This window comes from Ranitomeya variabilis, chromosome 1 (assembly GCF_051348905.1).
Source record: "Ranitomeya variabilis isolate aRanVar5 chromosome 1, aRanVar5.hap1, whole genome shotgun sequence".
Taxonomy (NCBI): domain Eukaryota; kingdom Metazoa; phylum Chordata; class Amphibia; order Anura; family Dendrobatidae; genus Ranitomeya; species Ranitomeya variabilis.
The window spans coordinates 341,546,783-342,700,215 of NC_135232.1; the positions used below are offsets into that span (position 1 = coordinate 341,546,783).

At 44.2% G+C, this 1,153,433-nt stretch overlaps 2 protein-coding genes, 2 long non-coding RNA genes and 1 pseudogene across 4 annotated transcripts; 3 read left to right on the forward strand and 2 right to left on the reverse strand.

The window, feature by feature from the left end:
* Positions 1 to 6,422: 6,422 nt before the first annotated feature.
* LOC143793997 (uncharacterized) lies at positions 6,423 to 7,285 on the reverse strand. Its single transcript, XR_013220374.1, has 3 exons — positions 7,248 to 7,285; positions 6,776 to 6,844; positions 6,423 to 6,581 (listed from the first exon to the last, which is right to left on the reverse strand). It is a non-coding gene; the product is annotated as an uncharacterized LOC143793997 (long non-coding RNA).
* Positions 7,286 to 28,227: 20,942 nt separating this feature from the next.
* LOC143793999 (uncharacterized) lies at positions 28,228 to 40,200 on the forward strand. Its single transcript, XR_013220375.1, has 9 exons — positions 28,228 to 28,362; positions 32,086 to 32,159; positions 32,414 to 32,488; positions 32,557 to 32,672; positions 32,819 to 32,887; positions 32,993 to 33,072; positions 35,359 to 35,482; positions 39,235 to 39,314; positions 39,399 to 40,200. It is a non-coding gene; the product is annotated as an uncharacterized LOC143793999 (long non-coding RNA).
* A 75,943-nt stretch (positions 40,201 to 116,143) lies between these two features.
* On the forward strand, positions 116,144 to 954,033 carry AOPEP (aminopeptidase O (putative)). Its single transcript, XM_077299600.1, has 16 exons — positions 116,144 to 116,253; positions 185,708 to 186,540; positions 196,235 to 196,401; positions 206,683 to 206,839; positions 232,747 to 232,995; positions 463,517 to 463,706; positions 499,276 to 499,382; positions 540,856 to 540,958; positions 544,020 to 544,127; positions 658,509 to 658,552; positions 698,957 to 699,017; positions 859,660 to 859,722; positions 860,644 to 860,730; positions 914,532 to 914,648; positions 949,485 to 949,571; positions 953,019 to 954,033. The coding sequence occupies exons 2-16, from the start codon at positions 185,768 to 185,770 to the stop codon at positions 953,157 to 953,159; spliced, it is 2,454 nt and encodes an 817-aa protein (XP_077155715.1). The 5' UTR covers positions 116,144 to 116,253; positions 185,708 to 185,767; the 3' UTR covers positions 953,160 to 954,033.
* On the reverse strand, positions 753,434 to 768,660 carry LOC143793661 (polymerase delta-interacting protein 3-like; annotated as a pseudogene).
* Positions 954,034 to 1,050,344: 96,311 nt separating the features above from the next.
* On the forward strand, positions 1,050,345 to 1,068,855 carry LOC143794000 (protein kinase C delta type-like). The gene is made up of 8 exons (XM_077280908.1): positions 1,050,345 to 1,050,684; positions 1,060,501 to 1,060,775; positions 1,061,498 to 1,061,589; positions 1,062,252 to 1,062,314; positions 1,062,998 to 1,063,136; positions 1,065,926 to 1,066,069; positions 1,066,397 to 1,066,522; positions 1,067,264 to 1,068,855. The coding sequence occupies exons 1-8, from the start codon at positions 1,050,384 to 1,050,386 to the stop codon at positions 1,067,384 to 1,067,386; spliced, it is 1,263 nt and encodes a 420-aa protein (XP_077137023.1). The 5' UTR covers positions 1,050,345 to 1,050,383; the 3' UTR covers positions 1,067,387 to 1,068,855.
* The last annotated feature ends 84,578 nt before the right edge of the window (positions 1,068,856 to 1,153,433 follow it).

The following is a 1,153,433-nucleotide window of genomic DNA, read 5'->3' on the forward strand; positions in this document are numbered from 1 at the left end:
CTCCACATACTGTATAATGGCCCTACATGATGTTCCATACTGTATAATGGCCACACAGTGCTCCATAATGTATAATGGCCACACATGATGCTCCATACTGTATAATGGCCACACATGATGCTCCATACTGTATAATGGCCATTGGCCACACATGATACTCCATACTCACCAGTGACGTCTCTAGGTGAAGTCCTTCATCTTTCATCCAGCACAGACCGCCATCATGTCTTCCAGCCAGGACTCATTTCTGCAGGAAATAACACAGTTATCTCAAGTTCTGCTTGCAGAACACATTACTTAATTTTTCACAACTTCTACATTACACCACATGAAGAAAAAAAGGCGACATAGTGTCACTCTACACAGTAACAGGACGCCCCCCCCCATTTAAAACAGTATACTCAAAAAATAAAATAAATACATCACTGCAGTAATAATATCCCTTAATTAGCCCCTATGGTAATAATATTCCCCACCCTGGCCCCGTGTGTCTCATTCCTGGCTCCAGCCATATGTTCTCGCATCCTGCCCTCATGAGTATCCATTCTACCCCATATGATCTCCCCATCCTGCCCCATGTCTTTCATTCTGCCCCGTGTCTCCAATCATGCCCCGTATCTACATTCTGTCCATGCTTCCAGTCCTGCCCCCAGTGTGTCCAGCAACCTGCCCCAGTATGTCAAGCATATTACCCCCAGTGTGTCCAGCAATCTGCCCCAGTGTGTCCAGCAATCTGCCCCAGTGTGTCCAGCATATTGCCCCCAGTGTGTCCAGCATTCTGCCCCAGTGTGTCCAGCATATTGCCCCCAGTGTGTCCAGCAATCTGCCCCAGTGTGTCCAGCATTGCCCCCACTGTGTCCAGCAATCTGCCCCAGTGTGTACAGCAATCTGCCCCAGTGTCCAGCATTGCCCCCAGTGTGTCCAGCAATCTGCCCCAGTGTCCAGCATTGCCCCAGTGTGCAGCATTGCCCCCAGTGTGTCCAGCAATCTGCCCCAGTGTGTCCAGCATATTGCCCCAGTGTGTCCAGCATATTGCCCCAGTGTGTCCAGCATATTGCCCCCGTGTGTCCAGCATATTGCCCCTGTGTGTCCAGCAATCTGCCCCAGTGTGTACAGCAATCTGCCCCAGTGTCCAGCATTGCCCCCGTGTCCAGCATTGCCCCAGTGTGCAGCATTGCCCCCAGTGTGTCCAGCAATCTGCCCCAGTGTGTCCAGCATTCTGCCCCAGTGTGTCCAGCATATTGCCCCAGTGTGTCCAGCATATTGCCCCATGTGTCCAGCATATTGCCCCCGTGTGTCCAGCAATCTGCCCCAGTGTACAGCATTGCCCCCAGTGTGTCCAGCAATCTGCCCCAGTGTACAGCATTGCCCCCAGTGTGTCCAGCAATCTGCCCCAGTGTGCAGCATTGCCCCCAGTGTGTCCAGCAATCTGCCCCAGTGTGTCCAGCATATTGCCCCCAGTGTGTCCAGCATTCTGCCCCAGTGTGTCCAGCATATTGCCCCCAGTGTGTCCAGCAATCTGCCCCAGTGTGTCCAGCATTGCCCCCACTGTGTCCAGCAATCTGCCCCAGTGTGCAGCATTGCCCCAGTGTGTCCAGCAATCTGCCCCAGTGTGCAGCATTGCCCCAGGGTCTGTCAGACATAAAGAAAAACAAAAGTAAAATCCTCACCTCTCCCGTTCCCAGCGCAGGTCCGGTGCACTCAGCGTCTCTCCGGCTCTGCAACGCTCAGGACAGAGAGGCTGAGCGCGCAGTGATGACGTCATCGCACCCTGTGCCCTGAGACGTCGCAGAGTCAGAGAGCGGTGAAGATGCTGCAGCTGCTGCAGGAACCAGGAGAGGTGAGTATTAGAAGGGGGGGCCCATACTCACCTGTCAGCTGTCCCACACACCGCGCGGCCGCGCCGACATCCCTCTGGCTCTGTCCCGCCGCAGCGCCATCTTCCTGAGTGAGCGGTCAGGTGGTATCACTAATTAAAGATCATGAATATGCGCATATTCATGAGCTTAATCAGCAGTACCACGTGACCGCTCACTCAGGACGCGCTACAGTACAGACGCTGAGACCAGGCATCGCTGGAGCAGGGTGAGTATCGTCTTCAAGAAGGGTGGGACTCGGAGGCGGGGGGCGGGAGGCGGGAGGCGGGGGGGCGGGGCGGTCGGTCGCGTTTGTGACCTGGGACTTAAAAAAAAAAAAAAAAAACCTTGCTCAGGTGCCGTCCCCCCGCAATGTCGCCGCCCTAGGCACGTGCCCTCGAGTGCCTAGTGGCAAATACGGCCCTGGCTGTGGCGCTGATCATCAGATTGACTGACTGGATTGATCCAGGAAGCTGGGTTCCCTCTGCAGCTTATTCTGTAAGCGCTCTAGCTTGCCGAATAAGAGGGAACCCGAGCAAATTCGCTCATCTCTATGTGTGAGTAGACACTGCCAACCATTGTATACATATAGTTTAACTCAAGAATATAATTCAGTGCATTGAAGCACTGCCATGTCTGTGAGCATGTGGCACCTCTAGTATATAACCGAGGAAGAGACATATAGGGCAGATTTCACTTCTATCAGTGAAGGTCGTGTAACAGAAGAAACAATCTGATTTTACAGTAGCCTGGGGTTGACTAGATAATTACAAAGTTCACTGTCTGTTTTTGGAAAATGGAAAAACACAAAATGCCCACTATGCCCTATAAAAGATATTAATAAATGGCATACTTAAGGCATAAGTTGCCCATATACATTAGATTATAGTCACCCAAACCTCTGATTTTGGTGGTACCAGCTGACGGATCTGATTTGTATGTGTCAGGAAGTATTCCCTACAGATAATGTCAGGAGAGTACAGGATTGGGCAGATGGAATTCAAATGCCCCATCCTTTTATTTTTTCTCTAGAAATGCTACTGCTAATATGTCTGCCATTGGTTTACTCTTCTGTCCTCACAGAGAATGCCCAAACATTCGGCTGAGTCAAGCACTCGTATATAGGGCAATCAGGAGAGAGCTACTGGCCAGTAGTTATCGAATGTGTATGGGCACAACTGTAGACTGTTAGCCCACAAGGGTGGGGTCCTGTGCCCTCTGTACCAGTCTCTCATGAAGGCTGGGATCACACTTGCGAGAAACTCGCACGAGTCTCGCATCTCAGTACCAGGGCCAGCACTGCCGCTGGCACTCGGGACCGGAGCGTGCGGCTGCATGTTTTTCAATGCAGCTGAAGGCTCCGGTCCCGAGTGCCGACGACAGTGACGGGTACTGAGATGCGAGACTCGTGCGAGTTTCTCGCAAGTGTGATCCCAGCCTATTAATGTGTTTATAGTAATTTATATTTGTGTTTTGTATGTAACCTCTTCTCATGTACAGCACCATGTAATCATTGGTGCTCTAAAAAGAAATAATAATAATTTTGTCCCAAGTTTTCTTTTTGCTAACTCTTATTCCAAGACATTGCTTTCTAACTAATACTTCATATTGGCTACAATGCCATTATCTTACATGACATCTGACAGGTAAACTTTTTTCTCGCACAATGTGCACAATATTACGTGTGTATGTGTGCTACCTGATGAAAGTGTCAAGGACGTAAACACGTAGCAGTTATTTATAGGTAGCACACAGACAGTGCATTACTAAGGACTTGCCCCACTCCAGGCCATAGTTAATCATCAATAAGGCTGTACACAGTGGTGAAAGGTCGCTTTGGTTATGGGTTAGGAATACAGGTCGTTAACCTGCATAATAAAGATTTGTTTTTGCCACCCAGCTTGGTTATTGTGAAGAAATTATTTTACTATATCTAGGAAAGATATATATCTTGGTACTGTGTTAGCCAGTGGATAGAAAAATATTTAGAATTGAGAGTCTCAGTGGTTGATAACTTTTAATGGCTAACTGAAAAGATGGTAACAAATTGCAAGCTTTCGAGATTACTCAGGTCTCTTCATCAGGCAAAGACTAAAAGAAATTCTGAAGAATCACATATTTATGCACAACACATCACAGAAAAATGCCATAGATAAGGCTAGTTTCACATTTGCGTTTAAATCTGCAGAGTTTAAAATGCATCCGCAAGTGGTGGCATAAACGCATGTAAACGCGTACAAACGCGGCTTTTTTTGATGCATGCGTTGACGCATGCGGTTAAAAAAACACCGCGTTTGTACGCGTTTACATGCGTTTTTTTCCTGTGTTTGCGTTTTTGGCGCGCATGATGAGAAATTTCACAAGAGAAAAATCAAGATAACCAGACACCGCCAATGGGACTACAGAGGGCGTGTATTATGGGATCTCTATATATAGACCCTAGGGCTACTGAAATTTTAACAGTTTGCTACTGTATCCTGTGTCATGATGGATCTTCGCATGGAGAGCTTTTATTTCAACCTGGCTTTCAGCTTCAAACTGTTTCTTGCCTGTGCTTTCGCTTGGAAGCAAGACAGAAATCGCCAAAGATGGAGAAGGTGACAACGTAGGCGTTTTTGGAGGCACCCCATTATCGAACTACGTGAGAGCCGTGGAGCCTACCACACGCTCTATGCCTAGCTTAATGCCAACCCGGAGAAATTCCAGGAATACACACGAATGTCGCAAGACTCATTCCTGGATTTGTTGTCTCGTGTCCAAGGAGCCATACGGCGACAGGACACCCAGCTCCGTAAAGCGATTCCACCCAAGGAACGTCTGCTGGTTACATTAAGGTACGTTCCAAATCTAAACCAATGATAGTCAAAATTTACTGTTTTCTGACATGTATTTTTTGGGTATTTTCCTTTCTTTCTTTAGTGTAACCACACCACAGAAAGAATAGATTGTAATGGTTCTTGTGTTTGTTTTTCTTACAGATTTCTGGCCACTGGAGAGAGTTTATCATCCCTCCACTTCCAATACCGGCTTGGAATATCCACCCTGTCCGGAATAGTTGCGGACACCTGCCGGGCTTTGTGGAATGTACTCCGGGATGAGTTTATACCCCTACCCACCTTGGACATGTGGCTAGGAATTGCAGAGAAATTCTGGAGTGTGTGTGATTTCCCCAACTGTTTAGGATCGGTGGATGGAAAGCACATTCGCATTATCAAACCAGCCAGAACAGGATCGGAGTTCTTCAATTACAAAAAATATTTTTCTGTTGTGCTCATGGCAATAGCCGATGCGAACTGTCGCTTCATCGCCGTGGACATTGGAGCTTTTGGCCGTGGCAACGATTCGCAGACTTTCAAGAACTCGGATATTGGCCGCCGTGTGTATGACAAAAATTTAAATTTTCCCCCACCACAACCTCTTCCCAACACTCAAGGACCACCGATGCCATTTGTTATGGTTGGGGATGAGGCCTTTCAGATGTGTGGAAACCTACTGGAGCCCTATTCCAGTCAGGACTTGAACCACACTAGAAGGATCTTTAACTACAGACTGACCAGGGCCCGAAGAACAGTAGAGTGTACCTTTTGCATTCTGGTCGCTAAATGGTGCATTCCTGCATCAGCCATAAATCTAAAAGTGGAAACAGTCGACGAGGTGGTCAAAGCCTGTGTGGTGCTGCATAATTATATAATGGTTAAGGAGCAACCCAACATTGAACTGGATGAACCAGTTGCACACCCACTGCCCGATCAGCAGTCATTGCTGACCTCCTGGATATGTGCATTTAAGAGGTTATGCAAAGCATCCATTCGGTCACCCAAAGCCTTGATCGCATCGTGTAAAACCGAGCTCAAGTGCAAAAACTCGGGCATGAGTGACTTGTCCGAAGCCCTCTGCCGCTGCCGGGATGAGCCAAAAAAAAGGGGGCAGTGGAAGAGGACTGCGAAAGGGGAAGACCTGATGGACCAGCTCCCTGGTCTCCAGTTAGTGTGGAAGGCCCACTTGCTGCTGCGCTGCTGGATGGCTGGGATGGGTCCGTGGCTGTCGGATGAAGGACCGCTCCAGAACCTGGGCCGACAGTCGTGCTGTATGTGCTGTGAAAAAAGGAAAAAGAAAATTAATATCAAAAATTTACCAGACGCAAAATCCTGTGGAATTTAAAAATACAGATTATGGCAATACAATACAACCTAATGCACGTGATAAATACTTACGTTCTCTGGGCAAGGACTGGTCTTAAGAATGACAGTACTCGATGGTATTTGTAGCGTCTGATCCTTGCTCCTGAACCACTGGGAACGGAACACGGCTCTCTTGACGCAGGTCCTTGTTGAAGCGGTCCTTCATCGAACGCCAACGTGTTTTGACTTTGGATACTGTTAAAATAAAAATTTGGGTCAGAAAAAGGACTTTTGGCCATGCTCACACAACTGTGTGTGATGAGAGAAACTCCTGAGAGTTTCTTTCATCACACACAGTCGAGTGAGCTCGACCAAGGTCTCTGCTGCTTCACACTGCAGTGCAATACTTACCAAATGCAGCTCGGACCCGTGTCGGGGCGTTGTCCCAGCCATCCCACATCACTTGGGCCACCTCATTCCATAACCGCCGGATCGTGATGTTGTTCGAGTGCAGTGGATCCCGGGTGTCCAACAACGGGACTCGCTCCTGGACCAGGGTGATAAGGAGGTCATTTTCGATTAGGTCATCCTCCCATTGTGAAACCTAAAAATTAAAGAAAGTCATTAAAGTTTGCTCAATTTAATAAGGAAAAGAAAGAAAAAAGATGCTGAGAAATGGCATGAATAGGAAAGTCAACATACAAAAGGATTCCAAAAGAAAAAAGTAAAGAAATACGAGTGTAAAGAAAGGAAGATTCAAGAATAATACACTGAGGACAGTCAGCCTTGTATACGTACCCGCTGCCGCCTTTCCACCGGACCTTGACTCCGCTGCTCCTGCCCTGTCTCAGCCGCAGTAGAAGAGCTCTAAAAAACTGAAAAAATCAAATTGTCACATGTGTCGATGTGACAGTGAATACTTACCAATCCATATCAAAAAAGAAGACAGCGCCACAATGATCAGTGAAAAAATAACTTACAGATTTAATCTGCCATCTGCGGCGACGTTTCGGTATAACAACCTTTATCAAGCTTGATAAAGGTTGTTATACCGAAACGTCGCCGCAGATGGCAGATTAAATCTGTAAGTTATTTTTTCACTGATCATTGTGGCGCTGTCTTCTTTTTTGATATGGATTGGACTTTGTAGCTGGGTTGACCCCCTGGCATTGACGTGCGCTACTAGGCTTATGGAAGCCATATGGGTATAGGGTGCGGTTTAATGAGTTTTTTAGTGAATACTTACCAATCTGATGAGGCAAGTACTCACCTCACTGAGGACATGCTCCACTTCCGACTGTCCTGGCCGAAACTCCTCACCAGATGAAGGATCCGAAGAAGACATTCTGATGCATGTAGAAAGAAAGAAATGGCAGAAATTAGGACATGTAGGGACAGAAAATAGAAAATAAAGGCATTGGCTAGGATATACTCACATTGTTCAGGGTCTTGTTTTCCTCCAAGATGTAGCCTGTCTGTGTCTCGTCTGCTTCAGAGTCTGGTGAGAAGTGACTTGCAACTGTCCACACCCTCCCTTTTATCACCTTGATGGTGGGGGGTGGCTTATCAGTGTCTAGACATGTTTTTCTCAATTGAAACGCATGCGTTCAAAAACGCAACCAAACGCATGTGCAAAAAAAACGCATGCGTTTACATAGGCAGCAATGTGTTTTTTTGTCGCAATCCTTGCGCAATCGACCGCATGCGTTTCCTGGTGGCAAATAGACGCCTCCAGAAATTACTACATGTTGCATTTCCACGCCAAGCCGCAAATGATGAGACGACGCATGCGTCGTCAAACGCGGCAAAATGCGAACAAAAAAACGCATGCGTTTTTAATGTTAAATATAGGAAAACACGACGCATGCATTTATATGCGGTACAAACGCTGCGGCAACAAACGCAAATGTGAAACCAGCCTAAGACAGGTGACGTGAAGCAGAATTACCATTATGTGAGTGATAAACAGTTATGTCCATAAATATTGGGACAGTTCATAGATACGGAGAGTGAATGTTTTATTGTCCTCTGATTGGCGTCTGGTTCTGTTATGATGACCCTACATGGTCTGCGGAGCATATTCCTTAGTTGATGTAAAAATACATAAATCCATGTGGCACATTCATTCCTGCACTGAGAGTGTCAAAGGTCATCATCAGCTTATACTCCCAAATTCTTCTGTCTCTCTGAGATTTGGAGTTACCTTTTAATACAAGTAATTTCATGTCCATAATGCCCGGGGAGACAAAAATGTATTGCCACAGGTAGATCCATTTTTTTTTCTCTTATTGTGTGGTGATGAGAATTCATTCTTGTTCTAAGCTTTTGCCTTGTCTCCCCCCACATACACACCCCCAGTTGGACATTTAGTACAAATAATTAAGTACGCCACAGTAGAACTGACACAGCTGAAAGTACCTTGTATCTTGTAGTCCTGATGTGAATTGGGGATCTTTATCTTGTCCATGGTCATTATAAATGGACAGGTTTTACATTTTTTCTTGTTGCAAGGAAAGGTTCCTGCAGCTGTTGGAGAGGACAGGGAGCTTCTGACTATGATACTTCTTAGATTTGGGGCTGCCTAAAACACAGTAGTGGAGCGTCTGGAAAAATGGATTGTAAGATCCACTATTTATTATATCTAAAAATTCACTATTAAGATTATTTATTCAAAAGGTTATTATACATTTTTCTATCAAATGAAATGTCTATTAATATGTGGTACCCTAATCCAAGCTTTCCAGACCACTTTCTTATTTATTTCCATTAGTGGCATGGCAAATGAAATTCTGGTATTTAAAGGAAATATGTCAGCAGGATCCACCCTCCTAAGCCATCTATATGGGCATGTAGATCATAGGAAGTTGAATAAAATTATACCTTGATATCTGGGATCCGATATATTATTCCAGAGAAATCCACCATTTTCTTATCTGTAAATGAGCTGTTTAGATCTATGGACCGGACACTGATCTGCATGAGAATCTGTCCCAAGAGGCTATTTTAAATAAAAAGGGGCATTACCAATATGAGACACGTAATGGCTGCTCTTTGCTCTCCTGTTCTCACTGCAGAGTTGTGTGTGATTATAACTAGTGATGAACGAATATACTCGTTACTCGAGATTTCTCGAGCACGCTCGGGGGCCCTCCAAGTATTTTTTAGTGCTCGGAGTTTTAGTTTTTCTTGCTGCAGCTGAATGATTTACATCTGATAGCCAGCATAAGTACATGTGGGGATTCCCTAGCAACCAGACAACCCCCACATGTACTTATGCTGGCTAACAGATGTAAATCATTCAGCTGCGGCAAGAAAAACTAAAACTCCGAGCACTAAAAAATACTCGGATGACCCCCGAGCATGCTCGAGAAATCTCGAGTAACGAGTATATTCGTTCATCACTAATTATAACTGAAATAAGGAACTGAAAAATGGAAATTCCAACACTAGTGTGAACTCAGCTTTAGCTGTTTGTATATTTGTATATAGTGAGTATGTACAGTACAGACCAAACGTTCGGACACACCTTCTCATTTAAAGATTTATCTGTATTTTCATGACTATGAAAATTGTAAATTCACACTGAAGGCATCAAAACTATGAATTAACACATGTGGAATTATATACTTAACAAAAAAGTGTGAAACAACTGAAAATATGTCTTATATTCCACTAATTTTTGTAAAGGCAGACTGCATGACTAAGTGCTTTGTGTCAATGGGACTAATTAAAAACCTGATTGAATAAGTGGGGTGTTAATTAAATTTTGCCCATATAGTGCGTATTATACAGTATCTACTGACTTGTCATCTAGAACCATTAAAGGGGTTGCCCAAGTTTGTCACGAAAGTCTGTAGTCACTCTATGTGACTGCAGGCTTGTGAATAATCACATATTGCATAGTGCACACTGTGAGGATTCTCTGGTACCGGCGGCAAAATCGGGTGGTCATGTGACTGCAAGTATGCAATATGCAGACTCCCAACCACATTCCAACTAGACATGTTTCCACAAAAATAGGGAATAATGACAAAGTCTCTATTCACACCCTTCAACATTGAAATTACAACACCAAGAAGAAAAAATGGAGTTATAGAACTCACAGGATGGATAAACATATTAATGATATGCAAAAGATTAAAAAATGGAAACAAAATTTTCAAAACATCATGATCTGTTCAGTATAAGTGTAAGGGTGTGCTAGGTGGGTAGTCGTGGCTGAGGATTTCTGCTCACACCCTGGCCTCCCCTCACATACACTCCACGACTCCCAGTCAGCATACCTGCTGCTCCTTTAGTAAGTGTACCTGTGTCTCCAGGTCCAACTCCTTCAGAGTCTCCTCTTTTCTTCAGGGGACTCCCTTCAGTCGATTTCACACAAACAGAGACACAGTCCATTACAAATTTCAGCTGAACAACTTTACTGATGCAGCGCCCCAGAGTCCTGGTCGTTGCAGTACTGACGCTCCGCCACTAAGGGGAGTGATGGTACGTCTGATGGCACTAAAGGAGTTCACCTGACCAGGTATCACAGTCACACATTACACTTCACACTCAGGCCACCAGGGGGAGCAAAGGGTTCTATGTATTAGGCCACTCCTCACACTCTGGTAAAACTTTGGGCTGGATAGGAAGTTAGGGAGAAGCTGACTGGGTTTTGCCCAGGCAACACCTAGTGAGAGAAGAGGTTGCTTGGGAAGATTCAGGGGGGTCCCTTCAGGGGTGGGATCCTGACAGAGGCCTAGTGAAAAGGACAGATCGTTACGGAGCCGCACCTGCACTTCATTGCGGCAGTATCTTAAGAAAGGACAAGAAGCGAGGTTTATTGTGGAGAAGTGAGAAACAAGATCACAGCACAAAGGTGAAAGAACCAGTAGGAGTCGTGCCCCGAGATCGGCAACATCCTACTGAGGCGCGTAGCCGGTGGCCGGAACGCCAGGGAAGTATTGGGCTCCACGCATTACTTCAAACCAACGGCAGGGCAGTTAATTATAGGTTGGCTGCCTCACCTTAATCACCTAATGAAGACAACGGAGGCAATTGTGGCAGAGGGGCGTCTCTAGGGTCCCAGAATAACTCCAGGCCTACCCAGTCATACGGGTGCGTCCTATCCATATCATCTGGGGGACGGAGAGAAAGAACAGAAACATACACGACAGTTGTGAGGACTATCCCGTGGTGCTCAGCAGGGAAGTACTACAACACCCAGGCGCTAGTAGGTAGGCACTGATTTCCACCTGCAAAGGGAACTTTGGATGTGCCTTCGGACCGGCCGGTCTCAGCCAGCCCAGCTAACAGTGCTCTGGATTGCGGATGCCGAAGCCTTCAGTAACGAGGTAAAGAGACTGCAACCCTGTGTCCTCGTTATTTACTGCGACCTACACCACCACCTACACCTTTTATTGGGTGCCCCTTAGCAGGACCACGGACCGGGTTGGGCCACCGTGACATCCTCAGAACCGATAGACCCGGTACCGAGTATCCCACCCCGCCGTCCTGCGTCTGGGGGCCGCTCCACTGACTTCAGGACACAGCACATCCATTTCTGTTAAAGCAATAATACCATGTTCTAAGCAGTACATGTCTTCCTCTTTCCCTGCACTATTATTCCTGTCACACAGCACGTACCCTGTTGTGAATTCCGTTCTCGGGCTCCCTCCTGTGGTCATGAGTGGTACTGTGTGAGTTTGTTCTTGGGCTCCCTCTTGTGGCCTTTAGCGATATGGCTGGGCTCAGCTGCTTCATTTCCTTCTATTCTGGGCCTATTTAACTCACCTGGACCTTCATTTGTTGCCTGCTGTCGGTGTATTCAGTCCTGTTTCTGAGAGCTCCTGAATATTCCTTGTGACCAGTCTCCTGCTGGAGAAGTTAAGTTTGTTTGTTCATTTTGCTCATTATTTCCTTGAAAACGTTTCTCTGTATATGATGAGTTCAGTCCAGCTTGCTTATATGTGATTTTTCGCTTGCTGGTTAGTTCTGGGGTGCAGAGTGCGCCCCTCACATCGTGAGTCGGTGTGGGGGTTCTTGTATTCTCTGCGTGGTTTATTTTTGATAGTTTTGTACTGACCGCACAGACTCCTATCTATTTTCAGTCTATCTAGTGTTAGCGGGCCTCATTTGCTGAACCTGTTTCATTTCTACGTTTGTCTTTTCCCCTTAACTCACCGTTATTATTTGTGGGGGGCTGACTATAACTTTGGGGTTATTTCTCTGAGGCAAGTGAGGTCTTTGCTTTCTCTCTAGGGGTAGTCAGTTTCTCAGGCTGTGAACGAGGCGTCTAGGATTTTAGGATCGCTCCACAGCTGCCTTTAGTGTTTGTGGATAGGATCAGGATTGCGGTCAGTATAGCTTCCACATCCCCAGAACTTGTCCTATATTCTGGTCATATGTGTCAGGTCAGTTTTGAGATCCTACCACCGGATCATAACAGTACAGCAGGCCAAAAAGTGTTAATGCAGCAGAAGAGGGAGAAGAGAAATCCTGAAGTCATTTTTTTTTTTCCCTCTGCACTGTGTTTAGTTTCTCTCCTCCCCTTAATCTCTGGGTGGTTCTGAACTCAGCTGCAGATATGGACATTCAGAGTCTGTCTTCTAGTGTGGATCATCTCACTGCAAGGGTATAGGGCATTCAGGATTATGTAGTCCGCAGTCCTATGTCAGAGCCTAAAATACCAATTCCTGAGCTGTTTTCCGGAGATAGATCTAGGTTTTTGAACTTTAAGAATAATTGTAAGTTATTCCTTTCTCTGAGACCTCGCTCCTCTGGTGATTCTGTTCAGCAAGTTAAAATTGTTATTTCTTTGTTACGCGGTGACCCTCAAGATTGGACATTCTCTCTGTTGCCAGGAGATCCTGCATTGCTAAATGTGGATGCGTTTTTTCTGGCGCTTGGAGTGCTTTATGAGGAACCTAATCTGGTAGACCAAGCAGAGAAGGTTTTGCTGGCTCTCTCTCAGGGTCAAGATGAAGCAGAGGTTTACTGTCAGAAGTTTAGGAAGTGGTCTGTGCTCACTCAATGGAATGAGTGCGCCCTGGCGGCGATTTTCAGAAAGGGTCTTTCGGAAACCCTTAAAGATGTTATGGTGGGGTTCCCCACGCCTGTGGGTCTGAATGAGTCTATGTCTTTGGCCATTCAGATAGATCGGCGTCTGCGGGAGCACAAACCTGTGCACCATCTGGCGGTATTTTCTGAGCAGAAACCTGAGCCTATGCAATGCGACAGGATTCTGACCAGAGTTGAACGGCAAAACCACAGACGTCAGAATGGGTTGTGCTTTTACTGTGGTGATTCTACTCATGTTATCTCAGAGTGTTCTAAGCGCACAAAAAGGTTCGCCAAGTCTGTCACCATTGGTACTGTACAACCTAAATTCATTTTGTCTGTTACTTTGATTTGCTCTCTGTCATCCTACTCAGTTATGGCTTTTGTGGATTCAGGTGCCACCCTGAATTTGATGGATTTGTCATTTGCCAGGCGCTGTGGTTTTATCTTGGAGCCTTTACAGTTCCCTATCCCACTAAAGGGAATTGATTCTACGCCATTGGCCAAGAATAAGCCTCAGTACTGGACCCAAGTGACCATGTGCATGGCTCCTGCACATCAGGAGGTGATTCGCTTTCTTGTGCTACATAATTTGCATGATGTTGTCGTGTTGGGTCTGCCTTGGCTGCAGGCTCATAATCCAGTCCTGGATTGGAAAGCTATGTCTGTGTCAAGTTGGGGTTGCCAGGGAATTCATGGCGATGCTCCTTTGGTGTCAATTGCTTCTTCTACTCCTTCTGAAGTCCCTGAATTTTTGTCGGACTACCAGGATGTATTTGATGAGCCCAAATCTAGTGCTCTACCTCCTCATAGGGATTGTGATTGTGCTATAAATCTGATTCCTGGTAGTAAGTTCCCTAAGGGACGACTTTTTAATTTATCTGTACCAGAACATGCCGCTATGCGGAGTTATATAAAGGAGTCCTTGGAGAAGGGGCATATTTGCCCGTCCTCGTCCCCTTTAGGTGCGGGGTTCTTTTTTGTGGCCAAGAAGGATGGTTCTCTGAGACCCTGTATAGATTATCGCCTTCTAAATAACATCACGGTCAAATTTCAGTACCCCTTGCCACTGTTGTCCGATCTGTTTGCCCGGATTAGGGGGGCCAGTTGGTTCACCAAGATAGATCTTCGAGGAGCGTATAATCTTGTGCGCATAAAGCAGGGCGATGAATGGAAAACAGCATTTAATACGCCCGAAGGCCATTTTGAGTACTTGGTGATGCCTTTTGGGCTTTCTAATGCCCCCTCTGTGTTTCAGTCCTTCATGCACGACATCTTCCGAGAGTATCTGGATAGATTTATGATTGTGTACCTGGATGATATTTTGGTCTTTTCTGATGATTGGGAGTCTCATGTGAAGCAGGTCAGGATGGTATTTCAGGTCCTGCGTGCCAATGCCTTGTTTGTGAAGGGCTCTAAATGTCTCTTCGGAGTCCCGAAAATTTCCTTTTTGGGCTTTATTTTTTCTCCTTCTACTATTGAGATGGATCCAGTTAAGGTCCAGGCTATTCATGACTGGACTCAACCTACATCTGTGAAGAGTCTTCAGAAGTTCTTGGGTTTTGCTAATTTTTACCGTCGCTTCATCAATAATTTTTCTGGCGTGGTTAAGCCTTTGACGGATTTGACCAAGAAGGGTTCTGATGTGACGAATTGGTCTCCTGCGGCCGTGGAGGCCTTTCAGGAGCTGAAACGTCGGTTTTCTTCGGCTCCTGTCTTGCGCCAGCCCGATGTCTCTCTTCCCTTTCAGGTCGAGGTTGATGCTTCTGAGATTGGAGCAGGGGCTGTCTTGTCGCAGAGAAGCTCTGATGGCTCTGTGATGAGACCATGTGCTTTCTTTTCAAGAAATTTTTCGCCTGCCGAGCGGAATTATGATGTCGGTAATCGTGAGTTGTTGGCAATGAAGTGGGCATTTGAGGAGTGGCGTCATTGGCTTGAGGGAGCCAAGCATCGTGTGGTGGTCTTGACTGATCACAAGAATTTGACTTATCTCGAGTCTGCCAAACGGTTGAATCCGAGACAGGCTCGATGGTTGCTGTTTTTCTCTCGTTTCGATTTCGTAGTTTCATATCTTCCGGGTTCAAAAAATGTGAAAGCTGATGCCCTTTCTAGGAGTTTTGTACATGACTCCCCGGAGGTTTCTGAACCGACTGGTGTCCTCAAAGAGGGGGTGATTTTGTCTGCCATCTCTCCTGATCTGCGACGGGTGTTGCAGGAGTTTCAGGACAATAGACCTGACCGTTGTCCTCCGGAGAGACTGTTTGTCCCGGACAGATGGACCAGTAGAGTTATTTCCGAGGTTCATTCTTCAGTGTTGGCGGGTCATCCTGGGATTTTTGGTACCAGGGATTTGGTGGCGAGGTCCTTTTGGTGGCCTTCCTTGTCGCGGGATGTGCGTTCCTTTGTGCAGTCCTGTGGGATTTGTCCTCGGGCTAAGCCTTGCTGTTCTCATGCCAGTGGATTGCTTTTGCCTTTGCCTGTCCCGAAGAGGCCTTGGACGCATATTTCCATGGATTTTATTTCGGATCTTCCTGTCTCTCAGAGGATGTCTGTCATCTGGGTGGTTTGTGATCGTTTTTCTAAAATGGTCCATTTGGTACCCTTGCCTAAGCTGCCTTCCTCTTCCGATTTGGTGCCACTATTTTTTCAGAATGTGGTTTGTTTACATGGTATTCCGGAGAACATTGTGTCTGACAGAGGATCCCAGTTTGCGTCCAGATTTTGGCGGTCCTTTTGTGCTAAGATTGGCATTGAATTGTCTTTTTCATCGGCCTTCCATCCTTAGACGAATGGCCAAACTGAACGAACTAATCAGACCTTGGAAACTTATTTGAGATGTTTTGTTTCTGCTGATCAGGATGATTGGGTGACTTTTCTGCCATTGGCTGAGTTCGCCCTCAATAATCGGGCTAGTTCTGCTACTTTGGTTTCACCGTTCTTTTGCAATTCTGGGTTTCATCCTCGTTTTTCCTCGGGTCAGGTTGAGCCCTCTGACTGTCCTGGGGTGGATTCTGTGGTGGATAGGTTGCAGCAGATTTGGAACCATGTGGTGGACAATTTGACGTTGTCCCAGGAGAAGGCTCAGCGCTTTTCTAACCGCCGTCGCTGTGTGGGTCCCCGACTTCGTGTGGTGGATTTGGTATGGTTGTCTTCTCGTTATGTCCCGATGAAGGTTTCCTCTCCTAAGTTCAAGCCTCGTTTCATCGGTCCTTATAAGATTTTGGAAATCCTCAACCCTGTGTCATTTCGGTTGGACCTCCCAACATCGTTTGCCATTCATAATGTGTTCCATAGGTGTCATGAATCCCAATGGCTAGGGATAGCAAGGGACAAGCAAAGTAATACAAAATATCGGACGAGCTCTAGGGTGATGGAACCTGGGCTGACCGCTGCCCTACGCCTGACAAACGCAACTAGAGATAGCCAGGGAGCGTGCCTACGTTGGTTCTAGACGCCACGCACCAGCCTAAGAGCTAACTAGTACTGCAGAGAAAATAAAGACCTCACTTGCCTCCAGAGGAATGAACCCCAAAAGGTATAGTTGCCCCCCACATGTATTGACGGTGAAATGAGAGGAAGGCACACACATAGAGATGATATATATAGGTTCAGCAAATTGAGGCCCGCTGTAAACTAGAAAGCAGAACGATACAAAAGGGGTCTGAGCGGTCAGCAAAAAACCCTAATCAAAAAACCATCCTGAGATTACAAGAACCCATGTGCCAACTCATGGCACATGGGGAGAACCTCAGTCCACTAGAGCTACCAGCTAGCATAGAGACATAATAAGCAAGCTGGACAAAAAAACCAACAACTGAAAATCAGCACTTAGCTTATCCTGAAAGATCTGGGAGCAGGTAGGCAGGAACCAAACAGAGCACATCTGAATACATTGATAGCTGGCAAGGGAATGACAGAAAGGCCAGGTAAAATAGGAAACACCCAGCCTCTGATGGACAGGTGGAAACCAAAGGCCGCAACCCACCAAAGTCACCCAGTACCAGCAGTAACCACCAGAGGGAGCCCACAAACAGAATCCACAACAGTACCCCCCCCTTGAGGAGGGGTCACCGAACCCTCACGAGAACCCCCAGGGCGATCAGGGTGAGCTCTATGGAAGGCGCGGACCAAATCAGTCGCATGAACATCGGAGGCGACCACCCAGGAATTATCCTCCTGACCATAACCCTTCCACTTAACCAAATACTGGAGTTTGCGTCTGGAAACACGAGAATCCAAGATCTTCTCAACAACATACTCCAATTCTCCCTCCACCAGCACCGGAGCAGGAGGCTCAACCGAAGGAACAACGGGCACCTCATACCTCCGCAACAACGACCGATGGAACACATTATGAATAGCAAACGATGCTGGGAGATCCAAACGAAAAGATACAGGGTTAAGAATCTCCGAGATCCTATAAGGACCGATGAACCGAGGCTTGAACTTAGGAGAAGAGACCTTCATAGGGACAAAACGAGAAGACAACCACACCAAATCCCCAACAAGAAGTCGGGGACCCACGCGGCGACGGCGATTAGCAAACTGCTGAGTCTTCTCCTGAGATAACTTCAAATTGTCCACCACCTGGTTCCAAATCTGATGCAGCCTGTCCACCACCACGTCCACTCCAGGACAATCCGAAGACTCCACCTGACCAGAGGAAAAACGAGGATGAAACCCCGAATTACAAAAAAAAGGAGAGACCAACGTGGCAGAACTAGCCCGATTATTAAGAGCAAATTCGGCCAGTGGCAAAAAAGCAACCCAGTCATCTTGATCAGCAGAAACAAAACACCTCAAATAAGTTTCCAAGGTCTGATTAGTTCGCTCCGTCTGGCCATTCGTCTGAGGATGGAATGCAGACGAGAAAGACAAATCAATGCCCATCTTGGCACAAAACGTCCGCCAAAATCTAGACACAAACTGGGATCCCCTGTCAGAAACGATATTCTCCGGAATCCCATGCAAACGAACCACGTTCTGAAAAAATAAAGGGACCAACTCAGAGGAGAAAGGCAACTTAGGCAAGGGCACCAAATGAACCATCTTAGAAAAGCGGTCACACACAACCCAGATAACGGACATTTTCTGTGAAACCGGGAGATCAGAAATAAAATCCATGGAAATGTGCGTCCAAGGCCTCTTCGGGATGGGCAAGGATAACAACAACCCACTGGCCCGAGAACAGCAAGGCTTAGCTCGAGCACACACTTCACAAGACTGCACAAAGGTACGCACATCCCTAGACAAGGAAGGCCACCAAAAAGACCTGGCCACCAAGTCTCTAGTACCAAATATTCCAGGATGACCAGCCAACACAGAAGAATGGACCTCGGAGATGACTCTACTGGTCCAATCATCCGGAACAAACAGTCTTTCTGGTGGACAACGATCCGGTTTATCCACCTGAAACTCCTGCAATGCACGTCGCAAGTCTGGGGATACGGCGGACAATATTACCCCATCCCTAAGGATACCAGTAGGCCCAGAGTCTCCAGGAGAGTCAGGCACAAAACTCCTGGAAAGAGCATCTGCCTTCACATTCTTTGAACCTGGCAGGTATGAAACCACGAAATTGAAACGAGAAAAAAACAACGACCAACGAGCCTGTCTAGGATTCAAACGCCTGGCAGACTCAAGGTAAATGAGATTCTTGTGATCAGTCAAGACCACCACACGATGTTTAGCACCCTCAAGCCAATGACGCCACTCCTCAAATGCCCACTTCATGGCCAAAAGCTCCCGATTACCCACATCATAATTGCGCTCGGCGGGCGAGAATTTTCTAGAGAAGAATGCACATGGCTTCATCACCGAGCCATTAGAACTTCTCTGTGACAAAACCGCCCCCGCTCCAATCTCGGAAGCATCAACCTCAACCTGAAAAGGAAGTGAAACATCTGGTTGACACAACACAGGAGCAGAAGAAAACCGGCGCTTAAGTTCCTGAAAGGCCTCCACGGCCGCAGGAGACCAATCAGCAACATCAGCACCCTTTTTAGTCAAATCAGTCAAAGGTTTAACAATACTGGAAAAATTAGCAATGAACCGACGATAAAAATTAGCAAACCCCAAGAACTTCTGAAGGCTCTTAACAGATGTAGGTTGTGTCCAGTCACAAATCGCCTGAACCTTGACGGGATCCATCTCAATAGTAGGAGAAAAAATGTACCCCAAAAAAGAAATCTTCTGGACTCCGAAGAGACACTTTGAGCCCTTCACAAACAGAGAATTGGCCCGCAGAACCTGAAACACCTTCCTGACCTGTAGAACATGAGACTCCCAGTCATCAGAAAACACCAAAATATCATCCAAATACACAATCATAAACTTATCCAGATATTCACGGAAAATATTGTGCATAAAGGACTGAAAGACTGACGGAGCATTGGAGAGTCCAAAAGGCATTACCAAATACTCAAAATGGCCCTCAGGCGTATTAAATGCGGTTTTCCACTCATCACCCTGTTTTATCCGCACCAGATTATACGCACCGCGAAGATCTATCTTAGTGAACCACCTAGCCCCCTTAATGCGAGCAAACAAATCAGTCAATAATGGCAATGGATACTGATACTTGACTGTAATCTTATTCAGAAGGCGATAATCTATACAAGGCCTCAGGGAACCATCTTTTTTTGCCACGAAAAAAAAACCTGCTCCCAGAGGGGACGAAGATGGACGAATATGTCCCTTTTCCAAGGACTCCTTAATATAATTCCGCATAGCAGTATGCTCTGGCAGTGACAGATTAAATAAACGACCCTTAGGGAACTTACTGCCAGGAATCAATTCTATAGCACAGTCACAATCTCTATGCGGAGGGAGCGAATTGAGCTTAGGCTCCTCAAAAACATCCCTATAGTCAGACAAAAACGCAGGGATCTCAGAAGGAGTAGATGAAGCGATTGAAATCGGAGGTGCATAATCATGAACCCCCTGACATCCCCAGCTTAACACAGACATTGTTTTCCAGTCCAGGACAGGATTATGAGTTTGTAACCATGGCAGACCAAGCACTAGTACATCATGTAAATTATACAGTACAAGGAAGCGAATCACCTCCTGATGAACGGGAGTCATGCGCATGGTCACTTGTGTCCAATACTGCGGTTTATTCATAGCCAATGGTGTAGAGTCAATTCCCTTCAGAGGAATAGGAACTTCCAGAGGTTCCAGACTAAAACCGCAGCGTTTAGCAAATGACCAATCCATAAGACTCAGGGCAGCGCCCGAATCCACATAGGCATCGACGGAAATGGAAGACAGTGAAAAAATCAGAGTCACAGACAAAATGAACTTAGGCTGCAGAGTACCAATGGCAAAAGATTTATCAACCCTTTTTGTGCGTTTAGAGCATGCTGATATAACATGAGCTGAATCACCACAATAAAAACACAATCCATTTTTCCGCCTATAATTTTGCCGTTCACTTCTGGACTGAATTCTATCACATTGCATAGTCTCAGGTGCCTGTTCAAAAGACACCGCCAACTGGTGCACGGGTTTGCGCTCCCGTAAACGCCGATCAATCTGAATGGCCATAGCCATCGACTCATTCAGACCTGTAGGCGTAGGGAACCCCACCATAATATCCTTAATGGCCTCGGAAAGACCATTTCTGAAGTTTGCAGCCAGGGCGCACTCATTCCACTGAGTAAGCACCGACCATTTCCGAAATTTTTGACAATATATTTCTGCTTCATCATACCCCTGAGAGAGGGCTAATAAAGCCTTTTCAGCCTGAATCTCCAGGTTGGGTTCCTCATAGAGCAATCCCAATGCCAGAAAAAACGCATCCACATTGAGCAATGCAGGATCCTCTGGTGCCAATGCAAATGCCCAATTCTGAGGGTCGCCTCGCAGGAAAGATATTACAATCTTGACCTGTTGAGCAGGGTCTCCAGAGGAGCGAGATTTTAAAGAAAGAAACAATTTACAATTGTTCCTGAAATTCAGGAAGGTAGATCTATCTCCAGAAAAGAACTCTGGAATAGGAATTCTAGGTTCAGACATGGGAGTGTGAACAACAAAATCCTGTATGTTTTGAACTTTTGCCGCGAGATTACTCAGGCTGGACGCCAAACTCTGGACATCCATGTTAAACAGCTAATATCAGAGCCATTCAAGGGTTAAGAGGAGGTAAGAAGCAGCTAGACAGCAATTAAGGGCTAGGCAGCAAAACTCTGAAGGAAAAAAAAAAAAAAAAAAAAATTTTCCCTTAAACACTTCTTTTTCTCCTGCTTCAGCCCAAACAATTAACACTTTGTGGGCCGGCTATACTGTCATGAATCCCAATGGCTAGGGATAGCAAGGGACAAGCAAAGTAATACAAAATATCGGACGAGCTCTAGGGTGATGGAACCTGGGCTGACCGCTGCCCTACGCCTGACAAACGCAACTAGAGATAGCCAGGGAGCGTGCCTACGTTGGTTCTAGACGCCACGCACCAGCCTAAGAGCTAACTAGTACTGCAGAGAAAATAAAGACCTCACTTGCCTCCAGAGGAATGAACCCCAAAAGGTATAGTTGCCCCCCACATGTATTGACGGTGAAATGAGAGGAAGGCACACACATAGAGATGATATATATAGGTTCAGCAAATTGAGGCCCGCTGTAAACTAGAAAGCAGAACGATACAAAAGGGGTCTGAGCGGTCAGCAAAAAACCCTAATCAAAAAACCATCCTGAGATTACAAGAACCCATGTGCCAACTCATGGCACATGGGGAGAACCTCAGTCCACTAGAGCTACCAGCTAGCATAGAGACATAATAAGCAAGCTGGACAAAAAAACCAACAACTGAAAATCAGCACTTAGCTTATCCTGAAAGATCTGGGAGCAGGTAGGCAGGAACCAAACAGAGCACATCTGAATACATTGATAGCCGGCAAGGGAATGACAGAAAGGCCAGGTAAAATAGGAAACACCCAGCCTCTGATGGACAGGTGGAAACCAAAGGCCGCAACCCACTAAAGTCACCCAGTACCAGCAGTAACCACCAGAGGGAGCCCACAAACAGAATCCACAACACATAGGTCATTGTTGAGGAGCTACGTGGTGCCTGTGGTCCCTTCTGTTGATCCTCCTGCTCCGGACTTGGTCGAGGGGGAGTTGGAGTATGTGGTGGAGAAGATCTTGGATTCTCGTATTTCGAGACGGAAGCTTCAGTACTTAGTTAAATGGAAGGGCTATTGGCAGGAGGATAATTCCTGGGTTGTCGCCTCCGATGTCCATGCGGCCGATTTGGTTTGTGCCTTTCATTCGGCTCGTCCTGATCGGCCTGGGAGCTCTGGTGAGGGTTCGGTGACCCCTTCTCAAGGGGGGGGGTACTGTTGTGAATTCCGTTCTCGGGCTCCCTCCTGTGGTCATGAGTGGTACTGTGTGAGTTTGTTCTTGGGCTCCCTCTTGTGGCCTTTAGCGATATGGCTGGGCTCAGCTGCTTCATTTCCTTCTATTCTGGGCCTATTTAACTCACCTGGACCTTCATTTGTTGCCTGCTGTCGGTCTATTCAGTCCTGTTTCTGAGAGCTCCTGAATATTCCTTGTGACCAGTCTCCTGCTGGAGAAGTTAAGTTTGTTTGTTCATTTTGCTCATTATTTCCTTGAAAACGTTTCTCTGTATATGATGAGTTCAGTCCAGCTTGCTTATATGTGATTTTTCGCTTGCTGGTTAGTTCTGGGGTGCAGAGTGCGCCCCTCACATCGTGAGGCGGTGTGGGGGTTCTTGTATTCTCTGCGTGGTTTATTTTTGATAGTTTTGTACTGACCGCACAGACTCTTATCTATTTTCAGTCTATCTAGTGTTAGCGGGCCTCATTTGCTGAACCTGTTTAATTTCTACGTTTGTCTTTTCCCCTTAACTCACCGTTATTATTTGTGGGGGGCTGACTATAACTTTGGGGTTATTTCTCTGAGGCAAGTGAGGTCTTTGCTTTCTCTCTAGGGGTAGTCAGTTTCTCAGACTGTGAACGAGGCGTCTAGGATTTTAGGAACGCTCCACAGCTGCCTTTAGTGTTTGTGGATAGGATCAGGATTGCGGTCAGTATAGCTTCCACATCCCCAGAACTTGTCCTATATTCTGGTCATATGTGTCAGGTCAGTTTTGAGATCCTACCACCGGATCATAACAGTACCCGCATCGTACCGTACCGCACGGTTTCTCAGAGTCTTTCTTGTTCAGCTCTATCACGGTCAGGCGTCCTGTAATCTGGTTTGCCCCAGACACAAGCCCTTCAGCCCTCAAAATCAACTGCAAACAGGCGAGAGACCTGCCCTTCTGTCCTGGCTTTTTCTTCAGCCTCTGTTCAAATGCTGCTGCATCCTATTCCTGTGGATGGCCTGGCTCTTGCCTAAATCGTTATGTGGTCACTGCTATTGCTGCTGTCATTGCTGCAACCTTCCCCACTGACCCTGGATAGCTGGGCTTGTTCTTAAATGTTATGGGGCCCTTCTTCTCTCTCGGCTGGCCTTCTGGCCTTGATGCTGCCTGTCTGGACCTTGGACTTCTGCAAAGCTGACTACCCCGACAGGGCGCTCCCGCCCAACTGATTCAAATTTCCAGATGTTTCCCAGATTAACTGCCGTTAGCGCCTCCCACTTAACTATTTACAAGCTGAATAACTCTGCACCCCATCTAGTGGCCAAACTAGGGTACTACGCTTTCCCTAGAACTATAACAGTAATCATACATAGCGTTTACACAATGGGTACCATAAATATGCACAACATGAATTATTTGCAATAGCATAACAAGGAAGGCAAACATTCATATTTACGGACACCTCCTTGTGCCCCTTACATTAGCACCACCTTCAAAAATACATACACTTACACACTTGGCATGCCATCAATTAGGTTATTAACGGTTGTCTGAGGAATGTTCTACCACTCTGTATGGACTTGAGCACGCAAATCATCAAGATCCACTGCTGGCAGCTCCCTTTCCAATTGCCAACCAATTCCGTCCCACATGTGCTTGATGGCAGACCGCAGATTTTGCAGGCGATTGTAGCACATGTAGGCCTTAGAGCAGGGCCGGCTCCAGGTGTTTGAGGGCCCCGGGCAAAAGAGTCTCAGTGGGCCCCCCCTTTAACACATATCACGATTCATGATGCACAGATACAGCAGAAAAATATAGGTATAGTTCAATGCCAGATTTCACTTCTTACATGAGTAATAGCTATTTTAAATTCTACAATACCATACAGCAAAGGGGCTTTATATAAGTCAACCCCTTATATACCAAACTTTGTGACCTACTCCCTCTTCCTCAGTTACCAGTAGGCATTTTATTGTTATCTGAACTTGCTGCAAAGAAAAAACTGCATACATTGAATATGACAATTTTTTAATGGAAAACTTTTTAAAGTAAATATTAGAAAGCATTAATGTAGAACATTTGTAAAAGTGCAAAATGGATAGCATATAACACAGCCACGTAGTATATAGCACAGCCACATAGTATATAACACAGCCCACGTAGTATATAACACAGCCATGTAGTATATAGCACAGCCATGTAGCATATAACACAACCCACATAGCATATAACACAGCCCACGTACCATATAGCACAGCTACATAGTATATAGCACAGCCACATAGCATATAACACAACCCACACAGTATATAACACAGCCCACGTAGCATATAGCACAGCCACGTAGTATATAGCACAGCCACGTAGCATATAACAGCCCACGTAGTATATAACACAGCCCACATAGGAAATAAAGCACAGCCATGTAGCATATAACACAACCACGTAGTATATAGTACAGCCACATAGCATATAACACAGCCCACATAGTATATAACACAGCCCACGTAGCATATAGCACAGCCACGTAGCATATAACAGCCACGTAGTATATAACACAGCCCACGTAGTATATAGCTCAGCCACGTAGCATATAACACAGCCAACGTAGTATATAACACAGCCCATCTGTCTGAAATGGTTTAGTGAATCCTGCGTTGAGCAGGGGTTGGACACAATGACCCTTGAGGTCCCTTCCAACTCTAACATTCTATATTTTTATGATTCTATGATACTTTACTGAGTAATATTTTGACCATGGAATTACATATGCCCCCCAACAGGGTTTACATCAATTTTGTTGACTTAAGTCCCGGTATCGTGAGCTAGAACAGGTCTACATTTGCATAACTAGGCCTCGGTGCTGCATGGCAAGCAGATGAAGTGACAACCACAGCAGTATAATACGTGTTTGCGCATGTGATACATTCCTTACTAATTAACATAAATAAAAAGGTTAAAAAAAAGGCTGTAGCAGCCGTACAATTACTGGTTTCCTGATGCAATATATGTCCCTCTCTTTTCTAACAGTTGAACTTGAGTGGACAACTTCAGCAGTGGATTTACCGCAGTTGCGGCACTAGCTGCCAGTGAGGCCGCTACCAGGGTTACTGCTGCAATGCCTGTCCTGTCTTTCCCTCGTGTCGCGCCCCCGATAAGTTCCCGGGAGATAGCAAGGCTTGCAGGGGATTTGTGAACCAGTGCACTATTCAATTGGAGTTGCTGGCCTCACGTTTCCCGTCTGAACGGGCCAAAGTGGGATTCGTAGTATCTCTATTGATGGGCAGAACGTTGGAGTGGGCTACGCCGATGTGGGAGCGTAATGACCAGCTGATTCAGAGCGCCTCTCATTTTCTGGATGCTCTGAAACAGGTCTTTCTGAGTCCTCAAGTGACTCATGACACTTGCCGTTCAGTTTCGGACTTTAGCGTCCAAGCTGGAGTGGCCAGATAAAGTCCTGATTCCGGTGTTCTGGCGGGGTCTTGCTGACCACGTGGAAGATGCCCTGTCCACTAAAGAGATTCCCACTACACAGGAGGACTTGATAATGGTGTCCACTCGCATCGATCTTCGGCATATTGAACTAAGATTGGAGCGAGCGCAGTGTAGTCAAGGGATTCGTTCGGCTTCAAGTTATCAGGAGATAATTTCTCCTGGAACTTTTCAACATTTTCCCACATATCATTCTTCAAACATAAAGATGCCAATTTGCCAAATGTAAATTTTTGGTGAAGAATCAACATCAAGTGGAACACAATTGTGAAGTTGAACGAAATTTATTGGTTATTTTAAATTTTTTTAGTTTCTCGCAAGTGTGACCCCGGCCTTAAAGGCAATATCTGTTTAAATAAAAAAAAAAATGAAAAAAAAAATGACGTGGGCTCCCGTGCAAATGTCCTGCGACAGAGAGGGAAAGCCAGCCACTCGCGGCTGATGTTTATAGCCTAGGAGGGGGTTAATACCCATGGATCTTCCCAGGCTATGAATATCAGCCCGCAACTGTATATTTAGCCTTTACTGGCTATTAAAATAGGGAGACCCCCCAAAAAACATGGAGTCCCCCTATAATTAATAGCCAGAAAAGGCTATGCAGACAACTGTGGGCTGATATTCATAGCCTAGGAAGGGGCCATAGTTATTGCCCACCAGCTACAAACACCAACTCACAGCAGCCCCAGAAATGGCACATCTCTAAGATGCGCCAATTCCAGCATTTAGCCTCTCTCTCCCCACTGCCCTGTTGCGGTGGCATATGGGGTAATATTTGTGGGGTTGATGCCACCTTTGTATTGTAAGGTGACATCAAGCCAGCTTAGTAATGGAGAGGCATCAATATAACATCTATCCATTACTAATCCTATAGTTGTGAAAGGGTTAAATAAACACACAGCCAGAATAAAGTATTTTAATGAAATAAAACACCTCACAGTTTTCCCATATTTATTGTTCTGCCAATCCCTCGATCTCCTGTAAAAAAAAACCAAAAAAACCAACACAAATACTCCCTGGTCCTATGCAGTCTATTTAATAATGAGTGACCCACGACGATCTTCCCTATAGATCCGTCACATCAGGAGATGACTGCTCTATAGGCTTCCAGTGACACACTAACAGGAGATAATGGCTCCTGCAGTGTTATCACTAAGGGTTCAATGAGTTCAATGCTCTCACTTTACGGCACTGCTGAGTGAGAATTTTCCCACGCGGTTGAGGGATACAGTGCGGGAGGATACCTGCTGTCATAGTATCACCAGAGGCCCCTGGAGAGCAGTCACATCTCCCGATGTGACAGCTCTCAACAGGAGATTGTTGTGGGACACTCCTTATTAAATGGATTACATCGGAACAGGGAGTATACTGTTGGTTTATTATTTTTATTTTTGCTACAGGTGATTGAGGGCATTGGGGACTAGATGATTGGTGAGTATGTACTGTATATGTGTGTTTGTTTTTTGTTTTTTTTACACAGTAGCCGGATGATGGGACTACTGCTGTCCCATCATTGGCTAGCTGTCACTGTGGCAGGCATAGCTGGATGGGACTAGTAGTCCCATCGGACGATGCCTGCCTACATACAGACCTGCACTCACACACACAGCCCTGCACACACACACACACAGCCCCGCAGACACACACAAACAACTGCACACAGACACGCACATCTTCTCCGCACACACACAGTCTCCGCCCACACACTCTTCCTCCTCCCGATCTGCATGGTTTCTCGCAGGCAACTCCACAGCAAAAAGCAGATTTTTTAAACCTGCATTTTTGCTGCAGATTTGCCTGACTCAATGGTAGCCCATGCGTGCAGAAACGCTGCAGATCCGCAAAAAGAATTGACATGCTGCGGAAAATAAAACGCTGCAAATACGTGCAACAATGTGCACAACAATTCTCAATTTCCCATTTACTAACATTGCTTGTGCACTACACTACGGATTTGATGCAATTCCACGCGTCCAAAAACGCTGCAGAAACCCATCAAAATCCGCAATGCGTGCACATAGCCTAAGAAGCATTTCAAGGTCCTGGAGTGGCCTAGCCAGTCTCCAGACTTCAACACAATAGAAAATCTTTGGAGGGAGCTGAGCAGGGCCGGCGCCAGCACCCGGCGTACCCGGGCAAGTGCCGGGCCCTGGCGAGACGGGGGGGCCCATTTACGGTGCGCAGCTGCAGCCGGAATACTCACCTCCGGGAGTCGGGCCATCCGTCACCATGGATACGACGCAGCCAGAGTCACTTCCGGGCCGGGCCTGCTGCTGGGACTGAGTTTCACACAGCTGCGCCTGCAATACTCACCAGTCACCACTGGCGCCGCCATCACCATGAATCCGGGCCGGCGGTCGCTCTCTCCTGTCACTTCCGGATGTGAGAGCTCGTCAGATTCCTAAGAGCTCAGAGAAGAGATCCAGCTGCTGTCATCCACGCGTCCAGGACAGGTCCAGGCGTCCAGCGGCAGCGCAGACACAGGGACAGCGGCAAGCAGAAAGACGAGCGGAGCAGGAGCAGCAGTCAGGTGTCATAAGTTAATAGGAGGAATGTGGTGCCATAAAAATTCCTTTTCTGCCCTCTGCATCTTACAGTATAATGGCTTTCCCGTGACCTCTGACCTGTTTACAGGCCACTTACACAAACACAGATATGAGCTGTGAATCGTAAATAGCAGCCCCAGCACCTGTGTCCTGCAGAGGGGACATTGCAGGCTGTTAGCACAGACCTCTATGGTACTCCCTTTTCCTTGCCTTATTAACTATTGCACAGCTGGAGGCAGATTGCATTGGGCAGAGGTGCAATGTGCTGCATGCAGCCCCCCCTGTTTGGATGGGTACTATCACCTTCCATGCATGGCCACTGGAACAATCACTATTGTTTGCCTTCACTTTAAATCTCTCCTCCCAGGGGGTTTGCAGGAGCTGAATCATCTCCAGGGGAGATCCAAGTTCCAGCATTGCTGTGACCCTGATGTCAGAGGGGGCGCTATTAACATAGCACTGGCCATGCAACTGCAAAGAGAGAAAAACACACTGTAAAGAGGTGGGCGGCCATGACTAGATGCCTCATCTGTGCGGCCTGACCTGCCTGTTTGTAATGATGGATCTGGCAGTCTGTGCTACATACTGCATGGGCTGTGCTATATACTGCGTCTGCGTGGGCTGTGTGTGTTATATACTACGTGGGCTCAGGCTGTGTTATATACTGCGTGGGCTCAGGCTGTGTTATATACTGCGTGGGCTGCCTGTATTATATACTACGTACGTGCCTGGGCTGCCTGTGTTATATACTATGTGGCTGGGCAATATATTAAGTGGCTGTGCAATATATTATGTGCCTGTGCAATATACTATGTGGCTGTGCAATATATTACATGGCTGGGCAATATACTATGCGTCTGCTATATACTACGCGGCTGTGCTATATACTACGCGGCTGTGCTATATACTACGCGGCTGTGCTATATACTACGCGGCTGTGCTATATACTACGCGGCTGTGCTATATACTACGCGGCTGAGCTATATACTACGCGGCTGAGCTATATACTACGCGGCTGGGCAATATACTACGTGGCTGGGCAATATACTACGTGTCTGTGCTATATACAGTACTACGTGGGCTGTGCTATATACTACGTGGGCTGTGCTATATGCTACATGGGCTGTGCTATTTTTCTCTGCTGTATCTGTGCATCATGAATTGTGGTATGTGTTAAAGAGGGGGGCCCACTGAGACTCTTTCGCCCGGGGCCCTCAAAAACCTGGAGCCGGCCCTGGAGCTGAGACTCAATGTTTCCCAGCGACAGCCTCCAAACCTGAAAGATCTGTATGGAGCAGTGGGCCAAAATCCCTGCTGCAGTGTGTGCAAACTTGGTCATGAACTACAGAAAATGTCTGAACTTGGTAATTACCAACAAAGGTTTCTGTACCAAATATTAAGTTCTGTTTTTCTATTGTATCAAACACTTATTTCACATAATAAAATGTAAATTAATTTTGTAAAAATCATACAATGTGATTTTCTGGGTTTTTTTTTAGATTCTGTCTCTCACAGTTGAAGTGTTTCTACAATAAAAATTACAGACCTCTCCATTCTTTGTAGGTGGGAAAACTTGCAAAATCGGCAGTGTATCAAATACTTATTTTCGACACTGTACGTGGCTATTTTTCTTTGACTTGGCTGCCTTTGAAAGGCTTAGGTGTCCAGACATACAGTGGGTATGGAAAGTATTCAGACCCCTTTAAATTTTTCACTCTTTGTTTCATTGCAGCCATTTAGTAAATTCCAAAAAGTTCATATTTTCACATTAATGTACACTCTGCATCGCATCTTGACTGGAAAAAACAGAAATGTAGACATTTTTGCAAATTTATTAAAAAAGAAAAACTGAAACATCACATAGTCATAAGTATTCAGACCCTTTGCTCAGTATTGAGTAGAAGCACCCTTTTGAGCCAATACAGCCATGAGTCTTATTGGGAATGATGCAACAAGTTTTTCACACCTGGATTTGGGGATCCTCTGCCATTCTTCCTTGCAGATCCTCTCCCGTTCGGTCAGGTTGGATAGTGAACGTTGGTGGACAGCCATTTTCAGGTCTCTCCAGAGACTGGCTGGGCCAGTCAAGAATGGTCACAGAGTTGTTCTGAAGCCACTCCTTTGTTACTTTAGCTGACTGCTTAGCGTCATTGTCTTGTTGGAAGGTGAACCTTCAGCCAAGTCTGAGGTCCAGAGCACGCTGGAAGAGGTTTTCATCCAGGATTTCTCTGTACTTGGACGCATTCATGTTTCCTTCAATGACAACCAGTCACCCTGTCCCTGCAGCTGAAAAACACCCCCATAGCATGATGCTGCCACCACCATGTTTCACTATTGGGATTGTATTGGGCAGGTGATGAGCAGTGCCTGTTTTCTCCACACATACCGCTTAGAATTATCACCAAAAAGGTCTATCTTCATCTCATCAGACCAGAGAATCTTATTTCTCATAGTCTGGGAGTCCTTCATGTGTTTTTTAGCAAACTCTATGCGGGCTTTCATATGTCTTGCACTAAGGAGAGGCTTCAGTCAGGCCACTCTGCCATAAAGGCCCAACTGGTGGAGGGCTGCAGTGATAGTTGACTTTGTGGAACTTTCTCCCATCTCCCTACTGCATCTCTGGAGCTCAGCCACATTGATCTTGGAGTTCTTCTTTACCTCCTTCATTAAGGCTCTTCTCCCACGATTTCTCAGTTTGGCTGGATGGCCAGGTCTAGGAAGACTTCTGGTGGTCCCAAACTTCTTCCATTTAAGAATTATGGAGGCCACTGTGCTCTTCGGAGCCCTAAGTACTGCAGAAATTCTGTTGTAACCTTGGCCAGATCTTTGTCTTGCCACAATTCTGTCTCTGAGCTCCTTGGCCAATTCCTTTGACCTCATGATTCTCATTTGGTCTGACATGCACTGTGAGCTGTGAGGTCTTATATAGACAGGTGTGTGCCTTTCCAAATCAAGTCCTATCAGTTTAATTCAACACAGCTGGACTCCAATGAAGAAGTAGAACCAGCTCAAGGAGGATCACAAGGAAATGGACAGCATGTGACCTAAATATGAGTGCCTGAGCAAAGAGTCTGAATACTTATGACCATGTTATATTTCATTTTTTCTTTTTTAATAAATTTGAAAAAAATTTCTACATTTCTGTTTTTTTTTCCAGTCAAGATGGGGTGCAGAGTGTACATTAATGTGAAAAGAAAAGAAAATTTTTGGAATTTACCAAATGGCTGCAATGAAACAAAGAGGGAAAAATGTAAAGGGGTCTGAATACTTTCCGTACCCACTGTACTTATTAAGCAGGGCCCTTTTCTGTTTGTGTGCACCCTTGGTTAGAGATTGTGAACTATGACCTTGCTTAGGGGTGCCAAATCTATCTAGATAGAAATTGCAAGAAATTCTGGTTAATCAAAAAGCATCAAGGAAGGTGTTACATGTAATATGAATCCATGGTAGTAAGGTACAGAATCTAAGGTAGGATTGCAGTTCCAGCAGATTGTGATTGGGAATATTCATTCTCAACATTCATCTCATAAACATCCTTATTTGTGATTTCCAACCACAATGTCCCTAAAAGTTTTCTATTCCTCGCTCTCAATGCCAACACACAGAACAGCAATCTGAAAAGAAACACTTCTTGCTTGTCCTTCACCCACTCATTGTCTGCTTCTCTTCTTTCTAATCTGATAACCTCTTGTTCTCTTTTTGTTCAGATGCTGTATCTACAGTTCTGAAGTCTGATTCTCAGATATTCCTGCGTTTTGAAAATGTCAAAAGATCTTTTAAGGTAACTTTTACTGCAACCATGTTCCCATGAGGTTCTTTTATATCAGATCTTAAAACTGAAGTTTTGAGTACATCTATCAAAAGGTTATTATTAAGTGTTTCTTCTGTTTATTTTTTTTAATTTTTTTTAGCAGCTGTTAAACTCAGATAAAAGTTATATAGTTGTATAGTTAAAATTTATACATTTATCATAAAGTACATTTGTGTGTAATTTTATCCTGTTCTGTTTTGTTTCCTATTTTCTTTTTACCCTAGCTTTCCCCTATATACAGTACCTACTCTCATCTGAAAACAGGATCAGAAAGGAGAGGAAGAAAACGATTTAGAGAAGTAAATAAAAAATGATCTACAGATCTCCATATTTACTACATTACAATGCTCCTTTTCTTTTCCTGTAGATCATTTTCTCATTATTCTACCCATATGTTCCTATAAAAGTCAACCAAAGCCTCCATATTTTAAGACATCACTCCCGTCAGTCATTTCTTGTTGTGGAATTGAGCACAATTATTAGGTGAGTATTTTCACCATATCCTCATTTTTAAGCATATTTTCCACTTCCAACCTGTATAAAGATGAATGCTTATTGGCTGATTTGTATTCAACACTGACAAATCCACAGCCCAGTAATTGACAGACCACTGTATCTTATATTTTTAGTATCTCTGGTAACAGGGTTGATGCCATAGGATTGGACAATGGCTGATATGGTACCGTTAGATAAGAAAGGTAAGAAGGTGGATCCAAGCAACTACCGTCCGGTAAGCCTGACATCAGTATTGTGCAACATTTTTGAAGGCATTATAAGAGATGACCTGCAGAAATATATTGCAGAGAACATAATATATGAAAACCAGCATGGATTCATGAAGAATAAGTCGTGTCTAACCAACATGTTGGGTTTCTATGAGGAGGTAAGTGCAAATCTGGATGTAGGTAATGCGGCTGATGTAATTTATTGGGACTTTGCAAAGGCATTTGATACAGTTCCACATAACAGCCTTATACTGAGGCTACAGAAGCAAGGACTGGGGGAAACTATATGCACATGGGTAAGGAATTGGCTAAATGACAGGAAGCAAAGAGTCATCATAAATGGTACATTCTCTAAATGAGATATAGTCAGCAGTGGTGTACCAAAGGGATCTGTGCTAGGACCCATTCTTTTTATCCTCTATATTAATGACCTTGAGGATGGGATTGGGAGTAAAGTGTCAGTATTTGCTGACGACAACTATGTAGGATATTAAAATCTGACTTTGATATTACAATATTGCAAAATGATCTGGATAAGATGTCAGAATGGGCAAACACTTGGCAAATGAGGTTTAATGTAGATAAATATAAAGTAACTAGATGGTAGCCCGATTCTAACGCATTGGGTATTCTAGAATATGTATGTAGTTTATTTATGAAGTTTTCAAAATAATGCAATTTATACACAGGATTCGGCCGGCCGGCTGCGACCAATTAGCGAAGTGTGGTTCAAATTCCACGCCAATTTGCGGGCAGACTGCGCCTGTCACTGATTGTTCGTGACCGGGCGTGACCAATCAGTGAAGCCAGGGCCAGCTCCAGGTTTTTGAGGGCCCCGGGCGAAAAAAGGAAGCCAGGGCCAGCTCCAGGTTTTTGAGGGCCCCGGGCGAAAAAAGTCTCAGTGGGCCCCCCTCTTTACCACATACCACGATTCATGATGCACAGATACAGCAGAGAAATATAGCTCAGCCAAGTAGCGTATAACACACCCCACGTAGTATATAACACAGCCCACGTAGTATATAACAGCCCACGTAGTATATAACAGCCCACCTAGTATATAGCACAGCCACGTAGTATATAGCACAGCCCACGTAGTAAATAACACAGCCCACGTAGTATATAACACAGCCACGTAGTATATAGCACAGCCCACGTAGTATATAACACAGCCACGTAGTATATAGCACAGCTACGTAGAATATAACAGAGCCACGTAGTATATAGCACAGCCCACGTGGTATGTTGCCCAGCCACATAGTATATTGCCCAGCCACTTAGTATATTGCCCAGCTATGTAGTATATAGCACACACATAGTATATAGCATAGACACGTAGTATATTGCCCAGCCACGTAGTATATTGCCCAGCTACGTAGTATATTGCCCAGCTACGTAGTATATAGCACACACATAGTATATAGCATAGACATGTAGTATATTGCCCAGCCACGTAGTATATTGCCCAGCTACGTAGTATGTAGCATACACGTAGTATATAGCACAGACACGTAGTATATTGCCCAGCTATGTAGTATATTGCCCAGCCATGTAACACAGCCCATATAGTATATAACACAGCCAACGTAGTATATAACACAGCCACGTAGTAAATAGCACAGCCACGTAGTATATAACACAGCCACATAGTATATAGCACAGCTACGCAGTATATAACACAGCCACGTAGTATATAGCACAGTTCACATAGTATATTGCTCAGCCACATAGTATATTGCCCAGCCATGTAGTATATTGCCCAGCCACGTAGTATATAGCACACACATAGTATATAGCATAGACACGTAGTATATAGCACAGACACGTAGTATATAGCACAGACACGCAGTATATTGCCCAGCCACATAATATATTGCACAGCCACGTAGTATATAGCACAGCCACGTAGTATATAGCACAGCCACGTAGTATATAACACTGCCCATGCAGTATATAGCACAGCCACGTAGTATATAGCACAGCCCATATAGTATATAGCACAGAGATGTAGTATATAACACAGCCCACGCAGTATCTAACACAGCCCACGTAGTATATAGCAATGTGGGCACCATATCCCTGTTAAAAAAAAGAATTAAAATAAAAAATAGCTATATACTCACCCTCCGTCGGCCCCCCGGATCCAGCCGAGGCGTTTACCGATGCTCCTCGCGACGCTCCAGTCCCAAGAGTGCATTGCGGTCTCGCGAGATGATGACGTAGCGGTCTCATCATCATTGGATGATTTCCTAAATACACATAACATTGCGGGTTATAGTTAAATTAGTGACAAAAAGTACAATTGGTGGAGAAAGGTTGAACTTGATGGACCTAGGTCTTTTTTTCAACCTATGTACAGTAGCTATGTAACTATGTATGTACATATATGCTCAAAAATGTACATACCCCTGCAGAATGTTTGCTTTCTTGGCCTTTTTTTTCAGAGAATATGAATGATAACTCCAAAACTTCTTTCCACTCATGGTTAGTGGTTGGATTTTAAATCATAATGACAACCCAAAACATCACCAAGACCAGCGACCCCCATCAGATCGGACCGCCCTGCAGGTGAGTATAATAAAAGTTATTTTTCTTCTCTTACAGGTCAGGCTGGGGGCATATATACAGCCTAATAGAATGCTGTGTAACAGCCCTGAAAGGTATCTCTTATCGGCCAAACCTGGTGACAGATGCATTTTAAATATTCAGATTTCAGGCTTATTAACTTTTTGGATTGTCCTACTGTGATCGTTTAATAATTGTGCACACAGGTCCCAAATCAATAATAACTTTACATCTGTTTTTGCCTAGATTTGTGTCTTTTTTTTGTCCGCACCCAAATAATTATTCTATTTGTACCTTTTTTAAAGTCTACTTCATATGTGCTTGCCTGTTTTTAATTCTTCCACTTCCAGTTGGTCAATCTAGCAGTTCCAAATGTTTTCGCCTAATTCATCAATTGCGTGATTTTAAAAATTTGGCGCAATTTTGCTCCAGTCGCCGCTTAGTGTATTTTTGAGTATGCCAAGATTTTGACAAAAATGTTGCAACTTTTGGTATCAAAAGGTGCAAAAACAGTTCATAGCTGGAAGACCATTTTTTTTTACTTTGAGCCAAATTCATGAATTGCATGCACCATATTGATGAATTTGGTACCAAAACAGCAACTAATACAAGACAAAAAAGGAAAGTGACTTCAAATAATGCAGTTTGAACGGGGCCATGGTGTATACTATTCTACTTTACCCTTGCTATTTAACTTTACCCATTATTTCCTATTTTTTTTTACATCCTGAGCAGTTCTTACTTAGTCTTTAGTTGAAACTCTTGACTTGTCCCCCTTGAAATAAAAAATAGTGACAGGAAGAAAATCCTGTTGAACTCCCCAAACTTTATTAAATGTTAACATGTTTCAAGCGCACTGAGCTGGAGAATAAATTCTCAAAATGTATTTACCAGCTGTCAACCAAGTTGCTTCTCTGTGATGAATCTTACCTAGTATATAATTTTCTCAGTATGGCTACAAATGGGAATAGGTCTCATCTCAACATGTGGTTAGATATCTTGCTCACACTGTTTTCTGGTCTGTTTTTCTCAGATTTTCAGATTTTAAAATCTTTCCAATAAACTTTTTGGCTTATTCTGAACAGAATTATAACCAAAGATGTCTTTTCTTCTACTATAGGATGAATAAGCAAGTAACCATATATAGTAAATTAAAGAGTTATTCCAAACATCCACAGGATAGGTGACTCCCCTCTCAACGCCCCACACACACACTCCCCAACTATCCCGTGAATAATATGAAGTCTCCACAGCGCCTCATATAATATGATGTCCCCACAGCGCAGGTATAATGTCCTCCACAGCCCATTATATAACATTATGTCACCACATTTTCCCATTCAGTGGCCAAATATAAGGAAAAGAAAAACAGCTTATATTCACCTAATCCTGGCTCCCCACCAACTGCGGCCATCATCTCCTCTTCTATCTTGCATAGCAGTGGGCACTGGACAGCGCGATGCAGTGATATCATCACACTGCTCGATGTTCCGTACGGGGCGCCATCCTCTAACAAAATGTAGGTCAGAAGTAGCCTTCATATTGCTGGAGTTACTAGTGGAACAGACAGCTGATCAGAGCTCTCCTGCTCCTCTCCTGGGTGATGCTCACATCAATCATAATCACATCTTAAAGATGTGAATACAATTGAGTGCAGGGAGGGAACAATGGTCGGGGTGCAGGTGGAAAGAACGGTATTAGTGACTCACTGACATTGCTCACCTATGTGACTGCGCAGGCACAGCACTTTATTTTTATTATTATTATTATTATTATACATTTTTATAGCGCCAATTATTGGTGGTTTACATGTGAACAGGGCAAATATAGACAAGTACAATAAACATGAGTAAAACATGGCACACACAAGTACAGGAGGAGAGAGGACCCTGCCCATGAGGGCTCACAGTCTACAGGGGATGGGTGAGGATACACTAGGAGAGGGTAGAGTTGGTCATGCGGTGGTTCAGCAGACAGAGGATAGCTGCAGGTTGTAGGCTTGTCAGTGGGTCTTCAGGTTCCTTTTGAGGTTTCCGTGGTAGGTGAAAGTCTGATGTGTTGTGGTAGAGAGTTCCAGAGTATGGGGGAAGCACGGGAGAAGTCTTGGATGCAGTTGTGGGAGGAAGAGATGAGAGAGGAGTAGAGAAGGAGATAATGAGAGGATCGGAGGTTGCATGTAGGTAGGTACCGGGAGACCATGTCACAGATGTATGGAGGAGACAGGTTGTGAATGGCTTTGCATGTCTTGGTTAGGGTTTTGAGCTGGAGTCTCTGGACAATAGAAAGCCAGTGAAGGGCTTGGCAGAGAGGAGAGGCTGGGGAATAAAGTGGAGACAGGTGGATTAGTCGGGCAGCAGAGTTTAGGATGGATTGGAGTGGTGCCAGAGAGCTAGAGGGGAGGCCAGAGAGTAGGAGGTTGCAGTAGTCGAGGCGGGAGATGATAAGGGCATGCACTAATGCTTTTGTGGTTTCATGGTCAACGAATGCACGGATCCGGGAAATGTTTTGGAGTTGGAATCGGCAAGAGGAGGCAAGGGCTTGGATATGTGGCTTGAAAGAGAGGGCAGAGTCAAGGATCACGCGAGGCACTGAGCATGCAGGACTGGGGAGAGTGAGCAGCCTTTGACACTGATGGATAGGTCGGGTGAAGGGGTAGAGTGAGATGGGGAAAGATGATGAATTCTGTTTTGTCCATGTTTAGTTTTAGAAAGCGAGCAGAAAAGAAAGATGAAATAGCAGACAGACAATGTGGGATTTTGGGCAGTAAGTAAGTGAGATAAGGTCCAGATAGGTAGACCTGCGTGTCATCAGAGTAGACATGATATTGTAAACCGTGGGATTCTTTGAGCTGTTCCAGGTCGAAGGTGGGTTTCAGGTATTTTTTTTCTAAACTGTGAACAACTCAGGGAGGAAAGAGGTAACATCCTAGGCTGGTGTCTGCCCTTCCTACCTCTCGTCCTAGCCCTGCTGATGCCCCAGAATTCTGATAAAAATGGGGGAGTTTGGTTCAGCTGCATATATAGCCAAAGAGTCCAAACAGGTAAAGTTGTGTATTGTGAGTTGGAAGAAGGAACAAGAGCGAGGAAATGGAATTTGGGCACGTGTAGATCAGTTGGAAATGAACACTTAGGAACTGTGCTGAAGCCAGGCCATAGGAGAGAAGAAAGATATAGGAAGAATGTGGGCACCAAGTATGTTGAGCCATGATCGGTGCATTTGATAATGATGGATGCTGAAACCATTAAGAATTGTGCCTGCAATTCTCTGTGTAGCTAACAGTTCTGAAGATAAATGTCATCAGAAATTTTGTGATGACCTGAGGAGGAGATTGCTACATTGAAACATCACATACATACAAAATAATTGTTTATACTGTAGTTTAGGTGTGCTGATGTGTATCTTGGCCTGTGTGCTGCTTACAGGCAGGCATTCGCGGTCACTGTTTTATTTCTAAGGGACATTTCAGAGCTATGTTCTCAGGATCTGTGAAGGCCCTAGCCATTAGACTTCTTCCTTTTCTCACCCATCTTTTTAATAGATGACAACTTTAATTTTGAGGGTATCCCTTTAAGTAAGGTAGTTTTTTATCATTTGCAATTTTTTTTTCCGCTAAAGTCAGTAGTGAACTTAATTTACAGAATAGGTTTCAACATCTTTTCACAAGAAACTATCTTGTGAACTTGTATATTATATTACAGGTACGCACCTTTTAATGTAATAGTTTTCCATGTTTTTACTGGAATGTGTACATTTAGATTTAGACTGAAGGCAGAAAAACCACAAAGGAACAAATATGAAAACAAAGAATAAAGAAGTACGTGTGATACAAACCTGAGTATGTGTTAAACCTTAGATTCCTCAAATTACCCATCTTTTACTCTGATGACAACTTTGAACATCTTGTTATTCTCTCAAGCAGCTTCATCAGTTGATCAGCTAGAATGGCTTCCAAGAAACATCTACTTTGTCAAGAGTTCATTTGTGGAATCACCAACCTTCCGAAAGTGTTTGCGACCATCAGTTGTTTTCTGCATAGTCAGTGTTGGTACACAGTTCCATAAACCGCTGGGCCAGATTCCACAACTGTTCAAAGCAAGAATATGCCAAGAACCATTTTTGGCCACAATGGCCTATGTTCACTGCAATTGCTGTCAGACTTATTACAGCTGTAGTTGCAACTACATCCACAAGATGGCACCACAATCTATTTTACTTTAGTTACTTAAATTTCCCTCAATCACTATTCAACACAAATGCAACTTGACGCGCCAATGGAATAATGTCGTTTATTCAGCTGATGTCGGAGATGGATTATTGCTCTAATATGATTTTGAACTGAAGAATAAAGGGCAATGGGCCATGTACGCAAAAGGCAAGCTGCTAATACTAATTAAATATAAAGGGTTCACACTAGGGTTGAGCGAAACGGATCGTTCATTTTCATAAGTCGCCGACTTTTGGCAAAGTCGGCGTCTCATGAAACTCGACCCGATCCCTGTGTGGAGTCGGCCATGCGGTACGCGATCTTGGCGCCAAAGTCGCGTTTCGTATGATGCGTTTAGCGCCATTTTTTCAGCCAATGAAGGAGTGTGGGCAGAGTGATGACATAGGGGTTAGGGGCGTGCACGCCTATGATCATTTTAGCGCTTGTGCGCAGCAGGGATTTGCAATGTGTAAAACGAAATTTTCGGGGCTGGGACGGAGGGAGGAGAGAGAGAGAGAGAGAGAAGAAAAAAAAAAAAAAATCCCCATTGACGTGCATAGGGTTTCGTGTTCCGGCCGATCCTCGACTTTTCGCAGTAATCGGCCGATTTCGCCCGACTCGACTTTTCAAAAAGTCGGGTTTCGCAAAACGTGACTCGACCCTAAAAAGGTCAAGGTCGCTCAACCCTAGTTCACACTACCTGCCAATACCATTGACATTTATTTTCTGTAGTAAAATATAGCCTAACTTGCTTTATCCTAAAGAACCTGATATCAGCATGTCATCAAATATTGAGAATAAAGTAGACCTTCTCCTACAGCGAGAAATGTGAATGTGCACAAAATATTTGTTGATACAAAGGGCAATAAGGGGAGATTGTATATTTGTCACCACACAGCTGTCAGGTGCCCCGGGACAAGGGGATTCTTCCCTTTCCTAACAATAGGGGGCGCCTTAGCTCGCCCTGCTCACTTGGATACTTCAGATGAGGAAGATGCCGGTGAAACGCCAGACAGGACCGTGGGGTACTCGGTATCGGGTCCGGTACTTAAATGGATGTGTCACGGCGGCGGTGGCGATCCGGTCTGTGGTCCCGGCGCCCATGTTAAAGGAGAGGTCTTTAAAGGGGTTTGTAAAAATAATAAATGTCCGTGACGCCACCTGTGGTATTCGGTCAGGGATGACCAACGCTGCTTAAAGGGGTCCTTTGGGATGATGTTATGGCAGCTAGATGGTATAACTTCCCACAGGTGAAATAGGTCCAAAGAGCTCCCGGTGAATAGATGGAAGATGATGAGTGGTGCAGTAAAGAATGAAGGATGCAGTTGTGCAGTCTTTTTACCTGGTTTATTGATGGTAGCAGGTAGCCACAGTCCAGGGCACCAGATCACAGGTACAGGCAGGGTCCGGCCGGCTTGGAAGCGAGTTCAGAGTCCAGCTTTACCCGGTGGAGTTAAATGCCTTCCTCTTAGCACAGTGGTATTATAGTCCCATATTGCCTATGGCTTCTTAGCAAGGTCCACTCAGTTATCTCTGTCCTTTATTGAAGTGGGACACAAACCCATATGACAGGTGACTCGAGCCTTTTTACAGGGTCTCTATGACAACCTGGGCTCTATGTGTCACTGTGTCTCCTGGGCATTAGGGCAGACAGGTTACGTGTAGTCTAGCTGTCCTACTGGTTTCTGCTGTGCCTCCTAGAGTATGACACAACCTCGGTCTTACGGTTACCGGTATCTGCGCTCTATCAGGAAGGTAGCCCAGACGCAGCTATTCTCCCTTGTTGTCACTCTCCTGTGCTTCGCTCTCTGGCACATTAGCTAAAGGCTGTTCTTCCTTCTGTATCGCGCTATCTAGGGGCTACAGCACCTCAGGCTGTACGGCCCCTCACCTGTCCTTCTGCCTCAGACTGCTCCAGTCTGCTGTCTGGCACCAACTGTCTAAATCTTCCTAACTGCCTAGCAACTGCCTAGCAACTAACTCCTCCTCCCGACCACAGAGAGCAGCTCCCCTGAAGTTGGGTGTAGCGCTCCCCCTTCTGGCCTGGAGTCAGAACGGTGTTGTATGTGCTAATTACCTGTTAAGAGTAATCTTCCATCACTTCCAAGCGTGACATCACTCTCCCCGTGAGGAAAGCAATGCCACTGTGACAACCAGGGCCCTGGGGCATCACACTGGGGCCTCTGCCCTTGACTTATCTCCTAAGTTAGCCCTACGTCTCTTCTCCTCTCCCATCTAGGGAAGAGGGGGCGTTACTGTGCACCGTAGTACACCAACCTTACAAACAAGGCTACACGGACAGGGGTTAACAGAAAACTCCAGGCATACAAACTGTTCACTCACATGTAACAAAGGAATGCACCAGGGTGTGAAGGGAATAAACAAAAACAGAGAAAGAAAAAAAATTACCACACATACCACACATATATGTTATATATGTTAGATTCCTTGATAGGGCTTACTCTTTGCCACATGGGTTTTTTTGCCTTCCTCTGGATCAACATGTTAGGGCATGTTAGGTTAGGCTATGGGTTGAACTAGATGGACTTAAAGTCTTCCTTCAACCTTAATAACTATGTTACTATGTTACTATGTTACATACAAGCCAAGCAACAGTCACTAATACAGTGCCTTACGAAAGTATTCGGCCCCCTGGAACTTTTCAACCTTTTCCCACGTATCATGCTTCAAACATAAAGATACCAAATATAAATTTTTGGTGACGAATCACCTCAAGCGGAACACAATTGTGAAGTTGAACGAAATTTCTTGCTTATTTTAAGTTTTTGTGGAAATTCAAAAACTGAAAAGTGGGGCGTGCAATATTATTCGACCCCTTTAACTTAATACTTTGTTGCGCCACCTTTTTATGCGATTACAGTTGCAAGTCGCTTGTGGTATGTCTATCAGTTTTGTACATTGAGAGACTGAAATTCTTGCCCATTCTTCCTTGGCAAACAGTTCGAGCTCAGTGAGGTTTGATGGAGATCGTTTGTGAACAGCAGTTTTCAGCTCTTTCCACAGATTCTCGTTGGATTGAGGTCTGGACTTTGACTTGGCCATTCTAACACCAGGATACCTTTATTTGTGAACCATTCCATTGTAGATTTTGCTGTATGTTTGGGATCATTATCTTATTGGAAGACAAATCTCCGTCCCAGTCTCAGGTCTTTTGCAGACTCAAACAGATTTTCTTCAAGAATGGTCCTGTATTTGGCTCCATCCATCTTCCCATCAATTTTAACCATCTTCCCTGTCCCTGCTGAAGAAAAGCAGGCCCAAACCATGATGCTGCCATCACCATGTTTGACAGTGGGGATGGTGTGTACAGGGTGATGAGGTGTGTTGCCTTTACGCCAAACATATCATTTGACATTGTTGCCAAAATGTTCGATTTTGGTTTCATCTGACCAGAGCACATACTTCCACATGTTTGGTGTGTCTCCCAGGTGGCTTGTTGCAAACTTTAAACAACACTTTTTATGGATATCTTTGAGAAATGGCTTTCTTCTTGCCACTATTCCATAAACGCCAGATTTGTGCAGTGTACGACTGATTGTTGTCCTATGGACAGACTGTCACACCTCAGCTGTAGATCTCTGCAGTTCATCCAGAGTGATCATGGGCCTCATGGCTGCATCTCTGATCAGTCTTCTCCTTGAGATGAAAGTTTAGAGGGATGGCCGGGTCTTGGTAGATTTGCAGTGGTATGATACTCCTTCCATTTCAATATGATCGCCTTCACAGTGCTACGTGGGATGTTTAAAGTTTTAGAAATCATTTTGTATCCAAATCTGGCTTTAAACTTCTCCATAACAGTATCACAGACCTGCCTGTTGTGTTCATTGGTCTTCATGATGCTCTATGTTCTTCAAACAGAACCATGAGACTATCACAGAGCAGGAGCATTTATACAGAGACTTGATTACACACAGGTGGATTATATTTATCATCATTAGGCATTTAGGACAACATTGGATCATTCAGAGATCCACAATGAACTTCTGGAGTGAGTTTGCTGCACTGAAAGTAAAGGGGCCAAATAATATTGCACGCCCCACTTTTCAGTTTTTGAATTTCCACAAACATTTTGTTCAACTTCACAATTGTGTTCCACTTGTTGTTGATTCTTCACCCAAAATTTACATTTGGATCTTTATGTTTGAAGCATGATATATGGGAAAAGGTTGAAAAGTTCCAGGGGGGCGAATACTTTCACAAGGCACTGTAACTCCTTTAACTCTCCTTCTCATATATGCTCATCTCTCACCATTAGTCATGCAGCAATGACTCTGACGAGGATTAGTAACAGAGCCCAGTTTATAAAGGGAAGAGGAGTGGCTATCCAAGCACAACTGTGAGCACAGGGATTTCTAACATGGCCGATTAACCCCTGTTCTGCCAAACGAAATAAACGCATTTATAATTAAGGAGAAGTGCTTCTCAGCACCTGAGTAGGAGCAATCAGACGGCGCGATCTTCTGGCTCCACAGTGTCTCTGTAACCCCGTGACAGTATCCCTCCTCTATGTGTGACCTTCGGAACCTCAGGACCAGGCTGATCAGGGTGTGCCACGTGAAAAGCCTGGACCAGTCTGGCCGCATGAGCATCAGATGCTGGCACCAACACCCTCTCCTCCGGACCGTACCCTCTCCAATGTACCAGATACTGAAGCGACCGACGAACAAAACACGAGTCCAAAATTTTCACAATCTAAAACTCTAAATTACCATCAATGATATCAGGAGATGGTGACGATATAGAAGATGCAACATATCTTTTGAGGAGAGAACAATGAAATACATTATGGATCCTAAAGGTAGGCGGTAATGCAAGGCGAAATGATACAGGATTGATGATGGTTATGATCTAATTAAGACCGATAAACCTGGGACCAGTTTCCAAGATAGAACTTTCAGTTTAATGTTCCTAGAGGACAACCACACCAAGTTGCCAACACACAGGTCCGGACCCACCAAACGTCTCCGATCAGTCACACTTTTATATTTGGATCCCTTCTTCCTCAAATTAATTGTATCCCCTGCCATATGGTAGAAATGGAAGATGAAAACTGTTCTTCCTCCGGTAATCCAGAAGGGCGATTACTAATAAAAGAACTAAACTGAGGATGGAACCCATATGCCCTGAAAAAAAGGGACTTACTGGTCGATTCTTGGCAATGATTATTTACCGTGAATTCGACTAATGGTAAATAGGTAACCCAGTCCTCCTGATTTTGAGAAACAAAACATGTCTCTAGATTCTGGTAAACGCATTTAGTCTGCCCATTAAACTGTGGGTGAAAAGCGGAAGAAAATGACATATGGGTCCCCAGACAGGTGCAAAATGCCCTGCAAAACTTGGAGACAAACTGCACCCCCTGACCAGAAACAATATCGGTCAGGATCCCATGTGATCTAATTATTTCCCTGATGAAAACTTGCGCCAAGGATTTGGTGTTCGGTAAAGCTGGCAAAGAGATAAAATAAGACATTTTAATAAATCTATCTACCACCACCAGAATAACAGTATTCCCCACCCACACCGGTAGATCCGTGATAAAAATGACTGATAAATGAGTGCAAGGTCAGCTGGGAATCTCCAGTGGTTGAAGAACCCCCTATGGATGAGTATGAGAGGTCTTAGAATGCGCGCAGACACTGCAGGTGGCTACATACTCCCGGACATCCTTATGAGCACTTGGCCACCAAAAACGTTGAGTAAGCAGATCAGTGGTGGCTTTATTACCAAGATGTCCGGCCCACACTGAATCGTGATGTTCACTGAGGACTCTAAGATGTAGAACAAACAGTTTACCAATGGACAGGCAGCAGGGGTGTTCTCCTGAGCGTCAACAACCTCTATTTCCAAATTGGAGCATATAGACGCCATAACCACCCCTTTTTGAAGAATAGGTACCGGTTCAAACTTACTTCCTCCCCCACGAAAGCAACGGGATAAGCCATCTATCTTGATGTTTTTACTCCCCAGCCTATAAGTGACAAAAAAGTTAAACCTGGTAAAGAACAATGCACATCTTGCCTGTCGAGGTGTTAAACATTTCGCCGATTCCAAGTATACCAGGTTCTTATAGTCCATGATTACCATCACTTGGTGAATGGCTCCCACTCCTCAAAAGCCCTTGTGATAGCTGAGAATTCCCTGTTACCAATTTCAGAATTTTTCTCAGCCGGTTACAGTTTTTTAGAAAAATAAGCATATGGTTGCCATTTACCAAGAGATACAACCTGCAACAATACATCCCCCACTCCCACCTCAGCGATAAAAAAGCTAAGCGACATCAGGCTGAATAAAAATCGATGCTGAAGAAAAACACCTTTTCAACTTATCAAATGCCTCCCTGGCAGGACTGGAGCAGTTGGAGAAGTCCATCCCATTCCTGGTCATATCCGTAAGAGGTTTGGCTACTACCAAAAACTTTTTTATGAACTTACGGTAGTAGTTGGTAAAACTTAAAGATCTTTGTAACGCCTTCAAATCCTCAGGATGAACCCAATGCAATACCGCCCGGACCTTCGCCCATGTAAAATCCGATGGAATACAACACATATCCTAGGAAAGGGATATCCTCAACCGATAACATACACTTCTCGGGTTTGACATATAACTTATTGTCTCAGAGTATATGTAAGACCTGCCTGACATGTAACTGGTGAGACTCAAGGTCAGATGAATAAATTAGTATGTCATCCAGAGAGACAACGTATCTGCCTGCCAGGTGACTAAAGATGTAATTTATAAACTGTTAAAAGGTGGTGGGTGCGTTCGTCAACCCCAAAGCCATCACCAGATTCTCATAGTGTCCCTCAGGCGTATTGAATGTTGTTTTCCACTCATCCTCCTCTTTAATGCGGATGAGATTATACACTGCCTGAGATCCATCTTAGAGAACCATTTTGCCCCTACAATCTGGTTAAAAAGGTCTGGAATGAGAGCGAGCGGATACAGATCATGGACAGTGCTTGTATTAAGTTCCCGGAAATCCAGGCAAGGGCGTAATCCCCATCTTTATCCTGCCTCATGGCAGTCAGGAGTCTCATACAGAGCTAAGGCATCCTTTATCCTTACTGTAAGCCCCTTATAGAACAGACTACAGAGTGCAGGGTCATTCCACTTGGTATTTATGGCCCACCTCTGTAACTCAGATCAATATTCCTCTGCTGGCAGGTCTCCTTGCTGAAATTGATGCAGTGTGGACTCAGCGTAGGAGACGCGATCGGGGACATCATATATAAGGCCAAGTGCCCAAAAAAATCCCTCCACCATCTGAAGTGACTGAGAATCAGGTTGGAGAGAAAACACCCATGCTTGGGAGTCCTCCTGAAGGAGCGAGATTACTATTCCCAAACCCCCAAACGTTGCTCCTCTGTACCTGAGGAAACTGGATGTAGCCTGAAGTACAGTTTACAGGCCTTTCTGAAAACAACAAACTTGTCACGCCCCCCAGAGTACCTGTCAGGCAACGCGACCTTGGGCTCCACTATGGTTTGCTGGGGAGATGGGAGTCCCACACCTGATGTATCAGGGTGTTGCAAAACCACCGTGCATAAATCTGCCACCTCCAGACTGAGCTGCTGCAATTTCCCCATAAGAGCAGAGATTGGATCCATTATGGATCAGAGAAAATGGTAGCGTTCTGAGCTAATGTCATGACACAGCTGTCAGGTGCCCCGAGACCAGGGGCTCCTTCCCTGTCCCTAACACTAGGGGGTGCCCTAGCTCACTCTCCTCCCCGGGATACCTGTTGTGACCCCAATGGCGAGGGTCTCAGAGGAACGTGGAAGTCTGCAGAATACAAAAATCCAGCTCATAGGGCAGTGGTAACTGGGTTGACCATATATCTACTCCTAACGCCAACACTAGAAGTAGCCGGGGATCATTCCTACGTTGATTCTAGATGACACGCGCCAGCCGGAGAATCTAGCTACCCCTAGTAGAGGAAAACAAAGACCTTTCTTGCCTCCAGAGAAGGGGACCCCAAAGCTGGATAGAAGCCCCCCACAAATAATGACGGTGAGGTAAGAGGAAATGACAAACACAGAAATGAACCAGGTTTAGCACAGAGAGGCCCGCTTACTGATAGCAGAATAAAGAAAGGTAACTTATATGGTCAACAAAAACCCTATCAAAATCCACACTGGAAATTCAAGAACCCCCGAACCGTCTAACGGTCCGGGGGGAGAACACCAGCCCCCTAGAGCTTCCAGCAAAGGTCAGGATGTAGATTTGGAACAAGCTGGACAAAAATACAAAACCAAAACAAATAGCAAAAAGCAAAAGGCAGACTTAGCTGATATAACTGGAACCAGGATCAGTAGACAAGAGCACAGCAGACTAGCTCTGATAACTACGTTGCCAGGCATAGAACTGAAGGTCCAGGGAGCTTATATAGCAACACCCCTAACTAACGACCCAGGTGCGGATAAAAGGAATGACAGAAAAACCAGAGTCAAAAAACTAGTAACCACTAGAGGGAGCAAAAAACAAATTCACAACAGTACCCCCCCCTTAGTGAGGGGTCACCGAACCCTCACCACGACCACCAGGGCGATCAGGATGAGCAGCATGAAAGGCACGAACTAAATCGGCCGCATGAACATCAGAGGCGACCACCCAGGAATTATCCTCCTGACCATAGCCCTTCCACTTGACCAGGTACTGAAGCCTCCGCCTGGAGAGGCGAGAATCCAAGATCTTCTCCACCACGTACTCCAACTCGCCCTCAACCAACACCGGAGCAGGAGGCTCAGCAGAAGGAACTACAGGCACAATGTACCGCCGCAACAAGGACCTATGAAATACATTGTGAATAGCAAACGACACCGGAAGATCCAGACGAAAAGATACAGGATTAAGGATTTCCAATATCTTGTAAGGCCCAATAAAACGAGGTTTAAATTTGGGAGAGGAGACCTTCATAGGAACAAAGCGGGAAGAAAGCCATACCAAATCCCCAACGCGTAGTCGGGGACCCACACCGCGGCGGCGGTTGGCAAAGCGCTGAGCCTTCTCCTGTGACAACTTCAAGTTGTCCACCACATGATTCCAGATCTGCTGCAACCTATCCACCACAGAATCCACCCCAGGACAGTCAGAAGGCTCCACATGACCCGAAGAAAAGCGAGGATGGAAACCAGAGTTGCAGAAAAAAGGCGAAACCAAGGTGGCGGAACTAGCCCGATTATTAAGGGCAAACTCAGCCAACGGCAAGAATGTCACCCAATCGTCCTGATCAGCAGAGACAAAACACCTCAAATAAGCCTCCAAAGTCTGATTGGTTCGCTCCGTCTGTCCATTAGTCTGAGGATGGAAAGCAGACGAAAACGACAAATCAATGCCCATCCTACTACAAAAGGATCGCCAGAACCTGGAAACGAACTGGGATCCTCTGTCTGACACAATATTCTCAGGGATGCCGTGCAAACGAACCACGTTCTGGAAAAACACAGGAACCAGATCGGAAGAGGAAGGCAGCTTAGGCAAAGGAACCAAATGGGCCATCTTGGAGAAGCGATCACATATCACCCAGATAACGGACATGCCCTGAGATAGCGGAAGATCAGAAATGAAATCCATGGAGATATGTGTCCAAGGTCTCTTCGGGACAGGCAAGGGCAAGAGCAAACCGCTGGCACGAGAACAGCAAGGCTTAGCTCGAGCACAAGTCCCACAGGACTGCACAAATGACCGCACATCCCTTGACAAGGAAGGCCACCAAAAGGACCTGGCCACCAGATCTCTGGTGCCAAAAATTCCCGGGTGACCTGCCAACACCGAGGAATGAACCTCGGAAATGACTCTGCTGGTCCACTTATCCGGGACAAACAGTCTGTCAGGTGGACAAGACTCAGGCCTATCAGCCTGAAATCTCTGCAACACACGTCGCAGATCCGGAGAAATAGCTGACAAGATAACTCCATCTTTAAGAATACCAACAGGATCAGCGACTCCAGGAGCATCAGGCACAAAGCTCCTAGAAAGAGCATCGGCCTTCACATTCTTTGAACCTGGTAAATACGAGACAACAAAATCAAAGCGGGAGAAAAACAATGACCAGCGGGCCTGTCTCGGATTAAGGCGTTTAGCAGACTCGAGATACATCAGATTTTTGTGATCAGTCAAGACCACCACACGATGCTTAGCACCCTCGAGCCAATGACGCCACTCCTCAAATGCCCATTTCATGGCCAACAACTCCCGATTGCCCACATCATAATTTCGCTCGGCAGGCGAAAACTTCCTAGAGAAAAAGGCACAAGGTTTCATAACAGAGCAACCAGGGCCTCTCTGCGACAAAACGGCCCCTGCCCCAATCTCCGAAGCATCCACCTCAACCTGAAAGGGAAGTGAGACGTCAGGCTGGCACAAAACAGGCGCCGAAGTAAACCGGCGTTTCAACTCCTGGAAAGCCTCCACGGCAGCAGGAGCCCAGTTAGCTACATCGGAGCCCTTCTTGGTCATATCCGTCAAAGGTTTCACAATGCTAGAAAAATTAGCGATAAAACGACGGTAGAAGTTAGCGAAGCCCAAGAACTTCTGAAGACTCTTAACTGACGAGGGCTGAGTCCAATCAAGAATAGCTCGGACCTTGACTGGGTCCATCTCCACAGCAGAAGGGGAAAAAATGAACCCCAAAAAGGGAACCTTCTGTACACCAAAGAGACACTTTGAGCCCTTGACAAACAAAGAATTTTCACGCAAAATTTTAAAGACCAACCTGACCTGCTCCACATGCGAATCCCAATCATCAGAAAAAACCAAAATATCATCCAGATAAACAATCAAAAATTTATCCAGATACTTCCGGAAAATGTCATGCATAAAGGACTGAAAAACTGAAGGCGCATTGGAGAGCCCAAAAGGCATCACCAAGTACTCAAAATGACCTTCGGGCGTATTGAATGCGGTTTTCCATTCATCACCTTGCTTAATGCGCACAAGGTTGTACGCACCACGAAGGTCTATCTTGGTGAACCACTTGGCACCCTTAATCCGGGCAAACAAGTCAGACAACAGCGGTAAAGGATACTGAAATTTGACAGTGATCTTATTTAAAAGCCGATAATCAATACAAGGTCTCAAAGATCCGTCCTTTTTTGCCACAAAAAAGAATCCCGCACCAAGAGGGGAAGAAGACGGACGAATATGTCCTTTCTCCAGAGACTCCTTGATATATGAACGCATAGCGGTATGTTCAGGTACCGACAGATTAAACAGTCTTCCCTTAGGAAATTTACTGCCTGGGATCAAATCTATAGCACAGTCACAGTCCCTATGAGGAGGCAGTGCACTGGACTCAGACTCACTGAAGACATCCTGATAATCAGACAAATACTCCGGAACTTCCGAAGGCGTAGAAGAAGCAATAGACACAGGCAGGGAATCCCCATGAATACCACGACAGCCCCAACTTGAGACTGACATAGCCTTCCAGTCCAGGACTGGATTATGGGTCTGTAACCATGGCAGCCCTAAAACAACCAAATCATGCATTTTATGTAAAACCAGGAAACGTATCACCTCGCGGTGTTCAGGAGTCATGCACATGGTAACCTGTGTCCAATACTGCGGTTTATTTGCTGCCAATGGTGTAGCATCAATACCCCTAAGAGGAATAGGATTTTCTAATGGTTCAAGAGTAAAACCACAGCGCTTAGCAAATGAGAGATCCATGAGACTCAGGGCAGCACCTGAATCTACAAACGCCATGACAGGATAAGATGACAGTGAGCAAATCAAAGTTACAGACAGAATACATTTAGGTTGCAAATTACCAACGGTGACAGGACTAACAACCTTAGCTATACGTTTAGAGCATGCTGAGATAACATGTGTAGAATCACCACAGTAGTAGCACAAGCCATTCCGGCGTCTATGAATTTTCCGCTCATTTCTAGTCAGGATTCTATCACATTGCATTAAATCAGGTGTCTGTTCAGACAACACCATGAGGGAATTTGCGGTTTTCCTATCACATTGCACCGAATTAGGTGTCTGTTCAGACAACACCATGAAGGAATTTGCGGTTTTGCGCTCCCGCAACCGCCGGTCAATTTGAATAGCCAGTGCCATAGTATCATTCAGACCTGTGGGAATGGGAAAACCCACCATAACATTCTTAATGGCTTCAGAAAGGCCATTTCTAAAATTAGCGGCCAGTGCACACTCGTTCCAATGTGTCAGCACGGACCACTTCCGAAATTTTTGGCAATACACTTCAGCCTCGTCCTGCCCCTGAGACATAGCCAGCAAGGCCTTTTCTGCCTGAATCTCAAGATTGGGTTCCTCATAAAGTAAACCGAGCGCCAGAAAAAACGCATCAAGATCAGCCAATGCCGGATCTCCTGGTGCCAGCGAAAAAGCCCAATCCTGAGGGTCGCCCCGTAAGAACGAAATAACAATTTTTACTTGCTGAGCAGAATCTCCAGATGAACAGGGTCTCAGGGACAAGAACAATTTACAATTATTCACGAAATTCCTAAACTTAAACCTGTCTCCGGAAAACAGTTCAGGAATCGGTATTTTAGGTTCTGACATAGGATTTCTGATAACATAGTCTTGTATGCCCTGCACACGAGTAGCCAGCTGGTCCACACTTGTAATCAAGGTCTGGACATTCATGTCTGCAGCAAGCATAGCCACTCTGAGGTAAAGGGGAAGAAGAAGAAAAAAAAAAAAAAAAAAAAAAAAAACCTCAGAATCTTCTTTCTTATAATCCCTCTTCTGCAATGCATTAAACATTTAATACTGGCCTGGCAAACTGTTGTGACCCCAATGGCGAGGGTCTCAGAGGAACGTGGAAGTCTGCAGAATACAAAAATCCAGCTCATAGGGCAGTGGTAACTGGGTTGACCATATATCTACTCCTAACGCCAACACTAGAAGTAGCCGGGGATCATTCCTACGTTGATTCTAGATGACACGCGCCAGCCGGAGAATCTAGCTACCCCTAGTAGAGGAAAACAAAGACCTTTCTTGCCTCCATAGAAGGGGACCCCAAAGCTGGATAGAAGCCCCCCACAAATAATGACGGTGAGGTAAGAGGAAATGACAAACACAGAAATGAACCAGGTTTAGCACAGAGAGGCCCGCTTACTGATAGCAGAATAAAGAAAGGTAACTTATATGGTCAACAAAAACCCTATCAAAATCCACACTGGAAATTCAAGAACCCCCGAACCGTCTAACGGTCCGGGGGGAGAACACCAGCCCCCTAGAGCTTCCAGCAAAGGTCAGGATGTAGATTTGGAACAAGCTGGACAAAAATACAAAACCAAAACAAATAGCAAAAAGCAAAAGGCAGACTTAGCTGATATAACTGGAACCAGGATCAGTAGACAAGAGCACAGCAGACTAGCTCTGATAACTACGTTGCCAGGCATAGAACTGAAGGTCCAGGGAGCTTATATAGCAACACCCCTAACTAACGACCCAGGTGCGGATAAAAGGAATGACAGAAAAACCAGAGTCAAAAAACTAGTAACCACTAGAGGGAGCAAAAAACAAATTCACAACAGATACCTCAGATGGTGAAGATGCCAGGGCCTCCGCCCTTGCCTTATCTACTAAGTTAGCCCTCTGTCTGTTTTCCCCCTCCCAGGGAAGAGAGAGCGCTACTGTGCACTGTAGTACACCAACCCAACAAACAAGGCAACATGAGCAAGGGACACCAAAAAAGAAAAAAAGAGAACAAAAAGTCCCAGAATAAAATAAAATCAATTATAATACAATACAAATAGATAAGTAGTAATAATCAGTAGAAGATAAAGCAAGAGAGTAAATATCCTAGGTGTAAGACACTGGATCCACCAATATTCTAGTGGGGGAGGTTAGTAAATAGCAGCAAATCAAAAATGAAGTGCAAGTGCTACCCAACACTGGGTGTTCCCATGTTATTATAAGTCTAAGGGTACCGTCACACAGTGGCATTTTCATCGCTACGACGGCACGATTCGTGACGTTCTAGCGATATAGTTACGATCTCGCAGTGTCTGACACGCAGCAGCGATCAGGGACCCTGCTGAGAATCGTACGTCGTAGCAGATCGTTTGAAACTTTCTTTCGTCGCTGGATCTCCCGCTGTCATCGCTGGATCGTTGTGTGTGACAGCGATCCAGCGATGCGTTCGCTGGTAACCAGGGTAAACATCGGGTTACTAAGCGCAGGGCCGCGCTTAGTAACCCGATGTTTACCGTGGTTACCAGCGTAAAAGTAAAAAAAAACAAAAAACGTACATACTCACCATCTGATGTCCTTCAGGTCCCTTGCCGTCTGCTTCCCGCTCTGACTGACTCCCGGCCGTAAGGCAGTACAGAGCACAGCAGTGACGTCACCGCTGCACTCTGCTCTCACTGTACGGCGGCACTCAGTCAGAGCGGGAAGCAGACGGCAAGGGACCTGACGGACATCAGATGGTGAGTATGTACGGTTTTTTTTTTTTTACTTTTACGCTGGTAACCACGGTAAACATCGGGTTACTAAGCGCGGCCCTGCGCTTAGTAACCCGATGTTTACCCTGGTTACCAGCGAACCTCGGCATCATTGGTCGCTGGAGAGCGGTCTGTGTGACAGCTCCCCAGCGACCACACAACGACTTACCAACGATCACGGCCAGGTCGTATCGCAGGTCGTGATCGTTGGTAAATCGTATAGTGAGACGGTACCCTAAGTAAAGACAAAAAGCAAACACTGTCTAAAGCTCACCTAATATCAAATAAACACCACAGAATTAACATGTGGAATATATAGCTCTAGCAAAAATTAAGAGACCACTGCAAAAATTTCAGTTTGTCTGATTTTTCTCTTTATAGGTACATATTATTTTTGAGTAAAATGTAAATTGTTCTTTTATTCTATAAACTACTGACATATCTCTGAAGTTCCAAGCAATACATTTTGTATTTATTTTCTGAAAGTGAAAAATGGTCAAAATAACAAAAAACTGCATTGCTTGCAGACCTCAAATAATGCAAAAAAAAGTTCATAATAATTTAGAAGCAACAATACTAATGTTTTAACTCAGGAAAAGTTCAGAAATCAATATTTTGTGGAATAACCATGATTTTTATTCACAGCTTTCATGCGTCTTGGCATGCTTTCCACTAGTCTTTCACACTGCTTTTGGGTGACCTTATGCCACTTCTGGAACAAACATTTAAGCAGTTCTTCCTTATTTGATGGTTTGTGACTATCCATCTTCCTGTTGATTACATTCCACAGGTTTTCAATGGGGTTCAGGTCTAGTGGTTGGGCTGGCCATGACAGGGATTTGATGTGGTGGTCCTTCATCCACACCTTGATTGACCTAGTTGTGTGGCATTGTCCTGCTGGAAAAACCAGTCCTCAGAGTTGGGGAACATTGCCTGAGCAGAAGGAATCAACTGTTTTTCTAAGATAACCTTGTATGCCGCTCCATAAAGCTCTTTTGAAACCGTTGGGGTCTTCCTCAAGGGGGTCTCCATATCCTCCGCCGCCTATTTCGGTGGAGCCCATGTGGGGCTGCTGCACTGGGTCCCCAGCTGTTGAATATGGGAAAGGCTAGTCTTTGGCGCTTTTAAAATGGTTTTCGTTCCCTTAAAGTGGCATACACATTTTTTCCAGGAGGTCTTCCAAGACTCCCTGGTTTTGGGTTCTATGCACATACCACTTTTAATTTCCTTATACAGGTCTGCAAAAATTAAGAGACCATTGCAAAATTTCAGCTTGTCTGATTTTTCTCTTTATAGGTATATTTTTGAGTAAAATGTAAACGGAAGGCCACCGTATTGACCACCTCCATAATCTCAGAAGGGCCAATGAACTTGGACCCCAACTTAGCCGAAGGAACTTTAAGCTTAATATTCCTGGTGGACAACCATACCTTATCCACAACCCGGAATACTGGCTCCACAGATCGTCTCTTGTCAGCAAAGAATTTATATCTCCCCTGAGCCTCCCCAATATTCCTCTGGACCTCCTGCTACACCTCCCCCAACTGTTGAACAGCTAAATCAGCCCCAGGACACCCTTAATCCAGTTGGGAAAATTCCCCAAAATGAGGGTGAAACCCATAATTACAGAAGAAAGGGGAGGTGCCCTTGGACTGATTAATGCGATTATTAACCCCTTCCCGACCCATGACGCCACATAGGCGTCATGAAAACCCGTGCCAATCCGACCCATGACGCCTATGTGGCGTCATGGAATGATCGCGTCCCTGCAGATCGGGTGAAGGGGTTAACTCCTATTTTACCCGATCTGCAGGGAGAGGGGGAGTGGTGCTTCAGCCCAGGGGGGGTGGCTTCACCCCCCCGTGGCTACGATCGCTCTGATTGGCTGTTGAAAGTGAAACTGCCAATCAGAGCGATTTGTAATATTTCACCTAAAAAACAGGTGAAATATTACAATCCAGCCATGGCCGATGCTGCAATATCATCGGCCATGGCTGGAAAACCTGAAGTGACCACCCCCCACCCCACCGATCGCCCCCCCACCGCTCCGTTATGGGGTCCGGTCCCCTCCGTCCTGTGCTCCGCTGCCCCGTGCTCCTGCCCGCTCCCCCGTCCTGCTGTCCGCTCCCCCCGTCCTCCGATCACCCCCCCTGTGCTCAGATCCACCCCCCCACCACCCCTTCATACTTACCGATCCTCCCGGTGTCCGGCCGTCTCCTCGCTGGGAGCCGCCATCTTCCAAAATGGCGGGCGCATGCTCAGTACGCCCGCCGGCCGGCAGATTCCTTACAGGTACATTTTGATCGCTGTGGTAGGTTCTACCACAGCGATCAAAATAAAAAAAATAATAAATAAACCCCCCCCTTTATCACCCCCATAGATAGGGACAATAATAAAATAAAGAAAATATATATATTTTTTTTTTCCCACTGTGGTTAGGGTTAGAACTAGGGTTAGGGTTACGGGTAGGGTTAGGGTTATGGCATGTGCGGATTTGGCAGCGGATCCGCAGCGGATCGGCCGCGGATCCGCAGCGGATCGGCCGCGGATCCGCAGCGGATCGGCCGCGGATCCGCAGCGGATCGGCCGCGGATCGGCCGCGGATCCGCAGCGGATCGGCCGCGGATCCGCAGCGGATCGGCCGCGGATCCGCAGCGGATTGGCCGCTGCGAATTCGTAGCAGTTTTCCATCAGGTTTACAGTACCGTGTACACCTATGGAAAACCAAATCCGCTGTGCCCATGGTGCGGAAAATTCCGTGCAGAAACGCTGCGTTGTATTTTCCACAGCATGTCTTTGTGCGGATTCTGCAGCGTTTTACACCTGTTCCTCAATAGGAATCCGCAGGTGAAATCCGCACAAAAAAACACTGGAAATCTGCTGTAAATCCGCAGGTAAAACGCAGTGCCTTTTACTTGCAGATTTTTCAAAAGTCGTGCGGAAAAATCTCACACGAATCCGCTACGTGGGCACATACCCTTAGGGTTAGGGTTGGAATTAGGGCTAGGGTTGGAATTAGGGTTACGGGTGTGTTGGGGTTAGGGTTGTGGTTAGGGGTGTGTTGGGGTTAGGGTTGGGATTAGGGTTATGGCTACAGTTGGGATTAGGATTAGGGGTGTGTTGGGGTTAGTGTTGAAGTTAGAAATGAGGGGTTTCCACTGTTAGGGCACATCAGGGGTCTCCAAACGCAACATGGCGCCACCATTGATTCCAGCCAATCTTGCATTCAAAAAGTCAAATGGTGCTCCCTCCCTTCCAAGCCCCGACGTGTGCCCAAACAGTGGTTTACCCCCACATTTGGGGTACCAGCGTACTCAGGACAAACTGGGCAACAACTGTTGGGGTCCAATTTCTCCTGTTACCCTTGCAAAAATAAAAAATTACTTGCTAAGACATAATTTTTGAGGAAAGAAGAATTATTTTTTATTTTCACGGCTCTGCGTTGTAAACTTCTGTGAAGCACTTGGAGGTTGAACGTGCTCATCACACATCTAGATAAGTTCCTTGGGGGGTCTAGTTTCCAAAATGGGGTCACTTGTGGGGTGTTTCTACTGTTTAGGCACATCAGGGGCTCTGCAAATGCAACGTGACGCCCGCAGACCATTCCATCAAAGTCTGCATTTCAAATGTCACTACTTCCCTTCCGAGCCCTGACGTGTGCCCAAACAGTGGTTTACCCCCACATATGGGGTATCACTGTACTCACAACAAACTGGGCAACAAACATTGGGGCCCAATTTCTCCTGTTACCCTTGTGAAAATAAAAAATTGCTTGCTAAAACATCTTTTTTGAGGAAAGAAAAATGATTTTTTATTTTTACGGCTCTGCGTTGTAAACTTCTGTGAAGCACTTGGGGGTTGAATGTGCTCATCACACATCTAGATAAGTTCCTTGGGGGGTCTAGTTTCCAAAATGGGGTCACTTGTGGGGTGTTTCTACTGTTTAGGCACATCAGGGGCTCTGCAAATGCAACGTGACGCCCGCAGACCATTCCATCAAAGTCTGCATTTCAAATGTCACTACTTCCCTTCCGAGCCCTGACGTGCGCCCAAACAGTGGTTTACCCCCACATATGGGGTATCACTGTACTCACAACAAACTGGGCAACAAACATTGGGGCCCAATTTCTCCTGTTACCCTTGTGAAAATAAAAAATTGCTTGCTAAAACATCTTTTTTGAGGAAAGAAAAATGATTTTTTATTTTCACGGCTCTGCGTTGTAAACTTCTGTGAAGCACTTGGGGGTTGAATGTGCTCATCACACATCTAGATAAGTTCCTTGGGGGGTCTAGTTTCCAAAATGGGGTCACTTGTGGGGTGTTTCTACTGTTTAGGCACATCAGGGGCTCTGCAAATGCAACGTGACGCCCGCAGACCATTCCATCAAAGTCTGCATTTCAAATGTCACTACTTCCCTTCCGAGCCCTGACGTGCGCCCAAACAGTGGTTTACCCCCACATATGGGGTATCACTGTACTCACAACAAACTGGGCAACAAACATTGGGGCCCAATTTCTCCTGTTACCCTTGTGAAAATAAAAAATTGCTTGCTAAAACATCTTTTTTGAGGAAAGAAAAATGATTTTTTATTTTCACGGCTCTGCGTTGTAAACTTCTGTGAAGCACTTGGGGGTTGAATGTGCTCATCACACATCTAGATAAGTTCCTTGGGGGGTCTAGTTTCCAAAATGGGGTCACTTGTGGGGTGTTTCTACTGTTTAGGCACATCAGGGGCTCTGAAAATGCAACGTGACGCCCGCAGAGCATTCCATCAAAGTCTGCATTCCAAAACGTCACTACTTCCCTTCCGAGCCCCGGCATGTGCCCAAACAGTGGTTTACCCCCACATATGGGGTATCACCGTACTCAGGAGAAACTGGACAACAACTTTTGGGGTCCAATTTCTCCTGTTACCCTTGCAAAAATAAAAAATTCTGGGCTAAAAAAATATTTTTGAGGAAAGGAAACACATTTATTATTTTCACGGCTCTGCGTTATAAACTTCTGCGAAGCACTTGGGGGTTCAAAGTGCTCACCACACATCTAGATTAGTTCCTTGGGAGGTCTAGTTTCCAAAATGGGGTCACTTGTTAGGGAGCTCCAATGTTTAGGCACACAGGGGCTCTCCAAACGTGACATGGTGTCCGCTAATGATTGGAGCTAATTTTCCATTCAAAAAGCCAAATGGCGTGCCTTCCCTTCCGAGCCCTGCCGTGTGCCCAAACAGTGGTTTACCCCCACATATGGGGTATCATCGTACTCAGGACAAACTGGACAACAACATTTGGGATCCAATTTCTCCCATTACCCTTGGAAAATTAAAAAATCCTGGGCTAAAACTCATTTTTGAGGAAAGAAAAATTATTTTTTTATTTTCACGGCTCTGCGTTATAAACTTCTGTGAAGCACCTGGGGGTTATAAGTGCTCACTATGCATCTAGATAAGTTCCTTGGGGGGTCTAGTTTCCAAAATGGGGTCACGTGTAGGGGAGCTCCAATGTTTAGGCACACAGGGGCTCTCCAAACGCGACATGGTGTTCGCTAACGATTGGAGCTAATTTTCCATTCAAAAAGTCAAATGGCACGCCTCCCCTTCCGAGCCTTGCCGTGCACCCAAACAGTGGTTTACCCCCACATATGAGGTATCAACATACTCAGCAGAAATTGCCCAACAAATTTTAGGATCCATTTTATCCTGTTGCCCATGTGAAAATGAAAAAATTGAGGCTAAAAGAAATTTTGTGTGAAAAAAAGTACTTTTTAATTTTTACGGATCAATTTGTGAAGCACCTGAGAGTTTAAAGTGCTCACTATGCTTCTAGATAAGTTCCTTGGGGGGTCTACTTTCCAAAATGGGGTCACTTGTGGGAGCGCTCCAATGTTTAGGCACACGGGGGCTCTCCAAACGTGACATGGTCTCTGCTAGCGATGGAGATCATTTTTCATTCAAAAAGTCAAATGGCGCTCCTTCCCTTCCGAGCCTTACCATGTGCCCAAACAGTGGTTTACCCCCACATGTGAGGTATCAGTGTACTCAGGAGAAATTGTCCAACAAATTTTAGGATCCATTTTATCCTGTTGCCCATGTGAAAATGAAAAAATTGAGGCTAAAATAATTTTTTTGTGAAAAAAAAGTACTGTTTAATTTTTACGGATCAATTTGTGAAGCACCTGGGGGTTTAAAGTGCTCACTATGCTTCTAGATAAGTTCCTTGGGGGGTCTAGTTTCCAAAATGGGGTCACTTGTGGGGGAGCTCCAATGTTTAGGCACACGGGGGCTCTCCAAACGCGACATGGTGTCCGCTAAAGATTGGAGCCAATTTTTCATTCAAAAAGTCAAATGGCGCTCCTTTCCTTCCAAGCCCTGCCGTATGCCCAAACAGTGGTTTACCCCCACATATGAGGTATCAGCGTACTCAGGACAAATTGGACAACATCGTTCGTGGTCCAGTTTTTCCTTTTACCCTTGGGAAAATAAAAAAATTGTTGCTAAAAGATCATTTTTGTGACTAAAAAGTTAAATGTTCATTTTTTCCTTCCATGTTGCTTCTGCTGCTGTGAAACACCTGAAGGGTTAATAAACTTCTTGAATGTGGTTTTGAGCACCTTGAGGGGTGCAGTTTTTAGAATGGTGTCACTTTTGGGTATTTTCAGCCATATAGAACCCTCAAACTGACTTCAAATGTGAGGTGGTCCCTAAAAAAAAATGGTTTTGTAAATTTTGTTGTAAAAATGAGAAATCACTGGTCAAATTTTAACCCTTATAACTTCCTAGCAAAAAAAAAATTTGTTTCCAAAATTGTGCTGATGTAAAGTAGACATGTGGGAAATGTTATTTATTAACTATTTTGTGTCACATAACTCTCTGGTTTAACAGAATAAAAATTCAAAATGTGAAAATTGCGAAATTTTCAAAATTTTCGCCAAATTTCCGTTTTTTTCACAAATAAACTCAGAAATTATCGACCTAAATTTACCACTAACATGAAGCCCAATATGTCACGAAAAAACAATCTCAGAATCGCTAGGATCCGTTGAAGCGTTCCTGAGTTATTACCTCATAAAGGGACACTGGTCAGAATTGCAAAAAACGGCAAGGTCATTAAGGCCAAAATAGGCTGGGTCATGAAGGGGTTAAAAGCAAATTCAGCCACAGTCAAAGAGGAACACCAATCATCCTGCCGAGCTGTGGTCAGACATTGCAAGATTTGTTCCAGGGACTGATTGGTCCTCTCTGTCTGACCATTAGTCTCAGGATGATATGCAGAAGAAAAGGTCAAACAGATAGCCAACTTTTTTCAAAAAGCACTCTAAAACTTGGACACAAACTGCACTTCCCTGTCTGAAACCATACATACAGGCACACCATGCAACCGCACCACATGTTCGGCAAACAATTTAGCTAATGTCTCTGCATTAGGCAGACCAGTTAAAGGTACAAAATGCACCTGCTTGTTAAATCTGTCCACCACCACCCAAATTACCATTTTACCACTAATGGAGGAATATCTGTGATAAAATCCATGGACAGATGAGTCCACGGTATGTCAGGAATTGGCAATGGCACCAATTCTCTGGCCGGCCGGCCGGCTATGGGAGTTCTTGGCACAAGCACATACATCACAGGATGACACAAACTTCACCACATCCGAGGCCAACGAGAACCACCAAAACAAACTAGAGATGGCTTTACGAGTAGCTAAGATTCCAGGATGCCGACTTAGGGCTGAATCATGAAACTACAATAACGGAGGAGCAAGAGATTGGGCCTCACGAATCTCCCGCTCCAATACTGAAGAAACCCCAGGCACCACTACACCGTGCTGAAGAATGGAGGAATGAGGTTCAGGAGGTGATATTGGGTCCAGACTACGAGACAAGGCATCAGCCTTGATATTTTTAAAACTGGTTAAAACAATCACACTGGTGCTCAACCCTGAAAGAAAACAATGATCAGCTGTTGGGATTAGGACTAGTGATGAGCGAATATACTCGTTACTTGAGATTTCTCAAGCATGCTTGGGTGTCCTCTGAGTATTATTTAGTGCTCAGAGATTTAGTTTTTCTTGCCGCAGCTGAATGATTTACATCTGTTAGCCAGCATAAGTACATGTGGGGATTCCCTAGCAACCAGGCAACCCCCACATGTACTTATGCTGGCTAACAAATGTAAATCATTGAGCTGCGGCAAGAAAAACTAAATCTCTGAGCACTACAAAATACTCGGAGGACCCCCGAGCATGCTCGAGAAATCTCGAGTAACGGGTATATTCACTCATCACTAATCAGGACAGACCCAGTGCCAATTCTGTCCAAATTGGGATTCAAAACATAATAATAGAATGATGCCGCGCTTGAGGGTTGGTATATAAAAACAACACAAAAGAATCGAAGGCTCAAATAAAGAAAACAATTCAAGTCAGATGGTCCAATGCGGACTGCATTAATGTCGATCCTTCAAATTTTTAAAAATTTTTATACAAATAAATGTGTAGTAGGCCACCTAACTCATACGAATGACCAATCGTCTTGCTGGCGTTGTAGTTAATGTGCTAGAAAACTCCCCGGGGGCCCGTCCGTGACAACAGGGGGGGTGTGATAACGTCGCAACTATAGCTCACGCTGGCCCCAGAAAGAGCGAGACTAGTGACGAGCGAATATACTCGTTACTCGAGATTTCTCGAGCATGCTCGGGGGTCCTCTGAGTATTTTTTAGTGCTCAGAGTTTTAGTTTTAGCGCCGCAGCTGAATGATTTACATCTGCTAGCCAGCATAAGTACATGTGGGGATTCCCTACCAATCAGGCAACCCCCACATGTACTTATGCTGGCTAACAGATGTAAATCAATCAGCAGCGGCGCTAAAAACTAAAACTCTGAGCACTAAAAAATACTCGGAGGACCCACAAGCATGCTCGAGAAATCTCGAGTAACGGGTATATTTGCTGATCACTAAGCGAGACAAGTGTGTGCAGCTGCTAGCTTACCTCTTGATGTAGGGTGCAATACAGCGTGCGATGCAGCTGCGCAAATGCCAGGTGCAGGGTCTCTTGCTTGATGCAGACGCCAGGGATTCCGGCGCTACGTATATCGGGCATTGAAGCACTGTGTAGAGCCCGGGTTGCCCCGGTCGGTGGCATCTCTGGATACCACGCGGGATGGAAAAGATGGCCGCTAGGCTCCGCCTACCTGTGACACTAAGGAAGGAGCGCTGTGGCACTCAAAAAGGAGGGGGGAGGACCAACCAGTGCGTTTCAAAGAGCCCCGCTCTTCTTCATCAGGGTTGCAGAGTGCAGAGACACGTCAGTCACCTCACCAGACTTACTGACAGAGGGAGTCCCCCAGGCTATCTTAACAGTCTCAGCCATCTCCCTCTGCACCTGCTTATGGCAAGTAGCCAAAGCCCTGTGCTCCACAGATAACTCCTGAATCATCTCAGTAAGATTAGCCACTTGGTCCGCCAGAGTATGGAGCGGATCCATACCAGAGAAAGGAAAAAAAAGTGCAAAATCCATTTTAAATGCTATGGTCAGTGATAATGTAATGCATCTGCAAGACAGTTGCACGCAACCTCCACCAGTGGGTGCAGGTAAGGGGAAAAAGGTAGCACTCACCGTGTAGCACCACAGTGCAAAGCGAGGAGCGCCAGAGTAGTGAGACTGACTGGTCAGCAACAAACATGAAGACAAAGTACCAGAGGTCACAGCAATGCATGAGGTCAGAGACAAGCCAGAAATCGGAAAAATATGGGAGCGCAGGAACCAAAACGTGAGATACAAGACGTAGTTGGGGTACGAGCCAGAGAGTCAAAGCCAGACGGGAAACATAGTAACAGAGACGGAAAGCAGGAGGCAGGGTTCAGAATACAAGCCAAGTCATACACAGTAGGAAACCACCAAACACACACTATGTCCGGGATAGGGAACTGGTCAGGCACAAATACGGATAATCAGAGGCAGAAGGATCACTAGGGTATATGGGTCAGCTGCTCAAGCCAGGGAATGGAACTATCACTGACAATTGCTACCAGGAGTGGCACCAATAAATAGCCACCCACGAATCAAAGAGAGGCAGGAAAGATTAACCCCACCATGACCAGGCCAGGGAAGGAAAGGCAAGAAGCAAACCCCGATCTGGATCATGACAAATAGTTTTTATTGTGTAAAAGCGCCAAAACATAAAAAAACTATATAAATGTGGTATCGCTGACCCGAAGCACAAAACTGCCGTATCCATTTTACCACATATGAAACAGCATAACCCCCCCAAAAAAATCCTGAATTGCTGTTTTTTGTTAATTCTGTGTAATGGGCTGGGTGGAGGAACCACTGTGCCAAAGCCCAAGGAAGACCTGAAGGGGTGTGACTAGGAGCCTCACCCAATCCGACCACGTACATTCAGCAGCTAACAACACCATAGTCCATGAAGAGACATGGGAGGTGATCGAGGTGCTACTCCAGGACTGACCTTGGGTAGATGGCGACTGACCCCTAGGAGCAGATAGCTGGAATGGCCCAGGGAATGTCCGACAGATGCAGGCAGGCAGAGAAGATGACAGGAACCGCAGATGCAGACAGGACAGTCTGACGGAGAGATCAGCACTGGTGGGTGCAGATGGTTCTGCTGCTGTAGAGGTGAGCACTGGTGGGTGCAGATTGCCTGCTGCTGTGGAGATGAGCACTGGTGGGTGCAGCTGCCTCTGCTGCCATGGAGGTGAGCATTGGCAGGTGCAGTTAACTCAGCTGCTATTGAGGTGAGCACTGTCGGATGCAGCAGACTCGGATGCAAGTAAAGTGACCTGAGAAACTAAGTGTGTTAGGAACCAACTCACAGCATTGCACAGGCACCTCCATGTTGGAGGAGACGGTTTAAATAGTAAGAGACCTCCAGCTATTGGATGGGACATTTTAGAGGAACGCTCATTGCCCCTTCAAGAAAGAGGAAGTGTGCACCCCGGGCAGCAGCAGCAGACCCAGAAGGAGGAGGACTGGAGCCTTGGCAGTGAGTATGACTGATGTCTCTGCAGGGAGAGAGGGACTACAGGCAGAGATGCGGGCGCTACATTCTGCCTCCCAAAAATCAGAATAGAAAGCGATCAAAAAGTGTCATGTGCCCAAAAATCATATAAAGGATTTTTGTGGATATTGTCCGCACCGCTGAACAAATGGAAGTCCACCATTCCTTTTCATCAATACGTCCGGACTTCCATTTGTTCAGCAGCACGGACAATATCCACAAAAATCCTTTATATGGTTCCTGATATGGTCAATCCTTGACCCGTGGATCTGCGGCAGCTGATGTTTATATACCCTATCAAAGGGGCACCAGGTGAGCAGTTTTCTGAATAACAGATTCTGAAATTGTCGGATAAGACCCTATTTGCACTTCCTCTTTCCTATAGGTTTTATGTGTCCAAAAATGGTGCTAATAAAAACGTCAACTTGTCCTGCAATAAACAAGCCCTCATATGACTCTGTGGGCCAAAATATGGAAAAATTACAGCTCTCAAAACATGTCTTTTAGTGTATGACAGCAGCCAAACATAAAAACCCGATATAAAGCTGGAATCGCTGGAATTGCACCGACCCCAAGAATTAAGTCGCCTACTCACTTATACCGCACGAGAATCAGTGTAAAAAATAAATAAAACCAATTCTTCACCTGCTGTTGATTTTTCCATTTATCCTGCACTCTGCGCTGAGCCCTTGCACCACGGTTTTCATGTAAATCTCTGAAATACATCATTCAGATGGAACCTTTGGTGGAAAATTCCCTATAATGAGGCAGATGGAGGCACTGTGATCCATGACCTGTGATCCGGCAGTGTCCATTATTTTAGGATTTCATAAAAGTGCCGTCAGCCACAGTTTTGTGCACTTCTGAAAATAAGAACACCACTGAACAGAGGCCAGACAGAGTCCAGAGTAACTCTGCTGCCTTATTATAGTGAATGGATCCCTCGGGGGTTTCAACTGAATCACGTCCCTCAGAGATTTAGATAGAAACCCCAAAGTAGTCAGCGTAGAGCACTGGATAAATGTGATTCCAAATGTTATGTAAAATGTTCCCAATAAAAACTTCAACTCAATCCACAAAAAAAGCAAGTCCCCACTCAGATCTGTCATCTATTGATGGAAATATAGGGGGCTTCTATGTTACTGGTAGCACAAAGGCTCTGGAAAAGTGAAATGGCTCCTCACCCGCCAAAAGAAATTCAGAAAATTCTCCGCTCCCAAATGCCCCCTCCCTTCTGAGCTCCAGAGTGCCTAAACCACATATATCTTCCACATTTGGCATTTCTGAAGTGATGAGAGCCCGCCTAACTTACGGGTGCATGCATCCATAAGCACGGACTGGGCATAACCTACCGGTAACTGCAATGTACAGGTGACTGTAACGTACTGGTCACAACAGCATACTGGTCACTAAAGGGGCATTTTGCAATATTCACTCAGCAACATTCATTGCTGCTTGTTTCTGGAAAATTACCATGGAGTCAAAATTGTCACTACACCTGTAGATAAATACCCCACGGGATATAATTTCAAAAATGAGGTCACTTGATGGGAGATTCTACTCTTATAGCAAACAGGGGCTCTGTATCTGTATATGGAGTCTGCAAACTGTACATCTGCGCTCCAGGAGGCAAATAGCGCTCCATTCCTCCCGAGTCTATCAGTATGGCTAAGTAGTACTGTACAGCCACATGTTCAGTAGAAATTGTGGGACAAATTCTGGTGCCATTTTTACCAACTTCTAGTGTGAAAGTGTAAAATCTGGAAATATAACAAAATTTTGGAGGTAAAAATGTAGTTATTTTTTCTTCACTGCCCAATGGTATAAAATTCTGTGACACACCTGTGGTGTCAATATAATCACTGCACCCATAGATGAATTCATTGAGAGGTATAGTTTGTAAAATGAGGTCACTTATGGGCGTTCTGCTGTTCTGGCACCTCATGGGCTCTGTCAGTGAGTCATGTCACCTGCAAACCATAACAGTAAAATCTGTCGCTCCTTGCCTTCTGAGCTTTGCACTGTGCCTGAAGAATATTTCCTGATTACACGTAGGTTACTGGTGCACTCAAGAAAAAATTGACCTCAGTTTGTTGTAAATTTTCTATTAGACCTTAGAAAAATTAAAAACTTGAGGCCAAAACAACATTTTAGTGATAAAAATGTAATTTATTCTTTCTTCACTGCTCAATAGTAAAAACATTCTGTGAGGCACATGTATCAATATGGTCACTGCTCCCCTAGATAAATTCATTGGGGAGTGTAGTTTGTAAAATGAGTTCACATAGGGAGGTTCTGTTGTTCTGGCACCTCAGGGGCTCGGCCAATGTGACATGGCACCCTCAAACTATTCCGGCAAAATCTGATCTCCAATATGGCGCCTCTTCCCTTCTGAGCACTGTGCCTCAAAAGTAGTATTCCCCCACATATGGGGTATCAGCGTACTCAGGAGAAATTGCACAACAAATGCTATGCTGCAATTTCTCTGTTTTCCCTTAAGAAAATGCAAAATTTGGGGCCAAAATTAAACTTTTGTGGGGAAAATATGTTTTTTTTTATTTTCACAGCTCAACGTTATAAACTTCTGTGACGCATCCTGGGGTTTAAAGTGCTCACCACACATCTAAACACATTCCCTGAGGGGTCTAGTTTACAAAATGGGGTCACTTGTGGGGGAATTCCACTGTTTAGGCACATCAGGGTCTCTCCAAATGGGACATGATATCCGTAATGATTCCAGGAAATTTTACATTCGAAAAGTTAAATGAAGCTCCTTCCCTTCCCAGCCCTGCCGTGCACCCAAACAGTATTTTTTCTCCCTCATATGGGGTATCGACATGCTCAGGAGAAATTACACAACGAATTTTGGGTCCATTTTTTTGGTACCCTTGTCAAAATAAAAAAATTTGGATCTGAAGAAAATTTTTTTGGGAAAAAAGTTAAATGTTCATTTTTTTCCACATTTCAAAAATTCATGTGAAGCACCTGAAGGGTTAATAAACTTCTTGAATGTGGTTTTGAGCACCTTGAGCAGTGCAGTTTTTAGAATGGTGCCACTTTTGGGTTATGTAGCGCAGGAAAGTTCAAAATAAAGTGTCTTTAATGTCCAACGTACTTACAAAAGGAAAACAAATGGTGACTTCCAGATTGCAGCCGGGAATCAAGACAGTCCATATCCGAGACCAGTTGTCGTGGGCGACTGCACCACCGTGTGAAGCTGAGGGGTGCTAGACCTTTTGGCTTCGCTTGGTTCCGTGTTACTTCATACAGGCTGAGCCTTGCAGAGCCACCTGCTCTGCAGTTTGCAAACCAAGACTGACACACCCAATCCTTTGCTGCAGGGTTTTAAATAGAATCTGTGGCCATGGACCACTTGTAAGACCCGGCCTGGAGGGTGCAAACTGCCCCACTACCATCCTGTAGCTTTCTCCAAAAATAAAAGCCCATGCCAGGTTTTCTTATATCTGCCTTTGCCAATAGCTTGTCCAAGACCAAACTTACTTTTATTTTGCACTGCAATCACAGCTATATCTGTGACTGCAATGTACTCCAGTGGTCAAAATACGCTTCTATGTGCATCCTGGGGGACATATAGCGACCCTTGCACATAACACCTTTCACTGCCTCACAGTATTTTCTATCACATAGACCCCTCAAAGTGACTTCAAATGTGATGTGGTCCCTAAAAAATGGTTTAGTAAATTTTGTTGGAAAAATAAAAAGTCGCTGGTCAACTTTTAACCCTTATAACTTCCTAACAAAAAAAAATTGGTTCCAAAATTGTGCTGATGTAAATTAGACATGTGGGAAATGTTTCCTATTAACTATTTTGTGTGAGGTATCTCTGTGATTTAAGGACATGAAAGTTGGAAATTTGTGAAATTTTCACAAAGTTTCCATTTTTTTCAGAAATAAACGCATACCGAAGAAATTTTACCACTATCATGAAGTACAATATGTCATGTAAAAAGCAATTTCAGAATCAGTGGGATCCGTTGAAGTGTTCCACAGTTATTACCTTATAAAGTGACACTGGTCAGAATTGTAAAAATTGGCCTGGTCATTAACGTGCAAACCACCTTCGGGGGTAAAGGGGTTAAATGTCGGTCTCCGGCGAAAAGTGACCTACTTGCAGATCCAGTGTTTCATGAAGCTGCACGAAGGTCACTTTTCAATACAAGTCTATAGAGCTTCGTTCTGGTTCTCATAGATTTGCATTGAGCTCTTATGAAGTAGCGTCTGACTTCTGGCAAGTCACAAGCTGCACTCACAAAATTGAAAATTGCGTGGGGGGACAAGAGTGGTGCCAAAAAATGATGAAGACGCTGGAGGGAGATTATATGACAGGGCAGATATTTTACTTTTAAAGCGCCACTCCAGCGCTGGAAAAAAATGCTGGAGTGGTGGTTTAACAGAATGTAAAGTAAAGGAACAAACCACATCTGACCACAATTTGCCTTTAAGATAGCATAATTTCCTCTAGGTACCCTTGCATACAATTTTTCAACCTAGCAGATAGATTTTTCTTGGAGAACTAGGCACAGATTTTCTGTGGATGTAGCCTTCTGCATATCAATCTGTCTCTTTATGTAATCTCACGCTGACTCTATGATATTGAGATGGCTCTTTGTTCTTCTTTATCCTAAAAATAGTTCTTTCTGATATTGGCTGTATGTTTGGGGTTGTTGTCCTATTGTAGAAAAATTTGGAGCCAATCAGTCACATCCCTGATGTGACTGAATTATGGACAAGTACGGATCTTCCTGTATTTCCCAGTATTGATGACCAAAGAAACTGTTAACTTTGAGGACTGTAGATACCAAAGGACTGTTGGCCAAGAAAACTTAATCCAGTAGATGAAAGACACATTATGCTTACTCTCTTTGAAATTGGAAGATGTCCAGCAGTGCCATCAACTCATAACTGGTAATAACCAGTGGGACAGAGTTTCACCTATCTACTGTTCAGAGCAGTCTGGCCACAAGTGATTTTGATGTAACAATTGTGGCCAACAAGCCATACATTGACATTGAAATAAGACTAAACAATTCAACTATTCAGAAGAAAAAGGCCTAGCTGTGTTTTTATCCTTTAAATTATTACTGTGTCTCTGAAAAAAATGACCAAAATTGAAGATACTTTATATTTTGACTGGTAAGGGTTTTGCCATTCTAGCTCCTGCTTGTGATATAATTGAACTTATAGTCAAATTATACATTAATCCTTTTACCGAATTGCGATTTGAAAATGATTTTAGAAAACTACTTCAGGTACATAATGAGTACAAAATAGAATCCTTTGGCATGTAATTCAGTTATAAAAAAATCAATAATAGTTTTTCCTATTACAGAAGTAAAATTGTAAAATCAAAATGAAAAATGATAGGAACTCTAACAATGCATTTTGGTTAGTAAAAAACGGATCATGGGTTTCTAATACAATGCATTGCCTACTGTTAGAGGCAGCGGCTGCACTATACAAATAAGCATTGGGCACAGTGAAAATACTGAGTGCTTTCCTGGCCCTATGCCACTCTCTAATGACTAAGCAATGAAAACAACATGGACTCATTCATAGGTGAAACTATTTGTATTACGTTAGCTTTTCATCTCCCTTTTCTGTTTGAAAGTATATGTTTTATGTGTACTCTAGTTGAATTAATAGAAGCAAAACTGGAAATATGCAATAACTGCTCTGTCAACAAGCTGTCCAGTTCAATAAGTCAATTCTACTTTCAAGGTAATAGTAACTCCAAAGCAAACAATCCATTATTAATAATATGAATATGTACAACCAAGTGTGGAAAGTATGATCAGGTGTATATAACCCTTGTTTGTCTAGGGTGTTACTTCTAATAACAGATTAAGCACAATCTGCTACTCGACTCATTAATGAAAAGATGTTTTCTGGAGACCTATTTTCCTACTTCGAGTTTACTTATAGATCAAGTGGCAGCAAACTATCCATCAACTGATATCCAGTTGGAGAGGAAAGCAAATATGTAATTCGTCTTACTATAAAGTATGTGTACAACAATGTAGTGATTTTGTTTAATACAGCTAGTACAATTTTAGTTGGCATGCTACATTAGAAAAACCCAATTAAACTAAGAACTCAAGAAATTAATTGTCTGCTCAGTATGAAACTCCATGTAAGGCCACGTTCATATTTCGTCAGTATTTGCCATCAGTATTTGTAAGCCAAAACTAGGAGTGGGACAATCAGAGGAAAAGTATAATAGAAACACGTCACCACTTCTGTATTTTTCACCCACTACTGGTTTTGACTTACAAATAACTAATGCGTGAACGTGGTCTTAGGTTTCTGCACACAGCGTCTGTTTCAGGTTAGTATGCTCTGTAACCAGCTTAAAAATGCAGCTAAACGCTAAAAATAATGAACATTTAGATATAAAAACAACTTGCTGTGCACATGTTCAATCTTTTGACCTTCTTTTAAAGGGATTTTGTCAGCAGGCATTCGGTATTTAATCTGAGAGCAATATACATAGAAATGCACACACAGTGACTTGGCTGCTGTCAATGAGGTAAGTAATGATTGAGGAATGTTCAGCCATGCTGAGTGCATAGGCAATACAAATCATCAAGATCCACTGCTGACAGCTCTCTTTCCAGTTTCCGAAAAATGAGGTACTAATTTCAGTGAAGCCTACATATACTACATATGAGTATTTCCGCTCTTGGTGCTCATGCATGATACTGAATAAATCATGATGCTTTGAAAATGTTGTTTCCATTTTTCAGAATTTGCATATCATTAACATCATTTGAACATCGATCCTGTGATTTCCATAACTATATGCAAAAAAAAAAGTGCAATTCCACAATTGTTTATATTTATTTTTACTATGTTCACTAAATGGTAAAACTTACCTGCCATTATGATTCTCCAGGTCTTTACAAATTCACAGATATAAAAAATGTATACGTTCTGTTTTAGGCTTCTTTTACACTAACCGTGGATTTGCATCCCGTTTTTGCGGCCTCAATAGATTTCTATGGGGCCGTAAAAACGGGCAGCAATAATTCCACGGAGCGCCGTGCGCTGTATAGCCGTGAGGGCCGTATTTACGGCCGTGGAAAAAGATCGAGCCTGCTCGATCTTTTTCACAGCTTACGGACACGGTCCCCATTGAAAATCATTGGGGCTGCAAATACAAAGGAAGCTTGTTTTTGCGGTGCACCGTGACTTCCGGTTTTGCAGAATGCCATTTTTTTCCAATACTTTTTCCATATTATCAGTTTTTTGCTGTCCGTTACTGTGGCAGACCATGAAAATTGCGGCGATACGGCTTGCAAAGAAAAGGCCTGCCATAACGGGCCACAAAAAACCCGGTAAGTGTAAAAGAAGCCTTATTTAAGTGGTGAAAAAAACATCCAAAGTCTGCAAAAAATAAAAATGTAATTTTTCAAGACCCGTCTCCATCTCCATTTTTTGGGATCGTGGCTGGGTGAGGGCTTATTGTTTGCACGCCGAGCTAACGTTTTTATTGATATCATTTTGGTGTAGATATGATGTTTTGAGCGCCTGCTATTGCATTTTATTGTAATGTTGAGGCGACCAAAAAAAAAACGTAATTCTGGCGTTTTGATTTTTTTTTACCTTTTACGCCATTTAAAGATTGGATTAATTATTTTTTATACTTTGATAGATCGGGCATTTCTGAACTCAGCGATACCAAATATGTATTTTTCTAAAGAAATGTATTGTTTTATTTTGAATGAGGGGAATGAGGGGTGATTTGAACTTTTATATTTTTTACTTTTTTTAATAACTTTTTTTACTTTTCACTGGCTTCAATAGTCTCTAAGGGTGACTAGAAGCTGCGATCATCTGATTACTTGTGCTACACATAGCAGGGCTTCAGTCCTGCTATGTGTGGCTAAAATGATCATTAGTTATTAGCAACAGTCATAGCAATCTGGCAATGACAACAACAGGGGTCTCCTGCAGACTCCGGATTGTCACGCCAAACCTTTGGTGACTCACGGTCATGTGACACGGGCACCGATTGGCTGGGTTTGTGACGCGCTTCCAGCGCTGCCATGTTGAATGGCGCTGTCAGAGATTGATAGCGGCATTTAACATGTTAACAGGTGCAGGTGGATCGTGATTCCACCTGCGGCTGTTAGGGGCACATGTCAGCTGATGAAATCAACTGACAAGTGCCAGAAAACATGCGGGCTCAGCATTGGAGCCCGCATCAAGTACGGGGACACAACCTATGCATAGTGCCCCATCCTGTCAAAATTAGTTGAGGGGTCCATGTGGCAGGAGCCACACCTTATAAACCCCTTGGCTAATGGAGAAGGGGTGGCAAAAAGTGTCGGGATGGGGTACTCTGCTTAAAGATGAGTGACAAAATCTTATCTGATTCTATTATTTTTGACTCTTTATTCTATCATCTACAGCCTCAGACTATATCTCTGTCTAATACTTGACATGGCTCAGTGGGGTGCTCATCTAATTCTGCATGGATGGGGCACTATGCGTAAGACAAGTGACACAATGTTTTACCCACTTTATTGATTCTATTACGTACGCTTATTGGGAACCCAATTGTTATGGACTGACCTGGTTTGGAGTAGCGATATTGCAACAACTAGGGGCAGTACCGGCAGGTAGTGTAGTCAGGGAAGCCAGAGGTCGATATCAGGATCAGCAATGTCATTTGCAGGAATAAGCAGGAAGTGTAGTCAGGGTATCCAGAGGTCAACATCACGAGAAGCAATGTTGTTTGAAGGAAAAAGCAGGAATCATAATCAGGGAAGCCAGAGGTCATTATCAGCAGCAGCAATGTCGTTTGAAGAAATAGCAGGTGGAAGGAAGCTTGACTAGAGGCTGGTAGCTCAATAATTATGCAAGGAAGGAAAGCAAGGCCAGGTTTAAATAGGGTGTGTAATCAGGATGAGCAAATCAGGAATTCAGAGTGGTGACCAACAGGAACTTGGGGTAGAGACCATCAGCAACAGCATAGGTACAAGTATTTGGGTTAACACGGAATTGTCCAGCGAGATGAATAGCTCAGAGGGAAGATTTGCCGTCTGGTGCACAGGAGCTGCTTGGTTCCAATCCTGACAGTACACCCCTCCTTCCAGGATGGCCTCTGGACTTCTCAGGTGCTGGCTTCTCTGGATGTCTCAAATTAAAAGCTGTTGTAAGCCTGGGTGCATGGACATTGCCCTCTGGCTCCCATGAATTATCTTCTGGTCTGTAACCCCTCCATTGCACCAAATATTGTAGTCTCCCTCTAAATTTTCTAGAGTCCATAATTTCGTCCACGATGTACTCTTCTTCACCATTGACTTTTTCTGGTGGAGGAAGTGGCTGAATTCTTCCTGGAAATGGGTTCTCACTGAATAGCTTGAGCAAGGATACATGGAAAACAGGGTGAATTTTAAGGCTGATAGGAAGTTTTAAACGGAAAGCAACTGGGTTAATTTGTGCAGAAATTTGAAAAGGTCCTATGAGTTTTTGACCCAATTTAGAAGACGGTACGTTTGTTTTCAGATTTTTTGGAGAAAGCCAAACCTTGTCTCCGACCTGAAGGGTAGGAGGGGCTTTGCGACGTTTATCTGCTGTTTCTTTGTAATCTTCTTGGGCCTTTTGTAACATCTTAGTTACTTCTTTTTGAGCTTTCTGCAATTCTGTAAGTCTGTAACAGTAGGAAACAAAGTATTAAATTGAATATTAGGAATAAATACCGGATGCAAGCCATAGTTAGCAAAAATGGGCTTTGGGATGTAGAACTGTGTTTGGAGTTATTATAGGCAAATTCTGCTGTTGGTAGATTATCCACCCAGTTCTTCTGTAGGTACAAAATAAAACAGCGCGGGTGTTATTCAAGAGTTTGGTTAGTTCTTTTAGTCTGGCCATTGGATTGTGGATAGAAGGCAGTAGACAAATTGACAGTAACTCCTAACGCTGTACAGAAGGTTTTCCAAAATCTTGATATAAACTGAACACCTCTATCAGAAATGACATTGTCAGGAATTCTATGAAGCCTAAATACCTCTTTGACCACTAATTCTGCGGTTTGTTCAGCAGTAGGATTTCCTTTAGTTGGAATAAAATAGGCCATTTTTGTGAGCCGATCCTCCACAACAAGGATAACAGTAATTTATTTTGAAGGAGGTAATTCCACGATAAAATCCATTGAGATTGATCCCCAAAGCCTAGGTGGAATTGGGAGAGGTTGAAGAAGTCCTAAAGGAGAAGATCGTGGCATCTTGTTCCGTGCACATGTTAAGCAGGATGCTTCTCTCCATGTATCTCCTGACAAGGGACTGCTCCTAATCAGATGTCTGAGTTGTCCGTCTGGAGGACAAATTCCTATTTAAAGTCTGGAAAACCAGAACCGTCTGCTTATACAGAGCTACTTTCAGGTCTTTAAAGACCAATGCCATCTCCACCTTCGACATCCATTTGGCCATGACTAATTGTGTCCCCTTAAGGAAGTCAGTCAGAGGTGCAGCTACCATGGCAAAGTTTGGAACGACCTCCTGTAGGTCCCCCACGATTCCCAGGAAAGCCCTAACTTGTTTTTTGAGAGATGTTTCGTCCAGTGCTGGATTGCGTCCACGTTATTGATCAGAGGTTTAATTTCACCTCTTTCTAATAACTATGCAAGGTATTTGGCCACCTTTTTCCCCATGGCACATTTTTGGGGATTTATAGAAAACTTCGCCTTCATGAGAGCATCAAACACAGTATGTTGCAGCGTAATTCTTATGTGGTGGGACGATCCTGTCCATGGTCCTCAGGAAGGTGGCCGGACATCCCTGCATCAGAACGACATCCGGACATATTGGAAGCAACCGTCAGGTGTAGAGAAAGCAGTCTTCTCCTTGGCTTCTTGTGACATGGGGATTTGCCAATATCCCTTTGTTAGATCCAAGGTGGTTATGTACCTTGCTGGCCCAAGTCTCTTGATCAGCTCATCGACACACGGCATTGGATATGCGTTGAACTTGCTGACTTCATTCAGTTTCTGAAAATCAATGAAGAATCTCGATTTTCCATCGGGATAAATGACAATTGGGTTAGACAACCCACTCTTAGATTCCTTATGACCCTTCATTTTCTTGGAGATCAGATCTTGTCAGGCCTCTGCAATTTGGTAGGGCTTCGAATTCACCAGCACATGGGGTCCTGTCAGAAACTAATTTTCTATGACATCGGTACATCCGGGCAAGTCTGAGAACAGATTCCGGTTTGATGCAGCAATATTGCCTTGTGCAGGCGTGTACTCCAGAGGACAGAGAATGAACTTCAATCCAATATTGCGGCCAGCATGCAGCCAGCGGGTAAGGAAAGGGTGAATCAAACACCCAAAAACCCCGCCCATATGACCCAAAACTGGTCCCGCCAAATTCAGGTGACAGGTTCCCTTTAAAGCAAAATATCAGGACTAAGAAAGTGGACCCTCTGGGTCATGGCTTCAGAGCCCCCGAGGACGAGTAAACCAGATGATGCCACCCCCTATACAGGGAGAGTTAGGGACAGGCCCAAGGAGGGTGAAGCCACAACTGCCGGAGCCAAAGGGACGACTGAAGATAGAACAAAGAGACAACTGAAGACGGGAGAAAGATGGAGCTACTGAAGAGACTAGAATAGCGGAGGTACTGGACAGATGGAGGCAGCAAAGACAAAGTACTGACCGGTAGGATGGAAGCACACGTAAGATGGAAACAAGGAGACTCTAGACTGGCAGGAACGGCAGGCACGCAGGATTGGAAGGTACGGCAGGAACTCAGGACCGGCAGGATACAGCAGGAACACCGGACTGGAAGGCACGACAGGAACACTGGACAGGAAAGCATGGCAGGAACACAGGACTGGCAGGACACGGCGGGAACACAGGACCGGCAGGATACAGCAGGAACACAGAACTGGCAGGGTACGGCAGGAACACAGGACTGGCAGGACACGGCAGGAACACAGGACTGGAAGGTACGGCAGGAACACAGGACTGGCAGGACACGGCAGGAACACGGGACTGGCAGGAACACGGGACTGGCAGGACACAGCAGGAACACAGGGCTGGCAAGGTACGGCAGGAACACAGGACAGGCAGGACACAGTAGGAACACAGGACTGGCAAGGTACGGCAGGAACACAGGACTGGCAGGATACAGCAGGAATACAGGACTGGCAGGGATGGCAAACAGAGACAGTCAGAGTCACAGGCTAAGATGCAAGGAACGGAGCCTAGGAACCTAAGGTGACGCTAGCACTAAGCCAGCGAATGCAATAGACGCAAAGGCGTCTGAGCAGGGCAGGCGCTGGGAAGAAGTACCCGACGGGCGCCACCATATTGGAGGCGGAGCCGCCGGGTCATGACCTCCCAGAAGCCCCAGCAACGAAAGGAACATGTCTGCGCATGCGCGGACCGCTGAAGGGACGAGCGCCGGAGAAGCTGGAAGACGGAGAGCAGGAGGGAGCATAGGGAGCGTGCCGGCCGGACAAGTAAGTATAAGGAAGCGGCGTAACAGTACCCCCTCTCTTACCCCCCCTCTCTTTAAAACTGGAAAGGAATTTTTGCAAGATTACAGGAGCATTGATATTCTCCAAGAGTTCCCAAGATCGTTCCTCGGGACCAAAGCCTTTCCAATCAATTAAGTAAAAAGCCTTACCCTTAAATTTCCTAGCGAGAATATCTTTAACCTCAAAAGAATCTTCAGAAGAAATAGGTAAATGAGAATGCAATGGAGCAGAATGAAAATGATTAAAAATTGCGGGTTTGAGGAGTGACACATGAAAAGAGTTAGGAATACGCGACGAGGTCAGCAACTTCAACTTGTAGGCTGCATCATTAATTTGGCTAGAAATTTCAAAGAGACCGATGTAACGTGGACCTAATTTTTGAGAGGGAATCTTGAGTCTAATGAAGCGAGAGGATAACCAGACCTTGTCACCCGGACGATACGGGGGAGCATCTAAACGCCTTTTGTCAGCATACTCTTTCATTCTGCAACTAGCCCTCTGAAGCGCCTCCTTAGCCTCCTGCCAAATTTTGGAGAATTCCAAAGACAAGGAATCCGCCGCCGGTAAACCTGAGGTGGGGAAACAGGGAGAGGAATGCCGGGATGTTGCCCAAAAACAATAAAAAAAGGAGATTTAGGTGAAGATTCACTAGTATGGTTATTATAAGCGAATTCAGCCCAAGGAAGAAGAGACACCCAGTCATCGTGATGAGCATTAGTAAAATGACAAAGATAAGATATGAGAATTTGATTCACACGCTCTACTTGTCCATTGGACTGGGGATGGTATGCAGAAGAAAAATGTAACGATACCTTCATAAGTCCACAAAGAGCTCTCCAGAAACGAGAGGTAAACTGAACTCCATGGTCGGACACAATATGCTGAGGGAATCCATGAAGTCAAAATACTTGATGTAGAAAGACCTTTGCTAGTTCAGGAGCTGAAGGCAAACCAGGTAGAGAGATGAAGTGAGCCATTTTGGAAAATCTACTACCACCAAAATTACTGTGCAGTTAGAAGATTTCGGTAAACCGGTGATGAAATCCATTGCAATATGACTCCAGGGAACCGAGGGCACAGGAAGAGGATGCAATGGTCCAGAAGGAAGCTGTCGAGGAACTTTGCTCCTAGCACATGAAGAACAAGAGGCAATGAAATCCAGGACATCTTGGCGAAGCGAAGGCCATCGGTAATGGCGAGAAATCAGGGTGAGAGTTTTCTTGCCCCCAACATGTCCAGAGAAGCAGGAAGAATGACCCCAATGTAAAACTTTCAATTTGTCACGATTTGACACAAAGGTTTTTCCCGGGGGTGTAGCAATCACCTTTAGCGGAGCCAACAAAACAATCTTAGCAGGATCAAGGATATGTGCTGGTCTCTCCTCTTCATCCAGAGGTTGAAAAGATCTTGACAGAGCGTCAGCTTTAATATTCTTATTCCCGGGTCGAAAATGTAACTCAAAGTCGAAACGTCCAAAAAACAAAGACCATCTGGCTTGTCGAGGCGGTCTGGACATAGGACAGATTCTTGTGATCTGTAAAAATAATGAAAGGATGTACTGCCCTTTCTAGGAGGTACCACCACTCCTCCAGAGCCAATTTTATGGCCAGTAATTCCTTGTCACCAATGGAATAGTTTCACTCCGGAGGAGAGAAAGCCTTAGAGAAAAACCCACAGGTGACTAATCAACCCGAGTTAGACCTCTGGAGTAGGACTGCTCCAGCTCCAATAGAGGAAGCGTCCACTTCAAGAATGATCGGTTTGTTGGAATCTGGCCGATGAAGCACTGGTGCTGAAGCAAACTCTTGCTTCAGAGTTTGGAAAGCAGCTTCGGCCTCTGGAGGCCAGAGATTAGAGTTTGCCCCCTTGCGAAAAAGAGCAGAGATTGGTTTGGTCAAATAAGAGAAATGAGGGATAAACTGTCTATAATAGTTGGCGAAGCCAAGGAATCGCTGAATAGCCTTTTCTCCCGAAGGACGTGGCCAATTTAGAACGGCCGAGACTTTCTCAGGATCCATCTTCAGACCATCCTCAGAGACAATATAACCCATGAAGGGTACCGAGGACTGTTCAGAGACACATTTCTCAGTCTTCGTGAAGAGATGATTCTGCCTTAAACGTAGTAAGACCCGACAAACATCACGTCGATGAGTGGACAAATCTGGAGAAAAGACGAGGAGGTCATCCAAATAGACCACGACACTGGTATAGAGGCAATCTCGAAAGATATCATTGACAAACTCTTGGAACACTGCAGGAGCATTACAAAGTCCAAAAGGCATTACCAAATACTCGTAGTGACCGTCCCGAGTGTTGAATGCGGTTTTCCACTCGTCCCCAGCCTGGATACGAATCAAGTTGTAGGCTCCTCGGAGGTCTAGCTTGGTAAAAATTTGTGCCCCCCTCAGGCGGTCGAAGAGTTCAGAAATAAGAGGCAATGGGTATTTATTCTTCACAGTGATGTTATTTAACCCTCTGTAGTCAGTACAAGGACAAAGGGTACCATCCTTCTTTTTCACAAAAAAGAAACCTGCCCCAGCTGGAGACGAAGATTTTCGAATAAAACCTTTGGCAAGGTTTTCTTGGATATAGTCCGACATAGCTTGAGTTTCTGCAGGCGAGAGCAGATAAATTCTTCCTCTAGGAGGAGTGGTACCAGGTACAAGGTCTACAGGACAGTCGTAGGGTCGATGTGGCGGAAGAGTATCCGCCTCTTTTTTGTCAAAAACATCCACAAAAGAGGCATAAACTGAGGGCAACCCGGAAGGGATGGGGAAGGGACAGGGAACACCAACAGGATGCACAGGCAGCAGACAACGAGTCTGACAGGAACCCCCCCCAGCGAAGAATGTTGCCCCTATGCCAATCTAAGAAGGGTTCATGGAGCTGTAACCATGGAAGACCGAGAAGAATGGGATGAGAGATGTTGGCTAAAACAAAAAACGAGATTCTCCCCCTATGAAGAGCCCCTACCTGAAGCTCAACTAACTGAGTAACTTGAGTAACAGTCACTTGCAGAGGTCTCCCATCTATGGAAGTGAGGAGAAGAGGATTCTCTAAAGACCTAACAGGGACAGAAAACTTAATAACCTCCTCCAACCTAATAAAATTTCCTGCTGCACCGGAGTCCACATAAGCCTCAAGAGAAATACGCTTATCATGAATGTGCAACAAAACTGGTAGAGTGAGGGGTAGAGAGGTTTCACATGCACCTAGGGAGGCCTTTCTTACCTGACCTAGGTAGAGGAGTTTTCCGGACAATCTGGGCAGGCTCGGAGAAGATGAGAGGAGCTTCCGTAGTAGAAACAGAGACCTTGGGCGCATCTCTCCCTCCGACGTTGTTTGGAGAGTTTTAGATGATCCACTTGCATCGCCTCTGGGGCAGGAACCGAAGCAGAGACTCTGGGCCGTGGACTGAGAGGTCTACGAGAAGGCATAGAAGAACGAGGAAATTTCTTCTCCCGAGCTCGCTCCTGAAAGCGTAGGTCTATGCGAGTAGCCAAGGCGATTAAATCCTACAAATTAGTTGGAATATCTCGACCTGCTAATTCATCTTTAATACGGCTAGAAAGCCCCCGCCAGAAAGCTCCTACTAACGCCTCATTATTCCAACCCAAGTCAGAAGATAAGGTCTGAAACTGGATAGCCTATTGCCCAACCGTTAAAGACCCCTGCAGTAAATTAAACAAAGCCTCAGTGGTTGAGGCCAAGCGACCCGGTTCATCAAATACCTGACGAAAGGTCTCTAAAAATGGAGTAAGCTGAAGAACCACTGGATCATCCCGCTCCCAAAGAGGATTAACCCATGCTAAAGCATCTCCCTCCAAATGAAAAACAATAAACGCCACCTTGGCCCTATCCGTGGGATACTGCATAGGAAGGAGCTCAAAATGAAGACAGCACTGATTGAGAAATCCCCGACATTGTTTGGGATCTCCATTAAAGTGAGGGGGTTTGGCCAAATGAGGAGTGGGATGAGGAGATAGAGCTGGTGAAGGAACGGACGCGGCTGACAGGAGAAAAAGAAGACGACTATCAACTGAAGCCATATACCCCAGAATATGGGACTGAGCGTCGCACTGCTGTGCCAGTTCTTGTTGCAAACTGGCCAGCTGAGAGGCATTCCCTGGATCAGAGGAGTCCATAGACTTCATAAAGGACATCATCCGAGACTGCTTTTCCCGCAGGAAAACAAGCTCTTTCTGAGCAGCCGCAGCTCCAGCGGGGTCCATGGCCTTTGTGTACTATCAGGACAAAGGAAGTGGACCCTCTGGGTCACGGCTTCAGAGCCCCCGAGGACGAGTGAACCAGATGATGCCACCCCCTATACAGGGAGAGTTAGGGACAGGCCCAAGGAGGGTGAAGCCGCAACTGCCGGAGCCAAAGGGACGACTGAAGATAGAACAAAGAGACAATGGAAGACGGGAGAAAGATGGAGCTACTGAAGAGACTAGAATGGCGGAGGTACTGGACAGATGGAGGCAGCAAAGACAAAGTATTGACCGGTAGGATGGAAGCACACGTAAGATGGAAACAAGGAGACTCTAGACTGGCAGGAACGGCAGGCATGCAGGACTGGAAGGTACGGCAGGAACACAGGACCGGCAGGATACTGTTATGATCCTTAGTGGTTGAGGATCACAAATTACTCCAGCTAAGTAACAAACATAGGACAAGCTCTAGGGAGGTGGCATACTGGACTGACCGCAAATCTGAACCTATCCAAACACACTAGAAGTAGCTGGTGAGCGTGCCTAAAAATCCTGGACGTCTCGAGCCAGCCTGAGGAACTAACTACCCCTAGAGAGAAAGAAAGACCTCTCTTGCCTCCAGAGAAATAATCCCCAAAGATATAGAAGCCCCCAACAAATAATAACGGTGAGGTAAGAGGAAGGCACATACACAGGGGTGAAAGCAGATTCAGCAAATGAGGCCCACTAATACTAGATAGCAGAAAATAGAAAAGGGAATCTATGCGGTCAGTAAAAAACCCTTACAAAATATCCACTCTGAGATTTCAAGAACCCCCACACCAACTAACGGTGTGGGGGGAGAAACTCAGTCCCCTAGAGCAACCAGCAAGCGAGGAAATCACATTTTAGCGAGCTGGACTAAAAACATAATGAACGCTGATAATCAAAAAATGATCAAACAAAAACTTAGCTTGTCTTGGAGAGACTGGGAGCAAGGAAGACACAAGGAATCTGAAGAGCACTAAATACATTGATAGCAGGCAAGGAACTGAGTATCCAGGTGAGCTAAATAGGAAACCAACCAAGGATAACAAACCAGCTGATGCTGCAACCTGCAGAAAGACAACACTACACAGTACTGCTTGTGACCACTAGAGGGAGCCCAAAAATAGAGTTCACAACAGTACCCCCCCCTTGAGGAGGGGTCACCGAACCCTCATCAAGACCCCCAGGGCGATCAGGATGAGCCGCGTGGAAGGCACGAACCAAATCGGCCGCATGAACATCAGAGGCGACAACCCAGGAATTATCCTCCTGACCATAGCCCTTCCACTTAACCAAATACTGAAGCCTCCGTCTAGAGATATGAGAATCCAAAATCTTCTCCACCATGTACTCCAATTCGCCCTCGACCAGCACCAGAGCAGGAGGCTCAACAGAAGGAACCACAGGTACCACATACCTCCGCAACAAAGACCTATGGAACACATTATGAATGGCAAACGATGCTGGGAGATCCAAACGAAAAGACACCGGGTTAAGGATTTCCAAGATCTTATAAGGACCGATGAAGCGAGGCTTGAATTTAGGAGAGGAGACCTTCATAGGAACATACCGAGAAGACAGCCACACCAAAACCCCAACACGAAGTCGGGGACCCACACCGCGGCGGCGGTTGGCAAAGCGCTGAGCCTTCTCCTGTGACAACCTCAAATTGTCCACCACATGGTTCCAAATCTGCTGCAACCTATCCACCACAGAATCCACCCCAGGACAGTCAGAAGGCTCAACCTGACCCGAGGAAAAACGAGGATGGAAACCAGAATTGCAGAAAAAAGGTGAAACCAAAGTAGCAGAACTAGCCCGATTATTAAGGGCAAACTCGGCCAAAGGCAAAAAAGTCACCCAATCATCCTGATCAGCAGAAACAAAACATCTCAAATAAGTTTCCAACGTCTGATTAGTTCGCTCGGTTTGGCCATTAGTCTGAGGATGGAAGGCCGACGAAAAAGACAAATCAATGCCCATCTTAGCACAAAAAGTCCGCCAAAACCTGGACACAAACTGGGATCCTCTGTCAGACACAATATTTTCAGGAATGCCGTGCAAGCGAACCACATTCTGAAAAAATAGAGGAACCAAATCGGAGGAAGAAGGCAACTTAGGCAAGGGCACCAAATGGACCATCTTGGGAAAAGATCATACACCACCCAGATGACAGACATTTTCTGAGATACTGGAAGATCCGAAATAAAATCCATGGAAATGTGCGTCCAAGGCCTTTTCGGAACAGGCAAAGGCAAAAGCAAACCGCTGGCACGAGAACAGCAAGGCTTAGCCCGAGCACAAATCCCACAAGACTGCACAAAGGAACGCACATCCCGCGACAAGGAAGGCCACCAGAAGGACCTAGCCACCAAATCTCTGGTACCAAAAATCCCAGGATGACCCGCCAACACCGAAGAATGAACCTCGGAAATAACTCTGCTGGTCCATCTATCCGGGACAAACAGTCTCTCTGGTGGACAACGGTCACGTCTATCCGCCTGAAATTTCTGCAGCACTCGTCGCAAATCTGGGGAAATGGCAGACAAAATAACTCCCTCTCTGAGAATACCAGCCGGCTCAGAAACTCCCGGAGAGTCAGGCACAAAACTCCTAGAAAGTGCATCAGCTTTCACGTTCTTCGAACCAGGCAGGTATGAGACCACGAAGTTGAAACGGGAGAAAAACAACGACCAACGAGCCTGTCTAGGATTCAGGCGCTTGGCAGATTCAAGGTAAATCAGATTTTTGTGATCAGTCAAGACCACCACACGATGTTTAGCTCCTTCGAGCCAATGTCGCCACTCCTCAAATGCCCACTTCATAGCCAACAACTCCCGATTACCAACATCATAATTCCGCTCGGCAGACGAAAACTTTCTTGAAAAGAAAGCACATGGCTTCATCACAGAGCCATCAGAGCTTCTCTGCGACAAAACAGCCCCTACTCCAATCTCAGAAGCATCAACCTCGACCTGGAAGGGGAGAGAGACATCTGGCTGACATGAGACTGGAGCTGAAGAAAACCGGTGCTTCAGCTCCCGAAAGGCCTCCACGGCCGCAGGAGACCAATTAGTCACATCAGAACCCTTCTTGGTCAAATCCGTCAAAGGTATAACCACGCTAGAAAAATTAGCGATGAAACGACGGTAAAAATTAGCAAAACCCAAGAACTTCTGAAGACTCTTAACAGACGTGGGCTGAGTCCAGTCATGAATAGCCTGGACCTTGACTGGGTCCATCTCCACAGTTGAAGGAGAAAAAATAAAACCCAAAAAGGAAACCTTCTGTACTCCGAAGAGGCATTTTCAGCCCTTCACAAATAAAGCATTAGCATGCAGGACCTGAAACACCATCCTGACCTGCTTCACATGGGACTCCCAATCATCAGAAAAGACCAAAATGTCGTCCAGATAAACAATCATAAATTTATCCTGATATTCTCGGAAGATGTCATGCATGAAGGACTGAAACACAGAAGGATCATTAGAGAGTCCAAAATGCATCACTAAGTACTCAAAATGGCCTTCAGGCGTATTAAATGCTGTTTTCCATTCATCTCCCTGCTTAATGCGCACAAGGTTATACGCACCACGGAGATCTATCTTGGTGAACCAACTGGCACCCTTAATCCGAGCAAACAAATCAGACAATAGTGGCAAAGGATATTGAAATTTGACTGTAATTTTATTCAGAAGACGATAATCTATACAAGGTCTCAAAGAACCGTCCTTCTTGGCCACAAAAAAAAATCCTGCACCAAGAGGGGAAGAGGATGTGCGAATATGTCCCTTCTCCAAAGACTCCTTTATATAACTCCGCATCGCGGCATGCTCTGGTATAGACAAATTAAAAAGTCGTCCCTTAGGGAATTTACTACCAGGAATTAAATTTATAGCACAGTCACAATCCCTATGAGGGGGCAGGGCACTGGACCTGGGCTCATCAAATACATCCTGGTAGTCAGACAAAAACTCAGGGACCTCAGAAGGAGTGGAAGAAGCAATAGACACCAACGGAGTATCGCCATGAATTCCCTGACAACCCCAACTTGACACAGACATAGCTTTCCAATCTAAAACTGGATTATGAGCTTGCAGCCATGGCAGACCCAAAACGACAACATCATGCAAATTATGCAGAACAAGAAAGCGAATCACCTCCTGATGTACGGGAGTCATGCACATGGTCATTTGCGTCCAATACTGAGGCTTATTCTCAGCCAATGGCGTAGCATCAATTCCCCTCAGAGGAATAGGAAATTCCAAAGGCTCCAGGACAAAACCACAGCGCCTGGCAAACGACAAATCCATCAGATTCAGGGCAGCACCCGAATCCACAAAAGCCATAATCGGGTAGGACGACAAAGAACAAAACAAAGTAACAGACAAAATAATTTTAGGCTGTATAGTACCAATGGTGACAGGTTTAGCGATTTTTTTAAAGCGTTTAGAGCATGCTGAGATAACATGAGTAGAATGACCACAGTAAAAGCACAACCCATTTTGACGTCTATGACTTTGTCGCTCAATTCTGGTCAGAGTTCAGTCACATTGCATAGAGTCAGGTCTCTGTCCAGAAAATACCGCCAAAGGATGAGCAGATTTGCGCTCCCGCAAACGCCGATCAACCTGAATGGCTAAAGCCATAGAATCACTCAGACTTGTAGGGGTGGGAAACCCCACCATAACATTCTTAACGGCCTCAGAAAGACCTTCTCTGAAGTTTGCAGCCAGGGCACACTCATTCCATTGAGTAAGCACCGACCATTTCCGAAATTTTTGACAATACACCTCTGCTTCATCCTGACCTTGAGAGATAGCCAGCAACGCTTTTTCTGCCTGATTCTCAAGATTAGGCTCCTCATAAAGCAGTCCAAGAGCCAGAAAAAATGCATCTACATTAAGCAATGCAGGATCTCCTGGCGCCAGAGAGAAAGCCCAATCTTGAGGGTCGCCACGCAACAAGGAGATAACAATTTTAACTTGCTGAGCGGAATCACCAGAGGAACGAGGTCTCAGAGATAGAAATAACTTACAATTATTCTCAAAATTTAGAAACCTAGATCTATCTCCAGAAAACAACTCAGGAATGGGTATCTTTGGTTCTGACATAGGGCTATGAATAACAAAATCCTGAATACTTTGCACCCGTGCAGTAAGATGATCCACACTAGAAGTCAGAGTCTGAACATTCATGTCTGCAGCTGAGCTCAAAACCACCCAGAGTTCAAGGGGATGAAAGAAGCTAAACAGACTGCAGCAAAGGAAAAGCGGGAGGAAAAAAAAAAAAATGTACTCAGGTCTTCTTTTTATCCCACTTCTGCGATGCATTAAACACTTTTTGGCCTGCTATACTGTTATGATCCTTAGTGGTTGAGGATCACAAATTACTCCAGCTAAGTAACAAACATAGGACAAGCTCTAGAGAGGTGGCAAACTGGACTGACCGCAAATCTGAACCTATCCAAACACACTAGAAGTAGCCGGTGAACGTGCCTAAAAATCCTAGACGTCTCGAGCCAGCCTGAGGAACTAACTACCCCTAGAGAGAAAGAAAGACCTCTCTTGCCTCCAGAGAAATAATCCCCAAAGATATAGAAGCCCCCAACAAATAATAACGGTGAGGTAAGAGGAAGGCACATACACAGGGGTGAAAGCAGATTCAGCAAATGAGGCCCACTAATACTAGATAGCAGAAAATAGAAAAGGGAATCTATGCGGTCAGTAAAAAACCCTTACAAAATATCCACTCTGAGATTTCAAGAACCCCCACACCAACTAACGGTGTGGGGGGAGAAACTCAGTCCCCTAGAGCAACCAGCAAGCGAGGAAATCACATTTTAGCGAGCTGGACTAAAAACATAATGAACGCTGATAATTAGGGTTGAGCGACTTTTATTTTTATAGGATCGGGTCGGGTTTCACGAAACCCGACTTTCTCAAAGGTCGGGTCGAGTGAAATCGGCCGATCCTATAAAAAAGTCGGGGTCGGGGTCAGCCGAAACGCGAAACCCAATGCAGTGCAATGGGATACTATGGTTCCCAGGGTCTGAAGGAGAGGAAACTCTCCTTCAGGCCCTGGGATCCATATTTACGTGTAAAATAAAGAATTAAAATAAAAAAAATTGATATACTCACCCTCTGACGCACCCTGGTAGTAACCGGCATCTTCCGTTCCTAAAAATGGCTCTTGAAAGACCTTTCGAATGCTTCACGGCTTGTGATTGGTCGTGGCAGCCCACGTGACCACTGAGCGACCAATTACAAGCCGGTGACGTAATTCTCAGGTCCTGTTCTGGTTCTAAGGTACATGAGAATTACGTCACGGCTTGTGATTGGTCGCTGAGCAGTCACGTGGGCCGCCGCGACCAATCACAAAGCCGTGACGTCATCGGAAGGTCCTTCACGCGTTCATTTTAAGAAGGAAGGCTGCCGGAAAGAAGCAGGGCGCGTACGAGGGTGAGTATATACCTAATAGGAATATACTCACCCTCGGCTTCTTTCCACATTGATAGCAGGCAAGGAACTGAGTATCCAGGTGAGCTAAATAGGAAACCAACCAAGGATAACGAACCAGCTGATGCTGCAACCTGCAGAAAGACAACACTACACAGTACCGCTTGTGACCACTAGAGGGAGCCCAAAAATAGAGTTCACAACAGGATACAGCAGGAACTCAGGACCGGCAGGATAAAGCAGGAACACAGGACTGGCAGGGTATGGCAGGAACACAGGACTGGCAGGACATGGCAGGAACACAGGACTGGAAGGTACGGCAGGAACAGAGGTCTGGCAGGACACGGCAGGAACACGGGACTGGCAGGAACACAGGACAGGCAGGACATGGCAGGAACTCAGGACTGGCAGGGTATGGCAGGAACACGGGACTGGCAGGGACGGCAAACAGAGACAGTCAAAGTCACAGGCTAAGATGCAAGGAACGGAGCCTAGAAACCTAAGGTGACGCTGGCACTAAGCCAGCGAATGCAATAGACGCAAAGGTGTCTGAGCAGGGCAGGCGCTGGGAAGAAGTACCTGACCGGCGCTGCCATATTGGAGGCGGAGCCGCCGGGTGCCGACCTCCTAGAAGCCCCAGCGACATCTGCGCATGCGTGGACCGCCGAAGGGACGAGCGCCGGAGAAGCTGGAAGACGGAGAGCAGGAGGGAGCATCGGGAGCGCGCCGGCCGGACAGGTAAGTATAAGGAAGCGGCGTAACACAAAATAAGACGACCCTGCTCGTGAGAGCTTACAATCTACAATGAGGTGGGGGAGATACAAAGTACAGGTGTGTATTTACAGTGATGTATTTACAATGATGGTCCAAGGGGTGGGGGATAGATGGAAGTAGTGAATGGGCTACACACACACACATAAAATGACTTTGATTAGTGAACATGATAGGCCCCTCTGAACAAATGTGTTTTGAGGGAGCGCCTAAAACTATGCAAATTGTGGATAGTCCTCATATCTTGAGGTAGAGAATTCCAGAGGATTGGCACAGCACGGGAGAAGTCTTGCAGTCAGGAGTGGGAGGTACAAATTAGTGCAGAGGTTAGTTGAAAGTCATTTGCAGAGCGCAGCGGTCGGTTTGGCAGATAGACTGAAATTAAGGAGATGTAAGGAGGTGGCGCACTGTGGAGAGCTTTGTGGGTGAGAACAAGTACTTATACCTTTCAACTAATACCTTTCAACTAGTTCCACTAGGTCATCGGCATTTCAGGGATCTCCCTGGGCAACCCAAGTCTGCATCAGGCTCAGAAGGGAGTGCATGAATCGGTCCATTACAACTCACTCTACCATCTGCGCTGGGGTAGTGTCATGGTATAGGACATGGTTCATGTCCTGCTCTCTCAGGGTTAATGTTGCTGGCCTCTCTTTGGATCTGGGAGGGGTAATTATACACACTCTGGACTAGGATTCCCTGTCAGCTTTACTTTTGTTTAGTCTGTGTGTCTGACCCCTTGAGTGTTTGCCCGGTTTGCTATTACTTGTTTGTTCTGCTGGCTTTCTGACTTTTGGCTTCCGTTTATGACTATCCCTCCGTCTCACCCCTTTGTTACCTCGTTATATTTTGGTTTTGATCTTGGCACGTTTAACTACTCTCCAGTGTACATCGTCTCCTCTGCACCCCGGCATCTGGTGCCGTCCTCGGCCACCTCTTTCTCTGTCATGTGGTGAAGGTCCTGTTTGCTACCTGGTGACTTCCCCGCCACTCTGCTCTCAGCTCCCTTGCTGTGGCGCGCAGCTCTCCCCGCAGCAGTATACCCGGGAGTTGTGACATGTAGAGGATCCAGCTACAACCACTTTTGGACGAGGTGCAGCATATCAAACATTTGGTAGCAAGGGGGTTTGCCAAAATTAAGTTTTTCAATTTTGCACATTCTTTGGTGTCATGTAAAGCTAAATAATAGTAGGCCTTTTGTGGCTCACCCGTTAAGCATGGAGCAAGGACTTCCACGCACTGCTCTGGTGGGAGTTTCTCCCTTTTGGCAACCCCTTGAAAAACAGTTAAAAAGGCCTTTATGTAATCTCCTGGGATCATTTTCTGCAAGGCTCACCTTACCACCTTCCAGGTAGAAAAATCACCAGCTGACCTTGCAGTCGGAGCTGCTGCTTTGCCATGAGCAGCCTGTTCTGTCCATCTTAATGTGCAGAAAGTTAATTATCATGTTATTCAAGTTGTGGCCACTGGACGTCATCAGTTGCCTACTTTTCATGTTGTTTACCAACTCTTCCCCAGGAGAGCAGTGTCTTCTGGGTAAGTTCCGCCCTCATTCTTCTTGTGGAAGACAAGCTTCAGTAGCCATTTCTCCTCAGGACTGAAGGGAGGCACACGTGCTCCTGTCTCCCTTACTTTCCTACCCCTGTCCTAACGGATCTCGGTACGTTTATAAAGGTTTAAATGCATCTTATGTTTGTGTTAGTATGTAGCCTTATGCAGCTCCTATAGTCTGATATAGTTAGGCAGATAGTTCTCTGTAGCTTGCAGTTAGGTTAATGTTTAATCTGCATGTAGACAGATGCATCTTTGTATAGAATAGGGCAGTGCTGTTAGAATTACTGTGTAATGCACTCTGTATAATTCTTGCTGTAATGTCCCAGTTATTTATGTGATTGCACCTTGTATGTGCATATACTGATATGCTGTTATTCTTTACAGTTTTTCACCAGTCATCCACTATGATTATTCACTGAACATCCACTTTCTACATCAACATCATTCACTATTCGATCATTTACTATGAATACTATCCACCATTGTTGTTCAACGTTATAGTTTATGTTATCATCACCCTAATAAATAAGACTTGAGCTTCAATACAGTCTGTTTAATGGGATGTGGATGAAGGTTTAGCCGTATGTTGGAATCCACACAGCATCCTACGTGGAGGAAGGCAGAACACAGCCTCTGTGAGTAATTCAATCTACTGCTGCTGTCAGGTTTGTTGTTGGAGCTGTTGCAAAACAGCTTGTATGTTTCTTGCTGTGCAAGGAGTTGCTACATCTGTTGCTGTCTCTTCAGTCCTCATAAACTACATCACAAGAAAACTTAAAAACAGCTTTTGTCTGGCACAAAGTTAAACATAAAGTAACATATCCATACAATAGTGCTGGTTAACCCGTCTGGCTTAGAGTCCAGCTTCTTAATCCTTTAGCAAAGGCTATAAAATTTAGGAGATCTGCAAACCTATACACACACAGGCATCCCCTTGAGAAAGCGGCATCTTGTGCTCATGAAACACGCGTCGGGGTCTTTTAACATCCTGCCTAGGGCCACCCTGATACCTCCCTGATACCACTGGTAAGCTTCTCTCTCTGGTACTATTTTATATTGTGTTACTGGTTAATACCTGACTTTTGTTTTACTTTGGGAGGATCTTTATGCCAATCGTGGGCATTTAACCCCTCTGATACCGCTGTCAGTAGTGTCAGCGCATTGTTCCAGTGGTCTCCATTAACACCCCCGGCCCCAAGATGGCCATTGGGTCCTTCCGAGCCCTACAGTGAGGTGGCTTGTCAGCGCCTGCAAGCCTTCTACACTGCCTGTCAGATTGCTGATCTGACACTGTGCTATGCAAAGTGTCAGATCAGCGATCTGACATGATATAGTGATGTCCCAACCTGGGACAATGTTATAAAGGTTAAAAAAAAATTAGAATGTGTAAAAGTATTTTTTTTTTTTTAATCCCCAAATAAAGAAAAAAAAATTTAGTTTTCTTATAAATACATTTATGTACATAAAAAAAACAATAAAAGTGCACATATTTGGTATTGCCGCGTCCGTAACGACCCGCTCTATAAAACTGTCCCACTAGTTAACCCCTTCAGTGAACACCGTAAAAAAAAAAGGAGGCAAAAACAATGCTTTATCATCATACCACCGAACAAAAAGTGCAATAAAATGCGATCAAAAAGACGGATGTAAATAAAAATAGTACCGCTGAAAACGTCATCTTAGGCTACTTTAACACTAGCGTCGTGCACTGCACGTCACAATGCGACGTGCCGATGCAACGACGCTAGCGTTGAAAGCGCCGCACAACGGGGGCAGCGGATGCAGTTTTTCAACGCATCCGCTGCCCCAATGTAAGGTCCGGGGAGGAGGGGGTGGAGTTTCGGCCACGCATGCGCGGTCGGACATGGCATACACGTAGCACAAAAAATCATTACATGTAGCGTTTTTTTGTGCCGACGGTCCGCCAAAACACAACACATCTGTCGCACGACGGATGCGACGCATGGCAATCCGTCGCAATGCGTCGCTAATGCAAGTCAATGGAGAAAAAACGCATTCTGCAAGCACTTTTGCAGGATGCGTTTTTTTCTCCAAAACGACGCATTGCGACGGAGGCCAAACGACGCTAGTGTGAAAGTAGCCTTATCCCGCAAAAAGCAAGCCATGAGACAGCTCCATCAGCAGAAAAATAAAAATGTTATAGCTCCCAGAATAAAGCAATGTAAAAATAATTATTTTTTTCTATAAAAGTTTTTATTGTGTAAAAGCACCAAAACATAAAAAAAGATATAAATGAGGTATCGCTGTCATTGTACTGACCCGAAGAATAAAACTGCTTTATCAATTTTACCACGTGCAGAACAGTATTAATGCACCCCCAAAAGAAATTCCTGAATTGCTGGTTTTTGTTGATTCTGCCTATCAAAAACCAGAATAAAAAGCGATAAAAAAAATGTCATGTGCCCAAAAATTGTACCAACAAAAACGTCAATTCATCCCGCAAAAACAAGACCTCACATGACTCTCAATTCCAGCCAATTTTGCATTGAAAAATCAAACGGTGCTCCTTCCCTTCTGAGCTCTGCCGTGTGCCCAAACAGTGATTTACCCCCACATATGGGGTATCAGCGTACTCAGGAGAAATTGCACAACAACTTTTGGGGTCCAATTTCTCCTATTATCCTTGGGAAAGTAAAAAATTGAGGGCAAAAAGATCATTTTTGTGGAAAAAATATGATTTTTTAGTTTAACGGCTCTACATTATAAACTCCTGTGAAGGACTTGGGGGTTCAAAGTGCTCACCAAACATCTAGATAAGTTCCTTGGGGGGTCTAGTTTTCAAAATGGGGTCACTTCCTCGGGGTTTCTATGGCGCCCCAAGAGTCCGGTTGCCACAATGGCATTGCCCTCCTCACAGAGGGGGGTAATGTCATGCCTGGATGCAAGGAGGGATTCCCTAATCAGGTAATACAAACATACAACACCTTCCTAACTCCAGACCAGATGGGGGAGCTCTAAGCCTGGTTTCAGGGTAGCTTCCCTATAAGTTTTGGTCTGGAGGCAGGGTTAGTGAGTTTTGTGTGAGACACTGAAGGGAAAGGAAGCAAGAGAGGAGCCTGGGGTCTGGAGCTGTGATTGGGCTCACCCCTAGATAAAGTGCAAAGAGTCCAGACACCGGAGTCCATTGTGGTGACAGGATTTCATACTTTGCCACCGAATCCGGAGGGTAGGAGATTCCAAGTCTCCTGGCCCCAACTGACATCCAGAGGCAACACAGTAGTTCAGGAGCCTGGGGCTGCCAGTGAGAAAGCAGTGCCCAAGACAGGCTCAGGCTGTCAGCCATACGGAATGGAAGTACAGACACTGAGAGGACTTGTGCAGAGCTTCAGGCAGGAAGGGTCAGGGTACAAAGCGCAGAAGGAAGGCCTCTGAACCCATCTGGTTAGGTGGATCCCACGCTGTTTCCAGGCTGCCCAGACCCCATCAACACCTGCTACCTGTACCCTGGACTGAACCTGCATTTCATCAGCAAAAGGTAAAGGAAACTGCTATCCTTGTGTCCTTCAATTATTTCCTGCACCCTCAGTCCTGCACCCCACCATCAATCATCCCTTTTATCAACTGTACTGGTAGTCCTGGGAACTAAGCTCTACCTGTGGGGAGCTATACCAACTCTGCTGCGACTCCATCAGCCCCAGTGGACCCATTTAAGCAGCGTTGGCCAACCCTGACCGAATACCACAGGTGGCGTCACGAATTATCCTTTATAGACTTTATTCTCCACTTCCATTAATCCCCTTTAACTGGACACCCAGGGCCACGGACCGGGTCACTGCCACTGTGACCACCTCTTTAACCCCTTAAGACCCGAGGGTGGTTTGCACGTTAATGACCGGGCTAATTTTTACAATTCTGACCATTGTCATTTATGAGGTTATAACTCTGGAATGCTTCAACGGATCTTTGCAATTCTGACACTGTTTTCTGGAGACATATTGTACTTCATGATAGTGGTAAAATTTCTTCGATATAACTTGCGTTTATTTGTGAAAAAAATGGAAATTTGGCGAAAATTTTGAAAATTTTGCAATTTTCCAACTTTGAATTTTTATGCCCTTAAATCACAGAGATATGTCACACAAAATACTTAATAAGTAACATTTCCCACATGTCTACTTTACATCAGCACAATTTTGGAACTAACATTTTTTTTTATTAGGGAGTTATAAGGGTTAAAATTTGACCAGCAATTTCTCATTTTTACAACACCATTTTTTTTTAGGAACCACATCTCATTTGAAGTCATTTTGAGGGGTCTGTATGATAGAAAATACCCAAGTATGACACCATTCTAAAAACTGCACCCCTCAAGGTGCTCAAAACCACATTCAAGAAGTTCATTAACCCTTCAGGTGTTTCACAGGAATTTTTGGAATAATTAAATAAAAATGAACATTTAACTTTTTCACACAAAAAAATTATTTCAGCTCCAATTTGTTTTATTTTGTCAAGGGTAACAGGAGAAAGTGGACCCCAAAAGTTGTTGTACAATTTGTCCTCAGCATGATGATACCCCATATGTGGTTGTAAACCACTGTTTGGGCGCATGGTAGAGCTCGGAAGGGAAGGAGCGCCGTTTGACTTTTCAATGCAAAATTGACTGGAATTGAGATGGGACGCCATGTTGGGTTTGGAGAGCCCCTGATGTGCCTCAACAATGAAACCCCCCACAAGTGACACCATTTTGGAAAGTAGACCCCCTAAGAACCTTATATAGATGTGTGGTGAGCACTTTGACCCACCAAGTGCTTCACAGAAGTTTATAATGCAGAGCCGTAAAAATAAAAAATCAAATTTTTTCACAAAAATAATTTTTTCGCCCCCAATTTTTTATTTTCCCAAGGGTAAGAGAAGAAATTGGACCCCAAAAGTTGTTGTGCAATTTGTCCTGAGTACGCTGATACCCGATATGTTTGGGTAAACGACTGTTTGGGCACATGGCAGAGCTCGGAAGGGAAGGAGCGCCGTTTGACTTTTCAATGCCAAATTGACTGGAATTGAGATGGGACACCATGTCGCGTTTGGAGAGCCCCTGATGTGCCTAAACATTAAAACCCCCCACAAGTGACAGCATTTAGCAAGTAGACCCCCTAAGGAACTTATCTAGATGTGTTTTGAGAGCTTTGAACCCCCAAGTGTTTCACTACAGTTTATAACGCAGAGCCGTGAAAATAAAAATTATTTTTTTTCACAAAAATGATTTTTTAGCCCCCAGTTTTGTATTTTCACAAGGGTAACAGGATAAATTGGACCCCAAAAGTTGTTGTTCAATTTGTCCTGAGTACGCTGATACCCGATATGTGGGGGGAACCACCGTTTGTGCGCATGACAGAGCTCGGAAGGGAAGGAGCACCATTTGGAATGCAGACAAAGATGGATTGGTCTGCAGGCGTCACGTTGCATTTGCAGAGCCTGTGATGTACCCAAACAGTAGAAACCCCCAACAAGTGACCCCATATTGGAAACTAGACCTCCCAAGGAACTTACCTAGATGTGTTGTGAGAACTTTGAACCCCCAAGTATTTCACTACAGTTTATAACGCAGAGCCGTGAAAAAAAAAATCCAGAAAAAATATTTTTTAGCCCCCAGTTTTGTAATTTCCCAAGGGTAACAGTTGAAATTGGACCCCAAAAGTTGTTGTCCAATTTGTCCTGAGTATGCTGATACCCCATATGTGGGGGGAACCACCGTTTGGGCGCATGACAGAACTCGGAAGGGAAGGAGCGCCATTTGGAATGCAGACATAGATGGATTGGTCTGCAGGCGTCACGTTGCATTTGCAGAGCCCCTGATGTACCCAAACAGTAGAAACCCCCCACAAGTGACCCCATATCGGAAACTATACCTCCCAAGGAACTTATCTAGATGTGTTGTGAGAACTTTGAACCCCCAAGTGTTTTACTACAGTTTATAACGCAGAGCCGTGAAAATAAAAAAATATTTTTTTTCCACAAACTTATTTTTTAGCCCCCAGTTTTGTATTTTCCCAAGGATAACAGGAGAAATTGGACCCCACAAGTTGTTGTCCAATTTGTGCTGAGTACGCTGATACCCCATATGTGGGGGGGAACCACTGTTTGTGCGCATGGCAGTGCTCGAAAGGGAAGGAGCACCATTTGGAATGCAGACTTAGATGGATTGGTCTGCAGGCGTCACGTGGCATTTGCAGAGCCCCTGATGTACCCAAACAGTAGATGTGTTGTGAGAACTTTGAACCCCCAAGTGTTTCACTACAGTTTACAACGCACAGCTGTGAAAATAAAAAATCTTTTTTTCCCCACAAAATGATTTTAGCCCCCCAAATTTTTATTTTCCCAATGGTAACAAGAGAACTTGGACCCCAAAATTTGTTGTCCAATTTGTGCCGAGTGCGCTGATACCCCATATGTTGGGGTAAACCCCTGTTTGGGCGCACGGGAGAGCTCAGAAGGGAAGGAGCACTGTTTTACTTTTTCAACGCAGAATTGGCTGGAATTGAGATTGGACGCCATGTCGCGTTTGGAGAGCCCCTGATGTGCCTAAACAGTGGAAACTCCCCAATTCTAACTGAAACCCTAATCCAAACACGCCCCTAACCCTAATCCCAACGGTAACTCTAACCACACCCCTAACCCTGACACACCCCTAACTCTAATCCCAACCCCAATCCCAACCGTAAATGTAATCCAAACCCTAACCCTATCTTTAGCCCCAAACCTAACCCTAACTTTAGCCCCAACCCTAACCCTAACTTTAGCCCTAACCCTAACTTTAGCCCTAACCCTAACTTTAGCCCCAACCCTAGCCCCAACCCTAACACTAACCCTAACCCTAGCCCTAACCCTAAACCTAGCCCTAACCCTAACCCTAGCTCTAACACTAGCCCTAACCGTAGCCCTAACCCTAGCCCTAACCTTAATCCTAACCCTAACCCTAGCCCTAACGGGAAAATGGAAATAAATACATTTTTTTAATTTTATTATTTTTCCCTAACTAAGAAGGCAATGAAGGGGGGTTTGATTTACTTTTATAGTGTTTTTATAGCGGATTTTTATGATTGGCAGCTGTCTCACACTAAAAGACGCTTTTTATAGCAAAAAAGTTTTTGCGTCTCCACATTTTGAGACCTATAATTTTTCCCATATTTTGGTCCACAGAGTCATGTGAGGTCTTGTTTTTTGCGGGATGAGTTGACGTTTTTATTGGTAACATTTTCGGGCATGTGACATTTTTGATCGCTTTTTATTCCGATTTTTGTGAGGCAGAATGACCAAAAACAAGCTATTCATGAATTTCTTTTGGGGGAGGCGTTTATACCGTTCCGCGTTTGGTAAAATTGCTAGAGCAGTTTTATTCTTCGGGTCAGTACTCAGTACGATTACAGTGATACCTCATTTATATCATTTTTTTATGTTTTGGCGCTTTTATAAAAACTATTTTATAGAAAAAATAATTATTTTGGCATCGCTTTATTCTGAGAACTATAACTTTTCTATTTTTTTGCTGATGATGCTGTATGGCAGCTCGTTTTTTGTGGGACAAGATGACGTTTTCAGTGGTATCATGGTTATTTATATCCATCTTTTTGATCGCGTGTTATTCCACTTTTTGTTCGGCTGTATGATAATAAAGCATTGTTTTTTGCCTCGTTTTTTTTTTTTTACGGTGTTCACTGATGGGGTTAACTAGTGGGATCGTTTTATAGGTTGGGTCATTACAGACGCGGCAATACTACATATGTGTACTTTTATTGTTTTTTTTTTTATTTAGATAAAGAAATGTATTTATGGGAATAATATTTTTTTTTCTTTATTTAGGAATTTTTTTATTTTTTTTTTACACATGTGGAAATTTTTTTTTAAACTTTTTTACTTTGTCCCGGGGAAGACATCATAGATCACTGATCTGACAGTTTGCACAGCACTCTGTCAGATGAGCGATCTGACCTACAGCGCTGCAGGCTTACCAGCGCCTGCTCTGAGCAGGCGCTTGGTAAGTCACCTCCCTGCAGGACCCGGATGCAGCCCCACGGCCATTTTGGTTCCAGGGCCTGCAGGGAGAGGAGGTAAGAGACGGTCGGAGCAACGCGATCACATACCGCTGGAACACTGTGATCATGTTTGATCGCGGTGTGTCGGGGGTTAATGTGCTGGGGGTGGTCCGTGACCGCTCCTGGCACATAGTGTCGGATGTCAGCTGCGATAGTCAGCTGACACCCGGCCGCGATCGGCCGCGCTCCCCCCATGAGTGCGGCCGATTGCATATGACGTACTATCCCGTCACTGGGAATTAAGTCCCAGGTCACCTTGACGGGATAATACGTCATATGGGATTAAGAGATTAAGTACCATCGGAACCAGTCCGAGTACTCCACTGCCCTAGCGGGCGCTCCATTTCTACTGTTTAGGCACATCAGGGGCTCTTCAAACGTGACATGGTGTCTGCAAATTATTTAATCAAATTTTGCATTCAAAAAGTCAAATTGCGCTCCTTCCCTTTCAAGCCTTGCCGTGCGCCCAAACAGTGGTTTTCCCCCACATATGGGGTATCGGCATACTCAGGAGAAATGGTACAACAAATTGTATGGAGCAATTTCTCCTGTTACCCTTGCAAAAGTATAAAAAATTAGGTGTTAATGAAAATTTTTGTGAAAGAAAAGTAAATGTTTATTTTTTCCTTCCACATTATAAAAATTCCTGTGAAGCACTTAAAGGGTTAATAAACTTCTTGAATGTGGTTTTGAGTACCTTGAGGGGTGCAGTTTTTAGAATGGTGTCACTTTTGGGTATTTTCTGTCATATAGGCCCCTCAATGTCACTTCAAATGTGAAGTGGTCCCTAAATAAAATGGTTTTGCAAATTTTGTTGTAAAAATGAGAAATCGCTGGTCAACTTTTAACCCTTATAACTTCCTAACAAAAAATTTATGTTTCCAAAATAATGCTGATGTAAAGTAGACATATGGGAGATGTTATTTACTAACTATTTTATGCAATATGACTCTCTGATTTAAGGGCATAAAAATAAAAATTTTGAAAATTACAAAATTTTTAAAATTTTTGCCAAATTTTCATTTTTTTCACAAATAAACGCCAGTCATATCGGAGAAATTTTACCACTATCATGAAGTACAATAGGTCATGAGAAAAAAATTCTCAGAATCAGCAGGATCCGGTGAAGCGTTCCAGAGTTATGACCTCATAAATTGACAGTGGTCAGAATTTAAAAAAATGGCCTTGTCAGGAAGTTGTAAACAGGCTTCAGGGTGAATGGGTTAATGGGTGACCCTGGCATATCTGTACTGTCTTGGTGTTTGGTCACTGCATTGTATGAATTTTACCTTTTGATACTTAATAAAATTTGTATTTGATTCTTACTCTTTTTTCACCTGCTACTCCTTATTTCTCCTTATTGTTTTTTAGGCCTGTTTCACACATCAGTGGCTCCGGTACGTGTTGTGACAGTTTCCTCACGAACCGGAGACACTGACACACGTAGACACATTAAAATCAATGTGTCTCTGCACATGTTATTGATTTTTCGCGGACAGTGTGTCCGTGTGCAAAACACGGAGACATGTCAGTGTTCGTGGGAGCGCACGGATCACACGGACCCATTAAAGTTAATGGGTGCGTGTCAACACGTATCGCACACGGATGCCGTCCGTGTGCTGTCCGTGTGCGTTTTTAAAATTTGAGGGTTAACATTCGAAGCAATTGTATCATTACCAGACAGGTGTCTAGACATTGCTTGGCCCAAAGTTTACCATAAGTCTAGACATCATTTTATGCTCTGAGGTGAAGTTGGCAAGTTATCAGAGTGCTGGCATCTTTATACTCTGGTGACTGTGGATAATATTATGGCCCACCCCCGTGTGGACACAGAGCGGCTAATAAGTTTGGTGGAGCAACATCCTGAACTATGGGACACACGATGCGAAGGATACCATGACAGGCTGGCAATTGAACGTGCTTGGTTTGCTGTAGCTGAGCTGCTGTACCCCAGACCTGGGTGGTCCACATATTCACCAGCAAAGCAGGCAAAGTTTGGTAAGTTACCCCATAGATGTTCCTTGTTGTATTGAACATGTAAATCATAGAAACATATGACACTACTTCATATTGTGCTTTATATATGTTATGGTCCATGTTTTACCATCATAAGCATTTGGCTTATGTGTTCTTAAGCTTTATATTTACATGGACCTTATCATATACACTTTACAATATTCTTTGTACTTTCCAGTATGTTCCCTGTGTTTTATTTTATAATTACTCATGAACCATGCTTGTTAGAAATTGCTTAAAAATGCAGTGTGTGTTTCTGGCAGCATTTTATTTCTGGTGTGTATCTTTATATTTTGCAAAGTGTAGTTTTCATGTTTGCAAACAGTAATGAATACCTAGGTAACTCAAGGCCTAGTTGTCTGGCTTGTGCACAACCTGCATTTTTTGTCCACACTTCCCTGGCGTAACAAAACGTGTAACATCATATTTTGCACTGTGAACTGTATTCAAGCATATCTCCATAGATATCTAACATTATTTTATCTTATGCGTAACAATGTTTTTGTTTTTTAAAATCTGTTAATTGACCGGTGTACTATATGCAAAAAGTGTTGCTCCTAAAGTCTCTGTTAATGGTTTTTTTTTTAAATTTAGTAAAATAATATAATGTTAAACATCTAAGGATCAACATGTGCTGACTGCTATTTTTAAACCAACATACCCAAAAAATCTCACATAGTAGCTCCTTGGAGGGTTTTATTTAAACATGTCTTGCTGGGCACAACACAGTTTGTGTGTGACTGATTGAAATCAAATGTTTACACTTAATTAATGCCATCATCATACACAATTATTCACACAAGTCAAGCCCTTAAGGTACCGTCACACTAAGCGACGCTGCAGCGATAGCGACAACGATGCCGATCGCTGCAGCGTCGCTGTTTGGTCGCTGGAGAGCTGTCACACAGACCGCTCTCCAGCGACCAACGATGCCGAGGTCCCCGGGTAACCAGGGTAAACATCGGGTTGCTAAGCGCAGGGCCGCGCATAGTAACCCGATGTTTACCCTGGTTACCAGCGTAAAATGTAAAAAAAACAAACAGTACATACTTACATGAGTCCCCCGGCGTCCGCTTCCTGCAATGACTGAGCGCCGCCGGCAGTAGCAGGGCACAGCGGTGACGTCACCGCTGTGCTATGCTTTCACTTTCACTTTGCGGCGCTCAGTCAGTGTGGGAAGCGGACGCCTGGGGACGCATGTAAGTATGTACTGTTTGTTTTTTTTACATTTTACGCTGGTAACCAGGGTAAACATCGGGTTACTAAGCGCGGCCCTGCGCTTAGTAACCCGATGTTTACCCTGGTTACCAGTGTAAAATATCGCTGGTATCGTTGCTTTTGCTGTCAAACACAACGATACACGGCGATCGGACGACCAAATAAAGTTCTGAACTTTATTCAGCGACCAGCGACATCACAGCAGGATCCTGATCGCTGCTGCGTGTCAAACTAAACGATATCGCTAGCCAGGACGCTGCAACGTCACGGATCGCTAGCGATATCGTTTAGTGTGACGGTACCTTTACATATGGCTAATGGTCTTTGCTAATTATGGTAATGTTTGTGTTGTTATACCCAGCCACAGTCCTGCAGGCTATGTTTTTGGCAACAGTTTATAACAATGCTCATGCTAGTCATATCGTAATTTTTAACATTACAACATGGTGCTAAATGGTCACATAATTCTTAGGGTACCGTCTCACAGTGGCACTTTGGTCGCTACGACGGCACGATCCGTGACGTTCCAGCGATATACATACGATCTCGCTGTGTCTGACACGCTACTGCGATCAGGGACCCTGCTGAGAATCGTACGTCGTAGCAGATCGTTTGAAACTTTATTTCGTCGCTGGATCACCCGCTGTCATCGCTGGATCGGTGTGTGTGACACCGATCCAGCGATGTGTTCGCTTGTAACCAGGGTAAATATCGGGTTACTAAGCGCAAGGCCGCGCTTAGTAACCCGATGTTTACCCTGGTTACCATTGTAAATGTAAAAAAACAAAAACACTACATCTGGTGATTCGCCAACAACAGCAAGATCAGTGCTATGTACCTTGGCATCAGAGACCGAAGCCCCAGCAGAACCCACTCCATCAACGCAGCCTGACGAGTAGGTGTCTGATGCTGCAGAAATATCCACTGATGCTGGTCCTGAAAGCACACAAACAACAGCCCCAACCACATCACAAACAGCAGCCCCAGCACCACAGGCAGCATCAACAGCCAATCTACCTCAGTATCTAACACACACTCTCCGAGATAGGCGAACCAGGCGACATGACCAGCCACGTATGCTGCCGAGCTCATTGATGCTAGAGTTTTATCCATACTCAATTCCATGACACCAGAAAATTCTGTAGATCGGTTTTGTCGCTCCCTGTCTCCTTGCCTTGGCAAAGTTCCTGGATGGCAGGAACGAGTACGTGCTGCAATCTTGACCCTCATTGCTGCAAGCCAAGGAGAGCAGGAACCAAACCAGGTGCTAGGTACCATTGAACAATGGCGAACTGCCCAGCATCAAATACAAATGCCATCTGCTACCAATGTACCAAATGCACAAAATGTAGGTACACAACAATCACAGGAAATGCCTGCACCCTCGTCCATGCTTCCACCTCCTGCCGTAAGACATAGTTATCCCCAAATGTCTGCTCCTGTTTGGTTTCCTCCTGCCCATTGCTGCACTCATGATTATGGTCAAATGTCTGGTCCTACCTCTGTGCCTCATGCCCGTGCCAGTAGCCAGCAATATGGGCAAATGTCTGTTCCTAACTCTGTGCCTCGTGCCAGTAGCCAGCAATTTGGGCAAAGGTCTGGTCCTACCTCTGTGCCTCATGCCCGTGCCACAACTCAGCAATATTGGCAAAGGTCTGATCCAAGCACCACCTACAGCCAAAATTATGGATCAATGTCCTCCAGCATGTCTGTGGGTGATAGTAGTGGTGCTCATTTTGCTAGTCCACAGCCCTACAATCTGCCATCAAGGCACCAGACACCTATGGTCACCCAATTTGTTCCGCCCAACCGTATGGCAAGATGTGAGACCTATAGTAGTTCCCAATCATATGTGAGCCAGATTGGTCAGTCACAACCTACTTTACCTCACCCACAAAGTGGGTCTCAAATATTTGTAAAGGAGTCTTACAAAACACAACCTTATACCCCATCTACATCTGTCCCACCATCAGTTTTGCACAATGAACCTCGTCAAACAACCACATGCCAGCCCACAGTGCCTACAGGACAAATGCCCACACCCTCATCCAGCCTCGAATGTGTCAGCGCAGAAAATACCACGGATGAATCTTTCTCCAGTCATGGTGACTTTGTTGATTTATGAGTAACCTAAGTATGTTACCTTCATTTGGTTGTTTCAAAGTTAGCTTTATTTGGCCTACACAATCGGCTGACTAAATGTGTTGTCCGAAAAATAAAACACATTCTGAAAGTGTTAATATGTCTTGTTTATTTGTCAATGTATATGTAATTTTAACACTACTTTATTGATATGAGCATAATCATAATTGTTCTTACATTTAACAAATACACCATACCTGGCCAAGGTTAGGTCCAAACAACTCATCCATATTTTGCCCATACACAATTTCAAAACAGGATGGTGGTAATATTAAGCCGTCAGGGATTCAAAATAATGGTAAAGGAGGAGATGGTGGTGGTGCACGCAGCTTTATTGACTATCATTGAGGTCATTGAAGCTGTGCCATCTCACAGTCTCAACTGCGTTGAGCTATTGACCATGGCCAAATAGCAGTGTAAATGTACTCTTCAATTACAGTATGTCTGAACAACATGATCGAACGGTCACCCACTCTTCTTCCAGAACACAGTTAATGAGTGTCTTAGGTATTTGTTGTTAGTCTACAATTATCTTAGCAAATACATACTTTAATACATGGCATATTTTGGACACTCACAGTAAACACATTATAATGAGGTATTAGTTATTTGTTAGGGGTAGCAATGAGGGTTTGAGACACCCATGTATCAGTTACCCACATCAAATGTAAGCTCGCAACCCACGTCAAGGGTCCTCATTGCCTTGCGAGTCCATAACCAATTTGTAATGAGAGGAAAACCAAAAATTGTTAAATAATAAGAAAACACTCTTGGACATGATACATTTTTAAGTGTAGCATTAGTTGTGGTCCTCCATTTGCCATGGCACACTACCCTCTGGCGTTATAAAAAAAATCTGCAAAAATATTCCTCACTCTAAGGGCAGAGTGAGATACTCGGGGAGCATGGTCTCTATCCTCTGGTAATGCCACATTAACCACTCTCCCATCATCAACATCATCCAAGGATGGTTCTTGTTGTCAGCATAAATTGTGCAAAAGAACAGTAGCCTTTATGACTGCCTGTACATTTTGGGGATGCATTTGGATTTGTGTTTCAAAAATACGCCATCTTGAAGTCAAGATTCCAAAAGCACACTCATCGAATCGACGGGCTTTCATCAGTCGAGTGTTAAAAATTATTTTCCGGTTGTCCAAACATCGACGTGGAAAGGGTCTCAGAACATACCTTGAGAGCGCAAAACCCTCATCAGCAACCATGATAAATGGTGCAGGTGGGACTGATGCACCAGGAGGCACACATGGTTGTAGAAGATTTAAATTACTGTCAGCAAGTCGCTGAGCTAATCTGGAAGCTCTAAAGATGCGAGCATCAGAGGCACTCCCATATGACCCAATGTCAGCAAGAACAAAACAGTAGTTGCTGTCAGCTACAGCCAGGAGCACAATGGAAAAATATTGTTTATAATTAAAATAACGAGAACCAGAGTTTGGCGGCTTTTTAACATGAATGTGTTTACCATCCAGGGCACCAAGGCAGTTTGGGAACTCAGTGGATTCCATGAAACCCTGGGCAATACGCAGCCAGTCTTGTGTGTTTGGCTGAGGCATGAGGCAGCTCTTTAGCTTGTCCCAAATCACATCACAGGTTGAGCGCACAATCCCAGATATGGTTGATGTGCCAAGGAGGAACTCAAGATGAAGTGATGAATATGAGTGTCCAGTAGCCAGAAATCTGTTAACAAAACCATAGTTTGGATGTGAAACAATCGCCATCAATTGTTGTTTATGTTGCTAATTAAAAAAAGCTTTACATAGTGAATGTAATACAGCACAGATAAACATAAAATACATGTTTGCTCCAATAAAACACACACCCATTAATGCACCACACAGGTGTGACTTAGAAGGAACATTTCACAAAGTGTCCATGTTAAGAGTTTGGTTGTGGGCCCTAATATTTGATTGTTAGTTAGAATACCTATCCAAACTGTGTGTTTGGCTTCATTTGTATGTCAAGGGTTAACCAATACATGTTTTGCAGTAATGATTATGACCATTGTCTAACCTACTGACCAGGAAAATTACTCACTAGCCTCTTTTGCAGCTGTGGTTCCTCTTTTGCATATGGTTGCGAACCCCAAAGCGACGTGAATGATACAAGCCATGCCAACCACAACAATGCCTCATTGTCAGTAGACATATTTGTGACACCTAAGGAGTCCTAACACACACCCCTAAGATGATATGTCATTGACCAAAACTTTTTAGGAACTGTTTTAACACATGATCACTAATGGCTCACACCTTTGCAAGTTTCAAGCCTTTAATTAATGCCTTAACCCCTCATATGGACCTGTAAACCTTTGTGTGTGATACGTATGCACACGGACAGCACACGGACGACAAAAACGGACACACGGACAGCACACGGACAGCACACGGATGGCCTACGTGAGCACACAGACACACGGGCACGGATAACCGGTACCGGAATTATCTGGACGTGTGAGACTGGCCTTACACACCGCAATCTGTGAGACAAACAGGTCTCATTTTGCAAAGTGAACCGCACCCAGCGGTGGAGATATGGTGAGCAACCATCTCTCCCAACTGTTCAGCTGCTCACAAACAATTAAGCCCTTCTAGTCCTCAATATATTTATATATATATATATATATATATATATATATATACACACACATATATGTATATATATATATACACACACACTAAAGTATTACTCCAGGTTTATGTCTCATCCACTAGGTGTCCCACAGCCTCGTTATATGGCCTACAGTCAGACCTCCCTAACGCAGCCTGAGAAGGGAAGATGCTGCAGGAGTGACACTGCCTGGGTCATCGAAGAACTTACAGAACGCCTCCAGGAGACCTGCAAATCCGAGGTCACAGGATATTTTGTTTGTTAGGCGACTGAGCCATGCCTGGGCCTCTCCTTCCAAGTGACACATTAGGAACGCTACTTTAGCCTGATCAAAGGGGAACTAGTGGGTCAGCAGTTCATAGTGCAGGGTGCACTGGTTAATAAAACCACGGCACTGCTTGGGATGCCCATCCCATGGTGGTGCAGGCAGGTGAGGTGCAAGTCAAGTTTCTTGAGTGGACATTGCTGCATCTGCTGCTGCTGCTTGGGTGGAGCAGCTGACATCAAGGTATCCAAACAAGTATTCATTGTCCACAGATAGGGCAGGATTTTGCCCTGTTAATCATGTTGCTGGGATATCTCTTGGAATAACTCCAAGAATGGAGAGGTCTTGAGATCAGTGGGGTCCATGACCTGAGCAAACTGTCACGCTGGTGGATCCTGGACCCTCTGTGCAATGGACCGGGGAGAGCTGGTAGGGTATATCTAAGTGACCACCTGGGTTTTCACTAGAATTCCTGATGATGTGGTTAGACTTGAGCCATAGGTGGACGCCAGATGCCAGGACAGATCCTGATACCACAGCAGCTGACCCCAATTGTCAAGAAAGCAGACCCAGACTCGAGGTCCAAGGTGAGACCGGATTCTGGTGGAACAGATATTAGTGCTGTTTCAGATGGCACAACATTTGTTCAGGTACTGCCAGATCAGTTTCAAATTCAGGTACCACTGAAGCGGTATCAGATTTGGGTACTGCCGGAGCAGTTGCAGGTTCAGGTACTACCGGAGCAGTTGCAGGTTCAGGTACTGCCGTAACAGTTTCAGGTTCAGATACCGGTGGAGTGGTTTCGGGCACCACAGATGCGGTTTCAGGCACAGTTTCAGACTAGGCTGGCCAAGGTACATAGAACTGGAACTGGGACAGGTTTAACTGGACAGGTACAGGGACCTTACAACAAGCTATCAGATTGCATCCTGACTAAACATAATTGTTGCTCAGGCACCTCTGTTGTGAATTTGCTTTTTGCTCCCTCTAGTGGTTACTAGTTTTTTGACTCTGGTTTTTCTGTCATTCCTTTTATCCGCACCTGGGTCGTTAGTTAGGGGTGTTGCTATTTAAGCTCCCTGGACCTTCAGTTCAATGCCTGGCAACGTAGTTATCAGAGCTAGTCTGCTGTGCTCTTGTCTACTGATCCTGGTTCCAGTTATATCAGCTAAGTCTGCCTTTTGCTTTTTGCTATTTGTTTTGTTTTGTATTTTTGTCCAGCTTGTTCCAAATCTATATCCTGACCTTTGCTGGAAGCTCTAGGGGGCTGGTGTTCTCCCCCCGGACCGTTAGACGGTTCGGGGGTTCTTGAATTTCCAGTGTGGATTTTGATAGGGTTTTTGTTGACCATATAAGTTACCTTTCTTTATTCTGCTATCAGTAAGCGGGCCTCTCTGTGCTAAAAACCTGGTTCATTTCTGTGTTTGTCATTTCCTCTTACCTCACCGTCATTATTTGTGGGGGGCTTCTATCCAGCTTTGGGGTCCCCTTCTCTGGAGGCAAGAAAGGTCTTTGTTTTCCTCTACTAGGGGTAGCTAGATTCTCCGGCTGGCGCGTGTCATCTAGAATCAACGTAGGAATGATCCCCGGCTACTTCTAGTGTTGGCGTTAGGAGTAGATATATGGTCAACCCAGTTACCACTGCCCTATGAGCTGGATTTTTGTATTCTGCAGACTTCCACGTTCCTCTGAGACCCTCGCCATTGGGGTCATAACAGTTTGCCAGGCCAGTATTAAATGTTTAATGCATTGCAGAAGAGGGATTATAAGAAAGAAGATTCTGAGTTTTTTTTTTTTTTTTTTTTCTCCTTCCCCTTTACCTCAGAGTGGCTATGCTTGCTGCAGACATGAATGTCCAGACCTTGATTACAAGTGTGGACCAGCTGGCTACTCGTGTGCAGGGCATACAAGACTATGTTATCAGAAATCCTAGGTCAGAACCTAAAATACCGATTCCTGAACTGTTTTCCGGAGACAGGTTTAAGTTTAGGAATTTCGTGAATAATTGTAAATTGTTTTTGTCCCTGAGACCCTGTTCATCAGGAGATTCTGCTCAGCAAGTAAAAATTGTTATTTCGTTCTTACGGGGCGACCCTCAGGATTGGGCTTTTTCGCTGGCGCCAGGAGATCCGGCATTGGCTGATCTTGATGCGTTTTTTCTGGCGCTCGGTTTACTTTATGAGGAACCCAATCTTGAGATTCAGGCAGAAAAGGCCTTGCTGTCTATGTCTCAGGGGCAGGACGAGGCTGAAGTGTATTGCCAAAAATTTCGGAAATGGTCCGTGCTGACACATTGGAACGAGTGTGCACTGGCCGCTAATTTTAGAAATGGCCTTTCTGAAGCCATTAAGAATGTTATGGTGGGTTTTCCCATTCCCACAGGTCTGAATGATACTATGGCACTGGCTATTCAAATTGACCGGCGGTTGCGGGAGCGCAAAACCGCAAATTCTCTCATGGTGTTGTCTGAACAGACACCTAATTCGGTGCAATGTGATAGAAAAACCGCAAATTCCCTCATGGTGTTGTCTGAACAGACACCTGATTTAATGCAATGTGATAGAATCCTGACTAGAAATGAGCGGAAAATTCATAGACGCCGGAATGGCTTGTGCTACTACTGTGGTGATTCTACACATGTTATCTCAGCATGCTCTAAACGTATAGCTAAGGTTGTTAGTCCTGTCACCGTTGGTAATTTGCAACCTAAATTTATTCTGTCTGTAACTTTGATTTGCTCACTGTCATCTTATCCTGTCATGGCGTTTGTAGATTCAGGTGCTGCCCTGAGTCTCATGGATCTCTCATTTGCTAAGCGCTGTGGATTTACTCTTGAACCATTAGAAAATCCTATTCCTCTTAGGGGTATTGATGCTACACCATTGGCAGCAAATAAACCGCAGTATTGGACTCAGGTTACCATGTGCATGACTCCTGAACACCGCGAGGTGATACGTTTCCTGGTTTTACATAAAATGCATGATTTGGTCGTTTTAGGGCTGCCATGGTTACAGACCCATAATCCAGTCCTGGACTGGAAGGCTATGTCAGTCTCAAGTTGGGGCTGTCGTGGTATTCATGAGGATTCCCTGCCTGTGTCTATTGCTTCTTCTACGCCTTCGGAAGTTCCGGAGTATTTGTCTGATTATCAGGATGTCTTCAGTGAGTCTGAGTCCAGTGCACTGCCTCCTCATAGGGACTGTGACTGTGCTATAGATTTGATCCCAGGCAGTAAATTTCCTAAGGGAAGACTGTTTAATCTGTCGGTACCTGAACATACCGCTATGCGTTCATATATCAAGGAGTCTCTGGAAAAAGGACATATTCGTCCGTCTTCTTCCCCTCTTGGTGCGGGATTCTTTTTTGTGGCAAAAAAGGACGGATCTTTGAGACCTTGTATTGATTATCGGCTTTTAAATAAGATCACTGTCAAATTTCAGTATCCTTTACCGCTGTTGTCTGACTTGTTTGCCCGGATTAAGGGTGCCAAGTGGTTCACCAAGATAGACCTTCGTGGTGCGTACAACCTTGTGCGCATTAAGCAAGGTGATGAATGGAAAACCGCATTCAATACGCCCGAAGGTCATTTTGAGTACTTGGTGATGCCTTTTGGGCTCTCCAATGCGCCTTCAGTTTTTCAGTCCTTTATGCATGACATTTTCCGGAAGTATCTGGATAAATTTTTGATTGTTTATCTGGATGATATTTTGGTTTTTTCTGATAATTGGGATTCGCATGTGGAGCAGGTCAGGTTGGTCTTTAAAATTTTGCGTGAAAATTCTTTGTTTGTCAAGGGCTCAAAGTGTCTCTTTGGTGTACAGAAGGTTCCCTTTTTGGGGTTCATTTTTTCCCCTTCTGCTGTGGAGATGGACCCAGTCAAGGTCCGAGCTATTCTTGATTGGACTCAGCCCTCGTCAGTTAAGAGTCTTCAGAAGTTCTTGGGCTTCGCTAACTTCTACCGTCGTTTTATCGCTAATTTTTCTAGCATTGTGAAACCTTTGACGGATATGACCAAGAAGGGCTCCGATGTAGCTAACTGGGCTCCTGCTGCCGTGGAGGCTTTCCAGGAGTTGAAACGCCGGTTTACTTCGGCGCCTGTTTTGTGCCAGCCTGACGTCTCACTTCCCTTTCAGGTTGAGGTGGATGCTTCGGAGATTGGGGCAGGGGCCGTTTTGTCGCAGAGAGGCCCTGGTTGCTCTGTTATGAAACCTTGTGCCTTTTTCTCTAGGAAGTTTTCGCCTGCCGAGCGAAATTATGATGTGGGCAATCGGGAGTTGTTGGCCATGAAATGGGCATTTGAGGAGTGGCGTCATTGGCTCGAGGGTGCTAAGCATCGTGTGGTGGTCTTGACTGATCACAAAAATCTGATGTATCTCGAGTCTGCTAAACGCCTTAATCCGAGACAGGCCCGCTGGTCATTGTTTTTCTCCCGCTTTGATTTTGTTGTCTCGTATTTACCAGGTTCAAAGAATGTGAAGGCCGATGCTCTTTCTAGGAGCTTTGTGCCTGATGCTCCTGGAGTCGCTGATCCTGTTGGTATTCTTAAAGATGGAGTTATCTTGTCAGCTATTTCTCCGGATCTGCGACGTGTGTTGCAGAGATTTCAGGCTGATAGGCCTGAGTCTTGTCCACCTGACAGACTGTTTGTCCCGGATAAGTGGACCAGCAGAGTCATTTCCGAGGTTCATTCCTCGGTGTTGGCAGGTCACCCGGGAATTTTTGGCACCAGAGATCTGGTGGCCAGGTCCTTTTGGTGGCCTTCCTTGTCAAGGGATGTGCGGTCATTTGTGCAGTCCTGTGGGACTTGTGCTCGAGCTAAGCCTTGCTGTTCTCGTGCCAGCGGTTTGCTCTTGCCCTTGCCTGTCCCGAAGAGACCTTGGACTCATATCTCCATGGATTTCATTTCTGATCTTCCGCTATCTCAGGGCATGTCCGTTATCTGGGTGATATGTGATCGCTTCTCCAAGATGGTCCATTTGGTTCCTTTGCCTAAGCTGCCTTCCTCTTCCGATCTGGTTCCTGTGTTTTTCCAGAACGTGGTTCGTTTGCACGGCATCCCTGAGAATATTGTGTCAGACAGAGGATCCCAGTTCGTTTCCAGGTTCTGGCGATCCTTTTGTAGTAGGATGGGCATTGATTTGTCGTTTTCGTCTGCTTTCCATCCTCAGACTAATGGACAGACGGAGCGAACCAATCAGACTTTGGAGGCTTATTTGAGGTGTTTTGTCTCTGCTGATCAGGACGATTGGGTGACATTCTTGCCGTTGGCTGAGTTTGCCCTTAATAATCGGGCTAGTTACGCCACCTTGGTTTCGCCTTTTTTCTGCAACTCTGGTTTCCATCCTCGCTTTTCTTCGGGTCATGTGGAGCCTTCTGACTGTCCTGGGGTGGATTCTGTGGTGGATAGGTTGCAGCAGATCTGGAATCATGTGGTGGACAACTTGAAGTTGTCACAGGAGAAGGCTCAGCGCTTTGCCAACCGCCGCCGCGGTGTGGGTCCCCGACTACGCGTTGGGGATTTGGTGTGGCTTTCTTCCCGCTTTGTTCCTATGAAGGTCTCCTCTCCCAAATTTAAACCTCGTTTTATTGGGCCTTACAAGATATTGGAAATCCTTAATCCTGTATCTTTTCGTCTGGATCTTCCTGTGTCGTTTGCTATTCACAATGTATTTCATAGGTCCTTGTTGCGGCGGTACATTGTGCCTGTAGTTCCTTCTGCTGAGCCTCCTGCTCCGGTGTTGGTTGAGGGCGAGTTGGAGTACGTGGTGGAGAAGATCTTGGATTCTCGCCTCTCCAGGCGGAGGCTTCAGTACCTGGTCAAGTGGAAGGGCTATGGTCAGGAGGATAATTCCTGGGTGGTCGCCTCTGATGTTCATGCGGCCGATTTAGTTCGTGCCTTTCATGCCGCTCATCCTGATCGCCCTGGTGGTCGTGGTGAGGGTTCGGTGACCCCTCACTAAGGGGGGGGTACTGTTGTGAATTTGCTTTTTGCTCCCTCTAGTGGTTACTAGTTTTTTGACTCTGGTTTTTCTGTCATTCCTTTTATCCGCACCTGGGTCGTTAGTTAGGGGTGTTGCTATTTAAGCTCCCTGGACCTTCAGTTCAATGCCTGGCAACGTAGTTATCAGAGCTAGTCTGCTGTGCTCTTGTCTACTGATCCTGGTTCCAGTTATATCAGCTAAGTCTGCCTTTTGCTTTTTGCTATTTGTTTTGTTTTGTATTTTTGTCCAGCTTGTTCCAAATCTATATCCTGACCTTTGCTGGAAGCTCTAGGGGGCTGGTGTTCTCCCCCCGGACCGTTAGACAGTTCGGGGGTTCTTGAATTTCCAGTGTGGATTTTGATAGGGTTTTTGTTGACCATATAAGTTACCTTTCTTTATTCTGCTATCAGTAAGCGGGCCTCTCTGTGCTAAAAACCTGGTTCATTTCTGTGTTTGTCATTTCCTCTTACCTCACCGTCATTATTTGTGGGGGGCTTCTATCCAGCTTTGGGGTCCCCTTCTCTGGAGGCAAGAAAGGTCTTTGTTTTCCTCTACTAGGGGTAGCTAGATTCTCCGGCTGGCGCGTGTCATCTAGAATCAACGTAGGAATGATCCCCGGCTACTTCTAGTGTTGGCGTTAGGAGTAGATATATGGTCAACCCAGTTACCACTGCCCTATGAGCTGGATTTTTGTATTCTGCAGACTTCCACGTTCCTCTGAGACCCTCGCCATTGGGGTCATAACACACCTCTCAACAGATGGAGGTGCCTTAAGTACTAAGTGCCTCCCAGCTATTTGACTGAGACACATTAGGAGTGTGCATGCTGTTAAGAGATAGGGAGCGTGCTACAGGGGACCTGAGAAGTGTACGCAAGCCCTGGTGCACAGAATCCGGAGCAGGGAATGCGGCAGAGTGGTGAATAAGGCAGCGTCCCTGATGGAAGAGAGAAGCATATGAATGCAGGGATGCCAATGTTACATCAATGATTAAAAAAAATTCTGACCTCTATCTTTCCCCAATCCGGTTCCGGTCTCTGCAGCGTGTGGTCTGAAGCGCTACACATCTCGGCTTATCAGGCGTGATAAAGTGACGTCATTGTGCCCTCTGCGCTGAGATATCAGAGCTCAGACACAGAGGGAGAATTAAATAGGAGGGAATGGAGGGCTCCCTCTTCCATCTTTGCTTTCAACTGATACAATTGAAAGTGTGACGCAGGGCGGGAGATTTCCATTGCCAGCATCGGGCCTCCATCTTACAAGCACCCCATAGCGGTCATGTGGTCTGCCGCCATTGGCGCTACGCCACTATTTCCAAGTCTATTGCATTTGCTGGTGCTTGCCATGAGTCTCACTCAACACATTTGACATAAACCTCCAATGCAAGTATCATGCAACTGTGTCTTGCATGTGACTTGTATGAGATTTCATGGTTTTCTTCCAACATAATTACAGCTATGAAACAGTCGCATGACTGCAAGTCGCAGACAAGTTGTACAAGTCGCGTAAGACCATGTAGTCCAAAACTAAGACGTTTATCACATGCTATGAAAAAAAAAACACAAAAATAATGGCAGAATTGCTGTTTTAACAAACCTCACCAGCTGTCCAAAAAATTATAAAAATGTGTTTATCATGGTAGCAAGAAAACTACACTTCATCCTGTAAAGCTAAGCCACCATCTATTCTACATTAACAGTAAAATAAATAAAATGTATGGAAAACACACCTGCTTTGCGGCAAAATTTGCAAATTTTTAAGTTTTTGTATCACTCTCCTCACTTAAATATAAGCAAGGTTTGGTGAAAGGGTGTACCCTTACACATTCTGGAAAATTTACAATAATTTCTACCAGAATGTGCATAAGGCTATTTTCGCACGCAGCGTTTTTTTTTCTGCAGAAAAGCTGTGTTTTTACAGTTCCAGCAAAAGCTATAGGATTTCAGAAATCTCATGCACAAACTTGTTTGTTTTTTTTACTGGATCTGAAAACTGCAGCGTTATTTAAATCAGCAGCATGTCAATTATTTCAGTGTTTTTGCAGCGTTTTTACCCCTAGAAATTGCACAAACGCAAAAAATGCCGCAAACAGGTTTTGCATAATTTCTGATTCTTTTTGGCAAATAAGGGTATGTTTCCACGTTCAGGAAACGCTGCGTTTTTGACGCTGCGTTTTTCCGCAGCGTCAAAAATGCAGCGTCCAGATGTTACAGCATAGTGGAGGGGATTTCATGAAATCCAGACTCCACTATGCGTTAAAAAACGCATGCGTTTTTGCCGCGAAAACGCACGCGTGGTGCGTTTTTTCAAAACGCAGCATGTTGCTACTATGAGCAAAACACGCAGGTACACCGCAGGTGACCTGCCAGTGACCTCAGGTGCAGTTTTGGTCAGGATTTTACCTGCATAAAATCCTGACCAAAGCCTGATGAATGTGGAAACATACCCTAAAACTACGTTTTATATAGTATAGTATAGTCTAAACAAATGACAAGTAATCCATACTAAAAAACCGCAGCAAAATTAACCGTTTTGAACTCAGCGTTTTACTGTCAAATTTTGGTTGCTGAAAAAAATACCACAAATATGCTGCGTGTGAACATACTCTACGCCTTTTCATACATTTTTTGCCTTTTTATTCCAGCTTGCTCTGTACTAAAACTAACATACTGCAGGTTTTTAGAATGTGGCAAACAAAAAATTGATTTTAATATTTTTAAGAAAACTTGATTTCATTGTAGAAAAACAATAAAAAGCTAAAGAAAATAGTTTCTCTATTTTGTGTTACCAAACCATAGAAAGTATAGTTACGATTTTTTTTTTTTTTTTTTTTGGGGGGGGGGGGGGTTGTGATCTAGTTTTTTAGTTGAACACAGGAGTGAACGCAAAGGAAGTGTCAACCAGGGAACCCCCACATGTACTCAGCCTGGCTAGTAGTTGTAAATCATTCAGCTGAGGTGCTGAAAACTAAATCTCCGGACAACAAATACTCGGAGCGTGCTAGGGAAAACCCGAGCAAAGAGTAGAGTACACTCGCTCATCACTACACGTGTTATTCCAGCCTTTCCCCATTAGCAAGAAGTCAAACGCTTTGACTGACAGAAGAGATCTGACTTGGCTACTGCAGCATGCCTCAGTGTGCAGACAAAATCTCACGAGATTGTGACAGCTGTGCGAGATTTCCTGAATGAGAGCTTGGAGCACAGACAACACGGGGGGAGACATTCTGTATAGCTGCAGCTGTGTGATCACTGGACGCAGATAAAGCTTTACTTCATGAAAGGTATTGTTATGTGAGCAATGGCGGCTTTGCTGGTGAACACACAGAGCCCAAGACACAGTAAGGTCAGCCTCCTCACTGCCATCATCTACCAGCCTGATATCTCCTGCTTTATGTGCTCACTAGAGCGAGCCTGCTGAATAACCTCTTACCGGCAGGCCCGTCACTCATCTAGCTGCACTGTACTGTAGGATATGGGATATTGTATACCGCTTACATGAAGCAAAGTTTTATCCAAAGTGCGTGAACAGCCACCGTCACAGATCATGTTCGTAGAGGAGCAAGAAACCTCATGGAGCGGTTGTGGTGTTTTCACCTGTGCCAGATTTGTTGCAGAAATTTCAGTAACTAAAATTTGTCATGTAATCGGGATTGTTTTGGTGATGAGCACATGGATTTCTGCAAGCCTCATTAGGGTAAGGCTAGGGCCACACATTACATGTCCCCAAGACTCAGACAAGTCAAACGAGCAAGACGTTTTTTGAGGAGAGCAGAAACTCTACAAGACACAACATCTTTCCACCCAGAATTCACCAGAAAAAGTGCTGCTTCTGCTTCTGCACCCCATAAAATGATCATAATGCATAGCAATGCCAAAAGACATTGTTTCATCCCGTGTCATGTATTTTACCCTCTTCAGTGTTCGGAAACCCTGAAGCAGTTAAAAGGAATGACATGCTCATTCTTCGCTCTCTATACTTCACAGTATAAGTAAAAAGAACCATGGCAAAAGTGCTTCAGGAAAAGGAATGACAGCGTTTTCCTGAAGCAGCTCCGCCAGGGAAAACTTTGCGTCTAAAGCAGGGGTCCCCAACTCCAGTCCTCAAGGCCCACCAACAGGTCATGTTTTCAGGATTTCCTTAGTCTTGCCCAGGTGATAATTGCATCACCTGTGCAATACAAAGGAAATCCTGAAAACATGATCTGTTGGTGGGCCTTGAGGACTGGAGTTGGGGAACACTGGTCTAAAGAGTCCATGTGCACAGAGCCCAATTCTCTAATCAAAACTTAGGCTTTTTGGTGAATTTTGGCTCCAGGAAAGTATACAAAAGAACCTCAGCATGAACCTAGCATTATGGTCTGTGCGCATGACGTTTTTAAGATGCTTTTCTTCGGATTGAGTTGTGCATAGAAAAAAAATCTGAGACATGTCTGATTTTTATCTTTTATCCGAGTGTTGGATAACAATCCGTAATGCAAGTCTATAGGTCCATAAAAAAAAAAAAAATCAGACTGCACTTTTTTTTTCTCCCCACTGAGGGAAAAACTGGTGACACTCTGATTAGAGCTGAGTAAGACTGCCATATAACTTGTGTGAGAATCGCATCGCACTGCACGCACTGACCGGCACCTCTTCTGACCTGAGCGAGACAGTATGATGTATTTCTATGCAGCTGTCAAGCTCAGGTCAGGAGAGCCGACAGCCAGTACGAGGTTTACAATGCGATTCTCGCACGAGAAATACGGCAGTCTGTCTCTGCCCTAAAGTCTGATCAGAATAATCAAACTCTTTTCCTTGGATGTGTGACCTAACCAGGGGATGTGTTCAGACTGATTCTTTTTGCTGAGTTTTCAGAGCTGAAACTCAAAGTTTTGAGTTTTTGGAAAAGATTGTGCAGAGTTTTTGCTCAGTGACTCTCCAAATATTACTCAAAAAAGCTAAAACTCCTAAAAAATTTGGAGTTTTTGCTCTGCTCCTTTTTTTTCTATGTACACATACCCCTTAGGATATGTGCGCACAACACCTGTTTTTCAGGCCACAGAGTTAGGCCTCTTTCACACGTCCAGATAATTCCGGTACCGGAGTTATCCGTGTCCACGTGGCACATCCGTGTGGCACACGTGCGGCAGCCGTGTGCCGCCTGAGGACCACACGGACCGTGCAGGAGAGACAGCGCTACAGTAAGCCCTGTCCCCCCCCCGTGTGTGGTGCTGAAGGCAGCATTCATCTCTTCTCCCCCACAGGAGAGAAGAGATGAAAGATCATTTTTTTTTTCTTTTTTGTTAAAAATAAAGTTTGCAGGTGACCCCCGCCTCCCATCCCCAGTGCGCCGCCCGGCCCCTTGCAGAGAAATACTCACCCAGCTCCCGCGATGTCTCCGCTCAGCGCTGGCAGCTTGTCCTGTGTGAGCGGTCACGTGGGACCGCTCATTACAGTCATGAATATGCGCATATTCACCAGAATAGAAAAGTTAGAAAAGATAAACGCATTCTAAGAGAGACACTTTTGTCATTTTGCTATTTATGTGTATAAAATTCTAAGTGTTTTTAGTATGTTTTTAGTTTTGTGACATTTTGTACATGCGTTTTTCAGGTGATTTTGGAGATTGTGATCTACTTGTAACTTGTGAGAGTTTTTTTGTGTTATATGTGTGTTTCTAAAGTCTCCTAAACTATACTTGACTCACATTCTGAAAATATCTTGAAAACATGAAATCTTATTCTGAAACAGTCATGCAAATTCAAGAGAGCGTAAGCTACGTTTTAAGTGTTGTCTGAAAAATGTAGATTTTGGTAGTATTGTAACTGTTTGGGGTGTAGGATTTTGTTAAGAGGGGGTCACAATCATGGACCCATGCCCAAACATGGATAAGTATATTCTTGCTTTGCATGGCTCCACACTACTTTTAATACTGGTGATTAGGGTTGAGCGACTTTTATTTTTATAGGATCGGGTCGGGTTTCACGAAACCCGACTTTCTCAAAAGTCGGGTCGAGTGAAATCGGCCGATCCTATAAAAAAGTCGGGGTCGGGGTTGGCCGAAACACGAAACCCAATGCAGTGCAATGGGATACTATGGTTCCTGTTGTGAACTCTGTTTTCAGGCTCCCTCTTGTGGTCACTGGTGGTATGGTGTGACTTTTGCTTTGGGCTCCCCCTGGTGGCTTGGTTTGTTATCCTGCTGGTCTCTGGCTATCAGCTGGTTCGTTATCCTCTGGGAGGTTCCTATATTGCTGTTTCACTTCCACTTGTTGCCGGCTGTCGATGTAATCAGTGCTACTCAGATTCCTTCTGACTACCTTGCTCCCAGTCCATCCAGGACAAGCTAAGTTTTGTTTGCTCATTTTTTGATCAGCAGTGTTTATCATGTTTTCTTGTCCAGCTTGCTAAAATATGTGATTCCCTCGCTTGCTGGATGCTCTAGTGGACTGAGTTTCTCCCCACACACCATTAGTTGGTGCGTGGGTTCTTGAAATCTCAGGATGGATATTTTGTAAGGGTTTTTTATTGATCGCATAGACCCCTGCTCTATTTTCTGCTTTCTAGTACTAGTGGGCCTCTTTTGCTGAATCTGATTTCATCCCTACATATGTGCCTTCTTCTTACTTCACCGTTAATATTTGTTGGGGGCTTCTATATCTTTGGGGATTATTTCTCTGGAGGCAAGCGAGGTCTTTCTTTCTCTTTAGGGGTAGCTAGTTCCTCAGGCTGGCTCGAGACGTCTAGGAATTTTTTAGGCACGTTCACCGGCTACCTCTAGTTGTGTTGAATAGGTTCAGATTTGCGATCAGTCCAGTTACCATCTCCCTAGAGCTTGTCCTTAGTTTATTCACTTGCTGGTCTATTTGTGATCCTCAGCCACTAAGGATCATAACAGGTTCCCAGGGTCTGAAGGAGAGGAAACTCTCCTTCAGGCCCTGGGATCCATATTTAAGTGTAAAATAAAGAATCAAAATAAAAAATATTGATATACTCACCCTCGGACGAGCCCTGGTACTAACCGGCAGCCTTCCTTCCTAAGAATGAGCGCGTGAATGACCTGCGGTGATGTTACGGCTTGTGATTGGTCGCGGCCGCCCATGTGACCGCTCACGCGACCAATCACAACCCGTGACGTCATCTAAGGCCCTTCACGCGCTCATTCTTAGGAAGGAAGGCTGCCAGAAAGAAGCCGAGGGTGAGTATATTCCTATTAGGTATATACTCACCCTCGGACGCGCCCTGCTTCTTTCCGGCAGCCTTCCTTCTTAAGAATGAGCGCGTGAAGGGCCTTAGATGACGTCACGGCTTGTGATTGGTCGCGGCCGCCCATGTGACCACTCACGCGACCAATCACAAGCCGTGACGTAATTCTCAGGTCCTAAATTCCTAGAATGAGGAATTTAGGACCTGAGAATTACGTCACGGCTTGTGATTGGTCGCGTGGCGGTCACATGAGTGGCACGCGACCAATCAGAAGCCGTGACGTCATGGAAGGCCCTAAACGCGCTCATTTTAAGCAAAGAAGGCTGCCGGTTACCAGCGGCGATGTCCAGGGGCCTCCGGAGAGGTGAGTATATCAATATTTTTTATTTTAATTCTTTATTTTACACTTAAATGTGGGGTCGGGGTCACATCGGGGTCGGGGTCGGGTCGGGTTTCATGAAACCCGACTTTGCCAAAAAATTTTAAAATGCGCGCGTGTCCAGCCTCCCGGCTTGTGATTGGTTGATCGCGACGCAACCAATCACAAGCCGGGACGTCACGGGAGGCTGGACACGCGCCCATTTTAAAATGCGTGCGTGTCCAGCCTCCCGTGACGTCACAGCTTGTGATTGGTTGCGTCTCCCGTGTGACTGCGACGCAACCAATCACAAAGCTGGGACGTAATTTTAAAATCCTTAAGGACCTGAAATTACGTCACGGCTTGCTGTGATTGGTTGCGTTGCCCATGTGACTGCGACGCAACCAATCACAACGCCGGAACGTAATTTTAAAATCCTGAAGGACCTGAAATTACGTCACGGCTTGCTGTGATTGGTTGCGTCCCGGCCACATGGTCGGCACGCGACCAATCACAAGCCGGGACTTCAGTAAAGGAAAGAAAAGCGCGAATTTTAAACAAAGAACGCTGCCGCTTCCCTCGGTAAGGTGCAGGCTGCGTCGGAGAGGTGAGTATAGCAATATTTTTTATTTTAATTCTTTCTTTTACACATTAATATGGTTCCCAGGGCCTGAAGGAGAGTTTCCTCTCCTTCAGACCCTGGGAACCATCAGGAATACCGTCCGATACATGAGTCCCATTGACTTGTATTGGTATCGGGTATCGGTATCGGATTGGATCCGATACTTTGCCGGTATCGGCCGATACTTTCCGATACCGATACTTTCAAGTATCGGACGGTATCGCTCAACACTAATCTTTATAAGTTAAAGATTCAGAATACTATGACTTTTATCATATCCTGAACAGTCAAGTTTTTTATGAACCGTTAAGGTTTTCTGGTTGAAGTAAAAAAAACTCTGAGTGTTTACAGTTTGAAACCATAAAATTTTGAAAAATTATGTCATTCTTGAGTATATCACTCAATGGTGCTCATAAACGTGTCAAATTTGATCTATAATATACCTTAATATACGTTACTTTAATCTTTAATATACTTAAGAACAGGGCCCCAGACATCACACAGGGGGTCTGAAACACCGCACAGTGGTCCAAAATATCGCTGTGCTCTGCCTGGGGCCCCATATGCTGCCTGGGGCCCCTGTGCTCTGCCTGGGGCCCCTGTGCTCTGCCTGGGGCCCCATGTTCTGCCTGGGGCCACTGTGCTCTGCCTGGGGCCCCATAGGCTGCCTGGGGCCCCTGTGCTCTGCCTGGGACCACTGTGCTCTGCCTGGGGCCCCATATGCTGCCTGGGGCCCCTGTGCTCTGCCTGGGGCCACTGTGCTCTGCCTGGGACCCCATATGCTGCCTGGGGCCCCTGTGCTCTGCCTGGGGCCCCATATGCTGCCTGGGGCCCCTGTGCTCTGCCTGGGGCCCCATGTTCTGCCTGGGGCCCCTGTGCTCTGCCTGGGGCCACTGTGCTCTGCCTGGGGCCCCATGTTCTGCCTGGGGCCACTGTGCTCTGCCTGGGGCCACTGTGCTCTGCCTGGGGCCCCATGTTCTGCCTGGGGCCACTGTGCTCTGCCTGGGGCCCCATAAGCTGCCTGGGGCCCCTGTGCTCTGCCTGGGACCACTGTGCTCTGCCTGGGGCCCCATATGCTGCCTGGGGCCCCATATGCTGCCTGGGGCCCCATATGCTGCCTGGGGCCACTGTGCTCTGCCTGGGGCCCCATATGCTGCCTGAGGCCCCTGTGCTCTGCCTGGGGCCCCATATGCTGCCTGGGGCCCCTGTGCTCTGCCTGGGGCCCCTGTGCTCTGCCTGGGGCCCCATGTTCTGCCTGGGGCCCCTGTGCTCTGCCTGGGGCCACTGTGCTCTGCCTGGGGCCCCATATGCTGCCTGGGGCCCCTGTGCTCTGCCTGGGGCCCCATATGCTGCCTGGGGCCCCTGTGCTCTGCCTGGGGCCCCTGTGCTCTGCCTGGGACCCCATATGCTGCCTGGGGCCCCTGTGCTCTGCCTGGGGCCCCTGTGCTCTGCCTGGGGCCCCATGTTCTGCCTGGGGCCCCTGTGCTCTGCCTGGGGCCACTGTGCTCTGCCTGGGGCCCCATATGCTGCCTGGGGCCCCTGTGCTCTGCCTGGGGCCCCATATGCTGCCTTGGGCCCCTGTGCTCTGCCTGGGACCACTGTGCTCTGCCTGGGGCCCCATAGGCTGCCTGGGGCCCCTGTGCTCTGCCTGGGACCACTGTGCTCTGCCTGGGGCCCCATATGCTGCCTGGGGCCCCTGTGCTCTGCCTGGGGCCCCATATGCTGCCTGGGGCCCCTGTGCTCTGCCTGGGGCCCCTGTGCTCTGCCTGGGGCCCCATGTTCTGCCTGGGGCCCCTATGCTCTGCCTGGGGCCACTGTGCTCTGCCTGGGGCCCCATGTTCTGCCTGGGGCCACTGTGCTCTGCCTGGGGCCCCATAAGCTGCCTTGGGCCCCTGTGCTCTGCCTGGGACCACTGTGCTCTGCCTGGGGCCCCATATGCTGCCTGGGGCCCCTGTGCTCTGCCTGGGGCCCCATATGCTGCCTGGGGCCACTGTGCTCTGCCTGGGGCCCCATATGCTGCCTGGGGCCCCTGTGCTCTGCCTGGGGCCCCATATGCTGCCTGGGGCCCCTGTGCTCTGCCTGGGGCCCCTGTGCTCTGCCTGGGGCCCCTGTGCTCTGCCTGGAGCCCCTGTGCTCTGCCTGGGGCCACTGTGCTCTGCCTGGGGCCCCATATGCTGCCTGGGGCCCCTGTGCTCTGCCTGGGGCCCCATATGCTGCCTGGGGCCCCATATGCTGCCTGGGGCCCCTGTGCTCTGCCTGGGGCCCCTGTGCTCTGCCTGGGGCCCCATATGCTGCCTGGGGCCCCTGTGCTCTGCCTGGGGCCCCTGTGCTCTGCCTGGGGCCCCATGTTCTGCCTGGGGCCCCTGTGCTCTGCCTGGGGCCACTGTGCTCTGCCTGGGGCCCCATATGCTGCCTGGGGCCCCTGTGCTCTGCCTGGGGCCCCATATGCTGCCTTGGGCCCCTGTGCTCTGCCTGGGACCACTGTGCTCTGCCTGGGGCCCCATAGGCTGCCTGGGGCCCCTGTGCTCTGCCTGGGACCACTGTGCTCTGCCTGGGGCCCCATATGCTGCCTGGGGCCCCTGTGCTCTGCCTGGGGCCACTGTGCTCTGCCTGGGGCCCCATATGCTGCCTGGGGCCCCTGTGCTCTGCCTGGGTGTAGGACACTGGTGACGTCACTTATCTCCAGACATTAGCTCCGGACATTAGCTCCGGACATTAGCTCCGGACATTAGCTCCGGACATTATCTCCGGACATTAGCTCCGGACAAAGCCACGGAAGTTGGCACAAATTGCAGGAAGTAGTATTCTAGGCAATTATATATTAGATGAGCATTTCCTGAAGGAAATACATGGTGCTTGAACAGTGCTACCAGCTTTACAGCAGCACTTTTCACACACTGGACTGGGGGGCGCGCTTACTTTTGCACCCGGGGCCGGGGGCGCGCTTACTTTTGCACCCGGGGGCGCACTTACTTTTGCACCCGGGGGCGCACTTACTTTTGCACCCGGGGGCGCACTTACTTTTGCACCCGGGGGCGCACTTACTTTTGCACCCGGGGGCGCACTTACTTTTGCACCCGGGGGCGCACTTACTTTTGCACCCGGGGGCGCACTTACTTTTGCACCCGGGGGCGCACTTACTTTTGGGGCCGCACTTACTTTTGGTGGGCGGGGCTCCTCGGCCTCCGATTTGGTTGGTGGGGCCCCTCGTCCTCCGATTTGGTGGGTGGGGACCCTCGGCCTCCGATTTGGTGGGCGGGGACCCTCGGCCTCCGATTTGGTGGGCGGGGACCCTCGACCTCCGATTTGGTGGGCGGGGACCCTCGGCCTCCGCTTTGGTGAGCGGGGCCCCTCGGCCTCTGATTTGGTGGGCGGGGTCCCTCTGCCTCCGATTTGGTGGGCGGGGACCCTCGGCCTCCGCTTTGGTTGGCGGGGCCCCACGGCCTCCGATTTGGTGGGCGGGGTCCCTCTGCCTCCGCTTTGGTGGGCGGGGACCCTCGGCCTCCGCTTTGGTTGGCGGGGCCCCACGGCCTCCGATTTGGTGGGCGGGGTCCCTCTGCCTCCGCTTTGGTGGGCGGGGACCCTCGGCCTCCGATTTGGTGGGCGGGGACCCTCGGCCTCCGATTTGGTGGGCGGGGACCCTCGGCCTCCGATTTGGTTGGCGGGGCCCCTTATCCTCCGATTTGGTGGGCGGGGACTCTCGGCCTCCGATTTGGTGAGCGGGGCCCCTCGGCCTCCGATTTGGTGGGCGGGGCCCCTCGGCCTCCGATTTGGTTGGCGGGGCCCCTCGGCCTCCGATTTGGTTGGCGGGGCCCCTCGGCCTCCGATTTGGTTGGCGGGGCCCCTCGGCCTCCGATTTGGTGGGCGGGGACCCTCGGCCTCCGATTTGGTGGGCGGGGACCCTCGGCCTCCGCTTTGGTGGGCGGGGCCCCTCGGCCTCCGCTTTGGTGGGCGGGGACTCTCGGCCTCCGATTTGGTGGGCGGGGACCCTCGGCCTCCGATTTGGTGGGCGGGGACCCTCAGCCTCCGATTTGGTGGTCGGGGACCCTCGGCCTCCGCTTTGGTGGTCGGGGACCCTCGGCCTCCGCTTTGGTGGGCGGGGACCCTCGGCCTCCGCTTTGGTGGGCGGGGACCCTCGGCCTCCGCTTTGGTGGGCGGGGACCCTCGGCCTCCGCTTTGGTGGGCGGGGACCCTCGGCCTCCGATTTGGTGGGCGGGGACCCTCGGCCTCCGATTTGGTGGGCGGGGACCCTCGGCCTCCGATTTGGTGGGCGGGGACCCTCGGCCTCCGATTTGGTGGGTGGGGACCCTCGGCCTCCGATGTGGTGGGCGGGGCCGCTCGGCCTTCGCTTTGGTGGGCGGGGCCGCTCGGCCTTCGCTTTGGTGGGCGGGGCCGCTCGGCCTTCGATTTGGTGGGCGGGGCTCCTCGGCCTCCGATTTGGTTGGCGGGGCCCCTCGGCCTCCGATTTGGTGTGTGCTCTGCCTGGGGCCACTGTGCTCTGCCTGGGGCCCCATATGCTGCCTGGGGCCCCTGTGCTCTGCCTGGGGCCCCATATGCTGCCTGGGGCCCCTGTGCTCTGCCTGGGGCCCCTGTGCTCTGCCTGGGGCCCCATGTTCTGCCTGGGGCCCCTGTGCTCTGCCTGGGGCCACTGTGCTCTGCCTGGGTGTAGGACACTGGTGACATCACTTATCTCCGGACATTAGCTCCGGACATTAGCTCCAGACATTAGCTCCGGACAATAGCTCCGGACAATAGCTCCGGACAATAGCTCCGGACAAAGCCACGGAAGTTGGCACAAATTGCAGGAAGTAGTATTCTAGGCAATTATATATTAGATATATATATGTATATGTATATATATATATATCTAATATATAAAGCTGAATGTGTGTATGTGTGTATGTATGTATGTATGTGTGTGTGTATGTCCGGGATTGGCATCTGAACCGTCGCAGCTACAGCCACAAAATTTTGCACAGTCACACGTCTGGACCCCGAGAGCGTCATAGGCTATGTTGTGAGGCGAAATTTTAACCCCGCGCGTTCCAATTCTCCAAACAATTTTGCCCCTATCTGCATAATGGGGAAAAAATGAAAGGAAAAGTGTTAGAGGCAAATTAACAGCTGCCAGATGTGAACAAGGGGGACTTAAAGAATGAGAGCGATGGCGCCAAAGAGTATATACTGTACAGTTGCTAAGGTGGGGCCCCGACATGGGATAATCACCACACCACCACAGGGATATGAACACACACACAAAATGCGCCACACACTACCAATTGCTCGAACACATATATCACCCTCAGCACACATTTCACCACACATACACCAACCTCGCCACATAAAAGTCGAAACACAAAAGTCGCCGCTCAAAACTCGCCACGCGCAAAACTCTCCACATGCAAAACTCGCCACACGTGCAAAACTCACCTCATGGAAAACTCACCTCATGCAAAACTTGCACACGCAGAAAAATTGCCACATGCACAAAAGCTGCAACACATGCAAAAGTTGCCTCACACAAAACTTGCACATACTCAAAAGGCACCACACATAAAACTCGCCACGCGCAAAACTCGCCATGCGCAAAACTTGCTACACTAACCTGTCACATGCAACTCGACACACAAAAAGTTGCTACACGCATGTCGCCACACAAAACTCATCTCACAAAAGTCGCTACATGCATGTCGCCACACGCAACTCAACACACACAACTTGACACACGAAACTCGCCCTAAAACACACACAAGTCTGGTATTATCCTTCAAAAATAAAAATCTGATTAATAAGCAGACAAACTACAAGAGCAACAAATGTACCATATAGGAATCCGGCAGCTGTCAGTCACATGACCAGTCTATTATGTGTAAAAGAAGGTATCTGCTTTTGGCATTAAAGACACCTCCTTTATCCCTCTGACTCTTGGACCCAGCAGCAACCTCCCTCCGTGTCTAGTTGACACACCTGGACCTGTGGGTTTATAAATCCTCAGTCTGCTGCAGAGAGTCACCGGTGATATTCATATTTTTCCCTTTTGAAGGCTTGGAGCTATACCAGTTGGCTAACTTCCTCTCTGGAGATGTTTGAGGACGTTTTGTGTTACCTCTCTGAGTATGATCAAGCCAAGTTCATTCCCCTGGCCTGTCTACCTTTTTGTCTTTAGTTTACTGTGGGGATAGACCAGTGGTCATCCTCTCCCCCTCCCTATCCAGGGTCTAGTTCTAGAGAGATACAGGGCTTAGGTTCCTGCTCGACGACTGGTGAGGAACCAATTTAGGGACAGTAGGGCACGTAGGGTGTTATCGGAACTGCATAGGGGTCTCCACTCACCCTTTCCATAGTGTCTGGGCTTCCTTCCCCTCATCCTTTCGTGTTGCACTTAATGTCACACACAGTGTAGGAAGACTATTATCACTGGCTGTGCATATTTAGGAAAAACTGAGACGTGGTTTTATTTGTGTGTGTTTTTTTTTTTTTTCATTTTTCCTATGGCTATGGATCCAGTTGCAGGGCTCGCAGAGCAAAAATGCTGTCTGTCTCTGTATGTGACTGACCTCCGCCATGAGGTTCTGCAGCAGCAACAGCGGCTCCAGGTCGCTAATGTTGGGGTCTCTGCAGGTAGGCCGGTCCTGCTAGAACCAAAGGTAGTCCTCCCGGACAAGGTTTACGGAGGTAGAGACAAGTTTTTTTGTGTTCAAGGAAGCTTGCAAACTGTATTTTAAATGTCGTCCTCACTCCTCCAGAAATGAGGAGCAAAGAGTTGGTATTGTGATATCTCTGCTACAAGGAGATCCTCAATCCAGTGGCTTTCTCTTTGCCACAGGATTCGGTTTGTCTCCAGTCTTTTTTTGCTCTAAGGCTGGGGTCACACATGCGAGTTTTACGGACGTAAGAGCGCAGAAACTACGTCCGTAAAACTCGCATTACATACGGCACAATTATTCTCAATGGGGCTGCTCCTATTAGCCGTATATTACGGTTCAGTATTATACGGCTTTCTACGGCCGTACAAAATCGCAGCATGCTGCGTTTGTCAGCGTACTGCGCAAATAATACGCCAATGAAAGTCTATGGGGGCGCGAAAAATACGGATTCCACACGGACCTGCAGTGTGACTTGCGAGAAATACGCAGCGCTGTTAGTGAAAAGTCGGTAATTCAATTGCCGGCTTTTCATTTCTCCTGCACAAACCCGACAGGATATGAGACATGGTTTTCATACAGTAAACCATCTCATATCCCCTTTTTTGTTGCATATTCCACACTACTAATGTTAGTAGTGTGTATGTGCAAAATTTCAGCGCTGTAGCTGCTGAAATAAAGGGTTAAATGGCGGAAAAAATTGGCGTGGGCTCCCGCGCAATTTTCTCCGCCAGAGTGGTAAAGCCAGTGACTGAGGGCAGATATTAATAGCCAGGAGAGGGTCCATGGTTATTGGCCCCCCCGTGGCTAAAAACATCTGCCCCCAGCCACCCCAGAAAAGGCACATCTGGAAGATGCGCCAATTCTGGCACTTGGCCACTCTCTTCCCACTCCCTGTAGCGGTGGGATATGGGGTAATGAAGGGTTAATGCCACCTTGCTATTGGAAGGTGACATTAAGCCAGATTAATAATGGAGAGGCGTCAATTATGACACCTATCCATTATTAATCCAATTGTAGGAAAGGGTTAAAAAACACACACACACATGATTACAAAGTAGTTTAATGAAATAAACACAGCGGTTGTTGTAATAATTTATTGTTCTCCCATTCCATTTCCAGGACCTCGCTTGGCAACATAATAAACGCACAAGATACATACCTTCTGCTGTCAGATCTCGTCCCACGAAGTAATCCATCTGAAGGGGTTAACTAATATTACAGGCAGGAGCCCTGCAAATGCAGCTGTGCTCCGTGCTTGTAATCCCCGGGGAATGAATGAAATGTAGGTCATTGACCTACATTTCCTTCAGTCGCGGTGATGCGCCCCCTGGTGGATGTCCTCATATGACCTGGAGCGTGGGAAAAAGTTCCCAGGCTGCAGTTCATGAGAACATCCAGCAGGGGCGCATCACCGCGACTGAAGGAAATGTAGGTCAATGACCTACATTTCATTCATTCGCTGGGGATTACAGGCAGGGAGCACAGCTGCATTTGCAGGGCTCCTGCCTGTAATATTAGTTAACCCCTTCAGATGGATTACTTCGTGGGACGAGATCTGACAGCAGAAGGTATGTATCTTGTGCGTTTATTATGTTGCCAAGCGAGGTCCTGGAAATGGAATGGGAGAACAATAAATTATTACAACAACCGCTGTGTTTATTTCATTAAACTACTTTGTAATCATGTGTGTGTGTGTTTTTTAACCCTTTCCTACAATTGGATTAATAATGGATAGGTGTCATAATTGACGCCTCTCCATTATTAATCTGGCTTAATGTCACCTTCCAATAGCAAGGTGGCATTAACCCTTCATTACCCCATATCCCACCGCTACAGGGAGTGGGAAGAGAGTGGCCAAGTGCCAGAATTGGCGCATCTTCCAGATGTGCCTTTTCTGGGGTGGCTGGGGGCAGATGTTTTTAGCCACGGGGGGGCCAATAACCATGGACCCTCTCCTGGCTATTAATATCTGCCCTCAGTCACTGGCTTTACCGCTCTGGCGGAGAAAATTGCGCGGGAGCCCACGCCAATTTTTTCCGCCATTTAACCCTTTATTTCAGCAGCTACAGCGCTGAAATTTTGCACATACACACTACTAACATTAGTAATGTGGAATATGCAAAAAAAAAGGGGATATGAGATGGTTTACTGTATGTAAACCATGTCTCATATCCTGTCGGGTTTGTGCAGGAGAAATGAAAAGCCGGCAATTGAATTAGCGGCTGTTCACAGATATCGCGCTGAATGAAATCTAAATACAGAATATATATATATATGTGTCTCAATGACATATATATATATATATATATACTGTATATATGTTTTCCCTAACATTTGAGCACATAAATCCATTAGATGTCGGTTTTGCAAGCCTGCGCGAAAATCTCGCAGTACGGATGCCATACGGATTACATACGGAGGATGCCATGCGCAAAATACGCTGAAACACCCTGACTACGGATCAATATTTTGGGGACATTTCTCCGTATTACGGCCGTAGTACGGACGTATAATACGTGGCGTATTTTCTTACGCCATGTGTGACCCCAGCCTTACTCTTATCTATCATGACTCTGATGACCCTGTCACCTTGAGTTCAGGTTGCATCAACTTCAGCAAGGGAATCGGTCAATGGAGATATATTGCTCTGAATTCCGTAGATGGGCAACTGATACCAAATGGAATGACCCGGCTCTCATAAGCCAATTTTTTCAGGGCCTTACTCAGCGTCGAACTGGAGCACCTTGGGCCCACCAGAGAAAATCATTCTTGGGGCTCACTATGTAGCTACATAGAAATAAATTCAAGACCACCAATTGTGTGGTAAAACACGCTAATATCAGGGTATAATATAAGGTAGTACACGTCTTAAATATGTAGCAGGGGTTGGGGTAGCCCCCTCATAGAATATAATGTAGCCTTCCTCATGGAATATAACGCAGCCCCCCTCATAGGATATAATGCAGCCCCATAGAATATAATGTAGCACCCTCATATGGCATAATGCAGCCCCCCTCATATAGTATAATGCAGCCCCTCCAGAGAATATAATGTAGTCCCCTCAGAGTATAATACAACCCCCTGATAAGGTAGCCCCCATAGAATATACTGTAGCCCCCTTATAGGGCAGAATGCATCTCCCCTCATATAGTATGGCTGCTCCCCTCATATAGTATGATGTAGCCCCCTGAGAGAATAATGCAACCCCAACAGAAATACAATGTAGCCCCCTGAAAGGGTATAATGCAGCCCACTGAAAGGGTATAATGCAGCTGCTCTCCCCCTCCACCCCCATCATTGTACTCATCACCACCTCCATGATTGCCTTTTCACCCACCACCTCCATTATTGCCACCACCATTGTCCTTTCCACCACTACCATCTTTGTCCTTTACACCACAACCATCATTGCTTTCTCCCCCACCACCCACATCATTACCCATTCCAACACCTCCATCATTGCCTCCCCCCACCACCATCATCGTCCTTTCCACCACAACCATCATTGCCCTTTCCACCACCATCATCATTGCCTCCCACCACCACCATCATTGCATTCTCCCCCACCACCCCATCATTGCCAATTCCACCACCTCCATCATTGCCTCCCCCACCACCATCATCATCATTGCCTCCTTCACCACCATCATTGCCTCTTCCACAACCATCATTGCCTCCACCACCATCCTCATCATTGCCTCCCCCACTACCATCATTGCCTTGTCCCCAACACCCCATCACCAACATCGCCAATCCCCAATATCTCCAATACACACACATAACACCACTATCACACATACAGCACCACACAGACAGCACCACTCTCACACACACACACACACGAAGCACCACACCACATACACACACAGCCGCACACACGCAGGCAGACAGAGACACACACGCACACATAGCACGCACTCACCTCTCCACCTGTTCCCAGCAGCCGCAGCACATCCCAGCAGCTTTCTCTCTGAAACAGCTGTGCTGAATGATGATGTCATCCAGCAGCGCTGAGTCGGGCAGGAAGGAGGATGGCGTCGGATCACTGCAGCTCCGCTCTGGTCCCAAGCTGCAGGGATCGCAATCAAGGTTTGCCACCCTTTAGGGGCCCACCTCTGGGGCCCCGATTCAGCCTCATCGGCAGGCAGTGTTAGCCTCAGCCTGTAGCTAACGCTGCCCACTATTAAAGTGAAATGGTATTCACTCCTCTCCAGGCCCATGGGGGCGTGGAGAAGCATGAATATTAATTTCTCTTTAGCAGGGAGGCCAGGTTCTGGTCTCCAGCTGCTGCTCTGGCATCGGGAGGGCCCCCTTGACTCAGAGGCCCGTAGCAGTTGGGTGTGCTGCTATTGGTGACACGCCACTGGCTGGGGGCCCCTGGAGCAGTGGAGTCCCTAGGCAGCTGCTGGCCTATATGCCAGCAGGTGTCAGTGCCTGAGCCCACCGGAGAATCCTCTGGTTCTCCGGTGTACCAATACAACCCTGACCTTACTGAAAGGTTGAAGGATTCTTTGGTATGAAACCCCTAATTCCTTGGAAACTGCTATGTCATTGGCTATTCGCATTGATGGATGCCTTCGGAATCGATGGGTAAGACCACCCTCTCCGGAGCCTCTTTTTCGAAGTATTGCCCTTTGCCAAGGGAGCGGGTCTAGCGGTGAACCAGTTCTGGTGTTGGTGGAAGAACCCATGCAGTTAGTAAGTGCCTCTGTATTGTATGTTTCTCCAGAGATTTGCAAAAAAAGGAGATTTTTTTTTTTGTGGGAAAAAGGGACATTTTGGGGGGCCTGTCCTTTGATGCCTAAGCAAAAGGAGACTTGTTTAATCCTTGGTAGTCTGGAGTTAAATAAGTAAGGAGTGCAATTTATCATCAACCCGCACTTCCCGGTTTGTCCAGACAGGAGAGGTGGTGCTAGAGAGCAAAACCGAGAGATTTCTGTGTGAGCGGTAATGAGCATGATTGATGTGGAGTTTGCTATATCTCATGGTCTGGCTTGCTGTAGTTTAGTTATGCCTATTCCCATCTTTGCAATCGATTCAGCGCCACTTGCACAGAAAGCTCTGACTCAGGTTGTACATAATGGAAGACTGAGGGTGGGATCCATTCATTGTGAGATTCCTTGCTATGTCCTTTATAGTCTACCCACCCTAATTGTATTGGGTCTTCCCTGGTTGGTGAAGCAATCCGTTGGTGGATTGGCAATCCAGGGAGATCGTTGAGCGGGGAGATTACGTCCATGAGAACTGTTTAAATATTTATCTTTCTACAGTCTCTACAGCAGTGTTCCCCAACTCCGGTCCTCAAGAGCCACCAAAGGATTTAATTGCAGAAAGTCTGGAGCAGAGGTGTATCTAGCGTTTCTGGCACCCGGGGCAAGAATTCATTTTGGCGCCCCCCCAGGGCATATGCCCCCCCCGTCAGCCCCATCATTGTCCTCTCCTCCTCCACCATCCCCATCATTGCTCTCTCCCCGTCAGCCCCATCATTGCCCTCTCCTCCCCCCACACACACACCATTCACTTCTCTGCACACTCCCCTGCAGCGTGATACACACACACACACAATACTGAGCCACACACACACATACACACATTCACACACACACACACACACACTCACATACACACACACATACACACACATATTCACACACACACGTTCACACACACACATTCACACACACTCACACACACTCACACACACATTCACACACACACACACACACACACACACACATTCACACACACCTCTCACCTCTCCTCGCGCTCTGCCACAGCAGCTCCATCGCCTCCTTCTGACACAGCCGGCCGCTGAATGATGACATCATCCAGCGGCGTGTCTGTGTGAGAGGAAGCAAGAGGAAGCAGGAAGACAGATCGCTGGGCAGCGGAGCTGCAGGGATTTCAGGGAATTAAATCAGATTAGCATCCGAGACCCATACCCTGCTCTGATTCTGGATCTGTTCAGCCAGTTTGTGTGAGCTATTGTGTTCTCCAAGTTGGATTTAAGGGGGCCTACATCCTGGTTTTTATCAGAGAAAGGGATGAATGGAAAATGGTGTTCAATACCCCTGAGGGTCATTTCAAGAGTCTGGTCATGCCTTTCCGTCTGACCAATGCACCTGCGGTATTCCAACATTTCATTAATGATATTTTCCATCATTTGGTGGGCAGATTTATGGTGGTCTATCTGGACAAGATTTTGGTTTACTTACCTGATTTTAAGACACATCTGGGGCATGTTAAATAGGTGCTGCATATATTAATGGATAACAAACTATATGCCAATCTAGAAAAATGTGTTTTCGCCATCCAGGAGATGCAGTTTTTGGGGTGTCATCTTCGGGTTTTCGGATGGAGACCGAGAACGTCTGTGCTGTTCTTGATTTGAACCGTCCCAAGAACCTGAAGGCTCTACAATGTTTTCTGGAGTTCACAAATTTTATCCAAAATTTATTCAAAACTATTCAGTAATTGTGAAACCCCTTACTGACATTACAAGGATTGGGTCTGTTTTTTCATTTAGGCGGTTTCTTGCAGTTCGGTCACAGACGTTGACTCCAGTTTTCTCCCATTCGTCCCTCATTTGTTTTGTTGTGCATTTCCTGTTTTGGAGACATATTGCTTTAAGTTTCCCGTCTTGACGCTTTGATGTCTTCCTTGGTCTACCAGTATGTTTGCCTTTAATAACCTTCCTGTTATGATCTGGTGGCCTAAGAGCAGCATGAGGCGTACTCTGGAGAAGGTGGTACCTGTACTGACCGCAGACCCTGAACTTAACACCGCAACTAGAAGTAGCCGTGGAATGTACCTATCACTCCCTAGACATCTCGACACAGCCGGAGGACTAATTACCCCTAGAGATAGAAAAGGGAAAACTATCTTGCCTCAGAGAAAATTCCCAAAGGATAGCCAGCTTCCCACAAATATTGACTGTGAGAGGAGAGGGAAAAAACATACACAGACTGAAATTAGAATTTAGCAAAGGAGGCCACTTCTAGCTAAATAGAAAGGATAGGACAGAGTACTATGCGGTCAGTATTAAAACACTAGAAAATATCCACCACAGAAAATACAAAAATCTCCACAGCTAACTAAAGATATGGAGGGTATATCTGCATCTCCAGAGATACCAGCTTGGCTAAACAAATCCTTATTCAGACCAAGCTGGACAAGACAAAAACATGGAAAAGAACTGAACAATAAGGCCACAGCATGTGGACAGCAAAAATCAAGGCCAGAACTTATCTTTGTTGAAAGGAACAGCAAAGCAGGAGAGAGCAGGCAAGGATGTGAATCCTCCAGGAACAATGGACAACTGGCACTGACTAAAGGGTCAAGCAAGGCTAAATAGCCCAGTCAGGATTGCAAAAACTTGACACACCTGATGAATGCTGCGATCCAGAGACAGCAGCACTACCACTTATAACCACCGGAGGGAGCCCCAGAGCAGAATTCACAACACCTTCCCATGTTGTTTGTATTTGGTCCAGAATTTAGACACAGCTGACTATGAACAACCAACATCTTTTGCAACATTATGTGATGATTTACCCTCTTTTAAGAGTTTGATAATCATCTCCTTTGTTTCAATTGACATCTCTTGTGTTGGAGCCATGATTCATGTCAGTCCACTTGGTGCAACAGCTCTCCAAGGTGTGGTCACTCCTTTTTAGATGCAGACTAACAAGCAGATCTAATTTGATGCAGGTGTTAGTTTTGGGAATGAAAATTTAGAGGGTGATTCCATAATTTTTTCCCACATAATTCAGTGATTCCATAATTTTTTCCCACATAGTTGAGTGATTCCATAATTTTTCCCCACATAATTGAGTGATTCCATCATTTTTGCCCTCTACTTGTTCTAAAAAAGTAACCATTACTGACTACAACAATTTTTGTTCTTGATTTCTTTTAGTGTTTATTAAAGCCAGAAATTTGTCATTTGAAATGACTGTAGTTTTGTGCCATGTCTGTGATATGCTTTTCTTTTTGACAAAATTAAACAACTGAATGAACATCCTCCAAGGACAGTGATTCCATAATTTTTGCCAGGGGTTATAGTATCTGCGCACATTATAAAGTATCACATACCAGGCCCAGGCCATGGACACACTTGTCCATGGATTTTATTACTAACCTACCGGTGTCTGCAGTCAAGACTGTGGTTTTGGCGGTTGTAGATAAGTTCAGTAAAATGGTCGGCTTTGTCGCATTACCGACACTTCCGATTGCCAAGATTCTTGCTCAGGTATTTATAAATGAGATCTTGAAGCTTCATGGGGTTCCCTCTGATGTTGTGTCAGATCAGGGGACCAAGTTTGTTTCCAAGCTCTGGAGGGCGTTCTGTTCTCAATTGGGGGTGCCGCTGTCCTTTTGCTCTGCCTTCCATCCCCATTCGAATGGACAGACTGAGCGCATTAATCAGAATTTCAAGGTGTTCAGGAGGATTAGGTATTCTACTTACCGCTGGCAGAATTCGTCAAGAGTCCACCGGCAGGTCACCGTTTTTTGTTGCATACAGTTACCATCCACAGTTGGTTACTTTTAATGGGGAAGGAGCTTTGGGAGTTCCTGAAGAGGAATGTTTTACTTCATCGCTCTCCTCATTGTGGCGGGGGGTTCTGAGTAATTTGAAGATCACGGGAGACAGGTACAAACGTATGGCTCACAGAAAGCGCTTGCCAGGTCCAGACCTGAATGTGAATGACTTTGTGTGGTTGTCTACCAGTAATATCAAGTTGAAGGTTCTTTCCTGGAAGTTGGGGCCTAGGTTTATTGGTCCCTTTAAAATAACTGCCGTCATTAACCTAGCAGTGTTTAGTCTTTAGCTACCTTAGGCCCTTAAGATCCACAATGTCTTTCACAGGTCTCTGATCAAGAAATATGTGGAACCTCTTGAGTCCTCACCCCTATCGCCACTCCCGGTAATGGTTGATGGTAATCTGGAGTTTTAGATTTCGAGGATTGTAGATTTCCGTCTCCAATGCCGTTCTCTACAGTACTTGGTGCACTGGAAGGGCTATGGTCCAGAGGAGAGGATGTGGGTCTCAGCATCAGAGGTAGATGCCCCCAGGCTGGTTCGTTCATTCCACACCTCTTATCCTGAGAAACCTAGTCCTGAGTGTCCGGAGGCCACTAGTAGAAGGTAAGGTACTGTCACAGGTGTGTTAGATGCAATAGACTGTCGCTCTGCATCTGGCTGAAAAAGGTCTTTGTTTGGCATTGCAGATGCCCCTTTAATCCTTCTAACTCCTGGACCCAGCAACAACCTTACTCCGGCTCTAGTTGACATTCCTGGACCTGGGGGTTTATAAATCCTAAGTCTGCTGCAGAGAGTCACCGGTGATATTTACATTTTTCCTTTGTGAAGGCTTGGAGCTATAGCAGTTGGCTAACTTCTTCTCTGGAGCTGATTGAGCATGTTTCACTGTCTCCACATCTTCGGTTCCAGGGACATTTGCACACACATTAAGGGACACTAGGTTCACTTTAGCAAGTTCAACTTTACTGGGCAGTTAAAATACATCAGTTTTTAACATGCAGTATCGAGCACAGCACCCTTCACCACTTGCTTCATTAAAACAGTACATTTCCATCTTTGCCTTACCATCAGTTTGGACTATCATTATGCTTGATCCTCCTGTCAGCCCCAGGGATATCCTGTCCGGCACCACGGTATTCCCGAGATCCGCTTTCTTTCCCTCACATGGTTTCATGTCCAACTTCCTCTTTACGGAAGGGTTGTTGGTGTTCTCCATAGCCCTCGACTTCATCCTTAGGCTCTGGACATTGCATTAATGTCTGCTGGGAGTTTTGTATGACCTCATACTGCCAGTACATTTTGCCCACACTGTGCTTCCAGCTGCACCTTGAACTTCACCTTGTCACTTAGTAATAAAACTCTCCTCACTAACTGACTAAGCCAGGAAGTGGTTCCTTTTTACTGGCCCTAACCCCTCCTTGTGGGCTGGACCATTTATTGACTATCTCTTTACTCTGTCTGCTCCAGCAGTCTGTTGTTGGACTAAATTAACCTTTCACCTACTCCACTACAGTCACTGTCTTCTAACAGTATGCACTAAGCATATTTCACTTAAAATGTTTATCACTGTCTATTCTGCTCTGTCCTAAACTCTAAAGTATATCCCATACTTTCCCTATACCTGAGCTGAGTGCATGTTACTCACAATAGGCATTGCCTTTACAGTATTTACACAGCACCATCAGTATCTTACATTATACTGTACATTAGCTACAGTACATTACTTAAAACCGCATGACATAGTTCACATTTCACATGGCACAATAAAATGTAGTAAAAGCACACAACACTATTATATTACGATGCTGTCTTCAGGGATGCTGTCCACACGCTTACACTTACACACATGCATCTATTATAACTGGAGATGATAGAGCACTAAAATGATTGGATGCTCATTACTCGTACTGAGCAATTTCTAATGCTTGGATGCTCGTTTTGAGTAATGAGTATAGTGGGAGTCAATTGGAAATTCAAGCATTTTTTCAGCAGACCCTACAACGAGGTCTGTGGGGCAGTAAAAATGTTGAAATTGATGGAAAAAGTGCTGAACGGAAGGAGAACAGCATGGGGAAGACCTTTGGAAGCATCTCTAACTACCAGATCGCTGATGAGAACAATGGTGTCACACTTTTACTCCACTTTAAGGATTGACAATAAAACATTCCAAATCAACAAGAAATTGAAGTTTACAAAAAAAAGTTAAGAAACATTTTTTTTACCTTCACCCATGACAGCACACCTGAGAGAGGGATCTGACCAACAAGAGCAGGAAACTGAGACGGATATGCACCGCATGTCTCAGACCCCAACGCCGCACTTCCCATGTCCACTCTCTGCTGGTGTTGGCGTGATTGAACAGCCTGGATGCATGCCTGGTATTGGTGCACTCCGCCCACATTGTGAGCAGCAGCCAGGGCCATAGTCATGGCCTCACAGGTGTCTGCTTTAGTGCACCCTGGCCACCCGCAACGCATACATAAAGTCTCTCTGTCTCACTTGCCTGATTCTCAGAGGCCTCCCTCAGACACAGAGACACTTTTTCGCATAAAGAGACAGTCCAATTCCAACTTTAAACGTAGAACTTTACTTGTTTCAAATCACAGCACGTCCACATCAGTTACAGCATCAACACAGAGTTCTGACCACTTTTATGACCCCCTTACACTCCCCTTTCTTTTAATAATTGTTGTCCCTGACCATACACGATAAAACGTTACTTTATACAGAGTATTACTCCACACAGGGAGGTAATTTAAAATGGAGAAGTTTCTTAAGGGGTGCCTGACACACAGTCCTTCCTGTGACACCTACAGTACAACAAATTCCGGTCTCGACCACTGGAATTGAACATATATGCAATAATATGATCCATCCATCAGACCAACAGTCCTTGATAGAAAATAGTCCGGACCCTCCTTTTAGGTCCTCGGTCCTCGGGGAAGGAGTTGTTTCCTTCCTTCCTTTGTGTGAGTAAGTGCCTGTAACACTAAACAAAAAATGTGCGCTGCACGCTCAACAGCCACATGCAGTCTTTTTTTTTTTTTATCCGCAGACAAGTTCCTCATTTCCTTCATACAGAGCACTGCCCTCTAAAAGTATGTGCGCTGCCTGACTCAAAAACAGTCTGTTGCCACAGTCGCACATAGTTGATTCCACAGTTCCAGGGTCCATTACTCTATATAGGCAAAGTCCTGCCATCCAGCAGAAGGGGCGCAACAGGTGCAAAAATACTTGGGTAAACAAATTACTTAACTTTGGCCCATTCCGGCCTCAATGCACCCGTCGCTAAGGTGCTCCAGGGGTTCCCTTGCCCGCAGGGACACGGAACAGTCCTGTATATCCATAGTGCAACAAGCACAACTTTTGAAAAGGAGTAATATCTTTATAAATGGCATCCACTTGTCAGCGGCATGTATCCTGTGCTGCTCCACTCCACATCGGGCTCTGTGCCCGTACTCCAGTAGACGACCCTGCAGCCGCAATGACAGGAGAGGGGCAGGACTTGGTTGTTCATTGACCGGGGAACAGGGGGCAGATTGCACCTGTTCTGGGCCCACATATAACTCCATGTGATAACGTGATGGGCGGAGGGGTGGGGCATTGCCGAACACTGACTGGCTTTCCGTGACGTGGGACTGAGGTTCACTCACCATCACCTGCCCGTCATCCTGCTCCTGCTGCTCCAGCATCCTGGCTGTGATTGCTTTTCGACCATCAGATCCTTCTGCCACAGCGGCTGTGCACTCTGGCTCAGACTCCATTTCTGGCGCGGGCTCCTCTGGGGCAGTCTCTGCTTCAGGTTCACCGGTCTTCTCCTGTTCCAGGTAGGTGATGTCACTCTGGCTCCTCTGCATTTATGGGAAATCGGTCGGTCCAATATTCGTCGGCGACTCTCCTCTGCCTTCCGGGTCGGATCTTTTTCTCCGGAGTAGGCTCTTCCGGGGCAAGTTCTTCTTCTGGCTCACATTGTTCTAGATCGCCGACCTCCTCTGGTATGTGATGATGTTCGCAGCTGCATACGAGGTTTTCTTCTGGACCCCACCCTTCCAAGGTGGGGCCGCTTCCAGTAGCTCCACCCATTTATCAGCATTAGGTGGCAGAGGGCAAGGCCTTTTCCTTCTCTGGCACGCCCACCATGGGCAGCTCGGGGATGTCGCCTGACAGATTTTCACGCCATATCTGAGTCGGCACACCCATGAATGTGTACATCATTCTCCTCTTTGGAGCTAATCTACACAATCTTTAAGGCCACTATCTTGGTCACAAATAAAGGGTCAGTGACATCCAAAGTTTCAGTCACATTCAATACACTAGTCACTTCCAGGACATCAGCATCTCCATTCTTCATGGCATCCCCACATCACAAGGCTGTGAGATCCTGCCGACTACGCCAAGTGTGAGCAGCAGCCAGGGCTGTAGTCATGCCCCACACAGGTGTCTGCTTTAGCGCACCCTGGTCACCCGCAACACCTACATAAAGTCTCTCTGTTTCACTTGCCTGATTCTCAGAGGCCTCCCACAGACGCAAAGACACTTCTTCACATAAAGAGAAGAAGTCCAAATCCAACTTTAAACATAGAACTTTACTTGTTTCAAATCACAGCATGTCCACATCAGTTACAGCATCAACACAGAGTTCTGCACAGTTCACATCCTTTGCTTTCCCTGTGCTTTCCCTTCTATGTCCTTCAGCTGGTACCCAGGTCGTACCATCTCGACCAGTCCTGCAGCGTCCTCCCTGTTCAGCTTCACTACGTTCAGGAATTCCCTCATCCGTTTCACCCTATGAGGGCATCAGCCCATGTAGAAAGCTGCCATATCATGGAGCGACCTGCTCACTTAGTCTGCTGCACCTTTGGCCCACTGGCCCTGGATGGCTTGGCTCTATGCTTATAAAGTTACGGAGCCATCCGTTCTGTATGGGCTCTGTAGCCCTTCTCACTAGAAACAGGAAAAACCCTCTATTTTATACACGGTTGACTCCTCCTAAATAACCATATTACTAATGTACCCCTACCTAGTGTCATAACTGAGGTACTGCACTTTCCATAACCATAATATACAAATATCAGCACTAGATACAAAATATTAAAACCATAAATACACTGTTTAACGACATTGCAAGGCTGCAATCTACAAACAATTAACTGGGATGTGTTTGAGGTACAAGACCGCTTTTATAACCCCCTTACAACATCACGGGAATGGGGGTGCCATAGTGATGTCACAGGGGGCCCACCAGAAGAAGATGGCGGCTCCCGATGGGTCGCTGGCGAGAGTGCTCAAAATACAGCACTCCTGGTTGTCTCTCGCGGGAGGGGCAATCACCTGAGTGACAGGATGATGGCGCTGGGGTGCCCTTTTTAAGGGAGAGTAGTCCAGCAAGAGGCTGCTTAGGCTCCAACTTAACCTCACCTCCTGGTTACCATAGAGGAGCAAAGCTGCAGCATCCACCAGCTCACTATCAACGTGGACACGGGGGCAGCGGTCCCAGCCACAGGAGCAGAGTATCTCAAGTATCTCAAGAGTTCTAGGTTTCCAGAGAGAATGCTTTACATATCCCAGAACAACCTCTGTATCCGGTACCCTTAACGTGAGAGATCTTCATTAATGTCACAGTTTTTAAATAGGCCCTTTGTTTGTTTAAATCACTAGGAGAGACCTAAAAAAGCTAGCACTAAGAAGAGGAACAGGGAGTGTGCACTATGTAAAGCCACGGTGGCAGTGGAGAGACAGAAAAATCTGTTCAGACTGCATTCACAAAACTATTAGTGAGGAGAACCTGCCTTAGATCCATCATCAAATCTGAAGTGGAGTGCTCCTTTTAAAACCTTTTTAAAAAGAGGGAAACAAAAACTTAAGGTTTCTACCGACTCTGACTCTTCTCCGTTATTAGAAGGACATCCTTTCGAGGAAAAAGGCTGAGATATGGTCCCTAGGATCGATGGTGCGGTATCAAGATCAGCAAACAGGTCAGCCCTACCCTTTGAGGATTCTGGGGTGCTCAGAGATCCGTTAGACAAAAAAGCAGATGCGTATTCCCTTATGATTTGGCTGCAACAACTGGAGGAACAGCTCAAAGATAAGACTCCAAGAACACAGAGCCACAGCTTCCTGTGGACTCAATGAACTTAGCAGCTAGGTCTGCTGGATTGTCGAATGCAGCAAGGCGGTTCTTGTGGCTCAAGGGCTGTCCAGGAGATCTGCAGTCACAAAATAAACTGTGCTCTATACCTTGTGATGGCCAATTTTTGCTCAGGAAAAAGTTGGACGATATCCCAGAAAAGGCCGGAGAGAAGAAAAAGGGCTTTCCCGGATTTATAGCTGATACAAGGAAGACTTCCTTTTGGAGGAAAAAGTTTAAAAGAGGACATCCTCCAGGATAGAAGAGAAAGTGGGAGTTTAAAAATAAAAGGCTGGATTCATGTTCGGAGGTCCCTCCTCAGCATCCAAAAAACCCTAACAGTGACTCCAGACCAGCAGTAGGGGGAAGGCTTTCCCTCATCAATGAGACCTGGGAGGCAATCTCCTCCAGCACCTAGGTTCTGGATATAGTAAGGGAAGGCCTGAAAATAGAATTTTACCATCGACGGGTCAAACTTGTTTAATGACCCACACCTGAAAATCAGCGAAAAACGAACAGCTACACCAAGAGACAGAGACTTTGGGCCTGGTAGACAAGCAGGTTCTGTGCGAGATGCTGGACAAACAAAAAAAAAAAGGGAATTTTATTCCCCCCTCTTTTTAATTAAAAAAACAAAACAAAAAACAGATGGCTTGTTTATGACCATCATCAATCTGAAAAGCCTCAATTGATGGATAAAAAACAAATCACACTTTCAATATGGAATCTGAGAATACGGCCAAAAAGCTGCTTTATCACAACTGTTTTATGGTGGTTATCGATTTTTAAAGGATGCTTATTACCACATCCTGATTCATTCAGACCTTCATTGATACCAAAGATACCCTGTACATACAAAGGAAAATCAAACATAAACCGAATGGAAGGGCTCTGAATTGTTAATCAGTAGCTCCGAGGGCCTTCACCAAAATAATAGCCAAAATTGCAGCCTTTCCTCCGCATCTGGAACACAGTTATCGTTCCTTACCTAGTTGACTTCCTCATACTAGGAAGATCGGAAGACCGCTGTACAACACAGTTGAAGGATATGAGAATCGTCTTGCAAGATCTGGGCTGGATGGTGAACAGTACACTCACAAATCAAGACTAAAACCTGTGAGAGTACAGACCTTCCTAGGCCTTGTTCTGAATTCCGAGCTTCTAAAAGTGGACAAGGTTGTTAACCTTGCCTCTGCAGCGATAGGTCTTTCAAAAATGATCTTATGGAAGGCAATGTCCCTGTTGGGAACCATAAAATCATGCATCCCAGCAGTCAGATGGGCCCAGCTCCAGACCAGCCAGCTTCAGTGGGAGATTGTCTGCACAAAGATTGCTAAAAGGGCATTTAGAAGGGAAGGTGGAACTTTCTTTAAAAGTCAGAAACTCCCTTTCATGGTGGGTAGACAGGGCAAACTTAACATCAGGGGTCTAATGGGTGAGGCCAGTGAACAACATAACAATCAATGAGGTTGGGGGGCGCATCTGAGGAATCATACAATTCAGGGGTCTTGGTCATTATTCGAGAAAGGTCAGTCATCAGGGTATGAACTAGGGTTAGATACTAGTACTCTCAAGATCCAGGAGTCAGCTTTGAGTGCATTATACAGTTGTAATCTTGCAGCTAATAAGTGGATATCAAGATTTATAAAATCCGGTCATAGGTCCAGGCCAGTCACAATTCCAAGAGTTTTCCCATGGGATCTAAACCTAGTTCTAGATGTATTGACCAAAGACCCACTTGAACCTGTGCAGGCGTTGTAGGTCAAGTATCTTGCCCTCAAACTATCATATTGGTAATACCAACATCAGCCCACAGGGTGAGCGATATACAGGCCTTTTCTACAATCCCTCCTTATACACAGATATATGAGGACAGAGTTGTATTTAGACTGGATCCAGCTTACCTTCCTAAGGTAACCTTAAAGTTTCATAGGTGTCAAAAAATTATCCTGTCCCCCTTTTGTAATAAACCTAGGAATCCAGGGGAGGAGAAATTTCATAGTTTTGATGTTGGAAGGGCACTGTTACAGTATATGTCTATCAAAAGCCAGTAGAAGAAAGCCCAGTCCTTGCTTATAGCCTTTCAGAGTAATAGGGAGGGATACAGGATATCAAAACGTACAATCGCAAGATGGATCAGGGAGGCTGTTAGTGGTGCATCGATTCCTGAGGGCATAAAGGCTCCCTCCACAGAGCTGTGGCGACCTACTGGGCAAAGTAGGCGGAAGCATCGATTGATCAGATTTCTAAAGCTCGTACTTGGTCCTCACCATCTATTTTCTTTAAACACTACAGACTGGATTTATCCTTTTCTGCTGACTTAACCTTTGGTAGAAGAGTGCTGCAAGCTGTGGTCCCTCCCTAAGATGTTTCAAGGCCTAAAGAAAATGTGCTGTCATTGGTAAAAGGAAAATACCAAGGTTACTTATCGGTAACCAGTTTTTCCAGCACCCGTATATTTCCCCATTTTTCTCACCATATGGGTGTGCACTATATGTGTATAATCTATTTGGAGGTTCTCTTATGCTCTGTAACCCAACTGATGCAGGGGAGAGGTGCCACCCTTTTATTTCACTAGGTTTCCTGTCCTTGAATCTCTTCTCAGGAGTGCTTTCATATTTTCTAGAAAACCCGGCTACCGGTAAGTAACCTTGGTGTTTCATGTATAATGACTTATATAAAGCAAAATTTAAAAGGCATTTAAAAAAATATATAATTTACATAAACCAAAATGGATTTTTTTATTGAAAAAAAATCGAAATTTCAGTGTAATTTTATGAAGGAAGTAAGAAATATCAAAAATTAGGGACTCAGAGGGACTCAGTCACTCCCTGTATTAGACATGAAGGAGGTCCTCATTCACGTTCGGCTCAAATTGTAATGTAGTGTACTCCTAGATTCATAAAGGCTATGCACTAAGTGGAAAGCCTGCCAATAATTACAAGCAGGGTCATCCATACATCGTTGAAGGTACCAACTGGAGTGCCTCATAAAAAAAAAAAAATAATAAGAAAGCGTAGTTGGGGTACTCCTACACTCATAATGTCTTTGCACAAAGTGCAAAGCCAGGAAAAAATTATAAATAGGGTCATTTAGTCATCCGTAGATGCTAGAAGGCAAAAATTGATGAGCCTCATTCAAATCTTGAACATTTAAAAACACTTTATGTGCTTCTGTAACAAGGCGGTGTGGAAAATGGGGTCTAATGCAGGCTTTGTTCATTGTTAGCAGAGTGAGCCTGTCAGAACTTTCTGTTAACAGGCGGAAGGGCCATCTTTTATGTCCCCTCCCCCCAACGGCACTAAAAACTAGCTCACACAAGACGCTAGCGGCAGGGTAGCACAGCACCTCCAAGACATAAAGGGACAGCTCATTCCAGGTGTCCAGCTTTGAGACCCAATAGTTGAATGTCGCAGAGAAATTAGGGAGTACTCTTGTTTGGTCAGCCAAGTATTGCTTGACTATCTTTTCCCTCCTTGTCAAAAATATACAGTCATCAGGCCCTGGACGCTGGGCTGGTGTCATGAAAATGGACCAAGCCTTTTACAGTATACCCCTGCCTCTGCTGTGTTTCCCTTACCTCTCCTACTTGGTTGGGCAAGGAATCTTGCCCACTGCCGCTAGCGTTACCTGATGGTAATTTTTTCAACATATTTTCCACAATGGCCTTCTGGTATAGCACCATTTTGGAAGAACTCTCCGTTTCAAGAAGAAGAGATGCAAAGTTCTCCTTGTAGCATGAGTCTAGCAGGGTGAACAACCAGTACTCTTTTTTTTTTTTTTTGTGGCCAATATGAATGTAACAATGTAACACAAGGGTCACTGGAAAGGCAGCGGTACATAAAATCAGCCATATGTGCCAAGCTCCCCAACAGCCAAGACTTCCCTGACTCCACCATGATGATGACTCTCCATCTCTTTCTCTTCCTCCTCATTCCCTCAACCCATCCACGTAGAAGAGATGGGATGAAAATTGTGTGGGTTCTAGCATCTGTGGAGCTAGCCACCAACTCTTTTTTTTCTTCTCCTCCTCAGCCTCCACCTCCTTATTGTTACCAAATCCACTATGAGCAGAGGAGATGAGACTGTGCTGGGTAGCATCTCCCTGTCTCATGTCTTTCTCGATCTCCACCTGTTCTGCATGCAAAGCTTCATGTTTAATTGTGAGCAGTGACTGTTTAAGTAGGCACGGAAGCTGGCATTTTCATGAACTGTCACAGCACTGCCAGAATGGCGGCAGCTGTAACCAACTTGTGGAAAATGGTGCTGATGCATCGTACCTTGACCAGAAGCTCTGGCAAATCTGGATACGTTTTCAGAAAATGCTGACTTACCAAGATGACTATTTGAGCCATGTATAGTATGTTTGTGAGCTTTCCAAGCATCACAGCCACCAGCAGGTTATGGACATTATCACACATGACCATGCCTGGTTAGAGATTCAGCTGCAAAAACAACAGATCTGTCTGCTCTTTTATTTCTTTAAGTAACTCTGCTGCGTTGTGTGTGGTTTGCCTCCTAGACAAATTAGCTTCAGTAGAGCCTGTTAAAGAAACAGGATAGAAGTAGGGTCAGCAATCCTCGGCGTCGGGAGCACATGAGCCTTGCCATGAGACTCGACCCCAGCCTCCACAATGTTCACCCATTGTCTGGTCAGAGAAATGTAGCGTCAATGGGCACAAGCGCTTGTCCACTTATTGGTCATTAAGGGGACAATTGCAGTAACCATGTTGATAAGGGTACAGGTGATGTTCCTGGACATACAGTATGCTGATAGAAGGCGGGGACACCACACCGAGGGAAAAAGTGGTGGCTTGGGACAGAGTGCCGATGGACGGCTGCCACCACGAGTCGGCAGAAATCCTCAGTCAAGAAGTCTAAATGGCAACATTTCCATGGCAAACAACTTGGAAATGTGCCCATTTAGCATTTGATCCTGTGGGTGGGTGGGTGGCTGGAAACTTTCTCTTTTGTTCCAAGGCAAGGGGTAGGGACACCTGTGCGCTGTTATGGGATAAGGATTTGGAACTGCCTGATGATGATGCATCAGAATGTGCAGGGCTAGATGCATCTATGCCAGTGTAATGGACAGAGGATTGGGAAGCACCTAGTACAGGCAGAAGGGGCAGAGGTGTCACCCACTGGCTGGACCCAGGCTTTCGGCCCACCATGTCTTGTGCTTAGAAGACATGTGCCTGATCATGCTGATGGTGTTTAGACACTTTGGGGTCAGGCCCCTGTCTATCTTGACATGGCACAGGTTGCAAATAATAATTTTTTTGTCTCAGAACACTTTTAAAAAGTCCCAGACTCTGGAACACAATGCTTTTGACAAACAAATTCATGAGTATTGGTGCCCTGCGGAACAGTTGCCCGCCTTCTTCCTCTGGTCACTCTACTGCCTCTTCCTGCCTGCTACTGATCCCTCCCCATCAGCATTGCTGGCCTTGCTCTGCATGCCAGCTTCCCAGAATGGGTCGATGACTTAGTCGTCCACCACCTTGTCTTCCACTGCAACAACCTGACTTACCGGCAACTGTGTTTCATCATCATCACCTGTGCCAAGCAAACTGTTATGCCCAGCCATGGCGTACGTGCCACAGGACTGTGCCTACCCAAGAAGGGACATAACAAAGCGGCTTCCTTGATGTTCACCAGAGCCTCTAGTGGTGAGGTCAAGCTTGTGTGGCAGGGAGCCACCAGGTACCACTCATGTACAGAACCTGGTACTGTAGCTGCTAACCCCAGGGGTCAGTTATGCTGACACTACTTTTGAGCTTAGTTCAGACACACTAGTCTAGGACTCGGGATCAGGGTTAGGCCATTCATGGATTGAGCAATATTGTTCATGTGCTGGCCGCACTTGGACCAGAGGACTTCGGAAACGGGACTGGCCGCTCTGGGACCAGGGGAAAACCACGCTGTGGGGCTGGAGCAGTGAGTAAGTCGATGTCTCTGTATGGAGGGGGAAGCGGACATCGTGTGGTGGCGCCAGCAGCAGCGTTAGACTTCTTAGACAAAATTTGTTTCCCACCATCATCGTGTGGCCGTTTCTGCTCTGTTTTGTACATCACCAAACAACATGTCCTCCTGTCACTCTTGTAGTAAGCAGGCTGAGAGGCCACAATCAAGAAATTATGTTGTAAAGAGCTTCTTCGAGTGTCTTAAGGTACCTTCACACTAAACGATATCGCTAGCGATCCGTGACGTTGCAGCGTCCTGGCTAGCGATATCGTTTAGTTTGACACGCAGCAGCGATCAGGATCCTGCTGTGATATCGCTGGTCGTTGAACAAAGTTCAGAACTTTATTTGGTCGTCAGACCGGCGTGTATCGTCGTGTTTGACACCAAAAGCAACGATACCAGCGATGTTTTACACTGGTAACCAGGGTAAACATCGGGTTACTAAGCGCAGGGCCGCGCTTAGTAACCCGATGTTTACCCTGGTTACCAGTGTAAAATGTAAAAAAAACAAACAGTACATACTCACCTTTGCGTCCCCCGGCGTCCGCTTCCCACACTGACTGAGCGCCGTAAAGTGAAAGTAAAAGTACAGCACAGCGGTGACGTCACCGCTCTGCTGTTAGGGCCGGCACTCAGTCAGTGCAGGAAGCGGACGCCGGGGGACGCGAATGTAAGTATGTAGTGTTTGTTTTTTTTACATTTTACGCTGGTAACCAGGGTAAACATCGGGTTACTAAGCGCGGCCCTGCGCTTAGTAACCCGATGTTTACCCTGGTTACCCGGGGACCTCGGCATCGTTGGTCGCTGGAGAGCGGTCTGTGTGACAGCTCTCCAGCGATCAAACAGCGACGCTGCAGCGATCTGCATCGTTGTCGCTATCGCTGCAGTGTCGCTTAATGTGAAGGTACCTTTAGTGTGAGATCACTAGTGTGAGATCACTAGTCTCCTGGGACTTGGTGGAAGTAAGGAGGATTAGGGTGAGGATTAAGTGATACAGACTGTAAGTGTAGTTGCTGTACTGTTGCACTCATAAATGCTTTTCACAAAGTGCAAAACCAGGAAAAAGTTATAAGGAGGGTAATACAGTAATCCTCTTCAGGTGTACTCTTCTTTTTCTCCTTCCTCGAGAGGCTGGGAGGACTGCTTCCTGGAGCCTGATTCCCAAGTGCCTGGGCAGTACGTGACCTGGCTTCTGGTTGTGCAACAGCTCCCAATTTATAGAAATGTGTGACAGGCCCCTGTGTCACCTGCACCATCGCCTGGTCCCGCATAGGAGGTGGGTAACCCAAAGTATAGTTCGATCTCTCGGGGGTGCTAGCCCAGTCTCAAACCACCTCGAGGAGCCTCTCCTGTTGTGAATTCCGTTCTCGGACTCCCTCCTGTGGTCATGAATGGTACTTTGGTTAGTTCTGCTCTTGGACTCCCTCTGCTGGCTTTGAGCGGAACTGCTGGTCACTGAGGTTGGCTTTGTCAGCTGCTCTCGTTTATTGCTATGTTGGCTTCCCTATTTAACTCCACTCAGATCGTTACTTCATGCCAGCTGTCAATGTTCCAGTATTGGTTCAGATCTCTCTTGGACTTCTCTGAGGACCTGTCTACTCCAGCAGAAGCTAAGTCTTTGCTAGTTCATTTGTTGTTACTGCTTCCTGAATATATTTCTTAGTACTGCCAATTTCTAGTCCAGCTTGCTATCATGATATTCCCTTGCTAGCTGGAAGCTCTGGGGTGCAGAGTGGCACCTCCACACCGTGAGTCGGTGTGGGGAGTCTTTTTGCTTACTCTGCGTGGTTTTTTGTAGTCTTTTGTGCTGACCGCATAGTTACCTTTTCTATCCTCTGACTATTTAGTGAAGTCTGGCCTCCTCTGCTAAAACCTGTTTCATTCCAGTGTTTGTGACTTTCCTCTTAACTCACAGTCCATATATGTGGGGGGCTGCCTTTACCTTTGGGGAATTTCTCTGAGGCAAGGTTAGGCTTCTATTTCTATCTTTAGGGGTAGTTAGCTCTTAGGCTGTGAAGAGGCGTCTAGGGAGAGTTAGGTACGCTCCACGGCTATTTCTAGTGTGTGTGTGATAGGAGTAGGGTTTGCGGTCAGCAGAGTTCCCACCTTCCCAGAGCTTGTTCCGATTACTAGTTTACTCATCAGGTCATTCCGGGTGCTCCTAACCACCAGGTCCATAACACTCTCCCAAACCTATTCATTTCTCAAAAAGGGTTCATTCTGCTTTCTTGTGCTGGAAAACCATGGCTCCCCATCCTTTTCCGCTGATGTCGTGATTGGGGGGTTCTGTGTCCAGGAGACCCCTTTCTCCAAATTCTTTATTTTCAGCCACCAAGTCAACAAGGATTTTACCCAAGGTGGTATTGGGGCTTTTCTGTCTAAGGACTCTGGGGATCCCTCCCAGTTTGCCAGAATGTGCATCTGTAGTGTTCTGGTATGCGCTTGGGCCATGCTACCATAAGGATGCAGTATGTCATGGATCCGAGTACAGACTTGGCACATCTTATTGACACTATCTTCTTGCTTTGTAGTATCTTTATTTTTGATCTTAACAGAATTTGTTTTTGTTTGGGCAAAAAGTATGTTTGACTGTGTGAGTTTAGTAAACCCCCAAAAAAGTATTTTGTTGTTGCGGGAACCATATCTGAGCAGCATTCGGGGAGGATAGGTAAGACTGCTTGGTCCCCTGCTGCCTGGCTATTTCTCTATTCCCCTGGTGACTGTTGCTGGCACAGCACACCACCTGGATGACCTCTTCATCCTTAGTAGGGACAGGAAATAACACTGAGGGGAGGTTGTGGGAGGGGTTATTTAACCTCTTTGGCATTTCCTGTCGCTATTAGGAAAGGGGTAACATCCTCCGGTGTGCTGTCGCAGGGGGTTACTAGAGAAAAAAATAACTTTATGGACTTCACTTGAGAACATTATATCTTTTATAATGGTCTGTTCACTAACCGCTCCGAGTACCCTGGCATAACTATATGTTGTAATTTTGACTACATTTATGCGCACAACATGCATGAATTATGGGAATGGTGCAGGTTCTGGTGTCTTCTCCAGCAGTGTCAGGTGTAACAGACAACTGACACTTAACTCCAATCCTTGCCATTGTATTTAACTCCAATCATCATCTGTTTGACCCCTTAGGTACCATGGTCGGTAGTGATCTTCCTCTATAACCACATTATCTCAGGATGCGGACGGTTTTCTTGGCTGCTGGGGCCTTTCAAAGACTTCATGTCAATCATCTGTATTTGCCTATTAGTCCCTGCCCATGGCAAATAAATAAGTAATACACTATAATACAGTATATAAGATTATGTTTACGTCCCAAAGAAGGACAAAAACAAAATAATCAAAATGTATTAAAAAGTGTTTCAAGTAAAAAATAACAAAACAAGAAAAAACAACCATTTTTCCATTGGAATTGCTGTTTTTTCGACATTAACCTCTTATAAAAAATTACTATAAGATAATAAATGTCTTATGTGTACCCAGTTGAAAAATTACCCTTGTCCTGCAAAAGTCAAGTACTTATGAAGGTACGATGACAGAAACATGAAGACGATATAGCTCTTCGAGTGGGAACATTTTTCATGAAGAGTGGTTCTATGTGTAAAATTAGCAAAAAATAATTTAAAAAAATGTATCTGGTATTATTTTATTTATTACGTTATTTCTATCGTACAATGAATTGCATAAGAAGAAAGCAAAAAGCAATGCGTGAATTGCTGTTCCCTCAAAAATGAGAAATTAAGAAAAGTTAAAGGTGTTAAAGGTACCCTCAAACTATACTACTGATACAACTTGCAAAAACAATTCCTCATGAGGAAACACTAGTAAAAAAAAGAAAATATGAAAAAAGTTATGGCTCATGAAAAAGAAGAAAAAGCTTTGTTTAGTTGATTGCCTAAAAATGAATGACACCGAAATGTTTATAGACTACACTACACTAAGTAATATGCATTATTATGAGTGGACACTAGATGGCAGATGAACTGTGCATAATGATTGTCATGCAAGTTTTTCAACGTCTGTCAGTAGTTTTCCTAAAAATTCAATAGAATATTTATATAAAAATGTTTATTTGGGGTAATCATACTTGAATATTACCTGCACCAATTTTTTACATTTTTTTTATTTTTAGAGATTTTTTGGGGGATTTATCAATGTACAGACTTATTACCACAACAATTGCAAAGTAAAATCAGTTTTGTGGAAATTTTGCCATATTTATTAAAAATAAAAAGCTGAAATGTCACATTTCCATAAGTTGTCACTTTTACTAACTATTTCCTATACTACTTAACCCCTTACTGACCTCGGACGGGTTAATACATCCGAGGTCAGCTCCCCTGCTTTGATGCAGGGCTCCGCGGTGAGCCCGCATCAAAGCCGGGACATGCCAGCTGTTTTTTACAGCTGACATGTGCCCGCAATAGCGGTGGGTGAAATCGCGATTCACCCGCCGCTATTAACTAGTTAAATGCCGCTGTCAAACGCAGACAGCGGCATTTAACTACCGCATCCGGCCGGGCGGCCGGATATGAGCGCATCGCCGACCCCCGTCACATGATCGGAGGTCGGCGATGCTTCTCCATTGTAACCATAGAGGTCCTTGAGACCTCTATGGTTACTGATCGCCGGTAGCTGTGAGCACACCTGATTTTCTACTACATAGCAGCGAACAGCAGATCGCTGCTATGTAGCACAGGTGATCGTGCTGTGCCTGCTTCTAGCCTCCCATGGAGGCTATTGAATCATGGCAAAAGTTAAAAAAAAAAAAGTTTAAAAAAATGTGAAAAAAATAAAAAAAATATAAAAGTTTAAATCACCCCCCTTTCGCCCCAATCAAAATAAATCAATAAAAAAAAAATCAAACCTACACATATTTGGTAACGCCAAGTTCAGAATCGCCCGATCTATCAATAAAAAAAAGCATTAACCTGATCGCTAAACGGCGTAACGAGAAAAAAATCTAAACGCCAGAATTACGTTTTTTTTGGTCGCCGCGACATTGCATTAAAATGCAATAACGGGCAATCAAAAGAACGTATCTGCTCCGAATTGGAATCATTAAAAACGCCAGCTCGGCATGCAAAAAATAAGCCCTCAACCGACCCCAGATCATGAAAAATGGAGACGCTACGAGTATCGGAAAATGGCGCAATTTTTTTTTTAGCAAAGTTTGGAATTTTTTTTCACCACTTAGGTAAAAATTAACCTAGTCATGTTAGGTGTCTATGAACTCGTTGTGACCTGGAGAATCATAATGGCAGGTCAGTTTTAGCATTTAGTGAACCTAGCAAAAAAGCCAAGCAAAAAACTTGGAATTTTTTTCCTGTTTTCTAGTACACGACATGGTAAAACCAATGATGTCGTTCAAAAGTACAACTCGTCCCGCAAAAAATAAGCCCCCATATGGCCAAATTGACGGAAAAATAAAAAAGTTATGGCTCTGGGAAGGAGGGGAGTGAAAAACTAACACGGTCTTTCTTGGATATTGCAACACATTTACCAAACAGATTGGACTCGTTTTTAACTTAAACTACAGCAAAGAAAAAGTACAAATTTGATTTTCTGAGTTCAAAATGTGCCAATTTTATTAATTAGCTTGCACTTTTGAATATTATTTGAATATATGTGGCACATATCACCCACCATATTCTGTTACTAATACTGGTAAATAATTCACCGGCCTATTGTGAATAGATTAATTTAGAAAAAAAAATTTAGCCATTTTAGGCTAGGCTCAGACGGTTATAGATTCTCTCATCCAAAAGAATAGGATACATTATGCAAATGACACTCGGATCAAACTCTAATCAGAGATTGATCAGAGTGTCCGCATTGTGTGATCTGATTCTCTCGAATGAGATAATTGGAGCACACTGTGAGGAGAAGATGGAGAAAAATATTCTCATATATCTCATATTCTTCTCCATCGTGTAAGCTTTTCCATTGTGTAAGTGTGTGGAAATAGGATTGGACTCGCATGTCATCCAAGTCTGATTATTTCCACCCATCCATTGACTTGCATGGCCGAGTGCGATCCGAATATCTCGTGATTCTTTCCTCGGACCAGCTTAATCCATGGAAAAAATCGGACATGTACGAAGCCCCATATTCTAACATTGATCTAAGTGCAAGATGATGTTTTTTTCGAATCACACTAGGAAGGAAAATACAGGGGTGTGCACCTGGCCTTAGAATAAGACCTAAAATGGGAACTTTTGTGCTAGATGATCCTATTTTATAGTTGTCCAACCACATTATAGTAACATATGGGGTGGATTTAAATAGTGGCTAATTGTGAGAAGAGTCATATGTGTTTGCGCCACTTTCTGGTACTGAGAGCAATATTGCTGTATTTAATTGGTGAAAAGCCACAGCTGCCTATAGTCGGTCAGGACCTGCCAGTTTAATTTAAGGAGGAACTTGTTATGCTTATAGGACGCTATTGATAAATGAGCCCCATTATGTCCAACAGTTTATTTGCAAACTCGAGAATGACTAATAGGTCATATTATGCACTTATTCCATATGCAAGGTTTTCCTTTTATTCATTTTATTATTCATTGTCTCCAAAGAGATGTCTCAAGTGCCTCTTACTATATTTAGTTAGTGTGATCATGGCTCACAACAATAGTGGTAAGGTGCTATTGGCTTTGGCGCTTTCCACAAATGATCCCTTCCTTTAATAGAACCTGCTTCGCTTTATACAGATATACTCATATCTATACCATATGCTGAAAATTGGGTCATGTCAAACTATTTGGACCCTGTAATTTAGCTTTGGGGCCCTTTGAGACTTTTGTTTGATATTACCTACAGTGAAGTAAATAAGTATTTGATCCCTTGCTGATTTTGTAAGTTTGCCCACTGACAAAGACATGAACAGTCTATAATTTTAAGGGTAGATTAATTTTTACATTGAGAGATAGAATATCAAAAATAAAAACCAGAAAATCACATTGTATAAATTTGCATTTTGCAGTGAGAAATAAGTATTTGATCCCTCTGGCAAACAAGACTTAATACTTGTTTGCAAAACCCTTGTTGACAAGCACAGCAGTCAGACGTTTTTTTGTAGTTGATGATGAGGTTTGTTCACATGTCAGGACTCTGGTCCACTCCTCTCTGCAGATCATCTCAAAATCATTTAGATTTTGAGGCTGTTGCTTGGCAACTTGGAGCTTCAACTCCCTCCATAAGTTTTCTATGAGATTAAGGTCTGGAGACTGGCTCGGACACTCCATGACCTTAATGTGCTTCTTTTTGGGCCACTCCTTTATTGCCTTGTCTGTATTTTTTGGGTCATTGTCTTGCTGGGAGACCCAGCCATGACCCATTTTTAATGTCCTGGCGGAGGGAAGGAGGTTGTCACTCAGGAGTTTGCGGCACATGGCTCCATCCATTCTCCCATTGATGCGGTGAAGTATTCCTGTGCCCTTAGCAGAGAAACACCCCAAAACATAATGTTTCCACCTCCATGCTTGACAGTGCGGACGGTGTTCTTTGGGACATAGGCAGCATTTCTCTTCCTCCAAACACGGCGAGTTGAGTTAATGCTAAAGAGCTAAATTTTTGTCTCATCTGACCACAGCAACTTCTCCCAATCACTCACAGAATGATCCAGGTGTTCATTGACAAACTTCAGATGGGCCGGCACATGTGCTTTCTTGAGCAGGGGGACCTTGCGGGAACTGCAGGAATTTAAACCTTTACAGCGTAATGTGATGGCAATGGTTTTCTTGATGACTGTGGTCCCAGTTGCCTTAAGATCATTAACAAGTTCCCCCGTGTAGTTTTAGGCTGATCTCTCACCTTCCTCAAGATACCCCACGAGGTGAGATTTTGCATGGTGCCCAAGATCGATGTCGATTGACAGTTTAGTATTTCTTCCATTTTCTTACTATCACACCAAATGTTGTCTCCTTCTCACCCAGCATCTTACTTATGGCTTTGTAGCCCATTTCAGCCTTGTGCAGGTCTATGATCTTGTCCCTGACATCCTTAGAATTCTCTTTGGTCTTGCCCATGTTGTAGAGGTTAGAGTCTGACTGACTGAGTCTGTGGACAGGAGTTTTCTATAAAGGTGACTGTGTAAGACGGCTGACTTTAATGCAGGTAACAAGTTGATTGTGAGCGTCTAACTGGTCTGTAGGAGCCAAATCTCTTAACCCCTTTCTGTCATTGGACGTACTATTCCGTCCATGTGGGGTGGGCCCTACTTCCCAAGGATGGAATAGTACGTCCAGTGCGATCGGCCACGCTCACGGGGGAAGCGCGGCCGATCGCGGCCGGGTGTCAGCTGCCTATCGCAGCTGACATCCGGCGCTATGTGCCAGGAGCGGTCATGGACCGCCCCCGGCACATTAACCCCCGGCACACCGCGATCAAACATGATTGCGGTGTGCTGGCGGTATAGGGAAGCATCGCGCAGGGAGGGGGCTCCCTGCGGGCTTCCCTGAGACCCCCGCAGCAAAGCGATGTGATCGCGTTGCTCCGATGGTCTCCTACTTCCTTCCTTGCTGCAGGTCCCGGATCCAAGATGGCCGCGGCATCCGGGTCCTGCAGGGAGGGAGGTGGCTTACTGAGTGCCTGCTCAGAGCAAGCGCTTGGTAAGCTGTTATGACCCCAATGGCGAGGGTCTCAGAGATATCAGCAAGTCTGCGAAGTACAAAAATCCAGCTCATAGGGCAGTGGTAACTGGGTTGACCATATATCTACTCCTAACGCCAACACTAGAAGTAGCCGGGGAACATGCCTACGTTGGTCGCTAGATGTCTCGCGCCAGCCGGAGGTCTAACTACCCCTAGAAGAGGAAAACAAAGACCTCTCTCGCCTCCAGAGAATAGACCCCAAAAGCAGGATACAAGCCCCCCACAAATAATAACGGTGAGGTAAGAGGAAATGACAAACACAGAGATGAACTAGGTTTAGCAAAGAGAGGCCCACTTACTAATAGCAGAATGTAGTAAGATAACTTATATGGTCAACAAAAACCCTAAAAAATCCACACTGGAGATTCAAGAACCCCCGAACCGTCTAACGGCCCGGGGGGAGAACTCCAGCCTCCCTAGAGCTTCCAGAAAGGATAGGATACAGATTATGTACAAGCTGGACAAAAATGCAAACAAAAACAAATAGCAAAAAGCAAGAAAGCAGACTTAGCTTAATCAAGCAGGAACCAGGATCAGTAGACAAGAGCACTACAGATTAGCTCTGATATCAACGTTGCCAGGCATTGAACTGAAGGTCCAGGGAGCTTATATAGCAACACCCCTGACCTAACGACCCAGGTGAGCATACAAGGGATGATAGACATACCCAGAGTAAAATCACTAGTAGCCACTAGAGGGAGCCAAAAGGTAAATTCACAACAGTAAGCCTGCAGTGCTCTAAGTCAGATCGGTGATCTGACAGAGTGCTGTGCAAACTGTCAGATCACCGATCTGTGATGTCCCCCCCGGGACAAAGTAAAAAAATTAAGAAAAATTTACACATGTGTAAAAATTAAATAAAAAATTCCTAAATAAAGAAAAAAAATATTATTCCCATAAATACATTTCTTTATCTAAATAAATAAAACCAAAGAATAAAAGTACACATATTTAGTATCGCCGCGTCCGTAACGACCCAACCTATAAAACTGTCCCACTAGTTAACCCCTTCAGTAAACACCGTAAGAAAAAAAAAAACGAGGCAAAAAACAACGCTTTATTATCATACCGCCGAATAAAAAGTGGAATAAAACGCGATAAAAAAACCAGATATAAATAACCATGGTACCGCTGAAAGCGTCATTTGACCCACAAAAAAAGAGCCGCCATACAGCATCATCAGCAAAAAAATAAAAAAGTTATAGTCCTCAGAATAAAGCGATGCCAAAATAATTATTTTTTCTATAAAATACGGTAGTTTTTATCGTATAAAAGCGCCAAAACATAAAAAAATGATATAAATGAGATATCGCTGTAATCGTACTGACCCGAAGAATAAAACTGCTTTATCAATTTTACCAAACGTGAAACGGTATAAACGCCTCCCCCAAAAGAAATTCATGAATAGCTGGTTTTTGGTCGTTCTGCCTCACAAAAATCGGAATAAAAAGCGATCAAAAAATGTCACATGCCTGAAAATGTTACCAATAAAAATGTCAACTCGTCCCGCAAAAAACAAGACCTGACATGACTCTGTGGTCTCAAATATGGAAAAATTATAGCTCTCAAAATGTGGTAACGCAAAAAATATTTTTTGCAATAAAAAGCGTCTTTCAGTGTGTGACGGCTGCCAATCATAAAAATCCGCTAAAAAGCCCGCTGTAAAAGTAAATCAAACCCCCCTTCATCACCCCCTTAGTTAGGGAAAAATTAAAAAATTAAAAAAACATATTTATTTCCATTTTCCCATTAGGGCTAGGGCTAGGGTTAGGGTTAGGGCTAGGGTTAGGGTTGGGGCTAGGGTTAAGGCTACAGTTAGGATTGGGGCTAAAGTTAGGGTTGGGGCTAAAGTTAGGGTTAGGGTTTGGATTACATTTACGGTTGGGAATAGGGTTGGGATTAGGGTTAGGGGTGTGTCTGGGTTAGAGGTGTGGTTAGGGTTACCATTGGGATTAGGGTTAGGGGTGTGTTTGCATTAGGGTTTCAGTTATAATTGGGGGGTTTCCACTGTTTAGGCACATCAGGGGCACTCCAAACACGACATGGCATCCGATCTCAATTCCAGCCAATTCTGCGTTGAAAAAGTAAAACCGTGCTTCTTCCCTTCCGAGCTCTCCCGTGTGCCCACACAGGGGTTTACCCCAACATATGGGGTATCAGCATACTCAGGACAAATTGGACAACAACTTTTGGGGTCCAATTTCTCCTGTTACCCTTGAGAAAATACAAAACTAGGGGCTAAAAAATAATTTTTGTGGGAAAAAAAGGATTTTTTATTTTCACGGATCTGCGATATAAACTGTAGTGAAACACTTGGGGGCTCAAAGTTCTCACAACACATCTAGATAAGTTCCTTGGGGGGTCTAGTTTCCAATATGGGGTCAGTTGTGGGGGGTTTCTACTGTTTAGGTACATTAGGGGTTCTGCAAACGCAATGTGACGCCTGCAGACCAATCCATCTAAGTCTGCATTCCAAATGATGCTCCTTCCCTTCCGAGCTCTGCCATGCACTCAAACGGTGGTTCCCCCCCACATATCAGGTATCAGCGTACTCAGGACAAATTGGACAACAATATTTAGGGTCCAATTTCTCCTGTTACCCTCGGAAAAATACAAAACTGGGGGCTAAAAAATAATTATTGTGGGAAAACATTTTTGTTTTATTTTTACGGCTCTGCATTATAAACTTCTGTGAAGCCCTTGGTGGGTCAAAGTGCTCACCACACATCTAGATAAGTTCCTTAGGGGGTCTACTTTCCAAAATGGTGTCACTTGTGGGGGGTTTCAATGTTTAGGCACATCAGTGGCTCTCCAAACGCAACATGGCGTCCCATCTCAATTCCTGTCAATTTTGCATTGAAAAGTCAAACGGTGCTCCTTCCCTTCCGAGCTCTCCCATGCACCCAAACAGTGGTTTACCCCCACATTTGGGGTATCAGCGTACTCAGGACAAATTGAACAACAATGTTTGGGGTCCATTTTCTCCTGTTACCCTTGGTAAAATAAAACAAATTGGAGCTGAAGTAAATTTTTTGTGAAAAAAAGTAAAATGTTCATTTTTATTTAAACATTCCAAAAATTCCTGTGAAACACCTGAAGGGTTAATAAACTTCTTGAATGTGGTTTTGAGCACCTTGAGGGGTGCAGTTTTTAGAATTGTGTCACACTTGGGTATTTTCTATCATATAGACCCCTCAAAATGACTTCAAATGAGATGGGGTCCCTAAAAAAAAAAATGGTGTTGTAAAAATGAGAAATTGCTGGTCAACTTTTAACCCTTATAACTCCCTAAAAAAAAAAATGTTGGTTCCAAAATTGTGCTGATGTAAAGTAGACATGTCGGAAATATTACTTATTAAGTATTTTGTGTGACATATCTCTGTGATTTAATTGCATAAAAATTCAAAGTTGGAAAATTGCGAAATTTTCAAAATGTTTGCCAAATTTCCATTTTTTTCACAGATAAACGCAGGTAATATCAAATAAATTTTACCACTATCATGAAGTACAATTTGTCACGAGAAAACAATGTCAGAATCACCGGGATCCGTTGAAGCGTTCCAGAGTTATAACCTCATAAAGGGACAGTGGTCAGAATTGTAAAAATTGGCCCGGTCCATAACGTGCAAACCACCCTTGGGGGTAAAGGGGTTAATGGTTGGTAGGGGTTCAATTACTTATTTCTCACTGCAAAATGCAAATATATTTATATAATTTATAAGATGTGATTTTTCTGGATTTTATTTTTGATTTTCTAGCTCTCAATGTTAAAATTAACCTACTCTTAAAATTATAGACTGTTCATGTGTTTGTCAGTGGGCAAACTTACAAAATCAGCACAGAATCAAAGAATTATTTCCTTCACTGTATATTATTGGGACCATTGCAAATATTGGGCATACACTAAAGATACAGGTGCGTCTCACAAAATTAGAATATTATCAAAAAGTGAATCTCATATACTGTATTATATAGAGTCTGTTTGTAATGACACTATAAAAAATAACTTTTACTTTTTGCATGAAAAACTGAAATTAATTAACTTTTTGATGATTTTGTGAGAAGCACCATTTTCTCTTTTGGATATATAGATCTTTGTTGGATTGAACATTGCTATAGATCGCAGGTTGACTATAGCACACAGTTCAAGTGTGGATATTTTATTATAGTGCTTTGGAACAAAGCACTATACTGTTATTCCACCGTGGTAAACTTCTTATTCTTATTATTATTATTCAGTCCGCACGTAATGCGGCCCGAACCGCTAAACTCACAGACTCCAGTGAGGTGTCATTTCGAAGCCAGCGTTCCTGAGAGGTGTGCTAAGTATTTTTCGTGTCGATCGGATTTGTAGTTTTGGCGCAATTTGCGTTTGAAAAAAGTGTCTCAATGCATTTCAATAGGGAAATTTTCCAATACGTTTATAATGGGCCTGATTTCTGAGGCAATTTCTAAAAAATACTGCCACCTGGCTGATTACCTCATTGATATGCGCAGTGAGACCCAGTTACTATGCCAACGCCTATAAACTCTACCAGCCCACCAGGTCACAAGTTTTGTCAGATAATATCAGCTCTTAAAGTGACAGTACAGCACAATTACAAAGCACTATCTGTAGTCTTATCATTATTGCCCCGCTCACCAAATCGTACCCAGCCCACCAAATCGGACCAGAGTGCCCCCGCTTGCCAAATCGGACCCAGAGTGGCGCCGCCCGCCAAATCGGACCCAGAGTGGCCCGGCCCACCAAATCGGCCCCTGAGGGGCCCCGCCCACCAAATCGGCCCCAGAGTGACCCGGGCCACCAAATCGGCCCCAGAGTGACGCGGCCCACCAAATCAGACCCAGAGTGACCCGGCCCACCAAATCGGACCCAGAGTGGCCTGGCCCACCAAATCGGACCCATAGTGGCCCGGCCCATTAAATCGGACCCAGAGTGACCCAGCCCACCAAATCGGACCCAGAGTGGCTCCACCAACCAAATCGGACCCAGAGTGGCCCCGCCCACCAAATCCTCAACCCTGAGGGGCTACAACTACCAAACCAGCATCTGAGGGGCACCCAAGTGTGAAAGTCTTGCTGGGGCAACCTGGGCACCATTCCAAAGCACTATCTGTAGTTCCTTCAGGAAATACCCATCTAGTTATAGTGCTTTGGAACAAAGCACTATACTGTTATTCCACCGTGGTAAACTTCTTATTCTTATTATTATTATTCAGTCCGCACGTAATGCGGCCCGAACCGCTAAACTCACAGACTCCAGTGAGGTGTCATTTCGAAGCCAGCGTTCCTGAGAGGTGTGCTAAGTATTTTTCGTGTCGATCGGATTTGTAGTTTTGGCGCAATTTGCGTTTGAAAAAAGTGTCTCAATGCATTTCAATAGGGAAATTTTCCAATACGTTTATAATGGGCCTGATTTCTGAGGCAATTTCTAAAAAATACTGCCACCTGGCTGATTACCTCATTGATATGCGCAGTGAGACCCAGTTACTATGCCAACGCCTATAAACTCTACCAGCCCACCAGGTCACAAGTTTTGTCAGATAATATCAGCTCTTAAAGTGACAGTACAGCACAATTACAAAGCACTATCTGTAGTCTTATCATTATTGCCCCGCTCACCAAATCGGACCAGAGTGCCCCCGCTTGCCAAATCGGACCCAGAGTGCCCCCGCCCGCCAAATCGGACCCAGAGTGGCGCCGCCCGCCAAATCGGACCCAGAGTGACGCCGCCCGCCAAATCGGACCCAGAGTGGCGCCGCCCGCCAAATCGGACCCAGAGTGGCGCCGCCCGCCAAATCGGACCCAGAGTGGCGCCGCCCGCCAAATCGGACCCAGAGTGGCGCCGCCCGCCAAATCGGACCCAGAGTGGCGCCGCCCGCCAAATCGGACCCAGAGTGGCGCCGCCCGCCAAATCGGACCCAGAGTGGCGCCGCCCGCCAAATCGGACCCAGAGTGGCGCCGCCCGCCAAATCGGACCCAGAGTGGCGCCGCCCGCCAAATCGGACCCAGAGTGACCCGGGCCGCCAAATCGGACCCAGAGTGACCCGGGCCGCCAAATCGGACCCAGAGTGGCGCCGCCCGCCAAATCTGACCCAGAGTGGCGCCGCCCGCCAAATCTGACCCAGAGTGGCGCCGCCCGCCAAATCTGACCCAGAGTGGCGCCGCCCGCCAAATCTGACCCAGAGTGGCGCCGCCCGCCAAATCGGACCCAGAGTGACCCGGCCCGCCAAATCGGACCCAGAGTGACCCGGCCCGCCAAATCGGACCCAGAGTGACCCGGCCCGCCAAATCGGACCCAGAGTGACCCGGCCCGCCAAATCGGACCCAGAGTGACCCGGCCCGTCAAATCGGACCCAGAGTGACCCGGCCCGCCAAATCGGACCCAGAGTGCCGCCGCCCGCCAAATCGGACCCAGAGTGGCGCCGCCCCAGAGTGGCGCCGCCCGCCAAGTCGGACCCAGAGTGGCGCCGCCCGCCAAGTCGGACCCAGAGTGGCGCCGCCCGCCAAGTCGGACCCAGAGTGGCGCCGCCCGCCAAGTCGGACCCAGAGTGGCGCCGCCCGTCAAATCGGACCCAGAGTGGCGCCGCCCGTCAAATCGGACCCAGAGTGACCCGGGCCACCAAATCGGACCCAGAGTGACCCGGGCCACCAAATCGGACCCAGAGTGACCCGGGCCACCAAATCGGACCCAGAGTGACCCGGGCCACCAAATCGGACCCAGAGTGACCCGGCCCACCAAATCGGACCCAGAGTGACCCGGCCCACCAAATCGGACCCAGAGTGACCCGTGCCACCAAATCGGACCCAGAGTGACCCGGGCCACCAAATCGGACCCAGAGTGACCCGGGCCACCAAATCGGACCCAGAGTGACCCGGGCCACCAAATCGGACCCAGGGTGGCGCCGCCTGCCAAATCGGACCCGGGGTGGCGCCGTCCGCCAAATCGGACCTGGGGTGGCGCCGCCCGCCAAATCGGACCCGGGGTGGCGCCGCCCTCCAAATCGGACCCAGAGTGGCGCTGCCCACCAAATCAGACCCAGAGTGGCCTCAACCCTGAGGGGCTACAACTACCAAACCAGCGCCTGAGGGGCACCCAAGTGTGAAAGTCTTGCAGGGGCAGCCCGGGCACCATTCCAAAGCACTATCTGTAGTTCCCTCAGGAAATACCCATCTAGTTCTTCTTATTATTCAGTCCGCACGTAATGCGGCCCGAACCGCTAAACTCACAGATTCCAGTGAGGTGTCATTTCGAAGCCAGCGTTCCTGAGAGGTGTGCTAAGTATTTTTCGTGTCGATCGGATTTGTAGTTTTGGCGCAATTTGCGTTTGAAAAAAGTGTCTCAATGCGTTTCAATAGGGAAATTTTCCAATACGTTTATAATGGGCCTGATTTCTGAGGCAATTTCTAAAAATAACTGCCACCTGGCTGATTAGCTCATTGATATGCGCAGTGAGACCCAGTTACTATGCCAACGCCTATAAACTCTACCAGCCCACCAGGTCACAAGTTTTGTCAGATAATGTCCGCTCTTAAAGTGACAGTAGAGCACAATTCCAAAACACTATCTGTAGTCTTATAATTATTGCCCCGCTCACCAAATCGGACCCAGCCCACCAAATCGGACCAGAGTGCCCCCTCTTGCCAAATCGGACCCAGAGTGGCGCCGCCCGCCAAATCGGACCCAGAGTGGCGCCGCCCGCCAAGTCGGACCCAGAGTGGCGCCGCCCGCCAAATCGGACCCAGAGTGGCGCCGCCCGCCAACTCGGACGCAGAGTGACCCGGGCCACCAACTCGGACCCAGAGTGACCCGGGCCACCAAATCGGACCCAGAGTGACCCGGGCCACCAAATCGGACCCAGAGTGACCCGGGCCACCAAATCGGACCCAGAGTGACCCGGGCCACCAAATCGGACCCAGAGTGACCCGGCCCACCAAATCGGACCCAGAGTGACCCGGCCCACCAAATCGGACCCAGAGTGACCCGGCCCACCAAATCGGACCCAGAGTGACCCGGCCCACCAAATCGGACCCAGAGTGACCCGGCCCACCAAATCGGACCCAGAGTGACCCGGCCCACCAAATCGGACCCAGAGTGACCCGGCCCACCAAATCGGACCCAGAGTGACCCGGCCCACCAAATCGGACCCAGAGTGACCCGGCCCACCAAATCGGACCCAGAGTGACCCGGCCCACCAAATCGGACCCAGAGTGACCCGGGCCACCAAATCGGACCCAGAGTGACCCGGGCCACCAAATTGGACCCAGAGTGACCCGGGCCACCAAATTGGACCCAGAGTGACCCGGCCCACCAAATCGGACCCAGAGTGACCCGGCCCACCAAATCGGACCCAGAGTGACCCGGGCCACCAAATCGGACCCAGAGTGACCCGGGCCACCAAATCGGACCCAGAGTGACCCGGGCCACCAAATCGGACCCAGAGTGACCCGGGCCACCAAATCGGACCCAGAGTGACCCGGCCCACCAAATCGGACCCAGAGTGACCCGGGCCACCAAATCGGACCCAGAGTGACCCGGGCCACCAAATCGGACCCAGAGTGACCCGGGCCACCAAATCGGACCCAGAGTGACCCGGGCCACCAAATCGGACCCAGAGTGACCCGGCCCACCAAATCGGACCCAGAGTGGCCTCAACCCTGAGGGGCTACAACTACCAAACCAGCGCCTGAGGGGCACCCAAGTGTGAAAGTCTTGCAGGGGCAGCCCAGGCACCATTCCAAAGCACTATCTGTAGTTCCTTCAGGAAATGCCCATCTAGTTTATATTCGTATTTCTCCATTCTTCTAAATAATATATTAGATAGAGTAAAAGAAGAGACAGTAGAATTAATAAGAAGAAGAAAGGGAGGAGAGAAAGAGGAGGTGGTAGGGGGAAGGGTTAGCGGGAAAGGGTTGTATATTATCCCAAGTAACAAACTTGCAATAGACCTGTGTGGGGATGAGAAGTGGCTATTCATGCCCTTCTGATCTTGCAATATATTGCCTGTAAATAACTTAGAATAGTCTTTACTAGCCTATAATCTTCCCATTCTTGCAAATATCAGTTTAACCAATTATGTGGTTGTTAACATATTGGAAAGTCCTGCTTGCATTGTTTAGATTAGAGGAATAACTTGATGCTCCTGGGACCCATTGTAACATTTTGTTTAGGCTTTTCCTACCTACCATGTGCCATTACTAATACTGGTATCTACTATTACTTACAGAGGGGATGTTGGGTCCTCCAGGCACTAAGGCTGAACAGTCTGTAATGTTTACAAAGGGAATGTGCATAAAATAAGGAAAAAACATCTAGTACCAAATGTAAAACAATCTTCTAAAAAGACAAGTCCCAGCAGCTGCAATTGTGAACTACTGTGTATTTGGTACGCCACCTGCTAACTGCACCCAGGACACGTCCTGCCAGGTTCCCCCTAGTTATTCCCCAGTCTAAGCTCCCCTGTGTACATGAAGCAGTAGTCAGCCACTGTCTATAAGAATGCTGGTCTCGTATGCTCACTACAAGTCAGGATCAGCACCTAGACCCCTCAGAATATTACTTAAATAATCTATCCTGTGCATATGTGCTAAATGCTGTTTATGGGACAACCCCTTTAAAGCAAAACCTGTCAGCAGGATTGTGCTCAGTAATCTACAGACAGTGTCAGGTCGGCGCCGTTATACTGATTAAAATGATTCCTTGGGTGATGAAGTCCATCTTGTGGTTGTTGTTTAATCTTTACTTGTAGTTTTCAGTTAATGAGATTCTCGTGCTCTGGGGCGGCCTGTGGGGGGGTCTTCATGTGGCGTTCTGATTACATATGCATCATAATAATAATAATAATAATTTTATTTATATAGCGCCAACATATTCCGCAGCGCTTTACAACTTATAGAGGGCACTTATACAGACAACAGACATTACAGCATAACAGAAATCACAGTTCAAAACAGATACCAGGAGGAAAGAGGGCCCTGCTGCTCGCAAGCTTACAATCTATGAGGAAAAGGGGAGACACAAGAGGTGGATGGTAACAATTGCTTTAGTTATTTGGACCAGCCATAGTGTAAGGCTCGGGTGTTCATGTAAAGCTGCATGAACCAGTTAACTGCCTAAGTATGTAACAGTACAGACACAGAGGCTATTAACTGCATAAAGTGTATGAGAACATGATGGAGGAACGTGATTATGTTGTTGTTTTTTATTAATAGGCCACACAGGGATAATTAGGTTAATGCGTTGAGGCGGTAGGCCAATCTGAACAAATGAGTTTTTAGTGCACGCTTAAAACTGTGGGGATTGGGGATTAATTGTATTAACCTAGGTAATGCATTCCAAAGAATCGGCGCCGCACGTGTAAAGTCTTGGAGACGGGAGTGGGAGGTTCTGATTATTGAGGATGCTAACCTGAGGTCATTAGCAGAGCGGAGGGCACGGGTAGGTTGGTAGACTGAGACCAGAGAGGAGATGTAGGGTGGTGCTGAGCCATGGAGTGCTTTGTGGATGAGGGTAGTAGTTTTGTACTGGATTCTGGATTGGATGGGTAGCCAGTGTAATGACTGGCACAAGGTAGAGGCATCGGTGTAACGGTTGGCGAGGAATATGATCCTGGCAGCAGCATTCAGGACAGATTGGAGCGGGGAGAGTCTGGTAAAAGGTAGGCCAATTAGTAGAGAGTTACAATAGTCCAGACGAGAATGAATAAGTGAGACAGTAAGAGTTTTTGCAGAGTCGAAAGTAAGAAAAGGGCGAATTCTGGAAATGTTTTTGAGATGCAGATAAGAAGAGCGAGCCAGTGATCGGATGTGGGGGGTGAATGAAAGCTCGGAATCAAGGATGACTCCAAGGCAGCGGGCATGTTGCTTTGGAGTAATGGTGGAACCGCACACAGAGATGGCAATGTCGGGCAAAGGTAGGTTTGTAGAGGGAGAGAACACGAGGAGTTCAGTTTTTGACAGGTTCAGTTTCAGATAGAGGGAGGACATGATGTTAGAGACAGCGGTAAGACAATCACTGGTGTTTTCTAAAAAGGTCGGCGTGATAACAGGAGAAGAGGTATATAATTGGGTGTCGTCAGCATAGAGATGGTACTGGAAACCAAATCTACTGATTGTTTGTCCAATAGGGGCAGTATACAAAGAGAAGAGGAGGGGGCCTAGGACTGATCCTTGAGGAACCCCAACAGTAAGGGGAAGGTGAGAGGAGGAGGAACCAGCAAAACAAACAGTGAAGGATCGGCCAGAGAGATAGGAGGAGAACCAAGAGAGAACGGTGTCCTTGAGGCCGATGGAGCGGAGCATAGTGAGGAGGAGCTGATGATCCACAGTGTCGAATGCTGCGGAGAGATCCAAGAGAATTAGCATGGAATAGTGACCATTAGATTTAGCTGTTAGTAGGTCATTAGAGACTTTAGTGAGGGCAGTTTCAGTAGAGTGTAAAGAGCGGAAACCAGATTGAAGAGGGTCGAGAAGAGAATTATCTGAGAGATAGCGGGTAAGACGGGAGTGGACCAGGCGTTCCAGGAGTTTAGAGATGAAGGGAAGATTAGAGACAGGTCTATAATTAGCGGCACAATTTTGATCGAGGGAGGGCTTTTTAAGTAGTGGATGTATGATGGCATGCTTAAATGAGGAGGGAAAAATACCGGAAGTGAGGGAAAGGTTGAATATTTTTGTTAGGTGAGAGGTGACAGCCGGGGAAAGGGACTGGAGGAGATGCGACGGAATGGGGTCGCTGGTGCAAGTGGTCGGGCGAGAAGATGCAAGGAGCCTGCTTACTTCTTCTTCTGTAACTGGGCTTCATTATGGGCTTATGACAGGCCACTGATACCTCACGGACCTGCCCCCTATTTTGCATGCTGCATATACTATTGTGGTGTTACAAAAAAAATTCAACTTAGTCAAAATAGCGCCGGTGGCATGATATATGCATTTATGCTTTTATTCCTATAGTATCGTGGGGTAAAAATTTTTTATTTCTCCATTTTGATGCAGATATATATAATCTCCTTCAAAATGGCCCTGGTAGCAGCGCTTGCGCAGTAGATGGTGCACTATTATAGGGACATCCAGGATACTCAGGGTCAGCCATCGAGGAGCGGGGGCGCCATCACACGCAATATATATAGGCTGCCAACCTCCGCTGATAGGCAGGTGTGGAGACGAGGGTGTTTATCTTAGGGTGTACTTAGAGAACACTTTTCATATACTGCATGTATGGTGTTTGTTGTTGTCTTGTCATTTAATTGTTTAGATTAAGAGTTATGTTTTATATTATATTATTTAGCCACTTTATGGGGTTCTCTATGTTATCAACTTTCTGATTTGAAACATCCAGTGATCAACTTTTCCTAGTTTTACAGAGCAGGCGCCGCCAACTTCGCTATTTTGATTAAGTAAAAAAAAATGTTGTAACCTTACAATAGTATATGCAGTATGTAAAATAGGGGACAGGTCACTGAAGGATCAGTGACCTGTCATGAGCCAATACAGATGAATATCTAAGCAGGGCACCACATAAAGCCCTGCCCACTGGTCGCCTACAGGCCGCTCCGGAGCACGAAAATGTAATTAACTTAAAACTACAAATATAGCTCAAACAACAAAAACAAGAAGGATTTCATCAACCAATGTATCATTTTAATCAGTATAACGGCACCAACCTGACAGCGTCTGTAGTTTACTGAGCAAAATCCTGCTGACAGCTTTAAGGATGTCCTTACTAGTGATGAGTGAATATACTCGTTACTCGAGATTTCTCGAGCACGCTCAGGTGACCTCCGAGTATTTTTTAGTGTTTGGAGATTTAGTTTTCCTCACCTCAGCTGAATGATTTACATCTGTTAGCCAGCATAAGTACATGTGGGGATTCCCTAGCAACCAGGCAACCCCCACATGTACTAATGCTGGCTAACTGATATAAATCATTCAGCTGCGGCGATAAAAACTAAATCTCCGAGCACTAAAAAATACTCGGAAATCTCGAGTAACGAGTATATTCGCTCATCACTAGTGTTGAGCGATACCGTCCGATACTTGAAAGTATCGGTATCGGAAAGTATCGGCCGATACCGGCAAAGTATCGGATCCAATCCGATACCGATACCCGATACCAATACAAGTCAATGGGACTCAAGTATCGGACGGTATTCCTGATGGTTCCCAGGGTCTGAAGGAGAGGAAACTCTCCTTCAGACCCTGGGATCCATATAAATGTGTAAAATAAAGAATTAAAATAAAAAATATTGCTATACTCACCTGTCCGACGCAGCCTGGACCTCAGCGAGGGAACCGGCAGCGTTGTTTGTTTAAAATTCGCGCTTTTACTTGGTTACGTGAAGTCCCGGCTTGTGATTGGTCAGGGCGGCCATGTTGCCGGGACGCGGACCAATCACAGCAAGCCGTGACGAAATTACGTCACGGCTTGCTGTGATTGGTCCGCGTCCCGGCAACATGGCCGCCATTAACCAATCACAAGCCGTGACGTCACGGGAGGCTGGACACGCGCGCTTTTTAAAATACGCGCATGTCCAGCCTCCCGTGACGTCACGGCTTGTGATTGGTTAATGGCGGCCATGTTGCCGGGACGCGGACCAATCACAGCAAGCCGTGACGTAATTTCGTCACGGCTTGCTGTGATTGGTCCGCGTCCCGGCAACATGGCGCCATGACCAATCATAAGCCGGGACGTCACTGGAGGCTGGACACGCGCGCTTTTTAAAATACGCGCATGTCCAGCCTCCCGTGACATCACGGCTTGTGATTGGTTAATGGCGGCCATGTTGCCGGGACGCGGACCAATCACAGCAAGCCGTGACGTAATTTCGTCACGGCTTGCTGTGATTGGTCCGCGTCCCGGCAACATGGCCGCCCTGACCAATCACAAGCCGGGACTTCACGTAACCAAGTAAAAGCGCGAAATTTAAACAAACAACGCTGCCGGTTCCCTCGCTGAGGTCCAGGCTGCGTCGGAGAGGTGAGTATAGCAATATTTTTTATTTTAATTCTCTCTTTTACACATTATTACATTAATGTTGTTGCGATACCCGATACCACAAAAGTATCGGATCTCGGTATCGGAAATTCCGATACAGCAAATATCGGCCGATACCCGATACTTGCAGTATCGGAATGCTCAACACTACTCATCACTATTCCTTACCCGAAGCAATATTGTTGCAGCAAAAAAGAAAACTTTGTTTTGAAGTGTTTCTTTTGGGTTAAGTGTACAGTTAAATGTTTGGTTTGCTTCACTCTACATCTATGTCTCAGGTCATCTACAATCATCTTTCAACTATTAACCCCTTTCTGACATCAGACATACTATCCTGTCGAGGTGACCTGGACCGGTATGACCATCGACAGGATAGTACGTCATATGCTATCAGCCGCGCTCACGGACCGCTCTCGGCACTTAGACCCCTGGAACACTGCGATCAAACAAGATTGCAGTGTTCCGGTGGCATAGGGAAGCATCGGCAGGGAGGGGGCTCCCTGCGTGCTTACCTGAGACCCTCAGAACAACACGATGTGATCGCGTTGTTCCGAGCGTCTCCTCCTGTCTCCTCCCTGCAGGCCGCCGGATCCAAGATGGCCACGGGGTCCTGCAGGGAGGTGGCTTGTCAGTGCCTGCTGACAGCAGGCGCCGGCAAGCCTTTTGCACTACCTGTCAGATCGCTGATCTAACACTGTACTGTGCAAAGTGTCAGATCAGCGATCTGACACTATAGAGTGATGTCCCATTCTGGGATAAAGTAAAAAAGTAAAACCAAAAATATTAGACTGTGTAAAAATATATTTTTTTAAATTCCTAAATTAAAGAAAAAAATAATTAAATATTGTTCCAATAAATACATTTCTCTATGTAAATAAAAGAAAAAAAAAAAAAGTGCACATATTTGGTATCCCCGCAACCGTAACGACCCGACCTATAAAACTGTCCCACCAGTTAACTCCTTCTGTGAACACCATAAAAAAATAAATAAAAAACGAAGCAAAAAACAATGCTTTATTATCATACTGCCTAACAAAAAGTGGAATAACACGCGATCAAAAAGACGGATGTAAATAAAAATGATACCGCTGAAAACATCATCTTGTTCCGCAAAAAACTAGCTGCCACACAGCATCATCAACAAAAAAAAAAAAAAGTTATAGCTCTCAGAATAAAGCGATGCAAAAACAATTATTTTTTTTATATAAAATAGATTTTATTGTATAAAAGTGCCAAAACATAAAAAAAATATAAATGAGGTATCGATGTAATGGTACTGACCCAAAGAATAAAACTGCCTTATCAATTTTACCACACGTGGAACAGTATAAACACCCCACCCAAAAGAAATTAATGAATTGCTGTTTTTTGTACATTCTGCCTCCCCAAAATCGTAACAAAAAGCGATCAAAAAATGTCATGTGCCCGAAAATGGTACCAATAAAAACGTCAACTTGTCCCACAAAAAACAAGACCTCATGACTCTGTGGGCCAAAATATGGAAAAATTATAACTCTCAAAATGTGGTTATTCAAAAACTATTTTTTTGCAATAAACACTTTTAGCGTGTGACAGCTGCCAAATATAAAAACCCGATATAAAACCCCACTATAAATAGTAAATCAAACCCCCATTTATCACCCCCTTAGTTAGGGAAAAATAATACATTAAAAAAAGTATTTATTTCCATTTTCCCATTAGGGTTAAGGTTAGGGTTGGGGCTAAAATTAGGGTTAGGGTTGGGGCTAAAGTTAGGGTTAGGGTTGGGGCTAAAGTTAGGGTTGGAGCTAGAGTTGAGCTTAGGGTTTGGATTACGTTTATGGCTGGGATTAGGGTTAGGGTTGGAATTAGGGTTAGGGGTGTGTTAGGGTTGGGGATGTGGTTAGGGGTGTGTTGGGGTTAGGGGTGTGTTGGGGTTAGGGTTGTGTTTAGGAATGGGATTAAGGTTAGGGGTGTGTTGGGGTTAGGGTTGGGGTTAGGGGTGTGTTGGGGTAAGGGTTGGAGTTAGAATTGGGGGGTTCCACTGTTTAGGTACATCAGGGGCTCTCCAAATGCGACATGGTGACCAATCTCAATTCCAGCCAATTCTGCATTGAAAAAGTAAAACAGTGCTCCTTCCATTAAATGATTTTTTATTTTCACGGCTATACGTTATAAACTTTAGTGAAGCACTTGGGGGTTCAAAGTTCTCACAACACATCTAGATAAGTTCCTTGGTGTGTAGTTTCCAAAATGATGTCACTTGTGGAGGGTTTCTACTCTTTAGGCACAACAGTGGCTCTGCAAACGCAACATGATGCCCGCAGACCATTCCATCAAAGTCTGCATTCCAAAATGGTGCTCCTTCCCTTCCGAGCTCTGCCATGCGCCCAAGCGGTGGTTCCCCCCTTATAAGTGGTATCAGCATACTCTGCACAAATTGCACAACAACTTTTGGGGTCCAATTTCTCCTGTTACCCTTGGGAAAATAAAAAATTGGTGGCGAAAAATCATTTTTGTGAAAAATTTTTTTTTCTCTTTACGGCTCTACATTATAAACTTCTGTGAAGCACTTGGGGGTTCAAAATGCTCACCACACATCTACATAAGTTCCTTAGTGGGTCTGCATTCCAAAATGGTGTCACTTGTGGGTGGTTTCCACTGTTTAGGCTCTCCAAACGCGACATGGTGTCCAATCTCAATTCCAGCCAATTTTGCACTGAAAAGTCAAAACGGCGCTCCTTCCCTTCCAAGCGTGGTTTACCCCCACACATGTAGTATCAGCGTACTCAAGACAAATTGTTCAACAACTTCTGGGGTTCAGTTTCTCCTGTTACCCTTGGTAAAATAAAACAAATTGGATCTGAAGTAAATTTTTTGTGAAAAAAGTTAAATGTTCATTTTAAAAAAAAACAAACATTCCAATAATTCCTGTGAAGCACCTGAAGGGTTAATAAACTTCTTGAATGTGGTTTTGAGCACCTTGAGGGGTGCAGTTTTTAGAATGGTGTCACTTTTGGGTATTTTCTATCATATAGACCCCTCAAAGTGACTTCAAATGTAATGTGGTCCCTAAAAAACAAAATGGTGTTGTAAAAATGAGAAATCGCTGGTCAACTTTTAACCCTTATAACTTCCTAACAAAAAAAAAATGTGGTTCCAAGATTGTGCTGATGTAAAGTAGACATGTGGGAAATGTTACTTATTATTTATTTTGTGTGACATATCTCTGTGATTTAAGGGCATGAATATTCAAAGTTGGAAAATTGTGAAATTTTCATCATTTTCGCCAAAATTCCATTTTTTTCCACAAATAAACGCAGGTAATATCAAATAAATTTTACCACTATCATGAAGTACAATATGTCACGAGAAAATAGTTTCAGTATCCCCAGGATCCATTTAAGCGTTCCAGAGTTATAACCTCCTAAAGGGACAGTGGTCAGAATTGTAAAAATTGGCCCGGTCATTAACGTGCAAACCACCCTCGGGGGTAAAGGGGTTAAAGAGGACATGTCACTTGTCATAGATATTTTCCTTGGTCTAAATCCTACTTTTCCTCCAAATCTAGTGTTTTTTTTTGTTCCTGTGCATTTTTGTTGTTTAGCTATAACCCCATTTTCTTTTTTGCACCCTGTATGTAAATCCATTATTGTTAGCCAATGGGGTAATCCTCAAGAAGACACCTACAAAAAATAGTTGAGGATCTCATTCCCTTGGCTAACGAGACTGAGTGAACATATAAGGAAGAGGGTGTCATATATCTCCGGGATGGAGAGATGCAAAAACAAAAAACAATATCACCAGAGTCATAAGAGCAGAGACATTTTGAACATGTGAAATGGTACTTATATATGCAAAGTAACAGGTCCTTGTTAAAGAAATTCTTAGTGCGGGAAGAATTGATTGAGATACTATAATTTAGAATAAAGTGTTAAATAGTGTTGTGGTCATACTTGTCAAGACAGTGACATCAATAGCTGTTTTGATAATATTAGCAGATCTTCCTAAAATTATTTTATCTTGTTTTGTATTTTGTATTACCACATTATACGGTTTCTTTTTTTGTGTATTTCTTTTCATATTTACTTTTCCAAAGAAACAGACTCTGTTTGCTATCAAATGATCGCTTCTCAGAATGTTAATGGGTTTTTCTGCTATTAAGATGCAACGATATACCTCGAGTATTTAACAATAAACTTGAAAAATCATCTTGTGTAATCTCTAAGGAATACTTAGAATGCACTTCTAGTAAATTGGCTCATTTTCTCATAATTTATAAGAAGCACCGATTTTAGAGACATGATATTCTAGAACTATGTAAAACTTCATTATGCTGCAGGCTTTAAAATAGCTGCAAAATGTGAACTTTTTAAATGAATAATAGACTTTAAAACCCTCAATTTTATGAAGCAAATATTCCTAATTTCAATATATTAATACAAAGTGCTAAAAATAAATTAATAGAAACATGATGCAGCATGTCACCCAGGCTTAAGCAGCACAATAATTGCATTGGTTTAGTTTGTGGAAGTGAAAATGAGAGAATGTTTTTTTTTTCAGTAATCTGGCCGCTGTGCCCTTCTCTTTGTTTTACTGTTTTGCTGCCATTGTCTACATGGTCCAATATAATAGTGGCTCAGTGGGTGTCCAAGGGTCTTACAACTTGCTCAGGCACACAGGGTAAATCCCTATGCTATGGGTTCACTTGGTGAGATGGTTTCCATAAGTTATCTATAATATAACGCTGGGAGCGTCACTCTGTCCGAAGCCTTTATAGACTGCGCAAGCGCCGGCGCAGTCTGGACCCCACAGAGCGACGCTCCCAGGAGATCGCGGTATGCGTAAGCGCTGAATGCACACCGCGATCTCCAACGGAGAAGCAGGGACGAGCCAGGAGGCGGAGGGTGAGTATACTTACCTGTCCCGTTCCACCGACGCGATTCCGGGCCATGAATGTCCCCCTGCTCCCGGAATCGGCGCCTGCGCAGTCCGCGCTTTCCGGCGCCATTTTATTGAAGACACATTGCAGTGTGTCTTCAAGAAAATGGCGCCGGAAAGCGCGGACTGCGCAGGCGCCGATTCCGGGAGCAGGACCAAGAAAATGGCGGCGGAAATGAATCAGGTGGCGACAGCCGCCGCACCCAGCACAGCCGTCCACAGCCGACGCACCCAGCACAGCCGACGCACCCAGCACAGCCATCGCACCCAGCACAGCCGCCGCACCCAGCACAGCCACGCACAGCCGCCGCACCCAGCACAGCCACGCACAGCCGCCGCACCCAGCACAGCCACGCACAGCCGCCGCACCCAGCACAGCCGTGCACAGCCGCCGCACCCAGCACAGCCACGCACAGCCGCCGCACCCAGCACAGCCACGCACAGCCGCCGCACCCAGCACAGCCGCCTACAGCCACGCACAGCCGCTGCACCCAGCACAGCCACCGCACCCAGCACAGCCACGCACAGCCGCCTACAGCCACGCACAGCCGCCCACAGCCACCCACAGCCACGCACAGCCGCCTACAGCCACGCACAGCCGCTGCACCCAGCACAGCCACCGCACCCAGCACAGCCACCCACAGCCACCCACAGCCACCCACAGCCACCTACAGCCACGCACAGCTGCCCACAGCCACGCACAGCCGCCTACAGCCACGCACAGCCGCTGCACCCAGCACAGCCACCGCACCCAGCACAGCCGCCGCACCCAGCACAGCCACCCACAGTCGCCGCACCCACCACAGCCACCGCACCCAGCACAGCCACGCACAGCCACCGCACCCAGCACAGCTGTCCACAGCCGCCGCACCCAGCACAGCCACCCACAGCCGCCGCACCAACCACAGCCGCCGCACCCACCACAGCCACCGCACCCAGCACAGCCACCGCACCCAGCACAGCCACGCACAGCCTCCGCACCCAGCACAGCCGCCGCACCCAGCACAGCCGCCCACAGCCACGCACAGCCGCCCACAGTCACGCACAGTTGCCTACAGCCACGCACAGCCACCGCACCCAGCACAGCCGTCCACAGCCGCCGCACCCAGCACAGCCACCCACAGCCGCCGCACCCACCACAGCCACCGCACCCAGCACAGCCACCGCACCCAGCACAGCCACGCACAGCCGCCGCACCGAGCACAGCTGCCGCACCCAGCACAGCCACGCACAGCCGCTGCACCCAGCACAGCCACCGCACCCAGCACAGCCGTCCACGGCCGCCACACCCAGCCCAGCCACACACAGCCACCCACAGCCACCCGCACCCAGCACAGCCGCGCCACATACAGCCGCCCGCACTCAGCACAGCCACATACAGCCGCCCGCACTCAGCACAGCCGCCCGCACTCAGCACAGCCGCCCGCACTCAGCACAGCCGCCCGCACTCAGCACAGCCGCCTGCACTGATGGGGGCGCAGGATGGAGCAGCACGTGATAGGATGGGGGTGCAGGATGGGAGCACATAACAGGATGGGGATGCAGGGTGGAGCAGCACATGACAGGATGGGGGTGCAGGATGGAGCAGCACATGACACGGTGGAGCAGCACATGACAGGATGGGGATGCAGGATGGAGCAGCACATGACACGGTGGAGCAGCACATGACAGGATGGGGGCGCAGGATGGAGCAGCACATGACACGGTGGAGCAGCACATGACAGGATGGGGGCGCAGGATGGAGCAGCACATGACACGGTGGAGCAGCACATGACAGGATGGGGATGCAGGATGGAGCAGCACATGACACGGTGGAGCAGCACATGACAGGATGGGGGCGCAGGATGGAGCAGCACATGACAGGATGGGAGCAGCACATACCAGGATGGAGACCATATACCAATATAAATGCTCGCCACCCGGGCGTAGAACGGGTTCAATAGCTAGTATATATATATCTGAGTGAGCAGCACTGACCAAAAGCGATGGTGCAGCAGAGTGAGGATGATGGACAACACATGGATCACCGAGTATCAGGACAGCAGGGTATGAAGAATGGCAGACAAACAAGTGGAACAGTAACTGTACAGGAAGCTGGTATCTTCCAGCATGGAAATGGAAGATTTCCATGCTGGAAGATACTTCAGCAAGTATCTATTGAGAACAGAACCCCTCCATCTGAGGGTGTTCCTGCTCCAGACTTGTCCATTTCTCTTTTTGGGGCCTCGGAAAAACAGTGCTTTCAATCCTCTACATACTTCCCACTTGGCAGAGGCCTGAATGGACCTCACACATAGGGATATTAACAAAATACCTTACAATAAGGAGGCTCTTTTCCCATGGCTAATAACATGTTCCCGACTGAAAAACGTGCCATTCACTCCATTAAAAATAATAAAAATACCATTATTAAGCTGGCGGATAAGGATGGGGCGATTGTAATCCTAGATTGTACTCAGTACCTAGATGAGATTTCACGTCAACTTTCTGACACTTCGATTTACAAAAGAATTACCTGTGACCCCACAGTCATTATCAAAACCAAAATAGGAAGGATTCTAAGGGGGGCTGTATTAAACTGTGTGGGGGACTGCATTATACTGTGTGTGGGGGGCTGCAGTATACTTTGTGCATGTATTTATGTGTATATATGTGTATGCATTATACTGTGTGTGTATGCATGTGTATGTGTATTATTATTATTATTATTTATTGTTATAGCGCCATTTATTCCATGGCGCTTTACATGTGAGGAGGGGTATACATAATAAGAACAAATACAATAATCTTAAACATGTGTATGCATTATATTGTGTGTATGTGTATATATTTGTATGCATTATACTTGTGTGTGTGGGGCTGCATTAAACTGTGGGGGGCTGCATTATACTGTGTGTGGGGGGGCTGTATTATACTGTGTGTATATATATGTGTGTGTGTTGTGTATGCATGTGTATACAGTATATGTGTATGCATTCTACTGTGTGTATGTGGGGAGCTGCATTATACTGTGTATGTGTATGCATGTGGATATATGTATATGCATTATACTGTGTGTATGCATATGTATTAATGTATATGCATTATACTGTGTGTGTGGACTGCATTCTACTGTGTATGGGGACTGCATTATTCTGTGTGTATATGTGGGGGGGCTGCATTATACTCTGTGTATATATGTGTATGCATTATACTGTGTATGCATATATGTGTTTGCATTATACTGTGTGTGTATGTGGGGCTGCATTGTACTGTGTGTGGGAGGGCTACATTATACTCTTAGGGGGCTGCATTATGCTGTGTATGGCTGTATTATACTCTGAGGGGGCTACATTATACTCTGAGGGGGCTGCATTATACTCTGAGGGGGCTACATTATACTGTGTGTGTATGTGGGGCTGCATTATACTCTGAGGGGCCTGCATTATACTCTTTGAGGGGGACTACATTGTACTCTATGTGGGGAACTGCATTGTACTCTGAGGGGGACTGCAGTATACCCTGAGGGAGGCTGCAGTATACTCTATCAAGGACCATGGATACTGCTTTATACACTGAGGGGACTGCATCATACTGTGTGCGTGGGGGGTGTAATTATACCCTGAGGGGACCTGAAGTATACTCTATCAAGGACCATGGGGAGTGCATTATACCATATGTACTATATGAGACCTGCATTATACTGTATCGAGGACTATCTGTCCTCATCATTCTCCCTCAGCCTGTGAAAAGAAACTCAGGAACAAGCGTCGAACACCTTCAATATTGTCAATCATGCTCATTTAACGGCCTGAACTCAATACATGTAAATACAACCGAAATGTTTCTGTGAGATGGTGCAATATGTTTGCATTTGGGGCCCCACTTTAAACTTTTGCCCAGGGCCCCACTTTGTCTAAAACCCGCCCTGGTGGCTCTCGCATCGGATGTGATAAGGCTGGTGTGACTCCAGCCTTATACCTTTTATCTACTGTCATTTTTTTTCTTATAATCAATAGGTCCCCTTTAAAAGGGTTCTCCGAGAAATGTACTGAGATAAATACTATATATAATGCACATTTAGATATTAAACATTAGGCAGCTACTATCAATCACATCTCCTAAATTTCAGAGGACAGCAGTAGATTAGGATGGGGTGAAGCACAAGACAGAGGTCATATCAGAGCAATGGCCTCCAGGGATCTGAATGTGCATTCCTCTGTTCAGTCAACCTGACAGGACACAGAGTGGAGTAAGGAAGAAGATAAGCACCTTTCTTTAGCTGACTGAGAATGAACATCCATCTCAGTCAGCCTGACAGTTTTAGTGGGTCTGTCTTCATGCAACCTGTCCTACTTCATGTCATTGGCAGATGCCATGTTTAAAATCCTGACAAAATGCAGTAGATAAGGAATTTTTTTGCTAAATAAATGTGTATAGAAAAAATGATTCATGTTTAAATGCTTATTATTTATTTTATTAGTTTTCGCTTGGGTTCTCCATGGAATGTATGTGTCACTGGTTTAACGCGACTGAGAGGGGCCAGAAAACCGCATACTCGAGCACTGATTAGAAGCACTTCACTACCATATTAAATGGTGCAGGCTTCTGTTAGCAGTGCATGGGTTAACCCCTTCCCGACCTGTGACACAGCGTATGCGTCATGAAAGTCGGTGCCAATCCGAACTGTGACGCATATGCTGTCACAGAATGATCGCATCCCTGCAGGTCGGGTGAAAGGGTTAACTCCAATTTTGCCCGACCAACAGGGACAGGGGGAGTGGTACTTCAGCCCAGGGGGGGGTGGCTTCGCCCCTCCCCGTGGCTACGATCACTCTGATTGGCTGTTGAAAGTTAAACGGCCAATCAGAGCAATTTGTAATATTTCACCTATGAAAAGTGGTGAAATATTACAATCCAGCCATGGCTGATGCAATATCATCGGCCATGGCTGGAAACCCTGATGTGCCCCCCGCCACCGATCTCCTCCCCAGTTCGCCGTTCTGTCCCGTACTCCCCTCGATCCTCCTGTCTGCTCCCCCGTCTTCCTGTCCGCTCCCCCTGTGCTCCGATCCACCCCCTGTGCTCCAATCCACCCCCCCATGCTCCGATCCCCCCTCATACTTACCGAGCCTCCCAGTGTCCGTCCGTCTTCTCCATGGGCGCCGCCATCTTCCAAAATGGCGGGCGCATGCACAGTGTGCCCGCCGAATCTGCCAGCCGGCAGATTCATTCCAGGTAGGTATTATCACAGTGATCAAAATAAAAAAAATTGTAAATGCACCCCCCCCTTTATCACTCCCATAGGCAGGGACAATAATAATAAAATAAAGAAAATATTTTTTTTTCTCCACTAGGGTTAGGGCTAGGGTTAGAATTAGGGTTAGAACTAGGGTTAGGGTTAGGGCTAGGGTTAGAATTAGGGTTAGAACTAGGGTTAGGGTTAGAATTAGGCTATGTGCACACGGTGAGGATTTGGCTGCGGATCTGCAACGGATTGGCTGCTGCGGATTCGTAGCAGTTTTCCATTAAGTTTACAGTACCATGTAAACCTATGGAAAACCAAATCCACTGTGCCCATGGTGCGGAAAATACCACGCGGAAACGCTGTGTTGTATTTTCCGCAGCATGTCAATTCTTTGTGCGGATTCCGCAGCGTTTTACACCTGTTCTTCAATAGGAATCCGCAGCTGAAATCCGCAGAAAAAACACTGGAAATCCGCGGTAAATCTGCAGGTAAGGCACTGCGCCTTTTACCTGCGGATTTTTCAAAAATGATGCGGAAAAATCTCACACGAATCCGCAAAGTGGGCACATAGCCTTAGGGTTAGGGTTGGAATTAGAGTTAGGGTTGGAATTAGGGCTAGTGTTGGAAATGGGGTTAAGATTAGGCTTGTGGTTAGGGTTATGGTTAGGGGTGTGTTGGGGTTAGGGTTGTGGTTAGGGTTGGGATTAGGGTTAGGGTTAGGGTTGGGATTAGGGCTAAGGGTGTGTTGGGGTTAGGGTTGTGATTACGGTTATGGCTAGAGTTGGGATTAGGGTTAGGGGTGTGTTGGGGTTAGAGTTGGAGTTAGAATTGAGGGGTTTCCACTTTTTAGGCACATCAGGGGTCTCCAAATGCAACATGGCGCCACCATTGATTCCAGGCAATCTTGCGTTCAAAAAGTCAAATGGTGCTCCCGCCCTTCCGAGCCCCGACGTGCGCCCAAACAGTGGTTTACCCCCACATATGGGGTACCAGCATACTCAGGACAAACTGGGCAACAATTATCGGGGTCCAATTTCTCCTGTTACCCTTGCGAAAATAAAAAATTGTTTGCTAAAACATAATTTTTGGGGAAAGAAAAATTATTTTTTATTTTCATGGCTCTGCTTTATAAACTTCTGTGAAGCACTTGGGGGTTCAAAGTGCTCACCACACATCTAGATAAGTTCCATGGGGGATCTAGTTTCCAAAATGGGGTCACTTGTGGGGGGTTTCTACTGTTTAGGCACATCAGGGGCTCTGCAAATGCAACGTGACGCCAGCAGACCATTCCATCAAAGTCTGCATTTCAAAAGTCACTACTTCCATTCCGAGCCCCAACGTGTGCCCAAACAGTGGTTTACCCCCACATATGGGGTATCAGTGTACTCAGGACAAACTGGGTAACAACTATTGGGGTCCAATTTCTCCTGTTACCCTTGTGAAAATAAAAAATTGCTTGCTAAAACATCATTTTTGAGGAAAGAAAAAAGATTTTTTATTTTCATGGCTCTGCGTTGTAAACTTCTGTGAAGCACTTGGGGGTTTAAAGTGGTCACCACACATCTAGATTAGTTCCATGTGAGGTCTAGTTTCCAAAATGGGGTCACATGTGGGAGCTCCAATGTGTAGACACACAGGGGCTCTCCAAACGCGAAATGGTGTTCGCTAACGATTGGAGCTAATTTTTCATTCAAAAAGTCAAATGGTGCTCCTTCCCTTCCGAGCCCTGCCATGTGCCCAAAGAGTGGTTTACCCCCACATGTGAGGTATCAGTGTACTCAGGAGAAATTGCCCAATAAATTTTAGGATCCATTTTATCCTGTTGCCCATGTGGAAATGAACAAATTGAGGCTAAAAGAAATTTTTTGTGAAGAAAAAAGTTATTTTTCATTTCTACGGATCAATTTGTGAAGCACCTGGGGGTTCAAAGTGCTCACTATGCATCTAGATAAGTTCCTTGGAGGGTCTAGTTTCCAAAATGGGGTCACATGTGGGGGAGCTCCAATGTTTAGGCACACAGGGGCTCTCCAAACGCGACATGGTGTCCGATAACGATTGGAGCTAATTTCTCATTCAAAAGTCAAGTGGCGCTCCTTCCCTTCCGAGCCTTGCCGTGTGCACAAACAGTGGTTTGTTACCACATATGAGGTGTTGGTGTACTCAGGAGCAATTGCCCAACACATTTTTGGATCCATTTTATCCTGTTGCCCATTTAAAAATGAAAAAATTAAGGATAAAAGAAATTTTTTGTGAAAAAAAAGTACTTTTTCATTTTTACGGATCAATTTGTGAAGCACCTGGGGGTTCAAAGTGCTCACTATGCATCTAGATAAGCTCCTTGGGGGGTCTAGTTTCCAAAATGGGGTCACTTGTGGGGGAGCTTCAATGTTTAGGCACACAGGGGCTCTCCAAACGCGACATGGTGTCCGCTAAAAAATGGAGCCAATTTTTCATTGAAAAAGTCAAATGGCACTCCTTCCCTTCCGAGCCCTGTCGTGTGCCCAAACAGTGGTTCCCCCCCACATATGGGGTATCGGCGTACTCAGGACAAATTGTATAATAACTTTTGGTGTCCAGTTTCTCTTTTTACCCTTGGGAAAATAAAAAAAATTGTTGCTAAAAGATAATTTTTGTGACTAAAAAGTTAAATGTTCATTTTTTCCTTCCATGTTACTTCTGCTGCTGTGAAGCACCTGAAGGGTTAATAAACTTCTTTATTGTGGTTTTGAGTACCTTAAGGGGTGCAGTTTTTAGAATGGTGTCACTTTTGGGTATTTTCAGCCATATAGACCCCTCAAACTGACCTCAAATGTGAGGTGGTCACTAAAAAAAATTGTTTTGTAAATTTCGTTGTAAAAATGAGAAATCGCTGGTCAAATTTTAACCCTTATAACTTCGTAGCAAAAAAAAATTTTGTTTCCAAAATTATGCTGATGTTAAGTAGACATGTGGGTAATGTTATTTATTAACTATTTTGTGTCACATAACTCTCTCGTTTAATAGAATAAAAATTAAAAATTTAAAAATTGCGAAATTTTCAAAATTTTAACCAAATTTCCATTTTTTTCACAAATAAACGCAAAAATTATCGACCTAAATATACCACTAACATGAAGCCCAATATGTCATGAATCTCAGAACCACTAGGATACGTTGAAGTGTTCCTGAGTTATTACCTCATAAAGAGACACTGGTCAGAATTGCAAAAAACGGCCAGGTAATTAAGGTCAAAATAGGCTGGGTGATGAAGGGGTTAAATCTGTTCAGTTCAGAGTCTCTGAAGCTTTCTTGCTCTGATGATCTCAGCTGTTCGGTGTTGGACCCTCCCCTCTGCTATATATGCTTGCCTCTGGCAATCAGACTTGTCAGTGTTAAGGTACCTTCACACTAAGCGACGCTGCAGCGATACAGACAACGATGCCGATCGCTGCAGCGTCGCTGTTTCGTCATTGTGTGGTCGCTGGAGAGCTGTCACACAGACGGCTCTCCAGCGACCAACGATGCCGAAGTCCCCTGGTAACCAGGGTAAACATCGGGTTACTAAGCGCAGGGCCGTGCTTAGTAACCCGATGTTTACCCTGGTTACCATTGTAAAAGTAAAAAAAAAAACACATACTCACATTCCGGTGCCCGGCGTCCGCTTCCCTTCACTCCTCCTGCATCCTGTGTCAGCGCCGAACATCTCCGGCATCTCCCACAGAGCAGAGCGGTGACGTCACCGCTCTGCTTTACGGCCGGCACTTACACAGGATGCGTGTCAAACACAACGATATCGCTAGCCAGGACGCTGCAATGTCACGGATCGCTAGCGATATCGTTTAGTGTGAAGGTACCTTTAGTTTTATACTACCTGTTGTGGAGTTGGAGGTGTTTGTTGAGGAGTCATTTGGAGTATTGTTCAGTAGATTATTGCTTGGTGATTTGTCTGTGTGAATATCCTCATCCTCTTCTATTTGGTTATTCCTTTCTTTTAATTTCTGGTGTTCCACTCTGTTGTTTGTGAGTACATATTTGTATGATTGGTATTTTCATTTATCCCTGTACGTGTTCCCTTGTTAGTCTGGTTGGTGTATTCTTATATACAACTACTCCCTACTTCCCTGGGTGTGGGAGGGGACAGATTCAGGAGCTCAGCAAGGTATGCGGCTCTGGCATCTTCGCCATTAGCCCCAGGATATCAAGCTGCAGTTTCATGGACACCATGCCTACATGCAATGTTCAAAGATTGTAGGACTTTTGGAGGTAATTACCTGCAAATTCGTTGGCCACCACATGTGTGCATACTTTGGGCCACATTCATCTGTCACAACTTAAAAACCCCTGCCTGTTACTTATGGAACTACCATAATTGTTTCCTTGCTCTGTCATTTGTGATAGATACTTTCCAAATTAAAAGAGATCCTCCCAACATCCTTTCTTTTGTAATGTTTATTATATTTTACTGTATAGTTATTTAATGGTTTTATTTGCTTATATTGCAGAATCCACCTATAACATGTTATCTTCCTGCTTGAATCTTGAGTAAATTTTGTGACACTAGGATGGCAGAACATACAGATGACTTGCCATTGATGGCTAACACAAGTCACATTCTAGTAAAACACTATGCCCTGGACCTTGATGTTTGCTTTGAAAGTCAGACCATATCAGGAAATATTGTGCTATTCCTTCAACCTAATACCTCTCGTGAAAGCGACAGTGCTGGAAATCTTTGCCCTTCTCAAGCTGGTGAAGCTTTCAGTGACCTGGCACAGGAGTCTGGTATACCACATTTTAGTAAATCCTTATCACAAAGTAGCATTAAAGACTCTACTTTGTGTGCTATAGGTGAAAGAGGCACTTCTGAAAAGTATGGTTACCATGGCAACAAGAAGCAGACTTCTGGGATTACTAGTTCAGGGAACGGCTGTGACAAAGGGAATCATGGGAGTGAGGATTTTGTTCTGGTGTTGGACTGCTGCAATTTATCCGTGTTAAAGGTTGAAGAAGTGGATGTCACCGGGGTCTCTAAAATATACATGACCTCTACGCTGCCAAGATGTGAATCTGAGCAGCAGTTCACTTACAGCCATCAAATCCCACCTGAACTTGTGTCTTTACCTGCGAGTCAATGGAAAGAACAACTATCCTATTACACGCAATGCAGCCAGGCACCAGGATGTGGAGAACTCATTTTCTTTACGGACACTTGGAGCCTACAGATCAGCAAATGTGGAGTAAATACACCCTCTGACTTCCCTTCTGCTGTAAGAGTATGGTATAGGACCACAGCAAATGGGAGGTCGGTAAAATGGACCAAAGACCAAAGTGGAAGGTCAGTATTAGTAAAATAATGATGAATTAACCGCTACTGTCAAATTACAAGTATGACACGCCTAGACTCCTCTGCCATTAAAGAACTGTAACTATGCTTGGCATGCCTTTTATGCCTTTCTTCTTATTTGGGTCACTGCAGAGAAGGTCAGATTTATAGCACATTGGGCTCTAACAGGATTACACAGCTTAAGCTAGGATCAAAGGCGTCAATTTCCCTCCCTTTCCTTTCAGACATAGCACTTTAAGACAAGTATTGCAGAAGACCAGCTCACTATACAGCTGTCTGCATGTCGGACTAGACTGGCAGATGATGGGTTGTCTGACATCCTTTCTGTTTGAGCATTTCTGTTATTGATCGCCTGCGTTTTATATGTTCCTACTTTAAATATTAGAGCACTTGTCGTTATATATTACTAAAGAACTTGTTCTCCTTCATGCTTAAATTATAGTTTCAAAGAGTTTAATGTATTATGGAAAAATTTTGTTAATCCATTAGCCAATACACTGAGGACAACTGTGCAGTTCACACCAACCAAACCTGATGGACCAAAATGATGGTGTCCATCATTTTACCTATAAAATACCTATATTTTATGTCTTTTTTTATGTCACCTAAACAGCTCCTAAAGTTGTCTCCAATGCAGATATGAATAGGGCCTTAGGTTTTGTTCACGTTTTCATTTTTTTTCTTTGCATACTAGAAAGATGGGTTGATTTTGATCAGTGGAAGATAGACAAGATCAATGTGTTGTCTGTTTTTTTTACTGACCATTAAATTACATGAGCAAATCATATTAGCAACTTGGATTAAAATCAGTCATGCCTTCGGACTATCGGTCCACAAATACATGGACGCATGAACATGACTAAAATGGATGCATGTTCTATCCACAAAAAACACACATAGAAACAGAGATGTGTGAATTAGGCCTAAGGCCATGGTCACACTATCAGTATTTGGTCGGTATTTTACCTCAGTATTTGTAAGCCAAATCCAGGAGAGGAACAATCAGAGGAAAGTATAATAGAAACATGTCACCACTTCTGCATTTATCACCCACTCCTGGTTTTGGTTACAGATACTGAGGTAAAATACTGACCAAATACTGATGGTGTGAACGTAGTCACACAGTGCCATTTTCATCGCTACGACGGCACGATTCGTGACGTTGCAGCGTCGTATGATTATCGCTCCAGCGTCGTAGACTGCGGTCACACGTTGCAATACACGGCGCTGGAGCGATAATTTCATGACGTATTTGCGATGTAGAAGCCGTTGGTTAAGGCCCCGTCTCACTAAGCGATTTACCAACGATCACGACCAGCGATATGACCTGGCCGTGATCGTTGGTAAGTCGCTGTGTGGTCGCTGGGGAGCTGTCACACAGACCGCTCTCCCCAGCGACCAACGATCAGGGGAACGACTTCGGCATCGTTGAAACTGTCTTCAACGATGCCGAAGTCCCCCTGCAGCACCCGGGTAACCAGGGTAAACATCGGGTTACTAAGCGCAGGGCCGCGCTTAGTAACCCGATGTTTACCCTGGTTACCAAAAAAAACAAACAGTACATACTCGCCTTTCGGTGTCCAGGTCCCTTGCCGTCTGCTTCCTGCTCTGACTGAGCCGCCGTACTGTGAGAGCAGAGCGCAGCGGTGACGTCACTGCTGCGCTCTCACTTCTCACTGTACGGCGGCAGTCAGTGAGAGCAGGAAGCAGACGGCAAGGAACCTGGACACCGAAAGGCGAGTATGTAGTGTTTGTTTTTTTTGGTAACCAGGGTAAACATCGGGTTACTAAGCGCGGCCCTGCGCTTAGTAACCCGATGTTTACCCTGGTTACCAGTGAAGACATCGCTGGATCGGTGTCACACACACCGATTCAGCGATGTCAGCGGGGCCTCAACGACCAAAAAAAGGTCCAGGCCATTCTGACACGACCAGCGATCTCGCAGCAGGGGCCTGATCGCTGGTACGTGTCACACATAGCGAGATCGCTATGGAGGTCGCTGTTGCGTCACAAAACTTGTGACTCAGCAGCGATCTCGCTAGCGATCTCGCTATGTGAGACGGGGCCTTTACTGTGCGCACATCGTATACAACCTGTGTCACACAATGCAATCATGCCGCCACAGCGGGACACTAGACGACGAAAGAAAGTTTCAAACGATCTGCTACGACGTACGATTCTCAGCGGGGATCCGGATCGCAGTAGCGTGTCAGACACAGCGATATCGTAAATGCATCGCTGGAACGTCACGAATCGTGCCGTTGTAGCGATCAAAATTGCACTGTGTGACAGTACCCTAAGGGTACTGTCACACCGTGCAATTTTCGTCGCTACGACGGCACGATCCGTGACGTCGCAGCGTCGTATGAGTATCGCTCCAGCGTCGTAGACTGCGGTCACACTTTGCAATCACGGCGCTGGAGCGATGCCGAGGTTCGCTGGTAACCAGGGTAAACATCGGGTTACTAAGCGCAGGGCTGCGCTTAGTAACCCGATGTTTACCCTGGTTACCAGTGTAAAAGTAAAAAAAAACAAACCGTACATACTCACCATCTGATGTCTGTCAGGTCCCTTGCAGTCTGCTTCCCGCTTGTTTTTTTTACTTTTACGCTGGTAACCACGGTAAACATCGGGTTACTAAGCGCGGCCCTGCGCTTAGTAACCCGATGTTTACCCTGGTTACCAGCGAACGCATCGCTGGATCGCTGTCACACACAACGATCCAGCGATGACAGCGGGAGATCCAGCGACGAAAGAAAGTTTCAAACGATCTGCTACGACGTACGATTCTCAGCAGGGTCCCTGATCGCTGCTGCGTGTCAGACACTGCGATATCGTAACGATATCGCTAGAACGCCACGAATCGTACCGTCGTAGCGATCGTAATTGCACTGTGTGACAGTACCCTAAGGCTGAATTCACACGTCTGTATTATACAGTCCATGAATGGTGCACACTTAGATTACAATGTACTGTGCATTAGCATGTCTCCTGATTTTTGACTTTCATAGGTTTAACCCCTTAATGACAGATGCAATTTTGACCATAATGACCAAGCCAATTTTTACAATTCTGACCACTGTTATTTTATGAAGTTATAAATCTGGAATATTTCAACGGATCCCTGTGATTCTGAGCTTGTTTTTTCGTGACATATTGTACATCATGTTACTGGTAAAATTTATTCGATATGACTTGGGTTCATTTGTGAAAAAAAAGGAAATTTGGCAAAGATTTTGAAAATGTTTCAATTTTCAAACTTTTAATGCCTTTAAATCAGAGAGTCATATCGCACAAAATAGTTAATAAGTAACATTTCCCACATGTCTACATAAGCACAATTTTTGAAACATAATTTGCTTTTTTTTAGTGAGTTATAAGGGTTTAAAGTTTACCAGCGATTTCTCATTTTTGCAACAAAATTTACAAAGCCATTTCTTTTAGGGACCACATCACATTTGAAGTGACTTTGAGGGGTCTATATGACAAAAAGTACCCAAAAGTGACACCATTCCCAAAACAGCATCCCTCAAGGTGCTCAAAACCACTTTTATGAAATGTATTAACCCTTCAGGTGCTTCACAGTGAAAAAATGAACTTTTTCACAATAATACCCAAACTTTTTATTTTCACAAGGGCAACAGGAGAATATGGACCCCAAAATTTGTTGTGCAATTTCTCCTGAGTATGACAATTTCTTATTTGTGGGGGAAATCTACTGTTTGGGTGCATGGCAGGGCTTGGAAATGAAGGAATGTCACTAGACATTTTGAATGTAAAATTGGCTGGAATCGAGAGCAGATTCCATGTTGTGAGAGCCCCTGATGTGCCTAAACATTGGAAACCTCCCACAAGTGACCCCATTTTGGAAATCACAACCCTCAAAGATTTTATCCAGGGGTATACTGCGCATTTTGAACCCGCAGGTACGACACAGAATTTGATAGCATTAGGTCATCATATTGAATATGTCATCATTAGTGTTGAGCGCACGTGCTCGCTACTCCAATTTACATCAGGTGAATATTGCGGGTGCTTAAGTAACATGCTCAAGTCCCTGCCCCGCATGTTTTGTGGCTGTTTGACACCCAAAAAACAGATGCAGGGATTCACAATGCTCGGTGCATACCGGAGCACCAAATGCAAACTCGAGTAGCAAGCACTTGCGCTCATCACTAGCCCTCATACTGTAATTTTTTTTTTTTTTACCTTTGAAAAACCCCAATTCTAACCCTCACACAACCCCAACCCCAACCCTAACCCATACTGCAAAGGATGTAAAAAATAAAAAAATATATATTTTAGAATTTTTATCTAACTAAAGGGTGATAAATGGAGATTTGATTTACGTTTTTTTTCTTTTGATCACTGTAATAGATCCTATCACTGTGATAAAAATGAACCAATAGGAAAAATTTCCTATTATTGCTGGTTACCGGCCAACAGATCTAGGCAGGCGCCTGCAATTTTTTTTTTCAGGAAGATGACACCGGGCCGGGGGACGGATCAGGAGGACCCGGGGATGGCGGAGGTACCGGGGATCTCTGGGGGCATCATTTCTCTCTCCTGACATTTTTAATAGCAGGCACACCTTTTTTTGTGATCAGTTATTCACTGAATAACGACGATCACGTGATTGGGCAATGGGAAATCCAGCCCTGATCATGTTCTCCAGAATCTGCCTTATTCCTGATCACCATTTAAAAATGACAACGAGGGAATAAGTATCCTTAGTGGCCGCCGTTTTAATGCATATCACATAAAAATATTAATGGAAGCCACCTAGCTAATAAACCTAAGCTTTACTTCTGGTATCTACCTGTTAGAATTACTTTTCTTGAATGCTTATGATAGTTCTTGTGTGTTTACTAGCGAAACTTAAAAGTGGCTCCCAGAGTGCTCTGGATAGTTCCTAAGTGTGTGTATGTATATGTATAATATATATATATATATATATATAAATATAATATCTCATAAAGGGTCCTCACTCCTCCTGTACCAGTTATGACTTGTATTGTTTAAGATTATTGTACTTGTTTTTATTATGTATACCCCTCCTCACATGTAAAGCGCCATGGAATAAATGGCGCTATAACAATAAATGATAATAATAATAATAATAAAGCGAGAATTGTGCATTAAAATGTAACTTTTAAAATACTCATTAGAAATGAACAAAAATAAACAAATAAGTGCCAATTATGGAGTGAGGGGGGTGACTCAATGTATCAACCCAGGGGTCCAACCTCCCCTAGGATATAAAACTGAATCCCCCTGCAGTGGCAGGGACTGCATCCTTATTGAACAAGACCTACTGTCTTGTGGTGAATAAAGGGTACTCGGGAAGAACTGAGCCCAGTCACATGGAAATATGATCCTGTTTGCATATAGGCAGAGTGGTATACCATCTATGGAAACGTGTTACCGCTTATAATAGATAACAAGCACATAATAGTCAGGTGTGAAAGTATAAGATAATTAACGTTGTCAGCAAATCAGGCGTCTGATACTTTGAGCTAGCGCTCCTCAGCCTTCAGTCACCCCCCCCACTCCAGAAGTGCAGAAGTGGCACTTATTTGTTTACTTTTGTTCATTTTTAATGAGTATATTAGTTACATTTTAATGCACAATTCTCACTATATATATATATATATATATATATATATATATATATATATATATATATATATATATATATATATATATTTTTTTTTATCTGTGTGAGATCTGCAGATCTGCACACCTACTTTTTGCCGGAGGGCATTACTCTCGTCACTTGCTATTTTTTCATAGTTCCTAAGTAATACAGTAGTTTGTCCGTTCCTGACTTTTTGTTACCTAAGATGAGTCTGAAGCATCTGGCTAGGATATAATAATACCCATATGTGTACCTGGTCCCCTTACAATGCTGGGATACATGTGACTAAGATTTCTGAGTAAGAGCAGTAGCAGTGTAAGGAATACCTAGTGTGGCGCTTCAAAGTTTTCAGACTTTGTCCCCACAACAACGCTTGAGAAAATATTGGCCAAAGCTATGAATAAATATGGTACCATATAGTACCCTGCTAGTATTATGAAGTGAATATATAAAGTAGTGAGATCAGTGCCCTATTGGAAGTTACAATAGTGGAATGAAGTGTCCATGTGGTAAACTGTGTCAGTACAGTAACGAAGAAAGCCTTGATTGTGCCATGAAGTTTCCCTAATAAATGCCATGGCCAGATGTTACTTCGAGAGAGAGAAAAAGGCAAATCAAGTTTTTCTGCAAAAAGATTTTCTGCTGGAATCCAGTGTCACAGCATGAACAAAATGTGTGCCACTAACGTAACAAAACAGCTTGTAGTTTCCAAGGAAATTATCATATCTGGGAAACACAAGCTCAAATGGCCAACAAAGCTCCTATGGTGAATGGCTTATACCAAATGTGGACCTGATCCCGCAATGATATCTAAATATATCAGTGATAGACTACGACTGCAAAAGCTACAATTCTTAATGGGAATCTGTTAGCAGGATTTCACTCCCACCCAAAGTAATTTATATCTACATGTAGCTCTTTCAAAGACACATCCAACAATAGCTTTAGGTGGCCAGTCCATTCCTAAGTTATGAGAAATCAGAGTTTGAATTGATTGGTAAATGAGACTGAAGAACTGTTTGTAGATCTGAAGCCACTGTCAGTCCAGCTCTAAACCTCACCCAGGGCTGCCCCCTCCTTACTTGACTGACAGCCTCTATAGTGTGTGACTACAGGTTCCATCAGTCAAGAAGCAGGAGGCAGCGCCGGGCAGGGAATAGAGCTGGGGTGGCACTTCAAATTTACAGTTATGTGCAAAATAATAGCAGTGTGCTTAAAACAACTGAGTAGAAACTCAATCCTCATAATAGCAATTAATTCTACAAATAAAGGCACATACAATGCCAAATGAAAACATCAACAAAATATGCATTTTTAAGCGGAAAATGAAGAAAAAGGAATAATAGGCTGTTAAAAAATAGCATTTGTCTGCATTTTCACTTACACACTCGAATATCTACAGTATAAACTGAACTTTGTTTTCAGACTTAGCTTTTCTGTTACTCACTGAACTAATATATATAGTTGTATAACTTTTATTTATATATTTATAACTGCTTTACATCTGTGTAGAATGGAGTCAACTAACATCTGACACCTGCAACCCGATATTCCAGCCCAAACCGACTGGACTACATTCCATAGTTCTTTTGCATACTTAGGTTTTGTATCAAAAACAGCATTTTTATATCATTCCATAAATTCTTAATCAGATTGAGGTCTGGGGAATGGGCTGGCCACTTTAAATCATTAAACTTGTTGGTCTGGAATTTGGGACGTTGTCTTGCTGAAATGCCCATCTTCTTCAGCATAAGGCAACATGACATCTTCCAGTATTCTGATATAGCCAAACTGGTCCATGGTCCAAACCATTAATCTTGCACCTCCATGTTTTACAGTCTTCACAGTGTACTGTGGCTTAAGATCACTGCTTATGGGTCGTCTTACAAACATGTTCTTTAACCTAGTCAACACGTCTTTTTTCAGCTCTGGTACATTATGGGGGCTTCTTGCAAATAGTTTCATGATTGCGTCCTTTCATGTTTGCAGGACTAATAGTTAACTGAAGATCTTCTTTGATGTCCCTGGAGCTGATTATTGGATGCTTTTTTGCCAGTCTTGTAATTCTATGATATATGCGTTATTGAAGTTTTGTTTTTCATTTTTAGCAGAGCAGACAATTATGTCTGCATTTCTTTGTTTTCCCCTCTCCAATCAACTTCTTGATCAAAGTTGTTTCTACTTCCAATGTTTGGAAAGAATCATTTTACTCCATGATCAAGTGCTAAAACCAGCAGGTACAACATTTGCTCCCCTCATTCGTTTAACACCTTAACGGCCAGAGGTATTTTTGGTTTTGCATTTTCAGTTTTGGCTCCCCTTCTTCCCAGAGCAATAATTTTTTTATTTTTCGGTCATAATGGCCATGGGAGGGCTTGTTTTTTGTGGGACGAGTTTTACTTTGGAAGGACATCATTTTACCATGTAGTGTACACGAAAACAGGAAAAAGGCAAAAAAGTGCAATCCCACCGTTGATTTTTGTTTTGCTTTTTAACTAGGTTCACTAAATGCTAAAACTGACCTGCCATTATGATTCTCCAGGTCATTACTACGTTATAGACACCAAACATGTCTTGGTTCTTTTTTATCTACGTAATGAAAAGAAATTCCCCCCAAAAAATTGTGCCATTTTCCGTTACCTGTAGTGTCTCCATTTTTCATAATCTTGGGTTGTGTGAGGGCTTATTATTTGCGTGCCGAGCTGACGTTTTTATTGATACCATTTTGGTGCAGATACGTTCTTTTGATCACCCGTTATTGCATTTTATTCCAATGTTGCAGCGACCAAAAAAGCAAAATTCTGGCGTTTTGACTTTTTCTCTTGCCGATTAGCGATCAGGTTAATCCTTTTTTTTATTGGCAACTCTGAATGTGGCAATACCAAATATGTGTATGTTTGATTTTTTTTTTTTTTTTTTTTTTGTATTTTGAATGGGGCGAAAGGGGGGTGATTTGAATATATTTTTTTTTTTTATATATATTTTTTTTTTTATTTTTTACTTTTTGAATGCTTCAATAGTCTCCATGGGAGAATAGAAGCTGCCATAATATGATCGCCTCTGCTACATACAGGCGATGATCAGATCACCTGTATTTGGCAGAATTACTCTCTTGCTATGAGCGTCCACCACCAGGTGGCTCTCATAGCAATCCGGCAGTGACAACTATAGAGGTCTGCAGGAGACCTCTGCTTGTCATTCCAACCCATCGGTGACCTGCGATCATGTGACGGGGATCCCCGGTGGGCGGACTTGCCAGAAGCGTGTGTTAAATGACGCTGTCAGAGTTAGACAGCGGCATTTAAAGGGATAACAACCGCAAGAGGATCACAATTCCTCCAACAGCTGATTGTGGCACATGTAAGCTGTTCAAAACAGCTGACATGTGCCAAAAATGATGTTGGCTCACCGCTGGAGCCCACATCAAAGGGAGGGTATCCGATATCGGCGTACTATTACCCCTGATGTCGGAAAGGAGTTAATAAGGACCATAATTGACACCTGTTTCTTCTCAGAATGAATGACCTCACTAATTGAACTCCACACTGCTGTTAATTAGAACACCTGTGGGAAGGTATACCATCTAGCTGCCATTACATCACCCCAGCGGACCCCTAAGCAGCGTCAGTCACCCTGACAGAATACCACAGGTGGCGTCACGAACATATCCCTTTAAAGACCTTTCACCCCATTCACAACGGACGTCCCTAGGGCCATGGACCGGGTCAGCCACCGTGACATCCCCCCTTGAAAACCGAAGGGCCCGGTTCTGAGTACCCCATTGCCCTACTGGGGGCGCTCCACACTAAAAAGTGAATCCTGCTTTGAGCAGGGGTTTGGACCAGATGACCAAGGAGGTCCCTTCCAACTCTAACATTCTATGATTCTAAATGGGTAAAACAGATTGGTTTAGTAAAACTAGTACTTGGACATATGACAGCTAGAAATCTTTTGAATTGTTAAAAAACTGTTAATCATTTGCTGTTCGCAAAATCATGAAATGGTGTAGCTGTTGCGAAATGATGTGATGATGTTCTTTTTGTCTAGGCCTTGTGTCTTCACTTTTGGATCACCTATTAACAACAGGGCCCTTTTTCCATGTCAAGAGCCACCAGTAGCAATGTCAACTTGGGGTGCAACTGTCCGGACTTCCAGCAACTCTATTGTATTAATGAGTGGAGAAAATTTTGCTGCTCCAAATCACTGCGCTCAAGGTGAGGGACTCAATCCAAATTTTTCCATGATCAAAGTGTTTAGTAAACATTTTTATACTAAAGCTCACAAATGTGGTTGCTCTTTTTCACAACAAAACAAAAAATAAAATCCTCTATATGCATCAAAAAATAACTAGCCCAGCCTGTGAAGCAAAGTTCACTGATAACTCTTCATTTCAGGGAGGGTGCAGAGTCTGTGGCATTAACCCCCCCCCACCCGATAATGCTTTGAGTATCCCAGCATGCATTGGTACACTCAAACAAAGTGTTATCAAAATAGAAGTAGGAAAAAGAAGACAAGCAGTTAGATAGTATGGTTAGGGAAGGATAAGGAATACTTAATTCAACTATATTCAAAAATTGTTTAGATTATGACTTTAGATAGGGATTTAGAATGAAATGTAATTTGTATTTTGGACCACCACTTTAAGACCTATGGTAAGTTTAGAGCATCCTAGCACAAAATACCAGGATATATGGCATATTTGAAATTTAAATGAGAAGGGCCCTCTTTTTACAATTAATAAATTAAATGTTTATTTTTTTACAGAAATCTTTACTGATTAATTTTCTTAATATGTTTTTAAATTGAGCAGAGGTCAGTATTTTTCTGACTCGGGATTTCAAATGACCTGTGCAGACCAACAGTTAAAACATAAAAAGTGCTCACATACATGGAAGTAAATAATAAGGCAGAATGCATTAAGCGCTCAATTTCCTTTTGGTGGTGGCTAGGGGTGGCCAGATGCTGGGGTCAAAGATTTAGCACATAAACAAGAGTTTGGGGGTTTTGTATCAGAAAAATAAATCCCCAATTGATATGAAGAAAGATTGAGAACTTACTCTGTACAAAATGTTGGAACCAAAATGTCATAATAATAAAAAGAGGAGGGTTATGCCACACATTGCTGTTACAATAGCTCCTGACTAAGCAATAGATGTGACCGGCTGTGATTTATTTGATTAGCAGACTACTTTTTACTATGAGTAAAACAAACATTGATGGTTGTGATCAACTTCTAAATCCTAAATATCTGGGGTGAATAAATGTTGATCTATACCTTTCAAAGTGAAGAAATGAAAATATGATTTAATTCTCTGAAAGAACGTCAAAGTGACAATGATATTCCAAGTTGTTGGCAGGACTGGTCCTAAACTTAGTCATTTGTGCCTAATGGCAGAGATGTTACTTTGAAGGGCACTTATTTTCTATTCATTATTTCTGAATGAGTCATGTTAGACTTGAGTAATTATAAGGTAATTTTAGATTTTCCACAGCCCTTTTCCACCTCCAAGTGAGCATAAAAATGGAATGTATTTACTTAAAACAGATTAGCTCATTCAAACTTCAGTTCACATGGTCCCACCCATCCTGTGTACCTCTTTATTCCCTCTCCACAGACACCCGGTATGCGCCTTTCTGTGCTTAAACAAGTCAAGAGAATGGTGTAATTTTTGGTGTGCATGCTGGAGATCAGGCTCACAAATTGAACAAAGGCGACATCACAAGGAATATAACACAACTTGTGGTTTCCAAGCAAATTTTCATATATGGGAAATCCAAAGTCTAATGCCTAACAAAACTGTAATCCATAATTCATGCAAGATCCAGTCCTGATGCTGAAATAAATGTATGTGTGTGTATGTGTATATATGTATGTGTGTATATATATATATATATATATATATATATATATATATATATATATATACTCACCGGCCACTTTATTAGGTACACCATGCTAGTAACGGGTTGGACCCCCTTTTGCCTTTAGAACTGCCTCAATTCTTCGTGGCATAGATTCAACAAGGTGCTGGAAGCATTCCTCAGAGATTTTGGTCCATATTGACATGATGGCATCACACAGTTGCCACAGATTTGTCGGCTGCACATCCCAAAGATGCTCCATACAAGGCAGGATGGATCCATGCTTTCATGTTGTTTACGCCAAATTCTGACCCTACCATCCGAATGTCGCAGCAGAAATCGAGACTCATCAGACCAAGCAACGTTTTTCCAATCTTCTACTGTCCAATTTCGATGAGCTTGTACAAATTGTAGCCTCAGTTTCCTGTTCTTAGCTGAAAGGAGTGGTACCCGGTGTGGTCTTCTGCTGCTGTAGCCCATCTGCCTCAAAGTTCGACGCACTGTGCGTTCAGAGATGCTCTTAGGCCTACCTTGGTTGTAACGGGTGGCGATTTGAGTCACTGTTGCCTTTCTATCAGCTCGAACCAGTCTGCCCATTCTCCTCTGACCTCTGGCATCAACAAGGCATTTCCGCCCACAGAACTGCCGCTCACTGGATTTTTTTTCTTTTTCGGACCATTCTCTGTAAACCCTAGAGATGGTTGTGCGTGAAAATCCCAGTAGATCAGCAGTTTCTGAAATACTCAGACCAGCCCTTCTGGCACCAACAACCATGCCACGTTCAAAGGCACTCAAATCACCTTTCTTCCCCATACTGATGCTCGGTTTGAACTGCAGGAGATTGTCTTGACCATGTCTACATGCCTAAATGCACTGAGTTGCCGCCATGTGATTGGCTGATTAGAAATTAAGTGTTAACAAGAAGTTGGACAGGTGTACCTAATAAAGTGGCCGGTGAGTGTATGTATATATATATATATATATATATATATATATATATATATATATATATATATATATATATATATATATATATATATATATATATATATATATATATATATATATATATATAATATATTATATTATTAGCAGTAGCATTATTACTTGTATTATTTGTGTTTATTAGAATTGCACCTAATAAAAACTTCATGTCTTTTATATGTGTACAAATCAGATAGCATATCTAAAGCCTATACAATAGAGACAAAGCAGCACAGAACAACAGACCATTTGTTTTCTGAGGCTCAGATGTCTGTGAACATAGAGCATTAATTTTATTTTTAGACCGCAGGGTGTGTACAGAAATTTAGTAAAAAGTCTAAAAAGGTGGCGCAGAGTCTCGGTGCTAATAAAGGTTTCCTGCAGCGCTACCTAACAAACCTCCACTAACAGTTTGTACAAATAAACATACATAGATACTAGTATACCGCTGAGTGTATACAGGTACGCGCAGAAGATAGCACAATAGAATAAGAACTATAAACCTCCTTCTATAGATTGTGACCGCTAGTGTGATGTCCCACCGTATAATAATAAGATGAGATACCAGAATAAAAACGGGCTTAACCTCTGATATACTCAATAAAAATAACTCAAGAGTTAATGCAAAGGTCTTCCTACCTCCGTTGGTAGATGAAAGTTCGGAGAGTTCGTAGCGTTTCTGCTTTCGTTCCAATGTATCCGGCAAAGAGTATAGTAGAAACAGGTGGCTGCCCTGGCCGGCAGCAAGCCACGACTAACTAACCTCCTATGGTAAACGGGGTCCTGCAAGGTCAGTGCCGCGTGGTGTTCCAGCGGTGAGTGAGAGCGGTCTGTTAGGCATGAGTTGATCCAAGCTAGGGCCAAGTCATTGATGCCAAGAGATGAGAGGGTCTATAGTAATAGGGAGTGGTTCACTGTGTCAAAGGCAGAGAACAGGTCCAGGAGGAGGAGGACAGAGTAGTGTCGCTTGGCTTTGGCAGTCAGTAGGTCATTGGTGACTTTTGTTAGGGCAGTTTTAGTGGAGTGAAGCGGTCGAAGAGGGGGCAGGAAGAGAGGTGGGAGGACAGTTCGAAATGGACATGTTGTTCCAATAGTTTTGAGGCATACGGGAGAAGTGATATGGGGCGATAGCTAGATACAGAGGATGGGTCAAGTGAGTGCTTTTTAAGGATATGTGTGATTGAGGCATGTTTACAGTATGAGGGGAAAACACCAGTTGGTGATAGTTTGAAGAGATGGTTTAGGGTTAGGATGAAGACTGTGGTGAGGTTTGGGATGAAGTAGGATGGATCAGATCAAGGGCACAGGTGGTGAGAAGTGATCTCGAAAGTAGGGTGGAAAGTTGGTCTTGTTGCAATGGTGGAGAAGCTGGTTTTGGAGGAGGAGGGCTGGGTAGTTAGGAGGAGGGACTCTGGGGGTTGTAAGCCAAAGCTTTCTCTGATGTTATCAATCTTCTGTTTGAAGATTGAGGCAAAGTCTTCAGCTGAGATAAGTGGAGAGGGAGAAGCTGCTGGGGACGGAGGAGAGAATTGAAGGTGTTGAATAACTGTTTAGGGTTATGAAACAGGGAGGATATGAGAGATGAGAAGTAGTTTTGTTTTGCTGTGGTGAGTGTGGCCTTGAAAGTAGTGAGGGACTGTTTGAATACGATGAATTCCTCGTTGGAGGCCAGCCTCAGTTCTTTGGTCAGGCTGGTGTGCCAGGGTTGTCTGTTGATTTTGAGAGCTTTGGTATGTGTGAGAGGGGTGACCAATTCAAGAGCTGCAGCTATTGTGGTGTTATATAAAGTGGCAGTGGCATCCTCTTTGTGTAGGGAGCTTATGTCTCTAAGAGAGAGAAGGGATTCAGAGAGTGAGTGTAGATCAAGGTGTTTGAGAATTCTGTGAGGCCAAAGGAGGAAGTGAGAGAAAGAAGTTTAGTGACAGCTGAGTAGGATGTGTCAGTGGGTATGTTGAAGTCACCCATGATGATAGTGAGGATGTCAGCCAAGAGGAAATGAAGTAGCCAGATGGCGAAGGGGTCAAAGAAGATGGTGGCTGGCCCTGGAGGGCGGTAAATGACAGCCAGTTGGAGGTTGGTGGGGGAGTAGATGCGCACAGAGTGCACCTCAAAGGAAAAGAGGGTAACAGAGGGTGGAAGTGGGATGTGGGGGAAGGAGCAGTCATCTGACAGGAGAAAACCAACTTTGCCACCATGATTGCTGCTAGGGTGGGGTGTGTGGGAAAGGTGGAATCCACCATACAAAAGTGCAGCTGTCAAGGCTGTGTCAGAGGGGGCGAGCCAGGTTTAGGTGATAGCAAGGAAGGAAATTTTGTTAGTAATAAAAAGATAATGGATGTATGAAAGTTTGTTGCAGATAAGCGAGCGTTCCATAGAGCTTCTGTTAATGGGACTGAAAATGATTGCAATTACACATGTTTTGCTATATACATGTTTATTTCATTTGTGTGTATTGGGACAACACAGAAAACTGAAGAAAAAAAGGCCAATTGGATATAATTTCACAGAAAATCCCCAAAATGGTCTGGACAAAATTGTTGGCACCTATCCAAAATTGCAGGTAAACATCTTTGTTTCAAGCATGTGATTCCCGTTCAAACTCACCTGTGACAAGTAACATGCCTGAAACTAGATAAAAAAAGGGAGAAGCAGACTAAATCTTTACATTGTGTGTCTGTGTGTGCCACACTAAGCATGGAGAACAGAAAAAGGAGAATAGTACTGTCTGAGGACTTGAATATCAATATTGTTGAAAAATATCAACAATGTCAAGATTACAAGTCCATCTCCACAGATCTTGATGTTCTGTGGCACCCCAGAGTCTGGTTGCTATGGTGACATTGCCTCCCTCTGAAGGGTGATGTCATGCCTGGAAGCAGGAAGACGTTTCCATGGCCTCCAACCCCACCTGGCAAGGTGGACTCCCTGAATTCTTTCAGGCTAGCCGGACTCCTGCTGTCATCTGTAACTGTAATAATGTAGATGGTTAGCACTCAACTAGGTAGAGCAAAGGTGCCAGTGAAAGGGAACCCAATGTTCCATAAGTCCAAGTTCAATATAGAATCACTGCACTCAGTCGAAAGGTATGCTTTAAAGTGAATCAATTTTATTAACGGTGATAGGTGGAGCGACAGTTTTAGAGACGTTTCGGCCGAACCATGGCCTTTATCATATAGTCGCCTTAGGGATCACCGGGTAAGTATTGTCACTGCTATGTAGTATTTCACAATGACGCAATGTGTCCAGTTTCGTGGGCGGTCCAATGAAGGATTTCAGGAAGTCAGGGAAGCGATGTCCTGACAGTAATGCCTGGGAGTCATTGGTGGCGCAGTTGTCATGTGAAGGCACAGCTGTGCCGGTGCAGTGTGTGCACACACACACTGCACCGGCACGGCTGTGCCTTCACATGACAACTGCGCCACCAATGACTCCCAGGCATTACTGTCAGGACATCGCTTCCCTGACTTCCTGAAATCCTTCATTGGACCGCCCACGAAACTGGACACATTGCGTCATTGTGAAATACTACATAGCGGTGACAATACTTACCCGGTGATCCCTAAGGCGACTATATGATAAAGGCCGTGGTTCGGCCGAAACGTCTATAAAACTGTCGCTGCACCTATCACCGTTAATAAAATTGATTCACTTTAAAGCATACCTTTCGACTGAGTGCAGTCATCTGTAACTGGTTCCCCCGGACCGCATGTTCATCTACCAAGAAGGAAAGGTAAAGAAAACCGCACTCTTCTGTGTCCCTTGCTTATTCTCTGCACCACAATGTTCACCACCTATTGAACCGACTGTTATATCTGCCCTGGGGCCCCTCTCTACCCGTGGTAAGCTGTACCATCTTTATTGCATCATCATTGGCCCCAGTGGACCTGAACCACAGTGTCGGCCATCCCTTGCCGAACACTACGGGTGGCGTCACGAATCGATCCCATATAACTTTTGCCCTTGCATTTTTATTGCACACCCAGGGCTACGGACCGGGTCATGGCCCCATGACTTCCCCAAAAAACTGTGTGACCCGGTTCAGAGTACCCCACAGCCCTGGTGGGCATCGCAGTTCCTTTTTCCTAAGTGCGCAACGTAATGAAGAAGTTTACATCCTATGACACTGAAGCTAATCTCCCGGTAGAGAGAGACGTGGACGGTAGAGAAATTGATGAAAGATTGCAATGTAGGATAATCCGGATGGTGGATAAGCAGCCCCAATCAAGTTCCAAAGACATTCAAGCTGTCCTGCAGGCTCAGGGTGCATAAGTAATCTGTCAACATTTAAATGAAATGAAACGCTATGGTAGGAGACCCAAGAGGACCCCTCTGCTGACACAGAGACATAAAATAGCTACATTGCAGTTTGCCCCTTTTTTGGGTTTTGTGTGAAATGATGTCCAATTTGCCTCTTTTTTTTCGTATTGTTCCAATACACACAAAGGAAATAAACATGTGCATAACCAAACATGTTTAATTGCAATAATTTTCTAGGAGAAATATTTGATTTTCTGGAACAATTTCAAGGGTGCCAACACTTTCGGCCATGACTGTATATGATGCACTGCATTTATTAAGAAAATTGATGACGTGTTCAATTTTTATTTCACATGCTGTATATATTTGTCACCACGAGCCAACGGAAGTGGTTGATTGTAAGTTGAAATGCACAGTTTTCACACATCGAATAAAGACACTTTCCTAATGCACTTCATACCATAATGTACATGCTGTAGTCAGTCCATAGTGTAACCCTGGTATCAGCATATACTCTGAATACATCTTTTATTTAACATGTAGTTATGCTGAATTTTGGGGTAAGTGACCAGCAAATAGAATCTAGTACTTTCATGATTATGCTTAAGTGCTGTGACCCCACCAACTCCGCCAAATATTTTTTTTGGGGGAGGGACCCAATTACTGCATCTACTATAGGGCTCCAAGATTTCTGTGCAAACCCCTGCATACTCACACTTTAAAAGGTTATTATACTATTATAAAGCATACATTTACTGTTGGTAAACATTATTTTATGTGTGGCTGTATTCTTTGGGTCTCTTGGAACAGTCTTAGTTATTGATTAATAAGTGTCTTCATATACGTAACTCACATACGTAACATTACACAGAAGGAAACAATGAAGTGGCTGCTTGAAATTTATTACATGTACAGTTTACACTCCAGACATTTTTTTCTTCATACAAAAGCACTACTTGTCTTTCTACTGTCTGAAGAGTGACAATACATTGTTCCCATGACATTAAAAATAACATGCTAAAATAATATACAAACCAACAGCTTTTGTCTGAGCATGTTCTAATTTTAAAATCAGACATTGTTTTCATTGTCTGATGAAAGATTTGACTTTATTTCTTAGGGCCATGTGACTCATACCGAACTTTCCCTAAGTAGTGAAATGGAAAATACCACTAACTGGTTTGCTAGTAATAAAGACTTTCTACTCAGTACTGATGCTTGGTAGGTGAATTTGCTGCTTGAATAGGTCCTAGCTGTATGGGCCACATAACATTGGCAGCATTTAATTGTTTTAAAGAACGTGCCTATAACTGGGAACATTTGTTTTATCTTTTTTTTGTGAATCGAGCAACAAACAGGACAAAATAACTTTAAACTTCAGTGTGCAAACTATTCAATCCCCCTAAAGTCAGTACTTTGTAGAGCCTCCTTTTGCAGCAATGTAGCTGCAAGTAGCTTTGGATAAGTCTCTATGAGCTTTCCACATCTTGCCACTTGGAGTTTTACCCATTCCTCAAGGCAAAACTGTTCTGGCTCCTTCAAGTTAGATGGTTTTCTCTGGTCTGGACTGTGACTAGATCACTCCAAAACATTTACATGATTTCCCTTAAACCACTCGAGTGTTGCTTTAGCAGTATGCTTTGTGTCAGTCTTGTTGGAAGGTGAACCACTGTCCCAGTCTCAAATCACTGACAGACTGAAACAGGTTTTGCTGGTTTCGGACCATTTTTCCTGTCCCTGCTGGAAAAATATCACCACACCATGATGCTGCCACCACCATGTTTCACTGTGTTGATGGTGTTCTTGGGGTGATGAGCTGTGTTGGTTTGGCGTCAGTTAAAGCATTTTCCTTGGTGGACAAAAAGTTCAATTTTCATCTCATCTGACCACTTCACTTTCCTCCATATATTTGGGGAGTCTCCCACTTATCTTTTGGCAAACTCAAGACAAGCCTTACAATTTTTGTGTGTAAGTAAAGGCATTTTTTCTGCACACTCTTCCATAAAGGCCAACTCTTTGGAGTGTGATGCTTATTAGCATATAAATATATATATCCTATGAATAAGGGTGCCTTTATGCAACAGAAACACTGTTTGTTTTTTTTATCACCCTAAGAATATTTTAATGTTGCACACCTAAAGATTTCAACTTTTAATTCCTGGCTGGACGTGCTGATGAATGCGCTATCTCTCTTTTGTTTCTGTATGGCTTATCGTGTTCATATGGATACATACTCCAGTTTCTGCTTGGGAACTTTGCAGCTCCTTCAGGGTTACCTTTGGTCTCTGTGCTGCCTCTCTGACTAATGCCCTTCTTGCTCACGCTGAGAGTTTTGGTGGGCGGCCCTCTCTTGGCAGGTTAATTGTGGTACCATGTTCTTTCCATTTGAGGATAATGGATTTGATGGTGCTCCGGAGAATCATCAGATTGGGATATTTTTTTATAACCCAACCCTGATTTCAACTTCTCAGTAACTTTGTCCCTGACTTGCTTGGAGATCTCCTTGGTGTTGTTTGGTTAGTGGTGCCTCTTGTTTAATGGTGTTGCAGCCTCTGTGCCTTTCAGAAAAGGTGTGTATATACTGACAGACCATGTGACACTTTGATTACACACAGGTGGATGTTCTGTCACTAAACATGTGACTTATGAAGGTAATTGCTTGCACCAGAAATTTTCAGAGGCTTCATCACAAAAAGGGGGGAATACATACTCACATTATAATTTTTAGTTATTTGAGCCCATAAATTTAATTTCTGCCTATGTTTTTCTCACTTCACCAACTTAGACTATTTAGTGCTGATGCATCACACATAAATCGGATTACAAAAATATTTAAACGCAGGTTGTAATGTAACAAAATAGGCAAAAAGCCAAGGGGGTGAATACTTTAACAAGCCACTGTAGTTTCTAACTACCTGCATGTTCTATCTGGTGACAATCTCTGCTGGTCACGAACCAGATGGGGATTTGCCTTCTTCCAGTGGCAGTATATATTTTTATTGAGGTTTCGAGTTTGGTTCTCTTTTGTAGATTTCCGAATCTTTTTCTCTTAAAAAAAAAAATTAAAAAAAATGACTTAATGGAATATAATATTATAAAAGGCTATAATTACTGATGCAAAGACATTAAAATACCTGATAAGAACAGATAAGCCACTATTATTTCTAGGAGAGTTGGCACAAGTGCAACTTCCTGGTGAAAGTGACAAAGCTACAATGCAGGATGGGGCAATTATAAATCCTGTATACAGTCCAAATGATATGGCCATTGGAAACAATCTAGCACATTTTGTCATGTATTTGCTTTTATTGTTGAATGTTCTCTTTTTATAAAATTTAACTATGAATGTATTCTTACAGACTTGTTTTTGACTTTTTTTTATTTATGTGCAGGAATCCGTAGCTGGTTTTACTATGTGACAATGCCTATGCCTGCCTCTACTTTTACCATTGCTGTTGGAAGTTGGAAAGAAATAAAGACTAATCCATGCACCTCTTTGGAAAGTTGCAATTTATCTAGAATTCTACCATTAAACATGGACGAGAAAAGGTTAGTATTACTAGTTTATTGCAATCCATTTGCTATAAGTGTATATATATATGTATATATACACTCACCGGCCACTTTATTAGGTACACCATGCTAGTAACGGGTTGGACCCCTTTTGCCTTCAGAACTGCCTCAATTCTTTGTGGCATAGATTCAACAAGGTGCTGGAAGCATTCCTCAGAGATTTTGGTCCATATTGACATGATGGCATCACACAGTTGCCGCAGATTTGTCGGCTGCACATCCCAAAGATGCTCCATACAAGGCAGGATGGATCCATGCTTTCATGTTGTTTACGCCAAATTCTGACCCTACCATCCGAATGTCGCAGCAGAAATCGAGACTCATCAGACCAAGCAACGTTTTTCCAATCTTCTACTGTCCAATTTCGATGAGCTTGTGCAAATTGTAGCCTCAGTTTCCTGTTCTTAGCTGAAAGGAGTGGTACCCGGTGTGGTCTTCTGCTGCTGTAGCCCATCTGCCTCAAAGTTCGACGCACTGTGCGTTCAGAGATGCTCTTAGGCCTACCTTGGTTGTAACGGGTGGCGATTTGAGTCACTGTTGCCTTTCTATCAGCTCGAACCAGTCTGCCCATTCTCCTCTGACCTCTGGCATCAACAAGGCATTTCCGCCCACAGAACTGCCGCTCACTGGATTTTTTTTCTTTTTCGGGCCATTCTCTGTAAACCCTAGAGATGGTTGTGCGTGAAAATCCCAGTAGATCAGCAGTTTCTGAAATACTCAGACCAGCCCTTCTGGCACCAACAACCATGCCACGTTCAAAGGCACTCAAATCACCTTTCTTCCCCATACTGATGCTCGGTTTGAACTGCAGGAGATTGTCTTGACCATGTCTACATGCCTAAATGCACTGAGTTGCCGCCATGTGATTGGCTGATTAGAAATTAAGTGTTAACAAGAAGTTGGACAGGTGTACCTAATAAAGTGGCCAGTGAGTGTGTGTGTGTGTGTATATATATATATATATATATATATATATATATATATATATATATATATATATATATATATATATATATATATATAATATAATATACAGTACAGACCAAAAGTTTGGACACACCTTCTCATTTAAAGATTTTTCTGTATTTTCATGACTATGAAAATTGTACATTCATATTGAAGGCATCAATACTATGAATTAACACATGTGGAATTATATACTTAACAAAAAAGTGTGAAACAACTGAAATTATGTCTTATATTCTAGGTTCTTCAAAGTAGCCACCTTTTGCTTTGATGACTTCTTTGCACACTCTTGCATTTCATAATGCCTTGCACACAGTCAAGGCACCCAGTGCCAGAGGCTTCAAAACAACCCCAAAACATATTTGAACCCCCACCACATTTGACTGTACATACTGTGTTCTTTTCTTTGTAGGCCTCATTAAGTTTTCAGTAAACAGTAGGATGATGTGCTTTAACAAAAAGCTCTATCTTGGTCCTCATGGGTCTCCTGCCATAGCGTTTCATTTCATTCAAATGTCAACAGATAGTTTGCGCTGACACTGTTGCACTCTGCCGCCGCAGGAAAAGCTTGAATTTCTTTGGAACGTGATTGGAGCTGCTAATCCTTCATCCAGACTACTTTGCATTGCAATCTGTCATCAATTTTCCTTTACCGTCCATGACCAGGGAGATTAGCTACAATGCTATGAGTTGTAAACTTCTTGCTCATGTTGCGCACCATTCACAAAGGAACATCGAGATCTCTGGAGATGGATTTTTAACCTTGAGATTGTTGATATTTTCAACAATTTTGATACTCAAGTCCTCACACAGTTCTCTTCTCCTCTTTTTGTTCTCCATGCTTTTTATGGCGCACACAGACAAATGCAAAGATTGAGTCAAGTTCTCCCCTTTTTTTCTGTTTTCAGGTGTGATTTTCATGTTGCCACACCTGTCACTTGCCATAGTTAAGTTTCAATGAGCATCACAGGTTTGAAATAATGTTGTACAATTTTGGAAAGGTGCCAACAATTTTGTCCAGACCATTTTTATTTCTTTTATTTTGTGTTTTTCTAATTTGCACAAAGGAAATAAGCATGTGTATAACAAAACATGTGTAATTGCAATAGTTTTCTTCGAGAAATGCTTAATTTCCTGGAACAATTTCAATGGTCACCAATTGGCAGCTGTTTGCGTTGTGTTTAAAATTATAAAATATGGTATGCTTACCAGCTCTTATACCCACGTCTCTAGTGCTAGTCACTTGACTGATTTTGGATAGATCAGGAAATGACATAATTAGATGTGTCTTAGATGACTGTCCATTCAAATTATTGGCCTCTGCAATCACGTAACAGAAGAAATGTAGAAATGTATGTCCTCACTTTGTCCAATTATAGACCAGCAGGGTCGACTGCGCTAGAGCCACACTGGCGAATATAGCTCCTTTTATACCCACCCTTGTAATTTTTAAATTTTGGGGGAGGAAGACTGACAACCGCTAGTGTGGATAAAACATTTTAAAGGAAATTATAACCAATTTTTCTTTTATTGACCGAACAAAAATGTTTCACCAAATTTGTGTTACTACAATTTGGTGACATATGTTTTGTACCTTATTTTGCTCTGGTGAATTGGCTATTCCAGGGGGTTTAGTTTAAAGCATGCTTATTAAACTACAAACTTTAATCCTGGGATGATTTTGAATGAATCTCTTGAAAAGCTTTTACAGTTTTCTGATGCATTATTTATAGATATCTGAAGGATCTCACAATTTGTGTTATCATACATATTATGTGGGCAGTGCAGGAATATGTCCAAGAAACCAAATATTTAAAAAAAAAATGGATTAAAGAATGCTATCTTAAAATATTTTTGTTGTTTACAGGACCTTACACATTAGTAAGCCAGATATATTACTGTGTTCACACTTTTTTAAATATATGCTTTTAATTCATTTTAAAAAAATCCATTCATCTAAGGGCTCGTTCACATTTCTAGGAACAATTTTTGGTCTAGTTTCTTTACTAAAAGAATAAAATGTGGGATCATAAAAACTGGAAAAAGTCTGTACAGACTTTTAGTATTACCAGATATGTTGTAAATATTTCCACTGTAGGTTTGCCACAGATTTCAAATGCAGCATCTACTACAAAGCTGCTTCAAAATAATCAGGCTTTATCTTAAGGATTCCATACTTCTTAAAAGTTAACCTCTACACCCCAAAGCCTGCTTTCACCTTCCTGACCAGGCATAATTTTACAATTTTGACCAGTGTCACTTTATGTGGTAATAACTCAGGAATGCTTCAACAGATCCCACCGAATCTGAGACTGCTTTTTCACGAAATATCATATTTTATGATAGTAGTAAAATTTGTTCTATATTTCTTGTATTCGTGAAAATTCCAGAAATTTGGCAAAAATGTTTGCATTTTTCAAATTTCTAATTTTCATGCCCTTAAATAAAGTTATGATTAAATTACATGGAAATAACATTTCCTACATTTCTACTTTACATCAGCACAATTTCTGAAACATTTTTTTTTTTTTAAGTTCGGAAGTTATAAGTCTTCTGACTTATAACCGGGGCAGCACGGAGGCGCAGTGGTTAGCACTGCAGCCTTCCAGCGCTGGGGTCCTGGGTTCTAATCCCACCCAGGACAACATCTGCAAAGAGTTTGTATGTTCACTCCGTGTTTGCGTGTGCTTCCTCCCACATTCCAAAGACATACTGATAGGGAATCTAGATTGTGAGCCCCATCGGGGACAGTGATGATAATGTGTGCAAACTGTAAAGCGCTGCGGAATATGTTAGCGCTATATAAAAATAAAGATTATTATTATTCTGACCTGTGATTTCTCATTTTTCTAACACAATTTACAAAACCATTTTTTTTAGAGACTACATCACATTTGAAGTAATATATGACAGAAAATACCCCAAAGTGATACCATTCTAAAAACTGCACCACTCAAGGTGTTCAAAACCAGTTTATTAACCTTTCATGTGCTTGACAGGAATTAATGGAATGTAAAAGAAAAAATGAACATTTTAACTTTTTTCAAACTAAAAAATTGGGTCTAAAGTAAAATTTATTTTTGCAAGGGAAAGAAGAGAAATCGCACCATACCATTTGTTTTGCAACTTCTACTGAGTACACCGATACCCCAAATGTGAAGGAAAGCTACCATTTGGGTGCACGGTAGGGCTCAGAAAGGATGAAGTGACGTTTTGGAATGCAGATTTTGATTGAATGTTCTGTGGGTGTAGTGTTGCATTTGGTTAACCCATGATGTGCCTAAACAATGAAAACCCTCCACAAGTAACCCCATCTTGGAAACTAGACCCCTCAAGATATTTATCTAGATGTGTGGTTAGCACCTTGAACCCCCATGTGCTTCACAGAAGTTTATAAAGTTGAGCCATGAAAATCAAAAAATCTAATTTTCCTCACTAAAATGTTCTTTTAGCCCCACATTTTTTATTTTCACAAGGGGAACAGGAGGCAATCGACCCCAAAAATTATTGTGCAATTTCTCCTGAGTATACCAATACCCCATATGTGGACAAAAATACCAATACCCCATACGCGGACTTTTAAGGTACAGTGCTAACTCAGAGGTGCAGAAGCTCTATATTGGAGTTCAGATTTTGGTAGACTGGTTTGCCTCATTGGTAGAGCATCTGAAGTGCCAAAACAGTAGTACCCGCATAAGTGACCCCATTTTACAAACAACACTTCTGAATTAATTTATCTAAGGGTGCATTGATCATATTGACACCACAGGTGTGTCACAGAATTTTATACCTTTGGACAGTGAAGAAAATAATTACTGTACATTTTTACCACTAAAATTTTGTTTTAACCACAGATTATACATTTTCACACTGGGAAATTGGTAAAAATGGCACCAACTTTTGTCCCACAATTTCTGCTGAATGTGGAAATACCACATATGTAGCTGTACAGTACTGCTTAGCCACACAGCGAGACTCGGGAGAGACAGAGCGCTATTTGGTTTGGCGTCAGTTAAAGCATTTTCCTTGGTGGACAAAAAGTTCAATTTTCATCTCATCTGACCACTTCACTTTCCTCCATATATTTGGGGAGTCTCCCACTTATCTTTTGGCAAACTCAAGACAAGCCTTACAATTTTTGTGTGTAAGTAAAGGCATTTTTTCTGCACACTCTTCCATAAAGGCCAACTCTTTGGAGTGTGATGCTTATTAGCATATAAATATATATATCCTATGAATAAGGGTGCCTTTATGCAACAGAAACACTGTTTGTTTTTTTTATCACCCTAAGAATATTTTAATGTTGCACACCTAAAGATTTCAACTTTTAATTCCTGGCTGGACGTGCTGATGAATGCGCTATCTCTCTTTTGTTTCTGTATGGCTTATCGTGTTCATATGGATACATACTCCAGTTTCTGCTTGGGAACTTTGCAGCTCCTTCAGGGTTACCTTTGGTCTCTGTGCTGCCTCTCTGACTAATGCCCTTCTTGCTCACGCTGAGAGTTTTGGTGGGCGGCCCTCTCTTGGCAGGTTAATTGTGGTACCATGTTCTTTCCATTTGAGGATAATGGATTTGATGGTGCTCCGGAGAATCATCAGATTGGGATATTTTTTTATAACCCAACCCTGATTTCAACTTCTCAGTAACTTTGTCCCTGACTTGCTTGGAGATCTCCTTGGTGTTGTTTGGTTAGTGGTGCCTCTTGTTTAATGGTGTTGCAGCCTCTGTGCCTTTCAGAAAAGGTGTGTATATACTGACAGACCATGTGACACTTTGATTACACACAGGTGGATGTTCTGTCACTAAACATGTGACTTATGAAGGTAATTGCTTGCACCAGAAATTTTCAGAGGCTTCATCACAAAAAGGGGGGAATACATACTCACATTATAATTTTTAGTTATTTGAGCCCATAAATTTAATTTCTGCCTATGTTTTTCTCACTTCACCAACTTAGACTATTTAGTGCTGATGCATCACACATAAATCGGATTACAAAAATATTTAAACGCAGGTTGTAATGTAACAAAATAGGCAAAAAGCCAAGGGGGTGAATACTTTAACAAGCCACTGTAGTTTCTAACTACCTGCATGTTCTATCTGGTGACAATCTCTGCTGGTCACGAACCAGATGGGGATTTGCCTTCTTCCAGTGGCAGTATATATTTTTATTGAGGTTTCGAGTTTGGTTCTCTTTTGTAGATTTCCGAATCTTTTTCTCTTAAAAAAAAAAATTAAAAAAAATGACTTAATGGAATATAATATTATAAAAGGCTATAATTACTGATGCAAAGACATTAAAATACCTGATAAGAACAGATAAGCCACTATTATTTCTAGGAGAGTTGGCACAAGTGCAACTTCCTGGTGAAAGTGACAAAGCTACAATGCAGGATGGGGCAATTATAAATCCTGTATACAGTCCAAATGATATGGCCATTGGAAACAATCTAGCACATTTTGTCATGTATTTGCTTTTATTGTTGAATGTTCTCTTTTTATAAAATTTAACTATGAATGTATTCTTACAGACTTGTTTTTGACTTTTTTTTATTTATGTGCAGGAATCCGTAGCTGGTTTTACTATGTGACAATGCCTATGCCTGCCTCTACTTTTACCATTGCTGTTGGAAGTTGGAAAGAAATAAAGACTAATCCATGCACCTCTTTGGAAAGTTGCAATTTATCTAGAATTCTACCATTAAACATGGACGAGAAAAGGTTAGTATTACTAGTTTATTGCAATCCATTTGCTATAAGTGTATATATATATGTATATATACACTCACCGGCCACTTTATTAGGTACACCATGCTAGTAACGGGTTGGACCCCTTTTGCCTTCAGAACTGCCTCAATTCTTTGTGGCATAGATTCAACAAGGTGCTGGAAGCATTCCTCAGAGATTTTGGTCCATATTGACATGATGGCATCACACAGTTGCCGCAGATTTGTCGGCTGCACATCCCAAAGATGCTCCATACAAGGCAGGATGGATCCATGCTTTCATGTTGTTTACGCCAAATTCTGACCCTACCATCCGAATGTCGCAGCAGAAATCGAGACTCATCAGACCAAGCAACGTTTTTCCAATCTTCTACTGTCCAATTTCGATGAGCTTGTGCAAATTGTAGCCTCAGTTTCCTGTTCTTAGCTGAAAGGAGTGGTACCCGGTGTGGTCTTCTGCTGCTGTAGCCCATCTGCCTCAAAGTTCGACGCACTGTGCGTTCAGAGATGCTCTTAGGCCTACCTTGGTTGTAACGGGTGGCGATTTGAGTCACTGTTGCCTTTCTATCAGCTCGAACCAGTCTGCCCATTCTCCTCTGACCTCTGGCATCAACAAGGCATTTCCGCCCACAGAACTGCCGCTCACTGGATTTTTTTTCTTTTTCGGGCCATTCTCTGTAAACCCTAGAGATGGTTGTGCGTGAAAATCCCAGTAGATCAGCAGTTTCTGAAATACTCAGACCAGCCCTTCTGGCACCAACAACCATGCCACGTTCAAAGGCACTCAAATCACCTTTCTTCCCCATACTGATGCTCGGTTTGAACTGCAGGAGATTGTCTTGACCATGTCTACATGCCTAAATGCACTGAGTTGCCGCCATGTGATTGGCTGATTAGAAATTAAGTGTTAACAAGAAGTTGGACAGGTGTACCTAATAAAGTGGCCAGTGAGTGTGTGTGTGTGTGTATATATATATATATATATATATATATATATATATATATATATATATATATATATATATATATATATATATATATATATATATATATATATATATAATATAATATACAGTACAGACCAAAAGTTTGGACACACCTTCTCATTTAAAGATTTTTCTGTATTTTCATGACTATGAAAATTGTACATTCATATTGAAGGCATCAATACTATGAATTAACACATGTGGAATTATATACTTAACAAAAAAGTGTGAAACAACTGAAATTATGTCTTATATTCTAGGTTCTTCAAAGTAGCCACCTTTTGCTTTGATGACTTCTTTGCACACTCTTGCATTTCATAATGCCTTGCACACAGTCAAGGCACCCAGTGCCAGAGGCTTCAAAACAACCCCAAAACATATTTGAACCCCCACCACATTTGACTGTACATACTGTGTTCTTTTCTTTGTAGGCCTCATTAAGTTTTCAGTAAACAGTAGGATGATGTGCTTTAACAAAAAGCTCTATCTTGGTCCTCATGGGTCTCCTGCCATAGCGTTTCATTTCATTCAAATGTCAACAGATAGTTTGCGCTGACACTGTTGCACTCTGCCGCCGCAGGAAAAGCTTGAATTTCTTTGGAACGTGATTGGAGCTGCTAATCCTTCATCCAGACTACTTTGCATTGCAATCTGTCATCAATTTTCCTTTACCGTCCATGACCAGGGAGATTAGCTACAATGCTATGAGTTGTAAACTTCTTGCTCATGTTGCGCACCATTCACAAAGGAACATCGAGATCTCTGGAGATGGATTTTTAACCTTGAGATTGTTGATATTTTCAACAATTTTGATACTCAAGTCCTCACACAGTTCTCTTCTCCTCTTTTTGTTCTCCATGCTTTTTATGGCGCACACAGACAAATGCAAAGATTGAGTCAAGTTCTCCCCTTTTTTTCTGTTTTCAGGTGTGATTTTCATGTTGCCACACCTGTCACTTGCCATAGTTAAGTTTCAATGAGCATCACAGGTTTGAAATAATGTTGTACAATTTTGGAAAGGTGCCAACAATTTTGTCCAGACCATTTTTATTTCTTTTATTTTGTGTTTTTCTAATTTGCACAAAGGAAATAAGCATGTGTATAACAAAACATGTGTAATTGCAATAGTTTTCTTCGAGAAATGCTTAATTTCCTGGAACAATTTCAATGGTCACCAATTGGCAGCTGTTTGCGTTGTGTTTAAAATTATAAAATATGGTATGCTTACCAGCTCTTATACCCACGTCTCTAGTGCTAGTCACTTGACTGATTTTGGATAGATCAGGAAATGACATAATTAGATGTGTCTTAGATGACTGTCCATTCAAATTATTGGCCTCTGCAATCACGTAACAGAAGAAATGTAGAAATGTATGTCCTCACTTTGTCCAATTATAGACCAGCAGGGTCGACTGCGCTAGAGCCACACTGGCGAATATAGCTCCTTTTATACCCACCCTTGTAATTTTTAAATTTTGGGGGAGGAAGACTGACAACCGCTAGTGTGGATAAAACATTTTAAAGGAAATTATAACCAATTTTTCTTTTATTGACCGAACAAAAATGTTTCACCAAATTTGTGTTACTACAATTTGGTGACATATGTTTTGTACCTTATTTTGCTCTGGTGAATTGGCTATTCCAGGGGGTTTAGTTTAAAGCATGCTTATTAAACTACAAACTTTAATCCTGGGATGATTTTGAATGAATCTCTTGAAAAGCTTTTACAGTTTTCTGATGCATTATTTATAGATATCTGAAGGATCTCACAATTTGTGTTATCATACATATTATGTGGGCAGTGCAGGAATATGTCCAAGAAACCAAATATTTAAAAAAAAAATGGATTAAAGAATGCTATCTTAAAATATTTTTGTTGTTTACAGGACCTTACACATTAGTAAGCCAGATATATTACTGTGTTCACACTTTTTTAAATATATGCTTTTAATTCATTTTAAAAAAATCCATTCATCTAAGGGCTCGTTCACATTTCTAGGAACAATTTTTGGTCTAGTTTCTTTACTAAAAGAATAAAATGTGGGATCATAAAAACTGGAAAAAGTCTGTACAGACTTTTAGTATTACCAGATATGTTGTAAATATTTCCACTGTAGGTTTGCCACAGATTTCAAATGCAGCATCTACTACAAAGCTGCTTCAAAATAATCAGGCTTTATCTTAAGGATTCCATACTTCTTAAAAGTTAACCTCTACACCCCAAAGCCTGCTTTCACCTTCCTGACCAGGCATAATTTTACAATTTTGACCAGTGTCACTTTATGTGGTAATAACTCAGGAATGCTTCAACAGATCCCACCGAATCTGAGACTGCTTTTTCACGAAATATCATATTTTATGATAGTAGTAAAATTTGTTCTATATTTCTTGTATTCGTGAAAATTCCAGAAATTTGGCAAAAATGTTTGCATTTTTCAAATTTCTAATTTTCATGCCCTTAAATAAAGTTATGATTAAATTACATGGAAATAACATTTCCTACATTTCTACTTTACATCAGCACAATTTCTGAAACATTTTTTTTTTTTTAAGTTCGGAAGTTATAAGTCTTCTGACTTATAACCGGGGCAGCACGGAGGCGCAGTGGTTAGCACTGCAGCCTTCCAGCGCTGGGGTCCTGGGTTCTAATCCCACCCAGGACAACATCTGCAAAGAGTTTGTATGTTCACTCCGTGTTTGCGTGTGCTTCCTCCCACATTCCAAAGACATACTGATAGGGAATCTAGATTGTGAGCCCCATCGGGGACAGTGATGATAATGTGTGCAAACTGTAAAGCGCTGCGGAATATGTTAGCGCTATATAAAAATAAAGATTATTATTATTCTGACCTGTGATTTCTCATTTTTCTAACACAATTTACAAAACCATTTTTTTTAGAGACTACATCACATTTGAAGTAATATATGACAGAAAATACCCCAAAGTGATACCATTCTAAAAACTGCACCACTCAAGGTGTTCAAAACCAGTTTATTAACCTTTCATGTGCTTGACAGGAATTAATGGAATGTAAAAGAAAAAATGAACATTTTAACTTTTTTCAAACTAAAAAATTGGGTCTAAAGTAAAATTTATTTTTGCAAGGGAAAGAAGAGAAATCGCACCATACCATTTGTTTTGCAACTTCTACTGAGTACACCGATACCCCAAATGTGAAGGAAAGCTACCATTTGGGTGCACGGTAGGGCTCAGAAAGGATGAAGTGACGTTTTGGAATGCAGATTTTGATTGAATGTTCTGTGGGTGTAGTGTTGCATTTGGTTAACCCATGATGTGCCTAAACAATGAAAACCCTCCACAAGTAACCCCATCTTGGAAACTAGACCCCTCAAGATATTTATCTAGATGTGTGGTTAGCACCTTGAACCCCCATGTGCTTCACAGAAGTTTATAAAGTTGAGCCATGAAAATCAAAAAATCTAATTTTCCTCACTAAAATGTTCTTTTAGCCCCACATTTTTTATTTTCACAAGGGGAACAGGAGGCAATCGACCCCAAAAATTATTGTGCAATTTCTCCTGAGTATACCAATACCCCATATGTGGACAAAAATACCAATACCCCATACGCGGACTTTTAAGGTACAGTGCTAACTCAGAGGTGCAGAAGCTCTATATTGGAGTTCAGATTTTGGTAGACTGGTTTGCCTCATTGGTAGAGCATCTGAAGTGCCAAAACAGTAGTACCCGCATAAGTGACCCCATTTTACAAACAACACTTCTGAATTAATTTATCTAAGGGTGCATTGATCATATTGACACCACAGGTGTGTCACAGAATTTTATACCTTTGGACAGTGAAGAAAATAATTACTGTACATTTTTACCACTAAAATTTTGTTTTAACCACAGATTATACATTTTCACACTGGGAAATTGGTAAAAATGGCACCAACTTTTGTCCCACAATTTCTGCTGAATGTGGAAATACCACATATGTAGCTGTACAGTACTGCTTAGCCACACAGCGAGACTCGGGAGAGACAGAGCGCTATTTGCCTCCTGAAACACATATTTTGCTAGAATAGTTTGCAGACTTCATATACAGAGCACCTACGGGCTAAAAGATCAGAATCCCTTCCTCAATTGACCCCATTTTTAAAATTATACCCCTTTGTGAGTTTATCTACAGGTGTAGTCATTAGTGATGAGCGAGTGTACTTGTTACTCGAGATTTCCCGAACACGCTCGGGCGTCCTCCGAGTATTTTTTAGTGCTCGGAGAATTAGTTTTCATCACCGCAGCTGAATGATTTACATCTATTAGCCAGCTTGATTACATGTGGGGATTCCCTAGCAACCAGGCAACCCCCACATGTACTCAGGCTGGCTAGCAGCTGTAAATCATGCAGCTGCGTCAACAAAAACTAAATCTACAAGCACTTACAAATACTCGGAGACCCCCAGAGCATGCTCGGGGAAATCTCCAGCAACGAGTATACTCACACATCACTAGTAGTCATGATTTTTACTACATGAGTTGTCACGGATCCCAGTCCGTGGTGTCACTAATTTGTCACATACCCACTCTCAGCACGTGTCTTGGGGTTGTGCCTGCAAGGGTTAATCTATCTCCCCTCTCTCAGTCCAGCATTCAGCCTCTGTCCTATGCTGTAATGGGAGCATAAATCACAAACCAACCCAGGCCACACATCCGCTCATTCACGCTGCCACCACTCACCGAATACACGGTCGATGAGCCCCGGAAACTTTAGTAATACTGTCTACCACTCATACGGATCATACAGTTTAAGGCTATGGATTCTTTTAGAACATTCAAGGTTCAACTTACATAGTTACATAGTTATTAAGGTTGAAGGAAGACTTTAAGTCCATCTAGTTCAACCCATAGCCTAGCATGCCCTAACATGTTGATCCAGGGGAAGGCAAAAAAACCCCATGTGGTAAGAGTAAGCTCCATCATGGGGAAAAAAATTCCTTCCCGACCCCACATACGGCAATCAGACTAGTTCCCTGGATCAACGCCTTATCAAGGAATCTAATATATATACCCTGTAATATTATACTTTTCCAGAAAGGTATCCAGTCCCCTCTTAAATTGAAGCAATGAGTCACTCATTACAACATCATACGGCAGAGAGTTCCATAGTCTCACTGCTCTTACAGTAAAGAATCCGCGTCTGTTATTATGCTTAAACCTTTTTTCCTCCAGACGTAGAGGATGCCCCCTTGTCCCTGTCACCGGTCTATGTTTAAAAAGATCAGCAGAAAGGTCTTTGTACTGTCCCCTCATATATTTATACATTAACATAAGATCACCCCTTAGTCTTCGTTTTTCCAAACTAAATAGCCCCAAGTGTAATAACCTATCTTGGTATGGCAGACCCCCCAGTCCTCTAATAACCTTGGTTGCTCTTCTCTGCACCCGCTCCAGTTCAGCTATGTCTTTCTTATACACCGGAGACCAGAACTGTGCACAGTATTCTAAGTGTGGTCGCACTAGTGACTTGTATAGAGGTAAAATTATGTTCTCCTCATGAGCATCTATGCCTCTTTTAATGCATCCCATTATTTTATTTGCCATTGTAGCAGCTGCCTGACACTGGCCACTGAATATGAGTTTGTCATCCACCCATACACCCAGGTCTTTTTCATTGACGGTTTTGCCCAGAGTTTTAGAATTAAGCACATAGTTATACATCTTATTACTTCTACCCAAGTGCATGACCTTACATTTATCCCCATTAAAGCTCATTTGCCATTTATCAGCCCAAGCTTCTAGCTTACATAAATCAGCCTGTAATATAAAATTGTCCTCCCCTGTATTGATTACCCTGCAGAGTTTAGTGTCATCTGCAAATATTGAAATTCTACTCTGAATGCCCCCTACAAGGTCATTAATAAATATGTTAAAAAGAAGAGGGCCCAATACTGACCCCTGTGGTACCCCACTACTAACCGTGACCCAGTCCGAGTGTGCTCCATTAATAACCACCCTTTGTTTCCTATCCCTGAGCCAACTCTCAACCCACTTGCACATATTTTCCCCTATCCCCATTATTCTCATTTTATGTATCAACCTTTTGTGTGGCACCGTATCAAAAGCTTTTGAAAAGTCCATATACACTACATCTACTGGGTTCCCTTGGTCCAGACCAGAAGTTACCTCTTCATAGAAGCTGATCAAATTAGTCTGACATGATCGGTCCCTAGTAAACCCGTGCTGATACTGGGTCATGAGGTTATTCCTCTTCAGATACTCCAGTATAGCATCCCTTAGAATGCCCTCCAGGATTTTACCCACAGTAGAGGTTAAGCTTACTGGCCTATAATTACCGAGTTCAGTTTTTGTCCCCTTTTTGAATATTGGCACCACATTTGCTATACGCGAGTCCTGTGGTACAGACCCTGTTATTATGGACTCTTTAAAGATTAAAAATAATGGTCTATCAATGACTATACTGAATTCCTGCAGTACTCGGGGGTGGATCCCATCCGGGCCTGGAGATTTGTCAATTTTTGTGATTTTTAGACGCCGCCGTACTTCCTGCTGGGTTAAGCAGGTAACATTAAATTGGGAATTATTATCACTAGTCATATTGGCTGCCATGGGATTTTCTTTTGTAAATACTGATGAAAAAAAGTCATTTAACATATTGGCTTTTTCCTCATCCTCATCCACCATTTCACCCAGACTATTTTTAAGGGGGCCAACACTATCATTTTTTAGTTTCTTACTATTTATGTAGTTAAAGAATATTTTGGGGTTATTTTTGCTCTCTCTAGCAATGAGTCTCTCTGTCTCAATCTTTGCTGCCTTGATTTGCTTTTTACATAATTTATTAAATTTTTTGTATTTATTTAATGCCTCCTCACTACCTACTTCCTTTAATTCTCTAAATTCTTTCTTTTTGTCCCTTATTGCGCCCCTTACAGCTCTATTTAGCCATATTGGTTTCCTCCTATTTCTAGTATGTTTATTCCCATACGGTATATACTGTGCACAGGTCCTATCCAGGATGCTAATAAATGTCTCCCATTTTCTTTGTGTACTTTTATGTCTCAGGATATCGTCCCAGTTAATTGCACCAAGATCCTCTCTCATCCGTTGGAAATTTGCCCTCCTGAAGTTTAGTGTCCTTGTCACCGCTCTACTACACATCTTATTAAAGGAGACATGAAAAATTATTTTGTGATCACTATTCCCTAAGTGACCCCCAACCCTTATATTTGATATGCGGTCTGGCCTGTTGGTTAATATTAGGTCTAGCAGTGCCCCCCTTCTTGTTGGGTCCTGAACCAGTTGTGAAAGGTAATTGTCTCTCATAGTTGTCAAAATCCGATTACCTTTACTGGAACTGCAGGTTTCTGTTCCCCAATCTATTTCAGGGTAGTTGAAGTCCCCCATAATAATGACTTCTCCATTCTCCATGAGTCGCAGCTTCATCTATTTGCTTTACAAGGATATTCTCCATTGCTTCCATTATTTTTGGAGATTTATAACAAACCCCTATCAGTAATTTATTATTTTTTCCCCCTCCCCTTATCTCCACCCACAGGGACTCTACATTTTCATTAGATTCACCTATATTATCACGCAGGATGGGTTTTAAGGTCGATTTTACAAACAGACACACCCCACCCCCTCGCTTATCTGTACAGTCATTTCTGAAAAGGCTATAGCCCTGCAAGTTAACAGCCCAGTCATGGCTCTCATCCAGCCATGTTTCAGATATCCCCACCATGTCATAATTATGTTCCAACAACATTAGTTCTAATTCGTCCATTTTGTTGGCGAGGCTTCTGGCATTAGTATACATGCACTTGATGTTCCTCTCTGTACCTCTATTCTTTCTTAAATTACTAACTGTTCTAACCCCACCCCCCATGCCTCCGCCACCCCCAACTTCCTTATTTGTGCCCAGGTCTCTATCAGCACTATCTTCCCCACCTATAAAATGAATACCCTCCCCCCCATTCCCTAGTTTAAACACTCCTCCAACCTTCTAACCATTTTCTCCCCCAGCACAGCTGCACCTTCCCCATTGAGGTGCAGCCCATCCCTAGCGTAGAGCCTGTAGCCAACTGAGAAGTCGGCCCAGTTCTGCAGGAACCCAAACCCCTCCTTCCTACACCAATTCTTGAGCCACTTATTAACCTCCCTAATCTCCCGTTGCCTCTCTGGCGTGGCACGTGGTACAGGCAGTATTTCAGAAAATACCACGTTGGAGGACTTGTTAAAGTTTTATGCCTTAATACAAAAAGGTTCAGTGCTTACAGATAAAAAGAATATAAAAAGTTGGTAAATAAGACATACAGGTATGCAAAACAGTATAAAATAAACAGGAGAAAGCTTGCATAAAATAGCTAACTTTGAAGTCTGCTTTCTGCTCCCTGAGGGTAGGATGAATATAGACTAGATCACATCAGCTTCCCAGGCTGCCCCCACATGTGAATACGATTCTATGTATACAGGCCTAATTTATAGCTTTACTCTGGAAGTCAGATTTCTAGACCATCCCCTCAGGTTAATATCGTAATTGCTTGTTTTTGATTGGACGGCGGCAGCTCCCCCCAATGAATATATTATTTGCTCTGAGATTCCCTGTGTAAAAGTTCTCACAAATAGATAGTTTCAGGTGTCAAATGTTTCCCTTTTTCTTGGTTCCCAGCACGACCTCCTGGCGAGAGTGGAGGCAGTAGTCTGCCTTCTCAAGATATGTATGCTGTGACCTTTGTGAGGCCTGCAGTTTCAGGACAGATATTTAACTACTGCTAGTTACACATATAACCCTAGACATAGTTCACAGCACACATATTAGTGATGAGCGTGTGTACTCGTTACTCGAGATTTCCAGAGCACGCTGTCCTCCGAGTATTTTTTTGTGCTCAAAGATTTAGTTTTCATCGCCGCAGCTGAATGATTTACATCTGTTAGCCAGCTTGATTACATGTGGGGATTCCCTAGCAACTAGACAACCCCCACATGTACTTATGCTGGCTAGCAGCTGTAAATCATGCAGCTGCATCAACAAAAACTAAATCTCCGAGCACTTACAAATACTCGGAGACCCCCTGAGCATGCTCGGGAAATCTCGAGCAACAAGTATAATCGCTCATCACTAGTAGTCATGATTTGTACTACATGAGTGTTTTCCAGAAACAAGCAGCAGTGGATGTTGCTGAGTGAAAATTACAAACTGCCATTCAAGTGCCCAGTACATTGTAGGCACCAGTGTGTTTTAATGCCTGGTACATTGTTGTGTCCAGCTCATGCTTCTGTAGATCACCTGTAAATTAGGTGGGCTCTCATAGCTACAGAAATGCCAAACATGTGGATGCTAAATGTGGTTTAGGCACACTGTGATGATTGGAAAGGAAGGGGGAATTTAGATTTGGGAGAGCAGAAATTGCTGAATTTATTTAGGGTGCAAGGAGCAATAGCGTTTTTACAGAGTCTTTGCACTACCAGTAATATGGAAGCCCCCTATTTCCATTGACAGATGAGGAACCTTAATTGTTTTGTTTTTTTGTGGTTTGAGTTGAAGTTTGTGTTGGGAACATTTTACATAACATTTGGAATCGCATTTATCTGGTGCTATACGCTGAGCACTTATATCTGGGTTTACATCTAAATTTCCAAGAAGAAAAAGGAAAAAAAAAAAAAAACGAAATAATGTCCAAAAATTTGCTAAATAATAATGTTTATTGAGGATATTCAGCAACATGGGGTAGAGGGGGAACAAAATACCAAAGAAAGTTGCAAAATGATGTAGTAACATATGAAAATTGTATAAAATATTTAATCAAGTGGCAAATTCATATACAGTAGCTGAATAATTATTCACATATAATAATACCACAGCCGATATAAAAATCAATAGAATAGTAAAGTATATACATTCATATATAGAGGTAGATAGATAAAGTGCTAGTGCAGAACTGCTAATGGTCAAGGCAGCCACTACATAATCAAACAGAGGTGGACATAATTGTGTGCTACAGACTTATAGTAAATCCAAAATAAGGCCGCATGATAATTACCTGTTACTAATGTGAGAGACGTCCCCTGGATGCGCCCTGCCCTGACGCGCGTTTCGGCGTCAGCCTTCGTCAAATACGCTGCAAGAAAAGTCAACCTTGCATATTTACAGCATTTTTTCACCATCCATTCAAGTCAATGGGTGGAAACCGCTGAAACAAGTGACATGCCCTATATGTAAAAAAAAAATGCAGCAAAGCACAAAATACTGATCATACAAAAATCCAATGTGTGTGCATGAGATTTCTGAAATCTCATAGGCTGTGCTGGTACTGTTAAAAGCAGCTGAAAATTAGCAGAAAAAAGCAGCAAAAACGCCTTTCAAAGATTTTTTCACGTTTTATCTTCTTCACAGGTAATCCATTTAAATACCTTTAGTGTCTATGCATATATGTTTTTCTAGATCAGTTATATGGTAAAAGTGCTTCATGTCAACTTTAATGGGAGTCTTTCAGAAAAGAATGACAGTTCAAGCCAAGTATAGGCACTTGGTGCACATCTGATGTGGCCAAACATTTAAGTCATCTCCCCACCTTCTTGTTTTCCTCATCTTTCTATACCACCCCTTTTTTGAATGGCAGTTCCGGCTTTATAAAGCCACAATAGGGCAGAAGTACAGTGGGGTAAGTAAGTATTTGATCCCTTGGTGATTTTTGTAAGTTTGCCCACTGACAAAGGCATGAGCAGTATGTTAATTTTAACATTGAGAGATAAAATATCAAAAATAAAATCCAGAAAATCACATTGTATAAATTCTATAAATGTAATTGCATTTTGCAGTGAAAAATAAGTATTTGATTCCCTACCAAACATTAAGAGTTCTGGCTCCTACAGACCAGTTAGATGCTCCTAATCAACTCCTTACCTGCATTAAAGACAGCTGTCTTACATAGTCACCTTTATAAAAGACTCCTGTCCACAGACTCAATTAATCAGTCAGACTCTAACCTTTACAACATGGATAAGTGGAACCCCCGCCAGGGTGGTGGGGTATCGGTACCGGGTCCCATAATTAAAGGGATGTGTCACGGCGGCAGCGACTCGGTCCGTGACCCTGGGCGCCCATGTTAAAGGGATACTCTTTAAATTGTTTTTTGATATAAAGAAAGTTTGTGACGCCACCTGTGGTATTTGGTCAGGGGTGACCGACGCTGCTTAAAGGGGTCTTCTGGGGTGATGTTATGGCAGCTGGATGGTATAAGTTCCCACAGGTGAAGTAGGTCCCCAGGGCTCCTGGTGAATAGATGGAGGATGGTGAGTGGTGCAGTAAAGAACGATGGACACAGTTGTGGTTTACTGAAGACTTCAGGCAGCCACAGTCCAGGGCAGCAGATCACAGGTACAGGCAGGGTCCAGCCGGCTTGGAAGCGAGTTCAGAGTCCAGCTTTACCAGGTGGAGTTAAAAGCCTTCCTCATAGCACGGTGATGTTATAGTCCCTTACTGCCTATGGCTTTTTAGCAAGGTCCTCTCAGTTCTCTCTGTCCTTTATTGAAGTGGGACACAAACCCGTATGACAGGTGACTGGAGCCTTTTTACATGATCTCTATCATGACCCAGGATCTATGTGTCACTGTGTCTCCTGGGTGGTAGGGCGGACAGGTTATGTGTAGTCTAGCTGTCCTACCGGTTTTTGCTGTACCTCCTAGAGTATGACACAACCTCGGTCTTCCGGTAACCGGTATCTGCGCTCTTTCAGGGAGGTAGCCCAGTCGCAGCTATTCTTCCCTGTTGTCACTCTCCTGTGCTTCGCTCTCCGGCACATTTACTACAAACTGTTCTTCCTTCTGTATCTCGCTATATAGGAGCTACAGCACTTCAGGCTGTACTACCCCTCACCCGTCCTTCTGCCTCAGACTGCTCCAGTCTGCTGTTTGGCACCAACTGACTAATTCTTCCCAACTGCCTAGCAACTAACTCCTCCTCCCAACCATAGAGAGCAGCTCTCCTGAAGTCATGTGCAGAACTCTCCCTTCTGGCCTGGAGTCAGAGCGGTGTTGTTTGTGCTAATTACCTGTCAAAATTAATCCTTCATCGCTTCCAAGCGTGACATCACTCTCCCCGTGAGGAAAGCAATGCCACTGTGACAACCAGGACCCTGGGGCATCACATAAGACCAAGTAGCTTTCTAAGGATGTCAGGGACAAGATCATAGACCTGCACAAAGCTGGAATGGGCTACAAAACCATAAGTAAGATGCTGGGTGAGAAGGAGACAACTGTTGGTGCAATAGTAATAAAATGGAAGAACTACAAAATGACGGTCAATCGATCTGAGGCACCATGCAAAATCTCATCTCGTGGGGTATCTTTGATCATGAGGAATGTGAGAGATCAGCCTAAAACTACATGGGGGAACTTGTTAATGATCTCAAGGCAGCTGGGACCACAGTCACCAAGAAAACCATTGGTAGCACATTACGCCATAAAGGTTTAAAATCCTGCAGTGCTTGCAAGGTCCCCCTGCTCAAGAAGGCACATGTGCAGGCCCCACTGAAGTTTGCCAATGAACACCTGGATGATTCTGTGAATAATTGGGAGAAGGTGCTGTGGTCAGATGAGACAAAAATTGAGGTCTTTGGCATTAACTTAACTCGATGTGTTTGGAGAAAGAGAAATGCTGCCTATGACCCAAAGATCACGGTCCCCACTGTCAAGTATGGAAGTGGAAACATTTAGTTTTGGAGCTGTTTCTCTGCTAAGGACACATGACTACTTCACCTCATCAGTGGGAGAATGGATGGAGCCATGTACCATAATATTCTGAGTGACAATCTCCTTCCCTCCACCAAGACATTAAAAATGAGTCATGGCTGGGTCTTCCAGCAAGACAATGACCCAAAACATACAGCCAAGGTAACAGAGGAGTGGCTCAAAAAAAAAGCACATTAAGGTTATGGAGTGGCCTAGCCAGTCTCCAGACCTTAATCACAAAGAAAACTTATGGAGGGAGTTGAAGCTCTGAGTTGCCAAGCAACAGCCTCAAAATCTTAATGATTTAGAGATGATCTGCAAAGAGGAGTTGACCAAAATTCCTCCTGACATGTGCACAAACCTCATCATCAACTACAAACAACATGTGACATCTGAGCATGCCAACAAGGTTTTTGCCACCAAGTATTAAGTCTTGTTTGCCTGAGGGATCAAATACTTACTTCTCACTGCAAAATGCAAATAAATTTATATAATTTATACAATGTGATGTTCTGGATTTTATTTTTGATATTCTATCTCTCAATTTTAAAATTAACCTACCCTTAAAATTATAGACTGTTCATGTCTTTGTCAGTAAGCAAACTTACAAAATCAGCAAAGGATCAAATACTTATTTCCCCCACTGTGAATGCAAAACAAGCAATTGGGAAGGGGCAGTTAAACATTTGGCCATGCCAAAGGTGCCCCGAGCATCTGTACTTGGTTTAAATAGTAATTTTGGGCTAACAGACTCACTTTAAGATGTATGGAATGCCTTTAACTTGGATTGAGACCATATTTTTACTATAATTTTTTATGATTATTGGTGTATACTGCACCAAAAACTGTTGCAAATCACTGTGTGCACCACAATTGTGCAAAAAAAAACAAACAAACATGTTGTACACTGCATTGATCAAAAATTGGCATGTTGGCAATATGTGGTCTCCATATTTCAAACAAATGTCACATGAAAACCCCCTTGTTTCATTTTCTGAAATTCAGGCAGTTCCTATTGCCACAAATATATTTAGTTGCAGTAAACGTAGTATCTAGTGATGAGTGAGTATACTCATTGCTCGGGTTGTCTCCGAGTATTTGTAAGTGCTCGAGATTTAGTTTTCATTGCCTCAGCTGCATGCTGCATGATTTACAGCTGATAGACAGCTTGAGTACATATATATATATATATATATATATATATATATATATATATATATATATATATATATATATATATATATATATATATATATATATATCAATATATATATATTGAAAAAGGATAAAGATATCCGAAACGTCGCCACGCCGTTCAGGCATTAAAGCCCTTTTTTTTCAATTTTTTTTGTGCTGTCTTTCTTATATATGTATATGTATATGTATGTGTACTCAGGCTGGCTAGCAGCTGTTAATCATGCAGCTGCATCAACAAAAACTAAATCTCCGAACAGTTACAAAGGAGTCCACCCGAGCGTGCTCAGGAAAACCCGAGCAATGAGTACACTCGCTCATCACTAGTGGTACTGGTAACTACTTTAACAAGCTTTTTTTTTATTTTGTGGGTCAAGTATATGAGTTTGGGAAAATTTCTTGAGTGTGAATAATTCTGCAACATTTTGTCTTTTGTAAAAATCTGAAAATACCACATAAGTAATGTTGTGCTACCAGCTGTCTTTGGCAAAATTAAAACCTACTCATTAGCCATGAATGGTGCTTGAAATTTGTCATTTCTGTCACACTGTTTGAACACAGCTGGAGTGATCTCATTTTAGAATCCAATTGAAAGAATAGATTTGTCTTAGGAAACTTGCGGCAAATAAAATTAGAACATAAACATATTAAAATAAGTCATCTTAAATACCGAGCCGTTTATGCTAGCAAGTTGTTTTAGGTATTTCAGTTTTATGTTGCTTATATTATCATTAGAAACATTAACGTATATAGCTTTAGAGGGTTTGTCTGAATCAAGCTCTGTTCAGACCGTTCTGTTCTTCTAAATATAATGGTCATATAGCTTAATATAAAACTGTCTGTCATCCAATTAAAGAGGTTGTCCACTTCTTTAACAGTGATGACCTATCCTTAGGATAGGTCATTCATGTCCCATTGGTTGATGTACGAAGCTTGGCACCCATGCCAATCAGCTGTTTTTGTTGCCAGCTGCGCTCGGCTAGGTAGTTGCTCTGCCTACTGATGGTCAGGTACTGCACATCCATCCTCTATTCAAATTAATAGGGGGTGGATGGTGCGGTACCTGGCCGCGACCACTGTCAGTAGACTGATTAGCTCTGTAACTGATCACTTCAGGATGCCACTGGCACCGAAAACAGCTGCTCAATGGGGTGCCAGGTGTCACATCAACATCGATCAGACATTGATGACCTATCATGCTTTCTGTCCATTTGACCACTGCAGTTAATGTTTGGTCCTTAAGGGCCTCATGCAGTCCACTGCTTTAATCTGTGATTGGCTACTGCTCTCGTGTAGATATTTGGCTTGTGGTTAACTGCAGGTAATAAACAGCTGGATTGAATGGCAATTAAAAGGGTGAGTAATTATTGTTTTATTAAACTTTAAAGCATTTCTTACCATTACAAAATCACTTTATAGGAGAACTCCTTTATTGTCAAAGCTTTAGAATGAACCAGGATGTCTAAAATATCATCCCACAGCTAAATATATAAAGGGCAGATCTTAAGTAGACAAGAGATAATCCTTAAACAGTCACTCCTCATTCTCAAGAATTTTAAAAGACCACACCTCATAAAAATAATAATATTAAAGAAGAAAGCGGCTCAACTGTAGTAGCTTGGTGACTTTCCATCAAGTACTCAAAACAAGTTGACTTTATAATCCTATGTCATGCTCTGCCAAAAAAAAGCATTCTGCTTAGTCCCAAAATAAAAAATGTAATTTTGCTCTAATGCGAATATGTATGCAACCTTTCTGCCCCTGTTGATAGGATACTATTGCATTTCCAATTCCCTAAAATCTTTGATAGCATGCCAGAAAGGAATAAGAGACATAATAGAAAGATTTTTCCAAGTTTATGACATTCAGATTACAGTGCTAGTCAAGCTCACATGCAGTCATCTGTCATGTTACCCTAACTAGCCAAAGCAACACCCAGCATCAAATGAGAAGTTTGCTTTATCTTTTGCCAGTATTCTTGCAATGGATGAGGAAAACAATACAATTATCTGAAGAAAAATATCTGCTTGGATGTGTAGACTAAAGGTCCTGGTAGACATTAGATAGGTGTCATGTAAATGGTCGTTCGACCAACAGCTATCTCATCCGACATTACCCTACCCAGGAGTGCTCAGTTTGACTCGTGTATTCTCTATCAGAAAATCGTTGCTAGACTCCTCAGGACATCCAATAGGTAGAATTCTTCTCTTTCCCAATATCACAAGTCAAGAGGCCACCACAGACATTAGAGAGGTGTCACGTAAGTGGTCGTTCGACCAACGTCTACCTCCCCCAACATTTCCCTTAGCAGGAGTGCTCGGTTTTACTCATGTATTCTCTATTAGAGAGCCGCTGCTACACTTCCCTGGATATCCAACAGGCAGAATCCTTCTCTTCATCAATATCACGAGTCAATAAGCCACCACAGACATTAGATAGGTGTCGGGTAAAGGGTCATTTGACCAACAGCTATCCCCTGACATTACACTACACAGAAGTGCTCAATTTAGCTTGTGTATTCTCTGTCAGAAAGCCACTGCTAGACTCCTCAGGACATCCAATAGGTAGAATCCTTCTCCTCCCCAATATCACAAGTCAAGAGGCCACCATAGACATTAGATAGGTGTGACGTAAGTGGTCCTTCGACCAACAGCTATCTCCCTCGACATTCTCCTAAGCAGGAGTGCTCGGTTTCACTCATATATTTTCTATCAGAGAGCCTCTGCTACACTCCCCTGGATATCCAACAGGCAGAATCCTTCTCTTCATCAATATCATGAGTAAAGAGGCAACCATAGACATTAGATAATGTCGCATAAATGGTCATTTGACCAACTGCTATCTCCCCCCAACATTACACTACCCATGAGTGCTCAGTTTGACTCCTGTATTCTCTATCAGAGAGCCACTACTACACTCCTCTGGATATTCAACAGTCAGAATCGTTCTCTTCATCAATATCACGAGTAGTGATGAGCGAGTATACAAATTTGCTGTGGTTTTCCTGAGCACGCTCGGGTGTATTTGTAACTGCTCGGCGAGTTAGTTTTTGTTGACTCAGCTGCATGATTTACGTCTGCTAGCCAGCCTGAGTACATGTGGGGGTTGCTTGGTTGCTAGGGAATCCCTACATGTAGTCAAGCTGTCTATCTGCTGTAAATTATGCAGCTGAAGCAACAAAACTAAATCTCCGAGCAGTCACAAATACTCGGAGACCACCCGAGCATGCTCGGGAAAACCCAAGCAACGATGCTCGGGAAAACCCAAGCAACGAGTACACTCACTCACCACTAATCACGAGTCAAATGGCCATCATAGACATTAGATAGCTGTTGGTCGAACGACCATTTACGCAACACCTATCTCCTCTGACATTCCCTAGGTGATCTGCTAAAATCGTTTTCTAATTAAGGCCTCTTTCACATTTCCGTCGGCCCAACGTACCGACGGACATTGTGCAAAATAGTGCACAACGTGGGCAGCGGATGCAGTTTTCAGACGCATCCACTGCCCATTATGAGTTCCAGGGAGGATGGGGCGGAGTTTCGGCCGCGCATGCGCAGTCGAAAATGGTGGACGCGTCACACAAAAAAAGTTACATTGAACGTTTTTTGTGACGACGGTCCGCCAATTACTGACACATCCAGTGCATGACGTATGGAATGTGTGTCCATACGTCACGATGCGTTGATAATACAAGTCTATGTGCAAAAAAACGCATCCTGCGGGCAACTTTGCAGGATGCTTTTTTGCACAGAACGACGCATTGCAACGTCTTTATAAAGACGGAAGTGTGAAAGTAGCCTTAAGTGATTGTTTGCCAAAAGAGTGAAGGCTGATGTAGGTACAAAATTACATGTTATCTTTGGTATGGGATTTCCCAAAAGCTTCCAAATGTCAAGTATCCCCATGATCCAACCCAAATAGTATACAGTCCAACATTTTTGTTTTTGCACTTTAAGTGAAAATGTGTCACTTTTTACTAAAGTTGTTGCAATATAGGCCAGTCAGAGGGCACTTGTTTGGCTATTTTCATAATGACTTATACTGAATGGTTGGCAGTAGTAATTGAACGCTGTTGTTACATACGATGCTCAGCCCCACACATGCAAATTTCCTATAAGGTTCTATAGTTTGCTAATATAAGTATATCATTTTCTAGTCAATTCTATATTAACAATCAGTAATTCATTGATGCACCAAGTATGTTTGTTATTTCTGAAAGTGTACATTTTTCCTTCTGATCCTGAGCATATTGATAAGTACTCCTTTTTTGTGTTTCCCACCAAACAGATCCTCAGAACAAGCATGTAGACATTTGGAGTGTCCTTGCCGTTATAGAAGTCTTGAGGCCCACTCTCAGATTTGCATACCTCATCGTGTTTTTGCTCCAGATGTGCTTAAAAATCAATGCAAACAGATGTTGATTCCTGTTCTTTCTCAGTGCCTTGAGGCAGCCTACTCAGTCCTAGGCACCCACCCATTTTCACGACTTGATATACTTATAGTGCCTTCTAACTTCTCCAGTCTAGGAATGGCAAGGTAAGACCATCGCCTTTTACATTTATTATGAGTGTACCGGTGTGTTCTTTACTGTTTTAAAAGCTGTCTGTTTCTCTATACTTAAAGGGAGTCTGTCAGCAGGTTTTTCCTGTTTAATCTGAGGATAACATGGGTTAGAGGCTGAGACATAGATTTCAGCGATGTGTGTGATGTGTCACTTATTAGGCTGTTTGTTGTTGTTGTTTTGATACAATAAACGTTTTATCACCATGAGGTAATCACTGCCTGTACTCCAGCTACAGTGACTGGGCCCTAGTCCGACCACGCCTCCTTATCTGATAAGCAGCTTACTGCCAATGCACAATGTACATAGAGAGCTGTGGGATAGCTTTCTGAGCTCCGCTACATGCTGCAAGATTCTGATTGTGTCACAACTGATGCACCCAGTAAACTAAGTGATACATCACTGGAATCAAGGTCTGTGCCTCTACATTATGCTGCTCTTAGATTCATTAGCAAAAACCCGGTGACAGATTCCCTTTAAATGTCATTTCACAAGAGCTCAATAGGATTGTGCCCACCAATGCATAAAGAGGTATTTCTGCTTCTCATTTTTGACCAAATAGTTTTTCATAGACTGAAAATAAGCTATATCTTGTTGTCATGCTGCATAATGACATTTATAGTAATGAAATGCTGAGAACAGTGGGTAGCCTGACATGATAATTGACAGCAATAACTTTTGTGTTTCGCTATTACTTGGGTTCCATCTAAATCTCCGACCTTACTCCTAACATAACAGCCTCCGTTCCTCAGCCCAGACTGTTTTATATTTTCAAGACTTCCCACAGAAATTCTCTCAACAGGAACATGACCTGCATTTGACTGACATTTCACAACTCCTCAGCTTTAAAATTATTTTAGTATACAGAAACAATAGAAATATATGCAAATCCCCATTATCCAACCGTTAACCTAAGCTGCTCTCAATGCATGTTTGGCCATTGGTGTTTCCTCCAGAGCTGTGTTCCATAAATTAAGATGACTCTTTGACTTTGTTATGTAGATATGTTGAATGAGGGCATGTCCTGTAGAGAGGGGTTCCTTAGTAAGACAATCCTTAACTCTATGGCTGTGTGAAGCATTGATTTTACTGGTCTGTATCAGAGAAACAGAGCTCATCCTCTATAAATATAGATTGTGAAATTAATCCTGAGATTTCTGGTTATTTAGATAAAAGAAACGTGCTGCCATATTTGGAGAAACTTGTATTTGTTATACGCAAGTCACTCCAGTTTCTACCCTTTTTAAGGACATCTTTTTGGTGCTTGTCCTTTGTAAAGATCTCCTAATCAGCAGCTGAATTATTAATAAAGTGGTGATTTTATCAGGATCTTAGCTGCAGTATTAGTCTGTGAAATATTTGGCAACGATTGCCTTGAGTCATGCTCTTTTTGACTATAAAGATGAAATTGTCCGCTATTAACTAGTTGTGGCTACACAGAGATGTGAGGACATAGAAGGGCTTCTTTCAGGCAATGCTTCATTTTGGCAGTTTAAACTTCTGTCTTCTAGTTTTGACTACGGCCATTATGTAGATTTGAAGAATAATTTTATCCTCATGCTTCAATTCATCCATCTGTAACGGAGTCTTGTAACAATGTCGCTAGTCTTGGACGGCATTGAGTTTAAGCCTTCAGCCCCTGTGTGTACAGAGAAGAGCAGTAGTAATCTTCTCAAAAACCATATACTCCGGTTACACATAATCCTTGATGTTGGCTATATAAGTATGTTCCCATGTGCTAGCAATCATTGATGTGAGCTGAAAAGTCTGTTTTACTGATTAAAGACGAAAATGGCAGCACATTGTTTATTTACTCCATGTCACATCCTGAATTTTGACCAGTAAGTCTTTTCATTCTATAAATGTCACAAGCATCTCTTGTTTATGGTGGACATTGTGGTAATTTGCTTTTGATCATCTACTTGAAACTTACGGTCCTGCAGCTGCATTTTACATCCAGTTTCCTGTCTTTTAGCCAGCACTAAAATTGCAGGTGCTTCTGTCACAATGTTCTGTAAGGCTATATTTTGTGTGAATGCTACTACTACTGCTGTGTTATTTAGAATACTTTGCACGAACTGCATAAAGTGCCATCTTTATGAATGATAGCCCGAACTAAGGCCAAACCTTAGATACACGACATTGTTTCAAAATAAAAGTTATTCATGTCCAACTACTGATACTTTGATGAATATATGGAATATTGTCCAATTTTCATCCTGAGAAAAAGTCTATTTTTCTACGTATTGTCATCCATATTTCATCTGTGTGTCATCCGGATGTCTGTTTTTTCCATCTACTGTATATGATATCCTTTTTTATACATCAGCAGTAAATAAAATTTACAAGGACAAATAGTTTCCTATGTTAATATTTGCAATGTATCCATCAAAGTTGTAATCAATATGGATGATCCACATGGGATCCATTTTTTTAAAAGCACCCATAGACTTGAATAGATGTGTCTCATCAAATACAAAAGAGACTAGTACATGCTGCGATTTTTTTTCACCCGAACTGTCATAGATTGTGAGCCCTCGCGGGCAGGGTCCTCTCTGATCCTGTACCAGTCGTGACTCGTATGGTTTAAGATTATTGTACTTGTTTTTTATTATGTACACCCCTCCTCACATGTAAAGCGCCATGGAATTAATAATAATAATAATCGTGTGCTAGCCGATTTTAATATGTGCATATTACACGCGTGTCTGAAGGAGATCTTAGATGTGTACATTCACATACCTTTATAATGTCATCGAAACTGAAGATATCTAAAATCTTGTCGTAAGTTTCTGTAGGTCACGCAGTGATGCAAGTAAACACTTTTAGGGTATGAACAAGAAAAAAGAAAAACAAAAGGTATAGCTGCTCAACATTTTGTAACAAAATAGCACTTAGTTTTGCTAAAAGATTTACAATACCTACCAATTTTTCTATTGTATACATTTATCCCCCCCAATGGAAGGATGGGAAAAAGACAATATAAAGCCAAATTGACTGTTTTCTCAGCTGTCACACTTTTCAGTAAAATTGTATTAGCCAGCTCTGTTAACACATACAGTATATTCAACCACATTGAATGCGCTATAAACCTGCACTTTACAAGTCCCATTTTCACTGTTACGAAGGGTTATTTCACTGAGATTAGGACCATATAGCTGTCAAAATACTAAGACTGTACAAATAGTTCAAGGAAAATTAGCATTCTATGTTTTTCTTTCCATGCATTTTTAGTCACTGATCTTGGTGCTTTCTTTCACACTACACACGCAATTTACGTTGAAAATAAAAGAAAAGCCATTATTGATATTGATAAAAAACTGCATGCACACATTGATGTGGAAATTCATGTATTCGAGTAGAATGATATCAAACATTAAAGTAAAAAGGCAATTTGCCAGAAATGTAAAGAGCAATGCATTTTTTTTTCTTTAGCAATGTTCCTCAACTTACAGAATAAAAAAATGGGGACATGCCTGGTCCAGGAGGTCCAGCAGGTAGCTAAACTTCAGTTAGATTGTCCCCACACATCATGATATTATTGAAGTCTTGCCTAGATTGTGCAACATTTGTGACAAAAGCCCAACAAATGTCTCCATTCCTCCCTACCTCCTACTTGTTTCAACAAAAGCAGAAAACCTGATGAAGAAAATGGCTTCCTGCTCCAAAATCCATGCCCAAGGAGAAAACAACCTCTGTGCTTCCATGTGTATTTGCATGTGTACTTACAATATACTGTATGTATATATTTGTGTCTGTAGTGGTGAAAACTTGTACATCAGTATTTAGATGTTTGTATTGTATGTAGGTACAGTGCCTTGCGAACGTATTCGGCTCCCTGGAACATTTCAACCTTTTCCCACATATCATGCTTCAAACATAAAGATACCAGATGTACATTTTTGGTGAAGAATCAACAACAAGTGGAACACATTTGAGAAGTTGAACGAAATTTATTGGTTATTTTAAATTTTTGTGGAAATTCAAAAACTGAAAAGTGAGGCGTGCAATATTATTCGGCCCCTTTAACTACTTTGTTGCGCCACCTTTTGCTACAATTACAGCTGCAAGTCGCTTGGGGTATGTCTCTATCATTTTTGTACATCGAGAGACTGAAATTCTTGCCCATTCTTCCTTGGCAAAAAGCTCGAGCTCAGTGATTTTTGATGGAGATTGTTTGTGAACAGCAGTTTTCAGCTCTTTCCACAGATTCTCGATTGGATTGAGGTCAGGACTTTGACTTGGCCATTCTAACACCTGGATACATTTATTTGTGAACCATTGCATTGTAGATTTTGCTTTATGTTTGGGATCATTGTCTTGTTGGAAGACAAATCTCCGTCCCAGTCTCAGGTCTTTTGTAGACTTTAACAGGTTTTCTTTAAATGGTCCTGTATTTTGCTCTATCCATCTTCCCTTCAATTTTAACCATCTTCCCTGTCCCTGCTGAAGAAAAGCAGGCCCAAACCATGATGCTGCCACCACCGTGTTTGACAGTAGGGAAGGTGTGTTAAGGGTGATGAGCTCTAGTTTTCAGGAGGAAAAAGAGCAAACAGGTGTACTAAAAATAGAAAAATTTTATTATAATAAGTCACCAAAATACATATTACAAATCATCACAAATAATTTTTGCAGGAAAAACGACACCAAGGGCGTCACAGTATCTCAGTATTTGGTTAATTATTGCTGAAAAAACCAATATATTTCTCAAATAAAGTGCACAGTGCACTATCAGCATTACATATATACGGCATCTACATAGACCCAAAGTAAAAGGTGCTATCAACAGCTAAATCATATTAGGGATGAGATGCTCACCTAAGATTTCTCAAATAAAGTGCACAGTGCAATATCAGTATTACATGTTATATGGCATCTTCATAAGCCCATAGTACAAGTGCTGGCAACAGCTAAATCATATTAGGGATGAGATGCTCACCTAAGATTTCTCAAATAGAATGCACAGTGCAATATCAGCATAACATGTGTACGGCATCTTCGTAAACCCATAAAAAAATGCTAGCAACAGCTATATCATGTTGGGGATGAGATGCTCACCTAAAACCAAGATGCAGAGATACCGGACCGGGTGTGGATGCCCCCCGACGCGCGTTTCGCGGGTAACGGAGCCCGCTTTTTCAAGAGGATGTAGTGTTTGCTCAGCCAGGACCTTTTATGATCCTTTGAACCGGCATGTGATGTCCGGCCGGCCAATCACAGTGAGCGTAGCGGCGCATGCGCACTGTGGATCCAAAGCTCTCAGCAAATGGAGCAGGGCGTCATCGTCATCACGTACGAGAGGGGAGGAGGAGCAGTCCCCGCTCGTACGGACAAGGATAAAGACGCACCGCTACATAGCCAGGAGCCAGGATCACAGCGCGCACGCGCACCCCCACTGTGTCACCAATGAATAACATAAAAGCGTGCAGTGTGTAAATATCACTATATGCACCAAACAAAAGTGCATATAAACAGGGACATATATGGCTCAGACCAAAGAATATACACAAAAAACATATATGGCAGTTCAATTCCACAAAAGGTCTTGAATAGGGCACAGTCCCACATCTTTGTGTGTATAATACACTTGCAAGCATAGATGGTTCCAGCATTGGCAGGTAGAGAAGATGGCAAAGAGTCAGTTGAAAGTTCCTGCTTTAAACAACAAATAAAAGAAAACACAAGTAAATACAACATATAAAAAATATAATGAGATAAAAAATAATAAAAACACACCCAGATCCCGGGAGATAAGAATAGGAGTCATATCTTCAAAATAAAGGTGGGGTGGAACCACCAGGAATAGGCACATTCAGAGAAAAGACGAAAAAGAAAGGGACTCATTTAGTCCTCTGGGGGTCATGGTACCCAAGACCACAATCCACCTAGCCTCCACCTGTGCAAGGATTTTTTTATAATCACCCCCTCGGATTCCCAGTTGTATCATATCAATACCCCGCACCATAAATGATGCAGGGTCCGCTCCATGGAATTGCCTAAAATGGCGCGGGATAGTTTTAAGAAGGGAAAAATCGGTCACTGTCCTTGCTGCGCAAATGTCCCGCACATGTTCACGTACTCGTTTTCTCAGTTCCCTAGATGTTAAACCGACATAAATCTTTGAACAGCCACAAGTGGCGTAGTAGATGACGTTGGTACTTCCACATGAGATACGATGTCTAATATCGAATTGTTTTGTACCATCGGATGTACTGAACGTATTGCAGCGCAGGACATTTGCGCACGCAAGGCAGTGACCGCAGGGTATGGATCCCACACTTGGTCTTGTAGCTCCAAAGGGGCTCACATAGGATGGAACGTAATGGCTCTTGGCTAAGAGGTCTTTTAGATTCTTTGATCTTTTTGCCGTCATAGATGGTCCTGCCCCCAGGGTAGCTCCTAAAGAGGGCTCAGCATTTAGAATAAGCCAGTGTCTTTTTAATATGTTACGCATCTCCCCCCATTCATGATTGAATGTCGATATAAATCTTATGGGGCCATCGTAACTTGCCCCCTTCTTGGTCCTGGAAGGTTGTAACAGATCACCTCGTGGGGTGGCTCTAGCACGTTGATAACCGTGTTTAATGCATCTATTAGAGTAGCCGCGAGCAGAGAACCGTTGCCTAAGATCGGCAGCCTGGTTTTCAAATTTCGCATCTGAGGAACATATCCGCCTCATCCTCAGGAACTGACCGACTGGGACAGCCCTGATCGTGGATGGATTATGTGCAGAGGATGCGTGAATCAGTGCATTAACAGAGGTAGGTTTGCGGTACACGTCCGTCTGGATGTGACCGCTTTCATCAACCTCAAAAGTGACATCCAGGAAGTTAACCCTCCTGGTGTCAAATGTGTATGTTAAATGAATGTTAAGAGCATTCTGATTCAACTCATCCATGAATTCCCTGAGCTGCCGCACCGTCCCGCCCCACAAGAAAAAAACATCATCAATATAACGATGCCAGCACAGCACATGGGAGGCGGCCCGTGGGCCCTCGTCGCCAAATAAAAATCTCTCCCAGGACCCCAGGAAGAGATTTGCATACGAGGGCGCACAGGCCGCGCCCATGGCTGTGCCGCGCATCTGTAAATAAAATAAATCTTTAAATACAAAAAAATTGTGGGTAAGGACATAGTGCAGCAGCTCAAGAATAAATTCACAAAAAGGGCCGCCCCAGTCGGAAGCCCCCAAGAAGAGGCGGACAGCCTCAATGCCATGCTGGTGATTAATGCATGTATACAGGCTCTCTACGTCGGCCGTCACCAATAGTGTGTCATGGTCCACAAAAATGCCGTCGACCCTAGCCAGGGCGTCCGTAGTATCACGTACATAGGATGGGAGGGTTTCCACTAAGGGTTTTAGGTAGTAGTCTATAAACTGACATATTGGATCACATAAACTACCGATCCCTGAAACTATCGGACGCCCAGGAGGGTCGAGAGCATTCTTGTGGATTTTAGGTAATAAATAAAAAGTTGACACTTTAGGAGACTTAACTGTCAACCCTTCCAGGACCTGTTTTGTAATTAGATCGTTGTCAAGGGCTCTAATGAGGATTCCCTGAAGCTCACGTGAAAAGGACATTATGGGATTATAGGGGAGCTTGCGGTAGGTATCCCTGTCTCTCAGCTGACGAAACGCCTCTCGTTCATATTTCTCTTGAGGCCATACAACAATATTTCCCCCCTTGTCAGACGCCTTAAAGACAACATTAGGCAGTCTTTGAAGATCTGAGATAGCTATCCTTTCATCTTTTGTCAAGTTGTCAAAGCGCCGTCTCGTGGATAACCGCCTAAACTCCTCTGTCACTAATTTTGTGAAGGTATCAATGGCGGGACTGAGTGACAAGGGGGGAAAATTGGTGGATCTAGATATAGCAGAGGGTGGAAACCTACTTGCACCGTGATCCTCCTGCTCCTCCAGGAGGTCCTCTAAGTTATGAAGGGTCTCTCTCTCGATCTCAGACATCATCTCACACGAATCTCTTTTGTAATGCAATTTTCTGAGGAGTAGTTTTCGAGAAAACAGATTGAGATCCTTCATAGCTGTGAAGAAATTGAAAGAGTTAGTTGGAGCAAATGAGAACCCCTTGCTAAGTACCCTTAGTTGAGTTTCAGTCAGAACATGTGAGGATAGGTTGACTACCTGTAATCCCCCTTGTGGGTTGGAATATCCTCCATTTAATTTAGATTTAGTTGTCTGGCGTGTTGTTCGTTTAGATGTAGCTGTATTTGTTGGAGGAACACCCTGTGGGGGACCCCTATATGCTGTTTCATCTTCACCGGACATGTTGGATCTCATGGAAGTAGATCGAGATCTTGAATGAGAAAAATTTCTGAATCTGGATCTAGACCGGCTCGTTGCATTTCTCCATCTATAGACACGTTTTAATTTTTTGTCCTCCACATCTCTTTGAAATTTCTTTGTTTTAGTGGATTGCACTTCCTGAACCCATTTCTGGGAAAGATTATCAATTTCCTCATTGAATTTTTTTAAAGCATCATTATTCAACTCACGGTGAAGTGTAATCTGAATATCCTCAATTTCTTTCTCAAGGGAAGATAGAGTAGTAAAATTCATATCCCTTAACAGCTCAAGGAAGCCTTTAGAACAGGTGTTCGCATAATTTTCCCACCTGTTTTTAAATTCCTCATCCTGGATGGGGAAAGAGGGGAACACTTGTATTCTGAGCCCTCTGGGTATTAAATCTCTCTGGATGTACCTTTCCAAAAAAGCGTGGTTCCACCACACACGGGTGATGAGCTCTGTTGCCTTTACGCCAAGCATATCGTTTGGCATTGTTGCCAAAAAGTTCGATTTTGGTCTCATCTGCCCAGAGCACCTTCTTCCACATGTTTGGTGTGTCTCCCAGGTGGCTTGTTGCAAACTTTAAACAACACTTTTTATGGATATCTTTGATAAATGGCTTTCTTCTTGACACTCTTCCATAAAGGCCAGATTTGTGCAGTGTATGACTGATTGTTGTCCTATGGGCCGACTGTCCCACCTCAGTTGTAGATCTCTGCAGTGCATCCAGAGTGATCATGGGCCTCTTGGCTGCATCTCTGATCAGTCTTTTCCTTGTTTGAGATGAAAGTTTAGAGGGACAGCCGTGTCTTGGTAGATTTGCAGTGGTATGATACTCTTTCCATTTCAATATGATCACTTGCACAGTGCTCCTTGGGATGTTTAAAGTTTTAGAAATCATTTTGCATCCAAATCTGGCTTTAAATTTCTCCACAACAGTATCACGGACCTGCCTGTTGTGTTCCTTGGTCTTCATGATGCTCTCTGTGCTTCAAACAGAACCCTGAGACTATCACAGAGCAGGTGCATTTATACGGGGACTTGATTACACACAGGTGGATTATATTTATCATCATTAGGCATTTAGGACAACATTGAATCATTCAGAGATCTACAATGATCTTCTGGAGTTAGTTTGCTGCACTGAAAGTAAAGGGGCATAATAATATTGCACACCTCACTTTTTTTCATTTTTTGAATTTCCACAAAAATTTAAAATAACCAATAAATGTCATTCAACTTCACAATTGTGTTCCACTTGTTGTTGATTCTTCACCAAAAATCTTGTAGGATACTTACATGTAGGTGAGCTTTGAGATTGCCATCAATTGTGGTCATGTATTCAATGCCTTTGGCTGTGAAACAACCCCATATCATCATGCTTCCTCCGCTGAACTTGACAATTCCTTCAATTTCTCAATCCGATTGCAACTTTTTCCCTGTTTTTTCCAGACCCATTTACATCAGAGCCTAGTCTATTGACTTTCGTCTCATTGCTCCAAATCACCTGTTTCCTCTTTTCGCACTTTTTTGTAAACTTGAGCCAACGCTTATGATGATATTGAAGTTGAGGCTTCTTCACGTTTTTATGGTCCGTCATTCCAGACTTGCATAATGTGCATTAAATGGTGAATGCATGGACATCTGTGATCTCACTATTGCAAAGCATATGAGCCACCTCCACTGCCTGTGTTGTTGCGCCAGAACTGATAGACCTTGTGATAAGTCAACTTGTTGACTCCCGATATTTTGGCTGGACATCCAGCTCTTGGCTTTTGAATGGATGGATCAACTTCATTTTGTATTCTTCTGTTTGTTATGGCACTCACATGATGCAGTTTATCAATTTTCTTCGCTGAGAGACCGCTATCGATGAGCTGGATGATGACGTTTCTCTTTTTTCTTGGGAAATATTATTCATGGCTGCTTTTCGATTTTAAACCAGTGACCTTTCACTTGGGAATCAATGTGATAACTTACTGAGCTGTTAGGGAATGTGAGAACAGATTTTAATTTGTAGTATACAGGAAGAAAAAGATTTTTCATCCACCAGGAGCAAAACCATAACAATGCAGTGACATGACAAGAATTTGCATAACTGATCATATGCTAAATAGTTGAAAGTCACATTTATGTATTAGAATGATTTGTCTATAAAATGATGGTAGTCTCACGTTCGAAGCATTGTATATTGACTCTGCTCTTTTCAACCTCCATTGAGTGCAAAGTCCCTCATACATATTAGACTAATGTCCTCTGAACCTGCCAATAATGACTTGTTTAGCCAACAGACTAAATGTATATGGGATGTAAGGATCCAACATGTCTGATTTCGGACTGCTAATCTTTGGTCTATCTGTGGTAAGTCATCGTCATCGAATGTGTATTGGCAGCTTTAGAACAGTGATCGATTGAATTATATAAGAGAAGTTCAATTAAATTATTCTTTTGTGCATCTCCAATTGTGATATGTAACCGTACAGGAATAATCCCTTAGAGGACTTTAATGATCTTAAGAAAATACTCATATATTGATATAGCATATTACTAATTGGCAGATAACTGAAAGTATACTTGTCACCATAAAAACTGTTTACATAATGGAACAGATCTCTTTGACCATGACTGTTTGAAAGGTTTCTTTTCAGATATTAAAATTAAAACTGTCAACCAATCAAACAAACAAACAGGATTTTAAAAATAAGCATAACAGCCCCATAAGATTAGGAGATCTTTTTAATAATGTATTGTGAGCTCTGGTGATAGATCCACTTTAAAGAGAACTACAGTACAATAATTATAAGACTGTTTCCCTGACAACTGTTTCCAAAAATCTTTTTAGGACCTCTAAATCCATGAAATTGCATCAGGAGGGAAAATTTGTAGAATTATGGAAGTCAAAGGATTGAATGACATGTTAATAATTTACAAATTATGAAAAAAATCGATAAAACATTTTCAAAACATTTTGATTTACTCAGTATCTAGTATGAGCACCACACACTGAAAAACATGTATTTACATGCCTTACCATGCTATCAATGAGATTATTAGTTTTTGTTTGAGGAGTTCTCTGCCACCCTGGTGTCACCCCCATATTACTATTAAATACCTTTCATTGTCTGTCTGCTGTCTCAAACATCATGTCTTTCCTCTATTTGGAACTGATTCATTCATACAGAACCGTGTACGAACTTGCATAAACCTGGTATTTCCATTTTCATGTGTGGTGCTAACCTTAACTCTCAAGCAGCAGACCCACTGTTTTGAGGTTATATTTGACTCAGATCTTTTCTTTACTCCCTACATCCAATCAATCACTTGCTCATGTCACCTACTGACCAATACCTTGAAAACCTCTTCAGAATGGGACCTTTTCTTATCCTCAAAACTGCCAAAAACTCTGTCACTCTGATTCATTCTTTTATACTACTACTACTACTGCTACTTGTTCTTCTTCTCACTAAACTCTTCCCACTCTAATCTGTCTTGAAGGCATATTTTTTCCCATCTGCCACAGAGTACAACATAAACTCATCACAGTTCTGCACAAACAAAACCTATCTTCCCTCATCTCTGTCCACCAACCTATGTGTGCTCTACATGCTGCTGATCTAAGACTAAAATCCTCCATAATCCGAACCTAACACTCGTTCTGCACCAGTTCTCTGGAAAGCATTACTCTATACAATTAATCTAATACCCAGTATCCACAGTTTTAAGCATACCCTAATAACACATCTCTTTAAGCTGGTTTATCGCATCACCTCACTACTCTAGCTATTCTTAGTTCTTCCATCCTACATTTCCCTCAGAATCTGATTCTTTGTATCACCTGTTTGCACATACTCCATGCACTTTGTAGTATTTAAATGAATACCCTTAATTATTATAAAGATGACTGAACCCTTCATGCACGTTTCGCTTCATGCACGTTATTTTCCTCTACTTCCTTATAGATTGTAAGTTTGCGATTAGGGCCCTAATTCCTATTGTTTGAATTTTTGGATTATGTGTAATATGCTGCAGAATATGTTTGTGACTTATGAATAAAACTAATTATTATTCAAATTGTTCATTATGTACATGTGGATTTCCTGAAACAATGGAAGGTTAGAGTTTAAAAAAGCCCTTGTGACAGTGTGAAAAATGCTAGATATGAAAAACAAAATGACAAAAATGTTTAAGAAATACATTTAACACAATCTGATTTAAGCAATAGGTCATTTTCTGATGTCACATTCTATTTAAGCATTTATTTGTACTTATAGTATTAACATAATGTAAAGTTTTATCACCAACTGTTTTTCTTAGCAGAATAGCAAAAACGTTCAGTCTTTATTGCCTTAAGTATTTTTATCCTACTCCCATATCCTAGTAAGTTCTAACTTTTCTCTAACAATATCATTACCGTATGTGCAAAGCCATTTCACGATTAAAGCAAGCAAATGTTCAGAATCATTTGCTAGCTACTACCCTTCTGTCTATAATTAACAACTCATCCAAGGGTAAAACTATTAATTCTGATTGCTTTGTTCATGATTGAGTCTATTTATTGTAATCCTGATAGAAAAAAGGCTAGAATACATAGGTGAAAATACCAATAACCTTTTAAAATAAGGGGGCCAGTCTTCTCCAGATCCAAAAACTATGAGAAATCATACTTTCAGAATTACCAAACAGAAAGTAAACTTTATCATTTATTATTATAATTCTGATGCAAAAAATGAGGTGAAAATACAAATACTTAAAAATAATGGGTCAGTCTCCTCCAGGGTGAATAACCATGATAATTGAGACTTTCAGAATAAACAAACAGGGGGAAGCCTTTTTTTATCATGTTAAGAGTTGTCTCATGGGGACAGCAACCCCGTTTTGAATTAATGCTGCCTTAACTTGAGCTGTAGGGTGCTTCCATAGATTGCTGCTGGCTGCACATCCAAAGCTTTCCCCTATCAGCAGTGGGCTAATAGCTGCATGATACTGAAACAAAATTGTCCATCATGGTGGACACGTTTTGGCAACATTCGGTGAGATGATGCATGTAGTCTCATCCTTAGGCCGGCGTCAGACACAACTTATAAAAAAATCGGTCCTTTTTTCATGGCCGAGAATCGCACAAATGTTCCCTGAACAGTGATCCATATGTCATCCGTGTGCAATGCAAGGATGCGATTTTTCTCACATCTAAGCATCCGTGTGACATCCATATGGCATCCGTATGGTGAGATTTTCTCGCCGGCTTGCAAAGTGGACATATAATGGATCCATGGGCTCAAATATTCATGAAAACATATATACAGCATATATACTGTGTGTGTGTGTGTGTGTGTGTGTGTATATATATATATATATACACTCACACACACATATATATATATATATATATGTGTGTGTGTGTGTGTATATATATATATATATATATACACACACACACACACACACACACACACACACACACACACACACACACACACACACACACACACACATATATAATATATATATATATATATATATATATATATATATATATATATATATATACACTCACCGGCCACTTTATTAGGTACACCATGCTAGTAACGGGTTGGACCCCCTTTTGCCTTCAGAACTGCCTCAATTCTTCGTGGCATAGATTCAACAAGGTGCTGGAAGCATTCCTCAGAGATTTTGGTCCATATTGACATGATGGCATCACACAGTTGCCGCAGATTTGTCGGCTGCACATCCCAAAGATGCTCCATACAAGGCAGGATGGATCCATGCTTTCATGTTGTTTACGCCAAATTCTGACCCTACCATCTGAATGTCGCAGCAGAAATCGAGACTCATCAGACCAAGCAACGTTTTTCCAATCTTCTACTGTCCAATTTCGATGAGCTTGTACAAATTGTAGCCTCAGTTTCCTGTTCTTAGCTGAAAGGAGTGGTACCCGGTGTGGTCTTCTGCTGCTGTAGCCCATCTGTCTCAAAGTTCGACGCACTGTGCGTTCAGAGATGTTCTTAGGCCTACCTTGGTTGTAACGGGTGGCGATTTGAGTCACTGTTGCCTTTCTATCAGCTCGAACCAGTCTGCCCATTCTCCTCTGACCTCTGGCATCAACAAGGCATTTCCGCCCACAGAACTGCCGCTCACTGGATTTTTTTCCTTTTTCGGACCATTCTCTGTAAACCCTAGAGATGGTTGTGCGTGAAAATCCCAGTAGATCAGCAGTTTCTGAAATACTCAGACCAGCCCTTCTGGCACCAACAACCATGCCACGTTCAAAGGCACTCAAATCACCTTTCTTCCCCATACTAATGCTCGGTTTGAACTGCAGGAGATTGTCTTGACCATGTCTACATGCCTAAATGCACTGAGTTGCCGCCATGTGATTGGCTGATTAGAAATTAAGTGTTAACAAGAAGTTGGACAGGTGTACCTAATAAAGTGGCCGGTGAGTGTATGTATATATATATATATATATATATATATATATATATATATATATATATATATATATATATACACACACACACACACACATATATATATATATATATATATATATATATATATATATATATACATATATATATATATATATATATATATATATATATATATATATATATATGTATATATATATACGCTGTATATATGTTTTTATGAATATTTGAGCCCATGGATCCATTATATATATATATATATATATATATATATATATATATATATATATATATATAATCTGTACAGTCCAAAACTTTGGACACACCCTCTCATTTAAAGGTTTTTCTATATTTTCATGACTATGAAAATTGTACATTCACACTGAGGGCATCAAAACTATGAATTAACACGTGTGGAATTATATACTTAGCAAAAAAGTGTGAAACAACTGAAATTATTTCTTATATTCTAGGTTCTTCAAAGTAGCCACCTTTTGCTTTGATGACTGCTTTGCACACTCTTGGCATTCTCTTGATGAGCTTCAAGAGGTAGTCACCAGGAATGGTCTTCCAACAGTCTTGAAGGAGTTCTCAGAGATGCTTAGCACTTGTTGGCCCTTTTGCCTTCACTCTGCGGTCCAGCTCACCCCAAACCATCTTGATTGGGTTCAGGTCTGGTGACTGTGGAGGCCAGATCATCCGGCGTAGCACCCCATCACTCTTGTTCTTGGTCAAATAGCCCTTACACAGCCTGGAGGTGTGTTTGGGGTCATTGTCCTGTTGAAAAATAAATGATGGTCCAAATAAACGCAAACCGGATGGAATAGCATACTGCTGCAAGATGCTGTGGTAGCCATGCTGGTTCAGTATCCCTTCAATTTTGAATAAATCCCCAACAGTGTCACCAGCAAAGCACCCCCACACCATCACACCTCCTCCTCCATGCTTCACGGTGGGAACCAGGCATGTAGAGTCCATCCGTTCACCTTTCCTGCGTCGCACAAAGACACGGTGGTTGGAACCAAAGATCTCAAATTTGGACTCATCAGACCAAAGCACAGATTTCCACTGGTCTAATGTCCATGCCTTGTGTTCTTTAGCCCAAACAAGTCTCTTCTGCTTGTTGCCTGTCCTTAGCAGTGGTTTCCTAGCAGCTATTTTACTATGAAGGCCTGCTGCACAAAGTCTCCTCTTAACAGTTGTTGTAGAGATGTGTCTGCTGCTAGAACTCTGTGTGGCATTGACCTGGTCTCTAATCTGAACTGCGGTTAACCTGCGATTTCTGAGGCTGGTGACTCGGATAAACTTATTCTCAGAAGCAGTGGTGACTCTTGGTCTTCCTTTCCTGGGGTGGTCCTCATGTGAGCCAGTTTCTTTGTAGCGCTTGATGGTTTTTGCCACTGCACTTGGGGACACTTTCAAAGTTTTCCCAATTTTTCAGACTGACTGACCTTCATTTCTTAAAGTAATGATGGCCACTTGTTTTTCTTTACTTAGCTGCTTTTTTTCTTGCCATAATACAAATTCTAACAGTCTATTCAGTAGGACTATCAGCTGTGTATCCACCAGACTTCTGCACAACACAACTAATGGTCCCAAAACCATTTATGAGGCAAGAAATCCCACTTATTAAACCTGACAGGGCACACCTATGAAGTGAAAACCATTTCCGGTGACTACCTCTTGAAGCTCATCAAGAGAATGCCAAGAGTGTGCAAAGCAGTCATCAAAGCAAAAGGTGGCTACTTTGAAGAACCTGGAATATAAGACATAATTTCAGTCGTTTCACACTTTTTTGTTAAGTATATAATTCCACATGTGTTAATTCATAGTTTTGATGCCTTCAGTGTGAATGTACAATTTTCATAGTTATGAAAATACAAAAACAACCTTTAAATGAGGTGTGTCCAAACTTTTGGTCTGTACTGTGTGTGTGTATATATGTATATGTATATATATATATATATAATGTCAAGACATGGTTTACATACTGTAAACCATTGCATATCCGTTAGATTTTTATATGTCTCTCACTAGTAATGTTAGTAGTGTGTGTGTAAAATTTTGGAGCTATAGGTGTTAAATTAAAGGGTTAATTCACGGAATTAATATTTGCCCTCAGTCACTGGCTTTCCCTCTCTGGTGGAGAAAATTGCGAGGGATCCCACACCAGTTTTTTCCATGAATTAACCCTTTAATTTAACACCTACATCTCCAAAATTTTACACACACACACTACTAACATTATTAGTTAGAGACATACAGTATAAAAACTAACGGATATGCAGTGGTTTACTGTATGTAAACCATGTGTCATATCCTGTCGGCTTCTGCAATGATTGTACAGAAGCCAACAATTGAATTATCGGCCATTCTGCTACCTTAGGCCCCTTTCACACATCAGTTTTTTGCTATCAGTCGCAATCCGTCAAATTTTGAAAAAATCGAATCTGGCGACTGATGCCGCCGGATCCGTTTTTTTCTCATAGACTTGTATTAGCGACAGATTGCGACGTATGGCCTCACATATCATCTGTTGTTCACTGGATCCATCGAAAATTGTTTGTCCGGCGGCCAGAGATGACGGACAAAGTAACGCTTTTTGTGTACGTCGAAAAATCGGCCAGCGACCGATCCGTCGCTGTCCGTCGTTTGCTCGAATGGAAGCCTATGAGTACTGGATCCGTCAAATGACGGAATCCGGTGATGGATTCCGTTTTTTTTTTTTTTTAACTGAGCATGCTCTGATTTATTTAGGATCCAATTAGCCAGATCCGATAGCCGGATCTGTCGAAAAAACAAATCCGTTGCATCAGTTTTTCACAATCTGCGACGGATCCGTTGAGCCAACGGATTGTGACTGACGTCAAAAAACTGATGTGTGAAAGGGGCCTAACTAACTATGAAATATATACAGTACAGACCAAAAGTTTGGACACACCTTCTCATTTAAAGATTTTTCTGTGTTTTCATGACTATGAAAATTGTAAATTCACACTGAAGGCATCAAAACTATGAATTAACACATGTGGAATTATATACTTAGCAAAAAAGTGTGAAACAACTGAAATTATGTCTTATATTCTAGGTTCTTCAAAGTAGCCACCTTTTGCTTTGATGACTGCTTTACACACTCTTGGCATTCTTTTGATGAGCTTCAAGAGGTAGTCACTGGGAATGGTTTTCACTTCACAGGTTTGCCCTGTCAGGTGGGCCAGAGCATCTCTTAAAATGTAGGTACTGGTAGTCCACATAGACTATGTTTATTTGTATAGTAAAAATCCAATAAGATAGACAACGTTTATAAAAATATACAGTATGTGGCACCCCAGGAGTCCAGTTACTACAATGGCATTGCCTTCCTGACGGGGGGGATGATGTCATGCCTGGGAGTAAGGAGGGATCTGTTTGGTAGGTAACACAAACATACAACACCTTCCTGACTCCAGCCAGAAGGGGGAGCTCTAAACCCGGTTTCAGGGGAACTTCCCTAGAAGTTCTGGTCTGGAGGCGGGGTTAGTGAGTGTACTATGAGACAGTGAAGGGAGAGGAAGGACGTGAGGAAAAAGAATGGTAAGGAATGGAGCTGTAACTGAGCTTTTCCCAGGATAAAGCGCAAAAGAAACCGGACACCGGAGTGCGTGGTTGCACAGGTACTCAAGTCCCAGCAGCTAGAACCGGAGGGCAAGAGATTACAGGTCTCCTGGCCCATCTGACATCTAGAGGCACAACAGCAAGTCAGGAGCCTGGGGCTGCCAGTGAGAAGACAGTGCCCATTAAAGGCTCATGCTGTCAACCATACGGGTTAGGAGTAACAGACATTGAGAGGAACTCGTGTAAAGCTTCAGGCAGCCAGAGACAGAGAATTCAGCGCAGCAGCAAGGCCTCCGAACCCACCTGGCTAAGTGGAACCCAAGTTGCTCCCTGGCTGCCCGGACCCCATCTACTCCTGTAACCTGTGCCCCAGACTGCACCTGAAATTCACCGGTAAAAGGTAAAGGAGACTGAAAACCCTGTGTCCTCCAATTATTTCCTGCACCCTCAGCCCTGCACCACCACCACTACCACCATCAGAACTCTACAAAATATCTTTAACTGCCTTGGGGACTGAGTTGTACCTGTGGGGAGCAGAACCATCACTGCTGCAACACCATCAGCCCTATTGGTCCCTTTTAAGCAGCGTCGGCCATCCCTGGCCGAGTACAACAGGTGGCGTCACAAACATTTCTCCATAGATTTTATTTTCCTCTACACTTCATCCCCTTTAATTGGACGCCCAGGGCCATGACCGGGTCACAGCTTCCATGACCACCCCTTTAAGTACCGCCGGCCTGAGTACCCCACGGTCCTATGGGGTGCTCCATATACACAGATGATACAAAATGAGAACAAAACAATACAATATATACAATTTTATATGAAATAAAAAGGAATAACTAAACAGAATTACTAAACCTGATGTCACGGAAATGGCTAAGGCTAGGTTCACATTGCGTTAGGGCAATCCGTTTAGCGCTAGCGGATTGCGCTAACGCAATGTATTTGTAGGGGTCGCGTTTAGGGGTCGCGGTAACGTCCCCGCTCTCGCAGATCCCCGATCTGCGAGAGCGGGGAACGGACCTCGGGCGCGCCGCGGACGCTGCAAGCAGCGTCCGAGGCACGCCACAAAAGAACAGCACATCGCTAGCGCGAGCCGAAAAAGGCACGCGCTAGCGGCGAAATTTACATTGCTGTCAATGGGTGCGCTAACGGACCCGTTGCACGGCGTTAATTGCGACATTTTCGCCGTGCAACGCTGTCCGTTAGTGATCACCCAATAACGCAATGTGAACCTAGCCTTAGAGATTAGCGGAGAGAAGTACTTTGACTGGGAAAATGGAACACTCACAGCGAACTTATGTCTTCCAGAATGAAGCAAAAATTCTGCCTGGGTATGTAAACTTTTGAGCACAACTGTATAATTCATAATATGCAGATTTTCTGTGCAAGCTGTAATTGGCAATAGTAGCAGGTGTGAAGCTGATATAAAGCCATTTTTGTTTTTCATTCCTTCTGTGACTTTACGGATTATTTGCAATGTTGGTTTATTTCTGCTGTAGGAGTTAAAGGGATTGTCCACTAGTAGGACAAAGTAAGTCTACAGGGTCTTTACATAGGACGGTAGCTGCCAGAACTATTATTCGCGTCATAGTTTGTCCCCAAGCATTGGCTGGTGTATGTCCAGTGATCCGACATCATGAGATAATGTGTTTGACTGGTGTTGATCATATTTTTTATGATATAACATAAAAATCATCATAAGTAAACAACATTCTTCCATGTAGAGAGGGTGTGCCCAGCCATCACTAATATACACCGTATGGGAAAAGGAGGGTAGCAAATGATCATTCTGGCAGAAAAACTGATGATGATTACAACATGCCACATTCACATTACTGATGGAAGCAGATGGCTTCTGTGTGCCATCAGTTTTTATTGGAGACCCGTAGACTTTAATGACCAATTCTGATCAGCAAAAGTGGATCAAAATAAGACATGCACTAAGTGTAATGGAATGGACCCGCAGATCTGTAAGAAAAAAACAGATGCGTGAATAGTTTTATTTTAATTTTATGGGTCCATGCCTTGTCCATTTTAAAAATGGACAGCACATGTACAAGAAATACTGCCATGTGAATATGCCCCAAATGACAGTAAAAAAGCGCCAGTCAGCTTCCAAAATTTATAGCCGGTGCTTGTGACGAGCAATTATCTGCCCATGTGGAAGAATCTTTTAGACCTTTGTCCATCAGACTATTTCCAAGGAAGGGACTATATACCCATTTTGGCAGTAGCCAATTTTCCTTACCAAAATTCCTTATACAAAGTGAATGAAACATACGAACCAAAACTTCTTATGCTTATACTGTTTGTTAGGGCAGGAATGTGGTATAACATGATGTTATTCAAATGAATGTGCACCATGTAATGCAGGATTACATGGAGTCCTCCGTCTTTATGGTGGCTCTGCACTAAGAGTAGAGATAACAATGTTTCATGTCTAGTAAATTGGCTTTTTCGTCTTCACCCTTTATATGGCTCCCACAATAAATATATGTATAATGCATGCTATTACCTTGCCATATATCACAATATAACATAGAATTTTTATATTTTTTAATTGAAGAGTAAATGCTTTATAAGGTGGTGTTTTTGACTGACACAATTCCATAAATATAGTGTAAATTATAAAAAAAAAAGTAGTTTAAAAAATATAAAAATTCAGCTGGGGATTGGTTAACATAACAAATAATTAATTTCTCATATTTCTAGTGCCACACTGACCATTCTTTAGTACAATGCTACAGTGATGGCAGCTTCCTTTAACATGTGACCTAGGGCAGCAATTCACTGGCCATAAAGGTGACAAAATATGTTGATCTTAGTGAATCACTGCAGCCAGTAATTGCAGTGTTGTGAATGCAGACCACCAGAGATCTTCTAATAACAGTCTGCCAGGGAGTGGAGGAGGATAAAAGAGGAGAGAAAACTATAATCATTTGTTATTTTAACCCATATCCAGCTTTATTGCCATTTTTTTAAGTTTCATTATAGAAAACTAAATTTCTAAACCCTGCAACACTTTTATTTCAGTGGTAAATGCAAAGAATCGTGAAAAGATGCTTGCTACAGTTACAGGCATCATGAAGTAGGAGCAACATGGAAAAAGTACAAAAAAGCAAGATACTTTAAAGCACGGCCTAATCTATTTAATTTGCTTTTGCTCTTTCTCTCCTATTAGTTATATTAACACAATTACAATGTGCAAATCTATAAGAAAGTCTTTGTGGTTAGAGTGAAATGTATGCAGAAAGTGGTCAGCATGTTGAGCTATTCTTTGAATGGAAATACTCATGTTTGGATGTTGTACCCTATCCACTGTAGAGGGGACAACTTCCTAATCTCTGGGGGTCTAATCACAGGGATCCACACATATCCTGAGAATTAGTGCTCTTAACAGCCTCATGTTAACTGATCAGTGATCGATCAGGAGCACTGCCACTCCTTTCATTCTAATGGTAGTGCCAAGACCAGCCAATATGGAGCTCCGCTATCTTTAGCCGTTCCATTAACAATGAATGGAGTGGCAGTGCGAATGATTGAACACTACTCTTTTCACACAGGAAGAGCCCCAGGTCACACGATAGGTGGAGGTCCCAGCTTTTGGACCCCACAGCAATTGTTATCCCCTATCCGATGGATAGGCTGTAACTTCCAGACGTGAGAATACTCCTTATTAGGTTACTATGGGCCCAAAAACTAAAAGGCAGGTAGTTGTTAACAGAGGCAACTACCATCCTGTTCTATCCAGCTCCAGAATTAGAGCAGTCACCAGCAGCTTATGCCAGTGATTCGGCTGATCTTTTTCCAGGCTGCTTTGTCGATGGAGCGTCACTGCCGACTGCTGATTAAAAACCAGTTCCTTGCAGTTAGACAGTGGGGTCAATCAGCATAATGTCAGCAGTCATGCCCCATCAGCAGAGCATAGCGGAAGAGAGGCTGCTGCACTGTCAACATGATGTCAGCGGAAGCTGCTGAATTGCTGGCAGGAGCGATAAGTGATCGCTTTGTGCCTGCAAAGATTCTAGGTAATTAGCTGTCTGTTAGTTCTTAGGCCATTAGTGAAAAAAATGTCTTGGATAATCCTTTAAAGTAGTATCATGGGCACAATATATCAATGCATTTTCTGTAGATGATGAATAAGTAAACCAGCTAAAGAAAAGCTTAATTTAGGCTTTGTTCACACTGAGCATGTTTGCTTTTTTTTTTTGCACACGCATAGTGAGCCCAACAAACAAGCTCTCTATGCATGTGTTGTGACAGTAAAACAGCCGCGACACATGCAGCAGCGGCACCGGACAGCTGATCAGCAGGAGTGATCCAGGTAGCTGGGTTCCTTCTGCAGCTTATTCGGTAAGGCCGGGTTCACATTTGCATATGTGTGCACAGCGTATACCTGCATACTGATCCGCATGCATCTTGTGTACATATATTTAATATTGTGTATGCAGGGACATGCGTAGGCATGGGTCGTTTTGCGGTGTGCGAACACAACATGTTGCATTTTTTTGAGGCGTCAGTTTAGTGCAAACATACGCATGTGATGAGTGTGTCAAACCAACGCATTACTGTCTATGGGAATGCATTGATACTCATGCGTACTTCACGCTGATGTATAAAAGGGGGTCTGGAGACAGGTAGTCCAGTACTCTCAAGACTCTGGATGCAAGCACAAGACTCTGGGCAAGACTCTGGATGAAAGTATAGAAGCTTTGAAAATGTATGTCTGTCACTGCATTCTGTACTTATGTTTTGTTTTCTGTTCCTTCTAGACTGTGTTTTTTTTCCTGTCCTGGACTCCTTGCCTGGCTTGCGCCTTCCTTTTCCGTGATTACCTGTTGTGGATTGCTCCTGTGGTCCTGTGTAAGTGCGTGTACTATGTTGCTCTGCCCAGTCTCACACTCTGCCCAGTTTCACACCCTTTGTCACTTTGTGTCTTATTTTTTCCTTTTTTCTTTCTTGTTGACTGTGCGGTGCTGCTGTCCCCGTTTTGTGCTGCTTTTCCGGTGCGGTGCTGCTGTCTCCATGTTGAGCTGCTTTTCTGCTGCAATGCTGCTGTCCCCATGTTGTGATGCTGTTCTGGTGCTGTGCTGCATGCTACGCTGTTGGACTGCTGCCTGTAATATAAGTATTGGCCTTCAAATTTTTTTATTTTTTATTTTTTTTACTTAAACTACATTGTGTTTGTCTCTTTTAAACAAGTTCAATTTTTCTGTTCTTTTCTGTATTGTTTCACTTGACTGCTGCCTGCTCTTCAAACATGTCCTCCAGTGAAGACCTGACTGCTTTCCAGGGTGGACATGACACTGATTATTTAATCACATTGAATATACTGATTGGTATGTATTGACTGGCAATACTATGCATGTAGTAAATCATGTATTTATTTTCTTTACAGGAACCTTCCAGTGCGGAAGAGCAGGAGCAGTCAAGTGGAAATGAATCTTCCCAGGGTCGTTGGGTTCAAATCCGTGAGGTGGAAAAGACAGGATGTAAGTATTCTTTTCATTATCAGACTTTGTAATTCAATTTTTTTTCCAGTTTTGTCTATTTAAAACTGTAGTACTTATTTTTTTTTTCTTATTTGATTTGATCTATAGGTTCGACAATGTGAGGAAGGTCAACATGTTATTGACAATGACCTACTCATTCCACTAGTTCAAGAGCATGTAGCGATGTGGGACCCCTGTTATAGTAATCATTCTGACTCAGTATTGATTCGATGACTCTGGGAAGAAGGGGCAACATCGCTGTTGGATGATTGGGACCACAATCCAGAGTGCAGCATCCACCACGCTCCAGAGTGCAGCAGCCCTGCCTCAAGCATCATCCACAACGCTCCAGAGTGCAGCACCCCTGCAGCAACCAGCATCCACCTCGCTTCACAGTGCAGCACCCCTTCAGCAAGCAGCATCCACCATGCTGCACAGTCCAGCACCATGCGCTGCTTTTCGTCAAAACAATGAAACTCAGAAGGACTCCAACTATTGACTTTGCGCCGCACCGTAAGACTAGGAGCAAGAAATCTCGGCCAAAATTGCTCCTACCACCTCCACCCTAACCTCCCAATGTGTCTCTGTTGTCTAATATGTCATTACCTTCCCTTTGTTGTCCCCCTTCCAATTTGTCTATCCCTTTACACAGTTTGACTCCTAATGTGTTGTCTACTCCCAAAGTGTCCAGTCCCATCCAGGAGCCAATTCTTCAATTAATTGCCCTTTCTCCTGTAACACCTTCCCCATCAAATGTTACTCAATCATCCCAGCTCAACACCCCCAAGGTCCACAATATATCACCATCATACAGACCCCGAACATAAAACCCATTGTTTGATTATTGTTAAATAAAAATTTTATTTTGTTTGCACAATCCCTGTTTTCTTTGTCTCTTTATTAGTGTTGAGCATTCCGATACCGCAAGTATCGGGTATCGGCCGATACTTGCGGTATCGGAATTCCAATACCGAGTTCCGATACTTTTGTGGTATCGGGAATCGGTATCGGAACCATATTCATGTGTAAAATAAAGAATTAAAATAAAAAATATGAATATACTCACCTCTCCGGTGGCCCCTGGATCTTACCGCTGTAACCGGGAGCCTTTGTTCCTAAGAATGAGCGCGTGAAGGGCCTTCGATGACGTCGCAGCTTCTGATTGGTCGCGTGACCGCTCACGCGACCAATCAGAAGCCGCAACGTCAGCCGCGACGTCATCGAAGGTCCTTCACGGGCTCATTCTTAGGAACGGAGGCTCCCGGTTACAGCGGTAAGGTCCAGGGGCCGCCGGAGAGGTGAGTATATGGATATATATATACATGAGCGGTCACGCGACCAATCAGAAGCCGCGACGTCATCGAAAGCCCTTCACGCGCTCATTCTTAGGAACAAAGGCTCCCGGTTACAGCGGTAAGATCCAGGGGCCACCGGAGAGGTGAGTATATCCATATTTTTTATTTTAGTTCTTTATTTTACACATGAATATGGATCCCAGGGCCTGAAGGAGAGTTTCGTGAAACCCGACCCGATCTCACTGTGGGATTGGGTCGCCCATCGGCGATCTTTGCTCCAAAGTCGGGTTTCATTTTTTATATATATATATATGTCATCGAGACACACATACACACATATATATATTTACTTCAGCGCGATATATGTGAAAAGCCGGTAATTCAATTGCCGGCTTTTCATTTCTCCTGCCTAAACCCGACATGATATGAGACATGGTTTACATACAGTAAACCAGTACAGGTCATTGACCTACATTAGCTTCATTCGCGGTGATGCGCCCCCTGCTGGATGTCCTCATATGACCTCGAGCGTGGGAAAAAGTTCCCAGGCTGCAGTTCATGAGGACATCCAGCAGAGGGCGCATCACCGCAAATGAAGGTAAATACAGGTCATTGACCTACATTACCTTCATTCCTGGGGTTTTACAGGCACGAGCACAGCTGCATTATAGCAGAGCTCCTGCCTGTAAAATATTTTAACCCCTTCAGATGGATTTACATTGTGGGACGTTACAGATCTACGGATGGTATGTATATTGTTGGTTTATTATTTTTCCTTTGTTACAGAACGATGGTCTTCAGGTGGATTACCAGTATAATAAAATATTACAACAACCTGTGTCTTTATTTCATTAAAATACTTTGCAATATTGTGTGTGTGTTTTTTTAACCATTTCATACAATTGGATTAATAATGGATAGGTGTCATAATTGACGCCTCTCCATTATTAATCTGGCTTAATGTCACCTTACAATAGCAAGGTGACATTAACCCTTCATTACCCCATATCCCACCGCTACACGGGAGTGGGAAGAGAGTGGCCAAGTGCCAGAATAGGCGCATCTTCCAGATGTGCCTTTTCTGGGGTGGCTGGGGGCAGATGTTTTAGCCAGGGGGGGGGCAATATCCATGGTCCCTCTCGAGGCTATTAATATCTGCCCTCAGTCACTGGCTTTACCACTCTGGCAGAGAAAATTGCGCGGGATCTCACGCCAATTTTTTCCGCGATTTAACCCTTAAATTTAATAGCTACAGCGCCGAAATTTTGCACATACACACTACTAACATTAGTAGTGTGGAATATGCAAAAAAAATGGGGATATGACATGGTTTACTGTATGTAAACCATGTCTCATATCATGTCGGGTTTAGGCAGGAGAAATGAAAAGCCGGCAATTAGATTACCGGCTTTTCACATATATCGCGCTGAAGTAAATATATATAGATTTTCCAGTAACTTGCATTGGGTTTCATGTTTCGGCCGGTCCCCGACCCCGACTTTTCAAGAAGATCGGCCGATTTCACTCGACTCGACTTTTGAGAAAGTCGGGTTTCATGAAACCAGACTCGACCTCAAAAAAGTAAAAGTCGCTCAACCCTAGTGTCAAGTTGTAATGAGTGTTTGACTGGAGGTGTTTTATTAGTAATAAAGTCAGCAAACATACAGTGCCTTGTGAAACTATACTGAATACTTTCAGGGTATGTGCACACGTAAGAATTTCTTGCAGAAAATTCCTGAAGAAAACCGGACATTTTCTGCAAGAAAACCGCATGCGTTTTTTTCGCGTTTTTTTCCGGAGCTTTCCCAATGCATTATATAGTGGAAAAAACGCAAAAAAACGCAAAATTAATGAACATACTGCGTTTTTTACCGCGTTGCTTTTTTTTCGTGGAAAAAAAACACATCATGTGCACAAAAATTGCAGAATGCATTCTAAATGATAGGATGCATATGTATGCATTTTTTATGCGTTTTTATCGCGTTTTTATAGCAAAAAAATGTGAAAAAAACACAACATGTGCACACAGCCTCACAAGGCACTGTATGTAGTAAATCAGAAAATATATAACATTTACTTAAAGTGTATTAAATCATATTGTCTTGCCATGCAAGACGTCCCATATCCGAAACAAGGTAAGCAGCAAACTTGTCCCTCATTGGGCAACTTCCACTGTAGTCCTCAGAGGGTGATCACAGTAATCCTGCAAAGTGGTATCAACAGGTTTGTAAGGTTCTAATTGAAGTCGCTCTTTTGCCAGGATGTAATTGTGCATAATAACACACTCTGACCAAATCATCAATTGTCTCAATTTTTAGATTGATTGGTGTTCCCAAAACACACCATTTTGATGCCAGCAAACCAAAGTCACACTCCACAGTTCTTCGTGCCCTTGTCAGTCGGTAGTTGAAAACGCTTTTGGTGTGATTCAAGTCCCAACTCGAGTAGGGTTTTTTGAGGTCGGCACACATTTGAAATGCCTCTTCCCCAACCACAAAAAACGGTGTTGGTGGTCTTTCAGTTCTGAAGAGGTTGTGGCGGTGGAAAATTAAAATTATTACCATACCAACGTTGTCCCTTGTCAGAGTTTTTGAAAGTCTGTGAGTCATTTCCTTGTCCAAATGAGCCAATGTCATCTGCGACAAACTGACACTCAGCATCTGCAATCGCCATGAGAACAATTGAAAAGTATTTTTTGTAATTGAAATACTCGGATCCACTTCCAGCAGGGATCATAATCTGAATATGTTTGCCATCGACAGCCCCCAAACAATTGGGAAAATTACAAATTTAATTGAATTTTGCTGCATTTTTCAGCCAGGGTTCAGTTGTGGGTTGAGGGAGGAATTCTGCATGTAGAATGTCATATAAAGCATGGCAGGTGTCTCCAACAATCCCAGAAAGGGTGGACACTCCAATACAGAATTGGAAATGTAGAGATCTTAAGGTCTCTCCGGTAGCCAGGAATCTGAAGAACAGAAATTTGGGGAAAAAAAATCAGTACATGGCTTTTCTAACAATAATTAAAACGACGTGTGTATTTTTCAAAATTACGTACCTCAGGGTCACCAACAAACGTTCCTCAGCAGGAATTGCTCTTTGTAGTTGCGTGTCCTGCCTGAGATGGATCCTCGCACACATTGCAGCAATTCATCAAAGCTCTGTTCAGACATACCTGGGTACTCAAAAAAATTTCTCTGAGTTTGCATGCAGCTCGGTGTACACCGAGTGGTAGGCTCCTCGGCTCTTAGACTTCAATGATGGGGTGTTGCCAGAAGTGACGATGACGTCTTCTCCATCTTGCTCTTCTTCTTTCTTCTTCGCAAGCCATAGCAAAGGCAAAAGCCAATATCAATTCCAAACCTAGATTATGATAGCTCTCCATGCCAAGATCCATCTTATAGCTGTATACAGCAGCAAAAGGTGAGGATTTCATCTGTGTAGGGTCTGTATATACAGAATCCCCATGAGACATGCCCATTGGGTGTGGCTTATGTCAAGGAAACTCTCCTGAAACACCATTTGCCGCATAACTAAATTCTGTTTTGCGCATGCAGATATTATGCTGCGCACAGAGATGCTAATGTGAACTTAGCCTCAGTGCTATAGCTTGCTGAATAAGGAGGGACCATAACATATTCACTCATCTATAGTCCCCACGCCATATTTTTTAATTATTTAAATAAATAATTTTTTTTTTTTTAAAAAAAAGGAGTGAGGTCCCCCCCATTTTTTACAACCAGCCTTGCTAAAGCAGACAACTGGAGGCTGGAATTTTCATGCTGCTAAGGGGTCATGGATATTTGCCCCCCCAGCCTAAATATAGCAGCCCTCAGCTGCCCAGAAAAGGTGCATCTATTAGATGTGCCAATTCTGGCACTTTACCCGGCTCTTCCCACTTGCCCTTGTCACAGTGACAACATCAAGACCACTAATGCAGAGGCGTATATAGGACACCTAGCCATTACTAATCCTATAGTTAATGTTTAAATAAAGACACAGCCAGAATCAAGTCTTTTATTTGAAATAAAACAAAACACATTTAGTTTTCACCTAACTCCTAATTCCACAGAATCCCTCGTCTCCTATAATAAAGCAAAAATAAAAAACAATATCCCTCATCTGTCCGTCGTTCTGTCCCTCCTATAATCAATGTCTGGGGGATAAATAGTTTTCAACCTGAATGGTGCCAAGGTGCAACCATTCAGGCTGAGAACCAGTGGTGAAATAGCTGCTGCAAACTTCAGTGACTAGCGGTGACATCATCGAGGTTACTGCAGGTCACCGAGGCTGCATTCCCAGCTGGCTGAACTGCGGTGACCTCGATCAGATGCCCGATAGCACCATGAGAAAGTCTTATGGTGCAGAGGCGAGTTCACCAGGAGAATTTCACTATGGTGAACTCACCTCTGCACTGTGCAATTTTCTCATGGTGTTAGTGGGCATCTCACCTATGTCACTGCAGTTCAGCCTGGCTGGGAACACAGCCTCCGTGATCTGCAGTAACCTCGATGATGTCACCGCTAGTCACTGATGCTGCACTTGCAGCATCTCATTCACCAGTGGTTAGCCACCTGGACGGTCGCATATTGGCACCGTCCAGGTTGAAAACTGTTTATCCGCCAGACGTGAATTATAACGTGGGAAAGAACATCAGACAGGTGAGGGATATTGATGTTTTTTATTTAAATTCTCTTGGAGGGGACAATGGTGTCACTGGAATAGGTGACGCTGGAAGTATGGTATAATTAAGATTTATTAAAGGAGTGTGTGTGTTTTTATACAAGATGACTATGGGGTTAGTAATGGGGGCATCTTAAAGATGCCTCTCCATTACTAACCTCTGAGCTTGATGTCATCTGACAATACAAAGGTGACATCAACCCCCCAACCGTCACCCCACTTGCCACCGCTACAGGGCAAGTGGAAAGAGCAAGGCTAAGGGCCAGAATTGGCACAACTTATAGATGCGCCTTTTCTGGGGCGGCTGAGAGCTGATGTTTTTAGCCTGGTGGTGCAATATCTATTGCCCCTTCCTAGGCTATTAATATCAGTCCACAGCGATCTGCATAGTCTTTGCTGGTTAATTATAGGGGGACCTTACATAATTTTTTGGGGGGTCCCCAATTTTAATAGCTAGTAAGGGCTATTAATACAGCTGTGGGCTATTATTAGTAGCCTGGGAAGCTCCAGTGGTATTACCTCTTTCCCAGGCTATAAACAACAGCCCTCAGCCGTCAGCTTTCTGTCTGTTGATTAGGAAAATTACGTGAGAGCCAATGCCATTTTTTTCAGAAAAATAATCATTGAATAATTAAATTCAAGTGTTTCTCAGTAAATTAGAATATGATCAAAATGTTACCATATTTTTTGGACTATAAGATGCACCAGAAAATAAGACGCACCCCAAATTTTCAGAAGGAAAATAGGGAAAAAGATGTGTCAAATGGGGGTCCGTCTAACAGTCCGAATTCAGCTTACCAGGGAAAGGATCGGCACAAGTGGAGGAGTGGTCACAGGGGTCATTCGGTGGTCCAGGCTGGTGCGGTGACCACTGGGAAATTCCATCCCAAGCTGGGGCGGTGGCGGCAGCTCTGTGCTGGGGCAGGGGTGGTGGCTCTGTGCTGGGGCAGGTGCTCGGTGCTGGGGCAGGAGGGCTGTGCTCCGGGGCAGGGGCTGTGCTCCGGTTCAGTGGCAGCGGCTCTCTGCTCCGTGGGGGACTCCGCTGGCATTTTGTCAAAGCCTGGAGGCCCCCGCACATCTGTTGCTGCCATTTTGAGGTGGCCTCTGGCAACATGGCCTCCAGTAACATGGGTGACAGGCCTGGGGTGGCACATGCTCAGATTCAAATCTCGGCAACAAGATCTTGTCCCGAGATCTCGTCTCCCGAGATCTCAGGACGAGATCTGAATCTGAGCATGTGCCACCCTCGGTCCGGCGGCGATCTTCCCGGTGGCCATATTCCCGGAGGCCACCGCAACATGGCAGCAACGGATGTGCGGGGGCCTCCGGGCTTTGATGAAATTCCGGCGAAGCCCCCCATGGAGCATAGAGAGCCACTGCCCCAGAGCACAGCCCGCCACCACCACACCACAGAGCCCCACTGCACCACCATAGCCGCAAGATTTGTAAGTATATTGCAACCGTAAGACGCACCCCCATTTTCCCCAAAAAAAATTTGGGAAAAAAGTGCATCTTATGGTCCAAAAAATATGGCAATTAATTTCAGCTTTTCAATACAAAAAGTTAAACTCATGTATTATATAGCGTCATAACAAACAGAGTGATCTATTTCAAGTGTTTATTTCTGTTAATGTTGATGATTATGATTTACAGCCAATGAAAACCCAAAAGTCATTATCTCAGTAAATTATAATAATTAACAGAAAACACCAGCAAAGGCTTCCTAAGCATTTAAAATGGTCCCTTATTCTGTTTCTGTAGGCTCCACAGTCATGGGGAAGACTGCTGACTTGACAGATGTCCAGAAAGCAGTCATTGACACATTCCACAAAGAAGGGTAAGCCACAAAAGGTCATTGCTAAAGAAGCTGGCGGTTCACAGAGTGCTGTATCCAAGCATATTAGTGGAAGGAAAAAGCGTGGTAGAAAAACTGCACAAGCAACAGGGATAAATGCAGCCTTAAAAGGACTGTTAAGAAAATGTAATTAAAAAATTTACAATACGATTCACAAGGAGTGGACTACTGCTGGAGTCATTGCTCCAAGAGCCACCACACAGACGTATCCAGGACATAGGCTGCAAGTCACATTCCTTGTGTTAAGCTACTCATGACCAATAGACAACACCAGAAGTATCTTACCTGGGCCAAGGAGACAAAGAACTGGACTGTTACTTAGTGGTCCAAGGTGTTGTTTACAGATGAAAGTAAATATTGCATTTCATTTGGAAATCAAGGTCCGATAGTCTGGAGCAAGAGTGGAGAGGCACACAATCCAAGCTGCTTGAGGTCTAGTGTGAAGTTTCCACAATCAGTGATGGTTTCGGGAGCCATATCATCTGCTGGTATAGGCTCACTGTGTTTTATCAAGACCAAAGTCAGCACAGCCGTCTACCAGGAAATTTTAGAGCACTTCATGCTTCCATCTGCCGACAAGCTTTTTGGAGATAGAGATTTCATTCTCCAGCAGGACTTGGCACCTGTCCACACTGCCAATACTTGGTTTAAAAACAACAGTATCACTGTGATTGGCCAGCAAACTCACCTGACCTTCTCTATGGGGTATTGTTGAGAGGAAGATGAGACACCAGACCCAACAATGCAGACGAGCTGAGGACTGCTATCAAAGCAACCTGGGCTTCCATAACACCTCAACAGTGCCACAGACTGATCGCCTCCATGCCACGCTGCATTGATGCAGTAATTGATGCAATATGAGAACCGACCAAGTATTGAGTGCATTTACTGAACATACATTTCAGTAGGCCAACATTTTGGATTTTAAAATCATATTTCAAGCTGGTGTTATAAAGTATTCTAATTTACTGAGATAATGACTTTTGGGTTTTCTTTGGCTGTAAGTCACAATCATCAACATTAACAGAAATAAACACTTGAAATAGATCACTCTGTTTGTAATGACTCTATATAATATGAGTTTCACTTTTTGTATTGAACAACTGAAATAAATTAACTTTTTGATGATATTCTACTTTGTGAGCACTTGTACATGTACAGTAAGCTGCACATTAACTGTGCTAATTGTATATGTTATGACATTTATATATCTATTCTATGTGTATATGCTGTATGTAAGCCATCTATTCTTTCCTGTCGAGTCTTGCTGTGATTTTGCTGTATGCAGCTGCTGAATTGCCGGCTTTTCAAAGGACATCGGTGTGTAAAAATTGGACAGCATTCGCATGGTTCAAGTGCTCTGCGATTCTTTTTTTATTTATTTTTTTTTCAGTCCGATCGTTATCTAGTGGTATGGCTCTACAGGAAGCAGTTTTTTTTTTTCCTATGGGGGCACTCAACTTTATTAACATGCACAAAGAGACACAAATTAACGTATATACTCGAGTATAAGCCGAGATTTTCAGCCCAAATTTTTGGGCTGAAAGTGCCCCTCTCGGCTTATACTCGAGTCACGGTCGGCAGCAGGGTCGGCGGGTGAGGGGGAGAGAGCACTGAGGCATACTTACCTGCTTCCGGGGCTCCTGGCGCCGTCCCTGCAGTCCCACGGTCTCCGGGTGCCGCAGCTCTTCCCCTTTTCAGTGGTCACGTGGGACCGCTCATTAGAGAAATGAATATGGACTCCACTCCCATAGGGGTGGAGCCGCATATTCATTCCTCTAATGACGGTAACGGTGACCGCTGATAGAGGAAGAGGCTGCGGCACTGAAGACCAGCTGTCCGGGGGAAGGAGCGGGACGCCGGGAGCAGGTAAGTATTACATATTCACCTGTCCGCGTTCCACACGCCGGGCGCCGCTCCGTCTTCCCGGCGTCTCTCCGCACTGACTGTGCAGGTCAGAGGGCGCGATGACGCATATAGTGTGCGCGCCGCCCTCTGCCTGATCAGTCAGTGCAGAGAGATGCCGGGACGGGATGCTGAGGAGCTGCAAGCAAGAGAGGTGAGTATGTCGTTTTTTTTTCTTATTGCACCAGCAGCAGCAGCAGCAATGGCACAGCTTTCTATGGTACATCTATGGGGCAATAATGAATGGTGCAGAGCACTATATGGCACAGCTATGGGGCAATAATGAACGGTGCAGGGCACTATATGGCACAGCTATGGGGCAATAATGAACGGTGCAGAGCACTATATGGCACAGCTATGGGGCAATAATGAGCGGTGCAGAGCACTATATGGCACAGCTATGGGGCAATAATGAACGGTGCAGAGCACTATATGGCACAGCTTTCTATGGTACAGCTATGGGGCAATAATGAACAGTGCAGAGCACTATATGGCACAGCTATGGGGCCATAATGAACGGTATGGAGCATCTATTTTTATTTTTCAAATTCACCGGTAGCTGCTGCATTTTCAACCCTAGACTTATACTCGAGTCAATAAGTTTTCCCAGTTTTTTGTGGCAAAATTAGGGGGGTCGGCTTATACTCGGGTCGGCTTATACTCGAGTATATACGGTAGCCAAAAAAACCTCATGAAAAAATGTGTTTTTGCCACAGCTTCTTTCCTGCCAAAAAATAAGGTTTTGCAGCAGAAAAAGCAGCAAAAATGCCCAGTGTAAACTTGGCCTTTATCTTACTACAAAAATAAACTACTAAACAGTTTTTTGTCATACATTTTAGTAGAGAATTATATTTTCACATAAAGACATTTATATTCAAAAATCAAGTTTAGATTTAGATGGGTTTTTAAATACAGCCTTATTTTGAAGTAATGGTTCTAAGTTTTTTAGAACCTTTTTACATATTTTATACGTATTTATTACTAAAATCTGTAGGAAAAATCACAACAAAGATTTTCTGTCAAAATATTGCAAATTTATTAAAAAAAGCGTGCTTTGAAATTATAATACATTTCTGTAATAAGAGCTTCAATGTCACATTCTATTTCAATAACACTAACTTTACAGCTGTTATAAAATCATATAGAATGTCATATGGGAACAAATCAATAAATGGATGTAATACATTAAATCTAGTAGCATTGAATTACTGGCAGTAATCAGTTAAACTTGTTTGTGGGGATGTCATACATGCAGCAGTTGCCATCCACACTACAAATGAGTCCATCTTGGCATGAAGCGTGTCCATTTGACATGCATGTTCACAGGTTCATGATTGTTCATCTTTTTAGCATACTAAAAAGCATAGATAATTACACTTTTGAGAACCACACATATCTATGACTAAAAATATTTTTTCTTATAATGGAATTGAAAGGCAGAAAAATCCACGCACATGAGAATATGCTTACTCTGTATACATTTGGCTCCTTCAGATTTGTGTCTGTATATGTAGGTGGCTGGTCATGGTGAAGTTAAAAAAAATAAAAAATAAAATATATATATATATATATATTAGCTGTTTCCAGCCAGCTAACGCTCGGCACGATCATTGCTATCTAATTAATGCTGCTGGTGATTAAACTAAAGTAAATAATGACAACATTCAATAGCGCTTACGCAGGTGGTAAATTAACTTAAAATGAAGTTAATAACAATAATAATCATTAAAAATCTGATAATACTAATAATACATTTGAGCCTCGTATGGTAATGTGGGGGGATGGAGCCTCGTGTGGTAATGTGGGGGAACGGAGCCTCGTGTGGTAATGCGTGAGGACGGAGCCTCGTGTGGTAATGTGGGGGGGTGGAGCCTCGTGTGGTAATGTGTGGGGATGCAGCCTCGTGTGGTAATGTGTGAGGATGGAGCCTCGTATGGTAATGTGTGGGAACAGAGCCTCGTGTGGTAATGTGTGGGGACGCAGCCTCGTGTGGTAATGTGTTGGGACAGAGCCTCGTGTGGTAATGTTGGGGGGTGGAGCCTCATGTTGTAATGTGTGGGGACGGAGCCTCGTGTGGTAATGTGTGAGGATGGAGCCTCATGTGGTAATGTAGGGGGTGGAGCCTCGTGTGGTAATGTGTGGGGATGGAGCCTCGTGTGGTAATGTGTGAGGATGGAGCCTCATGTGGTAATGTAGGGGGTGGAGTCTCGTGTGGTAATGTGTGGGGATGGAGCCTCATGTGGTAATGTGTGAGGATGGAGCCTCGTATGGTAATGTGTGGGAACGGAGCCTCGTGTGGTAATGTGTGGGGACGCAGCCTCGTGTGGTAATGTGTTGGGACAGAGCCTCGTGTGGTAATGTTGGGGGCGGAGCCTCATGTGGTAATGTGTGGGGACGGAGCCTCGTGTGGTAATGTGTGAGGATGGAGCCTCGTATGGTAATGTATTGGTACGGAGCCTCGTGTGGTAATGTGTGGGGACGCAGCCTCATGTGGTAATGTGTTGGGACAGAGCATCGTGTGGTAATGTTGGGGGGCGGAGCCTCATGTGGTAATGTGTGGGGACGGAGCCTCGTGTGGTAATGTGTAAGGACAGAACCTCGTATGGCAATGTGTTGGGACAGAGCCTCGTGTGGTAATGTTGGGGGGAACCTCATGTGGTAATGTGTGGGGACGAAGCCTCGTGTGGTAATATGTGAGGACGGAGCCTCATATGATAATGTGTGGGGACGGAGCCTCGTGTGGTAATATGTGAGGACGGAGCCTCATATGGTAATGTGTTGGGACGGAGCCTCGTGTGGTAATGTGTGGGGACTGAGCCTCGTGTGGTAATGTGGGGGCAGGATTATGTGTGGTAATGTGGTGGGGGCGGGATTATGTGTGGTAATGTGGTGGGGGTGGGATTATGTGTGGTAATGTGGTGGGGGGTGGGATTATGTGTGGTGATGTGGTGGGGGGTGGGATTTTCTGTGGTAATGTGGTGGGGGGGATTATGTGTGGCAATGTTTTGGGGGGGTGGGATTATGTGTGGAAATGTGGTGGGGGGCGAGATTTTCTGTGGTAATGTGGTGGGGGGCGGGATTATGTGTGGTAATGTGGTGGGGGGCAGGATTATGTGGTAATGTGGTGAGGGGGGATTATCTGTGGTAATGTGGTGGGGGCGGGATTATCTGTAGTAGTGTGGTGGGGGGAGGTATTGTGTGTGGTGATGTGGTGGGGGGCGGGATTGTGTATGGTGATGTGGGGGGGGCGGGATTATGTTTGGTAATGTGGTGGGGGCAGGATTATGTGTGGCAATGTGGTGTGTTGTGAACTCTGTTTTTGGGCTCCCTCTTGTGGTCACAAGTGGTACTGTGTGAGTGCTGTCTTTGGGCTCCCTCTGGTTGCTCTGTGTCATTCTGCAGGTCTGAGGCAGGATCAGCTGTCTCGTTATCTGTTAGTTGGTTTCCTATTTAGCTCACCTGGACTTTCAGTGTTTGCCTGCTGTCGATGTATTCAGTGCTATTTTGATCTCTCCTGAATTCCTTCGCTATCAGTCTCTTCAAGAGAAGCTAAGTTTTCTGTTTGGTTATTTTTTGCTCATCAGTGTTCAATATGTTTCTTGGTTATTTACTTGTCCTTGTCCAGCTTGCTAACGTGATTTCCTTGCTTGCTGGTAGCTCTGGGGGGCTGAGTTTCTCCCCTCACACCGTTAGTTGGTGTGGGGGTTCTTGAATTCTTGGCGTGGATATTTTGTATAGGGTTTTTTACTGACCGCACAGTTCCCTGCCTGTCTTCTGCTATCTAGTATTAGTGGGCATCATTTGCTGAATCTGTTTTCATTTCTACGTTTTGTATTTTCCCCTTACCTCACCGTTAATATTTGTTGGGGGCTTGCTATATCTTTGGGGTCATTTCTCTGAGGCAAGTGAGGTCTTACTTTCTCTATAGGGGTAGCAAGTTTCTCAGGCTGCGTCGAGACGTCCAGGAATTTAGGCACGTTCACCGGCTACCTGCAGTGTGTTTGGTTAGGATCAGGTTTTGCGGTCAGTCCAGTTACCACCTCCCTAGAGCTCGTTCTATGTTCAGTTACTTAGCTAGTTCATTCTGTGATCCTCAGCCACTAAGGATCATAACAGTACAGCAGGCCAAAAAGTGTTTAATGCATCGCAGAAGTGGGATAAGAGAAGTCCTGAGTACAATTTTTTTTTTTCCTCTCCCTTTGCTGCAGTCTGTCCAGCTTCTCTCATCCCCTTAATCTCTGGGTGGCTTTGAGTTCAGCTGCAGACATGGATATTCAGAGTCTGACTTCTAGTGTGGATCATCTTGCTGCAAGGGTGCAAAGCATTCAGGATTTTGTTGTTCACAGTCCTATGTCTGAGCCAAAAGTACCTATTCCTGAGTTGTTTTCTGGAGATAGATCTAGGTTTCTGAATTTTAAGAATAATTGTAAATTATTTCTTTCTTTGAGACCTCGTTCCTCTGGTGATTCCGCTCAGCAAGTTAGAATTGTTATCTCCCTGTTACGTGGCGACCCTCAAGATTGGGCTTTCTCCCTGGCGCCAGGAGATCCTGCATTGCTGAATGTGGATGCGTTTTTTCTGGTGCTTGGTTTGCTTGATGAGGAACCTAATCTTGAGAACCAGGCAGAAAAGGCCTTGCTGGCTCTCTCTCAGGGCCAGGATGAAGCTGAGGTGTATTGTCAAAAATTTCGGAAATGGTCAATGCTTACTCAATGGAATGAGTGTGCCCTGGCTGCAAATTTCAGAGGTCTTTCTGAAGCCATTAAGAATGTTATGGTGGGGTTCCCCACGCCTGTAAGTCTGAATGACTCAATGGCTTTGGCCATTCAGATTGATCGGCGTTTGCGGGAGCGCAAATCTGCGCACCATCTGGCGGTGTTTTCTGAGCAGATACCTGAGTCTATGCAATGTGACCGAATTCTGACCAGAATTGAGCAGCAAAATCATAGACGTCAAAATGGGTTGTGCTTTTACTGTGGTGATTCAACTCATGTTATCTCAGCATGCTCTAAGCGCGTAAAAAAAATCGCTAAATCTGTCACCGTTGGTACTATACAGCCTAAATTCATTTTGTCTGTTACTTTAATTTGTTCTTTGTCATCCTACTCGGTTATGGCTTTTGTGGATTCAGGTGCTGCCCTGAACCTGATGGATTTGTCGTTTGCCAGGAGCTGTGGTTTTGTTCTGGAGCCTTTAGAATTCCCTATTCCACTGAGGGGAATTGATGCTACACCATTGGCTGAGAATAAGCCTCAGTATTGGACTCAAGTGACCATGTGCATGACTCCTGTACATCAGGAGGTGATTCGCTTTCTTGTGCTGCATAATTTGCATGATGTTGTCATTTTGGGTCTGCCATGGCTGCAGGCCCATAATCCAGTTCTGGATTGGAAAGCAATGTCTGTTTCAAGTTGGGGTTGCCAGGGGATTCATGGCGATGCTCCTTTGGTGTCAATTGCTTCTTCCACTCCTTCTGAGGTCCCTGAGTTTTTGTCGGACTACCAGGATGTATTTGATGAGCCCAGATCCGGTGCCCTGCCTCCTCACAGGGATTGTGATTGTGCTATAAATTTGATTCCTGGTAGTAAGTTCCCTAAGGGACGACTTTTTAATTTGTCTGTAAAGACTCCTTTATATAACTCCGCATCGCGGCATGTTCTGGTAGAGAAGGGACATATTCGCCCGTCTTCCTTCCCTCTTGGTGCAGGATTCTTTTTTGTGGCCAAAAAGGATGGTTCTCTGAGACCTTGTATAGATTATCGTCTTCTAAATAAAATCACGGTCAAATTTCAGTATCCTTGCCATTATTATCTGATCTGTTTGCTCGGATTAAGGGGTCCAGTTGGTTCACCAAGATAGATCTTCGTGGTGCGTATAACCTTGTGCGTATTAAGCAGGGGGATGAATGGAAAACAGCATTTAATACGCCCGAAGGCCATTTTGAGTACTTGGTGATGCCTTTTGGACTCTCTAATGCTCCTTCTGTGTTCCAGTCCTTCATGCATGACATCTTCCGAGAATATCTGGATAAATTTATGATTGTGTATCTGGATGACATTTTGGTCTTTTCTGAGGACTGGGAGTCCCATGTGAAGCAGGTCAGGATGGTATTTCAGGTCCTGCGTGCTAATGCCTTATTTGTGAAGGGCTCAAAATGTCTCTTCGTAGTACAGAAGGTTTCCTTTTTGGGTTTTATTTTTTCTCCTTCTACTATTGAGATGGACCCAGTCAAGGTCCAGGCTATTCATGACTGGACTCAGCCTACATCTGTTAAGAGTCTTCAGAAGTTCTTGGGTTTTGCTAATTTTTACCGTCGCTTCATTGCTAATTTTTCTGGCGTGGTTAAACCCTTGACGGATTTGACCAAGAAGGGTTCTGATGTGACTAATTGGTCTCCTGCGGCCGTGGAAGCCTTTCGGGAGCTGAAGCGCCGGTTTTCTTCTGCTCCAGTTTTGTGTCAGCCTGATGTCTCTCTTCCTTTTCAGGTCAAGGTTGATGCTTCTGAGATTGGAGCAGGGGCTGTTTTGTCGCAGAGAAGCTCTGATTGCTCGGTGATGAAACCTTGTGCTTTCTTTTCAAGAAAGTTTTCGCCTGCCGAGCGGAATTATGATGTTGGTAATCGGGAGTTGTTGGCTATGAAGTGGGCATTTGAGGAGTGGCGACATTGGCTCGAGGGAGGTAAGCATCGTGTGGTGGTCTTGACCACAAAAATCTGATTTATCTCGAGTCTGCCAAGCGGCTGAATCCTAGACAGGCTCGTTCGTCGTTGTTTTTCTCCCGTTTCGATTTCGTGGTCTCGTACCTGCATGGTTCGAAGAACGTGAAGGCTGATGCTCTTTCTAGGAGTTTTGTGCCTGACTCTCCGGGAGTTTCAGAGCCGGCTGGTATCCTCAGAGAGGGAGTGATTTTGTCTGCCATTTCCCCAGATTTGCGACGAGTGCTGCAGAAATTTCAGGCGGATAGACCTGACCGTTGCCCACCAGAGAGACTGTTTGTCCCAGATAGATGGACCAGCAGAGTTATTTCCGAGGTTCATTCTTCGGTGTTGGCAGGCCATCCTGGGATTTTTGGTACCAGAGATTTGGTGGCTAGGTCCTTTTGGTGGCCTTCCTTGTCGCGGGATGTGCGTTCCTTTGTGCAGTCCTGTGGGATTTGTGCTCGGGCTAAGCCTTGCTGTTCTCGTGCCAGCGGTTTGCTTTTGCCTTTGCCTGTCCCGAAGAGGCCTTGGACGCACATTTCCATGGATTTTATTTCGGATCTTCCAGTCTCTCAGAGAATGTCTGTCATCTGGGTGGTGTGTGATCGTTTTTCCAAAATGGTCCATTTGGTGCCCTTGCCTAAGTTGCCTTCCTCCTCCGATTTGGTTCCTCTATTTTTTCAGAATGTGGTTCGCTTGCACGGCATCCCTGAAAATATTGTGTCTGACAGAGGATCCCAGTTTGTGTCCAGATTTTGGCGGATCTTTTGTGCTAAGATGGGCATTGATCTGTCTTTTTCGTCGGCCTTCCATCCTCAGACGAATGGCCAAACCGAGCGAACTAATCAGACCTTGGAAACTTATTTAAGATGTTTTGTTTCTGCTGATCAGGATGATTGGGTGACTTTTTTGCCATTGGCCGAGTTTGCCCTTAATAATCGGGCTAGTTCTGCTACTTTGGTTTCGCCCTTTTTCTGCAATTCTGGTTTTCATCCTCGTTTTTCCTCGGGTCAGGTTGAGCCTTCTGACTGTCCTGGGGTGGATTCTGTGGTGGATAGGTTGCAGCAGATTTGGAACCATGTGGTGGACAATTTGAAGTTGTCACAGGAGAAGGCTCAGCGCTTTGCCAACCGCCGTCGCGGTGTGGGTCCCGGACTTCGTGTTGGGGATTTGGTATGGCTGTCTTCTCGGTAGGTTCTCGGTATGAAGGTCTCCTCTCCTAAATTCAAGCCTCGCTTCATCGGTCCTAATAAGATTTTGGAAATCCTTAACCCGGTGTCATTTTGTTTGGACCTCCCAGCGTCGTTTGCCATTCATAACGTGTTCCATAGGTCTTTGTTGCGGAGGTATGTGGTGCCTGTGGTTCCTTCTGTTGAGCCCCCTGCCCTGGTGCTGGTTGAGGGCGAATTGGAGTACGTGGTGGAGAAGATCTTGGATTCTCGTATTTCTAGACGGAGGCTTCAGTATTTGGTTAAGTGGAAGGGCTATGGTCAGGAGGATAATTCCTGGGTTGTCGCCTCTGATATTCATGCGGCCGATTTGGTTCATGCCTTCCATGTGGCTCATCCTGATCGCCCTGGGGGTTTTGATGAGGGTTCGGTGACCCCTCCTCAAGGGGGGGTACTGTTGTGAACTCTGTTTTTGGGCTCCCTCTTGTGGTCACAAGTGGTACTGTGTGAGTGCTGTCTTTGGGTTCCCTCTGGTGGCTCTTTGTGTCATTCTGCAGGTCTGAGGCAGGATCAGCTGTCTCGTTATCTGTTAGCTGGTTTCCTATTTAGCTCACCTGGACTTTCAGTGTTTGCCTGCTGTCGATGTATTCAGTGCTATTTTGATCTCTCCTGAATTCCTTCGCTATCAGTCTCTTCAAGAGAAGCTAAGTTTTCTGTTTGGTTATTTTTTGCTCATCAGTGTTCAATATGTTTCTTGGTTATTTACTTGTCCTTGTCCAGCTTGCTAACATGTGATTTCCTTGCTTGCTGGTAGCTCTGGGGGGCTGAGTTTCTCCCCTCACACCGTTAGTTGGTGTGGGGGTTCTTGAATTCTCGGCGTGGATATTTTGTATAGGGTTTTTTACTGACCGCACAGTTCCCTGCCTGTCTTCTGCTATCTAGTATTAGCGGGCCTCATTTGCTGAATCTGTTTTAATTTCTACGTTTTGTATTTTCCCCTTACCTCACCGTTAATATTTGTTGGGGGCTTCCTATATCTTTGGGGTCATTTCTCTGAGGCAAGTGAGGTCTTACTTTCTCTATAGGGGTAGCAAGTTTCTCAGGCTGCGTCGAGACGTCCAGGAATTTAGGCACGTTCACCGGCTACCTTCAGTGTGTTCGGTTAGGATCAGGTTTTGCGGTCAGTCCAGTTACCACCTCCCTAGAGCTCGTTCTATGTTCAGTTACTTAGCTAGTTCATTCTGTGATCCTCAGCCACTAAGGATCATAACAGTGGTGTGGGGCGGGATTATATGTAGTAATGTGGTGGGGGGCAGGATTATCTGTGGTAATGTGGTGGAGGGGCGGGATTATGTGTGGTAATGTGGTGGTGGGTGGGATTATGTGTGGTGATGTGGTGGGGGGCGGGATTATGTGTGGTAATGGGGTGGGGGGCGGGATTATGTGTGGTGATGTGTTTGGGGGGCGGGATTATGTGTGGTAATGTGGTGGTGGGTGGGATTATGTGTGGTGATGTTTTCCGGGGCAGGATTATGTGTGGTGATGTGGTGGGGGGCGGGATTATGTGTGGTAATGGGGTGGGGGGCGGGATTATGTGTGGTGATGTGTTTGGGGGGCGGGATTATGTGTGGTGATGTGGTGGGGGCGGGACTGTGTGTGGTGGGGTGCAGGATTGTGAGTGGTGATGTGGAGCGGATTGTGTGTGGTAATGTGGTAGAGGGCGGGATTATGTGTGGTGATGTGGGGAGGCGGGATTATGTGTGGTGATGTGGTGGGGGGCGGGATTGTGTGTGGTGGGGGGGCGGGCTTGTGAGTGGTGATGTGGTGTGGATTGTGTGTGGTAATGTGGTAGAGGGCGGGATTATGTGTGGTGATGTGGTGGGGGGCGGGATTATGTGTGGTGATGTGGTGGGGGGCGGGATTATGTGTGGTAATGTGGTGAAGGGGATCATCTGTGGCAATGTGGTGTGGGGCAGGATTGTGTGGTAATGTGGTGGGGGGTGGGATTATGTGTGGTAATGTGGTTAGGGGCAGGATTGTGTGGTAATGTGGTTGGGGGCGGGATTATGTGTGGTGATGTGGTGGGGGCAGGATTGTGTGGTAATGTGGTGGGGGGCGGGATTATGTGTGGTGATGTGTTGGGGGCGGAATTATGTGTGGTGATGTGGTGGGGGCGGGATTATGTGTGGTGATGTGGTGGGGGGGCGGGATTATGTGTGGTGATGTGGTGGGGGGCGGGGTTGTGTGTGGTGATGTGGTGCGGATTGTGTGTGGTAATGTGATGGGGGGCGGGATTGTGTGTGGTAATGTGGTGGGGGCTGGATTGTGTGTGGTAATGGGGTGGGGGCGGGATTGTGCATGGTGATGTGGTGGGGCGGAGCTACTGTGCAGGGGGCAGGATTAGCGAGTAATCACGATGCCTCTTATATATATAGATAGATATATTTTTTTTAACTTCACCATGACCAGCCACCTACATATACAGACACACATATATATATACATATATACATACATACATAAGGATAGATAGAGACATGGTAAACTTTATCTGGTGGCTTCAAGGGTCAAATACTACAGTTTCTAAATTTTTACTTTTTAGGGCGTTGATTCTTTCATTATGCATCTTTTAACATTCAAGCCAAGTTAGCACTAATGGGTGAGGCACACTGTAATGATATCGTACTGTACTTATCCGTGTAAGCGACTAGTAGTTTTTGTTTGAATCAGACCATTTTGTCCTGCACATATAGTTAGCTAGGCAGTTTGTCAGCTAGTTCAGCTAGATAAGATCGTGTGTCAAACCAACCTTCCAGCATCTAAATAATTTGTGCTAACAGTGTGGTTCAACGAGGAGAGTCCACATTTCAGAATCTGAATAGTTTGTGGTCATGTGTGGTGCACCCAGGAGTCCACATTTGAGAATCTAAATTGTTTGTGCTAAGAGTGTGGTGCACCTAGGAGTCCACAATTCAGAATCAAAATTGTTTGTGCCAAGTGTGGTGCAGCTAGGAGTCCACATTTCACAATCTAAAATCCTTTGTGCTATTTGTGTGGCCCAGACATCAGTCCACATTTCAGCATCTAAATCTTTTGTGCTAATTCTATGGTCCAGCCACACTATCTCAGCTTATGAATACAGATTGTTAATTTACTGACAGGTGTGGGCCTAGGGTTGTGAATAGTGTTGAGCGATACCGTCCGATACTTGAAAGTATCGGTATCGGATAGTATCGGCCGATACCCGAAAAGTATCGGATATCGCCGATACCCGATACCAATACAAGTCAATGGGACACCAAGTATCGGAAGGTATCCTGATGGTTCCCAGGGTCTGAAGGAGAGGAAACTCTCCTTCAGGCCCTGGGATCCATATTACTGTTTAAAATAAAGAATTAAAATAAAAAATATTGATATACTCACCTCTCCGGAGGCCCCTGGACATCACCGCTGGTAACCGGCAGCCTTCTTTGCTTAAAATGAGCGCGTTTAGGGCCTTCCATGATGTCACGGCTTCTGATTGGTTGCGTGCCGCTCATGTGACCGCCGCGCGACCAATCACAAGCCGTGACGTCATTCTCGGGTCCTAAATTCCGAATTCTAGGAATTTAGGACCTGAGAATTACGTCACGGCTTGTGATTGGTCGCGTGTCGGTCACATGAGCGGCACGCGACCAATCAGAAGCCGTGACATCATGGAAGGTGCTGAACGCGCTCATTTTAAGCAAAGCAGGCTGCCGGTTACCAGCGGTGATGTCCAGGGGCCTCCGGAGAGGTGAGTATATCAATATTTTTTATTTTAATTCTTTATTTTTTACATGGATATGGATCCCAGGGCCTGGAGGAGAGTTTCCTCTCCTTCAGACCCTGGGAACCATACACTGGGAACTTCCGATTCCGATTCCCGATACCACAAAAGTATCGGATCTCGGTATCGGAATTCCGATACCACAAGTATCGGCCGATACCCGATACTTGCGGTATCGGAATGCTCAACACTAGTTGTGAAACAACTGGTTAAAAGAGGGGAAGAGTACATCCAACATGAGTGTGAAAAAGCGAGGTCGTGGTGGAAGGCAGAATAGGCTTGGTGTTCGAGATGTACGTGGGGTAGGTGGTAATATAACTGAAAGCTCTATTGAACAATGGCTAGTCTGTTATGACCCCAATGGCGAGGGTCTCAGAGGAACAAGTAAGTCTGCGAAGTACAAAAATCCAGCTCATAGGGCAGTGGTAACTGGGTTGACCATATATCTACTCCTAACGCCAACACTAGAAGTAGCCGGGGAACATGCCTACGTTGGTCGCTAGATGTCTCGCGCCAGCCGGAGGACTAACTACCCCTAGAAGAGGAAAACAAAGACCTCTCTTGCCTCCAGAGAATAGACCCCAAAAGTTGGATACAAGCCCCCCACAAATAATAACGGTGAGGTAAGAGGAAATGACAAACACAGAGATGAACTAGGTTTAGCAAAGAGAGGCCCACTTACTAATAGCAGAATGTAGTAAGATAACTTATATGGTCAACAAAAACCCTATCCAAAATCCACACTGGAAATTCAAGAACCCCCGAACCGTCTAACGGCCCGGGGGGAGAACTCCAGCCTCCCTAGAGCTTCCAGCAAGGTTAGGATACAGATTATGTACAAGCTGGAAAAAATGCAAACAAAAACAAATAGCAAAAAGCAAGAAAGCAGACTTGGCTTAATCTAGCAGGAACCAGGATCAGTAGACAAGAGCACAACAGATTAGCTCTGATTACAACGTTGCCAGGCATAGAACTGAAGGTCCAGGGAGCTTATATAGCAACACCCCTGACCTAACGACCCAGGTGAGCATACAAGGGATGGCAGACATTCCCAGAGTCAAATCACTAGTAACCACTAGAGGGAGCCAAAAAGGTAAATTCACAACAGTACCCCCCCCCCTTAGTGAGGGGTCACCGAACCCTCACCAAGCCCACCAGGGCGATCAGGATGAGCGGTGTGAAAGGCACGAACCAAATCGGCCGCATGCACATCAGAGGCGACCACCCAGGAATTATCCTCCTGACCATAGCCCTTCCACTTGACCAGGTACTGAAGCCTCCGCCTGGAGAGACGAGAATCTAAGATCTTCTCCACCACGTACTCCAACTCGCCCTCAACCAACACCGGAGCAGGAGGCTCAGCAGAAGGGACCACAGGCACAACGTACCGCCGCAACAAGGACCTATGAAATACGTTGTGAATGGCAAACGACACCGGAAGATCCAGGCGAAAGGATACAGGATTAAGGATTTCCAATATCTTGTAAGGACCAATGAAGCGAGGCTTAAATTTGGGAGAGGAGACCTTCATAGGAACAAATCGAGAAGACAGCCATACCAAATCCCCAACGCGAAGTCGGGGACCCACACCGCGGCGGCGGTTGGCAAAACGCTGAGCCTTCTCCTGTGACAACTTCAAGTTGTCCACCACATGACTCCAGATCCGCTGCAACCTATCCACCACAGAATCCACCCCAGGACAGTCAGAAGGCTCCACATGTCCCGAGGAAAAACGAGGATGGAAACCAGAGTTGCAGAAAAATGGCGAAACCAAGGTGGCGGAACTAGCCCGATTATTAAGGGCAAATTCAGCCAACGGCAAGAAGGTCACCCAATCATCCTGATCAGAAGAGACAAAACACCTCAAATAAGCCTCCAGAGTCTGATTAGTTCGCTCCGTTTGTCCGTTAGTCTGGGGATGAAAAGCGGACGAAAACGACAAATCAATGCCCATCCTACCACAAAAGGATCGCCAGAACCTGGAAACAAACTGGGATCCTCTGTCCACCAAAGAGACACTTTGAGCCTTTAACAAACAAAGAATTTTCACGCAAAATCTTAAAAACCATCCTGACCTGCTCCACATGCGAGTCCCAATCATCAGAAAAAACCAGAATATCATCCAGATAAACAATCAAAAATTTATCCAGATACTTCCGGAAAATGTCATGCATGAAGGACTGAAAAACTGAAAGTGCATTAGAGAGCCTAAATGGCATCACCAAGTACTCAAAATGACCTTCGGGCGTATTGAATGCGGTTTTCCATTCATCGCCTTGCTTAATGCGCACAAGGTTGTACGCACCACGAAGGTCTATCTTGGTGAACCACTTGGCACCTTTAATCCGGGCAAACAAGTCTGACAATAGCGGCAAAGGATACTGAAATTTGACAGTGATCTTGTTTAAAAGCTGATAGTCAATACAAGGCCTCAAAGATCCGTCCTTTTTGGCCACAAAAAAGAATCCCGCACCAAGAGGGGAAGAAGAAGGACGGATATGCCCCTTCTCAAGAGACTCCTTGATATATGAACGCATCGCGGTATGTTCAGGTACCGACAAATTAAACAGTCTCCCCTTAGGAAACTTACTGCCAGGAATCAAATCTATTGCACAGTCACATTCCCTATGAGGAGGCAGTGCACTGGACTTAGACTCGCTGAAGACATCCTGATAATCAGACAAATATGCCGGAACTTCCGAAGGCGTAGAAGAAGCAATAGACAAGGGCAGGGAATCTCCATGAATTCCATGGCAGCCCCAACTTGACACCGACATTGCCTTCCAGTCCAAGACTGGATTATGGGTCTGTAACCATGGCAAACCCAAAACAACCAAATCATGCATCTTATGCAGAACAAGAAAACGTATCACCTCCCGATGTTCGGGAGTCATGCACATGGTAACCTGTGTCCAAAACTGCGGTTTATTTTTTGCCAAAGGCGTAGCATCAATACCCCTAAGAGGGATAGGATTTTCTAATGGCTCCAGAACAAAACCGCAGCGCTTGGCAAATGACAGATCCATCAGACTCAGGGCAGCACCTGAGTCTACAAACGCCACGACAGGATACGATGACAGTGAGCAAATCAAAGTTACAGATAGAATAAATTTAGGTTGCAAATTACCAATGGCGACAGGACTAACAACCCTAGTAAGACGTTTAGAGCATGCTGAGATAACATGTGTAGAATCACCACAGTAGTAACACAAGCCATTCTGGCGTCTATGAATTTTCCGCTCATTTCTAGTCAGGATTCTATCACATTGCATTAAATCAGGTGCCTGTTCAGACAACACCATGAGGGAATTTGCGGTTTTGCGCTCCCGCAACCGCCGGTCGATTTGAATTGCCAGGGCCATGGAATCATTCAGACCTGTGGGAATGGGAAAACCCACCATCACATTCTTAATGGCTTCAGAAAGGCCATTTCTGAAATTTGCAGCCAATGCACACTCGTTCCACTGGGTCAGCACGGACCATTTCCGAAATTTTTGGCAATACACTTCAGCCTCGTCCTGGCCCTGAGACATAGCCAGCAAGGCTTTTTCTGCCTGAATCTCAAAATTGGGTTCCTCATAAAGCAAACCGAGCGCCAGAAAAAACGCATCAATATCAGCCAATGCCGGATCTCCTGGCGCCAGCGAGAAGGCCCAATCCTGAGGGTCGCCCCGTAAAAAAAGAAATAACAATTTTCACTTGCTGAGCGGAGTCTCCAGATGAACAGGGTCTCAGGGACAAAAACAATTTACAATTATTCCTGAAATTTCTAAATTTAAATCGGTCTCCGGAAAACAGTTCAGGAATCGGTATCTTAGGTTCTGACATAGGATTTCTGATTACATAATCTTGTATGCCCTGCACACGAGCAGTAAGCTGGTCCACACCTGTAATCAAGGTCTGGACATTCATGTCTGCAGCAAACACAAGCCACTCAGAGGTAAAGGGGAAAAGAAAAAAAAAATGAGAAAGAGAAAAGAAAAAAAAAAAAACTCAGAATTTTCTTTCTTATAATCCCGCTTCTGCAATGCATTTAACATTTAATACTGGCCTGGCAAACTGTTATGACCCCAATGGCGAGGGTCTCAGAGGAACAAGTAAGTCTGCGAAGTACAAAAATCCAGCTCATAGGGCAGTGGTAACTGGGTTGACCATATATCTACTCCTAACGCCAACACTAGAAGTAGCCGGGGAACATGCCTACGTTGGTCGCTAGATGTCTCGCGCCAGCCGGAGGACTAACTACCCCTAGAAGAGGAAAACAAAGACCTCTCTTGCCTCCAGAGAATAGACCCCAAAAGTTGGATACAAGCCCCCCACAAATAATAACGGTGAGGTAAGAGGAAATGACAAACACAGAGATGAACTAGGTTTAGCAAAGAGAGGCCCACTTACTAATAGCAGAATGTAGTAAGATAACTTATATGGTCAACAAAAACCCTATCCAAAATCCACACTGGAAATTCAAGAACCCCCGAACCGTCTAACGGCCCGGGGGGAGAACTCCAGCCTCCCTAGAGCTTCCAGCAAGGTTAGGATACAGATTATGTACAAGCTGGAAAAAATGCAAACAAAAACAAATAGCAAAAAGCAAGAAAGCAGACTTAGCTTAATCTAGCAGGAACCAGGATCAGTAGACAAGAGCACAACAGATTAGCTCTGATTACAACGTTGCCAGGCATAGAACTGAAGGTCCAGGGAGCTTATATAGCAACACCCCTGACCTAACGACCCAGGTGAGCATACAAGGGATGGCAGACATTCCCAGAGTCAAATCACTAGTAACCACTAGAGGGAGCCAAAAAGGTAAATTCACAACACTAGTCCTATCCAAAGGCAACTGACAACATCTGTTACTGGACAGGCTACTTGACTCCCTTTCTTTGGCAGCCGCACAGTGGTATGCCTTGTAGATGAGCGTCAGAAAGAGCATGTGCTCTAATGTATGTCAAGCGCAGCTTCAAGTGGCCCCTCCTTCTCTTCCTCCACCTTAGCATCACACACAGTACAGTCCTCAGAGGTGGCACCTCAATTATCCTTGTTTCTCCCCGCGTCACAACTCTCAAATGGCCCAACTGACTAAGAGTACAAATAATTGTCACAGGGAAGTTTTCAAGACGTGGTCTCCTTGGATTTATGTCCTGGGAGGGGGTTATCTGAGGACTGATACTATTTGAGCCATCTGAAGCTGGAACTCTCTGTCCTCCCGGCATTCTGCAGCCTCTCTCTCAGCCCGGTCCCGGCGTTCTGCAGAAGCAGCCTGTCAGTACTGTAGAATCAGCTGCATGCGCAGATTGGGATCACTTGTTCCCAGCCATTGTAAGTCCATTTGCAAAGTACAGTCCATAGGCTCCTCAGCACTGGCATTGCTGACACTTCCGTCAGGCATCTCCGGTGCAAGAGCTGGCATTGCTGGGTCTCTCTGAGGTGGGCTCTCTCCTTGCCCAGATGTTCCAGCACTTTGCTCTATGTCCTGCTCGACCAAGGCACGTATCAGCAGCTCCCTGGATCTGTCGGCTGTCTCTATTCCTCTCTGCTCACAGAGGTCGGTCAGAGCTTCTTTGCTCTGTTTCTTGTAGTGGGCTGCCATATCGATGAACAGCCTTTGCTAAATAAAAAATAGAAGAGAAAAACGGGGAGGGGAAACTGTTTGCAAGTATGTCTAAGTAAGCACTGAGTTGAACCTTGAAAAACTGGTGCACTCCTCGCAAGGATACCAATTCTTCAGTACAGGGAATAATTGCTTAAACCATGCACTAATGCTCTAATAGAAATAAATCTATCCCACCGCTCGCCACCAATTGTCACAGATCCCTTCTCCGTGGTGTCACTTATTCGTCACGTGCCCGCTCTCACACGTGACTTGGGGTTGTGCCTGCAAGGGTTAATCTATCTCCCCACTCTCAGTCCAGCATTCAGCCTCTGTCCTATGCTGTAATGGGAGCATAAATCACACACCGACCCAGGCCACGCACCCGCTCATACACGCTGCCACCACTCATCGAATACACGGGCGATGAGTCCCAGAACTAATAATACTAATAATGTCTATCACTGATAAGGCTCACTCACCTTAGGCTATGGGTTCTTTTAGAACATTCAAGGTTCAACTTGTTAAAGTTTTATACTTTAATAACAAAAGGTTCAATGCTTACAATAAGAAAAAGGTATAAAAATATGATAATAAAAAGACATACAACTTATGCAAAACAGTACAAAATAAAGAGGATAAACTTACAGAAATTATCTAACTGGTAGTTGCTTTCTGCTCCCTGAGGGTAGGACGATGTAGATTGGATCACACCAGCTTCTCAGGCTGCCCCCATCATGTGAGCACAATTCTCTGTCTGCAGCCTAAATTTATAACTTTGGTCTGGAGGTCAGGTTTCTAGACCGGCCCCTCAGGTTAATATCATAATTGCTGGTTTTTTGATTGGCCACGGCCGCGCTACTAATGAATATATTATTTTTCTCTTGAGACACTTGTGAAAAGGTTCTCAGGAATAGATACCCTCAGGCCGTAATTAACATCTCCCCTCCAAGACCTAGGAGGTGCCAAATGTTACCTTTCTTCTTGGCCCTAGCTAGACCTCCTGGTGAGATATGGAGACACCATCTCTACTACTCTCAAGGAAGTCCCTATTTCCACCTAGGTGCGACTTACAGCTTTCAAGACGGATGTTACATTTGCCAGTAACAAAAGAAATTATATATAGTCCACTGCACACACGCACACACGCACACACGCACACACGCACACACACACACACACACACACACACACACACACACACACACACACACATATATATATATATATATATATATATATATATATATATATATATATATATATATATATATACATATATATATATATATACACACATATTTCACCACACCTCCCTCCTTATGAACGTGCATGGGGGTTGACTTACAGGTCAGCTCCTGAGCATGTATCTGGTTCTGCCCCATCTTGGCGTGAAAGACCACCAGACTTCTGCACAACACAACTAATGGTCCCAAAACCATTTATAAGGCAAGAAATCCCACTTATTAAACCTGACAGGGCACACCTATGAAGTGAAAACCATTTCCGGTGACTACCTCTTGAAGCTGATCAAGAGAAGGCCAAGAGTGTGCAAAGCAGTCATCAAAGCAAAAGGTGGCTACTTTGAAGAACCTGGAATATAAGACATAATTTCAGTTGTTTCACACTTTTTTGCTAAGTATATAATTCCACATGTGTTAATTCATAGTTTTGATGCCTTCAGTGTGAATGTACAATTTTCATAGTTATGAAAATACAAAAACAACCTTTAAATGAGGTGTGTCCAAACTTTTGGTCTGTACCATGTGTATGTATATATATATATAATATGTCAAGACATGGTTTACATACTGTAAACCATTGCATATCCGTTAGATTTTTATATGTCTCTCACTAGTAATGTTAGTAGTGTGTGTGTAAAATTTTGGAGCTATAGGTGTTAAATTAAAGGGTTAATTCACGGAATTAATATTTGCCCTCAGTCACTGGCTTTCCCTCTCTGGTGGAGAAAATTGCGAGGGATCCCACACCAGTTTTTTCCATGAATTAACCCTTTAATTTAACACCTACATCTCCAAAATTTTACACACACACACTACTAACATTATTAGTAGTGTTGAGCATTCCGATACCGCAAGTATCGGGTATCGGCCGATACTTGCGGGTATCGGAATTCCGATACCGAGATCCAATACTTTTGTGGTATCGGGTATCGGTATCGAAACAACATTAATGTGTAAAATTAAGAATTAAAATAAAAAATATTGCTATACTCACCTCTCCGACGCAGCCTGGACCTCACCGAGGGAACCGGCAGCGTTCTTTGCTTAAAATGCGCGCTTTTACTTCCTTCCGTGACGTCACGGCTTGTGATTGGTCGCGTGCCGCCCATGTGGCTGCGACGCGACCAATCACAGCAAGCCGTGACGTAATTTTCAGGTCCTCAATGCCTAATTCTAGGCATTCAGGAATTTAAAATTACGTTCCGGCTTGTGATTGGTCGCGTCGCGGTCACATGGGCGACACGACCAATCACAAGCCGTGACGTAATTTTAAAAATGCGTGCGTCTCCTGCCTCCCGTGACGTCACGGCTTGTGATTGGTCGCGTCGCCCATGTGACCGCGACGCGACCAATCACAAGCCGGAACGTAATTTTAAATTCCTGAATGCCTAGAATTAGGCATTGAGGACCTGAAAATTACGTCACGGCTTGCTGTGATTGGTCGCGTCGCGGTCACATGGGCGGCACGCGACCAATCACAAGCCGTGACGTCACGGAAGGAAGTAAAAGCGTGCATTTTAAGCAAAGAACGCTGCCGGTTCCCTCGGTGAGGTCCAGGCTGCGTCGGAGAGGTGAGTATAGCAATATTTTTTATTTTAATTCTTTCTTTTACACATTAATATGGATCCCAGGGCCTGAAGGAGAGTTTCCTCTCCTTCAGACCCTGGGAACCATCAGGGATACCGTCCGATACTTGAGTCCCATTGACTTGTATTGGTATCGGGTATCGGTATCGGATTAGATCCGATACTTTGCCGGTATCGGCCGATACTTTCCGATACCGATACTTTCAAGTATCGGACGGTATCGCTCAACACTAGTTATGATCTGTGATCACCATGAAGTTGCGCCCATAGAGGTATGGTTGCAGCTTCTGCAGAACCCACACAGTTGCCAAACATTCTTTTTCAATGGTGGCATAAGCCACTTCTCTGGGCAGGAGTTTCCTGCTTAGGTACAGACCTCTACTTAGTTCCATGATGGTGAGGTACGATGCTTTAGCTAGCTGCTCTAACAGCTTATCTATCCTTGGCAGGAGGTAGACCACACATGTAGTCAGTACATTTAACTTCCTGTAGTCTACACAGAACTGGGTAGTACGGTCCTTTTTTGGGACAAGAACCACAGGCGAGGCCCAGGCACTCTGGGATTTTTGTATCGCCTTCAGTTTCAGCATCTCCTCTACCTGTTCCCTCATGTGTGCCTTCACCTCTGCTGACACACGGTATGCAGACTGCCAAACTGGGGGATTAGTACCAGTGTCCACATGGTGAGCTGCTAAGTGCATCCTCCCAGGCTCCCCTGTGAAGACTTCGGTGAACTCACTGAGCGCCCCCATCAGCTCAGACCTCTGACTGTGGGATAGCTCAGGGTTAAACTCTGCTGACTCCAGGGACTCCATGTACTGAGTCCCAGTCCCCACATCTAATAACAGATCAGCCTCACCCTCTTCAGGCAGGCTACAGACAAGTAAGACACAGGTCTCTCTGTCATGATGAGTAGGGTTGAGCGAAACGGGTCGATCATTTTCAAAAGTCGCCGACTTTTGGCTAAGTCGGCGTCTCATGAAACCCAATCCGACCCCTGTGCTTGTCGGCCATGCGGTACGCGACTTTCGCGCCAAAGTCGCGTTTCAATGACGCGAAAAGCGCCATTTCTCAGCCAATGAAGGTGAACGCAGAGTGTGGGCAGCGTGATGACATAGATCCTGGTCCCCACCATCTTAGAGAAGGGCATTGCAGTGATTGGCTTGCTGTCTGCGGCGTCACAGGGGCTATAAAGGGGCGTTCCCGCCGACCGCCATCTTACTGCTGCTGATCTGAGCTTAGGGACAGGTTGCTGCCGCTTTGTCAGAAGCAGGGAGAGCGTTAGGCAGGGTCCACTAACCACCAAACCGCTTGTGCTGCAGCGATTTCCACTGTCCAACACCACCTTCGGTGTGCAGGGACTGTGGAAGCTATTTTTTTTTTTTTTTCCCCTCAGCGCTGTAGCTCATTGGGCTGCCCTAGAAGGCTCCGTGATAGCTGTATTGCTGTGTGTACGCCACTGTGGAAACCAACTGCTTTTTTCAAAGCACATATCCTCTTGTTCCTTCCTTTCTGCACAGCTATCTTTTTTGTTTGTCCACACTTTTTATTTAATTTGTGCATCAGTCCACTCCTATTGCTGCCTGCCATACCTGGCTTAGATTACTGCAGGGAGATAGTAATTGTAGGACAGTCCCTGTTTTTTTTTTTTTTTTTTTTTGTGGGAGATTAAGATTGGCATTTCTGCTACAGTGCCATCCCTGTGTGTGCCATCTCTCACTGAGTGGGCCATAGAAAGCCTATTTATTTTTTCCGTGATTTGTGTTCTAAATTCTACCTCAACACAAAAACACTACATCAATCAGTGGGAGAAAAATATTGGCCTCAGTCAGGGCTTGTGTGCCACTGCTGTGTGTGCTATCTCTCATTCAGTGGGCTATAGAAAGCCTATTTTTTTTTTTTTTTTTTTTAATATTATTTGGTTTCTAAAGTCTCCCTGAAAAAAAAAAAAAAACCTAAAAAAACAGTGGGAGAGTAATATTGCCCTTTCAGCTTGTGTGCCAGTCTTGACTCCTGGGTGTGCCACCTCTCTCTCTCATTCAGTGGGCCATAGAAAGGCTATTTTTTTTTTTGTTTTTTTTAATATTATTTGGTTTCTAAAGTCTCCCTGAAAAAAAAAAAAAAAACATAAAAAAACAGTGGGAGAGTAATATTGCCCTTTCAGCTTGTGTGCCAGTCTTGACTCCTGGGTGTGCCACCTCTCTCCCTCTCATTCAGTGGGCCATAGAAAGCCTATTTTTTTTTTTTTTTAAATATTATTGGGTTTCTAAAGTCTCCCTTAAAAAACAAAAAATACATAAAAAAACAGTGGGAGAGTAATATTGCCCTTTCAGCTTGTGTGCCAGGCTTGACTCCTGGGTGTGCCACCTCTCTCCCTCTCATTCAGTGGGCCATAGAAAGCCTATTTATTTATTTTTTTTAATATTATTGGGTTTCTAAAGTCTCCCTTAAAAAACAAAAAATACATAAAAAAACAGTGGGAGAGTAATATTGCCCTTTCAGCTTGTGTGCCAGTCTTGACTCCTGGGTGTGCCACCTCTCTCTCATTCAGTGGGCCATAGAAAGCATTTTTTTTTTTTCCTTGATTTGTGTTCTAAAATCTACCTCAACACAAAAACACTACATCAATCAGTGGGAGAAAAATATTGGCCTCAGTCAGGGCTTGTGTGCCACTGCTGTGTGTGCTATCTCTCATTCAGTGGGCTATAGAAAGCCTATTTATTTATTTATTTTTCTTCTTATTATTTGGTTTCTAAAGTCTCCCTGAAAAAAAAAAAAAAAATACAAAAAACAGTGGGAGAGTAATATTGCCCTTTCAGCTTGTGTGCCAGGCTTGACTCCTGGGTGTGCCACCTCTCTCCCTCTCATTCAGTGGGCCATAGAAAGCCTATTTATTTTTTAAAAAAAATATTATTGGGTTTCTAAAGTCTCCCTTAAAAAACAAAAAATACATAAAAAAACAGTGGGAGAGTAATATTGCCCTTTCAGCTTGTGTGCCAGTCTTGACTCCTGGGTGTGCCACCTCTCTCTCATTCAGTGGGCCATAGAAAGCATTTTTTTTTTTCCTTGATTTGTGTTCTAAAATCTACCTCAACACAAAAACACTACATCAATCAGTGGGAGAAAAATATTGGCCTCAGTCAGGGCTTGTGTGCCACTGCTGTGTGTGCTATCTCTCATTCAGTGGGCTATAGAAAGCCTATTTATTTATTTATTTATTTTTTTTCTTATTATTTGGTTTCTAAAGTCTCCCTGAAAAAAAAAAAATACCTAAAAAAACAGTGGGAGAGTAATATTGCCCTTTCAGCTTGTGTGCCAGTCTTGACTCCTGGGTGTGCCACCTCTCTCCCTCTCATTCAGTGGGCCATAGAAAGCCTATTTATTTTTTTTTTTAAATATTATTGGGTTTCTAAAGTCTCCCTTAAAAAACAAAAAATACAAAAAAAAACAGTGGGAGAGTAATATTGCCCTTTCAGCTTGTGTGCCAGTCTTGACTCCTGGGTGTGCCACCTCTCTCCCTTTCATTCAGTGGGCCATAGAAAGCCTATTTATTTATTTTTTTAAAATATTATTGGGTTTCTAAAGTCTCCCTTAAAAAACAAAAAATACATAAAAAAACAGTGGGAGAGTAATATTGCCCTTTCAGCTTGTGTGCCAGTCTTGACTCCTGGGTGTGCCACCTCTCTCTCTCATTCAGTGGGCCATAGAAAGGCTATTTTTTTTTTTGGTTTTTTTAATATTATTTGGTTTCTAAAGTCTCCCTGAAATAAAAAAAAAACTTAAAAAAACAGTGGGAGAGTAATATTGCCCTTTCAGCTTGTGTGCCAGTCTTGACTCCTGGGTGTGCCACCTCTCTCTCTCTAATTGTGGGCCATAGAAAGCCTTTTTTTTTTTTTTTTTTATTAATATTATTTGGTTTCTAAAGTCTCCCTGAGAAAAAAAAATAAATAAATTAGGTGGGAGATTAATATTGACATTAGTGCTTGAGTGACAGTCCTGCGTGTGTGTCATCTCTGTGATTTTGTGCCACAGAAAACAGAGTGTGTAACATTGTGCCTGATTTTCCTTGTGGTCTCACCAACCTGTTAAGGGATATTGAAATCATACTGAAGTTATAGCTCACCGTGTAAGTTGTTTGACAGCAACAAATAAAGTTACTTTGGTTAAGATTTTAAAACAATGAGGAAGTCTGGTGCAAGAGGTCGTCGTGGGCGTTCATTGTCAGCTGGTAATGATGGTAGTGGTAGTGGAGCATCAGGTGGTCGTGGGGATAAAAATATTCCACCTAAGTCTGGAGCTGTGGAGCCAGTTTCGTCGTCAGGCTACACAAGGCCTCGAACGCTCTCTTTTCTGGGAGTAGGAAAACCGCTTTTAAAGGCGGAGCAGCAACAGCAAGTTTTGGCTTACATTGCAGACTCAGCCTCTAGCTCTTTTGCCTCCTCTTCCGAAACTGGTAAATGTAAAAGCAGCGCGTCGCTTGTGGATGTTCACGGTCAGGGACAAGTCGCTTCCTTGTCCTCCTCAGCAAAAACTACAACAAGAGAGAAGGATGCAGCAGGCGACACAACGGGTCACTCCATGGAGCTCTTTACACATACCGTCCCTGGCTTAGAAAGTGAAACATTTAACAGGCCATGCCCATTACAAGTATATTCTGACATGGAGTGCACTGATGCACAGCCACAGCCAGAGTACTATGCTGCTCCTTTGACTCAGACCACCACATTGCCCTCTCAGGGTACAGATCCACAATCAGACCCTGATGAGACTATGTTGCCCCGCCACGAACGCTATACCACCGACCGACACAGTGACACAGATGAAGTTGCACACGAGCTCGAAGAGGAGGTAATAGATGACCCAGTTATTGACCCCGATTGGCAGCCATTGGGGGAACAGGGTGCAGGCGGCAGTAGTTCAGAAGCGGAGGTGGAGGAGGGGCCGCAGCAGGCATCAACATCGCAACAGGTTCCATCTGCCGGGCCCGTATCTGGCCCAAAACGCGTGTCAAAGCCAAAACCTGTTGGAGCACAGCGTTGCCATCCGGTTAAAGCTCAGTCTGCAATCCCTGAAAAGGGATCCGAGTCTAGGAAGAGTGCAGTCTGGCATTTTTTTAAACAACATCCAACTGATCAGCGCAAAGTCATCTGTCAAAAATGTTCAACTAGCTTAAGCAGAGGTCAGAATCTGAAAAGTCTAAATACTAGTTGCATGCATAGACACTTAACCACCATGCATTTTCAAGCCTGGACTAACTACCAAACGTCCCTCAAGGTTGTAGCACCCTCGGCCAATGAAGCTAGTCAGCAACGCAACATCCCTTCCGTCACTGTAAGGCCACCATTTTCCGCACCACCGGCAGTATCTGTGCAGGTTTCTTTGCTAGCCAAAAGCAGTCAGGGTCAGGGAATCACCAGTTTTGTAGGAGGAAATATTGCATCTAGGGCACCGGCGGAAACAATACCGTCTCCAACCGTCTCTCAGTCTGCCATGTACACCGGCACACCTGAAAGTTCCACGATCTCCAGCTCTCCAGTCCAGCTCACCCTACATGAGACTCTGGTTAGAAAAAGGAAGTACTTATCCTCGCATCCGCGTACACAGTGTTTTAACGCCCACATAGCTAGACTAATCTCGTTAGAGATGATGCCCTACCGGTTAGTTGAAAGCGAAGCTTTCAAAGCCCTGATGGAGTACGCTGAACCACGATACGAGCTACCCAGTCGACACTTTTTTTCCAGAAAAGCCATCCCAGCCCTGCACCAGCATGTTAAACAGCGCATCGTCCATGCACTCAGGCAATCTGTGAGTACAAAGGTGCACCTGACTACAGATGCATGGACCAGTAGGCATGGCCAGGGACGTTATGTGTCCATCACGGCACACTGGGTGAATGTGGTGGATGCAGGGTCCACAGGCGACATCAATTTAGGGACAGTTGTGCCTAGCCCACGGTCTAGGAAACAGTTGGCTGTAGGCGTTCGCACCCCCTCCTCCTCCTCCTCCTCGTCCTCCTGCAGAAGCTACAGCTCTTCCACAGAACGCAGTCTGCCAACCACTCCATCGGCAGATGACACTGTTGCACACCAGTTGTCCCATTATGGGCCAGCTACTGCCAAGCGTCAGCAGGCTGTATTGGCTATGAAGTGCTTGGGCGACAACAGACACACCGCGGAAGTTCTGTCCGAGTTCTTGCAACAAGAAACGCAGTCGTGGCTGGGCACAGTAGATCTTGAGGCAGGCAAGGTAGTGAGTGATAACGGAAGGAATTTCATGGCTGCCATCTCCCTTTCCCAACTGAAACACATTCCTTGCCTGGCTCACACCTTAAACCTGGTGGTGCAGTGCTTATTGAAAACTTATCCTGGGTTCTCCGACCTGCTCCTCAAAGTGCGTGCACTTTGCTCACATATCCGACGTTCGCCTGTACACGCCAGCCGTATGCAGACCTATCAGCGGTCTTTGAACCTTCCCCAGCATCGCCTAATCATAGACGTTGCAACAAGGTGGAACTCAACACTGCACATGCTTCAGAGACTGTGCGAACAGAGGCGTGCTGTTATTTATTTGTGGGAGGATACACGGGCAGGCAGTAGGATGGCAGACATGGAGTTGTCAGGTGTGCAGTGGTCTAAGATACAAGACATGTGTCAAGTCCTTCAGTGTTTTGAGGAATGCACACGGCTGGTTAGTGCAGACAACGCCGTAATAAGCATGAGCATCCCCCTAATGCGTCTGCTGATGCAAAGTTTGACGCACATAAAGGAGCAGGCGTCTGCACCAGAGGAAGAGGAAAGCCTTGATGACAGTCAGCCATTGTCTGGTCAGGGCAGTGTACAGGACGAGGTAGCGGGCGAAGAGGAGGTGGAGGACGAGGAGGATGATGGGGATGAGTATATTTTTAATGCCGAACCTTTCCCGGGGGCACAGGAAATTGGTTGCGTGTCACGGCCGGGTTCTGGTTTTTTGAGGGACACAAGTGACGTAGATTTGTGTTGTGAATTTGGATTCTGGGCTCCCCCGGTGGCTACTGGTGGAATTGAACTGGTGTCTTCATCTTCTCTGTTCACCTGTTCCCATCAAGATGTGGGAGTCGCTATATAACCTTGCTGCTCTGTTAGTTGCTTGCCGGTCAACAATGTTATCAGAAGCCTCTCTGTGCTTGTTCCTGCTCCTAGACAACTACTAGATAAGTTGGACTCTTGTCCATGTTTGTTTTTGCATTTTGTTCCAGTTCACAGCTGTAGTTTCGTTACTGTGTCTGGAAAGCTCTTGTGAACGGGAATTGCCACTCTGGTGTTATGAGTTAATGCCAGAGTTTTAAAGTAATTTCTGGATGGTGTTTTTGATAGGGTTTTCAGCTGACCATGAAAGTGTCCTTTCTGTCTTCTGCTATGTAGTAAGTGGACCTCAAATTTGCTAAACCTATTTTCATACTACGTTTGTTATTTCATCTCAACTCACCGCCAATACATGTGGGGGGCCTCTGTCTCCTTTCGGGGTATTTCTCTAGAGGTGAGCTAGGACTAATATTTTCCTCTGCTAGCTTTATTTAGTCCTCCGGCTGGGCTGGGCATCTAGAATCAACGTAGGCATGCTACCCGGCCACTGCTAGTTGTGCGTTAGGTTTAGTTCATGGTCAGCTCAGTTCCCATCTTCCAAGAGCTAGTTCCTATATATGCTTATGCTATGTTCTCTTGCCATTGAGATCATGACAGTTTGACCGGCCCGCAAAGTGTTAATTGTTTGGGCTGAAGCAGGAGAAAAGAAGTGTTGAAGGGAAATTTTTTTTTTTTTTCCCCTCAGTTTTGCTGCCTAGCCCTTAATTGCTGTCTAGCTGCTTCTTACCTCCTCTTAACCCTTGAATGGCTCTGTGTCCACCTGTTTGTAATGGATCTTCAGAGTGTAACTGCAGGTTTGAATAATCTCGCCACGAAGGTACAAAATTTGCAAGATTTTGTTTGTCATGCACCTGTATCTGAGCCGAGAATTCCTTTGCCGGAATTTTTCTCGGGGAATAGATCCGGGTTTCAGAATTTTCGAAATAATTGCAAATTATTTTTGTCTCTGAAATCTCGCTCTGCCGGAGACCCTGCACAGCAGGTCAGGATTGTGATTTCCTTGCTCCGGGGCGACCCTCAAGACTGGGCTTTTTCATTGACACCAGGGGATCCTGCGTTGCTCAATGTGGATGCGTTTTTTCTGGCCTTGGGGTTGCTTTATGACGAACCTCATTTGGAGCTTCAGGCAGAAAAAACTTTGATGTCCCTATCTCAGGGGCAAGATGAAGCGGAAATTTACTGCCAAAGATTCCGTAAATGGTCTGTGCTTACTCAGTGGAATGAGTGCGCCCTGGCGGCGACTTTCAGAGAGGGTCTCTCTGATGCCATTAAGGATGTTATGGTGGGGTTCCCTGTGCCTGCGGGTCTGAATGAGTCCATGACAATGGCTATTCAGATCGATAGGCGTTTGCGGGAGCGCAAACCAGTGCACCATCTGGCGGTGTCCACTGAGAAGTCGCCAGAGAGTATGCAGTGTGATAGAATTCTGTCCCGAAGCGAGCGGCAGAATTTTAGATGGAAAAATGGGTTGTGTTTCTATTGTGGTGATTCTACTCATGTTATATCGGCATGCTCTAAGCGCACTAAAAAGCTTGGTAAATCTGTTTCCATTTGCACCTTACCGTCTAAATTTATTCTATCTGTGACCCTGATTTGCTCTTTGTCATCTATTACCACGGACGCCTATGTCGACTCTGGCGCCGCTTTGAGTCTTATGGATTGGTCCTTTGCCAAACGCTGTGGGTATGATTTAGAGCCTTTGGAGACTCCTATTCCTCTGAAGGGGATTGACTCCACCCCATTAGCTAATAATAAACCACAATACTGGACACAAGTAACTATGCGTATTAATCCGGATCACCAGGAGATTATTCGCTTTCTGGTGCTGTATAATCTACATGATGATTTGGTGCTAGGATTGCCTTGGTTGCAATCTCACAACCCAGTCCTCGACTGGAGAGCTATGTCTGTGTTGAGCTGGGGATGTAAGGGGGCTCATGGGGATGTACCTGTGGTTTCCATTTCATCATCCATTCCCTCTGAAATTCCTGAGTTCCTGTCTGACTATCGTGACGTCTTTGAAGAATCCAAGCTTGGTTCGTTACCTCCGCACCGAGAGTGCGATTGTGCCATAGATTTAATCCCGGGTAGTAAATACCCAAAGGGTCGTTTATTTAATCTGTCTGTGCCTGAACATGCTGCTATGCGAGAATATATAAAGGAGTCCTTGGAAAAGGGACATATTCGTCCATCGTCATCTCCCTTAGGAGCCGGTTTTTTCTTTGTGTCAAAAAAAGACGGCTCTTTGAGACCATGTATTGATTATCGGCTTTTGAATAAAATCACTGTTAAATATCAATACCCATTGCCGTTGCTGACTGATTTGTTTGCTCGCATAAAGGGGGCCAAGTGGTTCTCTAAGATTGACCTTCGTGGGGCGTATAATTTGGTGCGAATCAGGCAGGGGGATGAGTGGAAAACCGCATTTAATACGCCCGAGGGCCACTTTGAGTATTTAGTGATGCCTTTTGGTCTTTCTAATGCTCCGTCAGTTTTCCAGTCCTTTATGCATGATATTTTTCGCGATTATTTGGATAAATTTATGATTGTGTATCTGGATGATATTCTGATTTTTTCGGATGACTGGGACTCTCATGTCCAGCAAGTCAGGAGGGTTTTTCAGGTTTTGCGGTCTAATTCTTTGTGTGTGAAGGGTTCTAAGTGTGTTTTTGGGGTACAGAGGATTTCCTTTTTGGGATATATTTTTTCCCCCTCTTCCATTGAAATGGATCCTGTCAAGGTTCAAGCTATTTGTGATTGGACGCAGCCCTCTTCTCTTAAGAGTCTTCAGAAATTTTTGGGCTTTGCTAACTTTTATCGTCGATTTATTGCTGGTTTTTCGGATATTGCTAAGCCATTGACCGATTTGACTAAGAAGGGTGCTGATGTTGCTGATTGGTCCCCTGATGCTGTGGAGGCCTTTCGGGAGCTTAAGCGCCGTTTTTCCTCTGCCCCTGTGTTGCGTCAGCCTGATGTTGCTCTACCTTTTCAGGTTGAGGTCGACGCTTCTGAGATCGGAGCTGGGGCAGTGTTGTCGCAGAAAAGTTCTGACTGCTCCGTGATGAGGCCTTGTGCCTTCTTTTCCCATAAATTTTCGCCCGCTGAGCGGAATTATGATGTTGGGAATCGGGAGCTTTTGGCCATGAAGTGGGCTTTTGAGGAGTGGCGCCATTGGCTTGAGGGGGCCAGACATCAGGTGGTGGTATTGACTGACCACAAAAATTTGATTTATCTTGAGACCGCCAGGCGCCTGAATCCTAGACAGGCGCGCTGGTCATTATTTTTCTCTCGGTTTAATTTTGTGGTGTCATACCTACCGGGTTCTAAGAATGTTAAGGCGGATGCCCTTTCTAGGAGTTTTGAGCCTGACTCGCCTGGTAACTCTGAGCCCACAGGTATCCTTAAGGATGGAGTGGTATTGTCAGCCGTTTCTCCAGACCTGCGGCGGGCCTTGCAGGAGTTTCAGGCGGAGAGACCTGATCGTTGCCCACCTGATAAACTGTTTGTTCCTGATGATTGGACCAGTAGAGTCATCTCTGAGGTTCATTCTTCTGCGTTGGCAGGTCATCCTGGCATTTTTGGTACCAGGGATTTGGTGGCAAGGTCCTTCTGGTGGCCTTCCCTGTCACGAGATGTGCGAGGCTTTGTGCAGTCTTGTGACGTTTGTGCTCGGGCCAAGCCTTGTTGTTCTCGGGCTAGTGGATTATTGTTGCCCTTGCCTATTCCTAAGAGGCCTTGGACGCACATCTCGATGGATTTTATTTCAGATCTGCCTGTTTCTCAGAAGATGTCTGTCATCTGGGTGGTGTGTGACCGTTTTTCTAAGATGGTCCATTTGGTTCCTCTGCCCAAGTTACCTTCTTCTTCCGAGTTGGTTCCTCTGTTTTTTCAAAATGTTGTTCGTTTGCATGGTATTCCTGAGAATATCGTTTCTGACAGAGGGACCCAATTCGTGTCTAGATTTTGGCGGGCATTCTGTGCTAGGATGGGCATAGATTTATCTTTTTCGTCCGCTTTCCATCCTCAGACGAATGGCCAGACCGAGCGGATTAATCAGACCCTGGAGACATATCTGAGGTGTTTTGTGTCTGCTGACCAGGATGATTGGGTTGCTTTTTTGCCATTGGCGGAGTTCGCTCTCAATAATCGGGCCAGCTCTGCCACTTTGGTGTCCCCGTTTTTCTGTAATTCGGGGTTTCATCCTCGATTTTCCTCTGGTCAGGTGGAATCTTCGGATTGTCCTGGAGTGGATGCTGTGGTGGAGAGATTGCATCAGATCTGGGGGCAGGTGGTGGACAATTTGAGGTTGTCCCAGGAGAAGACTCAGCTTTTTGCCAACCGCCACCGTCGTGTTGGTCCTCGGCTTTCTGTTGGGGATTTGGTGTGGTTGTCTTCTCGTTTTGTCCCTATGAGGGTCTCTTCTCCTAAGTTTAAGCCTCGGTTTATCGGCCCGTATAAGATATTGGAGATTCTTAACCCTGTTTCCTTCCGTTTGGACCTCCCTGCATCCTTTTCTATTCATAACGTTTTTCATCGGTCATTATTGCGCAGGTATGAGGTACCGGTTGTGCCTTCAGTTGAGCCTCCTGCTCCGGTGTTGGTTGAGGGTGAGTTGGAGTACGTTGTGGAGAAAATCTTGGACTCTCGTGTTTCCAGACGGAGACTCCAGTATCTGGTCAAGTGGAAGGGATACGGCCAGGAGGATAATTCTTGGGTGAATGCATCTGATGTTCATGCCTCCGATCTGGTTCGTGCCTTTCATAGGGCCCATCCTGATCGCCCTGGTGGTTCTGGTGAGGGTTCGGTGCCCCCTCCTTGAGGGGGGGGTACTGTTGTGAATTTGGATTCTGGGCTCCCCCGGTGGCTACTGGTGGAATTGAACTGGTGTCTTCATCTTCTCTGTTCACCTGTTCCCATCAAGATGTGGGAGTCGCTATATAACCTTGCTGCTCTGTTAGTTGCTTGCCGGTCAACAATGTTATCAGAAGCCTCTCTGTGCTTGTTCCTGCTCCTAGACAACTACTAGATAAGTTGGACTCTTGTCCATGTTTGTTTTTGCATTTTGTTCCAGTTCACAGCTGTAGTTTCGTTACTGTGTCTGGAAAGCTCTTGTGAACGGGAATTGCCACTCTGGTGTTATGAGTTAATGCCAGAGTTTTAAAGTAATTTCTGGATGGTGTTTTTGATAGGGTTTTCAGCTGACCATGAAAGTGTCCTTTCTGTCTTCTGCTATGTAGTAAGTGGACCTCAAATTTGCTAAACCTATTTTCATACTACGTTTGTTATTTCATCTCAACTCACCGCCAATACATGTGGGGGGCCTCTGTCTCCTTTCGGGGTATTTCTCTAGAGGTGAGCTAGGACTAATATTTTCCTCTGCTAGCTTTATTTAGTCCTCCGGCTGGGCTGGGCATCTAGAATCAACGTAGGCATGCTACCCGGCCACTGCTAGTTGTGCGTTAGGTTTAGTTCATGGTCAGCTCAGTTCCCATCTTCCAAGAGCTAGTTCCTATATATGCTTATGCTATGTTCTCTTGCCATTGAGATCATGACAGATTTGCCTGCAACTGCCCCTCAACCAATCACAACCGGAGATTTGACAACTGGAACTTTGGCCCACATGGCGGATTATGCCTTACGTATCCTAAAAAGGGACACACGCATTACGAAAATGATGAACGATGACGATTACTGGTTGGCCTGCCTCCTTGATCCACGCTATAAAGGCAAATTGCAAAATATTATGCCACATGAGAACTTGGAACTAATATTAGCAACCAAACAATCAACTCTTGTTGACCGTTTGCTTCAGGCATTCCCAGCACACAGCGCACGTGATCGTTCTCACACGAGCTCCAGGGGGCAGCAGACTAGGAGTGTTAGGGGTGCACACATCAGAAGTGGCGTTGGACAGAGGGGTTTTCTGACCAGGTTGTGGAGTGATTTTGCTATGACCGCAGACAGGACAGGTACTGCTGCATCAATTGAAAGTGACAGGAGACAACATTTGTCCAGTATGGTTACTAACTATTTTTCATCCCTTATCGATGTTCTCCCTCAACCGTCATTCTCATTTGATTACTGGGCCTCCAAATTAGACACCTGGCCAGAATTGGCAGAATATGCATTGCAGGAGCTTGCTTGCCCGGCAGCAAGTGTCCTATCAGAAAGAGTATTCAGTGCTGCAGGTTCAATATTAACCGAAAAAAGGACTCGTCTGGCTACCCAAAATGTTGACGATCTAACATTCATTAAAATGAACCACAACTGGATTTCGAAATCTTTTGCCCCACCTTGCCCGGCCGACACCTAGCTTTCCTATGAAAAGCCCTTGCCTGTGAATTACTTTTCTAATGTCTAATTTGCTGCAGCTGATTGTACAGCATACGACATGTTTACACCTCCCTAAATGGCAAAACTCCCCACACGGGGCCGTGGTATCGCGACTTGGCGCAAGCACCCGTGAGACTGCTGTTTGTCTGAAGAGGTGGGTGTGCTCGCTTTTGGTTGACGGCATTGCTACTGGGTCCCTCATAGTACAATGTAGTGTCTCTGGCGGTGGTGGTGCGCACCCAACGTCAGACACACCGTTGTAACATGAGGGGCCCTGGGGCGGTCCCGCCGGCCTCAAGAGAGTTCCCCCCTACCCCAGCTCAAAATGTGCTCTACCACGTGCAAAATTATGTTGCACAGCTCCACCAATCTTTAGTCTATTCGCTGACATCATTCAATGTCTGGCACTGACAATACAAATTTGTAGACATCTATGATGCAACTTAAAGTAGTCTGTGTCTGTGTCCTATATTGGCACCATTAAATAGTTACTGCCAAATTACTATGTCAGAAACTCAGTAGATGAGCCCACCCCTGTACCTAAGTATGCCACCTTTTTTTTTTGTTTTGGTTGTTTTGCGAGACATTAACATCTATTTATATTTTGGGAGTACTGGGACAGACACTCCTTGCACTACTCCTCCACTCACCACCAAGCTGCCTGTGTATCCATGTAACCGCTGTAAAGCTGCCATGAGCCTATTGTTTGTTATTTTAGGCCTTTGATAGCCTGTCTGCGGTCCCTACTTTAAATACTCCTCCACTGACCACCAAGCTGCCTGCCCGTGTATCCATGTAACCGCTGTAAAACTGCCATAAGCCTATTGTTTGTTATTTTAGGCCTTTGATAGCCTGTCTGCGGTCCCTACTTTAAATACTCCTCCACTGACCACCAAGCTGCCTGCCCGTGTATCCATGTAACCGCTGTAAAACTGCCATAAGCCTATTGTTTGTTATTTTAGGCCTTTGCTAGCCTGTCTGCGGTCCCTACTTTAAATACTCCTCCACTCATCACCAGCTGCCTGCCCGTGTATCCATGTAACCGCTGTAAAACTGCCATAAGCCTATTGTTTGTTATTTTAGGCCTTTGATAGCCTGTCTGCGGTCCCTACTTTAAATACTCCTCCACTCACCACCAAGCTGCCTGCCCGTGTATCCATGTAACCGCTGTAAAACTGCCATGAGCCTATTGTTTGTTATTTTAGGCCTTTGATAGCCTGTCTGCGGTCCCTACTTTAAATACTCCTCCACTGACCACCAAGCTGCCTGCCCGTGTATCCATGTAACCGCTGTAAAACTGCCATAAGCCTATTGTTTGTTATTTTAGGCCTTTGATAGCCTGTCTGCGGTCCCTACTTTAAATACTCCTCCACTCATCACCAGCTGCCTGCCCGTGTATCCATGTAACCGCTGTAAAACTGCCATAAGCCTATTGTTTGTTATTTTAGGCCTTTGAAGCCTGTCTGCGGTCCCTCCTTCCACTAGGCCTCCACTGACCAGACCACTGCTGCCCGTGTACCCCTGGAACCAATAATAAAGTGCCTACCGCCAGCCCATTTTTTTATGTTAGGCCTTTGAAGCCTGTCTGCGGTCCCTCCTTCCACTAGTCCTCCACTGACCAGACCACTGCTGCCCGTGTACCCCTGGAACCAATTATAAAGTGCCTACAGCCAGCCCATTTTTTTATGTTAGGCCTTTGAAGCCTGTCTGCGGTCCCTCCTTCCACTAGTCCTCCACTGACCAGACCACTGCTGCCCGTGTACCCCTGGAACCAATTATAAAGTGCCTACAGCCAGCCCATTTTTTTATGTTAGGCCTTTGAAGCCTGTCTGCGGTCCCTCCTTCCACTAGTCCTCCACTGACCAGACCACTGCTGCCCGTGTACCCCTGGAACCAATTATAAAGTGCCTACAGCCAGCCCATTTTTTTATGTTAGGCCTTTGAAGCCTGTCTGCGGTCCCTCCTTCCACTAGTCCTCCACTGACCAGACCACTGCTGCCCGTGTACCCCTGGAACCAATTATAAAGTGCCTACAGCCAGCCCGTTTTTTTATGTTAGGCCTTTGAAGCCTGTCTGCGGTCCCTCCTTCCACTAGTCCTCCACTGGCCAGACCACTGCTGCCCGTGTACCCCTGGAACCAATTATAAAGTGCCTACAGCCAGCCCATTTTCTTATGTTAGGCCTTTGAAGCCTGTCTGCGGTCCCTACTTTAAATACTCCTCCACTGACCACCAAGCTGCCTGCCCGTGTATCCATGTAACCGCTGTAAAACTGCCATGAGCCTATTGTTTGTTATGTTAGGCCTTTGATAGCCTGTCTGCGGCCCCTACTTGCAATACTCCTCCACTGACCACAATGCTGCCTGGAGTGCCTGCCTGTGTATCCATGTAACCGATGTAAAACTGCCATGACTGCCTACTGTTTGTTATTTTAGGCCTTTGATAGCCTGTCTGCGGCCCCTACTTGCAATACTCCTCCACTGACCACAATGCTGCCTGGAGTGCCTGCCTGTGTATCCATGTAACCGATGTAAAACTGCCATGACTGCCTACTGTTTGTTATTTTAGGCCTTTGATAGCCTGTCTGCGGCCCCTACTTGCAATACTCCTCCACTGACCACAATGCTGCCTGGAGTGCCTGCCTGTGTATCCATGTAACCGATGTAAAACTGCCATGACTGCCTACTGTTTGTTATTTTAGGCCTTTGATAGCCTGTCTGCAGCCCCTACTTGCAATACTCCTCCACTGACCACACCAATGCTGCCCGTGTACCCCTGGAACCTATTTAAAAGTTCATAGAGCCTAGTTATATATTTTATTTACTATTAATAAGGCCATGATGGACTACGCTGTACCACGCTACAAGCTAACCAGTCGACACTTCTTTTGCGAGAAAAGCCATCCCAACCCTCCACCAGCATGTAGAAGACCGCATTGTCCATGCACTCTGGCAATCTGTGAGTACAAAGGTGCACCTGACAACAGACGCATGGACCTGTAGGCATGGCCACGGAAGATTACGTGTCCATTACGGCGCAATGGGTTGAGGTGGTGGATGCATGGTCCACAGGGGACAGCCTACTAAGTCTGTCTGCAGTCCCTAATTCAAATTGTCCTCCACTGTCTAAATCGGAGCTTCCACCTTCTGGCTTTCGGCCTATAGTATCAGAAATTAAACTGCATTTGGCCTTCAACTTTGGTTAGGGCCTACTAACGGCTTCTGCCCCTCCCTGGTGTTGCCCTCAACTAAATAAAGCTGAGCTTCAACCTTCTGCTCCAAATTACCATTTTAAAAAATGCAATAGGCTTTTCCGGCCTACTAAAGGTGTCTGTCTGTGTGCCCCTGCCTGGTGTTGTCCTCAACTAAATAAAGCTGAGCTTCAACCTTCCGGCTCTCATGAAGTGGTTTTAAAAAAAAAAAATGGTGGTTAGGGCCTACTAACGGCTTCTGCCCCTCCCTGGTGTTGCCCTCAACTAAATAAAGCTGAGCTTCAACCTTCTGCTCCAAATTACCATTTTAAAAAATGCAATAGGCTTTTCCGGCCTACTAAAGGTGTCTGCCCCTCCCTGGTGTTGTCCTCAACTGAACAAAGCTGAGCTTCCACATTCTGGCTTTCGCCCTATACTATCAGATATTAAACTGCATTTGGCCTACTAGTGTGGTTAGGCCCTTGAAACAGTGTCTGCTGCTCTTCTGCTCTTGGGTTTGCTACTCCACTGAACAAAGCAATGCCGCCTGTTTAGTCCTGTTACCAATTTTGAACTGCATGTAGCCTACTTTATTCTTTGGCCCTATATCTGTTTCCTCCTCATCCTGCCCATTGCCCAGCCACTGCTAAATGAGTCTGCTGGTACATTGACCTAGACCACTACATTCCCCTTGTACTCTACACAGCCAGAATCTGACCCTGCTGAAAGTAAGGTTCCCCTTCCCGCATGTTATACCACCTTACACAGGGACAAAGAGGAAGGTGCAGATGAAAGTGCAGGTTCCTTCATCAGGTGGGGGGGCATACTCGTTGGCGACGTCACTGGCACAGGGCCCCTCAGAGTACGCAAAAGTGTCGCTGCTGGTGGGAGGCGCCCCCGCCATGCAAACACACCGCCGTACTTTGAGGGGCCCTGTGCCAGTGGCAATGCGAACGAGTGGGCCCCCCCCTGCTTGCTCAGGATCACAGCACTTGCAACGTTTAAATACTTACCTTTCCCTGCAACACCGCCGTGACGTAGTCCGCATTTCCTGGGCCCACGAAAAACTTGAGCCAGCCCTACTCCCCCCACAACTTTCCCCCAATTCCCTATGCCCAACTATTATTATACAGTTAATTAAGATTGGCAAGCTTCAGAAACAAGAATGGATGTTTTTGGCATTAAAATGGGCACTGTAGGTGTTTTCCTGGCCTCCACTCACTGCCGACTATGCTTCCCCATTGACTTGCATTGGGTTTCGTGTTTCGGTCGATCCCCGACTTTTAGCGATAATCGGCCGACTGCACTCGACTCGACTCTGGACAAAATCGGGTTTCCCAAAACCCTACTCGATCTTAAAAAAATGAAAGTCGCTCAACCCTAATGATGAGCCTTCAGCATATTTACATGAAATACTTTCTGACGCATTGCATGCTCATCTAGTGTCAACACATAATTAACATCATTTAGCCGCTTATGTACAGTGTATGGTCCCTCCCATGCGGCCTGCAGTTTATTCTGTAACATAGGGACCAACACCCAAACCTTCTGCCCCTCCTCGTAGGCCCTCAGTCTGGCATTAAGGTGATTTGGGCCTGGGTCACGTTCTCATGGGCCAGGTTGCTCAGTTTTTGCATTCTTTCTCTGAGCCGCAATATATATTCGACCACTGAGACTCCAGTAGTTCTGGGGTCATCCTCCCAACAGACCTTAATCAAATCAAGTGGCCCCCTGACCCTCCTCCCATAAACCTGCTCAAAGGGGGAGAATCCAGTAGACGCTTGTGGTACCTCTCTGTTGGCAAACAGATGGGGGGGTACTGCTCCCAGTCTCTTCCTTCAGTCTCCACCTACATTTTCAGGATTTGCTTTAATGTTCCATTAAAACGCTCGCAGAGTCTGTTGGTTTGGGGATGATAGGCGCTGGCCACAAAATGATGTACTTGTATTCTTTCACAGAGGCTTTCCATCAGATCAGACATGAACTGGGTTCCCTGATCGGTCAACATTTCCCTGGGGAAACCCACACGAGAGAACACTGTCAGTAAAGCATCCGCCACTTTGTCTGCTCGGATGGAGAACAGTGCCACAGCTTCTGGGTATCGTGTAGCATAGTACACCACTGTGAGGATGTACTTTTTGCCAGAGCTGCTTGGGATTGCAAGTGGCCCTATGATATCCACAGCCACTCGCAGGAAAGGTTCATCGATCACAGGCAGTGGTATCAATGGAGCTTTCTGTATATTCCCGGACTTCCCAACTCTCTGACAAACTACACATGATCGGCAGTAATTGACAATATCTGTCCCCATCTTGGGCCAATAGAAGTTATGTGTCAGGCGAGCTTTAGTCTTTTGTATTCCAAGGTGTCAGGCCAAAGGAATTTCATGGGCAATCCTCAATAATTGTTCCCTAAATGGATAAGGAACAATCAGCCACCGTTCACAGTCCCAAGATTCTGTAGTATCCGTGGGGATAGTCTCTGTATACAGTCTGCCCTGGTCCCAGTATACTCTCTCTTTGTCAGAAGCAGCAGGGGGTCGGTCTGCAAGACATCTGAGCTCCTCCAGACTGACATCTGTCTACAGGGCCTCCTGGAAGCTCAGACTGTCAGCCTGCAGGCCCTGGCCTAGTGTGACTGCCAGGCCCTGGTCTGAAGGTGAGTTTTCAGTGTCTGTTATCAGGGACCTTGGTGGGTCTGCCATGTATGGAGGCTTCGGGACCACAGTATGGGCCTCCTGTCCTGGCAGTTCTGTCTGAGACTCATCCTCTAATCTCAAAGCATTTTTCTAATTTTGGTTATAGACATTACCACAATGAATTTTAAACAAAACAATTCAGATGCAGTTGAGGTTCAGACTTTCAGCTTTCATTTGAGGGTATCCACATTAAAATTGGATGAAGGGTTCAGCTCCTTAATTTTAAATAAAATGTTCATTTCTAGTACTTGGTTGAAAACCCTTTGTTGACACTGACTGCCTGAAGTCTTGAACTCATGGACATCACCAGACGCTGTGCTTCCTCCTTTTTGATGCTCCGCCAGGCCTTCACTGCGGTGGTTTTCAGTTGCTGTTTGTTTGTGAGCCTTTCTGTCTGAAGTTTAGTCTTTAACAAGTGAAATGCATGATCAATTGGGTTGAGATCAGGTGACTGACTTGGCCATTCAGGAATATTCCACTTCTTTGCTTTAATAAACTCATGCGTTGCTTTGGCTTTATGTTTTGGGTCATTGTCCATCTGTAGTACGAAACGACGGCCAATCAGTTTGGCTGCATTTGGCTGGATCTGAGCACACAGTATGGCTCTGAATACCTCAGAATTCATTCGGCTGCTTCTGTCCTGTGTCACATCATCAATAAACAGTAGTGACCCAGTGCCACTGGCAGCCATGCATGCCCAAGCCATCACACTGCCTCCGCCATGTTTTACAGATGATGTGGTATGCTTTAGATCATGAGCTGTACCATGCCTTTGCCATACTTTTCTCTGTCCATCATTCTGGTAGTGGTTGATCTTGGTTTCATCTGTCCAAAGAACGTTCTTCCACAACTGTGCTGGCTTTTTTTAGATGTTTTTTTAGCAAAGTCTAGTCTAGCCTCTTTATTCTTGATGCTTATGAGTGGCTTGCACCGTGCAGTGAACCCTCTGTATTTACTTTCATGCAGTCTTCTCTTTATGGTAGATTTGGATATTGATATGCCTACCTCCTGGAGAGTGTTGTTCACTTGGTTGGCTGTTGTGAAGGGGTTTTTCTTCACCGTGGAGATTATTCTGCGATCATCCACCACTGTTGTCTTCCGTGGGCGCCCAGGTCTTTATGCATTGATGAGTTCACTAGTGCTTTCTTTCTTTCTCAGGATGTACCAAACTGTAGATTTTGCCACTCCTAATATTGTAGCAATTTCTCGGATGGGTTTTTTCTGTTTTCGCAGCTTAAGGATGGCTTGTTTCACCTGCATGGAGAGCTCCTTTGACCGCATGTTTACGTCACAGCAAAACCTTCCAAATGCAAGCACCACACCTCAAATCAACTCCAGGCCTTTTATCTGCTTAATTGAGAATGACATAACGAAGGGATTGCCCACACCTGTCCATGAAATAGCCTTGGAGTCATTTGTCCAATTACTTTTGTTCCCATTAAAAACAGGGTGGCACATGTTAAGGAGCTGAAACTCCTAAACCCTCCATCCAATTTTAATGAAAGCTGAAAGTCTGAACCTCAACTGCATCTGAATTGTTTTGTTTAAAATTCATTGTGGTAATGTCTATAACCAAAATTAGAAAAATGTTGTCTCTGTCCAAATATATATGGACTTAACTGTGTATGTGTATATATATATATATATATATATATATATATATATATATATATATATATATATATATATATATATATATATATATATATATATATATATACACTCACCGGCCACTTTATTAGGTACACCTGTCCAACTTCTTGTTAACACTTAATTTCTAATCAGCCAATCACATGGCGGCAACTCAGTGCATTTAGGCATGTAGACATGGTCAAGACAATCTCCTGCAGTTCAAACCGAGCATCAGTATGGGGAAGAAAGGTGATTTGAACGCCTTTGAACATGGCATGGTTGTTGGTGCCAGAAGGGCTGGTCTGAGTATTTCAGAAACTGCTGATCTACTGGGATTTTCACGCACAACCATCTCTAGGGTTTACAGAGAATGGTCCGAAAAAGAAAAAAAATCCAGTGAGCGGCAGTTCTGTGGGCGGAAATGCCTTGTTGATGCCAGAGGTCAGAGGAGAATGGGCAGACTGGTTCGAGCTGATAGAAAGGCAACAGTGACTCAAATCGCCACCCGTTACAACCAAGGTAGGCCTAAGAGCATCTCTGAACGCACAGTGCGTCGAACTTTGAGGCAGATGGGCTACAGCAGCAGAAGACCACACCGGGTACCACTCCTTTCAGCTAAGAACAGGAAACTGAGGCTACAATTTGTACAAGCTCATCGAAATTGGACAGTAGAAGATTGGAAAAACGTTGCTTGGTCTGATGAGTCTCGATTTCTGCTGCGACATTCGGATGGTAGGGTCAGAATTTGGCGTAAACAACATGAAAGCATGGATCCATCCTGCCTTGTATGGAGCATCTTTGGGATGTGCAGCCGACAAATCTGCGGCAACTGTGTGATGCCATCATGTCAATATGGACCAAAATCTCTGAGGAATGCTTCCAGCACCTTGTTGAATCTATGCCACGAAGAATTGAGGCAGTTCGGAAGGCAAAAGGGGGTCCAACCCGTTACTAGCATGGTGTACCTAATAAAGTGGCCGGTGAGTGTATATGTGTATATATATATATATATATATATATATATATATATATATATATATATATATATATATATATATATATATATATATATATATATATATATACATATACATATATATATATATATATATATATATATATATATATACATATATATATATACAATGCCTACAAGTAGTATTCAACCCCCTGCAGATTTAGCAGGTTTAATAAGATGCAAATAAGTTAGAGCCTTCAAACTTCAAACAAGAGCAGGATTTATTACCAGATGCATAAATCTTACAAACCAAAAAGTTTTGTTGCTCAGTTAAATTTTTATACATTTTAAACATAAAAGTGTGGGTCAATTATTATTCAACCCCTAGGTTTAATATTTTGTTTGCAATTACAGCTAATAATCGTCTTTTATAAGACCTGATCAGGCCGTCACAGGTCTCTGGAGTTATCTTGGCCCACTCCTCCATGCAGATCTTCTCCAAGTTATCTAGGTTCTTTGGGTGTCTCATGTGGACTTTAATCTTGAGCTCCTTCCACAAGTTTTCAATTGGGTTAAGGTCAGGAGACTGACTAGGCCACTGCAACACCTTGATTTTTTGCCTCTTGAACCAGGCCTTGGTTTTCTTGGCTGTGTGCTTTGGGTCGTTGTCTTGTTCGAAGATGAAATGACGACCCATCTTAAGATCCTTAATGGAGGAGCGGAGGTTCTTGGCCAAAATCTCCAGGTAGGCCGTGCTATCCATCTTCCCATGGATGAGGACCAGATGGCCAGGCCCCTTGGCTGAGAAACAGCCCCACAGCATGATGCTGCCACCACCATGCTTGACTGTAGGGATGGTATTCTTGGGGTCGTATGCAGTGCCATCCAGTCTCCAAACGTCACGTGTGGGGTTGGCACCAAAGATCTCGATCTTGTTCTCATCAGACCAGAGAACCTTGAACCAGTCAGTCTCAGAGTCCTCCAAGTGATCATGAGCAAACTGTAGACGAGCCTTGACATGAAGCTTTGAAAGTAAAGGTACCTTACGGGCTCGTCTGGAACGGAGACCATTGCGGTGGAGTACTTTACTTATGGTATTGACTGAAACCAATGTCCCCACTGCCATGAGATCTTCCCGGAGCACCTTCCTTGTTGTCCTTGGGTTAGCCTTGACTCTTCGGACAAGCCTGGCCTCGGCACGGGAGGAAACTTTCAAAGGCTGTCCAGGCCGTGGAAGGCTAACAGTAGTTCCATAAGCCTTCCACTTCCGGATGATGCTCCCAACAGTGGAGACAGGTAGGCCCAACTCCTTGGAAAGGGTTTTGTACCCCTTGCTAGCCTTGTGACCCTCCACGATCTTGTCTCTGATGGCCTTGGAATGCTCCTTTGTCTTTCCCATGTTGACCATGTATGAGTGCTGTTCACAAGTTTGGGGAGGGTCTTAAATAGTCAGAAAAGGCTGGAAAAAGAGATAATTAATCCAAACATGCGAAGCTCATTGTTCTTTGTGCCTGAACTACTTCTTAATACTTTGGGGGAACCAAAAACAGAATTCTGGTGGGTTGAGGGGTTGAATAATAAATGACCCTCTGAAAAGACTTTTCACAATTTTTAAAAAAAATAAACAAATAACATTCTTTTTTGCTGCAGTGCATTTCACACTTCCAAGCTGATCTACAGTCCAAATGTCACAATGCCAAGTTAATTCCAAATGTGTAAACCTGCTAAATCTGCAGGGGGTTGAATACTACTTGTAGGCACTGTATATATATATACATACACACATATTTCACCACAATAATAATTATCTTTATTTACATAGCGCCAATATATTCCACAGCGCTTTACAGTTAAACAGTTTCAAACACAACAGTCAAAAATAACAGCGTTGTCAATAATATAATAATTAAAGCAAAATAAAACAACCCTGCTTGTGAGAGCTTACAATCTAAAATGAAGTGGTTGAGATACAAAGTGCAGGTGTGTATTTACAATGATGTGTTTACAGTGAAGGTCCAGCCATCTTCAGGGGGTGGGGGATAGATGGAGATAGTGAATGGGCTACACACGCACACTTAAGGCCCCGTCACACACAGCGACGCTGCAGCGATACAGACAACGATGCTGATCGCTGTTTTGTCGCTGTGTGGTCGCTGGGGAGCTGTCACACAGACAGCTCTCTCCAGCGACCAACGATCAGGGGAACGACTAAGGCATCGTTGAAACTGTCTGCAACGATGCCGAAGTCCCCCTGCAGCACCCGGGTAACCAGGGTAAACATCGGGTTACTAAGCGCAGGGCCGCGCTTAGTAACCCGATGTTTACCCTGGTTACCAGCGTAAATGTAAAAAAAAAAAAAGTACATACTCACCATCTGATGTCCGTCAGGTCCCTTGCCGTCTGCTTCCTGCTCTGACTGAGATCCGGCCATACAGTGAGAGCAGAGCGCAGCAGTGACGTCACCGCTGTGATCTGCTCTCACTGTACGGCGGCACTCAGTGAGAGCAGGAAGCAGACGGCAAGGGACCTGACGGACATCAGATGGTGAGTATGTACTGTTTGTTTTTTTTTACATTTACGCTGGTAACCAGGGTAAACATCGGGTTACTAAGCGCGGCCCTGCGCTTAGTAACCCGATGTTTACCCTGGTTACCAGTGAAGACATCGCTGGATCGGTGTCACACACACCGATTCAGCGATGTCAGCAGGACCTCAACAATCAAAAAACGGCCCAGGCCATTCCGACACGACCAGCGATCTCGCAGCAGGGGCCTGATCGCTGGTACGTGTCACACATAGCGAGATCGCTACTGAGGTCGCTGTTGCGTCACAAAACTAGTGACTCAGCAGCGATCTCGCTAGCGATCTCGCTATGTGAGACGGGGCCTTAACACATAAAAATACTTTGATTAGGGAATGTGATAGGCTGCTCTGAAAAAATGTGCTTTGAGGGAGCGCCTAAAACTGTGCAAGTTGCAGCTGGTTTTAATTTCTTAGGGTAAAGCATTCCAGAGGATTGGCGCAACGTCGGAGAAGTCTTGGAGTCGGGAGTGGGAGATACGGATTAGTGCAGAGGTTAGTCAAAAGTCATTTGTAGATTGCAGTGGTCTGTTAGGCCAATAGACAGAAATGAGGGAGGAAATGTAAGGGGGTGCTGCACTGTGGAGAGCTTTGTGGGTGAGAACAAGTATTTTTAATTGGATCCTATTATGAATGGGCAGCCAGTGTAACGACTGGTGAAGAGCGGATGCGTCCAAGTATCAATTAGCCAGCTAGATGACCCTGGCTGCTGCATTAAGGATGGACTGGAGAGGGGAAAGTCGAGTGAGGGGTAGGCCAATTAATAGAGCTTTACAGTAGTCCAAGCAGGAGTGGATCAGGGCAAGTCAGGGTTTTTGTTGTTTCCATGGTGAGAAAAGGGCGGATTCTAGAGATGTTCTTTAGGTGTAAGTGGCAAAAGCGGGCAAGAGATTGTATATGTGAGGTGAAGGAGAGATTGGTGTTATGTTTCTGTCAAACATAACACCCAGACGGCGTGCCTGCTACCAGGGCGTTATTATGGTGCCAGCCACAGAGGTCAGATTTAGGAAGGTTAGTAGATGGCGGGAGTAGAAGAAGTTCCGTTTTGGAGAGGAAGAGTTTCAGATAGAGATCGGACATGATGTTGGAGACTGCGGACAGACAGTCACTAGTGTTCTGTAGTACAGCGGAGGTAAGGTCAGGGGATGACGTGTATAGTTGTGTGTCATCAGCATAAAGATGGTACTGAAAGCCAAGTCTGCTGATGGTCTGTCCAATTGGGACTGTGTAGAGGGAGAAGAGAAAGGGGCCAAGGACTGAGCCTTGAGGTGCCCCAACACTGAGAGGAAGAGGAGAAGAAGTGGAGCCAGCAAACAGAACACTGAAGAACCAGGAGAGAGCAGTGTCCTTAATGCCTAGTGACTGAAGCCTAGAGAGCAGGAGAGGGTGGTCAACTGTGTTGAAAGCTGCAGAAAGGTCGAGAAGAATGAGCAGAGAGTTGTCACTGTTACATTTTGCTGTCAGAAGGTCGTTGGTCACTTTGATGAGTGCAGTTTCTGTTGAATGTAGGGGATGGAAACCGGACAGTGAAGGGTCTAGGAGGGAGTGAGTGGAGAGGTAAAGGATAAGGTGGGAGTATATCAAGCGTTCCAAGAGTTTAGAGATGAAGTGGAGATTGGAGACTGGTCTGTAGTTGTTTGCACAGGATGGGTCGAGGGCAGGTTTCTTTAGTAATGGAGTAATGATAGTGTTTGAAGGAGGAGGAGAAAATGCCAGAGGAGAGGGAGAGATTACAGATTGTAGTTAGGTGAGTTGTGACAACTGGAGAGAGAGACTGGAGGAGATGTTGGGGAATGGGGTCAGTACGTAGTGCATGTAGTCAGACGAGAAGAAGAGAGGAGCTTGGAGACTTCTTCTGTGATGGGATCGAATGTGGAGAGTGAACCAGGGGAAATGCAGGGAGGGATGGGAGTCACTGCACTTGGTGGCTGGGAGCGGATTTCCTGACGAATATTATCTATTTTCTCTATAAAGTGGGAGGCCAGGTCATCAGCACAAATGTCTGTGATAGGGGCTTGTGCTTTGGGCCTGAGGAGGGAGTGAAAGGTATCAAAAAGTTTCTTGGGGTTGTTGGCTAGTGAGGAGATCAGGGTGGTGAAGTAGGTATATATTGCAGCAGATGAGACAGCAAGCAGAAGGAATTTGTACCATTAGAATATATTGCTGCAGATGACGCAGCAAGCAGAGGGAATTTGTACTATTAGAATATATTGCAGCAGATGAGACAGCAAGCAGAGGGAATTTGTACCTGTGTGAAGAAAGAAGATGGATGTTATTTCTTTGCCATGGAATAACTGCTTTATCTTGATGCTTTGCTTATGGGATGCATGCATGCACCCCAAACATGCGTGCACCCATTAAGATATTTCTAAATAGTATAATTGCGCAGCATCGACGCATGGGAAATGGCCTGGACCAGCGTTTCTAGCATAAACATTGATCAGTAAGAGGTGGATGAGTGACAGGTGTAGGCCTGGTGTTCTGAGAGCCCTGCCAATTTCATGTAACACATGAAAGTGACCCAACTTGGAGTCCAAACATTTCCAAAAATTAGGGGCAGATACAACTAAAGAGTCATCAATTTCCCCAGAGTAGAAATAGTATAATAGGGCTCTGACACCCCTTCCACTACAGGCAAGCCACCAGATGGAGACACAACTTTAAATCTCTGCAACAGCAAGCACAGAAGCCGTGCCAAAGTTGTCACAAACTGCAATAATGTGAAATCACTGCAGCACACTAAAAACTACATCATCGCTTAGTCTGCCTGGTCTGCGACTGGGGTGTAAAAGTCATTGGAGATCCATGAGGTGTTCATCTTGATGAAAGTTAGATGGTCTACATTTTCAAGGGACAGCCGGAAGCGTTTATCTGTCAGAAAACCACCAGCAGCACTGATGACATATTCTGAGAGAACGCTGGCTGCCAGGCATGACAAAACCTCCAAGGCGTGAAAGGCAATCTCACGCCACTCTTCCATTTTTGAAGACCAAAATGCAAAAGGTTCCAAACTCCTTCCCCTAATGGGATTGATATTGAGCTTGAGATACTACTGCACCATCCTCTCCAGTCGGTCACTATGTGTCAGACAGAACAGCTCTGTTCTGCTGTTGCAAGGGATGATCTAAAAAATGTGTAAAACGACTCACAGAAATTGCTTCTGCCACTTCCACTGCTGCTAATGTTTTTGCATTGACGACTTGACGTTCCCAGGTTTGGAAGTCTACAACTGCGGTGCACACGGTGTGCCTCACTACTGTCTTGGGGGAAAAACACTTTTAAGATTGTCTACAAGCATATTTAGATGCTACAGCTTGCGCGCATCCCTTTCCAGAGGCGGAAGCATCTGGCAAAATATACTCTTGTGCCGTATATCTAACAGAGTGGCAACCCAGTAGTCATAGTTGCAGATAGTGCAGCAAGAAGGCACTTTTGTTTCGGGCACTTCCATGAGGCCCAGGTCTATGGTATGTTGGTGGCAGTGTAACACTCAAGCTTGCTTCCTCCGTCCCCTTCCGCCAACCACAGACAACAGAGAGGGGATCATTATCCTCTACATCTGCTGACCGTTGCGCACCCATCACCTCTTCCTCCTCCTCCATTTGTTCCTAGGCTCCTGAACCTTCACCAACAGTTTGTCTGGTACCATGAGCCCCTCTTGATTGCTGTTATCCACCCTCCAATGCCACCCACCTGTGCGACGACACTTAGAGATATTGTTGACCCTTCCGCTTCCTCCTCTGCTTCATCCTCTTCCTCTGGGATCATCATCTCCTTCCACAGACTATTCAAAGTGTGCTCCAGCATGTAGATGACCGGAATAGTGATGGTGATGACTGCATCATCTGTGATGACCATTTTAGTAGCCATTTCGAAACTGTGCAAAAGGGTGTAGAGGTCATTCATCTGCGCTCACTCCGCAAGCGTGAATTGCACCATGTCCATACTGCATTGGCCCAGGCTATGCAAAATGATAAACTGCACTAGGGCTCGTCACTGCTGTCACAGTCGCTGCAACATGTGCAGAGTGGAATTCCACCGTGTTGGCACATCGCATCACATGAACCAGTTAACCAGTAGCACGAAAGACCTCTGTAGTGATGCAATTCGATGACCCGCGGAGTGCAAATGGTCGGAAGTGAGCACATAGCAACCATGCTTTCTACTGCAGCGCATCAAGGCTAGGATACTGAGGGGAAATTGCTGTACCACCATGTTGAAGAAGTGAGCCATGCAAGGCACCCGTGTGAGGTTGCCCCAGCATAGGGCTGCCACCAGGTTTGCACCATTATTGCACATGGCCTTCCCTAAATCCAGGTTCAATGGAGACAGCCATTCCTCAAACTCGGCCTGAATAGCTGTCCACAACTCTTGAGCTATGTGATTGCGATCTCCAAAGCATATTAATTTAAACATTGCCTGATTGCAGTGAGCCCTGGCTGTGCAGTACGGAGGTGGGGGGATTCTCTCTGCACTGTTTGAATGTGTGTCTCATTAAGGGAGAGGTTGAAGGCACAGCAGGAGGCCCTAGAGGAGGTGGATTAGGCTAGGTTCACATTGCGTTCTGCGTGTCCGTTAAACGGACTACGTTACACCGTGGCATAATGCGGTCTAATGTAGTCCGTTAACGCCGCCATTGAATGCAATGTCGGATGCATCGCTAGCGCACGCCCACAATGGGCGTGCGCTAGCGATGTCCCGTCATTGAGTGACGGACCCTGAGACGCGGGCTGCAGCGTTTCCGGGTCCGTCACCGCTAGCGCAGATAGAGCTAGCAGATGCTCTATCTGCGCTAGCGGGCAGCCATACCGGCACTTGCGTTAACAGCAGCCCGTTAATGTATGTGTTGAACGGGCTGCTGTTAACATAATGTGAACCCAGAAGACGAAACCTTCACTAAAAGACCAAAAAGTAATTGAAAAATATATTAAAGTTTATTAAAGACAAACATACATAAATATAAAAACATGATAATGGCCACCAGTGCAGAAAAAATGGTGGGACAACACGGGTCTAAACTCAATAGCAGTGTATAAGAAATAGTATCATTACACAGCCCAGGATAGTATATACATAGTATGTCATATAATAACAGAACCGTGAGGCGGACACATAGTTAAAAGTAATAAAGTGCGACTGTGCAATAGTGCAAGTGCTATGTTCTGCTAATCTGCATTAGTGCAATATGGTACACATATTAGGCTAAACACCGCCACAACCTAGGCTGAAAAATGTAACACAGAAACAAATTGAACATATATACACTTAAGCATAAGTATGCAAACAATATATAAGTATAGTTACCACGAGGATAGACCCGGGGACCCACCACACCCGACGCGCGTTTCGCACGGAAATGCTTCTGTTAGCCAGCATAAGTACATGTGGGGGTTGCCTGGTTGCTAGGGAATCCCCACATGTAATCAAGCTGGCTAACAGATGTAAATCATTCAGCTGCTGCAATAAAAACGAAATCTCCATGCACTAAAAAATACTCGGAGGTCACCCGAGTGAGCTTGGGAAATCATGAGTAACGAGTATATTCACTCATCACTGTTCACCATCCGTTCAAGTGTAGTGGTTTAGTACTCCATCCCCTAATTTGTAGTGGTTTATTTCTCCAACCCTAGGTGTTCAGTAGTTTAGTTCTCCAACCCCTGTTGCCTAGTAGTTTAGTTCTCCATCCTTTGCTGTATAGTGTTTTAGTTTTCCATACCCAAATGCCCTGCAATCCTTGGGGATTCCAAAACTTGTGGATCAGACCCTTCCCCACCTGCCCTCACAGCCACCAGAGTTTCCCAGTGCCCAGTCACTGAGATGTAATGCCCCTGGCCATGCTTGCTCATCCAGGTGTCAATGGTGAAATGTACCCTGTAAGACATAGATTTTTTTCAAGGAATGGGTCATGTTGACTGAGACATGCTGGTGTAGCGCAGGCAAATCTTTCTTAGAGAAGTAATGGCGACTTGGCAACGGGTACTGGGGGACTGCAATGGCCATCAGCTTTCGGAAAGCACCTGTATATACCGAGCAGAAAGGCAAATTTTGCATGGCCAACAAATTGGAGATGGTGAAGTTCAAGCTCTTAGCTTTGGCATGTGTAGGAGGAAATAGTCTTTTAAGTGACCACAACTGTGGGACCGAATGCTGGCAGTTGTGCTGAGAGAGGGTGGAGTAGGGTGAATATGACAAACTGCTGGACTGTAAATGAGGTGCAGGCGGAGATTTTATGGTGGATTGAGAAAAATGTGATGTGCTTAGTGTCGTCTGAGATGGGTTAAAAACAGCAGGCAGGTCCACTTCCGTAACAGCTGACAGGCTGTCACTCAACCTGACTGTAGCGGGTAAACAAGTAATAATAATAATTTTATTTCTATAGCGCCAACATATTCTGCAGCACTTTACATTTTAGAGGGGACTTAATAAAGACAATAAAAGACATTGCAACATAACAATAATCACATAAATCAACAGATGCCAAGAGGAATGAGGGCTCTGCTCGCAAGCTTACAATATATGAGGAAATAGGGGAGACACGAAAGGTGGATGGTAACAATTGTTTTCATTGTGTTCAGGTAATGCTGCTTGACCCAGTTCTCAGCCAGTATGTGTAAAAGTACACACACAGAGACACAGAGGGCTTTATGAAGAAAATTTTGAACACAGGGATAGTTAGATAAATGTGTTGAGGCAGTAGGCCAGTCTGAAGAAAGGCGTTTTAGGGCACACTTAAAACTGTGGGTATTGGGAATTAACCAAATTACCTTGGGTGCGGTCCAAAGAATTAGCGCAGCGCATGACAAGTCTTGGAGATGGGAGTGGGAGGTTCTGATTATTGAGGATGGTAACCTTAGGTCATTAGCAGAACGGAGGGCACGGGTAGGGTGGGTAGACTGAGATGAGGGAGGTGATGTAGGGTGATGCTGATACGTGGTGCGCTTTGTGGGTCAGAGGGATAAATTTATATTAAATTCTGGAGTAGATAGGGAACCAGTGCAGTGTCTGGCACAATGTAGAGGCATCGGTGTAACGGTTAGGGAGAAATATGATCCTGGCTGCAGCATTCAAGACAGATTGGAGAGAGGAGCATTTGGTAAGAAGGAGAGTAGAAAGTTACAATAGTCCAGTCGAGAATGAATAAGAGCAACAGTAAGAGTTTTTGCAGAGCTGAAAGTAAGAAAAGGTCGAATTCTAGAAATATTTTTGAGGTTCAGATAACAAGAGCGAGCCAGTGATTGGATTTGGTGGGTGAATGAAAGCTCTGAATCAAGTATGATCTCAAGACAGCGGGTATGTTGCTGGGGAGTAATAGTAGAACCACACACTGAAATGGCAATGTCTTGCAGGTAGTGTCATGCTGCAGCTATGCAGGTAACTTCAACCTCCACTAGATGCAGTAGAGTGGAAGGATAGTAACAAGTCTGCAAGAGCAGACCTGCAGTGCAGCAGCAAAGTTACCACCAGGTGGCAGCAGATTAGTCAAACAAGCCGAGACAAAACCTAGACTGTCACACAGTACAAAGGGAAAAAACACGCACAGAGTCAGTGGAGAGCCAAAGGGTCAATACCAAACAAAAGGCCGAAGTACCAGGGACCAGAGGCAAAGTCAAGTCAGAGTCAAAGCCCAGCCAAACACCAGGAAATCCAATAGCAATCAGGAAACACTAAGACAGGACGGTCAGGGAAGGAGGAATAGACACGGGCAAGGTCAGAAAGCACAGCAAGACCAATCAGGGTACTACCAGAGTCAGATACTCATGCTGTAGGCAGAAAATATAACTGACATGGCCTGCAGGATGCAGCAGGAAGAAATAGCAGACCTGAACCCAAAACGAGGCCAGGCAAAGTTAACCTTTGATATGATCAGCCCGGGAAAAGGGCAGACAGGACTGAGAACCTGGACAGGATCAAGACAGTACCCTCCTCTCAAGGAGGGGCCACCGGACCCCCAGGTTTTCCAGGATAACATGCATGAAACACCCAAACTAGTCGATCAGCATGGATGAAACGTGCCAGAACCCAAGATCGCTCCTCAAGACCGTAACACCTCCAATGGACCAAGTACTGAAGTGAACTGCGAACCCTCCGAGAATCGACAATCCATTCAACTTCATACTCAGTCTGACCATCCACTGATACAGGAGGCGGAGGGGATGGCAACCCAGCAGAGGAAGGTACACATGGCTTAAGAAGGGACTTATGGAATATATTGGGGATCTGAAGCGACCTAGGTAAGCATAAACAGAAGGCAACTGGGTTAACAACTTCAATGACCTCGTATGGACCAATAAACTTAGGACCCAGCTTGACGGAAGGAACCTTCAGATGTGCATTCCTGGTAGACAACCACACCTTGTCTCCCACCAGCAACTTAGGTCCCACAGATCGTCGCTTAACAGCAAAATGTTTTTGTTTGCCCTGAGCCATCCCAATGTTCTTCCGAACCTCCCTCCACACCTCCTTCAACCATTGAACCACCGAATCAGCCCCTGGACACCCCAAATCCAGCTTGCAAAATTCACTAAAATGGAGGTGAAAATCGTAATTACAGAAAAACTGAGAAGTACCAGTGGACTGATTAACCCAATTATTGAATACGAATTCAGCCGCCGGCAGTGAGGAGCACCAATCATCTTGCCGAGGCATGGCAAGACACCGCAAAATTTGTTCAAGTGACTGGTTGGTTCTTGCCATCTGCCCGTTGGTTTCAGGATGGTAGGCCGAGGAGAAGGTCAAATCAATACCCAGTCTCTTACAGAAATCCCTTCAGAACTTGGACACAAATTGTACCCCTCTATCAGGCACCAAATTCAGAGGCACATCATGAAACCGCACAACATGCTCAATAAATAATAAAAATCCAGCAGCCATAGGAGAGACAGAGGGACGGATGTATCCTTTACGTTCACAAAAGCTGAAGTGGGTGTGAAACAATCCCCATAACAAAGTTCCACCTCCAACAACATTTTTTGACATGAGGAAAACGGTACCTGAGAGTCTGCGTGATCTCCTCAGCAATCATCCAGACTTAGGCATTTCCCGGTTAGTTGGTGGGTAAGAGGGGCAGTCCTTTTTCCAATGTCAAGGATCTCCAAAGTAAAAACACAATCTCCTCTCTCTTCATCGCCCCCTCTCCTTCACCTTCAGGTTGGTGGCCCCTACCTCCATAGGTTCAGTATAGGGTGCCACCTCAGAATTAGCCGAGCATAAAGGAGTCTCTTGTTGCATTACGCCTCTCTCCCGCAACCTCCGATCCATACGAATGGCCTCCTCCAAGGAGCTGTTGACGATGGAGAGCCAGAGCATCCTTAAGATGATCAGACAGTCATCTCCTGAACTGATATCTAAGTGCAGAGTCATTCCAGGTCACTTCGGTGGCCCACTGCCTGAGCAATACCATTCGGCGGTGAGTTTAACCTGGAAGAGACCCATGGTAGTGCCCTCTGTCACCCTGACCCGGTCTGGTTCATCAAAATAAGTCCTAAGGCCTCAAAGAACCTATTCACAGACACACGTTCAGGGGCAGTAGCAGGTAACGAAAAAGTCCAAGACTGAGCACCCTCCCAGAGCAATAAGATAATTATCCCCACCCGTTGACTCTCATCCCCAGAGGATCGGCATCTCAGGGAGAAAAGTTACTTACAACTCTTCCTGAATGTATGGAACTTCTCTTTCTCTCTGGAAAAAGTAGAGATGCTGCAGAGAGATTCAGGAGAATTAGCATGGAGTAGTGACCATTAGATTTAGCTGTTAGTAGATCATTGTCACGGCACCACCTGCCACCACTCCTGCCGCCGTGCCTTCCGCTCACTCTGCGTGCCGACATACTTACCCGTCCTGGCGTGCTCCAGCGGTGTGCGCTCGCCTTCCGGTCTCTTCTCCTGACTTGCCGCCGGTCCCTGGCTCTCGTCAGGTGCGCCCCTCTCACTGCGCACGCGCACTTCCTCTCTCTGGTTTGCAGACGTTCCGTTCATCCACTCTATGATTCTGGAGGATCTTGACCTGGAAGTTCTGCAGCACTCAGTCTATTTAAGGTAACTCCTTCCTCTGCTCCATGACTGATTGTCATTTGTCCTCATTTGACCCAGGTCCTTCTGTGCCTTGCTCTGTCCTGTGCATCCACCATACCCTGCCTGTCCTGTGTCTCCGCCATACCATGCCTGTCCTGTGTTTCCGCCATACCCTGCATGTCCTGTGTCTCCACTATACCCTGCATGTCCTGTATCTCCGCCATATCTTGCCTGTCCTGTGTCTCCGCCATACCCTGCTTGTCCTGTGTTTCCGCCATACCCTGCCTGTCCTGTGTTTCTGCCATATCCAGTCTGTCCTGGGCGTCCACCATATCCTGCCCATTCTGTGTCTCAGTCTTTTCAAGTCTGTCCTGTGTCTCCGCCATATCCAGTTTGTCCTGGGCATTCACCATAACCTGCCTGTCCTGTGTTTCCGCCATATCCAGTCTGTCCTGGGTGTCCGCCATATCCTGCCTATTCTTAGTCTCAGTCATTTTGCCCCGTGTCTCCGTTATAACCAGTTCTGCATCTTTTCCGCTCCTACTTCCTGTCCCCGGGTATCAGCTTCTGCGGCAATAGTCTCCCTCGGGCCTGCCCCTAACACTCCCTGTATTGGGGGTGGTCCACCAGGCCAGCTTATCCTTGGGGGGTTCATTGTCCTGGTTCTGCGGGTTCACTTTAGGAGTTCTAAAAGATCTGACAATCATTAGAGACTTTAATGAGGTAAGTTTCAGTAGAATGTAAAGAGCGGAAACCAAATTGGGTCAAGAATATAGTGATCTGAGAGATAGCAGATTAGATGGCGGTGGACCCAAGCGTTCTAGGAGTTTAAAGATGAAGGGGAGATTGTTATGGTTTCCAATGGCAAGGAAACATCAGAAGCATAGAATAAACGGACAAGCTCTCGGGTGATGGAAACTAGAGCTGACCGCGATGCTAAACCTACACACCACACTAGAAGTAGCCAGGGGGCATTCCTGCGTTGACTCTAGATGCCGCGCGCCAGCCGGAGAACTAACTACCCCTGGTAGAAGAAAACACAGTCCTGGCTTGCCTCCAGAGAATGTCCCCACAGGAGATAGCAGCCCCCCACATATAATAACGGTGAGAGCAGATGAAAAGACACACGTAGTATGAAAGCAGATTTAGCACAGAGAGGCCCGCTAACTAAATAGCAGAAAGATACAACAGAGGACTTCGCGGTCAGCTGCAAAACCCTTCAAAACACCATCCTGAAATTACCTTAACTCATGTGACAACTCATGCCACTGGAGTGGTAATTTCAGCCCAACAAGAGCTTCCAGCTGCAGAGATTCACATAAGTGCAAACTGGACAAAACATACAAAAATAGGCTTAAGGACTAAAGTGTCCAACTTAGCTGAGCAGAAAACTGGGAGCAGGAACATGCAACAGAATCACTCTGGATACATTGATGGCCAGCATTAGAATGACTGAGGAGCAAGGTTAAATAGGATACTCCCACATCCTGATAGGAACAGGTGAACTGAGAAGGCAAAGCTTGCAGGACACCAGTACCACAAGAGACCACCGGGGGAGCCCACGAACCGAATCACAACAGGAGATTAGAGACAAGTCTATAGTTAGCAGCACAGTTTTGGTCGAGGGATGGTTTTTTAAGTAATGGATGTTTGATGGCATGTTTAAATGAGGAGGGAAAGACACCAGAAGAGTGAGAGAAGTTGACTATTTTTGTTAGGTGAGTAGTGACAGCAGGGGAAAGGGACTGGAGGAGATGTGATGGAATAGGGTCACTGGTACAAGTAATAGGGTGAGAAGATGCCAGGAGCCTGATCACCTTTTCTTCCGTGACTGGTTTAAAGTCAGAGAGTGAGCTAGATGCAGTGGGGGAGGGAGGAAAGGCATGGTATGAGAGGATTGGGAGAAAATTTCCTGTTGGATATGGTCAATTTTTTCTTTGAAATTTGCCAGATCGTCAGCACGGAGATCCGTGGTTGGGGCCTGCACTCTTGGATTAAGTAGGGAATGAAAAGTGTCAAATAGATGTTTAGGACTATTGGATAGTAAGGTGATGAGGGTGTTGAAATAGGTTTGTTTGGAGAGGTGAAGGACAGATTGGTATGTTTTAAGCATAAACTTCTAATGGATGAAATCTTCGGGCAGACTATTATTATAATTATTATTATTATTATTATTATTATAATAATAATAATAATAATAATCTGCCCGAAGATTTCATATTGGATTTTCTCCACAGAAAATTGTGTAACGTGCATCGCACGGTGCTTGCATTGATGTCTGTGATCTCACTATTATGAAGTGTTTGTCCAGCCAGAACTGACAGACCTTAGGATGAGCCGACCTGTTAAATCCGATATTTTGCCTGGGTGTCCAGCTTTTGGCTTCTGAATGGATGAAAAGACTTAATTTCACATTCTTCCAACTGTCTTGGCGCTCACATGATGCAATTTGGCAATTTTCTTGGCCAAGAGTCCGCTATCGATGAGCTGAATGATGCTGTTCATCTTTCCTTGGGAAATTGTCTTCATCGCTGCTTCTTGATTCGAACCAATGACCTTTCACTTGGGAATCAACATAATAATACACTGAGCTATTAGGAAATGTGAGAACAGGTTGTATTTTATAGTATTCAGGAAGAAAATTATTTTTCCATCACCAGGAGCAAAACAGTAAAAATGCAGTGACATGACAAGAATTTGCATAACTAATCAAAGGCTAAATAGCTCCTAGTCAAATTTATGTATGAGATAGCCAAGATGATTGTCTATAGAACGATGGTAGTCTCACAATCAAAACAGTAGTGGATGGTGAGATATGAAGCCTGAAAGTCAAAAGTTCAAAACATTATTACTCTTTTGATCTTCACTGTATATGTACTGTAGTGCAGCGGGTTTAGTGCAGTGTGACAGACAGGCAGTGACCACAGGAAAGTTCAAAAGAAAGTGTCTTTAATGTCCAATGTAGTCACAAACAGAAAACAAATGGTATCCTCTGGATTGCAGCCGGAAATCAAGACACCCTGTATCCAAGACTGGTTGCCGTGAGTGACTGCACCATGTGTCACGCTGAGAGGTGCTAGGCATTTTGGCTTCGCTTGGCTCCCTGTTACTTTACACAGGCTGAGCTTTGCAGAGCCACCTGCTCTGTAGTTTGCAAACCAAGACTGACACACCCAACCCTTTATTGCAGGGTTTTTAAATGAATCTGTGGCCATGGCCCACTTGTAAGACCCGGCCAAGAGGGAGCGAATAGCCCAACTACCATCCTGTAATTTGGTCAAAAAATAAAAGCCCATGCTGAGTTTTCTTAAATCTGCCTTGGGCAAATAGATTGTCCAAGACCAAACTTACTTTTATTTTGCACTACAATCACAGCTATATCTGTGACTGCAATTCACCTCAGCAGCCTTAATATGTTTCTATGCGCATCCTGGGGGACAAATAGTGACCCTCGCATAAAACACCTGTCACTGCCTCACATACCCACAAACTTGTGGGGTTGAACATTTTTCACTATACTGTGGGCCCGTGAGAGGGCATCAGCATTTCCCTGCAAATTCCCAGCCCAATGTTCCACGGAGAAATTGAAATTCTGTAGAGAGTGAAACCTGTTGTGAATTTGGATTCTGGGCTCCCCCGGTGGCTACTGGTGGAATTGAACTTGTGACATCATCTTCCCTGTTCACCTGTTCTGATTAGATCTGGGTGTCGCTATATAACCTGGCTTCTCTGTTAGATGCTTGCCGGTCAACAATGTTATCAGAAGCCTCTCTGTGCTTGTTCCTGCTCCCAGACATCTACTAGATAAGTTGGACATTCGTCCATGTTTTGTTTTTGTATTTTGGTTCCAGTTCACAGCTGCAGTTTCGTTACTGTGTCTGGAAAGCTCTTGTTGATCAGGAATTGCCACTCTGGTATTATGAGTTAATGCCAGAGTCCTAAAGTAATTTCTGGATGTGTTTTGTTAGGGTTTTCTACTGACCATGAAAGTATGCTTTCTGTCTTCTGCTATCTAGAAAGCGGACCTCAAATTTGCTAAAACTATTTTCCTGCTGCGTTTGTTATTTCTTCTAAAATCACCGCCAATATATGTGGGGGGCCTCTGTCTCCTTTTTTTTGGGCATTTCTCTAGAGGTGAGTCAGGTCTTATATTTCCCTCTGCTAGCATTATTTAGTTCTCCGGCCGGCGCTGGGCATATAGGGATAAAAAGTAGGACATGCTACCTGGCTACTTCTAGATGATGCGGTAGGTTTAGTTCATGGTCAGTATAGTTACATCTTCCAAGAGCTTGTTCCTATAGAGGCTTATGCTAGTTCTCTGGCCATGGAGATCATGACAGTTTGACCGGCCCACTAAAGGGTTAAAATCCTTGGCTGAGAAAGGAGAGAAATAAGAAGTCTGCTGAGAGTTTTTTTTTTTTTTTTTTTTTTTTTCTCTGTGCTCTTAATTGGATCACTTGCCAGTCTGTCTATGCTGCAGTCTTTCTTTTTTTTTCTCTCTCCTTATAATCTTTGTATGGCTTTGTGTTCACCTGTTAATAATGGATCTTCAGAGTGTAACTGCAGGTTTGAATAATCTCACCACGAAAGTACAAAATTTGCAAGATTTTATTATTCATGCTCCGGTATCTGAGCCGAGAATTCCTTTGCCGGAATTCTTCTCAGGGAATAGATCTAGCTTTCAGAATTTTAGAAATAATTGTAAGCTATTTTTGTCCCTGAAATCTCGTTCTGCTGGAGACCCTGCACAGCAGGTTGGGATTGTGATTTCCTTGCTCCGCGGCGACCCTCAAGACTGGGCTTTTGCATTGGCACCAGGGGATCCTGCGTTGCGCAATGTGGATGCGTTTTTTCTGGCCTTGGGCTTGCTGTATGAGGAACCTCATTTGGAACTTCAGGCAGAAAAAACTTTGATGTCCCTATCGCAGGGGCAAGATGAAGCTGAAATTTACTGCCAAAGATTCCGTAAATGGTCTGTGCTTACTCAGTGGAATGAGTGTGCCTTGGCGGCTACTTTCAGAGAGGGTCTCTCTGATGCCATTAAGGATGTTATGGTGGGGTTCCCTGTGCCTGCGGGTCTGAATGAGTCCATGACAATGGCCATTCAGATCGATAGGCGTCTGCGGGAGCGCAAACCAGTGCACCATCTGGCGGTGTCCACTGAGAAGACGCCAGAAAGCATGCAGTGTGATAGAATTCTGTCCAGAAGCGAGCGGCAGAATTTTAGACGGAAAAATGGGTTGTGTTTCTATTGTGGGGATTCTACTCATGTTATATCAGCATGCTCTAAGCGTACTAAAAAGCTTGATAAATCCGTTTCCATTGGCACTTTACAGTCTAAATTTATTTTGTCTGTGACCCTGATTTGCTCTTTGTCATCTATTACTACTGACGCCTATATCGACTCTGGCGCCGCTTTGAGTCTTATGGATTGGTCCTTTGCCAATCGTTGTGGGTATGATTTAGAGCCTTTGGAAACTCTTATTCCTCTGAAGGGGATTGACTCCACCCCATTGGCTAATAATAAACCACAATACTGGACACAAGTGACTATGTGTATTAATCCGGATCACCAGGAGACTATTCGTTTTCTGGTGCTGTATAATCTACATGATGATTTGGTGCTGGGATTGCCATGGCTGCAGTCTCACAACCCAGTCCTTGACTGGAGAGCTATGTCTGTGTTGAGCTGGGGATGTAAGGGGACTCATGGGGACGTACCTTTGGTGTCCATTTCATCATCTATTCCCTCTGAAATCCCTGAGTTCCTGTCTGATTATCGTGACGTCTTTGAAGAACCCAAGCTGGGTTCACTACCTCCGCACCGTGAGTGCGATTGTGCTATAGATTTAATTCCGGGTAGTAAATACCCAAAGGGTCGTTTATTTAATCTGTCTGTGCCTGAACATACTGCTATGCGAGAATATATAAAGGAGTCCTTGGAAAAGGGACATATTCGTCCATCGTCATCTCCCTTAGGAGCCGGTTTTTTCTTTGTGTCAAAAAAAGACGGCTCTTTGAGACCATGTATTGATTATCGGCTTTTGAATAAAATCACGGTTAAATATCAATACCCATTGCCGTTGCTGACTGATTTGTTTGCTCGCATAAAGGGGGCCAAGTGGTTCTCTAAGATTGATCTCCGTGGGGCGTATAATTTGGTGCGGATCAGGCAGGGGGATGAGTGGAAAACCGCATTTAATACGCCCGAGGGCCACTTTGAGTATTTGGTGATGCCTTTTGGTCTTTCTAATGCCCCTTCAGTCTTCCAGTCCTTTATGCATGATATTTTCCGCGATTTTTTGGATAAATTTATGATAGTGTATCTGGATGATATTCTGATTTTTTCGGATGACTGGGACTCTCATGTCCGGCAAGTTAAGAGGGTTTTTCAGGTTTTGCGGTCTAATTCTCTGTGTGTCAAGGGTTCTAAGTGCGTTTTTGGGGTTCAGAGAATTTCCTTTTTGGGATATATTTTTTCTCCCTCTTCCATTGAGATGGATCCTGTCAAGGTTCAAGCTATTTGTGATTGGACGCAGCCCTCTTCTCTTAAAAGTCTTCAGAAATTTTTGGGCTTTGCCAACTTTTATCGTCGATTTATTTCTGGTTTTTCGGATGTCGTTAAGCCATTGACCGATTTGACTAGACAGGGTGCTGATGTTGCTAATTGGTCCCCTGATGCTGTGGAGGCCTTTCAGGAGCTTAAGCGCTGTTTTTCTTCTGCCCCTGTGTTGCGTCAGCCTGATGTGACTCTTCCTTTTCAGGTTGAGGTCGACGCTTCTGAGATCGGAGCTGGGGCAGTATTGTCGCAGAAAAGTTCTGACTGCGCCGTGATGAGGCCTTGTGCCTTCTTTTCCCGTAAATTTTCGCCCGCTGAGCGGAATTATGATGTTGGGAATCGGGAGCTTTTGGCCATGAAGTGGGCGTTTGAGGAGTGGCGCCATTGGCTCGAGGGGGCCAGACATCAGGTGGTGGTATTGACTGACCACAAAAATTTGATTTATCTTGAGACCGCCAGGCGCCTGAATCCTAGACAGGCGCGCTGGTCATTATTTTTTTCTCGGTTTAATTTTGTGGTATCATACCTACCAGGTTCTAAGAATGTTAAGGCGGATGCCCTTTCTAGGAGTTTTGAGCCTGATTCACCTGGCAACTCTGACCCCACAGGTATTCTTAAGGAGGGAGTTATCTTGTCAGCCGTTTCTCCAGACCTGCGGCGGGCCTTGCAGGAGTTTCAGGCGGATAGACCGGATCGTTGTCCGCCTGATAGGCTGTTTGTTCCTGATGATTGGACCAGTAAAGTCATCTCTGAGGTGCATTCTTCTGCGTTGGCAGGTCATCCTGGAATTTTTGGTACCAGGGATTTGGTGGCAAGATCCTTCTGGTGGCCTTCCCTGTCACGAGATGTGCGAGGCTTTGTGCAGTCTTGTGACGTTTGTGCTCGGGCCAAGCCTTGTTGTTCTCGGGCTAGTGGATTATTGTTGCCCTTGCCTATTCCTAAGAGGCCTTGGACACACATCTCGATGGATTTTATTTCAGATCTGCCTGTTTCTCAGAAGATGTCTGTCATCTGGGTGGTGTGTGACCGTTTTTCTAAGATGGTTCATTTGGTTCCCCTGCCCAAATTGCCTTCTTCTTCCGAGTTGGTGCCCCTGTTTTTTCAAAATGTTGTTCGTTTGCATGGTATTCCTGAGAATATCGTTTCTGACAGAGGAACCCAATTTGTGTCTAGATTTTGGCGGGCATTTTGTGCTAGGATGGGCATAGATTTGTCTTTTTCGTCTGCTTTTCACCCTCAGACTAATGGCCAGACCGAGCGGACTAATCAGACCCTGGAGACATATCTGAGGTGTTTTGTGTCTGCTGACCAGGATGATTGGGTTGCTTTTTTGCCATTGGCGGAGTTCGCCCTCAATAATCGGGCCAGCTCTGCCACCTTGGTTTCCCCGTTTTTCTGTAATTCGGGGTTCCATCCTCGATTTTCCTCCGGTCAGATGGAATCCTCGGATTGTCCTGGAGTGGATGCGGTGGTGGAGAGATTGCATCATATCTGGGGGCAGGTGATGGACAATTTAAAGTTGTCCCAGGAGAAGACTCAGCTTTTTGCCAACCGTCACCGTCGTGTTGGTCCTCGGCTTTGTGTTGGAGATTTGGTGTGGTTGTCTTCTCGTTTTGTCCCTATGAGGGTCTCATCTCCTAAGTTTAAGCCTCGGTTCATCGGTCCGTATAAAATATTGGAGATTCTTAACCCTGTTTCCTTCCGTTTGGACCTCCCTGCATCCTTTTCTATTCATAACGTTTTTCATCGGTCGTTATTGCGCAGGTATGAGGCACCGGTTGTGCCTTCCGTTGAGCCTCCTGCTCCGGTGTTGGTTGAGGGTGAGTTGGAGTACGTTGTGGAAAAAATCCTAGACTCCCGTGTTTCCAGACGGAGACTCCAGTATCTGGTCAAGTGGAAGGGATATGGCCAGGAGGATAATTCTTGGGTCACTGCATCTGATGTTCATGCCTCTGATCTGGTTCGTGCCTTTCATAGGGCCCATCCTGATCGCCCTGGTGGTTCTGGTGAGGGTTCGGTGCCCCCTCCTTGAGGGGGGGGTACTGTTGTGAATTTGGATTCTGGGCTCCCCCGGTGGCTACTGGTGGAATTGAACTTGTGACATCATCTTCCCTGTTCACCTGTTCTGATTAGATCTGGGTGTCGCTATATAACCTGGCTTCTCTGTTAGATGCTTGCCGGTCAACAATGTTATCAGAAGCCTCTCTGTGCTTGTTCCTGCTCCCAGACATCTACTAGATAAGTTGGACATTCGTCCATGTTTTGTTTTTGTATTTTGGTTCCAGTTCACAGCTGCAGTTTCGTTACTGTGTCTGGAAAGCTCTTGTTGATCAGGAATTGCCACTCTGGTATTATGAGTTAATGCCAGAGTCCTAAAGTAATTTCTGGATGTGTTTTGTTAGGGTTTTCTACTGACCATGAAAGTATGCTTTCTGTCTTCTGCTATCTAGAAAGCGGACCTCAAATTTGCTAAAACTATTTTCCTGCTGCGTTTGTTATTTCTTCTAAAATCACCGCCAATATATGTGGGGGGCCTCTGTCTCCTTTTTTTTGGGCATTTCTCTAGAGGTGAGTCAGGTCTTATATTTCCCTCTGCTAGCATTATTTAGTTCTCCGGCCGGCGCTGGGCATATAGGGATAAAAAGTAGGACATGCTACCTGGCTACTTCTAGATGATGCGGTAGGTTTAGTTCATGGTCAGTATAGTTACATCTTCCAAGAGCTTGTTCCTATAGAGGCTTATGCTAGTTCTCTGGCCATGGAGATCATGACAGAAACCATCTGGTGACCTGAGCATTCCTCTCCTTGGCATTTCTTATCCATACCAAGGGTGAATGATCTGTCACCAAGCGAAATGGTCAACCGAGTAAAGAATAGCATAAGGACTCCAAGGCCTACTTAATGGCGAGGCACTCCTTCTCCACTACACTATAATTTTTCTCTGCTGGGTGAGTTTCCTACTTAGGTAGGTGACCGGATGTTCCTCTCCATTCACCTCTTACGACAGGACCGCTCCTAGGGCCACGTTGTGACAGGACTGCTCCTAGGGCCATCTGCATGATGAAGCGTTTCTGGAAGTTGGGGCTAATGAGGACCGGCTGTCCGCACAGTGCCACCCTCATGGATTGGTACGCTTCCTCCGTTTGGGGGTTCCACCAAACCATGACCAACTTCTTTCCTTTGAAGAGATTGGTTAGGGGTGTTGTTCTCCCTGAAAAATTAGGTATAAAACTCCAGTAATACCTGATGATCACATGTTTGTTGTTAACAGGTCGGGGCCAGTTCTGAATGGTCTTGATGTTATTTGGGGTTTGATAACTCCATGGCCGATCACATGTGCCAAGTACCGGGCTTCCTCGAGCCCTATTGCACATTTCTTGGGCTTCACCGTCAATCCGCGACTCTGAGCGAATCTACTACCGCTTGTACTCGGGACAAGTGGGTATACCAGTCAGTACTAAAGATGATGTCATCCAAGTACGCTAATGTACCGTATACTTCAGTTGGGGTTCTAGCACTCTTTCCATCAACCTCTGGAACGTGGTTGGGGCCCCATGTGGTCCAAAGGGCAAGATGACACATTGGTACAGACCCTCCGCTGTTATGAAGGCGGTCTTTTCCTTTGCCGACTCCGTAACAGGCTCCAGCCAACCCTTGATCAGATCGAGCGTGGTAAAGTACTGGGCCTGACCCAGTTGCTCGATCAGCTCGTCCATTGAATAAAGGTCGAACTTCGACACCTCATTTAATTTTCAGAAGTCATTACAGAACTATAATGATCCATCTGGCTTCAAGATTAAAACAATCGGACTAGCCCAGTCACTCCGGTATTCATCAGTTACTCCCAGCTGGAGCATTTGTTGTACCTCACTCACGATGACCAGTCTCCCGGCCTCGGGCACATGGTATGGTTTTATTCGCATGCTTTTGTAAGGCTTGGTGACAATGTCATACTGGATTACTGAGGTACGACCGGGTAGTTCTGAGAATACATCTGCATTCTCTTGCACTAATTTCTGGACCTCTCGACACAGCAGTTTCAAGAGAGTGTCTCCTATTTTTACCTATCTCTCGGCCTCATCATTGGCCAGTGACAGAGGGTTCCCTGTTGTGATCCTGGTGGTAGGATCTCAAACTGACCTGACACATATACCCTGAATATATAGGACAAGTTCTGGGGATGTGGAAGCTATACTGACCGCAATCCTGATCCTATCCAAACACACTAAAGGCAGCTGTGGAGTGTTACCTGAAAACCTAGACGCCTAGTCACAGCCTGAGAAACTGACTACCCCTAGAGAGAAAGCAAAGACCTCACTTGCCTCAGAGAAATATCCCCAAAGTTTTAGATAGCCCCCCACAATTAATAACGGTGAGTTAAGGGGAAAACACAAACGTAGAGATGAAACAAGTTTAGCAAATGAGGCCCGCTAATACTAGATAGGCAGATAAAGATAGGTGTCTGTGCGGTCAGTACAAAAACTATCAAAAGTAAACCACGCAGAGAATACAAGAACCCCCACACCAACTCACGATGTGAGGGGCGCACTCTGCACCCCAGAACTAACCAGCAAGCAAAAAAATCACATGAAAGCAAGCTGGGCTGAACTCATCATATAATGAGAAAAGATTTCAAGGAAATAATGAGAACCTGAACAAGCAAACTTAGCTTCTCATAGCAGGAGACTGGTCACAAGGAATATTCAGGAGAGCACAGGATCAGGACTGAATACACCGACATCAGGCGACAAGTAAAGGTCCAGGTGAGTTAAATAGGCCCAGCCTAGCAGGAGATGAAACAGCTGAGCCCAGCCATATCGCTAAAGGCCACCAGAGGGAGCCCAAGAACAAACTCATACAGTACCACTCATGACCACAGGAAGGAGCCCGAGAACGGAATTCACAACAGTACCCCCCCCTTGAGGAGGGGTCACCAAACCCTCACCAGAGCTCCCAGGCCGATCAGGACGAGCCAAATGAAAGGCACGAACCAAATCGGCCGCATGGACATCGGAGGCGACAACCCAGGAATTATCCTCCTGACCATAACCCTTCCATTTCACTAAGTACTGAAGTCTCTGTCTCGAAATACGAGAATCCAAGATCTTCTCCACCACATATTCCAACTCCCCCTCGACCAAGACCGGAGCAGGAGGATCAACAGAAGGGACCACAGGCACCACATATCTCCGCAACAATGACCTATGGAGCACATTATGAATGGCAAACGATGTTGGGAGGTCCAAACGAAAAGACACAGGGTTGAGGATTTCCAAAATCTTATAAGGACCGATGAAATGAGGCTTGAACTTAGGAGCGGAAACCTTCATCGGGACATAACGAGAAGACAACCATACCAAATCCCCCACACGAAGTCGGGGACCCACACAGCGACGGCGGTTAGCAAAGCGCTGAGCCTTCTCTTGGGACAAAGTCAAATTGTCCACCACATGGTTCCAAATCTGCTGCAACCTATCCACCACAGAATCCACCCCAGGACAGTCAGAAGACTCAACCTGACCCGAGGAGAAACGAGGATGAAAACCAGAATTGCAAAAGAAAGGTGAAACCAAAGTAGCAGAACTAGCCCGATTATTGAGGGCGAACTCAGCCAATGGCAAAAAGGTCACCCAATCATCCTGGTCAGCAGAAACAAAACATTCCAAATAAGTTTCCAAGGCCTGATTAGTTCGTTCGGTTTGACCATTCGTCTGAGGATGGAAGGCTGACGAAAAAGACAATTCAATGCCCATCTTAGCACAAAAGGATAACCAAAATCTGGACACAAACTGGGATCCTCTGTCGGACACAATGTTCTCCGGAATACCATGTAAATGAACCACATTCTGAAAAAACAGTGGTACCAAATCGGAGGAGGAAGGCAACTTAGGCAAGGGTATACCAAAGCAAGCCAAACTATGCGGTGTACCAAGTACAGATACCCTAAAACAAATCCTCTGATATAAATATCACAAATAGCCAAGAGAATGTCTTACATACAGTTTAAAACATAACTTTTACTCATACTAATATAAAATAGTTTTATGGATAATAGACATAAAGTGCCAAAAGTGCTCAAAATACCAGTGCTCAATAAAAAATTGGTTTTATTTCACCAAATCAGTCGTTTATTTCCGTCTTTTTTCCGGAGCTCTATTACATACAGGGGGGGGGGGAATTTTTTTTTACTGTGCTACCCCGGTCGTGCCCCTGTATTGCTCCTGCCCTGACAAGGGCAGTTCCCAAGTCAGGCTAAATAATTGTCCCCACCATGAAATAGATAAATATCCCTACGCGTTTCCTCTCCCATAGGGGAGATTCATCAGGGGAATGTATAAATATAAATTACCATTAGTCCATACCCAAAAACAGGTGCACTGGACATATAGGAGCCCATTTTCCCGATGGAGGGGCTCTTTTTCTAAAAATTGCAGATCCCACAATTTATATTTATACATTCCCCTGATGAATCTCCCCTATGGGAGAGGAAACGCGTAGGGATATTTATCTATTTCATGGTGGGGACAATTATTTAGCCTGACTTGGGAACTGCCCTTGTCAGGGCAGGAGCAATACAGGGGCACGACCGGGGTAGCACAGTAAAAAAAAAATTCCCCCCCCCCCCCTGTATGTAATAAACGACTGATTTGGTGAGATAAAACCAATTTTTTATTGAGCACTGGTATTTTGAGCACTTTTGGCACTTTATGTCTATTATCCATAAAACTATTTTATATTAGTATGAGTAAAAGTTATGTTTTAAACTGTATGTAAGACATTCTCTTGGCTATTTGTGAAACTTAGGCAAGGGTACCAAATGGACCATTTTGGAAAAAGGATCACAAACCACCCAGATGACAGACATCTTCTGAGAGACAGGAAGATCCGAAATAAAATCCATGGAAATATGCGTCCAAGGCCTCTTCGGGACAGGCAAAGGCAAAAGCAATCCACTGGCACGAGAACACGAAGGCTTGGCCCGAGCACAAATCCCACAGGACTGCACAAAGGAACGCACATCCCGCGACAAGGAAGGCCACCAAAAGGATCTCGCCACCAAATCCCTGGTACCAAAAATCCCAGGATGACCAGCCAACACCGAAGAGTGAACCTCGGAAATAACTCTACTGGTCCATCTGTCTGGGACAAACAGTTTCTCCGGTGGACAACGGTCAGGTCTATTGGCCTGAAACTCCTGCAACACCCGTCGCAGATCAGGAGAGATGGCAGACAAAATCACCCCCTCTTTGAGAACACCAGTCGGTTCAGAAACTTCCGGGGAGTCAGGTACAAAACTCCTAGAAAGGGCATCAGCCTTCACGTTTTTCGAACCCGGAAGATATGAAACCACGAAATTGAAACGAGAGAAAAACAACGACCATCGAGCCTGTCTCGGATTCAACCGTTTGGCAGACTCGAGATAAGTCAAATTCTTGTGATCCGTCAAGACCACCACACGATGCTTGGCTCCCTCAAGCCAATGTCGCCACTCCTCAAATGCCCACTTCATTGCCAACAACTCACGATTACCAACATCATAATTCCGCTCGGCAGGCGAAAACTTTCTTGAAAAGAAAGCACATGGTCTCATCACAGAGCCATCAGAGTTTCTCTGCGACAAGACAGCCCCTGCTCCAATCTCAGAAGCATCAACTTCAACCTGAAAGGGAAGAGAGACATCGGGCTGGCGCAAGACAGGAGCCGAAGAAAACCGACGCTTAAGCTCCTGAAAGGCCTCCACGGCCGCAGGAGACCAATTCGTGACATCAGAACCCTTCTTGGTCAAATCCGTCAAAGGCTTAACCACGCTAGAAAAAATAGTGATGAAGCGACGGTAAAAATTAGCAAAACCCAAGAACTTCTGAAGACTCTTCACAGATGTAGGTTGAGTCCAGTCATGAATAACCTGGACCTTGACTGGATCCATCTCAATAGTAGACGGAGAAAAAATAAAGCCCAAAAAAGAAATCTTCTGGACTCCGAAGAGACATTTAGAGCCCTTCACAAACAAGGCATTGGCATGCAGGACCTGAAATACCATCCTGACCTGCTTCACATGAGACTCACAATCATCAGAAAAGACCAAAATATCATCCAGGTACACAATCATAAATCTATCCAGATACTCTCGGAAGATGTCGTGCATGAAGGACTGAAACACAGAGGGAGCATTAGAAAGCCCAAAAGGCATCACCAAGTACTCAAAATGGCCTTCGGGCGTATTAAATGCTGTTTTCCATTCATCCCCCTGTTTTATGCGCACAAGATTATACGCTCCTCGAAGATCTATCTTGGTGAACCAACTGGCCCCCCTAATCCGAGCAAACAGATCAGACAACAGTGGCAAGGTGTACTGAAATTTGACCGTGATGTTATTTAGAAGGCGATAATCTATACAGGGTCTCAGAGAACCATCCTTCTTGGCCACAAAAAAGAACCCCGCACCCAAAGGGGACGAGGACGGGCGAATATGCCCTTTCTCCAAGGACTCCTTTATATAACTCCGCATAGCGGCATGTTCTGGTACAGATAAATTAAAAAGTCGTCCCTTAGGGAACTTACTACCAGGAATCAAATTTATAGCACAATCACAATCCCTATGAGGAGGTAGGGCACTGGATTTGGGCTCATCAAATACATCCTGGTAGTCTGACAAAAATTCAGGGACTTCAGAAGGAGTAGAAGAAGCAATTGACACCAAAGGGGCATCGCCATGAATTCCCTGGCAACCCCAACTTGACACAGACATTGCTTTCCAATCCAGGACTGGATTATGAGCCTGCAGCCATGGCAGACCCAACACGACAACATCATGCAAATTATGTAGCACAAGAAAGCGAATCACCTCCTGATGTGCAGGAGTCATAGACATGGTCACTTGAGTCCAGTACTGAGGTTTATTCTTGGCCAATGGCGTAGCATCAATTCCCTTTAGTGGAATGGGGAATTGTAAAGGCTCCAAGATAAAACCACAGCACCTGGCAAATGACAAATCCATCAGATTCAGGGCGGCACCTGAATCCACAAAAGCCATAACTGAGTAGGATGACAGAGAGCAAATCAAAGTAACAGACAGAATGAATTTAGGTTGTACAGTACCAATGGTGACAGATTTGGTAAACCTTTTTGTGCGCTTAGAGCATGCTGAGATAACATGAGCAGAATCACCACAGTAAAAGCACAACCCATTCTGACGTCTGTAGTCTTGCCGTTCAACTCTGGTCAGAATCCTGTCGCATTGCATAGGCTCAGGTTTCTGCTCAGAAATTACTGCCAGATGGTGCACAGGTTTGCGCTCCCGCAAACGCCGATCAATCTGAATGGCCAAAGACATTGACTCATTCAGACCCGCAGGCGTGGGGAACCCCACCATAACATCTTTAAGGGCTTCCGAAAGACCCTTTTTGAAAATCGTCGCCAGGGCGCACTCATTCCATTGAGTGAGCACAGACCACTTCCTAAACTTCTGACAGTAAACCTCTGCTTCATCTTGACCCTGAGAGAGAGCCAGCAAAACCTTCTCTGCTTGGTCTACCAGATTAGGTTCCTCATAAAGCACTCCAAGCACCAGAAAAAACGCATCCACATTTAGCAATGCAGGATCTCCTGGCACCAGAGAGAATGCCCAATCTTGGGGGTCACCACACAACAAAGAAATAACAATTTTAACTTGCTGAACAGAATCACCAGAGGAGCAAGGGCTCAGAGAAAGGAATAACTTACAATTATTCTTAAAGTTCAAAAACCTAGATCTATCTCCGGAAAACAGCTCAGGAATTGGTATTTTAGGCTCTGACATAGGACTGCGGACTACATAATCCTGAATGCCCTGTACCCTTGCAGTGAGATGATCCACACTAGAAGACAGACTCTGAATGTCCATATCTGCAACTGAATTCAGAACCACCCAGAGATTAAGGGGAGGAGAGAAGCCAAACACAGTGCAGAGGAAAAAAAAAATGACTTCAGGATTTCTCTTCTCCCTCTTCTGCTGCATTAACACTTTGTGGCCTGCTGTACTGTTGTGATCCTGGTGGTAGGATCTCAAACTGACCTGACACATATACCCTGAATATATAGGACAAGTTCTGGGGATGTGGAAGCTATACTGACCGCAATCCTGATCCTATCCAAACACACTAAAGGCAGCTGTGGAGCGTTACCTGAAAACCTAGACGCCTCGTCACAGCCTGAGAAACTGACTACCCCTAGAGAGAAAGCAAAGACCTCACTTGCCTCAGAGAAATATCCCAAAGTTTTAGATAGCCCCCCACAAATAATAACGGTGAGTTAAGGGGAAAACACAAACGTAGAGATGAAACAGGTTTAGCAAATGAGGCCCGCTAATACTAGATAGGCAGATAAAGATAGTTTTTGTACTGACCGCACAGACACCTATCAAAAGTAAACCACGCAGAGAATACAAGAACCCCCACACCGCCTCACGATGTGAGGGGCGCACTCTGCACCCCAGAACTAACCAGCAAGCAAAAAAATCACATGAAAGCAAGCTGGGCTGAACTCATCATATAATGAGAAACGATTTCAAGGAAATAAAGAGAAACTGAACAAGCAAACTTAGCTTCTCATAGCAGGAGACTGGTCACAAGGAATATTCAGGAGAGCACAGGATCAGGACTGAATACACCGACAGCAGGCGACAAGTAAAGGTCCAGGTGAGTTAAATAGGCCCAGCCTAGCAGGAGATGAAACAGCTGAGCCCAGCCATATTGCTAAAGGCCACCAGAGGGAGCCCAAGAACAAACTCATACAGTACCACTCATGACCACAGGAGGGAGCCCGAGAACGGAATTCACAACAGTTCCCTGTTGGTATGAACCTTCCTGGTCCTTCCAGGCTTTTAGTGGGTTCGCATGATATAACTGTTCAGGGGTCCTATTCCGGGGCTGGTAAACTCGGTAGTTAACTTACCCCACTTTTTCCCAAATCTCATATGGACCTTGCCACTTGGCCATAAATTTACTCTCTATGGTGGGCACTAGCACTAATGCCCGATCACTTTCTTTAAAGCATCTGACCATGGTCCTTATATTATATGTGCGGCCTAGGCATCGACCATATGCTCCTATACTATGGGCCTGACTGCCGCAATACGGTCCTTACCATACTTTTCACATGCTCAATTTCACTCCTATGTGGAGTTGGCTCCTGTTCCCACATCTCCTTAGCTACGTCCAGCAACCCCCTCAGATGCCTGCCATACAGTAGCTCAAAAGGAGAGAAACCTGTGGAAGCCTGTGGTACCTCGCGAATAGCGAACATCAGATAGGGCAATAACATGTCCCAATCCCCCCCATCCTTGGAGACCACTTTTTTGAGCATGGACTTGAGGGTTTTGTTAAAGCGCTCAACTAATCCGTTGGTCTGGGGGGGTGATACACCGACGTGTGCAACTGCTTTATCTTGAGGAGTTTGCACAATATCTTCGTCTCCATGGACATAAAAAGAGTCACCTGATCAGTAAAGATCTCCTTCGGGACCTCAAGGTGACAGAACATGGCAAACAACTCCCGAACTATAAGCTTTGCCGAGGTTTGCCGAAGCAGAATGGCCTTCGGGTATTGGGTGGCGTAGTCTACGATCACTAATACATATTGGTGGCCCCTGTCTAATTTTACTATTGGCCCCACCAGATCCATCATAATCCGCTCAAAAGGTACCTCTATAATGGGGAGAGATACAAATGGACTCTGGTAGTTTAAAGTGGGTGAAGTTAGTTGGCACTCTGGACATGTATCACAGTACCTCTGGACCTCAGTGTAGACCCCAGGCTAAAAAAAATTCTGCAGTATGCGCCCCTGCTTCTTATGGCCCCAAGTGCCCTCCCAGCATGTGGATGTGAACCATTTCAAGCACTGCCCGATGGTAGGACTGGGACACTACTAGTTGTTCCACCACTTCATGCTGGATTTTATCCACCCTGTATAACAAATCTTGTTGAATAGCCATGCAGGGGAATGCTGCCTCGGCACCCAGTTGCTTAGCCATTCCATTTATTTTTATCACCCTTTCCAGTGCCCAGGCTAGAGTGAGATCCTCAAGCTGAGCTGTCCCGAACATACCAGTGGGCACATACAGCTCGGGGATCGGTGGGGTTCCTTGACCTCTCCTGCTAATACCTCAAGGGGAAACCTATCGGAGTTACACTCCCTAGGTTGGTGAACTCTACAGCAGGTATCCCTGACTCGGAATCTTCGGGTTCCGCGCCCGGAATAACTTTTACCCACAGGGACCAGAATATGGGCAAGTCTCAAACCAACACAGTCCCATATGGATGGGTCTTTAGCACTCCCTCCCTCGCTGGGCATACATACAAACTGTGCGCATAAACCTGCAGTCCATAGGTTCAGCACTCAGGGGGCAGTTGGCAGCCACATGTCTGGGCCCTTGGCACCGCCAGCACCTAATAACGGTGGCATGACTGGAGCTTGAGACTAGTTTGGGAGAAATGAGACTTTTGTCACCCTCACTTTGGGGTACCCCCTCAGTACGGGCTCTTCTCTGATAAGCCTCAACAGAGGGTGGTGGACTTTTCCCAGGCTCCTTGGCTGACAGTGACCGACATGACAGCCGAAGTGGAGCAGTGTCCCGTATAAAGTCCTGAGTGACCGTATACCGCTTAATTAGTCCAACTACCTGGTCCAGAGTGCCCGGGACTGCTTGCCCCATCCAATTCTGTATGGCTGCTGGCATAGCCCTCACCAGCCGGTCGACCACCACCTTCTCTACCATCTGGAAAGGGGTTAAAATCTCAAGCTGAAGCCATTTATTTACCAGCTTCAGCAAGTCATATGCCTGACATCTGGAGGGGCGAGACTCTGCAATGGACCACTGGTACACCCGATGAGCCCCCACATATGTATTAACCCCCAGTCGGGCAAGGATCTCACCTCTCAGCTTCTCATAGTCCAGTGCATCATCCCTACTGAGGTTCAGGTAGGCCTTATGGGCATCTCCCGTCAGGAAGGGGGCCACCACTTCAGCCCACTGGGCTCTCTCGCTCTGCTGTGTGCTCAAACACGGTGAGGAAAGCCTCCAAAATCATCCTCAGGACTAATCTTCCTCAGCGCTGACCGGACTTTGTACCAGGCCTCCGATCGGATCGGGGTTGCTGGTGATGGCACCTCTCTCAGAGCTGCAATCTGCTGTAGAATCCTCTCATTAGTTTTCTGCTGCTGCTGATGATTATGCTGCTGCCGTTGATGCTGCTCCTGCTGCCATTGCTGCAGCTCCTGCTGCCGTTGCTCTTGTTGTTGCCACTGAAACTGCAGATGTTGCTGCTGTGTGAGGGCCAACTGCTTGAGTATTTCCTCCATCTTGTCAGCAGGCTTGAGCTGTAGTGTTTAAGGCTTAATTACTGACATGCAGAGGGCTTTGGGTATGTTTCAGTTCACACTGCCCGCATTCTCTAACCATATGTTGTGCAGTGGGGTTGGTGCAGTGTGACAGGCAGTGGTGACAGGAAAGTTCAAAACAAAGTGTTTTTAATTTCCAACGTACTCACAAACAGAAAACAAATGGTATCCTCTGGATCGCAGCCGGGAATCAAGATAGTCTGTATCCAAGACCAGTTACCATGGGCGACTGCACCACCGTGTCATGCTGAGGGGTGCCAGGCCTTTTGGATTTGCTTTGCTCCATGCTACTTCACACAGGCTGAGCCTTGCAGAGCCACCTGCTCTGCAGTTTGCAAACCGAGACTGACACACCCAACTCTTTGCAGGGTTTCTTAATGAAATCACTTGTAAGACCCAACCTGGAGGGAACAAACTGCTCCATTACCATCCTGTAGTTTGCTCCAAAAATGAAAGCCCATGCCGGGTTTTCTTAAATCTGCTTTGGGCAAATAGCTTGTCCAAGACCAAACTTACTTTTCTTTTGCACTGTAATCACAGCTATATCTGTGGCTGCAATACACTCCAGCAGCCTTAATACGCTTCTATGCGCATCCTGGGGGACACATAGTGACCCTCGAATATAACACCTGTCACTGCCTCACAGAACTTAAGTGTCATTGATGTATTCAATGTGTGTTATTGCGACTTCTGAATGTCCATTTTATTAATAGGTAAAATATCAATCCCTGGACAATCTGGAGCATTTCATCACTTTATTGTTCAAGAAATTAACCAAATTGCTACCCCTGACATATAAATGTTTTGCGTCTTTCTTAACACTGTACTTTATAGTTACCATGTCACATTATAGAATTGTCTATATTGCCAGTTTCAAACCACTGCTTTCACTGCAGATCAGATTTTCTCTCACTGATGGGAAGAGGTAAATACGTTTTCTTTCCTGTATTTATTACAGAAAGATTTTGACTTCTGGTGCGAAAAAAAAAAAAAAATTGAGCAAGATGGCAAATCAATTTATGCATTCATATTTGGTTTCTGAACGTCTGGAAAATGTTTCTCGCAGCTCACGTCTACTCCGATGTAAAGCTAGGAAACAGCTGGGGAATTAGAGAACTACTCAGGAGGCAATGCACCCTAAATCATGCTTTATGTTTTTACAGCAAATGACTTGCAAATGAGAGTAGATACTAGTCTTGAAGATTAGATCCTGCTCTGTTTTCATTCTGCCATTTGCATTCATAGATGACAGCTTCTAAGGATCCAAAAAAGTGGAATATGAACATTCTTGATAATAGAATGACATTTTAATGTAAAAGCGCTAAGTTGAAAAAGAAAGACATGGCTGTGATATATGAAAGGGCTACGACTAAAATTGAATCAGTTTGCTTTTACACTTTGTAAGTGGAGGTGATGGGAAATGAATTTGATTGAAAACATTTTACTTTAACTAGAAGCAAATTAATGGTTCTTTTATGGGTATGATGAAGATCTTTCTTGTAAAACAGCAAAGTGTTCTAAAATGATCAGGGCTAAAGAAAAAAGTATATATTTAAAACAGTTTTACCAAGAATTTATTATTTCACCATATTGGAATTCTAAGTGTTAAATATAAAGTTCACTAACTTATATGGGAGATCAAAGTGATTGAGATCCAAGACTTAATGTATATACAGTTTAGAGGCTTTACTTTTATGAATCTTAAGTAGTGATGAGCGAGCATGCTCGCCAAAGCTTGAGCGAGCATGCTCACAGATGCTCGATCGAGCATCGGGGTGTTCGGGCATGCTCATTACTTGATCGAGTATTGCAGGTGCTCAAGTGCCATGCTCAAGTCCCCATGCCACATGTTTGACGCCTGTTATACAGCCAATAAATGTGTGGATTGCCTGACAAACACGGCCGTAGCCATGTTGTTTACAGGCATTAATTTGAATAACTGGCCGCATCGCATCATGGGGTCTTTTATAAGACCTGGTTTTGCTATGCTTGGCACACTTTCCTCAACAAGCAGTTCAGGCAAAGTTATGGGAGGGAGAGCATTTTTTACCACAGAAGAGAAGTCCATTTCAAGGCTAAATATTTTCCTATCACTAGTAAAATTACTGTTACCTGCATTCAGTGGAGGGATAGTTTTGGATCTGAGGCATCTAGGTAGGGTTTAATTTTGCTATTGCAGTACTTGTATACCGCTACTGCACCGTTAATAGAAAAGACCTTTTTAGGGCTACATATTTTCTTTTCCCTATTAATTAATACTGGAAAGTTTGAAGGCATATAAATATATACCTACTTTGTAATGCTCAAGCCATGCAATAAGGCATGAGGAAGTGGATATACTGCTAATGGTGCATGCCAAGGTCATGGGCTAGATGAAACTGTGGATGCTGTGGGAGCATAATAAATATTCTCATCCACAAGACCAAGATTCCTGTGCCACTTGCAGGGGGCATAGGGAAATTATTCTTGAAGCCAGAAGAAGTTGTCGGTTGGATGGCAGATAATCCTTTCAATAAGTTTCCCAGCACCACCCAGTATTCCACACAGTCCAATCTCACAATCCAAGAGTCTGGAACACATAATTCTCACACTGATCCTCCTTCCTCCCACCATGGCGAGTCCCAGGAGACAAGTGATACCACACTCCCAAAAAATCTTTACATTTCCATTTCCATATTGATTCTGGCCTCTTTCCCTGCACATGTCAAGAGGGACATGAGTTTGTGTGTAGTGATGCCCAAATATTTGCGCAGCCACTGTAATAAGAAGATGATCATGATAGGGAAAAGCAATTAGTGTCTCAAGAGGTAGGTGTTGATGAGGCACAGTTGCCAACAAGTGAATTGTTAAGACAACAAGTCAGAAGTACCAGAATGCGCAAGTGAGTGAAAGGCTAGGTGGTGGATGAAGTCACTGACCCAACCTGGGAAGATGCCATGCGGATTGAGGCCAGCAGCACAGAGTGGAGGGATCTGCAACAGGAAGAAATAAGCAGTGGGGTGGCCAGAGCAAGAAGGTGGGCAACTGTTCCCCAGAACTCCCACATGTGTCAAGTTCCCAGGCCAAAGGTTAGGTGTTCCCCAGTGTCACGCTTTTTTAAAGAAAATGCGGATGAAAAAAGAATGGTCATGTGCACCTGTGCTGTACCAAGATAAGCAGGAGCCTAACCACTCCCAGCCTGACCACCACCAGCATGCTCAGGCAGATGTCATCCAAGCACCTGACTAATTGGGTGTAGCTCCTGGTTCCACAATCAGTGTCTGTAAGTGACATCACTGCCTCCTCTGTGCTACATGCCAATTCTTTATCCCAGTGTTGAACTCAGCTGTCCCTACCCGCAGGCATTGGAATGCAAGTGAAAATACCCAACCTTGCACCCACAGGCCCAAAAGACCACATTTCTAGACTGCTTGCTCTGGAAATGTTGCCATTTAGGCTTGGGGACACTGAGGCTTTTTGCAACCTCATTATGGCAGCCGTTGCTTGGTACTCTGTCCCCAGCCTCTACTATTTTTCCTGGTGTGCCGTCTCCACTTTACACCAGCTTGTGTCCCAAAACATCACCAGTGCCCTGACCAACGCAGTTACTGGGAAGGTCCACTTAACGACTGACACATGAACAAGTGTTGCCAGGGATACTACATTTCCCTGATGGCACACATGGTTGAACCTTATGAAGGCCGGGACCGAGTCTTACCATGAGACGGCACAAGTGCTACCGACACCTAGAATTAAGTGTCCTAGTTCCATCAGGGTTTCCTGTGCTTCCTAGACCAGTTCCTGCACCCCCTCCTCCTCCTCATCCTTCATCTCTGAATTGTCATCTCGGAGCATGTCGTCCATATCATTTGCTAGCTGGTGTTAGGGTTCGAGTTCCCATCTCTGCACAGGGGGAATCTCGGGCCATCTCCGCTGCGGTCTCCCATTCTTCTCCTGCCGCAGTGGAGTCTGCTCAGCGGAGACGTCGGTCCCAGCTTCTCGCTCAGTCTGACTGTACAGAGAGTTACTGCTGCTTTTCCTGCTTCTGCCATTGAAGTCAGTGCTGGGCAGCGGCAAGCATATGCTTCTGGGACTAAGTCCTGCTTTTCTCGTTCTGAGCATGCTCAGAGTAAGATCTCTCAGTGGAGATCGAGGGTCACATGATCAGACACTGCAGCTAAGGTCCTGTAGGTGCTCAGGCTCTGTGGCAGCCTCTCATTGGTCCTTCCTGGAAGGTCCTGTACGTGCTGCAACTATTTAAGGCTCGCATGGCCGCACGGCCATGCGCTAGTATTGCTCTTTATTTATGTACTTTGCGCCAGTGTGGTCTTGTATGAGTGTGTTCAGGGACCCGGCTGAAATAAGCCCCTAGAATGCTGGCACCTCCGGCGAGGAGTTTGTATGCTTGGGTATTCAGGGACCTGGCCGAAATAAGCCCCTAGAATGCTGGCACCTCCGGCGAGGAGTTTTGTGTGCATGCATGACCACTGACTGCTCTTGTTTAGGCAGTTAGCCTGTGCCTCTGTGGAGTCTAACAGGGCGCAGTGCTTTGAGTTCACGGCTGCTCTGTGAAGTAACAGAGTTAGCTAACACCGCCATTTAGTTCCGCTATTTGCTAGCAGCAGGTTCTCCTGCACGGTGGACCCCGGGCTGCGAACGCATCAATCAGAATAAAATCTATATATTCATTTGGTGCGTTCCGCTAGCCCTAACAGCTGGAAGCACTGCCTCGGTGAAGAGACAAAATACTTTGCTGAAACTAATTTGTTTAGGTGACAAACAGCACACTGCCTCAGAGTTGTTGAAAGGTGTAACAGACCAGACAGATCTGTGGCTCTCGCTAATGAACCTACAACCAGGCATGGTCATGTGTGTTACTGGCTGTAACCTCGTGGTGGCTCTGAAGCTTGGCAATCTCACACCTGGCCCACATGTTCAACTTAGTGGCTCAACAGTTTCTGAAAACCTCCCCAGATTTGCCTAAGCTATAGCTGCTACTAATTTGGCAGTGCTTCAGCAGTGCTTATATGTGCCAACTCACCGACTGGTATGCGACGTGACCACATGCTAGAACTCCACATTGCACATGTTGACAAGACTTTGTGAGCAGCAGAAGGCAGTAGTTGAATACCACCAACAACATGCCCATTGATATTTTGGTCAGCCACCGCACATAACAACCAAGTGGGCATGGATGTCCGACATCTCTGAGGTTCTACTAAACTTTGAGGAATCAACCAAGATGGTGAGCGGCGATGATGCCATAAGACCCTTCGAGGGGTACATGTTTTTTAGCCGTTGCACTTAGTGCATAGGCTTTACCAATCTAGGAGTACCACTCTTTAAAAATAGGAAAAAAATTGAGGCCCTCCTCTACGTGTCTTCTAGCGTGTATTGCAGTCGCTCCTTCTAATTTTTGGAAGCCCTTGCACTTAGTTCATAGGATTTATGAGTCTAGGAGTCCCACCACCTAACAATTTTACCAGAACGTGTATGAGGCCCTCCTTTATGTCTAATACAGGGTGTATCAGAGTCCCTCTTCCTTCCAATTTTAGACATTTCTTGCATTGTCCGCATAGGCTTTGTGGTTTGAGTCCCTCCTTCATAAGTTATACAGGATGTGTTTGATCATGTCACACATACCACATGGCCAGAAAAGGCACTAAAATGTTAAAATTACATTTACCAAAGACTACTGCTCTGCGGAGTATTATTTCCCCATCTACTATATCATCTACTGTAGCCGGTGAAATACGGTGCGAGAAGGCCCGGCTATTAAGGGGTGGAGGAGACACCAGATCACACATATAACCAGCAGCCTTTGTTTTGGCCAAAAGATTTTTTAAGCCGCCACCATGACATGATAGACTCTTTTGGCCGGGCCCTCCTCTAGTTACTCTAACCTATAAAACATTTGTTAAAATATGCAATACAATTTAGGTATATTTTTCAATTTTTAAAATGACCAATAATATCACACACGGGACAAATCCCACCATACCATGACCAGATTACCACCACATAGTGACCTATAATACCACATACAAAGAACTAATACCGCCACACCATGTCCAGACCACATATTAAAACCACAGTGACCAAATAATATCACATACAAGGGCCAAATACCATCACATCATGACCAGACCACATATTACCACCACTTTGTGACTGAATATTACAATACTGATCAGTAATATAAAAACCCACAATACTAATATCACCACATGTGCCATTATACACAGGAGATCTGTACTTAGTATGCAGTGTCAGTGAAAATGTAATACAGTGATTACTGGTGACATTGTACACAGGAGCTCTGTATATAGTGTATAATGTAAAGGTAATACAGTGATCACTGGTGACATTGTACACAGGAGCTCTGTATATAGTATACAGTGTATAGTGTCAGTGTATAGGAAACACACTGACTCACCAGTGAAGGTGAAGTCTTCCATCTTCATCCAGCACATATCGATGTCACTTCTTCCATCCAGGGCTTGTCTCTGCAGGAAATAACAGTTATCTAGAGCACAGCTTGCAGAACACATTACTTATTTTTTTCCCAACTTCTACTGTCATGATCTCCATGGCCAGAGAACTAGCATAAGCCTCAATAGGAACAAGCTCTTGGAAGATGTAACTGTACTGACCATGAACTAAACCTACCGCATCATCTAGAAGTAGCCAGGTAGCATGTCCTACTTTTTATCCCTATATGCCCAGCGCCGGCCGGAGAACTAAATAATGCTAGCAGAGGGAAATATAAGACCTGACTCACCTCTAGAGAAATGCCCAAAAAGGAGACAGAAGCCCCCCACATATATTGGCGGTGATATGAGATGAAACAACAAACGCAGCAGGAAAATAGTTTTAGCAAATTTGAGGTCCGCTTTCTAGATAGCAGAAGACAGAAAGCATACTTTCATGGTCAGTAGAAAACCCTAACAAAACACATCCAGAAATTACTTTAGGACTCTGGCATTAACTCATAATACCAGAGTGGCAATTCCTGATCAACAAGAGCTTTCCAGACACAGTAACGAAACTGCAGCTGTGAACTGGAACCAAAATACAAAAACAAAACATGGACGAATGTCCAACTTATCTAGTAGATGTCTGGGAGCAGGAACAAGCACAGAGAGGCTTCTGATAACATTGTTGACCGGCAAGCATCTAACAGAGAAGCCAGGTTATATAGCGACACCCAGATCTAATCAGAACAGGTGAACAAGGAAGATGATGTCACAAGTTCAATTCCACCAGTAGCCACCGGGGGAGCCCAGAATCCAAATTCACAACAGTACCCCCCCCTCAAGGAGGGGGCACCGAACCCTCACCAGAACCACCAGGGCGATCAGGATGGGCCCTATGAAAGGCACGAACCAGATCAGAGGCATGAACATCAGATGCAGTGACCCAAGAATTATCCTCCTGGCCGTATCCCTTCCACTTGACCAGATACTGGAGTCTCCGTCTGGAAACACGGGAGTCTAGGATTTTTTCCACAACGTACTCCAACTCACCCTCAACCAACACCGGAGCAGGAGGCTCAACGGAAGGCACAACTGGTGCCTCATACCTGCGCAATAACGACCGATGAAAAACGTTATGAATAGAAAAGGATGCAGGGAGGTCCAAACGGAAGGAAACAGGGTTAAGAATCTCCAATATTTTATACGGACCGATGAACCGAGGCTTAAACTTAGGAGATGAGACCCTCATAGGGACAAAACGAGAAGACAACCACACCAAATCTCCAACACAAAGCCGAGGACCAACACGACGGTGACGGTTGGCAAAAAGCTGAGTCTTCTCCTGGGACAACTTTAAATTGTCCATCACCTGCCCCCAGATATGATGCAATCTCTCCACCACCGCATCCACTCCAGGACAATCCGAGGATTCCATCTGACCGGAGGAAAATCGAGGGTGGAACCCCGAATTACAGAAAAACGGGGACACCAAAGTGGCAGAGCTGGCCCGATTATTGAGGGCGAACTCCGCCAATGGCAAAAAAGCAACCCAATCATCCTGGTCAGCAGACACAAAACACCTCAGATATGTCTCCAGGGTCTGATTAGTCCGCTCGGTCTGGCCATTAGTCTGAGGGTGAAAAGCAGACGAAAAAGACAAATCTATGCCCATCCTAGCACAGAATGCCCGCCAAAATCTAGACACAAATTGGGTTCCTCTGTCAGAAACGATATTCTCAGGAATACCATGCAAACGAACAACATTTTGAAAAAACAGGGGCACCAACTCGGAAGAAGAAGGCAATTTGGGCAGGGGAACCAAATGGACCATCTTAGAAAAACGGTCACACACCACCCAGATGACAGACATCTTCTGAGAAACAGGCAGATCTGAAATAAAATCCATCGAGATGTGTGTCCAAGGCCTCTTAGGAATAGGCAAGGGCAACAATAATCCACTAGCCCGAGAACAACAAGGCTTGGCCCGAGCACAAACGTCACAAGACTGCACAAAGCCTCGCACATCTCGTGACAGGGAAGGCCACCAGAAGGATCTTGCCACCAAATCCCTGGTACCAAAAATTCCAGGATGACCTGCCAATGCAGAAGAATGTACCTCAGAGATGACTCTACTGGTCCAATCATCAGGAACAAACAACCTATCAGGCGGACAACGATCCGGTCTATCCGCCTGAAACTCCTGCAAGGCCCGCCGCAGGTCTGGAGAAACGGCTGACAAGATAACTCCCTCCTTAAGAATACCTGTGGGGTCAGAGTTGCCGGGTGAATCAGGCTCAAAACTCCTAGAAAGGGCATCCGCCTTAACATTCTTAGAACCCGGTAGGTACGATACCACAAAATTAAACCGAGAGAAAAATAATGACCAGCGCGCCTGTCTAGGATTCAGGCGCCTGGCGGTCTCAAGATAGATCAAATTTTTGTGGTCAGTCAATACCACCACCTGATGTCTGGCCCCCTCGAGCCAATGGCGCCACTCCTCAAACGCCCACTTCATGGCCAAAAGCTCCCGATTCCCAACATCATAATTCCGCTCAGCGGGCGAAAATTTACGGGAAAAGAAGGCACAAGGCCTCATCACGGCGCAGTCAGAACTTCTCTGCGACAACACTGCCCCAGCCCCGATCTCAGAAGCGTCGACCTCAACCTGAAAAGGAAGAGTCACATCAGGCTGACGCAACACAGGGGCAGAAGAAAAACGGCACTTAAGCTCCTGAAAGGCCTCCACAGCATCAGGGGACCAATTAGCAACATCAGCACCCTGTCTAGTCAAATCGGTCAATGGCTTAACGACATCCGAAAAACCAGAAATAAATCGACGATAAAAGTTGGCAAAGCCCAAAAATTTCTGAAGACTTTTAAGAGAAGAGGGCTGCGTCCAATCACAAATAGCTTGAACCTTGACAGGATCCATCTCAATGGAAGAGGGAGAAAAAATATATCCCAAAAAGGAAATTCTCTGAACCCCAAAAACGCACTTAGAACCCTTGACACACAGAGAATTAGACCGCAAAACCTGAAAAACCCTCTTAACTTGCCGGACATGAGAGTCCCAATCATCCGAAAAAATCAGAATATCATCCAGATACACTATCATAAATTTATCCAAAAAATCGCGGAAAATATCATGCATAAAGGACTGGAAGACTGAAGGGGCATTAGAAAGACCAAAAGGCATCACCAAATACTCAAAGTGGCCCTCGGGCGTATTAAATGCGGTTTTCCACTCATCCCCCTGCCTGATCCGCACCAAATTATACGCCCCACGGAGATCAATCTTAGAGAACCACTTGGCCCCCTTTATGCGAGCAAACAAATCAGTCAGCAACGGCAATGGGTATTGATATTTAACCGTGATTTTATTCAAAAGCCGATAATCAATACATGGTCTCAAAGAGCCGTCTTTTTTTGACACAAAGAAAAAACCGGCTCCTAAGGGAGATGACGATGGATGAATATGTCCCTTTTCCAAGGACTCCTTTATATATTCTCGCATAGCAGTATGTTCAGGCACAGACAGATTAAATAAACGACCCTTTGGGTATTTACTACCCGGAATTAAATCTATAGCACAATCGCACTCACGGTGCGGAGGTAGCGAACCCAGCTTGGGTTCTTCAAAGACGTCACGATAATCAGACAGGAACTCAGGGATTTCAGAGGGAATAGATGATGAAATGGACACCAAAGGTACGTCCCCACGAGTCCCCTTACATCCCCAGCTCAACACAGACATAGCTCTCCAGTCAAGGACTGGGTTGTGAGACTGCAGCCATGGCAATCCTAGCACCAAATCATCATGTAGATTATACAGCACCAGAAAACGAATAGTCTCCTGGTGATCCGGATTAATACACATAGTCACTTGTGTCCAGTATTGTGGTTTATTATTAGCCAATGGGGTGGAGTCAATCCCCTTCAGAGGAATAAGAGTCTCCAAAGGCTCTAAATCATACCCACAACGATTGGCAAAGGACCAATCCATAAGACTCAAAGCGGCGCCAGAGTCGATATAGGCGTCCGTAGTAATAGATGACAAAGAGCAAATCAGGGTCACAGACAAAATAAATTTAGACTGTAAAGTGCCAATGGGAACGGATTTATCAAGCTTTTTAGTACGCTTAGAGCATGCTGATATAACATGAGTAGAATCCCCACAATAGAAACACAACCCATTTTTCCGTCTAAAATTCTGCCGCTCGCTTCTGGACAGAATTCTATCACACTGCATGTTTTCTGGCGTCTTCTCAGTGGACACCGCCAGATGGTGCACTGGTTTGCGCTCCCGCAGACGCCTATCGATCTGAATGGCCATTGTCATGGACTCATTCAGACTTGCAGGCACAGGGAACCCCACCATAACATCCTTAATGGCATCAGAAAGACCCTCTCTGAAAGTAGCCGCCAAGGCACACTCATTCCACTGAGTAAGCACAGACCATTTACGGAATCTTTGGCAGTAAATTTCAGCTTCATCTTGCCCCTGCGATAGGGACATCAAAGTTTTTTCTGCCTGAAGTTCCAAATGAGGTTCCTCATAAAGCAAGCCCAAGGCCAGAAAAAACGCATCCACATTGCGCAACGCAGGATCCCCTGGTGCCAATGCAAAAGCCCAATCTTGAGGGTCGCCGCGGAGCAAGGAAATCACAATCCCAACCTGCTGTGCAGGGTCTCCAGCAGAACGAGATTTCAGGGACAAAAATAACTTACAATTATTTCTAAAATTCTGAAAGCTAGATCTATTCCCTGAGAAGAATTCCGGCAAAGGAATTCTCGGCTCTGATACCGGAGCATGAACAACAAAATCTTGCAAACTTTGTACTTTCGTGGCGAGATTATTCAAACCTGCAGTTACACTCTGTAGATCCATTATAGACAGGTGAACATAGAGCCATTCAAAGATTAGAAGGAGAGAGAAAAAAAAGAAAGACTGCAGCATAGACAGACTGGCAAGTGATCCAATTAAGAGCACACTAACTACTAGAGAAAAAAAAAAAAAAAAAAAAAAAAATTTTCAGCAGACTTCTTATTTCTCTCCTTTCTCAGCCAAGGATTTTAACCCTTTAGTGGGCCGGTCAAACTGTCATGATCTCCATGGCCAGAGAACTAGCATAAGCCTCAATAGGAACAAGCTCTTGGAAGATGTAACTGTACTGACCATGAACTAAACCTACCGCATCATCTAGAAGTAGCCAGGTAGCATGTCCTACTTTTTATCCCTATATGCCCAGCGCCGGCCGGAGAACTAAATAATGCTAGCAGAGGGAAATATAAGACCTGACTCACCTCTAGAGAAATGCCCAAAAAGGAGACAGAAGCCCCCCACATATATTGGCGGTGATATGAGATGAAACAACAAACGCAGCAGGAAAATAGTTTTAGCAAATTTGAGGTCCGCTTTCTAGATAGCAGAAGACAGAAAGCATACTTTCATGGTCAGTAGAAAACCCTAACAAAACACATCCAGAAATTACTTTAGGACTCTGGCATTAACTCATAATACCAGAGTGGCAATTCCTGATCAACAAGAGCTTTCCAGACACCGTAACGAAACTGCAGCTGTGAACTGGAACCAAAATACAAAAACAAAACATGGACGAATGTCCAACTTATCTAGTAGATGTCTGGGAGCAGGAACAAGCACAGAGAGGCTTCTGATAACATTGTTGACCGGCAAGCATCTAACAGAGAAGCCAGGTTATATAGCGACACCCAGATCTAATCAGAACAGGTGAACAAGGAAGATGATGTCACAAGTTCAATTCCACCAGTAGCCACCGGGGGAGCCCAGAATCCAAATTCACAACATTCTACACTACACCAAATGAATAAAAAAAGGCAACATAGTATCACACTGCACAGTAACAGGACCGCCTCCATTTAAAACAGTATCCTCAAAAAAGAAAATACATCACTGCAGTAATAATATCCCTTAATTAGCCCCTATGGTAATAATATCCCCCATCCTGGCCCTCCAAGTATCTCATTCCTGGCTCCAGCCATATGTTCTCCCATCTTGCCCTCATGAGTATCCATTCTGCCCCCACATGATCTCCCCATCCTGCCCCATCTGTCCCATGATCCTGCCCTATCTGTCCCATGATCCTGCCCCATCTGTCCCATGATCCTGCCCCATCTGTCCCATGATCCTGCCCCATGATCCTGCACCATCTGTCTCCATCCTGCCCCATGATCCTGCCCCATCTGTCTCCATCCTGCCCCATCTGTCTCCATCCTGCCCTATCTGTCTCCATCCTGTCCAATATTCCTGCCCCATCTGTCTCCATCCCCCACCATGTCTCCAGTCATGCCCCCTGTGTCTCCAATCATGCCCCCAGATCTTTCATCCTGCCACCATGTCTCCCATCCGTCCACCATGTCTCCCATCCTGCCACCATGTCTCCCATCCTGCCCCCATGTCTCCCATCCTGCCCCCATGTCTCCAATCATGCCCCCGTGTCTCCAATCATGCCCCCATATCTTTCATCCTGCCACCATGTCTCCAATCCTGCCAACATGTCTCCAATTATGCCACCATGTCTGCCATCCTGCCACCATGTCTCCCATCCTGCCCCCATGTCTCCCATCCTGCCCCCTTGTCTCCCATCCTGCCCCCATGTCTCCAATCATGCCCCCGTGTCTCCAATCATGCCCCCATATCTTTCATCCTGCCACCATGTCTCCAATCCTGCCCCCATATCTTTCAGTCTGCCCCGTGTCTCCAATCCTGCCCCCTGTGTCTCCAATCATGCCCCGTGTCTCCAATTATGCCCTCTGTGTCTCCAATCATGCACCCATAGCTTTCATCCTGCCACCATGTCTCCAATCCTGCCACTATGTCTCCCATCCTGCCCCTGTGTCTCCCATCCTGCCACCATGTCTGCCATCCTGCCCCCATATATTTCATCCTGCCCCCATGTCTCCAATTCTGCTCCCTCTGTCTCCATTCTGCCTCCTGTGTCTCCAATCATGCCCCCGTCTCCATTCTGCCCCGTCTCGTTTCTGCCCCGGCAGGATGGACACTTGTCTCCGTTTTCAATTTAAAAAAAGCAAAGAAAAAAACCTTTCCTCTTACCTTGCCGCGCTCCTGCGGCGAGCGATGTTCCCTCCAGGCTGAAAGCTCACACTCACCGGCGAATGATAATGATGTCAGACGCCGACGACGTAAGTGCACGCTGACATCAGCTGCCAGCCTCCGATTGGCTGGCGGCTTTAACTATTACCATGTGGGCCCAGGCTCGCACGGCAATAGAGTAACTGAACCCTGCGTCTCGGACAATCTGCAGAAGAGACTGGGCCCGATGCGGGCCCCCTCTGCTGACCGGGCCCCATACGCCAGTCAGGGCAGTAATGCCAGATGGCGTCCCTGATCCGACCTGTTCGATTCGAATACCGGGCACTCAAGCATTTTAGTGCTCGATAATCACTAATCTTTATTTTTAGGTACTTTTTACCCAGATAGCAGATTCTGTGCCCTCATACTCATGGCCATAATGAAGCATATGTGGTTACCCTGCCCACCTAAGTAATGAAAATCGCAAAAAGAGCCTTTGCCTCATGTTTAAATGAATCTGTAACTAGATTTTTGTTGAGACCCTGATTCCACCGATGTATCAGTTGGGCTGTGTGCCCACAATGAGTTTTTAGTGAGTTTTTCATGCATATTTTTGCCATGTCAAATACGCAGCATCTTACAGTTCCAGAAAAGTGGATAGGATTTATAGAAATCTCCTGCCCACTGTGATTGTTTTTTACTCAGCATAAACTGACCTGCAGTGTGTGCTTCAATACCTCAACATTAGTGTTGAGCGATACCGACCGATACTTGAAAGTATCGGTATTGGAAAGTATCGGCCGATACCGGCAAAGTATCGGATCTAATCCGATACCGATACCCGATACCAATACAAGTCAATGGGACTCATGTATCGGACGGTATTCCTGATGGTTCCCAGGGTCTGAAGGAGAGGAAACTCTCCTTCAGGCCCTGGGAACCATATTAATGTGTAAAATAAAGAATTAAAATAAAAAATATTGCTATACTCACCTCTCCGACGCAGCCTGGACCTCACCGAGGGAACCGGGAGCCTTCTTTGCTTAAAATGCGCGCTTTTCCTTCCTTCCGTGACGTCACGGCTTCTGATTGGTCGCGTGCCGCCCATGTGGCCGCGACGCGACCAATCACAGCAAGCCGTGACGTAATTTTCAGGTCCTTCTAGGCATTCAGTATTTTAAAATTACGTTCCGGCTTTGTGATTGGTCGCGTCGCGGTCACATGGGCGACGCGACCAATCACAAGCCGTGACGTCACGGGAGGCAGGAGACGCGCGCATTTTTAAAATTACGTCACGGCTTGTGATTGGTTGCGTGCCGCCCATGTGATCGCGACGCGATCAATCACAGCAAGCCGTGACGTAATTTCAGGTCCTGATGCCTATTTCTGCATTCAGGACCTGAAATTACGTCACGGCTTGCTGTGATTGGTCGCGTCGCGGTCACATGGGCGGCACGCAACCAATCACAAGCCGAGACGTAATTTTAAAAATGCGCGCGTTTCCTGCCTCCCGTGACGTCACGGCTTGTGATTAGTCGCGTCGCCCATGTGACCGCGACGCGACCAATCACAAAGCCGGAACGTAATTTTAAAATACTGAATGCCTAGAAGGACCTGAAAATTACGTCACGGCTTGCTGTGATTGGTCGCGTCGCGGCCACATGGGCGGCACGCGACCAATCAGAAGCCGTGACGTCACGGAAGGAAGGAAAAGCGCGCATTTTAAGCAAAGAAGGCTCCCGGTTCCCTCGGTGAGGTCCAGGCTGCGTCGGAGAGGTGAGTATAGCAATATTTTTTATTTTAATTCTTTATTTTACACATTAATGTTGTATTTTACACATTAATGTTGTTTCGATACCGATACCCGATACCACAAAAGTATCGGATCTCGGTATCGGAATTCCGATACAGCAAATATCGGCCGATACCCGATACTTGCGGTATCGGAATGCTCAACACTACTCAACATATCAATTTCTCTGGGGCAGCACTGTGGCTCCATGGATATGGATAGCACGACAGCCTTGCAGCGCTGGGGTGCTGGGTTCAAATCCCACCAAGGACAACATCTTCAAGGAGTTTGTATGTTCTCCCCGTGTTTGCTTGGGTTTACTAATAGGGATTCTAGATTGTGAGCCCCATCGGGGACAGCGATGATAATGTGTGCAAACTGGAATATGCTAGAGCGTTTCCGTGGTGAAAATGCATCATGTAATCTGTACATGACTGTATCAAGAAAGTTCTATTAAAAAAAGCACCTTTCTTTAAAACATGACAAACCAAAAAAGACAAAAAGTTCGATAAAAAAGCATGTCATTTATAAAAAAAAATTTAAAAATGCAAGTAACCTGATTTATTTAATAGGTTCAGAAAATCTGCAACATCAAAATCTCACCAAAAGCTCAACGTTGGAACCGCAGCCTTTTTGGGCTGCGTGTTGTATTTTTTATTAAAAAAATGTTTTTTCTTTTATTGCGGACCTCTGTATAACTCTACCCACACCAGTGATCAGCAGCTTTATGTGTACACTGTGCATAGGAAAAAGCTGCCAATCAGTGGTGAAAGTGTGGTTACACAAAGCTTGTAAATATGGAGGACTACATGGCAGCAAATTTACTAGTCCTCTAGCGATAATCTCCTGCTGATAACTGTGATTTTAACAAAACTACAACACACAGCCCAGTAAGTGATATATCACTGTAATTGGGAACTCTGTCTCTATATTATGCTTCTCTCAGATTAGATGACATAAACCTAGTGGCAGATTCCCTATAAGTAGCATTTAGGGTGGAAAACCTTTTAATTATGCAAGTTTCTTGTTATTAAAGAAACTAGGCAGTGCTACCATTCAAGATGCACATTACCATTAAAATCTCAGTATGGGTTCCCATTAGTGGTCCTAACTTGAGTGTTGGATCATCACTTTTAATTTCTTTTAGATTGTAGTTTCCATTATTTATGATAAAGTGGGCAAAACTAGGCATATAGCAGCAGTATAATTATCTGCCTGATGTTAAACCTTATAGCAATCTCCAGTTGTTGTCTGCTACCTCATGCTGACAGATTTATCAGTAGTCATGAATGATATCATGCAGAGTAATTTAAGTGGGAAGAAGAAATAGATGAGCTCTAAAGTAGAAGTGCTTCTAGATATATAACTTCCAAGGTCAACCATTCTTGCTCACCCATTGCTCAGTAATGTAAGTAGGGCAGCATCTGCTCATAATGTCCCTGTTGAAATGATTGGCGTAAATTGTTTTCCAGATATTAGCATGCATTTACTACTGTGTGAATTTGACTCAATTTTGACCTCCTTATAAATATCAGAAAACAGAGTTACTCTGATTATGGCTGTCCGCTTTGCTGAACGTCAGATGAGTTCCAGGGGTTATGTCCAAGTCTCGTTGCAGTGTATGCATGTTTATATGGTGCCTTGTGATATGTCCCATCAATAGAAGAGATGATGAATATATTTACTAAAAGTACAATTCAAATCTCTTTATTAAGCAATTTATTCAATTTTTCTGGCAGGAAAAAAGATGAAGATTTTGGCACAACAATGAGTGCCTTTTTTCATTTTTAAATTGGGATGAAAAGATTTAATATAGAAAATTCAAAAAGAGAGGAAAATACATTATGCAAACATTTCAGTAAAAGAATCATAATTTTTACTCAAAATTCATATGATAAATATATTTATATACAGTCTTGGCCGAAAGTTTTGGCACTCTTGAAATTTTTCCCAAAAATTACCGTAAGTGTTTCTCCAGAAAATTATTCCAGTTACACAGGTTTTGTTATACACTTTTTCATTTACTTTGTGTGTATGGGAACAGCACAAAAAAAATCTGAACAAATAAAGGTAAATTGGACATAATTTCACACTAAACCTCAAAAGTGAACCAGACAAAATTGTTGGCACCTTTCCAAAAACAACCTTGTTTCAATCATGTGATGCTCACTCAAATTGAACTGTGGCAAGTAACAGGTGTGGGTAATATGAAAATCACACCTGAAACACCTGAAACTAGATAAAAAGGGAAGAAGATGGCTCAGTCTGTTCATTGTGTGTCTCTGTGTGAAAAACTAAGCATGGAGAATAGAAAGCGGAGAAGAGAACTGTCTGAGGACTTGAACCAAAATTGTTGTTTAATATCAACAATCTCAAAGTTACAAGTCCATCTCCATCTTGATGTTCCTTTGTCCACAATATAATTAATCAAGAAGTTTACAACCCATGACACTGTAGATAATCTCCCTAGATGTGGAAAGCAGTGATAAAATGATAGAATGTAGCAACACAGGATAGTTCGAATGCAATGGATAAGTAGCCCCAATCAAGTTCCAATCAAATTAAACATGTCCTGCAGGCTTAGAGTGCATCAGTGTCAGTACAAACTGTCCATTGACATATAAATGAAATAAAACGCTATGGCAGGAGACTCAGGAGGACCCCACTGCTGACACAGAGACATAAAAAAGATTGACTGCGGTTTGCCAAAATGTACATGAGTAAGCCAAAATTCTTCAGGGAAAGCGTCTTGTGGACAGATGAGACCAACAGAGAGCTGTATGGTTAAACACATCATTCTGATGTTTACCAAAAACGGATTGTGGCCTACAAAGAAACAAACATAGTACTTACAGTCTAATATAGTGAATGTGCAAAGATGTTTTGGGGCTCTTTTGCTGCCTCTGGCACCGTGTGTTTTGACTGTGTGCAAAACATCATGAAATCTGAAGATTTTGGATCGTAATGTAGTGCCCAGTGTCAGAAAGCTGGGTTTGCATCTTAGGTCATGGGTCTTCCAGCAGGACAATGGCCCAAAAAATATTTCAGGCAGCACCCAGAAATAGATGGAATCATAGCGCTGGGAAGTATTAAATTGGCCAGCAATGAGTATGGATCTCAATCCCATTGAAGACCTGTGGAGAGATCTTAAGATTGCTGTTGGGAGAAGGCACCTCAAATATGAGAAACCTGGAACAGTCCTAAGGCTCTTAAATTTCTGAATAATATCTGCAACTGTAGTCACAGGAACATCAAGCTGCTTGGAGATGGTCTTATAACTTTTACCTTTAACATGTTTGTCTATAATTTTCTTTCTAATCTCCTGACAACTCTTTCCTTTGCTTCCTCTGGTCCATGTTGAGTGTGATACACACCATGTCACCAAGCAGCACTTTAATGGTCTTCACCTACCTATACTCTACTCTACTATAAAGTCCTTAAAGCACAGGAATAGCCACATGCAAAAGAAAATAGACATGTAGGACACTAAATCTACAACCTGGCAACAAAAAATAAGAGGGGCCATGCACTATCTCTACACCAGAACTAATGGGGAAAAAGACATCAGGAAAAAAAAATGTATCTCTGCAGACCTCATTAACTAAATCTTGGACTTTAGACAACTTCCTCTATAGACATGACAACTCTCAAAGTGGGGAATCACTTACCCCAAGGCGCTCCTCCAAAAGGGTTGCTACACTGACACACACTTCTAGTACGCAACCAAACATTTCTCAGGACAATCTTAGAACCTTGACGTCTTCTTACACTACAAATATTACAGGTCCAACAACCCAATGTATCACTGAAAAAGAGAGTACAACAAAATTCCACCAAACATATGCTCTAGCTTCTCAGTTCAGGGACCCTGAGACAGATACTTAGCTCAAATCTTTTTCCCTCAGCTCTGGAATTTAACCCTTTATTGGACAACCTCCCTATGACAGAATTCTGTCTATCTTCAACAGAAACTACTGGGAACCCTATAGCAGCAAAATCTCTTGATTCCAATATGCCTCTTAAACCACAAAGACCCCCATCACAGGGTGTAAACAAAGACACTCTTACCTTTTGCAAACTGAACTGACTCCCCAGGAGACCTACGGGCTACCTCATCCCTCTTTGGCCTTATGGAGGAAACGGAGTCAGGGAACAGTAACCTTGGCTCTGGTTCTTCCATTACTAATTCTCCTTTAAGACCCTCTATTCCTGATGAATACATGCCTACTTATAATAACAGATTCCCACTAAGGAGGATTTTGGGGCACTCATCTCGGAAGTGAAATCTACATACAGATCTGAGATCGCTGTGTTGGGTCAGGATATTAAATTTATTGTGAAACCTGTTGAGTCATAAGAAGGGGTCCACAACGACACGCGTAAATATTTGACTCTGCTCCAGGAATCTGTGTCCACCCAGGGAGAAGCTCTTAGTGCTGGTAATTGGCATTTAGAGGACGACGTAATAATATCAGATTAAGAGGCCTTCCCAAACAAGAGGGATGTGATGCCCTCCCAAAAATTTTGGAATCCATCTTCAATAGAATCCTAAATTTCCAAACACTATCAAAATTAAGCTAGATAGAGCTCACCGTGCTCTAAGGCCAAAGGTATTCTCAGCCTTACCACGTGACATTATATGCCTCGTTCACGACTTTGCTACTAAAGAAGCTATTGTCTCCAAGGCACACACAATGTGAAACCTGCACTATAAAGGATCCACTTTCCAGCTATTCCCAGATCTATCCTGGATAACATTGCAAAAAAGGCGACATCTTCGCCCCCTTTTCTCTACTCTACAGGAGCGTCACATCATCTATCTATGATATCAGCATCCTTGAAAGCTCATAGTGACTTGCCTTCCTTCTGCAAAACTTTAAACATTTTGCTTCCAGAGATCTCAGACTGGGAACTTGGATTACCATCACCTTCCCCTCCCACACTGTGGAAACAACTCAAAATACACCAGGAAAACCAAACTCTGCTCAGCCCACTTAAACACCCATGAGACAAGAACCATTTTGACTTACACAAAGTCTGCTTAATTTTTTCTCTGTCTTTTTGGGTTTCCACTGTAGCAGTATAGGGATATTATATCTATGTTATGCATTGCTTTTTAATTCGGCCCACTTGAATATAAGATTAATCATTTAGTTGCTGGGACTTTCGTCCCCATTATCACTTAATTCCCTGATTATCTTAAAGGGAACCTGTCATCAGGTTTGGCCGATATGAGTTACGTCCACTCCCTTCAGGGCTTATATAGCATTCTTTAAAGATGTATATAAACCCCCAATCCAACCTGTAAGAAAAGAAAAATAACTTTTTACTATACTCACCTGGGGCGCAGTCTGGTCCGATGGGTGTCGCTGGTCTTGGTCCAGCACCTCCCATCTTCTTACGATCCCGTTCCTCCTGCTTGCTTCATGTGGCTGATGCATCCCTGCATCATCCACAAAGGTCCCCGGAATTGGTCCCCTGTGCAGGTGCCCACATTTTCAGACCTTTTGATCCTAAAGGCGACCTAATGCATCTCAAGACTTTACCTCCTCTCTCCAGCCTTGGTGAGTCTACATTGGCATACTTAGTCATACATACTTTTATATCCACCATGATTAAATGTGTCTCACTCAACATCAAAGGGCTTAACTCAAATGTTAAGCGACGTTTAACCTTAACTTAAATTAAATCCTTAAAAGCAGATGTAATGTTTCTTCAGGAAACTCATTTTAATAAATTTGGTTACTTTAACATTGCTTGCAATCATTTTCCCACAATTTTCTCTGCCCCACCAGATAAGAAAAAAAGCTGGTGTTGGTGTAGACATTCTTTTTTCAAGAACATGCCCAATAAAGGTGACCTCCTCTTATTTGGATCCCGATGGAAGATACATAATATTGGAAGGCACCCTCAGGGGAAATCCTCTTTTACTGTGCAACATATATGCTCCTAATACAGACCAAATAAAATTTCTTAAACGAGTTATGCTTAAGATTTCACCTCTCCCACCTGCAGCCATAATCTTAGGAGGGATTTTACCATGATGTTTTCTGAAAAAGTGGATACATCTGCCTTGTCTGGTAAATCACCATCTCCATCACAAAATTATATTTCTTAGGAATTTCGTAAGCTCATTAGGAAATATTCTTTATATGACTTATGGAGATTTAATCATCCAGGGGACAGGTCTTTCTCCTTTTTTCATCACCTCATTGTACCCATACACTATTAGATTACTTTTTCGGGGACACCCCTATGCTTTGTATACTGGCAGGTGCTGGAATGGGTCCCATAACATGGTCAGATCATGCTCCAATAGAAATTTCACTGAAGAGCTCCTCACTGTATAACCAATCATGCCTATGGAGACTTAATGAGATGTCATTGAAAAAGCCTCATCTCAAAGATAAGCTTCACCCTCATTAAAAGAATAATTTAAACTTAATGTAGGTTCAGTTTCATCAGAAGCAATGTTATGGGAAGCTCACAAAGCAGTCTTTAGAGGACAATGTATAGCCATGAGCTCTAGTCTTAAGAAAGACCATAAATTGAAACAAAGGGCTTTGACCTCAGACTTAAAGCTTCTTGAAGCAAATATGCTCTCTAACCCTTCCATAACAACTCTTAAATTACTTTGATGTTCAGGCTCAGTTAAAAAACTTAGCTTTGAAACGAGTGGACAAGCTTCTTCTCTATACTTGACAATGATATTATGAGAAGGCCAATAAACCACACACTTTCTTAGCTAAACAACTTAGAGATCATAAAGAACAGACTACCCCTCATGCCTTACGTAATAAAAATAATCAAATTACACATAACCCTAAAGAAATCGCGGACCTTTTTCATGACTATTTCTCACAACTTTACTCGCTCCCTTCTACTCTCCCATCAAACTCACTAACCAGCAGTAATCTTGTTGGTTCTTTCTTGGACTCTTGTCAATTACCTTCTCTTTCCTCAGAAGCAATAGCATCATTAAATAATGTAATTGCTGAAGAGGAAATTAAGAATGTAATCCATAACCTTCCAAAAGGAAAAACCCCGGGACCTGATGGTCTGTCTTACTTATACTACAAGACCTTCCAGAACGAACTTCTCCCTATATTAATTCCCCTTTTCAATTATTTTCTAAAGGGAGCCCCGATCCCTGACTCCATGCTATACTCCTTTATAACATTGATTCCCAAACCAGGCAAGAATAGACTAGACTGTAAAAACTATAGACCGATTGCCCTTCTCAGTTCAGATGTTAAGATATTCACAAAATGTTTAGCAATGCGTCTGAATCAGTGGTTGCCTTATATGATCCACAAAGATCAAGTGGGATTTGTCCCTTTTACACAAGGCGGTGACAACAACAGAAGGGCAGTTGATCTTATAGAAATAGTTAAAAAATCTGGGGAACCTACTCTTCTTCTGAGTTTGGACGCTAAGAAGGCGTTTGATCGCCTCAGTTGGCCTTTTATGCTTAAGGCCCTTGGGACATATGGCATAGAAGGCACTTATTTAAAAGCTGTAGAGGGATTATACTATATTCCCTCAGCTACTATATATTTTCCTCACAGCGCCTCTAAACCAATTAAGATAAAAAATGGCACCAGACAGGGTTGCCAGCTTTCCACTCTACTTTTTGTACTTTGCATTGAGCCTTTGGCTGCTGCCATTAGAGCATCACCAGACATTAAAGGAGTTCAGTTTAAGGCTGTGTGCACACGTTCAGGATTTTTCACGTTTTTTTCGCTATAAAAACGCAATAAAAAATGCTTAAAAAACGCATACATATGCATCCCATCATTTATAATGCATTCCGCAATTTTTGTGCATATGTTGCGTTTTTTCCTAGAAAAAAACACATCGCGGTAAAAAGCGCAGCATGTTCATTAATTTTGCAGATTTTTGGTGGATTTCCCACTATATTATTGCATTGGAAACCTCCAGGGAAAAACGCAAAAAAATCAGCAAAAAAAAAAACGCGGGAAAAATGCGAAAAAAAACGCATGCGAATTTCTTGCAGAAAATGTCCGGTTTTGTTCAGGAAATTTCTGCAAAAATCCTGACGTGTGCACATAGCCTAAAGGCGAAGAATTTAAATGATCCCTTTTTGCTGATGATATCCTCCTAACACTCACAAAGCCTCATACATCACTCTCCAGCCTCCATTTATTGCTTTTAATGTTTGGCCAATTATCAGGGTATAAAACAAATACAAGTAAAACTGAAGCCCTTCCACTTAACATAAATTACTCCCATTTAGATCACCCTCAGAGTAACTTTTTAAATACATCTGGTGCACCACCTCTGTCAAATACCTAGGAATTAATCTCACAAGCTTGTACTTTATAAGAGAACAATTTCCCTCCATTATATACAGAAATGTGATCCTTATTGACGAAATGGAAATCACTCCCTCTCTCACTATTTGGATGCATTTTAGCAATAAAAATGACTATCCTCCCAAAGATGTTATATCTTTTTGAGACTTTACCCATATTGGTCCCACTCACAGATTCAAGTGCTTTTCAAGCAGTCACTTTAAATTTCATATAGGCAGGAAGACATCATAGAATTCCAAAGTTGGTAATGTTGGCTGATAAAAAGATGGGAGGTCTAGCCGCACCTAACTTTGTTCATTATTATTGGGCATCGCACCTCCTCACGATCCCATCGTGATCTTCTAAACCTGACTATATGAAATGAATGGAGAATGAAAAATTATGGTTAGCCCCAGCTCACCCCAACTACCTGATCTGAAATGGGGCTTACACTCCCCTTTCAATAGACCTATTAGGTCCAATGATGCACACCAGAAATGTATGGAGAGTCTTCTCTAAAAAAAAAAATTCAATCTGATATCAACAAATTCTGCCCCTTAGTTCCTTCCTTTTCTGTCCAAATTTCCCTGAAAGTTTAACCCACTCATTTACAGTGGTATGGACTCAATCTGGCTTGTTTAACTTCTCTGACATAATCCACTATAAAAACGTGAATTCTACAATCCTATGTTGAGCTGAAAACAAAATTATCCCTCCATTCTCTTTCATTATTTCAATATATTAAAATTAGGCACTTTGCCTCATCATTATTCCAGTCTGCAGACCTCCATTCCTACCCCTTTTGAGAAACTGTGCAAGAATAGTTCAACAAGAGGTTTAATACCTAGTATTTACAATATTCTACAGGCTCCAGACACAGATTCCCTAACGAGACAATCGTATATGCTCAAATGGAAGGAATATCTGGGTAAAATAGTGACTGTAAAAGAGTGGAGAAATGTTTGGACCAGAGCAGCCAAGATTGCATCTTGTATTTCATCCAAAGAAAATCATTACAAAATCCTTAATCTCTGGTACCATACGCCTGAATTTTTGCATAAAATGAACCCATCTATTTCTTCCCTTTGCTGGTGTTGCGCCCTGTCTAGAGGTTCTGTGTTTCACATTTTTTTGGACTGTCCACTCATTAAACCATTCTGGGTGATAGTCAAGCTCCTCATTAACCCCTTAACGACCGCTGATATGCCTTTTAACGGCGGCAGTTAAGGGTACTTAAACCACAGCGCCGTTAACGTTAATTAACGACGCTGTGGAAAATGTGAATAGCGCCCCCCAGAGTCGGATTTTCTCTGGGGTCTCGTTTACCGGGAGTAGCCGAGACCCCAGAGAACATGATTCGGGGGATTTTTACCGACCCACGGGTTGCGATCACCGGTAATTAACTGTTTACCGGCGGTCGCAAAAAACCCGCGATTTCCCATTTAATTTCTGTCCTCCGATGTGATCGCACATCAGAGGACAGAGAAATGGGGTCCCCGATCGCCCCCGATACTCACCTGTCTCCCCCAGTGCTCCTCGTGGCTCCAGATGGGCGCCGCCATCTTGTTCCAGCCAAAAAATGCGTATGCGCCCGCCGGCCGGCACCCGGAAGATCTTTGGGGTCTCGGCTGCCGGGGGTAGCAGAGACCCCAAAGAACATGATCGGGGTTGCTTGTTACCGACCCCTGTTTTGCGATCGCCGGTAATTAACTGTTTACCGGCGACCGCAAAGAAAAAAAATGCGATGTGTAATTCTCTGTCCTCTGATGTGATCGCACATCAGAGGACAGAGACATAGGGGGATTCGGGGACCCTGTTATACTTACCTGTGTCCCTGGGTCCTCCTGTGTCCCCTCCTGGCGGCCGGCTTCTTCCTCCGGTAAGAAAATGGGGGGCGCATGCTCAGTGCGCCCGCCATGATCTGCCAGCCGGCAGCTAGAGGAGTTGGGGCTAAATTTAGGGTTAGGGTTGGGGCTAAAGTTAGGGTTAGGGCTAAATTTAGGGTTAGGGTTGGGGCTAAAGTTAGGGTTGGGGCTAAATTTAGGGTTAGGGTTGGGGCTAAATTTAGGGTTAGGGTTGGGGCTAAAGTTAGGGTTTGGGTTGGGGCAAAATTTAGGGTTAGAGTTGGGGCTAAATTTAGAGTTAGGGTTGGGGCTAAATTTAGGGTTAGGGTTGGGGCTAAAGTTAGGGTTAGGGTTGGGGCTAAAGTTAGGGCTAGGGTTGGGGCTAAATTTAGGGTTAGAGTTGGGATTAGGGTTAGGGTTTGGATTAGGGTTGGCATTTGGGTTACGTTTGGGATTAGGGTTAGGTTTGGGATTAGGGGTTAAGGTTAGGGTTGAGATTAGGGTTAGGGGTGTATTGGGATTAGGGTTAGGTTTGAGGTTAGGGTTGAGATTAGGATTAGGGGTGTGTTGGATTTAGGGTTCTGATTAGGGTTATGGTTGTTTTGGGGTTAGGGTTGTGATTATCGTTGGGGTTGTGATTAGGATTATGGATCGGGTTGGGATTAGAGTTAGGGGTGTGTTGGGGTTAGGGTTGGAGTTAGAATTGGGGGGTTTCCACTGTTTAGGTACATCAGGGGGTCTCTAAATGCCACAGCCAATTTTGTGCTCAAAAAGTCAAATGGTGCTCCCTCCCTTCTGAGCTCTGCCGTGCGCCCAAACAGTGGTTTGCCTCCACATATGGTGCATCAGCGTACTCGGGATAAATTGGACAACAACTTTTGGGGTGCAATTTCTCCTGTTACCCTTGTGAAAATAAAAACTTGGGGGCTAAAAAATCTTTTTTGTGGAAAAAAAATAAAAAATTATTTTCACGACTCTGCATTATAAACTTCTGTGAAGCACTTGGGCATTCAAAGTTCTCACCACACATCTAGATAAATTCCTTGAGGGGTCTAGTTTCCAAAATGGGGTCTCTTGTGGGGGGTTTCTACTGTTTAAGTACATCAGGGGCTCTGCAAACGCAACATAATGCCCAGAGACCATTCTATCAAAGTCTGCATTCCAAAACTACGCTCCTTCCCTTCCGAGCTCTGCCATGCACCCAAACAGTGGTTTACCCCCACATATGGGGTATCAGCGTACTCAGCATAAATTGCACAACAAATTTTGGGGTCCAATTTCTACTGTTACCCTTGTGAAAGTAAAAATTTGGGGGTGAAAAAATCATTTTTGTGGAAAAAATATGATTTTTTTTATTTTCATGGCTCTACATTATAAACTTCTGTGGAGCAGTTGGGGGTTCACAGTGCTCACCACAAATCTAGATAAGCTCTTTGGGGGGTCTAGTTTCCAAAATGGGGTCACTTGTGGGGGTTTCCACTGTTTAGGCACATCAGGGGCTCTCCAAATGCGACATGGTGTCTGATCTCAATTCCAGCCAATTCTACTTCGAAAATGTAAAACGGCACTCCTTCTCTTCCAAGCTCTGCGGTGCGCCCAAACAGTGGTTTACCCCCACATATGGGGTATCGACGTACTCAGGGGAAATTGCACAACAACTTTTCTGATTTTCTAATTTCTCCTGTTACCCTTGTGAAAATAAGAATTTGTGGGCGAAAAGATCATTTTTGTGTAAACAAATGCGATTTTTTTTATTTTCACGGCTCTACTTTATAAACTTCTGTGAAGCACTTGGGGGCTCAAAGTGCTCACCACACATCTAGTTAAGTTCCTTAAGGGGTCTAGTTTCCAAAATGGTGTCACTTGTAGAGTGTTTCCACTGTTTAGGCACATCAGGGGCTCTCTAAACGTGACATGGCATTCGATCTCAATTCCAGCCAATTCTGCATTGAAAAAGTCAAACGTCGCTCCTTCTTTTACAAGCTCTGCGGTGCGCCCAAACAGTGGTTTACCCCCACATATGGGGTGTCGGCGTATTCAAGAGAAATTGCACAACAAAATTTATAGTTAAATTTCTGTTTTTACACTTGTGAAAATAAAAAAAAAAATGGTTCTGAATTAAAATGTTTGCAAAAAAAGTTAAATGTTCATTTTTTCCTTCCACATTGTTTCAGTTCCTGTGAAGCACGTAAAGGGTTAATAAACTTTTTGAATGTGGTTTTGAGCACTTTGAGGGGTGCAGTTTTTAGAATGGTGTCACACTTGGTTATTTTCTATCATATAGGCCCCTCAAAATAACTTCAAATGTGATGTGGTACCTAAAAAAAATGGTGTTGTAAAAATGAGAAATTGCTGGTCAACTTTTAACCCTTATAACTCCCTAACAAAAAAAAATTTTGTTTCCAAAATTGTGCTAATATAAAGTAGACATGTGGGAAATGTTATTTATTAACTATCTTTTGTGACATATCTCTCTGATTTAAGGGCACAAAAATACAAAATTTGAAAATTTCAAAATTTTAAAAATTTTCGGCTTATTTCCGTTTTTTTCATAAATAATCGCAAGTAATATCGAAGAAATGTTACCACTAACATGAAGTACAATATGTCATGAAAAAACAGTCTCAGAATCAGCAGGATCTGTTAAAGCGTTCCAGAGTTATAACCTCATAAAGTGACAGTGGTCAGAATTGTAAAAATTGGCACGGTCATTAAGTACCAAATTGGCTCTGTCACTAAGGGGTTAAGCAAGTTTTTGGAGTGGATCTCCCATTAAGTCCTAAGCTCTTCCTATTAAATATTTTTCCTAAATCCATATCCAAGAGATCCATTAGACTGCTCTTACATATGTTAACAGCAGCATGCAGTTTGATTGCCTACCATTGGAAGCAAACCTCTCCACTTTCCAAACTAGATCTATATTTTCGCATCTAAGATATCAGGAACCTTGAATACCAGGCAGCACTTAATAACAATACTGTAGAGAGATTTAACCTTGTTTTGTCTCTTTGGGATTCTTTTTGGTCCATGTTAAATATATGACCTCTATGAGATGGCTATTACTAGGTCGTAACATTCCGTATCATTCCCCCCCCTTTCCTTTTGTCTGAGTCTGTGTGTTTGTTGTAAAATTTTACTCTTTATCTGCTTGGAAAAGTTTAACTATTACTATAGTATAAGATTGGTTGTTAACCTATACATGATAGTAAAAAAATCTAAAATGCCTAAATATTTTTTCTTTTCCTGTAAAATTTGAAAAATTTTCAATAAAAATTACACTTTTAAAAAAAGAGCTTGGTGTTAGATTGATTTGATCATGGAACCCGTGCTACAGCCATTTCTCCAAAATATTCTAGGAGCAATTTTTTTTAAACCCTATGGATATGATCGTCTAGTATGTCAGAAACAAATTGGATAAAAAGGTAAACTGGGTTTGTTTTTCTTTTTGGATTGCTGGGGGGACCTAGTGGTTGGACCCCGAATGTTTAATAAGCTATCCCTTATCCTATGGATAGGGAATAGCTATCAATTGTCAAAAATTGAATATTGCAACCTGTTAGTTTTACTTTTATCACTTTTTTACTTTATATTGTTTATACAAACTGTGTGCTACTTTCCGCTTAATACGGTAGAGATTATGGTAGCTTCCTGGCAGCTAGCTAATATGTCACAGCGGAGTATAGGACTTCATGGTGCTGGGATCTGCTGTCCAGAAGGAGCCTGCGTGACAGAAAAATGACCAGTAATATTGCGAACACAGCATGTAAGAAGGCATTTTAATTTTGGATGCTAAAGTTGGAGGCATAATGTCACGGGTTCCCCTTCATATTAAATGGTGCCGATTTCTGCTAGCAGCTTAGGAATTAAACTGTTCGGCTTAGATTCTTTTGAAGCTTTCCTGCTTGGTTGATCTCAACTGCTCAGTATTGGCCACTCCTCTCTCCTATATGTACAGTTGTGCTCAAAAGTTTACATACCCCGATAGAATTTTTGCTTTCTTCGCCTTTTTTCAGAGAATATGAATGATAACACCAAAACTTTTTCTCCACTCATGGTTAGTGGTTGGGTGAAGCCATTTATTGTCAAACTACTGTGTTTTCTCTTTTTAAATCATAATGATAATCCAAAACATCCAAATGACCGTGATCAAAAATTTACATACATTTAGAAGCTTTTGGAGTGTTGATCAGTGACTGTTGCTTGCTGTTTCGGATATGTGCAAATCCTCTTCCTCTCCTATTTGGTTTTCCTTCCTTTTCTCCATGGTGTTCCTCTCTGTTGCCTGTGAGTGCATATTTGTATGTTTAGTATTTTTATTTATTCCTGTACATCCTCCCATGTTGGACTGGTTTATGCATATTCATACACTATTACTCCCCACTTCTCTGGTGTAGGGGGACAGATATAGGGCAGATTCAGGAGTTAACCAAGGTTTGCAGCTTTGGTGTCTTCACCATCAGAAGTAATTTGGGGAGTAGGGATAGCTAGGGCGCCACTAGCATTAGGGGCAAAGAAAGAGCCCCAGGTATTCCAACATCAGAGTTGTGGCACATAAACTGCCAAAGGTGACCACTGCTGTGAGACAAGATTGTCTACAGAAAATAAAGCTGCAGTATTGATTCAGGTGGTCTACTGAAAAACGTAAATGGAGTGGTTGCCAAGCTGTGAGATTGTCAAGGCCAAGTAGGTGGAGCATAGAGTCTACTTAAAAAGAGGTTGGATGATGTAATGTCTCCTTGTGATGGAAATACCTACCAATTGGGAAAAGACATTAGGTCCCATGAACAGATAAGCCAAAGATACAGAGTTTCCAGTGCTGAACAAGTTATAATTGGCATACTATAAATAGAGAGAACTAGAAAGGTGTGAGCCCACCATGTTTGTTTACCTATGTGAAATTAAAAGGGGAAAGTTTATAACAAAAATAACTATCAAATAATGTGTGCATTGAACATTGCAAAGTTTGCTTTCAACCGTTCGATTGTGTTTTGCCTGTATTCGGTGCAATATCCTCAAAATGCAGGACTGTTGCGATGTAATTACCTGTCAGGGCCTTTAGCTTCTAAATTAATTCATCATTAGCACAACACTGTACCTGTAACCATAATTTAATCTGCAGAACCTATAAGTTGATCCTTGTTCTTATATCACCTTTGCTGCTCTTTCCCAGCTCTCTCTCATTATTATTATTATTTAAAGGCCTTAAAGGGCCACTGTCACCCCCCTCCAGCCATTATAAACTAAAAGAGCCAACTTGTGCTGCATTCTAACAAGGTGGCTCTTTTCGTTTTTGGTTCAAGTATTCCCAGGGAGGCGGGTCCTCACTCCCCAGCTTGAACCGCTACTCTGCTGTCACTCCAATCTTCAGGGGCTTTCGGCGCCACCCCCTCCGCGCTTTTTTCTCTTCAAAACCGGCACCTGCGCTGTGTTTCAGCTCTGGCCGTGTGACCATAACACACTGCGGGGCTGGGATTCCCAAGGTGGGTGGCCGCAATGCCCGCACAGGCGCAGTCTGCAAGCCTGGCTGGGACGTCACACGGCCAGAGCTGAAACACAGCGCAGGCGCCGGTTTTGAAGAGAAAAAAGCGCGGAGGGGACGGCGCCGAAAGCCCCTGAAGATTGGAGTGATGGCAGAGTAGCGGTTCAAGCTGGGGAGTGAGGACCCGCCTCCCTGGCTAAAGACAGGTATTTTGGCTAAGCTTCAAAATGCTTTATTTTGGGAATACTTGAACCAAAAACTAAAAGAGCCACCTTATTAGAATGCAGCATTACTGCTGCACAAGGTGGCTCTTTTAGTTCATAACGGCTGGAGGGGGGTGACAGTGGCCCTTTAAGCTTGATCTTGAGTCATGGCGGCTTGATGGATGAATGCTCTGTAGGAAGGTTGATCTTATGCAAGCCTAGATAGGCCCGCAGAGTCTTCTCCGCCTTGATCTTAACTGTATCAAGCCTAAGCCATCGGGTTGCTGGTTTTCCTCTTTGCCTTTCCTTCTATTCTTTCGACCATGATGTTCTTCTCCAGTGATTGCTCTCTTCATATGATGTGTCCAAAGTAGGCAAGTTGTAGCTTAGTGATCCTGGCTTTAAGTGACATGTCTGGCTTGATTTCTTCCTAAATTGATTTGTTTGTTGTTCTTGCCGTCCATGGTATTGATAACATTCTTCTTCAGCTCCACATTTTTAACGCCGTTGATTTTTCTTCTATCTTTTTTCTTTGTCGTCCAGGTTTTGCATCCATATTTTACTGCAGAAAAGACCAGACTATGTATGAGCTGTATGTAAAGTGAAAAGATGGCAACACATCTTTAATGTGCAAATAGTAGCAAAATGCAACATTGTAGGTGTGACTGTGAGATATTTTAATTTAAATAGTCATTCCATTTTGAGTAATAATTGCTCATCCATAATAATGCATATCTGTTTACTGATGCAAAACCCGTAGGATGTTGCAAACTAGCTTCCAATAAGAAGTTTAATATAACGAGAAATGAGGTGCTGTCACTGAATGTGACTTTTGTTCTGTATTTAACACATTAGTATGTTGACATTTGTCACTGGTGGATTTCATTATTTGCTGAAAGGGTATTAGAGGGCTTGACAGCGTGAATGGCTTGTCCTACGGTCTTTGAGAATTGATAAAGGCATCTTTGTTCTGAAAGCAAAAGCATAACAGACATCTTATTGATGGACACAAAAACTCATACATACATAGTGAAACTTTGTGTCTCAAACATACACATGCTTCAAAAGATTACGTAAACGTCATCTATTAAATATAATTTTAAGTCTGATCAAAATGATTAACCATAGTTTTTTTTTAGTGATTTTGAATGTAGTTATAAATTAAATATCTTATGAATATCGTTCTTACCCTCGAATCATTCTGACTGCAATATTTTTTTTTGTGTTGAGTTAAACATGATGTGAAAACAATGACTATGGGTGTTAGCATGGGTATAGCATGATATTTTTATTTCTAAGACTTAGCTCACACTGCCATTATTCATATTTTAACAGGAAGAATAGTTCTCTTTTCATGCAATTCGAAATTCCAGATACAACCCCAATTCTAACAAAGATAAGACACTGTAAAATATAAAGAAAACAAGACTATAATGATTTTGAAATCTCTTCTAGACATATTTTATTCACAACAGAACATAGAATACAGGTTATAAGTTAAAAGTTAAAGCGAACATGTCAGCAGGATTTTGCTCAGTAAACTACAGACAGTGTCAGGTTGGCTCCGTTATACTGATTAAAATGATCCCTTGGTTGATGATATCCATCCTGTGGTTGTTGTTTAATCTGTATTTGTACTTTTCGGCTAATGAGATTCTCTTTCTCTAGGGTGGGCTTTGGGCAGGGCTTTATTTGGTGCTCTGTTCACATATTCATCCTTATGTGATTATGACCGGTCTCTGAACCTTCAGTGACCTGCCTCCTATTTTACATACTGCAACAGTGTTGGCTTTGAAAATAAAATTTAACTTCAGCAAAATGGTGCCAGTGGTGGCACATGCACAGTAGCGTCTATCACTTGCCATTTTGCTGCAGCAAAATTCTATTTTTTCTCCAACAAAATGGCAGTGGTGCATGCGCAGTAGCATCTATCGCTTGCTGATATACAGTACCTTGCGAAAGTATTCGGCTTCCTGGAATTTTTCAACCTTTTCCCACATATCATGCTTCAATAATAAAGAATGCAGAATCAACAAGTGGAACACAATTGTGAAGTTGAATGAAATGTATTGGTTATTTTTACATTTTTGTGGAAATTCAAAAACTGAAAAGCGGGGCGTGCAATATTATTCGGCCCTTTTAACTTAATACTTTGTTGCGCCACCTTTTGCTGCGATTACAGATGCAAGTCGCTTGGGGTATGTCTCTATCAGTTTTGTACATCCAGAGACTGAAATTCTTACCCATTCTTCCTTGGCAAACAGCTCGAGGTCAGTGAGGTTTGATGGAGATCGTTTGTGAACAGCAGTTTTCAGCTCTTTGCACAGATTCTCGATTGGATTGAGGTCTGGACTTTGACTTGGCCATTCTAACACCTGGATACGTTTATTTGTGAACCATTCCATTGTAGATTTTGCTTTATGTTTGGGATCATTGTCTTGTTGGAAGACAAATCTCCGTCCCAGTCTCAGGTCTTTTGCAGACTCCAACAGGTTTTTTCAAGAATGGTCCTGTATTTGGCTCCATCCATCTTCCAATCAATTTTAACCAGCTTCCCTGTCCTTGCTGAAGAAAAGCAGGCCCAAACCATGATGTTGCCACCACCATGTTTGACAGTGGGGATGGTGTGTTCTCGGTGATGAGCTGTGTTGCCTTTACGCAAACATATTGTTTGGCATTGTTGACAAATAGTTAGATTTTGGTTTTATCTGACCAGAGCACCTTATTCCACATGTTTGGTGTGTCTCCCAGGTGGCTTGTTGTAAACTTTAAATGACACTTTTTATGGATATCTTTGAGAAATGGCTTTTGTCTTGCTACTCTTCCATAAAGGCCAGATTTGTGCAGTGTACGACTGATTGTTGTCCTATGGACAGACTGTCCCTCCTCAGCTGTAGATCTCTGCAGTTCATCCAGAGTGATCATGGGCCTCTTGGCTGCATCTCTGATCAGTCTTCTCCTTGTTTGAGATGAAAGTTTAGAGGGATGGTCGGGTCTTGGTAGATTTGCAGTGGTATGATACACCTTCCATTTTAATATGATCGCTTGCACAGTGCTCCTTGGGATGTTTAAAGTTTTGGAAATCATTTTGTATCCAAATCTGGCTTTAAACTTCTCCACAACAGTATCACGGACCTGCCTGTTGTGTTCCTTGGTCTTCATGATGCTCTCTGTGCTTCAAACAGAACCCTGAGACTATCACAGAGCAGGTGCATTTATACGGAGACTTGATTGCACACAGGTGGATTATATTTATCATCATCAGGCATTTAGGACAACATTGGATCATTCAGAGATCCACAATGAACTTCTGGAGTGAGTTTGCTGCACTGAAAGTAAAGGGGCTGAATAATATTGCACACCCCACTTTTCAGTTTTTGAATTTCCACAAAAATGTTAAATAACCAATAAATTTAGTCAAACTTCACAATTGTGTTCTACTTATTGTTGATTCTTCACCAAAAATTTACATTTGGTATCTTTATGTTTGAAGAATGATATGTGGGAAAAGGTTGAAAAGTTCCAGGGGGCCGAATACTTTCACAAGGTACTGTATGCTACTGTGCAAGTGCCTCCGACATTTTGCTGCAGACACATTTTTTTTTGTCCTCAAACAAAATGGCACTGCTGCCCGCCACATTTTGTTTGAGTGAAAAAAATTTGGCTGCAGCAAAATGGCGCCGGAACTTGCTCATGCACCGGTGCCATTTTACTGAAGTTAAATTTTTTTCTTCAAAGCCAACAATATTACATGCAGTAAGTAAAACAGGAGACAGGTACCGAAGGTTCGTTGACCTGTCATAAGCCCATAAGCATGAATGTGTGATCAGAGCACCAAATAAAGACCGTCCCACAGGCCGCCCCGAAGCATGAGAATCTCATTAACTGAAAACTACAAATACAGACTAACCCCTTTACCCCCGAAGGTGGTTTGCAGGTTAATGACCAGGCCAATATTTCCAATACTTCCAATTCTATTTCCAATACTAACCATTGTCAATTTATGTGTATTATAACTCTAGAGCTCTTCAACAGATCCCAGTGATTCTGAGATTGTATTTTCATGGCATATTGTACTTCATGATAGTGATAACATTTCTTTTAAATGACTTGCATTTATTTGTGAAAAAAATGGAAATTTGGCAAAAATGTTGCAATTTTCCAACTTTCATGCCCTTAAATCACAGAGATATGTCACACAAAATAGTTAAAAAGTAACATTTCCAACATGTCTACTATGCATCAGCACAATTTTGGAACAAACTTTTTTTTAAGAAGTTATAAGGGTTAAAAGTTGACCCTTGATTTCCTTTTTTTCAACAAAACCATTTGTTTAAGGGACCACATCACATTTGAAGTCACTTTGAGGAGTCTATATGATAGAAGATACCCAAAAGTGACATCATTCTAAAAACTGCACCTCTAAAGATGCTCACAACCACATTCAAGAAGTTTATTAACCCTTCCGGTGCTTCAAAAGAATTTTTGGAATGTGAAAAAAAAATTAACATTTAACTTTTTTCCACAATAAATGACTTCAGATGCATTTTTTTTTTATTTTGAAAAGGGTAGCAAAATGTACCCCAAAATGTGTTGTGTAATTTCTCCTGAGCGTGCGCAGTGGTCAGTTCAGTGCTCCTGCCCCGGAAGCAGCGGAGATCACTTCCAGGGGGTGGTGGAGTCGGTGCTATATATAAAGCTGGTGGCATAGGGCCTGCCTGCGTGCTGTGGTGTCCTCGCCAGAAGACTCCGTAGTGCACCCACAGGTGGTAGACGTGCAGCCGCACAGCAGAAGTAAGAACAGCAGTGGATGCTCCAATGAGGGTGAATCCACAGAAAAGAGTGGGAGAGACACAAAGTCTGCACAGTCTTCATCCCATGCTGCGCCTCCTCCTCCAGAACCGATACCGTGCTGATGAGCTTCACTGCATGAGTGTTACAGGGCTCTACCTATTAAACTGATTGCTCCTTTTTTCTATGTACCCTTTCAGGTTAAAAAGATTGGGAAGACTAAGCACAGGGAATGTGCTTTGTGCTCACAACCCCTTCCTGACACTTATCCTAAAAGGCTGTGTCAAAGTTGTATCAGCCAGACTCTGGAGGAGGAATCATCCGTTAGAGCAAATTATATAAGGTTAACGATTAGAGAGGAGCTCCAATTACTCAAGGGCTCTGGCAAAGCCAGAAAGCATAAGTCCAGCGTGAGGTGTGCTTCTTCCATGTCCAGCGCCTCTTCTGACAGTGACTGGGTTAGATCTGCTGATTCCTCGCAGGCATCGTCATCATCTGATGAGGAAGGTCATTCCTGTTTCCCCATTGAGAGTGTTGGTAATCTGGTGAAATCAGTTTGGGGAACCATGGGGGTTACAGATGCTAAGGAGGCTAGAACCCTGCAAGAGATTATGTTCTCTGCCCTCTCACAGGAAAAGAGGCAAACCTTTCTGTTTATAGCTGCGGTAAAGGAGGTGGTCAAGAAGGAGTGGGAAAAGCAGGGACAGCGAGGATTCCTTAAATTCAACCTCAAAGAGGAGGTACCCATTCGATGATGAGGACCTGACAACTTGGTGCCTAAAGTGGGTGCCGCAGTAGCTTCAACCTCAAAGCACTCCACCATGCCGGTAGAAGACTCCGGGACTCTGGCTGACTCCTTGGACCGTAAAGCAGGCACGCTCTTTAAGAGGTCATGGGAGTCTTGTACGGAGGCCTTTAGATCAGCTATTTGAGGCACTTGTACGGCAAGATCAATGCTGGGCTGGGTTGATCAATTGGAGGAGCAAATAAAGGAGTCTCTAGGGACAAATTGCTGTCCTCTATCCCTCTGATCAGGGAAGCTACGGCTTCAGCTATTTGACGGATGCCTCAGCAGACTCCCTACACCTGGCAGCCAGATCAGCTGGGCTGGCAAATGCTGCTCGTCGTGCCTTGTGGCTGATAGGATGGAAGGGGGATGCGCAGTCTAAGTCCAAATTTTGCACAATTCCATGCCAGGGTGACAACCTGTTCGGCAAGGTGCTTGATGATATCCTCATCAAGGAGGGACAGAAAGAAGGAGTTCCCTAACCAGTTTGTTCCATCCTACAGGAGGACCTTCAGGAAGCAGCCTTTTGGTAGGAAGAGATCCGATAAGAGCCAGGATTGGTGGGACACTAGAGAGACCAAACAGAAAGGTGCTGTTTTTAGTGGATCTTCCTCCAAAAGCGGAAACAAGTTCCGTTAGTCCTGACCCTCCGGTGGGTGGCAGATTAATATTCTTCTGCCACAAATGGGAAAAAATAACATCTAATCCCTGGGCCCTAAGCCTCGTGTCATCTAGCTTGAAGTTGGATTTTGGGCAGGTTCCCCCGGACTCCTTAATATTGACTTCTCTAAAGTCCCCTGAGCAACAGGAGGCTCTTGAGATGGAAATTTTAGGTCTGTTTTTTAAGCAAGTCCTAGTAGAGGTCCAGCCGGACCAGGAGGGAAGGGGGTTTTATTCTCCCTTATTTCTAATTTCCAAGCCAGATGGTTCATATAGAACCATTATTTATCTAAAGAGGTTGAATAGCTTTCTACAGTCCCACACCTTCAAGTTGGAATCTATAAGATCAGCTATTAATGTTTTATTTTCCAGATGCTTCGTGGCTGTTCTGGACTTGAAAGATGCCCATTATTATCTGACGATACGGTACGATTTTCAACAGTATCTCAGAGTGGCGGTCATCATGGAGGGTCACGTCCGACATTTTCAATTTACCGCAATGCCATTCGGGCTATCCATGGCTCCTCGGTTCTTCACCAAGTTAATGCTGAAGGTGATGGCTTATGTGCGGCTGAAGGACATGCTGATAGTCCCATACTTAGATGATCTCCTGATAGTGGTGAATTCTGCTTCCCAATGTGAAGATCAGCTGGCTGACACAATGTTATCCTTGCAGGCTTTGGGGTGGATAATCAACTGGGTCAAGTCCAGACTGGTCCCGGTGACTCTTCAGTCCTTTCTGGTCCTGCATCTGGATTCAGTAAGTCAGAGATATTTCCTCCCGGAGGTAAAAATGTTGGCAATAATGCATAAAGTGCGGATGGCAATTGATAACCCTCAGATGTCCTTAAGAGAAGCTATGTCCCTCTTGGCCTTCCTAACGACCTGCATTCCAGCTGTTATGTTGGCCGAGTTTCATACTAGAAATATGCAGCATGAGATTCTTGAGGTGGAGGAACGACTGCAGGGTGGATTGGATAACAAGATAAATTAGTCATTAGAGGTAGTTAACTCCCTATCCTGGTGGTTAGATCGGGATCATCTCTCTAGTGGGGCTCCGTGGGTGGTGAGACCCTCAAAGGTAGTCACTATGGATGCTAGTCCTTTTGGGTGGGGAGCTTATTTGGGTGATAGCTTAGTTCAGGGACAGTGGTCCATAGAAGAGGCCAACAACTCCTCTAATTTAAGAGAATTAAAAGCAATCAGATATGCAATAAATGAATTTCTCCCACAGCTGCAAGGGTCTCATGTGATGGTCCTGTCAGACAATTCCACATCTGTCGTGTATTTAAATCGACAAGGCGGAACACGATCAAGGACTCTGATGTCTACCACGCAGAGAATCCTAGAGCTGGCTGAATCCCATCTCTTGTCTTTATTGGCCCTGTACATCAGGGGAGTGGACAATTTCAGAGTGGACTTCCTCAGTCGCCATACTTTACATCAGGGGGAATGGAAGCTCAATCATTGCATCTTCAGAAAGATAGTGGACTTGTGGGGGCTTCCGGAAATAGACCTGTTCGCTACCAGAGCCAACAGACAAGTCAGAAGGTTTGCCTCTCTCAACAGAGCGGACCAGTTGGAGATGGTCGACTCCCTCCAGTCCCCTTGGCCTTTCCATCTGGCATATGCATTTTCCCCGATGGTGGTTCTCCCGTTGGTCATCAGGAAGACCAGGGAAGAGAGGGCGAGGATGATCCTCATCGCTCCGTTTTGGCCCAAGAGGACTTGTTTTTCGTGGCTCAGAGCCATGTCCATATCCAACCCCTGGATCCTTCCATCAGATCCGGACCTGCTCTCTCAGTGCCCATTCCTTCATCCTCAGGTGAAAGTGTAATAATTATAGGGGATAACTCAGGAGACTCTTTGCGTGGAACAAGACAACTACAGGACACAGTTTTATAAGTGGTAAAGTCTATATTATCACACGGTGATTCAAACAGGTGCAGAGAGAAACTCAAGTCCACAACACTTGCTGCAAATAATAAACGCAGCTTAGCAGTCTATAGGAAACTTCAGGGAAAATGCAATCAAGCAGAAATTCTATGAAGCACAGTTATTCTTGAGGATACTTGACACAAATAAATCCTTGTCTTAGTCCAGGCACAGATAGATATGCTTATTAGGCAGTTCAAATCATATCTTAGCTCAACCAGGGAGGCCTGGTTAATAGTCTCAGGTTATTGCAAAGCAGCAACAGCTTACATGACCAGCAAATGCAGATGGAAGTAAACACGAACAGCAGATGAAGGAGGATTACTGGAAACTTGTGTATGCAGCAGGAACTCAGAGCAGAGTAGCAGGATCACCACACAGGTTCACAGGAGCAGGTGTATAGCCAGGGAGTAATCAGAGGTCAGGAGCTGGATGCAAGGCAGAATACTCTAGCACAGACTGAAGGCTGGGGTGGAGTTTTATAGCAGGAGACAGTGCACATGAGACCAAAGACGCCATCTTGAAAAAGGGCAGTAATGCACAAAAGGTAAAAAATGTTCAGAGTCCTGACAGAAAGGTCTACACTTGATGGCGTGGAACTTGAGAGGCAGTTACTGAGACTAAGGGGGTTCTCTGACGACCTGATTAATACCCTTCTGCAGAGTAGGAAAGAATCCACAACAAAAATTTGTAGTAGGGTGTGGAGGAAATTCCTTAATTTTCATACTGGGGCCTTCTCTAATGAGGTTCCTATTGCCGCCATACTGGAGTTTCTGCAGAGAGGCGGGAGCTGGGTCTTTCAGTTAGCACACTAAAAGTTCAGATTTCAGCTCTGGGAGCCCAATATGGTCATAATATTGCAGGGGATAGATGAGTTGTACGATTTATTTCAGCATGTGAACATAGCAACCCTGTGCACATTACTTAGTTACCTCCTTGGGACCTGAACCTGGTCCTCTGCGCCCTGACAAGCCCTCCGTTTGAGCCTCTAGATTCCGTTTTTCTGAAGTATATATAATTGAAAACAGCCTTATTACTTGCTTTAACATTTGCTAGGATAGTAAGCGACATTCAGGCTCTAGCAATTAACCCTCCCCTCCTGTTAGTATTTCAGGACAGGATCGATTTGAAGCCAGACCCTTCGTACCTCCCTAAGGTAGCTACCAGATTTCATAGAAGTCAGGAGATCTTTCTTCCCTCCTTTTTTGATAATCCTTCTACTCCTGAGTAGGGTTGAGCGAAACGGGTCGATCATTTTCAAAAGTCGCCGACTTTTGGCTAAGTCGGCGTCTCATGAAACCCGATCCGACCCCTGTGCTTGTCGGCCATGCGGTACGCGACTTTCGCGCCAAAGTCGCGTTTCAATGACGCGAAAAGCGCCATTTCTCAGCCAATGAAGGTGAACGCAGAGTGTGGGCAGCGTGATGACATAGATCCTGGTCCCCACCATCTTAGAGAAGGGCATTGCAGTGATTGGCTTGCTGTCTGCGGCGTCACAGGGGCTATAAAGGGGCGTTCCCGCCGACCGCCATCTTACTGCTGCTGATCTGAGCTTAGGGAGAGGTTGCTGCCGCTTCGTCAGAAGCAGGGAGAGCGTTAGGCAGGGTCCACTAACCACCAAACCGCTTGTGCTGCAGCGATTTCCACTGTCCAACACCACCTTCGGTGTGCAGGGACTGTGGAAGCTATTTTTTTTTTTTTTTCCCCTCAGCGCTGTAGCTCATTGGGCTGCCCTAGAAGGCTCCGTGATAGCTGTATTGCTGTGTGTACGCCACTGTGGAAACCAACTGCTTTTTTCAAAGCACATATCCTCTTGTTCCTTCCTTTCTGCACAGCTATCTTTTTTGTTTGTCCACACTTTTTATTTAATTTGTGCATCAGTCCACTCCTATTGCTGCCTGCCATACCTGGCTTACATTACTGCAGGGAGATAGTAATTGTAGGACAGTTTTTTTTTTTTTTTTTTTTTTTTTTTGTGGGAGATTAAGATTGGCATTTCTGCTACAGTGCCATCCCTGTGTGTGCCATCTCTCACTGAGTGGGCCATAGAAAGCCTATTTATTTTTTCCGTGATTTGTGTTCTAAAATCTACCTCAACACAAAAACACTACATCAATCAGTGGGAGAAAAATATTGGCCTCAGTCAGGGCTTGTGTGCCACTGCTGTGTGTGCTATCTCTCATTCAGTGGGCTATAGCAAGCCTATTTTTTTTTTTTTTTTTTAATATTATTTGGTTTCTAAAGTCTCCCTGAAAAAAAAAAAAAACCTAAAAAAACAGTGGGAGAGTAATATTGCCCTTTCAGCTTGTGTGCCAGTCTTGACTCCTGGGTGTGCCACCTCTCTCCCTCTCATTCAGTGGGCCATAGAAAGCCTATTTATTTTTTTTAAAAAATATTATTGGGTTTCTAAAGTCTCCCTGAAAAAACAAAAAATACATAAAAAAACAGTGGGAGAGTAATATTGCCCTTTCAGCTTGTGTGCCAGTCTTGACTCCTGGGTGTGCCACCTCTCTCCCTTTCATTCAGTGGGCCATAGAAAGCCTATTTATTTTTTCCGTGATTTGTGTTCTAAATTCTACCTCAACACAAAAACACTACATCAATCAGTGGGAGAAAAATATTGGCCTCAGTCAGGGCTTGTGTGCCACTGCTGTGTGTGCTATCTCTCATTCAGTGGGCTATAGCAAGCCTATTTTTTTTTTTTTTTTTTTTTTTTTTTAATATTATTTGGTTTCTAAAGTCTCCCTGAAAAAAAAAAAAAAACCTAAAAAAACAGTGGGAGAGTAATATTGCCCTTTCAGCTTGTGTGCCAGTCTTGACTCCTGGGTGTGCCACCTCTCTCCCTCTCATTCAGTGGGCCATAGAAAGCCTATTTATTTTTTTTTTTTAATATTATTTGGTTTCTAATTCTCCCTGAAAAAAAAAAAAAAACCTAAAAAAACAGTGGGAGAATAATATTGCCCTTTCAGCTTGTGTGCCAGTCTTGACTCCTGGGTGTGCCACCTCTCTCCCTCTCATTCAGCGGGCCATAGAAAGCCTATTTATTTTTTTTTAAAAATATTATTGGGTTTCTAAAGTCTCCCTGAAAAAACAAAAAATACATAAAAAAACAGTGGGAGAGTAATATTGCCCTTTCAGCTTGTGTGCCAGTCTTGACTCCTGGGTGTGCCACCTCTCTCCCTTTCATTCAGTGGGCCATAGAAAGCCTATTTATTTTTTTTTTTAAATATTATTGGGTTTCTAAAGTCTCCCTGAAAAAAAAAAAAAAACCTAAAAAAACAGTGGGAGAGTAATATTGCCCTTTCAGCTTGTGTGCCAGTCTTGACTCCTGGGTGTGCCACCTCTCTCCCTCTCATTCAGTGGGCCATAGAAAGCCTATTTATTTTTTTTTTTAAATATTATTGGGTTTCTAAAGTCTCCCTGAAAAAAAAAAAAAAAACCTAAAAAAACAGTGGGAGAGTAATATTGCCCTTTCAGCTTGTGTGCCAGTCTTGACTCCTGGGTGTGCCACCTCTCTCCCTCTCATTCAGTGGGCCATAGAAAGCCTATTTATTTTTTTTTTTAAATATTATTGGGTTTCTAAAGTCTCCCTGAAAAAACAAAAAATACATAAAAAAACAGTGGGAGAGTAATATTGCCCTTTCAGCTTGTGTGCCAGTCTTGACTCCTGGGTGTGCCACCTCTCTCCCTTTCATTCAGTGGGCCATAGAAAGCCTATTTATTTTTTCCGTGATTTGTGTTCTAAATTCTACCTCAACACAAAAACACTACATCAATCAGTGGGAGAAAAATATTGGCCTCAGTCAGGGCTTGTGTGCCACTGCTGTGTGTGCTATCTCTCATTCAGTGGGCTATAGCAAGCCTATTTTTTTTTTTTTTTTTTTTTTATATTATTTGGTTTCTAAAGTCTCCCTGAAAAAAAAAAAAAAACCTAAAAAAACAGTGGGAGAGTAATATTGCCCTTTCAGCTTGTGTGCCAGTCTTGACTCCTGGGTGTGCCACCTCTCTCCCTCTCATTCAGTGGGCCATAGAAAGCCTATTTATTTTTTTTTTTAAATATTATTGGGTTTCTAAAGTCTCCCTGAAAAAACAAAAAATACATAAAAAAACAGTGGGAGAGTAATATTGCCCTTTCAGCTTGTGTGCCAGTCTTGACTCCTGGGTGTGCCACCTCTCTCCCTTTCATTCAGTGGGCCATAGAAAGCCTATTTATTTTTTTTTTAAAATATTATTGGGTTTCTAAAGTCTCCCTGAAAAAAAAAAAAAAACCTAAAAAAACAGTGGGAGAGTAATATTGCCCTTTCAGCTTGTGTGCCAGTCTTGACTCCTGGGTGTGCCACCTCTCTCCCTCTCATTCAGTGGGCCATAGAAAGCCTATTTATTTTTTTTTTAAAATATTATTGGGTTTCTAAAGTCTCCCTGAAAAAACAAAAAATACATAAAAAAACAGTGGGAGAGTAATATTGCCCTCTCAGCTTGTGTGCCAGTCTTGACTCCTGGGTGTGCCACCTCTCTCTCTCTAATTGTGGGCCATAGAAAGCCTTTTTTTTTTTTTTTTTTAATATTATTTGGTTTCTAAAGTCTCCCTGAGAAAAAAAAAAAAATAAATTAGGTGGGAGATTAATATTGACATTAGTGCTTGAGTGACAGTCCTGCGTGTGTGTCATCTCTGTGATTTTGTGCCACAGAAAACAGAGTGTGTAACATTGTGCCTGATTTTCCTTGTGGTCTCACCAACCTGTTAAGGGATATTGAAATCATACTGAAGTTATAGCTCACCGTGTAAGTTGTTTGACAGCAACAAATAAAGTTACTTTGGTTAAGATTTTAAAACAATGAGGAAGTCTGGTGCAAGAGGTCGTCGTGGGCGTTCATTGTCAGCTGGTAATGATGGTAGTGGTAGAGGAGCATCAGGTGGTCGTGGGGATAAAAATATTCCACCTAAGTCTGGAGCTGTGGAGCCAGTTTCGTCGTCAGGCTACACAAGGCCTCGAACGCTCTCTTTTCTGGGAGTAGGAAAACCGCTTTTAAAGGCGGAGCAGCAACAGCAAGTTTTGGCTTACATTGCAGACTCAGCCTCTAGCTCTTTTGCCTCCTCTTCCGAAACTGGTAAATGTAAAAGCAGCGCGTCGCTTGTGGATGTTCACGGTCAGGGACAAGTCGCTTCCTTGTCCTCCTCAGCAAAAACTACAACAAGAGAGAAGGATGCAGCAGGCGACACAACGGGTCACTCCATGGAGCTCTTTACACATACCGTCCCTGGCTTAGAAAGTGAAACATTTAACAGGCCATGCCCATTACAAGTATATTCTGACATGGAGTGCACTGATGCACAGCCACAGCCAGAGTACTATGCTGCTCCTTTGACTCAGACCACCACATTGCCCTCTCAGGGTACAGATCCACAATCAGACCCTGATGAGACTATGTTGCCCCGCCACGAACGCTATACCACCGACCGACACAGTGACACAGACGAAGTTGCACACGAGCTCGAAGAGGAGGTAATAGATGACCCAGTTATTGACCCCGATTGGCAGCCATTGGGGGAACAGGGTGCAGGCGGCAGTAGTTCAGAAGCGGAGGTGGAGGAGGGGCCGCAGCAGGCATCAACATCGCAACAGGTTACATCTGCCGGGCCCGTATCTGGCCCAAAACGCGTGTCAAAGCCAAAACCTGTTGGAGCACAGCGTTGCCATCCGGTTAAAGCTCAGTCTGCAATCCCTGAAAAGGGATCCGAGTCTAGGAAGAGTGCAGTCTGGCATTTTTTTAAACAACATCCAACTGATCAGCGCAAAGTCATCTGTCAAAAATGTTCAACTAGCTTAAGCAGAGGTCAGAATCTGAAAAGTCTAAATACTAGTTGCATGCATAGACACTTAACCACCATGCATTTTCAAGCCTGGACTAACTACCAAACGTCCCTCAAGGTTGTAGCACCCTCGGCCAATGAAGCTAGTCAGCAACGCAACATCCCTTCCGTCACTGTAAGGCCACCATTTTCCGCACCACAGGCAGTATCTGTGCAGGTTTCTTTGCCAGCCAAAAGCAGTCAGGGTCAGGGAATCACCAGTTTTGTAGGAGGAAATATTGCATCTAGGGCACCGGCGGAAACAATACCGTCTCCAACCGTCTCTCAGTCTGCCATGTACACCGGCACACCCGAAAGTTCCACGATCTCCAGCTCTCCAGTCCAGCTCACCCTACATGAGACTCTGGTTAGAAAAAGGAAGTACTTATCCTCGCATCCGCGTACACAGGGTTTTAACGCCCACATAGCTAGACTAATCTCGTTAGAGATGATGCCCTACCGGTTAGTTGAAAGCGAAGCTTTCAAAGCCCTGATGGAGTACGCTGAACCACGATACGAGCTACCCAGTCGACACTTTTTTTCCAGAAAAGCCATCCCAGCCCTGCACCAGCATGTTAAACAGCGCATCGTCCATGCACTCAGGCAATCTGTGAGTACAAAGGTGCACCTGACTACAGATGCATGGACCAGTAGGCATGGCCAGGGACGTTATGTGTCCATCACGGCACACTGGGTGAATGTGGTGGATGCAGGGTCCACAGGCGACATCAATTTAGGGACAGTTGTGCCTAGCCCACGGTCTAGGAAACAGTTGGCTGTAGGCGTTCGCACCCCCTCCTCCTCCTCCTCCTCGTCCTCCTGCAGAAGCTACAGCTCTTCCACAGAACGCAGTCTGCCAACCACTCCATCGGCAGATGACACTGTTGCACACCAGTTGTCCCATTATGGGCCAGCTACTGCCAAGCGTCAGCAGGCTGTATTGGCTATGAAGTGCTTGGGCGACAATAGACACACCGCGGAAGTTCTGTCCGAGTTCTTGCAACAAGAAACGCAGTCGTGGCTGGGCACAGTAGATCTTGAGGCAGGCAAGGTAGTGAGTGATAACGGAAGGAATTTCATGGCTGCCATCTCCCTTTCCCAACTGAAACACATTCCTTGCCTGGCTCACACCTTAAACCTGGTGGTGCAGTGCTTATTGAAAACTTATCCTGGGTTCTCCGACCTGCTCCTCAAAGTGCGTGCACTTTGCTCACATATCCGACGTTCGCCTGTACACGCCAGCCGTATGCAGACCTATCAGCGGTCTTTGAACCTTCCCCAGCATCGCCTAATCATAGACGTTGCAACAAGGTGGAACTCAACACTGCACATGCTTCAGAGACTGTGCGAACAGAGGCGTGCTGTTATTTATTTGTGGGAGGATACACGGGCAGGCAGTAGGATGGCAGACATGGAGTTGTCAGGTGTGCAGTGGTCTAAGATACAAGACATGTGTCAAGTCCTTCAGTGCTTTGAGGAATGCACACGGCTGGTTAGTGCAGACAACGCCGTAATAAGCATGAGCATCCCCCTAATGCGTCTGCTGATGCAAAGTTTGACGCACATAAAGGAGCAGGCGTCTGCACCAGAGGAAGAGGAAAGCCTTGATGACAGTCAGCCATTGTCTGGTCAGGGCAGTGTACAGGACGAGGTAGCGGGCGAAGAGGAGGTGGAGGACGAGGAGGATGATGGGGATGAGTATATTTTTAATGCCGAACCTTTCCCGGGGGCACAGGAATTTGGTTGCGTGTCACGGCCGGGTTCTGGTTTTTTGAGGGACACAAGTGACGTAGATTTGCCTGCAACTGCCCCTCAACCAATCACAACCGGAGATTTGACAACTGGAACTTTGGCCCACATGGCGGATTATGCCTTACGTATCCTAAAAAGGGACACACGCATTACGAAAATGATGAACGATGACGATTACTGGTTGGCCTGCCTCCTTGATCCACGCTATAAAGGCAAATTGCAAAATATTATGCCACATGAGAACTTGGAACTAATATTAGCAACCAAACAATCAACTCTTGTTGACCGTTTGCTTCAGGCATTCCCAGCACACAGCGCACGTGATCGTTCTCACACGAGCTCCAGGGGGCAGCAGACTAGGAGTGTTAGGGGTGCACACATCAGAAGTGGCATTGGACAGAGGGGTTTTCTGACCAGGTTGTGGAGTGATTTTGCTATGACCGCAGACAGGACAGGTACTGCTGCATCAATTGAAAGTGACAGGAGACAACATTTGTCCAGTATGGTTACTAACTATTTTTCATCCCTTATCGATGTTCTCCCTCAACCGTCATTCCCATTTGATTACTGGGCCTCCAAATTAGACACCTGGCCAGAATTGGCAGAATATGCATTGCAGGAGCTTGCTTGCCCGGCAGCAAGTGTCCTATCAGAAAGAGTATTCAGTGCTGCAGGTTCAATATTAACCGAAAAAAGGACTCGTCTGGCTACCCAAAATGTTGACGATCTAACATTCATTAAAATGAACCACAACTGGATTTCGAAATCTTTTGCCCCACCTTGCCCGGCCGACACCTAGCTTTCCTATGAAAAGCTCTTGCCTGTGAATTACTTTTCTAATGTCTAATTTGCTGCAGCTGATTGTACAGCATACGACATGTTTACACCTCCCTAAATGGCAAAACTCCCCACACGGGGCCGTGGTATCGCGACTTGGCGCAAGCACCCGTGAGACTGCTGTTTGTCTGAAGAGGTGGGTGTGCTCGCTTTTGGTTGACGGCATTGCTACTGGGTCCCTCATAGTACAATGTAGTGTCTCTGGCGGTGGTGGTGCGCACCCAACGTCAGACACACCGTTGTAACATGAGGGGCCCTGGGGCGGTCCCGCCGGCCTCAAGAGAGTTCCCCCCTACCCCAGCTCAAAATGTGCTCTACCACGTGCAAAATTATGTCGCACAGCTCCACCAATCTTTAGTCTATTCGCTGACATCATTCAATGTCTGGCACTGACAATACAAATTTGTAGACATCTATGATGCAACTTAAAGTAGTCTGTGTCTGTGTCCTATATTGGCACCATTAAATAGTTACTGCCAAATTACTATGTCAGAAACTCAGTAGATGAGCCCACCCCTGTACCTAAGTATGCCACCTTTTTTTTTTGTTTTGGTTGTTTTGCGAGACATTAACATCTATTTATATTTTGGGAGTACTGGGACAGACACTCCTTGCACTACTCCTCCACTCACCACCAAGCTGCCTGTGTATCCATGTAACCGCTGTAAAACTGCCATGAGCCTATTGTTTGTTATTTTAGGCCTTTGATAGCCTGTCTGCGGCCCCTACTTGCAATACTCCTCCACTGACCACCAAGCTGCCTGCCCGTGTATCCATGTAACCGCTGTGAAACTGCCATGAGCCTATTGTTTGTTATTTTAGGCCTTTGATAGCCTGTCTGCGGTCCCTACTTTAAATACTCCTCCACTGACCAGACCACTGCTGCCCGTGTACCCCTGGAACCAATTATAAAGTGCCTACAGCCAGCCCATTTTTTTATGTTAGGCCTTTGAAGCCTGTCTGCGGTCCCTACTTGCAATACTCCTCCACTGACCACAATGCTGCCTGGAGTGCCTGCCTGTGTATCCATGTAACCGATGTAAAACTGCCATGACTGCCTACTGTTTGTTATTTTAGGCCTTTGATAGCCTGTCTGCAGCCCCTACTTGCAATACTCCTCCACTGACCACCAAGCTGCCTGCCCGTGTATCCATGTAACCGCTGTGAAACTGCCATGAGCCTATTGTTTGTTATGTTAGGCCTTTGATAGCCTGTCTGCGGTCCCTACTTTAAATACTCCTCCACTGACCAGACCACTGCTGCCCGTGTACCCCTGGAACCAATTATAAAGTGCCTACAGCCAGCCCATTTTCTTATGTTAGGCCTTTGAAGCCTGTCTGCGGTCCCTACTTTAAATACTCCTCCACTGACCACCAAGCTGCCTGCCCGTGTATCCATGTAACCGCTGTAAAACTGCCATGAGCCTATTGTTTGTTATTTTAGGCCTTTGATAGCCTGTCTGCGGCCCCTACTTGCAATACTCCTCCACTGACCACAATGCTGCCTGGAGTGCCTGCCTGTGTATCCATGTAACCGATGTAAAACTGCCATGACTGCCTACTGTTTGTTATTTTAGGCCTTTGATAGCCTGTCTGCAGCCCCTACTTGCAATACTCCTCCACTGACCACCAAGCTGCCTGCCCGTGTATCCATGTAACCGCTGTGAAACTGCCATGAGCCTATTGTTTGTTATGTTAGGCCTTTGATAGCCTGTCTGCGGTCCCTACTTTAAATACTCCTCCACTGACCAGACCACTGCTGCCCGTGTACCCCTGGAACCAATTATAAAGTGCCTACAGCCAGCCCATTTTCTTATGTTAGGCCTTTGAAGCCTGTCTGCGGTCCCTACTTTAAATACTCCTCCACTGACCACCAAGCTGCCTGCCCGTGTATCCATGTAACCGCTGTAAAACTGCCATGAGCCTATTGTTTGTTATTTTAGGCCTTTGATAGCCTGTCTGCGGCCCCTACTTGCAATACTCCTCCACTGACCACAATGCTGCCTGGAGTGCCTGCCTGTGTATCCATGTAACCGATGTAAAACTGCCATGACTGCCTACTGTTTGTTATTTTAGGCCTTTGATAGCCTGTCTGCAGCCCCTACTTGCAATACTCCTCCACTGACCACCAAGCTGCCTGCCCGTGTATCCATGTAACCGCTGTGAAACTGCCATGAGCCTATTGTTTGTTATGTTAGGCCTTTGATAGCCTGTCTGCGGTCCCTACTTTAAATACTCCTCCACTGACCAGACCACTGCTGCCCGTGTACCCCTGGAACCAATTATAAAGTGCCTACAGCCAGCCCATTTTCTTATGTTAGGCCTTTGAAGCCTGTCTGCGGTCCCTACTTTAAATACTCCTCCACTGACCACCAAGCTGCCTGCCCGTGTATCCATGTAACCGCTGTAAAACTGCCATGAGCCTATTGTTTGTTATTTTAGGCCTTTGATAGCCTGTCTGCGGCCCCTACTTGCAATACTCCTCCACTGACCACAATGCTGCCTGGAGTGCCTGCCTGTGTATCCATGTAACCGATGTAAAACTGCCATGACTGCCTACTGTTTGTTATTTTAGGCCTTTGATAGCCTGTCTGCAGCCCCTACTTGCAATACTCCTCCACTGACCACACCAATGCTGCCCGTGTACCCCTGGAACCTATTTAAAAGTTCATAGAGCCTAGTTATATATTTTATTTACTATTAATAAGGCCATGATGGACTACGCTGTACCACGCTACAAGCTAACCAGTCGACACTTCTTTTGCGAGAAAAGCCATCCCAACCCTCCACCAGCATGTAGAAGACCGCATTGTCCATGCACTCTGGCAATCTGTGAGTACAAAGGTGCACCTGACAACAGACGCATGGACCTGTAGGCATGGCCACGGAAGATTACGTGTCCATTACGGCGCAATGGGTTAATGTGGTGGATGCATGGTCCACAGGGGACAGCCTACTAAGTCTGTCTGCAGTCCCTAATTCAAATTGTCCTCCACTGTCTAAATCGGAACTTCCACCTTCTGGCTTTCGGCCTATAGTATCAGAAATTAAACTGCATTTGGCCTTCAACTTTGGTTAGGGCCTACTAACGGCTTCTGCCCCTCCCTGGTGTTGCCCTCAACTAAATAAAGCTGAGCTTCAACCTTCCGGCTCTCATTATGTGGTTTAAAAAAAAAAAATGGTGGTTAGGGCCTACTAACGGCTTCTGCCCCTCCCTGGTGTTGCCCTCAACTAAATAAAGCTGAGCTTCAACCTTCCGGCTCTCATTATGTGGTTTAAAAAAAAAAAATGGTGGTTAGGGCCTACTAACGGCTTCTGCCCCTCCCTGGTGTTGCCCTCAACTAAATAAAGCTGAGCTTCAACCTTCTGCTCCAAATTACCATTTTAAAAAATGCAATAGGCTTTTCAGGCCTACTAAAGGTGTCTGTCTGTGTGCCCCTCCCTGGTGTTGTCCTCAACTAAATAAAGCTGAGCTTCAACCTTCCGGCTCTCATTATGTGGTTTTAAAAAAAAAAATGGTGGTTAGGGCCTACTAACGGCTTCTGCCCCTCCCTGGTGTTGTCCTCAACTAAATAAAGCTGAGCTTCAACCTTCCGGCTCTCATTATGTGGTTTTAAAAAAAAAAATGGTGGTTAGGGCCTACTAACGGCTTCTGCCCCTCCCTGGTGTTGTCCTCAACTAAATAAAGCTGAGCTTCAACCTTCCGGCTCTCATTATGTGGTTTTAAAAAAAAAAATGGTGGTTAGGGCCTACTAACGGCTTCTGCCCCTCCCTGGTGTTGTCCTCAACTAAATAAAGCTGAGCTTCAACCTTCCGGCTCTCATTATGTGGTTTTAAAAAAAAAATGGTGGTTAGGGCCTACTAACGGCTTCTGCCCCTCCCTGGTGTTGTCCTCAACTAAATAAAGCTGAGCTTCAACCTTCCGGCTCTCATTATGTGGTTTTAAAAAAAAAAATGGTGGTTAGGGCCTACTAACGGCTTCTGCCCCTCCCTGGTGTTGTCCTCAACTAAATAAAGCTGAGCTTCAACCTTCCGGCTCTCATTATGTGGTTTTAAAAAAAAAAATGGTGGTTAGGGCCTACTAACGGCTTCTGCCCCTCCCTGGTGTTGTCCTCAACTAAATAAAGCTGAGCTTCAACCTTCCGGCTCTCATTATGTGGTTTTAAAAAAAAAATGGTGGTTAGGGCCTACTAACGGCTTCTGCCCCTCCCTGGTGTTGTCCTCAACTAAATAAAGCTGAGCTTCAACCTTCCGGCTCTCATTATGTGGTTTTAAAAAAAAAAATGGTGGTTAGGGCCTACTAACGGCTTCTGCCCCTCCCTGGTGTTGTCCTCAACTAAATAAAGCTGAGCTTCAACCTTCCGGCTCTCATTATGTGGTTTTAAAAAAAAAATGGTGGTTAGGGCCTACTAACGGCTTCTGCCCCTCCCTGGTGTTGCCCTCAACTAAATAAAGCTGAGCTTCAACCTTCTGCTCCAAATTACCATTTTGAAAAATGCAATAGGCTTTTCAGGCCTACAAAAGGTGTCTGTCTGTGTGCCCCTCCCTGGTGTTGTCCTCAACTAAATAAAGCTGAGCTTCAACCTTCCGGCTCTCATTATGTGGTTTTAAAAAAAAAAATGGTGGTTAGGGCCTACTAACGGCTTCTGCCCCTCCCTGGTGTTGTCCTCAACTAAATAAAGCTGAGCTTCAACCTTCCGGCTCTCATTATGTGGTTTAAAAAAAAAAAATGGTGGTTAGGGCCTACTAACGGCTTCTGCCCCTCCCTGGTGTTGTCCTCAACTAAATAAAGCTGAGCTTCAACCTTCCGGCTCTCATTATGTGGTTTTAAAAAAAAAATGGTGGTTAGGGCCTACTAACGGCTTCTGCCCCTCCCTGGTGTTGCCCTCAACTAAATAAAGCTGAGCTTCAACCTTCTGCTCCAAATTACCATTTTGAAAAATGCAATAGGCTTTTCAGGCCTACTAAAGGTGTCTGTCTGTGTGCCCCTCCCTGGTGTTGTCCTCAACTAAATAAAGCTGAGCTTCAACCTTCCGGCTCTCATTATGTGGTTTAAAAAAAAAAAATGGTGGTTAGGGCCTACTAACGGCTTCTGCCCCTCCCTGGTGTTGTCCTCAACTAAATAAAGCTGAGCTTCAACCTTCCGGCTCTCATTATGTGGTTTTAAAAAAAAAATGGTGGTTAGGGCCTACTAACGGCTTCTGCCCCTCCCTGGTGTTGCCCTCAACTAAATAAAGCTGAGCTTCAACCTTCTGCTCCAAATTACCATTTTGAAAAATGCAATAGGCTTTTCAGGCCTACAAAAGGTGTCTGTCTGTGTGCCCCTCCCTGGTGTTGTCCTCAACTAAATAAAGCTGAGCTTCAACCTTCCGGCTCTCATTATGTGGTTTTAAAAAAAAAAATGGTGGTTAGGGCCTACTAACGGCTTCTGCCCCTCCCTGGTGTTGTCCTCAACTAAATAAAGCTGAGCTTCAACCTTCCGGCTCTCATTATGTGGTTTTAAAAAAAAAAATGGTGGTTAGGGCCTACTAACGGCTTCTGCCCCTCCCTGGTGTTGTCCTCAACTAAATAAAGCTGAGCTTCAACCTTCCGGCTCTCATTATGTGGTTTTAAAAAAAAAATGGTGGTTAGGGCCTACTAACGGCTTCTGCCCCTCCCTGGTGTTGCCCTCAACTAAATAAAGCTGAGCTTCAACCTTCTGCTCCAAATTACCATTTTGAAAAATGCAATAGGCTTTTCAGGCCTACTAAAGGTGTCTGTCTGTGTGCCCCTCCCTGGTGTTGTCCTCAACTAAATAAAGCTGAGCTTCAACCTTCCGGCTCTCATTATGTGGTTTAAAAAAAAAAAATGGTGGTTAGGGCCTACTAACGGCTTCTGCCCCTCCCTGGTGTTGCCCTCAAGTAAATAAAGCTGAGCTTCAACCTTCTGCTCCAAATTACCATTTTAAAAAATGCAATAGGCTTTTCCGGCCTACTAAAGGTGTCTGCCCCTCCCTGGTGTTGTCCTCAACTGAACAAAGCTGAGCTTCCACATTCTGGCTTTCGCCCTATACTATCAGATATTAAACTGCATTTGGCCTACTAGTGTGGTTAGGCCCTTGAAACAGTGTCTGCTGCTCTTGGGTTTGCTACTCCACTGAACAAAGCAATGCCGCCTGTTTAGTCCTGTTACCAATTTTGAACTGCATGTAGCCTACTTTATTCTTTGGCCCTATATCTGTTTCCTCCTCATCCTGCCCATTGCCCAGCCACTGCTAAATGAGTCTGCTGGTACATTGACCTAGACCACTACATTCCCCTTGTACTCTACACAGCCAGAATCTGTCCCTGCTGAAAGTAAGGTTCCCCTTCCCGCATGTTATACCACCTTACACAGGGACAAAGAGGAAGGTGCAGATGAAAGTGCAGGTTCCTTCATCAGGTGGGGGGGCATACTCGTTGGCGACGTCACTGGCACAGGGCCCCTCAGAGTACGCAAAAGTGTCGCTGCTGGTGGGAGGCGCCCCCGCCATGCAAACACACCGCCGTACTTTGAGGGGCCCTGTGCCAGTGGCAATGCGAACGAGTGGGCCCCCCCCCTGCTTGCTCAGGATCACAGCACTTGCAACTTTTAAATACTTACCTTTCCCTGCAACACCGCCGTGACGTAGTCCGCATTTCCTGGGCCCACGAAAAACTTGAGCCAGCCCTACTCCCCCCACAACTTTCACCCAATTCCCTATGCCCAACTATTATTATACAGTTAATTAAGATTGGCAAGCTTCAGAAACAAGAATGGATGTTTTTGGCATTAAAATGGGCACTGTAGGTGTTTTCCTGGCCTCCACTCACTGCCGACTATGCTTCCCCATTGACTTGCATTGGGTTTCGTGTTTCGGTCGATCCCCGACTTTTAGCGATAATCGGCCGACTGCACTCGACTCGACTCTGGACAAAATCGGGTTTCCCAAAACCCTACTCGATCTTAAAAAAATGAAAGTCGCTCAACCCTACTCCTGAGGAAAAGAGATTTCAGACCTTAGATGTGAGGAGAGCTGTCCTGAGTTATATAGACAGAACATGTCCCTGGAGGCAGAGCAGGGCTCTGTTTGTTTCCTTTCAGGGCCACAGAAAGGGGTCTGGAGTCACAAGAAGCACCTTATCCTGATGGATTAAAGATGCAATCTGTCTGGCCTACTCAGCAAAAGGTGAAAGTCCTCCGGATAGGATAAAGGCACATTCGGCTATGACATCCTCCTGGGCTGAGAAGGTGGACATTCCGATTGATCTCATATGTAAGGCTGCAACATGATCTTTACCATCTACCTTTTACAGTCACTATAGGCTTGATTTTTCATCATCCTCTGACTTAGTTTTCAGGAGATCTGTCCTCAACTCGGTGGTCCCTCCCAGGTGATGGCTAACTGAAAGTCTCACAGTGGGTGCTGTCGTGGCGAGAAGAAAAAAACGGATTACTTACCGGTAATTGTCTTTTATGGAGTCCACGACAGCACCCACTCACTTCCCTCCCTTAGTTTTATATTGGTGTATGTAGTTCACTCTGGGTAGTGTGTTATGGACCTGGTGGTTAGGAGCACCTGGAATGACCTGATGAGTAAACTCAAAAAACGGAACTAGCTCTGGGAAGTGGGAACTCTGCTGACCGCAAACTCTACTCCTATCGCACACACTAAAAATAGCCGTGGAGCGTACCTAACTCTCCCTAGACGCCTCTTCACAGCCTAAGAGCTAACTACCCCTAAAGATAGAAGTATAAGCCTAACCTTGCCTCAGAGAAATTTCCCCAAAGGTAAAGGCAGCCCCCCACATATATTGACTGTGAGTTAAGAGGAAAGTCACAAACACAGGAATGAAACAGGTTTTAGCATAGGAGGCCAGACTTACTAAATAGTCAGAGGATAGAAAAGAATACTATGCGGTCAGCATAAAAAAACTACAAAACCACGCAGAGTATGCAAAAAGACCCCCGCACCGACTCACGGTGTGGAGGTGCAACACTGCACCCCAGAGCTTCCATCTAGCAAGGAAACATCATGATAGCAAGCTGGACAAGAATTTAGCAGAGCTAAGAAATATATTCAGGCAGCAGTAACAACAAATGAACCAGCAGGGACTTAGCTTCTGCTGGAGTAGGCAGGTCCTCAGAGAAGTCCAAGAGAGATCTGAACCAATTCTGATACATTGACAGCTGGCATCAGGTAACGATCTGAGTGGAGTTAAATAGGGAAGCAGCATAGCAACATAACGAGAGCAGCTGATATAGTCAACCTAGTGACCAGCAGTTCCGCTCGAAGCCACCAGAGGGAGCCCAAGAGCAGAACTAACCAAAGTACCATTCATGACCACAGGAGGGAGTCCGAGAACGGAATTCACAACAGTACCCCCCCCTTGAGGAGGGGTCACCGAACCCTCACCAGGGCCCCCAGGCCGATCAGGATGAGCCAAATGAAAGGCACGAACTAAATCGGCAGCATGGACATCGGAGGCAACAACCCAGGAATTATCCTCCTGACCATAGCCCTTCCACTTAACCAGGTACTGAAGCTTCCGTCTAGAAATACGAGAATCCAAAATCTTTTCCACCACATACTCCAACTCCCCCTCAACCAACACCGGAGCAGGAGGATCAAAGGAGGGAACCATAGGCGCCACGTACCTCCGCAACAACGACCTATGGAACACATTATGGATGGCAAAAGAAGCTGGAAGGACCAAACGAAATGACACAGGGTTGAGAATTTCAGAAATCTTATAAGGACCAATAAAACGAGGCTTAAACTTAGGAGAAGAAACCTTCATAGGAACATAACGAGAAGACAACCAAACCAAATCCCCAACACGAAGTCGGGGACCAACACAACGACGGCGGTTAGCAAAACGTTGAGCCTTCTCCTGGGACAACGCAGATTGTCCACTACGTGAGTCCAAATTTGCTGCAACCTGTCCACCACAGAATCCACACCAGGACAGTCAGAAGGCTCAACCTGCCCCGAAGAAAAACGAGGATGAAAACCAGAATTGCAAAAAAAAGGCGAAACCAAAGTAGCCGAACTAGCCCGATTATTAAGGGTGAACTCAGCCAATGGCAAGAAGGTCACCCAATCATCCTGATCAGCAGAAACAAAGCATCTCAGATAGGTTTCCAAAGTCTGGTTGGTTCGTTCGGTTTGGCCATTTGTTTGAGGATGGAAAGCCGAAGAAAAAGACAAATCAATGCCCATCTTAGCACAAAAGGACCGCCAAAACCTAGAGACAAACTGGGAACCTCTGTCCGACACAATGTTCTCCGGAATGCCATGCAAACGAACCACATGTTGAAAAAATAATGGCACCAAATCAGAGGAAGAAGGTAATTTAGGCAAGGGTACCAAATGGACCATCTTAGAAAAGCGATCACAAACCACCCAGATGACAGACATCCTTTTAGAGATAGGAAGATCTGAAATAAAATCCATTGAAACATGCCTTTTCGGGACTGGCAAGGGCAAAAGCAACCCACTGGCACGAGAACAGCAGGGCTTAGCCCGAGCACAAGTCCCACAGGACTGCACAAAAGAACGCACATCCCGTGACAAGGAAGGCCACCAAAAGGACCTAGCCACCAAATCCCTGGTACCAAAAATCCCAGGATGACCAGCCAACACTGAGCAATGAACCTCAGAAATAACTCTGCTAGTCCATCTATCAGGGACGAACAATTTCTCCGCTGGACAACGGTCAGGTCTATCAGCCTGAAACTCCTGCAGCGCCCGCCGCAAATCAGGGGAGATGGCAGACAGAATTACCTCCTCTTTGAGAATACCAGCCGGCTCAGGGACTCCCGGAGAATCAGGCACAAAACTCCTAGAAAGGGCATCGGCCTTCACATTCTTAGAACCTGGAAGGTATGAGATCACAAAATCGAAACGGGAGAAAAACAGTGACCATCGAGCTTGTCTAGAATTCAACCGCTTGGCAGACTCGAGATAAGTCAGATTTTTGTGATCCGTCAAGACCACCACGCGGTGCTTGGCTCCCTCAAGCCAATGTCGCCACTCCTCGAATGCCCACTTCATAGCCAGCAGCTCCCGATTGCCAACATCATAATTACGCTCAGCAGGCGAAAACTTTCTAGAAAAGAAGGCACATGGCTTCATCACAGAGCCATCAGAACTTCTTTGAGACAAAACAGCCCCTGCTCCAATCTCAGAAGCATCAACCTCGACCTGAAAAGGGAGCGAAACATCTGGCTGACGCAACACAGGGGCCGAAGAAAAACGACGTTTCAGCTCCTGAAAAGCCTCAACGGCCGCAGAGGACCAATTCACCACATCAGCACCTTTCTTTGTCAAATCAGTCAAAGGTTTAACCACACTAGAAAAATTAGCGATGAAGCGACGGTAAAAATTAGCAAAGCCCAGGAATTTCTGGAGGCTCTTCACAGATGTAGGTTGAGTCCAATCCTAAATGGCCTGAACTTTAACCGGATCCATCTCGATAGTAGAAGGGGAAAAAATGAAGCCCAAAAAGGAAACCTTCTGAACTCCGAAGAGACATTTAGACCCCTTCACAAACAAGGAATTAGCGCGAAGGACCTGGAATACCATTCTGTCATGGTTCTCAAAGGCAAGAGAACGTAATAAGCATACAAAAGGACTAGCTCTTGGAAGATGGGAACTCGAGCTGACCATGAGCTAAACCTACCGCACAACTAACAGTGGCCGGGTAGCGTGCCTACGTTTTATCCCTAGACGCCCAGCGCCAGCCGGAGAACTGACTGACCCTAGCAGAGGAAAATACAGACCTGGCTTACCTCTAGAGAAATTTTCCCCAAAAGGCAGACAGTAGCCCCCACATATATTGGCGGTGATTTTAGAGGAAATAGACATACGAAGTATGAAGATAGGTTTAGCAAATTGAGGTCCGCTTACTAGATAGTAGGAAGACAGAAAAGGGAACTTCACGGTCAGCTGAAAACCCTTTCAAAATACCATCCTGAAATTACTTTGACTCTAATATCAACTCATGACACCAGAGTGGCAATTTCAGCTCACAAGAGCTTCCAGCCTCAGAAATATTCAATCACAGAGAACTGGAACAAAAATGCAAAACAAACTTAGGACAACAAGTCCAACTTAGCTGATAGTTGTCTAGGAGCAGGAACATGCAACAGAAAGGCTTCTGGTAACATTGTTGGCCGGCATAGAAATGACTGAGGAGCAAGGCTAAATAGAAAACTCCCACATCCAGATGGAAAACAGGTGAACAGAGGAGATGAAGCACACAAGTGCAGTACCACCAGAAACCACCGGGGGAGCCCAGAAACCAAAATCACAACACCATTCTGACCTGTTTCACATGAGACTCCCAATCATCCGAAAAGACCAAAATATCATCCAAATATACAATCATGAATCTATCCAGATACTTTCGGAAGATGTCATGCATAAAGGACTGAAACACAGATGGAGCATTTGAAAGCCCGAATGGCATTACCAGGTACTCAAAATGGCCCTCGGGCGTATTAAATGCTGTTTTCCATTCATCGCCCTGTTTTATACGTACAAAATTATATGCCCCTCGAAGACCTATCTTAGTGAACCAACTAGCCCCCTTAAGCCGAGCAAACAAATCAGACAGCAGAGGCAAAGGGTACTGAAATTTGACCGTGATTTTATTGAGAAGGCGGTAATCTATACAGGGTCTCAGAGAACCATCCTTCTTGGCCACAAAAAAGAACCCTGCTCCCAACGGTGATGAAGATGGGCGAATATGCCCTTTCTCCAAGGACTCCTTTACATAAGTCCACATAGCGGCGTGCTCTGGCACAGATAAATTGAAAAGTCGGCCCTTAGGAAACTTACTACCAGGAATCAAATTAATAGCACAATCACAATCCCTATGAGGGGGTAGGACACTGGATTTGGGCTCATCAAATACATCCTGGTAATCCGACAGAAACTCAGGGACTTCAGAAGGAGTGGAAGCAGAAATTGACACCAATGGAACATCGCCATGTACCCCTTGACAACCCTAACTAGACACAGACATTGATTTCCAATCCAATACTGGATTATGAACCTGTAGCCATGGCAAACCCAACACGACCACATCATGCAAATTATGCAACACCAAAAAGCGAACATCTTCCCGATGTGCAGGAGCCATGCACATGGTCAACTGAGTCCAGTACTGAGGCTTATTCTTGGCCAAAGGCGTAGCATCAATTCCCCTTAATGGAATAGGATACTGCAAGGGCTCCAAGAAAAAACCACAGCGCCTGGCAAACTCTAAGTCCATCAAATTCAGGGCAGCGCCTGAGTCCACAAATGCCATAACAGAGTAGGACGACAAAGAGCAAATCAGAGTAACGGACAAAAGAACTTTAGGCTGTACAGTACCAATGGTGACAGACCTAGCGAACCGCTTAGTGCGCTTAGGACAATCAGAGATAGCATGAGTGGGGTCACCACAGTAAAAACACAGCCCATTCTGACATCTGTGTTCTTGCCATTCAGCTCTGGTCAAAGTCCTATCACATTGCATAGGCTCAGGCCTCTGCTCAGAGGACACCGCCAAATGGCGCACAACCTTGCGTTCACGCAAGCGCCGATCGATCTGAATGGCCAAGGACATTGATTCATTCAGACCAGCAGGCGTGGGAAACCCCACCATAACATCCTTAAGGGCTTCAGAAAGACCTTTTCTGAAAATTGCTGCAAGGGCACACTCATTCCATTGAGTAAGCACAGACCACTTTCTAAACTTCTGGCAATATACCTCCGCTTCATCCTGACCTTGACACAAAGCTAGCAAGATTTTCTCTGCCTGATCCACAGAGTTAGGTCCGTCATAAAGCAATCCAAGCGCCAGAAAAAACGCATCTACATTAAGCAATGCAGGAACTCCTGGCGCAAGGGAGAATGCCCAGTCTTGTGGGTCGCCACGTAACAAAGAAATAATGATTTTTACTTGCTGAATGGGGTCACCAGAGGAGCGGGGTTTCAAAGCAAGAAACAGTTTACAATTATTTTTGAAATTCAGAAATGTAGATCTATCTCCAAAAAACAAATCAGGAATTGGAATTCTAGGCTCTAACATAGGATTCTGAACTACATAATCTTGAATGCTTTGTACCCTCGCAGTGAGGTGATCAACACAAGAGGACAGACCTTGAATGTCCATATCTACACCTGAGTCCTGAACCACCCAGAGGTTAAGGGGAAAAGAAAGACAAAACACACTGCAGAGAAAAAAAAATGGTCTCAGAACTTCTCTTATCCCTCTATTGAGATGCATTAACACTTTGTGGGCCAGCTGTACTGTTATCGACCTGGTGGTTAGGTGCACCTGGAATGACCTGATGGTTAAACTAGAAGACAGGACAAGCTCTGGGAAGTGGGAACTCTGCTGACCGCAAATCCTAATCCTATAACACACACACTAAAAATAGCCGTGGAGCGTACCTAACTCTCCCTAGACGCCTCTTCACAGCCTAAGAGCTAACTACCCCTAAAGATAGAAATATAAGCCTAACCTTGCCTCAGAGAATTTTCCCCAAAGGTAAAGGCAGCCCCCACATATATTGACTGTGAGTTAAGAGGAAAGTCACAAACACAGGAATGAAACAGGTTTTAGCATAGGAGGCCTGACTTACTAAATAGTCAGAGGATAGAAAAGAATACTATGCGGTCAGCATAAAAAAACTACAAAACCACGCAGAGTATGCAAAAAGACCCCCGCACCGACTCACGGTGTGGAGGTGCAACACTGCACCCCAGAGCTTCCATCTAGCAAGGAAACATCATGATAGCAAGCTGGACAAGAATTTAGCAGAGCTAAGAAATATATTCAGGAAGCAGTAACAACAAATGAACCAGCAGGGACTTAGCTTCTGCTGGAGTAGACAGGTCCTCAGAGAAGTCCAAGAGAGATCTGAACCAATTCTGATACATTGACAGCTGGCATCAGGTAACGATCTGAGTGGAGTTAAATAGGGAAGCAGCATAGCAACATAACGAGAGCAGCTGATAAAGTCAACCTAGTGACCAGCAGTTCCGCTCGAAGCCACCAGAGGGAGCCCAAGAGCAGAACTAACCAAAGTACCATTCATGACAACAGGAGGGAGTCCGAGAACGGAATTCACAACAGTAGTGGTTGTATGTGCATACAGTACAGACCAAAAGTTTGGACACACCTTCTCATTTAAAGATTTTTCTGTATTTTCATGACTATGAAAATTGTACATTAACACTGAAGGCATCAAAACTATGAATTAACACATGTGGAATTATATACTAAACAAAAAAGTGTGAAACAACTGAAATTATGTCTTATATTCTAGGTTCTTCAAAGTAGCCACCTTTTGCTTTGATGACTGCTTTGCACACTGTTGGCATTCTCTTGATGAGCTTCAAGAGGTAGTCACTGGGAATGGTTTTCACTTCACAGGTGTGCCCTGTCAGGTTTAATAAGTGGGATTTCTTGCCTTATAAATGGGGTTGGGACCATCAGTTGTGTAGAGCAGAAGTCTGGTGGATACACAGCTGATAGTCCTACTGAATAGACTGTTACAATTTGTATTATGGCAAGAGAAAAGCAGCTAAGTAAAGAAAAACGAGTGGCCATCATTACTTTAAGAAATGAAGGTCAGTCAGTCCAAAAAATTTGGAAAACTTTGAAAGTGTCCCCAAGTGCAGTGGCAAAAACAATCAAGCGCTACAAAGAAACTGGCTCACATGAGGAGCGCAACAGGAAAGGAAGACCAAGAGTCACCTCTGCTTCTGAGGATAAGTTTATTCGAGTCACCAGCCTCAGAAATCACAGGTTAACAGCAGCTCAGATTAGAGACCAGGTCAATGCCACACAGAGTTCTAGCAGCAGACACATCTCTACAACAACTGTTAAGAGGAGACTTTGTGCAGCAGGCCTTCATGGTAAAATGGCTGCTAGGAAACCACTGCTAAGGACAGGTAACAAGCAGAAGAGACTTGTTTGGGTTAAAGAACACAAGGAATGGACATTAGACCAGTTAAAATCTGTGCTTTGGTCTGATGAGTCCAAATTTGAGATCTTTGGTTCCAACCACCGTGTCTTTGTGCGACATAGAAAAGGTGAACGTATGGACTCTACATGCCTGGTTCCCACCGTGAAGCATGGAGGAGGTGGTGTGATGGTATGGGGGTGCTTTGCTGGTGACACTGTTGGGGATTTATTCAAAATTGAAGGCATACTAAACCAGCATGGCTACCACAGCATCTTGCAGCGGCATGCTATTCCATCTGGTTTGCGTTTAGTTGGACCATCATTTATTTTTCAATAGGACAATGACCCCAAACACACCTCCAGGCTGCGTAAGGGCTATTTGACCAAGAAGGAGAGTGATGGGGTGCTACGCCAGATGACCTGGCCTCCACAGTCACCAGACCTGAACCCAATCGAGATGGTTTGGGGTGAGTTGGACCGCAGAGTGAAGGCAAAAGGGCCAACAAGTGCTAAGCATCTCTGGGAACTCCTTCAAGATTGTTGGAAGACCATTCCCGGTGACTACCTCTTGAAGCAGTCATCAAAGCAAAAGGTAGCTTCCTTGAAGAACCTAAACCAGGGGTGTCACACTGCATTCCTCGAGGGCCTCAAACCATGCGTGTTTTCAAGATTTCCTTCTCATTGCACAAGGTGCTGGAATCATTCTGTGCAGGTGATTAAATGATCACCTGTGCAATACAAGGAAATTCTGAAAACATGACCTGTTTGCAGCCCTTGAGGAATGCAGTTTGACACCCCTGACCTAGACTATAAGACATATTTTCAGTTGTTTCACACTTTTTTGTTAAGTATATAATTCCACATGTGTTACTTCATAGTTTTGATGCCTTCAGTGTGAATGTACAATTTTCATAGTCATGAAAATACAGAAAAATCTTTAAATGAGGTGTGTCCAAACTTTTGGTCTATACTGTATGTATGTATGTGTATATATATATATATATATATATATATATATATATATATATATATGTGTATATATGTATGTATATATATATATATATATATATATATATATATATATATATATATATATACACATGCACTGCTCAAAAAGTGAAGGGAACACTTAAACATAATATAGCTCCAAGAAAATCAAACTTCTGTGAAATCTAACTGTCAACTTAGGAGGCAACACTGTTTGACAATCAATTTCACATGCTGTTGTGCAAATGGAATAGACAACAGATGGAAATTATTGGCAATTATCAAGACACGCTCGAAGGAGTGGTTCTGCAGGTGGGGACCACAGACCACATCTCAGTTCCAATGCTTTCTGGCTGATGTTTTGGTCACTTTTGAATGTTGTTTGTGCTTTCACACTCGTGGTAGCATGAGACGGACTCTACAACCCACACAAGTGGCTCAGGTAATGCAGCTCATCCAGGATGGCAGATCAATGCGAGCTGTGGCAAGAAGGTTTGCTGTGTCTGTCAGCGTATTGTCCAGAGGCTGGAGGTGCTACCAGGAGACAGGCCAGTACACCAAGAGAAGTGGAGGAGGCCATAGGAGGGCAACAACCCAGCAGCAGGACCGCTACCTCAGCCTTTATGCAAGGAGAAGCACTGCCAGAGCCCTGCAAAATGACCTCCAACAGGCCACAAATGTGCACGTGTCTGTACAAACGGTTAGAAACCGACTCCATGAGGATGGTCTGAGTACCCGATGTCCGCAGATGGGGGTTGTGCTCACAGCCCAAAATCGTGAAGATCACTTGGCATTTGCCACAGAACACCAGGATTTGCAAATTTGCCACTGGCGCCCTGTGCTCTTCACAGATGAAAGCAGGTCCACACTGAGCACATGTGACAGATGTGACCGAGTCTGGAGACGTCATGGAGAGAGATCTGCCTGCAACATCCTTCAGAATGACCAGTTTGGCAGTGGGTCAGTAATGGTGTGGGGAGGCATTTTTTTGGAGGGCCGCACATCACTCCATGTGCTCACCAGAGGTAGCCTAACTGCATTAGGTACCGAGATGAGATCCTCAGACCCCTTGTGAGACCATATGCTGGTGCGGTTGTCCCTGGGTTCCTCCTAATGCAGGACAATGCCAGACCTCATGTGGCTGGAGTGTGTGAGCAGTTCTTGCAAGATGAACGCATTGAAGTTATGGACTGGTCCATCTGTTCCCCAGACCTGAATCTGATAGAACACATCTGGGACATCATGTCTCGCACCATCCACCAATGACACATTGCACCACAGACTGTACAGGAGTTGGCGGATACTTTAGTCCAGGTCTGAGATGAGATCCCTCAGGAGACCATCCACCTCCTCATCAGGAGCATGCCAAGGCATTGTAGGGAGGTTATATAGGCACGTGGAGGCCACACACACTACTGAGAATCATTTCCTTGTCTTAAGGCATTTCCACTGAAGTTGGATCAGCCTGTAACTTCATTTTCCACTTTGATTTTGAGCATCATCCAACTCCAGCCCTCCGTGTGACATTAGTTGTGATTTACGTTGATAATTTTTAGGTCTTATTGTTCTCAACACTATGTAATGAATAAAGATTTACAACTGGAATATTTCATTCATTCAGTAATATCTAGGATGTGGGATTTTAGTGTTCCCTTTATTTTTTTGAGCAGTGTATATATGTATAGAGAGAGAGATAGATAGATAGATAGATAGATAGATATAGATGTTTAGGTACATTACATGTCTCGGTTTGGCGATTGACTAAATCTTGCTTGGCGTTTCCTCTCATTCTCTGTAATCCAACTGAGGAGGCAAGGGGGACCGCCCCTTTTATTTCTGTAGGTTTCCTGTTCAAAGGGGTGGATCCCCTCTCTCAGTGGATGTTGTCGTGGACTCCGTAAAAGACAATTACCAATAAGTAATCTGGTTTTTCCTCACAAATATGTTATTTTAGCACCAAATTTTGAATTTTTATAATGGTAACAGGAGAAATGGCACCATAAAATTTGGCGTTCAATTTCTCCTGAGTACGCCAATACCCATATGTGGGGGAATACTACTTTTGAGGCACAGTGCGAAGCTCAGAAGGGAAGAAGCACCATATTGGAGTTCAGATTTTGGTGGAATGGTTTGAGGGTGCTATGTCACATTGGCAGAGCCACTGAGAAGCCAGAACAACAGAAATCCTCTATATATGACTTCATTTTACAAACTACACTTACTACACTTCCCAATGAATTTTTCTTATGGTGCTGTGATCATATTGACAGCACATGTGCCTCACAGAGCAGTGAAGAAAGAATAAATTACATTTTTACCACTAAAATGTTGTTTTAGCCCCAAGTTTTTAATTTTTCTACGGCCTAATAGGAAATATTTTTACAACAAACAGAGGTCCATTTTTACTGAGTGCGCCTATACCCCACATGTAGTTGAGAAATATTTTTCAGGGACAGTGCAAAGCTCATAAGGTAAGGAGCACCAGATTTTACAGCTATATTTTGCAGGTGCCATGATTCACTGGGAGAGCCCATGAGGTGCCAAAAGAGCAGAACCCCCCATAAGTGACAAACTACATCTCTCAGTGAATTCATCTAGGCGTGCAGTGATCATATTAACACCACGGGTGTGTCACAGAATTTTATACCATTGGGCAGTGAAGAAAAAATAACTACATTTTTACCAACAAAATTTTGTTTTAGCCCCAGATTTTACATTGTCACATAAGAAGTGGGTAAAAAAAGGCACCAAAATTTGTCCCACATTTCTACTGAATGTGGCAATACCCCATATGTGGCTGTACAGTACAACTTAGCCATACAGAGAGACTCGAGAGGAAAGGAGCGTTATTTGCCTCCTGGAGAGCAGATGTTCCTAGAACAGTTTGCGGACTCCATATGCAGAGCCCCCATAGCTAGAATCCCCCTCAAGTGACCTCCACTTTTGGAAACTATACCCCTTTGGGGATTTATCTACAGGTGTAGTGAGGATTTTGACTCCATGGGTATTTTCGAGAAACAAGCAGTAATGAATGTTGACGAGTGAAAATTGCAAATGGCCGTTGTAGTGACCAGTATGCTGTAGTAGTTGTAGTGACCAGTACAGTGCAGTCACCAGTACATTATGCCCAACTCATGCTTTTGGAGGCATGTACCCATAAGATAGGTGGGCTCTCATCACTAGGGTTGAGCGAAACGGATCGGACATTTTCAAAAGTCGCCGACTTTCAGCAAAGTCGGGTTTCATGAAACCCGACCCGATCCCACTGTGGGATCGGTCATGCGGTCGGCGATCTTCGCGCCAAAGTCGCGTTTCATATGACGCTTTCCCCGCCATTTTTTCAGCCAATGAAGGAGTGTGGGCAGCGTGATGACATAGGTTCCGGCTTGCTTTGTGCGGCGTCACAGGGGGTAAAACCGCCATCTTAACGTTTGGGATATAGCGATTTGCACAGTGAAACACAAACTTTGGAGAGAGAGAGAGAGAGAGAGAGAGAGAGAGAGAGAGAGAGAAAAAAAAAATCCCCATTGACTTGCATTGGGTTTCGTGTTTCGGTCGGCCCCCCGACTTTTCACAATAATCGGCCGATTTCACACGATTCGACTTTCGAGACAGTCGGGTTTCACGAAACCCGACTCGATCCTAAAAAAGCAAAAGTCGCTCAACCCTACTCATCACTCATCTCATCACAGAGCGCAGGATAAATGTGTGCCGATCCTTACTGCGATGATTGGGAGGCAGTATTAGAAAAATAACAGCAGGTGAAGAATTGGTTTTATTTATTTTTTCCTCGTGCAGTATAAGTGATTAGGCAACTTTATTCTTCGGGTCGGTGCGATTACAGCAATACCAGATTTATATCGGGTTTTTATGTTTGGCTGCAGTCACACACTAAAAGATGCTTTTCATTACAAAAAATAGTTTTTACATCACCATATTTTGAGAGCTATAATTTTTCGATATTTTGGCCCACAATGTCATGTCAGGGTTTGTTTTTTGCAGGACGAGTTGATGTTTTGATGGGTACCATTTTCGGACACACACCATTTTTTTTATCGCTTTCTATTCCTATTTTTGGGAGGCATTATGAACAAAAACCAGCAATTCAGGAATTTCTTTTTGGGGGGAGGGTTTATGCTGTTCCGTGTGGAAAATTTGATAAGGCAGTTTTATTTTTCTGGTCAGTATGATTACAGCGATACCTCATTTATATCTTTTTTGTTGTTTTAGCACTTTTACACAAAACTATTTAATAGAAAAAATTAATTATTTTTGCATTTCTTTATTCTGAGAGCTATAACTTTTTTTTTTTTTTTTCCGCTGATTGATCTATATGGTGGCTTATTTCTTGCAGGGCAAAATGACGTTTTCAGCGGTACCATGTTTATTTATATCCACTTTTTGTTCAGCAGTATGATTATAAAGCATTGTTTTTTGCCTTGTTGTTTTTTTTTTATGGTGTTCACTAAAGGAGTTAACTAGTGGGACATTTTTATAGGTCGGGTCATTGTGGACGTGGCAATACCGAATATGTGTACATTCATTAAAAAAAAATAACCGAGCTTGGCTAAAGTTGGTATACATGCAGCACATAAACGCATGTTCACATTGGCCATAAAACATACAAAACCTACAGGAAAGAAAATGAGCAAAAACCCTGCTGTATCTAAATAAGTAGAAAGCAAAAGTGCATTTAAATAACAAATGGTTCTTAGTAATACTGTTTATGATCAAAAATTGCATAAAAGTCATCCCAACCGTCAACAAAGTGACCCTGATCGGGACGGTCCTATGTTGTCTAATATTAAAAAATTTACCATGTGTTAGAGTTGACCTCAGTGTGTGAATAAGGGCAGACAAAAGGATTGGGTCCTAGCCTATGGACACCAGTCTGGGGAAGCCTTTAAAGGTAATGTCCAGCTCAGGAGAGGGAGGCCACAACCCGGCTTGCAAGGATGCAAAAATACAGAGGATTTTTATGTGTACATTTATTGTTTATATTTTTTATTTCATTCAAATATTTATTTAGAGACGCAATATATTTTTATTTTTTTTATTATTTTGGATTTTTTAAAATTTATTTTTACAATTATTTTTAAGAAAGTGTTTTCCTTTTTTACTTTGTCCCACTATGGGTCGATCATTTTTTGCAGTCTGATCACTTGCTGAAGAAACTGTCAGCTCTGCACTGACAGACAATCTTGCTCATCTTGCACTTGGCATGATCAGCAAGTTTTCTAGGTCTGGTGACCCACATGTTGTCATGATGACATTGGGTCATCATGGCAACAATCGGGACCCTGCGTCACGTCGCGGGGTCTCCAGTCCAAAGGCAGAGGGGCTGTCAGTCCTCTGCCGGCTCCCGGAATGCTGCAATCTCGTTCAATCACAGCATTTCAGAGGTTAAAGTGCCGGGAGTGGTCTGTGACAGCTCCTGACACTTAGTGCCGAGTGTCAGCTGTCAGAATCAGCTGACACCCAGTGGTGATTACACGCACACCACCCGTACATCACCCGTGTTCGCGGGTGATCACACAGACGTAATAATCCATCCCTAGTCAAATAGGCCAAGGGCACATGGACGGATTATTACGTCTAATATCAGAAAGGGTTTAAGGTACTCTCCATTGGGTTCCACAGTGTATGTGAGTCGCCTGTCGGGGCAGTGGGGTACTCGGTACCAGGTCTGGTACTTAAAGGGATGTGTCATGGCGTCGGCAACCCGGTCCATGGCCCTGGGAGCCCATGTTAAAAGAAAGGTCTTTGAAGTAAAGAAAGTTTGTGACGCCACCTGTGGTATTCGGTCAGGGATGACCAACGCTGCTTAAAGGAGTCCTCTGGGGGGGATGTTATGGCAGCCAGATGGTATAACTTCCCACAGGTGAAGTAGGTCTCTAGGGCTCCCGGTGAATAGATGGAAGATGGTGAGTGGTGCAGTAAAGAACGAAGGACGCAGTTGTGCAGTCTATTTACCTGGTTTACTGATGGTAGCAGGTAGCCACAGTCCAGGGCACCAGATCACAGGTACATGCAGGGTCCTCTCAGTTTTCTCTATCCTTTGTTGAACTGGGACACAAACCCGTATGACAGGTGACTCGAGCCCTTTTACAGGGTCTCTATCACGATCCGGGCTCTATGTGTCACTCTGTCTGTGGGTGTTAGGGCAAACAGGTGATGTATAATCCAGCTGTCCTGCCGGTTTCTGCTATGTGTCTTAGAATCCCACAGAAGCCTCAGTCTTCCAGCTACCGGTGTCTGCACTCAATCAGGGATGTAGCCCAGTCACAGCTATTCTCCTCTGTTGTCATACTCCTGTGCTTCACTCTCCGGCACGTTAGCTAAAGGCTGTTCTTCCTTCTGTATCTCACTCTCTAGGAGCTACAGCACCTCAGGCTGTACGGGCCCTCATCTGTCCTTCTGCCTCACACTGCTCCAGTCTCCTGTCAGGCACCAACTGTCTAAATCTTCCTAACTGCTTAGCAACTAACTCCTCCTCCCGACCAGAGAGAGCAGCTCCCCTGAAGTCATGTGTAGAGCTCCCCTTTCTGGCCTGGAGTCAGAACAGTGTTATATGTGCTAATTACCTGTTAAGAGGGATCTTCCATCGCTTCCAAGTGTGACATCACTCTCCCTGTGAGGAAAGCAATGCCACTGTGACAACCAGGACCCTGTGGCATCACATATGCGTGCACAGTATAGCTTTATTACCAATCTTTGTGTTATTACCTGACACATTAACCTTTCCTTCTCCTCTTCTTTTCTACAATTATCTTCCAGTACGTACATTTAACCACAGTTAAAATCATTTACAGTATATTATTTCTAGTTCCTGTTTGACCTATGTGGTTTAACCCATTAACGACCGCCTATACGCCTTTTAACGACGATAGTTAAGGGTACTTAAACCACAGCACTGTTAATTAACGGCGCTGTGGAAAAAGTGTATAGCGCCCCCTCAGAGTTGGTTTTCTCAAGGGTCTCAGCTGCTGGGGGTAGCCGATATCCCAGAGAACATGATTTGGGTTGGGTGATCGCACATCAGGGGACAGAGAAATGGGGTCCCCGATCCCTCCCCTGTGCTCCTCGTGCTTCGCTCCATAAGGGCCGCCATCTTCTTCATGGAAGAAAATGGCGGGAGCATGCACAGTGCGCCTGCTGAGATCTGCCGGCTGGCATCCGGCAATAATAAGACAATTTTTCCTATTGGTTCATTCTGAACACTGTGATAGACCTTATCACAAAGATCTCGGGGTCTCTGCTGCCGGGGGTAGCCGAGACCCCAAAGGACAAGATCCGGGTCATTTTTTACCGACCTCCGGGTTGCGATCGCCGGTATTAACCGTATACCAGTGACCGCCAAAACAAAAAGTCCGCTGTGCCAAATTTCTCTGTCCTTCGATGTGATCGCACATCAGAGGACAGAAAAATAGGGACCCCCAATCGCCCCCCGATACTTACCAGGTGCTCCTCGGCCCTCTTGCTTCCCCCCATGGGCGCTGCCATCTTTTTCCTGGAAGAAAATGGCGGGCGCATGTGCAGTGCCACTGGCACGCCGACTTCTCAACATAATAGCTGGGAGCTACTTTACTGTTGTCATGAATTGACCACTTCCACACGGTTTCCATTTAAGTCTACTAATAATGACCTCCTTGATAAAGGCAGATATGATGAAACTTTGGATGAATTGATGTCTATATTTTCCTATGTCGGCTGCACATTAAACAGAATATGATATGAATTTTTGAATCGTTTTGAATTTTTTGAGTGCCGAAGATTACTATTTTTTGTCTTTATTGTTACATTTTTCTTTGGGCACCACTTCTTCTAGAGTGCACCACTCTTGACTAAGTACATGAAATACAATATGTCACGAAAAAACAGTCTCAGAATCAGCGGGATCCGTTAAAGCGTTCCAGAGTTATAACCTCATAAAGTGACAATGGTCAGAATTGTAAAAATTGCTCCTGTCATTAAGCTGCAAATTGGCTCCGTCACTAAGGGGTTAAGGCTCTATTTGCAGCTGGTTACTGTGCACATACTAGCGCCGCTATCCAATAGTTATATCAATTTATATATACAGACACTTTATAAAAAAAATATAGATGGGAGTGCTTCTTTAAAGAGGCTGGTAATCACCAGATGAATGAGCAAAGCACTTGTTTCTCAGGTGAAATAATCTTCTACACTGCAGACGATCATCATTCTCAGCAGCGCACATACTTGTGTAAGCAGCATCTACACTGCCGGAACAATGACAGCCTATCTTCATTGAACGATCTATTACAGATCGTTCAGGGCGCACCTGAAGATTGGTCGGCTTGTTTAAACAAACTAATGACTTCTGCTACCAAGTCGCTTAATGCTGCTGGTCAGTTTATGGAAATGGATCTTTACTCTTGCAGTGCAAAAAGCAATTCCTCTCTAACCAAGGTTACCAGGAAATTTCTGGATGCTTAGAAGATCATCCATAGTTTGGTTAAAAATTGGAGCAAATCTTTGCTCTATGTTGCCCACAGTTATCTTGGCAACAAATTGAATTTTTTTTTTTCGGGTTGTAGAAATGAAACTGTAATGATTTTCATAACCACCTTTGATATCTATACAAAAATTTTACTTTATAATTATACAGTATGCATATAACTGAAAAACACAATTGACAAGTAGCTGTTGAAAACTAAATGACCCATTTTACAGATACAATTTTTATGAAATAACTCTGTGTTAGGGCTAGTGGAACGCACCAAATGGATATAGAGACTTTATTATAATATATGCGTTCGCAGCCCGGGGTCCACCGTGCAGGAGAACCTGCTGCTAGCAAATGGCGGAACTAAATGGCGGTATGAGCTACCTCTGTTACTTCACAGAGTAGCCGTGAACTCAAAGCACTGTGCCCTGTTAAACTTCACAGTGGCACAGGCTAACTACCCAAACGAGAGCAGTCAGTGGTCATGCATGCACACAAAACTCCTCGCCGGAGGTGCCAGCATGCTAGGGCCTTATTTCAGCCAGGTCCCTGAATACTCAAACACACAAACTCCTCGCCGGAGGTGCCAGCATTCTAGGGGCTTATTTCAGCCGGGTCCCTGAACACAATCATAGGTGACCACACTGGCGCAAAGTACAACATAGAAAAATACTAGCGCATGGCCGTGCGGCCATGCGAGCCTTAAATAGTTGCAGCATGTACAGGACCTTCCTAGAAGGACCAATGAGAGGCTGCCACAGAGCGTGAGCACCTACAGGACCTTCCTGAAGGACCAATGGCCTTAGCTGCAGTGTCTGATCATGTGACCCTCGATCTCCACTGAGAGATCTTACTCTGGGCATGCTCAGAACGAGAAAAGCAGGACTTAGTCCCAGAAGCGTCTGCTCGCCGCTGCCCAGCACTGACTACAGTGGCAGAAGCAGGAAAAGCAGCAGTAACTCTCTGTACAGAGTCAGACTGAGCGAGACGCTGGGACCGACGTCTCCGCTGAGCAGGCTCCACTGCGGCAGGAGAAGAATGGGAGACCGCAGCGGAGATGGCCCGAGATTCCCCCTGTGCAGAGGTGGGAACTCGACCCCTAACACTCTGTAGCACATAATCTAGGACTAGAAAAGTATATGGAGAAATTTTAGATGGAGAATTTGAGCAGTTGGTATCTATAATTTTCTTTGTGTATTGTCTTCTTTTTGTCCTATGGCTTCTGCTTGTGCATATGTTAATGGGAACATTTCCGAGTTGTAAATATGTATGTTTGCACACTCGTGCTTAAAAACCTCATGGGAATGCTCACATGAAAAGGAAAAACAACAGAGAAAAGGGAAAATCACAGAAATGTGGTTTTGATAGACAGAGGATTGTGTACGTGAGAATTAACTTGTCCGTCAGTGTGTTTATCGACGATCCTGTCTAAATGTTTACGGGAAGCTCGGTGGTGAATCCATCAGCACATTCACAAACTTGCAATCATTACACGGAAGAGTAAAAAACGCAAATCAACAAAGCAAGTGTGCTGTGGTCTGTTACTAATTTCTCATATATATTTCCTATATGAAAGAAATAAAACGTTGACTGAAAAATGCAGATGCTCAAGCTTCAGGTTACATTTTGTTTGGTCTTGCAAACTCTTACAGCAAACAGCCATGAACGTTTATAGACAGGAAATAGGACTGACAAATGTGCAAGACAGTACTGATACCAAGGTGGCAGTGATACCCTCAGGGATGTCTCCTACTGAGTTATTGACTCTAAGTACAATGTAGAAAGCCAACACTACTATAATTATCCCTCTAGTAAAGATTAAATAGAAATACCTTCCTCCATATAGAAAAACATTATGGCAACATCAAGCAACTTGAAGAACATTGATATATGAAAACCAGATTGAAACCAGTAGCTCAAGATCAAGAGGCCACGGTTCCTTTTGGATAAAAATGCAGCTATGTTATTACGTTACTAACTATGGACCTCATTAAGAGTGTGTACAGGCTTCAGCTTCCCAACCTACATAAATACAAGCTGCCCCGATTATTCAGCCTGCACTTTATCTACGGAAGCATTACTATGGCTTACACTGGAAGTCCAAGTGTATTCCGCTTTACTCAGACATGAACCCCTTGATTTTGTTTCTTCCTCCCAAACATTTGCCACAAGCCCAATAATTAAAAATTCCCTATTTTACCTGGGTGGGATGGAGGGAAGTATTATTCAGTCACATCTCTTCCTACATACCACTTGCACTGCTACTGGAAAACCAACTATTCTGCCCCGAGCCATGATTCTCTGGTGTCCATTGGACCTTGAAGATCTGCTTTATGTAGGGGCAGTTTAAGGGTTGATCCACCAGCACATTAAATCTAATTTATAAATATCTATTTTTACATACTAATCACTTTTGTAATTAGCTTTATTATAACACACTACACTTGTCCCTATCCTTCTAATCCTTAAATGTGTTGTTTGTTATTTTTACTTCACTTCCTGTGATGTTTCGGTTCAGAGGAGACTCAGACAGGTGCCAGGGCCTATCATCACTTCCCTGCCCCTCCTGGAACAGGACATCATCAGGGGGCAGCGCTGTAGTTACTTCCTTCTTTTATCGCCACCATGAGAAGATCTCCTGATTCCGTGGCGCTCATAAATGCTATGGGAGAGGTGAGGTCCCGTCTTCTGCTTCTGTCTCCGCCACTGTAGCTTCCAACTGTGAAAGAGGGCATGGTCAGGAGGCAGAGATAGTAGCAGTGAGTGACACCAATGCCACCCCACAGCTTGTAGCACTGCCCTCAAATGAATCGTCATCGTCCTGTTCTAGGAGAAGGGAAGCTGCCAGTGTGGCTTACACAATTCCAGGACAGTTCCTAAAAGTATGGCACATTTTTGCCCTGTCCAAATTCATTATAAATTTCCAATTAATAGAAAAAAATGGCAGGCGCTAAGCTCTGCCAGATGGCACTAGCAGTTTTTGGCTATTCTCATTATTTTTGAGGCTGTCAAACTCCATGTGACATCTTCTATACTTGGTGGAAGTGCCCAAAAGTTCCTCTACATGCGCTACATGTTCCTCTGAAACAAGTGGAAACCCCTGAAAATCTTTCTTGTAATCCTGGCTAATGAGCAATCTATGTAAACTTCCTAGGAAAATAATGAAACTGAACTTATTTGATAATTGTTTGTTGTTGTTTTTTGCTTCAAACTGGCCAATGTGCTTTAAAGTAGTTATATGCTTTTTCATATTTTGGTGAATACCATCAGACATTGCTATACCTATACATGTCTTATCTCTTTTTCTTGTTGCTTAACTCATTTAGAATTCTTATTTTGAGACTTATAATGGCTTGTAATTTTTATTAGAGTGCTTTCACATATAGTGGTTGTGGAAAAATTATGCCTGTTTGCAAGGTAGGATTTTCTGTTTATTTTTTTTAAATAATGCAACCAGGTGCATTATAGGGGAATATAAAGATCTCTACAATTGATTAAATGTGGCCCATTTGGTCATACCCTACCAGAAGTATTTTATGGCCATGTGGACTGTCCCATTTTATTACATTATACAGTCATAGCCCAAAGTGTTGGCACCCTTGAAATTGTCCCTGAAAATGAAGTATTTCTCCCAGAAAATTATTGCAATTACACGTTTTGTTATACACATGGTTATTTCCTTTGCATGTATGGGAACAACACAAAAAACAAAAACAAAAGGCAAATTGGAGATAATTTCACACAAAACCCCCAAAATGGGCTGGACAAAATTTTTGGCACCTTTTCAAAATTAAATTGTAGATAATTAACTTTGTTTCAATCATGTGATGCTCATTCAAACTCATCTGTGGCAAGTAACAGGTGTGAGCAATATGAAAATCATCACACCTGAAGCCAGATAAAAAAGGGATAAGGTGACTTAAACTCAGCATTTGCAGAAAGAGAAGAGAATTGGTCTGAAGACTTGAGAACCAAAATAACAAGGTTTAAAGTCCATCTCCAGAGATCTTGATGTTTCTTTGTCCACGATGTGCAACATTATCAAGAAGTTTTCAACCCATTGCACTGTAGCTAATCTCCTTGGACCTGTACGTCAAAGAAAAATTGAAATGCTATGGCAGGAGAGCCAGGATGACCCCATTGATGATACCAGACACAAAAAAACTACACTGCAGTTTGTCAAAATGTATGTGAGTAAGCCAAAATCCTTCTGGGAAAGGGTCTTGTGGACTGATTAGACCAAGATAGAACTATTTGGTAAAGCCAATCATTCTACTGCTTGCCAAAAACAGAATGAGGCCTAGAAAGAAGAATACACAGTACCTATATTCAAATATGGTGAAGATTGTAAGATGTTTTCTGGTTGTTTTGCTGTCTCTAGCACTGGGTGCCTTGACTGTGGGCAAGGCATCATGAAATCTGAAGGTTACCAAAGAATTTTGGGTTGCAATGTAGTGCTCAGTGTCAGAAAGATGAGTTTGTGTCCTAGGTCTTGGGTTTTACAGTAGAACAGTGAGCCCAAAGAGTGACTCCAAACATACTTCAAGAAGCACTCAGAAATACTTAACAAAGTGTTGGACAGTTCTGAAGAGGCTAGCAATGAGTCCAGATTTAAATCCCTTTGAACACCTGTGGAGAGATCTTAAAATTGCTGTTGGGAGAAGGCACCCTTCAAATATGAGCGAATTGTAGCAGTTTTCAAAAGAGTGGTCCAAAATTCCAGTTAAGAAATGTAAGAGTCTTGTTGATGGTCATAGGAAGCAGTTGATTGCAGTTATTTATTCCAAAGGGTGTGCAACCAAGTATTAACTTGAGGGTGCCAACAATTTTGTCTCAACCATTTTTGGGGTTTAGTGTGAAATTACCATAAGACACTGAAAAGACCATAAGACGCTTTTTTTTCCCAAAATTTTTTTTGGGGAAATGGGGGTGCGTCTTATGCTTGCAATATACTTACAAATCCTGGTAGCAGTCCCGGTGGCGGAAGTCCCGATGCAGCTGGTGCAGCTGTAGCTGTGCTCTGTGGTGCGGTGGTGTTGGGGCTTTGTGGTGTGGTGGCAGTGGGGCTCTGTGCTGCATGGGAGGCTCCGCCAGCTTTTTAGCAAATGCCGGAAGCTCCCGCAGCTCCGTTGCTGCGACGCGGTGGCCTCCGGAAAGATGTCCGCCAGGGGTGGCACATGTTCAGATTCAAATCTCAGCAACGAGATCTCATCTCCCGAGATCTTGGGATGAGATCTCGTTGCCGAGATCTGAATCTGAGCATGCACTGCCCCTGGCGGCCATCTTTCCAGAGGCCACCGTGTCGCAGCAATGGAGCTGTGGGGGCTTCAAGGCTTTGACAAAATGCCGGCGGAGTCCCCACACAGAACAGAGAACCGCTGCTGCACTAGCACAGAGCCCCAACACCACAGCCCCACAGAGCACCGCAGCCACACAGGCCACCATAGCGCTACAGGCCACCACAGCCTCACAGAGCAGCACCACCGCACCAGCCTGGGATGGGATTTTATGGAGGCCACCGCACCAGCCTGGACCACCGAACAACCTCTGTGACTACTCCTCCACCAGTGCCGAAACCCATCCCCAGTAAGGTGAATTCAGACTGTAAGATGGACCCCATTTGACACATTTTTTTTTCTTTTATTTTCCTTCTGAAAATTTGGGGTGCGTCTTATAGTCTGAAAAATACAGTATGTCAATTTGACTTTTTTATCTTTTTTTTTGTTGCTTCAACACACACAAAGGAGATAAACGTGTATAACAAAACATGTAATTGCAATAATTTTGGGGGGAGAAATACTTCATTTTCTGGAACAATTTTAAGGCTGCCAACGCTTTCAGCCATGACTGTATAACCCTTTCTTTCTTCTCTGATATAATTGCTGTTTAAAGAAATATGCATATTACTGGCTGTCAAATTTCCCATTATCACCATTAAAGGGAATCTTTCATCTGTTTTTTGGTAAGCAATCTGAGAGCAGCATAATGTAGGGACTTAGACCCCAATTCCAATAATATGTTACTTACAGAGCTGCCTGCTGTCGTTTTGATGAATCACTGTTTTATTTGCTGCAGATCTACCAATTTTCTGAAGGCTGAGCTCTGTATAACCCCTCCCCATATTACAATAAACAGTTCAATAAATGACACAAACCTGGAATGGGGGTCTCTTCCCCCACATTACGCTGGTCTCTGATTAGCGGGGTCTCTTCCCCTACATTACGCTGGTCTCTGATTAGCGGGGTCTCTTCCCCTACATTATGCTAGTCTCTGATTAGGTGGCACAAACCTCCATTTCACAGATTCCCTATCCAGTAGCAGTGCTGAATATTATACATTGCACATATATAGGGCTTTCTTTATCCACAGAATAATAGCAATGATGAAATACGTTGTCACTGTACAAAGAAAATGTAAATTGCAAACATTTAAAAAATGCAGATTGGTAAGATAGCAATGTTTTTTTGTTTTTCTTTTTTTTAAAAAGGGTGCCTTTTAGAATATAAATACTTCTATAATATTGTCTATGGTCTAATAGGAAGTAATTTAAAGGAGATTATCTTGGAATGCACATGTTTCATGATGTAAACTGAGATACAAATAATATGAAATATATAACATAGTAAAATGCTACAATTTTTTAAAATAATATATCCCCTATAATTAGCAATTGTTGTTTTTGTTATGAAAAATAATAGTGTGAACCTCATAAAAAAAAAATCAGTTTGCAGCCAACTATAATTTTTGAATTTAGATTTATAGAGTAATTTGCATGATCTTGCAGAGAACCCCTGTCAGAATCTGAAAATGGAGGGTGAATTGGATTACACAGGGCTTCGCCAGAAGGAAAATCAATTGTCACAAGCGTGTCATGTCCAGCCTGGAAAACCTAGAGTTAGACGGCCACGTCGGGTAATGAATCGTAGGTCTTCTTAAGAGCTGGTGTGATTTGTGTCCCATATTAAATGGATTTCATTTTTTCTGGTGCTGAAGAGTTTAACGACCCGTTATATGCTAGTCAGAAACTTGCAACTCTGTTTCAGCTGCTTCCGATTTAGTCATTACCACTTCCTATATAAGCTGGTCAGACTTTCTTGTCCCTGCCGGTGAAAGATTGGTCTTCCTGTGCTGTGTGCAAAGGCTAAGGGTTTGTAATAGAGTGGTTGTAGAAGTGTTCTGTGTTTGCAGTAGTTCTTGTGTATATCTCCTAGTTCCTGTTCCCATTTAGTTTATTTCTCTTTGTCCTTATCCTCCTCCCTATTGTTGGTTAGTGCTTTTGAATTCTAGAAGTTTTCTGTTATACCTGTTTTGTCTTTTGTGTCTTGTTTACAATACATTTTTGTTCCATGCCTCATGGGGTGGGGGAAGGGACAGATCATGGTTTAACAGGACCATAGTAATGTCAGAGACTAGGGCCTCTCTACCTTCAAGAGTACCAACGGGACAGGGATAGTTAGAGTCTCAGTTCCAGGGACAGTTTGAGGTATCCTTACTTTGCTGAAGACCGTAACAGCGTGATATCAGTACAGGAATGCATCAGTGCTATTACAAAAGAGTTAGAGAGGGCAACAACGACCTGTATTAATAGGGAACGCATTCAGCATGTGTTTTATTACTGGGACACATAAGCAAAATTTGAATTCAGGAGAGGATGAAACTGCATTTCAAATGGGCCTAAGAATAGATAAAAAAAATTAAGATTGTAGGATGAAACTTGGTGCAACTTTTTCAACTTTATACGTTTTGTATGATATTGGGTTGAGCAAAGACACATTTAACCCCTTCACGACATGCATTATACATGTATTGCGCATGTCGTGTCCCTCTCTTTGATGTTGGCTCTGGCGCTGAGCCCACATCTTTCCTGGCACGTCAGCTGTTGAACAGCTGACATGTGACCCTAGCAGCCGCTGGTGGAATCGTGATCCTAATTCCGCCCCTCGGCGCCCGTGTCACATGACCACGGGTTGCAGATGAGTTGGCATGACAACCCGGGGTATGCAGGAGACTCCTGTGGTCATCATTCCTGGGGAGAGCTATGAGTGGCATCCACTGGTCGGCACTCACAGCGAGTGAGCATTTCTGCTACACACAGGCGATCTGATCATCGCCTGTGTGTAGCAGAGGCGATCAGACAACTGCAGCTTCTATTCTCCCATGGATACTATTAAAGCATGCAAAAAGTAAAAAAAACCACTGTCACCATACATTTTTGGATTCGTGGCAGCTCTGGTTCCACTCTGTTTTAAATGTAGCTTTTTTCCTTTCAGGACCAGCGAGGGTTAATGTCAGTTTTTCCTCCACTGGCAATCTGCTGTAACTGCAGAGTTGCTGGGTCAGCTGTTGTGGAAGGTGGCCACTCCCACCATCCTTTAAATGGTCACCTGATGCATCAGCTGACTGTTGGTGATAGAGTTTCTCTATGGAGACCAGCTGTGCAGTTGCAGCTCACTGGTGTCAGCTACTTCTGGTGTTTGGAGTCCTGTTTCTGTATTATCTGCGGTGTGGAGCTTGGCAGCGGTGTCTGGAAGCTAAGATTTATGTTTATTCCTTGACCCTTTCGTGTTTGTCACTGTCCCCTGTGTAGCACTATCTTCAGTCGTGAGGCTAGCACTCCTTGTCAGCCAGTGCACTAGCCAGGGCAGTGCTAGGTGACAGCGAGGGATGAGGTTCCTCATTGCAGTGGGGGGAAGGACCCTCTTAGGGTGTTAGGAGAGTGCAAGGGACAGGCTCAAGTTTGAGCTCAGGTGGTAACCATCCTCCATCCTCCATTTTCCTATCAGTAGAGCCTTCCTCTCCCATTTTCCATCCCATTGTGTGTGTGTTCAGCCTTCCACTGACCGACTCTCCATTGGGTCATGTCACATCGTGACAAACACATATTTGGTATCGCCACATTCACAATCACCCTATCTATCAAGCTATAAAAGTAATTAATCCGATCTATAAGCGGAGTAGCGAAAAAAGTAAAAACAGAATTTCTTTTTTTGGTCACCACAACATTGCTTTGAAATGCAATCACAGCGATCAAAAGATCGTATCCACACCAAAATGATATCATTAAAAATGTCAACTCAGCATGCAAAAAATAAGTGGAGCGCCCCCACACCACCGCAGGGCCGAGGGGTACCCGGAGCCGGGCCTCTGAGTCTCAGTCCTGGGGTTGTCACGGTGGCTAGACCCGGTCCGTGGCCCTGTCTGTCAGTGGGGGACGTCCGGAGCAATAAGTGGTGTTGTAACGGTGCAGTTGTGGGGTGCAGGTCGCGGTAAATAACGAGGACACCAGGTTGCAGTCTCTTTACCTCTTTACTGGAGATCTCTGAGTCCTCAGTCCAGAATATGGTTCACCAGGCTGCGCAAGTCCGGCCGGTCCAATGGCACCTCCAGAGTTCACTTCACAGGTGGAAATCAGTGCCTTCCTTCTTAACGCTATGTGTTGTAGTCCTTCCCTGCTGTGCTTATGGAAAGTACCCCACAACTGTTGTGTCTGTTTCTCGTGTTCCCTCACAACTCGATTAACTGATCTTCTGCTAATCTTCCGTCCCTTCCTGATGTTACAGTTAGAACGGCACCCGTTTGTCAGGTAGGCCTGGAGTTCTTCCGGGACCCTAGAGACGCCCCTCTCCCGCAATTGCCCCCCAAGACTTCATAGGTGATATGTGTTAGACAGCCCGCCTTAAACTGACTGCCCTGCCGCTGTTTGGAGTATGGCTTGAAGCTGTGTACTATTCCACTCCCTCGGCGTTCCGGCCACCGGTAGTGCGCCTCAGTAGGATGTTGCTCCAGTCTTACAGCATGACCCCTACTGGTATTCTCCTATTGCTTGATCTCGTTTCTCACTCAGCACAATCTATCTCGCTTCTAGTCCTTTCTTGGATCCCGCCGCTTCCCGGAGCTGGCGCGGACCCGTTACGTTCTCTTTCAATGCCAAGCCTCTGTCAGGATCCCACCCCTGACAGAGACCCTACTGTCTCTTCCTCCACAACACCCTCTGCCACAAGGTGTTGCTTCGTTCAATCCAGTCAGCTTTCTCCTCTAACTTCCTGCCTGACCCCCAGTTTACCCACTATGGTGGGGAGTGGCCTAATGAATAGAACCCTTAGCTCCCCCCGTAGGCCCAGCTGTGAAACATATTGGTGTCTGTGATACCTGCTCGGATGAACTCCTTCAGTGCCATCGAACGCACCATGGCTCCCCATAGTGGCGGATCCACAGTACTGCAATGACCAGGACTCTGGGGCGCTGCACTAGCCCTCACACTAGTTCAGGAAAAATGGAGACGCTATGTGTGTCAGAAAATGATGCAATTTATTGTTTTTTTTTAACAAACTTTTGATTTTTTTTCACCGCTTAAATTAAAAACAACCCTTGCATGTTTGGTATCGTAATGACCTGGAGAATCATAATGGCAGGTCAGTTTTAGCATTTGGTGAACATTGTAAAAAAAATCCAGAAAACAGTTGTGGAATTACACTTGTTTTTGCAATTTCACCGCACTTGGAATTTTTTTCCTATTTAGAGTACACGATATGGTAAAACCGATGGTGTCCTTGAAAAGTACAACTCGTCCCGCAAAACACAAGACCTCACATGGCCATATTGATGGAAAAATTTAAAAGTTATGGCTCTGGGAAGAAGGGGAGCGAAAAACAGAAAAGCAAAAACAAAAAAGGGCTGCGGCGTGAAGGGGTTAAGGTTCATGGGCATATACTCCTCCTAGGAAGCATTATATTATATATATTATGATATTACTGTCACTATCTGTTTCAGAATTGTTTAAGCTTTGAGATCTGATGTCCTCATCTTAGTGTTTCAATACACACTGTGAAATATGAAACTTGGTGCAATTTTTAAAACTTAGCTACTAACAAATGGTATGTCAAAAATCATCTATTTCATCTTAAAAAGCGTTCATGTCCTTTAGGGCTTGTGCACATTGCTGTATTTTCGGTCTGAGTGCGATCTGACAAAACATCAATGTTAGGCTATAGAGCCGGTCACGTCAGATTGTTTCCTCAGACACAGCCGGTCCGAGGAAGAAAGCGCTGCATGCTCAAGTTTAATCTGATTTTAAGATTGCACTTGGCCATGAAAGTCTATGAGTCTGTGGAAACTATTGAACTGCACTCAGGTGAGATCTGAGTGCAGTTCTATTTCCACGGACTCGCAGAATAGAGAAGATGGAGAATTTTTTTCTCCATCTTCTCATCCGAGTGAATCAGATCATACTATAATCATATTCTGATCAGAGTGTGATTTACATACGGTGAGTGACCTGATTCTCGCAGATGCGAGAATATACGCTCATGTGACCCCGGCCTTAGGCTGAGTTCACATGTTCGTAGAATTTCGTGAGCCAGTCTGGTTCGCAAGTTACATACATGGACAGGATTCCGACAGAAAATATGGTTATGTGAATGTAGCCTAAGGCTAAGGCTGTGCTTGTGCCATCATGTGCGAGTGTCCGCTGTAATTTCAGCCAACATCACAATGCAGTAGCTGTAATTGTAGATAAATCCAATCTCAGCCGCTTAACCCATTAAGTGCTGCAGTAATAGTGTTTGTGGCACCTAACCTAAAAATCAAACAGCCCATATAGAGCCCACGTAAAGAGTCAGTTAACAGTTTTTACCCTACAAAACTGCTGACCATACAGTACTAGTTAGGAGACCTGTGCATATATGTGGATAGGGATTTAGCAACATAATCCATGCGAAAGTAAAGTTCGAAGCTGACCAGGCAATGTTATCTGGTTGTAGACATTTGCTTTTCTCTTCTCTATCCATTCTAGATCACTGTAATAACCGTTACCACTACACACTTAAATGCAGTCCCAAGCAAATTTTTCAACCCACTTTGCAAATTAGATTTTTGAGCAAAATGTACTAACTTTCTGCTGTTTGCAATAAACCAATGAAACAATTTAAAAACCTCAAAACAACTAATGTAACAAGTGATTTCTGTAAATTCAACAATGTCACTTTGAATGACCACTACAGTTGCAGGATTATTCAACTCTTTCATCACAAGACTCTTTATTACTTAGTAGAGGAGCTATAGCGGTTATGATCTGCTGCAAACATGATGCAGAGCCAGAGAACAGCTTCTAGCAGTGTTCCTGAGGAATCATAGCCCATGGCAATGCAATGGCCTATTTTTTGGCTTTGTATCCCGCAAACACTTTATTTGAATCCATTCAAAGATTTTCAGTCAGGCAACTGTAGTGACCGCTCCAGAATCTTCCAGGACTAGTTCTGAACCAAACCTGGTGGACATATGATTATTGGCCTGTTGGAAGGTCCAGTAATGTCCATTCTTTAAACTTTTTGATTCAATCTTGCTTTCCACATGCTGCTGGTTCCCAGAGGCAGAGGAAGCAAAGCACCCACAGATCATCATTGAGCCACTGCCAAGCTTTATGTAGAAAGGGTAATCTTCACAGCTTATTCTTCATTTTCCTGCACTTGACATACCGCTGATCCATAGACCTAAAAATCTCCAAAATCTCCAAAAACTCAAAGACTTATTTATAAGGTTTTGAGCATATTGGGCTCAACTTTTCTAATGATTTAACATCTTCATGAACTTGGATGTATAGGTGTGTCCATGGTCATGTCCCTGCCTTTGATATGGGCTCATACGCTTAGCAAGCATCTTTCACTGCACATGAAAAAGCTGACATCAACCCCAATACTTTTATCCCACTTGCCACCACACCAAGGCAAGTGGGAAGGGCGGAGGCTAAGCACTAGAATTGGCGCATCTAATGGATGAGCCATTTCTGGGGTGGCTGAGGGCTGATATTCTTAGCCAGGAAGGTGACCAATATCCATGGTCCCTTCCTAGGCCATTAATATCAGACTGCAGCTGTCTGCCTTTGCTGGTTATTAATTATAGGGGGACCCCAGATCATTTTTTGGGGGGTCACCCCTTGTTAATAACCAGTAAAGGCTAGTAGACAGCTGATATTAATAGCCTGGGAAGCTCAATTTTTATTACCCCCTTCCCATACTATAAACATAAGCCCCCAGCAGTCAGCTTTCCCTCAGCTGGTTAAGAAAAAAAAGGGTGGACCCCACTCCATTTTTTTTCTTTTATTTAATTTTGAGCTAAAGACATGTACGGTAAGCTGCACTGCACTGAGTATATATCTCCGTGACATCTATGTATATATCTATATCTGTATATAAGATTGTTTTATAAGTTGGTAAACTAGCTTGGAATGACATAGATAATTACTATATGTAAAAGCTGATGTTAAAAACATATTGCATACGGATTGCATAGGCATGTTATACGGATGCTAGGTGAGAAAAATTGCATTGTACTCGCGTGACACTCGTCCTACTTTTCAGGAACAACACTGGACTGATTTTATTTACACTGATGAGTGAGAACGATTGGACTCCTTAATCTATTTTATCCCCATACCAGAACTCCAAATTAATTTTGATCCCAGCCAAGACACAAAAATTAATTTTGACACCAAACACCACTCTAGTGTTTTTTTATTTATTGCAGCCCTGGAGTTGTGCTTCTAATCTAAGATTTCTGCTCCTAGTATTATACTTGGCAGCCAGCTGGTGTCTTCAGCTCTTCCCAGTGCCCTTCCGATCAGTTTTCTGCGGGCTGTGACCTGCCAGATCGCTCCAGTGTTTTCTGGGTAATTGGAAGTTACAAATCAATGTAAGTCTATGAGAGTCAGCAAAAGGTATAGACTTTTATTGTGAACTTATGACCATTACCTCTGACTTACGGCTAGTTGGAAGTTGCGATCACAAGATGGCTGTGCGGGCCAGAGCGGCTCCCGGAATAGCTGGACAGCGACTTGTGAGTATAACGCAAGGGTCAGGGAACTTAGATTAGTGGTATGACTCCAGCACTAAAATGAGAACAAAAATGCTGGAGTGGTGCTTTAATAGAAGTCTATGGTGTATATCTGCCACATAGTGAAAGTTTTCTACAGCATAGTGCTTAGAACAAGAAAAAAAAGAATATTTTCAGAATATTTTTTGTCAATATCGCTGCAATTGTGCTTTCCGACATTTGAAATGTAAAATGAGACAGGCAGGTAAATTGAATTATTGTTCGAAACGGGCAGAGTGTTGCTTGAATACAGATAACATCGGCACACACCCTGTTCTGACAGCCAAGTATTAGTCACTTAACCACTGAAATAGTAGAAAATGTAATAGTGTAATAGTGTTTGCCTTGGAACCCTGACACAATTTACCTGTACCTTTACGTGTTCTTTGTGGAACGCGCTCATCTGGGTGTTAGTTTATTAGGTATCAAGTGCCTTATTAATACACTGCCAAGAGGTGACAATTGAGCCAGCGGTATGCATGGAATGTTTTTTACAAGGTGCATGTCTGCGGTTGTCTTTCTATGGCTCTTGGTACAATATAGTCCTGCTCTGGTCATATATGTTACTGAGAAAAAAATAATCTCAGCGTAGACCTATAGACCTACATTTTCACATGCCTTTTCACTATGTCTTTTTCTTGCCAATGCAACTCTAATGGCTTGTTCAGATGAATGTACCAATGCAATTCATAGGCGCTGTTTAGATGACCTTTTTTCTTAAATGGAAATATTGTCCGGGTAAAATAAATTGCAGCATTCAGTATTCTCTTTTCCTTATATTGGAGGATACTTCCCCATTTTAGTCTGTGGATGCTGTGAGAGGGTGACAGGTGTTACATGCGAGGGTCACTATGGGTCCCCCAGGATGTGCATAGAAGCATATTGAGACCGATGGAGTGCATTGCAGCCACAGATATAGCTGTGATTGCAGGGCAGAATAAAAGTAAGTTTGGTCTTGGGCAAGCTATTTGCCCAAGGCAGATTTAAGAGAACCCAGCATGGGCTTTTATTTTTAGAGCGAGCTACACGATGGTAGTGGGGCAGTTTGTTCCCTCCGGGCCGGGTCTTACAAGTGGCCCATAGCCACAGATTCCATTTAAAAGCCCTGCAGCAAAGGGTTGGGTGTGTCAGTGTTTGTTTGCAAGTAGCAGAGCAGGTGGCTGTGACAGAGGGTCCTAAAGATATACAGTACATACTGTATAGGCATACACACATTGTGACAGGGTCACTAGCAATGTAGAGATATGTATCACGTAGATTACGATCTTCCGTAACGAGAAAACCCAGAAGTTTCTCTCCAGCATGTTATGTGCTGAAAGGGGTTAATCAGCCATGACAGGGTTGTTTTTTTGTGAGTAGTTGTAAGAGATAGGCTGGATGGCTACTCATCATATCTTCACCCCCCAAGTTAACCCCTTCCCGACCTGTGACACAGCGTATGCATCATGAAAGTCGGTGCCAATCCGACCTGTGACGCATATGCTGTGTCACAGAAGGATTGCGTTCCTGCGGGTCGGGTGACCGGGGTTAATGAAAGGTCACCCGACCCGCAGGTGCAGGGGGACCTATACTTCACCCCAGGGGGGGTGGCTTTGCCCCCCCGGGGCTACGATCACTGCTGCTGTCCTTTTTTTCACCCCCCTCTGATCTGATTGGAGCTAGCGTCCATGTGACGCTAGCCCTCCAATTAGATGTGGGGGGGCGGAGAAAAACAATGCCTGCCTCGCTCCTCAGCTTCATCCCATCCGTGGAAGCTGAGGAGCGAGGTGCCTGACTGCTCACCTGCCCCCCCAGACACCGCGATCGCCGCCGCTGCTGCACACATCTTCAGTGTCGGCGCCGCCGCTGCCACCGCCTCCCCCACTGCCAGCACCGCCGCTGCTGCGGAGGACAGGTACCTCCCCTCTCCTGTCCTCCACTCCCCCCAACCTCCGCTCCCTCCCCCCTGCCCCCCTGATCACCCCCTGCTCCGGTGATCGCCCCCCCAGCTGCCGTGCTTATTTCTCTTCTACAGCTCCCTGCACCTGTCAGCCTTTCCTCCCCTGGTGATCACCATAGTCAGTAATCACCGCTAATCACCCCCTGCCCCACCTGATCACCCCCCTGCCCCCCCTGTCCACCTGATCAACCCCCTGCCCCCCTTTGTCACCTGCTGCTGCGTGCTCCATTTTCTCCTCTCCTACCCCCCAGGCCTGTCAGCCCCTTCTCCCCTAGTGATCACCCTCTTCAGTGATCACCCCCTGCCCCCCACGCCCCCCTGATTACCCCCTGCCCCCCACTGGTCACCCCCTGCCCACCTTTATCACCTGCAGCTGCCACACTAATTTCTCCTCTCCCACCGCCCCCTGCGCCTGTCAGCCCCTCCTCCCCTGGTGATCACCCTCTTCAGTGATCACCCCTAATCACCCCCTGCCCCCCCTGATCACCCCCTGCCCCCCCACACCCCCATGATCACCCCCTGCCCCCCCACCCCCCTGATCACCCCCTGCCCCCCACTGATCACCCCCTGCACTCCTTTATCACCTGCGGCTGTCTCGCTAATTTCTCTTCTCCTACCGCCCCCTGCGCCTGTCAGCCCCTCCTCACCTGGTGATCACCCTCTTCAGTGATCACCCCTAATCACCCCCTGCCCCCCCTGATCACCCCCTGCCCCCCCCGCCCCCCTGATCACCCCCTGCCCCCCACTGATCACCCCCTGCCCCCCTTTATCACCTGCAGCTGCCACGCTAACTTCTCCTCTCCCACCGCCCCCTGCGCCTGTCAGCCCCTCCTCCCCTGGTGATCACCCTCTTTAGTGATCACCCCTAATCACCCCCTGCCCCCCCTGATCACCCCCTGCCCCCCCCCCTGATCACCCCCTGCCCCCCCCCTGATCACCCCCTGCCCCCCACTGATCACCCCCTGCACTCCTTTATCACCTGCGGCTGTCTCGCTAATTTCTCTTCTCCTACCGCCCCCTGCGCCTGTCAGCCCCTCCTCCCCTGGTGATCACCCTCTTTAGTGATCACCCCTAATCACCCCCTGCCCCCCCTGATCACCCCCTGCCCCCCCCGCCCCCCTGATCACCCCCTGCCCCCCACTGATCACCCCCTGTACTCCTCTATCACCTGCAGCTGCCGCGCTAATTTCTCCTCTCCTACCACCCCCTGCGCCTGTCAGCCCCTCCTCACCTAGTGATCACCCTCTTCAGTGATCACCTCTAATCACCCCCTGCCCCGCTGAACCCCCCCTGCCCCCCTGATCACCCCCTGCCCCCCCTGTCCACCTGATCACCCCCCTTATCGCTGCTGCCAGCTCCATCTCCATCTGACGCTGCATCTCCTCAGCCCCTTCCTGCCCCCCCGCGCCTGACAGCCCCCCCGCGCCTGACAGCCCCCCCGCGCCTGACAGCCCCCCCGTGCCTGACAGCCCCCCGCGCCTGACAGCCCCCCTGCACCTGACAGCCTCCTCCTGCAGAAGAGTTTCACCAAACACTCGCACATACACACGCACACGCAACACTATAATAAAGTTTAGATTTTTTTTTACACACACACCACACACAATGTCCCGCTCATCCCAGTCATCCCAGTCACAAAGGCTGTACTCAGCTGAGGAGGCATGTTCCTTTCTTGCCTCCGAAGCTGATAGTGAGGGAGAGGACCCCACTTTTTTGTATTCCTCCCACTCTTCCTCCTCTAGTGACACGGACTCGCCACCCCCAAGATGTCGCAGGACGAGAAATTGCCCGGAGCCCAGGGGAGGAGAGCCGGAGCCCAGGGGAGAAGACACACAGCCAAGGGTAAGTAACCCCCAACCTAGTGCTAGTCATGCCCAACCTAGCACTAGTGCCCCCACCTGGACCCCCGTCCCTGAAAATTTTGCTCCACGGATTCCTGATTTCATTCCCCAATCAGGAATCCAATTTGAGACTGCCAACCTCAGGGAAATAGACTTTTTCAAAGTCTTTTTCTCTGAGTCAATCGTCAGTCTCATGGTGGAGCAAACAAATTTGTACGCCATGCAATTTTTTTCCCAAAACCCAGTTTCATCATTTTCTGCTTGGAGTCCCGTTGACTCTGCAGAAATGTTGAAATATTGGGGACTGGTCCTTCACATGGGGATTGTGAAGAAACCAGAAATTCGCCAATACTGGAGTACTGATATTTTATATCAAACTCCAATATATGGCATGGTTATGAATCGCAAACTTTTTGAGGCGATTCATAAATTTCTCCATTTTAGGGACAACACTGACATCCTTCCCCGCGATGACCCGAATTTTGACAGACTGTTCAAAATTCGGCCAGTTATCGAACACTTCAGCAACAAGTTTGCTGAAGTGTACATTCCCCAAAGGGAAATTTGTGTGGATGAATCCCTCATCCACTTCAAAGGGCGGCTTCAGTTCCGTCAGTACCTGCCCAGCAAAAGGGCGAGGTACGGGATAAAGCTCTACAAGATCTGTGAGAGTACCTCAGGGTACACTCTCAGCTTTAGAGTTTATCAAAGAAAGGACAGCAGGATCCAGCCCCCAGAATGTCCACCCGCTCTGGGGGTGAGTGGGAAAATAGTGTGGGATTTGGTCCACCCACTGCTTGATAAAGGTTACCATCTGTACGTTGATAACTTTTATACAAGCATCCCACTCTTTCAATCCCTCTCTGCCAGAGCTACCGTCGCTTGCGGTACCGTGCGGAGAAACCAGAGGGGTCTCCCTTTGTCACTAATTGAGCAGGTTCTCCCAAAGGGTTAGAGCCGGGCCCAATGTAGCGGCAACATGCTTGTGGTCAAGTTCAAAGACAAAAGGGACGTCTTTTTCTTGACCACAATCCATGGTCCCGGCACCACGGCCACCACCGTTCGAGGTACCCCAGTACAGGTCCAAAAACCGGACTGTGCCCTGGGGTACAACAAACACATGGGGGGAGTTGATCTTTCTGATCAAGTCCTCCAGCCCTATAGTGCCATGAGGAAGACGAAGGTGTGGTATAAAAAACTGGCTGTGCACATCGTACAAATGGCACTGTATAACGCATACGTGCTATCACGATGTGCAGGCCAGACCAACAACACCTTCCTTCAGTTCCAGGAGGCGGTGATAAAGGCCCTGATGTTTGGAGGCGAGGAAGGAGCGGGCCCCAGCACCTCTGGAACTCAAGCTTCCCGTATTGTACCAGGGCAACATTTTCCCAGAGAGGGGATAAGAAAAAGGTGCCGAGTGTGCTATAAAAGGGGGACAAGAAAAACAACTCGTTTCCAATGTGAAACGTGTCCTGACAAACCTGGACTGTGTTTGAATGAATGCTTCAGAATTCATCACACGTCCATTGACTAAACACATCCTGACATGGACTCACCCACACCAGGCTGACATACACAACACCACACACACCAACCTGACGTACACTATACCACACCACACACCAATGTGACGTACACTACGCCACACACACCAACCTGACACACTACGTCAGGTTGGTGTGTGTGGTGTAGTGTATGTCAGGTTGATGTTTGGTGTAGTGTACGTCAGGTTGGTGTGTGTGGTGTAGTATACACCACACACACACCAACCTGACGTACACTATACGACACCGACCTGACGTACACTACACCACACAACAACCTGACGTACACTACACCACACACACGAGCCTGACGTAGCGTGTCAGGTTGGTGTGTGTGGCGTTGTGTACGTCAGGTTGGTGTGTGGGGTGTATACTACACCACACATGACGTACACTACACCACACAACAACCTGACGTACACTACACCACACACACCAGCCTGATGTAGCATGTCAGGTTGGTGTGTGTGGCGTTGTGTACGTCAGGTTGGTGTGTGGGGTGTATACTACACCACACATGACGTACAATACACCACACAACAACATGACGTACACTACACCACACACACCAGCCTGACGTAGCGTGTCAGGTTGGTGTGTGTGGCGTTGTGTATGTCAGGTTGGTGTGTGGGGTGTATACTACACCACACATGACGTACAATACATCACACAACAACCTGACGTACACTACACCACACACACCAGCCTGACGTAGCGTGTCAGGTTAGTGTGTGTGGCGTTGTGTACGTCAGGTTGGTGTGTGGGGTGTATACTACACCACACATGACGTACACTACACCACACAACAACCTGACGTACACTACACCACACACACCAGCCTGACGTAGCGTGTCAGGTTGGTGTGTGTGGCGTTGTGTACGTCAGGTTTGTGTGTGGGGTGTATACTACACCACACATGACGTACACTACACCACACAACAACCTGACGTACACTACACCACACACACCAGCCTGATGTAGCGTGTCAGGTTGGTGTGTGTGGCGTTGTGTACGTCAGGTTGGTGTGTGGGGTGTATACTACACCACACATGATGTACACTACACCACACAACAACCTGATGTACACTACACCACACACACCAGCCTGACGTAGCGTGTCAGGTTGGTGTGTGTGGCGTTGTGTATGTCAGGTTGGTGTGTGGGGTGTATACTACACCACACATGACGTACAATACACCACACAACAACCTGACGTACACTACACCACACACACCAGCCTGACGTAGCGTGTCAGGTTGGTGTGTGTGGCGTTGTGTACGTCAGGTTGGTGTGTGGGGTGTATACTACACCACACATGACGTACACTACACCACACAACAACCTGACGTACACTACACCACACACACCAGCCTGACGTAGCGTGTCAGGTTGGTGTGTGTGGCGTTGTGTACATCAGGTTGGTGTGTGGGGTGTATACTACACCACACATGACGTACAATACACCACACAACAACCTGACGTACACTACACCACACACACCAGCCTGACGTAGCGTGTCAGGCTGGTGTGTGTGGCGTTGTGTACGTCAGGTTGGTGTGTGGTATAGTGTACGTCAGGTTGGTGTGTGTGGCACCAACCTGACGTACACTACACCACACACACCAACCTGACGTAGTGTCAGGTTGGTGTGTGATATAGTGTATGTCAGGTTGGTGTGTGTGTGGTGTATACTACACAACACACACCATCCTGACGTACACTAAACCACATACCAACCTGACATATACTACATACTTTCAATATGCAACGTGTCCGCTAATGATTGGAGCTAATTTTCCATTCAAAAAGTCAAATGGCGCTGCTTCACTTCCGAGCCTTGTCGTGCGCCCGTATACTCGGAGGAAATTGCCCAACAAATTTTAGGATCCATTTTATCTTGCTGTCCATGTAAAAATTAAAAAAATTGAAGCTAAAATAAAATTTTTGTGGAAAAAAAGTACTTTTTCATAATTACGGATCAATTTATGAAGCACCTGGGGGTTCAAAGTGCTCACTATGCATCTAAATAAGTTCCTTGGGGGGTCTAGTTTCCAAAATGGGGTCACTTGTGGGGGAGCTCCAATGTTTAGGCCCACAGGGGCTCTCTAAGCGTGGCATGGTGTCCGCTGACAATTGGAGCTAATTTTTCACTCAAAAAGTCAAATGGCGCTGCTTCCCTTCCGAGCCTTGCCGTGCTCCCAAACAGTGGTTTACCCCCACATATGAGGTATCGGTGTACTCAGGAGAAATTGCCCAACAAATTTTAGGATCTATTTTATCCTGTTGCCCTTGTAAAAATTAAAAAAATTGAGGCTAAAATAAAATTTTTGTGGAAAAAAAGTACTTTTTCATAATTACGGATCAATTTGTGAAGCACCAGGGGGTTCAAAGTGCTCATTATGCATCTGGATAAGTTCCTTGGGGGGTCTAGTTTCCAAAATGGGGTCACTTGTGGGAGAGCTCCAATGTTTAGGCCCACAGGGGCTCTCTAAGCGTGGCATGGTGTCCGCTGACAATTGGAGCTAATTTTTCACTCAAAAAGTCAAATGGCGCTGCTTCCCTTTCGAGCCTTGCCATGCGCCCAAACAGTGGTTCACCCCCACATGTGAGGTATCGGTATACTCAGGAGAAATTGCCCATCACATTTTAGGATCCATTTTATTTTGCTGCCCATGTAAAAATTAAAAAAATTGAGGCTAAAATAAAATTTTTGTGGAAAAAAAAGTACTTTTTCATAATTACGGATCAATTTGTGAAGCACCGGGGGGTTCAAAGTGCTCACTATGCATCTAGATAAGTTCCTTGGGGGGTCTAGTTTCTAAAATGGGGTCACTTGTGGGGGAGCTCCAATGTTTAGGCCCACAGGGGCTCTCTAAGCGTGGCATGGTGTCAGCTAACAATTGGAGCTAATTTTTCATTCAAAAGTCAAATGGCGCTCCTTCCCTTCTGAGCCTTGCCGTGTGCACAAACAGTGGTTTGTGACCACATATGAAGTATCTGTGTACTCAGGAGAAATTGCCCAACACATTTTAGGATCCATTTTATCCTGTTGCCCATGTGAAAATGAAAAAATTGAGGCTAAAAGAAATTTTTTGTGAAAAAAAAGTACTTTTTCATTTTTACGGATCAATTTGTGAAGCACCTGGGGGTTAAAAGAGCTCACTATGCATCTACATAAGCTCCTTGGGGGGTCTAGTTTCCAAAATGGGGTCACTTGTGGGGAAGCTCCAATGTTTAGGCACACAGAGGCTCTCCAAACGCGAAATGGTGTCCGCTAAAGATTGGAGCCAATTTTTCATTCAAAAAGTCAAATGGCGCTCCTTGCCTTCCGAGCCCTGTCGTGCACCCAGACATTGGTTCCCCCCCACATATGAGGTATCAGCGTACTCAGGACAAATTGTACAATAACGTTTGGGGTCCAGTTTCTCTTTTTACCTTTGGGAAAATAAAAAAAATTGTTGCTAAAACATCATTTTTGTGACTAAAAAGTTAAATGTTCATTTTTTCCTTCCATGTTGCTTCTGCTGCTGTGAAGTACCTGAAGGGTTAATAAACTTCTTGAATGTGGTTTTGAGCACCTTGAGGGGTGCAGTTTTTAGAATGGTGTCACTTTTGGGTATTTTCAGCCATATAGACCCCTCAAACTGACTTCAAATGTGAGGTGGTCCCTAAAAAAAATGGTTTTGTAAATTTCGTTGTAAAAATGAGAAATCGCTGGTCAAATTTTAACCCTTATAACTTCCTAGCAAAAAAAATTTTGTTTACAAAATTGTGCTGATGTAAAGTAGACATGTGGGAAATGTTATTTATTAACTATTTTGTGTCACATAACTCTTTGGTTTAACAGAATAAAAATTCAAAATTTGAAAATTGCGAAATTTTCTAAATTTTAGCCAAATTTCCATTTTTTTCACAAATAATCGCAAAAATTATTGACCTAAATTTACCACTAACATGAAGCCCAATATGCCACGAAAAAACAATCTCAGAACCGTTGGAATCCGTTGAAGCATTCTCGAGTTATTACCTCATAAAGGGACACTGGTCAGAATTGCAAAAAACGGCCAGGTCATTAAGGTCAAAATAGGCTGGGTCATGAAGGGGTTAAATGTCCAGCCCACTGACTTTTTTTCTCTGTCTGTGGGTCTTGAGGCAGGAGAGCTCCAGAGAAGTGTTTATGTGCAACTGTGCTGGACACTGATGATTGTACCCTGAGTGGGCGGATTCCCACAGGTCTATGGACTGTGCTATACTTTATCTTTTTGTTTCCCAGTTTTGCCAGAAAGGCCCTGTTTATTTTGTTGAACCTTGCACTGGTTTATGCCATGATTTAACCCATTAGTAACCAAGCCAATTTTGACCTTGGTGTCCTAGACAAATTTTACAATTTGACCACTGTCTATTTAAGTGGTAATGACCCGGTGCACCCCTTCAACAATCCCACTTTTTTCATGATATATTGTACTTTAACATAGTGGTAACATTTCTTCGGTGTGACTTGCATTTATTTATGAAAAAAACAGAAATTTGGAAAAAAATTTGAAAATTGTACAATTTTCAAACTTTAAATTTTTGTGCTCTTAAATCAGAGAGTTATATCACACAAAATAGTTCATGAATAACATCTCCCACATTTCTGCTTTACATCATCACAATTTTGGAAACATATTTTTTGTTAGGAAGGTATAAGGGTTAAAAGTTGACCAGCGATTTCTCATTTTTCCAACAAAATTTACATAACTATTTTTTAGGGACAACCTCACATTTGAAGTGACTTTGAGGGGTCTATATGACAGAAAATACTCAAAAGTGACACCATTCTAAAAAGTGCACCACTTAAGATGTTCAAAACCACATTCAAGAAGTTTGTGCAATTTTTGCTGAGCACGCCGATACCCCATTTGTGGGGAAATCTACTGCTGCACGGCAGGGCTCAGAAAGCAAGGAGCACCGTTTGACTTTTTGACCCAAAAATTGGCTGGAATCGAGAGCAGATTCCATGTTGCATTTGGAGAGCCCCTGATGTGCCTAAACAGTGGAAACCCCCCACAAGTGACACCATTTTGGAAACCACACCCCTCAAGGATTTTATCCAGTAGAATAGTAAGTATTTTGAGTCTACACGTACGACACAGAATATGATAACATTAGGTTGTCATATTGAATACGTCATCATGTATTACTGTGCGGCTGCACGCTCCGCTCTGGAGTGCCGGTGCCAGAGCTCGGTTTTCACCTGCAAGACTCAGCCATATCTCGCGTATGTGTGATCCTGGCCTTACCCTAACACAACCCTAACCCTAAGCCAGTAATTTCCAGCAGCAAGCCATTTTAGGAATTAAATTAACATTAAAAAGTAAGTACAAAAGTATACTTCCCCTTTAAATAAGTCTTCATGTATTCAATTATTTATAACATAACATCTTGTAAACTTGCCACAATGCTACAACAAGAGCTGTTGTTATAAGTAGTCTGACGTTCGCCTAACAATGTTGCTATGTTAAAATTGTGCACAACAATGAGTCAATAAGAACAACATAGAAGGCGTTAGCAGACGAGAACATTTTCATGCTTATTAATTGTGCAGATAATTGCTTATCATTTTGGAGCTGATGTGGGCTGATTTTTCATTTTCTCATTTGACAGAATATTACCTTTAAGATGGATTTACTGTGTTTTAACTTTGCAATTTACAAGGATTATTTTCCTCCAATGTCATGATCAAGGCGGCACACCAAGAGGTGGCTTTGGATTTTGCTTAGTCTAGGTTTTGAGGTGTAAAGTATTTTCTTAAAGGGAACCTGGTGAAATTATTATTTATTTTTATAGCACCATTGATTCCTTGGTGCTGTACATGAGAAGGGGTTACATACAAATTACAGATATTACTTACAGTAAGCAAACTAACAATCACAGACTGATACAGAGGGGAGAGGACCCTGCCCTTGAGGGCTTACATTCTACAGAATGGTGGGGAAGGAGACAGTAGGTTGGGGGGTTGCAGCAGCTCCGCTGTTGTTGAGGCGGTAGCTCCGGTAGTAGTGAGGAGGCAGCGGGTTCAGTGCAGGATGTAAGCTTTACAGAAGAGGTGGGTTTTCAGGTTCTGTCTGAGGGATCCTAATGTGGTTGATAGTCGGACGTGTTTGGGCAAAGAATTCCAGAGGATGGGGGATATTCGGGAGAAGTCTTGGAGGCGGTTGGGTGAGGAGCGGATAAGTGTGGAGGAGAGAAGGAGGTCTTGGGAGGACCGGAGATTACGTGAGGGAAGATATCGGGAGATTAGTTCAGAGATATATGGAGGAGACAGGTTATGGATGGCTTTGTAGGTTAGTATTAGTAATTTGAACTGGATACGCTGAGGGAATGAGAGCCAGTGAAGTGATTTGCAGAGGGGAGAAGCGGAGAAGTAGCGAGGAGAAAGAGGAATTAGTTGGACAGCAGAGTTAAGGATGGACTGGAGAGGTGCAAGGGTGTTAGCAGGGAGGCCACAGAAAAGGATGTTGCAGTAGTCGAGGCAGGAGATGATGAGCGCATGCACAAGCATTTTAGTAGATTGAGGGTTGAGGAATGGACGGATTCTGGAGATATTTTTGAGCTGGAGGCGACAGGAAGAGGAAAGAACTTGGATGTGTGGTTTGAAGGACAGGGCAGAATCAACGGTTACTCCGAGGCAGCGGATTTCTGGTACAGGGGAAAGCATGATGTCATTAATTGCGAAGGATAGGTCAAGTAAGGAAGATCTATGAGATGGAGGAAAGATGATGAGTACAGATTTGTACACATTGAGTTTTGAGGAAGCGAGAGGAGAAGGAGAATATGGCAGATAGACACTCTGGGATTCTGGACAGCAGAGAGGCGATGTCTGGGCCAGAAAGTTAGATCTGAATGTCATCAGCATAAAGGTGGTACTGGAATCCATAGCTTGAAAGAGTACGGGTCCTAGAACAGAGCCATGGGGGACTCCAACAGAGAGAGGGTGGGATGAGGAGGTAGTGTGAGAGTGGGAGATGTTGAATGTGTGGTTGGAAAGGTATGAGGAGATCCAGGATAGGGCGAGTTCTTTGCCAAAGGAGGAGAGGATCTGTAGTAGGAGGTAGTGGTCAACTGTGTCGAAAGCAGAGGACAGGTCAAGGAGGAGGAGTATAGAGTATTGTCCGTTAGCTTTGGCTATAAGTAGGTCATTACTAATTTTGGCCAGGCCTGTCTCAGTTGATAAGTGGGGGTGGAAACCAGATTGTAGGTTGTCAAAGAGCAAGTTAGATGAGAGGTGGGAGGAAAGTTCAGCGTGGATGTGCTGCTCCAGGAGTTTGGAAGCAAATGGGAGCAGAGATATTGGGCGATAGCTGGACATAGCAGTTGGATCGAGGGTTGGCTTTTTAATGATAGGCGTGATTGTGGCATGATTGAAAACCGAAGGGAAAGTACCAGAAGATAGTGATAGATTGAAGAAGTGGGTTAGGGATGGGGTAAGAGTGGCGGTGAGGTTGGGGAGAAGGTGGGATGGAATGGGGTCAAGCGCATCGGTGGTGAGGTGCGATTTGGAAAGGACTAACTAAGCTCCTCTTCAGTGATGTTGGATAGGGAGGTTATGGGGTTTGGGCATTGGTGTGTTATACAAAGGGGTTGTGGTGGTTGAACAATGAACACTTGCCTTGTTTGGTCGATCTCATTTTTAAAGTGTGTGGCAAAGTCCTCAGCAGAGATGAGGGAGGTTGGAGGGGCAGTGGTGGGAGGAGGAGGGAGTTAAAAGTTTTGAATAACTGTTTGAGGTAGTGGGATAGGGAACATAGGAGGGTTGTGAAGTAGGCCTGTATAGCAGAGGTCAGGGTAGATTTGAAAGCGAGTGTTGCATGTTTGAATGCAGTGAAGTCGTCTTGCGAATTTGTTTTCTTCCAATGCCGCTCGGCAATCCTGGACACTTGCCAAAGCTTTTTAGTGGTCTTATTGTGCCAGGGTTGTCTGCTGATAAGTCGTGCTTTGACATGAACGAGAGGGGCGACCGCATCAATAGCTGATGTGAGAATGGCATTGTAGAAAGCAGTAGTACTGTCTGTGTCGTGGAGTGAAGATATGGATGCCAGTGGTAGAATAGAGTCAGAGAGCGTGTGGGTGTCTACGTGTGCAAGGTTTCTGCGGGGGTGCGCATGTTGCTGGACATGAGTGACAGGTGAGGAGGACAGGGATGAGAAAGTGAGAAGATGGTGATCGGATAGAGGGAGAGGGGAAGTGGTGAAGTTAGATAGAGAGCAGAGGCTGGTGAAGACCAGGTCTAATGTATGTCCGTCTGTGTGGGAGGCTGAGGAGGACCACTGAGCAAATCCAAAAGATAAAGTAAGGGACAGGAGTTTGGAGGCTGTTGACTGAAGGCTATCAGTGGGGATCAAAAAATTCTAATAGCCTGCAGATATGGGATTAATCTGCAGGTTAATAACATTCAAAATCCCTGCGTCCGCCGCACTGGAAGCCTTGTGGTCTGGAGTAAATCAACTTTATTCCTGCCAACAGCCTCCAGATATCAGTCATAGAGACGCGTCCCGCACTGCTTCAGTTACTGCTTAGTACATAGTGAGCGACAGCTATAACCATGCGATTGACAGCCTACTTAGCAGTGCATTAGTACAGAGCTGACTACCAGTGAGTGCTGGGATCTGGTTACAGCTGTCACTCACTGTGTACTGAAGCCGTGTCAGCCGCACCTCTATGACTGAAAGCCGGAGACTGCTAGGAGGAATAAAGTTATTTTTCTACCAGTAGCCGAGCTTTCAGTGCGATGGCTTCAGAACGCTATTAACCTGCAGGTTAACCCCATATCCTCAGGTTAATAGCATTGTCTAATATGACAGGTTCCCTTTACTCTTAGTCCCTGTTAGGATGTTGTAATGATTTAGTACATTTATGAGTAAAAGGTGTTAATTGGCCATGACAGGTTGATTGTGAGCAGCTGAAGAGTTGAGAGAGACAGCTGCTCACAATATCTCAACCCCTGGGTATGATTCACTTTGTAAAATAAGACATATTTTTCTCATACATGTCTGTGTGTATGGAGGTGTGCAGATCTCCTGGATTGAGTGCCTTTACTAAAGAACTAAGGAGCTGGACTGTAAGTCAGGCAGGCTAACCAGCACTGTTGAATGGACTTGTTACTTTATATTTCACTTTGTGCCAGACAAAGGCTATATTTAAATTTTCCTGTGATGTGGTTTATGGGGACTGAAATAGACTAACTGGACTTTAAATAGAAATGGTTTCTGTCATACCTCCAATCGCTCCCAAGTGGGTAGCAATGTTATATTTGGTGTTAGAAGTGTGGGCAGCATTCCAAAGGAACACTTGTGACTTCTACAGAAGTACTGCATGTCATAGGCAAGGCAGGTGTAAGGGTACCGTTACACTAAAAGACTTATCAACGATCACGACCAGCGATACGACCTGGCCGTGATCGTGTGATCGTTGGTAAGTCGTTGTTTGGTCGCTGGGGAGCTGTCACACAGACAGCTCTCTCCAGCGACCAACGATCAGGGGAACGACTTCGGCATCATTGAAACTGTCTTCAACGATGCCGAAGTCCCCCTGCAACACCCTGGTAACCAGGGTAAACATCGGCTTACTAAGTGCAGGGCCGCACTTAGTATCCAGATATTTACCCTGGTTACCATTGTAAAAGTTAAAAAAAAACCACTACATACTCACCTTCTGATGTCTGTCACGTCCCCCGGCCCTGCGCTTAGAACCCGATATTTACCCTGGTTACAAGTGAACACATCGCTGGATCGGCGTCACACACGACGATCCAGCGATGACAGCGGGTGATCTGACGACGAAAGAAAGTTTCAAACGATCTGCTACGACGTACGATTCTCAGCGGGGTCCCTGATCGCAGTAGCGTGTGAGTCACAGCGAGATCGTAAGTATATCGCTGGAACGTCACGGATCGTGCCGTCGTAGCGACCAAAGTGCCACTGTGAGACGGTACCCTACGTCAGAGAGCCACCTGATTAAACACCTTAAACAGTTGGCACAACATGAGACAAGTAAGCTGCTTATATAACAGCTGCAGAAGCAACAACAACAACAGCTGACACAACAGGAATTAAATAAGCTGCATATGCAACAGCATCAGCAACAGAACCGACAACAGCAGCAGATTGAATTACTCACAGAGGCAGTTCATGGAACAGTGGCAGCTTTGACTCCATGGTCAGCTCATCAGTTTTTTATCTGGAAGGCAGTGAGTAGAGCCTTTCAGAAAATCATACCGGGAGATGATATGGAGGCCTTTATGACCATTTTTTTAAAGGGTCGACAAAAGGGAGAAACTGCCGCCAGAGCAGTGGGATGAAGTCCTGGTGCCTTAGTTAACAGGGGAGCCACAAAAGGCCTACTATGATTTAGCCTTACAGGATGCCAAAGAATATGTGAAATTGAAATTGGAAATTTTGGCGTGCTTCAGGGTGACAATGTCTGTGAGGGCACAATGGATCCACCGCTGGGTATATCACTGTGACAAACCCCTTTTCTCCCAAATGTTTGATTTGCTGCACCTTGTCCAAAGGTGGTTGCAATTGAAGTCCTCTATCCCAGTTCAGATGGTAGAGCGATTTTTAGTGAACCGATTCGTGCACTTGCTTACGAGCCCGATGCAGACTTGGGTTGCCCAGGGAGATCCAATGACTTGGTTGGACTGGTTGAAAGGTATCAGGTGGTCGCCGGTTCATTAGGAAGGCATCCCGCTCCATACTGTGAGTCCCATTCGGGGGTGGAGGCTAAAAAGGGAGTGAATCATCAAAAGTTCAAGGGGGTGATGGAGGTCATGTCGAGTGTCTCATCCGAGGATGTAATTTGCCAGAGATGTCACAGCCCAGCTCATATGGTGCTCGATTCGACACATCGCTGATCGGGTTGACAGATTACTGCGAGGGTCTGGTGAGGACCCAGCAGTTATGGTGCACATTGGCACACATGACAAAGTTAGAGGTAGGTGGAAGGTCCTTAAAGATGATTTCAGGGAATTAGGCTGCAAGCTTAAAGCAAGGACCTCCAAGGTAGTATTTTCTGAAATACTGCCTGTACCAAGTGCCACGCCAGAGAGGCAACGGGAGATTAGGGAGGTTAATAAGTGGCTCAAGAATTGGTGTAGGAAGGAGGGGTTAGGGTTCCTGGAGAACTGCGCTGAGTTCTTAGTTGGCTATAGGTTCTACGCTAGGGACGGGCTGCACCTGAATGGGGAGGCTGCAGCTGTGCTGGGGGAGAAAATGGCTAGAAGGTTGGAGGAGTGTTTAAACTAGGGATTGGGGGAGGGTATTCATTTTATAGGCGGGGAAGATAATGCAGATAGAGACCTGGGCACAAATAATGAAATTGGGGGTGGGGGTGGCATGAGGGGTGGAGTTAGCAGTACAGTTAATAATTTAAGAAAGATTAGAGTTGTAACGAATGGAAGCGGAGGCACAGGTGGTGAAGTTCACATTTGTTTTTTATTGATATTTTTGTGGAACCTCGGGACCACAGTCCGGGGGCTCCGAAGGGGGCATGACTACATGAGCCCCAAGCACCCTTGGTAAGTCCCCTCGCACAGGGTCTGAATGGAATGCCTGGGGGACACGGGTGATACCGCCAGTTAGACCCCAGACACGTGGTAGCTGTCCCATTGGGACGGACAAGCAGGGTTAACAGATGTCGTGGAGCTGACATAGGTGGTACTGGCATTGTCCATAGGTACGGATGGCTGAATGGCAGAACGTGACGGAACTGGCATAGACAGAACGGTCGTTGTCCAGGATAGCCAGGTAACAGGTAGCTGATAGTCTGCGGAGACAAACAGTGTAAGCAGAGCACTGGCAGAACACTTCAGAAGATAAAGCACATACTTGCCTAAACCGGAAGCTAGCAATAGAAGATACTTGTTGCTCTGGCACTGTCCCTATAGCGGAGGGGCTAGAAATAATAATTACTTACACGCCATTGGTCAGAAGTACTTTTTGAAAAATGTGCGCTGTCTCTTTAAGAGATCGGAAGCACACGCGCGACATAAGCACTCTACCTGAGAACCTGCTGGCCGCGCATCAGGAAGCAGGGGGAAGAGAGGAAACATAGGCTGCAGCAGGACAGCGTGGGGCCAGCACAGAGTGGGAGTCCCAACGGGGACCCCGCGAAGGTACGGGACCGGGACCGGATGTAACAGAGGTACAGAGAGATACATAAAGTGTATGTATACTAATACCAGAAGCCTCTCCAACAAAATGGAGGAATTAGAATTCGTTTTGTTGGATCATAATTATGTCATGGTGGGAATATCTGAGACATGGCTGGATGAGAGCCATGACTGGGCTGTTCACTTACAGGGCTATAGCCTGTTCAGAAATGACTGTACAGTTAAGCGAGGGGGGGGGGGGGTGTCTATATGTAAAATCATCCTTAACCCCTTAGTGATGGAGCCAATTTGCAGCTTAATGACCGAGCCAATTTTTACAATTCTGACCACTGTCACTTTATGAGGTTATAACTCTGGAACGCTTTAACGGATCCCGCTGATTCTGAGTTTGTTTTTTTGTGACATATCATACTTCATGTTAGTGGTAAAATGTCTTGCGTTTATTTATGAAAAAATGGAAATATGGTGAAAATTTTTTAAATGTTGCAATTTTCAAACTTTGAATTTTTATGCCCTTAAATCAGAGAGATATGTCACACAAAATAGTTAATAAATAACATTTCCAACATTCTTTAACTACATAAATAGTAAGAAACTAAAAAATGATAGTGTTGGGCCCCTTAAAAATAGTCTGGGTGAAATGGTGGATGAGGAAAAAGCCAAGATGCTAAATGACTTTTTTTCAACAGTATTTACACAAGAAAATCCCATGGCAGACAATCTGATCAGTGATAAAAAAAATTCCCCATTAAATGTCACCTACTTAACAGTGCAGGACGTACGGCGGCATCTAAAAATCACTAAAATTGACAAATCTCCGAGCCCAGATGGGATACACCCTCGAGTACTACAGGAAATAAGTACAGTCATTGATAAACCATTATTTTTAATCTTTAAAGACTCCATAATAACAGGGTCTGTACCACAGCACTGGCGTATAGCAAATGTGGTGCCAATATTCAAAAAGGGGACAAAAACTGAACTTGGAAATTATAGGCCAGTAAGCTTAACCTCTACTGTGGGTAAAATCTTCAAAGGTATTCTTAGAGATTCTATACAGGAGTATCTGAAGAAGAAAAACCTCATGACCCAGTATCAGCACGGGTTTACGAGGGACTGTTGCTGTCAGACTAATCTGATAAGTTTCTATGAAGAGGTAAGTTCCGGACTGGACCAAGGGAACCCAGTGGACGTAGTGTATATGGACTTTTCAAAAGCTTTTGATACGGTGCCACACAAAGGGTTGATACATAAAATGATAACAATGGAGATAGGTGAAAATATGTGTAAGTGGGTTAAGAGCTGGCTCAGGAATAGGAAACAAATGGTGGTTATTAATGGAGCACACTCAGACTGGGTCGCGGTTAGCAGTGGGGTACCGCAGGGGTCAGTATTAGGCCCGCTTCTTATTAACATATTTATCATTGACCTTGTAGGGGGCATACAGAGTAGTATTTCAATATTTGCAGATGACACTAAACTCTGCAGGGTAATCAATACAGAGGAGGACAATTTTATATTACAGGAGGATTTATGTAAACTAGAAGCTTGGGCTGATAAATGGCAAATGAGCTTTAATGGGGATAAATGTAAGGTCATGCACTTGGGTAGAAGTAATAAGATGTATAAATATGTGCTTAATTCTAAAACTCTGGGCAAAACCGTCAATGAAAAAGACCTGGGAGTATGAGTGGATGACAAACTCATATTCAGTGGCCAGTGTCAGGCAGCTGCTACAAAGGCAAATAAAATAATGGGATGCATTAAAAGAGGCATAGATGCTCATGAGGAGAACATAATTTTACCTATATACAAGATGCAAGCCACTAGTTCGACCACACTTAGAATACTGTGTACAGTTCTGGTCTCCGGTGTATAAGAAAGACAAAACTGAGCTAGAGCGGGTGCAGAGAAGAGCAACCAAGGTTATCAGATTATTGGGGGGTATACAATACTAAGACAGTTTATTACACTAGAGGGGTTATTTAGTTTGGAAAAACGAAGACTAAGGGTTGATCTTGTTTTAATGTATAAATATATGAGGGGACAGTACAAAGACCTTTCAAATGACCTCTTTACTCATAGACCTGAGACAGGGACAAGGGGGCATTCTCTACGTCTGGAGGAAAGAAGGTTTAAGCGTAATCACAAATGCAGGTTCTTTACTGAAAGAGCAGTGAGACTATGGAACTCTCTGCCGTATGATGTTGTACTGAGTGATTCCCTACTAAAATTTAAGAGGGTACTGGATACCTTTCTGGAAAAGCATAATGTTACAGGTTATATACTCTAGTTTCCTTGATATTGCATTGATCCAGGGAACTAATCTGATTGCCGTATGTGGCGTCGGGAAGGAATTTTTTCCCCCAATGTGAAGCTTACTGTTTGCCACATGGGTTTTTTTTGCCTTCCTCTGGATCAACATGTTACGGCATGTTAGGTTAGGCTATGGGTTGAACTAGATGGACTTAACGTCTTCCTTCAACCTTAATAACTATGTTACTATGTTATATAGCTGCGCATTGTCCCCTGACGACTGAGCAAATGGACTGTAGAATGGGACGCCGGTGTTCATTCTGCAAATATCAAGCTTGCAGTGTGAACTGTCCACCCAGCGAGGAGCCCCAAGTTTGACCTGTAAAAGGGAATAGTCTGCAAATGACTGGACTGCTAGACTAATGGAGTTTAGTGATTCTCATGAGGACAACACTCCATCACTAATTGATCCCTGGGAAGAAAGTGGTCATCTGCTGCATTCACATGGATGCTAAAGACCAGGGGAGTCAAACTGCATTCCTCAAGGGCTGCAAACAGGTCATGTTTTCAGGATTTCCTTGTATTGCACAGGTGATCATTTAATCACCTGCACAGAATGATTCCAGCACCTTGTGCAATGAGAAGGAAATCTTGAAAACACGCATGGTTTGAGGCCCTCGAGGAATGCAGTTTGACACCCCTGCTAAAGACTGTCCAGTGGCCATTGAGTCGGCCCGAGGTATTGCGTCCCATGAGGTTGGCGTGGAGCAGGATTTATTGCATCCAAGTAGGCCAGGACTTTGTTTTGTTTTGGGATTTCTGCTGGAGGGGCAGAGACCTTCCGATACTCAGGTAAAAGACAGGTTGGTCCTAAAAAAGACTTAACCCCAGAGCCTCACGGGTTTCACTTCTGTGTAATGGTTGGAGATGAAGAGGTGCTATCCCCAGAGGCAGGTATTCCTGAGATAGGGGTGACCAGAGAAAATTTTGAGAACACCTTATATAGGGACCTAACTCTAAAAAAGCATTCAATAAGGTAACGGTTATAAACTGCATAACACAGGAGCCAGGGGCTGACACCAGATTTCCTAATTTTATGATGTGTAGGTACTTATTTTACCGGTTTACGAAGGTCAGAAGCAATTATTGGTACCAGGATTCCATAGATAACTGTTTCTCAACTCCAGTCCTCAAGACCCACCAACAGGTCATGTTTTCAGGATTTCCTTAGTATTGCATAGGTGATAGAATTAATGCTTGAGCAGGTGATGAAATTATCACCTGTGCAATACTAAGGATATCCTGAAAACTTGACCTGTTAGTGGGTCTTGTGGACTGGAGTTGAGAAACACTGCTATAGATAGAGGATGTTGGACACGGCTCATTCTCGTATCTTGGGTGATCATCTGGGTGTCGACAAAACCCAAGAATGGGTCAGACGGAGGTTGTATTGACCCGGATGTCCCCGAGAAATTCTTGGGTATTGCATGTCCTGTCTCACGTGCCTGACAGTTAACCGCTCCCACCTCTCACTTCTGAAATCCCCTCGTGCCACTACCCATCAAGGCATGGCAAGAAACGGTCCCCATTGAAACTCCATGTTTGCTGGTTAAGCCAGAAGGGGATATTGAAAATGTCACAATAGCTGACACATTCTCGAAGGCCCAAAAATAACAATGTCGGGAATTGCTGCAGCAAAACCAGGACCTGTTCTCAGATTTACCTGGGTGTACAAATGTCATAGAACACGAGATTCTGATGAAACCCCATCTGCGGGTGAATTTGAAACCCTACCGAATTCCAGAGGCCCATCAAGAACTGTTCTCAAATGAAGTGAAGAGTAAGGCTTCTTTCACACTTGCGTCGGTACGGGTCGGTCGCTAAGCATCGGCGCGACGTACCGACGCACGTTGTGAAAATTATGCACGACGTGGGCAGCGGATGCAGTTGTTCGACGCATCCACTGCCCATTCTAAAGTCCGGGAAGGAGGGGGCGGAGTTTCAGAAGCGCATGCGCGGTAGAAAATGGCGGACGCGATGTTCGAAAAAACGTTACATTGAATGTTTTTCGGTGCCGACGGTCCGCCAAAACACGATGGATCCAGTGCATGACGGACGCGACGTATGGCCATACGTCGCGATCCGTCTGCAATACAAGTCTATGGGCAAAAAACGCATTCTGCGGGCACATTTGATTTGCAGGATCTGTTTTTTTCCCAAAACAACGGATTGCGATGGATTAAAAAAAAACGCAAGTGTGAAAGTAGCCTAAGCTGAATCACAGAGTCATTGAAAAATCAAAGAGCTGGTGGTTTAACCCAATTGTCCTTCATCCAAAACCTGATGGAAAATGGAGATTCTGTAATGATTATCGGAAGCTAACTGAAGTCTCCGAGTTCAATGCATATCCGATGCCGAGTGTCGATGAGCTGATCGAGAGACTTAGACTGACAAGGTACATAACCACATTGGATCTAACAAATGATATTGGCAAATCCCCATGTTACAAGCAGCCAAGGAGATGACTGCTTTCTCTACGCCTGACGGTTGCTTCCAAATCATTGCACCCCATAATAAATATGCTGCGGCATACCTGGACGATATCGTAATCTTCAACCCGGATTGGCTAACCCATCTGGGAAAGATCCAGGCGGTGTTTGGTGCTCTAAGGAAGGCAAGATTCTCTATAAATCCAAAAGAATGTGCAGTGGGGAAAACGGAGGCCAAATGCCTTGGAAATGTAGTAGGTACAAGCAAAATCAAACCCCAGATCATTAAAGAGGACATAATTCAGAACTGGCTAACACACTCTCAAAGAAATTAGAGCTTTCTTGGAATCCTAGGGTATAGAGATGAGCGAATATTTCAATGTTCGGTTCAGATTATGTTCGTCGAATTTGCAATATTCGCTGAGTAATTCGTCCAATATTCGCTGAGTAATTCGTCAAATATTCGCCGAACATTACCGAATGCCATTCATCTCAATGGGAGGCAAAAACAAACACATGCACAACACTTTATAAAGTCCACAAATGCTCCCAAAACACATCAAATTAGGGGCAGACACCAGAAAAGTGGCCTCAATTCACCTACAGTACAGATTTTAGCATGGCACTGCAGCAATCAACCAGGCATTAGGTATTGGGGTCTGGGACAGCATTTACAGCTTTCAATTGAAAGCTGTGGTATCAGGACCACTTTGCTGGGAGCCCTGATACCACATGCAACGCCTCTACCTGCTTTCATGCTGAGCCACACTCAGGTAACACGAATATCAGTTTTCTAGACTACCATTTTCAGAAAAATTTAAGGAAAGTAATACGGGTAGTTGAGTCCAAGGAGGGTAGGGCTTATGGTCTCTGAGGCCTACTGCTACAAGCAACATGAACATGAAGGAGACCCAACAAGGAATATTCACATTTCCAAAAATTATTGGCAGACACCACCAAAATGGCATCAATTTCACCATAGTAGAAATAGTATAATAGGGACCAAGAGGTCTTCCACTACACCCAATCCAGCAGATGGGCACCCAACCAAGAGTGTTCAGATTTCCAAAAATTATTGGCAAACACCACAGAAGTGGCATCAATTTCACGACAGTAGAAATAGTATAATAGGGACCTACAGGTCTTCCACTACACCCAATGCAGCAGATGGACACCCAACAAGGAGTGTTCACATTGCAGTGCAGCACTTACTGCATGTTTTGGGGGACACTCGCTTGGCAACGGGTGAAGGCACATATGCATGTTTTTCTCCCAAAACAGTCTATGCAGTTTATTATGCAACTCATAAACCTCTGTAGGCCATGTTACACATCACAGACCTCACATAGTCCATGCCACTTCATAGTATACGGCTTTGAATCACGGTCCCTAAATAAGCCAGATTTCTCTTAATCCAGTTACCATGGGCGACCGCCCACCGGACAGTTCATTAACATCCACGGAACATAAAAAGCACCAACAGTCTGATCCAATGGCAGATACTTGTCTGCCCTTACTATAACTCCCTTGTCTGGAGTTACCTTACAGGAGCTCCAGCTCCACACACTGACCCCTCGTCAGTCCTGGCTTCTAGGGAACCTGCCTTACTGGGATCACCATCTCATCCAATGCCTTGGGACAATGGCATTCCCGACAGTCCAGACCCTCAGAAGATCCGTAGCTTCCCCAAAACAGTGCCATGACAGACTCTGTGAGTAAATGGTTTCATCCTGTGCTAATCAGGAATCCAGTCCACCTGCAGGACCTTCCAACACATCGACCATCCAGGTCCATGGTCTCTCCATGTGCTATTCAGGAATCCGGTCCACTGACAGGGCATTCCATTGCAGAGATCTTCCAGGTACACGGCCTCACCATGTGCTCTTCAGGAAGTCTGTCCACACATAGGACCTTCTAACACACAGGCCTGACCTCATACAGGACCTTACAACCTGGAACATGTGACCCAAACCAAGGTCACATTATGTAGCTGAAACCACCCCCATTGGGTGGTAGGTGTATGTTCTTAGCCAGTCCCACCCAGCTCTCCAGCTAACCCTGTAAGCCCCCCTAATATAAGCAAAAACAAGGATTGTGCAACTACAGGTCCCAGAGCAACATTTCAGGCTTACAGCGCAGAGGATCTCCTCCTCTGCGACACATACCGGCCATTTACAACAGTGTCGGTCACTGTCTCACAACATGTAAAGAAATGAAGGCCTTATACCACCAAAGTGGCAACAATTTCACCACAGTAGAAATAGTATAATAGGGACCGACAGGTCTTCTACTACACCCAATCCAGCAGATGGACACCCAACAAGGAGTGTTCACATTTCAAAATATTACTGCCAGACACCACAAAAGTGGCATCAATTTGATCACAGTAGAAAAAGTATAAAGGGGAGTGACAGGTCTTTCACTACACCCAATACAGCAGATGGACACCCAACCAGGAGTGTTCACATTTCCAAAAATAATTGCAGACAATACCAAAGTGGAATAAATTTCACCACATTAGAAATAGTAGTAGGCGAGTTCAGGCCACTATTCAATTTTGGAAGACCAAAATGTGAAAACTGTAGGCCCCTCAAAAAATTGTGAGGAAAGAATGGTTGTAGATGATGAGGAAAAAGCTAGTATATTAAACACCTTCTTCTCCACGGTATTCACGGTGTAAAATGAAATGCTAGTTGAAATGCCGAGAGACAAGGAAAACCCTATATTTGGGGTCACCAATGTAACCCAAGAAGAGGTGTGAAACCAGCTAAATAATATTAAAAAAAAATAAATCTCCGGGTCCAGATGGCATACACCCGCAAGTACTAAGAGAACTAAGTAATGTAAAAGACAAGTCATTATTTCTTATATTTAGGTACTCTATAGCGACAGGGTCTGTTTCACAGGACTGACGCATAGCAAATGTTGTACCAATATTCAAAAAGGGCTCTAAAAGTGAACCTGGAAATTATAGGCCAGTAAGTCTAACATCTATTGTTGGTAAAATATTTTAAGGGTTTCTAAGGGATGTTATTCTGGATTATCTCAATGAGAATAACTGTTTAACTCCATATCAGCATGGGTTTATGAGGAATTGCTCCTGTCAAACCAATCTAATCAGTTTTTATGAAAAGGTAAGCTATAGACTGGACGTGGTTTATCTTGATTTTTCCAAAGCGTTTGATACAGTGTCACACAAGAGGTTGGTGCACAAAATGAGAATGCTGGGTCTGGGGGAAAATGTGTGTAAATGGGTAAGTAACTGGCTTAGTGATAGAAAGCAGAGGGTGGTTATAAATGGTATATTCTATAACTGGGTCGCTGTGACCAGTGGGGGTACCGCAGGGGTCGGTGTTGGGGCCCATTCTCTTCAACATATTTATTAACGATCTGGTAGAAGGTTTACACAGTAAAATATCGATATTTGCAGATGATATAAAACAATGTGAAGCAGTCAATACAAGAGAAGATAGTATTCTGCTACAGATCTGGATAAGTTGGAAACTTGGGCCGAAAGGTGGCAGATGTGGTTTAACAATGATAAATGTAAGGTTGTACACATGAGAAGAAGGAATCAATATCACCATTATACACTGAACGGGAAACCACTGGGTTAATCTGACATGAAAAATGACTTGGGGATCCTAGTTAATGATAAACTTACATGGAGCAGCCAGTGCCAGGCAGCAGCTGCCAAGGCAAACAGGATCATGGGGTGCATTAAAAGAGGTCTGGATACATATGATGAGAGAATTATACTGCCTCTGTACAAATCCCTGGTTAGACCACACATGGAGTACTGCGTACAGCTTTGGGCACCGGTGCTCAGGAAAGTGTAATGGCACTAGAGTGAGTACAAAGGAAGGCAACAAAATTAATAAAGGGGATGTGGGAACTACAATACCCAGAGAGATTAGGAAAGTTATGATTATTTAGTCTAGAAAAAAGTTGACTGAGGGGCGATCTAATAATGATGTTTAAGTATATAAGGGGACAATACAAATATCTCTCCGAGGATCTGTTTATACCAAGGAAGGTGATGGTCCAAGCGGGCATTCTCTGTGTCTGGAGGAGAGAAGGTTTTTCCACCAACATAGAAGAGGATTCTTTACTGGTAGGGCAGTGAGAGTCTGGAATTCCTTGCCTGAGGCGGTGATGATGGTGAGCTCAGTCGAGGGGTTCAAGAGAGGCCTGGATATCTTCCTGGAGCATAACAATATTATATCTTACAGTTATTAGGTTCTTTAGAAGGACGTACTGTAGATCTGGGGATTTATTCTGACAGAGTATAGGTTGAACTGTGTTGCTAACTATGTTACTATGTAAACCCTCCCTGATGGTATTGATATTTAGTTCTAGATATTCCTGCACCATCCTCTCCATTCGTTCACCACGTACAGTATAAGACTTGGATTTTGTTGTGCTGGTGCACGAGTTGATCTGAAAAAAGTGTCAAAGGACTCACAGAAATTGCTTCTTCCACCTCCGCTGCTGCTGCTAATGTTTTGGCATTAAATACCAAAAAAAAGAAAAGCACAAATGGAAGCACCGTCACAGTATTAAAAACTGATAGATTTTATTAAAGGTCAATTGACACAAACATTGTAAATAAATATTTATATAAAAGAGTGATATGATACCATCCTCTGGGGAACAACATACAGTCTGAGACCACAGGTGCACGGCCCTATACAGCAATCATATATATGCTCAAAAAGACACTCAGAGTAAAAAAAGGTAAATATATATAGTTCCTATCAAAAAATGTCCATTGGTTTAACTTATATATTAGTTCATGGTGGGGATTCACCCCTTACCACAGTATGCCTGGATCAATGCATAGGGGAACTATAGATGTATAAAGTAAAGTGCCAAGTGCTTTAAAGAGCTCACTAGTATTTCTGCCAATAGTCTATCTGGAATCATAGTGGTAGTATAAATAAGAGGCTAGTAAAAGCACCATGCCCACTATCAAGCTTGTAATACCGGCATGAATAATGAAAGCTATACATAACCTGCACGTGTAGTCCTGACAACCCCAACACGCATTTCGCGTCTTGCTTCTTCCGGGGGAGTACTACCCCATACACATACTCCCCCGGAAGAAGCAAGACGCGAAACGCGCGTTGGGGTTGTCAGGACTACACGTGCAGGTTATGTATAGCTTTCATTATTCATGCCGGTATTACAAGCTTGATAGTGGGCATGGTGCTTTTACTAGCCTCTTATTTATACTACCACTATGATTCCAGATAGACTATTGGCAGAAATACTAGTGAGCTCTTTAAAGCACTTGGCACTTTACTTTATACATCTATAGTTCCCCTATGCATTGATCCAGGCATACTGTGGTAAGGGGTGAATCCCCACCATGAACTAATATATAAGTTAAACCAATGGACATTTTTTGATAGGAACTATATATATTTACCTTTTTTTACTCTGAGTGTCTTTTTGAGCATATATATGATTGCTGTATAGGGCCGTGCACCTGTGGTCTCAGACTGTATGTTGTTCCCCAGAGGATGGTATCATATCACTCTTTTATATAAATATTTATTTACAATGTTTGTGTCAATTGACCTTTAATAAAATCTATCAGTTTTTAATACTGTGACGGTGCTTCCATTTGTGCTTTTCTTTTTTTTGGTATTTATATATGTAGGGAAGCGTCACTTTAAGGGGCCGTATTTATTGGTTTAATGTTTTGGCATTGACAAATTGATGTGCCGGAGGTTGGAAGTCTAGAGCTGCAATGCTAACTGTGTCTTGGAGAAAAGTTCTCTTAAGGTTTTGTAAAAGCATGTTTCGATACTCCAGCATTCGTGGGTCCATTTCTAGGGCAGGAAGCATCTTGCAAAATTTGGTTTTATAACGTGGATCTAATAAAGTGGCAACCCAGTAGTCAGCATTATTCCTAATCGTAACTATACGGGGATCATGTTGCAGATAGTGCAACAAGAAGGCACTCGTATGTCGGGCTCTATCATGAGGTCCAAGCCCATGCTCTTTTGGTGGCTGGGTAACAAAGCGGCTTGTTTCCTCCATCCCCTCCTGCCACCTACTAACAACAGAGAGGGGAGGATTATCCTCTTCATCTGACTCACCCATCACCTCTTCCTCCTCCATTTGTTCCTCGGATCTTGCACCTTCAATAACAGTTTCTGTTATCACCAGCCACCTTCGATCGCATCCGCCTGTGTGACGATATTCTTGAACTTAAAGACCTTCTGCATCCTCCTCTGCTTCCTCTTCTTCTTCTGGGATCACCATCTCCTCCACCGTCCTTCCCCGTATCCAAGCTAAAAAAATTTGGGGCATCAGTGCAGATTTACTCCTCTTGACTCTGTAAAGCTTTTGAGCACACTTCTGATGATCATGGCATAGAATGTGTGAACAGCTCTTCAGACTCACCCATCTGTGGTTCCATACAGTCAGTTGTATGTTTGGAGAGTTGGGACAGCAAGGGGAATTTGGGTGCCACCTCTGTGGATTGTACTGGGTGTGATGTTGAGGTGGAGGAAGAGGAGGAGAGGCCACTTGAAGCTACACTTGCCATCCACTTCAGCACATGCTCTTTCTGGACCTCAACAAGGCGTACCACTGTGCGTCTGCCAAAGAAAGGTAGTGGACTAGCCCGTCCAGTAACAGAAGTTGTCAGATGTCTTTGCATAGGATGTGACGTTGATGGTTCATTAGTGCTTTCACTAACCTTACCCACCTACCCCACGTACACCTTGAATATCAAGCCTAAATCCCCTCCACAACGGCCTCACTTTTTCCCAGGCATGTTTCTCCGAAAGTGTGGAAGGAGCACAGTATTACCAGTAAAAAAATAGATTTTAAACTGTGCACCACCTCTGCAAACAGCTGCATTTCAGCGACAGTAAATTCCAAGGTGAAATATGTCATGCTATATCGCGTTAGTTACAGAAGAAAGACTTGTTTGAGTGTGGATGAGGCCTATATGAAAGAGAATATATGCTACAAACAATTTGAAAGTCAGATGTCCCCTGTTGTGAATTTACTTTTTGCTCCCTCTAGTGGTTACTAGTTTTTTGACTCTGGTTTTTCTGTCATTCCTTTTATCCGCACCTGGGTCGTTAGTTAAGGGTGTTGCTATTTAAGCTCCCTGGACCTTCAGTTCAATGCCTGGCAACGTAGTTATCAGAGCTAGTCTGCTGTGCTCTTGTCTACTGATCCTGGTTCCAGTTATATCAGCTAAGTCCGCTTTTTGCTTTTTGCTATTTTGTTTTGGTTTTGTATTTTTGTCCAGCTTGTTCCAAATATATATCCTGACCTTTGCTGGAAGCTCTAGGGGGCTGGTGTTCTCCCCCCGGACCGTTAGACGGTTCGGGGGTTCTTGAATTTCCAGTGTGGATTTTGATAGGGTTTTTGTTGACCATATAAGTTACCTTTCTTTATTCTGCTATCAGTAAGCGGGCCTCTCTGTGCTAAACCTGGTTCATTTCTGTGTTTGTCATTTCCTCTTACCTCACCGTTATTATTTGTGGGGGGCTTCTATCCAGCTTTGGGGTCCCCTTCTCTGGAGGCAAGAAAGGTCTTTTGTTTTCCTCTACTAGGGGTAGCTAGATTCTCCGGCTGGAGCGTGTCATCTAGAATCAACGTAGGAATGATCCCCGGCTACTTCTAGTGTTGGCGTTAGGAGTAGATATATGGTCAACCCAGCTACCACTGCCCTATGAGCTGGATTTTTGTATTCTGCAGACTTCCACGTTCCTCTGAGACCCTCGCCATTGGGGTCATAACAGTTTGCCAGGCCAGTATTAAATGTTTAATGCATTGCAGAAGAGGGATTATAAGAAAGAAGATTCTGAGTTTTTTTTTTTTTTTCTTCTTCCCCTTTACCTCAGAGTGGCTATGCTTGCTGCAGACATGAATGTCCAGACCTTGATTACAAGTGTGGACCAGCTGGCTACTCGTGTGCAGGGCATACAAGACTATGTTATCAGTAATCCTAGGTCAGAACCTAAAATACCAATTCCTGAACTGTTTTCCGGAGACAGGTTTAAGTTTAGGAATTTTGTGAATAATTGTAAATTGTTTTTGTCCCTGAGACCCTGTTCATCTGGAGACTCTGCTCAGCAAGTAAAAATTGTTATTTCGTTCTTACGGGGCGACCCTCAGGATTGGGCTTTTTCGCTGGCGCCAGGAGATCCGGCATTGGCTGATATTAATGCGTTTTTTCTGGCGCTCGGTTTACTTTATGAGGAACCCAATCTTGAGATTCAGGCAGAAAAGGCCTTGCTGGCTATGTCTCAGGGGCAGGACGAGGCTGAAGTGTACTGCCAAAAATTTCGGAAATGGTCCGTGCTGACACATTGGAACGAGTGTGCACTGGCCGCTAATTTTAGAAATGGCCTTTCTGAAGCCATTAAGAATGTTATGGTGGGTTTTCCCATTCCCACAGGTCTGAATGATACTATGGCACTGGCTATTCAAATTGACCGGCGGTTGCGGGAGCGCAAAACCGCAAATTCCCTCATGGTGTTGTCTGAACAGACACCTAATTCGGTGCAATGTGATAGAAAAATCGCAAATTCCCTCATGGTGTTGTCTGAACAGACACCTGATTTAATGCAATGTGATAGAATCCTGACTAGAAATGAGCGGAAAATTCATAGACGCCGGAATGGCTTGTGCTACTACTGTGGTGATTCTACACATATTATCTCAGCATGCTCTAAACGTATAGCTAAGGTTGTTAGTCCTGTCACCGTTGGTAATTTGCAACCTAAATTTATTCTGTCTGTAACTTTGATTTGCTCACTGTCGTCTTTTCCTGTCATGGCGTTTGTAGATTCAGGTGCTGCCCTGAGTCTTATGGATCTGTCATTTGCTAAGCACTGTGGTTTTACTCTTGAACCATTAGAAAATCCTATTCCTCTTAGGGGTATTGATGCTACGCCATTGGCAGCAAATAAACCGCAGTATTGGACACAGGTTACCATGTGCATGACTCCTGAACACCGCGAGGTGATACGTTTCCTGGTTTTACATAAAATGCATGATTTGGTTGTTTTAGGGCTGCCATGGTTACAGACCCATAATCCAGTCCTGGACTGGAAGGCTATGTCAGTCTCAAGTTGGGGCTGTCGTGGTATTCATGGGGATTCCCTGCCTGTGTCTATTGCTTCCTCTACGCCTTCGGAAGTTCCGGAGTATTTGTCTGATTATCAGGATGTCTTCAGTGAGTCTGAGTCCAGTGCACTGCCTCCTCATAGGGACTGTGACTGCGCTATAGATTTGATCCCAGGCAGTAAATTTCCTAAGGGAAGACTGTTTAATCTGTCGGTACCTGAACATACCGCTATGCGTTCATATATCAAGGAGTCTCTAGAGAAAGGACATATTCGTCCGTCTTCTTCCCCTCTTGGTGCGGGATTCTTTTTTGTGGCAAAAAAGGACGGATCTTTGAGACCTTGTATTGATTATCGGCTTTTAAATAAGATCACTGTCAAATTTCAGTATCCTTTACCGCTGTTGTCTGACTTGTTTGCCCGGATTAAAGGTGCCAAGTGGTTCACCAAGATAGATCTTCGTGGTGCGTACAACCTTGTGCGCATTAAGCAAGGTGATGAATGGAAAACCGCATTCAATACGCCCGAAGGTCATTTTGAGTACTTGGTGATGCCTTTTGGGCTCTCCAATGCGCCTTCAGTTTTTCAGTCCTTTATGCATGACATTTTCCGGAAGTATCTGGATAAATTTTTGATTGTTTATCTGGATGATATTTTGTTTTTTTCTGATAATTGGGATTCGCATGTGGAGCAGGTCAGGTTGGTCTTTAAAATTTTGCGTGAAAATTCTTTGTTTGTCAAGGGCTCAAAGTGTCTCTTTGGTGTACAGAAGGTTCCCTTTTTGGGGTTCATTTTTTCCCCTTCTGCTGTGGAGATGGACCCAGTCAAGGTCCGAGCTATTCTTGATTGGACTCAGCCCTCGTCAGTTAAGAGTCTACAGAAGTTCTTGGGTTTCGCTAACTTCTACCGTCGTTTTATCGCTAATTTTTCTAGCATTGTGAAACCTTTGACGGATATGACCAAGAAGGGCTCCGATGTAGCTAACTGGGCTCCTGCTGCCGTGGAGGCTTTCCAGGAGTTGAAACGCCGGTTTACTTCGGCGCCTGTTTTGTGCCAGCCCGATGTGTCACTTCCCTTTCAGGTTGAGGTGGATGCTTCAGAGATTGGAGCAGGGGCCGTTTTGTCGCAGAGAGGCCCTGGTTGCTCTGTTATGAAACCTTGTGCCTTTTTCTCTAGGAAGTTTTCGCCTGCCGAGCGAAATTATGATGTGGGCAATCGGGAGTTGTTGGCCATGAAATGGGCATTTGAGGAGTGGCGTCATTGGCTCGAGGGTGCTAAGCATCGTGTGGTGGTCTTGACTGATCACAAAAATCTGATGTATCTCGAGTCTGCTAAACGCCTTAATCCGAGACAGGCCCGCTGGTCATTGTTTTTCTCCCGCTTTGATTTTGTTGTCTCGTATTTACCAGGTTCAAAGAATGTGAAGGCCGATGCTCTTTCTAGGAGCTTTGTGCCTGATGCTCCTGGAGTCGCTGATCCTGTTGGTATTCTTAAAGATGGAGTTATCTTGTCAGCTATTTCTCCGGATCTGCGACGTGTGTTGCAGAGATTTCAGGCTGATAGGCCTGAGTCTTGTCCACCTGACAGACTGTTTGTCCCGGATAAGTGGACCAGCAGAGTCATTTCCGAGGTTCATTCCTCGGTGTTGGCAGGTCACCCGGGAATTTTTGGCACCAGAGATCTGGTGGCCAGGTCCTTTTGGTGGCCTTCCTTGTCAAGGGATGTGCGGTCATTTGTGCAGTCCTGTGGGACTTGTGCTCGAGCTAAGCCTTGCTGTTCTCGTGCCAGCGGTTTGCTCTTGCCCTTGCCTGTCCCGAAGAGACCTTGGACACATATCTCCATGGATTTCATTTCTGATCTTCCGCTATCCCAGGGCATGTCCGTTATCTGGGTGATATGTGATCGCTTCTCAAAGATGGTCCATTTGGTTCCTTTGCCTAAGCTGCCTTCCTCTTCCGATCTGGTTCCTGTGTTTTTCCAGAACGTGGTTCGTTTGCACGGCATCCCTGAGAATATTGTGTCAGACAGAGGATCCCAGTTCGTTTCCAGATTCTGGCGATCCTTTTGTAGTAGGATGGGCATTGATTTGTCGTTTTCGTCTGCTTTCCATCCTCAGACTAATGGACAGACGGAGCGAACCAATCAGACTTTGGAGGCTTATTTGAGGTGTTTTGTCTCTGCTGATCAGGACGATTGGGTGACATTCTTGCCGTTGGCTGAGTTTGCCCTTAATAATCGGGCTAGTTCCGCCACCTTGGTTTCGCCTTTTTTCTGCAACTCTGGTTTCCATCCTCGCTTTTCTTCGGGTCATGTGGAGCCTTATGACTGTCCTGGGGTGGATTCTGTGGTGGATAGGTTGCAGTTGATCTGGAATCATGTGGTGGACAACTTGAAGTTGTCACAGGAGAGGGCTCAGCGCTTTGCCAACCGCCGCCGCGGTGTGGGTCCCCGACTACGCGTTGGGGATTTGGTATGGCTTTCTTCCCGCTTTGTTCCTATGAAGGTCTCCTCTCCCAAATTTAAACCTCGTTTTATTGGGCCTTACAAGATATTGGAAATCCTTAATCCTGTATCTTTTCGTCTGGATCTTCCTGTGTCGTTTGCTATTCACAATGTATTTCATAGGTCCTTGTTGCGGCGGTACATTGTGCCTATAGTTCCTTCTGCTGAGCCTCCTGCTCCGGTGTTGGTTGAGGGCGAGTTGGAGTACGTGGTGGAGAAGATCTTGGATTCTCGCCTCTCCAGGCGGAGGCTTCAGTACCTGGTCAAGTGGAAGGGCTATGGTCAGGAGGATAATTCCTGGGTGGTCGCCTCTGATGTTCATGCGGCCGATTTAGTTCGTGCCTTTCATGCCGCTCATCCTGATCGCCCTGGTGGTCGTGGTGAGGGTTCGGTGACCCCTCACTAAGGGGGGGGTACTGTTGTGAATTTACTTTTTGCTCCCTCTAGTGGTTACTAGTTTTTTGACTCTGGTTTTTCTGTCATTCCTTTTATCCGCACCTGGGTCGTTAGTTAAGGGTGTTGCTATTTAAGCTCCCTGGACCTTCAGTTCAATGCCTGGCAACGTAGTTATCAGAGCTAGTCTGCTGTGCTCTTGTCTACTGATCCTGGTTCCAGTTATATCAGCTAAGTCCGCTTTTTGCTTTTTGCTATTTTGTTTTGGTTTTGTATTTTTGTCCAGCTTGTTCCAAATATATATCCTGACCTTTGCTGGAAGCTCTAGGGGGCTGGTGTTCTCCCCCCGGACCGTTAGACGGTTCGGGGGTTCTTGAATTTCCAGTGTGGATTTTGATAGGGTTTTTGTTGACCATATAAGTTACCTTTCTTTATTCTGCTATCAGTAAGCGGGCCTCTCTGTGCTAAACCTGGTTCATTTCTGTGTTTGTCATTTCCTCTTACCTCACCGTTATTATTTGTGGGGGGCTTCTATCCATCTTTGGGGTCCCCTTCTCTGGAGGCAAGAAAGGTCTTTTGTTTTCCTCTACTAGGGGTAGCTAGATTCTCCGGCTGGAGCGTGTCATCTAGAATCAACGTAGGAATGATCCCCGGCTACTTCTAGTGTTGGCGTTAGGAGTAGATATATGGTCAACCCAGCTACCACTGCCCTATGAGCTGGATTTTTGTATTCTGCAGACTTCCACGTTCCTCTGAGACCCTCGCCATTGGGGTCATAACAGTCCCCTACTGTACGACACAATAAACAGAGCAATTTTTTGGTGGCCTCCGTGTCAGGCCTCTATAACACACTAGATACTACAAACTATTTGACTATGAGATGTCCCTACTGTATGACACTAGGAACAGAAAAAAAATTTAGTGGCCTCTGGATCAGGCCTCTATAACACACTAGATGCTACAAACTATTTTAAAGACAGGTCCCCTACTGTATGACACTAGGAATAGGAGAATTGTTGTGGCCTCTGGATCAGACCTCTGCAGCTTAATTTCAACCCATCAAAGTGACAAAGTGTGATACGATGGGCTGTCTAACTTTTTGCAACTGAAAAATTATAATGTTTTTTTTTAATGTGCCATAGGTCTGCAGATAGTTTCATATCACCACAGCACAAAATAACAAGGTGGGATACAGCAGGCTGTTTCACATTTAGCTACTGAAAATTTTGTATTTAGAATTTCATACTCGTGCATGGGACACAGCAGTGCACAACAAATTTGTAGGACATGTGCTCTGCTGGCTTTGTCTGTGGCCCCCCCAAAAAAATGCTGGAAGGTAAATTTAACAGCCACCCTGTAAACTAGCTAGCTACACTGTCTGACTGATATGCAACCACCTAGCTAAGTAGCTAAAATCTTGCTGCTAACAGTGCCAGCGTCAGGAGCAGCCTCTCTGCGCTGTTACAGTGTCTCAAACAAGATGTCTGCTCTTTATATACCTAATTGCACAAATACAAATTACCTAATGCGCTTCAAACCAATGAGTGTTCAAGTTTATACAGCGTGGAGTAGGAAAATCTGCATAAAAACGATGATAGAGAAAATACTTGCATAATAATTTTGCACTCAGTGTAAAGAAGAGTAGGGGAAAATTTCTCCAGAACGATGTGAAAAACTGATATACCGTATTTGTGCAGAAAACAATTACTTAAAGTGGTTCTACAAGCTATTGAATCATGGGGTGTACTTAATTTTTCACATACTGCTTTTGCATTTTAGCCTAGATTTTGTTAATGACACAGTGTAATTTGCCCTGTGTAACAACATCTGTTGTTTATCTGCGTTTAACTAATTAAAAAAAAAGTTTAGGGATTAGATGTTTTACCTTTTTATGTCTTAATACTAAAAAACAATGAGATAGGGTGTGTGTGTATATAGTGTATAATAAGATTTTCTGGGTTGCAAATTTACTTGCGAGAACCTGGCATGCATATGTGAATGATGATATGACAAAGCTAATAAAGAGGACATAATAGATGAAATGTTCATGCTGCAACAAGTTAATGCCCAATATGTAATTTGCTCCTTATTTTTCTGACCCAGCCCACACATTATTTATCTAGCACAAAGTGTGCTGTCTGGAAGAAATCCACTCTGCATTTCACGTGTCTGCCATGAAATCGCACATGCTTGGTTTGGGTTGGCCATTGGAGCACGTGACTGGACAGAAGAATGGATAAGTGAAGGATTTGCCACACATCTAGAAGATGTTTTCTTAACAAAAGTCCTGAAGGTAATCATTTGCAGCAAATCTGATGCTAATGTGTGACAAAGCATATTGAAATAAAGTCTTGTTAAAGGAACCTGTATTTAGGTTTTTGCTACCCCATGTTAGAGCAGCATGGTGTAGGGGCAGAGACCCTGATTCCAGCGATGTGTCACTTACTGCACCAAGCAACTCGGTATCGATTAAAACCCTGTTTTATTTGCTACAGATCTACCAGTTCTCTGGATACTGAGCTCTGTATAACCGCTTCCACAGGCAGAAAGCTGCCAATCAGTTCTGGAGGCAGGGTTATACAGAGCTCATGAATGTGGAGGACAACATGGCAGTTGTCCAATGACTATTACTATTAAAATGACAGCAAGCAGCTCAGTAAGTGGTACTTCACTGGAATCAGAGTTTCTGTCTCTATATTATGGTACTATCAGATTAGGTGGCAAAAACTTGGTGACAGATTCCCTTTAAAGGGAATCTGTCACCCCATTTTTCGCCTATAAGCTAAGGCCACCACCATCAGGGGCTTATCTACAGCATTCTGTAATGCTGTAGATAAGCCCCTGATGTATCCTGAAAGATAAGAAAAACAAGTTAGATTATATTCACCCAGGGGCGGTCCGGTCTAATGGGCGTCGCGGTCCAGGTCCGGCACCTCCCAGCTTCATCTTCTCTGACCTTTCCCGGCGCCTGCCCATTGCAGTACTTTGCTCTGCCCTCAACAGAGCAGATAAAGTACGCCTGCGCAGGAGCCGCGACAGGAAGGAAAGAAGAGGATGTTATCGCATGAAGATGGGAGGCGCTGGACGCGGACCACGACGCCCATCGGACTGGACCGCACCGGGACCACCCCTGGGTGAGTATAATCTAACTTGTTTTTCTTATCTTTCAGGATACATCGGGGGCTTATCTACAGCATTCCAGAATGCTGTAGATAAGCCGCTGATGGTGGTGGCCTTAGCTTATAGACGAAAAATGGGGTGACAGGTTCCCTTTAAAGCAAATCGTGGTTAATTGTTCGTACTTTAAAACAGTATTGCCTCTTAGTGATGCTGCACAAGAGACACACTGACTGAATTTGTAAGGAGTATAATGAGAAATAATAAATCTGATTCATCATATTTTTTTTCTATTTTTAAGCATTGTAGTTATTTGTTTTATTATTTTTATAAATTCCCATACTTGTAACACACAGATCCTGTCTGCATTATTTGTATGCTGAGCATGGTAGGCTGTGTCTTAGGTGAATTTTAATGAATGAGAGTTAAAGGGAACCTGTCAGCAGGATTGTGCACAGTAACCTACAGTGTCAGGTTGGCGCCGTTATACTGATTACAATGATACCTTGGTCTTGAATCTGTCTTGTGGTTGTTATTTAATGTTTACTTTCAGCTTTGAGTCAATGATATGCTCGTGCTCTGGGGCGGGGCTGTGGGCAGTCTTTATGTGGTGCTCTGATTAGCTATTCATAATGCAGACTGCTGACAGGTCACTGTCCAAGTAAGTCAAGTAATATTATGACAAGGCAAATTCAAGACACTTAAGGCCCCCCATAAGCATTATACTAATATTGTCCGAATCCGCTGATGGCAGGATCTATCGACAGTCTAATGTATATGATGGCCTCCCAACTCTTCCCTAATATGATGATGTTGAAGCAGAAAATGATTCAGCCTGTTGATTACCCCAAGCGCTTTCTGTCTTAGCAGTGGACACTGCAGACTCCCACACAGCGTGCTGCCACACAGATCTCCTCTATCCAGATGACTGATGAAGGTCAGGTATTGACCGGAATGTCTCATTTATTTCTGGAATTTCTACACTCGGTAAATAAGCTCTTGAACACACCTATATGAGTGCCAAGTATTTCTGCATCACAGCTGTTGGATTTCCCAACAGCTCATAGATAATCCCCTGCATGAGGAGTCTGGCAGTCTCTCTCATAGAGAACACAACAGTACTCCGTTGAGCATTCCAGTATATGGTGGATTTGGGAGACCTAACTGATGGCCGAATGATCAAGGGAATTTAAAGTACCTGAAGATGTTGTTTGGCCAACAGCTATGTAATGTGTGCATGGAGGACTTTCAAATACTTAAAACTGTTCCTCTCAGCACCACAAGTTATACATTAGCTGTTCACTTATGATATTTTATAGAAAATGCAAAAAATATATGGATTTTAAGAATTCTAATAAGTTAGAATGCAGGCCTAAAAAGCTTGCTTTTACATCCATACCTAAGCCCATTCGAAGAGCTATAACGCTGATAACGAGAAGACTTGGTGCAGGGATGGAGTAGAATATGTGATCATGTTGGATCTGCTTAGTTGTGACTCAACTGCACTAATTTTATGTTATGATTATGAGATGTTTGCCAGAAAACACAAGCCCTGTCGTTTTGTAATGGAATTTCATTTGTCTGTGGGAACACTGAATAACAAACGTATTTTTAAAATAACATGTTTTGATGTTTCATAGTCTGCATTTCCACTTGGAAGCTCTGATATCTGACTCAGTTATGGTTCCCTCACACACTGTAAATACGTTTGGATGTAGGGCAGATTGATCCATCTTTTGCTTTCATCTTTATGGGAAATATTAACTTTTACGTTGTTTATACTTTTTTAATGAAAGATATTACTCTTCTTGCAACTTTATATACGTGCCACTAATGTAAAAAATTTGTAACATATCTTATGATACAAAAAATTCCACCGTGCACACATTGGTCACTTTTTCTCACTGAGCACTAATTTTTCACTCTCAAAAATTGCTCAAATGCTGTATATCTATAGATCTGTGTTCAGTATAAAAGTCCATGGTGAGGAGAGGAGGTAATAGCTGGAGGGAAAGCGATTTCAAGTGTTGATTTCTGTTAATGTTGATGATTATGGCTTACAGCCAAAGAAAACCCAAAAGTCATTATCTCAGTAAATTAGAATAACTTACAAAAAACACTTGCAAAGGCTTCCTAAGGCTATGTCTCCACGTTCAGGATGGCGGCGGTATCGCCGCAGCGGCGAAGCCGCTCGGCGCTAAGCCGCTCGGCGCTAAGCCCCGCCCCCTTTCTGGGACGCGATCATGCCGGATGTGTTAACTCTTCACATCCGGGATGATCGCTCTGTCCCATAGGGCCCTGTGATATGCCTTGCGGGGACGCTGCGTCCCCGCAAGGTGTGCGGACATGCTGCGATCTGAAAAGACGCGCAGCATGTCCGGAGTCGCAGGGCCGCCGCGTGCGGGTTTCCACGCATAGTGGAGACGGGATTTCATAAAATCCCCTCCACTATGCTGGAACATCTGGACGCTGCTTGTTTGACGCTGCAGCTCTGCGCAGCATCAAACAAGCAGCGTTTCCTGACCGTGGAAACATACCCTTAGCGTTTCAAAAGGTCCCCTACTCTGTTTCAGTAGGCTCCACAATCATGGGGAAGAATGCTGACTTGACAGATGTCCAGAAGGCTATCATTGACACACTCCACAAGGAGGTTAAGCCACAAAAGGTCATTGCTAAAGAAGCTGGCTGTTCACAGAGTGCTTGTCATGATCCAGGCCAGGGTTTGTTTCTTGTTATTTTCTCCCCGGTCTCGTCATGCGGGGTTAACCTTCTCTGCCTCGTTTTGGTTCTGTGTGGCTATTTCACTCTGCTGTGGCCTGCAGACCAATGTCAGTGGTAGTGCATGCTCCCAGGCTAGAGCAGCTGACCCCTTGATACAGTATTGTCCTCTGCCCATGTACTCTGTTCCTGTGACTTTCCTTTCCTGCCACCCTGCTTTGTCTTAGTGTTCCCTCCCTGTTCTTGGACCTCTTGGTATGTGATCCAGCTTTTATTTTGACCTGTTTTACTGTCTCTTGTCTTGGTTATATTTGTTCCCATCTGGCTCTGACTTCTGGCTTGTATTTGATCACGTGTATTGCTGTGACCTCTGGTATTTCTTGTCCTGACGGTTTCTGACTCGGCTCGTCTGACCACTCTTTCACCACTTGGTGGCGCTTGTGCTGTTGCTCAGTGTTGTTACGCTGGGTGTGCAGCCTCTCTTCCCTCACCAGCATCCCCTGGTGGAGGTTGTGCTATACTGCACTGCAGCAGCATTACAGTGCTGTATCCAAGCATAATAATGGAAAGTTGAGTGAAAGGAAAAAGTGTGGTAGAAAAAGTGCACAAGCAACCGGGATTACCGCAGACTTGAAAGGATTGTTTAGAAAAGGATATTCAAAAATTTTGGGAAGATTCACAAGGAGTGGACTGCTGCTGGAATCATTGCTTCAAGAGCCACCACACAGACGTATCCAGGACATGGGCTACAAGTGTCGCATTCCTTGTGTCAAGCCACTTATGACCAATAGACAATGCCAGAAGTGTCTTACCTGGGCCAAGGAGAAAAAGAACTGGACTGTTGCTCAGTGGTCCAAGGTGGTGTTTTCAGATGAAAGTCAATTTTGCATTTCATTTGGAAATCAAGGTCCCAGAGTCTGGAGGAAGAGTGGAGAGGCACACAATCCAAGCTGCTTGAGGTCTAGTGTGAAGTTTCCACAATCAGTGATGGTTTGTGGAGCCATGTCATCTGATGTAGGTCCACTGTGTTTTGTCAAGACCAAAGTCAGTACAGCAGTCTTCAAGGAAATTTTAGAGAACTTCATGCTTCCCTCTGCCGACAAGCTTTTTAGAGATGGAAATTTCAATCTCCAGCAGGACATGGCACCTGTCCACACTGCCAAAAGTACCAATACCTGGTTTAAAAACAACAGTATCACTGTGCTTGATTAGCTAGCAAACTCTCCTGACCTTAATCCCCATAGAGAATCTATGGGATATTGTCAAGAGGAAGATGAGCAACACCAGACTCAACAATGCAGATGAGCTGAATGCTGCTATCAAAGCAACCTGGGCTTCCATAACATCTCAGCAGTGCCACAGGCTGATCGCCTCCATGCCATACCGCGTTGATGCCGTAATTGATGCAAAACGAACCCTTACCAAGTATTGAGCGCATTTACTGAACATACATTTCAGTAGACTGACATTTCGGATTTAAAATCATTTTTCAAGTTGGTGTTATAGAGTATTCTAATTTACTGAGATAATAACTTTGGCTGTAAATCCTAATCATGAACATTAACAGAAATAAACACTTGAAATAGATCACTCTGTTTGTAATGACTCTATGTAATATAAGAGTTTCACTTTTTGTATTGAAAAACTGAAATTAACTTTTTTTAGGTTATTCTAATTTTGTGAGAAACACCTGTGTGTGTGTGTATGAGTGTGATGTATATATTGTAGTGCAGCAGGGTTGGTGCAGTGTTTACAGATAGGCAGGGACCACAGGAAAGTTCACAGCAAACGTGTTTAATGTCCAAACAACTCACACGGTGAGCAGGACGTGGTATCCTCCGGCAACGCAGCCGGGGTGTCACAACAGTCCATTTACGAGACCAGTTGCTGAAGGCGACTGCACCACCATATCACGCTGAGGGGTGCCATTAATTCGCTGCTCTTGGCTCTGTGTTACCTCACACAAGCTGGACACTGCAGAACCACCTGCTCTGCCACTTGCAAACAAACACTGACACACCCAAAACCTTTACTGCAGGGTTTTCAACTTGAATCTTTGGCCATGAGCCACTTGTAAGACCCGGCTTTGAGGCAGTAAACTGCCCCACTACCATCCTGTAGTTCACTCCAAAAATAAAAGCCCTTAACGGGTTTTCCTGAACATTGCCTTGGCCAAATATCTTGGCCAGGTCCACACTTAATTTTATTTCGCCTTGTGGCTCACAGGCATCCTGCTGTGGACACAAGACACTTCAGCGGGTCTAATATGATTCTGTCCGCATCCTGGGAGATACATAGTGACCCTCACATGTAATACCTGTCACTGCCTCACAATATACAGCTCTGGCAAAAATTAAGAGACCACCACATCAAAACCCTGTCATGGGCAGTCCAATCTCCAGATCTGAACCCCATTGAAAACCTCTGGAATGTAATCAAGAGGATGATGGATAGTCACAAAGCATCAATCAAAGAAGAACTGCTTAAATTTTTGCGCCAGAAGCAGTGTGAAAGACTGGTGGAAAGCATGCCAAGATGCATGAAAGCTGTGATAAAAAAATCATGGTTATTCCTCAAAATATTGATTTCTGAACTCTTCCTGAGTTAAAACATTAGTATTGTTGTTTCTAAATGTTTATGAACTTGTTTTCTTTGCATTATTTGAGGTCTGAAAGCACTGTTGTTGTTGTTTTTTTTTTAATTTTGACCGTTTCTCCTTTTCAGAAAAAAAAATACAAAATTAACTGCTTGGAAATTCGGAGACATGTTGTCAGAAGTTTATAGAATAAAAGAACAATTTACATATTACTCAAAAATATACGTATAAAGAGAAAAATCAGACAAACTGAACATTTTGCAGCGGTCTCTTAATTTTTGCCAGCGCTGTGTATGTATATATATATATATATATATATATATATATATATATATATATATTGTACACGGTATATATGCTGTGTCTACTGTATATACACTACTCACAAAAAGTTAGGGATATTTGGCTTTTAGGTGAAGTTTCAGGATGATCTTAAAATTCATTCTAACCTTTTCGGGTGAACTTAATGTTAGTATCTAAGCTTTTGAATACACATGTCCAACTGTTCAATGTTTCAGTCCCTTTTGCACAACTTGCTGTTCTTTAACAAGGAGCTTAATGGCAAAATTCACAACAGATGTTTGATCCATGAATGTCAGGGTTCAATTACAATTGGTATTTAAATAGTCCTCATCATGCTGTTCAAATTTTGACATCATGAGGCCAAGATGGCACCTAAAAATTGATCAACAGTACCTGTCCATTGCGAGGTTTCAAGCGGAAGAGGCCACTGAGTTTAGAGTGTCACAGTGTGTCATCAGCAGGTTGCAACAGAGTCACAGAGAGACTGGAAGAGTCACAGAAAGGCATAGAAGTGGATGTCCTCTGACCATGTCCCACACTGATGAACGCTTCATTGTGAACAATGCCCTTCTGAACTGGATGATGTATGCCACACAACTCCAGGCACATTTATGAGAGGTGAGAGGCACCCAAGTGTCACATCAGACAATTCAAAACCATTTCCATCAGCGTGGTCTGTGTGCTAGTCGACCTGCATGGGTACTTGACTACACCATCAGGCACAGGAGTCATCATCTTGCATGGGCCAGGGAGAATCTACGCTGGACGAGGGACCAGTGGGTCTCCATGCTGTTCACTGATGAAAGTCGATTAACACTGGGCAGAAATGATGGCCCCAATTATGTTATTGACTGTGACTACACAGCATTTATTCTAAATTAGACAAAATATATTTTTCAGTAGGTCAGGAGACATAGACTATTGATCATATGAGTTTGAACATTGATTCTTGTTGTAGACTGAATTGATGTGTGTAAATTGTTGAATGGCTGCTGTTTATCTATTATATCAGCTCCTACAGTTTGTGTTGCTATCCTTGGAGGACAAGGACTCATTGTCTTTGAACAATCGATGTTTGCTAATATGTTGATTAACCATTGTATAACCATGTAGCTTGCTGGCCTGCAAACCATGAAGGCCAAAATATGCAGATTGATTAAATACTCAAACAATGAGAGTTGATCTTATCCTACCTTCCTGCTGACCTGTGGATGATAGCTTGAAGGACAGATGTGGGTATAAAAAGCGAACCTTATCTGTCATGCTGGGTGAAGGATAAGTAAGGTTACAACAATGGGCAGAGGGAAGGGGGAGCCCAAACACTAGGGTAAAGGGGAGTAGAGACCCCTAGGCAGATCTAAAATCACCCTGTCTGCCCTAAACATCCCTATATTGGTTCTGCACCTATCGCCGAGCAGGAACCTAATCCCTGCCTGACCCTAGCGATAGACCCTACACAGGGAGGAGACTGGGTAGGCACTAGTCAGTCCCCACTAAAATTAAAGACAGAGAGGGTGGATGGATAGGGGAGAAACACTTAGCTTGAGAAGACAACCGAGATGTCACACCAGCAATTCTCCAAGGGTCCTCAGGGAAGACACTAACCGACTGCTAGAACTTCCAACGAGACTGAGGCAAGTATGAGCTAACACCTGCACCATGCTGCAGCAATTTAATGTATTCAAACCTTCAGCACAGGTGTGTGATTAGCAGCAGAAGGTGGAGGTAACTATTGGGTCAGAGCGGGAGAAGGATATCGCTCCATAACAGAGATGCAAAAATCAAGAAGGTGCTTGAGCTAAATGCAAAGACCTTCTACAGCTGGATCCAGGATGACTGTCACACCTGACACACCCGGGACATTATTCTTCTGCAGAGAGACTTTACAGAATAGCAGCCAGGACAACATGGGTCCAACCGGAGGAATACAGAATTGAGAGATTTATACAGGATGCCAGCTTAAGGGACCAGGACCCTAGCTGTAGGAATACAGAGCTGCTCCATTGACCATCCCTAAACCCTCAGAGATGTTTAGAGAAGCCAGGTTGAGGCTATCCAGTCACATGCCCCCATCGAGATATTCACAGAAGCCAGGTAGGGACAATCAGGTCACATGGCCAGGTACCTCAATACACGGTCACCTTCATTGAGCATGTTTTTACCTTCTCTCTGTGGGTGACCACCAAAAGTGGAGTGCCACTGGTGGGGTTGTCGGCCCTGGAAGCCCCAAAGTTGCAATTGCTCTAATCCCGGCCAGCCCTCGGAAGGGTGAGGCTCTGTAATTTGCACCATCTTGTGTATTTGCTGAGACTGTTCTATATGTTATTGTCTGTTGGTGGTTCAATAAAGTATTGGCACACTGTTTTACCCTCACCTTGTGTTGTCTGACTAGTATTCTGCCCACGGGAAAGGAGTGTGGGCGTTCAATGGGATTAGTTCTGGTCCATGCAGTCTTTCTAAAGACAGCCAAGCCAACAATTGAGAGAATCCTATGACCCTCGTGTCTCCACACTTGGTGGCAGCGGTGGGATACTACTCAGCCCGGGGGAGCTGTAGGGGACTGGTGTTCGTAGACACTATCCAAGAGCTCCACAACCAGAAAGGCATATAGACAGACCCAGCACACCGTAGGTGAGGCATGCACAGCAGGTTTTGGACCCCAGTATTTCCAACCCCACCAGCTCAGCTTTGAGAACAGAACCAGAATGGAAATGCAGCCTCAACAGGAAACGGCAACTACAGGAGTTGTGCCAGCTTTGACGTATCAAGTACAGGGCCACAGACACTAGGTCCAATTTAATACAGGAACTGGTACTTTGGGATCTCCTGAGCATAATGTAGGATGATTAGTTTGAGGAATTGTAATGCCTGAGAGGAATTGAATTGCCTGCAAAATCAAGGATCCAGTGGCAGTATGGTATCAAATACCCAGTCCCAAGCAGCCTGAATTCAGGAATTGTTGGTAGTATTGAGACCCGGAGCCTCAAGCAGGAGAAGGAACTGAAGAAGTTGTTCTATTGGTACAGACGGATGCATACCATCGAGGTGAAGAATCATGGGGGAGTTGGTGCCACACCGTTCTCCTTCATCAGCTTCCAGGAACCATGGGATGTGGAGGACACCATGTGTGGATGCAATGCATATCTGTAACGAATGGAAACAGAGGCACAGAAGTTGAAGTTCACATTCATTTTTATTTAGGTTTAATGTGGAACCTTGGGACCACGGTCCGGGGGCTCCGAAGGGGGCATGACTACGTGAGCCCCAGACACCCGTGGTAAGTCCCGACGAACAGGGACAGAGTGGAAAGCCTGGGGGACACGGGTGCTACCTCCAGTTAGACCCCGAACTCATGGCAGCTGTCCCAGCGGGACAAGCGGGGTTAGCGGGAGACTTGGAGCTAACCAGGTGATACCGGGTGTACGGGTAGAAGCTGGTTCCAATGGTACTGGCGTTGTCCGGAGATGATGATGGCAGATTGGCGGGACGAGACGGGATTGCGTAGATAGAACAGTTGTTGTCCAGGATCGCTGGGTAACTGGTAGCTGATGATCTGTGGAAACAGACAGTATAAGTGGAGTACTAGCGAAAGCACTTAAGAAACAGGAGCACATGCAGGCAGGAACCGGAAGTAAGCAACAGTGGATACTTGTTGCTCCGGCGCCCTCCCTATGGTGGAGGAGCTAGAAATAGCAATGAATAACACGCCATTGGCCAGAAGCATATTTTAAAAAATGCGCACTGTCTCTTTAAGAGACCGGGAATCAGCGCGCGCCCTAAGCACTCTGCCCGAGAACCTGCTGGTAGCACGCCAGGAAGCAGGAGAGGAAGGAGGGGGAGAAGCTGCATCCTGACAGCGTGGAGCCAGCACAGAGCGGGACTCCGCAAAGGTACAGAGACCGGAACGGGTGTAACAATATGGTTTACGTTGGCTACATGCGGAGTTACCAAGGTCAAGCTGGGGACCAGAAGAAGGATGATCGGAAGCCTATCAAGTGTAGCTAATCAAGATGGGGAAGGAAATTGACAACACAGCTTTTATTCTTAATTAGGCCAGTCATATTTTTCAGTAGGTCAGGAGACACAGATTATTGTTCATATGAGTCTGAACGTTGATTCTTGTTGTAAATTGAATTGATGTTTGTGAATTGTTAAATGGCTGCTGTTTACCTATTATATCAGTGTCTCTGCATGAACAACACTGGCCTATTTTCATCTTCATAGACAACAATGCTCCAGCTCATCGAGGTCGCATCATTAGGGAATGACTGTTGGAGACTGGAGTCCTTCAAATGGAGTGGCCTGCACTTTCTTTAGACCTGAATCCAACCTCAATGACTTGAGGGTCGACCTTCAAGAAGAGTGGGATGCCATGCCTCAGAAGACAATAACTCGACTTGTGAACAGCATAAGACATTGTTGTCAAACTGTAATTGATGCTCAAGGTCGCATGACAAGTTATCGAGACATTTACATTTTTTGGGGGATGAGGTTATTCCCACCACTGTTGTTGGCTTTTGTTTCAATAAATTGTTTGAAATGAGGAAATGAGGAAATCACCATTGCATGATTCAACTTAAAATCCCTACTTTCATGATAAAATATCACTTTGACATGAACTTATCACGTTTTCCAAAAATTTAACCGGAAAGTCAAATATCCCTAATAGGGTTGAGCGAAACGGATAGGTCAATTTCATAAATCGCCGACTTTCGGCAAAGTCGGGTTTCATGAAACCCGAGTGTGGGATCGGCCATGCGGTCGGTGATCTTCGCGCCAAAGTCGCATTTCATATGACGCGTTCAGCGCCATTTCTCAGCCAATGAAGGTGGACGCAGAGTGTGGGCAGCGTGATGACATAGGTCTCGGTCCCCACCATCTTAGAGAAGGGTATTACAGTGATTGGCTTGCTTTCAGTGGCGTCACAGGGGCTATAAAGGGGGGTGCACGCCGACCGCCATCTTACTTCTGCCTAGCATAGGGAGAGGTTGCTGCAGCTTCGTCAGAAGCAGGGATATTGTTAGGGAGGAAATATAAACCCCCAAACCGCTTGTGCTGTAGCGATTTCCACTCTCCAACACCACCTTTTCTTTGCAGGGACAGTGGAGGCTAGATTTCTGTGCATCAGCTCTGTAGCTTATAAGGCTCCCTGATAGCTGCATTGCTGTTTGTACGCCGCTGTGCAAACCAACTGCTTTTTACAAAGCAAAAATCCTGTTGCTTCTTTCTGCACAGTTCTCTTGTTTCTTTGTTTGTCCACACTTTTGTGTGCAGCAGTCCTTTTTACTGCTGGCTGCCATACTTGTCCTGAGATCATTGTAGGGAGGTTGTTATTGTAGCACAGTCCCTTTTTTTAATATATATATATATATATCTGCTAGCCACTGTCTGCCACTGAAGCTGTGTAGTGTAATACAGTGGGCCTGATTTTCCCAGCAGTCTCCCACATCTATAAAGGGAAATATCTATTGCCACTAAGTGCATCTGCGTCAGTCCTGTTTGTGGCATATCTGTCAGCCACTTTCTGACACTGAAACTGTGTAGTGTAATACAGTGGGCCTGATTTTCCCAGCAGTCTCCCACCCACACCTATAAAGGGAAATTTCTATTGCCACTAAGGGCATCTGCATCAGTCCTGTTTGTGGCATATCTGTCAGCCACTTTCTGACACTGAAACTGTGTAGTGTAATACAGTGGGCCAGATTTTTCAAACAGTCTCCCACACCTATAAAGGGAGATTTAAATTCACAACAATTTTGCGTACACCTTCTACCTGGTTTTACAGTACCATATAACGGTTGTTAGTTTGGTTACATTTTCCCAAGAATGAGAAAGTCTGGTGGAAGAGGTCGTGGCCGTGGGCGGTCATTGCCAGCTGGTAATGATGGTAGTGGTGGTGGTGCATCAGGTGGTCATGGGAAAAGCAAAATAGCACCAAAGTCTCGAGTCGTTGAGCCAGCGTCATCGTCTGGCTACACAAGGCCTCAAACGCTCCCTTTTCTGGGAGTAGGAAAACCGCTTTTAAAGCCGGAGCAGCAGGAAAAAGCTTTGGCTTTCCTTGCAGACTCTGCCTCTAGCTCTTTCGCCTCCTCTTCGGAAAGTGCAAAATTTAAAAGCAGCACATCGTCAGTGGATGCTCCCGGTCAGGAACAAGTCGCTTCCTTGTGTCCTTCACCCCCAAAACAACAGTGAAGGATGCGTCAGGCGACACAACAGGTTACTCCATGGAGCTCTTTACACATACCGTGCCTGGGTTAGAAAGGGAAATTGTTAACAGGCCATGCCCATTACAAGATGAATCTAGATTATTATGCTGTTCCATTGACTCAGATCACAACATTACCCTTGCAGTGTACTGAGCCACAATCTGAACCTGATGAGACTATGGTGCCCCATCCCGAACGCTATAGCACCGGCTTACACGGTGACACAGAGGAAGGTGCACAGGACATAGAAGAGGAGGTGATAGATGACCCAGTTGTTGACCCCGATTGGCAGCCATTGGGGGAACAGGGTGCCGCTGGCAGTAGCTCTGAAGCGGAGGAGGAGGAGCCACAGCAGGCATCAACATCGCAACAGCTTTCATCTGGCAGGCCCGTATCTGGCCAAAAACGTGTGTCAAAACCAAAAACAGTTGTAAGACATCGTGGCCATCCGGTTAAAGTAGCACAGTGTGCAATGCCTGAAAAGATATTCGATAGTAGGAAGAGTGCAGTCTGGCAATTTTTTAACCAAGATCCGAATGATCAGTGCAAAGTGATCTGTAAGAAATGCTCAAGGACCTTTAGCAGAGGTCAGAATGTCAAAAATTTAAATACAACTTGCCTGCGTAGATGTCGCGCCCCCTCCACTGCCGCAGGGCCGAGGGGTACCCGGAGCCGGGCCTCTAGGTCTCAGTCCTGGGGTTGTCACGGTGGCTAGACCCGGTCCGTGGCCCTGTCCGTCAGTGGGGGGACGTCCGGTGAAGTAGGTGCTGTTAACGGTGGTGTAGCGGTGCAGTTGTGGGGTGCAGGTCGCAGTAAATAACAAGGACACCAGGTTGCAGTCTCTTTACCTCTTTACTGGAGATCTCTGAGTCCTCAGTCCAGAACACGGTTCACCAGGCTACGCAAGTCCAGCCGGTCCAATGGCACCTCCAGAGTCCTCCTCTCAGGTGGAAATCTGTGCCTTCCTTCTAGCGCTATGTGTTGTAGTCCTTCCCTGCTGTGCTCACGGAAAGTGACCCCACAACGGTTGTGTCTGTTTCTTAAGTTCCCTCACAACTCGATTTGATGTTCCTCTGTAATCCACCCCTCCCTGTATTCAGGTTGGAATGGCACCCGTTTGTCAGGTAGGCCTGGAGTTCTTCCGGGACCCTAGAGACGCCCCTCTCCCGCAATTGCCCCCCAAGACTTCATAGGTGATATGTGGTAGACAGCCCGCCTGAGACCGACTGTCCTGCCGCTGTTTGGAGTATGGCTTGAAGCTGTATTCTAATCCACTCCCTCGGCGTTCCGGCCACCGGTATTGCGCCTCAGCAGGGTGCTGCCTCTTTCAACAAAACCCCTGCTGGTATTCTCCTTCTGCTTGATCTCGTTTCTCACTCAGCACAATCTGCCTCGCTTCTAGTCCTTTCTTGGGCACCGCCGCTAAGCTGAGCAGGCACGGTCCCGTTACGTTCTCTCAATGCCAAGCCTCTGCCAGGATCCCACCCCTGGCAGAGACCCTACAGTCTCTCCCTTCACAACACCCTCTGCCACAGGGTGTTGCTCTGTTCAATCCCGTCAGCGTTCTCTCTAACTTCCTGCCTGACCCCCAGTTTACCCACTATGGTGGGGAGTGGCCTAATGAATAGCACCCTTAGCTCCCCCCGGAGGCCCTGCTGTGAAACATATTGGTGTCTGTGATACCTGATTGGAGGGACTCCTTCAGTGCCATCGAACGTACCATGGCTCCCCTTAGTGGCAGAGCCACAGTACTGCAACGACCAGGACTCTGGGGCGCTGCACTCCCCCCTGGTTAAACACAGTACTCCGGGACTGGGAAGAAAAACAACAATACAGATTAGTAAACAGACATACAATTTTGTTGAGTGCAAAACAATAAGTATACTTGAACAGGCTTCCCTTTATGGGAGGTGAGGACACTTTTAACGTTACAAACATAGTCAACATTATAAATTACAGGCTATACATAACTCCTGTTACCCAACCGGGTATGCTACTAGTGCAAATTCTGGAACAATAAATTAACATTGCCTTTAAGAAACATACACTCTTAGTTTACCAAAGGCCTTCCTATAATCACATTACAGGGTAGGGTAACTTCACATTCTCCTACTTTGAACCTGCAGGACCGCCTGTCCCTATGGCACCAGACCTACTGCCTCTCCTTTCTTTTACAGGACCGCCCCGTTCAGCCAGGGCCTACTGCCTTTCGCTACTATACATAGTATAGACATAACATTCCTTTCGTTTAAAGAACTCTGAGCCAGCTCTACTCGGCTCCTTTAAGGACTCACTCTCTAACCCCTACGGGTTCGCTTTCTGTCCTTAGTAACAAAGTAACTTTCTATGGGGACGCAGGGTTTACCTTCTATCCTCACCTTCATCATTACTTCTTTACTTTCAACTACGCAGATCTCTACTTCTACCCCTGCGGGCTCTCTGCATCTTTTCCTTTCACAAAACATTATTTTCAGATTTCACAATTCAAACAATTTAAACACATATAACTTTTCATGTAAAACAGTTACATTCTTTCTCAAAGCATCATCATATTACCGTTCTAAAACAGTATCGCTTTCAAGTTCAATTCACGCATCCCCTTTAAGAGGGGACCAAGCCTTTCTGAGGTAGCTCGTCTTCTCAGCCTACCAGTCCACGCAAAGGCTCCGGAATGGCATCTTCGCAAAGTGTCTTTTAACTAAAACCAGTAGGAGGCACCCTTAAGAAGGTGCAACTATTTACAAGGAAGTTCGAATCATGCACAGTCCATGATTACTGCAGTTTGTGTAAAACTTCTGGAAAACAACAATAGTGACCCCGGGTCAACAAAGGGGTCACCTTTTAAAGTTTACCCTGGACGGGTTTAGCAACAAACAATCAGGAACAGTTAAAGGAAAACTATTTACATTTTTCAGGTTTCCGAGGTTTATTCTTCTTCAGGTGGCTTTGGTTCCGGGACCCCGGCCACTGTAGCGCCAGTGTCCGCGGTGGGTCTTCCCAGTGCAGTCAGACCACCTGACGCCTGAACCTGAAGACGGATCCTGGCTGCCAGCTCAGTTGCTGCAATGATATGGGCGGTGGCAATGTTGGTAAGCTCCGCTACATTTAGTTCAGTCGCAGCTGAGGTAGTAGATGACACTCTCTCAGATCCACATCGGCGAACGTTGCGGGCACACTCTTCCCGGGCACTCCGATGGCGGGTATCTCCTGACCGTGCAGGCTTCAGACCCTGGTTCACGGCTAATGCAGCGGGGATTTGTCCCATCTCTTTCCAGTCTTTCCATTGGGAAATCAGGCACTGTTTATATTGTTCCCAAGTGAGCACGGCAACGGCGTGGCTTCTTCTCCAAACCCCATTCGACTTAATCCGGGGGGCCTCCCACCGGAGAATCACTCCCTCCGAGCTCACATCTAGGAACTCCCCCATTGCGGTCGGTGGCAGGGGTACCAGACCCTTCATCACTTCAGGGGATGATGCCACCATTCCCGCCATGAAGAGGCGGCTACTGTTGTGAGAGGGGTCGGTCGCGAGAGCGGGATCGAGCGGGGAGGCAGGGGTATCTTCCGTACCTACGCCTGATGTGGTTCCACCGATGTCGCTCCGGTCCGCTAACAAGGGCACTGGAGTCGGCTGCAGCCCGGACTGCGGCTCCTCCAATAGGATTCTCGGATTCGGCTCCGCTTGCTGTAGTTCCTCCTCCTCCTCTAACTCCGAAGTCAGGATTGGTGGACGTAGCCCCGCTGCCGGGTCCGCAGGCTTCCGGTCCATCTCCGGTGAAGAAGGGCAGGCCGGAACTGCTCCTTCCTCGCTCAGGCACTCGCCGTTCATCGTCGCTGCCTGATAGTCGGTCGCAGCGCATGCACCTAACTCCGCCATTTCTCCGAGGTCGGGCTTCTCCGTCCCCAGCCCCTCGCTGTTGCATATCAAGGGGTGTTTCTCTTCCGTTTTGGGGCAGGTCACTCCTCTGCAACCAGAAGTGCAGGGGGCGGTAGCCATTTCTCGCGCCACACTGGGAGTCTCCGCCCATAACACGCCCTCCTTCCCCTTGGATGTAGCAATGGCGGCGCCTTTTGGCGGGAACTTTTGGCGGCTAATGGCGCAGCACAGTCTTACAATAAAGTACAGTCCAAGCACAGTAAATCACAGTCTCTAGGCACACATGACCTGATTCTTCAGGCTTAAGTAGATCCTGTTCGTGACGCCAAGTTCTGTCGCGCCCCCTCCACCGCCGCAGGGCCGAGGGGTACCCGGAGCCGGGCCTCTAGGTCTCAGTCCTGGGGTTGTCACGGTGGCTAGACCCGGTCCGTGGCCCTGTCCGTCAGTGGGGGGACGTCCGGTGAAGTAGGTGCTGTTAACGGTGGTGTAGCGGTGCAGTTGTGGGGTGCAGGTCGCAGTAAATAACAAGGACACCAGGTTGCAGTCTCTTTACCTCTTTACTGGAGATCTCTGAGTCCTCAGTCCAGAACACGGTTCACTAGGCTACGCAAGTCCAGCCGGTCCAATGGCACCTCCAGAGTCCTCCTCTCAGGTGGAAATCTGTGCCTTCCTTCTAGCGCTATGTGTTGTAGTCCTTCCCTGCTGTGCTCACGGAAAGTGACCCCACAACGGTTGTGTCTGTTTCTTAAGTTCCCTCACAACTCGATTTGATGTTCCTCTGTAATCCACCCCTCCCTGTATTCAGGTTGGAATGGCACCCGTTTGTCAGGTAGGCCTGGAGTTCTTCCGGGACCCTAGAGACGCCCCTCTCCCGCAATTGCCCCCCAAGACTTCATAGGTGATATGTGGTAGACAGCCCGCCTGAGACCGACTGTCCTGCCGCTGTTTGGAGTATGGCTTGAAGCTGTATTCTAATCCACTCCCTCGGCGTTCCGGCCACCGGTATTGCGCCTCAGCAGGGTGCTGCCTCTTTCAACAAAACCCCTGCTGGTATTCTCCTTCTGCTTGATCTCGTTTCTCACTCAGCACAATCTGCCTCGCTTCTAGTCCTTTCTTGGGCACCGCCGCTAAGCTGAGCAGGCACGGTCCCGTTACGTTCTCTCAATGCCAAGCCTCTGCCAGGATCCCACCCCTGGCAGAGACCCTACAGTCTCTCCCTTCACAACACCCTCTGCCACAGGGTGTTGCTCTGTTCAATCCCGTCAGCGTTCTCTCTAACTTCCTGCCTGACCCCCAGTTTACCCACTATGGTGGGGAGTGGCCTAATGAATAGCACCCTTAGCTCCCCCCGGAGGCCCTGCTGTGAAACATATTGGTGTCTGTGATACCTGATTGGAGGGACTCCTTCAGTGCCATCGAACGTACCATGGCTCCACTTAGTGGCAGAGCCACAGTACTGCAACGACCAGGACTCTGGGGCGCTGCATAGACATTTAACCACCATGCACTTGCAAGCCTGGACTAACTACCAAACATCCCATAACGTTGTTGTACCCGCTCACAATGAAGCTAGTCAGCAACGCTACATTCCTTCCCTCACTGTAACCCCACCGTTTACGACACCACCTGCAGCAAATGTGGAGGTATCGTCGCAAGGCCAAAGCAGTCAGGGAATCACCAGGTTCTTGGTAAGAAACACTGTATGTAGGCCAAGAGCATGAATACCATCACCAACCCTCTCTGTCTGCCATGTCCACCACCACCCCCGCTAGTTCCACCATATGAAGCTCTCCAGTCCAGCTCACCCTACAAGAGACTCTCATTAGGAAAAGGAAGTACTCATCCTCTCATCCGCGTACACAGGGTTTGAACGCCCACATTGCTGGACTAATCTCATTAGAGATGATGCCCTACCAGTTGGTTGAAAGCGAAGCTTTCAAAGCCCTGATGGCCTACGCAGTACCATGCTATGACCTACCCACTCAACACTTCTTTGCGAGAAAAGCTATCCCAGGCCTCCACCAGCATGTCAAAGACCGCATTGTCCATGCACTTAGGCAATCTGTCAGTAGAAAGGTGCACCTCACAACAGATGCATGGACCAGTAGGCATGGCCAGGGACATTACGTATCCATCACGGCACACTGGGTTAATGTGGTGGATGCAGGGTCCACAGGGGACAGCCATATTGGGACAGTTCTGCCTAGCCCACGGTCTAGGAAACAGTTGGCTGTAGGCGTTTGCCACCCCTCCTCCTCGTCCTCCAGCAGAAGCGAGAGCTCGTCCACAGACCGCAGTCACACGACTACTCCATCCGCAGCTGCCAGTGTTGCACACGAGGTGTCCCATTATGGAACAGCTAGTGGTAAGCGTCAGCAGGCTGTGTTGGAAATGAAGTGTTTGGGCGACAACAGACACACCGCGGAAGTTCTGTCCGAGTTCTTGCAGCAAGAAACTCACTCATGGCTGGGCAGTGTACATCTTGAGGCAGGCAAGGTAGTCAGTGATAACGGAAGGAATTTTATGGCTGCCATAGCCCTTTCACAACTGAAACACATTCCTTGCCTGGCTCACACCTTGAACCTGGTGGTGCAGTGCATCCTGAAAAGTTATCCGGGATTACCCGCCCTGCTCCTGAAGGTGCGAAGACTTTGCTCGCACATCCGCCGTTTGCCCGTACACTCCAGCCGTATGCAGAACCATCAGCGATTTTTGCAGCTTCCCCAGCACCGCCTAATAATCGACGTTGCAACAAGGTGGAACTCCACACTGCACATGCTTCAGAGGCTGTGCGAACAGAGGCGTGCTGTTTTGTATTTGTGGGAGGATACACATACACGGGCAGGCAGTTGGATGGCAGACATGGAGTTGTCAGGTGTGCAGTGGTCGAAGCTACAAGACCTGTGTCAAGTCCTTCAGTGTTTTGAGGAATGTACACGCCTGGTTAGTGCAGACGACGCCATCATAAGCATGAGCATCCCCCTAATGTGTCTGCTGATGCAAAGTTTGACGCACATAAAGGAGCAGGCGTCTGCAGCCAAGGACGAGGGAAGCCTTGATGACAGTCAGCCATTGTCTGCTCAGGGAACTCTCCTGGACGAGGTGGCGGACCAAGAGGAGGAGGAGGATGATGGGGATGAATATTTATGGGAGGAGGAAGCTTCTCGGGGCAATAGAAACTGGTGGTGTTGCAAGGTCAGGTACAGGGTTTTTGCGGGAGACAAGTGATGTTGATTTGCCAGAAAGTGCTCCTCAACCCAGCACAAGCAGTGATTTGACACCTGGAACATTGGCCCACATGGCGGATTATGCCTTGCGTATCCTAAAAAGGGACCCCTGCATTATCAAAATGATGACCGATGACGATTACTGGTTGGCCTGCCTTCTGGATCCACGCTATAAAGGGAAATTGAAAAATATCATGCCACATGAGAACCATGAGCAAATATTGGCTACCAAACAAGCAACTCTTGTAGACCGTTTGGTTCAGGCATTCCCAGCACACAGCGGCGGTGATGGTTCTCACACGAGCTGCAGGGGGCAACATGGCAGAGGTGTTAGAGGTGCACAAATCAGAAGTGGCATTGGACAGAGGGGTTTTATGACCAGGTTGTGGAGTGATTTTGCAATGACCGCAGACATGACAGGTACTGCAGCATCAATTCAAAGTGACAGGAGACAACATTTGTCCAGTATGGTTACTAACTATTTTTCCTCCCTTATCGATGTTCTCCCTCACACGCCATTCCCATTTGATTACTGGGCATCCAAAATAGACACCTGGCCTGAATTGGCAGAATATGCATTACAGGAGCTTGCTTGCCCAGCTGCTAGTGTGCTATCAGAAAGAGTGTTCAGTGCTGCTGGTTCAATACTGACCGAAAAAAGGACTCGTCTGGCTACCCAAAATGTTGATGATCTAACCTTCATTAAAATGAACCAATCATGGATTTCTAATTATTTTGCCCCACCTTTCCCTGCTGACACCTAGCTTTCCTGTAAAAAGGTCTTGCTTTTGTACTCGTCTTACTGACTGCTCCAATTTCTCCATTTGCAGCTGCGGTATGTCCACCATAGGCCATTTTTACACCTCCCTAAATGGGCTGACTCCCCCCACGGGGCCGTGGTCACCACTTGGCGCAAGCACCCGTGCGAGTGCCGTTTGGCTGAACAGGTGGGTGTGCCCACTTTTGGGCGATGGCACTGGCACAGAGTCCCTCATAGTACAATGAAGTGTCTCTGGCGGTGATGGTGCACACTGTTATGACCCCAATGGCGAGGGTCTCAGAGGAACGTGGAAGTCTGCAGAATACAAAAATCCAGCTCATAGGGCTGTGGTAACTGGGTTGACCATATATCTACTCCTAACGCCAACACTAGAAGTAGCCGGGGATCATTCCTACGTTGATTCTAGATGACACGCGCCAGCCGGAGAATCTAGCTACCCCTAGTAGAGGAAAACAAAGACCTTTCTTGCCTCCAGAGAAGGGGACCCCAAAGCTGGATAGAAGCCCCCCACAAATAATGACGGTGAGGTAAGAGGAAATGACAAACACAGAAATGAACCAGGTTTAGCACAGAGAGGCCCGCTTACTGATAGCAGAATAAAGAAAGGTAACTTATATGGTCAACAAAAACCCTATCAAAATCCACACTGGAAATTCAAGAACCCCCGAACCGTCTAACGGTCCGGGGGGAGAACACCAGCCCCCTACAGCTTCCAGCAAAGGTCAGGATATAGATTTGGAACAAGCTGGACAAAAATACAAAACCAAAACAAATAGCAAAAAGCCAAAAGGCAGACTTAGCTGATATAACTGGAACCAGGATCAGTAGACAAGAGCACAGCAGACTAGCTCTGATAACTACGTTGCCAGGCATTGAACTAAAGGTCCAGGGAGCTTATATAGCAACACCCCTAACTAACGACCCAGGTGCAGATAAAAGGAATGACAGAAAAACCAGAGTCAAAAAACTAGTAACCACTAGAGGGAGCAAAAAGCAAATTCACAACAGTACCCCCCCCTTAGTGAGGGGTCACCGAACCCTCACCACGACCACCAGGGCGATCAGGATGAGCGGCATGAAAGGCACGAACTAAATCGGCCGCATGAACATCAGAGGCGACCACCCAGGAATTATCCTCCTGACCATAGCCCTTCCACTTGACCAGGTACTGAAGCCTCCGCCTGGAGAGGCGAGAATCCAAGATCTTCTCCACCACGTACTCCAACTCGCCCTCAACCAACACCGGAGCAGGAGGCTCAGCAGAAGGAACTACAGGCACAATGTACCGCCGCAACAAGGACCTATGAAATACATTGTGAATAGCAAACGACACAGGAAGATCCAGACGAAAAGATACAGGATTAAGGATTTCCAATATCTTGTAAGGCCCAATAAAACGAGGTTTAAATTTGGGAGAGGAGACCTTCATAGGAACAAAGCGGGAAGAAAGCCATACCAAATCCCCAACGCGTAGTCGGGGACCCACACCGCGGCGGCGGTTGGCAAAGCGCTGAGCCTTCTCCTGTGACAACTTCAAGTTGTCCACCACATGATTCCAGATCTGCTGCAACCTATCCACCACAGAATCCACCCCAGGACAGTCAGAAGGCTCCACATGACCCGAAGAAAAGCGAGGATGGAAACCAGAGTTGCAGAAAAAAGGCGAAACCAAGGTGGCGGAACTAGCCCGATTATTAAGGGCAAACTCAGCCAACGGCAAGAATGTCACCCAATCGTCCTGATCAGCAGAGACAAAACACCTCAAATAAGCCTCCAAAGTCTGATTGGTTCGCTCCGTCTGTCCATTAGTCTGAGGATGGAAAGCAGACGAAAACGACAAATCAATGCCCATCCTACTACAAAAGGATCGCCAGAACCTGGAAACGAACTGGGATCCTCTGTCTGACACAATATTCTCAGGGATGCCGTGCAAACGAACCACGTTCTGGAAAAACACAGGAACCAGATCGGCAGAGGAAGGCAGCTTAGGCAAAGGAACCAAATGGACCATCTTGGAGAAGCGATCACATATCACCCAGATAACGGACATGCCCTGAGATAGCGGAAGATCAGAAATGAAATCCATGGAGATATGTGTCCAAGGTCTCTTCGGGACAGGCAAGGGCAAGAGCAAACCGCTGGCACGAGAACAGCAAGGCTTAGCTCGAGCACAAGTCCCACAGGACTGCACAAATGACCGCACATCCCTCGACAAGGAAGGCCACCAAAAGGACCTGGCCACCAGATCTCTGGTGCCAAAAATTCCCGGGTGACCTGCCAACACCGAGGAATGAACCTCGGAAATGACTCTGCTGGTCCACTTATCCGGAACAAACTGTCTGTCAGGTGGACAAGACTCAGGCCTATCAGCCTGAAATCTCTGCAACACACGTCGCAGATCCGGAGAAATAGCTGACAAGATAACTCCATCTTTAAGAATACCAACAGGATCAGCGACTCCAGGAGCATCAGGCACAAAGCTCCTAGAAAGAGCATCGGCCTTCACATTCTTTGAACCTGGTAAATACGAGACAACAAAATCAAAGCGGGAGAAAAACAATGACCAGCGGGCCTGTCTCGGATTAAGGCGTTTAGCAGACTCGAGATACATCAGATTTTTGTGATCAGTCAAGACCACCACACGATGCTTAGCACCCTCGAGCCAATGACGCCACTCCTCAAATGCCCATTTCATGGCCAACAACTCCCGATTGCCCACATCATAATTTCGCTCGGCAGGCGAAAACTTCCTAGAGAAAAAGGCACAAGGTTTCATAACAGAGCAACCAGGGCCTCTCTGCGACAAAACGGCCCCTGCCCCAATCTCCGAAGCATCCACCTCAACCTGAAAGGGAAGTGAGACGTCAGGCTGGCACAAAACAGGCGCCGAAGTAAACCGGCGTTTCAACTCCTGGAAAGCCTCCACGGCAGCAGGAGCCCAGTTAGCTACATCGGAGCCCTTCTTGGTCATATCCGTCAAAGGTTTCACAATGCTAGAAAAATTAGCGATAAAACGACGGTAGAAGTTAGCGAAGCCCAAGAACTTCTGAAGACTCTTAACTGACGAGGGCTGAGTCCAATCAAGAATAGCTCGGACCTTGACTGGGTCCATCTCCACAGCAGAAGGGGAAAAAATGAACCCCAAAAAGGGAACCTTCTGCACACCAAAGAGACACTTTGAGCCCTTGACAAACAAAGAATTTTCACGCAAAATTTTAAAGACCAACCTGACCTGCTCCACATGCGAATCCCAATTATCAGAAAAAACCAAAATATCATCCAGATAAACAATCAAAAATTTATCCAGATACTTCCGGAAAATGTCATGCATAAAGGACTGAAAAACTGAAGGCGCATTGGAGAGCCCAAAAGGCATCACCAAGTACTCAAAATGACCTTCGGGCGTATTGAATGCGGTTTTCCATTCATCACCTTGCTTAATGCGCACAAGGTTGTACGCACCACGAAGGTCTATCTTGGTGAACCACTTGGCACCCTTAATCCGGGCAAACAAGTCAGACAACAGCGGTAAAGGATACTGAAATTTGACAGTGATCTTATTTAAAAGCCGATAATCAATACAAGGTCTCAAAGATCCGTCCTTTTTTGCCACAAAAAAGAATCCCGCACCAAGAGGGGAAGAAGACGGACGAATATGTCCCTTCTCCAGAGACTCCTTGATATATGAACGCATAGCGGTATGTTCAGGTACCGACAGATTAAACAGTCTTCCCTTAGGAAATTTACTGCCTGGGATCAAATCTATAGCACAGTCACAGTCCCTATGAGGAGGCAGTGCACTGGACTCAGACTCACTGAAGACATCCTGATAATCAGACAAATAGTCCGGAACTTCCGAAGGCGTAGAAGAAGCAATAGACACAGGCAGGGAATCCCCATGAATACCACGACAGCCCCAACTTGAGACTGACATAGCCTTCCAGTCCAGGACTGGATTATGGGTCTGTAACCATGGCAGCCCTAAAACAACCAAATCATGCATTTTATGTAAAACCAGGAAACGTATCACCTCGCGGTGTTCAGGAGTCATGCACATGGTAACCTGTGTCCAATACTGCGGTTTATTTGCTGCCAATGGTGTAGCATCAATACCCCTAAGAGGAATAGGATTTTCTAATGGTTCAAGAGTAAAACCACAGCGCTTAGCAAATGAGAGATCCATGAGACTCAGGGCAGCACCTGAATCTACAAACGCCATGACAGGATAAGATGACAGTGAGCAAATCAAAGTTACAGACAGAATAAATTTAGGTTGCAAATTACCAACGGTGACAGGACTAACAACCTTAGCTATACGTTTAGAGCATGCTGAGATAACATGTGTAGAATCACCACAGTAGTAGCACAAGCCATTCCGGCGTCTATGAATTTTCCGCTCATTTCTAGTCAGGATTCTATCACATTGCATTAAATCAGGTGTCTGTTCAGACAACACCATGAGGGAATTTGCGGTTTTTCTATCACATTGCCCCGAATTAGGTGTCTGTTCAGACAACACCATGAGGGAATTTGCGGTTTTGCGCTCCCGCAACCGCCGGTCAATTTGAATAGCCAGTGCCATAGTATCATTCAGACCTGTGGGAATGGGAAAACCCACCATAACATTCTTAATGGCTTCAGAAAGGCCATTTCTAAAATTAGCGGCCAGTGCACACTCGTTCCAATGTGTCAGCACGGACCATTTCCGAAATTTTTGGCAATACACTTCAGCCTCATCCTGCCCCTGAGACATAGCCAGCAAGGCCTTTTCTGCCTGAATCTCAAGATTGGGTTCCTCATAAAGTAAACCGAGCGCCAGAAAAAACGCATCAAGATCAGCCAATGCCGGATCTCCTGGCGCCAGCGAAAAAGCCCAATCCTGAGGGTCGCCCCGTAAGAACGAAATAACAATTTTTACTTGCTGAGCAGAATCTCCAGATGAACAGGGTCTCAGGGACAAAAACAATTTACAATTATTCACGAAATTCCTAAACTTAAACCTGTCTCCGGAAAACAGTTCAGGAATCGGTATTTTAGGTTCTGACCTAGGATTTCTGATAACATAGTCTTGTATGCCCTGCACACGAGTAGCCAGCTGGTCCACACTTGTAATCAAGGTCTGGACATTCATGTCTGCAGCAAGCATAGCCACTCTGAGGTAAAGGGGAAGAAGAAAAAAAAAAAACTCAGAATCTTCTTTCTTATAATCCCTCTTCTGCAATGCATTAAACATTTAATACTGGCCTGGCAAACTGTTATGACCCCAATGGCGAGGGTCTCAGAGGAACGTGGAAGTCTGCAGAATACAAAAATCCAGCTCATAGGGCTGTGGTAACTGGGTTGACCATATATCTACTCCTAACGCCAACACTAGAAGTAGCCGGGGATCATTCCTACGTTGATTCTAGATGACACGCGCCAGCCGGAGAATCTAGCTACCCCTAGTAGAGGAAAACAAAGACCTTTCTTGCCTCCAGAGAAGGGGACCCCAAAGCTGGATAGAAGCCCCCCACAAATAATGACGGTGAGGTAAGAGGAAATGACAAACACAGAAATGAACCAGGTTTAGCACAGAGAGGCCCGCTTACTGATAGCAGAATAAAGAAAGGTAACTTATATGGTCAACAAAAACCCTATCAAAATCCACACTGGAAATTCAAGAACCCCCGAACCGTCTAACGGTCCGGGGGGAGAACACCAGCCCCCTACAGCTTCCAGCAAAGGTCAGGATATAGATTTGGAACAAGCTGGACAAAAATACAAAACCAAAACAAATAGCAAAAAGCCAAAAGGCAGACTTAGCTGATATAACTGGAACCAGGATCAGTAGACGAGCACAGCAGACTAGCTCTGATAACTACGTTGCCAGGCATTGAACTAAAGGTCCAGGGAGCTTATATAGCAACACCCCTAACTAACGACCCAGGTGCAGATAAAAGGAATGACAGAAAAACCAGAGTCAAAAAACTAGTAACCACTAGAGGGAGCAAAAAGCAAATTCACAACAGCACACCAAACGTCAGACACACCGTCGTAACATGAGGGGCCCTGGGCGAGTACCGCCGCCCACGAGAGAGTGTTCCCCCCAGCTCAAACAGTGCTCTACCACTTGCAAAATTACCTCTCACTGCTCCACCACTGTTTAGTCTGTGCTGTTAAATCCTTCAATGGCACTGCCAATACCAATTTGTTGACATGATTGATGCTAGTAAAAATATTCAGGGGCCCTGTCCTACATTTACACCAGTTAATACTTTGCGCCAACTACCACTGTCTGCAAGTCAGCAGAGGAGCCCATCCCTGTACCTAGGTATGCCACCTGTTTATTTGTGAATTTTTTTTTTTTGCCAGATATTAACCTCACTTTATTATTTTGGCCTACTAACTTTGTCAGACACTCCTTACAGTTGTCCTCCACTGAACAAAGCTAGGCCGCCTGCGTACTCCTGTAACCTATTTTTAACTGCATTTTGCCTATTACTTTTTTGGCCCTACTAACTGTGTCTGCTCCTCGTTGCAATCGTCCTCCGCTGAACACAACAATGCTGAGTGGGTACCCCTGTAACCTATTTTAAACTGCATAGAGCCAACTTTTTTATTTTAGGCCTAGTAAGTCTGTCTGCGGTTCCTCCTTGCAATCGTCCTCCGCTGACCAAACCAATGCTGCCTGTGTACCCCTGTAACCTATTTTAAACTGCATAGAGCCAACTTTTTTATTTTAGGCTTAGTAAGTCTGCGCCACTCCTTCCAATTGTCCTCCGCTGACCACACCAATGCTGCCTGTGTACCCCTGTAACCTATTTTAAACTGCATAGAGCCAACTTTTTTATTTTAGGCCTAGTAAGTCTGCGCCACTCCTTCCAATTGTCCTCCGCTTACCACACCAATGCTGCCTGTGTACCCCTATAACCTATTTTAAACTGCATAGAGCCAACTTTTTTATTTCAGGCCTAGTAAGTCTGTCTGCGGTCCCTCCTTGCAATCGTCCTCCGCTGACCAAACCAATGCTGCCTGTGTACCCCTGTAACCTATTTTAAACTGCATAGAGCCTACTTTTTTATTTTAGGCCTAGTAAGTCTGCGCCACTCCTTCCAATTGTCCTCCGCTTACCACACCAATGCTGCCTGTGTACCCCTGTAACCTTTTTTAAACTGCATTGAGCCAACTTTTTTGGTTAAGGCCTACTACCTGTGTCTGTTTGCGCCACTCAATACAGCTGTCCTCCTCTGAAAAAAGCTGAGCTTCAATTGTCAGGTTTTCAGCCTATAGGAATTTGAAAACTGTATTGGGGCTACTAGTTTGGTTGGGCCTACTAACGGTGTCTGCCGCTCCTTGGTGTTCTCCTGGTTTTTTTATCCTGAGCTTCTATCTTCAGGCTTTCGGCCTGTATTTAGAATATTAAACTGCATTTAGGCTACTAGTTTGGTTGGGCCAACTTACGGTGTCTGCCGCTCCTTGGTGTTCTCCTGTTTTTTTTTTCCTGAGCTTCAATATTCAGACTTTTGGCCTATATTTTTACTATGAAACTGCATTTGGCCTACTAGTTTGGTTGGGCCCTACTAACGGTGTCTGCCGCTCCTTGGTGTTCTCCTCCACTGAACAAAGCTGAGCTTCAATCTTCAGGCTTTCGGCCTATATTTACAAATTTTAAACTGCATGTGGCCTACTAGTTTGGTTGGGCCCTACTAACGGTGTCTGCCGCTGCTTGGTGTTGTCCTCCACGGAAAAAAGCTGAGCTTCAATCTTCAGGCTTTCGGCCTATATTTTTAATATGAAACTGCATTTGGCCTACTAGTTTGGTTGGGCCCTACTAATGGTGTTTGCCGCTGCTTGGTGTTGTCCTCCACGGAAAAAAGCTGAGCTTCAATCTTCAGGCTTTCGGCCTATATTTTTAATATGAAACTGTATTTGGCCTACTAGTTTGGTTGGGCCCTACTAATGGTGTCTGCCGCTCCTTGGTGTTGTCCTCCACTGAACAAAGCTGAGCTTCAATCTTCAGGCTTTCGGCCTATATTTACAAATTTTAAACTGCATTTGGCCTACTAGTTTGGTTGGGCCCTACTAACGGTGTCTGCCGCTCCTTGGTGTTCTCCTCCACTGAACAAAGCTGAGCTTCAATCTTCAGGCTTTCGGCCTATATTTACAAATTTTAAACTGCATTTGGCCTACTAGTTTGGTTGGGCCCTACTAACGGTGTCTGCCGCTCCTTGGTGTTCTCCTCCACTGAACAAAGCTGAGCTTCAATCTTCAGGCTTTCGGCCTATATTTACAAATTTTAAACTACATTTGGCCTACTAGTTTGGTTGGGCCCTACTAACGGTGTCTCCCGCTGCTTGGCGTTGTCCTCCATGGAAAAAAGCTGAGCTTCAATCTTCAGGCTTTCGGCCTATATTTTTAATATGAAACTGCATTTGGCCTACTAGTTTGGTTGGGCCCTACTAACGGTGTCTGCTGCTCCCTGGTGTTGTCCTCCACTGAACAAAGCTGAGCTTCAATCGTCAGGCTTTCGGCCTATATTTACAAATTTTAAACTGCATTTGGCCTACTAGTTTGGTTGGGCCCTACTAACGGTGTCTGCCGCTCCTTGGTGTTCTCCTCCACTGAACAAAGCTGAGCTTCAATCTTCAGGCTTTCGGCTTATATTTTTAATATGAAACTGCATTTGGCCTACTAGTTTGGTTAGGCCCTACTAACGGTGTCTGCCGCTCCTTGGTGTTGTCCTCCAAGGAAAAAAGCTGAGCTTCAATCTTCAGGCTTTCGGCCTATTATTATTATTATTTATTGTTATAGCGCCATTTATTCCATGGTGCTTTACATGTGAGGAGGGGTATGCATGATAAAAACAAGTACAATATTCTTAAACAATACAAGTCATAACTGGTACAGGAGGAGAGAGGACCCTGCCTGCAAAGGCTCACAATCTACAAGGGATGGGTGAGAATACAGTAGGTGAGGATAGAGCTGGTCTTGCAGCGGTTTGGTTGATCGGTGGTTACTGCAGGTTGTAGGCTTGTCGGAAGAGGTGGGTCTTCAGGCTCTTTTTGAAGGTTTCGATGGTAGGCGAGAGTCTGATGTGTTGTGGTAGAGGGTTCTAGAGTAGGGGTGATACGCGAGAGAAATCTTGTATATGATTGTGAGAAGAGGAGATAAGAGGGGAGTAGAGAAGGAGATCTTGTGAGGATCGGAGGTTGCGTGTAGGTAAGTACTGGGAGACGAGGTCACAGATGTATGGAGGAGACAGGTTGTGGATGGCTTTGTACGTCATGGTTAGGGTTTTGTAATGGAGTCTCTGGGCAATGGGGAGCCAGTGAAGGGATTGACAGAGGGGAGAGGCCAGGGAATAGCGGGGGGACAGGTGGATTAGTCAGGCAGCAGAGTTTAGAATAGATTGGAGGGGTGCGAGAGTGTTAGAGGGGAGGCCACAGAGCAGGAGGTTGCAGTAGTCAAGGCGAGAGATGATGAGGGCATGGACTAGTGTTTTTGCAGATTCTTGGTTGAGGAATGTACGGATTCGTGAAATATTTTTGAGTTGAAGTCAGCAGGAAGTGGAAAGGGCTTGGATATGTGGTTTGAAGGAGAGATCAGCGTCAAGGATTACCCCAAGGCAGCAAGCTTGTGGGACTGGGGAGAGTGGGCAGCCATGCACTGTAATGGATAGGTTCATTGGGGGGTCGCGTGAGATGGGGGAAAGACGATGAATTCTGTTTTGTCCATGTTAAGTTTCAGAAATCTAGCGGAGAAGAAGGATGAAATAGTGGACAGACATTGAGGGATTCTGGTTAGGGAGGTGATATCTGGTCCAGAGATGTAGATCTGTGTGTCATTGGCAGAGAGTTGATACTGGAAGCCATGAGATTCTATGAGCTGTCCCAGGCCAAAGGTGTAAATGGAGAAAAGCAGGGGCCCAAGGACTGAACCTTGTGGGACTCCAACAGATAGTGGCGAGGTGAGGAGCTGGTGTGTGAGTGGGAGATGCTGAATGTCCGGTCTGTTAGGTATGATGAGATCCAGGATAGGGCCAAGTCTGTGATGCCAAGGGATGAGAGGGTCTGTAATAATAGGGAATGGTCCACTGTGTCAAAGGCAGCCGACAGGTTGAGGAGGAGGAGGACAGAGTAGTGTCGCTTGCTCTTGGCGGTTAAGAGGTCATTGGTGACCTTAGTTAGGGCAGTTTCAGTGGAGTGGTGTGACCAGAAGCCAGATTGTAAGCAGTCAAAGAGGGAGCAAGAAGAGAGATGGGAGGACAGTTCAAGGTAGACGTGTTGTTCCAGTAGTTTGGAGGCATAAGGGAGAAGTGATATAGGGCGATAGCTAGATACAGAGGATGGGTCAAGAGAAGGCTTTTTGAGGATAGGTGTGATTGAGGCATGTTTAAAGCTTGAGGGGAAAACACCAGTTGTTAGTGATAGGTTGAAGAGATGGGTTAGGGTTGGGATGAAGACTTTGGTGAGGTTTGGGATGAAGTGGGATGGGAGCGGGTCAAGTGCACAGGTGGTGAGATGCGATCTTGAGAGTAGAGTGGAGAGTTGATCTTCTGTAATGGTGGAGAAGTTGGATTTGAAGGTGGAGGGCTGGGAAGTTGGGAGGAAGGGCTCTGGGAGTTGATGACCAAAACTGTCTCTGATGTTATCAATCTTCTGCTTGAAAAATGAGGCAAAGTCTTCAGCTGAGATAAGTGGGGAGGGAGGAGGTGCTGGGGCACGGAAGAGAGAATTGAAGGTGTTGAATAACTGTTTAGGGTTGTGAGACAGGGAGGATATGAGAGATGAGAAGTAGGTTTGTTTAGCTGTGGCGAGTGTGGTCTTGAAAGTAGTGAGGGACTGTTTGAATGCGATGAAGTGCTCGTTGGAGTGGGATCTTTTCCATCTGCGCTCAGCAGCCCTGGAAGCTCGCCTCAGTTCTTTGGTCAGGCTGGTGTGCCAGGGCTGTCTGTTGATTTTGCGAGCTTTGGTATGTGTAAGTGGGGCAGCAGATTCCAGAGCTACAGCTATTGTGGTGTTATATAGAGCGGCAGCGTCACAGGGCCCCTCATAGTACACAAAAGTGTCTCTGCCGATGGGAGGCGCCCCCTCCCTCAAACACAACGCCGTACTTTGAGGGGCCCTGTGCCAGTGCCAATGCGAACGAGTGGGCCCCTCCTGCTTGCTCAGGATCACAGCACTTGCAAAGTTGAAATACTGACCTCTCCCTGCTCCACCGCCGTGACGTAGTCCACGTTTCCTGGGCCCACGAAAAACTTGAGCCAGCCCTACCCCCCACAACTTTAGCCAAATGACCCCCAATTTTCAATGCCTAACTATTATTATAAGGTAAATTAAGATTCACAAGCTTAAGTGACACGAATTGATGTTTTTGACATTAAAATGGGCACTGTAGGTGTTTTCCTGTCCTCCACTCACTGCCGACTTTGCATCCCCATTGACTTACATTGGGTTTCGTGTTTCGGTCGATCCCCGACTTTGCGCGATAATCGTCCGATTTCACTCAACTCGACTTTTGACAAAGTCGGGTTTCGCTCAACCCGACTCGATCCTAAAAAAGTAAAAGTCGCTCAACCCTAATCCCTAACTTTAGTTTAGTTGAGTAGTATATGGATACACCTTAGCGTGTCATGTGTCGTTTTGTAACCATCATGCTGTCACTATGTGCTTTGATGGCCACATGACACACTAAGGAATTTATATATGTTGGCCAATAGAAGGTGATATGACACCTTATTGTTTATAATGTAGAGGAAGCTGTTGTCCACACTCATCAGATGTGAAGTTAGAGGTTGAGAGAGAACAATGCCACTCCACCCACCCCAATGTCTTTCATAACCTGAATTTAAAAGGAAAAAGGTCATACTAATAGACACCCTACTGTTGTCATCCAAACATAATGACATAGCTGATAATCATTACACAGTTAAAAAGGTTGATAATAGGCACAGGTCCATTATATATAACCTGTAACACTACAAAACGGACCCATCGGAAGGCAAAATTTTTCCTAACTCTAAATTTGGAGTTCAATCTATGGCTCAACTCTTTATGACAGTCTAGTAAATTTAAGTTTTCATATAAAATTTGCCATCACAGTCTTGTGTGGCAGAAACTTCTGTTTCCACCAGCCAACTGGCTGCACTGAACGCCCACCGATTGGCTACTTGTTTGCTGATCGGTAGTCGTTCAATAGCCTCATACCACCGGCTAAGGCTGGTTTCACATTTGCGTTTTTTGCCGCTGCGTTTTAGCGCAAAAAAACGCATGTGTTTTTTTTCCTATATTTAATATTAAAAACGCTTGCGTTTTTTTTGTATGCGTTTTGCCGCGTTTGACAACGCATGCGTCGTTTCTATGCTTGCGTTTTTTTGCGGAAATGCAACATGTAGTAATTTCTAGAGGCTTTTTTTGCCGCAAAAAAACGTATTGCTGTCTATGTAAACGCATGCGTTTTTAAGCACATGCGTTTGGTTGCGTTTTTAAACGCATGCGTTTCAATAGAAAAAAACAAGAGAGATGTCCCTCGAACGTGGGAAAATATTCAGAAAAGTTACCAGGCTCGAGATCATATGAGAACATCCAGCAGGGGGCGCATCACCGCGAATGAAGGTAACTACAGGTCATTGACCTACATTACCTTCATTCGCGGTGATGCGCCCTCTGCTGGATGTCCTCATATGACCTCGAGCCTGGTAACTTTTCTGAATATTTTCCCACGTTCGAGGGACATCCAGCAGGGGGCGCAACACCGCGAATGAAGGTAACTGCAGGTCATTGACCTACATTACCTTCATTCACCGGGGTTTGACAGGCACGAGCACAGCTGCATTAGCAGAGCTCCTGCCTGTAAAATATTTTAACCCCTTCAGATGGATTTACATCGTGGGACGTGACAGATCATCGGAAGGTATGTATATTGTTGGTTTATTATTTTTCCTTTGTTACAGAGCGAGGGTCTTCAGGTGGATTGAGAGAGCAATAAAATATTAAAACAACCTGTGTGTTTTTTTCATTAAAATACTTTTTAATAATGTGTGTGTGTTTTTTTAACCCTTTCATTCAATTGGATTAATAATGGATAGGTGTCATAATTGACGCCTCTCCATTATTAATCTGGCTTAATGTCACCTTACAATAGCAAGTGTGACATTAACCCTTCATTACCTCATATCCCACCGCTACACGGGAATGGGAAGAGAGTGGCCAAGTGCCAGAATTGGCGCATCTTACAGATGTGCCTTTTCTGGGGTGGCTGGGGGAAGATGTTTTTAGCCAGGGGGGGCCAATTACCATGGACCCTCTCCTGGCGATTAATATCTGCCCTCAGTCACTGGCTTTACTACTCTGGCGTTGAAAATTGCACGGGAGTCCACGCCAATTTTTTCCGCAATTTATCCCTTAAATTTAATAGCTACAGCGGCCACATTTTGCACATACACACTACTAACAGTAGTGTGGAATATGCAAAAGAAAGGGGGATATGACATGGTTTACTGTATGTAAACCATGTCTCATATCATGTCGGGTTTAGGCAGGAGAAATGAAAAGCCGGCAATTGAATTACCGGCTTTTCTGCTATATCTCGCTGAAGTAAATATAAAAATATATAGATTTCCCATTGACTTGCATTGGGTTTCGTGTTTCGGCCGATCCCCCGACCCCGACTTTTCAAGAAGATCGACCGATTTCACTCGAATCGACTTTTGAGAAAGTCGGGTTTCGCGAAACCCGACTCGACCTCAAAAAAGGAAAAGTCGCTTAACCCTAATCCTAACCCTAACCCTAACCCTCGACCTCAAAAAAGAAAAGTTGCTCAACCCTAATCCTAACCCTAACCCTACCCCTAACCCTAGGGATCCTAACCCTAACCCTAACCCCAACCCTAGCTATTTCTATTTATAGTGGGTTTTCTTGTTGATTTTGATGATTGGCAGCTGTCACACACTTCTCAGCATGCGTTTCAAAAACGCAAACGCAGGAAAAAACGCATGTAAACGCGTCAAAACGCCGCTTTTTTTATCGCATGCGAAAACGCATGCGTCTAAAAAACGCAGCGTTTGCACGCGTTTACATGCGTTTTTTCACCACCTGCGTTTGCGTTTAAAACGCTGCGTTTTTAAACGCAAATGTGAAACTAGCCTAACCTTGCTTTAGATGTTCACTGAATGGTCTGTACAAGATTGTTCTGTGTGTATGAGCTGCATTGTTCTCAGCAGAGCGGATATTGTTTATACAGTATGAGCCAATGATGATGTTTTGGGCAAGCCAAGAGATCATTTCAGTATTGCACCTCTCATATGTACAGTACACAAAAATGGTACCAATAAATACTATAACTCGTCGGCATGCAGAAAACAGGTTCTCAAACAGCCACATCGGCAACAAATAAAAACAACAGTGAAATTACATTCTGTCCCCATCTTCAAAATCAAGTATTATGTAAGAGGAGGTCCCAACACTACCCCACATATAATAATAATATGGAAGCTCTCCAATCTTTCTCCCTTTTATCTTACAAATTGTTTTGATTCTACTCAGCCATGGTATTGTGCTCTATAGATACAAGATGTAGTATTTGTGTCCCTGGTTTTAATTATAACAGCAGGAAATGTAGATTTCAGTGATCATTTTTGAACAAAGGGAAGGAATGTTATCATTTTGAAAGGAACTTGAAAGAAAGTTTTTTGTATTGTGTGTTAATTAAATTTAGAGCATGTACCTTAAACTGTTGCCATGTTATAAATTAACAACCACGTAAAATAATTTTCAATTCTTCACCTAATATCAATTGGCATAAATGAGATTACAAGATTTCTTATAGTCTCTTGTACTGTTGATTTATGCAAAGTTTCTTGAAGTATGAGTAATCATTCAATAATAGTCTGCTGCCCTTTATAGGCAACAAAAAATGGAGTATGGTTTTAAATGTTCCCTTTTTATTGTTGAATCATAATTATTTTATTCAGAATTGAATTAATGGCAATTTCCTACTACATGCTGAACGTGAAAAGTCCATATCTGCACTTATTGACTCTTATTGTGTCACTGAACAGTTATCAGAGGAAGAGTCTAAAGAACATCAAGATTTAAAAGCACTTTTGCGATGGCGTCGTCTCAGTGATGAGCTCAGCAATTCTCGGGAGGAACTACAAATACTAAGGTGCAAACTTTATATCCCTTTCTCTTTTGCTCTGCATTGTCCTTAGATCCATTCTATCCTTAGATATGATCTCACATGTGCTTCATATGTCATATGAAATGTTCTAATTTTAAGTATGTATCAGCTAAACATAGGAATATGACTCTTATTGAAATAATCGAAGTGCTTGAAAAGGAACCGTTCATGCAAAATAATGCTATTAACCTTCAGATATGGGGCTATTCTGCATGTTAATAGTGTTCTGACACCATGCAATGCCGGCATTGCGAGCCCCGCTGCTACTGGGAGGAAATCAACTTTTTTCCTCACGGCAGCCTCACTCTTTGGGCATAGACAGACTGCCGTATCTCTCATGCGATGATTGCATCACACTGCGCTGCATGCACTGGCCCGGCACCTCTCCTGACCTGAGCAAGACAGTATGATGTATTTCTATGCAGCTGTCAAGCTCAGGTCAGGAGAGCCGACAGCCAGTACGAGGTTTACGATGCGATTCTCGCACGAGAAATACGGCAGTCTGTCTCTGCCCATTCAGGCATAGGAGTGGCGCCGGCACGGTTTCAGTCACTACTCTGTATATAGAGAGCAGCAGCTGTAACTGCACCCCCTGCAGCGACTGACAGGTGGCTTTAATACTGAGTGCTAGTACTGACTCAGCTGTCAGTCAGTGACAGCGGCACGATTACAGCCACTGCTCTCTATACACAGTGCAGTGACGGAAACCATGCAGGCATCACTCCTATGACAGAAAGAGCAAGGCTGTCAGGGGGAAATAAAGTTCATTTCCTCCTGGCAGTGGGGCTCTCAGTGCCGGCGCCGCATGGTGTCAAAACACTATTAACTGTCAGATTAACCCCATATCTGAAGGTTAATAGAGTTATTTTACATGACGGTTCCCTTTAAATGACTCCAGACAAAACTGTTATACTGTGTTATGCCTAGTAGTAGGATGTAAGAAAGTGGTGCATGATTCCAGAATTTCAATAAAACTTAGAGGTAGCAGGACTTGGCAATCTTTGGACTTTCTGAGAACAGGGTGCAGCAGAGAAGCTTCTTCTGGAGCTTGTTGTCTTTCCACCGTAGGACAGTCCCAGGAGGAGAGGGACAAGGATGAGCTCCTGGGATCCACAGAGCTTTATTTACAGATTTCTTAGTTTTAATTTTAGTATGAAACAAAATAGGATAAAAGAGGAAGGAAAGAAACATAGATTTAATTTTTCATTTTGTGTGAATTTATTGTGTGTTGTACTTCAGTGGGATTTTCCTTCAGTGCGGTTATTAATAAAACAGCTTTGATTATAAATAAATGTGATAAGACATTTCTGCAAGTTTCTATGTGTCACTTTAGGTGTTGAGTCATAAGCAAGTTGGATAACTTTATTTTGAAAATAATACTTCTATTTGTCTTGTCTGATTTTCAATGCCACCCATGTGGCAGCTGTTCCAGTTATTGTTATTATTCAGTGATGCTTGCACATGTCACCCTTAATATGAAATAAGATATGGGGGAAGTGAGTCTATATTTATAGTGATGCTTTCCAAGGCACTGCGTATTAATACAGCCTTAATGAGAAGTTGTGTCTCCCTTGTGCCCTTGTCTTATTACACCACATCAGGGGTGGACATACCACTTGTTGTGAACCCTTTTCAGCCCGAACAGGGGCCCAAGAGGTAAGGGGGGAACTTTCTCTTCCAAAGCCGCAAACCGCTTCTGTCACAGACACATTATTGGACTGCAAAGGGTCCAAATAGTGTTCTTTAATGGCAGCCTTCTTTTCTTCGTGTCCATCCCTACACCACGTACTAGGCTTATTTTAGTAGAATCAATGAGAAATGGGAATTCTTAAAAGGAGAAAATTAATAATACATACTGTATGTCTGGAATACCTAAATGGTTCATTATAGATATGTTGGAAAATAAATAAAATACTTTTAAAAATGTTAAAGTTGATATAAAACTGCATATATTGTAAAGTCCTTTTAGAACTGAGGAAGCTGGCATTATTATTTTTAAAATCCATGTGAAAAAAAAAAGTTTCTGCACCTAATATTCAAATAAACTATTTATGAGTCCACCTCTGGCTGGATCCATAAAATGCCCATTTTAAATTTAGTATTGCGCAATCATTTTGATATTAATTTTTAAAGTAAGAACACCCGCCTCATCAGGTCGAAACAGGCTATTTGATAAATTATGCAGTTTGTATTGTGAAATCTGGTAATATACATCCCTTAATGTTGATTAATTGTGCTAATGCATCCAACACAAAGCTTTCTACCAGTGTACACAAATTAAATCTACACTCACTTGTACTGTTTAATGATGATAACAACAACCAAGCCCAATTTTTAGAATTTTTGGGCAGTGTTTCCCATTGTTCCATTCATTTCAACTTAAAGCGACAGATTTGCTAATCATTTGTATTAAGTAGACAGCGTACCTCATTTCCAGGTAACACATGATGCACTATGTATTTACAGTATACGCTGATTGGTCTGTTTACATTTAATTTCACATCTGTAGCTTGGTTAGTCATGTGACTGCTACAGTGTCTTTACTATGTTTAGGATATCTCCTTGTGATATTGAGCATTCCATATGTAGCCTTTGTAGGGGGTATGGTAAAATGTGTTTATGTCATTGCCCTAGGTTGCAACTAGCTTCGGAGGTGGAAACTCTCTTGTCTGGGGTGAAACAGACTGAGAAAGGCCTAACCGTGGAAGAGCTGAATTAGGAGAACACTTAGGACTAGTGTTGAGCATTCCGATACCGCAAGTATCGGGTATCGGCCGATACTTGCGGTATCGGAATTCCGATACCGAGTTCCGATACTTTTGTGGTATCGGGAATCGGTATCGGAACCATATTCATGTGTAAAATAAAGAATTAAAATAAAAAATATGGATATACTCACCTCTCCGGCGGCCCCTGGATCTTACCGATGTAACCGGGAGCCTCCGTTCCTAAGAATGAGCGCATGAAGGGCCTTCGATGACGTCGCGGCTTCTGATTGGTCGCGTGACGGCTCATGTGACCGCTCACGCGACTAATCAGAAGCCGCGACATCAGCCGTGACGTCATCGAAGGTCCTTCATGGGCTTATTCTTAGGAACGGAGGCTCCCGGTTACAGCGGTAAGGTCCAGGGGCCGCCGGAGAGGTGAGTATATCCATATATATCCATATACTCACCTCTCCGGCGGCCCCCGGACCTTACCGCTGTAACCGGGAGCCTCCATTCCTAAGAATGAGCCCGTGAAGGACCTTTGATGACGTCGCGGCTGACGTCGCGGCTTCTGATTGGTCGCGTGAGCGGTCACATGAGCGGTCACGTGACCAATCAGAAGCCGCGACGTCATCGAAGGCCCTTCACGCGCTCATTCTTAGGAATGGAGGCTCCCGGTTACAGCGGTAAGATCCAGGGGCCACCGGAGAGGTGAGTATATCCATATTTTTTATTTTAATTCTTTATTTTACACATGAATATGGATCCCAGGGCCTGAAGGAGAGTTTCCTCTCCTTCAGACCCTGGGAACCATTCCGATACTTTGCGTCCCATTGAAATGCATGGGTATCGGTATCGGCGATATCCGATATTTTTCGGGTATCGACCGATACTATCCGATACCGATACTTTCAAGTATCGGACGGTATCGCTCAACACTACTTAGGACCTGTGCGGCACGGTCCAACCCTGGTATGCACTGTGTGAAAGGAAGGAAGGTGCATAGAGAGAAGAGGAGATGAGTAATGTTGATCCTGTTGTAATTGCTGTGAAGAGTCTGGATTTACTGCGTAAAGCTTACAGTAAAGTTGTTGATTTGAAAGTTTAAAAGGACTGTTTCTCCATCTTTATTACATCCACTGATGGGAACCTGCAGCGAAACAGAGGTGACCCTGAAGGTGCAGAGAATGGAGCCACAGGTACACAAAGTGAGGGACAATGTTTTCATGTAATGGGGGCCAGGGCACAGATACACCGGAGTGTTCAGCCATGACTACTGCCCTGGTTCAGCCTCTTACAGTTGGCGTAAGTCGGCAGGATGCGACTACCTTGCAATGCAGAGGAACCGCGAAGAAAGAAAATGATGATGATGATGATTTGAGTGCCACTGTTGTAACCAGAGAAAACAGTGATGAAGATTTTGAGGATGCCCTTGAAATGCTGGAAGTGACTAATAAAATGGACTTGACTTATACTGTGAAAAAGACTGACCATGTGGATGTGACCAAGATGGCGGCCATGAAGATGGCGGGAAGTGGCGTTGAGGAAGAAGAAAATGGCAACAGAGATCCCCTCCTTTGTGGGCGTAAGAGTACAGCATTGGCACCAATATCCACCTGTTGATATTCCCCAGTCTGACCCTGGTGGGTGCGGATGAAGAAAAGTAGACCTCACCCTACTCTACAGAATTCCAGCAAATGGGTGGAGCTGTCAGAGGCATCCCCACCTGGAAATGGGTGGGGCCTAGAAGGAAAACCCGGATGCAGCTGCGTGGTGCCATTGTGTAACCTTGGACCGGCAGCAATGGAGCACTCCTGCACCCATAGCTGCCGAGGCATAGGCCGCTTGGAATGGAGGTGGCGGCAGGAAGATGCCAGAACTCGGCCAGGCAGACTGTTGGAAGAAGTTGTGGAGGACTCCACTTACCCACTCCTAGAGTTGACTCGGGTGCCGGTGGAGTCCTCCTCCACCCAGAGGCCGGAACATCATGTGGAGCCAGCGTGGCGACATCAGAAGGAGGAATCCTGTCATCTGGAACCCAAGTTGTTGACTCAGCGGGGATCGGAGCTGGCATCTACACTGGAAGAACCGTGGTCAGAGGCCGAGGATGGACTGGGCCTTTATCTACTGGCTGACTATGCAGGCATGTCCGTGGAAGGATACAGCGGTCACGGGATGGGTGCGGCCATCAGTCTAGCTCCTGAGTGGATGAATGCTCCTCAGCCCCTGACCTTGGAGGGATATCTCACCCCCGGCCCCATGTTGCAGAGGCAGTTGTTCGACCGCACATCCTTGAAAGGAGATTGGTACCACCTCCCTGTTCTGCAGAGGCCCAACCCATCTCCATTACCACCATGTCCCTGGGTGCCTCCCATTTCCATTCACCAGTGAAGGGCCCTTTCCCACTCCCAGGCAGGCTGCCTGGGTGGATGATGTTATTAAGTGGAAAAAGCAGCAGGAGAAGGAGTTGAGGGCCGAGATGCTTCAACCCTGAGGGGGTGCTCTGGCTGGCCGACATACTCGTGGCCTGTTGGTGTATACCGACATAGAACGGGGGTACAGCTTTATTTGAGAAGAAGGGGCTGATGCCAAGATATATGTGAATGCAGCATCAGTGAAATTTGGCAAACCGCTACTGGAAGGAGACCGGGTGTCATTCTTTAAGGAGGGCTGTCCTCAAGGGTACTACACGGTTGTGGTTATCCTCTACAGTGAGGATGACCTGGGACTTTTTCCGGGCCCAGAGCAGGTGTCCGCAGCACCTACTGCTTGGGCTACCACCCTTCCATGGCAGACCACGACTTCTGTGGCTGCAAAGTCGTCCTCAGTCCACAACCGGACATGGGACTCAGCCGCTCTTACAACGGTCCGGGATATGCGCCGTTGATTCCGTGAGACTTTTTACTGCTAAAATGTTTTGTGAACCTTGCACATCTGACTTAAAGTGAATGAGATTGTTCCGTGTCCCTGCGGGCAGTGAAGCCCTGGAGCACCCCAAGCAATGGTTGAAGTGTGACTGGATGGCCTAAGTACATGAACACTTTGTTTGTTTTGTTGCACCAGTTGCTACCTTTCTGCTGGAAAGGGGAACTTCACCTTTAATAAAATGGGTCCTTGGACTGACGGACCATGTGTGTCTGCAGCAACAAACTGTGTTCCTGGGCCAGGCAGACCACATACACTTTCTGGAGCAATACTTTCTGCAAAGGAAGGGGGGAAACTTCTCCCTTTAAAAAAAATATATAGTGGACATGACTTGGAGGACTGTTGACCTTATAAAAGGGCCCCATGCTTGTAAATTTGTTTGGCCCTAATATATGGGACCATGCTTCCTTCAAAGGAAGCGGGTGCTCATCTTTAGGAACTGTGGACCCCACTAATGGGTCATTTTGTACATATGTTTAGCTTCAGAGGACTGGAGTTAATGGACCTGAACATCACCTGGAGGACTGTAAGCCAGGTATTCAATTTTAAGAAGCAATGGCTCTTTTTGCTATGTGGCAGCAAAAAAAACTTGGCTCATGTAGAGCTAATACGCTACTGTTCTACCTCGTTCTACCTGTTACCTCCCTGCGTGGAGTATTATATGTATGTAATAAAGGTTTTATAGTGTACTATGGTCAGGGACGACCAAATTAAAGGGAAGGAGCAATGTAGGGGGTATGGTAAAATGTGTTGTTTATTATTATTATTATTATTATTATTATTATTTATTTATATAGCACCATTGATTCCATGGTGCTGTACATGAGAATGGGTTACATACAAGTTACAGATATCACTTACAGTAAACAAACTAACAATGACAGACTGATACAGAGGGGCGAGGACCCTGCCCTTGCAGGCTTACATTTTACAGGATTATGGGGAAGGAGACAGTAGGTTGAGGGTTGCAGGAGCTCCGGTGTTGGTGAGGCGGTAGCGGGGTCAGTGCAGGCTGTAGGCTTTCCTGAAGAGATGGGTTTTCAGGTTACGTCTGAAGGATCCGAATGTGGTTGATAGTCGGACGTGTTGGGGCAAAGAATTCCAGAGGATGGGGGATATTTGGGAGAAGTGTCATTGCCCTTTTCCCTCGTCCCAGTGCCATATATTATTAGTGTATGTGTATAGATTTACATTAGTGATGAGCGAATATACTCGTTACTTGAGATTTCCAGAGCACGCTCGGGTGTCCTCCGAGTATTTTTTAGTGCTCGGAAATTTAGTTTTTATTGCCGCAGCTGAATGATTTACATCTGTTAGCCAGCATAAGTACATGTGGGGGTTGCCTGGTTGCTAGGGAACCCCCACATGTACTTATGCTGGCTAACAGATGTAAATCATTCAGCTGCGGCGCTAAAAACTAAAACTGCAAGCACTAAAAAATACTCGGAGGACACCCGAGCGTGCTCCGGAAATCTCGAGTAACGAGTATATTCGCTCATCACTAGTTAACATATGTTGATATTGCTACACAATTTAAGTGCACTAACACCTCATATATTATGGTACTGCTACACAATCAGGTTTATTACCGTGTCTTGTTCACTATATATAATGCAATGTACATATTTGTATATCTGTTAAATAGGGAAAGCGCAGTGCTAAAGTTTGCCCACAAGATGGAGTACCTTAGAATAGTGTACATAATACTAGTTACTGTAGGAGAGGTCAGCTGCAGCTAAGGAAAGGAGTGTTTCCTGTATCTGGTTAGAAGGGCCCGAATGCCCAGACAGTCCACAAGGACTCTAGGCCCAGGACATTAGCAGCTACCATGCAACATTGGTTGATTAAGAGGAGAGAGCCCAGACATCCACAGCATCAGGCCAGAAAAGTGTAAGCCAGTACAACAGTAGAAGACAGTATGCAGGCACAGGTAGCCCTAGAATGTGGCAGCCATAGCTTGGGCAGATGTCATCAGTACCAGGGTTAAACGGTGGCTGGGGTAGGACCCAGAAGCAGTGAGTTGGAAGCAGTACAGTGCTGGAACAAGAGTCTGGATGTGCTGCATAAAGCTACAGTAAAGTTGTTGATTTGAAAGTTGAAAAGGACTGTGTCTCCATCTTTATTACATCCACTGATGGGAACTTGCAGCAAAACAGAGGTGACACTGATGGCGCAGAGAATGAAGCCACAGGTACACAAAGTGATGGACAATGTTTTCAGGTAATGGGGGGACAGGGCACAGATACACCAAAGTGTTCAGCCATGACTACTGCCCTGATTCAGCCTCTTACACCTTCTATGACTGTCACCATTTTTTGTCTCTTAGTTGTCATATTATTCCATTCCTGTATTATACCATTTGATAGGAAATCATTTTTTCTCTTCACCTAGATTTACTATTTCTAGCGCCAGTTCTTCCCTCCTTGTATATTTGTTGAACACTCAACCATCTATATTCTGTTTGGATACCCCATGTGCTCCTGGTTATGTGACACTCCATAACTCTTCTCCTTATCTTTTATATCTTTGTATTAACGTTTTCAATAAAGTTTATTTTTATCTTTTTTTATTAGTTCTCTTTTTACTTCCATCTTTTTTGCGTGTATTATTTGATTGGAAGTGCAACTTATTTGTCGACCGATTTCCTCTTTTTGGGTTACCTAGATTGTTTCCTGCTAGCTCAATGCAAGTATATTGTACGAGTACAGAAGCGGTCTAGTCGGGTTCTGGCTGGGAGTATGTATATCTCATACTTGCGGACTCGTGACCACCTTTCCCAGCACTGGCACCAGAGAATCCTCACAGCACAAGGTATTGCTGTTCGAGAATTCACAAGTCTGTAGTCGCCTAGAAATAGACAGCTTTGAAGAACTTTCTCAAAAATACGTACCAGTGCTGCACATTAAGTTTTTTTTGCAGTCTTTGCAAGTGGTACAATCCTTCAATGTCACCTTTGGACCAAAGAAAGGTTGTGCAGCTCAGCTAATATTTGCTGTCAGCTGATTTGGTTTAGTATTCTGTCTATTCAGTATTTGTTATTGTATGGCCATTACTCAAAGAGAAATCGGCTTCTTATTTTAAAAAAATCATCTTCGGATTGTTGTTTCTTAAACGAAAGTTTGAAGTCTTTCATAGTCTCCTCATTTTGTAACCGCAGACGAAGGGAAACATGAGCACAGAACTGGCAGCCTCAAAGAAATCAATGGGATGTAAAGCAAAATCCCATGCTATCTTTGAAAAAGCAGATGCTATCTGCCCTTGCTTTAAAGGTAAAAACAGACAAGAGAGGTTCCAGAGACCCAAGAAGAAAAGGCCCACCTTCCACCCTGATACCCAGAGCAAGATCATACATAAGGGCGGGGATGGAGGAAAGGGAATGCACCTCTCAAGCACAGAGATTAATTCCGGAATGCCGCCTTCCCCTTTGTTCTGCTCAGTAACCACTAACATACCCTGTCAGAGACAGGCAGGCCAGGGAAACATGCCTGCAGGCCAGTTTCCCCTCTCAGGTTACTCATTCTTTGGATTAGCAAAGAAGAAAATACATATTGTTCCGTAAACCGCACCCTGCCCTTTCTGCCTTTCTGTCTCTATTCTGCAATGAGACAGATGAATACAGGGGACTGGATCCAACTGAGAAGCAAGTGTAACATATTTGAATGAATGGTGTTATGTCGTTGATGCAAGTTATAGGCTACAGTAAGGCCTAGTGCACACGATCCAGAAGGGCAGCACTTTGGACACAGCGCATGTTTGCTGCGTCCAAAGTGCTGCAGTCTATTGAACGAAGGTGAATCCGCATGTGATCACTGAACCATGCAGATTCACTGAGTCCAATACATTCTATTGCAGAAACTAGCATCTCCGCAAGAGAAATTGTCATGCTCTGTTCTGGAAAGATGTGGCGCATGTCAGTCTCTGTGAGTGATCTGCAGGCGTCTGTCAGTTCTTGAAATCCCATCCACTATGCTGTAACAACCCACCACTGCAGATTTGACGCTGCATAAGTACGCAGCGTCAAACCCACAGTGTTTACTGATCGTGTGCACATACCCTAATATATAGGACAGGCCATACATTGCTGTATGTATGATCTGCATGTGCAATAACTGATAGTTAGACAGGTGACATGATAGTATGTTTGAAGTGCATGTGCAGTGACTGATAGGACAGGTGAGACATAGCAGTGTGTATGGAGTGCATGTGCAGTGACTGATAGGACAGGTGAGACATAGCAGTGTGTATGGAGTGCATGTGCAGTGACTGATAGGACAGGTGAGACATAGCAGTGTGTATGGAGTGCATGTGCAGTGACTGATAGGACAGGTGAGACATAGCAGTGTGTATGGAGTGCATGTGCAGTGACTGATAGGACAGGTGAGACATAGCAGTGTGTATGGAGTGCATGTGCAGTGACTGATAGGACAGGTGAGACATAGCAGTGTGTATGGAGTGCATGTGCAGTGACTGATAGGACAGGTGAGACATAGCAGTGTGTATGGAGTGCATGTGCAGTGACTGATAGGACAGGTGAGACATAGCAGTGTGTATGGAGTGCATGTGCAGTGACTGATAGGACAAGTGAGACATAGCAGTGTGTATGGAGTGCATGTGCAGTGACTGATAGGACAGGTGAGACATAGCAGTGTGTATAGAGTGCATGTGCAGTGACTGATAGGACAAGTGAGACATAGCAGTGTGTATGGAGTGCATGTGCAGTGACTGATAGGACAGGTGAGACATAGCAGTGTGTATGGAGTGCATGTGCAGTGACTGATAGGACAGGTGAGACATAGCAGTGTGTATGGAGTGCATGTGCAGTGACTGATAGGACAAGTGAGACATAGCAGTGTGTATGGAGTGCATGTGCAGTGACTGATAGGACAGGTGAGACATAGCAGTGTGTATGGAGTGCATGTGCAGTGACTGATAGGACAAGTGAGACATAGCAGTGTGTATAGAGTGCATGTGCAGTGACTGATAGGACAGGTGAGACATAGCAGTGTGTATGGAGTGCATGTGCAGTGACTGATAGGACAGGTGAGACATAGCAGTGTGTATGGAGTGCATGAACAGTGACTCATAGTAGTACAGGCCAGATATGGGAGTATGTTTGAGCTGCATGTGCAATGACTAAATGTAGGACAGGCCAGACATGGCAGTATGTATGAACTGTATGTGCAATGCCTGAATGTAAGACAAGTCAGATATAGCAGTATGTATGATGTGCATGTGCAGGGACAGATAGGACAGGCCAGACATGGCAGTATGTATGAACTGCATGTGCAATGCCTGATAGGAGGACAGGCCAGACATGGCAGTATAATACAATTTAATATAACAACCGCACATTTTGAAATATCACACATAATCATGTGCACAGTATAAGTGGACTAATTTAACCCATCATCATAACCATATGACAAATACTACACAAAGATGATACTCCGGTCTTTTTTTAAATGTAGGAAAAGAGAACTTTATTATTAAAATACAGTGTATAGGGGAATACGAAAAATAGTTACATATAGTTGATCACACACATGAAAATACAAAAAAAATGGCCACACCGGGACCTGTTACCTTAAAGCAGGGATATCACTAATTACTCAGATGTATATAGTATTTCACCCTATATAAGTACCCACTAATAATGCCAAAATCCTAATAGTATAATCTTGCCTCCAGCCATTCACCCGCTGCCAAGGGGTATCATCTCACAGTCAAAGTAAGGCCTCACTAATAGTGAGCAACTGCAATACATAACCAGTACTGGAGCAATCCGATATTTGTCCCACACCCTGGCATGGTGATGGTGTTAGTAATAATTCATGATATTTACCTGCAATTATGGGGTATATGGATATGGTCCAGTGCCCAGCGCGTCCGACCCGACACGCGTTTTGGACCTTCCGTGAGACATAGCAGTGTGTATGGAGTGCATGTGCAGTGACTGATAGGACAGGTGAGACATAGCAGTATGCATGGAGTGCATGAACAGTGACTCAAGTAGGACAGGCCAGACATGGGAGTATGTTTGAGCTGCATGTGCAATGACTGAATGTAGGACAGGCCAGACATGGCAGTATGTATGAACTGTATGTGCAATGCCCGAATGTAAGACAAGTCAGATATAGCAGTATGTATGAAGTGCATGTGCAGGGACAGATAGGACAGGCCAGACATGGCAGTATGTATGAACTGCACATGCAATGACTGATAGTAGGACAGGCCAGATATGGCAGTATGTATGAACTGCACATGCAATGACTGATAGTAGGACAGGTCAGATATGGCAGTATGTATGAACTGCACATGCAATGACTGATAGTAGGACAGGTCAGATATGGCAGTATGTATGAACTGCACATGCAATGACTGATAGTAGGACAGGCCAGACATGGCAGTATGTATGAACTGCACGTGCAATAACTGATAGTTGGACAGGCCAGACATGGCAGTATGTATGAAGTGCAAGTGCAATGCCTCATAGGAGGAAAAGTCAGACATGGCACTGGCAGTATGTATGAGCTGCATGTAGGACAAGTCAAATATGGCAGTGTGAACTGTATGTGCAATGACTGAATGTAGGACAGGCCAGATATGGAGGTATGTATGAGTTGTATGTGCAATGACTGATAGTTGAGAGTCACAAAGGGAAAAGCTTATCACTTGCTAACATACAACAGTGACTAATTGCTTCCCATTGTCCTTTAATATAAGGCCTGAAGAATAACAATCACATCTCGGAGTCATGTCACTTATCTGGACTTTGATTTCCTTGTCTTCCTTCTTTTGAGTGAATTTATGAATGAAATAGTTGTGAAGCCCATTGTGAACTAAAGACCTGTTTGGGGCCAATATATCCTTTCTGCACATTATATGTTGCTGAGCTCTATATCGCCTTCCCCCCACTTGTGTGTGTTTTTTATTGTTCTGTCATGATAACTGGTAATTTTCACAAGAAGTTATTGGGGGAAAATCCTCCAAGAAAATCCTGGGAGTGGTTGACGACAGGAAGTCTGCCAACAATAAATTCTGCAGTGCCTGAGGCTCAAGCTGTTTTGTGAGACTCGTATTTTACAGCTTTTGATTTCCTGATAATGCTGCAAAGAAATACAAGCTCACGTGAGACAAAGCCGACATAGCTGTGGCATTTCAAGGAAAAACAATAGCTTATTGATGGCTTTAATAGTTGTGTAATCTTTGCTATAAAATAGAATTTAACAGATATATGTCTTCCTGCCAGATTATTTCACCAAGAGACATCTGAGGTCACAATAACACATCCAAAATGCTATAAGCAGTACTTGTAGAGCACCTCTATGTTGCTACTGAGTATTCTAAAAAATGAAATTAATTAATTAGTAGGCAGATGTTAGTTTGCTACAAACGTTTATCTGTTGTAGAAGAATGTGAATGGTGTTCTCCGAACTTGCTAACAGTGCCTTTACAATAAACTGACAACAGCGTGCTCCCCTGCTGAAATCTCTAGTGATATGCTGTAATCTGTGGGTAAAAATGACTTTATAAGTACAAATTATCTGCAGTTCCATCTTTGGAAATTAAATGGGTATTCCCATCTCCAAGATCCTATCCCAATATGTAGTAGGTGTAATAATATTAGCAAATACCTCCAATTAGAAATATAGTTCTCCTAATAACTAGGGATGAGCGAGCACTAAAATGCTCAGATGCTCGTTTAGAGAAACTAGTATAATTGGAGTCAATGGGAAATCCAAGCATTTTTCTGGTGGACCCTACAAGGAGGTCTGTGACTCAATGAAAATATTGAAATGGATGGAAAAAGTGCTGAATGGAAGGAGAACAGCATGGGGAAGGCTGCTGGAAGCATCTCTGACTCCCAGATCGCTGCTGAGAACAATAGTGTCACATTTTAAGGGATGACAATAAAACATTCAAAATCTATGAGAAATTGGAGTTTACAGAAAAAAAAAGTTGAAACATTCTTTCCTATATAATGACTTGTATATAAGGCAACATTTTAATAAAATGATTTAAAAAAAAATAATTTAAGTAAACCAAAAATGAAATTTTTATTAACAAATTGGAAATTTCAGTGTAATTTATGAAGGAAGCAAGAGCTTCCAAAAATTTGATGGAAGAGGGACTGAGATGCACCCTGTCTTAGATGCAAAAGAAGGCCTTATGCACATTCTGTTCAAATTGTCGTGTAGTGGTACTCCTAGACTAATAAAAGGTCTACACGAAGTGCAAAGGCTGCCAAAAATTAAAGGCACCAAGTGTAGTACCTCATTCAAATATTATGAACAAAGTATAGTTGTGGTACTCCAACACTCATAAAAGCTCTGCACTAAGTGTAAAGCCTGACAAAAATGACAAGCATGGTCATCCATACACCCTTGAAGCCACAAACTATAGTATCTCAATCAAATATTGTGAACAAAGTTGAGTTGTGGTACTCCCACACTCATGAAAGCTCTTCACTAAGTGCAAAGCCTGCCAAAAACTACAAGAAGGGTCATTCATACACCGATTAAAGCACCAAATGTAGTGCCTCCTTCAAATATTAGGAATGTGTAGTTGTGTTACTCCTACACTCTGAAAGGCTCTGCACACAGTGCAAAGCCAGAACAAAAATATAACGAGGGTCATCCATACACCCTTAAAGGCACCAATTGGAGTGCCTCATAATAAAATTAAGAAAGTGTAGTGGTTGAACTTCTACACTTATAAAGGCTTTGCACACAGTGCAACGCAAGGAAAAAACTATAGGGAAGGTCATCCAGTCATCCATAGACTCTTGGTGGCAACAACTGGTAGGCCTCATTCAAATATTGAAGATTAAAAACACTTTATGTGCTGCTGTCATCTGGAGATGTGAATTAGTAGGGGTTAATCTAGGCTTTGTTCATTTGTTCAAGCACCTAACTGTTATGACCCTCCCCCAGCAGCACTAAGGGCCCCTTCACACTGTGCAATCAAAGTCTGAACGAGCGTTCGATTTGTGACGTTTATCCGTCCTCGTTCCGAGGTTGCAAAGTGTGACATGGCGTTACGATTTGCGACGCAGCCCAGCATCGTACGATGTGAAAGAAAGAGCAGAACTTTCTTTCGTCGTAAATGTCTCGCTGTGGCGGTCGAAATCGTAGTATGTGACGGCGGTCATACGAGCTCGTAATGCGACTACGTGGGTTGGGCTTCCGCATACCTGTCTCCTGATTGGGCGTGACGTTTTAGCACGCCCATGCTGGTAATACGTCACGCTCGGAGTCGTAGGACTATGGCGGTGTGAAGGGTAGCGTACGATTGCGACGCGTGACGTTCACATCGCAACTACGTCAGAAAAAGCGTTAACATCGTAGAGTGTGACCGCTGGCTACGAGCTCGTACTGCGATGTCGAATATGACGCAAATGCGTCGTAATCGTAGCAGAATCGACCAGTGTGAAGGGGCCCTAAAACTCCCCTCAGACAAGACACTAGCAGCAGGGCAGCACAACACCTTCAAGACATAGAGGGACAGATGATCCCTGGTGTCCAGCTTTGAGACCCAATAGTTGAAGGTCACAGAGGAATTAGGGAGTACGCTTGTTTTGTTGACCAGTTATTGCTTGACCATCTTTAAAATAAATTCTCTCCTTGTCAAAAATACCCGGTCATCAGGGCATGGATGCTGGGAGGGTGTACTAAAATTGGCCCAGGCATTTGACAGTGTACCCTACCTCTGTTGTACCTGTTGTGTGTCTCCCTCGCCTCTCCTCCTTGGCTGGGCAAAGAAGCTTGCTCCCTGCCAATATCGTTGTCTGATAGGAATTTTTTCAACATATTTTCCACAATGGCCTTCTGGTATAGCACCATTTTAGTAGATCTCTCCGCCTCAAGATTGAGAGATGCAGGGATCTCCTTATAGGGTGAGTCTAGCAGGCTGAACAATTAGTGGTGTTTTTTTGGCCAAGATGAATGTAAACAGAGGGTCACAGGAAAAGCAGCGGCACATAGTCGGTCAAATATGCCAAGCTCCCTACTGCCAACACTTCCCTGTCTCCACTGTGATGACTACTCTCTCCTCCATCTCTTCCTCCTCATTCACCTCCTCAGCCCATCCACATAGGAGAGACGGGACAAAGCTTGTGTGGGTACTAGCCTCTGTTGCGCCAGCAACCAGCTCTTGTTCCTCCTTCTCCTCCTCAGCCTCCACCTTCTCATTGTAACCCAATCCGTGCTGAGCGGATGAGATGAGGCTGGGCTGGGTAGTATCTCTCTGTCTCATGCCTTCCTCCATCTCCATCTCATCCACATGCAAAGCTTTAGCTTTAATTGCAAGCAGCGACTGTTTAAATAGGAAAAGAAGCAAGATCATTGCACTGATTATGATGTCATCAACGCTCACCATCTTTATGCAGTCCTCAAAGTCTTGGAGAACCTCATAAATGGCAGACATCCATGCTTAATCTTCAGTTGTTATGTGCGGAGGCTGCCCTGAATATTGGCAGGCGAGTTGGAGTGGGTATTCCACAACTGTCCTTTGCTGCTCACAAAGCCTTTCTAGCATATGCAGTGTGAAGTTCCAGTGTATGGTGTCATCGCATATTAGTCTGTGAGCTGGCACTTGCAGGCGCTACTGCAGCATTGCCTGAGCACTGGCAGCTGCAGCCGATTTGTGGAAATGGGCACGGATGCGGAGTACCTTGACCACAAACTCTGTCAAATCTGGGTAGGTTTTCAGAAACCGCTGAACCACCAAGTTTAGCATGTGGGCCAAGTATGGAATGTGTGTGAGCTTGTCAAGCTTCACAGCCGTCACCATGTTGCCCATTATCACACACGACCATGCCTGGTTGAAGGGTGAGCAGCGAGACCCACAGATCTGTCTGGCCTGTTATCACTTTCAATAACTTTGTGTTGTGCAGTTTTTCTCCAAGACAAATTAGCTTCAGCAGAACCTGTTGCCGCTTTGCTGAGGCAGTGCTGCAGAGCTTCCAGCTTCAGGCTGATGTAGACGACATGCTCTGAGATACCTAATCGGAGATGGAAGATGAGGTAGAGGAGAAGGGGTGCAGGAACTGGTGTATGAGGTGGAGCAAACCTTAATGTTACGCCCACAGGGTGTGGGGATGCATAGTCAACTCGCTAGACCACTGATGGGGCAGTGGTGGCTGTATACCCAGTACACAAGAAACAGGAGAATGAGTTTCCAAAAACCAAAGAAATTTATTTAAAGGAAGCTTAACAAGGGAGATGTGGCTGAGGGAAGAAACCTCTGGACCACGACACTGAACCACGTAGTGGAGCATCAGGCAAGGTGTACCCCTATATAGGGATTCCCCCGTCGCAACACCAGGTGGCCTAAATGCTGCAGTACCCAGACCAGAGGGACGACCAGTACAGACTGTATTAACAAGACAGTGGAATACTGTCTCTGTCGGTAGAGAGAATCCTGGAAGCTCTGTGTAATCCCGGAAACGCTGATCCAGCCGGCAGCGATATCTGGATGGTTCCGGGAGGAGCGACTTGGTCAGCCTGGAGTGGAAACCGGAGAGTCTGTCATGACTGTCACACAGCCGCGACACATGCAGCTGTGGAGCCGAACAACTGATCGGCCAGAGCAATCCAGGAAGCCGGGTTCCCCCTGCAGCTTTTTCGGTAAGTGCTGTAGCTTGCCGAATAAGCAGGGACCCGAGCAAATTCGCTCAACTCTACTCCTGACTTGGTGACTTAACAATAACCTGACTTATTGGCCACTGTGTCTCGTCATAATCTACCTTCTGAGACAAAATTTGTCCATACCCACCGTCATTTTCTTGTGACCGTGGCTTCTCTAAGTTTTGTGCATCACTACACATCATCACCTCCTGTCCCTCTTGGAACATGCAGGGTGAGAGACCACAATCAAGCACTTATGTTGTAAAGAGCTCCTCGGAGAGTCCTAGTGTGGACTCACTGGTCTTCTGGGACTTAACGTGATGGGAGGAAAGAGGATCAATGAGATACTTGTGCTCTAAGGCGGGTTTGATGTATGTGGTGCTCTGATTAGATATTTATAATGCAAATGCAGACTGCTGTCAGGTCACTGATCGCTCAGTGACCTGACCCCTAGTTTGCATAATGACTATATGTACATAGTGAAGAAAATAAAAAATGGTTCTGGTACTTGCGCTGCAGCATAATCACATGTTTACTGTGCACTTAATCACTTTTGCTTATTAATTGAGCGAGGAAAAAAAAGTGCAATTTGAAAATGGCGGCTGCGGTGCCTGCGCAGTAGCAGTTATCTGTGTGTATAGAGATTTGATAGCTGGTATTGCGCAGGCGCCGGTGGCGCCATCTTGCTGGAGAAGAAAAAAAAAATATTTCCTCCTTCAAGATGGCACCACACGCTCCTGTGCAGTAGCAGCTCTCGGATATCGCCGACAGCTGCTATTGCGCAGGCGCGGGCGGTGCCATCTTGGAGGAGGAAATATTTTTTTTCTTCTCTAGCAAGATGGCGGAGCCTACGCAATAGCAGCTGTTGAATCTATACACACCGAGAGCTGCTACTGCGCATGTGCCATTTTCAAATTGCCTTTTTTTTCCTCGTTCAATTAAATTTTAAATGTTTTTTGGCAGTTTTATATATCACGGTAATGTAAAACTAGCCATGATAAACTGTATGGATAAATAATTGAATCCAGAAAAAAAATGTTGAACTTTTTTTTGGAGTTTTATATACCACTGCAATGTAACACTAACCACTAGAGTTGAGCGACGTTTACTTTTTTAAGATCGAGTCGGGTCTCGCGAAACCCGACTTTATCAAAAGTCGGGTCGGGTGAAATAGGCGATTATTGCGAAAAGTCGGGGATCCGACTGAAACACGAAACCCAATGCAAGTCAATGGGGAAGCAAAGTCAGCAGTGAGTGGAGGACAGGAAAACACCTACAGTGCCCATTTTAATGCCAAAAACATCAATTCTTGTTACTTAACCCCTTCCCGACCTTTGACGCAGCGTATGCGTCATGAAAACCTGTGCCAATCCGACCTGTGACGCAGCATATGCGTCATGGTCGGATCGCATCCCTGCAGGCCGGGTGAAAGGGTTAACTCCAATTTCACCCGACATGTAGGGACAGGGGGAGTGGTACTACAGCCCAGGGGGGGTGGTTTCGCCCCCCCCCCGTGGCTACGATCGCTCTGATTGGCTGTTGAAAGTGAAACATCCAATCAGAGCAATCTGTAATATTTCACCTATGAAAATTGGTGAAATATTACAATCCAGCCATGGCCGATGCTACAATAGCATCGGCCATGGCTGGAGACCCCGATCTGGCCCCCCACCGACTGACGGCGGCGATCTGCAGCCGCCATCAGTGTTCCGTACCACTCCGTCCTGTCCTAAGTGCCTTCCTCTCCCCTCCGACCCTCCCCCGTCCTCCCCTCTGCCCGATCGCACCCCCCCATACTTACCTAGTCCCGATGTCCCTCCCGGTGTCCTCGGTCTTCTCGCATGGGCGCCGCCATCTTGGAAAATGGCGGGCGCATGCGCAGTGCGCCCCCCGAATCTGCCGGCTGGCAGATTCATTCCCTGTACATTTTGATCGCTGTGATAGGTTCTATCACAGCGATCAAAATAAAAAAAGTAAATAACGCCCCCCTTTATCACCCCCATAGGTAGGGACAATAATAAAATACAGAAAATATATTTATTTTTGTTTTTCCATTAGGGTTAGGGGTAGGGTTAGGGTTGCACTTAGGGATAGGGTTGCACTTAGGGATAGGGTTGCACTTAGGGATAGGGTTACACTTAGGGTTGCACTTAGGGTTAGGGTTGCACTTAGGGCTAGGGTTGCACTTAGGGCTAGGGTTAGAATTAGGGTTAGAATTAGGGTAAGGGTTAGAATTAGGGTAAGGGTTAGAATTAGGGTTAGAATTAGGGTTAGGGTTAGAATTAGGGTTAAGGTTGGAATTAGGGTTAGAATTAGCTATGTGCACACGGTGCGGATTTGGCTGCAGATCCGCAGCGGATTGGTCGCTGCGGATTCGTAGCAGTTTTCCATCACGTTTACAGTACCACGTAAACCTATGGAAAACCGAATCCGCTGTGCCCATGGTGCGGAAAATACAGCGCGGAAACGCTGCATTGTATTTTCCGCAGCATGTCAATTCTTTGTGCGGATTCTGCAGCGTTTTACACCTGCTCCATAATAGGAATCCGCAGGTGAAATCCACACAAAAAACACTGGAAATCCGCGTTTTACCTGCAGATTTTTCAAAAACAGTGCGGAAAAATCCGCGCACAAATCCGCAATGTGGGCACATAGCCTTAGGATTAGGGTTGGAATTAGAGTTAGGGTTGGAATTGGGGTTAAGACTAGGGTTAGGGGTGTGTTGGGGTTAGGGTTGTGGTTAGGGTTGGGATTAGGGTTAGGGGTGTGTTGGGGTTAGTGTTGGAGTTAGAATTGAGGGTTTCAAGTGCTCACTATGCATCTAGATAAGTTCCTTTAGGGCTCTCGTTTCCAAAATGGGGTCACTTGTGGGGGAGCTCCAATGTTTAGGCACACAGGGGCTCTCCAAACGCGACATGGTGTCCGCTAATGATGGAGATAATTTTTCATTCAAAAAGTCAAATGGCGCTCCTTCCCTTCCGAGCCTTACCATGTGCCAAAACAGTGGTTTACCCCCACATGTGAGGTATCAGTGTACTCAGGAGAAATTGCCCAACAAATTTTAAGATCCATTTTATCATGTTGCCCATGTGAAAATGAAAAAATTGAGGCTAAAATAATTTTTTTGTGAAAAAAAGTACTTTTTCATTTTTACGGATCAATTTGAGAAGCACCTTGGGGATTAAAGTGCTCACTATGCATCTAGATAAGTTCCTTGGGGGGTCTAGTTTCCAAAATGGGGTCAGTTGTGGGGGAGCTCCAATGTTTAGGCACACGGGGGCTCTCCAAACGCGACATGGTGTCCGCTAAAGATTAGAGCCAATTTTTCATTCAAAAAGTCAAATGGCACTCCTTCCATTCCGAGCCCTGCCGTGCGCCCAAACAGTGGTTTACCCCCACATATGAGGTATCAGCGTACTCAGGACAAGTTGGACAACAAATTTTGTGGTCCAGTTTCTCCTTTTACCCTTAGGAAAAAAAATTGTTGCCAAAAGATCATTTTTGTGACTAAAAAGTTAAATGTTCATTATTTCCTTCCATGTTGCTTCTGCTGCTGTGAAACACCTGAAGGGTTAATAAACTTCTTGAATGTGGTTTTTAGCACCTTGAGCAGGGGTGGGCAATTAATTTTGCCATGGGGCCGCATGAGAAATTGGGATGGTTTTAGAGGGCCAGACTAATATAATTACCGTATTTTTCGGACTATAAGACGCACCGGACCATAAGGCGCACCCCAAATTTGGGGTGAAAATTGCAGAAAAAAGATTTTTTTATAAGGTGGGGGTCCGTCTTATTGTCCGAATTTACAGTATCTTACGTGAGGGCTGGCGGTGGCAGAGCAGGGTCACAGGAGGCATGGTGTCGGCAGAGGTGGGGTGATGCGGTGTGGCGTGCACCTGAGCAGGGTCCGTTCCTGCTTAGGTGGGCGACGCCACAGCCTAGTGTCCATGGGGGGTTGCAGCAGTGGTGTGGCAACGGCAGAGGTGCGGTATGGCGTTCGCAGGGTCCCTTCCACCGGTGAGGTGATGCAGCGGCCCGGAATGCAATGTGAGCAGCAGAGCCGGGTTGAATATCGGTGGCGGCGGCCATGTTCCTGAGGCCGCGTGTACACAGATGGAGTGCTGTGCTTCACGGGGCTTCAGGAAAATGGCCGCGGGAGGCCGCCATGCGCAGATGGAGATCGCGGCGGCCATTTTCCTGAAGCCAAGATCTAAATCTGCAAACTTGGCTTCAGGAAAATGGCCGCCGCGATCTCCATCTGCGCACGTGCGGCCTCCCGTGGCCATTTTCCTGAAGCCCCGTGAAGCACAGCACTCCAGCTGCGCACGCGCGGCCTCGGGAAGATGGCCGCCACCAACGATAAACAGGTGATCAACCCGGCTCTGCTGCTCACATTGCACGTGACGTACAGGGCCGATGTGGAGCTCAGCCTCTTGTGACTGGTGGCATAATGCTGCCTCCTGTCACAAGAATGATTAACACAGCCGGGAGCCAATGGCTCCTGATGCTGTGTCAATCACATCCTGACCCTGGACTGTGGAGGAACTGTATGCGCTGCAAGTGCAGCGCCCCAAAGTCCTGGTCGTTGCAGTACTGACGCTCCGCCGCTATGGGGAGCTATGGTACGTCTGATGGCACTGAAGGAGTTCTTCTGACCAGGTATCACAGTCACCAATACACTTCACAGTCTGGCTTCCAGTGGGAGCTAAGGGTGCTATGTATTAGGCCACTCCTCACAATCTGGTAAAACTGGGGGTTAGGCAGAAAGTTAGACAGAAGCTGACTGGGTTGGAACCAGGCAACATCCTGTGGCAGAGGGTGTTGCAGGGGAAGATTCAGGGGGGTCTCTGTCAGGGGTGGGATCCTGACAGAGGCCTAGCAAACAGAGAGAACGTTACGGGACCGCGCCTGCACGAGATAGCGGCGGTACCCAAAGAAAGGATAAGAAGCGAGGTTTATTGTGCTGAGTGAGAAATGAGATCAATGCAACAAGGGGAAATACCAGTAGGAGTCGTGCTGTAAGACGAGGCAACATCCTACTGAGGCGCGCAGCCGGTGGCCGGAACGCCGAGGAAGTATAGAGCTCCAGGCCTAACTTCAAACCTACGGCAGGACAGTTAGTTATAGGCGGGCTGTCTCACCCAATTCACCTAAGAAGACATAGGGGGCAACAACAGGAGAGGGGCGACTCTAGGGTCCCGGAAGAACTCCGAGCCTACCCGTCATACGGGTGCGTCCTAGCCATATCATCTGGGGGACGAAGAAGAACATCATAATCGAGTTGTGAGGGAACTTCAGAAACAGACACAACAGTTGTGGGGACTATCCCGTAAGCACAGCAGGGGAGGACCACAACACACAAGCGCTAGAAGGTAGGCACAGATTTCCACCTGCAAAGGGAACTCTGGAGGTGCCATCGGACCGGCCGGACTTGCGCAGCCTGGTTAACCGTATTCCGGACTGAGGATCCTGGGACCTTCAGTAAAGAGGTAAAGAGACTGCAACCTGGTATCCTCGTTATTTACTGCGACCTGCACCGCACCACCACAACATCATCATTATACCTCCACCTTCATTGTACGCCCCTCAGCAGGGTCACGGACCGGGTCTAGCCACCGTGACAACCCCAGAACAGAGACTCAGAGGCCCGGTACCGGGTACCCCTCGGCCCTGCGGCAGTGGGGGCGCTACACAAGCGCATACAGTTCCGACAGCGTGTGGATGAGCTCGGGGCCTTCACTCCAGCTGCCAGCGGTCCTCCTCAGAAGCGTCTGGCGGCTGGCCGAGCGGTGCCGAGGGCGGCTGTCAGAAGTGACAGCTAGCTGGTGGGCTGTTTAAAATCATCAGGCGGGCCGGATGCGGCCCGCGGGCCGCATCTTGCCCAGGTCTGACCTTGAGGGGTGCAGTTTTTAGAATGGTGTCACTTTTGGGTATTTTCAGCCATATAGAACCCTCAAACTGACTTCAAATGTGAGGTGGTCCCTACAAAAAATGGTTTTGTAAATTTTGTTGTAAAAATGAGAAATCACTGGTCAAATTTTAACCCTTATAACTTCCTAGCAAAAAAAAATTTTGCTTCCAAAAAGTAGCTGATGTAAAGTAGACATGTGGGAAATGTTATTTATTAACTATTTTGTGTCACATAACTCTCTGGTTTAACAGAATAAAAATTCAAAATGTGAAAATTGCAAAATTTTCAAAATTTTTGCCAAATTTCCGTTTTTTTAACAAATAAACGCAGAAATTATCGACCTAAATTTACCACTAACATGAAGCCCAATATGTCACGAAAAAACAATCTCAGAATCGCTAGGATCCGATGAAGTGTTCCTGAGTTATTACCTCATAAATGGACACTGGTCAGAATTGCAAAAAATAGCCAGGTCATTAAGGTCAAAATAGGCTGGGTCATGAAGGGGTTAAGCTTGTAAATCTTAATTTACCTTATAATAATAGTTAGGCATTGAAAATTTGGGGTCATTTGGCTAAAGTTGTGGGGGGTTAGGGCTGGCTCAAGTTTTTCGTGGGCCGAGGAAACGCGGACTACGAGAGGTGAGTATTTCAACTTTGCAAGTGCTGTGATCCTGAGCAAGCAGGGGGGCACACTCGTTCGCATTGGCACTGGCACAAAGTGCCTCAAAGTACGGCGGTGTGTTTGACGGCGGGGGCGCCTCCCACCAGCAGAGACACTTTTGCGTACTATGAGGGGCCCTGTGCCAATGACGTCACCAACGAGTATGCCCCCCCACCTGATGAAGGAACCTGCACTTTCATCTGCACCTTCCTCTTTGCCCCCGTGTAAGGTGGTATAGTATGCGGGAAGGGGAACCAGACTTTGAGCAGGGTCAGATACTGGCTGTGTAGAGTGCAAGGGGAATGTAGTGGTCTGGGTCAATGTACCAGCAGACTCATCTAGCAGTGGCTGGGTAATGGGCAGGATGAGGAGGAAACACAGATATAGGCCCAAATAATAAAGTAGGCTAAATGCAGTTCAAAATTGGTAACAGGACTAAACAGGCGGCATTGCTTTGTTCAGTGGAGGACAACTGTAATGAGTGGCAGACAGAGTTAGTAGGCCCAAGTAATAAAGTGGGCCAAATGAAGTTCAAAATTGGTAACAGGAGTAAACAGGTGGCACTGCTTTGTTCAGTGGAGGAGAACAACAAGCAGCGGCAGACACCATTAGTAGGCCCAACCAAACAAGTAGGCCAAATGCAGTTTCATATTTGATATAGGCTGAAAGCCTGAAAATTGAAGCTCAGCTTTGTTCAGTGGAGGAGAAAAGCAAGCAGCGGCAGACACCATTAGTAGGCCCAACCAAACAAGTAGGCCAAATGCAGTTTAATATTTGATATAGGCTGAAAGCCTGAAAATTGAAGCTCAGCTTTGTTCAGTGGAGGAGAACAAAAAGCAGTGGCAGACACCGTTAGTAGGCCCAACCAAACAAGTAGGCCAAATGCAGTTTCATATTTGATATAGGCTGAAAGCCTGAAAATTGAAGCTCAGCTTTGTTCAGTGGAGGAGAAAAGCAAGCAGCGGCAGACACCATTTGTAGGCCCAACCAAACAAGTAGGCCAAATGCAGTTTAATATGTGATATAGGCTGAAAATTGAAGCTCAGCTTTGTTCAGTGGAGGACAGCTGTATTGAGTGGTGCAGACAGACACAGGTAGTAGGCCTAAAATAAAAAAGTTGGCTCAATGCAGTTTAAAATAGGTTAGAGGGGTACACAGGCGGCATTGGTTTGTTCAGCGGAGGACAATTGTAATGAGTGGTGCAGACAAACTTAGTAGGCCTAAAATAAAAAAGTAGGCTAAATGCAGTGTAAAATAGGTTACAGGGGTACACAGGCGGCATAGCATTGTTCAGCGGAGGACGATTGTAAGGAGTGGCGCAGACAGACTTAGTAGGCCTAAAATAAAAAAGTAGGCTCATTGCAGTGTAATATAGTTTACAGGGGTACACAGGCGGCATTAGTTTGTTCAGCAGAGGACAATTGTAATGAGTGGCGCAGACACACTTATTAGGCCTAAAATAAAAAAGTAGGCTCAATGCAGTTTAAAATAGGTTACAGGAGTACACAGGCGGCATTGGTTTGTTCAGCGGAGGACGATAGTAATGAGTGGCGCAGACACACTTAGTAGGCCTAAAATAAAAAAGTTGGCTCAATGCAGTGTAAAATAGGTTACAGGGGTACACAGGCGACATTGGTTTGTTCAGCGGAGGACGATTGTAAGGAGTGGCGCAGACAGACTTTGTAGGCCTAAAATAAAAAAGTAGCCTTAATGCAGTTCAAAACTGGTAACAGGAGTAAACTGGCAGCATAGGTTTGTTCAGTGGAGGACAACTGTAAGGAGTGGATGAAAGTTAGTAGGCCAAAATAATAAAGTGAGGTAAATGTCTGCCAAAATTTTTTTCATAAATAAACAGGTGGCATAGCTACGTACAGGGGTGGGCTCCTCTGCTGAGTAGCAGACAGTGGTAGTTGGCGCAAAGTATTAACTGGTCTAAATGGAGGCCAGGGCTACTGTATATTTTTACTATCATCTATCATTTCAACACATTTTTATTGGCAGTGCCATTGAAGGATTTAACAGAACAGACTACACAGTGGTGGAGCCGGGAGAGGTAAGTTTTGCAAGTGGTAGAGCGCTGTTCGAGCTGGGGGTGAACACTCTCTCGTGGGCGGCGTTACTGGCCCAGGGCCCCTCATATTACGACGGTGTGTCTGACGTTGGTTGTGCACCACCACCGTCAGAGACACTTTATTGTACTATGAGGGACCCTGTGCCAGGGCCGTCGCCCACCTGTCCAGGCAAACGGCACTCGCACGGCACTCGCACATTTATGGAGGTAAAAAAATGGCCTATGGAGGAATTGGAGCAGTCAGTAAGAGGAGTCCAAAAGCAAGACATTTTTCAGGCAAGCTACGTGTCAGCAGGGGAAGGTGGGGCAAAATAATTAGAAATCCATGATTGGTTCATTTTAATGAAGGTTAGATCATCAACATTTTGGGTAGCCAGACGAGTCCTTTTTTCGGTCAGTATTGAACCAGCAGCACTGAAGACTCTTTCTGATAGCACACTAGCAGCTGGGCAAGCAAGCTCCTGTAATGCATATTCTGCCAAATCAGGCCAGGTGTCTAATTTAGATGCCCAGTAATCAAAGGGGAATGACGTGTGAGGGAGAACATCGATAAGGGCGGAAATATAGTTCGTAACCATACTGGACAAATGTTGTCTCCTGTCACTTTGAATTGATGCAGCAGTACCTGTCGTGTCTGCGGTCATTGTGAAATCACTCCACAACCTGGTCATAAAACCCCTCTATCCAACGCCACTTCTAATTTGTGCACCTCTAACACCTCTGCCATGTTGCCCCCTACAGCTCGTGTGTGAACCATCACCGCCGCTGTGTGCCGGGAATGCCTGAACCAAACGGTCTGCAAGAGTTGCTTGTTTGGTAGCCAATATTTGCGCAAGGTTCTCATGTGGCATGATATTTTGTAATTTCCCTTTATAGCGTGGATCCAGGAGGCAGGCCAACCAGTAATAGTCATCGGTCATCATTTTTATAATGCGGGGGTCCCTTTTTAGGATACGCAAGGCATAATCAGCCATGTGGGCCAATGTTCCAGGTGTCAATTCACTGCTTGTGCTGGGTTAAGGAGCACTTTCTTGCAAATCAACATCACTTGTCTCCCGCAAAAACCCTGTACCTGACCTTGCAACGCCACCAGTTTCTATTGCCCCCTGAGAAGCATCATCCTCCCATAAATATTCATCTCCATCCTCCTCCTCCTCCTCCTCTTCATCCGCCACCTCGTCCAGGAGAGTTCCCTGAGCAGACAATGGCTGACTGTCATCAAGGCTTCCCTCATCCTCGGCTGCAGACGCCTGCTCCTTATTGTGCGTCAAACTTTGCATCAGCAGACGCATTAGTGAGATGCTCATGCTTATGATGGCGTCGTCTGCACTTACAAGCCGTGTGCATTCCTCAAAACACTGAAGGACTTGACAGAGGTCTTGTAGCTTCGACCACTGCACACGTGACAACTCCATGTCTGCCATCCAACTGCCTGCCCGTGTATGTGTATCCTCCCACAAATACATTACAGCACGCCTCTGTTCGCACAGCCTCTGAAGCATGTGCAGTGTGGAGTTCCACCTTGTTGCAACGTCGATTATTAGTCGGTGCTGGGGAAGCTTCAGCGATTGCTGATGGTTCTGCATACGGTTGGAGTGTACGGGCGACTGGCAGATGTGCGAGCAAAGTCTTCGCACCTTCAGGAGCAGGGCTGGTAACCCCGGATAACTTTTCTGGAAGCACTGCACCACCAGGTTCAAGGTGTGAGCCAGGCAAGGTATGTGTTTCAGTTCTGAAAGGGCTATGGCAGCCATAAAATTCCTTCCGTTATCACTGACTACCTTGCCTGCCTCAAGATGTACACTGCCCAGCCATGACTGAGTTTCTTTTTTTTTTAAATTCGTTTATTAAACATAAGAAAAAAGAGACATAAATTTTTTGCTTGCAATCAAGCCAATATAAATGTAAACAATAAATCTTATCAATATACATCTTGGTACATAGGCCTGTTCTTATAAAACTTAAAATAGTGTAGTATGTCTAGGGAAAAAAAAAAAAAAAAACCTGTAGTAAAACTCTAAGGCCATGTGCACACGTTCAGTATTTTTCGCGTTTTTTTCGCGTTTTTTCGCTATAAAAACGTGATAAAAATGCGAAAAAAACACTTACATATGCCTCCTATTATTTTAAGTGTATTCCGCATTTTTTGTGCAAATGTAGCCTTTTTTTCCGCGAAAAAATCGCATCGCGGAAAAAAAAGCAACATGTTCATTAAAATGCGGAATTGCAGGGGATTCCGCACACCTAGGGGTCCATTGATCTGCTTACTTCCCGCACGGGGCTGTGCCCACGATGCGGGAAGTAAGCAGATTATGTGCGGTTGGTACCCAGGGTGGAGGAGAGGAGACTCTCCTCCACGCACTGGGCACCATATAAGTGGTCAAAAAAATAAGAATTAAAATAAAAAACAGTCCTATACTCACCCTCGATGTCTTCCCGCCTCCACTGCACGCTGCCGTTCGGTTCCTGTAGCTGATGTGCGGTGGAGGACCTTGCCGATGACGTCACTGTCCTGTGATTGGTCGTGAGCGGTCATGTGACCGCTCACGTGACCGTGACGTCACGGAAGGTCCTGTGCGCACAGACCAGCTATAGGAAGAGGAGCCGGACGCCGCTGAGGAGATGTCTGGGTGAGTATAAGCATTTTTTTATTTTTTTTATTATTTTTAAACATTCTATCTTTTACTATGGATGCGGCATAGGCTGCATCTATAGTAAAAAGTTGGTCACACTTGTCAAACGCTATGTTTGACAAGTGTGACCAACTTGTCAGTCAGTTTTCCAAGCGATGCTACAGATCACTTGGAAAACTTTAGCATTCTGCAAGCTAATTACGCTTGCAGAATGCTAAAAAAACGCGAAAAAAACGGAAAAAAACCGCAAAAAAAACGCAAAAAAAAAATGAGGATTTCTTGCAGAAAATTTCCGGTTTTCTTCAGGAAATTTCTGCAAGAAATCCGCAACGTGTGCACATACCCTAACACTGAGCTACTGCCAAAACCAATTCCACTGCAATAACATTTCAAAGTAGCGACAACAAGGCGTGAATCAATGCAAATTAACGTTTACCTTCCATTATAGTGGAGTTAGGCTATCTGTCTCTTGGCGACATGGTGGAGTATGATGAGTTCCATATATCTCAAATCTTACCAAATTTCCCCGGGCAACCTCTATATTGGTATAACGTATGCTCATAAAGCATTATTCAGTTCACCAAATCAATCCAAGCCCTAAGAGATGGGTGGCTGTTTCCCATCCAACGCAGTGCTATCAGTTTCCTTGCCAGAAAAAGTGTTTCTCTCAAAAGAATTTGAGTATGGTGTCCCCATGTCTCTTCCTCCAGTATCCCAAACAAGCACATTAATGGAGTCAAAGGGACAGAAATATGTACCAGAGAGGTAAGTAGTGAGGTCACCTCACTCCAAAAAGACTGAACAACCGGACAACCCCAAATCATATGTATAAAGTCTGCTTCTTCCATATGGCATCTCAGACACTTCGAGGAACTATTCGATCCCATTTTAAATAAGCGTGAAGGGGTTAAATATGCTTGGTGTATTATGTATAGTTGAGTCATTTTATTGTTAGCCGAAGGGGACACCTTTGTTGGGGATTCAAGAATCATTTCCCATTCCTCAGTTTGCAAATCAGGAATTAGAGATTTCCATTTTTCTTTAACCGTCAATGCAGTAGAATCAGCCCCCACAGATAACATATACGTGTACAGAGTGGATACAAGTCCCCGGGGTCCCTGTGATTTAAGGATCCCTATAAATGGGAAGGATGATAGTGTTAGTGTGGTATTTACTCTACGTAAGTGCGATTGTATTGCTGATCTGAGCTGCAAATAGTGAAAAAATTGAGATCTCGGAATATCATGTTTATTCTGTACCTGCTCAAAAGACATTAGAATGCCCTGCTCATATATATCATTAATGGAAACGACACCATGTGAAGTCCAGAATTGGGCAGATGGGTGGTTTAGCAGCTCCGAGAAGTATACATTGTCCCATAGTGGCATTTCGGCTATAATACCATCAAAACGAATAACCTTCTTCGCCTGCCTCCAAACCAATCTTGCCTGGGAGAAGTGGTAATAGCCTGGGGGTGCTAGGTCTATCATTTTCTAAAAAGCCTAGGGGGCAGTCAATCTTCGCAGCTTGGGCCAAGTGACTCTTCGAGTTTGGTAAATAGCCCCCGGGCATCCAACTCCCCAGGGCCCTAAGTTGTCCGGCTAAGTAGTACAGGAAGAAGTCAGGTAACGCCACACACCCCCATTTGCTTTGACCTGTGTAAAGTAGATAATTTAAGTTTAGGCCTAGTTTTCCCCCATATAAAGGATGAAACTGAGGAGTTTACATTTGAGAAAAAGGATCTGGGGACAGGAACTGCACTGTGTTGAAGAGAATAATTAAGCTTTGGAAGTAATATCATTTTAATCAAATTTATGCGACCAGAGACAGACAATGGTAATTTACTCCATATTGCAAACTTGTGTTTGATAAGATCTAGTAATGGAAGAATATTAAATTGTAAATCAAATCTGCTACATCTGGGTATAACTATTCCTAGATATCTAAATTGGGACACCACTGGCAATAACGATAACTCCTCAAGGTGATCTGTTGAAGCGCGAGAAAGGGGCATTAAAGCGGACTTATCCCAATTTATATACAATCCCGAGTTTTCACTAAATCTATTTATAGTAGTAATCGCATGTGGCAGTGTCTCCTCCACAGTATCCATAAATATTACCATATCGTCTGCATACAGGCCTATAACTTCCACTCGGTCCGCTATTTTGATACCTTTAATGATTGGGGTGGATCTCATGCGAATTGCTAATGCTTCAATTGCGAGAGCAAAGCGGGCCGGTTTAAAGAGGACAACCCTGACGGGTTCCTCTTGTCAAAGAAAATGTCTCCTACACAGAACTATTAATAATTATTCGGGCTTTAGGTTTCATATAAATTGCACCGATCCATTTTTGGAATTTAGGGCCGAATCGGTATTTCTGCAAACATGCGGATAAAAAGGACCACTCAAGAGAGTCAAATGCCTTAGCCGCGTCCAGCGAGGCCATAGCCCACCTATTCTCCAGTATCAATGAACTATATTGGGCCACTGATTGGACTCTCCTAATATTTATGGATGTACTTTTACCTGGCATAAATCCGGTCTGGTCCGGGTGTATTATGTCCAATATCACTGTATTTAACCTAGTGGCTAATATTTTAGTGAAGATTTTATAATCAACATTTACTAATGAGATGGGGCGATATGATCCACATCCTAAGGGGTCCTTTCCCTCCTTTTTTAAAACTATAATATTTGCTTCATAATAGGAGTCTGGCAGGGAGCCCCCCTCCCAAATTCTCTGAAACACTTTCAAAAGACTTGGCGCTAGAATGTCTCGATATTGTCTATACATTTCTATGGGGAACCCATCTGGGCCTGGTGCCTTACCAGAGGCCATATCCGCTATGGCTATATTGATCTCTTCCAGAGTGAAATCTGCATCCAAAAAGGCCTGTTGTGTAGGACTCAGTGTAGGAAACTCAATATCAGATAGGTAATCCAAGCAGCATGAAGTATCAAATTCCCTCCTAGAGCAATACAACTCTTTATAATAATCATGAAAACACTGAAGTATAATGTTTGTAGAGGTCATGACTGAGTTTCTTGCTGCAAGTACTCAGCCAGTACTTCCGCGGTCTGTCTGTTGTCACCCAAACACTTCATTTCTAACACAGCCTGCTGACGCTTACCACTAGCTGTTCCATAATGGCACACCTCATGTGCAACACTGGCAGCTGCGGATGGAGTGGTAGGGCGACTGCGCTCTGTGGGCAAGCTTTCGCTTCTGAAGGAGGAGGGGTGTCAAACGCCTACTGCCAACTGTTTCCTAGACCATGGGCTAGGCAGAACTGTCCCACTATGGCTGTCCCCTATGGACCCTGCATCCACCACAGTAACCCAGTGCACCGTGCTGGACACGTAACGTCCCTGGCCATGCCTACTGGTCCATGCATCTGTTGTGAGGTGCACTTTTCTACTGACTGATTGCCTGAGTGCATGGACAATGCGGTCTTTGACATGCTGGTGGAGGGCTGGGATGGCTTTTCTCGCAAAGAAGTGTCAACTAGGTAGGTCATAGCGTGGTACTGCGTAGGCCATCAGGGCTTTGAAAGCTCCGCTTTCAACCAACCGGTAGGGCATCATCTCTAACGAGATTAGTCTAGCAATGTGGGCGTTCAAACCCTGTGTACGTGGATGAGAGGATGAGTACTTCCTTTTCCTAACGAAAGTCTCTTGTAGGGTGAGCTGGACTGGAGAGCTGCATATGGTGGAACTAGCGGGGGTGGTGGTGGACATGGCAGATTGAGAGAGGGTTGGTAATGGTATTCTTGATGTTGGCCTACATACAGTGTTTCCTACCAAGAACCTGTTGACTCCCTGACCACTTTGGCCTTGCGACGATACCTCCACATTTGCTGCAGGTGGTGTCCTAAATGGTGGGCTTACAGTGAGGGAAGCAATGTAGGATTGCTGACTACCTTCATTCTGAGCGGGTGCACCAACGTTACGGGACGTTTGGTAGTTAGTCCAGGCTTGCAAGTGCATGCTGGTTAAATCTCTATGCATGCACGTTTACATTTTGGACATTCTTCCCTCTGCTAAAGGTCTTTGAGCATTTCTTACAGATAACTTTGCACTGATCATTCGGATCTTGGTTAAAAAATTCCCACACTGCACTCTTCCTACTATCAAATAGCTTTTCAGGAATTGCACGCTGTGCTACTTTCACCAGATGGCCACGCTTTCCTAAAATAGTTTTTGGTTTTGTCAAACGTTTTTGACCAGATACGGGCCTTCCAGATGAAAGCTGTTGCGATGTTGATACCTGCTGCGGATCATCCTCCTCCGCTTCAGAGCTACTGCCAGTGGCATCCTGTTCCCCCAATGGCTGCCAATCTGGGTCAACAACTGGGTCATCTATCACCTCCTCTTCAATGTCCTGTGCACCTTCCTCTGTGTCACCGTGTAAGGTGCTATAGCATTCGGGACGGGGCACCATAGTCTCATCAGGGTCAGATTCTGGCTCAGTACACTGCTAGGGCAATGTAGTGATCTGAGTCAATGGAACAGCATAATAATCTAGCTGTGGCTGTGCATCTGTGCACTCCATGTCCGATTCATCTTGTAATGGGCTGTGAACTATTTCCCTTTCTAACCCTGGCACGGTATGTGTAAAGAGCTCCATGGAGTAAACTGTAGTGTCGCCTGCCGCATCCTTCACTTTTGGTTTGGGTGAAGGACACAAGGAAACGTCTTCTTCCTGACCGGGAGCATCCACTGACGACTCGCTGCTTTTATATTTCGAACTTTCTGAAGAGGAGGCGAAAGAGCTAGAGGCTGAGTCAGCAATGAAAGCCAAAACTTGTTCCTGCTGCTCCGGCTTTAAAAGCGATTTTCCTACTCCCAGATAAGGGAGCTTTCGAGGCCTTGTGTGGCCAGACGATGACGCTGTCTAAACAACTCGAGCCTTAGGTGCTATTTTGCTTTTCCCACTATCACCAGATGCTCCACCACCACCACCACCATCATTACCAGCTGGCAATGACCGCCCACGGCCTCTTCCACCAGACTTCCTCATTTTTGGGAAAATGTAACCAAACTAACAACCGTTATATGGTACTGTAAAACAAGGTAGAAGGTGTATATTAACTTGTTGAGAATTTAAATCTCCCTTTTTTGGGTGGGAGACTGCTGCAACAATCAGGCCCAGTGTATTACGCTACAAAATGTAAGTGGCAGAAAGTGGCTGGCAGATATACGACAAACAGAACTGATGCAGATCCACTTAGGGGCAATTTAAATCTCCTTTTTTGTGTGGGAGACTGCTGCAAAAATCAGGCCAACTGTATTACACTACACAATGTAAGTGGCAGAAAGTGGCTGGCAGATATACGACAAACAGAACTGACGCAGATCGACTTAGCGGCAATTTAAATCTCCCTTTTTTGTGTGGGAGACTGCTGCAAAAATCAGGCCCACTGTATTACACTACACAATGTAAGTGGCTAGCAGATATACGACAAACAACTGACGCAGATCCACTTAGCGGCAATGTAAATCTCCCTTTTTTGTGTGGGAGACTGCTGCAAAAATCAGGCCGACTGTATTACACTACACAATGTAAGTGGCAGAAAGTGGCTAGCAGATATACGACAAACAGAACTGACGCAGATCCACTTAGTGGCAATTTAAATGTCCCTTTTTTGTGTGGGAGACTGCTGCAAAAATCAAGCCCACTGTATTACACTACACAATGTAAGTGGCAGAACGTTGCTGGCAGATATACGACAAACAGAACTGACACAGATCCACTTAGTGGCAATTTAAGGCCATGTGCACACGTTCAGGATTTTTCGCGTTTTTTTCGCGTTTTTTCGCTATAAAAACGTGATAAAAACGTGAAAAAAAGCTAACCTATGCCTCCTATTATTTACAGTGTATTCCGCATTTTTTGTGCAAATGTTGCGATTTTTTCCGCGAAAAAATCGCATTGCGGAAAAAAAAGCAACATGTTCATTAAAAATGCGGAATTGCGGGGATTCCGCACACATAGGAGTCCATTGATCTGCTTACTTCCCGCACGGGGCTGTGCCCACCATGCGGGAAGTAAGCAGATTATGTGCGGTTGGTACCCAGGGTGGAGGAGAGGAGACTCTCCTCCACGGACTGGGCACCATATAAGTGGTAAAAAAAAAAGAATTAAAATATAAAATAGTCATATACTCACCTTCAATGTCTTCCCGCCTCTCAGGTGCATGCTGCCGCTTCGGTTCCTGTAGCTGGTGTGCGGTGAAGGACCTGCGATGACGTCACGGTCCTGTGATTGGCCGAGACCGGTCATGTGACCACTCACGTGACCGCGACGTCATGGAAGGTCCTGCGCGCACACACCATCTATACGGAACGGACGCCGCTGAGGTCTGCAGGTGAGTATAAGCATTTTTTTAATTTTTTTTATTATTTTTAAACATTCTATCATTTACTATAGATGCTGCATAAGCAGCATCTATAGTAAAAAGTTGGTCACACTTGTCAAACAGTATGTTTGACAAGTGTGACCAACCTGTCAGTCAGTTTTCCAAGCGATGCTACAGATCGCTTGGAAAACTTTAGCATTCTGCAAGCTAACCACGCTTGCAGAATGCTAAAAAAAACGCGAAAAAAACTGAAAAAAAAACTCAAAAAAAAAAATGCGGATTTCTTGCAGAAAATTTCTGGTTTTCTTCAGGAAATTTCTGCAAGAAATCCGGACGTGTGCACATACCCTAAATCTCCCTTTTTTGTGTGGGAGACTGCTGCAAAAATCAGGCCCACTGTATTACACTACACAATGTAAGTGGCAGAAAGTGGCTGGAAGATATATATATAAAAAAGGGAATGTACTACAATAACAATCTCCCTACAATGATCTCAGGAAAAGTATGGCAGCCAGCAATAAAAAGGACTGCTGCACACAAAAGTGTGGACAAATAAACAATAGAACTGTGCAGAAAGGAGCAACAGGATTTTTGCTTTTAAAAAAGCAGTTTGTTTGCACAGCGGCGTACAAACAGCAATGCATCTATCAGGGAGCCTTATAAGGCAGCCTAATAAGCTACAGAGCTGATGCAGAAAAATCTAACCTCCACTGTCCCTGCAAAGAAAAGGTGGTGTTGGACAGTGGAAATCGCTACAGCACAAGCGGTTTGGGGGTTAATCTTCCCTCCCTAAGTATATCCCTGCTTCTGACGAAGCTGCAGCAACCTCTCCCTATGCTCAGATTGGCAGAAGTAAGATGGCGGTCGGCGTGCACGCCCCTTTATAGCCCCTGTGATGCCGCAGAAAGAAAGCCAATCACTGTCATGCCCTTCTCTAAGATGGTGGGGACCGAGACCTATGTCATCACGCTGCCCACACTCTGCGTCCTCCTTCATTGGCTGAGAAACGGCCCTGAAAGCATCATACAAAACGCGACTTTGGCCTTTAAGATCGCTGACAGCATGGCCGATCCCACACTGGGATCAGGTCGGGTTTCACGAACCCGACTTTGCCGAAAGTCGGCGATTTTTCAATTTGTCCGATCCGTTTCGCTCAACCCTACTAACCACATTAAACTTGTATGGATTACAATATAGTAAAAAAAAAATTCACAAAACAAAAATGTCACGTGCAGCAGCTATACATTTAGCAACGGACTGCAAGCAATAATCCCTGCCTAGATACTGTATTCTTCCACTCTCCCTGCTCCTGCAACTGTCCCTAGGCTAAATCCAGAATCTATGTGTTACAAAGAGCAAAGCACAGCATTAGCCCTTAGAAGGACAGTTAGTATGACAGTTCAGCAGTAGCACCACTAGAGGACTCTGATTAGTTAAACTGCAAACACAGGCCTGGATAACTGCTCTCTCCCTCTGATGCAAACTGTCTCTGACCTATGCAATGACATCCATGAGCCATGCTGGTAGCACCGATGTGGCTGCTTTACCAGGGTGTTGTGAATTCCGTTCTCGGACTCCCTCCTGTGGTCATGAATGGTATTTTGGTTAGTTCTGCTCTTGGACTCCCTCTAGTGGCTTTGAGCGGAACTGCTGGTCACTGAGGTTGGCTTTGTCAGCTGCTCTTGTTTATTGCTATGCTTGCTTCCCTATTTAACTCCACTCAGATCGTTACTTCATGCCAGCTGTCAATGGTTCAGTATTGGTTCAGATCTCTCTTGGACTTCTCTGAGGACCTGTCTACTCCAGCAGAAGCTAAGTCTTTGCTAGTTTATTTTTTGTTACTGCTTCCTGAAAATATGTCTTAGTACTGCTATTTCTAGTCCAGCTTGCTATCATGATATTCCCTTGCTAGCTGGAAGCTCTGGGGTGCAGAGTGGCACCTCCACACCGTGAGTCGGTGTGGGAAGTCTTTTTGCTTACTCTGCGTGGTTTTTTGTAGTCTTTTGTGCTGACCGCATAGATCCCTTTTCTATCCTCTGACTAAGTAGTTAAGTCTGGCCTCCTTTGCTAAAACCTGTTTCATTCCTGTGTTTGTGACTTTCCTCTTAACTCACAGTCAATATATGTGGGGGGCTGCCTTTACCTTTGGGGAATTTCTCTGAGGCAAGGTTAGGCTTCTATTTCTATCTTTAGGGGTAGTTAGCTCTTAGGCTGTGAAGAGGCGTCTAGGGAGAGTTAGGTATGCTCCACGGCTATTTCTAGTGTGTGTGATAGGAGTAGTGTTTGCGGTCAGCAGAGTTCCCACCTTCCCAGAGCTTGTTACGAATTCTAGTTTACTCATCAGGTCATTCCGGGTGCTCCTAACCACCAGGTCCATAACACCAGGGTCCTCCAAACCTTTGTTGTTAACTATACTTGATTGGTAAAGCAGTTTGAACATACCTAGGTGTATTAGTCATGCTTCTTGCATGACTGACAAAAACAAGTTTTCCATCATCACCCCCACCCTCATTTTGCAATCATATGCTTCCTTTTGGTAGACCTTTTATATGTAGCTGTACATGCATATGTACTGGGCTCCCTACACTGAACACTTTCAACTCCTTCACAATTGTTTAAGAGACTCTAAGGCCATGTGCACACGTTCAGTATTTTTCGCGTTTTTTTCCCGTTTTTTCGCTATAAAAACATGATAAAAACGCGAAAAAAACGCTTACATATGACTCCTATTATTTACAGTGTATTCCGCATTTCTTGCGCAAATGTTGCATTGTTTTCTGCGAAAAAATCGCATCGCGGAAAAAAAAGCAACATGTTCATTAAATTTGCAGAATTGCGGGGATTCTGCACACCTAGGAATGCATTGATCTGCTTACTTCCCGCACGGGGCTGTGTACACCATGTGGGAAGTAAGCAGATCATGTGCGGTTGGTACCCAGGGTGGAAGAGAGGAGACTCTCCTCCACGGACTGGGCACCATATAATTGGTAAAAAAAAAAGAATTAAAATATAAAATAGTCATATACTCACCTTCGATGGCCCACGCAGTCTTCCCGCCTCTCAGGTGCATGCTGCCGCTTCGGTTCCTATAGCTGGTGTGTGTGAAGGACCTGCGATGACGTTGTGGTCTTGTGATTGGTCGCGTGACCGCTCATGTGACCGCTCACGTGACCGCGACGTCATAGAAGGTCCTGCACACACACACCATCTATAGGAACGGACGCCGCTGAGGAGATCGGCTGTCTGCAGGTGAGTATAACCATTTTTTTAATTTTTTTTATTATTTTTAAACATTCTATCTTTTACTATTGATGCTGCATCTATAGTAAAAAGTTGGTCACACTTGTCAAACAGCTCCCTGTCCTCTCCAACAGCTGCAGGTACCTTTCCTTGCAACCAGAAAAAATGTAAAACCTGTCCATTTATAATGACCACGGACAAGATAAAGATCCCCAATTCACATCAGGACTACAAGATACCAGGTACTTTCAGCTACGTCACTTCTAATGTGGTGTACCTAATCATTTGTACTAAATGTCCAACTGGGGGTCTGTATGTAGGGGAGACAGGGCAGAAACTGAGAACAAGGATGAACTCTCATCGCCATACAATAAGAGAAAAAAGAATGGATATACCTGTGGCAATACATTTCTGTCTCCCAAATCATAACATTATGGACATGAAATTACTTGTATTAAAGGGTATCTTCAAATCACAGAAAGACAGGAGAGTCTGGGAATATAAACTGATGACGACCTTTGACACTCTAAATGCAGGAATGAATGTGTCACACGGATTTATGTCTTTTTACATCAACTAATGAACTTGCCCATCAGACCATGTGGGGTCATCACAACAGAAACAGACCCTAATCACAGGACAATAAAACAATCCTTATCTAAGAATTGGCCCAATATTTATGGACGTAACTGTTTAGCACCCATGGTAATTCTGCTTCATGTCACCTGGCTTATCCATGGTTTTTTTCCCTTCTCCCTTTTTTTTTTTTTCTATACTATGTTGTGCATAAATATGTGATTCTTCAGAATTTGTTTTAGTCTTTGCCTGATGAAGAGACGTATGTAGTCTCGAAAGCTTGCAATTTGTTACCATCTTTTCAGTTAGCCATTAAAAGGTATCAACCACTGAGGACTCTCAATTCTAAATATTTTTCTATCTACTGGCTAACACGGTACCAAGATATATTTCTTTCCTGTAATCTCTCTGCTGTGTGACTCTAGGCAAAGGAACCATCAGTCAAGCAGGTGATGGCAATGTTGGACAGGGAATACAGCTGTAGTTACAGATCTACAATATCCCTCCAGCCTCATTGCCATATTAATTCAAACCCTGATTTCTCCATAACAGAGCAGTGGGCTGGCTATGTATATATATATATATATATATATATATATATATATATATATATATATATATATATATATATATATATATATATATATATATATATATATATATATATATGTATGTATATATATGTATATATATATATATATATATATATATATATATATATATATATATATATATATATATATATATATATATATATATATATATAGGGCTGGACTTGTCCTTGACACAGATATATATATACTAATCAAATGAAGGGTAAAATCCTGCTGACAGGTTCCCTATAAGTGCATTTTAATGTCCAAAGGAGCGAAACGGGTGGAAATTGATGTCACAGTACAATACTGTATATTTCATCTACCAATTAATACCTCTAATTTAAGTTTGTTATAGTAAATAGAACTCTTGTGCAATTAAATATATTGGTTTTTCAGGTTCTGCTAAATACAAATATACTGAAATCAAAAAGGTGCAATTCTTGTTAACATACATTTTGTACTAGATCTGCATTACTTTTTTAATTCCTAAATGGGGTTCTTTCCTGCAGTTAACCCTTTCCCCTTGCAATTAGCTGATGTCTCCTGGTCCAGCTCCCTTAAAGGGAATCTGTCACCACATTTTACCTATCTATACTATTAATATGGGCATACAGGGGGAAAACTGCTGAAGAGAGCGATACCTGTATGTCTCATATTAAATGTCTTGTTGTTGAGAAATAATAATAATCTTTATTTATATACTGCCAATATATTCCGCAGCGCTTTATAGTTAAACAGAAATAATTTTTTATCACTTTATGTAAGTGACCTCGTCCAGGCTATGAGGAGGACATTGCCTGAAAGATAATTCTGCCTCCAGAGCTTACATGAAGGAGGATTTACAAGGTGATGTGTAATGGCCGCTCTCTGCTCTCCTGATCTCTCTGCAGAGCGGTGTGTGATTATATGCAACACATCTGCAGGTTCAACTCAGCTTCAGCTTCCAGCTCACAGGCAGACAGGGTTGCAATACAGCAGAGCTCAGAAAGCTGCAATAAATGTGTTTTCAAAAAGACAACTTTAATTTCTCCTGTTCTGTGTTAGTTACATATCACACACTGGTAATGCCCCCTTTTATTTAAAATAACCTCTGGAGGCAGAGTTATCTTCCAGGAAACATCCTCTCCATAGCCTGGATGAGGAAGAGGTCATTTACATGTAAGAAAAATGTGGATTTCTCAGGAATAAGACATTGGATCCCAGATATCAAGGTATAATTTTATTCAGCTCCCTATGACCATATGCCCATATAGATGACTTAGGAGGGTTGATCCTACTGACAGATTCCCTTAAAAAATACTCTTTTGTTGCCAGTAATTTAAAATGTTTATCTTTTGATTCTGGGTGTCCAAACATGATAAACTAAACAATGTTTTTGACTTATTTGCTTTGTTTGTTTTTTGTTTTTACAATATTATATTATGCAGTTTAGCAAAGATTATTATCAAATACAGAATCAAAATAGTGCTGAATAGGCTGGGGTAGGTAGATTGCCAGAATTTTGTACAATACAACAAATAATGTGTATGTACTTGAAACATGAAATAGTTATTATTTGATTTCACCTTGCTAAATATGGTGCTAAGAACTTTCTAAACTTTTTTTTCTAATCTATTGCTCCCTTATCAGTTACATAGAGTAGGAATGAAAAGAACCTTTCTTTCTGACAGGCTTTGTATTGTGAACGTTTAAATCAATACTTGTAATGGAATAGCTGTACCATGAGCTTTAGTCATTGTCATGATTTGGGATTCATCCAGGTTAAGAATCTAACATTTTTTCTTCTACTATAACATTACATTTTAGAACAAGACATTTTTTAAGTGTTAATTTAAATTTGTAGTTTTATGTTGAAATATTAGATTATTGAATAATTACATTTTTCTCGACCGTTTTTCCAAATTTAGTACAAATCTAATAACGGCCTGTTCATTCTCAGTTTTGTTATCTCAAACTGATTTTCTTTTACATGTCATTTATAGGAAAATCAAATTCAATAACAATAGGTGTCAACAATTTCAATCGACTTCCAATGTAATACTAAACAATGGTTGATAGAAGATTCCTTAGGTTTTTTTAGTAGTTCACAATTTTATATTTAATATTTTACAGTGTTTATTGTGTTTATATTTGTCACATTGTTAGACCACAAGGAGAATCCACTGGTGAAGTCAGTGAGTCAGGAGCTTCCATGGTACGGCACGGCTTAAATGCAGATAAAACTTTCATGCAGGTGCATTACCTGAAGGTTAGTAGTTTAATGTTTCATTTTATTAATGTGTGTAAATCTTATACAGTGTGTCCGTAAAGTCATGTAGCACTTTTGAATTGTAAATTTGTGTGGTCTATCTCTTGTTGGCTCAGCTGTTACTATTCCTAAATGTTTCTACTTTACAAATCTCGCACTTATAGTTGACCCGAGCAGACCTTGCTGATCAGAAATTTCACAAACTGAATTGTGGCAAAGGTTGCATCCTACAATAGTTCTGCATTTAAAAGGAAGAAATCATCCGAAAGTAACCTATTGTTCAAATCAGGTGTCATGACTCTGGATGGGCTGGTTCCGGCTCAGTCCTGGTCAGGTCTGGATTAAATTAGTCCACCTCTCTTTGGTTCTGGGGTGGCTATTCAATGCTGGTGGTTCCTAGGTTCTGGGTTGGTTATACTTCTGTCTACTTGGTTTGAGATAGCTGACCCAGGTTATTAGTCTGTAATCATTGTGCCTCTGTGCGTGTGTGCCTTGCTGTGTATGACCCGGTACGTTCCCTGACTACTGCCCCTGTTTTCTGTTTGGTACTTCTCTGTCTGTCCTGGCTTTCTGACTCCTTGGCTCGTCTCTGACTAATCTCCTGTTTTGTCCCTTGGTACCTCGCTCCCATCTGGCTCCCGACCCTCAGCTTGTCCTACAGTTAGGTCCATATATATTTGGACAGAGACAACATTTTTCTAATTTTGGTTATAGACATTACCACAATGAATTTTAAACAAAACAATTCAGATGCAGTTGAAGTTCAGACTTTCAGCTTTCATTTGAGGGTATCCACTTTAAAATTGAATGAGGGGTTTAGGAGTTTCAGCTCCTTAACATGTGCCACCCTGTTTTTAAAGGGACCAAAAGTAATTGGACAATTGACTCCAAGGCTATTTCATGGACAGGTGTGGGCAATCCCTTCGTTATGTCATTCTCAATTAAGAAGATAAAAAGCCTGGAGTTGATTTGAGGTGTGGTGCTTGCATTTGGAAGGTTTTGCTGTGAAGTAAACATGCGGTCAAAGGAGCTCTCCATGCAGGTGAAACAAGCCATCCTTAAGCTGCAAAAACAGAAAAAACCCATCCGAGAAATTGCTACAATATTAGGAGTTGAAAAATCTACAGTTTGGTACATCCTGAGAAAGAAAGAAAGCACTGGTGAACTCATCAATGCAAAAAGACCTGAGCGCCCACGGAAGACAACAGTGGTGGATGATCACAGAATAATCTCTATGGTGAAGAGAAACCCCTTCATAACTGCCAACCAAGTGAACAACACTCTCCAGGAGGTCGGCGTATCAATATCCAAATCTACCATAAAGAGAAGACTGCATGAAAGTAAATACAGAGGGTTCACTGCACGGTGCAAGCCACTCATAAGCATCAAGAATGAAAAGGCTAGACTGGACTTTGCTAAAAAACATCTAAAAAAGCCAGCACAGTTCTGGAAGAACATTCTTTGGACAGATGAAACCAAGATCAACCTCTACCAGAATGATGGAAAGAGAAAAGTATGGCGAAGGCTTGGTACAGCTCATGATCCAAAGCATACCACATCATCTGTAAAACATGGCGGAGGCAGTGTGATGGCTTGGGCATGCATGGCTGCCAGTGGCACTGGGTCTCTAGTGTTTATTGATGATGTGACACAGGACAGAAGCAGCCGAATGAATTCTGAGGTATTCAGAGCCATACTGTGTGCTCAGATCCAGCCAAATGCAGCCAAACTGATTGGTCGTCGTTTCATACTACAGATGGACAATGACCCAAAACATAAAGCCAGAGCAACCCAGGAGTTTATTAAAGCAAAGAAGTGGAATATTCTTGAATGGCCAAGTCAGTCACCTGATCTCAACCCAATTGAGCACGCATTTCACTTGTTAAAGACTAAACTTCAGACAGAAAGGCCCACAAACAAACAGCAACTGGAAACCACCGCAGTGAAGGCCTGGCAGAGCATCAAAAAGAGGAAACACAGCGTCTGGTGATGTCCATGAGTTCAAGACTTCAGGCAGTCATTGCCAACAAAGGGTTTTCAACCAAGTACTAAAAATGAACATTTTATTTAAAATTATTGAATCTGTCCAATTACTTTTGGTCCCTTTAAAAACAGGGTGGCACATGTTAAGGAGCTGAAACTCCTAAACCCTTCATCCAATTTTAATGTGGATACCCTCAAATGAAAGCTGAAAGTCTGAACTTCGACTGCATCTGAATTGTTTTGTTTAAAATTAATTGTGGTAATGTCTATAACCAAAATTGGAAAAATGTTGTGTCTGTCCAAATATATATGGACCTAACTGTACGTCTCTGTCTTAGTACTCTGTGTCCTGCTTTTTTGCAGACGTTCCGTTCTCGTGCGGTAGCTCTGCCCCCATCGTCCCTGCAGTGATCATGTGACCAGCCTAGTTCAGGTCCTGTGTGCACTGCATGCCTCATTCCTCCCTCTCCCTGCGCTCCTGCTAGCTCCCCCTTAGACTGCCTCTATACAACACCATGCAGCGTCATTACATCAGGTGTTTGTGTAATATGTATGTTTTTTCAAATTGGGCAATTGTTTTTGTTTGTATATATATATCCATCTGCCCCTCATCAGTGTGGAGTAGGAAACTGGCTATTAGGAGCAGTGCCTAGTATTTCGGGCAATACCCCGAAACAGCTGTCTGTGGATGGATACCATGTTTTGGTATAGGTGGCTTTCCTTTATTGGATGCTGCCCTTCCCGTGGTTGTTCCTTCCCGGTGAAAGACCTGGCTATTCATTGCTTGCGTTGAGAAACACGTGATGGTGTCTCCGCGGTGTTGGATGTTTTGATCTCCCCGAGGTCATTCATCCTTATGTTTATATGCCTATAGTACTGCCATTATACAGTAATGTTCCTTTGTAGCATATTATTGTACTAGTAATAAAACAATGATGCTTTGCTATATGTGCATTCTTTGTATGACAGATTGTTTGTTCAGATTACTATCTAGTTGTTGTCTATATTATACCCTATGATTCATTTATGCAGCCTGGATTGCTTTTTGTAATATATTTTTTTGTGCTTGAACTTATAGGGTTATTTTCTACTACGATATCTTGCAAATACCATAGGTGCAGATACTTACTTTTCATTTCTGAGAAGATTTGTGGATCGATCTCATGGACAATTGATACTTTCTCAAGTAAGTTTAAAAAGTAATGCACTCATTAACATAAAGATAAATACACCATCACAAAGTACTCAGGTAATCACTGTGAATTGCCATGTTGAAGGAGAATGCTAGCAAATATGAGGCAGTGACCAGTGTCACATGTGAGGGTCACTTTATGTTCCCCCAAGATGCCCATGGAGGCATATTGAGGCTATGAGAATGCATTGCCATCACAGGTGTAGCTGTGGTTGCAATGCAGACTAAAGTGAGTATAGGTCTTGGACATGTTGGTTGTCCAAGGCAGAGTTAGGGAAAACCTGCTCTGGGCTTTTGTGTTTTGAAATAGACTGCAGACAGTATTGGTGCAGTCCGTTTCATTCTGGGCTGGGTTTTCCATGTGGCTGAAGGCCACAGGTTGCTAGTTAAAAAACCTTGCAGTATAGGGCTTGGGTGTGTCCGGGTCAGAGTCAGTGTCAGTCTGGTTTTTGGAGGAGTACAGAGCACTTGGCTCTGCAGAGCTCCATCTATGTGAGGCAACACAGGCCAGAGGAGCCAAACAGCCAGGGGAGCTGAGATGCCTGATGCCCACAGTGTACACGGCGGTGCAGTCGCCCACGGTAACTAGTCTCAAGAGGTGGACTGGCATGTTTAGTGACTGTAAACTGGAGGATATGGTTCCTGTTATGGACCTGGTGGTTAGGTGCACCAGGAATGACCTGATAGTTAAACACAGAGCTCTGGGGAAATGGGAACTCTGCTGACCGCAAACCCTACTCCTATCAACACAACTAGAAATAGCCGTGGAGCGTGCCTGACTCTGCCTAGACGCCTCTTCACAGCCTAAGAGCTAACTACCCCTAAAGAAAGGAAACAAAGCCTCACTTGCCTCAGAGAAATTTCCCCAAAGGTAAAAGCAGCCCCCCACAAGTATTGACTGTGAGTTAAGAGGAAATCACAAACACAGGATGAAATAGGTTTTAGCAAAGAGAGGCCAGTCTAACTAAACAGATAGAGGATAGAAAAGGGGATCTTTGCGGTCAACACAAAACACTGCAAAAACCACGCAGAGTGTGCAAAAAATACCCCCGCACTGACTCACGGTGCGGTGGTGCCACTCTGCACCCCCAGAGCTTCCAGCTAGCCAGGCAGTTTCATGAAAGCAAGCTGGACTAGAACTTAGCAAGAAAAACCATATGTAACAAATGAACCAGCAGGAACTTAGTTTTTGCTGGAGTAGGCAGGTCCTCAGAAAGATCCAGGAGAGATCTGAACCAGTACTAGAACATTGACAGCTGGCATGGAGTAACGATCTGAGTGGAGTTAAATAGAGAATCCAGCCTAGCCCATAATGAGGGCAGCTGGGGAAGGAATCTCAGAACCAGCAGCTCCACTCACAGCCACCAGAGGGAGTCCACAGACAGAACTCACCGAAGTACCATTCATGACCACAGGAGGGAGCTCGAGAACGGAATTCACAACAGGTTCCCGGCTGCGATCCGTAGGATATCGTGTGCTGTTTGATACTGTGAGAAAAACATTAACATAGCGGTGCAGTTGTCCACGGCAAACGGTCAGAGGTGGACTGGCGTGTTTAGTGACTGTAATCCAGAGGATATGGTTCCTGGCTGCGATCTGGAGGATGTCGTGTGCTGTGTTTTTGTGAGTTGAACATTAAAGAGACGTTTTGTTTTGAACTTTGCTGGACCACTGTCTCATCACTGCATAGTGTGCTAGATGCATTACACAAAGTAGAAAGAAAAAGGAAAGTTCAGCATTCTCCGTAACCTGTATCACAATTTCCAAAACATTTTTATCAACGCATAATGGTGGTGTTTTCCATCTTCCTTTCCAGACTTAGAAAAAAAATCATTAACTTTCAAAAGTGAGTGCTAGTTAATATGTTGACTTTTGTTTTTTTTTTTTTTGCATACATACTTCCCTGTTGGTTTCAGCCTCTATTATGATTTATGAGTTCCAGTGATTGATTTGCTCCTTTTCTATGTTTAAATTTATGTTACAATTTCTAAACAGTTTTGATATATACTTTGCTATATTTAACTATTTGTATATGACCCTGAATCTTACCTGTTTGCCATTGGCAACTTGTATATGTCCTAGATTGAAAATGGGAGATGAGGATTGGTCACACAACCTTCCACTCTTTGAACATTTGACAGCTCATAATGACAATATTTTTTCATAAAAGTCTTTAGGCCATTTTCTGACTAATGGCCCCTCATGCACCTGTTGAACAGAAATGAACAATTTCAGACAAAAATAATCAGTCGTTGGGGAAAAATTTAAATACAAATGATCGTTTTTTCGCCTACTGATCACAGTAATTGTTGGAAATTAAGTTGTCCGTGTTTGACTTTTTTGGGGGGGCTGAAAATAGAATGAAAGATCTTTTCTTCAAAGACAAATAATTTCTCCATGACACACCTACAGTGTGCTGCAATGTGAGCGTTATGTGCTGCCTGGCCTGCATGTCTTCAGCTTGATTTTTGGTGTGCCCAGTATAACAGAAGATTGGATAGTGAAGAAAATAAAGTTAAAGGGCTCAATTCTAGCATTTTGTACACCAGTCTTAATGGAAGAATGGTAGGAGTAAAATATATAAAATTCATTAAAAAGTGCATGCCTCTAAATGAATGAGGCGCATTTTACAACTGGTGTTCACCTCCAACAGAAAGGCACTCTAGGGAGGGAGTGAAGTCAATTTCTGGTGTAATTTACAGATTAAAGTTGGGTACATTTTGATTACTTTTCCAGGCGATCTTCGCCATGCCTTGTCCCACCCAAGCTTCAACTACTTTGGCAAAGCTTTGCAGAGCTAGAGAAAGAAAGCTAGAAGTTGCAACATTTTTTGCAACTTACAAGGTGTTTTACACCAAGCTGGCAAAAAAACACTTTGATGAAGTTAGTAAGAAAAAATGTGGCTAGTAAAAAAAATAATATCTATAAAATGTGATTTCATTTTGGAAAAATATTAAAAAATATATACAGCACCATGAAAAAGTCTCCATACACCATGAACTTTCCACATTTTTTGTACATTACACCCACAAACGTAAATGTATTTTATAGGGATTTTATGTGATATACTAACACAAAGTAGCAAGTAAAAAAAGGGGGCCTCTAGATGTGCAAAGCTGGTAAGGACATACCCCAAGAGACTTACAGCAGTAATTGCAGCGGAAGGTGGTCTTACAAATTATTGACTCAGAGTGGGGATGGGAGGGTGAATACAAATGCACGGCATAATTTTCAGATTAGTATTTTTTTTAAAAAAAATTTGAAAATTAGAAATTCATGTATCATTTCCCTTACACTTCACAAATATCTACTACTTTGTGTTGGTATATCATGTAAAATCCCAATAAATTACAGTACATCTAAGTTTGTGGGTGTAACGTGAAAAATCTGGAAAAATTTACATTAATAGTTTTTCAAGGTATGAGATATAGTAGCTTAGTATTTAAGTGTAAAAGTGAACAACATAACAAAAAGCACAAAAGAGGTGCCATAGAATTGCTGTTTTTATTCCTCCCACCAAAAAATATTCATGGTTTTATTACAAAATAGGACTGGTCCCACAAAAAGAACAAGTCTAGACATCAATGAAATAGACTTGAAATGGTCTGACTTTTTTTTTTATAGAATATGCTGTTATTGTTCAAAGATGCTAAAACAATAAAAATTAACTACTGTATACAAGTAAGGTGTCATCAAAATAGTAAAAACCCATGTAAAAGGATGGCTCATTTATTAAAAGAACAATTTTGTACGGCTACACCGATATCACATGACATGAAAAAAAGTCTCATTAAATGCAGAAGCCCAAAAACAAAGATATTGCTGAATCCCTTTCTGACATAGGATTTCAGGGGCTATGTTCAGCAGAACACTTTTTTGTATTCTTTTGGTGGATTGTTTTACTCCATTCTTGCATGTACACGATCTGATTTACTTGGTTGAGGGGTCTATGACAGGGTATCTAAGATGGAACATTTTTCCTTACGAAGGGTGCCAAGCTAGCATAAGGAAACTTATAGGCCTTGTAATGCTCTTCTGGGAACTTAAATATGCATATATTCTCTTAGGTAGGAGGAGAACAAGACCTCTAGGGCCACCTATTGGATGTAGCATCCTAACAGTCAATATGGAAGCTTTGATGAGCCTTGCCACATGGCTTAGAATAAGGATTCAAACCAGACACTCCATTTGCAACACTAGTTTTAGGGTGTTTGCACGTCATCAGTGCAAAACAGGAGTTCTGATTTGGCTAGGTGAGATGTCTGACATTTGGGATGAGGTGGAACGTTTTTCTTTGTGGAGAGTGCCAAGTGGGCGTAAGGAGACTGATAGGCCTTGCAATTCTCTTGGGATTTAAATATGCATATATCCTTTTCAGAGAGGAAGAAGATCCTACGTCATGTGGCAAAATTCATTAAATGGTGATTTTTAGGATTGCTACCCCCAGGGTGGCAAAATAGTTCTCGTCCTCTTCCTCCCTGAAGAGGGGTATGTACATATTAAAATAAATGTGTTACTTTTCAATGCAATCCTAATAATATTACTGCTGAGAAATGATCTCTATTGAACATGAAGTGGGAATAAATTAGTAAATACAGAGAGCAGTGGGAAAATGTACAATATTTCATTTTTTTATATTTATACAGTAGTAACATTAAAAACTTAAAGGACACAAAAAATAAAAAAGTGTTGGAAATTTCTCTTAAGTGTTAAAAATGGAAAATGCTGTGGTACTTAAAGGGAATCTGTTAGAGGTTTTGCAATGTAATCTGAAGACAGCATGATATAGGGGCTGAGATACAGATTACAGGGATCTGTCCTTTATTAGACCGTGTGCTCTTGTTTCCATACAATTAATATTGTATCATTAGGTGATTATCCCTGCCTGACTAGCTTCCCCGTGCCAACTGATCCAAGCATGTCCCCTCTTCTGATAAGCAGCTTACTGTCACTAGACAATGTACACAGAATGCTGGGACTCAGTGGTTGTTACTGATGAGCAATTTGGACAGTAAACCGATATTAGGCTGTGCTGCAGTAAGAAGAATCCTTAGGACCAAGATGAGTTGAATGGTTTTTATTTCCACAACATGTTTCAATGCAGAACTAGCATCTTTTTCAAGTGAAAAAAACCAACTGCATGCTGCCTAAGGATACTTCATTACAGTAGCGCAGCCTAATATCGGTTTATCATCCAAATTGGTCAACTATCCTGAAGGACATCATTCCTCAGCCTCCAGGCATCTGATATTTTCAGGTGTTCATATGAGTTGTTCCTGCACACAACCTGCGCAGGTGAGCACCTTGCTTTTACTTTCCTTGTACCCAAAAGGGTATCACTCTATGGTCTTGGTGCTTTTGTTCTCCTACAGCTTTTCTACTAAAATGTAACTGATGGCAGTTTGTAATTAAAGACCCCCTGTTACTTATGCATGCACTGTATAAACCTCGGAGACTAGGGGTCTACGCATCAACAAGATCAACATGACACTTTCTAGTACTCAATGCTTTGTGTTTTAAGTGTAAGGCCATATGGACGGCAGGGATAAATGTGTGCCCAATGGCCACGTCGGGGATAAATGTGTGCCCATTGGCCACGTCGGGGATAACTGTGTGCACATTGGTCACTCTAGATGAACTGGTTTTTAGACTACAGTAGTAGAACTGTTCGATTTTACCCTTTGTTGAACTATTTAATCCAGTCTAGTGCTACTAATATATTAAGTTACTTTACTCATATGTTAATCACATAATACCCCTTTTTGGTTTCAAGAATTATTTAGGAGCAATGAAGTTCCAAAAATGTGATTTTACTAAGACATTCTATTTTTATTCTACCGTTAAGCACTTGTTATGCTGCCAAAGGGTTAATGCAGGGTCCAAATGTTTCTGTTTATAGGCTTTGGCTTGAAAAGTTAGACAATTTCTTCATTTTTTGCCTTGGCTCAGTAAGAAAGGCTTGGAACACGTGATAGCCTGGCAGCGCTGTTCATTTTCCAACATTTAAAATAGTTTGAAAATCTAAAACTCCGTGAGAATAGCGTCAGGAAGCAAGCTGGTGTGCATAGCTGCTACCTCTATCTCCAGCTTTTCTTTGGCTTTGCATTTTATTATGAAGGCAGGGCAACGGCTTTGAGCTTAATAAGTTGGCAGTAAGAATGCAGATATTATAAGACACTGAGGTTCTCATGTCTCCTACACCTTGTTAAAACATCTCACTGCATAAAACCAGACCCTCTTATATAGAAGACATCCTCATTATGTGATTTCATGTTTTTAACAAATCTACTCCAAATAAAGACCCCTGGACCAAAGTAATCGTACTAAGGGAATTTATTATATTTACTTTTAACCCCTAAATGACCGAGCCTCATTGTAGGTTAATAACCGGGCCTCATTTTTTAAATCTGGCAAGTGTCACTTTATGAGGAACCAGCAATTTCCAGCCAGCTAACGCTCGGCACACTCATTGCTATCTAATGTGGTGGGGGGCGGGATAATCTGTGGTAATGTGGTGGGGGGCGGGATTATGTGTAGTAATGTGGTGGGGGGGTGGGATTATGTGTGGTAATGTGGTGGGGGGGCGGGATTATGTGTGGTGATGTGGTGGGGGGCGGGATTATGTGTGGTGATGTGTTGGGGGGCGGGATTACGTGTGGTAATGTGGTGGGGGGCGGGATTATGTGTGGTGATGTGGTGGGGGGCGGGATTATGTGTGGTGATGTGTTGGGGGGCGGGATTATGTGTGGTGATGTGTTGGGGGGCGGGATTACGTGTGGTAACGTGGTGTGGGGCTGGATTATGTGTGGTAATGTGGTGGGGGATGGGATTATGTGTGGTGATGTGGTGGGGGGCTGGATTATGTGTGGTAATGTGGTGGGGGGTGGGATTATGTGTGGTGATGTGGTGGGGGGCGGGATTATGTGTGGTAATGGGGTGGGGGTGGGATTGCATGTGGTGATGCGGGGGGGCGGGATTGTGTGTGGTAATGTGGTAGGGGGGCAGGATTATGTGTGGTAATGGGGTGGGGGGTGGTATTACGTGTGGTGATGTGGTGGGGGGTGGGATTATGGGTGGTAATGTGGTGGGGGGCGGGATTTTGTGTAGTATTGTGTTGGGGGGCGGGATTTTGTGTGGTAATGTAGTGGGGGGCGGGATTATGTGTGGTGATGTGTTGGGGTGGGATTATGTGTGGTAATGTGAGGGGCGGGATTATGTGTGGTAATGTGGTGGGGGGCTGGATTATGTGTGGTAATGTGGTGGGGGGCGGGATTATGTGTGGTAATGGGGTGGGGGGTGGGATTATGTGGTGATGTGGTGGGGGGCGGGATTATGTGTGGTAATGTGGTGGGGGGCGGGATTATGTGTGGTGATGTGTTGGGGGCGGGATTATGTGTGGTAATGTGGTCGGCGGGATTATGTGTGGTGATGCGGTGGGGGGCGGGATTATGTGTGGTGATGTGATGGGTGGATGGGATTATGTGTGGTGATGTGGTGGGTGGATGGGATTATGTGTGGTGATGGGGTGGGTGGACTGGATTGTGTGTGGTGATGTGGTGGGGGGGCAGAATTATGTGTGGTGATGTGGTGGGGGCGGGATTATGTGTAGTGATGTGGTGGGAGGGCAGGATTATGTGTGGTGATGGGATGCAGGGTGGGATTGTGTGAGGTAAAGGGGTGGGGTGCGGGATTATGTGTGGTGATGGGATGCGGGGCGGGATTGTGTGTGGTAATGTGGTGGGGGGCGGGATTATGTATGGTGATGTGGTGGGGGGCAGGATTGTGTGTGGTAATGGGGTGGGGGGCGGGATTGTGTGTGGTAATGAAGTGGGGGGCAGGATTGTGTGTGGTGATGTCGTGGGGGGCGGGATTGTGTGTGGTAATGGGGTGGGGGGCAGGATTATGTGTGGTGATGTGGGGAGCGGGATTATGTGTGGTAATGTGTGGGGGTGGGATTATGTGTGGGGGTGGGATTATGTGTGGTGGTGGGAGGCAGGATTATGTGTGGTGATGTGGTGGGGGAGCAGGATTATGTGTGGTAATGTGTGGGGTGGGATTATGTGTGGTGGTGGGAGGCGGGATTATGTGTGGTGATGGGGTGCGAGGTGGGATTGTGTGTGTTAATGGGGTGGGGGGCGGGAGTGTGTGTGTTAATGGGGTGGGGGCGGGATTGTGTGTGGTGATGTGGTGGGGGGGCGGGATTATGTGTAGTGATGTGGTGGGGGGTGGGATTGCATGTGGTGATGTGGGGGGCGGGATTGTGTGTGGTAATGTGGTAGGGGGGCAGGATTATGTGTGGTAATGGGGTGGGGGGTGGTATTACGTGTGGTGATGTGGTGGGGGGTGGGATTATGGGTGGTAATGTAGTGGGGGCGGGATTTTGTGTAGTATTGTGTTGGGGGGCGGGATTTTGTGTGGTAATGTGGTGGGGGGCGGGATTATGTGTGGTGATGTGTTGGGGTGGGATTATGTGTGGTAATGTGGGGGGCGGGATTATGTGTGGTAATGTGGTGGGGGGCTGGATTATGTGTGGTAATGTGGTGGGGGGTGGGGTTGTGTGTGGTGATGTGGTGGGGGGCGGGATTATGTGTGGTAATGTGGTGGGGGGCGGGATTATGTGTGGTGATGTGTTGGGGGGCGGGATTATGTGTGGTAATGTGGTCGGCGGGATTATGTGTGGTGATGCGGTGGGGGGCGGGATTATGTGTGGTGATGTGATGGGTGGATGGGATTATGTGTGGTGATGTGGTGGGTGGATGGGATTATGTGTGGTGATGTGGTGGGTGGACTGGATTGTGTGTGGTGATGTGGTGGGGGGGCAGAATTATGTGTGGTGATGTGGTGGGGGCGGGATTATGTGTAGTGATGTGGTGGGAGGGCAGGATTATGTGTGGTGATGGGGTGCGGGGTGGGATTGTGTGAGGTAAAGGGGTGGGGGGCGGGATTATGTGTGGTGATGGGGTGCGGGGCGGGATTGTGTGTGGTAATGTGGTGGGGGGCGGGATTATGTATGGTAATGGGGTGGGGGGCGGGATTGTGTGTGATAATGGGGTGGGGGGCGGGATTGTGTGTGATAATGAAGTGGGGGGCAGGATTGTGTGTGGTGATGTCGTGGGGGCGGGATTGTGTGTGGTAATGGGGTGGGGGGCGGGATTATGTGTGGTGATGGGAGCGGGATTATGTGTGGTAATGTGTGGGGGTGGGATTATGTGTGGTGGTGGGAGGCAGGATTATGTGTGGTGATGTGGTGGGGGAGCGGGATTATGTGTGGTAATGTGTGGGGTGGGATTATGTGTGGTGGTGGGAGGCGGGATTATGTGTGGTGATGGGGTGCGAGGTGGGATTGTGTGTGTTAATGGGGTGGGGGGCGGGATTGTGTGTTAAAGGGGTGGGGGCGGGATTGTGTGTGGTGATGTGGTGGGGGGGCAGGATTATGTGTAGTGATGTGGTGGGGGGTGGGGTTGTGTGTGGTGATGCGGTGGGGGACGGGATTATGTGTGGTGGTGAGGGGGCGGGATTATGTGTGGTGATGTGGTGGGGGGCGGGATTGTGTGTGGTAATGGGGTGGGGGGCAGGATTGTGTGTATTAAAGGGGTGGGGGGTGGGATTGTGTGTGATAATGGGGTGGGGGCAGGATTGTGTGTGGTGATGTGGTGGTGGGCGGGATTGTGTATGGTAATGGGGTGGGGGGCAGGATTATGTGTGGTGATGTGGTGGGGGGGTGGGGTTGTGTGTGGTGATGTGGTGGGGGGCAGGATTATTTGTGGTGATGTGGTGGAGTGGTGGGAATATGTGTATTAGTGGGGGGCAGGATTATGTGTGGTGATGTGGTGGGGGCGGGATTGTGTGTGGTAATGGGGTGGGGACCGGGATTATGTGTGGTGATGTGGTGGGGGGTGGGATTGTGTGTGGTGATGTGGTGGGGGGCGAGATTGTGTGTGATGATGTGGTGGGGGGTGGGATTGTGTGTGGTGATGTGGTGGGGGTGGGATTGTGTGTGGTGATGTGGTGGGGGCGGGAGTGTGTGTGGTGATGTGGTGGGGGGCCTGATTGTATGTGGTGATGTGGTGGGGGGCGGGATTGTGTGTGGTAATGGGGGGTGGGATTATGTGTGGTGATGTGGTGGGGGGCGGGAGTGTGTGTGGTGATGTGGTGGGGGGCGTGATTGTATGTGGTGATGTGGTTGGGGGCGGGAGTGTGTGTGGTGATGTGGTGGGGGGCGGGATTGTGTGTGGTGATGTGGTGGGGGGCGGGATTGTATGTGGTGATGTGGTGAGGGGCGGGATTGTGTGTGGTAATGTGGTGGGGGGCGGGATTATCTGTGGTAATGTGGTGGGGGGTGGGATTGTGTATGGTGATGTGGTGGGGGCAGGATTGTGTGTGGTAATGTGGTGGGGGGCGGGATTGTGTGTGGTAATGTGGTGGGGGGCGGGATTATGTGTGGTAATGTGGGGGGCGGGATTGTGTGTGGTGAGTTGGGGGCGGGATTATGTGTGGTAATGTGGAGGGGGCAGGATTGTGTGTGGTAATGGGGTGGGGACAGATGTATGTGTGGTGATGTGGTGGGGGCGGGATTGTGTGTAGTAATGTGGTTGGGGGTGGGTTTGTGTTTGGTAATGTGGTGGGGGGTGGGATTATCTGTGGTAATGTGGTGGGGGTGGGATTGTGTATGGTGATGTGGTGGGGGGCAGGATTGTGTGTGGTAATGTGGTGGGGGGCGGGATTGTGTGTGGTAATGTGGTGGGGGGCGGGATTATGTGTGGTAATGTGGGGGGCGGGATTGTGTGTGGTGATGAGTTGGGGGCGGGATTATGTGTGGTAATGTGGAGGGGGCAGGATTGTGTGTGGTAATGGGGTGGGGGCAGATGTATGTGTGGTGATGTGGTGGGGGCGGGATTGTGTGTAGTAATGTGGTTGGGGGTGGGTTTGTGTTTGGTAATGTGGTGGGGGGTGGGATTGTGTGTGGTAATGGGGTTGGGGGCGGGATTATGTGTTGTGATGTGGTGGGGGCAGAGCTACTGTGCAGGTGGCGGGATTAGCGAGTAATCACAATGCCTCTTATATATATATAGATATCTCTGGAAAGCTTTAACGGTTCCCACTGATTCTGAGATAGTTTTTTCTGACATTTTGTACTTCATGATAGTGGTAAAATTTATTTGATTTCATTTGTGTTTATTTGTGAAAATTTTGCGAAAACTTTGAAAATTTCACGATTTTCAAAATTTAACTTCTTATATCCTTAAACTAGAGAGTTACAGTATGTAACACAAAATAGTTAATAAATAACATTTCCCACATGCCTACTTTACATCAGCACAAGGTTTGAAACATTTTTGTTTTGTTAGGAGGTTAGAGGGGTTAAAAGTTGATCAGCGATTTCTCATTTTTACAGCAAAATTTTCAAAACCATTTTTTAGGGACCACATCACATTTAAATGACAGAAAATACACAAAAGTGACACCATTCTAAAAACTGCACCCATAAAACCCCCTCAAAACCACATTCAGAGTAACTTCACACTAGACGTTTTTTCAGCATGTTTTCCTTGCTATTTCTTGCATTTTTTGCGACGGTTTTAGCATGCTAGAATTGTCTCTTGTGCATGCTGAAAAAGTTTAGTGTTGAAAAAAAATTCCTATTCCATAGCATCAGGATTTAGAACAAAAACACAGTAAAACATGATACCTGCATTTTTTATGTGTTTTTTTTAGCAACCATTCAAGTCAATGGGTGAAAAACAATGAAAAAACGTTGAAAGAAGTGACATGCTCTATGTCCAAAAAACCATGCAAAGCACAATATACTGATGGCAATAAAAACAATGTGTGTGCATGAGATTTCTGAAATCTCAGGCTTTGCTGGTACTGTAAAAAGCAGCTGAAAAATTAGCATAAAAAACCGCAGCAAAAAAGTCTACTGTAAACTGAGCCTCGAGAAGTTTATTAATCCTTCAAGTGTCTCACAGGAATGAATGCAATGTGGAAGGAAAAAATGACCATTTCACTTTTTTCACAAAAATTTTACTTTAGCCCCAAATTTTTTATTTTCACAAGGGTAATAGGAGAAAATGGACCCCAAAATTTGTTGAAATCTGTTGTTCAATTTCTCCTAAGCATGCCGATACACCATAAGTGGGGAAAAACCACTGTTTGGGCGCATGGTAGGGCTCAGAAGGGAAGGAGCACCATTTTACTATTTGAATGCAGAAATGACTGGAATCAAGAACAGACACCATGTCGCGTTTGCAGAACCCCTGATGTCCCTAAACAGTGGAAACCCCCCACAAGTGACCCCATTTTGGAAACTAGACCCATTAAGGAATGTATCTAGATGTGTGGTGAGCACCTTGAAACCTAGGTGCTTCATAGAAATTTATAGCGTAGTACTGTGAAAATAAAAAATCTAATTTTTCCAACAAAAAAATTCTTTTAGCCCCATTTTTTTATTTTCACAAGGGTAACAGGAGAAAATGGACCCTAAAATTTGTTGTTCAATTCCGTCAATACCTCATGTGTGGTTGAAAACTACTTTTGAGGTGCAGTGCAAAGCTCATAGAGGAAGAAGCTACATATTTGAGATTTTGTTGTAATGATTTGAGGGTGACATGTCACATTGGAAGTGCCCCTGAGGTGCCAGAACAACAGAAACTCCCCTTAAGTTACATAATTTTACAAACTACACCTTTCAATGATTTCATCTAGGGGTACAGTTAGAATGTTGACACTACATGTGCCTCACAAAAATTGATACCATTTGGCGGTAAAGAAAGATTAATTGCATTATTACTACTAAAATGTTGTTTTATCCCCATTTTTTTAATTTTTGTAAAGGCTAATAGGAAAAAGTGGACCTCACAGTTTATTGTGCAATTTCTTCTGATGGCACCAATACCCTTCATGTTATCGGGAACTTCTTTTGAGGCACAGTGGAAAGCTCAGTAGTGAAGGAGCATCATATTATAGTGCAGATTTTACTGTTATGGTTTGTGGGTGCCATGACCCACTGGGAGAGCCTCTGAAGTGCCAGAACAGCAGAACCCCCCATAAGTGACCCTATTGTACAAACTACATTTCTAAATGAATTCATCTAAGGGGGCTCAGAAGGGAGATGGACATTTGGATTTTGGAGTGCAGAAATTGCTAAATTTCTTTTTGGGGGGAGCCTTTGTACTACCAGTACCGTGGAAGCCTCCTATATTTCTGTTAACAGATGATGGACCTGAGTGGGGGATTTTTTTGTGGATTGAGTTGAAGCATTTGCTTGGAACATTTTACATAACATTTGGGAACACTTTTATCTGGCACTCTACGCTGAGCACTTACATCAAGGTTTCCATCTAAATCTCTGAATGACATGATTCAGATGATTCACTATAATGAAGCAGCAAAGTTACTCTGGACTCTGTCTGGCCTCTGTTGAGTGGTGTCCCTTCTTTTCAGAAGTGCAGAAAATAGCGACTGACCGTGCTTTTATGCACGTCTAAAATGACAGATACCGCCACATCATACTGTACTGTAAAAAGACTTGGCACTTATTCAGTGTATTCAACCGAAATATTTATTCATTGTAGAAATTCCAGTTTGAGCAGTGGATACCGTAGACCCCCACCTGATACTGCAGTATGCAGTTTCCCCATTATCTAGATGACTGATGAAGGTCTTTACAGTAATGTCTCTTGTTTATTGCATTTTCCACAATTAATAAATATTCTTGTTGAATACACCGAATGAGTGCCAAGTCTTTTTACAGTACAAATGACGGTCTTGGATCCTACTTGTGCACCATCCTTTCTAGTAGTGCCTTGTCTTTTTTCACACGGCTGGATCACAGGCGACCAGACAGCATCCACAGTGCATCCATCTGTCTCATTATAGGTAATCTTCCTCCAGGGGTTCCGTCATCTGAATCACGTATTTCAGAGATTTGCATGGAAATCCCAGTGTAAACGCTCAACGCAGAGTGTAGGATAAATGCATGCCGAGCCTTACTGCGATCTTTTGGAGACAGATTGAATAAATCAACAGCACGTGAAGAATTGGTTTTACTTATTTTTTACTCTGTTCCTTATGTGTTATAAGTGATTAGACATCTTTCTTCACGTCGATGCGATTACAGTGATACCAGATTTATATTGAGTTTTTATGTTTGGCTTTTTATGTCGCACACTAAAAGATGCTTTTTTTAAAAAAAAAAATAGTTTTTGCTTCCCTTATATTTTGAGAGCTATAATTTTTCCATATTTCTTCCTACAGAGTCATGTGATGGCTTGTTTTTTGCTGGATGAGTTTTTATTGGTACCATATTTGGACACATGACAATTTTTGATCGCTTTTTATTCACATTTTTAAGAGGCAGAATGAACAAAAAACAGCAATTCAGGAATTGTTTTTTTTGTTTGTTTTTTTTTAATGCCATTTCGCAAGTGGTAAAATTGATAAGGAATCTTCTGGTCAGTACGATTACAGCGATACCTCATTTATGTCATTTTTTTTGCGCTTTTAAACAATAACTTTTATAGAAAAAATAATTATTTTTGCATTGCTTTATTCTAAGAGCTCTAACTTTTTATTTTTCTGCTGATGGCGCTGTATGGCGGCTTGTTTTTTGCTTGCAGGACAAGTTTACATTTTCAGCTATACTATTTTTATTTACATTTGTCTTTTTGATTGCGTCATATTCCACTTTTTTCCAGTGGTATGATGAAAAAGTATAGTTTTACATGTTTTTTTTTTATTTTTTTAATGGCATTCACTGAAGTGATTAACCAGTGTCACACTTTTATAGATCAGTTCATTCCGGCGATAACAAATAAGTATACATTTTTTGTTTTGGTTTTTTTCTACATAAAAATGTATATTTATGTAATTTTTTTAATTATTATTTTTTATTTTTACAATTGCTTTGAGCATGGTCTCAGAAGCTTTCCATAGCTTGGTGACCTGGGGGTCGTCATTGCATCTGCACACCTGTGAGGCTACGTTCACACTAGCAGTATTTGGTCAGTATTTTACCTCAGTATTTGTAAGCCAGAACCAGGAGTGGAACAATTAGAGGAAAAGTATAATACACCACTACTGCATTTATCACCCACTCCTGGTTTTACCTTAGAAACACTGATGTAAAATATTGACCAAGTACTGAACGTGTGAACGTGGCCTAATAAAAATTGGGAATTTTCTCTGTTACTCCTCTTAGAAATATTTGAATAAATTGACAACTGGGCAGCACCATTTTTTCTTTACAAAGGGGTGTGTCTCTATACGTCATTACTGATTGGACACTGTCAGAGTAGATAGGGACACACACCTAACTGGTACCACTGAGTTGTCAATTTATTAAGAAAAGATGCTCCAGAATTGTTGGATTATGAGGATCACAAATGTACCAAAATAATAAAAAGACATTTTCAAAGAGCAGACAAGTCTCCTTTAAGGGAGTCTAATAAATATGTCAGTGCATTTTTTTTATGTAGATAGAAACCCACACTAGGGTTGAGCGACTTTCATTTTTTTAAGGTCGAGTCGGGTTTTGTGAAACCCGACTTTGTCCAGAGTCGAGTCGAGTGCAGTCGGCCGATTATCGCTAAAAGTCGGGGATCGACCGAAACACGAAACCCAATGCAAGTCAATGGGGAAGCATAGTCGGCAGTGAGTGGAGGCCAGGAAAACACCTACAGTGCCCATTTTAATGCCAAAAACATCCACTCTTGTTTCTGAAGCTTGTCAATCTTAATTAACTTTATAATAATAGTTGGGCATTGGAACTTGGGGGTCATTTTGCAAAAGTTGTGGAGGGTAGGGCTGGTTCAAGCTTTTAGTGGGCCCAGGAAACGTGGACTACGTCACGGCGGTGGAGCAGTGAGAGGTAAGTATGTCAAGTTTGCAAGTGCTGTGATCCTAAGCAAGCAGGGAGGCCCCCTCGTTGGCATTGGCACTGGCACAGGGCCCCTCAAAATACAGCGGTGTGTTTGCACGGCGGGGGCGCCTCCCACCAGCAGCGACACTTTTGCGTACTCTGAGGGGCCCTGTGCCAGTGACGTCGCCAACGAGTATGCCCCCCCCACCTGATGAAGGAACCTGCACTTTCATCTGCACCTTCCTCTTTGTCCCTGTGTAAGGTGGTATAACATGCGGGAAGGGGAACCTTACTTTCAGCAGGGTCAGATTCTGGCTGTGTAGAGTGCAAGGGGAATGTAGTGGTCTAGGTCAATGTACCAGCAGACTCATCTAGCAGTGGCTGGGGAATGGGCAGGATGAGGAGGAAACAGATATAGGGCCAAAGAATAAAGTAGGCTAAATGCAGTTCAAAATTGGTAACAGGACTAAACAGGCGGCATTGCTTTGTTGCGTGGAGTAGCAAACCCAGGAGCAGCAGACACTGTTTTAAGTGCCCAAACACACTAATAGGCCAAATGCAGTTTAATATTTGCTACTGTAGGCCAAAAGCCAGAAGGTAGAAGCTCAGCTTTATTCAGTTGAGGACAACACCAGGCAGGGGCAGACACCGTTAGTAGGCCCTAAACACCATTTTTTTTATTTAAAACACAGCACTTAATGAGAGCCAGAAGGTAGAAGCTCAGCTTTATTCAGTTGAGGACAACACCAGGGAGGGGCAGACACCGTTAGTAGGCCGTAACCAAAGTTGAAGGCCAAATGCAGTTTAATATCTGATACTATAGGCCGAAAGCCAGAAGGTAGAAGCTCAGCTGTATTCAGTTGAGGGCAACACCAGGGAGGGGCAGACACCGTTAGTAGGCCCTAACCACCAATTTTTAAAAACACAGCACTTAATGAGAGCCAGAAGGTTAAAGCACAGCTGTATTCAGTTGAGGACAAACACCAGGCAGGGGCAGAAACCGTTAGTAGGCCGGAACCACCAATCTTTTAAAAAACAGCACTTAATGAGAGCCAGAAGGTAGAAGCTCAGCTTTATTCAGTTGAGGACAACACCAGGCAGGGGCAGACACCGTTAGTAGGCCGGAACCACCAATCTTTTAAAAAACAGCACTTAATGAGAGCCAGAAGGTGGAAGCTCAGATTTATTCATTTGAGGACAACTTGAATTAGGGACTGCAGACAGACTTACCAGGCTGTCCCCTGTGTGGACCATGCATCCAATACATTAACCCATTGCGCCACAAAGGACACGTAACCTTCCGTGGCCATGCCTACCGCTCCATGTGTCTGTTGTCAGGTGTACCTTTGGACTCACAGATTGACAGAATGAAAGGACAATGTGGTCTTTAACATGCTGGTGGAGGGGTGGGATGGCTTTTCTCGCAAAATAATTGTCAACTGGGTAGCTCATAGCGTGGTACAGTGTAGTCCATCATGGCTTTATTAATATTAAATAAAATAAAAAAAATAGGCTCTATGCACTGTAAAATAGGTTCCAGGGGTACACGGGCAGCAGTGGTCAGGTCAGTGGAGTCCTAGTGGAAGGAGGGACCGCAGACAGGCTTCCAAGGCCTAACATAATAAAATGGGCTGGCTGTAGGCACTTTATAATTGGTTCCAGGGGTACACGGGCAGCAGTGGTCTGGTCATTGGAGGCCTAGTGGAAGGAGGGACCGCAGACAGGCTTCGAAGGCCTAACATAATAAAATGGGCTGGCTGTAGGCACTTTATAATTGGTTCCAGGGGTACACGGGCAGCAGTGGTCTGGTCATTGGAGGCCTAGTGGAAGGAGGGACCGCAGACAGGCTTCGAAGGCCTAACATAATAAAATGGGCTGGCTGTAGGCACTTTATAATTGGTTCCAGGGGTACACGGGCAGCAGTGGTCAGGTCAGTGGAGGCCTAGTGGAAGGAGGGACCACAGACAGGCTTCCAAGGCCTAACATAATAAAATGGGCTGGCTTTAGGCACTTTATAATTGGTTCCAGGGGTACACGGGCAGCAGTGGTCAGGTCAGTGGAGGCCTAGTGGAAGGAGGGACTGCAGACAGGCTTCCAAGGCCTAACATAATAAATTGGGCTGGCTTTAGGCACTTTATAATTGGTTCCAGGGGTACACGGGCAGCAGTGGTCTGGTCATTGGAGGCCTAGTGGAAGGAGGGACCGCAGACAGGCTTCCAAGGCCTAACATAATAAAATGGGCTGGCTGTAGGCACTTTATAATTGGTTCCAGGGGTACACGGGCAGCAGTGGTCAGGTCAGTGGAGGCCTAGTGGAAGGAGGGACCGCAGACAGGCTTCCAAGGCCTAACATAATAAAATGGGCTGGCTTTAGGCACTTTATAATTGGTTCCAGGGGTACACGGGCAGCAGTGGTCTGGTCATTGGAGGCCTAGTGGAAGGAGGGACCGCAGACAGGCTTCGAAGGACTAACATAATAAAATGGGCTGGCTGTAGGCACTTTATAATTGGTTCCAGGGGTACACGGGCAGCAGTGGTCAGGTCAGTGGAGGCCTAGTGGAAGGAGGGACCGCAGACAGGCTTGGAAGGCCTAACATGATAAAATGGGCTGGCTGTAGGCACTGTAAAATAGGTTCCAGGGGTACACGGGCAGCAGTGGTCTGGTCAGTGGAGGCCTAGTGGAAGGAGGGACCGCAGACAGGCTTGGAAGGCCTAACATGATAAAATGGGCTGGCTGTAGGCACTGTAAAATAGGTTCCAGGGGTACACGGGCAGCAGTGGTCTGGTCAGTGGAGGCCTAGTGGAAGGAGGGACCGCAGACAGGCTTGGAAGGCCTAACATGATAAAATGGGCTGGCTGTAGGCACTGTAAAATAGGTTCCAGGGGTACACGGGCAGCAGTGGTCTGGTCAGTGGAGGCCTAGTGGAAGGAGGGACCGCAGACAGGCTTCCAAGGCCTAACATAATAAAATGGGCTGGCTGTAGGCACTGTAAAATAGGTTCCAGGGGTACACGGGCAGCAGTGGTCAGGTCAGTGGAGGCCTAGTGGAAGGAGGGACCGCAGACAGGCTTGGAAGGCCTAACATGATAAAATGGGCTGGCTGTAGGCACTGTAAAATAGGTTCCAGGGGTACACGGGCAGCAGTGGTCTGGTCAGTGGAGGCCTAGTGGAAGGAGGGACCGCAGACAGGCTTGGAAGGCCTAACATGATAAAATGGGCTGGCTGTAGGCACTGTAAAATAGGTTCCAGGGGTACACGGGCAGCAGTGGTCTGGTCAACGGAGGCCGATTGTAATGAGTGTCTGCCAGTTAGTAGTCAAAAACAACAAATAAATGTGAATGTCTCGCATTAAAACAAAACAAAAACACTAAAGGGTGCAATCATTAGGTTCAGGGGTGGGATCCTCTGCGTTGTTTCAGACCTACTAATTTAGCGCAAAGTATTTACTGTGGTAAATAGAGGACACTGCCCCTGACTATGTTAAGTACCATCATACATGTCAACACAATGGTATTGTCAGTGGGAGGTATGGAAGGATGTCAGCGCATAGACTAAACATTGGTGGAAGTGTGAGAGATAACTGTGGAAGTGGTAGAGCAATGTTTGACCTGGGGGTGGGTGAACTCTCTTGTGGCCGGCGGTACAGGCCCAGGGCCCCTCATGTTACAACAGTGTGTCTGACGTTGGGTGCGCACCACCACCGCCAGAGACACTTTATTGTACTATGAGGGACCCAGTAGCAATGCCGTCGACCAAAAGCGAGCACACCCACCTCTTCAGACAAACAGCAGTCTCACGGGTGCTTGCGCCAAGTCGCGATACCATGGCCCCGTGTGGGGAGTTTGGCCATTTAGGGAGGTGTAAACATGTCGTATGCTGGACAATCAGCTGCAGCAAATTAGACATTAGAAAAGTAATTCACAGTAGTCCACAGGCAAGAGCTTTTCATAGGAAAGCTAGGTGTCGGCCGGGCAAGGTGGGGCAAAAGATTTCGAAATCCAGTTGTGGTTCATTTTAATGAACCTTAGATCATCAACATTTTGGGTAGCCAGACGAGTCCTTTTTTCGGTTAATATTGAACCTGCAGCACTGAATACTCTTTCTGATAGGACACTTGCTGCCGGGCAAGCAAGCTCCTGCAATGCATATTCTGCCAATTCTGGCCAGGTGTCTAATTTTGATGCCCAGTAATCAAATGGGAATGACGGTTGAGGGAGAACATCGATAAGGGATGAAAAATAGTTAGTAACCATACTAGACAAATGTTGTCTCCTGTCACTTTCAATTGATGCAGCAGTACCTGTCCTGTCTGCGGTCATAGCAAAATCACTCCACAACCTGGTCAGAAAACCCCTCTGTCCAACGCCACTTCTGATGTGTGCACCCCTAACACTCCTAGTCTGCTGCCCCCTGGAGCTCGTGTGAGAACGATCACGTGCGCTGTGTGCTGGGAATGCCTGAAGCAAACGGTCAACAAGAGTTGATTGTTTGGTTGCTAATATTAGTTCCAAGTTCTCATGTGGCATAATATTTTGCAATTTTCCTTTATAGCGTGGATCAAGGAGGCAGGCCAACCAGTAATCGTCATCGTTCATCATTTTCGTAATGCGTGTGTCCCTTTTTAGGATACGTAAGGCATAATCCGCCATGTGGGCCAAAGTTCCAGTTGTCAAATCTCCGGTTGTGATTGGTTGAGGGGCAGTTTCAGGCAAATCTACGTCACTTGTGTCCCTCAAAAAACCAGAACCCGGCCTTGCCTCGCAACCAATTTCCAGTGCCCCCGGGAAAGCTTCCGCATTCAAAATATACTCATCCCCATCATCCTCCTCGTCCTCCACCTCCTCTTTGCCTGCTACCTCGTCCTGTACACTGCCCTGACCAGACAATGGCTGACTGTCATCAAGGCTTTCCTCTTCCTCTGGTGCAGACGCCTGATCCTTTATGTGCGTCAAACTTTGCATCAGCAGACACATTAGGGGGATGCTCATGCTTATTATGGCGTTGTCTGCACTAACCAGCCGTGTGCATTCCTCAAAACACTGAAGGACTTGACACATGTCTTGTATCTTCGACCACTGCACACCTGACAACTCCATGTCTGCCATCCTACTGCCTGCCCGTGTATGTGTATCCTCCCACAAAAACATAACAGCCCGCCTCTGTTGGCACAGTCTCTGAAGCATGTGCAGTGTTGAGTTCCACCTTGTTGCAACGTCTATGATTAGGCGATGCTGGGGAAGGTTCAAAGACCGCTGATAGGTCTGCATACGGCTGGAGTGTACAGGCGAACGTCGGATATGTGAGCAAAGTCCACGCACTTTGAGGAGCAGGTCGGAGAACCCAGGATAAGTTTTCAATAAGCACTGCACCACCAGGTTTAAGGTGTGAGCCAGGCAAGGAATGTGTTTCAGTTGGGAAAGGGAGATGGCAGCCATGAAATTCCTTCCGTTATCACTCACTACCTTGCCTGCCTCAAGATCTACTGTGCCCAGCCACGACTGCGTTTCTTGTTGCAAGAACTCGGACAGAACTTCCGCGGTGTGTCTGTTGTCGCCCAAACACTTCATAGCCAATACAGCCTGCTGACGCTTGCCAGTAGCTGGCCCATAATGGGACAACTGGTGTGCAACAGTGTCATCTGCCGATGGAGTGGTTGGCCGACTGCGGTCTGTGGAAGAGCTGTAGCTTCTGCAGGAGGACGAGGAGGAGGAGGAGGGGGTGCGAACGCCTACAGCCAACTGTTTCCTAGACCGTGGGCTAGGCACAACTGTCCCGAAATTGATGTCCCCTGTGGACCCTGCATCCACCACATTCACCCAGTGTGCCGTGATGGACACATAACGTCCCTGGCCATGCCTACTGGTCCATGCATCTGTAGTCAGGTGCACCTTTGTACTCACAGATTGCCTGAGTGCATGGACGATGCGCTGTTTAACATGCTGGTGCAGGGCTGGGATGGCTTTTCTGGAAAAAAAGTGTCGACTGGGTAGCTCGTATCGTGGTTCAGCGTACTCCATCAGGGCTTTGAAAGCTTTGCTTTCAACTAAACGGTAGGGCATCATCTCTAACGAGATTAGTCTAGCTATGTGGGCGTTAAAACCCTGTGTACGCGGATGCGAGGATAAGTACTTCCTTTTTCTAACCAGAGTCTCATGTAGGGTGAGCTGGACTGGAGAGCTGGAGATCGTGGAACTTTCGGGTGTGCCGGTGGACATGGCAGACTGAGAGACGGTTGGAGACGGTATTGTTTCCGCCGGTGCCCTAGATGCAATATTTCCTCCTACAAAACTGGTGATTCCCTGACCCTGACTGCTTTTGGCTGGCAAAGAAACCTGCACAGATACTGCCGGTGGTGCGGAAAATGGTGGCCTTACAGTGACGGAAGGGATGTTGCGTTGCTGACTAGCTTCATTGGCCGAGGGTGCTACAACCTTAAGGGACGTTTGGTAGTTAGTCCAGGCTTGAAAATGCATGGTGGTTAAGTGTCTATGCATGCAACTAGTATTGAGACTTTTCAGATTCTGACCTCTGCTTAAGCTAGTTGAACATTTTTGACAGATGACTTTGCGCTGATCAATTGGATGTTGTTTAAAAAAATGCCAGACTGCACTCTTCCTAGCATCGGATCCCTTTTCAGGGATTGCAGACTGAGCTTTAACCGGATGGCCACGCTGTCCTCCAACAGGTTTTGGCTTTGACACGCGTTTTGGCCCAGATACGGGACCGGCAGATGGAACCTGTTGCGATGTTGATGCCTGCTGCGGCCCCTCCTCCACCTCCGCTTCTGAACTACTGCCGCCTGCACCCATTTCCCCCAATGGCTGCCAATCGGGGTCAACAACTGGGTCATCTATTACCTCCTCTTCGAGCTCGTGTGCAACTTCGTCTGTGTCACCGTGTCGGTCGGTGGTATAGCGTTCGTGGCGGGGCAACATAGTCTCATCAGGGTCTTATTGTGGATCAGTACCCTGAGAGAGCAATGTTGTGGTCTGAGTCAAAGGAGCAGCATAGTACTCTGGCTGTGGCTGTGCATCAGTGCACTCCATGTCAGAATCTACTTGTAATGGGCATGGCCTGTTAAGTGTTTCACTTTCTAAGCCAGGGACGGTACGTGTAAAGAGCTCCATGGAGTAACCCGTTGTGTCGCCTGCTGCATCCTTCTCTCTTGTTGTTGTTTTTGCTGAAGAGGACAAGGAAGCGACTTGTCCCTGACCGTGAACATCCACAAGCGACGCGCTGTTTTTACATTTACCAGTTTCAGAAGAGGAGGCAAAAGAGCTAGAGGCTGAGTCTGCAAGGTAAGCCAAAACTTGCTGTTGCTGCTCCGGCTTTAAAAGCGGTTTTCCTACTCCCAGAAAAGAGAGCGTTCGAGGCCTTGTGTAGCCAGACAACGAACCTGGCTCCACAGCTCCAGACTTAGGTGGAATATTTTTATCCCCACGACCACCTGATGCTCCACTACCACTACCATCATTACCAGCTGACAATGAACGCCCACGGCCACGACCTCTTGCACAAGACTTCCTCATTGTTTTAAAAACTTAACCAAAGTAACTTTATTTGTTGCTGTCAAACAACTTACACGGTGAGCTATAACTTCAGTATGATTTTAATATCCCTTTACAGGTTGGTGAGACCACAAGGAAAATCAGGCCCAATGTTACACACTCTGTTTTCTGTGGCACCAAATCACAGAGATGCCACACACGCAGGACTGTCACTCAAGCACAAATGTCAATATTATTCTCCCACCTATTTTATTTTTTATTTTTTTTCAGGGAGACTTTACAAACCAAATAAGATAAAATGATTTTTTCAGGGACAATTTAGAAACCAAATAATAATAAAAAAAAGGCTTTCTATGGCCCACTGAGTGAGAGATGGCACACACAGGAGTCAGGAGTGGCACACAAGCCCTGAGGCCAATATTTTTCTCCCACTGATTGATGTAGTGATTTTTTTTCAGGTAGATTTTAGAACCCAAATCAAGCAAAAAAATAAATAGGCTTTCTATGGCCCACTGAGTGAGAGATGGCACACACAGGAGTCAGGAGTGGCACACAAGCCCTGAGGCCAATATTTTTCTCCCACTGATTGATGTAGTGATTTTTTTTCAGGTAGATTTTAGAACCCAAATCAAGCAAAAAAATAAATAGGCTTTCTATGGCCCACTGAGTGAGAGATGGCACACACAGGAGTCAGGAGTGGCACACAAGCCCTGAGGCCAATATTTTTCTCCCACTGATTGATGTAGTGATTTTTTTTCAGGTAGATTTTAGAACCCAAATCAAGCAAAAAAATAAATAGGCTTTCTATGGCCCACTGAGTGAGAGATGGCACACACAGGGATGGCACTCTAGCAGAAATGCCAATCTTAATCTCCCACAAAAAAAAAAAAAAAAAACAAGGACTGTCCTACAATTACTATCTCCCTGCAGTAATCTCAGCCAGGTATGGCAGGCAGCAATAAGGAGTGGACTGATGCACAAATTAAATAAAAAGTGTGGACAAACAAAAAAGATAGCTGTGCAGAAAGGAAGGAACAAGAGGATTTGTGCTTTGAAAAAAGCAGTTGGTTTGCACAGTGGCGTACACACAGCAATGCAGCTATCAGGGAGCCTTCTAGGTCAGCCCAATGAGCTACAGCGCTGAGGAAAAAAAAAAAAAATGTAGCTTCCACTGTCCCTGCACACCGAAGGTGGTGTTGGACAGTGGAAATCGCTACAGCACAAGCGGTTTGGTGGTTAATGGACCCTGCCTAAAGCTATCCCTGTTTCTGACGAAGCGGCAGCAAGCTCTCCCTAAGCTCAGATCAGCAGCAGTGAGATGGCGGTCGGCGGGAACGCCCCTTTATAGCCCCTGTGACGCCGCAGACAGCAAGCCAATCACTGCAATGCCCTTCTCTAAGATGGTGGGGACCAGGACCTATGTCATCACGCTGCCCACACTCTGCGTTCACCTTCATTGGCTGAGAAATGGCGCTTTTCGCGTCATTGAAACGCGACTTTGGCGCGAAAGTCGCGTACCGCATGGCCGACCACGCACAGGGGTCGGATCGGGTTTCATGAAACCCGACTTTGCCAAAAGTCGGCGACTTTTGAAAATGAACGACCCGTTTCGCTCAACCCTAACCCACACCAATGTGGAGGGAACTTTTATTTCCAAACCATGACCACAGGGAAGCAAGGTAGCAGTTGTAAGCAGTGCGACCACCTCTGTGGACATCAGACACATGGAGATGGTTGGGTAGGAGGACATGAATAATATTTGACTGGGAAGGATTTGGATTTGTAGCACATTTTGAAATGTATAAATAATTGCATTGAAATATACCAAGCTGAACGATTGCAAGCTAGAAACATTTTGCTTAGCTTTATACTCATACAGAATAGTATATGTATTTTGTTTGACACAATATCAGGGAGTGGTTATATAAAGTGCATTTGTATGGATGGAAAATAGAATCTTCCCACTGAACCTACTCTGTTTTAAGTGGTGGTTTGGTTTTTCTCTAGATGTGAACTGCAGGTGCAAAGGAAATGACTTCAGATGTAATACATTAATCAGTTGCATTTATTTTTTTCATTTAAATTGTATGGCATGTTTCTAATTTTAGGTCCTGCTTGCATGGTATAAATTCTACTCTGGGGCCACAAGCGGGAGGCTTCAAAAACACACATGCTCCATTCTCTGCCCTCTCAATAGTTTCTTTGTTGCTTCTTTTTCAGGTTTATAATAAGTAGAATTAAACTGATTATATGTGAAATACAAATAAGTGTCAATGGTTTATTTCAGTAGTGAACCCAGTTTATGTTTTTCTAGGGTTTGTGGAAAATAATGGAACCCATGGGAGGATTTAACTTGGCTATAGGCTTCCATGAGATTTGAGATGTGGTATTCATAAATATCACCTTTTTATGTTTGTATAATGAAAACTAATAATAATTGCCACCTAAAGAAAATACTTTGTCTTTATTGCTTGATTATCTAGAAGTTTAACTGCTAATATACCGTACTACTATATTTACAGCATTCACATACATACATCATGCATACTTATTACATTTGTTTTTTTAATATAAAGAAAATAAATAAATTGAGATTTGTTTCTACAATGGGTATTTGGGGTGTTTTGAGGCATCAGACTTACGCTGCATAAAAAAGGAAACCAAATAAGTTTTACTTAAAATGTTTATTTCTTTATTCTTGAAGAAAGGAAGGGTGATTTAAACATGTATATTGTGTGTTTTTATATACTATATACAAATATATATACAGTATAAAAAAATCTATATACTATATATATATATAGTACAGACCAAAAGTTTGGATACACCGTCTCATTTAAAGATTTTTCTGTATTTTCATGACTATGAAAATTGTACATTCACACTGAAGGCATCAATACTATGAATTAACACATGTGGAATTATATACTTAACAAAAAAGTGTGAAACAGCTGAAATTATGTCTTATGTTCTAGGTTCTTCAAAGTAGCCACCTTTTGCTTTGATGACTGCTTTGCATAGTCATGAAGATACAGAAAAATCTTTAAATAAGAAGGTGTGTCCAAACTTTTGGTTTGTACTGTATTAACGTGTATATTTTGTATGTGTATGTTTATATACCATATGTAAATATATACATACTGTGTGTATATGTGTGTGACGCTAGTCACTACTCACAGCCAAGTCATGAGTCAGAATGGCCAAGGAGTCCAAGATCAGAAGCAAGGAGGGTACATCATAAACAGAAGGAAGAGACAAAAACATGGTTAGGTAATGTTCCGAGGTCAGAGTACCGTGAAGATAATGGATCAGAGCTGAAAGGATTAAACAGATTCTTTAGAATCTTTATTTATATAGCGCCAACATATTCCGCAGCGCTTTACAGTTTAACAGTTTCAAACACAACAGTCATAAGTAACAACCTTAACAATACAATAATTAAAGCAAAATAAGACGACCCTGCTCGTGAGTAGGGTTGAGCGACCTTAACTTTTATAGGATCGGGTCGGGTTTCACGAAACCCGACTTTCTGAAAAGTCGGGTCGAGTGAAATCAGCCGATCCTATAAAAAAGTCGGGGTCGGGGTCGGCCGAAACCCAATGCACTGCAATGGGATACTATGGTTCACAGGGTCTGAAGGAGAGGAAACTCTCCTTCAGGCCCTGGGATCCATATTTAAGTGTAAAATAAAGAATTAAAATAAAAAATATTGATATACTCACCTGTCTGGCGGCCCCTGCAACTTACCGAGGGAACCGGCGGCCTGCTTTGGTTAAAATGAGCGCGTCCAGGGCCTTCTGTGACGTCACGGCTTTGTGATTGGCCGCGACGGCCCATGTGACCGCCACGCGACCAATCACAAGCCGCGGACATCATTCTCAGGTCCTAAATTCCTAGAATTCTAAATTCTAGGAATTTAGGACCTGAGAATGACATCCGCGGCTTGTGATTGGTCGCGTGGCGGTCACATGGGCCGTCGCGACCAATCACAAAGTCGTGACGTCATCTTAAGGTCCTTCACGCGCTGATTCTTAGGAAGGAAGGCTGCCGGAAAGAAGCAGGGCACGTCCGAGGGTGAGTATATTCCTATTAGGTATATACTCACCCTCGGCTTCTTTCCGGCAGCCTTCCTTCCTAAGAATCAGCGCGTGAAGGACCTTAAGATGACGTCACGGCTTTGTGATTGGTCGCGACGGCCCATGTGACCGCCACGCGACCAATCACAAGCCGTGACGTCACCGCAGGCCATTCACGCGCTGATTCTTAGGAAGGAAGGCTGCCGGTTAGTACCAGGGCGCGTCAGAGGGTGAGTATATCAATATTTTTTATTTTGATTCTTTATTTTACACTTAAATATGGATTCCGATACCGATTCCCGATATCGCAAACATATCAGAACTCGGTATCGGAATTCCGATCCCAGATTCAGAAGATCGCCGACCTCATGGCCGACCCCACACAGGGGTCGGGTCGGGTTTCATGAAACCCGACTTTGCCAAAAGTCGGCGACTTCTGAAAATGGCCGACCCGTTTCGCTCAACCCTACTCGTGAGAGCTTACAATCTACAATGAGGTGGGGGAGATACAAAGTACAGGTGAGTATTTACAATGATGTATTTACACTGATGGTCCAGCCATCTTCAGGGGGTGGGGGATAGATGGAAGTAGTGAATGGGCTACACACACAAACATACAATGACTTTGATTAGTGAATGTGATAGGCTGCTCTGAACAAATGTGTTTTGAGTGAGCGCCTAAAGCTATGCAAATTGTGGATGGTCCTAATATCTTGGGGTAGAGCATTCCAGAGGATTGGCGCAGCATGGGAGAAGTCTTGGAGTCGGGAGTGGGAGGTACGGATTAGTGCAGAGGTTAGTCGAAAGTCATTTGCAGAGCGCAGCGGTCGGTTAGGTCGATAGACAGAAATGAGGGAGGAGATGTAAGGGGGTGCCGCACTGTGGAGAGCTTAAACTAAATATAGAACTCAAGGCACAGTGAGCACAAACCGCACAAGATCAATGTACGTCTGGCAGTGGTCTGTGAGAAACAGCTCCGTTAAGGCTGGTTTCAGACTTGCGTTTGGCAGGGCTGCGGATGAAAGCCTTCTTCCTCCATTAAGCCCTGTCCACTGCCGCACCTCTTCCTTCAGCTCCGCCTATATCTGCATGCGTCCTGCGTACCCTATCTTTAACATTGGGTATGCAGGCCATGCGGATGTATGCAGATGTCTCCGCATGCGTCGTTTTGAAACGATTCATGAGGAGGCATCCGCATATATCCGCACGGCCTGCGTACCCAATGTTAAAGATAGGGTAACAGGACTCATGCAGACGTAGGCAGAGCTGAAGGAAGAGGTGTGGCAGTGGGCAGGGCTTAACAAAAGAAGAAGGCTTTCATCCGCAGCCCTGCTGAATACTAGTGTGAAACTAGCCTAAGTAGCATGGCAATGGAATAATGAACACTTATAATAATAATAATAATAAGTTTTATTTATATAGCGCCAACATATTCCGCAGCGCTTTACAACTTATAGAGGGGACTTGTACAGACAATAGACATTACAGCATAACAGAAATCACAGTTCAAAACAGATACCAGTAGGAATGAGGGCCCTGCTCGCAAGCTTACAACCTATGAGGAAAAGGGGAGACACGAGAGGTGGATGGTAACAATTGCTTTAGTTATTTGGACCAGCCATAGTGTAAGGCTCGGGTGTTCATGTAAAGCTGCATGAACCAGTTAACAGCCTAAGTATGTAGCAGTACAGACACAGAGTGCTATTAACTGCATAAAGTGTATGAGAACATGATGCGAGGAACCTGATTTTTTTTTTTTTTGATAGGCCACACAGGGATAGTTAGGTTAATGCGTTGAGGCGGTAGGCCAGTCTGAACAAATGCGTTTTTAGGGCACGCTTAAAACTGTGGGGATTGGGGATTAATCGTATTAACCTGGGTAGTGCATTCCAAAGAATCGGCGCAGCACGTGTAAAGTCTTGGAGACGGGAATGGGAGGTTCTGATTATTGAGGATGCTAACCTGAGGTCATTAGCGGAGCGGAGGGCACGGGTAGGGTGGTAGACTGAGACCAGAGAGGAGATGTAGGGTGGTGCTGAGTCATGGAGTACTTTGTGGATGAGGGTAGTAGTTTTGTACTGGATTCTGGAGTGGATGGGTAGCCAGTGTAATGACTGGCACAAGGTAGAGGCATCGGTGTAACGGTTGGTGAGGAATATGATCCTGGCAGCAGCATTCAGGACAGATTGGAGCGGGGAGAGTTTGGTAAGAGGGAGGCCGATTAGTAGAGAGTTACAATAGTCCAGACGAGAATGAATAAGTGAGACAGTAAGAGTTTTTGCAGAGTCGAAAGTAAGAAAAGGGCAAATTCTATAAATGTTTTTGAGATGCAGATAAGAAGAGCGAGCCGATGATCGGATGTGGGGGGTGAATGAAAGCTCAGAATCAAGGATGACCCCAAGGCAGCGGGCATGTTGCTTTGGAGTAATGATGGAACCGCACACGGAGATGGCAATGTCAGGCAAAGGTAGGTTAGTAGAGGGAGAGAACACGAGGAGTTCAGTTTTTGACAGGTTCAGTTTCAGATAGAGGGAGGACATGATGTTAGAGACAGCGGTAAGACAATCACTGGTGTTTTCTAAGAAGGTCGGCGTGAAAGCAGGAGAAGAGGTGTATAATTGGGTGTCGTCAGCATAGAGATGGTACTGGAAACCAAATCTACTGATTGTTTGTCCAATAGGGGCAGTATACAAAGAGAAGAGGAGGGGGCCTAGGACTGATCCTTGAGGAACCCCAACAGTAAGGGGAAGGTGAGAGGAGGAGGAACCAGCAAAACATACAGTGAAGGATCGGTCAGAGAGATAGGAGGAGAACCAAGAGAGAACGGTGTCGTTGATGCCGATGGAGCGGAGCATAGTGAGGAGGAGCTGATGATCCACAGTGTCGAATGCTGCGGAAAGATCCAAGAGAATTAGCATGGAGTAGTGACCATTAGATTTAGCTGTTAGTAGGTCATTAGAGACTTTAGTGAGGGCAGTTTCAGTAGAGTGTAAAGAGCGGAAGCCAGATTGCAGAGGGTCGAGAAGAGAGTTATCTGAGAGATAGCGGGTAAGACGGGAGTGGACCAGGCGTTCGAGGAGTTTAGACAACTGACGTCTCCCAATCTCCGATTGGATAGTTGAGCTGCCAATCAACACACTGACAGCTCAGCACACCCCTGTACCAGATTGGGTAGCTAAGTTGTCAATCAAAGTACTGACAGCTTCAGCACACCCCTATACCAGATTGGACGGTCAACTGTCAGTAGCTGCATCCCAGAAACACTGAGGGGTGGAACCATGACACGTGTTTTATATATTTTTAAATATATATATATATATATATATATATTTTATTTTTTTTTCACTGTTTGCAGAATTATTGGTCAAGTGAGTATTTTGACCATATCATCATTTCTATGTAGATTTTCCAACTCCAAGCAGCATAAACGTGGATGCTTATTGGATGAAGCAGATCAAATTATGTGTATGAGGGAGGGTGCGACCTAAGGATATCATCACCCTTTATCAAGGTGTGCAGAATTCTTAGGCAGCTTGTTTTCCACAGACAAAATGGGCCAAAAAAGAAATTTAACTGATCCTGAAAAGTCCCAAATTATTAAAAGTCTTACATAGGGATGCAGCACACTCGAAATTTCTAAGATATTGGTCTTGATCACAAAGCCATCAAAACTTTTGTTGTAAATAGTGATGAGTAAACATGCTTTGATAATATGTTATCCGAGCATCTGGGAGTACTCATATATTATGTTCGAGTCTGCATGATTTGCGGCTGTTAGACAGTCTCAACAAATGTGGACATAGCCTGTTTGTTATTCAAAATATGCTGAGAAAAAAACTGCCAAAGGTTTGAGAAGAATCAAATGTGACATGTCCAGAAACCTCCAAGAAGTACCAGAAGTACAAGGTGTTCAGTGCTCAGATAGTCCATGGTAAGGGAGGCTGAAACCACCACCCCTCAACAAGACACAGAAGTTGAAACATCAAGGGTTTTATGGACTGATGAGATGACCATGACTATTGATGGACCAGATGAATGGGCCTGTGGTGGATCAGTAACGTGACTCAGACGCCAGTAAGGTGGAAAAGGGATACTTTTGGTTAGTTAAAGATGATATACCATATTTTTTGGATTATAAAACACACCTATTTCCCCCAAATTTGGCTCCCAAGATCACAATCTATACAGGTGCCACCTCCGGCGTCCAACCCAGGGAAATCAATGAGAAGGGGACTCCCTGGCAACATTTTTAAAAAGCCCAGGGCCCACAACTTTGCACCGCCTGGACACTCCCTTCTCCCAGCCTGGTTCCCACAGCCTCATCCCATTCCTGCCGCTGGCCTCTTGCAGCAGCGACCATGCCTTCTGTGACTCCACTCCAGCCCCCCCTGACAAGCTACCCTAAAATTGGACGATAAGGCTTCTTTCACACTTCAGTTGTTTGGCGTCAGTCTGCTCCGACATATTGACGGATCGACGGATCCGTCACAATTGTTGAGAAAACGGTTCTAACGGATCCGTCAAAAAAACGGATCCGTTAAAACCGTTTTCTCAACAATTGTGACGGGGTTGTCTGGGAAAAGTATCTACTTTTTGGAGCATGCGCAATTGAAAAAGCGGATTGGGGTGACGGATCCGCCGAAATGACGGTCGCGACGGATCCGTCGCCCATAGGCGGCCATTCTATGAAATGGCGGACGCAACAGATCGGTCGTGAACCGCCATTTCGGCGCAGACAAAAAACGTTATAATGTCCGTCAATGTCTAGACAACGTCCGCCAAATTTCCACGGATCCGTCGCATGGCGGATGGAACGGACGACCATCCACCACAATCCGTCGCTAATGCATGTCTATGGGAAAATAGCGGATCCGCCCCCCAAAAATGGTGGATCCGCTATTTGAGGAAAATGGCGGTTTTAGACTGACGCCAAAAGACTGAAGTGTGAAAGAGGCCTAAGACGTGCCACCATTTTATTTAAAAACATTTTTTCCCATTTTCCTCCCCAAAATTTGGGGTGCATCTTGTGGTCTGGTGCATCTTTTAGTCCACAAAATATGGTAATTGGACCGTTTGGAGCTGAGATGAACTCAAAATCAACTCCTAAACCTATTGACAGTTTTTAGAAGACACTTTGTTCAAGCAGTGGTACCGCAGAAAGTCTGCAGCTTTCAAGAAATTCATAATTGTTATCCAGGACAATGCTCCATCTTATTCGTCAATGTATTCCTCAGTTCGGCTAGCCAGTAAAGGCTTCAAAGATGAAAAATAATTGTTGCATAGTTACATAGGTTGAAAAAAGACCTAGGTCCATCAAGTTCAACCTTTCTCCACCAATTGTACAAATTGTCACTAAAGTAAATATAACCCACATTGCTATGTGTATTGAAGAAATCATCAAGCCCTTTTTTAAAGGTTATTATTGTGTCTGCCATTACTACCCCTTGTGGTAGGACATTCCACATTCTGACTGCTCCAACTGTATAGAACCATTTCCTATTTAGCTACCAGAATCGCCTTTCTTCCACCCATAATGAATGCCCCATGGTCCTCAGTATGGTCTGTGGAAGGAATAAGTCACGTGCCAGTCCCTTGTACTGACCACACATATATTTATACATATTATGCCTCTCCTGCAAAAGATGATGTTTTATAACAATGGATTCACCACAGGCATTGAGCAACTTTGCTGTGATCACCTATAGTGTTTGAATGTGCTGATTGGTGGTTAAACCATTTCTTTACATTATAGCTTTGTGCACTGGCACTCTTGAGTCTGTATGCAGCTCTATCACTTCCATCCTCTTTATATGTTTTCTGTTAGAATATTTCTCTATTTAACATCTTCAGGAATTGGTATTTTTGGAGGCTACACTAGGGTTTTGTTTTGATTGACCTTTGTTATTATCTGCATTGTATACCAGCCTCATCGGACGTGGCACTATCCCTGTTAATTGTATGTATTTTAAAGTGCTCCAAGGCCCATTTCTCTTTTGGTTATAATATATTTCTACATGTAAACTAGATCTCCTCTGAGGCATCTTTTTTCTAAACAAACCCAACTTTTCCAACCTCTCATCCTATGAGAGGCCTTCCATCCCTTGTAATAATCTACAATAGTTGCCGGCCTTTGAATTGATTCTAATTTTTGAATATCCTTTTTTAAAATGTGGATCCCAAAACTGAATCCCATATTCTAGATGTGGCCTCATCAGTGATTTATAAAGTGGTAACAATACATTGGGATCGCAGGATTTTATTTATTTATTTATCTATTTTTATACACACTAAAATCTTGTTTGCTTTTGCGGCTGCTGCTTGACATTGAGTACTGCTGCTCAGCTTACTTGTAAACCAGAATACCCAAGTCCTTCTCCTGTTCTGTATTCCTGAGTATACTCCCTTTTAATGTATATGCAGCAGTAGGATTACTCCATCCTAGGTGCATTACTCCATATTTATCTACATTAAACTTCATTTGCCAAGTATTTGTCCATTCAGTCATCTTATCTAGGTTGTTTTGCAATATTGTAATGTCAAGGTCAGATCTTGATATCCTACATAGATTGGTGTTGTCAAGAAAGACCGACATTTTACTCCTAATCCCATCCACTAGGTCATTAATAAAGAGGTTAAAAATAATTTGTCCTAGCACAGATCCCTTTGGTACACCACTGCTGACTATATCCTATTTAGATAATGTACAATTTATGATGACTCTTAGTTTCCTGTCATTTAGCCAATTTCTTACCCATCTGCATATAATTTCTCCCAGTCCTTGCTTCTGTAGCTTCAGTATAAGGCTGTTATGTGGTACAGTATCAAATGCCTTCGCAAAGTCCAGATAAATCACATCAGCCTCATAACTAACCTACATCCAGATTTGCACTTACCTCCTCATAGAAACCCAACATGTTAGTTAGACACGACTCATTCTTCATAAATCCATGCTGGTTGTCATTTATTGTATTATTCACGGCAATATATCTCTGCAGGTCAGCTCTTATAATACCCTCAAAAACTTTGCACACTACTGATGTTAAACTTACCTGATGGTAATTTCCTGGATCCACCTTTTTACCTTTGTTAAATATCAGTACCATGAGAGCCATCCATCTGTGGCATCCATGTGTGGCCATACACCTGTGGCACCAACCCTGTTACAAGAAAGTCTTAGAATATGAAATACATCGGTATTTCAATTATTGCGCAAATTTCTCTCATTATTCGTGGATAAATTCCATCTGGGTCAGGGGATTTGTCAATGCTTAATTTGCTCAGATGCAGGCGTACTTCTTCTTGAGTTAAACTAGTTATATCAGGTGGTGAACCATGATTTTTGCCTTGATGAAAGATCACTGGAACAGACATGTCATTGGTGAACATGGATGAAAATTGACTGTTTAATATCTCAGACTTTCCTTTGTTCTCTATAATATCTTGTTATTATCATCTTTTTAGGGGCCAATACCATCTATTTTCTTTTTTTTTGGCCTTTATGTATTTATAAAAATGTTTGGGATTTATATATAATCATAAATTCAAATCACCCCATGTTTTCCCCCACTAAAGATGAAGGTAATAAAAAATTCACATGTGTGCTATTGTCGAGTCCAAAAATGTCCAATCTGTCAAAATATAAAAATAATTAACCTAACCGGTAAACACTGTAAACAAAAAAAAATTAAAGCTGGCAAAATTGGAATTTTTTGGTTGTCGCAATACCACAAAAAATTGCATCCATAAAAATGTCTTGTATCCTACAAAAAAGTTATCTTTCACAGAGCCCTATCGAACAAAACATAAAAGCACTGCAGGTCTCGTAAAATGGAGACATAATAACACTTTTAGTTTTTCTCAAAAAATGTCATCACAAAAATAATTAAACTTTTGCTATCTCCGTAATCATACTGTTAAGGAGAATCATATAGCCTGCCATTTTTACAATGCAACGTATGCTGGAGAAACATTTCCCCAAAACAATATCAGCATTGCATTTTTTTGTATTTTGGGGATTTCTTTTTTTTTTACATTTTCCAGTACTCTATGTGGTAAAATGAATAATGTCACTCAAAAGTACAACTCATCCCGCAAAAAACAATTCTTCATAAATCTATGCTAAAATAAAAAAAGTTTTGGCTTTTAGAAGAAGGGGAGGAAAAAACAAAAACAAAAAAATGGAAATTGGCTATGTCGGGAATGGTTAGAGGTTTTTATGTGATCTGCTGGATATTGTGACCAACACCAAGTCTATCCAAGATATCTTTTTGCACTGACAGCCTCAGACAGATTTTACAGTTATGAAGTTGACTCTCTTTCACAGCTATAATCGCCTCATTTGCTTTGTCTGCATCTTAAGCCAAGCAGGGGCTTTCACTTTCCATGCTGAGCATCTTCACAGCCATTCTACTGGAGCTGATGAATTCTGTACTTTGTGCTTCTACGTAATGCCCTGCTGCTATCACATTATATGGTTCTAGCAAAGTCATCTAGGTGGGCTATCACAAGCTTTAAAAGATCAGCCCTGTAATTGTGGTGTACTATTATCAGTGCTGAAAGACACATTGAAAATGGGAGTGGTATTCTAAGGGTATGTCTCCACGGTCCGTCTGGGGGCCGGTATCGGCGCAGCGGCGAAGCCGCTCGGCGATAAGCCCCGCCCCCTTAATGGGACGCGATGGTGCCGGATGTGTACAGTACACATCCGGGATCATCGCACCCCTCGCCATAGGGCCCTGTGATATGCCTTGCGGGGACGCTGCGTCCCCGCAAGGTGTACGGACATGCTGCGTTCTGAAAAGACGCGCAGCATGTCCGGAGTCGCAGGGCCGCCGCGTGCGGGTTTCCACGCATAGTGGAGACGGGATTTCATAAAATCCCCTCCACTATGCTGGAACATCTGGACGCTGCTTGTTTGACGCTGCAGCGTCAAACAAGCAGCGTTTACTGACCGTGGAAACATACCCTAAGTCTATGAATAAGGGTTCCGTCTCACATTGGCACTTTGATCGCTACGACGGCACGATCCGTGACGTTCCAGCGATATCCATACGATATCGCTATGTCTGACACGCAGCGGCAATCAGGGACCCTGCTGAGAATCGTACGTCGTAGCAGATCGTTTGAAACTTTATTTCGTTGCTGGATCTCCCGCTGTCATCGCTGCATCAGTGTGTGTGACACCGATCCAGCGATGCGTTCGCTTGTAACCAGGGTAAACATCGGGTTACTAAGCGCAGGGCCGCGCTTAGTAACCCGATGTTTACCCTGGTTACCATCGTAAATGTAAAAAAAAACAAACAGTACATACTCACATTCCGGCGTCCGTCAGGTCCCTGGCCGTCTGCTTCCCTGCACTGACTGTGTGCGCCGGCCGTAAAGTGAAAGCAGAGCACAGCGGTGACGTCACCGCTCTGCTTTGGCCGGCGCTTACACAGGATGCAGGAGGAGTGCAGGGAAGCGGACGCAGGCACCGGAATGTGAGTATGTGTTTTTTTTATTTTACGTTTACGCTGGTAACCAGGGTAAACATCGGGTTACTAAGCGCGGCCCTGCGCTTAGTAACCCGATGTTTACCCCGGTTACCCGGGGACTTTGGCATCGTTGGTCGCTGGAGAGCTGTCTGTGTGACAGCTCTCCAGCGACCACACAACGACTTACCAACGATCACGGCCAGGTCGTATCGCTGGTCGTGATCGTTGGTAAATCGTTTTGTGTAACGGTACCCTAAGAGTCCAAAGATTCAATTGATATAAGGAGGTGCTGTACCTGCATAGTCATTCAGTGTGACTGTGAATTGATTGAACTTTGATATACAGGAATAACAGAATTTTAATAACAATTTTTTTTTAATTCTTCACACACTGCAAACATGGGGGGCATTTTAATATCACTCTGTCCTAATTTTGCTACCAAAGTAAATTCTTGAAACTAGCGCTTGTATCACAGAAAGTGTGCTTCCTGAATTGTGACATGAGCAAGACATATTTTTTTTATGAAGGCAAAAGAAAAATCACCAAAATTTAAACACAACCGTCTATCTCATAAAGTGTTCACGTTCTAAAAAAATATTTATTTCCACACTTTGTTGTTGCAATAGTCTAATATTAGACCCGTAATTACTACCCAAATACGGCTCTTGTTTACAAACTGGTTTCCCATAGACAAATAGGTTGAGGTCATCTGGACATTAGTAAGTTTGTATTTGCACTAAAGAGCTAAAAGGGCTCAGTGATATCTTAGAATATCTCTTAGTGATATATAGGTATTTTCCCGATAACTAGAGCGTTTTCAGCATTGCTGTCCTCCACAAATGTATTTTTTTCCAAAAATTCAGCAAAGCAGGCAAATTTGAATTTCAAGTGATCTGATCAACTCTATTAAATTGACAGTCAGCTCAGTGAGATAAATAAGTGACTTAGAAATTGGTGCAGGAAGGAAGGGTTTGGGTTCATGGAGAACTGGGCCGACTTCTTTGTCGACTACAGGATCTACTGGAGGGATGGGCTGCACTTCAATGGGGATTGTGCAGCTGTGCTTTATGGGAAAAATGGTCAGGCGGATGGATGAGCTTTTACACTAGGATCGGACAAGTTGAAGGCTGCTATCAAAGTAACCTGGGCTTCCATAACACGTCAGCAGTGCCACAGACTGATCGCCTCCATGCCACATTATTACAGACTCTGAAGGGATCCCATTGTCCTCAGAAAACATTCGGCAGGTGGTTAGTCCATCTTCATGTGGGATGTTCGAATATAAGGATTCAACATCCATGGTAGCTAAGATGGTGCCACCATAAAAGTCCAAAATGGTTAGTTCCAAACACCAGTGTATCGTAAACCAATTGACCGTCCCACATGCCTCAGATGGGACAGCTTCCATCCTAAACACAAGTCTATTGTCTACAGCCAGGCCCTCAGATATAACCGTATCTGTTCCAGTCCCAAGGACATGGATGAACACTAGTGTTGAGCATTCCGATACCGCAAGTATTGGGTATCGGCCGATACTTGCGGTATCGGAATTCCGATACCGAGATCCGATACTTTTGTGGTATCGGGAATCGGTATCGGGATTAATATCAATGTGTAAAAGAAAGAACTAAAATAAAAAATAGGGATATACTTACCTCTCTGGCGGCCCCTGGACTTTACAGCCGTAACCGGGAGCCGTTGTACCTAAGAATGCGCGCATGAAGGGCCTTAGATGACGTCACGGCGCTCTGATTGGTCCGTAGCGGTCGCGTGACCGCTACGCAACCAATCACAAAGCCGTGACGTCACCTAAGGTCTTTCAAGCGCTTGAAAGACCTTAGGTGACGTCACGGCTTTGTGATTGGTCGCGTAGCGGTCACGCGACCGCTACGCAACCAATCAGAAGCTGCGGACGTCTTCTAAGGTATTTCAAGCGCTTGAAAAACCTTAGGTGACGTCACGGCTTTGTGATTGGTCGCGTAGCGGTCACGCGACCGCTACGGACCAATCAGAGCGCCGTGACGTCATCTAAGGCCCTTCAAGCACGCATTCTTAGGTACAACGGCTCCCGGTTACGGCGGTAAAGTCCAGGGCGCGTCAGAGGGTGAGTATATCCCTATTTTTTATTTTAATTCTTTCTTTTACACATTGATATGGATCCCAGGGCCTGAAGGAGAGTTTCCTCTCCTTCAGACCCTGGGAACCATACAGGATACCGTCCGATACTTGGTGTCCCATTGACTTGTATTGGTATCGGGTATCGGTATCGGATTAGATCCGATACTTTGCCGGTATCGGCCGATACTTTCTGATACCGATACTTTCAAGTATCGGACGGTATCGCTCAACACTAATGAACACGTAACTAGGGTTGAGCAAAACGGATCGGACAAATTCAAAAATCTCCGACTTTCGGCAAAGTCGGGTTTCATGAAACCCGACCCGATCCTAGTGTGGGATCGGCCATGAGGTCACCGATCTGCGCGCAAAAGTCGCGTTTCATATGACGCTTTCAGCGCCATTTTTCAGCCAATGAAGGAGGACGCAGAGTGTGGGCAGCGTGATGACATTTGTCTCGGTCCCGACCATCTTAGAGAAGGGCATGACAGTGATTGGCTTGCTTTCTGCGGCGTCACAGGGGCTATAAAGGGCCGTGCACGCCGACTGCCATCTTACTGCTGCCGATCTGAGCATAGGGAGAGGTTGCTGCAGCTTCATCAGAAGAAGGGATATAGTTAGGGAGGGAAGATTAACCCCCAAACTGCTTGTGCTGTAGCAATTTCCACTGTCCAACACCACCTTTTTTTTGCAGGGACAGTGGAGGCTATAACTGTGGATGCATCAGCTCTGTAGCTTATTAGGCTGCCTTATAAGGCTCCCTGATAGCTGTATTACTGTTTGCACGGTGCTGTGCAAACCAACTGCTTTTTTAAAAGCAAAAATCCTGTTGCTCCTTTCTGCACAGTTATCTTGTTTATTTGTCCACACTTTTGTGTGCAGCAGTCCTTTTTATTGCTGCCATACTTGTCCTGAGATCATTGTAGGGAGATTGAAATTGTACTACAGTCCTTGTATTTTTTCATATATCTTCCAGCCACTTTCCGCCACTTACATTGTGTTGTTTTATACACTGGGCCTGAGTTTTGGTTCAGTCTCCCAAAAAAAAAGTGAGATTCAATATCATACCGCTGCTGCCGCCTCCCCAGTCCTGTCTTACTTACCTGTCTTCGGCATCCCAGCGCGCCTCTCCTTCTGCAGCGTCTCTCCCTCCGCGCTCGCTCCCGGCCTCTGCTTCTCGTGCACGCGCGCATACCAGGTTCAGTGCTGCGCGTGTGCACTTCTGATCTTCTGTCGGCACTCCTCTTCGTCTCCTCTATGGTTCTGAAGGACTAGTACCCGGGAGTCGGTCCTCCTTATTGTCCTCTCTATGGTTCTGGAGGTCTGTTACCCGGAAATGCTACCCTGCCTTTAGGTATTTAAACTGCTTCCTGCCGTCCCTCTGTGCCTGGTAATCATTTGTTCCTTCAGGTGTTCCTGGCCGCTCTTAGTTTCTGTGTAGTTCCTTTTCCCTCTGACTTTGGGTTTATCCTGTCTTTCCTGTATCCTGCTAGCCTCTGCGTTCCCTCAGTTCCTCCGCCAGTCCCTGCACTGCTGCAGTTTACCCATCAGTCCTGTGTCTCTGCAGTACCCACCTATCCTGTGGTCCTACTATCTCCGCCTCTTCTTTGTCTTCTCCCGTCCTGGTCCTCCAGCTTCCGTGGCGATAGTCCCTCACGGGCCTGCCCCTAACTCTCCCTGTATAGGGGGTGGTCTATCTGGTCAGCTCATCCGTAAGGGGTTCGTCGTAGCGGTCTAGAGGGTCCACTTCCCGTTTTCCCTCTTTGTATTGTCACTCACAATAGGACTGCACTCAGATGACATCCGAGTGCAGCCTGATTCTTAGTGCATAACAGTATAACCAGGCCATGGACCCCGCTGGTGTCTCTGCCACTCAAAAAGAGTTACTTTTTTTGCGGGAGAACCAGACTAGAATCATGTCCTTTCTCAATAATAATAATAATAATAATCTTTATTTTTATATAGCGCTAACATATTACGCAGCGCTTTACAGTTTGCACACATTATCATCGCTGTCCCCGATGGGGCTCACAATCTAAATTCCCTATCAGTATGTCTTTGGAATGTGGGAGGAAACCGGAGTGCCCGGAGGAAACCCACGCAAACACGGAGAGAACATACAAACTCTTTGCAGATGTTGTCCAAGGTGGGATTAGAACCCAGGACTCCAGCACTGCAAGGCTGCTGTGCTAACCACTGCGCCACCGTGATGCCCCAAGTTCTCAAGAACATGGTGTCTCGTCTCGCGACGTTACAGTCTACTGACCCTGGTAACGCTACTCAGTTGGCAGCTCTTCAGCAAGAGTTAAGTCAACAACGGGACACTCAGTCCCATATTTTGAATTTTATTGCCTCTGTCGATAATCGACTTCTCTCTCTTCAGACCGCTGCTTCTGCTCCTGTACAGGCATCCGCTCCACAGCCCTCGCCCCGTCTTGCCAGGCCACCTCGGTATGGTGGGGATCCTAAATTATGTCGCGGGTTTCTCAACCAGTGTCAACTACACTTTGAATTATCCCCGCTACTGTACCCAACTGACCGAGGTAAGGTGGCTTTTGTGATGTCCCATTTGGAGGGTGAGGCTTTGGCTTGGGTGAACCCTCTTTGGGAGCGAGATGATCCAGTGGTTTCTCAACTTGCTTTTTTTTTTTAGACACCTTCCGCAAGGTGTTTGATGAACCTGGTCGTCTGGTATCGACTACTGAGTCCCTTTTCAACCTTAATCAGGGGACCCTTTCTGTAGCTCAATATGCCATCCGTTTTCGGACGCTCTCCTCTGATTTAGGTTGGAATAATGAAGCTTTGGTGAGAGCATTTTGGCGAGGTTTGTCTTCTCGTATTAAGGATGAGCTGGCAGGGCGGGATACGCCTTCTGCTTTAGATGACCTTATCTCTTTGGCGACTCGCATTGATTTGCGGTTCCAGGAGCATTCTCGTGAGGTTGTCAGAGAGAGGAGACCTCCTCGTTTATCCTCCGTTAAACGTGGTACTTCTCTTTCCCAAACCACTGCAGCTTCTTCCTCTTCTTCCCCTGAGCCTATGCAGGTTGATCGCCTCAAGCCTGCCGAACAACGCCGAAAGGAAAGACTCGCACAGGGCTTATGCTTTTATTGTGGCAGCGCTTCTCATCTTCTGCATTCTTGTCCCCAGAAGCCGGGAAATGCCTCCGCCTAGGTCAGGTAAGAGAGACCTCCCTAGGTAGTCATGATTCCTCTCCACCTTTGATTTTATCTGTCATTTTACACATGGGTTCCAGTCGCTTCTCTCTTGAGGCTTATGTAGATTCTGGTGCGGCTGGGAATTTTGTTCAACTTGAGCTCGTCGAGAGACTTGGGATTCCTGTCAGAACCTTGGAGGTTCCTAGGCAAATAGCTTCTGTCGACGGTCAGCCTTTGCAGGAGGTCGTTTCTTCTGTCACAGAGGAGATTGAGATTCAAATTGGAGCTTTACATCGAGAAAAGTTGTCATTTTATGTTTTACTGTCTTTATCCCATACATTTCTTTTAGGACTCCCCTGGCTAAGAAACCATGAACCTACTCTGAATTGGCATACTGGGGACATTCTATCCTGGGGACAGTTTTGTCAAAACAGATGCCTGCTTCCCATCAAGCCTGCTAGTCTCTCTCCCTCGGCTCCGGAACTAGCGAATCTACCCGCAGTTATCACTCTTTTTCGGACGTTTTCAACAAAAAGGAAGCAGAGGTCTTACCTCCGCATCGCCCATACGACTGTCCGATAGATCTTGTATCCGGCTCTACTCCTCCTAGAGGTCGTATTTATCCTCTGTCACCCTCCGAGACTCTAGCCATGTCTGAATACGTTCAAGAGAATCTGGCCAGAGGCTTTATACGGAAGTCCTCCTCACCTTCAGGCGCTGGTTTTTTCTTCGTCAAGAAGGACGGTTCCCTTCGTCCCAGCATTGATTACCGTGGCCTCAATAACATCACCATTAAAAACAAGTATCCACTTCCTCTCATCCCAGAACTTTTTGATCGTCTGCGTGGAGCACGAATCTTTACTAGACTGGATCTCAGAGGAGCTTACAACTTGATCCGAATTCGTTCGGGAGACGAATGGAAGACTGCATTTAACACCAGAGACGGTCATTATGAGTATTTGGTGATGCCTTTCGGCTTATATAATGCTCCTGCAGTTTTTCAAAAGTTGGTGAATGATGTTTTTCGGGACCTACTTTACACCTGTGTGGTGGTGTACTTGGACAACATCCTTGTGTTTTCACCGGATCTGCTTTCTCATAGGAGACATGTGCGGCAAGTTCTTCTCCGTCTGAGGGAGAATCGTCTGTATGCTAAACTTGAGAAGTGTGCCTTCGAACAGTCATCCATGCCGTTCCTGGGCTTCATCATCTCTGATTCTGGTCTGTGTATGGATCTGGCTAAAGTTTCTGCCGTTCTCAACTGGCCACGTCCACTTGGGGTTAAGGCGATTCAGCGTTTTCTAGGATTCGTGAATTACTATCGGCAATTTATTCCTCATTTTTCCTCCTTGTTTGCTTCCATCTCCTCTTTGATAAAGAAGGGTGCCAATCCTCGTCTTTGGCCAGCAGAGGCTGAAAAGGCTTTCCACTCTCTCAAAGAAGCATTCGCCTCTGCTCCTTTACTCCATCGCCCTGAAGCTAATAAACCCTTCTTCCTAGAGGTTGACGCCTCGGCTGTCGGTGCCGGAGCTGTGCTTTCTCAGAAGTCTTCTACTGGTTGTCTTGTGCCGTGTGGTTTCTTCTCCAAGAGTTTCTCTTCTTCTGAAATAAATTATTCCATTGGCGACAGAGAACTTTTGGCCATTAAATTGGCCTTAGAAGAGTGGAGATATCTGTTGGAAGGAGCCTTACATCCCTTTGTCATCTTTACGGATCATAAGAATTTGGCATACATCCGTTCAGCGCACCGACTGAATCCACGACAGGCCAGGTGGGCCTTGTTCTTTGCCCGATTTGACTTTGAACTCCGCTTCCTGCCTGGAGAAAATAACTTCAAAGCTGACGCTCTTTCCCGGTCCTTCTTGTCGGTTGACACTGAGGAGGAATCCTTGCACATCATTGACCCCGCTAGAATAATCATACTTGCTCCAGTATCTATGACCTCTTTACCTCCGGGTAAGACTTTCGTTTCTGAGAGGAACAGGAGACGTGTGTTACTCTGGGGACATGCTTCCAAGCTAGCGGGACATGTCGGTTTCAAGAAAACACTTGATCTAATATCTCGTTACTACTGTTGGCCAACTCTTTTGAAGGATGTCCCAGCTTTTGTGGTCTCTTGTCCTTCCTGTGCCAAGAACAAAGTACCCAGGTGGCTTTCTTCCGGGCTTCTTCTTCCTCTTCCAGTGCCTACTGCTCCGTGGCAACATATTGCAATGGATTTCTTATCTGATCTGCCTCGTTCCTGTGGTTGTACCGTCATCCTCGTGGTTATGGACCGTTTTTCTAAAATGGCACATTTCATTGCTCTTCCTGGTCTGCCTTCGGCTCCTGAACTGGCGAATATTTTTGTTCAACATATTTTTCGCATTCATGGTCTTCCACAGCACATTGTTTCTGACCGGGGAGTTCAGTTCACTGCTCGTTTCTGGAGATCTCTCTGTAAGTCATTGAACATTTCGCTTGATTTTTCTTCGGCCTATCATCCACAGTCCAATGGCCAAGTGGAGCGTACCAATCAGATCCTGGTTACTTATCTCCGGCATTTCTCCAATGCTCATCAAAATGATTGGTCTGACTTACTACCATGGGCCGAGTTTTCTTATAATAACCACACCAGCGAAGCTTCTACCAAATCTCCATTTTTTGTCGTCTACGGACAACACCCTGGTCTTCCTCTACCGGTTCCTCCTGTCTCTACTGTGCCGGCGGCAGATCTTCTGTCTAAAGAATTCTCCAGGGTTTGGCAGGAGACCATGTCTGCTCTCGAAATAGCTCAGCATAGGATGAAGAGGCATGCAGATAAAAGGCATCTCGATTCTCCTGTGTTCCATCCTGGGGATAAGGTCTGGCTTTCTTCTAGATTTATTCACCTTAAAATCCCTTCACATAAACTGGGTCCCCGTTATATAGGTCCTTTCAAGGTTTTGGCACGTATTAACAACGTTTCTTACAAACTTAAGTTACCTGCCTCTCATCGTATCCCTAATTCCTTTCATGTATCTCTCCTAAAGCCTGTAGTTTTTAATCGGTTTCATACCTCGACTCTTTCTTCACCTTCACCTGTTTCCGCAGACAATGTTTTTGAGGTTAAGGACATTTTGGCCATGAAAAAAATTAGAGGTAGAACTTTGTTTTTGGTTGACTGGAAGGGTTTCAGTCCTGAGGAGAGATCCTGGGAGCCTCGGGAGAATATTCAGGCTCCTCGAATTTTAGCTAAGTTTCTTTCTGGCCTAAAGAGGATGGAGGGATGTAAAGACGGGGGTACTATCATACCGCTGCTGCCGCCTCCCCAGTCCTGTCTTACTTACCTGTCTTCGGCATACCGGTGCACCTCTCCTTCTGCAGCGTCTCTCCCTCCGCGCTCGCTCCTGGCCTCTGCTTCTCGTGCGCGCGCGCATACCAGGTTCATTGCTGCGCGTGTGCACTTCTGATCTTCTGTCGGCACTCCTCTTTGTCTCCTCTATGGTTCTGAAAGACTAGTACCTGGGAGTCGGTCCTCCTTATTGTCCTCTCTGTGGTTCTGGAGGTCTGTTACCCGGAAGTGCTACCCTGCCTTTAGGTATTTAAACTGCTTTCTGCCGTCCCTCTGTGCCTGGTTATCATTTGTTCCTTCAGGTGTTCCTTGCCGCTCTTAGTCTCTGTGTGGTTCATTTTCCCTCTGACTTTGGGTTTATCCTGTCTTTCCTGTATCCTGCTAGCCTCTGCGTTCCCTCAGTTCCTCCGCCAGTCCCTGCACTGCTGCAGTTTACCCATCAGTCCTGTGTCTCTTCAGTACCCACCTATTCTGTGGTCCTACTATCTCCGCCTCTTCCTTGTCTTCTCCCATCCTGGTCCTCCAGCTTCCGTGGTGATAGTCCCTCATGGGCCTGCCCCTAACTCTCCCTGTATAGGGGGCGGTCTATCTGGTCAGCTCGTCCGTGAGGGGTTCATCGTCGCGGTCTAGAGGGTCCACTTCCCCTTTTCCCTCTTTGAATTGTCACTCACAATAGAACTGCACTCGGATGACATCTGAGTGCAGCCTGATTCTTAGTTCATAACATTCAAATTCTCTCAAAGTGTATATACTTCAGTCCTGTTAGTTTGTCGTATATCAGCCAGCCACTTTCTGCCACTTACATTGTGTTGTTTTATGCACAGGGCCTGAGTTTTGGTTCAGTCTCCCAAAAAAAGGGAGATTTAAATTCTCAACAAGTTTATATACACCTTCTACCTTGTTTTACAGTACCATATAACGGTTGTTATTTTGGTTAGATTTTCCAAAAAATGAGGAAGTCTGGTGGAAGAGCCCGTGGGCGGAGGTTGCCAGCTGGTATTGATGGTGGTGGTGGTGGTGGTGCATCTGGTGGTAGTGGCAAAAGCATCTAAAATAGAAACCTGGCCTGAATTGGCAGAATATGCATTACAGGAGCTCTCTTGCCCTGCTTCTAGTGTGCTATCAGAAAGAGTCTTCAATGCTGCTGGTTCAATACTGACTGAAAAAAGAACTCATCTGGCTACCCAAAATGTTGATGATCTAACCTTCATTAAAATGAACCAATCATGGATTTCTAATTATTTTGCCCCACCTTTCCCTGCTGACACCTAGCTTTCCTGTAAAAAGGTCTTGCTTTTGTACTCGTCTTACTGACTGCTCCAATTTCTCCATTTGCAGCTGCTGTATGTCCACCATAGGCCATTTTTATACCTCCCTAAATGGGCTGACTCCCCCCACAGGGCCGTGGTCACCACCTGGCGCAAGCACCCGTGCGAGTGCCGTTTGCTTGGACAGGTGGGTGGGCCCACTCTTGGGCGACGGCACTGGCACAGGGTCCCTCATAGTACAATGAAGTGTCTCTGACGGTGATGGTGCACAACCAATGTCAGACACACCGTCGTAATATGAGGGGCCCTATGCCAGTACTGCCGCCCATGAGAGAGTGTTCCCCCCAGCTCGAACAGTGCTCTACCACTTGCAATAATTACCTCTCCCTGCTCCACCACTGTGTAGTCGGTGCTGTAAAATCCTTCAATGGCACTGCCAATACAAATTTGTTGAAATGATAGATGATAGCTAAAATATACAGGGGCCCTGGCCTCCATTTAGACCAGTTAATACGTTGCGCCTACTACCACTGTCTACTACTCAGCAGAGTAGCTCACCCCTGTACCTAGCTATGCCACCTGTTTATTTATGAACAATTTTTTGGCAGTTAGCCCACTTTATTATTTGGGCCTACTAACTGTGTCTGCCGCTCATTACAGTTGTCCTCCACTGAACAAAGCAATGCCGCCTGTTTAGTCCTGTTACCACATTTGAACTGCATTTAGCCTACTTTATTATTTGGGCCTACTAACTGTGTCTTCCACTCATTACAGTTTTCCTCCACTGAACAAAGCAATGCCGCCTGTTTAGTCCTGTTACCACATTTGAACTGCATTTAGCCTACTTTATTATTTTGGGCCTACTAACTGTGTCTGCCACTCATTAGAGTTTTCCTCCACTGAACAAAGCAATGTCACCTGTTTAGTCCTGTTACCACATTTGAACTGCATTTAGCCTACTTTATTATTTGGGCCTACTAACTGTGTCTGCCACTCATTACAGTTTTCCTTCACTGAACAAAGCAATGCCGCCTGTTTAGTCCTACTTTATTATTTGGGCCTATATCTGTGTTTCCTCCTCATCCTGCCCATTGCCCAGCCACTGCTAGATGAGTCTGCTGGTACATGGACCCAGACCACTACATTCCCCTTGCACTCTACACAGCCAGAATCTGACCCTGCTGAAAGTCAGGTTCCCCTTCCCGCATACTATACCACCTTACACGGGGACAAAGAGGAAGGTGCAGATGAAAGTGCAGGTTCCGTCATTAGGTGGGGGGCATACTCGTTGGCGACATCTCTGGCACAGGGCCCCTCATAGTATGCAGAAGTGTCTCTGCCAGTGGGAGGCGCCACCCGCTGTCAAACACACTGCCGTACTCTGAGGGGCCCTGTGCCAGTGCCAACGAGTGGGCCCCCCCGCTTGCTCAGGATCACAGCACTTGCAAAGTTGAAATACTTACCTCTCCCTGTGTTATGATCTGGTGGCCTAAGAGCAGCATGAGACGTACTCTGGAGAAGGTGGTACCTGTACTGACCGCAGACCCTGAACTTAACACCGCAACTAGAATTAGCCGTGGAATGTACCTATCACTCCCTAGACATCTCGACACAGCCGGAGGACTAATTACCCCTAGAGATAGAAAAGGGAAAACTATCTTGCCTCAGAGAAAATTCCCAAAGGATAGCCAGCCCCCCACAAATATTGACTGTGAGAGGAGAGGGAAAAAACATACACAGACTGAAATCAGAATTTAGCAAAGGAGGCCACTTCTAGCTAAATAGAAAGGATAGGACAGAGTACTATGCGGTCAGTATTAAAACACTAGAAAATATCCACCACAGAAAATACAAAATGTTTTTAAATATATGAAAAAAAAAAGTTCAAATCACCCCCCTTTCACCCCATTCAAAATAAAACAGTAAAAAAAAAAAACATACCCATATTTGTTATCGCCACATTCAGAATCGCCCAATCTATCAATATAAAAAAAGAATTAACCTGATCGCTAAAGGGGGTAACGAGAAAAAAAGTCAAAACTCCACAGTTACTTTTTTTGGTCTCTGCTACATTGCATTAAAATGCAAAAACGGCGATCAAAAGATCATATCTATACCAAAATGGTGTAAGTAAAAACGTCACCTTGGCATGCAAAAAATAAGCTCTTACCCAGCCCCAAATCATGAAATATAGAGACGCTACAGGTCTCGGAAAATGGTGCCATGTTTTTGTTTTGTTTTTTTTTACCAAAGTTTGGATTTTTTTTCACTACTTAAAAAAAAAAGAATGTCCAGTCATAGTGGAGATGAAGGATGATGGTTTATTCTCAGAATAAACTATCATCCTGCATCTCAAATACGCCTGGACATTCATATTTCACAGCAGCGTGGATGATATCCACAAAATTTCTAAACTGAATATCCCGAATCGGTCACCAGTTTGACCAGTGGATATGTGGCAGCTGTTAACCCCTTAAGCCCCGAGGGTGGTTTGCACGTTAATGACCGGGCCAATTTTTACAATTCTGACCACTGTCTCTTTATGAGGTTATAACTCTGGAATGCTTCAACGGATCCTGGCGATTCTGACATTGTTTTCTCGTAACATATTGTACTTCATGATAGTGGTAAAATTTATTCGATATAACTTGCATTTATTTGTGAAAAAAATGGAAATTTGGCAAAAATTTTGAAAATTTCGCAATTTTCCAACTTTGAATTTTTATGCCCTTAAATCACAGAGATATGTCATGCAAAATACTTAATAAGTAACATTTACCACATGTCTACTTTACATCAGCACAATTTTGGAACCAAAATTTTTTTTTGTTAGGGAGTTATAAGGGTTAAAAGTTGACCAGCAATTTCTCATTTTTACAACACCATTTTTTTTAGGGACCACATCTCATTTGAAGTCATTTTGAGGGGTCTATATGATAGAAAATACCCAAGTGTGACACCATTCTAAAAACTGCACCCCTCAAGGTGCTCAAAACCACATTCAAGAAGTTTATTAATAGTGTTGAGCATTCCGATACTGCAAATATCGGGTATCGGCCGATATTCGCTGTATCGGAATTCCGATACCGAGTTCCGATATTTTTGTGATATCGGAAATCGGAATCGGAAGTTCCTATAAGTTCCCAGGCGTGTGTGGTGCGTATGGTTCCCAGGGTCTGGAGGAGAGGAGACTCTCCTTCAGGCCCTGGGATCCATATTCATGTAAAAAATAAAGAATAAAAATAAAAAACATGGATATACTCACCCCTCCGACAGACCCTGGACCTCAGCGGTGCAAACGGCAGCCTCCGTTCCTAAGATTGCAGTGAGTGGTCACATGAGCGGTCACGCGACCAATCACAAGCCGCGACGTCATCGAAGGTCCTTCACTTTGCATTCTTAGGAACCGAGGCAGACGCTTGCAGCGGTGACAGCCAGGGCTCGTCCAAGGGTGAGTATATCCATATTTTTTATTTTTATTCTTTATTTTTTACATGAATATGGATCCCAGGGCCTGAAGGAGAGTTTCCTCTCCTTCAGACCCTGGGAACCATCCAGGATCACTTCCGATATTTGTGTCCCATTGACTTGTATTGGTATCGGTATCGGCGATATCCGATATTTTTTGGATATCGGCCGATCCAATCCGATACCGATACTTTCAAATATCGGAAGGTATCGCTCAACACTATTTATTAACCCTTCAGGAGTTTCACAGGAATTTTTTTAATGTTTAAATAAAAATGAACATTTAACTTTTTTTCACAAAAAATTTACTTCAGCTCCAATTTGTTTTATTTTACCAATGGTAACAGGACAAGAGAGCATGTAGAAAAGCCGCGGAGACACCATCACGTGTTTCTCAACGCAAGCAATGAATAGCCAGGTCTTTCACCGGGAAGGAACAACCACGGGAAGGTTGAATGACCTGGCTATTCATTGCTTGCGTTGAGAAACACGTGATGGTGTCTCCGTGGCTTTTCTACATGCATTTGCATATTTCCCTTAAGGGATGGGGGCAGTGTTCTGGAACACTGCGTTGAGAAACACGTGATGGTGTCTCCGCGGTGTTGGATGTTTTAATCTCTCCGAGGTCATTCATCCTCATGTTTATAGTCTTTTCACTAGGCACTGTTCCTAATAGCCAGTTTCCTACTCCACACTGATGAGGGGCAAATACCCCGAAACAGCTGTCTGTGGATGGATACCATGTTTTGGCATAGGTGGTTTTCCTTTATTGGATGCTGCCCTTCCCGTGGTGGTTCCTTCCCGGTGAAAGACCTGGCTATTCATTGCTTGCACTGAGGAGAGACTTCCATCAGGCAACTCTGCCATAAATGCCCAACTGGTGGAGGGCTGCAGTGATAGTTGACTTTGTGAAACTTTCTCCCATCTCCCTACTGCATCTCTGAAGCTCAGCCACAGTGATCTTGGGGTTCTTATTTATCTCTCTCACCAAGGCTCTTCTCCCACAATTGCTAAGTTTGGCTGGATGGCCAGGTCTAGGAAGACTTCTGCTTTTCCCAAACGTCTTCCATTTACGGATTATGGAGGCCACTGTGCTCTAGGAACTTTGAATACTGCAGAAATTCTGTTGTAAACTTGGCTACATCTGTGCCTTGTCACAATTATGTCTCTGAGCTCCTTGGCCAGTTCCTTTGACTTCATGATTCTCATTTGGTCTGACATGCACTGTGAGCTGTGAGGTCTTGTATAGACAGGTGTGTGCCTTTCCAAATCAAGTCCTATCTGTTTAAATAAACACAGCTGGCCTCCAATGAAGGAGTAGAACCATCTCAAGGAGGATCACAAGGAAATGGACAGCATGTGACTTAAATATGAGTGTCAGAGCAAAGGGTCTGAATATGTATGACCATGTGCAGGGCCGTTTCTTCAACAGGGCGGGCAGGGCGGCCACACGGGGCGCCGTGGGGCCGGGGGGCGCAGGAGAGGCCTCGGGCCCCGGTGGTCCCCTGCCCGCTGCTGCTGCTGTTTAAGGGCTGTCAGGGGCGCGGATGCCGCGCTCAGTGCTGAGCGCGGGCGCGCCCTGCCCGAACTCAGCTGCAAATCTGACAGCTGAGCGGTCAGATCATCGCCTCGCGTCGCCGCGCCCCCCCCCCCGCACCGCACATAATGGTTGCGGCCACCTCGGCGCCGCCACTCACCTCCGCTCCGCGCTGGATGAACAGCGAGAATGAACAGCCAGGATGAGGCAGCTCGGCCACTCCCACACTGATAGCAGGGGCGCCGCGCTCTCGGCTGAGCACGGGCGCTCCCTGAGACAGTGATCAAAGAGCTAAGCACACACACTATCACTGTCAGACTAGGCTGCCTGGCTGTTGCCAATTTCAATGCTGGACAGGACAGGCTGCAGTCTAGTCTGACAGTGGTAGCAGTATAGCAAAAATGCCCACCCCCTGCCTATGGATTAGTCCTTCCCTTCCCAGCAGCCCCATTTAGCAGTCTGAGCGCGCTCAGACTCAGAGGGCAGAGGGCACTGACACACTGAACAGGTGAGGGGGTCTGAGGGATGGGATGGGTTGGGCTAGCCTTTTTTTTTGGATGGGGACCCCCACACCTGCCCCCCCCCCAACCACCCTTGGGGCATGCTGATTTGGCATGCCCCACAGCATGAAACCCGGGAGGGGGCCCAGCTGACTTACCTCATCTTTGGCAGTCTGGTGGCATCCTCACCCAGCGCACTCTTTGCACCAGACAAACATTTCAACATTCTGCTTGTATGATTGCATAACATAAAATGATATCTTTTACTGTCAAATTTTTGTCTTTTCTTTTTAAAGACCAGTTATAATGCCACCTCCTAAGCCTTCAGGAGCACAATTTCGAAAAAGAAAGCAAAAAAAGAAGAGTGAAGATGCAAAAGGTGCAAAATTAATGGCAATGTACTTGCAGACAGAAAGTGCAGTACCACACCCAGGATATGTTTCTTCAGAAATGGAACCACAAGGTTCAGGCTCTCAAAGTCTGAGCTACTTTTCACATGAAGAACGTGATCCCAAATCTGGAGATGAACATCACAAATCAAGAATGATGTCTTCAACACTGGAGTCTGAAACATCTTGTTCAATAAATACATCTGAAAATGAGCAGACTGCACCTAAACCTGCAGAGGCTGTTACAGCTGTGTCATCGCATGAGTCTGGAAGTACAAATGATGTTCTTTCTACAGACATTTCCGAAGATAACTCAGAGTGTTCAAATAAGGATGTCTTTACCTATAAAGATATAGCATTGTGGCCAAAACCAATCAAGGGTCAAGTAAAAGACCATATTGTCCTCCAAGGACCACAACCTCTGCCTGCCTCTGATTTCATATACCCCAGGGACAATGAAAAGCGTCATTTTTCCTCATTTTATGGATTCCTTGTGCTGCCAAATCGAGAGAAGGTACCCAGACGATGGCTACAATATTCTGTTTCTGCAGACAGAGTGTACTGCTTCTGCTGTAAGTTGTTTGATCACAATCCAAAATCCAAGCTTGGGACTATAGGCATCAGCAACTGGGCACATATTGGGGAATACCTATCTACACATGAATTGTCTGCTGCACATGTAAATTCACGTCATGCATGGATTGATGCACAGAATAATCTTAAAAAAAATACAGGAATTGATAAAGATTTGCAAACCCAGATTACACAGGAACATAACCGCTGGCGAGAAGTGTTGGAAAGAGTTATGGCAGTAACTGTATACCTGGCAACCAATAATTTAGCTTTTCGAGGATCGTCAAATACATTGTTTACACCAAATAATGGACATTTCCTTGGGCTTATAGAGCTTCTTGGAAAATTTGAACCAGTAATGAGAGATCATTTAAAACGAATTACTTCCCAGGAAATCCATACACATTACTGTGGAAATTTAATTCAAAATGAAATTATCTGCTTGATGGCCTCTCAGGTGAAGAAATGTATTCTAGAAAAAGCCAAAAGATCTAAGTATTTTTCAATAATGTTGGACTGCACACAAGATGCAGGTCACACTGAACAGTTGTCATACACCTTAAGATTTGTTGATATAGATGATGATCACGTAGCAATAAAGGAACATTTTATTGGCTATCGTCCTGCTACTGATACATCTGGGGAAAGTCTCGCCAATCTCCTTTTAGAAGAGATTAGTAAATGTGACCTGGACATGAACAATTGTCGAGGACAAGGATATGACAATGGTGCCAACATGATAGGCATGCAAAAAGGAGTTCAGGCTAGAATCTTAAAAAAATATCCTCGGGCATTTTTTAACCCCTGTGGATGCCATAGTTTAAACTTGGTTATAGGTGACGCTTCCAAATCATCGGTAAAATCTGTAAATCTGTTCGGTGTGTTACAAAGGCTTTATAACCTGTTTGCATCATCTTCTAAACGATGGTGTATAATAAGTGAACATGTGAAGCATCTTACGCTGAAGAAGGTATGTGCTACTCGTTGGGAATGCCGTGTTGAAAGCTTAAAGGCAGTACGCTATCAATATCCGGAAATTCACGAGGCTCTCCTAGATTTGGAGCAAAAGGTTGATGATCCCACTCTTGCTTCTGAAGCAAAGTCACTGTCAGTGATGTTGGAAGACTTTGCCTTTCTAATCACACTGGTAGTATGGTATGACCTTTTATTTCAGGTACAAATCGTAAGTAAATCTATGCAGTCAAAAAATATGGAGATGACTCGATGCAACGATTTGTTGAAGAAGTGTACCATATTTGTAAAAGAATATCGTGATTCTGGCTATGAATCTGCAAAGACCGTGGCCACTGAAATGGCTACAGACTTGGGCATCGAAGCTAAATTTACAATAAATAAAAGGCCCAGTAAAAAAAAAAAATTGTTTGACTATGAAAGTCAGGATGAGTTAATTACAGATGCAGAGCAACATTTTAAGATTTCTGTTTTCTACCCTCTTGTAGATAACATGGTTGCATCACTGGAGAGGCGTTTCTCACAACTGTCTGAGCATAATAAATGTTGGGGCTTTCTATACAACATTAAAGATTTGCCAGAAAAAGAACAACTTAAAAATATGTGCAAATCGTTGGAAAATATGCTAAGCCATACTGCAGAGGTAGACAAACTACAATGTGACATTGACGGCAATGAATTGCTGGAAGAATTAAAACATATTCAGCCAATGATTTCAAATTCTTCTATAACACCACTGGAGGTTTTGAAGCACATAAATTACACGCACTCTCATGACCTGTTTAAAAACATATGGATTGCCATGAGGATATTACTAACTATTCCGATTACAGTTGCAAGCAGTGAGAGAAGCTTTAGCAAACTGAAGCTGATAAAAACATATCTTCGTACCACAATGACAGATGAGAGGTTATCATCTCTTGCTATTTTATCAATAGAAAATGAACTGGCAGAAAAGCTGAATTATTCGGAAGCTATTAATGCTTTTGCAGCGGCTAAATCTAGAAGAGTCAGTTTCTCATAAATCTGCAACCTACAATTTTTAGGATCTGTTTCCAAAATAATTAATAGATATTATTTACCTACAACTTTGTTCTCACCGTTAATAATTAGCATACTTGTCCCTTTTCCCCAAGTTCTATATAAGTTAAAGGCAAATTATAATTTATTAAAAAAAGGGAAGATACAAGCCTGCTCTCTATTTATTACTCAAGCCCACAAAAATAATGTTTATTATTTTCGGTGCCGGGGGGGGGGGGGAGAAATTTCCTACTCTCGCCCTGTGTCATTTTTGGGCTAGAAACTGCCCTGACCATGTGATATTTCAGTTTTTCTTTTTTATTAAATTTGCAAAAATTACTATATATTTTTTTCAGTTAAGATGGGGTGCAGAGTGTACATTAATGTGAAAAAATGAACTTTTTTGAATTTACCAACTGGCTGCAATGAAACAAAGAGTGAAAAATTAAAACCGGTCTGAATACTTGCGGTACCAACTGCATGAAGCAAAAAATCTATAGCCGTGTGTGTGTGCAAAAGTGTAAGTGTATGTGTGTGTGTATGTATCTCTAGTATGTGTGTATGTACTGTATATATGTTAGCCTACACACAAACCTCAGCTTCTGCAGATCAGCATAATAAACACCTCAGTTTCTGCAGAACCTCAAAATACACACCTCAGCTGCGGCGAAACATCATAATACACACCTCAACTGTTGCAGAACCTCACAATACACACCTCAGCTATTGCAGAACCTTGTAATACACTCTTCATCTGTTGTAGAACCGAATAATACATTTTAGCTGTTATAGTTACATTAAAATGATAGAATCACTTTTACTTTCACATTGAGCCATTACATGGTGATATGGAGAAAGCAGTATGTAGCATATGATGCTGAAGTTTACAATGTTATTTTGACACACAATAAGAAACCTGACAGCTGATTCCTACTGCATGACACTCCGGGCATCAGGAATCAGGTATATTTTACTCTGATGCTGCCACTTTTCTGATAAAACATGCACTTAATATCTGTCTGGCGAATATGATGACTAGCTGGAGAGTCCAGTCCCCAATGACTTTTCCCTGCTGTGCTCCTCTAGACTGACAGGTGTCCCCCGGTATTTGTAATTTTGCAACTTGGCATTGACATGCTGGGTCCTAAAGGTGTGCAATATACACTCTGTTAGGATTTCACTGTACTTGTTGATTCCAGCGGTTGTCACATGATTGCTCACAAGTGATTTGCAGACTTATGATTAGGTTCCTCCTGCTTCTCTCAGTTGAAAATTAGAACAAAGAAAGAAGCAGGAGGAGCGTCGGTCGGCACATGACCACGTGATGACCACTTGAATCAGCAAGTACAGCGAAATCCTAACAGAGCTCATATTACACACCTTTAGGACTCAGCATGTCAATATTAACCTCTTCATGACGTTGGTCGTATAGGTACATCCAAGGTTACCTCCCCCTGTTTGCTGTTGGCTCTAGTGATGAGACCGCAACTTTTCCGGCACATATCAACTGATTTAAGCAGCTGACATGCGCCTCTAACAGCCATGGGTGGAATCTCGATCCACCCATGGGTAACATTATAAATATCGCTGTCAAGTGGCATATAACATCATCGCACCAGAAGTGCGTCACATGACTGGTGGTCGCCGATGGGCTGGCATGACAACCTGGGGGCTGTAGGATTATGGTGTTTACCCCACCATGCTTCAAGGTTGGGACGGTGTTCTTGCGGTTGTACTTATCCCTCCTCTTCTTTCAAACACGGATAGTGGAGTTGATACCAAAAAGTTCTATTTTGGTCTGATCTGACCACATGACCTTCTCTCATGCCTCCGCTGGATCATCCAGATGGTTATTAGCGAACTTCAATTGGGCCTGTGCTGGCGTGAGCAGGGGAACCTTGCATCCCCTGCAGGATGTTAACCCCTTTCTACCAGCTGACGGAATAGTACGTCAGCTGGCAGATCCCCTGCTTTGAGGTGGGCGCCGGCGGCGAGCCCACCTCAAAGCCGCGACATGTCAGCTGTTTTGTACAGCTGACATGTGCGCGCAATGAGCTCGAGCGGAATCGCGATCCGCTCGCACCCATTAACTAGTTAAATGCCACCGTCAAGCGCTGACAGCGGCATTTAACTAGCGCTCCCGGCCGCGTGGTCAGAAGTGCTCGCATCGCTGACCCCATCACATGATCGGGGGTCATCGGTGCATTGCCATAACAACCAGAGGTCTCCTTGACCTCTATGGTTGTTGATGGCCGATTGCTTTGAGCGCCACCCTGTGGTCAGCGTTCAAAGTACACCTGCATTTCTGCTACATAGAGGTGATCTGTACTTCACCTCTATGTAGCAGAGGCGATCGAGTTGTGCATACTTCTAGCCTCCTATGGAGGCTATTGAAGCATGCCAAAATTAAAAAAAAAAGTATTTAAAAATATAAAAAAAATAAAAAATATATAAAAGTTCAAATCACCCCCCTTTCGCCCCAATCAAAATAAAACAATAAAAAAAAAATCAAATGGAGCGCCCCCACTGCCGCAGGACCGAGGGATACCCGGAACCGGGCCTCTGAGTCTCTGTTCTGGGGTTGTCACGGTGGCTAGACCCGCTCCGTGACCCTGCTGAGGGGCGTCCAATGAAAGGTGTGGATGGTGGTGATGTTGTGGTGGTGCGGTGCAGGTCGCAGTAAATAACGAGGACACCAGATTGCAGTCTCTTTACCTCTTTACTGAAGGCTTCAGGATCCTCAGTCCGGAATACGGTTAACCGGGCTGCGCAAGTCCGGCCGGTCCGATGGCACCTCCATGGTTCCCTTTGCAGGTGGAAATCTGTGCCTACCTTCTAGCGCTTGTGTGTTGTGGTCCTCCCCTGCTGTGCTTACGGGATAGTCCCCACAACTGTTGTGTCTGTTTCTGAAGTTCCCTCACAACTCGATTATGATGTTCTGCTTCGTCCCCCAGATGATATGGCTAGGACGCACCCGTATGACGGGTAGGCTCGAAGTTCTTCCGGGACCCTAGAGTCGCCCCTCTCCAAATGTTGCCCCCTATGTCTTCTTAGGTGATTTGAGTGAGACAGCCCACCTATAACTGACTGTCCTGCCGTAGGTTTGAAGTAAGGCCTGGAGCTTAATACTTCCTCGGCGTTCCGGCCACCGGCTGCGCGCCTCAGTAGGATGTTGCCTCGACTTACAGCACGACTCCTACTGGTGTTTCTCCTTGTTGCATTGATCTCGTTTCTCACTCAGCACAATAAACCTCGCTTCTTGTTCTTTCTTGGGGTACCGCCGCAACGAAGTGCAGGCGCAGTCCCATAACGTTCTTTCTGTTCGCTAGGCCTCTGTCAGGATCCCACCCCTGACAGGGACCCCCCTGAATCTTCCCCTGCAACACCCTCTGCCACAGGATGTTGCCTGGTTCCAACCCAGTCAGCTTCTCACTAACTTCCTACCTAACCCCCAGTTTTACCAGATTGTGAGGAGTGGCCTAATACATAGTGCCCTTAGCTCCCCCTGGAGGCCAGACTGTGAAGTGTATTGGTGTCTGTGATACCTGGTCAGGTGAACTCCTTCAGTGCCATCAGACGTACCATAGCCCCCCTTAGCGGCGGAGCACCAGTACTGCAATGACCAGGACTCTGGGGCGCTGCACTCCCCCCGGTTAAATCCAGTACTCCTGGACTGGGAAGAAAACAACAATACATGTCAGCAAAAAGACATACAATTTTGAAATGCAATAACAATAAGTAAATTTTAACAGAGCTTCCCTTTATGGGAGGTGAGGACACTTGAATGTTACAAACATGGTTAAATACTTTAAATAACATACTATAAATAACTTTTTCTTACCCAACCGGGTATTCTACTAAGTGCAAATTTTTTAACAATAATTTAGCGTTGCCTTTAAGGACGTACACACTGAATCCACTAAAGACCTTCTTATAAAACACTATAAGACTAATCAACTTTTCTTCATTTTCCACCTTTACATCTGCAGGACCGCCTGTCTGTCTGCCCCAGGCCTACTGCCTCTCGTTCTGTTGCAGGACCGCCCCTTTCCGCCCGGGCCTACTGTCTTTCTGCTACTATACACAGTATAGAACTTATCAACCTTCTCTCAGTTCAAGATCACTGAGCCATCTCTGTATGGCTCCTAGGAGGACTCACCGACTAACCACATACGGGTTCACTTCCTGTCCTCATTCTTATAGCAACATCATTAAACATTTCTCACAATTAATTAGCTCACTACACATAACTTTTATATGTAAGCATTATTAGTACTGCCTTTTAAAGCATCATCATTCTTTAAGTGCTATTGATGAACGTTCCCTTTAAGAGGGGACCAAGTCTCTATAAGGTAGTGCAACTTCTCAAGCTGCAAGTCCGTATGCAGCAACGACTCCGATACTGCTTCCAGGAACAGTTTCTTCGCAAAGAGTCCTTTTCTTTGTAAAACCAGTAGAGGGCACCTTTAAGAAGGTGCAAACTATTTACAATGAGTTTGTAATCATGCAGTGTTCATGATCCAGCAGTTCTTTCAACATTGATAAGACGAGAAACAAAAACAAAAACAGAAGAAGGGATCCCGGGTAAACAAAGAAATCCCTTTGAGAGTTAACCCTAGTCGGGTTGTAGCAGCAAGAAAACACATAGAAAGACAGACAGTTAACTATTTACATACTTGTCGAACATTAGGGCTTCATAGTATATTGCAAGACATCAGCCGGTAGTAGACATCTCCTGACCGTGGCGGCTTCGGTCCCTGGTCTCTGGCTGATGCGATGTCAGTATCGGTGGTTGGTCTCTCAGGTGCAATCAGGTCACCCGGGGTCTGGATTCGAAGGCTAACCCTAGCTGCGAGCTCAGTAGCCGCAACAAGGCGTACGGTGGCGATAGTAGCAAGATCTGTCAAGTCTGGTTCAATCATGGTTGAGGTAACAGGTGACACCCCCTCAGGCCCACATCATTGGACGTTCCGAGCGCACCATCCTTGTGCACTCCGGTGGCGGGTGTAGGTCACCTGATCCCCCCTTTGCAATAGTGGGTCACCATATCGGTTGCGAAAAGGAGTCTTCACATCGTGACTAGTAACGAAGACGTCAGTCGGTAGTCCCGGTTCCTGTATGGAGCCCCAACCCCGCTTTGGGTGAAAGGCCAGCACAGTTCCCCGCTTTACCACGTCTTTCCTGCCGTGCGCAGGCTTTGGGTGTCGTACTTTTGGCGTATCAGACTGTTCGGTCTCTTTTCAGTTTTTCCAATGTAGGATCAGGCATTGTTTATATTGTTCCCAAGTGAGCACAGCAAGGGTGAGACCTTCCTCCCGAGCTCCATCCAGCCCGATCCAGGGGGTGTCTCACTGGAGGATCACCCCGTCTGAGCTCACGTCTATGGGTTCCCCCATCTTGGTCGGTAATGGAGGTACCAGCTTCCCCATCGTGTCGGGGGTGAGGATCACCCACTCCACCGAGAGGAAACGGTTATTGTTGTTGGGGTGAGGAGCGGTCGCGGGAGCGGGATCGGTCGGGAGATCAGGATCGGTCGGGGGAGCAGAATCGGTCGGGGGAGTAGGGGTGCCTTCCATACCTGCGCCTGATGTGATTCCACCGATGTCGATCCGTTCCACTGACAAGGACACTGGAATCGGCTGCAGCCCGGACCGCGGCTCCTCCAAGGTGGCCTCCCGATGTGGCTCCGCTCTCCATGGCTCCGCATCTACTGGCCCCGTGGTCGGGATAGGTAGGCTCGGCTCCTCCGCCGGCGGCTCCAAGGAGTTCAGATCCTTCAGCTGCGGTGGACGCGGGTCTGCCTCCGGTGGGGGAGGACAAGCCGGGATCACTTCGCCATCGCTCGGGCACCTGCTGATCATCATCCCTGTCTGGCATTCGGCAGCAACGCATGCACCTGGCTCCGCCATTTCTCCAAGGTCGAGCTCCCTCTTCACCTCGCTCCCGCCGTTGCAAATCAGGGGGCGGTTCTCCTCTGCTGCTGGGCAGGTCGTCATCTTGCAGCAGAAGTCGGAGGGGGCGGTCACTACTTTTGGCGCCGCTTTGGTGGTCTCCTCCCATGGCACGCCCTTCTTCTTCCTCTGCGCTCCCTGTGGCACTGCAATGGCGGCGGGTCTTGGCGGGAACTTTTGGGGCAAGTGGCAATACACAGTCTAAGCAATAAGTCACTGTCCAAGTATAATAAATCACAGTTCCAAGGCACACATGACCTCTTTCTTCAGGCTTAAGTAGATCCTGTTCGTGACGCCAAGTTGGAGTGCAGCGCCCCAGAGTCCTGGTCGTTGCAGTACTGTGGCTCCGCCACTATGGGGAGCTATGGTGCGTCTGATGGCACTGAAGGGGTTCATCTGATCAGGTATCACAGACACCAATACATTTCACAGCCGGGCCTCCGGGGGGAGCTAAGGGTGCTATTCATTAGGCCACTCCCCACCATAGTGGGTAAACTGGGGGTCAGGCAGGAAGTTAGATGAGAAAGCTGACTAGGTTGGAACCAGGCAACACCTTGTGGCAGAGGGTGTTGTAGGGGAAGATACAGTAGGGTCTCTGTCAGGGGTGGGATCCTGACAGGGGCTTGGCAACAAGAACGAACGTAACGGGACCGTGCCTGCTCCGGGTAGCGGCGGTGCCCAAGAAAGGATTAGAAGAGAGATAGATTGTGCTGAGTGATAAACGAGATCACGCAAAGGAGAAATACCAGTAGGAGTCATGCTGTAAGACCGAAGCAACATCCTACTGAGGCGCACTACCGGTGGCCGGAACGCCGAGGGAGTAGAATAACATTCAGCTTCAAGCAATACTCCAAACAGCGGCAGGACAGTCAGTCTAAGGCGGGCTGTCTAACACATATCACCTATGCAGTCTTGGGGGGCAACTTGTGGAGAGGGGCGACTCTAGGGTCCCGGAAGAGCTCCGAGCCTACCCGTCAAACGGGTGCCGTCCCGACCAGAACACCAGGGAGGGACGGAGGATTAGCAGAACATCATCTAATCGAGTTGTGAGGGAACTTAAGAAACAGACACAACAGTTGTGGGGGACTTTCCGTAAGCACAGCAGGGAAGGACCACAACACATAGCGCTAGTAGGAAGGCACCGATTTCCACCTGTGAAGAGAACTCTGGAGGTGCCATTGGACCGGCCGGACTTGCGCAGCCTGGTGAACCGTATTCCGGACTGAGGACCCAGAGATCTTCAGTAAAGAGGTAAAGAGACTGCAACCTGGAGTCCTCGTTATTTACTGCACCGCACCATCACCACCATCATCCACCCATCCACACCTGTTATTCACTGTGCGCCCCTCGGCAGGGTCACGGACCGGGGCCTAGCCACCGTGACAACCCCAGAGCAGAGACTCAGAGGCCCGGTACCGGGTACCCCTCGGCCCTGCGGCGGTGGGGGCGCCACAACTTGGTGTCACGAACAGGATCTACTTAAGCCTGAAGAATCAGGTCATGTGTGCCTTGGAACTGTGATTTACTGTGCTTGGACTGTACTTTATTGCAAGGACTGTGCTGCGCCATTTGCCGCCAAAATCCGCCGCCATTACAGCGCTGAGGAGAGCGCAGGAAGAGAAGAGGGGCGTGGAGTGGGCGTGGACAAGCTGGTGAGCGCGAAGGATAATGGCCGCCCAGTCTAAATATTTCTGCACCGTGAGGACGTGTCCGTCAGCAGCAGAGATCCGCCTCCTAATCCTCAATGGAGGGCGGAGACCGAGAAAACGACACCGCCCACGAAAGAGAGAGCGGGAAAAAGACCAGGAAGTGACCCGCGTGGAGGACGCTATGGCCAGCAGCTCCGAACCCGACAGTGGGGTTGAAGTGGAAGTCTCCCCCAACTACCCGGATGAGCCCAGCAGCCCGTTCTCCGTGGACAGCACTGAACTTCTGCGGGTCGAGATGGAGAGCCTGATCGACCAACTCCTCCAACTGAACATAAAGGCCCAGGCTCCGCACCAGGCAGCGCCGGAAGAAGGTCCTCAGGCGTCGGATCCTGCACCGTTACCGGAGCAACCGCTGGGATCCTCGCCGACACCGCCGGAAGAACCCGCCGCGGAGGAGGAACCTGCATCGGCTGGTGAGTCCGCCGACCCCGTCCCGCTGGCCGAGGGTTTGTTGGTGGGTCCCGTAGCAGCACCACCTCTCCCGGGAACCCATAGACTCCAGCGCCTGTTACCATGGGAGGAAGCCACGGGCATGGAACACCGTATGCGAGCCCCAATCACCCCTACTCCCTTGCTGTGTGAGGTCCACGCGGAGCGCACAGTGTGCCGCTGGGTGAACCCCAGATCCAACCTTATGGGGTTCCCCGGGGTGGAGACCCAAGAGGGGGAGATGGTACAGGCCTTAAGCTGGGAGGAATACCGGGTCCAGCTAGAACAACAGTGGAAAGAGGAGGAGAAAAACACACCAGGCCGGGCGGGAGGCCCACCATCAAAAAGACTTGGCAGTCAAGGACCGGGCCCGCAAGGACCCCACCACTCACCAGGCCCCGCGCAGGCAGGGCATTGTAGTTGACTTTAAGCTCCGTGGAGGCTGGGGCTTCATTAAAGAGCCGGGATTATGTGCAGAGATCTTTGTCAACCGCCGGGATGTCGAGTCTCATCTTAGAGAGGGCCACCCTGACCGGGACCTCTACCCGGGGGACAGCGTTACCTACACCAGGCACCTTGGTGAGAAGGGGTGGTTTGCTTTAAACGTTTACAAGAGGAAGCCGACGGAATCCCCGACCAAGGTGCCAGCAAAACCGTCCCCTGTGGCTAAGGTGCTGCCTTGTGGTTGGCCCACGACCACCACTCAGACCACCGTGGTCACTCCCACTTGTACACTTGTGAAGACCACGACCTGCAGTATTACTACCACCACCGCTGTGGTGGCTAAGGAGGCGCTTCCCCAGGTGACCAGTGTTCCTGCTGTGCCAGAGCGAAAGACGGTGGGTACGCAGACCCCCAGATGGGACAACGCTCCCCCTTATGCAGTACCAGGTGGTGCGCAGTATCCTGCGGGGTTGCCTCCACCGGTGCTGCCGCCTGCATGGTTCCAGTAAGAAAGACACTGCATTGTATGTAAATAGTTATTGTTTCCTGATTTTTTGCTGCTGAACCCGTCCAGGGTTAACTCTTAAGGGGATCCTTCTGTGGACCTGGGATCCCTATTGTTTGTTTTTGTTTGTTTTTCTAAAGTTTTTGCACAAGTTTCTAGTTAAAAAGAACTGCTGAAATCATGAACAGTGCATGATCCGAACTTCTTGTACATGGTTTGCACCTTATTAAAGGCGCTCCCTACTGGTTTTACTTAAAGAAGGACTCTCTGTGAAGATACCACACTGGAACCTTTGCTGAGTATGGACTGGTAGCTTGAGAAGGCGTGCTACCTCATAGAGACTTGGTCCCCTCTTAAAGGGGATGTTCATTTGTTGTGCTTAACCCGTGATATTGCTTAAGATAGGAAGCAATAATGTCTTGACCAAAGAAAGAGATGATAATGTTTACATGAGAAAGTTATATGTATTTAATTAGTTAATTGTGAAGAAATACTGATGATGTTCTCTGAGAAGAAAAAGGTGAAAGATAGAAGAAGGATGCAGTGGGCCCGTAGGGATAGACGTGGTGTCCAGCATGCATGATAGAAAGAAAGATAATGAGAAGGCTTAATGTTCAATAGAAAATGTTTTGATAATGTTGATAGATAGGGTTTACCTTCTATCCTAACTGAGTCCTCATAGGAGTCATGTAGAGATGGCTCAGTGCTCTTAAACTGAAAGTAATGTTATGTTCTATACTGTGTATAGTAGTTGAAAAGGCAGTAGGCCCTGGCTGAACGGGGCGGTCCTGTAACCGAAAGGAGAGGCAGAAGGTCTGGTGCCGATAGGACAGGCGGTCCTGCAGATCTAAAGAAGGAGAATGAAAAAGTTAAATTACCTTATAATGTGATTATAGGAAGGTCTTTAGTGGATTCAGAGTGTATGTCCTTAAAGGCAATGTTAAATTATTGTTCAACAATTTTGCACTTAGTAGAATACCCGGTTGGGTAACAGGAGTTATTTATAGCCTGTAATTTATAACGTTAACCATGTTTGTAACGTTCAAGTGTCCTTACCTCCCATAAAGGGAAGCCTGTTCAAGTATACTTATTGTTATTGCACTCAACAAAACTGTATGTCTTTTTGCTAACTTGTATTGTTGTTTTCTTCCCAGTCCCAGAGTACTGTGTTTAACCAGGGGGGAGTGCAGCGCCCCAGAGTCCTGGTCGTTGCAGTACTGTGGCTCCGCCACTATGGGGAGCTATGGTGCGTCTGATGGCACTGAAGGGGTTCATCTGATCAGGTATCACAGACACCAATACATTTCACAGCCGGGCCTCCGGGGGGAGCTAAGGGTGCTATTCATTAGGCCACTCCCCACCATAGTGGGTAAACTGGGGGTCAGGCAGGAAGTTAGATGAGAAAGCTGACTGGGTTGGAACCAGGCAACACCTTGTGGCAGAGGGTGTTGTAGGGGAAGATACAGTAGGGTCTCTGTCAGGGGTGGGATCCCGACATGAGCTTGGCAACAAGAACGAACGTAACGGGACCGTGCCTGCTCCGGGTAGCGGCGGTGCCCAAGAAAGGATTAGAAGAGAGATAGATTGTGCTGAGTGATAAACGAGATCACGCAAAGGAGAAATACCAGTAGGAGTCGTGCTGTAAGACCGAATCAACATCCTACTGAGGCGCACTACCGGTGGCCGGAACGCCGAGGGAGTAGAATAACATTCAGCTTCAAGCAATACTCCAAACAGCGGCAGGACAGTCAGTCTAAGGCGGGCTGTCTAACACATATCACCTATGCAGTCTTGGGGGGCAACTTGTGGAGAGGGGCGACTCTAGGGTCCCGGAAGAGCTCCGAGCCTACCCGTCAAACGGGTGCCGTCCCGACCAGAACACCAGGGAGGGACGGAGGATTAGCAGAACATCATCTAATCGAGTTGTGAGGGAACTTAAGAAACAGACACAACAGTTGTGGGGGACTTTCCGTAAGCACAGCAGGGAAGGACCACAACACATAGCGCTAGTAGGAAGGCACCGATTTCCACCTGTGAAGAGAACTCTGGAGGTGCCATTGGACCGGCCGGACTTGCGCAGCCTGGTGAACCATATTCCGGACTGAGGACCCAGAGATCTTCAGTAAAGAGGTAAAGAGACTGCAACCTGGTGTCCTCGTTATTTACTGCACCGCACCATCACCACCATCATCCACCCATCCACACCTGTTATTCACTGTGCGCCCCTCGGCAGGGTCACGGACCGGGGCCTAGCCACCATGACAACCCCAGAGCAGAGACTCAGAGGCCCGGTACCGGGTACCCCTCGGCCCTGCGGCGGTGGGGGCGCCACAGGAGTGCCCCCACTGCCGCAGGACAGAGGGATACCCGGAACCGGGCCTCTGAGTCTCTGTTCTGGGGTTGTCACGGTGGCTAGACCCGCTCCGTGACCCTGCTGAGGGGCGTCCAATGAAAGGTGTGGATGGTGGTGCGGTGCAGGTCGCAGTAAATAACGAGGACACCAGATTGCAGTCTCTTTACCTCTTTACTGAAGGCTTCAGGATCCTCAGTCCGGAATACGGTTAACCGGGCTGCGCAAGTCCGGCCGGTCCGATGGCACCTCCAGGGTTCCCTTTGCAGGTGAAAATCTGTGCCTACCTTCTAGCGCTTGTGTGTTGTGGTCCTCCCCTGCTGTGCTTACGGGATAGTCCCCACAAATGTTGTGTCTGTTTCTGAAGTTCCCTCACAACTCGATTATGATGTTCTGCTTCATCCCCCAGATGATATGGCTAGGACGCACCCGTATGACGAGTAGGCTCGAAGTTCTTCCGGGACCCTAGAGTCGCCCCTCTCCAAATGTTGCCCCCTATGTCTTCTTAGGTGATTTGAGTGAGACAGCCCGCCTATAACTGACTGTCCTGCCGTAGGTTTGAAGTAAGGCCTGGAGCTTAATACTCCCTCAGCGTTCCGGCCACCGGCTGCGCGCCTCAGTAGGATGTTGCCTCGACTTACAGCATGACTCCTACTGGTGTTTCTTCTTGTTGCGTTGATTTCGTTTCTCACTCAGCACAATTAACCTCGCTTCTTGTCCTTTCTTGGGGTACCGCCTGTTGTGAATTCCGCTCTTGGGCTCCCTCCGGTGGTTGTAAGTGGCATTTTTGTGAATTCTGTTCTTGGGCTCCCTCCTGTGGTTTTGAGTGGTATGGCTGCTTCTGGGATTTAGCATCAGCAGCTGTTTTCACTGATCGTCTTTCTGGCTCGGATATATTAGTCTGGCCTGTTCCCTCATTCAATGCCAGTTGTCAATTGTTCCAGCCTGGAGTCACGGCTCTTTGGATTTCCCTGACACTCTGACCAGTTCAGCAAAGCTAAGTCCTTGCTTGTCCTTTTGCAGTTCACTTGTTGTGGACTTTGTTGTTCAGCACTTTCTATGTTTTGCTCATTTGTCCAGCTTATCAGTATGAACCTATTCAGCTAAGCTGGAAGCTCTGGGCAGCAGAGTTTGCCCTCCACACCTTTAGTCAGGTGTGGAGATTTTTGCATTTCTCTGCGGTGGACTTTTTCTAGTTTTTATTACTGACCGCACAGTGTTCTGTCCTGTACTAATTCTATCTAGCTAGAAGTGGCCTCCTTTGCTAAATCTTGTTTCATACTACGTATGTCATTTCCTTCTCCTCTCACAGTCATTATTTGTGGGGGGCTGTCCTATCCTTTGGGGATTTTCTCTGAGGCAAGATAGCTTTCCTGTTTCTTCCTTTAGGGGTAGCTAGTTCTCCGGCTGTGACGAGGTGTCCAGGGAGTGACAGGAACATCCCACGGCTACTGCTAGTGTCTGTGTTAAGATCAGGAACTGCGGTCTGTATAGTTACCACCTGCTCAGAGCTAGTCGCATGTCACTCCTACATCACCAGCCCATAACAACCGCCGCAACGAAGTGCAGGCGCGGTCCCGTAACGTTCTTTCTGTTCGCTAGGCCTCTGTCAGGATCCCACCCCTGACAGGGACCCCCCTGAATCTTCCCCTGCAACACCCTCTGCCACAGGATGTTGCCTTTTTCCAACCCAGTCAGCTTCTCACTAACTTCCTACCTAACCCCCAGTTTTACCAGATTGTGAGGAGTGGCCTAATACATAGTGCCCTTAGCTCCCCCTGGAGGCCAGACTGTGAAGTGTATTGGTGTCTGTGATACCTGGTCAGGTGGTCAGGTGAACTCCTTTAGTGCCATCAGACGTACCATAGCCCCCCCTTAGCGGCGGAGCACCAGTACTGCAACGACCAGGACTCTGTTGCGCTGCACAAACATACACATATTTGGTATCACCACGTTCAGAATCGCCCGATCTATCAATAAAAACAAAGGATTAACCTGACCGCTAAATGGCGTAGCGATAAAAAAATCAAAACGCCAAAATTACATTTTTTTTGGTCGCCGCGACATTGCATTAAAATGCAATAACGGGCGATCAAAAGAACGTATCTACACCAAAATGGTACCATTGAAAACGCCAGCTTGGCATGCAAAAAATAAGCCCTCACCTTACCCCAGATCACGAAAGTTGGAGATGCTACCGGTATCGGAAAATCGCTGATTTTTTTTTTTTTTTAGCAAATTTTGGAATTTTTTTTCACCACTTAGATAAATAATAACCTAGACATGTTAGGTGTCTATAAACTCGTAATGACCTGGAGAATCATAATGGCTGGTTAGTTTTAGCATTTGGTGAACCTAGCAAAAAAGCCAAACAAAAAACAAGTGTGAGATTGCACTTTTTTTGCAATTTCATCACACTTGGATTTTTTTTCCTGTTTTCTGTTACAGGGCATGGTAAAACCAATGGTATCCTTAAAAAGTACATATCGTCCCGCAAAAAATAAGGCCTCACATGGCCATATTGACAGAAAAATAAAAAGTTATGGCTCTGGGAAGGAGGGGAGCAAAAAACGAAAACTAAAAAACGGAAAAAGCTCCGGGAGTGAAGGGGTTAAACTATGACAGCGTATTGTGTTACTAATAGTGTTGAGCGATACCGTCCGATACTTGAAAGTATTGGTATCGGAAAGTATCGGCCGATACCGGCAAAGCATCGGATCTAATCCGATACCGATACCCGATACCAATACAAGTCAATGGGACTCATGTATCGGACGGTATTCCTGATGGTTCCCAGGGTCTGAAGGAGAGGAAACTCTCCTTCAGGCCCTGGGAACCATATTAATGTGTAAAATAAAGAATTAAAATAAAAAATATTGCTATACTCACCTCTCCGACGCAGCCTGGACTTCAGCGAGGGAACCGGCAGCGTTGTTTGCTTAAAATTCACGCTTTACTTCCTTACTTGAAGTCCCGGCTTGTGATTGGTCGCGCGCCGCCCATGTGACCGCGACGCGACCAATCACAGCAAGCCGTGACTTAATTTTAGGTCCTTCAGGATTTTAAAATTACGTTCCGGCGTTGTGATTGGTTGCGTCGCGGTCACATGGGCGACGCGACCAATCACAAGCCGTGACGTCACGGGAGGCAGGAGACGCGCGCATTTTAAAATGCGCGCGTCTCCTGCCTCCCGTGACATCATGGCTTGTGATTGGTCGCGTCGCCCATGTGACCGCGACGCAACCAATCACAACGCCGGAACGTAATTTTAAAATCCTGAAGGACCTAAAATTACGTCACGGCTTGCTGTGATTGGTCGCGTCGCGGTCACATGGGCGGCGCGCGACCAATCACAAGCCGGGACTTCAAGTAAGGAAGTTAAAGCGCGAATTTTAAGCAAACAACGCTGCCGGTTCCCTCGGTAAGGTGCAGGCTGCGTCGGAGAGGTGAGTATAGCAATATTTTTTATTTTAATTCTTTATTTTACACATTAATGTTGTTTCGATACCGATACCCGATACCACAAAAGTATCGGATCTCTGTATCGGAATTCCGATACAGCAAATATCGGCCGATACCCGATACTTGCGGTATCGGAATGCTCAACACTAGTTACTAACGGTAATGTTTGAGACTGTAGTCCCAGCTCTCTTCAGGTATTAGACCAGGTTATCCCATATAGTTCTGGGCTGATTCCTGACCTTTCTCAGAATCATCCTTACCCCACGAGGCAAGATTTTGCGCGGAGCCCCAGACAAAAGAAGATCGATAGTCATCTTGTGTTTCTTCCATTTTCTTATAATTTTGCCAACAACTGTTGCCTTCTGACCAAGCTGCCTTCCTATTGCCCTGTAGCCCATCTCAGCCGTGTGCACATCTACAATTTTGTCCCTGGTATCCTTAGACAGCTCTTTGGTCTTGGCCATTGTGGAGAGGTTGGAGTGTGATTAGGTGTGTGGACAGGTGTATTTTATACAGGTAATGAGTTAAAATAGGTGCAATTAGTAAAGGTAATGAGTGCAGAGTAAGAGGCCTTCTTAAAGAAAAGTAGGTCTGTGAGAGCCAGAATTTTTGCTGATTGGTAGGTCAAATACTTATTTAAAGCAAAAAATTACAGACCTCTTCATTCTTTGTAGCTGGGAAAACTTTCAAAATTGGCTTATTTTCCCCACGGTATATAATGGTGTGAAAAAGTGTTTTCCCCCTTCCTGATTTCCTATTCTTTTGCATGTTTGTCACACTTAGGCTATGTGCACACGTTGCAGATTTTGATGCCTTTCCGCAGCATTTTCGGATGCTCGGAATTGCATCAAATCTGCAGTGCAGTGCACAAGCACTGTTAGTCAATGGGAAACTGACAATTGGTGTGCACATGCTGCGGAAAAAAAACATGCAGATTTGCAGCGTTTTATTTTCTGCAGCATGTCAATTCTTTTTGCGGATCTGCAGCATTTCAGCACCCATTGACTTCCATTGATTCAGTCAAATCTGCAGCAAAACCGAAGGTTTAAAAAGATCTGCGGTTTTGCTGTGAAGTTGGGTGTGAGAAACGCTGCAGATTGGGAGGAGGAAGAGTGTGTGGGCGGAGTGTGGACGGAGACTGTGTGTGTGCGGAGAAGATGTGCGTGTCTATGTATGGGTGTTTGTGTGTATGTCTGTGTGTGTGTGTGCATGTCTGTGTGCTGGTGTCTGTGTGTGTGAGCGTGGGGTCTGCGGGTGTGTGCTGGGCTGTGTGTGTGGGGGTCTGTATGAATTCAGGCATTGTCCGATGGGACTGATAGTCCCATCTGGCTATGCCTGCTACAGTGACAGCTAGCCAATGATGGGACAGCAGTAGTCCCATCATCCGGCTACTGTGTTTAAGTGTTAAAAAACACACACATACAGTACATACATATATAGTCTACAGTATACTCACCATACAGCTAATCCCCGATGCCTTCGATCATCTGTAAAAAATAAAATAATAAACCAACAGTATAGTCCCTGATCCGATGTAATCCATTTAATAACGAGAGTTCCACGATGATCTCCCGTGGAGAGCTGTCACATCGGCAGATGTGAATGCTCTCCAGGGGCTCCGGTGATACAATGACGGAAGGTATCCTTCCGCACTGTATCACTCTTGCGTCAGAGGTCGCTGTCACTTGCGGCGCCGCTGCATGGGAAAATTCTGACGCAGCAGTGCCGTAAAGTCAGAGCCTTGAGTGTCCATTGAACACTCAGTGATAACACTGCCAGAGCCATTGTCTCCTGTCAGTGTGTCACTGGAGGCCCTGTAGAGCAGTCTCATGTCCTGATGTAACAGCACTATAGGAGAGATCATTGTGGGACACTCATTATTAATTGGACTACATCGGACCAGGGAGTATTTGTGTTGGTTTATTATTTTATTTTTTTTGCAGAAGATTGAGGACATCACATGGATTAGCTGTGCAATAAATATGGGAAAAATGTATGTAGCGTTGTATTTCATTAAAATACTTTATTCTGGCTGTGTGTTTATATAACCTTTTACCAACTATAGGATTAGTAATGGATAGGTGTCTTATTGACACCTCTTCATTACTAAGCTGGCTTGATGGTGACATCAACCCCACAAATATTACTCCTTATGACACTGCTACGGGGCAATGGGAAGACAGGATAAGTGTCATAATTGGGGCATCTTAGAGATGTGCTGGTGTTTGTAGCCAGGGGGCAATAACCATGGTTCCTTCCAAGGCTATGAATATCAGCCCGCAGCTGTCTGCAAAGCCTTTTCTGGCTATTAATTATAGGGGAATCACATGTCATTTTTTGGGGGGTCCCCTATTTTAATAGCCAGTAAAGGCTAAATATATAGCTGCGGGCTGATATTCATAGCCTGGGAAGATCCTTGGGTATTAACCCCTTCCTTGGCAATAAGCATTGGCCCCCAGTCCCTGGCTTTCCTTCTCTGGCGCAGAAAATTGAACAAGAGCCCACACCATTTTTTTTGAAACTTTTTTAAATTAAACAGATACTGTGTCTAAGGCCGGGGTCTTACTTGCGAGAAACTTGCACAAGTCTTGCACCTCAATCCTCGGCACTGCCACCGGCACTCAGAACCTGAGTGTGAGCTACATGTATTTCTATGCATTTGAACACTCCGGTCCCAAGTGCCAGCAGCAGTGCCGGGTATTGATGCGAGAGACTCATGTGAGTTTCTCGCAAGTGTGACCTCGGCCTACCAAAGATTTTATGTGTGTGTGTGGAGCGCCCGCTAGGGCCATGGGGTACTCGGGCCAGGTCCAACGGTTCTTAAAGGGGGATTGTCATGGCAGCAGTGACTGTCTGTGGCCCTGGGCATCCAATAAAAGTCAATATTAAGGGGGAGATAAAGTTTATGGGGGATGTGTTTGTGACGCCACCCATGGTGTTCGGCAATAAAGAGATGGCCGATGCTGCTTAAGGGGACCGCTGGGATCGATGGTGACCCAGCTGAGTTGGTACAGCTCTCCATGGGTAGAGGTAGGCCCCAGGACAGTTATGGTGTTAAATGTGATGGTGGTGGTCGTAGTGCAGGGCAGGTGGCACATCAATAATTCAGAGGACACATCAGGGTGCAGTTTCCACACTTTACTCACAGTTCTTTAGGCAATCCCCAGCCGGGTGCTGTGTCATCCGGGTCTGTGGTCCAGTCAGCTCTCAGGTAATTCGGGGTACACTTTGCCAGAAACCCCTTCTTATGTTCTTTCCCTGGCCGTCTCACTGTGCTGGCTCACACCTCTCTTGCCCTGTGCCTTCACACACAGTATCCCAATCCAGAAGCCTCGGGTCTTGTCGGGCAACACTCTCTGTTGGTCCCCTGGATCCTGTAAAGCTGCCTTTTCAGCGAATGTGTGTGGCTGTGGCAGTGGCACATACAGATGCCACAGTGTCCGGCTTGCTAGCTGAGCCTTGTAGTTCTCCACTAGTCGGAGGCCAGTTTCCCCACTGCGACCTGGTCCCTCCACCCAGCTACGTTCGGTGTGGATTCAGGCCCCACTGATGGATTTCTCACCAACCGTGCCCCTAGGACCCTTTCTTCCTCTCTCTCTCTCTCTCTGGAGCTTCTCTCTCTCCTTGTTTTCTCTCTCTGTTCTCTGGTGCTGGGACGAGCTCCTCACTGCTCAAGTCCCCAGCTCCAACTCACTAATTCACTAACTCCTCCCTCCTGTTTCCATGACCACTCCACTCTCTTCACCCGCACACTCTACGTAGTTCCTCCCAGGCCTATAGAGGTCTAATTTTGGATGCTAGTTTGTGGGTACAGGGTAGTGTCCCCTCCTTACCCGAGAGCAGAGTACTACATCTCTGGCTGAGGTGCAGTACCTCTGTGGTGACTGGAACCTCAGGGGCACCACATTCTCCCCCGTTAAACACAGCACGTCTGCGGGCTGTAACGGGGTGAATAAAATGTTAAAAACATGCAAACATTTTTCTGAATTGCAATTCAACAGGTAGAATGGTATAACTATTTCTTCCCTTTATGGGAGGTATTGCACTTACACGTTGCAATAAAATAACAATAACCTAAAGCAGCTCAATCCAGTTCAGTAAATTACAGTGAGGTCCCGAGCCGGGTACTCTTCTCACTGTCCTAAGTGCAATATGGGGGAACCCGTCTCAAACCTCCAATGTAGGCTCTGGGCGTGACTACAGGGCATAGCTCGTCACCTCGTTGGACCACTTTTTCGGCCATGCCAGATGTTTTTTGTTCTTTGGTCTTTTGTTAAAGACATAGTGTCCTACTCTGACTCTAAAGGGGTAATATAAAACCCACAAGGAGCACATTAAGTGCTAACTTTGTACAATAAATGGTCTGACCACTCACCGTCCATGACGACATTGTATTTAAATTTTACAAGCACTCACTCTAACTTATTAATAAGGCACATATTAACACACATTCTTAACTGTTTTCATACCTAACCAGGTTAACTAACTATCTATTTACATTTACATTCTGCCACCTCTCACTTTCTCTTCTAAGGCAGTTCGTTAGGCCTGCAGCCTTCTGAGCAAAGAAGTTCTTCCAATTTGGGTAGCTTCTGCTAGCAATAGTCCTCCCAACTGATGGTTTCTACATGGTTTTCTCCCGCTTGGGCTTCCCCTGGAAACCTCATCAAATCCGTTCCCTGGTGCTCTCACCGGATAACCACTCTCTTTCTATGCACCTCCCAAGACATGGGTTCCGGCTGCAGCGGAGCCACCAGTCTGTCTCCGATGTCTGTTGTCTGGTCCCAGGCTATGTTTTTAAATGCCTGGCCGGGTTTTAGGGCTGTCGGGGGTTTTAAGGGTCAAACTAAAGTTTCATCGGTTACCGGGGCAACGTTGGTACCTTTTTCCTCTCTGGTGCCGGTCTCCTCCTCTGGGGTCACGGATGTTGGTTGTGAGACCGTCCACTGCTCGGTCACCTTGTCCAGCAGGGCTTCCCGCCATTTTGTCATCGTGTTGACCTGCATCTTTTGTTGCTGACGGCCCAGCTCCTTTTAGTTCGGCTCTCAGGAAGTCCGGGTCCACCACAGGCAGCTGGTCTAAGGCTTCTTTTCGGCTGCCGCTTCCACCCCACGCTTCGGTGCTCTCCGACCACCACTGGCAGTGGCACCCACCGGCTTCCTTGTCGCCTCTCCTGCAGCACACTTTCCTGTGTATCCACATGTGCTCCATCGGTTCTCCACCCTTTGTGTGCTGATCCTTTTTCCTGCCAGCCATGCCAGGAGTGGATCCCTCTGGCTGACGGACAAGTCCTTTTTGCATTGGTCTTTACAGTGGGTGGGTACGGCTTTTGCACCGTTTGTTAACCCAGCCCACGATAGGCGCACAAGACCCGGATCGGTTCATCCTGTTCGTGGTGCCAAAATGGAGTGCCTGCTAGGGCCGTGGGGTACTTGGGCCGAGTCCAACAGTTCTTAAAGGGGGATTGTCATGGCAGCAGTGACCCGGTCCATGGCCCTGGGCGTCCAATATAAGTCAGTATTAAAGGGGAGATAAAGTTTATGGGGGATGTGTTCGTGACGTCAACTGTGGTGTTCGGCAATAAGGAGATGGCCGATGCTGCTTAAGGGGACCGCTGGGACCGATGGTGACGCAGCAGAGTTGGTACAGCTGTCCACGAGTAGAGCTAGGCCCCAGGGCAGTTATGGTGTTAAATGTGATGGTGGTGGTCGTAGTTCAGGGCAGATGGCGCAGCAATAATTCAGAGGACACATCAGGGTGCAGTTTCCATACTTTACTCACAGTTCTTTATGCAATCTCCAGCCGGGTGCCGTGTCCTCTGGGTCTGTGGTCCAGTCTGCTCTCAGGTAATTCGGGGTAAACTTTGCCAGAACCCCCTTCTTATGTTCCTTCCCTGGCCATCTCACTGCGCTGGCTCCCATGTCTCCTGCCCTGCGCCTTCACACTAAGTGTCCAAAGCTAGCAGCCTCAGGTCTTGTCGGGCGACGCTCTCTATTGGTCCCCTACATCTTGTACGGCTCAGCTACCTTTTCAGCGAATTTGTGTGGCTGTGGCACATACAGATGCCACAGCCTCTGGCTGGCTAGCTGGGCCTTGTAGTTCTCCACTAGTCTGGAGGCTGGTTCCCCCACTGCGACCTGGTCCCTCCACCCAACTACGGTCAGCGTGGATTTGGGCCCCACTGGTGGATTTCTCGCTACCCATGCCCCTAGGACCGTTTCTTGCTCTCTCTCTAGAAATTCTCTTTCTCCTCCTTGTTTTCTCTCTCTGTTCTCTGGTGCTGGGATGAGCTTCTCACTGCTCAAGACCCCAGCTCCAACTCACTAACTCACTAACTAACGCTTCCCTCCTATTTCCATGGCAACTCCACTCTCCCCACGTACACCCTCTATCTAGTTCCTCCCAGGCCTATAGAGGTCTAGTGTTGGATGCTAGTGTGTCGGTACTGGGTAGCGTCCCCTCCTTACCCAAGAGCGGAGTAGCACACCTCTGGCTGAGGTGCAGTACCTTTGTGGTGACTGGACCCTGAGGGGCGCCACATATGTGTCTTTATTTAATTCTTTATGTACCATTTTATTATGTTTATTACTAAACATCGGGCTTGGTATTATCTATCTATCTATCTATAGCTATATCTATCCATCTATCTATAGATAATCTATCTATCCTCTATAGATAGATATATCTATAGATAGATAGATCTATAGATAAATAGATACATCTATAGATAGAACGATAGATAGATAGATCTATAGATAGATATATAGATAGATAATACCAAGCCCCATGTTTAGTAATAAATATTATAAAATGGTACATAAAGAGTTAAATAAAGACACACACACACACACATAAAATTTTCATTAGGCCAAGGTCACACTTGCGACAAACTCGCACCTCAATACCCGGCACTGCCGCCACCAGGGACCATATTGTGAGCTGCATGTACTGTATTTCTATGCATCTGAATGCTCCAGTCCCAAGTGCCAGCAGCAGTGCTGAGTATTGATTTGAGAGACTCGTGAAAGTTTCTCGCAAGTGTGACCCCGGCCTAATGAAGATTTTATGTGTGTGTATGTCTGTATTTAACTCTTTATGTACCATTTTATTATATTTATTACTAAACATCGGGCTTGGTATTATCAATCTATAGATATATCTATCTATCATCTATAGATAGATATATCTGTAGATAGATATATTTATCAATAGATAGATAATTGATCTATAGATAGATAGATCTATAGATAGACAGATAGATCTATAGATCTATCTATCTATAGATCTATCTATCGAGCTGTCTATATATCTATCTATTTATTTGTCTATTTATTATCTATCTATCTGGATGTGTAAACATTATTCTTCAATGGAGTATGTAAATGAAGAGGCTGGACAAGAAATGACATCACAATTCTTTTTTTTGTTTGTTATATAATAGATCTTTATTTAGCCTACAAAAAGCATACAAATCCGCATGAAAAAAACCTCATGAAAATCTGCACAAAAAAAGCATCAAATCCATGTGGATTTTTACCTGCGTTTTCTGCCAAGAGATGCAGAATCTGCGCAGAATATTCCACAGGCAAATCTACAATGTATGCACATACCCTTAAAGGTTTGCGATCACCAAACAGATTAAAATATTAGACAAAGATAGCACAAGTAAAGACAAAATGCAGTTTTTAAATGAAGATCTTTATTATTAAGGGAAAAAGAAATCCAATCCAACAGGGCCCTGTGTGAAAAAGTGATTGCCCCCTAAACCTAAAAACTGGTTGGGTCACCCTTAGCTGCAGCAACTGCAATCAAGTGTTTTCGATAACTGGCAATGAGTCTTTTACAACGCTTTGGAGGAATTTTGGCCCACTCATCTTTGCAGAATTGTTGTAATTCAGCCACAAGGAATGCGACACTTATAACCCATGTCCTAGATACGTCTGTGTGTGGTGGTTCTTGAAGCAATGACTCCAGCAGCAGCCCACTCCTTGTGAGTCTCCCCAAAATTTTTGACTAACCTTTTCTTAATAATCCTTTCAAGGCTGCGGTTATCATGGCTGCTTGTACATCTTTTTCTACCACACTTTTTCCTTCCACTCAACTTTCCATTAATATGCTTGGATACAGCACTATGAACAGCCAGCTTCTTTAGCAATGACCTTTTGTGGCTTACCCTCCTTGTGGAGTGTGTCATTGACTGCCTTCTGAACATCTGTCAAGTCAGCAGTCTTCCCCATGATTGTGGAGCCTGTTTAAACAGACTAAGGGATCTTAGGAAGCGTATGCAGGTGTGTTTTGTTACTTATTCTAATTTACTGAGATAATGACTTTTGGGTTTTTATTGTGAAGAAACAGATGATTGGCCTCGGGGAGACCAAAACATCCAACACCGCGGAGACACCATCACGTGTTTCTCAACGCAGTGATCCAGAACACTGCCCCCATCCCTTATGGGAAATATGCAAATGCATGTAGGATAGCTGCGGAGACACCATCACGTGTTTCTCGACGCAAGCAGTGAATAGCCAGACCTTTCCCCGGGAGGGAACAACCACGGGAAGGGCAGCATCCAATAAAGGAAAACATCCAATACAGGAAAACCACCTATGCCAAGCATGGTATCCATCCACAGACAGCTGTTTCGGCTTGTTTGCCCCTCATCAGTGTGGAGTAGGAATCTGGCTATTAGGAGCAGTGCCTAGTAAAAGGCTGTGAAGGAACAGATGATTGGCCTCGGGGAGACCAAAACATCCAACACCGCGGAGACACCATCACGTGTTTCTCAACGCAGTGATCCAGAACACTGCCCCCATCCCTTATGGGAAATATGCAAATGCATGTAGAAAAGCCACGGAGACACCATCACTAGTGTTGAGCGATACCGTCCGATACTTGAAAGTATCGGTATCGGAAAGTATCGGCCGATACCGGCAAAGTATCGGATCCAATCCGATACCGATACCCGATACCAATACAAGTCAATGGGACTCAAGTATCGGACGGTATTCCTGATGGTTCCCAGGGTCTGAAGGAGAGGAAACTCTCCTTCAGGCCCTGGGATCCATATAAATGTGTAAAATAAAGAATTAAAATAAAAAATATTGCTATACTCACCTCTCCGACGCAGCCTGGACCTCAGCGAGGGAACCGGCAGCGTTGTTTGTTTAAAATTCGCGCGTTTACTTGGTTACGTGAAGTCCCGGCTTGTGATTGGTCACGGCGGCCATGTTGCCGGGACGCGGACCAATCACAGCAAGCCGTGACGAAATTTCGTCACGGCTTGCTGTGATTGGTCCGCGTCCCGGCAACATGGCCGCCGTGACCAATCACAAGCCGTGACGTCACGGGAGGCTGGACACGCGCGCATTTTAAAATGCGCGCTTTTCCTTCCTCCCGGCTTGTGATTGGTTGCGCCGCGGTCAACCAATCACAAGCCGTGATGTCACGGGAGGCTGGACACGCGCACATTTTAAAATGCACGCGTGTCCAGCCTCCAGTGACGTCCCGGCTTGTGATTGGTCACGGCGGCCATGTTGCCGGGACGCGGACCAATCACAGCAAGCCGTGACGTAATTTCGTCACGGCTTGCTGTGATTGGTCCGCGTCCCGGCAACATGGCCGCCGTGGCCAATCACAAGCCGGGACTTCACGTAACCAAGTAAACGCGCGAATTTTAAACAAACAACGCTGCCGGTTCCCTCGCTGAGGTCCAGGCTGCGTCGGAGAGGTGAGTATAGCAATATTTTTTATTTTAATTCTCTCTTTTACACATTATTACATTAATGTTGTTGCGATACCCGATACCCGATACCACAAAAGTATCGGATCTCGGTATCGGAATTCCGATACAGCAAATATCGGCCGATACCCGATACTTGCAGTATCGGAATGCTCAACACTAACCATCACGTGTTTCTCAACGCAGTGATCCAGAACACTGCCCCCATCCCTTATGGGAAATATGCAAATGCATGTAGGATAGCTGCGGAGACACCATCACGTGTTTCTCGACGCAAGCAGTGAATAGCCAGACCTTTCCCCGGGAGGGAACAACCACGGGAAGGGCAGCATCCAATAAAGGAAAACATCCAATACAGGAAAACCACCTATGCCAAGCATGGTATCCATCCACAGACAGCTGTTTCGGCTTGTTTGCCCCTCATCAGTGTGGAGTAGGAATCTGGCTATTAGGAGCAGTGCCTAGTAAAAGGCTGTGAAGGAACAGATGATTGGCCTCGGGGAGACCAAAACATCCAACACCGCGGAGACACCATCACGTGTTTCTCAACGCAGTGATCCAGAACACTGCCCCCATCCCTTATGGGAAATATGCAAATGCATGTAGAAAAGCCACGGAGACACCATCACTAGTGTTGAGCGATACCGTCCGATACTTGAAAGTATCGGTATCGGAAAGTATCGGCCGATACCGGCAAAGTATCGGATCCAATCCGATACCGATACCCGATACCAATACAAGTCAATGGGACTCAAGTATCGGACGGTATTCCTGATGGTTCCCAGGGTCTGAAGGAGAGGAAACTCTCCTTCAGGCCCTGGGATCCATATAAATGTGTAAAATAAAGAATTAAAATAAAAAATATTGCTATACTCACCTCTCCGACGCAGCCTGGACCTCAGCGAGGGAACCGGCAGCGTTGTTTGTTTAAAATTCGCGCGTTTACTTGGTTACGTGAAGTCCCGGCTTGTGATTGGTCACGGCGGCCATGTTGCCGGGACGCGGACCAATCACAGCAAGCCGTGACGAAATTTCGTCACGGCTTGCTGTGATTGGTCCGCGTCCCGGCAACATGGCCGCCGTGACCAATCACAAGCCGTGACGTCACGGGAGGCTGGACACGCGCGCATTTTAAAATGCGCGCTTTTCCTTCCTCCCGGCTTGTGATTGGTTGCGCCGCGGTCAACCAATCACAAGCCGTGATGTCACGGGAGGCTGGACACGCGCACATTTTAAAATGCACGCGTGTCCAGCCTCCAGTGACGTCCCGGCTTGTGATTGGTCACGGCGGCCATGTTGCCGGGACGCGGACCAATCACAGCAAGCCGTGACGTAATTTCGTCACGGCTTGCTGTGATTGGTCCGCGTCCCGGCAACATGGCCGCCGTGGCCAATCACAAGCCGGGACTTCACGTAACCAAGTAAACGCGCGAATTTTAAACAAACAACGCTGCCGGTTCCCTCGCTGAGGTCCAGGCTGCGTCGGAGAGGTGAGTATAGCAATATTTTTTATTTTAATTCTCTCTTTTACACATTATTACATTAATGTTGTTGCGATACCCGATACCCGATACCACAAAAGTATCGGATCTCGGTATCGGAATTCCGATACAGCAAATATCGGCCGATACCCGATACTTGCAGTATCGGAATGCTCAACACTAACCATCACGTGTTTCTCAACGCAAGCAATGAATAGGATGTTTTCCTTTATTGGATGCTGCCCTTCCCGTGGTTGTTCCCTCCCGGGGAAAGGTCTGGCTATTCACTGCTTGCGTCGAGAAACACGTGATGGTGTCTCCGCAGCTATCCTACATGCTTTTGGGTTTTTATTGGCTGTAAGCCATAATCATCAACATTAACAGAAATAAACACTTGAAATAGATCACCCTGTTTGTAATGACTCTATAAAATGAGTTTCACTTTTTATATTGAAGAACTCAAGTAAATTAACTTTTTGATGATATTCTAATTTTGTCAGAAGCACCTGTGTGTGTGTGTGTGTGTGTGTGTGTGTGTGTGTGTGTGTGTGTGTGTACAGACACACACGCACAAAGTGCATTATAATCATCTATGTAGAATGATAACACAAGAGCAAAACAAAATTAGAGTATAATCCAAAATATTAAATAAATTAATTTTATTGAAAGACACAGGACTTTTTTTAAACCATTAATTTAAAATACAGAGTCTACTCAGCACATTAGAGGAGCAATGTGGAGCAAATAGGTAATAAAATCCCAAGATTATACATAAACCAGATAAAATAATGAAATCAATGTCATTGAGGTCCATACAATGTAAATACAAGTGGAATACCTTTAACAATGGAGTCACAATAGTGGCCAGCAATAAAGGAATCTTCATAAAAAATAATCCAAATCTTGAACACAAACCATGCAAAAAATCACAATATGGACATATGGCCAAAAAATGTTAGTCAGAATGCTCCCCGTCTCCCCAACGCACTTTTCATTTAGAACTTCATCAGGAGGTGTGTGTTGGGGGAAGGATGGAGCAGATTAAATAGTCCTGACTAGCCAATCAATAGGGCCCATGTGAAAGTGTCTACACGTGTTAAAGCCGCCACATCACAGCTGTGAAAACAGTCACGAAGCTCCCCGTGACAGGGTGCATGCACAGTCAGCCTCCACCCCCAAGAAGGATTCTCCACTCTGTGGCCTGGGACGCAAGCCACCCATCATCGGGGAGACGACGCGTGTGTACTACGCTCCCTTGTCTGCGTCACAGAGAACAAGGGAAGAGAACAACCACGCATGCTCACCGGGGACTCCGCGCTGCTAACCCTGCACTAGGTGAGTATGTGAATAATATAAACCATGAGTCTTGCGGCCATGAACTACAAGGGCAATGGATGGCATGAACATAAGCCACCACAGAGTCTGAATATTTAAATTGAAATGGGCCAAAAATAATACAATAATTACAAAACTGCAAACATAGTATATTGGATATACCAGCAATGAACAAATAAGTGAACTCAGTAAATAATGAGCCTTGCGCAATAAAAAAAACAAGGCAATGAATTAAACACATCTAAGCCACCGCATGGACATCTATGTAGAAGCCTTTTCCTTTCTGGGGTTCTGCAGCCGCATTTTTTATTTCTTCCTTCCAGTCACATAAGTCTGTCAAGTGACTGTAAGGTCCTGGAAGGATCTTCAGTCTTTGTTGAGATTGAACAGTGGAGGAAAAAGCATCCTTGTTATATGTTCAATTTCTCTGTCTGTCCCTGCTAAAGAATGATAGCACTGTTTAATTCAATCAGCTGAGTCCTGCTACTGCTCACTTACACTGGGTGCCAGCACAGGGAGTCTGAAGCAAGATGCATGGGTAGGGTGTGTCAAAAACTGGGGGTATGGTGTTTATTGTGATGTTTTGCCCAGTCTCTGCCAGACAGGAAAACTCTAGATGGGGTGTGAGCAGCTCCTCCAGAATCAGGAAAGAGCTGGTTAGATCCCCAAGTGTGGTATCTAGGCAACAGTGCAGAATGCTGACAGGGAGTATATTGCAACCTGTCAACATTCTGCAGCCTAGGTACACACTCATAAATAGCGCATACTACTCCTTTAACGTATATAGCATGGACTTGAGAGATTATGCTTAGAATTGTGTTAACTGCTTTATCAAGACCATTTTTTCTACCATGTTCTCTTTAAATAGCCCAAACCGCATTTGCTAAGATCTACAGCACTTCCCGTACTTACTGTATATTTATACTTCTTTGATATACTGAAAAAAAACAAGTTTTCAAGCTAAAAGAAATTTTCTCTCAGAAAAAACTTTGACGTTTTAGTTTTTATTTGATTTACAGTATATGCTGATGGCTACCTTGACTTCAAATATATACTAATATTTTTCTTTCCATGGGTATGACGCAGTATGGTCAAAGGATGTGGTAATGCTTAGATGTGCAGTTTTGGATGTGTGAAAAGTTTAGTCAGGAAATTCTCAATCTTTGATATAAATTTTGAAAACTTCAGGGGCAGCCTAATTATTAGCAATCTTTATGGCTATATTTACTACCAAAATTATTGTCGATCCTCAAGAATCTCAACACAAACAATTTTGAAAGCAAAGCACAAAAATAATAATTAATATTTTTAGAACCTTCATCTTTTCTACTAAAGAATTGTTATATTTTTTAAGAATAGTATATACTTCTAAAAATCTAAACATGCAAACTTAATGGTACTACTAAAGAGAATTTTAAATAAAATCGAACAACTGATCATCTTTGAGCAAACAAAACCTTTATTATTGTTAGTCTCCAGAAAAACAATTATTTACTATATTCTTATTACATCATCACCGATCCTCCACCAAATTTCACAGTGGGTACAAGACACTGTGGCTTGTACACCTCTCCAGGTCTCCATCTAACCATTAGATGATCAGGTTTTGATCTGGGGATGCTTCAGCAAGGCTTGAATTGGGCAAGTTAATCTTTGTGAAGGACGTATGAATCAAGTCGCATACAAGGTTATCTTGAAAAAACTGTTGATTCCTTCTGCTCAGGCAATGTTCCCCAACTGAGGACTGTTTTTTCCAGCAGGACAATGTGCCATGCCACACAGTTAGGACAATTAACGTGTGGATGAAGGCCCACCACATCAAATCCCTGTCATGCCCAGCCCAATCTCCAGACCTGAACTCCATTGAAAACCTTTGAAATGTAATCAAGAGGAAGATGGATAGTCACAAGCCATTAAACAAAAAAGAACTGCTTACATTTTTCTAACAGGAGTGGCGTAAGGTCACCCAAAAGCAGTATGAAAGACTGGTGGAAAGCATGCCAAAACGCATGAAAGCTGTGATTAAAAATCATGGTTATTCCACAAAATATTGATTTCTGAACTCTTCCTGAGTTAAAACATTACCATTGCTGTTTCTAAATGATTATGAACTTGATTTTTTTTTTTTTGCATTATTTGAGGTCTGCAAGCAATGCATTTTTCTGATATTTTGACCATTTCTCATTTTCAGAAAATAAATACAAAATTTATTGCTTGGAACTTTTAAGACATGTTGTCAGTAGTTTATAGAATAAAAGAACAATCTACATTTTACTCAACAATATACCTATAAAGAGAAAAATCAGACAAACTGAAAATTTTGCAGTGGTCTCTTAATTTTTGCCAGAGCTGTATATATATACAGCTCTTATTAGGTATTTACCTATTTATTTATTTCATTTTTTTTTCTTTTATACTGTGAATGACACTTGATATTTTTACAGGGAATAATCCTGAAGCTGTCCCGGTTCATCCCCTCCTCTAGGATTAATATTGGCACTTCTTGGATTCATTAGTAATCCTGTTTTTTCTTTTGATTTCACTTTTGTTGGTTGGCACGGGCTTTCAGGTCACTTTCTTGTTTTCAACCACTGTTTGGTGTTACACATTCTGGTTATATGGAGATGTACAGCCGCGTATGATATTTTATTTGATCTGATGTTTTACAATGTGAACTAAGTTTAGTTGATGATGCTAATCACTAGTTGTTCATCTTTTCTTAACGTTCATAGACTTCATTGACAAAGGCAAAGATTGACGAAACGTTGGAAAAAAATGATGTCTGTTGTCCTATGATGTCGGCTGTTAATTAATAAATTCACAACTTTTTGGAAAATTGAACATATTGTTGACTGAGTGCCGAAGGTTACTTTTTTGCTATATATATATATATATATATATATATATATATATATATATATATATATATATATATTTTTTTTTTTTTAAGAGAAAATAATCTATCTATCTATATACACACCAGCTGAAGTGCCCAGCATTGCCCGGGCAGAGTAACTAACTGTGGTTAGTTATAACAAATTATAATGATAATCCTCCATCCCATATTCCCGTGCCCATATACCCATCATACATAGCCTCCATCTCATAGTCCCGTGCAAGTATACCCAACATACATAACCTCCATCCCATAGTCCCATGCCCATATTCCCATTATGACATCATCTTCGCCATGGCAACCATTCTGACATCATCATCTTCATGGCAACCTATTATGACATCATCGTCACCATGGCAACCATTTTGATGTAACTGTCACCATTGCAACCTATTATGACATCATTGTCGCCATGGCAACCATTATGACATCCTCTTCACCATGGCAACCTTTATGATATCATCGTCACCATGGCAACCATTATGACATCATCATCGATACATACACATATACACTCACTTTTACATACACTGCTTAAAAAATAAAGGGAACACTTAGGCTAGTTTCATATTTGCATTTAAAAACACAGCGTTTAAAATGCAAACGCAGGTGGTGAAAAAACGCATGTAAACGCGTGCAAACGCTGCGTTTTTTAGACGCATGCGTTTTCTCATGCGGTAAAAAAAACGCGGCGTTTTGACGCGTTTACATGCGATTTTTCCTGCGTTTGCGTTTTTGAAACGCATGCTGAGAAGTGTGTGACAGCTGCCAATCATCAAAATTAGGGTTGAGCGAAATAGATCGGCCAATTTCAAAAGTCGCCGACTTTTGGCAAAGTCGGGTTTCGTTTTTTTTTTATATATACTGTATCTATAATATAACGCTGGGAGCGTCACTCTGTCCGAAGCCTTTATAGACTGCGCAAGCGCAAGCGCCGGCGCAGTCTGGACCCCACAGAGTGACGCTCCTAGGAGATCGCGGTATGCGTAAGCGCTGAACGCACACTGCGATCTCCAATGGAGAAGCAGGTACGAGCCAGGACGGTGAGTATATTTACCTGTCCCGTTCCACTGCTGCGCGCTGCTCCATCCTCCACCTGCGACGTTCAGTTCAGAGGGCGCGATGACGCGCTTAATGCGCCCCGCCCTCTGACTGAACAGTCACAGGCAGAGGACCCCGGAAGACAGAGAGGCGCGCAGCAGTGGAACGGGGGACAGGTAAATATAGCAAGTGTCGGGGGCGTGAGCTAGCGGCGACTCCGGCACCTGACCCCCACAGCGCTCCGGTGTCCCCACCTGCTCAGGCCCCCAGCACTCGGCGCCCAGCACAGCCGCCCGCACTCTCAGCACCACCCCACACAGCCGCCCGCACTCACCACCACCACGCACAGCCGCCCGCACTCACCACCGCCACGCACAGCCGCCTGCACTCTCACCACCGCCACGCACAGCCGCCCGCACTCTCACCACCGCCACGCACAGCCGCCCGCACTCACCACTGCCACGCACAGCCGCCCGCACTCACCACCGCCACGCACAGCCACCCGCACTCACCACCGCCACGCACAGCCGCCCGCACTCACCACCGCCACGCACAGCCGCCCGCACTCGCCACCGCCACGCACAGCTGCCCGCATTCACCGCCGCCTCGCACAGCCGCCCGCACTCTCACCACCACCACGCACAGCCGCACGCACTCATCACCGCCACGCACAGCCGCCCGCACTCACCACCGCCACGCACAGCCGCCCGCACTCGCCACCGCCACGCACAGCCGCCCGCACTCAGCACAGCCACGCACAGCCTCCCGCACTCAGCACAGCCGCAGGCACTCAGCACAGCCGCCGGCACTCAGCACAGCCGCCGGCACTCAGCACAGCCGCCGGCACTCACCACCGGCACGCACAGCCGCCGGCACTCTCAGCACCGCCACGCACAGCCGCCCGCACTCAGCACCGCCACGCACAGCCGCCCACACTCAGCACCGCCACGCACAGCCGCCCGCACTCAGCACCGCCACGCACTGCCGCCCACACTCAGCACCGCCACGCACAGCCTCCCGCACTCAGCACCGCCACGCACAGCCCCCCGCACTCAGCACCGCCACGCACAGCCGTCCGCACTCAGCACAGCCACGCACAGCCGCCGGCACTCAGCACAGCCGCCGGCACTCAGCACAGCCGCCGGCACTCAGCACAGCCACGCACAGCCGCCCGCACTCAGCACAGCCGCCTGCACTCAGCATCGCCACGCACAGCCGCCCGCACTCAGCACAGCTGCCCGCACTCAGCACAGCCGCCCGCACTCAGCACTGCCAAGCACAGCCGCCCGCACTCAGCACCGCCACACACAGCCGCCCGCACTCAGCACAGCCACGCACAGCTGCCGGCACTCAGCACAGCCACGCACAGCCACCGGCACTCAGCACAGCTGCCGGCACTACGCACAGCCTCCCGCACTCAGCACAGCCACGCACAGCCTTCCGCACTCAGCACAGCCACGCACAGCCGCCGGCACTCAGCACAGCCACGCACAGCCGCCGGCACTCAGCACAGCCACGCACAGCCGCCCACACTCAGCACAGCCACGCACAGCCGCCCACACTCAGCACAGCCGCCCGCACTCAGCACAGCCGCCCGCACTCAGCACAGCCGCCCGCACTCAGCACAGCCACGCACAGCCGCCCGCACTCAGCACAGCCACGCACAGCCGCCCACACTCAGCACAGCCGCCCGCACTCAGCACAGCCACCCACACTCAGCACAGCCGCCCGCACTCAGCACAGCCTCACTCGGGCAGTAGAGCCGGAGAGAGAAAGATGAGAGCAACATATGGCAGAATGGAAACGGGAACAGGCAGAATGGGTGCAGCACATTACAACAGAATGGGGGCGCAGGATGGGAGCAGCACATGACAGAATGGGGGCGCAGGATGGGAGCACCACATGACAGAATGGGGGCGCAGGATGGGAGCAGCACATGACAGAATGATTGCGCACGATGGCAGCAGCACATGACAGAATGGGGGCGCACACATGACAGGATGGGGCGCAGGATGGGAGCAGCACATGACAGAATGGGAGCACAGGATGGGAGCAGCACATGACAGAATGGGGGCGAACACACATGACAGGATGGGGGTGTAGGATGGAGCAGCATATCACAGGATGGGGCGCAGGATGGAGCAACACATGACAGGATGGAAGAGCAAGATGGGAGCAGCACATACCAGGATGGAGACCATATACCAATATAAATGCTCGCCACCCGGGCGTAGAACGGGTTCAATAGCTAGTATGTATATATATATATATATATATATATATATATATATATATATATATATATATACATATATAATTGAGACACATATATATATATATTTATATTTACTTCAGCGCTATATAGCAGAAAAGACGTATTGCTGTCTATGTAAACGCATGCGTTTTTAAGCACATGCGTTTGGTTGCGTTTTAAACGCATACATTTCAATAGAAAAAAACAAGAATACACACTGATGAGCCACCCCCCGCCATCAAGGTGATAAAGGGATCCAAACCCTAACCCTACCCCTAACCCTACCCCTAACCCTGAAGCCGGTAATTCAATTGCCGGCTTTTCATTTCTCCTGCCTAAACTTGACATGATATGAGACATGGTTTACATACAGTAAACCATGTCATATCCCCCTTTTTTTTGCATATTCCACACTACTAATGTTAGTAGTGTGTATGTGCAAAATTTCGGCGCTGTAGCTATTAAATTTTAGGGTTAAATCGCGGAAAAAATTGGCATGGGCTCCCGCGCAATTTTCTCCACCAGAGTGGTAAAGCCAGTGACTGAGGGCAGATATTAATAGCCTGGAGAGGGTCCACGGTTATTGGCCCCCCCCTGCTAAAAACATCTGCCCCCAGCTACCCCAGAAAAGGCACATCTGTAAGATGGGCCTATTCTGGCACTTGGCCACTCTCTTCCCACTCCCGTGTAGCGGTGGGATATGGGGTAATGAAGGGTTAATGTCACCTTGCTATTGTAAGGTGACATTAAGCCAGATTAATAATGGAGAGGCGTCAATTATGACACCTATCCATTATTAATCCAGTTGTATGAAATGGTTAAAAAAAACACACACAATATTGCAAAGTATTTTAATGAATTAAACACACAGGTTGTTGTAATATTTTATTGCTCTCTCAATCCACCTGAAGACCCTCGTTCTGTAACAAATTAAAAATAATAAACCAACAATATACATACCTTCCGTAGATCTGTAACGTCCCACGATGTAAATCCATCTGAAGGGGTTAAAATATTTTACAGGCAGGAGCTCTGCTATAATGCAGCTGTGCTCCTGCCTGTAAACCCCGGGGAATGGAGGTAATGTAGGTCAATTACCTATAGTTACCTTCAGTCGCGGTGATGCGCCCTCTGCTGGATGTCCTCATATGACGTCGAGCGTGGGAAAAAGTTCCTGTGACATCATGTCTCGCACCATCCACCAACGTCACGTTGCACCACAGACTGTCCAGGAGCTGGCGGATGCTTTAGTCCAGGTCTGGGAGGAGATCCCTCAGGAGACCATCTGCCGCCTCATCAGGAGCATGCCCAGGCATTGTAGGGAGGTCATACAGGCACGTGGAGGCCACACACACTACTGAACATCATTTCCTTATCTTGATGCATTTCCACGGAAGTTGAATCAGCCTGTAACTTCATTTTCCACTTTGATTTTGAGCATTATTCCAACTCTAGTCCTCCGTGGGATATTAGTTGAGTTACGTTGATCATTTTCAGATTTCATTATTTAATATCTAGGATGTGGGATTTTAGTTTTCCCTTATTTTCTGAGCAGTGTATATAGAAGATATATATATATATACAGTGTGAGTATGTAAGTATATATATATATATATATATATATATATATATCTATATAATTGTCTGAGGGTCACTTCCGTCTGTCTGTCCTTCTGTCTGTCTATCTGTCTGTCTGTCTGTCTGTCACGGTTATTCATTCACTGATTGGTCTCGCCAGCTGCCTGTCATGGCTGCCGCGACCAATCAGCGACGGGCACAGTCCAGAAGAAAATGGCCGCTCCTTCCTGCCCGCAGTCAGTGCCCGCTCCATACTGCCCTCCAGTCAGCGCTCACACAGGGTTAATGGCAGCGTTAACCGACCGCGCTATGCCGCGGTCGGTTAATGCTGCTATTAACCCTGTGTGACCAACGTTTTACTATTGATGCTGCCTATGCGGCGTCAATAGTAAAAATATCTAATGTTAAAAATAATAATTAAAAAAAATCGTTATATACTCACCATCCGTTGGCCCCTCAGATCCACAACAGGCCTTCCCTGCTCGTGACGCTCCGGTAACCGGTCCATGCTGCGATCTCGCGAGATGATGACGTGCGGTCTCGCGAGACCGCTACATCATCATGTCGCAAGACTGCAATGCAATCTTCAGACCGGAGCGCGCGACGAGCATCGGTAACCGGCTGCTTCGATCCTGAGGCTCCGGAAGGTGAGTATATAATGATTTTTTATTTTAATTCTTTTTTTTAACAGGGATATGATGCATACTACGTGGCTGGGCAATATACTACGTGACTGGGCAGTATACTAAGTGGCTGGCCAATAGAATACGTGACTGGGCAGTATACTATGTGGCTGGGCTATATACTACGTCACTGGGCAGTATACTATGTGGCTGGGCAGTATACTATGTGGCTGGGCAGTATACTATATGGCTGGGCAGTAAACTATGTGGCCTGGGCAGTATACTATGTGGCTGGGCAGTATACTATGTGGCTGGGCACTATACTATGTGGCTGGGCACTATACTATGTGGCTGGGCACTATACTATGTGGCTGGGCACTATACTACGTGGCTGGGCAATATACTACGTGACTGGGCAATATACTACATGGCTGGGCAATATACTACGTGGCTGGGCAACATACTACGTGGCTGGGCAATATACTACGTGGCTGGGCAATAGCATATTCTAGAAAACCCGATGCGTTAGAATCGGGCCACCATCTAGTGTGTATATATATATATATATATATATATATATATATATATATATATATTACAGTGCACAGTGCTCCTTGGGATGTTTAAAGTTTTGGAAATCATTTTGTATCCGAATCCAGCTTTAAACTTCTCCGCAACAGTATCACAGACCTGCCTGTTGTGTTCCTTGGTCTTCGTGATGCTCTCTGTGCTTTAAATAGAACCCTGAGACTATCACAGAGCAGGTGCATTTATACGGAGACTTGATTACACACAGGTGGATTATATTTATCATTAGGCATTTAGGACAACATTGGATCATTCAGAGATCCACAATGAACTTCTAGAGTGAGTTTGCTGCACTGAAAGTAAAGGGGCCAAATAATATTGCACTCCCCACTTTTCAGTCTTTGAATTTCCACAAAAATTTAAAATAACCAATAAATTTCATTTAACTTCACAATTGTGTTCCACTTGCTGTTGATTCTTCACCAAAAATTTACATTTGGTATCTTTATGTTTGAATCATGATATGTGAGAAAAGGTTGAAAAGTTCTAGGGGGCCGAATACTTTCACAAGGCACTGTATAAGTTCAAATCACCCCCCTTACACCCCATTCAAAATAAAATAATAAAAACTGAAACATACACATATTTGGTATACCTGTGTTCAGAATCGCCCGATCTATCAATATAAAAAAATAATTAACCTGATCGCTAGACTGCATAACGAGAAAAAAAGTCAAAACACCTGAATTACGTTTTTTTGGTCGCCGCAACATTGCCTTAAAATGCAATAATGGGTGATCACAAGGTCATAGCTGCACAAAAATGTCAGCTCGGCACGCAAAAAATAAGCCCTCACCCAACCCGATATCACAAAAAATGGAGACGCTATGGGTATCAGAACATAGTGCTTTTTTTAACTTTGGAATTTGTATTCACCACTTAGATAAAAAAGAACCTAGACATGAGTGGTGTCTGTGAACTCGTAATGACCTGGAGAATCATAATGGCAGGTCAGTTTTTGCATTTAGTGAACCTAGCAAAAAAGCCAAACAAAAAACAAGTGTGGGATTGCACTTTTTTTTTACAATTTCACCTCACTTAGATTTTTTTTTCCCTTTTTCCAGTACAACGTATGTTAAAACCAATAGTTTTGTTCAAAACAAGCCATATTGACCAAAAAATAAAAAAGTTATGGCTCTGGAAAGAAGGGGAGCGAAAAACGAAAATACCTCCAGGTGTTAAGGGGTTAATAGCAATAGATATAGTCCATCTGTCTTTTGCAATAAAGCATCTAATAAGTGTGTGCGATTGTCATTGTGAAAGGGCAAGACAAGGGGAGTAAGAGAAGAAATGGAGATCTCATATTTTGTATGGTGGATCCTTTATCATTAGTAGAGATGAGCTAATTTGATCGGGTCCCTACTTATTCGGCAAGCTTACCGAATATGCTACAGCGGGAACCCAGATACATGGAGCACGCTGGCTAATCAGCTGTTCCGAGCCGCAGCTGCATGTGTCGTGACTGTGTGACAGTCACAAACAGGCTCTCCATACATATGTTGGGACTGTGACACAGCCGCGACACATGCAGCTGTGGCGCCAAACAGCTGATCAGCTGGCGCGCTCCATGTATCCAGGTTCCCTCTGCAGCTTATTCGGTAAGCGCTATAGCATGCCAAATAAGCAGGAACCCGATCAAATTTGCTCATCTGTAAATATTAGTTGTATATAGAGGTGTTACCTGCCATTGTAATGTTACTTTGGATAATGAGGAAACTGCTGTAAACTGTTCTTGAAAGAATAGAAGTAAGAGTCTACAAAAAGCCCCTATGGCTAGAATGAAAATTGTAAGATTTTTAATTTTGTTTTAATACAAATTGTGGTATAAAAAAGAAAATTACCAAAATACTTTGAAAAATATTTTTGATAAAAAGAAAACTGATTTAAAAATAAATAATTTTTTCTTGATACATTCTTATATCCACCTTAATTATCTGTGCATGTTAATTGCACATATATGTGTCCAGACAATTGCATTGAGATGTTACACATGCAGCGCCCCAGAGTCTGGTCGTTGCAGTAACGTCGCTCTTCCGCCAGGGGGAGTGATGGTACGTCTGATTGTACTAAAAGAGTTCACCTTGCCAGGTATCACAGTCACACATTACACTTCACACTCCGGCCGCCAGGAGGAGCCAAAAGGTCCTATCTACTAGGCCACTCCTCACACATGGGAAAAACTGGGGGTTGGATAGAAAGTTAGGGAGAAAGCAATCTGGGAGAGTTCGGGAGAGGACCTGTCAGGGGTGGAATCCTGACAGTGGCCTAGCACAGGACAGATCGTTATGGAGCCGTGCCTGCACCTCATTGCGGCGGCATCTTAAGAAAGGACACGAAGCGAAGTATATTGTGGAGAAGTGAGAAACGAGATCACAGCCCAAAGGCGATAGAACCAGAAGGAGTCGTGCCCCAAGATCGGCAACATCCTTCTGAGGCGCGTAGCCGGTGGCCGGAGCACCGAGGAAGTAATAGGCTCTACGCATTACTTTGAACTACGGCAGGGCAGTTAACTCTAGGTTGGCTGTCTCACCTTTTCACCTAATGAAGACAACGGAGGCAATTGTGGGAGAGGGGCGTCTCTAGGGTCCCTATAAAATAACTCCAGGCCTACCCCGTCATACGGGTGCATCCTATCCATATCATCTGGGGGACGGAGAGAGAGAGAGAACAGAAACCTACACGACAGTTGTGAGGACTATCCCGTGGTGCTCAGCAGGGAGGTACTACAACACACAGGCACTGGTAGGAAGGCCACTGATTTCCACCTGCAAAGGGAACTCTGGATGTGCCTTTGAACCGGCCGGTCTCAGCCAGCCCTGTTAGCAGTGCTCTGGATTGCGGATGCCGAAGCCTTCAGTAAAAAGGTAAAGAGACTGCAACCCTGTGTCCTCGTTATTTACTGTGACCTACACCGTCACCTACATCTTTAATTGGGCGCTCCTTAGCAGGGCCACGGACCGGGTCAGGCCACCGTGACATCCCCAGAACCCAGAACCGAGAGACCCGGTACCGAGTACCCCGCTGCCCTGCGTCTGGGGGCCGCTCCAACTTGGCATCACAAACAGGATCTACTTAAGCCTGAAGATCAGGTCATGTGTGCCTTGGAACTGTGACTGAATTGTGCTTGAATCGTGATTTATTGCAAAGACTGTGTATTGCTATTTGTCGCCAAAATCCGCCATTGCCGCGCCGTGTGGAGCACGAGGGGAGGAGCCATAGCTTCATGGGCGGAGCTGGCCGAAAAGAGCACGAGGCAAGAAGACGCGGTGAGGTGCCGATTCTGGAAGAGGAACCCCGACTTCCACCAGGTTAGGAGAGGGGAGGAGCGGCCATGTCTGACCCGGGAGGAGAGGTGGTGGCGGTCGCAGTCGCAGACTCAGAGACACCTCCGGGCCCCGCAGTAGGCGCAGCCGCGGGCCTTGTACCACCGTCGGGTCCCGCAGAGCTTGCAGCCCCATCAGCCAGCCGAATACTGCCGCGGCTACGGCGGCCATAATGCCCTTCTCTATGCCATACCTACCTGCAGCAGCCTGGCTCCCGCGATACTCTGGAGAATCACATACATTAACTGACTTTAAAGAAGGGATCTGCAGCCTGCTTGAGTTTTATCCCCGACAGAACCTTAGAATGTTCATATGATAACAGGCCAACTCTTTGGAGCGGCTCTGAGGGAAGTGAAGTCCTGGCCTGCTGCGGATAAGAGAACTGCGCAACAGGTCTTCGCAAAGCTTAAAGCCACCTTTGACACCCGCACCGCTACGGAAATTAAATTGACGTTCTATGGGTGCAAGCAGAGGCCGCAGGATAGCTTACGGGACTATGCCCTTAATCTCCAGGAGGCGTTGCGGGCCATCAAGCAGAATGACCCAAACAGCATGCAAGATGAGGATAAACTCCTAAAGGAGCGGTTCATTGAGGGGCTCCTGTGCAGTCACCAAAGGGCTCAACTGCACTTCCTGGCCATGCAGAATCCAGACCTGACTTTCGCGCAATTTAAAGATAAAGCCATCCAGGTGCTACAGGAGCGACAGCCCAGCTGCGCAGTACTTCCTAGGCATCAAGCTCTCACGTACCACCAGGAGGTGGTGCCAGATGCTCCAGTTGCCGCTGAGGCCGATGCCCAGATCCTGGAGAATGATTCCCCTGCAGGACTACGCCTCCAGATGCACGAGCTGACCAAGAGCATTGCTGCCCTAGCCCGGAACGTACAGTCCCTACAGGAGGCTCCCAAGGAGAAGATCCAGCTGACTTCCAGAACGAAGGATGTCCCCTGGCAGCGACAGAGGAGGATTCTGCCAACCAGAGGCAGAGACGACGATCGCTTTCATCGGGATGGACGACCTATCTGCCGCCGTTGCCACCAGGTGGGCCATCTTGCAAGGTACTGTCATTTAAACGAGCAACCCCTGGGGCAGAGGGCCAACCCCCAGGAGTAGGACGACCAGGCCCGCAATATTGGAGAGCCAAATACATTGGAGGGCGACCAGTTCTTCCCATCGTGATCGACGGTATCCCCATGAACGCTTTGCTGGACACCGGTTATCAGGTGACGACTATGCCTTACATCCTTTACAAACATTATTGGGAGGACACCGATATTACTTGTGGCCCCGATGATGATTTCACCATAATAGCCAGTAATGGTCAGCCATTGCCACAAGTGGGGTACAAAGAGGTCACCATTAAAGTGGGGCGGGTAGAATTGGAGGCCCAAGGGATTGTAATTGTTGATATTGACCGACGCGAATGTAACCCCATGATGACCATTGGTACTAATGTCATAGAAAATTGTCTTGCAGAGGTTATTGTCTTGTTACAGCAGGTAGCGGAGACAGCTGGTTACAGTGAACAACGTGCCCTGCAGAAAGAAATCAGAGCTCTGATGCAGAGACAACAGGTAGAGCTGACTGGTGGTGAAATTGGCCGTGTCACAGTGAGTGATTCGAACCCAATTGCGATACCCCCCAGGAGTGAAATGCTAATATGGTGTCAGGCAGCAACAGGCCTCGGGCAAGGACTACCAGGCCATGGTAGAGCCTGTATACTCAGATAATAGGCCTACCCTCCTGACAACCAGAGGGGTGGTTGAAGTCCGCAAGGGGAGGGTGCCAGTACGTGTTCTTAACTGTGGGGAAGAGGAAGTCCACCTAACCAAGTATGCCACACTTGCCAAACTGTTTACTGTTGATAATAGTGTGATACAGGCACCAGGACCCTTGGTCCCATCCAATCCGACGGAGAACAACGGCTCCGCAGGGCAACCGAGAGATTCGTGTCAGGAATTGCACGTGGGCACTGACTCCACCCCATCACACCAGAAACAGGGGGCCTACAGAGTGGTTCATGAGTATGAGCGGGTATTCAGCAAGCACCCCCTAGATTTTGGGCAGGTAAAAGGGATTCGACATCATATCCCCACAGGAGATCATCCACCCATAAAGGAGAGATACTGTCCTGTACCCCCAGCTCATTATCAGTGTGCCAAAGACATGTTGCGAGGGATGAAGGAGGCTGGGGTAGTGAGAGACAGTTGTAGCCCCTGGGCAGCTCCATTAGTCCTCGTCAGGAAAAAGGATGGCACAATGAGGATGTGTGTTGATTATAGGCAGCTAAATCGCATTACACATAAGGATGCATACCCACTGCCCAGGATAGAGGAGTCTTTGGCTGCTTTAAAATCTGCTAAATACTTCTCTACCTTGGATCTCACCAGTGGGTACTGGCAGGTTCCCGTGGCAGAGGCGGACAAGGAAAAGACGGCCTTCACGACACCGATGGGTCTCTGCGAATTCAACTACATGCCCTTCGGATTGTGCAATGCCCCGGGAACGTTCCAGAGGATGATGGAGTGCTGTCTGGGGCACAAGAACCTTGAAACCGTGTTGCTATACCTGGATGACGTCATCATCTTCTCCAAGACTTATGAGGACCATCTGAAGCACCTGGCTGAGGTGTTCGAAGCCCTGTCCAACTTTGGCCTAAAGGTAAAACCATCCAAATGCCATCTGCTAAAACCCAAGGTGCAGTACCTGGGCCATGTAGTGAGTGCCGAAGGGGTGGCCCCAGACCCTGACAAGGTCACTGTGATCAAAGACTGGCCAAAGCCCGGCAACCTCCATGAAGTCCGGCAGTTCCTCGGGTTGGTAGGCTACTACAGGAGGTTTATCAAGGACTTCACCAAGAAGGCCGCGCCATTGCAAGACCTGTTGGTGGGCCATTCCAAGAACAACAAGGGTAAGAATACCCCATTTGATTGGAACGATGGACTGGAGGGATCTTTCACTTGTTTAAAGTTGGCGCTGACGGGAGAAGAGGTACTGGCCTACCCTGAATATGACCAACCGTTTGTGCTGTATACGGATGCCAGCAGCGTGGGACTGGGAGCCGTGTTGTCCCAGGTCCAGAAAAGCAAACAGAGTAATTGCTTACGCCAGCAGGAAACTTCGCCCCACTGAAAGGAACCCTGACAACTACAGTTCCTTTAAGCTGGAATTCCTCGCCATTGTTTGGGCAGTGACGGAGAGGTTCAAGCACTACCTGGCCTCAGCAAAATTCACCATCTTCACGGAAAATAATCCACTCACACATTTGGACACAGCAAAACTTGGTGCCTTGGAACAGCGATGGATGGCCCGGTTGTCCAATTATGACTTCACCATCAAGTACCGGGCAGGGCACAAGAATGCGAATGCCGATGCATTGTCCCAGATGCCCAACTTGCCAGAAACAGGAGAAGACTCGGGGGCACTTGAAGAGGTAGAGCTGCCCGCTTTCCATCACCCCAAGGCCACCCAGTGTTCCCATCATGTGGACAACAGGCACAAGAACAAGCAGGACGCCACGCTGAATCCCCTGCCCCACTACGGATGGGCAGAGACCCAGGATGGTGACCCCGCGGTCCGTCGGGTGAAAGAGCTTCTGACGCAGGCAGGTTTTCATCCCGGCCCGGATGATCCACAAGAGACACAACAGCTGTGGAAGGGGAGAGGCAAACTGTTTATTCACGATGGTAAGCTGTGCCGAAGAAGCATCGACCCACACACTCATGAATTGGTATGGCAGATAGTGGTCCCAAGGCAAGATGCGCCAATGGTTCTGGGAGCGTACCACGATGGGGCAGGACACTTCGGATGGAGGAAGTTAGAGAGACTACTCCGTGGGAGGTTCTAATGGATCGGCATCAAGAAAACCATCGAAAAGTGGTGTCGAGAGTGTGGCCCATGTAGCCTACGCAGGAAGGACCGTGACAGCCAACGGGTTCCCTTACAGCCTATCATCACCAAACGGCCGCTCGAACTGGTCGCGCTAGATCATGTGAAGCTAACACCTAGCCGGTCAGGCTATGTCTACGCTCTTACCATCGCGGACCACCACTCTAGATTCCTGGTAGTTGTGCCTGTCAAAGATCTGACGGCCAGGACGGCCGCCAAATCTGTTGTGAATTCTGCTCTTGGGCTCCCTCCGGTGGTTGTAAGTGGTAGCGCTGCTGTCTCTGAATCACAGCATTTATCAGGTGTTTTCACTTTTTGCAATTTGGACAGGGCTATTTAGTCTTGCTTCACCCTTTAGTCAGTGCCAGTTGTCCATTGTTCCTGGAGGATTCACATCCCTGCCTGGTCTCTTCTGCTTTGCAGTTCTTTTCAACAAAGATAAGTTCTGGCCTTGATTTTGCTGTCCACATGCTGTGGTCTTATTGTTCAGTTATTTTCCATGTTTTGTCTTGTCCAGCTTGGTCTGTATAAGGATTTGTTTAGCCAAGCTGGTATCTCTGGAGATGCAGATATACCCTCCATGTCTTTAGTTAGCTGTGGAGTTTTTGTATTTTCTGTGGTGGATATTTTCTAGTATTTTAATACTGACCGCATAGTACTCTGTCCTGTCCTTTCTATTTAGCTAGTACTGGCCTACTTTGCTAAATTCTCATTTCAGTCTCTGTATGTTTTTTCCCTCTCCTCTCACAGTCAATATTTGTGGGGGGCTGCCTGTTCTTTGGGGATTTTCTCTGAGGCAAGATTGTTTTCCCTTTTCTATCTCTAGGGGTAATTAGTCCTCCGGCTGTGTCGAGATGTCTAGGGAGTGCTAGGTACATTCCACGGCTACTTCTAGTTGCGGTGTTAGGTTCAGGGTCTGCGGTCAGTACAGGTACCACCTTCTCCAGAGTACGTCCCATGCTGCTCTTAGGCCACCAGATCATAACAGTACAACTGGCCAACAATGAGTTAACCGCATCTCAGAAGAAGGGAAGGAAAGTGCTGAGCCATTTTTTTTTCTGTAGTCTGTTGTGTTTTTTTTCTTCTCTTCCCTCTTTGCCTCTGGGTGGCTTAGGAGTTCGGCGCTGGTATGGAGGTTCAAGGATTGGCTTTATCGTTCAGACTCCAGTTTTAGAGCCTAGAATTCCAACTCCTGATTTGATTTTTGGGGATAGGTCCAAATTTCTGAGCTTTAAAAATAACTGTAAACTGTTTTTTTCTCTTAAACCCCGTTCCTCTGGTGATCCCATCCAGCAGGTTAAAATTATTATATCTCTGCTGCGTGGTGACCCCCAGGATTGGGCATTTGCCCTGGAACCTGGGAATCCGGCGTTGCTTAATGTAGACACCTTTTTCCAGGCGCTTGGGTTATTGTATGACGAACCTAATTCAGTGGATCATGCTGAGAAGACCTTGTTGGCCCTGTCTCAGGGTCAAGAAGCGGCAGAATCATATTGCCAGAAGTTTAGAAAATGGTCTGTACTGACTAAATGGAATGAGGATGCCTTGGCGGCAATCTTCAGAAAGGGTCTTTCTGAATCCATTAAAGATGTTATGGTGGGGTTCCCCACGCCTGCTGATCTGAGTGATTCTATGTCTCTGGCCATTCAGATTGATCGGCGCTTGCGCGAGCCCAGAGTTGTGCACACTATGGCATTGTCTTCCCAGCGGAGTCCTGAGCCTATGCAGTGTGATAGGATTGTGTCTAGAGCTGAACGACAAGGATTCAGACGTCAGAATAGGTTGTGTTTTTACTGCGGCGATTCTGCTCATGTTATTTCTGATTGCCCTAAGCGTACCAAGAGAATCGCTGGTTCTGTTACCATCAGTACTGTACAACCTAATTTTCTGTTATCTGTGACCCTGATCTGCTCATTATCGTCATTTTCTGTCATGGCATTTGTGGATTCAGGCGCCGCTCTAAATTTAATGGACTTAGAATTTGCCAGACGTTGTGGTTTCCCCTTGCAGCCTTTGCAGAGTCCTATTCCTTTGAGGGGCATTGATGCTACACCGTTGGCTAAAAATAAACCTCAGTTTTGGACACAGCTGACCATGTGCATGGTGCCAGCCCATCAGGAAGATTGTCGTTTTCTGGTGTTGCATAATTTGCACGATGCTATTGTGCTGGGTTTCCCATGGTTACAGGTGCATTATCCGGTATTAGATTGGAAATCTATGTCTGTGACTAGTTGGGGTTGTCAGGGGGTTCATGGTGACGTTCCTGTGATGTCAATTGCCTCCTCCCCCTTTTCTGAAATTCCTGAGTTTTTGTCAGATTTCCAGGATGTATTCAATGAGCCCAAGTCCAGTTCCCTTCCACCGCATAGGGACTGTGATTGTGCTATTGACTTGATTCCAGGCTGTAAGTTCCCTAAAGGCCGACTTTTCAACCTGTCTGTGCCAGAACATACCGCCATGCGGCGCTATGTGAAGGAGTCCTTGGAGAAGGGGCATATTTGGCCATCTTCTTCACCATTGGGAGCAGGTTTTTTCTTTGTTGCCAAAAAAGATGGCTCCTTGAGACCCTGTATTGATTATCGCCTCTTGAATAAGATCACGGTCAAATTCCAATACCCTTTGCCTTTGCTTTCTGATCTGTTTGCTAGGATTAAGGGGGCTAGTTGGTTTACTAAGAATGACCTTCGAGGGGCATATAATCTGGTTCGTATTAAGCAGGGGGACGAATGGAAAACTGCGTTTAATACGCCCGAAGGCCATTTTAAATACCTTGTGATGCCATTCGGACTCTCTAATGCTCCATCTGTGTTTCAGTCCTTCATGCATGATATATTTCGGAATTATCTTGATAAATTCATGATTGTATATTTGGATGATATTTAGATTTTTTCAGATGATTGGGAGTCTCATGTGAAACAAGTCAGGATGGTATTTCAGATCCTTCATGATAATGCCTTGTTTGTGAAGGGGTCTAAGTGCCTCTTTGGAGTACAGAAGATTTCTTTTTTGGGCTTCATTTTTTCTCCCTCATCTATAGAAATGGATCCGGTTAAGGTTCAGGCCATTCATGATTGGATCCAGCCCACATCTGTGAAGAGCCTTCAGAAATTTTTGGGCTTTGCTAATTTTTATCGCCGTTTCATTGCCAACTTCTCCAGTGTGGTCAAACCCCTGACCGATTTGACGAAGAAAGGCGCTGATGTTATGAATTGGTCCTCTGCGGCTGTTTCTGCCTTTCAGGAGCTTACACGCCGATTTACTTCTGCCCCTGTGTTGCGTCAGCCGGATGTTTCTCTTCCTTTTCAGGTTGAGGTTGACGCTTCTGAGATTGGGGCAGGGGCCGTTTTGTCTCAGAGGAATTCTGATGGTTCCTTGATGAAACCGTGTGCCTTCTTTTCTCAAAAGTTTTCGCCTGCGGAACGCAATTATGATGTCGGCAATCGTGAGTTGTTGGCTAAGAAGTGGGCATTTGAGGAGTGGCGACATTGGCTTGAGGGGGCCAAGCAACGTATTGTTGTCTTGACCGATCATAAGAATCTGATTTATCTCGAGTCTGCCAAACGGCTGAATTCTAGACAGGCCCGATGGTCCCTGTTTTTCTCCCGTTTTGATTTTGTGGTCTCGTATCATCCGGGTTCTAAGAATGTTAAGGCTGATGCCCTCTCTAGGAGCTTTTTGCCTGATTCTCCTGGGGTCCTTGAGCCGGTCGGTATTCTGAAGGAAGGGGTGATTCTTTCTGCCATCTCCCCTGATTTATGACGGGTTCTTCAGAAAATTCAGGCTGATAAACCTGACCGCTGTCCAGTGGGGAAATTGTTTGTTCCTGACAGATGGACTAGTAAAGTGATTTCGGAGGTTCATTGTTCTGTGTTGGCCGGTCATCCTGGGATTTTTGGTACCAGAGATTTGGTTGGTAGGTCCTTTTGGTGGCCTTCTTTGTCACGGGATGTGCGTTCTTTTGTGCAGTCCTGTGGGACTTGTGCGCGGGCCAAGCCTTGCTGTTCCCGCGCTAGTGGGTTGCTTTTGCCTTTGCCGGTCCCTGAGAGGCCTTGGATGCATATTTCTATGGATTTTATTTCGGATCTTCCGGTTTCCCAGAGGATGTCAGTTATCTGGGTGGTTTGTGACCGGTTTTCTAAGATGGTTCATTTGGTAGCTTTGCCTAAGTTGCCTTCCTCTTCTGATTTGGTTCCGTTGTTTTTACAGCATGTGGTTCGTTTGCATGGCATTCCGGAGAACATTGTGTCCGATAGAGGTTCCCAGTTTGTTTCTAGGTTTTGGCGGGCCTTTTGTGCTAGGCTGGGCATTGATTTGTCTGTTTCTTCCGCATTTCATCCTCAGACAAATGGCCAAACCGAGCGAACTAATCAGACTTTGGAAACTTATTTGAGATGCTTTGTGTCTGCTGATCAGGATGATTGGGTGGCTTTTTTGCCATTGGCCGAGTTTGCCCTTAATAATCGGGCTAGTTCTGCTACCTTGGTTTCACCCTTCTTTTGTAACTCTGGTTTTCATCCTCGTTTTTCTTCAGGGCAGGTTGAGCCTTCTGATTGTCCTGGGGTGGACTCTGTGGTTGACAGGTTGCAGCAAATTTGGGCTCATGTTGTTGACAATTTGGTGTTGTCTCAGGAAGGGGCTCAGCGTTTTGCTAACCGTCGTCGCTGTGTTGGTTCCCGGCTTCGGGTTGGGTATTTGGTCTGGTTGTCTTCCCGTCATGTCCCTATGAAGGTTTCTTCCTCTAAGTTTAAGCCTCGGTTTATTGGCCCTTATAGGATTTCTGAGATTATCAATCCAGTGTCTTTTCGTTTGGCCCTTCCAGCCTCTTTTTCCATCCATAATGTTTTTCATAGATCTTTGTTGCGGAAATATCTGGTGCCCGTTGTTCCCTCTGTTGATCTTCCTGCCCCGGTGTTGATTGATGGGGAGTTGGAGTATGTGGTTGAGAAGATTTTGGATTCTCGTTTTTCGAGGCGGAGGCTTCAGTATCTTGTCAAATGGAAGGGTTATGGCCAGGAGGATAATTCTTGGGTTGTTGCCTCCGATGTTCATGCTGATGATTTGGTTCGTGCCTTTCATTTGGCACGTCCGGATCGGCCTGGGGGCTCTGGTGAGGGTTCGGTGACCCCTCCTCAAGGTGTGGGGTACTGTTGTGAATTCTGCTCTTGGGCTCCCTCCGGTGGTTGTAAGTGGTAGCGCTGCTGTCTCTGAATCACAGCATTTATCAGGTGTTTTCACTTTTTGCAATTTGGACAGGGCTATTTAGTCTTGCTTCACCCTTTAGTCAGTGCCAGTTGTCCATTGTTCCTGGAGGATTCACATCCCTGCCTGGTCTCTTCTGCTTTGCAGTTCTTTTCAACAAAGATAAGTTCTGGCCTTGATTTTGCTGTCCACATGCTGTGGTCTTATTGTTCAGTTATTTTCCATGTTTTGTCTTGTCCAGCTTGGTCTGTATAAGGATTTGTTTAGCCAAGCTGGTATCTCTGGAGATGCAGATATACCCTCCATGTCTTTAGTTAGCTGTGGAGTTTTTGTATTTTCTGTGGTGGATGTTTTCTAGTATTTTAATACTGACCACATAGTACTCTGTCCTGTCCTTTCTATTTAGCTAGTACTGGCCTCCTTTGCTAAATTCTCATTTCAGTCTGTGTATGTTTTTTCCCTCTCCTCTCACAGTCAATATTTGTGGGGGGCTGCCTGTTCTTTGGGGATTTTGTCTGAGGCAAGATAGTTTTCCCTTTTCTATCTCTAGGGGTAATTAGTCCTCCGGCTGTGTCGAGATGTCTAGGGAGCGCTAGGTACATTCCACGGCTACTTCTAGTTGCGGTGTTAGGTTCAGGGTCTGCGGTCAGTACAGGTACCACCTTCTCCAGAGTACGTCCCATGCTGCTCTTAGGCCACCAGATCATAACACAAAACCTTCCAGCAGTACTTCTGTAGACCACATGGGTACCCGGAGAAGGTACTGACCGATCAAGGGCCAGCATTTGAAGCGGAGGTGTTCCACAAGTTCTGCAATCTGTACTGGTGTAAGAAGATCAGAACCACACCATACCATCCACAAACCAACGGGATGTGTGAGAAGATGAACCAAGTGGTAATCGACTTACTGAAGACCTTGCCTGTGGAGGAACGGAACTCGTGGCCAACAAAGTTGCCTGACTTGGTGGACATGTACAACCACATCCCAGTGAATTCCACCAACTGCACTCCAGCGTACCTGATGCGAGGAAGATCTAGCAAGTTACCTGTTGATCTAGATATGGGGGTCTGTTGTGAATTTGGATTCTGGGCTCCCCCGGTGGCTACTGGTGGAATTGAACTGGTGTTTTCATCTTCTCTGTTCACCTGTTCCCATCAAGATGTGGGAGTCGCTATATAACCTTGCTGCTCTGTTAGTTGCTTGCCGGTCAACAATGTTATCAGAAGCCTCTCTGTGCTTGTTCCTGCTCCTAGACAACTACTAGATAAGTTGGACTCTTGTCCATGTTTGTTTTTGCATTTTTGTTCCAGTTCACAGCTGTAGTTTCGTTACTGTGTCTGGAAAGCTCTTGTGAACAGGAATTGCCACTCTGGTGTTATGAGTTAATGCCAGAGTTTTAAAGTAATTCCTGGATGGTATTTTGATAGGGTTTTCAGCTGACCATGAAAGTGTCCTTTCTGTCTTCTGCTATGTAGTAAGTGGACCTCAAATTTGCTAAACCTATTTTCATACTACGTTTGTTATTTCATCTTAATTCACCGCCAATACATGTGGGGGGCCTCTGTCTCCTTTCGGGGTATTTCTCTAGAGGTGAGCTAGGACTAATATTTTCCTCTGCTAGCATTATTTAGTCCTCCGGCTGGTGCTGGGCATCTAGAATCAACGTAGGCATGCTACCCAGCCACTGCTAGTTGTGCGTTAGGTTTAGTTCATGGTCAGCTCAGTTCCCATCTTCCAAGAGCTAGTTCCTATATATGCTGATGCTATGTTCTCTTGCCATTGAGAACATGACAGTTTGACCGGCCCACAAAGTGTTAATTGTTTGGGCTGAAGCAGGAGAAAAAGAAGTGTTTAAGGGAATTTTTTTTTTTTTTTTTTTCCCCTCAGAGTTTTGCTGCCTAGCCCTTAATTGCTGTCTAGCTTCTTCTTACCTCCTCTTAACCCTTGAATGGCTCTGTGTCCACCTGTTTGTAATGGATCTTCAGAGTGTAACTGCAGGTTTGAATAATCTCGCCACGAAGGTACAAAATTTGCAAGACTTTGTTTGTCATGCACCTGTATCTGAGCCGAGAATTCCTTGGCCGGAATTTTTCTCGGGGAATAGATCTGGGTTTCAGAATTTTCGAAATAATTGCAAATTATTTTTGTCCCTGAAATTTCTCTCTGCCGGAGACCCTGCACAGCAGGTCAGGATTGTGATTTCCTTGCTCCGGGGCGACCCTCAAGACTGGGCTTTTTCATTGACACCAGGGGATCCTGCGTTGCTCAATGTGGATGCGTTTTTTCTGGCCTTGGGGTTGCTTTATGACGAACCTCATTTGGAGCTTCAGGCAGAAAAAACTTTGATGTCCCTATCTCAGGGGCAAGATGAAGCGGAAATTTACTGTCAAAGATTCCGTAAATGGTCTGTGCTTACTCAGTGGAATGAGTGCGCCCTGGCGGCGACTTTCAGAGAGGGTCTCTCTGATGCCATTAAGGATGTTATGGTGGGGTTCCCTGTGCCTGCGGGTCTGAATGAGTCCATGACAATGGCTATTCAGATCGATAGGCGTTTGCGGGAGCGCAAACCAGTGCACCATCTGGCGGTGTCCACTGAGAAGTCGCCAGAGAGTATGCAGTGTGATAGAATTCTGTCCCGAAGCGAGCGGCAGAATTTTAGACGGAAAAATGGGTTGTGTTTCTATTGTGGTGATTCTACTCATGTTATATCAGCATGCTCTAAGCGCACTAAAAAGCTTGATAAATCTGTTTCCATTTGCACCTTACCGTCTAAGTTTATTCTATCTGTGACCTTGATTTGCTCTTTGTCATCTATTACCACGGACGCCTATGTCGACTCTGGCGCCGCTTTGAGTCTTATGGATTGGTCCTTTGCCAAACGCTGTGGGTATGATTTAGAGCCTTTGGAGACTCTTATTCCTCTGAAGGGGATTGACTCCACCCCATTGGCTAATAATAAACCACAATACTGGACACAAGTAACTATGCGTATTAATCCGGATCACCAGGAGATTATTCGCTTTCTGGTGCTGTATAATCTACATGATGATTTGGTGCTAGGATTGCCTTGGCTGCAATCTCACAACCCAGTCCTCGACTGGAGAGCTATGTCTGTGTTGAGCTGGGGATGTAAGGGGGCTCATGGGGATGTACCTGTGGTTTCCATTTCATCATCTATTCCCTCTGAAATTCCTGAGTTCCTGTCTGACTATCGTGACGTCTTTGAAGAATCCAAGCTTGGTTCATTACCTCCGCACCGAGAGTGCGATTGTGCCATAGATTTAATCCCGGGTAGTAAATACCCAAAGGGTCGTTTATTTAATCTGTCTGTGCCTGAACATGCTGCTATGCGAGAATATATAAAGGAGTCCTTGGAAAAGGGACATATTCGTCCATCGTCATCTCCCTTAGGAGCCGGTTTTTTCTTTGTGTCAAAAAAAGACGGCTCTTTGAGACCATGTATCGATTATCGGCTTTTGAATAAAATCACTGTAAAATATCAATACCCATTGCCGTTGCTGACTGATTTGTTTGCTCGCATAAAGGGGGCCAAGTGGTTCTCTAAGATTGACCTTCGTGGGGCGTATAATTTGGTGCGAATCAGACAGGGGGATGAGTGGAAAACCGCATTTAATACGCCCGAGGGCCACTTTGAGTATTTAGTGATGCCTTTTGGTCTTTCAAATGCTCCGTCAGTTTTCCAGTCCTTTATGCATGATATTTTTCGCGATTATTTGGATAAATTTATGATTGTGTATCTGGATGATATTCTGATTTTTTCGGATGACTGGGACTCTCATGTCCAGCAAGTCAGGAGGGTTTTCCAGGTTTTGCGGTCTAATTCTTTGTGTGTGAAGGGTTCTAAGTGTGTTTTTGGGGTACAGAGGATTTCCTTTTTGGGATATATTTTTTCTCCCTCTTCCATTGAAATGGATCCTGTCAAGGTTCAAGCTATTTGTGATTGGACGCAGCCCTCTTCTCTTAAGAGTCTTCAGAAATTTTTGGGCTTTGCTAACTTTTATCGTCGATTTATTGCTGGTTTTTCGGATATTGCTAAGCCATTGACCGATTTGACTAAGAAGGGTGCTGATGTTGCTGATTGGTCCCCTGACGCTGTGGAGGCCTTTCGGGAGCTTAAGCGCCGTTTTTCCTCTGCCCCTGTGTTGCGTCAGCCTGATGTTGCTCTACCTTTTCAGGTTGAGGTCGACGCTTCTGAGATCGGAGCTGGGGCAGTGTTGTCGCAGAAAAGTTCTGACTGCTCCGTGATGAGGCCTTGTGCCTTCTTTTCCCGTAAATTTTCGCCCGCTGAGCGGAATTATGATGTTGGGAATCGGGAGCTTTTGGCCATGAAGTGGGCTTTTGAGGAGTGGCGCCATTGGCTTGAGGGGGCCAGACATCAGGTGGTGGTATTGACTGACCACAAAAACTTGATTTATCTTGAGACCGCCAGGCGCCTGAATCCTAGACAGGCGCGCTGGTCATTATTTTTCTCTCGGTTTAATTTTGTGGTGTCATACCTACCGGGTTCTAAGAATGTTAAGGCGGATGCCCTTTCTAGGAGTTTTGAGCCTGACTCGCCTGGTAACTCTGAGCCCACAGGTATCCTTAAGGATGGAGTGGTATTGTCAGCCGTTTCTCCAGACCTGCGGCGGGCCTTGCAGGAGTTTCAGGCGGATAGACCGGATCGTTGCCCACCTGATAAACTGTTTGTTCCTGATGATTGGACCAGTAGAGTCATCTCTGAGGTTCATTCTTCTGCGTTGGCAGGTCATCCTGGCATTTTTGGTACCAGGGATTTGGTGGCAAGGTCCTTCTGGTGGCCTTCCCTGTCACGAGATGTGCGAGGCTTTGTGCAGTCTTGTGACGTTTGTGCTCGGGCCAAGCCTTGTTGCTCTCGGGCTAGTGGATTATTGTTGCCCTTGCCCATTCCTAAGAGGCCTTGGATGCACATCTCGATGGATTTTATTTCAGATCTGCCTGTTTCTCAGAAGATGTCTGTCATCTGGGTGGTGTGTGACCGTTTCTCTAAGATGGTCCATTTGGTTCCTCTGCCCAAGTTGCCTTCTTCTTCCGAGTTGGTTCCTCTGTTTTTTCAAAATGTTGTTCGTTTGCATGGTATTCCTGAGAATATCATTTCTGACAGAGGGACCCAATTCGTTTCTAGATTTTGGCGGGCATTCTGTGCTAGGATGGGCATAGATTTATCTTTTTCGTCCGCTTTCCATCCTCAGACGAATGGCCAGACCGAGCGGACTAATCAGACCCTGGAGACATATCTGAGGTGTTTTGTGTCTGCTGACCAGGATGATTGGGTTGCTTTTTTGCCATTGGCAGAGTTCGCTCTCAATAATCGGGCCAGCTCTGCCACTTTGGTGTCCCCGTTTTTCTGTAATTCGGGGTTTCATCCTCGATTTTCCTCTGGTCAGGTGGAATCTTCGGATTGTCCTGGAGTGGATGCTGTGGTGGAGAGATTGCATCAGATCTGGGGGCAGGTGGTGGACAATTTGAGGTTGTCCCAGGAGAAGACTCAGCTTTTTGCCAACCGCCACCGTCGTGTTGGTCCTCGGCTTTGTGTTGGGGATTTGGTGTGGTTGTCTTCTCGTTTTGTCCCTATGAGGGTCTCTTCTCCTAAGTTTAAGCCTCGGTTCATCGGCCCGTATAAGATATTGGAGATTCTTAACCCTGTTTCCTTCCGTTTGGACCTCCCTGCATCCTTCTCTATTCATAACGTTTTTCATCGGTCATTATTGCGCAGGTATGAGGTACCGGTTGTGCCTTCCGTTGAGCCTCCTGCTCCGGTGTTGGTTGAGGGTGAGTTGGAGTACGTTGTGGAGAAAATCTTAGACTCTCGTGTTTCCAGACGGAGACTCCAGTATCTGGTCAAGTGGAAGGGATACGGCCAGGAGGATAATTCTTGGGTGAATGCATCTGATGTTCATGCCTCTGATCTGGTTCGTGCCTTTCATAGGGCCCATCCTGATCGCCCTGGTGGTTCTGGTGAGGGTTCGGTGCCCCCTCCTTGAGGGGGGGGTACTGTTGTGAATTTGGATTCTGGGCTCCCCCGGTGGCTACTGGTGGAATTGAACTGGTGTTTTCATCTTCTCTGTTCACCTGTTCCCATCAAGATGTGGGAGTCGCTATATAACCTTGCTGCTCTGTTAGTTGCTTGCCGGTCAACAATGTTATCAGAAGCCTCTCTGTGCTTGTTCCTGCTCCTAGACAACTACTAGATAAGTTGGACTCTTGTCCATGTTTGTTTTTGCATTTTTGTTCCAGTTCACAGCTGTAGTTTCGTTACTGTGTCTGGAAAGCTCTTGTGAACAGGAATTGCCACTCTGGTGTTATGAGTTAATGCCAGAGTTTTAAAGTAATTCCTGGATGGTATTTTGATAGGGTTTTCAGCTGACCATGAAAGTGTCCTTTCTGTCTTCTGCTATGTAGTAAGTGGACCTCAAATTTGCTAAACCTATTTTCATACTACGTTTGTTATTTCATCTTAATTCACCGCCAATACATGTGGGGGGCCTCTGTCTCCTTTCGGGGTATTTCTCTAGAGGTGAGCTAGGACTAATATTTTCCTCTGCTAGCATTATTTAGTCCTCCGGCTGGTGCTGGGCATCTAGAATCAACGTAGGCATGCTACCCGGCCACTGCTAGTTGTGCGTTAGGTTTAGTTCATGGTCAGCTCAGTTCCCATCTTCCAAGAGCTAGTTCCTATATATGCTGATGCTATGTTCTCTTGCCATTGAGAACATGACAGGGGTCCTAACCCCCGAAGATACCTCGCCAGATGCAGATTAGGATACAGAAAGGCAGCAAAGGTACCGCCAAATACAGGAATGCGTGGAAAGAAGTCTAACCCAAGCCAGACAAAAACAAGAAAGGGACTACAACCAGCATGCTCTTGCGATTCCCTTGTCACCCGGTGAGCAAGTACTCAAACGAAAGAGGAGATTACACAAGCTTGATGACCAATGGGAAGCGGAACCGTATACCATCCTGCCATCTGATTTTGACAATACGAAGGTCTGTCTCATCAGCAAAGATGAGGGAGAAACCTCAACAGCAATATCCAGAGACCACCTTAAAATATGCCCTGATAAGTTGAGAGAGAGGGAAACAGATGCAGGAACCCCTCCACCTGTAGAAGAGGAGAAGATGATACACACTGTTGTTGGCGATTTTCCCCAGTCTTGGACTCAAATAAACCAAGCCATTGTGGTACCTGTTTTAACGTTTCGCGAGCTGAAACCGCCAGAACCAAATGTGATGCCAGATCATCCGGAACCGCAATCACAGCAGACCCCACCAGAGGATGCCATGCCAACAGTTGAACCGGCAAGTCCTCCCTCTGCTCTCGGTGAATCTGCCATCCCCAAAATTAGTAGCAGTAGCCCTGAGAGCTCCAGCATACCAGTGCTACCCAGACTCACTAGAAGTGTAGCTAGAAGACAGTGCACTACACCAGTGATAGCAAGCGCAGCGGGCCCTGTTAGGTCAGTAGCAACTCCTGCACTGCGGAGGTCTACACGTAGCACTAAGAATCAAACCCCAATTCGCTACAAAACTTGGAAATATTAACGATAGCTGCTATTTGGCTAAAAATGTTTGTGTATATATCTTTGTTACAGATTTAAAATGGACAGTGGAGTAATGGACAGTGAATTGCTCCAAAGCTTTCAAATGGGATCCCTTTGTTTACCCGGGATCCCTGCTGTTTCAAGTTTGCACCCACTGAACTGGGAGTCATGAACTGTGCATGACCAAAACTTTTGCAACGTTCAAGTGTCCTCACCTCCCATAAAGGGAAGCACTGTTATATTTACTTGTTCATAGCATTTACTTGTTCATAGCATTTCCAAAATTTTGTATGTCTTTTACTAACATGTATTGTTGTTTTTCTTTTCTTAGTCCGGGAGTACTGGATTTAACGGGTGGGGAGTGCAACGCCCCAGAGTCTGGTCGTTGCAGTAACGTCACTCTTTCGCCAGGGGGAGTGATGGTATGTCTGATTGTACTAAAAGAGTTCACCTTGCCAGGTATCACAGTCACACATTACACTTCACACTCTGGCCACCAGGAGGAGCCAAAAGGTCCTATCTACTCGGCTACTCCTCACACATGGTTAAAACTGGGGGTTGGATAGAAAGTTAGGGAGAAAGCAGTCTGAGAGAGTTCGGGAGAGGACCTGTCAGGGGTGGGATCCTGACAGTGGCCTAGCACAGGACAGATCGTTACGGAGCCATGCCTGCACCTCATTGCGGCGGAATCTTAAGAAAGGACACAAAGCGAAGTATATTTTGGAGAAGTGAGAAATGAGATCACAGCACAAAGGCAATAGAACCAGAAGGAGTCGTGCCCCAAGATCGGCAACATCCTTCTGAGGCGCGTAGCCAGTGGCCAGAGCACCGAGGAAGTAATAGGCTCTACGCATTACTTTGAACTACGGCAGGGCAGTTAACTCTAGGTTGGCTGTCTCACCTTTTCACCTAATGAAGACAACGGAGGCAATTGTGGGAGAGGGGCGTCTCTAGGGTCCCTATAAAATAACTCCAGGCCTACCCCGTCATACGGGTGCATCCTATCCATATCATCTGGGGGACAGAGAGAGAGAGAGAGAACAGAAACATACATGACAGTTGTGAGGACTATCCCGTGGTGCTCAGCAGGGAGGTACTACAACACACAGGCGCTGGTAGGAAGGCCACTGATTTCCACCTGCAAAGGGAACTCTGGATGTGCCTTTGGCCCGGCCAGTCTCAGCCAGCCCTGTTAGCAGTGCTCTGGATTGGGGATGCCGAAGCCTTCAGTAAAAAGGTAAAGAGACTGCAACCCTGTGTCCTCGTTATTTACTGCAACCTACACCGTCACCTACATCTTTAATTGGGCGCCCCTTAGCAGGGCCACGGACCGGGTCAGACCACGTGACATCCCCAGAACCGAGAGACCCGGTACCGAGTACCCCGCTGCCCTGTGTCTGGGGGCCGCTCCACACACATACTAATTCTACGTTTGTTTACAGCTCTGCTTATGGAACACTGTAAAATTAATATTGAATCCACACAAAAAATTCTATATGCTTCAAACAAAGTCAATATGACTGTGACATGCAGAAGTAGTGCTAAATGCTGTGCTTCAGAAGCATCCAGCAACTAGAGGGGTTAACACCAGTAATGTGTCATTCGCAAGCGATCTGACACAAAGAGCCAGCTCCCTGCTGTGAACGATGGGAGCCAGCAAGCCAGTGAGAGCCACTAAAATTCCTGAATGGCTCTCACTGGGCGTAAAATCCCCTGACTTAAGCAGGTATAACCCCGCCCACCTGAGCAAAACTCCACCCACTCATCAATTTAATTGGTTCCTAGCAAGTGTGCAGAGTTTCTACGGTAGGTGGACATGGTTTCGGGTGCCTGAACACACATTCAATGAGGATCCATTTAGGATCCAAAAAGAGCCGTTTTGTCAGCCGAAAGAGCCGGTTCTTTTTGGTGAGCGGAGCCATGAGAGCCGGATCACCAAAAAGAGCCAGACTGCCCATCACTAGTTAACACAGTCACAGGAGACAGGGAGTGGTTAGCAGAGCCTCAGGAGGATTGTGGGAAACCAGTTTACTGTTTTGGCAGCAGCCAAAGGGATGAGTGGTGTGTGATCTCTCTCACACAAAAGTTTAGGCAAGTGAATCATAAGGACACAGGATTCCATTACAGAGTGGAAATGGGCTAATGCCCTTTACTGCTAGTGGAGAAAGTCTATCAGGAGCAGGAAGACAAGTACTGGAAGAAGTTGTGTTACAGGGATAATCTCCCTCTGCAACCCTCCCCCTCCTCCATTACACTGGGCTAGAAGGAATGCTGTGTGTGTACTACTGTTACTTTGTAAAGAGTCTTGATCTGTGCTTAACTGCTATCAAAAGAGACTGTTAGACAATGTGCCTCTAAGAAGCAGCTGTACTATTTATGAAGCATGTGCTTAAGAGACTTGAATTGTACTGAATGTGCTGTGACATTAAACTACACTGTTCATGAGAACTTTGTCAATTGTATCTGTGTGAGCAAGTGGATCCATTTTGTGCCTGAGGAAGCTGCAGTACATTGTCGCCCTGAGTAACGGTTCCCCCAGAGTTCCAAAGAATTCATGAGACCTGTCCCGCCCCTATCTAAACCTAGCGGCGTGCACGTAACATGACCCATAGGTTAATATGCATTATATACTGCTGTTCCATTAATCTAAATTACTGTATGCCTGAATTTGTGGTGTCAAAAACACGTTTTAGCTAAGTAAATTTGCATTCAGTAAATTTGTTTTTGAAGACATGATCCTAAATCATATTTCATTTGTTTTCTTTCAGGATTTTCTGCATATGCTATTGGAAACTGTTCCTGAACATTTGAAGTGAGTGATAAACTTATTATATTTGTCCATTTCACATTAGACATGCACTATATGGCGAATGATATAGAGGACCTATATGCCCTGGCTGGACATCCCATTCCAAAATCATGGGTGTTATAGTCACAAAAGAGGGTTTAACTAATAACAGAGTATTCCCCTTCTGAGAAGACTTTCCACAAGATTTTGGAGTGTGTTTGTGGGAATGTGAAGTCAGATAGTGATGTTGGACGCGAAGGTCTGTCTTGCATTCCTCATTTTATTTTATCCTAAAGCTGTTCCAAAGGGTTGAAGACCAGACTAAAATTCCTACTTGAGACAAGCACTTACGGTGCAATTAAGAAAATTGACAGGATCCCTTCAGGTATAAAATTCCTGATGTTTTAAGTCACTCTTGTAAAATACATTTGTTGTGTTTTGAAATACGGAACCGTCTTAGTCAAGCATTCATTCTTGTACCGATGTCACTCCCAGAGACAAGTTGGGACTCTATAGTGAGTTATGCAGTAGAAAATTGGTGATATAATTTGTTATGGGTTTCACACTATTTTTATGGTTTCAGGGAATCTGTCATCCCTAAAACTTAAATCATTTCATAACCATAAAACCATTCACAAACCATTCATAAAAATAATGCATGTAGTGTAGATTTTACTTACTGCATTTTATGTAAAAGCAGCTTTTTATTAGATAATTAAATTAATGGGAATCTGTCAATAGGTTTTGCTATGTAATCTAAGGACAGCAAGAGGTAGGAGCAGAGAAACTGATTTCAAGGTTGTTTCACTTACTAGGCTATGTGCTGTTGAGTCAATACAATGATTATTTTAGCAGCAGGAGATTACTACTACAGGATTACAGCTCACATGCTTCCTTGTCCAACAACACCCCCAGCACTGATTAGCATCTTATTGTCAGTATAGTCAGTATACAATGTACAAAGAAAGCTGCTAGTCAGTGGTGTGGCCGGGGTTACCTTTCTGAGCATTGTTACTTCTAAAAACACTGATTATATCATAACTGCTACATCTAGTAAATTAAGTGATACATCGCTGAAAGGAGTGTCTATTTCTCTACATTATGCTGATCTGAAATGAGGTAGCAAAAACCTGGTGACTAGTGATGAGTAGTGTTGAGCACTCCGATACCGCAAGTATCGGGTATCGGCCGATATTTGCGGTATCGGAATTCCGATACCAAGTTCCGATACTTTTGCGATATCGGGAATCGGGATCGGGATGCATATTCATGTGTAAAATAAAGAATAAAAATTAAAAATAGGGATATACTGACCCTCTGACGCGCCCTAGTTGTAACCGCTGCAACCGGCAGCCTCCGTTCCTAAGAATGAGCGAGTGAAGGACTTGCGATGACGTCGCGGTCTTGTGATTGGTCGCATGAGCGGCCACATGAGCGGTTACGCGACCAATCACAAGCCGCCACGTCATCGAAGGTCCTTCACGCGCTCATTCTTAGGAACGGAGGCTGCCGGTAAAAACCGCTAGGTCCAGGGTCCGCCGGAGGGGTGAGTATATCCATATTTTTTTTTTTTTATTCTTTATTTTTTACATGACTATGGATCCCAGGGCCTGAAGGAGAGTTTCCTCTCCTTCAGACCCTGGGAACCATCCAGGATAGCTTCCTATACTTGTGTCCCATTGACTTGTATTGGTATCGGGTATCGGTATCGGCGATATCCGATATTTTTCGGATATCGGCCGATACTATCCGATACCGATACTTTCAAGTATCGGAAGGTATCGCTCAACACTAGTGATGAGTGAAAACCGGTACAAATAATTTTTAATATTCGTGTATTTGCACCGAATAACAAATCCAATGCAAGTCCATGGGAAAGCCGAATATTATTATTATTATTATTATTTATTTATATAGCACCATTAATTCCATGGTGCTGTACATGAGAAGTTGTGTTCTCCTGGACCAAACAAGCAGGTCTGACTAAATGGGAACAGCATGGAGAAGATGCTGGCATGCCTTTATTTTTTATGATAAATGGCAACAGCAGAGTAAGGAAAATGATTGGCATTGGTAAGTTGTGACATTTGCATATCTCTGCAAGCTTTGCAGAAGTCACACAACTGCTACATAAAGATACGCTACTTATTTACCCAATATACATTTTTTTTTCTTTTATATTGCTTTTATGACACATGCAGCAACCAACTCAGGGAAATTACTGGTAAATAGTGACGTTTGTGTAGCTCAGCAAGTTTTGCACCAGTCACACAACTGGTAGATAAATATTAGCTATTTCAGCAATAGGTGAGGAATTACTTAGCAATTAGTTTTTAGAAAAGATGTTAACTATATGCTGGCACTGAAGATTATTATTTAGCTGTTAAAAAAAGGTGTTTTTTATATGCTGGTACGCAGGAATATTTTAAAGCTCCAAAAAAATTTGTTTAGTATATGCTGGTACTAAGTAATATTATTTGGCTCTAAAAAGAGCTGTTTTGTATATTATGGTAGTGGATGAAACCCTGCCTATCTCTCCCTAATCCCACAGTCTGTTTCTACACAATACAGTACAATGCAAACTAGCAGAGATCTGCAGCATGTACTTGCAATGATAACGCCCAGGTGCCTGCCTTTCCCTAATATTACATCTCTTCCTTCGCTATCTCCACCTAACAAAGAACTAATCTTCACTATCAGTAGCTCTTAAAAGAGCTTTTTGTAATTACAAACTATATGCTGTTTTCACTCTCCCTACGCTCACACTACGCTGTTTCCGGCTGTAATGTGCTCAAGATGGCGCCGGTAGGGATTAAATATCCCATTTAATGCTGTAATTCCAGCCAATCGCTGTAATGCCACACCAAAGATGGTGCCGGCATTACTGGGATTGGCAAGCAAGATACAGTGTAGCAAAGACTAAGTGCAAAATGAAGGGATAAGAGAATGGGAACCCAACACTAGGGAAGAGGGGAGTGAAGACCCCTAGGCAGATCTAACATCATCCTGTCTGCCTTAAACGTCCCTATATAGGATCTGCACCTACCGCTGAGCAGGAACCTAATTCCTGCCTTACCCTAGCGATAAGCCCTGCATAGGGAAGGACAGAATGAGCACTAGTCAATCCTCACTACCACTAAAGACAGCTGGGCCAAGCTTAGTGCACCCTTCCTTTCAATCAATTAAAATCCACCACATCTCCTCTTTTGATGATTGACAGTACTCAGTGCTTGAATTGAGTCGTTAGTCCTGAACACACTGACATTGGAGAAGCAAACAGTATCCGTGTGTGCAGATGCATTGTCATTCCTCTCCTGTTTGCAGTGACAACTCGCTGCACACTGTGTGTGCGCACTTGTTTGGCTCCTGCAAATTTCAGTGTGTACAACAGTAGGTTCAGTAGATTGTAATTAATGAGGTAAAACAGTCTACTGAGCTCTTGACCATGTCAAGGGTGACCCAAACCCCCTCAGTTTCATATCTAATAAATATTTTTTTGTATATATAGTGCAAAAGGTAAAATCTACATGACCAGTATGCTTTCTTATAGGGGCTAAGTACCATATATGAATGTATAAATGGTTTAATTCCAGTTTTGTGACTTTACGTTGAGTCCTAAAATGAAACAGTCGTATTATTAGTGCCAATTTTATATTAAAGCGTACACCACTATGATAAATCTGGCACAGCCTCTTGCTGCCTGATGTGTTTTTTAAGCTTTGTAAATTTCAGAATGTATTTATGAATGTCCCCTCTGTGTTAGTTATTTGTACCAGATTACCATTAATTTATTTTGTGGTGTTTAGAAGTAAAATTTTGGTTTGAAATATGATTATATTTGACTATAACAATTTCAGTCCTTTCATTTTTGATAGATTATTTGGTCTTTTTTAAATTTTCTACCTTTTTTTAGAGCCCGATCTGCTCAGTGATCCTAGTCATGGTGTAGGACTTCAACTGATTACTATAAGAGCTAAAAGCTACCAGTTGTTTTACATTTGCTATGGTTTTAAACGCTGTTCTTTGAGACCTAAGCCATCCTGACAATTCCTTTTTTCATGGCAGATGTCTAACCTAAACACCACAAAGTACCTATTTCTGGCTAAGGCCTAAAATAACTTTTTGTCAACTTTAAATGTGTACATCAAGAAACCTTCATATAACTTGAAACATTTTCATAACAAATATTATCTTGCATATAAATAATCTTACGTAACGTATGGCTGATAAAAATCCAAATAAAAAATTACTTTTCATTTCTCAAAATGTCTAAAGGCAATTTTGAGTAGGGTTTTGCTTGGCACAATTCTTTGCTTTTGCTTAGGAAGATGATGTTTTACAGATGTGCACCACTGTCTCGCTCGTTCATGACCGGATGCTGCAAGAGAAACAGTTGACATGAGTTGTTAATTTTATGACTGCAGCTGAAAATAAAAGTGCTCTTAATTTCCAGTGGGACTGGAAAACATGAATTATTTGTTTCAAAGAGTCAATTTAGTCACTGTGCTGACAGTTTCTGGTAGCACTTGTTGGGTTGCACCAAATGTTCTTTTCTTTGTGAAGAACAATTCCATTCAGAAATGGAAATGAAATTATTCCAAAAGATATTCAGGCAGTACCAGCTATGCTGAATTCTGGCACTGCCTGGTCTAAACTCTAAAACTTGAACTTGTATTAATGCGTAAAATTAATTTATTAGTTTTGCAAATGTTTTTAGGTTTATAATCCAACTTGGCCTTATCAATAATTTTTAACCAATCATTTTACTTTTTTAAACAGTTTTTAAAAATCCTTTTCGAAATCATTTTTATTTTTTCTTCCTTTGTATTAAAAAAAAATAAATTGTTATCAGTTTTGAAGGTAAACCTAAAGCGATATGAACTTAAATGTAAATCTTGTATCAGGAAAAGTATTGAAGAGGTCAGCTAAGCTGGAGGTTAAGCAAATGGAGGAAATAAACTATATTGGGAGAAGGGTCAGAGTCAAGCCAAGTGTCATGGCTACAATTAGAAACAAAAACAATACTGTCTATGTGTCGAAGTCAAGTATACTTGCTAAGAAAATTTGGCAAAGATTAGGAACCATACAAATAACTGTAATGTATCAGAAGAAGTAGGCACCAGCAAAAATTAAATACTATTATTATTAGTGATGAGCGAATATACTCGTTACTCGAGATTTCCCGAGCATGCTCGGGTGTCCTCCGAATATTTTATTAGTGCTCGGAGATTTAGTTTTCATCACCTCAGCTGAATGATTTACATCTGTTAGCCAGCATAAGTACATGTGGGGGTTGCCTGGTTCCTAGGGAAATCCCCACATGTAATCAAGCAGGCTAGTAGCTGTAAATCATCCAGCTGCGGAGGAAAAAACTAAATCTCCGAGCACTAAAAAATACTCGGAGGACACCTGAGCGTGCTCGGGAAATCTCGAGTAACTAGTATATTCGCTTATCACTAATTATTACGTGTAAGTGCCTATTATATATTTCATCTAATAAATAATTCTACCAAGTGGAGCGTAGTCACTCAGCATGATACACTTTCTATATTTTCTGAGTTAAAGGGGTTATCAGGGATTATTTAATTTTTTTACTATGGGCCTAAGGACTAACAGGCAGGCAGTTACTAACCACTTGCCTGCTGTGTCCAGCACCTGTTCATGCTGGCACAGAGTGTGACCGCTCCTGCTGGCAATTCAGTGGCTTCCGCTGGCATCACATTAACAGAGCTTCTCTTTTGCTCTGCTCTGTTGACCAGGCGTGACTGTTGACATCATGCTGATTGACAGCCGGCTCCTTGCTGCCTAAATGTCAATCAACATGACGCCTGCAGTCAAGCCTGAGCAGCCCAAAAGAAGAGCTGTTCTGCTTAGGTGAAGCTCCTGAATTGTTGTCGGGAGTGGTCAGTGACTGTTCTGAGCTGACACTGGGTAGAACAGGCAGGCAGTTGACTCTGTTAGCAACTATCTGACAGTGTTTTGGCCCATAGTTAAAAAAAAATTCCTGGGCAACTCTTTTACGCTTGCAATAAATCTGAAATGTACTGTACATTGTACACGTTTTATTGTGTACAGTAAGATCTACTCACTTCTGGAGCATTTATTGAAAATAAATTATTTTTCAACGAATCATTCTTTGATTATGATTAGTGCTGCACTTTGTAGAAGCAAAACACATACGCATAATTAAAAGGCTATAGTTGTGTTTTTGAAATTTGGTATAACGATTAGTAGTAAATTGTGCCATCTGCTCAACAGAAATACTTTATTCTTTCATTTACGGAGCTCCTGGTTCTCATTTTGTCCGCCTCTGCTTTAGTACTATTATATTTACACTCCATGCTCTGTAACCACTTACCAAGACCCATGATTGGCTAGAGCCATTTTCCGATATTATGTTGCCAAGCTATGTGTAGTCTGTTGCCAGCTTTCGGAATTTGTGGTTTGAATTTCAGTGCTAGCTCTTTGTGGAAATTCTATTTCCATAATATTCAGACATCGAATAAATGATCATTTCCTGAAAAAGAGAGAATGTTCCTGATTCAGTGGAAATAAAACAATTTATTTTTACTTGTTTTGATCATATTATGATAGTAAATGTATGGTAACTACTCTGTTGTTTACTGGTAAAGTCAAAGACTTACTCAGAATTCTTGGCATAGTGTAGAAACACTAGTTGTAATGTGTTCAATACTCAACAATTAATGTGAGCAGAATATAACTGATTGAAACACTTATTTCATATATAACTGCTGTATTTCTCATATAGCAAAATGTCTAGTAATATGGGTATACTAGATGTAAAGGGATCCTGTGATGTCCAATAATGTGATTAGCCTGAAGTTATAGGGTTAATCTGCAGGTTAATAGCATTATGAAGGTCCCTGGCAGCAGTATTCAAAGTGCGGCACTTGGGAGAAAATGAGCTTTATTCCTTCCACTAGCCGCTGGCTTCCAGTCATGCAAGCTTGCCCAGAGCAATTAGTCACTACTCACAGCACTGAGATCGGCTGACGGATGTAAGCTCACCCTGGCACCGACAGACAGAGCTGTCCTGATGCACTGCAGAGGCAATAGGCCATCGTTGCCGGGGTGTGCTTACTGCAGCCACTCTCAGGGCTGTGAGTGGTGACTGTAAATGCTTTGGGCTTGCCTTCCTAACTGAAAGCCGGTCAATTCCCGGAGGAATAAAGTTAATTTTCTTCTGGGTGCAACACTTTCAGTACTGTGGCAGGGCACCTTCATAATGCTTTTAAACTAGAGATTAACCCTATATTATTATTATTATTATCATTATTTATTTTTAGAGCTCCATTGATTCCATGATGCTGTACTTGAGAAGGGGTTACATACAGGCAGGGCCGGTTTTAGACAAAGTGGGGCCCTAGGCAAAAATTTAAAGTGGGGACCCCAAATGATAACATTGCACTGTGGCCCCCATATTTAGGGGCCTTATATCGATCAACGGGTCTGCCACTATTAGCTGTACGCAGGGGCGTTGCTAGGGTCAGAAAAGATTCGGGGCCTAAGACAAAGAGTTGCCCCCCACCCCCTCTTAATTTTTTTTTTAATTCTTCAGATAAAACAGTGCTAACTCTCTGAGAACAGATAATGTAGTAGATGTCACCTGCAGTCCTATGTAACATCAGAGATAGCAGTAATAACTCTCTGAGTACAGATAATTTAGTATATATCATATGCAGTCCTATGTAACACCACAAATAGACATAGTGTTTCAGAGTAAGACTATGTTCACATGCAGCATTTTTTCAGTAGCCAAAACCTTTTCTATTAGAAAGTAAAAATGTTGCATTCAAAACACCTGTTTTTCAGCTTGTTTTGTGGTGTTCTTCACACTTTTTTCAGCTTTTTTTTGGAGTGAGGATGTTTGTTTTGTCTATAGTATGTTTAAGGCCACGTTCACACGTTAGTGGTTGTTCAGTATTTCAAATCAGCATATGTAAGCCAATACCAGGAGGGTGAGAAATACAGAAATAGTGACGTGTTTCTCAAGTTATGTGAACACGTTGCAGATTTTGCTGTGGATCTGCAGCAGTTTTCTATGCGTTGTAGAGTACCATGTAAACATATGGAAAACAAAATCCACAGTGCACATGCTGCGGAAAATACCACGTGGAAACGCTGCGTTGTATTTTTTGCAGCATGTCAATTCTTTGTGCGGATTCCGCAGCATTTTACACCTGCTCCATAATAGGAATCCGCAGGTGTAAAAATGCTGTTGAAAACCGCACAAAAACTGCAGTAATTCCACGGTAAATCTGCAGGTAACACGCAAGAGAAATCTCACCCGTGCAGTGTATTGGACTCGGTGATTCCACACGGTTCAGTGTGTTCAAAAGATGGCAGTGCTTTGGACGCAGCACATGTCCACTGCATCCAAAGGGCTGCCATTTCCGGATCCTCTGCACATACCCTAAAAAATGGGTGTTGTGAAAGCAGTGTTTTTACTGCTAAGAGAGCAGGCTTTGGCTGCAAAAAAAAAATGCATCAAAAACGCTGATTCCTATACACACCTTTACTATATATGTGTATAGTTTACCCTTATTATTTCAGGTGGGAATTCATTTATTTCTATATAATAAATACCCTGATTCAGCAGACAATATTCCTGTCTTATGTCATCCAGACAGCAGGAACAGGAGGTCAGATTAAAAGCAGTGACTGTGGTCAGAGCCTATGCTGATCCCTGCTGTATGTGACTGTGAAACCGGATCCTACAGCAAACAGCACAGAGCTCCACAGAGGACCACATGAGTAAATCACAGCACTGAGGGGTCTCAAGGGGGGTTTAGGAGAGACGCTCTGGGACTACAGAGCAATGCACAACATTATTCACTGCTGTACACCATCTGGGCACTTCATACAGGGGCTGCAGAGGCAGGGGGCCCCCTTTCTAGGTGGGGGCTCCAGGCGTCTGCCTGTGCCAAACGACAGCCCTGCATACAGGATGGAAATATAAATTACAGTCAAGAAACTATCAATGAAAAACTGGTACAGAAAGGAAAAGTCCCTGCCCTTGCGGGCTTACAGTCTACAGGGTAATGAGGAAGGAGACAGTTTCTTTAGGGGTAATCTGCAGGTTAACACCATTTCTCTGCTACTCATTTAATACCTTTAAAAAATCAGATAATCCAAAGGAGTCCAACATAAATCCATCCCATGTCTCATGACGATCCCCAACTCTGCTACATCCAGATGCAATGCTAAGCGGTGAAATTAGTAATGTGACCGCTCAGCACGAAAGTCAGAACACACTGACAGTAGTGTGTGAATCCAGCCTCTGCTATGATTGCTGTCATCAGTACGGTTACAGGAGTTTATAGCTAGTGATGATCGAATAGTGAAATAGTCGGATTCAGGAAAATCAGCACAAATAATTTCTAATATCTGTGTATTCGTACCGAATAACGAATCCAATGCAAGTCAATGGGAAAGCCGAATATTTTCTTGCTGGACCCAACAAACAGGTCTGGGGGAATGGGAAAATAGCTGAAATTGATGAGAAAGAGATAAAACTAAATGGGAATAGCATGGAGAAGATGCCTGCATTCCTTTTTGACTCACATATGGTATCTGGGAATAATGTTGTCAGACTACTGCGCTGGTTTTATGGATTTTTAAAAAGACCTATCAAACCAAATCAAACTTTTTTTTTTAAAGGGAAAAATTCTAAGAAACATTTTTCCTTCATAATTACATGTATATATTGAAAAATAAAATTAACAAAAAATATATACTGTATATACTCGAGTATAAGCCGACCCCCCTAATTTTGCAACAAAAAACTGGGAAAACTTATTGTATTGACTCGAGTATAAGCCTAGGGTGGAAAATGCAGCAGCTACCGGTAAATGTCAAAAATAAAAATAGATACCAATAAAAGTAAAATTAATTGAGATATCAGTAGGTTAAGTGTTTTTGAATATCCATATTGAATCAGGAGCCACATATAATGCTCCATACAGTTCATTATGGCCCCATAAGATGCTCCATATACAAATATGCCCCATATAATGTTCCATGCAGTTCATTTTGGCCCCATAAGATGCACCATATAATGCTCCATGCAGTTCATTATGGCCCCATATAATGCTCCATGCAGTTCATTATGGCCCCATAAGATGCCCCATATAATGCTCCATGCAGTTCTTTATGGCCCCATAGATGCCCCATATAATGCTCCATGCAGTTATGGCCCCATATAATGCTCCATGCAGTTATGGCCCCATATAATGCTCCATGCAGTTATGGCTCCATATAATGCTCCATGCAGTTATGGCCCCATAGATGCCCCATATAATGCTCCATACAGTTATGGCCCCATAGATGCCCCATATAATGCTCCATGCAGTTATGGCCCCATATAATGCCCCATATAATGCTCCATGCAATTATGGCCCCATAGATGCCCCATATAATGTTCCATGCAGTTATAGCCCCATATAATGCTCCATGCAGTTATGGCCCAATAGATGCCCCATATAATGCTCCATGCAGTTATGGCCCCATATAATGCTCCATATAATGCTCCATGCAATTATGGCCCCATAGATGCCCCATATAATACACCATGCAGTTATGAAACCCATATAATGCTCCATACAGTTCTTTATGGCCCCATAGACGCTCCATACAGCATTGTGCCTCATGTAATGCTGCTGCTGCACTAAAAAAAAAAAAAAATGACATACTCACCTCTCGTCGCTGCTCCTCAGCGTCCCGTCTCTCCGCACTGACTGTTCAGGCAGAGGGTGGTGCGCACACTAATACGTCACCGCACCCTCTGTCCTGAACAGTCACAGCAAGAGGACGGGAAGATGGAGCTTCGGTGGAACGAGGGAAGGTAAATATATTCACCTACTCCTGGCGCTCCTGACGCGGTCCCTGCATGTCCCACGGTGTACGGCTCGGCAACTTCTTCCTGTAGTGAGCGGTCACATGGTACTGCTTATTACAGTAATGAATATGCGGCTCCACCCCTATGGGCGTGGAGTCCATATTCATAACTTTAATTAGCGGTACCACGTGACCACTGAAGAGGGGAAGAATTTGAAGCTGCCGCGCCGAACACCGTGGGACTTGCAGGGACCGAGTCAGGAGCGCCGGGAGTAGGTGAGTATTTGACAGGCGTCGCTCCCCCTCACCCGCCGACACCCCCGCCTTCCATGACTCAAGTATAAGCCGAGAGAGGCACTTTCAGCCCATTTTGTTTGGCTGAAAATCTCGGCTTATACTCGAGTATATACATACCTCCTCTTTAGCATATGTTCACAGGGAGCGCTTTGGCTTTAGTTTTTGCTTTAACATTTGTGAGAGCTCTTACTCCTACATTTGAGAGGTCCCTCCCTCATGCCAAATAGTTAGCAAGATAGTGGAATACATATTCCTCATCCCTTTACAATGCTATTTCAAACATGCACATTTGATTCTCAAATCCGGAGTATAAACGATATTTCGCCCTGGGGTTGGGCAGAGACGGATATTGTTTATTTGGGTCTGAGATTTTCTAGAAACCTTAGCTCCTTGATTCCCAGCAATTAGGATTCTCTTATTGCTTCCATTTCTAAAGAGCTTAGATTTTATGGTGATAAAGTATTATCGTGGTGGGGAAGGTGCCTTATTGTAAAATCAATAATTCTTCCCAAGATCCTCTATATCTTCAGGACCCTTGCTTTACTTGTTTCTACTTCCTATTTGACTAGTTTGCAGGCACACCTCAATCTGCTTGTTTGGGGCAACAAGAGAGCTCGTGTAGCCTCTAGTCAACTGTATAAACATAAATTGCGTGGGGGTATGGGTCTACCTAATGTTTCGGCTATATTGGTGGTCTGCAGATCATACACCTTCATGGGTGGAAATGGAATTATATTTTAATATAAATTCTCCACCTTGTAATATGTTCAATTTATTCACCTCTAAGTCTTTGCTTCGGTCTGATCATCCGATATTTGGAGCTGTTCTCGTGGCATGGTGGAAATTTCTCAAAATTAAAAGTGGTTTCACTAGAATGGAACTTATGCTGAGATTTCCCCTCTCTTTTTTGGCTACTGTTTTCTTGTTTGATCTGCATTCAAGTTGGGCTGACTGGGGAATCTCTAAACTACATGACATCTTTGATGGTAACAAGTTTGTTTAATTTACCCACCCTAAAGATAGGTTTGGTGTTCCCGCATCGGCTTTTATGCAGTTTACTATTTTAAAGGATTTTTTGAGGGCACTGGTGACTGGTTGCCCTCTTTATCAGAGCTGGAGATTAATATTTTATGCAACTCCGGTCATAGCATATTTTGGTCTACTCATTATATCCACCAGTGGTTTAATAACAATTTCAAAATTATAAAATCCCCATACATGAACAAATGGGAATCTACTTTGGATCTTTCTGTAGCTCTAGATGATTGGGAACTGACCATGTCCTTGACTTATTCTGCCACCATGTCCATGGCTCTTCATGAGTCTTACTTTAAACTTATCTCTAGGTGGTATTATTCACCGTCTCGCTTAGCATTTATTAATCATTCCAATTCCCCTCTCTGCTGGAGGAATTGTGGACATTATGGTAGCCTTTCCCATTTGTTTCGGTTTTGTCCACGTATTAGACCTTTTTGGGATGAAATCTCTTCTCTTATTTCTATTATATTAAAACGTTCAGATTTTTCTCTGTCTCCTTAAGGTACCGTCACATTAAGCGACGCTGCAGCGATAGCGACAACGATGCCGATCGCTGCAGCGTCGCTGTTTGATCGCTGGAGAGCTGTCATACAGACCGCTCTCCAGCGACCAACGATGCCGAGGTCCCCGGGTAACCAGGGTAAACATCGGGTTGCTAAGCGCAGGGCCGCGCTTAGTAACCCGATGTTTACCCTGGTTACCAGCGTAAAAGTAAAAAAAACAAACAGTACATACTCACCCAGCGTCCCCCAGCTTCTGCTTCCTGACACTGACTGAGCTCCGGCCCTAACAGCACAGCGGCTTTCACTTTCACTTTAGGGCCGGCGCTCAGTTAGTGTCAGGAAGCAGACGCTGGGGGAGGTATGACGCTGGGTGAGTATGTACTGTTTGTTTTTTTTACTTTTACGCTGGTAACCAGGGTAAACATCGGGTTACTAAGCGCGGCCCTGCGCTTGGTAACCCGATGTTTACCCTGGTTACCAGTGTAAAACATCGCTGGTATCGTTGCTTTTGGTGTCAAACACAACGATACACGGCGATCGGACGACCAAATAAAGTTCTGGACTTTATTCAGCGACCAGCGACATCACAGCAGGATCCTGATCGCTGCTGCGTGTCAAACTAAACGATATCGCTAGCGAGGACGCTGCAACGTCACGGATCGCTAGCGATATCGTTTAGTGTGACGGTACCTTTAGTTGGCCCTGCTTTCGTTGAATGCAGATCAATTGACTCCACCTTTTAGGAAACTTGTTAAACATCTGCTTTTAGTTTCTAAGAATGCTATTGCTTTTTAAAAAAAAATCTTCTAAAATACCCTATTCACAAGAAATTATTGACATACTGGCTTTGCATAAATCCTATGAATAAAAATTGGCGTTACTGAATGGCTGATTTCCTTCCTTTTTGAAAAAATGGTCTCGCTGGCTGGAAATATTTCCATAAGAATTTACTGTATTTATTGTTTTGTTATTTTATTTTATTCTCTTTTTACTTTTATGCTTAATGAATGTTTCATGCCATTGCATTTATGTTAACCTTGCTCTCTCTATGTCTTCTTTTGGTTGAAAATGTTAATAAAATTGTTTGGAAAAACAAATTCACTGTATCTAGCAATGTGTGGCTATTTTTTTTGGAGATTGTCTTGCTGACACACTGTAAATGTGGAGTAATGAAGATTATTGCCACTGCTAGATTGTCACTTAACATCTCTATCTGTATTGCGTCAGTCGTACAACTGCTAGAAAAGAGCGCTATTTTTTAAACCAATAGAAAATTATGATATTTTTCATCATCTTGCTGACATACTCCAAATGTGGAGCAATGAAGATTATTGCCCCTGTTCAATTGTCACTTAAGATTATCTCTACCCGGATTGCGTCAGTCGCTCAACTGCTAGAAAAAGATACGCTATTTTTTAAACCAATAGAAAATTATGATTTTTTTCAATCGTCTTGCTGACACACTCCAAATGCGGAGTAATGAAGATTATTGCCTCTGTTAAATTGTCACGTAAGATTGTCTCTACCCAGATTGCACCAGTTGCACAACTACTAGATAAATATTAGGTATTTTAAGTGAAAAATAGCGTGCTGCAGCATGTACTTGCAATGATGAGAACACCCAGGTGCCTGCATTTCACCCTCCCTCCTATTAAATATCTCCCTACTTAAATCCCCACCTAACAAACAAGTAATCTCTTGACAATCTTCATCTCTTAACAGAGCTTTTTGGAAAAAATATCGCTCACTATAACCTCCTGTCACTCTCCCTACGCTACTTTCCCTCTCAATATGATCAAACTACACTCTCCCTATGCTGTTTCTGGCTGCAATGTGCGCAAGATGGGGTCAGAAGCCTTGACATAGTCCCTATGTAAGGCCAGCCAATCAAAGTAATGCCACATCAAAGATGGCGCGGGCATTACTGTCATTGGCAAGCCAGCCCAGCATGTTCATTGACTACAAATAAAGCGCCAAACATGCTGGGTGGGTCACTCGAATATACCGAGGCGAATACCTAATTACTCGCCAAGTAACAAACTGTTATGGACTGGTAATTTAGGATCGACATGAGACTAGCTCTGGGCAGGTGGTAACTATACAGACCGCAGTCCCTGATCTTAACACAACACTAGCAGTAGCCGTGGAATGTTCCTGTCACTCCCTGGACATCTCGTCACAGCCGGAGAACTAGCTACCCCTAGAGGTAGAAACAGGAAAGCTATCTTGCCTCAGAGAAAATCCCCAAAGGATAGGACAGCCCCCCACAAATATTGGCTGTGAGAGGAGAAGGAAATGACATACGTAGTATGAAACAAGATTCAGCAAAGGAGGCCAATTCTAGCTAGATAGACAGTAAGGAAAGAAACACTTTGCGGTCAGTAATAAAAACTAGAAAAAGTCCACCACAGAGATATGCAAAAATCTCCACACCTGACTAAAGGTGTGGAGGGCAAAATCTGTAGCCCAGAGCTTCCAGCTTAGCTAAATAGATACATACTGATAAGCTGGACAAATGAACAAAACATAAATGTGCTGAACAATAAGTCCACAACAAGTGGACTGCAAAAGGACAAGCAAGGACTTAACTTAGCTGAACGAGTCAGAGTGTCAGGGAAATCCAAGAGCCGTGCCTCCAGGCAAGAACAATTGGCAACTGGCATTGATTGAGGGATAAAGCCAGACTAAAATAGCCGAGCAGAAAGAAGAACAGTGGAAGCAGCTGCTGATACTAAATCCAAGAAGCAGCTATACCACTCAAAACCACAGGAGGGAGCCCAAGAGCAGAATTCACAAAAGTGCTACTTACAACCACCGGAGGGAGCCCAAGAGCGGAATTCACAACAGTACTCCCCCTTGAGGAGGGTCACCGAACCCTCACCAGAGCCCCCAGGCCGATCAGGACGAGCCAAGTGAAAAGCACGAACCAAATCGGCGGCATGGACATCGGAGGCAACCACCCAAGAATTATCCTCCTGGCCATAACCCTTCCACTTGACAAGATACTGAAGCCTCCGCCTCGAAAAACGAGAATCCAAAATTTTTTCAACCACATATTCCAATTCCCCCTCAACCAACACCGGGGCAGGAGGATCAACAGAGGGAACCACAGGTACCACATATCTCCGCAACAACGATCTATGGAAAACATTGTGGATGGCAAAAGAGGCTGGAAGGGCCAAACAAAAAGATACTGGATTGATAATCTCAGAAATCTTATAAGGACCGATAAACCGAGGCTTGAAATTAGGGGAAGAAACCTTCATAGGAACATGACGAGAAGATAACCAGACTAAATCCCCCACACGAAGCCGAGGACCAACACACCGACGGCGGTTAGCAAAACGCTGAGCCTTTTCCTGAGACAACGTCAAATTGTCTACCACATGAGTCCAAATCTGCTGTAACCTGTCCATCACGGAATCAACACCAGGACAATCAGAAGGCTCAACCTGCCCTGAAGAAAAATGAGGATGGAAACCAAAATTACAAAAAAAAGGCAAAACCAAAGTAGCCGAACTGGCCCGATTATTAAGGGCAAACTCGGCCAACGGCAAGAAAGCCACCCAATCATCCTGATCAGCAGACACAAAGCATCTCAAATAGGTTTCCAAGGTTTGATTAGTTCGCTCAGTTTGGCCATTTGTCTGAGGATGGAACGCCGAACAAAAAGACAAATTAATGCCCATCCTAGCACAAAAGGAACGCCAAAACCTGGAGACAAACTGGGAACCTCTGTCAGACACAATATTCTCCGGAATGTCATGCAAACGAACCACATGCTGAAAAAACAATTGAACCAAATCAGAGGAGGAAGGCAATTTAGACAAAGGTACCAAATGGACCATTTTAGAGAACCGGTCACAAACCACCAAGATAACAGACATCCTCTGAGACACAGGAAGATCCGAAATAAAATCCATGGAAATATGTGTCCAGGGCCTCTCAGGGACAGGCAAAGGCAAACGCAACCCACTAGCGCGGGAACAGCAAGGCTTAGCCCGGGCACAGGTCCCACAGGACTGCACAAAAGAACGCACATCCCGTGACAAGGAAGGCCACCAAAAGGACCTAGCAACCAAATCCCTGGTACCAAAAATCCCAGGATGACCGGCCAACACAGAACAATGGACCTCAGAAATTACCTTACTTGTCCATCTATCAGAAACAAACAGCTTCCCCACAGGACAGCGGTCAGGTTTATCAGCCTGAAATTCCTGAAGCACCCGCCGTAAATCAGGGGAGATGGCAGAAAGAATCACCCCTTCTCTAAGAATGCCAACCTGCTCAAGAACTCCAGGAGAATTAGGCAAAAAACTACTAGAGAGGGCATCCGCCTTAACATTCTTAGATCCCGGAAGATACGAGACCACAAAATCGAAACGGGAGAAAAACAGGGACCATCGAGCCTGTCTAGGGTTCAGCCGCTTGGCCGACTCGAGGTAAATCAGATTCTTATGATCGGTCAAGACCACAACGCGGTGCTTGGCTCCCTCAATCCAATGTCGCCACTCCTCAAATGCCCACTTCATAGCCAACAACTCCCGATTGCCGACATCATAATTGCGTTCTGCAGGCGAAAACTTTCGGGAGAAAAAGGCACATGGTTTCATCAAGGAACCATCAGAATTCCTCTGTGACAAAACGGCCCCTGCCCCAATCTCAGAAGCGTCAACCTCAACCTGAAAAGGAAGAGACACATCAGGCTGACGCAAGACTGGGGCAGAAGTAAATCGGCGCTTAAGCTCCTGAAAGGCCTCCAGAGCCTCCGAGGACCAATTTGCCACATCAGCGCCCTTCTTCGTCAAATCGGTCAGGGGCTTAACCACACTAGAGAAGTTGGCAATGAAACGGCGATAAAAATTAGCAAAGCCCAAAAATTTCTGAAGGCTCTTCACAGATGTGGGTTGAACCCAGTCATGAATGGCTTGGACCTTAACAGGATCCATTTCGAAGGAGAAAAAATAAACCCCAAAAAAGAGACCTTCTGGACCTCAAATAGGCACTTAGACCCCTTCACAAATAGAGCATTATCACGAAGGATCTGGAATACCATCCTGACCTGCTTCACGTGAGACTCCCAATCACTGGAAAAAATCAAAATATCATCCAAATACACAATCAAGAATTTATCAAGATAATTGCGAAAAATATCATGCATGAAGGACTGAAATACAGAAGGAGCATTAGAAAGCCCGAAAGGCATCACCAGGTATTCAAAGTGGCCTTCGGGCGTATTAAATGCAGTTTTCCATTCATCACCCTGTTTAATACGAACAAGATTATACGCCCCTCGAAGGTCAATCTTGGTAAACCAACTAGCCCCCTTAATCCGAGCAAACAAATCAGAGAGCAAAGGTAAAGGGTATTGGAATTTGACCGTGTTCTTATTCAAGAGGCGATAATCAATACAGGGTCTCAAGGAGCCATCCTTCTTGGCAACAAAAAAGAATCCTGCTCCCAATGGTGACGAAGACGGCCGAATATGCCCCTTCTCTAAAGACTCTTTAACATAGCTCAGCATAGCGGCATGCTCTGGCACAGACAGATTGAAGAGTCGGCCCTTAGGGAACTTACAGCCAGGAACCAAGTCGATAGCACAATCACAGTCCCTATGAGGAGGAAGGCAACTGGACTTGGGCTCATCGAATACATCCTGGAAATCTGACAAAAATTCAGGAACATCAGAAGAGGGGGAAGAGGAAATTGACATTAAAGGAACGTCACTATGTACCCCTTGACAACCCCAACTAGTCACAGACATCGATTTCCAATCCAACACTGGATTGTGTACTTGTAACCATGGAAAACCCAGTACAACAACATCATGTAAATTATGCAACACCAGAAAACGACAATGTTCCTGATGTGCTGGAGCCATGCTGTTGTGAACTGTGTTTCTGGGCTCCCTCTTGTGGTCACAAGCGGTATTGTATAGTTTTGTCTTTTTTTCTGGCTTGGACTTCAGCTGTTTCGTTAGGGCTGTGGGTGTTCCTTATTTAGCCCTCTTGGAGCCTCAGTCTTGTGCCGGTCATCAATGTATTCAGTCCAGATCTGTTTCTTCCTGATTCCTGCCATCTGTCTCTAGCAAGAGAAGCTAAGTGTTGTTTGCATACTTTGGATCATTTGTCTTATTCATGTTTTTTTTGTCCAGCTTGACAAAATGTGATTTTCTTGCTTGCTGGTAGCTCTAGGGGTGCTGATATTCTCCCCTCACACCGTTAGTCGGTGTGGGGGTTCTTGAATATCCAGCATGCATGTTTTACAGGGTTTTCTGCTGACCGCATAGTCCACTTCCTATTTTCAGCTATCTAGTCTTAGTGGGCCTCACTTTGCTGAATCTGATTTTCATCTCTATGTTTGTGTTTTCCTCTTACCTCACCGTTATTATTTGTTGGGGGCTTCCTATATCTTGGGGTTAATTTCCCTAGAGGCAAGTGAGGTCTTATTTTCCCTCTAGGGGTAGTTTAGTTCTCCGGCTGGCTCGAGACGTCTAGGAATTGTTTAGGTACGTTCACCGGCTACTTCTAGTTGTGTGTTAGGATTAGGTATGCGGTCAGCCTAGTTACCACCTCCCTAGAGCTGGTTTTTAGTTTTGCAAACCTAGCAGGAATACAAGAGATCCTTTCCCACTAGGATCATAACAGTATGACCGGCCAAAAAGGAAATGTTTAATGCATTGCAGAAGCGGGATCAAAAAGAAGTTCTGAGTAGATTTTTTTTTTTTTGCTGCAGTCTGTCTAGCTTCTTTCATCCCCTTATACTCTGAGTGGCCTTGAGCTCTGATGCAGACATGAATGTTCAGACTCTGATTTCTAGTGTGGATCAGCTTGCTGCAAGGGTGCAAGGCATTCAGGATTTTGTCACTCGTATTCCTATGTCTGAGCCAAAGATACCTATTCCTGAGCTGTTCTTTGGAGATAGATCTAAGTTCCTGAATTTTAGGAATAATTGTAAATTGTTTCTGTCTTTGAAACCTTGTTCCTCTGGTGATTCTGCTCAGCAGGTTAAAATTGTTATTTCTTTCTTGCGTGGCGACCCTCAAGATTGGGCCTTCTCTCTGGCGCCAGGAGATCCTGCATTGGTGAATGTTGATGCGTTTTTCCTGGCGCTTGGATTGCTCTATGAGGAGCCTAGTCTTGAAAATCAGGCAGAAAGGGCTTTGCTGGCTATCTCTCAGGGTCAGGATGAAGCTGAAGTGTATTGTCAGAAATTTCGGAAATGGTCCGTGCTTACTCAATGGAATGAGTGTGCTCTGGCCGCAAATTTCAGAAATGGTCTTTCTGAAGCAATTAAGAATGTGATGGTGGGGTTTCCCATCCCTACAAATCTGAATGATTCTATGACTCTGGCCATTCAGATTGATCGGCGTTTGCGGGAGCGCAAATCTGCTAATCCTCTGGCGGTGCTCTCTGAACAGACACCTGACTCTATGCAATGTGACAGAATTCTGACCAGAGCCGAACGGCAAAATCATAGACGTCAAAATGGGTTGTGCTTTTACTATGGTGATTCTACGCATGTTATCTCAGCATGCTCTAAACGCTTAAAAAAAGTCGTTAATCCTGTCGCCATTGGTACTCTACAGCCTAAATTTATTTTGTCTGTGACTTTAATTTGTTCATTGTCTTCTTACTCAGTCATGGCTTTTGTGGATTCTGGTGCTGCCCTGAGTCTGATGGACTTGTCCTTTGCCAGGCGCTGTGGTTTTGTCCTGGAGCCTTTGGAATTTCCTATTCCTCTTAGAGGAATTGATGCAACGCCATTGGCAGAGAATAAACCTCAGTATTGGACGCAAGTGACAATGTGCATGACTCTGTACATCAGGAGGTGATTCGTTTTCTTGTACTGCACAATTTGCATGATGTCGTCGTTTTGGGTCTGCCATGGCTACAGGCCCATAATCCAGTTCTAGATTGGAAAGCTATGACTGTGTCAACTTGGGGTTGTCAGGGAATTCATGGCGATGCTCCGTTGGTGTCTATTGCTTCTTCCACTCCTTCTGAGATCCCGGAGTTTTTGTCTGACTACCAGGATGTATTTAATGAGCCCAGGGCTAGTGCCCTTCCTCCTCATAGGGACTGTGATTGTGCTATAAATTTGATTCCTGGTAGTAAATTTCCTAAGGGACGACTCTTTAATTTATCGGTGCCAGAACATGCCGCGATGCGGAGTTATATCAAGGAGTCTTTGGAGAAGGGACATATTCGCCCATCCTCTTCCCCTCTTGGTGCAGGATTTTTTTTTGTAGCCAAGAAAGACGGGTCTTTGAGACCTTGTATTGATTATCGTCTTTTGAATAAAATCACGGTTAAATTTCAGTATCATTTGCCATTATTGTCTGATTTGTTTGCTCGGATTAATGGTGCCAGTTGGTTCACCAAGATAGATCTTCGCGGTGCGTATAACCTTGTGCGCATTAAGCAGGGAGATGAATGGAAAACAGCATTTAATACGCCCGAGGGCCATTTTGAGTACTTGGTGATGCCTTTTGGACTCTCTAATGCTCCTTCTGTGTTTCAGTCCTTTATGCATGACATCTTCCGGAATTATCTGGATAAATTTATGATTGTTTATCTGGATGATATTTTGTTTTTTTCTGATGATTGGGATTCCCATGTGAGGCAGGTCAGGATGGTGTTTCAGGTCCTGCGTGATAATGCTTTGTTTGTGAAGGGCTCAAAATGTCTCTTCGGAGTACAGAAGGTTTCCTTTCTGGGTTTTATTTTTTCCCCTTCTACAGTGGAGATGGACCCAGTTAAGGTCCGAGCCATTCATGACTGGACTCAGCCCACGTCTGTTAAGAGTCTTCAGAAGTTCTTGGGTTTTGCAAATTTTTACCGTCGTTTTATCGCTAATTTTTCTGGCGTGGTTAAACCTTTGACGGATATGACCAAGAAAGGTTCTGATGTTACTAATTGGTCTCCTGCGGCCGTGGAGGCCTTTCGGGAGCTTAAGCGCCGGTTTACTTCAGCGCCAGTCTTGTGCCAGCCAGATGTCTCGCTTCCCTTCCAGGTCGAAGTGGATGCTTCTGAGATTGGTGCAGGGGCTGTTTTGTCACAGAGAAGCTCTGAAGGCTCTGTGATGAAGCCATGTGCTTTCTTTTCAAGGAAATTTTCGCCTGCTGAGCGGAACTATGATGTTGGTAATCGGGAGTTGTTGGCTATGAAGTGGGCATTTGAGGAGTGGCGACATTGTCTCGAGGGAGCTAAGCATCGTGTGGTGGTCTTGACTGATCACAAAAATCTGATTTATCTTGAGTCTGCCAAGCGCCTGAATCCTAGACAGGCTCGTTGGTCGTTGTTTTTCTCCCGTTTTGACTTTGTGGTCTCGTACCTGCCTGGTTCGAAGAACGTGAAGGCTGATGCTCTTTCTAGGAGTTTTGTGCCTGACTCTCCGGGAGTCTCAGAACCTGCTGGTATTCTGAGAGAGGGAGTGATTTTGTCTGCCATTTCCCCAGATTTGCGACGAGCGCTGCAGAAATTTCAGGCTGATAGACCTGATCGTTGCCAACCAGAGAAATTGTTTGTCCCTGATAGATGGACCAGCAGAGTTATTTCCGAGGTTCATTCTTCGGTGTTAGCGGGGCATCCTGGGATTTTTGGTACCAGAGATTTGGTGGCTAGGTCCTTTTGGTGGCCTTCCTTGTCACGGGATGTGCGTTCCTTTGTGCAGTCCTGTGGGATTTGTGCTCGGGCTAAGCCTTGCTGTTCTCGTGCCAGCGGGTTGCTTTTGCCCTTGCCTATCCCGAAGAGGCCTTGGACGCACATTTCCATGGATTTTATTTCGGATCTTCCAGTGTCTCAGAGAATGTCTGTCATCTGGGTGGTGTGTGATCGTTTTTCTAAGATGGTCCATTTGGTGCCCTTGCCTAAGTTGCCTTCTTCCTCTGATTTGGTTCCTTTGTTCTTTCAGAATGTGGTTCATTTGCATGGCATCCCTGAGAATATTGTGTCTGACAGAGGATCCCAGTTTGTGTCCAGATTCTGGCGATCTTTTTGTGCTAAGATGGGCAGTGATTTATCTTTTTCGTCGGCTTTCCATCCTCAGACTAATGGCCAAACCAAGCGAACTAATCAGACGTTGGAAACTTATTTAAGATGTTTTGTTTCTGCTGATCAGGATGATTGGGTGACTTTCTTGCCACTGGCCGAGTTTGCCCTTAATAATCGGGCTAGTTCTGCTACTTTGGTTTCGCCCTTTTTCTGCAATTCTGGTTTTCATCCTCGTTTTTCCTCGGGTCAGGTTGAGCCTTCTGACTGTCCTGGGGTTGATTCTGTGGTGGATAGGTTGCAGCGGATTTGGAACCATGTGGTGGACAATTTGAAATTGTCACAGGAGAAGGCTCAGCGTTTTGCCAACCGCCGCCGCGGTGTGGGTCCCCGACTTCGTGTTGGGGATTTGGTTTGGTTGTCTTCTCGGTATGTCCCTTTGAAGGTCTCCTCTCCTAAGTTCAAGCCTCGCTTTATCGGTCCTTATAAGATTTTGGAAGTTCTTAACCCGGTGTCTTTTCGTTTGGACCTCCCAGCGTCATTTACCATTCATAATGTGTTCCATAGGTCTTTGTTGCGGCGCTATGTGGTGCCTGTGGTTCCTGTTGTTGAGCCTCCTGTTCCGGTGTTGGTTGAGGGTGAGTTGGAGTACGTGGTGGAGAAGATCTTGGATTCTCGTATCTCTAGACGGAAGCTTCAGTATTTGGTTAAGTGGAAGGGCTATGGTCAGGAGGATAATTCCTGGGTTGTCGCCTCTGATGTTCATGCGGCCGATTTGGTTCATGCCTTTCACGCTGCTCATCCTGATCGCCCTGGGGGTCTTGGTGAGGGTTCGGTGACCCCTCCTCAAGGGGGGGGTACTGTTGTGAACTGTGTTTCTTGGCTCCCTCTTGTGGTCACAAGCGGTATTGTATAGTTTTGTCTTTTTTTCTGGCTTGGACTTCAGCTGTTTCGTTAGGGCTGTGGGTGTTCCCTATTTAGCCCTCTTGGAGCCTCAGTCTTGTGCCGGTCATCAATGTATTCAGTCCAGATCTGTTTCTTCCTGATTCCTGCCATCTGTCTCTAGCAAGAGAAGCTAAGTGTTGTTTGCATACTTTGGATCATTTGTCTTATTCATGTTTTTTTTGTCCAGCTTGCCAAAATGTGATTTTCTTGCTTGCTGGTAGCTCTAGGGGTGCTGATATTCTCCCCTCACACCGTTAGTCGGTGTGGGGGTTCTTGAATATCCAGCATAGATGTTTTACAGGGTTTTCTGCTGACCGCATAGTCCACTTCCTATTTTCAGCTATCTAGTCTTAGTGGGCCTCACTTTGCTGAATCTGATTTTCATCTCTATGTTTGTGTTTTCCTCTTACCTCACCGTTATTATTTGTTGGGGGCTTCCTATATCTTGGGGTTAATTTCCCTAGAGGCAAGTGAGGTCTTATTTTCCCTCTAGGGGTAGTTTAGTTCTCCGGCTGGCTCGAGATGTCTAGGAATTGTTTAGGTACGTTCACCGGCTACTTCTAGTTGTGTGTTAGGATTAGGTATGCGGTCAGCCTAGTTACCACCTCCCTAGAGCTGGTTTTTAGTTTTGCAAACCTAGCAGGAATACAAGAGATCCTTTCCCACTAGGATCATAACACCATGCACATAGTCAGCTGAGTCCAATACTGAGGTTTATTCTTGGCCAACGGTGTAGCATCAATACCCCTCAAGGGAATAGGACTCTGCAAAGGCTGCAAAGAAAAGCCACAGCGCCTGGCGAAATCTGTCCATTAAATTCAGGGCAGCGCCTGAATCCACAAATGCCATGACAGAGAAAGATGACAATGAGCAAATCAAGGTCACAGACAGGAGAAACTTAGGCTGTACAGTACTAATGGTAACAGATCTAGCGACCCTCTTAATACGCTTAGGGCAATCAGAAATAGTATGAGCAGAATCACCACAGTAAAAACACAGCCCATTCTGACGTCTGTATCCCCTCTGTTCCGCTCTAGTCAGAATCCTATCACATTGCATAGGCTCAGGATTCTGTTCAGAGGACGCTGCCATATGGTGCACCACTTTACGCTCGCGCAGGCGCCGATCAATCTGAATGGCTAGGGACATAGATTCGCTCAAACCAACAGGTGTGGGGAACCCCACCATAACATCTTTAAGGGCTTCTGAAAGACCCTTTCTGAAAATTGCTGCCAGAGCATCCTCATTCCATTTAGTGAGCACAGACCATTTTCTAAATTTCTGGCAGTACAATTCTGCCGCTTCCTGACCCTGACACAGGGCAAAAAGTGTTTTCTCAGCATGCTCTACCGAGTTAGGTTCGTCATACAATAATCCGAGCGATTGAAAAAATGCATCTACATTAAGCAATGCCGGATCCCCTGACTCAAGGGAGAATGCCCAGTCCTGAGGGTCACCACGCAGCAGAGAAATAACTATTTTAACTTGCTGAGTGGGGTCACCAGAGGAACGGGGTTTCAGAGCAAAAAACAATTTGCAGTTATTTTTAAAATTCAAAAACTTAGATCTATCCCCGTAAAACAAATCTGGAGTAGGAATTCTAGGCTCTAAGGCTGGAGTCTGAACAACATAATCTTGGATACACTGAACTCTTGCAGCAAGCTGATCCACACGAGAAAACAAACCCTGAACATCCATGTCTGCACCCAAATCCACCCAGAGATTAAGAGGAAGGAAAAAGACAAAACAGACTAAAGAAAAAAAAAATGGCTCAGAACTCTTTTTCTTTTCCTTCTTTTGAGATGCATTCAACTCATTCTCGTCCAGTTGTACTGTTTTGGACTGGTAATTTAGGAGCTACATGAGACTAGCTCTGGGCAGGTGGTAACTATACCGACCGCAGTTCCTGATCTTAACACAACACTAGCAGTAGCCGTGGAATGTTCCTGTCACTCCCTGGACATCTCGTCACAGCCGGAGAACTAGCTACCCCTAGAGGTAGAAACAGGAAAGCTATCTTGCCTCAGAGAAAATCCCCAAAGGATAGGACAGCCCCCCACAAATATTGGCTGTGAGAGGAGAAGGAAATGACATACGTAGTATGAAACAAGATTCAGCAAAGGAGGCTAATTCTAGCTAGATAGACAGTAAGGAAAGAAACACTGTGCGGTCAGTAATAAAAACTAGAAAAAGTCCACCGCAGAGATATGCAAAAATCTCCACACCTGACTAAAGGTGTGGAGGGCAAAATCTGCAGCCCAGAGCTTCCAGCTTAGCTAAATAGATACATACTGATAAGCTGGACAAATGAACAAAACATAAATGTGCTGAACAATAAGTCCACAACAAGTGGACTGCAAAAGGACAAGCAAGGACTGAACGGGTCAGAGTGTCAGGGAAATCCAAGAGCCGTGCCTCCAGGCAAGAACAATTGGCAACTGGCATTGATTGAGGGATAAAGCCAGACTAAAATAGCTGAGCAGAAAGAAGATCAGTGGAAGCAGCTGCTGATACTAAATCCAAGAAGCAGCTATACCACTCAAAACCACAGGAGGGAGCCCAAGAGCAGAATTCACAAAAGTGCTACTTACAACCACCGGAGGGAGCTCAGAGCGGAATTCACAACACAAACAGCCCGAACACTGTACTATTCGTGCGAGTAACGAATAGTGCTGAATATATTCACTCATCACTATTCATAACCAATGAATTGCTGTAACCTTATTGACATCACCACACTCAGCGTGAGAAATTTCTCATGCTGTGAACGGTGACATCAGTAAGGTTACCACAGTTAATCGGCTAAGAACTACAACAACCTTATTGATGTCAGTACTCTTTACAGCAGCCTGATTCATACACTAGTGTCAATGCCATGTCAACATCCAAATGTAGCAGTGCCGGGGATCGACGTGGGATGTGGGATGGATTTACGGTGGACCCCTTTGCGTTATTTGATTTTTTTAAAGGCAATCAAAGGGTAAAAGAGGGTCGGGGAGTGTTTTATACAATTAAAGGCCTTTTTTCTGTGTGTGTTAATTATTTTTTACTACGGGGTTATAGACACCTCTCTCTATGCCTCTCTATTACTAATCCCAGGGCTTGATCTCATCGGACGTTATACTGCTGACTTTAACTCCAAAACAATTACCCCCCCTTGCCAACGCTAATGGATGCGTCATTTCTGGGGCTGCTAATGGCTGGTTTTATTAGTCTGGAAGGGGGCTAATATCCATGGTCCCTTCCCAGCCTATTAATGTCAGCCCACAGCTGTCTGCTCAGCATTTGCTGGTTATTAAAAATAAGGGGGACCTGATGTCATTTTTTCCTTGGTTCCCCCTTCTTAACCCCTTAAGCCCCAAGGGTGGTTTGCACGTTAATGACCTGGCCAATTTTTACAATTCTGACCACTGTCCCTTTATGAGGTTATAACTCTGGAACGCTTCAACGGATCTTGGCGATTCTGACATTTTTTTCTCGTGACATATTGTACTTCATGATAGTGGGAAAATTTATTTGATATAACTTGCGTTTATTTGTGAAAAAAATGGAAATTTGGCGAAAATTTTGAAAATTTTGCAATTTTCCAACTTTGAATTTTTATGCCCTTAAATCACAGAGATATGTCATGCAAAATACTTAATAAGTAACATTTCCCACATGTCTACTTTACATCAGCACAATTTTGGAACCAAAATTTTTTTTTGTTAGGGAGTTATAAGGGTTAAAAGTTGACCAGCAATTTCTCATTTTCACAACACCATTTTTTTTTAGGGACCACATCTCATTTGAAATCATTTTGAGGGGTCTATATGATAGAAAATACCCAAGTGTGACACCATTCTAAAAACTGCACCCCTCAAGGTGCTCAAAACCACATTCAAGAAGTTTATTAACCCTTCAGGTGTTTCACAGGAATTTTTGGAATATTTAAATAAATATGAACATTTAACTTTTTTTCACACAAAATTTATTTCAGCTCCAATTTGTCTTATTTTACCAAGGGTAACAGGAGAAAATGGACCCCAAAAGTTGTTGTACAATTTGTCCTGAGTACGCTGATACCCCATATGTGGGCGTAAACCACTGTTTGGGCGCATGGCAGAGCTCGGAAGGAAAGGAGCGCCATTTTACTTTTCAATGCAAAATTGACTGGAATTGAGATGGGACGCCATGTTGCGTTTGGAGAGCCCCTGATGTGCGTAAACATTGAAACCCCCCACAAGTGACACCATTTTGGAAAGTAGACCCCCTAAGGAACTTATGTAGATGTGTGGTGAGCACTTTGACCCACCAAGTGCTTCACAGAAGTTTATAATGCAGAGCCGTAAAAATAAAAAATCATATTTTTTCACAAATATGATCTTTTTGCCCCCAATTTTTTATTTTCCCAAGGGTAATAGAAGAAATTTGACCCCAAAAATTGTTGTGCAATTTGTCCTGAGTACACTGATACCCCATATGTGGGTGTAAACCATTGTTTGGGCACATGGCAGAGCTCGGAAGGGAAGGAGCGCCGTTTGACTTTTCAATGCAAAATTGACTGCAATTGAGATGGGACGCCATGTTGCGTTTGGAGAGCCCCTGATGTGCCTAAACATTGAAACCCACCACAAGTTACACCATTTTGGAAAGTAGACCCCTTAAGGAACTTATCTAGATGTGTGGTGAGCACTTTGACCCAACAAGTGCTTCACAGAAGTTTATAATGCAGAGCCGTAAAATAAAAAATCATATTTTTTCACAAAAATGATATTTTCACCCCCAATTTTTTATTTTCCCAAGGGTAAGGGAAGAAATTGGACCCCAAAAGTTGTTGTGCAATTTTTCCTGAGTACGCTGATACCCCATATGTGGGGGTAATTGACTGTTTGGGCGCATGGCAGAGCTCGGAAGGGAAGGAGCTGTTGTGAACTCTGTTTCCGGGCTCCCTCAAGTGGTCATGAGTGGTACTGTGTGAGTTCTCTCTTTGGGCTCCTCCTGGTGGCTCTTTTTGTTATTTTGCAGGTTTCTGGCAGGATCAGCTGTCTCGTCATCTGCTAGTTAGGTTTCCTATTTAATCCACCTGGTCCTTCATTCCTTACCTGTTGCCGTTGTATTCAGTGCTATTCTGATTGCTCCTGTCTACATCCGTTATCAGTCTCTCCAAGGAAGCTAAGTTCTGTTTGCTTATTTTTGCTCATCTGTGTTCAAGATGTTTCCTAGTATATGATGAGTTTTTGTCCAGCTTGCTAATATGTGATTTCCCTGCTTGCTGGTGCTCTGGGGTGCTGAGTTGCTCCCCCTACATCGTTAGTTGGTGTGGGGGTTCTCGCATTCTCTGCGTGGATATTTTTGCATAGGGTTTTTTACTGACCGCACAGATCCCTTGCTATTTTCTGCTATCTAGCGTTAGCGGGCCTCATTTGCTTAACCTGTTTCATCTCTGCGTTTGTCTTTTCCTCTTAACTCACCGTTATTATTTGTGGGGGGCTTCTATATCTCTGGGGGATTTCTCTGAGGCAAGTGAGGTCTTTACTTTCTCTTTAGGGGTAGTCAGTTTCTCAGGCCGCGAAGAGACGTCTAGGATTTCAGGAAACGTTCCACGGCTGCCTATAGTGTGTGCGGTTAGGATCAGGTTTGCGGTTAGTCCAGTTACCACATCCCCAGAGCTCGTCCTATTATTTTCTACTTAGCTGGTTAGATTCGTGATCCTAAGCCACTAGGATCATAACAGTGCAACAGGCCAAAAGTGTTAAATGCATCGCAAAAGTGGGATTAGAGAAATCCTGAGTTCAATTTTTTTTTTCTGCTCTGCAGTCTGTCCTGCTTATCTCCTCCCCTTAATCTCTGGGTGGCTTTGAGTTCTGCTGCAGACATGGATATTCAGAGTCTGACTTCTAGTGTGGATCAACTTGCTGCAAGGGTGCAAAGCATTCAGGATTTTGTTGTTCAGAGTCCTATGTCTGAGCCAAAAGTACCTATTCCTGAGTTTTTTTCTGGAGATAGATCTAGGTTTCTGAATTTTAAGAATTATTGTAAATTATTTCTTTCTTTGAGACCTCGTTCCGCTGGTGATTCCGCTCAGCAAGTTAGAATTGTTATCTCTCTGTTACGCGGCGACCCTCAAGATTGGGCCTTCTCCCTGGCGCCAGAAGGTCCTGCATTGCTGAATGTGGATGCGTTTTTTCTGGCGCTTGGATTGCTTTATGAGGAACCTAATCTGGAGAACCAGGCAGAAAAGGCCTTGCTGGCTCTCTCTCAGGGTCAGGATGAAGCTGAAGTGTATTGTCAAAAATTTCGGAAATGGTCGGTGCTTACTCAATGGAATGAGTGTGCCCTGGCTGCAAATTTCAGAGAAGGTCTTTCTGAAGCCATTAAGAATGTTATGGTCGGGTTCCCCACGCCTGCGAGTCTGAATGAGTCAATGGCTTTGGCCATTCAGATTGATCGGCGTTTGCGGGAGCACAAACCTGCGCACCATCTGGCGGTGTTTTCTGAACAGAAACCTGAGTCTATGCAATGTGATAGGATTCTGACCAGAATTGAACGGCAAAATCATAGACGTCAGAATGGGTTGTGCTTTTACTGTGGTGATTCAGCTCATGTTATCTCAGCATGCTCTAAGCGCACAAAAAACTTTGCTAGATCTGTCACCATTGGTACTGTACAGCCTAAATTCATTTTGTCTGTTACTTTGAGTTGCTCTCTGTCATCCTACTCAGTTATGGCTTTTGTAGATTCAGGTGCCGCCCTGAAACTGATGGATTTGTCAAGCGCTGTGGTTTTATCCTTGAGCCATTACAGTTCCCTATTCCATTGAAGGGAATTGATGCTACACCACTGGCCAAGAATAAACCTCAATACTGGACTCAAGTGACCATGTGTATGACTCCTGCACACCAGGAGGTGATTCGCTTTCTTGTGTTATATAATTTGCATGACGTTGTCGTGTTGGGTCTGCCATGGTTGCAGGCTCATAATCCAGTCCTGGATTGGAAAGCTATGTCTGTGTTGAGTTGGGGTTGCCAGGGAATTCATGGCGATGCTCCCTTGGTATCAATTGCTTCCTCTACTCCTTCTGAAGTCCCTGAGTTTTTGTCGGACTACCAGGATGTATTTGATGAGCCCAAATCCAGTGCCCTACCTCCTCATAGGGATTGTGATTGTGCTATAAATTTGATTCCTGGTAGTAAGTTCCATAAGGGACGACTGTTTAATTTGTCTGTACCAGAGCATGCCGCTATGCGGAGCTATGTAAAGGAGTCTTTGCAGAAGGGACATATTCGCCCCTCCTCGTCCCCTCTTGGTGCGGGATTCTTTTTTGTGGCCAAGAAGGATGGTTCGTTGAGACCCTGTATAGATTATCGCCTTCTAAATAAAATCACGGTCAAATTCCAGTATCCCTTGCCATTGTTGTCTGATCTGTTTGCTCGGATTAGTGGGTCTAGTTGGTTCACCAAGATAGATCTTCGCGGTGCGTATAATCTTGTGCGTATAAAACAGGGCGATGAATGGAAAACAGCATTTAATACGCCCGAAGGCCATTTTGAGTACTTGGTGATGCCTTTTGGACTTTCTAATGCCCCTTCTGTGTTTCAGTCCTTCATGCACGATATCTTCCGAGAATATCTGGATAAATTTATGATTGTGTATCTGGATGATATTTTGGTCTTTTCAGATGATTGGGAATCCCATGTGAAGCAGGTCAGGATGGTATTTCAGGTCCTGCGTGCCAATGCCTTGTTTGTGAAGGGTTCCAAATGTCTCTTCGGAGTCCAGAAAGTTTCCTTTTTGGGCTTTATTTTTTCTCCTTCTTCTATTGAGATGGACCCAGTCAAGGTCCAGGCTATTCATGATTGGACTCAACCTACATCGGTTAAGAGTCTTCAGAAGTTCTTGGGTTTTGCTAATTTTCACCGTCGCTTCATTGCTAATTTTTCTGGTGTGGTTAAACCTTTGACGGATTTGACCAAGAAGGGTTCTGATGTGACTAACTGGTCTCCTGCGGCCGTTGAGGCCTTTCAGGAGCTGAAGCGCCGGTTTTCTTCGGCTCCAGTTTTATGTCAGCCAGATGTCTCTCTTCCCTTCCAGGTCGAGGTTGATGCTTCTGAAATTGGAGCAGGGGCTGTTTTGTCACAGAGAAGCTCTGATTGCTCTGTGATGAAGCCATGTGCCTTCTTTTCAAGAAAATTTTCGCCGGCTGAACGAAATTATGATGTTGGTAATCGGGAGTTGTTGGCAATGAAGTGGGCATTTGAGGAGTGGCGACACTGGCTAGAGGGAGCTAAGCATCGTGTGGTGGTCTTGACTGATCATAAAAATTTGATTTATCTTGAGTCGGCCAAGCGGTTGAATCCTAGACAGGCTCGTTGGTCGTTGTTTTTCTCACGTTTCGATTTCGTGGTCTCGTACCTTCCTGGTTCGAAGAACGTGAAGGCTGATGCTCTTTCTAGGAGTTTTGTGCCTGACTCCCCTGGAGTTTCTGAGCCGGTTGGTATCCTCAAAGAGGGGGTAATTTTGTCTGCCATTTCCCCAGATTTGCGACGGGTGTTACAGGAATTTCAGGTGGATAGACCTGACCGTTGTCCATCAGAGAGACTGTTTGTCCCAGATAGATGGACCAGCAGAGTTATTTCCGAGGTCCATTCTTCAGTGTTGGCGGGTCATCCTGGGATTTTTGGTACCAGAGATTTGGTGGCTAGATCCTTCTGGTGGCCATCCTTGTCATGGGATTTGTGCTCGGGCTAAGCCTTGCTGTTCTCGTGCCAGTGGTTTGCTTTTGCCTTTGCCGGTTCCTAAGAGGCCTTGGACGCATATTTCCATGGATTTTATTTCGGATCTTCCGGTCTCTCAGAGAATGTCTGTCATCTGGGTGGTTTGTGATCGTTTTTCTAAAATGGTCCATTTGGTGCCCTTGCCTAAGTTGCCTTCTTCCTCCGATTTGGTTCCGTTATTTTTTCAGAATGTGGTTCGTCTGCACGGCATCCCTGAAAACATTGTGTGTGACAGAGGATCCCAGTTTGTGTCCAGATTTTGGCGGTCCTTTTGTGCTAAGATGGGCATTGATTTGTCTTTTTCGTCGGCCTTCCATCTTCAGACGAATGGCCAAACCGAGCGAACTAACCAGACCTTGGAAACTTATTTGAGATGTTTTGTTTCTGCTGACCAGGATGATTGGGTGACTTTTTTGCCATTGGCCGAGTTTGCCCTTAATAATCGGGCTAGTTCGGCTTCTTTGGTTTCGCCTTTTTTTTGTAATTCTGGTTTTCATCCTCGTATTTCCTTGGGTCAGGTTGAGTCTTCTGACTGTCCTGGGGTGGATTCTGTGGTGGATAGGTTGCAGCAGATTTGGAACCATGTGGTGGACAATTTGATGTTGTAACAAGAGAAGGCTCAGCGCTTTGCTAACCGTCGTCGCTGTGTGGGTCCCCGACTTCGTGTGGGGGATTTGGTGTGGTTGTCTTCTCGTTATGTTCCTATGAAGGTTTCTTCTCCTAAGTTTAAACCTCGTTTTTTCGGTCCTTATAAAATTTTGGAAATCCTCAACCCTGTGTCATTTCGCTTGGACCTCCCGGCATCGTTTACCATCCATAATGTGTTCCATAGGTCTTTGTTGCGGAGGTATGTGGTGCCTGTGGTTCCTTCTGTTGAGCCTCCTGCTCCGGTGCTGGTTGAGGGAGAATTGGAATACGTGGTGGAGAAGATCTTGGATTCTCGTATTTCAAGACGGAGGCTTCAGTATTTGGTTAAGTGGAAGGGCTATGGTCAGGAGGATAATTCCTGGGTTGTCGCCTCTGATGTTCATGCGGCCGATTTGGTTCGTGCCTTCCATGTGGCTCACCCTGATCGCCCTGGGGGTTCTGGTGAGGGTTCGGTGACCCCTCCTCAAGGGGAGGTACTGTTGTGAACTCTGTTTCCGGGCTCCCTCCTGTGGTCATGAGTGGTACTGTGTGAGTTCTCTCTTTGGGCTCCTCCTGGTGGCTCTTTTTGTTATTTTGCAGGTTTCTGGCAGGATCAGCTGTCTCGTCATCTGCTAGTTAGGTTTCCTATTTAATCCACCTGGTCCTTCATTCCTTGCCTGTTGCCGTTGTATTCAGTGCTATTCTGATTGCTCCTGTCTACATCCGTTATCAGTCTCTCCAAGGAAGCTAAGTTCTGTTTGCTTATTTTTGCTCATCTGTGTTCAAGATGTTTCCTAGTATATGATGAGTTTTTGTCCAGCTTGCTAATATGTGATTTCCCTGCTTGCTGGTGCTCTGGGGTGCTGAGTTGCTCCCCCCACATCGTTAGTTGGTGTGGGGGTTCTCGCATTCTCTGCGTGGATATTTTTGCATAGGGTTTTTTACTGACCGCACAGATCCCTTGCTATTTTCTGCTATCTAGCGTTAGCGGGCCTCATTTGCTTAACCTGTTTCATCTCTGCGTTTGTCTTTTCCTCTTAACTCACCGTTATTATTTGTGGGGGGCTTCTATATCTCTGGGGGATTTCTCTGAGGCAAGTGAGGTCTTTACTTTCTCTTTAGGGGTAGTCAGTTTCTCAGGCCGCGAAGAGACGTCTAGGATTTCAGGAAATGTTCCACGGCTGCCTATAGTGTGTGCGGTTAGGATCAGGTTTGCGGTTAGTCCAGTTACCACATCCCCAGAGCTCGTCCTATTATTTTCTACTTAGCTGGTTAGATTCGTGATCCTAAGCCACTAGAATCATAACAAGGAGCGCCGTTTGACTTTTCAATGCAAAATTTACTGGAATTGAGATGGGGCACCATGGCGCGTTTGGAGAGCCCCTGATGTGCCTAAACATTAAAACCGCTACAAGTAACACCATTTTGGAAAGTAGACCCCCTAAGGAACTTATCTAGATGTGTTTTGAGAGCTTTGAACCCCCAAGTGTTTCACTACAGTTTATAACGCAGAGCCGTGAAAATAAAAATTCTTTTTTTTTTCACAAAAATTATTAGCCCCAAGTTTTGTATTTTCCCAAGGGTAGCAGGAGAAATTGGACCCCAAAAGTTGTTCTCCAATTTGTCATGAGTACGCTGATACCCCATATGTGGGGGGAACCACTGTTTGGGTGCATGGCAGAGCTCGGAAGGGAAGGAGCGCCATTTGGAATGCAGACTTAGATGGATTGGTCTGCAGGCGTCACGTTGCATTTGTAGAGCCCCTGATGTACCCAAACAGTAGAAACCCCCCACAGGTGACCCCATATTGGAAACTAGACCTCCCAAGGAACTTATCTAGATATGTTGTGAGAACTGTGAACCCCCAAGTGTTTCACTACAGTTTACAACGCAGAGCCGTGAAAATAAAAAATCCTTTTTTTTCCCACAAAAATGATTTTTAGCCCCCCAAATTTTTATTTTTCCAAGGATAACAAGAGAACTTGGACCCCAAAAGTTGTTGTCCAATTTGTCCCGAGTACGCTGATATCCCATATGTTGGGGTAAACCCCTGTTTGGGCACACAGGAGAGCTTGGAAGGGAAGGAGCACTGTTTTACTTTTTCAACGCAGAATTGGCTGGAATTGAGATCGGACGCCATGTCGCGTTTGGAGAGCCCCTGATTTGCCTGAACAGTGGAAACTCCCCAATTCTACCTGTAACCCTAATCCAAACACACCCCTAACCCTAATCCCAATGGTAACCCTAACCACACCCCTAACCCTGACACACCCCTAACCCTAATCCCAACCGTAAATGTAATCCAAAGCCTAACCCTAACTTTAGCCCCAACCTTAACCCTAACTTTAGCCCCAACCCTAGCCCCAACCCTAGCCCCAACCCTAGCCCTAACCCTAGCCCTAACCCTAGCCCTAACCCTAACCCTAGCCCTAACCCTAGCCCTAATCCTAATGGGAAAGTGGAAATAAATACATTTTTTAAATTTTATTATTTTTCCCTAACTAAGGGAGTGATGAAGGGGGGTTTTATTTACTTTTATAGCGTTTTTTTATATCGGATTTTTATGATTGGCAGCTGTCACACACTAAAAGATGCTTTTTATAGCAAAAAAGTTTTTGCGTCTCCACATTTTGAGACCTATAATTTTTCCATATTTTGGTCCACAGAGTCATGTGAGGTCTTGTTTTTTGCGGGACCAGTTGACGTTTTTATTGGTAACATTTTCGGGCATGTGACATTTTTTGATCGCTTTTTATTCCGATTTTTGTGAGGCAGAATGACCAAAAACCAGCTATTCGTGAATTTCTTTTGGGGGAGGCGTTTATACCATTCCGCGTTTACTAAAATTGATAAAGCAGTTTTATTCGTTGGGTCAGTACAATTACAGCAATATCTCATTTATATCATTTTTTTATGTTTTGGCGCTTTTATACGATAAAAGCTGTTTTATAGAAAAAATAATTATTTTGGCATCGCTTTATTCTGAGGACTATAACTTTTTATTTTTTTGCTTATGATGCTGTATGGTGGCTTGTTTTTTGCGGGACAAGATGACGTTTTCAGCGGTACCATGGTTATTTATATCCATCTTCTTGATCGCGTCTTATTCCACTTTTTGTTCAGCGGTATTATAATAAAGCGTTGTTTTTGGCTCTTTTTTTTCTTTTTTTCTTACGGTGTTCACTGAAGGGGTTAACTAGTGGGACAGTTTTATAGGTTGGGTCGTTACGGACGCGGCGATACTAAATATGTGTACTTTTATTGTTTTTTTTTATTATTTAGATAAAGAAATGTATTCATGGGAATAATATATATATATTTTTTCTTTATTTAGGAATTATTATTTATTTATTTTTTTTACACATGTGGAATTTTTTTTTTAACTTTTTTACTTTGTCCCAGGGGGGCACAACACAGATCGCTGATCTGACAGTTTGCACAGCACTCTGTCAGATCAGCGATCTGACTGACAGTGCTGCAGGCTTACCAGCGCCTGCTGTGGACCCGGAAGTACTCCCTGTAGTACCCAGATGCAGCCCCGTGGCCATTTTGGATCCGGGGACTGCAGGGAGGAGACGCTCGGTACAAGGTGAGTACATCGCCTTGTACCGATCGTCTCAGGGAAGCACGCCGTGAGCCCCCTCCCTGCGCGATGCTTCCCTGTACCGCCGGTACACTGCGATCATGTTTGATCGCAGTGTGCCGGGGGTTAATGTGCCGGGGGCGGTCCATGACACATGACACGTGACACATAGTGCCGGATGTCAGCTGCGATAGTCAGCTGACACCCGGCCGTGATCGGCCGCGCTCCCCCTCGTGAGCGCGGCCGATCGCATATGACGTACTATCCCGTCACTGGGAATTAAGTCCCAGGTCACCTTGACGGGATAGTATGTCATATGGGATTAAGGGGTTAATAACCAGTAAACGCTGCAAAGACAGCTGTGAGTTGATATTAATAACCTGGGAAGCTCCATCCATGTTTATTGCCCCCTTCCTAGAATAATGACACCAGCCCCCAGCTGTGTGCTTTCCCTCAGCTTATTTTAGTTTTATTTTAGTTATTTGCTAAATACATGTACAGTAAGCTACACATGCACTGCACTAATTATATATCACACTGACATCTTTCTTACTATGCACAGGTGCACCATGAGTGTCAGGAGTAGTGTCTCCACACCCCGACGCAGTGTCGAAACACGTGTCAGGGTTTGAAGACTAATTATTTTAATGGATCTATTCATTACTCAGGTATATAATTTGAACCAAGGTCTAGATGTAATGATTATGTAACATGCCATTGATTTGGGTATTTTGGACATTTTGTGGTAATTAATACAATAATGAGAATAGTATTCAGCAGCCAATGCCTGACCGACGGTAACCTGGTAACCTTTTCAGTGCCAGTCACAGCTGAGGGCTCACACACTGTCCTCTGTGTGACAACATGGGAACCGCGATTCCCGCCGCCTGTGACTGGTGGTGACTTCAGTGAGGTTACCGCTGGTCAGAGCTGGTGCTCCCCACATAGTCACACAGATGACAGCATGAGAGCCACCGGATGTTCTTGCCCCATGGGGTTAGGGATTAAGTTTGGGTACTGTTCTGGTACCTGAACTGAATTTTTTTATAAAGTTCGGCCGAACCAGACGGACCTGAACTTCCATGGGTCTTCCCATTCCTACTTACAGCTTATTTTTTAAAGCCTTTCATTGTGAGAGAGACTTTCATTTTAGTTGTTTTATCATCTGTGCGAGTTGCTTGTTTCTGAACCCTTTCCATCTGTACTATGTCCATTATGCAGTGTGGTGCTTGAGGATGTGTCCTGCTAAATCATCAACAAGGCAAAATATTCCTGAATCCATGACTGAAAAAATAATTGTTACAATTGTCCAATTAATAGAGGCAGCAATAAGTAAATTAACGATCAAGGCTGCATATAAGAAATGGTGGTCATAAGTCTTGGTGGGTATAAAACCATGCACATTAGAATAGATTGGATAAAAGGATGAAAATGGAAAGGATTCCATTGCATAATAATAATAATATTTTTTTTCTATAAACTCCAACATATTCCACAGTACTTTACATTGCAGAAGGTACTTGTACAGACAAAGATATTAAAGAATAACACTAAACTCAACAGATACCAAGAGGAATGAGAGCCCTGCTCAGAAGCTTACAATCTATGAGGAAATAGGGAAAACGTGAAAGGTAAATGGTAAAAAGAGCTTGTATTGCACGGTTCAGCTATCAATATAATAAATAGGGTATTCACATAACACTGCATGAACTGGTCACCAGCCAGTGAAAATATAGAGACAGAGGGCTATTAAGTGCATGAAGGGTGTATGAACAGATGCTATGAGAATCCTGATTTTAAAAAAAAAAATGGTATGGGCAAAACAGGGATAGGTAAATAATAGTGATGAGCGAATATACTCGTTACTGGAGATTTCTCGAGCACGCTCGGGGGTCCTCCGAGTATTTTTTAGTGCTCGGAGTTTTAGTTTTTCTTGCCGCAACTGAATGATTTACATCTGATAGCCAGCTAAAGTACATGTGGGGGTTGCCTGGTTGCTAGGGATTCCCCACATGTACTTATGCTGGCTAACAGATGTAAATCATTCAGTTGCGGCAAGAAAAACTAAAAGTCCGAGCACTAAAAAATACTTGGAGGACCCCCCGAGCGTGCTTGAGAAATCTCAAGTAACGAGTATATTCGCTCATCACTAGTAAATAAGTAAGGTGAGGCTATAGGCGAGTCTAAAGACTGTTGATATTGGAAATTAATTGAATTATCCTGGGTAGTGCATTGCAAAGAATTGGCGCAGCACACGAGTAGTCTTAGAGACGGGAGTGGGAGGTTTGGATTATTGAGGATGCTAGTCTTAGGTCATTAGCGAAACGGAGGTTTCCGATAGGGTGGAAGACTGAGAGAAGGGAGGAGATGTAGCGTGGTGCAGAACCGTGGAGCGCTTTGTGGGTGAGAGTGATCATTTATATTGAACTCTGTGGCGGATGGGCAGAGACTGGCACAGGGTAGAGGCATCGGTGTAGCAGTTGGAGAGGAATATGATCCTGTCTGCTGCACTAAGGACAGATTGGAGATGGGAGAGTTTAGTAAGAGGGAGACAGATTATTGGAGTGCAGTTGTCCAGACAACAATGAATAAGAGATAATATACAGTATAACAGGATAATAAATAGCACTGCTATGCCATTCATACATAAGAAGTGTAAGGAAATAGGTGGTGAGTATACGGCAAAAGTAAATATAATCACAGAGTGGTGGTGTTTCGTGGCTCTGCTCCCCTGTCTTACTCCCCAACATGCATTTTTTATTGCTTATTCCTCTCCCTGACTGAGAAACGTGTTGAGTTGTGAAACAAAAGAGCATTGCAACTAAAATCATCACTCTAGATCTGGATTTACTTTAGATCATTTTTGCTGTCTTTGGATTGCCTTATTCTCACTACTTACAGTATTTCCTTACACTTCTTATTAATTAATGTTAGACCATTACTATTTATTAAAAAAGTGAAACTTTTCCATTTTTATCCACTCTAACTTACATTGTTGTGCTCCCATCAAAGGTTACAGCTACCATTTCTTCTATACATTCTTAATTGTTAATTTATTGATACCTTCAAATTATACAAGAGGCAGCAGTATTTCCTATGTACATTTTGACTCAATGCTCCTCCACTTCTCTATATGCTTTTTAACATTATGTCTTGGCTTCTTTTTGTTGTTTTTAGTCAGTTTAATCAATTCATTATTAATAATGTGCAATGGATTATTTTTTAACATGTTCATATATTTATCTAATTGAAAGAATAATGGCTTTTTTTTGTAATAAATGTTCAGTGAGTTTAACTTTCCCATACATATTAATATCTTTATACCTTAGTTATATCCTTCCACTATGTCAAGTATCTAAGAGAGTCCAGACTATTAAATCACACTAACTCTTTTTGTGATAAAACAAGCAATTTATCACATAAATTACAATTATCAAGGGTTTTTCAGTGCATCTTCTCATCTTACTATGAAAACGAAAGGGACACACTACCCGCAAAGGAGAAGCACTGTAAAACTGCAACAATGAGGCATTGCAAGGCGAAAGATTTGGACTTGCAGTGTTACACTATTGCGGATCGTGCGGGGTGTCCAGCAGGAGGAGAAAATACTGTAAAAGTGCCTCAGTTACAAATAACACAAACACGTACATGTGACTGCTTATGAAACCAGTATGCAATGGTATTTCAGCTAATGATCAGGCAATCTCAGTTAAATCATGTGTTCACAATTTTTATAAACTTGGCCTCCGCTTTTACAAATACCATGCCCACTTCTGTACTCTGAATCTTTGAGCAAAGTGCTGAGTTATCTCTTTTTTCTTCTCTTATAGACATGACTTGTCTGTTGGTGCCATCTACCAAACCTGGCTTGACCCTCCAGGGATGCCACAGGTGACTGTCCTAATCTATCATTTATTTTTTAAATAATCTACACTACTAGCTAAAAAAATGTAGTTTCATAAATATTTGTGTGGTATGGAGAAAAAAAATGGATGTTCTGAATATAAAGATTTGTGAATATAACTTGAAAAACCTAAAAGTATAATTCTAGCTGTTTTGGTACCATGGGCCATCCAGGGTAAACCTGATAAATCTGACTTAACCCCTTCCCGACCCATGACGCCTATGTGGCGTCATGGAATGATCGCGTCCCTGCAGATCGGGTGAAGGGGTTAACTCCCATTTTACCCGATCTGCAGAGACAAGGGGAGTGGTACTTCAGCCCAGGGGGGGTGGCTTCACCCCCCCGTGGCTACGATCGCTCTGATTGGCTGTTGAAAGTGAAACTGCCAATCAGAGCGATTTAGTAGTCTTAGGTAAACTGAAGACCGCACACACGGTGTAAATTTTTAGGTGATTTATTGAAGCCTACGCGTTTCAAGAGCTTTCCTGCTCTCTTCTTCAGGGACCTAGGTTCACAACTCAAATAGGTGAGTACATTCCCTGCAAAGGGTTGTATGTTTTTCCTCAACAGTGTGACACATTGGGGGCGCCTTGTGTTTTTTTCATTTAATCAGAGCGATTTGTAATATTTCACCTAAAAAACTGGTGAAATATTACAATCCAGCCATGGCCGATGCTGCAATATCATCGGCCATGGCTGGAAAACCTGAAATGACCCCCCCCACCCCACCGATCGCCCCCCCAGTCCTCCGTTATGGGGTCCGATCCCCTCCGTCCTGTGCTCCGCTCCCCTGTCCTCCTGCCCGCTCCCCCCTGCTCCTATGTCGCCCCCCCCGTGCCCCGATCTCCCCCCCTTATACTTACCGAGGCTCCCGGTGTCGGTTCGTCTCCTCGCTGGGCGCCGCCATCTTCCAAAATGGCGGGCGCATGCTCAGTGCGCCCGCCGAATCTGCCGGCCGGCAGATTCATTACAAGTACATTTTGATCGCTGTGGTAGGTTCTATCACAGCGATCAAAATAAAAAAATTAATAAATAAACCCCCCCCCCCTTTATCACCCCCATAGGTAGGGACAATAATAAAATAAAGAAAATATTTTTTTTTTCTTTTTCCACTAGGGTTAGGGTTAGAACTAGGGTTAGGGTTAGAACTAGGGTTAGGGTTACGGGTAGGGTTAGGGGTAGGGGTAGGGTTAGGGTTACAGGTAGGGTTAGGGGTAGGGTTAGGGTTATGGCATGTGCGGATTTGGCTGCGGATTGGCCGCGGATCCGCAGCGGATTGGCCGCGGATCCGCAACGGAGCAGTTTTCCATCAGGTTTACAGTACCGTGTACACCTATGGAAAACCAAATCCGCTGTGCCCATGGTGCGGACAATTCCGTGCAGAAACGCTGCGTTGTATTTTCCGCAGCATGTCAATTCTTTGTGTGGATTCCGCAGCGTTTTACACCTGTTCCTCAATAGGAATCCGCAGGTGAAATCCGCACAAAAAAACACTGGAAATCTGCTGTAAATCCGCAGGTAAAACGCAGTGCCTTTTACCTGCAGATTTTTCAAAAATCGTGCGGAAAAATCTCACACGAATCCGCAACGTGGGCACATACCCTTACGGTTAGGGTTGGAATTAGAGTTAGGGTTGGAATTAGGGCTGGGGTTGGAAATAGGGTTAAGATTAGGCTTGTGGTTAGGGTTACGGATAGGGTTAGGGGTGTGTTGGGGTTACAGTTGTGGTTAGGGTTGGGATTAGGGTTAGGGTTAGGATTAGGGTTAGGGTTGGAATTAGGGTTACGGGTGTGTTGGGGTTAGGGTTGTGGTTAGGGGTGTGTTGGGGTTAGGGTTGGGATTAGGGTTATGGCTACAGTTGGGATTAGGATTAGGGGTGTGTTGGGGTTAGTGTTGAAGTTAGAATTGAGGGGTTTCCACTGTTTAGGCACATCAGGGGTCTCCAAACGCAACATGGCGCCACCATTGATTCCAGCCAATCTTGCATTCAAAAAGTCAAATGGTGCTCCCTCCCTTCCAAGCCCCGACGTGCGCCCAAACAGTTGTTTACCCCCACATTTGGGGTAGCAGCGTACTCAGGACAAACTGGGCAACAACTGTTGGGGTCCAGTTTCTCCTGTTACCCTTGCAAAAATAAAAAATTACTTGCTAAGACATAATTTTTGAGGAAAGAACAATTATTTTTTATTTTCACGGCTCTGCGTTATAAACTTCTGTGAAGCACTTGGGGGTTGAACGTGCTCATCACACATCTAGATAAGTTCCTTGGGGGGTCTAGTTTCCAAAATGGGGTCACTTGTCGGGTGTTTCTGCTGTTTAGGCACATCAGGGGCTCTGCAAATGCAACGTGACGCCCGCAGACCATTCCATCAAAGTCTGCATTTCAAATGTCACTACTTCCCTTCCGAGCCCTGACGTGCGCCCAAACAGTGGTTTACCCCCACATATGGGGTATCACTGTACTCACAACAAACTGGGCAACAAACATTGGGTCCCAATTTCTCCTGTTACCCTTGTGAAAATAAAAAATTGCTTGCTAAAACATCTTTTTTGAGGAAAGAAAAATGATTTTTTATTTTCACGGCTCTGCGTTGTAAACTTCTGTGAAGCACTTGGGGGTTGAACGTGCTCATCACACATCTAGATAAGTTCCTTGGGGGTCTAGTTTCCAAAATGGGGTCACTTGTGGGGTGTTTCTACTGTTTAGGCACATCAGGGGCTCTGCAAATGCAACGTGATGCCCGCAGACCATTCCATCAAAGTCTGCATTCCAAAACGTCACTACTTCCCTTCCGAGCCCCGGCATGTGCCCAAACAGTGGTTTACCCCCACATATGGGGTATCAGCGTACTCAGGAGAAACTGGACAACAACTTTTGGGGTCCAATTTCTCCTGTTACCCTTGCAAAAATAAAAAATTCTGGGCTAAAAAAATATTTTTGAGGAAAGGAAACACATTTATTATTTTCACGGCTCTGCGTTATAAACTTCTGTGAAGCACTTGGGGGTTCAAAGTGCTCACCACACATCTAGATAAGTTCCCTTGGGGGTCTAGTTTCCAAAATGGAGTCACTTGTGGGGAGTTCCTACTGTTTAGGCACATCAGGGGCTCTGCAAACGCAACCTGACGCCCGCAGAGCATTCCATCAAAGTCTGCATTTCAAAACATCACTTCTTCCCTTCCGAACCCTGACGTGTGCCAAAACAGTGGTTTACCCCCACATATGGGGTATCAGCGTACTCAGGAGAAACTGGACAACAACTTTTGGGGTCCAATTTCTCCTGTTACCCTTGGGAAAATAAAAAATTGTGGGCTAAAAATCATTTTTGAGAAAAGAAAAATTATTTTTTATTTTCACGGCTCTGCGTTATAAACTTCTGCGAAGCACTTGGGGGTTCAAAGTGCTCACCACACATCTAGATTAGTTCCTTGGGAGGTCTAGTTTCCAAAATGGGGTCACTTGTGCGGGAGCTCCAATGTTTAGGCACACAGGGGCTCTCCAAACGCGACATGGTGTCCGCTAATGATTGGAGCTAATTTTCCATTCAAAAAGCCAAATGGCGTGCCTTCCCTTCCGAGCCCTGTCGTGCGCCCAAACAGTGGTTTACCCCCACATATGGGGTATCATCGTACTCAGGACAAACTGGACAACAACATTTGGGGTCCAATTTCTCCTATTACCCTTGGGAAAATAAAAAATTCTGGGCTAAAAATCATTTTTGAGGAAAGAAAAATTATTTTTTATTTTGACGGCTCTGCGTTATAAACTTCTGTGAAGCACCTGGGGGTTATAAGTGCTCACTATGCATCTAGATAAGTTCCTTGGGGGTTCATAATTAGTCCATAAATATATAGCATAACACATTCAAAATTACTAAGTAACACAAGACCTCTCTAAGAAATTCATATAGGTAGGCCACAAGAATGTATAGTTAAAAAATACAAACTTTATTTCAAACAAAAGAGAAAAAGTATCTCAATCATAAATATAAACACATAAACCCTTATAACTTCCTAACAAAAAAAAAAATTGTTTCCAAAATTGTGCTGATGTAAAGTAGACATGTGGGAAATGTTATTTATTAACTATTTTGTGTCACATAACTCTCTGGTTTAACAGAATAAAAATTCAAAATGTGAAAATTGCAAAATTTTCAAAATTTTTGCCAAATTTCTGTTTTTTTCACAAATAAACTCAGAAATTATCGACCTAAATTTACCACTAACATGAAGCCCAATATGTCACGAAAAAACAATCTCAGAATCGCTAGGATCGTTCCTGAGTTATTACCTCATAAAGGGACACTGGTCAGAATTGCAAAAAACGGCAAGGTCATGAAGGGGTTAAATATTAGTGGCAGCTCATTTAAGGCACATAGCGTACATTTGTTTAGTTCACATGATGAGTTTCTCCCTTCAGATCCTGGAAGGAAATGTCAAGTTGTGACCTTAAAAAGTATATAAAAAATCATTAATTAGGTGATGCTTGTCTGCATGGCTGAACTGGGATTAGAACGTGGCCCCAGCATACAAGCCCAGTCCAACCCCCATACAATATGACTAGTGTTGAGCATTCCGATACCGCAAGTATCGGGTATCGGCCGATATTTGCTGTATCGGAATTCCGATACCGAGATCCGATACTTTTGTGGTATCGGGTATCGGTATCGAAACAACATTAATGTGTAAAATAAAGAATTAAAATAAAAAATATTGCTATACTCACCTCTCCGACGCAGCCTGGACTTCAGCGAGGGAACCGGCAGCGTTGTTTGCTTAAAATTCGCGCTTTAACTTCCTTACTTGAAGTCCCGGCTTGTGATTGGTCGCGCGCCGCCCATGTGACCGCGACGCGACCAATCACCGCAAGCCGTGACGTAATTTTAGGTCCTTCAGGATTTTAAAATTACGTTCCGGCGTTGTGATTGGTTGCGTCGCGGTCACATGGGCGACGCGACCAATCACAAGCCGTGACGTCACGGGAGGCAGGAGACGCGCGCATTTTAAAATGCGCGCATGTCCTGCCTCCCGTGACGTCATGGCTTGTGATTGGTCGCGTCGCCCATGTGACCGCGACGCGACCAATCACAGCAAGCCGTGACGTAATTTTAGGTCCTTCAGGATTTTAAAATTACGTTCCGGCGTTGTGATTGGTTGCGTCGCGGTCACATGGGCGACGCGACCAATCACAAGCCATGACGTCACGGGAGGCAGGAGACGCGCGCATTTTAAAATGAGACCAGCGGTGGACACCGCGTCTGACACAGGCACACGGCTTCAGGTCTCAAACAGTATTATTCTATTGGTACAGTGCATATTTAAGTGGTTCAATTTATGTGTGCCCTGAGACAGTGTTGTCTCCCAAGCCTGATTAACAAAACAGTACGTAACTGATGAAGGTCCTGATGGTGGACCGAAACGTTTTTCTGGGTACTACTAATAATAAATCACACAAGCATAAAGTTGAGTGCAAGGTTCTTTCTTTATTTTGATAAGGTGTGGGAACCTACCTTTTGCACCAATTCCAGTAGTGCACACGCTAATTACCTTTAGCACTGCCTCCCGTGACGTCACGGCTTGTGATTGGTCGCGTCGCCCATGTGACCGCGACGCAACCAATCACAACGCCGGAACGTAATTTTAAAATCCTGAAGGACCTAAAATTACGTCACGGCTTGCTGTGATTGGTCGCGTCGCGGTCACATGGGCGGTGCGCGACCAATCACAAACCGGGACTTCAAGTAAGGAAGTTAAAGCGCGAATTTTAAGCAAACAACGCTGCCGGTTCCCTCGCTGAAGTCCAGGCTGCGTCGGAGAGGTGAGTATAGCAATATTTTTTATTTTAATTCTATATTTTACACATTAATATGGTTCCCAGGGCCTGAAGGAGAGTTTCCTCTCCTTCAGACCCTGGGAACCATCAGGAATACCGTCCGATACATGAGTCCCATTGACTTGTATTGGTATCGGGTATCGGTATCGGATTAGATCCGATACTTTGCCGGTATCGGCCGATACTTTCCGATACCGATACTTTCAAGTATCGGACGGTATCGCTCAACACTAAATATGACCAAACTAGTCATATCACAGGAAAATAGTGATGCTCTGAAGAAAATTCTTAAGATTTGTTTTCTTGACAGGTTTGTTAAAGGGGAGAGAGGTATCTTCATTTTAGTCATGAACATCTGATTTGGTCTTGGTAACAGAGGTGCGAACTGCATCGATCACATGAAGGGGGTCCTTGACACAACACCCTCCCTCCCTGTCCTGCCAGGAGCTACCCATGATGTCAGAGTAGAGGTGACAATGCATGCACGCACGCTCAACTGAGTTTAATGAAAGTGGACCCTTTTTAGGAACTCTCGTACACTCTTTGCAACACTGTGCCCCCTCTACTGGCAGCAATGTTGTGCCTTCTCCTTCTAGTGATGGGCAGTCCGGCTCTTTATGGTGATCTGGCTTTCCTGGCTGTGCTCACCAAAAAGAGCCGGCTCTTTTGGATCCTAAATGGATCCCTATTAAATATTTGTTCACAATAGGTGAACACATAGTTAAGATGAAGTTAATGCTTCAAAAACCCCGCCCACCCATAGCCGAAACTCCAACCTACTTACAGTTAGCCAATTAAATTGACGAGTGGGCGGAGTTTGGTTTTGGTGGACGGGGTTACTTCTTCCTAATTCTGAAATTTTATGCCCAGTGAGAACCATTCAGAGAATTTAGTGGCTTTCACTGGGGTGGCAGCTCCCATTGTTCCCAGGAGGGAGCCAACTCTTTGTCTCAGTTTGATCGCGAAGGATCACTACTACTTCCCCACTGGCAGTAGCACTGAACACTAGTGTTGAGCATTCCGATACTGCAAATATCGGGTATTGGCCGATATTCGCTGTATAGGAATTCCGATACCGAATTCCGATATTTTTGTGATATCGGAAATCGGAATCGGAAGTTCCCAGTGTATGGTTCCCAGGGTCTGGAGGAGAGGAGACTCTCCTTCAGGCCCTGGGATCCATATTCATGTAAAAAATAAAGAGTAAAAATAAAAAATATGGATATACTCACCCCTCCGACGGACCCTGGACCTTAGCGGTGCAACCGGCAGCCTCCGTTCCTAAGAATGCAGTGAGTGTACAGGACCTGCGATGACGTCGTGGTCTTGTGATTGGTCGCGTGACCGCTCATGTGACCACTCACGTGACCGCGACGTCATCGAAGGTCCTTCACTCACTGCATTCTTAGGAATTGAGGCTGCCGGTTGCACCGATAAGGTCCAGGGCCCGTCCGAGGGTGAGTATATCCATATTTTTTATTTTTATTCATTATTTTTTACATGAATATGGATCCCAGGGCCTGAAGGAGAGTTTCCTCTCCTTCAGACCCTGGGAACCATCCAGGATACCTTCCGATATTTGTGTCCCATTGACTTGTATTGGTATCGGGTATCGGTATCGGCGATATCTGATATTTTTTGGATATCGGCCGATCCAATCCGATACCGATACTTTTGAATATCGGAAGGTATCGCTCAACACTACTGAACACATCTCCACAACTGGCAGCAGAACTGTGTGACCCCCCCTCCATGGAGAGTGTAGGGACAGCACCCCAGTCTCTTTCATCCCTTGCAGTTCATCCAGTATCCTGCAGGGTGAAGAATCTTTGGTCTATAAGTGACTATAATGCTATCATTAACTTCTGAAATGTCAAGGATTAGCATTATCAGTGCAGTTCCTGCTTTGCGCAAACAGGCATATCATGACGAAGGGTGCTTGGTCACCAGAAACGCGTTCATATCGCATTTTATTCTCTGTAATTGCTGATGTTTTTATCCTCCACTGAACACATTTTTTAAGTGAATAAAGAAGAGTTTTTTCACTATCTCGTTGAGCTGAATTCCTCATCATTTTCCTGATTCCTCCACATCTTGACACAGCGGTTCCGTGCTCCGAGTCTTCAAGGATGTCAACTATGGCGAGCTGGACTTTGTTCTATAATATCTCTGACTTACCCGCCCATGTAAGCAGCTTGCCAAAGTACCAATCTAGACCTGCAGGGGAACTAGTTAGCTCTATCTTTGCTTTAGCTGTGATATGTACGCCGAGCTTGTTATCTAGTGTGCCTACTGGCTGTGTGAAGAAGTCTGGGACAGACTTTCCGTCTCCATATTCAAGCTGCTGCTCTCTGCCGCCCCAGCAGCTTTGCTTCTCCAGATTGATCAAATATGCAAATTGCCTCTTCTGAGAAAAAGAGGACTTAACTCTATAGCGCCACCTGTTGGTAGTAGCGATCCTACAAGTCACAATCAACCCTTTAACGAGTCGTGCAATATGACTTAGGATAAAAGCCAAATCGGTATCTCAATTCGCAGACACGGTGTTTCGGGCTGTTGGCCCTCGTCAGTGCGAAGCATGAGAACTGATTTGGCTAGGTGAGAGGCTCTGGACTGGGGTCTAAGGGGTAATGTTTCTCCTTATGGAGAGTGACATACCAGCTGGCTTGTCAAGGTAAGGGGGCTTATTCACCATGCAATGCTCCTCTGGGAAATTATATATGCAAATTGCCTCTTCTGAGAAAAAGGATCGCTACTACCAACTGGTGGCGCTATAGAGTTAAGTCCTTTTTTTCTCAGAAGAGGCAATTTGCATATATAATTTCCCAGAGGAGCATTGCATGGCGAATAAGCCTCCTTACCTTGACAAGCCAGCTGGTATGTCACTCTCCATAAGGAGAAACGTTACCCCTTAGACCCCAGTCCAGATTGATCAATGCATTTAGAGCTGATTTCTATTATAGTGAGGGCAGACAGATTATTAGTGATGAGAGACTAGTGAAATATTCGGATTTGGGAAAATCGGCACGAATATTTTCTAATATCCGTGTATTCGTACCGAATAACGAATCCAATGCAAGTCAATGAGAAGGCTGAATATTTTTCTGCTGGACCCAACAAACAGGTCTGGGGGCCTGATAAAAAAGCTGAAATGGATGGGAAAGTGCTAAAACTAAATGGGAACAGCATGGAGAAGATGCCTGCATGTCTTTATGACTCACATATGGTATCTGGGAATAATGTTGTCAGACTATATGCCGGTTTTATGGATTAAAAAAAAAAAAACCTACCAAACCTAATTTTTTTTAAAGGGAAAAATGTTAAGAAACCTTTTTTCTTCATAAATACATGTATATAATGCAAAATAAAAAAAATAAATAATAATAAAAACAAATTATACCTCCTCTTTAGCTTATGTTTACAGGGAGCGGTTTGGCTTTACTTTTTACTTTAACATTTGGGAGAGCTCTCATTCCAACATTTGGGAGATCCCTCCCTCATTCTAAATTGTTAGCTAGATAGTGGAATACATATTCCCCATCCCTTTACAATGCCAGCTAAAACATGCCCATTTGAATTTTAGGCTTGGTCCTCCACCACCACCACATCCACCGCCATGTCATTATGCGGCTCTCGCTTCACATTTTCAGAGGGACTGCAGGTGTCGTGAAACCTGAGTTTTGTGAGCTCCACAGTTCATTTTGGCCACCAGATCCCAATAGAGCCACGGTCATAGTGAGTGAGGTCGCTGTAAGTTGAATATAATACAGGAGTTGGGGGAGCTGTATGATCAATGTCAGTAAAATGGATTCTACCAGACACCAAAAGCATTAGAATTAAAATCGGTATACAGTGTAAGTGTATGCAAGTGATGGACTGTATTGTGGTCAGTCTGTCAGGCCTGAAACACATGTCAGGAACATGTACAAGCCTCATGTTACTTGGAAGCAGCCTCCTCAAGGTGAAAGAGACAGGAGTGCCATTGACCAATCTGCACAAGCCTACGCACTTCTTCCAGAAACTACTTAATCAGGCAGAATTTATCTTTTGAATGGTTTTGAGCAACAATAAAGTAATTCCAGGATATGTCCTACAGAGTGATGATGTCTGTGGAGTGTATTACTCAGGTGACAGGCAGTGCTACAGAGCTCAGGTAAAGGCAATGACCATGTTCCAATATGTATAAGGCTGCAGCCTGAATAGGTCTGCAGAGAGTATTAACCAAGTCTCTTTGGCTTGGTTAAAATGTACAGAAACTGGCTAATACCCCACCACCATTTTTTTTTTACCAAAATGTATAAAATTTAAGGGAAGCAACAGTTTAATAAAGAGACACAAGTCTCATTTAGGAGCCTGGAAGAGCAAGCAATGGTCTTTGTCCAGCACCGGACAATGTAAATTGCTAATGAATATGTATGCCCTAACTAATAATTTGGATAGAGACATATATGCTGACAAGGTACAATTGAATGCTGCGCTGGGACAATGAACTGGACATGTTTGCTGACTGTTGTGTCTGTGCAACTTCACATTCTGGACAAGAGGCATCAGCACCTCCTTCCTGAGCAGCAATTTGGGAAGGACGTAACACAGGAGAAGGGCCAGTGGTTTCGCCCTCAGACACAGATTTTGTACCCCTGGGTCCGCCCACCTACTGGGGTGATGCATATGTCAGCAGTATATGGCATATGCTAACAGAGGTATTATGTTGAATTTCCCTTTATCAAGGGATGTGTGGGTAAGATTTTCAAACTAGCAGCATATATAGAGAGAGCATGTTTCATTACTCATATTATTTTGTGTATGACTGAAACCTGAACAATTGTTTGGAGCATATTAATGCATTGATGTTCAGCAATGTCCAAGTGCAGATCCAAAAATCGTCATCAGGCTCCCAGATACACGCGTAAAGAGTCTGTAAGTAGGGCAACACAATAAAAAACGTGTAGAAAAAATAATAGAATAATATTTGGTACTCCTTGAGAAAGCCACTAGGCGAAACATGCATTGGAGTCCCAGGAGCCACGAGGTATGGACTACTGGTATATATTATTCTATTTTTTTTCTCCCCTTTATCTATGCAATACTTACCGTATATACTCGAGTATAAGCTGAGAATTTCAGCCCATTTTTTTAGGCTGAAATTGCCCCTCTCGGCTTATACTCGAGTCATACCCAGAGGTCGGCAGGGAAGGCGGAGCAGCAGCTGTGTAATCATACTCACCTGCTCCTGGCGCAGTCCCTGGTTCCCCGGCACTGGCAGCTTCTTCCTGTAGTGAGAAGTCACATGGTACCGCTCATTACAGTAATGAATATGGACCCCACACCACTCCCATAGGGGTGGAGCCGCATATTCATTACTGTAATGAGCGGTACCATGTGGCCTCCGGCACTTGCTATACTCACCTTTCCCATTCCACTGCTGAGCGCCGCTGCGTCTTCTTTGTCCTCTGCACTGATGAAGGTCAGAGGGCGCGATGACGCAATTAGTGTGCGCGCCACCCTCTGCCTGAACAGTCAGTGCAGAGGACAGGGAAGACGCAGCGGCGCTCAGCGCTCAGCGGTGGAACGGGAAAAGTGAGTATAGCAAGTGCCGGGGGCCTGAGCGACGAGAGGTGATTATGTGATTTTTTTTCATTTTTTTTAATCGCACCTACAGCATATGGGGCAAATGTCTACATGGAGCATCTTATGGGGCATAATCAATGTTTGTGCAGCTTTATATGGGGCAAATGTCTTTATGGAGCATTCTATGGGGCCATTATCAACGTTTGTCAAGCATTATATGGGGCAAATGTCTGTATGGAGCATCTTATGGGGCATAATCAATGTTTGTGCAGCTTTATATGGAGCAAGTATCTTTATGGAGCATCTTATGGGGCCATTATCAACGTTTGTGGACACTATATGGGGCAAATATCTTTATAGAGCATCTTATGGGGCCATAATCAACATTTGTGCAGCATTATATGGGGCAAATGTCTGTATGGAGCATCTTATGGGGCCATAATCAGCATTTGTGCAGCATTATATGGGGCAAATGTCTGTATGGAGCATCTTATGTGGCCTTAATCCGCATTTGTGCAGCATTATAAGGGGCATATTTTAATATGGAGCATCTTATGGGGCCCATCATAAACTTTATGGAGTATTATATGGGGCTCCTGATTCAATATGGATATTCAAAAACACTTAACCTAATGATGTCTCAATTAATTTTACTTTTATTGGTATCTATTTGTATTTTTGACATTTACCAGTAGCTTCTGCATTTTCCACCCTAGGCTTATACTCGAGTCATTAAGTTTTCCCAGTTTTTTGTGGCAAATATAGGGGTCTCGGCTTATGCTCGGGTCGGCTTATACTCGAGTATATACGGTATTTATATTTATTTAATAGGTTATTTATATGGGGCTTTAATATGTATGATCATGTTATTTAGTCATTGTACCCATTAAAATAATCCATGTGCTGTGATTTCGGCATATTTTGTCATCCAATTTCCCCTTTTTATATCCTCTGTATTTTAATATTATGATCTAATAAAAATTCTATAGTTATTATAATTGTTAGAGATCGGGAGTACAAGTTTCACAATTGCACAATGTACAAAGTTTTCCAAAAATATAAAAACATTACCCACGTGGGGTATACATACAAGTATATGACCACTAAGTATTTGTTGCAGAAGCAGGAGGAGTAGGACGTGATTTCCTGAACAAAAAGGGTTTGAATTGTAAGGCATGGACGTTAAGACAACTTCCTAAAAAGAACATTTGGGCTGCATTTATGTTAGGTTGCTGTCATCTGTAGGGCTTACAAAGTAGGAGGAAATCTAGCCCTTGTTCAATTTTAGAAGAGTCAGCCTGTCTGCATTTTGGACATTACCCTCCCCCGAGTTGCATCTGGTGTGCGTTTCCCTCCCCTGTAATCCTTGTGGGTGAAAAGAGCTAGTACCTCTGCCAGCAGCATTGTCTGAGGGTAATCTTTTAAGCAAGTCTTCCACAACAGCCCCCTGGCATGCATGCACTGAAAATGGCATGTCTGCCTCCAACAAATTCCCTGTCTCTAGCAATGTGTGGGTATTTTTTTTCATATATCACCTTTATTACACACGGCAACAGCAGACTCAGGAAAATTAGTTAAATTGTTACGTTTGCATATCTCAGCAATCTTTGCACCAGTCGCACAACTCATAGATAAAGATACGCTATTTATTTAACAAAATCAAATTATTTTTAGGTATATTGCCTATATGACACACGCCAATAGCATAGTAAGGAAAATTATTGGCACTGGTAAATAGAGACGGTTGCGTATCTCTGCAGGTTTTGCGGAAGTCGGCTTCCTGGATCGCTCTGGCTGATCAGTTGTTTGGCTCCGCAGCTGAATGTGTGGCGGCCTTGACCCGATCAAATTCACTCATCTCTATTAACCAATATCAGCCTAATTTTTGTTATATTGCCTTTATGACACATGCCAAAAGCAGAACCATGAAAATTATTTGTAAATAGTGACGTTTGTGTTTCTCTGCAGGATTTGCGCAAGTCACACAACTGCTAGATAAATATGCGCTGTTTATTTCAAAAATAGATTTTTTTATATATCTCCTTTGACACACACCAACAGTAGACTCATGGAAATTACTGGTAAATAGTGGTGTCTGCATATATCAGCAGGTTTTGCACCAGTCGCATAGCTGCTAGATAAATATTAGCTATTTCAGCAATAGACAAGGAATATTATTTAGCAATTATCTTTTAAAAACTATGTTTAGTATATTCTGGCATTGATGAATATTATTTTGCTGTAAAAAAGAAGTGTTTTTTTAGATGCTGGTACGCAGGAATATTATGTAGCTAAAAAAAAATGTGTTTAGTATATGCTAGTACTGACTAATATTATTTGGCTCTAAAAAGAGATGTTTTGTATATTATGGTACTGGATGAAACCCTGCCTCTCTCCTTAATCCCACAGTCTGTTTCTACACTATACAACACGATACAAACTAGCAGAGATCTGCAGCATGTACTTGCAATTATAACACCAAGATTCCTGCCTTTCCTTCTCCCTCTACAGTATTAGATCCCTCCCTATGCTATCTCTACCTAACAGTGAACTAATATTCACTCCCAGGAGCTCTTAACCCATCAATGAGCAGATGTATTTCATTTTTTGCGTTTTTGTTTTTTGCTCCCCTTCTTCCTAGAGCAATACCTTTTTTATTTTTTGGTCAAAATGGCCATGTGAGGGCTTGGTTTTTGTGGGACAAGTTGTACTTTTGAATGACACCATTGGTTTTAACATATCGTGTACTGGAAAATGGGAAAAAAATCCAAGTGCAGTGAAATTGCAAAAAAGGGCAATTCCACAGTTGTTGTTTTTTTTTACCATGTTCACTAAACACTAAAACTGACTTGCCAATATGATTCTCCAGGTCATTGTGAGTTCATAAATCCCAAACATATCTAGGTTCTTTTTTTATTTAAGTGGTGAAATTAAAATTCAAACTTTGGTAAAAAAAAATGGTGCCATTTTCCGGGACCTGTAGCATCTCAATTTTCTGTGATCTCTGGGGCTGGGTGAGGGCTTATGTTTTGTGTGCTGAGCTGATATTTTTTTTTATACCAATTTAGTGTAGATACGATCTTTTGATCTCCAATTATTACATTTTATTGCAATGTAGCGGCGACCAAAAAAAGTAATACTGGCGTTTTGACTTTTTTTCTCTTTGCACCGTTTAGTAATTGCGTTAATTCTTTTTTTATATTGATATATCAGGCGATTCTGAACACGGCAATATCAAATGTGTATATTACATTTTTGTATTATTGTTTTATTTTGAATGGGGCAAAAGGGGGTGATTTGAACTTTTATCTTTTTTATTTTTTAAATATTTTTAAATCTTTTTTATAACTTTTTTGCATGCTTCAATAGTCTCCATGGGAGACTAGAAGCTGCAGCTATCTGAATGCCTTTGACATAGACGATGATCAGATCGCCTGTGTGTAGTAGAAATGCTCACAGCAATCCGGCAATGACAACCTCAGGGGTCTGCTGCACACCCAGGGTTTTCATGCCAACCCATTGGCGACCCGCAGTCATGTGACACAAGCACCGATCTGTGGGATTAGTGACGTGCTTGCGGCGCGATCACATTAAATGCCGCTGTCAATCTTTAACAGGTTAACAGCCGTCCCTGGGTGAGTATAATCTAACCTCTTTTTCTCATCTTTCAGGATACATTGGGGGCTTATCTACAGCATTATAGAATGCTGTAGATAAGCCCCTGATGCCGGTGGGCTTAGCTCACCTTCGATTTTGGGGGTGACAGGTTCCCTTTAATTTTCCTGGGTTTTTATAAAAAAAAGTAACTTATTAAGGAAAAGTCCTAATGCTTTACTTTTCCTTAAGTAAAGTTTGAAGGCTTGTTTTTTGTAGGATTGATTTATTTCACAGTATCATTTTTGGCACTGGTACATGGCATTCTATGTATATTATATAGTGAAACAGAATTGGAACGTGGTTGAACTAGGATGGATGAGGGCAGCTTGTCCTGTAGTGTTAATCTTCTGCTGATAAAACACTGATTGTATTGAAACAGAAAATCCTAGTAAGTTACACATACCTGTAATCGGGCTCTTTCCCACTATATCATGGTGCTCGTTTTCCTGTAAAGAAAGAGCTGGAGACAAGATTGCTCAGTGGGCTAGTCACAGGGAACAGCTCCCTCTAGGTTCTCCCCACTTGGCTCTGCTTGACTAAAAGGTTTCTACTCATGTGAGTATAGAGAGAGATGTGTCAGTCAAGCAGTCAGGCATGGAAAAGTTGACGAGACCTGCCTCGCAAGATTAATCCCTTTAGTGAACTCATCCCCGTCTCCCAACAAGCACAGGATGTATGATTTCCACCATGCATGTTTGACTCTGAAACGCTGCAGGGTTTAAAAGAAAATGTATTTTACAAACCACCCGAGAACCAGGCCACATGGTTGACTAGTCGAAAGGCTGATACCTGGTAGCTTCTGCCTGAATGCTCCCCTTAAGTGACAGGTCCCTCCCTGCATGTGGATTAGGGCGACAGTGAGAGTTTTTGTTGTCTCCATGGTGAGAAAAGGGCGGATTCTAGAGATGTTCTTTAGGTGTAAGCGGCACGAGCGGGCAAGAGATTGTATGTGGGAGGTGAAGGAGAGATCGGAGTCAAACATAACACCCAGACAGCGTGCCTGCTGCCTAGGCATTATGATGGTGCCACCCACGGAGAGGGAAATGTCAGATTTAGGGAGGTTAGTAGAAGGCGGGAGCAGAAGAAGTTCAGTTTTGGAGAGGTTGAGTTTCAGATAGAGGGTGGACATGATGTTGGAGACTGCGGACAGACAGTCAGTGGCGTTCTGTAGTACAGCGGGGGTAAGGTCAGGGGCTGACGTGTATAGTTGTGTGTCATCAGCATAAAGATGGTACTGAAAGCCAAATCTGCTGATGGTCTGTCCAATTGGGGCCGTGTAGAGGGAGAAGAGAAGGGGGCCAAGGACTGAGCCCTGGGGTACCCCGACAGTGAGAGGAAGAGGAGATGAAGTGGAACCAGAGAACAGAACACTGAAGGAGCGTTCAGAAAGATAGGAGGAGAACCAGGAGAGAGGAGTGTCCTTAATGCCTAGTGACTGGAGCCTAGAGAGTAGGAGAGGGTGGTCAACAGTGTTGAAAGCTGCAGAAAGATCGAGGAGAATGAGCAGAGAGTGGTCACCGTTACATTTTGCTGTCAGAAGGTCATTGGTCACCTTGATGAGTGCAGTTTCTGTCGAATGTAGGGCGCGGAAACCAGACTGTGAAGGGTCTAGAAGGGAATGGGTGGAGAGGTAACGGGTAAGGCGGGAGTAGACTAGGCGCTCCAGGAGTTTTGAGATGAAGGGGAGATTGGAGACTGGTCTGTAGTTATTTGTGCATGATGGGTCAAGGGTGGGTTTTTTTAGTAATGGAGTAATGATAGAGTGTTTGAAGGAGGAGGGAAAAATGCCAGAGGTAAGGGAGAGATTAAAGATTGTAGTTAGGTGAGTTGTGACGACTGGAGAGAGAGACTGGAGGAGGTGTGAGGGAATGGGGTCGGTGGTGCATGTAGTCGGACGAGAAGAGGAGAGGAGCTTGGAGACTTCTTCTTCTGTGATGGGATCGAATGTGGAGAGTGAGCCAGGGGAGATGCAGGGAGGAATGGGAGTCATTGCACTTGGTGTCTGGGAGCGGAATATAGGCCTATAGACATATTTAAGGTATAATATTTATCAATTATTATGGTTTTCCAATCTTTTTGTGATAAATGTTCTATAATGTGGAACCTCAGGGACAGGATGTGTTTGCATTCAGGATCCATCCATGAAGTATGGTCATAGCCATACGTCCTTAGACTCATTCCTATCTATGTGAAGTACCGGTAATACTCAAGTTTCCGAATATTGCTCACACTTTCCCATTCCCATGACCTGATGGGGCACACTCTGCCACCTTATGATATAGTAGTGTTACTTAACAAAGTGATCTGGCAGCCACATTTCTCTAATGTTAAAATGTAATAGTTTGGCATTACAGACACATAGTCACCCGTTTGTATTTAGACAGGTGTGTGTAATGGGAACATTTGCTTTTTAAAATGTCTGCAATGCATTGTTTGTAAACCATGTTTTTTAGTGAGTTGCAGGGCTGTTGAATACAAAAGCTGTGTTATTTGCGAAAGACAGTGCTTATCCCTACTTGAGCCGAGTTATGTGCGGTATCTAAAGAACAATGAGGGTTTGCTGCCTCACTGATCAGTGTTGGATCAAGTTCACATTCCCGAGCTCCCACTCTCCCACCTACATATGTTAGGCTGGAAACTTCTGCAATGTGATGAGAGGCTGGGTACTTTATGCACAGTGATTTGAGGCTTCCCAAATACGGCCTTGGCTTTGCCCACTGTAGCATAAACAGCAGCCCATGCTGCTTCATGTAACGAAAGCCTTTCATGACAGCCTGTCAGTGTTCTGATGGTATGGATAGCCCCATGCCTCTAGATTTATGTAGGATTCTTTATTATTTGCATTGAGAACCTTTCTAAGGAACTAGACATCATTCTGAAAGTGATAAGAGCATTAATCATCTACTTTTCACAGGTACAATCCCTCCTGAGTACAATTTCCATTTACATGTAAAAAAAATAAATATCTGAAGTTATTAAAATAATATTATTTATAATGGGGCTTTGGCAAGATAGTGGTATCAATAAATAATGGAGACTTGAATAAGGGCCCATTGTAAGTTGTGCTATGAAGCTGCATTATTTTGCCCTTGCGGTGCATATTACCTCTCTTTTTAAAAGTTGCACGTTATTTTCTGTATTATGTGTTGTGACACCATTCCAGTACTTTAGTTGTTTTCCCCTGCATTATAACTGTAGTTTGTCGTTGCAATGCACATGATCCTCCTGTACTGTAACATTGAACAAAAGCATGGCAGATGAATTTTAATATTAATAAATGTGAAGTAAACTAACAGTAGTATTTTGTTCAGTATTTTACATCAGTATTTGGAAACAAGAGTGAATCCAGAAACAAAAGAGGGACAAATCTTTACATTTTACTTTTTCTCGTATTGTTTCATTCTTGCGTTTGCTTGTGTAGAAACGCGAGTGAGCAATACTAAGAAATGTCACAATTTATTTTTTCCAAGAACTTTGCTACAGACCAGGGGAAATATATTACAAATATTATATGTAGAGTAAAGGGTTCTTAGAGTAATCAGACTATGAAATACCATACATCAAGATGTAGTAATTCCAGATACTATGTCAACATTTAAAAAGGAGGGTTATTCATGGACATTTTCATCTTATTGTGTGAGACCATCTTCCAAGACATAGCAATCTCGAACAGATGAAACTCGACACTAAATAAACTCGCCTCCTTCTTGCACCTAAGACTATAATATGAACTGAAAGTGCGTGGAATTTAATGTTATTCTGCTATAAATGAAAACAGACTTGGGCAGAGGTGTACACAACAAAAAATGGCATCCACAACCCCCAAAATGTGCAAGGAAGAAAATATAGTTAGTTAGCACTTCCTAACAAAGTAAGTTTGTCAGACTTTTGTATATGTCTAGTGGCTGTCTTAATTTTGGTCAAATATTTTGTTTACGTTATAAGTATGGAATTTAGTGTTATTCTACTATAAATGAAAACAGACTTGGGCAGAGGTGTACACAACAAAAAATGGCATCCGCAACCCCCAAAATGGGCAAGGCAGAAAATATAGTTAGTTAGCACTTCCTAACAAAGTAAGCTTGTCAGGCTTTTGTATATGTCCAGTGGCTGTCTTAATTTTGGTCAAATATTTTGTTTACATTATAAGTATGATGTATAGCAGTATTGCAAATAAAACTAAAGTGTATATATATATATATATATATATATATATATATATATATATATATATATATACAGAGAGAGAGAGAGATACACAGTTGTGCTCAAAAGTTTACATACACCGGCAGAATTTGTTTTCTTTGCCTTTTTTCTCCACTCATGGTTAGTGGTTGGGTGAAGCCATTTATTGTTTGAATAGCTACTAAAGGTAACATCCTCACCTGTGACCTGTTTGCTTGTAATCAGTGTGTGTGCATATAAGCTGAGTGAGATTCTGGGATACAGACAGACTCTTGCATCTTTCATCCAGCCACTGACATTTCTGGATTGTGAGTCATGGGGAAACAAAAGAATTGTCAACGGCTCTACGGGAAAAGGTAGTTGAACTGTATAAAACAGGAAACCAACAAAAATGTCATCCACAACTGCCAGGAAAATTGTTCGGTATGCAAACAAAAACCCACAAATAACATCAGCTGAAATACAGGACTCTCTGAAAATTAGCGGTGTGGCTGTTTCAAGATGCACAATAAGGAGGGTCTTGAAGAAATATGGGCTGCATGGTCGAGTCACCAGAAGAAAGCCATTACTGTACAAATGCCACAAAGTATCTCACCTACAATATGCAAAACAGCACAGAGACAAGCCGCAAAACTTCTGGAACAAGGTAATTTGGTGTGATGAGACCAAAATTGAACTTTTTGGCCACAGCCATAGACATTAGATTTGGAGAGAGGTCAACAAAGCCTATGATGAAAGGAACACCATTCCTACTGTAAAGCACAGAGGTGGATCGCTGATCTTTTGGGGATACGTGAGCTATAAAGGTACAGGAAACTTGGCCAAAGTTGAAGGAAAGATGAATGCAGCACTTTATCATCAAATACTGGAAGCAAATTTGCACTCATCAGCCCAGAAGCTGTGCATGGGACGTACTTGGACGTTCCAAAATAACAACGATCCAAAACACAAGACCAAGTCAACCTGTCATTGGCTGCAGCAGAACAAAGTGATGGTTCTGGAGTGACCATCTCTGTCTCCTGACCTCAATATCTCTGGGGAGATCTCAAGAGCGCAGTTCATTATAGACAGCCTAGGAATTTACAGGAACTGGAGGCTTTTTGCCAAGAAGAGTGGGCAGCTTTACCATCTGAGAAAATAAAGAACCTCATGCACAACTACCACAAAAGGCTTCAAGCTGTCATTGATGTTAGAGGGGGCATATACACGGTATTAAGAAATCGGGTATATGAACTTTTGATCAGGGTCATTTGGATGTTTTGGGTTGTCATTATGATTTAAAAGAGAAAATACAGTAGTTTGACAAGAAATGGCTTCACCCAACCACTAACCATGAGTGGAGAAAAAGTTTCAGTGTTATCATTCATATTCTCTGAAAAAAGGCCAAGAAAGCAAAAATTCTGCTGGGATACGTAAACATTTGAGCACAACTGTATATATCCTGTGGTAGATCACCTCACTCAGCTGCACACAAAGGTAGACATGGGTACACTGCAGCTTTAAAAACTTCCTTTGATTTATTGTAGGCAGCATAAACCAAGGTGTAGTAAAACAAATATTGCTCTCTGGGTAAAACAGGAAAACTAAACAAAATGGTGGCAGAACAAACCCAATCCTTCTGTGAGCGAGGTTCCTTCTGCTCACTGCTGAAAGAACACACACTCTTCAGGTTTACAAGTGATAGCAACACTTTCCTAGAGTGCTCCCTCTCCAGGCACACACTGAACACTGAAAGCTCTGGCCTTCAGCCATTTAAGCCCAGACCTTGTGACTCCTCCATCATGTGACTGATCATATGATCCTGTCAGGACTCTGCTCTGCATGTGGAGATACAGTGGACCTCCTCCCACACACTCTATGAAGGTCCACTAAAACCAGACCATAACATAAATAACTTTCATTTCATCCTCTTAACATGTAGTGTGCTTTCAGAAACCATCCTGTTTTTACATCACTGATGCTATCATGTGCAGTGACACGTGTCTATATATATATATATATATATATATATATATATATATATATATATATTATAAAAAAATAAGAAGCAGAACTAAAAACCCACAAGTTGGGTGCAAAGACCAAACCTTATGTAGAGATTCAAAAATTGAAGGCAGCACACCATTCAGATTGAAAAAAGGAGTTTCTGTGTAATAGCCCATCACGACGACGTTTCGGTTCAAGAATGAGAATCTCTTTTGAATATCTCTCTCCCAGAATAACGAGAGACGGAATGTTTTAAGGCATTTTTATTACTTACTGCAAAGTCAAAAGTTTACATATGCTAAGAATACTATACCTTTAAACAATTCTGGACTGCTTGGGCAGAAAAGGGTCTTCCAAATGGACAATGACCTGAAGCATTCTGCCAAAATGGTAATAAATTGGCTTAACCCCTTAACGACCGCCGATACACCTTTTAATGGTGGTAGTTAAGGGAACTTAAACCACAGCGCCGTTAATTAATGGCGCTGTGGAAAAAGTGTATAGCGCCCCCCAGAGTCGGATTTTCTCCGGGGTCTCAGCTGCCAGGGGTAGCCGAAACCCCAGAGAACATGATTTGGGTTGGTTTTTACCGACCCCGGATTTGCGGTCGCCGTTATTAACCATATAATGGCGAGAGCAAAAAAAAGTCCGATGTCCCATTTAATTTCTCTCTCCTCTGATGTGTGATCACACATCAGAGGAGAGAGAAATTGAGTCTCCGATTCCCCCCCTGGTACCTCCCAGTGCTCTTCGGTCCTCCTGCTTTCCCCTATGGGTGCTGTCATCTTTTACAGGGAAGAAAATGGCAGGCGCATGCTCAGTGTGCCCACCAAGATCTGACGGCCGGCATCTGACAACAATAGGAAGATTTTTCCAATTGTTTCATTTTGGTCACTGTTATAGGGTCTATCATATTGATAAAAATAAAAAAGTAGTAAACAAACTCCGCCCTTTATCACCCCCTTAGTTAGGGAAAAATAATAAAATAAATAAAAAGTAGTTATCTCCATTTTCTAATTAGGGTTACAGTTGGGCTTAAAGTGAGTTGGGCTAAAGTTAGCTTTAGGGTTGGGGCTAAAGTTAGGGTTAGAGTTGGGATTTTGGTTAGGGTTGGGATTAGGGGTGAGATTAGGGTTAAAGTTGGGATTAGGGTTAGGTTTGGGATTAGGGTTAGGGTTTGGATTAGGGTTAACTTTGGGATTAGGGTTATGGGATAGGGTTGGGATTAGGGTTAGGGGTGTGTTGGGATTAGGGTTAGCATTAAGGTAATGGTTAGGGTTGGGATTAGGGTTGTGATTAGGGTTGGGATTAGGGCGAGGGGTGTTAGGAGTTGAGTTCCCGCCGCTGCACAGGGGGAAACTCGAGCCATGTCTGCTGCGGTCTCCCATTCTGCTTCAGCCGCAGTGGAGCCTGCTCAGCGGAGACGTCGGTCCTACCATCTTGCTCAGCCTGATACTGTGCAAAGGGTTACTGCTGCCTTTCCAGGTTCTGCTTTTGTAGCCAGCACTGGTCAGCGGTGTGCAGGCTTTTCTGGGACTAAGTCCTGCTTTGCACACACTGAGCATGCCCATGGGAGGACCTCTCATTGGAGGTCGGGGGTCACATGCTCCGGCCCTGTAGCAGCTCCTATTGGACCACTTGAAAGGTCGTTGTCTGCTACAGCTATAAAAGGTTGGCATGGCCGCATGGCTATGCGCTAGTATCAAACCAAAGTCTATGAGCTCAGCGCCAGTGTGGTCATGTCTGGATGTGGTTAGGGTTTGGCTGAAATAAGCCCCTAGAATACCGGCACCTCCGGTGAGGAGTTTGTATGTGTGTATTCAGGGCCTTGCTGGAATAAGCGGCTAGAATACTGGCACCTCCGGTGAGGAGTTGTTTGCCTGTTTCTCTGACTGCATGACCACAGTTTTGCTCTGTTTGGTAGCTGTGTACCTCTGTGAGGTTAACAGGGCACAACATCTTGTTTCTAGCGAATCTGTGGAGTTAACAGAGTTCGCTTATACTGCCATATAGCGCTGCCATTTGCCAGTAGCAGGTTCCTCTCCTGCACGGTGGACCCCGGGTTGCGAACGCACCTATTAATACATATATATATATATATACTCGGTGCATTCTGCCAGCCCTAACAAGCGGTATGTTAGGGTTAGGGTTGTTATTAGGATTATGGTTGGGATTAGGGTTAGGGGTGTGCTGGGGTTAGGGTTGGAGTTAGAATTGGGGGGTTTCCACTGTTTAGGTACATCAGGGGGTCTCCAAACACGACATGGCTCCACCATTGATTCCAGACGATTTTGCATTCAAAAAGTCAAATAGTGCTCCCTCCCTTCTGAGCTCTGCCATGCACCCAAACAGTTGTTTACCCCCACGTATGGGGCATCAGCGTACTCAGGACAAATTTGAAAACTTTTGGGGTCCAATTTCTCCTGTTACCTTTGAGAAAATAAAAAAAATTGGGGGCTAAAAAAATCATTTTTGTGGAATAAAAGATTTTTTTATTTTCACAGCTCTGCGTTATAAACTTCTATGAAGCACTTGGGCGTACAAAGTTCTCACCACACATCTAGATAAGCTCCTTGGGGGATCTAGTTTCCAAAATGGGGTCACTTGTGTAGGGTTTCTACTGTTTAGGCACATCAGGGGCTCTGCAAATGCAACATGATGCCCGCAAACCATTCCATCAAAGTCTGCTTTACAAAACATCACTACTTCCCTTACAGTGGTCCCCCCCACAGTTGGGGTATCAGCGTACTCAGGACAAACTGGACAACAACATTTGGGGTTCAATTTCTACTGTTGCACTTGTGAAAATAAAAAATTGCGGGCTAAAAAATAATTTTTGTGGAAAAAAAATGTGGTTTTTTTTATGGCTCTGCGTTATAAACTTCTGTGAAGCACTTGGGGGTTCAAAGTTCACACAACACATCTATATAAGTTCTTTGGGGGTTTAGTTTCCAAAATGGGGTCATTTGTGGGGGGTTTCTACTGTTTAGGCACATCAGGGGCTCGGCAAACGCAACATGAGGCCCGCAGACCGTTTGTCACGAGGCAGAAATAGGAAAACAGGAGATGAGGAATCTGGGCCCCTGAACTGCCCCTCAGGCTAGGGCAAGCCCTGTCTTTCCTTAACTTGGGGGTACCCTTGAAGGTAGGGAGGCCCAAGTCACTGACCTGTCCCTGTCTTCTGTTAGACCCTGATCTAAACCCCCAACCCCCACCCCAGGAGGTGAACAGTGTAAACAGCACCACAAAGCAAATAAACAGGAATAAACAATATGAGAGTGAGGGGAACACAATACCAAAAGGTGAATGCACAAACTACAAAGTAACAAAACTCAGAACTTAGCTTGTGCACGCCGCTGCAGACTCCACAACACAGATAGTACAGCAACTGAGCTCCAAACACCAGACTTGGCTGACACCAGGGAGCTGCTACTGCGAGGTTGGTCTCCTGAAAGGAACTGTATAACCAACAGTCAGCTGATGCACCAGGTGACCTTATAAAGGATGGGGGGAGTGGTCACAAACATCAGCTGACCCAGCAGCAATGCAATAACACCAGCGGCCACCGGGGGGGGAAACTGCATTAACCCCCAATGACCAAAAAGGAAAAAAGGTTTAAATCAGAGGGAAACCAGATCTGCTACAGATCCAAACATGGATCGTGACAGTTCCCCCCTTTCAATGAGTGGCCTCTGGACACTCAACATCAGACCTCACCAGACCTACCTACGGTGAGGACGCCTCGATCCACCAGAGTTCACCTCGTCAGGCGCCTGTCTCTCAGGTTTATGGCAAACGCGACCTGATGAAAATGCCACCAACGAAGGCGCCACAAACCTCCAGAGGGCCGACCTGGGGAATGAGTTGTGTGCATGCATAACTGGGGGTAACTCCAACTGAGCTGAGAATGGCCGACACCCGATATGGCCCAATCACCCTGGAACTCCAGGTCCCAGTTACACACTTCCACCTGATGTTTTTGGTGGACACCCATACGTACTCATTCACACACAGGTCCGGACCTGAACGTTTATTTCCATGCAAACGTTTGCCACAGGATGGAGAATTCTTTGAGGAATTGACAACAGAGGCATCCCCCTGTGTCACTACACTCACACCCCCACAATGCTCCGAGGGAACCACCACCCTCATCTGACCCCTCCTCCTAAGAGGTCTCTGACCCACCGGGTTAACCTGTAGTGAGGGTAAAGTCTTGCCCCCTAGTCCCTGGCAGCACCTCTGCTGCCCCCACTGAAGGGGAAGGGGAAGGTTTTAGAAGAATGGCAGAGATCGTAGCTCCCGGGCAGCAGTCTTGGCTGACACCAGGGAGCTACTACTGCGAGGTTGGTCTCCTGAAACGAACTGTATAACCAACAGTCAGCTGATGCACCAGGTGACCTTATAAAGGATGGTGGGAGTGATCACAAACATCAGCTGACCCAGCAGCAATGCAAAGCAATAACACCAGCAGCCACCGGGGGGGGGGGGAACTGCATTAACCCCCAATGACCAAAAAGGAAAAAAGGTTTAAATCAGAGGGAAACCAGATCTGCCACAGATCCAAACATGGATCTTGACACCATTCTATCAAAGTCTGCATTCCAAAACGGCGCTCCTTCCATTCCAAGCTCTGCCATGCGCCCAAACAGTGGTCCCCCCACCACATATGGGGTATCGGCGTACTCAGAACAAATTACACAACAACTTTTGGGGTCCAATTTCTCTTGTTACCCTTGGGAAAGTAAAAAATTGGGGGCGAAAAGATAATTTTTGTGGAAAAGATATGATTTTTTATTTTTACGGCTCTACATTATAAGCTTCTGTGAAGCACTTGGGGGTTCAAAGTGCTCACCACCATCTAGTTCCTTAGGCAGTCTACTTTCCAAAATGGTGTCACTTGTGGGGTGTTTCCCCTGTTTGGGCACATCAGGGGCTCTCCAAACACAATATATGGTGTCTGATCTCAATTCCAGCGAATTTTGCATTGAAAAGTCAAACGGCGCTGCTTCCCTTCCAAGCTCTGCCATGCGCCAAAACAGTGCTTTACCCCCACATATGGAGTATCAGCGTACTCCGGACAAATTGCACAACAAGTTGCTAGCAAACTTGTCTGACCTTAACCCCATAGAGAATCTATGGGGTACTGTCAAGAGGAAGATGAAAGACACCAGACGCAACAATGCAGACGAGCTGAAGGCTGCTATCAATGCAACCTCAGCCTCAGGCACTCGTAGCGTGGTATTTCTTATTACTTAATTGGTCTTTTTCATTGACAGATTAGGCGCAGTATCTGTCTGATATACCAGCAGCACTTGTGCGGTTTTAGTTGTAGCGCCAGTGTATTTTACAAATCTTTATTTATAAAGACCGGTTAAAGGTTGAACTTGGATGGACATGAGGCTTTTTTCAATTTTCATTAAATATCTTCTACCTATCTGATCAGTGTCTATAAGTCTTTTATTGACCTTACTACTCTGCAAAAATGTTACAAATCTACTAAAAGTCATGTTTCTGATTCTAATTCTCTGTGCTGTTACCTTCCCTTCTCTCAGTGTTAAAGATAGTTGCAGTGAGGGGGAGGGATTGTACTTAGAACTGTAGGATGTACAGAGGACACAAAGCATGTACAGGTTCATGAAGTAAAGAAAAAGCAGGCTATAGAATGAAAGGAAACACATGAAGAGGAAACCAGTGCAACATAGCTGCATATGTTGAAATACAGTGGGGAAAATAAGTATTTTATACACTGACAATTTTGCAAGTTTTCCCACCTACAAAGAATGGAGAGGTCTTTCATTTTTATCGTAAGTACACTTCAACTGTGAGAGACAGAATCTAAAAATAAAACCAGAAAATCACATTGTATGATTTTTAAATAATTAAATTGCATTTTATTGCATGAAATAAGTATTTAATCACCTTGAAACCAGCAATAATTTTTGCTCTTACAGACCTGTTATTTTTTCTTTAAGAAACCCTTCTACTCTGTACTCATTACCTGTATTAATTGCACCTGTTTGAACTCGTTGCCTGTATAATAGACACCTGTCCACACAATAACACTTCAACCTCTGCACCATGGCCAAGACCAAAGAGCTGTCTAAGGACACCAAGGACAAAATTGTAGACCTGCACATGGATGGGATTGGCTACAGGACAAAAAGCAAGCAGCTTGGTATTATTATTATTATTATTATTATTATTATTAGAAATTGGAAGAAACACAAGATGACTGTCAAGATTCCTTAGTCTGGTGCTCCATGAAAGGTCTCACCTCGTGGGGTAAGAATAATTCTGATAAAGGTCAGGAATCAGCCCACAACTACATGGAAGGACCTGGTCAATGACCTAAAGAGAGCTTGGACCACAGTCTCAAATATTACATTTAGTTACACACTACGACGTTATGGATTAAAATCCTGCAGGGCATTCAAGTTCCCCTTGCTCATGCCAGCACATGTCCATGCTCATTGGAATTTCACCAATGATCATCTTGATGATCCATAGAAGGTCATGTGGCAAGTAGAGACCAAAATATAACTTTTTGGTATCAACTCCACTCGCCATGTTTGGTGGAAGAAGAATAATGAGTACAACTTCAAGAACACCATCCCAACCTTGACGCATGGTGGGGGAAACAACATACTTTGGGAGTGCTTTTCTGCAAAGGGGACAGGACAACTGCTTCATATTGAAGGGAGGATGAATGGGGTCATGTATAGAGAGATTTTGGCCAACAACCTCCTTCCCCTAGTAAGAGCATTTAAGATGGGTTGTGGCTGAGTCTTCCAGCATGACAATGACCAGAAATACACAGCCAGAGCAACTAAGGAGTGGATCAGTGAGAAGCATTTAAAGGTCCTAGAGTGGCCTAGCCAGTCTTCAGACCTAAACCCAATAGAAAATCGTTGGAGGGAGCTGAAACGCAATGTTGCCCAGTGACAGCCCCGAAACTTGAAATATCTGAAGAAGATCTGTATGGAAGAATGGGCCAAAATCCCTGCTGCAGTGTGTGCAAACTTGGTCAAGGACTACAGGAAACATCTGACCTCTGTAATTTCTGACAAAGGTTTTTGTACCCAATATTAAATTATGTTTTTCTATTTTGTCAAAAACTTATTTTATGCAATAAAATTCAAATTAATTATGTAAAAATTATACAATGTGATCTTCAAGATTTTTTTTTTTAGATTCTGTTTCTCACAGTTGAAGTGTACCTTTGATAAAAATTACAATTCTGAGCTAATGAAGGCATTAGAACCCTGGATTCACACATTTAACATACATTACTGGGAAAGATATTCCCAAAAGGGAACAATCTAAACAGGGCCGGCGTCAGCACCCGGGCAAGTGCCGGGGCCCTGGCGAGACAGGGGAGCCCATTCACGCTGTCATAGAGATCCATCTGGCCGTTCAATATGTGCTGGCACAAGCATCTTCTCAGTCAGTGCAGGGCCAGGCACATAGGGGTTAAGAACGCAGCCAGCGTGACATTGTTTGTGGGCGGAGAGAGCACGTTCTCCTGCTCTGCTCTCCCGCCCGCCCCTCGCTGGCTGCTGAACTTACCAGATTCAGGCAGATTCTAGAGGAGCTCCTAAGGCTAGGGTCACATTGCGTTAGGGCAATCCGTTAAGCGCATAGCGCTAGCGGATTGCACTAACGCAATGCTTCTCTAGGGTCCGCGTTCGGCGTCCCCGCTAGCGCAGATCCCCGATCTGCACTAGCGAGGAACGGACCTCGGGCGCACTGCGGACGCTGCAAGCAGCGTCCGAGGTCCGTCACTCAAATGACGGCACATCGCTAGCGCACGCCCAATGTGGGCGGGCGCTAGCGACGCGTTCACCATTACAGGCTATGGCGGCGTTAACGGACTACGTTATCACCGCGTTATGCCACAGTGTAACGTAGTCCGTTAAACGCGGTCACATAACGCAATGTGACCCTAGCCTAACCGCCCTGAGTGAGTGCGATGTATCGCTGTATTCTGACAGTCTGGGTGACCTGGGGCGGCCACAGCTGATATACTGTGTATTATATATTTCAGCAGCCACCCAGGCCCCCAGCACCTGTCCTGTATATGTATATACTGTATCTATACAGCCTGTATGACAGTATATATAATGTATATACAGGACAGGTGCTGGGGGCCTGGGCGTCTGTTGAAGTATATACACTGCACAGTACCATCACTCCCCTGTATATATACACTGCACATTACCACTCTCCTGTATATATACACTGCACAGTACCACTGCCCTGTATATATACACACACTGCACAGTACCACTGCCCTGTATATATACACACACTGCACAGTACCACTGCCCTGTATATATACACACTGCACAGTACCACTGCCCTGTATATATACACTGCACAGTACCACTGCCCTGTATATATACACTGCACAGTACCACTGCCCTGTATATATACACACACTGCACAGTACCAATCCCCTGTATATATACAATGCACTGCACCTCCTGTCCTGTATATATACACTGCACAGTAACACTCCTCCTGTCCTGTATATATACACTGCACAGTACCACTCCTCCTGTCCTGTATATATACACTGCACAGTACCACTCCTCCTGTCCTGTATATATACACTGCACAGTACCACTCCTCCTGTGTATATATACACTGCACAGTACAACTCCTCCTGTGTATATATACACTGTACAGTACCACTTCTCCTGTCCTGTATATATACACTGCACAGTACCACTCCTCCTGTGTATATATACACTGCACAGTAAAACTCCTCCTGTGTATATATACACTGTACAGTACCACTTCTCCTGTCCTGTATATATACACTGCACAGTACCACTCCTCCTGTCCTGTATATATACACTGCACAGTACCACTCCTCCTGTCCTGTATATATACACTGCACAGTACCACTCCTCCTGTCTTGTATATATACACTGCACAGTACCACTCCTCCTGTCCTGTATATATACACTGCACAGTACCGCTCCTCCTGTCCTGTATATATATATATATATATATACTGCACAGTACCACTCCTCCTGTCCTGTATATATACACTGCACAGTACCACTCCTCCTGTCCTGTATATATACTCTGCACAGTACCACTCCTCCTGTCCTGTATATATACACTGCACAGTACCACTCCTCCTGTCCTGTATATATACACTGCACAGTACCACTCCTCCTGTGTATATATACACTGCACAGTACAACTCCTCCTGTGTATATATACACTGTACAGTACCACTTCTCCTGTCCTGTATATATACACTGCACAGTACCACTCCTCCTGTCCTGTATATATACACTGCACAGTACCACTCCTCCTGTCCTGTGTATATACACTGCACAGTACCGCTCCTCCTGTCCTGTATATATACACTGCACAGTACCGCTCCTCCTGTCCTGTATATATATATATATATACTGCACAGTACCACTCCTCCTGTCCTGTATATATACACTGCACAGTACCACTCCTCCTGTCCTGTATATATACACTGCACAGTACCACTTCTCCTGTCCTGTATATATACTCTGCACAGTACCACTCCTCCTGTCCTGTATATATACACTGCACAGTTCCACTCCTCCTGTCCTGTATATATACACTGCACAGTACCACTCCTCCTGTCCTGTATATATACACTGCACAGTACCGCTCCTCCTGTCCTGTATATATATATATATATATATATATATATATATATATATATATACATACTGCACAGTACCACTCCTCCTGTCCTGTATATATACACTGCACAGTACCACTCCTCCTGTCCTGTATATATACACTGCACAGTACCACTCCTCCTGTCCTCTATATATACACTGCACAGTACCACTCCTCCTGTCCTGTATATATACACTGCACAGTACCACTCCTCCTGTCCTGTATATATACACTGCACAGTACCGCTCCTCCTGTCCTGTATATATATATATATATATATATATACTGCACAGTACCACTCCTCCTGTCCTGTATATATATATATACTGCACAGTACCACTCCTCCTGTCCTGTATATATACACTGCACAGTACCGCTCCTCCTGTCCTGTATATATATATATATATATATATACTGCACAGTACCACTCCTCCTGTCCTGTATATATATATATATATATATATACTGCACAGTACCACTCCTCCTGTCCTGTTTATATACACTGCACAGTACCGCTCCTCCTGTCCTGTATATATATATATATACTGCACAGTACCACTCCTCCTGTCCTGTATATATATATATATATATATATATATATATATATATATATATATATATATATATACTGCACAGTACCACTCCTCCTGTCCTGTATATATACACTGCACAGTACCGCTCCTCCTGTCCTGTATATATATGTATACTGCACAGTACCACTCCTCCTGTCCTGTATATATATATATATATATATATATATATATATATATACACTGCACAGTACCACTCCTCCTGTCCTGTATATATACACTGCACAGTACCACTCCTCCTGTCCTGTATATATACACTGCACAGTACCGCTCCTCCTGTCCTGTATATATATGTATACTGCACAGTACCACTCCTCCTGTCCTGTATATATATATACACTGCACAGTACCACTCCTCCTGTCCTGTATATATATATACACTGCACAGTACCACTCCTCCTGTATATATACACTGCACAGTACCACTCCTCCTGTCCTGTATATATACACTGCACAGTACCACTCCTCCTGTATATATACACTGCACAGTATCACTCCTCCTGTCCTGTATATATACACTGCACAGTACCGCTCCTCCTGTCCTGTATATATACACTGCACAGTACCACTCCTCCTGTCCTGTATATATACACTGTAGAATTTGCAATAGCTATCACTCATGTAAGAAGTGAAATCTGGCATTGTACTATACCTATATTTCTCTGCTGTATCTGTGCATCATGAATCGTGGTATGTGTTAAAGGACGGGGGGGCCCACTGAGACTCTTTCGCCCGGGGCCCTCAAAAACCTGGAGCCGGCCCTGAATCTAAAACCTGGATCAGGCTGCAATCTGGATATCAGGTGGTTTGAAAATTAATGAAAGAATGAAGATTGCAAACTGAAACTAAAGGCCCCGTCTCACTAAGCGATTTACCAACGATCACGACCAGCGATATGACCTGGCCGTGATCGTTGGTAAGTCGTTGTGTGGTCGCTGGGGAGCTGTCACACAGACAGCTCTCTCCAGTGACCAATGATCAGGGGAACGACTTCGGCATCGTTGAAACTGTCTTCAACGATGCCGAAGTCCCCCTGCAGCACCCGGGTAACCAGGGTAAACATCGGGTTACTAAGCGCAGGGCCGCGCTTAGTAACCCGATGTTTACCCTGGTTACCAAAAAAAACAAACACTACATACTCGCCTTTCGGTGTCCCTTGCCGTCTGCTTCCTGCTCTGACTGAGCCGCCGTACAGTGAGAGCAGAGCGCAGCGGTGACGTCACTGCTGTGCTCTCACTTCTCACTGTACGGCCGGGAGTCAGTGAGAGCAGGAAGCAGACGGCAAGGGACCTGACGGACATCAGATGGTGAGTATGTACTGTTTTTTTTTTTTTACATTTACGCTGGTAACCAGGGTAAACATCGGGTTACTAAGCGCGGCCCTGCGCTTAGTAACCCGATGTTTACCCTGGTTACCAGTGAAGACATCGCTGGATCGGTGTCACACACACCGATTCAGCGATGTCAGCGGGGCCTCAACGACCAAAAAAAGGTCCAGGCCATTCCGACACGACCAGCGATCTCACAGCAGGGGCCTGATCGCTGGTACGTGTCACACATAGCGAGATCGCTATGGAGGTCGCTGTTGCGTCACAAAACTTGTGACTCAGCAGCGATCTCGCTAGCGATCTCGCTATGTGAGACGGGGCCTTTAGTGCAATTTTAGAACTAGAGGTAACCACTCATTTTTACATCAAAGGTGTTTATAGCCATGACCGCGTATGCCGAGTACGGTCTTTTCTTACGTATGTAACCTAACCGCCAACACCTGCCCACCGACCCAACCCTTACCCTGAATAAAAACATGACTAATTATTCTTTTGGATATTTTGGCCACAGCGGCCAACTTTTATTAACAAAATTAACATAAACATAAATACAACAGTATAAATTCGAGGGGAGGGTTCTTGGAGCTAAAAAGATCTGGCAAACCCCACAAAAGAAGATCGACCACCATATTACCCTCAGCCGTGAAAACCAGCTCGAGGGCACCGTACATCCCGTTCCGGGAAGAGAAAAAACCACCAACAGCTCCCAGGGTAAAGACCCCGTCCAGAGCCCATACCAAAATGCCAGATCCAACCCCACCACATTTTAAATTGCCTGTAATTATGCTCCAATTCCTTCCCCCAACCAATCAGCGTCAACTCCAAGAACCCCCACCCCCCACAGCCACTGTGACAATACAAATAACATGTAAATAATGAACCAAACACCCGCATACAAAGTGCAATCCCATTTTTTTTTTTTTTTTTAAAACATAAATATATATATATATATATATATATATATATATATATATATACACACACATATACATACATATATACACATACACATACATAACTTCCCTCGCCATATCGATATATAAACTCTTCACAACAATTCTCCCCCCCTTTCATTAAAAAACCCCTAAATACAAGCCAACAAGGGAGGGTGGGTGGGTCTTCTTCGTCCTGAAATAAGGTAGGGAATGGCGCTTTTCCCGCACTTTCCCTCCTACCTCCCCCTATCCTAACTCCTCCCCCCCTTGCCATCCTCCTATCCCTAGCCACAGCATTATTTAAAAAGACCGCCCGGCTCAAAGCAGTCATGGGGGGCCTTCACCCAGCTACGCTTTGTTCCAGACCCCATCTTGACCGCGTATGCCGAGTACGGTCTTTTCTTACGTATGTAACCTAACCGCCAACACCTGCCCACCGACCCAACCCTTACCCTGAATAAAAACATGACTAATTATTCTTTTGGATATTTTGGCCACAGCGGCCAACTTTTATTAACAAAATTAACATAAACATAAATACAACAGTATAAATTCGAGGGGAGGGTTCTTGGAGCTAAAAAGATCTGGCAAACCCCACAAAAGAAGATCGACCACCATATTACCCTCAGCCGTGAAAACCAGCTCGAGGGCACCGTACATCCCGTTCCGGGAAGAGAAAAAACCACCAACAGCTCCCAGGGTAAAGACCCCGTCCAGAGCCCATACCAAAATGCCAGATCCAACCCCACCACATTTTAAATTGCCTGTAATTATGCTCCAATTCCTTCCCCCAACCAATCAGCGTCAACTCCAAGAACCCCCACCCCCCCACCACACACGAACAGGCCTGACCACCTCAGGCTCGTGAGTGCCCCAACGCCACCAACGCCCATTCAACTCCTTCTTGCAATGACAAAGTCCACAAATCAATTCCAATCGCGTTTAAATGAACTCCGTCCTCCATCCAGTAGTTACCAAGCCCTGACTCCAACTCAAAATGTCTAACGCTAATCCCCCCGTTTCTGGAAACAAAACCCCCGATTGCCCTATTCAACTTGACCCTAGCCCTATTAATACCTTTCAAAGATCTAGCCCCCCTCCACCATTTTCTAGGCACAATATCTGACCACACAATCAACACCCCAGGAAATGATACTTGCAACCTCAACAAATCGAACCGTATGTCCCTAATCAACTCCCTGACAGGCCGCACACCCAAGTCGTTCCCCCCCAAATGCACAACCAAAATGTCAGGTTGTCTGTCTAAACGAACCGCCTTAGAAAATTCAGGAAGGGCCCTGTTCCACACCATCCCCCTATATCCCAACCACCGAATGACAACCTGACGCCTCCTAAACCCCAGTTGCCTACCGTCCGGCCTGACCTCGGCCCGCAGCGCCCCCAGTGAACGAACGAATGTCCGAAGATCCAGGCTAAGTAAGGGGACACACCTGCAACAAGATACATGAAGAAAAAACACTGGGGTCAAATACAAAAACATAACCACACTACTAAATTAATGACGGACATAACTTAAGTACCGATTCGAAGTCCACCTGCCAATTCTACGAATGTCCTCCGCGCCCAAACCCAAACTATCAGCTTCTGATGCCGCCCCGATACGAAATGAATGCGACCCAAACAACTCCGGAGAAAGGCCCAACTCCCGCAAGCCCCTCCTTAATACCGCAATGAACTGAAAGCGTGACAAAAAGGACCCTTCTGCGTGACACAACAAAGGGCCGGATCTGCCTGACCATAACTGCCAGTATGCTTCCAGACAACCTCTAGGGCACATCAGAGACCCGTGAATCCTCCCCAGCACCACACGTTTTCCTCTCCCAATTTGGTCAGTCTTTGAACGCCGAATCCAAAAAACGATACCCCCCGTCCAAAATTCCACATCCTCAGCCAACAAACCCCCTGCTCTAACTTTGGACGTTGACACCAGCTCCCCAACGCGCATAGCCCCAAAAAATGCTAATGAAAAAGCGAGACGAAACAACGCCAACTCAAAACTCGAGCCACAAATAATCTCCAAGACTCCACCCAACCGTTCTAAAAGGCTAAACGAAATGGGGCGGCGACGGTCAATCGTCTGATTACCTCTCCTAAAACCCCTAAGTGCCTGTCTGACCAAAAAATGTTTTGTCGCGTCCACCAACCCCTGCAACTTAAAAGCAAAAGCCAATCCAGCGACAAATTTATTTACCTTCGAAATCGACCAACCGTCTTCGGCCGCCTTCCCGATCAAAAATAACACTGCCAACATCCTATCTTCGTCAGACACCAACTGGCCCCACACCGACACCCAACTTTGCCATACTCGACAAGATGTTTCGTATGATGCCCATGTTTGTCTCGTAACAGACTCCTGAATCAACCGGCCCGCTCGTCCATAATCACGCTCCAAAGATGCAAAGGGCATTCCTCTCCCGAGATCTCCGCGTCCGGCGCCAATTCCCGAAAACGGTCCCACTGGAAACGAGACAATGCATCTGCTATTGAGTTCTGCACACCCGGCACATGCACCGCCGAAATACAAGCATTCAGCTCCAAGCACCGAAAAACCAACTCCCTCACCAACTTAATCACCGGGGGAGATGAGGCCGACAAACTGTTCATCACTGACACGACGCTCATGTTGTCGCAATGAAAACGAATCCTCCTGTTAGCAAACATTTCCCCCCAAATGGAAACCGCAACCACGATAGGGAACAATTCCAACAAGACCAGGTTTTTTGTAAGGCCCAACTCCCTCCACTGGCCCGGCTACCGTCCGGCACACCAACGACCACCGCAATAGGCCCCGTAACCAGCCGAACCGGCTGCATCCGTATATATCTCGCAATCAAAGTTTGTTAAGACCTCCTGCTGAATCAACGACCGCCCGTTGTAGTTGCACAGGAAACGTTGCCACACTAGCAAGTCATCTTTGTGTTCCTTGCTCAGGCGAATAAAAAGGTGTGGCTCCTTTACGCCTGCCGTCGCGACCGACAACCTGCGACAAAATATCCTGCCCATGGGTATGATCCGACATGCAAAATTCAATCTACCCAAAAGAGACTGCAACTCTTTCAAAGTCAGCTTCCGCTTCCTTCTAGCTCTTTCAACCTCCTGCTGCAACATGGCCAACTTATCTTCCGGCAACCGACACTCCATTTTCTCGGAGTCAATTAAAATTCCCAAAAAACTCAATACCGTACTGGGACCTTCTGTCTTATCCGCCGCTAATGGAACTCCAAAAAAGGTCTGCGACCCAAAACATAGCCGTTAACGTATTACGGCAAACTGCGGAATCAGGCGGCCCGATAAACAAAAAATCATCCAAATAATGGATAACCGACTGAACTTCCGAAACGTCCCTAACCACCCACTCCAGGAAAGTACTAAACGTCTCAAACAATGAACAAGAAATGGCGCAGCCCATTGGCAAACATCTATCCAAATAGTAACCACCATTCCAAAAACAACCTAACAACGGAACGCTGTCCGGATGCACCGGAAGCAAACGGAAGGCCGATTCAATATCCGTTTTTGCCAACAGCGCCCCAGGGCCATGCCTTCTCACCCACTGCACCGCTGCATCAAATGATGTATACTCAACCGAGCACAGCTCTTGGGCGATGCCATCATTTACCGACCGACCCTTTGGATACGACAAATGCTGAATCAACCGAAATTTATTCGGCTCTTTTTTAGGCACCACCCCCAAAGGGGAAACCACCATACCCTCCGTCGGCGGATGCAAAAACGGCCCCAACATCCTTCCCAACTCCACTTCTTTCTTGAGTTTAACATCAACAACCTCGGCATGCAACATTGCCAACCGCAAATTCTTAACCGAAAAAGGAACCTCGTGACTCGGGGGAGGAATCCTAAAACCATCCGCAAAACCATTGAAAATAATACCTGCCTTCACCTGATCGGGGTAACTATTTAGAAAGGGGGCCATCTCGTGAAGCCTCACCGGGCTCTCCCCCTTGACTGGCATCCAAGGCTGGCTTTCCTTTTCCTTTCCTGAAACACTTTGAAGCCCCGTGTGAACTTCCATTACAGTGGGAACACACATGCTTAAATTTACAGGTGCTACCGTATTTACACTGACCGTCATTAAACTGCCAGCAGGTTCCAGACTTCTCCTTCGCTCCCTGTGCCCCCTGACTACTGCTTCCGTGTCCCGACTGCTGGCTGCCACCACCCCTGGACCCATGAAAGGACTGCCCATGCCTAGCTGGGGCCATAACCTTCAGCCAAAGGCCTATATCCTTCTGGTCCCACCTAATTTCTGGCCTTACCGCCTTTCGCTGCCTGAACTGCTCATCATACCGTAGCCACGTCTGACCGCCATAAGTACGATGCGCCTCCCCAATCGCATCTAAATAGCAAAATAAACCCGAGCAATTCTCAGGAGCCTTCTCCCCCACTACACTCGCCAATATCGCAAACGCCTGCAACCAATTCACAAATGTCTGCGGAATTAGCCGCCACCTCCGCTTTTCTTCCTCCTCCTTTTTGCTATCGTCTTTTTTCCCTTTATCCAAGTTAAACTTCTCCAACGGGAGCAGGGAAAAAATTTCCACATACTCGTCTCTCCAAATCTTTTCCTTCACCTCCTTTTTTAAATGCGCTCCCAACGGCCCTTCAAAGCACACATAAACTTCCCCTTTCGCTCTGTCATCTAATTTGACCGTATCGCCTTTTTCCTTCTCTGTCTGAACCGAAACCGATACACCCGATGATGCAACCTCCAATACCCGACCAGGGCTTACCAAACCACTCCCCAACGGGGGTTCCACCCCCCGCCCAGACAACCACGCCTCAACCGGCGATGCGGCAACCCCAGTTGCTGACCCTCCCTCCAATCTACGCAAAATTTGCGACATACCCTGCAATAAATCCTGCATACCTGGTACCTCCGCCACAATCGGCCCACTCCTCTGACGTTCCTCACACACCACCACCCGACCCCTCCTAGCTTCCTGTAACTCGGCCCCTGCGGGCGACAAACCGGACATAGACTCATACTCACAACGCTGCGCGGGTGCTGTGTCCCCGCCAGCCGGACCTCCGGATCCCTGTCGCTCTGACCTCCCGTGACGATCACCGCTGGACTCCGACACCTCCTCGCCGTGTCGATGCCCCAGGCCCGCGCCCCTGGCCTCCTCGTCACCAGGGGGGACCCGAGCGTGTTGAAACTGCTGCGCCGCTAGCCCTCTCTGCCCCAGGCCCGCGCCCCTGGCCTCCTCGTCACCAGGGGGGACCCGAGCGTGCTGTAGCTCCTGTATGGACCCACTCCTCCGTCTGTGGTCAGTATCCCCCGCCACCTCACCTTCCGATGGGTACCGGGAAAATGCTGCTCTGTGTTCCGGAGACCTCCTGGGCGACCGCGACCGATCCCCGTGTTCCAACCCGGGCGAGCCCGCCCGGTCGTGTAACGATCTTCGCTCCCGGGCAGGCAGCTCGACACTGCTGCCTGCATCTCTCCCTCCGCTGCGCCGTTCTGTACAAGCGGGACGTAGAAGACCTCCTGACCGCTGACCGTCCGCCGCCTGTGTACTCCTTGTGGTCATCCCAGCAGGCACCCTGGGAGGTGATGGGCTGTGAGTGCCTGCCGCAGGTAAAGGGGCCGTATTCCTGGCTGCTGCTGCTCGTCCTGGCCGTGCTGCTCCTCCTGGACTTGCTGCTCCTCTTGCTGCTCCTCCTGGCTGTGCCGCTCTTCTTGGCTGAGCTGCTCTTCCTGGCAGCGCTGCTCTACTTCTTCCTGCCGCCGCGCGCCCCCTGGGCGCTGTGGATCTGATGGGGGCAGGGGAAGCGGCGGCCGCTCTCCCTCTGGACACCGGTACACTGGAAGGAACCGGTGAAGCAGCGGCCGTGCGCCCACTGTGAGCCGGGGACCTGCCAGGAGCGGGGGAAGCTGCGGCTGCGCTCTGCCTGGATCGCGCAGGCCGCACTTCCGGTCCGGCGCTCCCGGCAGCAGCGGCGGTGTCCTGGGTCTGACGCCCGGCGCGTGCAGGCCGGGTACTTGGATTCCTGCCGGAGCGGGAGCGACCGGGGGGGGCAGCGCCGCCGGACTCACCGCCCGCAGGGTCCCTGGAGGGGCTCCGGAGCCTGCGCCTGCCACGCGCCGGGAGATCTGGAGATAGTCTCTCTGGGGGCCTGGTCCTCCTGCCCCGTGAGCTCTGACCGGATCCTCCTGCGGCACCAATGATGGAGGCCAGCTGGGCCTCAAGCCAGCCCCCTCTCCTGGACGGGCCATCTCCCGAAGCTGGGACATCATGGACTCCGCCGACGACATCCTGTACGTCTTCTTCGTCCTGAAATAAGGTAGGGAATGGCGGTTTTCCCGCACTTTCCCTCCTACCTCCCCCTATCCTAACTCCTCCCCTCCTTGCCATCCTCCTATCCCTAGCCACAGCATTATTTAAAAAGACCGCCCGGCTCAAAGCAGTCATGGGGGGCCTTCACCCAGCTACGCTTTGTTCCAGCCCCCGTCTTTACAATAGTATGACTTTGGCCGGGGTCACACTTGCTTGTGCAATGCGAGAAACTCACGCATCAATCCCCGGCACTGCCGCCGGCACTCGGGACAGGAACGTTCAGCTACATGTATTTCTATGCAGCCGCACGCTCCTGTCCCGAGTGCCGGATATTGATGAGTGTGACCCTGGCCTTTGGGTAACATATAATATACCCTTTCTTACCTCTTACACATTCTGAGAGCAATGGAGCTACATACTAGCACAAATATGAAAGAAAAAGTAATAATTGTTCTGGGATTCCATAATTCAACATTCATTTATATACAATATTGTGTGTTAGCGCAATTTAGTATCTGAGTGCAACATAATTGACACACATTTAAATTTAATATCTTAGAGTAGTTTGTTAAAACTAATAAATGGAAAGGGCAGGTTAAAAATAAGGGCGAGCAATTTTAGCAGAACCACAGCTCAGTAGTAAACAACACAAGATTAATAACAAGAGTCTCACTGGATAATTTAGACATTGCAATATCAATACAGGAAGAACACCATGGCACATAATATTAAGACTATTTCAAATGATCTGCAGAGACAGAAAGTCTGGATCTATTGATTGTAAAGTTCCATAACGGTTATTCTTCATAGGAGACAATATCTGTCTCCAATGTGCATTCCAAATGTGCTTTCCATTAAGCAGTATTTAGGCACTTGTAATTTTCAGGAATTTTATTAAAGGAACATTTCCCTTGCACATGAACAATTATTAGTTCCCAGCCACATTCAGTTGGCCATGTGTGCTACATATAAATGTGCATGTCTTTATTTCACGTGCAGATTTTGCTCTGTAAATTGAGGCCCCGTCACACACAGCGACGCTGCAGCGATACAGACAACGATGCTGATCGCTGCAGCGTCGCTGTTTTGTCGCTGTGTGGTCGCTGGGGAGCTGTCACACAGACAGCTCTCTCCAGCGACCAACGATCAGGGGAACGACTTCGGGATCGTTGAAACTGTTTTCAACGATGCCGAAGTGCCCCTGCAGCACCCGGGTAACCAGGGTAAACATCGGGTTACTAAGCGCAGGGCCGCGCTTAGTAACCCGATGTTTACCCTGGTTACCAAAAAAAACAAACACTACATACTCACCATCTGATGTCCGTCAGGTCCCTTGCCGTCTGCTTCCTGCTCTGACTGTGTGCCGCCGTACAGTGAGAGCAGAGCGCAGCGGTGACGTCACCGCTGTGCTGTGCTCTCACTGTACGGCCGGCAGTCAGTCAGAGCAGGAAGCAGACGGCAAGGGACCTGACGGACATCAGATGGTGAGTATGTACTGTTTTTTTTTTTTTTTTACATTTACGCTGGTAACCACGGTAAACATCGGGTTACTAAGCGTGGCCCTGCGCTTAGTAACCCGATGTTTACCCTGGTTACCAGTGAAGACATCGCTGAATCCGTGTCACACACACCGATTCAGCGATGTCAGCGGGACCTCAACGACCAAAAAAAGGTCCAGGCCATTCCGACACGACCAGCGATCTCGCAGCAGGGGCCTGGTCACTGGTACGTGTCACACATAGCGAGATCACTACTGAGGTCTCTGTGGCGTCACAAAACTTGTGACTCAGCAGCGATCTCGCTAGCGATCTCGCTATGTGTGACGGGGCCTTTACTCTATTGGGCCTCATTCAGATGATAGTGATTTTTCTGCTATGTAAATTCAAGGACTGTTGTTACAGTGTTTAGTTAGTTTTTCATTAATGATTTTCTCTGATGAAAAAATAAATCAATTACAAAGCTTCTCCTATATATTGCAATGCTGTCCATGAGTTTCATGCACCAATAGACTTGTATTGGTAATTTTTGATCCATAATTAAGATCGAAGATGGATATGTCTCCGGGATGTTTTGCACGGTCACACGGTCTGCCAAAATAACAAATGGGTATGTTTTCGATCCGTGAAAACAACAGAGAGAAGGTACTTGAAAATTGGATGGCTGAATGAGGTTCTATTAAATTAATTATCCCACCAGCAATATTTTACCCTTATACACCCTACTGGTATCACCATTAGGGACCCCACAAATAATGACTCATGATCCCGTGTGACTGGAATAGTAGTGCATGACCACATCTCCATTAAGGTATATGGATCTATTGGACTGGCAGTACACATGTTATTACTGTTCCTCTAGACACTGAGTAGATATGTGGTCATCTATGTGCATTACCACTGTACTTCTCTGTGCATAGAGTGAGAAAAATAAGTATTTGATACACTGCCAATTTTGCAAATTTTACCACCTAGAAAGATTGGAGAGGTCTGTAATTTTTATCATAGGTGCACTTCAATTACAAATAAAAACCAGAAAATCACATTGAATGTGTTATGTCGGACGCTGTTCAGACCAGGTCGTTCGACAGACAGCGGTAATTCCGCTTTTGACCACTATTTGCTCATTGGCGTCGGCTAGATTTTATCTAGCTGTTCCGGGGTTAATTTACCTGATCCTCGGATTGGAAGCTGGGCTGTTATGATCCTTAGTGGCTGAGGATCACGAATAGACCAGCAAGTGAATAAACTAAGGACAAGCTCTAGGGAGATGGTAACTGGACTGATCGCAAATCTGAACCTATCCAAAACAACTAGAGGTAGCCGGTGAACGTGCCTAAAAAATTCCTAGACGTCTCGAGCCAGCCTGAGGAACTAGCTACCCCTAAAGAGAAAGAAAGACCTCGCTTGCCTCCAGAGAAATAATCCCCAAAGATATAGAAACCCCCAACAAATATTAACGGTGAAGTAAGAAGAAGGCACATACGTAGGGATGAAATCAGATTCAGCAAAAGAGGCCCACTAGTACTAGAAAGCAGAAAATAGAGCAGGGGTCTATGCGATCAATAAAAAACCCTTACAAAATATCCATCCTGAGATTTCAAGAACCCACGCACCAACTAATGGTGTGTGGGGAGAAACTCAGTCCACTAGAGCATCCAGCAAGCGAGGGAATCACATTTTAGCGAGCTGGACAAGAAAAAATGATAAACACTGCTGATCAAAAAATGAGCAAACAAAACTTAGCTTATCCTGGATGGACTGGGAGCAAGGTAGTCAGACGGAATCTGAGTAGCACTGATTACATCGACAGCCGGCAACAAGTGGAAGCAAAACAGAGCTATATATGAACCTCCCAGAGGATAATGAACCAGCTGATAGCCAGCAGGAAAACAAACAAAGCCACCAGGGGGAGCCCAAAGCAAAAGTCACACAATACCACCAGTGACCACAAGAGGGAGCCCGAAAACAGAGTTCACAACACTGGGCCATGCCCATTGCCTTCAAATAGTTCTCCTGATCATTGGGCGTCGCCGATTATAGCTTCTGTCTTGTGCGTAGTTATCTCGGTCCGGAGTGGAGAGCTGGTTGTTGGAGATTCGTTGCTGGTGGTGTATTTTCCTTTGTCTTATTTACTCCTTCCTATATTTGTATTTATTTTGCCCTGCACATTTATAGTGTATTCCTGAGTGACTGCGGCGTGGTGTATATTTTCCTTTATCCTTGTCTGTGCTAACTGTGGGTATTGGTGTATTACCTCTTCACTGGGTGGTGGGCGGTTGGTTTCAGCCTAGGGTTGAAACAGGAGACAGGGCGAGGGTCGAGGCCTGGACATGCACACCATCAGTGTAAACTCCAGGTAGAGGGTCAGTCAGGATTTCCCTAGTCTGAGGGAAATTGCAGGGGCCCGGGTTATTAGCTCTCGCTCACCTAGTCTCCCCGTGACAGTATGATTTTTAAATAATTAAATTAAATTTTATTGTATGAAATATGTATTTGACCACCTACCAAACAACAAGAATTTTGGCTCTCACAGACCAGTTTTTCATTAAGAAGCCCTCCTACTCTGCACTGAATACCTGTATTAATTGCACCTGTTTGAACTTGTTACTTGTATAAAAGACATCTATCCATAAACTCAATCAATCACACTCCAACCTCTCCACCATAGCCAAGACCAAAGAGCTGTCTAAGGACACCAGGGACAAAATTGTACACCTGCACAAGGTTGGAATGGGCTACGGGACAATAGGCAAGCAGCTTGGTGAGAAGGCAACCATTGTTGGCAATCTATTATTAGAATATGGAAGAAACACAAGATTACTGTCAATCTGTCTTGTTCTGGGGCTCCATGTAAGATTGTACCTAGTGGGGTAAGGATGATTGTGAGAAAGGTCAGGAATCTGTCCAGAACTACACAGGAGAACCTGGTCAATGACCTAAAGAAAGCTGGGACCACAGTCTCAAACACTACCATGAATAACACACTACTCCGTCACGGATAACCCCTTTCTGACATCCTACGTACTATCCTATCCATGTGGGCTTCGCCCGTATGACCATGGACAGGATAGTACGTCGAAGCCGATCGGCCGCACTGACGGGTGGTGTGTGGCCGATCGGGGCCGGGTGTCTGCTGATTCTCACAGCTGGCACCTGGCACTAAGCGCCAGGAGCGGTCACAGACCGCTCCCAGCACTTTAACCCCCGGAACACTGTGATCAAACAAGATAGCAGTGTTCCGGTGGCATATAGAAGCATCGCACAGGGAGGGGGTTCCCTGCATGCTCCCCTGAGACCCTCAGAACAACGCGATGTAATCGCGTTGTTCTAAGGGTCTCCTCCCTGCAGGCACCCAGTTCCAAGATGGCAGTGGGATCCTTCCAGATACTGCAGGGAGGTGGCTGTCTCAGTGGAAAAAATATATATTGTTCCAAGAAATACTGTTGTGAAATTGGATTCTGGGCTCCCCCGGTGGCCACTTGTGGAATTGTACTTGTGTGCATCATCCCCTCTGTTCACCTGCTCCTATCAGGATGTGGGAGTCGCTATATAACCTTGCTCCTCTGTCAGTTTCATGCCGGTCAACAATGTAATCAGAAGCCTTCTGTGCATGTTCCTGCTACTAGACAACTCCTAGCTAAGTTGGACTTTTGTCCTTGTGTGTTTTTGCATTTTGTTCCTGTTCACAGCTGCTGTTTCGTTTCTGTGTCTGGAAAGCTCTTGTGAGCGGAAATTGCCACTCTGGTGTTATGAGTTAATGCTAGAGTCTTAAAGTAATTTCTGGATGGTGTTTTGATAGGGTTTTCTGCTGACCATGAAAGTGCCCTTTCTGTCTTCATTCTATCTAGTAAGCGGACCTCGATTTTGCTAAACCTATTTTCATACTACGTTTGTCATTTCATCTAAAATCACCGCCAATATATGTGGGGGCCTCTGTCTGCCTTTTGGGAAAATTTCTCTAGAGGTGAGCCAGGACTGTCTTTTCCTCTGCTAGGATTAGGTAGTTCTCCGGCTGGCGCTGGGCATCTAGGGATAAAAAACGTAGGCATGCTACCCGGCCACTTCTAGTTGTGCGGCAGGTTTAGTTCATGGTCAGTATAGTTTCCATCTTCCAAGAGCTAGTTCTCATATATGCTGGGCTATGTTCTCTCGCCATTGAGAATCATGACAGTTTGACCGGCCCAAAAAAGGGTTAAATTACTGGCTGAGAAAGGAGAGAAAAAAGAAGTCTGCTACAATTTTTTTTTTTTTTTTCCCTCTAGTTCTGAGTGTGCTCTTAATTGAATCACTTGCTAGTCTGCCTATACTGCAGCCTTCCTCTCTTTCTCTCCTTCTAATCCTTGAATGGCTCTGTGTTCACCTGTTTCAAATGGATCTTCAGAGTGTAGCTACAGGTTTGAATAATCTCGCCACAAAGGTACAAAATTTGCAAGATTTTGTTGTTCATGCACCTATGTCTGAGCCTAGAATTCCTTTGCCTGAATTCTTCTCGGGGAATAGATCTCACTTTCAAAATTTTAAAAATAATTGCAAATTGTTTTTGTCCCTGAAGTCTCGCTCTGCCGGAGACCCTGCACAGCAGGTCAGGATTGTAATTTCCTTGCTCCGGGGCGACCCTCAGGACTGGGCTTTTGCATTGGCACCAGGGGATCCTGCGTTGCTCAATGTGGATGCGTTTTTTCTGGCCTTGGGGTTGCTTTATGAGGAACCTCATTTAGAGCTTCAGGCGGAAAAGGCCTTGATGTCCTTGTCTCAGGGGCAAGATGAAGCTGAAATATACTGCCAAAAATTCCGCAAATGGTCTGTGCTTACTCAGTGGAATGAGTGCGCCCTGGCGGCGATTTTCAGAGAAGGTCTCTCTGATGCCATTAAGGATGTTATGGTGGGGTTCCCTGTGCCTGCGAGTCTGAATGAGTCCATGACGATGGCTATTCAGATCGATAGGCGTCTGCGGGAGCGCAAACCTGTGCACCATTGGGCGGTGTCTACTGAGAAAACGCCAGAAAATATGCAATGTGATAGAATTCTGTCCAGAAGCGAGCGGCAGAATTTTAGACGAAAAAATGGGTTGTGCTTCTATTGTGGTGATTCAACTCATGTTATATCAGCATGCTTTAAGTGTACTAAGAAGCCTGACAAGTCTGTTTCAATTAGCACTTTACAGTCTAAGTTTATTCTATCTGTGACCCTGATTTGTTCTTTGTCATCTATTACCGCGGACGCCTATGTCGACTCTGGCGCTGCTTTGAGTCTTATGGATTGGTCCTTTGCCAAACGCTGTGGGTATGATTTGGAGCCATTGGAGGCTCCGATACCTCTGAAAGGGATTGACTCCACCCCATTGGCTAGTAATAAACCACAATACTGGACACAAGTGACTATGCGTGTTAATCCGGATCACCAGGAGGTTATTCGCTTTCTGGTGCTGTATAATCTACATGATGTTTTGGTGCTGGGATTGCCATGGCTGCAATCTCATAACCCAGTCCTCGACTGGAGAGCTATGTCTGTGTTAAGCTGGGGATGTAAAGGAACTCATGGGGACGTACCTTTGGTTTCCATTTCATCATCTATTCCCTCTGAGATTCCTGAATTCTTGTCTGACTTTCGTGACGTTTTTGAAGAACCCAAGGTTGGTTCACTACCTCCGCACCGGGAGTGCGATTGTGCCATAGACTTGATCCCGGGTAGTAAATACCCTAAGGGTCGTTTATTTAATCTGTCTGTGCCTGAACACGCGGCTATGCGAGAATATATAAAGGAGTCCTTGGAAAAGGGACATATTCGTCCTTCGTCATCTCCCTTAGGAGCCGGTTTTTTCTTTGTGTCTAAGAAAGACGGCTCTTTGAGGCCGTGTATTGATTATCGACTTTTGAATAAAATCACGGTTAAATATCAATATCCGTTACCACTGCTTACTGATTTGTTTGCTCGTATAAAGGGGGCCAAGTGGTTCTCTAAGATTGATCTCCGTGGGGCGTATAATTTGGTGCGAATCAAGCAGGGGGATGAGTGGAAAACCGCATTTAATACGCCCGAGGGCCATTTTGAGTATTTGGTGATGCCTTTTGGTCTTTCAAATGCCCCTTCAGTCTTCCAGTCCTTTATGCATGACATTTTCCGCGATTATTTGGATAAATTTATGATTGTGTATCTGGATGATATTCTGATTTTTTCGGATGACTGGGACTCTCATGTCCAGCAGGTCAGGAGGGTTTTTCAGGTTTTGCGGTCTAATTCCTTGTGTGTGAAGGGTTCTAAGTGTGTTTTTGGGGTTCAAAAGATTTCCTTCTTGGGATACATTTTTTCCCCCTCTTCCATCGAGATGGATCCTGTCAAGGTTCAGGCTATTGGTGATTGGACGCAACCCTCTTCTCTTAAGAGTCTTCAGAAATTTTTGGGCTTTGCTAACTTTTATCGTCGATTTATTGCTGGTTTTTCTGATGTTGTAAAACCATTGACTGATTTGACTAAGAAGGGTGCTGATGTTGCTGATTGGTCCCCTGATGCTGTGGAGGCCTTTCGGGAGCTCAAGCGCCGCTTTTCTTCCGCCCCAGTGTTGCGTCAGCCTGATGTTGCTCTTCCTTTTCAGGTTGAGGTCGACGCTTCTGAAATCGGAGCTGGGGCGGTGTTGTCGCAGAGAAGTTCCGACTGCTCCGTGATGAGACCTTGTGCCTTTTTTTCCCGTAAATTTTCGCCCGCCGAGCGGAATTATGATATTGGGAATCGGGAGCTTTTGGCCATGAAGTGGGCTTTTGAGGAGTGGCGTCACTGGCTTGAGGGGGCCAGACATCAGGTGGTGGTATTGACTGACCACAAAAATTTAATTTACCTTGAGTCTGCCAGGCGCCTGAATCCTAGACAGGCGCGCTGGTCGTTGTTTTTCTCTCGGTTTAATTTTGTGGTGTCTTACCTACCGGGTTCTAAGAATGTTAAGGCGGATGCCCTTTCTAGGAGTTTTGAGCCTGACTCCCCTGGTAATTCTGAGCCCACAGGTATCCTTAAAGATGGAGTGATATTGTCTGCCGTTTCTCCAGACCTGCGGCGGGCCTTGCAGGAGTTTCAGGCGGATAGACCTGATCGTTGCCCACCTGGTAGACTGTTTGTTCCTGATGATTGGACCAGTAGAGTCATCTCTGAGGTTCATTCTTCTGCGTTGGCAGGTCATCCTGGAATCTTTGGTACCAGGGATTTGGTGGCAAGGTCCTTCTGGTGGCCTTCCCTGTCACGAGATGTGCGAGGCTTTGTGCAGTCTTGTGACGTTTGTGCTCGGGCCAAGCCTTGTTGTTCTCGGGCTAGTGGATTGTTGTTACCCTTGCCTATCCCGAAGAGGCCTTGGACGCACATCTCGATGGATTTTATTTCGGATCTGCCTGTTTCTCAGAAGATGTCTGTCATCTGGGTGGTGTGTGACCGTTTCTCTAAGATGGTCCATCTGGTTCCCTTGCCTAAGTTGCCTTCTTCTTCCGAGTTGGTTCCTCTGTTTTTTCAAAATGTTGTTCGTTTGCATGGTATTCCGGAGAATATCGTTTCTGACAGAGGGACCCAATTCGTGTCTAGATTTTGGCGGGCATTCTGTGCTAGGATGGGCATAGATTTGTCTTTTTCGTCTGCTTTCCATCCTCAGACTAATGGCCAGACCGAGCGGACTAATCAGACCTTGGAGACATATTTGAGGTGTTTTGTGTCTGCGGATCAGGATGATTGGGTTGCTTTTTTGCCTTTGGCGGAGTTCGCCCTCAATAATCGGGCCAGCTCTGCCACCTTGGTGTCCCCGTTTTTCTGTAATTCGGGGTTTCATCCTCGATTTTCCTCCGGTCAAGTGGAATCTTCGGATTGTCCTGGAGTGGATGCTGTGGTGGAGAGGTTGCATCAGATTTGGGGGCAGGTGGTGGACAATTTGAAGTTGTCCCAGGAGAAGACTCAGCTTTTTGCCAACCGCCGTCGTCGTGTTGGTCCTCGGCTTTGTGTTGGGGACTTGGTGTGGTTGTCTTCTCGTTTTGTCCCTATGAGGGTTTCCTCTCCTAAGTTTAAGCCTCGGTTCATCGGCCCGTACAAGATATTGGAGATTCTTAACCCTGTGTCCTTCCGTTTGGACCTCCCTGCATCCTTTTCGATTCATAATGTTTTTCATCGGTCATTGTTGCGCAGTTATGAGGTACCGGCTGTGCCTTCCGTTGAGCCTCCTGCTCCGGTGTTGGTTGAGGGTGAGTTGGAGTACGTTGTGGAAAAGATCTTAGACTCTCGTGTTTCCAGACGGAAACTCCAGTATCTGGTCAAATGGAAGGGATACGGTCAGGAGGATAATTCTTGGGTCACTGCCTCTGATGTTCATGCCTCCGATCTTGTCCGTGCCTTTCATAGGGCTCATCCTGATCGCCCTGGTGGTTCTGGTGAGGGTTCGGTGCCCCCTCCTTGAGGGGGGGGTACTGTTGTGAAATTGGATTCTGGGCTCCCCCGGTGGCCACTTGTGGAATTGTACTTGTGTGCATCATCCCCTCTGTTCACCTGCTCCTATCAGGATGTGGGAGTCGCTATATAACCTTGCTCCTCTGTCAGTTTCATGCCGGTCAACAATGTAATCAGAAGCCTTCTGTGCATGTTCCTGCTACTAGACAACTCCTAGCTAAGTTGGACTTTTGTCCTTGTGTGTTTTTGCATTTTGTTCCTGTTCACAGCTGCTGTTTCGTTTCTGTGTCTGGAAAGCTCTTGTGAGCGGAAATTGCCACTCTGGTGTTATGAGTTAATGCTAGAGTCTTAAAGTAATTTCTGGATGGTGTTTTGATAGGGTTTTCTGCTGACCATGAAAGTGCCCTTTCTGTCTTCATTCTATCTAGTAAGCGGACCTCGATTTTGCTAAACCTATTTTCATACTACGTTTGTCATTTCATCTAAAATCACCGCCAATATATGTGGGGGCCTCTGTCTGCCTTTTGGGAAAATTTCTCTAGAGGTGAGCCAGGACTGTCTTTTCCTCTGCTAGGATTAGGTAGTTCTCCGGCTGGCGCTGGGCATCTAGGGATAAAAAACGTAGGCATGCTACCCGGCCACTTCTAGTTGTGCGGCAGGTTTAGTTCATGGTCAGTATAGTTTCCATCTTCCAAGAGCTAGTTCTCATATATGCTGGGCTATGTTCTCTCGCCATTGAGAATCATGACAAAATACATTTCTTTATGTAAATAACAAAACAATAAAAGTACACATATTTAGTAAAGCCGCGTCCGTAACGACCTGACCCATAAAACTGTCTCACTAGATAACCCCTTCAGTGATCACCATAAAAAAATAAACAAAAAACGAGGAAAAAATAATGCTTTATCATCATACCGCCGAACAAAAGTGGAATAACACGCGATGAAAAAGACGGATATAAATAAACATGGTACCGCTGAAAACGTCATCTGGTCCTGTAAAAAACGAGCCTTCACACTGCATCATCAGCGAAAATAAAAAAAAGTTATAGCTTTCAGAATAAAGCAATGCAAAAACAATTATTTTTTATATAAAATAGTTTTTATTGTATAAAAGCGACAAAACATAAAAAAATATAAAAGAGGTATCGCTGTAATCGTACTGACCCAAAGAATAAAACTGCCTTATCAATTTTACCACACGCGGAACGGTATAAATGCCTCCCCAAAAAGAAATTCATGAATTGCTGTTTTTCTTTCATTCTGCCTCCCAAAAATCATAATAAAAAGCAATCAAAAAATGTCACGTGCCCTAAAATGGTACCAATAAAAATGTCAACTCGTTGCAATAAAAAATGTCTTTTAGCGTGTGACAGGTGCCAAACATAAAAACCCGCTATAAATAGTAAATCAACCCCCCCGTATCACCCCCTTAGTTAGGGAAAAATAATAATAAAAAAAAATTATTGATTTCCATTTGAGTTGGGGCTAAAGTTTGGTTAGGGTAAGGATTTGGGCTAAAGTTAGTGTTAGAGTAAGGGTTGTGGCTAAAGTTAGGGTAAGGGTTGTGGCTAAAGTTAGGGTTAGGGTTGTGGCTAAACTTAGGGTTAGGGTTGGGATTAGGGTTAGGGTTGGGATTAGGGGTGTGTTGGAGTTAGGGTTGGAATTAGAATTGGGGGGCTTCCACTGTTTAGGCACACCAGGGGCTCTCCAAATGCGACATGGCATCAGATCTCAATTCCAGCCAATTCTGCGTTGAAAAAGTCAAATGCGCTCCTTCCCTTCCGAGCTCTGCTGTGCGCCAAAACAGTGATTTACCCCCACAAATAGAGTATCGGCGTGCTCTGGACTAATTGTACAACAACTTTTTGGGTCCAATTTCTCCTGTTAACCTTGTGAAAATAAAAAATTGGAAAAAATAAAAAAATAATGATTTTTCATTTTAACAGCTCTACGGTATAAACTTCTGTGAAGCACTTGGGGGTTCAAAGTGCTCACCACACATCTAGATAAGTTCCTTAGGGGTTTAGTTTCCAAAAGGTGGCCACTTGTGGAGGGTTTCCACTGTTTAGGCACATCAGGGGCTCGCCAAACGTGACATGGTGTCCGATATCAATTCCAGCCAATTTTAGTTTAAAAAAGTCAAACGGCGCTCCTTCCCTTCCGAAACCTGCCGTACTCCCAAACAGTGGTTCCCCCCACGTATGGGGTATCAGCATACTCAGAACAAATTGGACAACAACTTTTGACATCCATTTTCTCCTTTTACCCTTGGGAAAATAAAAAAATTGTTGCTGAAAGATCATTTTTGTGACTAAAAAGTTAAATGCTCATTTTTTCCTTCCCGTTTCTTCTGCTCTTGTGAAACACCTGAAGGGTTAATAAACTTCTTGAATGTGGTTTTCAGTACCTTGAGGGGTGCAGTTTTTAGAATGGTGTCACTTTTTGGTATTTTCTGCCATATAGACCCTCAAAGTGACTTCAAATGTGAGGTGGTCCCTAAAAAAATAGTTTTGTAAATTTTGTTGTAAAAATGAGAAATCACTGGTGAACTTTTAACCCTTATAACTTCCTAACGAAAAAAATTTTGATTCCAAAATTGTGCTGTTGTAAAGTAGACATGTCGGAAATTATATTTCATAACTATTTTTTGTGACATATTTCTCTGTTTTAAGGGCATAAAAATTAAAAGTTTCAAAATTGCAAAATTTTCCAAATTTTTGTCAAATTTCCATTTTTTACACAAATAAACGCAAGTTATATCGAATAAATTTTACCACTCTAGGGCTTTTGCATTGATAGGGCCTGCAGCTCTCCTACACATCTAGCAGAAGTAATTGCTACCAGAAAGACAGCCTTAAGGGTAAGGTTTTTCAAACTAATAGATGACAAACGTTCAAATGGGTCTTTGGTTAAGCTGTTAAGCACGAGATTTATATCCCAAGGGGGAATATGACTATGAAGTCTAAGCCAGATTCTAGCTGCTGAGGTCACAAAACACTTTATGCAGCGATGACTAGCTAAGTTCTGGTCAAAGAAAGAACAAAGAGCTGACACCTGCACATTCAAGGTACTAGGTGTAAGACCTATATCAAGCCCCTTTTGAAAAAAGTCCAAAATCTGAGCAATGTTCAGATGGAAGGGATCAGAAATGTTCAGAAAACACCAGGATGAGAATTTCTTCCAAACCTTGCCATAAATGGCGTTGGTCACTGGTTTCCTGCTCTTCTGGAGAGTTTGTATCATTTCATCCAAAAGCCCGTTTGCTCTTAGGATTCTGGTTTCAGTAGTCAGGCCACAAGGTTCAATTTGTGAAGGTCCGGATGTAACAGGGACCCTGGTGAGGCAGGTTATCTTTCTGGGATAGCTGTAGTGGACCTTCCCGGGCCATGTCCATCAGAGCGCTGAACCAACTTCTTCCCGGCCACATGGGAGTGATTAGAATCGTGGTGACCTGTTTGAACCGTATCTTCTGTAATGCCTTTACCAGAATCGGGATCGGTGGGAAGGTATAGGCCAGGTCGAACCTCCAGGGGTGAGAAAAGGCATCCTATGCCCAATACCCCGTCCAATACTCCGTTGTGTTCTGGCCATTGGCAAATAGATCCACATCCAGAATTCCCCATCATGTCACTAGTGATGGAAAGACTGCTTGGTTGAGGCACCACGCCTCTGGATAGACGTCCCTTCTGCTGAGGAACCCTGCCTGAGCATTGGTGGACCCTTCAGATGGACTGCTGTAATGGACAGAAGACGTCTCTCTTCCCAGGAAAGAATTCTTGCAGCGACCGATTTCAATTTGACGTGCTTCGTGCCCCCTGGTGACGGAGGTATGCCACTGTGGTCATATTGTCAGAATAGACCAGTACATGATGACCTTGGACCAGGGCAGACGTGGCTTTCAATGCTTCCTCTACCACCTTCGGTTCTCTGAGGTTTGAGGAACTGGATCTGATGTCTGGGGACCATAAACCCTGGAGGTGGGTTTTTTCTACCACAGTTCCTCAGCCCCTCTGACTGGCGTCTGAAGTGAGTATCTTCAGGGGAAGCCGATCCCAGCTGACCCCCCGCCAGAGGTTCTGATAGTTTAACCACCACGCAAGGGAAGACTTCACATGACCGGGAAGATGAACTCTCCTGGTCAGAGAATCTTGATGCCTGTTCCCAAGATGAGAGAACTTGAGTCTGGAGTACTCGACTAAGGGCTTGGGCCCAGGACACTGCCTGGATGCATGATGTCAGAGATCCCAGGATGGACATTGAGTCCCTTAGGGTGAGAGCCTTCTGGTCTCTAAACTTTGAGATCCTCTGAAAAAGATCGAGTTGACAATCTCTGGGCAAGAAAGATGCTCTTTTTTCTGAATCCACGAGGATCCCTAGGAATTTCTTCCTTGGTGAAGGATGAAGATCCGACTACTCCAGATTTGAGATCCAGCCCAGGGATTCCAGAACTTCCAAGGTTTTTGCCACATCTAGATTTAGACTGGGAATAGATGGTGTGACAATGAGGAAGTCATCCAAATATGGAATGATGCAAATCTCCTGATGACAGATGAAGATTACGGCTTTAGTCATAATCTTGGTGAATACCCGTGGTGCTGATGAAATGCCAAATGGGAGGACATTGAATTGGTAATGGCTGACCCGGTGACTATGGGAAACTGAGAAACTTCCGATGCTCTGGGTGAATTGGCACATGGTAATAGGTATCCTTCAGATCTATTGTAGCCATTACCCAACTCTGTCCAATAAGCGGGATTGCCAATTTGATCAATTCCATCTTGAACCATCTGTATGTGATCACTTGATTCAAGGGTTTTGGATTGATGATAATTCTGTGCTTCCCTGAAGGCTTCTCGACTAGGAAAAGGCAAGAAGAGTGACCCCTGCCTATCTCTTGTAGGGGTACTCGAGTGATCACCTTTGCTTGTTGTAAAGACCTGAAGACCTAAAGACTTGAAGACCTAACAGCAAGGAGTCTTGAAGGTGTCAATTTTGTAGTGAGGTAATCCTCAGGTATTAAGGGGGAAAACTCTCGAACTCTAGCTTCAATCCATCCTGAATGGTACGGAGGACGACCCACTGGTTCATTGAGATGGACTGCCACTGAGGAAGCCCGAGAGTCGACTCCCGACAGGGGAGCGGTCATTGTTTGTTAGGAGCTATCTGGTGGTGGGGACAAGGATATTTTTGCCCTTACCACCTTTTGGACAGCTCCCAGGCCTGATTTGCCTTTCCCTTTATATTCCCTCTGGGAAGACTGATCCCGGGAGGAACGAAAAAAATGTTTCCTAGGGTTTCTCTGTTCAGGGAGCACTTTCTTTTTGTCTGTAATGTTCTCCAAGATTTCATCGACGGACTGAAAACGTAGTGTCCCTGAAAGGGATTGGTGCAAAGCTTAGCTTTAGAGGTAACATCACCACTCCATGATTTCAACCAGAGAGCCCTCCTAGCTGAGTTGCAGAGGACTGCGGACTTAGCTGCTACAAGTACAGATTCTGCAGAAGCATCGGCCAGGAACCCTGTTGCTCTCTGAAGGAGGGGAATAGAGTCAAGAATCTCCTCCCTTGCAGTTCCTTGAGTGAGGTCATCCTCTAATGTAAGGAGCCAGTGGAAAAGAGTTCTGGCAACACAGGTGGAAGCTACGTTTGCTTTCAGTAGATTAGTGGAGGTATCCCAGGATTTCCTTAGCAAGATCTCGATCTTACGATCCATGGGATCTTTGAGCTGAGATGAGTGTTCTAACAGGAGAGCCGTCTTTTTTGCCACCCTGGATACCTGCACATTTACTTTGGGAGTCTCCCTTTGAGAAATATCTCCGTCTAGGGGAAACCAATTCTTTAAATCAGAAGGGATGCTAAGCCCTTTCTCAGGAGGGTCCCATTCCTAAGGAATAAGGCTCTGGATGTTTTGATGTATTGGGAAACCCTTGTGTTTTCTAGGTTTTTTCTTAGGTTTCAGCCCCACAAACATTTCATCCTGCACAGACTGCTTCACTTCCTCCTCCTCAACCCCCATGGTGGTCCTCATCATACCAATCAATTCCTCCATATCCTCAGAGGAAAAATAATACTTTTTATTATCGGACTTGGGGGTGGAAGTGGAACCCTCATTCTACCAACTACCTATTCTTTTATTCTACCTATTCCTCCAAACCTGAGCTACGGACTTCGCCTGAGTCTGAATCAGACTGCACAAATGCCATTTTCCTTTTCTTAGGAGTAGAGGGCTGTGCTACTTGAGCCTAGGAAAAGGCAGACTTAGAGGTTTGAACCTCTTGTTTAATGAAGGTTTTGATGCTGTCTAACTGGGAGGGCTGTTCGGCACACAACACATCATCAGTGCCGGGTTGGCAAAGCTTCTTATATGCTGAGGGAAGCTTGGTAGTGCATGCACATACCCCACACTTGAGGCTGGGCACTTTATCCTTCTTAGGGGCAGGGAACTTGTCTCACCAAGGGGCGAGAGAAAGGCAGACTAAGTCACCCATAAGGCCATAACCTAGATAGTAAGGGACCTTCATCCTCTACTTACAGTAGGAGGGTGGACGCTGGGCTCTGCAGAAGCAGAAAGGGAAGTTTTTGTCGCCGTCTATGGTCAGTCTGTCAGTGGTCACACAGAAACACAGACAATGGGCCTTACCTGGAGGCATCCCCGACCAGGATTAAATAACCGAGGTCCCAGCATTACAGACTTGTGCTCCTCCTCCCCCAGGTCAGCCGGAAAGAACTCAGAAGGGAAAGCCCCAACATAGCAGCAAATCCGGAGCCATTCCAGCACATACCGGGAGTGCGTGTGTTCACCGTGGAACTCACAGGAAGTGAACCGGAAGTTTGCCTGACGTCCCTTTTGGTGTGCGCGGCATCTGGATTCTGACTGCATGAGGAAAGGAGGACGCCGGGGAGCTCCAATAGGACGCCGGCCGCACATCACCACCCCACTTTTCCCCCCCAAGGAGATGCAGGATTGGCAGAAAAGGGGTCCCAAGTCACATGGAGAAGCATGGAGACGGGAGTAGCACATGTAGGAGGAGAGCAGAGCCACTGACCTTAGCTGCCCTGCAGTAAGTTAGTAGCCCAGGGTGCTCCAGATCGCCTGCCACAGCAGCACCATCAGAAGACCTCTTCTTGCCCCATAAGGGACAGGAAAAACACTGGTGGTTTCAGGAATGAGAGGGGTATTTAACCTCTTTGTGTTTCCTGTTCCCCATTAGAGTGGGGAACAGGAAACCTCCAATACTGCTGTCATGGAATGTGACTAGAGAAAAACTATATAAATCTGGTACAGCTGTAATCAATCAGACAACATTTATCCTGCACTCCGCGCTGAACGCTTACACCGGGATTTCAGTATAAATCTCAGAAATACATGATTTAGATGGAACCACTGGCAGAAGATTCCCTATAATGAGACAGGTGAAGAAACTGTGGATGCCATCAGTGTCCATCTTTTTAATCGTGCATGAAAGCTTTGTCGACCACAGTTTTGTGAACCTCTGAAACAAAGTACACTTCTTAACAGAGGCCAGACAGAATCCAGAGTAACTCTGCCGCCCCATTATAGTGAATGGATCCTTCAGGGATTCATCTGAATCACTCTATTTGGAGATTTAGATGGAAACCCCGATGTAAGTGATAAGCATAGACATAGAGCACAGGATAAATAAAATCCAAAATGTTATGTAAAATGCAAGTCCAAACTGAGGTCCATCATCTTTTAACAGAAATATAGAGGGCTTGCTTTCACGCTATTGGAAGCACAAACCATCTGAAAAAGCACTATGGCTCCTCACCCTCTAAAAGAAATCCAGCAAATTCTGCATTCTCAAATCCAAATGCCCCCTCCCTTCTGAGCCCCAGTGTGCCTAAACAACACTTAGCGTCCACATGTTTGGCATTTCTTTAGCAATGACAGCCCCCCCTAATTTACTGGGTCCATGGCTTCAGAAGCACAAGCTGGGCACAATGTATGGGCACTACAATATACTCGGCACTACAATATATAGTGCACTGCAATGTATGGTAACTACAAAGGCAGATTTGCAATTTTCACTCAGCAACATCCACTGCTGCTTGTTTCTGGAAAACGCCCGTGTCGTCAAAATAGTCACTAAAACTGTAGCTAAATTTCCACATTGGTGCAGTTTCTAAAACAGGGTAATTTGAAGGGGGATTCTACTTTTCTGGCACTTAGGGGCTCTGTAAATGGAGTCCACAAAGTTTTCTACAAAAATTTGATTTCAAAGAGTCAAATAGCACTCCTTCCCTCCTGAGTCTCAAAATAATAATAACAACTTCCCACCCTATTTTACCTATTTATTAGTATAAAATGAAAAAAAAAACAACTTTATTCCTCATTTGTTTGACTATAATCCATTTGTCCCATGCCTTAATCCATCTCTGCTTCATCTGGATGCCTTGCTGACCGTGGCATGATGCGACTGATCAGCCTGGCATCCAGGAGACACTGATCTGAATGTGTGAGCACAGCTTCACTGACCTGCAGTGACATCATTGAGGTTACCGCAGGTCACTGAAGCTGCAGTTCCCACAGGCAGCTCATTGTGAGGGGCCCAATGAACTGCGGTGTAAGAAATTTCTCAAGGTGCTAGCTGTGACGATATGTAGGTTACCACAGTTCATCAGCCAGCTCACACTAAACGGAGCTTGGAAACAGCTGGCAGTGACCAGAAGTAACTCTATGATGTTACCGCTCGTCACTGAAGCTGCGCCCCAAGCTCAGCTCAGTGTGTACTGGATTCATGGCTGAGCAATTGCATCATGCCACTTCTCAGCTATTTAATCCAGATGTAGCAAAGCTGGACTTCTGGTGAAAAATGGATTGTCATTGGGCAGATGAGGAATATTTTTTTATTATATTTTTTACAGTAATAAATGGGAAAATGAGGTTAGGGTGTGTTTATTTAAATTAAAGGACTTTATTCTTGCTGTGTCTTTTTTTACAGTATGACTGTGGAGCTAGTAATGGGGGCATCTTTTAGGCGCATCTCCATTACTCACCCCTGGGCTTGATGTCAGCTGACAATACAAAGCTGACATCAACCTCATTCCTATTTCCCCACTTGCACCAGGGCAAGTGGAAACAGCGAGGCTAAGCGCCATATTTTGTGCATCTTCGTGTTCCATTTCTGGGGCCACTGAGGTCTGATGTTGGTAGTCTGGGAGAAGAGAGGCAATACAATATCCTTGGCCCCTTCCCAGGTTATTAATTTCAACCCACAGCTGTCTGTTTAGACTTTGATAGTTAGAAATTAAACTAACTTTTGTAAAGGCTAAGCAAAGACCTGTGAGCTGTTATTAATAGCCTGAGAACCTTGTTGGATATTGTCCCCTTTCCCAGATAGTAACATCAGCCCCCAGTGATCAGCTTTCCCTCTGCAATAAAATGCAATAACATATTTCTTTCAATTTGTGGTCTCTGTGGAATATGGGTTGGAGATCAGTACCATTTTTCCTTAGGATGCTCATGTGGGGGTTGTATGTGACCACAAGAGACACACTGTTGTTGTCCTCTCTGCTTGTAATCCACGAGGCCACTTCTTGGACTCATTGTAGCTCTGTGGATATGTTCATCTATTACCAGTGGATGGTATCCTTGGTGTAGGAATGTATTCCTCAGTGAAAGCATCTATAGTTACCTCTTGTGGTCACATACAACCCCCACATGAGCATCTTAAAGAAAATTGGTGCTGATCTCCAACCCATATTCCACAGAGTCCACAAATTGAAATAAATATTCCCAGAATTACCATTTCTCTCCTACAAACAGCCCCCTAAATTAAGGAATCTGCTTGTCAGAAGTGTCCTCTCCTCACCATCAGTGACTGGCACATTCACATGTAACAATAAAAAATTCAAAACTTGTACCCACATACCAATACTTACCAACAAATACCAAACCAAAAAAAATGGATCTCAGAGCAGTAATTAAAATAGAAATTTTATTGATGATTATATCAAAGAAATTTTATCATCATAAAAATAAATAAATACAAAGAAAAACGAAAAAGGGTTAAGTAACACCTTAGTGCCACGTCCAGTAGGCGGTTATTATAATCAAATGGGAATAATTATACCACATGCATATGAATATGCGCATTCGAAGTAAGCAACAAAACTGATAATTATGTATGTAAGCAAGTGCACAAATACAGATAGTAACAGCTATTAATGCTAAAAGTTCATAATGGCCTCATTTCAGATACAACAGTATAAAGTGACAGGTGTATAGTGCATACCGCCCTCCAAATGGACTTATTCATACGTATATCAAATCATTCATATGGCCATAAACAAGGCAACTTAATCAAATTACATTATAGTACTATACAGACCCATAGATCATATGAGAGTAATTATAATGAGCGTGGCAACTATAGGAAAGCCCATAAGAAACCAACCAGAGTATAGGACGTGGAAAACAAACACCAACAAATACAGTCCGCATACCAAACACAAATCGGGACTATAAGGACATGGATTTCTTTTCATGTACATCCTCCAATGTGGTATACATGATACAATGTACAAGGTACCCTGTAGGTATCTATATTGGGGAAACCATGCAAAAAAACACAAACAAGGATGAATCTACGCCAATGAACACGCAGGGATTGTCTGCCAGGCACTGTAATGCTGCAGCCATCATTGTTGTGGTATTACATAGTAACATAGTAACATAGTTATTAAGGTTGAAGGAAGACTTTAAGTCCATCTAGTTCAACTCATAGCCTAACCTAAGATGCCCTAACATGTTGATCCAGAGGAAGGCAAAAAAAACCCATGTGGCAAAGAGTAAGCTCCACATTGGGGAAGAAAATTCCTTCCCGACTCCACATACGGCAATCAGACTGGTTCCCTGGATCAATGCCCTATCAAGGAATCTAGTATATATACCCTGTAACATTATACTTTTCAAGAAAGGTATCCAGTCCCCTCTTAAATTTAAGTAATGAATCACTCATTACAACATCATACGACAGAGAGTTCCATAGTCTCACTGCTCTTACAGTAAAGAATCCGCGACTGTTATTATGCTTAAACCTTTTTTCCTCCAGACGTAGAGGATGCCCCCTTGTCCCTGTCTCAGGTCTATGATTAAAAAGATCATCAGAAAGGTCTTTGTACTGTCTCCTCATATATTTATACATTAAAATAAGATCACCCCTTAGTCTTCGTTTTTCCAAACTAAATAGCCCCAAGTGTAATATCTTGGTATTGCAGACCCCCCAGTCCTCTAATAACCTTGGTCGCTCCTCTCTGCACCTGCTCTAGTTCAGCTATGTCTTTCTTATACACCGGAGACCGGAACTCTACACAGTATTCTAAGTGTGGTCGAACTAGTGACTTGTATAGAGGTAAAATTATGTTCTCCTCATGCAAATTGCCTCAAATAAGCCTGCTTACCTTGACAAGCCAGATGGTATGTCACTCTCCATAAGGAGAAACGTTACCCCTTAGACCCCATTCTCCTCATGAGCATCTATGCCTCTTTTAATACATCCCATTATTTTATTTGCCTTTGTAGCAGCTGCCTGACGCTGGCCACTGAATGTGAGTTTGTCATCCACCCATACTCCCAGGTCTTTTTCATTGACGGTTTTGCCCAGAGTTTTAGAATTAAGCACATAGTTATACATCTTATTACTTCTACCCAAGTGCATGACCTTACATTTATCCCCATTAAAGCTCATTTGCCATTTATCAGCCCAAGCTTCTAGTTTTCATAAATCATCCTGTAATATAAAATTGTCCTCCTCTGTATTGATTACCCTGCAGAGTTTAGTGTCATCTGCAAATATTGGAATTCCACTCTGTATGCCCCCCTACAAGATCATTAATAAATATGTTAAAAAGAAGAGGGCCCAATACTGACCCCTGTGGTACCCCACTGCTAACCGCGACCCAGTCCGAATGTGTGCTTCATTAATAACCACCCTTTGTTTCCTATCCCTGAGTCAGCTCTTAACCCACTTACACATATTTTCCCCTATTCCCATTATTCTCATTTTATGTATCAACCTTTTGTGTGGCACTGTATCAAAAGCTTTTGAAAAGTCCATATACTCTACATCCACTGGGTTCCCTTTGTCCAGTCCGAAATTTACCTCTTCATAGAAATTGATGAGATTAGTCTGACAGGAACGGTCCCTAGTAAACCCATGTTGGTATTGGGTCATGAGATTCCTCTTCAGATACTCCAGCATAGCATCCCTTAGAATGCCCTCCAGGATTTTACCCACAGTAGAGGTGAAGCTCACTGACCTATAATTTCCGAGTTCAGTTTTTGTCCCCTTTTTGAATATTGGCACCACATTTGCTATATGCCAGTCCTGTGGTACAGACCCTGTTATTATGGACTCTTTAAAGATTAAAAATAATGGTCTGTCAATGACTGTACTTAATTCCTGCAGTACTCGGGGGTGTATCCCATCCGGGCCCGGAGATTTGTCAATTTTAGTGATTTTTAGATGCCGACGTACTTCCTTCTGGGTTAAGTACAGTGATTGGCTGGCCGCACAGCCTCATCAGGTCTATAAGAGACCTGACGCCGCCCTGCTCGGCGCATTCAGCTCTGGAATCAGCTAGTGTAGGGAGAGCTGCTGTTGAGATAGGGTCAGATTTGTTCTTTTATTACTTAGTGTGGGTCTACCATCACAGAATCCACAAATCCTGATAAACCAACAGTCCTTATTAGAGCTTATTTGGGGGTATATAGATTGCAGTGCTAGGTAGGCAGGGGAGTCTATGTGCGCATATCCACATCAGTGCAAGGCATGCAGGCACTGTATGTGAGTATACATATCTCACTGCATACATCAAGAGGGTCCATTACTGTCTGCTGCTGCCTATTTTATATACACCTAGCTGCAGGTATCTGTGGCTAGGATTAATTTTTTTTGTCACCTGAATCCTGCTAATTTTATTACAAAGCAATCTGAAGAGTTATTCATTTTTCCATTTATCGATTCAGGCCTCTCTCACGGTCATTTGCAGCGAGGCAAGATGAGATTCCTTGTAGCGATGCACAATTATTTGAGCAGCCATGGTCACACGAAGACGACGGTGTTAACGTGCCACAAGAGGTGGACGATGATGAGACACAATTGCCAGAAAATCAGGAGGAGGACCAGAGTGCGGAAGTGGAAGAAGTGGTGGTAGATGATATTGTAACTGACCCAACCTGGCAAGAGGAAATGAAGAGCGAGGACAGCAGCACACAGGGGGATGAAGGCGTAGCACCCCAACAGGCAGGAAGACACAGTGTGGTGTCAGCAGACAGAAGGCAGGCAACCGTTCCACGAAATACCAACATGACAGAAGTTGCCAGCTCAATTATAAAGTCTTCACGAGTCTGGTTGTTTCCTAAAGACTCTGCCGATAACCTCAAACAGGACATTTGCAATACCTGCCATGCCCGCATCAGCAGGGGTAGCAAAACTACCAGCCTGACCACCACCAGCATGATCAGGCACATGGCAGCAAAGCACCCGACTTTGTGGGCCAAACCACAGGCACCAGCAATAGTGGCTGCGGGTAACACCAGTCCTTCTTCCACTGTTGTGCATGGAAGCCAATCCCCTGTCCACGGTGCATATGAAGATGCCTCCTGCACTGCACCTGCCATTACCCAGACTCAACTAGCACCATCATGGAGCACGTCCATGTCCTTGTCCCAGTGCAGCCTTTAGCTGTCCATACCACAGTTATTGGAACGCAAGCGGAAGTATGCCTCCAACGCCCCACAGGTCACAGTACTAAATTCACAAATTTATCATCTGCTTGCACTCAAAATGTTGCCTTTTAGGCTCGTGGCGACGGAAGCCTTCTGCAACCTAATGGCGGCGGCCATCCCAAGGTATTAACTCCGCAGCCGCCACTATTTCTCCTGGTGTGCTGTCCCGATATTACACAAGCACATGTCCCACAACATTAGCCATGCTCTCAACAATGCTGTTACTGGGAAAGTCCACCTAACCATGGATATGTGGACAAGTGCTTCTAGGCAGGGACTGTACATCTTGCTGACGGCGCACTGAGTTAACATAGTGGAAGCCGGGACCAAGTTGGACCTTGGGATGGTGCACGTCCTCCCAATCCCGAGGATTGCGGGCCCTACTTCAATCTGGGTTGCTCCCACAGTCTACAGCTCCTTCACCTCCTCTTCCGCCTCCTCTTCAGCCTCCATCTCTGAAAGTAGCACATCAGTCACAAGCTGGAAGCACTGCAGCACTGCCTTATCCAAGCGCCAACAGGCTGTGCTGAAGCTAATCTGCTTAGGTGACAAACTGCACAATGCTGAAGAGTTGTGGACAGCTCTGAAAGAGCAGTCAGATCTGTGGCTAACACCGCTGAACCTACAGCCAGGCATGGTCATGTGTGACAATGGCTGGAACCTGTTGGTGGCTCTGAGACAAGGCGAGCTCACACATGTGCCTTGCCTGGCCCATGTGCTTAACTCGTGGTTCAGCATTTTCTCAAAACCTACGCGGAGCTGCCGGATCTGCCCTTGCCATGCTACAGCAGCGTTTGCCGCTTCCGGCTTACCGACTGGTGTGTGATGTCCCCATGCATTGGAACTCTACACTGCAAATGTTGGAAAGGATTTGTGAGCAGAAGATGGCAGTTGTTGACAACCAGCATCAACAAGGCCATTGTTATTCAGTTCAGACTCCACACATAAGACCTCAGGTGTAGACATAGATGTCAGACATCTGTACCAGCCTGCAAAACTTTAAGGAGTCCACCAAGATGGTAAGCGGCAATGACGCCATATTTAGCATCACCATCCCACTTCTCTGCATTCTGAAAAGCTCTCTGCTCACAATTAAAGAGGATGCATTGAGGGCGCAGCACGAGGACATGGAGCAAGGAATCATGCAGGGTGATTACACACAGCCCAGTCTCATGTCATCCCAACATGGATTGGTTGACAATGAGGAAGAGGAGGAGGAAGAACAGGAGCTACTTTCATGCGTTATAGACGGTACTACAAGCACAGCTGTCATACCTTCTGTTCAGTGTGGATGGCCTGAGGACAGGGAGGAGAAGGAGGATATCTTGGTCACTCGTCCTGTTGTCGAGGTCACGGAAAGCTTTCCTGATAAGTCTGGCATGCATGGCTGACTTTATGTTGCGCTGCCTTTCCCATGACCCTTGTATTGTAAAAATTTTGGGTGACAGTCATTACTGGATAGTGACTCTTTTAGACCCACACTACAAGGAGAACTTTAAATCTCTTGTTGCAGAGGCAGACAGGTGTACTAAAATGGGCCATTGTTGTGGAATTATTAAAAAAATTCCCATCTAAAAACGCTAGCGGCAGATGTCACAGTGCGTTGGTCAACCAAGGTGTATAGGCGAGAGAGACACTACTCCAATCCAGCAGTGGCAGGGCAACACTGACAAAGTTCTGAGACAGTTTTCTCAGACCCTCCCATCGCCCTGGCCCAGAGGTGCGGGGTAATGTCACAAGGAATAGAATGTTTGGGAAGATGGTGAGGGAGTACCTTGCTGACCGTACCAATGTCCTCCGTGATTCCTCTGTGCCTTTCAATTATTGGGTATCCAAGCTGGACACGTGGCATGAACTGACTCTCTATGCTTTGGAGGTCCTGGCCTGCCTTACTGCTAGTGTTTTGTCAGAGCGGGTTTTTAGTGCCGCTGGTGGAATTATAACAGATAAGCGCATACGCCTGTCAAATGAAAATGCAGACAGGCTGGCTCTTATAAAAATGAACAAGGGCTGGATTGGGCAAGACTTCTCTACACCACTAAATGACAGTGAAACATAACCTCCCATACAGTGTCTTTTTGGGAGGTGTATTCCCATGCACCTCTTCACACCCACACATGGTTATTCACTTCCTGATTTTGGTTATTTTGTGTTGTCCTCCTCCTTCTCATCATCCACCACCACTAGAACACCAGGGTGAACGTGTTCTGTGATGCTACAGCCAGTCTATTTTTTTCAAGGGTGTCTATGAGCCCCGTAAAAATGTTTTTTTAAAATGTACCCCCATGGGGGAATGTTTGTCGGCCCATGCACTTAGTGTATGGGCATTCCAACTATAGGAGGCCCCCTCCTTTAAATTGTGAAAACATTCATAGGAGGACATCCTCCACGTCTCTTCAGATACCACCACTTGAACACGAGGGTGAATTTTTTCCGTGATGCAACAGCCATAAAGATATGCCGCCGCCACCACCCCACAGCACAGAGGCCCCACACTGCAGAAGAGGAGCCGCCACACCACAGCACAGCAGCCGCCGCTCCCAGCACAGAGACCCCACGCTGCAGCGCTATGATAAGGTAATGGGGGATACTCACTTTCCTGTGAGACGCCCCCTCATCGTCATCAGGATCACTCCCCCCCCCCCCCAAAAGGCACATATTCACCGGCCCTATAAGACGACATAGGGTGTATAAGAAGACCCCCGACTTTTAAGAAGATTTTATTTTTTAACTGGTAAAGTTGGGGGGTCGTCTTATACGCCCAGTCGTCTTATACGCCGGAAAATATGGTACCATGATCTCTTTCCCATTTGCATTTCTCTGTCTTCATATCACAGATATCACAAAATGATTCAGCCGCAGGGCAAAAAGTATTTCCTACGATTGAACTGTTCTGGATTACATTTGTACAGTGTGAAGCATTAATTGGGCCTGAAAAATGTTTTTGTCTAAAACACAGTCGGTGGACACTTAGTAATTCCTCCCCCCATTTAAAAGAATATGAAGGTCTTAAGATCCATTTGTAGGAATTATAATTTTAAAAGTAACAAACTACAAAGATTATCTTTTCATTTGAAAAAGATTATTGAAGAAATGAAAACAAGTTATTCAACATTTATTTAGCTTCCCTTTACAACACAGTAGAACCATAATCGTGCTGTATCACAATACTAGAGCAAGGGGAAAACGGGAATTCTTGATGCAATAATGCAACTTCCCCACAACAAAGGTGAACTGTACTACAATGCTGGGAACAGGATAAATTGTCCAATGTCTGATGCCACACTCCTTCAAACATCAACTACCTTCTGGTGATCATCACAACCGGTAAACAAACCAAAAAAGAAAAATGAATTTATTTTTTTTTAAGGGAGTCTCTGGGCCCATATGGAAATTGTGAATCTCTCTTATTACAGTCTCCAAGATGTGCTGGTCTCATCAGAGCTTAATCTTAAATGCAGGTGGTTGGATGATTGCTGATGACCCTGAGGATTTAAAGAGTGATTTTAAGATATTATCAGGATCAACTTCAGCTGGAGGATTTTAAGCCACACTGGAGGAGGAGGAGTTTGTGTTTCTTCGACATTAACCTTCCTTCTTTGATGTGGTGTCACTTAAGCTTAGAAATATGGGCTGGTTTGAAGTTATCATGCAGCGCCCCAGAGTCCTGGTCGTTGCAGTACTGTGGCTCCGCCACTATGGGGAGCTACGGTGCGTCCGATGGCACTGAAGGAGTTCATCTGATCAGGTATCACAGACACCAATACATTTCACAGCTGGGCCTCCGGGGGGAGCTAAGGGTGCTATTCATTAGGCCACTCCCCACCATAGTGGGTAAACTGGGGGTCAGGCAGGAAGTTAGATCAGAAAGCTGACTGGGTTGGAACCAGGCAACACCTTGTGGCAGAGGGTGTTGTAGGGGAAGATACAGTAGGGTCTCTGTCAGGGGTGGGATCCTGACAGAGGCTTGGCATTGGAAAGAACGTAACGGGTCCGCGCCAGCTCCGGGAAGCGGCGGGGCCCAAGAAAGGACTAGAAGCGAGATAGATTGTGCTGAGTGAGAATCGAGATCAAGCAATAGGAGAATACCAGTAGGGGTCGTGCTGTAAGACCGGAGCAACACCCTACTGAGGCGCACTACCGGTGGCCGGAACGCCGAGGGAGTATTATAACATTCAGCTTCAAGCAATACTCTAAACAGCGGCAGGACAGTCAGTCTAAGGCGGGCTGTCTCACACAAATCACCTATGAAGTCTTGGGGGGCACCTTGTGGAGAGGGGTGACTCTAGGGTCCCGGAAGAGCTCCGAGCCTACCCGTCAAACGGGTGCCGTCCCAACCAGAACATCAGGGAGGGACGGAGGATTAGAAGAACATCATTTAATCGAGTTGTGAGGGAACTTAAGAAACAGACACAACGGTTGTGGGGACTTTCCGTAAGCACAGCAGGGAAGGACCGCAACACATAGCGCTAGAAGGAAGGCACTGATTTCCACCTGTGAAGAGAACTCTGGAGGTGCCATTGGACCGGCCGGACTTGCGCAGCCTGGGGAACCGTATTCTGGACTGTGGACTCAGAGATCTTCAGTAAAGAGGTAAAGAGACTGCAACCTGGTGTCCTCGTTATTTACTGCACCGCACCACCACTACCAACATCCACACCTATCATTCACTGTGCGCCCCACGGTAGGGTCACGGACCGGGGCCTAGCCGCCGTGACAACCCCAGAAGCAGAGACCCGTAGGCCCGGTACCGGGTACCCCTCGGCCCTGCGGCGGTGGGGGCGCTACAACCACACTACCATTTAAAGGAAGATTGCATTTTGTCCATCTAAGTATTTGTTGTTGTATTTTTTCTAGCCACCAACTGCATCTTCCTTTCTTACAAACACAACCTCTGCAACTCCTGAACTCAACAAGCAGCTGCGCATCAGGGCAACGCATACACTGAAAAGCTAAACAATGTCTTAATCTGTGACTCTGGCATGCAAACTATTAATGGTCATTTTGGGGCCTTCTAAAGAGCTAAAGACAGACTCTTTATGAGTGGGCCCTACTGATGAACTGGCCTCTTTGTGATAAGTGTCCGTGACACATTGGCTAGAGCCTTTATGTGCAATAAAGATGGCTAAGTGTTGTGCGGAGTAGACATGGGAGTGGTGTATGCATCATTCTGTACCACTTTAGTGAGAGATAAAGTTTGCCTAAGAGAAAATGAATTTCCAGACATTCACGGCCTTTTTTGCACATTGTTTGCAGCTGTGATCTTCATCTTCTTGGTGGGGATGTGGTAAATTTCCAATTCGTCATCAATACCATCATCGTTCATAAGAGGAAGTCTGGTGTTTCCCAGGGTAGTGGTTATCTAGATTTAGTGGCATTCCTTTAACAGTGTGCGTTACACTAGAACAAATAATTTTCGGCTGTGACATTTTGATATTATTGGTAATATGTATGGGTGAAGAGGAAAAACCTTGTGCCACGGGTGTGTTGATAGTTACGGATGGTGCACTCCTCTTTAAACTTAGTTTTTCACGAGCATCCATCAGTTTGTTTGGTTTTCCTCCAACACTGATCTGCTTTCTCTAATTAAGCATCTTACGAACATGTTGCACTTTACCCTTTATACGGACACGTGCATCCTTGGCAACATATTTTTTGCCGCCGTTTTTTATGCCTAGCTTCACACGTGCATCTGTTACACCGATCTTCTGAAGGGCATGAAACACATTCTGGTAATTGGTGGTAGCTAAACAACTAATCATTGTAGGCTCTATCCTGGAATAATAGCCACCACTGTTACTAATCCTGTACGGTCCCATTCCTGCCATCACCATGCCCCTTTTCCTGATCACTTCATCCAACAATTCATCAGCCATATTTTTACTAAAAACCTGCACCTTCCCAGCAGCAACTGTGTAGGAAACCACGTTACTGTTTTCCAAGGTGTTTGTGATGCCCCTAAAAAAAAATTTTCACACACTATATTGATGTGTACCCCCCAAGGGGAAATGTTTGTCAGCCCATACACTTAGTGCATTCCAGGTATAGGTGAAGTGCTCCTTTTTAATGTGACGTTTTTTTATGAGACCCTCCTCCACGTGGTGCATGCAAATTACGGCCAGGCCTTGCATTCACTTCATGGTCAAAATTTATGGTAATAAAAAAAAACAATAATGTGAACTTTTGTTTCATGTAACTATTCAGTACGTGGTTTCAAAGAGTTATTGGAGTGCATGTAACATTGGTGCAGGGCAGGCCTTGCATTCAGTGCATAAGCAAACAATATGGGAGACACTTTCTTCTAATGGTTCAATTTTATCCTGAAGCCCTCAAGTACGTCTGCTCAAACAGTTATTGGGGTGCATATGAATATGGGGCTGGGCAGGCCAGGCCTTGCATTCAATGCATAAGCAAACAGTATGGGACACACACTTACTTCTAATGGGAACAATTTTGTCATGAGGCCCTCAAGTACATCTGCTGAAAGGGTTATTTGGGTGCATGTAACATTGGTGCAGGGCAGGCCTTGCATTCAGTGCATAAGCAAACAATATGAGAGACACACTTTCTTCTAATGGGAAAAATTTTGTCATGAGGCCCTCAAAAATGTCTGCTGAAATGGTTATTGGGGTGCATGTAACTTTGGGGCAGGCCAGGCCTTGCATGCAATGCAACATTTTTTCAGGAGGCCCTCCTGTACGTCTCGTGAAAGGGGTATTGGGGTGCGTCCTAATTTTTGGCAGCCCAGCCACTCACTGCATAGGCAATAGAAGTTTAGGTGACTCACTGTTTAATGGCCCTTTAAGAAGATTAATGCCGCCTGATGCCCCTCTAAAAATAGGCTATGAGGCTTTGAGTCCCTCCTTCATAAATGAAACAAGATGTGACTGCTTATGTGTCACACAACACATGGCCAGCTAGGGTTGTTAAATGTTACAATGACATTACCCAGTGAATGCATTTGTATTGGGTGAAAGCAATGCTAAAGTTGAAAAATGCATCAAAAATGCTGTGTGTGAACATAGCCCAAGTGGTGAAGGAACATTTTTGTTTGGGGTTATTTTGCCTTATATACAAGTCGTTACCCTGGAAAGGATGTTTCTTGACATATTTCCCAGCAAAATCCATTTGGGTTTCGGTTTTGTATGTTTTTTGATGCGCCTGTAAAAATGGCGTGAAACTCTGACAACATTGTTTACAGCTGTGACATAGGAGTCAGAAATGCTTCCAGGGACATTTGCCATGATGTTCCCGTGTCATTTGAGCAGTGTTTCCATCATTTTCAGACATTTATAGACCTTAAATGGACCCCCACGGGGGATCGCGGTAAAAATGCTCGGGTCTCCTTTAGACTTACATTGGGCTCGTTGTTCTGTCCAAGTACCCAATTATTTCAAATTGTTCGACCTGAGCAACGAGCACCTGAGCATTTTAGTGCTCGCTCATCACTAATGACCATGTGATATTTCAGTTTTTCTTTTCTAATAAATTTGCAAAAATGTCTACATTTGGTTTTTTTTCACGCAAAATGGGGTGCAGAGTGTACATTAATGAGAAACAAAATGAACGTTTTTGAATTTACCAAATGGCTGCAATGAAACAAAGAGTGAAAATTTTAAAGGGGTCTGAATACTTTCCGTACCCACTGTAAAATGTCCCTTATAAAAGCTCTATATATAAACTCTATCCATAAATATAGCAAGTCCCCACTCAGGTCTTTCATCTGTCAATGAAAATATAGGAGGCTTCCACATTACTGGTAGGCTCTGGAAAAGCGTTGGGGCTCCCTGCACCCCAAAAGAAATTAAGCGAAATTCTATGCTACCAAATCTAAATGCCCCCTTCCTTCTGAACTCCAGTTGGCCTAAACCACATTTAACGCCCACATGTTTAGCATTTCTGTAGCGATAACAGCCCTCCTAATTTATGGGTACATGTCTCAAGAAGCATGAGCTGGGCACCACAGTATACTGTTTACTACAGTGTACTTGTCACTACAATGGCAGTTTGCAATTTACTTAGTAACATCACTGCTGTTTCTGGAAAACCCCCATGGAGTCAAAATCGTCACTACACCTGTAGAGAAATTTTTTGATAATCAGCGCAGGCAAAACTGACAGTTGCCGGCTGCAACCCTCAGATGTCAACTTTATCGTGGCTGGTTATCAAGAATAGAGGGTCCCATGCAGTTTTTTTTTAATTATTTAAATAAATAATGAAAAAAAACATCCTTTGGTCCTCTCCTTAGTTTTACAACCAGCCAAGCTAAAGCAATCAGCTGGGGGCTGGTATTCTCAGATTGGTAAGGATTTATGGATATTGCCCCCCCAGCCTAAAAATAGCAGCCCAGAAAAGGCGCACTTGTCCTAGTGCGTTGACAAGTGGGATAATATTTGTGGGGTTAATGTCAGCTGTTTTATGACCGCTGACATCAAGTCCACAGGTTAGTAATGGAGAGGCATCTATAAGACACCCCCATTACCAACCCCAAAGGCTAAACAGACAGCCGTGCAGTGATATTAATAGCCAGGCAAGGGGCCAGGGAAATTGGCCTTTTTCCCACGCTAAGAACATCTGACCTCAGCCGCCCCAATAAGATGAGCCAATTCTGGTGCTTAGCCTCATTCTTCCCATATGTCCTGGTGCGGTGGCAAGTGGGGTAATAGTTGTGGGGTTGATGTCAGCTTTGTATTGGCAGCTGACATCGAACCCAGGAGTTACTAATGTAGAGGTGTATATAATGACGCCCCCTTTACTCACAGCATAGTTAGATTGTAAAAAAGACCCAGCCAGAATAAAATCCAACAATTGAAAGAAAGACACTGGGACAGCATGGATTATCTTCACACCAGACAGGAGAGGGTTATGGTTGTTTATTATTTTTCTTTTTTTTTTCCAGAGAACATGGGCCTCGGTGAGTAGACGTTTAAGGAGAGTATATGGTTGTTTATTATTTTCTGTGTCTTTACAGGTGACATGGACTTCAATGGATTAGGTGTAAAAGTAAGTATAAGGCCATGTGCACACGTTCAGGATTTCTTGCAGAAATTTCCTGAAGAAAACCGGAAATTTTCTGCAAGAAATCCGCATTTTTTTTTTTGCGTTTTTTTTCCGTTTTTTTCGCGTTTTTTTAGCATTCTGCAAGCGTAATTAGCTTGCAGAATGCTAAAGTTTTCCAAGCGATCTGTAGCATCGCTTGGAAAACTGACTGACAAGTTGGTCACACTTGTCAAACATACTGTTTGACAAGTGTGACCAACTTTTTACTATAGATGCAGCTTATGCAGCATCTATAGTAAAAGATAGAATGTTTAAAAATAATAAAAAAAATAAAAAAATGCTTATACTCACCCAGACATCTCATCAGCGGCGTCCGTTCGTCTTCCTATAGCTGGTCTGTGCGCACAGGACCTAGCGTGACGTCACGGTCACGTGAGCGGTCACATGACCGCTCACGACCAATCACAGGACAGTGACGTCATCGGCAAGGTCCTTCGCCGCACATCAGCTACAGGAACCGAACGGCAGCGTGCAGTGGAGGCGGGAACACTGCGCGGGACATCGAGGGTGAGTATAGGACTATTTTTTATTTTATTTCTTATTTTTTGACCACTTATATGGTGCCCAGTCCGTGGAGGAGAGTCTCCTCTCCTCCACCCTGGGTACCAACCGCACATAATCTGCTTACTTCCCGCATGGTGGGCACAGCCCCGTGCGGGAAGTAAGCAGATCAATGGACCCCTAGGTGTGCGGAATCCCTGCAATTCCGCATTTTTAATGAACATGTTGCTTTTTTTTCCGCTATGCGATTTTTTCGCGGAAAAAATCGCAACATTTGCACAAAAAATGCGGAATACCTTGTAAATAATAGGAGGCATATGTTAGCGTTTTTTTCGCGTTTTTATCACGTTTTTATAGCGAAAAAAAGCGAAAAAAACGCTAAAAATCCTGAACGTGTGCACATGGCTTAACTGTGCTTTTTTATTTTAATTGCCAATAAAGAAGTCTGTGTCCTTATTTAATTTAAAGTATTTTATTTTGGTGGTGTCTTTAGATTTTTTACAATCAAACTATAAGGTTAGTAATGGGTGTCTTATAGATGCCTCTCCATTACTAACCTGTGGAATTGATGTCAGCTGACATCAACACCGCAAATATTACCTCACTTGCCACTGCACCAGGGCAAGAAGGAAAATGTTGACAAAGCTCAAGAATTTGTGCATCTAATAGACGTGCCTTTTCTGGGACAGCTGCGAGCTGCTATTTTTAGGCTGTGGAGGGCAATATCCATGGCCCCTTACCATTTTGAGAATAGCAGCCCCCAGCTGTTTGCTTTAGCTTGACTGGTTGTCAAAACTGTGCAGGATTCCAATCTGTTTTTTTTATTATTATTTATTTAAATAAATAAAAAAAGCTCTATTTTTAATAAGCTGACAACTTAAGGTTGCAGCCCGCAACTGCGCTGGTTATCAAAAATAGAAGACACCCCACATGTTTTTTTTTTTAAGTTTTTTTAGATCACAGGTACCAGCTGATGAATACTCCCATCAGTGGAGCCTGCTCACTGTTATCATCAACAGCAGGCGTAGGATGATGGGATTAGTACTCACTCATCAGCAGACGCCTGTGATTGGAGGTAACATTTTTACAGCCGATCACAGCTGATGGCTCATGCTGTCATCTGACAGCGTGGGAACCGCATCTCGCTGACTGGTGGTAATGATCTCTCCGCTGATCAGAGCCTGTGTCATACAGATGACAGAGTGGTGTGGTAAGTCGACTCATTTGGCGGTATACGGAGGTAGGAAAAACTGGAACACTGTCTCTTCAGTTGGTTTATATAAGCAGCATAAACCAACTAGAACTGGAAAGTAAACACAGCCCTTCAGACAAAAACAGGAAAATAACAAAGAAAACAAAATGCTGTAACAGAGTCTATGCGTTGCGGGTAACATCCCGCTCTGGAGCAACACTGGTTCAGGCACAGCTTTACAAGGCACAAAAAACACTGGAGAATCCTTTCTCCATTCTTGCTGACCAAAGACTGCCTCTAGAACCCAGTTATTTAAACCCAAGACCATGTGACTGGCCTTGGGTCTTTCTTTCCATCATGCGACTGACCACATGATTATGACATCATACACGTCCTGTCGGCTCTGCATGTGGGGAGATATGGTGGACATCCTCCCTCCTGTTCTATGAAGGTCCACTAAAACCAACCCATTATGCAACTTTAATGTAACCCTCACAACATGTAGTGTACTGGAGGAAAATACTCTGGTTTCACATCACTGACGCCATTAAGCGCAGTGACACATATCTCCCCTCTATTACATTACCAGTAACTTTGTCACAGTGGAAAACAAAGGATGTTCGGGCCCTCATGCATCTGAATGGGGTCCGTGTTTTGGTACCGTTCTGAGACGTGAACCAAACTTTTTTAGATGTTTGTCAGAAGCCACTGGACCTAAACATCCACGGGTGCACCCATCACTGCTGGTAAGTATTGCTGCTAGAGTTTGCTGGATTGACTTGCATTAAGCATGGTAAAATTGGGAAAACCTTCATCCCAAACCTCACCACAGTCTTCATCCCAACCCTAAGGCTACTTTTACAGTTACCGTGTTTTTTACAGCCCATTATTGCAGGCCGTATTGCTGCAATTTTCACGGTCTGCCGCAATAATGGACCGCAAAAATCTTGCGGATTGCCGTTTTCGGGTTCCCAATACTATAGCAAAAGTACTGGGAAAAAAAAGGCGATCTGCAAAACCGGAAGTGACGATTCACTGCAAAAACAACCTTCCATTGTTTTTGCAGCCCCATTGATTTACAATGGGGGCCGTGTCTGTAAGTCATAAAAAACATCGAGCAGGCTCGATCTTTTTTCACGGCCGTAAATACGGCTGTGGAATTATTGTGGCCTGTTTTTGCGGCCCCATAGAAATCTATTGGGGCCACAAAAATGGGCTACAAAACAATGGTATGTGTGAAAGAAGCCTAACCCATCTCTTCAACCTACCACCAACTATTGGTGTTTTCCCCTCAAGCCTTAAACATGCCAAAATCACACCTATCCTCAAAAAGCCCTCTCTTGACCCATCCTCTACATCTAGCTATCACCCCATATCACTTCTCCTCTAGGCCTCAAAACTACTGGAACAACACGTCCATCTTGAACTGTTCTCCCACTTCTCTTATTGCTCCCTCTTCTACTGCTTATAATATGACTTTCAGACGCATCAATCCGCTGAAACTGCCCTAACTAAAGTCACCAATGACCTATTAACTGCTAAAGCCAAGCGACATTACTCTGTCCACCTCCTCCTAGATCTATCCTCTGCCTTTGACACAGTTGACCATTCCCTATTATTATAGACCCTCTCATCTCTTGGCATCACTGACTTGGCCCTATCTTGGATCTCGTCATAACTAACAGACCTGACATTCAGCGTCTCCCACTCGCACACCACCTCCTCACCTCGCCTCCTATCTGTCGGAGTCCCACAAGGTTCAGTCCTAGGGCCCCTGCCCTTCTCCATTTACACCTTCGGCCTCGGACAGCTCATAGAATCTCACGACTTTCAGTATCACCTCTACGCTGATGACACACAGATCAACATCTCTGGACCAGATATCACCTCCCTACTAACTAGAATCCCACAATGTCTGTCTGCTATTTCATCCTTCTTCTCTGCTTGATTTCTAAAACTTAATATGGACAAAACAAAATTCATCATCTTTTCCCATCTCACTCTACTCCCCTAACAGACCAATCCTTTAAAGTAAATGGCTGCTCACTCTCCCCAGTCCCACAAGCTCGCTGCCTCAGGGTAATCCTTGACACTGATCTCTTCATCAAAGGACATATGCAAGCCCTTTCCACTTCCTGCCGACTTCAACTCGCAAATATTTTCCGGATCCGTACATTCCTCAACCAAGAATCTGCAAAAACCCTAGTCCATGCCCTCATCATATCCCATATTGACTACTGCAGCCTCCTGCTCTGTGGCCTCCCCTCTAACACTCTCGGACCTCTCCAATCTATTCTAAACTCTGCTGCCTGACTAATCCACCTGTCCCCCCGCTATTCACTGGCCTCTCCCCTCTGTCAGTTACATTTCATATTGCTAGTCGAATCTAGTCAGAAATTTAGTACTAACATCCCTTCAATGCAGAAAACACCAGAAAAATATAACCAAAAATGTTTCTGAGTATTTTTTTTTTGTTACTATGTAATGCAATGGCATTGCTTGGTGATATACTGTACATACACTCACTGGCCACTTTATTAGGTACACCTGTCCAACTTCTTGTTAACACTTAATTTCTAATCAGCCAATCACATGGCGGCAACTCAGTGCATTTAGGCATGTAGACATGGTCAAGACAATCTCCTGCAGTTCAAACCGAGCATCAGTATGGGGAAGAAAGGTGATTTGAGTGCCTTTTAACGTGGCATGGTTGTTGGTGCCAGAAGGGCTGGTCTGAGTATTTCAGAACTGCTGATCTACTGGGATTTTCACGCACAACCATCTCTAGGGTTTACAGAGAATGGTCCGAAAAAGAAAAAAAATCCAGTGAGCGGCAGTTCTGTGGGCGGAAATGCCTTGTTGATGCCAGAGGTCAGAGGAGAATGGGCAGACTGGTTCGAGCTGATAGAAAGGCAACAGTGACTCAAATCGCCACCCGTTACAACCAAGGTAGGCCTAAGAGCATCTCTGAACGCACAGTGCGTCGAACTTTGAGGCAGATGGGCTACAGCAGCAGAAGACCACACCGGGTACCACTCCTTTCAGCTAAGAACAGGAAACTGAGGCTACAATTTGTACAAGCTCATCGAAATTGGACAGTAGAAGATTGGAAAAACGTTGCTTGGTCTGATGAGTCTCGATTTCTGCTGCGACATTCGGATGGTAGGGTCAGAATTTTGCGTAAACAACATGAAAGCATGGATCCATCCTGCCTTGTATGGAGCATCTTTGGGATGTGCAGCCGACAAATCTGCGGCAACTGTGTGATGCCATCATGTCAATATGGACCAAAATCTCTGAGGAATGCTTCCAGCACCTTGTTGAATCTATGCCACGAAGAATTGAGGCAGTTCTGAAGGCAAAAGGGGGTCCAACCCGTTACTAGCATGGTGTACCTAATAAAGTGGCCGGTGAGTGTGTATATATATATATATATATATATATATATATATATATATATATATATATATATATATATATATATATAGTAAATCTTCACCTTTAAGCTAATTTTGAATATGTATTGCTAGATCATACTTGTCACATCTGCAGAAGAGATTCTAGGTGAATCTTACAGCATTCAGTGTCTTATACATTTTTTAGATTACCAGTTCTCTATGATTAATTGTTTTTTTTTTTCACTCTCAAATAGGCTGCAATTACTGAAGAATTCAGAAAAGGTGAAAGTCACTTTTGATCAGATTGATCAAAGATGATCCCTAAGCTGCATGCTTTATCTACAAGCCTAGGCATAATCCTATTAATCTATAGGTCTCCAACCACTATGTCAACACAAAGTGTCAAACCACTTTTTTTGCCCTCAGAGGACAACTTCCTTCTTATCCAGATTATCCATGGCCCAGTTAGCAGACATTCCATTGATGACTTCAGACACATGTTAACCTTCAGTGATAGACATTTTGTCAAGTGTACTATATATAAATGCATTCCTTGACATTATCAGAAGCTTTGAAATGTCTAGACTCACATGTCCATTTTTTTCTCCTCATGGTTTTAAAGTCTGGGTATATAAAGATATACATACAAAGACAAAGTGGTTAGGCTTGCATTCTGAAGACTTGTAGTCTCATGTAAAACCTAGGATAAAAATCAAGTGTGCAAATACCCTGCAGTAAGTGCACAAGCAAACAGTATACATAAATAACATAGGGTACTTAGTTGACACTGTTTTGATCAAAATAGTGTAAAAGCCATCCTACCATGACAAAGTGTACCCAATCAGGATGGTCCTTAACTCTTGAAGTTCACCTCACTTCCTGCCTACAGCCTTCAAAATATGAGGGGACAGAGCAGAACCCAGACCTGACTGTTTCAACACCTTCCCATGGAAAGTTACGGTATATAGACAGAATGCACAAAAAACAAAGAAATTGGCTCATATGTAACATTAGTATGGTACATGTACATAAGATAGGGTGCATAGTACACATGGTTTTATAGTCTGGCTATAGAAAGGTATACACACATAGATGAAGTGGTTATGCTTGTTTTCTAAATACTTCTATTCTCATGTATTCTTAAATATTTATCTTTTTTTCAAAAAAATTTTAAGATGAGTCTAAAAATTCTACTTTTGTCCAAAAATTGTAATAAAAACAAAAAACATTATACAGTATAACAAGATCATTGGCAAACAATCATATCAATTATTATTATCACTGTATCACACTTCGTTCCATTTCAACATAGCTCAACTATCTTTAACCAGGTAAATAGATATATGGTTACAGACCATTTTCTATAAATAGTGAAATTTCAATTTGCATCTAGTCACCACTGTTTTACCCATCGGACTGTAACTCTTGCTTTGAAATTCAGAATCTAACCATGCTTCTAATCTTTTTTTTTTTAATAATAATACATTAAAAGGGTTTTTCTCCAATAAAATATTTCACCCTATGGGTTCTTACCAGTTAAAAATAATACACAGGGATCCACTTCGGTGATTTCAGGCACTCAGTTTTTAAAATGTGAACACTCCTGGTTGGGTGTCCATCTGGTGTATTGGGTGTAGTGGAAGAACTGTCGGTCCCTATAATACTTTTTCTACTGTGGGGAATTTTATTCCACTTCTGTGGCGTCTGCCAATAATTTTTGGAAATGTGAACACCCCTGGTTGGGTGTCCATCTGCTGTATTGGGTGTAATGAAAGACTTGTCGGTCCTTATTAAACTATTTCTACTATGGTGAAATTGATGCCACTTTTGTGGTGTCTGCTAATCATTTTTGAAAATGTGAACACTTCTTTTTGGGGGTCCGTATGCTGTATTGAGGGTAGTGGAAGATCTGTTGGTCACTATTATACTATTTCTAATGTGGTGAAATTCATGCTATTTCTGTGGTGTAAGGCCCTCATTTCTTTAAATGTGAACACTCCTTGTTGGGTGTCCATCTGCTGTATTGGGTGTAGTGAAACACCTGTCGGTCCCTATTATACTATTTCTACTGTGGTGAAATCGATTCCTCTTTTGTGGTGTCTGCCTGTAATTTTTGGAAATGTGAAAACTCCTGGTTAGGTGTTCATCTGCTGTATTGGGTGTAGTGGAAGAACTGTCGGTCACTATTCAACTATTACTACTGTGGTGATAGTGATGCCATTTCTGTGGTGTAAGGCCCTCCTTTCTTTAAATGTGAACACTCCTAGTTGGGTGTCCATCTGCTGTATTGGGTGTAGTGAAACACCTGTCAGTCCCTGTTATACTATTTCTACTGTGGTGAAATTGATGCCACTTTTGTGGTGTCTGCCAATAATTTTTGGAAATGTGAACACTCCTGGCTGGGTCTCCTTCATGCATGTTGCCTGTAGCAGTAGGCCTCCGAGACTATCAGGCCTCCACCTCTTTGGACTCAACTACCCGTGTTACTATCCTTACATTTTTCTGACAATGGTATTCTACAAAACTGATATTTGTGCCACCTGAGTGTGGCTCAGCATGAAAGCAGGTAGAGGTGTTGCATGTGGTATCAGGGCTTCCAGCAAAGGGGGCCTACACCGATCCCTCACCCATCTCGCCTTACTGTGATGCTCAATTGAAAGCTGTAAATGCTGTCCCAGACCCCAATACCTCATGCCTGGTTGATTGCTGCAGTTCCATGCTAAAATCTGTACTGTGGGTGAATTGAGGCCACTTTCCTGGTGTCTGTCCCTCATTTGATGTGTTTTGGCAGCATTTGGGGCCTTTATAAGGTGTTGTGGATGCGTTTGTTTTTGCCTCCTATTGACGTGAATGGCGTTGGGTAATGTTCGGGGAATAAGCTGACAAATTAATCTGCGTATATAGCAAATTCGGCGAATGTAATCCGAACCAAATATTGAAATATTCTCTCATCTCTACTCTGGGGCTCTCCCAGTGGGTCATGTCACCCGCAAACCATAACAGTAAAATCTGCACTATAAAATTGTGTTTTTTCCCTTCTGAGCTTTGCACTGTGCCTGAAAAGTATTTCCTGATTACATGTAGGGTATTGGTGTACTCAGGAGACATTTTTCAACAAACTGAGGTCCATTTTTCCTATTCTGCTTTTTCCATACAAGCCCTGCCATGCCGCCAAGCAAAAGTTTCCCCCCCCACATATGGGATATCGGCATAGTCAGGAAAAATTGCACAATACATTTTGAAGTCCATTTTCTCTTTTTACCCTTGTGAAAATTAAAAAAAAATTGGGTCTAAAGTAAAATTTTGGTGAAAAAAGTTAAACGTTCATTTTTTTTTTTCCACATTCCATTAATTCCTGTGAAGCACCTGAATGGTTAATAAACTTCTTGAATGTGGTTTTGAGTACTTTGAGGGGTATAGTCTTTAGAATGGTGTCACTTTTAGGTATGTTCTGTTATATAGGCTCCTCAAAGTCACTTCAAATGTGATGTGGTTCCTAAAAAAATGGTTTTGTAAATTTTGTTGGAAAATTAGAAATCACTGGTCAACTTTTAACCCTTCTAACTTCCTATAAAAAAAAATAAGTTTCAAAAATTGTGCTGATGTAGAGTAGACATGCGGGAAATGTTATTTATTAGCTATGTTGTGTGACATAACTCTCTGGTTTAACCCCTTTCTGACATTAGACGTACTATCCCGTCGAGGTGGGGTGAGCCCGTATGACCACCGACGGGATAGTACATCATATGCGATCGGCCGCGCTCACGGGGGGAGTGCGGCCGATCGCGGCCGGGTGTCAGCTGATTATCACAGCAGACATCCGGCACTATGTGCCAGGAGCGGTCACGGACTGCCCCCGGCACATTAACCCCCGGCACACTGCGATCAAACATGATCGCAGTGTTTTGGCAGTATAGGGAGGCATCGCGCAGGGAGGGGGCTCCCTGCGTGCTTTCCTGAGACCCCCGGAACAAGGCCCGGATCCAAAATTGCCACGGCATCCGGGACCTGCAGGGAGGTGGCATCACTGCGCCTCCTCCAGGAGCTGTGCACGTCAGATCGCCGATCTGACACAGTGCACAGCAAAGTGTCAGATCGGCAATCTTACACTATAACATGATGCCCCCCCGGGGCAATGTTATAGTGTAATAAAAAAAATATTCACATGCGTAAACCCCCCCCCCCAAAAAAAAAAAAAAATATATATATATATTATATATATATATTTCTTTAAATAAAAAAAAACAATAAAAGTACACATATTTAGTATCGCCGCGTCCGTAACGACCCGACCTATAAAACTGTCCGACTAGTTAACCCCTTCAGTGAACACCGTAAAAAAAAAAAAAAAAAAAGAGGCATAAAACAACGCTTTACTATCATACCGCCAAACAAAAAGTGGAATAACACGCTATCAAAAAGACGGATATAAATAAACATGGTACCGCTGAAAATGTCATCTTGTCCCGCAAAACACGAGCTGCCATACAGCATCATCAAAGAAAAAAGAAAAAAGTTATAGTCCTCAGAATAAAGTGATGCAAAAATAATTATTTTTTCTATAAAATAGTTTTTATCGTATAAAAGCGGCAAAACATAAAAAAATGATATAAATGAGGTATCGCTGTAATCGTACTGACCCGAAGAATAAAACTGCTTTATCCATTTTACCAAATGCGGAACAGTATAAACGCCTCCCCCAAAAGAAATTCATGAATAGCTGGTTTTTGGTCATTCTGCCTCAAAAAAATCGGAATAAAAAGCGATCAAAAATGTCACATGCCCGAAAATGTCTCATTAAAAACGTCAACTCGTCCCGCAAAAAACAAGACCTCATATGACTCTGTGGACCAAAATATGGAAAAATTATAGCTCTCAAAATGTGGTAACGCAAAAAATTTTTTTGCTATAAAAAGCATCTTTCAGTGTGTGACGGCTGCCAATCATAAAAATTTGCTAAAAAACCCACTATAAAAGTAAATCAAACCCCCCTTCATCACCCCCTTAGTTAGCAAAAAATTAAAAAAATGTATTTATTTCCATTTTCCCATTAGGGTTAGGGTTAGGGTTAGGGCTAGGGTTAGAGCTAGGCCTAGGGTTATGGCTAGGGTTAGGGCTAGGGTTAGGGTTAGGGCTAGGGTTAGGGCTACAGTTAGGGTTGGGGCTAAAGATAGGGTTAGGGTTGGGGCTAAAGTTAGGGTTAGGGTTTGGATTACATTTACGGTTGGGAATAGGGTTGGGATTAGGGTTAGGGGTGTGTCAGGGTTAGGGGTGTGGTTAGGGTTACCGTTGGGATTAGGGTTAGGGATGTGTTTGGATTAGGGTTTCAGTTATAATTGGGGGGTTTCCACTGTTTAGGCACATCAGGGGCTCTCCAAACGCGACATGGTGTCCGATCTCAATTCCAGCCAATTCTGCGTTGAAAAAGTAAAACAGTGCTCCTTCCCTTCCGAGCTCTCCCACGTGCCCAAACAGGGGTTTACCCCAACATATGGGGTATCAGCATACTCGGGACACATTAGACAACAACTTTTGGGGTCCAATTTCTCCTATTACCCTTGGGAAAATACAAAACGGGGGGCTAAAAAATAATTTTTGTGGAAAAAAAAGGATTTTTTATTTTCATGGCTCTGCGTTATAAACTGTAGTGAAACACTTGGGGGTTCAAAGTTCTCATAACACATCTAGATAAGTTCCTTGGCAGGTCTAGTTTCCAATATGGGGTTACTTGTGGGGGGTTTCTACTGTTTAGGTACATTAGGGGCTCTGCAAATGCAATGTGATGCCTGCAGACCAATCCATCTAAGTCTGCATTCCAAATGACGCTCCTTCCCTTCCGAGCTCTGCCATGCGCTCAAACTTTGGTTCCCCCACAAATGGGGTATCAGCATACTCAGGACAAATTGGACAACAACTTTTGGGGTCTAATTTCAACTGTTACTCTTGGAAAAATACAAAACTGGGGGCTAAAAAATAATTTTTGTGGAAAAAAAAGGATTTTTTATTTTCATGGCTCTGCGTTATAAACTGTAGTGAAACACTTGGGGGTTCAAAGTTCTCATAATACATCTAGATAAGTTTCTTGGCGGGTCTAGTTTCCAATATGGGGTCACTTGTGGGGGGTTTCTACTGTTTAGGTACATTAGGGGCTCTGTAAACACAATGTGACGACTGCAGACCAATCCATCTAAGTCTGCATTCTAAATGACGCTCCTTCATTTCTGAGCTCTGCCATGCGCTCAAACGGTGGTTTCCCCCCACATATGGGGTATCAGCGTACTCTGGACAAATTGGAGAACAACTTTTGGGGTCTAATTTCAACTGTTACTCTTGGAAAAATACAAAACTGGGGGCTAAAAAATAATTTTTGTGGAAAAAATAATAATTTTTATTTTCACGGCTCTGCGTTATAAACTGTAGTGAAACACTTGGGGGTTCAAAGCTCTCACAACACATCTAGATGAGTTCCTTAGGGGGTCTACTTTCCAAAATGGTGTCACTTGTGGGGGGTTTCAATGTTTAGGCGCATCAGGGGCTCTCCAAACGCAACATGGCGTCCCATCTCAATTCCTGTCAATTTTGCATTGAAAAGTCAAACGGCACTCCTTCCCTTCCGAGTTCTCCCATGCGCCCAGACAGTGGTTTACCCCCACATATGGGGTATCAGCGTACTCAGGACAAATTGTACAACAACTTTTAGGGTCCAATTTCTTCTCTTACTCTTGGGAAAATAAAAAATTGGGGGCAAAAAATCATTTTTGTGAAAAAATATGATTTTTTATTTTTACGGCTCTGCATTATAAACTTCTGTGAATCACTTAATGGGTCAAAGTGCTCACCACACATTTAGATAAGTTCCTTAGTGGGTGTACTTTCCAAAATGGTGTCACTTGTGGGGGGTTTCAATGTTTAGGCACATCAGTGGCTCTCCAAACGCAAGATGGCGTGCCATCTCAATTCCTGTCAATTTTGCATTGAAAAGTCAAATGGCGCTTCTTCGCTTCCGAGCTGTGCCATGCACCCAAACAGTGGTTTACCCCCAAATATGGGGTATCGGCATACTCAGGACAAATTGTACAACAACTTTTGGGATCCATTTTCTCCTGTTACCTTTGGTAAAATAAAACAAATTGGAGCTGAAGTAAATTTTTTGTGAAAAAAAAGTTAAATGTTCATTTTTATTTAAACATTCCAAAAATTCCTGTGAAACACCTGAAGGGTTAATAAACTTCTTGAATGTGGTTTTGAGCACCTTTAGGGGTGCAGTTTGTAGAATGTTGTCACACTTGGTTATTTTCTATCATATAGACCCCTCAAAATGACTTCAAATGAGATGTGGTCCCTTTAAAAAAAATGGTATTGTAAAAATGAGAAATTGCTGGTCAACTTTTAACCCTTAACTCCCTAACAAAAAATAATTTTGGTTCCAAAATTGTGATGTAAAGTAGACATGTGGGAAATGTTACTTATTAAGTAGTTTGTGTGACATATCTCTGTGATTTAATTGCATAAAAATTCAAAGTTGGAAAATTGCAAAATTTTTTAAATTTTTGCCAAATTTCCATTTTTTTCACAAATAAACGCAGGTAATATCAAAGAAATTTTACCACTATCATGAAGTACAATATGTCATGAGAAAACAATGTCAGAATCACCAGGATCCGTTGAAGCGTTCCAGAGTTATAACCTCATACAGGGACAGTGGTCAGAATTGTAAAAATTGGCCTGGTCATTAACGTGCAAACCACCCTTGGGGGTAAAGGGGTTAAAGGCATAAAAATTAAAGTTTGAAAATTGCAAAATTTCTGATTTTTTCACAAATAAGTCATATCAAAGAAATTTTACCACTATCATGAATTACAATATGTCACCAAAAAACATTTTCAGAATCACTGGAATCAATTGAATAATTCCAGAGTTATTACCACATAAAGTGACACTGGTCAGAATTATAAATTTGGCCTGGTCATGAAGGTGAAAACCGGTTTGGTGGGTAAAGGGGTTAATTTGCCTGTGAAAACAAGCTATTAAACGATCGCTCATCTATAAAATTTTACTGATCAGTTGTAGTATCGTGCAGCTGGATGAACCGTGTAAACAAACTTTCAAGCACCACTCCAGCATTTTTTTATTCCAGTTTGGAGTGGTGCTACTAATGTATGGCCCCTGCTCTTAGTCTTATACTTACCAGCTGTCGTCTTCATTTTTTATTGGCACTGCTCCAGTTGGTTTTCTGTAGGTTGTGACCTGCCGGATTGCTACAGTGTTTGCCACGTGAAATGGAAGTCACTTCTCAATGTAAGTCTATGAGAGGTAGAGCAAGGCTCTCATAGACTTACATTGAGAGTTTGTGACTGTTAGCTTTAACTTCCGGTTAGAAAGAAGTTGTAGTCACAAGATGGCAGTGCTGGTCCGGAGCGGGGCCGGGAACAGCTGAAGACTACAGGTGGTGAGTATAATACTGGGTGCAGGGACCTTATTTCAGTAGAACCACTCCAGTGCTGCAATAAAAAATCATGCTTGAGTGCTACTTTGATTAGCTGTTTCATTTTGGTGCCAATGTATCTACAGTATATGCCATTCTTTAAATAACTTTTGTACTTTTTTCCCCATGGCAGATATACAGACGAATTCTACTTATGAGTAGTGATGAGTGAATAATTTCTAATATCCGTGTATTCGTACCGAACAACGAATCCAATGCAAGTCAGTGGGAAAGCAGAATATTTTTCTGCTGGACCCAAAAAACAGGTCTGGAGCATGAGAAAAAAGCTGAAATGGATGGGAAGGCGTTAAAACTAAATGGAAACAGCATGGAGAAGATGCCTGCATGCTTTTCTGACTGACATATGATATCTGAGAATAATTGTGATGCTAGTCACTTCTCATGGCCAAGCCGTGAGTCAGAGTGGTCAAGGAGTGTACGTCATGAACAGAAGGAAAGAGACAAAAGAGTAGTCAGGTAACATTCCGAGGTCAGAGTACTGGGAGGATAACGGATCAGAGCTGAAGGGGTTAAACAGGCGGGTAGTCAGAACAAAGTCCAAGGCCAGGCAACAGATCAAACATATAGAACTCAAGGCATAGAGAGTTGATCACAACCATCACAAGATGAATGTACGTCTGGGAAACTCGGCTCAGTTAAGAAGCATGGCCATTAAGTGGAATAATGAACACATGAGACAGCTGACACCTCACAGTCTCAGATTGGATAGTTAAGCTGTCAATCAACCCACTGACAGCTCAGCACACCCCTATACCAGATTGGACGGCCAAGCTGTCAGTAACTGCATCCCAGACACCCTGCGGGGTGGAACCGTGACAGTAACCTCTCTTCTAGGGGGGCACCGGATCCCCAGGCTTCAAGGGAAATTTTAGATGGAAGGCCCTTACTAACCAATTGGCCTTCACATCTCAAGCAAGGACCCAGGATCTCTCCTCTGGTCCGTATCCCCTCCAATGGATGATGAACTGGAGGGAATTACAGACCCTCCGAGAATCCACAACCCTCTGAACCTTATATTCCAGGCCACCTTCTACAGAAATCGGAGGAGGCGGTGATGAGGCAGACAATGCAGAAGAGATATACTCCCTTAATAGGGATTTATGGAATATGTTAAGGATGCGAAAGGATGGAGGAAGCTTTAACCTAAATGCCACAGGTTTGACCACCTCTAGGATCTCATATGGACCAATAAACTTTGGACCTAACTTTGCCGACAGCACTTTAAGTTTAATGTACCTAGATGACAACCAAACCTTATTCCCAATCTTAAAAGCAGGACCCACCAACCGTCTTCTATCGGCCTTTCATTTTTGGTGAATCTGGGCAGTCCTAATATTCTTTTGAACCTCCCTCCAAACATTCCCAAGTCTCTGCACAGCGACCTCCACCCCAGGGCATTCTGAACTAATCCTAAAAAATTCCCCAAAATGGAGATGAAAACCATAATTACAGATGAATGGGGAGGTTCCAGTAGATTGGTTTATTCAACTGTTGAACGCAAACTCAGCGAGAGGTAAAAATGATCACCAGTCCTCCTGTCATGCTGCAACAAAGCACCTTAAAATCTGTTCCAAAGATTGATTTGTCCTCTCAGTCTGACCATTGGTTTCCGGGTGATAAACAGATGAAAATGACAAGTCAATCCCTAGTTTATTGCAAAAAGATCTCCAAAATTTAGACACAAATTGTACTCCCATATCAGACACAATGTTCAGAGGGATCCCTTGTAATCTTACAATATGAGAGATGAACAACCTGGAGAGTGTCTCTGCATTATTCAATCCTGACAAAGGAACAAAATGAGCTTGTTTGCTGAATCGATCAACTACCACCCAAGTAGCAGTCTTCCCATCAGACAGAGGCAAATCAGTAATGAAATCCATGGACAAATTAGTCCATTGTCCTTCTGGAATAGGCAATGGAGCCAATTCCCCAGCCGGCCGGCTATGACCGACTTTGGCACGTGGGTAGACTTCACAAGCAGATACAAAATCCTTAATATCCTTATGCATGGATGGCCACCAAAAAAAGGCTTTCCTTGTGGCAGTAACCCCAGGATGAAATTCCTGTAACACCCACAATCTTAGGTACACAGGCACAAATAATTTGGACCCTGGGGAAGTAGAAGGAGCCAACGACAGGGCTTTACGGATCTTTTTTTCCAGCTCCAAGGTTACCATAGACACCACAATACCCTGAGGAATAATGGAGGATGGAGGTTCTGGAGGAGAAATGGAATCTAGACTACGAGATAAGGCAACAGCTTTCACATTCTTAGACCCTGGTCTGAATGTAATAGAAAAATTAAACCGAGAGAACAACAAGGACCATCTGGCCTGTCTAGGAGTTAACCTTTTAGCCAATTCAATGTAAGCTAAATTCTTGTGATTTGTACCTGGATGAACTTCCCCCTCCAAAAAATGCCTCCATTCCTCAAAGGCCAATTTGACAGCGAGTAACTCTTGATTCCCAACATAATAATTTCTCTCCGCCGGTGAAAATTTTTAGAAAGAAAAGCACATGGACGCAGGTTAGTCAGCGTTTTGGGCCCCTGCGATAAGACTGCCCCCACTCCGATCTCCGAAGCATCCACCTCCACAATGAACGGTTCTTGGAGATCAGGTTGGATCAGAATGAGTGCAGACATAAAATACTCTTTTAATCTTTTAAAAGCCCTGATAGCACTGGCGACCAAACCTTGAGATTCACCTTCTTACATGTAAGGTCAGTAAGTGGTTTAGCAATTTGTGAATTATTTTCTATAATAGTTGGCGAATTCCAGAAAACGCTGCAAAGCCTTAAGATCACGAGGTTGAACTCAATCAATTATGGCCTTCACCTTCCTAGGGTCCATCTTAAACCCTTCTGCTGACAAGATAAACCCCAAAGAAAGAGATTTCCAGAGAAGAAAAAAAACTAATTTAATTCTCTAATTTAGCAAACAGAAAGATCTCTCTTAGTCTCTGTAACACCACACGGATATGTTTCTGGTGAGTGTTCAAGTCTGGTGAGAAAATTAGAATGTCCTCAAGGTATATTACAACAAATGTTCCAATGCAATCAGAGAAAATGTCATTCATAAAATTTTGAAACACAGCAGGTGCATTAGATAATCCTAAAAGCATGATAAGGTTTTCAAACAGACCCTCAGACGTTAAAAATGCAGTTTTCCACTCATCACCCTTCCAGATGGGTATCAAATTGTAAGCCCCTCTAAGATCAAGTTTAGAAAACACCCTAGCCCCCAGTAGCTAAATCTATAGATTGGGGATGAGTGGAAGTGGGTAGGTATTTTTAACCATGATCTTGTTTAGTTCTCGGAAATCATGGCAAGGACGGAGACCCCTATCTTTCTTTTTAACAAAGAAAAATCCAGCAGCTACAGGGCAGGAGGAAGGATGGATATGACCCTTCCGAAACCCTCGATAACACATTATTTCACAGCGACCCGCTCAGGCCCCGACAAATTGTAAAGGCGAGCTTTTGGCTATTTTGCGTTCGGAATAAAGTCAATAGCACAATTATGGCGACAATGGGGAGGTAGTATCTCCACCTCTTTTTCTGAGAACACATCTCCAAAGTCCTTCAGGTACTCCGGAAGACCCTTCAGACTAGCAGAGCATATTTGTACATTTTTCAGATATTTCTTGGAACAGTTAGGACTCCATTTCACAATCTTCTTCAGACACCAATCAATAACTGGATTATGAGTCTGCAACCATAGAAATCCCAGCACCAATCCAGCAGGTGAATTATCCAACACAAAACAGGAGATGGATTCAGAGTGGAGTGCTCCCACTTGGAGAGTGAAATCCCCTTTTGCTCTCTTGACCAAATTGTGAGCTAACTGTGTCTTGTCAAGGGCGATGATTTGAATGGGTCTTTCTAAACTAACTGTCCCTAACCCTAACTTCAGAACCAGTCTCGAATCAATAGTTAGCAGCAGACCCACAGTCAATGAATGCAAATGTTGATATCACTTGGCTCTTGAAGGAAATCATTGTATTAATCAGTACTTTATCAGAGGAAGAAAAAGGTACCTGGGAGTCTGGGTAACCTTCTCGGTCATCACCCAGACTCAGAAATTCTCCTGATGGTTTGGTGACTTGAGGACGAGTTGGGCAATTCTTAACAAAATGTCCAGAGAGACCATAGTAAACACTGACTCCGACATCTTGTCTCTGTCGTCTCTCCACAACAAGAAGACTTGAATCTCTAACCTTGGTTAAATGGACCTGCTCCGGGGAAGTATAACATGCGGCCTGCTGTTCAGCCTGTCTCTCATGGATTCTGCGGTCCATTCATATGGCCTGAGTCATGGTCTCCATCAGAGAACAAGGGGCATCATGGAGGACCAGAGCATCCTTGGGTGTCTCGGAAAAGCCTCTTTTGAACTGGCACCTGAGACCAGCATCATTCCATAGAACTTTGGTGGACCACTGCCGGAACTCAGTACAGTAGTCATCAGCTGTGCGACCCCCCCCAATGCCAGGTTCATGATCTTAGCCTCCGCAACCTGGATTCATCATAGATCAGACCTAAACTGTCAAAAAAGGCATCAATGGAAAACTGTTCTGGGGCTTGTGGCGACAAAGAAAATGTCCAGGTATGAGGACCCCCTCGCAGTAGGGATATGATTATTCCCACCTGCTGGAACTCCTCCCCTGACGAATGGGGCGCAGGGTAAAAAGTAACTTACAGCTCTCCCTGAATACCCTAAACTGGTCTTTCTCTCCCAAAAATTTATCAAGGAGAGATATGACAGTTTCGGGAGAGGCCAACTGTACATCAGAAGACTGACTTCACAACCACTGCTGGCAGTGAAGCGCTATGGGAGTTCTTCATCAAATTATTTATCTGACCCTGCAACTGATGTTGTGATGACTCAGACTCTGACAATCCTTCACCAGATCCTGAGTTATCTGCATCCAATTCACCACCTGGTCACAAAGCATGGGAACAGGATCCATACTGGCAAAAAAGAAAAACGTAGAGGCCAGATGTAATGTGACACTAGTCACTTCTCACAGGCAAACCAGAGTCAGTCAGAGTGGTCAAGGAGTCCAAGGTCTGAAGCTAGGAGGGAACGTCATAAACAGAAGTAAGGGACAAAAGCGCAGGCAGGTAGGGTTGAGCGACCTTGACCTTTTTAGGGTCGAGTCATGTTTTGCGAAACCCGACTTTTTGAAAAGTCGAGTCGGGCGAAATCGGCCGATTACTGCGAAAAGTCGAGGATCGGCCGGAACACGAAACCCTATGCACGTCAATGGGGATTTATTTTTTTAATTTTTTTTTTTTCTCTCTCTCTCTCTCTCCTCCGTGCAAAGCATATGTTGTCTGTGTTTGACTGCGGAAATCACTGCAGCCCAAACGGTAATATGGCTCTGTGATGCCGCAGAAACCAAACCGGAACCTATGTCATCACGCTGCCCACACTCCTTAATTGGCTGAAAAAATGGCGGGGAAGGCGTCATACGAAACGCGACTTTGGCGCCAAGATCGCGTACCGCATGGCCGACCCCACACAGGGATCGGGTCGGGTTTCATGAGACGCCGACTTTGCCAAAAGTCGGCGACTTATGAAAATGACCGATCCGTTTCGCTCAACCCTACAGGCAGGTAATGTTCCGAGGTCAGAGTACGAGGAGGATAACGGATCAGAGCTAAAGGGGTTAAACAGGTGGGTAGTCAGAACAAAGTCCAAGATCAGGCAAGAGATCAAATACTGTATATAGAACTCAAGGCACAGAGAGCACAACACAAACCTCATAAGATGAATGACAGTGTTCTGGGTAACTCAGCTCAGTTAAGAAGCATGGCCATTAAGTGGAATAATGAACACATGAGACAGCCAATGCCTCACAGTCTTAGATTGGATAATCGAGCTGTCAATCAACACACTGACAGCTCAGCATGCCCCTGTACCAGATTGGATGGCCAAGCTGTCAATCACAGTAGTGACAGCTTCAGTACACCCCTATACCAGATTGGATGGCTGAGCTGTCAGTAACTGCATCCCAGACAGTCTGAGGGGTGGAACCGTGACAATAATGTTATCAGACTATTGCGCCAGTTTTAGAGATTTATAAAAAGACCTACCAGACCTACCAGACCAAAGGGCAAAATGCGAAAAATCATTTTTTCCTTCTTAATTACATGTATATAAGGCAAAATAAAAAAAAAAAATTATACCTCCCCTTAGCTTATGTTCACATGGCTTTAAATTTTCCTTTAACATTTGTAAGGGCTCTCACTCCTACATTTGAGAGGTTCCTCCTTCATTCCAAATTGTTAGCTAGATAGTGGAATACATATTCCACATCGCTTTACAATGCCAGCTAAAACATGCTCATTTGAGTTTTAGGCTTGGCCCTCCACCACCACCACATCCACCGCCATGTCATTATGCGGCCCTCGTTTCACCTTTTCAGATGGCCAGCAGATGCCATGAAACCTGAGTTTGAGAAGGGCCTTCAGGTAGCCCTGTATCATACATTTGGGAGAACTCTCACTCCTACATTTTGGAGGTCCCTCCCTCATTCCAAATAGTTAGAAAGATAGTGAAATACATATTCCCCATCCCTTTACAATGCCAGTTAAAACATGCCCATTTGAATTTTGGGCCTCGCCCCCCACCACCCCCTTGGAATACATATTCCCTATCCCTTTACAATGTGAGGTAAACATGCCCATTGGAATTTTGGGCTTCACCTACCACCACCACCAGGTCCACCGCCATGTCATTATGTGGCCCTCCTTCACATTTTCAGAGGGCCAGCAGGTGCAGGTGTGTGAAACCTGAGTGTGGGAAGGTCCCTCAAGTAGCCCTGTATCATACATTTGGCAGAGCTCCCACTCCTAAATTTTGGAGGTCCCTCCCTCATTCCAAATAGTTAGCAAGATAGTGGAATACATATTCCCCATCCCTTTACAATGCCACTTAAAACATGCCCATTTTAATTTTGGGGTTAGACTGCCACCACCACCACCATGTCCACCACCATGTCATTATGCGGCACTCACTTCAAATTTTCAGAGGGCCAGCAGGTGCCATGCAATGCCAATGGAGCCACTGTCATAGCGGGTGAAGCTGCTGTAAGGTGAATATAATACAGAAGTTGGTGGAGCTGTATGATCAATATCAGTAAATTGGATTCTACCAAACGCATTAGAATTAAACTCTGAATACAGTGTAGTCAAGTGATAGCCTGTATTGTGGTCAGTCTGTCAGGCCTGAAACCCTTGTCAGGAACATGTACAAGCCTCATTTTACTTAGAAATGACCTCCACAAGGTAAAGAGACAGGAGTGCAATTGACCAATCTGCACAAGCTTACGTACTTTTTCAGGAAACTACCCAAACTGGCAAAACATATCTTTTGCATGGTTTTGAGCAAGAATGGAATAATCACAGGATATGTCCCAGAGAGTGTCAAGGTCTGTGGAGTGTATTACTCAAGTGACAGGCAGTGCTACAGAGCTCAGGTAAAGGACTTAGCATCGCAATGACCATGTTCCAATAAGTGAAAGTCTGTGGCCTGAATAGGTCTGTGGAGCGTATTAACCCAGTCTCTTAGATGTGCTTAAAATGTACAGAAACTGGCCAATACTCCACCACCATTTTTTTGTAAGGACCCAAATTTAGAAAATGCAGCCTCATCCAAAGGACATTGATCCTCTGCCATACGCGAGTGCATCGATATCTCCTGATGAACCCAGTCATGGGGGAAACGCATCGAGATTAACTTTGGCATTAACCTGTGTACCTGGAGCACCACATCCGAACAGATAAGCAGTCAATTGTGAACCTATGTATTGTTTGTAAGGTTCAAAATAAAGTCTCTTTTAATGTACAGCGTACTCACAAACAGAACGTAAACTCGATCCTCCGGATCGCAACCGGGAAAACAAAGGCAGTCCGTGACCGGTTGCCGTGGGCTATGGCACTGCCGTGTACCCTGAGGGTGCCAGGTCTTTTGACTCCGATTGGCCCTGTGTTGCCTCACACATGTAGTGCTCTGCAGAGCCGTCTGCTCTGCCTGCTTGCAAGACCAAACTGACACACCCGACCCTCTGCTGCAGGGGTTTTTACAAAAGAACCTGTGGCCATCTGCCCCATGGAAAACTCAGGGCCGAGAAGAAAACAAACTGCTCCACTGCCATCCTGTAGTCCGTTTCAAAAATAAAAGCCCAGAACAGGTTTTCTTATATCTGCTCTGGACACATAGCATGCCCAAGATCAATACTCACTTTTATTTTGCATTGCAATCACAGCTGTGCCTGTGACTGCAATGCACTCCCACAGCCTCCAAATGCTTCTTTGCACATCCTGGAGGATACATAGCGACCCTTGCATATAACACCGGTCACTGCCTCACATACCCCACTCTGTTCAAACTTGTGAGGTTGAACATTTGTCACTATACAGGGGTCACATGACAGGGCATCTGCATTTCTCTGTGACCTCCCCGCCCAATGTTCTACTGAGAAACTAAAGTTTTGTATGGACAGGTACCATCTGGTGACACAAGCATTCCTCTCTTTTGCGTTTTTCTTTCAGACAAGTGGTGAATGGTCCGTTACCAAATGAAACTGATGCCCAAGTAAATAGCGTAGGAACTCCAAGGTCCATTTAATCGCCAAGCACTCCTTCTCCACTACGCTATAATTTTTCTCAGACTGTGTCAGTTTCCTTCTCAAGTAGGTGACTGGATGCTCATCCCTGTTCACCTCTTGCGACAGCACCGCTACCAGACCTACCTATGAGGCATCTGTCTGCACAAGAAACGTTTCCTTGAAGCTGGGGCTGATGAGTACCGGCTGTCCACACAACGCCGACTTCAAGGACTGGAATGCTTCCTCCGATTGAGGATTCCAGCGGACTATAACTGACTTCTTACCTTTTAACAGGTCAGTTAGGGGAGCCGATATGCCTACAAAATTGGGTATAAACGGCGATAGTACCCAATGATGCTGAGAAATGCCCTCACCTGTTTGGTACTCAACGGCTTGGGACAGTTTTGGATGGCCTTGATCTTGTTTACCTGGGGTTTGATAACCCTGCAGCTGATCACATAACCTAAGTAACAGGCTTCCGTGAGTCCTATCGGCTATTTCATTGGGTTCGCTGTTAACCCCGCCATCCGGAGAGACTCCAGAACTGCTTGTACCTTAGTGTGCTGCGCCGTCCACTGACCGAACTTCCATTGGGCCTTGTCTCTTCGTGACAGACAATTGTTCATTCTGCAATTGACAGAATGTTATAGGGCTAGATATCTATACATTACACTAGCCTACCCTCTGGTTATATTAGCTTCCTACAACTATTTTATATCTTTATTAGTATTGCACATTGCACTTTCACCTTGTTGTGGGTTTATAAGTAGGGTTGAGCGAAACGGGTCGGCCATTTTCAGAAGTCGCCGACTTTTGGCAAAGTCGGGTTTCATGAAACCCGACCCGACCCCTGTGTGGGGTCGGCCATGAGGTCGGCGATCTTCTGAATCTGGTATCGGAATTCCGATACCGAGTTCCGATATGTTTGCGATATCGGAAATCGGTATCGGAATCCACATTTAAGTGTAAAATAAAGAATTAAAATAAAAAATATTGATATACTCACCTCTCCGGAGGCCCCTGGACATCGCCGCTGGTAACCGGCAGCCTTCTTTGCTTAAAATGAGCGCATTTACGGCCTTCCATGACGTCACGGCTTATGATTGGTCGCGTGCCGCTCATGTGACCGCCACGCGACCAATCACAAGCCGTGACGTAATTCTCAGGTCCTAAATTCCTCATTCTAGGAATTTAGGACCTGAGAATTACGTCACGGCTTGTGATTGGTCGCGTGAGCGGTCACATGGGCGGCCGCGACCAATCACAAGCCGTGACGTCATCTAAGGCCCTTCACGCGCTCATTCTTAAGAAGGAAGGCTGCCGGAAAGAAGCAGGGCGCGTCCGAGGGTGAGTATATACCTAATAGGAATATACTCACCCTCGGCTTCTTTCCGGCAGCCTTCCTTCCTAAGAATGAAACCAACGAAGAAAACAGCCATGAAGATCCTATATAAATGATTTTATTGTATAAACATTAAAAACACCAACCAGAACAGGTGATAAAGGCATAAGGGAGGGGGACACCACAAAAACCATGAGCAGGCTGTAAACGGGACCAGGGGCCCACCTACCACCGAATCACTAACAGGGGTGTAGCATTATATAATGTAATTACAATCAAATATCCATGATAGTTAGGGACAATGCTCTTAGATCAATATTTATAACATGGACTTGTTCCAGAATGCGGATCATTGCCAAAAATTGGCATAGCTACATACCTAGTACCTGCAGGACCGATGCACAGGTGGAGCCACTGGACCCGACCCCAACGTGCGTTTCGGAGCGTGAAAGCGCTCCTTCCTCAGGGGGTAGATGAATCGACTCCATAGTGTGCTTTTTATGCCGCCAAAGGCGGAAGTAAGTGTACTAACAAGCCGCACCTGCGCATTGGCGGTACAGACGTCATCCAAACTGGCCGCCGGCATCAACAGCACGCAGGGCCCCACGTGGTTGTGTGCCGGACGGCGAGAGGGAGCGCTCACACCGCCGGATGATCAGGCGCGTGCGCACATGGCCAACATTCGTAAAGGATGCCATATTAAAATGGGGCAAACGTGAGGGCAAAACAAATGAAGAACAAAACTAAAATAAAGGGAGGATACTAGCTAAGGGGGACACAATCAACAATGCATAATTATACTGAATCCTGCAACAACAGGCATATTTACATGAGAATAAGAAATATGACAGATATATCACTATGCCCAAACAGATACCCCATATATAATATATAGAAAATACACAGGAATCATGCATTATAAGTTATATGCATAAATATATTACATTACGTCACCACAGAATTATACAATTATACATGAAACTTGAAAGTGTCCAATAAATCAATGAAGAACAATAGCAGCAACAGATAGAAAATGTTGACACGTAGCAGCGCAGACAAACAACTTGATAGAGAAATCCATCAATATTCCTGTATCCATAATACTACGATACTAAATAAAACAAAACATAATAAAATAAGCACACAGAAAAAACACACACATAGGAATACGAAAAACAAAAACAATATAAAAGTAGAAATACAGTTAAAATAAAAGAACCAGGCCATGGCTCATGATGTCACATGACACGCAGCAAGTAATGGATCACAAGAATGGGGCAAATGAGATGTTCTCATTTAGCCCATCCGAGTGGATGGTACGCAAGGTCCACATCCACCTAGTCTCTAATTGGGCAAGGCGTTTAGAAAGGGCACCCCCCTGATATTAATATTAAGGAGGTCAATGCCTCTTACCCTCAGCAGTGTTGCATCGCATGAGTGGAAGTCCCTAAAATGCCTGGGTAGTGTTTTAAGGATGGTAATATCATCACATTCAGCTGCCGCCAGTATACCAAGAACGTGCTCTCTCACTCTAACTTTTAGCTGCCTTGTAGTAAGACCGATATAAATAAGGCCACACGGACATGTAGCATAATATATCACATACCTAGAGGTACATGATATATATTTCTTGATAGTATAGTTCTTTGTACCATCTGAGCTGGAGAAAGAAGAGCACCGCTCGATATTCGGGCAGGCAACACACTTGCCACAGGGGGAACATCCACTCCGCGAGGCAGCACTGCTGAGGAATGTAGTCAATGGCTGCCCAGCATAATGACTATGAGTAAGCTGATCTTTAAGGTTTCTAGCCCTCCGAAATGTAAGTAACGGATGGGCTGGAAGAAACTTGTTTAAAATTGGGTCTGCCTGTAAGATTGGCCATGCTCTCTTTATTGCTGCCCGCATGATATTATGTTGGGGATAGAAAGACGTGATAAACCTTATCTGACTACCTCCCCTGGGTTTAGCCTTAGTCCTTCCATAGAGTAGGTCATCCCTATCAGAGTATTTTGCTCGATGATAGGCCTTTTTAAGGCTACGTCCACTGTATCCTCTAGAGAGGAAACGCAATCTTAACTCCTTTGCACGGGCCTCAAAGTCCTGTTCATTCGAGCAAATACGTCTCAGGCGTAGAAATTGACCGACAGGGATAGACCTAATCATATGGGAGGGATGACAGGATGAGGCATGTAGGAGGGTATTAGTAGCTGTAGGCTTCCTAAAGATATCAGTTTGAAGCATACCCTCCACATCCTTATTGATTGTAACATCCAGGAAATCAATCTTCCTCGTATCCCACACCGGGGTGAGACGTATATTGAGGTCATTGTTGTTCAAACTGGAGACAAATTGCGCAAAGGTCGATGGAGGTGCCCTGCCAGACAAAGAAGATATCGTCGATATAGCGTGCCCATAACAGAACACGCTCAATTGACCCCTGTCTGTCCGACAGGAAAAGGTCCCTCTCCCACAGACCCAGGAACAGATTAGCATAGGAGGGCGCGAAGGCCGCCCCCATGGCTGTCCCCTGGATCTGTAGGTAGAAGGAACCTTTGAACACAAAAAAGTTGTGCGTGAGAGTGAACTCTAATAGCTCAAGGATGAGATCCCTCAATGGTAAAGAAAGAGTAGAAGAGTCCAAGAAAAAACGGACCGCTTTGATACCATCTTGATGTCTAATATTGGTATAGAGGGATTCAACATCAACTGAAGCTAGAAGAGTATCACTCTCAAAACACAGTCCATCGATCCTGCGCAAAAAATCTCCAGTGTCCTTCAAAAAGGAAGGCAAGGAGGACACAAGTGGCTGTAGATAATAATCGATCCATCCGTTAACATGCTCAAGAAAATTTCCCCTCCCAGACACGATAGGTCTACCGGGTGGCACCAATGAGTTTTTGTGTATTTTTGGTAGGAGGTACAGGGTAGGGATAGTGGGCTCCTTAACTAGTAGTGCCGAAGCCAGGTCTTTAGTGACAACCTCGTTGTCTAAGGCCTTTTTAATGATAGAATCCAATTTAGCCATAAATGCAGAGAGGGGGTTATAGGTCAACTTCCTATAACAAGCGGTATTATTAAGTTGTTTAAATGCCTCCCTCTCATACATTTGCTTCGGCCAGACAACGATGTTGCCACCCTTATCTGCCGGCTTCAGCACTACATCTGGTAACTCTTGAAGGAACCTCAGCCGAACCCTCTCCTCCTTTGTTAAATTATCCATACCATGAAACCTGGGGATATCTTGAAACTCCTTGGATACCACCCGGACGAATAAATCAATGCTGGGGCAGGATGAAAACGGGGGAAATCTAGTAGAACGCGGACGGATGGATGGGGGGATCTTACCTCCTATATTAGTATGCTCCTCCGATAACTCCTCCAGAACTCTCACAGCCTCTTGTTCCTCCTCTGTTGGAAACATTTTGTAAAAATCATCATTATAATAGTACCTTTTGAACAACAATGACCTAGCAAAGATGTGTAAGTCCTTAATAGCACCAAAAGTATCAAACCCCGGTGTAGGAGAGAAAGAAAGGCCCTTACCCAGGAGAGATAAGTCAGACACAGTGAGATCGTGGTCACTAAGATTTATTACCTTATTATCACGTCTATTTGTAACAGGTCCAGCAGGTGGTCCTCTTTTATATGGATGATACGCATGGTCCCGTAGTCGATGTGAGTCCCCATATGATGATATTGAGACAGAAGAGGTATCTGATTGACCACTAGTTGATATAATGGAGCTATTTGATGGAGCCCTATGGAGTTCCAAATTGGTTCTCTTTCTCCAGAGATACACTCTTTTATTCTGGTAATCTTTCAGATCCCTATTGAATTTGGATGTATGGCTCTCCTGGATCTTTTTAACACACTGATCCATAGTTTTATCTAGCTCGGTTTCAAATTGTGCCATCTTCTCTCCTGAACATCCTTTCTTCATCTCTATTTGGGCATTATCAATATTTTTATCCAATTCTACAATATCCTCAGAATTCAAATTAATTAAGAGTTGTAGGAAAGTCATAGAGCATGTGTTACAAGCTTCTTCCCACTTCGCAACAAATTGTTCATCATTGACAATAAATGCCGGTATAGTCCTTACTCGCAGTCCACGTGGAATCATACTGGAGGCCATATATTTCTCCAGTAGTGACCGATTCCACCAAAGACGTGACCTTTTTAGCAGATACGTTTTCATCTGCATACACTGTTGTTCCCAGTTGTGATCCACACTTTGCTGCGCATCAACATCCCCCACACCAAAACCCTGATCCAGCTGGTTGAGCCAGACTTTCTCTCTTGCTCTGTAGTCCATGATAGCCACAAAAGACGAACCTGTGCATAACACAGAAATGATATAGCACAAAAATATTGAGGCAAACATGCTTAGATGAAAAATAGTCAGTATTAGCTCTCCCACATAGAGGAAGGTATAATATGCATGAAGGACTAATAAGGATCAGCTGCCAAAATGCAACACAAAGAAACCAACGAAGAAAACAGCCATGAAGATCCTATATAAATGATTTTATTGTATAAACATTAAAAACACCAACCAGAACAGGTGATAAAGGCATAAGGGAGGGGGACACCACAAAAACCATGAGCAGGCTGTAAACGGGACCAGGGGCCCACCTACCACCGAATCACTAACAGGGGTGTAGCATTATATAATGTAATTACAATCAAATATCCATGATAGTTAGGGACAATGCTCTTAGATCAATATTTATAACATGGACTTGTTCCAGAATGCGGATCATTGCCAAAAATTGGCATAGCTACATACCTAGTACCTGCAGGACCGATGCACAGGTGGAGCCACTGCTCATGGTTTTTGTGGTGTCCCCCTCCCTTATGCCTTTATCACCTGTTCTGGTTGGTGTTTTTAATGTTTATACAATAAAATCATTTATATAGGATCTTCATGGCTGTTTTCTTCGTTGGTTTCTTTGTGTTGCATTTTGGCAGCTGATCCTTATTAGTCCTTCATGCATATTATACCTTCCTCTATGTGGGAGAGCTAATACTGACTATTTTTCATCTAAGCATGTTTGCCTCAATATTTTTGTGCTTCCTAAGAATGAGCGCGTTCAGGGCCTTAGATGACGTCACGGCTTGTGATTGGTCGCGGCCGCCCATGTGACCGCCACGCGACCAATCACAAGCCGTGACGTAATTCTCAGGTCCTAATTTCCTAGAATTAGGAATTTAGGACCTGAGAATTACGTCACGGCTTGTGATTGATCGCGTGGCGGTCACATGAGCGGCACGCGACCAATCAGAAGCCGTGACGTCATGGAAGGCCCTGAACGCGCTCATTTTAAGCAAAGAAGGCTGCCGGTTACCAGCGGTAAGGTCCAGGCTGCGTCGGAGAGGTGAGTATATCAATATTTTTTATTTTAATTCTTTATTTTACACATTAATATGGATCCCAGGGCCTGAAGGAGAGTTTCCTCTCCTTCAGACCCTGGGAACCATAGTATCCCATTGCACTGCATTGGGTTTCGTGTTTCGGCCGACCCCGACCCCGACTTTTTTATAGGATCGGCCGATTTCACTCGACCAGACCCGATCCTATAAAAATAAAAGTCGCTCAACCCTATTTATAAGTTCATTTTTTAGCAAAACAGTTATATTTTATAAGAGTTTTTCTTTCAGTGAGCCTAACAATTTGTGAACAGACATATGTGCTGACAAAGGACAACTGAACGCTGCACTGTAACAACTAACTGGACGTGGTTGCTGACTGTTGTGTCTGTGCAACTGCAGGTTGTGGACAGGAGGCATCAGTGCCTGCTTCATGGACAGCAGATTGGGAAGGACATAACACAGGGGAAGGGCCAGTGGTGTCACTGTCAGACACAGATTTTGTACCTAGGCGTTCCGACAACCTACTGGGGTGCTCTGTATATGAGCTGTATATGGCATATGCTAACAGAGGTATTATGTTGAATTTCCCTTTATAAAGGGATGTGTGGATTTTTGAATTACCAGAATATATAAAGCATGTTTCATTACTCATATTATTATTCTGTGTAAGGCTGAATCCTGAGGAATTGTGTGAGGCATGTTAATGCATTGATGTTTCAAAATGTCCAAGTACGGACCCAAAAATCAACATCAGGCTACTGGATACATGGGTCTGTATAATACATGCTGAAAGAGGCCGTGATGGGGACATCACAATATATTTTGCAGTTATTACAAGAGGTAGAGATAAAGAGTAAAAGTTTCACCATTGCACAATGTGCAAAGTTTTCAAAAAATTACCCAAGGGGTCTCTATCAGACCAGCTGAAAGACGCCGTGATGGGGACATCACAATACACTTTGCAGTTATTACAAGAGGTAGAGATAGGGAGTTCAAGTTTCACCATTGCACAATGTGCAAAGTTTTCTAAAAGTACAAAACATTACCCACGTGGGGAATACATAGATGAACACTAAGTACTTGTTGCAGAAGCAGGAGGAGGAGATTTCCTGAACAAAATGGGTTTGAATGGTAAGGGACGGATGTTAAGACAACTTCCAAAAACAAAACATTTGGGCTGCATTTACATTACGTTGCTGTCATCCGTAGGGCTTACAAAGTCAAAGGAAATCCAGCCCCTGTTCAATTATAGAAGAGTCAGCCTGTCTGCATTTTCTGTTAGCCTATCCGTTATGATTGTACCAGCTGAACTAAAAACATGCTAAGAAAACACACTTGCGGCAGTGCATGGCAGCACCTCCAAAGGGTACAAGGAGACGTCGGGCTAAGTGTGGAGCTTGGAAAGCCAATAGTTAAAAGGCACTGAAGAATCAGGAAGGAACCTGGCATGATCACTTAAACAGCCCTTCACCATCTTGGTGACCTTCTCCGTCCTCATCATAGTTGCATGCACAGACAGCCTTGGCTGATATGACGGTTTCATGAAAATTGCCCAGTTGGTGAACATTTCTCCCCTTCACCTGAGTTGCACCTGGTGTGCATCACCCTCACCTGTAATCCTTGTCGGTGACAAGAACTGGTTTCTCTGCCAGCAGCATTGTCTGAGGGTAATCTTTTTAGCAACTCTTCCACAACAGCCCTCTGGCATGCATGCACTGAAAATGGCACATCTGCCTCTGACACCAGAGAAGCAAATTTATCCTTGTACCGTGGGTCAAGAAAGGTGCACAGCCCGTATTTCATGTTGGACAAAATGTGTTTCACGCAAAGGTCATGGGAAAGGCATCTGGACATGAACTCTGCCATGTGTGGCAGACTACAAAACATCAAACGTTCAGTTTCCTCACCAGGAAGAACACTAACCATCCTTTGCTCCTCTTGATGCATGGCCTCCTCCTCCTCCACTTAATGTCATCCATGCTGGACAGGCATGAAACTGAGATTGAGAGTCCCCTCTATAGCGCAGACCAAAACCTCCTGTTCCTCCTCCTCCTCTTTCTGTTCCTTGTCATCATCTAGTGTGGCCTGGGAATATTTTGTATGAGGCTGGGCTGTGTGGTATCAGCCACTGTCAAATCTTGCTCCATAGCCACCTGCTCGACATTCAAAGCTTCCTCTTTGAGAATCTGCAGCGAACGTTTTAATAGACAGAGCAGCGGAATGGTTATGCTGATAATAGCACCATCAGCACTCATCATCTTGGTGCAGTGCTCAAAGTTTTGAAGAACCTCACATATGTCAGCGATCCACACCAACTCGGCTGGTTACAAATCAATTGGTGGCAAGGCAAATTAAAGCGTTGCTGCACCGAACCTAGACCGGTGAAAATCTGAGATGACTTTCGGAAATGTGCGCTGACATGGCATACCTTGACAAGTAGGTCTGGCAAGTCAGGGTATGTTTTTAACAACTGCTGTACAACCAAGTTCAGCACGGGTGCCATGCATGGAACGTGTGCCATCTTGCCGAGTTTTAAAGCCACCTCCATTATTGCATACAACCATACCTGGCTGGAGGTTCAGCGGGGAGAGCCACTGATCGTTCTGTTCTTTTATCCCTTTTAACAGCTCGACTGCATTGTGAACTTTATCACCTAAACAGATGAGCTTTAGCAGAGTGTGTTGTTGCTTTGCCAAGGTAGTGCTGCAGACTTCCCAGCTGGGGAGTGACGGGGAGGCTAGTTCCGCTGAGGTTGATGAGGAGGAGAGACAGGAACTGGAATACAAGGAGACTGAAACCCTGATGGAAGTTGGGCCCGCTATTCTTGGTGTAGTTGTGTGATGTCCCATTGTCTGACTCTTTCCCAGACTCCACCAGGTTAACCCAGTGTGCTGCCTGTCAGGTAAATGTTGCATCCCTGTCCCCAAGAATTTGTCCAAGTGTCTGTGGTTAGGTGGACCTTCGCTGTGACTATGTTGGCCAGAGCATGGCTGATATTGTGTAACACGTGCTTATGTAACATGGGGACAGCACACTGGGAAAAATAGTGTCAGCTGGGAATCGAGTGCCATCGGGCTGCCACAGCCATGAAGTCGCAGAAAGACTCAGTTCCCACAAGTTGGAATGGCAACATTTCCTGGGCTTGCAATGTGGGTTTTTAGCATTTGGGCTTGTGGGTGGGTGGATATTTTTGCTTTCTGAATAACGTCTGAGCCGGGTGTGGTGGCATGCGCCTGTAATCCCAGCAATTAGGGAGGCTTAGTCTGGTGGATGAATTGAGTCCAGGAGTTCGAGCACTGGGCTATGTCAAATGGGTGTCTGCACTAAGTTAAGTGAATAACGTCTGGGGTATGGACAACTGGATGCTGCACTGGGACAATGAACTGGACGTTGCTGACTGTTGTGTGCAACTGTAGGCTGTGGGCAGAAGCATCTGCACCTGCTTCATAGACAGTAGATTGTAAATGCTGTAGCATAGGGGAAGGGGCAGTGGTTTTACAATCAGACACATATTTTGTACCCAGGAGTTCTGCCACCTACTGGGATGCTTGGCTGCCATGTGCTTTTGCAGCTGGTGGTGCTCAGGTTGGTAGTGTTCTTGCCTCTTCTTAGCTTGGTTTGGCAGATGCTGCAAATTACAGTTGTTTTGTCTGGAGGAATTTCAGATAAAAACTGCCAAACAGGGGAACAACGCACCCCTTGGCCTATTATCTAGCCGAGTGTGGGGCTTTGTGGAACAGTTGACCGAGTTCTCCCTCTGGTCAAACCACTACCTCTTCTTGCCTGTTTTTGTGCTACGGATCCATCGCTCTCTGCACTGTGCTATGCTTGCTAGTCATGAAACCATGCCAGGTTGGATCAGTGGCCTCATCATCGACCACGTCGTCTTCCAATTCATCAATCTGATCCACCTTCTGAGTTGCGATTTTATGCTGACCTGATGGCAACTGTGTCATGATTATCCTCCACCTCTTCAGACATGAATTGACCTTCCCCAATGTGGTTTTCTCCTGGTCGTGGGTGCTCAAATGCTTGGGTATCACTGCACTCCACCTCCTCATGACCTTCTTTAATGGTGCACATTGAGAGGACTGACAAATTACAAGGAAACATAAACAGTTCCCCAGAGTGGCCAGCATTGGGGTCATATGTCTCCTGGGACTCTGGATGGTGGGAGGAAGGAGGACCAAGTTGAGAATTCAGAGTACCAGCCTCTTGGCTACTGAGACTGGACTGTGTGGTGCTGCTTGTCAACACACTGGAGCCTTTGTTTGCCATCCAACCCACAACATCCTCACACTTTTCTGGGTTCGTCAGTGGTGTAGCGCAATGACCAAATTTTGACAGGAAGCTCGAACGAGATTCAGTTACCTTCTGATCTGTAACACGGCCTTGGTGGGCATCACCACATCCACGTTCCGTAAAGTTACCCTTTCTCATATTGAATACGTTGTACTTCTAAAAAAAAAATACCTGATTTTATTTTTCACAAGTACCCACACAGAGGTGTTATGTAAAAATTCACCATATCTAGCAATGCGTGGCAATTTTATTTTAAGATATCAGCTTTATTACACACAGCTACAGCAGACTCATGAATTGGAGGTAAGTAGTCACGTTTGTGTATCTCAGCAGGCTTAGCACCAGTGGCACAACTGCTAACTAAAGATACGCTATTTATTAAACCAACAGAAAATTATTTTTATTTTTAGATCACCATTGTGACGTTTGTTCATCTCTGCCCGGATTGCGCCAGACACACAACTGCTAATTGAAGATATGCTATTAAACCAATAAAAAATTATGCTTGCTGACACACTGCAGCAGCAGACTTATGAAAATTATTGCCACTGATAAATTGTGGGGTTTATCTCTGCCCAGATAGCGCGCAGTTGCACAACTGCTAGATAAAGATACGCTATTTATTTAACAAATAGAAGATTATTTTTATTTTTAGATCACCTTGCTGACACACTGCAACAGTGGACTAATGAAAATTATTGCCAGTGGTAAATTGTGACATTTGCTTATGCCTGGCTGGATTGCTCCAGTTGCACAACTGCTAGTTAAAATATGCTATTTATTTACCCAATTGAAATTTTTGGGGATTTTTTAGATCGACTTTATGAGACACGCCACTCAGAGAAATTACTGGTAAATAGTGATGCTTCCATAGCTCAGCAGATTTTGCACCAGTCGCACAACTGCTGCATAATTATTAGCTATTTAAGCAAGACGAGGAATATTATTTAGCAATTAGCTTTAAAAATGGGTTACTATATGCTGGCACTGAGGAATGTTATTTAGTTGTAAAAAATTATTTTTTATAGCCTGCTACACAGGAATATTATGTAGCTTCAAAAAAATTGGTTTTGTATATGCTGGTACTACCTAATATTATTTGCCTCTAAAAATAGCTGATTTGTATATTATGGTATGAAACCCTCCCTATTTCCCCGTAATCCCACAGTCTGTTCCTAATACTAAACTATACAATACAATGGAAAATAGCAGAGATCTGCAGCATGTACTTGTAATGATAATAACACTCAGGTGCTTGCCCTTTACTTTCCTTCCTATTAAATCTCTCCCTACGCTATCTGCATCTAACAAAGAACTAATCTTCACAATCTTCAGCTCTTAAAAATCTTTTTGGAATTAATAACTCTCCCTATACGCTCCTATCACTCTCCCTGCGCTCACACTACGCTTTCACTCTCCAGTCCCAGCATGTTCTTTGGCTGCAAATAAAGCGCCAACCATGCTGGGCGGGTCACTAGAATATACCGAGTCAAATACCAATTTACTCGCTGAGTAACAAATGGCCCGAATAGCGTACTATTCGTGCGAGTAACAAATAGTCCCAATGTATTTGTTCATCACTACTTATGAGTTGATATTTTTAAAAAGTACACATATGTATATAAATAACATTTTATGATTTGACTTACTATAACTTGCAGATATTTATCCATCTTGTACATTTGTATTTCCAGAACATGTGAGCATTTCTGATGCAACTCAATTCTAAAATCACTGCATTTTCGCTAAGCTTTATCGGTTTATGAAAGAGCATAAATATGTATGCAGTAGTAAACCACAGTGAGAGTATATTTAGAATGCATTATGCTGAGATTGAGCAATATGTTTTACTTAATGGTGCGTACCATGCCGAAAAACAGCTGTATGAAAATAGTTAGATTAGAATAAAAACTGCCTGGTTATTGTAACATTTCTTTCCTCAAAAATGACTTTCCATATAAGAATAGAATTTGGCTTTCACTTTGATCACAGCCTTTTGATCCTGAACACGGATAATACAAATGGATTGAACAGATACATTAAGTATACCATTTCAAAGTTAATTTAATCATATGGATACATTTGGAAATATATCAAAATTGTAGAATAGGTCAAGGAAATTGAACGAGTACCATTGTTTTTTTCCTATTCATACAAGAGCTACTACTAAATGTACTAAATTATTTCTGCTACTGGAAAATGCTATATGCAGAAGGTATATCACTCAAGGTGGAAGCAAAAAATATTGACACATATCACCATCAATTTATTCTGAAATGGTAGGTATCTCTTATATTTTTACTAATTAGAATCATACCCGGAAACATTCTTTTTTCAAATGTTTTTGTTTTCCGATTATGTATTTTTCTTTTCTTTTTTTTATTTAATGAAAACATTGTGTTTATTTCTCGTACATATTAATGAGGGCTGCCATCTTTCCCAAGCTGATGCTATTAAAAACAACTGAAAGATTTACTTTACATAGGCATGTGGTATCTGGAGATATCAACATGTTGGGGAGAATGTTATAGGCTTTTTCTGTGACTTCTGCAAAGGTGATTGTGCAAGAAGGGGTAGAAGATGAATTGTGACCATTACTTGTTGTGAGTAGTGTTGAGCGATACCGTCCGATACTTGAAAGTATCGGTATCGGAAAGTATCGGCTGATACCGGCAAAGTATCGGATCTAATCCGATACCGATACCCGATACCAATACAAGTCAATGGGACTCAAGTATCGGACGGTATTCCTGATGGTTCCCAGGGTCTGAAGGAGAGGAAACTCTCCTTCAGGCCCTGGGATCCATATTCATGTGTAAAATAAAGAATTAAAATAAAAAATATTGCTATACTCACCTCTCCGACGCAGCCTGGACCTCACCGAGGGAACCGGCAGCGTTGTTTGCTTAAAATGTGCGCTTTTACTTCCTTCCGTGACGTCACGGCTTGTGATTGGTCGCGTGCCGCCCATGTGGCCGCGACGCGACCAATCACAGCAAGCCGTGACGTAATTTCAGGTCCTGAATGCAGAAATAGGCATCAGGACCTGAAATTACGTCACGGCTTGCTGTGATTGGTCGCGTCGCGGTCACATGGGCGGCACGCAACCAATCACAAGCCGTGACGTAATTTTAAAAATGCACGCGTCTCCTGCCTCCCGTGACGTCACGGCTTGTGATTGGTTGCGTCGCCCATGTGACCGCGACGCGACCAATCACAAGCCGGAACGTAATTTTAAAATCATGAATGCCTAGAATTAGGCATTGAGGACCTGAAAATTACGTCACGGCTTGCTGTGATTGGTCGCGTCGCGGCCACATGGGCGGCACGCGACCAATCACAAGCCGTGACGTCACGGAAGGAAGTAAAAGCGCGCATTTTAAGCAAACAACGCTGCCGGTTCCCTCGGTGAGGTCCAGGCTGCGTCGGAGAGGTGAGTATAGCAATATTTTTTATTTTAATTCTTTCTTTTACACATTAATGTTGTTTCGATACCGATACCCGATACCACAAAAGTATCGGATCTCGGTATCGGAATTCCGATACCCGCAAGTATCGTCCGATACTTGCGGTATCGGAATGCTCAACACTAGTTGTGAGTTGTAAATCCTGCGTTCTCTGCCTCTAGGTTCATAATACAAATGTTACATTTTACTGGAAAGCAAATGAGTTGGCTGATGTTAGGTAATGGTTACAGAGCAGAGTGTCACGGTTGCAACTCACGAGTCTCCCCAGAGCCGAACTACTCACCATCGTCACTACACGGCATCTACTCGCATCAGGTCGATTTGCTGAGGTTCTTCTTGCAGCACTTCTGCACATGGCTGCTACAGTAAGATGTTTCCATCTGGCCTTTGGGGGTCATGGCCATTGTCTGCAGGAATTTAATCCTGCTGAGTCCTGCACAGATTTGGCTCCTTGGCCTATCTCATGCGAGCATGATCAATATAAGGCAGCTCCTTCCTCCACCCCTTGATCAAAGGTTTGGTTCCCATCTGTTTGTTATTGTGCATGCCTATCTTTGTATTCTGCTTCTTGTTAAGTCCCAGTATTTTTTCCCATCTAGCTTGACCTCTCTCCTCCTGACCTGTCTTTTCCCCTTTGTACTGCATACCCGAGCCTCTGACCCTCCAGTCAGCTTCTGCCAGGACACCTCTGGAGTAGTACCTAGTAGCTACCTGCGACCAAGCCTATCCTCACCACCAGAGACTGTAGTGAACACCAGGTAATCGCTTAGTCACACCCCTCCATGGTAAGCCCGGCTTATGGCACAGTGGATCCACACCCGCCAGTGTTACAGTACTGGACCCCAGTACAAGTGCTGTTCAAGGAGGTCAGCTCTTAGAGCAACTGTCTGTACCAGTTGATGCAGGCTATCAGTGTGGAGGCAACCCAACTGCAGGGTCTGTCCACTGCTAGTTTGTCCAGCCAGCCCCCTTCTGAACCATCAACCTCTGCAAGGGATCATCCTGTTGCTCTAATTTCTGGTGGAATGGCTAAGTTCCAGCTGACACACTGGTCCCAATTTGATGGAGACCCTAAAGAGAGCCACAATTTTGTTAACCAGTGAAAGATCCACTTTACACTTCACACTCACTTCTTTCCAGCAAACCAGACTAAGATAGCATTCATCATCTCTCTGTTGTATGGTCAAGCCCTGGCCTGGGCATATGCTATTTGGGAGCATGGTAGTCCTGAGATCTGCAATCTTGAGAGGTTCTTGGAGATGTTCTGTGCAGTTTTTGAGGTTCCCGACCATACATCCTTTGCTTTGAATGAAGAAGCTCTGTTGACAACCATCTGGAACGGTCTCTCCAGTCGAATTAAGTATGAACTGGTTGGTGGAGACTTACCATCCTCATAGGATGCCATGATACACCTGGCCACCAGGGCTGAGCTCTGCCTCCATGAATGAGCTCTGAAACAAGCTTCAGTATCTCCTCATGGACTTCCCAGGCTGGCTCCAAAATTCTGGATTCCTTTGCCACCACAAGTGTCACCACTGGCTTCAGAACCAATGCAGATTGAGTGCAGTACACTTTCTGTACAAGAATAACAGTGGATTTATTGGAGAAAGTGCCCTGTTAGACCAATGAAACTCCAGGACCTAGGGTTGACAGAAGAGACGACCCTAGGTGAGAGTGTTTGCTCTCCAAGACTAATGTCTGAAGTGACCTTGACTTGGTATGAGAGGTCCCCCTCTGTCTCTTCCCATCTGTATTTTGGCTCTGCAGGCAACTTTATTCATTTCAATGTGGTCCGTCGACTGTTGACTCCATAAATGGACAAATCCTGTTTGTTTCATTATGCTGCCAGTTACGCTGCAGGTCAGTGCACTGGTTACCAAGAGAATCTCCTTCAATGCGCTTTACAGATTGGTGAATTCTGTTCTTCTAGGCCTTCCTTGGCTGTGTCTACATGCGCCGGTTATTTTACTGGTCCTCAAAGCAAGTACTTCACTGAAATCACACTGTGCTTGCAGTTGCCTGGCCAAGGTTATGTCCAAGATCCAAGATTCTGCCTCCAGATCTTACTTCTTTGCCCATTCAATATTGTGCCTTTGCCGATGTCATCTGTGAAAAGAAGGCTGAGGTTCTGCCACCCCACCAACCTTATGGTTGTCCCATAAACCTTCTTCCTGGCACCTCTCCACACCGGGCCAGTTGTATACCCTATCTCTAACTGAGACTCAAGCCATGTCAGAATACATCCAGGAGAACTTAGCCAAGGGAAAGATCCATATATCTTCCTCTCCTGCTGGAGCAGGCTTCTTTTTTGTGACTAAGAGGAATTATTCTCTATGCCCCAGTATATATTATCAAGCTGTCAACAAAATTACCCTCTACATCTGATAACTAAGCAGTTTGACAGAATTTGTCAAGCTAAGATCTTCTCTAAATTAAATCTCTAAGGGGCTTACCACTTGATTCATATCCAAAAGAGCAACGAATAGAAGACGGCCTTTTGTACCCATGATGGCCACTGCGAGAGTCTTGTCATGCCCTTTGGCCTGTGTTATGTACCAGCTGTGTTTCAGGAGTTTGATAATGACATCTTCCAGTATCACCTCTACGTTCTGTGGTTGTGTATTTGGATGATATTCTGATATTCTCCCCTGGCCTTCCTTCCCACAGGCAGCATGTCCATCAGGTTCTGCAGCATCTCCTGGAAAACTATTTATTAGCCAAATTGTCTAGATGTGTCTTTGAAAAGCCCTCCTTGTCTTACTACTTTGTTTCCAATCAAGGTCTTGAAATGGATCCAGAGAAGGTGTTTTCTATTCTAACCTGGTCCTATCATTAAACTCTGTGTGACATCCAGCGCTTTATGGGTTTTGCCAACTTCTACAGGCAATTTATCACACACTTCTTGTCAGTTATCACACCTATTTCCGCCTTAACCAAGAAGGGGGCCAATACCAGAGATTGGCCCATTTTGGCAGTCTGCCTTCCAGTAGTTGAAAGGGTCCATCACGAATGCTTCAGTACTGCATCACACTCTTGGAGGTAGATGCCTCATCTGTCGTTGCCAGGGCAGTGTTTCTGAAAAAAAACATTATCGGGGAAGTCTGTGTTTTGCGTGTTTTTTTTCCAAACTGTTTTTGCCGGCTGAGCGAAAACTTATTATTGGGTTTTGCAAACTTCTGGCTGTCAAGATGGTGCATGAGGAGTGGAGACATCTACTGGAGGGTTACAACTTTCCAGTGATGATTTACATGGCCTGCCCCAACCTTGGACCGTCTGACCACATTTTGTCTTTGCCCCTCTGTACCGCATGCTCGGGCCTCTGACCATCCGCTCAGCTGCTGCGGGGACAGTCCTGGAATGGTACCTAGTGACTACCTGTGGCCAAGCCTAACCTCACCACCAGAGGCTCTAGTGAACGAACACCAGGTAGTTGCTTAGTCACGCCCCTCCATGGTAACCCTGGCCCATGGCTTTACACCCACCAGTGTTATTCAATGTCAGAGACTTGTTTGACAGTATGAAGATTACAAAACTTTAGGAGAGTTTTTCAATTCTAAAAAGTGACTTGAAACATTAGAACTCATTACCAAAACAAAAATGTTTCAAAAAAAATTAAATACTTAATTAAAGCAATATGTGATTTTCTGCCAAGATACAGTATTCCCTTTAACCACAAGTAGTGGAAAGTGTAAAATTAATGGGAGCAGTCATCTGCATACATAAGGATTAGTGATGAGTGAATACATTTGCTGCTTTTTGTTACTCACACGAGTAGTACGGTATTCAGACTATTCGTTACTGGGCAAGTAATTAGATATTCGCTTCAGTATATTCAAGTGACCCGCTCAGCGCATTTGGCACTTTATTTGCAGCCGAAGAACATGCTGGGCTGGCTTGCTAATCACAGTAATGTCTGCGCCATCTTTGGTGTGGCATTACTGGAACAATTTAAAGGCTGCCAGCGCAATCTTGTGCGCATTGCTGCCGAAAACAGCGTAGGGAGAGCATAGTTTTAGCATAGAGAAAGTTTAGTTAAAGGAGTGTAAGGACAGTGATAGAAAGTTATAGTGAGCATTATTTATTCCAAAAAGCTCTTTTAAGAGCTGAAGACTGTCAAGATTACTTGTTTGTTTGTTAGGTGGGGATTTAGTAGGGAGATATTTAATAGGAGGAGGGGAGGGGAGGGTGGGTGAAAGGCAGGCACCTGGCTGTTCTCATCATTGGAAGTGCATGTTGCAACTCTCTGCTATTTTCCACTTAAAATACCTAATGTTTGTCTAGCAGTTGTGCGACTGGCGCAATATGAGTAGCGACAATCGTACGTGGCAATTTAGCAGGGGCAATAATCTTCATTACTCCGCATTTGGAATGTGTCAGCAAGACATTTGAAGAAAAATCATAATTTTCTATTGTTTTAAAACAGCGTTTCTGTATCTAGCAGTTGTGCGACTGGCGCAATCCGGGTAGAGATAATTGTATGTGATCATTTAGCAGGGGCAATAATCTTCATTGCTCCACATTTTAAGTGTGTCAGCAAGATGATTGAAAAAAATCATGATTTTCTATTGTTTTAAAAAATAGCATTTCTGTATCTAGCAGTTGTGCAACTGGCGCAATCTGGTAGAGATAATTGTAGCAGGGGCAATAATATTCATTACTCTGCATTTGCAGTATGTCAACAAGGCGATCTCCAAAAAAATAGCCACACATTGCAAGATACAGTGAATTTGTACATAAGACCTTTGTAAGGGTACTTGGGAAAAATAAAGCCAGAATTTTTTGGTTTCATAAGCATAACGCATTCAATATGAGAAAGGGTGACGTTAAGGGATGTGGATGTGGTGGTGCCCGCGAAAGCCATTTGACAGATCTGAAGATGACTGTATCTCATTCTAGGTTCCTGTCAAAGCTTGGTCAGTGCGCAACACCACTAACGAACCCAGACAAGAGCGAGGATGTTGTGGGTTGCATGGCTGCAAGGGCACAAGCAGCACCTTGAAGTCTTCGACATGATCCAGTCTCAGTAGCCAAGAGGCTGGGCATCTGAATCCTCAACCTGGTCCTTCTTCCTCCAACCATCAAGAATCCTAGGAGACATGTGACCCCAATGCTGGACACTCTGAGGAACTCTTTACCTTCCCTTGTGATTTGTCAGGCCCCTCAACGTGCACCATTAAAGAGGGTCATGAGGAGGTGGAGTGCAGTGATGCCAAACATTTGAGCACCCACAGCCAGGAGAAAGGCACGATGGGAAGGTCAATGGATGTCTGAAGAGGTGGACGATAATCATGAGGCACAGTAGCCATCAGGACAGCCTCAAATCGCAGCTCAGAAGGATGATCCGATTGAGGAGTAGGAAGCTGATGTGGTCGATGATGAGGCCACTGATCCAACCTGGCATGGTGGTACGTCTAGGGAGCACAGCAGTGCAGAGAGGGATGGATCCGTAGCAAGAAAATAGGCAAGAAGAGCTAGTGGTTTGCCCAGAGGTAGAACTCGGCTCTGTATGGAAGTTTTTTTCTGAAAGTCCTTGAGCTAAAACAACTGTAATTTGCAGCATCTGCCAAAACAAGCTATGAAGAGGCAAGAACACTCCCAACCTGAGCATCACCAGCATGCAAAAGCACATTGCAGCCGAACACCCCAGTAGGTGGATGGATCGCCTGGGTACCAAATCTGTGTTTGAGGGAAAAACCACTGCCCCTTCTCCTGTGTTATGGCATTCCTAATCTGCTGACCATGAAACAGGCGCTGATGCCTCCTGCCCACAACCAGTGGTTGCACACACATAAGTCAGCAACCACGTCCACTTCGTTATCCCAGCGCAACATTCACTTTTCACTGTCCAGATATTTACTAGAAAGCTGAAATATCCAGCCACCCATCCGCAGGCCCAAATGCTAAACACCCACATTGCCAGATTGCTAGCCCTGCAAATGTTGTCTTTTAGATTTGTGGGAACCGAGTCTTTCCGTAACTCTTGGCGATGGTAGCCCCATGGTACTCGATTCCCAGCTGACACTATTTTTCCTAGTGTGCCATCCCCGCGTTACATAAGCGTGTGTTACACAATATCAGCCGTGCTCTGGCCAATGCAGTCACAGGGAAGGTTCACCTAACCACAGACATGTGGATAAGGTCTTGTGGACAAGAAAAATAAATTTTCCTGATGGCACACTGGGTTAACCTGGTGGAGTCTGGGACAGAGTCAGAGGCTGGGACATCACACATCTTACCCACACCAACTTTCATCAGGGTTTCAGTCTCCTCGTATTCCACTTCCTTTCCTCCTCCTCATCCTCAGCAGAACTAGCCTCCCTATCACTCCCCAGCTGGGAAATCTGCAGCACTGCCTTGGCGAAGCTGCAGCACGCTGTGCTGAAGCTCATCTGTTTAGGTGATAAAGCTCACAACGCAGCCGAGCTGTTGAAAGGGATAAAAGAACAGACCGATCAGTGGCTCTCCCCGCTGAACCTCCAAGCAGGTCTGGTTGTGTGCGATAGTGGGCGTAACATACCCTGATTTGCCTAACATACTTGCCAAGGTATGCCATGTCAGTGCATGTTTCCGAAAGTCATCTCAGGTTTTTGCCAGTCTAGCTTTGCTGCAGCAGCGCTTTAGTTTGCATTGTCAATGACTGATTTGTGTCCTGCCCACTTGCTGGAATTCAACCTTCCATATGTTGGCAAAGCTTGGAGAGCAGCAGAGGGCAATCTCTGAATTCCAGTTTCACAATGCCTTTAGAATAACTCTTGGCCCCCACACATAACAACTAGTAGGTTGTCATGAGTAGGTGTGGATGGCTAACCTATGTGAAGTTGTTCAAAACATTGAGTACTGCACCAAGATAGTGAGCGCTGATGACGCTATTATCGTCACTTAGGGTTCATCTATGTATATACCACGTAGGTATTATTTTGTACCTTTTGAAACCTTTGCACCTTCTGCAATGGTGAAACTTGTACTCTCTACCTATTTTAATAATAACTGCTAAGTGTATTGTGATATCCACATCACGGCATCTTTCAGCTGGTGTGAGACCCCTTGGCTAATTTTTTTAAACCTTTGCACATCCGGCAATGGTGAAACTTGTACTCTCTACCTCTTGTAATAATAACTGCTAAGTGTATTATGATGTCCCCATCACGGTGTCTTTCAGCGTGTATGATACAGACACCTTGGATAATTTTTGTAACACTTTGCACATTGTGCGATGGTGAAACTTTTGCTCTATATCTCTACCTCTTCTAAACTGCTAAGTGTATTATGATGTCCCCATCATGGTGTCTTTCAGCATGTATGATACAACTCCCTTGAGGTGATTTTTGGAAACCTTTGTACATTGTGCAATAGTCAGATTTCTACTCTCAATCTCTATATATTCGTTTATTATACTTTTTTTATTGTGCTGCCCTTCTCACTGTCTCTTTAAGCCTCATGTTGTCTTTTGGGTCTGCACTTGGACATTTTTGAACATAAATGCACTAATATGCTCCACACAATTCTTCAGGTTTCAGCCTTACACAGAATAATAATATGAGCAATGAAACATACTCTATATATATGCTGCTAGTTCGAAAACCCACACATCCACACATCCCTTTCTAAAGGGAAATTCAATATAATAACTCTGCTAGCATACGCCATATACTGCTCATATGAACAGCACCCCAGTAGGTGGGCGGAACGTCTGGGCACAAAATCTGTGTCTGACGGTGAAACCACTGGCCCTTCCCCTGTGTTACATCACTCCCAATCTGCTGTCCAGGAAGGAGGCGCTAAGGCCTCCTGTCCACAACCTGCAATTGCACAGACACAACAGTCAGCAACCATGTCCAGTTTGTTGTCCCAGTGCAGCGTTCAGTTGTCCCTTGTCAGCATATATCGGTTAACAAATTATTAGTTAGATAGGGCATACATACCGGTGCTGGACAAAGACCATTGCTGACTTTTCCAAGCTCCTAAATGAGACCTCTGTCTCTTTATTAAACTGTTGCTTCCCTTACACTTTCTAAATTTGGTTCCATACAAAAAAATGGTGGTGGGGTATTGGCCAGTTTCCATATATTTTAAGCACGTCTAAGAGCTGGGTTAATACGCTCCACAGACATATTCAGGCCGCGTCCTTAAACATATTGGAACATGGTCATTGCCATGCTAAGGGCTTTACCTGAGCTCTTAGCACTGCCTGTCACCTGAGTAATGCACTCCACAGACCTCGCCACTCTCTGGGACATATCCTGTAATTTCTCCATTGTTGCTAAAAAACAATTAAAAGATACATTTTCTCTAGTTGGGCAGTTTCCAGAAGAAGTGTGTAGGCTTGTACAAATCAGTCAATGCCAGTCCTGTCTCTTTTTCTTGAGGGGGCTGTTTCCAAGTAAAGGAGGCTTGTACATTTTCAGGCCTGACAGACTGACCATAATACAGGCCCTCACTTGCATACACTGTATCTGGAATTTAATTCTAATGCTTTTGGTGTCTGGTATAATCCAAATTACTCACATTGACCATACAGCTCACCCAACTCCTGTATTATATTCACCTTACAGTGGCTTCACTGCTATGACAGTGGTTCCATTGGGGTCTGGTGGCAAAAATGAACTGTAGACCTTACAAAATGCAGGTTTCACAGCACCTGTTGGCCCTCTGCTAATTGTCAGCAAGGGCCACATAATGACATGGCGGTGGACATGGTGGTTGTGGCCAGCAAAGCCCAAAATTCAAATGGAAATGTTTTAGCTGGCATTGTAAAGTGATGGGGAATATGTATTCCACTATCTGGCTAACTATTTGGCATGAGGGAGGGACTTCTCCAAAGTAGGAGTGAGAGCTCTCCCAAATGTATGAAACAGGGCCACCTGAGGGTCCTTACCAAATTCAAGTTTCACTGCACCTGCTGGCACTCTGCTAATTGTCAGCAAGGGCCACATAATGACATGGTGGTGGACATGGTGGTGGTGGCGGGCAAAGCCAAAAATTCAAATGGGCATAATCTGACAACATTATTTCCATATACCATATGTCAATCAGAAAGGCATGCAGGCATCTTCTCCATGCTGTTCTCATTTAGTTTTAGCTCTTTGCCATCAATTTCAGCTTTTTTCTCATGCCCCCAGACCTGTTTGTTGGGTCCAACAGAAAAATATTCGGCTTTCTCATTGACTTGCATTGGAGTCATTATTCGGTACAAATACACGGTTATTAGAAATTATTTGTCTTGATTTTCCCGAATCCGAATGTTTCACTATTCAATCGTCACTAAAAAGGATCAATTGAACTAGATGTAGCTGTCTCTAACTTTTATGGTAATTCTTTTCCTTTTAATGTTTTGTTTTCAAACGTTTCACTTCAAAGACAAATCTGGTCCCTTAGCTCCTTCTAGCCCTAAAAGCCACTGTACTGTAGTGTGTCTGCTCAATTCAAAACTTTGAGTTATGACAAACACCAGCAGTCACATTTTCCTTATGAGAAACGTTTTGCCTTAAATCTCCAAGAAAGTCTGGTTATTGTACAAAAAAAGTGTGAATATTAAAGAAATGACATCAATGGAATAATGTGGAGCAGCTTTATCTTTACTTTTATAATGGTTAAAATTGTAAGAAAAAATACAACATGTAGGAAATCTACGTGTCTAACATTTATAGATGTAGACACCTTTATGTACTGTATGAAGAATATGCTAACACTTTAGTCTGTCTCTAAGCTTATCTGACGACTCTCTCTATGGAACACTTATCTCTCTTTTGCTGAACTATCTCCTATGATGATTTATGAGCAATCGGAGTTGAAGTTTGATTTTGTGATAAATCAGCTTAAAAGTAGTATACCGTACCCATCATTTTTTTTTTTTACAAATGATTGGCAAAACAATTTTCCTTTGGCATAAGTCTAGCAGGACTACATCTTGATACCTTTTATTTGAATGTGTAGAAAAAATGCTGGTTACAGATGTTGTGCACACATTCAGTATTTGCCCGCTGAGTTTTCTGCACTAAAACCTAAAGTTTTCAATACTATCAAAATGAATGAGATTTCTGAAATCTCATATACATATTGCTTATTTTTTCCTGGCAGATTCAAAGCAGTTTCAAATCTGCAACCTGTAAATTCTTTTAGCATTTTTCACCCATTCAAATAAAAATGCATCCGAAATGCATTAAAAACTTACATATTTTATGCAGCATTTTTCTTGTCAAGAGATGAGTTTTTGGTGTCGTTTCTGCTGCAAATACTCAACTTATGTACATACCTTTAGCTTATGGGTTTACTGTACATTTGCTTTCATGTCACCCCTTATTTTTCTGACCTGGTCTCCAGTCCTTACAAAACCTCCTTCTCTGTTTTCCTATAGTCTACTTACAATGTTGTCTCCAAGATTTCTTCATGATCTCAGTGATGAACACTTGAGCCAGTGTCTTGGCTTTAGGGAGAGCAAGTAAAGCAATAAGGTGTGCCATTTTACTAAACCTATCCAACACAACTTAGGTAACTTTTTTACCAGAGGATGAAGGAAGATCCATAATGAAATCCATGGGTAGGAGAGTCTATAGTCGGCCAGGAATGGTCAGTGGCTAAAGAGCCCCAGACGGACAAGTATGCGGGGTCTTGGAATGTGTGCTGATGCAACACGAAGACACAAAGTCAACTAGATCCTTATGCAACTTGGCCACTAGAAACAACAAGAAAGGAGGTCCAAGGTTGCCTTAACACCTGTTTGACCAGGGGTACTCTTAAAGGTAGAAAGGCCCGAGTCTCTGACCTTACTATGCTCCTGTAAAAACCCTACTCTATCCCCTCCCCCATACCATGAGGCATGAGACAGAAATGAAAGGTAAACCAGACCAGACACAAAGACAAAACAGGGATAACAGAAAACCTCTATCATACAAAAGCACTAACCAACAATAGGGAGGAGGATAGGGACAGGGAGGAATAAACTAAATGGTAAAAGGTAACAAGAGATAAATGCACACATACAACAGCAACCTACAGAACACCACAACTCCAACTCCAAACTTCAACTACTTAACTTTAGCAGACAGCACAGGTAGACCAATTTCCAAAAGCAACAACGAACTCCTATTCATCACAATTAGGGTTGAGCGACTTTTATTTTTATAGGATCGGGTCGGGTTTCACGAAACCCGACTTTCTCAAAAGTCGGGTCGAGTGAAATCGGCCGATCCTATAAAAAAGTCAGGGTCGGGGTCGGCCGAAACACGAAACCCAATGCAGTGCAATGGGATACTATGGTTCCCAGGGTCTGAAGGAGAGGAAACTCTCCTTCAGGCCCTGGGATCCATATTAATGTGTAAAATAAAGAATCAAAATAAAAAATATTGATATACTCACCCTCGGACGCGCCCTGGTACTAATCGGCAGGCTTCCTTCCTAAGAATGAGCGCGTGAATGACCTGCGGTGACGTCGCAGCTTGTGATTGGTCGCAAGCGGTCACATGGACAAGCCGCGACGTCATCTAATGTCCTTCACGCGCTCATTCTTAGGAAGGAAGGCTGCCGGAAAGAAGCAGGGCGCATCCGAGGGTGAGTATATTCCTATTAGGTATATACTCACCCTCGGACGCGCCCTGCTTCTTTCCGGCAGCCTTCCTTCCTAAGAATGAGCGCGTGAAGGACCTTAGATGACGTCGCGGCTTGTCCATGTAACCGCTCGCGACCAATCACAAGCCGCGACGTCACCGCAGGTCATTCACGCGCTCATTCTTAGGAAGGAAGCCTGCCGATTAGTACCAGGGCGCGTCCGAGGGTGAGTATATCAATATTTTTTAATTTGATTCTTTATTTTACACTTAAATATGGATTCCGATACCGATTCCCGATATTGCAAACATATCGGAACTCGGTATCGGAATTCCGATACCAGATTCAGAAGATCGCCAACCTCATGGCCGACCCCACACAGGGGTCGGGTTTCATGAAACCCGACTTTGCCAAAAGTCGGCGACTTCTGAAAATGGCCGACCCGTTTCGCTCAACCCTAATCACAATGTCTCGTAAGAGCAAGGAAACCAAGCTTTCACTGGCAGGACAGAGAGAGTCTTGCCAGGTTTTATACAAAGAGGTAATGACCAGATCAGAAGCAGATGAAATGGAGTTGCATGTTTTTGATCAACATAGGCAGGGTTATAACCCTCTTCAGCACCAAAGGAAGCTAAATTAATTTAATATGCGATACAAATATACAGGCTAAATGGAAGATCTGTGATTCACAATACCCAATGAACGTCTACCCCCAGATCTCCCACGTTGGCGTGTCACAATCGTGACAATTAGACTTCTAAAATGCATTTTCAAAAATTAAATATTCTTCTTAAAATATTTTTCATCTTTTTGCATTACTTCACAACACCTGTTACAAGATAGCCTTCAGCCTCCTCCAGTAACCTCTTGCTTTTTACCTTATTCCAGAGAGGCAGTGGAATCAATTATAGGAAAACGTAACTCCCAATATAAAATAAAACAAACTAAAAGTTCATTGAATAGAATATTGAAATGTCATTGCATATACTGAAGACTGAAAAAGGACAGATGAAGTCCAGGGAGAGTAAAAGTAAACATGTAAGGTGGAACAGGACAGTAGCTGTGGACGAAGTACTTGTCTTTTACGTGCCGACACATTACATGAATGTTGGGTTCCTGGCTGGGTGTGTGTGCTTTGGCTGCAGGGGCAGTATGCCCTTGCAGGCCACATGCTTTGTATGCCTTTGGTTGGCCAGGACCAGTTGTTGAATCGGGAGCTGCTGAGAGAGACCACCACTTAAAAACAAAACAGTCTTTTACTTAGCAGTAACTTAGTGGGAGCTATAAACAATAGTTAGCGAGCGCATAACTTCACTAAAATTTCCTTTACAACACAGAGCATTTTCACACACAATTTCCAAAATCTTCCAAATTTACTTGTTTCTGCCTCAACTAGTCCTGTTTCCTTCACCACACCCCAGCATGAAACAACAGTCCAGTTAGTGAGAGTCATATTCTCACCTGCGATTCCACGTGCTCTTTTCCTTTAAAAGGAACTAGTTTTGCCACTATAGCCAGTACTTATGTTCTCTGTTTCTGACACCTTGGAACTACCACTCAGTTTACTTTCTTCCTCTCCCATTGCCTGTTCTGTCCTGGCCCGTTACTTCTCTGAGTTATAAACTCGGGGCCGCACTTCTAGGTGTCCGGTCCCAGGACCCGTCTCTGGTTGATCACTCTCTTCTTTTGTCAGTTTTCTTTCTTCTTTACTCAGGATCACACTGTCCATTGTCTCTGTCTCCTCTCACTTCAGGGGCACCCACGTCATGCGGCTGTGCTGCCTAGTCAGACTTCAGGTCTGCTTCTGCTGCACGCTGGGCACAACTTCCATCTACAGACACACAGACATATTGACTTTGGGTTCTAAGAAATCCGTTCAATAATTATTGTTTAAAATAAAATTGTAAGATTATATGCGACTAGTAAAATCTAGAGAGTAAAAGCTACCCATTACTAATATTGCTACTTAACTCATTTAACAAAACTGATCTATATCACATAATTGAATTAAATTATTTTTTAGTATCTTTTGACTGTTTACAGCACAGAAATTCACTGGTAAGGCAATGAGTAGCAGTGTTCTACAAAGGGGTTGTCCAAAACATGTATGAATATTGCGAGGGACTGAAACATGCTGAATCCTAAAAGTGTGTAATGTGTTCACTGTTAAGATTCCACTGATTCTGTAACAGGTGATATGCAATTTGCATACTTGCAATCAGGTGCCTACCAATTTCTGTTCAATTGAGACCAAAACTGTTATAGTTCCACCAAAGCTGCATTCAAGGTTTATGCAAAGTTAAGTTTTTGGGCAGTTGCAGACTGAGAAAGTGTTCATTTTGACTTAATATCTAATCAGATCCTCTCTCATTTTGATCTAACCGGTGGCACTATGAGAACCTGCCCTGGACTTTGTTATAGTGCTAATGGGGAATGGCTGCTATTATTGGCCGAGACAGTGAGAATTTTGTTATATAAGGAAGCTGTCCTTACTTGTGTTACTGGCATGTCTGATTTTGTCTTTTTTGTGGGCACTTTCTGTTCCCTCCTGGAGGCCGGCCCATGCGGTTGTCATGTTTGTCTGCAGCACTTGAGACTGAGTGGTGGGAAGGCAGTAAATCTCAGCCCATATTAAAGGGGTTATCCAAGACTATTTTTTTTTTTTTTTACTATGGCTTAAGAACTTACATGCAGGTAGTGTGAGCCCAACAGCTAAATCCTAACTTCCCATTTAACTGTAGGCTTTTAGCCCGGGAGAGACATCAAATTAGGTTTAGGGTCCCAACAAAGGGGTATGCCTTGTCGCTGGCTGTTGGGCTCACACAAATTGGCCAATTTGTGAGCTAAGTACCTTCATTTTTAACATGTTTTATACAGCAGTAATGCAGTTCCAATTTAAAATATACAATGTTTACATATTATAGCATTTCAGAGTACAGTTTTAATTAGTTACTGAAAGCAAAGTTACTGGGAGAAAATGAACTCTCTACCTCCCGAGAACTGCTCGCTCTGTCATAGTGGTGTGCTCAGGGTGATTACAGTTATCACTTACTAAACTGTAATTGGAGGCTGTAATTACTCCCAGGCATTTTGATTGACAACTCGCTTTGCAGCATATATATGTAGAGAGCGAGCTGTCAATCATTCCGCAGAGGACAATTACACCCGCCCTTACATTACTGTGAGCATTGACTGTATTCGCCTTGTCAATGCTTTTATGACTGAAACATGTGGCCTTTCCTCCTGGTAGCTGTTCTTTTATTAAGATGGCAGGCAGCATTTTAACGCTATTTACCTCCAGATTGATCCAATATCTGCAGGTAAATAGCATCTTTGCACATGATAGGTTCCCTTTAAGTAATTTTCTAGGCATAACAGAATATATATTTTTTTTTATTATGCGAGGTTCTGAATGTTCAAAAAGATTATGGTTGGTGTATGCAGGAGAGCAAAATACAGCAATGCTCTACAGGGAAATTCTTTTTTTAACATAATGTTTACTACAATTTTTGCCTACTTTCTTTTAACAAAATTTAATGTACTATAGAGAAACATATGAAGCATCTTATTTAAGGGCTCAGTATATCAAAGTGGTTTTATGTAAGTGTTCCAGCTCCCAGTTGGGTCCACAATACTTTCCAAAAACACTGACGCCACAGTTAAGTACATGAAGTTCTGTACTTAGTGCAATAAAACAGAAGCAGGACTAATAAAATGTTACACCTGCACTCTAGCTTTATTTTCTTTCTTAACATTACGCAACTCATTATTTCCATTATTTCAATATTTTTCTTTGCTGTTTTACACAAGTTTTCACATATGGGATCTACACATTTTGCAGGCTGCTCAAGGGGCTGCCAAATTAGCAATATCGTCCCGAGCTTCACCGTTTGGTTTTTAAGACCTTCTCAAACACTATGAAACCGTACAACGTTAACCTCTTCAAAATGAACTCAGCACTACTATTGGAATGAATTTCGCTTTATTATTGGGTATCCAATCTCAGGCAGATGACTGTCATGTGTTGTCATCTTGCTCTGTCTATGATTCAAATGACTGGATTAGAGCCAAATTGTCTATGTGGTTTTAGACAGTGATCTTGTCACTTAAGGTTAAGACTGCGTGGCAGGATAGGTTCTTGTTTGATCTGCAGAATGTAGTATTTCAAGTAAAGAACCCCTGCAGGCCTTGCTCTAGCATTGTACATACTCATGCATTATGCATGATACATGTACAAACAGTGCTCAAGAATCAGGAGTTGTTGTACTGATGTTATACAACGAAAAGTGACAGAGAACTGAACAAGCTGTGAAAAATGTGGGAAGATTATCAAGCCTAAAAGCCATGAGATCTAAAATATATAACGAAGACGTGATCAACTCCAGAACCCAATAAAGGTGAACAATGAATTGATAGAGAATGTCATATTAGCGGAACTAGTTTTCACCATGTCTTCACAAATATAAGTTGACAGCAAAAAGCACTAGGTTGTGCACCATGATAAAACAAATTAAAATATTTTTGAGGCATTACATGTAAAATTGGTTCATAGGCTTTGTAGAGAGGATGTATTTGACTTCGCTGGATTCGCTTGGACTATGTTGGATTTCATTTCTTGTGAGTCGCCACTTATGGGGCGGCTGCGGGCTTGTATTTTTAGGCTCTGAAGGCCCAATAACCATGTACCTTCCCAGCCTGATGATATCAGCTCACAGTTGTCTGCTTTACCTTTGCTGGTTACCATTGATCTATTTATTAGTTTAATACATGTACAGTAAGCTACACATGCAAGGCACTAAGTATATATCTCTTAAATATCAATCTGTCTATCCATCTCTATCTTGCAAATCTTTAACACCTAATTTTTATTCTGCATTCTATTCTGGTACGTGTCACATGGACGGCACACAGATGACACATGGATGTCATCCGTGTGCGTGTGTGCGGTACATATTGTCATATGTGCTGCTGAAAAAAAACAGACATGTCTACATGTGGGTCACACAGACACATGGTCCATTTGAAAATCTCATAGATTATAATGGGTGTGCAAGTGTACGTGTCTCGGGTACGTGTGAGAACGGATGCCACACATACCAGAAACAGGGACATGTGAAGAGGGTCTCATGCGTGTTGTTAGTATAAGGCTAGGGTCACATGAGCATATATGCTCTCATTCAAGAGAACCGGGTCGATATAAAAATCACACTTTGATCAAACTCTGATCAGAGTTTGATCAGAGCGTGATAATAATGTGATCCAATTGTCTCGAATGAGGAGAAAATGAAAAAAATGTCTCCATCTTCTCCATTCTATCAGTCCGTGGGAATCAGACTGCACTCAGAAGTCACCCAAGTGCAGTCCACACTCAGGCATGCAGAAATCTTCTTCCTTGGACAGACTTTGAGGAAAAATCTGTAAGTGTGCACAGCCTTATAGACTAATATTGGTCCGGGTATGATCAGATGTTTTGTCGGATCGCACTCGGAGAGCAAAGCCCTTATACCTATTTATGAGGCATCTCAACCTTCATTAAATTCAGCTGGTGCTCAATCCATTGTCTCCGCAGATGCACTAGCTATTTCATTTATTGTAATCTGCTTAGTGTCTTCTACAAGTTCTTTGATGAAATGATACATGCATCAATTCAGTCTTGGAGTCTTGGCTTTCCTGATTTACTGTATACAGATCAGATGCAAGGAGAACATGTACCATAATATTAAAGTAACAAACCACTTAGGATTAATATGGGCTTTATATCTGGCAAATGTAAAATCAAGGATCAGAATATTTGTGATTATATACTATTTTGGTAATGTGCACCTATTTTTGGTTTGCTTTTCCTACGTGCAGTGTAGATTACCTGCACTGTTTCTACTTGAAAACTATGAACAAGTGTGCACATCCCTTTGCACAAAATGAGTGATTTTTTTTTTAAGCGTCTTTACTAAAGGTTACGATTTTCGTCAAATTTTCCAAGAGTCACTCAATATTTGATACATTTGGTGAATCTTTACATGTAACACTTCTGTATAAAGCTGTTTTTCCTCTTATTTTACCACCTGCCTGTTTCACTGAAAACTCTGACTCTTGAGATTTTTTTTTTAAAAGTTGCATTTCATAAATCTGGCTTAGACATTATTTTTATAGTTAACCGCTCACTTTCCTACTCACCTTTTAAGTGTCAAAAGCGGTGTAAAATGAGTTCCCCCCTGTATGTACTGACTATATATCTAGTATGAATAGCAGATGGAGCTTTACATTAATCATACTAATAATAATAATAATAATAATCATCATTAAGCAAGTTTATGCTTGCAATATATTTCTATATTATATTTATTACATATATATTTTTTTATACTGGTTAATTTTTTACAGTGACCCACACACTTGTCTGCTGAAATAAGTGTAGCACCACCGGGCAGCCGTGTTTCTCCTCCACAGTTAACCTGTAAACTACTACAGCAGAATACAGTGGCTATTACAGCAGCCTGTATTCTCTTATTGGGGTAGGACTAGATTTCTGTAGCATTTTAGTTATTCCTTCTAAAATATCAGCTTGACTTTTTTCTAATGGAGCCATTAAAGGAACCATAGGTGGAGCTTTCATCACGTTTAAAAGTGTCCATTTGTCTCTGTTTTACAAGTTTCTGTCAAGATCCATTTTTTGAAAACAACACAGAGTCTGTCTCATTTTTTGTCCTGTTAAACAGGATTCCGACGGATTAATTTTAATTATAATGCAAGTCTATAGCAGCAAATTGCTACAGATTAGGCATCCTGTTGCACCATCTTGTCTGACTCTCACAGTTTTGCTTTATATGTTAAAAAGAAAGCCCAAAGAAACATTTGCATTTTGAATTTATTTTTTTATTTTACATTTTAGGAGAAGAAAAACAGACGTAAAAAAGTATTTTAAAAGACTTACAGGCTGAAAGGGTTAAATTTCTTTGTATATGATGGATTATAGTTTGACCCATTCTGCTGGTTATTCCTTGATGTTTGCTACAAGTACAATTATTTTATTTGTATTTCTCCTAGGTTCCATCAACTTTGGTTCCAAAAATGCAGACTACAAAACCAGCAGTGTACACTATTTATGGTAGAATATTCTGATATTAGCATGGTTTAAACTAAAAGCAATATGTCTGGTCTATAAGAGGAATTTCATACTTTTTGTGGGCTTTTTTTATATATTTTTTTCCTCCTTTTTTGAGTAAAAAATGTGTAGGCAGATGTTGGCTGTAAGAAAATTGGAAAATATGAAACATGTCACATTGCAATTTTTTTGTTGAGGGGCAGAAGGTTTTTTTTAGTGCTTTTTTTCCAACTGTAGTTTAGGTATGGCATTTTTTTGTCATGGATTATTCAATATGCTTCTCAACAGAATACAATGTGTGACTAACACATAAAAAGAAAGAAAAAAAATCTTGCAAAAAAAAAAAGAAACAAAACACATGATAATCACGATGTAAAAAATAATGAACTGGTTTGAATGAAGCCTAGAGGATCTGCTGCCAAATTCATTCCTGGTGCAGCCTATTAATGAGGTTGGTGCATCTTTCAGCTGCCTTGTCCCTGCGTAACAAATGGAAAATTATATGCAAAAGGAAGACTGCACATCCACAAATGAGAGTTTATTATGAATATGAGAGAAAAAAAATACACAGCAATTAAAAACCATTAAAAACACCAAAGATGTGTATGATTACATATGCCAGCCCCAGATAATGAGCAAGAATAGACCACCCCCTCAAACCAAATTAATGGGTACAGATATGTAATAGGAACACACAAGTATCAAGAAACAATATTCCCAATAATGATAATGTAATACAATTTAAAAAATATTTTAAAAATGTAATAAATATGATATTTTAGTGCCTAAAAGGATGATAAGGTAATAAGAAAAGAAGAAAGAGCTTGATGTGTGTAGCAGTCACAGTGATATTGGTGAAGATAGGAAAACCATGCGTGTTAGAAAAATAGAGTTAAAAAATGCTTTAAATAATGGTAACATCAACCCATAGGTGAAAAAGATAATAAAGAGGCAAATTTGGACAACCATTTCTGGAGACAAGGAGGAGGTTGATGGAGAAGCCCAATGTGTCTTGCCGCAAACGACAACTTCGCCAGGAGTAGGGGCGGACATATTGCCGGTGTATCAAAAAGTTTGGCACTCAATAATGCTTGTAGAAAATAAAGTCATTTATTATACATCTGGACAGACAGATTAGCGGTAGCTCGTTTCTTGCTAAACGTTTTCGGTCCTTTGTGGACCTTCCTCAGAGCAAGTTTATCTACTGTACTGGAGCGTAGGATCTGAACTTATAATCAGATGTATGAGTATACTGGCAATATATGTGGAGGCAAATTTCAGAGGCAGTAATGGAGACCGTGACTGTGAGCAGGATAAGCTGCTTGGGCATGCAATGTGCCCACACTGTGTACTAAACGTTCTGTTGCCTGGAGCGCTGGTGGCGTGCTGAGACGCTGAGGAAGGCCGGTGTAGTCGGTGCAGCTGCACCTGGGCCCGGAGGTGAAGGGGGGCCCTTGAAGGTAGGCAGGGCCGGCATCACCAACCAGTGCACCCATCAGGGACACCGGCACGGTATGGGGCCTGTGAGTTGGGGGTGGTGCCCCCTCATGCTTTAAAGTGTTTGAAACACTTACCTCTCCCTGTTTCTCTGCAGCTCTGGTCTCTTCCGCATCTTTTGATTCTGTGACGTCTCAGGGCTGAGGGTGTGATGACGTCACTACGGCACTCCCTCTGCGCTGAGCAGTGCAGAGTCAGAAAATACTGAAGAGACAGAACCTAAGAGGGAGAGGTAAGTATTTGATTATTTTTTTATGTATGGAACATTATATAGGGCCCATTCTGTATGGAGTTTTATATGGGGCTCATTATAATGTATGGAGCATTATATGGGGCCAATTCTGTATGGAGTATTATATGGGGCTAAGTATACCATATGGAGCATTATATGGGGCCCATTCTGCATAGAGCATAGAGCATTATATGGGGCCCATTATTCTGTATATAGCAATATATTGGTTTCATTATTCTCTATGGAGCAATATATGGGTCTCATTATTCTGTATGTAGCACCATATGGGGCCATTATGTACTGTATGGAACACTTTATGCGGCTCATTACCCTGAATGGAACAATATATGGTGTCCATTATACTGTATGGGTAACTATGTGGTCCCCATAATACTGTATGGAAGACTAGGTGGTGTGTATAATACTGTATGGAGAACTATATAGGAGGAATTTGACTTTTGTAAAGGGTACACTGCTGAGGACAGTTTCAACTGGTAGGGTACATTCTACAGGTACTGAAACTCTGAAACCTGTGGACTCTCAATCACCTGAATACCCTTTTCTGTATGGTATTGTAGAATTTACAATAGATATCACTCATGTAATTTAATAAGTAAGTGAAATCTTTGGCAATGTACTATGCCTGAATTGTGGTATGTGTTAAAGGGGCCCACTGAGACTCTTTCGCCCAGGGCCCACGAAAACCTGGAGCCGACCCTGTGTGTCTGTCTGTGCATATGTGTGTATGTTTATACATGTGTGTGCATGTGTTTATGTATGTGTGTGTATGTATGTGTTTATGCATGTATGGGTATGCATGTTTGTGTATGTATGTCTGTGTGTATGTGTTTATATGTATGTGTTTATGCATGGGGTGTATTGTGGTATCATCTCACTTGGCTGGACACAGAGGTAGAAACAGAACACTCTTTCTTTAAGAACGTGCTTGGTGTATTAAATGCAGCATAAACCAAGCTGGAAAAAAGTAAACACAGCCCTCTGGACAAGACAGCAAAACAAAGCACAATTCTTCTCCTAGGAGGGATCAGCCCGCTCAGGGTTTGCAATGTCCATGGTTCAGGTCCTTTAACACAGGCACAAGCACCTTGGAGTGCTTCCTCTCCAGACACTGAACACTGCTGCTTTTGGAGGCCAGCTACTTAAGCCACAGACCACACCCTGGGGTGGAGATAAGATAGGCATTCTCCCACCCACTCTATGGATGTCCACATAAAAGCCAGCCCATTATGCAATTTAGCTTAGCCTCTCACAACACTTAGTGTGTTGGAGGAAAAACTCTGGGTTTTATATTACTGATGCCATTAGGTGTAGTGAAACATATCTCCCCTCCAGCACTTTACCAGTGACTTTGTCATATATCTCCCCTCTGCCCAAAGCTGCGGGTTTTGGCACCTTCACTCGCTAAGCAGGGGACTCTGGACAGGGCATCTGCATTCTCAGGACATCTGCGTCTGGAGTACGAACTCCTCAGTGAAGTCTGGTGAACTCCTGGAATGCCATCTCAGCTTCAGAGGACCATTTGACCATCGACAACTTTGTGCCCTTCAGAAGATCTGTCAGGGGGGCGGCTATCATGACTAAATATGGAATAAATAACCGATAATATCTCACAATTCCCAGAAACGCCCTAACCTAGTTTTTGAAGACCGGCTGAGTCCGCTTTTGGATTGCCTCCACCTTGTCTATTTGTGACTTTATCTCACCCCTTCCAATGAAGTAGCCCAAGTATTTTGCCTCTTCTTTCCCGAGGGTGGACTTCTTTGGGTTTATGGTAAACCCTGCCTTCCTCAATGCATCCAGTACTGCCTGGACCTTCTGCAGGTGCTTCCCCAATCCAGGCTGAAGATCACGACGTCGTCCAAGTAAGTGGAGGCGTACTTCTTGTGAGGGGCTAGGATCCGGTGCATAGCCCTCTGGAAGGTAACTGGGGCTCCTTGTAGTCTGAACGGTGTCCAGGTATACTGAAAGCACCCATCATGTGTAGAGAAGGCCATCTTTTCCTTGGCCCGTGGAGAATTTTCCAGTACCCTTTCATTAGGTCCAGGGTGGTGATATATCTGGCTGATCCTAGCCTCTCAATAAGCTCATCGACTCGGGGCATCAGATATGTGTCGAACTTGGACACCTCATTGAGCTTCCTGTAATCATTACAGAAGTGTCACTCTCCATCCGGCTTTGGCACAAGAACAATAAGGCTGGACCAGCAGCTCTTTGACTACTCGTGATGCCCAGGCTCAGCATTTTCTTCACCTCCCTGGAGATCACCTCATGACGGGCTTCGGGAATCTGATATGTCCTTTGGTTCACCCTCACATGCAGTTCAGTCAGGATTTCATGCTCCATAACCTGTGTACATCCTGGTAACTCTGAAAAAAGGTCTCGGTTCCGCTGAAGCAGCTCAAGGCACTGTTGTTTCTGGGCTGGCAACAGTGTCTCTGCCACTGTGACATCCTAGACCCTGGCTTCAGGATGGCCCCTAGGCACGTTGCTTCTACCAGATCCCTGTCTCACCACAGTTTCAGCAGGTTAATGTGGTACACCTGGCATGGTTTTTGTCTCTCTGGTTTGTGGACCTTGTAGTTGACGTCACTCAACTTTTCGACCACCTCACCTCGTATGGCCCTTGCCACTTGGCCAGGAACTTACATTGAACTGTGGGGATCAACACCAACACCCGGTCTCCAGAGCTAAACTGTCTTAGTCTTGCTGACCCTTTGTAGACCTTTGCCTTGGCATCTTGTGCTTGGAGTAGACTCTCCCTCACAATCGGCATCACACTTGCGATCCTGTCTTCCATCTGGGCCAGATGTTCGATAACGCTTCGGTGCCACCTCCACTTCCCATGTCTCCGGTGAGAACCCCAAAGAGGCCTGTGGGACTTCTATAATGAAGAACAGTAGGTGTTGCAGCAGGCAATCCCAATCTCAGCCATCCTTCTCCACGACCTTCTTCAACATAGATTTCAAGGTCTTGTTGAACCTCTCCACCAGGCCGTCTGATTGCGGATAGTACACCGACATCCTAATTAGGGTAATTTGGAGGTTACACAACTCCCTCATTACCTTGAACATGAATGGTGTCCCTTGTTCTGTCAGAATCTCCTTTGGCAGGCCCATCCGGGAGAAAATTGTTGTGAATTAGACTTTTTTGGCTCCCTCTTGTGGTCACTAGTGGTATGACTCTGAGATTGTCTTTCCCTAGTTTGGCACCCACCTGGGTCGTTAGTCCAGGGGTGTTGCTATATGAACTTCCTGAATTCTTAGTCTGGTGCCTGGCATCGTTGTAATCAGTCCTTTCTGTTTGCTCCTGTCTGCTGGTCCTGGTTCATGCAAAATTAAGCTAAGTCTTGCTTCCTTGTTTTTTGGTTATTTGTATTGCTCTTATTTTTTGTCCAGCTTGTACTAAATGTGATTCCTGATTTTGCTGGAAGCTCTAGGGGGCTGGTATTCTCCCCCCGGGCCGTTAGACGGTTCGGGGGTTCTTGAATATCCAGCGTGGATATTTTTGATAGGGTTTTTGCTGACCGTATAAGTCATCTTACTATATTCTGCTATTAGTCAGTGGGCCTCTCTTTGCTAAATACCTAGTTCATTCTTACGTTTGTCTTTTCTTCTTACCTCACCGTTATTATTTGTTGGGGGCTTGTATCCAACTTTTGGGGTCTTTTCTCTGGAGGCAAGAAAGGTCTATCTTTTCCCTTCTAGGGTTAGTTAGTTCTCCGGCTGGCGCGAGACGTCTAGAACCAACGTAGGCACGTTCCCCGGCTGCTGCTATTTGTGGTGCTAGGATTAGCTATACGGTCAGCCCAGTTACCACTGCCCTATGAGCTGGATTTTTGTGTTTGCAGACTTGGTATTTATTGCAGAGACCCTCTGCCATTGAGGTCATAACAGTATGCCAGGCCCAAGTTGAATGTTTAATGCATTGCAGAAGTGGGATAATAAGAAAGGAAATTCTGAGTTTTTTTTTTTTCCTCTCTTTCTTCCTCCCCTTTACCTCTGAGTGGCTTAAGCTTGCTGCAGACATGAATGTCCAGACTCTGATTACAAGTGTGGATCAGCTTGCTGCTCGTGTGCAGGTCATACAAGATTTTGTTACCAGTAGTCCTATGTCTGAACCTAAAATACCTATTCCTGAACTGTTCTCTGGAGATCGATTTAAGTTTAGGAATTTCAGGAATAATTGTAAATTGTTTCTTTCTCTGAGACCCCGTTCGTCTGGAGACTCAGCTCAGCAAGTTAAAATTGTTATCTCTTTCTTGCGGGGCGACCCTCAGGATTGGGCTTTCTCGCTAGCGCCAGGAGATCCGGCATTGGCGAATATTGATGCGTTTTTTCTGGCGCTCGGATTGCTTTACGAGGAACCCAATCTTGAAATTCAGGCAGAAAAAGCCTTGCTGGCTATTTCTCAGGGCCAGGATGAAGCTGAAGTATATTGCCAAAAATTTCGGAAATGGTCCGTGCTTACTCAGTGGAATGAGTGTGCTCTGGCCGCAAATTTCAGAAATGGCCTTTCTGAAGCCATTAAGAATGTGATGGTGGGTTTCTCCATTCCTACAAGTCTGAATGATTCCATGGCGCTGGCTATTCAAATTGACCGGCGTTTGCGGGAGCGCAAAACTGCTAATCCTCTGGTGGTGTTGTCTGAACAAACACCTGAGTTAATGCAATGTGATAGAATTCAGACTAGAAATGAATGGAAAAATCATAGACGGCAGAATGGGTTGTGTTTTTACTGTGGTGATTCTACACATGTTATATCAGCATGCTCTAAACGCCTTACAAGGGTTGATAGCCCTGTCGCCATTGGTAATTTGCAACCTAAATTTATTTTGTCTGTGACTTTAATTTGCTCATTGTCTTCCTACCCTGTTATGGCATTTGTGGATTCAGATGCTGCCCTGAGTCTTATGGATCTGTCGTTTGCCAAGCGCTGTGGTTTTGTTCTTGAGCCATTGGTAAATCCTATTCCTCTTAGAGGTATTGATGCTACGCCATTGGCGGAAAATAAACCGCAGTTTTGGACACAGGTAACCATGTGCATGACTCCTGAACATCGGGAGGTGATTCGTTTTCTTGTTCTGCATAAAATGCATGATTTGGTCGTTTTGGGTCTGCCATGGTTACAGACCCATAATCCAGTCTTGGATTGGAAGGCAATGTCTGTGTCAAGTTGGGGCTGTCAGGGAATTCATGGTGATTCCCCACCGGTGTCTATTGCTTCCTCTACTCCTTCGGAAGTTCCTGAGTATTTGTCTGATTATCAGGATGTATTCAGCGAGTCCAGGTCCAGTGCTCTTCCTCCTCATAGGGACTGTGACTGCGCTATAGATTTGATTCCGGGTAGTAAATTTCCTAAGGGAAGATTATTTAATCTGTCTGTACCTGAGCATACCGCAATGCGTTCGTATATCAAGGAATCTCTGGAGAAGGGGCATATCCGTCCTTCCTCTTCCCCTCTTGGTGCGGGATTCTTTTTTGTGGCCAAGAAGGATGGATCTTTGAGACCTTGTATTGACTATCGGCTTCTGAATAAAATCACTGTTAAATTTCAGTATCCTTTGCCTCTGTTGTCGGACTTGTTTGCCCGGATTAAAGGTGCCAAGTGGTTCACCAAGATAGATCTTCGTGGTGCGTACAACCTTGTGCGCATTAAGCAAGGAGATGAATGGAAAACTGCATTTAATACGCCCGAAGGTCATTTTGAGTACTTGGTGATGCCTTTTGGGCTCTCTAATGCTCCTTCAGTGTTTCAGTCCTTTATGCATGATATTTTCCGGAAGTATCTGGATAAATTTATGATCGTTTATCTGGATGATATTCTGGTTTTTTCTGATGATTGGGACTCGCATGTAGAGCAGGTCAGGATGGTGTTTCAGGTTTTGCGTGGGAATGCTTTGTTTGTTAAGGGCTCAAAGTGTCTCTTTGGAGTACAGAAGGTTCCCTTTTTGGGTTTTATTTTCTCCCCTTCTGCGGTGGAGATGGGCCCAGTCAAGGTCCGAGCTATTCATGATTGGACTCAACCCACGTCCGTTAAGAGTCTTCAGAAGTTCTTGGGCTTTGCTAACTTCTACCGTCGTTTTATCGCTAATATTTCTAGCGTTGTTAAACCTTTGACAGATATGACCAAGAAAGGTTCTGATGTTGCTAACTGGGCTCCTGCAGCCGTGGAGGCTTTCCAAGAGTTGAAGCGCCGGTTTACTTCAGCGCCTGTTTTGTGCCAGCCTGATGTCTCACTTCCCTTTCAGGTTGAAGTGGATGCTTCTGAGATTGGGGCAGGGGCCGTTTTGTCGCAGAGAGGCCCTGGTTGCTCTGTAATGAGACCATGTGCTTTTTTCTCTAGGAAGTTTTCGCCTGCTGAGCGGAATTATGATGTTGGCAATTGGGAGTTGCTGGCCATGAAGTGGGCATTTGAGGAGTGGCGTCATTGGCTCGAGGGTGCTAAGCATCGTGTGGTGGTCTTGACTGATCACAAAAATCTGATGTATCTCGAGTCTGCTAAACGCCTGAATCCTAGACAGGCCCGTTGGTCATTGTTTTTCTCCCGTTTTGACTTTGTGGTCTCGTATTTACCAGGTTCAAAGAATGTGAAGGCTGATGCTCTTTCAAGGAGCTTTGTGCCTGACTCTCCTGGAGTCGCAGAACCAGTTGGTATTCTTAAAGAGGGAGTAATCTTGTCAGCCATTTCTCCGGATTTGCGACGTGTGTTGCAGAGATTTCAGGCTGGTAGACCTGACTCTTGTCCACCTGACAGACTGTTTGTTCCTGTTAAATGGACCAGCAGAGTCATTTCCGAGGTTCATTCCTCGGTGTTGGCAGGGCATCCGGGAATTTTTGGCACCAGAGATTTGGTGGCTAGGTCCTTTTGGTGGCCTTCCTTGTCGCGGGATGTGCGGTCATTTGTGCAGTCCTGTGGGACTTGTGCTCGAGCTAAGCCTTGCTGTTCTCGTGCCAGCGGGTTGCTCTTGCCCTTGCCTGTCCCGAAGAGGCCTTGGACACACATTTCCATGGATTTCATTTCAGATCTTCCGGTGTCTCAGGGCATGTCTGTCATCTGGGTGGTATGTGATCGCTTTTCCAAGATGGTCCATTTGGTATCTTTGCCTAAGCTGCCTTCCTCTTCCGATCTGGTTCCTTTGTTCTTTCAGAATGTGGTTCATTTACACGGCATTCCTGAGAATATCGTGTCTGACAGAGGATCCCAGTTTGTTTCCAGGTTCTGGCGATCCTTTTGTGCTAAGATGGGCATTGATTTGTCGTTTTCGTCTGCCTTTCATCCTCAGACTAATGGACAAACGGAGTGAACTAATCAAACTTTGGAGGCTTATTTGAGGTGTTTTGTTTCTGCGGATCAGGATGATTGGGTGACCTTCTTGCCGTTGGCTGAGTTTGCCCTTAATAATCGGGCTAGTTCCGCTACTTTGGTCTCGCCATTTTTCTGCAACTCTGGTTTCCATCCTCGTTTTTCCTCGGGACATGTGGAACCTTCTGACTGTCCTGGGGTAGATTCTGTGGTGGATAGGTTGCAGCAGATTTGGAATCATGTGGTGGACAACTTGAAGTTGTCACAGGAGAAGGCTCAGCGTTTTGCCAATCCCCGTGTTGGGGATTTGGTATGGCTGTCTTCTCGATTTGTTCCTATGAAGGTCTCCTCTCCTAAATTCAAGCCTCGCTTCATCGGTCCTTACAAGATATTGGAAATCCTTAATCCTGTGTCCTTTCGCTTGGATCTTCCGGTGTTGTTTGCCATTCACAACGTGTTCCATAGGTCTTTGTTGCGGCGGTACGTTGTACCTGTGGTTCCTTCTGTTGAGCCTCCTGCTCCGGTGTTGGTTGAGGGCGAGTTGGAGTACGTGTTGGAGAAAATCTTGGATTCTCGTCTCTCCAGACGGAGGCTTCAGTATCTGGTCAAGTGGAAGGGCTATGGTCAGGAGGATAATTCCTGGGTGGTTGCCTCTGATGTGCATGCGGCCGATTTAGTTCGCGCCTTTCACGCTGCTCATCCTGATCGCCCTGGTGGTCTTGGTGAGGGTTCGGTGACCCCTCCTTAAAGGGGGGGTACTGTTGTGAATTAGACTTTTTTGGCTCCCTCTTGTGGTCACTAGTGGTATGACTCTGCGATTGTCTTTCCCTAGTTTGGCACCCACCTGGGTCGTTAGTCCAGGGGTGTTGCTATATGAACTTCCTGAATTCTTAGTCTGGTGCCTGGCATCGTTGTAATCAGTCCTTTCTGTTTGCTCCTGTCTGCTGGTCCTGGTTCATGCAAAATTAAGCTAAGTCTTGCTTCCTTGTTTTTTGGTTATTTGTATTGCTCTTATTTTTTTGTCCAGCTTGTACTAAATGTGATTCCTGATTTTGCTGGAAGCTCTAGGGGGCTGGTATTCTCCCCCCGGGCCATTAGACGGTTCGGGGGTTCTTGAATATCCAGCGTGGATATTTTTGATAGGGTTTTTGCTGACCGTATAAGTCATCTTACTATATTCTGCTATTAGTCAGTGGGCCTCTCTTTGCTAAATACCTAGTTCATTCTTACGTTTGTCTTTTCTTCTTACCTCACCGTTATTATTTGTTGGGGGCTTGTATCCAACTTTTGGGGTCTTTTCTCTGGAGGCAAGAAAGGTCTATCTTTTCCCTTCTAGGGTTAGTTAGTTCTCCGGCTGGCGCGAGACGTCTAGAACCAACGTAGGCACGTTCCCCGGCTGCTGCTATTTGTGGTGCTAGGATTAGCTATACGGTCAGCCCAGTTACCACTGCCCTATGAGCTGGATTTTTGTGTTTGCAGACTTGGTATTTATTGCAGAGACCCTCTGCCATTGGGGTCATAACAAAAATATGAACTAGCTCCCTTGTTATGCTCCTGGCGGAGGAATTTCTCAGTGGTACCACCTCCGAGTAATGCGTAGCATAGTCCATTACCACCAGGATGTATTGATGACCCCTAGTGGACTTAACTAAAGGCCCACTGTAGCGCTGAAACATGCAAACATGAAACATGAAAATTTAACTGCACTACTGCACTAGAAATATGAAAAATGAGAGTGTTTAGCGCATAAAACTGGCCAATTTTATGTGTACCTGGTAGCCACTCTACGGCATCTCTCTTATACCAGGTCCTACGATTTCCTTCCTCACTGAGAATAAACGTCTCCATCTGAATGGGTGCCTATGAAAACCTCTTATGAGACTACTATTCTCTCTCTCGGTGGAGGGGTAATGGACCTGCTGCAATTCAAACACCTGTGAATAGGAGGTGGAGTGCTCGGTCAGAAGGCAAAATAATACATTTGAAAAAACTGACCGTCACATCCATTCACAGACCAAGTGTGAACAGGTGCTAAACCTAGAGTCGCCAACTCCTATACATTTAAGCAAATAAGGTAGCACACTGTAGCGCTGAAACATGCAAACATGAAACATGAAAATTTAACTGCATTACTGCACTAGAAATATGAAAAATGAGAGCGTTTAGCGCACAAAACTGGCCAATTTTATGTGTACCCGGTAGCCACTCTGCGGCATCGAGACGTCTAGGAATTTTTTAGGCACGTTCACCGGCTACCTCTAGTTGTTTTTGATAGGTTCAGATTTGCGATCAGTCCAGTTACCATCTCCCTAGAGCTCGTCCTTAGTTTAATCACTTGCTGATCTATTTGTGATCCTCAGCCACTAGGGATCATAACAGTACAGCCGGCCCGCAAAGTGTTAATTGCATGGCAGAAGCAGGAGAAAAGAAGCCTTGAGAATTTTTTTATTTATTTTTTCTTGTTGTTGCCGTGTGTCTAGCTGCTGTGCTAGCTTCTCTCCTCCTCTTAATCTTGGTGTGGCTCTGAGTTCAGCTGCTGACATGGATGTCCAGAGCTTGGCTTCCAGTCTGGATCATCTTGCTGCTAGAGTTCAGAGTATTCAGGATTTTGTTGTTCACAGTCCTATGTCTGAGCCTAGGATACCTATTCCGGAGTTGTTTTCTGGAGATAGATCTAGGTTCCTAAATTTTAAGAACAATTGTAAGTTGTTTCTTTCTTTGAAACCTCGTTCCTCTGGTGATGCCGTTCAGCAAGTTAGGATTATTATTTCCTTTTTGCGTGGTGACCCTCAAGATTGGGCCTTCGCATTGGCGCCAGGGGATCCTGCATTGCTCAGTGTGGATGCGTTTTTTCTGGCCCTTGGATTGCTCTATGAGGAACCTAATCTTGAGAACCAGGCTGAAAAAACGTTATTGGCCCTCTCGCAGGGGCAAGATGAAGCAGAGGTGTACTGCCAGAAATTTCGGAAATGGTCGGTGCTTACTCAGTGGAATGAGTGTGCCCTGGCTGCAAATTTCAGAGAAGGTCTTTCTGAAGCCATTAAGAATGTCATGGTGGGGTTCCCTACGCCTGCAGGTCTGAATGAGTCAATGACTCTGGCCATTCAGATTGATCGGCGGTTGCGGGAGCGCAAACCTGTGCACCATTTGGCGGTGTCTTCTGAACAGACACCTGAATCTATGCAATGTGACAGAATTCTGACCAGAAGTGAACGGCAAAATTATAGACGGCAAAATGGGTTGTGCTTTTACTGTGGTGACTCAGCTCATGTTATCTCAGCATGCTCTAAGCGCAAAAAAAAAGGTTGATAAATCTGTCACCATTGGTACTTTACAGCCTAAGTTCATTTTGTCTGTTACTCTGATTTGTTCCCTGTCATCTTACCCGGTTAATGCCTTTGTAGATTCAGGTGCTGCCCTGAGTCTGATGGATTGGTCATTTGCCAGGCGCTGTGGTTTTGATTTGGAGCCTTTAAAATTCCCTATTCCACTAAGGGGAATTGACTCTACGCCATTGGCTACGAATAGACCTCAGTACTGGACACAAGTGACCATGTGCATGACTCCTGATCATCGGGAGGTGATTCGCTTTCTTGTACTACATAATTTGCATGATGTCGTCGTGTTGGGTCTACCATGGTTGCAGACTCATAATCTAGTCCTGGATTGGAAAGCTATGTCTGTGTCAAATTGGGGTTGTCAGGGAATTCATGGTGACGCTCCTGTGGTGTCATTTGCTTCGTCCACTCCTTCTGAAGTCCCTACGTTTTTGTCAGACTACCAGGATGTATTTGAGGAGCCCAAACTCAATTCTCTACCTCCTCATAGGGACTGTGCTATAAATTTGATTCCTGGTAGTAAGTTTCCTAAGGGACGACTTTTCAATTTATCTGTGCCGGAGCATGCTGCCATGCGGAGTTATATAAAGGAGTCTTTGGAGAAGGGACATATTCGCCCGTCCTCTTCCCCTCTTGGTGCGGGATTCTTTTTTGTGGCTAAGAAGGATGGTTCCCTGAGACCTTGTATTGATTATCGCCTTTTGAATAAAATCACGGTCAAATTTCAGTATCCTTTGCCATTGTTAACTGATTTGTTTGCTCGCATTAGGGGGTCTAGTTGCTTCACCAAGATAGATCTTCGCGGTGCGTATAACCTTGTGCGTATAAAACAGGGTGATGAATGGAAAACTGCATTTAATACGCCTGAAGGCCATTTTGAGTACCTGGTGATGCCTTTTGGACTTTCTAATGCTCCTTCAGTCTTTCAGTCCTTTATGCACGACATCTTCCGTGAATATCTGGATAAGTTTATGATTGTGTATCTGGATGATATTCTGTTTTTTTCGGATGATTGGGGGTCTCATGTTAAGCAGGTCAGGATGGTCTTTCAGGTCCTGCGTGACAATGCTTTATTTGTGAAGGGCTCAAAATGTCTTTTTGGAGTCCAGAAGATTTCTTTTTTGGGTTTCATTTTTTCTCCTTCTACTATTGAGATGGACCCAGTCAAGGTTCAGGCTATTCATGACTGGACACAGCCTACATCGGTTAAGAGTCTTCAGAAGTTCTTGGGTTTTGCTAATTTTTACCGTCGCTTCATAGCTAATTTTTCTGGTGTTGTTAAGCCTTTGACGGATTTGACCAAGAAAGGTTCTGATGTGACTAATTGGTCCTCTGCGGCTGTGGAGGCCTTTTCGGAGCTGAAGCGCCGGTTTTCTTCGGCTCCAGTCTTATGTCAGCCAGATGTCTCACTTCCCTTCCCGGTGGAGGTTGATGCTTCCGAGATTGGAGCGGGGGCTGTTTTGTCGCAGAGAAGCTCCGATGACTCTGTGATGAAGCCATGTGCTTTCTTTTCAAGAATGTTTTCGCCTGCCGAGCGGAATTATGATGTCGGTAATCGGGAGTTGTTGGCTATGAAGTGAGCATTTGAGGAGTGGCGACATTGGCTCGAGGGAGCTAAGCATCATGTGGTGGTCTTGACTGATCACAAGAATTTGATTTATCTCGAGTCGGCCAAGCGGCTGAATCCCAGACAGGCTCGTTGGTCGTTGTTTTTCTCTGGTTTTGATTTCGTGGTTTCGTACCTGCCTGGTTCAAAGAATGTGAAGACTGATGCTCTTTCTAGGAGTTTTGTGCCTGACTCTCCTGGAGATTCAGAGCCGGCTGGTATTCTTAGAGAAGGGGTGATTTTGTCTGCCATCTCCCCAGATTTGCGACGTGTGCTGCAAGAGTTTCAGGCAGATAGACCTGATCGCTGTCCACCGGAGAGACTGTTTGTCCCGGATAGATGGACCAACAGAGTCATCTCCGAGGTTCATTCTTCGGTGTTGGCGGGCCATCCTGGAATATTTGGTACCAGAGACTTGGTGGCCAGGTCTTTTTGGTGGCCTTCCTTGTCGCGGGATGTGCGTTCCTTTGTGCAGTCTTGTGGAATTTGTGCTCGGGCTAAGCCTTGCTGTTCTCGAGCCAGTGGTTTGCTGTTACCTTTGCCTGTCCCGAAGAGGCCTTGGACGCACATTTCCATGGATTTTATTTCAGATCTCCCTGTCTCTCAGAGAATGTCTGTCATCTGGGTGGTGTGTGATCGTTTTTCTAAGATGGTCCATTTGGTGCCCTTGCCTAAGTTGCCTTCCTCCTCTGAGTTGGTTCCACTGTTTTTTCAAAATGTGGTTCGTTTGCACGGGATTCCTGAGAACATTGTTTCTGACAGAGGATCCCAGTTTGTGTCTAGATTTTGGCGGACCTTTTGTGCTAAATTGGGCATTGATTTGTCTTTTTCGTCGGCCTTCCATCCTCAGACGAATGGCCAAACCGAGCGAACTAATCAGACCTTGGAGACTTATTTAAGATGTTTTGTTTCTGCTGATCAGGACGACTGGGTTACTTTTTTGCCGTTGGCCGAGTTTGCCCTTAATAATCGGGCTAGTTCTGCTACTTTGGTTTCTCCTTTCTTTTGTAATTCGGGGTTTCATCCTCGTTTTTCCTCGGGTCAGGTGGAGCCTTCTGACTGTCCTGGAGTGGATGTTGTGGTTGATAGGTTGTATCAGATTTGGAATCATGTGGTGGACAATTTGAAGCTGTCTCAAGAGAAGGCTCAGCTCTTTGCCAACCGCCGTCGCTGTGTGGGTCCCTGACTTTGCGTTGGGGACTTGGTGTGGTTGTCTTCTCGCTTCGTTCCTATGAAGGTCTCCTCTCCTAAGTTCAAGCCTCGGTTTATCGGTCCTTATAAGATTCTGGAAGTCCTTGGCCCTGTGTCATTTCGTCTGGACCTCCCAGCATCATTTGCTATTCATAATGTGTTCCATCGCTCGTTGTTGCGGAGGTATGTGGTGCCTGTGGTTCCTCCGGTTGAGCCTCCTGCCCCGGTGCTGGTTGAGGGAGAATTGGAATACGTGGTGGAGAAGATCTTGGATTCTCGTATTTCTAGACGGAGGCTCCAGTATTTGGTTAAATGGAAGGGCTATGGTCAGGAGGATAATTCTTGGGTTGTCGCCTCTGATGTTCATGCAGCCGATTTGGTTCGTGCCTTCCATGTGGCTCATCCTGATCGCCCTGGTGGTTTTCATGAGGGTTCGGTGACCCCTCCTCAAGGGGGGAGTACTGTTGTGAACTCTGTGTTCAGGCTCCCTCTTGTGGTCACTGGTGGTATGGTGTGACTTTTGCTTTGGGCTCCCCCTGGTGGCTTTGCCTGTTTTCCTGCTGGTCTCTGGCTATCAGCTGGTTCGTTATCCTCTGGGAGGTTCCTATATAGCTCTGTTTTACTTCCACTTGTTGCCGGCTGTCGATGTAATCAGTGCTACTCAGATTCCTTCTGACTACCTTGCTCCCAGTCCATCCAGGATAAGCTAAGTTTTGTTTGCTCATTTTTTGATCAGCAGTGTTTATCATGTTTTCTGTTCCAGCTTGCTAAAATGTAATTCCCTCACTTGCTGGTTGCTCTAGTGGGCTGAGTTTCTCCCCACACACCGTTAGTTGGTGTGTGGGTTCTTGAAATCTCAGGATGGATATTTTGTAAGGGTTTTTTATTGATCACATAGACCCCTGCTCTATTTTCTGCTTTCTAGTACTAGTGGGCCTCTTTTGCTGAATCTGATTTCATCCCTATGTGTGTGCCTTCTTCTTACTTCACCGTTAATATTTCTTGGGGGCTTCTATATCTTTGGGGATTATTTCTCTGGAGGCAAGCGAGGTCTTTCTTTCTCTTTAGGGGTAGCTAGTTCCTCAGGCAGGCTCGAGACGTCTAGGAATTTTTTAGGCACGTTCACCGGCTACCTCTAGTTGTTTTGGATAGGTTCAGATTTGCGATCAGTCCAGTTACCATCTCCCTAGAGCTCGTCCTTAGTTTAATCACTTGCTGATCTATTTGTGATCCTCAGCCACTAGGGATCATAACAGGCACCCATTCAGATGGAGACGTTTATTCTCAGTGAGGAAGGAAATCGTAGGACCTGGTATAAGAGAGATGCCGTAGAGTGGCTACCAGGTACACATAAAATTGGCCAGTTTTATGCGCTAAACGCTCTCATTTTTCATGTTTCTAGTGCAGTAATGCAGTTAAATTTTCATGTTTCATGTTTGCATGTTTCAGCGCTTCAGTGTGCTACCTTATTTGCTTAAATGTATAGGAGTTGGCGACTCTAGGTTTAGCACCTGTTCACACTTGGTCTGTGAATGGATGTGACGGTCAGTTTTTTCAAATGTATTATTTTGCCTTCTGACCGAGCACTCCGCCTCCTAGTCACAGGTGTTTGAATTGCAGCAGGTCCATTACCCCTCCACAGAGAGAGAGAATAGTAGTCTCATAAGAGGTTTTCATAGGCACCCATTCAGATGGAGACGTTTATTCTCAGTGAGGAAGGAAATCATAGGACCTGGTATAAGAGAGATGCCGTAGAGTGGCTACCAGGTACACATAAAATTGGCCAGTTTTATGCGCTAAACGCTCTCATTTTTCATATTTCTAGTGCAGTAATGCAGTTAAATTTTCATGTTTCATGTTTGCATGTTTCAGCGCTACAGTGTGCTACCTTATTTGCTTAAATGTATAGGAGTTGTCGACTCTAGGTTTAGCACCTGTTCACACTTGGTCTGTGAATGGATGTGACGGTCAGTTTTTTCAAATGTATTATTTTGCCTTCTGACCGAGCACTCCGCCTCCTAGTCACAGGTGTTTGAATTGCAGCAGGTCCATTACCCCTCCACAGAGAGAGAGAATAGTAGTCTCATAAGAGGTTTTCATAGGCACCCATTCAGATGGAGACGTTTATTCTCAGTGAGGAAGGAAATCGTAGGACCTGGTATAAGAGAGATGCCGTAGAGTGGCTACCAGGTACACATAAAATTGGCCAGTTTTATGCGCTAAACGCTCTCATTTTTCATATTTCTAGTGCAGTAATGCAGTTAAATTTTCATGTTTCATGTTTGCATGTTTCAGCGCTGCAGTGTGCTACCTTATTTGCTTAAATGTATAGGAGTTGGCGACTCTAGGTTTAGCACCTGTTCACACTTGGTCTGTGAATGGATGTGACGGTCAGTTTTTTCAAATGAATTAACTAAAGGCCCAACCAGGTCCATGGCATTCCGGTCAAATGGGACTTCGATTATTGGTAATGGAAGTAAGTGTCTGCGGAATACGGGAGCAGTTAGATGACAGGTAGGGCAAGAAAGGCAGAAACTAAGAATGTCCCTGTGATACCCAGGCTAGTAAAACCTTTGAAGGACTCGCTTTTGTTTTTTACCTATGCCTAGATGCCCCCCCAAGATATGAACATGGGCCAGATCTAGTACCCTACATCTCTAGGTTCCAGGGACTAACAGCTGCTCTAATACTTACTTAATTACTCGATATAGCAACTCCTTATTGACTGCAAAGTACGGGAATCTGATGTCGGTCCCCGGCTTTTGGGCTACTCCATTTATCACAGTCACATTTTCAAGTACATTTTTAAAGTTAGATTATTATTATTATTTATTGACATAGCGCCATTTATTCCATGTTGCTTTACATGTGAGTATTGGTATACATAATAAAAACAAGTACAATAATCTTGAACAATACAAGTCACAACTGGTACAGGAGGACAGAGGACCCTGCCCGTGTGGGCTCACAATCTACAAGGGATGGGTGAGGATACAGTAGGTGAGGATAGACCTGGTCGTGCAGTGGTTTGGTCGATCAGTGGTTACTGCAGGTTGTAGGTTTGCTGGAAGAGGTAGGTCCTCAGGTTCTTTTTGAAGGTTTCAATGGTAGGTGAGAGTCTGATATGTTGTGGTAGAGAGTTCCAGAGTAGGGGTGATGCGCGAGAGAAATCTTGTATGCGATTGTGGGAAGAGGAGATAAGAGGGGAGTAGAGAAGGATATCTTGTGAGGATCGGAGGTTGTGTGCAGGAAAGTACCGGGAGACGAGGTCACAGATGTATGGAGGAGACAGGTTGTGGATGGCTTTGTATGTCATGGTTAGGTTTTTGTACTGGAGTCTCTGGGTAATGGGTAGCCAGTGAAGGGATTGACAGAGGGGAGAGGCCGGGGAATAGCGGGGGGACAGGTGGATTAGTCGGGCAGCTGAGTTTAGAATAGATTGGAGGGGTGCAAGAGTATTAGAGGGAAGGCCACAGAGCAGGAGGTTACAGTAGTCGAGGCGGGAGATGATGAGGGCATGGACTAGGGTTTTTGGAGATTCTTGGTTTAGGAATGTACGGATCCGTGAAATATTTTTGAGTTGAAGGCGGCAGGAAGTGTAAAGGGCTTTGATGTGCGGTTTGAAGGAGAGATCAGTGTCAATGATTACCCCGAGACAGCGAGCTTGTGGGACTGGGAAGAGTGTGCAACCGTTTACTGTAAAGGATAGGTTCATTGGGGGGGTCACGTGAGATGGGGGAAAGACAATGAATTCTGTTTTGTCCATGTTAAATTTTAGAAATCTAGCGGAGAAGAAGGATGAAATAGCGGATAGACATTGAGGGATTCTGGTTAGTAGGGTGGTGATATCTGGTCCAGAGATGTAGATCTGTGTGTCGTCAGCATAGAGATGATACTGAAAACCATGAGATTCTATGAGCTGTCCCAGGCCAAATGTGTAAATCCTGCATCTAGGCATTCCCAAAATTCCAGAAACCCCCTGTTAAGGAATTTCAGCTTCACTGGTCACCATCTCGTCCTCGTCATCAGCCAGGACACACAAGGGGAGCTCATCCACCTCCGACTGCAATGGGGTTTCATCAGGGTTGAGCCGGCTTCTGTCTGTGTCCCTTAGTATCCCCACCTTTCCCCAAGAGTCATAGAAAAGGCTAAAGTCCTGCCCAATTATCACAGGGTGTAACAAACCTTTGACTACCCCGACCTCATGGGACATAGTCCTTGGCATCCCCCTGGATACAGCGAACGCCCAGGTGTTTCTCTGGGATGAACTAGTGGGGAAGTGTGACCCTTATCAGGGTCACCAAGCTCCCTGAGCCTAAGAGTCCTGACACCAGCACCCCATTTATTGAAACGGGACATGCCTGTGGCCCCTCACCGGGCTGATAGTCCACACTGCAGGCAGAATAGACATAGTAGGCACCATCTGTTGCTGCTGTAATTGCTGCTGCTGTGCTTGATCCAGATGTTTGAGCAGGTCCTTCATTTTGACTTACGTTGTATGCTGGCTTGTGGCCACCTTCATCCAGGACATGCAGTACCTCTTGTAGCCATCACACGTGTTCGCTGGGAACGCTGCCCACACTTCTAACACCGCCTGTGGTAGATTGGCTCACTGTCTCTTTAAGTACACGCTTGGTTTATTAAATGCAGTATAAACCAAGCTGGAAAAAAGTAAACATGGCCTTCTGGGCAAAACAGCAAAACAAAACACAGTCCTAGCTGGATCAGTCTGCTCAGTTTTAGCAATGTCCACAGTTCAGGTCTTTAAGACAGGCACAAACACTTCCCTGGAATGCTTCTTCTCCAGACACTGAACACTGCTGCCTTTGGAGGCCAGCAGCTTAAGCCCCAGACCACTCCTTGGGGTGGAGATAAGGTGGACATCCTCCCATCCACTCTATGAATGTCCACATAAAAGCCAGTCTATTATGCAACTTAGCTTAACCCCTCACAACACTTAGTGTGCTGGAGGAAAAACTCTAGGTTTTACATCAATGATGCCATTGGGCGTAGTGAAACATATCTCCCCTCCAGCACTTTACTAGTGACTTTGTCACAGTATGTGTGCGTTTATGCATGTGTGTATATGTATGTGTTTGTATGTGTTTATGCATGTGTGTGTCTGTATGTGTATGTATGTGTTTATCCATGTTTATGCATGTGTGTTTGTGTGTGTCTGTGTGTATGCGTATGTATATCTGTGTGTGTTCATGTATGTGTGTGTATGTATGTCTATGTATATATAAGTGTATGTATGTGCGTTGTGGTCGATCAGCTCACTCAGCAGTACACGGAGGTAGACATGGGAACACTGTCTTTTTAAGAACTTTCTTTGGTTTATTATATGTGGCATAAACCAATCAGAAGCAGAACATGGAAAAAAGCAAAATTGTTCTTCTGGTAGCAGGGTTCCTCTCACTCACAGTTAGCGGAACACACACGGCTCGGGTTAGTTTCACCACAACATCTCTGAAGTGTTCCTCTCCAGACACTGAACACCGACTGCCTCTGAATGCCAGCTATTAAAGCCCCAGACCCACACCCTGGGGTGGGGATAAGGTCGACAACCTCCCACACGCTCTATGGTTGTCCACAAAAAACACAGCCCTTATATAAATTGGCTGTTAACCCCTTGCAACACTTAATGTGCTGTAGGAAAAACTCCTGGGTTTTACATCACTGAAGCCATTCACTGCAGGGAAACATACCTTCCCTCCAGCACCTTGCCATTGACTTTGAAACAGTGTGCATGTATGTATGTATGTACCGTATTTTTCAGACTACACTGTGTGCAGAATTATTAGGCAAGTTGTATTTTAGAGGATTATTTTTATTATTGATCAACAACTATGTTCTCAATCAACCCAAAAGACTCATAAATATCTAAGCTTAATATTTTTGGAAATTGGAGTGGGTTTTTTTAGATTTGGCTATCTTAGGAGGATATCTGTTTGTGCAGGTAACTATTACTGTGCAGAATTATTAGGCAACTTAATAAAAACCAAATATATTCCCATCTCACTAGTTTATTTTCACCAGGTAAACCAATATAACTGCACAAAATTTAGAAATAAACATTTCTGACAAGCAAAAACAAAACCCCCCAAAAGTTAGTGACCAATATAGCCACCTTTCTTTATGATGACACTCAACAGCCTTCCATCCATAGATTCTGTGAGTTGCTTGATCTGTTTACGGTCAATATTGCGTGCAGCAGCCACCACAGCCTCCCAGACACTGTTCCGAGAGGTGTACTGTTTTCCTTTCCTGTAGATCTCAAATTTTATGAGGAACCACAGGTTCTCTATGGGGTTCAGAACAGGTGAACAAGGGGGCCATGTCATTATTTTCTCTTCTTTGAGACCTTTACTGGCCAGCCACACTGTGGAGTAGTTGGAGGCATGTGATGGAGCATTGTCCTGCATGAAAATCATGTTTTTCTTGAACGATACCGACTTCTTCCTGTACCTCTGCTTGAAGAAGTTGTCTTCCAAAAACTGGCAGTAGGTCTGGGAGTTGAGCTTCAATCCATCCTCAACCCGAAAAGTTCCCACAAGTTCATCTTTGATGATACCAGCCCATACCAGTACCCAACCTTAACCCCTTTACCCCCAAGGGTGGTTTGCACGTTAATGACCGGGCCAATTTTTACAATTCTGACCACTGTCCCTTTATGAGGTTATAACTCTGGAACGCTTCAACAGATCTTGGCGATTCTGACAATGTTTTCTCATGACATATTGTACTTCATGGTAGTGGTAAAATGTATTGGATATAACTTGCGTTTATTTGTGAAAAAAACGGAAATTTGGCGAAAATGTTGAAAATTTCGCAATTTTCCAACTTTGAATTTTTATGCCCTTAAATCACAGAGATATGTCACATAAAATACTTAATAGGTAACATTTCCCACATGTATACTTTACATCAGCACAATTTAGGAACCAAAATTTTTTTTTGTTAGGGAGTTATAAGGGTTAAAAGTTGACCAGCAATTTCTCATTTTTACAACACCATTTTTTTTTAGGGACCACATCTCATTTGAAGTCATTTTGAGGGGTCTATATGATAGAAAATACCCAAGTGTGACACCATTCTAAAAACTGCATCCCTCAAGGTGCTCAAAACCACATTCAAGAAATTTATTAACCCTTCAGGTGTTTCACAGGAATTTTTGGAATGTTTAAATAAAAATGAACATTTAAATTTTTTTTACACAACATTTATTTCAGCTCCAATTTGTTTTATTTTACCAAGAGTAACAGGAGAAAATGGACCCCAAAAGTTGTTGAACAATTTGTGCTGAGTGCGCTGATACCCCATATGTGGGGGTAAACCACTGTTTGGGCGCACCGCAGAGCTTGGAAGGGAAGGAGCGCCATTTGACTTTTCAATGCAAAACTGACTGGAATTAAGATGGGACGCCATGTTGCGTTTGGAGAGCCCCTGATGTGCCTAAACATTGAAACCCCCCACAAGTGACACCATTTTGGAAAGTAGACCCCTTAAGGAACTTATCTAGATGTGTGGTGAGCACTTTGACCCAACAAGTGCTTCACAGAAGTTTATAATGCAGAGCCGTAAAAATAAAAAATCATATTTTTTCACAAAAATTATCTTTTCGCCCCCAATTTTTTATTTTCCCAAGGGTAAGAGAAGAAATTAGACCATAAAAGTTGTTTTGCAATTTGTCCTGAGTACGCCGATACCCCATATGTGGGGGTAAACGACTGTTTGGGTGCATGGCAGAGCTTGGAAGGGAAGGAGCGCCATTTGACTTTTCAATGCAAAATTGACTGGAATTAAGATGGGACGCCATGTCGCGTTTGGAGAGCCCCTGATGTGCCTAAACTTTAAACCCCCCACAAGTGACAAAATTTTGGAAAGAAGACCCCCTAAGGAACTTATCTGGATGTGTTTTGAGAGCTTTGATCCCCCAAGTGTTTCACTACAGTTTATAACGCAGAGCCGTGAAAATAAAAATTCCTTTTTTTTTTCACAAAAATGATTTTTTAGCCCCCAGTTTTGTATTTTCACAACTGTAACAGGATAAATTGGACCCCAAAAGTTGTTGTCCAATTTGTCCTGAGTACGCTGATACCCCAAATGTGGGAGGGAACCACTGTTTGGGCGCATGGCAGAGCTCGTAAGGGAAGGAGCGCCATTTGGAATGCAGACTTAGATGGATTGGTCTGCAGGCGTCACGTTGCATTTGCAGAGCCCCTGATGTACCCCAAACAGTAGAAACCCCCCACAAGTGACCCCATATTGGAAACTAGACCTCCCAAGGAACTTATCTAGATGTGATGTGAGAACTTTGAACTCCCAAGTGTTTCACTACAGTTTATAACGCAGAGCCGTGAAAATAAAAAATATTTTTTTTTCCACAAAAATTATTTTTTAGCCCCCAGTTTTGTATTTTCACAAGGGTAACAGGAGAAATTGGACCCCAAAAGTTGTTGTCCAATTTGTCCTGAGTATGCTGATACCCCATATGTGGGGGGAAAAAACTGTTTGGGCGCATGGCAGAGCTCGGAAGGGAAGGAGCGCCATTTGGAATGCAGACTTAAATGGATTGGTCTGCAGGCGTCACGTTGCATTTGCAGAGCCCCTGATGTACCCAAACAGTAGAAACCCCCAAAAGTGACCCCATATTGGAAACTAGACCTCCCAAGGAACTTATCTAGATGTGTTGTGAGAACTTTGAACCCCCAAGTGTTTCACTACAGTTTACAACGCAGAGCCGTGAAAATAAAAAATCCTTTTTTTTCCACAAAAATGATTTTTAGCCCCCCAAATTTATATTTTTCCAAGGGTAACAAGAGAATTTGGACCCCAAAAGTTGTTGTCCAATTTGTCCCGAGTACGCTGATGCCCCATATGTTGTGGTAAACCCCTGTTTGGGCGCACGGGACAGCTCGGAAAGGAAGGAGCACTGTTTTACTTTTTCAATGCAGAATTGGCTGGAATTGAGATTGGACGCCATGTCGCGTTTGGAGAGCCCTTGATGTGCCTAAACAGTGGAAACTTCCCAATTCTAACTGAAACCCTAATCCAAACACACCCCTAACCCTAATCCCAACGGTAACCCTAACCACACCCCTAACCCTGACACACCCCTAACTCTAATCCCAACCCTAATCCTAGCCCTAACCCTAGCCCTAACCCTAGCCCTAGCCCTAACCCTAACCCTAATGGGAAAATGGAAATAAATACATTTTTTTAATTTTATTATTTTTCCCTAACTAAGGGGGTGATGAAGGGGGGTTTGATTTACTTTTATAGCATTTTTTATAGCGGATTTTTATGATTGGCAGCTGTCACACACTAAAAGACGCTTTTTATAGCAAAAAAGTTTTTGCATCTCCACATTTTGAGACCTATAATTTTTCCAAATTTTGGTCCACAGAGTCATGTGAGGTCTTGTTTTTTGCGGGACGAGTTTACGTTTTTATTGGTAACATTTTCGGACATGTGACAGTTTTTGATCGCTTTTTATTCCAATTTTTGTGAGGCAGAATGACAAAAAAACAGCTATTCATGAATTTCTTTTGGGGGAGGCGTTTATACTGTTCCACATTTGGTAAAATTGATAAAGCAGTTTTATTCTTCGGGACATTACGATTACAGCAATACCTCATTTATATCATTTTTTTATGCTTAGGCGCTTTTATACGATAAAAACTATTTTATAGAATAAATAATTATTTTGGCATTGCTTTATTCTGAGGACTATAACTTTTTTATCTTTAATTTAATGATGCTGTCTGGTGGCTCGTTTTTTGCGGGACAAGATGACATTTTCAGCGGTACCATGTTTATTTATATCCGTCTTTTTGATCGCGTGTTATTCCACTTTTTGTTTGGCGGTATGATAATAAAGCATTGTTTTTTGCCTCGTTTTTTTTTTTTTTTCCTACGATGTTCACTGAAGGGGTTAACTAGTGATACAGTTTTATAGGTGGGGTCGTTACGGACGCGGTGATACTAAATATGTGTACTTTTATTGTGTTTTTTTAATTTAGATAAATAAATGTATTTATGGGAATGATATATATATATTTTTTTCTTTATTTAGGCTTTTTTTTTTTTTTTTACACATGTGGAAATTTTTTTTTTTTACTTTTTTACTCTTTCCCAGGGATGGACATCACAGATCGCTGATCTGACAGTTTGCACAGCACTCTGTCAGATCACCAATCTGACTTACAGCACTGCAGGCTTACCAAGCATCTGCTCTGAGCAGGCACTCGGTAAGCCACCTCCCTCCCTGCAGGACCCGGATGCCGCGGCCATCTTGGATCTGGGCACCTGCAGTGAGGAGGAGGTAAGAGATCCTCGCAGCAACATCCGGGGGTCTCAGGGAAGCACGCAGGGAGCCCCCTCCCTGCGCGATGCTTCCCTGTACCGCCGGCACACCGCGATCATGTGCCGGGGGTTAGTGTGCCGGGGGCGGTCCGTGACCGCTCCTGGCACATAGTGCCAGATGTCAGCTGCGATAGTCAGCTGACACCCAGCCGCGATCGGCCGCGCTCCCCCCGTGAGAGCCGCCGATCGCGCTGGATGTACTATCCCGTCGGTGGTCATATGGGCCCACCCCACCTCGACGGGATAGTACGTCCAATGTCAGAAAGGGGTTAACCTTGCTGGCTTCTGAGTTGGAGTGGAGCTCTCTGCCCTTTACTGATCCAGCCTCTGGCCCATCCATCTGGCCCATCAAGAGTCACTCTCATTTCACCAGTCCAAAAAACCTTTGAAAAGTCAGTCTTAAGATATTTCTTGGCCCAGTCTTGATGTTTTATTTTATGTTTCTTGTTCAAAGGTGGTCGTTTTTCAGCCTTCCTTACCTTGGCCATGTCCCTGAGTATCGCACACCTTGTCCTTTTTGTTACTTCAGTAATGTTGCAGCTCTGAAATATGGCAAAACTGGTGGCAAATTGCAACTTGGCAGCTTCACGCTTGATTTTCCTCAATTCATGGGCAGTTATTTTGCCCCTTTTTTGCCCAACATGCTTCAAATCTCTCTTCTGACCCATTTTGCCAAAGGAAAGGAAGTTGCCTAATAATTAAGCACACCTTATATAGGGTTTTGATGTCATTAGACAACACCCCTGCCCATTACAGAGATGCACATCACCTGATTTACTTAATTGGTAGTTGGCTTTCAAGCCCGAACAGCTTTGAGTAGGACAACATGTATAAAAAGTATTATGTGATCAAAATACAACTTGCCTAATAATTCTGCACACAGTGTATAAGACCCACTTTTTTCTCACAGAATTTTGGGTGAAAATGGGGGTGCGTCTTAATTTCGGAATATACTTGCAAATAGTGTGGTGGCAGCAGGAGTCGGGCGAGTCTGCGGTGGTCCCAGTCCGACGCTGCAGGGCAGTGATCACACTCTCTTCCCAGGCTGGTGCAGCAGGTTCGGCAGGGCTCTGTGGTGCAGGGGGCTCTGCCAGCATTTTGTGAAAACCCGGAGACCCCCCACACATCCATTGCTGCGATGCGGTGGCCTCCGGGACAATGGCCGATGAAGGTGGCGCATGCTCAGATTGAGAACTCAGCAACGAGATCTCGTCCCTGATATCTTGTCTTCTTAGATCTCAGCACCAAGAACTCATCTCCAGAGATCTCGTTGCCGAGATCTCAATCTGCTGCGATGCAATGGCCTGTGGAAAAATGACTACCAGGGGCGGCGCATGCTCAGATGGAAACCTCATCAATGAGATCTCGGGAGATGAGATCTCATTGCTGAGATCTAAATCTGAGCAGGCGCCGCACCTGGAGGCCATTTTCCCGGAGGCCACCGCATCGCAGCAATAGATGTGCGGGGGCCTCCGGGCATTCTGAAAATATCGGCACAGCCCCCGCACCACGGGCACCGCCAAACCTGCCGCACCAATCTGGGATGGGAGTCATATCGCTGGACCACCGAACACCCCCTGTGAGCAAGCTCCACCAGCGCTGCCGATCCCCCCCGGGTAAACTGAATTCGGACAGTAAGATGGACCCCCATTTGACACATTAATTTTTTTCCCTATTTTCCTTCTGAAAATTTAGGGTGCGTCTTATGGTTCGGTGCATCTTATAGTCTGAAAAATATGGTATGTATATATATTTATATGTACAGTATGTGTGTGTACAAATTTGTTTTTGGTTCATGTATAAGCCGAAGGGGGCATTTTCAGCACAAAAAAAGTGCTGAAAAACTCGGTTTATACACGAGTAGATACGGTACATTACTTTTTTTATTTAAATAAAGTGGAAGGATCAAATAAAAAGTCAGATGAAGCCATACTAACTTCTGTACAGAAAATAATATATTCTGTACTATGCAAAAGCTTTAGGCAGGTATGGGAAAAACTGCTGCAAAGTATGAATGTTTTCAAAAATAGAAGGTTTAGTAGAGAAAACTTAATCAAATCAATATTTGGTGTGATCACCTTTTGACTGGGGATGGGCGAACTGGTGTAAGTTCGGGTTCTAGTACCTGACCTGAAATTTTAAGAAAGTTAGTCAGATGCCAGAACAGTACCTCAACTTCCACCAGAACCCGAACTTGTAAGAAAAGAAAAATCTCTCTTGCGCGCTCTCTCTCACTCTTGCACTCTCGCTCACTCTCACTTTCTCACTCTCACTTTCTCACTTTTTGGCTGTATGTTTGGGGCAATTTTCCTGCTGTGGAATAAATTGGAGTGAATCATCTGCCTGTATTTCTCAGCACTGAGGACGCCATTAATCCTCACCAAATACCCAGCTCCATTTAATGAAATACAGTCTTGCAAGAAACTTCTACCATGCTTCACTGTTGCCCGCAGACACTCCTTAGTGTACTGCTTTCCAGTGCTTCTGCAAACAATCTGCCTTTTATTACAGCCAAATGTTGACAAAACAGTATAACTACCTTGTGTCTTGCTGTTGTGCTCAGTCTTGCCATTGGGTATGATCTTCAGTAGAAAAATCATAAACGGCATTCAAGAGGGGATAGATGAGGTGCTTGAGTATTATTATTATTATACATTTTTTATAGCGCCAATTATTCCATGGTGCTTTACCTGTGAAAAAGGGGGCAAATATAGACAAATACAATAAACATGAGCAAAAAACAAGGCACTAACAGGTACAAAAGGAGGGAGGACCCTACCCGCGAGGACTCAGTCTGCAGGGGATTGGTGAGGATACACTAGGAGAGGGTAGAGCTGGTTGTGCGGCGGTTCAGTAGGTTGAGGATCAATGCAGGCTGTAGGCTTGTCGGAATAGGTGAGTCTTCAGGTTCTTTTTGAAGGTTTCTATGGTAGGCCAGAGTCTGATGTGTTGGGGTAGAGAGTTCCAGAGTATGGGGGAAGCACAGGAGAAGTCTTGGATGCTTTTGTGGGAAGACGAGATAAGAGGGGAGTAGAGAAGGAGATCTTGTGAGGATCGAAGGTTGCATGTAGGTAAGTACCGGGATAATATGTCACAGATGTATGGAGGAGACTGGTTGTGGATGACTTTGTATGTCATAGTAAGGGCTTTGAACTGGAGTCTCTGGACAATTGGAAGCCAGTGATGGGCTTGGCATAGGGGAGGCTGGGGAATAGCTGGGAGACAGGTGAATTAGTCGGACAGCAGAGTGTAGGATGGATTGCCAGAGTGCTAGAGGGGAGGCCAGAGAGTAGGAGGTTGCAGTAGTCAAGGCAGATGATAAGGGCATGCACTACTGTTTTTATGGTATCGTGGTCAAGGAATGCACGAGTCGAGGATCACCCCGAGGCACCAAGCATGCGGGACTGGGGAAAGTGAGCAGCTATTGACATTGATGGATAGGTCTGGTGGAGGGGTAGAGTGAGATGGGGAAATATGATGAATTCTGTTTTGTCCATGTTCAGTTTTAGAAAGCGAGCAGAAAAGAAGGCCGAGATAGCAGACAGACAGTGTGAGATTTTGGTGAGTAAGGAAGTGAGGTCTGGTCCGGATAGGTAGATCTGCGTGTCATCGGTGTAGAGATGATACTGCAAACCATGGGATTCTATTAGCTGTCCCAGGCCGAAGGTGTAGATGGAGAAGAGTACGGTCCTAGAACTGAGCCCTGAGGAACACCAACAGACAAGGGGCGAGGTGAGGAGGTGGGGTGGGAGAGGGAGACACTAAATGTTTGGTCTGTTAGATATGATGAGATCCAGGATAGGGCCAAGTCTGTGATGCCAAGAGATGATAGAATCTGTAGCAGGAGGGAGTGGTCTACAGTGTCAAAGGCAGAAGACAGGTCCAGGAGAAGGAGGACAGAGTAGTGTCGCTTGCTCTTGGCAGTTAGCAGGTCATTGGTGACTTAAGTTAGAGCAGTTTCAGTTGAGTGATGGGGTCGGAAGCTAGATTGTAACTGGTCAAAGCGGGTGCAGGAACAGAGGTGGGAGGACAGTTCAAGATGGACATACTGTTCCAGTAGTTTTGAGGCGTAAGGGAGAAAAGATATTGGGCGATAGCTAGACACAGAGGATGGGTCGAGGGCTTTTTGAGGATGAGTGTGACCTTGGCATGTTTGAAGGATGAGGGGAAGACACCAGTTGTGAGTAGAGGTTGAAGAGGTGTGTTAGGGTTGGGATGAAGACTATGGCAAGGTTAGGGATGAGGTGGGACGGGTGCAGATCAAGCGTGCAAGTGGTGAGGTGAGATCTTGACAGGAGGGTGGAGAGCTGATCTGTCATGGTGGAGAAGCTGGTTTTGGAAGAACAGGGTTGAGCAGCTAAGAGGGGCATTGGGTGCTATGGGCAAAAGCTTTCTCTGATCGTTTCGATCTTCTGTTTAAAGAAAGAGGCAAAGTATTCAGCTGAAATGAGAGGGGAGGGAGGAGGTGCTGGGGGACGGAGTAGCAAATTGAAAGTGTTGAAAAGCTGTTTAGGGTTGTGAGACAGGGAGGCTATGAGAGATGAGAAATAAGTTTGTTTTGCTGCAGTGAGCATGGACTTGAAGCTGGCGAGGGACTGCTTGTATGTGATGAAGTGCTCGGCAGAGTGGGATCTCTTCAATCTCCGCTCAGCAACCCTGGAAGCCCGTCTCAGTTCTTTGGTCAGGCTGGTCAGCCAGGGCTGATTGATTGTACGAGTTTTGCTATGCATGAGTGGGGGGGCGACTGAATCAAGTGTCGCTGTTATTGTGGTGTTATAAAAAGTGGCAGCAGTATCTGTGTCATGAAGGAAAGCCATGTCTGTAAGAGGGAGAAGAGACTCAGAGAGTGATTGTAAATTGAGGTGTTTGAGATTTCTGGGAGGGTGAGTGAGTTTGTGGAGTGGGAGTTGCACACTAGGAGAGGAGAGAGAAGAGAATGTCAGTAGGTTGTGGTCAGACAGGGGGAGGGGTGAGTTAGTGAGATCAGTAAAGGTACCGTCACACTAGGCGATAGCGATATCGCTGTATTTGACACGCAGCAGCGATCTGGATCCCACTGTGAAATTGCTGGTCGCTGCTAGAAGGTCTGCACTTTATTTGGTCGCTAGGTCGCCGTGTATCGCCGTGTTTGACAGCAAAAGCAAGGATACCAGCGATATTTTACACTGGTAACCAGGGTAAACATCGGGTTACTAAGCGCAGGGCCGCGCTTAGTAACCCGATGTTTACCCTGGTTACCAGCGTAAAAGTTAAAAAAACAAACAGCACATACTCACCAGCGCGTCCCCCAGCCTCTGCTTCCTGACACTGACTGAGCGCCGGCCCTAAACTGAAAGTGAAAGCACAGCGGTGACGTCACCGCTGTGCTGTTAGGGCCGGAGCTCAGTCAGTGTCAGGAAGCAGAGGCTGGGGGACGCGCTGGTGAGTATGTGCTGTTTGTTTTTTTAACTTTTACGCTGGTAACCAGGGTAAACATCGGGTTACTAAGCGCGGCCCTGCGCTTAGCAACCCGATGCTTACCCTGGTTACCCGGGGACCTCGGCATCGCTGGTCGCTGGAGAGCGGTCTGTGTGACAGCTCTCCAGCGACCAAACAGCGACGCTGCAGCGATCGGCATCGCTGTCGCTATCGCTGCAGCGTCGCTTAATGTGACGGTACCTTAAGGGAACAGAAGCTGGTAAAGATAAGCTCTAGTGTGTGACCATCTTTGTGAGTGGCCGCAGAAGACCATTGAGGGAGGCCAAAGGAGGCAGTCAGTGATAAAAGTTAGTAGTATTAGTATTATTCAGTGGCCTTGGATAAGATTGTGAAGCATAATCTATGGGAACTAACGTAAATATAATGAAGCATGAATTTAAAATCGAGAGTCTAGACCAGTGTTTCCCAAACCCCGTCCTCACAGCCCCCAACATATCAGGTTTTCAGGATTTCCTTAGTACTGTACAGGTGAGAGAACCTGCGGCAATTTCTGATGCCTTGATAATAATTCCATTACCTGTGCAATACTAAGGAAATAATGAAAACATGATCTGTTGGTGATGCTGAGGACTAGAATTTGGGAAATACTGGCCTAGACATTGTAAAACTCAATGGGTGAATTTATGGCATGCAAAAAAATAGTAAACATAATTGGCAATCCATCGAGTACTTTTTTTTGTGTGTGCAGTTTTCGGTACTTTTTTCTGTAGTACAATGTGCATGCATGGGTGTAGAACATCGGTGTAGAAAAAAAAAAGTCCTATAATGTATGAATTGTGCTAAGAGCAGGCCGCCTTACTAGACTTCCGTCCCAAATTGTTGCACGCTTTGCATAACTTAGTGTCTGGACTATCGCTGTGAGGCAGGGTGTTGTTACAAAGGTGTATTCCTCTAGGTATTCGGCAGCATAAGGTGTGTGTGAACTGAGGAGAGGGTACTGATTTTTTAATTGCTGATAGTCTAAACATTGCCGCCCTGTGCATTCCTCAAGTAATCCGTCAATGTATTTTTGCGAAGAAGAGGGAATAAAAAAAGAAAAACTTTGCATGTGTGAGTGTAATCATGCAAGCGAAGTATTTGAGGCTGACACTGAACAAATATTGCCGGGAAAGCCTCTACCTCCAGCCCAATGTAGTGTGCAGGCTCCTCCCCAGTAGACAGCACAAGCTGGAGGTGTTTCATTTCCTAACAAGACACGTTTGTACACTCTCCTCACCATTCTTCCCTGCAGACAGGCAGCTGAGGGAAGGAGGGAGGGAGGCCGCATCTCAATCACCATTGCTGGGGATGCACAGCCTACAGCAGCCTGCCAGCTATGAGGGAAGATGTGACTGCTGGCCCTGTAGACACAAGATGAACCTCAGCCTTATGACACTATTTCTGCTGCTGATTGGCTGACCTCATGACGAAAATATTGCTCTTCTTTACTTGTGTCTCCTTATGTAGCCCTTGCTGGAGGAAAGCCAGACATGGACAGGAAATGGACTAGTGCAGCAAGTCCAACAAGAGGTAAGGACAGCATGAGGAGGATGCTTTCTCCATACACTCCTGTAGCTTTTGTCCTGTACCTATTGCAGGGAATGCATCTCTTATAAACCCTAGTAGTGAGACTTCAGCAATCTCCCAAGTGCCTCTGAAGCTCACTGACTTGGCGAGGTCCTTTGTAGGAATGTTTTTAGTGACATGGAGCTAGGCTTGGGGTGATCATGGCTTGTAATGGGAACGAAGAGAAAGGACAATGTTATCACAGACTTGGTGCCAAGAGTAGGGGAGCCACATCCTTTGTCTTGGAGAAGAATGCAGGTAATTTCCTCCCTGCCTCCAAGTCTTCTCCCAACTCTGGGAAAGGTGGTACAGAATTATCTTTCTGGCGGTAAATTTTACTGCACAGCTAATAAAGTCTTTTTTGATCAATACAGTTTATTAACCTTTAATGATCGGTAAAGTCAAAGCGCAAAGTAATGCAGTGATACATAAAAGAATGGCTTAACTGTTGGCGTGTTACTTTACTGATTGCTCTAATTTCTAGAACATGACTGGAAAACTTTTTACCTGTGTCCTTATCCCCAATAGAAGAACATTGCTGTTCCCCTAGCCTACACTTTAGAGAGCAGGAGGGGAACAGAGACTACATTCTGATATCATATGTTGTGAATGATCTGTTTACTGAGATTACTGGCATCTTTATTCGGAGCAGCTTTTCCCAGAGATAAGACTCCATTCTCTCACTTATCAAGCATATGAAGTATGCATATTTTAGGAACGTAATTTCAGGCTGAAGAGGATAAGGACTTTTTTTTTCCACCCAGTGAAGCAATGGAAAAATGTGTGTAGCGTCTGTTTATAGTTTCTTACGCACATGGGCCATCTGCACACAAGTAGAGTAGAGTAGAGTATCTCTCTAAACAAACTCTGTAATCTCCAACCCAGGTCTCAAAGTGGATTCGATTCAACCAAAGAAACAGACGAGGAGGTCCAGGACGGAAACGACTACGCAGCGAAGAATTCGATGAAAAGGTAAAAATCACTTACTATTTTCTCTATAACATACCCTTTGCCAATAATTCTTCCCCCTCCCACCACTCTAAATTCAGTCTTTCTGAAAAGATGGAATCAATTTTTGTTGTATAATTTATATTGGAGGAGTTCCTGCAAAGAAGTATTATTCTTTTGTTCTTTCTGTGGTCTGAGGTTGGGATCACGCAGTTTGTATATATATATATATATATATATATATATATATATATATATATATATACACTTTCTGTTTCCTGAGATCAAAACTGAGATCCTAAATTCGTACTGGAGTGAAATATATATATATATATATATATATATATATATATATATATATATAATATATTTTTACATTTCATGTAATCGAAATCACATTAAATCTGCAATAGTGAAATGACTGCAATTATCAGAATATTTGGTAACAGACTGTAGTGTCATGATTGATTGTTATCCGTAGTCATAATGTATCGGTATCTACCGTAATTATATAATGGGGTTCATACTTTTCTGCATAGGCGCTGATCTCCTTACATAATAGTGAAGGTGAGTGTACACAGACTGTTTGTTTCCTGCAAACAGACTGAGGGGCCCCAGAAATGGCAGGAAGCCGAACAAAGTTTTTCTGTAGAAACCAAATCTTGTGCATTTGGATTGAGCAAGAAAATCTAAAGACGTTTGCTTTTCTTAAAGTGAAAGACCAAGCAACTTTTAAGGTTTCACTTTGTGTGGTTCTTTAGGCTTCTCTGTAGATTGCACACTTTTTTTTAACAATACTGCTCCTTCCTGAAGATTTGCTTTGTGTGATTTAGTTGCTGTTGGATAATGTATATGACAGAATACGATAGTAAATCACTTAATGCTTCAGCTTTCTGACAAGTATAAAGTGGATTTATTTTCTGCATCCAGACTTTGATATAATGGGGCGAAGTTAGAAGGCACTTCCAGGTTACAAATAATATTGCAACCGCTTAATGCAAACCTGTTTTTTTTTCACCCCCTATACGACATGTAACATACTCTGTTATGCCTGTGTCATTCGATACCTTATCCTTCTTAATTTGACCCTGTAAATCAAAGATATGGAACTTTTAGGAAATTATAACTCCGCATCCGTTATCAAAGTATAAACATTTTCCATGATGTTAAAACGATCTGTACATTAGCTATTCCCCTATTACAAATATTTCCATTTTACTTCTTGCCAGTTACATTTGAAATGTTATCTTTTCTATACTACAAAATCGAATTCACAATATGCTGTAATAATACACCATGAGGTGCACAGTGGGAAGCTTTATTTACGATCATGAGGATTTGTAACCATGCTTGTGGGGCCCCAAAATCGACAGACCACTAAAGCCTGGTGCTTTTCTGCTAAACTATAGTTTATGGGACTTCGAACACAGGTTTATATTATATTTCTTCAATTTTTTTTTTACTATTCTCATCAATAGTAAGGAATAACTTTTTCACCTTTGGACGATGAGAGTGGAAAAGTTGTTCCATTACTGTAAGTCAGACTTGTTGATTTTGGTTGAAGCCTTTCCTAGTCATATTCTATTGTTGACACTTTATGAACCATCAGATATACAGACACTGATTTTAGTTGTATCTGCCTATATGTGTTCTTATAAATATTTGTGTACTATCTGAACTCCGTATCTTGCTTATGCTAGTTGGCGCGGGGCAGTGAAGGTGTTAACACTCTTTCCAGTCATCCGGTGCCATCTGTAGTTGGTCAGTTTGCTGTGGAATCAAAAACAACAGGGAGTTTGGTCTGCTGCCCCGAGCACTAGAACAGAGCACAGCAGATTAAAGCGACATAATGAAGTGCTTTTGGTCCAAAGCAGACTCAAAGATGGGCAATTAAAAGTTTAAAACATCCATTACTTACTCCCTGTCTAAGTCATTTCCTCTGCTGCAATAATTAGATCTGTCTTGGTTTTAGGTGTTATCACTCTCTAACATCCCTCCTTTCAGTCAGGCACCTCTCATAATTTCCAGTAAGAACTTTTCCCCACTTTAGGATGGACCGGTCCACAACACATGGCTAAGCAAAAAGTCAATCCGTAGACGTTTTTTGTTTAAATTTGGAAATTACAGCTTTTTCGAGAATATGTGAGCTTCTTCTTGACCATTCGGCAGACATTGATTAAAATATGTCATATATACAAAATGATATTTATTTTTTTAATTTTTTTTTTTATTTCTATACAATAGATTAGTCTATGTGTCTATCTAGTATAAAGCTTCATTTTCATTTCTAATCATTTTATTAATATGCAAAAAATTGACCACTCCTCCAATAAGTGAAAAAAATAAGTTGCCTTCATTAGTGCATAGCAAATAGCAACGTTTCAGTTTCTCCTAAAGCCTTTCTCAAGCAAGCCTTTTTAATCATAATCATTAGCTTCATTCTAACTAAGTTTTGCCTGGTGCTTTATAATCTATATCTAGATAAAAAAGTGCCGAATGGAAACAGCACACCAAGCGATATGGCCAAAAAAACAGTGGTTTATTAGCCCATAGTGGCTGTGGCAACGTTTCGCTTCTGAAGTGTGAACCTTTCTCACGTCTGTCTATCTATCGATCTGTCTATCTATCTATTTGTCTGTCTATCCCATATCTATCTATCTATCTATCTATCTATCTATCTATCTATCTATCTATCTATCCCATATCTATCTATCTATCTATCTATCCTATATCTATCGTATGTAGATATATTTGTATATCTATGACAGAAGATCGTTGTCTTTTGCTTGTTCAAGTAAGATGATCTGCGATGATCATTTACCAACTAAGTTTGCGTTGGAGCTTCATCACATGTTAAGAAACTCCGTTTTTCATTTTGAAAGGGTTGATATGGCTATCCTTTAATAAAGCATCTGGTGCGTGTTGTGTTTCCATGTCTGGCTGGTGGTGTACTTTCCATAGTGCTCATAGTACAGAAGGAACACCAAGCAGTCCGTCAATGATCTGGACAATGTTGTCTTTGTTTAACCAGTTGGTAAAGTTTTAATGGATTACTGTATGTTCGGTGTTATTTTAGGTATGCGCTCTCAGACTTCATGGCAGTCATGTAATGGAGATATTTGGCTGCAGATTTAAAGGACTTGTCTCATTATTTTTAAGGGAGTCTAGAAGGTATTAAGAAGATTTAAGATGATATTTGTAAGGGATCCAGGCCTTTTTAAGTACACAGACAAAAGAGTGTCTAGCGCAAAGCAACAAACAGCCATTGTATGCATGCATGTCAAGAAGACGGTTTACTGGTATTTTACTGTACGAAGACAATATTTAATGTAAATTTTTCATATTCTGTACAAAATGAAAATTACAATGAAAGAAGATAAAATGTACTTTAAAATTTGACACTAAGATACATGACAGACTGACTGGTTTAATCCGAGCTTTGTTCAACTTGTACTGTATATTTGGTCAATATTGCTATATCTTGTGGTTTTCAAGAAACCAAGAAAAAAAATGAATACAATTAATTATCTGTGCCATATGGCAATAGTCTTGTGATCTATATTTAAGAGTTAGTTCACTTACAATAACCCGGTCCTTGTATGTTCCTATTTATTGGAATCTTTCTATTTACATTTTATTAATAAAGGGTGGTAGCCTATGTAATAGCAGACATGGATCCATAAAATATGAAACAGAAACAAAATGCTGTAAATAAGTAAAAGCAATAGTGCGTATAAATAGGGTACTTAGTAAACACCGCTTACCGCCATCCCACCAGCGTCAAGGTGTAACCAAATCGGGATGGTCATAACCTCTAGTGTTAAAACCTTACCATTTATCAAAGTGACGTCAATGTGAATAAGGGCCGAGCAGGACCGGGTCCCGAATGTGAGCACCCAGCAAAATGGGAAGCTATATTAATGTACAGTCCAGCTAAAAAAATGACAATGGTAAAAATTCTCCTATTTTGAATGCATGACAACTTATTCTCCAGTTCATTTTTTTGGTTATTGATCCTTAAAATAGCCTGTCCTTGTAACACAGGCTGGGCCTCCTAACCAACTGCCAGGTTAATGGAAGGAAAACCAAGTTTCCTTCCATTAACCTTACATCTTGCTTCCTAATAAAAGTATATTGTTCGTGCATAAGTATATGTTTTGTTAAGGGGAAGCTATCCTCGGAAAATGATGTATTGTTTCAATCATTTTTTGTGTTAATGTATATATCTTTAAAACATGTGGGCATTGTTTTTTTCAGATCACAACGTGTATTACAAACAATAAAATAGAACCTCGTTAATTTTCATTTTTGTAACTTTGGCTTTTTTATAGTGTTGTTTAAGGAAACAACATTTTTTTTTGATCACCATTGATTCCCTGGTGCTGTACATGTAAAAAGGGGTTTACATAGAAAATACAAAAGAAAAATTACAATGAATAGACTGACAATGACAGACTGGAGCAAAGAGGAGAGGGCCCTGCCCTTACAGGCTTGTAGTCTACACTGCACTGTAATGGGGAAGGAGACCGTAGGTTATGGGGTTGCAGCAGCTCTGGCGGTGGGGACAGTAAAGGCATTGCAGGCGGCATGTTTTTTTAACAGATGGGTTTTCAAGTTTCGTCTGAATGTTCTGAATGTGGTGGATAATCTGATGTGTTGGGGCGTAAAATACCAGAGGATGATTGGGCGTGGAATGTATGAGTGTGGAGGAGAGAAGGAAGTTTTGAGAGGAGAGTATATGTAGGAAAATATCAAGAAATTAGTCCAGAGATATATTGAGGAGACAGATTATGGATGGCATTGTAGGTCAATGTTAGTAGTTTGAACAGGATTAGTTGGAGAATAGGAAGCCAATGAAGGGATTTGCAGAGGGGAGAAGCGGAAAAGTAGCAGGAGTAAGGTTGATTAATCAGTCAACAGAGTTAAAGACGGCCTGGAGTGGTGCGAGAGTGTTAACTTGAGTCCACAGAGGAGGATATTGTAGTATTCGAGGCAGGTAATGATGATGATGGCATGCAGTAATATTTTAGTAGATTGAAGGATGAGAAAAGGATAGATTCTGGAAACATTTTTGAGTTGGAGGCTACAGAAGGTGATAAGAGCTTGAATGTGCTGTTTGAAGGACAGTAAAGGGTTACTCGGAGGCAGCGTACTTTTGGTACAGGGGAAAGCATATTGTCAATTATTGGGTAGATTGGGTAAGTGAGTTGAGTGTGATGAAGGAAACATGATGAGCTTGGTTTTGTCCACATTAAGTTTTAGGAAGCATGATGAGTAAAAGGAGAATATGGTTGATAGACACTCTATGATTCTGGACAACAGAGAGGTGACATCTGGGCCAGAGAGGTAGATCTAAGTGTCATCAGCATATAGATGATACTTGAATCCATGAGACTTTCAGTGGTCTCAGGCAAAAGGTATAGATGGAATAGAGGAACACCAACAGAGACAAGGCAGGATGAGGAGGTAGTGTAGGATTGGGAGACTCTAAATGTGCAGTTGGTAAGGTATGAAAAGATTCAGGAGAGGGAAAGGTCTTTTATGGCAAGGGAAGAAGAGGTTCTGTTTTAGGTGGGAGTGGTCAACTGTGTCGAAGGCGGAAGACAAGACTAGAGGAATTGTAAGGAGAATTGTTTGTCAGCTCTGGCAGGAAGTCTTTAGTAATTTTGTTTGGGGCAGTAAAAATATAATATGAACAGACTTTGACTTTTGTATTGAAGCATCTAATCAGCATGTGCAAAAGTTATTTATATTTGGAAAGGGAGGGGGAGCAAGGTCAGCTGTGACATTCCTTATTGTTAATGGTAAATTCTTTAACAGCTGTGTATAGAGGTGTTTTATGTCATTCTAATACTGCCTCTGATGATAAGGAGCCCGCTGAAAACTATTTCTGAAAGGAGAGAACCTATGAGTCTAAAAAAAAAACAACTAGTGGCTAGTGTGAAAATTGCAAGATTTCTAATTTTGCTTTTTTTTTTAATAAAGAGAGTGATATGAAAAATATAGCTTTTTTAAAAAAAAGATATATTAATAAAAAAATCAAATTTAAAGGGAACCCCTCACAGGATTCACGCTGCCCAAATTGTGACAGTATGAATCAGATCCTAACTACACAATTGCGGGCAGGTATAGATTTCTCTGAAATGCATTGGTTTTTCTGACAAAATATAGTTCAAAGATCCATCTGGGGGCCAGCATTTTCTAGAACTGTTAGGGCTTGTTCACACGATCCTTTTTTCGCTGCGGATTTTTCAGGTCCTGATTTGTGAAAACCGCAGTGCAAAACCTGCGGTGGTTTTCACTGCGGTTTTCAGTCCTTTTTCTACTGCGGATTCCACTGCGGGTTTCCAACTGCACTTTCCTATTGGTGCTGTTGGAAAACAGGAGCGGAATCCGCAGAAAGAATAGACATGGTACTTCTTTTTTTCCGCAGAAAATCAGCGCGGATTTTCATGCCGAAAAAAGGATAGTGGGCACAGCGGATTTCGTTTTCCATAGGGTAACATTGTACTGTACCCTGCATGGAAAACGTCTGCGGATCCGTAGCTGCAAATCCGCTGCGGATCCGCAGCAAAAACCGCATCGTGTGAACATAGCCTTAGAGTTAATTGACAGGTGATTCATGTGTGTGAACATAGCGAGAGGCCTGACAATCAATTGCAATAGTGCTGGGACAAGACAGCTAGGTGAGAGAAAAATATACATGGCTGCAATTGTTAAGCCAGTGTCTGATTCATGTTGCCTACTTATTGGACAGCATGAATCATGTTCCATTTAGACAATCGGTTATTTTCTGCTGATAGCTTTACTTTAAATGTAACCTACAGTACATGTTATACTTTCATATAAAAAACCTAGTTTGCCATGCCTCTCATAGTCTGCCATGCCTCTCATAGTCTGCCGTGCCTCTCATAGTCTGCCATGTCTCTCATAGTCTGCCATGCCTCTCGTAGACTGCCATGCCTCTCGTAGTCTGCCATGCCTCTCATAGTCTGCCATGCCTCTCATAGTCTGCCGTGCCTCTCATAGTCTGCCGTGCCTCTCATAGTTTGCCATGCCTCTCGTAGTCTGCCATGCCTCTCATAGTCTGCCATGCCTCTCATAGTCTGCCGTGCCTCTCATAGTCTGCCGTGCCTCTCATAGTCTGCCATGCCTCTCATAGACTGCCATGCCTCTCGTAGTCTGCCATGCCTCTCGTAGTCTTCCATGCCTCTCGTAGTCTGCCATGGCTCTCATAGTCTGCCATGCCTCTCATAGACTGCCATGCATCTCATAGTCTGCCATGCCTCTCATAGTCTGCCATGCCTCTCATAGTCTGCCATGCCTCTCATAGTCTGCCATGCCTCTCATAGACTGCCATGCCTCTCATAGTCTGCCATGCCTCTCATAGACTGCCATGCCTCTCATAGTCTGCCATGCCTCTCATAGACTGCCATGCCTCTCATAGACTGCCATGCCTCTCATAGTCTGCCATGCCTCTCATAGACTGCCATGCCTCTCATAGTCTGCCATGCCTCTCATAGACTGCCATGCCTCTCGTAGACTGCCATGCCTCTCGTAGTCTGCCATGCCTTCTCGTAGTCTTCCATGCCTCTCGTAGTCTGCCATGGCTCTCATAGCCTGCCATGCCTCTCAAAGTCTGCCATGGCTCTCAAACTCTGCCATGGCTCTCATAGTCTGCCATGCCTCTCATAGTCTGCCATGCCTCTCATAGTCTTCCATGCCTCTCGTAGTCTGCCATGCCTCTCGTAGTCTGCCATGCCTCTCATAGTCTGCCATGCCTCTCATAGACTGCCATGCCTCTCGTAGTCTTCCATGCCTCTCATAGACTGCCATGCCTCTCGTAGTCTGCCATGCCTCTCATAGTCTGCCATGGCTCTCATAGTCTGCCATGCCTCTTATAGACTGCCATGCCTCTCATAGTCTGCCATGCATCTCATAGACTGCCATGCCTCTCATAGTCTGCCATGCCTCTCATAGACTGCCATGCCTCTCATAGACTGCCATGCCTCTCATAGTCTGCCATGCCTCTCATAGACTGCCATGCCTCTCATAGTCTGCCATGCCTCTCATAGACTGCCATGCCTCTCATAGACTGCCATGCCTCTCATAGTCTGCCATGCCTCTCATAGACTGCCATGCCTCTCGTAGTCTGCCATGCCTTCTCGTAGTCTTCCATGCCTCTCGTAGTCTGCCATGGCTCTCATAGCCTGCCATGCCTCTCATAGTCTGCCATGCCTCTCATAGTCTGCCATGCCTCTCATAGTCTTCCATGCCTCTCGTAGTCTGCCATGCCTCTCGTAGTCTGCCATGCCTCTCGTAGTCTTCCATGCCTCTCATAGACTGCCATGCCTCTCGTAGTCTGCCATGGCTCTCATAGTCTGCCATGCCTCTTATAGACTGCCATGCCTCTCATAGACTGCCATGCCTCTCATAGTCTGCCATGCCTCTCATAGACTGCCATGCCTCTCATAGTCTGCCATGCCTCTCATAGACGGCCATGCCTCTCGTAGTCTTCCATGCCTCTCGTAGACTGCCATGCCTCTCGTAGTCTGCCATGCCTCTCATAGTCTGCCATGGCTCTCATAGTCTGCCATGCCTCTTATAGACTGCCATGCCTCTCATAGACTGCCATGGCTCTCATAGACTGCCATGTCTCCCTGGGACTTTTACTTTTGTCATAGTAATTTTAAAGATTCATTTCTTTGTAGCGGACACTTGGCTAAAAGCAGCAGCTATAGCTTTTCCAAGGTTCTTGGTCTCATTTTCTTGGTCTCATGCTCTATTATTATTATTAGTATTATTATAATTTTTTTGTTTTCTTCATCATTTTAACCCCTTAACATCCAATGATGAACACAGTCCATCATTGGACGCCTCCCCCTGTTCAGTGCTGGCTCCGGCGATGAGTCCGCACCTTTTGCAGCACATGACAGATGATCTGATCAGCTGACGTGTGCCCGGAACAGCCGCAGGTGGAATCGCGATTCACCCGCGGCTGTTAACATGCACGCACAAGAAGAGCATCATTACAGCCTCCCATGTCACATGACCGTGGGTCGCTGATGGGTGGGCATGACCCCAGGAGACCCCTGTGGTTGTCATTGCTGGATCACTATGAGTGATAAATAAATGATAAATTTGTCATGCCTTCAGCAATAAAACACAAACAATATCGGCATTCAGTTGTCTTCGTGTACATCCTGTGTGACATTTATATGATTACGTACCATTGTAAGCTTGTTTAGGCAAATATTATTATTTAGACTTCAGCCTACAATGTCCAAAATGCATGATATGTAGCCATTAACTACTCGTAATCACATTGCTTGTAAATTGGGATTGCCTTATAAGATGGTACTACTATCATTATAACCAAGTCCCCTTCTAAAGAATGCCAGATTTCCACAAACCTTTTTAGAATAATAATATTGATAGGACTGGAAGAGGTCAAAAAGTCCTTATATTTAGAGATCAATTTTTTCGTTAGATTCCACATTAACGTGCATCATGATGTGTGGAGAAGGAGCATAGAAGGATTTGACGAGTGAACTCGTAGTAGTGTAATGTATCCTTTTGCCGTTAAATGGATTGTATCATTTATTTATGCAAAGGGACCATTCAAGACATGATTTAGATTACAGTTTAGAAGCTATCTAAGCAGGACAGAAGCAGGAACATTTGCCTAAGTGATTTCAGAATAGAATGAGGTTACATTCTACAAGGAAACAACAGTCTTGGCGACTATTCAGCCTCAGAGGATTGTACATAATGGCCCTTTTCATGCCTGTGATTTATATGGATAGGCCCATGCCTTTATCTGGCCATATAAAACATTAGGGTTTGCTAAAAGAGCTGCGTCCTGTCACCTCGGGTGACGATTGCTGTATTTTATTAATTTATTTTTATTTGTTTTATTGTTCTGGTTAAATAATTATCTTTTCCAAAAGTTATAGTATTGTGGTATCTTTGGGTTAGCATACTTTAGTCATTGGTTTGGACAGGAGACTACTAAGAGACCATAAAATAGGAGACTATAAAACAGGTGAAAGAGCATAATCTGATTTTTTATTTTATTTTAAGGGTTGAAATTATTATTGGATTGTTTTTATGTTTTTGGCAGTTGAGCAAAAAAATGCTAGTGAAGTGTAAGCGGTGATCTCTTGCTAAGTATGAAGTGAAATCAGCATTACAGATTGACCTTTTACTGTTATCATTACGTCCTTATAAAAAGGACTTTCAGACTAAAAATAGAAGTAAGGTGAAGTACTGTACCTAGCACTGGAGCTAGTATCATGTCAAAGGAGGTCAGGTAGCAAATAAAATATACTGTGGGTAGCTAGTATACTGTTACGAGTGACTGATTGCACCTTTAAATGACCGCCAATAGGTAAATATATGTACATACAATATTGGTGGTTGTTTAATGGCCTTCATAGACAGGCAGACCATGGTAAACAGTGCTCATTGAACGATCCGTAATAGTGCTGATTGGCTGCTATCTTTCTCGGTAACGCGAGTGCTGTTGAGAATGAAAATAATTTGCACAGCACAAAAGATCATTTCAACATATGAATGAGAATTTTGTTAATCGATCGAGTGATTATCATCATTACAAGATTATCGTGAAATGAGCATTCATAGGTACATGTGATCAAGATAAGATTCAGTGTAAATGCAGCTGGTCTCGTAGATAATAACTGTGAAGGAAAATAGTTTGTATATTCTCACCCATAAAGCTAACACTACTTAGAATTAAATGTGTATACGTGGGACTAGCGAAAAGTGCTGGAAAGGGCAGATTTTTCAAAAATTATGATGCCAAAGTTGTTCTCCAGGAATCAGTGATGGACCAATACCATTGGTGCAACCTGTGCGGTCGCACAGGGGTCCAAGAAGTTAAGTTACTGCCAAAGCAAGTGGAAATGTGCAATATGATGAGCTATTGGACTACAAAGGACCCATATACTCATATACTGTTCTTCCACACGGCCCGTCTTCTGTCTCTGTCCGCCAGTGTAAGGAGGTAAGTGATGTAACCAATTTCTAGAAGCTATTTACCCATCGAACACGCTTACTTGGCCGCTCTTCATTTTGTACCTTAATAGTCACATGGAAAACTTAGTGAACGTTGTACACAGTTTCCCACATTTATTTAGCAGTTAACTCCAGTTTTTGTCATAAACAGTACCTTAGAAAATCGCAAATTGCACAAAACGTGCAATAAGGTAAATATTGTACAAAAAGCTGCAAACCATGGATTTTTTTTTCTTTTTGCGCTATGCTCGTCAAAAGTTGAAAAGTAAGCATGGAGTACCAGGAAAGGCCATGGATATAGCGGTGCCTGAATAACATCACTGGGCAGTACTCAAATACGGTACAGTAGACGAGGAGGCAGAAACAAAACACAGAATTTATTAAAAGACAGAGGATTATATGCCGGAAAATATGACTAACAGTTATTGAAATGATAATAGCAGTATTAGAAGCAATGAGAGATAGCTGGAATGTGTCTCACAAGCTGCACTCCAGCTATGACAATGCAGAGTTCAATACAAACAGTATAAAAATTTCTGCACAATACTCTCTGCTATCTTCCTGCCTGGTCTCCGATAATCAAGCCGTGCTGCTACAGCTCTCTAGCTAAATAAACCTGCTCTACACCTTAACATACTTTAACACCGGTGTCTCCCTCACAGTTCTGTAGTGCTTAGAAGAAGTCTCGTAGCTGCTGCTTGGTCCTGATGTACTGGAGCCGAGTTTGTTGTGTTGAGCTCTTCAGATTAATAGATCCATCTTATTCTGGGTCCAGGCAAGTCTCGTTCCTACTTTCAATATTGAGGTATTACTGGTACTACATCGTTGTTTCCTCCCTCAGGTTAGAGGTGCTTGGGTAGAAGTACCATGGCTGTGCAATGCGACTCTTTCCTTCTGACACGATCCTGGTGATCAAACCTGTGGTAATTGAGCACTATCTTCTCTGTTGAGCCGATAGTTCATTTTGCAGTCTCTCGCTGTTAGGATATACTAATTGTCCTGCCTGTCACTCACAGGCAGGAGGCTCCCTCTTTGCTTCCTAAACCGACACTTCCTGCTTCTTGTTCAAACCAATACAAACCTGCAGGGAAGAAAGGGCTAGTCCAAGTGCACACAAATCAGAAGGAAGTATTGTCTCTTAAAGTCACAGTTCTTAAGGTACCTTCACACTAAGCGACTTTACAACGAGAACGACAACGATCCGTGACGTTGCAGCGTCCTGGATAGCGATATCGTTGTGTTTGACACGCAGCAGCGATCAGGATCCTGCTGTGATATCGCTGGTCGTTGCTGAAAGTCCAGAACTTTATTTGGTCGTCAGATCGGCGTGTATCGTCGTGTTTGACAGCAAAAGCAACGATGCCAGCGATGTTTTACAATGGTAACCAGGGTAAATATCGGGTTACTAAGCGCAGGGCCGCGCTTAGTAACCCGTTATTTACCCTGGTTACCATTGTAAGAGTAAAAAAAAAAACAGTACATACTCACCCTCTGATGTCTGTCACGTCCCCCGGCGTCCGCGCTGCTGCTCAGAGCTTCCTGCACTGAATGTGTCAGTGCCGGCCGGAAAGCAAAGCACAGCAGTGACGTCACCACTCTGCTGTTAGGGCCGGCGCTCACACAGTGCAGGGAAGCGGACGCCGGGGGACGCAAATGTAAGTATGTAGTGTTTGTTTTTTTACATTTAACACTGGTAACCAGGGTAAACATCGGGTTACTAAGCGCGGCCCTGCGCTTAGCAACCTGATGTTTACCCTGGTTACCCGGGGACTTCGGCATCGTTGGTCGCTGGAGAGCTGTCTGTGTGACAGCTCTCCAGCGACCAAACTGAAACGCTGCAGCGATCGGCATCGTTGTCGATATCGCTGCAGCGTCGTTTAGTGTGAAGGTACCTTTAGTGGGGGCTGACCCCCTGCATGGCCAACAACTTTTAGATTTATTATTATGTGTGACACAAATCTGCACATGCTCAAAAGAAATGCTTTCTGTCTTTATGACAGCCTAAATCTGGACTAAATATTTTAAGTGATGTTTTCATATTAATTCATTTTCTGCAATTTACTCCATTCATTTTTGATAAATCTGCCCCTGTATTCCTTCAGTGATTTCACAGAATAGTACTGTCTGCAGAGAAATTAAAATAATAGTAAGGAATATGTTTTTAGTGGGAAGAAGGGGGGAAGGGGACACTAACCGACAATTTTGCTTACCTCCTTTGAGAACAGTAAATCGGGCACGCTGAAATTCTATATACGCAATCCTTTTTTTTCCTCAACATATTCTGAATAAGCATTGGCCTAAATCATTGACAGCAACTGATAAAAAACAACCCGCCTACAGTTATTACTCACCAGTTTAAATATGTGGAGATTTGATGAACCGTTTAAACTATCACATATTTTCAGTGATTGATTGATCACTTTGTGTACTCATCACTTTACAAAAATTCAAGGATTGAAAAAAAGTGATAAAAATATATTTATCTCTTGTGTTTGTACTTGTTCCTTTGAACTTTCTTCCCAGTCATGATGTCTTTGAATAGTCATATTTTCTATATACAGTAACCTTTATGTAGTATAAAGATTTTGTACTTTGACTTATAAATTTACAACCTAGTAATATTTAATATTAAATATATATTTTATAATCTTGTAAAACTATCTACATTTTCATGAAGAGTAATCAGTCTCATGATTAGGTTAATAATCTATATGGTAGGCTAACGTGTCTAAGTACGCTAAATGACCATCTGAGACTAATAACCAATAAACACTATTGGCAGCGTGTAATGTGTAGGCCATGGAATGACGGCTGAGGATTGTTAAAGGTATATGTCTATATACCTAGTGGTTGACATAAAACATTCTACTTGTTTAGTACAAGATTCTATTTAATTGTTTCCCTTGGGCTACTTTAGTAAATGCATATTGTAGGCCTGGTTAGTCTCATAGACCCTTCCCGGGACTAAGTGGCTTTGAGTGAAGCTGTGTGGTCCTACATTTTTAGGGTCAGAATGATTCCATTAAAAGGCCAGAATGCTTCTGTAGAGTGACAGACAAAGGGCATTTCAAACAAGTCTTTTCAACATTAATCTTCTGATGCCCTTTTCATAGTTACCAGTCCTCTTCATCCTTCGGAAATCACATTATCAAAGCTTGATAACTTAACATTAGAAGTCAAATGCAATATCTATTCCATCTTCATTGTATTCACCATGAACCATGAGTATTTTTAGATTTTGGACCAATATACTTTATTGCTTTCAAATATCTCCAGGTCTGGGAATGATTTCAATGGGATGAAGGAGATCTATATTGCCTTTATTTTTATCTAGATAAACAATGATCACAAGCACTGTGGTCACTATCACATATATAGCTTTCAGTGTGGTATGGTTGTGGTCATTAAATCCACCTGGGTGTAACCCTTTGCAATCATGCTGCACATTTACCTTTCTAACTCATATTACTCATATTAATACATGTACCTGCTAATGGAAAAATATATATACCATACGTATACGGTATTCATTATTTATATACCTTCAGACTTATAAGATATATATACAGATTTTGTCTATCACATTAAATTCCACGGCATAGTTAGGCCATATCTTAGGCAAGTATGGCTTAAAATATATATATTTTCTGCTCTTAAAAAAACAAAGCAAAATACTGCAGTGGACTTCTACAATTTCCCGTTTGTCACAACTTGATAGCTTATGCCATTCTTTTTTATTTAGCACCCCCTCAACATTTTTTCTTATACATTTGTTTAGTTTTTTGTTTTGTCCTCCAAATCAACAAACTAAGGGAATTGTTCAGCTTTCCCCAATCAAATAACAGGATTCAGGGATGAAAAAATGGATAACCATTTTTACCTACAGAGATTTAACTGTAGCAGAATGTCTCTACCTATTCAGAGTAGAAACTTTCAGGAGCTTGTCACTTAGGAAAGAATGGAAAATGTATATGGTGTTGGACATTTGCTGTCTATATATTCTGTACATGTCGATTGGCTATGTCGGGCTTGGCGTTTCCAAAAAGTGTGTCCTGAAGAAATCTTAAGCAAGCGCTACAAATCATAACATTGTGTAATGCACACACTGTTACGAATCAACTTGGCTTACCCGTTTTAGCAGCCATCACTCGATCACAAGTATGTGTTTTCCATAATTGTGGTAACATGCTGACTAAAGTCTCAGGAACATCTCTCAATATAACATTGCAAGATGTAGCTGAGACTCCAGTCAGCATATAACTTTGAGTATGCAAATCTCATACTTGAGGTCATTGCTGGAACCAGCAAGTATAGCTGAATTCTAATGGTGTGCGCATTACACATCCTTAGGATTCGGCAAACTACAACAATTGCCAAACATATCCCCAGATGTTCTCCAGCTTAAGTCCTCAAGAGCCGTAAACAGATCTTGATTTCAGGATTTCTTTAGTATTGCACAGGTTAATAATTCCATCACCTGAGAAATACTATGGAAAGCCTGAAAACATGATCTGTTGGTGGTTCTTGAGGACTTGAGTGGGGAAACACTGGCTGAGGTGAAGCTAAAGGGGTGACAATTCGAAACAAAGCTAGTTGTTACGATCCCAAATATATAATTCGGCTATGAAGAATTTGGCAGTAGAAGTATTGTAATACATACGGTAGTATTTATTTTTTTGTGTGCTGTATGTAGTTTCCTACAGCGTGGTAGCTTGTTGTATTAATACATACTTTCTTTGTATGTACTTGTATGCATTAAATCCTTCTCCGGTTCCAAATATAAAATTGCTAATGCTGCAGATGCCATAAAAACCCCACTGTGCAGTCTCCAGTAGCATAAAGTTTAGTAGTTAGGTCGCTGTACTCCGCTATTGTACATAATTGGCGTTTATCTCTATTACATCTTTTTCTGTTTTATTTAGTACTTGTACATGTCTGCACATAGTGTAGCATTTTAGGTTCCTGTTGTGGCAGTAGTATTCACTGGACATTTATCTGACTCCCTAAGATCAGCGGTTGTCTCATAGTCTAGTCATTTAGCGTACATTATTAGATTATGTCATCCATGAAGTAAACTGAGATGAAGAGAGCGGGTGCTATGAGCTCCGATTTCTTTGCTTGCTAGATAATCCTATTGTTTTTATGCTTACGATTTTGTTGCTTTCGCAAAGGGACAAATCTTTAGCTCCAAAGCTCCCAACCTTACCGAGACAAATGTGACTTACATCATAGGATGGACACTAGTTAGATGTACGCACATCACTTTCTAATATCCCTTCTGTGGTGTTCTGATAAAACTGTAAAAGATTTAATCAGAGGCATAAAATAATTGGTGGAAATCCTCCTATTCCATCCAAGGTATTTCGTAAGTGTTTCCATTTAATGATTGCTAAAACAATGGAGCACACATTTCTGACATAAGCCCTCCTTCTTAAATAATTTTCTTTACAAAAACAGTTACTGTAGCTGTAAGGGATGGTAAAATTCCCTCCATGTTTAGTAGCTAACCGCCTTTTCATGCGCACAGAATGATCGTTAACACGATTGTACTGTGCACACAGTCTGTCACTGTTCTCAAAAGCATATCTGCGGCCGAGAACTATTATTTTTTTTTAAACAAGTTTATAAATAATTTCACCAACCGAATGAAAGTTTTGCATATTTGTTTGGTGATTTGCCAAACTTTTTACCATACCTTACAACCATCTTGCAGACAGTCTCGACTTTGTGGTGCTGTCCAGGGAGGTTAGGGGTATGTCTTGACTTTCAACTGCATTTTTATCCTTAGGACACGGATACATGTTAACACAATGGTGAGCAGGGAGCTGTTAGATCTTGCTTCAACATTCTATGTAATGTTTGAAGGTCTTGTCAGAATTTTTAGGTCATTTGACAATCTTATGTTGTGACTCGTGACTAGGCAGCAGAGACTGATGACTCAGTCATCAGAGCAGGTATGCAGACACGTGTGATGCTTGTATGGGGGCAGCATATTCTGTGGAGGCTGTGGGATCACCACACTGTATGTGGCGGCTGTAAGGTCATCATACTGTGTATGGGGGCTATTAGGACATTAGGCTTCATTCTGTGTGTGGGGGTTTGTGGCCAGCACATATTTTTCCATCATAAAGCTTCATTTAAAGCTGCTTAGTGCAAAATCTGAAGCAGAGATCGATATCACATCATTCATATTACTGAACTCAAATGAGAAATAGGGAACTCTTAGTCCGATCAGCCTCAAAGATGGCTGTAATCTTTGAACTCCCATTAGTTATACTCTTGTTTTCTATTTTCTGCTCTAAGTTACAGTGCTGTGGAGTCAGAGTCGGAGTTGGTATCCATTTTGGTAGAGTCTGAATAAAAGGATCAACGCCAACCCCTAAAATATTCAATATTGGGAACAATAGTTCAATGCAGTATGTACACTGCTGACTATTTTTCCTTAAGAATTTGTTATGAAAGTTCTGAAAATTTGTTATGAACGTTATGAAATGCCTGTGCTGCACTTAATGTACATGCTCAGTACTAAAGTTCCTCCTCTACTGATCAGAGGAAAAGGGACTGAAGCCCTGTTATGTGATCAGAAGATCCCAGCTTCAAGTTTCCTAAAAAGACCATTGGAGCAAGTGAAAAGTAAAAAAAAATTTTTAGTAAAAAAGTTCAAATCGCCCCCTTTTTTGCTCCATTCAAAATAAAATAGAAAACAATAAAAAAATACACATATTTGATATCGCTGACTTCAGAAACACCTTATCTATGAAAATATAAAAATAATTAATCTGATTGTAAATGGAGTAGTGAGAAAAAAAATCAAAACTCCAGAATTACGTTTTTTGGTTTTGTTGTTGGTATCAATAAAAATGTCAGCATGGCGTGCAAGAAATAAGCCCTCACCCGGCCCCAGATCCTGAAAAATCTAGACTCTATGGGTCTTGGAAAATTGTGTCATTAAGGAGTAGGAGTTGGAGGTTTGGCTTACCGAATTATTAGAAGACATATACCATGGGTTAGAGGATAAATATGATGTAACTGCAAAGTATCTACTGTGACGCTTTCTGCTGACTCTGGCCACCCATATGTATGTATTACTATACCTCACTGGGTTCCTGGCTGTGTGCTGGGTCTTCTTCAGAATGATTCCACATTTCCCCTTAGCTATCACCCTGCTTATTCTTCTGCTTGTTCCAGAAACTTGCTTCCCAGTTGCTTTGTTCTTACATGAACAAACACCTAGAGACATCAAGCTTTTTTTGGAAAGGGCTAAAAATAACTTTATTGAGCAAAATTCAAAGAAACATGTATAAACCATGTGTAAATATAAAAAAAAAATGTTTGTTACAATGAAAAAGGTGGGAATACACTAGAACAGGAAAAGAAAGGGGTGGGCAAACCTTGATATACTAATAGTATTTTTCACATCATCGGCATCACAGCAAATAAAAATGCTCATATGTAATATTCATGAAAACAAGTATCTAAAGTGATATATGGCTATTCATGCATAGCATGGCCAGAAGTGCAAATAAAATAAAGTGCATGTGCATCCAAAAAAATAAACAATGGACTAAGTATAAATCTATATTAGTGATGAGCGAGTGTGCTCATTACTCGAGACTTCCAAGCATGCTCGGGTGTTCTCTGAGTATCTTGGGCATTCTCGTAGATTATGTTTGTGTCCCCGCAGCTGCATGGTTTGCGGTTGCTAGACAGCCTGAATACATGTGGAGATTCCCTAACAAACAGGCAATCCCTGCATGTGTTCAGGTTGTCTAACAGCTGCAAATCATGCAACTGCGGAGACACAAACATAATCTACGAGCACGCCCAAGATACTCGGAGAAAACTTGAGTAATGAGCACACTCGCCCATCGTTAATCTATATAAATAAATATAGATAACTTAGGATAGGTAGAGACTAGAGATACTTAAATATTACATTGATTTACTATAATAGAGGACCAGCCATGGTAAGCATGTATAAGAAAGCTGATTAAATATACCACTCTGAGAGAAATAAATAACAGGTACTGTATATTACCACAAAGTGCTGATATCCAGGTACCAACCACATCCGACGCGCGTTTTGCTTGAATAGCATCATCCAGGGGGGATGTATAAAATAATTGTGCTTGTGAATAAAAATAAGAATGAAGCGACTGTCATCAGTGGCATCCAGCTTCTGAAACCTTTTAAAGGCTGATTTGTCCTGATGGCGCCAGTTGTGTGTTTCACTAGTGCAAATTCACAATACATAATCCGGTATTGACAATACATTGCATCGTTAGCTATCGCTGACATACATCCATGTGACTTCTGGTATGATGCAGCTCTAATTATCAGATTATCAGCTCTGTAAACAGGTATATAGATGGCCACTTGTAAAACTACATTTACCGTAACTTAATTTTTGATTTTTAAGACTATAGATCATAATAAATAGTAATTTCCTTCGTAAGGTTGAATGATGTCATTTTTTTCTACTACATCTTTGATTTACATTTTATACAACTGTATTTGGTATATATTTAAAGGGAAATTACCATCTCCAAGATCCTATCCCAATATGTAGTAGGTGTAATAATAATATTAGCAAATACCTCCAAATAGAAATACAGTATAGTTTTTCTTTGTTTCTTTCCCCATGTGCAGGCATTGAAGGACCTTAGGTATCCATGGTTATGACCACTGATCTAGTGACAGCTAGATGCTAGTGGATGTAACTATGAATACCTAAGGTCCTACAATGCCTATACATGAGGTAAGCGACATAGCGAATCAGAAAAACTATTCTACATTTATGATTGGAGGTATTTGCTAATATTATTATTATTACACCTGCTACGTATTGGGATAGGATCTTGCAGATGGGAATACCGCTTTAACTCCCAATTTGCATCACATTCTAAGAGCAGAAAACGTGTGGACATCCTATATGGATTAATCATCTATTTAATTTGCCACCGCTCCAGGGGTCTTCGCAGATCCTGCAATGATGACATGTCCATCATGTCACAAGCTGTACATGTGGAAGAGATCATGGCGGGCACACCAGCTAAAGAGAAGTAGGTGCTCAGTGGTAAACCATAGCATAAATCATAGAATATCACTCAAATGAGTGCCGTGGTAAGCTGTACATATAGGCATCAGTGCCAATAATTGGTTGCAGACGTCATATGAATGATGGACACAACTTTATCTCTGCAGGATGGGATGGGACTACTATAGCAAGAGATAATGTTGTGTCCATCATTCATATGACTACTCATAAAATTGTACTTTGGACAAGTTAGACCTTTGACTTTAGTTTTAATCTTATCGACTAAAATCCAACTATACCATAGTCGGAAATGTGCGGTATATAATCATAATAACAAAGCTAAATATGTAGTTTGTGCCCTATGTACGTATATCTGAAAAATAAGTGAGACAGCAAAAATGTATCTGTTCACTTATGAAAAAATGTTGCGTATTTTTAACCGTAAATATGCAGTAAAGGACGGTGGCATTTGCTTGCACACCTGCATCAGGACGCCTCCCCATGCCCCAAGGATCAAAAAGTATTGACACTAAATATCAGAAGAAATATTTTGGCACCTTTTCCTACTACCATATATCATGGGAAAACCCCAGACAATAACAGAAACAGGTGTAAAACCTTACAGCTTGACTTGGTATGCGGATTATGAAGAATATGGAAACATGACTTGTATTTACCTACAGACTGTCTATCATGTAATGAATCAGTCCCATTTTTCTTTAGTGTTCCAGACCAGAATATAGTAATCCATCCAGCAGTAAAACAAATATACTGTACATATATAGACATATATTATTTACTGCTTTATTCCTTATAATACAATAGCTGTAACCTTAGTATGATATATATCCTTTACAATTCAGGGCCAATGCCTGCCAGAGATCGGAAGGGGAATTGTATCCCTCCCACTTACAATAAAATTGGCCCTGTGTAATGGAAATGGATCAGGTGGCACATCGGGTGCCAAAATGCTTATTTTGAGAAGTTGGGACTGTCCCTGAATACTTTGGTCGCCTCTTGATCATACCCTCAAGACCATACTGATAATTCTTATATTATTGCTCATAGAGTCAGCCTCAGGGTACAGCCAGACGCCTGTATGACACGGATGACGATTGCATCGCAGTGCTCGGACTGGCCGCCGGCACTTCTGACTCAAGCGTGGCAGCATGTATGTCTATGAAGCTGTCACGCTCTGGTCAGATGAGACGCCGGCCAGTCAAATCATTGTGATGTGATCGTTGCCTGTTTTATACGGCCATCTGACTGCCCCCTCAAAGTAGTCCTCATAGACTCTCATTTATTGTAATCCCTATAATTTTGCCACCTAATTATCCATAACTCAGTTCTACATTGCTCCTACCATAAATGTCAGGGACTAGTACTAGACATGCAAGCATCCTATCTGCATATGACTTTTTGATATTTCCAATGTATCTCCATGCTACTTTGTATATTAGAACATTTCCTGTTCAACCAATGTGATTGTAAGTAATATTACTCAGCAGAAAGATCTCTATAAATCTGACCGTGTGATGAGTATTGATTATGTATGATCAATAACTACTTTTCAGATGAAGCTCATTGCTTTTGCTCTGTCTTAAAGGTCCACGTAAAACCAGCAATTCTGCATTCACAGGTCTGGAATTTTTCACTACCCTTTGCGTTGTATATGTATTTTAAGAGCAACAGCATGCCTAATGGGTTCCTTTCATTACAGAAGTGAACACCATTTATGGTACACTGAATGGGGTCATTGGTTATTTCTATCTGAATTTATACTCAAGCTGAGCAAATAGTGGAAGTATATTAATTTGCTTATTCCTATTTTAAAAACAAAAGGCAAAAACTTGAAAAAAAATGACTGTAGTAGACCTAACTGGTGCCTCCTGCAAACAAGTAAAGGCGTTCCCTCCCATACCTTACCTTTGACCCACTGGTGTTTTGCGTCCATGACCACTGATTCAAGGAATCATGTGCAGAAACCACATTTACATAACCGATGCTACAGTTTCTAGTAAAAGGTCTAAAAGTCTAATATAGTTTTCTTCCCCTGTTGTAAAGGCCACCATGCGATATCCCTACATTGCCCTTATGGGGGCTCCCAGAGGTTCTGCTACACTCTACGGTCCTGGATGCTATGTCACTTCACAGGCCTGCCAGGGCTCATTTGAAGTGGTTTATATTTTCAGACTCCAAAGGTTGCTGTAGAAGCTCCTTCTGTTCGCTTTTTCAGAAGCACCAGTCCATATAATGCTGGCATGTAATCGAGTGCCCCGCTGCCAAAAAAACCCTCTTACTTCATACTTGTTAGTTTTTTAAGACTCTTCAAGTGTAAACATCATAATTTAATGACAAAAAAAAGCAATCCAAGGAAGGGAACTCTTGAGTCAAGCGATGGCGTCAATTTTGAGTCAAGGGATGGTGTCAATTAAGGTCTATTTTTGTATTTGTATGTGTGTATATATACGGTATATATATATATATATATATATATATATATATATATATATATATATATATAGATGTATATATTGAGTATAGTATAAATATGTATGTACATGCAAGAATAGACCTCGATTGTCAATATATATATATATATATATATATATATATATATATGTATATATATATATATATAGCACTCCAAACATAGCGATGCAACATGACAAAAATTGTATTCCATGGCAAAGGTACACAACGTTTTGTCTCAAGGTGTGAGCCTTTCTCAAGTGGAGAATATATATAAATATATAAAAATATAGGTATATATTTGTTAATGTGGCATTTATTAAATTTGTAAGGAAGGAAAGTAAAAACCTGGATACATCAGTTTTTATTGAGCATTTTGACAAATTTTCTGTCTGGCACAAGCGAGGTCGGCTCTATGTCTCCTGTACAAAGTCATTTTCAAGTGCAATTTATGTTCCCTTGTTATAGCAGACTCTATAAAATCAAAATGAATCGTATCTGCATGAAAATGACAATGTTTTGTAACTATGCATGAATAATTGCACTCACATTGTCGACTATCTCTGTGTTGCCATTTAGCTGTCATAAGAGCTTCACGGAACTGAAAGCGCCAACATATTTGCATTGCGAGATTCATCCGCGTAACACTTTATGTTCGCTTTGAGGAAGGCTGTTTGGCTTTTTATTCACAAGAACTTTAGCTTATACATTTAAACCCTCAGTGATAGCAAATGCAAATTATATACGAGAAGATCTGCAAAATACTAAAACTTTGGAAATTATTTTTGGCTTCACCACCACCAAACACATGACCACATATCTTGTGCCCATGATATTCATTCTGACCCCATGTGCCAGGGTTACACATCTCTTGATTGTGTACCCTTGGCCCAGAGCAATCTAAAAAGCTTGCAATAAATATTTTAGGCGAGACATTAATAATTGCAGTTGCCATTGACTAAAGGAAAAACACCCATGTAACGTCTTTCCCGAAACTTCACATTTAAAAGGCTGTATTGTGGGATTGATCTGAAGAGTGATGGAAATTTGGGAAATGGTGGGATGAAAGGAAGTTATATTTTTGTTCTGTCAGTGTGTAACATAACTCTGCTCCATTTATAGGCTCTTTGATCTTGCAACTGTTCATGTACATTCATCACCACATTAATATGTTCTCCTCCCCTCGCTTGTCAGTGTAGGAAGTGCACTCATTGTCGTATGCTCGGTGTGTAGGACAATCATCCTGTTCATGTTGGCCTGGGTGCAATGCAAACTGTAGAACGAGAGATCAGCTGCATTTTATGTCGTTACTTGGAAGGGCGTGGAGCAAAATCTATCCTATCAAAGCAACATTATCTGTTCTGTTTATATGGTTTACAATGTCCCTACAGTTTACCCATAGATAATCCAGATGCTTGTCTTCTTCAAAACTAATACAAATTCTATTTTCTAGAAGGTCCTTGATCATTTCCCCTATTACGTATTATGTAAGAGCTCTTAGGCACTGAGGTACTAGCTTGTTGGCATGGATCTCTGGGAGGTTGATCATATTACGGTTGCCAGAACACCATATTTCGGTGCCTTAACATTTTTAATTAATTAATAAAGATATTCTGCTGATAATTAAAGGTCTTATATTTGTCTCCATCAAGGTCTTTTTATTAGCGAAATAAGGAGAAAATATCTTAAGACCCTCATACACATTACCCGCTGAAGGATCGTTTGGCCGACAGCTATCTCTTTTGTCTCCTGTATACCCATGAATGTTTAGCTCACCCGAACATTAAAAGGAATCTGTCACATGAAAAATTATTAACTATTAACCTGCTGATGTGGGGTTAATCTGCAGGTTAATGGCGTTCTAAACTTGACCGGCGTCCACGCTTAGAGGAAATTAACTTTATTACCCCCGGTAGTGTTTGGTGTTCAGTCATGAGGGTGGCACTGGCGCTGTTTCAGTCACCACTCTGTGTATCGAGAGCGACAGCGGTAACAGCACCCCCGGTACTGATTGACAACCGGCTCTAATGCTGAGCTGCTGTCAGTCAGTGCAGGGGACGTGGCTACAGCTGAATATTTGTCTGCCTCTAACTCCTCCCCTCTCCATAGAACTTTATGAGCACCAACTGCCATTTCCCATCTCAGTAATGGGAAAGTGTGTGTTTCCTGAAGACAGGCTTTACTCTAAAATTGAGAGTGAAAGATTATTTAAGTTGGAGAATGAAACAGCTTTCTCGGATAAGATATATTACAAAGTTGCTTATTTCCAATCAATATTCTTATTATTGATTTATAAAATAAGAATGATAATGATGATATCTCTTTCAGTAGTTTTGCTAAACTGCTCTATGCAGTGTAACACATTATGTTCTCTGCATTTTTCTTCTTCAATGCATGAAGTTCGCCTGGTATGCATTGAACATCACAGCACTGAAACCCAATGTTATTAAATATCTGGTTGCCTTTGGAATAAAAAAAAGAATAATAAAAAATTGACATTTTGTGGGTCAAATAAATCTTGTTCTAAGCAGCTTCTCTCTGCAGTTCGCTTTCATCATGAGATCCTCCTTCATTGCCAATTGCTAAGCATGTGTTTGAGTTTGTATGTAACATTGGAAGGTCAGCAGTTGTATTACCGCATAGAAATCACCCTTGTAACATGTCTCTGGGCTACCAATAGTTCAGTTACAAATCTGAGTCACTGCTACCAGGAATAGTTCACAGCGATGCGCTGTCAGTTTTAATCCCTAGTCGAAATGTTATATAAAATCACTTTCTACCCATCCCAGGAATGCATGCTTTCAATAAATATAGCCCATTGATGCTTTTTATAGTTCTGGCGCTCCTTGAGTACACACATATACAACTATTTTCCACAGATTAATTTACAGACATTAGCTAATACAACCTTTTTCCGCTCGCTGCATCGTCTTCTGTGAAAGGTTTGAAGCAAAAGACATGAAGTGCGCTGTTAGGACTCAGAGTCGCTCCACGTCTGCAGCTTTTTTCCTTGGTAATCGTTTAAACCGTTATAGAGCATTTCTGCCTTAAACCTATTTATATAGTAACGCAAACAGCATCCTTGTTCAAATACTGCATTAGAGGCGATGAAAAACTGTCAATTTTAGTATTTAGAAAGAGCACCATACTCAAACATTGCCTAGAGTGAGTTCTACACAACTCAAATTTCTGCTTTTGCCCAGACTAAGACACCTATGCAGGGGAGAGGAGTGATAACCCTTTGGGCACCACAGATTGAATTAAGTAAAATTAATGTTATGTTGTCTGTACCTGGCAATTGAGGAGTTAAAATGTAAAACAGATTTCTGGGTGGCCTTTCTCTGTGAAATTTATTGTCAAGCATCCATTCTTTTACATGGTCTATGTAATGTTCAATTATCTCGAAGGTTATGTTTATGGATGATTTGTGGGTCACTTGAAGAATTGAACAATGTTAGAGGGCCATTCACCAGTTTTTGCATGTTAAACTGGCTACGTCATGGAAAATCGGTAGCAGAGCTGAATAAAACATTATCATTTCTATATTTCTCATCTTCGTTGCGTAGATATTAGCTTTTAAAGTGTAGATTCTAATTTTCCCCTTCAATCAAGGAGGCGTTAGCAGAGATTCGTCTCTGTGGGCGTGTCATTTTCCCCTGCTTGACATTGACCAATCATAAGCAGGAGACATCATGCAGGGGAAAAACGATCACGGCCCTAGAGAAGCTTACAGGCTTGCTCTCTCCTGTTAGACATGTAATGACACACAGCCCTGCTCTTCTCTGTGATTTGACTGCTGGTAGCTACTCTCTAGCACAGAGCACAACTGTGTGTCATTAAAAATACCTCTTGCAGCAGTTAGTGTGGGGAGAGGGGAGAGGAAGTACAGCAGAGCTGACAGTACACTGAGATGAAAGCTAGAAGAGGTGTTTGTAATGACATATAGCTCTGCTCTACTCTATTATCTACTACATAGTAGGTGCAGAGATCAAGGAGGAGAACAGGACTTTCATTACTTATCTCACAAGAAAAGGCCTGTTCTTTTTTGCAGGGGAAAAAAAGCACAAAGAAGAATCTCTGGTAATACCCCCTTGGTTGAAGGGGAAATTAAGATTTCTTTACAAGCTAATATATCCGCCATTGGGATGAGATATAAATAAAAACTAAGTTTTACTCAGCTCTGCAGCCATTATTCCATGATGTGGCCAGTGTAATATGCTAAAACTGGTGAAAGGTCCTTTTTGATCCAAATTAACCAGTTTTTGCTCTTATATTTTATTCCTGCTGCTCACTCACCTAAGTAACCTGTTTTATTTATGTATTTTTTTTTTTTTTAAATCCTCCAGAAATATGGGCGCTTTTTATCAAGTGCTCATTTTTCTGGTCTTTCCCAAGGGGGTGGTGCTCACAAGATTCTCTGGGGTCTTTAGAACACCTTGTATAATTATCCTGTGCTGTCTCCTTGATTAAAGACAATAGAAATTTTCACTAAATTAAAAGGCCCATGGAATTGTATGGCAGATTTAAAACAGAAAAAAAGGCAATACTTGAGAGCAGTGAGAATAAAATTAGAACAAACACTGTCCACTTTGACCTGGTGACAGGTCCTCTTCAAGTTGGAAATGCGGTAAAAATCCCAAGTCTTATGTATTTTGCAATCTTATTATGTTTGATATTTTGGAATATTGTTATGTTTGATTATTTAATAATTAAAACCTTGGAATTAGCAAAGCAAGACAAGTTTCTGAAAATTAGATAGTATGAGTGTAAGGCCGGGATCACACATACGGGAGATACGGCCGAGTCTCGCAAAACCCAGCTGTGGCGCCAGCACTCCAGAGCGGAGAGTACAGCCGCACAGCAATACATGGAGCTGCACGCTCCGCTCCAGAGTGCCGGCACCAGAGGAGGGTTTTCGCCTGCGAGACTCGGACGTATCTCGCGGATGTGTAATCCCGGCCTAAGACTGATTTTCAGTAGTGATAATAAGGTGTAGGTGCAGCTACGTTGATATGATCTATTATAAAGCTACCCTAAGTTTGCAATGAGTCTGACATGCAAACCAATTTACCACCTATATGTATCATTTGTAATTTTCCTTTGGACTCAACTGTTGGATTTCCTGGCAATCTGCTATTTCTTCAGGCAAAAGGCGTGGCAGCCATGCACTTTCACTACGGCAGAAAATGTAGTGGTCCCAAACTCTACTTTAAATTATTGAGCAATCGTATAGTAAATAGCCCCTCCAATTTTGTCTTTCTGTGAATCTCCACTATTGTGAATAGAGGTGAATTTCAAGAAGAAAACACATCTAGGATGTTTGCAGTATTTAGAATATTTGGTTGATTTTGCTTTTATAAAGCTCATCTCAATAGCTGCTCTCCGCAATGGAGATTAACCTAACTGCTCATCAGTTTGTACTTACATCTGACCATGTGCTCCAATGGTTCTTGTAGGCTATGAAGATGTATTTGAACCTTTCTTCTAATTATGTGTGAAGTTTTTTTTTGAGTCTCATTTCTAAAATGGAAGTTATAGTAAGTACATTTCAACGATATGGGCATGCAATTTTCCTCTTCATAGAGGAAGAGGACTAGAGCTCTAGCGCCACCTATTGGAAGTAGCAATCCTAAAAATCACTATCGACTTTTGTATATGGGCTTGGATATCTTGAATATGGCCAATCATTTTTGTAATAATGATGTATTATGGTTTAAATGGGCTTTCCCCCTCCATCCATCTACGCCTATCTGCAGCAGAGGTGATAACTGTATTATCATTGGTGGCCTGACCGTTGGGAACCATGACTGATCCTGAGAATAGGGGTCCCACCATATGAATGGCTGAAAGGTGTCCATGCCTGACGACTGCTCCATTCATAGCCATTTTATCAGTCCCACAGAGGTGAATAGAACTGTTTGAGCATGCATTTTAATGCTTTAGTCAGAGAGGATCCATCTAAATCTATTGGGGTTCCAGCAGTCAAACCCCCAGAGATCATACATCGTTTATTCCCAGAATTAGTGGGTTACTCCTGTAAGTATAGTCGGAATGGAAGTAAACTCTTTCGGACTTTCCTGACTCCGTCTCATGCAGTGGACACTCTTTCATCATCATGCATAATATAATGTACACTTTATTTGAGAGAATTCTATGTATTACTATCTGTGACAAGACTTTAGATGTGATGGACATGTAACATGTGGCCCATATTTGTACATGGAGCACACAGTGAAGTCTACTAGTGTTCCTTATTGGAGCTGTAAAGTAAATGTATCTCTTTAAGAACATAAGGACACTGTAGCATAAATCAGGTTGCGGGATTCCTGGCATGTGGGATCTTGTGTGCTTTCAGTCTGGCTTGAGTAATCCCAGAAGGGACAGGTACAAATCATACTAATGAGCTTCACCATAAATATAAATTATGGTTCTGTCTCCCACTCAGCTCAGAGAATTTCCTAACTACATCTGTTCAGTTTGTTGTGTATTTGGTATTGCTACATCAGAACATCAGCACTAACACTTATTATGTCAGAATACACATTTTCGCTCTTGTTTGTGGTCATTTCACAACTTTTTTAAAATCTGTTAAGAAATTTGGAAAATACGTAATTTTAAATGTGGAAGTATTTAAAGTGGATCTGTCACCAGGTCAAAAGTGACTAGTGTTTGCTCTTATATTCCCAATGCTCCCCTGAATATTCTGTTGTTTTGTTTTCCTATTATTTTTTTTTTCATTTTATTCAAAGGGGTTGTCCACTACTAGGACAACCCCTTCTCTTTCCCCAAGCTTGGTCCAGATAAAATAAAAAAGCTTATACTCACCTCCTGTGCCGGCACCTGCACTGTTCCTGCGGTGTTGGGCACTCGCAATCCCGGGGCTCTTGGTGCCCGGGACCCAATCAGCACTGGTGTCACTGTCCCGCCTTCTGTCGAATTGAACATCTAGAGGAAGTCCTATCAGCCGCATCCCGGGCTTTCTCTTCATGTTCAATTTTTCCAAAGGAGGGAACAGTGATGCCAGGTGCCCGGGTCACCTGTCATACAACCACACGAGAGTCCCGGGAGGTGAGAATAGGCCTTTTTGTTTTATTTGGATCAAGGATGAGGAATGAGAAGGGGTTGTCCTAGTAGTGAACAACCCCTTTAAATCTACCATACGTTCCAGAGATAGGGACCTTTATTTTTATGATCTTTACCAAGCCGGTGTAACTTACAGGACTCAAGGTTGTGAATTTGGCTGCTCTGCATTATTACTGTGTGAGCAAAGTATTGCTAATGACCATAAAAAGTAGCGCTGAATAAAAAAGCCCTTATTTCCAGAATTTAAAAGAAAATGGAATAATTAGGTGAAAAGCAAGAATAAAATAAGAACAAAAAGTGAACTCATGGTGATAAGTTCTCTTCACATGCCCTTTAATAAAAAGGACATTTAAAGAGTCAGCACAGAATGACTGTTCAAGCGAAGTACTGCCACTCGGTGCACAAAGGTGTGGCCAATCATTTATATACAGCTTCCCAAATTTGGATTCATAGGGTTGAAATGGATGGAAACCAAGCCATCATGCACCAAGTGAATGCACTTAGCTTGAGCAGTCATTCTGTGTTCACAGTCTCCCTTTAAATGATCCATTTTTCATATCCATCCACTATCCATACGTTCTATACTTGCCACTGCTGTGTTGTTTGTTCCGTTCAATGTGAATAGTGGCCTGTAAATGGGACTGGAGTACTGTGATTGACAGCCCTGGTCTGTGTTCTGATACATACTACTTTGATGGGAAACCACAGGGCTCTGAGCATTTTGAAACTTTGCTAATCTTTATTTTAATAAAGGTGTTAGGGACATGTTTTTTGGGCAGTTTCTAATTTATAAGAATTACTGGTTCTCATCACACTTGTTAGTACAGGCCTAATCATAGACTGCACTGCTCTTCTGTTCTCATAATGACATATGATGGAAGAACTTGTGACCAGACCTGTTGACCAGCCTCCTCCAACTGAAGAATAGGTTTCCCATGACCAATTTTTTTTTTCAATAGAAGTAGACTGGTGGACAGGTCTGGTCATATGCCCTTATGAAAGCTGCCTTTTTTTAAACAGTAGTTCTGTGCAATCTTTTAGGAAATTTATCTTTACTGCAACAAAATCATGTCCCCAACCCCACTCGTAAAAATAAAGATAAAGGTAACGTGGAGAACCAATTTAATCTGTATTGGCCTATGAAGGACTTAATGCAGGACTATGATATAATGGCAAAACAACTACACTTAACCATTATATCCTTGCAGCTCTGATGCTGCTTTGTTTGGCTGTAGTGATGAACCGCTGCCTAGACATGTGACAGCTGCAGCCAATCACTGCCTCAGTACTGTAAGCACAAGACAATGGAGGCCAGTGATTGGCTGATGCAGTCACAGCTGTGCCCGCTGCAGCCGAGTAAACAAAGACTGAGAAAAGCGGTGGAGGATATAATAAGTGAGAATAAGTTCCATAGGTACTTTATCGTATTGCCTGCTTCTGGCCTAGTTTTTTATGGTCTAAGTAAACTCTTTTTGAGTCCTGTTCCAGAGCACCTGAAATTATAGTCAATGATTTTGTTTGGTTGTTTTTCAGTTTAAAGGGTAATTCCACTTTGTATATTTATGTCCCATCCATAGAATATTTCATAAATTAATTTTATTCACTAATATGACGCCATTAGTGATGAGCGAACGTGCTCGGATAACATCTTATCTGAGCACCCTCGGGTGTCGTCCAAGCATCTGGGGGCTAGCTCGTATATTATGTCCGAGTCTCTGCGGCTGTTAGAGAGCCTGAACACATGTGGGGGTTGCCTGTTTGTTATGCAGTCCGCGCATGGGCTCAGGCTGTCTAACAGCCGCAAATCATGCAGCTGCGGGGAGTCGAACATGATATATATGAGCACTCTCAGATGCTCCGATAACACCGGAGTGAGCGTGCTTGGGTAAGGCGTTATCCGAGCACATTCACTCATCACTAGGCGCCATTAATTCTACAGCGTTTTACACAACCACAATCTAGATTCCCTATGTCTTTTAGGTGTGGGAGGAAATGGGAGTACCAGGAACTCACGAAAACACAGGGAAAACATACAAACTCCTTGTCCTTGGTGGTATTTGTACCCAGAAAACCAGCGCTGCAAAGCAACAGTGACAACTATTGATCCACCATGCTTATATGCCATTTTAGGCAATCGGACATATATCCATTTTAAGAAAAACACCCTGCATTGCACAAATTTCAAGTTGAAAGATGATCCGAATGCCCACAACTGAATCAGAATTCTGACCACCTCTCCTACAACAGTGGAAGCGTCACGGCCCTGTTCCTGAGATAGTGGGGGTCCCACAGGTGTGACCTGAATTTACTTTATACATATGGCATATGCCATGGATCACTTATAAGTATTCTAGATGAGAATACCCTGTTAATTATAAATTATGATACTGCAGTGTCAAAATGAATAAAATATAATCAATGGTGCTACATTGTGCAGTGGTAGCTAAAGTAATTAAAGGAGATTTACTCAGTCATAAAATATATGATATGTGCAGCATAACAATTTAATCTAAAAGAACTGCCACCTACATTTTTTATTAAAAGTGTGTATATGAATGTAATGTAGTGAGTGTATTAACTTGCCTATCGCTGCTCTCTCCGGTGTCCAGCGCCGGTCTTCTCCTCTTCTCAGTGACGTCACACTTCTGTAGACTCTCAACATCACACTGTGCTCTGTATGATTCAGAAGTGGCTTTTACAATGTAAGAATATGGAGCGTCAGAACAAGGCTCCATAGGCTTTCATTGTAAAATCAATTTCCAGATCACATATAGAGTATAGCGAGAGCCGGTTAGTCACAATTACGGTGACATCTTTGTGAAGAGGAGAAGATCGGTGCTAGACACCAAAGAGAGCAATGGCCGGTGAGCATGTTAATATACTCACACCACATGTATTTGAACACACATTTAATTAAAAAATATATATAAATGGGATTCTTTAATTTTGCTAAAAAAAAGTATCTTTAGCTCAAAATTTTACTCCTTTCAGTCCATTCATTGTTGCAGTGAATGAACGGATAAGGCTGTTTTATGTTAGCGTTTTTCATGCTTCTATATTAGCTTTTTTCATGGTTGATGTCTAGGAGATATTTACTGCTATATAGAAATATAACACATGTTTCAAATAACCCTTTATGAATGGCCAGATGTTATGAAAGAGTATCAATGCTATGTTCTTTTAATGAGATTAAGCAAAAGTTTGAAATCACTGAAAACTTTGTAAGTGCACATGTATATTTATTAGGCCTTCATTTTAAAAAAAAGAAAACGTATACTCGCCTTTATTTAGAGGGAAAAGATAGCAAAGGAGTGGCTGTGGCATAAGTCATGATAAAATTGGCTTACTTATCAGTACAGAATTTTGCAACAATGATTAAGGAATTGGCATGAAGAACGTTGTATGTGCAAGTCTGTGTTGTGAGCTAGAGGTCACCGAGGAAGGCAGCTTTATATGGCAATCTCTGGCTGTGTCCCTGCAGATGCACATTTTGAAGAGTTCATGTTACAAATGAATAAATTATTCAACAACAAAAAAAGATTATTGGCTTTTTTGTAAAAAAAAATAAATAAATAACTCATAATCAAACTTGACGTTTTATTTTTATAAATTTCAGATGGGCAAAAGTTTTCTGTGCTTCCATTTCTGTCAATCAATGCTTCTTTGATCCCGGAATTCTTATTTTTACATATTTTAACTCATTTAAATTTAACACGAGAACTAAAATGTTACAGAATGAAAAAAAAGTATTTATTTTTTATTTAATTTCTTGTTTTCCAAGAATCCGTCGAAATACCTTTCATGGGCTACATGTACTTGTGAGGGACTAGGGAGACTCCATTTTGGATTTATGAATTCAGGAGATTGCATTGATCCACTTTGTGTCCGCTGTATGTCTCTGGTAGCATGCAGGGGCACATGTCGATTTTATATTATGCAATTAATTTCAATCTGTTGGAGGTTGCTTCTAAAAGCGGACACTCTTTTGTAGATCGCTATCGGTTGGTGGGTCAACAGGTGTTCCACCTGACCTTTGGAAGCATGCTCATCTTGGCCAAGTGTGTATTTGTTCTCAATGGTAAAAATGGGTAAAGGGCCTTTTAGATGAGGCAGTAATGACAGTGTCATTGGTACAGATGATCACTCATAATCATTGCCAAATGTAAACAAACCCAACAATCGAATTGTATTTTTTTTGCTGGTTTATCACTAATCACATCTTTTATGTTGACATAAAAACGGTTTGCTGTCAGCACATCATCTTGTTCTAACAGGCATATACCTGTTGCTTTTAATGAAAACTGCCTTAGAAGGGAGGGAGAAATTAATAATAGTACAATCATTTGAATAAAAGCCTCATGATTGTTGAAACATACACTACTGAACAATGAAATTGCAACACCAAAAAGGAAAAGTCATGAAATTATGGAAATCATAGGTTGATAGATATGAAAATTGTATGCAGAGGATGGAAAACTGGAAACAAAATTTCCAATACTCCAATACATCTTGATTTATAAAGTATTGAATATGAGCACCAGCAGCATATAAACACGCACTTACACGCCTTGGGTCCTATTAATTAGGTTATTATTGAATGTCTGAAAAATGTTCTGCCACACTGATTGCCCATGGGCACAAAAATAATCAAGATCTGCTGCTTGCAGCTCACTTTGCATTTGCCGACCAATGATATCCCAGATGAGCTCGATGGAGAAGTCTGGAGAGGTGGCTCCTGGGACTCTTTGGGAAAAAATGGCCGTACTACTGATTCCACCATTGATCCATTCTGTACTTTAAATGAAATTGGACATCACATGCTAAGGCTTAAACAGTCACTGTTTTAAGGATATTATATGCAGGGCAAGATTGCAATAGAAGCTGGAATAGAGGTCTATCCTCTTCAGTTATAAGTCCCGCTTTTGTCTTGGATGCAATGATAGCCATAGAACTGTTTGGAGACAATATGGGCAATGCCATACTAAGGCATGTAAGTGCATGTATTTCTGTGCTCATGTATTTCATACTTAATATTGAATAAATTTAGATGTTTGAAAATTTTTTCATCATTTGCATATCCTTAACTTATCTATCGATCCTATGATTTCCATAACTCCACAAATTTTTCTTCTTGATGGTGCAATTGCAATGTTGAGCAGTTTACAAATGCATGCATAAACTTTCCTTACCTGAAATAAAAAAATGCACAATCATGCTGATATCCAGCAAGCCCAACTCCGCTTTATCCCAACATTTATCATTAATGGAGAGTAGGAATATCCCCATTCATATTAGATCCTAACAAAATCAAGAGATATGGCCAATTTGACAACACCGTGTTTATTCTTAATTATGCCAGTCATATTATTCAGTAGGCCCAGGAACATAACCTCATGTGAGCGTTTTGACTTGTTTGTTGATTTGTCCTGAATGGCAGCTGATTACCTATTATATCAGTCCCGCAGCTTATTGTGCTGCTATCCTTGAGGGGCAAAGGTACAGATTAATTAAACAATACAGTAAATGTTTGTTAATTGGGTGAATGTCTGCTGACTACCTATTGTATCAGTGCATGTAGCTCGTTGTTCTGCAAACATTAAAGGACAAAATATGCAGGTTAATTGAACACTAGAACAATGAAAGATGACCTCTTCCCACCTTCCCCCAAACCTGTGGATAATGGCCTGAAGTACAAATGTGGGTATAAAAGGGACCTCTCTGTCTACAGAGAGACTATAGAGGACAGCTGCCAAGGCCCTATGCCTCCAACCAGAGGAATACAGATTTGATCCACTGCCCATCACTGAATGTACAAAGGCATTTGGAGAACCCAGGTTGAGACAATCATGTCACCTGGTCACATACCCCAATGGACTCTGTCAGTGTCCTAAGCTTGCTGCTATCTCCTCTCTTTAGGTGCCCTCCAAAAGAAGGGCACTACAGGTTGGGACAGTTGGCCCTAGACATCCCGATGATGCAGATGTTCTAATTCCCGGTGAGCCAATGGAGGGATGAGACTGTTATTTTCACCATCTTATGTACTTGCTGGGGAAGGACTATATGTTATTGATTGTTGGTGATCCAATAAAATATCATCCCACAGTGTTACCCTCACCCTGGGTTGTCTGAGTAGTATTCTGCCCCAGGGAACATGTACTGGTGTTCAATGGGATGAGCCCTGGTCCATGCGGTCTTTCTAAGGACAACCAGGCTAGCAGACGAGAGCACCCACTGACTCTCATATTTACACAGCCAAAATTTATCTTAGGTGTATGACTGCCTTAAGTGAGAAAAAGGGAATCATGTGTAAACACACAGTGGTTTTGTGACCATAATACTGACCTGTAGAGACTTTGTCACCATGCATAAGGCATTGCTGTGTGCATGAGACATAAAGGGGTTGTCTGATCCAAATTGATAAGTCTGCAGTTACTCTTTGTGACTGCAGACTTATGAGTCACACCAGTGCATGCACTTACGGCCACACCCACTGGATGGCCACATCACTAGTCAGGGAATGGCATCTGGCCTGGAGTGTGTATAACATAAGGATAGTTTGAATGTATAACAGATTTATTTGGCAATCCACAAATTAACGTTTCGGTCTGTTTAGACCTTCATCACAACTGATTGCCGTGTGTGAACAGTCAGTGAACAGCGCAGACTAGGGCTATGTGAATTGCTGTGGAAAGGAGCCTTAATTTGTGGATTTCCAAATAAATCTGTTATAGGTTCAAACTATCCTGAGTGCCAGGTTTATGGCTACTATTGGATTACAGGTTGGAACCCTACTTAGGTACCTGAGTCGCTCAACCATGACTGCCATATGCCCCTTTTCTATGTATACATACCCTCCGGTCTCGACTCAGAAACCGGTGAATCCTTGCAGCACATAGTGTGTGCACTGGGGGATTCATAAGTCTGCAGTCACACAGAGTGATTGTAAACTTTTCAATTTGGACCGAATAACCCCTTATATATATACATATATATATAGGTATATACAAGCATAAAACTGCATTACTGCTATATAGACAATACTTATAAATTTGAAGTTCTTAGTTCAGATTATTACCGAGCACTTGTACATTTATTGTTTGAGCACTCCTCTGTCCAAAGCTGTATTAGCTAGAGCTGAATCCTACCTGATCTTTAAATTTGTACGCAAGTACGTTATCTCATGAGATCACTTGTAGATGAGCACACATAGATACTCTACATATCAGTAATAAATTCAAAATTCATATATTCAATGTTCAGATATAACTTAGAGCACTTAGGGTGTAGGTGTGTGTTGTGATAGAGTTGAAGCACCACGTACCTGTCCAGTATTTTCATTTTGCTAGGTGCTTATTATTTGTATTTGTTATAGATAGCAGGGCTCAATATAACCTTTAGGCTGCCGTCACACTAGCAGTATTTGGTCAGTATTTTACATCAGTATTTGCAAGCCAAAACCAGGAGTGGGTGATAAATGCAGAAGTGGTGCATATGTTTCTATTATACTTTTCCTCTATTTGTTCCACTCCTGGTTTTGGCTTCCAAATACTGAGGTAAAATACTGACCAAATATTGCTAGTGTGACTGCAGCCTTAGGGTACCGTCACACAGTGGCACTTTGGTCGCTACGACGGTACGATCCGTGACGTTCCAGCGATATCCATACGATATCGCTGTGTCTGACACGCAGCAGCGATCAGGGACCCTGCTGAGAATCGTACGTCGTAGCAGATCGTTTAGAACTTTCTTTCGTCGCTGGATCTCCCGCTGTCATCGCTGGATCGTTGTGTGTGACAGCGATCCAGCGATGCGTTCGCTTGTAACCAGGGTAAACATCGGGTTACTAAGCGCAGGGCCGCGCTTAGTAACCCGATGTTTACCGTGGTTACCAGCGTAAAAGTTAAAAAAAACAAACAGTACATACTTACATTCCGGTGTCTGTCCCCCGGCGTTCTGCTTCTCTGCACTGTGAGCGCCGGCCAGCCGGAAAGCGAGCACAGCGGTGACGTCACCGCTGTGCTTTCCGGATGGCACAGACACAGTGGAGAGAAGCAGAACGCCGGGGGACAGACACCGGAATGTAAGTATGTACTGTTTGGTTTTTTTTTACTTTTACGCTGGTAAGCACGGTAAACATCGGGTTACTAAGCGCGGCCCTGCGCTTAGTAACCCGATGTTTACCCTGGTTACCCGGGGCCTTCGGCATCGTTGGTCGCTGGAGAGCTGACTGTGTGACAGCTCCCCAGCAACCACACAACGACTTACCAACGATCACGGCCAGGTCGTATCGCTGGTCGTGATCGTTGGTAAATCGTTATGTGAGACGGTACCCTTAGACTCCCAAACATTTTTTTATAGATATACAGTATTTGTTCTTCTTTCTCTATTCCTTTTTAGAATAAAACCAGAACATATCAATTAAATATATAGAGTCTCATAAATATTTGTCATTAAACTGTTTATGAGGTTTGGTAACGCTTATCCGTTAGTCGTTTAATTTTAATTTTGGTGCCGAAGCTTCAGGAGCCTAAAAACGTGTAGAGCCAAGCCCTTAGCGTGTTCTGCTACTGACGGAGCTACTCCCTTCCTATTTTCCCCCTTGGGGTGCAAAGTCCTGTAAAAGGCAGCGTCTGCTGATTGAGAACAACTGGCAAGAAGATGAATGAGGTGAAATGGGAATGTACAGCCTTGAGATTTCGCTAGGAGGGCGTGTTTTAAAATGTTTCAGGGAGAAAATGAGTCATACAGTAAATGAGTCACAGAGATTCAAATCTGTTTTTAGCATATCTTTATTTCTGTGAAGAAAGACTGAGGGTATGTGCACACGTCAGGATTTCTTGCAGAAATTTCCTGAAGAAAACCGGAAATTTTCTGCAAGAAATCCGCATTTTTTTTTTTGCGTTTTTTCCCCGGTTTTTTTGCGGTGTTTTTAGCATTTTGCAAGCGTAATTAGCTTGCAGAATGCTAAAGTTTTCCAAGAGATCTGTAGCAGGTTGGTCACACTTGTCAAACATAGTGTTGATAAGTGTGACCAACTTTTTACTATAGATTCAGCCTATGCAGCATCAATAGTAAAAGATAGAATGTTTAAAAAAATTAAAAAAAATGGTTATACTCACCTGCAGACAGCCGATCTCCTCAGCGGCTTCCGTTCCTATAGATGGTGTGTGTGTGCAGGACCTTCGATGACGTCGCGGTCACGTGACCGCGACGTCATCGCAAGTCCTTCACACACACCATCTATAGGAACGGAAGCGGCAGCATGCACCGCTGAGAGGCGGGAAGACTCTGGGGGCCTTCGAAGGTGAGTATATGACTATTTTTTATTTATTTTTTATTTTTTTTTTACCAATTATATGGTGCCCAGTCCATGGAGGAGAGTCTCCTCTCCTCCACCCTGGGTACCAACCGCACATGATCTGCTTACTTCCCGCATGGTGGGCACAGCCCCATGCGGAAAGTAAGCAGATCAATGCATTCCTAGTTGTGCGGAATCCCCGCAATTCCGCAAATTTAATGAACATGTTGCTTTTTTTTCCGCGATGCGATTTTTTTCGCGGAAAAAAATGCAACATTTGCACAAGAAATGCGGAATACACTGAAAATAATGGGAGGCATATGTAAACATTTTTTTCTCTTTTTTTCGCATTTTTATCACGTTTTTATAGCGAAAAAACGCGAGAAAAACGCGAAAAATACTGAACGTGTGCACATGGCCTAAATCGCTAAATAAAACTGACAAATGTTCATTTTTTATGTCTGTGACAAAGAAGTGTGCATACAAGGTAATACAAAACACCGGAGGTAGAAAAAAAAGCACTAGTCAAAGGATGGGCTACTAAACCAACCATTTCATAAAATAAGGTTTCTCGAATGTCGTCTTTGAAGCATGTTTAAGGTTTCCAATACTGAGAATATTTCTAGTTGGGTAATCTCCAAAAAGCTGAGGAACCGAGATAGTTTTTTTTTTTTTTTTTGAAAAAAAAAATACTTTTATGCTCTCCTTAAAATCCTATAGTAACAAATATGCAAAGCCAGAATCCAAAGATAGAATACAGCCTAAAGTAACAAGGACAAAATTCTCACCTGCATTACGTGATACATGTATCAACGGCTTTCCATAATGTTTCCAGCACTATGTGCAACACGGGGTTCTTGCGCTCAGATGACAGTGCTCAGCACAGCTATAGAAGAATATCCATAAAGCTCAGGAATAATGTAGCGGCACTTCGTTCCTTTAAATATGCACTTTTATTTCAATTACATATCATATGGACGGCACTGGGTAGACGGCACTCCCATCGACCAGCGTGATTCAGATGGATGGAGTGTCGCTACATTCTTCCTCAGCTTTAAGATACAGCCTTCATTGCTGTACTCTATGTCTGAATTCCGGTTTGAAAAAGGCCAATAACTGCTAAAACATTGCCATGTATATTTGTTGCTGTGAGTTTTTAAGGATGGGATCAAAGTTAATTTTTTCACAAAGAAAACTATGCCCGTGCCACAGTTTTCTGGAGATTATTTGGCTGTTTGGCTTGGTGCGAGGACACACCAAATGGAGCATGAAACTCTTTTAAATTATTGGAATATTTCTATTTGAGCCATACAAAACCCATGGGTGTAACCGTTTCGCCTACATAACATCTGTCATTTCATTTGTTCACATTAGATCATGCATATGTTTATGTGCAAAGTGTTATGTAGAAGGCAATCTGTAAGCCTTAACATTTACTTGGAACCAAGTAAGCAAAGGAGTTTTCTGTATCTCCCATTTATTTCACCCTCAGTCAAAGAAGGTTCCAAAGATAAGGAATCAACCATGATACACCATGATATAAAATACCAGTATGAAAAGGATGGATTCATATTTGCAGATAAAGTGCTGGGTCTGGTTTTCCAAGGCAAATCTTACGTTGAGTCTTCTACTATTGACGCTACACATGCTTGGGGAATCGTTGGTGTCTTCAGTGGTCTTCTACCTGTAATGTGTTCTGCTTCTTCTTAGTGAAACCTATAACACTAACTTTTTAGCCAAATGTATTTTTATATGAAGCATGAATCCCCTTTACATTTAATTCTTTCTGAAAATTCAATTCTTGGTAGTAGTTAAATAAAATACCTTGTAATATTCTACTACACATTTACTGGTCAAATTTACCCTTCCATTTGACATCCATTTCCTTAGTCACCCACGACTGCTGTTACATTTTTAGGCACATCTATGGTCACCTGTGGTTATTCTATTTCAGCACTGAAAATCATTACCAGAATGAAGCAGAATTCTATAAGATTGAACTTGGCATGTTCAACAACTTTTTCTTTATTTCATGTTCAGTTCCAGTTTTCTTCATCATGATGATATATTTATGTACAGCATATAATGAATTAATTGTGTATTAAGAAATGCTACATCTATATGAATATACCCATAATGATATGCAGTTAGAGTCTCTGGTTCCATGTAATATCCATATCTAGAGACTGCAATATAAAAATAGCTGGTAACTATAAGTAGGGGCTCATTCATGACCATTGTTCATTGACTTAAGATTCTGGTCAAGTATTAAGTTGTGTTGTCATGGACATGGTAATAAAAAAACTGTATCCATTACAGATAGAGCAAAACCCGGTGCACGGTTTGGTTTAGTTTTTGTTCCATTTGCAACAGACCTGTTTTCACTAGAGGTGTCCATGAATCACTTTATGGTTCTGGCGTGAATATTGAGTAAAATAATTGAAGCATTTACAGACTATATAACGGAAGATCATCTGTTATGGTTTGTTTTCCATAGACTTCATTGTTTAAAAAAGTTGATTCAGTCGTTATCCATTTTTGGGCCAGACAAAAAAATGTTGTGCAGATTGTGTTTTTTAATCCAGCTAAAAAAAAATGAATAGCAGCTGGAAAAAAGGCAAAATGCAGGACACTTCCTTCCCCGTCCAAATGAATGAATCCTGTACTGGATCATTTTATTTTCATTTTTGTCGTCCCAAAAAAGCAGAAATAACTACTGGACATGTCAACATATCCTTAGTATGGCCTTAATGACAGCATCCGCAAAGTCAGAATTGAAAGAAAAGAGCAAATTTTTCACTCAACAGAGCAAGCTTTGTTATGAAGTCCTAATCTTGTTCTTAACATAGAATACTCTTGGTTACTTTTGTCAATTTGTTTAAAAATTAAGGCAAATCCCATTTTTTTAAAAATTATTTAAATTATTAGAAATTCAAAATTGTAATAAATTAGCATTCATTTGAAACAATGTTCAACTAGAATTAAAACAGTATTACTTTTTCTCCAAACTTGCAGGGTATTTGCATCTAGCGCTGATGTTGTGCAGCGGCAGTTTGTAAATTCTGGATATGATTACTTTTAAAAACAGGAAAAAGCAACTTTATTTGCCTTTCTGATAAGGTGCCTGGTGCCATGTAATTATAAACTGGAGTTTCGTGTCACGGTCTTAGCTTATACAGTCCCTAATAAACTGCAGGCTTTTACTTGGCAAAAGATCTAAAGGACGCAACATGTTTTTCCCCTGTGGGTATAAGGGGATAGCCTTCAAAATCAAAATATACTAAGGCTTTAGCCAGCGTTGATGTGGTACAGCATTAATCCTTTGTTGCGGAAATTCTTCTGAGGTTACAGAAGTCCAGATATAGAAGGACATTATATCATTTTTTACTTGTAGGACTTCTACCCTGTGAACGGCTGCTTTAGCTTTCAGGAGCATTAGGGTTAACACAAGAATTAAATCTTTTCATTAATGTAATTACATGGTGAGAGTTGATGGCTCCGAGAACAAAGTCTTTAGACACTCTTATAATAATGGGAACTATAGGGTGGAAAATTTAAACCTGTGAAGGCTTTTTTTTTAAGGTGGGGCAGGTTCAAAGCTATTAAGCGATTGGTCTGATGTAAAGGGAGTGGACACCTGGTCTGACAGCAGAGCGCAATATTGTGCCGACATGAAAGGTATACCCAGGTGAGAGCAATCCAGGTGAGATCAGACGCAGAGGCAGGGATTCCAGTCTTGTCCACATCTAAGCTGCATTTTCAGTCATTCATTCATCTTTCTCCAGAACCAGGTAACCTTAATTCTGCGCTTTATTTGCGATACCTAAATATATGATGTCAAACACATTTACTCAATGTTAATTGTTAATCTGGTCTAGCCGCATAGTGGATGATAATGCTATCACGTTTTAGACTATTATTATGCTTTGTATGTTTTCCGTGCATGGGATACTATAACCTACTTGTGTAGGCTCACGGTGCAATATATGAATCAAGTGACCAGTTTACGTCATTCATTTACATTCATTCTTTTTTTTATTCATTGATTTTGCTGACTGTTTTTCCTTTCTTCTTTTCTGCAGCCTGTATAGGTGCTACTTTGATTTACTATAAAGGCATGGTAGTAGCCAGCTCCTTATATTGTTACGATTTCTTAACTTGGATACCTGTGTTGGCATCATTTCCTTGATTTAAAGGCTTAATTTTAATGATCTGAAAAATTGTTACCTGTAGCAAATTCCCAAGTTACAAAGAAAAGCTTATGATGGACAAATAGCAAAATTAGAATAAAAAAGTGCATTATTAGAAATACTGGTTGCATCCCCGATAGTAATAGCATCACATGTAGTGCAATAGAAGAATACTTGTTTAGTCTGCCACAGCTTTCTTATCTACGTGCTGTGCTAGTTCTCTGCTTACAAATAGGCGAATGGAAGAAGAAAATGCAAATTCTCCAGAATCCAATATCCTTTATTTGGAAATATTTATCTGAAATATGTTTCTTCTATATTAAAAAGAAATGAACAGTTCAAGACCAATCCTTTACCGTCACAGTACAATAGTGCAATGCTAATTCTTATTTATAATAAACCTTTCATTAGAGTGGTTTCTCTTACTTTTTTTTTTTTTTTTGCCACATTGTTTATGGAAAAAAAAAGTTTTGGCCGGATGTTGCCTGTGAGTGAAAAAAAAAATAAAAATTGTGTTTTGTAAAAAATTTTGTGGTATAGTTTTAGAATCCCAGTGATAATGTAGATGTGCTTTAAAATATAGGAAAAGAGATGGTGTCTTGTGTGAAAAGCCCCATAAAAAATGTGTGAAATCATGAGGGTTTTTTCAATAATACTGTAAAAATCTATATTAAAAAAAAAAAATAATAATATCATGGGTGAATTGTTTAGTCTAATACCTGAATAATGAATATATGATTATATACAGAATCAACCAACTGCGTAATGACAATGTTAGGATAGGGCTAGTGTAGGGAAACTGTCATTAATGTTCCTTACCTTGTGGGACAGTGTACACTCCTATATACATGTGTTGTAATGGAAGCTATGGAAGGGTATTTCTAATAGTTTCCAATTTAGAAGGAACATTAATAGTTTGGTGAAGGCTTCAGACAAAGATGAAATCATAAGATGTCATGCTGTTGTCAGCTGATAAGAAGAATGATAGCAGTAGTGGAGCTTACAGATTGGCATATTGAGTACATTGCAGAATGTGTGGACTCGGTGTGCTCTATAATGTCTATTTGCTAAATAGTGAGATGGTGTAACATGGTCAGTAAAGGAGATAAATCATAAAATAACTCCCAGCAAATTACTACCCTTATGCGTCTTCCTTGAAACGTTAGAAGGTAAAGTGGTGTGACTATATGTGGTTGAGGCTTCACCTGCGGGATCAGCCCCTAGTATTTGCTCACTGATTGGACATCCTTTGTAGACCACACACATACTGTGGCGCAAAGAATTCTGTATTGTTGAAAGAGGGGATTAACAAATATGATGACTGAAGTGTTTCCCATAGCATTATGTTATTCTTTACCAAGGAAGAGGCCCTTCCTGGTTTTAGAAAGTGTACATACGGAGGCCATTGGTACTTTTGAGCAGACTTTTAGTATTTCTGTGTTATCCTGATGAAAGTATATTAAAAACATTTTAAGTCTTAGAAATAAATAAAATCTAAATGTCTTCTATTCTTACTGCTGTCGGTATACATTCTGTAACGATTACTCATAAATGTATGTATGGCATATATGTTCTTCCTCACCTTCCCTCATGATCCATGATCGATCCGATCAATAACTCTCGAGCTTCGGCTGTGGTTTTGATGTGGATTGCAGCTCACTGAGGGTTATGCTAGTATGACCATTTTGTCTAGTGAGAAATTAAAGCGGATTGTGCGGAAAAGTAAAGATCGGTGACGTGTGCAATTCACAAATAGTTTTCTGGACTTAGCTTAGAAATTATTCATTGTGAATAAAGCCCTCAAATAAGGTTTACCGGATGCTACACACTTTTTTCCCGCATTTTTGTGGAAGGTTGCGGGGTACTCTGTTTTCTTCCCACATCACAAAAACATGATGGCAGGTTCCGATAACACTGAGTGTTTGTGGTAAGGAAATTGCAGGCTCCATTATGGGCCTGAATGAATAAATTATACAGCAAAACCTTTTACATCTTTGCCAAATAAAGTGGAACCAAAGAATATACCAGTGGACATAACTACTTAAGTGTCGTGTACACAGAAATAATATAGTGCATTTAGATCTAAGAGCAATTTATGTCACACTGTTAATAAAAAATGACTTTGAGCCAAATCGTACTTGTAGAAACTGCAATGATCTGTAGTAGACATTTAATAATACATATTGACAACTTTTTACTGGTTTAACACTAGCAACTGGATGTGACATTAGGGTACAGCCCATTCATGCACAGGGAAAAAGCAACCAACACCTTAAAAGCCTGACATTAGGGGCAAAGTGCGGAGGGTCTCTATCGTCTGTCTTCTCTTCATTGTGATAGCAGTTTCTGAGTCTTATTGGGATACAAGTAATTCATAAATGAAGGTAAAGACTAAATTACAGTTATGATCTGATTCCTCTAAAGACCTCATCCTCATTAGAAAAAAATCTTTTGAATTCAGCTATTTGGTCAGGACTTGCTGACTATCTTATGTGTATGTTAGAGATGCCTGGTAGCGACTGACTCCCCTCTCCCCATTGATAACACACAAACATGTGACTAGGTGAGCTATACATGTGTATGAGGGGGTAAAGAGTTAGAACCTTCGGCCAAGAAAACATTCAGTCACCAGCTTTTGAAGATATTCAGGCACGTCTACAGATGACTGTTTGTTTTATGTAGCCTACAAATATTAATTAAGATATACATGTTTTATTGCTATTTTTTAATATATGTATAAGTTGAAAGATACCTTACAGACATGGCATACAAGGCATTCTGTAATGGTTTTGGCTATATTTAAAAAAAATATGTAAGTACTATGTATACTATGTATGCACAAATTTTAAAGGTTTTTTTCCCACAAACTAAAGTTCATTTTAATCTATAGATTTTGAAATAATAATAACTTAATAATAATGTTCCTGTGCTGAGATAGTCTTATAAATGTGCCCCTGCTGTGTACTGTGTAATGGCTGTGTCTGACCATGCTGGGACATGGTCTGATCAAATTTTTTTTTTTTTATTTAGTTTCAATACAGATTTTTGAAGTTTTTTTTGCTTTTAATGGCGCTTTAATTCCTTGTACATTCCATACTCATGCAGTCAGTAGAAAAGACTACAAACCCTCCCATTGGAGTGTCAGAACGATCTCACTCCTGAATCCTCAGTTAATTCATTCTGCAGCCAGCAAAAGATAAGTGCAACATGAAGACTGTAGAAGGAAAAAAGTGAAAGATTTTCAATCGGTGTCAGACTGAAGTGCCAACTGGCCCACCAGTAACATTGATATTGGGGTTCCCACCGTTCAGATGCAATATTACCTGACCCTCATTCAAAAACTCACTTATGCTTTGATATATGAAACTGGTTAGTTTGTTAAATGAATGTTGAGATGCTTCTTTAGTGTGTGCCTTACGTGTACAGTGCCAAGCACTGCTCACATGGGAGGCCCGCTCCTGCACAGGGGCCCACCGGGGAGTTCACCTGTTTCCCTATGAGCCAGTCCAAGCCTGAACCCAATTACAAAATGTATTATTATCCCAAACTACATGCATTTAAGTAAGAAAAAAAAATGGACACAATGGTGGACAACCCCCTTTGGTTAATTAAAGCAAGATGAAGTCTTCTAGCTCCTTATGTTTTCCTTGGACATGCTGTTCACGTCCTCATAGCCTCTGGGCCTTCAGAACGTTTCAGGACCTCCTCTGGACGGAGCTGACTGCTCTATAATTGGTCTGGGTTTTGTGATTTCACATGCATCAGTACAGCTCATTACAGGTGACTACAACTGCTACCAGTCTGCAAATGTAAATTATTGGTACTGAATAGAAGCCTTCAAACATCTGCACCCCCATAGTCTGTCCACATTTAGGGTTAGCTGGATTTATTCCTTGAGATCATCTAATGGAAAATGTTTTCAGGGTTTGTCTTAACTCGATATGACCTTCAGCCAGGATATGCTGCCCTATTGTATTGACCCCTTTTGAACAAACACATAGCTTGGGTAAACCATACTATGTTAATTAGTCTTACGTCTAGAATTAGGAGACAGGAATGAATATATTTTTTTCCACAACTTGGTGTCTACTCTAGACATAGGAATGATTTAACGTGTTACTATCGTATTTCCCATAAAACGTACATATTTGCGGTTGTGACAATCTACTTACTGGAATAGTAAAAAAAGATGACTTAATAGACCATAATATTACCGTATTTATCAAGTTAAATTCTAAAAATAAGCATATATGAGTAGTTGAAGGGAATGCCCTTGACTTGCATGAATTCTCCATGTGCGACTGGCTTAAGGCCCCGTCTCACATAGCGAGATCGCTAGCGAGATCGCTGCTGAGTCACAAGTTTTGTGACGCAACAGCGACCTCCATAGCGATCTCGCTATGTGTGACACGTACCAGCGACCCGGCCCCTGCTGCGAGATCGCTGGTCGTGTCGGAATGGCCTGGACCTTTTTTTGGTCGTTGAGGCCCCGCTGACATCGCTGAATCGGTGTGTGTGACACCGATCCAGCGATGTCTTCACTGGTAACCAGGGTAAACATCGGGTTACTAAGCGCAGGGCCGCGCTTAGTAACCCGATGTTTACCCTGGTTACCAGCGTAAATGTAAAAAAAAAAAAACAATACATACTCGCCTTCTGATGTCCGTCAGGTCCCTTGCCGTCTGCTTCCTGCTCTCACTGACTGCCGGCCGTACAGTGAGAAGTGAGAGCACAGCAGTGACGTCACCGCTGCGCTCTGCTCTCACTGTACGGCTGGATCTCAGTCAGAGCAGGAAGCAGACGGCAAGGGACCTGGACACCGAAAGGCGAGTATGTACTGTTTGTTTTTTTTGGTAACCAGGGTAAACATCGGGTTACTAAGCGCGGCCCTGCGCTTAGTAACCCGATGTTTACCCTGGTTACCCGGGTGCTGCAGGGGGACTTCGGCATCGTTGAAGACAGTTTCAACGATGCCGAAGTTGTTCCCCTGATCGTTGATCGCTGGAGAGAGCTGTCTGTGTGACAGCTCCCCAGCGACCACACAGCGACTTACCAACGATCACGGCCAGGTCGTATCGCTGGTCGTGATCGTTGGTAAATCGCTTAGTGAGACGGGGCCTTTAGTCAAGGTTGGCCAATCCATGTAGACATGTAGACAGACGATTCTTCATATATTTGTAAATCACAATGGTTATATAGGATTGAGATTAATGAGTATTTGAAGAATAGTTTAACTTTGAAGTCAGCTAAGCATAAGATGAAATTTGATGTCTGCCTAAGGGATACTGTGTATTTAACATTCCTACCCAGACCCTACCTTGAAACTAGGGCTTCTACTTGTCTTCATCCAGACATGCCTTGTCCTGGTATGCACCCCCAAATTATTTTCAATTGACTGGAAAGCTAAAAGATTATTATTTTGTTACCCTTGGGAAAGAAAACTCAGCTGCTGATATTTAAAGTGAGCTGGTGTTGTATTTAATAGCCACATATATATCCAGTCACCTAATCTTGTTGATCTATGGATTAGGTCTATCCATTATCCATGTGTTTGATGAAGATTGCCATCTCTGCAGTCACCTCTATTTTGTAGACTCTTGTAGTACAAAGGCAAGGAGGCAGCTGATCTTCAGACACGTTTTTGTTTTTAGCATGAGCCATTAGTAGTGAGTGACATGTTCCATGTATGGCTCCTTACCTGCGATTATGTAAGATTACAAGACCCTCCATTGTTGAGGCTTGGGGACTTAATGGTCGTTGAGTTCATTTTGTTTGAAAATTGTTGGCAAATGTAAAGTAACGTTTAAAAAAAAAAAATACCGTATATAATGCATGGAAAAATTTGATAAAACAAATCTTGGAGTAGTGGATGTTGCAATAGTACATACACAAGCAAGTGCTCCAGAATAATGAGGGGTGGCTTATATCAGCAAAGCCAATTTGGACTGCCCTATTTAGTTATTTCCAGTATGTCAAATCGAATTACTGCAGAGATCACACTTTAAATAGTACAATCATAAAGGAAATACAACTTCTCACGCAGCAGCTTTTTATAGGTACGAAGTATAGCAAATGTCAAAATGTCATTCTGCCAGAGAGTGAATGGAAACGGCTTGTAAGCACAATGCTTTTTTGAGCTGTGACTTTTTTCCTGTTTTTTTTGCCCTCAGTAGGGGTATATGGTGTGGAATGAGGATATAGGGTTGTATCACTGCTTCACCCCTTGCTGTTCTGAACCGACTCGCGTGACTGCTCCATTTAGTGCAGTGTCATCATTACCGAAACTAAATGGAGCCACTTGTTGAAATCTTCCGTTGCGAAAGTACAGAAAACCTAAGATTAGCTATTTGGGACAATATATTTTCCAGATAAAAAAAAATGATATGATGTATACTTTATTTCCGAGAGGATATTTTGGCAAAGTTCTAGAAATATGTAGAGCAAAGAGCTTCAGAACATGTGCTGGGTGGTACTCTAAAATATGACGTATGTGCACTGCCAGTGAATGTAAACTCCGAAATTAGTAAGCTATACTGGCCATATAATAACGAAACTGAAGCAAAATATTATCATATTGGTATGGAGTAAATGTTAGCTGCTCAATGGTCAGGAAGAATTAGTCTATTTCTACAACTTTCTATGCATTAGGCCATATCCATGATTTTTCTATCTTTATTGTTCCTTCCTGTTCTGGTTTTCTACATATTGACTTTGTTTTTTTTTGTTTTGTTTTGTTTTTTTAATGCAGGCGCTACATATGCAAAGCATAATAATAATAATAATATTAAAAAAATAATAAATGCATGAAAAAGTAAAAAATACACAGAGAAATGCATAAACACCCAACCTCTCTAACATGGTCTCACTATTGTCTGACTTATTTTGATATGTAATACTCGAATTTTGGGGCTTACTGCTAGTGTTGTGTATGGACATAGGAAGGTGCTTGTTTTATGGATTATTATTATTTGTATTATTTGTTGGTGTCAAAAGAATTTTGGGGGGCTGAAATATAACTTTATATAATATGGTTTTGATTGTATATTATTTTTTATTGTCTATATATATTTTACCGTTTTTCACAAATGTTCACACTTGGCAGATTTGTTGGCAACGTTTCTGCAACTGCGTCACACATCTGATTAGGGCTTGCAGAAATCCATGTGCTTTCTGCCGTAGCTACTCCATTCACTTGTACGAAACGGATTTCCAGTTGCCGACATTTTGGCAGCAGATTTGTCATGTGGGAGCCTACCTTTACACGTAAAGCTTATCTATACTGTGACAGGTTATAATATAGGGCTCTGCTTTGTATAAAACTATCCAAATCGCAGAAGATGCTATAAAAAAAAGTGATGTCTCTTTTTGGGGGAACCCAACGGAAAGTGAGGGATACCTTTTGCAGTTGCATCTGAAAAGCAAACATGATGTGTATATATTTTATTATTATTTGCGTTTTTCATTCTTGCACTTATGGAGGATGCATATAGTCTGTTAGTGGTATGCAAGCGGTTAAGATCGCAGTCTCCATAATAAACCGTTTCATGCTACTTTCATGTTTGCTTTTCTCTACTCTTTAATTCAGTAGAAACAGTCCTAGCTGTAGTAAGTTGGATAAATATAGCAGAGAACCCTTTTCTGGTAGAAGAAGATCCGTAAGCATTTCTTAACCATTTTTGGGAAGAATTGATCTATCTGAACTATGAGAAAGAGGGAGGCAGTGTCTGTAAATTGAAGTGACATCATATGTATTACTCCCATTGATCCGCTTTTAGACTACAGGCAGGATAAAAGGAAATGGCATCAGGGAGGAAGTATGCCTCATTTAGGCACAGATCCCAGCGTGATAATGGAGTAATAATAGAAAACACGCCACTATCAATCGCTCGCTGCTTTAGTCCACAGCACATTTTCTCTCTGAGGAGGATTTCAATGCCCTCATTGCAGTGCACCAAATGGGATATTCGGCATGCCAGCTGTAGAGCGCTGTGTAGGATCTCTGCTCCTGGGTTGGATCTGGGGAAGTTTAAGTGCAGAATTATGTCACATTTCATGGCTGTGGAAAGGTCAGTATTCAACTGTCTGTAGTGCAGACCTAGAACCTGCCATTAATTGTCCTGCTGTAATGTATGGATTGACAGATCATGCCTGGTCTTGTGGGTGGTCTTGCTTTTTTTTCTGCTGTGAGACAGATGGGCTGTGTCCGGCAACCAGAAGTTTTTTTTTCTTCCTCCTTGTATAACGCAGGGAGGTTTCTTCTTTAACTTTCTCATTGTTTCAATTCTCCGCCATAATGCCAGGTCGAATTTCCTGTCTGATAAAGTCATACATTTACATGCTGGAAGATGACATCGGAATATTATGAATGCTTCAGATGTTATGATATTTTTTTTAAAATTTTGATTTTGCGTAGTGGAGCAATTTAATATTACTATATCGCCATAGTCTTTCAGCATTTTGAGGGGATTTATGTCATGCGACAGGCAAGCAATAGGCAAATGTGTTCTATTTATTTCAGTTGTTCATACAGATGCTTCTTTTTAAGTTTGATTTATTACTAAAATGCTTTAGAAAAACTATTGAATTGATGTGATAATTTATCATGTAATATGAGAGAATATTAGTGCAATTTGTACAATAGATTCATCATTTATACTTCATTACAATCTATACTTTATTACAATCTGAAGAGGATAGATAGATAGATAGATAGATGATAGATAGATAGATAGATAGATAGATAGATAGATAATGGAGAAATAGATTGAGAGATAGAATAGATAGTGGCGCTTTTTGATTCATCTCAGTGGGATGTGAAGAGATGACGTTAATGTTTTTAATTTAAAAAATAAGTATTATAATTTTATCAGTCATTATATCTATAATTCCTACTTGTTCATAGACTTTCCGCATTATTATAATATCTATCACTGTTTATTCAAAGTACCCCTCCCTATTTAATCCCCCAATTTTACGCAAATTTTCACATCGTTATTCAGCAATTTTCAGCATGCTCGTGTGTACTGAAATAGCTGATTTTATTTATCAAGAAAAGATGTAAATCATAAGATAAGACTGTGTTATATACCAAGTATTTGGAGGTGCTTTATACTTTGCGAACGTAAAACTTCCACCTCTACTAATTTACTCAGATCTAAAAAATAAAAGATATTTAATTCAGATGATTATTTTATGCACACCTCATTCTGGATCAATAAAAAAATAAATTTTTAATAATATTTCTAATTATATAGCATAATATTATTATTATTATTATTATTATTGTTATTATTATTATTTTGCAAAGTGTGTCAATAGCCAATCACTTTGTAGGTTTTTCTTTTTGAAATCATTAAAATTTTTTCATGCTTTTTTTTTTCATTTGTATGAAGTCGCTTGAAAGTTGCATACATTTGGAATACATCTGATGCGTGCCGTATAAGAAATAAAAGGCATTTTTCATATAAATTGTACTACCTACGTGACAAGTATTAATTACCTGACATTCAGACTAAGGTGTAGATATCCGATCCCTTCAGATACACTGGGCCTCACCTGTACAACAATAACTTTTGCTTCTCTATAACTTATACCTACATTTTAGGAGATATAAAGGCTTTGTCGCTAGAGGGCAGAAATTTGACGACGGGTTTGCAAACTGAAACGAATTCGGTGAAATGCAAATGGTGTATAATTTAAATGTGAGTTGTGGCGTTAAGATAAGATATAGGAGGCCTAAGGGCAGCCATTGTTGTTATGAAAGTTTGAGCTGTCATAAGCCGTCTGGCAACTGGCTAATTTATATTGGGCTCTAACACCTGGTCTTTAGAAATATAGAACATGCAATTGTAAGGGGTTTACAAGGGGAGAGCGTGACACCAAACTGCCAGACTTGTAATGGATCAAATACGTCCACTGGAAAGAAACAAGTGTATTTTGGGGGCAGCTGGCGATTTTCTCATGTGTTGTCTTTAATAGAATTGTATATTGTGTATCTCCCACTTCCTTTCTTTCTGTTTGCGAGGTATTTCCTTCGTGTAACATTTCAAAGTCTTCCTCGTTAAACCGCGTCTCTGCGTTCTGTAAAGTTCTGACATAAAAGGAATGCTCTACATGCACGGAAAGTCTGGTGGCTTTTTTTATTTTTAGTTCATCCTAGGTGAGGCTTAGATGAGTATGAATGGAAAAAAAAAAGTCTGAAAATTCTTTAAATCAATTCTTAGAAAAATATCTCTTTTTTTAATCTATGTGTTTATTTCACAGTATAGCATTCTTGTTTACAGAGAGCTGTCTCGTCCAGGGTGAGGCCTTGCAGAGGTTCTTCACCTACAAGGCCTAGTCACTCCAATCCGAGAAACAAGTGACAAGACGTTGAGCAGCGTATGTCTAGGTTATGACCCAGGCACTTTTCTAACCTCCTACTTTTTCCCCAATCCATTACACACTGAACCGTACATTGGCAGATGTAAAATACGGCTTTTTAATCACAAAGGACAAACAGCACGCAGCTTGTTATAGTGGTGACGAGTGATTTTTATTATATGATGAATTATACTGTAGGAGCATTGTGTTCCCTATTACTCCGAATCCCTTTCAACATAGGAGATTGATTTGTTTTCCATAAGACAGACTGTAAATGGAGTAGAAAATGAATGACTTTTATGAATAGTTAACAACGAGTATATTAACACCTATAATTTGTTCTCAGATTGTTCCCGATCAGTTGGTTTTACTGTTGGATTTGCTGTTAGAGGAGAAGACATTATGCGCCAAGGCCCTGCAAAGCTTAAAGACGACCTACAGGTTGCAGGAGCAGGATGCAGAGGTGAGATCCAAATGTCCTATGGATGGATATCCCTTTTCTGCTCCGATGTGGGAACCAATCTTTTAAAGTACAAAATAATTATTGAGTCACTGTTCAAACTGAATGACAAACGATAGGAATAGATTTCTTCATAAGGTCCATAGTTATCCACAGTCTTTTTTTTACATACAAATAGCACTGGACAGTGTATTAGAAGAAAGGTTTAGAATAAAGGCTTACACATAATTTAAATTATTACAAGTTTCTGATATGTTATTGTCCATAAAAAAAAAATCAAAGTTGTTTGTAATTCGTTAAAGATGCCTCTTTGTTTAGTTATTGGAACTTGTCATAAAAAGTCAGTCTTTGATTAAAATTCGAGATAACCTTGAAAATGGAGCACAGAATAGAATCCAAAAATAGTGATAAACTCACGTGGCAGTGCTAAATATGGTAGAAATTGGTCAAATAAGATAGTTCTGGAGTGTTTGTTAATTAAAGAGCTAATCTAGAGAGGGAATTTGTTTTAAAAAAAATTCGGAAGGAGGGTTAAAAAGTAAAAAATATTCACCTTACTAATCCTTTAATGCTCCCAATCTGATTCTGCCCATCCCCCAATAAACTCTGCTTCCTACTGCAGCAATGACTCCTGTGATGATGTCGTTACCGGACGGTGACGGAATGAGAGCAACAAAGGATTTTTTTTTATAAACAGTCTCCAGCATTTTCAAAAATAAATTCACTCCCTAGACAACTTCTTTAATTTGTGTCTGCTTATTAACCACACTTTTTAATTTTTTTTAACTGTTTTTATTGAAAATTTTTAAACAAATTAAATAACAAAAATAAAAAAAATCTTCTCCACCCCAACAAATCCCCCACTTGTTTATTTTGTTTGAATAATGCATAGACATCAGTAAAACAACTATTCAAATGAATCCAAAACAATTAAGTAAATACAAGGATTATCATTTTATAAATGTCAATTCCATATGTAAGAATCACATTGGGCATAGGGGGGTCCTTCCACTTGACAAGCAGGATGTAATTAAATTTAGACAGACCCTGCGGAACCCACCACCATGAGTTCACCTTAGAGCATCCACTGCTACAATTCTTTCTGGATACCACCCTGTTGAATTTAAACAATTTTTTATATCATGTTGTAGATTATTTAGCAATATATTGATAAAGGATTCCCAAGTTTCAAAAAACTCTTTAACTTTCTGTTCCTTATGGAAGGAGTCCTCTACCCAATCAGTAGATTGAATACATATTTTTTCCAGAAATAGTTTGAAGGGTGGTGATTGTTTCTGTAACCAGGTGGATAAAATGGAGTTCACTCCTCTAGCCGCCACAAAATGTTACGGTTTATTCTCCCCAGTCTTACATTGATAAATTTCTGGATTTAAATCACAAAAAATAGCACATAGAGAATCTTTTGGTACAAAGGTAGTTAAGTGTGTCATTGTAAATGATTGAATATGGAACCAAAAAGTTTGGATACTTGGACATTCCCATAAGCAGGGATAGAGGTTTGTATTTGGAGTTTTGCATTTAAAAAGGTTATTTGTTGTGTATATTCCCATTAAAAATCCCTTTAAAGGAGTCATGAACAGCCTGTGACAGTGGAATTTTACTAAGTCGATGTAATTTCTTTGTGATAATTACTTGGAACTTGATAGACTTCACTTGCAACCTGTAGAACTAATTGTACAATCTATAAATGTAAAAAGGCCATGTAGTGTTACAATGGTAAAGATCTACAAAGGTATTAAAGTTTAGGTTGTTTGGATGCTTATACCTTATCTCCGCTATGGGATAAATTTCATTCTTTAGTTAAATAGGGGCTAGCAGGCCTACAGGTCTTATCTGACATTCTTATATGTAATATAGATGTGTAGAAGAATAGAGATGAGCAAATTTTTCTAAATTCGGTTCCGATTAAGATTGTCGGCGAATATTGGTTTTGAAATATTCACCGAAAACAGCAGAACATCATAAGAGTCAGTGGGATAGAAATTACCGAATATGTTCAGAACTGATCATCAAACATAAATTTGGGTACAAATATAACAGGAATATGGCAAATTCAGGTTCGGCTACCGATTCTGAACATATTCGCTCAACTCTATTGAAGAACCTTTTCTTTACATGACAAATCTCAATTATGTACAAATGGTCTTATGTTGTGGCTCATGACAGTAAAATGTGAAATAGCCGTAGGCTTCCCTCACCGTTTTCTCCTGATAGTCTCACAGTCTACCTAATTACTGTTAATAACTGCTTTCATTCTTCTGCTAGCTTGGAGGTGTACTTTAGAATTCTTTAAAATTGACAAATTGGAATAAACTGCAGGTCAGAAAAATGTAAAGTGAAGTTTTTATTAATGGTATATTACACAACAGTGGTAGAACTTGGAATCAACAGAGTGAATACTGATGATGATGGCTCTCAGTGGTGGACCTTCTGTGATCAACTTGACTATGGGGTATCCACATACTTGTCCAAACCAGATAATTAATTTTTGACAAATGAGCTGATTTTGTAGCTATTTGTTAATGATAGCCGAAGAAGCCACTTGGTAACATCTACAGCTTGTCTGATAAGAGAGACATTGCCTTTCCATATCGTATTGAATTGCAAGGACAAGAGGCAAGTAAGGCTTCCTAGCTATGGGCAAAGAAAGGCTGTAAGATCCAGGCAGCAGGGTTTTAGAAGTCAGATGGAAAGAGCCTGTAACGTAGAATCCCTGTGAGAACGATGTTATGCAGATCAGAGGGAGAAGCAGGAGTTAAGAGTCTGGATTTAGAATGAAGAACAAATAAGGCAAAGAGAGAATTCCGAGTAACTGCTTTGGAATTTACAGATATTCACACACAACGAGTTCAGAACTTTCTTGGGTTCTGTTTCTAACATGTGGAGACTTTCTTCAGGTCCTGCCACCAGTTTAAGTGAAATGATTAGGGAAAAGAAAGTATAGCAAAAGGTTTTTTTAAGAAACATTTCCCTTTTTTACGTTACCACTTTTGGTCCTTTTCAGGCAGCTTTCTATGTAATGTTCTGATGGAGTAGACAACATTATTGTGATATTGGTGGATACATTAATGCTTAAATGTTGAATCTCATAAAAACTGACAATAATATAAGCTGATTCTGGATGTCATTTCCCATCACCTCTCCATTGACAATTGCCAAATGCTAGGAAAGGTAATCAATCCTTATCTGTAATCACCCACTAAGGGTACCGTCACACAGTGCAATTTTGATCGCTACAACGGCACGATTCGTGACGTTCCAGCGATGCATTTACGATATCGCTGTGTCTGACACGCTACTGCGATCCGGATCCCCGCTGAGAATCGTACGTCGTAGCAGATCGTTTGAAACTTTCTTTCGTCGTCTAGTGTCCCGCTGTGGCGGCATGATTGCATTGTGTGACACAGGTTGTATACGATGTGCGCACAGTAACCAACGGCTTCTACATCGCAAATACGTCATGAAATTATCGCTCCAGCGCCGTGTATTGCAACGTGTGACCGCAGTATACGACGCTGGAGCGATACTTATATGACGCTGCAACGTCACGAATCGTGCCGTCGTAGCGATGAAAATGGCACTGTGTGACGGTACCCTAACATCCTCGGTTATCTCTCTTAAAGGTAATCTAATTGTGTATTCACACTGGACAATTATCATGAACAAGCATTCTCAGGAACGCTCATTTCCTGATAATTATCCAAGCTGCGTCCCCCCCCCCCCTCACCTCGCCACCGATGAGCTAACATTCATTTGTCAGGTTAAACCAGGGTGGATTGATTTAAATCACGCCGATTTAAATCATGATTTAAATCACGATTTAAATCAAAAGATTTTTTTCTATTTAAATTGGATCGATTTAAATCATGATTTTAATCATGATTTAAATCACTGATTTATATCAAAAGGTTTTTTTTAATATAAATCACAATTAAAATGAGAAGTGAGAGCAGTGCGCATGTGCGCCCATAGTTACACGGACGAAACTAGGGGCAACGATCTAACGCCAGGGTGAGGGGGGGACCCCAAAGTAAGTAAAAATCTTTTTTGTTTTACTATATGGCAATAGGTAGGTGTTTAAAAGCAGCATGTCTTAATTGTATAAACTATTAATAGCCTCCACATTTTGTTCATACTGCCCCTTTAATTCCACACTTCTAGCTTGGTTTCACTTTTGGTTTAGTTTCTTTTTCCATTCAGTTGACATGCCCAAACTTGTTGGATAGTCAGCATCCTACAGAAACCTCTGGAAGAGCATGGCATTGTGAATGTTACACATATACAGCCTTTATTCTACTGAGTTAAACAACTCAGCTTTATCTCATGATGGAAGAACCTTTGGATGGTAAAATATTTTCCTCAAAAAGCAGTTTATTGAAAAAAATCCGATTTAAATCAAAAAAATCCGATTTAAATCAAAAAAATCCGATTTTTTTGATTTTTTTAAAAAAACATTGATTTTTATCCACCCTGGGTTAAACTATTTTTATGCTTGCTTGTAAATCATCGTTCTTGGCTGCACGTCTTTCTGTGTGAACAGGACATGTGCTGCCGATAACGATGACAATCTATACACACAGAACAATCATATTACCGATTGTTCTGTGTGTACGAGAAGTGTAGTTTGCCTGTCTGAACAAGTTATTACATGACCGCTGATTGGCCTCTATGTAGCTGATCGGTTGGCATTTATGGCTACCATTGGCCAGTGTAAACTCACCATAAGCTGTAAAGGTTCATCGAGCCCTTCCAAAATGTAAACCATGCTTCAGTATGTTGGATGCAGACAGGCCCAGTGGACACTACAATAACCTGGCATCATTCCTTAAAACCATTGTATGACAATAATTAATGTCACATAGCACATTTCCACCCTGCAACTAGACAACATTTTTGTGTGGATGTGCACGTAGTTATCAACTGCTGTATCTAGGCCCCCTTCACATGTCCCGGTTTTCAGTACGTGTGGCTTCTGGCTTTTTCCACAGATTCCACATGTACCCATTATAATCTTTGGTGCTGTGCACATGTCCATGTTTTTACACAGACCGTGCGTCACATGTCTGTTTTTTACTGGCAGCACAGATGACAAAGGCTAATACAAGTCTATGGGTGTGTTTGAACATATACAGTACATGGATGGTATCCATTGTTTAACAATGCAAACTATAGGAGAAGCTTTGTAATTTCTTTTTCTTTAGTCATATCGGAAGAACACTGCTGTCACCCTGCTGTCACAATGCTGGAACTCTGATGGCATGCTGATGACACACTGGTGGCACGCTGATGACACACTGGTGGCACATTGATAGCACGCTGATGGCACACTACTGACACACTGATAGCACTCTGATGGCACACTACTGACACACTGATAGCACTGTGGCATGCTGATGGCACTCTGATGGCATGCTGATGACACTCTAATGGCACGCTAATGGCACACTGATGGCACGGTGATGACACTCTGATGGCACACTACTGACACTGATGGCACTCTGATGGCACGCTGATGGCACTCTGATGGCATGCTGATGGCACACTACTGGCACACTGATGGCACACTAATAGCACTCTGGCACACTGATGGCACTCTGGCACACTGATGGCACACTACTGACACTGATGGCACACTACTGACACACTAATAGCACTCTGGCATGCTGATGACACTCTAATGGCATGCTGATGGCACACTAATGGCACTCTGATGGCATACTACTGACACACTGATGGCACACTACTGACACACTGATAGCACACTACTGACACACTGATAGCACTGTGGCACGCTGATGGCACTCTGATGACACTCTAATGGCACGCTGATGGCACATTGATGGCACACTGATGGCACTCTGATGGCACACTACTGACACTCTGATGGCACGCTAAAAGCACTCTGGCACACTGATGACACTCTGATGGCACACTACTGACACACTGATGGCACTCTGATGGCACACTGCTGACACACTAATAGCACTCTGGCACACTGATGGCACTCTGATGGCACGGTGATGGCACACTGACGGCACGGTGACCGCACTCTGATGGCACGCTGATGGCACACTGATCGCACACTACTGACACACTGATGGCTCTCTGATGGCACACTACTGGCACACTGCTGACACACTAATAGCACTCTGGCACACTGATGGCACTCTGATGGCACACTGATGGCACGGTGACCGCACTCTGATGGCACACTACTGACACACTAATATCACTCTGGCACTCTGATGGCACAGTGCTGACACTCTGATCCTAAACACTGACACTCTGATGGCACGCTGATGGCACACTACCGACACACTAATAGCACTCTGGCACACTGATGGCTCTCTGATGGCATGCTGATGGCACACTGATGGCACACTACTGACACACTAATAGCACTCTGGCACACTGATGGCTCTCTGATGGCATGCTGATGGCACACTACTGGCACACTGATGGCACACTACTGACACACTAATAGCACTCTGGCACTCTGATGGCTCTCTGATGGCATGCTGATGGCACACTACTGGCACACTGATGGCACACTACTGACACACTAATAGCACTCTGGCACACTGATGGCTCTCTGATGGCATGCTGATGGCACGCTACTGGCACACTGATGGCACACTACTGACACACTAATAGCACTCTGGCACTCTGATGGCTCTCTGATGGCATGCTGATGGCACACTACTGGCACACTGATGGCACACTACTGACACACTAATAGCACTCTGGCACACTGATGGCTCTCTGATGACATGCTGATGGCACACTACTGGCACACTGATGGCACACTACTGACACACTAATAGCACTCTGGCACACTGATGGCTCTCTGATGGCATGCTGATGGCACACTACTGGCACACTGATGGCACACTACTGACACACTAATAGCACTCTGGCACACTGATGGCTCTCTGATGGCATGCTGATGGCACACTACTGGCACACTGATGGCACACTACTGACACACTAATAGCACTCTGGCACTCTGATGGCTCTCTGATGGCATGCTGATGGCACACTACTGGCACACTGATGGCACACTACTGACACACTAATAGCACTCTGGCACACTGATGGCTCTCTGATGGCATGCTGATGGCACACTACTGGCACACTGATGGCACACTACTGACACACTAATAGCACTCTGGCACACTGATGGCTCTCTGATGGCATGCTGATGGCACACTACTGGCACACTGATGGCACACTACTGACACACTAATAGCACTCTGGCACTCTGATGGCACAGTGCTGACACACTGATCCTAAACACTGACACCGGAACTATTTTTTCCAATACCGCTTTTATTTGGATGTGTGAAGGAGGCCTAAGACTCTGCCCATTACACAGCCTGCTAGTTCCTAAAGGGTGACTCTGTATTATCTGTCCTGCATTTCCTATGCCTACCCCACCGTACTAATCACAGGCTGTGTAATAACCTGCTTCTCACCCTTGTGCTGAGTACAACACTATTGTAATAGTCTGCTGATGTAGACACGTAGGAATGTGTTTATTTACGTAAGTAGGTATTTTCACTCCCTTTCCGCAGGAGCTTTTCTTTTTTTCATGGCTTTTCATATCCTGCAATACTTAAAAAGGGTGAAAGAACAAATATGGTAGAGTTAGGATCTGAGCACTAAATATCCTTATAGGGCAATAGAGATTTGTCTCCTTTTATTCCAGCCGTTTTGACATTGTTTATACACATTTACAGTTGCCAGACTGTTATTTTTAATTAGTATGCAAACATACTTTCACTATATATAGTAATTAGAATGTATTTTCATCGGAGCTGAATACCAGTGAAATGTCAGTTCTATAACAGGGAGAAGAGAGACTCTGAAGTTTGGAGTAAAGCAGGACAGATCTCATTCTGGAGGGTCAGGCAAAGTGAAGTAAAGACTTACAAGTCACCGTAATTTCATTACGTACACGAAAAAAATACATCTCCGACACAAAGAGAAAAGATCAGTCGTAACTGTCAGTAAAGTACTTCTGCTCCCCCAAAGAATAGGACACACTGACCTTTATAGAGTCCGTATCTTCCACTCTCATCTTATCAGTCAAGGTGATATCAAGGACTCCAAAGACTTCTCCAAGTTGGAGATAACATTGTTAGCTCAGTGCCGCAGCTGTAACTGACAGGGTCGACCAACATGAGCCCATCCTTCCCCCAGTCCACTTTATATACTGACCATTACGAATAGATAGATTGTGTTGAGCTTCACCACGTATATAGTGCTTGATAACTATGTAATTACTTATGTATATCCATGTATTAAGGTCGAAAAAACATTTCTTTGTAATTCTCATGGGCCATAATTACTAGTGAATTACAATAGGTATAGCGGTCAAGCTTTCAAGCAATAGCTCATCGTCCACAGGGGATCCACAAATTTAGCTTTTCTGTGGGTTCTACTATCCAACCCTGGTCTACGCCTAACTTGACCACTTATGATTATAGTATCAAGGGCAATCTTTAAAAATTCTTTAAAATGATGTAGGATATCATGCAGTTGATTGTCTATGTTTTATGCTTTTTCTAACTGAAGTTGTCACAGGAAAATAGCCTATTATTTACAGCAGGTTTTTGTCTGAAATGTATTATTTTTTAAATATTTGGTATTGTCTCCATATTAAAATCTGTATTAAAAATAAAAATTAGAAATCTTACAATTTTCACACTGGCCACTGGGGCTTTCTTAGACTTTAATTTCCTGTTGTGTCTGAAAATTCACATGTACATTAGGAGCAACAGACTGACTTTGTCCCTGTTTGCTTTGAAGCATCTAATGAGCGTGTGCATAGGTCATTGTGAAATGGGAGAGCTGTGACATCATCTCTTATGATGGGTGAATCCTGTGTTATATGCTGTGTATAGAGAGGTTACCTATCATTGTAACCATGCCTCTGCCAATAAGGAGCCTTGCTGAAAATCTTCCTGAAAGAATAGGAAGTATTAGTCTAGTAAAGCCCCAGTGGACAGTTTGAAAATTGCAAGATTATGAATTATTTTTTTAATTTTAATAAACATCATAATATGTTAAAAACAAATTGTTGAACAAAAACATACATGTAACAGAAAACGTGAGATACAAAATAGATAATTATCTGATTATAGGTTCCTTGTAAGGAATAAGATAATGAACACAAATTTAGTAAAGTAAATGATCACTATATGCATATGGTGTCTAGATAATTGTCTTTACTGGGCTTTGATAAATGAAGATCATAGAAAGATGCTGCACAGCTGACACAGCTGCACGGCTCGGATCGACTCCTTTTAATACGGTTATCTGATTATGGCTCCTCCAGTCTGCACACTAATGTTGTTATTCTGAAAGGATAATACTGGATACTGTATTTTACGTCTGAGAAAATGTGGTTTCCCTTAAAGGGACGCTCCATGTAGAGCCTATCTTGTCATTGCTGGCTGTGTACGTAGTTAGTACTGTGTGCATACGCCTCGGGTTAGTGGAGGCAGGCTGGAGTCTTCCTGAACAGGACTTTATTCTAGCAGTCAAGGAAAATGTCTGGCGCCTTGATCAATACTCCAACCAGGCACAGGGTATTTTAGGCATTCAGGGCCATATATGTCATTTTTTTGCATTAGTAACAGCTGTAACTCTTATTTTTGGGGCTATCGGGGTGATTTTTACACCATTTCTTTTCCGTGACCAATATCGGTTTTTATCTTATTTTTCTACACATGTTTAGAATAAGTAAATTTATAGTTTGAATTTTCTGTCCTGCATTTAATTTTCCTATCATGTAGTGTTACCCTTGTGTTAGTCTTTTTATTTGTGCTCACCAGAGAATCATTGTAACATTGACATGTCACATTTCTGTTTTCAAAGTAATCGAGTCAGGCCTATAATTCTAACAATGATTGGTGGGGTTCCCATATTTTTTTAGGGGATTTATGTGATTTTTGTACTCCATTTTTGTTTTGTTGATTTTTTTTTAATTTTATTAAATATCATTGGAACATTCTATTATTTTATATATTTACAGACCTGCTGCTGAGTGTATCTCGTGTATCTCAGGCAGCTCAGGTGATTGAGGCCATGTATCTATGAAACTGTCAGGAGGGGTGAAAAATGCTTGTGTTTTCTCTCCAGAATCCAACAATTGGCTACCTCATCGCTAAGTCAGATTAAGCTATATATGGGTTTTCAGCAACTACGGAGGGTGCGTAATATAACGGGTGGTCATTAAGCAGTTAAATTAATTTATTCCGATCTATCCAAAATCTGAGTAACATTTGCATTCGTACGTCTGAATTACATTAATGTCTGTTCTTATAAATAAGATCTATAAGCTTTTCTTGACCAGTAGGATTTTTTTCACACATTGGGATCATTTAGCGTTTTTTGTTTTTTGCCAAATTTTTTCTTAAAGCATTACAAAACTAGAGCTGTTTTGCCACAATTTATGTAAATCTTGGCAAAAATCATGAATTTAATTAATTCAACAAATAATCCAGGGCGTACTGTTTAGTCATAATAACCTATACAATATTTGCAACCGTAAAACAATGGGGTCCTAACCCATATATAATAGGTGTAAAGAACAGGCAAATATGACGAGTGTCAGCTACCTGTCCCCAATTATAGAGCTGGCATATTTATGGTTGTATCCCGTGACCATGAATGTCTGTCATAAGACAACCCCTGAACGTCTCCAATATTGCTACTTACAGATCCATTTTGATGTGGAATATGGTACTGATTGTACTACATGGCTTTGCACAACTGTCCAACTACCTAATAATGTATTGCTTTAGTCACAAGGTCATCCCCATGGTGGTGCATCATATTTGCTGTCAAAAGTACTCAATATATCTTCAGTTCGACATGCCCCACTACATATGCATGAAATTATTACTATGGAGAAGCTAGATGCAAAGGCCAAGATTCATCAACGTGATTAAGTCAGAATTCTGGTGTAAAACGCTTTGAAAAATCAGAAAACGCAGACTTTCGGCCAGCTCCACCAAAGTGATAGCTGGAGTAATTTGTGAGCGTGACGCAGCCGGCTCACCTGATTCATGACAAGTTATCCCATTTGTTACAAATCTTAACCTGTTCCTGAGGTAACATTTGTGATGAGGTGCATACATGCGCATGCCAAGTTTCAGACGTGACTGATTTATTAAAAAGCATGCGCCTTTTAATGAATCAGGCGCCTCTGACTCCAGCATGCTCCCTCATCAAAACTGGTGTGAACAACGCCGGCCTTGATGAATCGGGCTAATATCCCCAACACTTAAGTACACAGTGCATTCAATGTATATATCTAAACCTTAAAAACTACTACCGTATATACTCGAGTATAAGCCGACCCGAGTATAGGCCGACCCCCCTAATTTTGCCACAAAACACTGGGAAAACTTATTGACTTGAGTATAAGCCTAGGGTGGAAAATGCAGCAGCTACCGGTGAATTTCAAAAATAAAAATAGATGCTCCATACCGTTCATTGTGGCCCCATAGCTGTGCCATATAGTGCTCTGCACCATTATTGCCCCATAGCTGTGCCATATAGTGCTCTGCACCGTTCAATATTGCCCCATAGCTGTGCCATATAGTGGTCTGCACCATTATTGCCCCATAGCTGTGCCATACAGTGCTCTGCACCATTATTGCCCCATAGCTGTGCCATATAGTGCTCTGCACCGTTCATTATTGCCCCATAGCTGTGCCATATAGTGCTCTGCACCGTTCATTATTGCCCCATAGCTGTGCCATATAGTGCTCTGCACCATTATTGCCCCATAGCTGTGCCATACAGTGCTCTGCACCATTATTGCCCCATAGCTGTGCCATATAGTGCTCCGCACCGTCCATTATTGCCCCATAGCTGTGCCATACAGTGCTCTGCACCATTATTGCCCCATAGCTGTGCCATACAGTGCTCTGCACCATTATTGCCCCATAGCTGTGCCATACAGTGCTCTGCACCATTATTGCCCCATAGCTGTGCCATATAGTGCTCTGCACCATTATTGCCCCATAGCTGTGCCATATAGTGCTCTGCACCATTATTGCCCCATAACTGTGCCATATAGTGCTCTGCACCGTCCATTATTGCCCCATAGCTGTGCTGCTGCTGCAATAAAAATAATAAAACACATACTCACCTCTCTTGCTTGCAGCTCCTCGGCGTCCCGTCCCGGCGTCTCTCTGCACTGACTGATCAGGCAGAGGGCGGCGCGCACACTATATGCGTCATCGCGCCCTCTGACCTGAACAGTCAGTGCGGAGAGAGAGACGCCGGGAAGATGGAGCGGCGCCCGGCGTGTGGAACGCGGACAGGTGAATATGACATACTTACCTGCTCCCGGCGTCCCGCTCCTTCCCCCGGACAGCTGGTCTTCGGTGCCGCAGCCTCTTCCTCTGTCAGCGGTCACCGTTACCGCTGATTAGAGAAATGAATAGGCGGCTCCACCCCTATGGGAGTGGAGTCCATATTCATTCCTCTAATGAGCGGTCCCACGTGACCGCTGAACAGGGGAAGAGCTGCTGCACCCGGAGACCGTGGGACGGGCAGGGGGAGCGCCAGGAGCCCCGGAAGCAGGTAAGTATGCCTCAGCGCCCTCTCCCCCTCACCCGCCGATCGTGACTCGAGTATAAGCCGAGGGGGCACTTTCAGCCCAAAAATTTGGGCTGAAAATCTCGGCTTATACTCGAGTATATACGGTAATAGTTTAGTATGACATTACCCTAGAAAAACGATGCGTGTATGAAGGCAGGAGGCCTTCTAGGGTGACAGCCAGATGGAACATTTCTGCTCAGCCATGTAAGTCACTCAAGTCATTGTGAGACCTTCAGTAGTTTCCTGGTGGAAAGGAACTGATGCAAGAATGGATTGTGCAGGAAGTCCTAGACCGTATTGCCACTGAGATTATCTACTATCCACCCAAATCTCGAGACCCTAACTCATTTTCTAAATAATGCCTATTGGCCAGACAAAACACATGCAGACATCAGTGTGGTTGTTTCAGAAGCTGTATATTTGAGAAGTAAAACCAGCACATTCTTCATGTCTTCAGGATGTGCTTAACATTCGTCTTTTATTAAATTAATTTTGTAAGATTAATCACCCTAGGTGATAATGTAAAAGTCACATTGCACAATTCCCAAGACACGCGGACCAATATTTACCATAGAGATTACGTCTTTTTGCAGCTGCCTGTTATCACTCACAGGTACAGCATGTTCCACCTGCATCTTATTGTATGTGGCTTACTCCATGGGATCTGCCTAGGAAATGTAACCTTGAAACTTTTATCTATGTAGGATCCTTCCACCATATTTAATTATTATTTAAATTGGTCCTGTAATCTCTCCTAATACAGGTCCTTCTCAAAAAATTAGCATATAGTGTTAAATTTCATTATTTACCATAATGTAATGATTACAATTAAACTTTCATATATTATAGATTCATTATCCACCAACTGAAATTTGTCAGGTCTTTTATTGTTTTAATACTGATGATTTTGGCATACAACTCCTGATAACCCAAAAAACCTGTCTCAATAAATTAGCATATCAAGAAAAGGTTCTCTAAACGACCTATTACCCTAATCTTCTGAATCAACTAATTAACTCTAAACACATGCAAAAGATACCTGAGGCTTTTAAAAACTCCCTGCCTGGTTCATTACTCAAAACCCCCATCATGGGTAAGACTAGCGACCTGACAGATGTCAAGAAGGCCATCATTGACACCCTCAAGCAAGAGGGTAAGACCCAGAAAGAAATTTCTCAACAAATAGGCTGTTCCCAGAGTGCTGTATCAAGGCACCTCAATGGTAAGTCTGTTGGAAGGAAACAATGTGGCAGAAAACGCTGTACAACGAGAAGAGGTGACCGGACCCTGAGGAAGATTGTGGAGAAGGACCGATTCCAGACCTTGGGGAACCTGAGGAAGCAGTGGACTGAGTCTGGTGTGGAAACATCCAGAGCCACCGTGCACAGGCGTGTGCAGGAAATGGGCTACAGGTGCCGCATTCCCCAGGTAAAGCCACTTTTGAACCATAAACAGCGGCAGAAGCGCCTGACCTGGGCTACAGAGAAGCAGCACTGGACTGTTGCTAAGTGGTCCCAAGTACTTTTTTCTGATGAAAGCAAATTTTGCATGTCATTCGGAAATCAAGATGCCAGAGTCTGGAGGAAGACTGGGGAGAAGGAAATGCCAAAATGCCTGAAGTCCAATGTCAAGTACCCACAGTCAGTGATGGTGTGGGGTGCCATGTCAGCTGCTGGTGTTGGTCCACTGTGTTTCATCAAGGGCAGGGTCAATGCAGCTAGCTATCAGGAGATTTTGGAGCACTTCATGCTTCCATCGGCTGAAATGCTTTATGGAGATGAAGATTTCATTTTTCAGCACGACCTGGCACCTGCTCACAGTGCCAAAACCACTGGTAAATGGTTTACTGACCATGGTATTACTGTGCTCAATTGGCCTGCCAACTCTCCTGACCTGAACCCCATAGAGAATCTGTGGGATATTGGGAAGAGAAAGTTGAGAGACGCAAGACCCAACACTCTGGATGAGCTTAAGGCCGCTATTGAAGCATCCTGGGCCTCCATAACATCTCAGCAGTGTCACAGGCTGATTGCCTCCATGCCACGCCGCATTGAAGCAGTCATTTCTGCCAAAGGATTCCCGACCAAGTATTGAGTGCATAACTGAACATTATTATTTGATGGTTTTTTTGTTTGTTATTAAAAAACACTTTTCTTTGATTGGACGGGTGAAATATGCTAATTTATTGAGACAGGTTTTTTGGGTTATCAGGAGTTGTATGCCAAAATCATCAGTATTCAAACAATAAAAGACCTGACAAATTTCAGTTGGTGGATAATGAATCTATAATATATGAAAGTTTAATTGTAATCATTACATTATGGTAAATAATGAAATTTAACACTATATGCTAATTTTTTGAGAAGGACCTGTATTATGTCAATAATTGTATTCCCCAATTAGTACTCATCGTTGTACCATTTCTCATTTAGTCTAAGTTCACATGTCCAGTAATCATCTCTTAGAAACTGATCTATTTTTCTTTCATTCCAAAGAATCCTTTTTTTCCTTACTGGATCAGTTTCAAATGGAGGAAAAACAGATGACAATTTACAATTTAATAATTTATTGGATCCATAATTCATAAACTTCAAAGTTAAAAGAAAAAAAAAACACGAATCCAGTTGAAATAATTTTTTTTAGGTAGAGCAAAAAAGTTGTGTCTGCATAATTTTTTTTGCCAGTGGTTGCCTCTGGATCCATTTCTAATGGATTAGCACTGAACATGTGAACTTAGCCTTATTCTGCCTAGATATCTAGGAATAAATTGCCAACTGGGTGTTACCTAGGGAAGGGAGACCCTAGAAACATTCACCTTATACAATCAGAGCTCCATATGTTAGAAATAGAGGAGTCAAGTCGATCAAAAGTGGTGCACTCTGAATATAGAGATGATGCTCAAAGGAAAATGAAGTAATATTGTAGAACGGTGACCTTCGGCACTCAATGAATCACAAAGAAGTTCTGTTTCAAGATCATTTTCAATTTTAATTTACAGCTGGCATAATAGGATATACAGACAAAGATCCATCCTTTGACTTTGTCTGTATATCCTATTATGTCGGCTGTAAATTAAAATTGAATATTATCTTGAAATAGAACTTATTTGTGTTTCATTGAGTGCCGAAGGTCACCGTTCTACAATATTAGAAATAGCGGAAATAGCCGCCTTGATAGAAGAAATTTGTAACACCCAGTTGTCAATGTATGCATAAATTTTGAAGAGGACCAGCAGGAGAAACATAAGGCAGAGTTGAAAAAAGATGCACCATAATTGTAGTTATGGGCATCTACAGCTACTTTCTTAAACAGGCATGTCAGACAAGGTGACTGGACCGCCGAACCACTAAGACATTTTCTTACAAATATTTATCCTATGCACATAAATTGTCATCCTCCTCGTGTAGGCCGAGTGATATGATACGCCATAAAATGTCATTGGTGGAAAAACTGCACATTGCTTATTCTCTGTTTGTTTCAGTGTTCCTTGATAAGCCTTTTGGTCATAATGCATAAAACTTACAATATTCCGTGTTTTCTCAATTGTCTTGCTCATTAATCTTGGAGATATCCTGTTTCGTTAGGGCTGGATTCATGCATCTAAGTTTTTGATTTTTCGAGAAACACACAGTATTGAAGACGAGAGAAGTATCAGCCTTTCTTTTATTCTTTCAGTCTTTCTAGATCAGGAGTGTACAACCTTTTTGTGTTTAAGAGCGTGATTGTCAGATTGAACCAACCTCAAGTTGCAGCATTACCACAGTAAGTGCTGGATCCATTTATAGGGTTCCCACCTATCAGGATAGTAGAGGTACCGTTCTCATGGGTTTACGGTGCACAAAGGAAGAGACCATGCATTCACCTCACTACATTGTAATGTATACCAGATGCTGAAACAGTCCAGTGTTTCCCTTCTCCCATTTACTACAATGAATATAGCAATACTCGAGCATGGCCACTTCTTCACCTCATCTGCCCCTTTCTGTGCTATAGAAGTCAAGACCCATTTTGTGAAAATATGTCTGACCCAGAAAAGACAACACAGCTCACCATTCATAATTACCAATCTCAACGGAGCTATGCACCACTGGTCTTCACCATGACATGGACTATATATGGGACCAGATGCTATTATGTCTGTGAGCAGACGGTTGCTGGCTGCAGAAGGTCCTTACGGGCTACATTTGGCCTCGAGGCCATAGGTTAGGCACCCCTGCTCTGGATTCACTGTTGGCTTTGCCTAAATCAAAACTGCACCAAAACTGTAAATCCATCATCATGGAAGAGTGGAGTATATATTTTTGTGTCATGAAGAAGCTGTGTATTGCTGAGTAGCTGAGTCACCGAGAGGGACACTGTCATGTCCTGTGTGTAAGTTTAGTAGCATTATATAGAGGATGCTTTTCAATAGGATCTTAGTAGTTCGGCATATCATGTACAAACAGTCCTTTTATTGTTATTACATTTGCTGAATTCTTTAATATATTTTCTGTAAGGCACCTTTCTGATCAATTTTGTCATCCATTTACAGCAGGAGGTACTTCGCTATCCCAGATCTCTCACACAACTGACATTAGTGAAACTTATGAATCCTATTGACATTATTATTCGGGTCATCTTTTAGAAAAGTACTCCATGTAGTGCCTTTTCTTTTTCCATCAAAAAAGATGGAATCTGTGGTGTGAGCTCCTTGCGGAGCCCCTAACACAGATGTGATCACAGCCTAACTGGTTGATCATTGTAAATAATTTATTTGTAGTTCTTGGGTTACCCTCCATTTTATGTACAAATGGAGCAGTTATGTAAGCGTAGCAGGCTTCCAGCGCTAATCTGTCTATGTGTAGCCTGCTGGAGGGCAGTGTACAATGTATACCAGACTGTGTGACTTACACAATGGTGTGGGTGGAATGGAGCCATACACACAAATGTCTCATTGTGCCTGTAGTCCTCCTATAAAAAAAGAGCCGCACTATAAAACAGTGGCATTGTATTTCACAGCTGTAACTTACGAGAACTCATAAAGCCTTACAAAAATGCCATATGAAACAAAGTTGTTCTTTTCTTCAAACTAGACCATTGTATTATGCCCTTTATCTCATTAATAAATAACCATTTTTCAGACCAATAGTGATCGTACCTCGTATTTTGACATTGTCTCCAGCTTCTTCTGTTTGTAAACTTCATATATACAGTACGTGTGTTCATTGAAGCCTAACTCAAGAGGTTTCTACTTTTCTAGCATTTATGGTAGTGTTATTTTCTATACCATTCATGTATAGCTTGTTTCTTAGGAATAACTTTTGGTGAGGTCCATGATGGGTATAAAATGACCAAGGACAATGCATTACTAGTTTTGTGTTTGTCGAATTCATACTAGTGGATTCTTTCCCAGAAAGGCAATGACCCCAAAATTAAGGCCAACATTGTGCACTTTATGTCCTGTAGTGGCCAGAACAGAACACAGACCTCGATGCAAAAGAGAATTTGTGGCTGGACATGAAAATAGTTGGTCATTCATATTATTCAGGAAACCTGAAAGAGCTTAAAGGGAAGCTGTGAGTTCATTCTACTCCTATGCCGATAATGTGTGTAGGTTATAAGAGCCCAAGGAAATCCAATATCTTTAAGAAGCAAAAGCGCTGCTCTTTTGCATTGAGATCCACTTTAGAAAGTGATATACGAATGAGGTTGGAAATGCCAGGGACAGGACGGAGCACTTTCGCTGCCTTGCTTCTGAGCTCCTTTCCTAGCCCAACTCCACCTAGTATAAGTTGATTGACAGATAGTACTGCTGCAGCACGAAAATCACATAGCGGAAGGCGGAGTTAGGCTGACAATGGGGCCACGAGCTGAGACAGTAGTCTGTCCCGCCCAAAGCACTTCCAGCCTCATTTGCATATCATTTCTAAAGTGGTTTCTCTGCAAAAAGGGCATCATCATCGTATTCTTATAACATACAGACACATGTAATTGGTTTGGGGCATTAGAATGAGGTGACTTATTCCACTTAAGAAATTCTGCTAAGATGAACAACAGTGTCCATATCAATAAGGGCTCTGCAGACGACCGTATTTTCGGTCCGAGTGTGATACGATAAAACATCAGATCGTACTCAATGTTATGCTATGGGGCCGATTTTGTTTTTTCCTTGCACAGAATCAGTCCGATGAAAAAATCCCAGCATGCCAGAGTTAGATCTTATATTCAGATCACTCTCGGCCATTCAAGTCAATGAGTCCATGGAAAACTTCGGACTGTACTTCGATAACAACATTTGTTGCATAAGATAAAGCCTAAAGCCCAAGACAAAACACAATAAAATGGCAGATTACAATATTACTGGACAATACTGTACACTTCAGGTATTTTCTTACGTGGCATTTTTACAGTGTTTGTTTCCTCACGCTTTGTGTGTAGAAAAAAATGCTGTATTCTATAGTACTAGTAAATTAACTGCAATTTCTAAAATCTCATTCACACGCTCCATTTTTTTCCTTGCATTTTTTTTTTAATCTGCAGCATGTCAATTCTTTCAGCCTTTTTTTCAGTGCCTTTCACCTATTCAAATGAATGGGGGAAAAACTAGGCAAAAAAAAAAATATATTAAAAAATGTGCACATTTCCTGCCAACACTGTTGTTTTTCATGCCGAAAAAATTGCAGCAAAAGAGTGTGAACATACCCTACCGATTCGTGTAGCAGTGTTCTTTGTTCTAGTGACTGTAGTGCAACTTATGTGATAGAGATTTGCATTTATTGTACTCTGAATTTTATACTATAGCATTTTGTTTTCCTCCTATGTTTTTATGTTGCTTAGCAGTCCATTTGTGAATTATCTCAGGCTGTATGTCACATACCTGTAGGTTAAAATCTACATTTCTGATGACATTCATTTCAATTTACTTTTAGGGTATGTGCACATGTTGCGGATTTGCCTCTGGAATTTTTTGTGCGGATTCTGCATCTCTTGGCAGAAAACGCAGGTGCAGATTTGATGCGTTTTTTATGTGGATTTTGTGCGGATTTCATGCCTTTTTACCCCTGCGGATTTCTATAATGGAATGGGTACAAAAATGCTGCATATCCGTACAAATAAATGACATGCTCCTTCTTTTGATCCGCAGCGTTTTCCGTGCAGAATTTTCCGCACCATTAGCACAGCAATTTTTTGGCCATTGATTTATGCTGTGTTCCAAATTATTATGCAAATAATATTTCCTCATATTTTCTCTAAATTACCTATCTGAATTGCAGTCATTGTTATTTTCCAGTCATCTACTATTCTAGTATAATTGCAATGTTTTGGAACAAACTGTCTATGAAAACAGTATCTTTTATTAAAAAAATAAACACCCAAAATGCATGTTCCAAATTATTATGCACAGCAGAGTTTTCAACCTTTTTTTTATTATTTTGAACAAAAAAAATGGTCAATTGTGAAGTTATAAGCATTATCAGCTTATTACAAAATGAAATCAAACAGTTTTCAAGTGAAAACTTTATTCTAGGTGATGTTACATTTGCACATAGGACACCTTGTTCAAAAGAAGCTTCTGAACTCTCTCGTCCATTGAATTTGTCAGTTTTTGGATGGTTTCTGCTTCAATTGTTTTGCATGTGGACAGAATACCCTCCCAGAGCTGTTGCTTAGATGTGAACTGCCTCCCGCCATCATAGACACTCCTTTTGATGATGCTCCAGAGGTTCTCAATGGGGTTGAGGTCAGGGGAAGATGGTGGCCACACCATAAGTTTGTCCTCTTTTATGCCCATAGCAGCCAGAGATGCAGATGTGTATTTTGCAGCATGAGACGGTGCATTATCATGCATGAAAATGATCTTGCTGCGGAAAGCACGGTTCTTCCTCTTGAACCATGGCAGGAAGTGTTGTTTTAGAAACTCTACATAGATTATGGAGTTCATCTTTACCCCTTCAGGGATCATAAAGGGGCCAACAATCTCTCTCCCCATGATTCCAGCCCAAAACATTACTCCACCTCCTCCTTGTTGGCGCCTTAACAGTGTTTTCATGGGGTGTCCATCAACCAGCCATCCTCCACTCCATCCATCTGGACCATCGAGCGTTGCACGGCACTCATTGGTGAACAAAACAGTTTGGAAGTCAATCTTCGTGTATCGTTTGGCCCACTGGAGCCATTTCTGCTTGTGTGTAGTGGATAAGGTGGTCGACAGGATGGCTTACGCACAGCTGCAAACCTCTGAAGGACCCTGCATCTTGTTGTTCTGGGGACGTTGGAGGCACCAGCAGCTTCAAAAACTTGTCTGCTGCTATGACAAGGCATTTTTGCAGCTGCTCTTTTAACCTTACGCAATTGCCTGTTGGAAAGAGTCCTCAATTTTTCCTTATCAGCACGCATACGTGTGTGCTGGGAATCAACTACATACTTCTTGATTGTGCGATGATCACGATGAAGTGTCTTGGCAATGTTGATTGTAGTCATGCCTTGACCTAAATACTCCACAATTTGTTGCTTCTCAGCAGCCGACACATCCTTTTTCTTTCCCATCGTGGCCAAAAATGTAGGCTGCTTAATAATGTGGAACAGCCTTCGTAAGTAGTCTTGCCTTTATTTGGACACACCGGCCAAACTAATTCGCACAGGTATCTGCAATTTCTTTCAGTGATATAAAGAGCCCTGACACACATCGCCATCAATGAGTTTAAATGCCTGACCAAAGAACTGAGGCGAGCTTCCAGGGCTGCTGAGCGCAGATGGAAAAGATCCCACTCCAACGACCACTTCATCGCATTCAAACAGTCCCTCACTACTTTCAAGGCCACACTCGCCACAGCTAAACAAACCTACTTCTCATCTCTCATATCCTCCCTGTCTCACAACCCTAAACAGTTATTCAACACCTTCAATTCTCTCCTCCGTCCCCCAGCACCTCCTCCCTCCCCACTTATCTCTGCTGAAGACTTTGCCTCATTCTTCAAGCAGAAGATTGATAACATCAGAGACAGTTTTGGTCAACAACCCCCAGAGCCCTTCCTCCCAACTTCCCTACCCTCCACCTCCAAAACCAACTTCCCCACCATTACAGAAGATCAACTCGCCACTCTACTCTCAAGATCGCATCTCACCACCTGTGCACTTGACCCGCTCCCATCCCACCTCATCCCAAACCTCGCCACAATCTTCATCCCAACCCTAACCCATCTCTTCAACCTATCACTAACAACTGGTGTTTTCCCCTCAAGCTTTAAACATGCCTCCATCACACCTATCCTCAAAAAGCCCTCTCTTGACCCATCCTCTGTATCTAGCTATCGCCCTATATCACTTCTCCCCTATGCCTCAAAACTACTGGAACAACACGTCTACCTTGAATTGTCCTCTCATCTCTCTTCTTGCTCCCTCTTTGACCGCTTACAATCTGGCTTCCGGTCACACCACTCCACTGAAACTGCCCTAACTAAGGTCACCAACGACCTCTTAACCGCCAAGAGCAAGCGACACTACTCTGTTCTCCTCCTCCTCGACCTGTCGGCTGCCTTTGACACAGTGGACCATTCCCTATTATTACAGACCCTCTCATCCCTTGGCATCACAGACTTGGCCCTATCCTGGATCTCATCATACCTAACAGACCGGACATTCAGCGTCTCCCACTCACACACCACCTCCTCACCTCGCCCCCTATCTGTCGGAGTCCCACAAGGTTCAGTCCTTGGGCCCCTGCTCTTCTCCATTTACACCTTTGGCCTGGGACAGCTCATAGAATCTCATGGCTTTCAGTATCACCTCTATGCTGATGACACACAGATCTACATCTCTGGACCAGATATCACCTCCCTACTAACCAGAATCCCTCAATGTCTGTCCACTATTTCATCCTTCTTCTCCGCTAGATTTCTGAAACTTAACATGGACAAAACAGAATTCATCATCTTTCCCCCATCTCACGTGACCCCCCCAACGAACCTATCCATTACAGTACACGGCTGCCCACTCTCCCCAGTCCCACAAGCTCGCTGCCTCGGGGTTATCCTTGACGCTGATCTCTCCTTCAAACCACATATCCAAGCCCTTTCCACTTCCTGCCGACTTCAACTCAAAAATATTGCATGAATCCGTTCATTCCTCAACCAAGAATCTGCAAAAACCCTAGTCCATGCCCTCATCATCTCTCGCCTTGACTACTGCAACCTCCTGCTCTGTGGCCTCCCCTCAAACACTCTCGCACCCCTCCAATCTATTCTAAACTCTGCTGCCCGACTAATCCACCTGTCCCCCCGCTATTCTCCGGCCTCTCCCCTCTGTCAATCCCTTCACTGGCTCCCCATTGCCCAGAGACTCCAGTACAAAACCCTAACCATGACGTACAAAGCCATCCACAACCTGTCTCCTCCTTACATCTGTGACCTCATCTCCCGGTACTTTCCTACACGCAACCTCCGATCCTCACAAGATCTCCTTCTCTACTCCCCTCTTATCTCCTCTTCCCACAATCGTATACAAGATTTCTCTCGCGTATCTCCCCTACTCTGGAACTCTCTACCGCAACATATCAGACTCTCACCTACCATCGAAACCTTCAAAAAGAACCTGAAGACCCACCTCTTCCGACAAGCCTACAACCTGCAGTAACCACCGATCGACCAAACCGCTGCATGACCAGCTCTATCCTCACCTACTGTATCCTCACCCATCCCTTGTAGATTGTGAGCCTTCACGGGCAGGGTCCTCTCTCCTACTGTACCAGTTATGACTTGTATTGTTCAAGATTATTGTACTTGTTTTTATTATGTATACCCCTCCTCACTTGTAAAGCGCCATGGAATAAATGGCGCTATAACAATAAATAATAATAATAATAATAATAATAAAATGACAAACAAAAAAATTCTAACCTTATCACTCCTAAACTCTTTGTGCATGATAATTTGGAACACAGTGTACATTGTACTGTAAATCACTCGCGGATCTGCAGCATTTCTGTGCGGAAAAAAGCGCTGCGGATCCGCAGGAAATCCGCAACGTGTGCATATAGTCTTAGTGATCAAAAACCAAAAGAAGTTAACTGGTATGTAAGGTATGCATGCATGCTGCATGTAGGTGCGTGTTCACACTGGCCACTAAACTGACAAAACCTAAGATAAAAATAAAATGAGCAAATACCCTGTAGTAAATAAATAGCAATAGTGCTTTAAAATAACATAGGGTCCTTAGTAAACATAATTTTGATTAAACAAAACGTAAAAGCCATCCCATCACGTCATGGTGACCCATATTCACATTTACGTCATTAGACACATTTTAAGGTTTTAATACTAGAAGTTAGGATCGTCTCCAAAAGGGTCACCGTGACGTAGGTGGATGGCTTTTACGTTTTTTTAAATCTAAATTATGTTAACCAAGTGCCCTGTGTTATTTTCATGCACTATTGCTATTTATTTTTTTATCACTCGGTATTTGCTCATTCTGAAGGTTTTACTTGCAGTGAAGTCATGCCGGCCATCTGTATTTTTAATGCCATTTATTTCCAGTAAAATGGATGTTGATTGTCCACGTGTATAAAGTCATTTAATGTGGAACATATAATCCTGTTACAGTTTTATGACACACACAGACACATTGGTCCACTGTGTAAAAATAATGGCAGTAGGGTGAACCGAGCATCAAATTGGTCGAGTACTAATACCATCAATCAAACACCTATCACCCCTTCATACAAAAGACATCCACTCAACCAGAAATATACAATTTTTTTTATGGTTTCCTTCATGGTGCTACTGAAGGTGTATTTATAGCTGTCTGTGTGTATTTCTAAATTATTTTTATCACAGGATGTATATCCTGTAGAATGGGGACACAATTCTTATTTTTTCCTTGTTTGGCAGGATTGACATGTCCAAAAAGTAAACGGGTATCTAAATAATGAATAATCTTCATGTCGAACAGAGGGCTACACATTATATATATATATATATATATATATATATATATATATATATATATATATATATATATATACAGATATTTTACTAGGAGAGGAACATGTTTGTACATTGCAGAATAAATTCTATTCTTCACTGTTGTATCATTAACTGTGATCAGATTGGAACTTTTCAGTGGAGATCAGACATTGATCCCAACTGATGGGTGGTTTTGACTATTTATGCATATGGAGCATATTAAATTTTGGTTACATGGGGAAAAAAAATCATTGTTTCCATTGTTACAAGAGTAATTACTACTCCTGAAATGGATAACGTAACTACTAACAAGACATTAAGGGAACGCTGATATACGCTGTTGTTTTGTATGGTAACTCTCCTGGAATTAATAGCAGATTGGTCAAAGCAAATTACCTAATGAAAAATAATAAACGTCTTTTTAAGAGGTTTTAATTGAACTATGCAGCCCCTATTTTCAGTGGGTAGATATCTCCTTAATTGTTCTGTGTTCCTGGTGCCAAGATCTTTTTCTCATAGATTTTTCAGATTCTGGGAATGTGTTTCATATATTGAAGGCTTAAAGACCAAAGGATCAAGCCTGTTTATTCAGCTCAGGGCCAAAGTTATGGCTCATGAAGTCTAATAGTTTTAAAGCATTCATAATCTGCTATTTAGCGAAGTAATGTGCATTATCCAATTTTTTTTTTACCCTGTTGCTTCAATTTATTGTAATTGTTTGCCGTTTGGCTACAGCTTGTAGTTATTGTATATTCTCATCCTGATACATAAGAAAAGCTCATCCTGGTGACCATGAGTTGTAAGTGTACAGTACATTGCTAACATACAGTATATAGTCAGGATGTATAGCGCTGATACACAGGTTACAATTCGACATTGCATTGTAAAGAAATAGGTATATTCCACGAAACACGAAATTGGTGATAACCCAATAGTACAAATTACTTATTTACCACCTAACATAAAAACAAAATGAGTAAGTACTCTGTAGTAAGTATATAAGGAGTCATAGTACATGTATATAATATACGCTACTTAGTTAATAAAAAAATCTTAAAAATCATCCCACCACGACAAGGTGCACCCAATCGGGATGGTAGTTGACTCTTGTAGTTGACATCATTGTGTGTCAGCAGATGTAAAAATAGATAAGGGCAGAACAGGACTTGGTAGTAGATTCAGGTGCCAAGTTTTATGAGGGTTGGATATTTTTGCCCCCTCCCCAACTGATCATCCTGGAGGACGAGCAGTAAGCATCACTTCTTCTTGGAGCTGCAACCTACGTAACCTTAGCTGAGCAAGACAGAATTGAATCATGTGCCCTGCTCATGCGCTGCGCTCTGCTCTCAAGAAGCAAGCTGTTATTTTGGGAGAAGAGATTCAAAGACCTCTTGGGAAAGCTGTCTAAATTTTACAAAAATTACCCCTATAAAGAAAAAAACAAAACAAACCATAATCATAATATTATATCACATTTACACACACTTTCCAACACTAACTAGCTGAGGCTTGGGTTGGGGGTAGGGTTAAGTTTGAGACTATGGTAGTAAAAAATCTAGTAAAGTGTAACTTTTTATTACTAAAATGTGCAAGATGTCAGCAAAATGCAAAAAACTAAAATAATAAGTATTTTATTAAAATACAATACATGTGCTGTGGGGATAAGGGATTCAATAGTGGACTGGTGGAGGGGACAGATGGAGTGAAAACTGTCTGTGGGTTAGGACATTTAAAAAAAACCTTACCCCAGAGCTGATGGGCAATATTCTGCGCTGCAAACAGAATGGAGACCTATATCTCAGTAAGGTGGTGGTTTATTTCAACGTGTTTCAAAGTATATAACTTCTTCTTCAGGAAAAACCACATGTGTATTTCCTGAATATTGTCCACCAATATTGTCCACGAACTCCCTTTAGAGTCTGATGGTCACTTGCTGACCCGTGGATCCACTGCGGCTGATTTTCTACATTATATGCGTCTTTGACAGACTGAACAGGTGAGTTTAATCTGAGTGCTAAACTAACTGTATTTCTCGGATAAGACCATAATTGCACTGATTTCTCCCACAGTTTCTAGGTTACCCCAGAGCTGGCAACCCAGACTACGGCACTGGTCAACCGGACATTGAAGTCTCTAGTGATTACTGGCATTTGCTACCGCTTTCTTAGTGGTATAGCAGATGGTTATCCAGCTGCCTATATAACGTCTGGTAATCCAGCTTATACCAGAGAGCAGGGGCATTTTTAACAATATGACATAGCATTCTTTCCCATCTATACATAGCTCTCTCTTTACTGCAGTGGCAGTGTCCTTTCTACTTCATTTCCACTACTTGTGTAGGCTCCAGAAATAGTCTGGTACAGTACGGAGTTCACTGCCAATCGCACGTAAATCATTATAAATGCACATTTCTTGAGGACTATATTATCTATATTTGTTTTTCTGCTTTATTGGTTACATAGCTTTAGTTGATCGTTGACCATTTAATGGCTGGTTGACATGGGCCAACACAGTATGGGGACAAAACTATCATTTATAAAATGTCTGTCCCCATACAGTGAGCATGGTGTTGGTAGCACATCCCTTGTTTCACGGGTGGCAATGTGCTTTTGGCAATGATGCTTTAAGGGCCGTGTAAATGATACAATAAGTCCACAAACTTACACAAGAGGATGATGTGAAATGAGGGTTCTTATGAATGCTCATTCAATGATTATTGGTCTGTGTAATTTGGCCTTAAAGGAGGCTTTAAAGGCAGTACTATCACTTCTTTGAAGCAACCAATGATGGTATGCCTGATCACTGCCATACACCTTCTACTTGTAGTGTCATAATACCATAATGTTTGTGAAACCAGAATAAAGTCGTCATGGTGAGCATAAGGTATATATTATTGTGTTATTTGTGTTCTATATTAGGGTTAGATAGATAGATAGATATTGGCTAAAATGGTACAAAGATATATTTTCCTGTAGCTCGATATGGACAGACAGAATACAAACATTACAATGTCATGTTTATTCTGAGAAGTCAGTTCAGACTTTTCCTATAAAATCAAAGATTCTTAGTGTTGTACTTTAGTTGTAATTGAAACTCATTCCAGAATATCGGAATGAATGCAGCATGAAATCACGATTGGGTGGGTGAGTCGGCAAATGGTTTACAATCTGACCCACTTTGCCGCGACAGGTGGTTTGAACATGTCCTATGATATAACTTAAATGATATGGACTAGATTTTCACAGAATTTATCTCTTATTTCTCTCCTTTAAGAGCTCTCTAAGATAATATGTCTTCTGACAAGGCCTAGTCCTTCACACCACACTTTTTGACATTTAGTGCACCATCAGTCAGTATCCCTTTACTCCATGGCAGTGCGATCATATGAGTCAATGAACATATACCTGGACTTAAAAAAAACAGAAGCAGAGTGCATCATGGTTGTGCGTTCGCTGAGATGGCAACATATGTTTGTCTGCGTGTTTTTCAAGTATTGTGACTGTAGTGATGGAGAATCACGAGTAGTTGGAAACATTGATGTGTATCCTGTCACGCTGTCTGGCATTTTAATGCATTAAATATTTTGGCAGCTTGATAGGTTTTTATATGCTAGCTTGTTGGCAAAGCTAAACTGTGTGACATAAAAGTTCTAGAAAGAAAAATCTAATCAGTTAGAATATTGTCTCTTCGAACTATATTGCTTCTTGGGTTCTGAACGATGAGAGTGTACATAATGAGAGTGATAGATGTCTGCCAAACTATCCTTCTCATCAATGGGACCATCTAAAGGTGTCTGCTCTGTGCCTTTTGTAGAATCTCCCTCTTTCAAAATGTTTTACCTGAGGTTTTCTGATTCTTGGGGGCTCTCATGAGCTTCTTACTCTGTAGTATAACAGCTTTATAATCTTCATGGAGATTGGAAGATCAAATGGGACATCTAAGAGAAGGAAATGTCTTTAGATAATTGCACCATGTAAAAGACATGGTCCGAACTCTTGGATAATTCTGGATCATTTCAGCTGGATTTTGTAGAAAAGGATTACCTGTCAACAAAAAAAATAAAACTTACAAAGTTTATATATACTGTAATTGCCATTTCTTTCATAGTTCACTAAATATTTTGATTCGCTTTAAAGGGTTTAAATGTTCAAACCATATGGATGACCTATTTGTAGAATAAGTCATCAATATTGGTTGGGATATGACATTCAGAACCCCCACATATTGGGTGTTAGTTGGTCCGGCAGCCATCAAATGTAAAGACTTTGAGCAGAGGTGCAAAGCACAGCTCTATGAAATAAGTAGCAGTCACTGCCAGGTTCGGCAGTACCATCCAATGGCTTCACAGCTCTTTCCATCCCTTGGCACTCAGAGGAAATAACAGCTCAGGGGGCCAGATTCCCACAAATCTGCTATTGATGTCTTACACTATGGATAGGTCATCAGTACATTGTCGCTGGACAATGCGTATTGTGGAAGTACAATTGTGAGGGAGTATAAAGTGTGTACAGTACAGCTATATTGGTGATGGGAGATACATGGTACAGTGTACACGGCCATGTGAAGGACATTTCTAAATCCTGAACTGTAAGTTGGACACACAATTTTTGGTTGTGAAAAGATCCTGTCAGTGACTGGTTTAGTTTAATTGAATTTCCCAGCTGCCAGATGAGAGGACATTCTCATCATTTCTTGTCAACCCATCAAGTGTGGAACAGAGGAAATAGCTTGCATTAACTGAAGGCCTAATTCCAGCAGCATACATCCGTTCAGTACCAGTGTGTACTGTCTGATAACAGTGGAAGAATTATGTATGATGTAACCCATAGATCTGCCGAGTAGTCTAAGGCCAAACTAATTGCACTGACTTTTACTTTGTGGAACTGGTTGATAGAGTTAACCTTTTGTCTGCCAATTTTGCTTGACTTTCCGGTCTACAAACACTATTATGGATCTATTGAGCTGAATTTATTCAATGAAACTTTTGTGGAACTTCCATATTAATTGTACATTTTGCTGTGCAAGTGTGGCTTGGCTTCCGCTGGCTTATATTCATGACTGTTGCATCCCAGTTTGCAAATTACAGGTTAAGTCAGAACATGAAAATTCAGCTTTCTTAAAGTCAAGTAGAATCTGCAAAATGAACAGACTCGGTGTATGTGGTTTGGAGCCTAGAAATATAATATATTCTAAGTGAACTTCTTCTAAAATCATGCCTTGTCTCATTTAATAGCACTTGATGGTGTATTCTCACCTTGTACATCTGTAGTAGATCCGTATGAAATGTCATAAATGATATGGAGCCCACATCTATCTTGAGAACAGTACCCTAATGCTCACCGTCACCGCTATTTGTGGATAAGTGGTAAGAATTCCCATTCATTAGCATGAGAAATCCAACCAATGCTCCACTGTCAGCACTCAGCCGTGCATGATGTAGCCCAATTCGCATCATAGACGTGGGCTCCACTGATAGGACTGGCATCTACTTAACATTTATGACATATCCTGTGGATACGCCATAAATATATGAATGTGAATCCTCCATTAATGGTCTGTGACTTAGTAGGACATAAACCAGTCTGACATTTTCCATGCACACTACTTGTCAGGTTACCAATTCGGCAGATGTTCACCTGGGTGTTGTCAGTAATGTGAAGGTGTGAAGCTTTGAAACGTCCAATGCTCAGTCCTTCCAGCTATTTCCTGTCATTCCCTAACATTACTCTGTGAAGTCAACCACCTGCGTCTTTATATCCATGTTAATATAGACAGACAAAGGAGGCATCTTCTTTGAATAACAGCTAGATCGGATATCTGCTAGCAAAGGCATATATGTTTACACGTCCCAGGTGGAAGGCTTATTCTAACCTAAGCTTGTTCCCGAAGTATGAAAATCCTGAATATTCATACAATAACAATGCCAGTCTTCATATGACATCCATGATTTACGATCCCTGCGTCTATTAGGAGCAGAAAAAGGCAAATGTATATTTTATTGCACTTTCATTTCCTGTGTTGTTACAGAGATTATGGCATCGACCATTTTACAAGAAGTGCCTTTGTATTTGGAAAAAAAAAAGCTCCTTCAAACCACAGAGAGATTTCTGTAAATCTCGTTTTAATGCATCGTTTTTAGCATCTGAATTTCCAATATTTGTCCTAAGCGCTCTGAATATAAAGTATAATTGCTTAAGGGGAAAAAAAAGAGTTTCTAAAACATATTTTATATATGCTAGATGTCAATATACTGTATGTATAAAATATGGCAATATCTAAGCTTTCAGCCTGAGCACAAACTACCGTTGTATTGTGTGCATTAGGCCTATTGTATACAAAGAAAAGCTAACATAATTCAAGAAAACTATTTCATGGGGGAGTCAACACAGCTCAATAAATAAAGCAATCATGTAGCGCTAAGCCTAAGGTTGTAGACACATGCCTTGGATCAGTTTTTACCTTACACAGTAGTAAGACACATGACATCATCCCTACAGATGATGGATGACTTTTAGCTTCTACAGGTTAAAGAGACACAGTCAACGTTCAGAACCGATTCTTTTTTTTCTTTTTTTAAATCTCCCATATAATTCATTTACATGCCTTGCATTGGACATAGTGCACGTTAGACTGGGGAACCAAGTGTTGAATCAATTAGATAATATTATTAAGTCTCCTCAAGATTTCTCTGCAGGATTGAACAAACCCAGAAGCTTCACATCACTGTGATTGATTACATTTTCATCCATTTTTGGTCTGTGTAACAATCAGTTTGGCATTTGGTTCTCGCGCATGCAACAAAAAAATTCCAAGTTTCCCCTACCGTTAAAAAAATAAAAAAGCAAATAGCACAGATGACAAATTGTGAGCTATCAGTGTTTTTCAAAAACCTTGGACTTGTATACTCAATAAAAAAAAAAACATAGGATGTGTGAGCAGCAAATATAAAGAGCATATATTTTATCTGCCAAACATAAGCGAACCCCGACGTCTGAATGAAACATAGTCAGGTTCAGATGAAAAATTGGGAAAAAATTACATTTTTTCAACTGTATTGTCTTCTGTATGACTGTATAATAGAATTGTATTATCTGCGTGGCATTTGTTTTCATACCTCAGCAGTGATGAATAAAATGAACAGTTTCCTTGTTAATAATTTCAGTGTATGTGTAAAAATCAGATGCAATATGGATAATCCAATGTTTTTTGCACAGCCCTAGACTTGACTAGGTGCAGAAAAGTGTAATGTATGCTTCATTTTGTTTTTCACATGGACACTTAATCTAGTATTGGACAAGATCCGATGAATGTATTCGTGTTCAAAACTGACCGCACACGGACATCACGTGGACCGATTTATTTGAATAGAGCTGTTCAGATTTTTTTTTTTTTTCACATAAACCGAGAGTCCGTGTGGAAAAAAATCACAGCATTCATTATCCTCTTCTGTTCATCTGATGAAAGTTGACCGTTCAAGTCTATAGGTGCACAGTAAAAACTGATATCATACGGATCATCCGTATTGCATCAATTTTTTAAGGGATACATTGTAAAAATTCACATAGGAAAAAGTATTTGGTCTACAGATGTAAAAAAAAAAAAAAAAAAAAACAGACATACAAATGACACAAAGGTGGCCTAAGTCGGGAATACAGCTGACAATAAAAAATTATCTATATTTTTTCAGGGTGGAAAACAGACAATTTTTCTTACTCTTGAGTGAACTCGCCCAAAATAACCGCTGTTACCCAAGATAATTTACAGCTATCTGATATGGGAAATCTAATATTCTCTAAAGCGATTTGTCTCATTTATCACTCATTAAACATTGTAATGAGGATCGGAAAGGAGCGTTATTAGCTGCTGTGTATTAGCAGGACTAAGCCGTCTGTACGTCCACTATGCATGTCTAGTCAAATCCATGTACTGCACATGCAAAGCCTACGAGATGCTCCTCTATTCAGGCATGATAAATGGTCAGAAGAACGCTAAGCCGTCCGCATACATTAGGAAAGACTCTGGATGCTGACATTATGTTTATGTTCGATGCTTACTTAATCTTGTTTATCCTTTATACCCGTCTCCGTGGCCCTTTATGGAAGATTAATGACTTGCACTATTTACTTTACGCATCGCATAATGGCAAACACACCGATGCAGCTTCTTTCCTAATTCCAGAGCCCATTTTGTTGAAAATGCCCTATCATGGTGGAATCACTTAACCTACCACGCTTGAGTATACACACCTTGCTATCCGGATGTATGTACCGTACTGCTATTAATATACTGTATATTAATATATGCGTAGCATAAAGGCAATTGGCTCAAGACATTGATGTCACTAGATTGTGTACCGTGGGCTGTGTGCAGTCAGGCAGTATATGACCATTTCTCTCAGCGCTGTGGATATTACACACTTTTATATGGTCATTGATCCACTTTATACTCTGGCATATGGAAATTTATAAATCATAAATCTAGGTAATCAATAGAAGCTGGGCTTGACTCTTTATGTATATAATTTGGACATGCACAATGGGGCGCATTTATCAGCGCCGTAGAGTTCTTAAACAGTGCAAACATAGACTAAATAGGGTTAAAATGTACCAGATTTATAGTGGTTCCTGCTGTTTGATACATCTCTTGTATTTTAGGGTACGTGCACAATTTGAGTATTTACAGTTGATTTTTCTGCTGAATGTTGGCATGAAAAATGCTGCGTAAAATACATGCATTTTTATGCTTTTTTACTACAAGGAAACAAAATAAAATGGTGCAGAGTATGAGTGCAGTGCAGAGTATTCATTAGGACATGGTTATGAATTGGTTTCCAGCAAGGTAAGCCTCATTCATACATCCGATTTTCTCACGTACAAGAAAAACAGACCGATCACAGTGTGCTCCAAGTGTCATTTTTTTCTACATGGAGGGAGAAAAAACAGTTTCTCCACCTACTACTTTCTGATAGTCTGTGAAAATCGGACCATACTTGGATGTCATCCAAGTGCGGCCTGATTTATTTCACGGACCCACAGACTTGCATTGCCGATTTTGAGCGGACCCTCAGATTAAAATCAGATATGCCTCTGTCATTCACATCACGGACAAGGTACAAGTGCTATCCGTGAAAGACATAGATATCACTCGTACAAGAGTATCAGATGTCTGAATGAGGCAATTGTAGTTAATTCACGCCATAGAGTAAATGCTACCTGCATGCATCAGTCAATTTTGGTCTTTAGTTAGTTGTTTGATACCAAAGATGTACTATAACATACAGGTGCTTTTCACAAAATTAGAATATCATCAAAAAGTTAATTTATTTCAGTTCTTCAATACGAATAGTGAAACACATATATGATATAGAGTCATTACAAACAGAGTGATCTTTTTCCAGTGTTTATTTCTGTTAATCTTGATGATTATGGCTTAAAGCCAAAACTTCCTGTTTATGGCACATTAGTATATGGGAGGGGGAACATTTTTGAAGATGGGTGGTGACCATGACGGCTATTTTGAAGTTGGCCATTTTGGATCCATCTTTATTTTTTCCAATGGGAAGAGGGTCATGTGACACATCAAACTTATTGAGAATTTGACAAGAAAAACAATGGTGTGATTGGTTTTATCGTAACTTTATTCTTTCATGAGTTATTTACAAGTTTATGACCACTTATAAAATGTGTTCAAAGTGCTGCCCATTATGTTGGATTGTCAATGCAACCCTCTTCTCCGACTCTTGATACACTGATAGCAACACCGCAGAAGAAATGCTAGCACAGGCTTCCAGTATCAGTTGTTTTAGATGCTGCGCATCTGGTATCTTCACAGCATAGACAGTTGCCTTCAGATGACCCCAAAGATAAAAGTCTAAGGGGGTCGCAGCGGGAGACCCTTGGTGGCCATTCAACTGACCCACGATGACCAATCCACTTTCCAGTAAACTATTCATGTAGGAATGCTCGGACCTGACACCCATAATGTGGTGGTGCACCATATTATGGGTGTCAGGTCCGAGCATTCCTACATGAACAGTTTCCTGGAAAGTGGATTGGTCAACAGTAATGTGGGAAACTCCAATTCCATTAGTGCTGTATTATAGAAATACCATGTACTACCGCATATTGTGATGCCTATACTTGAAGCTTTATGCAAACACATTTGTAATTATTATATCTTTGTGCCCAAATTATTGTATGCACTAAACAAGAAAATTGTACATTGCCTGTCCATATCTAAGTTATCATTTCTTTTACAGGTCCGACATAGATGGTGTGAGCTGGTTGTAAAGCATAAGTATACCGCATCTTACAAGGATGTGGAGACATTTCTACTCCAGGACCAGGTGTGTAAACCATTTCTTGAGTTGTGTACCAATCATCTTACACAATGTTCTCCTTGTTCCCATGGTAGACTACCAATACGTTTCCTGTAAGTGATTGTTCCCATGGGTGCTACAAGTTTTATCAGGTTAGAAAACAATAAGTATTACGCTAATGTCTCTTCTTCTATAGTTGAAACATACATAGTAATATATAGATGTTTGACCAATATTATTTAAAATTATGACATACACTGCTCAAAAAAATAAAGGGAACACTTAAACAACAGAATATAGCTCCAAGTAATTCAAACTTCTGTGAAATTAAACTGTCCACTTAGGAAGCAACACTGTTTGACAATCAATTTCACATGCTGTTGTGCAAATGGAATAGACAACAGATGGAAATTATTGGCAATTATCAAGACACACTCAATAAAGGAATGGTTCTGCAGGTGGGGACCACAGACCACATCCCAGTACCAATGCTTTCTGGCTGATGTTTTGGTCACTTTTGAATGTTGGTTGTGCTTTCACACTTGTGATAGCATGAGACGGACTCTATAACCCACACAAGTGGCTCAGGTAGTGCAGCTCATCCAGGATGGCACATCAATGCGAGCTGTGGCAAGAAGGTTTGCTGTGTCTGTCAGCTTAGTGTCCAGAGGCTAGAGGCGCTACCAGGAGGCAGGCCAGTATACCAGCAGATGTGGAGGGGGCTGTAGGAGGGCAACAACCCAGCAGCAGGACCGCTACCTCAGGCTTTGTGCGAGGAGCACTGCCAGAGCCCTGCAAAATGACCTCCAGCAGGCCACAAATGTGCATGTGTCTGCACAAATGGTTAGAAACCGACTCCATGAGGATGGTCTGAGTGCCTGGCATCCACAGATGGGGGTTGTGCTCACAGCTCAACATCGTGCAGGACGCTTGGCATTTGCCACAGAACAGGATTGGCAAATTCGCCACTAACGCCCTGTACTCTTCACAGATGAAAGCAGGTTCACACTGAGCACATGTGACAGATGTGACAGAGTCTGGAGATGCCGTGGAGAGCGATCTGCTGCCTGCAACATGCTTCAGCATGACCGGTTTGGCAGTAGTTCAGTAATGGTGTGGGGTGGCATTTCTTTGGAGGGATGCACAGCCCTCCATGTGCTCGCCAGAGGTAGCCTGACTGCCATTAGGTACCGAGATGAGATCCTCAGACCCCTGGTGAGACCATATGCTGGTGCGGTTGGCTCTGGGTTCCTCCTAATGCAGGACAATGCCAGACCTCATGTGGCTGGAGTGTGTCAGCAGTTCCTGCAAGATGAAGGCATTGAAGCTATGGACTGGCCCGCCCGTTCCCCAGACCTGAATCCGATTGAACACATCTGGGACATGTCTAGAATCATCCACCAACGTCACGTTGCACCACAGACTGTCCAGGAGATGGCAGATGCTTTAATCCAGGTCTGGGAGGAGATCTCTTAGAAGACCATCAGCCGCCTCATCAGGAGCAGCCCAGGCATTGTAGGGAGGTCATAGAGGCACGTGGAGGCCACACACTACTGAGCATCATTTCCTTGTCTTGAGGCATTTCCACTGAAGTTGGATCAGCCTGAAATTTCATTTTCCACTTTGATTTTGAGCATCACTCCAGACCTCCGTGGGATATTAGTTGTGATTTACATTGATCATTTTTAGGTTTTATGGTTCTCAACACATTCCACTATGTAATGAATAAAGATTTACAACTGGAATATTTCATTCAGTGATATCTAGGATGTGGGATTTTAGTGTTCCCTTTATTTTTTTGAGCAGTGTACAACTACATGTAGGTATTTGATGATAACCTCCTCATTGTCAGATTTAGGCAAAATGAAATACCCCCTGCAAGTGATCCCTGTCTTTCATAATGTACATTTTATATTTGCTTAATTTCTTAATACCCTTCTTATATTAATAATAGATCAATGGAATTGATCCTGGTTGAAACAGTTGAAGCAAAGCCAAATATCAAATTAGATGAGGGTCCCTAATATCAAACAAGAAGCCATACAAAAAGGAACCATAAAATATAAGTTTTAATTAAATAAAGCTAAAATCATGCTTCAACTTGTAGATAAGTAAAAACACACCTATAGGGAGGAAGGAAAAATACAATAATATGTATCCTATTGATCCCTACGAAGTCACTATACTGAGTCCTGCCTGACAGTGGAGGTTGGCACCCTTAGTTTCTGCGGTATGACGCCCCCACTTGTTGGCAGCTTTCGCTGATGTCCCTATTAATCCCTACCAAGGAAAAATGTATTCTATAGCGGTCAGTCAAATGCTTGATTACTGAACATCTATTAAACTCACTTCCCTATACTTAGTGTGGCAAAGCATGCAAGAGTATTTTTAAAGAGAGGAGGAATTTCTATTAAAATTCAAGATGCTCAATCCTTTCTAAGGGATTACTCGATCTTCTGATAAGTGTGCACGCACTCTGTGATTGTTGACTTCTAGATTCTTACAGCGTATGGATCTAGAAGTCTACAACTAGACTTGCTTGGCCTCTCTCAATAAAAGTGAATTAAGCTAGGCCTAGCACGAATATGAATGTGGCCAGAAGTATGTAAATCGCATATTGCGGTCTCATGACTGCCTGCTCTCGTTGTCAATGATGGAAAATCCTGACAGCGTGTGGTGCACACACTGTAAGTATTTAGAAATATGCAGTCCCAAAAAGTGACTGAAGACTTTTATCAGAAGAAAGGACAACATCTTTAAGATGCTTGAGATTCGAAGATTCAGTGAACATTACTGTAATGTCTATGAGCGAGCACCATTACTTTATGTGCGGAGCGACATGTTTTGGAAATTGGTTAACATACTTGCCTTTGGTGCCGACTCACCTGCTTCTACCACATTAGTGCTAGATTACATGATAGCTGCTATGAGAGGAATCCTGTGGTGTGAATTTTTTTTCTCCAGTCACAAAATCCAGGTATTATTCGCGATGAAAGTGAAACCTTTTGAGGGGGTAAACTGAAGAAATGACAGTACCTTTCTATTTTTGGTCAATACATTTTAGTTGGTTTTGGAAATGTTAGTGAGCAAATATGTTTCCTTGTGTAATAGTCATAAAGTCATATTATTCATAAATATAGTGACATAAAAAAAAACTAAAAACTGAGTTGAATAAAGCTAATTTTACTTATGAGGTATTGTTGTTTCCTTACAAATGTGCAGCGTGACTGGTTGTATATATGAAGGCTTCTGAACGTAGACCGAGATTTCTTTGGGTTGTTATGCCCTATACATGATGGTGTCGTAATTTGGATTTCTTTATGGAAACCTTTTAAAGTCTTGGCTTTTTGTGAGTAATAAAGGGTGTAGTCTTAGACTTAATGGGGTGAGAATGGGATGGGAGCTCTATAAGTGTGTTTGACTACAGAATCTTCTTTTTACTGAAGTGTTTACTTGTTCTTTTCTTCTTAACAGGCCATGGGTGTGTATCTCTATGGAGAATTAATGGTGAACGAGGATGCCAGACAGCAAGAACTTGCACACAGATGCTTTGCTGCTGTCAAAGATCAAATGGATGTATCCTGTGTAAAAGTGGTGGGAGAAATGTTGTTTTAATGGATTGACTTCCATAGAACAATGCCGTGACTGAAAACGGCCAAACTCTCAGTGTGGTCATGTTAATGCAAGTTAAACTGGATAGGATTAAGTTGTGAACCATGGGTGGATTACTTGTTCTAGAACAAGGCCGTACTAGGAGCCTGGCCTCCAGCACATTACCTCAATGCTAGAAGCTAAGTCAGTGTGGCATGTTTCAAGTGCAAGTTGAAAGACAGTAGGTAATCCTAGTCTCAGACTGTCTGTAATGTCTCATCCAGCATTTTTACATTTCTATGCAGTAGTTAAAAATAAAATCCTTTTACTACTTTCTAAAAATGCAACACGTGCCTACATATCTTTGTGTCTCCAAATGATTCCCATCCTTTACCGTCAAAGATGAGATATGAAAGTGTACTTTTATAGAATTGGGGATTTTAGATACAATGGCTATTGTATGGCTGCTTATGTGTACAGTATACCAGATTTGTATAGATGTCAGATCAAGGCTTTATTCACACTAGTGTGTAATTCATATCTATATATGTGAGGCTGTAAGTTTGGGACAGGAAAGCCATGATTAGTCTGTACACTGCGATCTGTATCCAAACGGTAAAATACACTCTTGTGGACCCAGCCTTAAAACATAACCTTTTGATAGTCTGTTGGGAGATATTAATGTTATACATGTCTGTGGTTGTGATGTGAATGAAAGCTTGTAGAGAGTTTTGCTAGCATGTCATGATAATGTAGTGACTTTTCATGAGAAAGTAGCGTCCTTGATTAAATTTGTATAATGGTGTGCACATTTGTATTTAGTACCAAAAACTGGATTTGGTCTCATCATTCGAAAGTAGGATAGTCTTTCCAAAATAAGATTTTTTGGGATAATATATTCAATCATGTATTTGACACATATATAATACTCACAAGTAGGGTTGAGCGACCTTTACTTTTATAGGATCGGGTCGGGTTTCACGAAACCCGACTTTTTCAAAAGTCGGGTCGAGTGAAATCGGCCGATCCTATAAAAAAGTCGGGGTCGGGGTCGGCCGAACTCGAAACCCAATGCAGTGCATTGGGTTTCCAATGGTTCCCAGGGTCTGAAGGAGTGGAAACTCTCCTTCAGGCCCTGGGATCCATATTTAAGTGTAAAATAAAGAATTAAAATAAAAAATATCGCTATACTTACCATCTGACGGGCCCTGGTACTAACCGGGAACCTTCCTTCCTTAGAATCAGCCTTCCAGGACCTCGCTGTGACGTCACGGTGACGTCGCGGCTTGTGATTGGTCGCGCGGCCGCCCATGTGACCGCTGCGCGACCAATCACAAGCCGCGACGTCACCGTGACGTCACCGTAGGTCCTGGAAGGGCTGATTCTTAGGAAGGAAGGCTGCCGGAACGAAGCCGAGGGTGAGTATATTCCTATTAGGTATATACTCACCCTCGGACATGCCCTGCTTCGTTCCGGCAGCCTTCCTTCCTAAGAATCAGCCCTTCCAGGACCTACGGTGACGTCGCGGCTTGTGATTGGTCGCGCAGCGGTCACATGGGCGGCCGCGCGACCAATCACAAGCCGCGACGTCACCGTGACGTCACCGCGAGGTCCTGGAAGGCTGATTCTAAGGAAGGAAGGTTCCCGGTTAGTACCAGGGCCCGTCAGATGGTAAGTATAGCGATATTTTTTATTTTAATTCTTTATTTTACACTTAAATCTGAATTCCGATACCAATTCCTGATATCTTAAACATATCGGGAATCGGTATTGGAATTCCGATTCCAGATTCAGAAGATCGCCGACTTCATGGCCGACCCCACACAGGGGTCGGGTCGGGTTTCATGAAACCCGACTTTGCCAAAAGTCGGCGACTTCTGAAAATTGCCGACCCGTTTCGCTCAACCCTACTCACAAGCAGTTTTTGTCACAGACACATAAAGGGGCCAATGTACTGTCATTATGCAGGGGCCTTTTTCAGTCTATGTCTGTCACTGTATGTATGTACAGTATATATATGTACCGTATATATATATATTTATAAAGATGATGCTCACATATAGTCATCATATAACAGAGTGAATGACACGAAAAACATTGTTTATTGAAAACATTTTCTTTTAAGTCAGTCTTTGAAATTATGTTTTAATGTCAGGCTTCACTGGAGCAATATTTGAATACCCTGAGGTAACCTCAGTGCTGTTTGCACATGCAAGTTTAACACATATTCATTTGGTTTGGTATGAAGGTCTTCTGTAGTGCAGCATACTTCAGATACTTGTCTAATGAAATAACACAATCAACAGACTCGTTGTCCTCGTCAATGTGGAGGGTTCCCCTTATCTAGAGATTTTGTCTTTGGACACAGAAAAATGTGTGATGTAGACGTATGGAAGGACAGAGATGCCAAAGTATTGCTTGAACCAATTCTAGTGACTAATATTATCATTTCACTTAGAGTTGCATGGATGGATGTAATGAGCGCTCCGTTAGAGCTTGGAAATAAATCTTAACTCTGCATCGCAGGGAAAAGCCATTTATTAATTTTCAACATTAACTATGGAGAATATGTGGGTGAGATAATTCAAAATGTATTCCTATTGAGGTGATACTGATAGGTTGAATGTTTATCATGCACAGAAAGTGAAAAAGTTGTTAAAGTTCATTTATGGATGCTTTTTTCCCAAAAAATAGAATGGGAAAAATTGCCATTAAGGCCAAACCCAATTCCTAAGCCCCTGCACCACTTTTCCTGACATACAGTATGAAGATGTTGGAAAAAGTTGATGCAGCTTAAGAGCTGTACTGAGCATGATTTGTTTCTGAAATGTCATTTTACCGGGATACCAACTTGCTGTGTGATGACACCTTTATTTGTCAGCTCTTAGTGTATGAATCACCATCTGTCACAAGGTCAAAAGTTTCCAATTTTTGCTCTTCTTAATTTTTTGCTGCTGTCCTGAGTATTTCTGTTTTGTTTTTTTTCTTTTATCCACCATAAGGTTCCATAGATATGGGCCTTTTTATTTGGTGATAATTGTTATGGTCTTTACCAAAGGAGTGGTGCTCACATGAGTCTCTGGAAATGTTTCTTTATGACATTATTACTATTTGAGCAATGTCCCCTTAGCAAATACCATAAAAAACTAAATAAACACTAAATAAAAAGTCCTAGAGATCTGGAACTGTATGGCAGATTTAAAAACAGAGCAGAACACATAGTCAGTAAAGTAGTAGAAATAAAATATTTGGAACTTTTGACCTGGTGAAGGGTTGTCTGTGAGAGACAGTTGTGGCATAAATCTTTGATGAATGTTGTATTCCCAGGCTTCTCTGATTTTCCATTCCAGTCAGTTTCTAAAAACCAGTAAGTGGAGATTTGGTGGTGAATATGCCAATTCTCTCCATTTATTATTATCGGAGTTCCTGAATACAGCTAAGCAAATACTTGGCTTTATTTGAAACTCGCATAGCAATGAATGGAGAGAGCTGGTGTATGTGCAGCCACATCTCCACTCACTAGTGGTTGGACACCGGCCAGATCTGGTTCTGTAGATAGGCGCATGCCACGTAGATGGTCCTATATATATATATATATATATATATATATATATATATATATATATATATATATATATATATATATATATATACACCATGAATATCCATACTGATACAACGCCTTTAAGGCAAATGCAGTTGAAACATACTGCAGTAAAAAGTTATTTCCCCTACTAGATTACATTACATTGTGTTCTCATTCTGCTGTGTTCTTGAGTATTTCAAAATCTTCAGTTATGTGCTATCTGCTTCATGGGCGGACACTGACACCCTGTGGCCCCTGTGCAAGAAATGTGTCTGGGTCCCCCTCCACCTCTGGGCCCCGGTGCAGCTGCACCGGCAGTATGTCCGCCCCTGGTCTGCTTGTATCACTGTGGATGTTGTGCTAATTTGTCATATCGGTCCATGGACGAAAGAAACACAAGTAAGAGTTTACGACAGCAATGAGGAAACTGAGGAACACTGCAGAATGAGCTTTGTATATGTATAACAACTTTTTTCTTTTTAGCAGACCTATGAAGAGTTAACAGCATAACTTTCCCTTTATACAATTAACATCTACTCCCTACAGATCACATCGGTTTTGAATCCCGGTAACTGACACAAAATAGCAGTCGCTTCCAAGATCTTTCTCATGATTACATGTAGTGTGTGGAATTATGGCCATGGAAGATGAAAGGAAATAGTTTGTGTAATTTGCTGTTTTGTAGTAGTGATGTGGTTGTTTGGGTTCCTGGCATGCTGATTTGTGAGTTAAGATTAAAATCACATTGCCAGGGATTACCACACAGCCATGTCCTTGGCTGCTGCAATGGAAACACCAGCTCTCTTCACAAATTGGGACCGTAAACGTAGATATACTGAAGAACGAAGAACAGTGTTACAAGCCTTCGAGGGCAGAAAATGAGGGTGCGCGTTACACTCACGGCGTTGGCCTTTCTAGCAAGGTGCAGAGCTTAGCTGATTGGTGAACAGTGATTAATTTCCTCTTTGTTCACAGTGGCTAAGTTCTGCACCTGAAGAGAGGGAGAGATGGAGCCGGCACAGGATGACGGTGCTATATAATACTGCGACTTTATGGACATATTTGTAGGATGGAAATCTGCCAGAAAAAAGGGGCAAAGAATGTAGCAAAATAATCTTTTTGTTCTTGTTATATCATGTCATTGGATATCAGAGGCTAGTGTTACCGGATGAATTGAAGTGTGACCAAACTGTGTCATCTAGATTATTCCAGCAACTTTGCAAGACCTTGGATCAGTCGTGGTGCATTTGAAGCTGTACATTTTCCTCTTCCCGCTGTCCATGCGATGGACCCGTCCTCTTGTGCCTACTGAACTGATATCAGTTCTACCCTAAACACTGGCTCAGTTCAGCAGGAACAGGAGTCGGGCCCTTGAGCAATAAGACAACTGTTCCAATGTGCTGAAAATCTCCACCAGGATAAGCAACGTCATGTTTGACGACTGTTAACTGTTTTCATTGCTGTATTAACTTTATTGTTACTATGTTGTATTAAAGTATTGTTTTACATTGACAACAAATGCATTTTTTTCTATACTATATATTGCATTCTTTACATAATAAAGTGGCATTTCTTCTTAGAATTGCATGTGCAATAATATTTAACAAAATCCTTATTGTAGCCCTTTTGAACATGTATAACAGGAGAAGAAATGTAATGAATCCATGAAATGTTGTAATGTCTCAGTGATGCTAATTATCAGTAGATTTCTATACAGTGGAAATTTGTCTCGGCTCTAGAAATAAATGTGTAACATCTTTAAGTGCCCTGATCTGTTATACTTTTTTTGATCATTTACATTTTTACTAATTCTATTAAATCTAAAAATGGATTGCTACTCTTTTATTGGATTTGACAACTTATCAGTATTTTGTATTCATCCAGGTCATGTTGTCTGGTTTTGGTTCTTCCGGTTAGTTAAATATTTAAATTTATGATAGTATCAGAATTGAATGATCCATAAACTACCCAGTGCAGCGGGAAGGACTGACCATTACAATGAACACTGGACCAGGGGTGTAACTACAAGGGTGGCAATCGTACCCGGGTCCTGGAGCCTAGGGGGCCCAAATGGTCTCTTTGGCCCATATGAAAAGACCATTACTATAAAATGTTTGCAATAATTGGGGACCCTGTTGGAGCTTTTGCATTAGAGTCCCTGAGCTTCAAGTTACGCCACAGCACTGGGCTCTACCTTCAAGATACTATTGTCCAAGTCAAGCCTAAAAGGCTTAATTTATTCTTTACCTTTTGTATTAATTAGGAATTTGTAAATACTTCTTAAATCTGAAAGGTTGTGATCTTGCTCAACTTTTATTGCTGCTTAAAATCAATGTGATAACTCATTCGTTCCCCAGAAAAACAAGTTTGAAAGACTTTTTTCTTCAATTTCTAAAACATGATCTGAGCTCATTGTGTTATGACCCTCTACAATGTAACATTGGTACACTAATGTATATGTTGACTTCATTGCAGGAGGAATATAGAGAAATCATTATTAAATTACTGGGTTTTTTTGCATCAGTTTCAGCAGTGTGATAAAACAATCTCTTTTGTGAATAAGTAAAGTACCAATAATGGCTTTATTACTTAATAGACTAACCCTTGGCATTACTGCTTCTAGAAAACAACACTGCTGGTAATAATTTGGAACTAGACTCTAAACCTATAATACAAGTTGGACTACAAACTTTTGCCTCTAATAACATCAAGTGTAGTGTATGGAAGAAGTAAGAAAACACAGCAAAGCCATACTATGAAGCCATATAACACTGCATTGTATATTTTTTAATTAAGCAAAATAGGGGGAAATTAATCAAGACTGCTGTTTTATACAATAGCTTTGATCAGAATCTCACTACAATAAAATGTTCTATATTTCTGGTGCATATTAAGGTAAATGTGTAAGGCCTGGTTGGACACGTTCCTTCCTGTTAACAACTCAATTTTTTTCTGGGAAAAGTGGCCAGCCCACCATAGCACCACGAATAGTTGTAATGTTTTTATACAACTATGGTGTAAAGTGATTGATGAATTCCCCCAATCTGCCAATACTTACAAATTTTGTTGCAAAAATGTAAATGACTGAAATCACTTTGATACTAGAATTGAGCAAAAAGATTTGCGCTGGCCTGGTCTGGTGTCTAGTCTAGCACAGGGCTGTCTTGACTTCTGTGGCTGGCATCCTTGACTTCTCTTGCGCTTACTAGGTCCAGTGACATCACTTCAAGTGAGGTTGGACCTCACAAAATGTTATATGGTGGGGCCTACTAAGTCCAAGAGACATCCAGAATGATGGACCAAGGTTGCCAACTGCAGAAGTCAAGACTGCCCTGGTCCGGTTGCCATGTAGCACCACTCGGGCAGCATCAATCTTTATGCTCAGCTCTATTTCCTATATCTAAATTTTTGCAACAAAATTTACCACATGTGATTCCACCCTTAGGATATGTGTAAGAAGACCCACTTCAGAAAAACACCAGCTGTCATTTTTCCTGTGGCAGCTTCACTACCAGCAGCTTTCACTCTATACTGTTAAGTGAATGAGAATTTCCCCATTCCTCAGTTTCCGAACCCTGAAGCAGTTAAAAGAAGACAGAACATGTGCACAGCAATGGCGGTTTAACATTGCTGTGCACTATGTTCATTTTATGGGCCGCTTTTGCAGCTCTTTTTCAAGTGGATTCCAGGCAGAATTCACCTGAAATAGACGTTCTTTGCACATGGCCTCTCAATGTGAATAATGTCTATTTGTTTTGTATCTGATTCACTGAAGTTAGCTCCACACCTAACTCATTCTGTGGTGAAAGATTAAAGTAAACTCAAGCACTTCAAGAAGTTCTAAAAATCATCTATAAATGCACTTTTATAAAAATCTTGCATGAATGGAAGATTGTATCTTTCCTTTCACATAAATCTACCATATGCTTGTTATACTCTTTTCCCTTCAAAATGCACAAAAAGACCAAAAATTGCCCCATGTGAGTCCAGACCGTGTATTATGCAAACTCTGATTTTACAGTCATCTCTGTACCCTCACATTTATTTTCGGTATACTGTTCCTGATTACTACAAACCATGATGGCTATAAAAGAAGAAAGAAACAATAAAAGAGAGGGAAGAGAAAAATGATAGAATTTGTATCTTTCTCCAGGGCGTAGCCTGTCTGCACGCAATCCGTGTCATAAATTGTCCTATTTCCCCTTGCAGGAAAAACTCCGTAGAATGTCTTTATTTTTATGCCGTTGAACTTCTATTCCAGCCTTTAGCTAGTAGAGTTTCATTGACCTGTCCATCAAAGCAAGGATTATGTGACTGTTAAACAATCAGCCGACAGCAGCATTAACCTGGGGACAGTTGTGATTATAGAACGCCGCAGCCACGCACATTAAAATTAGATGAGGACAAACAATGCTTTCTCGTTAAATAATGTTGTGTGGACGTCATCCTATTGTGTGCAGGAAGGATGTGTTACAGCACAAGACATAAGCGGGTTAACTGGTTATAATGGCGCTGCATATGCTGCTTTGTTTTATGTACAACTCTTATCCGTCTAATGGACAACAATTGACTTATTTTCTGGAAGTGCAGACTGAATCCGGTATGGAGTTTGGACATGTCTGCTAATAGCGCAAATCAGATTATAACATTTTACTCCATGCAATTTAAGATCATTTCCTGAGTGTACTGAAAGCCTCAGCCGACAACAGATCTTGGCAAGAAGACAAAAGTTAATTTCCGATTAACCCTTCCCTTCTAGATCTGCTCACTGTTTGGCTTTCAAATCATCCCTTAAACAGTTTACATTTGCAATACTGCGAGTTTTTCTTTCTCTTGTCGATTATGATGCAGAAAACACACTTTTTATATTCTTCGGGGCTATGGAAAGCCTTATTAATATCACCTAATATAATCTTTAATTTTATAGAACTCTACATTGTTATGCATTGTTCCCAGAAACATTTTTTTTACCCATAGAGAAGAACATAGGAACCATTCAAGAAGAACCTATCCAAACCATTCAACATTTGGAAAAATATTGAAAGCTGTAAAAAAATGTTTAAAAATGACACCAATTTTTTCAAAGAGCCTGAGTTATTTTTCTTTCTTACCACAAGTGAACAATTAGCAACAGGCTAATAAAGCAAGAATTTCCTGAAAAAATTCAGTGTGAAAACACCTTAGTCAAGAAATCTGGATTATGATTCAGTACTTTTAAATTATATTAATAAATAATTTACTAACATCACCTTAGTCAAGAAATCTGGATTATGATTCAGTACATTTTTATTACATTAATAAATAATTTACTAACATTCATTGTGATTATCGTCATGTTGTATCCTTACATCAGCTGCAATTATTCTTTATTTTGAACTGTATCTTCTGGGATTCACTGTGTTCCCAAACCAATTATGTTGTATTAATTATGAATGATTGGAAGTCAAAGCCCTTCCTGTGTTACCAGCATCAGTGGAGAGTAGTATAATCCTGCTCACCATAAAACAAGCCTGCTGGGCTTACATCCCACTATTAGGAAGGACATCATTGGTAACCTGATGGCCAACATGGATGGGAGAATTATTAGCATGTAAAGTTCCTTCTTCCAGTCCTTAAGGGTGCAAGGCTTTTTCCATGGTCTTAAAGCCCTCAAAGTAAAACAGCTGAAATGGTGACTTTGGCGGGATCACGTGATATCCAATGAGTATGAGGATTCCTGATTCTCAACTGATACATGTAGTCGGAGGGGGGGGAAAGATTCGTGCATGTTGAATTCCTGGAGATAATCCACTGATCAGAGGGTTTTGGCACTTTCGTTAGGGTGCTTTTAAACTATCCAGCCAGCTGCATTAAACGACCATTGATCAGTTACATGTAAGCTTACCAAGGGTCAATTAACCTGTTCAGACATGCCGACTTCACTTTCCATGCACACAGAATAATCAATAATCTCATTCTGTGCTAATAGACTGTCATTGTTCTCTTGAGCACAAATTCTGTTCACATTGGGTCTTGTGCTGCTGGGAACAATGATTTTTGACCAAGGCTAAAAATCATTTCACCCAACAAAATAGCATTTTGCTCCTTTGTCGACTAGCAGCCTGTTTACACTAGCTAATTATTTCTAAGAATGCTGGTTTCCCTATAATTGCCCAGTGTAAATGCATCCTTATTCTCTGGAGACCAAGGACACATGCACACTTTTGTAAATGGTCAAGAAAGATCAGCGTCTGCCTGCAGCTCTCTGATGTGTATGGCCACCTTTTTAGATTTGGTCTCTATAGATGCTATATATGACAAGAAGTTTTCTATATTTTAATTACAGTTTCTCAATATGTTTTGCAGGTTTTCCCTCTGTTCCCCTTTCCTTACAAGTCTATAATAATAAATAAATGAATTTTTACTCTTGCCCCAGCTGCTTTGTTTTTCCTTTATACATTTTGTAAACTCTTGACCGTCTTCACAAATTAGACATGGGGGCTTTTATGTGCATCTGAGCCGAAACTCTCACCATGGTGTACTGCCAGTAATTATGCCGACTGGCCCATAGTCCTCAATGGGCAAGCATATGTCAAAAGGTTTCCTCTTACCATATGTTTCGGCAGATTTATTCAGTACCATAGTAATTCAATCATATAAATGATGAATTTAAAAGGGAACCTAACAGCTGATACATGCTGCTTGATTTCAGTACTATATGTTCAGCTGTGAAATGCTGCAGTGTTTCAAAGAAAAACATAAATTTAATAGCCGATGGGCACCAAGCCGCGCAGGAGACTGGTTGGATAGGTCGGTCTCTGGCGGCTTCTCCCCACCTGCTCCCCTTGAGTGACAGGTCTCTGTCTACACATGCATGCAGGCTTTTAAAAAACTTTTTTCTTTGAAATGCCGTAGCATAGTTAAAAATATAAGGCTGAAATCGAGCAACCGGTATCTGATATATGCTGCCCGTAAATCAGGTAGCATGTATCAGCTTTGGGATGACACAAAGACCCATGCATCTTAGAACTGCAACTATGCACAACTCAATATAACAATATCTAAACTGCCATATAGAACAGACTTAGTATAATTGCCATAAGTTTTTTAAAATAAAACAATAAAATGCAATTAGGATACCAGAGGTTGCTAAGCTTAATAGCAGGGAATCCTTACCAATTTTAAACCACGGTAAGCCTATGTACAGGGGTTGGACAAAATAATGGAAACACCTAACGTTTTGGCATCATAATCTTCGAACATGTGATAAACATGCAAACCGTGACATATGGTAATGTTTTGTAGTTGATTATTTGTGTTATGTGATATGTGTATTTAAATTTACTTTTTGTTTTGCATAATTGTAAGAACATTGATGAGAACCTGATACCATTGGCAGACCTCTCGGATTTTCAAAGAGGCCAAATTGTTGGTGCTCGTATGGCAGGCGCTAGTGTAACAGAAAGTGCCTGAATGCTTGGCGTGTCAAGAGGTACTGTCTCCAAAGTAATGACTGCAGTTGAAAGAGAAAGAAAAACGTCTGCAGCAAAGCACAGGTCCAGCCGAAAGTCAAAGTTGACTGAGAGAGACCGTCGGACTCTAAAGCGAATTGTGAGAGAGGATCGCAAGACCACGACTCCAAAAACCACTGCTGAGCTCAATGAGCACCTACAGAACCCAGTTTCCACAAAAACTGTTAGTCGGGAGCTGCACAAATCTGGATTCCACGGAAGAGCTGCAATTAGAACACCGCTGCTCTCAATGACAAATGTTTCCAAGCGTTTAGAGTGGTGTAGAAGCCTCCATAATTGGTCCCTTGAGCAGTGGAAACATGTGATATTCTCAGACGAATCATAGTTTACCCTATTTCCGACCTCTGGCTGAGTGTATATTTGGAGACAGCTGAAAGAAGCATTCCATCCAGACTGCCTTCTCCCAACCGTAAAACATGGTGGAGGTTCTGTGATGATCTGGGGTGCTCTTTCATGGAGATCCGCCGGGCAAATGATATCCCTTCATTGAAAAATTAACAGCCGAGATTATTTAGGCATTTTGGGTGACCAAGTGCATCCAATGGTTCAAGCACTGTTCTCGGAGGGGAACGCCATCTTTCAGGATGATAATGCACCAATTCATACAGCTAGAATTGTTAAAGCATGGCACGAGGAACATTCTAATGAAGTTGAGCATCTCATCTGGCCCCCACAATCTCCAGACCTCAACATTATTGAGCATTTATGGTCGATTTTAGAGATTCAAGTTAGACGTTGATTTCCGCCGCCATCGTCACTCAAAGAACTGGAGGGTGTTTTAACTGAAAAATGGGCTAAAAATCCGTTGTAAACAATTCACAACTTGTATGAATCCATACCTAGGAGAATTGAGGCTGTAATCGCCACAAAAGGTGGACCTACACCATATTAAACTAACTTTTACTGGTGTTTCCATTATTTTGTCCAACCCCTGCATATGTCTATTCACATGAATACATATGAATTAGCAATGATTTATTAAGGTGCATAAGTTATAAAGTGCTATAGTCTAAATGATTTGCTAAGGCTGGGTTCACATTGTGTTAACAGCAGCCCGTTCCACACATGCGTTAACAGGCTGCTGTTAATGCAAGTGCCGACTTGTCATATTGCTAGCGCAGATAGAGTTAGTAGATGCTCTATCTGCGCTAGCAGTGACGGACCTGGAAACGCTGCAGCCCGCGTCCCAGGGTCCGTCACTCAATGATGGCACATCGCTAGCGCAGCCCATTGTGGGCGTGCGCTAGCGATGCGTCCGACATAGGACTTAATGGCCGCTTCCGACATAGGACTTATGCCGCGGTGTAACGTAGTCCATCTAACGGACGCCTATAACGCAATGTGAACCCAGCCTAAGGCATGTAATAAAGTACTGAGTGAAAACTTACATGTGCAGATGGTTATCCTGCCGCCCCAACGCATGTTTCGTATGGTAACTTCCTCAGGAGGCATGTGTTGGGGAGGGGGATCTTGGATTACATAATTTTTTTTTTTTTTAAATATATAAATTTTAAAAAAATGTTCATGGCACTTATACTCAGTCTTTTTTGGTAGTTTAGAGCACATATCAGCTGCCAGGTTCCCTTTAAAGTGGCACTTTCAGATACCAACATATACAAGTGCTAAGCAAATGGTAAAATAAAGGAGTAGAAGTGCTCAGCTAAGTGCAGCTCTCTCCTATTAGACTGAATACACACTCAGATTTTCATTTGAGTCTGTCTTCAGTATCAGAGGACAGTAGTTCGGTGGCATGTTATTGATCCTTCATTTTAGTGATTGGTGGTGTTCTTAACACCTGTAACCCCTCAATTATTGAAACTTCTGACCTGACTATGACATAACAAAAATTTTCTGAAAGAGAAGTTACTCTTTAGTTTCATAGTTTTCTTTTCTTATAAAAAAAAAACCCCAAAACATTTTATTGTATTGTGTCTCAGGCAATGAATAGCAAAACGAGTGCTGCAACACAAAAGTAGATATTCTCAGCACAACGTCTTAAGAGAAAGATAGTTGAGTATACTATACCACGTGACGATTTTCTTGTTTGTCATTTTTGTAACATTAGTATAGCTACTAATATGGAGAACAACTTAAAACTTATGTAGATTTTTAGTTTTAAATAGTACCTAAAGTTTTATTTATTTTTTATAAGTTTGTCCAGCATGGAAATTAATGAACTTTGCAAATGAAGATTAGTCTTCATTCCTGTGAACAAATTTCATATAAGTGGCTTCCAAACCCCTGCTTTTCTCCCGTCTATTTGCCTGCTTTTAGCCAAATGTACTCATTTGGAGTACAGATGATGGCAGTGAGAGACTCGGCACTTGACTCTGGGAACAAGCTGCTGCATTAGATTGTTCTCATTTGCATGACACTCAGAAGGGACAGGTGCTGACCCTTTAATTGCTATCATCTGTAATCCAAATGAATATGTTCCGATCGTAATACAGCAGAATGCAGGTGAATAGATGGAAAAAGCAGGGGTGTGGATGTCACTTACATTCAATTTGTTTTACAAGAAAGAAAAATGAAAAGAAAAATAAGAATACAAGTTAACGTTTTCAGATGGCCAAATCATAGTCCTTACCTTAACCGCACCAGATACTGAAAGCAAAGCACATACTTATGTCATTCATAGATATGTGATATTGGCTCATTTTCATCAATAAAAAAATTTCAATGTAATATATTTCACTAATTTGTTTGATTTAGCGCTCTTTATCTACGTTATAGGCTACTTTCACACTAGCGTCGTGCACTGCACGTCGCTATGCGTCGTTTTGTAGAAAAAACGCATCCTGCAAAAGTGCTTGCAGGATGCGTTTTTTCTCCATTGACTTGCATTAGCGACGCATTGCCACACATCGCACCGTCGTGCGACGGTTGCGTCGTGTTGCATCGGACCGTCGCCACCAAAAAACGTTGCATGTAACGTTTTTTGGTGCGTCGTGTCCGCCATTTCCGACCGCGCATGCATGGCAGGAACTCCACCCCCTCCTCCCCGCACCTCACAATGGGGCAGCGGATGCGCTGAAAAACAGCATCCACTGCCCCCGTTGTGCGGCGCTTCCACAGTATGCGTCGGTACGTCGCAACGTCGCATTGCGACGTGCAGTGCATGACGCTAATGTGAAAGTAGCCTTAGGAGTTGAAAAATCTGTGAAGAGCTTATCCAGTTTTAAATCAAATTTAGATTTTGTAAGTTTGCCCACTGACAAAGACTTGAGTCTATAATTTTAAGAGTAGATTAATTTTAACAGTGAGAGATAGAATATCAAAAATAAAATCCAGAAAATCACATTGTATAAAATATCCTTCTATATTATTTCAAAACACACTTTTTTGGTAATCACTTTGTATCTCCGTTCATACTGCACCCACACACACAAGTGATACACCATTTGATAGGTAAACTTGCCCCCTTCAGCAAGAAAATAGCCAAACAAACCACACATCCACAAAGTGATCACAAAATACACTTTAAACATTAACTTTCATAAATCTGCAGTAAGGAAAAATGACCTGCAGGTGGCACCACACTACCCCAAAGTATACTATCACAAAGCTGAAACAAATCCTAACATTTGCCTTGGGGGCTTTCCAGCTTGCCAAACTCCTTGCCCTGCTGATTTCAGGTAGATACATATAAAATATTTGTTACATATGTGGAAATAGAATAAAAGTAAAACTTTGCTTGTTTAAGACTTCAGCTTTTAAGGGTATGTGCACACGTCCGGAATGCATGCAGAATTTTCCTGAGATAAACCTGAGGTTTTCCGCAGGAATTCTGCATGCTTTTTTTCGCGTTTTTTGCTCAGATTTGACGCTTTTTTTGCGGATTTTATGCAGATTTTTTGTGTATTTTTCCTGACACTCCAAAACAATGGGAAATCCGCAAAGATCAGCAAAAATAATGAACATGATGCTTCTTTTACCGCAATGCGTTTTTTTTGCGGAAAAAAACGTATCATGTGCACAAAAAATGCGGAATGCATTCTAAATGATAGGATGTATAATGTATGCGGTTTTTTTATGCGTTTTTATAGCGTTTTTATTGCGGAAAAAACGTGAAAATTCCTGAACGTGTGCACATACCCTCAACCTGAAGATATAAATGAATGCAGCCTAAAAGGGACGGGACAAGTTCTGTTATGATCCCTAGTGGCTGAGGATCACAAATAGATCAGCAAGTGATTAAACTAAGGACGAGCTCTAGGGAGATGGTAACTGGACTGATCGCAAATCTGAACCTATCCAAAACAACTAGAGGTAGCCGGTGAACGTGCCTAAAAAATTCCTAGACGTCTCGAGCCAGCCTGAGGAACTAGCTACCCCTAAAGAGAAAGAAAGACCTCGCTTGCCTCCAGAGAAATAATCCCCAAAGATATAGAAGCCCCCAACAAATATTAACGGTGAAGTAAGAAGAAGGCACATACATAGGGATGAAATCAGATTCAGCAAAAGAGGCCCACTAGTACTAGAAAGCAGAAAATAGAGCAGAGGTCTATGCGATCAATAAAAAACCCTTACAAAATATCCATCCTGAGATTTCAAGAACCCACACACCAACTAACGGTGTGTGGGGAGAAACTCAGCCCACTAGAGCAACCAGCAAGCGAGGGAATTACATTTTAGCAAGCTGGAACAGAAAACATGATAAACACTGCTGATCAAAAAATGAGCAAAAAAAACTTAGCTTATCCTGGATGGACTGGGAGCAAGGTAGTCAGAAGGAATCTGAGTAGCACTGATTACATCGACAGCCGGCAACAAGTGGAAGTAAAACAGAGCTATATAGGAACCTCCCTTCCCTACACTGCAGATAGATGGCAGTGCTGCTGTGGAGGGGAAAAAATGCTGCTGCCCCTGTTCTTTTGCCAAGTTGTGACAATCAGACCCCTTCTGATCAGTAAGTAAAATACCATATTGTTTAATGTTGGGGGATCTCCTTTAGGCTGGAGTCACAACATATAAAAAAAAAAAAAAAATCGGTCCGTTTTACACGGACGGCAATCGCAGATATGTTCTCTGAACAGTGATCTGTATGTCATCCATGTGCAATACGAGGATGTGATTTTCTCACATGTAAGCATCCGTATGACATCTGTATGACATTCGTATGGTGAGATTTTCTCGCTGGCTTGCAAAATGGACATATAATGGATCCATGGGCTCAAATATTCATGAAAACACATATATGTATGTCAGTGACACACATACCTCTCTGTGTTCATCATCTCATTAAATACATTTACATTTGACCAGCTTCATTTTCCTGAAATTGCCTGCACCCCCGACAACCAATGTGCAAAAATTTCTCACTGGCCAACTAGTAGAAATTGATTTGCATTTTGCAGTGAGAAATAAGTATTTGATCCCTTGTCAACCAGTAAGAGATCTGGCTCCTACAGACCAGTTAGATGCTCCTAATCAACTTGTTACCTGCATTAAAGACAGCTGTCTTACATAGTCACCTTTATAAAAGACTCCTGTCCACAGACTCAATCAGTCAGACTCTAACATCTACAACATGGGCAAGACCAAAGAGCTTTATATAGATGTCAGGGACAAGATCAAAGACCTGCAGAAAGCTGGAATGGGCTACAAAACCATAAGTAAGATGCTAGGTGAAAAGGAGACAACTGTTGGTGCAATAGTAAGAAAATGGAAAAAATACAAAATGACTGTCAATCGACATCGATCTGGGGCACCGATCTGTTAATGTCTTTGTCAGTGGGCAAACTTACAAAATCAGCAAAACAAAATCTCCCACTTATTTCTCCGACTGTATAGAAATATGAACGTTTGTGAACTCTTCAGAATTTTCCAAGTACCGCTCTGTATGTATGTGTGTATGTATATACAGTGGGGAAAAAAATTATTTAGTCAACCACCAATTGTGCAAGTTCTCCCACTTAAAAAGATGAGAGAGGCCTGTAAGTGACATCATAGGTAGACCACAACTATGAGAGTCAAAATGAGAACATAAATCCAGAAAATCACCTTGTCTGATTTGGCAAGATTTATTTTGCAAGTTATGGTGGAAAATAAGTATTTGATCATTAACAAAAGTTGATCTCAATATTTTGTTAAATATCCTTTGTTGGCCAATGACAGTGGTCAAACATTTTCTGTAAGTCTTCACAAGGTTGCCACACACTGTTGTTGGTATGTTGGCCCATTCCTCCATGCAGATCTCCTCTAGAGCAGAGATGTTTTCTGCCTGTCGCTGGGCAACACAGACTTTCAACTCCCTCCAAAGGGGTTGAGATCTGGAGACTGACTAAGCCACTTCAGGACCTTCATATGCTTCTTACGAAGCTACTCCTTCATTGCCCTGGTGCTGTGCTTGGGATCATTATCATGCTGAAAGACCCATCCATGTTTCATCTTCAATGCCCTTGCTGATGGAAGGAGGTTTGCACTCAAAATCTCACAATACATGGTCCCATTAATTCTTTCATGTACACGGATCAGTCGTCCTGGTCCCTTTGCAGAGAAGCAGCCCCAAAGCATGATGTTGCCACCCCCATACTTCACAGTAGGTATGGTGTTCTTTGGATGCAATTCAGCATTCTGTCTCCTCCAAACACAATGAATTTTCTTTCTACCAAACAGTTCTACCTTGGTTTCATCAGACCATATGACATTCTCCCAATACTCTTCTGAATAATCCAAATGCTCTCTAGCAAACCTCAGAGGGGCCCGGACATGTACTGGCTTAAGCAGGGGGACCCGTCTGGCACTGCAGGATCTGAGTTCCTGGCGGCATAGTGTTACTGATGGTAGCCTTTGTTACAGTGGTCCCAGCTCTATGCAGATCATTCACTAGGTCCCCCATGTGGTTCTGGGATTTTTGCTCACTGTTCTTGTGAGTATTTTGACCCCACGGGGTGAGATCTTGTGTGGAGCCTCAGATCAAAGGAGATTATCAGTGGTCTTGTATGTCTTCCATTTCTTCCATTTTATTATTATTGCTCCCACAGTTGATTTCATCACACCAAGCTGCTTGCCTATTGCAGATTCAGTCTTCCCAGCCTGGTGCAGGGCTACAATTTTGATTCAGGTGTCCTTCGACAGCTCTTTGGTCTTCCCCATAGTGGAGTTTGGAGTGTGACTGTTTGAGGTTGTGGACTGGTGTCTTTTATACAGATAACAAGTTCAAACAGGTGCCATTGCTACAGGTAATGAGTGGAGGACAGAGGAGTCTCTTGAAGAAGTTAAAGGTCCGTGAGAGACAGAAATCTTGCATGTTTTTAGGTGACCAAATATTTATTTTCCACAATAATTTGCTAAATAAATCTTGCCAAATCAGACAAGGTGATTTTCTGGAATTGTTTTCTCATTTTGACTCTCATAGTTGTGGTCTACCTATGATGTCAGTTACAGGCCTCTCTCATCTTTTTTAAATGGGAGAACCTGCACAGTTGGTGACTAAATACTTTTTTCCCCACTGTATAAACACACATATATCTGCACAGCACGCAGTACAATAGGTTTCAGCAGATTTGGATGTGAAAAAAAACTAGTAGGAATGCTTTAGAAAATAATTGTTTTTATCACTATGCTTGATTGGCCAGCAAACTCGCCTGACCTTAACCCCATGGAGAATCTATTGCTTATTTTCAAGAGGAAGATGAGAGGCACCAGACCCAACAATGCAGATGAGCTGAAAGCTGCTATCAAGGCAACCTGGGCTTCCATAACACCTCAGCAGTGCCACAGGCTGATCGCCTCCATGCCACGCCGCATTGATGCAAAAGGAGCCCCGACCAAATATTGAGTGCATTTACTGATCATACATTTCAGTAGGCTGACATTTCAGATTTTAAAGTATTCTAATTTACTGTGTCAAAAACTGGCTTCTGGACATCTGTCAAGTCAGCAGTCTTCACCATGATTGTGGAGCCTACTGAAACAGACTAAGGAACCTTTTTAAATGCTTATGAATCCTTTGAAGGTGTTTTTGTTAATTACTCTAATTTACTGAGACTTTTGGGTTTTCATTGGCTGTAAGCCATAATCATCAACATTAACAGAAATAAACACTTAAAATAGATCACTCTGTTAGTAATGACGCTGTATAATTTATGAATTTATGAATTTCACTTTTTGTATTGAAGAACTGAAATACATTAACTTTTTGTTGATATTCTAATTTTGTGAGAAGCACCTGTATAATGTTTGTTAGAGGATAGGGGATAGTTATAGTATGTTCACTCACGGCAGATTTGTTACAGACATTTCTAGAACTGTCTGATTTATCTAATTTTAGCTTGTAGAAATTCATGCACATGTTGCAATACATCATTATTTAAATGTTAAGAAAGTCCCCGAAATTTCACAAATTGGTAGTATGTGAACATACCCTTATACGCATGGAGATTGCTGTAGAATGCACTGGTAACATTCTAATGATCAGATAGCATTAATCATTTGGAGGACTCTCCACTGTCACCCTCAAAGTCTGACATTAAAACCACACTCTTTGTAGACATTACATTTTTTGTCAAGCTACGCATTAATGTCTGTATGGATAATGTAAACCATTACTTGCTAATATAGTTAAGTAATTTAATTATTCTTGCTCTGAGAAAAAAAATCTGCAGCCAGAGCCTTATTACATGCCTTTATGTCTATTATATTTGTGTTCTTCTTACAATGAACAATGCTCAGGAAGTCATCCATTTATGTAAGCTAAAGTAAGTGCACATACCAGAAAGGGTTGGAAAGGATGTTCTGAAAATCAATGCAAAGTGCAGGTAAAAAGACAGAAATTGACTTATTTGTACATTTACCAAAACCTGTTCCTATTAAACATGGCCCCTATTCTTAACAATGTTGTCAGAAGAGTGTGTTTTACATTCCCAGCAGTCAGGAAGATGTTAGAATGTTGATTTTACATATGGTTATACATTTAAAGCATATGGATACTTTCAGGGGCAATTTTTTTTTTACTTAAATGCATGCTCAGTGGGGAAAATAAGTATTTGATACACTGCCAATTTTGCAAGTTTTCCCACATACATAGAATGGAGAGGTCTGTCATTTTTATCGTAAGTACACTTCAACTGTGAGAAACAGAATTTAAAAATCAAAAAATCGCATTGTATGATTTTTATAGAATTAAATTACATTTTATTGCATGAAATATGTATTTAACCAGCTACCTGCAAGAATTCTGGCTCTCACAGACCTGTTTGTTTTTCTTTAAGAAGCCTTCCTATTCTGAACTCATTACCTGTATAAAAGACACCTGTCCACACACTCAATCACACTCGAACCGCTCCACCCTTGCTAAAACCAAGGAGCTGCCTGAGGACACCAGGGACAAAACTGTAGACGTGCAAAAGGCGGAGATGGGCTACAGGACAATAGGCAAGCAGCTTAGTAAGACAACAACTGTTAGCACAATTAATAGAAAATGGAAGAAACACAAGCTGACTGTCGATCTTTCTCGGTCTTGGGCTCCATGCAAGATCTCACATCATGGGGTAAGAATGATTCTAGGAAAGGTTAGGAATCAGCCCAGAACTACACGGGAGGACCTGGTCAATAACCTGAAGAGAGCTGGGACTACCATTAGTAACACACTACACTGCCATGGGTTAAAATCGGGCAGGGCACGCAAGGTACCTCTGCTCATGCCTGCACATTTCCCATTTGAAGTTCGCCAAAGACCATCTAGATGATCCAGAAGAGGCATGGGAGAAGGTCATGTGTCAGATGAGACCAAAATAGAACTTTTTGGTATCATCTCCACTCGCTGTGTTTGGAGGAAGACGAAGGATGAGTACAACCCCAAGAACACATGAAGCATGGTGGGGAAAACATCATGCTTTGATAATAATTTTATCCAAGCATTTTTTTAATTTATAGGGAGACCAGCAGCCTGTTTCCACAGAAAGATTATTATTTGTTCTCGAGGACCTTTCAGTGTAAATGAAGCTTTGACAAAGCATTCTGCAGATGCCAATAAGCGGGGACACATACAGAATTAAAAATTAAACGATCAAACGGTGTAGAGTTTAAAATGCAGATCAAACAGCAAAAATTATTTTTAGCCCAAAACACATGAATTTAAGAAACAAATACTCTTGGAAGTGTTTATATCTGTTATATGGTAAATCTGGTTTCATTCACTCATGTGTATGATGTGGTGTACTATTTAGTACAAAGTGTCATTTTTGCTAGCCAGTGTATTGTAAATATGTTATTAACTTCTCACCACTAAAGAAAGAAAGAACAGCCTGTTTTCTTCTCTACCTGATCAGTATGGATGAAAGGCTATTACTAGTAGCTTAGACATTGAGGAACAATTAAAAAAAACTGTCACAACTAAAACTGTAAAGCTGTTTGAAATGTTGCAAAGTTTTTTGCAACTCAAAATGATTTTTGATATTTGGAAGGGTACAAGTCCAAACATGCCTGTTAATTAATTTGGCACCTCTCTATCAAGACTGGCTTGCAAAATGCCAGCGTTTTCAGGTCCCACTGAGCACTAACATTAGAGGTTGTGTGCACACGTTCCGGCTTTTTCGCGTTTTTTTCGCAACCAAAACACTTATAAAACGCTTAAAAAACACATACATATGCATCCCATCATTTATAATGGTTTTCGCAATTTTTGTGCACATGTTGCGTATTTTTCTGCGAAAAAAACGTATGCGGAAAAATACCCAGCATGTTCATTAATTTTGCGGATTTCCCACTATATTATTGCATTGGGAACCTCAGAAAAAAAACGCGAAAAATCCACACAAAAAAACGCACAAAAAAAGCGCAAAATACGAGCAAAATACGTGATAAAAACGAGACAAAAACGCATGCAGAATTCCTGCGGAAAACTTCAGGATTTTCTCAGGAAATTTCTGCATACTTTCCGGATGTGTGCACATACCCTTAGGACCCCGCACATTTTAGACTAATATCAGCAAACTTGCCGATATCGACAGTGTCTGTGGATAATCTAATGGGTATCAAGGTCCCCAACTGATGATCCTTTTGTTCTCCTAAAGATAAGCTTCCGCCAGAAATGTCTGGCAGCAGCTCTTTCTTAGAGGACATGAGCGCTTGGCAGAATGAGCTTTCCTGTGCATGGGAGAACCAGGCGAGATGCCAGCAAAACAATTCTCTCAGCAATCTAAAGTGTGGAGGGGAGGGGCTTTAGCATATGCTAATTTGTTGCATGTTCTAATGTGCTGAAGTGGTGCATTTGGACTAAATGTAAAAGCAATGTCTCCCTGTCAGGGTTTCCTAACTAACTAAATAGGCATGAACAGTTATACCATAAAAAAACAGTACCTTTTTTGTACAGCTATACCAATAGCTATATACTCAGTTGCTGTGCATTGAAATTGGTTCTAAGCAGAGTCCTATGCTCCTAGCAATTCCATGTCCATTGACCTGTATGACAGCACACCCAATGAATGCCCATATTGTTCCTCAATGAGGCCACATATTCTACACTGTTAGGAGAATATGTAAGGAGAAAAGCCAACATGTGTTAATAAATCTACTCCCTTGTTTTTCATGTGTTAATTTGTCAAACTGCAGGAGTATTTTAAGTGTTACTGAGCCAGTGAGCACAATTTGATAAAGTATCCTTTTAATGGGAACCTGTCACGTGAAAAAAATACTGTTAACCTGCAGAAATGGGGATATTCTGCAGTTTAATAGCGTTCTGAACCTGCCTGGCATCGTTATTTAAACCCCTGCTTTGGGCAGGAAATTAAGTTTATTCCTCCCAGTAACATTCAGCTTTCAGTCACCGGTGTGGTGCTGCCAAGGTTTCAGTCACTGCTCTCTGTAACTGCGCCCCTAGAACTGAATGACAGCAGCTCATCATTAGGGTCCACTGTCATTCAGTATCGGTAGTGCGGTTACAGCCACTGATCTCTATATACAGAGCAGTCACCAGTCACTGAAAACGCGCCGGCGCCTCCCCAGTGACAGAAGCACAAACACTGCTGGGAGGAATAACTTTCCTTCTGGCAACAGGGGTCTAAGTGCCTTATTAACCCACAGATTAACTTCATATCTGCAGGTTAGAGTTTTTTTGTGTGATAGGTTAACTTTAAGTGTTGAATAGTTACGCATTTTTTGTCAAAGATTGGGTTATAATAATAATAATAATAATTTTTATTTATATAGCGCCAACATATTCCGCAGCACTTTACAACTTATAGAGGGGACTTGTACAGACAATAGACATAACAGCATAACAGAAATCACAGTTCAAAACAGATACCAGGAGGAATGAGGGCCCTGCTCGCAAGCTTACAACCTATGAGGAAAAGGGGAGACACGAGAGGTGGATGGTACCAATTGCTTTAGTTATTCGGACCAGCCATAGTGTAAGGCTCGGGTGTTCATGTAAAGCTGCATGAACCAGTTAACTGCCTAAGTATGTAGCAGTACAGACACAGAGTGCTATTAACTGCATAAAGTGTATGAGAACACGATGCAAGGAACCTGATTATGTTTTTTTTTTTTTTTTTTAATAGGCCACACAGGGATAGTTAGGTTAATGCATTGAGGCGGTAGGCCAGTCTGAACAAGTGAGTTTTTAGGGCACGCTTAAAACTGTGGGGATTGGGGATTAATCGTATTAACCTAGGTAGTGCATTCCAAAGAATCGGCGCAGCACGTGTAAAGTCTTGGAGACGGGAGTGGGAGGTTCTGATTATTGAGGATGCTAACCTGAGGTCATTAGCGGAGCGGAGGGCATGGGTAGGGTGGTAGACTGAGACCAGAGAGGAGATGTAGGGTGGTGCTGAGCCATGGAGTGCTTTGTGGATGAGGGTAGTAGTTTTGTACTCTGGATTCTGGAGTGGATGGGTAGCCAGTGTAATGACTGGCACAAGGTAGAGGCATTGGTGTAACGGTTGGTGAGGAATATGATCCTGGCAGCAGCATTCAGGACAGAGCAGGGAGAGTTTGGTAAGAGGAAGGCCGATTAGTAGAGAGTTACAATAGTCCAGACAAGAATGAATAAGTGAGACAGTAAGAGTTTTTGCAGAGTCGAAAGTAAGAAAAGGAAATATTTTTGAGATGCAGATAAGAAGAGCGAGCCAGTGATCGGATGTGGGGGGTGAATGAAAGTTTGGAGTCAAGGATGACCCCAAGGCAGCGGGCATGTTGCTTGGGAGTAATGGTGGAACCGCACACGTCGATGGCAATGTCAGGCAAAGGTAGGTTAGTAGAGGGAGAGAACACGAGGAGTTCAGTTTTTGACAGGTTCAGTTAGAGGTTAGAGGTTTCGCCAGAGTTCAGAAGACTCAGATAGGAAATAGAGGAAAACAGTATGATTCATCTGTGGTGCTGCCCTTCCATCAGAAAGTAATTAGGCCTATTGGCTCACTTGTATATAAGAAACTTTGTTGTCTTCTAAACAGTGCATTTTAAAGCCAATCTGGCTTCTTCATCGGGTATAACACAGTCCAAATTCGCTCTATCACTACACCTTTGTGAAAATTACAAAATATAAAAACAAAGTAAAGAATAAAATAAAGTTATAATAAGATGAGTCAACAGGAGGAACGGTAATTTGTTTAGTAGCTAACCAATGCAAAGCTATGCAAGTCATGGAATATTTCCATTCTCTCCTTTCTCTGGTCTTTTCCAAGCTATAGTCCTCGTACATCAGTTTTGATGAGCAGTGGGCTGGAGTAAGAAGTAACAAATTGATTAAAAGGTGTATTTGACCTCATCCCCTCAGGGTCAAGCTCTACCCGCTTTTCAAAATGTTGGGCAGGATACAAGTAATACAGTCAAAAATTGCAATTTGAAGGTTGGGCAAAAATTTTGCAACATTTCATACAGTTTTAAGTTAAAATTCTATCGAAATCTGTTTAATGGAGAGGCTCCTTGGTATATAATAACAGATAGGAGAATGGATCTCCTGAACATCAGTACACCATCCACAAGAAGAATGTATACATGAAACTTTCATCTCACATTGACCTGCGCAGGGCCGGCTCCAGGTTTTTGTGGGCCCCAGGCGAAAGAGTTTCAGTGGGCCCCTTAACACATACCACAATTCATGATGCACAGATACGGCAGAGAAATATAGGTTTAGTACAATGATAAAAGTTTCACTTAATTCTTACATTACATGAGTGATATCAATAGCTCAGAAACCGGACAGAATAGTCATCCATACAGTATTAAGGGCACCACATAGTGCTCCATAAAGGATAATGAGCCCCATATATTGCTCCATACAGAATAACGGACCCTTTATATTGCTGCATACAGAATAATAGACCCCATATATTGCTCTATACAGTATAATGAGCCCCATATACTGCTCCATATGTGATTGGCCCCATAAGATGCTCCATATATAATTGGCCCCATATAGTGCTCCATGTTATTGGACCCATAAGATGCTCCATATATAATTGGCCCCATATACTGCTCCATATGTTATTGGACCCATAAGATACTCCATATATAATTGGCCCCATATACTGCTCCATATGTAATTGGACGCATAAAATGCTCCATATTAAATTGGCCCCATATACTGCTCCCTATGTAATTGGCCCTGTATACTGCTCCATATATAATTGGCCCCATATACTGCTCCATATATAATTGGCCCCATATATTGCTCCCAACATAAAAAAAATGAAATACTCATCTCTCATTGCTAGCTGCTGCTATACTCCAGACTTTTCAGCGTCGGCATCTTCAGGCTCTCTGCACTGTGACTGTTCAGGCAGAGGGCGCACACTAGTCACATCATCACGCCCTCTGACCTGAACATCACAGTCAGAGGACAGAAGACGCCGCAGTGGTGGAACAGGGAGAGGTGATTATCGAAAGTACCAGGGCTCGGAGCAAGCGGTAGGGGCCCACTTGCAGGCACCAGCACTGGCACAGGCACCAGGCCCCATAGTGCGCCATTGTCCCCGATGGCGAGTAGGCACCTGGCACTGGACCTGATTACCTATATTAGATTCTGCATCTGATTGGCTAAAAATATTGAGCTTTCTAGAAGTATAAGTGAGTTGAACTGTGAAAATGAGGTCTTAATGCTGGTAACAAAAATAGTTTTGTTGGTTTCCATATGCAGACAAAATAAATAATTCCAAGCTTGATTGATGGTGGAGTAACTGCCTAGTCTGCAATGCTTTTACTGTGGCTACTAATGTGCTATAGCTCTAACCACAAATACTCTCCCAGACACATGCTATTCATCAAAGATTTATGCACGATTGCACAATCCCTTGGCAGGTCCAGCAGAGTAAAGTAGTGAGTACAGCAGTGAATCAGGTGCATTTTCTCCTTCCAGTCATAAAATGATATTCTTAATTCCTGTTGCAATATCAAACAATGATGCATTGACATAAGCTTTAGTAGCTATCTTATCACCCGGATTTAATGAGAATAGAAAGATAAATTATTTTACATAAACATTTTCATTGTAAAAATAATATATTATACTAGATGGTGGCCCGATTCTAACGCATCGGGTATTCTAGAATATGTATGTACCATATATACTCGAGTATAAGCCGACCCCCTAATTTTGCCGCAAAAAAACTGGGAAAACTTAATGACTCGAGTATAAACCTAGGGTGGGAAATGCAGCAGCTACCGGTAAATTTCAAAAGTAAAAATAGATAAAAATAGAAAGTAAAATTAATTGAGACATCAGTAGGTTAAGTGTTTTTGAATATCCATATTGAATCAGGAGCCCCATATAATGCTCCATAAAGTTCATGATGGGCCCCATAAGATGTTCCATATTAAAATATACCCCATATAATCCTGCATAAAGGTTAATAATGGCCCCATAAGATGCTCCATAGACACATTTGCCCAATATAATGCTGCACAAATGTTGATTATGGCCCCATAAGATGCTCCATAGAGATATTTACCCCATATAATGCTGCACAAATGCTGATTATGGCCCAATAAGATGCTCCATAGAGATATTTGCCCCATATAATCCTGCACAAATGTTGATTATGGCCCCATAAGATGCTCCATAGAGACACTTGCCTCATTTGCTGTTGCTGCGATAAAAAAAAATTACATTCTCACCTCTCGTCGCTCAGGCCCCCGGCACTTTAAATATTCACCTTTCCTCTTTCCGGCCGCCGCTCCGTCTTCAGCGTCTTCTGCACTGACGTTCAGGCAGAGAGCACACTAACCACGTCACCGCGCCCTCAGACCTGAATGTCACTGCAGAAGACGCTGAAGATGGAGCGGCGGCTGGAACGAGGAGAGGTGAATATCGCACAGCGCTCCCCCTCCCCATTATACTCACCTGCTCCTGGCGCGGTGCAGTCCCTGGTTCCCCAGCACCGCAGTTTCATCCTGTATTGAGCGGTCAGATGGTCCCACTAGAGTTGAGCGACTTTTACTTTTATAGGATCGAGTCGGGTTTCGTGAAACCCAACTTTGTCAAAAGTCGGGTCGGGTGAAATCGGCCGATTATTGCGAAAAGTCGGGGATCCGACTGAAACACGAAACCCAATGCAAGTCAATGGGGAAGCAAAGTCGGCAGTGAGTGGAGGACAGGAAAACACCTACAGTGCCCATTTCAATGCCAAAAACATCAATTCTTGTTACTTAAGCTTGACAATCTTAATTTGCCTTATAATAATAGTTAGGCATTGAAAATTGTGGGTCATTTGGCTAAAGTTGTGAGGGGGTAGGGCTGGCTCAAGTTTTCCGTGGGCCCACGAAATGCGGACTACATCACGGCGGTGGAGCAGGGAGAGGTAAGTATTTCAACTTTGCAAGTGCTGTGATCCTGAGCAAGCAGGGGGGGGCACACTCGATCGCATTGGCACTGGCACAGGGCCCCTCAAAGTACGGCGGTGTGTTGGACAGCACCTTGGACATGGCGCATCCCACCGGCAGAGACAGTTTTGCATGCTATGAGGGGCCCTGTGCCAGTGACGTCGCCAACGAGTATGCCCCCCCAGCTGATGAAGGAACCTGCACTTTCATCTGCACCTTCCTCTTTGTCCCCGTGTAAGGTGGTATAGTATGCGGGAAGGGGAACCTGACTTTCAGCAGGGTCAGATTCTGGCTCTGTAGAGTGCAAGGGGAATGTATTGGTCTGGGTCAATGTACCAGCAGACTCATCTATCAGTGGCTGGGCAATGGGCAGGATGAGAAGGAAACACAGTTAGTAGGCTCAAATAATAAAGTAGGCTAAATGCAGTTCAAATGTGGTAACAGGACTAAACAGGCGGCATTGCTTTGTTCAGTGGAAGACAACTGTAATGAGTGGCAGGCACAGTTAGTAGGGCCAAATAATAAAGTGGGCCAAATGCAGTTCAAAATTGGTAACAGGAGTAAACAGGCGGCACTGTTTTGTTCAGTGGAGGAGAACACCAAGCAGCGGCAGACACCGTTAGTAGGCCCAACCAAACAAGTAGGCCAAATGCAGTTTAATATTCGAAACAGGATGAAAATTGCGGCTCAGCTTTATTCAGTGGAGGAGAACAACAAGCAGCGGCAGACAGCGTTAGTAGGCCCAAGCAAACAAGTAGGCCAAATGCAGTTAAATATCTGATATAGGCTGATAGCCTGAAAATTGAAGCTCAGCTTTGTTCAGTGGAGGAGAAAAGCAAGGAGCGGCAGACACCATTAGTAGGGCCCAACCAAACTAGTAGGGCCCAACCAAACTAGTAGGCCAAATGCAGTTTCATATTCAAAATATAGGCCGAAAGCCTGAAGATTGAAGCACAGGAGAAAAGCACAGGAGAACACTAAGGAGCGGCAGACACCATTAGTAGGCCCAACCAAACTAGTAGGCCAAATGCAGTTTCATATTCAAAATATAGGCCGAAAGCCTGAAGATTGAAGCTCAGCTTTGTTCAGTGGAGGAGAAAAGCAAGGAGCAGCAGACACCGTTAGTAGGGCCCAACCAAACTAGTAAGTCAAATGCAGTTTCATATTGTAAATATAGGCCGAAAGCCTGAAGATTGAAGCTCAGCTTTGTTCAGTGGAGGAGAAAAGCAAGGAGCGGCAGACACCGTTAGTAGGGCCCAACCAACTAGTAGGCCAAATGCAGTTTCATATTGTAAATATAGGCCAAAAGCCTGAAGCTTGAAGCTCAGCTTTGTTCAGTGGAGGAGAAAAGCAAGGAGCGGCAGACACCATTAGTAGGGCCCAACCAAACTAGTAGGCCAAATGCAGTTTCATATTGTAAATATAGGCCGAAAGCCTGAAGATTGAAGCTCAGCTTTGTTCAGTGGAGGAGAAAAGCAAGGAGCGGCAGACACCGTTAGTAGGGCCCAACCAAACTAGTAGGCCAAATGCAGTTTCATATTCAAACTATAGGCCGAAAGCCTGAAGATTGAAGCACAGGAGAAAAGCACAGGAGAACACCAAGGAGCGGCAGACACCGTTAGTAGGCCCAACCAAACTAGTAGGCCAAATGCAGTTTCATATTCAAAATATAGGCCGAAAGCCTAAAGATTGAAGCTCAGCTTTGTTCAGTGGAGGAGAAAAGCAAGGAGCGGCAGACACCGTTAGTAGGGCCCAACCAAACTAGTAGGCCAAATGCAGTTTAATATGTGATATAGGCTGAAAATTGAAGCTCAGCTTTGTTCAGTGGAGGACAGCTGTATTGAGTGGCGCAGACAGACACATGTACTAGGCCTAAAATAAAAAAGTAGGCTCAATGCAGTTTAAAATACGTTACAGGGGTACACAAGCAGCATTGGTTAGGTCAGCGGAGGACGATTGCAAGGAGTGGCGCAGACTTTCTAGGCCTAAAATAAAAAAGTAGGCTCTATGCAGTTTAAAATAGGTCACAGGGGTACACAGGCAGCATTGGTTAGGTCAGCGGAGGACGATTGCAAGGAGTGGCGCAGACTTTCTAGGCCTAAAATAAAAAAGTAGGCTCTATGCAGTTTAAAATAGGTTACAGGGGTACACAGGCAGCATTGGTTTGGTCAGCGGAGGACGATTGCAAGGAGTGGCACAGACTTACTAGGCCTAAAATAAAAAAGTAGGCTCTATGCAGTTTAAAATAGGTTACAGGGGTACACAGGCAGCATTGGTTTGGTCAGCGGAGGACGATTGCAAGGAGTGGCGCAGACTGACTTAGTAGGCCTCAAATAAAAAAGTAGGCTCTATGCAGTTTAAAATAGGTTACAGGGGTACACAGGCAGCATTGGTTTGGTCAGCGGAGGACGATTGCAAGGAGTGGCGCAGACAGACTTAGTAGGCCTAAAATAAAAAAGTAGGCTCTATGCAGTTTAAAATAGGTTACAGGGGTACACAGGCAGCATTGGTTTGGTCAGCGGAGGACGATTGCAAGGAGTGGCACAGACTTACTAGGCCTAAAATAAAAAAGTAGGCTCTATGCAGTTTAAAATAGGTTACAGGGGTACACAGGCAGCATTGGTTTGGTCAGCGGAGGACGATTGCAAGGAGTGGCGCAGACTGACTTAGTAGGCCTCAAATAAAAAAGTAGGCTCTATGCAGTTTAAAATAGGTTACAGGGGTACACAGGCAGCATTGGTTTGGTCAGCGGAGGACGATTGCAAGGAGTGGCGCAGACAGACTTAGTAGGCCTAAAATAAAAAAGTAGGCTCAATGCAGTTCTAAACTGGTAACAGGGGTAAACTGGCGGCACTGCTTTGTTCAGTGGAGGACAACTGGAAGAAGTGGCTGACACAGTAAGTTGGCCAAAATAGTAAAGTGGGCTAAATGATTGCAAAAAAATGTTCCTAAATAAACAGGTGGCAAAGCTAGGTACAGGGGTGGGTTCCTATGCTGAGTAGCAGACAGTGGTAGTTCGCGCACAGTATTCACAGGTCTAAATGTAGGGCAGGGCCCCTGTATATTTTTACTATCATCTATCATTTCAACAAATTTGTATTGGCAGTGCCATTGAAGGATTTAACAGCACAGACTAAACAGTGGTGGAGCAGTGAGAGGTATGTTTTGCAAGTGGTAGAGCACTGTTTGAGCTGGGGGGAACACTCTCTCGTGGGCGGCGGTACTGGCCCAGGGCCCCTCATATTACGACGGTGTGTCTGACGTTGGGTGTGCACCACCACCGCCAGAGACACTTCATTGTACTATGAGGGACCCTGTGCCACTGCCATCGGCCAAAAGTGGGCACACCCACCTGTCCAGGCAAATGGCACTCGCACGGGTGCTTGCGCCAAGTGGTGACCACGGCGCCGTGGGGGGTCAGCCCATTTAGGGAGGTGTAAAAATGGCCTGTGGTGGACATTCAGCAGCTGCAAATGGAGGAATTGGAGCAGTCAGTAAGAGGAGGCCAAAAGCAAGACCTTTTTACAGGAAAGCTACGTGTCAGCAGGGGAAGGTGGGGCAAAATAATTAGAAATCCATGATTGGTTCATTTTAATGAAGGTTAGATCATCAACATTTTGGGTAGACAGACAAGTCCTTTTTTCAGTCAGTATTGAACCAGCAGCACTGAATTCTCTTTCTGATAGCACACTGGCAGCTGGGCAAGCGAGCTCCTGTAATGCATATTCTGTCAATTCAGGCCAGGTGTCTATTTTAGATTCCCAGTAATCAAAGGGGAATGACGTGTGAGGGAGAACATCGATAAGGGAGGAAAAATAGTTCGTAACCATACTGGACAAATGTTGTCTCTTGTCACTTTGAATTGATGTAGCAGTACCTGTCCTGTCTGCGGTCATTGCGAAATCACTCCACAACCTGGTCATAAAACCCCTCTGTCCAACGCCACTTCTGATTTGTGCACCTCTAACACCTCTGCCATGTTGCCCCCTGCAGCTTGTGTGAGAACCATCACCGCCGCTGTGTGCTGGGAAAGCCTGAACCAAACGGTCTACAAGAGTTGCTTGTTTGGTAGCCAATATTTGCTCAAGGTTCTCATGTGGCATGATATTTTGCAATTTCCCTTTATAGCATGGATCCAGGAGGCAGGCCAACCAGTAGTCGTCATCGGTCATCATTTTGATAATGCGGGGGTCCCTTTTTAGGATACGCAAGGCATAATCAGCCATGTGGGCCAATGTTCCAGGTGTCAAATCACTGCTTGTGCTGGGTTGAGGAGCACTTTCTGGCAAATCAACATCACTTGTCTCCCGCAAAAACCCTGTACCTGACCTTGCAACGCCACCAGTTTCTATTGCCCCCTGAGAAGCTTCCTCCCATAAATATTCATCCCCATCATCCTCCTCCTCCTCTTCGTCCGCCACCTCGTCCAGGAGAGTTCCCTGAGCAGACAATGGCTGACTGTCATGAAGGCTTCCCTCATCCTCGGCTGCAGATGCCTGCTCCTTAATGTGCGTCAAACTTTGCATCAGCAGACGCATTAGTGGGATGCTCATGCTTATGATGGCGTCGTCTGCACTTACCAGCCATGTGCATTCCTCAAAACACTGAAGGACTTGACAGAGGTCTTGTAGCTTCGACCACTGCACACCTGACAACTCCATGTCTGCCATCGAACTGCCTGCCCGTGTATGTGTATTTTCCCACAAATATATTACAGCACGCCTCTGTTCGCACAAACCTCTGAAGCATGTGCAGTGTGGAGTTCTACCTTGTTGCAACGTCGATTATTAGGCGGTGCTGGGGAAGATTCAACGATCGCTGATGGTTCTGCATACGGCTGGAGTGTACAGGCGACCGGCGGATGTGCGAGCAAAGTCTTCACACCTTCAGGAGCAGGGCTGGTAACCCCGGATAACTTTTCAGTAGGGTTGAGCGACTTTCATTTTTTTAAGATCGAGTAGGGTTTTGGGAAACTCGATTTTGTCCAGAGTCGAGTCGAGTGCAGTCGGCCGATTATCGCTAAAAGTCGGGGATCGACCGAAACACGAAACCCAATGCAAGTCAATGGGGAAGCATAGTCGGCAGTGAGTGGAGGCCAGGAAAACACCTACAGTGCCCATTTTAATGCCAAAAACATCCATTCTTGTTTCTGAAGCTTGCCAATCTTAATTAACTGTATAATAATAGTTGGGCATAGGGAATTGGGGGAAAGTTGTGGGGGGAGTAGGGCTGGCTCAAGTTTTTCGTGGGCCCAGGAAATGCGGACTACGTCACGGCGGTGTTGCAGGGAAAGGTAAGTATTTAAACGTTGCAAGTGCTGTGATCCTGAGCAAGCAGGGGGGGGCCCACTCGTTCGCATTGCCACTGGCACAGGGCCCCTCAAAGTACGGCGGTGTGTTTGCATGGCGGGGGCGCCTCCCACCAGCAGCGACACTTTTGCGTACTCTGAGGGGCCCTGTGCCAGTGACGTCGCCAACGAGTATGCCCCCCCACCTGATGAAGGAACCTGCACTTTCATCTGCACCTTCCTCTTTGTCCCTGTGTAAGGTGGTATAACATGCGGGAAGGGGAACCTTACTTTCAGCAGGGTCAGATTCTGGCTGTGTAGAGTACAAGGGGAATGTAGTGGTCTAGGTCAATGTACCAGCAGACTCATTTAGCAGTGGCTGGGCAATGGGCAGGATGAGGAGGAAACAGATATAGGGCCAAAGAATAAAGTAGGCTACATGCAGTTCAAACTTGGTAACAGGACTAAACAGGCGGCATTGCTTTGTTCAGTGGAGTAGCAAACCCAAGAGCAGCAGACACTGTTTCAAGGGCCTAACCACACTAGTAGGCCAAATGCAGTTTAATATCTGATAGTATAGGGCGAAAGCCAGAATGTGGAAGCTCAGCTTTGTTCAGTTGAGGACAACACCAGGGAGGGGCAGACACCTTTAGTAGGCCGGAAAAGCCTATTGCATTTTTTAAAATGGTAATTTGGAGCAGAAGGTTGAAGCTCAGCTTTATTTAGTTGAGGGCAACACCAGGCAGGGGCAGAAGCCGTTAGTAGGCCCTAACCACCATTTTTTTTTTTTAAACCACTTAATGAGAGCCGGAAGGTTGAAGCTCAGCTTTATTTAGTTGAGGACAACACCAGGCAGGGGCACACAGACAGACACCTTTAGTAGGCCGGAAAAGCCTATTGCATTTTTTAAAATGGTAATTTGGAGCAGAAGGTTGAAGCTCAGCTTTATTTAGTTGAGGGCAACACCAGGGAGGGGCAGAAGCCGTTAGTAGGCCCTAACCACCATTTTTTTTTTTTAAAACCACTTAATGAGAGCCGGAAGGTTGAAGCTCAGCTTTATTTAGTTGAGGACAACACCAGGCAGGGGCACACAGACAGACACCTTTAGTAGGCCGGAAAAGCCTATTGCATTTTTTAAAATGGTAATTTGGAGCAGAAGGTTGAAGCTCAGCTTTATTTAGTTGAGGGCAACACCAGGCAGGGGCACACAGACAGACACCTTTAGTAGGCCGGAAAAGCCTATTGCATTTTTTAAAATGGTAATTTGGAGCAGAAGGTTGAAGCTCAGCTTTATTTAGTTGAGGGCAACACCAGGCAGGGGCAGAAGCCGTTAGTAGGCCCTAACCACCATTTTTTTTTTTTAAAACCACTTAATGAGAGCTGGAAGGTTGAAGCTCAGCTTTATTTAGTTGAGGACAACACCAGGCAGGGGCACACAGACAGACACCTTTAGTAGGCCGGAAAAGCCTATTGCATTTTTTAAAATGGTAATTTGGAGCAGAAGGTTGAAGCTCAGCTTTATTTAGTTGAGGGCAACACCAGGCAGGGGCAGAAGCCGTTAGTAGGCCCTAACCAAAGTTGAAGGCCAAATGCAGTTTAATTTCTGATACTATAGGCCGAAAGCCAGAAGGTGGAAGCTCCGATTTAGACAGTGGAGGACAATTTGAATTAGGGACTGCAGACAGACTTAGTAGGCTGTCCCCTGTGGACCATGCATCCACCACATCAACCCATTGCGCCGTAATGGACACGTAATCTTCCGTGGCCATGCCTACAGGTCCATGCGTCTGTTGTCAGGTGCACCTTTGTACTCACAGATTGCCAGAGTGCATGGACAATGCGGTCTTCTACATGCTGGTGGAGGGTTGGGATGGCTTTTCTCGCAAAAGAAGTGTCGACTGGTTAGCTTGTAGCGTGGTACAGCGTAGTCCATCATGGCCTTATTAATAGTAAATAAAATATATAACTAGGCTCTATGAACTTTTAAATAGGTTCCAGGGGTACACGGGCAGCATTGGTGTGGTCAGTGGAGGAGTATTGCAAGTAGGGGCTGCAGACAGGCTATCAAAGGCCTAAAATAACAAACAGTAGGCAGTCATGGCAGTCTTACATCGGTTACATGGATACACAGGCAGGCACTCCAGGCAGCATTGTGGTCAGTGGAGGAGTATTGCAAGTAGGGGCCGCAGACAGGCTATCAAAGGCCTAACATAACAAACAATAGGCTCATGGCAGTTTTACAGCGGTTACATGGATACACGGGCAGGCAGCTTGGTGGTCAGTGGAGGAGTATTTAAAGTAGGGACCGCAGACAGGCTTCAAAGGCCTAACATAAGAAAATGGGCTGGCGGTAGGCACTTTATTATTGGTTCCAGGGGTACACGGGCAGCAGTGGTCTGGTCAGTGGAGGCCTAGTGGAAGGAGGGACCGCAGACAGGCTTCAAAGGCCTAAAATAACAAACAATAGGCTTATGGCAGTTTTACAGCGGTTACATGGATACACGGGCAGGCAGCTGGTGATGAGTGGAGGAGTATTTAAAGTAGGGACCGCAGACAGGCTATCAAAGGCCTAAAATAACAAACAATAGGCTCATGGCAGTTTTACAGCGGTTACATGGATACACGGGCAGGCAGCTTGGTGGTCAGTGGAGGAGTATTTAAAGTAGGGACCGCAGACAGGCTATCAAAGGCCTAAAATAACAAACAATAGGCTTATGGCAGTTTTACAGCGGTTACATGGATACACGGGCAGGCAGCTTGGTGGTGGTGAGTGGAGGAGTATTTAAAGTAGGGACCGCAGACAGGCTATCAAAGGCCTAAAATAACAAACAATAGGCTCATGGCAGTTTTACAGCGGTTACATGGATACACGGGCAGGCAGCTTGGTGGTCAGTGGAGGAGTATTTAAAGTAGGGACCGCAGACAGGCTTCAAAGGCCTAACATAAGAAAATGGGCTGGCGGTAGGCACTTTATTATTGGTTCCAGGGGTACACGGGCAGCAGTGGTCTGGTCAGTGGAGGCCTAGTGGAAGGAGGGACCGCAGACAGGCTTCAAAGGCCTAAAATAACAAACAATAGGCTTATGGCAGTTTTACAGCGGTTACACGGATACACGGGCAGGCAGCTTGGTGGTCAGTGGAGGAGTATTTAAAGTAGGGACCGCAGACAGGCTATCAAAGGCCTAAAATAACAAACAATAGGCTTATGGCAGTTTTACAGCGGTTACATGGATACACGGGCAGGCAGCTTGGTGGTCAGTGGAGGAGTATTTAAAGTAGGGACCGCAGACAGGCTATCAAAGGCCTAAAATAACAAACAATAGGCTCATGGCAGCTTTACAGCGGTTACATGGATACACGGGCAGGCAGCTTGGTGGTCAGTGGAGGAGTATTTAAAGTAGGGACCGCAGACAGGCTATCAAAGGCCTAAAATAACAAACAATAGGCTTATGGCAGTTTTACAGCGGTTACATGGATACACGGGCAGGCAGCTTGGTGGTCAGTGGAGGAGTATTTAAAGTAGGGACCGCAGACAGGCTATCAAAGGCCTAAAATAACAAACAATAGGCTTATGGCAGTTTTACAGCGGTTACATGGATACACGGGCAGGCAGCTTGGTGGTGGTGAGTGGAGGAGTATTTAAAGTAGGGACCGCAGACAGGCTATCAAAGGCCTAAAATAACAAACAATAGGCTCATGGCAGTTTTACAGCGGTTACATGGATACACGGGCAGGCAGCTTGGTGGTCAGTGGAGGAGTATTTAAAGTAGGGACCGCAGACAGGCTATCAAAGGCCTAAAATAACAAACAATAGGCTTATGGCAGTTTTACAGCGGTTACATGGATACACGGGCAGGCAGCTTGGTGGTCAGTGGAGGAGTATTTAAAGTAGGGACCGCAGACAGGCTATCAAAGGCCTAAAATAACAAACAATAGGCTCATGGCAGCTTTACAGCGGTTACATGGATACACAGGCAGCTTGGTGGTGAGTGGAGGAGTAGTGCAAGGAGTGTCTGTCCCAGTACTCCCAAAATATAAATAGATGTTAATGTCTCGCAAAACAACCAAAACAAAAAAAAAGGTGGCATACTTAGGTACAGGGGTGGGCTCATCTACTGAGTTTCTGACATAGTAATTTGGCAGTAACTATTTAATGGTGCCAATATAGGACACAGACACAGACTACTTTAAGTTGCATCATAGATGTCTACAAATTTGTATTGTCAGTGCCAGACATTGAATGATGTCAGCGAATAGACTAAAGATTGGTGGAGCTGTGCGACATAATTTTGGACGTGGTAGAGCACATTTTGAGCTGGGGTAGGGGGGAACTCTCTTGAGGCCGGCGGGACCGCCCCAGGGCCCCTCATGTTACAACGGTGTGTCTGACGTTGGGTGCGCACCACCACCGCCAGAGACACTACATTGTACTATGAGGGACCCAGTAGCAATGCCGTCAACCAAAAGCGAGCACACCCACCTCTTCAGACAAACAGCAGTCTCACGGGTGCTTGCGCCAAGTCGCGATACCACGGCCCCGTGTGGGGAGTTTTGCCATTTAGGGAGGTGTAAACATGTCGTATGCTGTACAATCAGCTGCAGCAAATTAGACATTAGAAAAGTAATTCACAGGCAAGAGCTTTTCATAGGAAAGCTAGGTGTCGGCCGGGCAAGGTGGGGCAAAAGATTTCGAAATCCAGTTGTGGTTCATTTTAATGAATGTTAGATCGTCAACATTTTGGGTAGCCAGACGAGTCCTTTTTTCGGTTAATATTGAACCTGCAGCACTGAATACTCTTTCTGATAGGACACTTGCTGCCGGGCAAGCAAGCTCCTGCAATGCATATTCTGCCAATTCTGGCCAGGTGTCTAATTTGGAGGCCCAGTAATCAAATGGGAATGACGGTTGAGGGAGAACATCGATAAGGGATGAAAAATAGTTAGTAACCATACTGGACAAATGTTGTCTCCTGTCACTTTCAATTGATGCAGCAGTACCTGTCCTGTCTGCAGTCATAGCAAAATCACTCCACAACCTGGTCAGAAAACCCCTCTGTCCAACGCCACTTCTGATGTGTGCACCCCTAACACTCCTAGTCTGCTGCCCCCTGGAGCTCGTGTGAGAACGATCACGTGCGCTGTGTGCTGGGAATGCCTGAAGCAAACGGTCAACAAGAGTTGATTGTTTGGTTGCTAATATTAGTTCCAAGTTCTCATGTGGCATAATATTTTGCAATTTGCCTTTATAGCGTGGATCAAGGAGGCAGGCCAACCAGTAATCGTCATCGTTCATCATTTTCGTAATGCGTGTGTCCCTTTTTAGGATACGTAAGGCATAATCCGCCATGTGGGCCAAAGTTCCAGTTGTCAAATCTCCGGTTGTGATTGGTTGAGGGGCAGTTGCAGGCAAATCTACGTCACTTGTGTCCCTCAAAAAACCAGAACCCGGCCGTGACACGCAACCAAATTCCTGTGCCCCCGGGAAAGGTTCGGCATTAAAAATATACTCATCCCCATCATCCTCCTCGTCCTCCACCTCCTCTTCGCCCGCTACCTCGTCCTGTACACTGCCCTGACCAGACAATGGCTGACTGTCATCAAGGCTTTCCTCTTCCTCTGGTGCAGACGCCTGCTCCTTTATGTGCGTCAAACTTTGCATCAGCAGACGCATTAGGGGGATGCTCATGCTTATTACGGCGTTGTCTGCACTAACCAGCCGTGTGCATTCCTCAAAACACTGAAGGACTTGACACATGTCTTGTATCTTAGACCACTGCACACCTGACAACTCCATGTCTGCCATCCTACTGCCTGCCCGTGTATCCTCCCACAAATAAATAACAGCACGCCTCTGTTCGCACAGTCTCTGAAGCATGTGCAGTGTTGAGTTCCACCTTGTTGCAACGTCTATGATTAGGCGATGCTGGGGAAGGTTCAAAGACCGCTGATAGGTCTGCATACGGCTGGCGTGTACAGGCGAACGTCGGATATGTGAGCAAAGTGCACGCACTTTGAGGAGCAGGTCGGAGAACCCAGGATAAGTTTTCAATAAGCACTGCACCACCAGGTTTAAGGTGTGAGCCAGGCAAGGAATGTGTTTCAGTTGGGAAAGGGAGATGGCAGCCATGAAATTCCTTCCGTTATCACTCACTACCTTGCCTGCCTCAAGATCTACTGTGCCCAGCCACGACTGCGTTTCTTGTTGCAAGAACTCGGATAGAACTTCCGCGGTGTGTCTGTTGTCGCCCAAGCACTTCATAGCCAATACAGCCTGCTGACGCTTGGCAGTAGCTGGCCCATAATGGGACAACTGGTGTGCAACAGTGTCATCTGCCGATGGAGTGGTTGGCAGACTGCGTTCTGTGGAAGAGCTGTAGCTTCTGCAGGAGGACGAGGAGGAGGAGGAGGAGGGGGTGCGAACGCCTACAGCCAACTGTTTCCTAGACCGTGGGCTAGGCACAACTGTCCCTAAATTGATGTCGCCTGTGGACCCTGCATCCACCACATTCACCCAGTGTGCCGTGATGGACACATAACGTCCCTGGCCATGCCTACTGGTCCATGCATCTGTAGTCAGGTGCACCTTTGTACTCACAGATTGCCTGAGTGCATGGACGATGCGCTGTTTAACATGCTGGTGCAGGGCTGGGATGGCTTTTCTGGAAAAAAAGTGTCGACTGGGTAGCTCGTATCGTGGTTCAGCGTACTCCATCAGGGCTTTGAAAGCTTCGCTTTCAACTAACCGGTAGGGCATCATCTCTAACGAGATTAGTCTAGCTATGTGGGCGTTAAAACACTGTGTACGCGGATGCGAGGATAAGTACTTCCTTTTTCTAACCAGAGTCTCATGTAGGGTGAGCTGGACTGGAGAGCTGGAGATCGTGGAACTTTCGGGTGTGCCGGTGTACATGGCAGACTGAGAGACGGTTGGAGACGGTATTGTTTCCGCCGGTGCCCTAGATGCAATATTTCCTCCTACAAAACTGGTGATTCCCTGACCCTGACTGCTTTTGGCTGGCAAAGAAACCTGCACAGATACTGCCGGTGGTGCGGAAAATGGTGGCCTTACAGTGACGGAAGGGATGTTGCGTTGCTGACTAGCTTCATTGGCCGAGGGTGCTACAACCTTGAGGGACGTTTGGTAGTTAGTCCAGGCTTGAAAATGCATGGTGGTTAAGTGTCTATGCATGCAACTAGTATTTAGACTTTTCAGATTCTGACCTCTGCTTAAGCTAGTTGAACATTTTTGACAGATGACTTTGCGCTGATCAGTTGGATGTTGTTTAAAAAAATGCCAGACTGCACTCTTCCTAGACTCGGATCCCTTTTCAGGGATTGCAGACTGAGCTTTAACCGGATGGCAACGCTGTGCTCCAACAGGTTTTGGCTTTGACACGCGTTTTGGGCCAGATACGGGCCCGGCAGATGGAACCTGTTGCGATGTTGATGCCTGCTGCGGCCCCTCCTCCACCTCCGCTTCTGAACTACTGCCGCCTGCACCCTGTTCCCCCAATGGCTGCCAATCGGGGTCAATAACTGGGTCATCTATTACCTCCTCTTCGAGCTCGTGTGCAACTTCGTCTGTGTCACTGTGTCGGTCGGTGGTATAGCGTTCGTGGCGGGGCAACATAGTCTCATCAGGGTCTGATTGTGGATCTGTACCCTGAGAGGGCAATGTGGTGGTCTGAGTCAAAAGAGCAGCATAGTACTCTGGCTGTGGCTGTGCATCAGTGCACTCCATGTCAGAATATACTTGTAATGGGCATGGCCTGTTAAATGTTTCACTTTCTAAGCCAGGGACGGTATGTGTAAAGAGCTCCATGGAGTGACCCGTTGTGTCGCCTGCTGCATCCTTCTCTCTTGTTGTAGTTTTTGCTGAGGAGGACAAGGAAGCGACTTGTCCCTGACCGTGAACATCCACAAGCGACGCGCTGCTTTTACATTTACCAGTTTCGGAAGAGGAGGCAAAAGAGCTAGAGGCTGAGTCTGCAATGTAAGCCAAAACTTGCTGTTGCTGCTCCGCCTTTAAAAGCGGTTTTCCTACTCCCAGAAAAGAGAGCGTTCGAGGCCTTGTGTAGCCTGACGACGAAACTGGCTCCACAGCTCCAGACTTAGGTGGAATATTTTTATCCCCACGACCACCTGATGCTCCACTACCACTACCATCATTACCAGCTGACAATGAACGCCCACGACGACCTCTTGCACCAGACTTCCTCATTGTTTTAAAATCTTAACCAAAGTAACTTTATTTGTTGCTGTCAAACAACTTACACGGTGAGCTATAACTTCAGTATGATTTCAATATCCCTTAACAGGTTGGTGAGACCACAAGGAAAATCAGGCACAATGTTACACACTCTGTTTTCTGTGGCACAAAATCACAGAGATGACACACACGCAGGACTGTCACTCAAGCACTAATGTCAATATTAATCTCCCACCTAATTTATTTATTTTTTTTTCTCAGGGAGACTTTAGAAACCAAATAATATTAAAAAAAAAAAAAAAAAATAGCCTTTCTATGGCCCACTGAATGAGAGAGAGAGGTGGCACACCCAGGAGTCAAGACTGGCACACAAGCTGAAAGGGCAATATTACTCTCCCACTGTTTTTTTATGTATTTTTTGTTTTTTAAGGGAGACTTTAGAAACCCAATAATATTTTTAAAAAAAAATAAATAGGCTTTCTATGGCCCACTGAATGAAAGGGAGAGAGGTGGCACACCCAGGAGTCAAGACTGGCACACAAGCTGAAAGGGCAATATTACTCTCCCACTGTTTTTTGTATGTTTTTTTTTTTTTTTTCAGGGAGACTTTAGAAACCAAATAATATTAAAAAAACCAAAAAAAAAATAGCCTTTCTATGGCCCACTGAATGAGAGAGAGAGGTGGCACACCCAGGAGTCAAGACTGGCACACAAGCTGAAAGGGCAATATTACTCTCCCACTGTTTTTTTATGTATTTTTTGTTTTTTAAGGGAGACTTTAGAAACCCAATAATATTTAAAAAAATAAATAAATAGGCTTTCTATGGCCCACTGAATGAAAGGGAGAGAGGTGGCACACCCAGGAGTCAAGACTGGCACACAAGCTGAAAGGGCAATATTACTCTCCCACTGTTTTTTGTATGTTTTTTTTTTTTTTTCAGGGAGACTTTAGAAACCAAATAATATTAAAAAAAAACAAAAAAAAAAATAGCCTTTCTATGGCCCACTGAATGAGAGAGAGAGGTGGCACACCCAGGAGTCAAGACTGGCACACAAGCTGAAAGGGCAATATTACTCTCCCACTGTTTTTTTATGTATTTTTTGTTTTTTAAGGGAGACTTTAGAAACCCAATAATATTTAAAAAAAAAAATAAATAGGCTTTCTATGGCCCACTGAATGAAAGGGAGAGAGGTGGCACACCCAGGAGTCAAGACTGGCACACAAGCTGAAAGGGCAATATTACTCTCCCACTGTTTTTTGTATGTTTTTTTTTTTTTTTTCAGGGAGACTTTAGAAACCAAATAATATTAAAAAAACCAAAAAAAAATAGCCTTTCTATGGCCCACTGAATGAGAGAGAGAGGTGGCACACCCAGGAGTCAAGACTGGCACACAAGCTGAAAGGGCAATATTACTCTCCCACTGTTTTTTTATGTATTTTTTGTTTTTTAAGGGAGACTTTAGAAACCCAATAATATTTAAAAAAAAAATAAATAGGCTTTCTATGGCCCACTGAATGAAAGGGAGAGAGGTGGCACACCCAGGAGTCAAGACTGGCACACAAGCTGAAAGGGCAATATTACTCTCCCACTGTTTTTTGTATGTTTTTTTTTTTTTTTTCAGGGAGACTTTAGAAACCAAATAATATTAAAAAAAACCAAAAAAAAAATAGCCTTTCTATGGCCCACTGAATGAGAGAGAGAGGTGGCACACCCAGGAGTCAAGACTGGCACACAAGCTGAAAGGGCAATATTACTCTCCCACTGTTTTTTTATGTATTTTTTGTTTTTTAAGGGAGACTTTAGAAACCCAATAATATTTAAAAAAATAAATAAATAGGCTTTCTATGGCCCACTGAATGAAAGGGAGAGAGGTGGCACACCCAGGAGTCAAGACTGGCACACAAGCTGAAAGGGCAATATTACTCTCCCACTGTTTTTGTATGTTTTTAGAAACCAAATAATATTAAAAAAAACAAAAAAAAAATAGCCTTTCTATGGCCCACTGAATGAGAGAGAGAGGTGGCACACCCAGGAGTCAAGACTGGCACACAAGCTGAAAGGGCAATATAACTCTCCCACTGTTTTTTTAGGTTTTTTTTTTTTTTTCAGGGAGACTTTAGAAACCAAATAATATTAAAAAAAAAAAAAAAAAAAAAATAGGCTTTCTATAGCCCACTGAATGAGAGATAGCACACACAGCAGTGGCACACAAGCCCTGACTGAGGCCAATATTTTTCTCCCACTGATTGATGTAGTGTTTTTGTGTTGAGGTAGAATTTAGAACACAAATCACGGAAAAAATAAATAGGCTTTCTATGGCCCACTCAGTGAGAGATGGCACACACAGGGATGGCACTGTAGCAGAAATGCCAATCTTAATCTCCCACAAAAAAAAAAAAAAAAAAACAGGGACTGTCCTACAATTACTATCTCCCTGCAGTAATCTAAGCCAGGTATGGCAGGCAGCAATAGGAGTGGACTGATGCACAAATTAAATAAAAAGTGTGGACAAACAAAAAAGATAGCTGTGCAGAAAGGAAGGAACAAGAGGATATGTGCTTTGAAAAAAGCAGTTGGTTTCCACAGTGGCGTACACACAGCAATACAGCTATCACGGTCACGGAGCATTCTAGGGCAGCCCAATGAGCTACAGCGCTGAGGGGAAAAAAAAAAAAAAATAGCTTCCACAGTCCCTGCACACCGAAGGTGGTGTTGGACAGTGGAAATCGCTGCAGCACAAGCGGTTTGGTGGTTAGTGGACCCTGCCTAACGCTCTCCCTGCTTCTGACAAAGCGGCAGCAACCTGTCCCTAAGCTCAGATCAGCAGCAGTAAGATGGCGGTCGGCGGGAACGCCCCTTTATAGCCCCTGTGACGCCGCAGACAGCAAGCCAATCACTGCAATGCCCTTCTCTAAGATGGTGGGGACCAGGATCTATGTCATCACGCTGCCCACACTCTGCGTTCACCTTCATTGGCTGAGAAATGGCGCTTTTCGCGTCATTGAAACGCGACTTTGGCGCGAAAGTCGCGTACCGCATGGCCGACAAGCACAGGGGTCGGATCGGGTTTCATGAGATGCCGACTTAGCCAAAAGTCGGCGACTTTTGAAAATGATCGACCCGTTTCGCTCAACCCTACTTTTCAGGAAGCACTGCACCACCAGGTTCAAGGTATGAGCCAGGCAAGGTATGTGTTTCAGTTCTGAAAGGGCTATGGCAGCCATAAAATTCCTTCCGTTATCACTGACTACCTTGCCTGCCTCAAGATGTACACTGCCCAGCCATGAATGAGTTTCTTGCTGCAAGAACTCGGCCAGAACTTCTGCGGTGTGTCTGTTGTCACCCAAACACTTCATTTCCAACACAGCCTCCTGACACTTACCACTAGCTGTTCCATAATGGGACACCTCATGTGCAACACTGGCAGCTGCGGATGGAATGGTTGTGCGACTGCGCTCTGTGGACGAGCTTTCACTTCTGCTGGAGGAGGAGGGGTGGCGAACGCCTACAGCCAACTGTTTCCTAGACCATGGGCTAGGCAGAACTGTCCCACTATGGCTGTCCCCTGTGGACCCTGCATCCACCACATTAACCGAGTGTGCCGTGGTGGACACGTAACATCCCTGGCCATACCTAATGGTCCATGCATCTGTTGTGAGGTGCACCTTTCTACTGACTGATTGCCTGAGTGCATGGACAATGAGGTCTTTGACATGCTGGTGGAGGGCTGGGATGGCTTTTCTTGCAAAGAAGTGTCGACTGGGTAGGTCATAGCGTGGTACTGCGTAGGCCATCAGGGCTTTGAAAGCTTCGCTTTCAACCAATCGGTAGGGCATCATCTCTAACGAGATTAGTCTAGCAATGTGGGCGTTCAAACCCTGTGTACGCAGATGAGAGGATGAGTACTTCCTTTTCCTAACGAGAGTCTCTTGTAGGGTGAGCTGGACTGGAGAGCTGCATATGGTGGAACTAGCGGGGGTGGTGGTGGACATGGCAGATTGAGAGAGGGTTGGTGAGGGTATTCTTGCTGTTGGCCTACATACAGTGTTTCCTACCAACAACCTGGTGATTCCCTGACTGCTTTGGCCTTGCGACGATACCTCCACATTTGCTGCAGGTGGTGTCCTAAACGGTGGGCTTACAGTGAGGGAAGCAATGTAGCGATGCTGACTAGCTTCATGCAGAGCGGGTGCACCTACGTTACGGGACGTTTGGTAGTTAGTCCAGGCTTGCAAGTGCATGCTGGTTAAATGTCTACGCATGCACGTTGTATTTAAATTTTTGACATTCTGGCCTCTGCTAAACGTCCTTGAGCATTTCTTACTAGTGTTGAGCATTCCGATACCGCAAGTATCGGGTATCGGCCGATACTTGCCGGTATCGGAATTCCGATACCGAGATCCGATACTTTTGTTGTATCGGGAATCGGTATCGGGATTAATATCAATGTGTAAAAGAAAGAATTAAAATAAAAAATAGGGATATACTCACCTCTCCGGCGCAGCCTGGACTTTACCGCCGTAACCGGGAGCCGTTGTACCTAAGAATGCGCGCTTGAAGGGCCTTAGATGAGGTCACTGCGCTCTGATTGGTCCGTAGCGGTCGCGTGACCGCTACGCGACCAATCACAAAGCCGTGACGTCACCTAAGGTCTTTCAAGCGCTTGAAATACCTTAGAAGACGTCACGGCTTTGTGATTGGTTGCGTAGCGGTCACGCGACCGTTACGCGACCAATCAGAAGCTGCGGACGTCTTCTAAGGTATTTCAAGCGCTTGAAAGACCTTAGGTGATGCCACGGCTTTGTGATTGGTCGCGTAGCGGTCTAATAACCAACCAAATAATATTAAAAAAACCAAAAAAAAAATAGCCTTTCTATGGCCCACTGAATGAGAGAGAGAGGTGGCACACCCAGGAGTCAAGACTGGCACACAAGCTGAAAGGGCAATATTACTCTCCCACTGTTTTTTTATGTATTTTTTGTTTTTTAAGGGAGACTTTAGAAACCCAATAATATTTAAAAAAATAAATAAATAGGCTTTCTATGGCCCACTGAATGAAAGGGAGAGAGGTGGCACACCCAGGAGTCAAGACTGGCACACAAGCTGAAAGGGCAATATTACTCTCCCACTGTTTTTTGTATGTTTTTTTTTTTTTTTTCAGGGAGACTTTAGAAACCAAATAATATTTAAAAAAAACAAAAAAAAAATAGCCTTTCTATGGCCCACTGAATGAGAGAGAGAGGTGGCACACCCAGGAGTCAAGACTGGCACACAAGCTGAAAGGGCAATATTACTCTCCCACTGTTTTTTTATGTATTTTTTGTTTTTTAAGGGAGACTTTAGAAACCCAATAATATTTAAAAAAAAAAATAAATAGGCTTTCTATGGCCCACTGAATGAAAGGGAGAGAGGTGGCACACCCAGGAGTCAAGACTGGCACACAAGCTGAAAGGGCAGTATTACTCTCCCACTGTTTTTTGTATGTTTTTTTTTTTTTTTTCAGGGAGACTTTAGAAACCAAATAATATTAAAAAAACAAAAAAAAAATAGCCTTTCTATGGCCCACTGAATGAGAGAGAGAGGTGGCACACCCAGGAGTCAAGACTGGCACACAAGCTGAAAGGGCAATATTACTCTCCCACTGTTTTTTTATGTATTTTTTGTTTTTTAAGGAAGACTTTAGAAACCCAATAATATTTAAAAAAAAAAAAAAATAGGCTTTCTATGGCCCACTGAATGAAAGGGAGAGAGGTGGCACACCCAGGAGTCAAGACTGGCACACAAGCTGAAAGGGCAATATTACTCTCCCACTGTTTTTTGTATGTTTTTTTTTTTTTTTCAGGGAGACTTTAGAAACCAAATAATATTAAAAAAACCAAAAAAAAAATAGCCTTTCTATGGCCCACTGAATGAGAGAGAGAGGTGGCACACCCAGGAGTCAAGACTGGCACACAAGCTGAAAGGGCAATATTACTCTCCCACTGTTTTTTTATGTATTTTTTGTTTTTTAAGGGAGACTTTAGAAACCCAATAATATTTAAAAAAAATAAATAAATAGGCTTTCTATGGCCCACTGAATGAAAGGGAGAGAGGTGGCACACCCAGGAGTCAAGACTGGCACACAAGCTGAAAGGGCAATATTACTCTCCCACTGTTTTTGTATGTTTTTAGAAACCAAATAATATTAAAAAAACCAAAAAAAAAATAGCCTTTCTATGGCCCACTGAATGAGAGAGAGAGGTGGCACACCCAGGAGTCAAGACTGGCACACAAGCTGAAAGGGCAATATTACTCTCCCACTGTTTTTTTAGGTATTTTTTTTTTTTTCAGGGAGACTTTAGAAACCAAATAATATTAAAAAAAAAAAAAAAAAAATAGGCTTTCTATAGCCCACTGAATGAGAGATAGCACACACAGCAGTGGCACACAAGCCCTGACTGAGGCCAATATTTTTCTCCCACTGATTGATGTAGTGTTTTTGTGTTGAGGTAGAATTTAGAACACAAATCACGGAAAAAATAAATAGGCTTTCTATGGCCCACTCAGTGAGAGATGGCACACACAGGGATGGCACTGTAGCAGAAATGCCAATCTTAATCTCCCACAAAAAAAAAAAAAAAAAAACAGGGACTGTCCTACAATTACTATCTCCCTGCAGTAATCTAAGCCAGGTATGGCAGGCAGCAATAGGAGTGGACTGATGCACAAATTAAATAAAAAGTGTGGACAAACAAAAAAGATAGCTGTGCAGAAAGGAAGGAACAAGAGGATATGTGCTTTGAAAAAAGCAGTTGGTTTCCACAGTGGCGTACACACAGCAATACAGCTATCACGGTCACGGAGCCTTCTAGGGCAGCCCAATGAGCTACAGCGCTGAGGGGAAAAAAAAAAAAAAATAGCTTCCACAGTCCCTGCACACCGAAGGTGGTGTTGGACAGTGGAAATCGCTGCAGCACAAGCGGTTTGGTGGTTAGTGGACCCTGCCTAACGCTCTCCCTGCTTCTGACAAAGCGGCAGCAACCTGTCCCTAAGCTCAGATCAGCAGCAGTAAGATGGCGGTCGGCGGGAACGCCCCTTTATAGCCCCTGTGACGCCGCAGACAGCAAGCCAATCACTGCAATGCCCTTCTCTAAGATGGTGGGGACCAGGATCTATGTCATCACGCTGCCCACACTCTGCGTTCACCTTCATTGGCTGAGAAATGGCGCTTTTCGCGTCATTGAAACGCGACTTTGGCGCGAAAGTCGCGTACCGCATGGCCGACAAGCACAGGGGTCGGATCGGGTTTCATGAGACGCCGACTTAGCCAAAAGTCGGCGACTTTTGAAAATGATCGACCCGTTTCGCTCAACCCTACTTTTCAGGAAGCACTGCACCACCAGGTTCAAGGTATGAGCCAGGCAAGGTATGTGTTTCAGTTCTGAAAGGGCTATGGCAGCCATAAAATTCCTTCCGTTATCACTGACTACCTTGCCTGCCTCAAGATGTACACTGCCCAGCCATGAATGAGTTTCTTGCTGCAAGAACTCGGCCAGAACTTCTGCGGTGTGTCTGTTGTCACCCAAACACTTCATTTCCAACACAGCCTCCTGACACTTACCACTAGCTGTTCCATAATGGGACACCTCATGTGCAACACTGGCAGCTGCGGATGGAATGGTTGTGCGACTGCGCTCTGTGGACGAGCTTTCACTTCTGCTGGAGGAGGAGGGGTGGCGAACGCCTACAGCCAACTGTTTCCTAGACCATGGGCTAGGCAGAACTGTCCCACTATGGCTGTCCCCTGTGGACCCTGCATCCACCACATTAGCCGAGTGTGCCGTGGTGGACACGTAACATCCCTGGCCATACCTAATGGTCCATGCATCTGTTGTGAGGTGCACCTTTCTACTGACTGATTGCCTGAGTGCATGGACAATGAGGTCTTTGACATGCTGGTGGAGGGCTGGGATGGCTTTTCTTGCAAAGAAGTGTCGACTGGGTAGGTCATAGCGTGGTACTGCGTAGGCCATCAGGGCTTTGAAAGCTTCGCTTTCAACCAATCGGTAGGGCATCATCTCTAACGAGATTAGTCTAGCAATGTGGGCGTTCAAACCCTGTGTACGCAGATGAGAGGATGAGTACTTCCTTTTCCTAACGAGAGTCTCTTGTAGGGTGAGCTGGACTGGAGAGCTGTATCGGGTATCGGCCGATACTTGCCGGTATCGGAATTCCGATACCGAGATCCGATACTTTTGTTGTATCGGGAATCGGTATCGGGATTAATATCAATGTGTAAAAGAAAGAATTAAAATAAAAAATAGGGATATACTCACCTCTCCGGCGCAGCCTGGACTTTACCGCCGTAACCGGGAGCCGTTGTACCTAAGAATGCGCGCTTGAAGGGCCTTAGATGAGGTCACTGCGCTCTGATTGGTCCGTAGCGGTCGCGTGACCGCTACGCGACCAATCACAAAGCCGTGACGTCACCTAAGGTCTTTCAAGCGCTTGAAATACCTTAGAAGACGTCACGGCTTTGTGATTGGTTGCGTAGCGGTCACGCGACCGTTACGCGACCAATCAGAAGCTGCGGACGTCTTCTAAGGTATTTCAAGCGCTTGAAAGACCTTAGGTGACGCCACGGCTTTGTGATTGGTCGCGTAGCGGTCTAGCGACCGCTACGGACCAATCAGAGCGCAGTGACCTCATCTAAGGCCCTTCAAGCGTGCATTCTTAGGTACAACGGCTCCCGGTTACGGCGGTAAAGTCCAGGCTGCGCCGGAGAGGTGAGTATATCCCTATTTTTTATTTTAATTCTTTCTTTTACACATTGATATGGATCCCAGGGCCTGAAGGAGAGTTTCCTCTCCTTCAGACCCTGGAAACCATACAGGATACCGTCCGATACTTGGTGTCCCATTGACTTGTATTGGTATCGGGTATCAGTATCGGATTAGATCGGATACTTTGCCGGTATCGGCCGATACTTTCCGATACCGATACTTTCAAGTATCGGACGGTATCGCTCAACACTATTTCTTACAGATAACTTTGCACTGATCATTCGGATCTTGGTTAAAAAATTGCCAGACTGCACTCTTCCTACTATCGAATACCTTTTCAGGCATTGCACGCTGTGCTACTTTCACCAGATGGCCATGCTGTCCTAAAACTGTTTTTGGTTTTGACACACGGTTTTGGCCAGATACGGGCCTGCCAGATGAAAGCTGTTGCGATGTTGATGCCTGCTGCGGCTCATACTCCTCCGCTTCAGAGCTACTGCTAGTGGCACCCTGTTCCCCCAATGGCTGCCAATCGGGGTCAACAACTGGGTAATCTATCACCTCCTCTTCAATGTCCTGTGCACCTTTGTCTGTGTCACCGTGTAAGGTGCTATAGCGTTCGGGACAGGGCACCATAGTCTCATCTGGGTCAGGTTCTGGCTCAGTACACAGCGAGGGCAATGTTGTGATCTGAGTCAATGGAACAGCATAATAATCTAGCTGTGGCTGTGCATCTGTGCACTCCATGTCCGATTCATCTTGTAATGGCCTGTTAACAATTTCCCTTTCTAACCCAGGCACGGTATGTGTAAAGAGCTCCATGGAGTAACCTGTTGTGTCGCCTGACGCATCCTTCACTGTTGTTCTGGGTGAAGGACACAAGGAAGCAACTTGTTCCTGACCGGGAGCATCCACTGACGACTCGCTGCTTTTAAATTTTGAACTTTCCGAAGAGGAGGCGAAAGAGCTAGAGGCTGAGTCAGCAAGGAAAGCCAAAACTTTTTCCTGCTGCTCCAGGTTTAAAAGCGGTTTTCCTACTCCCAGAAAAGGGAGCGTTCGAGGCCTTGTGTAGCCAGACGATGACGCTGGCTCAACAACTCGAGACTTAGGTGCTATTTTGCTTTTCCCACTACCACCAGATGCTCCACCACCACCACCATCATTACCAGCTGGCAATGACCGCCCACGGCCACGACCTCTTCCACCAGACTTCCTCATTCTTGGGAAAATGCAACCAAACTAACAACCGTTATATGGTACTGTAAAACAAGGTAGAAGGTGTATGTAAACTTGTTGTGAATTTAAATCTCCCTCTCTATATGTGTGGGAGACTGCTGCAAAAATCAGGCCCACTGTATTACACTACACAGTGTACGTGGCAGAAAGTGGCTGGCAGCTATACGCCAAACAGAACGGACGCAGATGCACTTAGTGGCAATATAAATCTCCCTTTTTATGTGTGGGAGACTCCTGCAAATAAAAAACAGGCCCACTGTATTACACTACACAGTATAAGTGGCAGAAAGTGGCTGGCAGATATACGCCAAACAGAACTGACGCAGATGCACTTAGTGGCAATATAAATCTCCCTTTTTATGTGTGGGACACTGCTGCAAAATTCAGGCCCCCTGTATTACACTACACAGTATAAGTGGCAGAAAGTGGCTGGCAGATATACGCCAAACAGAACGGACGCAGATGCACTTAGTGGCAATATAAATCTCCCTTTTTATGTGTGGGAGACTGCTGCAAAAATCAGGCCCACTGTATTACACTACACAGTGTACGTGGCAGAAAGTGGCTGGCAGCTATACGCCAAACAGAACGGACGCAGATGCACTTAGTGGCAATATAAATCTCCCTTTTTATGTGTGGGAGAGTGCTGCAAATAAAAAACAGGCCCACTGTTTTACACTACACAGTATAAGTGGCAGAAAGTGGCTGTCAGATATATGCCAAACAGAACTGACGCACATGCACTTAGTGGCAATATAAATCTCCCTTTTTATGTGTGGGACACTGCTGCAAATAAAAAACAGGCCCACTGTATTACACTACACAATATAAGTGGCAGAAAGTGGCTGGCAGATATACGCCAAACAGAACTGACGCAGATACACTTAGTGGTAATATAAATCTCCCTTTTTATGTGTGGGACACTGCTGCAAAATTCAGGCCCACTGTATTACACTACACAGTATAAGTGGCAGAAAGTGGCTGGAAGATATATATAAAACAAGGGACTGTACTACAATAACAATCTCCCTACAATGATCTCAGGACAAGTATGGCAGCCAGCAATAAAAAGGACTGCTGCATACAAAAGTGTGGACAAATAAACAATAGAACAGTGCAGAAAGGAGCAACAGGACTTTTGCTTTTAAAAAAGCAGTTGGTTTGCACAGCGGCATACAAACAGCAATGCAGCTATCAGGGAGCCTTACAAGGCAGCCTTATAAGCTACAGAGCTGATGCACAGAAATCTAGCATCCACTGTCCCTGCAAAGAAAAGGTGGTGTTGGACAGTGGAAATCGCTACAGCACAAGCGGTTTGGGGGTTAATATTTCCTCCCTAACAATATCCCTGCTTCTGACGAAGCTGCAGCAACCTCTCCCTATGCTCAGATCGGCAGAAGTAAGATGGAAGTCGACGTGCATGCCCCTTTATAACCCCTGTGATGCCACAGAAAGCAAGCCAATCACTGTCATGCCCTTCTCTAAGATGGTGAGGACCGAGACCTATGTCATCACGCTGCCCACACTCTGCATCCACCTTCATTGGCTGAGAAATGGCGCTGAAAGCGTCATACGAAACGCGACTTTGGCGTGAATATCGCCGACAGCATGGCCGATCCCACACTGAGATCGGGTCGGGTTTCACGAAACCAGACTTTGCCGAAAGTCGGCGATTTTTGAAAATGTCCGATCCGTTTCGCTCAACCCTAGGTACCACTTATTACAGTAATGAATATGCCCATAGGGGTGGAGCCGCATATTCATTACTGTAATGAGCGGTACCATGTGACCGCTCAGTACCGGAAGAAGCTGCGGTGCCGGGAGAACCAGGGACCTGCAGGGACCATGCCAGGAGCAGGTGAGTATTATTAGACAGCCCATGCTCCCCTCCCCTGCTGACCCCTGGGAATGACTCGAGTATAAGCCGAGAGGGGGACTTTCAGCCCCAAAAACTAGACTGAAAATCTCGGCTTATACTCGAGTATATATGGTAGTTTATTTTTGAAGTTTTCAGAATAATGCAATTTATACACAGGATTCAGCTGGCCGGGCGTGACTAATTAGCGTGGTTCAAATTCCGCGCCAATTCGTAGCCGGGCTGCGCCTGTCGCTGATTGTTCGCGGCCGGCCATGACCAATCAGTGAAGCCAGGGCTGGCTCCAGGCTTTTGAGGGCCCCGGGCAAAAGAGTCTCAGTGGGCCCCCCTCTTTAACACATACCACAATTCATGATGCACAGATACAGCAGAGAAATATACCACAGCCAAGTAGCATATAACACAGCCCACGTAGCATATAGCACAGGCCATGTAGTATATAGCACAGGCCACGTAGTGTATAACACAGCCCACGTAGCATATAGCACAGCCCACGTAGCATATAGCACAGCCATGTAGCATATAGCACAGCCACGTAGCATATAGCACAGTCACGTAGTATATAGCACAGCCCACATAGTATATAGCACAGCCCACATAGTATATAGCACAGCCCATGCAGTATGTAACACTTCCCACGCAGTGTATAACACAGCCCATGTAGTATATAGCACAGCCCATGTAGTATATAACACAGCCCACGTATCATATAGCACAGGCCATGTAGCATATAGCACAGCCACGTAGCATATAGCTCAGCCTCGTAGTATATAGCACAGCCCATGCAGTATATAGCACAGCCCATGCAGTATATAACACAGCCCATGCAGTATATAACATAGCCCATGCAGTGTATAACACAGCCCATGTAGTATATATCACAGCCCATCAGCCCATGTAGTATAAAACACAGCCCACGCAGTGTATAACAGCCCATGTAGTATATAGCACAACCCACGTAGTATATAACACAGCCCACGTAGTATATATCACAGGCCACGTAGTATATAACACAGCCTATGTAGTATATAACACAGCCACATAGTATATAGCACAGCCACGTAGTATATTGCCCAGCCATGTATATTGCACAGCTATGTAGTATATAGCACAGCCCACGTAGTATATAACACAGCCACGCAGTATATAGCACAGCTCACGTAGTATATAGCACAGCCCACATAGTATATAGCACAGCCAAGTAGTATATTGCCCAGCCACGTAATATATTGCACAGCTACATAGTATATAGCACAGCCCACGTAGTATATAGTGCAGAGATGTAGTATATAACACAGCCCACGTAGTATATAACACAGCTCACGTAGTATATAGCAATGTGGGCACCATATCCCTGTTAAAAAAAAGAATTAAAATAAAAAATAGTTATATACTCACCTTCCGTCGGCCCCCGGATCCAGGCGAGGCGTTTAGCGATGCTCCTCGTGATGCTCCGTTCCCAAGAATGCATGCGGTCTCGCGAGATGATGACGTAGCGGTCTCGCGAGACCACTACGTCATCATCTCGCGAGACCTCAATGCATGGCCCGGAGCGTCACGAGGAGCGGGAAAGGCGCCGGAAGGCGAGTATATAATGATTTTTTTTTTTATTATTATTTTTAACATTAGATCTTTTTACTATTGGTGCTGCATAGGCAGCATCAATAGTAAAAAGTTGGTCACACAGGGTTAATAGCAGCGTTAGACTGCATTACACCGCAGCATAACGCGGTATAACGCAGCCATTAACCCTGTGTGAGCGCTGACTGGAGGGGGTACTGACAGAGTAGGAAGGGGCGAATTTGCAGCTGGACTGCCGGCCGCGACCAATCAGTGACGCGGGATTTCCGTGACAGACAGACAAACAGACGGAAGTGCCCCTTAGACGATTATATATATAGATCACAATGCTGCTATACGTGAGGAAAACAATATGCATAGTTTCAGATCAAAATAATTGTCAATGTAGATCCCATTGAACAGTAAAGCTTGCAAAAATACACTGCAGGCTTCTATTGCATGATGCAAGGTGTTCAAAGAACATATACAGTGACATGTAAAAGTTTGGGCACCCCTGATAAAAATTACTGTTATTGTGAACAGTTAAGCAAGTTGAAGATTAAATGATCTCTAAAAGGCCTAAAGTTAAAGAAGACACATTTCCTTTGCATTTTAGGCAAAAAAAAAAAATCGTCTTTTACATTTTTAAAATTTCAAAAAAAGGAAAATAGGCTGATGCAAAAGTTTGGGCACACTGTATAGATACCGTATTTTTTGGACTGGAAAATAGCACAAAAAAGAATTTTATAAGATGGGGGTCCATCTTATCGTCCAAATTTAAGATATCTTACCTGCGGGTTGGCAGTGGTAGAGCAGGGTCATAGGAGGCATGGTCCCTTCCTCATGGTCCCTTCCACGGACAATAATCTTGAACAATACAAGTCGCAACTGGTACAGGAGGAGAGAGGACCCTGCCCGCGAGGGCTCACAATCTACAAGGGATGGGTGAGGATACAGTAGGTGAGGATAGAGCTGGTCGTGCAGTGGTTAGGTCAATCGGTGGTTACTGCAGGTTGTAGGCTTGCCGGAAGAGGTAGGTCTTCAGGTTCTTTTTGAAGGTTTCGATGGTAGGTGAGAGACTAATATGTTGTGGCCGAGAGTTCCGGAGTAAGGGTGATGCGCGAGAGAAATCTTGTATGCGATTGTGAGAAGAGGAGATAAGAGGGGAGTAGAGAAGGAGATCTTGTGAGGATCTGAGGTTGCGTGCAGGAAAGTACCGGGAGACGAGGTCACAGATGTATGGAGGAGACAGGTTGTGGATGGCTATGTATGTCATGGTTAGGGTTTTGAACTGGAGTCTCGGGGTAATGGGGAGCCAGTAAAGGGATTGACAGAGGGGAGTGGCCGGGAATAGCGGGGGGACAGGTGGATTAGTCGGACAGCTGAGGTTAGAATAGATTGGAGGGGTGCGAGAGTGTTAGAGGGGAGGTCACAGAGCAGGAGGTTACAGTAGTCGAGGCGGGAGATGATGAGGGCATGGACTAGGGATTTTGCAGATTCTTGGTTTAGGAATGTACGGATCCGTGAAATATTTTTGAGTTGAAGGCGGCAGGAAGTGGAAAGGGCTTGGATATGCAGTTTGAAGGAGAGATCAGTGTCGAGTATTACCCCGAGACAGCATATTGTGCATTGTGAGGGTCATTGTAAAAACCTTTGACTTGCACCTTTTGAAGTTGTCTTTATATTCCTATAGTATTCCAACCTATTGAGGCTACTCATATGTATTGATATACACTGCTAAAAAAAATAAAGGGAACACTTAAACAACAGAATATAACTCCAAGTAAATAATAATTATAATATTTTTTTATTTATATAGCGCCAACATATTCCACAGCACTTTACATTATAGCGGGGACTTGTACAGACAATAGACATTACAGCATAACAATAAATACAGATCAAAAAAGATACCAAGAAGAATGAGGGCCCTGCTTGCTTGATTGTTGTACTTGTTTTTATTATGTATACCCCTCCTCACATGTAAAGCGCCATGGAATAAATAATAATTTCCTTGTCTTGATGCATTTCCACTGAAGTTGGATTAGCCTGTAAATTCATTTTCCACTTTGATTTTGAGCATTATTCCAACTCCAGACCTCCGTGGGATATTAGTTGTGATTTACGTTGATAATTTTTATAGGTTTTATTGTTATCAACACAATCCACTATTTAATGAATACAGATTTACAACTGTAATATTTCATTCAGCGATATCTAGGATGTGGGATTTTAGTGTTCCCTTTATTTTTTGAGCAGTGTATGATGGTCTATAGAATAATTTAAATTTACAACTAATTTAAGTTCTTTCACTTATTGATACGATTATGTATGGCTTTTTTTTTTAACCTATTTATAGACTGTTTATCTATACACCTGGCTTCAATTCCCCCTTTTAGTCCTGCATGGTTTGTGGTAATCCATACAACTGTATTGATTCCTTTGGGTTTATTTAATAAAATATTTGAGTGTGTTAAAAAAACTCGACCTAATTTTGTCTTTGACACTAATAGCGGTGTTTTTGTGGTACAGGTATATTGGGCAGGCTTTCTAATGTACACTTTGACTACTGCAGTACAATTGTTGCGGCCTTTATGTAAGAAGTTTAATTTAGTCAATCAGTGAATTAATTACATGAAGCTTTTATTTCAAGAGATGTTCTATGGCAACAGTAAAATTGCTCATACGTATTGGATTGCTGTTGTCCGAACGAGATAGCAATCTTTCTTGACTTCCAATACACATGAAAGTTCAGCTTAGCTAAATGTTTTCAAAGGGCATAGACAGCCATGGTTGTCGGCAGTGTGAATCCTGTCTAGACAGCACGATAATGTTGAGAGAGATGATCATTTTTCCCGATGAATGAGCATTTTATTTGTTCATCAGAAGAAGGGGGGTACTTCTATCCTGTATATAATAGTCAGCGTCAGATTGGAGCACCTTGGGCCCACCAGGGAAAATTATTCTTGGGGCCCACTATGTAGCTACATAGAAATAAATACAAGACCAACTGTGCAGTAAAACATGCTAATATCAGGATATATTATAAGGTAGTACGTCTTAAGTATGTAGCAGGGGTTGGGGTAGCCCCATCATAGAATATAAAGTAGCACCCTCCTAGAATATAATGCAGCCCCCTCATAGAATATAATGCAGCCCTCATATAGCATAATGCAGCCCCCTTATAGAATATAATGCAGCCCTCTTAGAATATAATGGAGCCCCCCTCATAACCCTCTCCATCACCTCCATCACTGTTCTTCCCCTCCACCCCATCATTTTCCTCATCACCACCTCCATCTTTGCCTTCTCACCCATCACCCCCATCATTGCCCTTTCCACCACCTCCATCATTGCCTTTTCCCCCACCACCACCATCATTGCTTTCTCCCCCATCACTCCCATCATTGCCCTCTCCATCTCCCCCATCATTGCCTTCTCCCCCACTACCCACATCATTGCCCTTTCCACAACCACCATCATCACCTTCTCTCCCACAACCCCATCATTGCTTTCTTCACCACCACTCCCATCATTGCCCTCTCCATCTCCTCCATCATTGCCTTCTCGCCACCACCCCTATCATTGTCCTTTCAACTCCCTCTATCATTGTTTTCTCCCCACCACCCCATCATAGTACTTTCCACCACCTCCAACATTGCCCTCCCCCACCACCCCATCATCCTTTCCATCACCCACATCATTGCACTCTCCACCACCTACACACACATCTCTCTGCACGTTCCTCCACCATAAAGCTCCAAAAGTAGAAAAATAAAAAAGTTATAGCTCTCAGAATAAAGCGATGCAATCATTATTTTTTCTATAAAATAGTTTTTATTGTGTAAAAGCGCCAAAAAGCCCTGTATACCAGCAGGTGTTAGTGCCTGGGCCCACTGGAGAATCCTCCGGTTCTCTGGTGAGCCAGTCTGACCCTGATAATAGTAGTACCTATCCATTTTTTCACAGTGAAACCTTCAAAACAGAAAGCTAGGTGAGATTATCTCCAAAATTGTCCTTCTTTACAGATCAATAGTGTTTATTTTGGTCTTTTTTACATTCCACTCTCTATCACAACAGTCCTGATTAGCGGAAGAACTGGCCTTGTATTTTCACCATTGTCAGAGTTCACCTGGCAATTTTGACCTGATACCATAGACCCTATTAATCAGTCATGTGATTAGCGGGTAACTGATGTGTCTTGTACATCGCTGCTCACTGGAAGTTGGGCTCCCCTACTGGTATTTGTTCAGTTGCTAATGTTAAAATATAAAAAAAAATACAATTACAAAGGTCTTATTATGGCATGTATGTGCAGAGCACCCAAAAATGTAAGGCATAACCAATGGTCTTGTGGTAGCTTTCTGCAATGAATAATTGATTAACCTATTTAGGTTTATTTCTAGAATAATAAAATATATAGCCATTCCCAGAAAACCTCTCAAGAAAAATGATAAGTCATATTGTAAAGTCCTTGCGTTAAAACATTTACAGGAAAGACTGATAAATAGATGAATAAACAACCAAACCCACAAGCTCAACAGGAACTGATAGGACTGTAATGTATGAGATAGTCATTGGCTTTCTGATTTAGAACTCACTACTGCTTTGTTCCAGATAGATAAGTCGCTATTTCTGAGAAGACCTTTGTTGCCAAAGCATTCTGCTTTGAATTAATTGAAAATTAATCACATGGGTGGGTACAATAGACTTACTGATAAAAAAAACAACTGCAAGCAGCTTTGCTGGATATGCATGTCCCTAATACTGGTGACACTAATGTGATATGTGACATAACAGCTTGTATGGAAAGTTAGACCTTCAACATGTCTGTGTAGTTAGGGGGTAAAGTCACCTATTCCCAGTTGATTAAAGAGAGCCTCCACATTTCCATTTTTATTGCACAGGTAATCTATGTCTAAAAATGACAACTATGGAGAAAAAGAAGTATATCCAAGAATAAAAGAAAAGAATCTTCTTTATTGAATTATGAAAGTGGACAAAAAAAATTAGAGTAAATAGGGTTCACACGATTAAAAAAAAAATTATGTGACATGGCATCAAATATGAACAATGAATGAAAAGTTTTTACATTTTCAACTTTTAAACACTATAGGAAGCAGCTGCTGACATTTGCTATAAAACTTAAGGTAATGCTAGGTTACGTTACTACTGCAGTAAATCTGCTCACACGTGTCTGATGTCACTCCTTCAGTCCCTTTTGGGCGTTTTCAGAATGAAAAGGGAGGATGATGTTTAACCCCTTAGTGACAGAGCCAATTTGGTACTTAATGACCGAGCCAATTTTTACAATTCTGACCAGTGTCACTTTATGAGGTTATAACTCTGGAACGCTTTATCGGATCCCGCTGATTCTGAGATTGTTTTTTCGTGACATGTTGTACTTCAAGTTAGTGGTAACATTTCTTCGATATTACTTGCGATTATTTATGAAAAAAATGGAAATATGGCGAAAATTTTTAAAATTTTGCAATTTTCAAACTTTGTATTTTTATGCCCTTAAATCAGAGAGATATGTCACAAAAAATAGTTAATAAATAACATTTCTCACATGTCTACTTTACATCAGCACAATTTTGGAAACAATTTTTTTTTTTGTTAGGGAGTTATAAGGGTTAAAAGTTGACCAGCAATTTCTCATTTTTACAACACCATGTTTTTTTTAGGGACCACATCACCTTTGAAGTGATTTTGAGGGGTCTATATGATAGAAAATAACCAAGTGTGACACCATTCTAAAAACTGCACCCCTCAAGCTGCTCAAAACCACATTCAAGAAGTTTATTAACCCTTTACGTACTTCACAGGAACTAAAACAATGTGGAAGAAAAAAATTAACATTTTACTTTTTTTTGCAAACATTTTACTTCAGAACCATTTTTTTTAATTTTCACAAGTGTAAAAACAGAAATTTAACCACAAATTTTGTTGTGCAATTTTTCCTGAGTACGCCGATACCCCATATGTGGAGGTAAACCACTGTTTGGGCGCACCGCAGAGCTTGGAAGTGAAGGAGCACCGTTTGACTGTTTCAATGCAGAATTGGCTGGAATTGAGATCGGACGCCATGTCGCGTTTGGAGAGCCCCTAATGTGCCTAAACAGTGGAAACCCCCCACAAGTGACACCATTTTGGAAACTAGACCCCCCAAGGAACTTTTCTAGATGTGTGGTGAGCACTTTGAACCCCCAAGTGCTTCACAGAAGTTTATAACGTAGAGCCGTGAAAATAAAAAATCTCATTTTTTCTACAAAAATGATCTTTTTGCCCCCAAATTTTTATTTTCACAAGGGTAACGGGAGAAATTAGACCACAAAAGTTGTTGTGCAATTTCTCCTGAGTACGTCGATACCCCATATATGGGGGTAAACCACTGTTTGGGCGCACCGCAGAGCTTGGACGTGAAGGAGCACCGTTTGACTTTTTCAATGCAGAATTGGCTGGAATTGAGATCGGATGCCATGTCGCGTTTGGAGAGTCCCTGATGTGCCTAAACAGTGGAAACCCCCCACAAGTGATACCATTTTGGAAACTAGACCCCCCAAGGAACTTATCTAGATGTGTGGTGAGCACTTTGAACCCCCACGTGCTTCACAGAAGTTTATAACGTAGAGCCGTGAAAATAAAAAATCTCATTTTTTCTACAAAAATGATCTTTTTGCCCCCAAATTTTTATTTTCACAAGGGTAACAGGAGAAATTAGACCACAAAAGTTGTTTTGCAATTTCTCCTGAGTACGTCGATACCCCATATATGGGGGTAAACCACTGTTTGGGCGCACCGCAGAGCTTGGAAGAGAAGGAGTGTCGTTTTACTTTTTCAATGTAGAATTGGCTGGAATTGAGATCGGACGCCATGTCACGTTTGGAGAGCCGCTGATGTGCCTAAACAGTAGAGACCCCCCACATATGACACCATTTTGGAAACTAGACCCCTTAAGGAACTTATCTAGATGTGTGGTGAGCACTTTAAACCCCCAGGTGCTTCACAGAAGTTTATAACGTAGAGCCGTGAAAATAAAAAAATCGCATTTTTTCTACAAAAATGATCTTTTTGCCTCCAAATTTTTATTTTACCAAGGGTAACAGGAGAAAATGGACCCCAGAAGCTGTTGTACAATTTGTCTTGAGTACGCCGACACCCCATATGTGGGGGTAAACCACTGTTTGGGCGCATGGCTGAGCTCGGAAGCAAAGGAGCGCCATTTGACTTTTCAATGCAAAATTGACTGGAATTGAGATCGGACGCCATGTCGCGTTTGGAGAGCCCCTGATGTGCCTAAACAGCAGAAACCCCCCAAAAGTGACCCCATTTTGGAAACTAGACCCCCCATGGAACTTATCTAGATGTTTAGTGAGAACTTTGAATGCCCAAGTGCATCACAGAAGTTTATAATGCAGAGTCGTGAAAATAAAAAATATATATTTTTTAACAATAAAGATTTTTTAGCCCCCAAGTTTTTATTTTCACAAGGGTAACAAGAGAAATTGGACCCCAACAGTTGTTGTCCAATTTGTCCTGAGTATGCTGGTACCCCATATGTGGGGGTAAACCACTGTTTGGGCGCATGGCAGAGCTCGGAAGGGAAGGAGTGCCATTTTGGAATGCAGACTTTGATAGAATTGTCTGCGGGCGTTATGTTGCCTTTGCAGACCCCTAATGTACCTAAACAGTAGAAACCCCCAACAAGTGACCCCATTTTGGAAAATAGACCCCCCAAGGAACTTATCTAGATATGTGGTGAGAACTTTGAATGCCCAAGTGCTTCACAGAAGTTTATAATGCAGAGTAGTGAAAATAAAAAATATTTTTTTTCCCACAAAAAAGATTTTTTTAGCCCCCAAATTTTTATTTTCACAAGGGTAACAAGAGAAATTGGACCCCAAAAGTTGTTGTCCAATTTGTCCTGAGTATGCTGGTACCCCATATGTGGGGGTAAACCACTGTTTGGGCGCACGGCAGAGCTCGGAAGGGAAGGAGCGCCATTTTGCAATGCAGACTTTGATAGAATTGTCTGCGGGCGTTATGTTGCGTTTGCAGACCCCTAATGTACCTAAACAGTAGAAACCCCCACAAGTGACCAAATTTTGGAAACTAGACCCCCTAAGGAACTTATCTAGATATGTGGTGAGAACTTTGAAAGCTCAAGTGCTTCACAGAAATTTATAATGCAGAGTAGTGAAAATAAAAAAATATATTTTTTTCCAACAAAAAAGATTTTTAGCCCCCAAGTTTTTATTTTCACAAGGGTAACAGGAGAAATTGGACCCCAAAAGTTGTTGTCCAATTTATCCCGAGTACGCTGATGCCCCATATGTGGGGGTAAACCACTGTTTGGGCGCACGGCAGAGCTCAGAAGGGAGGGAGTACCATTTGACTTTTTTAGCGCAAAATTGGCTGTCGTGTTTGGAGACCCCCTGATGTACCTAAACATTTCCGCGGATGCGTTGCCGTAACTCTGCCCCCTCCTCCCCAGGACATAGACTGGGCAGCGGATGCGTTGAAAAACTGCATCCGCTGCCCACGTTGTGCACAATTTTCACAACGTGCGTCGGTACATCGGGCCGACGCATTGCGACCGCCCCGTACCGACGCAAGTGTGAAAGAAGCCTTAGGCTACTTTCAGACATAGCGCATTTTTGAGCGCTATTTTGCGGGCGCTTTTCAAAAATGCGCAATGTCATTTTCGTCTGCCGGCAAAGTGAATGAGAAATTCACTTTGCCGTTCAGACACACCGCAAAAAAACGCGGCGCTTTTGTCTGCAAACACGCCGGCGTAAAAAGAATTGACATGTCAATTCTTTACGCAGCGGCGTGTCTGCGTATCCCCCTAGGGCCCCATATTACCTTCCACACACAGCACCTTTGTCCTGGGTGTCGGCGTCTTTGTACGGAGGGGTTGACACCCAGGACCGGACGTGACGTCGGACAGGAAGAGGGAAGCCCCCGCCCCCCAGTGAAGCAGCATGGAGTCCTTCTGTGTGTGTGTGTGTGCGTGTGTGTGCGTGTGTGTGTCCCCATGCGACGCTAGTGCCACCATTGTGCTAAGTCGCCGTATGGGACTACTACTCCCATCCGGTATTAGGATGGGAGAGTTGTCCCTGTGTCCGGCGACTTAGCACAATTGTAAAGTTACACAAAACACCTACACACAATACACATACATGACACACAGTACATACAACATATAACACAGAGTATATACTCACCAACAGCACACTTGTAGGCGAAGCCCTCGATCCTCCAGGAAAAAATCCAAAAATAATAAACCAAATTCATACTCCCTGTCCGCAGAATCCATAAAACGAGTGTCCCACGCCGATCGGCTGCTCTCCGGCGATACACTGCCAGGAGCGAAGCTCCTAGCAGTGTATCGCGTACTGTTCCGGAGTTCAATGACTCCGGCGTCTCGGTTAACAGCAGTACAGCTGCGTTGAACTTTCCCACGCAGCACTGCCGTTAAGCGAGAGTGCCGGGGTCAATGACCGCCGGTAAACTCGCTCGCGCATGCGCAGTGACACACCGACAGGAACTATGGCTCCTGTCAGTGTGTTGCTGCAGCCGTGGAGAGCTGACATATCTCTGGATGTGTCTGTTCTCCATGGAAAATCTTGATACGTGGCACTTAAATATGTGGCAATTAAATATGTGACACGTGGCACTTATACGTGATACGTGTCACTTAAATACGTGGCACTGAAATACGTGATACGTGGCACTTTGATACGTGGCACGTGTCTCTTAAATACGTGGCACGTGGCACTGAAAGATGTGGCACGTGGCACTTTGATACGTGGCACGTGGCACTTTGATACGTGGCACGTGGCACTGAAATATGTGGCACGTGGCACTTTGATACGTGGCACGTGGCACTTTGATACGTGGCACGTGGCACTTTGATACGTGGCACGTGGCACTTTGATACGTGGCACGTGGCACTTTGATACGTGGCACGTGGCACTTTGATACGTGGCACTGAAATATGTGGCACGTGGCACTTTGATACGTGGCACGTGTCACTTAAATACGTGGCACTGAAATATGTGGCACGTGGCACTTTGATACGTGGCACGTGTCTCTTAAATACGTGGCACGTGGCACTGAAAGATGTGGCACGTGGCACTTTGATACGTGGCACGTGGCACTTTGATACGTGGCACGTGGCACTTTGATACGTGGCATGTGGCACTTTGATACGTGGCACTGAAATATGTGGCACGTGGCACTTTGATACGTGGCACGTGTCACTTAAATACGTGGCACGTGGCACTGAAATATGTGGGACACGTTGCACAAAAAAGTTACATGTAGTTTTTTTTGTGTTGACGGTCCGCCGAAGCACGACGCATCCGTCGCACGACGGATGCGACATGTGGCAATCCGTCGCAATGCGTCGCTAATGCAAGCCAATGGAGAAAAAACGCATCCTGCAAGCACTTTTGCAGGATGCGTTTTTTCTCCAACGACGCATTGCGACGGAAGCCAAAAAACGCTAGTGTGAAAGTAGCCTAACCCTAGCCCTAACCCTAAATTTAGCCCCAACCCTAACCCTAACTCTAACCCTAACCCTAACTCTAACCCTAACCCTAACTCTAACCCTAACCCTAACTCTAACCCTAACCCTAACCCTAACCCTAATTTTAGCCCCAACTTGTCTTCTCCTGCCGGCCGGCAGATGGCAGCAGATGGCGGGCGCACTGCGCATGCGCCCGCCATGATGAAAAAGCCGGCCGGCAGGAGAAGACAGAAGAGGACCCAGGGACACCGGGTGAGTATGTTAGGGTCCCCGAATCCCCCTATTTCTCTGTCCTCTGATGTGCGATCACATCAGAGGACAGAGAAATAACTGATCGCTTTTTTTTTTTTTTTTTTTTTTGCGGTCGCCGGTAAACTGTTAATTACCGGCGATCGCAAAGCAGGGGTCGGTGCAAATCGACCCCGATCATGTTCTTTGGGGTCTCGGCTACCCCCGGCAGCCGAGACCCCAAAGAACATCCGGGTGCCGGGCGGCGGGCGCACTGCGCGTGCGCCCGCCATTTTTTCCCGGAAAAAAGATGGCGGCGCCCATGGGGAGACACGAGGAGCACCGGGGGAGGTAGGTAAGTATTGGGGGGCTATTGGGGGCCATCGGGGACCACATTTCTCTGTCCTCCGATGTGCGATCACATCGGAGGACAGAGAAATTAAACGGCAAATCGCGTTTTTTTTTTTTTTGTTGCGACCGCCGGTAAACGGTTAATTACCGGCGATCGCAACTCGGGGGTCGGTAAAAACCCCCCGAATCATGTTCTCTGGGGTCTCGGCTACCCTCGGCAACCGAGACCCCAGAGAAAATCCGACTCTGGGGGGCGCTATTCACTTTTTCCACAGCGCCGTTAATTAACGGCGCTGTGGTTTAAGTACCCTTAGCGGCCGCCGTTAAAAGGCGTATCGGCGGTCGTTAAGGGGTTAAGATCACATTTTGTTGGTGACTGAAATGTGATACTGAGCTGTGGACAGTGTCAATGATGAATGCTGGCAACACCAATTCTGTTAATTGGCTGATCTTTACAGAGATCTGAGCAGAGCGATCATTTCATTGCTCATTTCTCATATCACAATAATTACACAGTTCAGCAGTCGGTAACACACATGACAGGATTACATACACAGGTCAGTGGACTATATCACACATAATAGACTTAAGGTACCTTCACACTAAACGACTTTGCAACGAGAACGACAACGATCCGTGACGTTGCAGCGTCCTGGATAGCGATATCGTTGAGTTTGACACGCAGCAGCGATCAGGATCCTGCTGTGATATCGCTGGTCGTTGCTGAAAGTCCAGAACTTTATTTGGTCGTCAGATCAGCGTGTATCGTCGTGTTTGACAGCAAAAGCAACGATGCCAGCAATGTTTTACAATGGTAACTGTTATGGTTCTGGTGGTAAGAACACATGAACTGACCTGATAGGTAAACCAAAAAATAGGACAAGCTCTGGGGATGTGGGAACTTTACTGACCGCAATCCTGATCCTATCAACACACACTATAGGCAGCCGTGGAGCATTCCTAACTCGGCCTAGACGCCTCTGCACAGCCTGAGAAACTAGCTACCCCTAGAGAGAAACAAAGCCTCACTTGCCTCAGAGAAATTTTCCCCAAAGTGAGAGCAGCCCCCACAAATAATGACGGTGAGTTAAGAGGAAAACACAAACATAGAAATGAAAATAGGTTTTAGCAAATGAGGCCCGCTAATAACTAAATAGTCAGAGGATAGCAAGGAATCTGTGCGGTCAGTATAAAATACTACAAAAATTATCCACGCAGAGAATACAAAAAGACCCCCACACCGACTCACGATGTGAGGGGCGCAACTCCGCACCCCAGAGCTTCCAGCTAGCAATCAAATAGCATATAAGCAAGCTCCACTGAACTCATCATATACTGAGAAACATTTTCAAATAGCAATGAGCAAAAATAGACTAGCATGAACTTAGCTTCTCCACGAGGAGACAGGTCACAAGGGAAGTCCCAGAGAGATCTGAACCAGTACTGAATACAACGACAGCAGGCAACAAGTAAAGGTCCAGGTGGAGTTAAATAGGCAGCAAGCCTAGCAGGAAACGAGGCAGCTGGAGTCCAGCTACAGACCAGCCATAACACTCAAAGCCACCAGAAGGAGCCCATGAACAGAACTCACAAAGTACCACTCATGACCACAGGAGGGAGCCCGAGAACGGAATTCACAACAGTACCCCCCCCTTGAGGAGGGGTCACCGAACCCTCACCAGAGCCCCCAGGCCGATCAGGACGAGCCAAATGAAAGGCACGAACCAAATCGGCAGCATGGACATCGGAGGCAACAACCCAGGAATTATCCTCCTGACCATAGCCCTTCCATTTAACCAAGTACTGAAGCTTCCGTCTCGAAATACGAGAATCCAAGATCTTCTCCACCACATACTCCAATTCTCCCTCGACCAACACCGGAGCAGGAGGATCAACAGAAGGAACCACAGGCACCACATACCTCCGCAACAATGACCTATGGAACACATTATGAATGGCAAAAGATGCTGGGAGGTCCAAACGAAATGACACCGGATTGAGGATTTCTGAAATTTTATAAGGACCGATGAAACGAGGTTTAAACTTAGGAGAGGAAACCTTCATAGGAACGTAACGAGATGACAACCATACCAAATTCCCCACACGAAGTCGGGGACCCACACAGCGACGGCGATTAGCAAAGCGCTGAGCCTTCTCCTGTGACAACGTCAAATTGTCCACTACGTGGTTCCAAATCTGCTGCAACTTATCCACCACAGAATCCACCCCAGGACAGTCAGAAGGCTCAACCTGACCTGAGGAAAAACGAGGATGAAAACCAGAATTACAAAAAAAAGGCGAAACCAAAGTAGCAGAACTAGCCCGATTATTGAGGGCGAACTCAGCCAATGGCAAAAAAGTCACCCAATCATCCTGATCAGCAGAAACAAAACATCTCAGATAAGCTTCCAAGGTCTGATTAGTTCGTTCGGTTTGGCCATTTGTCTGAGGATGGAAGGCCGAAGAAAAAGACAAATCAATGCCCATCTTAGCACAAAAGGACCGCCAAAATCTGGACACAAACTGGGATCCTCTGTCAGACACAATGTTCTCCGGAATACCATGCAAACGAACCACATTCTGAAAAAACAGCGGAACCAAATCAGAGGAGGAGGGCAACTTAGGCAAGGGCACCAAATGGACCATTTTAGAAAAACGATCACAAACCACCCAGATGACAGACATCCTCTGAGAGACTGGAAGATCCGAAATAAAATCCATGGAAATATGCGTCCAAGGCCTCTTCGGGACAGGCAAAGGCAAAAGCAATCCACTGGCACGAGAACAGCAAGGCTTGGCCCGAGCACAAATCCCACAGGACTGCACAAAGGAACGCACATCCCGCGACAAGGAAGGCCACCAAAAGGACCTGGCCACCAGATCCCTGGTACCAAAAATCCCAGGATGACCCACCAACACCGAAGAATGAACCTCGGAAATAACTCTACTGGTCCATCTATCCGGGACAAACAGTCTCTCCGGTGGACAATGGTCAGGTCTATCGGCCTGAAATTCCTGCAGCACCCACCGCAAATCAGGGGAGATGGCAGACAAAATCAAACCCCTCTCTGAGGATACCAGCCGGCTCAGAAACTCCCGGAGAGTCAGGCACAAAACTCCTAGAAAGGGCATCAGCCTTCACATTCTTTGAGCCCGGAAGGTACGAAACCACGAAATCAAAACGGGAAAAAAACAGCGACCAACGAGCCTGTCTAGGATTTAACCGCTTGGCAGACTCGAGATAAAACAAATTCTTGTGATCCGTCAAGACCACCACACGATGCTTGGCTCCCTCAAGCCAATGTCGCCACTCCTCGAATGCCCACTTCATTGCCAACAACTCCCGATTACCAACATCATAATTCCGCTCGGCAGGCGAAAACTTTCTAGAAAAGAAAGCACATGGTCTCATCACCGAGCCATCAGAGCTCCTCTGTGACAAGACAGCCCCTGATCCAATCTCAGAAGCATCAACCTCGACCTGAAAGGGAAGAGAGACATCAGGCTGACGCAAGACAGGAGCTGAAGAAAACCGACGTTTTAGCTCCTGAAAGGCCTCAACGGCCGCAGAAGACCAATTCGTCACATCAGCACCCTTTCTAGTCAAATCCGTCAAAGGTTTAACCACACTAGAAAAATTAGTGATGAAACGACGGTAAAAATTAGCAAAGCCCAAGAACTTCTGAAGACTCTTCACCGATGTAGGTTGAGTCCAGTCATAGATGGCCTGGACTTTAACTGGATCCATCTCGATAGTAGAAGGGGAAAAAATGAAGCCCAAAAAGGAAACCTTCTGGACTCCAAAGAGACATTTAGAGCCCTTCACAAACAAGGCATTGGCACGCAGGACCTGAAACACCATCCTGACCTGCTTCACATGAGACTCCCAATCATCAGAAAAGACCAAAATATCATCCAGGTACACAATCATAAATCTATCCAGATACTCTCGGAAGATGTAGTGCATGAAGGACTGAAACACGGAAGGGGCATTAGAAAGCCCAAAAGGCATCACCAAGTACTCAAAATGACCTTCGGGCGTATTAAATGCTGTTTTCCATTCATCGCCCTGCTTTATACGCACAAGATTATAAGCTCCTCGAAGATCTATCTTGGTGAACCAACTAGCCCCCCTAATCCGAGCAAACAGATCGGACAGCAGAGGCAAAGGGTACTGAAATTTGACCGTGATTTTATTTAGAAGGCGATAATCTATACAGGGTCTCATAGAACCATCCTTCTTGGCCACAAAAAAGAACCCTGCACCCAAAGGTGACGAGGTCGGACGAATATGCCCTTTCTCCAAAGACTCCTTTATATAAGTCCGCATAGCGGTATGTTCTGGTACAGATAAATTAAAAAGTCGACCCTTAGGGAACTTACTACCAGGAATCAAATTTATAGCACAATCACAATCCCTATGAGGAGGTAGGGCACTGGATTTGGGCTCATCAAATACATCCTGGTAATCCGACAAAAATGCAGGGACTTCAGAAGGAGTAGAAGAAGCAATTGACACCAAAGGAACATCGCCATGTACCCCTTGACAACCCCAACTTGACACAGACATTGCTTTCCAATCCAGGACTGGATTATGAACCTGCAGCCATGGCAGACCCAACACGACAACATCATGCAAATTATGTAACACCAGAAAGCGAATAATCTCCTGATGTGCAGGAGTCATGCACATAGTCACTTGAGTCCAGTACTGAGGCTTATTCTTGGCCAATGGCATAGCATCAATTCCCTTTAGTGGAATAGGGAATTGTAATGGCTCCAAGATAAAACCACAGCGCCTGGCAAATGACAAATCCATCAAATTCAGGGCAGCGCCTGAATCCACAAAAGCCATAACAGAGTAGGATGACAGAGAGCAAATCAAAGTAACAGACAAAATGAATTTAGGCTGTACAGTACGAATGGTGACAGACTTAGCGAACCTTTTTGTGCGCTTAGAACAGTCAGAAATAACATGAGTGGAGTCACCACAGTAAAAGCACAACCCATTCTGACGTCTGTGATTTTGCCGTTCAATTCTGGTCAGAATCCTGTCACATTGCATAGACTCAGGCTTCTGTTCAGAAAACACCGCCAGATGGTGCACAGGTTTGCTCTCCCGCAAACGCTGATCAATCTGAATGGCCAAAGACATTGACTCATTCAGACCCGCAGGCGTGGGGAACCCCACCATAACATCCTTAAGGGCTTCAGAAAGACCCTTTCTGAAAATCGCTGCCAGGGCACACTCATTCCACTGAGTGAGCACAGACCACTTCCTAAACTTCTGACAGTAAACCTCTGCTTCATCCTGACCCTGAGAGAGAGACAGCAAAATCTTTTCTGCCTGGTCCACTAGATTAGGTTCCTCATAAAGCAATCCAAGCGCCAGAAAAAACACATCCACATTTAGCAATGCAGGATCTCCTGGCGCCAGGGAGAATGCCCAATCTTGAGGGTCACCACGTAACAAAGAAATAATAATTTTAACTTGCTGAGCAGGGTTACCAGAGGAACGAGGTCTCAGAGAAAGAAACAATTTGCAATTATTTTTGAAATTCAAAAACCTAGACCTATCTCCAGAGAACAGCTCAGGAATTGGTATTTTAGGTTCTGACATAGGACTGTGAATTACATAATCCTGAATGCTTTGTATCCTTGTAGCGAGCTGATCCACACAAGAGGACAGACCTTGAAAGTCCATATCTGCAGCTGAGTCCTGAACCACCCAGAGATTAAGGGGAGGAGAGAGGCTAAACACACTGCAGAGGAAAAAAAAAAAAACCTCAGAGCTTCTCTTATCCCTCTTTTGCGATGCATTAACACTTTACTGGCCTGCTGTACTGTTATGGTTCTGGTGGTAAGAACCCATGAACTGACCTGATAGGTAAACCAAAAAATAGGACAAGCTCTGGGGATGTGGGAACTTTACTGACCGCAATCCTGATCCTATCAACACACACTATAGGCAGCCGTGGAGCGTTCCTAACTCGGCCTAGACGCCTCTGCACAGCCTGAAAAACTAGCTACCCCTAGAGAGAAACAAAGCCTCACTTGCCTCAGAGAAATTTTCCCCAAAGTGAGAGCAGCCCCCACAAATAATGACGGTGAGTTAAGAGGAAAACACAAACATAGAAATGAAAATAGGTTTTAGCAAATGAGGCCCGCTAATAACTAAATAGTCAGAGGATAGCAAGGAATCTGTGCGGTCAGTATAAAATACTACAAAAATTATCCACGCAAAGAATACAAAAAGACCCCCACACCGACTCACGATGTGAGGGGCGCAACTCCGCACCCCAGAGCTTCCAGCTAGCAATCAAATAGCATATAAGCAAGCTGGACTGAACTCATCATATACTGAGAAACATTTTCAAATAGCAATGAGCAAAAGTAGACTAGCATGAACTTAGCTTCTCCACGAGGAGACAGGTCACAGGGGAAGTCCCAGAGAGATCTGAACCAGTACTGAATACAACGACAGGAGCCAACAAGTAAAGGTCCAGGTGGAGTTAAATAGGCAGCAAGCCTAGCAGGAAACGAGGCAGCTGGAGTCCAGCTACAGACCAGCCGTAACACTCAAAGCCACCAGAGGGAGCCCATGAACAGAACTCACAAAGTACCCCCATGACCACAGGAGGGAGCCCGAGAATGGAATTCACAACAGGTAACCAGGGTAAATATTGGGTTAGTAAGCGCAGGGCCGCGCTTAGTAACCCGATATTTACCCTGGTTACCATTGTAAAGGTAAAAAAAAACCCACTACATACTCACCCTCTGATGTCTATCATGTCCCCCGGCGTCCGCGCTGCTGCTCAGAGCTTCCTGCACTGACTGTGTCAGTGCCGGCCATAAAGCAAAGCACAGTGGTGACGTCACCGCTGTGCTTAGGGCCGGCGCTTACACAGTGCAGGGAAGCTGAAGGCGAGAGATGCGACAGACACGGCAATGTATGTAGTGTTTTTTTTTTTTTTACATTTACACTGGTAACCAGGGTAAACATCGGGTTACTAAGCGCGGCCCTGCACTTAGCAACCCGATGTTTACCCTGGTTACCCGGGGACTTCGGCATCGTTGGTCGCTGGAGAGCTGTCTGTGTGACAGCTCTCCAGCGACCACACAGCGACGCTGCAGCGATCGGTATCGTTGTCGATATCGCTGCAGCGTCGCTTAATGTGACGGTACCTTAAGATGACCAGCACAGCATACATTATCACTCAAGATAAGATTAGATACAGTTTAGCAGACTGTATCACACATGATATGATTTTACATACACGGTTGAGTGGACTGTATCACACATGATAGGATAATATATACAGTGGGGAAAAAAATATTTAGTCAGCCATCAATTGTGCAAGTTCTCCCACTTAAAAAGATGAGAGAAGCCTGTAATTGAAATCATAGGTAGACCACAACTATGAGAGTCAAAATGAGAAAAGAAATCCAGAAAATCATCTTGTCTGATTTGGCAAAATTTATTTTGCAAATTATGGTGGAAAATAAGTATTTGGTCACCTAAAAACATGCAACATTTCTGGCTCTCACAGACCTATAACTTCTTCTTTAAGAGGCTCCTCTGTCCTCCACTCATTACCTGTAGTGCACTTGTTATCAGTATAAAAGACACCTGTCCACAACCTCAAACAGTCACACTCCAAACTCCACTATGGTGAAGACCAAAGAGCATGTTGAAGGACACCAGAAACAAAATTGTAGCTCTGCACCAGGTTGGGAAGACTGAATCTACAATAGGCAAGCAGCTTGGTGTGATGAAATCAACTGTGGGAGCAATAATAAGAAAATGGAATACATACAAGACCACTGATAATCTCCCTCTATCTGGGGTTCCATGCAAGATCTCACCCCATGGGGTCAAAATGATCACAAGTACGGTGAGCACAAATCCCAGAACCACATGGAAGGACCTAGTGAATGACCTGCATAAGAGCTGGGACCACCTTAACAAAGGCTACCATCAGTAACACACTATGCCGCCAGGGACTCAGATTCTGCAGTGCCAGACGTGTCCCCCTGCTTAAGCCAGTACATGTCCAGGCCCGTCTGAAGTTTACTAGAGAGCATTTGGATTATCCAGAAGAGTATTGGGAGAATGTCATATGGTCTGATGAAACCAAAGTAGAACTGTTTGGTAGAAACAAAACTCGTCGTGTTTGGAGGAGGCAGAATGCTGAATTGTATCCAAAGAACACCATACCTACTGTGAAGCATGGGGGTGGCAACATCATTCTTTGGGGCTGCTTCTCTGCAAAGGGACCAGGATGACTGATCCGTGTACATGAAAGAATGATTGGGGCCATGTTTCATGAGATTTTGAGTGCAAATCTCCTTACATCAGCAAGGGTATTGAAGATGAAACGTGGATGGGTCTTTCAGCATGATAATGATCCCAAGCACACCACCAGGGCAACGAAGGAGTGGCTTCGTAAGAAGCATATGAAGGTTCTGGAGTGGCCTAGCCAGTCTACAGATCTCAACCCCATAGAAAACCTTTGAAGGGAGTTGAAAGTCCGTATTGCCAGCGACAGGCCCAAAACATCACTGCTCTAGAGGAAATCTGCATGGAGGAATGGGCCAACATACCACCAACAGTGTGTGCCAACCTTGTGAAGACTTACAGAAAACGTTTGACCTCTGTCATTGCCAAAAAATGATATATAACAAAATATTGAAATGAACTTTTGTTAATGACGAAATACTTATTTTCCACCAAATCTTGCCAAATCAGATAAGGAGATTTTCTGGATTTGTTTTCTCATTTTGACTCTCATAGTTGTGGTCTACCTATGATGTCAATTACAGGCCTCTCATCTTTTTAAGTGGGAGAACTTGCACAATTGGTGGCTGACTAAATCGTTTCTTTCCCCACTGTATGGCTCAACGGACTATCACACATAAGATTAGATATACAGCTCAAAGGACTTTATCACACTTTATAGGATTCAATATATGGCTATGTGGACTGTGTAACACAGGATAGGATTAGATATGAGGCTATTTGGACCCATGCGTTACATGATGTGACTAGATACACAGGTCAGTGGACTGTATTACACATAATATGATTAGGTACATGGTTCAGAGGACTGTATTACACTTGATAGGATTATATGCACAGCTATCTGGACTGTATAATACATGATAAATTTAGATACATGGCTCAGCTGACAATTACTGTGATCTGAGCAGTCATGTCATTATAGCTGCAGCGCTCAGATCATAGTTACGGTCTATGAGCACAAGTCTTGTAACCAGCGCTGAGTCAGTGATTTCAATCAGTGACGTACTCACCGCTGGATGAAGTCACGGCTGCAGACCTGGTGTTTGGATCTGATGAGTGCTCACCGGTTATTACTGTGATCTAAGAACCACAATGACATGACTTATGCTCAGACCACATTCATTACTAGTGAGTGCTCACCAGGGCTGTGGTGCTGATTTCATTCAGTGATGTGTACAACACTGCAGCCCTAGTGCTTGGATCTGATTCCAATGAATGCTCAATGGTTATTACTGTGTAATGACATAACAGTTCCGCTCAGTTCTTTACAAGTAAAGAGTGCAGGCTCCAGGTCCAATTTGCTAATCCAAATCATTGGGGCTAATACTGTGGTGCAGCCAGGAGGTCACATTTGATCATCAAAACCGTTAGGGGTAATATTGGGGTGCAGGCTCCAGGCCCAATTTGTAATCAAAATCATTAGGGCTAATATTGGGGTGCAGCAAGTTGGCATAATTTGCTAATTAAAATCGTTAGGGCTAATATTGTGGCACAGCCAGGAGGCCCCATTTGTTTATCAAAATGGTTAGGGCAAATATAGGGATGCAGGCACCAGTCCCCAATTCCTAATTAAAATAGTTAGGGCTATTGTTGTTGTTCAGGCACACTATCTCACAAAATAAATACTGATTGTTCATTTAGTGAAAGGTTACTGACAGGTCTGGGTTTAGGGTTGTGAAAAAGTAGGTTAAAAGAGGGGAAGCTCACATACAATATGTGTGGGGAAAAGTGAGGTCATGGTGTAAGGGGGAATAGGCTTGGTGTTTGACATGTACGTGGGTTACGTGGCAATGTTACCGAAAGCTCTACTGAACAAATACCGTCTAATTCTATCCAAAGGACCAATGACATCTGTTACTGGACAGGCTACTGGACTCATTCCTTTGGCAGCTGCACAGTGGTACGCCTTGTAGATGAGACTCAGAAAGAGCATGTGCTCCAGTGGATGGCAAGCGCTGCATCAAATGGCCTCTCCTCTACCTACACCTTAATGTCATGGTTCTCAATGGCAAGAGACCGTAGTAAAGCATACAAAAGGACTTGCTCTTGGAAGATGGGAACTCGAGCTGACTGTGAGCTAAACCTACCGCACAACTAACAGTGGCCGGGTAGCGTGCCTACGTTTTATCCCTAGACGCCCAGCGCCAGCCGGAGAACTGACTGACCCTAGCAGAGGAAAATACAGACCTGGCTTACCTCTAGAGAAATTTTCCCCAAAAGGCAGACAGTAGCCCCCACATATAATGTCGGTGATTTTAGAGGAAATTGACATACGAAGTATGAAGATAGGTTTAGCAAATTGAGGTCCGCTTACTAGATAGTAGGAAGACAGAAAAGGGAACTACACAGTCAGCTGAAAACCCTTTCAAAACACCATCCTGAAATTACTTTAAGACTCTAATATCAACTCATGACACCAGAGTGGCAATTTCAGCTCACAAGAGCTTCCAGCCTCAGAAATATTCAAACACAGAGAACTGGAACAAAAATGCAAAACAAACTTAGGACTACAAGTCCAACTTAGCTGATAGTAGTCTAGGAGCAGGAACATGCAACAGAAAGGCTTCTGGTAACATTGTTGGCCGGCATAGAAATGACTGAGGAGCAAGGCTAAATAGACAACTCCCACATCCTGATGGAAACAGGTGAACAGAATAGATGAAGCACATAAGTGCAGTACCACCAGAAACCACCGGGGGAGCCCAGAAACCAAATTCACAACAGTACCCCCCCTCAAGGAGGGGGCACCGAACCCTCACCAGAACCACCAGGGCGATCAGGATGAGCCCTATGAAAGGCACGGACCAAATCGGAGGCATGAACATCAGAGGCTGTCACCCAAGAGTTATCCTCCTGACCGTAGCCCTTCCACTTGACCAGATACTGAAGTCTCCATCTGGAAACACGGGAGTCCAAGATCTTCTCGACAACGTACTCCAACTCACCCTCAACCAACACCGGAGCAGGAGGCTCAACGGAAGGCACAACCGGTACCTCATACCTGCGCAACAATGACCGATGGAAGACATTATGAATAGAAAAAGATGCAGGGAGGTCCAAACGAAAGGACACAGGGTTAAGAATCTCCAATATCTTGTACGGGCCGATGAACCGAGGCTTAAACTTAGGAGAAGAAACCTTCATAGGGACAAAACGAGAAGATAACCACACCAAGTCCCCAACACAAAGACGAGGACCAACACGACGACGGCGGTTGGCAAAATGCTGAGTCTTCTCCTGGGACAACTTCAAATTGTCCACCACATGCCCCCAAATCTGATGCAACCTCTCCACCACAGCATCCACTCCAGGACAATCCGAAGACTCCACCTGACCGGAAGAGAAACGAGGATGAAACCCCGAATTACAGAAGAAAGGAGAAACCAAGGTGGCAGAACTAGCCCGATTATTGAGGGCAAACTCCGCCAAGGGCAAAAAGGCAACCCAATCATCCTGATCCGCAGACACAAAACACCTCAAATAAGTCTCCAAGGTCTGATTAGTTCGCTTGGTCTGGCCATTAGTCTGAGGGTGGAAAGCAGACAAAAAAGACAAATCAATGCCCATCCTAGCACAGAACGCTCGCCAAAATCTAGACACGAATTGGGTTCCCCTGTCAGAAACGATATTCTCCGGAATACCATGCAAGCGCACCACATTTTGAAAAAACAGAGGAACCAGCTCGGATGAGGAAGGCAATTTAGGCAAGGGAACCAAATGGACCATCTTAGAAAAACGGTCACACACCACCCAGATGACAGACATCTTCTGAGAAACAGGGAGATCAGAAATAAAATCCATGGAGATGTGAGTCCAAGGCCTCTTCGGAATAGGCAAGGATAACAACAATCCACTAGCCCGAGAACAACAAGGCTTGGCCCGAGCACAAACATCACAAGACTGCACAAAACCTCGCACATCTCGCGACAGGGAAGGCCACCAGAAGGACCTAGCCACCAAATCCCTGGTACCAAAGATTCCAGGATGACCTGCTAACGCAGAAGAATGGACCTCCGAGATGACTCTACTGGTCCAATCATCAGGAACAAACAATCTACCAGGCGGGCAACGATCAGGTCTATCCGCCTGAAACTCCTGCAAGACCCGTCGCAAATCTGGGGAAACAGCAGATAATATCACTCCATCCTTAAGGATACCTGTAGGTTCAGAATTACCAGGGGAATCAGGCTCAAAACTCCTAGAAAGGGCATCCGCCTTCACATTTTTAGAACCCGGTAGGTAAGAAACCACAAAATTAAACCGAGAGAAAAATAACGACCAGCGCGCCTGTCTAGGATTCAGGCGCCTGGCGGACTCAAGATAAATCAAATTCTTGTGGTCGGTCAATACCACCACCTGATGTCTAGCCCCCTCAAGCCAATGACGCCACTCCTCAAAAGCCCACTTCATAGCCAAGAGCTCCCGATTACCAATATCATAATTTCGCTCAGCGGGCGAAAACTTACGAGAAGAGAACGCACAAGGCCTCATCACGGAGCAGTCGGAACTTTTCTGCGACAAAACCACCCCAGCTCCGATTTCTGAAGCGTCGACCTCAACCTGAAAAGGAAGAGTAACATCAGGCTGACGCAATACAGGGGCGGAAGAAAAGCGGCGCTTAAGCTCCCGAAAGGCCTCCACAGCCGCAGGGGACCATTCAGCAACATCAGCACCCTTCTTAGTCAAATCAGTCAACGGTTTAGCGACATCAGAAAAACCAGTTATAAATCGACGATAAAAATTAGCAAAGCCCAAAAACTTCTGAAGGCTCTTAAGAGAAGAGGGCTGCGTCCAATCACAAATAGCCTGAACCTTGACAGGGTCCATCTCAATGGAAGAGGGGGAAAAAATGTACCCCAAAAACGAAATCTTTTGAACCCCAAAAACGCACTTAGAACCCTTTACACACAAGGAATTAGAGCGCAAAACCTGAAAAACCCTCCTGACCTGTTGGACATGAGAGTCCCAGTCATCCGAAAAAATCAAAATATCATCCAGATACACAATCAAAAATTTATCCAAATATTCACGGAAAATGTCATGCATAAAGGACTGAAAGACTGAAGGGGCATTTGAAAGACCAAAAGGCATTACTAAATACTCAAAATGGCCCTCAGGCGTATTAAATGCGGTTTTCCACTCATCCCCCTGCTTAATTCGCACTAAATTATACGCCCCACGAAGATCAATCTTAGAGAACCACTTGGCCCCCTTTATTCGAGCAAACAAATCAGTAAGCAGTGGCAAAGGATACTGATATTTAACCGTGATTTTATTCAAAAGCCGATAATCAATACACGGCCTCAAAGAGCCATCTTTTTTAGATACAAAGAAAAAACCGGCTCCTAAGGGAGATGACGAAGGACGAATATGTCCCTTTTCCAAGGACTCCTTAATATATTCCCGCATGGCAGCATGTTCAGGCACAGATAGATTAAATAAACGACCCTTTGGAAACTTACTGCCCGGAATCAGATCTATAGTACAATCGCACTCTCTGTGCGGAGGTAGTGAACCAATTTTAGGCTCCTCAAAAACGTCACGATAATCAGATAAAAATTCCGGAATCTCAGAGGGAATAGATGACGAAATGGAAACCAAAGGTACGTCCCCATGAGTCCCCTGACATCCCCAGCTTAACACAGACATTGCTTTCCAGTCGAGGACTGGGTTATGAGATTGCAGCCATGGCAATCCAAGCACCAACACATCATGTAGATTATACAACACAAGGAAGCGAATAATCTCCTGGTGATCCTGATTAATACGCATAGTTACTTGTGTCCAGTATTGTGGTTTATTACTAGCCAATGGCGTGGAGTCAATACCCTTCAGAGGTATAGAAACTTCCAGAGGCTCTAAATCAAACCCACAGCGTTTGGCAAAGGACCAATCCATAAGACTCAAAGCGGCGCCAGAGTCGACATAGGCGTCCGCGGTAATAGACGATAAAGAGCAAATCAGGGTCACAGATAGAATAAACTTAGACTGTAAAGTGCCAATTGAAACAGACTTATCAACCTTCTTAGTACGTTTAGAGCATGCTGATATAACATGAGTTGAATCACCACAATAGAAGCATAACCCATTTTTTCGCCTAAAATTCTGTCGTTCGCTTCTGGACAGAATTCTATCACATTGCATAATCTCTGGCGCCTTCTCAGTAGACACCGCCAAATGGTGCACAGGTTTGCGCTCCCGCAATCGCCGATCAATCTGAATAGCCATTGTCATGGACTCATTCAGACCTGTAGGCACAGGGAACCCCACCATAACATCCTTTATTGCATCAGAGAAACCCTCTCTGAAATTCGCCGCCAGGGCGCACTCATTCCACTGAGTAAGCACAGACCACTTACGAAATTTTTGGCAGTATATTTCAGCCTCATCTTGCCCTTGAGACAGGGCCATTAAGGCTTTTTCAGCCTGAATCTCCAAATGAGGTTCCTCATAAAGCAACCCCAAAGCCAGGAAAAACGCATCCACATTGAGCAACACAGGATCCCCTGGTGTCAAAGCAAATGCCCAGTCCTGAGGGTCGCCCCGGAGCAAGGAAATCACAATCCTGACCTGCTGTGCAGGATCTCCAGCGGAGCGAGATCTCAGAGACAAAAATAATTTGCAATTATGTTTGAAATTCTGGAACCGAGATCTATCCCCGGAGAAAAATTCAGGTAAAGGAATTCTAGGTTCAGATATAGGAGCATGAATAACAAAATCCTGTAAACTTTGAACCTTCCCAGCGAGATTATCCAAACCTGTAGCTAAACTCTGAGGATCCATATTAATCAGGTGAAATCAGAACCATTCAAGGATTAGAAGGATAGAGAGACGAAGGCTGCAGTAAGCAGAGATGCTAGTGAATCAACTAATGAGCAAACTCAGGAAAAAAAAAAAAAAAAAATTCTCTGCAGACTTCTTTTCTCTCCTTTCTTCTGCCAATTATTTTAACCCTTGGCCGGCCAAACTGTCATGGTTCTCAATGGCAAGAGACCGTAGTAAAGCATACAAAAGGACTTGCTCTTGGAAGATGGGAACTCGAGCTGACTGTGAGCTAAACCTACCGCACAACTAACAGTGGCCGGGTAGCGTGCCTACGTTTTATCCCTAGACGCCCAGCGCCAGCCGGAGAACTGACTGACCCTAGCAGAGGAAAATACAGACCTGGCTTACCTCTAGAGAAATTTTCCCCAAAAGGCAGACAGTAGCCCCCACATATAATGTCGGTGATTTTAGAGGAAATTGACATACGAAGTATGAAGATAGGTTTAGCAAATTGAGGTCCGCTTACTAGATAGTAGGAAGACAGAAAAGGGAACTACACAGTCAGCTGAAAACCCTTTCAAAACACCATCCTGAAATTACTTTAAGACTCTAATATCAACTCATGACACCAGAGTGGCAATTTCAGCTCACAAGAGCTTCCAGCCTCAGAAATATTCAAACACAGAGAACTGGAACAAAAATGCAAAACAAACTTAGGACTACAAGTCCAACTTAGCTGATAGTAGTCTAGGAGCAGGAACATGCAACAGAAAGGCTTCTGGTAACATTGTTGGCCGGCATAGAAATGACTGAGGAGCAAGGCTAAATAGACAACTCCCACATCCTGATGGAAACAGGTGAACAGAGGAGATGAAGCACATAAGTGCAGTACCACCAGAAACCACCGGGGGAGCCCAGAAACCAAATTCACAACACCTTAACATGACACACAGTACAATCCTCAGAGGTGGCACCCCAATTACCCTTGTTTCCCCCCACATCACAACTTTCCAACCACCCAACTGATTGTGGGGAACCATGGATGGGCCAGTCTGCAGATCTGATCACACATTCTATTCCAAGGAGAGATAAAATCCTGTGATCCCAACGTATTATTACCAATTTATAAATCACTGGTGAGGCAAAATCTAGAATATGGGATCCTGTTTAGGACTCCACATTTTAAAAAGGATATTCAGAAGTTAGAATCAGTTCAAAGATGGGCAACTAGATTATTACAAAGGATGGAAGGCCTCTCATATGATGAAAGGTTGGAAAAGTTGGGCTTGTTTAGCTTAGAAAAAAGATGCCTCAGAGGATATCTCATTTCCATGTATAAATATATGTATGGCCAGGCCACAACACTGGCACATGACTTATTTCTTCCAAAGACCATACTGAGGACTAGGGGGCACTCATTACGGGTGGAAGAAAGGAGATTCTGGCAGCTAAACAGGAAAGGGTTCTTTACAGTTAGAGCAGTCAGACTGTGGAATGCCCTACCACAAAAGGTAGTAATGGCAGGCATTACAACAGCTTTTAAAAAGGGCTGGATGATTTCCTTGATACACATAATATTGCTGGTTATAGTTAAATTAGTGCTAGAATGTACAATTGGTGGAGAAAGGTTAATCTTTATGGACCTAGGTAATTTTTCAACCTATGTAACTGTTGTGGATTCTGTTTGTGGGCTCCCTCTGGTGGTTACTGCTGGTACTGGGTGACTTTGGTGGGTTGCGGCCTTTGGTTTCCACCTGTCCATCAGTGGCTGGGTGTTTCCTATTTTACCTGGCCTTTCTGTCATTTCCCTTGCCGGCTATCAATGTATTCAGATGTGCTCTGTTTGGTTCCTGCCTACCTGCTCCCAGATCTTTCAGGATAAGCTAAGTGCTGATTTTCAGTTGTTTGGTTTTTTGTCCAGCTTGCTTATTATGTCTCTATGCTAGCTGGTAGCTCTAGTGGACTGAGGTTCTCCCCATGTGCCATGAGTTGGCACATGGGTTCTTGTAATCTCAGGATGGTTTTTTTGATTAGGGTTTTTTGCTGACCGCTCAGTCCCCTTTTGTATCGTTCTGCTTTCTAGTTTACAGCGGGCCTCAATTTGCTAAAACTATATATATCATCTCTATGTGTGTGCCTTCCTCTCATTTCACCGTCAATACATGTGGGGGGCAACTATATCTTTTGGGGTTCATTCCGCTGGAGGCAAGTGAGGTCTTTATTTTCTCTGCAGTGCTAGTTAGCTCTTAGGCTGGTGCGTGGCGTCTAGAACCAACGTAGGCACGCTCCCTGGCTATCTCTATTTGCGTTTGTCAGGCGTAGGGCAGCGGTCAGCCCAGGTTCCATCACCCTAGAGCTCGTCCGTAATATATTTGTACTTTGCTTGTCCTGTGCTATCCCTAGCCATTGGGATTCATGACAGTATAGCCGGACCACAAAGTGTTAATTGTTTGGGCTGAAGCAGGAGAAAGAGAAGTGTTTAAGGGAATTTTTTTTTTTTTTTTTTTTTTCCCTTCAGAGTTTTGCTGCCTAGCCCTTAATTGCTGTCTAGCTGCTTCTTACCTCCTCTTAACCCTTGAATGGCTCTGATCTTAGCTGTTTAACATGGATGTCCAGAGTTTGGCTTCCAGCCTGAGTAATCTCGCGGCAAAAGTTCAAAACATACAGGATTTTGTTGTTCACACTCCCATGTCTGAATCTAGAATTCCTATTCCAGAGTTCTTTTCTGGAGATAGATCTACCTTCCTGAATTTCAGGAACAATTGTAAATTGTTTCTTTCTTTAAAATCTCGCTCCTCTGGAGACCCTGCTCAACAGGTCAAGATTGTAATATCTTTCCTGCGGGGCGACCCTCAGAATTGGGCATTTGCATTGGCACCAGGGGATCCTGCATTGCTCAGTGTGGATGCGTTTTTTCTGGCATTGGGATTGCTCTATGAAGAACCTAACCTGGAGATTCAGGCTGAAAAGGCTTTATTAGCCCTCTCTCAGGGGCATGATGAAGCGGAGATATATTGTCAGAAGTTTCGGAAATGGTCGGTGCTTACTCAGTGGAATGAGTGCGCCCTGGCTGCAAACTTCAGAAATGGTCTTTCTGAGGCCATTAAGGATATTATGGTGGGGTTCCCTACGCCTACAGGTCTGAATGAGTCTATGGCTATGGCCATTCAGATTGATCGGCGTTTACGGGAGCGCAAACCCGTGCACCAGTTGGCGGTGTCTTCTGAACAGGCACCTGAGACTATGCAATGTGATAGAATTCAGTCCAGAAGTGAACGGCAAAATTATAGGCGGAAAAATGGATTGTGTTTCTATTGTGGTGATTCAGCTCATGTTATATCAGCATGCTCTAAACGCACAAAAAGGGTTGATAAATCTTTTGCCATTGGTACTCTGCAGCCTAAGTTCATTTTGTCTGTGACTCTGATTTTTTCACTGTCTTCCATTTCCGTCGATGCCTATGTGGATTCGGGCGCTGCCCTGAGTCTTATGGATTTGTCATTTGCTAAACGCTGCGGTTTTAGTCTGGAACCTCTGGAAGTTCCTATTCCTCTGAAGGGAATTGACTCTACACCATTGGCTATGAATAAACCGCAGTATTGGACACAAGTGACCATGTGCATGACTCCCGTTCATCAGGAGGTGATTCGCTTCCTTGTACTTTATAATTTACATGATGTACTAGTGCTTGGTCTGCCATGGTTACAAACTCATAATCCTGTCCTGGACTGGAAAACAATGTCTGTGTTAAGCTGGGGATGTCAGGGGGTTCATGATGATGCACCTCCGATTTCAATCGCTTCATCTACTCCTTCTGAGATCCCTGCGTTTTTGTCTGACTATAGGGATGTTTTTGAGGAGCCTAAGCTCAATTCGCTCCCTCCGCATAGAGATTGTGACTGTGCTATAGAATTGATTCCTGGCAGTAAGTTCCCTAAGGGTCGTTTATTTAATCTGTCACTGCCAGAGCATACTGCTATGCGGAATTATATTAAGGAGTCCTTGGAAAAGGGACATATTCGTCCATCTTCGTCCCCTCTGGGAGCAGGTTTTTTTTTTGTGGCAAAAAAAGATGGTTCCCTGAGGCCTTGTATAGATTATCGCCTTCTGAATAAGATTACAGTCAAGTATCAGTATCCATTGCCATTATTGACTGATTTGTTTGCTTGCATTAAGGGGGCTAGGTGGTTCACTAAGATAGATCTTCGCGGTGCGTATAATCTGGTGCGGATAAAACAGGGTGATGAGTGGAAAACCGCATTTAATACGCCTGAGGGCCATTTTGAGTATTTGGTAATGCCTTTTGGACTCTCCAATGCTCCGTCAGTCTTTCAGTCCTTTATGCACAATATTTTCCGTGAATATCTGGATAAGTTTATGATTGTGTATTTGGATGATATTTTGGTGTTTTCTGATGACTGGGAGTCTCATGTTCTACAGGTCAGGAAGGTGTTTCAGGTTCTGCGGGCCAATTCTCTGTTTGTGAAGGGCTCAAAGTGTCTCTTCGGAGTCCAGAAGATTTCTTTTTTGGGGTACATTTTTTCTCCTTCTACTATTGAGATGGATCCCGTCAAGGTTCAGGCGATTTGTGACTGGACACAACCTACATCTGTTAAGAGCCTTCAGAAGTTCTTGGGGTTTGCTAATTTTTATCGTCGGTTCATTGCTAATTTTTCCAGTATTGTTAAACCTTTGACTGATTTGACTAAAAAGGGTGCTGATGTTGCTGATTGGTCTCCTGCGGCCGTGGAGGCCTTTCAGGAACTTAAGCGCCGGTTTTCTTCTGCTCCTGTGTTGTGTCAACCAGATGTTTCACTTCCTTTTCAGGTTGAGGTTGATGCTTCCGAGATTGGAGCGGGGGCGGTTTTGTCACAGAGAAGTTCTAATGGCTCGGTGATGAAGCCATGTGCATTCTTCTCTAGAAAATTCTCGCCCGCCGAGCGCAATTATGATGTGGGTAATCGGGAGCTTTTGGCCATGAAGTGGGCATTTGAGGAGTGGCGTCATTGGCTTGAGGGTGCTAAACATCGTGTGGTGGTCTTGACTGATCACAAGAATCTCATTTACCTTGAGTCTGCCAGGCGTTTGAATCCTAGACAGGCTCGTTGGTCGTTGTTTTTTTCTCGTTTCAATTTCGTGGTTTCATACCTGCCAGGTTCAAAGAATGTGAAGGCAGATGCTCTTTCCAGGAGTTTTGTGCCTGACTCTCCTGGAGACTCTGGGCCTACTGGTATCCTTAGGGATGGGGTAATATTGTCCGCCGTATCCCCAGACTTGCGACGTGCATTGCAGGAGTTTCAGGTGGATAAACCGGATCGTTGTCCACCAGAAAGACTGTTTGTTCCGGATGATTGGACCAGTAGAGTCATCTCCGAGGTCCATTCTTCTGTGTTGGCTGGTCATCCTGGAATATTTGGTACTAGAGACTTGGTGGCCAGGTCTTTTTGGTGGCCTTCCTTGTCTAGGGATGTGCGTACCTTTGTGCAGTCTCGTGAAGTGTGTGCTCGAGCTAAGCCTTGCTGTTCTCGGGCCAGTGGGTTGTTGTTATCCTTGCCCATCCCGAAGAGGCCTTGGACGCACATTTCCATGGATTTTATTTCTGATCTCCCGGTTTCACAGAAAATGTCCGTTATCTGGGTTGTGTGTGACCGCTTTTCTAAGATGGTTCATTTGGTGCCCTTGCCTAAGTTGCCTTCCTCCTCTGAGTTGGTCCCTTTATTTTTTCAGAACGTGGTTCGTTTGCATGGGATTCCGGAGAATATCGTTTCTGACAGGGGATCCCAGTTTGTGTCTAGATTTTGGCGGACGTTTTGTGCCAAGATGGGCATTGATTTGTCTTTCTCGTCTGCATTCCATCCTCAGACGAATGGCCAGACGGAGCGAACTAATCAGACCTTGGAAACTTATTTGAGGTGTTTTGTTTCTGCTGATCAAGATGACTGGGTTGCTTTTTTGCCACTGGCCGAATTTGCTCTTAATAATCGGGCTAGTTCGGCCACGTTGGTCTCTCCTTTTTTTTGTAATTCGGGGTTTCATCCTCGTTTTTCCTCTGGTCAGGTGGAGCCTTCGGATTGTCCTGGAGTGGACGTGGTGGTGGACAGGCTACATCAGATTTGGAATCAGGTGGTGGACAATTTGAAGTTATCTCAGGAGAAGACTCAGCAGTTTGCTAATCGCCGTCGCCGCGTGGGTCCCCGACTTCTTGTTGGGGATTTGGTGTGGTTGTCTTCTCGTTTTGTCCCTATGAAGGTCTCTTCTCCTAAGTTCAAGCCTCGGTTCATCGGTCCTTATAGGATCTCGGAGATTCTTAACCCTGTATCTTTTCGTTTGGATCTCCCAGCATCGTTTGCTATTCATAATGTGTTCCATCGGTCGTTGTTGCGGAGGTATGAGGTGCCCGTTGTTCCTTCGGTTGAGCCTCCTGCTCCGGTGCTGGTGGAGGGAGAATTGGAGTATGTTGTTGAGAAGATCTTGGATTCTCGTGTTTCCAGACGCAAACTCCAGTATTTGGTTAAGTGGAAGGGTTATGGTCAGGAGGATAATTCCTGGGTGGTCGCCTCCGATGTTCATGCGACTGATTTGGTCCGCGCCTTCCATAGAGCTCACCCTGATCGCCCTGGGGGTTCTCGTGAGGGTTCGGTGACCATCAGTGGCTGGGTGTTTCCTATTTTACCTGGCCTTTCTGTCATTTCCCTTGCCGGCTATCAATGTATTCAGATGTGCTCTGTTTGGTTCCTGCCTACCTGCTCCCAGATCTTTCAGGATAAGCTAAGTGCTGATTTTCAGTTGTTTGGTTTTTTGTCCAGCTTGCTTATTATGTCTCTATGCTAGCTGGTAGCTCTAGTGGACTGAGGTTCTCCCCATGTGCCATGAGTTGGCACATGGGTTCTTGTAATCTCAGGATGGTTTTTTTGATTAGGGTTTTTTGCTGACCGCTCAGTCCCCTTTTGTATCGTTCTGCTTTCTAGTTTGCAGCGGGCCTCAATTTGCTGGAACTATATATATCATCTCTATGTGTGTGCCTTCCTCTCATTTCACCGTCAATACATGTGGGGGGCAACTATATCTTTTGGGGTTCATTCCGCTGGAGGCAAGTGAGGTCTTTATTTTCTCTGCAGTGCTAGTTAGCTCTTAGGCTGGTGCGTGGCGTCTAGAACCAACGTAGGCACGCTCCCTGGCTATCTCTAGTTGCGTTTGTCAGGCGTAGGGCAGCGGTCAGCCCAGGTTCCATCACCCTAGAGCTCGTCCGTAATATATTTGTACTTTGCTTGTCCTGTGCTATCCCTAGCCATTGGGATTCATGACATGTAACTATGTAACTTGAGGTGAATGAGGACTGTACTGTGCTGTCAAGGCAGGAAGAGGAGGAGGGTGACTCTCAGGGTGAGGAGTGGGAGATCAGAGAGGATGATGATGATGTTGTAGATCCCACTTAGGCTGCTTTCACACTAGCATCGGCACGGGGCCATCGCTATGCGTCGGCCCGACGTGCCGTTGCACGTTGCGAAAATATTGCCCGACGTGGGCAGCGGAAGCAGTCTTACGACGCTTCTGCTGCCCCATTGTAAGGTCCGGAGAGGAGGGGGCGGAGTTTCGGAAGCGCATGTGCGGTCGAAAATGGCGGACTCGACGCACAAAAAAAGTTACATGTAACTTTTTCTGTGCTGACGGTCCGCCAAAACACAACGCAACCATCGCACGACATTTGCGACGTGTGGCCATACGTCGCAATGCGTCGCTAATGTTAGTCTATGGGGAAAAAACTCATCCTGCAGACAACTTTGCAGGATGCATTTTTTCTCCTAAATGACACATTGCGACGTACAGCCAACAACGATAGTGTGAAAGTAGCCTAAGTGTGAACCCAGAGGCACACAGCTGAGTAGCTCAGCAGAGGAGGTAGACGAGGTGGAAGACGAGGAGGTTACGATGTGTCTTCCTGCACAGACAGGGAATGATGCAACCACAACAAGCACTGCATCCTCAACCACAACTGTGGCTAACAGTGGCCACGAGTCTGCAGATCGAAGGGGCGGCAAGGGGTGCCTAGCCTCAGCCTTTATTGAGACTGTAAACAACTTTGTAAAAAATGTCTCAGTAGAGGCAAAAATTGCAATAATTGGCCTACTACATGTATGAACTGGCAAATGCACGATCAACATGCCTTAAGCTGGGAATCTCACTATGCTAAAATGCAGACTAGTGGGCTTCACCAACCACCGGCTGTCCCATCAACCGCATCTGCAGCTTCTTCATCCACCATCACCATGGCAAGTGTTCTCATACAGATCTCCATCTGCAGAACCTTCACTTGTTTACCCCCTACTGTCTGGGTGAGTGAGAGCCCGTCAGCTGTTATGGAAGTGGAGATGCCTGCTGTTTTTGCTTCACTGAGCACACCACATCTTTCTCAATCCACCCTAACATATCCACCTTCACTTCACTCTCAGTCGAGCAGTTTGTCCTGTTTACCCTACTCCACCCTCTCTCAGCATAGCAGCCAGCCATCGGTCCTACAGTTGTCATCATGTAAAAGATTGTCTCCTCCTACACATGCCAAAGCTGAGAACTTGAACTCCACCATCGTCAATCTGTTGGCCGCGGAAATGCTACCTTTCTGTCTAGTGGATACAAATGGTTTCTGAAAGCTGATGGCCGTCGCAGTCCTCAAGTACCAGTTGACCAGTTGCCATTACTTCTCTACGAAAGCTGTGCCTGCGCGCTACATCAGCATGTTGCAAACAATATCACCCATTCTCTGAAAAAAATCTCTGTCTGCCAGGGTGCATTTCACCACTGACACCTGGACTTGTAAATATGGGCAGCTCCACAAGTCCTGGAATTCCAATGCTTGCAGGACAAACTTCTGTATCTAACACTTCCACTGTTTCTGCCTCCTCCACCTCCTCTGGAGCCTGAACCTGCACCCTCAACCTCTCCCTTAATGAGACATGCATTCGAACAGTGCAGAAAGAATCCCTCCACCTGTCACACACAGTGTAGGACAGACTAAGTGCAACACAAACGGATAAGGGGAAGGGGGGAGTGGATATTCCTAGGCAGATCTTACGTCACCCTGTCTGCCCTAAGAGACCCTAAATAGGTTCTGCACTTACCACTGAGCAGGATACCTAGTCCCTGTCAGACCCTAGTGGTAAGCCCTGCTTAGGGAAGGAAGGGGTGAACGCTGGTCGAATCCCATTACCGCTAAAGACAGCTAGGATACAGAAAAAAAGGGAACACTTAGCTTGAGTAGACTCAGAGAGAAACACCGTCATCCGTCAAACTCTAAAGAGGACGCTAGCTGACTGCTACAGCTCCAAGCTTCAACAGGGAAGTGTAAATAGAAAATATCAACCACAACTTCCAACAGCAAGTTGGGAGTTATAAACTCCCAGATCCAGGTGTGACCATTAGAGATGGGGGAAGTGGCCTCTGGGTCCTATCATCAGACCAGGCAGAAATCTGCAAAGCAAACTGCTGAGACCTTTTGCAGACAGATGCAGTGCAATGATATGCAGTCTCCGACACATCCGTGACAGTAGCCCCCTTCTAAGAGTGGCCTCCGGACACTCAAGACCAGGTTTCTCAATATAAGAGGAGTGGAATGAATGAACCAGCCTGAGGGTGTACACCTCTGATGCAGACACCCACATCCTTTCCTCTGGACCATAACCCTTCCAATGCACCAAGTATTTTAGGGAACAGCGTCAGAGGTGAGAATCCACAATCCTCGAAATGTGAAACTCTAGTTTTGGCTGGGACTTTGTTGGCATCAATTGCTGCATCAGTGTGGCGTGGCATGGAGGCACTGCTGAGGTGTTATGTAAGCCCATGTTGCTTTGATAGCAGCATTCAGCTCATCTGCATTGTTGGGTCTGGTGTCTCTCATCTTCCTCTTTACAATACCTCATAGATTACACTGGTCAACAGCATTTTTGGTGCCAAAGATATTTCATCGAATTTAGGGTATTTTTGGGGTGCTGATTCTGAATATGTCATCAGTTTTGCCAGATTGGCTCAAGTTTTTGAGATTTTTGGTATCTTATTTATAGCACTTGTTGGTAAATGCGACGCATCATCTCATTAATTTCTTTGGATTAGTACTTGAACTGAGCAGTTCTCAATATAGTTTTGTGTTAATTAGTGTTCTAAAAGTTTGTTCATAGCTTGATTTATGTTGTTGTCTGTTTTCCAGTGAAAAGCATGAACTCATCAAGAAGAAGTTGTCTTAACGATCCAGACTCATTCTGTTACATTTGTGGTGAATACACACTGCCAAAACATAGAAGAAACATAACAGACTTCGTAAAAATCATCATGATGACTGTTATTTATGGTAAACACAGGTACAGGCACATCTTCACAATGAGGGACAGGCCTTCTTGCAGATTCCATGTTACTCCCATTTTCGTTTCTTATGCTTATTGAATCCTTGCACTTGCACTGCACAGAAATAACAGTCATCATGATGATTTTTTGGCTCTCTCCACACCATTGGAACACCAAATTTGAAGCTTTTTCTTTGTCCTTTGCTCCATTTTCGTAATAATTCGATACATGCTTTGCACACTATGTGTGGTGCCCAAAACTTGTCTTGGTCCCCAAGCATAACCCCAAAATAGGCAAAATACACTTTTTTTACGAAGTCTGTTATGTTTCTTCTATGTTTTGGCAGTGTGTATTCACCACAAATGTAACAGAATGAGTCTGGATCGTTAAGACAACTTCTTCTTGATGAGTTCATGCTTTTGACTGGAAAACAGACAACAACATAAAGTTAGTGCAAAAATCAAGCTATGAACAAACTTTTAGAACACTAATTAACACAAAACTATATTGAGAACTGCTCAGTTCAAGTACTAATCCAAAGAAATTAATGAGATGATGCGTCGCATTTACCAACAAGTGCTATAAATAAGATACCAAAAATGTCAAAAACTTGAGCCAATCTGGCAAAACTGATAGCATATTCAGAATCAGCACCCCAAAAATACCCCAAATTCATTGAAATATTTTGGACACCAGAAAAAAAAATTTTTTTTGTTGACCTGTGTTATCTATGGGGTTAAGGTCAGGTGAGTTTTCTGGCCAATCAAGCACAGTGATATTGTTGTTTTTAAAAGAGGTATTGGTACTTTTGGCAGCGTGAGCAGGTGCCAAGTCCTGCTGGAGAATGAAATTTCCATCTCCAAAAAGCTTGTCGGCAGAGGGAAGCATGAAGTGCTCTAAAATTTCCTGGTAGATGGCTGTGCTGACTTTGGTCTTATTTTTAAAACAGGTATTGGTACTTAGACAGCTGTGCTGACTTTGGTCTTGATAAAACACAGTGGACCTACACCAGCAGATGACATGGCCCCCCAAACCATCACTGATTATGGAAACTTCACACTAGACCTCAAGCAGCTTGGATTGTTTGCCTCTCCACTCTTCCTCCAGACTCTGGGACCTTGATTTCTAAGGTCTTGTGTGAAGTTTACCTGTTACCTGTTTTAAAAACAACAGTATGACCGTGTTTGATTGGCCAGCAAACTCGCCTGACCTTAACCCCATAGAGAATCAGTGTGGTATTGACAAGAGGAAGATGAAAGACAGCAGACCCAACAATGCAAATGAGCTGAAGGCTACTATCAAAGCGACCTCGGCTTCCATAACACCTCAGCAGTGCCACAGACTGATCACCTCCATGCCACGCCGCATTGATGCAGTAATTGATGCAAAAGGAGCCCTGATCAAGTATTGAGTGCATTTATTGAACATGCATTTTAGTAGGCCAATATTTCGGATTTTAAAACTATTTTTCAAGCTGTTGTTATAAAGTATTGTAATTTACTGAGGTAATGACTTTTGAGTTTTCATTGGCTGTAAGTCATAATCATCAACATTAACGTAAATAAACTACTTTGCATTTTCATCTCTTGATTTTTTTTCTGCTCTTTGCTTAAATTAGATCTCAAATTTAAAAAAAAATGTAAAATGCTATGTACTATTTTATATATTTGCTTTTTATTTTATTATTGTGTTGTTATGTAACAATTTTATTACCCTAGCCTTATTCCTAACCATAATCTTAATTCTATCCTTAACCCTATTCCTAATCTGGTCTCTAACCCTATCCCTAAACCTAGCCCTAATCATAAGATTAATCCAAAACCTGTCCCTTGCTCTACTTGTAAAACTAGTTTGGGTTAGAAAAATGCAAAACTATAAAAGAAGCACTAAGTGATAAATGAAGACCATATTGAGCGGCAATGTGATTGCCCACGCAACGCTTCTTAGGCTGGAGTCACACTCAACGTTTAAAAAATCGGTCCGTTTTAAACGGACGTGAATCGCTGAAATGTTTCCGAAACAGTGATCCGTCTGTAATCCGATTATAATGCGACGATGCGATTTCCTCGCATGTGAGCGTCCGTTTGCAATCCGTTTGACATCCGTCTGGCGATATTTTGTCGGCGGCTCGCAAAATGGACAAATAACGGTTTGGAGGCCTGTGAAAGAAATTTAAATCAACAGCCAGACCCCTATTTATTGTGAGGCTACCAACTTTGAAGCAAATTTGTTGTTTGGTTTGTGTTCTTTGTGCTTTGTGACAAACATGACAGATAGACTGACATTTAACCACCACAGAGCGGGTGCTTTTCAATTGTGACGTTTTTGGTAGTATATTAGGCATACCCTGTGATTGTGTATCCGAGTAGGCGGAGAAGAATGTTGGACCATCCACTTTTGTAGCAAAGGATAACTAAAAGCCCATTTCCACCATCTATAATCATGTCTGCGTAGCCATCCTGACAATTATTTGCAGTATTGTTGGATGAGCCTTGTTAACGTTTGATATTTTTTAACAGTTTGGCCACCCTGAGATCACGGTTCAGGACACAAGAATGCACAAACCTACTTCTGCAGAGGAGCGGATTAATCTTACGTTATTGTCTGTCTAAACAATGATATGTTGATGTTCCTAGAATCTGCATAGTTACTTTCATGCCCTAGGACCCTCCCTCCCCATCGTCCCCTTGATGTTCTAAAAGTACGTGATGAGTTACCTACTTATTTTGTATCACCTCAGGGTGCTACTCCTTGGCAAGAGGATGCATTATCTATGTAGTGTTGTTAGATTTTACTATTCTAAACTAGATTCCTTGAACGATTTTGTGTTTGTTCTTTTGCTACTGTTCTCCTGTTAGATTTTTCGAACAAATTTGGTAACATGTCATGTCATGTTCATTAACAAGCAGTCATTGTGGTCAAACATTTTTATTTGTTGTTTTTGTTTGACATAAAAAAAAACCCATATTTCAAACATATGGTATAATGTTACACTCACATTTCAATGTAAAAAAATATAAATCCGTCCAAAAAGATTTTGGTCAAACAAATATAAGGCACTCACTGTGTCACAAATTCAAAACTACAACTGATGGTAGGTCGGGGGTGGGGAAGGCGGTGGGCCAGATTGTGTTGTTGGCCCAGGTTGATGGCCAACCTCAGTGTCAGCATGTGTGGTGGCAGACAGACCGGGATTCTGTTGGATCCTTCCATGATCCAGTTGTGGGTTTGGGTAATGATAGTTTGGAATATGTTGAGGGTTGTCCAGAGTGTAGGGCTGACCAATCTGACTGTATCCCCCAATATGGCCATGTCGCCCATACCCATGTTGTGGCCAGCCAACAACATTGGGTATGTTCAAGTGACCATAATGGGCATGTGCACTATGGCCCATATATTGTACCTGATGAGGCACATTTGTTATTGCTGCTAGCTGAGGCGGAGGTGTAGGCATCCGTGCAGGAGTAGGAGGAGGAGGTGGTGGAGGATGAGAGGCCGATTCAACTTGCACTTGATGGCTTACATGCGACTGTATTGGATTGTCATTTGCAAGCTGCCACCTTTCTAAAAAGGCAAATACAGGCCTGGGATTATTGGGTGGGGTACCGGCATCTAGGACTATTTGTATAGCCCCTCTTGTACGCAACCGGAACTCACGGGGAATAGCCCTGAGATACTGTGCCAGACTGCGTCCATATGCCTCCTCCCCATCATCACGAGTAACTGTGGACAAATAATCTAAGACACCCCTGTCCACCTGACTCCTTGTGACAGCACCTGCTCCTCCTCTCCTTCGCCGGGCTCGCCGTGGGATGCCAGAAGCCTGGGGAGATGCATCCAGAGGCATGGTGGGGCTGCTACTGACGGCCTGTTCCTCGGGATGTGCTGCCTGGCTTTCAGATTCCGGCGGTGGTAGTGGTGTTGGTGGTGCTGCTTGGGTGCTTCTTGAAAGTGATGAGGAAGGACCAGCCTGTTCCTCGTCATCACCCACTGGATCAATTTGCACCTCGGATTCTGTACCCGTCTCCCTCTCTGTAAGGTTTGACTCCGTACTAAATTTAAAAATTAAACAAAAAAAAGATTAATAATTCACATCAAATTAGCAAAAACCTTTATCAAACAATGCACTTACGGTCTCAGAGACATCACCGGAGCTAGGAAATTCAGCCGGTCAAAGTACAGGTATTTTCTCTTGGTGGTTCCCTCCGCACCACTCCGGCTCCGCAGCTGTCTCTCCCTCCTATATGAATCCCTACAGCTGCGCCAACGCCTTGTCACATCAGACACTGAAATGTAACACAAAACACAAGTATGTTAAAAAAATATGGTATGTTCAGAGCATCAAAAAATGGACTTTGCACACATAACAATGTGCCATATTACTTTTAAACTGTTTAGCTGAAAAGGAGGACACATTTGTAAAATACAAAATAAAAGTAATATTGCACATTTTAGTCTGGTGACACATGAACCAAAAAAAACACTTTCATACATTAGTTTACTTACTAATTCTCTCCTGGTCCTCCCGAGATCTGTCTGCATAATCTGGGAACATTTGGCAACATATTCTTCTCCACGCTGCCTCCTTGCATGCCCGGTCGGCATAGTGGGCATCTCTCTGGTCCCATAGTTCTGGTCTCTCTTGGACCAGAACTATGAGCATCTCGACGTTAATTAGCGTCGACATGCTTGTAGGAATCCGTGGAGGCGTTGTTCCTGTTTTTTTTGAGCGCTCCCAGCGTAATTTGCATGCCATAGCTTCCTGGCAATGCCTGATGCAATTTCCTGTCTCCTGGAGAAGTCTGGCGATTTAATCGCAAGTCACACTTGTGGTCCGTTTGTAATCCGATTTTTCATCGCATCCATAGACTTGCATTGGCGAGTCCGATCCGATAATCGGTGACAATCGCAGCATGCTGCGATTGTCTCGGACCGAGGAAAGCGGCAGACAAAAAGTCGGCTACTGGGAGCTGCCCCATATGTTAACATTGGTCCGAGTGCAATGCGATTTTTTATCGCATTGCACTCGGCCGTTTAAGACGCCAGTGTGACCCCGGCCTTATGCAGAGCGCAGGAGGTGAGATAATTTTGCTAGTGGCTGCTGCTCTCTGCAGAAGCAAAGATGGAAATGACAAAGCTTCGTATAATGAAGTGAACTTTATCATATAATTCACTGCCTAAGCAGAGCACAAAAGCCTATGGCAGACTCATTTTGAGTGGTTCCCTCTATGTAGTCAGAGACTGAGACAACAGAAAATGAATAGCTAATGAATGAACACTTGGTATATGCACTGCACATGATTCAAGCTGTCTTCAATTATTACCTGAATATTTTCTGTCACCTTGGTCACATCTTTTACATAACACTTGAGTAAAAATGAATTTATCATAGACTTCTGCACTCTGCATAGGCAGCAATGAAAACAAACATTATTATGCTTTAGTATTGTCATTTCAGCCGATGCTTATGATGAGTACAGCAGTGGATGAGAAACTCATCCCGTTCGCTATGTTCACAGCCACTCAATGCAAACGTTGTAGAGCTCTCCACTGTTCATCAATAAGTACAATGGTCAGGTATATAGTGTATTGATTTTCGTGTGGATAAATAATACAGCATATTCTTTACATGGGACATACAATCCTAAAATTATCTGTGAGATAATTCTGAAGTGATGAAAAAGATAAAGTCACTGAAATTTAAATGAACTAATTAAAACCAGTAAAACAGAAACCGATTTAATTTTATTACAGCCCTTATATCAAACTGATACATTCCAGTACTTATACTGTAGCATACACCTTTAAATCTTATTGGTCAGTTACTGATCACATGACTAGCGCCATCCAGATGCCCGTGCGCTCAGTTGAGAAAAGTGACAGTTGGAGTTGACTGGTGACTGTGAAGAAGCTGTCTGCGGACTGTGCACAAAGCGATAATATGGAGAAAGAGGAGGTTGTAGGGAGGAAGAGAATGAGGAAAAGAAGACACTTGAACTCATTGCCTGATGAGAAGTCTTCAATCAAAAAACCCAAAAAGAGGGGAAGAAAGAGGAAGAAGCCAGATTCAGGGCCGAAGATGTCTCCCACCCCAGAAATGGACCGAGTGGATGAAGACGTCATTGCCCAGAGTAAAGGACCAAAGAACAGAAGAATTAACCTGGACTGTTCAGAGGAAGGAAAGAAACCATCAATCAAGACCAATATCCAGAAGAAAGAACACCTGCAGGAGAACCCAAGAGGTTCGGGCAAGTTGAGAAAAAGAGCTATCAATTATATTGAAAGTTATTGTAAATGCTTTATACCTCCACATGTAATCCAGGGATAAAAAGTCAGTGAAATTATTCCAAATCTACCTTTATAATGAAAAATTACAAAAAATTATTTTTTATTGGAGCTGATTACTATAGGGGTTGTAGGCAGTTTACCAATGTAAATGGTTAGAGCTATCTGTTCCCAAATCATGAGGAAATGTTCTTATCATTGTGTAATGTTCAGGTTCAGTTCTGCTGAAATTTACCACAAGACATGGAAAATGCTGACACGTTTTAAAGGGAATGCGTCAGCAGTTTTTTGTTACCTTATCTGGGAGCAGCATGATTTAGGGGCTTATATCAATGATGTACTACTTATCGGGCTACATGGTAACATTTTGATAAAATCACAGTTTTATTTGCCTCAGATTTGTCAGTTCTCTGCATGCTGTGCTCTGATTAATCCTCCTCACAAATATGGATGACTACCTGGCAGCAGTCATCTAGTGATAATCTCCTGCAGAAAAAAACAGTGATTGTATCAAAACATCAAAACTAGAGCAAGCAGCCCAATAAGTGACACATGTATTTCTATATATTATATATTGCTATGTATGTTATATCTCAGATTGTCAAAACCTTGGAGGCATCGTCCCTAAATGCTGCAGTGCCTGAAATAAAATAAAAACACATATCTCCTGTAATGGCCCCATTCCAACAATGTTGGAACTAAGTTTCTTGGTAAATATGAAGTGTTTTTACTTTATTTGGGGCAATGTATTATTTCAGATGGAGTTGACCAGAAGTGGACAACCCCTTAAATGACTTTCTCTGTAGAAAACAATCCCAAAAAGTTGCCAAATTTGTGTGAATGTTAGAATGTTGCAACCTCTTCTCTACTCTCCTCTTCCCACAATTGTGTACAAGATTTCTCCCGCGCATCCCCCTAAGGCCTGTTTCACACGTCAGTGGCTCCGGTACGTGTGGTGACAGTTTTCTCACGTACCGGAGACACTGACTCACGTAGACCCATTAAAATAAATGTGTCTCTGCACATGTCAGCGTGTTTTCACGGACCCATAGGGGTGGAGCCGCATATTCATCACTTTAATGAGCGGTACCACGTGACCGCTCACACAGGACAAGCTGCCGGCGCTGAGAGGAAGCATCGCGGGAGCTGGGTGAGTATTTTAATGCTTCAGCACCACACGCAGGGGGGACAGCGCTTAACTCTAGCGCTGTTTCCTGCATGGTCCGTGTGGTCCTCAGTTGGCACATGGCTGCCGCACGTGTGCCACACTGATGTGCCACGTGAGCACACGGACACGGATAACTCCGGTACCGATTTTTCAGGTACAGGAATTATCTGGACGTGTGAGACTGGCCTAATTGGGGAACTCTCTACCCCAATATATCAGACTCTCACCTACCATGGAAAACTTCAAAAGGAACCTGAAGACCCACCTCTTTCGATAAGCCTACAGCCTACAGAAACCACCAAACCGCTGAACGACCAGCTCTGCCCTCACCTACTGTATCCTCACCCATCCCCTGTAGATTGTGAGCCCTCGGGGGCAGGGTCCTCTCTCCTCCTGTACCAGTGACTTGTATTCTTCCTGATTATTGTACCTGTGATTACTATGTATACCCCTTATCACATGTAAAGCACCATCGAATAAATGGCGTTATAACAATAAATAATAATAATCCCAGTGATACTTGTAAAGTTCAGGTTTTGAAATAATTAAAAGTAAGTTTATAAGAGTTTTGGTGATCTTTGTATGTTTAATTCACCAATTTGATGTGTGATGTGTATTATTTTGTTATTTAGGTCATTTTCATATTTATTATTAAGGTAAGAAAATGTGACATCATTATGTGATGTGTAATGCCATGAGGTCTTCTCTTACATGGCTCCTGTAATGCAGACCACATTCCCCAAATTGCTGGGTTCTTATCAGTTGTCCTTGTTCCCCTCTCCTGACAGCAGTGGTAGATCAGTGACATGGGGCTGCTGCCCCCAGATGTGTAATGCAGGGTCTCAGCCTCATTTATCAAAACTGTTCATTACATTGCTTTTGATGACCATAGCAACCAACCAGAGCTCAGCTTTCATTTCTCAAACTGCTTGGTACAATGAAAGCTGATCTCTGATTGGTTGTTATGGGCACAGTAGACAATGCTACCGTAAGGCTGTGTGCACACGGTGTGTTTTTGCTCTGTTTTTTTTTAGTGCAAAGTTGTCACAAAGCCTGAAGCATTTCCTGATGCCAGTAAAGTGAATGAGAATCCTGAAGTCTCATGCACACTTTGCTTATTTGTGGTTTGCAGATTTCATGCAGATTTAACCCCTTCACGCCACAGCCAATGTCCGCTTTCATGTTTCTGTTTTTACCTCCTCTTCTTCCCAGAGCCATGACTCTTTTATTTTTCTGTCCACATAGACATGTGAGGGCTTGCTTTTTGAAGGACGGGTTATACTTTTGAATGACACCATTCATTTTACCACATAGCGTACTGGAAAACGGGAAAAAAAATTCCGAGTGCAGTGAAATTATGGAGAAAAAAAACATAATTCTGACATTGTTTTTTATTAATTGTTTTTACGGTGTACATTTTGTGGTAAAAAAAAAATGACCTTGTAATATTGTTATCCTCATCAACAAGATTATGGCGATACCCAACATGTCTAGTTTATTATTATTTTACTGGTAAAAAAAAGGCAGAATTTTGACACCCCCCCCCCCCCCAATTTTTTGGATTGTGTCTCTATTTTCCAAGACCTGTAACATTTTCACTTTTCAGCCTATGAAGATGTGTGACTGATTAATTTTTGCAAGGTGAGACATGGTTTTTATTAATACCATTTTAGGATAGATGTGACTTTTTTAACACATCGACCACCAATGTTTATTTCTTTTTATATCTTTATTTTTAATGGGGGAAAGGGGTGGTAATTTGAACTTTCAGTTTTTGAGGGGTTTTTTTCATATTTTTTAAAACATTTTTTTTTATTTTTCATTGTAATTGATAGCCTTGTGGGACTTGGAGATGTCTTTGTTTGATCGCTTGTGCTATATACAGTGATGCCACAGCATTGCTGTATATAGCAGAAACCATGATCTGCTCTGAAGCCCGTCCACAGGCAGAGTTCCAAAGGAGCTCGGTAATGTCTTGGCAACCCATCAGGGACCCGCGATAACAGCCATCAACTGTTAGGAATGGGGTGGGCTCACGCTGTGTTCCCGCTTCCAACTTGCCCCATACATGTACAGCCGATGTCGTGCAGGGGTTAAATCTGCAGCATGTCAATTCTTTCAGCGTTTTTCCTGAAGGCTTTACAAACACTAATGACTGGGGAAAAATCTGTACCAAAAACGTGTGTTATTTGCAGCTGTATTTTTCCTGCCAAGAGATGCAGAAACGGTTTTGTAATCTCTGCACCAAATACTTAAGGTGTGCACAGACCCTTAGGGTATGTGTCCACGTTCAGGATTGCATCAGGATTTGGTCAGGATTTTTCATCAGTATTTGTAAGCCAAAACCAGGAGTGGGTGATAAATGTAGAAGTGGTGCATATGCTTCTATTATACTTTTCCTCTAATTGTTCCACTCCTGGTTTTGGCTTACAAAAACTGATGAAAAATCCTGACCAAATCCTGATGCAATCCTGAACGTGGACACATACCCTAAGGGTCTGTGCACACCTTAAGTATTTGGTGCAGAGATTACAAAACCGTTTCTGCATCTCTTGGCAGGAAAAATACAGCTGCAGCGTCAAACAAGCAGCGTCCAGATGTTCCAGCATAGTGGAGGGGATTTTATGAAATCCCGTCTCCACTATGCGTGGAAACCCGCACGCGGCGGCCCTGCGACTCCGGACATGCTGCGCGTCTTTTCAGATCGCAGCATGTCTGTACACCTTGCGGGGACGCAGCGTTCCCGCAAGGCATATCACAGGGCGCTATGGGAGAGAGCGATCATCCCGGATGTGAAGAGTTAACACATCTGGCATGATCGCGTCCCAGAAAGGGGGCGGGGCTTAGCGCCGAGCGGCTTCGCCGCTGCGGCGATACCGCCGGCCATACTGACAGTGGAAACATACCCTTAGGTACGTAAACACTGCTTGTTTGACGCTGCAGCGTCAAACAAGCAGCGTCCAGATGTTCCTGCATAGTGGAGGGGATTTTATGAAATCCCGTCTCCACTATGCGTGGAAACCCGCACGCGGCGGCCCTGCGACTCCGGACATGCTGCGCGTCTTGTCAGAACGCAGCATGTCCGTACACCTTGCGGGGACGCAGCGTCCCCGCAAGGCATATCACAGGGCCCTATGGCGAGGGGTGCGATGATCCCGGATGTGTACTGTACACATCCGGCACCATCGCGTCCCAGAAAGGGGGTGGGGCTTAGCTCCGAGCGGCTTCGCCGCTGCGGCGAACCCGCCGGCAAGCCGTACCGTGGAGCCATACCCTTAGGGTATGTGTCCACGTTCAGGTTTGCTTCAGGCTTTGGTCAGGATTTTATGCAAGTAAAATCCTGACTAAAACTGCACCTGAGGTCACTGGCAGGTCACCTGCGGTGTGCCTGCGTGTTTTGCTCATTGTAGCAACATGCTGCGTTTTGAAAAACGCACCGCGCATGCGTTTTCGCGGCAAAAACGCATGCGTTTTTTAACGCATAGTGGAGTCGGGATTTCAGGAAATCCCCTCCACTATGCTGTAACATCTGGACGCTGCGTTTTTGACGCTGCGGAAAAACGCAGCGTCAAAAACGCAGCGTTTCCTGAACGTGGAAACATACCCTTATAGTCCAGATGTACTTACCAGGAGTCTCATCCCAGGCTGGTGCCGACATTTTGTGAAATCCCAGAGCCCCCACACATCCATCCCAGGCTGATGCATTGCAGTTTTGGAGATGTTCGGTGGTGTGGGGGCTCCACCGACATTTTGTGAAAGCCCAGAGTCCCCGCATTTCCATTGCTGTAATGCGTTGGGCTCCAGGAAAATGTCCGCCGTAAGCGGCGCACGTGTAGTTTGATATCTCGGGAGATGAGGAGCTACTTGGATGGAGGAGATCAAGTCAGCTCTTCCATGAGGCTGAGATTCTCCTGTAACTGGGGCTAATATACCATCCTCAGTTACAGGGTAAATTAGTAATAAGAAGAATATTAATATATTAAAATGTTCCCCAGAATAGAAAAAAATGCATAAATAAAAATACTAAACTAAAGAAGAGATCCTGACAGTGTGAATCGTTGTTTCTAGCCCTAAGCCCATTTAAAAAAAATGTTCAAAATCTAAAAATCATTTCTATGAAAAGGGGAATGCAATTTTAAAAGTTTTTACTGGTCCTTTGTGGGAAAAAGGGTGAAAAATAGACACATATATCCTATTTTTATTTACATTTTCCCTAGATATCAACAAGAAAAAAGGAATATAAAAATGACATAAAAATTAAGCTCCATGTATCTTGAGACATAAATATGACTGTTGATTCCCTGTGGTCGGCGCTCATAGCAAGTCTGCAATTCTACTACATAGAGGCAATCTGAGCATCGCCTCTATGTAGCAGAGCCGGTCGAGCAATGGCAGCTTCTAGCCTCCCATGGAGGCTATTGAAGCATGCCAAAAGTTAAAGAAAAATGTTTTTAAAAATATTAAAAAAATAAAAAAAACATAAAAGTTCAAATTGCCCCCCTTTCGCCCCATTCAAAATAAAACAATTAAAAAAAATCAAATATACACATGTTTCGTGTCACCGCGTTCAGAATCGCCCAATCTATCAATAATAAAGAGGATTAACCTGATTTTTTTTGGTCACCGCAACATTACATTAAAATGCAATAACGGGCGATCAAAAGAACGTATCTGCACAAACATGGTATCAGTATAAACGTCAGCTCGGCACGCAAAAAATAAGCCTTCACCCGACCCAAGATCACGAAAAATGGAGAGGATATGGGTCACGGAACATAGCGAATTTTTTTTTTTTTTAGCAAACTTTGGAATTTTCTTTCACCACTTAAATAAAAAAAAGAACCTAGACATGTTAGGTGCCTATGAACTCGTACTGACCTGGAGAATCATAATGGTAGGTCAGTTTTAGCATTTAGTGAACCTAGCAAAAAAGCCAAACAAAAAAGCAAGTGTGGGATTGCACTTTTTTTGCAATTTCATCGCACTTGGATTTTTTTTCCCGTTTTCGAGTGCACAACATTGTAAAACCAATGGTTTTGTTCAAAAGTACAACTCGTCCCTCAAAAAATAAGCCCTCACATGGCCATATTGATGGGAAAATTAAAAAAGTTATGGCTCTAGAATAAAGTGGAGTGAAAAACGAAAGCGCAAAACCGAAAAAACTCTGGTCATGAAGGGGTTTATAAACCAGTAGAAAATTAACCCAAGAAGTGTTCCTGTGTTTACGGCTGGAGTCACACTTGCGTATTGCATCCAATGCGAGAGCTTCAGATACCATATGCTAATGACCCTCGGCTCCTGCTCTGCTGCGAGTGGGAGCCGAGTGTCATGCGTCTGTGCTCTGAGCCTCTCGCAGAGAGCAGATCGGAGCACAGCTGCAGAGGAGGCGAAGAAACTTCTCCATCTCCTCCATTGCTGGGGTCAGTGTTTAACGCACATCACTCGGATGATATCCGAGTGATGTGCGTTGTCTCCCTCGCACCCATAGGCTTATATGGGTGCGAGTGAGCCGATAGTTGGCTGCCGGGAGCTGCCCCATAGTTTAACATTAGTCCAAGTGCAATGCGATTTTTTCGTGGCGCATGTCATAACATAATGACTTGCTTCTTGACACTAGACCAGGATTTCCAGCTGCTAGTAGCTGCCGGGATAATCCTTTGCATGCACAGAGACCACCTAGGTCTAGTTCCGGCCTAGTCTGAAGATGACCGGGTTCCATCAGCACACGCTGGCGGTAAGGAACAGAGCCAAGGACTTTGCAGAGCACAGAGAACAGAAAACGTGAGAAGTGAGGTGAGTATTATTTTTTTTTTTGGTCTTTTTTTCCTACATCTTACGTTTATTATGCTTTGGGAGTCTTCCATACCCCAGTACCCCTGAGCTTAATAAAGGAAATTGAATTGAAGAAATACATTGCAGATCAAATGTCCAGGTAAAATCCAGGCGAGTTGTCTCTAGTGATAAGTGTCATTATGGAAAAACCCTTTAAATGTTCATATTGTTCAACCTCATCACAGCCAAGTGTATAATGGAAATATAATCATTTTATGACTTCTCCTTTTTAGGCCGGCGTCACACTGGCGAGTTTTACGGACGTAAGAGCGCAGAAACTACGTCCGTAAAACTCGCATAACATACGGCACAATTATTCTCAATGGGGCTGCTCCTATTAGCCGTATATTACGGTTCAGTATTATACGGCTTTCTACGGCCGTACAAAATCGCAGCATGCTGCGTTTGTCAGCGTACTGCGCAAAAAAATCGCCAATGAAAGTCTATGGGGGCGAGAAAAATACGGATTCCACACGGACCAGCAGTGTGACTTGCGAGAAATACGCAGCGCTGTTAGTGAAAAGTCGGTAATTCAATTGCCGGCTTTTCATTTCTCCTGCACAAACCCGACAGGATATGAGACATGGTTTACATACAGTAAAACATCTCATATCCCCCTTTTTTTTGCATATTCCACACTACTAATGTTAGTAGTGTGTATGTGCAAAATTTCAGCGCTGTAGCTGCTAAAATAAAGGGTTAAATGGCGGAAAAAATTGGCGTGGGCTCCCGCGCAATTTTCTCCGCCAGAGCGGTAAAGCCAGTGACTGAGGGCAGATATTAATAGCCAGGAGAGGGTCCATGGTTATTGGCCCCCCCGTGGCTAAAAACATCTGCCCCCAGCCACCCCAGAAAAGGCACATCTGGAAGATGCGCCTATTCTGGCACTTGGCCACTCTCTTCCCACTCCCTGTAGCGGTGGGATATGGGGTAATGAAGGGTTAATGCCACCTTGCTATTGGAAGGTGACATTAAGCCAGATTAATGATGGAGAGGCGTCAATTATGACACCTATCCATTATTAATCCAATTGTAGGAAAGGGTTAAAAAACACACACACACATGATTGAAAAGTATTTTAATGAAATAAACACAGCGGTTGTTGTAATAATTTATTGTTCTCTCAAATCCATTTGCAGTCCCTCGCTTGGCAACATAATAAACGCACAAGATACATACCTTCTGCTGTCAGATCAGGTCCCACGATGTAATCCATCTGAAGGGGTTAACTAATATTACAAGCAGGAGCCCTGCAAATGCAGCTGTGCTCCGTGCTTGTAATTCCCCTGCGAATGAATGAAATGTAGGTCATTGACCTACATTTCCTTCAGTCGCGGTGATGCGCCCCCTGGTGGATGTCCTCATATGACCTGGAGCGTGGGAAAAAGTTCCCAGGCTGCAGTTCATGAGAACATCCACCAGAGGGCGCATCACCGCGACTGAAGGAAATGTAGGTCAATGACCTACATTTCATTCATTCGCAGGGGAATTACAAGCACGGAGCACAGCTGCATTTGCAGGGCTCCTGCTTGTAATATTAGTTAACCCCTTCAGATGGATTACATCGTGGGACCTGATCTGACAGCAGAAGGTATGTATCTTGTGCGTTTATTATGTTGCCAAGCGAGGGACTGCAAATGGATTTGAGAGAACAATAAATTATTACAACAACCGCTGTGTTTATTTCATTAAAATACTTTTCAATCATGTGTGTGTGTGTTTTTTAACCCTTTCCTACAATTGGATTAATAATGGATAGGTGTCATAATTGACGCCTCTCCATCATTAATCTGGCTTAATGTCACCTTCCAATAGCAAGGTGGCATTAACCCTTCATTACCCCATATCCCACCGCTACAGGGAGTGGGAAGAGAGTGGCCAAGTGCCAGAATAGGCGCATCTTCCAGATGTGCCTTTTCTGGGGTGGCTGGGGGCAGATGTTTTTAGCCACGGGGGGGCCAATAACCATGGACCCTCTCCTGGCTATTAATATCTGCCCTCAGTCACTGGCTTTACCGCTCTGGCGGAGAAAATTGCGCGGGAGCCCACGCCAATTTTTTCCGCCATTTAACCCTTTATTTTAGCAGCTACAGCGCTGAAATTTTGCACATGCACACTACTAACATTAGTAGTGTGGAATATGCAAAAAAAAAGGGGATATGAGATGGTTTACTATATGTAAACCATGTCTCATATCATGTCGGGTTTGTGCAGGAGAAATGAGAAGCCGGCAATTGAATTACCGGCTGTTCACAGATATCGCGCTGAATGAAATCTAAATACAGAATATATATATATATATGTGTCTCAATGACATATATATATATATATATATATATATATATATACTGTATATATGTTTTAATGAACATTTGAGCACATAAATCCATTAGATGTCGGTTTTGCAAGCCTGCGCAAAAATCTCGCAGTACGGATGCCATACGGATTACATACGGAGGATGCCATGCGCAAAATACGCTGACACACCCTGACTACGGATCACTATTTTGGGAACATTTCACCGTATTTCGGCCGTATTACGGCCGTAAAATACGTGGCGTATTGTCTTACGCCGAGTGTGACGCCGGCCTTACCAGAATAAACCAGGTAAGATTGACTACAGGATTGCTAAGTTGCTTATTAATAAAATCCACTAACACAATTTATAAAATGTAGCACAAGCTTTACTTAGAACAGAAGATTTCCTCAGTGTGAATAATGTCCTGTAAATGTTAGATTTATTGTGATATTTCCCATTTATCTCCCCTGATAGAAGGCAGTGGTGTTCGGCCATCCAGCTCCAGCACAGTCTCTCATTCCATCAAGGAGAGATTACTATTCCACCATGCGCTCGGAGTTGGAAGTTTTGGAAAGGTCCTGATGGCGGAAGATACTGAAACCCGCCAAGAATTTGCTGTTAAGATCATCAGCAAAAGAGCCCTGCTGGCCGGAGGGGCTATGCTGGACGTCATGGTGGAGAGGCGAGTTCTTCAGCTGGCATCTGGAAGCCCCTTCCTCGTCCACGCAGACTTCGGATTCCAGACCAAGGTATAATTGTGACTACTTAGTGCTAAAAGCTTTGGCCACTTCTTCCATGTTGCTGACATATTTGTCTGAATCGGAGATGTCCTGCAGGACCCAGGAACTAAACCTTGTGTGCTTCGCACACTGTTTACATCCGGCTTTTGGCAGAGATGGTAACGGCTGATGGGACCCCACTAATCTGATATTAATAACTTACCCTAAGGATGGCTACATTATACCAGAGTTACATGGAGTGTTGCATTTTTTTATTGCACCATTTTAGAGTGCACATATTACATTGGATAACCTTTATTCATTTTCTGGAGTTTCGATTAAAAAAAAAAAAAAAAATTTGTTAGTGTTTTGGAGCTTTTATGGCAATTATATAATTTGTTAACTTTAAATTGTTTTGCTACTTTATCATGCTAAACAAATGAACAACAAAGAAAACATTTTTTGTGTTGCCGTTTTACAAGACTTATCGCTTTTTTTCTGTTGATATAAGAAAAGCAGTTTTTTTGCTGCATAGTCTGCACTTTACATTGGTATTATTTGGGAGTACATGGGACTTTATAACGATCTAATATTCCACTTTTTGGGAAGCGGGATGCAGAGAAAACCGCTATAGTATAGCAGCCCTATATCTTAGTAATATGCTTTCACTTTCTTGGATGGAAAACCCCTTCAAGTAGTAAAATCTGTATTTGTCTTTACTGTTAAATAAATGCAAATGTTCTTTGTTACAGATGAATGTTTTCCTCGGCATGGAGTACATGAGCTGCGGGGACTTCTACCAACTTCTACACTGGAAGGGGCCGCTAGACGTCACCAGCGCCAGGTAATGTGTTACAGGAGAAGAAAAGTCCGCAGTCTCTCTACAAGACTGCAGACAGACAAGTCGTCACGGTGTGAACTGCGCACATGGTCACGATTTCCCTGTATTCCCCGTTCAGTGGGCGATCCAGTGATCACGTGTACAATTTTCACACTTGTGGTCGCGTGCCGACTAGTCTCACCCGGCTTCTCTCAATAGCAGAGAACTGAGAGACGTGCAGGAGTATAGTCGGCATATAATCACCAGTATGCCATTTTCATACATTCATTCTCGAGACTGTAATATTGACAGTGCGCACTTTTACACTGTCACGATTCGGCAGTCACATAGAGTGATGCAGACTTTTCTGCAGAGACCAGATACCCCCTTTATAAAACCCTCTAAGCGTTGTATGTAAATGGGCAGTGAGATCCTGGGGGTCCCAGTGTTACTTCCACTCCTGACATTCTCTCTATTTCTGAATGTGGAAATCCTTCAAACCAGTCTCTTCAGGAGCTCGGATTCATCCTGATTGTTGTGTAAAGTAACTGCAATCACAATGCTTACAGTAATGATAGAAACTGGTTCTATAAGCGGAATAATATAGAATAATGCCCCTAGTGACTGATATGAATTCCCAAGTGTACCATCTATGGAACTGATACTTATTCATTTCTCTTTGTCAGATTCTATGCCGCCGAACTGGTGTGTGGGATCCAGTTCCTCCATTCCAGGGGCGTCATCCACAGGTAATTTAGTCGGTGTTAGGCCGGGGTCACATGAGCGTATATTCTCTCATCTAAGACAATCTGGCTGATTATGTAAATCACACTCTGGACAGAATTTGATCACAGTGTGATCCTTTTTTCAGATGAAAAGATGAAAAAAATAAGGCTCCATTTTCACCATTCTGTCAGTCCATGGAAATCCGACTGCACTCAGATGTCATCCGTGCGCAGTCAGATGTTTTCCATGGACTCAATGATGTGCAGGGCCGAGTGTGATTCGATAATTAGATCCAACTTGGGCATGCTGGGATCGGTTTAAGGAAAATATCGGCCAAGTACACGGCCCCATAGAATATTTTTGTGTTGGATCACACTCTTACTGAAAATATGGTCATGTGCATGAGCCCTTAAAGCTTAGCTGCACTCAGTCCCCCCACCTTGGAGACCTGCTGACTGATGCCCTGTAACTGGGGTCTAGTCGTCTCATCTGGCACCACTGTCAGGAAGCTGCAGATGAGCGGACATCACATGTCATACAGTAATCCTTACAGTGGTGCAGGCAGGGCATATAGTAAAGGAGTCATTTCAGATGAGGAAAGTACAGCAGGAAGAGAAAATATTATTATTCACGAATGTCATCGTTTCACCACAGATATAAGAAGAACACTTACTTTATTCTCAAGTTATTTTTCTTTTTCCTACAGAGACCTGAAGCCGGAGAACATCCTAGTGGCTGAGACGGGCCATATTAAGATCACCGATTACGGTCTTGCACTGGAGAACATGCACGGAGACCAAACAGCCACCGATTTCGCTGGGACTATGGGTTACATGGCTCCTGAGGTGAGAATAGAATTTTTTTATTTACAATGTTTTTACAGTTATTTTCACATAGATGAGCTTTATTTAGGCTAGGCTGTGCAATATGTTTATTGGTTATATCCAACCACCAGTGGAGGTGATAACAGCTAATCAGTGGGACTGCCGGGTGTTGGCCCCCACCAATCTGCTATTGATTGCCTAATCTGGTCATCAATATAACAGTACTGGAAACCCCCTCTGGGTGCTTCACTGCTATGTGTACCCCACAATCACCACATGGGAGGACCAAAGTCTCCTGTTCCTCCTAGCCGGCATGTCTGCATAGATAGTGAATTATGACCAACCAGGTGTGATGCTGAGTTATCTGGACCAAAGGTGTCCTAAAGTGGCAATAAAATGGGCAATAATGGTACAGGAATACTATAATTTTAGGTGCATTTATTACATTTATTAGATAAGTAGTATTTGTCGTTTCAAGTACATCAGACTAATCTACTCTGTGATATTAGACAAGGCCAGCAGCCACCTCAGTACTATCAGTCATAATGTCACAAGACAGCTCCTTAACCCCTTCATGACATGTGATGTACATGTCGGTCATATGTCGTGTCCCTGCCTTTAACGCGGGCTCTCACGCCGAGCCCAAATCTTTTCCAGCTGATGATGGATGATTTAATCAGCCATCATGGGCCTGTAACAGCTGTGGGTGGATTGTGACTGTTAGGGCTGTCCCACACGTCCAGATAATTCCGGTACCGGAATAAATCGGTACCGGAGTTATCCGTGTCCGTGTGCCTGGGAACTCACGGAGGCCATACCTGCGGCACACGTGTGCCGCCCGTATGGCGAGTGGGTACCACACGGAGCGTGTGGTACCCACTCTGCATGGTGCTGAAGCTGCGATTCATATCATCCCTGCAGCAACGTTTGCTGCAGGGAAAATATGAAGAATAGTGTTTAAAATAAAGATCCATGTGTCCGCCGCCCCCCCACCCCCTGTGCGCCCCCCCCGCTGGTCAGAAAATACTCACCCGGATCCCCCGTCGGCAGTCGCTCCTTCCTGGTCTGGCCGCGGCTTACTGTATGCGGTCACGTGGGGCCGCTCATTTACACTCATGAATAGGCGGCTCCGCCCCTATTGGAGGTGGAGCCACATATTCATGAGTGTAATCGGCCGCATACAGTAGGAGGCGCGGCCAGACCAGGAAGGAGCGACTGCCGACGGGGGACCCGGATAAGTATTTTCTGACCAGCGGGGGGGGCGCACAGGGGGTGGGGGGGCGGCGGACACATGGATCTTTAGTTTAAACACTATCATTCATATTTTCTCTGTAGCAAACGGTGCTACAGGGAACATATGAATGGCGGCTTCAGCACCATGTGGGGGGGACAGCGCTTACTGTAGCGCTGTCTCCGGCACGCCACACGGACCCCAGACGGAGAATGTCCGTGTGAGGTGCGTGTTTTACACGGACCCATTGACTCTATTGGGTCCGTGTAATCCGTGCGCTCCCACGAACACTGACATGTCTCCGTGTTTGGCACACGGAGACACGGTCCGCACACGGTCCGCACAAAATCAATGACATCTGAACAGATGCATTGATTTTTATGGGTCTACGTGTGTCAGTGTCTCCGGTACGGGAGGAAACTGTCACCTCACGTACCGGAGCCACTGACGTGTGAAACCGGCCTTAATCTGTTAAATCTCGATGTCAATCTCGGACAATGGCATTTACCACACGCGTTTTTCCACACGCCCATCGGCACGCTTGTGACACATTAACGGGGTGCGAATGGGTTAACATGACAGTCAGGAGTCTGCTGAACACCTCCGCGCATTTCATGACAGTTCTCCTGTGAAGGCCCGCATTTAGCTACTGTTCATAGGAGATCGTGACTTTAGCTACACATAGCAGTGCATCAGTGATAAGACAGTCGCAGGATTAATTACCCGAAGGGGACTAATAAATACAGGAAAAAGTAAAAAAAAATAAAACAGAAAAGTTCAACTCACCCCCTTATGCCCCATTAAAAATAAAACCATTAAAAAAATTAAAATACACATATTTGGTGTCGCTGTGTTCTTAAAAGATCGATCAATCAAAAGCTAAGATAAATAAATCTGATTAGTAAATGGCGTAATGAGAAAAAATATCAAAAATGTCAGAATTCCATTTTTATTTTTTTTTTGCCCCGGCAACATTGCAATAAAATGCGATAAAAGGTGATCAAAACATTGTATCTACCCCAAAGTGGTATCAGTAAAAACATTATCTCAGGTAGCAAAAAGGAAGCCCTCACACAGCCAAATATTCTGAAAATTGAAAGCGTTACATGTCTCAGAAAATGGTGACACAAGCAAAGGGGACTTTTTTTTTTAGAAATGTCTGAATTTTTTTAACCACTTAAAATAAAAAAAAAGCTATATATGTACATGTTTGGTATCTGCGTGATTGTACTGACTTGGATAATCATATTGACAGGTCAGTTTTACCGTATAGTGAACATGGTAAATAAAAAATATATAAAATTGCCCTTTTTTTTGCAATTTCAACGTGTTTGGAATTTTTTTTTACCACTTTCCAGTGAATGGTGTCATTCAAAAGAACAACTCGTCCTACAAAAAACAAACCTTCATACGGTTATTAATATCACTTATGGAGCATAATTGTGAAAGATCCTTTGTGTCTCCTGATTACGTAGTAAGACTTACTGCCATTACTATATACCCATATGACAATATGAGTGACATATAAGTGCGGTGACAGACAAGAGGTGGCACTACTAATAATTCTGCTCTATGGCAGATCATGGCCGAGGAGGAGTATAACGCCGGCGTAGACTGGTTCTCGTTAGGAGTCATCTTAAACGAGATGCTGACCAGTGAGTGTAGCTGCCATCCCACACTCTTTGATGATTCTTCCTCCAGTGCCAAGGACATCATTGAACAGGTCAGTATGTTCCTGGTATACGGGTCTAGTATTGGGGTCACACAATGTTAGTAGTTGCTGACACGGAGGTTGTAATTGTACTGAACTCAACTTTATACAGACATTTTCTCCCAATCCATAACCTCCTAAGCAACATGTTTTGGTTAAGAGAAGTAGAAATCCATTGCTTGCACCCCCTCATCACTAAATATTGCTAACCTATACCATCACATAGACAAGGTGTCATGGAGAGCAGCAATCAGAGAGAAGTGATCACTGTGTTATAATCTTTACTGGTCAGATCATAGGGTTCACTTACTAAATTCTAAATACATTTCTCCTTTTCAGCTCCTCCAGGAAGATCCTGCCCAGCGATTAGGAGTTAATGGTAATATCCGAGAACACCCCTTCTTCCAGGGAATTGATTGGGTCTCTGTGGAAGCTCTTAGGATGGCCCCACCATACATCCCTGTAGTAAGTAATGGGCAGAATTGTCGGGCTGGTTGGACAATGTAATTTATTAACGGAGCATGCCTAGTCTATAGTATTGTACTTCTATCGGACTCTTTTGATGTCTATATGCAAATAATTATCTAGTTATAAGTTCTGTCAGGAACACAGCATTGTATAGGTGTCTGTAGCTGGAGCTAGAGAAGACGACCCTTGGATAAAAAAAACCCTGAAATGAGCCATCCATAAGGACCAATTTATAACATTTTCAGAATTTTTCACGCAGACCTGGAAGTGAATCTAAAGAAGATCAGTTTAAATTCTTCAATAATAATTCTCCTTTTTATAGTCTCCAATGCTGATTTTGACCAGAAGAAAAATAAAACAAAATATGAACTAATTTTGTCTGTTAACAGGTGAAAGTGTTCAGAGCTGTAGTGATAAGTACAGATTGTACTTATTGAAGAACTTCTCCTTCTAACCATTCATGAGCTATTGCCTGTTACCTGCACATAATTCGGCATCCTGTGCATGATGAGCCAGAAGTATGACTGGCCATAGAGATGATTGGTGGCACTGCAGCTCATTGTAGGAACTAGACTTGGCCAACAATGCTTGTGGGGCAGATTTGGTCTCTAAGATATTATACTTATATTTCAAAATGTTCCCTTAATATTGAGCAATTTATTTTTCAACGCCTGAAATCAAGACTGTTTTGATTAGTCACCAAGTTCACCATGACTCTTTCTGCATTTGTTTCTATAGCCAACTAAGCCTGAACCCAGGTTCCGTCCTTTTAAGCTTGACAAGATCCAAGCGGCAGAGGCGGCATTATCCATAACCCCAGAGGACCAGGCCGTGTTCAGAGGGTTTTCATTTATCAACTAGAAAACCCTCAACAAGTATAGACAAGAGTAGATAATTGTAGGGAAGTCTAGGTAAGTATAGGTAAGTATAGATAATTATAGGTAAGTGTAGGTAAGAATAGATAAGAATAGATAATTATAGGTAAGAATAGGTAAGACTAGGTAAGTATAGATAAGAATAGATAAATATAGGTAAGAATAGGTAAGAATAGATAATTATAGGTAAGAATAGGTAAGACTAGGTAAGTATAGATAAGAATAGATAAATATAGGTACGAATAGGTAAGAATAGATAATTATAGGTAAGTATAGGTAAGAATAGGTAATTATAGGTAAGTATAGGTAAGACTAGGTAAGTATAGATAAGAATAGATAATTATAGGTAAGCATAGGTAAGAATAGATAAGAATAGATAATTATAGGTAAGAATATGTAAGACTAGGTAAGTATAGATAAGAATAGATAAATATAGGTAAGAATAGGTAAGAATAGATAATTATAGGTAAGTATAGGTAAGAATAGGTAATTACAGGTAAGTATACTGTATGTAAGAATAGGTGATTATAGGTAAGAATAGGTAATTACAGGTAAGTATACTGTATGTAAGAATAGGTGATTATAGGTAACTATAGGTAAGAATAGGTAACTATAGGTATGAAGAGGTAAGTATAGGTAAGAGAATAGATAATTATAGGTAAGAATAGATAATTATAGGTAACTATAGGTAAGAATAGATAATTATAGGTAAGTATAGGTAATTATAGGTAAGTATAGGTAAGAATAGATAATTATAGGTAAGTATTATTATTATTATTATTATTATTTATTGTTATAGCGCCATTTATTCCATGGCGCTTTACAAGTGAGGAGGGGTATGCATAATAAAAACAAGTACAATAATCTTGAACAATACAAGTCATAACTGGTACAGTAGGAGAGAGGACCCTGCCCGCGAAGGCTCACAATCTACAAGGGATGGGTGAAAATACAGTAGGTGAGGGTAGAGCTGGTCATGCAGCGGTTTGGTCGATCGGTGGTTACTGCAGGTTGTAGGCTTGTCGGAAGAGGTGGGTCTTCAGATTCTTTTAGTATAGGTAAGTATAGGTAAGTATAGATAATTATAGGTAAGTATAGGTAATTATAGGTAAGTATAGGTAAGAATAGATAATTATAGGTAAGTATAGGTAAGAATAGAATATAGAAAATAGAATCGCCCAATGTAAGTGCACCCTTAGTTAGACATAAGCTTTAAATAGTTTAGATATAAAGATAAGATATAAATATATGTATTAGATATGTAAAAATACCCCATGTTCAGGTGTGACAGGGCCCATCCAGAGCTGACACTGCAGTGAACCAGGGACTAGCCGATCGCCAGTACTTGGGGTCAGGAAGGAATTTTTCCCCACACATGGGGTTGTTTCGCCTTCCTCTGGTTCACATCCTTTGAATGCAGTAAATCCTATAAATGGCACTGGATGATTAAGTTAAACTAAATTTGATAATAGATAATAATAAAAATAAGTAAACTTTATTCATTGTATCTGTGTCTTCTTTATTTGTATTCATTCTGCGGAGACTATTATTTTAATTTTGAAATGCTGTAGTGAATGTCACAAATGGCAAAGAATCAAGAGTTAATACAATTTTTTTTGCAAAATGGGCCACGTGATCTCGCAGCCAATTCTTTCCCATCATGACAGTGATGTTATGGCCATCTGTCATATGGTTTTCCCAGACTAATGTCACTGCCCCAATATGCGCCATATCATCAATCACCTGTTGTACATGGGACAGGGCCAACATCAGCAGCGACTGCTCTGTAACCCAAGTGTAGTCTCCTCCACTAAAGTCCCTGCATATCACAGATTATGTAGAGGACGGTCATATTTCATAGTCACTGTACTTACCCCACAGTACCTCCACACCGTGCATCATTTCAGTAACCTCTAGCCAATCGCATATGAAAAGCTGGACCTAGCGCAAGGGAATGTAATGGGAATATAATATATTAGTGCACCAAGACATGCATTCAGTGGATATAGATGGAAAAAAGAGGTTTCGTTGGCCTTACAGAACAAGGAGGTGTAGTGGCAGGATAAAGATGGTGGGAACGGGATGCGTGTCATGCTGTGACTGTACGTGATAGGGAAAGGGGCCCTACACTATCCCTAGGGCTGGGGGGCCCTAACTATCCCTGCTCCCAAAGGTACCTCTACAGTTGAGGAGATTTGGTCCACGTACCTTATTGTTCTCTTGTTATCACTAGCTGTCCCCTCTCCCTCCCCCAGAAGGCCTGGGACAGAAATACTAGTGTATAAACGCGTAAGACATACAGAGATAACAAAAAGCAAGTAACATACAAAACACTCACCAAAGCTAGAGAGGTCTATAGGGAAGAGTATGAATGTGCAAACCAAATGGGAATATGTCAATGGCCTCAATAGCATGGCCACAAACCTGAAAGCATGTGCCCAGAATAATGGGACCAGAAAAAACAAGCATCAAAGCAAGACAAAATGCATTGAAATCATTTTCAACACAAAAACTTTTCAGGTTAAGAATTTTTCGACTCCTAGAAAACCCCTTTAAACATTAAACAGTCTAATAAAAGAGTATTTCCATCATAAATAGTTATTACCTACACACAGGATATGTCATCGCTGTCTGATAGATTCACTCCAATTTCCAATGATTAGAGAGATGGTCGTGCATATTCATGGTAGTCTTCATTGATTTCTATGAGAATTACGGAAAAAGAATTACCGGTAATAGCAGGATAGGGAACATTAATTCTGAAGAAACGTGTGGAGTACAAAAGTGAAGACGGCATTTGTTAGACATTTATAGCATATTCCATGGACAGGGCCAGTATTAAGGGGCAGGCAAACTAGTAAAACACCTAGGACCCCTATTCCATCAAGGCGCCCCATTCAGTGGCATACTGCCAGGGGCATCGCTAGACACTTTAATTCGGGGCCGTGGCCCCAGACCAAAGTGCACTTCCCTGTATCTTCCCTCCAGTGTCCATACGTGCACACTTCCTGTCTGCTGAGCTCCTCCTGCCGGCCAGGACATCTTCCCGCTCTCTGCTCCTGTTTTCAGTCTGCCTACACTATGGCCTGAGCTCCGCCATCTGTCAGGCTCCTGCAGCCTCCCACTGACAAGGACAAGGGTGTAATAAGATGGGTGCAAGAGGCGGCCCCTGCCGTGGTCCACAAACTGAACAATACTCTAATATTACAATTCTGTTAGGCTATCTGCATACAAGTTCCCCCTAATGAGCTGAGGATCTAGCTCTGAAAGGTAGTAGGTTCAGTATTATGACGGCTAACATAGAAAGAACCTGAAAAGAGTGAATAATAAAATCTAACTTTTATTAAAGATGATTAAAAAGGACTAACAACAATCATAAAAAGACATACACCACACAGAAAAGTGCACTCTAGGTCAACCCTATAACATATTTCCTAACCTTTATTCCTGCCTCTCAGCGGAGGTTGGCACCCTATAGATATATCCATGCAAATGGTGCCCCTGCTCCTCGGCGGCTGTCCCTCTATGCCCTGGAAAGCCCTATATGTAAGTGCTATCAGACACACAATAATGCTTCATAGTCATTAAAGCTAGACACCACATACCAGGGCAGAACACCCGTATGTAGCAGCAATAATTGCGCTATCAATACAATCTACCCAAAAGTAATGCTGGAAATAGTCATTCTAGGCACAGTCCAATGATATACCAAGGGCAGGCAAACTAGTCAAACACCTATTCCATCACGGGCCCCCATTCAGTGGCATACTGCCAGGGGCATCGCTAGACACTTTAATTCGGGGCCGTGACCCCAGACCAAAGTGCACTTCCCCGTATCTTCCCTCCAGTGTCCATACGTGCACACTTCCTGTCTGCTGAGCTCCTCCTACCGGCCAGGACTTCTTCCCACTCTCTGCTCCTGTTTTCAGTCTGCATACACTATGGCCAGAGCTCCGCCATCTCTCAGGCTCCTGCAGCTTCCCACTGACAAGGACAAGGGTGTAATAAGATGGGTGCAAGAGGCGGCCCCTGCCGTGGTTCACAGACTTCACAATACTCTAATATTACAATTCTGTTTGGCGCCCCTGCTCCTCGGCGGCTGTCCCTCTATGCCCTGGAAAGCCCTATATATAAGTGATATCAGATACACAATAATGCTTCATAGTCAATAGAGCTAGACACCATATAGCAGGGCACAACACCTGGATGTAGCAGCAATAATTGCCCTACCAATACAATCTACCCAAAAGTAATGCTGGAAATAGTCAATCTAGGCACACTCCAATGATATACCAAGATAAATATAAAGATTAATCACAAAAGACCCCTATGATAATACTAAACTATCTCCTATAATCTGGACACCTGCCTAAACAGGAGAGGTTGGCATCCTACTTTGCAGCGGATATGGCGTCCCCACTCCCCGGCGGCTGTCCCTGGGATGATTGTATACTTGTCCCAATAGGGAATAATATGTACTCTCAATACTGCTGCACCAAGGAACCAATACAATAAACTTGGTCAGCATGCATAAATAGTTATAGAGATGTAGCATTCAAAATGATTAAATTAAAAAGGGACACCAGGAAGATACCTAAGGGATAAACCAGAGCCTCACACATAAATGCATTTCCAGGTGCTGATCAATGATAATATTGACCTGATTTCACAATGAGTCAATACAGCATAACAGAGAATAGATTTGGTTGTGAAAACATTCCAGTAGATTAATTGGAAAACATGAAAGGGTACTTATCAAATTTATACAGCAGAGACCTCAACATGTTTCACCAATTTAAGAATCATCAGGAGGTAAGATGAATTGATGATGCTGCGTGGAGTTAAAAACATCCCCCTCTTTTAAATGAAGCGCTGTGGTGGGACCTTGGGGGAGGGAATCTAATTCTGGATCCGTGTTAGTCATCCTCCCAAGGGACTTCTTCCTCTCTAACATGAGTCACATGAACAGGAACATGTTTCCCCAGTACTCTGATCAGTTTCCTCTGCCCGGCCAACGCTGAGCTCCCAGGATGGTAGAGGATTCTCTTTTTCAGTCAGCTCTCTCTTCCTACTGAAGAACACCATGAGGTCTGCAACAGAGTCTATCTAAGAGGCAACAGTGACCTCTTAGTCACTTCACCAACATCTCACAAGAGAGCAATGATTTACGCACTGTGAAGTCGGAGCTCCGTGCTGATCACTGCAGGATCAGGTTACACAGCCGCATACAGCACCGACCAGCACTGGAGCTCCGACCACAGTCACTGTTTGTAATCTCGGGACGACCTCCGATCACTACTGTCTGCTGAACCCGTGTGTACATTATATAGAAATAAATGAATTCCCCTGTGAAATAATAAGGGTAGACTATACACATATATAGTACAGGTGCGTATTATCAGTATATACCATTTTAGTTTAATATATATATATATATATATATATATATATATATATATATATATATATATATTATATATATATATATATATATTATATATATATACACACAAACATGTATTTTATATATAAAACACTACCAAATGGAACCTCATACAAGACTCGTGTTACCTAAACCACTGGCACATAAATCAGTGTTTTGCTGCATTTTTTTTTTTTTTTTGCAGTTAAAACCTACACTCTTGGCAGCAAAAACTCTGCTTTCAAAATGCCCATTTTTCAGAGTTTTTGTTGTGTAATTTTTTTACAGCATTTTTTGGGTGCAGATTACATGTGCCCATTGTCTACAGTACATGTTTAACAAAGTTAGTGTTATTCATCAAAAACACAGCGAAAAACGCAGTTGCGATATCTACAGCTTTTTTCTCTGTTTTATTGCTTTCTATGGGTCAAAAAAATGCTGAAAGAATTGACATGCTGAAGATTTAAGAAACGCTGCAGTTCTGAAATTCAGTCGGGAGAAAAAACAAGCGCGTGCAGGAGATTTCTGAAATCTCATAGTTTTTGCTTGTGCTGTAAACTGCAACTTCTTATTTGCAGAAAAAACACTGGAAAAATTCTGCACATGAACACAGCCATAAGCTGCATTTTACAAGTGAAAAAAGCTACAAATGCCTGTTTTCCTTGAATTTTTTTTTTTTTAAGTGTTTTTAGTGAACTAACCAAACTTTATTAGGCCACATTCACATGTAATCAATGTTTAGTCACATCAGCAGGGCCGGACTGGGACTAAAATTCAGCCCTGGCATTTGAAGTCACACAGGCCCACTTGTCACATGGTGACTGTATAATATCTTTGTACACTTGTAGGGTTACAAGAAGTGAGGGGAGTGTAACACGACTATATAACATATAATTACAGCTGTATCCAGCACTACATACAGCTCAGTCCTATTTATTCCTTTTAGTTGCAGTACCAAGAAAATCCGCTACTTTACCTACATAACTGGATCTTGTAGATAATGAAGGGATTGAGACGAACAAAGGCTATGGAACCTCATTCTGATGCTCCATAAACTTTGCCTACAGCCACTTTTGGTTCCACTGCGCAGCACGAGACCCGGTGACTCTGAAGAGCAGTGACATCAGTAACGTCACCGCTCTTCAGATATTCCGGGTCTTGCACTGAGCTCGGCGACTGTGAAGAGCGGTATTGTTACTACCGTCACCACTCTTCAGGGTCGCCAGGTCAGGGCTAGTAGTGGGGGTGTCTGATAGACACCTCTCCATTACTTACAGCAGGGATTGATAGCAGCTGACATTACGAAGCTGACATCAACCCTAAAAATCATTACACATACCAGAATTAAATGCTCTGGCGGCTGAGAAAAGCAGTAGAGTTAGCGTTATTTCCAGGCACCGGGTGCTAACTACAACTGTCATCATCCTTGCCTCATCTGCCTGTGAAGCATTTCTGCTGTATTTACATGCGCTGATCTCAGGCCGCTAATGAGTGTGATCGACAATACTAAAGTCGTTCGCTTGTTTCCCGGCCTCATTACACCAACTAAGAAAGAATGAATGGAGCAGAACAATCACAATTAGATCAATCTGTCCCCATACAATATCATGTTATCAGCAGCACAACTACAGTTTACACCGGCGATGTGCTGCTGAGAACAAGGATTTCTGTTCCCACATAAACAATCCAATCACTCGATGAATAGGCAGCATTTTGCTTGTTTAGTATAATACACCCCATAGTCCTCCATATATTATAATGTGCACCTCAGTCCTCCATATAGTAGAATACTGTTGTGAACTCTATTTCTGGGCTCCCTCTAGTGGTCACAAGCGGTACTGTGTAGTGTTGTCTTTCTGCAGGTTGGCTGCATCAGCTGGTTCGTTATTGTTGGTTGGTTTCCTATTTAGCTCACCTGGATACTCAGTTCCTTGCCTGCTACCAATGTATTCAGTGCTCTTCAGATTCCTTGTGACTACCTTGCTCCCAGTCTCTCCAAGACAAGCTAAGTTTTTGTTTGTTTATTTTTTGATTATTGATTTTTGATTATTCATCATGTTTCTTGTCCAGCTTGCTAAAATGTGATTTCCTCGCTTGCTGGTTGCTCTAGGGGACTGAGTTTCTCCCCCCACACCGTTAGTTGGTGCGGGGGTTCTTGAAATCTAAGAGTGGATATTTTGTAAGGGTTTTTTACTGACCGCATAGATTCCCTTTTCTGTTTTCTGCTATCTAGTATTAGTGGGCCTCATTTGCTGAATCTGCTTTCACCCCTGTGTATGTGCCTTCCTCTTACCTCACCGTTATTATTTGTTGGGGGCTTCTATATCTTTGGGGATTATTTCTCTGGAGGCAAGAGAGGTCTTTCTTTCTCTCTAGGAGTAGTTAGTTCCTCAGGCTGGCTCGAGACGTCTAGGATTTTTAGGCACGTTCACCGACTACTTCTAGTGTGTTTGGATAGGTTCAGATTTGCGGTCAGTCCAGTTTGCCACCTCCCTAGAGCTTGTCCTATGTTTGTTACTTAGCTGGAGTAATTTGTGATCCTCAACCACTAAGGATCATAACAGTATAGCAGGCCAAAAAGTGTTTAATGCATCGCAGAAGTGGGATAAAAAGAAGACCTGAGTACATTTTTTTTTTTTCCTCCAGCTTTTCCTTTGCTGCAGTCGGTTTAGCTTCTTTCATCCCCTTGAACTCTGGGTGGTTTTGAGCTCAGCTGCAGACATGAATGTTCAGACTCTGACTTCTAGTGTGGATCATCTTACTGCACGGGTGCAAAGTATTCAGGATTTTGTTATTCATAGCCCTATGTCAGAACCAAAGACACCCATTCCTGAGTTGTTTTCTGGAGATAGATCTAGGTTTCTAAATTTTAAGAATAATTGTAAGTTATTTCTATCTCTGAGACCTCGTTCCTCTGGTGATTCCGCTCAGCAAGTTAAAATTGTTATCTCCTTGTTGCGTGGCGACCCTCAGGATTGGGCTTTCTCTCTGGCTCCAGGAGATCCTGCATTGCTTAATGTAGATGCATTTTTCTGGCTCTTGGACTGCTTTATGAGGAGCCTAATCTTGAGAATCAGGCAGAAAAAGCTTTGCTGGCTATCTCTCAAGGTCAGGATGAAGCAGAGGTGTATTGTCAAAAATTTCGGAAATGGTCGGTGCTTACTCAATGGAATGAGTGTGCCCTGGCTGCAAATTTCAGAGAAGGTCTTTCTGAGGCCGTTAAGAATGTTATGGTGGGGTTTCCCACCCCTACAAGTCTGAGTGATTCTATGGCTTTAGCCATTCAGGTTGATCGGCATTTGCGGGAGCGCAAATCTGCTCATCCTTTGGCGGTATTTTCTGAACAGAGACCTGAGTCTATGCAATGTGACCGAACTCTGACCAGAATTGAGCGACAAAGTCATAGACGTCAAAATGGGTTGTGCTTTTACTGTGGTGATTCTACTCATGTTATCTCAGCATGCTCTAAACGCTTAAAGAAAATCGCTAAACCTGTCACCATTGGTACTATACAGCCTAAATTTATTTTGTCTGTTACTTTGATTTGTTTTTTGTCGTCCTACTCGGTTATGGCTTTTGTGGATTCGGGTGCTGCCCTGAATCTGATGGATTTGTCGTTTGCCAGGCGCTGTGGTTTTGTCCTGGAGCCTTTGGAATTTCCTATTCCTCTGAGGGGAATTGATGCTACGCCATTGGCTGAGAATAAGCCTCAGTATTGGACGCAAATGACCATGTGCATGACTCCCGTACATCAGGAGGTGATTCGCTTTCTTGTTCTGCATAATTTGCATGATGTTGTCATTTTGGGTCTGCCATGGCTGCAGGCTCATAATCCAGTTTTAGATTGGAAAGCTATGTCTGTGTCAAGTTGGGGTTGTCAGGGATTTCATGGCGATACTCCATTGGTGTCTATTGCTTCTTCCAATCCTTCTGAGGTCCCTGAGTTTTTGTCTGACTACCAGGATGTATTTGATGAGCCCAGGTCCAGTGCCCTGCCCCCTCATAGGAATTGTGACTGTGCTATAAATTTAATTCCTGGTAGTAAATTCCCTAAGGGACGACTTTTTAATCTGTCTATACCAGAGCATGCCGCGATGCGGAGTTATATAAAGGAGTCTTTGGAGAAGGGACATATTCGCCCATCCTCTTCCCCTCTTGGTGCAGGATTCTTTTTTGTGGCCAAGAAGGACGGTTCTTTGAGACCTTGTATAGATTATCGTCTTCTGAATAAAATCACAGTCAAATTTCAGTATCCTTTGCCACTATTGTCTGATTTGTTTGCTCGGATTAAGGGTGCCAGTTGGTTCACCAAGATAGATCTCCGTGGTGCGTATAACCTTGTGCGCATTAAGCAGGGAGATGAATGGAAAACAGCATTTAATACGCCCGAAGGCCATTTTGAGTACTTGGTGATGCCTTTTGGACTCTCTAATGCTCCTTCTGTGTTTCAGTCCTTAATGCATGACATCTTCCGAGAATATCTGGATAAATTTATGATTGTTTATCTGGATGACATTTTGGTCTTTTCTGATGATTAGGAGTCCCATGTGAAGCAGGTCAGGATGGTGTTTCAGGTCCTGCGTGCTAATGCTTTATTCGTGAAGGGCTCAAAATGCCTCTTCGGAGTACAGAAGGTCTCCTTTTTGGGTTTTATTTTTTCTCCTTCTACTGTGGAGATGGACCCAGTCAAGGTCCAGGCTATTCATGACTGGACTCAGCCCACGTCTGTTAAAAGTCTTCAGAAGTTCTTGGGTTTTGCTAATTTTTACCGTCGTTTCATCGCTAATTTTTCTAGCGTGGTTAAACCTTTGATGGATTTGACCAAGAAGGGTTCTGATGTGACTAATTGGTCTCCTGCGGCCGTGGAGGCCTTTCGGGAGCTGAAGCACCGGTTTTCTTCAGCTCCAGTCTTATGTCAGCCAGATGTCTCTCTCCCCTTCCAGGTCGAGGTTGATGCTTCTGAGATTGGAGCAGGGGCTGTTTTGTCGCAGAGAAGGTCTGATGGCTCTGTGATGAAGCCATGTGCTTTCTTTTCAAGAAAATTTTCGCCTGCCGAGCGGAATTATAATGTTGGTAATCGGGAGTTGTTGGCTATGAAGTGGGCATTTGAGGAGTGGCGACATTGGCTCGAAGGAGCTAAACATCGTGTGGTGGTCTTGACTGATCACAAAAATCTGATTTACCTCGAATCTGCCAAGCGCCTGAATCCTAGACAGGCTCGTTGGTCATTGTTTTTCTCCCGTTTCAACTTCGTGGTCTCATACCTGCCTGGTTCAAAGAACGTGAAAGCTGATGCACTTTCTAGGAGTTTTGTGCCTGACTCTCCGGGAGTTTCTGAGCCGGCTGGTATTCTCAGAGAGGGAGTGATTTTGTCTGCCATTTCCCCAGATTTGCGACGAGTGCTGCAGAAATTTCAGGCGGATAGACCTGACCGTTGTCCACCAGAGAGACTGTTTGTCCCGGATAAATGGACCAGCAGAGTTATTTCCGAGGTTCATTCTTCGGTGTTGGCGGGTCTTCCTGGGATTTTTGGTACCAGAGATTTGGTGGCTAGGTCCTTCTGGTGGCCTTCCTTGTCGCGGGATGTGCGTTCCTTTGTGCAGTCTTGTGGGATTTGTGCTCGGGCTAAGCCTTGCTGTTCTCGTGCCAGCGGTTTGCTTTTGCCTTTGCCTGTCCCGAAAAGGCCTTGGACGCACATTTCCATGGATTTTATTTCGGATCTTCCAGTATCTCAGAAAATGTCTGTCATCTGGGTGGTGTGTGATTGTTTTTCCAAGATGGTCCATTTGGTGCCCTTGCCTAAGTTGCCTTCCTCCTCCGATTTGGTTCCTCTATTTTTTCAGAATGTGGTTCGCTTGCACGGCATTCCTGAAAATATTGTGTCTGATAGAGGATCCCAGTTTGTGTCCAGGTTTGGCGGACTTTTTGTCCTAAGATGGGCATTGATTTGTCTCTTTCGTCGGCCTTCCATCCTCAGACTAATGGCCAAACCGAGCGAACTAATCAGACATTGGAAACTTATTTGAGATGTTTTGTTTCTGCTGATCAGGATGATTGGGTGACTTTTTCGCCATTGGCCGAGTTTGCCCTTAATAATCGGGCTAGTTCTGCTACTTTGGTTTCGCCTTTTTTATGCAATTCTGGTTTCCATCCTCGTTTTTCCTCGGGTCAGGTTGAACCTTCTGACTGTCCTGGGGTGGATTCTGTGGTGGGTAGGTTGCAGCAGATTTGGAACCATGTGGTGGACAATTTGAGGTTGTCACAGGAGAAGGCTCAGCGCTTTGCCAACCGCCGCCGCGGTGTGGGTCCCCGACTTCGTGTTGGGGATTTGGTGTGGCTGTCTTCTCGGTATGTTCCTATGAAGGTCTCTTCTCCTAAATTCAAGCCTCGCTTCATTGGTCCTTATAAGATCTTGGAAATCCTTAACCCGGTGTCTTTTCGTTTTGATCTCCCAGCATCGTTTGCCACTCATAATGTGTTCCATAGGTCTTTGTTGCGGAGGTATGTGGTACCTGTGGTTCCTTCTGTTGAGCCTCCTGCTCCGGTGCTGGTCGAGGGCGAATTGGAGTACGTGGTGGTGAAGATTTTGGATTCTCGTATCTCTAGACGGAGGCTTCAGTATTTGGTTAAGTGGAAGGGCTATGGTCAGGAGGATAATTCCTGGGTTGTCGCCTCTGATGTTCATGCGGCCGATTTGGTTCATGCCTTCCACGCGGCTCATCCTGATTGCCCTGGGGGTCTTGATGAGGGTTCGGTGACCCCTCCTCAAGGGGGGGTACTGTTGTGAACTATTTTTGGGCTCCCTCTAGTGGTCACAAGCGGTACTGTGTAGTGTTGTCTTTCTGCAGGTTGGCTGCATCAGCTGGTTCGTTATCCTTGGTTGGTTTCCTATTTAGCTCACCTGGATACTCAGTTCCTTGCCTGCTATCAATGTATTCAGTGCTCTTCAGATTCCTTGTGACTACCTTGCTCCCAGTCTCTCCAAGACAAGCTAAGTTTTTGTTTGTTTATTTTTTGATTATCAGCATTCATCATGTTTCTTGTCCAGCTTGCTAAAATGTGATTTCCTCGCTTGCTGGTTGCTCTAGGGGACTGAGTTTCTCCCCCCACACCGTTAGTTGGTGCGGGGGTTCTTGAAATCTCAGAGTGGATATTTTGTAAGGGTTTTTTACTGACCGCATAGATTCCCTTTTCTGTTTTCTGCTATCTAGTATTAGTGGGCCTCATTTGCTGAATCTGCTTTCACCCCTGTGTATGTGCCTTCCTCTTACCTCACCGTTATTATTTGTTGGGGGCTTCTATATCTTTGGGGATTATTTCTCTGGAGGCAAGAGAGGTCTTTCTTTCTCTCTAGGGGTAGTTAGTTCCTCAGGCTGGCTCGAGACGTCTAGGATTTTTAGGCACGTTCACCGGCTACTTCTAGTGTGTTTGGATAGGTTCAGATTTGTGGTCAGTCCAGTTTGCCACCTCCCTAGAGCTTGTCCTATGTTTGTTACTTAGTTGGAGTAATTTGTGATCCTCAACCACTAAGGATCATAACAGAATACAAGAATACACTCCTCAGTCCTCCATATAGTATAATACACTCCTCAGTCCTCCATATAGTATAATACACTCCTCAGTCCTCCATATAGTATAATACACTCCTCAGTCCTCCATATAGTATAATACACTCCTCAGTCCTCCATATAGTATAATACACTCCTCCGTCCTCCATATAGTATAATACACTCCTCCGTCCTCCATATAGTATAATACACTCCTCCGTCCTCCATATGGTATAATACACTCCTCAGTCCTCCATACAGTATACACAAAACAACAAAAGAAAAACAGCCATAAAGATCCTATATGAATAATTTTATTAAATAACCGTTTAAAACACCAGACATGAACAGGTAGAAAAGCATAAGGGAGGGGGGGCACCCATTAAACCACGTCCCTAAGGAAGGAGCGTTTTTTCGGCTCCGAAACGCGCGTTGGGGTTCGGCCCAGCTGTTCCACTCATATACCGGTACTGCAGCCTAGGTATGTAGCTATGCTGATATGGTGATTGTTTCTGGTATTACATATTGCACTGCCCATGATATAAATATTTATCTATAAGCATTGTCTTTTAATCAACATGGGCATCTGCATTAAACAATCCGGTGCAATGTTGCACTTCTGCTAGTGACTTGGCTATGAGTGGGCACCTGGTGCTGTGTTTTGGCCTGGACGTGGTTTAATGGGTGCCCCCCTCCCTTATGCTTTTCTACCTGTTCATGTCTGGTGTTTTAAATGGTTATTTAATAAAATTATTCATATAGGATCTTTATGGCTGTTTTTCTTTTGTTGTTTTGTGTTGCATTGTTGCAGCTGATCCTTATCAGTCCTTCACGCATATTGTATTTAGCTCCATATAGGAGATATGACATTGACTAGTACTAATTATAATATGCCTGCCTCAATATTTTTTTGCTCCATATAGTATAGTACACTCCTCAGTCCTCCATATAGTATAATACACTCCTCAGTCCTCCATATAGTATAATACACTCCTCAGTCCTCCATATAGTATAATACACACCTCAGTCCTCCATATAGTATAATACACTCCTCAGTCCTCCATATGGTATAATACACGCCTCAGTCCTCCATATAGTATAATGCACTCCTCAGTCCTCCATATGGTATAATACACTCCTCGCAGTCCTCCATATATTAAAATACACTGCTCAGTCCTCCATATAGTATAATGTACTGCCACAGTCCTCCAAATAGTATAATACACTCCTCAGTCCTCCATATAGTATAATACACTCCTCAGTCCTCCATATGGTATAATACACACCTCAGTCCTCCATATAGTATAATACACTCCTCAGTCCTCCATATGGTATAATACACGCCTCAGTCCTCCATATAGTATAATGAACTCCTCAGTCCTCCATATGGTATAATACACTCCTCGCAGTCCTCCATATATTAAAATACACTGCTCAGTCCTCCATATAGTATAATACACTCCTCAGTCCTCCATATAGTATAATGTACTGCCACAGTCCTCCAAATAGTATAATACACTCCTCATAGTGCTCCATATAGTATAATGCACCGCCATTCTCATCCACGTAGTACAATTCACTTCCCATAGTATATGCACCCCATAGTTCTTCATATAGTATAATGTATTCCCCATAGTCCTCGATACAGTATAATGCAGCCCACATATAGTATAATTATGCCACTTCAGAGTATAATGCAGCCACCCCACAGAATATATTGTAGCCCCCTGAGTATAATGAAACCCCCCAGAGAATAATGCAGCCCCATCATATAGTATAATGCAGCCCCTGCATATATATGGTAGCCACCTCATAGAGCATAATGCAGCCCCCCATAGAATACAATGCAGCCCTCCTCATATAGTATAATGCAGCTCCCCATACAAAATAATGTAGCCCCCTCATAGAGTATGATGCAATCACCCATCATAGAATATAATACAGCCCCCCATAGAATATAATGTAGCCCCCAGAGAATGTAATACAGCCCCCCATAGAATGTAATACAGTCCCCCCATAGAATATAATGTAGCCCCCATAGAATGTAATACAGCCCCCCATAGACTGTAATACAGCCCAGCCCCCAGGGAATGTAATACAGCCCAACCTCCATAGAATGTAATACAGCACAGCCCCCATAGAATGTAATACAGCACAGCCCCCATAGAATGTAATGCAGCCAGCCCCCATAGAATGTAATGCAGCCAGCCCCCATAGAATGTAATACAGCACAGCACACATAGAATGTAATGCAGCCAGCCCCATAGAATGTAATGCAGCCAGCCCCCATAGAATATAATGCAGCCAGCCCCCATAGAATGTAATGCAGCCAGCCCCCATAGACTGTAATGCAGTACAGCCCCCCATAGAATGTCATGCAGCCAGCCCCCATAGAATGTAATACAGCACAGCCCCCCATAGAATGTAATACAGCACAGCCCCTATAGAATGTAATACAGCACAGCCCCCATAGAATGCAATGCAGCCAGCCCCATAGAATGTAATGCAGCCAGCCCCCATAGAATGTAATGCAGCCAGCCCCCATAGAATGTAATGCAGCCAGCCCCCATAGAATGCAATGCATCCAGACCCATAGAATGTAATATCTAATCAAACTTCCCATATATAAATTTTATAGGAAGAAGAGGCTAAGGCAAGGTATTACAAATATATTAAAATTTATTTTAATGACAAAAAATTAAAAAACAATAATGGTAAATAACAGGAGATTTTCTTCATAAAAATTCGCCGGGAACAACATCCAAGTAGAACACATGCAAGTATAATCCTATGTAATATGGCATACCGATCCTTAATATGATGAAAAATGCAAAAATGATGCTAGTGGAATATCCCTAATACATGCACTATTTAATGTGAAAAGCTGAGCCAAAAGGAAGAAGGAAACTAAATTCCTATACCTATGTTGGAGGCTATGCAACAATTGCTATTAACCTTCCAATAGAGTATGAATAAAGCTGAAAATATAACGCTAAGTACAATATGACATTTAAAGCTCACTATCCCTTAATTAGAAGTAACCATATACTATAGCATGTAAAAAGGTTAACAATTCACTAAGGAAACTAAGTTCCTATGGCATACAGGTTATGCGCATATAAGCGCTAATATCCTCCCAACAGCATGTTGGCTAAAGTTAAAGTGCATCTTGCAATAAAAATGATACGTGCCTAAAGATAATGCTCCAACTTACATGGATAAATGTTCCTCACAAGGAGTGTTCCTACGGCGACCCTGACAGCGCCGTTTCACCTGACTGGCTTCCTCAAATAGGGGGCGTACAGCCCCCATAGAATGTAATATAGAACAGCCCCCATAGAATTTAATACACCCCCCCAATTGCCCCACAATCCAGTTATCACTCACTGATATAAAAAAAACAAACAAAAAAAACACTCACCTCTCCTCGTGCCCCGCGCTGCTCCTGGCTCCAGCCTCAGCAGCTGCAGTCTGCCCGGCCACACAGCAGGTGCGCGATGATATGACATCATCGCGCACCCGCAGTGTCAGCGCGAGGCAGAGCGGGGAATGATGGGAGAGGGAGCGACAGTGGACGCTCTCTCCTCCATTATTGCATTCAACGGTACCGGCGTCATAGACGCCAGTATAGTTGAATGCGGGACGGGGCGGGAGATCGGGGGGGGGGGGTGAGTCGGTGCTGGGGGGGAGTCAACCCTGGCGCCGCTGATAGCGGCAGCAGCCCACACCTGGCACCGGCCCTTCTGGCATTTGCCAGAAGTGCCCGATGGCCAGTCCGGCCCTGCACATCAGTATTTGTAAGTCAAAATGACGAGGCAAACAATCAGAAGAAAAGTAAAATAGAAGCATGTCACCACTTCTGTATGTCTCACCCACTCCTGGTTTTGGTTTGCAAATACAGCTACTATGATGTGACATTACTGTTCTTGTTAATAAATTTAAAAAAATTAAAAAAAGGCATGGGGGTCCCCTGTAATTAAAAAAACAAAACATATGGTGGCAGTTGAAAAGGGGAATCTCTTATTTGTAATCACCTTGGCTTGGACGCTACAACTTGGGCAAATTTTCTAATGCTGTTTTTTTAACTGTGGTTTTTGCTATGGCAGTAAACATGTCTCCAACACCCATAAAAAACCTGCAATGAGATAAACAACTAATTTCAGATTAGGGTCCATATTACTTGCCATTTTAAAGGCATTATTTACACCATAATTTGCCTGTTTGGAAAAATATATGTAGGCCATACAAAAGGGGGTTTAATGGCCACCGCCTCTCCTGACATTTTCTTAATAAAAACACCGCTGTTCTTTTAAGGGAGCTAGGTTCCTGGGTCTGGAGAATATCGGTAAGAATTGGAGGGGTGGTAATTTTATGGCACGGATGTCAAGGGCGGAATCCAAATGGATTTTTAACTGGAATGTTCTTACATGTAGTGGCCTCAACCATGACATAGAACTTGTTGCCTTTTTCACACTTGTACTCTGGTCCTTTAGTCTCTGAATTCATTTCGTGACTTGACCCACTGGGCTTTCTCTGAGTTTGGCTCCTCCGGACAGTGAAGTGCAGAGTTGAGGGATATGGCAATTTGTGTGTTGACTTGTGTATGTGTGGAATTTCTTTCCTTGCATAATCTTTGGAGGCTGAAAGCATAAAATGTAACATATATATATATATATATATATATATATATATATATGCATATACAGCATAAATATTGATTTCTGAAATCTTCCTGAGTTAAAACATTATTATTGTTGTTTCTAAATGATTATGAACCTGTTTTCTTTGCATTATTTGAGGTCTGAAAGCACTGTTTTTTTTTTATTTTGACCATTTCTCTTTGTCAGAAAAAATATAAAATTTATTGCTTGGAAGTTCTGAGACATGTCGTCAGAAGATTATAGACTAAAAAAATCTTGCCTTACGCAGGCGTGTACTATGGAGGACAGAGAATGAACTTCAATCCAATATTGCAGCCAGCATGCAGCCAGCGGGTAAGGAAAGGGTGAATCAAACATCCGAAAACCCCGCCCCTATGGCTGAAAATTGTTCCCTCCAAATTCAGGTGACAGAGTCCATTTAAAGGCCACGGGCGTGACCCAGCCTCCAACCCGATTACCAGCTAGATTAACCCCGGACAACCTGGACAAAGTCTAGCCGGCACTACAGAATGTATAGTGGACAAATGTGGAATTACCGCTGTCTGTCGGACACCCTAGTGTGAATAGCGTCCGACATGACAGTACCCCGCCTTCTACGAGGGACCCCAGGGCCCTCACGACTTATAGGACCCGGCTTGTTTGGATGGCGGCGGTGAAACATACTGACCAGCCGGTCCGCATGTATGTCCGAAGCTGGTACCCAAGACCTCTCCTCCGGCCCATAACCACGCGAGTGTACCAGATACTGTAATGTGCGGCACACTATACGAGAGTCAACCACCTTGGAGACTTCAAACTCCAAATTGCCATCTACCAAGACTGGAGGTGGCATCGGCGCCGCGTCCACGGAACTCACCACCTTCTTTAAAAGAGATCTGTGAAACACGTTGTGTATCTTATAAACCGTAGGAAGCTCCAATCGGTAGGCTACCGGGTTAATGATGGTGGCGACCCTAAATGGACCAATAAACCTTGGACCCAATTTCAGGGATGGTACTTTGAGTTTTATGCTTTTTGTGGACAACCACACCCAATCACCCACACTCAGGTCCGGACCTGGCACACGTCTACTGTCAGCCACTCATTTGTACCTTGCACCCACGCTCAGCAAGCGCTGTTTCACTCTCCTCCAAATGGATGACAGTTGTGCTCCTAGCTGGTCCTACTCCGGAACGCCAGCAGAGCCACCCTGATGCAGAGTACAAAATTGAGGATGGTACCCGTAAACACAAAAGAACGGGGACTCCCCAGACGATTCCTGGCGGTGATTATTAATGGCAAACTCAGCCAAAGGAAGGAATGTAGACCACTCCTCCTGATTGTCAGAAACAAAGCAGCGTAAATACTGCTCCAAATTCTGGTTCATACGCTCGGTCTGACCATTTGACTGAGGATGAAACGCCGAAGAATGCGACAACTTGATCCCCAGCCGTGAACAAAATGCTTTCCAAAACTTTGCCACAAACTGAGTACCCCTATCCGACACTATGTCAGACGGGACCCCGTGAAGTCTGACCACCTCCTGCACAAAAACCTGAGCCAGAGTCTTCGCGTTAGGCAACGAAGGTAAGGACACAAAGTGCGACATCTTTGAGAACCGATCAACAACCACCAAGACGACCGTGTTCCCAGCTGAGGAGGGTAGGTCTGTAATAAAATCCATAGAGATCTCCGTCCATGGCCTACTGGGTACCCCTAGAGGATGTAACGAGCCAGCAGGACGGGAGCGAGGCGTCTTAGCCCTAGCACACGTGGTACATGCTGACACGTACGAGACCACGTCCTGACGGATTTTGGGCCACCAAAACCGATGCAACACCAACTCCAAGGTACCCCTAACCCCTGGATGGCCAGCCAGAACAGCATCATGATGCTCACCCAACACCTTTAGGCGAAGATGGAGCGGTGCAAATGATTTGTTAATGGGAAGCTCTGGTGGTACTTCCCCTGAGCCTCAGCAATCTCAGCCTCAACCTCTGTCGTGAGAGCCGAGACCACTACACCCTTTTGGAGGATGGGTACCGGATCTTCCCGAGGTTCTCCAGCCGGAAAACACCTGGATAAAGCATCTGCCTTAGTGTTCTTAGATCCCGGTCGGTACGTAACAAAAAAGTTGAATCGCGTGAAAAACAATGCCCAGCGAGTCTGTCTGGGGGACAGACGCTTGGCTGACTCTAAATAAAGCAGATTTTTATGGTCGGTGATAACTGTAACCTGGTGTACCGACCCCTCCAAGAAGTGTCGCCATTCCTCAAAAGCCAACCTGATAGCCAACAACTCCCTGTTGCCGATATCGTAGTTACATTCGGCGGGCGACAGCTTCTTGGAAAAGTAGGCGCATGGACGCAACTCGCCCAAGGATGAGCCTTGTGACAGCACCGCCCCCACTCCAACCTCAGACGCATCGACTTCCACGGTAAACGGTTTTGATATGTCCAGTTGCACCAGAATGGGGGCCGAAGCAAAACTGTTCTTCAGAAATTCGAATGCGCGCACAGCAGCCTCAGGCCAGGCGGAGAAATTGGTACCCTTTTTCGTCATGTCAGTAAGGCTAGGTTCAGATTGCGTTAGTGCAATCCGTTTAGCGCGAGCGCTAGCGGATTGCGCTAACGCAATGTCTTTTTCGGGGCCGCGTTCAGGGGTCGCGTTAATGTCCCCGCTCTCGCAGATCCCCGATCTGCGAGAGCGGGGAACGGACCTCTGGTGCGCCGCTACAAAAGACCGGCACATCGCTAGCGCGTGCCGAAAATGACACGCGCTAGCAATGCGCTCTAACATTGCCGGCAATGGGAGCGCTAACGGACGCGGTGCACGGCGTTAATTTCGCCGTGCAACGCTGTCCGTTAGCGCTATCCCATTAACGCAATGGGAACCTAGCCTAAGCGGTTTAGCAATGGTAGAAAAATCTTTGATAAATTTTCTATAATAATTAGAAAATCCAAGGAACCGCTGGAGTGCTTTTAGGTTATCAGGCCGTTCCCAATGCAGCACCGCTTGCACCTTAGCGGCGTCCATTTTAAACCCTGAAGCAGGCACAATATAACCCAAGAAAGGCAACTCCTGAACCAAAAAAAAAACACATTTCTCCAGTTTTGCATAGAACTTATTTTCTCTGAGTAGCTGTAACACCTGCCTCACATGCTCTAAATGCATATCACGGTCGCATGAATGAATGAGAATGTCATCTAGGTAAACAATAATGAATTTCCCCAGTACATGCGAGAACCCATCATTTATGAAATGTTCAAATACAGCAGGCATGTTTGTCAACCCAAATGGCATCACCAAATTTTCAAAATGACCCTCAGGAGTATTTACAGCCGTCTTCCACTCATCACCTTGACGGACTCTTATGAGGTTTTATGCCCCCCTGAGGTCAAGCTTGGAGAACCACTTAGCACCAGCCACCTGGTTGAACAAGTCAGGTATCAGTGGCATAGGGTATGGATCACGAACCGTAATCTGGTTTAACTCCCTGAAATCCAGACACGGGCGTAGTCCGCCATCTTTCTTCTTAACGAAGAACCCCGCTGCCACCGGCGAGGACGAAGGCCTGATGTGCCCTTTGCACAAACTCTCAGCAATGTAGTCTTTTAAAGCTTGCCTATCAGGACCAGAGATGTTAAACATCCTAGCTTTCGGCAATTTGGCCCCTGGTTTAAACCTAATAGTACAGTCATAGGGTCAATGTGGTGGCAATTCTGAGCAACCCTTCTCAGAGAACACATCTGCGAAATCCAGCAGTGACTCAGGAATGCTAGAAGTCACAGTGGACACACATGTGGCCAGGCAATTCTCCTGGCAGAATCCGCTCCACTGGAGTTTTCCAGTCAATCACCGGGTTGTGCATAGACAACCAAGGAAAACCCAGAACCATTTGTGCAGGAAGATTACTGAGCACCCTACATGTAACTTGCTCAGAATGTAGGACCCCAATGTGGAGTTTAACCTCAGCCACAAACTCAGTAATCTACCCCTGTTGGAGTGGAGTAGCATTGATGGTGACCACCCGGATAGGATGAGGCAGTTTTTCGACCGTGAACCCGGCCGTGCGCGCAAACTCCTCATCAATGAGATTAGTGGCCGACCCACTATCCACAAAAACAGTGATTGGCAGCTCTCTGCCAGCGACCATAACTCTGACAGGAAGCATACATTGAAAGACCACCATGGAGGATATGCATAAGCTCAGATTGGCCTCCTCCACACCCTCTGAGCTTAGTAGTTTTCCGGCGTTGCGCCTTTCTTAGAAAACAGAGGACAAGCATTAACCCCTTCACCCCCAAGGGTGGTTTGCACATTAATGACCAGGCCAATTTTTACAATTCTGACCACTGTCCCTTTATGTATCACTACAGTTTATAACGCAGAGCCGTGAAAATAAAAAATATTTTTTTTTCCACAAAAATTATTTTTCAGCCTTCAGTTTTGTATTTTCCCAAGGGTAACAGGATAACTTGGACCCAAAAAGTTGTTGTCCAATTTGTCCTGAGTACGCTGATACCCCATATGTGGGGGGAACCACTGTTTGGCCGCATGGCAGAGCTCGGGAGGGAAGGAGCGCCATTTGGAATGCAGACTTAGATGGATTGGTTTGCAGTCGTCACTAGGGTTGAGCGAAACGGGTCGATCATTTTCAAAAGTCGCCGACTTTTGGCTAAGTCGGCGTCTCATGAAACCCGATCCGACCCCTGTGCTTGTCGGCCATGCGGTACGCGACTTTCGCGCCAAAGTCGCGTTTCAATGACGCGAAAAGCGCCATTTCTCAGCCAATGAAGGTGAACGCAGAGTGTGGGCAGCGTGATGACATAGATCCTGGTCCCCACCATCTTAGAGAAGGGCATTGCAGTGATTGGCTTGCTGTCTGCGGCGTCACAGGGGCTATAAAGGGGCGTTCCCGCCGACCGCCATCTTACTGCTGCTGATCTGAGCTTAGGGACAGGTTGCTGCCGCTTCGTCAGAAGCAGGGAGAGCGTTAGGCAGGGTCCACTAACCACCAAACCGCTTGTGCTGCAGCGATTTGCACTGTCCAACACCACCTTCGGTGTGCAGGGACTGTGGAAGCTATTTTTTTTTTTTTTTCCTCTCAGCGCTGTAGCTCATTGGGCTGCCCTAGAAGGCTCCGTGATAGCTGTATTGCTGTGTGTACGCCACTGTGCAAACCAACTGCTTTTTTCAAAGCACATATCCTCTTGTTCCTTCCTTTCTGCACAGCTATCTTTTTTGTTTGTCCACACTTTTTATTTAATTTGTGCATCAGTCCACTCCTATTGCTGCCTGCCATACCTGGCTTAGATTACTGCAGGGAGATAGTAATTGTAGGACAGTCCCTGTTTTTTTTTTGTTTTTTTTGTGGGAGATTAAGATTGGCATTTCTGCTACAGTGCCATCCCTGTGTGTGCCATCTCTCACTGAGTGGGCCATAGAAAGCCTATTTATTTTTTCCGTGATTTGTGTTCTAAATTCTACCTCAACACAAAAACACTACATCAATCAGTGGGAGAAAAATATTGGCCTCAGTCAGGGCTTGTGTGTCACTGCTGTGTGTGCTATCTCTCATTCAGTGGGCTATAGCAAGCCTATTTATTTATTTATTTTTTTTAATATTATTTGGTTTCTAAAGTCTCCCTGAAAAAAAAAAAAAACCTAAAAAAACAGTGGGAGAGTAATATTGCCCTTTCAGCTTGTGTGCCAGTCTTGACTCCTGGGTGTGCCACCTCTCTCCCTCTCATTCAGTGGGCCATAGAAAGCCTATTTATTTTTTTTTTAAATATTATTGGGTTTCTAAAGTCTCCCTTAAAAAACAAAAAATACATAAAAAAACAGTGGGAGAGTAATATTGCCCTTTCAGCTTGTGTGCCAGTCTTGACTCCTGGGTGTGCCACCTCTCTCCCTCTCATTCAGTGGGCCATAGAAAGCCTTTTTTTTTTTTTTTTTTTTTTTTAAATATTATTGGGTTTCTAAACTCTCCCTTAAAAAACAAAAAATACATAAAAAAACAGTGGGAGAGTAATATTGCCCTTTCAGCTTGTGTGCCAGTCTTGACTCCTGGGTGTGCCACCTCTCTCCCTCTCATTCAGTGGGCCATAGAAAGGCTATTTTTTTTTTTGTTTTTTTTAATATTATTTGGTTTCTAAAGTCTCCCTGAAAAAAAAAAAAAAAACATAAAAAAACAGTGGGAGAGTAATATTGCCCTTTCAGCTTGTGTGCCAGTCTTGACTCCTGGGTGTGCCACCTCTCTCTCTCATTCAGTGGGCCATAGAAAGGCTTTTTTTTTTTTTGGTTTTTTTAATATTATTTGGTTTCTAAAGTCTCCCTGAAAAAAAAAAAAAAAACATAAAAAAACAGTGGGAGAGTAATATTGCCCTTTCAGCTTGTGTGCCAGTCTTGACTCCTGGGTGTGCCACCTCTCTCCCTCTCATTCAGTGGGCCATAGAAAGCCTATTTATTTATTTTTTAAAATATTATTGGGTTTCTAAAGTCTCCCTTAAAAAAAAAAAAATACATAAAAAAACAGTGGGAGAGTAATATTGCCCTTTCAGCTTGTGTGCCAGTCTTGACTCCTGGGTGTGCCACCTCTCTCTCATTCAGTGGGCCATAGAAAGCATTTTTTTTTTTTTTCCTTGATTTGTGTTCTAAAATATACCTCAACACAAAAACACTACATCAATCAGTGGGAGAAAAATATTGGCCTCAGTCAGGGCTTGTGTGCCACTGCTGTGTGTGCTATCTCTCATTCAGTGGGCTATAGAAAGCCTATTTATTTATTTATTTTTTTTCTTATTATTTGGTTTCTAAAGTCTCCCTGAAAAAAAAAAAAATACATAAAAAAACAGTGGGAGAGTAATATTGCCCTTTCAGCTTGTGTGCCAGTCTTGACTCCTGGGTGTGCCACCTCTCTCCCTCTCATTCAGTGGGCCATAGAAAGCCTATTTATTTTTTTAAAAAAATATTATTGGGTTTCTAAAGTCTCCCTTAAAAAAAAAAAATACATAAAAAAACAGTGGGAGAGTAATATTGCCCTTTCAGCTTGTGTGCCAGTCTTGACTCCTGGGTGTGCCACCTCTCTCCCTCTCATTCAGTGGGCCATAGAAAGCCTATTTATTTTTTTTTTAAATATTATTGGGTTTCTAAAGTCTCCCTTAAAAAAAAAAAATACATAAAAAAACAGTGGGAGAGTAATATTGCCCTTTCAGCTTGTGTGCCAGTCTTGACTCCTGGGTGTGCCACCTCTCTCCCTCTCATTCAGTGGGCCATAGAAAGCCTATTTATTTTTTTTTTTAAATATTATTGGGTTTCTAAAGTCTCCCTTAAAAAACAAAAAATACATAAAAAACAGTGGGAGAGTAATATTGCCCTTTCAGCTTGTGTGCCAGTCTTGACTCCTGGGTGTGCCACCTCTCTCCCTCTCATTCAGTGTGCCATAGAAAGCCTATTTATTTTTTTTAAAAAATATTATTGGGTTTCTAAAGTCTCCCTTAAAAAAAAAAAATACATAAAAAAACAGTGGGAGAGTAATATTGCCCTTTCAGCTTGTGTGCCAGTCTTGACTCCTGGGTGTGCCACCTCTCTCCCTCTCATTCAGTGGGCCATAGAAAGCCTATTTATTTTTTTTTTAAAATATTATTGGGTTTCTAAAGTCTCCCTTAAAAAACAAAAAATACATAAAAAAACAGTGGGAGAGTAATATTGCCCTTTCAGCTTGTGTGCCAGTCTTGACTCCTGGGTGTGCCACCTCTCTCTCATTCAGTGGGCCATAGAAAGCATTTTTTTTTTTTTCCTTGATTTGTGTTCTAAAATCTACCTCAACACAAAAACACTACATCAATCAGTGGGAGAAAAATATTGGCCTCAGTCAGGGCTTGTGTGCCACTGCTGTGTGTGCTATCTCTCATTCAGTGGGCTATAGAAAGCCTATTTATTTATTTATTTTTTTTCTTATTATTTGGTTTCTAAAGTCTCCCTGAAAAAAAAAAAAAAAACATAAAAAAACAGTGGGAGAGTAATATTGCCCTTTCAGCTTGTGTGCCAGTCTTGACTCCTGGGTGTGCCACCTCTCTCCCTCTCATTCAGTGGGCCATAGAAAGCCTATTTATTTTTTTAAAAAAATATTATTGGGTTTCTAAAGTCTCCCTTAAAAAAAAAAAAATACATAAAAAAACAGTGGGAGAGTAATATTGCCCTTTCAGCTTGTGTGCCAGTCTTGACTCCTGGGTGTGCCACCTCTCTCTCTCATTCAGTGGGCCATAGAAAGGCTTTTTTTTTTTTGGTTTTTTTAATATTATTTGGTTTCTAAAGTCTCCCTGAAAAAAAAAAAAAACATAAAAAAACAGTGGGAGAGTAATATTGCCCTTTCAGCTTGTGTGCCAGTCTTGACTCCTGGGTGTGCCACCTCTCTCCCTCTCATTCAGTGGGCCATAGAAAGCCTATTTATTTTTTTTAAAAATATTATTGGGTTTCTAAAGTCTCCCTTAAAAAAAAAAAAATACATAAAAAAACAGTGGGAGAGTAATATTGCCCTTTCAGCTTGTGTGCCAGTCTTGACTCCTGGGTGTGCCACCTCTCTCCCTCTCATTCAGTGGGCCATAGAAAGCCTATTTATTTTTTTAAAAAAATATTATTGGGTTTCTAAAGTCTCCCTTAAAAAACAAAAAATACATAAAAAAACAGTGGGAGAGTAATATTGCCCTTTCAGCTTGTGCGCCAGTCTTGACTCCTGGGTGTGCCACCTCTCTCTCTCTAATTGTGGGCCATAGAAAGCCTTTTTTTTTTTTTTTTTTTTAATATTATTTGGTTTCTAAAGTCTCCCTGAGAAAAAAAAATAAATAAATTAGGTGGGAGATTAATATTGACATTAGTGCTTGAGTGACAGTCCTGCGTGTGTGTCATCTCTGTGATTTTGTGCCACAGAAAACAGAGTGTGTAACATTGTGATTCTGATTTTCCTTGTGGTCTCACCAACCTGTTAAGGGATATTGAAATCATACTGAAGTTATAGCTCACCGTGTAAGTTGTTTGACAGCAACAAATAAAGTTACTTTGGTTAAGATTTTAAAACAATGAGGAAGTCTGGTGCAAGAGGTCGTCGTGGGCGTTCATTGTCAGCTGGTAATGATGGTAGTGGTAGTGGAGCATCAGGTGGTCGTGAGGATAAAAATATTCCACCTAAGTCTGGAGCTGTGGAGCCAGTTTCGTCGTCAGGCTACACAAGGCCTCGAACGCTCTCTTTTCTGGGAGTAGGAAAACCGCTTTTAAAGGCGGAGCAGCAACAGCAAGTTTTGGCTTACATTGCAGACTCAGCCTCTAGCTCTTTTGCCTCCTCTTCCGAAACTGGTAAATGTAAAAGCAGCACGTCGCTTGTGGATGTTCACGGTCAGGGACAAGTCGCTTCCTTGTCCTCCTCAGCAAAAACTACAACAAGAGAGAAGGATGCAGCAGGCGACACAACGGGTCACTCCATGGAGCTCTTTACACATACCGTCCCTGGCTTAGAAAGTGAAACATTTAACAGGCCATGCCCATTACAAGTATATTCTGACATGGAGTGCACTGATGCACAGCCACAGCCAGAGTACTATGCTGCTCCTTTGACTCAGACCACCACATTGCCCTCTCAGGGTACAGATCCACAATCAGACCCTGATGAGACTATGTTGCCCCGCCACGAACGCTATACCACCGACCGACACAGTGACACAGACGAAGTTGCACACGAGCTCGAAGAGGAGGTAATAGATGACCCAGTTATTGACCCCGATTGGCAGCCATTGGGGGAACAGGGTGCAGGCGGCAGTAGTTCAGAAGCGGAGGTGGAGGAGGGGCCGCAGCAGGCATCAACATCGCAACAGGTTCCATCTGCCGGGCCCGTATCTGGCCCAAAACGCGTGTCAAAGCCAAAACCTGTTGGAGCACAGCGTTGCCATCCGGTTAAAGCTCAGTCTGCAATCCCTGAAAAGGGATCCGAGTCTAGGAAGAGTGCAGTCTGGCATTTTTTTAAACAACATCCAACTGATCAGCGCAAAGTCATCTGTCAAAAATGTTCAACTAGCTTAAGCAGAGGTCAGAATCTGAAAAGTCTAAATACTAGTTGCATGCATAGACACTTAACCACCATGCATTTTCAAGCCTGGACTAACTACCAAACGTCCCTCAAGGTTGTAGCACCCTTGGCCAATGAAGCTAGTCAGCAACGCAACATCCCTTCCGTCACTGTAAGGCCACCATTTTCTGCACCACCGGCAGTATCTGTGCAGGTTTCTTTGCCAGCCAAAAGCAGTCAGGGTCAGGGAACCACCAGTTTTGTAGGAGGAAATATTGCATCTAGGGCACCGGCGGAAACAATACCGTCTCCAACCGTCTCTCAGTCTGCCATGTACACCGGCACACCCGAAAGTTCCACGATCTCCAGCTCTCCAGTCCAGCTCACCCTACATGAGACTCTGGTTAGAAAAAGGAAGTACTTATCCTCGCATCCGCGTACACAGGCTTTTAACGCCCACATAGCTAGACTAATCTCGTTAGAGATGATGCCCTACCGGTTAGTTGAAAGCGAAGCTTTCAAAGCCCTGATGGAGTACGCTGAACCACGATACGAGCTACCCAGTCGACATTTTTTTTCCAGAAAAGCCATCCCAGCCCTGCACCAGCATGTTAAACAGTGCATCGTCCATGCACTCAGGCAATCTGTGAGTACAAAGGTGCACCTGACTACAGATGCATGGACCAGTAGGCATGGCCAGGGACGTTATGTGTCCATCACGGCACACTGGGTGAATGTGGTGGATGCAGGGTCCACAGGCGACATCAATTTAGGGACAGTTGTGCCTAGCCCACGGTCTAGGAAACAGTTGGCTGTAGGCGTTCGCACCCCCTCCTCCTCCTCCTCCTCGTCCTCCTGCAGAAGCTACAGCTCTTCCACAGAACGCAGTCTGCCAACCACTCCATCGGCAGATGACACTGTTGCACACCAGTTGTCTCATTATGGGCCAGCTACTGCCAAGCGTCAGCAGGCTGTATTGGCTATGAAGTGCTTGGGCGACAACAGACACACCGCGGAAGTTCTGTCCGAGTTCTTGCAACAAGAAACGCAGTCGTGGCTGGGCACAGTAGATCTTGAGGCAGGCAAGGTAGTGAGTGATAACGGAAGGAATTTCATGGCTGCCATCTCCCTTTCCCAACTGAAACACATTCCTTGCCTGGCTCACACCTTAAACCTGGTGGTGCAGTGCTTATTGAAAACTTATCCTGGGTTCTCCGACCTGCTCCTCAAAGTGCGTGCACTTTGCTCACATATCCGACGTTCGCCTGTACACGCCAGCCGTATGCAGACCTATCAGCGGTCTTTGAACCTTCCCCAGCATCGCCTAATCATAGACGTTGCAACAAGGTGGAACTCAACACTGCACATGCTTCAGAGACTGTGCGAACAGAGGCGTGCTGTTATTTATTTGTGGGAGGATACACGGGCAGGCAGTAGGATGGCAGACATGGAGTTGTCAGGTGTGCAGTGGTCTAAGATACAAGACATGTGTCAAGTCCTTCAGTGTTTTGAGGAATGCACACGGCTGGTTAGTGCAGACAACGCCGTAATAAGCATGAGCATCCCCCTAATGCGTCTGCTGATGCAAAGTTTGACGCACATAAAGGAGCAGGCGTCTGCACCAGAGGAAGAGGAAAGCCTTGATGACAGTTAGCCATTGTCTGGTCAGGGCAGTGTACAGGACGAGGTAGCGGGCGAAGAGGAGGTGGAGGACGAGGAGGATGATGGGGATGAGTATATTTTTAATGCCGAACCTTTCCCGTGGGCACAGGAAATTGGTTGCGTGTCACGGCCGGGTTCTGGTTTTTTGAGGGACACAAGTGACGTAGATTTGCCTGCAACTGCCCCTCAACCAATCACAACCGGAGATTTGACAACTGGAACTTTGGCCCACATGGCGGATTATGCCTTACGTATCCTAAAAAGGGACACACGCATTACGAAAATGATGAACGATGACGATTACTGGTTGGCCTGCCTCCTTGATCCACGCTATAAAGGCAAATTGCAAAATATTATGCCACATGAGAACTTGGAACTAATATTAGCAACCAAACAATCAACTCTTGTTGACCGTTTGCTTCAGGCATTCCCAGCACACAGCGCACGTGATCGTTCTCACACGAGCTCCAGGGGGCAGCAGACTAGGAGTGTTAGGGGTGCACACATCAGAAGTGGCGTTGGACAGAGGGGTTTTCTGACCAGGTTGTGGAGTGATTTTGCTATGACCGCAGACAGGACAGGTACTGCTGCATCAATTGAAAGTGACAGGAGACAACATTTGTCCAGTATGGTTACTAACTATTTTTCATCCCTTATCGATGTTCTCCCTCAACCGTCATTCCCATTTGATTACTGGGCCTCCAAATTAGACACCTGGCCAGAATTGGCAGAATATGCATTGCAGGAGCTTGCTTGCCCAGCAGCAAGTGTCCTATCAGAAAGAGTATTCAGTGCTGCAGGTTCAATATTAACCGAAAAAAGGACTCGTCTGGCTACCCAAAATGTTGACGATCTAACATTCATTAAAATGAACCACAACTGGATTTCGAAATCTTTTGCCCCACCTTGCCCGGCCGACACCTAGCTTTCCTATGAAAGGCTCTTGCCTGTGAATTACTTTTCTAATGTCTAATTTGCTGCAGCTGATTGTACAGCATACGACATGTTTACACCTCCCTAAATGGCCAAACTCCCCACACGGGGCCGTGGTATCGCGACTTGGCGCAAGCACCCGTGAGACTGCTGTTTGTCTGAAGAGGTGGGTGTGCTCGCTTTTGGTTGATGGCATTGCTACTGGGTCCCTCATAGTACAATGTAGTGTCTCTGGCGGTGGTGGTGCGCACCCAACGTCAGACACACCGTTGTAACATGAGGGGCCCTGGGGCGGTCCCGCCGGCCTCTAGAGAGTTCCCCCCTACCCCAGCTCAAAATGTGCTCTACCACATGCAAAATTATGTCGCACAGCTCCACCAATCTTTAGTCTATTCGCTGACATCATTCAATGTCTGGCACTGACAATACACATTTGTAGACATCTATGATGCAACTTAAAGTAGTCTGTGTCTGTGTCCTATATTGGCACCATTAAATAGTTACTGCCAAATTACTATGTCAGAAACTCAGCAGATGAGCCCACCCCTGTACCTAAGTATGCCACCTTTTTTTTTGTTTTGGTTGTTTTGCGAGACATTAACATCTATTTATATTTTGGGAGTACTGGGACAGACACTCCTTGCACTACTCCTCCACTCACCACCAAGCTGCCCGTGTATCCATGTAACCGCTGTAAAACTGCCATGAGCCTATTGTTTGTTATTTTAGGCCTTTGAAGCCTGTCTGCGGTCCCTCCTTCCACTAGTCCTCCACTGACCAGACCACTGCTGCCCGTGTACCCCTGGAACCAATTATAAAGTGCCTACAGCCAGCCCATTTTTTTATGTTAGGCCTTTGAAGCCTGTCTGCGGTCCCTCCTTCCACTAGTCCTCCACTGACCAGACCACTGCTGCCCGTGTACCCCTGGAACCAATTATAAAGTGCCTACAGCCAGCCCATTTTTTTATGTTAGGCCTTTGAAGCCTGTCTGCGGTCCCTCCTTCCACTAGTCCTCCACTGGCCAGACCACTGCTGCCCGTGTACCCCTGGAACCAATTATAAAGTGCCTACAGCCAGCCCATTTTTTTATGTTAGGCCTTTGAAGCCTGTCTGCGGTCCCTCCTTCCACTAGTCCTCCACTGACCAGACCACTGCTGCCCGTGTACCCCTGGAACCAATTATAAAGTGCCTACAGCCAGCCCATTTTTTTATGTTAGGCCTTTGAAGCCTGTCTGCGGTCCCTCCTTCCACTAGTCCTCCACTGGCCAGACCACTGCTGCCCGTGTACCCCTGGAACCAATTATAAAGTGCCTACAGCCAGCCCATTTTTTTATGTTAGGCCTTTGAAGCCTGTCTGCGGTCCCTCCTTCCACTAGTCCTCCACTGGCCAGACCACTGCTGCCCGTGTACCCCTGGAACCAATTATAAAGTGCCTACAGCCAGCCCATTTTTTTATGTTAGGCCTTTGAAGCCTGTCTGCGGTCCCTCCTTCCACTAGTCCTCCACTGGCCAGACCACTGCTGCCCGTGTACCCCTGGAACCAATTATAAAGTGCCTACAGCCAGCCCATTTTTTTATGTTAGGCCTTTGAAGCCTGTCTGCGGTCCCTCCTTCCACTAGTCCTCCACTGGCCAGACCACTGCTGCCCGTGTACCCCTGGAACCAATTATAAAGTGCCTACAGCCAGCCCATTTTTTTATGTTAGGCCTTTGAAGCCTGTCTGCGGTCCCTCCTTCCACTAGTCCTCCACTGGCCAGACCACTGCTGCCCGTGTACCCCTGGAACCAATTATAAAGTGCCTACAGCCAGCCCATTTTTTTATGTTAGGCCTTTGAAGCCTGTCTGCGGTCCCTCCTTCCACTAGTCCTCCACTGGCCAGACCACTGCTGCCCGTGTACCCCTGGAACCAATTATAAAGTGCCTACAGCCAGCCCATTTTTTTATGTTAGGCCTTTGAAGCCTGTCTGCGGTCCCTCCTTCCACTAGTCCTCCACTGGCCAGACGACTGCTGCCCGTGTACCCCTGGAACCAATTATAAAGTGCCTACAGCCAGCCCATTTTTTTATGTTAGGCCTTTGAAGCCTGTCTGCGGTCCCTCCTTCCACTAGTCCTCCACTGGCCAGACCACTGCTGCCCGTGTACCCCTGGAACCAATTATAAAGTGCCTACAGCCAGCCCATTTTTTTATGTTAGGCCTTTGAAGCCTGTCTGCGGTCCCTCCTTCCACTAGTCCTCCACTGGCCAGACCACTGCTGCCCGTGTACCCCTGGAACCAATTATAAAGTGCCTACAGCCAGCCCATTTTTTTATGTTAGGCCTTTGAAGCCTGTCTGCGGTCCCTCCTTCCACTAGTCCTCCACTGGCCAGACCACTGCTGCCCGTGTACCCCTGGAACCAATTATAAAGTGCCTACAGCCAGCCCATTTTTTTATGTTAGGCCTTTGAAGCCTGTCTGCGGTCCCTCCTTCCACTAGTCCTCCACTGACCAGACCACTGCTGCCCGTGTACCCCTGGAACCAATTATAAAGTGCCTACAGCCAGCCCTTTTTTTTATGTTAGGCCTTTGAAGCCTGTCTGCGGTCCCTCCTTCCACTAGTCCTCCACTGGCCAGACCACTGCTGCCCGTGTACCCCTGGAACCAATTATAAAGTGCCTACAGCCAGCCCATTTTTTTATGTTAGGCCTTTGAAGCCTGTCTGCGGTCCCTCCTTCCACTAGTCCTCCACTGGCCAGACCACTGCTGCCCGTGTACCCCTGGAACCAATTATAAAGTGCCTACAGCCAGCCCATTTTCTTATGTTAGGCCTTTGAAGCCTGTCTGCGGTCCCTACTTTAAATACTCCTCCACTCACCACCAAGCTGCCTGCCCGTCTATCCATGTAACCGCTGTAAAACTGCAATGAGCCTATTGTTTGTTATTTTAGGCCTTTGATAGCCTGTCTGCGGCCCCTACTTGCAATACTCCTCCACTGACCACAATGCTGCCTGGAGTGCCTGCCTGTGTATCCATGTAACCGATGTAAAACTGCCATGACTGCCTACTGTTTGTTATTTTAGGCCTTTGATAGCCTGTCTGCGGCCCCTACTTGCAATACTCCTCCACTGACCACAATGCTGCCTGGAGTGCCTGCCTGTGTATCCATGTAACCGATGTAAAACTGCCATGACTGCCTACTGTTTGTTATTTTAGGCCTTTGATAGCCTGTCTGCGGCCCCTACTTGCAATACTCCTCCACTGACCACAATGCTGCCTGGATTGCCTGCCTGTGTATCCATGTAACCGATGTAAAACTGCCATGACTGCCTACTGTTTGTTATTTTAGGCCTTTGATAGCCTGTCTGCGGCCCCTACTTGCAATACTCCTCCACTGACCACAATGCTGCCTGGAGTGCCTGCCTGTGTATCCATGTAACCGATGTAAAACTGCCATGAGTGCCTACTGTTTGGTATTTTAGGCCTTTGATAGCCTGTCTGCAGCCCCTACTTGCAATACTCCTCCACTGACCACACCAATGCTGCCCGTGTACCCCTGGAACCTATTTAAAAGTTCATAGAGCCTAGTTATATATTTTATTTACTATTAATAAGGCCATGATGGACTACGCTGTACCACGCTACAAGCTAACCAGTCGACACTTCTTTTGCGAGAAAAGCCATCCCAACCCTCCACCAGCATGTAGAAGACCGCATTGTCCATGCACTCTGGCAATCTGTGAGTACAAAGGTGCACCTGACAACAGACGCATGGACCTGTAGGCATGGCCACGGAAGATTACGTGTCCATTACGGCGCAATGGGTTAATGTGTTGGATGCATGGTCCACAGGGGACAGCCTACTAAGTCTGTCTGCAGTCCCTAATTCAAATTGTCCTCCACTGTCTAAATCGGAGCTTCCACCTTCTGGCTTTCGGCCTATAGTATCAGAAATTAAACTGCATTTGGCCTTCAACTTTGGTTAGGGCCTACTAACGGCTTCTGCCCCTCCCTGGTGTTGCCCTCAACTAAATAAAGCTGAGCTGCAACCTTCTGCTCCAAATTACCATTTTAAAAAATGCAATAGGCTTTTCCGGCCTACTAAAGGTGTCTGTCTGTGTGCCCCTGCCTGGTGTTGTCCTCAACTAAATAAAGCTGAGCTTCAACCTTCTGCTCCAAATTACCATTTTAAAAAATGCAATAGGCTTTTCCGGCCTACTAAAGGTGTCTGTCTGTGTGCCCCTGCCTGGTGTTGTCCTCAACTAAATAAAGCTGAGCTTCAACCTTCTGCTCCAAATTACCATTTTAAAAAATGCAATAGGCTTTTCCGGCCTACTAAAGGTGTCTGTCTGTGTGCCCCTGCCTGGTGTTGTCCTCAACTAAATAAAGCTGAGCTTCAACCTTCTGCTCCAAATTACCATTTTAAAAAATGCAATAGGCTTTTCCGGCCTACTAAAGGTGTCTGTCTGTGTGCCCCTGCCTGGTGTTGTCCTCAACTAAATAAAGCTGAGCTTCAACCTTCTGCTCCAAATTACCATTTTAAAAAATGCAATAGGCTTTTCCGGCCTACTAAAGGTGTCTGTCTGTGTGCCCCTGCCTGGTGTTGTCCTCAACTAAATAAAGCTGAGCTTCAACCTTCTGCTCCAAATTACCATTTTAAAAAATGCAATAGGCTTTTCCGGCCTACTAAAGGTGTCTGTCTGTGTGCCCCTGCCTGGTGTTGTCCTCAACTGAATAAAGCTGAGCTTCAACCTTCCGGCTCTCATTAAGTGGTTTTTAAAAAACAAAATGGTGGTTAGGGCCTATTAACGGCTTCTGCCCCTCCCTGGTGTTGCCCTCAACTAAATAAAGCTGAGCTGCAACCTTCTGCTCCAAATTACCATTTTAAAAAATGCAATAGGCTTTTCCGGCCTACTAAAGGTGTCTGTCTGTGTGCCCCTGCCTGGTGTTGTCCTCAACTAAATAAAGCTGAGCTTCAACCTTCTGCTCCAAATTACCATTTTAAAAAATGCAATAGGCTTTTCCGGCCTACTAAAGGTGTCTGTCTGTGTGCCCCTGCCTGGTGTTGTCCTCAACTAAATAAAGCTGAGCTTCAACCTTCTGCTCCAAATTACCATTTTAAAAAATGCAATAGGCTTTTCCGGCCTACTAAAGGTGTCTGTCTGTGTGCCCCTGCCTGGTGTTGTCCTCAACTAAATAAAGCTGAGCTTCAACCTTCTGCTCCAAATTACCATTTTAAAAAATGCAATAGGCTTTTCCGGCCTACTAAAGGTGTCTGTCTGTGTGCCCCTGCCTGGTGTTGTCCTCAACTAAATAAAGCTGAGCTTCAACCTTCTGCTCCAAATTACCATTTTAAAAAATGCAATAGGCTTTTCCGGCCTACTAAAGGTGTCTGTCTGTGTGCCCCTGCCTGGTGTTGTCCTCAACTAAATAAAGCTGAGCTTCAACCTTCTGCTCCAAATTACCATTTTAAAAAATGCAATAGGCTTTTCCGGCCTACTAAAGGTGTCTGCCCCTCCCTGGTGTTGTCCTCAACTGAACAAAGCTGAGCTTCCACATTCTGGCTTTCGCCCTATACTATCAGATATTAAACTGCATTTGGCCTACTAGTGTGGTTAGGCCCTTGAAACAGTGTCTGCTGCTCTTGGGTTTGCTACTCCACTGAACAAAGCAATGCCGCCTGTTTAGTCCTGTTACCAATTTTGAACTGCATTTAGCCTACTTTATTCTTTGGCCCTATATCTGTTTCCTCCTCATCCTGCCCATTGCCCAGCCACTGCTAAATGAGTCTGCTGGTACATTGACCTAGACCACTACATTCCCCTTGTACTCTACACAGCCAGAATCTGACCCTGCTGAAAGTAAGGTTCCCCTTCCCGCATGTTATACCACCTTACACAGGGACAAAGAGGAAGGTGCAGATGAAAGTGCAGGTTCCTTCATCAGGTGGGGGGGCATACTCGTTGGCGACGTCACTGGCACAGGGCCCCTCAGAGTACGCAAAAGTGTCGCTGCTGGTGGGAGGCGCCCCCGCCATGCAAACACACCGCCGTACTTTGAGGGGCCCTGTGCCAGTGCCAATGCGAACGAGTGGCCCCCCCCCCTGCTTGCTCAGGATCACAGCACTTGCAACATTTAAATACTTACCTTTCCCTGCAACACCGCCGTGACGTAGTCCGCATTTCCTGGGCCCACGAAAAACTTGAGCCAGCCCTACTCCCCCCACAACTTTCCCCCAATTCCCTATGCCCAACTATTATTATACAGTTAATTAAGATTGGCAAGCTTCAGAAACAAGAATGGATGTTTTTGGCATTAAAATGGGCACTGTAGGTGTTTTCCTGGCCTCCACTCACTGCCGACTATGCTTCCCCATTGACTTGCATTGGGTTTCGTGTTTCGGTCGATCCCCGACTTTTAGCGATAATCGGCCGACTGCACTCGACTCGACTCTGGACAAAATCGGGTTTCCCAAAACCCTACTCGATCTTAAAAAAATGAAAGTCGCTCAACCCTAGTCGTCACGTTGCATTTGCAGAGCCCCTGATGTACCCAAACAGTAGAAACCCCCCACAAGTGACCACATATTGGAAACTAGACCACCCAAGGAACTTATCTAGATGTGTTGTGAGAACTTTGAACCCCCAAGTGTTTCACTACAGTTTATAACGCAGAGCCGTGAAAATAAAAAATATTTTTTTTTCCACAAAAATTATTTTTCAGCCTTCAGTTTTCTATTTTCCCAAGGGTAACAGGATAACTTGGACCCCAAAAGTTGTTGTCCAATTTGTCCTGAGTACGCTGATACCCCATATGTTGGGGTAAACCCCTGTTTGGGCGCACGGGAAAGCTCGGAAGGGAAGGAGCACTGTTTTACTTTTTCAATGCAGAATTGGCTGGAATTGAGATCGGACGCCATATCGCGTTTGGAGCGCCCCTGATGTGCCTAAACAGTGGAAACACCCGAATTCTAACTGAAACCCTAATCCAAACACACCCCTAACCCTAATCCCAACGGTAACCCTAACCACACCTCTAACCCTGACACACCCCTAACTCTAATCCCAACCCTAATCCCAACCGTAAATGTAATCCAAACCCTAACCCTAACTTTAGCCCCAACCCTAACCCTATCTTTAGCCCCAACCCTAACCCTAGCCCTAACCCTAGCCCTAACCCTAGCCCTAACCCTAGCCCTAACCCTAGCCCTAACCCTAACCCTAGCCCTAACCCTAACCCTAGCCCTAACCCTAGCCCTAACCCTAGCCCTAACCCTAACCCTAGCCCTACCCCTACCCCTAACGGGAAAATGGAAATAAATACATTTTTTTTAATTTTATTATTTTTCCCTAACTAATGGGGTGATGAAGGGGGGGTTGATTTACTTTTATAGCATTTTTTATAGCAGATTTTTATGATTGGCAGCCGTCACACACTAAAAGACGCTTTTTATAGCAAAAAAGTTTTTGCGTCTCCACATTTTGAGACCTATAATTTTTCCATATTTTGGTCCACAGAGTCATGTGAGGTCTTGATTTTTGCGGGACGAGTTGACGTTTTTAATGGTAACATTTTCGGACACATCACAGTTTTTGATCGCTTTTTATTCCAATTTTTGTGAGGCAGAATGACAAAAAAACAGCTATTCATGAATTTCTTTTTGGGAGGCGTTTATACCGTTCCACGTTTGGTAAAATTGATAAAGCAGTTTTATTCTTCGGTTCAGTACGATTACAGCGATACCTCATTTATATCATTTTTTTATGTTTTGGCGCTTTTATACGATAAAAACTATTTTATAGAATAAATAATTATTTTGGCATCGCTTTATTCTGAGGACTATAACTTTTCTATTTTTTCACTGATGATGCTGTATGGCAGCTCGTTTTTTGCGGGACAAGATGACGTTTTCAGCAGTACCATGGTTATTTATATCCGTCTTTTTGATCGCGTGTTATTCCACTTTTTGTTCGGCGGTATGATAATAAAGCTTTGTTTTTTGCCTCGTTTTTTTTTTTCCCCTACGGTGTTCACTGAAGGGGTTAACTAGTGATATAGTTTTATAGGTGGGGTCGTTACAGACACGGCGATACTAAATATGTGTACTTTTATTGTTTGTTTTTTTTATTTAGATAAAGAAATGTATTTATGGGAATAATATATATTTTTTTTCTTTATTTAGGATTTTTTTTTTTTTTTTACACATGTGGAAATTTTTTTTTTAACTTTTTTACTTTGTCCCAGGGGGGGACATCACAGATCAGTGATCTGACAGTTTGCATAGCACTCTGTCAGATCACCGATCTGACTTAGAGCACTGCAGGCTTACCAGCGCCTGCTCTGAGCAGGCACTCGGTAAGCCACCTCCTGTTATGGACCTGGTGGTTAGGAGCACCCGGAATGACCTGATGAGTAAACTAGTAATCGGAACAAGCTCTGGGAAAGTGGGAACTCTGCTGACAGCAAACCTTACTCCTATCACACACACTAGAAATAGCCATGGAGCGTACCTAACTCTCCCTAGACGCCTCTTCACAGCCTAAGAGCTAACTACCCCTAAAGATAGAAATAGAAGCCTAACCTTGCCTCAGAGAAATTCCCCAAAGGTAAAGGCAGCCCCCCACATATATTGACTGTGAGTTAAGAGGAAAGTCACAAACACAGGAATAAAACAGGTATTAGCAAAGGAGGCCAGACTTCACTAAAAAGTCAGAGGAAAGAAAAGGAAACTATGCGGTCAGCACAAAAAACTACAAAAAACCACGCAGAGTATGCAAAAAGACCCCCACACCGACTCACGGTGTGGAGGTGCAACACTGCACCCCCAGAGCTTCCAGCTAGCAAGGAAATATCATGATAGCAAGCTGGACTAGAATTTAGCAGTACTAAGAAATATATTCAGGCAGCAGTAACAACAAATGAACTAGCAGGGACTTAGCTTCTGCTGGAGTAGACAGGTCCTCAGAGAAGTCCAAGAGAGATCTGAACCAATACTGAAACATTGACAGCTGGCATGAAGTAACGATCTGAGTAGAGTTAAATAGGGAAGCAAGCATAACAATAAACGAGGGCAGCTGACAAAGCAAACCTCAGAGACCAGCAGTTCCGCTCAAAGCCACCAGAGGGAGTCCAAGAGCAGAACTAACCAAAGTACCATTCATGACCACAGGAGGGAGTCCGAGAAATGGAATTCACAACAGTACCCCCCCTTGAGGAGGGGTCACCGAACCCTCACCAGGGCCCCCAGGCCAATCAGGACGAGCCAAATGAAAGGCACGAACCAAATCGGCAGCATGGACATCTGAGGCAACAACCCAGGAATTATCCTCCTGACCATAGCCCTTCCACTTAACCAGATACTGGAGCTTCCATCTCGAAATACGAGAATCCAAAATTTTTTCCACCACATACTCCAACTCCCCCTCAACCAACACCGGAGCAGGAGGATCAACGGAGGGAACCATAGGTGCCACATACCTCCGCAACAACGACCTATGGAACACATTATGGATGGCAAAAGAAGCTGGAAGGACCAAACGAAATGACACAGGGTTGAGAATTTCAGAAATCTTATAAGGACCAATGAAACGAGGCTTAAACTTAGGAGAAGAAACCTTCATAGGAACATAACGAGAAGATAACCAAACCAAATCCCCAACACGAAGTCGAGGACCAACACAAAGACGGCGGTTAGCGAAACGTTGAGCCTTCTCCTGGGACAACGTCAGATTGTCCACTACGTGAGTCTACATTTGCTGCAATCTGTCCACCACAGAATCCACACCAGGACAGTAAGAAGGCTCAACCTGCCCTGAAGAAAAACGAGGATGAAAACCAGAATTGCAAAAAAAAAGGCGAAACCAAAGTAGCCAAACTAGCCCGATTATTAAGGGCGAACTCAGCCAATGGCAAAAAGGTCACCCAATCATCCTGATCAGCAGAAACAAAGCATCTCAGATAGGCCTCCAAAGTCTGGTTGGTTCGTTCGGTTTGGCCATTTGTCTGAGGATGGAAAGCCGAAGAAAAAGACAAATCAATGCCCATCTTAGCACAAAAGGACCGCCAAAACCTAGAGACAAACTGGGACCCTCTGTCCGACACAATGTTCTCCGGAATGCCATGCAAACGAACCACATGCTGAAAGAATAATGGCACCAAATCAGAGGATGAAGGTAATTTAGGCAAGGGTACCAAATGGACCATCTTAGAAAAGGGATCACAAACCACCCAGATGACAGACATCCTTTGAGAGACAGGAAGATCTGAAATAAAATCCATGGAAACATGCGTCCAAGGCCTTTTCGGGACCGGCAAGGGCAAAAGCAACCCACTGGCACGAGAGCAGCAGGGCTTGGCCCGAGCACAAGTCCCACAAGACTGCACAAAAGAACGCACATCCCGTGACAAGGAAGGCCACCAAAAGGACCTAGCCACCAAATCCCTGGTACCAAAAATCCCAGGATGACCAGCCAACACCGAGCAATGAACCTCAGAAATAACTCTGCTAGTCCATCTATCAGGGACAAACAGTTTCTCCGCTGGACAACGGTCAGGTCTATCAGCCTGAAACTCCTGCAGCACCCGCCACAAATCAGGGGAGATGGCAGACAGAATTACCCCCTCTTTGAGAATACCAGCCGGGTCAGGGACTCCCAGAGAATCAGGCACAAAATTCCTAGAAAGGGCATCAGCCTTCACATTCTTAGAACCCGGAAGGTATGAAACCACAAAATCGAAATGGGAGAAAAACAGTGACCATCGAGCCTGTCTAGGATTCAACCGCTTGGCAGACTCGAGATAAGTCAAATTCTTGTGATCCGTCAAGACCACCACGCGATGCTTGGCTCCCTCAAGCCAATGTCGCCACTCCTCGAATGCCCACTTCATAGCCAGCAGCTCCCGATTGCCAACATCATAATTACGCTCAGCAGGCGAAAATTTTCTAGAAAAGAAGGCACATGGCTTCATCACAGAGCCATCAGAACTTCCCTGAGACAAAACAGCCCCTGCTCCAATCTCAGAAGCATCAACCTCAACCTGAAAAGGGAGCGAAACATCTGGCTGACGCAACAAAGGGGCCGAAGAAAAACGACGTTTCAGCTCCTGAAAAGCCTCCACGGCCGCAGAGGACCAATTCACCACATCAGCACCTTTCCTTGTCAAATCAGTCAAAGGTTTAACCACACTAGAAAAATTAGCGATGAAGCGACGGTAAAAATTAGCAAAGCCCAGGAATTTCTGAAGACTCTTCACAGATGTAGGTTGAGTCCAATCATAAATGGCCTGAACTTTAACAGGATCCATCTCGATAGAAGAAGGGGAAAAAATGAAGCCCAAAAAGGAAACCTTCTAAACTCCGAAGAGACATTTAGACCCCTTCACAAACAAGGAATTAGCACGAAGGACCTGGAATACCATTCTGACCTGCTTCACATGAGATTCCCAATCATCTGAAAAGACCAAAATATCATCCAAATATACAATCATGAATCTATCCAGATACTTTCGGAAGATGTCATGCATAAAGGACTGAAACACAGATGGAGCGTTAGAAAGCCCGAATGGCATCACCAGGTACTCAAAATGGCCCTCGGGCGTATTAAATGCTGTTTTCCATTCATCGCCCTGTTTAATACGCACAAGGTTATATGCCCCTCGAAGATCTATCTTGGTGAACCAACTAGCCCCCTTAATCCGAGCAAACAAATCAGACAGCAGAGGCAAAGGGTACTGAAATTTGACCGTGATTTTATTGAGAAGGCGGTAGTCTATACAGGGTCTCAGAGAACCATCCTTCTTGGCCACAAAAAAGAACCCTGCTCCCAACGGTGATGAAGACGGGCGAATATGCCCTTTCTCCAAGGACTCCTTTATATAACTCCGCATAGCGGTGTGTTCTGGCACGGATAAATTGAAAAGTCGGCCCTTAGGAAACTTACTACCAGGGATCAAATTTATAGCACAATCACAATCCCTATGAGGGGGTAGGATACTGGATTTGGGCTCATCAAATACATCCCGGTAATCCGACAGAAACTCAGGGACATCAGAAGGAATGGATGAAGAAATTGACATCATCGGAACATCGCCATGTACCCCTTGACAACCCCAACTAGACACAGACATTGATTTCCAATCCAATACTGGATTATAAACCTGTAGCCATGGCAAACCCAACACGACCACATCATGCAAATTATGCAACACCAAAAAGCGAATATCTTCTTGATGTGCAGGAGCCATGCACATGGTCAACTGAGTCCAGTACTGAGGTTTATTCCTGGCCAAAGGCGTAGCATCAATTCCCCTTAATGGAATAGGATACTGCAAAGGCTCCAGGAAAAAACCACAACGCCTGGCAAACTCCAAGTCCATCAAATTCAGGGCAGCGCCCGAATCCACAAATGCCATAACCGAGTAGGACGACAGAGAGCAAATCAAAGTAACAGACAAAAGAAATTTGGGCTGTACAGTAGCAATGGTGACAGACCTAGCGAACCGCTTAGTGCGCTTAGGACAATCAGAGATAGCATGAGTAGGGTCACCACAGTAAAAACACAGCCGATTCTGACGTCTGTGTTCTTGCCGTTCAGTTCTGGTCAAAGTTCTATCACATTGCATAGGCTCAGGCCTCTGCTCAGAGGAAACCGCCAAATGGTGCACAACTTTGCGCTCGCGCAAACGCCGATCAATTTGAATGGCCAAGGACATTGATTCATTCAGACCAGCAGGCGTGGGGAAGCCCACCATAACATCCTTAAGGGCCTCAGAGAGACCCTTTCTAAAAATTGCTGCCAGGGCACACTCATTCCATTGAGTAAGCACAGACCACTTTCTAAACTTCTGACAATATACCTCCACTTCATCCTGACCCTGACACAAAGCCAGCAAGGTTTTCTCTGCCTGATCCACTGAATTCGGTTCGTCATAAAGCAATCCAAGCGCCAGAAAAAACGCATCTACATTAAGCAATGCAGGATCTCCTGGCGCAAGGGAGAATGCCCAGTCTTGAGGGTCGCCAAGTAACAAAGAAATAATAATTTTTACTTGTTGAATGGGGTCACCAGAGGAGCGGGGTTTCAAAGCAAGAAACAGTCTACAATTATTTTTGAAATTCAGAAACTTAGATCTATCCCCAGAAAACAAATCAGGAATTGGAATTCTAGGCTCTAACATCGGATTCTGAACTACATAATCTTGAATGCTTTGGACCCTTGCAGCGAGTTGATCCACACAAGAGGACAGACCTTGAATATCCATATCTGCACCTGAGTCCTGAACAACCCAGAGATTAAGGGGAAAAGAGAGACAAAACACACTGCAAAGAAAAAAAAATGGGTTCAGAACTTATCTTATCCCTCTTTTGAGATGCATTAACACTTTGTGGGCCAGCTGTACTGTTATGGACCTGGTGGTTAGGAGCACCCGGAATGACCTGATGAGTAAACTAGTAATCGGAACAAGCTCTGGGAAAGTGGGAACTCTGCTGACCGCAAACCCTACTCCTATCACACACACTAGAAATAGCCGTGGAGCATACCTAACTCTCCCTAGATGCCTCTTCACAGCCTAAGAGCTAACTACCCCTAAAGATAGAAATAGAAGCCTAACCTTGCCTCAGAGAAATTCCCCAAAGGTAAAGGCAGCCCCCCACATATATTGACTGTGAGTTAAGAGGAAAGTCACAAACACAGGAATGAAACAGGTATTAGCAAAGGAGGCCAGACTTCACTAAAAAGTCAGAGGAAAGAAAAGGAAACTATGCGGTCAGCACAAAAAACTACAAAAAACCACGCAGAGTATGCAAAAAGACCCCCACACCGACTCACGGTGTGGAGGTGCAACACTGCACCCCCAGAGCTTCCAGCTAGCAAGGAAATATCATGATAGCAAGCTGGACTAGAATTTAGCAGTACTAAGAAATATATTCAGGCAGCAGTAACAACAAATGAACTAGCAGGGACTTAGCTTCTGCTGGAGTAGACAGGTCCTCAGAGAAGTCCAAGAGAGATCTGAACCAATACTGAAACATTGACAGCTGGCATGAAGTAACGATCTGAGTAGAGTTAAATAGGGAAGCAAGCATAACAATAAACGAGGGCAGCTGACAAAGCAAACCTCAGAGACCAGCAGTTCCGCTCAAAGCCACCAGAGGGAGTCCAAGAGCAGAACTAACCAAAGTACCATTCATGACCACAGGAGGGAGTCCGAGAAATGGAATTCACAACAACCTCCCTCCCTGCAGGACCCGGATGCCGCGGCCATCTTGGATCCGGGACCTGCAGCGAGGAAGGAGGTAGGAGACCCTCGGAGCAACGCGATCACATCGCGTTGCTCCGGGGGTCTCAGGAAAGCCGGCAGGGAGCCCCCTCCCTGCGCGATGCTTCCCTATACCGCCGGCACACCGCGATCATGTTTGATCGCGGTGTGCCGGGGGTTAATGTGTCGGGGGCGGTCCGTGACCGCTCCTGGCACATAGTGCCGGATGTCAGCTGCGATAGGCAGCTGACACCCGGCCGCGATCGGCCGCGCTCCCCCGGTGAGCGCCGCCGATCGCGCTGGACTTACTATCCCATCGGTGGTCATACGGGCCCACCCCACCTCGACGGGATAGTATGTCCAATGTCAGAAAGGGGTTAACATAATGTCCTTTTTTACCACAGCAAAAACAGGCTCCCTGCTGTTATGACCCCAATGGCGAGGGTCTCAGAGGAACGTGGAAGTCTGCAGAATACAAAAATCCAGCTCATAGGGCAGTGGTAACTGGGTTGACCATATATCTACTCCTAACGCCAACACTAGAAGTAGCCGGGGATCATTCCTACGTTGATTCTAGATGACACGCGCCAGCCGGAGAATCTAGCTACCCCTAGTAGAGGAAAACAAAGACCTTTCTTGCCTCCAGAGAAGGGGACCCCAAAGCTGGATAGAAGCCCCCCACAAATAATGACGGTGAGGTAAGAGGAAATGACAAACACAGAAATGAACCAGGTTTAGCACAGAGAGGCCCGCTTACTGATAGCAGAATAAAGAAAGGTAACTTATATGGTCAACAAAAACCCTATCAAAATCCACACTGGAAATTCAAGAACCCCCGAACCGTCTAACGGTCCGGGGGGAGAACACCAGCCCCCTAGAGCTTCCAGCAAAGGTCAGGATATAGATTTGGAACAAGCTGGACAAAAATACAAAACCAAAACAAATAGCAAAAAGCAAAAGGCAGACTTAGCTGATATAACTGGAACCAGGATCAGTAGACAAGAGCACAGCAGACTAGCTCTGATAACTACGTTGCCAGGCATTGAACTGAAGGTCCAGGGAGCTTATATAGTAACACCCCTAACTAACGACCCAGGTGCGAATAAAAGGAATGACAGAAAAACCAGAGTCAAAAAACTAGTAACCACTAGAGGGAGCAAAAAGCAAATTCACAACAGTACCCCCCCCTTAGTGAGGGGTCACCGAACCCTCACCACGACCACCAGGGCGATCAGGATGAGCGGCATGAAAGGCACGAACTAAATCGGCCGCATGAACATCAGAGGCGACCACCCAGGAATTATCCTCCTGACCATAGCCCTTCCACTTGACCAGGTACTGAAGCCTCCGCCTGGAGAGGCGAGAATCCAAGATCTTCTCCACCACGTACTCCAACTCGCCCTCAACCAACACCGGAGCAGGAGGCTCAGCAGAAGGAACTACAGGCACAATGTACCGCCGCAACAAGGACCTATGAAATACATTGTGAATAGCAAACGACACAGGAAGATCCAGACGAAAAGATACAGGATTAAGGATTTCCAATATCTTGTAAGGCCCAATAAAACGAGGTTTAAATTTGGGAGAGGAGACCTTCATAGGAACAAAGCGGGAAGAAAGCCATACCAAATCCCCAACGCGTAGTCGGGGACCCACACCGCGACGGCGGTTGGCAAAGCGCTGAGCCTTCTCCTGTGACAACTTCAAGTTGTCCACCACATGATTCCAGATCTGCTGCAACCTATCCACCACAGAATCCACCCCAGGACAGTCAGAAGGCTCCACATGACCCGAAGAAAAGCGAGGATGGAAACCAGAGTTGCAGAAAAAAGGCGAAACCAAGGTGGCGGAACTAGCCCGATTATTAAGGGCAAACTCAGCCAACGGCAAGAATGTCACCCAATCGTCCTGATCAGCAGAGACAAAACACCTCAAATAAGCCTCCAAAGTCTGATTGGTTCGCTCCGTCTGTCCATTAGTCTGAGGATGGAAAGCAGACGAAAACGACAAATCAATGCCCATCCTACTACAAAAGGATCGCCAGAACCTGGAGACGAACTGGGATCCTCTGTCTGACACAATATTCTCAGGGATGCCGTGCAAACGAACCACGTTCTGGAAAAACACAGGAACCAGATCGGAAGAGGAAGGCAGCTTAGGCAAAGGAACCAAATGGACCATCTTGGAGAAGCGATCACATATCACCCAGATAACGGACATGCCCTGAGATAGCGGAAGATCAGAAATGAAATCCATGGAGATATGTGTCCAAGGTCTCTTCGGGACAGGCAAGGGCAAGAGCAAACCGCTGGCACGAGAACAGCAAGGCTTAGCTCGAGCACAAGTCCCACAGGACTGCACAAATGACCGCACATCCCTTGACAAGGAAGGCCACCAAAAGGACCTGGCCACCAGATCTCTGGTGCCAAAAATTCCCGGGTGACCTGCCAACACCGAGGAATGAACCTCGGAAATGACTCTGCTGGTCCACTTATCCGGGACAAACAGTCTGTCAGGTGGACAAGACTCAGGCCTATCAGCCTGAAATCTCTGCAACACACGTCGCAGATCCGGAGAAATAGCTGACAAGATAACTCCATCTTTAAGAATACCAACAGGATCAGTGACTCCAGGAGCATCAGGCACAAAGCTCCTAGAAAGAGCATCGGCCTTCACATTCTTTGAACCTGGTAAATACGAGACAACAAAATCAAAGCGGGAGAAAAACAATGACCAGCGGGCCTGTCTCGGATTAAGGCGTTTAGCAGACTCGAGATACATCAGATTTTTGTGATCAGTCAAGACCACCACACGATGCTTAGCACCCTCGAGCCAATGACGCCACTCCTCAAATGCCCATTTCATGGCCAACAACTCCCGATTGCCCACATCATAATTTCGCTCGGCAGGCGAAAACTTCCTAGAGAAAAAGGCACAAGGTTTCATAACAGAGCAACCAGGGCCTCTCTGCGACAAAACGGCCCCTGCCCCAATCTCCGAAGCATCCACCTCAACCTGAAAGGGAAGTGAGACGTCAGGCTGGCACAAAACAGGCGCCGAAGTAAACCGGCGTTTCAACTCCTGGAAAGCCTCCACGGCAGCAGGAGCCCAGTTAGCTACATCGGAGCCCTTCTTGGTCATATCCGTCAAAGGTTTCACAATGCTAGAAAAATTAGCGATAAAACGACGGTAGAAGTTAGCGAAGCCCAAGAACTTCTGAAGACTCTTAACTGACGAGGGCTGAGTCCAATCAAGAATAGCTCGGACCTTGACTGGGTCCATCTCCACAGCAGAAGGGGAAAAAATGAACCCCAAAAAGGGAACCTTCTGTACACCAAAGAGACACTTTGAGCCCTTGACAAACAAAGAATTTTCACGCAAAATTTTAAAGACCAACCTGACCTGCTCCACATGCGAATCCCAATTATCAGAAAAAACCAAAATATCATCCAGATAAACAATCAAAAATTTATCCAGATACTTCCGGAAAATGTCATGCATAAAGGACTGAAAAACTGAAGGCGCATTGGAGAGCCCAAAAGGCATCACTAAGTACTCAAAATGACCTTCGGGCGTATTGAATGCGGTTTTCCATTCATCACCTTGCTTAATGCGCACAAGGTTGTACGCACCACGAAGGTCTATCTTGGTGAACCACTTGGCACCCTTAATCCGGGCAAACAAGTCAGACAACAGCGGTAAAGGATACTGAAATTTGACAGTGATCTTATTCAAAAGCCGATAATCAATACAAGGTCTCAAAGATCCGTCCTTTTTTGCCACAAAAAAGAATCCCGCACCAAGAGGGGAAGAAGACGGACGAATATGTCCTTTCTCCAGAGACTTCTTGATATATGAACGCATAGCGGTATGTTCAGGTACCGACAGATTAAACAGTCTTCCCTTAGGAAATTTACTGCCCGGGATCAAATCTATAGCACAGTCACAGTCCCTATGAGGAGGCAGTGCACTGGACTCAGACTCACTGAAGACATCCTGATAATCAGACAAATACTCCGGAACTTCCGAAGGCGTAGAAGAAGCAATAGACACAGGCAGGGAATCCCCATGAATACCACGACAGCCCCAACTTGAGACTGACATAGCCTTCCAGTCCAGGACTGGATTATGGGTCTGTAACCATGGCAGCCCTAAAACAACCAAATCATGCATTTTATGTAAAACCAGGAAACGTATCACCTCGCGGTGTTCAGGAGTCATGCACATGGTAACCTGTGTCCAATACTGCGGTTTATTTGCTGCCAATGGTGTAGCATCAATACCCCTAAGAGGAATAGGATTTTCTAATGGTTCAAGAGTAAAACCACAGCGCTTAGCAAATGAGAGATCCATGAGACTCAGGGCAGCACCTGAATCTACAAACGCCATGACAGGATAAGATGACAGTGAGCAAATCAAAGTTACAGACAGAATAAATTTAGGTTGCAAATTACCAACGGTGACAGGACTAACAACCTTAGCTATACGTTTAGAGCATGCTGAGATAACATGTGTAGAATCACCACAGTAGTAGCACAAGCCATTCTGGCGTCTATGAATTTTCCGCTCATTTCTAGTCAGGATTCTATCACATTGCATTAAATCAGGTGTCTGTTCAGACAACACCATGAGGGAATTGGCGGTTTTTCTATCACATTGCACCGAATTAGGTGTCTGTTCAGACAACACCATGAGGGAATTTGCGGTTTTGCGCTCCCGCAACCGCCGGTCAATTTGAATAGCCAGTGCCATAGTATCATTCAGACCTGTGGGAATGGGAAAACCCACCATAACATTCTTAATGGCTTCAGAAAGGCCATTTCTAAAATTAGCGGCCAGTGCACACTCGTTCCAATGTGTCAGCACGGACCATTTCCGAAATTTTTGGCAATACTCTTCAGCCTCGTCCTGCCCCTGAGACATAGCCAGCAAGGCCTTTTCTGCCTGAATCTCAAGATTGGGTTCCTCATAAAGTAAACCGAGCGCCAGAAAAAACGCATCAAGATCAGCCAATGCCGGATCTCCTGGCGCCAGCGAAAAAGCCCAATCCTGAGGGTCGCCCCGTAAGAACGAAATAACAATCTTTACTTGCTGAGCAGAATCTCCAGATGAACAGGGTCTCAGGGACAAAAACAATTTACAATTATTCACGAAATTCCTAAACTTAAACCTGTCTCCGGAAAACAGTTCAGGAATCGGTATTTTAGGTTCTGACCTAGGATTTCTGATAACATAGTCTTGTATGCCCTGCACACGAGTAGCCAGCTGGTCCACACTTGTAATCAAGGTCTGGACATTCATGTCTGCAGCAAGCATAGCCACTCTGAGGTAAAGGGGAAGAAGAAAAAAAAAAAAAAATCAGAATCTTCTTTCTTATAATCCCTCTTCTGCAATGCATTAAACATTTAATACTGGCCTGGCAAACTGTTATGACCCCAATGGCGAGGGTCTCAGAGGAACGTGGAAGTCTGCAGAATACAAAAATCCAGCTCATAGGGCAGTGGTAACTGGGTTGACCATATATCTACTCCTAACGCCAACACTAGAAGTAGCCGGGGATCATTCCTACGTTGATTCTAGATGACACGCGCCAGCCGGAGAATCTAGCTACCCCTAGTAGAGGAAAACAAAGACCTTTCTTGCCTCCAGAGAAGGGGACCCCAAAGCTGGATAGAAGCCCCCCACAAATAATGACGGTGAGGTAAGAGGAAATGACAAACACAGAAATGAACCAGGTTTAGCACAGAGAGGCCCGCTTACTGATAGCAGAATAAAGAAAGGTAACTTATATGGTCAACAAAAACCCTATCAAAATCCACACTGGAAATTCAAGAACCCCCGAACCGTCTAACGGTCCGGGGGGAGAACACCAGCCCCCTAGAGCTTCCAGCAAAGGTCAGGATATAGATTTGGAACAAGCTGGACAAAAATACAAAACCAAAACAAATAGCAAAAAGCAAAAGGCAGACTTAGCTGATATAACTGGAACCAGGATCAGTAGACAAGAGCACAGCAGACTAGCTCTGATAACTACGTTGCCAGGCATTGAACTGAAGGTCCAGGGAGCTTATATAGTAACACCCCTAACTAACGACCCAGGTGCGGATAAAAGGAATGACAGAAAAACCAGAGTCAAAAAACTAGTAACCACTAGAGGGAGCAAAAAGCAAATTCACAACACCCTGCTTCCTGAGTGAGGCGGCTCCATGATGTGATACCCCTACGATTTGCATAGGCTCCGTGGGCTTACCTGCAGCAACCTCACGTGCATCTACGCCCTCCCCCATAAGCGGCGTCTCTTGCACCCCCTGACGCAAACGGCGATCAATGCGGACAACAAGACTCATAGCAGATTCCAGAGAAGCAGGAGTCTCATACATCAGGAGAGCTTGTTTAACCCTTCTCGAAACCCCATGTACAAACTGACTCCGCAGCGCCAGGTCATTCTATTGTGTGTCCACCGCCCAGCGGCGAAATACAGAACAGTAATCCTCCGCCATTCGCTCCCCCTGGCGGAGAGCGCGTATTTTAGATTCTTCTAGAGACAATCTGTCAGGATCATCATATATGAGCCCAAGAGCAGAAAAAAAAAACTCCACTGAGTTAAATGCAGCTGAATCAGATGGTAATGAAAATGCCCATGCTTGGGGTCTCCGTTCAGTAATGACAATACCAGGCCCACACGCTGAGCCTCATTACCTAAGGAAACCAGACGCATACGAAAATATAATTTGCAAGCTTCACGAAAAACAACAAATTTACTGCGTTCCCCAGCAAACCTCTCAGGTAAAGGAATCTTTGGCTCTGCAACTCTACCTGCATTTTCAGCTTGCACATTAGATACTACAAGACCCTGTTGCTGAACTGCCCCCTTCAACTCAGTGACCTGTAAGGACAGCGCCTCCAACTGGCGGCTTATGGAAGTCATGGGATCCATGTCATCCAAAATTTATTTAGGCCGATTATAATGTCATGCGGGTACTGGGTAGACTACAGCTGATTACCCGGGCCCCTGCAATATCCCTCAGACTAGGGAAAACCCTGTCTGCCCCTCTTCCAGAATTTACACTGATAGTGTGCTTGTCTGGGCTGCCAGGCCTGACCCTGACTCCTGTTTCAATCCTATGCTGAAACCTCCACCTGCCACCCAGTGATTAGACCACACACCAACCCCTACAGAAAGCACAGACAGGGAAAACTAAAAACGCACCACGCCGCAGACACACAGGAAAACACTAAAATGTGCACAGGGCAAAACAAATACAAATATAGGAAGGAGAAATATGACAAAGGATAATACACCACCAGATACGATATTTCTTCTCCTAGACCACTACTCCAGACCGAGATCACCAGGCACAAGACACAAGCTATAATCGGCGACGCCCAAAGTCCAGAATGACTATTTAAAGGCCACGTGCGTGACCCAGCCTCCAACCCAATTACCAGCTAGATTAACCCCGGACAACCTGGACAAAGTCTAGCCGGCGCCACAGAACGTATAGTGGACGAATGTGGAATTACCGCTGTCTGTCGGACGCCCTAGTGTGAATAGCGTCCGACATGACACTCTGGCTTTTATAACAGCTTGCCGTCTCTGAGGCGTGGACTTAATGAGTGTCAAACAGTACTCTCCATCAATCTGGCTTCAACTTTTTCTGATTGCTGTTGCCAGATCAGCTTTGCAGGTTGGAGTCTTGTCATGGACCATTTTCCTCAACTTCCACCAACGATTTTCAATTGGATTGAGATCCGGACTATTTGCAGGCCATGACATTGACCTTATGTGTCTTTTTTCAAGGAATGTTTTCACAGTCTTTGCTCTATGGCAGGATGCATTATCATCTTGAAAAATGATTTCATCATCCCCAAACATCCTTTCAATTGATGGGATAAGAAAAGTATCCAAAATATCAACATAATCTTGTGCATTTATTGAAGATGTAATGACTGCCATCTCCCCAGTGTCTTTACCTGACATGCAGCCCCATATCATCAATGACTGTGGAAATTTGCATGTTCTCTTCAGGCAGTCATCTTTATAAATCTCATTGGAACGGCACCAAACAAGAGTTCCAGCATCATCACCTTGCCCAATGCAGATTCGTGATTCATCACTGAATATGACTTTCATCCAGTCACCCACAGTCCACGATTGCTTTTCCTTAGCCCATTGTAATCTTGTTTTTTTCTGTTTAGGTGTTAATGATGGCTTTCATTTAGCCTTTCTGTATGTAAATCCCAATTCCTTTAGGCGGTTTCTTACAGTTCGGTCACAGACGTTGATTCTAGTTTCCACCCATTCGTTCCTCATTTGTTTTGCTGTGCATTTCCTGTTTTGAAGACATATTGCTTGAAGTTTCCGGTAATGACACTTTGATGTCTTCCTTGGTTTACCAGTATGTTTGCCTTTAACAACCTTCCCATGTTGTTTGTATTTGGTCCAGATTTTAGACACAGCTGACTGTGAACAACTAACATCTTTTGCAACATTGCATGATGTTTTACCCTCTTTTAAGAGTTTGATAATCCTCTCCTTTGTTTCAATTGACATGTCTCACGTTGGAGCCATGATTCATGTCAGTCCACTTGGTGCAACAGCTCTCCAAGGTGTGATTGCTCCTTTTCAGATGCAGACTAAAAATCAGATCTAATTTGATGCAGGTATTAGTTTTGGGAATTAAAATTTACAGGGTGATTCCATAAGTTTTTCCCTCATAATTGAGTGACTCCATAATTTTTAACCTATGCTTGGTTAAAAAAGTAACCCTTACTGACTACCACATTTTTTGTTCTTAATTTCTTTTAGTGTTTCTTAAAGCCAGAAAGTTGCCATTTGAAATGACTTTAGTTTTGTGTCATGTCTGTGATCTGCTTTTTTTCTACAAAATTAACTTAATGAACATCCTCCAAGGCTGGTGATTGTTGTACTTGTTATTTAACAATAATCTAGCTAATCTGTGAAAGGACAGAGACACAAAATCCACTAGGTATAGCATGTTACCAGTCTCCTCTGACCAAGGAGTTTTCTGAAACGCGTGAAGATTAGGACTGGCTGCCTGTTTGCTACATTACTGCTCTACTTGCTTCTTTATTTCACCAAGGACCTCCGTATACCCGCTGAGTGCGGATCTTCTTTCAAGTGGATGCAACTAAACACTTTGCTGTACTGCATAGTGGTGAATAGGGTAATTACCTACTTCGTTAGTGTACAGTGTTTTTCACTATGTTTTCAGTTTTTAACGAGTAACTGGATACATATTGGTGTTACGGAACTGCAACACAGAACTGGGATAGAAGGGAAAAACTGACCCTGCACTAAGACTAGGCTGATACCCTACGATGGAGTGGGTGACCCATTCCTTGTGAATAGACCCATCGACGATCCTAGGTTAATCTCAGCGAAGGCCTATAGATAGGGGGAGGGAGGTCCCTGAAAGATCTAAGGACTGGGTATAAAATCAGGTCACCTCCTAATAGAAACACAGAGACGGCTGCAGAAATCAACTGAAAACAGAAAGTAAAGATAGCAGAACCAGAGATACCAGACCTGCACAATATCAAACACAGAGAGCTACAAAGCACCAAGCCAGAACTCAAGTGGATTAACACTGTTGCCCAGCAAGGAATGGGAGGCAGGTGCTGGGTAATAAAGGGTGATACAATCACCTGACCTAAGACAACCCAGTACCATGGGAAAAAGACCAGCAGCCAGAAAACCACAACAAGATGGCAGATGGTCAAAAAACAAAACAGATTCTAACAATTGGCACATATGCTATGATGGCAGGGTGGGCAAATTAGGTTGATCTCCATATGTCAGTTTTATAAATCACCTCTAGTAGCCTAGTCACCTACCCCAAAGCTTACTATTCAGTGATCACTACACTTATACAGCCTTTTTTTATTTGTGCTCATTTACACATATACAGATTGTGCTGTTGATGTATATGTAGCATCCCAGGAAGCCAGTTGTTACAGTTGTATTGCCTTCCTCATCGGGAGGTGATGTCATGCCTGGAAGCGACAAGGATCCCCTTAACAGGTAACACATACATACAACACTGTTCTGACTCCAGGCCAGAAGGGGGAGCTCTAGACTCGGTTTCAGGGTAGCTTCCCTATATATATTCTGGCTGGAGGAGGAGTTATTAGTCAGTCTGTAGTGGAGAGTCTGTGAGGAGAGCTGGAGCTGAGCAGACATGCAGCTCTACCGCTCCTGACAGGAGAGTCAGACAGATTGTAAGAGACAGTGAGGGGAGAAGGAGCAAAGGAGGAGAGAAAGAAACTTGAGTGGAGCTGCGATTGGGCTCACTCCAGGATCGAGCGCAGAAGCCAGAATTCCAAGGTTGTGGGGGTAACTGTATGCCCCACATCAGAAACCGGCGGGCAGGAGATTCCAAGTCTCCTGGCCACCATTACACCTGAAGGCACAGCAGCAGATAGAGCCCAGAGTCACCACGAGAGTGACCCCTGTAAAAAAGCTCGAGTTTCCTGCCATGCGGGTAGTGTCCACCTAAAAGGGACAGAGAGAAAGAGAGGACCTTGTGTAAAGTCTGAAGTGTGATAGCAAGGAACTTAGAGCACAGCGCAGTAAGAAGGCTTCCAACCTCACCCGGCTAGGGGGATTTCAAATCGCTTCCTGGCTGCCCGGATTCCAAAGACCACCTGTAACCTAACCCTGAACTGCATCAGTAAAAGGTTAAGAGACTGCAACCTTGCGTCCTCTAAATTCTTTCCTGCACTTCACCATCTATCATCTCTACCAACTGCAGCGGGAGCCCTGAGGACCAAGTTCTGCCTGTGGAGAACTATACCACCTCTGCTGCAGTACCATCATCCCCAGAGGTCCTCTTTAAGCAGTGTCGGCCATCCCTGGTCGAGCACCACAGGTGGCGTCACTAACACGACTCTTTAGACTTTATTTTCCCACTTTATAACCCCTTTAATTGGATGCCCAGGGCCACGGACCGGGTCACTGCTGCTGTGACCACCCCTTTAAGAACCACCGGACCCGGTACCCAGTACCCCATGGTCCCAACGGGCACCACATATACATAAAGTTTTTTGCAATTTCGCACACTTGTTGTGGGTCCTACGTGTTCTTGGGAAGGACCTACTAGTGTTAAAGGGAACCTGTCAGCAGGATTGTGCATAGTAACCTACACACAGTGTCAGTTGAGCACCGTTATACTGAATAAAATGATACCTTGGTTAATGAAATCCGTTTTGTTGCAGTTTCTTAATCTTTATTTTTAATTTCATGTTAATGATATGCTCGTGTCCTAAGGCGGGGTTGGTGTATGTGGTGCTCTGATTATATATTCATAATGCAGTCTGCTGACAGGTCACTGATCCCTCACTGACCTTCCCACTAGTTTGCATAATGAATACCTAACATACTGAATAAAAAGAAAGCTTCTGCAGGCAGGTGCCGGCCGTGGCACCGGAGCTGCAGCATAATTGCATGTGTACTTTGCATTTATTCCCTTTTGCAGATTTACTTCAGCGAGGTAAAAAAGAAAAAAAAAAATTTTGAAAATGGCATCTGCCGCGCCTGCGCAGTAGCAGCATAAGTTTGTATAGAGATCTGATAGCTGCTGTAGTAGTAAAAACGCACAGTAATGACACCAAAGTATAAAAAATAAATAAAAAATAATAATACAAAATATATATATATATACTATAATTGATGGACCACCACGTGTACGATAGTTATAGTGAAGAACCACTAGAGAATGGAAACCAAAGCTCCCGACGTAAGGACCCGAACCAATAAGAACAGGACAGGGAATATTGATAATATTAATTAATTTATTTTGTTATATTGAATGACAATAGTGACATTAATTGAAAATATATAGAAATAAAATGAATATAAAAATACATATATTAGTAAAAAGATTTTTGTGCACACTAAAAGCCGCAACACTAATAGGGCAAGCCAGATCCTCACAATAAATTATGGCATGTATGGCACTTTATCCCAATATACACACTAAATAAAATAATAAAAATATATATAAGAGTTGTGTGTATAAAAATCAATTTGTGCCAGTGATAAGGATATCACAAAAGAACTCCAAACAATTCACTCTCAAATATCAAAGTGACCATAAAAAAATATATATACCGTAAGTGCTATGTGCAACAGTTGAACCACTATTAAGAACACATAAAGTGCAAAAAGAATGACCAAAAGGCCAAAAAAGTGCTATGTGCCTATGGAAAAAATGCCAGTTACTTACAGTGGTGAAGTAAGGGAATGACCCCAGGCTGCCAGCGGCTGATTAGTGTGCACCCCGACGCGCGTTTCAGACACGCAGTCCTTCGTCAGGGGGACGAAGGACTGCGTGTCTGAAACGCGCGTCGGGGTGCACACTAATCAGCCGCTGGCAGCCTGGGGTCATTCCCTTACTTCACCACTGTAAGTAACTGGCATTTTTTCCATAGGCACATAGCACTTTTTTGGCCTTTTGGTCATTCTTTTTGCACTTTATGTGTTCTTAATAGTGGTTCAACTGTTGCACATAGCACTTATATATATTTTTTTATGGTCACTTTGATATTTGAGAGTGAATTGTTTGGAGTTCTTTTGTGATATCCTTATCACTGGCACAAATTGATTTTTATACACACAACTCTTATATATATTTTTATTATTTTATTTAGTGTGTATATTGGGATAAAGTGCCATACATGCCATAATTTATTGTGAGGATCTGGCTTGCCCTATTAGTGTTGCGGCTTTTAGTGTGCACAAAAATCTTTTTACTAATATATGTATTTTTATATTCATTTTATTTCTATATATTTTCAATTAATGTCACTATTGTCATTCAATATAACAAAATAAATTAATTAATATTATCAATATTCCCTGTCCTGTTCTTATTGGTTCGGGTCCTTACGTCGGGAGCTTTGGTTAGCTGCTGTAGTGCAGGCTTCGGCAGCGCCATCTTGCTGGAGAAGAAAACAAAATGTCCTCCAACAAGACGGTGCCGCCCACGCATGCACAATAGCAGCTGTCAGCGATCTCCTAGAGCTGCTACTGCGCAGGCGCGGGTGGCGCCATTTTGGTGCAAAGTGCACATGCGATTATGCTGCCACAGCCAGCACTTGCCTGCAGAAGCGGTTTTTTTTATTCAGTATGTTAGGTATTCATTATGTAAACTAGGGGGCAGGACAGTGAGGGATCAGTGACCTGTCAGCAGTCTGCATTATGAAAATCAGGAAAAAAAACAGGCAGCACTCCAAAAATCAAAGTGAAAAACTGTGGCTTTACTGATCCATTAGCAGCAACGTTTTGGCAGATTTCTCTGCCTTTCTCAAGCCTCCTCACCCCTAAGGGATGCTGTGGTTGGTGTGTGGCAACCATCGTCTCTGCTTCTGGTAATATGTATTATTTATTCCCTATACTACTGCACACTTAGGCAGCTTCTATTGAGCCAGATAGCACAGATATGTTTGCTTGCCCACTTTCTCATGTCTTATCATTGAATATTGGGGTATACTTGTCTCTGACACGGGTCTTTAATAATATGTATTACATATTATAACCCAGAGTCCCTCCTAGATAGGGCTCTCTTGCACTTTTTTGTATTGTTCTATACATTTATGGTTTTTATAATATTCTATTAATAAAGTATTTGATGTTTTAATTGTATTCTGGATCTGTTTGTTCGGCAATTTTTATCTAAGTCCGAATATGTTGACTATATATACTGTAAAGTGGCTGTCCAACACCGCTCACGTCTGCAGAGTTGGTGAGACGCATGGTTGACATTGCTCTGGGATATACCAAACAGAACATGTACATGATCAAAGGGAATCTGTCAGCAGGTTTTTGCTATTTAATTGGAGAGCAGCAAGATGTAGAGCAAGAGATCCTGATTCCATGGATGTATCACTTATTAGGCTGTGTGTTGTAGTTTCAATACAATCAGTGTTTTATCAGCAGATTATCTCTTCCGGACTAGGTCTCTAGGTGCAAGCCAGTCACGCTAATCTGTGTAATCCCACCCTCAACTTTGATTTCCAGTTTGTACACAGAAAGCCACCAAACAGGATTGTGGGTTGGCTTACCCAGGGCTTACCATTCTGAACACTACTGCATTCACCATAGCAGGGATTCTATCAAAACTGCACCAAGCAGTCCAATAAGTGATACATCACTGAAATCAGGTTCTCTGCCCCTACATCATGCTGTTCTCAGATTACATAGTAAAAATCTGCTGACAGATTCCCTTTAACAGCAATTGTGTATCTATCCTATTCTAATGTATCTATCCTATTCTAATAGGTGCAAAATTTGGCACAAATCCCTCCAAGTATATGCTTTACTTACTGCTGCCGGTCTTGGTGAATGAGACAATATATTATTTGTTTTTTTAATTGGGACAGTAATAAGCAACATTGTAATGAAAATATTACTGGACCTTTAATAACTTAAAGGTCACAGTGACTTTCAGGTCTGGTCCGATGGAGACCACAGAACGTGCTGCAGAGATTGTGGACCTGATGAGAGCCACTGGACCCAAAGTTCCAGAGGAAGGTGAAGAAACCCCCTCACGGGAGAAAAAAATTCCTTCCTGACCCCAGTTCTGGCGATCGGTTATCTCCCTGGATCTCGTCTGTCCTGCTGCGTATTGCTGTACATCTGTACATCAGGGACGGACACATACAGATGAGACCCCTAGGCCAGAACAGTATATGGGCCCTTTACAGTTCAATAGCTCATCATAATGCACAGTTCACCTGATTAGGAGGTGGTAGTGGCCCCTTTACATCTTGGTCCCTGTGCGACTGCACAGGTTGCAGCCATGGTATGTCCGCAATTATAAGCTGAGGAGAGCCGACCCTGGAAAGAAAGACATGCAACCTGCTCATAGGAGCTCACAATCTAGTACAATGGATACTCTGCTCTTACAGACTAATGCACAACATACGCTCTGCAAGCTAAACACCTACAAACATACATACATATTAGATAGGTCGATTGAACCTACTGATTTTAGAAGGAACATCCGACCACCTCATGTGTCTGGGGGACTCCCGACTTTCTCCCATCAGATGATGTCAGGGGAGAGAAGGATCCGGTATGTTGAATATCAACATTTTTTTGCACCACGCTAAGTTACTGATGACTCTTATCGGGGTGTGCCAGGTAATGCCAAGGTGTCCATCGCATTGCATGCAGCATCACTTTTATTTTTGGCAACTCAAAACCTGACAACCTCTTTACTTATTAAACAGCCAGGTTGTTACAGTAGATGAAGACTTATTGCCAAAATGAGGAGTCAATGGAGAGATTTGGTGACAATGAAGGGGGGTCAATGTCAAAGGCCTGGTGGACAAGTCCAAGACCAAAGGCTCATTTGGGCCTGTAGAGTAAAACCACTTATTCCCTTTACTCTCTGATGATGTTATGGGAGCAATGTCTTGTTCTTTATGAGGCTGCATGGGAGGAGGAGAATTGCGGCACTTTATTCTGCTCCCTGGGCACATACAGTGCGTTGCAAAAGTATTCGGCCACCTTGAACTTAATACATTGTTGCGCCACCTTTTGCTGCGATTACAGCTGCAAGTCGCTTGGGGTATGTCTCTATCAGTTTTCTACATCGAGAGACTGAAATTCTTGCCCATTCTTCCTTGGCAAACAGCTCGAGCTCAGTGAGGTTTGATGGAGATTGTTTGTGAACAGCAGTTTTCAGCTCTTTCCACAGATTCTCGATTGGATTGAGATCTGGACTTTGACTTGGCCATTCTAACCCCAGGATACGTTTATTTGTGAACCATTCCATTGTAGATTTTGCTTTATGTTTGGGATCATTGTCTTGTTGGAAGACAAATCTCTGTCCCAGTCTCAGGTCTTTTGCAGACACCAACAGGTTTTCTTCAAGAATGGTCCTGTATTTGGCTCCATCCATCTTCCCATCAATTTTAACCATCTTCCCTGTCCCTACTGAAGAAAAGCAGGCCCAAACCATGATGCTGCCACCACCATGTTTGACAGTGGGGATTGTGTGTTCAGGGTGATGAGCTGTGTTGCCTTTACGCCAAACATATCGTTTGGCATTGTTGCCAAAAAGTTTGATTTTGGTTTCATCTGACCAGAGCACCTTCTTCCAAATGCTTGGTGTGTCTCCCAGGTGGCTTGTTGCAAAAACTTTAAACAACACTTTTTATGGATATCTTTGAGAAATGGATTTCTTCTTGCCACTCTTCTATAAAGGCCAGATTTGTGCAGTGTATGACTGATTGTTGTCCTATGGACAGACTGTCCCACCTCAGCTGTAGATCTCTGCAGTTCATCCAGAGTGATCATGGGCCTCTTGGCCGCATCTCTGATCAGTCTTCTCCTTGTTTGAGATGAAAGTTTAGAGGGACTGCCGGGTCTTGGTAGATTTGCAGTGGTATGATACTCCTTCCATTTCAATATGATCACTTGCACAGTGCTCCTTGGGATGTGTAAAGTTTTGGAAATCATTTTGTATCCAAATCCAGCTTTAAACTTCTCCACAACAGTATCACGGACCTGCCTGTTGTGTTCCTTGGTCTTCATGATGCTCTCTGTGCTTCAAACAGAACCCCGAGTCTATCACAGAGCAGATGCATTTATACTGAGACTTGATTACACACAGGTGGATTATATTTATCATCATTAGGCATTTAGGACAACATTGGATCATTCAGAGATCCACACTGAATTTCTGGAGTGAGTTTGCTGCACTGAAAGTAAATATTGCATGCCCCACTTTTCAGTTTTTGAATTTCCACAAAAATTTGAAATAACCAATAAATTTCGTTCAACTTCACAATTGTGTTCCACTTGTTGATTCTGCTCCAAAAATTTACATTTGATATCTTTATGTTTGAAGCATGATATGTGGAAAAAGGTTGAAAAGTTCCAGGGGGCCGAATACTTTCCCAAGGCACTGTATATAGTACACAGTGTATAGTGTCAGCGTACATGTAATACAGTGATTACCTTTGACATACACAGGAGATCTGTATATAGTATACAGTGTATAGTATCCGTGTACAGATAACACACTGACTCACCAGTGACGTCTTTAGTTGAAGTCCTTCATCTTCATCCAGCAGAGACCGCCATCACTTCTTCCAGCCAGGACTCGTCTCTGCAGAAAATAAGAGTTATCTAGAGCACATTCACAAATTTTTCCCCAACCTCTACACTACGCCAGATAAAGAAAAAAAAGAGACAGTGTCACCCTGCACATTAACAGGACATCTCCTACCCTATAACGAAAACAGTATCCTAAAAAAAATATCCTTTAATTAGCCCCTACAGTAATAATATCCCTCATTCTGGACCCCACGTGTCCTCCCATTCTGCATCATGTCTCTTCATACTCCCCCATGTCTCTTCACATTGCCCCCATGTCCCTCCATATTCCCCCATAGTCATCCATAGTAGTATAATGCACCCCCATAGGAGTATAATGCACTCCTATAGTAGTATTCTACAGCCCATAGGAGTGTAATGCACCCCTATAGCAGTATAATATACCCCATGATGACTGTTCTCATTCACAGCTCGACTCTGCAGACTTCCATCTTCTCCTCTCTTCTGCAGCGCATCCCCACATGATGCCCTTAAAGATAGCAGTGTGATTATAATGCTCATGAATAAAAATATCTGCCCTGTGCTGTGACCCTAAACAAATAATTGCCCCTCACTATATTCCCTGCACAAAATATGACCTCCACACTGTCCCTCTTATGGTACATGCTCTCCACACTGCTCTGTCCTTTTCATACTGGGCCCCTCTTCACACTGTCCTCTCACACTGTGTCACCCCTATTGGGCCCCCTCCTTGGTATACTGTTACTTCCTGATTGTACCCTTACAGTGTCCCCCCATGCTATGCCCCCACTACTCTAGTCTATATTCTGTGCCCACTAACTTTTCTCCCCCATACTGTCTCCTCAGGCTATTCCCCTCCCTTCTCACACTGTCTCCTTTCACATCCCCCTGTTCACCATACTGTCTCTTAGATATTTACCCCCTCACTCTCTATACTGCCTGCTCTCACATACCAACTCCACATACTATGTCTGCACATACTTCATCACCCTCACTCCTCATACTGTGTCCACATACATTTTTCCCATCCCTACTCATACTGTGCCAGCATACATTCCCTACTTCGCTCCCCATATGATCTGCACACATCCCCCCACTGACCATACTGTGTCTGTGCCTATACCTCCACACTATTTCCTCATACATGCCCCATACGGTTTCCTCATACATGCCTCCCATTCCCCCATACTGTTTCCTCATACATGCCTCCATCCCGATACTGTTTCCTCATACATGCCCCCATCCCCCATACTGTTTCCTGATACGTGCCCCACATACTGTTTCCTCATACATGCCCCATACTGTTTCCTCATACATGCCGTCATCTCGTCTTTGCTCCTGATTTTGTGTCCTCAAATCTACTCCCAAACATTAAATCCCCCATCTCCACTCCAAATCTCCCTCCACACATTACATCCCCCCATCCCCACTCCAAATCTTCACACACATTAAATCCCCCATCCCTACTCCAAATCTCCCCAGACACGTTAAATCCCCCTATCCCCACTCCAAATATCACCACACATTATATCCCCCATCCACACTCCAAATCTCCCCACACACATTAAATCTCCCCATCCCCATTCCAAATCTTCACACACATTAAATCCCCCCATCCCTACTCCAAATCTCCCCAGACACGTTAAATCCCCCTATCTCCACTCCAAATCTCCCCACACACATTAAATCCCCCCATCCCCACTCCAAATCTCACCACACATTATATCCCCCCATCCCCACTACAAATCTCTCAAAACATTGCATTCCCCCATCCCCACTCCAAAACTCACCACACACATTAAATCCCCCTATCCCCACTCCAAATCTCACCACACACATTAAATCCCCCCATCCCCACTCCAAATCTCCCCACACATGTTAAATCCCCCTATCCCCACTCCAAATCTCTCAAAACATTGCATTCCCCCATCCCCACTCCAAAACTCACCACACACATTAAATCCCCCTATCCCCACTCCAAATCTCACCACACACATTAAATCCCCCCATCCCCACTCCAAATCTTCACACATTAAATCCCCCCATCCCCACTCCAAATCTTCACAAACATTAAATCCCCCATCTCTACTCCAAATCTCTCCAGACACGTTAAATCCCCCTATCCCCACTCCAAATCTCACCACACATTATATCCCCCAACCACACTCCAAATCTCCCCACACATTAAATCCCCCCATCCCCACTCCAAATCTTCACACATTAAATCCCCAATCCCTACTCCAAATCTCCCCAGACACGTTAAATCCCCCTATCCCCGCTCCAAATCTCCCCACACACATTAATTCCCCCCCATCCCCACTCCAAATCTCACCACACATTATATCCCCCCATCTCCACTCCAAATCTCTCAACACATTACATCCCCCATCTCCACTCCAAATCTCTCCCACACATTATATCCCCTATCCACACTCCAAATCTCCCCACAAATTAAATCCCCCATCCCCACTCCAAAACTCACCACACACATTAAATCCCCCATCCCCACTCCAAATCTCCCCACACACGTTTAATCCCCCTATCCCCACTCCAAAACTCACCACACATTAAATCCCCCTATCCCCACACACATTAAATCCCCCTATCCCCACTCCAAATCTCTCAACACATTACATTCCCCATTCCCACTCCAAATCTCTCCCACACATTATATCCCCTATCCACACTCCAAATCTCCCCACACACGTAAAATCCCCCTATCCCCACTCCAAAACTCACCACACACATTAAATCCCCCCACCCCCACTCCAAATCTTACCACACATTATATCTGCAGTGCCCCAGAGTCCTGGTCGTTGCAGTACTGTGGCTCCGCCGCTAAGGGGGCTATGGTACGTCTGATGGCACTGAAGGAGTTCATCTGACCAGGTATCACATACACCAATACATTTCACAGTCTGGCCTCCAGGGGGAGCTAAGGGTACTATTCATTAGGCCACTCCTCACAGTCTGGTAAAACTGGGGGTTAGGCAGGAAGTTAGGGAGAACGCTGACTGGGTTGGAACCAGGCAACACCTTGTGGCAGAGGGTGTTGTAGGGGAAGATTCGGTAGGGTCCCTGTCAGGGGTGGGATCCTGACAGAGGCCTGTCAAACAGAGAGAAAGCTACGGGACCGCGCCTGCACTTCATAGCGGCGGTGCCCTAAGAAAGGACAAGAAGCGAGATCTATTGTGCTGAGTGAGAAACGAGATCAATGCAACAGGGAGAATACCAGTAGGAGTCGTGCTGTTAGACCGAGGCAACATCCTACTGAGGCGTAAATAACCGGTGGCCGGAACACCGAGGAAGTACAGGGCTCTAAGCATTACTTCAAACCAACGGCAGGGCAGAGAGCTATAGGCTGGCTGTCTCACCTACATCACCTACGCAGACATAGGGGGCAACTTGTGGAGAGGGGCGACTCTAGGGTCCCAGAAGAGCTCCGAGCCTTCCCGTCATACGGGTGCGTCCTACCATAAGATCTGGGGGACGAGAAGAAGAAGAAGAACATCAGAATCCAGTTGTGAGGGAACACGAGAAACAGACACAACAGTTGTGGGGACTATCCCGTAAGCACAGCAGGGGAGGACCACAACACATAAGCGCTAGAAGGAAGGCACAGATTTCCACCTGTGAAGGGAACTCTGGAGGTGCCATCGGACCGGCCAGACTTGCGCAGCCCGGCTAACCGTATTCCGGACTGAGGACCCAGAAGCCTTCAGTAAAGAGGTAAAGAGACTGCAACCTGGTGTCCTCATTATTTACTGCACCGCACCTCCACCACCATCCACATCTATCATTGTGCGCCCCTCAGCAGGGTCACGGACCGGGTCTAGCCACCGTGACAACCCCAGAGCAGAGACTCAGAGGCCCGGTACCGGGTACCCCTCGGCCCTGCGGCAGTGGGGGCGCTACAACTTGGCGTCACGAACAGGATCTACTTAAGCCTGAAGAATCAGGTCATGTGTGCCTTGGAACTGTGATTTATTATACTTGGACTGTGACTTATTACAAAGACTGTGCCGCGCCACTTTCCGCCAGAAGTTCCTTCCAAAACCGCCGCCATTACAGCGCTAAGGAGAGCGCAGGAGAAGAAGAAGGGCGTGGAGTGGGCGTAGACAAGCTGGAGAGCGCGAAAGACAATGGCCGCCCAGTCTAAATATTTCTGCCCCTTGAGGACATGTCCGTCAGCAGCCGAGATCCGCCTACTGATCCTCAATGGGGGGCGGAGACAATGAAAACGAAACCGCCCACGAAGGAGAGAGCGGGAAAAGGACCAGGAAGAAGAAGTCAGCGACATGGAGGACGCCATGGCCAGCCGCCAGGAGCCGGAGCGTGGGGTCGGAGCTGAGGACTCCCTCAGCTAACCGGAGAGGCACCGCAGCCAGACCTCCACAGTTGACGCTGACCTCCTGCAGACCGGAGCAGACGAGCTGATCCACCAACTCCTGCGGACGCAGCTGAGCACTGAGGCCGGGTGGAAGAAGACCAACATCGGGAGCCTCACCAGACATCTGTCGGCAGCCTCATCTGGTCCGGAGCAAAAAAGAAGTTCCAGCGCTCCGAAGCCAGAAAGCAAGGCTCTGCCGGAAAGCGAGATGCTGCAAATGGAGATGACAGCGCTCCAGCGCAAGGCCCTGCAACCAGCGTTCCAGATCCCAGCTGAGACGGAGCAGATCGGCACCGGAGGGACCGCATCTGAAGCAGGTATGAAGAACGACCCTGCCCCGCCAGCAGAGGACCTGCTGATAGGCCCCGTCGCGGCGCCCCCTCTCCCTGGGACCTATAGACTCCAGCGCCTTACACCCTGGGATAGGATCACGGGTATGGAGCACTTCTTAAAGGCCCCGATCTCGCCGATCACCTTGCCGAGCGAGGTCTATGCGGAGCTACGGCCGCCAGAGCGAGAGTAAACCTCGATGCAATGGATATGTAAATAGTTAACTGTTTGTTTCCCTGCTCTTTGGTGCTTTAAACCCGACTAGGGTTATTCTTAAAGGGATCCCTTTGTTTACCCGGGATCCCTATTGCTTTTATTTTTGTTTTTGTTTTCCCTTTCTGCTCCTTTTAACCCCCTATTTGGAAAAGAACTGCTGGATCATGAACACTGCATGATTACAAACTCCTTGTAAATAGTTTGCACCTTCTTAAAGGTGCTCTCTACTGGTTTTACAAAAAAGACGGACTCTTTGCGAAGATACGGTTCTTGGAACCTGCACTGGAGTCCTTGCTGCATACGGACTTGTGGCTTGAGAAGTTGTACTACCTCATAGAGACTTGGTCCCCTCTTAAAGGGGATGTTCACATCCTGCACTTATGAACAGTGTTGCCTTAAGATGGTTGAATGGCAATAATGTCTTGAAAAGTATTGATGATGTTGATATGTGAAAGTTAAATGTAACTAACTAGTTGATTGTAAGAAATGTTCAATAATGTTAATAGAAGAATGGGGACAGGAAGTGAACCCGTAGGGGTTAGTGGTGAGTCCTCTTAGGAGCCATATAGGGATGGCTCAGTGATCTTGAACTGAAAGAAAAATGATATGTTCTATACTGTGTATAGTAGTGGAAGGACAGTAGGCTCGGGCGGAAAGGAGCGGTCCTGTAACAGAAAGGAGAGGCAGTAGGTCTGGAGCAGTTAGGACAGGCGGTCCTGCAGACTTAAAGTAGGAGAATGCATAAAAGTTAATTAGCCTTATATGTGATATAAGAAGGTCTTTAGTGGATTTAGCGAGTACATCCTTAAAGGCAAAGTTGGATTGTTGTTCAAAATTTTGCACTTAGTAGAATACCCGGTTGGGTAAGAAAAGTTATTTATAGTAAAGTTATCTAAAAAGTATTTAACCATGTTTGTAACGTTCAAGTGTCCTCACCTCCCATAAAGGGAAGCTCTGTTACAAAGTTGACTTGTACTTGCATTTTCAAAATTGTATGTCTTTTTGCTGACATGTATTGTTGTTTTCTTCCCAGTCCAGGAGTACTGGATTTAACCGGGGGGAAGTGCAGCGCCCCAGAGTCCTGGTCGTTGCAGTACTGTGGCTCCGCCGCTAAGGGGGGCTATGGTGCGTCTGATGGCACTGAAGGAGTTCATCTGACCAGGTATCACATACACCAATACATTTCACAGTCTGGCCTCCAGGGGGAGCTAAGGGTACTATTCATTAGGCCACTCCTCACAGTCTGGTAAAACTGGGGGTTAAGCAGGAAGTTAGGGAGAACGCTGACTGGGTTGGAACCAGGCAACACCTTGTGGCAGAGGGTGTTGTAGGGGAAGATTCGGTAGGGTCCCTGTCAGGGGTGGGATCCTGACAGAGGCCTGTCAAACAGAGAGAAAGCTACGGAACCGCGCTTGCACTTCATAGCGGCGGTGCCCTAAGAAAGGACAAGAAGCGAGATCTATTGTGCTGAGTGAGAAACGAGATCAATGCAACAGGGAGAATACCAGTAGGAGTCGTGCTGTTAGACCGAGGCAACATCCTACTGAGGCGTAAATAACCGGTGGCCGGAACGCCGAGGAAGTACAGGGCTCTAAGCATTACTTCAAACCAACGGCAGGGCAGAGAGCTATAGGCTGGCTGTCTCACCTACATCACCTACGCAGACATAGGGGGCAACTTGTGGAGAGGAGCGACTCTAGGGTCCCGGAAGAGCTCCGAGCCTTCCCGTCATACGGGTGCGTCCTACCATAAGATCTGGGGGACTAGAAGAAGAAGAACATCAGAATCCAGTTGTGAGGGAACACGAGAAACAGACACAACAGTTGTGGGGACTATCCCGTAAGCACAGCAGGGGAGGACCACAACACATAAGCGCTAGAAGGAAGGCACAGATTTCCACCTGTGAAGGGAACTCTGGAGGTGCCATCGGACCGGCCGGACTTGCGCAGCCCGGCTAACTGTATTCCGGACTGAGGACCCAGAAGCCTTCAGTAAAGAGGTAAAGAGACTGCAACCTGGTGTCCTCATTATTTACTGCACCGCACCTCCACCACCATCCACATCTATCATTGTGCGCCCCTCAGCAGGGTCACGGACCGGGTCTAGCCACCGTGACAACCCCAGAGCAGAGACTCAGAGGCCCGGTACCCCATCCCCATTCCAAATCTCCCCACACACATTAAATCCCCTATCCCCACTCCAAAACTCACCACACACATTAAATCCCCCTATCCCCACTCCAAATCTCACTACACACATTAAATCCCCCCATTAGCACTCCAAATCTCCCCACACACATTAAATCCCCCATCCCTACTCAGAATCTCCCCAGACACGTTAAATCCCCCTATCCCCACTCCAAAACTCACCACACATTAAATCCCCCTATCCCCAATCCAAATCTCCCCACACACATTAAATCCCCCATCCCCACTCCAAATCTCACCACACATTAAATCCCCCCATCCCCACTCCAAATCTCCCCACACACATTAAAGCACAGTGTAACAACTCTGCTGGCATCACGGCATGGCCTCTCATCTCTCACCCTATCTTACCCACTGCTCCAGGCCATGATGTGGTTTCTGTTTCTTGCCAGCTCCATATTCTGTTCCTCTGCTCTCTGCATGCTTCCTGGCTGTGTGTATAGGGGGGCAGCGCCTGAACTCTCTGGTTCTTATAGGAATAAGGTGCACCTGTCTAATCTGTTCCTGACCAATTACCAAGAGGCCTCCAATATTTAGTGCAGCTCCACCCAGTGGACTGGGCCTGTGCAATGAGTTAGCTCAGTTTGTGTTTAGCTTCTGAGTTTGCCAGGCCTTGCTCTTTGTTACTCCCTCTCTGGAGGCTTTTCTCTGTGTTCTTGCCTTGATCTTGTTGTCCACCCTCCAGGAGGCAGAATATCCTGGTCCATATGTCTTTGTTCTTGTTTCTTGTCTTGTTCCATTACCTTGTCTGAACTTAGTCTTATCTCGGTCTCCTTGTCTGTGGCTTCCTTCCCTGTTGTGTCTTTGCTTGTGTTCTCAGTCTGCTTATGCTCCGCACTCTTGCGGCTCTGCCTGCTCTGTACCTTTGTGGCTTTACTTCTGCTCCACACTCCGTTCTACTCTGCTCCGCTCCTGTTGCTGCAGGAATCTCTTGCTGCAGCTCCTCTCCGCATTCCTTGCGGTTCTGCTCTGCCGCTGCAGAAACCGCTTGCTTTACCTCCTCTCCATATTCCTTGTGGTTCTGCTCTGCTTAGCTTTTATTGCTTCACTTTCTCTTGCTGCTCTACCGCTCCTATCCGCAGCCTTGCGGTTCTCTTCCTGTGTGAACAGGTCCCAACCTGTTCCTTCATTCTCCTTTCCTTCTGGCTTGTTTCCGTACCTACATCTCCTGTGTGAACAGGTCCCAACCTGTTCCTTCATACCTCATTCCTTTCTGCTTGTTTCCTTTCCTGCACCTACTGTGTGAACAGGTCCCTACCTGTTCCTCCATACTAAAAAATCCGTTCCTGCACCTCCAGTGTGAACAGGTCACTACCTGTTCCTTCATACACCACATCAACCAGCCCTGTGTTCTCTGCCGTGCCTGCCAGCCCTGTGTTCTCTGTTGTGCCTGCCAGCCCTGTGTTCTCTGCCGTGCCTGCCAGCTCTGTGTTCTCTGCCATGCCTGTGTTCTCTGCCGTGTCTCTGCCAGCCCTGTGTCTCAGCCGTGCCAGCCTACTCATCTGAGTTTCAGCTGTGCTCTTCTGCCAGTCCTGCCTGATGCCCACACCAATCCTGGTGTTCCTGTCTCCCAAGTGGGATCAGCAGCCACAGCCAGACACCACCCTGGAGTAGCACCTGGCAGCTGCCTGCTGCACAAGCCTGACCTCACCATCAGAGGCTCCAGTGAAAACCCAGGCAGCTGTCATAGTCACGCCCCTTCCAGGGTAGTCTGGCTTGTGGCACAGTGGGGCCACAAACCCCCCGAGCTCACGCCCACCAGTCAGGGCGTGAGCATGACACACAGCTTCTTTCTTTCTTTTCAAAGCAAAAAAAATAGCACCAGCCATGACTTGGCCTTCTATTACCAAGTGCACCATAACTGCCCCGAGGTCTCTCTATGGTATGTATGTCTTGTCGAGTGTTCAGCAGCTTCATAAAAGTTACCTGCTTCAATGGTACAGTAGTTCTACTTCTGGTATTGCAGGCTATGTTCATATCCACTGGCAATACTGATAAAAACAAGAATCCGGATGGGGATAGGTGACAGGTGATAACGTTGTTGTTGGTGGGATAGCCCATTTAAATAATATTGTTTAGGCACAACCTAGGAGCGTGTAATCTAACTGAGCACATTATTATTATTATTATTATTATTATTACTATAATTATTATTATTATAGTGCCATTTATTCCATGGTGCTTTACATGTGAGGAGGGGTATACATAATAAAAACAAGTACAATAATCTTAAGCAATACAAGTCACGACTCGTACAGGAGGAGAGAGGACCCTGCCCGCGAGGGCTCACAATCTATTTTTTATTTTAAACTTAATTAATTTGTGGTCCTAGTTTGGAAATCTGAAAAAAACTTTTAAATAATTTACCAAAAAAAAGAAAAACAAATGTGCAAAATGTTTAGGACATTGTAGTTATATCTTAAGAACAAATAGTAGGTGGCGAAAGATGTACAGTCATAGATTTTGGGTGCTGTCTTGAAGCCCCTTTCTCTGATCTGACAGCTGGGATGACTTTTTTGGTCTTGTAATCCTCATGTATGTTAAAGACTATAATGTTAATAAATTGCTAACTTTATCATCAATTGCTAACAGAGGGCAGGATATCTCCCCCATTCAGCGAAAGAAAGTCTATTGGTGCAGGAGCAATGGTGAATTAGATGGTGACTGCTCTGCAATGAGAGTGCACTATGTCACCGGGGACTCTAGGTACTTTTTGTCGGCGTGTAGTCTGGCACTCCAGTGCACAGTTTGAAAAAGAACGTAGTAAGGTTAATAAATTACAGTAAATTATGAAAAAATGCTTGGTATTCACAGATGGAATCTTTAGTATAGACTTTTTCCTTATAAGTCATTTACTATGTAATTATGACTTTTTTTTCTTCACAAATGCATTTGTGCAACAAATAGACAAAGTATTAGATTGTTTGGGCATAGTATGGCATCATGTAGGCACAGGGACTATGAGGCCACTGTATTTCTTGTCTACATCAGGGAGTAGTGATGCCATTTTGTTCTCTTTTAAACATTTTTAAAATATTCACAAGATGTTTGTCCTTAAAAATGTCATTAGCCCATGGTAAATTTAAAGATCTGAGATGCCTAAACAGTAGAAACACCCCACAAGTGACCCCATTTTGGAAACTACAACTCAAGAAATTTATCTAGAGCTGTGGCGAGCACCTTGAACTCGCAGGTGCTTCACAGAATTTTATAATCTTGAGTGGTGACAATAAAAAAAACAAAACATTTTTTCCCACAAAAATGTTGCTTTAGCCTCAAATTTTGCAATTTCACAAGGGTAATAGGAAAAAATGGACTCCATAGTTTGTTGTGAAATTTCTCCTGAGTACGCCAATACCCTACATATAATTGGGAACTAATTTTTAGGCAAAAGGGAAGACTCCAAAGGGAAGAAGCGCCATATTATAGTGCAGATTTTGTTGGAATGGTTTGCAGGTGTCATGTCACATTGGCAGAGCACCTGAGGTGCCAGAACAGCAGAACTCGCCCAAATAAGTGACTTCTTTTTATAAACTACACATCTCAATAAATTAGTCTAAGGGTGAAGTGATCACAGAATAATATGCCATTTGGTAGTGATTAAAAAACTACATTTTTACTAAAAAAATTTATTTTAGCCCCAGAATTTAAATGTTCACACTGGGAAAGGGGTAAAAATAGCACCAAAATGTGTCACAATTTCTGTTGAAAGTGGCAATACTTCATGTGCTGTACAGTTCTGAAAGAGTGCTATTTGTTTCTTGGAGCACAGATTATCATAGAATAGTTTGTGGACTTCATATACAGAGCTCCCAAGTGTCAGAAGAGCAGAATGCCCCCTCAAGTGACCCCATTTTGGAAATTACACCCCTCTGTGATTTTGACTCTAAGATTTTCCTCCAGAAACAAGCATCAATGGATGTTGCTGAGTGATAATTGCAAATCTGCCACTGTAGTGCCCAGTACAACGGGGTGCCCAGAACGTTGTAGTGCTCATACATTATGTCCAGCTTGTGCTACTGGAGACACACACCCCATAAATTAAGCAGGCTCTCTTCGATACAGTACTGACAAGCATGTGGATCTTAGCTGTGGTTTAGACACACAGTTGGGCTCAGAAGGGAAGAGGGCATTTGAATTTAGGAGTGCAGATTTCACTGGATTTCTTTTTGGGGCAAGGAGCCATTTCACTTTCCCAGAGCTTTTGTGTTACCAGTAACATAGAAACCCCTATATTTCTGTTGACAAATGACAGACCTAAGTGGTGACTTGTTTTTTTATGGATTGAGTTGAAGCTTTTATTTGGAACATTTTACATAAAAGCTTGGATAACATTTATCCTGTTCTCTGCACTGAGCACTTGCTTCAGGGTTTCCATCTAAATCTCCAAATGACATGACTCAGATGAAACCCCAGATGGATTCATTGACTATAATGAGGCAGCAGAATGACCCTGGACACTGTTTTGGCCTTTTTGTTCAAGGGTGTCCATTTATTCAGAGGTGCACAAAATTGTGGTTGACTGCGATTTTATGCATGCTTAAAAAGATGGCCACCACAGGATCAGATGCCAGAGTGTCTCCCTGCCTCATTATAGGAAATCTTCCGTTGGGAGTTCTGTCTGAATCGCATACTTCAGAGATTTAGACGGAAACCTCGGTATAAGCATTCAGCGTAGAGTGCAGGATAAATGTGCGCCGCGCCTTACTGTGATCTTTGGGAGGCAGAATGAACAAATGAACAGCAGGTCAAGAATTGGTTTTATTTTTTATGCCTTTCCTTGTGTGGCTGAAATGTGCCCCTAACAGTCGCGAGTGGAATCGCGATCCACACGCAGCTGTTAACATGTTAAATTAAATACTAAGAATGATTACTCTAGAACATTGAAACTGCATTAGAAAATGTGGAAAAATGAAAAATGCTATATATATTTAAGAAATATTAATTTGAAAAATTGCTATAAAAAATTACAGAAAAAAGAAGGTACTTTGCGCATTTATTGGCCCATATATGTCTGCCCAACAGCCAACATCAAGGTGTCCTTCCTTTTTTCACATTTTGTATGGCAGTAATGTAGTTTCAATGTTCTAGAGTAATCATTCTTAGTATTTGATGGTGCGATTTGTATCAAATCCTTTTTGGACATGTTCACTCCTACTCCCATCAACCAGAGGTGATTTTAAGTAGTTAGCTGGTCCATTCCTGCCCAATAAATTGTAGGCTTTTTTGCCCAGGAGGGGTGAAATATCAGGACAGGGACCCAACTTTGAAAGACGCCTTGATGTTGGAAGTTGGACACATATATATTTGCTAATCTATGACCTTAGTACCTTATTTTTTATTGCAATTTTTAATAGCAATTTTGTAGATTAATATGTCATATATATTATATAGCAAATTTATTTTTTTCCATGTTCTATGGCAGTAATGCAGTTTCAATGTTCTAGACTCTAGAGAGTAATCATTCTTAGTATTTCATGGTGCAAGCTTAGAGATTGACAGCGGCATTTAACATGTTTACAAAAACTATGACAGCGGCATTTAACATGATTGTGCCGGCAACGCGTCACAAACCCCACCCATCGGCGCCTGTGTCACATGACTGTGGGATTGGCATGACAACCTGGGGTATGCATGAGACTCCTGAGGTTGTCATTGCTGGATAGCTATGAGCATCGCCCAGTGGCCGGTGCCCATAGCAGGTGATCATTTTAGCTGCACGCAGCAGGGCTGCAGCTCTGCTGTGTGCAGCACAGGCGATTGGATGGTAGCAGCTTCTAGTCTTCTGTGGAGACTATTGAAGCTAGTAAAAAGTTTTTAAAAAGTTTTTTTAAATATAAAAAAATATATAAAAGTTTAAATTACCCCCCCATTCGAAGAACAAAAACAAAAAATACACATATTTGGTATCGCCAAGTTCAGAATCGCCAGATCTATCAATATACAAAAATATTAATCCAATTGGTAAATGGCATAATGAGGAAAAAATGTTAAAACGCCAGAATTACGTGTTTTTGTACCTGCAACATTGCATTAAAATGCAATTACAGGTGATCAAAACATTATATACACCAAAATGGTATCAATAAAAATGTCATCTCAGCAAGGAAAAAATAAGCCCTCACCCAACCCAAGATCACGAAAAATGGAGACGCTACAGGTCTCGGAAAATGGCTATTTTTTTAAACAAAACTTTGGATTTTTTTTTCACTACTTAAATAAAAAAGAACCTAGACATCTTTGGGATCTATGAACTCATAATGACCTGGAGAATCATAAAGGCAGGTCAGCTTTAGCATTTAGTGAAAATAGTAAAAAAAAACAAACCAAAAAACAACTGTGGAATTTCACTGTTTTTGCAAATTCACCCAATGGTGTCATTCAAAAGTACAAGTTGTCCAGCAAAAAACAAGCCCTCATATGGCCATATTGACAGAAAAAATAAAAAAGTTATGGCTCTGGGAAGGAGGGGAGCGAAAAACGAAAACACCCAAAGCGGGGAACGGGGATAATATTTATTTTACAGTAATGTTCACATAAAATGATCAGTTTCCTCAGGATATATTGGAAGAGGGGGAGTAAAACATGAAAGAAAAAATCCCAGTCATGACAGGTGTTAAGTACTGACAAATATCAGTCTTTATCTCACTTGATCTAATTTCTCATAATGTACTATACTTTATTCTTAACACACTCAAAACAGTGATTGAACATGGATTCAAGGATAGCATATAGTTGTCTATGTAAGGGGTGCCCTTTACTAGATTAATAGAACTTGATGTTTTGCTGTGTGTCTAGCTCACTCTCTGTTACTTTATGAATGGCCAGCATGACACAGGTATTAATTTACCATTGTACTGAACTATTAAACTGCGTAAGAGGATAGAGGACAGCCATGTAACTGAGGTAGCGTGCATAGGTCCATCAACACTAGAATAAATAGGTTGGTGCTCTGAAAACATACACTAATTTCATACCATTCTTATGGACTTGTCTCTCACTGTTACACATTCTAGAAAGACATTATCAAACGGATTCAATGTGAATTCATTGAAGTCAAATTTTATGAAAGTAACAGGCCCCAGCGAATTCAGATATACTGTATTACAATTCGATAAGTGCTAATGCCAAAAGTGCCTGCCCACTTTTTTTACACAGTAAATATAAGTAAATCCAAACACAGTTGGTTCTGACCTTCCTATAAATGCAGGCTTTACCATGTTATTAGCCATAGGTAAGTGTTCACACTAGGCAGTCAGGTCAGGGACCCATCCGATCTGAGATTACCTTGACGTTTGGTGGATGGGCTCACAATTTTTGGCCAAATCTTGTGCTAAGCATCTCATGTGTTTTTTCATAGATTTCACAAGCCATTAAGCTATTCACATTTCATGTATTGCACATTTCCTTGTTTTAGTACAGTTGAGTGCAGACATTGATCTATTTGCTATGTAACACTTTTTTTACACAGCGCAGCCATCACATAACATGGTATAACACAGCCAATTAGGAGGGACTATCATAGTCTGTGTATAGTAGCCTAGGCAGGGAATACACCAACCATTTTGGGGTGATTTGGAACAGTGAGAGGACGTCAGAGGTCACAAAACAGTAATAGAGGTGCGTAAATCCTCCAGACAATATTGTGCTGTACTGCTGCAGCAGTGAAAAAAGATGAGTAGTAGTCTGTGAGTAATAGAGAGATTCTATTGATGGGGCAGATAGAGATAGGAGAGGTGCTAGCAGCATAGCTATCAATCGCCTTGGATTCAGCAGGACTGTCCCAACACGTCATTGCTTTATCCAGGCTACTATACTGACCTCTCTGACATAGTCATCGCTCCTCTTCTTCTGGGAGCAGGGCTGTATCCTCTCTGGTCAGTGCATAAATTAAATTTAATTTATTTTCTCCAGCTATTGGGTCTCCGCAGGACTCAAACTCGATATTCAATGTTTGCAGGTGGCAGCTTTAGCTATGAGCTTAATAATGAGAAACATAGGAGAATTTGATAATCTTGACATGTATTGCAGGCAGTGAACCCAGAAGCAGTTTATACATGTACATTCAGAAGCGTAGCTATGGTTTTGGTTCAGGGGGATGGTGAAACTTCTGAGTGGACCCCTAACCAGGTAACCCTGATTACAGCTATGATGGCGCACCCTAATTGTAGGTATATGGGAACCTCCGCAGATAATCGTGCTGTTACTAAAATAAATCTCTATACAAAGACCAACACTGATATTCCCGCCATATGGTGACATATAGTGGTAGATAGCAGTGCTGCAGAACATGCAATAGATTACAGTACAGTTACAGATAGTGACTTACAGCTCGACTCAGCTGTGTATATTACAACAAAGACCCATTTGTTCACATTTTCTGCAACGTCCTCCTCTATTCCCAACTTGCACAAACCCCTCATCCTGCTCCTCATCCCCAGTACTGAGCTGCTGTATGGGTCCCTATTACTGTACCTACTGTGTTCCCTCTAAATGGTAAAGCAACCCAGAATATAGTAATGCCGTGTGCTAGTGCCCTAGAAAACAGTGCCTACATTTTGCCTCCTAAAAAGTAATAATGCCCTCTGTGTGCCCCTTTGACAGTCACAATAACCTGAGTTCCTCTATAACAATAAGTGCCCACTTAACATTTAATAATGTCTTGTCTCCCCCTGTACATCTCCCCTCTACACAGTATAATGCTCTCCTATGCACAGTATAATGCCCCCTCACTGTATAGTACCCTCCACACAGTATACTAATACTGCCCCCAAACTGTTTGATGGCTCCAACACTCTATGATAGCCCTCACACTCTGCAAAAACACCATATTATCTCCCACGTGTATGATGGCCCCCTTCACTGTAATCCTGACACTGCATGATGGCCCCATAAATAGCCTCCATATAGTATAATACACCAGCTAGTCCTCAATATAGTATAATGCTCTCCCCATATGCCTATATAGTATAAAGCACCCTCATAGGCCTATAGTATAATGCACTATCCATAGGCTTCTATACTGTATAATGCACTCCACAAAAGCAGTCTCTATATAGTATAATGAGAAACGTCCAGGGAAGCTTATTAGACACCAGTCCCAACTTTGTGGTGTATAATCCTCTAAAACCCTCGCTTGCAGAGCAATATGCCATGTGTTACACATATAGGTGGTGTTCACATTAGAATTCCCAATAATGCATCCAAGAAAATTGAAGAAAAGTAGCACTCACCAAGAATGCGATTCAAGGGTCCTTTATTTCCAGTACACTGGACAAGGATGTGACTGAGCAGTGGGCAGGGAGTATGCAGGGGAAGTAAGGAGAACTACATCTATGCTGCGCTTCAATAGGTTCAACTCAGTGCTCCTCCTTCTGCTGAAGGGCCCCATAGCGGCTGAGTGGCAGAGCAGTGACATCAGGTCTCTCTGCTCTGCCACAGAGGTTAACTGTATGGGTGCACTGCAACCGTCCCCTCTGCCCCCTCCCTAGTAGTTAAGATACTGTGTACATTGTATTTTCAGCAGTATATTTCTTTGTACTTGTATACCAAGGTGAACAAAAAGCCTTTTTTTTGCTCCTATAAAACTAATAAAAATAATAAGCAATTACAAAAATATATTTTTTTCTAAGTCTCCCCAGTAATTGAACCCACAACCTTCAATATCATAGGCAGGAGCTAAAGCTACTTAGCTACAGGCTCTAATGATGAAATGAGATTTTTGTGTACTCGATTGCAGGCTCTGACTCCACAGGCAGATTGTACTGATACATTGTACACGGTAATTTATTTGGATGGCCTTGGATTCTAGAGGGAGAATAAAAGAGATTTTTTTTCTTCCTACAAAATTACAAAAAAAAAAGTTAGCGAGAAACACTTAAAATATTGTAATTTAGAATGTTTTTTTTTAAATAAAGCTCATCACAATTCAGCAAATAACATGGACGTATTTGGTGTCCCAGTAATCGTAACGACCTGCATAATACAGTGATCAGATTATTTATGAGAATCTGTAAATGTTAACAGTTGTTTCCCGCTACCAATGAAATAGGTGTGAGATACACAAGGTAGAATTGTATATAAATAAAATATAACCTTTAATATAAATCTTTAAAATGTCTAGTGAGAGCAATGACAGTAAAAGACAAACAATCAAACTCGCATAGAAATCATTACAAGGGTATAGTGACATATCTAGGAGGAAGTTATCCTCCTGCACAAAAAATCAAATAGTGTAAAGTTCCTTTAAGAGGGAACATTGGAGCATGATCTGGTGCAACCTATTAACGCAACCGGTTGAGATTGTTCCGTTATATCTGTATATAGCATTTTTTGTTCATGGTATACTGTATTCAAGTTTTCAATACACACTGACACAGATAGATAGATAGATAGATAGATAGATAGATAGATAGATAGATAGATAGATAGATAGATAGATAGATAGATAGATAGATAGATTACACTATTTTAATACAAACCCCATTTTTTGTGCAGGAGGACAACTTCCTCTTAGGTATGTGTCACTGCACCAGTGTAATGATTTCTATGTGGTTTTATGATTGTTTGTCTTCTACTGTCATTGATCTCAGACAGAGGGCCGCATATTTTAAAGATTTATATTAAAGAAATCTGTAAATGACATAAAATGGCGTGATTGATATTTTCTCTCTATTAAACCCATGAAAAATGTAATACTGAGGCAGTGTTCACATGTAGCGTAAATACTGCGTTTTTTATACTACTTTTTTTTTCCTGCAGATGTCTGCACCACTCGGTGCAATAAAAACCTTCTCTGATTACTGCGCATTTGCTAGGTTTCTTTTATGCAGTTTCCCCCTTATTTTATGTGATTTTGGTGTAGATAAGAAGCAAAGTTTTTAATGCTTTTTTAATAATATAGAAAATGCTTGATTCTGCACTTATAATTGCAACAGCGTTTTTTTTCACAACAAGCCTATAAAAGAAAAGATGCACCAAAACTGCAGAATTCAGCAGCGTGTTTAGATGCACCGAGGGCAGAGAGCTCATTAAATCACATCCACTTTGCTTACATTTTTACGGTGTTTACATATAGTGTAAATGCTGCATATTTTCTTACACAGATATTCTGCTGCGTTTAACCCCCCTCACCTCCGAATCTGATTTCACCTTATGACCGGGCCAAATTTTACAATTCTGACCAGTGTCACTTTATGAGGTTATAGTTTTATAGTTCTGGAACACTTCAACGGATCTCACGGATTCTGAGATTGTTCTTTCATGACATATTGTACTTCATAATATTGGTAAAATTTGTTTGATGTGACTTTCAATTTTCAAACTTTAAATGTTATGTCACGCAACATAGTTAATACATAACATTTTCCACATGTCTAATTTACATCAGAACAATTTTTGAAAAAATTTAAAAAACTGAAATTAACAGGAATTAATGGAATGTGGAAGGAAAAAATGAACATTTAACTTTTTCCACAAAAAATTTACTTTAGACCCATGTTTTTTTCTATTCACAAGGGTAACAGAGAAAATGGACCCCAAAATTTGTTGATTGATTTCTCGCTAGCACGCCGATACCCAATATGTGGAGGAAAACCACTGTACTGGCGCACGGCAGAGCTTGGCAAGGCAGGAGCACCATTTGACTTTTAAATGTAAAATTTGCTGGAATCATTAGCGGAAACCTTGTAACGTTCAGAGAGCCCCTGATGTGCCTAAACAGTGGAGACCTCCAAGAAGTGACACCATTTTGGAAACTAGATCCCTCAGGGAACTAATCTAGATGGGTGGTGAGCATCTGGAAGCCCCAGGTGCTTCATAGAAAAATATAACAGTGAGACATGAAAATACAGAAAAATCATATTTTTCCCACAAAAAAATGTTCTTTTAGTCCCAAATATTGCATTTTCATAAGGGTAACAGGAGAAATTACATCATACCATTTGCTGTACAATTGCTCCTGAGTACACCGATACCCAATACATGGAGTAAAACTACTGTTTGGGCGCACAGCAGGGCTTGGAAGGGAAGGAGCGCCATTTGATGTTTAGAATTAAAAAATTGTTGCAATAATTAGCGGACGCCATGTCGCGTTTGCAGAGCTCCTGATGTGCCTAAACTGTTGAAACCCCCCCCCCCCCACAACTAGACCCCTCAGGGAACTTAACTAGATGTGGACTGTGCACCTTGAACCCCCAGAGCCTAAATCACAGAGATTCGGTCACTGTCCAAATATTTGATTTAAAAAGTTGCTTCATTTTGTATTTAACAAGTAAGTACACATAAAAATAGTGTACTATTGTCTACAGACTTTAACATATGGTGGTTGCTACAGTGGTAGGTTGGTACTATCTCAGTAAATTAATCCTACCGTATTAAAATTGTATTTTAACATTTATTTTACAGTATTGTTCACATGTAATGATCAGTTTTATTGGGTTATATTTCCATATTCATAGTAGTTTATATATTTAAAACATAACTCCCACACCTTCCTGAAAAATCTTTTACTGCTTTTTTCTACTTTACAGTTTCCCGGCAGAGTTTTATAGGAAAAATCTGAACATTTCAAGTTTAATTTAAGCTGAACAGAATGTTTATTTTAAATTTAAGAAATTACATTTCTCCACCCAAACACATACAGTATTTTTCTCTGAAACTTTCCAGTTGCTTGTTTTCAATTACCACGAAATACCAAGGTTGAATGATCTCTGTGCATGGATGCAAGTATTGTTATCAAAAGGATTTAAAAAAAAAAATTAGGACTCCAAATCATTGGCAAATGGAAGACATGGGAGGTAATTAAAAGAAGAAAACAAACACAAATGAAAACAATTTTTTTGTGCATAGCATCAAGTCTGACCATGTTTCGTGTAGTGAAATAACTGTCTGAGCTTTTATGGGCAAGAGTTCTATTTTTTTTACTTTTTATAAAGCCCTTCCGCATACCAGCAACAAAACCCCTAATAGGTATGAGACAATTATAGCATTTGCCACCACAAAGAATTTCGTAAAAACTAAAACTATAATTTAAATTCATTAGCACTGCAATCTTTATCATAACATCAAAACAATTTAACTTTTTTATGACAATAAAAAGTGTAAATAATAATAATACAACACAGGAATAACAATGGAGCTTGCCAAAGATGGGAATAGCCAAAAATGTGATCTGTGATCGCAATTTAGTTGGAGAAAAAAAAACCAAAGAGAAGTTGGTATGCATGAAATGTGTTCACACATGTTCACACTGGCCACTATATAAACAAAACGTAAGAAAAAAATAAAATAAGCAAAAGCCCTGCAGTAAATAAATAGCAATAGTGCCTAAAAATAACATGGGGTACTTAATGTGATTTTGATTGAAAAAAAATGTAAAAGCCATCCCACCACATCAAGGCAACCCTATTCGGGATGATCCTAACCTCTAGTATTACAACCTTACCATATCAAGAATGATGTGAGTGTGAATAAGGGTCGGGCAGGACCGAGGCTCTGACTAATGACCTCGACACAGACTCATGTTACTGTCCAAGTTCATTTTAATTGTGCAATTCATTTTATACAGAAGCTGACTGCCATGATCACCTGATGCTCCCAACAGAGGAAGTCAGAAGACCAGCGGTGAACATACTCAACTACCAGACCAGCATTGTTTTCTATGTTATCTTCACCATGGGTCCATTGGTACATTAATAAAAGTAGTTGCTAACCTCTTTAAGTAGGACATCGGGATCTCATTGGCTGCCAAAGTCAGCCGAGCAGCTCTACTGATTGACCGCTCCTGGCAAATCTGCTCAGTGCTAGAATATGGTAAGGCAGGTCTGTGAAAGAAGGTGGGCTATCACCTAGTGGGGGGCTGGCCTGACCCAGAACTTCCCATCTTCTCTCTGATATTGAAAAGAAAAATATATGTTTTTTGTGGATGTTCTGTATCTTTATGATCCACGTAAAGTAAAAGATCCGCTCTCCCGAAACCTGTCCGATATATAAATCTGTGCATTGTATGCAGGTTTTTCACTGATCTAGCTCTCTTCAGAACTGTGATAATTAAAGGTTTGTTTAATTTCCATTTACCGTCACTCACGCTCAGATTGTATATGGACTTCTTCAATGTATGGGTAACGACACTAGATGAGGTCAGATCAGCCAATGATTTGATTAATGGATTCCACTGACACCACATAAGAGCAATTAAAGCCGAATACAAAGGAGAGCCCTCCGTTAGCCCAGAAATTCCAACTGCAACCCGAGTTCTAACTTCTATTGTCCTTAATCTTATTTTTCAGTTGAAGGAAATGTGTCGGAGAGAACTTGATAAGGCAGAATCTGAGATAAAGAAGAATAGCTCCATCATTGGAGATTACAAGCAGGTACTCCTATACTTCTCAGCAGTCTGACTCTCTGCATGTTCTGGTTTGTGGCCGTGTGTCATAGAGAAAAATTGTTAAATCCATAAAGACCTCCATGGAGAGAGGACATTTCACCTCACATTGAACATATGAGATTAATTATAACTAGGGAAGTGATAGAGAGCTGACACTTCAACCTCCATTGAAATATGCACTCCTGTCATGAACAGGTAATTACAGCAGCGATCTACCCTGAGAGCTAATCACTAAATCTAGGATTTGTATACACATAGGTGGAGAAGTGCAGCGTTTTCCTCTGTTCAAAAGAATCGGCTTTCTCTGTTCAAAGGATTGTCACAGACGCTCTGGAGCCAGTGGTCCATGATAAATATAGGGATCTGCATATTTATGGGATATATATTTTTGGCGTTGTAGCAAAGGGATGAGCATAATGCATTCACTCACATCACTGTAAGGCCTTTCTAACACCTCCAAGTAAATTACAGTAAGATGGATGATGCTATCCATGTCCGTTTTCATTTCTATAGAAGGGTAAAATTGTGGTCAGAAACATGACAATATCTTTTACCTTGGACCTCCAGGGGTGAAGACATTCTGAACATTGGGGATTTCATAAAATCCTAAAAGACCTATCAAATCCCACAACCTGCCCCCACATGAGCTCACCAAGGGGAAGTATGTGGGTGTAACCTTGATCTAACAAAAATCAGCGTTCGAGTTTGCTTATTTGTCAGTCCTGGAAGGTACAGTTTGCTGTGGGTTCTGTCCGTTTTCCTAAGGAGTGCCTCCCTCCATCAAGCTCTGAGCCATTTCCATGATGCAGGTTTAGTACTTTTTCTTTTATGAGATTGTTTATACTGTATTGTTTTGTTTCCATTTTGTAACACCTTTGTATATTTGTTATATAAAATGTAATAGCTTAGATCCTCTTGCTTTGAAAACTGGGTCTCCAATCGACCTGTGTAAGTGATTGGAGGCAGCTATAGTAGTTCCTTTTGTCATTGTAGAGCTGGTATATATATTCAATTTGTTATAATCGGCAGTGTATCTACCATACGCTCACTGTGAGTTCCCAATAACCGGCTTAGTAGTGGAAGCAGCTGCGTCCATCAGTCGTCAGTCAATTGTCCTGACCATTGGAGGAAGCAGAGTTGTGTCCCATGACAAACTGGTGGCAACGGTGAGATCTGCGTGATCTCTCCAGTGTTCTCCCTGACAAACTGGTGGGATCATTGCACTATATGGAGAAAAGTATTGGGATAAGCTTCATAATTATTAAATTCATGTTTTTCATTCAGTCCCATTGCCCCAGTGTATATAATATGGTTCCTCGCTGTGCCATCTGCCTTTACTTACACGTGTGACAGAATGGCTGGGGTTAAACTCCTCACAGATCCCAGTGCAGTCTTGTAGGATTTCACTTTTGTAAAAAGTCAGTTTTCCCTAAATATTGGAAATGTTTAGGAACCACAACAACTCATCGACAAAGTGGAGACCATGTAACGTTACACCGAGTGCTGAGGAGCAGAGGGCAGAAAAGTCACCAACTCTTTGCTGGCTCCCTAACTGCAGGGTCCAAACCTTCATTATTTTTTTGTGATCGGCCAAGACCCCTTAGTTGCAGTGTAGTAAAATCTTAATGCTTCATTCTGCCAAGGAACTTTAGACAATTGTAGCTTCCAGCTTTGTGGGAACTGTTTGGGGAAGGCCCTTTTCTCTTTCTCATGACTGTGTCCAGTGCACGAGTTCCATGACGACATGGTTGAAGAAGTTAGGGGTAGAAGAACCCAACCTGCTACACAGAACCTGGACCTCATCCCCAATACCTTTAGGGTGTCCCAGGCTCTCCCCAACATCAGCATCTGACTTTAGCAAAGCTCTTCTTGATGAATGAGTAAAAATTCCCATAAACCGCTCCATAATCTTTTAGAAAGTCTTCCCAAAAGAGTGGAAGCTGTTAGAGCTCTAAAGGGACCAACTTCATATGAATGTCTATGTATACAGGATGGGATTAGAAATGAGCGAACACTAAAATGCCCGGGTGCTTGTTGCTCGACCCAAGCAATTCCTACTACTCGAGTGCTCGTTTAGAGTAACGAGTATAATGATGGTTGTTGGAAAGCTAATCATTTTTCCGGCAGACCCTACAAAGAGGTCTGGGGGGCAGTGAAAATGTTCAAATGGATGGGAAAAGTGCTGAATGGAAGGAGAACAGCATGGAGGAAGACCCCTGGAAGCATCTTTGACTCCCAGATCCCTGCTGAGAACAATGGTGTCATACTTTTACTCCACTTTAAGGGTATGTGCACACGTCAGGATTTCTTGCAGAAATTTCCTGAAGAAAACCGGAAATTTTCAGCAAGAAATCCGCATATTTTTTCCGTGTTTTGTTTTTGGCATTTTGCAAGCGAAATTAGCTTGCAGAATGCTAAAGTTTTCCAAGCGATCTGTAGCATCGCTTGGAAAACTGACTGACAGGTTGGTCATACTTGTCAAACATAGTGTTTGACAAGTGTGACCAACTTTTTACTATAGATGCTGCCTATGCAGCATCAATAGTAAAAGATAGAATGTTTAAAAATAATAAAAAAAATAAAAAAAATGGTTATACTCACCTGCAGACAGCCGATCTCCTCAGCGGCGTCCGTTCCTATAGATGGTTTGTGTGTGCAGGACCTTCGATGACGTCGCGGTCACGTGAGCGGTCACATGAGCGGTCACGCGACCAATCATAAGACCGCGACGTCATCGCAGGTCCTTCACACACACCATCTATAGGAACGGAAGCGGCAACATGCACCGCTGAGAGGCGGGAAGACTCCAGGGCCATCGAAGGTGAGTATATCACTATTTTTTATTTTAATTCTTTTTTTTTACCAATTATATGGTGCCCAGTCCGTGGAGGAGAGTC

What these genes read in the sequence shown, in the direction of transcription:
- AOPEP (XM_077299600.1), top strand. Translation starts at nt 185,768, where the DNA reads ATGGCAGAACATACAGATGACTTGCCATTGATGGCTAACACAAGTCAC. An exon ending in TTAAACATGGACGAGAAAAG is followed by an intron (nt 206,840 to 232,746) that starts GTTAGTATTACT and finishes CCCACCAAACAG; the next exon opens with ATCCTCAGAACAAGCATGTA. An exon ending in TGCAGGAGCAGGATGCAGAG is followed by an intron (nt 914,649 to 949,484) that starts GTGAGATCCAAA and finishes TTTCTTTTACAG; the next exon opens with GTCCGACATAGATGGTGTGA.
- LOC143794000 (XM_077280908.1), top strand. Translation starts at nt 1,050,384, where the DNA reads ATGGAGAAAGAGGAGGTTGTAGGGAGGAAGAGAATGAGGAAAAGAAGA. An exon ending in CCTGCAGGAGAACCCAAGAG is followed by an intron (nt 1,050,685 to 1,060,500) that starts GTTCGGGCAAGT and finishes CTCCCCTGATAG; the next exon opens with AAGGCAGTGGTGTTCGGCCA. An exon ending in TGGGTTACATGGCTCCTGAG is followed by an intron (nt 1,063,137 to 1,065,925) that starts GTGAGAATAGAA and finishes GCTCTATGGCAG; the next exon opens with ATCATGGCCGAGGAGGAGTA.